Below are 1153433 nucleotides of genomic sequence, written 5' to 3'. Positions count from 1 at the left end.
TTAACTCTGGAGGAAATCTCACATAAACGATTTTGGAATAAAGTCAGTACATTTAAGCTTGTTGTAAAGAGAGCGAGGGAGAGGGAAAGAGAGAGGTGGCGTGGCTAGAAATGTATCAATATTTTTCAGGTTCCTATATCTGCTGTTAGCTTGATAAACCCCTGAGAAAGCATGCATATCACAATGAACTGAGAGCAAGCATGTAGGGAAGCCCTAGGGCCTGAGATATGCTATCACGTGCCTTAATTGTAAACAGGTCTCCTCACTTGTTTATCTTTTGCCTTGCACACTAAGCCCACAGGGAGCTACAGATATGTTCACACAAGTTAGAAAAAAGAAATACCATTAGTTAATATGATAATCATCATTTTCTCAAATCTGAACAGAATACCTGCACTACTGGCACCCAACTAAAGCCAGAACAAACCACTTTGCGTAAAGTTATATTCATCACTTGCCAGTAACAGCTTTGTAGCTATGTCAGAGACAAATTACACAGCAATTGTATAAAACAGTCTTTTGTCTCTGTGGATGAATAAGATGTTCTCATACATAATTAGGTATTTTCTTATCTTGAGCCTTTTACAGTAAATCAGTGATCTGGATAACTATTGTTGAATTCATGTCAAAATTCTGTACAAGTGCTAGTGACTGACACCCATGTATACACTGGATTCATCTAAATTCATGATATTAGAGCAAATACTAATAAAATTAACTATGATTGAGTCATTAATTTAATGTCCAACTTCAACAATTTTTCTTTTGTACTATAATGTTTTATAAAAAAACATTGCAATTTGGACTTAATAGATTTCTTTCTCCATCATAAATTATCGAAATCCTGAAGAAAAAAAAAGGGGGGGGGCATGGTCACTTTGAAGTGGGAGAACAATCTACACTGCCTGTGCCAGAGAAAGGAGTGGTGTATAAATGTGGATGTAGATTATCGATGATATATATTCAATTGATAACTGATATGGAACTTGTTATAAGAAAGAGAGCAGGACTGTGGAGACTAAGTCTTTTATATGATGTTTTAGTGGTAGAATCAGGGAAGGGGGCTCATTTGTCTTTTCAAGTCTCAAGTCCTCATAGCCAGGGAGATCAATGGCATGATTCTTGGCCAGAGAATTCGTGAGTCTTCTAGTTAAGTTCCAAAATAGAAAGGCTATTCAGTCAGGAGTTCTGATATTCAAGGGTAAGAGAAAAGGAGCATCTCAGCTTCAGGAGAGCATGTGTAAACACTCCCTTTCTCCGCCCTTCTGTTCTGCCTGGGTTTCCACTCACTGCATGGTGCCCACTCAATGGAGGGCAGATTTTCCTCACTCTGACTTGGACTCACACAGCCATCTCTTACAGAAACACCCTCATGAACCTATCTAGAAATACTGTACTCACCGCCATCCATGTGTCTCTTAATCCAAGCAAACTGACACCTCAAGTTGCAGTGGCATCAGTTGATTAAAAACACTATTGAGTAAAAAGTTGTGTTACTCCAGTTAGCATCAATTGTGGCAGAAGCGATAAGCGTGAGGATTGAGATTTAGAAACAGCCTGATTGCTCTAAGAACCATTGTAATATAGTAAATCCTCCAGGGTTAAGTTGGAATTAGATCGCTGAACTTAACCTCTCCTGTATGGAATGTTGGGACTCACCATCCTTTGCTACAGCATAAGAAGACCTAGAGTGTTTGGAGTATGGTTGCGTGGTAGAGCACTTGCTAATAGCACAATGATCTATATCTGGATGCTAGCACTATAAGAGAAGGTTTGCCAGACCACACTTATATTTTCTCTAATATTTTGATGAAAATCTTTTGGGACTACCCACCAAACGCATATTCAATATTGATTTTATATGAACAAAAAAACTGAAAAGTGCTTTGGGAGCACATTCTGCCTCTTTAGCCAATAGCCTTTAAGATACCAGCCCACTTGGGCGTGGTCTTTTATAGTTTACAAAACAGCAGGAACTCTGTGCACCTGACTCCTGTTCTGGCTGCTATACTGTTCCTGTTTGTGCTCAGAGGACAGTTGTTTAAGACAGTGATCTGTATGTTTTCCTCTTAAATAAATAACCCATTTATTATCCTAATTCTGAACTGGTGTGGGATTGTTTTACAACATCAGAAAAGGGTGAGACTGTGGCTTCCTACACTATGAGGTACATTTTAGATGCTTTTTACTATTATGCCTTTTTCCTATCTCTTTACCATAAAATAAACAAATAAAAGGAGTAGAGGAAGCCTTCTAATGCATGAGTGAATTTTTGTTTAAATATGTATTTGTTTAACCATGTCAACGACCAAGACTTTGTATCTATAGTAAATTGGCAAAGTGTTTTGACAAAGAGCCTCTTGTCAGGCTCAGAAAATTCAAATCTTTCTCTAGTTCAAGCTTGAGTATTCACATATGATTGACCTCTGCATAAAATAGCTAGAAATTGCAACTTTCTCTGTCCTGCTTGCCTTGAGACATATCAGTAGCCTGGCTAAACTCACCCTCACAACCACGTACACACGCACTCTCTGTGCGAATATGTTGAGGCTCTGGGTTGGTGTATAATTGGGGCCACTCCATCAGAGTATACACTCCCCACTAGTCTCCAGCATCTGTTGTTTCTTCAATGTCCCTGCCATTTTCTGCATTTTCTCACCATCCCCAGTCAGGGCAAAGCACTAAACATGTAGATCATAGTCAGCGCTCACTAAGAAAGTGTCGACAGTTCAAGAGACCTAAGAAATCAGAAAAAAAGGCTGTCCATTTACTTTCTGAGCATTCAACAACTGAGCTCATAAAATAAACTAAGGGTGAGCACGTAATGGGAGGGTAAGAGCACATAAAATATGAATGATGAAAGAAAAAAAAACAAATTGTTTTTAGGTTAATTGTGAAGAGCAGAAGTAAATCAGCAGAAAGAGGTAAGAGAAAATCGGTTGTAAGCTATGGGTCACAATCAAGAAAAGCTGATCCTCATTTTAAAATTCATGCTAAAACCTTGACTTAATTATCTGGTATCTTATCAAATGTCATCACCTCCTCTTTATATTTCAACATTTTGGGTTACTCAGCTCCAGCTAACACAGAAGCTTCATTTAATGGTGCCTATGATTTTCTGTCCTACATTCCCAAAGTGACAATATTCCCAGGCTCTAGAATTTTCTATACTTATTTGTATTGACAAGTGGTGGGCAGTACAGATAATATATCACGGAGTGTGTTATTTGTGCGAGGGATGGGTGGGTGTCAGCAGAATAGGCGACAGACAACTTATGTTAAGACTGTCTGAGCATGGTACTCAAATCTCTTGTCTTATCTTTTGTAATAGGAATTGAACTCTTACAGCTTTGTAAAAGTCCCTAGGAAGAACCTCAGGCCACTTAGGATCCTATGGGAGGTACTGGTTTCAGGTGGATCAGGTAATTATGAACAAAGCCCCACCCTATATTTGTTGTTTCTTAACAACTCTTGGTTGTAAGTGATTGGTATTTAAAATGGGTATTTTGTGGGGTTGCCTATTCTGAACTCCTTCAGGAGGAAGTCAAGTTGATTGGGAAGTGGCCTCCAGTTCTGACTATAGGCAGAATAGCCTTGTTCTGTATGTATCTCATCCTTCTGTGGAGGAGAATGTTGAACTTCATTGGAAATATATCACTATTCAATACAGCATTTCAGCGAACATGCACAATCATTATTTCACTTATCCCTGTTCCCAAGGAAAAACAGCTTGTTCTACAAAATGTCCTCCACAAGACCCCCAACTAAAGTCAGATTCAAACAGTCTGTCAGAGAAGAATCATAAACATCCGTAATGACATTTCGTAATGACATTTTTTTCCATGGTGCTATTGAGCAAAATACGATACAAACACTCTAGCTTCATTACCTCCTAGTTCACTTTAAACCCACTAAGTTTAGAGCAGACAAGACATTTTTATTTTGCTACTATCTTCACTGTAGGTTTGCTAAGGTGTGTGGGATAGTTGATTACTTTCCAGGAACCTCAAGTTTGTTTTTTATTGAAAATACCAATTGAAGGAATTGGATCTGCAGATATAGGTTGGGTGAGTGGTGTCTTTTTGTTCTTATTGTGTCTGTCCCCTTTGCAGCCTTGATCTTTGGATCAGATCTTACTTGGCTGTGTGTATTCACATATTGAACACTGAAAGAGAAATGTGTTCTCCTAAACTGGGAATGCCATACCACAGAAAGAATGAGCAGAGTTGACACGATTCTTTTCCTCTTATCAGCCTCTCTCTCTTCTTAACTTTTGCTGACTTTTCTGTCACATCAAGTCTCCTGAATCAGAGAGGCTGACTGACAAACAAACCTTCCTCTTCTCCATTTGGTACCACAAAATACAGAGGAAAAGTTAGTAGAATCACTGGTTGAGAGGTAAACTTCAGATGTTGATTCTGTACACAACAATTCTTCTAGTTTTCCTCTACACAAAATAAGGCATTTTTTTTGTTGGACTCTTCTTCTAAAACACCATTTCTTTTAGAAGATAAGCTACAGCACTTGGATCCAGAAATATATCGTTATTTATTTTATGTAATAACATATATTATTTTATTATTTCAAGTTGCATATACACATTTTTCTTTGTACACATAGTGTCATGCATCTACTCAATATGTTCCCTTGAAAGAAGAAATATTGTCAATATTTCTTTTTCTTGACATGACTCCCTGAACAATACAGAGTACCAAGACTAATACAGAACGTACACGGGATTGTTACTATAAGTAATCCAGAAATGAATTTAGATATACAGGAAGATGTGAGCTGATTTTATGCATGCACTCACTATCTTAGAGATGGGACATAATCACCCTGAGTTTGGCATCAGTGTATATCTTGGAGTCCTGGATTCAAAATCCCATCAAATAAAAGAAAATACAAGTGTCATTCCCTGATTTTCAATAAACCTTTTGCTGAATCCGTCAATATATAACTTATGGAGATAGGGGGTCATATGCTTAACTACATTCATATATATTTAAAGTAAATCAGTGGCCACCAATTAAAGTGGAGATGTACTTAGAATATCTGACTTCATTTTCTCATATGAGGCCATTTAAAATAATACAGAAATATATTTAACGTATTTAAGACTACACAGTTAGCAGATGGGGCCAACATGCTATCAGTAAAGCTGAAACCATAAACAGTATTTATAAAACATAGGAAAAATTGATAGATTTATCATACTAGAAATGACTTTAAATTTTGCAAGTCTAATGTGTTGTTTTCTCTTTTACTGTTTTGGGTCAACTAATAGAAAACAATATAATGTGTCACTTTGCTTAATTTTGTGTGCTTTGTTGAGTAGTAGTAAATGTCAAGATTTTGTTTCTAATAGCTTTTCATTTGTATTTCATTGAAATGCCTATTGATAGCTCTTCCCTTTTGTGGAAATCATAAAGCAAAACAAGATTTTGTTCATTTTTTCATATATTGGCATTCTTTATATCACAAAAATGTTCTTTGTGATTTTACTGATTTATTAATTGTGTATAAATATGTCAGAATATTTGCTTTCCTTTGATCACTGTATCATAAAATAGTATGAATTACTTGTTTACAAATGGTAGACAATTATATATATGTATATATATATAATATATATACATATATATAATATATATATACATATATAGTCAGTTTTAAGCTCTCTATTTGCTTATTTAAATTTCACTTAAGAGATTCATATTCTCAATGTGCATAGGTGTAAAAACCTTGGACAATTACAGAATCCACATATGTGAAAAGACAAGTACTGAAAACCCCCACAAGTACATCATGGAAAGGCACATTCTTACTTCGTCATGTACATCATTATTATACTAATAATCAGTGATATCTGCAATGCTGATTATATTTTATTTCTAAGCTGTAGAGAAAGTTTGAACTGGCCATTCTCTTATAAACGTTTCTACTTGTACGCTACCATTAAGACTCTGAATACCTCACACATCATAAGGGAATACATTTAAAACGTTAGATTTTTTTGGACCTTAAATTTGACAGTATCTTTCATTTTTTAAATTAATGCAATTATCTTTGGTTATGAAGTGTGATAATTCACTCAAAATGCATTTTGAAGTTAAAGGCATTTTAAGATAGTGTGGGCAGCTCACTGGATGTAAGTAGGATGTTGATAGGAAGAATAACTGAATTTGATCATTATTGTTTGAATTACTGCACACGGGCTTATTTTTCTTTTATGGAAAGAGCTTTAAATGCTTTCAGTATTTAAATGGCATTTGAAAGATATGTGAAAGCACATTTTCATGTAGAGAAAAATATTATCTGTTTAAGAATGGTGCGTCATCCTTTTGAGGGCTATAAGCACAACCAAGATAAATGGTCAACACCTTCGGTGGCATACATGCTGAAATCCACACCCCAATATCCTTTCCAAACTGTGAGAATCCACCTGTAAAGAAGATTATTTGTATTCTTGGCCAGGATATTTATTATTATAAAGCTTTGGGTGAATCAATCAAGCAAATATCGTGTGTCATCCGGTGTTAGCAATACAGTAAAAATGTCACATCACATTTCTTTTTGTAAGACTCCAGCCATTTGTAAAATAACCTTCCTGGGTTTGTATTTCTTTACATGTCCAATAATTGAATTAGTTTCCTGCTATTTTGTCAGATAAGTAAATAACTTAATATACTTATTTTTACTTAAACTATTAGCATAACTGATTGCTGTATGGCTTCATTCTGACTTTCAGTGTCATGCGGAGTTGGTCTTTTTCTATCTCTTTACTGTCTTTTCTACATGTTGACTCTTTAACCAAAAGGAACATGATCAAATCACTCTATGCCTGCAACGTCACCTGTTTGACAATGTTGGAGAAGCAGAACACTTCACCTCAAAGCTTCAGGGAGAACATTGCATGAGGTATTTGAATCACATGCCTGTTTTTAGATAAATCATCCAAGGAAAACAAAGAGATAAGGAAGTATGATTGTTCATACTGAAACCATCATTCTTTTCTGAAATCCAAGAATGGTGTCATGTTAAAAGAGACGAGGTTTCCTGAAGAACAATTTAGGCTCTGATGTTAGAGGGAGAAACATGCTGAGCTGTCAAATGTGCCAGTGTTTTTGATAATCACCAGACACCATGTGCTTGTGTCTCCCAGGAGTAGATCAGGAAATCCACCGAAATTTACTATCTACGATTAAGTTATACACACACCAGGGTGGGGGAGCACTTGGTTTGTCTTTTCTAAAAGTGAATCTCACCTTTAGAACATGCCAACATTAATAGGGTTAAGGGGATATGCCATGAAAGATCTTCCAAGACTTCCAGAGCTCCAGGTGTGCAAGGGGTTAGAAGAGTATTGTGGGATACTGTGTTTGTGTTCAGACACATAAACCTCGCCCGGGGATCAGAGGGCAGCTAGTCACTAGGTAACCATAGAAGCTGGGCAGTGGTGGCACACACCTTTAATCCCAATCCTCAGAGGGTGGAGACGGGAAGCGATGAGGTGTGAAACAAATAGGAAGCTACTGGCCACTGCTCCCAGTTCTCTGATCTTTCAGGTTTTGTTTCTCTGCTATCTGACTCATGGCTTTTAAAGATTAAGATTAATTAGATTCACACTTCAGAAGGATTCATTTATGAGTACATTTTTTCACAAATACAAAGCAGGATGTGAAAATTTAATCCCCTTTTGCTCAGTTTAAGGAAGGGGAGGATTGTATGCCAGCTATCGCCTAGACTCATCACAAAGACTGCACTGTAATATCTGAAAAAAACTTTAGTTACCCTCTAAAACTTACTATAGAGTTGTTTCAGTAAATAAAGGGTTTGTCATGCAAAGTTGAGAACCTGGGATGAATTCCCATTTCACATGGTTGTGAGCCACCCTGTGGTTGCTGGGAATTAAATTTAAAACCTCTGGAAGAACAGCCAATGCTCTGAATCTCTGAGACATAGGCCCCTCTCCCTCAGCTCTTACACAGTCGGGTATGAAGACAAAACCATCCCTAGGGGTTGCTGCCCCAGAAGTCATTGGCTAAAGGATCAAAGTCCCATAGCAATGGATCCTTAGCATCCACGAACAAAGTTGGGTGGATCAATTTAAGCCTAGAGTCCAAGTACTGGCAAGGCAGGAATGCATGGATCTCCCGGACTTGCTACCCTCCTGTCTGGCTGATCAGTGTACTCCAAATTCAGTGACAGGCTTATCTCAAAACCTAAGGTAGAAAGCAGTTGAAAAACACACGTGACTTTGTCCTCTGACCTCCACATCCATGCCCATGTACATACCTGCATAGGCACTAGGAGAAGTTCTGCACACACATAAAATGTCAATGTGTTAAATTCATTACCATTGATTAGACATTTTTACTCTCCTCCAAGTTTCTAGAACTGGACATTCAACCATAATGGGCTTTGGGAATTTAAAATTCTAAATGACTTATGCCAGCAAGCTTTCTTTTCCCTCCTGAGCAAACCAGTCTAACGCCCCCCACCCCCCACCCCAAATTATCCTCTCAGAGAAGAAATGCAAGAGCAAGTTTCCTGCAAATTGCTGACTCCCTGAAACATTTTTCTTTTCTTCTAATTATGGCAATTGTAATTCATTAGCAATCTCTGAGTCATATATCACACAGCCCTGATAGTGACTTAATGTGCTGAGTGAAGAACCTGCCCATTCTTATCTACCACAGCCTCATATAAACTCTTTCCACCAAGCAGAAAGGTATACTTAGCATCCCACTAAGAAACTATTACTTCTGAGAGTAGAGCTTCTGTTGGTGGAGAGGAACCTCCTAAACTTTTTTTAAAAAAGACTGTTGTATAGGTCATAAGAGACCCCTGAGTTTACCAGTGTCTGAGCATTTGTTTTGAGAATTAAATCTTCTCTCAGTGCAGTCAGAGCACATCAAGCCCTCTTTATGGGCCACATTATTACTTTAAATTACCACATAAAGACCCGGTTCCTTAGTGATGCTTTATTTTATCTGTTTCTTTTTTTTTCCTCATGTAGTAAAACTTTAAATGAAGAGTACATATTTCTTTTTTCATAATGGTTTCTGGAATATAAATGATCCAGAGGAAAATCAGTTACCATAATTTAGGCTTAACAAAAAAAAAATCAACTTTATTGTCTATAGATTTTCATCTCCCCAATCAACTGAACATAGAGAATGATTGGACTCCAACATGGCTTGTCCCTATATCAACTAGCTTCATGGGGTCTGGAAGAGGATCAGTGCAATCTATGTTCTATCTGCACCTTCCTTATTGCTAGACAGCCAACAAAGCATAATAACTATTGACAATAGCTGCAATTAAAGTTTTTAAATGGAAAAACTCATTATAAAGCATGCATGTATACCAGGAGTAATAGGTTAACAGTTTTTGGGAGGTGGTTTTGTAATATGTCAAGGTGTTTAGAGTGAGCCGTGTTTCCAGGCTTCTTTTGTAGGTTTCTCATTTGAGTGGCCAACACGAGAGTCTCTGTGGGAAATATTTTGATGTTCTCCTTCCTTTTCCTGGTCATGAAGTAGGTTTAGAAATCACAACCATTTACCTTTTCCTGGCTCTATATTGAGCTCACTAGTTTCCTGAGCCAAGGCTGGGTGTGGTTTGGTGTTGTATAATGTGTGTGTGTGTGTGTGTGTGTGTGTGTGAGAGAGAGAGAGAGAGAGAGAGAGAGAGAGAGAGAGGGAGAGACAGAGACAGACAGAGAGACAGAGAGAGAGAAAGAGAGAGAGATAGTACTTTTATGATGAAAGGTCCTAATGAACAATCAGATCACCAAGGCAACAGTCAATAAGAACTGACAAAGACTTGCTTTCTCATACAGATTGCCAGCTCCTGGGGGCGGGGGGCGGTGGGGGGGGTGCTAACCCTGTCTGTTCCTTCTTTACATTGGTTTCCTCTTCCTCATTGCTTGCCTTGTGGACTTCAAATAACAGCATTTAAGTTAGAAACAACAGTTTTACAGCTCTCACAAATGCCTAAGGGCAAATTCTTATAGAAATACTTGTCTGTGCTATCTATCTATCTATCTATCTATCTATCTATCTATCTATCTATTATCTATCTATAAATACATATCTCCCTTTCTACTGCCTCTGTTGAAATCGTGACTAATATAGTGACTATGTGCCAGGGACTGGAGATGCTTCAAACTCACATCTGCTTAATTCTCCAATCTGTGATCTGTTTCTACTCCATATTGTCTTCTGAACTGCATATTCTTTCCTCAGAATATTTATAAAATAAAAAATTTCTGAATCAAAATTATATTATCATGATTCACGTAGCTCCTACCAAAGCATTTTACATGTTGAAGCATGCAGAAAAAGCTGATGGAAAACAAAACACAAACACCAGAGTGTTTCTCCTCCCTGAGGTCCATCTAGGAACTTTTCCAACATGAGAGTTTGGAGGAATTCTGACCGAAGTACCAATTTTAACACCCACTTGGGCTCTTAGAATTGAAAGTCTGCTCTACAAGATCTCCCTTCACAAAACCACATGTCTGTAAGGCCTGCACTCCATTTGGGAATTGTGCTAGGTAAATCAAAAATCCAAGGTCACATGGAAACATGTCTTATATAGCAAAACAAGACATAATTTTCCTCATTGTATAAAATACCTGTCTGAATTAGATGACCTTACTATTTATACTACACTGTAGCCTTTGAACAGAGGTGGTTCGAAGTGGTTCTCCTTGATTTTGAAGGTGTATTTATTTCTGAATCTTCACTTTAAAATTGAAATTAACTGTTTTTAAAGTGATAAACTGAAATTTACATCTTATGAGATATCTAATTATTTATGTTTTATGGCTGATGAGAGTTCTTCCTCGTCCATATTTCTCCTCAACTCCACATTTTTGTGTTCCCTCTGGTGGCCACAGGAAAAACTGCTCAGCAGAAAATGCATGTAAAGAGCTTAGAGACTTGCTTGGAACATGGTTCCTAACACCTATTTGTTATTATATTCATTTTTTATTATCATGAGATATCGATTTGTTCCAATAATAAGAGGTGTGTCACTTGATCTCAAATAAATATATTTTGAATACCAAAAGACCTTTTTGAGTTCTGCTTCCATTCCATTGAGTATGGTAATTTCCTCTATGTATGGTATCCCCCCAGTCGGCCAGCAGAGGGAGGAAAGAGTTCTTTATAAAAGTAGCCTTCCTTTCTTCAAGGACAGGTCCTGCATCATCAGATGCTTCACAAATGAGCTTCATCTAGGATGGATGATTTCCCTCCCACCTGCATGATGGAGAAAGCATGGCATCTCCTCTTTCTTCCAACTTAATGGATCAGTGTTTCCTCTATACAGAATCTATTGGAAAATACAATTCACTGCTTTCGAAGCAAACTCATCAGTTCACGGTTTATCAATAATTTATTCAGACACTCACACATCCCTTCATTTGTTTTCACAGATGGATACTTAGTAAAGGCTTACAAGACTAACTGTGCAATTACAAATGAGTCACGTTTGCAGGCGTGCAAAGGAAGATTAAGAAAAATAACAAAGACTAAAGAAATTCAGAGAGGTTTGATATATGTGTTAGATGCCAGTTTGAAGTCAGCTCCAGAATGATGCTAACAAGCCATTTAATTATCTGACTTCTCATTAGTGGTAATTCATTAACAAGCCAATATTGTGCATGTCTGCTAATCACCTCCTGGATATGGCTCCCTCTGGAGGACCACAAAATGAGAGTTTTAATCTTTCATTGCTTTCCCTTGCATTAGCTAAACAGCTTCCACTTCGCAAAGCAGGTTGACATAGTCCCATTTGACACTTCCAATAGTCCTGTGTGGCCATTTTACTGATGTGAACTCTCCATTATCCACACAGAATAGGGAATTTCAGGTGCAGGTGGCCATTGAGCAAACTGAAACCAGAATATATGGCCCTGATTTCTAGTAGTCTTCCAAATACATTGCCCCATAATCCTTGAATGAGAAACTTATTTGTAAAACTCCGATTGATGGCACTTTAAAGGTGGGGCCTCTATGAAGTATTTAGGATTAACTGTGGTATAGAGCCTGTATGATAAAATTAATGTCTTTATAAGAAAATGAGAAAATAGAACAATGCCCTTTCACTGGTCATCACTTTTAATGCCGTTTGCCATATTATGACATCTGAAAACGGTTTGGAGTATGGAAATTTGACATTGAACTTCTTAACTTTCAGAACTGTGGGTAACAGGTTTATTTTCTTTATAAATAAGCAAGTCTGTGGGCTTCTGTCATAGCAGTAGGAAGTGGAATGAAACACACAGACATTGTCTATTAAGAGATCTGTCCAACACTTAAAACCTTTTTCATTACAGTCTGATAGAGAGAATGATTCCCCTTTCTCGTTTAGTGTAGTTACAAGCTTTACTTTCTCTTCACTTAATTTATGCAAGCAATCTATCTTCCTGCTTGAAATCAACTAGATTTAAAATAGATACTAGCCATGAACAAAGAACATTGAGCCATAGTTTATGATTCTAGAGAATCTTAGTAATAAGGTGAACCCAAAGAAAAACATATATAGATTCACCTGGAAATTGGAAACAGACAAGATCGCCTGACAAAATTTGAAAGCATAGGGACAAGGGGTAGAAAGAAGGGGAGAAGGGGAGGGTTGAGGAGAACTTAAGGGAATGGGATAGTCAAGATGGACAGATATGAGAGCAAAGAAAGAGATATATTGATTGAGGGAGCCATTATGGGGTTAGCAAGAAACCTGGCTCTAGAAAAATTCCCAGGAATCCACAAGGAGGATCCCAGCTAAGACCCTAAGCAATAGAGGAGAGGGTGTCTGAACTGGCCTTGCCCTGTAGTCAGACTGATGAATATTTTAAATATCACCATAGAACCTTTGTCCAACAACAGATGGAAACAGAGGCACAGACCCACATAGGAACATTGGACTGAGCTCCCAAGATCCAGTCGAAGAGTGAAAAGAAGGAAAGTATGAGCAAGGAAGTTAAGACCATGAGGAGTTCACCTCCTGAGACAATTTGCCTGAGCTAATGGGAGCTCATCAACTCCAACTGGACAGGGAGTAAATAAGCATGGGATCAAACTAGTGCCTCTGAATGTGGTTGACAGTTGAGGCAGACTGAGGGGCCACTGACAGTGGCACTTTGACTTGCCTTTACTTCATGTACTGGCTTTTGGGGATCCTATTCTCTTTGGATGTATACCTTTCTCATCCTAGATTTAGTAGGGAGGGCCTTGGACTTTCTACAGGGCAGGGTGCCTTGCCCTCTCTTAGGATTGGAGGGGGTGGGGTGGGAGGGTGTGTGGAGGGAGTAGGAGGAGGGAAAGGATTGGGAATTTGGATTGATATTTTTAAAGTAATAAAATAAAATAATAAAAATGAATTATTGAAAGGTATTAATTTCACACCTTGAGGAATTGGATATATTCTATCATATCTGGTTTTGCTTTGTCAGTGACATGTCCCACTGTAACATGCTGACTGACAATTTTTGCTATCATATGGTTGACTTTCAAGAATGTAGCCATGCCTACACTGCTCCTGTGAGGAGGTTTATTCAAAGATACAGTAAGACTCATTTCAGAAGCTCACCTTCAAACAGAGCCAGTAAAAAGGTTTCTGTTCTTTGTACTCACCACTGAACACTGTGTAAGGAGGAAGCAGAATGGATTAGGCAGAGCTGATTGATTCAATTTGATTGCTTTTATAATCTATTTCATTTGCCTTACTCTAATCTCTTCTTATGCAAACTTATTGTTACATTGTCTACTGTGTGTTTCAACAACAAAATTAGTTTGATGCCTCATAACAATGAAAATAAAAGTGGTCCGCAATGAAGGCAGTGGCTTACTAGTCTACCAGAAAAGGTTCAATTAAGCACTTTGAAGGGAAGATACTCAAATGAATTCTTTGTGTTTTAGCATTTTGTATCAGTGAGTTTTCACTTCTTTGCTATTTAGGAATTGAGGAATTCAACAGCAGAGTGCTAATGGATATTGGACAGTTGGTTGCTTGCTTGGTTTTCAGGAAATCTGCCATTAGCATGGAGAAAGGTAAACTTCATCTCATTGAGCTCTTGGTCTCCGGAGATTTGACTCTGGCCAAGCACTTCATTAGCCACTTGAAATTGCTTTTCTTCTTCCCATACATGTACTCAGGAGCTTTATTGCTGACACACAAAGGGGTGGGAGAGGAATAGTGTATCCTGGAGAGCAGTGGAAGAAGTGGAAGGATATGATGTGACCAGATGACAGACATTCACTGTATAATGTGAGGTGGTTTATGTCTCCAAATAGTTTCACAGTGCCCTGTACTGTTGATTGATTAGTGGAATTGCTGTACTGTGGGTTACATATTTTAAATGTCATCTGGGCTTCAGAGGCTTTTGTTAAAATGTTTCCCAGCATTTCACCATCTTGAGTAATTACAGGAAGAGTTTTCTGAAGAACATGGGAGAAATGAGTCAAGTCTTCAGAGAAGTCCCGTTTCTCTGTCTTTTAGCTTCCTAACCTAAAATATAAAGGATAGCATTTGATAGCTCCTAGAGTTTAACCTATGTTGAGAACAAAATTTCTCAGACATGTATTTGCCTAATATAGGTACAAAACCGAGGATGACCATAGTGGATCCTTCGTAGTGGAAAATCCCCATACCCTACCTCATATGGCCATGTTTAGCCATTTATTGTTTGATACAACCTCCGATATAGGCTTTGCTTTAGGATATTTTAGAAGGTAGTGTGGATAGTAGGAGGGACATTATAAACTCTGAGCCCAAACAAGTTTAACATGGAGTGGTGGCCCTGCCCCTTCCTGTTACATAGAGCTCCACGGGTTGCCGGGATGACATGGACATATGAGTAGTTTCTCTATGCATGGTTGTGATGAGATACATACTCATTTGCATCTGGCAGGGAAACTGGTTGAACTAAAATTTTTCATCAAGCTTTCCTCATAGGAAGAATTGCCCATTAACTCTTGTAAATTGTGATCAACATAAACTAAATGGTTTCTGATTTGTGGGTTTATTAACACTTGAGCTCTAGTTTGTTTGAGCACCTTTTAAGACTAGCACTTAGAGAAAATAAATAAATACAAAATTTAAAAAAAAAACGGGACAGGAGATAAAGGAGGCTTTCTATTGTGAATAGTTGACAGAAGTTAAGACAAGAGACATGATTACAGCTCTTGTGCAATCCTCTTAAAGCCTGCTCTCAAATACGTACTAAGCAGAATCTTTATTATTTGGTGAAATAACCTGCCCATTTTCACCCTTCTTTATTGCATTTAATAACTGAACTGTTCATTTTTTCAGTGTTAAACTCTGTCAGCAGTCTCTGGATTTGGAGGAGTTAAAATTGAATCTTAATTGGAAATGTTTGTTTTCACTTACTTTGGAGCAAATATGGGGGATTACCTACTGCATTAAGAAGGTGTTGATCTGAGTTTTTCAAATTGTAGGACATGGTTAAGGCAGGTGGAAAACTCAGGCAATGCTCTATATGCTGTGACTAAAGAAGAGATGAAAGGAAGACTCAGGAGTTGAAATCACTTGCACAAGGCCAAACAGACCAAACTCAGAGCTGGAGTGAATCCTTCAGCTCTTGTTTTGGTTCGGTTACTATGCCATTCTCTGCTGTGGGTTAATGTTTTTGTATACTGCCAAAATTTGTCACTCTAATTGGTCTAATAAAACACAAATTGGCCTGTAGCTGGTCAAAAAGCATAGGTGGGAAATCAGACTAGGAGAATTCTGGGAAAAGGAAGGGCAGAGCAGGAATCACCAGCCAGTCACAGAGAAAGCAAGATGAGAATGCTGCACTGAGAAAAGGTACCAAGCCATGAGTCTAAACATAGTTAAAATTGATGGGTTAATTTAAACATAAGAGCTAGTTATTAATAAGTCTGAGTTACCAATCAAACATTTATAACTAATATAAACCTCCTTTGTGGTAATTTGGGAAGCAGCTGTGGAATGAGGCAGGACAGAAACTCACCTCAGACTTCAATTTCATTTCCCCTAGAAGAAGAGATGAAACAAGCCCATGTTCCCAAGTTGTCTAAGTATGCAGAAGAAATTATACATCTCTCAAATATGTACAGATTCCCCCAGCTGGCATTATCCATGTGCCCATCCTAGACTAGGATTCCATCAGTAATTATAGATTTGTGGATGTACTCTTCCAGAGAAAAAGTGTTACCTACTCCTTCAATAAACAGACCTTTGTAATGGCCTTAAAGATCACAGATGGGAGATCTGATTTCTTCATGCCTGTCAAATGTTTCTCAGTTAAATGTTTCTCAGTACTTAGTTTTGAAATTAGTGCAACCTTTTAGTCAGTGATGGAGAAAAGTATGCGACAGCTAGCATAACATTAAATTAAAAAAATCATTAGAGGAATTTCGAGTCTTAATTGAATGGATAATGGAGAAAGGAAAATATTTAGTTTGTCTGTTCAGAAGGCTCTAGGCTTATATTGTTTGATGTACAGTTTTGTCTCAGTAACTGTTTTAGTTATAGTTTTTGTGAATCAGCCTCTGATACAAGGATAAAATTTAGGGAGTAATCAGCAAGTTCTCTTGTTTCAAAAATTTGTAGATCAGTGGGATGATACAGTAGCAGGGGTTGAACTGGTATGATGGAAGTACAAGCAAAGCAACATCCTAAAGGTTGCTCTGAAAATAGAAAGAATGCTTAAATCCCTTAGGGGTCCTCATTGTTGTCTAGGTTCCCTGGGATTGTGAACTGTAGGCTGGTTTTCTTCCTTTTATGTCATACTGCCTTTTAAGATAACTTTTGGACACATTGTCAAGCAGCAACACTCCATTTCTGGCTTTTATGCACTTACTGGGAGAAAGCGTCCATTAGGTAATCGTCCCTTATTAATTGGTCATAAATAACTCCTTCACTACATGGACAAATGTATCAAGTGAACCAGAGGAGCCTGTCTAACAGTGACGCCTGATATGAGATCTGGTCCACTTGTTTTTTGAAGCAAACACATGCATTTACCTACATATATAATGTTTCTTATTTGTTTTTGAGATATGGTGCCAATATTTAGCCCAGACTTTCCTCAAACTTAGGATTCTCTTGTCTCTACATCTGGCATACTACAATTCTAGGCATGAATCACCACACCTAGCTAGTTATATCAACTCCATTTTAAGATCCAGTGGTTCTGGCAGAAGGCAACTCAAGGTGGGTAGTTACATCTAATACTCGATGACTTTCTGACCTATTTATCAGTATTGAATAGCTTTAGAGCTCAGTAACATATTAGGAAATTCATAAAATTGCAAACATTTTATGTAAAACTGACATAAATTTTACATCTATCCTAATATACATTATATTGAACGCTTGAGTCATCTTTAAATTATTTTTATATCTAATACAAACTAAATATTATCAAAATTGTTATTATACTACAAGGATTAATGACAAAAACGTAACTATTCCTATTCAATAGATGATGTGTTAATTTTTTATCAGTAGTTGATTGAACCAATGATATGGAAACTGTGAATATAATAGTACATTTTGTTATAGCTCAGACCAACTAATATACCAGTGACAATTGTGCCCACCTTGATTCGGATAGAAATTCTGTACAGTAGCATCTATTTTTTTCAGTGTCTGTCATTTCTATTGCTATTATGGAATCCAGGTAGATTACAGCATCTTCTAATACTACCTTTGCCTATAAAGAAGGGCCTCCATAGAGATTTTCACTGTGGTTAAATGAGTTTTCTGGGGTCTTTCTTTCAAACTACCCAGTTGTTATATTTTCCATGCTTGTATATGTAATTAACATCCTTTACTATCTAGCAAATCTATTAATTCTTTATTTTGCCACCTACTATTCTAGGTACAGCTAAAGACTTCATGGAGTTACCCTAGCATATGTTAATGATATCTTCTCGGATTTATGTAAGGTATTAAATTCTATGTAATAAAAAGTGTTCAGACATCAATAAACTTTCCATTATTCATTCCTATAGCCTGCCCTTATTGATCCACTACCTTCACCATCCAATCCTATAGTCTTTGCCCTGACTCTTATTGGAACTTGTTGACTATATGCTGTAGCTGCTTCAAGTTGTAATCTCTCTTCTCCTTTAGATGACCCAATAATTCTCTGACCAAATTATGAAGTGTTATGAAATATTCTTGGTCAGGAAGGGAAGTAGACATAGATCCTATACATCAGTGAGTTCTAAATTGTCTTTAATCAAAAAGGGAATTCTAGCCACTAACAGGATATAATGAGTCAGTTCATAACAAATAGGAGTTTAGAGGAATCTGGTGCTTAAAGATATTCTGAGTGCTCAAGTGTCCCCAGGCCAACTCTCAGGGTCTTTTGCCTGTGTAAGCCTCTTACCTTCACATACTAGGTCAGCTAAGTTTGAGAATCCAAACTTCTCTGTATTTCTTCTTTTATTCAAGCTAAATCTTTAATTTGATCTTCAACTTCTTAGAAACAATGATGCCTCTTGACTTCACACATCACTTTTGATTGGTGGCAGTTTGTCAAATTTTCATTGTCTTTCTCCAATGTATAAGGGGCAATGGTCAAAAGTCAACTGCGCTATCTTCTTTTTGCTGTTTCTATCTATCCACTTTCTCATATTGCACTTGCCAGCACTGCTCTTTTCCAAGTTTGGGTGTATGTTTATTGCCTAGAAAGTTTTAATAATTGAACCACTATATCATGCTAGGCTTGGTCATTGCTCTAGCTACCACCAGGGCCACCACAATAAATAGTCCAGCTCTAAACCTCATTTAAGAGTTATTCTGGGACCAAATTCTGGTAATATTTATTTTAAATTATTTAGTAGAAACAAGCTTTAGAAAGACTTGAGTGCAAGAGGTATATGATAGTGTACCTCTAGAGCAATTCCTACAAAATGTAAAATCAGTGTGTTTGGCCGGAAAGAGGAGGGACTGTGTGGCATTGAAATCCTCCAGGTGCTTTGGAAAGACTGCTGAGGAGGAAGTAAGACTTGGGGGCTCTGTTTATTTCTGGTTGAAGAAAATACTTAGGGAGAAACTCAGTTGTGAGCAGTCACTCATTCATCATCTACCAGGCAGAGGAAGTACTATCTCACTCCTAAGGAGATTCTTAGCAGTATGTCCTGACCGTATCTCCATGTCTCACTTAGCAATGCATTTATGAAAATAACCATCCAAACTTCATAAAATGACTGGATGAATGTGATAAAAGTACTTACTAGTGTATAGGAAACATTCAGGAAAAATCTTAGATTCCAATAAAACATAGTAGTGTTTTAGTTATCGTATTAACTATAATGAATCTGAGTAAAAGCTGCAGACTTAAAATGCTACTTGGCCATCCCACATTTCATTAAGTTATTCACATCAAATAATCTTAAATGATTCAATTTTCTACCTTTGTCAATCTAAATAAATAGATGGAATGTCAGTGAGGATTATTCCAAAAATTTTCTTTCATTAGACTTTTCTTTTTAAAGTGTGTGCATGCGTGCGTGCGTGTGTGTGTGTGTGTGTGTGACCGAGAGAGCATGAGAGAGAGAGAAAGTAGAGACAGAGACAAAGAGAGACAGAGAGAGCTTATGTGCAGCACATTTGATTAATGCTGGTGTCCACAGAGGACAGGAGTTGGGTCTCTTGCAGCTGAAGTTACACTCATTTGTGAGTTGCTTGATATGTGTGTCAACAACTAAGCTCAGGTCACCTGTAAGAGCACTCTTAACTGCTCAGCCATCTCTCCAGCCCGAGTAAGATTTCTTCGTATCAGGCAAAAAATCGGGATCTTAAAGGTGGGGTGGGAGGGGGGTAAGGGGAGATGGGGAGAGAAAAGTGAGAAGGGTAGGATGGGGAGAACTTGGGGCAACGGGATGATTAGGATAAAGGAAGGTTGGATAGGGGAGCAGGGAAGCGCATATCTTAATTAAGGGAGCCATCTTAGGGCTGGGAAGAGACTTGGACCTAGAGGGGCTTCCAGGTGCCCAAGGCGAGGTCCCCAGTTAGTTCCTGGGGCAGATGAAGATAGGGAACCTGAAATGATCCTATCCTATAGCCATACTGATGAATATTTTGCATATCACCATAGAACCTTCATCTGGCGATGGATAGAGATAAGAGACAGAGACCCACACTGGAGCACTGGACTGAGCTCCCAAAGTCCCAATGAGGAACAGAAGGAGGGAGAAGATGAGCAAGGAAGTCAGGACCAAGAGGGGTGCACCCACCGACGGAGACAGTGGGGCTGATCTATTGGGAGCTCACCAAGGCCAGCTGGACTGTGACTGAAAAAGCATGGGATAAAACCGGACTCTCTGAATATGGCGGACAATGAGGGCTGCTGAGAAGCCAAGGACAATGGCACTGGGTTTTGATCCTACTACATGTTCTGGCTTTGTGGGAGCGTAGCCAGTTTGGATGTTCACCTTCCTAGACCAGGACGGAGCGGGGAGGACTTTGGACTTTCCACAGGGCAGGGAACCCTGACTGCTCTTCAGACTTGAGAGGGAGGGGGAGAGGAGTGGGGGGAGGGGGAGAAGAGTGGGGGGACAGGGAGAGGAGTGGGGGGAGGGGGGAGGAGTGGGAGGCTGGGAGGAGGCGGAAATTTTTTTTTCTCAATAAAAAAAAAAAGATTTCTTGGTATCACCTTGCCCATTATCTCTACCAGGCATATTTATAGAATAATACCATCTTAGGATATCCTAGGACTATTCTTTAAAGTGTATTTTTAAAATTTCCTTCTTTGCTGGGCATGGTACAACCTGCCTTTAATCCTGGCAGTCCAGAGGCAGAAGTCAGCAGATTAACGTGAGTTTGGCGTTAAGCTGTTCTACATAGTGAGTACCAGGAGAACCAGGGCTACAGAGCCCTATCTCATTTTGTTTCTCCTTTTATACATTGAACTTTAGGTCTGATTCACAAGAGAATACTCCTGCCTGGTATTGCTAATGAGCTCAAGAATCTCTGACTAAATAGGTTGTAGGCTCGAGGAAATATCCTCCACTATTATTCTGTTAAATAGATATAATATTAAACTAACTTCTATAGAGGTGTTGTTATACTTATAGATAAATGTATCTTTCAGATTTCACTAAAGAAGCTTCCATTTGTTCTGGGTTAAAGAGGAACACTGAAAATTAAGTGATCATAGAAGAATTAAACCAAGGGATAGTACAAAGAACTATTGCTAATTGAAACAAAGACAAATTGAATCATGTTTATTAAATGGAAGTAAAGCATAGATGTCTCTAGAGACACATAGCCTGTTGTGAATTCTGGGTCAGCCTCAGAGGCATAGAAATTATCACCATTGTTATACCTATATAAAGAAAAGGGTTTTATGAATAGAATGAAATTTACAATGCATTTTAAGTAAATATAATTTTTTCACGTTTCTTTCCCTTTCCTCTTTTAGCTCCTCCCATGGCTTCCCCCTCCAATACATATCATGTGTCTGTCACTCCCAAACTGGTAACTGGTAACCTCTTTCCCTTTTATTGTCATTGTTACACACACACACACACACACACACACACACACACACACATATATTACACACATACACACACGCGCGCGCGTTCACTTCCTGCCTTAGTTACTGTTCTTTTGCTGTGAAGAGATACCACAACCAAGGCAAATCTTACAAACAAAAGCACTTAATTGGGAGCTTGTTTAAACATTCAGAGTTTTTGTCCATTTTCATCATGGCAAAGAGCATGGAGGTATGCATGGTGCTAGAACAGTATTGAGAGCTACATCCGGATCTGCTGACCAAGAGACAGATGCTGGACTGGTGTGGGCTTTTGAAACCTCAATGTCTACCTGCAGAGATGCAGTTCCTTCAGCCAGACCACACCTCCTTATCCTTTTAATCTCTCTCAGATCGTTCCCCATCTATGAAGACTAAGTATTCAGATATGTGTGAACTTATGGAGGTCATTCTTACCCAAACCACCACACTTCTTCAAGAGCACATGGAAGTGGGATACTATAGACTCTCAAGCATCCACTTAGTGATGTACTTCTTCAAAAGGCTGTTTCCTCTAAACCTCCACAGACAGTGCCACCCACTCGGTACCAAGGGCTAAAGTACCTAAGCATCTGAGGGCATTCTCAGGTACTCTCCTCAAGTACTCACACCTGTCATAGTAGTAATTAGTAATGAATTATTACTAAGCAGATAGAACAAGTAAAAAAGTAGACTAGGACCAGCAATGCTGACAAAGATGAGGGACAGCATTTCATGGGGACCAACTTAACTGAAGTTTCAGTCTCAAGAATTGATTCAGAAAGACAGTGCTTATGACAATCCCTGGACTCGGCTTCAAAAACCATCACAGTCAAGCTGTAAGCCTGTGGTCGTGAGAGATGCTTAGTGACTGGCCTTTTACCCAATCCTTTTCTGTCATCCATAGTACAACTCCTGTTTATCTCTTTTAGGAAAACATTAACACTCACCCCCTAATTTTTAATGACAGGCAGTGCAAGGACTTGTCATTTCTTCAAGATCCCGCTAAGATTTGTTGACATTGAGCTGAATTGGATAATACATTCGTTATTTATAGGCCTGCTCACATAATAGAAAAATATTTCTCTTCCTTTTCTTTTTTTTTTAAAATCAGCTACACAATAAAAATGTTTAATTAATGGCATGTTCGAGGCTTAAATAAAGATTTAGTTGTTTTATGGGTTTGCAGAGTCATTCAGCCCTTTCCTTCCAGATGCTGACATGACTGTTAGTATTCATTTGCTGATTTAGAAGCTACCATATATTTGGACGTTTTTCTGAAGCAGCTCAGCAATCTCTTAAGCAAAGGACTTGATGTCTTCAGCATTTTACCCATTACACACGGACCTTCTCAGAGTAATGTCAGGCTCTCAAAAGAGGAGTTAGGTAAACAAGCCCTGACTCACTGGAATATTTAATGTGATGCTATACATACATAGAAAGTAAAATTTGATTTTAGTTTTTTTTTCATAGTACATTTTAAAATAAACATTCCTTTATTTTTGATTGAGAGCAAGACCCGTTATTTCTTTGAAAATATCTGTTCCCAGATTCAGTGTCTTGTGTTTAACTAGCGACTTTCATTATTTTTAAAATCAAGGACCCACTTTCCTGCATTCCAATTTTCTTTCTATTTTTTTCTTTTCTTTCCCTCTTGTATGTATATGTCTGTGTATTTGCAAGAAGAGGCATAGAATGTCAAGGAGAAAGGGTCCTTGGAAGAGTCCTTTGATTATAGTTGTTCACTGTTGGCTCTTTTCCTTGAATTTAGGGTGGGATTTCCTCGTTGTCTTTCAACACTGAAGTTCACCAGAACTGGAACTGTACCAGATTCTAACACCTGAGTCAACTTCACTGCTTAAATGTCCTGCCAAGTATTGCTGACAGCCAAAACAGATTTGTTTTTTATGGTTGCACTTGTACATATAATATATTTATTTTTCAGAATTATCCCTGACATAAAAATATTTAACTACAGAACAGTATGGTACCATAGGAATTAGGAATAAAATGTTCCTAAATAAAAATTAAACCTTCTACTGTATTTCATACAGGGAACTAACATGAAATAATAATAACACTTGTGTATGATGAACAAAATATAAACCAAAATTCCCTTTTATCTTTTGTAATTTACAAAAATATATATGCACACAATCTTGCTCATTTAAATTAGTGAAAAAAGTATTGAAAAAAGAATAATAATTAGCAATTTTAAGTATTTTCCTTTGTTTTGGAGAAATGGAGGAACCATGTCCACACCCTGGTCAGTCAGAACATGAATGACAGTTTTCTTCTTACCTTCTGTGAATTTGCAAATGATCCATAAAAATTAATCTTTTTGACATGGTCTCATTCTATAGCAAGTCAAGCAAATTTGTGAATTTATTTCAATCTGTCTTCACTCAGAGTTGAACGTATTCTATTGATTTCAATACACAAATGTCTTTCACATGAAGCAAGCGATACACAAATAATTAGGAAAATTCCTTAACTTCATAATAGGTATGTAAGACTCATGAACACTCATTTTAACAATGCACTCTAGGATTATTGCAATTTTCATGTCTTTTTCTTTGAGTCAATTCCGTCAGTCTTTAAATTCTATATCTGATTAAATACATTTAAGCACAAATAAAACATTCTATGTGGTTTCATGGAATGGTAAGATTAAAAATCAAGTTCCATGTCTTAGTCTTTACAATAACTTTATTGCTACTATTACACACACACACACACACACACACACACACACACACACACACAGTGTTACTCTACTTATGTAGCCCAGGCTGCCTTCAAACTTGTGGAAAGTCCTTTGCCTCCATATCCTAAGTTGTAAAATTGTAGGTATAAGCTACATGCAAGCTCTTTTTAATTTTTCAATTTTTGCAGCACTACTTAGGGCTTGGCAATGCCAGGAGAGCAGGCTCTCATTGAGCTACATCTCAATCCCTTAATCTCTATTTAACTGCAGAAATATATGGTGCCATCAGGATCAGGAACGAAATGTGCCTAAGCAAAATTAAACATTCTAATAAATTTCAAACAAGGGACTAACATAAACAGACTGGTGAGATACCTCATCAAATAAGACTGCCTGCCACCAAGCCTGATGTTTTGAATTTAACCTCTGGGATTCACAAGGTAGAAGCAGAGAACTGACTTTCACAAGTTGCCTTTTGACCTTCAACTGTATGCCATGGCATGACTCTTATTCATAACAAAAATAAAAAAATACGTACTGAAAGTATGTTTACTTATATCTTATATGCATGTACATGTTATACACATTCACAAATACACACATGCATATACTTGTTTTTAGGTAGCATATCACTATATACTCTGTACTGTCCTGGAACTTGGCAGTGTGTCCCAAGATGGGGGTCTGGAACTAAAGACAACCTGTTTCAGCTTCCCAAGCACATACAGTACTTTTATATATGCCATATTTAGCATTCTTTATTTTTAAATTCATCAGTAACTCCAGCAATTATTCAGAATTAGGACCAAATATCATTACGTTTCCCAGGTAAGAGTATTTTGTCATTGACATTGTTTGAAATATTTACTAGATGATAATAGATAGCTAAACTATGTTTTAAACTTTCCAGAGTGAATCACTCTTACCACATCATTGTCAGCATATGGAACACTGTGCTGTCTACCATTGGAAGCCAGCCACAGCTCCCTACTTCTGGGTCTTCATCCCCCATCATCTGAGAGCACTTTCATATAAGCTTCGTGTTCTTGTATCATAGTGTAAATAACCAGGAATAATAAATTCCACTTGAAGATGTTCTTTCTATCTCTTGGTGAATTTAGCGAACCTGGTAACCATGGAGGAGGGATGTGGGGAATTTTCATGTTTCAGTAAATGAAAGCAAAAATGTATCAGAAGTAGATAGAAAACGACATGACAACAATAGGCTAGAAAGCCTGGGCTGCTCCCCCTAATTCTGTTAGAAAGGAATAAAAACCTGCAGAGGCTGATGTAGCCTGCTAGATTCATTAAATATAGAGAAATAGACAGAAGTGGGAAAATGAGTGACCAACGTGGGAAAACTTCACAGCTCACATTTTGACAGTAAGCATAGGTCTCACCTGCCATGGATCTTCCTGTTTCAGTGCACACAAACAATAGACACAGGCAGGCATGATTTGTAGGAGGGCAGAAACAATTGAATATAAATAAGTGTGTTTTTCTAAAATAAATGAAAAAGTAAATATATATGTATATACATCTATACACATTCATACGTGTGTGTGTGTGTGTGTGTGTGTGTGTGTGTTAGGATGGTACACTGAAAAGGGAAGCAGTTGAAAAGGAAAAATTTTGAGCTCTTGAGACATTTATTCAATACTTGGCTCTATTCACCCATTTCAACAAAACAGCAACAGCTATTGTATTGTTAGGCATTGCTTCACATGCTGAAAAGAGTACCTAACAGTGATACTAATATGTATGCTTTTGTGTACAAAGTTCTGGGCCTTCAGTAGATAGGAGATGTAGAAATTTGTTGGCCAATCTTTTCTCCAGTTTATAGTATGACACCTCCAAAACCTCATGGAAAGATCATGAGTTACAGTGAAGGTAGGAAGCTTTCAGATATCTCAGTGTCTGTATTTGTTGTACGTAGCTATGTTTGTGGAGGTAAAACTTAAGTCATGCTCTTTATGAATGTCTTATTTTCCAAGATTCATTTTATTTTTTTTTAATGTTTATGTTTGTGTCTGTGTGAATGTTTATGTATGTGGACAGGGTTCAGCAGAGACTAGAAGAGAAATTCTGAGCCTCTGAAGTTGCAGTTACATGTGGCTGGGAGGTGCCTAAATTGGGTGCTGGGGATTAAGTTCTGGTTACCCACTAGACCACAGAGCACTCTTAGCTCTGAGCCATCTTTACTGTCCCATCATTATTAATCTTTTAAATGAGAGTTGACAACATAGAGTCTAAGTCAAGAATGTACAATGATTGAAACAATTGAACAATCTAAAGAATTTTTGTACATGGGCTTGATAAAATAGGATTAGGCAAAGGAACATATCTTGCAGTGTGGACATAATTTGCTATGCTTAAAGGGGATATTTTCTCAGAGAAATGATGTCTCCTTTTTGGGTAATTCTGATATACCCACTTGTCCTAGAAGAGTATCAATGAGATGGAGACAATTAACTAGGAATTCATCAGGCAATATTCGCTTTTGTTTTTATTTTAATTTGAGGTTATAATATAGTTACATAATTTCCTCCTTCATTGTCCTCCTTCCAGGTCCTTCCATATATACTTCCTTGCTCTCTTTCAAATTCTTAGCCTCTTTTTCATTCATTGTTGTTACATATACATATATAGGTTATATACATGCATACATACATATACCCATGCAAACACACACACACACACACACACACACACACACACACACACATATAAATGTTACCAAATATAACCTGCCCACTCTGTACGATGCTATGTTATGTTTGTTTTCAAGACTGAACATTTGGTATTGGATAACCAATTGTGCTCTTCCCTAAGGAAGACACCTGAGCTCAGAGTGCCTACTCTGAGCATTCTTCTGTTGCCTGTAGTACTTCGTGTAGGGTTGCAGCCTCCTAGGCTTTCCCCATCCACTTTACAATGTTTGTTGCTGTTCTTGTTCAACAAGTCTTGTTCAGGAAGTCACGTGGTGAGACTTTACAGGTCTAACTACTGATATTACTAGGAGACAATCTCACAGCAAGCATCCTGATCCCTGGCTCTTACCATCCCTCTGCTAGACCTCCCATCTTCTGCAGTGCTCCCTGAATCTTAGGACACAAGTTGTTTTGTAGATGTATCCATTTGAACTATGGTCCAAAGCTCTGCATTTTAATTGGTTGTGGTTTTCTACAATGATCTATTGCAAAGAGAAGTCTCTTTGATGATGGGTGAAGATTACACTTACCTGTGGGTATAAGGATAAATATTTAGAGTGTTCTTAGGGCATACAATGGTTTAGTAAAGTGACAATTTTAAGTTCTTTCCAAGATCTATGAGTTCAGTAGCCCTACATAGCTGGCTGGGTTTCAGTACCAGGCATGCATTTCCCCTTGTTGAGGTTTCCTAAGTCCTACTAGACAGCTGTTGTTTACTGTCAAGGTATGCATCCCACAAAAGAATATATTTTTATCCCAATCTTCCTTTTTCCCCAAACTCCCCACATCCTCCCCTTCTCCCTTTTCTCTCCCCATCTCCCCTTACCCCAATCCCACCCCACCCCCAAGATCCCAATTTTCTCCCCAGCAATTTTGTCTACTTCCCATAGCCAAGAGGATAACTATATGTTTTTCCTTGGGTTCACCTTCTTATTTAGCTTCTTTAGGATCACCAATTATAGACTCCGTGACACTTATTTATGGCTAGAAACCAATTATGATTGAGTACATCCCATATTCATCTTTTTGGGTCTGGGTTACCTCACTCAGAATAGTGTTTTCTATTTCCGTCCATTTGCATGCAACATTCGAGAAGTCATTGTTTTTTACCGCAGCGTAGTACTCTAATGTGTAGATATTCCACACTTTCTTCATCCATTCTTCCATTGAGGGGCATCGGAGCACAACTCTTAGTTAAGGGAGCCACCTTAGGGTTGGCAAGAGACTTGAACCTAGAGTGGCTCCCAGGAGCCCAAGCCGAGGTCCCCAGTTAGTTCCTTGGGCAGCTGAGGATAGGGAACCGGAAATGACCCTAGCCTATAGAAATACTGATGAATATCTTGCATATCATCATAGAACCTTCATCTGGTGATGGATGGAGATAGAGACAGAGACCCACACTGGAGCACTGGACTGAGCTCCCAAGGTCCCAATGAGGAGCAGAAGGAGGGAGAACATGAGCAAAGAATGCGGGACCACAAGGGGTGCCCCCACCCATTGAGATAGTGGAGCTGATCTACTGGGAGCTCACCAAGGCCAGCTGGACTGTGACTGAAAAAGCATGGGTTAAAACTGGACTCTCTGAACATGACGAACAATGAGGGCTGATGAGAAGCCAAGGACAATGGCAGGGGGTTTTGATTCTACTACATGTGCTGGCATTGTGGGAGCCTAGCCAGTTTGGATGTTCACCTTCCTAGATATGGACTGAGGGGGGAGGACCTAGGACTTACCACAGGGCAGGGAACCCTGTCTGCTCTTTGGACTGGAGAGGGAGGGGGAGAGGAGTGGGAGGAGGGGGAGAAGGATGGGAGGAGGGGGAGAAGGGTGGGAGGAGGGGGAGGGAAATGGGAGGCTGGAAGGAGTGGAAACTTGTTTTTTTTTTTCTTCCTTTTCTCAATAAAAAAAAGAAAAAAAAGAATATATTTTTATTTATTGTTTGAGAATTTCCTGTTATATTTTGATCATATTCACCTCCTAAACTCCTCTGTTTTACCCACACAATTTTGTGTCCTCATTTCCTGGAAATAGATTCCCCTCCATCACTTAATTATTCAGTAATCACTGGTAAACCTTTTCCAAGCGGCAGAGCTCTACCATTGATCTGGGATGGAAAATGTGCGAATGACTACTCCAAGCCTGAATTCTGACAGGGAAACATGAGAACTTTCACCAGTCGCTATTATAAAGAATAGCTCTTTTGATCGCCTTCATGGTCTACAGGTTTACAGCTAGTGTATTAGATACACATGCCAGCAACGATTATCCCTATTCATAGCACTGTGGCTCTGAACTAATCCTGTTAGGTTTACTTCACAGGTACCAGGAATCAGGTGCCACATAATAGTGAACAAAATATTGCTAGGCTATAAGGATCTGCTTTGAAAACCAGAGGTCAATGTTTCCATATCTATTTGAACACCTCATTGTTCTACCCTAAAACAATGTTATGTTAAACATAACAATTGTTACCTACCCAGATTACATTGTTTCAGGTACTACTTTGATAGAACCTACAAGATGCTACATGGTGACTAGCCTACCTTGTGAAAGCCTGCTCTTTTATAGAGTATTTTAAAAATACTAGAAAATAAATATTTTCTTTCTCATGCTAAAGTTACTGGCCATGCAGGCACTGAGGAACTTCTCAGCATTCTTACTTCAGCAATTACTTAGATAGATTAGAGGAATTTAGCCATGGTAGGGGTTAATTAGGAGTTTCAAAAGCTTTGTGTATGTCAGATCCCTATAATCTGTTCTATTTGAATTTATCACAGACTATGTGTATGGAAACTAAATATAATGAACATTGTCCTTAGACAGAATCCATGCTGTAATAAATATATTCTGAGAATGCAAGATATGGAATAATTACTTTAGTTAGTAACATTCTGTCATTATAATTAAAATTTTGTAAGAGAATAAATCTAAAATATCTTACTCTCAGAAAAAAAGTGGTAATTATGTAAACTAGTGAATGTGTTCATTAATTTTTTGTGATAATTACTTTATATTTAATAGGCATATACACTAAGTGGGGCAGAGGCAGGCAAATCTCTATGTTTTTGAGGCCAACCTGATCTACAGAATAAGTTTCAGGATAGTCAGGGCTACATTGAGAAATCTTGTCTCCAAAACACACATACACACACACAAAATTGTCATGTCAAATCACCATGGTTGGACTTTAGGTATATACAATTATATGTAGTAATAAGGGGCAGCAGGGCTGCGTTCCCAGCACCCCGGCCGCCTGCTCAGCTAGCTTATGCCCGAAATAACAACACACAAACTGTATTCATTTAAACACTGCTTGGCCCATTCTCTTCTAGGCTAATTCTCACATATTAATTTAGCCCATTTCTAATCATCTGTGTATGGCACCCCAAGGTGCGCTTACCAGGAAGATTCTAGCCTATGTCCATCCTGGGTCGGAGCTTCATCCCGGGAGCGGGGGCATTACGTCTCTCTCAGGCGTCTGCTCCAGAGAGGAGAGCTTTCGAGTCTGACCTCACTTCCTCTTCCTCCCAGCGTTCTGTTCTGTCTACTCCTCCCACCTATCCTCTAACCAATAAAATGGGCCAAGGCAGTTCCTTTATTAGCCAATGACCTTCCTCCATCAATTATATTTGTTAATTATAATTTGGCAAAGCTGGGATAGAAACAGAGGAATTATAACATAGAATTTGATTGTATAACATGGTATTGAGATGTGACTAAAAGTGATGGGCTCTAATGAACACCAGAAGTTTGAATCTAGGTGAGAAAAACCTCCCATAGAGCCTCCAACTACAGTATTTCAATATTTTGATTTCAAACCTCGAGTCTCCGGACCATGTGGATAAACTTCTCTGTGTTTTAAGTCACAAGTTAGTAGGAGCTTCTTGATGTAAGCACATAAGCTTGATTTTACTGACATCAGACTGACTGTGTTTTGTTTATGAATACATTTTTTCTAAAAAGGTATGTGCTTGCTAGTTTTACGTCATCTTGACACAAGCTAGAGTCACTGTAGAAGAGTAACCCCCATGGAGGAAATACTTCCATAAAATTTAGCTGTAGGGCATTTTTTAAGTTAGTGATTGATGAGTGAGGGCCCAGTCCATTGTTGATGAGGCCATTCCAGGCATGTGGTGCTGGGTTCTATAATAAAGCAGGCAAAACAAGACATGTGGAGCAACTCAGTAAGCAGGTCACCTTTATGACCCCTGCATCAGCTTCTGCCTACAGGTTCCTGACTTGTTTATGTCCCTGTCCTGACTTCTTTCAATGATGGCCTACAATGTAAAGGTGTAAGCCAAATAAACCCTTTCTTCCCCAACTTTTTTGATCATGATATTTGATCACAATAATAGAAAGAAAAACTAAAACATTTATCATGGAAACTGTAGCTCCAGGTCATATCTAGAAGACTGCAAAACCAATGTTAACTTTTAATGGGGAGAACTTGATATAACTTTTCACTATTGTATTCTTGTCTTTTGCACAATATATATACATGCTGTTATAAAATGTTAAAGTTTAAATGTTAGAGTTTAAAAAAATAAGCCAACTAAGATAAAAAAGAACTTCAGTTAGTGTTGACTGAAGTTTTTGTTCTGCCCAGTTCCTGCTGTTGTTAAGTCCCAAAAAAATCACACAGAGGTCTACATTAATTAATTAACTAATCTTATTGGCCTAATATCTCAGGCTCAGGCTTCTTATTAACTCTTATATTAGCCCATAATTCTTGTCTGTGTTATCCACATGGCTTGGTATCTTTTTCAGCAATACAGTCACATCTTGTTTCTTCTGTGGATAGGTCACGACTGCCGAATGAGCTTTCCTCTACCCAAAATCCTCCTGTTCTTGTCATCCTGCCTCTACTTCCTGTGTGACTACTGGCCAAACAGCATTTTGTTAAAATACAGTTGACAGGATACAAATCATTGTCCCACAGCAAGTTAGGACAGAAGGAAGGGGTATCGACAGGGAGATGTTTCTTATATTTTTGGTCTATCTGTCTATCTATCTATCTATCTATCTATCTATCTATCTATCTACCTATCTATCCAATCTAGCTATCTATCATCTATCTATTTTATCTGTCTATTTATCTATTTTATCTATTTAAAAATCATTTCAATATGCTTACTGTGCCAGATGCTTATCTAAGCATCTAAGCATTGAGCAAAGCAAAAGAAAAACATATCACTTGTGTATCTTCTGTTCAAGTAAAGGAACATGAGATAGTGACCTGATTTGAATGTAAACTATGGAATTAAACTTTTTTTTTGTTAAAAGTTTGAATTGTACTCAGGGACATGATGCTTTTAAACTACAGGGTCAATGGGAAGCTGTGTTTTAGGAAGGAACACATGTGGTGTTTTGCTGGGTCCAGATTTGAGACTGAGACTCACTTTGCCATATGTGGAAGTTTGAAAGTAAAAGGTGTGAAGAGCAATGTTATTATGAGCTGTCTCTTAAATTCTGTTGATGGAACTGAAAATGGAGTGTCTGAAATACACCTGGAGCATCGAGGAAGACCTTGAGGGAGATGGATTTTTTCTCTGGATATGGTTGACTCAGCAGCTCTTTTTCTATAGCTTATGCCCACAACACATGAATTGCAAGAGTTACCCCATCCTTATCAGGTGGTGTGCCTCTGACCCATGAATGTGTTTGTGGAATGATATTTGGCCAGGTACAAAGGGCCTGAGGGCCAATAGGTCCTTGCTGCCCTAAACTGGACTAAACCAACTATTTGAGCATTCATTATCGTAACTTCCTCATGAGCCAATCTAGGTCTGCCAAGGAGCCCCAGAAACAACTGTCAAGCCATGAGATAAGATGACTTAAACCAATCTCCAGCAAACACCAAAGATGACCTGGTGCCAGTGGCTGCTGCTCTGCCTTCCCTGGGCCAGTGGAGGGCGTATAAGGCTTTCCCCTTCTTATGTAAACTGAGCTTGCTGCACTCAGTCTGTCTCCCAATATCTATGATGTTGACCCTACACCTACTCGCTCCCTATCCCATGGGGCAGCTGGGTGGAACAAAGCAACATATGTTGTCTCCAATTATGTGGCTAAGATAATTTAACATTTACTTTTAAATTCAGGGATTCTCTCCCATAGTTTGCCAACAAAATGACCCCTGGAGGATGACTGGTTATCAGGACACACTTGGAAACAACCTTAGTTACTGGAAATTGTCCAGCCAATAAACAAATGCACTGAGTCAGCTCCTGAAAATCAACTGGACTCCATTCTCAAAGACAACAGCATAATCGAGTGGCAGAGTAGATCCTTGCCAACATTTTCTTGAAGACTCTTTAATCATCTCAACCATTTTCTGGAACAGATTTGCCATTGACTGTTATGTGGTCCATTTCATATAATATTGCAAGAACATGGCAGCCGTATGTAGACTGATAGGAAGTGGAACTTTAGAACAGACAAAATGGGTCAGAGAGCTAATGGGAGTGCTTCAGCAAGCGCAGAAAATTTTCACTTTGACTGAGTTTCAGGCCCTTGGCCTAAGACTAGATAAGCAATGATGATACACTAACCTTCTCAAAACCTGTATTTCTGTGCTTCAATCCATTCCCATAAGGTAATGTATTAGCTACCCTTTTGCTGCTGTGATAAAATATCATGACCACTGGCAACTCATGGGAAATAGTTTATCACAACGTACTGTTCCAGCAGTCAGAGTCCACTGTGGTGGGAGAGCACAGTAGAAAATGGCACACATTGCAGCAGAAATAGGAAGCTGAGTGACCACATTCTTATTCACAGACACAAAACAGAATGAGGCAACTGGATGTGAAGATAAGACATAAATTCTCAAAGACTGTTCCAAAGATATACTTCTGCCATCAAGGCAATACTTTCCCAGGACCTTCCCACCAATACTAGGGATAAATTCAAATCTGATCTGAGGGAGGGGATTTCTTCATAAATCGCCATAGTAAATACATCCAAATCCAAATTTCTTTTCAAACGTGTCTCAAATACCGCCAATTACTTGAAGTGTTTTCAAACACCAATTCCCATGTACAGATAATCACAAGTTTTACCTGAGGACACTCCCATTCTCTCTCCCTGTCCCCTTAGAGATGTTAGATCACCCCAAATTGAAAGGGGCTTCTAATTAGTCCATAGCATCTTTATTTAGGATAGCACATTTTAGTTCTCTTGAGCATGCAATTAAAATAAAGTTATGTTTGTAAGAGAAGAAAAACTATATAATTAGCTGGCCTTTCAAAGAAAGAAGGCAAGGAGCTGTCCTGAAATGCAGGCAAAAAGCAAAAAAGAGATTTTGCATCCACCAGAATAAACAATAAATATGCATAGAACCCGGACTAAACTAGGAAAACAACAAGGTAAACATAGACAGCTCAGATACCTGGGTTAAGGGGTTAGATCAAGTCTAAGAGGCTGTACTCCAAATAACTGTTAAAGGAATCAGGTACCTGTGAGAATTAACTTCCTAGTCACTGGGATTAATTTTAAAGAGGAGGATAAATGAATAAAATCATCATGTGTTTATGAAAACTGCCCTGTTTTTCTGTTACTAATTATTATTTTAACATGGAAAGTCTAGATTTAGTTTAGTTGGCATAAACCTATGTTGGTGAGGGGGTGGTCCTTCTGTCTGTGTGTTGTTTTTATTGGTTAATGAATAAAGACTGCTTTTTGAGACTATGGAAGAGAAGAATAGAACTAGATGTGAAAGCTAAACTGTATGCTGGAAGAAAGAAGGGTAGAGTTTGAGAGACGTCATGTAGTCCCGCCAGACACAGATGCCAGAATTTTATCCAATAAGCTACAGCCACATGGTCATACACAGATTAATAGAAATGGGTAAAATTAATATATAAGAGTTAGCTAATAAAAAACTAGAGTTAATGGGACAAGCAGTGATTTAAATAATACAATTTCTGTGTGATTATTTTAGGATTAAGCAGCTAGGAACCAACAAGCAGCTATCTTCCTCCTACAAATTGTCACCAACTTGGGTAACTACATCAACACAAAAACCTGAGAAAGCTTAAAAATTAATTCTAGACACAAAAGAAAAGATTTAAGCAAAAGATCCGATCCAAGATACTATCATCCCTATGAAGTAAAATTCCTGGAGGAGAAATTCTGGAAGGCAATATGACTAGAATATAATTAAGATTTGGATTCATGCTATCCTCATGTGCCTTCTGTAATTTCTCCTCAGCAATTGTCAATTTTTTTTCTGCTTCAGTTGTTAATTCTCTAGGACTATTCAAGTCTTTATTGCCATCTAATGTTTTGTGTAAATGAATGATTAGATCAAGCGTTATCCAACAGCTGGCCATGGACTGGAAAAGTCTCCTAAAAATCTTTGACAGTCACTAAGTTTTTGTAACTAGTCTCTCCTAATTTGTGCATTTTGTGTTCTAATTTTATGTAAACCTATTCTGTAACCTAGGTAATTAATAGAATCTCCTCTTTGAATCCTTTCAGAAGCAATTTTTAATCTCCATTAGGCAAAATTTTCTTTACTTTTTCAAACATTCTTTCTAAAGTATCTGCATTTGAATCAGATAACAAGATGTCATCCATGTAATGATAGATTGTATACTTAGGAAGCCGCTTACATATTATTTCCAATGGCTGTCTGACAAAGTATTAACAGAGGGTAGGTCTATTGAGCATTCCCTGTGGGAGGATGTTCCATTGATATCTTTTAGTAAGCTGGAATTATTATAAGTAGGCTCCGTGAAGACCAATTTTTCTCTATCATTTTCTTGTAAAGGTATAGTGAAGAAGAAATTATTCATTAAATTAATAACTATGAGAGGCCTTCCCTTTGTTAACAGAGAAGGCAAAGGAATTCCAGATTGTAGAGGGCCCATAGGTTGAATATCCTTGTTGATAGCTCTAAGATCTGTCACCATTCTCCATTTTCCAGATTTCTTTTTAACAAATATAAGAGAATTTCAAGGGCTGCTTGATTCTTAAATACGGTGAGCATCTAGTTGCTCTTGTATCACCTTTTCTAAAGCTTGCAGTTTATCTTCTGTTAGAGGCCATTTTTTAACCCATATTAGTTTCTCAGTTAACCATTTTAAAGGCAGGACTATTAATACTTGTGAAGGTTTGTCAATTGCTTTGTATTCTTGTACAGCCTGAATGGCTGGTGACCTTTGTCTAAAACATAAGTTTTGGGGGCTGCAGGAATGTTAATCTGGGTATTCCATTACTTCAGTAAGTCACAAACCACAAATTCACTGCAGTATTAGCTACATATGGCCTTAACCTCCATATCTGTTCTTCTGACCCTATGCATTCAACCAATTTTGTGCTTTGTTTCACTTGAGATAGGGTTCCTATTCCTAGGAATTGAACATCTACCTCTTGAAGGCCAATTCAGATGCCATGATTCAGAGGTAATGATACTTACATCTACTTTCATGTCTAGTAAGCCTTCAATAAAAATGCCATTTATACACATTCTTAGTTTGATCTCTGATCATTTATAGGATTCTGCCACAATATATGTTTCCTATGTTCTACTGGAGTGCTTGACCCATCCTCCACATCTATTCCATCATCCAGACGAGTATTTTTTTTTTTTTACAGTAGGCACTGGATTTTTAAATTTTCCTGGTGACATACATTCTCCACAGTAACTGGAAATGATTGGACCACATTCATCATGGGGGCCTGCAAGAAGACCCCCCAAGGAGTTTCTCAATGGTATTGGGTTGCCTTGTCTGTCTTTTGTTGACCTACATTCATTGGTCCAATGTCTGCCTATGCTATACCTTCTACATATACCTGAAGGCTGAGTCTTCCTATTCTTGCCATTCCCAGAGAAGACATTATTCCTAGGAATTGCTTGTCTACAATCCCTTATCAGATGTCCTATTCTACCACAATTAAATCATTTTGTATTTTTATGTCTCCTCATACCACTGGAAATTATTTCTCCTACCCAAGCCTCAGTATTATAGTCAACTGTCTCAACATTCATTATATGCAACATCCACTCATACATTGGTGCTAATCTGACCTATAAAGGCCCACAGATCTTTTTGCATTCTAAGTTCACATTCTCAAAATCCAAAGATTCAATTTCTACCCACGTAATTTCTGGGTCTGTTACCCCTATTTGTACAGCCTTAGTTAATCTTTGTAAAAAGTGACTAAAGAGTTCTCTCTGACCCTGTCTAACCCTAATACATGATTCAATTCTATTTTCTGGTTCCTAAATACTGTCCCAAATATTAAGAGCTTCTGTACAACATAGAGACAAGTTGTGTGCATCATGAAGAGCCTGATCCTCATGATCAGAGTAAAGCCCCTTGCCCAGAATTTGATCTTGGAAAATTTCAAGTCCTTTTGCTTTTCCCTGTTGCTCTAAAATTTTCACTTCTTCTCTCTAGTAACACCTCTAAAGCCACTGCAGTCCATTTTCTAGGACTGCTGAGATTACCGAATCCAGTCTTGTGGTGTTGCTTGATTGCTTGAAGCCCACATTTTGACCATTTCTCTAATGAAGGACAAATGTATTCCATAACCTACAATTGTTTGTTTAATTTCCTTTAGATCAGTCATATATATATATATATATATATATATATATATATATATATATGGGCTCCCATATATATTCTTGGATTACCTTAGGGAATATAGTGCCAGATGGTCCTTCTGATGATATCCCCGGAAAAGCAGTTATAAATCTGGGTAAGTTAGCCCAGAGTTTGGTACATATTGATGAGGCTACATTTTATCTTTGTACCTTTTGACCCTGGTGATCAAATTCAACAAATTCCTCAATCTTTTCAAATCTTTTTACCACTGCCTTTTGTAAAGTTGCCTGTAGTGTTCTGTCCTAATGCCCTCATTAAGCATTCCAAGATATGAAGTCTGTTCAGTAAAGATAAGGTCTCATCCTTGGACATAATTTTTATAACATGCGTATTACCTTCCTGGAGAAATATTCTATCAGTCAATCTATAATAACCCTTTGACAGAGTCCAATTAATACATTCAACAGTACAAATTCTCTCAGACAGTGTCTCAGCACCCTCTGTCATTGACTGAGTTCTGTTTATCAAATTTACTGTATCTTACTCCAGAGTTCTGAATTTTCCTTTTAATTGATCATTATCAGTCTGTAAAGACTGTATAATTTCTAAAAGTGCCTGCTTTGACTGGATTTTGTTGGTCAAATTGGTTGTATCCTTCTCCAGAATGCTGAATTTCCCATTTAGTTGGTTTTCAGTCTTTAAAGACTGTATCATTTCTAAAAGTGCCTCATTCTTGGGCCTATTATCAAACCATGTTATTAAGTAGAAAATATGAAAGACAAGGTAATCCCCAGAATCAAGTAGAGGGATGTAGGACAAAAATCATATAAACCTTGCAAAACATTGTTCATGGTATAAGTAAAAAGGCTGTTGAACTCCTAAATGGTTAAATTGTCCATCTTCTTGCCCTTTTAAATTATAAATTTATAATTTATATCTTAAATTATAAATATTACTTGTGGTTGAGTTTGAGTTAAAGTTGGTACAATTACCATTAACTGACAATAGGTGTCACAACACACTTGTAGCCACTGGCTGGTTTGAATCTGAATTTTAGCATTAAATTCTGAAAGGAAGATATATTCAGATTAAAAACAGTTATTTAGTGTAAATCACAGACTGTGTGAGGCCCATGATTGGTCAGTGGCCACACAAGTGCTAATGCTGAACAGAGACAACTGAGGAAGCTCCTGTCCAGGGCCCCTGCGTGGGAATTCTATATACAAATGAATGGCATGGAGCCTGTCAGTAGCTGGCAAGCTCCACAAATTGTATGTCAACTGTAGAAGTTAACTCAATTCAGGAAATAACCAGGCTAGCATAAATATAAACTATTATATTTTAATTTATTATAAGGAGAAAATGTACAAAACCGGAATAAGAAGTCCAAGCTCAGCTGTACAGCGAAGGAACCACAGAGAAGAGAGAGAGAGAGAGAGAGAGAGAGAGAGAGAGAGAGAGAGAGAGAGAGCACACCTGGGGCATGTGCCTGTTTTTCTCAGGGTCCCAGAAAGCCACACCCTAATTAAAAATATTGGTATTGGTTTATAAGGCTTCTCCATGATTTGACCATTCTCCATCTACATCACTTCACTACTGGCTTGAACCTCTTCACCTCCAGTATTTCTTTTCATGTTCATTTAACCTATGTTCAACTGTTACTCCTTCCCTATATGCATCTCCCCCAACAGTGGTTAATTTCTAATTTCATGAATTCCACATGTATGTGCAATGAAAGATTTGAAACTAGGACCCACGTATGAAAGGAAATAGAAGGTCTTTTGGAAACTGAGAAACCTCACTCAGTGAGGTTTTGTGTGTGTGTGTGTGTGTGTGTGTGTGTGTGTGTGTGTGTGTGGTGGTTTTGTTCTGTGTTCTATCAATTTACATGCTAATTACGTTTTTTTTCATGAAGGGTTTCTGCAAGAGGGAAGCATTCTTTGCATTCTTCATGAAATCCTATATATTTCTCTGTAGGTGCTTACAGCATTGCAGTATTATTTTGGGATTTCACAGACACTGCAGCTTCACAGTTAAAGATCTACTTTGAACTCAGTACTACAAATTGTGTTCAACTTATTTTAACATCAAGCAAAGGGTTTCATATACTGTCTTGTACATAGTAGTAACCTGGGTTAGTTCATCAAAAGAGCATAAGATAAGAAATATAAAGGCCCCACAAAGACTACAATGGGACAATACCTTTTTGTAAATTTAAATGCTACTGGTAAATGCAACAGCAAAGACATATTTGAGGAATTCTATTTGCCCTCTACCCCAAGTCTCTCTTTAATGTGTGCAACTTCATTTGAATTTCCATACAGCATAGGTTGATAATCAATCTATGATTGCCTATATCTAACATCACACTTTCTAAGGTAGATCTGCAAGTTATTCTGATCACCCAACATCTATACAGATGTTCCTAGATTATTCCATTCTTCCTAATTACCTAATCTCAAAGGACTTCACCTGTTCAGAGACGCAACCCACAAATCATAGAGTTGGCAAAGAACCTCCTTCCCCCAGGGTCTTCTTTCTAAGTGGTAAGGCATACAACCGATCATTATAAAAAGCTGCATTTTTTCCCCTCCAGCAATAACCTGGCCATATAAGATAACTGAAAACTGTGAACAAGCATCTTGAGGCCACATCTTTTTTTTTTTCTGCTCTCACAAGACTTGCTGAGCTGGCAGGGTTCATCCTTTAAAAGCTTAATAACCTGAAAACCCACCAGGCATCTAGAATATCTCTAGTTTTCAGCCAAAGTGCTTGAGAATGGATGGGGTAGAAATCTAATGCACTTAACTCTGTCATCTGCTGCTCATAGCCCATGATGCCTACTAAGCCCACTGAAAGACTCATTGAGGCCAAAGAGCAAGCAAAGAAGACTTGATGGCAAACATGTCTAGAATTGCTATTGCATCTCTCCCAAGCAATTTGGTACTCACCATCACAGACCCTCAAAATCAGGTCTTCAGTTTAGACTAGAAACATCAGATTTACTATCACCTATGGATCTGCTGAAGCTACACTTTAACAAACAATTGAGGTGAGAATTATAATCGATTATGTTTGATAACCACTGCTTTGGGTATTTACACCAGTGATATTTTGCTGTAAAACCAGGAGAACTTTACAGCACCAAAGGGCAAATTGCTAACCTAGCCTCAATAATGTCTGAGCATTGTGGGAGTTAATGACCTCAAAGTGAGGAGAGATTCTTTGAAGTCTGAGTAGCTGGCTGTGTACATTTGGAAATATATAAAATCTTTCTATGTGGTTCAAGAAATCAAGAGAAAATCTCAAGTTTCTTCATGTGAACTGATGTGTACGGATCAAGCCTGGGGCTGGCAACAAATGGAAAGGGTGTCAGAGAAATGAAGACTCTTACAGATAGATCGATACCTATTCAGCCTATCTGCTCTTCCGGATTCACTTCATCACACAGTCTGCTCTTCAGTGTTCTTCACAAATGCCTTGACTCAAGACAAGGATTCACAAGGTTTCACTCTTTGTATGACACACAGAAAAGTGGCCATCTTAACAAACAAATAGATAAAAAAAAACTACTGTCCACAAAAAAACCAAAACAAAACAAAAACACTAACCTAATTTTAGGGCAATCCACCAAGAACTTTTCTACTGTGTGTAAACATGTTTGAGGGAAACATTATTTAAAATTCAAACTTAACTCATGCATTTGGCATCCATCCATGTCACCACAACTACATCTCTCTGGTATAATTTTCTCTGCATATTGTAGGACCAGTATTTCCTTGGAAGCCTGTGCATTCTTCTTAGTGTTCTTTTGATTCAAGAATTTAAGCTCATTAAAGGAACTCTTTAAACTTTTTTTTTCAGAGAATCTGTTTTAAATGTACTTAAGTCTGTATGTTTTAAGTTAAGAAATCTAAGTTCTCACACTAAATTTGCATAAAGTAAGATTTAATCAAGTCAACATTTAGGAGGAGAAAAGACCATGTTCATATGGTTGAGAGTTCACAGAAACATTTCCTGGGATGCTGCAATTTGTGAAGCCATATAGTCTCATGTTCAAACACAAGTAAAATTAGAACTCTAGCTGACATAGACTTGTATTAGAAACTAGAAAACTTAGATTCTAACCACAGAAATGTCTACATAGTCACTTATATGGAAACATTATAACATGTGTGTATACATTTTAATTGCATATAAACTTCTTTTCTGAGGTTTATTTCCTCGCAGGCAGGCTACCTTTGATGCCATATCAAGTTCAATGAATTATTAGGATGACCCAATAAGAAATTTCATCTGTATGTTAGTTTAAAGAGTTACTCAATGAGCCATGATGGTGTCATTCCAGCACTTCAGAGAAGAAGGCAGAAGGATTGGGAGTTCAAGGTTACTCCTGTTTTCATAGCAAGTTGAAAACAAATAGAGGCATTATTAGAATAGAGAGAAATCCTCTTGAATTCAGAAACACTTAGGATTTTCGTTTGTGAATTACAGCAGCCTGTTTCTGCGACCCCACATCGACTCGTTCATTCTGAACTGGCTTTAAAGGGAGCAGGTGCTGTTAACCACAGATGAAAACGTGCAGATTGGACTCAGGTTCATTTCACTTCTAATGTCCTGCCTTTCCCTTTAGCATCTCTATGTGCCTGTGTATTTATGTGTGTCCCTGTGGACTGGGACTGGACAAGCCATTTAATCTGAGTTACAAACTCATTTTCTGAACTGCTTCTAAAAAAGAAAAATGACATGTTTGAGTGAACCGCCAGTAAAATTACGTAGTCTGAAGAGTAAGGAGCTGTGTTCACAGCTCAGGCACTCTGGCTTTTTGTACTTTCCCCAGTGAATGCCTTCCCCAAAGAGAGGTTTAAATTGACCTTATCCTCTGCTACTCGAACTTGAAAAGCATTGAGTTGTAATCTTTCCCTTTGGTTTCCTCTCTGACCTCAGGGCTCACGTTCAGAATCATTTTCCCAACAAGAACATTCCCTAAGCATATTCTGTAGCCTTCTCTACTGAAGCATAAGTCAGATGTAATTCCCGGAACCACCAGGGAGAAGTTCACAGTCAAGCCAAACACTACCCCTGGGGCTGGTCTCTGAGTCTGTCATATCGAGCCCTCAGCCCTGGATGCACCAGGAAATGATTCGTAAATCCATGTCTGAGCTGCTGGGAAAACAAGAAACTGGCTCTTTGCACAGGATATTATTTCAGCTTTTTCCATTCACAATCTGCTTCTGAGCAGATCAAGAAAAACACAGGATGACGCTGTGCTCAGGCTCAATTATATATTCAAATTGCCTGTATTTAAAAAACCCTAAAAACTGTAATGACTTAATTAAGCTAGTAACTTTATGCCATGCTTCTCTTCACAGGCCAATTCTAAGTCTTTCCACTGAGAAGCAAGTGCACCAACTCTGCTGCTAGGAGGCGTGGTCTAAGAAGGGAGAAAGGAAAACAGTAAGTCTTGGCAGGATCTCTACTCTCTGGGTAGCAGATGGTCTACAAATCTCTACCCTTTGGAGTTCATAAAAGAGGGCTCTGGGGAAGGAGCAGGAATTAATATCGGTTCTAGGAAGAGTAGCGTGAATTTTCATGTGGTGAAGTCTTTCCCTGGAGTTCACCAACCAAAAGCTGTCTTTTAAAGAGGAGAAACTGAGGAACCCAACTGCTGTCCTGTGAGGACGCAGCATGGCCCCGTTCATGAGATTGTCTACGATGCTTCCTTCTCTGGCTTCCCGTGCTCACATAGTTCAGCAGCACATTTTCAATGTTTTTGAGTGGCCTTTTAAATCTTCACATGGAAGTGTCTGATTCAACAGGCCTCACGGAAAGAACTTGTTGAACTTCAAGCATTCCCTATTAGAACATTCTGTTTGTTGTGTGCTTATAAAACCTGCCATTTGGGGGCCCTGTTGAAGACTTTATGTATTTCAAGAATTACATTTTCGAGAAATTTACATGTGGACTGGAGAGATGAGTCCACAGTTAAGAATACTTGCTGCTCCTGTAGAACACCCTGTTTCTGTTCCAAACACCCTTTTTGCACTCACAGCCTTCAAAACTCCAGTTATAGGGGATCATACACCTTTTCCTGACCTCCTTGGGTACCTTCCCTGTATTCACGTGGAACATTTATACACATAAAGTAAGAATACATGAATCTTTTCAAAAGAAAGAAAATTACTTCTCATCAAAAGAATTCCATTTTTCCCTCTACAATCTCCCGCCTTAGTAATAATATTAAACCAGCAACTTCATTCATCTTATGTTAAATTGACACCTTTATATTAAACTCTATCTCACAAATTGCCAGAATTTAATAAAATAATATACATTAGACATTTAGTTCACTTGGCCTAAGTGTCTAATTCTTGATCATTCACAAACACTAGTTGATGATACTAATAATGGTTATTATTATTTCACGCCACTTACTTTCTACAACACTTAGAGTTATTGTATCATCTGTCAATATTATATCTGATGTCGGGACTAGTAAAGACATATTTGAAAAGCCATTCTTGCTTTTCAGGGTTACACTGGGGGGACTCTTAACTGTTTCATAAAGTTCTGTTTACTTGGAATTTCCATGTCAGTTTTCTTCCATTTCTCTTTAGCAGCTGTTAGTGTTAGCCATTTGGGAATCAAGTAAGAGGGGTTTTTGTTGTTATGATTATTATTGGGAAGGCACATGTTGTCTCTCTTTAAATTACAGGCAAAACATGGTGTGTCAAAATTTGGAAGCCACATGGACTCTCTGTTTTAAACTCATTTTCTGTGAAGCCAAAACTCATCCTTCAAATTTGAAAGCATGGACCATAATTAGCTGAAGCAGCAAGGTCCAGAAATGAGGAGAAGGCCCCTGGTGGCCAAAATGACGCTTTACTCTCAGGCTTTTAATGTCCCGTGAAAGGCATTAATCCACACTTTCATTTCCTATTAGGTGAATAGAAATGTCTGGAGATAATGGGAATACCTTATGGAATAAGTGACTTCCCCGTGCATCTTGGGAACTCTCAAGCTGTGTAAATTAGGCAGCATCAGGGTTTGACAGCCAGGAGTGTATCCTCAAAGGCTGACACTTGGGAGCAGCACACACAAAAGTTAGCCCGAAGTACTACTAGGGAAAACTCAGAAGGACATGACAGTTGGTTCCTTTCCTCCAGCTCACTGCCTGTCATGTCATATGCTAGTGACTTCTTGGCAGCAGCTTTATGTAAAGATGAAATTAGATTTCCCTGATGCCCTCAAGCACCATTAGGACAAATCAGACTGCTACAAGCAGAAGTCATGGAACGCTGTAGAAGGCTCAGAGAAAAATCTCCCTCCTTGGAGAATCTTCATTATGCTTCTGAGAATGACAGGATTGAATTCAATGCAATGTGTATTTTATTCACAGTACCTAAGTTACAGAACCAACTGGTTTCCATCAATAGAGGACTGTATAAAGAAAATGTGCTATGCATACACAGAGGAATTTTTCAGCCATAAAGAACAATGTCACGTCATTTGCAGAACAATAGATTCACTGGAGATGGTCATATTGAATACATTAGGTCTCATTTGTGGTTCCTAGATAAAATATTCATATATATATATACATATGATATAATTGCAGAATCAAAAATTTCTAGATTAATAATAGAGACCAAGAAAAGATAGAAGGGGAGAATGGGGAAGGGATTTATGGAAGTAATATTTTAAGTATGGTAGCTCTTTGTATAAAAATGTACTTGTGTATCCCAGTTCCATTCTAATATGATCAGGAACAAAATCTATAGAGTGATATTGTGTACTTTTAGACTGTGAACTCCAATAGAACCATTGTCCACCTACAGGCCCACTGGCCAACCAGATGAAGACAATCACTCATTGGGACTCTTCATAAGTGATTTTAAGTTTTGCCTTCTTCACAATTTGAACTAAGAAAACTAACCCTTTAGTTATCTCCTTGGCCCTATTTAGCTGAGTTTAATAAAGAAAGGACTAAATCTCATCATATATAAAGAATGCTCAAAACAAAATATAAATAGGCAACATCTAAAGTAGAAAAATCAAAGCAAAACAGGAACAAGCATACCACGTATCTTCTAGAGAACAGAGTGTGAGCACACAGATTATGAATCTGTCTTACTTTGGACAAGGAAGAGCTGCAGACACTGGCCCAAGCTAAGCTTTGCCCCTGTACCCCTCTTGACCTTCTTGGCCCTCAGGGTCTGTAATACATTAATCCTCATTCTATGTCTCCAACTTCTACTTTAAGCTTTACTTAAAATGAAGAGCCATTTTTCATTATTTAGCCAGAAGACTCAGTCATGAGCCTATAGTGTTCATCACCTGCACTGTTTTCTTTACTGCAAAGTTTCCCTTTATAAAGCGTCCTGCTAGAAAATGTGTATTCAGCAATAGGAATATATGTCAGTTCTTCTGGAAATGGGTTCACCCATTTCATAAAGATTGACTGACTTCTATTAATAAGACCAGCATACTTTCATCACGACATAAAACTTACTTGGTTTTTAGTTGTCTTTGCTTTTCAATTTTATGATTCATGTTGCTTTCTTAAAGTGTCACTTGATTTTTTTAATGTTAGTTATTTATCTTGCCATGTAAATCAATTTTTCTTGTCTTTTTCTCATCAATACTGCTGCTTTTCAATTCATCCCATGTGTTCCAGGTAAATGATTAAAGCAGTGTGGCCACAGGGAGAGATGTATCAGATGTCTCCTGATGAGACAAAGAAGACAAACACAACTAATGGAGGAATAAGAGGCCATCACTGAAGTCAATATTTACCTCATGCTGCAATACATCTTAATACTTGCAAAACTACCAAAAATCAGTTGTTAATAATCTGAATGTGGATTCTAGAGTAGTTCTACTATAATTATATAGAAATTCAGTAGCAAAAATTACAATAGTTCTATGCTATAATTTTTGTACCAAATAGAAATTCTCTTTATATTAAGGTAGCGACTTTACTGATTTCTAATCTTTAATACAGACGAGAATCATTTGGGGTACAGTTAAATAAGCATAAATACATAAATTCTAGTCATATAGATTCTAGAGAAGTTTAATTGGATCTGGTTCAGAAAAACTGAGCATTCTACTTTGAGAAAAACATCTTCATCACACTTAGGTAGTAATTATCTAAGGATTAAAATAAAAAAATCATCGATATGTACAAAAGGACATCTATGTTTTAAAGTATATGTACATAGAGATAGAATGAGATATCAACTTGCTTGGGTTTTCTTTCCTCTTGCTGTTTCTCTGTCCAGTAAATTAATTAAGTTTGGTATCTTATATTTGATATTGTAAATTATAAGAACACGATATAGTGGAATAGTTTACCAGTGAAAATTGCTAAACAACAACAAACAAAACAGAACTGTTTAAAAATTCATTTGCTTTTACCAGGAGACTCAGCATTCTAAATACAAATATAAAACAAACAATATCATCACATTATCTTGTAGGCTTACTATAGTACTTACAAAGTAGTATGCTACTGCCAAACTTGCAAGGGAAGAATGTGATAAAAATATTTTAAATATAAACATGCATATGTTTAATATAAAATCATTAAACATATTGAGATTAAGACATATAATACTTTGATAAGAAGGTGCTCTAGATTTTTTTTCCTGCTGCCGTTACTCTGAGCAAATGCAACTTTGGGAGGAAGTTTTTTTTATTTCATCCTACACATTCAGGTTGTATACATCTTTGAGGAAAGTCAAGACAAGAATTCAAGATAGGAACCAAGAGGCAAGAAACATGGAGAAATACTTCTTTTTGGCTTGATCTGTAGCTTTCTCACTGACACTTGTTCAACTAACTTTTTATAGGACCCAAGCCCACCTTCCTAGTGATGGTGCACCCACAGTGGGTTTGGACCTTCGTTATAAATTATTAATGCAGACAACATCTAAAAGATATCACCACAGGTCAATCTAATGGTGATGACTCCTCACTTGTAATTTCTTTAGATGACTATAGGAGGTATCAAGTTGACATTTTAAGTTAATAAGGACCGAAGTATTTCCTTATCAGTACACTATTTAAATTTAAATATACTAATTATTCATTTATCATATTTATTTGTAACTTTCCGAAATATAAATACTAAGAATGATGAGTAGCAGAAATACTACTCAAACAAATTCAGTTGCAGGATTTTCTTCCTGTAAATCCAAGGAATATTAGATATTGTCAATTTCTTCTAGGAACATTGTTTCTCTAGGTTTGCTTTAACATTCTGACTGCCTGACTGCCTGACTGAATGACTGACTGACTCTGTTTCTCTCTGTTTCTGTTTTTCTCTTATAGGAATACTTGCCATGTGATTATAAAATTTCAAGCATATTAGAAAAAGAACTTTATTTTTCAGCCCTGACAAAACCAAACCATAAACTTTAGTTAGTAATTTCTATATACTTTTAAAAATATTAATTCTACCTGACCTCAAATGCTACTGGAAGAAATATATTACTAATTATATGCCTCTATTTCAATTTAGTCATTTATTATTTATATTATGTCTTCTCTAGACCTCATATAAGCCTCCCATCTGCCATGGAGTAATGTTTTTGTACACTGTAAAGATTTGTCACTTATATTGATTTAATAAATGCTGATTGGCCAGTAACCAGGCGGGAAGTATAGGCAGGGTAACCAGACTAAGAGAATTCTAGGAAGGGAAAAGACAGAGATGCAGTCACCAGTAGACATAGAGGAAACAAGATGAGAATGCTTCATTTAAAAGAGGTACCAAGCCATGTGGCTAAACATAGACAAGAATTATGGGTTAAGTTGTAAGAGTTAGTTAATAATAAACCTGAACTAATAAACCAAACAATTTGCTATTAATATTAACTTCTGTGTGTTTCTTTGGGACCAATTAGCTGCAGGACTGGGTGGGACAGAAACTTCTGTCTATATGCATCTCCTAAAGTGTGATGATTATATACCTTAAGTTATATTGGACTCTTGATATTGCTCTTTATTAACTATTTGTGTTAAGCTTCTTTATGGTTCATAAAGAAGATTTCTAAGCCTATCTAACATTCATTGACTATCTCCTTAAATGAATAGTATACATATATATCAAGTATTATGTGCAAATAAGTCATAAGAATTCTTGAGAAAAATGCATATTCTTAGGTGGACATCTTGGTATGTACCTGCAATATTACCATTCAAATGATTGAGTCAGGAGGATCATGAATTGGAAATCAACTTGGGCTAAACCTTGGGATCTTATATAAAAAAGTAGTATGTTTTTATTCAATGATTCTACAGTAGTGATAGAGTTTCTATATTTCTAAGCTCCTACACATATGCCCAGTGCTTCTTGCTTGTCTATTAACCAAAAGGTCAGCACTGTACATTTGAGTCTCAGAAATGGTACATTCTGTTGTTTATGACATTTCGAGATAGATTCCCTTTATACTCAGTCACACATATTTTATAAGAGTGGAACTGTCCTTCAGAAACTCTCATTGGTAATGAAAAACATTCTTTACATCAATCCTGCAGTTCTTAAAATAATTTTTAAATGTCTAAAAATTCAATCTCAGGAAAGCATCCTGCAATCATGTTCTGAGTTAGATAAGTGTCAGCACAAGACATGGACTGAATCACCGTTTTCTTTCAGGTCTTTAAAAGGTGCTTGTGGGTACTGCTTGTTGTTTTGTTATTTCCTTCAAGACGTATTCGACAAGCATGCAAAATGCTTGCTACACCACAAGAGAGAAGGGCAAAAAAACACTTCAGTAACAGATCCCAATTATTCAACGAGAGTGTTTCTGATGATATTATAACAATGTTGTCCACTCTAAGTTCCAAATATCTATTTTTCTAAGTGGCTTAAATAATAATATTTTCAAAAGCTGAGAATAAAATGCTTCTTGTTTTATTTGATTTTTTAACTCAGGAGAATGTTAGTGTGTATTTTCACTACGTGTGCTGATTTCTTATTTTCTCTGTTTCTGGTTGTTTGTCATCCTTTGCTTGTTTTTCTGGCAGTACTTAGGGACATCACATATCTTAACACTTTCTTAGGTAAATGATGGTTATTGAATAACCATCTGTTGATAGATTTTCAATTATCTGCTTATTGCATTTCTAAGTAAATTATTATATGGAAGAAAAATAAGAATACTGTTGATCTACTTAAAATCACCAAATGTAGGATTTGCTCATACAACTTTAAATAGTTCCTGAAGTTTATGATTCAAAGATGGTCATGATCCTAAGGCCTAGTTCATGCCAAGAGAAAAGGCTTGGCGGAATTTCGATGGAAGTTGGAATAGAAAAGCTTAGTGGCTATGACTCAAAATTTTTTATGCTCCAACTCAACTGTCTACCCACTTGAAAATGACTGTAATTTTGACTTGCCTAGGATAGATCTGCAAGCTGTAGGGTCTGGGATGAAGAACAAATTATGGAGAAGACAATAGAGAGAACATGAAAATTACTTGTGGTGGCTGTAAATCACAATTACATTACTTCCTTTGTTTCTGCCAAAATCCTGGCAATATGTTTAGTTTGATTTAAAGGAAATATGATAAAAATGGAGAATGTTCTAATGTAGCTATTGATTACTGAGTACTAAATTGAAAGAGATTTCCTAATTAAAATGTCATAGTATACTAAATATAAGACTTAAACGATGAGGAAATATTGGATTTCTGTATATTTTTATTTTTTCTTTTATTGCAAATAAATTACTTTATCACATAAGATATCCTGATTTAATCTCTTCTCCTTCCAGTTCCTCCCAACTTTGTCTCCCATCTGAATCCACTACCTTTCTGTCTCTCATTAGAAAAAAAAAATCAGGTTTCTAAGAGATAATAACATCTAACAGGGGTGGGGGATCATTAGTAAAAATATGACAGATGGTTCTTCTGATTCTAAGTCCAGAAGAGTCAAATTTTGACCTGTTTTAGTGCTGAAACAAATTGATAAGTTCCTGTGTGCTATGTAAAACTACAGCATGAGATCTCAGAATAACAGAGAAACATAATAAATTAGTTGTGCGTTTACCATTTTGATAAAGATGGATTGATGGCATGTTACACATTGAGTACATAACCTCTTCTCCAAAGTAATATAGTTTTTTACTTAAATTTTGAAATTAAGGTATTTTAAATATATATATATATATAAATATATATATATGTTGGTTTAATATAGCAGGCTTAATCGAATGTCCCTTAGCAACCACTGCTCCTTCCTCAGCAGTAAAAAATTCAAACACAGTGCAATAACATAGAGTATCCACACTCTCTCTGTGTTTTCTATCTTGGCATGACTTTTTATATTACTTTACTCTTTTTTAGAGAATTTTATTATTTTAAAAGTTTATTTTTTAATCAAAGACTATACATACTCTTTCCTCTTCTTTCTCCCAAGTCTTTGTACGTGTTAAAACACATTGCAACCCATTTAGAGGTGTTTTTTTTTTCTGTCTGTCTGAATCTATCTTTAATGAATGCCTGGAATCCTTTTCTGTATGCATGAGCTAAGTGGATGTTGGTGGCTGGGAGAAGCCTATCTACTTCTCCACCCCTGTGAGAGACTGCAGTAATCTACTATTGATGTGGGAGTCTTCTGTTTTGTGTTGATTTCATTGGTTAAATAAAGAAACTGCCTTGGCCCTTTAATAGAACAGAAAATTAGGTAGGCGGAGTAAACAGAACAGAATGCTGGGAGAAAGAAGCCAAGGCAGGCAGTCGCCATGATTCTCCCACTCCAGACAGAAGCAGGTTAAGATCTTTCTTGGTAAGCCAGCTCGGGGTGCTACACACAATATTAGAAATGGGTTAGATCAATATGTAAGAGCCAGCCAATAAGAGGTTATAACTAATGGGCCAGGCAGTGTTTAAAAAAATACAGTTTCCGTGTAATTATTTCAGGTAAAGCTAGCCAGGTGGCAGGATGCAGGCCTGCCGCTCCTTATTACTACATACTATAGTGTCATTTCAAATGTATTTTAATAAATAAAGACTGCCTGAAGATCTGAGAGTAAAACAGTTCCACTGGTCAGCCTTACAGACCAGATTATGGTAAAGCACACCTTTAATTCCAGTAGCCATAATGACACATACCTTTAATCCCAGTAGTCACACTAGTTGCCATAGAAACTGGGCGGTACATGCTTTTAATATGATGATGGTGGTGCAAGCCTTTAAGCCCAACCCTAGAGAGGAATTTAAGATGGGTGAAGACAGTTCTTAGACACAGTCTCATTCTCAGATTCCAGAAGGCAAATTCACCATTTCAGACTGAGGTCGAGGTAAGATTCAGTGGCTGGCTGTTTTGCTTTTCAGATCTTCAGAGAATTCTCTCTCTGAATTTTTATTAATTGTGTTTCAATCTACGATGCTGCTTATTCATGTCTGTTAGTGGATGGCTCCATTTCTCAGGGAGCTGTTGGGAGAGGAATCATCTTAACACGAAGTGTTTCCCAAGTTGTCATGTCAACAACATTCTTCAGTTCTTCCAAAACCTCAGTCATTTTATCATCAACTCCCAACTCAGTAACAAATGGTTTCTCACCTTTTCAAATACTCAGCACTTTGTTTCTTATATGACAGATCCTAAGCTGTCAAATATTAATGAGAAAAATCTGTGTCTTATTCATGGTTTAATTTCTCCCAAAGAAGAAGGAAAATATCAGTATACTGAAAAATAGCAATAGAGTAAGTTTGAATGTTCAATATGTAAACATTAGGTCAAAACTTTAACATTATTGACATGAAAGCACAGAGTACTTAATGACCAGTCTTTTCTTTATTATGACCCAGGGGGCATTTAATTTCATGATTATAGATAGTTCTGTTCTCCTCTGACTTCTCATGTTTCAAGCCCAAGACAAGAATGTGGGATTAATTTAGGAATCCATCATATTTTTAAAGCCATGACAACTAGCTATATCATAAATACAGCAGATCACCCAGCAGCATAAATAATGGAAACTCTGCCTTGGGGATAATAAAAATGATTGATGTTGTGAATCCCTGTTAACCCTGGTTACTCTTGTTGCACGTTGAACTTTGCAGCCAGTCTCTGTGCCTGGGAATGGCACTTAACATATTTAAAAAAAAAGCTTCAGAGGGTCAAGTGTGCTTCTCCATCTGAATTTTCAAATGAAGAGGAAAGAGCTCTGATGGAGGTAAACTAGATCCACAGGAGGGGCTTTGCGGATGCAGTCGAAGTTCTCTGACATCTGGGTTCTGTTACATAGATAACTAGAGTGAAGTAGGGCGTGGGGTGGACATTAGATCCCCATTCCCTGAAAAGCATTCTGCCAACCTTTTTAACTTTGAATGACATATACAATATATTTTACCCATTTTCCAAGTAAACAGATTGGTTGCAAAGTTAAGTGCAATAAAAAGAGAAGAGAAGAAACCCAGTCAATCTGAATCTGAAGGTTCTAATAAGGGAAGGTTGGCTGCGAAAGCCTTTAACCTTTAAGTAACTCCATCAAGAGTGAGTCACCCGGCTCCTCCTGCTAAAGTGAGCAGTGACTAGTGCCTGCCATCCTAAGTCACTGTGAGTTGAGATTTGATGCAGAGGTAAGTGTTCTTTCTGGCAAAGGGACTTTGTCAAATTCTAAATCCTGCTGCATGGAGCAGGATAAACCTGTTCTTGCATTACTTCTCAGGTCAGCTCAAGCAGAAAAGACAACCCTAGGCAGACCAAAGGAATTTAGATTGGCATTCAGCATTGATTTAAAATCATTTGAGGATCTTCCATGGATCATGACTCTGACTTTGAGAAATTTCCACATTTAGTTTGGAAGAACCTTTTCTGGGAGGTGTTTTCTATCTGATGTTGTTACTCTTTCTGGGTTGAAACAGCACCAGAACAAGTGTTTCTGTCTTAGGTCTATGTTCATTCTGTCTGTTTTAAGGATCATAGCATATCCACTGTTCAGACATCTTTTTCAGAAGTTTATGCTGCCTTTCTAGCTTCCAGAACATTTAGTTTCCATTTGTTACTCAGGCATCTTTCTTCTAAAAGTTATCTTTAAATACACAAAAGGGCTGATATATTAACAAGAATAGACTGTGTAGTTAGTGGAGAAAGCAACTTGAATATCTGCCAAAGCGTGTTTTCAAGGTTACTACATCATTTTAGCACAGTTCAGAAAAAGGGAAAAAGAGATTAAAATGAATATATTCTGTGTGTTTACTATACTCTCGACACAAGGTTGATAATTGCTATAAAGTAGCTATCACATATTCTTTCCAAATTTTGCACTATTTTTCCACTTTCCATTAAAATAAAACAAACATATAAATACAAACAACTTATGGAACTTTTCTATTTGAATCAAATAAGTAAGTTAGTAGTCTAGCCTGTTTTCCCCCTGAAGTGAGTCAAATAGTAAGCAATGTATTAAGAGACAAGAGAGTGAAAATCTCCGTTAGTCATAGGGAGAAAATAAACAATTGGGCACAGCTGGATCCCAATAAAACGTGCTTTACAAAACAAGGTCATAGGCTATATTTGGCCTGCAGGTCATAGCTGGTGGACTTCTGCTTTCACCTGGGTGACCAACTGAGTTTCTTGCCTAGGACCTAGTCTTTTAAGTCCTAGAAGATAATTTCCATGCTCCAAAGATTCCAAGTGCAGCACCCATTCTTGGAATCCCTTTCCTTCGTAAGCAGTAGAGATTTCCCTTTTCTACACAGGACTTCCATAACTGAGGGGTGAATGGTGGATGGAAACAGAAACAAGACAATCGTAGGCACAATAGAAATGATGCCCCTCTGTTGTTCAAAATTGCTTCTGCTGTCTTTCTGCCTTGGTTTCAGTTTCTGGGACTGCATAGCAGTATTCTTGCTCAACTACAGTAAATGCAGCTCACATCTGGCTATTTATTTCTATTTGAGAAACAGGAGGGCACAGAGTGTTATCAGTAACTGTTGCTAAGCATAGCTATCCTCTGGGTGCCCACAGGGTTAATGACAGTTAATCACATCATAACTGGGGCTGGTGGTCCATTACCTAAGAAAGTGAGACAGTATTGGTTTGCTAAAAAACGCCTTTCAAAAAAATAGAAAAAAAAAAAAAAAGCAACCTTTGCTTTGTTGTAGCACCCGAGGTTCAATATCATGGCATTTGTATGAGCTAAAACAGTTTGGACAGTCACTGCTTTTCACATGTGAGACATACTTCTTAGTCTCTAATCTTTACAAAGATGCACAATGAGACATAGTGATACACAGAAATCCCCAAACCTGTCTCTGTGAGGTTGAATGTAAAGACTAGAGAAGAGGAGGTTCTAACTCTGGAGAGTACGCATAATTCCTCAAACAAATTAACCTCACCCTGTGTCCTTGAGTCTATATTGCCTCTTCACGTCTAGAGAACTGCATCTATCAGCTGATCAAACATAATTTCAACAAATAAGTGTGATCCTTTCCCATGCATAATTAAGCCATCCTTAGGAAAGGTACCAGTTGGTCCATGTAATTATTTTTAAGTAGGAGTGTTTTTCCAGTAGTAACTTTCAGGCACCCTGATTTGGAACTGAACAAATGTTTGTAATGTCAATGTAACACTCCTGTGGGTCATGTCCCCTTTGGGGACTCAAACAACCATTGTCACAGGAGTTTCCTACAACTGTCAGAGAACACAGATATTTACATTATACTCTGTAACAGTATCAAGATTACAGTTATGAAATATCAGTGAAAATAATTTTATACTTGGGGGTTATTACAACATGAGGAACTGTAGTGAGGGGTTCCTGTGTTAGGAAGATTAAGAACTACTGCTCCAGACAAAATACTTCTCTGATCCTCAGAGATGTCTCCTTCCTCAAAGAAGAAGGCATTACTGTCTCCAACTAGCTACTTCAGGATACCAGTCTAGAAACCCAATCAGTCCCCCTTCTGCATTGCAGTGGGTACATCAGGCCAGGACTACAAAATATTTTAATTCTGTGAAGTTTGTTTCCTTTTCCTGTCTTTTTTTCTATTATGGAAAGTATGATTTATTCTGATCTGTAGTTGCTGTTTTGTGCTTGACATAGACACAGACCACAATTGTTAATTTCAAACTTGTCTTCCAGTCCAGATTTTCTGGTTCTTCCAATTTGTAAAGTCTAATTAGAAACACTAACCTTCTCTTCCAAAGGGATTTTCTTTACACACGAGAGACTAAGTGGGAACAACCTACTTAACTGGCTTTGTAACTCTACAAGAGTCTAGGGAGTTAACTCCTCAAACACGCTGTATCTGTGTGTGATTAAAGTACTTCCCAGCCATGCTCACATTCTGAAGCAGTGACGGAAATGAGATGCTGTTGCCCTTTCTGGCCTTGAGTCTGCATCCATTTTCGCTAGAATGTGGTGAAAAAAATTCAGTCTTTCTTGATATTAGAGATTTAAAGAATGCCCTTGCGACACAAGAACACTTACTGTCACGAAGCATTGTCTTGTTAAAGATACATATGATCAGCTTAAGCTCACCACAAAAAGGACATATTTTATAAGAGGAGAAGAAAAAAATATCAACTCACAGGAAACGTGGATCACTGGAAAATGAATCATAGATGGATTAAGAAACAATGACCATTTATTCAGGACATAATCAGAGTTTATAGACACAAGTCTGATATGTACTTCAGTCATACAGATTTCAAGCAAGTTTTAAAGGGAAAAAAACTATAAATGAGGAAGAGAATCACTTAAAATTTTTGTCAAGAATTTTGATTGGTACAGAAAAATTTGTAGATACTCTTTTTAAAAAAGCAACTGGCAAGCTTAAAAATGCATAAAGCAATTTTTGCAAAAGTGGAGGTAGAAAGAAGACAAACAACAGTATTCTTAGGGTACGAAAGGCAAGATGCCCTTGTGGCTCTCTGTAGGACTGGAAATCTCCCCTCTAATGAATATTACAGCTCTCATGTTAGGTATAAGACATCATAAGTTTAAACATTTATTTGGAGGTAAATGTGTTTGAAAGTTTGTCTCTCACATTGTCTCAGGCTAGCTAACATTTTGGAGTGACTCAATCTGCCTTTATCTGTTCAATTAAATATGTTTTCTATAAACAAAATACGACTGAGTAAGATACTTGAGAAGGGGCAAGTTAGGTAACAGAGGATCCATTACCTGCTTGTTTTGTGAAGTATACTCACCTCTTGAGAAGAAAGCCAATGGGAGACTGATGACCCGTACCTCCTCTAAAGGACAGAGAAGCTGGAGGAGCAGAAGATCATTAGGTTTCCTCATCTCAAGGTTTACTCAATGTCATTTTTCTGTGGCTTTCATTGTTTCTTCTATTGTCATAGATTGTCTTTGCACAGTACTTATATATAAAAACAGATGTAAAAATCGACCTGAACTCACTTTAAAACATTACTGATGAAAAACGACTTTATTAAGTTGATGTCGATATTTTTTTAAAAGGCACATGTGCTCCTGTCAACAATGATCTCATGTGTCTTATTAATCTGCCCCACAGAAATTAAAAATGAAAGCTATACTCTACAGTTAAGATGCTAATTACCTATAAGAATTTTGATTTCTTCCATAGTGTTGTTAAGGTAAAGTGTAAATGTTATTATAAAACCAAAGAAGTGGAGCTATCTAGGACAACAGCAAGTTGCTTTCTTCCAGAAGAACAAACTCATGAGGCCATAGACATTGAGTTCTGGTGTGCAGGCTAATCCTGAACTCTTTACCACTGATAGTACTGACTTTAACTTAAACTGTTTTCTTTTAGGCAAATTCAATTGGAAAATGAACAACTTTCCTATCCAAATTAAATAACAGCAAAATTCAGGTGACATTTAAGATTGAAATGTAAGAGAAAGGGAAGAGAAAGATAAACACAGAATCAACAAGGGACATATAATGAAATTGTTTATTGAACTATAGTTTTGACCAACCTCATAAGATGCTATAAACTCTTTATCTATAAGGACTCATCTACAATCATGTGGAGTAGAAAGAACTTTTACTATAATAATTAAACCTAATTACTTTTATTTCTGGATCAAAAACAAACATCTTCTATGCTTACATACCCTAAATTTCATAAATCTAACATTGTTAAAAATGTGTATTAAACAAGGACCCACAGTTAACTCACATATCAGAAAAAGGAAATTAGGATGCTGAGTGATTGTCTTCCTTAAAAGCAACTGATTGTGGGATGAATATCAGGTAAAGGATAATAATTGGATGCTGTTCTCTGGGAATAATTTGGGTTTTCATAGTCCCAGAACTTTAAATGAGGGAAAACTTGACTTGTCACTGGTAATATTTTTTTTAACTAAAAAGCATAAATTTTGGCTTTAATATGACAAGCTGTCACATTGGGTTTAATCTGCTTGTCTGAGGCCACTCTATGCTCTTCAAAAATTATTGATTTTGGCAAAAGTGATGGATGTCTACAACCGATTTCCAAAAGATAGCTTATATGAAATGTGTGGTTCATTTTGCTATATCAAAACAAGGCACCAGCCTGTTTACGCTTTGAATTATTTTTGTATAAATACTACATATGACACATATATCACCATTAAACATTCCAGATGAAAAGGAAATAAGGACAATAGAGAACTTGCTTATCAAATTCATCCCTTAAAGGCAACTGAGTGGTTTTACTTTCCTCCAGAGCAGGGGTTCTGATCTTTCAAGATTACAGTGCCATCTGTGGATATTATGTATTTAGATAGTGATTTAATGGGCTAGTACAGATGGTTTTAAATTTGTAATTCATTGGCTACAATCAGGACCATCATTTAGAAATCCCCGTGCTGATGATCTTAGTGCATAGCTCTGGAAAGAACTGCAGAGCAAGTACAATACATGTTGTTACTTTTTAAAAGGAGGAGATGGATGGCTACAGATTTTTGGTGAATCCCTGAACTCTTCTTAATGAAGTGGGAGCCAGAACTTGTATCCAGAACTTTTGAAAATCGACTTGCATTTTAGAGTTCTCCACTTCCATCCTACTTTCATAGTAGAAAGCATAAGTCAACAAGTCAAGACACTCATGACTACTAGAAGACCATGGATATTTCATTCCTTCCTTGAGCTCTGGGAAACCTTGTAGGTGGCTTCCCTAGAACATGCTTGAGGGAAGATCGTCGCTTCCCCCTTTAGATGAAAACAGTTAGGTAGATTTGATTGTTCCTGGTTTGCAAACACCAACCCTGCAAAGTGGCCTTATGTACCTGCTGATTGACCATTTGGAAACACAGAATTTACACAGGGGAGTTCAATTTTTTAATGTGGTCACAGGATTCCATTGATTTTTCTGGTATTCTTAACAATAATCTTAAGATCTAGTTTTTGAATGACTGGGAAATATAAACTATAGCATCAAAATAAAAACTAACGATGTGATTGTCGTTTTTAAACAATGTGGATGTCCTCTAACTAACTAATTTTCAGAAATGCTGTACATGCTGAGGAATTATGTGCTGAGTATGTAGGGAAAAATGAAGTACTAGAATATGGATATTCAAATTTAGAAAATCAGGATGCATTCTTGTGTTGCCAATCCTTTTCCTGCTATAAAGTCACACTGAGGGGATCTTTTTATAAGAGAGTTCCTCTTAGCCTGTTGTGTTTGACTATTGCTCATCTACAAGCATGTTCCCAGAAGCTGCTGAAAGATTTTTATCTTAGCAGTGCAAGTCAGAGAACTCACTGCTTTCTATCCACTTAAAAGTTTGCTCATGGCCGGGCGGTGGTGGCGCACGCCTTTAATCCCAGCACTTGGGAGGCAGAGGCAGGCGGATCTCTGTGAGTTCGAGACCAGCCTGGTCTACAGAGCTAGTTCCAGGACAGGCTCCAAAGCCACAGAGAAACCCTGTCTCGAAAAACAAAAAAAAAAAAAAAAAAACAAAACAAAACAAAAAAAAAACAAAACAAAAAAGTTTGCTCATGGGGGATTACTCACAAAGAATGAGATACGTACTGCAGGTAACCCTCACATTATTTGTGGCCTGAAACCTACATTGCAGCATCAAAACTTGATGTAACAAATACATTTTTGAAGAATGGAGATATCAGCAAAATGCCCTGGAGGATAATAAAATCCTAGGATGTAGGAGAGCGTGTGTATGAGATGATGGATCTGTGACCTGCAAAGTAGACACTATAAATTTTAGCTATCAACATCATGGTGAGAACAGTTCTCCTTCCCTAACGAGCTTGGTGCCCTCTAACAAAATGGCTGGTCCTCCAGCCCATCAAGCAGTGTAGAGACTCTGAAAATCTAGTTCAGTGGAAGTAACTCACCCGTGAGGCAGAAAGACCTCCTGGGAAGGCATAAAGGGATGCATTTGAGCTAAAGAATCTCAAAAGGCCATTATAGGAAGAGAAGAGGCAGCTGTAATTGGAACTGTGGAAATAGTGCACAAAGGAGTTGTAAGGTGCCCTTCAAGAATTGTATAGGTGGTGAGTGTTGCTCTGAATGTGACTGTGATGATCAATACAGGATATAGGTGTGTATGAAAGGGACACATTTTATGACTTCAGTACATCCAATATTTGTCAGTGTGAAATACTTTAAAATAAAAAATTCTCATGTGACTTAAAATCCATAATGTAGATAAGATTATTCTCAATAAACTGATTATTTTATTTTCAATAAACTGATTATTTCAATAAAATATTGAAATAGCTGGCCATTTTAATAAAAATAGACCTTCCAATCAATAATTAATCTGCCAGATGAATCCTTCATTCCAGCCAGCTTTTATTTGATCTCACCTGGAATAATCTTCTAAGAAATAAAAAGTGCTCCTTAAAAACCACTTTAAGATTTCATAAGAGAGATAAAAGAGTTTGACATCATCAATCAGAACTTCATGTTGTTTCATATTTTACATTACGGAATGCTATAACGATTTTAAATACTTAATTTATTAAAAATGAAAAACTCCTATATTGAAATAATGAAAATGACCAAAATGTTGAGATCACATGTTTCGCTTCCTGGTATTATTCCTTTTCACGCCTTAATTTTATGTTTATTTTTCTGAAACATAAGACTTTCTACATGTAGTTGCTATAATATATATTGTTATTGTTATGGAGAATGTACCTGTGAAATATTTCACTCGTGGAATGTTTAAATAAATGACTATTCAGCTTTCTACTTTGGAATTATAGATAGACTCATTCTCCAATGTTGATCTCTCCCTTTTCGTCATATGAGGGAGTTATTCCCATGCTGATGTGTGTCCAGTTACCTAGTCCTTTTCACCTCCTTCCTGAACAGAGTTCGATGGACTGTCCACAAAGGGCTTGTTTATTGCTATTCTTCCATATAAAACCATTACTTGTTTTTGTTATTTCTGATTTGTTTATAGCTTATACATATATAATGTATATCATACACATATATAATGCATGATAATTATTTTTATAATTATTTATTGTAATAAATATTTAAAGTAATTATATAACTATTATACAATGCATAGCACATAGAATATATAAAATATTTATTATAGATCACATGTGTTATATTTAGCATATGTATTATTTAAAAATTATATGCACATTTATTATATGTGGTACGTGAGTATATTTCTAGATATATATAAGTGTATGAAAATGAATGTATTAAACATAAATAAACTAATGATACATATCAATGTATGTATAATATAGGCTATAAATGTGTATTATACATAAATATATGTAACTTTTGTAAAATTTTGTGAGATATACATGCCTAGACTGTCCTTATTTCTAGCTGTGTAATTATGTAAATGCAAGAGCATATACCTTCACATCAAAGGGATAATACCTCCTTTCTACAAGACATTAAGAAGCTACCCTAACCAGAAACCTGTAATAATTTCCACTATCCTTCAACCTGACCAGACTCAAGTTTTAATTCTTCATCTGTGTCAAGTTGATGCATGTAAATTACTACATTATTTTGATTTTTTAAATTGACTTCTATTGCTGTGAATTTCCTCTGTATTCACTCAATTCACTCATCTGCTTCTCCTTGTAAGGCTCTTGGTCTCGTTTGTAGATGACTGGAATTTTAGTTTACTTGATTTTTTGTAAGAATGCTATGTGTTCTCTTGGTGACCTAAACTCTGGTGTAAATGAAATGGAGGGAAATGGTGCCATTTGTGACTTGGAGTGTGTTTCTGTGTTGATCACACTGCCTTAAATCATAGAAAAATGAGATAATATTGGGTCTCTAGTAAGACAAGTCATTCAAAAGGATTTTCTTGGTTACATTTGGCTACTTGCTTTCTAATCTATTACTTGACTATTTTCAATCCTCTTGGCCTACCAACTAATATGCATAGAGATTAAGTTTTAATTTGCATTCTGCCAGAAGCAAATCTAACTCTCATAGTGAAATTAGGCAAGTCACCCTCCTTTTATATTGCTTGTCTTTCCACAGTCTTGAGATTCTTACTGAAGGAGACAAGTCCCATTCTACTCAGGCACTTCTAGTCTTCCCATGTTGATGGAGCATGATACACAGTGAGTCTCCTGAACGGACAGATGCCCGCAGAGGGTCATTAATGGATTTAATGGAATGACTCTGGGCATATCCACCACACTCCAGGACAAGTCTAATTCTCAGCAGTAGCTGACAAACACAAAATGGACTTCATCTTCCTGGTGTGTGTGTGTGTGTGTGTGTGTGTGTGTGTGTCTGAGTGTGTATATAAGAGAGTGTGTGAGTATATGTGGGTTTGTATATGGATGTGAGTATGTGAGTGTGTATATATGAGAGTGTGTGAGTATATGTGGGTTTGTATATGGATGTGAGTATGTGAGTGTGTATGTGTGTATGTGTTTGCATATGTATCTGTGCTCTTTTGTTTCCTTTTGCTTTGTTTTAAGAGAAAGGATGAACATGAAATATGGTGGGAAGGAGGAGGACCTGGGAGGAGTTGGGGGAGGAGAGAAGAATATGAACAAAATATATTGTATGAAAAATTTTAAAAGGGAACTGAGTATTTGTTATTGCTGTTTTCCTTTGGTTATTCCTAGATTAGCATTAGAAATTATCCTCACCATATGCAACAATATAACCATAACATTGGTGAATGTATGAGTTAATGGGTCTTCATTCCATAAGGCTGTTGGAAACTAATGTTTGTATCTATTCATAGGAGTAGCAGAAGACACCACAACTGTCCAGAAAATAGAGTCTAAACATCTCTTTATATCATGAAGTGGAAACTCTGAGTCTTAAAGTGGTGGAACACTTGTCCTTACCACTTGAAGGCCCACAGAGTCAAAACTCTGGGTCTCTAGAAACTGCAGAGAAGGGGAAATTTTTGAGGCTGAGATGCTGCATAGACACAGTGTGACTTCACTTACCACTTTGCAATCTCCAATGCTTCAATAAGTTGGCTTTTGAATGGGGAATGGACACCCTGAAACTGCTCTGTCCAGAGCAGTCAAGACAGAAGTAAGAATAGAGAACTCAAGATGACTTCATCAGTAAACCTTTGATGAGCAGCTATGTTTGCAAAAGGCTCTCTTGTACTCCCAGACTACCCTATTGAGCACATCTTCTTGTAAGTGTTGCGTATGGCTTAGCTGAGCCAGCTGTCCCAATAGCATTATTCTTTGTTTAGGAAAGGGAGCTACCGACAATTGTTCCTATACATTAAGTGGAACAGAGCACTGAAGATTGTTCATGGAGTAAAAGCAAATAATCTTTGTAGAAAGATTTAGTAAAAACAAGTGTGTGAATAGAAGGAGTGACATTTTTAAATATATTTTTTTATTTTTTAAGACTTAGGATTTTTTAATTGATTTTATTCACTTATACATTTTAGTCTGCTCCTCTCCCTGCCTCTCACCTCTCCTTCAACCCTCTCCCATGGTTCCCGTGTTCCCAGTTTACTCAGAAGATCTTGTCTTTTTCTACTTCCTACATATATTAGATCCATGTATGACTCTCTTAGGGTCCTTATTGTTGTCTAGGTTCTCTGGAAATGTGAATTGTAGGCTGTTTTTCTTTGCTTTATGTATAAAAGACACTTACCAATGAGTACTTCTTTCTCAATCAATATGATGTTTTCTAGATCCATCCATTTGCTTGCAAATTTCATGCGGTCATTATTTTTTTCTGCTGTATAGTACTCCATTGTGTAAATTTTCGAGGTGGTCAAGATAGATGAAAATTCTTGGCCAAGGGAGCAGCCTATGCCAAGCTGAGTGGCAAAGTAAAATGAAATCGGAAGCACCTTAGCAGGAGTAGTTGAATATGTGCTGATGAGAAGACCCCAGGCACTTACTGACATACATTTAGGCTATAAATGAAGGGCAAGTTGTTGAAGTGTTTTATACACAATGTTCATACATGCATTTGTGAAAGTTGACCTCATGTGGTTTAAAAAATGAATATGATTGAGGGGTACTGTGGGAGATATAATAATGGAGCTTAATTTAAGGTGGGGAAACAGATGCCTTAGATTACCCAGATAAAGAGAAAGAGGTATCATAGAGTTTGAGAACATTACCCTCTCTTGCTGTATTTTATGATGGTGGGAGATAGCTTTGAGACAAAGAAGGCATATAGCCTGTAGAAATGGGAAAGTCAAGTGGACAAACTCAATAAAGCCTGTAGAAAGGAAGTAACACACAAGAACCTTGATTTTCAATCATGTGAAGCCCATGTTAGACTTGTAATATACGCAACTGTTAGAAAATAAATTTGCATTGTTTTAAGCCACCGAGATTGTGATAACTTATTTCAACAGCCAGAGAAAACTAACATAGATGACTACCCTGCTGGCAGAGAGATAAATGAGGAAGCCACTGTAATCCGTATCAAAGAGTATATTTCATGGAAGGTGGTCATTCATTCTGACAAATATATAGTTTCCTTAGAAAGAGTAAATATAGATAGAATTTGCCCTAATGATTAAATCTTCCAGAAGGACATGAAACATAATTTTCTTTGAAGAAAGATGAATTACATATTGCAGCCCATATCTCTCAATAAAAAGCAATGTCCCTTTGCTTCCAGGATGAATGGGGCACAGGAAAATACTTGGCAAGTTCTCAAGACCTTAAAGCCCAGAGGAAAATCCCTCTTATCAAATTAGTATGCTATTTATCTGATATTTAAATAATACAATTTCAATTTAACTCTTCTTTTTGTTTTGTTTTGTTTTTGTTTCTTGTTTTTGTTTTTTCAAGATAGGGTTTCTGTGTAACTCTGGAGCCAATTCTGGAACTGGGTGACCTTAAATTCACAGAGATTTGCCTGCTTCTGCCTCCCAAGTGCTGGGATTAAAGGCATGCACCACCACTGCCCAACTTTTAATTAACTCTTAATCAGTGTTATTATCAGCTTATAATCAGTTTCTAAAGGACTGTACTTTCTCATACCCTGACTTTAGTGGATCTTCTGTGGAGTTTCTTTTGTTGTAGGTCACTGGCTGCCAATTTAGTCACTTTCAAAGACTATTTTATTGACTGGGTTTATAAAGCCTAAGGGAGAAAAAAATTAACAATTCTGAAAACTTGGATTCTAGTCTTTGGTTTCTTATATAGTCTCCTTAGCACAGGTGCTGGACCCTCTTCCTCTGTGTGTTTCTTCCTCTGTGAAATAAAAAAAGAGTTATAAGTTTTCTTGCGTGTTGGCTATGAGGAATCAATGTTAAGATTGTTCAGTATAGCAGGCTACATGTTGTCTTGCACATGTAATAAGTTTTCAGCAATACATACTGATCATCACTATACATGTACTATAGTGATGTACTATAGGGTTTCATGTACAAACGCACAAAATACCAACTACAAGGTCGATGTGCACCTCACCTATCACTCAAAGTTTTGTATTACCTGTGTGAGGCATGGTCCCTCTCACTACTCAACCGTATATTGTAGTGCCCGCCAGTACTACATGACAGGGTGGCACTACTCCTGTATTGTGGTGCCTGCACTTCAGGACCATTCGTGAACCTCAGGCAAGGGGCTGGAGATTGAAACACACAAAGACACACAGAGACAGCACAGTCAGAGACACACACCTCTAGTCACTGGTAAAGAAGCCCTTTATTGAATAGCAGCACGGAGGCTTATATACCCAACACAGTCAGGTGGGCCAGCAGGTGAAAAATCTCATCTCCTGATTCTCAATCAAGGACAAGGCAACACATGCTTAGGAAGCAGAGCTGGACACAGCTTTCAGTAGCTCCATTCAGAAGCCCAAGTAAAGGTCACTAGTAGGGGAGAGCAGCTGAAGGCCAGGATTCGAAACGGTCCCAACAGTATATTTCTTTATAGCTGAGACTACATGGTTCTGGTTTGCTGGGATAACCAAAATAGCGCACTGAACACTTTGGATATTGGTATAAAAGGGGAAATGAAGGGGTAACAACTTCCCAAGTCAAGATGCTTGGACTTCGTGTTTTGGATTTAAAGATGGTAACCATTTCAAAAACAAAATAAGAGAAAATTTAACTGGAAAACACTATATTATCAAAGAAAGGGTGGGTTTGATTAAAATGTGGAAGTTCTTGTAAGAAGAAGAGATGGAGAACTTAGCTGATAGATTCCAGAAGGAATTCAGTGTCTTCTTCCACACTTCTGGTATGAGGGATCACTGTTCATCTGTCACTCTCTTATGTTGGTCTCAGTACCCATTATAAGCTAGGAAAGGCAAGATGCTAGAGGTCATTAGGTTAGGAGAAAACCAGCAATCCACACTCTGGTGTTCTCTGCTGCTCGGTGCTAGAGGATCCTTACTGGGCTAAATCTAAAGGTCCTAAAAGAGAAAAGTGTTGATCAATGATAGATGTAGATCAGTTATTATATAAACAGAAAAGTAATTATTATTTTTGGAAGGAATTCTAGCTTAAAATGCTAAGAAATTCTTTTCACATTTAAAAGAAGGAACTTGAACTTTTTCTGTACATAAAAAGGAAAGCAAGACGCAAAATGGAGTAGACCAGATGACATCATTAATATAAGACAATTATGTAACCTTTTAAATAAAGATTTCTTGGAATACAGGTAAGAAGAATGCTGATATTTTAAGTCCTATAATACATTACTATTCTATTTTTACCAACAACATATTTCTAACTATAGTACTTAAATATGAAATAATAGCCAGGCAGGGGTGGCAACATACCTTTAATCCCTACACTTAGGAGGCAGAGACAGGTGGATCTCTGTAAGTTTGAGGCCAGCCTAGTCTACAAGCGCTAGTTCCAGGACAGTTAGGGATGCTACACAGAGAAACTCTGTTTTGAAATACCACCCCCCCCCCAAATGTAAAATAATAATGAGGTTTATTACTAAGAATACCAATAATATCATAGCTTCCCATGTCCCCTCAAGGACAAAGAATTGAAACATAGCAAAGCCTCAAGAATTACTTGGTTTTTGTTTTGTTTTGTTTTACTTTTCTAAAGAATGGATGACTAAACTTTACCTTAGATTTCTGATGAAACTGAAAATGTCTGAAATGATTCTTGGTCTTGAGAACTGTTTTTTTTTTTTTTTTCAATTCAAGTCTTTGTAGAGTACCAGAACAAATTTTATTCAACGTGCCAGTTATTTCACCTACCACATGGGAATTTCTCTAAGCTGAAGAAAAGTAATTACACTGTTTATTTAGTCTGTCCAATCTAAAGTCATCTGTAGATGTTGAAAGTACAACACCTGACACCTTGTGTTCTGCTATTCAGTGGTCTGTGTCACTGTGTGACTTAAGGCACACAAACCAAGAGCTGCTGATTAAAAGCACTGTTCTGTAGCTCAGTTCTAGACATGGACTGGTGCTGTTGGAAACTCAAGTCCCTCATGGGAACAACAGAGACTTTCTGAAGCTCAGGTGCCTTTTCTTTTTATACATCAGTGTTCTAACAGCAGTAGGGTTAGAATCACAATTCTTCCAGAAAGGTATTACTTTATTGAATACCAATCTCTTGGGAGTTACAGAGATAATAATGAATTATAAAATAATCATAGATATGTTTCTTATAGTTTTCATTCTTTACAGATCTGTAACTATGGCAACAATCATAACTTCTCGTCCACATAAATTATCTTCTGTTAACCTACCCTGACACTAAGCCAATAGTAACATATATCATGCAACTATGAAAACACCCTTCATGTGACTTTGACATTGATTCTCTGGCCATTGGCTATCACATTTACCAAATGTCACTCTATTTTTGCCAAGCTACAAAATGATAGCTAGACTCAAATCTTATCACTTAGTCCCCTTAAAATGTCAAAAAGACAATTTTTCTTACCTAACACTAAATTTAAAATACCTTAAATAGAACACCAGAATGAATCCATCAAAGAAATGTAAAAAGAAACCATTTTTACCCTCAAGAAAAAAATACATGAAAAGAAATCAGATACAACCAACTAAATTAAATGTGGTGTTTTCCTTCTCTGTCCCCAAAGGAAAAAATAAAACAAACAAACAAACAAACAAACAAAAGCAACCACAACAAAAACAACAAAAAAGAAACAAAGCAAAAGTACCTCTTACAGAAAGCAACTGCCTTTTCTCATTCACATTTGTACATACAGGCAACAGAGTCACCACAGTGCATTCATTCGGCAATACACAGAGAGTGATGACAGGGGAAAGAACTCTGGGCTCGTGAAGGTTGCAACAAAGCAGGGCCAGAAAAGGCAAGCCCACGTCATTAAAGTGGAGTGTTGCTTGCGAGGATTTCCTTAACTATTTAGAGAGAAATGATCTCTTCCCTCTGTGGTGACCTGAAAATCTCTTTTTCTTCACCCTTGTCAGGAGCTTTCTCCTGGAATCTGACTGCAGGAATAAAAATGTGTCTTCTTGGGGCCATTGCTGAGCTTCCGTACTTACACATCTGATATGATTAGACCAGTGAAACAGTTTTAAATTCCTTTCTCGACACAGATAACGTTCTATGTGCATCAAGATAGTTTTACTTGTTAAAGCAACATTGCCTTACAAGTGGAAGAATTTTTTAATGAAACATATTGTAATAATATGACTATAGTAAATATAGTTGCAATTATACTAAAATGGATAGATGATACCCACAGCATCATCTTCTTTGAGAAACAATTGCAAAGGTTTTAAAACATCTCCTTCTAGCTTTGTTCTTTGTGAAAATTTTGTAGGCATAAATGTTATATTTATATTATTCCCTCTTTTTCACTTGATGCAATCATGTAAACAATGCCCAGTTTTGTTTTGTTTTGCAATCTCCCTAGCAACACAGGTTTCTGGCATCATACAAATACATATAAATGAATGTATTAGTTTTATATAAATGATCTATAGCAGCAGTGATTTAGGTAATTTTGAATATATTCTAGGCATGCTGCAATGACCACCTTAATATATAGATGCTGAAGGACATACATCATAGTCAGAAACACAGAAGATGCTATAAGCACCTTTGCATGTTATTTCAATGTGTTTTTAAAGTACCTCTCAGTGTCAATAAGGCAGCTCCTGATGACTGTGAAAAATACTGAATCAAGGGTATAGAGCTAGTTAAAAGCAGAATCTACCACCCACACATTGGCCTTTTAAATTCATCATTCTGGGAGTGTTTCTCTTTGTTTCACATGAGGAAACTCATTTTCTTCTCTCCAGACCTAAAATTCAGTCAGATTAAAGCGTGTGTAACTCAGCTCTTGCCTTTTGTGAGCTCTACGGTTTCATTTCTAGCTTCCTGGGTTTTGTTTTTGCTTTGCTTTGGTTGTTGTTCTTTGGTTTTATTTTGTTTTCTTGTTGTTGTTGCTTTCCCGTTAGATATTCCCATGTGATTTCACATTTAATCCTTCTACTGAAGAAGTGTCTCTGACTCTCTTGTCCTTCATTTTCCTGGTGTCACCCTTCCCAGACACGTACTGGGCTTCTTTCCACCTTTCTCACAAGTCACATTGTCATCCCAGGAGATCAGTGTTTGTGACACTCTGCTAGTCTTTAGTAACATCATTACCCCTTAGGTTGCTGACCAGAACTGTAGGTATAAGTCAGGCCCCTTAGGGGGCGTGTTCGCCTCGGGCTAATGTCTGCCTTTAAATTTGGTGAGCTTGCTCTGAGCTGTCTCTTCTGCTTTCCTGGTCTCCGAAGAATGGTGGTTCTGTAAGTCTATTTCTACTTTAAAACTATATATATTTTTACAATCTGTCTTCATTCGTTTACGCCGCTACATTTTGGCGCCCAACGTGGGGCTATTTTGCCTCCGACTCAAGCGAGTAGCCCACTAGCTAACACAGCACCCTCCCGGGTGCTGTTTTTCAGTTCGTGACTCCGGCCCCAGTGCCGACTCCGAGACATACTCGGCCACACAGGCCCATTCTGCCTGCCTTGGCTAAGTTTTGCAGCGGAACCCCACTGCCTGAATTAGCAGAAGCTCAAGTACCTGTGGTTTTGCAACAAAAGCTGCCACAGCGTCAGATTTGGTCTGATACAGAGCAACTTAGCCGGGCGATGCTGGCGCACGCCTTTAATCCCAGCACTCGGGAGGCAGAGGCAGGCGGATCTCTGTGAGTTCGAGACCAGCCTGGTCTACAGAGCTAGTTCCAGGACAGGCTCCAAAGCCACAGAGAAACCCTGTCTCGTAAAACCAAAAAAATAAAATAAAATAAACAAAATGATATATGTATGTGTCAACTATTCTGTAAGAGCTCACTTTTTAAGTTTAACTGTTTATGTACTTGTAGAGTGTGTATGTCTCTGTGTAGGGCAGGGCATGTGCATGCCACATGGGGGGGGGTAAGAGAGCAACTGGCAGAGATCAGTTCTCTCCTTCTACTTTGTGGATTCCAGGGATGCAATTCAGGCCTTTAGGCTTGTATAGCAGGACTTTGAACAACTAAATGGCCTCCTGCACTCAGGTTTATCTTTTGAAATTAAATTTGCCATATATATAATATTATATATAGATAGATATAAATGTTACTATATTAATAGGTATAAAGGAATTATGGTAAACAACACCTTATTTAAAATATAAAATTTGTAAATAGTTAAATTCATCAAAAATAAATCTGTTTTAACTCAAATTTCTGTGGATTGATATTTCTGTTCTAAGAGCAAAATAAAAAAATGAAATACCTTGAATGAATTTTGAGTTTACATAATTCTTCTTAGTTGGATTCATGATACAATCATGCATACAGCTATGAAGTAAATCTCCTTAAGAGAGTGTGATTCTTTCCCAGAAAAGCAGTGTTTGGGGGAATTTTACTTTTGTTTTGTTATAAGTCTAAGGCTTTAGAGGATTGTGGAAGTCATCTGTTCAGTATTAACCTTCCTAAAGTACCCTTCTATGGAAAACAGAAAGGAAGTGGAACATCCGGAGGTCATATTCTCCTGAACATTTGTACTTGATAACAATGCCTTCTTTCATTATTTATTTTATTTATATGAAACAAGGTCTTAATTTGCTAGTGATGTTTGATTTAAAATTTGTTCAGGGATAAATAAGTAGCAAAATCTCTACATAAATTAGAATTCACTCCAAATTTATAAACATCATGAAACTTTATGTTTTTTATTAAGGGAATAAAATACAGGTTAGTTAGGGAGTAATTATAAATGGACATTAAAATTTGGGCTGATTATTTAATTATAAACTAATAATATTAACTAGATAGAAGTATGATAAATTAAGTAAAAACCTAGTTCTTAGTCTTATGCCAAACAATTATAGCTTCCAAACTCTTTAAAATATCAATTTTAAAAACAATTATAAAATGATTATAATCACAGAATGTAGAATTTACCAAAGTTGTAGAGGAAAGAATTTGAAATACAAGAGATATATTAAAGGAAATATTTTTAGATTTCAATAGTATGCATTTAAAACAATCATCTTAAAATGAAAATAAGAATAAAAGAAAATAGAGATAGTAACAATTTAGTGAAAATAAAGTTCCTTTGAACATGGAAAATAGTTCATGTTGATAGCCTACCATGACTTATTTTGAGATCAAGAGGAAGGTGTCCATAAAGAATGTGTTGATGATTAGTATAACAAAATATGATATGAGAAGATAAGTGACTATTAAACATAAATTAAATGATATATTAATTTCTATACTATATTACAGAGTTCTTACCAATCTTATATGTAATAAAGGAATTGCAAAATGACCTAGTATAATTTATACACAGACATTAAATATTCAGTCCATAATTAAGACTTTAACTTATATTTACTAATCTATTCTTTAAAAGATAAAATAGAGGCTCAGCTTATAATATTCAGGGGGAAAAATACCCTTCAGTTGATGATATAGTCAAAGTTAAAATGTTCAAACAATGCCAGGCGATGGTGGTGCACGCCTTTAATCCCAGCACTCGGGTGGCAGAGGCAGGCGAATCTCTGTGAGTTCGAGACCAGCCTGGTCTACAGAGCTAGTTCTAGGACAGGCTCCAAAGCCACAGAGAAACCCTTGTCTCGAAAAAAAACAAAAAAAAAATAAATAAATAATGTTCAAACCAAGGAATTCAACTTATTCCCAGAACTCACAGGCAGTTGCTTGTCTTGTAGCCAATCACATTCTTCAGGTAGCCAACCCTTTTTGTTTTAAGTATAGTCTGTAGAGAACTCTACAGTGTGCCTAGATTCCTTCGATTCTCTATGATTCTTATCTTGGAGTAGAATTTTTTTGAGACAACAGATAAAGTTAGAAGACTTACATGGTCCTTTCTAATCATAATGAAGCATCCAATCAGATGAACTGCAAAGCTTGCTCATTATCTTGCCTGTTGGGCATCAGCAATCTTGGATTGATAACTAGCCAACAAATAAAGCTTCATTTTTCTGCCAAATGATTATGTTTATGCTTCCAAATAGGAATGATACTTCAGCCATCTATCAAATGAAAACCAAACATGAAGTTCACCCAAACACAAAACAGGCAGTTAGCCAGACAATTGCTTCATTTTCAAAATTTCTACATTGAATGTAAATGTTATTCGAGGTTCACTGCCATTCAGATTAAATTGACATTTAGAAGGAAAATATGCATTCTGTCCTAACCTTTAGAAATAACATAGGTTGTAGGCATTTCAATCTTGTTTCTTCCTCTCTTACTTGTGTTTCTTATCCATTTATTCAATGCTCAAACAATTATGTCTTAACCTTTGATAGAAAGATGAGCTATTCCAAGAGCAGCAAGTATCAAAGATGCTTCCGATTGCAAGAGACCTGCAAAAAGAAAAACCATCCTGTATGATTTTATTTATCTCCAGTTCTGAAAATAAATGTAAATGGGAAGAACAAAAGGTCACTATTTTTGTGAGCCAGAAAAGAGCAAGATTCAACATTTTATTAGATAAGACAGACTTTTAAAAAGCTAAATAAAGCCGAAATTTTAACATGTGTAGAGTAATGCCAAATTATACTGCCTAAAATTTGACAAAGAAAACAGAAGATGCCAGCTTTCTTTTACTTGAAATGTTAGCACATGTTCATGGTCCTTTTGTGTAGAGGTAGGGTCATAAAACAAAGGGTGGAGGATACTGGCTGCGTGTTTCAGACAGAGTGAGCATGAAATACTGACAGGATCAGCAGTTAGGTCTCCTGGGTAGCTCATTTATAGGTTATTTATGCATGATATTGATAATATATCAGTTGCATGGCCAAGGAACTAAAAATGAGAAACAGATATCTTCCAAGAGTTGGTGAAAAGAATTGTATGTACAATTCCAGAGCCCAGAGAGGCATGTAGAATGATTGAAAGACATTTTTAAATGCCCCTAAAACAAACGCATCCTGTTTGAAGGCATCAATTAGAAGTAATGCAGAAGATGAATGAGGAAGTCTCCAGAGAATGTCCCACTCTTCCTTTTTTTAACACACAGGAGAAGAGGAGGTGACCAGGCCAATGCAAAATTAAAGTAGAAAGTGAGGTTCAGAGAAGCCGTATTATGGAACTTCCTCTGTTGTTTGCATCCTGCAATAAATTGTATATTTAAAAAATGCTGATACATGATACCTGGATACAGATTCGCCCCTTCCTTCCCTGATTCCTTTTTTTGCTTTCTTGTTTTCTTCCTTGATCCCTCTCTCCTTCCCTTCCTTCATTCTTGGAGTGACGAGCATTATACTCTAATTGTACAGCCACCAGATTCTTAGATAGACCAGTGCACAACTTGTAGGGCACCCTGTCTTAAGAAGAATTCTTGTTCATTTCCTAGCTGCCCAGACTCCTGAAATAAGCACACAGAAACTGTATTATTTAAATCACTGCTTGGCTAATTATTTAAACATATTGCTAGCTAGCTCTTACATCTAGAATTAACCCATCTTCATTATTTTAAACTTTACCATGAGGCTTATCGGCAAGGTTTCACTGTGTCTGTCTCTGGCAGAGGTTCCTTGACTTCTCTGACTCTGCCTTTCTTTCTCCAGCATTCAGTTTAGTTTTCCCCACCTAGCCTTGTTCTACCCTATCAGGCCAAGCCAGTTTCTTTATTAACCAATGGTATTCAGAGCATGCAGAGGGGAATACCACATCAGGACCTGATTACAGAGTTTGGGAGCACTTGTCTTTTGGATAGCCGCTGTTAATTCTGTAAAAAACCTTGGTGGATCTATGACTCTTCTCCCCCTCAAAATGGGATTTATTCCCAAAGTACCTCAGCAGTGCAGCTTCTTCCTGTAGAGGCAACTACACGACCTTCCTTGGGCCTTAGAGCAATAACATTCACTCTTTGTTCTAATAGTCAAATCTACATAAAGTCAATTCCCCTCAATTACTTTTGCTAATAGATAATGTAGGAGTTTCAAAAAGATAGGAAGACAACATGACTGCCCTAACCGAGAAATAGGACAGGGCTCCCCAAAACCAGTCATCACAATATAGATTGGGGTGAGTAGAGAGGGTCATACAGACTGGAAACCTCGTGGGAGGAGAGCAGCAAAGAGCGAGGCACATCAGAAGCACAGCAAGAACGACAGGAACAACAAGGAATGAGGAAGAGCATGGGCATGAGAGAGGTCATAGAAAGAATAAACGGGACATGATGAAAGGATTTATGTATTCTTTTCCTCAGACCCTATTAGTCTGATTTTCGCTTGATGTAGATGTCCTGTTATGAGCCCTGAGCGGGTGCTGAGGCTCAAGACACCCAATTCTTTCTTACTTCCTTATAATTGATTTTTTTTTTAGTTTGGTTTACTTTAGGTTTCGTATGAAATAAATGGACAGTGTTTTGAACTGTATCCAGAAAGGCCTGAAATTTACCATCTAGTTGTAGAATAGCCTTGGAACCATAGAAATCCTCTCTCTCTTTCTTAGGTATTCTGATGAATGAAATGAGGACATGACTACTTCACAATATGGTAGAGGAGAGGTTTCTGTTGTTAATATGAGCAAGAGCCACCTGGAAGGGTCCAGACTGACCCAGGCAATAAAGAGTGGTGGCAAGAGAGAAAGAGATGAAAGAAAGAAGGTAGTAATGAGGGCAAAGAGACCAGGAGTAATCCAACCTGTAGCCAAGAATAGAGGACAAAGAACCAAGAGCAGAGGAGAGGAGAAGAACCAAAGGGGCATTTGGCTGGTTTATATAGGAATCAATATCTGGGGGGGGGGGAGTGAAGAGATGCCCATCCCTGGCCTGGAGAGGTTTAGGGTAGGAGACAAGGTGAAAAGTCCTGGGAGGGGTACTGAGTGAGTCCCCTTCTAGGTTTCTTTGGGAGCTGACAGTAAATACTGGGGTTAAAGATATGAATCATTTTGTCAAGTTTTTAAATTATTATTAACATTTTTCCATGGTGTCTTTTTATTGAAAGGACTGATGCTGGGCTAGGGAGAGGGAATATATAAGATGAACTCAGAGCATCTTATAGTATCCATGGAAAGGGAACGTAAACATAAGCTGGAAAAGAGGAGTGACAGAGGTCACTTAATGTCTCCAAAGAACACAGAAGTCAACTGAAATGGCCTCCAGTTTTCTTCTCACCTCCTCAGAGAAGAAAAATACTTTTGTGCTGTAGTTTTATTTGTTCCTTTGGACAGGCAATACAGTAAAAATCTTTTCTTGTATGCTTGCAAAGGAAGAGGTTTGTGGATTCAGATGGGAATGGGAAGCCAGCTACCTGGTGGATACTCGTTTACTGTCACTGGCCTGATCTTTTGTTTGAAGAGATATTTTAGTCCTGATTACATTTAGTAAGCCTTCTGTCAAGAAGCTATTGCTGTTTTTATTCCCTTAGTAAACGTGTCGTTGTGCACATTAAAGATCCAGGCCAGTCTGCAGATCTTGAACATATGCTGCCTTGGAGTTCAAACTGAAATAGCATTTGTTGGTTTGATCAGAACTAGTGCTGATAGCAACTCACCTCTGGTTTGATCTTTCTTGACTCTAGAACGTGTCTTCATTCTGCACCTGCATGCATGGTGCTCCCAACCTTACTACAATATAGCACAATAGATTTGGGACAAGATCATGCAGATATTGTTCACCCTAGAATATCATTCTATAGTGGTTACTTTTAATTATTTTATTAATGCATAAAGTTCACAGGTCATATATTAGAGTATAAACCTGGTAGATATACATAGTGACCCTCCTCTCCTCCTTTCCAGATTGAAAACTTCCCCCAAATCTTTTCAAACCCCTCCTGATTCCTCCCTTTGTCTCTCTATCTTCATCTGGGTCACCAAAAAACTATATGGTTTATTCTGGAAAGTTTAATGTGAACTCCAACCTCTGAATCAAGATTTAACTCAGAACAACAATACAAATAAATCTGCAACTCCATTCTGTTTGGATGGCTTGCTCAGCCTCTATATATTCACTGTTTTCACAGTTCCATGAACTATGATATCACCATACTATTCCACGACATGGTTCTTGGTTGATGTAACTTCAATGGCATATGCACTTTCTTGAGGTTATAGCTAAGATGGGGCTTTTCATCTATCTTTCTCTTCCTCTGGCTAAAACAAGGATCATGTTCTAATTTAATTGTATAATAAATCACACACAAACACACATCCACAACTCTTGGATTAGTTGACAAATTTTGACAAATTAGTTTATAATACACAAAGTAAATTTGAAATCACATGGGACCTATGAGTCAATACTTCAAATGACTGCAAGTATAGGCTTTCAGAGGGGTTTGTTTTCTATAATTGGATGGTATTTTCAGAATCCTTACAGTATCCACATCTTCTCTCTTTCGCTCTAGGTCACAGGCCTTAGGGGAGGGGGTTCTACTGTCGTGCCGCTAAAAGGACATAGATTAAACTGATTTGTGGTATAACCTCACAGAATAGTGAATCTCTTCACCATCCTCTGAGAAGATTCCTTTGGCAATAGATGAAAAACAACACAAAGACCCACAACTGCTCATGGTACAGAGAACAAAGAACCATGAAGTGCTAATTCCTAAATGTGAGCTCAATATGACATACATCCTTCTTTGAAAATGAGCACAAACCATTAAAAGCACTTCAACCCTCATCCTGCAGTTATAGTTTTATGATTTGTATATGAAAAAATCCACATACAAGTCAGTTTTCAAACAGAATGCAATAAAAATGAGGACAAGATAGTTTTAATTAAAATGTGAGGGCTTGAAAAATCTGAAACAACAGCTTCAGGAAATATAGATCTTAAGTTCAAGACAAGTTCTGACACCAAGGTGCTTTAATATACTCCCAGAGTCAAAGAAGTAAAGCCTCAGACCTTGAAACTTTTTGTTCCAAATGAAAAGAATTTTGTTCTTCAGTTTTTTAACTCCCTGAGATTCTCATTCTATGTATTTCACTATATTCACTCCAAATCCTCCTCTTAACTTTTCCCAGATTTGTCTCTTTTCTGTACCTCTCATTTCTCTCTCTCTCTCTCTGTTTCTCTCCCTCCCGTGCTCTGTGCTCCCCCTATTGTGGTTTGAAAGAAAATGGCCCCCAAAGACAATGACACTATTAAAAGGCGTGACCTTGTTGGAGGAAGTGTGTCACTGTGAGGGCAGGCTTTGAGGTCTCTTTTGTTCAACCTTCATCACTATACTTCCTGTTCCCTAATTATTAAGATGTAAAGACTCTCAACTCTAGCATGACGTCTATCTGCACATGGCCCTGCACACTGCCATGCTTCCTGCTATGATGATAATGGACTGAACCTCTGAAGATGCTTCACCACAAACTCAAATAAATATTTTCCTTAGAAGAGTTGCTGAGGTCACGGCATCTTTTCAAAGTAGTAGAAAACCCAAACTAAGACAGAAGTTGATATCAGGGCCTGGGATATGATTATGATTGGACTAATGTTTTTGTTTGGAAGAATTTGGACTTTGGAACTTTGGGTTACAAAAGCAGTGGAATGCTTTAAGCACCGCTTAATAGGCAAGACTAGTAGGAACATGGAAGGCAGAGGTGCTAAGAGTTATTTGAAGTGGTGTCCTTTGTCTATGTGTTCAAGGCTACTTCCCTCTTTCTCTTCTATGAAGTTTAGTGTGGCTGGATTTATGTTGAGGTTTTTAATCCATTTTGGCTTGAGTTTTATACATGTGGATAGATATGGATCTATTTGATTCCTCTACATGTTATTGTACAATTATGCCAGCACTATTCGTTGAAGATGTTTTCTTCTTCCCATTGTATACTTTTTGTTCTTTGTCAAAAATCAGGTGTTCATAAATGTATGGATTAATTACAGGGTCTTTAATTTAATTACATTGGTCTACTTGTCTGTTTTTATGCCAATACCAAGCTGTTTTCATTATTATAGCTCTATAGTAGATCTTGAAGTCAGGGATGGTCATGCCTCTGGAAGTTCCTTTATTGTGCAAAGCAGTGTGGGACATGGTCTATATTTTGTCAATTGTATTTTAAATCAGATGCTGGTTGGCCAGTAGCCAGGCAGAAAGTATAGGTGGTACAACCAGACCGGAAGTAGAGGTAGGTCAATGAGAATAGACAAATTCTGGGAAGAAGGAAGTCCTAGTCAGCAGTCATGACCCAGTGACAGAAGAAGCGAGATGTGACTGCCTCGCCAAATAGGGTACCAAGCCACATGGCTAACATAGACGAAAATAATGGGTTAATATAAGTTATAAGAGTTAATAAGAAGCCTGAGCTAATGTTTATGATTAATGTAGACCTCTGTGTGATATCTTTGGGACTTAATGACTGTGGAAACCAGGAAGGACAGAAAACTCGGTCAACAGCAGAGGATTGTTTTGGCAATCCTGAGCTTTTGTTTTTCCACATGAAGTAGAGCATTGTTCTTTCAAGGTCTGTGAAGAATTTGATAGGGAATTCCACTGAATCTGTAGATTGCTTTTGGTAAGACTGCCATTTTTATTATGTCAGTCCTACCTATCCAAGACCATTGGAGATGGAACTCTTCTTCAACTCCTTTCTTCCAAGACTTACGTTCTTTCTAGATATAATTCCAATCGAAAGACACTTAGAGAAAGATAATAATAAATGGGACCTCCAATAAGTAAGAAGCTACTGTAAGGCAAAAGACCAGTCAATAAGACAAAATGGCAGTCTACAAAATGAGAAAAGATATTTACCAACCTCACATTGTACAGAGGACTAATCTCCAAAATATATAAAGAGCTCAAGAAACTAGACATCAAAATAATATTAAATAATCTAATGAAAAAATCAGGTTCAGAGAATTCTCAACAGAGGAATCTCAAATGATCGGAAGACACTTAATGAACTGCTTGATATTCTTAGCAATCAGGAAAATGCATTTGAAAAAAAGACTCTGAGATACTGTCTTATCTCAGAATGGCTAATATCAGAAACACTTATGCTGGAGAGGATGTGGGAGTAAAAGGAATACCCCTCCATTGCTGGTAAGAGTGTGAACTTGTCCAATCACTATGGAAATCAGTATGCTCATTTCTCTGAAAGCTAGAAATCATTTCACCTCAAGATAGGAATTTTACTCTTGGGCATATACCCAAACGATGCACACTCGTACCACAAGGACATTTGCTCAACTGTGCTTATAGCAGCATTATTCATAATAGCCAGAACCTGGAAACTACCTACATGCCCCCCAACTGAAGAACAGAATTAAAAAAAATGGTACATTTACACAATGGAGTACTACTCAGTGGTGAAAAAAAAATGACATATTGAAATTTGTAGACAAATGGATGGAATTAGAAAAAAATATCCTGAGTGAGGTAACACAGAGACAGAAAAACAAACATAGTATATAATCACTCTTAAGTGAAAATTAGATGTAAATCAAAGGATAATCCATGACCCTAGAGAAACTAGGAAACAAGGAGAATCCTAAGAGAAACATACATGGATCCCCATAGAAAGGGAAAATAGACAAGATCTGAAAAAATTGGTAGCATGGGGATATGGGGGAGAATAGAAGGGGAGGGGAAGGAAAACAAGAGGAAACTGTGTTGGAGGAGGCCATTTTTATCATTCCCAGCTGCTAGCCCCAAAATAATCACACAGAAACTGTATTAATTAAATTACTGCTTGGCCCATTAGCTCTATCTTCTTATTGGCTAACTTATACATATTAATTAACCCATATGTATTAATCTGTGTATCATCATGTGGCTGTGGCTTACTGGCAAGATTCCAACCAGTGCCTGTCTCTGGCGGTTCCATAGCTTCTCTCTTCTTCCCAGCATTCAATTTAGTTTTCCCCACCTACTTCTATTCCCTGCACAGGCCGAAGACAGTTTTTTTACTAACCAATGGTATTCACAGCATACAGAGAGGAATCCCACATAACCTTCCCTAGAGGAGAATCCCACATAACCTTCCCTTTTCTGTTTGAATAAAAAAGAAGGCTTTTCTGTAACATAGTAAAATTACATATAACAAAACAAGTACCAAGGAAGAATTACAGTTAAAATATTTATATTTACTTTACAACATTTATATCTACTTTATCTTTTATCATAACTAAGAAAGACTATAAGTATAAATTCTTCAACTCCATCAAAGACGCCAGAAGGATATAATATTACCTAAACAGACAGGAAGTACATTGGAAGCAACTTCCAAAACTCTTGATTGACAGAGACATCTCACTGCCTGGACAGACACCCAAAGTTCATCTATAATAATCAAGCTTGTAATCACGTAGTTAGAAACAATCCAATTTGCTCATGGTAATCTTGATCAATCACCTCTCCTAACACTGTTACTCCTTTCTCAGCCTGTTGCTTTAAGGGCATAAGAAGCCTGAAGTGCCAAGGAGCAAGTCTGAGTGTGCTTCCAATTCTGTGGGATGTTTGCTGTGCCAGTTGCAGCTTCTAACACTCCTAGGAGACAAAATCGCACAGCAAACTCCCTGTTCTTCTGGCTCTTCCAGTCTTTCCCTCCCCTCTCTGCTGCAGACTGAACTCTCTCAGAAACTGTCTATCAGTTGGTTGTAAACTTGAAAGTGACCACTTCTGATAAATAATTGGAACTTAATGGCTCATACCTTGTGCACGTAGTTGTGATGTTTTTACTTTCATTAGCTGTATATGCTACTGTTGTGACTAGAATAAATATTGATCCATTTAGCTTTTTATGTAATATGTTAGATCTACAGAAGTAAGACTGTTGTAACAACTATTTCTGCATTTGAACTCTCAGGAAAAAGTTATGGGAAAAAAAAACATGGCAAGATTGTGCATATTGCTCAACCAGAGCAGTCATCTATGCACATTAAAACATTTGAAGATATTTATTTGTCAATTATATGAATTTGAAGTGTACCATGTATGTTGTATACACATTGCATATAGAAAAGTGTAAACAGAAATCTATCCCCTGTGAGAGAACTGCAGAATTTGAATGTGAATATTACCAATATACCAATAAAAACACATGAAGCTTAAGTGAGCATTATCTTAGGACTTACAACTGAAGGACTGTAAGGTTGCTTATTTGTGTAAGTGTGTGTATGTACATTAATGACTTCCACCTGTGTGTGTGCGCGTGCACACACACATACACACACACACACACACAGAGTAGGTGTCACTTATTCAGGTGTCATCCATATATGTGTATTTTTAAGACAAGGTCTTTCATTAGCCTAGAGCCTTCCTGTCAGATAAGTTATTGACTAGTGAACCTGGAGTTCTATCAGCCTCTGCCTTCTTAACACTGGAATTACAGCATCATACCACACTTGGATTTTTTTTTTCACTTTCATAGGTTCTAGGGTTCAGAATTGGGTGGGTTGTTGTGCTTACAATGGAAGCACATGTCTGCCAGAGAGTCTCCTAAGCTCCCAATTTTAAGAACTTAAATTGTCAGTATCTAAATTGTAATAGAAATTAAGAAAGTGAAATCCAAATTTGTCACCAGACTAAAACAATATTACCCCCTTACAACTCAGACACTAGACTGTAATGATTTTTCAATTGTATTTTAATAAATAAAGCTTGCCTGAAGTTCAGAAAGTAAAGGAATGGCACTGATCAGCCTTACAGACCAGGCAGAGATGACACACACCTTTAATCCCAATATCCATGCCAGTTTGCAATAGAAACTGGGCAATAGTGGTGCACACCTTTAATCCCAGCACTAGAGAGGAATATAAGATGAGAGAAGACAGTTCTCATACACAGTCTCATTCAGAGATTCCTGGAGGCAGGATTGTCATTTTGGACTGAGGTAGAGGTAACAGCCAGTGACTGGCTGTTTTGCTTTTATGACCGTTAGCTTAACCCAGTTTTTGTTTCTGGATTTTCATTAATCATGCTACACTAGGCAGACCTCTTTCCAACTGAACACTGAAAAGACTCTTTTTCTAGTTCAGGTAAACTGTCAGGACTTATGTGACTTCATAGCTTAGCAGTTTGAGCTTTTCACTGACTCTCCTGGATACCTGTCCTGATTTGTGAAGTTTTTAATGCTAACTGTGTTTAGAGGTACAGGGTGACAATGACTCCTCGGGCATATGGAAATAGGAACACACTGGACCTCTTAGAGTTAAGCAATGAAATAAAGTCATAATTTTAAAAGGTTGATATATCCAGCTCTGAGGCAGAGCTGGGTTGTTTGTCCGACTATTCCTGTAGTACTCTGTTGCTGAGAAGGATATATAAATTCGTCAGGACCTGTTTTATGATTTGTGAAACAAGGATTAACACAAAGAACCTATCTCAAGGGTTGTTGAGAAAATTAAATTTTTAAAAAGGAAAATGCTTGGTGCAGTGTTTGGTTTATTACTACAATAAATAACAGCTTATGTTATTGCAATGGTTCACAGTGGAGATCTTCAAAATTGACTGCCTTGTGAAGATGCTTGTCCAGAAAAAAATGTGTGAGGGGAGACTGGGCTGAAGACATTACCATACAGAGAAAAAGACTACATCAATCACAAGGAGAGTAGATCATCAATGCTGATAGAGGCAAGCCTAAAATAAGACACTGCTGATGCATATTTACACTGGCCAGTGGAGAGGATGCTGCATGAGAGTGATGTTAATATCTGGGTACCTGGCAGGTAATTAGAACCTACTGCATTAGTTATACAGCTTATATTATAGCTTCAAATTCTCTTTGTCTGATTCTGATTAGCAAGTATATTTCTGATATGTGAGGCTCTCCATAACCATTATAAAGGGAGACAATTTCAGGAAGACAATTGCCGTTGATTCTTTCCGATTGTTAAATGATGCTTGTAAAATTAGAAAATTGTCGTTCTAGTTCTACATATTGATTTTTGAGTTTGTGTCATTTTTGAGTAAACTAGAGTAATTGAATGCAGTCGATTCTTGGAATCTGGCGAGATCTTCTGTGGCAACAGCTAGATTTGCGAACCTTCAGCTTGTGTGATCTTAGCTTTGACATATAAGCGATCCATTATTGTTGTAGGAGGCCGCTTGTTTGTTCCCGGCTGCTCAGCCCCAAAATAATCACTCAGAAATCATATTGTTTGCAAAACTGGTCAATATTTTAAGCATACTTCTGGATAACTCTTATATCCTAAACTAGTCCTTCTCTATTAATCTGTGTATTTCCACATGGCTGTGGTTTACCGGGTAAAGTTCCTGTGTCTGTCTCTGCCTTCTTCCTCCCAGCATTCAGTTTAGATTTCCCTGCCTACCTTTGTTCTGCCCTGCTATAGGTCCAAAGCAGTTTCTCTATTAGTCATTGGTAATCACAGCACACAGAGGGGAATCCCACATCACATTATTTATTGGATTAATAGAACTCTGAACCAAGATAGTTATAAAAATCAAGAGTGTTCCTGGGGAGATGGTTCGGTTGGTAAATAGCTTGCGATGTTAGTCTGAAGATTTTAAATTCCCTGAGTCCTCATAAAAACAACAACAACAAACAAACAAAGCAACCAAAACAAGGCAGAGTGGCACATGTGGGGTGGAAGGAGATTAGAGGTATCCAGAAATGAGCAGCCAGCTGCCAATCATTTAGTGCTACATCTCAAAATATAAGGTAGAAGGCCAGAAGGAATGAGATCAAAGTTTGTCCACTGATTTTCATATGCATGTATGAACTCACCCCCAGGTGCAATTACACTTACATGAACACAGACACACACACACTCGACTGAGTAAAATAGCAACAAAGAAAGTAACATAAACATAAACACAGTTCCTGAAGAGGTACCACATGTCAGGAGTCAACTAAGTCCTGAGTCTTAAATAATTGCATCTTCAAGAAGAAACATTGACCAAGAGAAGAAAAATAGAGTAGGACATTTAGTAGGGCTTTTCTTATCCTACACACTGTAAGAATGCAAACTTTTATTCCACAAAATTTGAGAAACTTTATAAAATCCTATCCATATCAGCCTCTTTCATATAGGGTATATGCAGGTACAAAATTGGAAGTCATGTTTTTCTTATATTTCCCATGATATTATCCACATGGTGAATGTGCTGATGAATTTGTCCTTGCCAAGTCAGAGGAGGCAATTAGCAACATTAGTATAGTGATTATGATTTCTATTTGTTATGCACTATCTCAATTTTCAATGTCAACTAAAATTTTAACTTGAAATAAGATGGAACAAATTTGTAATGAAAGATGGTTAAAAAGATCCTGGAGAAGTCAATTGAATTTGTTTTCATCAATACAGAGGTGTCAAAAACGCATAAAAACAAATGAATTATATATAAATTAATGAAGCACTTAACTCATAGTAAAATAAGGTAAACTCATCTGCCTAAATAATTTATATAATTAAAAAATTTACACCCAAATTAGAAACTTGAGTAACTGATATGATTCCACTTTAACTCTTATCTATTATACAACTTTGTGTAACACTGAAAAATTTCTCCAAGGATATCGTGCCACCATCATTTCAGAAACTATAGTATCCATTGCCATCATTAATCTTGGCTTTCAGCTCTTCAGCACAAGAGATAAATAGACCAGGTGAAATCAGGAGCTATGATTGATTAGACTAGGCTATTGACAAGAAGACCTTGAATTGCGGTTGTGTGTGGAATCCTATTCCTCATATGTAATTTCTAAATTATCCACACATATTGTTCTGTGTGTTTGATTTCTTTTGCCACACAAAGAATGAGCCATTCATGTATGTGATTTAAAAATCATCAAGCACACTCCAGGGAATTGCCTGTCATCATGGCCATGATGATAATTAACCAGTCTCATGTAGAACAGGTTTCAATAAAGCAGAGCAGGTCTCCAATTCAAATTTAAGAATAATGTCCAGGATTAATTAATGCAGTTCCCGAAACATTATAAACCAGATATTTGAGGAAAAAAGTACCTTGTGACTGTTGATAATGTGGGGAGTTAAGTATGTGCCTTGTTTTGATGCCTTGGATCTCTATGTGACATTTGACTCAAAGTATTTTCCCAAGAGCTTAAAATTAAAAGGGACCAACTTTAAAGAAATATAATATAAAATAAAACAATTACCAATAAGAACTTCTTACTCTCTTACTAGAATCATTGATTCTATGGTAATGATGTATAAATCTCCTGATATTAAGAGTTGCAAAGAACAATATACATTGAACAATATACAATGCTATAGATACAGGACAAAGGATAGGTTCTAAGGAAATTTGTGCAAATATATTCAGTGATCTAGAAAAACAAGATTTCTATAACTTTGCTATGTATCTCATTTTCTATCATACAGTATGAGTTGTTACAAAATCTTATATTGAATTAAAAAAAATCACAAAGTTGTTAAGGAAAACAGTTCCAACTGCCAACAACTACCAAAAATGTAATTAAAAGCCTGAGAACAGCAGGGACAAGGGGTATAGTGCAATGATAGAGCATTTGGTCAGCATATGCAAGACCATGTGTTCAATCTATAACAACTAGTGTACAGCTAAAGGAAAGAAACTAAGACTCAAAATTGTTCTAGTTAGTATTTGTAACTATCATATGGATGCCTTAAAATAATCAATATGATCAACTTTTAAAGAATTATTAAGAAAAATTATAACATTCATGACTTGCAAAATTTTATTAATAGATTCAACATACATTAAAACAGTAGAATAGAATATAGGTCAATTAAAGTTACCTAATTTGGAAAACCAAAAGAAGGACATGCATATGAGATGAGAGAGAACTACATAGGCTATTATCAGAGATAAATGAATGGATATAACAGAATTATTGATTCTTTAATAAGCCTAAAACTCATTGTATTTGACAATACTGAGTATCCCTTTCCATGAATATAACATATATCATAGCTTATTTGAATATTTTCTGGTTTCTTTTATGTGATATTTCTCAAAGGGTGTAGATCATCTATAATCCTAGCAATTGAAACATGAAGAATGTGAGTTCCAGGAAAGCTTAGGATATAGAGATGCATAGTGAGTATCAAACAAGCCTGAGCTAGGGTCATACCCTGTCTCAACTAATAAATAAAAAAACAAATGAGTTTTATAGTTTCTTATATGCAGATCTTGTAAATATTTTCTTAATTAATACCTAAATACCTTTTGGGGCTAAAATAATGTAAATGAAGAGTAATCTTCTACTTAAATTCTAATTATTCATTGATTGTATATAAGAAAGCAATAGACTTATATATTAATTTTGAATACTGATTCTGTGCTATAATAATAGCATAATAATAGTTTTAAGATTTTTCCATGTTCTTATTGGTGTCCCTGCAAACAGTGATGGCTTTCTTATTTCCTTAACTATAGGCTTTAAATCTTTTTCTTGTGGTATCACATTATTCAGGACTTCTTTTTCCTAGTTTCTGATATCATCAGCAACACAACTAATTTCTCACTGATAACTGCGATTTTACCTAGTTACTTTGCCACTGTGCACTATCAAATTGAAGGAGAATCTTATTCTTCCTGGGCGGCTGAGGGTTTTTATGATAAATGATCATATCAGGTTTTACTGCTTTCATTGACATGATTATAAATTGTTTTACTTCAGACAAGCCTTGAGATAAATCATACTTGGTCATGGTTTGTAATTCTTTTGTTAACACTGTTTGAGAATATTTGCAATTACCGTCATAAGATATATTGTTCTGTAGTTTTCTTATAATACTTTTTAATCCTGGGTTTTGATGTTAATATATGCTGATCTTAGAAGCAGAGTTAAAATGTGTCTCTTTGTGGTTCTTTTTACTGGAGTAAATGTTGTAGAATTTAGGTCAATTCATGCTAAAATATTTATAAGAATTCTCCAGTTAAATCTTCTGAGCCTTGTGTGCTTTTAGGTAAATACAAATTAGTAATTCATTAAAAGTAAATTATCTATATTTTCTTATATGTATTTTCATAGATTATGTCTTTCTAAGGTAATCTAAGTTATCAAATTTTGAGTCTTAATCTTGTTTATAATAATACTTAATTATTTGTAATATATATGACACCAGTACTAATACTCTTTCAATCATTCTATTATTCATTTATGCTCTCTTTCATGCATTCTTGTTTCTGCTTTCTCTATCTTATTTGTTCACTTTTTAACCTGTGTAGACTTTTTTCAATTTCACTGGTATTTTCAAAGAGCATGATTTTAGATTTTGGTCTCATTGATTTTTCCCTGTCGATTTCCTCTTATTAGATTCATTTATTTTTATGCCATTATTTCTTACTTCTCTTTTAGTTGGGATTTAATGGTTTCATAAGTTTTTACTTAAATATGGTGTACATTTTGATTATATGGAAGGAAATTAAAACTGGCTCCCAAATGTTGTCTGTCCTCTGACTGCCATCAATGCATTGTAACATGTGCATCTGTACATGAAACTCAGTCACAAAAATTGTTTTAAGTTATAAAACAAGGGAAGTCCTTAATAAAATAGTTTATAAGTTTGGGGTAAATTATATTTTTGGGGACTAGATTAAAATGCTGCTCAACCTAAATTTTCAGAGACTGTAGGCATAATAGCACACATTTGACCCAATTGTTCTTTCCTTTATTTTCTTGACTTCCCATCGTCCCACACATGAATATGATTACTGGAAGTAATCACACACAGCAGTTCGAACATAACAATAAATTAACATAGTTTGTAGCTGTATATATTCGTCACACTAAAACTTTGGCCAGTCTATCTTGGTTTCCGTCCAGAAGATTCCTTATTCCTAAATAACAACAATGTGCAAGACAATCTGTCAAGTCAACAGGAGATAAGCACAGCCATCTTCTGTTGCCTCCTCTGATTCACTAGAATCAGTAAAATTGTGAAGGGAGACCCAGTCCTACACTTCTGATGTTGTTACATTCAGGGGGTGATATTAGAAGTCACCAATGCATCACATCTGAGTTTTCATGTCCAATAAAACCACTCCAGTTTAGAATCTTGTCAATCCAGGTTTCAATCTCACTGCTTCAGTCTTTCCCATTGTTCATTCATTTTAGGACTATTGGCTCCAGCTTTGCAAAGGAGAGATGGCTAGAACAGCAGCCTTGCAACTGTAGTGCTAATGAATCACTTTTGGATTTCCTAAAATAGAGATGCACACCTAATACATTCCAACGTTGACGCCAATGTGTCTGGAATTGACTCCCAGGTGCTGTTCAAGACTGTCACTCTGCAGACATTTGCATGGTTATTTCTTTCCAAGTTAAACTTGACATCATTTGCTTGTTGGATATGTCATTATAATGTCATTCACAAGAGCAGTATTCCTGTAGCAAAGTCATTGAAAGGAGTGTCTGCATCTCAGTGGGATCTTCTACTCTGTTTGAAGACCATGTGTCCTTTCATCTGACCTCACATTGGTGTAAAGAGAGTGTAAACATGACACTCTTGTCTCTTTTTCTCTGGTCCACTGCTTTGTTTATCTACCCCCAAATCAGTGAGGTGTGAAGTTCTATTTTCAGCAGCTGTATTTGATGTATTACCTTTTCAGTAGGTAAGATTTATTGTCTTATGAATTATATCTACTATTCCTACAAGAATAGTTAAGTAACTTTTTCTTTCACCCTTTTCCTCTGAGAAGTTCTACCAATTATTGTGTAAAATATTCTTCAATTTTCAGTCCAATTCTACTCTCTCAGGAATATAATAGGGAAGCAGAAGGCTGGGAGAAAATAAAAGGATGAAGTCAACAAAACCTTTTAGAAAGGGGATATTTTGAAATAATAGCATGCTTTGAAAGCAGAACTGTGAAGAGATCCCAGTCCAGCCATTTGTTAGTTTTAAGATCTTCTGTGAGAATTAATGAGTCATTTTATATACATTCATTACACCCGGGTTGATACTCTGCTTGTTCTCAGCCCATGGCTGTCCTCTCTTCATGAGTGGACACTATTGTGTTAGGATGAAAGAGGGAATGAAGTTATCAGGTAATTAATTGCATGTGAGTTGATAGGATTGCATCTCATCTAGTCTATTGTGTAGGAATGTTCTATGTCCCCCGAAATTGTCAGTTAAAAATGAAATGGCTCTCGAGGGGAGAGCTTTTCTGTTATGAAATAAAATTATAAAACAAGTTAAGCAACATTTTGACCAGTGGTTTCAATGTGTGCCCCATTTCTCATCTATCGACTGAAATCTCTACAGCCTAATTATGAACCAGAGACTATTATATGGTAAGTCAATGAATGAGGAAACTGAGGTTATAGAGATGAATTGATTTATCTAAAGATGGATGTAGTAAACAGTAACATGAAAACTGAATTTGCTTGATCTTTTAAACACACTCACTAATTTCACCAAAAGTGCGACAGATACACATTTCTAACTAAGGTGCTTTCATATAGCTTCCCATGTGTTTGCTGAAAATGTTATTCTGCAAAAGACATATTGGTGTTGCACTATTATCTGTGGGCTCTAGAAGAAGGATATGGGTAAGAATCTGAGCATTCCATTATATAAATACTTCCTGTGTAATTCTTTCAGTCTGATGAGGCATCTTGAACTTGCCTTGGCAGGTAACCTGGTTCTCCAGAAGATAGACAAAAAGTTGGGCACACTAATTACGCTAAAACTATCATGATTCTTTAGCCACTCTGAAAATCATTGTGCTTTTTATTTTTTTTAACAAAACTATTTCTGAAAAGCATGTGGCCTCAGAAAGTCTAACTACGGCATGAACAATTAAGAGTCATTTGCTAAGACAACTTTCTCTTCTGTACCATGCATGTTTTAAGATAGTCAGAAGAACTGTTGATGTATCTACAAATATTCAGTTTCAGCTCATGGTTAATGAACCTAAGAGTGAGCAAATTCTGGAGTTTCTCCAAAGTGTGTGTCTTAAAAGACAGTCCTATGCTCAGTCAATTTTTCTAGTATGAACAGAGTTACCTGATGATGTTAAATGTATTAAGTGCAATGATCGATTGTGTTGTGATAAAATTCTGTAAAGGAAAGTATAATATTTAAGTGAGCTTTTGGGGTTTGTGAATAAGCTATTTAATTCTACATGACAAATAACCACATCATATCAGTTTATACAATGAAGGCCATCTGTCTCTGAATCTCATGTCTTGGCATCCTCTGAATTTTGTCTAATTTGGCCAGGCTCAGCTCCACTTTGCTGAGTTCTGAGTTGCTTTAGTTCCACTCCACGTCTTCACTCTCCTCAGTCAGCTTGTAATCATAATAAAGGAATTCTCTTCTCTTAGTAGAGAAGCAGTAGCAAAACAATGAGTAGAAAGCATCTGTTGAGTCTATTATGGCTCTAAGCAGAACTATAACTGCACCTGCCATCTTCACATATAGTCCTCTGCCCAAAACTATATTCTTTTGACAATTTATGAGAAGATTTTGTATTGGCTCAATATTCTAGTCCTTTATCATTTTCAGTAGAGTTCCATTAGTTTCCTTTTACTCAGATTCTAAGAAACAATTGTTTCTTGTTATTAGTTTTTTTTATAAAGTACATTTTAGTTATATGCTTTCCCCTCTCTCCACTTCTTTCAGACACCTCTGTCTCACTGCCCATACAAGTACTGTTAATTCCATCAGTAGAGGATAAGACCACAATTGAAAGCCAAATTTGAAGCAAGCTTTGATTGGGCTATGGCCAGATCCATAGCTGGTTTCCCAGGAAATTGCCCCAAGTCATGGTTTGCAGTGGCTTAAGTATTTCTCATCAGGTCCAATCAAGGGCAAGCATACATACTTATATACCTCTACCCTACATCCAATTGGGCAAGTGTATATCATGGCAAAAATTCTTGCCTGTGAAACTCTCACCCTCATATCATCGAACACATCCATTGTGGATTAGAGGCATTTTTGTTTCATTGATCTCTAAAGTATGGTAATTAAAAATTAGAATGTAACGGTGACTCTCACACTACAAGTTCTTGAGCCTGGAGTCTGTGCTGGAGTGTGAATGGTCTACTCAGTGACACTCCAGTGGAATAAAAAAAAAAAAAACAAAACTTATTCTGTCTTTTTAGCCGGTATCAAATTTTAACTAGCAACTTGATTAAGGCTGGGACTTTGTGTCTACTTACCTTTTCCCTGCTAGGATTTTTGTCTGGTCTAAATTGTACATGTCTTGTGAATGTTGTCACAGTGTTTGTGAGCTAATGTCTGCATCAGTCCTATTGGACCTTCTGTTTTGTTGGAGCCTTCTACCATCTTTGGCTAATAGAATCTTTCTACATTTTTTTTCATGTATGGATCAAGAAATCCATAGTGGGGGGTTTTGATAAACAAATTTCATTTAGGAATATGTTGTCCAAAGTCTCTCCTTCTCCACACAATGTCCAGTTGTGCATGCTTGGGTTAATTATCATCTACTAGAAGAACCTTCTCTGATGATGATTGGTCACTGCTCTGATTTAGGAGTATAACAATATGCCATTAAGAGATGTTTTTACTGCTGTGTTCCTCCAGCAAAATAACAGTAATAAATTTACTGGAGTCTAAAGCCTATCTAATCTCAGGATCTTGGTCACTTTAACCAAGTCTTGTATGAGTTCCATCTCATGGAATGGGCCTTAAACACAATGGTAAAGTTGTTGGTTACTGCCATAACATGTGTGCCACTCTGGCACCAGCATATTTTACAGCAGATGACTGTCAGAGATTACAGGGTTTGCAGATGGATGATATTTATGATCACTTTTCTGTTCTGGTAGCATGTACCTTCCTGCACTATGAATGTTAGTAAGGAAGAGCTTCTAGTTTGGCACCAGCTCAGTTACTCCATGTTCCAAGCCGAAGGAATGCGTGAAACAATCCTGCACCAGTTTGGATTTAAAGGTTATTTATTTTAGGGGTAAAACTTAAAAAACATCAACAGTCAGGAAAGGAGTCTAGTCACTGGAGCAAGAGCCTGAAGCAAGAGAGGGAACCAAGAGAGCTAACCCAGGCTTGCTGCTCTTTTTTAAAGAGAAATAGACCACGCCCCAGTGGGCTGGTATTTCAATGGCTATTGGCTGAAGGATCAGAAAGTGCTCCCGCAGCACAGAAATAAGTGATTGAAGTAATTTCTTTGCTGCTGTTGTCAAATAAATGAATCACTATATTAGCCTAATCAGTAGTGTGCATATTCGCTGTTGTATCTGTTCTCTAAGATAATTGCAATTGTAATTATTAGGGATACAAACTACCAAGGACACAGTAAGGGAAGTGAGCCATGCACATATCAAACAGGAAATTTGTGGGTGAGAAAATGGTGACTGTTTTAAACTAAAGTCACTGTGCCTAATGGATAATAGCATGGAGGAAATTGGCAAACGTAGGGTTTAAATATGTTAATCCAATTATCCTATCATTTTGTAACATTACTATTGCCCTATTTATTATTGTTTTGAACTTAACAGCTTCAAAATAACTTTATATATGCAAAATACAATTAACATTATTGTCAGGGAGGTAGATATGCTTTCAATTTGAATGCTATTTATTTAGATTCTTTACCTTGTCTTAATTTGTCTTTAATTGAAAAGTTAAAAACCATATCAATGAATGCTAGGAAGGAGTCTAGCAAGCTTTGCATTTAAGCCAAGTTTAAGGAAGTGTTTATGAGATTATAAATGACATAAGATACATCCACACACTCACATTGTGGAATAGCTAAATCAACATTAATAACATCTCACTTATTTTTATGATGTGCATACTTAAAATTTTCTTCATAATATTTAAGTTTAAAACATTAAACATGTTTACTATTATGAAAACCATCTCTGTTAAACTTATTCTCTCTATCCAATTGCAATTTTTGTTTCTTGACAAATGTTTCATATTCTTCTCATGCCTCAACTTCAACTATCCAAAATTTTTTAGTCCATTTAAACATTTTTAGCCTCCCCATGTAGGTAAGATTGTGAAGTTCTCAGGTTTGACAACACTGTTGTAACAACAGAATTTTCTTCTATTTTAAGGCTCCCTAATACTTCACTATGTATGTGTATTGGATCTTTCTATATCAATATCTGTTCATAGACACAGGATCTTCATTTTCCATCTCTTGTTATAATTCTTTAACAAATAATGAAGTTGAAAGTCTCTTTCACTATTGAGTTCACATCCTTCTGATATATTCCCAGTGGGACTACTGGTTTATATGAGAGTTCTATTATTAACTATGAATATATTAATATAATATTCCATAACTCTTCCACTAAGTTGTATTCCTACCAACAATGTAAAAGGGTTCCTCGTCTTTAAATCCCTCCAACACCCTCCCTTTTTACTTTTCAAACTCTCCATTCTCACCAATGCTTCAATCTGCATTTATCTCCAAATTATTTCTGCATAAATTATTGTTTCTTCCATATTCTTGATAAGGATTGCATACCTCTTCTAAGGATAAGGCTATTTAGTATTCTCTAATTCATGATCTCTTCTTTGTTAATTTTGTTTCAAACATAAACATCCATATATAAGTGTGTATGTATGTATGTATCTATGTATTCTTCTGAGTTCATTTTATGTTGCTGATAAGTACATGGCTTTAGGGTGACCAGCTGGGATAGGATAATCTACCAGCAGCTAATCCCTAGAGAAAACTGGCACTCACTCACTCAGTAGCCAATGACTACCTGTCCATCTAGATGTAGCACTTACTAAGATGTCTCCTATCCACACTGACATGTTCTCTAGTACTGTCATTACGCAGGTCTTGTTTAAGCAGCTACATTATTAAGATTTCATGGGTGAAGTTTCCTTGTCATGTCTAGAAGACACTATCCCTGCAGCAGCTGCTCCAGTCCTCTGGACCCTACAGCCTTTCACCCTCATAGTCTTCTGGCTTCTGAGCTTTCAGTACAGCAGGCGTGCTATAGATCTCTCCGTGGGAGATGGCCATCTCATAGTCACTTATTTTCTGGGCTTTGATTGGTTGTGGATCTCTGTAGTAGTCTCCATAAACAAGGAGAAAAGCTGGGAAGACATTTCTAAAAGACTTTGTTCATTTAGGCATTTAGAGCAAAATGACAAGCCCTCACAAGACCATAAGGCCTCTGTATCATAAAAGAAACAATCAGCTGAGTAAAACATAAGCCCACGTAGCAGAAGAGAATCTTTGCCAGTTACATAGACAAAAGAAGATTAAAGCCCAGAATATGTAAAGAATTTCCCCCAAAATTAAAATTCGAAGGACCAAGGAAATAAATGACTCAATTAAAAACATTGGTTATAAATCTAAACATACTATTATCAAAGGAAGTAATAAAATGGCCTTGAAATGTCTTACAAAATATTCGGCATTCTTAGGAAACAGGGAAATGTGAATTATAACTACTTTAAATTTTTTTCTTGCTCCAGTCATTGTGGACACATTCAAATATCAACCTAGAAGAAATGCTGTGGGGTTGTGGGGAAAGAGGAAGCCTCATTCACTGTTGGTTGGATTACACACTGTTGCAGCCACCGTGGAAATCAGTATGAGGAATTCTAAAATATAAGAGTTGGTCTTTCATACAATTCAGATATAGTACTCATTCTCATATGTCTAAAGGGATTGACACACTGCTCCAGAAAACTCCAGAAATACTTGTTGAGCCATGTCCATTGCCATGCTAGTCGCAATAGCTAGGAAATGGAAACAACCTAAATGTCCTTCAGCTGATGAATGGGTAATGAAAATGTGGTACATACACACAATTGAATTCTATTCTAAGGAAAATGAAATCATAAGATTTGCAGGTAAATGAATGGGACTGAAAAACATTACACTGAGTGAGGTAACCTGGTTCCATAAAGACAAATGTCATATATTCTCTCTTATTTATGGGTCCTCGCTCCAAATTTGCATGTGTGAATATGTAGCATGAAGTAATTTCAGAAACCATGGAGGTATTTGTCTTTAAAAAGTTCTTAAAAATGAAAATGTACAGCAGTCTAATGAGTTGCCATGTTTGTATTTAGAGATGAGAAATGATTGTGAATACATTTACAGTTGTCCTGGCCTTAAGTAAGCAGAGTTTGTCAGAAATATCATTTAAGAAACCAAGAGTTAACCTTGTAGGCCATTCCTACTTAATGAATATTGCTGCAGTTTCTGACTTTCAGCTTGCAGTGCGTGTGTACTCTATCCCAGAGTAGAAGGCTGCATTCCCTACCTTTGTTCTCCCAGCCTCCACCTTTATATACAACCTCAGCAGGAAATGCTTCCAACTTTTATCACTGTCATATGATGCAAGCTGTGGATTTATCATGCACAGCACTAATTGTTTTGAGGTTACGCGTTCTATACTTCATTTGTTCAGCATTTTAATCATGAGAGAATGTTAAAATCTCTCCAGTTATTTTTCTGTTCATATTGAGATTATCGTAAGGTTTGTCTGTTATTCTATTAATGTAATATATCGTATTTATAAACTTGCATGTTGTGACTCATTCCTGCTTGCCAGGGAAAAAATCTTTTTAATAAACTGGTGAATTTGATCTGCAAATGTTCTTCCGGGAATTTTGTCTGTTTTCTCATCATGGATATTTGACTTATAATTCTCCATCTTTGTAGCACACAGCCAAAGATCTTAACAAAAGTAGATACCCTGAAGTTTCTGAGATCTGAGGAAATGATGGACCTGGTGGTGAGGAGTGGGCACACTCTTTGCCATCTTGGTAACTGTTTGTGAAGCACAGATTGAAGACTTAATGAATGGACATTTACACAATTAAAGTAATTCCAGGGACAGGGCAGAGTCACCAAGATAATTTCTAGAGTATGGGCTATCGAATTGTGGCTTCAGTGTCTGGGATGTTGGAGGGGCTGCTGAGGGATCCTTGAGACATGATTCTAAAGCTCAGTCCTGTTCATAGTAGCAGCAACTCAAGTGTGGAAACAGATTTATGTGGTGACTGAACTGTTTCTAGGAGGATGGAAATTCAAAATAAGAGCTTGATTTCTGGACAGAGTGTACACTAGGTCACCATGGTAATGGTTGCAGTTTCTAAGATGTGGGGATGCTGAGGTTATCTGCAGTGCCTGGTCCTAAGAGCAGATACTCTCAGATCAGCTTTGGTACTGTGGTCAGACAGGTTTACTATTGGTAAAAGTGGCAGTTCTTTTGTTGCAGTGGCTCCAAAAAGGCTACTTCTTCAGGGACATGAGAGTAGGTGTTTTGTCTTCAACAGGACTCCTCAGAATGACAAGAGATCCTGGTCTTTTCTCCAAAACAACTTTCTGGGTACCATGGTAACTGATGCCAGTAGAGTCCTTCTTTGCCTCTCTTATCATCACAGGTATGACATATTTTTAAAATGAATTTTTATTGGTTTTGCTCTCATGTGAAGATTCTTTAATTTGCCTTTGAATCTATAGGATGTTTTGGCTTGCCAATCATGTTTATATTTATGAAGGATTTTTGGAGTGTGTGTATAAGAAGTTGATTTCTTTTAGTCTTACAGCTTGATGATTCTACTCCATGAAATTCTATTTCGTCCATGACACACTTATGTGTTCTCCCGTTCTTTATTAAAATGAAAGGGCAGATGGAGAGTATAGAAAAGAAAAAAATTGAAATATCTGAATTATATACAATGTTGACTAGAAATAAATTGTATATATATATATATACATATACATGTATGTATGTATGTATATATAATGCTTTGGGGCAAAGGAAATTCCAAAAGTTTAGCTATGGTCCCACAGGAAAGAGAGTGTGAGATCGTCATAGATAATCCTGACTTTAGGTTTGAATGGTCCAGGTAGAAAATCAAGGAGCAGAGAACAAATAAGTGCTTACTACCCTTTAAGAGACTCCTTACTTACTACCGAAAACAATTCACCAAGCATGTATCTCTGTATGCAGAGGTGTGGATGCTAGGCCCTTTCTGTTACTCCTGGGGTGAGGGTGTTGATTCTAACACATGTATAGACTCCATCGAAGAATAAAGATACCCCCTAATGCTAATTGATTAATATTCATTTCCCTATTCTCACTTTTGAATCCTGTCATAATATCTGGTTCCGAGTGTGAAAACCACACTAAGAGTCACATGACATCACTTATGAGCTTGTTGTATTTGTGCACTTTGATTGGTAGTGTATACTGATAGTTGTGGCTACACTGAGCATTCATCTACTGACGTGCACAACATCTAAGCCTGTGCCTCTTCCAACAGATAGCTGTTAGAAATCCCCTTTATGTTTACTCTCCTTTTTTTTTTCTTTTTCTGATGTTTTCTTTTGTTTCCCTGTTTTATTATTATTTGTGGCTACAAAACCCAGGGAGAATTCTAAGAAGTTCGAAAAGGGAAGAAAGTTTTCTCAGAGTAGAGAAACTGAAGTTATCCATCAGAAATAGCAGATTTCCAAGATTTTTCTGCCACTAAATGGAGTCATTCTGCTTGTCATCAGGACGAGCCTGGTGCCGACACAGCATTTAGAGGATGCAGCATCATTTGGAAGACATCACAGATATGTCTACTGACTGCATCTTTATTTTGCATCTCTTTGCCCTTCAAGGGAGATCTGCCTGTGTTAGCTCTCTTCTTCCAAGAATTTGAGTTTGGGAGCAATCAAATACTGGAATCTTCTCCATTTACTTTTTCATACACAGGTAGTTACAGTGTTAAATGGAAGGTTTTAGTTCTCTAATGTGACCAGACAGAGACAATTACTTTCCCTAAAGTCAAAGATGGGGATAATGGACGGGAATGTCTGATATGAAAAGTCTACTCCTGACCCTGTGAAGTTCTTCTCTTTCAAATAATTAAATGCAGGGACACTTAATCCTGAAATATATATTTAGTTAGGGATAACTAAAAGGCTTTGTAGACTGTAGGAAGAACACATCTAACTTAGGCTTCATGCTTGGTGTGCATAGCTTTGAGGTGTTACAATGTCTCCTGCTATCTCATGGAAAACATTCCAAACTCAGCAAGGACTTTCCCACCCTTCACAGATAGGTTTATTTCCTTCCTTTTCATACTTATTTTAAAAACATAATTATGTGTACATATTTGTCATTCCTCTAACACAACAGGTGTTAACTTCTCACTATATTTATGTCTTTGCCCCCTTGTCTTAGAAAAATATGTATCCTGAACCCTTTGGGCAATGGTTTCTGCCTGTCCAATGGGGAAACTCCTACACAATCCACCATACCCTGTTCGGTGTCTTTTTTATTAGATTTCTGCAATAGAACCACCTCTCCCTAATCTTTAGGTAAGTTTGATTTACACTGCAGTGAGATCTCTTTTGAGTCTAACTTAGAATGAAGATATCTACACCCTTTTGTTCCTTCACTCTGCTGTCCAAAAGGACAGGGACAGTCTCACATCACCAGCAAAATGCAGTGGCAGATGCACAGGGTGTACTTAATTCAGGTTAGCTGAATTAAATCAAACAGAAAAATAATAATGTCAAATAAAATGGTACATGGACAGGTGAATAATCACTGCTGAGATGTGAGAATTTTTAAATCCCAAGAGGGCCAGCCACTTCACAGGCTCTACTCTGCAAAGACTATATCAATCAGGGACTTATTTTCAATTGTATGATGGCAGGTTTACTCTCAGTCTATAAGGATATGAAATATGTTGTATGTATAATTTATTGTAGTTCATAAAAGACTGAAGCCCAAATTTCTGACAACAAAAAATACATTTCCAGAGCATCGAATCAGCTAATATGAAGGATACTTACAATGAAATATTTTAATGCAGGTAATGTTATTGGAGAGTTCCTGTTTGTTGAGAAAATTTTAAGCTAACATAATTATAATTTTAGACTCTCCAAATTTTTTAGAGACAAAGTGTTGTAATTTAGGCAGGACAGAAAACAATTACACTCTCTATCAGGAGATAAAATTCAAATTCTTCAATTGTACACTTAAATTATCAAATACCCACATTGGCAGAGAGGATAATTGGTAAATGAGGTTTTTTTCCTCAAAGACATTGTGTAAGCCAGCTTTCTGTCACCATAATGAAATACCTGAGGTAATTAATTTGCAAATAGAAAATATTTATTTAGTTAGCAGTGTTGGAGCTTTAAGTCAAATAATGATCAGAGCATTTGCCTTGAGTGATGCATATAGCAAATAGCAAAGGCATAGGGAATAGGGTTAGCGATGATGGAACAAACTGGACGTTTGTTCCCAGTGTGGAACAAACTCATGCCAAAAACAGGAGTAGTGGGATGAAGAAATAGGCATGACCAAACCTTTGTTGAAAAGACATCACAATATTTAAAGAACCTCCCCATGTCCTCATTACTCTATGAAAATTTTATATATGTATGAAATGTATTGTATTCACATCACCCCTACCTTCTTACTTAGTATCCTGTACTCTCATGTTATGATTGGACTGTGTCACTGAGGAATTTAGCTCTCATTTTCTTGATGTTTAACACAATTTCTGTTCTGTGTTCAACCTAAATTATAGCACATTGTCTCTCTTCTAACAATTTGGTCAAGTTTAATTCTTCAACTACTTCTTTCTTTGATTCTTTTAATAGGTCCTTACTGCAAATTCCATTACCTTTTCCATGTAGACTGTCCTTAAGAATAACTGTTGACCTTGGGTCTTTGTATGGCCACCTGTTTTTTTCTTGTTGTTGTTATTTTGCTTTGGTTTTGGTGTGTGTGTGTGTGTGTGTGTGTGTGTGTGTGTGTGCATACGTGTGCATACTTCCACAAATTATTTCTGAGGCACAAGTTGATTTTGATCATGTTTATAGTCTTTTTAATTTTATTTTTAAAGAAATAATAGTTTTAAGATAAAATCGCTGTATAGTCTAGGCTAGCCTGGAACTTATTCTGTGGATGAGGCTGATCTTGAACTCATGGCAATATTCTGTCTGTGCATCTAACCTGATAAATTTAGAAGTATGGCTCACAGTTAGCTGCATTCCTTACTAGAAGGAAGAAACAAAACCAAAATCAACACAAACAAATAACAAAACAAAAAAACCCAACAACCAACATAACAAAGGCATGTGACATTTATTACTTACTAGTAGGATTGTAACTATTTTTGTGTGTGTGCTGCTATAAGATAGTTTTTCAGATCTGTTACTCTATTCAGAAAATACTGTGACATTTCTTAAAAGGAAGTGGATTAAAATGAAAAATATGAAAAGCATAGGGAAGATTGATATCTTGCATGGATGTGATGACACACACTTTAAGATATCATTTTTAAAAGTCTAACTGGTTGAGCTAGAGAAAAAGTTTGGGAGTAAAGGGAGTATTTTCATTTTTCATTACCTACCATCAGGCTGACATTCAATTTTGAAAGGGCAACTAATTAGCAAACTCCATTTAATTTGAGATTAGAAAGGCTACCATCAGTGGTGAGGAAACCCTGGTGGACGGCACATTTCGTTATGACCTCAAGTCTTTCCAGCATTCCTAATTTTCCCAGCCTCTGATTTTGTAACCAGCTTCATACAGGTTTTGAACAGACTTCTTGGGACGGAACTTGGTACATTTAATGTGAGATTTGCTTTGTCTTTCTCATATTTCACTCATGGCATCTTGGTCAGTGTGCCTTTAGGTGACTCTTGGAACCTTGTAGTACTAAAAGCGGGTCTCCCAGAATTGTCTAAAAAATAGTAATTGTGAAAGCATCCTTGACCAAAATGACTGGATAAATATATTTCCTTTTTTTCTCCTAGATGGACATTTCTAACTAAATGTAATTAAAAAAAACCTGTTAATTATTTGGAAGAACAGCCACCATAATACCTTTCTATTATGACTTTTTATTTTCTAGTGTAACTTCTCTTCCTTGCTCCAGTTCTCTGGTACCAATCTCTCTTCCTCGACCATGAAAAAATAAAATTTGCCTTGGTCTTTGTTCTTTGTGTACTTGGGCTAAGGGACCTAGGCAACGGTTTTCAAGAAAAGTAACAAATATTTCCTGTATTACTATTATTTGTTTTTACATGCTGACAGGCTCTTCACTTTAAGAATTATTCGGGGAGATATTTTATTTCTTTCATTTCAGTTCTAAACCTCACAAAGGTTTTCATCGGGCCGAGCTAATCAGAGATGGTGTTCACTGCTAAGGTTACATTGACAATTGTGTTCTTTCTTCCCAAAGCTGCATCGAATTCAGGTTGCCATGAGTTCTGAGTACATTTGTATTGAAATTAGATTCTGCTACAGAATGAGATGCAGGAAACTTCAATTTCTGTGGAAAGTTACCTTCATCAAGGTCATCCAGTTACTGAACCATCAAAAGTTTCCTATTGCATTATCTTGAAAACAGCTCAGTAGCTTGGCTCTGTATCTTTGAAATTTCGTATTCCAAGAAAAATGTAAAATCACCAAGTCCATTTCCTCTATTCTTGATGGGGTTTAAATCTAAGGCAAGAATGAAAAAACTCAAAGAAAAGGACTGCTTTAGCTAGCTTTTATTATGTTACATCTGAGGTAAGTCACATTTATTTAATGTAAGTATTTGATAGGAAAACATGAACATATAGTTTGGTGTTAATACACTATCTTTTGTTGCTGCTATTCTTGCTGTAGTTGTCTGTAACTCAAATAATATATCATACTAAGGAATGAGATGAGGCCACATAACTCCCTGTTCAGCAGCTTGGACATCTAATGCCCTCTGCTTTCATTGTGACTGAAGTAATCACAGTATTTTAAGTCTGAGGTAATCTTATCTAAAAAGGAATAGAGCAATTATCAATTGCTCATGATCCATGTTCTAGTCAAATGGTCCAAATGTGACAATTTTAGTAGAGAAGAGGAATTGGGATCTTCCTATTAAGTTAACATTCAACTTTCAATACATAGGCAAAGATTTAATGAGAAATGTAAAAACTACAAAATACTAATGAGAAAAATTCAAATACGCTCATAAATGAAATAATATGCAAATTTTTAGGTATGAAAATAATGATATGATTTCTATTTTCAACTTACTGATTAAGAATTTTAACACATTCTCACCCATCATCCAACAATTTTGTTCTGAAATACTAAGAATTCTCATGCTGATGAGGCAGGGGGAGTTGTTGAGCTTTTAGAGTCAGTGTGTCTGTCTGATAAATCAAGTCTCAAGTTGTTAAAGTATATGACTCTGCAATCATATCCAGTCACAAGAGTTTTCAGGAGACTTGAGTCAAGGGCAAATCTCCCCTTAAAAATAGATATACCTATCTATTCACACATCAATATACATGAGTAAGGATGTTGACAAAATAAATACAATAAATCAAAAATAAATGAACAATCAGATGAAAGAAATGGGAAGACTAAAATGGAAGGAATGAAATGAGGAAGATTGCATCTGTATAATCAAGAAAATAAATAGTAACTGAAAGCTACTGAGCCTTTGAGATGGCTAGGCTAAAAGTGCTTGCTTCACATGCCTAATGACCTGAGATCAATCCCTAGAATCATTTTAACAAGAGAAAACTGACTCCAAAAAGTCCTCTACCTTCACATGCACCTTGGGCCATGGACATGTATGAACACAGCGCTTAGATACATACATGCTACACACACAAATAATACTAAATAAGAATTTAAAAATCAAGATGGTTGTGTGCTTATTATTTTCCAAGGATTCTAAGTAGAAGTTACTTTGAATATATGGCAAAATGTTATAAGACATAGTCTATTATCACTTCAATATGTAAGCATATGAAAACTGAGAAAATTGCTCAAATCATATTGCCCCTAAACCTCAGAATTTGTATCTGAACATCTGGTACTGGCTGCCATGTTTCATGTGGCTAAATGCAACACATATGGTCATTTATACTGTAAGTCTTAGTAAGAACTTTCATGTACAAACTTTACCCCTTTTAGACATGTTGTTAATTTATTATGTATATGTGTGTCTTGCCTAAATCTATGTCTGTGTACCACATGTGTGCCTATTGCCTGTGGAGGACAAAAGAGTTCCAGGCATTGGAGTTACAGGCTCTTATAAGCTGCCATGTGGGTACTGGAAATTGAACGTATGTCCTTGGGAAGAATATTAAGTTCTCTTAACTGCTGACCCCATTTCTTAAATATGAGATTTACACTGTGTAGATAAAGAAACCAAATCTAAATAATGCAATTTAACTAACCAATTATTACAAATCTAGAGTAACAATGCTTATGAGCTCAAGTATTTGTACATACAGCCACTATCATTTGTTTCTTCCAATTTTAACACTGAAGATTAGTAAGGCCCTTGGTTCTCATGAATTCATATTCTACAGCCTCTATACTTTTAATAGAAGCAACAATCCATTCCCTGAAGGAGTTAGACCTTCGCTCCAAACCTCTGAGCAGTGACTAATATAAATTTATATTGCTTGGGAGTGAACAGTGTATTGACTTTTTCCTTTAGCAACACTATGCAAATTTAGGAGCAGGGTATTTGAAATAAAAATATGCTTATCCTGCATCAACAACTCTGAAGAATGTTTGCTGCTTGCATTGTATCCTGGGTTCAGCACAAGGATGTTCTACTTTTTTTGAACATGTTTGCAGTCTCATCATAGAGATGCCTGTTGCCTTCTATGTACCAATTAAACTCCAGTCCACTTAACAAGGAACCCATGAATGTGGGGATATTTGTTAAGCATCAGTTTATCTTCTATATATGCAGTCAAGTCAAATGCTTTGGGATTTAGGCTACTTTAAGTCATTTTTTTTCTTATTTTCCTTTTAGTTTCTGCATTTGTTCAGCTATCACTCAGAGATTTATGTCATTTAAAGAAATAAAAATCAGATAATGGTCACTGTTTCAAGCAAAATGCAAACTTTTTATACAGTTACTTATTACATGCTCTGGTTGCTCCTAGAGACATAAATATTTATAAAGCTCCCCCACACATAGTTTAAGCAGCAGGATCTTCTACTTGAGTTACAAATCCCCCATTGTGGGTGTGGCTTGAGATATAGGTGAAATGAGGCTCGACATAAACTATGGTATCACAGGAAGGCACGCACATGGATCCATCAATCTTCCCCCTTCTCTCTAGAGGGAAGCTGCTTTCTTAGAAATGAAGCCACCACTCGGCTGGGTTTCAACCATTACATTTTCCTCTGTCCTTAAGTTCTTATTCACAATGCTTTTGAATCTGCACAAGGCAATCAGATCAAGCTTCAGATTCTGGACTGGGCTGTGTTCACAGGTACATTGACGTTTCCATGAATACTCAATTTATTCCAACAAGAGATTTATTCAGTATCATCAACTAAAACTGAACATATTGTGGCAGCCTTACCCAATTATATCAGTAATGCTCCACTCCACGCACCGAACAAATCTATCTTTGTGGTTAGGCAGAAAGGCATATGCTATGTAGAGACAAAAATTCATAAAATACTCAACTTTCTGAACCCAGTTTGGTGTCTCTTTAAACTGAAATTTGGACAATTTCATGGGGAATGCATACGCATAAAAGCAGACCTTAGAAATAGGCATTTGATAGGCTCTTTTTTTTATCAGTCTGTTCTTGCTGTAATTATTTTCTCAGAAAAAGTCCCCATTTTGATTCCCTGTACAATGTCTGCTAATTTGGAACTCTATAAAAATACGTGCTATGGTGGTGACTCTCAGGAGAAGAGAATGTTAAAAAAAATCTCAAGTCAGATTGATGGACTTAGGGAAGCCCAGGAGAGCATTCAATCCATCTCTGATAGTTCTTGGATAGAGAAACAAATGTCTGGGGAATTATAGAGACTTGTCTGGCTAGCATGCAAAGACAAAGGCAGAACTGGCATAAAAATCAAGATTAACATGTAATAAAAATCGATGGTTTTAAGGATCATGATGTTTGCTAGGTAGGGACCTTAGTAACTATGACAAAGAAAATCATTACGTTTTATTGCAGCTATTGTTTTATTTTAGGCTTCACTGTGCCATAGAATGAATTGAGGATGTATATAGAAAATGAAAGTCTTGGTTCCAGAGCATTGTAGGAAGCAGCTGAAGCCAGGGGTTGACTTGGTGGAACTGGTAAACTCGAACCATGTTTTCTCACAGTTCACCACCGCACCTGTTTTTGTTTTTTGTTTGTCCTAAATTTTGATATTTTTTTTTCTATAGCAAAACTTTTCTCAAAACTCATTACTGAACTCTGTACAAGCCAAGATTGATTGAATTCCCCACCTTGGTTTTTTTTTTTTTTTTTTTTTTTAATCTCACTTTGTTCTTTGCCTGTGCTGAGTGACATTTCAAAATGTAGGGTGTTTTCTAAATGAACCACGCGGTGAGTCAGCATCACACTGTAGGGTGCAGCAACCTTCTACCTACTTAGAATAATTCACAAAATATACCTTGACTTTCTAACTTAACTCATAATTGGTTCAAGAAGCTTGTAGAAATCTCTTAACAGGTCGGATTACAGCTCAAAGCAAACACTCAGGAACAAATGAGAACAAAGATTTGGGAGGCATCACAGAAAACATATGCTCTACCGAGTGAAGAACAAATATGTTCTTTGCTGAAACTGAGGACACTCCACGTTTCTGTTTACTTCATCATTTGGTCTAATTTACTGCTCCACACAATGAGAAGTACCTAGATTCTAAAATAAATTTAACTTTTTCCATTTTGGTGAAATTTTGTTTGGCTTACATGTCAATCCTTTGCAATACTGAAGATGGTACTCCACAGACATCAGCATTTCCAGGTTTACATCTTTTGTGAATGGAAACTAAACTAGTTGAGGCTCCTTTATCTTCCTTTAAGGGATGCATGCGGATATAAAAGGCATACCTTTGTCTATGTTCACTCCTTCAAAAGATAAATATTTTTAAAAAAATTAAATCAAATTGGATGATAACTTTATTTTTCAAGGTTTTTTTTTTCTTCATGACTATAAGGAAAGAAATATACATTTTCCCCCTTTCAAATTACAGGGGATAATCTCTTCCCTGTCAGCATGAATCACACAGAAGCTCTCTGCTATTCTCTCAGAAGTCATTCATCTTTGGCATTCTTTTTTTCAACATTCACAATATTTCAAATTTATGTTTCCACATGGATCTCTACTGTAGATTATAGGGGAAAAAACCTTATTTTTATGTTCAACATAACAAATGTATCTGCCTGCAAATGTTAGCTTCAATAATATCACGATGATGCTGAAGGTGCTACTTGCTGCTCCAAGGAGACACTCCACCCCACAGCGCTGAATCAAACAGTTCACATTAGTTTCAGATTGAGTGTTGAAACTGGTACCAACTCCCCCGATTCTCATAGTCTTTCCATCACTGGCTTGAAGCACCCATCACTTATATGACTTGGGTTCATTTAAAGGCTAAGTGCATTTGTCATTTTGCATGCTTTATCCAGTCGATTCAGAAGGGAGTTTCACTTCAAGTGTGCATGAAGGCACTGTGTTTTCAAGGCTCATTATATGAACTCTGAAAGAAATAAAATATGCGGGGCCTCCAGACACGGTATATGAATAGTATCTAGCTTTTTATTCATGTTGTATTTCCCTGAAGTATTACAGTTTCCTCTGCCTAATGTAGGAGATCAACCAACTCCATCAAAAGTGATTCAAATCTACTGTGAAAAACTTTTTTATGTTTCTTTAAATAAGGATTTATCCAAGCATTAATATCAGAGGTATTTAAATATTTACAAATATCTCATCAGCTAAAAGATACCTATTTCAGCTTTTCAGGTAGAAGATACAGATTGTGGGTGTGAGTCTTTCTCCATTGTCTATCTGGGGACTTTTAAGACTTTGAAAAGTAAATAGAAGAATATCTGTAACATAATCAACGTTTATAGAAAAAAAAAAACCAATTAGTTCATATAAAAGTGAATTTTGTTTCTTCCACCTGAAAGAGAACCTTAAATGAAAAACTCCATCTTGGAGACTACGGTAAGGCGAGAAATTACATAAGAGCCTGAGGGTCCTATTGACATAATTTCTTTTAAAAAGCCATGGGAAGCAAGTGCCTTCTCTTTCCTGATTCGGGAGAAACTCCCAGAGCCTATTTTTGCAGTTCTCCAGCCTGCTATACACTTCCCTACTGCAGACACCATGCTCGTAGCTTATTATGTCTCCAGACTGAAACCTTCTAAACCTATGGTGTTTTTTTATTCTGGATCTCCAGAGTCGCATAGTATTTATGATAAACCTGCTAAATGCTGACAGAAAGGGGAAGGAAAAGAGAAAAGAAGGGAGAAGAGGAAATGATGTAAAAAAAAAAAAAACAGGGGAGAGACTCTTAGTGGATTATATATCTAGAAAACCAATGCTGGGGATGTAGGTCAGGAGGCAGAAGCCTCATCTAACTTACCAGAAGGCTTGGGTGCAGTCCCTAGTACCACGTAAAATGGGTGCCAGAGACACACAGGCCTGGCATCAGAACTTCAAACTTATCCTCCAATTTAGCCTGTTCTAGGCCCACCTGGGATAAATTAGAATCTATCTCCAAACACCAGAAGAGAAATTGCACATCTAGAATAGTAATCACAATATCTAAGCAGAAAATGTCAAGTGTTTAAAATGTGTGGCTATAGGAAAGTGGTGGTAAGCATTCATATGTATATATAGACACATATATATTTAACTCTTATTCTTCTCTCACACATTACGTCCCTACTGCAGTTCCCCCTTACATGCCTATATGTTCCTCCCCTCACTTCTCTCTTCCCTAGAGAAACTCCTCTGCATAAAGTGTATGAAATTATATATTCTTATTATTACAAAAAATTAGGAATGCTTCTGACTCATTCTAACACCAAGTATGTACTTCCAGTAGTGAATACAATTGCTAAATACATATGAATTAGCTGCATAATTTTAAATTAGTAATTTTATTTTGGATAATAGTGAGGCAAATTTATCATAAATAGGAACAAACATGTCAGCGTGTTTGTTTGGAATCTGCACTTTCCTAATATTTTTCTGTATTTTCTTTAAATATTAAATATTATTCCATGCTAAACATAGGAAACAGGAAGTGTGATAAGTTAATAAAGGCATACCTCTGTATAAAATTAATCTTAAAATATTTTGGTTTAAATCCTCTTATTTATTTTTATGCATATTTCAATAGCTATTCAGACATTTTTTAAAACATCTTATAGAACAAATGTTTTTGAAACATGATTTTTTAATTGATGATCTTGTGTTGGTTGAAAAGTCTTTACCCAGGAAAGAGCATGCCAAATTGTTACCCAATATTAAGGGGTTATCCCTGAACAACACATACAAATACAGACTGGGCACATTATGTACTGAAAATGAGAATTAATGAAAAAAGAGGCCATAAATTTGAAAGAGAGCATGGAAGGGTAAATGGGAGGACTTAGAGGGAGGAAAAGGAAGAGAAATGACGTAATTATACTGCAATCTCAGAAAGAAAAATGAGTCTCTGGTTTTAATAGCAGTACACTGACTCTTCCCTGCACGGATAACAATGACTTAACCTAGCCGAAAGCATATAGCATGTTTGCTGGGTCCTGAGAACAAGCAGAGAGAAGTGGGAGTATGCCTGTCCTGTCTACTTGAGCTAACACAAAAAATACAATAGAGCTAGTGGTCTAAGCAGTAGTCATTCATGCCTCACAGTTGTGGATACTGAGGCAGGACTTTACTCTGAGCCTTCTTCTCTTTATGGGTGGTTGGACCTCACCGTTCTGTGTGCACTCCTAATTTTTTTTTTTTTGTATGCTCTGAGGAGAGAATTCATGCTAGGATTGCTACATCTTCTCACAGAAACATGAGAGCCTTCTGTTGGATACCACCATTCCTGATGGTGTGCACACTGAATCCAATGCACTGACTGATGCTGTCAAATTTGGAGTTAGGGATTTAGCAAAGTTCTTTTGAGAATGAACAAGCATCCAATCCAGAACAACCCTAAACGACAAAATTTTCTTTGTTCAAGTTACTTGGGTATTCTCTTTAATGAAGATTCTTTTCTGAATACGGATGTTTTAGGGCAGCAGAAAGCCACAGCCTTACTGGTCTGTAGTTTAGAGGATGCGTGTTGGTGATTATATAGCTATATAGCTGACAAGAAGTTACTAGAGTCTCAAGAAAGAGATATATAGCATGGCACATATAAAAATCTCTCCAAAAACATCATTGGATGACATAGAAGTCTATTAAAAATATAGAGAACAAAACACAAGAATTAGGGCATCTTATCCCAATTATTGTGTAATGTTGTATAAAGCTGTAGTGATCACAATGAATTTCTTCTGTCACATGCAAAAAATGCACCATCGAGAAATAAACTTTGAAGCTAATGCTCTTTGCTGATGGTGCTATTTGTATGTTTTAAGAAAAGAAAAATATTTTTTCACTAAGTTGTTTGAGGAACACTGGAAGCTTACAGGAGAATGAATATCCCTCCTCTCTTCCAAGTCCAATCCCCCATTCTCATCACTAAATCAATTGCAGGCTACCTACCATGGCCTGACCTTCCTCTCGACCCCCAACCCTAGTGGATGTCACCCACCATCTTCTCCTCCAAGCTCCCTTCCCCCAATTCATTGCTTTATTCCAACCTCAGTCCACACTAGCTAGGGAAGCTGACTTCAGGTCTTCACCTCCCTCAGCTCCTCCAAAACCAACCCCCATGTCTTATCCCTAGCTCTGTAACAAACCAAATGCTACAAACTCCCTTCCACTCCGTCCCTGCCCCATCTCCAATGGATCACACAGATCTTCCCCTCTTAACTTCCCCCAAGTCACTCATTACATCATCCCAGCCCCAACTCTAGCAGGCATTCCATGAGAATTCACAGGCCACTCTAGTCAGCTAATTAGGCAGACTAGCTGCAGGTCTTGACCTCTCCCTCTATTCCTTGTTTTTTATTTTTTAACTTCTTTATTGAATCTTTAGGGGTTGCACATCATGAACAGCAATTCTGTTCACTTCCCAGTCACCGCATTTTCTCACCTCATCCCTGTCACTTCCCTCAACCCCGCGAAAGAAAGCAAAACAAAATAAGAAAGCAAACAAACAAAAGCAACAACAACAAAAAAGCAAAGTAATAAGAAAAACCTCAATACACCATAACAGAACAATCCCCCCCCCCACACACAAATCTATACACTTGAAATGGCAAAATCTCTGCCTTTCCTTCTCTCTTGCCTCACCATCACCTCTTCGTTAGTCCTGACTGCATCAGAGGCTTCAGTGTGTCATATAGCATAACCCTTGATCGGCAACTGTTAATTGCAATGAATCACTGCTCTGGTTTTTAATCCACCATCCTCACTGGTTCTTCACCAGAGCTCTTCTAGGGTATCCTGTGTCTTGGAGATCTTGTGGATATTGCCCTTCACAAGCTCCAGCAGAACATATACGGAGTAGATGCTAGGGTCCGTCAACCCAAGGCCCAGTTGTGGGCCTGGGTGTTAACCGGGCAGCTCAGATCACTCCTTTGGGGCTAACAGCCTTGGTTCAGAGGCAGAATCAGTTCTGCTACATGAACCTCAGGGAAGGTTCATCCTCTCCTCTGGTAAGGGATGGTAGCCTTCTCCCCTGAGTGTGAGGGCCAGCTCTTTTGCTGTAGAGCATTCTTACAAGTCTAAATCCCTACTCTCAATCACAGTTTTGTGGCAGACCACCAGCTGTGGCTTCTCCCTGCTCTTTGCTCCTTTTCCCAAGAGACTAAGCAGATCCTGGTTAAAACGCCACGCTTTCATCGCTCCTATGGAGCCCCTGTACACACCCTTATAGTCCATCCCCATTTATAAATGTCAGCTCCCAATACATTGAAGCACACTTTACCTGAAACCTCCAGTGGCCACACCAGTCATGATCCCAGAAGAACTGCTTACCAAGCAATGCATAACAGTTCTTAGAAGAGAACCAAAAATGACAGAGAAAACAAGCAACAGAGCACCTGTCTAACTGAGACAAGACCAAATACCAGCACCTAGAACCTCCCCAAAGCCAGGCTCTTAGAAAAGTGCTGCAACGATGTGGAGAAAAGAAAGTATCTGTATAAAGAAGTATCGCCATTATGGAGCACAGGGGAGAGTTTCCTGAAGATCTGAGGTGGAACTACCATGCTAATCAGAGTTCTTGTACTGAATCAATGCGTAAAGGAACTGGAAGCAACATTTGAAGAGATGTGTGTACTACTCTATGTGTTGAAGCACTTTTGAAGATATCACAGAAATGTTATTAACCTAACTGCATAAGTGTCCTTCAGTGAATGGATGAATAAAGCATGTGATATCATACACACACAGACACACAGATGGACAGACAGACAGACAGACACACTCACACACAGAGAGAGATTTATATAATCATCAAAGAATGAAATGATGTTCTTTATCATTTGTTCTCTTGTATGGCTCTTGCGTTGAGATGTAGACATTATATTTAGTGAAATAAGACACGTAGAGAAAGACAAATTATCTCCAATTGTGGAACCTGTACAAGTTGCTCTTGTAGAACTTTTGTGTAGAATCGTGATCGCCAGAGTGCCAGAAAAAATGGTAGATGTTTTAACTTTTATCTGAAAGTATTAAGTAGTCATTTGATAGGATAAAATACGTTACTGTTGTATTAAAAAGTAGGCTGAATATAGGTACTTGATATACGCTTCAGCATAAGTTAGAATAAAGGATTTCAAATGTTTAAATAACAAGGAAATTACAGATATTTGAATAAATGGATAAACTTTTGCTGAGTTGAACACTACTGCATTTGTACATCTATAGCTGTATTTGTAATTCTAGCAACTTGGGTGTCTGTAGCAGAAGGATAGATATTTCAAGGTCGGTATGTAAAACCTACTAAGCCTTGTCAAAAATACATGTACTGAAAATACACAGCAATATTTAAAGATCACTTGGTAATTCATAAAAGTACAAAATTTTATATGTTGACCTAAAGTAATTTTTAAATAATGAAAATACAGACTAGGCATTCTTCTTTCAGCTCTTCATGAACTTATGGTGTGTGCGTGTGTGCATGAATGTGTGTGTACATACAGGTGTGTACATGCCCGTATTATGTGTGTGTGCATGGGTGTGTCACATTAACTCCCTTGTTCTTCAGTCAGTTTTTATCTCGTGTTTGCATTGCCGACAGGATTGTTCTTGAGTACAGCAGTCATAACTAAAGCACAGTTTTCTGGCCATGGAGACACCTCATATTGCTGATCAGAGAGAAATGATAGCTGTGAAGGTTAAGACTGAATTGCTTTCCCATGCTTTGAGCAAGCTCAATACACTCATCAACAACATTAGGATAAAACTGAAGTCTGGAAAAGCGTAATGCTCCCGAACACCTGAAAATGTCGTCTTCCACTTTAAATCCTTTCTCCTAGTCATTCTCTGCAGATGCAGTTGGGAATCCATTAATTATCATCTTTAATGCACACGCACGAATGGAAGAAAGGCATTTTATCTTTCTGCAAAGTAAAATCCAATCCTCTCCCCTGTCTCCTCTTTTTTGGAGTTAACTATGAGATTAAGATGAGATGTAGCATTTACTTCTCACACTTGCCTACCTGCCAAGGCCAAGTTCATTCCACCAGTGAATTTGAATATTTTCAGTTTCTGCTCAGAGTCCATTAGCCAGAATACTTCTCTAACTGGAAATAATTACTTTGATTTTAGCAAATCCTAGAAAAGAGCAGTTTACCTTATTATGCAAGTATACTTTTGACACAACCTTAACTGCATCATTATGAGAGCGCAGACAATGACACTGGGAGAAGATTCCGTGAGGGAGAGAGTGTGAACAATAAATATAACAATGAAGAGGCTTAAATGAGAAGCATAGCTTTGAATTAAACGAAACCGAGTGCACAGTTTGATAGAGTGCACACTAAAAGTAATTTTAAGCAGGAACTTTTAAAGTTTTACACAAATAAACTAAACAATACAGTTTTGGATATGGGCATTAAACAAAAGAGATTTCCAGATTTCAGCACAGATATATTAGGCTTGTCACACATAGATTCAATTGTTTTGATTTATTGCTTAAAATGTTCTGTAAATTGCCATGTTCTTCCCTTTGATTTTCAGGGTGACCTCCGCACTAACCAGGCTTGTACCTATGTTATATTTGTCTAGTAGTGTGTCCCTTAAAGTACACAGATACCTAGTCAGTCCATTGGGATAATGACAACAGAAAGTATGTAAATGTCAGCATGTGGCATGACCTCTAACTTTTTTAAAGATAAGCATGATGCAAAGTGTCTTCATCAAACCTCCCAGCATTTTCTCTTCAAATCAGCAGGAGCTAAATTTGTGAAGTGACCTTGCAGAACACTGGAAATTTGGGTGTGGTGATATTTTGTTTGTGCTGTGACAAATGAAGCTTGCCTGAAGATCAGAGTGTGGAACTAGTCACACTAGTTAGCCATAGAGATCAGGCAGTGGTGGCACACACCTTTAATCCCAGCACTCAGGAGACAGAGGGAGAGGGACCTCTGTGAGTTCAAGTCCATCCTGGCTATAAGATCAGTGTAAAAGAGAAACAAAGCCAAGCAGTGGTGGCTCACACCTCTGATCCCCCAGCACTAGGCTGGTGGAGAGGGGAAGTGATATTGCTGAGCAGCGAGAGGAATACACAGAGGGAGGAGACAGAAGCTCAGGTTTCAGTCTGAGGTTTCATAGAGATAGCATTCAGTCTGAGGATTTGTAAAGACAGGATACCCCCATTTGTGCTGAGGATTTAATGGAGGTAAGAGCTAGTGGTTAGCTGCACTGCTTCTCTGATCTTTTAGCATTGACCCTAATATCTATCTTCGGATTTTTATTATTAAGAAATTAGAATTTGAGCAACATTTGGGTTGTTGGTAAGACGATTATCCCATCCATTTCTGGAGAACAACAAAAAATCAGTGGATGTCTATACAAGTTGCCTGAACTCCATTTTGTTTAGTTTGTTTCTGAGTGCAAGCCTTCACATATACCAGGCCAATGCCTAGTACTTTGCTGCCTCTCTAGACATGTTTTAAACTTTTATGATGAGAAATGGTCTCATCATGTTAACCAAGCAGTTCTTGAATCTGATCTGTAGCCATGAAAGTGTTAAATTTGTGTTTTTCTTGCCTCAGCCTTCATCCTACATTGAAAAACAGCTCTGTACCAGCTATACGTATGTTATCTGTTAACGATGTATTTGTTTCATTTATGGTTTATTATTTTTAATTGTCATAGTATTCTCATAACTTTGTCTAGCAACATGATCAGCTCTTTTTTAATTTTTGAAATTACATTTATTTATTTTTTATTTCTTTATCTGTACGTGTGTGTGTGTGTGTGTGTGTGCATAAGTATGGAATTGGGAGGACAACTTGCAATACTTAGCTCTCTCCTTCACCATATAGATCACAGGCAGTGAACTCAGGTCATCAGTATGGCTAATATGCACCTTTATTCACTGAATCATATCCTCGACTCATGATTCTTTTTCCTTTTACAAGATAGAAAGAAAAAGGTATAATGAGAGAAAAAAATGGTATTCTCAAAAGCTTTATGACATTCTACTGTGCAGTCAGATACCACACAAGTGTTAAGAGTACTATGTGTACACATTAGGACAATATCATTTGCACTAGTTAGGGCAGTATTAAACATACAACTTGTACAATAATACACATGCACAGATTAGAACAAAATTATAAAGTGTGAGTTATAACAGAAAAAATGATCATAGTTCACCCTATATACATATGGAATTCTCAAAAATTATCTCAAGGAAGATTAAGAAGAGGAAAAATGAGAAATAACAAGAGTTTCATGAGCATTCACCCTGTGATAGTACACAGAGGAGTGATCTTATTCACTGCAACCCACTTAGTACCCCCAACAAATAGAAAAGCCAATACAGAAAGGAAAGATGCACTTTCCAAAAGCTTAAATAATATTATTATGTCATGGTAATTTTTTTAAAGAAACACTAAATTTCTCATCCTCACCACTTTCAAACAGCTGTTTCAATAGTATCAAGCATATTCACGTATTGGGGGATTTACAGAGCTTTGAGCCGCACAAATCAAACTTAATCGCTTAGTAGATGAGAACTCATCCTTTTGTCTCGCCCTTGCCTCTTGTGGTGACAACCTGTTTCAATGAATCTGCTCATGTAAGATATGTATGCTGATGACCCAACCAGGATATGGCCATTAATGTTTGTTCTTCATATCTCTCGTTTTTTTCCCATCAAAACACAGAATTCATTAAAATAACTTAAAACATTTGAGAATATTGTTTTTGACAGTCTGAATATATTCACAGTTAGGATCTTAGTACAAGTCCAATCAATCAAGGGTAATCTCAAACAATGATATTATTCTTCCTTTAGTATAAGTCCAGGCAATCAAGGGTAATCTCAAACAATGATAGTACTCTTCCATTTCATCTGTGAAAACTGTAACCTCTATTTAAATTCTTTCTTCCCACAGTCATTGCTCCTTTTCTGAGTCCTGACTGTACTGTAGAAATTATTGCCTCATTATGTATCTTGGCAAGAATAATAGGATCTTTATGCTTGTAAGGACCTTAAATTCCAATTAAACCAATGATTTATCCAAAGCTAGAATTCCTTCAACAGCAGAGTCTGGGCTTGTCCCCTTGCGGAAGTGGCCAAATCATATTCTATTTTTGCACATCTCTGATGGGATCTCTTCTTTATTGGAAATCAAAATTTACACCACTCTGACTTCTATTTCTTTTAGGTCAGTGCATTTGTACCACATGTAGTGAGCCTAAACCCCCTTTGTAGAACATTCTTGTGAGTCTGATCTTTCTTCAACTAAACATGTTCCATTTTTAATGAAGAATTTTCAAAGGTTTTCTATGATATAATATTGTAGGAAAACATTTAAAATGCCTCTTCTTTAAAAATAAAATAAAAGACACAAAATTGAACCCGTTCTGGAGGCATATTCTATCTAGTATTTTTCAAAAATACATTAAGGTCTTAGAAGGGTTTTTTTTTCTTTTTTTCTTTTTGTTTACTTGTTTTCTCTTCCCTTTCTGTGCACTCTATTCTTTAAAGACAGGCAAGGCAAGAGCCCTGTACATACTTCCAAAGAAAGAACTTCACTCAGAATAACTTATTTTCTCTTTTCCATTCATTCTCGCCACTTAGTGACTAATGAGTCTCCATTATCATCTTGTTCCTGCCAATCAATACAGTGTGCTTGTCATGTATTTTATTTTTTAAACATTTGGTTGTTGAATCTTTGGGTATTTCATATGTACCTCAAATCCACTCATTTCCCTGTTTTTCCATATTCACCCTCTACCCTTCCTTGCATTCTACCCCATAAAAGTTAATTTAAAAAAAAAAACAACTTGTCAACACCTCTGAGCAATGATCAACTCCTCTGTCAACCTCAGTGTTCTTTGCATGTACCAGTCCACTTCTCTGCCCTTCCCGCATCTCCATCACATAACTGTTTGTCAGAGTGGCACTGGATATTGATATGTGTCACACAGTATACCCTTTATCTCAATCAGTTCAAACTGATTTTACTTGCAAATATTCATTGCAATGTATCATCAAGATAGTTGATGTCCTCTTGTTTCTGCTACGATGTCAGTACTAAACCCTCATAAAGACTCTTTGATATCCTACTGTTGCCCTGAGTCTTGGGGGTCCTGCAGCTATGGATCTACTGGTCCTGTCCCCTTCTAGCTCTCCAGTAGCTCCGATGGGGAAGCTATTGTGGTAGACCAACTCAAAGATCTAAGTCAGGGCCTGGGGCATAGTTGAGCTGCTCAGCCTGTCAGCTTTCCTGCATTCACACCACCACACACAGCTCCCCATCTAAGATCTTAGTCTTGTTTTGGCATCACTATTCGGTTGCCAGAAGTTTCTGTCCTGCCCAGTCCCACAGCCATTCAATCCCAAAGAAATGTACAGAGGTCTATATTAATTATAATATAATTAATTTATAACTGTTTGATCTATTAGCTCAGGCTTCTTATTAACTAATTTTATATCTAAAATTAGCTCATTATTCTTGTCTGTGTTAGCCATGTGGCTTGGTACATTTATCAGTGAGGCGTTCTCATCTTCCTTCCTCTGCATCTGGGTAACGACTGCAGACTGAGTTTTGTAGTATGGGGACCACTTATTGGTTCCTGGTCACCTGGCTAGCTTAGATCTGAAAATAACCACACAGATACTGTATTAATTAAATCTCTGACTGGCCCATTAGCTCTCACTTCTTATTGGCTAATTCTTACATCTGAATTTAACCCATTTCTATTAATCTGTGTATTGTCATGTGGCTGTGGCTTACCAGCTAAAGTTCCCGGTGTCTCTCTCAGGTGGCTCCATGGCTTCTCTCTGACTCTGCCCTTCTTTCTGCCAGTATACAGCATAACGTTCCCAGCCTAGTTCTGTTCTTCCTCGCCATAGGCTCAAAGCAGTTCTTTATTCATTAACCAATAAAAGCAACATGTAGACAGAAGGACCTCCCACATCAGTGATAAGCAATTATCATAGACTCCTGGTATTAAAAAAGGATGGGATACACTCAGTAAGCATATCTGAAGGTGACTATATGCAATTGCTTTCACCTAGTTTTAAATGGTCCCTAAGTGGGGAACTAACTCATAAATCTTAACAAATTGATAACAATCCCACAAAGCTCTTTATTGAAACATACTCAACTTTGAAAAATTCTCTTTTGCATTGAGAGGAAGTATATTTTAATAGCTCTCCTAATTAACAATTCCAGGAACTGTGTCATTGAGCATATTTATATGCCTAAACCACTTTTCATGACATGACTTGGGTTGAGAAGAAATGGTATCCTCTATCTGCTTCTGATCCTTGCTGAAACTTCTTTGCAGTGAAGCACCAATTAATCCAATTAATCTCCCCATTTTTCTCATTTTGAAAAACTTAAAATCACTAAAACGTGTGGAAAATATAGACTGTGGAAATCCCCAACAAGTGTAGATAAAGGGTACTCTACAGATATACATTCTAATATTTAAAATAAGAGTCAGAGGTGTTAGAAAGATAAATTGATAACTAATACAACCATTTTTGTATTATTTAATATCTGCTTACATTACTATGCAACATTTATCCTTAAAAAACTCCAAACACCTTTCATTAAATACTGGCATAATAATTATTTTCTTCCATTTATAATTTTCTCTTTCATGATGTGATGAGCCTGAGATAAAGGCTATTATTTCCTTTAGGTAGCAGTTTAATAGTGCAGCATTTGAAAGCCCATAAAATTCCAACTAGAATGCTTATTTGCCCTCCTTTAATCCCCTAAATTCAGAACCACAAGAGTCCTGGCAATGCAATCAACTAACCTGAAAGAAATCAGTGTGTGGCTCTTGTGTCACCTGGAGACACGTCTCCTTTCCTGGGTTTTGTCACTTGTACAAATGTCCAGGCAGTCTCAGGTCAAGCAATGTAGACGATTCCGTGCCAGCCATAGCAACATTTTAGCTAGTTCTATTATCTGTAAGCTTCAATATCAAAATGCAATCGTATAGAATAATTGGTCTTGAATGTTCCTGAAAGTGACCTTTCTGAATGTTTCTTCATCCTTTCAAAAAATAAGTCAAACAGACTCTTTGATTTCTTCACTCCTGGAAAGACTGTTTTTCAACAAGAGTTTTGAAAGAATTTCTCTACACTGTACATTAAATTAAAATATAAATGACTGCTTTCTTTTTAAAAATTAAAGAAAATATCCAAATATTCAAGACAGAGATGATGTTTCTTTGTGGAATATTTGATGTGGAATTGCTGTCAATGATTAATTTATAAAAAGAATGAACTCATAGACTTCATTAGAGAATATGACTGAATTTCTTCAACACACCAGGGTGACTATAGCTTATAATATTTTGCCATATATTTCAGCATAATTGAGTTATAAATTTATCAACCCATAAAATTGTTTGAGAAAATGAAAATTATAGTTGTTCCAATTTTATAATTAGATATTTTATGCATGTATAAAATTGTTGCACTCTATAAATGTAAACAATTATCATATTTTCAATTAGAAATATCTTGACAAATATTTACTTGTCAAAGATCAGCAAACATCAAAAAGGCTTATCTCTGTATAATCTGAAAATAAACTATGAAATGCAACATATAAATAAACCGAGATATGCCCAAGTGCACTAATACAATCAGTTAAATTTAAAAACAACAACAACAACAAAATCCTTTGTCATAGGTCACAGAGTTGGCTCAATAAGTAAAATTTTTGCTTTGTAAGCCTTACAGCCTGAGTTCAATATCCATAGTCACATAAACGAGAAACGTATTTCCACAAAGCTGTCTTCTTGCCCTTTGACTTCTACATACTTGCTATGGTATACATTGTTACCAAAAGTATGGTAGCATTCATATTCTCTCTGTCTCTGTCTCTGTCTCTCTCTCTCCAAATCCTTATATGTATAAATCAAATGGAAAGGTCTGACATGCACAAGAAATTATATAAAGTCACAGCCAATGTTGAATTTAACATAACAACAGAGAATTGGAAATGTACATTATTCAGTCCTTTGCTCTGTGTAACCAGACTCTAAATGGTTTAGAACTTTTGATATGAATGGTCTAGGAAACGTTTTAATAAAGGGAATTAATAATAAATATGTTTCTGAAAGTTCTCATAATGATCTCCCACCTCCAGGAAAACATTTCTGATAAATTTAGAGTTTTCAGCATGTTGACTCATCAATATTAGTATTTCCATACACTCTGTGATAAGAAATTCATCCAAACAACAAGCAACAATAGATTCTAAGTACCCATTCTTTGCTTTATTTACTTATGTTTTACAGGGAGAATAATGACAATGTATATTGTGTAGAAATTTACAGAGCCTCCTCATAACTGATTTAAGCTTTAACTTTTTGAGAGTTATGGAAATTTTCCCATTTTAGATAAATTGGTCATGCTTAGGTGACAGAGGTCAGTTGTGTTGGGAAATCACTCAGTATCCCTTCTTTCAGACTTAGAATGAGGAAGAGTGATGAGAAGATAAAGAGGAAATGGAACTGGTAGTAATAATGTCATTGGAAGGATGGAGTATTCAGAGTCTAGAAGAGAATATGGGATTAAATGTCATTTAAATGTGATATGGTGAAATGACAGTGAAAAAATGAAAAGTTATGCAAGGTTAGCTTTTCCATATTTAAGGGAAATTAAGTGGTTGAAAGATTGAAGAGAGTTAAAGATCTTTGTTTTATTGAGTCTGGCACAAACTTCAATAGTCCCAAGCATTCTTCAGGCAACAAATACTGACTGATCCAGGTATGTTGTGGAGAGGAGGAAAAAAAGTTTTTGGTGTCCTTTTTTGAGTTAAGATTCCTGGATACATAAGATCCTGCCTTTCAACAAGGCAATCTATTGAGTCATTTCTCAGCCACGGATACCTATTTATGGCATTTGAGAGCTGATGGTTATAGCCACATCCACTGGCTTTTATATGCAAGAGCATAATATTACAATGGGATCAGCACAACTCAAGACTGTGGTATGTAGGACATACTGCATTGTGACATTTTATTTTACTGATAAAAACCTGCTTGGCTGTGTGCCAGACACACAAATGCCAGCCTATTTAGGTCCATGAAGCAAATTCCATTTGAACTGATGACTGAAAGTGACATCTATGTAATTGTAACACAATATTGACACACAAAGAGGTGTCAGCTAAGATGGTATCATTTTCCAGAATACAGCATGGCTCGCCATCAACTCCACCAATGACAAAGTACACATTGCAGCTAATTAGAAACAGCTGCTTCTGGCATAGTGTTGAGAATCTCTTGTTTATATATATTAGCAGCAATGAGTTCATCTGGACCCATCCCTCAAGTGATCCCTGAAAGTGATGATTTCAAGATGGATAGATGGGTACCACTGTAATGTGTTTTCACCCAGCAAATATTTCTAGTTTATCATGTAAAAAACAGAGTCAAGATCTTTGAGGGAAAAAAAGTTAGAGTTTATAAAGTCTTTGTATGTAAAAAGATGACATTTAATGAGCACAAATTTTCATATTTATTCATCATTCATCTCTTAAGACAAAAATGTTTCCTGTGGACTAATTTTCTGCTAGGTTCTTATTGGCATTTATTCTTTCTTCAACTAAGCTATGAGATATATGTGATAATACTCTGTTTTAACATTATAATCTTAGTATTTTGGCATATAACTAATATTAAATACATATGTTTTAAATAAGTCAATAAAATAATTACATGATAAGCATTTGAATGTACTTTATTGACACAAACATGAGCAAGAATGGAGTTGACTGACTAAAGTCAGAAAGATTTTCATGAGGCATTTAAGAACATTTATTAGGATATAATCAAAATTCAGAAAGCTTTGTATATTTAATTTATGAAAATGATAAGATTACACATATTGAAACATTTATTATTCTATCATAACAACAGAGGCATTGCATAAAGTGCTGAGTATGCATTCAAGCATTTTATCTAAGCTTTAAGCTAAAGATTATCATATTTGTTGATTAGATTAAAAAATCATGGAGAACATTGAATAGAAAAGAATAAAAATAGCAAATAAAATAGGTCAAACTAATGACATATAGCTATATGCCTCTAGTCTGAACAAGATTAGTGGAGGTAGGAACACAGAAATATATGTTGGGTCCTGCACATGAAGAAGTGCAGCAGAATGATCAAAGGAAAATCTTTAATCTACAGAAAGTCATGGTCAGACCTGTGTGCCAGTTGTAATAACTTATTGATCATTTTAAACAGTGAAGCAACTAAAGCCTGTGAATGAGATGTAAAACTTTAGCAATGCACTCACTGTGCATCTGGCAATGGAAGCAGGGAGTAAGCTCCAGGTGAAGGGACATTGTAAGAGAACACTAAATTAATTGAACATGCAAGTAATGTTATAAAAATCTAGCAATACTTTTTAAAAGTATTGGTTGATTCATCTTTTCTTTAAGAGTTCTTTCTATGTGTCAGAAAAGGGAGAATTGTAAGACAGAATGATGAAGAGTACTGTGGGTTTTTTATACAAGTGGATGCGTAAGTCACCAAAATAGAAACTGTGCTTCTTTTTATTGGGATGCTGAGGAAGTTGTCAGACAGAGGAATCTTCATAAAAAGAGAAGCCAGGATAATTCTGAAGTGGAAACATTGACGAGTTGGTAAGAGGCTAGAGATTTAGATGAAAAAAGGCCATAAACCGTAAGGTGTGATTGACAGGGGAAAACAGAAGAAAATTTGCGTGACTATATGTTTGTTAAGGGTAAAATATCATATTGTAGACAGTAAAATATCATATTGGAGGCTTACATTATACACACAAAATTGATATGGAGCTAAACAGAGTGTCAGGAGGAAAGACAGAATGCCTTTGTTGAAGAAACTTAACACAGACTTAGCTATGGCATCACGTAAGGAAGAAATAACAGGACAATGGAAATTCTACTGTCATTTAAGGAAACCAGCCCAAGGAATGTTAAGAGAAGAGTGACCTACTATTTCCCAAGGCAAGATAATAAAGGGGAAACATTTATTTTTTAGAGAATGAAAATTTCAAAGAAAAAAAAAGCTGTTATTAACAGTGTGATATATTTCTATGAGCTGAGTATGTAGTTGCACATGTATCTGGAATCCAGAGGGCAATTCTAGTGTCACTTATTGTCATTACTTGTGTGCTGGTCACAGTTTGTTTGTAGAGGATCTCTCACCGACCTGGAACTCACCAAATAGGCGAGACTGCCTGGTCAGTAAGCCTGATGGTCTACTTTGTCCTGTTTACCTAATACTGGGATTATAAGCATTTACCACCATGCCTAGCTTTTTATGTGGGTACTTGGAACCCAAGGCAAACACTTTGTCATTTAAGTTGTCTCTGAAGTATGTCATTTATTATTTTAATTATATATAAGCTTACATTTTTATTAACTAGTTTAAAATGTTTTTCTTCCTTTCTGACACTTTATATCCATTGACAAGCAATAGTCTGTTCTTTCCTCCTCTCCAAAACTCTGCTTGAGGGAGTGATACAGTAGACATATGTGCGTGTATTTGTGTGTGTATATATATATATGTGTGTGTGTGTGTGTGTGTGTGTGTGTGTGTGTGTGTGTGTGCACGCGCGCTTGTGTGTGTGTACTGTACAAAGATTGATGACAGATAGTTGATAAATAGGAATGATACATTGATGAACAGATGGAGAGATGGATTCTCAGTTATCACCTGTAGAATATAGTTGTTCTCTTGGATGTTCTCTAGACAATCATCTTTACATATGAAAATAGTCTTAGTTTCTATTGCCGTCGAATTACAAAAAAAAAGTTTGATATGCTTTTATTCAGAAATCTCTTGCAATTATAGTAGGTTGTCAAAAATAGAAAAGCATATACTAATAGAATGTGATTAATTTATTTGGGGCATTTTCTTGCATGTTTTCATATTAAATGTACTTGGAATGGGAGAAATCTTAATGGGAGAAATATCATTACACTTTTCTTTTGCTTTATTAAAATATTTGTTAAATCCCATGGGGCATTCTGGAAGAGAATCTTGTTCAATGATTTTTAAATCACTTTAATAACATTGTACATTTTTGATAGATGAAACACTTATGGAATCTTAACAAATAAACCAGAATGATCACATTTTGATCAGTTATAACTAAATGTTATGACCCTTCCTTTTAGTGTTTTCCTTTCATGGGGAATGCTGGATGATTTTGCAAAACTCCAGATCTGAAGAACATAGCTAAATAGCCATGATCTTTTTCAAAGCTTTTTATCTTTGGTGAGAACATGCCCAAAGAAGTCTGATTTTCAATATTTTGGCTATTAAAATAAATAGACCCATGATATAAGTTTCATAGTTTCTAAGCTAGAGTCTATTTTGTCACATCATAGTAATTCACTTGCACAGGGAGGTGTCCTTGTAACTTCTTTCCTGGCTTAAACATTGGGCTAGTGATTGCGTCTAAGATCCTATTGCACTTGAAGAGATGGGCAACTGGGGTGGATTCTGAGGACTAGAAATGTTCACTTCAAAACAAACAAAAAACAAACTTGGAACCCAAAGATGGTTTATTCTCCCCTGGGTTTAAATACCAGACTTTTTATCAGCTGTTTAGCATTTATTTCTTAACTCCATTTAGGTTTCTTCAGATAATTCAATAGCAATTCGTGCCAAATTTGGTTCAGAGAAGTCTGAGGAAACTTTTGAGCTCTTAGCTAAAGTCAAAGGTTTACCTGCTGCTGTTCTTTGCTCTCATACTTCTTATTTTTGTTTCATGTTTATTTATTTATTAAAGATTTCTGTCTCTTCCCAGCCACCGCCTCCCATTTCCCTCCCCCTCCCCCAATCTAGTCCCTCTCCATCATCTGCCCAAAGAGCCATCAGGGTTCCCTGCCCTGTGGGAAGTCCAAGGACCACCCACCTCCATCCAGGTCTAGTAAGGTGAGCATCCAAACTGCCTAGGCTCCCACAAAGCCAGTACGTGCAGTAGGATCAGAAACCCACTGCCATTGTTCTTGAGTTCTCAGTAGTCCTCATTGTCCGCTATGTTCAGAGAGTCCGGTTTTATCCCATGCTTTTTCAGACCCAGGCCAGCTGGCCTTGGTGAGTTTCCAATAGAACATCCCCATTGTCTCAGTGTGTGGGTGCACCCCTCGCGGTCCTGAGTTCCTTGCTCGTGCTCTCTCTCCTTCTGCTCCTGATTTGGACCTTGAGATTTTTGTCCAGTACTCCAATGTGGGTCTCTGTCTCTGTCTCCTTTCATCGCCTGATGAAGGTTAATATTCAGGAGGATGCCTATATGTTTTTCTTTGGGTTCTCCTTATTTAGCTTCTCTAGGATCACTAATTATAGGCTCAATGTCCTTTATTTATAGGACATTGAGCCTATAATTAGTGCTCTCATACTTCTATCCTGAGCAAACATAGAAGAGCCGGTGCTGCTGCAGTTTTGCTGTGAATCTGTGGAAGCACACCCCTCCTCGAGCTTATTAAAGTAGGCGAGGAGCTCTCTCCATCTCTGGCATGCCGGAGTATTGTCAATAAACAACCTTCAGCTGTTTAAACTGTGGTATTCTGGGTTTTTGGTTATTATTAGTGGCATTCTGGACACATTCCTAACTGAGCAGAAGAGTTTCTGTTGAGGTTTCTCTTTTCCCAAGGGAAACTACACTATGAAGAGATGTCCTGCAGCTACCAATGCCAATTGTGCTAACAAGTTCTCAGAAGGAAAAGGCCACCTATGGCGCATGTCACCTGCCTTTGTTTCAAATTACACCTCAAAACATAAATCTATGAAGTCAAATCACTGTGATTACTGTTAGTTGAAATATTTTCTTTACTTGTTTTTGCATTTATTTGTTTTGTATGTGTGTGGAGGAGAGATTTGGTGGGTGTACAGGCAAGCAAATGCCACAATACTCATCTGAAGGTCAGAACACAATTCACAGGAGCCCTCTTTCTTCTTTCAGTATGTGAGTGTCAGGAATAGAATGCAGGTCTTCAGGCTGTGCAGAAAGCAACCCTCCATTGATCCCTGCCTTCGATTATTTTCTATGATCCAAAATTCATTGTACATACTGAGAATTTTTTATTACTGTCAATAAATACAAAGGCATTGATGGTAAAGTATATTTGAATGCTCATTATAGTATTGAGGATGAAGTTTTCAAAACATTAATCGCAATACTACAAATGCTAAGTATAAACACATGTTAAAATAGCTAGCCTGTTAATTTCTATTACTTATTTTAATTTATGTATATGAGTGTTTTGCCTAAATCTCTGAATTTTACCCTACGCATGCCTAGTGCCTAAAGAGGTCAGAAGAGGGCATTTAATCCCTTGGAACTTGAATTATAGATAGCTGTGAACCATTCCTTGGGTGCTGGTGATTGGCCAGGGACTACCTGAATGCCAGTCAGTGGTTTTACCTGCTGAGCCATCTCTCCAACCTCTACAAACTATTTTTTGTTAAATTAGTAACAAAATCTTGATTTGGTTTGTTTTTGTCCCCTGGGCATTTTTACTTGCATCTAAATTAAATATATAATTAAATGTTTCAAATAGATAATGTGTTAAAATTTTCCGGGCATGTGGATTTCTTGTATCCTTTGTGGACATTTTAATAGAAGTCTTGGAAATCATAGCTGTATTACTCTTGGGCATGTTGTTATTTGAAAAGTTCATAAAATTGTAACAAATTCTTCTGCCATATTATTCTGTCATTGTATTTAGGAAGTTTGCCATTAATTGATCTTCCTTTCTTAAAAAGTGTTCCTCAAGCATATTTCTGATTAAGAAAAATTCCAGCACTCACTGAGCGGATTGCATTTCCATCCACATTAATCCTTGATGAATATACAATAAGCAAGGCTTTTTATTTGTTCAAGTGCTCATTCTGATGTGGAGAGCTCCCCACCATCTATAGACTTCTGCTAGTTGACGTTCCAAAGGAAAAGTAATTTAGCAATAATGAAGATTAACTGTAAGTTCTTGCCTCGAAACTGACGGAATAAGGCTAAAGGAAGAAAAATGCAAGGATTTCCACTTATTCATCTCATAGAGACTTCTTGCTCTAAATAATCATACATGACCATATTGTTATGAATATTCAAAGGTTTTTAATGGCTTAATAACTTTTCTTCCTTTGTTTCCAGGAGCAGTAGTCATAACACACACTGAAATAGAGGATCACAGTTGTCAGTAGCAAATAATGTAATGAAGCATTTGACAATTACTTGGCCATATTTATATTTACCATCAAAAGACCAGGCATCAAAGAGAGAGAAACTCCCATATAGATAGTAACACAGATAGGTCCTGTAACATATATGGTGTGGACTCCCCTGATTCAGTTTGAATATTAAAAAGTAAATTTCATTTACTAAGTGCCATCACTATCCGAGTATGTACCATATTTATTTTACATACATAATGTTGTCTCTAGATGCTCTAACCGTATCATAGTCTTTGTTCTTGGAATGTGCAGAAATTGGTAGTTGGTTAAAACTCTGGAGGACATAAGGTGCTGACTTTTTTCTTTTAATTTTTGCTTCTCATAAGAGGTGGTTTATCTGGTGATTTCTCTTCTCCTTCAGAGACCACATTCTGCCCTTCTTGTGTGCCTTGGGACACTGATCTCTAGTGTCACCAGAGCTTCTTCTCTGCCATTTAATCAGGAGGAGACACACATGAGTGGGAATTTGATGGCAAGAAATTGAAAAGGAAGATATGCCGTTTATTTAATATACTGCTTCACAAATTATTTGCATTCTTGAACAACACAATAAAAAATTTAAATTTCCTGTGGTGTGATTTAAAGTTGTGGTTAGAGCACACCTGGAATCATCAGGCTGGTAATGGCTTTCCTCAATTGTTAGTTTCTGGGGATATTAACAGTTGGCATAGTTCAAGTAGCCATGGCCACACTCTGCAGAAGTTCTCCTGAGTAAGAGAGAAAGAGGAAGAGAATCAGCAAGAATTTAAGCAGGAAAAAAAAAAAACACATTCTAAAGGTTCCACTCAACAAACCAAGAAATTGCAAAGGCATCTTCATTTGTGTTTATTTCTTCAGATAGAAAGCACTGCTTCTCCAGAAATGAGTTTTTTTAGGATTCATCACTAGGTGTTTCCTTTCCTTTTGCCTTTGCAGAAAGAAAGACATAACTGAACTTATTATGGCCCCATTTATGATTTCGAACTTTGTAAGGTGTGGTAATATGTATTTACTAGAAACTGTCCTTTGTATTTTGACCTTTTTTCTCAGTCTAATAATATGTAGTCTGATCCTCTCTTGAGCACAGTGTCAGTCTGCAAGTTTCAGCCGTCCACAAAATTCCAAGGATTAGCAAGAGATGCATTATTGTATTTTGTGTCCCTCAGCTATAATGTCTGGTAGGTGTCTATGATTTGTTTAACTGATAGTATTTTCAACTTATGATGGATTTATTGAAGTATAACCCTTTTGTAACTCACGTGTCATTTTTACAAGTAAGTAATTTTACATGATTATTTTTTGTTTTGAAATGTGCATGACACGACAGTGACATTATACTCTGCACCATGTACCCAAGAATTGTGCTTTCTTTTCCTCCTCAGGCAGGTATACCATAAAAGAGGTGTTCACTATCTGAGAGACAAACTTGAAACGGTGGTACTTCACTCTCAGAGAATGATCTCTTCAAACCTTAATGGGAATAGCCTAAAATTTTCAGGGTGCTAGAGGCTCTTTTGTGTATCACATATGTTAGCAGTGTTTCTGGAGACAAAACTAGAATGATATCCTTCCCTCAATGCCTTCTGTTAGGCGGTCGGTGACAAAGTATCTTCCTGCATCTGTTGGTTACCATGGCATAGCTGTTTCACTTCAAGTCACACAAGCATTCATGTGGGTTCAGTGGTGTCCCTCTCCCTACTCCCATGCAGATATGCTGGGACTTTCTTTCTACATGACTTATATTATTGAATAATCATCCAAAATTATAATAGGTTTCAGAAACTATTCGTATATTTAGATTCTTAAGAAGACAGTACAATTAAAAACAACAGCAAAAACAAAACCTCACAGACAACAGGGGAAAATGGAAAGGGGACTATTATGGCAAAAGAATCCTTAAAGACAAGAGGGAGAATCGGAGGGAGAGAGAATCAACCAAGCCAATATATGCTGAAGATCCCAAAAGCAAAACAGTTGCTTTGTAAGTTAGTTTTAAAAATAAAATTAAAGCAGAGATTGTTCTTTTAAGCAGGCACGCCCAGAGTACTTCCTTTTGACAGTGATGGACAGCTCAAACTTTAATTGAAAAGTGTTCATTGATTATCTGCTGAATCCAGGTTTAGAGTGAAATATGTCTAATAAACAACAAGAATTAACATTTAAAAGGGTAGAGGCACAACAGCAATAATCCAACCATCTGTCTCAACATCTGAAACATGGTTTCAAAGAAAGATTGAATACATTCTATGAGTACTATTTTGATAGTGAATGAATACAAAAATATCTTGCAAGTTTTATATTTCAACTTCAGAATGATATTTCTTACTTCCATTGAAATTACAACATTCTGACAAGCATGCATTAAAAACTCAGTGCTTTGATATTTGTATCATTAAAGGATTCATATTATGCTTCAGGTAACCATACAGTCTTATACAAATATTTCCTCACATATTTAAATATTACCATCTGTTAACTATATTATGATTAATTAACAAAATCCTGACATTCAACAACAATTGGAGACACCATAGAGACATTCAGAGCTATTTTAAGGAACCGATTCTCATTGTGTAAAGAAGTATCTAATGCTGACAGAGACGGTCCACACGATGGTCTTTGTCTTTGCGTTTATTCCTCACTTTTGCATTAGAAAGAAAATTAAGATTTTTGAAAAATGAGCTGAAATAGTTGGTTTTCCTTGCATGTTTCTGTCACTATTGGAAGTAAAATATTCATATCTGAATAATGAGAACACCAAGAAAGCCAGGCAGTGGTAGCACATGCCTTTAATCCCAGTACTTGGGAGGCAGAGGAATGCAGACCTCTGTGAGTTCATGGTCAGTCTGGTCTACAAGAGCTAGTTTTAGGACAGGCACCAAAGCTACAGAGAAACCCTGTCTCGAAAAACAAAGCAAAACAAAGAAAGAAAAAAGAAAAGAAAACACCAAGAAACCACAACATTAAACACAGGTTACTAGTAGTTACTAGTATTAGAGTATTTTCAGAGAAGGCTCCTGTGCTTTGGAAAGTTTTAGTCCCTCCTGTGAATTTATTGACTTGAGTTATGAACCCAAGACTTTTAACTGTAGATTCGCTAACTGGTTAACCAGCCTTCCTCTACCTACAGAGTGAGAAATAGCACCATCAACATAATGTAAATTGAAAAAGTCAAGAAAAGAAAACTTTATCTGAGCAAACAATGATTTACTAATCTAGCAGAATTCACACCAGATGTTTCAAGAACTCTCTTCAAGGAAGGCTTGGTGTTCACAGGCCTAGAAGTGAGCTACAGAAATTCCTGATTGGTGATGTTTCCACAGTTCCTGTATAGGAGGAGGTAGTCTGATCATGTGACAGCCTGGAACCGGCTGAAGTGCAGCTATTGTCATTGGCTAAGGCTTAAGCGTTTGTTGCAAAACATACACTCGAGGAAGGTTATCAGTCCCTTTACCTACTAAATTGGGTGGCAGTGAATTCTCAAATTCACTGAAGAGTGGTCTCATTATAGCAGGCAAACTCGGTTATTGAACACTTACATAAGCAATAATGAATGGCAGAATAGAGGAAGTTGACAGATTTCCTTCCCTGGTTCCCAGAATCTTAGTCATGAGTCAAGAATACACAGTCCGGAATTCTGCATACTCAGTATTCATACAGCATGATGGGATACAAGGCTTTGAAGGCAATACTTTGAGAAACATTGCCATGACATTTCAAATTTTATGTTCATTATCTAAAAACAGTCTTTATAATATAAACAAATCAGATAAACTAATTCATTACCAACAACTATTAAATCATATCCCAAAGTTATATACCTTAAATTTCAGGCTAAGGAGGAGACTAAGGGCAAATAAATGTTTGAAAATTGAGTAGCCTGGTTCTTGCTGCTAACATGATAGGTTACCAACAGGCAACAAGCTGCTGTGTATCTGCATATCACAGCAGTGGTGGAAGCAGCTAGTTCTGCATGTTATTGACTTCATTACAGATATAATCCTAAGTGTTAGTGAATTTTCAGGGATTGGTTTTGGTCTACACAGTGTTTGACAACTCCTTGGAGCCTTACTAGCAAGTTTAAAAAAATCAAAATCAAGGAATTGGGATGTGAAAATGTTCTAATTATTTTTAATCTTTTTTTAATTAATTTATTTTTTTATTGAAAATTTCCACCTCCTACCCTCCTCCCACTTCCCCCCTCCCCCTACTCCTCCTTCCCCTTCCTCTCTAGTCCAAGGAGCAGTCAGGGTTCCCTACCCTATGGGAAGTCCAAGGTCCTCCCTGCTCCCCCCAGGTCCAGGAAGGTGAGCATCCAAACGGACTAGGCTCACACAAAGCCAGTCCATGCAGTAGAATCAAAACCCAGCGCCATTGTCCTTGGCTTCTCCGTCAGCCTCCACCGTCAGCCACATTCAGAGTGTCCAGTTTGATCACGTGCTCTGTCAGTTCCAGTCCAACTGGCCTTGGTGATCTCCCATTAGATCAATCCTGCTGTCTCAGTGGGTGGACGCACCCCTCGAGGCCCTGACTTCCTTGCTCATGTTCGCCCTTCATATGGACCTTGAAAGCTCAGTCCAGTGCTCCAATGTGGGTCTCTGTCTCTATTTCCATCCATTGCCAGATGAAGATTCTATGGTGATATGCAAGAAATTCATCAGTGTGGCTATAGGATAAGGCCAGTTCAGGCACCCCTTTCCTCTGCTGCCCAAGGAACAAGCTGGGGACATCTCCTTGGACACTTGAGAATCCCTCCAGAGTCAAGTCTCTTGCCAACCTTAAAATGGCTCCCTTAATTAAAATATCTACTTCCCTGCTCCCTCATCCACCCCTCCTCCATCCCAAGCATCCCATTCCCTCAAGCTCTCCCCATCCTCCCCTTCTCCCTTCTTTCTCCCCATCTCCCTCATCAGTTCCTCATAGATGCATCTTTGGATTCAGACTGGGTGACCAAAAGCAGCCAGTGACAATCTAGTCACAAAAGAAAAACTTAGTTTTCTCCAGTGAGTCTCACTGGATGTATAAACCACATTTAAGGATAGACTCCATGCCCAACAGAAGATGGCCAACACAAAACAAGCTCAATGATTTTGTAGGTATTTTTGTTTCATATTGCTTCATTTTGTCATTTTTTCTCTTTCTGTCTTTTTCTTGCATATTACGGTTTCCAATTATTTATTTATGTGGATTTTAGTTTGTGTTATGTAGTTGTTTAATTTTGTGTCCGCATGTTTCTTATGTTTTCTGTTTTATTCTGGTTTGTGAGTTTGTGTTTATTTTCCTGTTTGTTTTCTAAAGAGAGAGAGAAAATGAGAGTAATGAGTAGAATGTATGTGGAGATGAGAAACATCTGTGAGCAGATGGAAGAGGGGAAAGAAACCCTGATCAGAACATTTTATGTGAAAAACATATTTTCAATAAGTAATGAACAGACTCATACAAGGTTAGAAGTCCCTATACTCCTGAGTTTGTGGACTGCAAAATTTAGAGCAGGTGGGTTATTTAACACAAATAAATCAAAAGAAGAAAGTCCCACAAAGCTGGAAGGAGTAGGGAGACAATGATTGACATAAGGGCCTCCCACCATGCCTCATATCCTGAAAAGTGCACTGTACCACACCCCCAGCATTGCCACCATGGGACCAAGACTGAAAACATGTGACCTCTGAGACAAAACTCAAACTTCTTCCAATGAAAGCAACATTTATATTAGTAGTTACATATGATGACCATTGACCCAAAACTGCACTGGTTGAATATGTTAAGTGATGGGTTTGATGTCCTTACACACTAAGGGTATACTGATATTGTATAATGATGCTGGTAAGGAGTGGGGCCAGTTACAACTGGGTAATAAAATTACATTCTTTATGAACTGAAGTATAAAAAAATAATGAGCAATACTCTATCAAACTTACTGTAGAGAGATGCTTGGAAATTAAGGTATTAAAAAACACAGCCTCTAGGTTATTTCCAGGTTCTGGTTGTTACAAATGTTACTATGAACATAGTAGAGCACATGTCCTTGTGGTATGATTGAGCATCCATTGGGTATATCCTCAAGAGAGGTATTGCTGGGTCTTGAGGTAGACTGATTACCAGTTTTCTGAGAAAGTGCCACACTGTTCTCCAAAGTGGCTGTACAAGTTTGCACTCCCATGAGCAGGGGAAGAGTGCTCCCCTTATTCCACATCGTCTCCACTGTCATCAGTGATTAAATTGACAGGCAAATGCAAACTAGAGAGAATGAAACTAGAAAAAGTCATCCTGAGTGAGATAGTCACTCAGACCCAGAAAGAGAAGCATGGCCTGTACTCACTCAGAAGTGGATACTTAGGGAAAGCAACGGAGAGACAGATTCCAATCCACAGCTCCAGAAAAGCTAGAAAACAAGGAAGAACCCAATAGGGACACATGGATCACCCTGGGAAGGGGATATAGATGAGATTCCTGGGGAACCTGGCGGTGAAGGAGGTGGTAGAGGGGAGGGGATAGGAATGAGAAAAATGGAATGGTCAAGTTGGGGGAGGGACAGGGTGGGAGAACAATGAAAGAGATACCTTGATAAAGGGAGTCATTATGGGGTTATGGAGAAACCTGGTGCTAGGGAAATTCCCAGGAATCTACAAGGATGACCCCAGCTAAGACTCCTAGCAATCAATAATGGAATGGGTGACTAAAATGTCATTCCCTTGTAATCAGATCAGTGACTATCTTAAATGTCATCATAGAATCTTCACTTATTAGCTGATGGATGCAGAGATCCACAGTCAAGCACCAGGCCAAGCTCCGGGAGTCCAGGTAAAGAAAAGAAGGAGGAATTATGTGAACAAGGGTGGTTAAGATCATGGAATGGCAACCCACAGTGACAGGGGACCCAAGCTTGTGAGAGTTCACTGGCTCTAGATCAATAGCTGGGGAGCCTTCATGGGATCTAACCAGACCCTCTGCATGTGGGTGACAGTTGTATAGCATGGTCTGTTTGTGGGACCCCTGGCAGTGGGACCAGGACCTATCTCTGGTACATGAGCTGGAATTTTGGAGCCCATTTCCAATAGAGGGATACCTTGCTCAGCCTTGATGCAAGGGTGAGTGGCTTGGTCCTGCCTCAATTTAATGTGCCAGACTTTGTTGGCTCCCCAGAGGAGGGCTTACCGTTTCTGTGGAGTTGAGGGGGTGGGGAGTGCAGCAGGAGTGGACAGGGAGAATTGTAGTCGATATGTAAATTGAATGTGAAGAAAATTCAAGAAGCCATAGAACTCCCACCAATAAAACATACTAAGCATTACAGGAAAGAAACAAAGAAAAATCAAGTAGGCATCAGTCAAGTAAGTAATAACAAGGGCTGGTAAAAATTCGTAATGAGCTTAAACGAGAGATGCAAATCTCTACAAAGACTTTGGGAACTAGTGGGGCATTGTTTGGGAAAGTTAAACTGAAAACATTTTTCTGATCATTATGTCTGCTTGGCCAACAGTAGAGAGCTTTAAAAGATGTGGAAGGTGGAAAAATTTGCAGTAAAATTGTTCAGAATAGCAAAAACCCAGAGACAAATCAAATGTCAATCATGAGAACAGGCAATAAGTTTAGATATATTTTGATGTAACTTTGGAAATGAAAGGACTGTGTCTGTTGGCTTCTACATGAATAAATCACATCCCCAACATTTCTTGATAAAATGAAATTGCAACAGAATACTCACAGTCAAAAGCCATTAATATCAAGTTTAAAAACATAAAACTAAAGAGTATTTCCTATGGGGATGCTTGCTTGTGTTTTGTAACCATTATTTTTTATCAAGTAACAGAATAGTAAATATATATTCTGAATGGTGATTATCTCTGTGGGGAAAGGATAGAGGGAGTGACTGGGGACTAACAGAGCTTCAGTATTGTTTTCTATCTTGTAAGCTGTGTGGCAAAATGAACAGAGCTAGTTTGTTACTCTCTTTCCCTTACATAAATGTTTTTATATGTGCTCTGATAGCTTCAACTTAACCAATTTAGAATATGATGGTAAAAATCAGTTTTCATTTGAATAAGTAACCTATGCAACTTTAAGTGAAAACTTGATGTAGAACATAACTAATCATAAGCATGACGTTTCCATGCCAGAAGGAAGGATCTGCTGATAGATGAAGCAGAAAATTATGACTCTGGCTTACAAAATTCCAACATTGTGATGACATACAGAGTGTGCTCCCGAACTCCGGCATGAGACAGACGAGGCATGTCAATCATTTTCCTTTCCTCTCATCATTGTGGGACCAACACTGGACTTTGGAGGGATGAGTATGAGGCACATGATTAAAGGAGAGCTGGTCAGTGAAAGCTTGAGTCTGATATCCTGTCCAGGTCATTAGCACGGTAATGTGCCATTTGCTTAATTTTTTTTTTTTTTATCCGAGAAGGTAACATTTCCCAGTGTTACTGTGAGGAGTAAAGTAAAGCAAAAATTTCCGTGAGCTAGCCACCACGTTCAGCTTTATAAAGATAGAAATACCAACTCAGGAGCTCTGTTAACATTCTGGACTACCCTACTCATGTTTATAAGCAGCTTATCAGGGCTCAAGACTCCAGAAGGGAGCATGGGTATATCCAGCCTTCCAGTCTGAAACAATGAGAGCATGATAGTGGCGTCTTGATACCTGGAGACACAATGGCCATAGCCACAAAAGTCTCATATCTGTCAATCCATTGAGTTCTGGATTCCAGGTTTTCTTCTTAAGCAAGATATTCTAAAATTCAAAAAGACATCATTTTCAAAGCATGTGGTGTCATTTTCTTGTCTGTAATTATGATGCTAAATTTAATCGAATTGTCTCTGAGAGAGTAGAATTGCTTCATTGGGATATCTATTTCCTTATTGTTTTCTAGAGCTCGGTATCAAAGTCACAATTTTACATTGTGTAGTTTTTGTGTAAGGATTTTGAAGCTTATTATGAATTGTCAAAATTTAGGATTAATATTTTCTTACTGACTTGATCCTTTAAGAAAAAAAGGATTTATTTCATTCTGTGTATAAATGTTTTGCTCACGTGTATGTATATCCCAATTGCATATCTGGTGCCCATCAGTGTCAGAAGAAGACATTAGATCTTCTAATACTAGAGTAATGGACAGTTGTGAGTCACCATGTGGATGAAGAGAATCGAATCCTGGTCCTCAATAATAATGAGTGATCTTAACTCCTGAGCCTGTCTCCATTCCTAGTAGATGAATTTTCAAGATAATATATTCTTGCAGATGTCTCATTATGCTGTCCTTACATTGCAGCTTGTATACCTCTCTCCTTTCCTGGATTACTAACTTGCTTCCTTTCCACACATAGCAATCTCTCTGCATTGATGTCATGCATTAACACATATGTACATATATCTGTAGTTAGATATAGATTCTGCATGAAATAAATAGTTTTAAAATATTTTTTGTTTTTTCTTACTTTCTAATTCTCGCCATCCCTTTTTAGATACCCCTCACATTTTCTCTCTACTTACATGTCATGTAAGATGTATGATGTACATTCATATCACATACATATTACACGTATATTTTCATATATATTTTTCCTATGAGAGAAAAACTAATGTTTGTTTATCTACATCTGGCTGGTAATAATCTTCAATTTCATACATTTTTCTGCAAACAACCTAATTTTGTTCATTTTCATGGCCAAATAAAACTCTGTTATGCACATATAAGATATATTTTCTTTATCTCTTCCCTTCATGGTCAGTTAGCTGACTCCACAGCTTTACTACTGTGAGCAGTACAATAAAAAGAATTACTATACACCAGTCTGTGCAGTATATGGTCTTATATGCTTTTGCAAATGTTCCTAGCCACGGTATTATAGCTGGATCAGATGGTAACATTGTTCTCATTTTTTTTAGAAACTCCACTCTAAATTAAACAGTGACTTCTCTAGGCTATACTTTCCCTGGTAGTGAGTAAGGGTTCCATTTCTGCTTATCCTCACCAGCATTTGTTCTCTCTCTCCCTCTCTCTCCCCATCTCCTCCCATTCTGTGTGTGTGTGTGTGTGTGTGTGTGTGTGTGTGTGTGTGTGTGTGAGAGAGAGAGAGAGAGAGAGAGAGAGAGAGAGAGAGAGAGTTAATAGCTGCCTTGACTGGGATGGAAAGGAATCCAAATGTATTAAATGCTTCAGTTTGCATTTCCCTGGTAGCTAAGGACATTGACCATGTTTACATATATTTATTGGCCATTCCTATTTTTTCATAGGAGAGCTCTGTTCAATTTATTTGTCCACTTATTGACTAAATAGTTTGCTTTTTGCTGTCTAATTTTTCTGAGTTCTTTATAGATTCTTGTTAGCAATCCCCTGTCAGACATATCATTGGAAATGATTTGTTGTAGCCCATTTCTTCAGTCTGCTAATTGTTTCATTCCCTATGCCTTGAAGCATTGTGTGATTCTGCTTGTCAATTATCTCAAATGTAACCTGACTTATGGGGGTACTTTTCAGGAAACCCTTTCTTATGCCAATATTCTGTCTTTTCCCTGTGCTTTTCTTTTGCACTATTAGATCTTACAGTAAGGTCTTCCATCCATTTTGAATTGATTTTTTGATTAGGGTGAGAGAAGGGACATGGTTTCATTTTTCTACATCTCTATGCATCTCTGCAGCATCATTTGTTAGAGTTGGTTTTTTAAAATCACATGGTACTTTTTTCCTGTGTCTATAACAATGAATATTATTTTTATGTCTTTTTTTTCCTTCTGGATTAATGTTTGAGTGGTTGGTTTGTTCTTTTTCTATTTATTCCATTCCAAAGCATCTAAGTTTTTTGAATTAGTTTATTTTAAGTTTTATAAGGCTTATGTTTTGGAGTTTATAGTTATTCCAATAATCTTTTATTTAAGAAATAATGTATTGTTATATACTGTTCATATATCTGGTTATATCTCCACAATTGTGCTGCTTTTTTTGTTCCATTGGATACTTACACTTACTCACCTGGAATCCTTTCTTGCTCACATTTATGCTTTTCTTTTACATTTCTTTTATAATGACTCCCGAAATGACATCATGTTAACACATTTTGTTCCTTTATTGTTTTCCAGAAAAGACTTAGACATGAAAATACTTTAACTTTATTTACCATCATTTCTATTTATCTCTTTTCACAGAATCAATCTTTAATCAATATTCTTTTCATAAGAAATGATTGTCATATTTTAGGCAATATTTTCTTAAGCTGTTTCTTCCATATCCATAGGTGATTTATTAAAGAATATGGCCAGTATTGAAGCTCCTTTGAGGATAATTTCTGATGCTTTCAGTCAATTTGTAGAGGTCTCAAAAACTTAATTTTGATCACTCTGCTGTAAATGTTGTTGTCTTCGTGGAGGATTTGATTTTTAGTTTCTTAGTCTACCTACACAATGTTCTGCATTATACTTAAAATTTCTATATGTGATTCCGAATTAAATCTCACTTAGGATATTTGCAAACACAAAATATAAATGCTTATGTGGGGAGATCTCAGCTCTTGCCACTGTAACCTGGGTTTGGAAAGGGAAGGGCAATGAAAGGATGCACCAGTCTACCCATTGCTAAAGGTCCTAAGGGAAGTGTAATGAGCCTCAGAGTAGGAAAGATTATCTATAATCATCAGGCTTGAAAATCGATTCCTCCACTCTAACCAACAATTATCTTGTTTTTACTAGGAGTAAATGTTGGATTATTATCTCCTATTGAGGTAATGAAAGGACACAAAAAGAAAAGTTTGGAAACACTGAAGAAATGCCATCATGATGATTTCATGTCTATTGTTGAAATTAGACTCTGTAATATGCCAGGCTGAATTTTGCTTGTATTATGTTACAACAAAATATTATTGACAAAATAGTCTCTGTGTGAGAAAGCAGGATTATTCATCTTGGATACATATTACATATGGTCCTTTGTAACCAACAGACCTGATGTCACGTTTAGTAAGGTCTTGAAATACATAGAAAATTCTTTCAATATTTTGCCTCCTTGAATGATTATGGTTTCAATTACCACCACTATTTAGTAAGGCCCTTTATAAGCATTTGAAAATAAATTTGAAGATCACAGATTGAATAAATTAATATAGACTAACACTTCAATACCACATATAAATGTAATGTTATGATACATAACACTTTCTTAAGTTCACTTAGTAAGAACACCATGCCAACTATTTAAAATAATAAAGGGAATATGGTAGCTAAATTCACTTGTAGATCATTTGATTAACATGCACAAGGCCTGGGGTTCAGTCCCTGCAACCACTACAAAAGAAGAGAAAAAAAAGTGCGGCGGAGTGGTGGGCAATAAAAGCTCTATGTCCTACATTTACCACATCTATGCAAGATATTTCTAAACTTCAAACCATTCTCATATGACTCTTACATTCACTAAGATATCATTTCAACAATGTGATATGTGGGCCTCTTTAAAGGGATAGGTTTCCACTGGTGGATCTGGTAGAACACTGTTTAGTGTGAGTGATGCTGAAGCTGTCTCACCAACAATTTTGACACTGATCCTCTTATGAAGGGTATCATCTGCAGGTTTCTTGTGCCAGGAGTATTTGAAGTTAAGGAAGCACAAAAAGCTTACTAAATAGCAAAGTGAAATAACTGAATAAAAATACAAGAAGTGACATTAACCCTGATCTTCTTCAAGTCTTTAACATTTGCTCCTTAAAGAGAAAACAGAGTTAACAGAGTTGCTATATAACAAAGTTAAAAGTAATAATAAAAAACACTTACAATGTGAATTACATTATCTATCTGTCTGTCTATCTATCTATCTATCTATCTATCTATCTATCTATCTATCTGTATCTATCATCTACTTATCTCCCTTCCTCCCTCTCCCTCAACCCCTTCCCCTTTCTTTCTCTCTGTCTCTCTTTCTGTCTCTGTCTCTCTCTCCTCTGTGTGTGTGTCTTTCTCATACACACACAAACACACACACACACACACACACACACACACACACATACACACACACACACAGAACCTCAACGTATTTTCCCACAACTGAGAAATTGGTTCTGTTCACATAATTTTGTAAATCTCTGAACTACTAGAAGTTAATTACCTCTAGAAACAATGCTTAAGGAGTGCACATGCTCTTGCTAATTGATGAATCACTGGAAAGCATTCTCAGTGCTTCTCAAGAGTATCAGGAGAATTGGCAATTGCATCGTCTAAGCCACAACAGTATGTCTGAATACTGATCCTCAAATTTTTCTTCTTCATTTTCTTTCTCACTTGTTTCACAATTCCCATCACACATTATTTTCTTTGAAGTTTTGGGATACTTACACAATGATAGTTTCCTCAGATGTGAGTCTAGAGGACACAGTCTCAGAAATGGGTTCTGGAACTTGAAGACTCACTGTTTGGATATTGTCTTTGCTCAGACCAAACAGACAATGATAACTTCTAATGTGAGAAGAATCACAATTCTAACACTCTTACCTATGAGTAGACTGCATGTGACAAGGTGCAATTAGAGGAGGTTGCTTAATTTACACGCTATAATGATGATCAAATGGGGCTTTTTGCATTTGTCAAATTACTTTACAAAGCCTAATCAAAGACGAAGTAGTCTTAGATTTCAAAACTAGCAGGGTGGCTTAGATACTTTTTCATCTATGATAAGATACCATGACCAAGGCAACATGTAAAAGAAAGCATTTAATTTGAGGCTCATAGTTGCAGAGGGTTAGAATCTATGAGGTGTGGAGCATGGCACCAGTCAGGGATGGTGCTGGTTCAGTAGCTGAGAGCTTGAATTTTGTTCCACAAGAATGAAGCAGAGAAAGAGAGAGAGATACCCTGGAATGGCACACATCAGAAACCATAAAGCCTGTTCCCAATGACACATCTTCTCTGACAAAACTCCATCTTCCAGTCTGCCCCAAACAGTTCTATCATTTGGGGACCACGTTTCAAACACATAAGTCTATGGGAGTCATTCTCATTCAAACCAGCACATTTCTGCTTCATTGCTTGCATAGGCTTATGATTATATTATAATGCAAATGCGTTTATTTCAACTTCACAATTCCCCATAGTATTTCAATCTCAGCATGGCTTAAAAGTCCAAAGACTCTTCTGAGATTCAAAGTAATTTCTTAATTGTAAATCCCCATAAAGTCAAAATTAAGTTGCATACTTCTAATATGCAATGGCACTAAATACACAAAATTACCATCTCAAAAGGGGAAATACTAGAACAAATCAAGACCAAAACTCAGAAGAGCAAAATACAAATCCTGTAGCTCAGTGTCTGATATCAAAGGGTTTAAATGTCTCAGCCCTTCTAGTTTCGCTGACTATAAACTTCTTTCTCTCTGTATTTCTTTTTGGCAGATTTCCCATGTCTCTGGCATCTCCAACATCTTGGAGCTTCCAACTCAATCCAGGCTTCACTTTCATAGCTTTGTACCTTGTCCTCTAAGGGTCTCTATGCAGGTACATTCAAACCGTTACATGGATGGCCTCAGTGACTTTCCTTAACAAAAAAAAAAAAAAAGATTCCATAACTCATTTACTCTTGTACTGTGATTTCTCAATCTTCCTAATGAGATGACTCATTAATATATTCCCTCATTTTGTGGTGACCCCCAACAATAATATTATTTCATAACTCTAATTTTGCTACTTTTACATATGATAATATTTATGATATTCAGCCCCAAAGGGATTAAGACCCACAAATTGAGAACTGCTGTTTTTATATCCCTCATGCCTCCAAAGTTCAGAAAATAAAACAGTCGCCTTGGTCAGCCTTACTGGCAGTGGTGGCACACACCTTTAGTCCAAATATCTTCCATATTCCTCCAGAAACCATCATGGTCAGGCCTGCCAGAGCCATAGTTCACTTCTTGGTACCAACTTCTGTCTTAGTTACTTTTCTATTTCTGTGATAAGAAACAGTTTCCAAGGTAACTTATAAACAGATAGTGGCACAAAAGCTTACAATTCTTCCTAGTGCAAAGAGGCCTTTCAATAAAATGACTGTTGCTCAGAAAATTAGACTCTGTGTTAACTATCAGAACAACAGCCAAGGAAACAATTCCCCAACTCTGCAGTTAGTGCTTTGTAAAGCTCTTACATAGGAATGTCAGGTTATGATCAGAATATAGATACCTGAGATTTGGGAGACTTTCTTGTTTAAAAGAAGCACACCTGATGTACTCGACTAAGGTGACTTTCCTCTAAAAGACGGTTTTGCTTCCTGTGAAAAGGTTGACATTTACCCAAGGTCCTTACTATCTACAGAAAAAAAAGCAATCATTTGAGGAACTTTAGCATCTGAGATGAGGGTGATGATAATTTTAAATGGACAGTTAGACAATAGCAGTAGCTAGGCTAAGTTGTCACTCAGCAATCTATACCCATGGGTAATAACCAGAGGTTCTTTGGTAAGAGAGAAAGGCAATGGAGAGAGCACCACCTAATCTGAACACACAGAATAATGACAGATGCTGAGGAGGGCATGGCACAGGACTTAGTAGAAAAATAAAGTATTTCCCCCTACTTGGGTTCAATTGCAGCTCCTACTCATTGAGTAAATGGCCAATTACAACTTTACTAAGTAGCTTAATGTTACCGACAGTCAAAGGAAACATTCTGCAAATCTTCCTGATCTGTAGCCATGTATCAGACAGATAGCTTCTTAAGAAGTTGCTGGATACAAAGTGCCAACTGAAATGGATGTCAGGGTACTCAAAGTATCAAAAAGACCTCAAAGTTGTGTGGAGCTGTAGGGATGACAAGAGATGCATGCATTGCAAGGGTCTTCTCTGTCAGGACACACTGAGGGTGGCTGTATACATGTTATGGCTATCTCTTCCACACTAGGCTACAAAAGTGGAATTAAATGAGTATTTTGAGTTGTATGTTTTACCTTTGCATTGTTCTTTTAGTATATGTATATGTATATATATATGTGTGTGTGTGTGTTTGTGTATATATATATAATTCATAGCTATAGTATATAGTATGTGTATATTTGTTTCTTCACTGACTACTTCATATATACTAGTCATATATTTATCATTTACAGAATAACAAAGCCTTTAAAAATTTCCCTCTTTAGCCCTTGTAGACATTTTTATTTTTCCTACCATATAACACCTGTCTCTGCACATCATACAAGATGTGGTTATCATTGCCCTGCATAGCTAGAGTCATTTTATGATCACCCATATCCTCGTGCTTTCTGTCATCCTTCATTCATTTATGTGGACTAAAGCTTGGGTTCAGAATCATTTTCTTTCAGCTGAAAAACCCTTCCTTTCATATTTCTTGCATTGCAGGCAAAAACTTGGTAATGAGTTCTCTTAGCTTTTGTCTATCTGAAAAGTCTTTATATTGCCTTATCTGCTGAGGAGTATCTTCATGAGATGTGGAATTTAAGTTGGATTCTCTTTTCTCTCTAGAACTTAAAAAGAGAAAACAAGCAAACAATCAACAACAACAAAAACAAAAACATGTGGCTTTATTGTTCTCTGAAATCCATAGTCCTGTTGAAAAGCCAGGCAACAATTCTATTGATACCTGTTTAAAAATAACATATGTGTTTTCTCTAGCAGCTTTAAGGTTATTGTTTTCTTGTTTTTTAAGTTTGATTATGATATATCATATAACTATGATATACCTAGGTGTGATTTTTCTCTATGTTTCTTTTGCTTGTGGAACTAGATTGAATGGCATGCATTCCTTTACCAGTTTCAATACAGTTCAAACTGTTATATTTTCAATTGTTACTTTCTGTCCTCTCCTCCTCTTTTTACAACACTTATTACAGAAGTTAGAAAGTCTCATGGCCTCTCCTGCATGCCCTGTATTCTGTTTTGCATTAGCATGACATTTTCCTCTCCAATTCAACTCAAGGTTTTTTCTGGCCAAATGTTACTTTATTAATGAACTAAATATTTTATTAAGGCCAAATTATTTTTATTTCACTCACAGTGTTCTATTTTTACATTGTTTTTGTCCTTCACATTCTAAAGGTTTTTGTTGTTATTGTCGTTGGTTATTATGTGCAATTTTACATGGATAATCTCTGTTGTGACCCTAATTTTATTTTAACCTTCTTTTTTTTCCATTTCAACTAAATGTTAACAATTATTTAAATAACTTACTCAATACTGATATCTGAATAAGTTATTTCTGGGTTATTAATATCCTTTGTTCTCTGTTAAGTAAATTCCCAAATATCTAATTTTTTAAGCAATCTCCACATTTCCTAATCTGTACTTGGCTGCCCATGTGATAAACCTAAAAGGCCTATGGAAGTTGACCTTGTCTGTACTATGTACTAATACTGTTTCTTCTCCAAACGGTGTTAAACTATGGCCTGGAAGGGACAGTCAGATCAGTGTGGTCTATTAAATGGATCTCTCTTTTTACACGAATGATATGTCTCCTGTTTTAATTATTTACCCATGTCTTCAAATACTTTTTAATATGGGTGTCTATTATAGGTGGGGAAATATTTGAAACTAGTTTTCATAGCAGCTGTCAGGATTCTCACACTGATTCTGTGATCCACAGATTAATATGATAGAGTAGAGTGTAAACACCAGAAATCTTCTCCATCTAGACAAATAAAGTGCTGGATATTATAGAATCATTGGTTATATTGGTTACACGTCTACTGATGTGATGAAACACAGGGTTTATTTGTACTTACAGTTTCAGAAGGGTAACAGTTCATCTCCATCATGATGGGGAGGTGTGATAGCAGTCAGGCATGGTGACTTGGAGCATCAAGCTGAGAGCCCACACCTTGAACCACAAACAGGAGGCCAACCAAGTGAACTGGTCACTGTGTGAATCTCTGAACTCACACTCATGTTCCAATTGTCATCTGTCATGAAAGGAATTCAGAGCAGGAACTCAGGGGAGGAACCTGGAGGAAGAAACTGAAGCAGAGGCCATGAAGAAGGGTTTTTCCCTTGTTTACACTTCATGGTTTCCAAACTGTGTTTTAGCACCCAGAACGCCCATCTCAGTCAGTGAGCTTGGCTTTCCATCCTCAACCATCAAATAAGAACATGTACCACAGGCTTGTCCATGGGACATCATGGAGGGGATATTTCCTCAACTGAGGCTCCCCATTGCAAAAATGACTGCAGCTTGCGTGAAGCCGGCCTGAAGCTCTTCAGCACAGCACAGTGTACCGCTTTTATTAGTAAACTGTTCACTTAGGATGGAAAATGAATTGGCGTAAAGTTGGGATTTACATGAACTTCTGAAAGTTTTCAAGTAGTCCCACTGTCTGAACAGTTAATTGAAAAACATTTGGATAAACAAAGCCAGAAAGTGTTATATTACATGCATATTCATAAATGTACTCTTGTGAGCACAAAGTAATTTTATATATCAATGAACACAAGTAAAGACTCGTTCTATGGACGTTCCCCACCTTCTGTGTTCTGTCAGTCCTTTGTTGCAATAATAGGCTCACAACAGGTTTACAGATCAAGATGTGTGGGATGGAATTTTGCACGCTTCCACAATAAGGAGCTTTAAATAAGTTGTTTCATATACTGGAACTGCTGAACAAAAGAAATGCATCAAGAGTCAACACGGGCTGACTCTAACATGCAAATTGTAAAATCCCTCATTATTTTAAGTAAAGTAAAAGAAGTCATCTTATGTGCAATCTGGAGGGGGAAGCTAAGGATTATTTAACCTTAGCATTTAACCTAGATGTGTCCCTCCATGTTTTTTTTCTCATACTCCCTTTTACAGAAGCATTGCATGTACTAATATATATATATATATATATATATATATATATATATATATATACTGAAAGTCTGAGTTATTGATATGGATTATTGCTCAACAGGAAATATTGTGCAAAATTGCTTCAGACCCATTGTTGTATATAAAACAAAAGAAATAATTGTTCTTTTATGACATAACTTAACTTCCCATGTGCGGACTTACATTGAACTAAAAAGTCTAACAGACTATTAGGGTTGCTGGCTAATGTCCCCAGTAATGTTTGTGAATAACGTCCTTAGGCTTAGTCTGTCTTTCAGAATTTAGAATGTATTGTGTCTTTAGTCTCTGTCTTTCAGAATGTATGGTGTCAGCTAGTTGCTCATATATGATGCAAAATCTCCACTGGATAGCACACATAGTACTAAAGAGCAGGTAGAAGTCAAATCTCTCTCTCTCTCTCTTTCTCTCTCTCTCTCTCTCTCTCTCTCTCTCTCCCTCTATCCTTCCATTCCTCCTTGTGCCTCTTCTCCATCACTTACAGTAAACTATCTTATAGACTTTATAGCATCTTAGTCTCCTTTGAATTAGTGACTTTCTACTAATTACTATACAAAAGTTCCCCCTAAATCAAATCACTTTGGACTACTCGAATCCTTTAATATTAATTTTTTAAAAATAGACAAAATATCTTGATCATATTCCTTCCTTTTGTCCAACCCCTCCCATAACCTTTTCATTTTCCTAACCACCCCAATCATATTCTCTTTTTCTTTCTCTCCCTAATAAATAAATATAAAAATCAAAGGTTAAAACATTATGAAAATATAGAAAACACAACAAAAATATCAAAAATAAAAAGCATCCTCCCCCCCCCACACACACACACAAAGTTCATTTTGCTTTGGCCAACTACTCCTTGGACCTCTTCTTGAGTGTGGTTGATATACACACTGATGTAGCAGCAGACTGCATGTTCGTCCTGGCTGCCAAGAACCAAAATCATCACACAAAACTATGTTAATTAAATCACTGCTTGACCCATTAGCTCTAGGTTCTTATTGTCTAACTCTTGCATCTTAATTTAACTGGTTTGGGAGTTCCTTCTGTCTATGTGTTGCTTTTATTGGTTAATGAATAAAGAAACTTCCTAGGCCTGTTGATAGGGTAGAACTTAGGTAGGTGGGGAAAAGCAGACTGAGTGCTGCAAGAAAGAAGACCGAGAGAGAGAAGTCATGGAGCCACCGCTGGAAACAGATGCACTGAAACTGCTGGTAGGCCATGACCTCATAGTAATGCACAGATTAATGGAGATGGGTTAAATTAAGATGTGAGTGTTAGTCAATAAGAAGCTAGAGCTAATGGCCCAATCAGTATTTTGATTAATACAATGACTGTGTGATTATTTCAGGTCTAATACAGCAGAGCAGTCGGGAAGAACAAGTAGCCTCCTTCTACATTTAGCCCATCTCCATTAATCTGTGTACCATCATGTGGCTGTGGCTTACAGGGTAAAGTTCCCAGCGTCTCTCTTGGACAGGGCTACATGGCTTCTTTCTGACTCTGCCTCCTTTCTCCCAGCATTCTGTTTAGTTTTCCCCATCTAACTCTGTTCCCCTACAGCACTGCTATCGGCCCACAGAAGTTCCTTTATTAACCAATGATATTCACAACATACAGAGGGGATCCCACATTACACTGATACTCCATGGGGAAAAAAATAAATTTTCCTTTCCAACAGTTATCAATTGTAAATGACTTCCTGATTAGGAATGAGACTTTTGTTCATTTCCCCTTTTTCCATGCTGGTATCTTGTAAGATAAAATTTTACATTTTACAGGAATAGCTATTGATCTACATTTGAATAATAGAGAGGGGGTGCCACAGGATAGCACATTCCCAGCATTCAAGGAATTCATTGGAAGACTTGCTGATTTTTTTTTTTTTAGCTATTATGTATTTAAAAGGATAAGTGCAATATGCTGATGGTGGAAGAGAATATTGCAGAAATTTGTGATCTTACACCACCGGTAATAATGGGGCCTGTAGTATGTCTTTTTTTAAAAATCACATCTTAGAGTTTTTCTCTGGTATAACTTTAAAGAGGAGTGTATAGTACAAACCCTAGAAAATCAGAGCTGTGATTGACAGGGACTACTCTAGATGCTTTCTATATTCCTCATACTCTCTGGCCTAAATCTGATTGCTGCTGCCACAGTGGTGAGCATTTCTATTCATTCTGACAATAAACAACCTAAAGACATGCTGAAGGTCTTGTTCTGTCTCTTTGCTTCTGGGAGCTTTTCAAAGACACAGAACACCAGCCAATCCAAAAAAGATATAATGTCCACAGGGAACTAGTGTTTCCTTCAGCCAGTGAGGAATCAGATCCAGTACACAAAGCCTGGAGGATTTTACCATGCATCTTGAAATCTGAAAAGACTCATTCCCTATTTCACACTGCAGCAACCTCTGCAACAGTTATTTCATTGCCTTTTCCTTCCATTTCTGTCTCACCTATACTTCTTTTTCACTCTGCCTTTATGGGATGACTGATGTAAACTGTCTGCAGACATGTCAGTGCCTCAGACTTCCATTTTCATAGGGAACCGATCTAAGAGAGTGTATCATTTGGAAACTGTGCTCAACAAATTCAAAATCAGCAATTTGCACTCCATATAGTCTGTGATCGTTTTGCTGAGCTTTACATGAGCAAAGTTATTTAAATCTCCAATCATGTTAGCCTATTAGGATTGAGTAAACAGACTGACAGGAGAATTGGAGAGGGGTCTTTGAAGAGCAATTAGGGACTTTCAGGTGAGCAGGAGACAGACATTGCAATGAGGAACTGACAAATTTGAGTTTTTACTATCAATGTCACTGTTCTATACAGACTGACAGTGCTTTACAGCAACGCTGCTCTTCAAGTTCCTTAAGATCCAACAACTGTCTGTCATGTTTGCCTGGCAGTATGGAATTAGTGGGATTATCTTCACTGCTGCTGGTCACACTTGAGACCAAGGAAACTCCTCATTTTTTTGGGTTCCTGTCTGTCTGCTTTACTAGGGGCTTTTCCAGGTGTTGGTGTGAGAAAGACAAAGGTCATGCTTTTCCTTCTCTTCACCACTGTTTCTCTGTCCTTGACTGCCTTTCCTTCCATTACTTTTCTGTCTGTTTCATTGATTAAGGCAACATATTTCTTTTACTTTCTCATTTTAAGAGATCTTTGAAATTTTTTTTGTATATCTTTGTCATAGTCATCCCCAATTCTAACTCCTCCCTGATAGAGCCTCCTTTACCCACCCAACTTTTTATCTTCTAACTATTTTGCAAACCCATAAAGTATAATTTGTGTTACCCACATAATCTTGAATCTGTGGCCTTCCCCTTCCATTTAGGGTAGAACATTCTACAGTCTCTTGTTCTCTGTGCCTTGGTGAGCTGTGGGTCTTCTCTGGTGAGAACTGAGCATTACATTGATCTATGTATAATATCAATTCTTTAATGTTATGTTCATTCAGCAGAGTAACAACAGCAGTTTCTCCCCTGAAGGCTAAGACATGTGTAGCCACAGGTTTTGGCCCTGATAATAGCATCAATTTTTCCCAATTTATGAAGCATGCCTTAAATACCAAAAAAAAAAAAAGGTTGTTAATCTCATGGCACTGTTATATCTGTGAGCATGTCTTGCCAGACCAATTGTTACTGTAGCTCTCAGGATTTGTAACCTGGTAAGACTGATGATCATCTCTCCCTTCCAATAGCATGCACAGCACCTTGGGTACTATGAAAGTTACCCAATAGGTATGAAGTTTCCAGTAGTATAAAATGATAAAGTGCAATAATGAAACAGGAAGGATAAAATTGTGTGTTCATGTGCAAAATTCTGAGATACCCTGTCCTTGTTTCTGGGGTCAGGAAATGCCATCCTCCTCAGTGGTTTCTACTGCCTTCACCTTCACCTGTATGTATTTCAGGTGATGAGTTCACCACCAGGGCAGTAGACCCTGGATATTGAAGCATTGTCTCTAGGCGGCATTTCTAACACACTTTGATGGGAAATGATGCAAATCTTAAAGCATATCTGAAAGACTAAGCATCCTTGAGAGGATATTTTGCAGTGCTGAGACACCTGTTATGCTCTTCAACTGCAGGGCCGATCAAATCATGACTTCTAAAAACAACAAAAACAAGCAAAGCCCCATAAATGTTCAAGCACCAAATTCATTACACATGGAATCTTTAGCAGCCAGATTGCAGAAGAGGCTAAGAGAAATTCAGAAATTGATGAAACACTTAAATTATTTGAAAACATTAATTGAATCAGATTGCAAGAAAAGCAGAGATGTTATAGTGTGACAGTTAGCACCTACTTGAGGCTTCCTGTATGTGGAAGGTGTGCACAGCATGGGTGCTTCCTTTTGCTGCTAGTTTTTTTTTTTTTCCTCAGCTGAAGCAGTTTGTTGCATAGAAGGAGAAATAGCTGCAATTTGACTTGCAAATTTTTTTTTTGCTGCAGCCATTTGTTTCCCTCTATTATTTTTCTATGGTGACTTGAAATTTAGACTGCTGAAGCCTTTCCAGCCACAGTATCGAAAAAGTCAAGAAGTGTTTAAGTAATACCTGCCTTACAGCACGTAGGCACCATATGTGAAGAACACATAGAAAACTGTGGCTAGATTCCATCACTGACTGCCCTTGTGCAACTATCTGCCATTTCTCCTCTTCATATCTTGTTTATTTGAATACAGAATCGCTGGAATTGTTGCCTTTCTCCTTGAGCCACTGAACTGGAATCTCTGCAGTGTCACAGGATTTTCTATCTATGATCAGCTCTGAGTTTCTAGATATACATTTTCAAGAGGGCCTGCATTCTCTTCACTAAATTTAAACGTAGAAATGGCTCGCATCAATATAATAATGATGTTATGGTCACCAACTAAGTATTTGGCCACCAGGAAGAAAAAATGTTTTCTTTTGTGTTTAATAATGTAATGGAAAGAAGGGGGATTAATTAAAGGATGATAGATGATTAAAGAAAGTGACTTGTATCCACTTGAGTGCTGTTAGCAACTCTATAAAATATCAGTTTTTTTTTTTAAACTATGACAGAAACCTACTAACAGTGCTGGTTGAAGTAGCAGTATTAATAAAAAATCAACTGCCTTTTAATTGTATAGTAGTTTAACAAAGTTACTAAGTATGCACACTGAAAATACATTGGAATTGTATATTCTTGCTGTCAACATTTATCTGCTCTCCAATTTTATTCTCTACTATATGCTGGCTGGACAGCTGATGAACCTGCCTGCCTCCATTTTAGGCTTAAAAGCCATCTTATAGTGAAGATAAACTAAGTTCATTTCTGTTTATAGTTAGACCTTTATTTCTCAAGGTTTGGGCTATGTCTCACCTGTAATCTTAACTACTAATGGTTCTGTACTGTCTATTCTAGGAAACAACAACCACACCTTGGTTTCAAAAGGTTATTATGACCACCTGTTTTTATGATCACCTTGTTATGACTACCTTGTTATGACCACCTTGCAACCATGCCTTTGTTTCAGATTGTTATTAGTAACTTGTTATGCTTAAGTACTGATTCTATAACCTTTCCTATTTGACAGCCAAATCCCCCATTTTGAAACTTACTCTTGGATAATAAAATTATTTTCTTTAATTAATTTGAACATGATTTAGGGCAGTGGTCTTTATTGCCTCTGTGAGATTAACAACACACCAAACAGCAAACCAAAAGATCAGTTATATGCAGTCATTTGGAAACACTTAAGATTTTTGCAATAATATAATATTTGAAGGTATTAACAAAAAGACAGTTTAAAGAGTTTTCTAATGCTTACTTTATTGGCTAAAAGGAAAGTTTTCTTTGTTTGTCCTGGGTGGTTTGAAATGAAGGCTACAGCAATATTTTAGAAAATGATTTGCATTCTAGAATCACCTCCCAGGCATCTGCGGGCTTTTCATTTATAATAACAATGCTGTCTTTCACTTACAGACTTCTTTTCATCCACAGATGTCAAAACTCTTCACTGATCCCTTCTCTCTCTTGCAGTTTCACCGTGAGAGGTAGGAAGCAGGTAGAACCTGCCCTCTGTACTTTGTCTTTCTGAGAAAAGTCACCCAGGGTAGGACACAATAGGCCAGTCCTTGATGGTGATAGAATCTTTCTTGCCAGGACTGCTTCAACCAGAGGAAGCAGAATTTTTTAAGTGGCTATTTTTGGATCAACATTTCAGTAACCTGATTCAAGTCACTGAAAACAGAATAAAAAGCCAACCATCTAAATCTATATGGAATTTTATTTGTGCAGGGGCTGCAAAGTTCTTAGGTACAGTCAGCAAGTCTTCAAACTACTAAAAAGTTTTTTTTGAAAAATGTTTTCTTGTGAAATTATAAAAAACAAAAACCAAAATCATACTTTTATGGCCAAAAAAGGAGACTCCTATTAGGTTGTCTATCTAAGTATCTTAAGATTATTTTGTTTGTTTTTGTTTTGTTTATATTTCCCTTTTTATTAGATTTTTTAAATATACCAATTCAATTTCCCACTCCTTCCCTCCTCCCATGCCCTCCATACCACCCACACTCCCTCCCCCACCCCTATCTCATCCTCACAGATGGTAAGGCACATTGCTTTGGGGAAGGTCCAAGGCCCTCCTTACTATATCTAGGCTGAGCAAGGTATACATCCAAAGAGAATAGGATCCCAAAAAACATATGCAGTATGGATAAATCCTGGTGCCACTGCTAGTGGCCCCTCATTCTGCCCCAGTCATGCAATTGTCAACCACATTCAGAGGGACTAGTTTGGTCCTACATTGGTTCCTTTCCAGTCTGGCTGGAGTTGGTGAGTTCCCATTAGCTCAGGTAGACTGTTTCAGTAGGTGAACCCATCGTGACCCACATCAGAGCACTGGACTGAGCTCCCAAAATCCTGTTGAAGAGTGGGAGAATATGAGCAAAGAGGTCAAGACCTTAAGCTTGGTTTTAAGAAATAGATTTTATTATAAAAAATTTTATGTAAAACTTAAAAGTTAACTTATGAAATTGTTATAAAATGTGATATAAAGAAAGAGCAGGAGGAGAATGGGGAGAAAGATGGGGAAGAAGAGGAAAAGTAGGAGAGGATGGAAAGGAGAAGAAGGGGAACAGAAGGAGGATGGACAGAAGGGGAAGAGTAGTGGGAGAAAGGTGGGGAGGAGGAGGAACAAGGGAAATGACCTTAGGAACAAAAAATATTTAACAACGGATGATAGATGTTTACAGGACATATATATTTTCAATTTTAATTTTATGGCATCTAAACTATCCCATGCCTACTAGAAATAATAGCACATGTGGCATTTCAAAATAACAGACATTGAAATATTATCACATTTATTCAAATAAATATTTCCTAAGGAATTTCTGTAAAAGAATCTACATTGAAGATTGGAAATTATCTTCCACACTACTTTGCTATAAGAATTGCCTCCTCTGTGTGTTAATTAAGCAGACTTGTGCCCATGATGGAAATGTGAAGAAAGCCATCAAGATCTTCTCTACCCAAAGCCATGAAGGTTGTACCAAAGACACTGAGATCATTTAAAAACTGTCTAATTTATTTGTTCATTAATTGAAATGTGTGGTCCTTTGGCCATTGACCCTACTACACCATGTTAAATAAACTGCTATTTTGCTTTTTAAATTCATACTACACACTAACAGTCTCTCTCACAATTTCCACTAAGAATAGAGAAACAATGGGCATCAACTTAACATGAGAGACTGGCACATTTATTGCAACTTTGTACCTGGTGGATATCAATTTTCCATCCTTCTTTTTGTATTTGCATTATACTTTACCTTCCAGTCAACTCATTCCTACATCAAACATTCCTCCTCTGATGAACACTTCTGTTTTTTAAAATCTAGGTGAGTCCTTGACAATCATTTTTAAGCTTCTTAATCTTTTAATATTTAAAGTAACTACCAGATCCCAGAAAGTGAGAAAATAATTTAACATGCACAAATAGAAAGTTTTTCTTTCTGGTTCAGTTTTGGAGACTTTCTGCTCAGTACACATTTAACTGGAATAATTGGACTTGCTAAGTACACGAATATTTCTGAGTTGTTTAGAATTCAGATAAAAGTTTTTGGTTGAAGCTCCAAGCAATATCCACCAGGCTTCCAGTATTACAAACCAGGGACGTGAGTTATATAGACCATCTCTTGGAATCTTTTCTTTTATTCTTAGAAACTGATGCATGTACTTAGATTAGCTCTGCCTAAAGATAAGAAAGGGGTCACAAAGCATAAAAACTAGCAGCTGTCCTCCTGTCCCCTCCCCACTGACTGAGGCAGAGCTGATGCTCTCAACTTGAGAGGCAATTGGTACTATGTGGGCACTAACTCAATGACAACTTTCTGACTATACTTCCTAATTATCAGGGTCCACAGTGAGATGATGTCAACATAGCTTTCAAAGATGAAGGAAGTATGATGGACTGAGGGTAAGCTTAAATGACCATTATGAATTACATGGCTCAATATTTCTTTTGGGTGTCTGGAAAGCGAAACACAGATAATTGAGGACAATTGGTACATTATTTATATCATAATTTTGTTTACTGCTGCGTCAATAAAAATACCCTGACAGAAGCAATTTAATGGAGAAAAGGTTTATTTACCATACATCTCCAGCTTATTGCCCTTATCACTGTAGGGAAGGTAAGGTGGAAGCAATTTGGAGTAACTGACCATATCATACCATCAGCCAAGAACAGATAGCAACATTTTTTTTTTTTTTTTGGTTTTTCGAGACAGGGTTTCTCTGTGGTTTTGGAGCCTGTCCTGGAACTAGCTCTTGTAGACCAGGCTGGTCTCAAACTTACAGAGATTTGCCTGCCTCTGCCTCCCAAGTGCTGGGATTAAAGGCGTGCGCCACCACAGCCAAGCAGCAACATTTTAATATATACAAGTTAGTGCTCAATTTGCTTTGTCCACTCTTATGCAGTCCAAGATTCACTGCCTAGAGAATAGTGCTACCCACTCTTAGAATGTGTCTTCTCGCTACAAGTAGAGCATTCAAGTTAATCCCACACAGATGTTCTCAGGAGCTAACCTGCTCCAGATAATGCTTCATTGAGCGTCCATTCCTATGGGATTCTAGACAGCATTCGACAATTCAAAACTAATCAACTCCTTAAGCATGCAAGTCATGCCACAATGATGACAGCTTTTATATTTTAAAAATTCATGTTTTTTTTAAGATTATCAAACAGACATGGCAGAAACAATTGTTACACTACAAAATCTGTGTGTTGTCACTGCACAAACTGGGTGTAAAAATATATGGTATGCTAAATGGATGCTTTCATTCTGTAGACAACATGAAAACAGTAATCACCATGTTTTTTTGAAGTTTTCTTTAATATCATCCCATCAAATAGCTGTCCAAATAACAATTCTGGAAGATTTCCAGTCATGTATAAACTGTATTCCCACTAGTGCTATCTTCTTGATTTTTTTAAATTAGTCACTATTATACCTGAAGGGCCCTTGGCATGAGAAGTACATCTTAGATATTCAAGTTTCTTTTCTACCCTGTCTATGCAGTTCTCAAATCTACTCAGGGTCTCTGTTTCCCTCCTTCAACACCACACTGACAGAATTTGGGTTACTTAACCTTCTCTTTATAAATTAGGAGAGTTGTCTATGACACTTTCTCTAGTCTTTATAAAAATAAACACGTAGACAGGAGTGCATCAAATTTTGAGCTCCACAGTATAGACAGCAGCTGAAATACTGTTTTCTAGTTTCTGATAAAACCCTGGCCAAAAGTAACCTGGGGAGGAAAGGTTTATTTCTTCTTGCAGCTTTGCTCTCTCATGAAGGAAAGTCAGGACAGGAACTCAATAAAGGATCCTGGAGGTATGAGCTTTAGAAGACGCCATAGGGTAACATGGATTCTAGCTTGTTTTTATGGTTTGCTCAACTTGGTTTCTTTTCTTTTTTTTTTTTATACAACTCAGAACAACCTGCTTTGGGATAGTATTGTGAACCAATGGTGGACTGGGTCCTCACACATCAATTCTTAAATAAGAAAAGTCACTTAGACTTATCTAGAGGCTAAGCTGATGAAGTAATTCTCCCATTTGACAATTCACAATAAAAACAAATAAGAAACAAAAATGAACCACATGGATAGTAAATGTTTAATAAACAGAAATTAAATTCTTATTAATTTGTCACTTTCCAGCAATGTCATATACTAAAGAATCCTTTACTAAATAAGGATCCGCATGATATAAAATAGTAATAATAGTAATAGTTAATGAAAATAATAACAATAATAAAAATATGTTACTTTTTATAATTTTGTGAGAAAATATCTGAGAAAAGCAGTGTAAGGAAGAAAGCATTTATTTTGGCTCATAGTTCCAGACACATGGCAGATTGGAGAGGTCATGGCATCAGGAGGTAGTGACAGCAGGTTACCTTGTGTCTACAGTCAGAAACAGAGTGATAGGTGCTCATCTTCAGCCTGCTTCTCCTTATTTGTTTAATTCAGAACTCCGATCCATGGAAAGGTACCACCCATGTTTAGGGTGAGTCTTCCTACATCAATTAATCTAATTTAAAAAGTCCCTTACAAACATGCACTGGGAATTATTTATCTCTTCATTGATTCTAGAGCCTGTCAAGATGGAAGTCAATAGGATCCATAAAATTAAGTAACTGTATAATGTCTGGATGAGCATTGCTGAACACTTTAAAAATTATATCTGTATTATATACTAATAAAGCAACAGGGTGGAGGAGGCATATCTTCAAGAACAGATGCAGACAACTTTTTAGAAAATGCCCTCCTTGTGCTTTGCCCAGCAGAGTGAAAGGGCATTGCTAATACCTTGATGGCTCAGACTTTAGAGTGTAACACACCACTCAGTGTATCTGCTGTTAGTCAGTCATGTGTACCCACATACTTGTAAAAGGCGTTGTAATTATTTGTGCAGTAGTAAGTTTAGATAATGCCAGAGGGAGCCATAAATAGTAATTACGGCTTTCTATAAGAGCTTTTTAATTTGTTACTCCACTGTTAATTTATATCTTAGGCTCTATGTCATATAAAATCCACCCTTTATGATGGAGGAACTGGAGAGAAAGCGTTCACATTGGGGAAGGGTTAAAAAAATGTGTGGATTCCTTCTCACCAAGGTTGCTATAGAAAGAAAGATGCCAAAGGCTTTAAAACCTCAGTGCATAATTCAGAAGTATGCCCAGCTGCTCCGGGTCTGAGTGGGTTGCCTATGTGTGCTTTAGACAGTTGGCAGGAGGCTCAGTGCTACCATTCTGTAACTAATTGAAGCAATTGTATAGTTTCTGGGTGAACACAAAGGCTGCCCTATTATAGCTGAAAAATTCTGCTGTGTTCCTTTCTTTCTTCAAACCCTAAGGAGGGGATAATTAGTTTGTATAATTTTAAGATTTTTTTTAAACATAGGGTACCACCCATGTCCCCATTTCTACAGTGGGAAGATAAACCTTAAGCTAAAAAACCAAAGTGTTTTCTAGTGTATCTTTGTGAAGCTTTATAGTGGTATACAGCTTAATGGATGCTTTTATTATATCAACTTGTTTATTGAATTTTAAGACCAAAGAATCTTCTCCTCCTTGTCCTAGAAAAAGATAGCATCCTCTAACTTTCAGTTAAAGATAAATCTTACATTCTTTCCTGTCACTTCTTCATTCGCTATCTGATGGTCTCATTATGGATTGGCCTCACTCACTTGCCTAGCAGTCTAGTCCTTGCCACTACTATCTTGGGAGGCAACTGGTTCCAACATTGCTAGTACCCATTGTCACATATTCATCTTTCAACTAAAATCTATGCAGCTCATGAAGATGTAACTTACATTGGTAGCAATTACACAATTCTTTTTTTAATATCACTGAAGCAGTCTTTGTCACCCTTAAGACATGGCTTATCCCCTAAGCTCTGTGCATATTACTTTATTTTAAATACTTGAAACTAGAGTGTTGTAGCTCTTAATATGACTAAAAACTTACTTTATGAATCTTCCTCTTTCCAATTCATAGTAATCACAAATTGATCCACTGATAAAAGATGCTTAGGGAATGGTGTCAATGAAATGAAATGATCTTGCTACAAAGGATGAAGGAGGCTAGGGATATGGGTAAAGCCCTTGCCAGGTGTGTTAAGTAGTTTTTGTTAATTTGACACTAGCTAAAGTCATTGAAAAGACAGGCATTAATTGAGAGAATGCCTGCATCAGATTGAGCTGTTGGCAAGTCTTTAGATGCGATGTTTTCTTGATGAATGACGGACATTAGAAGACCTAATTCACTGTGGGCAATACCATCCCTGAGTAAATGGTTATGGATTGTATCAAAAACAAAAAAAAGCTGAAGAACACATTGTCAGGAAGCCAGTAAGTAACATTCATATGTGATCTCTACTTCTTTGCCTCCAGGTTCCTGCCTTGAATTCCTTCCTTGACTTTTCCCTCAGTGGTGGGATATAAGCTGATAGATAAAATGAACCCTTTTACCCCTTAGCTAGTTTTGGACAGGGGTACGTATAACAGCAGCAGAAAGCAAAATAATACACTAGGCAAGCATGAGGACATGAGTTTGAATTTTCAGAACTCATGTAAGCAGCCAGGTGTGATAGTGCAAGTCTTCAGTCACAGAGGGGACCTATGGCTGGGATGAGGCAGAGACAGGGAATTGCTAAAATCTGGTGAGATAGCTAGGGCACATAGGGTGAACAACAGAGACCATTTCAGACAGAATGAAAGGTGAGGACTGGACTGACCTTTACAATTGTGTGCTGATTACACATTACAATGGTTTGAATAGGAATGGCCCCTCCATAAGATCATATATTCTAATGTTTGGTCACTAGGGAATGGCACTGCTTGACAGGAATTAGGAGATGTGGGTTGGTTGGAGTATGTGTGGGATTATTGGAGGAACTGAGTCACTGGGGATGGGCTTTTGGTTTTCAAATGCTCAACTCCGGCTCAGTGTCACTTACATCCTGCTCCCTGAAGATCTGGATATGGGACTCAGCTAGCCGAGCAGGCAGCCGGGGTGCTGGGGACGCAGCCCCGCCGCCCTTTATTACTACAGGACTCTGCTTCTTTTCCAGCACCATGTCTGCCTATGTTCACCATGCTTCCTGCCATGATGATAATGGACTAAATATTTGAACTTCTAAAACAGCATATATATATATATATATATATATATATATATATATATATTCCTTTTTAAGCATTATTGCCATGGTCCTGTTCCTATTCACAGCAATATAAACCCAAACTAACACATGCATGGATCACAGGGTGCACACACACACACACACACACCCCACATGTGCAGACTGATTAATAATTCAGTTGCCTCTATTTCACCTATTTTAGAAATTAAGCAAGTTTGTCTTAACTCCCTATATATTCATCAGAAGGGTGTTGTAGGGAGCGAGGTCCCTTGTTCTATCCTGGCTGCCCAGCTAGCTTACACCCAAAATAATCACACAAAAATTGTATTATTTAAAACACTGCTTGGCTCTAGCCTCCTATTGGCTAACTGTCACATCTTGATTTAACCCATTTCTGTTAATCTGTGTTCATCACGAGGTCATGGCTTACCTGGAAAGATTTAGCATATCTGACCTGGCAGCTCCATGGTGGCTCTCTCTCTGCTTTCTTCCTCCCAGAATTCAGTTCTGTCTTCTCCACCTACCTAAGCTAAGTTTTTTCCCTATCAGGCCAAGCAGTTTCTTTATTGATTAACCAATGAAAGCAACACATAAACAGAAGGACCTCCTATAGCAGAAGGGCTGAGGCCTTCCATGGGGAGTCGACAAAGTCTGTCACATCACTTCAAGGCAGGACCAAGACCTTCCTTCCTGTATCTAGGCTGAGCAAGGTATCCCTCCATAGGGAATAGGGTCCAAAAAGCCAGTTCATGCACTATGGATAAATACTGGTTCCACCAGTGGCCCACAAGTTGCCTAAGCTACACCACTGTCACTGACATTCTGAGGGCCTAGTTCAGTCCTATGTAGATTCCACTGCTGTCAGTCAAGAGTCAGTAAGCTCCCATTAGCTCATGTCAGCTATTTCTGTGGGTTTCCCCATCATTGGTCGTGGTCACTTTTCTCATGTTGTAACTCCTCCCTCCCTGTGCCTAGACTCCAGGAGCTTGGCTCAGTGTTTCGCTGTTGATCTCTGCATCTGCTTCCATCGGTTATAAGATGAATGTTCTATGAAAGCTGTCCATTTCCTTTAAATTTTCCGATTTTATAGGGTACAAGTTTTTTAAGTATGATGATGATTCTTTGAATTTCCTCAGTGTCTGTTGTTATGCCCACGTTTCACTTCTGCTTTTGTTAATTTTGGTATTCTCTATTTGCCTTTTGGTTAGTTTGGATAAATGTTTGCCTATCTTGTTGATTTTCTCAAAGAACCAGCTCTTTCTTTCACTAACTGCTTACTTTGTTTCTATTTGATTGTTTTCAGCCCTCAATTTGATTATTTCTTGGCATCTACTCCTCTTGGATGAATTTGTTTGTTGTTGTTGTTGTTGTTGTTGTTGTTCTAGAAATTTCAGGTGTGCTGTTAAGTTGCTAGTGTGAGATTTCTCCAGGTTTTTTATATAAATATTTAGTGCTATGAACTTTCCCCATAGCAGTGCTTTCAAAGTGTGATGGAGGAAGGTCATTGGTTAAAAAGTAAAGAAACTGCTTGGCCCTCATAGGTTAAAACATAGGTGGGAGGAGTAAACAGAACAGAATGCTGGGAGGAAGAGGAAGTGAGCTCAGAGGCCATGCTCCCCTCTCCTGGGCAGACGCAATGAACCTCCGACCCAGGATGGACATAGGCTAGAATCTTCCCGGTAAGTGCACCTTGGGGTGCTACACACATTATTAGAAATGGGCTAGTTCAGGTGTGAGAGTTAGCCGAGAAGAGGCTAGGCATAATGGGCCAAGCAGTGTTTAAAAGAATACAGTTTGTGTGTTGTTATTTCGGGGCATAAGCTAGCCAGGCGACCAGGAGCTGGGGCGGCTGGAACACAGCCCACAGCTCCTACAACAAAAGTGTCCGAGAAGTTTGGATATATTGTGCATTCATTTTAACTGAATTGTAGTAAGTCTTTAATTTCTTTCTTTATTTCTTCCTTAACCCAAGGGTGATTCAGTTGAACATTGTTCAATTTTCATGAGTTTTTGGACTTTCTGAAATTAGTGTTGTTGTGAATTTTATCTTTAAACCATGTGATCTGATAAGATACAGGTGGTTATTCCAAGTTTTTTGTATCTGATGAGGTTTGTTTTGCTGCCAAGTATGTGGTCAATTTTAAAGAAGGTTCCATGAGGTGCTGAGAAGAAGATATGTTGTTTTGTGTTTGGGTAAAATGTTCTATAGATGTCTGTCAAAACAATTTGAGTCATAACATCTGTTAGTTCCTTTATTTCTCCATTAAGTTTCTAACTGGCAGTCCTGTCCATTGGTCAGAGTGGGGTATTGAAGTCTCCTACAATAGTATATGGGGTTTGATTTAAACTTTAGTAATGTCTCTTTTAAAAATGTGGGTGCCCTTGTATTTGGAGCATAAATATTAAGAATTGAGACTTCATCTTGATGGATTTTTTTCTTGTGACAAATATGAAATGACCTTCATCTCTTTTGACTAATTTTAGTTTGAAATCTATTTTGTTAGAAATTAGAATAGCTACAACAGCTTGTTATTCAGGTCCATTAGATTAGAAAGTCTTTTCCCAACCCTTTACTCTCAGGTAATATCGGTCTTTGAAATTAAGGTGTATTTCTTGTATGGAGCAAAAAGATAGATCCTGTTTACATATCCATTTGGTTAGCCTGTGTCTTTTTGTAGGTGAACTGTGATCACGGGTATTAAGAGATATTAATGACAGGGATTGTTAATTCCTGCTACTTTTGATTTTGTTGTTGTTGGTGGTGGTATTGTTTATGTCTTTTTCTTCTTAGTGTTTTGCTGGTATGGAATTATCTATATTTGTAGGTGTGGCTAATTTCCCTGGGTTTGAGTTTTCCTTCTAGTACTGTCTATAGGCTGGATTTGTGGATAAGTATTGTTTATATCTAGTTTTGCCCATGGAATAACTAGTTTTCTCTGCCTCTGAACCCATTAATATTTTGTGTGTGTGTGTGTTGGGGTCTGCAAACCCTCAGACCCCGAATTTCTGTGACCCCTTGCCTGCCAGAGTAAACAACTTGTTTTCCTATGCTTGCAGCTGCTCTGAGCCTTAGACCTTCATGAGTTCCTGATGGCAGGGCAGTGGTTTCTAGATGGGCTTGTAGCTGAAAACTCCTGAGAGCTAGGGTGTGGCCATTAGTCAAGGAGAGCCCTATCTAAGCTGTCCTGGAACACAATAAAGGGGGCATTCTTGTTTCAAGGTTGACCCGTGTTTCTCTGTGTGTCTCTGTGTGTTTCAGTCTCCAGCCCTTTGCCCTAGTCCTGCACAGTCCCAGGGTGCAAGTGCCGCATTGGTGCTTTCTTCCTGGAATAACAAAGGCACAGAGCTACAACAAAGCCCAGTGCCCAGGGATCTAAAAATATTTACTACCAGGTTTGCAACAGAAAATGTTTACCAATTTCTGAATTAAGTTACTTCCAAATTAGAATATCTATTCCCAAAAGTGTTATTTCCTTTCCAATAACTGCCTTTGACCTTTCAGATTTGGTAAACTATTTAGTGGAAATGAGTGTCTCTTCTCAATGCAGACAAAGTATGGTATTTCTACCACAACAGAGGACGAAAGTCATGGAATTGTCCTTAGTTGTCACACAAGCAGACTTTTCTCTCTCTCTCTTTTTTTATTGAAAATTTTTTTTCTGTCACAGAATATAGTCTTAATACAGCCCTTTCTCCCTATATTCCTCGCAGTTCTTTCCCACCTCCAGTCCCGTCAGGATCCATGCACTTTCTCTCACTAGAAAACAAACAGGCTTCTAAGGAATAATAATATAATAAAATAAAAACTAACACATAAGAGTAACACAAAACAAACAAACAGAAGTAAAAGAGCCCAAGACAAAGCACGAGAAAGAGAGACCTATTCCTTCATAGACTCAGGAGTCCCATAAAAACACTAAATTGGAAGCCATAATAAATACCCAAAGGATGTGTAGGGTAAAAAGAAGGAAGAAAGCAATATAATAATTTTCTAAAAAAAACTTTGATATACTATATCAAACAAAATCTTCCAAAGAAGTCCTTGAGTTCATTTTCTACTGGCCATCTTCTTCTGAACACTCAGTCTATCCTTAAGAGTATTGTGTTTCCCTAGAGACTCCCCTGAAGGAAACTAAATTTTTATTTTAAGTGGCTACCAGTTGGAGAGTACTTCTAGGTTAGGGATGACAGCATCTGTCTCCTTCCCCTTTCAACTCTAGAACCCCATCTGGTCTGTGAATGCTGTCTCTGTATCTGTGAGTTCATATGTGCATTGATCTTACTGATTTAGAAGACCTTGTTTTTTGGGTGCCTTCCATCTGATCTGACTTTTATACTCCTTTTATCCCTTTTACAAAGTTCCCTCACTCCTGAGGGGAGGGATTGATGGAGATGCCACATTCCATTTAGGACTGAATGTTCCAAGGTCTTTCATTTTCAGTGTAATGTCTGGATTTGTGTCTCTATATTTGTTCCCATCTTTTACAGGGGGAAGCTTCTCTGATGATAGATGAGCAAAGCACTGATCTATGAGTATAGCAGAAAATCATTAGTAGTCATTTTATTGCTACATGTTTTTGATTTTTTTGTCTGTTTTTTTTTCTCTATAGAACAGTAATATTTGCTTTTATTATACATCCTTGACATATTTTAGTTTCAGGTTCTTGGTCACCCAAGCGGTGTCAGGTAAGGGATCCATCTCCATCTATGGAATGGGCTGTCAGTCAAATTAGATATCAGTTGGTTACTCTCATAAGTTTTGTACTACCATTGTAGTAGAATATCCTACAGGCAGGACACTATTTTAGATCGAAGGCTTTGTGGTTGGGCTGGTGTTTACATTTCTCCTTTGGTAGAGTGCGATACCAACGATGCTAGTACATAGGAAGGAAGGTTATACATAGGCACCAGCTTGACTTCTCCATGTTCAGTTATGTAGGTATTGTCTTAAGCAATGAGGCCTTGCAGTCCAGTTTGTGGAGATCAACCTACAATCGTGGCAACAGGCTGGGTTGTTTGAAGATTTCTATGGGATCCCATGGCCCAACAACTCAATTAAATATAACCAAACCCATAACTGGAAACTTCATTTGAGACTTCTCCTTTTAATAAAGTAAGGTTTACAGATGTTTCAGGGAAACCTCTTTACACAATATAACGAAAGAGTTTCTCCACACATTTTTATGAACTTTGCTGAGAGTGCTGTTTCAACTGTGATTTTCTCCCTATCTCAAAATTTATTTCCTGAGTCATGTGGTGTTGGTGCAACACCATTTCCTGCTTTCTCCTCAGCACACACTAGCATAGTGAGGGTCATTACTATTCGAAATCTTACATCCAGGTAGTCAGCTGTTTCCAAGAATAAATTATAACGCTTACTGTGTTCTTAAGAGGGAAAGTATGCATAGAAAAGGGGACATACACCATAACACGTCTGAGTCTTATATACTCTTATATTTCTTCAAAATAATACATTATTCACAGTTTTAGGATACCATTACTATATTGTATTCTTTTCATGAGTCCATCATTACTCACACCACAACAAGAAAATTAAACTATGTAACAATTAAGAATTCAGAATCCTCTCTGGTTAGTTATCTTAGAGTTGTTTTTTTACTGCTATGACAAAACACCACTGCCAAAAGAAAGTTTGGAAGGAAAGGGTTAATTTCACTTACTCTTTCATATCATAGTCCATCACTGAAAGACAGCAGGGCAGAAACTCACCAGGAAGGAGGCAGGAGGCAGAGCTGGAGGAGGGGTGCTCCTTGCTGTTTTGTTTCTCATGACTTGCTCATCCTGCTTTGCTACTGAACCCAGGACCAACATCTCCAGGATGTCCCTACCTACAAAATAATTGGACTTCCTTTATCAGTTGCTAATTTGATAAAATGGTTCACAGCCTGATTTTACAGAGGCATATTTTTTCAATTGAGGATCCCTCCTCTCAGATGACGTTAGTCTTTGTCAAATTGTCTTAAAATTAACCAGCACAGTAGAATATTAACAAAAACAAATTGAGGAAAATATTAAACAGTGAAGAAATGTGCATGTCCAAAACTTATATTTTGGTCAAAATTCATTGCTTCATGGTAACTGACAGTTGAACATTTCAGCATTTTGTTCAAACTCGGGTTCCACTCAAAAGGAACTTTGTACCAGATTCGTTGTTGTCAATGAACAAAAATGGGCAGAATGTCTTTATTTACTGCAGTCCTAAGGCTCCCCAGGCATTCCACATGTACACAAATCACTGCTAATTTCCTTATGAAAAACCTGTATGTATCCCAGTCCAGTTTGTTGGAATCTTAGGTGAGTGATCTTCATTGTTGTAATTTTCATTCATTCTCTATTTTAGTCACTTTATGTTTTTCTCTCTGTGTGTATCTCTCTCCTCTCTCTGCCCCTGTACCTGCCTCACACACATTTGTACAGATCTGTTCTATCTTCTTGTTTTGAGTTAAAATATCACATCATTTAGAAAAAGATGAATACTTTTCTGTCCAGTATACAGAATCTTGGCCAGGATGTAGCTTGAATGAATTTTAATACCAATGGGGTTATAAATCCAGTCTCATGTCTTCACTCTGATGGCATATCACCTAAGAAAACTACTGCCAGAAGTTTCAGTTACGCTTCCCAATGACAAATGAACAGAGATGAACCCTGCAGGAAAAGGGGACCACAGATCCCCGTCACCATCACCTCGATGAAAGGAACACCTGTTCCGAGGAATTGGTACGGTCTCAGTGGTTCCTATTATTCTGTTTTGAGGAACTGAAATGGTCTTAATGGTTCTATAGTTCTGTTCTGAGAAACTGGAAGGGTCTCAGTGGTTCCTATAGTCCTTTTCAGAGAAACAGGTATGGTTTTAGTGGTTCCTGTAATTCTTAGCATACATGAAGGCATATGAAAGGCAAAGGCTGTAGATTATTACAGTCCAGAAATGGACTTTAGGTCTCTGAGTGAGCACCTATGCCTTCTTTACCCTGAGAGAAAATGTCTAGTTAACCAGACTAAAACTTAGAGATGCTTTACTTCTTTTTTTTTCAGGACATCTGGTCAAGACTCAGTAAGGGTAAAGGATAAAATCAAATTCTATCCCTCTTTTATTTTTAAATAATACTGATGAAGGATAAGGGCTGAATGTTCTTATTCTTCCCAAGTCTGTCTTTCTAGAAACGAGGTTTCCAGTATGCTGATGTTTAACCATAGACCTGTTAACAGATCATTCATCTCGCCGGAATGTAATTAAGACATGGGAGGGGTGTTCTTTCCTCATGAATAAATCAATGTTTTCCCTCAGACCTTTTGTTCTCACAGCCTGGATTAGTGTGATGTGAGAGAGGTTTTATAAGCAATTTTGATACTAGCATTGAATCTCTATGAACTTAATACCCCTTTTCAGTATGCAATATTCAGTTTCAGATTTTTGCTATAGAAACACAAAACAAAGAAAAATATTATGTCTCTCACAGTGTCCTTGGACAGCTACTGAAGTACTGAGCAAGACAAAAGGGAGGTGTTTGTTTCTGCGGTGTCCACATTCCTAATGGAAAGGGAGTTAGGTTAAATAAGCACATATTCAATAACAATAATGCAAATTATAAAACTAAAAAAACTCAAAAACTATGAGCTAGAGAACTAATTAGGATGAAGTTTAGGAACTACAGGTAAAGTAGGAAAATCTTTGACCTAAAGGAAATAACATTTGAGATAAGACTAGCTAGTAAAAGTGAATAAGGCAATACTGTTGGAAATACAGGATGTATCTCAGAGACAGAGGACCACAGTCAGCAGAGATCAGACCTTAGGCAAGCATCTGACCATACTATATTCTTTAGGTGAGTGATAGGAACCAGGTAAATGGTTGACATCGGGGCATGGCACAGCAAGATTTTCATGTTCAAAATATTTCTCAGTAGCTATAGGACATTCTGATCTGGGAAAGTTAAGAAAATGAATAATCAGTTAATAGGCCACTGTTGTAAACCAGAAGGGAATTGATGGTGTCATGTAGCAGTGATAGCAGGGCTCCAGAAACATAAACAAATTAAAGACATGTTTGAATAATAGAACTCCCTGAGCTCATGTGGTGTGTGTGTGTGTGTGTGTGTGTATGTAATAAAATGTAGAAATCAGAGAGTACAGATGTCTATTCTTCTAAAATGTAGCTAGGAGTAAAATGGAGACATGCTACTTTGAAAATTTAGGATGCATGCAATTTGAGGTATTTGATATAAATATTAATGCTTAATATTCATTTTGCAAAATTCAGAGCTGAAAGATCAGTTACTTCTCTATAAGAAATTCTGAGACTCATCAGAGTATATGTATTATAAGAGATGATTAAATATGTAGATGTTTCTAAATAGGAGGGCCCAACATTCCAGTATCCACAGGGAAACTGGAGGAGACACCTCTAGACACCCATGATAGGAAACGGAGAGAGAAAATATGCTTACCAACAAAGCAGCTTGATTGTCCGCAATCTAAGACAGGTTTGCAAAGAAAGGAGAGCAGAAGGACAAAAATACAGCAAAATTTTTGTAGGGTTCTCCTCTATACGCTGTGAATATGCGTTATTACGAATGGTTAATAAAGAATCTGCTTTGGCAGAGGAGAATATAGCAAGGCAGGAAATCCAAGCAGATATAGAGGAAAAAAGAGGGTGGAGTCAGGCAGATACCATGTAGCTAACCATCAAAGAAGCAAGAGGCAATAAACCATGAGCCTCGTTGTAAAATATAAAATAATAGAAATATGTTTTTAACATGTAAGAAATACATGTCTGAAACCACTGGTCAAACGGTGTTGTAATTAACATAATTTTGTGTGATTATTCTGGTCTGGGTTGGAAACTATATGCAATCCCTACAAAAAAGTATAGATAATTCATTAAATTGGTCTGAGGAATAAGGGAAGATGACTAAGGAGATGGGTATGTAGCATATACCTGTAGTCCCATCATTCAAGAGACTGAGACAGAAGCTCAACAGCATGGTCCACAGAGCCACAGAGCATTCAAAGAACAGAAAGAACAACAACAAGAAGATAAATAGAATGCCATTAAGGAGACTAACCATCTCTAAGAGTTTTTGGCTAAGCATTCTCGAACACTATTCAGAATGTTAATCCTATGGGAAGTCTTTTCACTAAGCACTCTTGCCCTTTCTTCGATTTAAATGACTGAAGCTGTTACAGCTGAACTGCTTAGCCATTTGATAGACAGTTGCCAGACCTCATTTTTGTGCCTGGTTGACTAAAATGGAGAACTGTCAATCAGGCAACTCTTTGACAGTTGGTCAGACTATCATCATGACTGCCTTGTTGAACACTACTCAAGGAAACTCCCTTCTAGGAAACACTGCAAGCTAATCTACCTATGAAACCCATGCTTGTGCTTCAGGAGGACTTGGTCCAGTCGAGGACTTGGACAGTCTAAGATTGTCATAGGCAGCTTGCAACAGCTTAGAAGACATCATATCAGTGAGGACAAACATCAGCGCCATCAGGATGACTCTCCAATCTTGGGGTTTTCTTCATTCATGCCAGGCAGGGAAGTGCCTGTAACTCAGCAAAGTGCCCCTTAATAGTACACATTCAAGGTTTGTGATAGGTAGAATCACAAGATATAATTGGGAAAGCCACATTCCATCTCTGTCTATATAAGACAGTTTCTTAGTCTTTTCTCATCAGGCTGATATCCTGCCTCCTATGTAGTATGTCCCACGTGTAGTACTATTAAGCCCTGATAGAAGTCTCCTTACTCATAATTTATTTGCCTCCTTGTCTTTATCACTGAGTGAGCATGGTTACTGTATGAAGAGCGAACAAACCCCCGGAATTACAGTTCCTGGAGCAGGGACAGAAACATCCCTGACAACAGCATTCACAGTGAGGTTTTTAAAGAACTCCAGAAATTAGCTGGTGAAGGAAAGCTAGGGATGCTAGAATTATAGGGGAAAGAAGCTGCAAATGTTGGGATGGCAAAATATGAAACCCCTGTTGCTTTCTGGAAGAATTCCAGAGAACTGCATAGCATATAGCATCATGAATCCCAATGCCCAAAGCAGAGGAACTCTGATACTAGCTGCTAGGTGATGGGTCACTGGCACAAAAGTCCAAAACAATTGTTCTGTGACCTTAATTTCTGTATCTATAAATCTCCGACTTTGAAAACTTGAAGCAGTAAGCCTCCAGATTCAAAGCCTCTGTGTTGAAAGCCTAGAGTTTGCTCTGACCTGAACACATGGAGCAGAAAGTCCCTAGTTCTTAGAGCTTGGAGCCTTACCTCTCCAATCCTAACTGCCCAGAACTGTAAATCTCTGAATTAAAAAACAAAGACAGTTGCCTGGGACAAAAGGGTAAAAAATGTCAGCAGGGGAACTGTCCTTGCCTATTTAAAATGTCTATCCAAAGTGAGCCAAAGGTCATTATCAATTGTTTGTGACAAATACAGAGACAATGGCACTGAGTTTCCCCAATGAAATCTTTACAATAGAGCAAACTCAAGTAGACTGGAAATAAGGAAAGTAAAACCCGGGGAGTGGAGATTTTTTTTTTTTTAATTGTCAATTATTTAAAAGACCTTTTCAGAGATGGAAATATTAGGTCATGATCCTCCTTCCTCCTCGCCCAAACAGAATAAGGGGGGGGGGGGTGGTCAGCAAAACAACAGCACAAAAGCCATACATTTTGAAGCTTAGTGTTCAATATATGTTCCTAAGGGTGTTTGTATGACATCTGGAGCACCAAAGCCCTCGTGGTTGGTTACTTCACAGCAAACTGTTTTAATACAGAAGTCTTGTTATGATGTGAAGGTTTCCTAGCATGAGGTAGTACTCCATAAATAGAGTTATGCAGGGAAGCACCCATTGTGATCATTCATGAGAGTTATTTGTGACTGTATATTGACACTAATGAAGATCTGAGAAGTCTTCTATCTTACATTCAACAACATCAATAACAAGCTGCCGTGAATGGCAAAAGAGACCTTCCATTGAAATGCCTTTGTCTAAGTGAACAATACGTACAAGGGTGGTAGATGTCAAAGATACCCACTCAGTTTCTTCCCAAGACTCAACTGCAAAGGTCTCTGAAATCAGACTTCTGGTTTTAAAGAAGCGAGATGTGTCAGTATTGTTTTGCCTTTAAAAAGCATGGATTGTTCAGCCTTAAATGGAATATCTGCATTGTACTTCTTCCTTCCAGGACTCAGGGACCAAGGCGGGTGGTCAAAACCAGAGGCAGTTGACAACTACAAGGAAACCATGTTTTCTACACCCAGCAGGGCAGTTGCACATATGAATCCACAGCAGGTGGGATAGTATGCACAGGTCATGTCCAAGATCAAATAAGACAAAACCTAGTGTGGAGAGGAAAGCTAGGCACCAAATCTCACTCCTCTCTAAGGAGCTGTTTGTAATTGACAGCTTCTGGGGAATGGGAGTCAATCTTTTTGAAAGTACAGCTTCTAGTGAGTTAACCATGCTTCAGTAGAAGGCCACACTTCCAAGACAATGATAACAAGTAAAAAAGAGGACACAAGTTTGGATGAATTGGGAAGTAGGGTAGATCTGGAAGGAGATAGGAACTAAATACATTAAAATTTCATTACAAAATTCTCAAAGAACTAGTAAAAATTAAATATAAAAAGAAACAAAGAATATCATTAGAAGCTACAATCCACTTGCTGATACATAATGATATACTTAGATGATAAGAGTGATAGATCGTAAAGGTCAAAGAATATCAATCCAACAAGATACAAATTCAGAGACTTAGGAGCTACGGAAAGTGCCGGGAGCAAAGGCACTGTGCCATGAGTACAATATTATTTTCTCTACAGGATTTTGCCCTGGGAGACTCAAATGTGAAACTAACAAAGCCCACAGAATAATGAAATTTGAGACAAGTATTTTAACTTAGCATCCCAAAATTAAAGAATAAATTAAAGTACTACAAAATTATTAAATATGTGAGAAATGATTAGGATTTGCGAACCAAATGAAGACCATTTTTAGTATTATAAACATCATAAAACAATTAATGGAGAAGGAGGCCATACACTGATTCTAAAGAAAACCGGAAAGGGTGTGTGGGAGGGTTTGGAGGGAGAAAAGGGAAGGGGAATGATGCAAATATGTTAAAAATCTAAAAATAAAAAAAAATATTATTAAAACAGATTTAAAAGTTAAATAATATTTTTTTTTCAAGCCATTCGTGTCTTGGTCCAGGAATCCTGCCTGTGGAGATGATGGAATGAAGGAAGAACAGACAGGGAGACACCTGTACAAGGAAGCTGGGGTCGGATGGATTGTGAGCCACAAGTCAGCAACAATGCTGAGCTTAGGAAATTTTTCTATGTACAGCACAGAGGAAGGAGTTAAAGGTAGCCTCAGATTGGAACTATCTGGGAGGAAGAAGATGTAGGGGCTGTTTTTACACACACTGTTAATTGCCCCGAAATACTCAGACTTGCACACACTGCCAACATTTACATAACAATCGGAGGAAAACTTGGTCATGCCTCCAAAACTCACTCATCCAGGAAAAGGTTGCCATTTCCAGAGGTCTGAGGCACTGGGTCTTTGAAATACCTGTGTCTAGTCAAACATGACACATTCACCCAGGACTCCATCTGTTCTTTAGACATTCAGTCTACTCTTTTTCAGCCCATATTCCTTAAGGCTGTATTGTTTCTTGAGTCTTTTATAAGGGAAAAATCTCTCTTTTTTTGTTACCAAGATTAAGTAAATCCATACAGTACCTCCTAAAAATAGTTAAAACGTTTCTTGAATAAGTGAATTTCTCAGTTTTGTTACATGAATTATGAATGTGATTGGGACAAACACGGATCCCTGAAGAGTGCAGTCCTGGGTTGTGTGTATCATCAGTGACAGTGGATGGGGCAGGATCATGTTCTTATGCTGATTGGGGCATCCATTTTACACACGTCCTTTTCTTGACTACACATATGGCAGTTGGTAAAGATTATGATTGTGGTCCTGAACTTCTTTCTCACCTTTTGAAAATAAAAGAAATAAGTCAGAATTGATTTTAAACAATGTTTACTTGAAGAAACTCTTATCCTTGTCTTGAAGCACACTAAACTTTTACAGTTGGCTAAGTATTTTATTTTAATTGTTATTCTTTCAGGTAAGACTTTGGCAGAACTTCTTAAGGGAACTCAACAATTTTATTTGTAGAAACATTTATAATATACTCAGAATAATAGTGGTGGATGTCATGGAAACAGGTAACAATTACCGATCGTTTATCCTGTCCTCCATGCCCACGAATAAACATCTTTAATCCTTACAAATACTTGTAAGAATTGTGTGCCTTCCTCATCTTAATTTACAGTTCAGCACACCAAGACTTAAATAGATCCAATGATTTGTCTAAGGCATGCAGTTGACACTGAGCTCAGTCTAGAATCTGGGTACTTTTTAGTTAGTTCAGAACATACATACTTTAAAATTATACCGTTTATTGTAATATAGCATAAGGAAACACTAAAGCTGCAAACAAAGATAACTGTGTGGTTTCTATTTTCATCTCGCCCTCCTCTTACCCTGGTGACCTTCAGGATGATAGCTAATTTACTGGCCATGTCACTGTCATAGCAGTTATCCCACTGGCATCTGTCAACCTCAGATCTGTAATAATCACTATTAAGAGAGAGAATGCGTGGGAAATATTTAGAAACACCTTTTTCATTGACTAATACTTAAAGTTAAGTCTGTCATCCATAATACTAACAACCGCAATACTGCTTACAAATATGTAGGCCAGGCTCATATACCAAAAAGCAGATGACCAGAGTCATAGAAAGAATTGATAAATTGGAAATAAAGCAATAATATTAATTATTAAATTTTTAATGGTTCTCCCCTCTGCCCTGTAAAAATTACGTTCGAGGGACAGATAAATTTCCCAAGTGTAATGGTGCCATTGTGGGTTTTTATAGCTCACAAGTGACTTCAGCTGAACCACTTTAGATAAGATTGCAATTGTCACATACAAAACACCTGGCCATGTTTCCTGAATAGGTTTGGAAGTAGACCAAAGATACTCTACAAAAGAGAAAGAATGACAAAAAGTCCCCATTTATATCTCCACTCACAACCCAGTCCTGATCTAAACTACACTTAACCATGAAACCTCTAAAATTCCAGCACATAACCTCTTAAAAACAACTTTCTTTCACTCTATGATCCTTAAAAGTTATCATTATATCTAAGACTAGGGGAACATCAAGGAAGAGGAGAAGGAATGACTGTAAGAGGGGGAAGAACCAGAATTCAGCTGGGCACTGGTGTGTGCTACAAATGCCAAGGAAGCCCTCCATGAAGTCTCAGCAATATGGCTGCCTTAACAAGACGTGAGTGAGGATGTGACTTTGTTAAAATGGAAGGGAAATTTTCCTGTGGGGTTCCCACCCTTAGAAAAAGAGCTATAGGCAACCAAGGTCCACTGAAAAGGGAGCATCAGTCTTAGGAAAGCCCCTTAATAGATTATCTAACACTAGGTGGTTAGCCCTGAAATTATATGTTCTCAAGCAACACTAAACAGATTCAACAGGTTGTATTTACATATTTATATGTTAATGTCTCCTTGTAAGTATGTATATATGGGTACATATAGAGTGAGGGGACTCAAGGGAAGAGTTGGAAGGAGAGGACATAGGAGGGGTTAATTAGAGGAAAGGGAAAGAAAAATTAATGTAATACCATTTTAATTATAATATATTTTTTGAAAATTAAAATGGAAAAGTTACAAATATTTTTTTTTATTTTTTTATTTTTTTTTATTTTTTTTTATTGAGAAAAGAAGAAAAATAACATAAACAAAAAAACAAGTTTCCACCTCCTCCCTGCCTCCCATTTCCCTTCCCCTCCTCCCACCCTTCTCCCCCTCCTCCCACCCTTCTCCCCCTCCCCCCACTCCTCCCCCCCCCCCTCCCTCTCCAGTCCACAGAGCAGTCCGGGTTCCCTGCCCTGTGGTAAGTCCTAGGTCCTCCCCCCTCCGTCCATATCTAGGAAGGTGAACATCCAAACTGGCTAGGCTCCCACAAAGCCAGCACATTAAGTAGGATCAAAACCCCCTGCCATTGTCCTTGGTGTCTCATCAGCCCTCATTGTTCGCCATGTTCAGAGAGTCCGGTTTTATCCCATGCTTTTTCGGTCACAGTCCAGCTGGCCTTGGTGAGCTCCCCGTAGATCAGCTCCACTGTCTCAGTGGGTGGATGCACGCCTCGTGGTCCCGAATTCTTTGCTCATGTTCTCCCTCCTTCTGCTCCTCCTTGGGACCTTGGGAGCTCAGTCCAGTGCTCCTGTGTGGGTCTCTGTCTCTATCTCTATCCATCACCAGATGAAGATTCTATGATGATATGCAAGATATTCGTCAGTATTGCTCTAGGATAGGGTCATTTCAGGTTCCCAATCCTCAGCTGCCCAAGGAACTAACTGGGAACCTCATCTTGGGCACTAGGGAGCCCCTCTAGGGTCAAGTCTCTTGCCCACCCTAAATTGGCTCCCTTAACTAAGAATTGTGGTTCCGTGCTCCCCTATCCACCTTTCCTTTATCCCAATTCTCCTGTTTCCCAGGTCCCCCCTCCTTCCCTTCTACCTTTTCTCTCCCCATCTCCCTTTACCCCCATCCCACCCCATCCCCAAGATCCCATTTTCTCCCCGGAAATTTGGTCTACTTCCCTTAGCCAAGAGGACAACTATATGTTTTTCCTTGGGTTCACCTTCTTACTTAGCTTCTTTAGGTTCACCTCTTGTAGACTCCGTGGTCCTTATTTATGGCTAACTTTATTGTATAGAAAAAATGATATTAGATATAAATAATTGTTTTTTAAAAGGAAATCAGTTCAAAGGATGGAAATATTTATATGTGCAATGGCACAATAAATCTGAAAAGGAGTTTATTTTTTATAATTTATTTAACTTTATTTTATATGCTTTGGTTTGAAGGTATCAGATCTCCTGGAACTGGAGTTACAGACAGTTGTGAGCTGCCATGTGGGTGCTGGGATTTGAACCTGGGTCTTGTAGATGAACAGCCAGTGCTCTTAACTGCTGAACCATCTCTCCAGCCCCCATGAAAAGGAGTTTAAATGAAATCATAGAGTCAAAACCCCAAACCCTTCACATCATAACTCTTTATGTGACAGTTAAGGAATCACAAAACCATAGGGCTAGAAAACATCATTCAAGACTGTGGGATGAGGTTAATTGACTTCAAAGTCATGTGGGAAATTTTAGGGTAGCAAAAATATTTTGAATCTTGAGCATGGCAGTGCCTATATGAGTTTGTAAATCTGTCGAAATTCATTGACTCCTGTGATGGATATTTTGATTGGCAACTTTACTATATCTGGAATAAACTATGCTCCAGAAATGGAGGACACACTTGGAATCTGGTTCTTGAGGCATGCTTTTGATCTGGATCTTGAGGCTCTATGACACATTCCATTCCAGACCTTGAGGCTGGAAGGGACACCTCTAATCTGGGCCACCCCTTCTGCTGGAAGCTTATATAAGGGCGATGGAAGAAGGAAAGGTTCATTCTTCTACTTGTCCTCACCTTGTCAGCACATCCATTCCAGCTGGAACACCCAGCCTCTTGGGACTGAACAGCAGCTAGATTCTAGGACTTTCCATTCACATCTAGTCATTGTTGTACTGCAATCTGGAAGCTTTCCCAAAAAATTTCCTTACACACATGAACACACATACAGACACACACACACACGGGGGGGGGGGGGGAGAGAGATTCATTTCATAAGTTCTGTGACTCTAGAAAACCCTGACTAATACAGATTTTGGCATCAGAGTGTTTTTAGAGAAACAGAAGTATTTGGAATGGACTTTTTAATCCAACTTCAGTCTCTCCAGTCATTTCTTCTCCTGGGAGCTCAGGCACTACTGAAAGCCCATTGAGTAAACTGCATTTTGAACTTAAACAGATAAACACCTTTAATTATCTTGATTCATCAATAGTGAGTGGCAATGGATATAATAATAATATTTTTGAATTTTTTGACAGTTTGGGGGGAGAAATATAGAAAATGATGCTGCTGGTTGGTTGCTCTGGATAAATTGCTAAAGATAGGAATGAGCTCCATGATAAAACTGACAGGGAAGGACAACAATGAATTTAGTGATAAATTTGACAGGCTCTAGAAGCAAATAAACAGTCTAAAGTTTTCTACTTGTGCCCTGGAAGAGAATCTTCTCTCCAGAAGCCACGGAACTCGAGTTGCAGAAAATCAAACTGAAGCTCTCATTATGAGGTTGGCTAAACTACAACAAAAATTCAAGTCTCATCCTCAGAGGGTATCAACACTTAAGTAGGGGCACTAACTGGCAAAGAATGGAATCCTGTAACTTGGGAGGGGGGTGTGTGAGAGGCCCCAATTGAAACTGAAAACTTTTCACCCTCAACTTCTCAATGGTTTATCTCATCTGAGGAAATAGTACCCTCAGCCCCAACCTTTGAAACATTGTCTTTTCCACCTTTCATTGAAGAAATTAATCCTTCAGTGTCTGACATACCAGAGTGACTTTTTCTGAAGAAAATGCCATGCAGGATAATACTGATGTCCCTCAAGGTTCCCCAATATTTGCCTCTAGACCTATAACCAGACTTAAGGCAAAACAATCTCCTAGAGGGGAGGGAGAAAGTAGAGTCCTTGACAGTATGCTAAAATACTAAGGAATTTAATGATTTTCCTAATTTATTGAAGCAGACATCTGAGGAACATGTGTGGGAATGGATTTTAAAGGTATAGGATAAATGGTGGAAGGAACATAAAACCAGTTCAGGCTTAGTTTATTGATATGAGCACTCTGAGCAGAGATTCTAGGTTTAATATCAAAGCTCACACAGGGTTTTCTTTTTATAAAAAGGGTGTGAAAAGCTTGTTTGAATGGTTGGCTGAAGCATTCATCAAAAGATGGCCTACTGAATAGGAGTTGGAGATGCCTGATATCCCTTGGCTTAGTGTTGATGAAGGGACTTTAAGGCTCAGGGAGATTGCAAAACCAAAGTTACTGCAGTGTGTCAAATCTAATTCTCCACACTGGGAAAGCCCTGAAGACACACCCTCATGAGTCCTACGAGACACAAAACAATGCAAGGGGCACCAGCACATTTCATAGATTTTTGTCATCCTTTTCCTTGTGTCAGACCTTAGGGTTGGAGTTGTTGCTGCTCAATTGGACACATTAAATGCAATGGGTTTAGTTGAGCCCCAAGGTGGCAAGAGCCCAGTGGCAGCATTGAATTGCCAGAGGCAAGGTGATAGTAGTTATTATAATGGGCCATGTAGACAGAACAATGTTCAAAATAGCCTAACCTGTTATGGTCAGCTTGGGCAAGGTGAATTTTATAGTGCATGACTCGTAAGGACCTTTGGTACTGGCTATCAATCATAGTGTTTCCAGGCATGAAAGCGATAAGAAACCTACTGCATTTCTGTTGGATCCGTATAAGCAAAAAATTATCAAACAAAGAAAGAAAGGATGCATTGGGTCATGGCAAAAGCCATCTCAGCCAGTGAATCAATGTCCAGACTTGAGCCAGTTGGCAGACCCCGAACCCTTGAATGAAGTGGTAGCCATGTTCCCCTGAGGAAAGATTCTGATAAGATACCTGAAAGTTTTACAGTTAGCCTTTTTCCAGTTCTTCCCCAGAGGGCCTGAACTCCTTTGCAAGGGTGACTGTACACTGAGGGGAAGGAAACAATCAGAATTCTCTGGTTCTGCTGGATACTAAATCAGTTGGCAACGCTGAATCTGATTGATCCCAATAAACACTGTGGCCTTCTAGTTAAAGTCGGGGTTTATGGAGGCCAGGTGATTAATGTAGTTTTAGTTTATGCCTGACTCACAGTAGGTCCAATAGGTCCCTGAATTCTTACTGTGGTTATTTCTCCAGTTCCAGAAGGTATATTTGAGATAGATATACTTTGAACTTGACGGAATTCTCACATTGGTTCCCTGACCTATGGAGTAAGGGCTATTACGATTGGAAAGGCTAACTAGAAGCCTTTAAAGTTGCCTCTGCCAAAGAAAATATTGAATCTAAAACAGTATGACATCCCTGAGGAATGTAGGAGTTATTGCTATCTTCAAGTACTTGGAAGATGCAGGGGTGGTGGTTCCTACACCTCCCTTTAATTCTCCTATCTGGCCAGTGCAAAAGACAGATAAATCTTGACAAATGACAGTGGACTATGGAAAACACAATCTGGTAACAACTCCGATTGCAGCTGCTGTGTCAGATGTAGTGTCCTTACCCGAGAAAATTAACACATCTCCTTGTACATATGCATGGTGTGTACTTATTGACCTAGCAAATGCTATTCATCTCGGTATAACCAGAAGCAATTTGTTTTCAGTTGCCAAGGCCAACAGTTTACCTTTACTATTTTCCCTCAGGGATACCTTAACTCTTTGGCCCTGTGTCATAACTAAGCCAGAAGGGATCTTGATGTCCTTCTCTTCCATACAATATTACAATATTACACTTGTGCACTGATTTGATTACACATGATGACTGGACCAAGTGAACTAGAGGTAACAGCCCACTTTAAACTCATTGGTAACATATATGTGTGTCTGAGAATAAGAAATACATCCAACCAAAATTGAAGAACCTTCTATTTCAGTGAAATTCTTAGGAAATTCAGTGGTGTTGGGACTTGGAAAAAGCTTGACTGGAAAGTTGGTGAGAGAGATATCTAGGGAAGAAATATGTCGATAGATCTCTCCAAATGAGCAAATGATATGAAGATGTTTGTGTTCCATGTAAATGCTCATTAAAAGGTAACTTCAGTTGAGGAGGAGTTCAGTAATCATGTAGAAAGGATGACCTATTCTTTGGACAGTCAGACTCTTTCCTCAGCCATTCCTGTCATTGTCTAATGGACCCAATAACAAAGTGGCTGTGGTGGCAGAAATGGGGGTTATACATGGGCTCAACAACATGGACATCCACTCTCTAAGGCTGACCAGGCTGCAGTTGCTGCTGAGTACCATATCTATCAACAACAGAGACTAACACTGAGTGCCAGATGAAACATCATTCACCAGGGTGACCAGGCAACAACTTGATGGCAGGTTGACTTCATTTGACCACTTCTTCCATAGAAAAGACAAAGGTTTGCTGATGAGGGATGTCCTTCTGTATATGTGGTGCTTTTACTGATTGATGAGCAAAGCTGTTTAAGCTAATGGCTTACCAGAGTAAAGCCAGGTGGGAAATCCAAACAGACATACATAGAAAGATTAAACAGAGTCAAGGAGATGTTATGTAGCTACCAAAGGAGAAAGATACCAAAACATTACAGGTAAGCCACAGCCTCATGGCGATACATAGTTAAATATAAATGTACTTATTTAAGATATAAAAGTTAGCTAGGAATATGAATGAGCCATTGATCAAACATTGTTGTAATTAATATAGTTTCTGTGTGATTATTTGGGTCTGGGAGGTGAGGGAAAAAAGTGCAGTTTCTGTTTGCATTTTGTCTTTACTGGAGTAGATACTTGTTCTGTTTATGAATTTGCCTTTCCTGAATGTAATGCTTCTGCCAAAACCAACATCCATGGATTTACAAAATGCCTGATCCACCAACATAGTATAGGAACACACTTCACAACCAGAGAAGTGAGACAGTGGGCCCATGATCATGGAATCCATTGATCTTACCATGTTTCCCACCATCCTGAAGCAGATGGTCTAATATAAAAATGGAATGGCCTTTTAAAGACACAGATACAGCACCAATTAGGTGGCAGCAACATTAGGGCAATTAGGGCAGGGTTCTCCAGAAGGCATTTTATGCTTTGAATCAGCATGCATTAGGTATTACTCTTTTCCCACAGCCAGGAACCATAGGTCCAGGAATCAAGGAGAAGAAAGGGAAAAAGTTCCACTGAATATCACCCTAGAGACCCAGTAGGAAAAGTTTTGCTTCCTATTTCTGCCACTCTAAATTCTGCTGATGTAGAAATTTTGGTTCCAGAGTGGGGAGGACTCTTGCCATTGAACTGGAAGCTCAGACTTCCCCCTGATCACTTTGGAATTCTAATGCCTATAAACCACCACTTTAAAAAAGGAATAACAGTGCTAGGAGGGGTGATAGATCCAGATTCCCATGGGGAAATTGAATTGCCTCTCTACAATGGAGGTAATAAGAATTATGCTTAGAGTGTAGGAGATCATGTAGAGCATCTCTAGGTGTCACCATGCCTGGAGATAAAAGTTAATGGGAAACTAGAGCAGCCTGCCCTGATAAGGGTAGGATGATAAAGGGCACAGATCCATCAGAAAAGAAGGTGTGGGTCACTTCTTCAGGAAAAGAGCCAAGAACTTGTGAAATACTTGCAGGGGGAAGAGAAAGTAGAGAACAGGTAGTGGAGAAAGGTAATTCTAAATACTATCTAAAGCCACATGAATAATTACAGAGCCAAGTATTGTAACTGACATTAGTGCTTCTGCTGTATTTTTTACAAATGTATTTATACAGATATCTGTGTTTTCTTTCAATTTCCTTATCATATGTTGCAACATCAATTAAGTGAAAGTCAATGGTTATCATATTACATATGATACTAGAAAAATGTCCCCCAAGGGACATTAACCACTATTCTAAATTTACAATGCATTTGTGGTTATGTAAGGCATAGTATATTAAGTAAGGAATAATAATTATGGCCTACCTAAATATATAATACACTTGTGATTGTACATGGCATAATTATATTGTTATTATGGTATTAATATGACCTGGTTATTGTTTTTCAATTGGAAATTAATTATGACATAAGGAGATATGATTATGTGTCAAGTCGACAAGGGGTGAATTATGGTGGCTATTCTTGTTTGTCAACTTGACTATATCTGAAATGAAATATACTCCAGAAATGGAGGGCACATTTGAAACATGGTTCTTTAGGCAAGACACAGGTTTTGACCTGGATATTGAGGGAGGGATAAACATGCTTTAATGCAGACCTTTTCTTTGGAAGTCACACCTCTAATCTGGGCCACCCCTTCTGCTGGAAGCCTATATAAGGGCAATGAAAGAAGGAAGGGTTCCTTCTGTTCCTGCTTATCCTCACCTTGTCAGCACATCCATTCCAGCTGGGACACCCAGCCTCCTAGCACTGAGCGGCAATTAGATTCTAGGACTATACATTCACAACTAGTCACTGTTGGACTGCAGTCTGTAAGTCATCCCAATAAGTTACATGCATGTATATGTGTTTGTATGTATGTGTGTGAAAAAGAGAGAGAGATTCATTCAATAAATTTTGTGACTCTTGAGAACCCTATTACTACTCATATTTTAAATGAGTGAATTTTATTGTGTATAAAATATACTTCAATAACCATGACAGAAATATCAAAAAAAAATTAGCACTGCTGAAATTCTGTGAAAGGATGCAGAAATATCTAGTTTGTCATTGCCCATCCTACTCCCATCAGAAGTTGGGAGGCCTCCGCTGTCTATCAAGCTGACTTTGACTGAGATGAACAGAACAGGTTCGTGCAGTAAGCTATTCAACAATAACAGGAGCTAACAAATTCACCACGGATGTCCTATCAACTCAATGTTTCCTTTGGGCAGAAGAAGAGGACTGGAGTGGGACTCATTTTCTCAGGCTGTATTTCCTTGTCAGGGAATCATAGGAAACTGTCCTTAAAGGTCCATATGTGACAACATAAAATTGAAAATTATTTGTCTGCCCAGAGGATAACAAATAACAACACATAAGCAAGCACTGTATGCCTCTTTTACCCAAAGAACTATCTAGATGACAGCTATTTATTGCTTAAGTCTATTCTTTTTTCTTTTGGTTTTGTTTTTTGAGACAGGGTTTCTCTGTGGTTTTGGAGCCTATCCTGGAACTAGCTCTTGTAGACCAGGCTGGTCTCTAACTCAGAGAGATCCGCCTGCCTCTGCCTCCCGAGTTCTGGGATTAAAGGCGTGCACCACCACGGCCCGGCTATTTTTTTGGATTATAATTATGTAGACCAAAGTTTCTGTCCTGCTTGGTCCTGCAAATGTTCAGTCCCAAAAGAACAATTAAAGCTATTATTAATTATGAACTGTTTGACATATTATCTTAGGTTTATTATCAACTATCACTTACAATTTAAATTAACACATAATTCTTATCTATGATGAGCCATGTGGCTTGGTATCTTTTCCCAGTGCATCATTTTTATCTTGCTTTCTCTACATCTGGGTAGCAACTACAGACTATGCCTTTCCTCTTCCCAGAATTCTCCTAGGTTTATTTGTACATAAAGCCTGATAAAATACACAAAGTCTGGAAACTGTATGATATTGTGTAGTCTTTGAGGAAGGATGAACAGCTGCTAAACAACATTTGATTATAAATGCTGTTGTGTTAATCCAACCTATATTTTAAATCCAACACACACACACACACACACACACACATATATATATATATATATAAAGAAAATTATTTTATTTCAAAATTTAAGCCAAAAGATATGTTTCTTTTGAGAAGAGGTTTTGCTTTTGTTTCCACAGGAAATGAGGGACTCTAGATTCATTCTTGGTTCAGAAAAATAAGGTTTGATCAAGCAAGACCCCCTAAAAAATCTCCAATGGGAACAGATGGCTCAGAGGAGCCAACATTTCAGAGTACCTCTAGTTGCAGTTTCTTCAAAGTTCTACAACAAAAACAGCCTCAAAACTGCTGGCTGAGATAATCAAATCTCACAGAGTACTTCATTCAGGATTTAGCCATAATCCTAAATTTTCTTTGGGTCCTGATAAGATTACCAGCATCCCCAATCAGCAGGAAGTAGCCTAGAACACTACACCCACATTCCCAAAACATAATCATGGATGTTTGCCTTTGTTTAGAGTTTGGGTTAAAAGTTGTTATGAGTAATGGCCAGGAAAAAAGCTAAATAAAGGAGATTAGATTAAAAGTTATTGTTTTGAAAAGAAAAAAGGGAAATGCTGTGGGATAATGTTCTTGTATACTGTAAAGATTTGTAACTCTTATTAGCTTAATAAAACACTGGTTGGCCAGTAGCCAGGCAAGAAGTGTAGGTAGGGTAAAACAGACTAAAAGAATCTGGGAAGACAAAAGATAGAATCAATTACTACCCAGACACAGAGGAAGCAAGATGAGAATGCATTACTGAAAAAAGTTACCATGTCACAAGGCTTAACATAGGTAAAAATTATGGGTTAATTTAAGTTGTAAAAGCTAGTTAATAATAAGCCCAAGCTATCTGGCCAGTCAGTTTATAAATAATATAAAGTTCTGTGTATTTATTTGAGACTGAATGGTTGTGGAACTGGGTGGGACAGAAACCTCTGTCTATATAATTATATCCTTTTCCTCCTTCCTTCTCTTCAAAGTCTCTCAAAAGTCTTTTCTTGCTCTCTTGCAAATTCATGTATTCTTTCTTTATTAATTGTTGTTACATACATATATATATTTGTATATATATATACAAAATTGTCATGGGTTAATGGCAATTAGCTAAAATCTTCATACTGTAAATCTCTCATAGAGATTCATAATGCATGTTAACAAACAAAATTTTGATAGATTTTTAAATTAAATTAATGTATTCCTTTTATAAATAAATTATTTAAAAATCTAGTTACCATAAAGATTTTTCTTTTCTCTATGTCACATTAATACAGTGGAACTAGAATGTTGTGAAGGGTGTTTCTGGAAATGGCATCAGTCCATAAAAATACTAAGGAATGAACATATGTTTGCAAGGCAGCATCTCTGGTGTGCACATGGATAGCCCAAGGGACAGACACAAAGAATGCTACAGGGCCATGAGAAAGTTTTCTTTACAGACAACACACTTTAGTAAAGATAAAGACAGAGAGAAATTACCATATGTAATAGGAAACTAACAATTTCTCTCATTTTCAAACTTGCAATATCAGCCAAGAGTACTTAAGAGTTGGACTGTTTAATAGGTTTTTAGAGGGATAGAAAAAAAATAAAATTTATTGAGTGTTAACCAAAAATGTTAGTTGTCATTAAATAATAAAGAACAATATTCAGAACCAAAACAGCTATTATTCTGAAAAAAAATAAGCTTCTTATATTTTAAAGTAAAAATATAATGTATAAAATTATTTTTTAACTATAACGTACAAATTGCCATAAGTACGGTTACAGTTTTCTTTCTGTTGCTGTGATAAAAATATCATTACCATATGCAAGGTAAAGGAAGAAAGTGTTCATTTTTGTTCACATGGTCCAGTCCATCACTGAGCAAGAACCCAAAACAGGGACCGTGGAAAAATGCTACTCATTGATTGTTCTCTAGCTCATTCACTAATTCCCTTATGTAGTCTGGGACCTCCTGCCCAGGGAATGGTGCTGCCCAAAGTGTGCCATGCCAGTCTGCATCAATTAATAATGAAGAAAACCCTTCATAAACATGTCTAATAAACAACTAATAAGGAAAATAATTCAATAGAGCTTCTTTCTTCAGGTGATTCTAGGCAGTTACTGCTAACTGGAATGAAGACGTAGGGGGAAGATAAAACTTTGAGGGAAAAGAATCTTGTTGTAGGAGCTGCGGGTTGCATTCCGCCACCCAGCTCCCGCCACCGGCTAGCTTTACCCGAAATAACAACGCACAAATTGTATTCTTTTAAACACTGCTTGGCCCCTTAATGCTAGCCCTTACAGGCTAATTCTCATATCCCAATCAACCCATCTCTAATAATCTGTGTAGCATCAGTCTTACCGGGAAAGATTCAGCATGTCTTTCCTGGCAGCTTGCTTCATTGCGTCTGCCTGGGAAAGGGGAGCATGGCCTCTGAGCTCACTTCCTCTTCCTCCCAGCATTCTGTTCTGTTTACTCTTCCCACCTATGTTTAACCTATGAGGGCCAAGCAGTTTCTTTATTATAATTAACCAATGACCTTCCTCCATCAGAATCTCCCTTTCTATAAGAAAATGTGTCTCCCCAAATGTGTGACTTTAAAGTTAGCACAGTCACAGCTGTGGGAAGTGACTCGGGCCAATTTAGTTAAAGCTCCAATCTTCTGGCAGAGGACAAAGAAGTCAGGCATTAAGGAACTGGAGAGAACACAGGAAGTCTTGGAGAAGGAGCTCTGACATTCAAAACCATCAAGCTGTTTCTGATTGAACAGACTCAAATGCTCTAAGCACAGACACTAAAACAATGGGGCTGACACAATGGATTGTTGAAATTGAACCTAACATGTGCTAACTACAAGAAACTCTAGCAAGAATTGATGACATTTTAGTTTAAAGTTCAATGGACAGAAAACATGTTTACGCAAAATAATAGTTAATAACAGGTGCATGACACAACATATACTCCAGGGGAAAATGAGTTGGACCATTATTTTCTGTTTTTTTGTTTTTTTTTTTTTTCTGTTGCAGTGATAACCACCATGACCAAAAGCAATGCAGGAAAAGAGAGAATCATTTTAGCATAGAGTGTCAGGTCATAATCGTTGTTGGAAGCGATTCAGGGCTAGAATTCAAGCTGAAATTAAAATAAAAACCAGTGGGAAATTCTGCTTATTGGCCTCGTCTTTGGCTTATGTTCAGCTAGACATTGTATACAGCACAGACCCAAATTTCTAAGAATGGTGCTCACAGTAGACTGGCCTCTCTGCATCAATCATCAACAAAACATGTGTTCCTCAGACATGCTCATAAGCAAATACAACCAATGCAATTGTTCAGTTAATGTTTCTTCTCCATAGGTGACTCAAGACTGTATCAAGTTGACAATAAAAAACTAAGCTACACATTGGCTTATAGAGTGAGTCAGAGGCTGAAGACATACCTGGCTATAAAGTATTTACCACAAAATCATGAGAATATGAGTTCAAGTCTTAAAACCCATGTAAAAGAAGAACAAAAGTAGATTTGTTGACACACATAACTGGATCATGAGAGAAATAGAAATATGTAGATCATTACAGGCTGGCCCAGCTAATGAATGAGACCCCAACCCCAACAGTTTTCAATTAGCAAGCCAGTTTCAAAAAAAAAAAAAAGTGGATGGATCTGAATAAGCAGTATCTGAAGTTTTCCTCTGGCCTAAATAAAAGTATGATTGAGCATACACACACACACACACACACACACACACACACACACACACACACACAAAAATCCATCAGAAATAATAATTAATATAATTAAATATAAGCATCAAAATGTGTCAGAACATTATGAAAATCTCTAAGAATTGAACTGAGAGTTCACCCCTTGAATATAATCTATTCCTGGAAAATTTACAAGCTGCTGGGTCATGGGTATATACATTTGTACAGCCATTAAGGACTGTAATACAAAAACATGCACCTAAATTCCTTGAAGGTGACCAGTCTTTAATCCTATTTCTCATCACATACCCTAAATAAACTCCTCAATGAATGCCTAAGGTCATGAAAACTGGGTTTTGTGGTTATTATTTTAGGCAGAAATTTGTAAGAATAACTTACATTGTCATCAACAGAATCAAGAATTGTGAGCTCACCAGAAGCACTAATGGTTATAATTACTAATGAACATGAAGAAGAAAATGTCATACCGTTATGAAAAGTTGTAGGGAGTATAGAATAGAAATAAAATCCTGTGATTACAAAAGCAGTGGGTTTCCTCGTCAGTCAGTTAGAACTAGCAGACAGAAACATCAGCAAAGCCATGAAAGAACTGAACACAGCTCCAAACAATGAGTTCTATTTGTTATTTATAGAGTTCATCACTCCAGACAGTAACATGCTCATTATTCTTAGGTGTACACACAGTATGCATCAAGAGCCACTTTATGGTTCATAAAAGAAGCCTTGGCAACATAAAAGAAATTGTCAACAAACACAAACATGTTCTTTAACAAATTTAATTAACTATAAACCGATAGCAGAAAGATAGCAGGTGAATATTCCAATCCCAGGAAATTACACAGCACACCCTTAAATGGGCAGGGAAACTTCTGAATACTCCATGGGACTTGAGAGAGAAAGGCTCAAGGGAAAGTCAGAAGGAAGCTGTTCTAACAGGAAGTGACGATACAATCATGCTGTATAGAATTTCTTTAAAGCAATCTGTGGTGGAAAGGGAATAAGAACTGACATTTGATTACAGATGAACAAGAAAGGTGTACACTAAAAGTGGAGATGGTATTTTGGAAGAGTTCTGTTTCACACATATTGAAAGGAACACTGTACTGCTGAGCAGTCCCACTCCTAAGTACTTATCCCATAGAGAGGAAAAATGTCTATCTGAAAGCAGCTTGTAGTGCATGTTGGAGCTCCATGCTATAAATGCCTATCAGCTGGCAATGACTAACCTAATTGTGCCATCTCTACACACTGAACTAACACTGAGCAATAAAAGCAATGGATGCAAACTCATGAAACAGTGTGGATAAATCTTAACCATTACGCAAATTAAAGAAGCAGACTCCCTATCAAAATAAAAGTAAGGGTTAGGTATACCTCCTAAACATTTCAAATTTAGGGTTGGTTTAGTATGTATTTAAGCACAAGGACTCATGCTATCAGATGCCTTTGTGCTGAAATTCTATCATATTGAGACAGTGTTCTGAAAGGTGACCGAAAGAAAAGAAAGGATGAAAGGAACTTGCTGCATTAGTAGAGCAAGTAGGGAGGGTGTAAGAAAACTGGCCTATTATTTTAATATTTGCTAGTTTTCCTCACATAATTTGCTTATTAATTTACAATTTTATCAAGAATGTTAAGAATTATTGTTGTATACGTTATACAAATTACATTTTATCCCATTTCTTTATCTATTGAGAAAAAAATCACTTTAATATATTTTACATATCAAACTGAGTTCTCCTGCAGGGGTAAACTCTACCGACCTGGTTATAAAGTATGATGAACAGTTCATTTTTCTCTTAGTGACTTTGGGTTCATGCTCACAAGGGATATCATTTTCTATGTATTTATAGTAAATTCTGTAGACTTATAAAGCGAAAATATCTATTTTCTCTATTGTTTGAGAAATGTCTTTTGTGATTGGAATGTTTGGTAAAATTTACCATAAAGCTATTAGAGCTTCATATGCTGTGTGTGTGTGTGTGTGTGTGTGTGTGTGTGTGTGTATGCATCAGTACGCATGTGTATGTACGCATGTGTCTGGTTTTGATGAGATTTGTCTTCATTCAGTTAACAGCTATACATCAGTTTTCTAAAACTTTCCTATATCACTCAATACATTTTATTGGCAAATCAAATGGCAACTTTGTTGGCATTGTTCAACTTATAGGCATGATGATGGCTGTAATAGGCTCTGAATGTTCTGCTGACTTCAGCATCTACAGTTTAAGAGGAAGCATCAGTTATCGAGGGGGAATCAAAGCCACAGTCTGTACAAATCAAAAGCACAGGATCTGTACGTGGTTCTCAACAAAGTCAGTGCTGGACCAGAGACAGCCAAGCGAAACTCTGTTCTCTCATTCCTTGACTATCTCACCACGCCCAAGGTAGAACAATTCTGAAGGTGGACAGTTGCTCCCTGTTCCTAGAATCTCTGGGATCTCTTTGAATTTCATTTCTATCATTTTCTTTTGATTGCCTTGCTTCCTATCACAGGAAGAAAATATTAGCATTTGAATCTTGATTTCTGACTTCATCATCTAAAGTGAGAAAATGAGGCTTTATGAGAAAGAGCCTCTTCCCAGCATGGAACAAGAACATTAAAGACAGCTGGGGACACTTTGTAGTGACAGAAAGCAAGGAATGACATAAAAGAAAACGTGAATTTGTAACATATATAGAGAACAGATAAATTGTTCTTCAAACAAATAACATTCATTGTTGTGATATTTTATTTATATTTTAATAAATAAAGCTTGTCTGAAGTTCAGAGAGTAAAACAGGCACACAGACCAGGCCGCAATAGCGCACACCTTTAATCCAAGTGGCCACAATAATTTCCCATAGAAACCGGGCAGTCCATGTCTTTAATCCCAGTGGTGCATGCCTTTAATCCTAGAACTAGAGAGATTTATAAAACAGGAGGAGGCATCTCTCAGTCGTGTTGTGAGATCCTGGAGGCAAGATTGTTATTTCAGACTGAGGTCAAGGTAAGAGCCAGTGGCTGGCTGCTTTGCTTTTCATATCTTCAGGCTGAACCCCAATTTCTCTCTCTGAGTTTCTATTAATAGTGCTTCAATTTCCCTCAAAGGGGACAAATTATCCAAATTCTATTGCATTCCTCTAAATAATTTTAACATTATCCATTACAGTTCATTATCTCTCAATGCAGTTCAAACTCGTGATAGCTTCCAGAACATTTCACGAAAACATTTCTCGCAATTAATATTTCTCAGAAATTATTTAATTATAACAGGGGATGAATGCTAGATATTACACCTAAAAATGATCTCTTTAAAGCACAGCTTCCAAGAACTCAAGCTAATTCAAGAAAAATGGCTGTATGTCAATCTCAACATTTTATTTCCATTGATAGAAAACCTATAGAAAATATTTCAGTATTTGATAGGAAAACAATGAAATCCTCTTACAACTGTTAAATAGTGTAAAATTAAATAACATTAATTAAAACAAAAATTATGTGTTTTTTTTCCTTCAGTCAATAGTCAATTTTTTTCATTCTTGCCCACATATTCTCCAATAACTTGATGTAAGTTGATGTGGGATTTCCCTCTGTATGTTGAGATTACCATTAATGAATAAAGAAACTACTTTAGACCTATAACAGGGTAGAACTTAGCTAGGCAGGAAAAACTAAACTGAATGTTGGCAGGAAGAAGGGCAGAGTCAGAAAGAAGCTATGGAGCTGCCACTGGAGACAGATGTGCTGAAACTTTCCTGGTAGGCTGTGACCTCGTGGTGATGTACAGATTAATAGAAATGGGTTAAATTCAAATGTAAGAGTTAGCCAATAAGAAGTTAGGGCTAATGGGCCAAGCAGTGATTGAATTAATACAGTTTCTGTGTGATTACTTTGGGGCTGAGCAGCTAGAAATGAACAAGCAGCCTCCTTACTACAGTAAGTGAGTGTGTGTTGTATGTTCATGTGTGTGGTGTTAGCATGTATATGTGCATATGTGACATTTAGGGCTCCATGTTGGATTTTTTCTATAGCTTTTATTACATCTACTTACTGTGTGTGTGTGGGACCATGATGATGTATGTATAGAGATCAGAATACAAACTGGAGGAGTCAGTTCTCTTCTTTTACTATGTGGATCTTGGGAACCAAATTCAGATTTTAGGTTTGGTGGCATGCATCACTTGGTGTGATGTTTTACAGACCATTCACCCCACTTTTTGAGGTAGGATCTCTCACTAAAGCTGGAACTAACTCTTAAGGAAAGACGAGCTGGACGGCAAGTTCTAGGCATCCTTGAGTGCACTTCCCCACTCTAGATAAGGTTGGCTTTTTACTCATACTCTGAGGATCCAGGTACAGGTTCTCATGCTTGTATGGTAAGGACCAAACCATTTCCCTAACCCTCTTTACCAGCAACATCTATATTTGAACATTAAACCTTGATAAATATAGTAGATACACCTAAAATAGTACCTTTAAAGAATAATTTCCAAGAATAGACTATTAATTCAAGGAAAAAATTCTGTATATAAATCTCAAAACATTATTTCCTGCATATTGATAGAATACTTATAGAAAATGCTTCAGTATTTGATGAAAAACTCACTGAAATGCTCTTATAGCTAGGTATTGATTTCCTAATGCCTTTGTTTTCTCGAGATCTATGCACTTGTCAACTTCTGGTTGTTTCTTTACAGTAAAAATTTAATCATACTTGTTTGCTGGTTGACCACTTCACAGCCTTTTAAATGTCAAGGATTTGTAGTTAACAGCTGAGATTAAATAAGGTAACTGGGAACCTTGTCAACTACATAAATAACATTTTAATTAGACATGACTTTATGCTATAGAAGTGGTTATATTTTTCTCAGGCATGCTAGCTAACACTAATTATGAAAATAAGGCCAGTCTTTAACAAAGACGGTGTGGTTAACAATACTTCATCTTAGGGTACCGTGATAATGGATACACTCAGTAGCCTCTGGACTTCAAATTTTCTAGCCGCAAGGTGGACCTGCTGCTACAACTCTTTTGTGATGCTGTGCAGTGACAGGAGATGCCATTTCTGGTCAGCTTCACCATCACAAATGCAAACAACCGAGGCTCTGCAGAAGACTTTGCTCCTGAGTTGGTTAGATATTTACAAATGAAGCTTGCTTAGTTATCTTTTCAAATCGTGATGGATCTACTAGGGGGTAACTACATTTTAAATGGAAATATATTCAATATGTCTTTATAAGCACACATTACACACATACACAAATTCCAGGAAAGAATCTAATTGAATGAAAACAAGTTGTTAAAATTATGGCTTTGATTTCGAATGCAAAAGGAAAGTGTTTCACACATAGTTTGCTTAATATATACAAAACTATGTAGTAAACTGTTTTTGTTTTAAGGTTGCATGTTAAAATGAGCAAGTGAAATAAGGAAGGAAGGAAACTGCTTTATCTGGAATTGTTGAAACAATTCTGCACTTTGAATCATATGAAGGAATGTCTGACTCATGTGTACTTGCTATAGAACAAAGGCAATAGCCTAGGGGAGATCCAGAGTATGGAGACAAGCTGCTTCTAGATGGCAGTGGAGGCCTCTACACAGATGCCTGCATGGTTGTAGGGGCAGATTGGGAAGAAACAGGGGATAGCATCCTGGGTGAGTCCTCCACAAAAGGTGGAGCTTTTACTTACCATTCCCTCCTAATTCAAGTGAGAGACAAGAAGGTACTTCTATGTGTGTGTTTCTCTTTTTCTCAAGAAAGAAGAGGAGGTAATGAAGATGGCAAAGGATAAGACTCATTTTCTTACAGCAGGAGACCAAGAAACAGACTAGTAGCTAGTACACTCCCTCCCCAAGTGTCCCACCTGCCTCTTACCACAGCCGAATTTATAAACAGTCAATTAGAGTCTCTCCTTCTTCAGAGGGGAATAAGGAAACTTTGGGAACACAACTCTGTTTTAATATACCCTCTTCCACTGTTGACATGTAAGTTCTTTCATGCAAAGTTAAGCAAGCATGAATACTGTGACTCTGAGCTAGGTTTGATTTCTTCACATGTTAAATGGGAAATTTGTACATGTCTCTAAGTCACACTAACCCTCACAAGATTTGTTGTATGTACAGGAAAGCTGAGCTCGAACTTCAACATTCACATAAGACAAAAGTAAAATCAGGTCCCTCTTTAAGTATATGCAATCCTAGTGCTGGGGAGGAGGAGGCAGGAAGATCCAGTTTAGCCAATACCATCTACTGGCCTTCACACACCAATGGTCATGCACTCCATCCTCCCCTAACCCACCAAACACAGACAACAACAAATCTAAAACAAGCAGTTGCTTAACATAAAACATGCAATTTAATACCTCCATGATTGTGTTTAAGTTTCTTTTTTCTACTTTGATGTTCATAGGAGAGCAGAAACACCATATATCATAAGCTAAAGGACCATCTTCTATGTGGGCTTAGAAATCTTATTTGACATCAATATCTTCTTTGTCTTCCACAAACTTCTTACAGGCTAGTGTCATGCTTCTGGGTCACAAGGAAATCTTAAGTTCCTATCATTCCCTTGCCATGTTTTTATATTTCCCTAAGTTGTCCAACTCTATTAAATGAATCAAGAATATAATTTGCTCTTTTTCTGGAAAAGAAGTGAAGATTTTAAATTTCCTCTTAATTTTACTATTTGAAGAAATGATTGACATTCTGCCTTGAGATACAGCACATCTCTCTTTCCTTTTACTGTGGTTGTCCTGACCCTGTTTCTTTACAATCCTTTAGGCAAAAGTAACCCCAGTCATTTGTTTATTAAAACACATGTCGTCATTCATACTCCACAGACACAAGAACAAAAATGAGATGGCTCTTCTCTTTACTCATTGCTATTAATCTTCAGGGTTTTTGTTTTGTTTTGTTTTTGTTTTGTATTTCCATTCTTGGTTATAGGCATAGGAATTTGGAGTTGGATCTGGCCTTTCTATGACTTTTTCAGGCAGAAGGACAGATCAACTTTTAGAAAGGTCACCCAGGTAATGAAGGTGTAGCTTCAACCTTTATGTTAAATTGTTAAAGATTAAGTCCAAGACTTTAATTTCCTGATAATAATTTTAAGCACAAATGGATGCCACATTGTTTTCCACCCATAGCTACATTTACTTCCACATCCAATTCTGTGATAACAATATAGAGAGGAGAGTATTATGTAAAATAGATTTTCATGTCCCATAGAAAATAGTTTCAGCACTCAGGAGGCAGAGGCAGGCAGATCTCTATGAGTTCAATGCCATCCTGGTCTACAAGATCTAGTTCCAGTATGGGCTCCAAAAACTATAGAGAAACTATAGAGAAACCCTATCTCAAAAAAAAAAAACAAACAAAGAAAGAAAGAAAATAGTCTTCTAGCATGTTAGTTAAAACATCAATGACTTCTATTCATAGAAGCAGTAAGGCAGGGGACTGATACCCAGGTACAGTTCCAAGATGAAAATTCCCCTTACGCTTTATAAACTAATAGGGTCATTGAAGTAAGTGGATCCAAGTCTGGGTTTAATCATTGATCAGATGTTCTTAGACTAAGCAGTTCAAAAAAGCCTTTAGTACATCTTTAAAACCACTAGCTTCAATTTCTATTTCTAAACTCCTTGGCAAAAATCCAACTCACAGGTTTTACTTAACCACAATTAATATCTATTTGGTAAGAGAGATCTGGGCTCAAGGTAAAACAGAAGTGTTGAGTTAATTCCCCAAAAGAAAAAAAAATAATAAAGAAGAGTCAAATCTTTTAACTACGAAAGGAAAGCTCATAGTTGTGTCAAAATTCCACACTATAAAGAGCCAGTAGATAGCCTTGCATTCTCTAGTTGGTTTACTGTCAAAACCAGAGATACCTATGGATTTCTATTCTTTAATTTTTGCATCCCATGGAGCTGTGCAAGAAGTTTATGGAGAACTCTGATGATTTTGTTTGCAAACAGTTGTCCCTGCAATGTAAACATACCATGATTCTTCTGATTAGTGGATTTGATTGGACTTCAGCATTAACCTGGGGCTCCAACAGTAATAATACATAGGACATCTAATGGGGTAGTGCAAAAATTAGCACTGGGCATTAACAAGAAATGTTTAAACAGCACTTTTAGAAATATATGCTATGATAGACCATGCAAATAAATAGTGGTAATGAATGAAATATGCTTCTGCATACTAAAATCACATTTTCTAAGATAAGATTGCCTTTGAAGAAATTGTTCAAGTTTTATTCTCTCCCCTAGAGAATCCCTCCCATCAAATGTATAATCTCTTCAGTGGTTTTGACTATTTCCCTTTTATGGATAAAACCTAATTTTTTTTCTATTCAGAATACAGTCCTGTACAATGACTGTGGCTTTGTAAGATGTGTGCTATCAGTACTATTTTCCAAATGGTTAATTTCTAACAATACAGTCCAATTTCTCTCCTGCAGCTGAATATCATGTTTTCTCATCTACTGAAAGCCATGCTGTTCCTCTAGTCTGCAGATTATAGACAATTCTTGACTTGATGAGTATCAGCTTGTACTTGCCTCATCTGACTCAGTTCCTCCCATTGTCAAAGTAGTGAGTTGCAATTTTGAACCTATGGCCTTTTTATCCACAAGATAATGCATACTACTTCATGTCAAAATTGAGATCTAGGTAAAAGAATGTGCTTTTCTCACATAAAACCTTATGTGAATAACAACCTGGGCACTGTCTTGTACTTGTAAGAATTACAAAATGGTTTTAGGTTTTAGAAAGATGGTACTTTGGGTTCATCCTTTTTAAAAATATTTTCTGAGGTGTCTTAGAGTTATTATTGTTGTGATGAAATACTATGACCAAAAGCAAGTTGGCAAGGAAAGGGGTTATGTGACTTACGCCTTCCCATTGTAATCCATCACTGCAAGAAGGTAGGTCAGGAACACAAACAGAGCAGGAACCTGGAGGCAGGAGGCAATGAAGAGCCCAGGGAGGAGTGCTGCTTACTGGTTTGCTCACCATTGCTTACTCAACCTGTTTTCCTAGAGAACCCAAGGTCATCAGACCAGGGATGGCACCATCCACAATGGGTTGCATTCTTCCATCTTCCATCACTAATAAGAAAATGCCCTACAGTCCTGCCTACAGCTGGATAATTTGGAGGCATTTTCTCAAATGAAATTAACTTTAGCTTAGATGAAGCTGACATAAAACTAGCCAGAACTCAAGAGGCACAGGGAGTCTTGGTACTTGGTTAATAAATTCTTTATTAAATGGTAAGAATTACTTCTGCAATTAGACAGTTACTCATTAATTATTTTGGCACTTAACAATATTTATGTAGGACTGTAGTGAGAGTAGCCAATTAAACTTTTTGAATTATTAAAAAAAATAATTGTTTAGGTCTTAGGGAATTTTAAGCATGAATCATTTCTTTTCATTATATTGCTCAATTTGAAAAATATAGTACATAGAATTTTTAGCAGTCATTGTATGAACATTTATCACAGTTTTCCTTAAAAGTAGTTCTTTAGTAAAAAATAAAAAATAATGACAATGTCTTCCTGGTCTCATAGAAATATTCTATAATATTTATAGTTTTTAATGTTAGTAACATTAAATTAGCATTTTCTTGAAGCATTCTCCATTATTTTTCATATTGATAGAAGTCAGCTTCTTATATAACAAAGTATCTCTTCTTAAGTCATTTGTTAAAGAGGATAAAAATATTATACATGTGAAGTAGCGAATTAGTGTATAGATGAATTAATAAAAATGAAATAAATACATTCTGCATTAACAAATAAAGCAAGTATAAAATATACATAGTGTTTGGGTATTAGTGGAGTCAGAGAAAATGTTTCTGAAATAGTAGCATGGAAAGTAAGTTCTCTGTGGAGAAGGAGAGGCTGTGGCTCCTAGAAAGAGTCATGTTTTTCTCTCTGATAAGGAAAAGGCATAAAACTTCAGAGGTCAAAGTGCCTGTCATTCTTGAAGAACAAGAAGATCATTCAATGAAAGTAGCAAATGTGGGGTGTGCATCCTGATTCCAGAGAGGAAATGTTACATTGGCTTTGATAAGCCACTAGGGAGACATTGTCATATAGACTCGATACATTTCATTTTCAAACATCATAATATGATAAGAAATTATGCTTCAATCTTTCTTTAGTACTCATTATTATCTGTGATATATTTTTTTCAATATTGAGTGTTGAACTGTGCACTGGGTCTTGTTTATTTCTTTTAATGTCAAGACTTGTGGGGTGGGAGAAGAGCCTTGTGTCTATGAGATTAGAAAAAGATGACTATACTTATGATTGACTTAGTACTAATATTTTCAGTTATTCTTTCATTCAGTGATTTACTCTGAATAATTTCTACTTGTCCATGTCTATACTAGGAACTGTTATGAACTCTAGGAGGAATTGCAATAGATTCACATCCTGCCCTCCTTTTCAGGATTAAAAAGCTCCTGCTGTAAAGGTCCAATCTGCAGTCAAGCTGGGTGGAGCAGTTGTGAAAGTGTATCACCATTAAGCAACTTTTATGATATGTGGAGTCAAGTGGATGAGACTTTTTTTTATTCATAAGTGATACAGAGGAAGGATTGGTTCATCAGGATAGGTATTAGATATTGGGCAATTCATAAAAATGATTAATAACAAACAAATATTTAATATTCATGAAGAAAGTCAATGAAATACTAATCAGTGTTCTTAGAGAGAATTGATAAGAAAGAGCTGAAAGTACAATTCATGGATATGTCTTGCTTGTTTATTACTTATTTTGAAAACCTCTCAATAAACTCCTAGAATTTAAGAATTAATCATAAAAATAATTCTATGAGTATACTCACAAAATAGGAAAGAAAATTCAGCACCTCGGCATCTTCCTTCAGAAGAGTTGACACAAAACTTTGGAGTAATTTCAGAGCAGATGTTGATTGTGCTCTTATTTTCCTCGTAGATAATTCATTAAAGGCTTGCGAATGTCAATTTGCAAATCAAAGGCACATTTGTATCTCCAGGTTCCCACATTTAAAAGGAGAAATGCATCCATGTTTATGTGAGATGAGTCATTTTGATTTATAATTACCTGTCAGCTTTCAGACAAGATGAATATTCAAAGACATAGGAAGAATCATCGTACCACAAAAACAACAAGAAAAGCATCATTGATTGTTCTGGAAGGTATTGAATAAGTTGTCTTTTTAAGACTCTTAGCATAACTCTTAAATTACCTCTCCTTGTTAATATTAAGAAATAGGCTCCAATTTATTGAGAGTTCATTTCAAGAAGCCCTGTTTATAGTTTACAGAAAGAGTTAGTGAACTCTATCCTGAAAGAGTCAGATTATAAATACGGCAACCTGTGCAGGCCAAATATTCTCTTTCAAATCTACCCAACCCTATACTAAGGTGAGGATTACGCAACAATGCAGCCCATCTGACAAAACTTATTTTTCTTTTTATTTATTGTTCTCTCATACAATACATCCCGAATGCAACCTCCCCTCCCTCATTAGTAAAAAGCAAAGAACAGCCTAGGTTTGTCTCTTTAGTCCTCAGATTAAAGGATTATAAAATTAAACAAACTGTGGCAGTATTCTATTTATCTGATCACAGCCTGATGCATTCTAAATTTTCAATGCTATAGTGTTTCAGGTAATATCTGACCATGGGGATAATTCTTCATTAAAATCAACTAAAACTCAAATAAAAAAAAATACCTCACTTAAACTTGCCCAAATTGATAGATTTGGATAGATATATGCAAGTGTGTTTTGTTTTTCAAATAAAAGACAGTAATGCATGAAAAGATGTTTAAATAAGTAAGTCACATGGATCAATTGCTTTAATTTTCTTTCAAGAGGAATCCCCTCAAATTCACAGAAGTGAGAGATAATGTAGAAACCATGATACTTAGATTCTATTTCAGGCTTTGCAAGTAATAGCTTATGACCTCAACATACCAATTTACATAACTTTTTTTTGGAAAAATGAAGAAATTGTGAACTCCATGAACTCTGAATTTTTTTTCAAAATGTAAAAATTTTATGATATTTTGAATGAGATGGGTTCTGATAGTAACATCAATCTTTGGAATCAGCAGATACAGCTGATGGCAACAAAAAGTGTAGGGACTCTAGCAGACTATTTTCAGTGATCATTAAGAGTCTCAGCCGCCAGGGTCATTTCAATTATTATTCTCACAGTTCTCTTGCATGCCTTATGGAATGCATACCATTCTTCCCAGAGAGATTATTCATTGGCAAATGCACTGACAGAATGCTTAAGAAGAAAGAACTCCCAAGAAGCCAAAGCATTCAATTGTTTAAAGCAAATCAGACTAAGCCTAAATCCAGAGAGGAAGCTATTGAAGACAGTCCTTACATGTTTTGATAAGATCAAGAAGTGCAGCTCTTCACAGTTCGTAGATTCAGAGAGTTTATAGAGCTGCTTCAAATTCCCATGGCAGGATCTTAAGGTTCTTTCTTTCTTTCTTTCTTTCTTTCTTTCTTTCTTTCTCTCTCTCTCTTTCTCTCTCTCTCTCTCTTTCTCTCTCTCTCTCTTTCTCTCTCTCTCCCTCCCTCCCTTCCTTTCTCTCTCTCTCTCTCTCTCTTTCTCTCTCTCTCCCTCCCTCCCTCCCTTCCTTTCTCTCTCTCTCTCTCTCTCTCTCTCTCTCTCTTCCTCTCCTTCCTTCCTTCCTTTCTTAATGTCAACTTTTAAATTGCAATATATCATTATGAAAACATAAAAAAATTTTGTGTGTTTCAAATATCTTCAATCCAAAAAAAATTTTGAAAAATTATGACCTAGCCTTTTAGAAATTCAACATTCAAATCTAAACAGAGAGAAAATACTGATGGAGGACTATGGGAAGGAATCATTGAAGCACAGTGCACTACCTCGAAACTACCTTTTCAACTAGTTAAGCCTACAGTGAAACAAACTTCTAAGATGCACCCACTCATCATAGTCCTGATTTTATGGAGTCACACATGTTTCTGGTGATGTTATGGGAGCAAGTTTCATATCCTTTTATACAGTGTGGCCAGTTGCTCTGAATAGTCAAGAGTAATTTAGGGTTGTGCTTCTGGTCTCAGAATGATGATAACTGATTATTCCTCTTTGGACACGGGTTTTTCTATAAATAAAGATAATTTAAGCAATTTAAAATAAATTGCTGTTTAAAAACAAATCCCAGGGAAAAAAGACAGAATAGCCAGACTTTTAATGCATTCCCTTATTTACTTTAAAATATAAAATACTCCTCAACTAGTAGCTATTCATCACCATAGATTGTGTGGTCAATATTGACAACAGAGGTGGAAAATTGGAGGATTGCTCTTCTTCGTCAGTGAGTGTAATGGGTACTAACTTGTGCAATTACAAGATGAGCAGTACTTTATTCTGACAGCAGCTTCCAGCAGGTGGCTGACTGTTGTGCAACTTTTAGCCTCAGGTTACCCAGGCAAGATGACCTGAAAGTCTTCCCTGTATGGGTACCGGATTTCATTCCAAGCAGCGCACATTTAAGGTATAATGTTTAAGGTATATTAAGGGAAAAGCAATTCATCAACATTTTTTCAATTTATCCACACCCTGAAATCAAGAATACTTGCTCCTGGATCCAAACAGCTAAAAGATACTCACGTTAGATCTCCAAACTGCAAGTTTAAAGCAAGAAAATTTCAGCTAATTGATACGACACCAGGATGATCGTGTGTAGAGGATGGTGCTTGGTTTTAGGGATCTTTCTGAAAAATATTATTGTCTACATGGTTTGATTTTTGTTCCTTGTTTGCATGTATTCTAGCTTATTGTCTGAACTTTATCCCATTTTACCACATTGTTTGAGGAATGAAATTATAAATACACGAATACTGATATAAATAGTGAATGAGAGCTATTTCTCAGGTCCCTTCAAATCAGGCTCAGACTTTGAAAAGACAGGCTGGTACTTGCTCATGTAACAATCATTAAGAATTTCCACCATGTGCTCTCTTAGAAAGCATGACAGAATCTCATCCTCTCAAAATTCTGTATCCCTTAAGGTGGTTGAATTTGCCTTTTCTCTCTCTTCACCAGAGTGGTTTTATACATAATGAACCTCTCCCAGCTGTCAGTACTTGTTTAATGAATAGATCTTATGTTTGCTCAAAGACTTGCCTTGGGGAAGTATATGGCAATGGAAGATTTTCTTCCATCAAGTAATTTATTTAAAATCCTTTGGATTAGGTGGTAGGAGAGTTATGTTAGTCTGATTTATATCTATTGTAAAACATAGCAGTCTGTCTAGAGACCTAACCTAAACATAACTTGCAAGAATCAAGGATAAACAGGAAATTGGAAAATCGGTGTTATGAGTTATGTTTTAAAAGGACAAGCTAAATTTCTCACTTCTATTCCCTATAACTGTGACCACTCTTCGGAGATGGAATGTGTATATATTTAATGGTGTACATTGTATTTGGGAAAGTAAACCTTATAAGCAATAATTTGGAGTTTCACTGAAGGTCATAGGAAGACACAGAAATGTGATGAAGACCATGTGCCAATGAAGCAGATGTTAGAGAGGTACAGATAACATTCAAGGACTTCCACGGATGCCAACAACCACTTCAAGATGCAAGAGACAGATGGATTCTCCTAGAGAATTCTCATATAAGCATGGATTGGGCGACACTATTATTTTAGAATGCAAGCCTTAAGGATCATAAGAATAAATTTCCATTTTATTAAATGACATATTTTGTAGTACTTTGCTTTTGCAGTTTGAAGAGCCAATTCCTTTCTTTTCGTCCTTTTTAAATGACAATTTTAATTTATTCTTTGAAAATTTCTGCATTTATATAAGTATTTTGATCATATTTACCACTGCTACCTCTTTCCAACTCCCCTCTCATTCCCTGTGTCCCTCCCGACTATATGTCCTCTTTTGTATTTCTACTGGCAAACTTCTGAGTCCAATGGGTGCTACCCACATGAATATGGGTATAGAGCATCTGGTGGGGCACAGGCAACCTTTCAGAAAACTAATCTCTACTCATTACTTTGTTTCCGAACTTTTATCTACAGGTTTATATGAATTTTGATGATATGCCAATTCTATTTTCTATAAACAGAAGAAAGTCTTACTGTGTAGTATATGTTAGTTGGAACTTGCTATATATAATCCAGGCTGTCTTAAAACCCAAGATCCCCTTGTTTCAGGTTTGGAATATATTAGAATTACAAGCATGAACTGCCATAATCTCTAGCTGTGATATATATATATATATATATATATATATATATGTGTGTGTGTGTGTATCTATATATGTGTGTGTGTTTATATAAATTACATGTGATTATATATATACTTATATTTGTGATTATATATATTCTGGGTCAATAGATGACAGTATTGGCAGTAGGAAGAGTGTTCAGAGCATAAGCCCTTGGGTTATTATGGGTTAAACGATGGGGAAAGGATTGTTTTCAATAGGTAATGTCCACACATAAGAATGAAATTGGATCATTTAAATATTACATAGACAAGTAGCTTTCAAAATACGAAAACTCAAGTATGAAAGTTTAAAATGGCCAGTTTTGGTATTGTATATCAGCTGGATACACAAGAAAATAATCAGTTTGAGGATAGGCTGGTCTATACCTTGGGGATATAGAAATCAGTCAGTGGTTAAGAGCACTTTCTGATCTTCTAGGTTATCCAAATTTGCTTTCTAGAAGATGGTACTGGGTCCATTTCATCTCACCTATAACTCCTGATCCAGCACTTTATTCTGGCCTATGTGGGTACTACATACACACACAAAGAGAGAGGGGAGGAGGCATAAATAAAAATAACAAAATAAATCTAAAAGGAGTTTGAGAATATAAAATACCTATGAAAATTTTATTTTAGCCATTCTGACAGGTGTAAGATGGTATCTTAAAGTTGTCTTGATTTGCATTTCCCTGATCGCTAAGGAAGTTGAGCATGACCTTAAGTGTCTTTTGGCCATTTGAAGTTCTTCTGTTGAGAATTCTCTGTTCAGCTCAATGCCCCATTTTAGCCTTTTACGGTCTAGTTTCTTGAGATCTTTATATATTTTGGAGATCAGACCTTTGTCAGTTGCGGAGTTGGTGAAGATCTTCTCCCAGTTAGTGGGTCGCCTTTTTGTCTTAGTGACAGTGTCTTTTGAAAATTTTAGAGAACCATCTACTTGATAAGGGTTTTAACAGTGATATTTTTGGATATGGCATCAAAATCAAGGAAAGGAAGCAACAATAAGAAGAATATGTAAAATTGAAAGCAATGGTATAATAAGAGTGTTCAAGAAATGGAGAAGCACCTTACAAATGGAAGAAACAGATTTTAATATTCAGTATTTTAATATCTAAATTATATAAGAACCTGAATAACTCAACAATTAACACATACCTTATCAAAAATGGGTAAATAACCTTAATCAGTATTTTCTAAAGATAATGTATAAGCTGCCAGTAGGTATATGAAGAAAGTGCCATATCACTAAACATCAGGAAAATTCAAATCATATCCACAAGAAAGTATGACTTCATATTTGTTGAGAAACTTATTGTCAAAATACCAAGAACAAAGTTGATGGTGGTGCAGGCCTTTAATTCTAGTACTCTGGAGGCAAAAGCGGGTGGGTCTCTGTAAATTTTAGGTTGGTCTACTCTAAAGAGTGAGTTCCAGGACAGCCAAAGCTGGCCTATCTCAAAACACAACTTCCCCCAAAGAAAGCCAAGAGCTACTGTCCAATGAGAAAGGGATGTGGCATATAGGGCTCTTAGGTAGAAATACTACACCAAAAACATGGAAATGAAGGTTCCGCTTGGACTTAATATTTCTTTTTACATCAATAAAATACAGGAACAGATTATGTATAGTGGTTTATGACTTTAATACTAGCATTCAAGAAATCGAAAGATTGTAGGAATCAGAGGAGGTAGAGAACACATGGAGAACAAGGCCTTTTAAATCAACTAAGCAAGGCACATATGAAACCAGAGAAATTGAATCAAACACAAGTCATTCATGAATTCATTTCTGGTCCTCAGAATATTTATTATACCTATTATCTTAGTATTTTTATGGAACTCTTGACTGTGAGAATCAAGTAGGTCTCTGATTCTTGTGCTTGCTCTTGGGACTCTTTCTCCTGTTGGGTTCTGATGTCCAGTGATCAATTTTACTTAATTTTATCATATTTATTTTGTCGTATTTGGTTGTTATCTCTTAGAATCCTGTTCTTTTCTAATGAGAGACAGGAAAGGAGTAGATGGGGGGGGGTAAGTATAGAACCTAGGAAAGCAGAGGTGGGGAAAACTGTAATCAGGACATACATTTCATATTATTTTCAATATAGAAAATAATTAAAAATTAAAATTATAAAAGAAGGAAATGCAAATAGCTCTGTTGTCCTATCCTGTAGAATTCCTGAAATTAAAGAAAAAAAAAGGAAAAGAAGTAGAAGACCCCAAGGACACAATATTCAAGACACATGTGTCTGCCTCTGATCTCTCATCAGCCTAGGCCCAGTTAGTGTTTCCAGACATAGAGGTACTGTAATCTTTTCCAGGGTGGTAGTGAGAGAGGGGGTCAGGACTGTGTCACAATTCAGAGGATAGAATGTTGCACCTATTCAGACTTTCAGACTCAAATTCTCTTTGGTAATTGAAAGTCAGTGAAACTGAGAGAAATGTGCCTGACCCCATGAAGGCTTTCAAGAGCCATGGCTTGTTTGTGTGCCTCTCACAATGTAGCCTTTCTCACCTTTCTAGAACTTTTAGTCATGGCAGCCAGAAAGCAGGAGAGAAAGCTTTCACTAACCCGACGCCCTGCTTTGGTAAAGGAGAATGAATCAGTATCAGTAACTGATTAAAAGAGACAAATTTTAATATAGCATGTTTACTTTTCTGTCTGTCATCCCTTGGAGGAAAATTTGCAGAAAAGAACAAAATTATTATGAAATTACACATTGAGTGTTCCAGTGTTTGGTCTCTAATAGAACACTTTACTGTTTTAAATAGCAAAATGAATATGAATGTTTAGATGGGGATTTACTTTCCTTTGGGTACATAAATTTTCACTTTTTATTAACTATGCAGTGTTTTCATTCTAGCATTACTAATTTCAATTCATCTACTTTTACTTGCAGAGATGTGTCAAAGGGGTTCCATAAGAAGGGAACGGACAATCTCATGAGGGAAAGGTTTAGTCATACCACTGGGTGGCTCCTCAGAGCTTCTGTGAGTGACCACCATGCTCTAGAGAGGTATCAAACATTCCTTTAACAAATATCCATTGTGCTAGCACTATAACTATTATTGAGCATCTGAAAGTATGTTTGAACCTTGGTCACCACAAACATATGATCTAGATGCAACCAGTGACTCGCTCATTATTACACTGCGTCACAGTCCCGCAATGCAGTTAGTGTTTTCTAGGGGTTATATTACTCTGAGAAACACTGTTTAACCTTCATTAGGGATAAAGCAGGTGCTACCACTGAGGTGCTGATGTGCTTGATAGACACACTGGGAAGGAAAACCCTTTCAATTAAAGAATACTGGAGATATGAAAGCTTTGATATTAAGTGAACAGATGATAACTGACAATGTCTGATTTAACCCTGCCTCACTTTCCACTGAACAACTTATTAAAGTAGTAGAAGTGATTACATTCTAGGCATACTCATTAAAAACTTCTAACATGTTAAAGAGAATTTTCTTTGATCAGAGTTTGCATAAGGCCTTATAGCCAACATCCAGAGAACAGTGGAATAAAACTGATTTTTTTTTTTGGAGATGGGTCTCTGTTCATCCCCCTATGAGGCAAAGACAGGTAAAGTGGGGATACCCATGGCTTTGAGCAGATAGTTTCCAATACTGGTTCTTATCCTGTCTTCAGCTCCTGTGATGATCTTGGTAATTGGCAAATTAATCTATCTCTGTGCATAAAATTCACCTTCTTATGGGTTTGTTAAAACTATTATCTAACTACTTGACACTTAAACAATGGGATGTTTATTAATTTTAATGTTCAAGGCACTTGCTGAATTATAAAGCATAAAAATATCAGCAAATAAAAGGCTTCGTTGGCAGTAAATTTCACAGTTAACCAAAGTCCTACAGAATATCCTCATCCTTGCCATTCCTCCTCATTCTCCGAAGAAGCAGAGCTTAATATTTGGGTTTTAGCTAGGAGAAAAGATTCAAGGGCAAAAAATTTTCCTACATGCATAGAGATATATGGAATGTTAGATCCTGTATCTAGAAACCATAGCCAAGTCCTTGGTTTACGGTAGATAAACATGATCATGTAATTATGTGCTACAATAATTTTTGAACACCCACTTTATACCAAATATCTCAATAAATAAAACAACAAGGGTTTCAGTATAACTACTGTTTCTGTAGAAATGGTAAAATGTTCATTATGTTGTACCAGAGTCCTAACCTCTCAGACAATTGTATGTCAGTCCTATTGTGTCTTAAATTTAATAGGGAATTCAAATATTGTTTGGCCTTTAGGAAACAGGAAAATCTTAAAATTCATTATTTTTCTAACAACAATACAAGTGAATAAGGAAGAGAAGAAGTTAATATAAAGAGAAAACACAGTTATTATTTTCAAAGATGAATGTCCTGTATTGGAGCTCTGTCTTCTCTTTATATTAACTTCTTCCCTTCCTTATTCACTTACATTGTTAGACAAATGATGATTCTTCCGTTGAGAGTTCTCTATTTAAGTCTGTACTCCATTTTTTATGGGATTAACAAATAATCCAATAAATTATTTTTAAAGTAATGTTTCAGGAGATGACAGTCACACTCACTGCATTAGTTATGTTCCCATGACCAAAAGTAGCCTATGGAATTTCATTTTGGCTTAGAGTTTATGATGGGGAGTCCATGATGACAGAGGAAGAATGGTACCAGGGTGTTGGATCCAAAAACTGAGAGATCATTTTCTCATCAACCAACTCAAAGTAGAGAGTGAGCTGGAAACAGAATTGCCTCAAGCAAAGCTCTACCTCCTAAGGTTTCCACAGCTCCCACAGAGGGTGCCAATAATTATGAACCAAGTGACCCAATATGTGAATCTTTGGGAAATCATTTTTATTCAAATTTCAATATTCCACTGTGGTCAACACAAACCTTATGAATGAAGCATTTATATCTATGCTAACTGCATCCTCACTGTGGAACAAACTGGGAAATTTCATGTCTAATGATATTGTTGAATACAGTGACGATTACAACTACACATTTAAGAGGATAATTGAAAATCTTAATTCCAATATAAAACCAAAAACCTGTATATGATATAGAAGTACAATAATGGAGAACCAGGAATACCACAAAGTAGCAATTTCTCGGGATCAGACCATCTTCCAAAGATAACGAGACCATACACCTTACTTTCAACTGGTTCTCACCACTGAACAATTTATTCTGTAGGGTTCTATTTAAAGAAAATAATAATGCTGCAATTAATGGATACTAACAGCTGGGTATAACAATAGAAATAGACAATTCTCAGTGTTTGAATTCCATCTTCTGAGAAATATCATCAGCAGACATACTCTAGGGAATAAGTTTCCTGAATGAGTCTGGATGAGTGAGTCATCAATCAATATGCAAATCACAAGCCCCAAAGCTTAAATAAAGGATGAGTTCCTACAATACTTTACATACAGTACCCAGTTTGATGAAAGCCTAGGAGGAATGCAAAATAAAAATTAGGAATGTGTCACTTACATACAAGAATAAATAAGGAAAAAGAAAATCTGCTTATGAGAGACATCATGCATCAGATTTTGGAGTGAATAAAAGTTAAAAGCATCCATTATAGAGATATTCAACTAGCTAAAGGGAATCAAATTCATGTATTTAAAAAAGCTATGGTGGTAATATTTCATCAAACAGAAAAAATGTGAAGAGATAGATCAAATTCAATTAGTCCCATATGGAAATTCAGTAGTGAAAAGTTCAACCACTGATTTATAAAATTAATCTGGGAGACTCAATAACTTGTAGATACCCTCTATATGCTCTGATTTATGATTAAATGGCATTCTGGTGAACTCAGAATAAACGAAAAATACTCTAAGTTTAAAAATGCATTTAATTCAGCTCACCTGGCAAACACTGTAACTTAGCAACGAGTCCTTGCATATTTGGGCTATTTACTATCTGGCCATGTGACAAAGAACCGGGGTTCAGTGTCACTGCTCTGTACCAAAGGCAATCATATGACACAACATTGTGCAGAAAAACACCAAAATTCCAAGCTCAAGATATTATTTCTGTACAATGTGTGTTGATATCCAAGAACTGCAAATTAGAAAATCATAAACTGGCGACTTTATTTAAACTGATATGTGATAGAGTCAGCAAATTTGAAAAAAAAAGATTGATTATGCAAACCAGGAATTTTTTTCCATAGCAGACTATCTTTGCCAGCTGAACATGAAATTAATGTAGTCTTATATGACAACTAATGAGAATTTATTGCTACCAAAACCATCTTGCAAAAAAAAAATACTAAAGTAATTTCTTTGGGTGGAAAATAAGGGATCCAGGCTTTAGCTGCAATTTATATGAAAAATTGTGAGCACTAGTAAAGGTAATTAGGTAATTATAAGATAATATTAATGTACATTTATTCCATTTTTCCTCTTGACTAAAAAGTAATTATATAATGCAATATGTATAAAATTGCACTATTTACCTTGGGTTATGAAACTCAAAAATTTGATAGTTATATATTTCACAACAAAAGCAGAGGACTGGGAGGTGATAGCGAAATTGTGCTGAAGTATGACTATGACATAGGTAGGCTTGAATCCATAAGAACAAAGGAAATTAAGAAGAACTAGAAAGTTAGAATGATGATATGGCAAACTCTATACTAATAATTGATTTCTTTAATTCGAATCATTTAATGAGCACACAGTATTTGAAATAATGATTATTATAATATATTGTTGGGCTGATGTGATAGGTGGATGGAGTGTGTTAGTAATAATGGGATTGAAAGAGAGGAGACAACTGAAATACCTAGTAGCAGTTTTCTTACGTCACTGGCTATATGATAGCTGAGAATTCTCGAACTACAGGTCTGGTGACTAAGCAAAAGAAAGATGCTGAAACACTTTAATTACCTGAGGAACCACCTAAAAGACTCCAAACAACCTCATAGTTAGTAGGCCCAATAAGAACCCAGGCTCTGCCCCTTTACTATAGGCCTGGCCCTAGGGGGAGCTTCCCTGAGAGCATAGAGTTTATCTATGCTCAAGTTATTCATGCGTAAGATTTAGTCTCCAGCACATATTTTAGAAATTCATGATTTCTGGCTGGGAGCCCCAAGTGTACCACATTTCTGAACTTCTCCCTTGGATGCTATGCCTTGACACCCAACACAACCAGAATTCCATAGTCAGACATCTGATTTTGCAGCCAGCAATTAACAGAGACTTGTATGGCAACCTCCTTTACTGTCAATAATCTCACTGAAATTTTGTTTACAGAAACCTGACTTGATTTGGGGAAATTGGTTTCATCGGCCATACTTTAGATAGAGTTTGCCAAGATTGTTTCCAACATAGTTACAATTAAGGGAAGAGTGGCTCTGGGTACTCATTTGTAGAAGCTCATAAATAATATGGGCCCCTAAGCAAATAAGGACAAAGGACCGTCGCCTTGGGACAAACGGCTGTCAGAACTCTAGGTTATTACCATCAACGTAGAGGATTTTAGAATTTCTACTTCCCACCACCTGTCAAGGAGAATTCCACATGGAATCTATGATGAGAATAACAAACATTTTAGACTATATCTTTAATAAGTGCAATCTCATTCAGCCTTAGAATGTGTCTGCAATACAAACTTTTGCTTCAACTTTCTCTTTCTAACATATTCATTATTTTGTTTCTCAGTTTTACAAAGACACACAACACACACACACAAACACATACACACCACTGACACAAATAAGAACACCACACAGATGCTAAGGGTCATATCCCCCTGCCAAACACACCACAGATATACACTATGTAGACACGAGGAAGCATGCACGGCACACACACACCACACACCACACACACACACACACACACACACACACACACACACACACACTACATTTGGGGGGAAATTTACTTCCACATACATCCAAGCAGCAGTCCTATAGTTCAGAAATACTGGGAACTAAAGTACCTCTTGCTTTCACATCTTGCATATGACATACACTTCTGAAATGTTCTGTAAGTCCCTTCCTCGTTTCCAAATTCCCAAGGAAGTATTTACAATAGGTGAAAGCGAATATGAATCCCTCCAAAACTTTTGCTTTTCCACTGAGTTATTTGGTTCAACTCTTAATTAGATGCCGAAGGATCCCTTCGGATGGGTAGGGTCAGCATGCCCACAGTCAGGCTGTTTCTGATTGAAGCTTCCGGTCTGAACTTTTTTCGTTGGTAGAGTGATTTTCTTTGCAGTGTGCTGAAATTAACCCCTTGGTTGATTTTCAAATATAGTTTCCTTGGAGTTCTATAAAATAATCTTATGTCTCTTGCTCTGAAATATTTTATTAATTTTTCTATATCCCAATATTGCATGTAAGTCAACATTTTTATATTGTGGCATTTTAAATCTTTCTCTGAAATTTTACATGTAGTAACTCCTTGAGTTATGCCACTACATAATACCTGTGTTACCATGAAACAGTATACAGACCAAATAAAGAAGTAAAACCTAGGGCTTATGTGGGTAAAAATACCATCAAGTAGTACACACTACCAACTACCAGTTTAAACTATTATGTTGCCTTTTCTGTTGGCATTTAATTCGCTACTATAATCCGATACAATCATGACATGTCATTCAATCAGCTACCCATTATACATCATTTCTTGTAAAAATTAGACAGGATAAAATTCTCAAAGTTTTGTTCCAAATATTTAAGGAGTAAAGACTTCCCGTAGCCACTCCCCAGTGCCCAGAGTTATTACTGTCTTACTAAGCCTCACTCTGATTGTCAGTCCCGCTGTCTCAGCATTCAGTTACAATGTGTTGCTGCCATAAGGACCAGCTTTCATCAGTTAAGGGATTGAAGGGAATCCATAGAGTTGCTAGACTAATCACTCAACTTAACTTTTCTATCTGAGGGAGTAAAACTTAATCTCTAGAGCTGGCAAGAGGGGTTAAACTTAACTCTCTTGTGCCAGTAAAAAGGGGAAAACAATGGGGTCTCTCTATCATTTTCTCCCTCATCTCTTCATTGCTTTTCTTACTTCTATCCAGATGTATCACCTCTCTCTCTCTTTTGATATCTTCCTTCTAACTAACTTTATTTTTTTCCTTACAGTTTATATATCCCAGGAAAACCTTTCAAGCAACATAAAAAGTACAGAGTAGTTACATTCTATCTTTAAGTAAATTATAATGAATACAAGCAGAAACAACAGGTTTTCCATATACCATACATGATTAAACATTTCATGTATTACAGGTGAAAAGCAAGTTGTTCCAAGAACTCACGTACAATCATGCCCAAGCAACTTGTTAGAGATTATCAGAGTGCAAACAAGCCACTTCTGTTGTACTAGGCTGCTTGTTCGTTCTGGCCACCCAGAACTGAAATAATCACACAGAAACTATATTAATTAAATCACTGCTTGGCCCATTAGCTCTAGCTTATTGGCTAGCTCTTACATATTAATTTAACCCATCTCTATTAATCTGTGCATCACCATGAGGTCATGGCCTACCAGCAAGGTTTTAGCACATCTGTATCCAATGGTGGCTCCATGGTCTCTCCCTTACTCCGCCTCCTTTCTCCCAGCATTCATCTTAGTTTTCCCCACATAGCTCTATTCCCCCATAGCTCTTCTATAGGCCTAAAGCAGTTTCTTTATTCACCAATGCTATTCACAGCACACAGAGGGAAATCCCACATCACACTTTTTTTGCTGGCAATCTGTATTTTGTGGTTATTTATATCAAAAGGTAATCATAAAAATTCTTAAAGAATCAGAAATCTAAACTTTTATATAAGGAAAAAAAACTGTCATCTCTAATTTTAATCCTCGGGGTGCATACCAACTCATAAACAGATTTTTTTTAATTAAATCATATCAGGAATCTGAGGGCAGGCATGGGTATAAGGAATTAATCATAGCCTTTAGTCACCAACCCATCCTAGCAAGAAAGACTTATCATATAATGACAACCAGGTTGCTTTGTTATTGTTCTTTGACAAGTCTCTCACTCAACTCTGAGCCTTTTCAAACTTTAGATCCTTTCTCAAGGGTAGTTTTTTGCTTCAAAGATATTAACAAAAGCATTTTAACTTAATCTTTTTTCATATTTAAAGCATTGTTTTTGAGAATAAATTTTTGCTCGCTAAATATATCCTGATTGTAGTTTCATGTCCCTCTACTCCTTCTAGTATTTCCCCACCTCCCCTGCCATCTGGATCCACTCCATTTTTGTCCCTTATTAGGAAATAAGCAGACTTCCAAGGGATAATAATGAAACAGCATAAAATAAAATAAATAGCAATTGGACAAAACAAGTAAAAACAATAAAAAGAGTCTATAATAAGGCACAAGAAGCAGAAACTTAATGGTTTGCATGCTCAGGAATCCCATAAAAAGTCCGAGCTGAAAGCCATAATATATGCACAAAGAACCTGGTGCAGATCTGTGCAAGCACCTCAGTCTCTGAGTTCATATGAGCTATGATCATGTTGATTTAGAGGGTCTTGTTTTATGGTGCCCTACATCTTCTCTGGCACTTACACTCTTTCTGATTCCTCTTCAAAGGGTTGCAGTATCACTGAAGAGAGGGTTTTGATGGAGACATGCCATTCAGGCTGAGTCTCTCACTGTCTACATAATGTCTTGTCTGTGGATTCTTGTATTTGGTCCCATTTGCTGTAGGAGGAATCTTCTCTGACGGTGGCTGGGCAAAAGCACTGATCTATTAGTGTAGCAGGTTGTTACTATGAGTCATTTTGTTGTTTTCCTATTATTTTTAGACCAGTAAGTAGCATTTTGCTTTACCCTAGGATGCTGGTCTATCTGGTCTCTGGTTTTGGTCACCCAAAAAGAGTTCAGTATGGGTTCTATCTGGTGGATTGGTCCTTAAGTCAAATCACATATTGGTTGGTTATTTCATTGTATTTTGTTAACTGCTTCCCTTTCATGGAGTCCAGCTCTGCTTCTGGCCTCTCCTTTTCCACATCTGAGTCTACCTTCTTATTAATAAAGACACTTTCTGCACCATTTTTGATAACTTTCTCCAAAGACTGTTTTGTATTTTGAAAGTCTGTTTCTTGTTTAATACTAGGAATTTGGCAGTGACTACTGAAGTTCAGGGTTAGGACTTCTCCCCTTAAATACATGATTAGTGATGGCCCGTGGGTCAAGATTGTTACTCACCATTTCAGGACTGTGCAATGCCCAAGAGCAGCAGTATGCAGACGTGTTTAATTGGGACTATTCAGAAGGGCCCGAATGTGATGTGTATTTTCTTTTTGTTGCTAAAATAAAATTTTCTTGAGCCTATACTGATTAGTATCTATATATCTATCTTCTCTTTAGTCTTATGTGCAACACCTGAGAGACCACAGATATTTCACTTAACATCAAATCTCACCCAGAAGAACCTTTGCACTATACATAGGAGACTTTTTTAGTTTTCCTTCTTAAACACATCTACCAACATGTAAAGGCAGAATCAACACTAGGTACCAAGAGAAAGCAAAATTAGGTTAGCACTATTCTATAAAGAGCGTCTTGTGTGGTTAAACACTGAGGGGAAGAACCTCATGAAATGCTTCTGGCCTGGAAAAGGTGGTGCTAATATCAGCATTGGCACCTATATGTCAATGGGGAAAGAGAAAGTGCGAGAGAGAAACAGAGACAGAGGGAGAGACAGAGAGAGAGAGAGAGAGAGAGAGAGAGAGAGAGAGAGAGAGAGCGCCTCAGTATTTTACCACAGTTGTGTGTGCTAAAACAGTAGTTTTGGTTACTATCTTATAACTACATATGTGTTTCTTCTTCCCAATTGCTTTAACTTTTTGTTGGAGGGAATGCCTATGTACAAAGGTGACTCTATTACCAGGTTTAGGAAAAATCCACAACCAAATCTAATCTCATCAGCATCTCTAATTTATCATGTCACTATGATTGTTGCAGGCTTAGATATGGAACATAGCTGATCAAATCTGTGTGAATATTAATTTTAAAAAATAGTCTTGAGCAGATATGTCACTTCTCTCATATCACATATAAATATGAGGAAGCTTCCAGGAGTTATCTGGAGTCAATGAGGGAAATCACCCCTGAAATGATGCTGATACGTTTGGAAAGCCAGACAATCTGATGGAAAGAAATCAGATCTGTGGAATACAGCAACAAACTAGGAAGCAGGCTTCCTGTGAAACTAAATCTGACTTCCAGAAATTCTATTTGTCTGAGTCAATTAAATGGTTTTGATGCCAAAATCAGCTTAAATATGATCTGGTGTTACTTGCATCTGGAAACACATTGACAAGGGGGTACCATTGATGAAATCCTCCACAGAGTCTGCAACAAGACATGCAGGACACCAGAGAAAGCAAGTGTGACTTGTGGAACAGCGGGGTTCAGCAGTGTTCAGCTTTTCACATACTCTTTTCTCCTTTTTATTAGTTCTTTGAGAATTTTTTGTGGAGTGGAGTTTTCAAATATAGTTTTTGACTATATCCAGTTCTAGGTTAAATGTTATAGTCACTAAAACAACAACAAAATGAAGATGCCCCAGTGTGGCTAACAACAAATTACAAGGCACTACACAAAATGACTTTAATTGGTTGAAATGAATAATAGGGAGTAGTAAAGAAAAAAGTCAGATTCTAACTTTCAGTTTTTATAAAATCTTGAAACAGGTTTTGATTTTCTAGTAAGTACTAATATTTTCAGGAAGGCTTGTGCATACATAGAGCATGTACCTCTATGTTCATGTGTGCATGTGTGTTCACATGTGTGTGCACGCGCACACACATACACACACACACACACACACACACAGAAGCATCAACAATGTGACAACATTCCACATAGTCCTCTAAGGATGTTACATAACATCGAAGAAAGAGCAGTGATTGTGGAATTATGAAGATTTGGAGAAGTTACACTCATTTGACAGGTGGTCTCAGTTTTAAAGATATGATAGTTTGAATGGCTTTTTTTAAATGGCAAATTAATCAATTAAAATATGACCATGGCACTCAAATAAAACAATTACCACCACCATCATTGTCATCACCATATGCTGTTAGAAATTCTTTTAATAAATGAATTTTAAGAAATTGGATCTTTGATAAACAAAATTTCCACAGCCTAAATTAATAAATAAATTGATGGGAAATATACGAAGTGAGTTTTAAAAAGGCTTTAAGTGTGACAAATTATTTTACATATCTAATGACCACAGCAGAGAGATTTTTTAAATCCAATGAATGATTTTTCCATGGTACAGAAAGATCAATTTAAAGTGCATTGATATTTAAAATAAATTTATTATGGGTGGTGAAGACTGTTTTCTTGGCCTGTGTGGCTCTCTTCTTTGTTAATCAGCAAAAGCATTTACAAGTAAAGGACTTCGAAAGCTTAATTGGCTAAGCCATTAAACACAGCGCTGTACTCTTCAATCTCTGAGCTCAAAGACTGATGCTTAAATTTGAGGAAACTACAGTTACTAAACTAAAGCTAAATCACTCCCACATTCATGACATCTTACCTTAAATTGTCTTATTCCTGTCTTATGATAAGAAGTCAAATAGTTGCATAAAGACAAGTCCTTGTTTAAGAAATTGAGGTGAACTACTTGCTTCCTTTTAATGTCTAGGCACATCCTTCGTTAAAGTGATAAGCTCTATCTTGGTCATTTTTCTAGTATTTTGTTGTATTGTCTTTTCTTGTCTTGTGTCTGCGTTCAATCTAACTTCTTAATATGCATCTGCTTTTTCTCCCCAGGAAGAGAGTCAGATCCTTGGTAAAGGACAGCTGTGTTTTATGCTGCTCCTTATCCCCTGAGGTAATGTGTAGCACATAATCCTTATGCACAGCAGGAGCCTGACGTGTAGTGCATTTAGTGTCTAGGTGATTTTGTTTCTACTCTCCTCTATACCCATCTCCTTCTCTTCATCCTCATTTCCTCCTGATCTGTAACCTGCACTCTCCAATTTGACCTTTCCATCACAGTCTCTGCTTTATCAAATTCTCTCCTCATCTGAAATCAAATCAAGTCCCTCTGTTTACTTTCCACTTACATTACTGCCTGCAAATGTCTATCAGGTGTTCTTATACTTAGGTTATTTATGCTGGGGCTGTAATGCTCTCCACAATACCATATGTATTAAAGATGCTTCTGAGTGAGAAATCCTCCCATTTTTATTGCATCTTCTCAGCTTTGCAAGCCCATAATCCCTCCCAGTCATCATTTCTATAGTAACAACAAGAGGAGCTACTGGTTGTCTGATCATGTTACAGGATGCTTCTCTGCCTAGAATATTTTCAAGTTAGTAGCTTCATCTTATTTACCATTTTTTCTATGCTGTGCCTAGAAAAATTCACCACTCATTTCCATACTCTTCTGTATGTGGGATGTCCGTAGGCTCCTCCTTTTTTAGATTCTGCTCATTTGTTTCACACGTGGGCTCTGTATGGACATTTTAATCAGTTGCTCCATGTGTTGAGGGAATGTTTTAAAATAGGAGCAAGCTGTGTCATCCATACTAATAGAAGACGTTATTGTGGCTTTATCTGTACTTAAATAAAAGGCAGAGAATGCAATCATCGACTCCACCTTATAGTTGCCTGCCATAGTTATTTTCCTATTATGCACTTAGCAGATGAAATTCCAGCAGGATTGTTTGTAAGAACTACTCAAACCTTATCTCACAGTTCATCAGTAGTGTCATAATGGTGTGTGTGTGCACATGGGGGTGGGTGGTAAGCTTATGTACATGTGTGGGGTGTTTGTGTATGTGTGTGTGTCTATTTGTGTACATATACACTTTCCTTCACTAAAATAAAACAAACAAACAAAAACACTGTTTAGCATACAACAGTGTCTTGGTGAAAAGCAAATTTTAAAATTCCTTTTGAAAGAATCAAATAAAGACTTGTAGGACATTTTTTTTTTTGAGAGTTCAGAAGGAATATCTTGTCCAAAAGGCCATCACTTGCCTGAGACAACTACAAAGGCAGCAGTGGAAGCTGCCAAGTTGATGGGTTCCTGAGATACAGCTACCAGAGCAGTAACTTCTTTATCACTCTCTGGTCCATGAATAGAAAGTTCTCAGGATGAGTACCAAACTTAGAGACCGAGCACTGTGCTATCTGACAGAACTCCACAAACACTTGGGTGGGAGATAAATAGAATTGTCTTGTATTACAAGTGTCTTCTCCAAAACTTGAAACACACATTGAGGGGATATGCAGATGAGGTTAGAAGAAGCCTATTTATAAGTACTTAAATCCAGATTAATTCAAGAGGCAGGGTCATAGCAGTCACAGTGCAAGTAACCTTGATCTGTGCACGGACTCCAGCCCCCGGGGTTGATGAGGGATTCTGAAAGAGGAACTGAATTTCGAGACTAATTGAACTCTCTATGAACAATCTGCTCTCATGCACACACCTGGGAACAAAATTTAACCTAAGTGGACTGAATCAGAATTAAGAACTTTACCCATTTATAGCACAAACAGTGGCACCTCGTTAGTGAGCTCTGAAAAATTGACCGCTCCAGTGTTTTAGCTGTGTCTGTAAGCTTACATGACTTCTTAGGAGGGTTATTCACCATGGAGATTGCTTGCAGAAGGATTTTATTTTGAAGCATCATTATAAAAAAAAAAATAAAGTTAGACATATCTAGAGATTGCCACCTTGTGGTCAAAGATAGTAAAGGTTGATGGAGAAAACTATTTTACGTACTTACCATCCTTAGTCTTTATGACTGATTGATCCTTTTATATTAAGCTTGACAATTCAGACATTTCTTAATCCACACAAATATGACATTATCTAAGATATAAAAATAGGTGGTGGACATTCAGCTATAACTACAGGAAAATCAGCTTTTTGTTTCATATACATAGAAAAATTTAGTTGTATAAAATATGTGTGCATATACACTATAAATACATACATGTTTTCCTATATATATATATATATATGCTTATATTTATACTGGTGGAATTTATGGCATACACAAAGCAAACATTACTAAAAAAATAAACCCTAAGTTTACTTCCTGCCTTCACATTTCGCTTATTCAACTCTTGCTTAAACAAACACAGTTGTGAATATTCAGATGCATAGGATCTAAAACAGCTCAAAGTTAACTCTGCTTTTGGAGGGAAGATGGCAATGGATAAAGCAGTGCTGCAATATTTTTTGTTAATGGCAGCATCTTGTTCATTATTCTTACAATGTAACCACGATGTTGAAATGGAATGAATCACAGCTAAGAAGATATTTAGTTTGAGGCCAGTTTTATACTCTGTAAAACATGTACTGTACTTGACTACAGAACGATAAACTGAAAAGAAACAAATGTTTAAAAATGATTTCTTAATATTAGAAAGACCATTCACATATATCACTGTTCATGAGTCTTGCTTTTCCTCTTAAGACACAGCTGCTTTGATCTTTTCAGTAAAAAATATTTGGATATAAGGACTTTTTAGTAATTATATATAGATCAATGCCATTGTCATTTATACATTTGTTTGTGCATTATCTAATAATGAATAAACTCAGATAAACTTTTTTGTCAAATTGAGACGAAAGTACCTGCAGGTGTGTGTGGTTATTTGTCCTATAAATGATATGCCTAGTGTTTGTCTCTGATATGCGTGCTCCAGGTCCTCACAGTCCTGGGATCACATAGAAACATCGGAGAAACTGCCTTAGTTAAGCAGCATATTAGTCCTCTTGCTACCTCTTCTCCATCTCTGCACATCTCTTCCATGAAGTGATCCTTCATCCCTTCACATCATCAATCTCCTTCCATTTAAACCCTGCATAATTTTGCCTACATAATTAAATCCTTAATTACATAATGTCATGCTTGCCCTCTAATGGTTTTACATGTGTTACTGTGGTTTTCCACTATCATTGTGAATACGGATTACATGCTTTGCATTTCCTAAGTCTTTCTAAAGATCCAACATGTGGCCCAATGACCAATGTTCCATAAATACTTTCAAAGTCATATTTAGGAGGACATTGAAAAATGGCAGGCCTTTAGTGGAGGTCTTCTCTGGAGAATACCAGTGTGCATTTATATTATCATATGTAGTCAGATGCTAGAGGTATAAAATATTTTGTCAAGAAGTCTAGATGGAGCCAATAACTGGATGGAAGTGTCAATAAACACTAGGAGGGCACCCTTGAGCCGGAGAGGATATTTTGTGCAGAAGGGGCCCATTCAAATCAGAGTAGAAAATGCTGCTAGGTAATTTGATAAATCATGTACTCAGGGCAGCAGAAAATTTTATGAGCAAGTGAGCTTTGTGTTGCCATTGCAGAAGACAGTATTTAAAATCCAGGTTGTAAAGAATGGTCTTGAAAAATAACTGATATCAAACTATATACGTTTGTCAAATTCAACCTTCCTCTTTTTTTCCCTTCAAATGCCACCAATAAAGTTCCTCTTATGGTGTCTTCCTCAAGGTTTCTATTGCTGCAAAATGAAACACCACAACCAAAAGCAAATTGGGGGAGAAAAGGTTTATTTGGCTTATACTTGCACAGCACTGTTGGTCAAAGGAAATTAGGACAAGAATTCAGAAAGGGAAGGAACCTAGAGGCAGGAACTGAAGCAGAAGCCATGGAGGGGTGTTGCTTACTGACTTGTTCCTTGTGGCTCTCTCAGCCTGCTTTCTTAGAGAAATCAAACCACCAGCCCATGTATGGTATACCATCCATAATGGGTGATGTCCAACCACATCAATCACCAATCAAGAACATGCTCTACAATCTTAACTACAATCCAATCTTATGGAGGTATTTTCTCAACTGAGGTTCCCATCTCAAGTTGACATAAAACTAGCTAGCATCTGTGGCTTAAGTGAAATACTGGAATAGCTATCTATATTCCTCATTTAAGTTTCTGTGTAAATTATACCTAGGCATGGTTGAGTTGAGTGATTATAAGATAGTCAATTACAAATTCCATCTTACACCTCTAAAAAGGGCCAAGATCAAAAACTCTGATGACAACTTATACTAGAGAGGTTGTGGGACAAAACATTAAACTGGGGTCACTCAACCTACAGTTCCAGAGGTTCATTATTATCATAGTGGGGGGCATGGTTGTGTGTAGACAGAGGTGGGGTTGGAGAAATAGCTGAGAGTCCCATGTCTTGCAGGCAGCATTTTCTTTCAAATACCACATTCCACTTGCTGGTCCCCAAAAGGCTTATATCTTTATCATAATGCAAAAATTATTCGGTCCAACTTCAAATGTTTTCAGAGTCAATAGCAGTCTCAAACTTGTTTAAAAATCCAAATCCAAAGTATCTTCTGAGATGCATGGCAATCTCTTAACTCTAATCTCCCTGTAAAAATCAAAACCAAAAAAGGCATATCAAATCCTTCCATATATGATGGAGCAGGACGTACATTACAATTATAAAACTCAGGGAAGGGAACATAGCAAAAATGTACTTGGACAAAAGCAAGACTGAAAACAAGCTGGGCGAACTCCAAACTCTGCATCTCCATGTCTGATGCCAAAACGCTTTTGAGATCTTCATCTATGTTCAGCTTTGTTGTCTGTAACGCATTTCTTTCTCTTGGGCTGGTTCCATTTTTTCTAGACAGGTATCCCACAACTATGGCATCTCTAACATCATGGGTTCTACAAGGCAATCCAGGCTTTATTATGTGTTTTTTTTTTCTTTTTTTTTTTTTTTTAGAGTAACATGAACTGTGGTTCTTTGAGTTAGAAGAGCTATGAATTGCTTTAAACACTGCTTAATGGGCCATGCTAGTAGAAACATGGAACACAGAGGTGCTAAGAGTTATTTGAACTGCTGGGGGGCTCACTCAGGGGGTTTGAGAGGAGAAGAATTTTAGTATGTTGCCTAGAGTTCAGTTTTGTGATATTTTGGTGAAGAAAGTGGCTGCCTTTTGCCCTTCTCTGAAGAGTTTGCCTGAGGCTAAAGTGAAGAATTTTGAATTAATTCATTTGCCAGAGGAAATCTCAAAACTACCTACTGTAAACTCTGTGGTGTGTTTTTAGTGGTAGCTCTAATGAATATTTATAATAAAAAGGTGCAAGCTGCATAGAGTAAATTACAAAATGCAAATTTTGAGAAGAAAAAGAGCACCAGGAAGTGGAACAAAGCTAAATCCTGTTATCAAAGAGTTAAACAGATTAAGAAATGGAATAAAGGGAGTTGTGATTTCATGGCAAGACCCCATCCAGCTAAATTTCCAACTTGTGAAAGGTACTCAACAAGAGCATAGAGCTGGGTTTGGTGCTGCAAACCTTTAATCCTAGCACTCAGAAGGCAGAAGATGGAAATTTTTTGAGTCTGAGGCCAACTTGGTCTACAGAGTAAGTTTCAGGACAATCAAGCTTAGGCAGTGAAGGACAAAAAGCTGGTGAAGATGTAATTGAATGATGGAGTCATGTTTCAACCCCAGTAAGCAGTAGAACTGGGTAGCTTCAGTTATGTGGTTCTGGCTTAGAGGTAAGGATAGAAAAGAAGCAGCCTATGAGATTTCCCCCTAAGGAAAGCTGTTGATGCCAGCCATGCATCAGGGGCTTCCCTGAATGGAGGCCTAGTAGAGAGGCCATTGCCTGAAGTTGTGGAGTTGAAACCTGGATTGCCTTGTAGATTACTGTTTTTTTTTTTCTTTTTTTTTTTATTGAGAAAAGGAAAAAAAAAAAAAAAACAAGTTTCCGCCTCCTCCCAGCCTCCCATTTCCCTCCCCCTCCTCCCTGCCTTCTCCTCATCCTCCCACCCTTCTCCCCCTCCCCCCACTCCTCTCTCCCCCCCTCTCCAGTCCAAAAAGCAGTCTGGGTTCCCTGCCCTGTGGTAAGCCCTAGGTCCTCCCCCCTCTGTCCATATCTAGGAAGGTGAACATCCAAACTGGCTAAGCTCCCACAAAGCCAGCACATCAAGTAGGATCAAAACCCAGTGCCATTGTCCTTGGCTTCTCATCAGTCCTCATTGTTCGCCATGTTCAGAGAGTCCGGCCCTATCCCAAGTTTTTTCAGTCACAGTCCAGCTGGCCTTGGTGAGCTCCCAATAGATCAGCTCCACTGTCTCAGTGGGTGGGTGCACCCCTCGCGGTCCCGACTTCTCTGCTCATGTTCTCCCTCCTTCTGCTCCTCATTGGGACCTTGGGAGATTACTGTTTTTAAAAGTCCTCACAGTCTTCCAGTCACAATAACATACAAGAGTAAAAATCCAACCTCTCTTCTGAGAGTATGGGGAATATTAATTGCTATATATTTCCCATTTCAATGTTGCGTCTCTCTGCTTCCTGACTGCAATTGCTTAAGGATCTTTAAGTTCACTGTGGTGAGGAAGATGTGGTGTTGACAGTGACTCTCGCTGTGATTACAAACCGTCAGTCCCTGTGCAACTGCAGTCAGGAAGCAAGAGGTGGATGCTGGTGCCCAGTCTGCTTCCGTCTCTCCCTTTACTCATGTTGGGACCCTGGCCCATGGAATGGTGCCATACATACTTATTCTGAATCTTCTACCCTTTGTCAGAGTTCTCTGGAGACTGCCTTAAGGATAATCTTCATATGTGTGTTTCCAAGGTAATTAAAAGTCTTGAACTGACAGCAAAGGTTAACCATCACATACTACAGGAAATAAAATATTAAAGCAGGAAGAACCCTCCATCCAAATGGAAAAAAAAAAAACATGATAGTATAAAAATTTCAAACCTTTGTTCTGACTGTGTTGGGCTGAAATAACTTGCTGTGAGGTCATCCACAGAAGAATGTATTTGATAGACAGGAAAGAGAATTCTCCCAGAGTTCCAGAGTGGTTGGGCCCAGACGCATCAATTACTAGGACTCATAAACTGATCCAATAAGTCAGTGAAGATCCTTGCAAGAACAGAGTAGTGATTGATTTTTCTCTTTAAAAAGTACCATTTGTTTGTGATACAATATTTGGAAAACTAAAAAAAAATGATAAAATAATAAAAAAGGAAAATTTAAAATACCTTTATGGTAACAATTTGAAATTATATTATATGATGCTGTTTGAATCTGGGCTTTTTCCACAAACTAATATTTTGAAGAACTTTCCCCTATGTATTATTTTTAAAAGAAGTTTCCTGTTTTGAAAATATTGCCTGTATAACATGATGCTATATTAATACACTGTATCATTCTTAATGGATTGGGACCACTCTTAAATACCTCTGGCTTTGCAACAAAGAGTAAAACATCATCTGTGTTTTCCAAATCTGGCTAAACTGAAGGCCATTATTAATGGAAACCCATCAAAAACTACTTAGTCAAATCGTGAATGAATCTCAAGGTCTTTGAAAGTTAATGGAAAATATATATCATTCTTTGTTATTTCCATTTGTGTTCCGAAATCCACTAATTAAAACCACATAATTAGAACACGAGTTGAGATATGTGTCCTTCTGTGCAGAAAAAAAAATATCTTAACTCAGTTTTTAAAAAAAGCAATGTGATGCTCAGTTTTAATGGTAAAGGACAGAATCTATAATCATCAGGCACATACATCCCCTGACATGCCTGTGGGAAAGACTGGAAGAACCACTGTCATTGTAGGCAGGACCATTCCCTGGGCAGACTGCATAAAGAAGAGAAAATGAGCTGGCCGCTGGCAAGAGGGCATCCACCCTCTCTGTTTCCCAAGTCTGAGTACAATGTGACCAGTTCTGCTGCTGGGATTTTCTTGCTATGATGGACGGTAACCTGGAACTGTTAGCTAGAGAAACCCTTTTGTTCTTACATTGTTTATATCAGTGACATGTTTCGTTTCCACAGCAACATGGAAAAAAATAAAGACAAGTAGTTTTAACCCCAAACTTTCTTAAAGAGACAGCAACTTATTTTGTATTGATCCTAACTGTTTTCCCCTAGTGGCTTACACTGCTGTAAGCAAATAAAGTCAGAGGAATGTGACAAATCTTCCTTAGTGACATCAACCTCCTTCATTTTCCTTTTCTTTCCTAGCTAGAAGCACATACTAGATTCATGGGTGAGGCAGAGTTACCCAACTCCGGGGTCTATTGCATATGTAGGTTTCTTATGTTCTGTTTTTGTCTCACATAAATCAAACGGCGTGGTGATACATGCTTGTGATACTTGGTTGAGGTTGAGGCATCAAGATGGTTGGCTTGGACTACAAAACTAGCATATATTGAAAGCAGGAAAAATAGTCCCAGTGATCATTTATCAAATGTGGTTAATGTCCACACTGAATAATTAATATGCTTTTTCAAATTAGTAGTGATAATATCAACAACTCACATTTAAAATTAATGAGGAATTAAATAACAATATATTATCCTAGAATACTGTGTTAGCCATGCAATATATTTGATTTATATGATTTAAGTGGAATAAAATATCATTTCTATCTTCATGTGGAGAATAAGAAATATATTTATAGATAGAATAGGTCAATAAAAGGCTACATGTAAATCTAACCAGAAATGTATTTATATAATTGAATGACGATTCATTTACAGTTCTAAATGATAATCCTCTACATCTTATAAAGATATATAAATATAGGTATAAACATATAGAGACAGACACAACCATAAAAAATTGAGTGTGTTTTCACAAACCAAAAATTATACTGTTTTATGTACATTATGCTCATTTAATTTAGTAACCTAAGGAACACTACTCTATTTTTCATTCTTTGTTGAAGAAGCCAAGGTTTGTCATTGATATTACATACAGCCTATCTAAAACTAGAGTATGATCTCACTGTAGAGTCACTCCTTTACTGATGCTGTTGGTCACAGCACCGATAAAATATTTATCCCCACCATTCTATCATCACCATTTATTACACAATTAACATCTATTTTCTGTGTGTATATGATTTAAGTTGTATGTATGTACACACAAATATATATTATATACGTAGCATCTGTGGCACCATGGGACTGATTTAATGAGCATATTTTATTTAATTGCTGATGCTTAGTTAATTGTTTTTATTTTTTGTGAATTTCCTTGTCAATTTCATGCATTTCTTTAGGAATGCTGCTAATCAAAGGTTCCTGGTATTCTTTAAACAAGAACAGAAATTAGAACTGAACTAGCAAAATATTGTTTCTCCAGGAAATATGAATCTTAATAACATACATAAAAAATGTGCACTTGAGTGTAGTTGGAATTCAAACACTTGCTGAGAATTGTCCAATTCTTTTATGTTCCCCAAAATGCACATTTGCTCAATTGTTTCCTTTTATGCTGTGAAATGCAGTATAATTGGTTTCCATTGTTTCTTTTAAACAAAATTATTTTCAATTAGTTATCCTTTATTTATTATATTTATGTTGCCTTTATTTATTTTACTATCCTCCAGTTGACAGACGACATAACTAACATTCAGAATTAACATTACTGCAGTAGAATTTGGGTTAGAAAACTATAAATACTCAGTTACTTTTGGCTCCCTGAACTTCATCTCCAATCTTATTCAGGATGTTTATCACAGAGTCTAAGATTTCATACATTAGGGAGACTGGTGAACTCTGCAGTTGTGCCCAATTTATACCAGAAGCAAGTATAATATAATGTGCTCATAACTGCTGTCACTTATATATACTATAACAGAGGTTTGAAGATCATCTATAGTGCCAGACACAAACAGGGACTCTGGGAAATTAATAGGTAACAGAATGAACCCCAAATGGTCAGGAAGGCTGGAAATCAGGAGATTCTAAAAATGAGAATTTACCAATCAGTGTGGAAATGATTTCATTTTAAAATTTTATTTTTAAACCTCAATTATGGATATTTCAGTACATATTGGTATATTTCAGTACATAAAGGTGATGTTTTAAGGTATACTTGCAAGAATAATTCCACTGAAGCACACCAGACTGGCGTAAGTAACAACATAATCTTACATGCACAAAGAAAGATGTATAGAATCCTATCCCTTTATTTCTATCATTAGGCCGCTCATTTGTTCCCAGCTGTTCAGACCTGAAATAATCACTCAGAAACTATATCATTTGCAATACTGATTGACCAATAGCTTGAGCATATTGCTAGCTAGCTCTTATATCCTAAACTAGCCCATCTCCATTAATCTGTGCATCACTATAAGGTTGTGGTCTACCTGCAAAATTTCGGCATCAGTCTCCTGTGGTGGCTACATGGCTTCTCCCTGACTCTGCTTAGTCTCTCTCTGTATCTTTTTCAGCCTGGCTATATTCTATTAAGTCATTGGCCAAAAGCAGCTTCTTTATTAACCAATGGTACATAGAGGGGAATCCCACACCAGTCAGGGAGCACATGAAAAGCAGCTTGGTAGAGCTCCTGCTGTGTTCTGAACCTCAAGCCTGTCTTGTGTTCCATACTTTGATTGGAATGGTGCAAAAAAATATCCACATGAAATTCTTCTTCATTGTGAAACAATGGGTTAAAAGCTATTAAAAGAAAGAAAATGCCCCACAAATTTTTCAGTGACTACATAGAAACACAGCCAGTCCACTGTATCATGTGTTTGTGCCTTTGTTTAGAGCAGTAGAGTTTAATATTAAGAGATTCAGTCAAGGAGGGAAGTTTTTACCCTATACAGAATGGACCTGGATAGATGTACCTAAGCCTATGCCTTCCTGGGGTAAACTTATGGTGAAGAAGAGGCCAATGAGTATGAGTGGAAGCTTCCAGAGTCATTTCCTACAAATACACTTTTGTCATAAGAAACAGAAGATGCCGTCTGGAACAATCCCGGGAACTAGAGAGATGGTTCATCTGTTAAGTGTTTGCAGCACAAACACAAAGCCCCAGCATAGATACCCAGCATTAGCACAATCATGTCATGCCACTGTGGGCAAGGCAGAGACAGGCAGATTCCTGGAGCTTAAAGACCAGCGATCCTGGGTGAATTGGTGAGTTTAAAGTTTAGCGAGAGACCCAGTCTCACACAAATAGACCAACAACCAACTGAGAGAGATATTGGAAGTCAATCTCTCATTTACACAAACGTGTGCATGTGTACTCATGCACACTCAGAAACACATATATGAACACATGCAACACAGAAGAGAAATAAAATTCTTCCTAATAAAATAATATCTGCATCTTCTCTGTTCTACAGATCCTTGGCAAAGAAAAGTGCATTTCTTAATGCTTATATTCTGCATGTAATAGATAAATAAATAGTTAAATAATGCAAGGTGCCTTCTAGTGTCTGCATCCTGCTCAGCATATGCTGAGTTCTTCTATGCCTAATTAAAGCAAAATAGGCAATTTGGAAGCCTCTTTCTCCTTCTCACCAATTTCTTTCTCAGAAATAGCAAATGTCTTGTTCCTCCAAGAGGCTATGCATGAATTCCTACTATTAAATATGATCTTCTTCCATAAAATTAACAAGATTCAGAGAATCAAGATAAATAAAAACTGAAGGGGTAGCAACGCAATGAAATGTGTGTCAAACAATTTCATCGCTTTAATTACTTAAAAATACAAATAGTATAGCAGAATACAAATCTCATTCTCCACCCAAAGCAATAATAGCAGCTGGGCAAGGTAATCTGGATTCTGTCACAGATTACTCTGATTTTTTTCTATTAATAGACTCAAACAAATTGATCTATATGTGTATACATTCCATGCCCTTAGAGTCTGCCTTTAGGCCATTTATGAGTTGGGAATGAATATTAGTTACTAGAGAAACACTCTGAGCCACTTTTTTTCCATTCCATGAACAACTATCAGTTATCTACTATGGACGTATTAGACTTTTCTAAGCACCACATCAACATAATAGGAAACCAAAGCCTTGCTCTAATGTTAGAAGCTTGCATTAGAATTGGCACAGGAGAACATATTCAAAAACAGTTCCATGAACACAGTATTTCTAAACATTTAGACAGAGAGTTCTGTAGTGATACGGTGGCATAGCAGTCCAAGGAGTGTTGTGGGGGACTGCTTGTTCATTTCCTGGCTGCCCAGCAGTTCAGAGCTGAAATAATCACATAGAAACTATATTATTTAAATCACTGCTTGGCCCATTAGCTGTAGCTTCTTATTGGCTAATCCTTACATATCAATTTAACACATCTCCATTAATCTGTGTATCGTCACATGGCTGTAGCTTACCAGGTAAAGTTCTGTCCAGCTCCAGAGGGTCTACATGGCTTCTCTCTAACTCCTCTTTCTTCCTCCCAGCACCGAGATTAGTTTTTCCCACCGAGCTAAATTCTGCCCTGCTATAGGCCAAAGCAGTTTCTTTATTCATTAATGGTAATCACAGCATACAGAAGGGAATCTCACATCAAAGGAGATAAAAGAGAATGCAAAAGGTGTCCTCAAAACTGCATTTTGAAATCTTTTGGCTTTCTCCATTTAATTGGTCTCCATATATTACAAGGAGATGTTTCCATGATGAGGGTCAGGACTGCACTAAACTGTGAGCATAAGGACAAATATTTAGAGAGTATTTAGGAATTAGCTGGTTTAGTTAAGTGGTGACTGTGTTCCACTCATAAAGTTTTAGTAACATGACTGACTAAACATGAGCTAAACAAAGACAACTGCAAAAGAGATGCCAAAGTGAATGGGGGAAGCCTACAAAGCCTCAACACTATGCAAAGATCTACATGGTTAAAAGACAGAATATAGCTGGATCACTTAGGAAACATGAAAGCAAAAATAAGTGATACTATCTTTGATGTCATTAATTTGTTACATCTTTGTCTAAGATACACAATGTTCTAAAGTGATCCTTTACTCCATAAACATCTGTCTGTCTGTCTCTCTCTCTCACTCTCTTTCTCTCTCCCTCCTTCACTCCATCCCTCCTCCCTTCCTTTCTTCCTTCCTTCTTTATTTTTTCTGAGATAGGGCTTAACTACATAGCTGAGGCTGATCGAGAACTATATGTATTGTAGACTTAAATTCTCAAGTGTTAGGGTTATAGGTGTAACTTTTCAAGGATTAAATGGGGTGGAAGACCCTCCCCAGAGTGGGAAACACCTTCCAGCAGTTGTCCAAATATAAATTCTTGAGGAAAGATTAGCATGCTTTTGCCTGTCCACCTTTATTTGCCCACTGTTACCTGTCAATATTTGCCTTTCCACCCTTTGCCTGACTACCATTGCTCCTTGCTGGTGAGTGCATTTTCTCTGTGTCTGCCTCTACTGCTGTCTTCCTCTGACAAAGGAATCCAGCTTCTATGGCTTTCAAATGTGGAATAAAAAAGAATGATTCTCCAGGAATTCTTCCTGTTATCAGTGCTACAGTGGCCCTCTTGACCCTCTAGTTTTGTGAACTGAGAGGATGTCAAGTTCTTGGCATACATGCAGACAAACAATTTTCAGTTTATATCATACAAGCTATTTGAATCCACTTTTAAAATGTATATGTATTCTATTGCTCTAGAACTCTAACTAATACACTTGGCTTATTGTCATTTTAATATACTAATTTGGAAATATTTAATTAAAATATTTATTTTTTAATTAAGTGCATGTGTATGTGTGAGAATGCATGTGCATGTTGTGTTTGTGTGTGTGTATGCCTATAGATGCCAGAAGAAGGTGTTCTATATCCTTAAACTAGATGACAGGCAGGTGTGAGCTGCTAGACATGGGTGCTGGCTTAACTTTGGTCTTATGGAAGAACAGCACTTGTTCTTAACTACTCAGTTATCTCCTCAGCCTCCTGAAAATTTTTATGAATGTAAAAATACTATTCTCGCGAACAGTCTTCATAGTAATCATTAATACCATTGGAAATCTTCTGAGGCTTCAGCCAGACTTTGGAACAATGAGCTCCCCTCCCCCTATGTCCTCAGGATTTCCATCTGTTTATCCTTTCTCATAGTTAGGTCTCTGGTTGGTTTCAGGGCTTGAATTGTCGATCTTTTGATACCATATTCTCCACAACGTGTATTGAAATGTCTTATTTGAATACTCAATAAATATTTTCTTACTCAGCAAATAAATCAAAACATGAAGGTTTCCAATATAACAGGTTATGAGTACAGTGATGCTTGGTGTGGGGGACCTGAAAGACCAGACCCTGTTCAGTCAGTAGCCAACACTTCAGTGTAATACAGCCTAAAGCAGGACAATGCAATGCAGCCATCAGTAGAAGATTTAGAGGGTTGGATATTTTCCAAATTTACTGGGGCGGTTGCAAAAGGGTGTGTCTATCTCATCTATTTTTTACCAGCTACATGATTAAATATTTATCCAGACTCACAATTAATCCTTATAAGCAGACGGACCTTTTAATTATTCAGTCGTGTCTCTCTGTGGTCTTGTTTGTTTCATCCCCACGGCTAACAGAAACTGCTTTCTGAAAAAGATGGAGACCACTTCTGCCCAAGTACATCAGCTCAGCCTCCTGTAATTACAAATCATGGCAAATATTAGCTAACTCTAAGTGCTGAGTCTCATTCCCACAGCACTTCTGAAGCAGAAGGGTAGGCTGCTCGTCTCACTTCATGCTCACTTGAAATCTATTTTCTTTTGTATGTTCATCGGATACTTTCTTGTTTTGATTTCTAATTAGCTCTGACGCTGCTTGAGTTACAAAATACACAATAGCTTTGAGGGCTGAGTTGTAGTCTGATGTGTGAATAGTCTCTTACTACACAAGAAGCACACAGAGTTACTGAAGCTCAGGTTCTGTCGTCACTATTTGGAGAAACAATGCCCCAGTTTCCTAATTTCAAATCATTGAACCTTCAAGAAGCATTCTGTTTCAATAACTAAACTGCTTGATCCAATGTCCCTTCCTTCTACTCATTTAGCTAATTAAGTATGAAATTCATTGCTAATAGTTTGAAAAATAATAGAGGCAATATTTTAACACAAAAGTGTTCTCATTTTTGTATAATAGTAATGAGGTTGTCCCATTCATGTTGGCTTAATGATTTCTCACATCTGGTGTTTGCTTCTAGTGTAAATAAATTCTTGTCTATGCCATGGGTGTTCATGTAATCATATGGATGACATTTCTTTTGTTTGCATTGATAATATATGTATTTTGCTAGCAGGATTCATGGGGAAAGAACACACAGCATGGTTTAATTCTTTATGTATACAATCTTTCCTCAAGTTGGATGATTACAGACTAGGATCTTGGCAGGAATATAGGGAACAATTTTAAATAAGGACTTTAGGTTTGAGTTTAAAATGTACTGTGAACCAAGCATATCGTATTTTCTCTTTCTCCCTCCAAGTTTCTTTAAATTTCTATGGTTTCTTTGCTTCTTTTCCCCGTGTGATAATGTGTAATCATTAGTTGGTTCCTCACCCCTCTTCTCACATCTCTCCTAACTTCCATGTGATAATTCATGATCATAATGCAGGGACACCTAAATTTGTTTCCTCCTTAGTTGCTCAGATTATGAGAAATCAGCTGCAATTTCAACGTCAACATGTAGTCATGAACTGAAAGTCTTCAATCTTACTCAATCAAATGCCTTACTTACATGTACTGATATTTTTTGGTATTTTTGCTCTCTTTTTTCTGAAAGAATGAGAATTAAAATTTGCAATTTTCAATAAGTAACCTAAATACATTTTGAGTTCTTAGTGTTATGATACGGCGAGACATTTCCTTAGGTAAGCTCTAGTATGAAGTAATACATTTAGGAAAAATTCACACAGGAAAAAGATAAAAATGCAGAGGTAGTAATTGTACCTCTTAACTTCCTGGAAAAGATACCAGCATATTGAAGCAAAAAATTATGGGTACATCATATTTTAAAAAGAACCAAAGAGATTTGTATCCACCATTGCTGTTTCAGTGTGCCACTTTAAATCTATGACTCCTGCCAAAATGGAAGGAAAAAAAAAGCTAACTTTCATAGTGGAAGGGAGAGGGGGAGTATCCTTCTAGTCTTGTATAATGGTCCAGAAGCAGACACTATGCTAGTTACTTGTGCCTCTTCCCCACTTCCACTATAATTTATATATTAATACATAAGTCCTTGTTTTATGGTATGTAAAAGTAACATTTCAGGAGACATTAATGAGCCATGAGGAAAAATAGCCATAAATATAATTAGCACCATAATAAAACAGAGCCCAGAAAAGTCCTTCATCCTTCTGCCTATTGATGACACAGTGAGAAGCCTGGCATCTACCAAAAAAAAAAGACGTGGTTTTTACCTGCTATCACAATGCTATGACATTAGATTTTTCAGCTTCTACGACTGTGAAGAATGAATTTCTGTCTTTTGGAAGCTACCCACTCTGTGATATCCTGTTGCAAATATCAGTTGAATGAAGATATGAATATTTAAAGTCCTGATCTCATACTACTTTGCTTCTTTAATTCTTCTCAAACTATGTTTAATTATAGAAAATGCCCAAACTTTAGTGATTGTTTTTTTCCTAGAACGTCTTCCTCTTGAGGAAGTAAGTTAAGATTAAATAACCAAGTCTGGAGTTCTGTCACCTAAATTTTTCATGAATCCTCTTCCCCTCCTGTTCACCTGCAATGGCCTCCTTGCCCAATAGCACTCAGTAACAACTGAGGAGAAGTCTCAGTATAATAGCTAGGGGTCAATAGATATTGACCATGGTTAGGGCATTGTGAATTATAAGATTGTAAGGTCTGAGAGAAGAGATCAAAGTTAGAGCGTATGCTTAGCATGTGAATGTCTATGGGTTAATTTTCTAGTTGTATAAATAACAATAATAAAATATATTATTTCTATGGAGGCTGGAGCCATGGGTCAGAGGTTAAGAACGCCTTTATTTTTGCCTAGTTCCCAGCCTCAATCCCCAACACTTACATGGTGGCCCTCAGGCATCTGCAACTCCACTTCCAATGGATCTAAGCCCTTTTATGATCCCTGTGAATACTGCAGACCTGTGTTCCATAGACATTCATGTAGGTAAAACACTAATACCAATAATATAAAAATAAAATAAAAATCCTAGGAAAAAGAAGACATGATTTTTTATCTTCTAGAAATAAAAAAAGTAGTATTTATAAGATGGAAGTGGTAGCCTGAATATCTTTTTGAAGAAGTGGGCTACCCAGTAGTATTAGATGTAAAATCTTGCTTTTGTGATACATGTGTGTGGTCAACTCATTCTGGAATGTTACATAATCCCTTAATTGGTTTAATTTATTAGCAAAATGAGGATAAAAGAGCTGGAGAGATGACTCAATGGGTAAAACTGTTGCACAAACTCAAGAATCAAAGTTTAAATAGAGCCCATATAAAGCTGTGTGCTTTAGGATAAGTCTGAGATCTCTGATTAAAAAGCAAGATGACAAGCAGAGACAGGATAATCTCTGGAAGTTCCTAGGCCAGGTAGTCGGGCATATGCAGTGATGAACATCAAGAGGCACTGTTTCAAACAGTTTGCAAAGAGAAGGGATGCTGAAAGTTGTCTCTGACCTCCATATATATGTGTGTGTGTGTGTGTGTGTGTGTGTGTGTGTGTGTTGTATATAGGTGTACACACATAAAAGATAATAGGTATCTTATGCAATTACTCTGAAAACTAAAATAAAAAAACTCTATAGAAAATTCCTGACATGGATTGTTAATTGGTTTATTATTATTGGGTTACCCTTGTTTCCATCTACAGTGGCCTCTGCCATATAGGCACTTACATAGGCGTTAATGCCTTCTGTAAGAATTATAGGTGCTTGTTTTGTTCACGATGACAAATGAAGGTCATTGATCTTTTCATAAAACCTCCCAAATTCTTGTCAGCCCTTCACCCAGGACTGACCTTCTTGGCAGTTGCCACACTGACCTTGCAAATGGTAAGAGATGGAAAATTAGCCATACCCTTAACTCATTCCAATCATCCCACCAGTCACATTAATGTGGGGTGATAAAATTTGTAATTTTTATGAGGCTTACCCTGCAGATCCAAACTATAAAGCATGTGTAGAAAGCTAGTGGATAGCTGGAAAAGTACTACCTGAGGTTAATAAAATACGACACTAACAAGTGCAGGTTAATCTCACCAGCCATGCTTCAGAATCAAAGAGAATGGGCACCTTCCACAATCACGGCATGTTCAGGAAGATGTATTCTTCTTTTCCCTCCAGATACCATTGGGATCTGTCACTTCATGTTCTGTAAAACTACATACATACATACATACATACATACACACATACATACATACATACATATAGAATTGTTTAGCATTAATAATATATAAACTCTAACATCAATTTAAATTTAAATCAGCTTTTCAAAAATCGATTTTCTTTCCATGTCTCTGTCTCTGTCAGTCAGTGTGTCTGTCTGTCTGCTTCTGTGTGTGTGTGTGTGTGTGTGTGTGTGTGTGTGTGTGTGTCTTTCTGTGTATCTGCATGTGGGTGTGTAACACAGGATTTAAGGTGCCTGATGATTCCAGGAGAAGGCATCAGATCCTCCTAGAACTGCAGTTACGAAGAGTGTTATAAGCTACTCTATATGAGCACTGAGAAAAGGACTGGGGTCCTCTGAAAGTATAGCTGTCATTTTAAGTATTGACTTACCTCCACAGAACTCTTGGATCAGTTTTTATGAGTGTGGACTAAAGCAAAGAACCAAGAAATCTAATCCTATAGTTATATTTTCTAGAATGTTTAGTTTTCAAGTCATAAACTCTCCTCTCCCACCATGTAGAGTTTACACCCTTCTGCACACAATTACAATTTTAGGAACTCTGGATTGATTTGTCCTATTTTCCATCTCTGTAACATCTGGAGATTAAAACTCACTCTAGTGATTCTTTATTGTATGATACTTTCCTATAAGGACTCCTTTGTTCATTAAGAACACATCAGCAACCATGCTTTGGGCAGCCAAAGGTAAACTAAATACTGCAGAGGAGTTAGAAAACTATCTGTGAAAAAAATGGGCTCATACAAATTCTACCTCTCTGTGAGGACTTTTTTTTTTTTTTTTTGGAGGACAGATGTGTTAGTGCTGATAGTCTTAGTTAACACTGAGGATGATCTAAATCCCACTAACAAATTTTCATGAGTATAGACTCCTCTTCAATTGACAGAACAAAGCAAAGAAACACATAAATGCACTTATTGGTTATTCACCTGTTAAGTGCCTCTGAAGATAAATTCTCTCTTGTGTCTGCACAAGTAAACTCAAAGTAATTCCTAGATGCAAAGTTACAAGATAGCTTTAATAATCAACCAACGAAGCCAACACTTTACCTTCTGGCAAAGCAATGGTGTTTCCAGAAGAGATAAATTTTCCTTCTGTTGCTTTGGCTCTTGGCCCCAGACCTGATTCAATAAAACAGTGATTTATAAAATCCATGTACTTCGAACAGCTAGTGATTTTTCTGAAGAAATCTTCCATAATGTAAACCAACTTCTCTGTCTAAGAATCAGGACTATGTTCCAAAGGCATCAGTATTACCTGAGAACCAATTAGAACTTTAGAATTTCAAACTGCATTCCAGGCAACTGAATCAGAATCTGCCTCATAAGAGCTCCGGATCAACTGTATAGACATTTGGAAATGCATGAGGGTTGTTATGGATCTTAGTCAGTAATGCTTGTCTCCCAAGAATGAGGACCCGAGTTTGATCTCTATAGCCCAGAATAAGAAAGAAAATCAAAATTTAGTATTTCATGCATATAACCCCAGTGTGGGGACAGCAGAACAATCAGAACTCTGGAGAGAGCCAGCATGACCTACTTGCTTACATCCAGGCTAGCAACAGACCCTATCACAAAAAACATGGTGGAAGGGACTTAAAAAATGACACCCGGGGTATGTTCTGGCCTCTTCATGCATGTGCACACATATGCATTGAACTGCACACACACACACACACACACACACACACACACGCACGCACACAGGCACACACACACACACACACAAATTAAATCCACACACAAAAGAAATATTTTGGCTTGGTTTCACAATGAGAAAAATCTCTATCATTTTGTGATGAGGCTTGGGCAGTGTTTCTCAAAGCCTGGTTCCTGGACAAGTGCCAGCATCACTCAGAGTAGGCAAATCTCAATATTATATGAGATAATGCAGATGGCACTCTTCTCCATTTAACCATCTCGCAATGTGTATGTTTAACACCATCATCTGTACATTGTCAGTGCGTGGGGGGGTGTTGTGAGTGTGTGTATGAAAAATATAAGATTTACTGCACTGTTTTGTCTAAATAGGAAAAAAATGCAGTGCATCTCACAAATGTGGTTTTCAATATTTGATACAAGTTATTCAGATGATGCTAAGACATTGAAAACTATTGTTCTGGGGACTAATCCCAAAATGTCAGTGGGCTCATGCTTTAACCCCACAGTTTATGGGCCCTGATCAGTCAGAAGACTGCACCTATGCAGTTTAAAGCATCAGGGATATTGATGCATTAAGAAATTTATTGAAACAAAGATTTCTCTTGTCTGTATATGAGCCAAGAAATGTGTAGCATGAGAACAATGCCAACTTTCTGCCAACAGTAGTGAGAGCAACTAAGAAGTTAAACTCTATTCTTGGTGGCATGTGTGCCAGCTGTTCTGGAAACATGCCTCACTTCCTCCTGCCTGGCATCTCCACAAGCTAATGAGCTCTCTTGTAAGGCAACTGGAGTAGACGCAACCTTTCAAAAACACTGGAGGTCCTGGTGTTCCGGCATTGTACGTGCTTGGGAGAAAAGTAGAAAATTATACTCTGATGGGACATTGCATGATATGGGTTTCCAGTTTGTTTCCAGTTTTCTAGGACTGGAGACCACCTTCTCCAGCGACAGCATTTTCCAACCTAAAATCCCTCTGCATACCAAACTGAACTCAGAAAAGTTTCTCTTTTATATTATCCCACATGCTGGAGTCTCCATCACAGAACAACACTTTGAATGTAGAAAGTACTTCTGGTGCAAACCTCATTTCTCTTCTTTAAGTAAATGTCTATACAGCATTAACATTATGAAATTACTCTGCACACCCTCTTCATGCTGGCCATTTGGCCTAGAAACCTTGGAACTGTATCAATTTTTCTTAATTAGTGCCTTAGAAATAGATTCTGCAACACTTGTATGATCCGATCCATGAGAGAACACAGCAAACTTTCTTTTCCTGAAAATATTAGATTGAAATAGACGTATTCAAAACACTCCTAGCACTTTCCCTCCAACAGAGATTAGTGAAACCATTAGTTTCAGTAGGCAAGGAAAAGGGTTTTCAAAATCCCTGTGCAAGTATTGACTTTCTTCCCCCCCAATTTCATATGATGGTCTCAGCTCTTAGAATTGCTATTCATGGACTAAACATCAAAGAACTTTTCATCTATTGTATAGCCTAGTTCTGACACTGCCAATCTTGCCAAGCCAACTCCTTCCATATTCACTGTGCAGTTATTAACGACTCCAGAGAATATTAGCACAAATAATCTCCTCTTATTTTAAGCTACCCTACTCCTGTTTTATATACTATCTTTCAGTTTCAGTTCTCTTTTTATATGCTATCGCTCTTCCTTTTGTGAATGATGTACATGTTAATAATACGGATGCAAGTTGCTTAGTTTCAATGTCCAGTGTATATGTAGTGATTAATAAAATCTTGGCTTTAAAATGATAGCACAGAGAATTTTCCTCATCTGACTCTATATGCTTTACCTAACATGTGCCCTTTCTACTTCTTTATCCAAATTTCAACCAGGTTTCATGTCCACAACGTGCTGATTTTGTAATGTGTGTATGTGTAAATGTGTATTATGTGAAGATACACATGTACTCTTCTGGAGCCAGAGTTCAACTTGCAACTTTTGTTCCTTATGTTCCATCCACCTTGTCTGTTGAGAAGGTCTCTCATTGACCTGGAACTCCCTTATTATGCTGGCCTGTCTGTACAGTGAGCTAAAGAGATTCTCCCCTTTTTGCCATTTTGCTCTGGGATTAAAAATGGGCACCGTCACATTCAAACAAGGTACAGTAATTTACGGACTGAATTATTTTCCCAGCCTCATATTTGCTCTTTGGTGTTATTATTTATGGTCAAATGGAACAATTTGCCCTTTATATGTATTTGAATCTATGACTTCCAATTTATATCCTTCTGCTACAGTTTCTATGCACAATAAGATAGCACTTTGTCAACATCAAATTTTAATTTATCATTATACAAGGTTCACTTTTTCAGTATATTTAATTTTTTAAATCCTGTCTGTCTCAGACAATATATTCATGTTTTGTGTAGTCCCTACGTATACTCCTCTTAGGAAGAAATTTCTAGTATAAAAAACTTATACTCAAGTAAAATAATATAACCCAGGCAAAGAATATTAGCAGAATAACATACTGACAAGTTAGAACATAAATATGAAAGAAAAAAAAACATAAATATTAGATTCAGCCATGCATGAAGGAAGCCTAAGTAAAGAGACTGACAGAACAGGAAAAATTTCAATGGTGACCTGGAAGAAAGTATTTAATCACAGTCATTATAAGCTAAGCAACAAGAGCAATAAGTAAATTTGTGTATGGATATGTTAAAATATGAATGTAGGTTTAGAGACTTGAACAAGCACAATTTGTATCATGACATGAAATGGAAAATTTAAAGCTTTCAAGTTATATAAATATCTATGTAGGCATATATATATATTTGTATGTATATACACATGCATATATACGAATATATGTAAATATTTCCATTTGAGTTCTTGCATGCTATCTAAAATTATCACATAATATAAAACACTCTAAATTCATGGGTAATTTTTAGTGTATGCTAATCATTTCAGAAATGTACGACCAAGAATGATCATGTGATTATTGGTCCATGCTAAGAATTTACATACCAAAGAAATATACCAAGACAATAGGGGAGCATTTTATTTAACTTTGAAGGTGTAAAAAGGATAGAATTGACTTATACTTAAAAAGACACTTACATGCTTTGTTTTTTGTAATTAATCTTCTCTGTATTGTATGAATACCCACAATATGCTGAGTACCATCTGGAAAACCAGCAGAGAAAGGCTAGAGGGCTAATGTTTTATGAATCTCCATATTCCAATATTTTCTGGTCTCCAAAGTATTATGAAACACACAGAGAACCAGAAAACTGTCTTTTTCAACTTTCTGACTCACATTAACTGATTTCTGGTGTGAAACTCTGATAGTGTCTATGGCTCACTGAAAAACAAAGCTGAAAATATTTCAAGGTATTTTCTTAAACATTGTAAAAATGGTAGAGAATCTATTCATATGCAACAATTTTTTTCTTACAGAATTTCTTTCATCTCTCATATAAAACATCCTGACCCTAGTTTCTTCTTTCCCAACTCCTCCTAATTTCCCTAACCTCTTCTCTCCCCCTCTATTTCTCTTTAGAAAGGAGCAGACCTTTCTGCTCAATGACAATTCAAAATAACAAATAAGATACAATAAGAAAGGCAAAGCCCTCATTTTGGGGATAGACAAGGCAATTGAATAGGAGGAAAAGAGTCTCAAGAGCAGGCAAAAGAACCAGAGATATTCCTATTCCCACTGTTATGACTTCCACAAAACCACCAAACATCCATAGCATATGCAGAAGACTTAATGCAGACCTATGCAGAACCCACACTTGTTCTTTACTCTGTGAGTTCGAGACCAGCCTGGTCTACAGAGCTAGTTCCAGGACAGGCTCCAAAGCCACAGAGAAACCCTGTCTCAAAAAAACAAAAAAAAAAAAAACAACAAAAAAAAAAAAGAAAGTGAGTCTAAGTTGATGGTCTCCAATTGGCTCCTCCTCTCTGAGCTTGGAGAGCTCTACAGAAGAGAGGGGGAGATTGTAGAATAGAAGACACTAGGAGAATATGACCCTACTAATCACAGAGATCCGCCTGCCTCTGCCTCCCGAGTGCTGGGATTAAAGGCGTGCGCCACCATCGCCTGGTTTAGACTCACTTTCTATACAATGTCCTGCTGTGGGTCTCTGTACCCACCCCCATCTTCTTCTGAAGGAAGCCTCATTGACGACACCTGGGCAAGGCAATGATCCTAGGTCTCTGGGTCATCCAGTCTCCAGTTGCTAACAGACTATGCTGTATGCTTCCTCATGTGGTGGGGGCCTCAAGTTAAACCAGACATTGGTTAGCCACTCCCACAAATTCTCAACTACCATTACCCCAGCACATCTTGAAGGAAAAAAAGATTGTAGGTTGAAGATTTGTGGCTGGGTTGCAGGATGTACTTCTGTATGCTGTATATATGTGTTGCTTTTATCAGTTGATGAATAAAGCTGATCTGACCAATGGCAGGGAAGAATATAGCTAGATGGGAAGTCCACACAGAGGTACAAAGAGAAAGAAAGCAGGGTCAGGGAGATGCCATGAAATATGCAAAGGAGTAACGTGCCAAGACATCACCAGGAAGTCACAGCCATGTGGCGATACACAGATTAGTAGAAATGGGTTAATTTACAAGAGAGAACTAGTCAACCATATGCCTAAGTCATTGGCCAAACAATTAAATTAATATTATCCTCTGAGTGATTCTATAAGAGGTTGCAGAGATCAGTGGGAGGGAAGAAACTGGTCCATTTGGCTTGGGAGAAACAGAAAAAAAGCCTCTGGCTAGACTGAATTGGGTGTCCAGGTTTCTCTTTCTGTAGCCTGTAGAAAACCTTGAGAAACCACAGAGACTATAACATAGGGGTGATGGAACCAAGCAGGCACCAGTTCGACCTCTGCACATTCAACGAGCTGTGTGGATGCTGCCCTTGTCCATGAGGACCTGCTGTCCATTTTCCAATGGCTAATCCCTGTCCTAATGCCAATTTAGGCTGTTTGCGGATCTCCATAGGACCCTCTTGATCAACAACTCAACTTAATGCAACCAGTGTCCTGCACTGGAAGCTTTGCCTGGCTACAAACGATAGCAGTTCAGCTTCACGCCCTTCATTGCTAGGAGATCTCACTAGGGTCACCCTCATAGATTCCAGGAAGATTCCACTGCACTAGGTTTTCACACTGTCCCCAAAGACCTTCCAATTCTGTCTTTCCATGCACCCCTCTTTCTGTCCCTGTCCCCAATCTGATCCCTTCTGCTCTGAACCCTACTTGCATCCGCAACCCACCCACAAAGTCTATTTCTCAAGGAGACCCATGTGTCCCCCTCCCCCAGAGCCTTCTTCTTTATCTAACTCCTCTGGATCTGTGGACTATTGCTTGATTATCACTACGTAACAGCTAATATCCACTTAAGAGAGAGAACATACCATGTTTGTTTTTCTGAGTCTGGGTTACCTCATTCAGGATGACTTTCTAGTTGCATTTATTTGCCTGGAAATTTCATAAGCATTTTTTTTTTCTTTTTCTTTTGGTTTTTTGAGAAAAGGTTTCTCTGTGTAACATTTCTAACTGTCCTGGAACTAGCTCTTGTAGACCAGGCCTCACAGCGATCCACCTGCCTCTGCCTCCTAAGTGCCAGAATTAAAGGCACGTGCCACCACTGCCTGGCTAAAATATTTAGTTTTATTTTTAAGATTTATTTATTTATTATGTATACAGTGCTCAGGCATGTATGTCTACACACCAGAAGAGGGCGCCAAAATCAATTATAGATGGTCACGAGGCACCATGTGGTTGTATGGTGACATCTTGCAAACAGTTGAGTAATATTCCATTTGTATTATCACATTTTCTTTATCAATTATTTGGTTGAGGGGTACTAGGTTGTTTCAACTTTCTGGTTATTATGACTAAAGCTGTGGTTACACAGTTGAGCTAGTGTCTTTGTGGTAGGATGGGGTGTCTTTTGGGTAAATGCTCAAGAGTGGTCTTGAGGTAGATTGATTCCCAATTTTCTGAGGAACCACCACATTTCCTTAATGGTTGTGTGAGTTTGTACTCCCACCAGAAATGGAAGATTGATTCTCTTGCTCCACATCCTTGTGAGCATGAGCTGTCATTTGTGTTAATATCCTTAGCCATTCCCACAGGTATAAAACAGAATCTTATATTAGTAAGTAAGATTAGTAGCTTTGCTTTGCCGTTTCCCTGATGGCTAAGGATGTTGAACATTTCTTGAAAAGTTTCTCAGTCATTTTATATTCCTTTATCGAGAACTTTCTGTTTAGATCTGTAGCCCATTTTTAAAAATTGGATTATTTGTGTTTTTTTTTTTTTGTTTTTTTTTTTTTGGTTTTTTTTTTTTTTTTTTTTTGGTTTTTCGAGACAGGGTTTCTCTGTAGCTTTGGTGCCAATCCCAGAACTAGCTTTTGTAGACCAGTCTGGTCTTGAACACCCAGAGATCCGCCTGCCTCTGCCTCCCGAGTGCTGGGATTAAAGGCGTGCGCCACCACTGCCCAGCCCCAAATATTTGGTTTTTTGATATCTAGTTTTTTGAGTTCTTTATGTAGTTCAGATATTAGTCCTCTATCAGATGTGGAGTCGGATAAATCTTTTCCCCTTCTGTAGGCTGTCTCTGTTTCAATGACAGTCTTCTTCCCTCACTAATTTGCCCAACTTCCAAGTCGCTGATGTTGGAAATTCAATGTGGCTTTATCAAAGGAGTTAGAGCTTTTATTTTATTTTATTTTATTTCACTATTTTCTTCTATTTTATTTTGACTTTTAAAAATAAACAAGTCACATATTTGTATGTTTTCATAATTTCATGCACATATACAATGCATTTAGGATATATTACTACCACTGCCCCTCACACTCCCAAACCATCTCATTTACCACAGATTTATATTTATTTTGCATTCTATTTCATATCTTTTATTTTTCTGCTTCTTTTTCATTATTTGTGAAGTTATTTATTTAAGTGTGCATGTGCTTGTGTGTGTGTGTGTGTGTGTATGTGTGTATGATTCTGTGGGATATGACATGAGGTATTCTTTTACATTTTTCTTACTGAATTACTTTATTTTTCTGGATCTTGAATTGAAAGGAAGAAAATATGTTCAAAAGGTACAGCATAATGAAGGTGAGGGCAAGGCTGAGAGAGACTCGTAAATGTGGAGAGTTATTTTTTTATCCCTCTTAGATTTAGAGGACTTGGAAGCAAAGGAGCCCATGCTTTTCCCTGTAGGCAATGCTAACAAACCAAAGTTTTTGTCTGCAAAGGAACAAGGAAAGCAGCTGCAGTCTAGCAGAGGACTGTGAGCAGGGACAAACATCGTGAGTGTCTATGAGTTCCTTTCACTTTGTTGTCTTTACAAATCACATTATTTATCTTTGTCGGGATCAGCAAAAACATAAACAACAAGTGACTGATCAACGTAGCCCACGACACAGTCCTGAGGTACTGTCTACCTTGTGTTTTGAGACAGGGTCTCCTACAGACCCTGAGAGCTGAAGCTTACTGATTAGACTGGATAGCAGCCCAGAGAGCTCCAGGCTTGTCTCCCTTATCAGTACTGGAATTCCAAAAACACACCACTATAGCCATTTTTCTCACGTTCTGGGCCTTAAACTCTGGTTCTCTCATTGCAATGAAAGCATATTACAAACTGAGCCACCTTACCACAACTTGATCTTTGATATTTAATCATTGGATTTTCTATTTCTTCCATACTATATTTAACAGTCAGTTATCTTTTGCATACATTAAATTCCTCTACAAATAAATATTTCCTGAACCATGCATTCCATTCTGTATATCTGCTTGTTTAACCACAACACAACATAAATATGGATGGAATTTTCTGGAAAGTACTAGTATGACAATGATATACATGATTTGTTACATTTGGCCATATTTTTGTTACTGCTTCATAATTTCCTTCCTTAGCTTTATTTCTTTTAGTGAAAATGAGAACCAGACTCATATTTTTTTTGTCTTACCCCTACGTGCCAAATTCAAAGCATTGATTCAAAGGATGTTTAAATAAATATTTGTAAAACATCTGACATTAAATTATACAGGGAGAGGAATGTCACTTTTACATATACATTTATATTTCTTAATTAAAGGGTCTCTATTCTATTTATCAAAATTTTTTATAAAATTTAATAGCATATTATCAAATTCTTCATATTAGGGGACACAGAGCTCAGATTAAATTCATTTATAACTCTTTATGGTCTTTTGTCATGATCATGAGATATTATCTATTTCTATTTAAATTTATAATACAAATAAAGAGAATTTTGTGATTTATATTGACGTGGGAGTGTCATATATCAATCTGTTGATTTCATTGATTAAGCAATAAAGAAACTGCTAGGCCCATTTGATAAGCCCACCCTTAGATGGGTGGAGTAAACAGAACAGAATGCTGGGAGAAAGAAGCTGAGTCAGGGAGTAGCCATGGTTCTCCCACTCCAGACAGACGCAGGTTAAGATCATTCCTGGTAAGCCAGCTCGTGGGCTACACAGATTAATAGAAATGGGTTAGATCAATATGTAAAAGCTAGCCAATAAGAAACTGAAACTAATGGGTCAGGCAGTGTTTAAAAGAATACAGTTTCCGTGTAATTATTTCGGGTAAAGCTAGCCAGGTGGCGGGACAGAGCCAGCTGCTCTGTATTTCAACAGAGTGGCACCCAACGTGCTAATGAACTCCACGTAAAACCTGAGAGGGCTTAAAAAGGAGAGAGAGAGAATGTAAGACAACTTTTTGCTGTTTGTGGGTTGCGTGCTGAAAAGAAATTGTCCTGACTCAGCAGCAGGAAAAAACTGGCTGTTTTAAAATGCCGGCTTTTTGGGCTATGCCGCCATTGCGATCTCTGTCTGGCTCCTGTGGGAGACAGAGCTTTTGAATGGAGCATTTGGAGTAAAGCTCTATGGCTTGCTTGATGGCAATGTGGACTGCTGTGTGCCTGGAACTATGTGGCTCAGGGGCACCAAATGGCTCTGAGGCAGGAGTGGCTTGGCTCAGCTCTGCCTTGCTGAACTGTGCTGGTCTCAGGCAGGAACTACTGTCATTACCATAAAAACAGCACAGATAAAGGTTTCAACTGGGCAGGACACAGGCAGTACCATATTACCTGTACATGGCGCAACTTAAGTTTTTAAGAACTGCTTAACATTTTAAGAAATGCTCCTGGTTAGTAGAAAAAATGTTACAGATTCACAATAAAACAGATTCAGACATAAAAGACCACACTGTTGGATGAATGTACATAGGCTTGAGAGAGAGAAGAAAAAGAATATAGAAAGTAAAGTTAATGATTTAAAAAAAAAAGGAAAAGTCTTTAAAGAGACAGAGTACAGATAGTTAAGAGATTAAGCCACCTGAAAGCTCTAGAAAAAAAAAAGAAGCAGACTCACCTAGGAGGAGTAGAAGACTGGAAATAATCAAACTGAGGGCAGAAATCAACAAAATAGAAACACAGAAAACAATCCAAAGAATCAGTGAAACAAAAAGCTGGTTCCTGGAGAAAATCAACAAGATTGATAAACTCCTATCCAAACTAATCAAATGGCAGAGAGAGAATACGCAAATTAATAAGATCAGAAATGAAAAGGGGGACATACCCACAGACACAGAGGAAATTCAGAGAATCATTAGATCTTATTACAAAAGCCTGTATAACACAAAACTGGAAAATGTAAAAGAAATGGACACTTTTTTAGATAAATACCATATACCAAAGTTACACCAGGACCAGGTGATCAATCTAAACAGACCTGTTGGTCGCGAAGAATTAGAAGCTGTTATCAAAAACCTCCCTACCAAAAAAAGCCCAGGACCAGATGGTTTCAATGCGGAATTCTACCAGAACTTCCAAGAAGAGCTAATACCTATACTCCTTAATATATTTCACAATATAGAAACAGAAGGGTCATTACCTAATTCCTTTTATGAAGCTTGAGTTACTCTGATACCAAAACCACACAAAGACTCAACCAGGAAAGAGAATTACAGGCCAATCTCATTCATGAACATCGATGCAAAAATCCTCAACAAAATACTGGCTAACCGAATCCAAGAACACATCTGAAAAATTATCCATTATGATCAAGTAGGCTTCATTCCTGAGATGCAGGGCTGGTTCAACATATGAAAATCTATCATTGTAATCCAGCATATAAAAAAACTGAAAGAAAAAAACCATATGATCATTTCATTAGATGCTGAAAAAGCATTTGACAAAATTCAACATCCATTTATGTTAAAAGTCTTGGAGAGATTAGGGATACAAGGGTCATACCTATATATAATAAAAGCTATATAGAGCAAGCTGACAGCTAACATCAAATTAAATGGAGAGAAACCCAAAGCCATCCCACTTAACTCAGGAACACGACAAGGCTGTCCACTCTCGCCATACCTCTTCAATATAGTGTTGAAGTTCTAGCAATAGCAATAAGACAACATAAGGGGATTCGAATTGGAAAGGAAGAAGTTAAACTTTCATTATTCGCAGATGATATGATAGTGTACTTAAGCGACCCCAAAAACTCCACCAAAGAACTTATACAGCTGATAAACACCTTTAGTAATGTGGCAGGATACAAGATCAACTCCAAAACATCAGTCGCCCTCTTATACACAAAGGATATGGAAGCAGAGAGGGAAATCAGAGAAGCTTCACAATTCACGATAGCCACAAACAGCATAAAATATCTTGGGGTATATCTAACCAAGGAAGTGAAAGATCTATTTGACAAGAACTTTAAGGCATTGAAGAAAGAAATTGAAGAGGATACCAAAAAGTGGATGGACCTCCCTTGCTCTTGGATTGGGAGGATCAACATAGTAAAAATGGCAATTCTACCAAAGGCAATTTATAGATTCAATGCAATCCCCATCAAGATCCCATCAAAATTCTTCACAGATCTGGAGAGGACAATAATCAACTTTATATGGAAAAACAAAAAAACCCAAGATAGCCAAAACAATCCTAAACAATAAAGGATCTTCTGGAGGCATTACCATCCCTGACTTCAAACTCTATTACAGAGCTACATTAATGAAAACAGTGTGGTACTGGCATAAAAACAGAGAAGTCGACCAATGGAATCGTATAGAAGACACGGATTTTAACCCACAAACCTATGAACACCTCATTTTCGATAAAGGAGCTAAAAGTGTACAATGGAAGAAAGAAAGCATCTTCAACAAATGGTGCTGGCACAACTGGATGTCAACCTGTAGAAGAATGAAAATTGACCCATATCTATCAACGTGCACAAAACTCAAGTCCAAATGGATTAAAGACCTCAATATCAGCCTGAACACACTAAAAATGATAGAAGAGAAAGTGGGAAATACCCTACAACAGATGGGCCCAGGATATCACTTCCTTTGGATAACCCCAGAAGCACAGACATTAAGAGCAACATTGAATAAATGGGACCTACTAAAACTGAGAAGCTTCTGTAAAGCAAAGGACACTGTCACTAAGACACAAAGGCAACCTACTGACTGGGAGAAGATCTTCACCAACCCCGCAACAGACAAAGGTCTGATCTCCAAAATATATAGAGAACTCAAGAAACTAGACTTTAAAATGCTAATTAACCCAATTAAAAAATGGGGCACTAAACTGAACAGAGAATTCTCAACAGAAGAAGTTCAAATGGCCAAAAGACACTTAAGGTCGTGCTCAACTTCCTTAGCAATCAGGGAAATGCAAATCAAAACAACTTTTAGATATCATCTTACACCTGTCAGAATGGCTAAAGTCAAAATCACCAAGGATAGCCTTTGCTGGAGAGGTTGTGGAGATAGGGGTACCCTCATCCATTGCTGGTGGGAATGCAATCTTGTGCAATCACTGTGGAAGTCAGTGTTTCGGGATCAACCTACCCCTGGACCCAGCAATACCACTCTTGGGAATGTACCCAAGAGATGCCCTATCATATGACAAAAGCATTTGTTCAACTATGTTCATAGCAGTATTATTTGTAATTGCCAGAACCTGGAAACAACCTAGATGCCCTTCAATGGAAGAATGGATGAAGAAAGTATGGAATATATACACATTAGAGTACTACGCTGCGGTAAAAAACAATGACTTCTCGAATTTTGCATGCAAGTGGATGGAAATAGAAAACACTATCCTGAGTGAGGTATCCCAGACCCAAAAAGATGAACATGGGATGTACTCACTCATAATTGGTTTCTAGCCATAAATAAGGGTCACGGAGTCTACAATAGGTGAAGCTAAAGAAGCTAAGTTAGAAGGTGAACCCAAGGAAAAACATATAGTTATCCTCTTGGCTAAGGGAAGTAGACAAAATTGCCGAGGAGAAAATTGGGATCTTGGGGGTGGGGTGGGATGGGGGTAAGGGGAGATGGGGAGAAAAAAGTTAGAAGGGAAGGAGGGGGGGGCTTGGGGAAACAGGAGGACTGGGATAAAGGAAGGTTGGACAGGGGAACGCGGAACCACAAATCTTAGTTAAGGAAGCCACTTTAGGGTTGGCAAGAGACCTGACCCTAGAGGGGCTCCCAGGTGCCCAAGCCGAGGTCCCCAGTTAGTTCCTTGGGCAGCTGAGGATAGGGAACCTGAAATGATCCTTTCCTAGAGCAATAATAACGAATATCTTGCATATCATCATAGAACCTTCATCTGGTGATGGATGGAGATAGAGACAGAGACCCACACTGGAGCACTGGACTGAGCTCCCAAGGTTCCCAATGAGGAGCAGAAGGAAGGAGAACATGAGCAAAGAAGTCGGGACCACGAGGGGAGCACCCACCCACTGAGACAGTGGAGATGATCTACTGGGAGCTCACCAAGGCCAGCTGGACTGTTACTGAAAAAGCATGGGATAAAACTGGACTCTCTGAACATGGCGAACAATGAGGGCTGATGAGATGCAAAGGACAATGGCATGGGGTTTTGATCCTGCTTAATGTGCTGGCTTTGTGGGAGCCTAGCCAGTTTGGATGTTCACCTTCCTAGATATGGACGGAGGGGGGAGGACCTAGGACTTACCACAGGGTAGAAAACCCTGATGGCTCTTTGGACTGGAGAGGGAGGGGGAAAGGAGTGGGGGGAGGGGGAGAATGGTGGGAGGAGGGGGAGAAGGGTGGGAGGAGGGGGAGGGAAATGGGAGGCTGGGAGGAGGTGGAAACTTGTTTTTTTTTTCTCCTTTTCTCAATAAAAAAAAAGAAATAAAGAAAAATAAGCCACGTAAAAATGGAAAATTCACTGAGAGTCTGGATTATGTACATTGTGTTTTCTTTAAAATTTTTGACTGTGAAGGAGCTAAGTACAGAGAGACATTTAATTCTATGGGCTGCCAAGTGGAACCAATATGGATATCATGAGGGTATGACTTCAGAATTTGGGTCTAAGGATATGATGCTTTGGAAAGGGTCTTCTTTTGTTTTCGCAGAGGACCAGACCCTGTGGATTGCATCTATCCCGATATGGTATGATAGACCACGACCTCCCGAAAAGTTGTTTGTGAACACCCTCAAGAAATTACTTCACTCAACTGCCAACTGAGATAAACCTGGCACACAGGTTACACCCTAAATGATCTGATTAACAGCGCCCCCATTCAGCAGGAAGCAGTTTGGAGAAAAAAAACTGCGCCCATATTCCCAAAATATTGTTTATAAATGTTCTTTTACATTTAAAGGGGGAAATGATATAGGTATGAATAATTTGCATTGGTATGGATTTTAAGGTCAATTTTGTTATATGTATTTCTGATCTTGATTAAGGTATTGTGATTGTGTAGTTCATTTAAAATGTAATGTATAATTAAGAAATATAGGTTAATGGATAATCATAAATAATAGTCAAGTTTATACTCATGTTACTTAGATTTTCTAGATATATAGAGATATATTTCAGATAGGCATTCTTCATATCTCTCAAAGGATGCAGAATATAGCATTTAAAATATTTTAATAACTTTGGGCTTTTCATGACAATGAGACACATCTGCTTCTGGCAGCACCAATCTACTTCAAGAAGAAGATGGGCATCGAAGAGGATCCTTATGGAGTTTGATAGCCATTTGGGCAAGAAACTGCTCTTGCCTGGACTATTGCATAAACTGGACACAGAGAACCCGCAGAGAGAGGACTACTAAACTTGCCTAAAGGTGAGATGATCTTTCGGGGTTCCTGATTCATGAAGGAGTCTGCAAGACATTCTGCAGGACACAACAGATAGTGACTGAACTGACTTTGAATTTTCCTGCTTCGTGGAAATGTCTGCTGGATACTATGGGCCTGTAGGCCGAAGATGGATGCCCAACAGTACAGAGGAACTTTGGGTGACTGTCCAGGCAGCAAGATGTCTCTGTCATTTCTAGAGTTTTGTAAGTTTCTTAGTTTTTGTTTGCTTCGGTAATATTATATCCTTCTGGAGTCTTTGATGGAGTTGAAGAATGAATAGATAGTTATAGTTTTCCTTAGTTATGACAAAAGATAAAATTGATATAAATATTGTAACTGTAATTCTTGCTTGATAACTGTTTTGCTATGTTAAAGTGAAAACCTTCCCTTTTTGTTGTTTAAACAGAAAAAAGGGGAAGTGATGTGGGAGTGTCATATATCAATCTGTTGATTTCATTGATTAAGCAATAAAGAAACTGCTATGCCCATTTGATAGGCCCACCCTTAGGTGGGTGGAATAAACAGAACAGAATGCTGGGAGAAAGAAGCTGAGTCAGGGAGTAGCCATGGTTCTCCCACTCCAGACAGACGCAGGTTAAGATCATTCCTGGTAAGCCAGCTCGTGGGCTACACAGATTAATAGAAATGTGTTAGATCAATATATAATAGCTAGTCAATAAGAAACTGAAACTAATGGGTCAGGCAGTGTTAAAAGAATACAGTTTCCATGTAATTATTTCGGGTAAAGCTAGCTGGGTGGCAGGACACAGCCCGCCGCTCCGTATTTCAACATTATATATTGGTTTTATAATTGCATACTAAATTATCTTGTGAATCCCTAAATATTATTTCCAGAAGGGTATTTTTGAAATGCATGTAAATTATAATCAATATTTGGTTAATTCTATTTCTGTCATGTTATGTCATGCTTTGGATTATGTTACTTTAACTACATAATGTGTGCTAAAAAGCTGATTAATATTGATGATAGTAATTATCCATGTTCTGGTTTAGAGTTTTTTTTTTTCACAGTTTACATTTTAAAATGATATTTGTTATTTGTTTGGAAATAATAAATGACATTTATAGTAAGCATTCTATTACAACTCTTCCAGTTATGTGGAATTTTATTTAAAATTAAATCTGTTTTTCTTTAATTTGTTGATAAAGCCTTTAGTATTTTTATATATTATTATCTTCAACTGTAAGATATCATCCATATTTTGATGGATTAATATTTAAAAGTTTTGACATTCTTATTAAAAACTTAATTTGTTCATGTTTCCTTAAAGTGGGCAATTCTTACTCTTATATTTTTAGGGTCTTAAAAGTAGTAATTGATTCATATTTGCAGTTTCTTTTTTAATTAAAAATAAGCAAAGAAAATTCTGTTGTTTGTAGACTTAGCATAAGTTCATATATTACTGAAGTTTGTTACTTTTCCTCAATGTCAAATGATTTATAAGGCTAGATTTAGATCTATCAATTTGGATTTCAAGATGTTTAAATTTTTTTTAATTAGGTAAACTTTTGTTCAATTTTTTTAAAAAAAATGTGTTTATTTAATTGTTTACTTTTGTTACATTATCCAATTGGATTATTAGAGTATTTGATCCTTAAAGTACCTAATATTTGAAAGTTTAGATTTTCTTGTTAATATGATTTTTCTGGAAATGTCTTATTAACTAAAAAAAACTATGTGTGTATGTGATCTCAGTGGAAATATTTATTCTATTTTCCAAGTCTAATAAAGTACATTCTTGTTTGACCTTTCTCTAGTAGATGTATCAAAGTCTATATAAAACATATAAATATGACATCTTTTGTTTGGTTCATGATAATGGCTATTGTATTAATTAGATTGCCCTTTCTTCAAAGATTTTTACTGACAAAGTTTATGTTTATTAAAACATTCATATAACAACAGATATTTTATATTTACATTTTTAAAGTAGATACAAAATATGCACACATGTATATTATATACTAATATAGTTTCTTTAAGTTCTTTTAGATTTATTTATTTTATGTGTATTCATGCTTCATCTGAATGTACACATGTGTAGCTTATGTATCCCTCTTAAACTGATGTTAGAAAATGGTGTAACGTTTCCCAGAACTGGAGTAAGAGTCGGTTGTCCCATGTGTGTGCTGAAAATTGGACCCATGTGCTCTTAAAGAGCCCTGAGAATTCTAAACCATGGAGTTAGTTCTCCAGGCCCCTTTAGTTCTTTTTCTTTTAAATAAAAACATAACATTTCTTTTAAAAATGTGTTAGCTTGTCCTGGAACTCAGCTCCAAAGCCACAGAGAAACCCTGTCTGTGTTAGCTTTTTTAGAATTTTTCAGAGTGCTTTGAACATACTCACCCAAACTCCCAAGAACTCTTTCAAGAGCTACATCCTCCCATGTGTAACCAACTTTGTGTGTCTTAAAACAAACAAACCAAAACAAAAAAATCAAGACCAATTATGCTACCCAAATATTATTGGATGTGTGGCTTCTAATGTAATGTAGTCAACTTACCAGAGACTATAATAAAAATGAAAACTGAATTGAACACACTTTCTTTTTTTTTTTTGTTTGTTTATTTTGAACACACCTTCTAAAGAACAAAACACTGCCTGGACTTGATATGTCAGAGTTTGTTGGCTCCCCATGTGAGGCTTTGCAGTGGCATTTCATATGTATTTTAATAAATAAAACTTGACTGAAGATCAAAGAGTAGAACAGCCCCACTGGTCACCCTTACAGACCAGGCAGTGGTAACACACGCCTTTAATTCCAGTAGCCACACCAGTTTGCAATAGAAACCAGGTGTTGCATACCTTTAATTCCTGTGGTGCAAATCTTTAATCCCAGCTCTAGAGGCATCAGCTCTTAGGCTAAGTCTCATTTTGAGATTCCTAGAGGCAGGATCACCATTTTGGGATGATGTAGAGGTAAGAGCAGTGGCTGACTATTTTGCTTTTGGATCTTCAGGCTGTACCCCAATTTCTCTCTCTGAGTTTTTATTAATCATGCTTTAAAGCATTAAGCCTTCTGAGGAGTCAATGTCGGAATTGGATGGAGGAAAAGTTGAGAGAAGAGGGAAGAGGGGAAGGAAAGGGAACTGTGGTTGGTATGTGAAATGAAAAAAAATCTTTAAACAAAAAATACAAAAAAGACTGAAGCTTGTAAGTAAGTGCACAGAGTTTACTCCATTTTTTAAAGGACATAATCCTTTCACTATAGCACTAAGATGCAAAGAGCTACAATCATGCCTGTGCATCTTCACTGCTCCAGAAACCCTGTTTGCCTAGGTTTATGTCTCTACATAATGCCTTTGACTGTGGAAAGGGCTAGTAGTTTTTTCTACCAACAGAGCTCAGCCACTGTAACCTATTGTTGCTATGTGTCTGTTGTATGTTATTTCATCTTGAGAATGATTGACCCTAGACATTCTTACCACAGGTTTGGTAAAGTAAATGACAATATAGTGGTAACCAACATGGTAAAAAAACTCTAAAGACAACCTTTAGAAACACATGGAGGCGTCAACAGGCAGAGGGCAACCAGCAGGAAGCAATCTCATTCCTGCAACTACTTTGTCAATACATTGTTTAACAGGCTTCATGCATCTGGAAAGAGATCATCAAAGCACTCTTCCAGATAGCAAGGCAACTGAGTAGACACCTCAATTGCTCTTCCATGAAGGCTTTAGCAGACACACTAGCTAAACTATGCCTGACCTCTGACCTCACCAGAATGATGAGATAATAAATATGTTGTTCTAAGCACTAAACCTGTGATGAGTTGTTTTGGAGATCTACAAATCTAATGAATCCCTAATCTGAACTGCAGCTCCATATGTTTGTCCATTTAGAACATCATTTACATAGAATTACTAAATGACTAGCCATTTGACTTGGTTTCGCAGTTTTTTGATGCATATATATATATATATATATATATATTTTAAATTTTATGCCTTTTTCTCTGTTTCTTTGTGAGTGTCTTGGCATCTCCGTCTGACTAGGCAACTATGACTAGCCAGTTACAGTTATTTCATGAGTCACAGTGCCAAGTAGGAGGCTGGCAAAATGTGTAGATGAGCAAACCAGATTTAACAGAATGTCAATCCTGCATCTCTTATCCTAGCACTAAATTATACTAAATAACAAAGTATACCTTTAATTTATAAGTTTTATTTAGGTTTGAAATTATTCAGACAAGTTTATCTCCAGTTCTCAATTTTAATATTTTTCTCAAGTTATTTCGGGAAAGTGCTGCTTAAAAAATCCTGCTTATAAAAAGTTTTATTTTGCCACCAGCTAATATGGAGTGTTCTCATAGAACTGCAAATGAGCTCAATATTCATTATGCAAATGAACATAACCAGACAAAATTAAATGGGTTCAGCTTGGTGGCATCATTTCAGGGATCTAATTTAGGGGTTTCAGGCCTCTGGCTGGAGAGAGCAATGGGGGCTACATTAAGATGCTCTTGATAAATAATAAAACATTTCAAAAAGAAATTACATTGGAAGGGGTATGACCTACAGAAGACTAGAAGAAGCACTACAGGCAAACGGTGCCAGGCAACGAGGAGAATTTCATCCTGCGCGGTTCCTTGCTTTAATGCTCTTGTAGTGTTCTCTCTCCTTTTTCATCCAGTTCTGTGATCAGCTCTCAGTCTGTCATCTACTGTTACCAGCATCTTTTTAGTTGATAAACAAGATTGTGTTTATCATCTCAAAATATTAGTAAAGCCAAACAAATAAGGATATTGTCTTAATGTGTTACACACTATACTACATTTAAATGACTCCAAAAGATACCTAAGTATCTTAGGCAGATAAGTTTAGCCTTCTCGGTCTACTTTTATTTTTTAAAAGTTATATAATTAAAATAATAATACAATGTGACAAATGAGGTGATCTAATAGAGACTACTAAAACTTTCAAAATTAAATAGGAGATAGTATTAAAGACAAGCAAAGTAAGATATTACCCCCACGTTTGAATCCTGTCTTCTTGTGTGAACTAACAGGTGGGGTATTTCAGTTCATAGTAAAGATACTAAAATCATACAGACTGAGTGATGTTGAATAAGGAAATGTAATCTGTATTATGAGAACTAACCAGTAACTAAATCCCTGTTTTTTTTAATTAAATTTTCATATATATATATTTCACACGGGAATGTGAGCATGTTCAAAAGTATCTGAAATATAATCACCAACTGGTCTTCTTTGCCAAAAATTACCCTGTCTGAGCTAAACCACAGAAGCAAGCTTGTATTCTCTGCACTTGGGACACTGACTTGGGACAATTTTAAAAAGAGTTCAAGGCCAGTTTCTGCATCATAGTTATGGCAAGATTGAGCACAGCCTGGGCTACATGAACTCTGCCTCAAAAATCCTACCCAAACCAACCAAAATAAAACAAAAATAAAACTTCTGTGTGGGTGAAATACAGAGAATTTATCTCAACCAACAATTCTGAGCCATGAAGAAAGGCTTTGTCCTCACTCTAAGTAAAACTGGAGGGATGGTTATAACAAACATTCTAGTGTATGTCAAACGAAAATAATAATAATATCACTCCTTAAAAAGCAGTGATGATTGACCCACTCTGGAAAGTGAAATAAACTAGTAACTTTTACTGACCATGTCTTTTGCTTAAGAAACAGGAAAATGGGTAAGAGCTTTGAAAAAAAATGAGATTCCACTTTATCATTAAGAAAAATCCTGTATAAATGTATGCATATACATATATTACAATCAGATCATATACTGATTTATCTGACAGTAGATATTATTATTATTAATACTGTCTGAAATAACAACTTATCTGTGTTTTCCAGGTGATAAAAACAGTAAGGTAGTCTCTCTAATTGTTTCTGAATATATAAGTAAACCTACCTCTTTGTAGAGAGTTGTATTTATTTTGATGAAGTTGTCATGCTATCTTTACAGAATTAGATGTAAAAAAAATCAGGTATTTCATGCAAATCTCCTGCTCATCTTGAGTAAGGGTTTTCAAATGAGAGGGAAAAGACACATCAAAAGACAGTCATCATCAAAAGTCACTTCCAAGCCATTTTTAACATGTTAGTTTCCAAATAACTACAATTCCAAACTAATCACAACTATGCTTAGCAGAATGGGTGTATACTTATCTCCCATTCCACTTGTTGACTCAAACAATTTTCCACACAGCTCATACTTCCCACTGCTATTGTCATGAGCCTCATTTCTCCTTGGTCTCCCAATGGCTAAGGGAATTGAGTCTGAGATAACACTGAGCAAAGTAAACTCCTCAAGGAAACCACAGAGAAGTCACAACAGGAAGGTTTTATCTTCCAGGCAAGGCATAAACCCACATTCCTTAGATCACCTTTCTGGACTAATCCTAGCAGCAAGGTGTTTTCACTTCCCTGTGGGAGGAATAGTATCTACTATTGAACAGAATCTACAGCAGTATTGATGCGTAATCAAACTTATGTGTCTCGATGTAACACAAGGGTATCGATTTTGTGTGTGTGTGTGTGTGTGTGTGTGTGTGTGTGTGTGTGTGACATTTCTCCACAGGCTCTCAAGAGTACTTACCAGAGTTTTATAAGACTCATAAGTAGTTTTTAAACATAAAGCAGTGAAAACCAGCCCACAAATCACAATCCCAGAGAACCTAGACAACAATGAGGACCCTAAGAGAGACATACATAGATCTAATCTACATGGGAAGTAGAAAAAGACAAGATCTCCTGAGTAAATTGGCAGCATGGGGACCTTGGAAGAGGGATGAAGGGGAGGGAAGAGGCAGGGAGGAAAGTAAAGAAAAATGTAGAGCTCAATAAAAATCAATAAAAAGAATTTTATAGAAGAGTTTTTAAGATAAAACCAAAAGAAATAGGGTCCTATAAACAAGGGTAGATTCTAATAAGCCATAAAGAGGGATATCTTATTTATCAGAGATAAGAGATAGACAATAGTGAAAGATAAAGGATGCTCATCTCTGAGGATAAATGAGTTGATTTCCATTCCAGAATACCCCTGATGGCTGAGAGTATATCAAAATGTATTTTCAAATGTTGCTGTGGAGTCATAAAGCTCACTTCAGATGTTGATTGTCAGCACACAAGCAAGAGATCAGACTAATACTGCTTTAATGGAAGCGTTGCTTATTTCAGATACTGTAGAGCTAAACATTGTTTTTACTAAATTGGTAATTTGATTTGACAAATTCCTATTGGATTCAGGTATGCAAATTTAGTATTCAAATAAATTGTAAATACATTGGTCATTATCTTTTAATTTAGAGTAAAAGGGTCTAAAGTTGAAAAGGAGATGTGTTGTATAGATGTCGCATTTGAAGCTGAGCATTCCAAAATTCCTGCTTCCAGAAACCAGTTGTGGGTTTCTGCGTTAAATACTATCTCTGCACAAAGAAGCTAAACTATGAAAACAAAGACAAGAAGTCATTAGAAGTCTGTCTAATACTATATATATTCAGCCAAGTAATAGTACCCTAGAGCCTAACTCTAAAATCTGCTTACGCAGAGGCTCTCAGCAGCACAGACTATGTGGGCATTAAAGAAAACAAACAAACAGAAAACAGGAAAGGAACACCGAGTTGGGTGGATGGGAAAAGTGTGCTGTATCTGGAACAAGTAGTATATGGGGTAAATATAGTCAAAATACATCATATGGTATTCTCAATGATTTAATAAAGTAATTAATAAATATCCTGGAGCAGAACAGGGCATGGAGGAGAAGACTTGTCAGGCATTCTGAAAGTCTGGACACTTTTCAGTTCTGTCATCACCTCTTTTTTTCTTCTCTTTGCTGAGTGACATCCTACCATGGTAACACAACAGACCTGTTCATGCCAAGACTTACTTCTGAGATCTTTTCTATCAAGGCTGAACATCTCATTAGTCTATCAAGTTGGTTTATCACCTTCACTAATTAGGAAGTCCCCCATCCAAACTTTCCCTGAAAAAAAATATCAGCCAACTCCTTATTTGCACTTACAAAAAAAAAAATCCTTTTACTTAAAAGTCACCTTGCTGTATGTGAAGTGTATGTATTTTTGAACCTGAGAGTTAATCATCACCCAATTATCATCTTAGGCGTCACTTGAGAACTTTGTTTTCCTTGTTTTCTATGCACCTGATAGATCATAAGAACAGATTATGTATGAGAATCAGCAACTATATATTTATCAAGATGACTAAAATTGGTACCCAAATGGAATAGGGGTGGATCAAAATAGATAGGCGTTAAATACTTTCACAAAACAGATGTATATATTTGGAATTCTCAAGTCATTGAAAACTAAGCCTGGAACACACTGTGAAGGTCATGTCACCCCACATCTCCCCTGTCACTTAGTCACTTTTTTATATTCTACTATACCATTTTGTCATTTGCAAGGGTAAGTCTTCGCACTTTGACATGTTTCTGTGCCTCATAGTATTTTTATTATATTTTATTTTATTTCTTTCATTATCTACACTGATGCTGAGATCATACTGCATAATACAATCCTACTTTTAGTGATTTCACTTGGAAACACAATTCACAATTCAGGAAATAAATGTTTACAGATTTACAGTCTTTTCAGAGTTTACAAATGTTCTCAGGTCTCAACCTCCCCATTCCACTCTCTTTCTCAGGATATGTATCTATTATTTATCTTAAAACTAGTAATAAGAAGTCATTAGGATCCAACAAGTAAAATATAATTAAGACTGAAAAGTAAGTATCAAAGCCCATCCAACTTTCAAGGACACAGCTAAGAGCCACTATATCTCATGATACGAAAGATGAATCCTCCATCTGGGGATGTGGAACACTGGGGTTTGAATCCAGATCCCTGTGATTGCCGTACAAGTAGTCTACTAATAACTCTATTTCTGACCCTTGAGGTTTCCATTTATAATAAGCACAAAATTTTACCTGTGCCTTAAGTAGTTCAAATGAGAAGTACAATTGTCATCTACCACAGACTTCCCACTGAAGGCACACACATACACACACACACATACACACACACACACACACACACACACACACACACACACACACAAAGTGTTTTGATATCCAAGGAAACTTAAGCAAGAGAACTGATGTAAAATGTAACTCTATTCAATAACAGCTTTTCCTGAGGTTGTATTTGGAATGCATCATTTCCGGCTTCCATCTTTTTATCCAGATTCTCTTCATTCTTAGTTACCAGTTCAGTTGATCTGGGTGAGTTACCTGATGATGTGACCATGCATTTATTCCTGAAACATCTGTACACTCTACTGGTTTACTCTTGTAGAGTTAAAATTGCATGTGTTTATTCACACATACCATAGCTACAGAAACATGATCTGGCTTGAAAACTCGAAGTAACCACGAAAGTCAAACATAACTTCTCTTGGTTTCTCACTTTTACTGGTTAAGGTGCCCCCAACTGCTGCCTGTTTACCCTAAAGAGATAGCAACCAGCTCTTTATTTGCACTTATAAAAAGTATTTTCTCTCCATGATGTATGACTACGTTCTTGGCTTGGAAAATATCATAGAATGAAAAGAGCAAACTGCAGTAACAGCTGTATGAAGGGGAGGCAACTGGCCCCTCTTCTACCACTAGTTTCACACGTGTGTGTGTGTGTGTGTGTGTGTGCTTGCTATTGGGCACTCTTGATTGACGCAGTCAATTGACTGCATCTTGATGCTCAGTTGCCTGTTCCCTCAGGGCTTTTTGTCAAGTCCCTACTTAGCTGAACCTCAACACTGCACTGTGCTGTTTTGTAGAGAAGCAATAATTATTATGCATAACCATTTAACTGTGAAAGAATCTGCTTCCTGAAATAATGGTGTGTGTGGCATCAAGACAATGAAAGGAACATTTTATGTCCTCACATAGCTATGGTAGAAACCAGAAAGTGGTAATGGAAAATTCATGCCAGTCCTTGGAATCATTTCCTGCAGGAAGAAATTCTTATCTTTTCTGAATTGAAAGGACTTGATTTAACTGACACAGCACTATACAGCTCGTTGGTCTGCAGGTGTGACTCCATATGCAAAGGCCACCTTACGTGTCCACATTCTGCAGCCTGTGCTGTGGCGTCAAATGAGTCTCCATAACACTTGCTCCAGAGACTGAAGCTCTCTTTAGATTTGTATTTACTTAATAGGTGATCATCCTATATGCATCTTTTTTCTTATTTCAAAACTTGTTAATAAACTAGAAACCAGCTATCATTCACTTTATTCCATTTAAACTCTCTGCCCCTGAATATTCAGGGACCCGCCCTCCATGTATAATCCATTCACATGATCCCCAACTGAAAGCATCAAGGGATATAGTCATTGAGCTTATCTTCAGAAAGAGAACACTTACTGTCATTGGGTCAGAATGGCTCCACATTTCCGTCTCCTTTCTACGGCTACCCTTGTTATCAATCTCTAATCCTGGTTTTTTCACCAATAGTAGACGTGTAGTGTGAAGGTGTACCAGCTGCTGCTATATTCAGGGCTACTATTCCCAGGAACCTCACTGAGAGAAACAAATGTGAAAAGAGAAGTGGGCCTCACAAATATGATGAAAAATTGCAGGGTATGTAGCAGACCCAAGGCCCCATGTCAATATTGAAGAGCCAGCATAGTTGTCAGGACTTACATGGTTCAGTGGAGAAGTGATCCTGCCAAGGGGAGTCTGGCAAAGCTAGCATGAGCTCACCCCACACAAGACTACTCAAAGTCCATACCTCGTAATTCGGTGCAGTTTCTATCAAAATCAGACTCAGGAAGACCCAAGAAGCTTTGTTCCTGAGGTATCTTTTAGGGTAGGACACATACCCATGCTTTAAGTCCTGAAATCTCCCCAAACAAAATCTAAGCAATGCTTAGACTAACAATTTCTCCTTAAATAAATTAATGCATGTTTATGGTACCTCTGAAAGTCTGAAATGATCTGTCTTATTTAGCCAACTGATTTATGATGATCTTATACTCCAGCAACTGGATTTGCCCTAAACCTCCTAGTGAATGAGAAGGGCTAGGAGGTCAGTTAATAGCTGCAAAGCCTACAAAATATAGACATAGTTTCTTCCTAACCTGACTTAAATATAGAGGCAACTTTCATATTTATTGCCTGGAAAGATGTGCAAACACAGCAGAGAAGCATAACAAATGTTTTATTTTGACTGCTTAAGCTGAGACTAAGAAAAGAGCAAACTAATAAAAATTAGGAAACACAAATCCAATTTCTAAAATTCTTTCAGGGCTAATAAAATAAGGTGGAGGATCACTTCCACAACCAGAAGACTGCTATTTTATTGATATTTTTACAGCATATAATTCTGACCTGACAACATTCACTTTTATGGGCTAATTATATGAGCATTCTATTCAATGTTTACATTTTAAAAGATGCAGAAAGGAAGTAAAGTGCACAGTTAACTCTCCATGGCCAGAAATGTGACTCACTCAAGTAGATTACAAAATATCAATGAGCAACACTATTATAAAGCAAAGAATTTCAAAGGCCATGGAATTACAGCAGACTGCAGTACAGACATCCTTCTTTCAGACTTAACAATTCCTGCTAGCTCTGTCTGGTGCTTTATGCTATCCTAGGAATATGCTTTCCACAGACTACTGAAGAAAGAGCTCAAAGGAATCATCCCATAGTCTCGGTTCAAATAAAATAAACTTAAATGGTGTGGGTTGTCTTAACTATAAAAAGCATAATGTTAAGAGTTTCTGTCTATTGGAACCTAAAAGTTAAAGTACATATATATATATATATATATATATATATATATATATATATATGAGAGAGAGAAAAACTATGTCTGGGAATTAAATCATGCAAAGAGGATGCTAAAAGTCTACCAGTCATCACTTCCCTAGAAGTCTTTTCTTTTGTTTACCTCATTCCACAGCATAAATGAGTTGTAGCCATATACTAATGTTCTATCCCTTGAAGATTTGTAACTTTGCATAATTCTTGCCCAATATGCATCAATACTCACTTCTTTACAGCCCTTCTTGAAGGATGATCATTTCCCCAATGTAGATAAAGACAAAAGGGAAACCCATCTGTAGTTATAGAATTAAATTACAGTTGGATTTCAAAATAAGACAAAGTAGAGAAGGAGATAGAATTCTGTGATCTTACAAAGACCTACTCCCTGATTCTAAACTGTGCCTGAAGTTCAGATACTATGAATAATAATTATGTCTATAAATTATGTTTAATGTTTAATCTGAGTTTAATAGGACTCTAATGCCTTAGAGCGAAGAAAGTAAAAAGCTCCCAGGATCTACTTACTACTCATGGCTAAAGATTGTCTCCCAGAAAACCCTAGACTTTGGCCCTTTGAAGGACACAATATGTTTGAAACTATTTTATGACCCTTTAGAGCAATCTTGTTTCTGTCTTATCACAAGATGAGATGGATTTTAATGTGGCTTCCACACTGTCACCTTATTATTCATGACTTACAGAAGTCCCCACACCTTCAATATGGTTAAAACCTTGACTTACGTGTGGAATCACAGCATGTTTTGTTAAAGGTTTCCAACACTCACAAACTCAGAAATTGCTTCAATGTCAAATGTGTAATGAGTCTTGTTGTTTTTGGCAATGGCACTCAGTTTTGCATTGGCTTCTCTGGAGTCTGGTGTCTGAACACAAGCTGCTCTGTGCATGACAATGACACGAACAGGACATAGAAACTGCCCTGGATATTATAAGGTAAGGTACCTGAAAGTAAGTCGCTTTGACTTTGCTAAAGCCCAGTATGTCCCCAGCCATGTCAGCCTTGTCTTTGCCAGGAGCAAGAGACACTGAAAATGTTTAAACGAAAATATTTTTGGCTCTGTTCTGGCCAAAGGCCAGGCATGCCATAAGGAAGGTCTGCTCTATTCTTACCTTTCTACTGCAAATGAGCTTCCTTGTCGGTATTTGTACGTGAAGACACAAATGAAATTTTAGAGAAGGTAGTGGGATGCCTAGTGATAGAGCCCACTGGACTGACCTGTCCTTTTCACTTGTCTTATGAATTCTTAGACTTCTTGAAATTCTTGTCTTAGTTGCTGACTTAAGGTGAGTAATAAGTTATGAAGTAAACTTTGAAATTAGAATTTTTGAAATGGCCATAAAACATTACTTCCATTTTGTACTGTGTGCTTATGTGATGTGGTATTCTCAGCATTGGCAGTTATAAAATCAAAACATTGATCAACCCTGAATAGCACTGAAAATGCTCTATATCCTGCAGTATCATTGAGATTTAATTATTTATGTAAAAATAAACAAGCACATCCATTTCATTGGTTATGCATTTGCTCTCATTTTTAATAAATGATGAAATCGTGTGTTTACCCAATTTTAAAACAAATTCATTTAGATTCAACATTAGTAAATGTTTTATTTGCATACTTCCTTTATGTCCCTATATACTCAGGGTCATGCAAAATATCCCAGGCGAAAAGAGGAATGGGTTGGGAAAGCTTTAAAAAGCTGTGATCTAACCAAGAAACTTTCAAAGGTTCTTTGTATATAAGTGATCAGCACTTATATTCTTCAATGCTCTTCTCTTGTCCCTTGATTGTCTTAAAAAAATTAAACCAACATGTTTAAAAAGGCCATTTGAAAGTGTCATATGACAAAACTATGCAATTTGCCTGTGAGAGGCAAATAAGGCTCTTCACAAACATACAGCAAGATGCCAGGGAGAAATAAACTTCAAACAAATAAATTCTGACATCAACCAGAATGTGCTGCAAAGTAGGCTTTTCTCCAAGTCTGCCTCCAACCAACATGGATTCGCCACACACCCTGATGGTCTTATGGACTCTGATGGGAGTATCTAGTCAAGTTTCCCCAGTAGTCTGAGGCCAGAGAGATAGAAGGGACAAATGTATATACTGTAAGATTGTGTGCATTTGGAAAATAGAAGTAGCAATGGAAAACAGACATAGGAGGAGACTAACCATTCAAACTATAGAATCGGAATATGTGTATGGTTGAGATTCTGAGAAGAGAGTAGGGGTTTAGCCTCAAGTTTCAACCTAACCCAGTTTCTCAAAAATTGGGAATCTATCTAAATCAAGACCCAGTTTTACCATTCCTGGGTATAGACCCAAACAAAACTCCATCCCACCATAAAGACACTTGTTCGACTATGTTCATAGCAGCTTTATTCACAGTAGCCAGAAACTGGAAACAACATAGATGCCCCTCCACTGAAGAGAGGATAAAGAAAGGATGTGGTACATTTACACAAGGGATTCTTACTCAGCTGTTAAAAAGCAGCATGGAATTTACAGGCAAATGTATGGAACTAGAGAAAAATCATCCTTAGTGAGGTGACCCAGACACACACACACACAAAAACAAACAAACATGGCATGTACTCATTTATAAGTGGACATGTGCTATAAAGTGAAAGATAATCATGATACAATCCACCAACCTAGAGAGTCTAAGTAACAAGTATGTCTGGGGGTAGGGCATAGACTTCCCTGGGAAGAGGAAACAGAATAGATTTCCTTGACTGGGGGTAGGTAGGGATGGGAACAGAAGGGATCAGGTATGAGGTGGGTGGAGAGTTCTGGGATGGATGACCGGAATTTATTTGGGGGCAAGGTAGAAACCTAGTGAAATAGAAACTCCCAGGGATCCATGATGGTGACCCTGGGGAAGGTTCCTAGTAATGCGGGATATGGAGCCTGAACCAGTCATCTCCTATACCAGGCTAGGTTTCCATTGGAGGGATTGGAGCAACAACCCAGCAACAAAACCTTCAACCTATAGTTTGTCCTTCCTGCAAAATATACTGAGTTAAGGTGGTACAAAACTGTGTGAGCAGTCAACCAATGACTGGTCCAACTTGAGACCCATGCCCAGAGAAGGAGAGACAGGACTAGAGGCTGAATAGCCTGAAGACCTAGAATAGAACCCAAACATGATCTGAAAATAAAAATCCTAATGATACTCTGCTATACGCATTGTACTCATAGAGCAGAGCCTAGCATAATTGTTTTCAGAGAGGCTTCACTCAGCATTTGGTGGGAACAGATGCAGAGACCCATAGCCAAACACTAGGCAGAGCTTGGTGAATTCTACAGAAGAATGCGGAAAAGGATTGTAGGAGCCAGAGGTGTTAAGGACACCACAAAGGTGACCCACAGAAGCAACTAACCGGAACTCATAGAGCCTCACAGAGATTGAATTGACAATCAAGAAGCCAGCACAGATCTGATCTAGGTCCTCTGCATATGTTATGGTGGTGTAACTTGATGCTCTTGTGAAACTCCTAACAGGGGAAGCAGAGGCTTTCTCTGACTCTTTGACTGCTTTGGGACCTTTTTCCTCACACTGGGCTGCCTTGTTCAGCCTTAGTACTAGGAGAGGTGCTTAGTCTTACTTGATTTGCTGTGTTTGGTTGATATCCCTGGGAAGCTTGCCCTTTTCTGAAGGGAAAGAAAGAGTGGATCTGAAGGAAAAAAAGGGGTGGAAGGAAGGGAAGATGAGGCCATGTGCAATATATAAAATAATAATAATGATAATGATAATAATAATAATAATAATAATAAGAAGAAGAAGAAGAAGAAGAAGAAGAAGAAAAGACTTGAGCTATCCTTGAGCAACTTCTTCTAGTAATTCCAGAGTCATCTTTTAATAATGGAGATTTTGAGATATAGGAACTCTCTATAGAAGGAGGTTTTTCTTCATCTTAAGGCTGCCAGGGTTTTTACTTTTACCCATTGTGAAACCCCTGAAAAGTGTGAATTTTATTTTAACTAAGAGTGAAAAATGTTAGAATCGGAATCAATAACTAATTTGAAAACGAAAGTGATAGTCCTTGTCTGACAAATTCCAACAGCATCAGTGAGGGAGCAAGAACTGAAGCATATTCTCCAAGTAAGGGGTCAGTCCCTCAACCTTTGGTCTATCAAAAGTAGAAGTATTTCAAATCATCCTTAATCCTCTATGACTTTTTTTGGCTGAATACAATGAAAGTAACTTGCTCCAGACAACTCCATTGTATGAGAAGATGAAGTGGTAAATCACTCCCTTTGTGGGCTTCATGTTACAAGTGGACTAGAGTCCCACTAATGACTTCCAATTCCAGTTCTACCTTTTGAACTCATACAACTGATGGAGTCAGGTAATTTATTTTAGTCCTTAATATACCTAGCATGGTGGTAGGGACGCTGAGATGGTGCTTTTGTGATAAAGCTTGAGGTAAGAATATATGTTCGTTGCAATCAGAAGCTTTGGCATTCAATAACCTGCTCTGTTTGACTTAAGGCTTCAACATTAGTTTGTTGTGTTGGCAGATGACTACTTTCACCCACTAAGCCTCAACCTCCCATGTAGTACAAGGGCACCAGACTGTCTAGTGTGTTCTGTACTTGTTGACTGAGTAACATACTACACATTTTCAATTCATGTACTAATGGGTCAATGAAAGCTTCCCACTAACATCATCTGAAAGCATCTCCTGTATCATATATTCAGTACATAGTTAGTTTTCCCATATATTTTTCCCACTCTTTTCTGTGTATCACTACTATACTTCAATCAGAGGAGGTGGTTACTGTACTGAGAATGGCCTCCATGAGTTACAATATTTCAATGCTTTGCCTTCAGGCGGTGGGACTCTTTGGGGACGACTAGGAGGTGTGGTCTTGTTGGAGGTTGTGAGTCACTGTGGGTTGTCTTGAGATTTCAAAATCACTCACCAGGCTATTTCTCTGTCTCCCAGCCTCTGCTTGTCTATCAGGTGTGAGCTCTCAGCTCTTATGAGGTTGGAGAGCTGGTTTGCTGGTTAAGAACATTTTCTTATCTTGCTAAAGACTTAAGTTTAGTTTCCAGCATCCATACCTGAGACAGCTCAGAATCTGTAATTCTAATTACAAAGGAACTGATGCCCTCTTCTTGTCTCTGTGGACACTGCACATATGTGATATATAAACATACATGCAAGCTAACAAAAATAAATAAATAAATCTGAAGTAAATATGATGTTGATGCAAACATTTTCAGAAAAAGCAATTATACTGAAAAGGAAATGCTCAAAATTTAGATGATTTTAGGTAAATGGACCACAGCCTTTCATTTTCATGTTAGACCTTCCCTAGACTGTATAAACACTTGTGTTCAAATCTATGATTAATGTGCATACAATGTATAGATACTTTCCAAAGTATGATCTGATGACTTTTAGATGCAAGCCATTTAGTTCCATTAATGTGGTTTGTAAATTAGGCTAACAAGACCTATGATCTTTGCCATAACTGAATTAATGGATGCATAACAAAATTGAGGATATTTATGTTTGATCCACTTGTTTATCATAAAAAATATAAATAATAAAATTTATTTACAACATACATAAAAATCCATGGACCTTCATTTATTTTACACTGTTTTGAACCAAATAGATATTATGAAGCAAAAAAATCCCTGTTCTGTTACAAATAGAGAAAATGAAAAATTACAGATCACTCCTCTTTCAATGTGAGTCTCTGTCTCTGTCTCCATCTGTCTCCAGACAAAAATTCTATGGTGATACTCCCAAGGTCCAGTTGAAGAATAGAAGGAGGGAGAATTTGAGCAAGGAAGTCAGGACCATGAGGGCATGGTTATCCCACTGAGACAGTGTGCCTGAGTTAATGGGAGCTCACCAATCCAGCTGGACTGGGAATGAACAAGCATGATATCAAACTGGACCATCTGAATGTGGTTGACAAATGGGGCAGACTGAGGGGCCAATGATAATGGCACTGGGATTTGTCTCTACTGCATGTACTGCCTTTTGGGGATACTATTCTCTTTAGATGCATATCTTCCTAAGCTTGGATGTTGAGGGGAGTGGTCTGGACCTCCCCACAGGGCAGGACGCCTTAGGGCTGGAGGGGAGTGGGAGGGAGAGTGTGTGGGGGAGTGGGAGAGAAATGGGAGGAGGATAGGAAGTGGGAATTTTGATTGGTATTATTTATAAAGTAACAAAAAATATAAAAAAATAAATTATAGAATGTATTTTAAAGATATATAGTGAGAAAATGAAAATATTCCTCTTTATATTACATAGCAATAGATTCAAATGTCAATATTCTATTTAGGTAAGTTAGTGAAATCTGAATAGTTGATTGAGTAACATATTATCACTAGCTTCTTGCCTTCAATTCGGGAGAAAAATAATAAGAACCATGCTGATAGGACAAGTTCTGAATGGATCACAGGGCATTAGTGATAGCATATTTGGGTTCATCAAGAAAGAAGACACAAAAATTTTTATTAAAAATTAAAAATCTTAATAAAGTAGTAGATATCTATGAATTTATGACATTTTAAAACAATAAAAAGTCAAAATTATATATTATCATTTCTAGGGTGGTTAAACATGTAGGTAATAAAGGGAAAAGCAATGCAAAGATACATACCATCAAGCCTTTAGGTAGCTAGTTGAATTTCTGGAATCATGGTGTCATGCTCTGACAAGGAAATGTCTCTCACAGGTTTATATATTGAACTGTTGGTCCCCAATAGAATCATGTAGAAGGTTATAGAACCTTTGGGAGGTGAAGTCCAGCTGGAAGAGATGAATTCCTAGGATCTAGCTGTGAGAGTGGTTGCCTAGTCTCACTTTCTGTGTTCTCTCTGCTTTTTGGTCACCTGAGATATGAGCAAGCAGTTGCCAAATGCTTTCATTACCACAGAGGCCACAACCGCTATTCCTTCTCTGGCACCATGGACTGTATTGTATCAAATCATGAACCAAAATACACTTCTCCTTCAGTTGTTTTTCTGATATATGATTATAACACAACAAAAGTAAAATATCTTCTGATATTTGGAGCCCAGTTTGTAAGTAGACAATATGATTGTAAATCTTGGCTCTGCTGATCTTAAGATGAATGATTTGTAGGCAAGTTATCTGAATCAGCATCTTCACCTGTAACACATAATAGGCCTACATGATATGGTCACTGAGAATTAGACTAGTTATGTTACTAATTTCTCAAAAGGGTGGTCAGTCTCACCTCTGGTTAACCTTCTACTCTTTTTCCACTGTGCTGCCTGCAAGGAATTTGGTGCAATTTCAATACTAAACATCCTTCTGAAGATTCCTTGATGTGAGATTTCCATCTGTATTCTGTGATTACCACTGATAAATAAAGCGACTGCTTTGGGCCTGTAGCAGAGCTTTAGAGAAACATAGCTTGGCAGGAAAACTAAACTGAATGCTGAGAAAGAAGGAGTTTAAGAGAAGCCATGAAACCACCACCAGAGACAGACATGCTGCAGCCTTGCTAATAGGCCACAAGCCTCGTGGCAATTTGCAAAACACTGAAAATGGGTTAAATTAAGATGTAAGAGTTAGCCAATAAGAAGCTAGAACTAATGGGTCAAGCAGTGATTTAAATAATGTGGTTTCTGTGTGATTATTTTGGGTCCAAACAGCCAGAACAACCGAGTGGCCCTCTCACTACAATTCCTGAAGGAGGTAGATGCAAAGAATAAAATTGAGATTTTGCCTTATAAACTCCCAGTTAGTCTACAAATTGGTGATGATACACTCATCTACCCAAAGTTAAGTTAATACCAAGTGTCAGTCTTCCAGAGCTACACTGTGGCCAAGTTTTGTTATTGTCTTAGGGTTTCTAATGTTGTGAAGAGATACCATGACCATGACAACTATTATAAAGGCAAAGCATTTGATCACAATAACTTACATTTTCAAAGGTTTGGTCCATCATCATCATGGTGTGACACTGGTGTGCAGGCAGACATGGTGCTAGTCAAATGTCCTACATCTTGGCTTGCAGGCAACAGGAAGTGGTCTGAGACATGAGATGTGACCTGAGCAAATATGAGACCTTAAAGCCCACCTCCACAGTCACACGCTTTCTCCAACAAGACCATACCCATTCCAATAAAGCCAGATCCCCTAATAGTTCCACGCCCTTAGGGGGTCATCTACTTTCAAGCCACCACAGTTACTCTCTCCTATATTTTCCCCTATTATCTCAGATACTATAGGGCCTTTTATAAATAGCTCAGGTTCTTTGCTGCCTTCCAGTTGATTACCTCAGTTTCTAAGTATTCATTTGCTTAAACTCTTGGACATCTATTGTTTCTAATATGCTGTTTCTTTCCCACTGGGCTTTAGCATGGCTTGAGAAATTATACAGACTATCTCAAATAAATATTATTTATTAGACAAATCACAAAGTTAGAAATAAACTTTTCTTAACTGGGCAGTGGTGGTGCATGCCTTTAATCCCAGTACTCGAGAAGCAGAGGCTGGCATATTTTTGTGAGTTCAAGGACAGCCTAGTTACAAGAGCTAGTTACAGGACAGCTAGGACTGTTATATAGAGAAACCCTGCATTTTAGAAACAGCATGATGAGACTACTACTTTTAACAAGAAAGGAAAGAAAGAACTATCAAGATATACAGCAAATGAGCAAAGTGAAGACATGCTAGTAATAAAAATAAATATCCCATTATTAAAAAACACTATGTTCACTTATTTTAAAAACATGAAACATATGAGGAGGAAAACACAGTCTAACTGTGAAATTAAGGATAATTTTGAAATTATTCTAAAAGTGGATATACTAATGAAAGGCTAATTATTTTTATTTGCTTTGTAACAACCCTAACACAAACTATTACATATTCCTCTACATATGTTTATAGTAGTCTTAGTTGAAATACATAATATCAAGATGGTTTGAAATCTATTCTCATCCCCTGGAGGAGAATATGTCAAATAACACAGAGAACATATTGAAGGAGGATTATAGAAATGAGAGGATGCTGAGCTTTCATCCTTCTTATTAAGAATTTAAAAGTGAATAATAACATCATTATTTGTGGGGAGAAAATAAATGATCATGAAAACAACAGATAATTCAGCTGCCAGTTTCAGGCTGCATTTCATGAATTTAAATGAGCAAGCCATTGCACATGGTGGTATACATATTAGAATTTTTTTATTCGCATTTTCCTTTCTTAAAAACACAGAAGATGCAAATCCTTTAACATTCTTGTCATCTATTTTAATAAGTGATACTAAATGTTACCAGGCACTAGCTTGAAAAAAATGTTTAACTAACTGTAAATGCCAGACTGAACATCAATGCAGGTTGGTTTTTGTAAGTCTGCCAGAAAAGATAGCTTATTTACAAATAGAAAACATCCTATTATTAGGTTTTAGTGTTGCTGCAATACTGCAGTAATGTTCCATTTGCTAAAAGAAAAAGACCAAAACTTCCCATTGCCAGAGAACAGTTTCTAAAGGGTGGAAGGACAAAAAGCCTACACCAGTCTCAGCAGAAATCCCTATTTCACTTCTATGACATTACCATTTTAACAATCTTATTTTTCTTTCTCATTTCTTTTTACAACTACACAACATCTTGCCAGCTCCCCTGCACTAGTGAGGTCTCATTGTTATGATTTTTTTTCTGTTAAAGCTGAAGAATGATCCTGTTTGCTTTCAGTCTTTATGATGAGAGCAATGTGCACACACACACACACACACACACACACACACACACACACAGAGAGAGAGAGAGAGAGAAGAGAGAGAGAGAGAGAGAGAGAGAGAGCTTCTGTTTAATGAAATCAGTTTAAAGACAAATAGAGACAAAGTTCTATATCCTCAGGCAATGGAGATAGAACAAATGGGATAGGTAGAGGGATGCATTTAAACTTCCACCAACTGGTGTTTATCAGGACAGTTCAATGAACTGGCAAGCCCTTTATGTGCTGAGAATTCTTTGGACTCAAGTAATCTTGTTTCTCTTATACATAATTGGGTGTGGGGTGTAAAGAACTACATACTCAAGGCTAACAAGGTAATATATCTTAATACAGTCTTCTGCTAAGTACTGAATTTATGTATTGGATATTGATGGTAAAAAAACTGCAGCTATTCTCAGTTGTTGATCCATTTTAATAAAGTAGGGAGAAGAAGCATTTGGCAGAATAATAGTGGAGAAACTGTGCTTTCAAAAGAGGTCTGGCTGGCTGACTGTTCTTTGTAAGCAGTCTTTACCTCATTGGATTCTGATTACCCTCCCTAAAGTTTATAGCGAAGCTGAGTTTGGGCTCAGAATAATGCAGTAAAGAAAGATGAAATTTAAGACTCCTCCAGGAAAGCTAGATAGTATTTCCTGTGTAAACAATTCCAATAAAAGGCAACATCATGTGACACCAATCAGTACACTTGAGTCTTAACAGTTTTCAAGAACAGATGGAGATAATGAGATTGATAATAGATTCATGTATCTTTTTTTCTTTCTTTATTCATTTTACGTACCAAACACAGTTCTCCTTCCCACCTATCTTCCCACTCGCCCCCATTTGCCCAACCCCCATCTACTTCTCAGAGAGGGTAAGTCTTCCCATGGATAGTCATCCAAGCCCAGGCATATCAAATTGAGGCATGACCAAGACCCTCCCCACTGCATCAAAATTGAGCAAGGTATCCCACCATAGAAAACTGGTTCCAAAAAGCCAATTTGTGATGCACAATTAATAAAACTCAGAGACTGAAATTGGAGTTCAACCTGAAGATTCGAAGAACAAAACAGTCAGCCACTAGCTCTTACCTTGACCTCCGTCCAAAATGGCCATCATGCCTCCAGGGATCTAAAAAGAAGAGTGTATCTGAGAGATGTTTCCTCCTGCTTTATAATCCTCTTTAGTTCTGGGAAGAAATGGTGTGTACCACTGGGATTAAAGGCATATACCACCTGGTTTTTATGGCAACTAGTATGACTACTGGGATTAAAGGTTTGTGATACCACTGCCTGGCTATAATGCTGACCACTGTGGCTATATTATTCCCTTGACCCCTGGGCAAACTTTATTTATGAAAATACAAATAAAATGCCCCTACATTTGCCCTTCTTATCTAAAATAAAATAGAATTCTATGACTAATATAAGAAAAACTATATGCAATAAATATAATAACTATATACAATATTTATAGGCAATAAATACATCAACAATGCCTAGTCCATTTGCATTTGACAGATTCAGAGAGAATGCTCCATATTTATCCTATCTTGGTGAGACCAAAGTCTTGTACCTAATTTACTTTCTACCACAACTTGCATTACCATCCAAAACTATCTTTTGCTCTCTTTCAACCTTATATACTTTACATTTCTTTAGTAATATTCTTTCATGAGTCTCATAAATAAAGCAGGCAATAACTAAATATCTAGTCCTCAACAATCTCAGAGACCCAAGAAGGAAATAATATTAACTGAATAAGCAGATGTGCAAACAAACAACTTCCAAAAACTGTGAATAATGACAGAAGTAGCTAGCTGCCTAGACAGTCATCCAAAGTTCCTCTGCAACACTGGGGCATCCATCTTGGGTCTACAGGCCTAACATTTCTTTCAGACCTTTTTGTGAAGGAGGATAGTTTGTGTCCTCCTTCTCTTTTTAAGCAGCATATTATCAGCAATCAAGGTAGGGACATTTTCTTGCCCAGTGGCTTACTTTTGCCACAAATAATATAAAATCCACGTGGAGTTTCTTTGATGCCTATTATCTTCTCTGAATTAGATTGGTGCTGCCAGAAACAGACATGTATATATGAGACCTCAAAGGCCACCTCCACAGTGGCACACTTGCTCCAACAATATCATACCAAGATCGACAAGATCAATGTGAGGCTGTACCTCCCATTGGTGTCATTCCCTTTTAGGAACATTTTGTTAAAAACCAGCACCCTCATGGAAGCTGAACAACTCTTCATTGAAAGAAAAATGCCTAAGGAAAGATATTAAAGACTTTCTAGAATTCAATGAAAATGAACACACAAACTCAAACTTAAGGGACACAATAAAATTGTTTCTGACAGGCAAGCTCATAACACTAAGTTCATACATGAAAAATGAGATTTAACAACACACATGAAAGTTCTAGAACAAAAAGGAGTAATTACGCCCTTGACTCTTAGAGGTCTCCTAAGGAAGACATTAAGGTATAATAGTTCTATCAGGATCCTAAACACTTCTTTTACAATCGTCATTTAAAAATCCTGAGCTTGGCCTCTCAAGTCTTGTTTCGCAGCATGATCTCAGTCTCTCGCATGTCCTCTAACTCTGATAACATTCTCCACTGTGCTCTCATCAGAGTTTCAACCATGAGGCTGACTGGTCTTTGACTGCTAGTCTCCAAAAATGTGGACTAAATAAATATATTTTAATTTTGTTTGTATTCTTTTTTTTTCTTTTGCCTTGAGACTAAGTATTACCATTTAGCTCCAGGGTACCTGGAACTTTTATGTAATCCATGTTGAACTCAGCTTATGATGATACTCCTGTATCAACCTCCTGAGTGACAGAAGAACAGACACCAGCTGTCATCTCTGGCTCAAACAACTTTTCTTTACATGTACCCAATTTTAAGCTGTCCATTAGAAATGAAGAATGTCCAGTATTGTAAGCAGAGCCTGTTCATTCATTCCCAACTGCTCAGACCAGAAATAATCACACAGAAACTATATTAATTATCACTCCTTGGCCAATTAGCTTGTGCATGTTTCTAGCTAGCTATTATATCCTAAACTAACCCATTTCCATTAATTAATTGACCTTGTGCAATCACAAGGTCATGGCCTACCATTAAAGCTTCAGTGTGCTCTAGTGGAGGCATCTGTCTCTTGTTGTGGCTACCTAGTTTCTTACTCACTCTGCCTTCTTTCTCCCAGAACTGAGTCTAGCTTTCCCACCTAGCTCTATTCTGCCCTATCACAGGCCAAAGTAGCTTCTTCATTCATTAACCAATAAAAGCAACACATATATAGAAGGACTTCCACATCACAGTATAATCACAATTTCTTTTAAAATTGAAAGGGAACCCAATACTCAGAAGCCAGAGGCAGGTGGATCTCTGTGAGTTTGAGGCCAGCCTTGTCTACAAAGTGAGTTCCAGGATAGTCGAGACTGTTACACAGAGAAACCCTGTCTCAAAAAAGCCAAAAAGAAGCATTTATAAGTCCTTTGTGGTGAAGAAAATTGAAGGCTGTTGATAATGAACTCAATATGAATGCCAGTGAACAGGATATAGATTACTTCAATATTTTTCATTTTGATTAAACTTCGAATACAGGAAGTTTAGCTTCTAAGGAAATGTAATTGGTCCATGACATGATTATCTTAATGGATAAAAGCTTTTTATTAGAATTGTATATACATTGGTAATGGATGGAAAGGGAAATAAGATAGAGAATAGAGTCCTGAACAAAAGAGAAATATTCACTTGACATTCAATATGACCACTTATGTGTCAGGTAATGAGGCATCCTGAAAAGAGAGACAGAATCAAGATGGACACATATTTACTCTCATGGATCTTTCATTCAACAAAGAGACTTGTAATTAACTAAGATGGTAGCTTAGACAGTTGTTGTAATATATGTAGCTCTATTATTGGGGAGAGAGAGAAATCAGAAAACCGTGATGTAAGATTGTGGGCTATTCAATCTTCCCTGTCACAGGCAAACATTAACATAGAACGAAAGGTATTTTCTGGTAATGGTAAGTGCTAAGAAGTAAATATTATGTAAGGATGTGGGTGGTAAGAAATAAATTAAATCCCCTAGACCAATCAGTCAGACGTGATACCTCTGACGGGAAAATATTTGAACTGAGACTTGAGTTCGGAGAACTCAGTCTTATAAACTACTAGCAAGAGAGATTTTTTCACGTAAAACAGATGAGATTTCAAATGCACAGATGTCAGTGGAGAGGGAATAGAGTCAGAATACGACTCAGGGATAAGTTTTCACAGACAGTCTAGGCCAGGTACAGGGGTTCAGAGAGCCTGTGAGGATAGTTGGAATCTAGATTTTAAAAGGAGCAATAGGAAATAAGAGAGGGTAATATAATATTTGTAGCATAATATCAGATGAAATATTTCCATCAAGGAAGGAGAGCAATAGGAGGAAAATAGTGAGAAGATGAATAACAACAAAGTTTATGCTTGTGATTATATATATTTGTGTATGTGTGAAATGTCACAAGGACATAGTAAAAGTTAAACTTAACAGATTATATTTTATTCCAAATTAATTCTGAAGTTATTAGAAATCTTTAAATCTCTAAGACTTCCATAGCAGAATATTGAAAGGTAAGCACCTTATGTGAGAGAAATGTTTTTCCAACTATTTTTCAGATGCTTGCCCAAGGAAAGGTGCCTGCTGGGCTGCTTTGTTATGAGGCCCCTCTACTTACTACCAGCCTGGACCCCTGAACATACCCTACCATACACATTTGCTCCTTATTGTCAGTGAAGGCCTTCTGACTGTGTCCCAAGTGGCATTTTCCCTGTGAACATAACATTCTGGCATTCCTCCCCTCTTCTAGCAAACAATCCCACTGGATTATTCTCTGACCATAATAACATCTCTTAAACTCATTTATTTCCTGAAAGGGTTTCCTTCAAAATGGAATTATTATGGGATAAATTCAGAAAGAATTAGCTTGGGGAAAATAATTCAGTCCATAGAAATTCATGATGGGTCTTGTATCAGCAGTATGTCTCTGTAGATACTGTGAGGATTTTGGATGGTGGAGTGATAGTCATATATGGAGTATTTCCTAACTGCATTTTCTAGGAAAGTTTCTTTAAAACCTGTATGTTTTTAAAGGCATGTAAATAAGCATATGGAACACTTGCTTATTAGCAGTTCACAGTAGTATATTTAAAGGTCAAAGTTAAATACAAATGAAAGCCCTGGATGTACTCCAACAACAAAAAGTCACAACATTATTTTCTGAAGGTTTCTCTCTCTCTTCTTTTAAGGATTACAAGGTCATGAATTTTCTTTGCAATAAATTCCAAGAAACATATTTTTGTATCATCAGTAGCAATGTGAGCACTGTAAAAGCCTCATTAATCATAAAGGTCCTGCCTCCCAAATGAGACAGTTTGCTGTTATGTTCTGCTAGCCCAGGAGAAGTGATTTGTTGAAGAGGATTCTTTAGCCATGGACTTTTCAGGAATGACCTCTCACACAAGTGTTTAGTAGCCAGTCAAACAAAACCTTGTATATTTGTTCTGTCTTTTCTAAGGTTGTGATTATCTTCCAGTCAGAGACTACCCTCTCTCTTGTACCAGAAATCATAGAGGACATAACCATACAATCATTGAGGGGAACCTTGAAAACAAAAATTTTGTTTGTTTGTTTGTTTTTTCAAGACAGGGTTTCTCTGTAGCTTTGGAGTTTGTCCTGTAACTAGCTCTTGTAGAACAGGCTGGCCTTGATCTCAGAGAGATCTGCCTGCCTCTGCCTCCTGAGTGCTGGGATTAAAGGCATGCACCATTACTACCTGGCTATTTTGGCTTCTTAAAATCCCTAGAGAGAGTCCAGTTGCTCAGATCTCATTGGAAGCTTTGGATTGACTCTTGCAAGTTCTCAGTTGTTGGTCTAGAAAGGCCCTGTGCAAATGAAGTAGCTGATTCTTAGACCCATGATGAAACTTAGTCTGGACATTCATAGGATTAGACCATTTCTGCAATGACATGTAGCACACTATATTGGTAGGTCTGAGGCATAGACTGAGTTGAAAGCAGAGTTTATGTACTACTTTTGTTTCTTAGCATTTGAGATTTATTACTTTACAGTTTTAAAACAAGATGTTTTCAATAAAAAAGCACTTCTACCTGATCACTGAGCAAGTACAGTGGGACTTCATATAGACAAAAATACTGGTTTAGATGCAGTATAATTATTAGTATTATAATTCGTATTTTTAGCATGTAATTATTCTGGTGTTTTTTTTTTTTTTGTAAGACACTCTGAGATTTTGCAGAGACATATTAGTAAGTAAAAGAAAACTGCTCCTCCCTGAAATTCCATCAGAGGAGATTAAGGGAAGTTAAGTAAAACGGTGGATTTGTGAGCTTGCTGTGATTTGTCAGCCATGGTACGAAAGGAAAGTACAGTGAGGAACTGAGGGAGACTGAAAGGACCATGCAGTCATCTGCTCCACTAGAGAGATCATGCAGAGCTTTTCACCTTGGGTAGATTGGAGCAGAGACTCAAAAGATAAGCAAATCTGGGGAGAAGTTCTAGAGAGAAATGTTACTTGAAAAAGGAAGAATATGTCTCAAAGCAGGAATGAGCTGCGTGTTTGTAGAACCAGGTAAGATAAGATTTGGTAGAATACAGTTAAGAAGACTTTTATATAATCATTGCAAAAGGTACCAAGGGCTTCTAACTACACAGTCTTGCTATCTGTGGCCTAATTTTGAGTCAGTTTCTTTTCTCTCTCTTTTTTTTTCTATTTTTATTTTATTTAAAAATTAAACAAAAAACCCTATATTTTACATTTCCCATACCAATCCCTCTCTTCCTCCCATTCCCTCCAACTTCCCCCCCACACCCCCATCTATTACTCATAGAGAGTAAGGAATATTGCTTTGACGAAGGGCCAAGCCATCCCCACTTTTTCTAGGCTGAGCAAGATATCCCTCCAAAGAGAATGGGTTTTAAAAGCCAGTACAAGGAGTGCAACAATCAGTTGCTAGATGAAGGTTCTATGGTGACATTTAAGATAGTCATTAATCTGACTGTATGGTAGTCAGTTTTAATACACTTCCAACTTCATACGGTAGTCAATGATAACAGATCACACATCATAAACCTAGAGAAAGTGTGTGACCATGGGGAAAGATGACTTTGCTTTGAACCCATAAGTATCTGTCCTTCATAGAGTCCTGTGATGGCAAATTCTCTCATTCACTGTCCCCAGAACACAGCAGATGACATGGCACGGATATATGCTTGAACAAATGTTACTTGAATGAGTAAATGAAAGAATACCTGCCATCAATATTACATAATGGCTAATTTCTTCACCAATGTGATTTGATACTCTTTGTTTTATATTTCCCCAAATTCACTAGCTGTATATACTTGTATCAATATATGATTTCCATGAAGGTAAGAATTATTTTACATTGACTGACTCCTTGAAGGTTATTCTTGCCCAACAAACTAGGTCTACTGTAGTAGACAAAATTCAGAAAACAATCATGTTTTATGGAGGCTGTAGATCTTATTGGAGCTGCAAGGCCATACAGATCATGTATATAGAAACCACAAGCTCCTGAAATAATGAGCAAGAAGGGTAATAACTGATATCTCAGCCAATGTGTGGGCTGGACATGCTTAAAGAAGGGTCTAGTGCTTTGTGAACCAAGAATACTAACTTGCAAGAGCAGTAGTTTAAGGCCATTTGTTCAGAACTTTGCAAGAGACAAATCCCACTTTCATCAGGGAGACTGGCACTTTCTCAGCCACACAACTGAAAAGTCTAACATCACAGAGATAAGGTTTTTCCCACATCTGGTATCTCACTGAAGCTAAATCCTTGTGCATTACCTGAGCCACAACAGTGGGAAAGACCTGAGTGTGTTTTAAACAAAACTCCTTACAAATATTCTTCTTACCTGAGGGATAGGGGCAGGGATACAAGCTGTCAGGCTATTTGAACTTCAGTGTGCCGTGAGCCTCAGGTCCTTACCAAGGAAATGCGTATTGGTGCCAGCTTTATATGGCAGTGTGAATAGTAATCTAGAAAATTAATACAAAGAACTTAGTGTTTAATACTGAATTATTTAATATTTTAATATCTTCTCATTGTGATTCTTCTGTATTTACATTGACTTTTCAAATATTCATTTAAAATATCGCCACCATTAGTCTTTTTTTAAAATTTTTTATTGAGAAAAAGCAAAAAAAAAAGTTTCCGCCTCCTCCCAGCCTCTCTTTTCCCTCCCCCTCCTTCCACTCCTCTCCCCCTCCCTCTCCAGTCCAAAGAGCAGTCAGGGTTCCCTGCCCTGTGGAAAAAGATTTTTCTTAAGTTTTGTTTCTTAAATGAGAACCTTACTTAGTTTATTTTAGGCCAGTTATGACTTACCTGATCTATAATAAACAGCAAATAAATATCACAAATTTTATTTATTCCTATTATTACATTATTTTATTAATGTAATTCTACTAGGTATCTCCCTCTACTCTGCCTCTCTCTTCCTTTTTCATATACATATATGTGCTCATGCTAGAACTAAATAGCTATTACTACAATTTCATACATATGTCATAGCATGATTTCTGAAAAAAAGAATACACATATTATTTACCTTAAGTAGTCTTTTACTTTCTTTACTCCATATTCTCGTATATAACCTACATTTCTGCACAAAGAATTTAATTCTCAGGATTGCAGCCAATAAGGACTTTATCTGTCACACACATATACTGCTGTTCTGGACAGTTACATCTAACCTGATCACCAAGTTTAGGATTGCGCCTTGGAAAACATGTACAGATGTAGCTCTGCACAGCTGATTATAATTCCTGGTGTGAAAAGGTACCAAAGCAAGGTCTTGTCTCTAATATTCATAATATGTTTTGAACAAATTAGTCTCAAATTTGCATCAATATACAAAATTTGTATACAATATGCAAAAGTTCAATTCAGTGTAAAACATTTAAAACTCATAGTTGCTTTTTAAAAGAAGATTAATAATTTACCTTTTAGTATTATATCTATATCATATCTATATCCCTTTTTTCTTTACAGAGCTTATTCAATAACCTACCTTTTTATGTTATCATTTCTACATCCTCCCCTTTTCTTTTCAGAGTAGATTCTATAATCTACACTTTTATCCTACTGTATTTGTAGTCCCTTTTTTTTCTTTTCAAAACACATACCTTGAATTTATTTTCCTTTGTTTAACTTTTTTTGGCCATTATCAAAAATAGTTTGTAACTAATTCTTTAATAAAGACAAACATCCATATCCAATTTTTGGAATGTGGGCATAGTTTTCTAGGCAGACTGGGGGCGCTGATAATCTTATGAGGACCCAAATAAAATTTAGAATTATGGTCAAGTCCCTGCTGGAGTATTTTGTAAGGCTGGATCATTTCAGCCAGCAGTCTTCAGGTTATTCTGGATGCAGATTTTCGAGAAAACTGCAACAGCGGTACTCTAAAATGTTGAATTATCTGGGTCATTTGCTGACCTGAGCTAGTGAGAGCTCACTGATTCCTAGCAGGGGAACCAGCATAAGACCAGTGTAGGCCCACTGAATGTGGGCAACAGTTGTGGAACTTGGGCAGTCTGTGGGACCACTGGTATTTAGCTAAGAAGTTGAGTTTCTGTATCATGGACACACACTAAACAGGCAGATGTCCAGAACTTGGAGCACTGGACTGAGCTCCCAAAGTCCAGATGAAGAGCAGAAGGAGGGAGAACATGAGCAAGGAAGTCAGGACCACGAGGGGTGAATCCACCCACGGAGATGGTGGGACTGATCTAATGGGAGCTCACCAAGGCCAGCTGGACTGGGACTGAACAAGCATGTGATCAAACCGGACTCTCTGAATGTGGCTGGCAATGAGGGCAGACTGAGAAGCCAATGATAATGACACCGGATTTTGACTCTACTGCGTGTACTGACTTTTTGAGAGCCTAGTCTGTTTGGATGCACACCTTCCTAGATCTGGATGGAGGGGGGAGGGCCTTGGACTTCCCACAGGGCAGGGCACCCTGACTTCTCTTAGGATTGGAGAGGGCAGGGAGGGGGAGGGAGTGAATGGGAGAGAAATGGGAGATGGGGGAGGTTGAAATTTTAATAAATAAATAAATATTCATTCAAAAAGGAAAGAAATAATAAAATAATAAAAGTAATCTTGAAGCTGTGACTTTGGAGGTGGGGGTAATAGTTCAGTTGCCAAAGTGCATACCAGGATGAATAAAACCCAAGCTACAATAGTGTGCAATTATAATCCTAACATTTGGAAGTTGGGGGCAGAAACATCAGAACATCAAGCGCAGTTTTGACTACATTACAAGTTCCCAGACAATCTTAACACGAAAAAAAAAAATGAGCCTGGTATTATAATTAAAATTCTTTTCCTCAACTTGTTCAAAATTTGTTTTGTGATACCAGTCAGAATTTGGTCAGTCTGAAAATTACTGAAGAGTTAAATTCGCTGCATTGCACAGAAATTTTCATTATTATTTGTGATGCCATTGGACTCTTAAGTTAAAATATTTATTCTGGTGTTCAAAGGCTTAGCTAAGCAATCCACCTAGATTTCTATTCTTGGTATCCTTCCTACTGGTATGCTTCCACGCCTAGTATTCAGTCCCCTATTTCTTTATTTGTATTGTATTTTGCCCAGTATCCGAACCGTTCCTCCTGATCATATGTCCCGACAGAGCCTCTTATGAAGGAAAAAAAAATAAAGTTCACGTCACACAAACATTTCCCTTCATTGCTTTGCTCCATTCTTTATGACCTCTTGAAGAGATCACGTAATTAGCAGCCCAGTTTGCAGAGAGTTTGTATGTTGTATTTCCAGGGGTCTTAATGAAAGAATTACAGATTTTCTACTGACAGTTGAGGAAACTGATCCACACAGATTAGCCCATATCTTTCTGGATGATACAACAAATAGAAGAAAAACTTATTATATGTTTGTTTAGTAAAGGCGAAACCCTTCTTTTATTCCATGTGTGCTATACTTCTCAGATCTGGTTTGTGTTATTTAAGAAATGTTACAATTGTAAACGTCTATAACTTAGATCTATTTCTAGAGATTTTTCCTGCTATTTTGAATGGGATATGCCCCCTATTTATTTCTCTATACATTCTTATTGATGTATAGAATAGCTACTGATTTTGTTCTGTTAATGCTGTACCTTATTACTTTGCTAAATGTATTTATCTTATATAAAAATTCTCATGGAATATGTTGGGTCTTTTATGTGCTATGATCTGTAAATAAGTTTACATTGACTTTTTCCTTTCCTATTATTACTCCCATTATTTCCTACAATTATGTTATTGCTGTATCAAAGATATCAAGCATTGTATTGAACAGGAGAGGATGGACAACTTTGCCCTCTTTCTGATTTTAGTGGACATGCTTTGAATTTTTCTTTTATAATCATTTTGTGTCCCATAAAAGTATCTGAAAGACTTTTATCATGAACAGATGTTGTAATTTTTCAAAGACATTTTGTGCATTAATTAGATGATCACGTGGTTTGTGTCCTTGCATCTATTTTATGTGTTATAAAACATTCATTGTTTTACATATACCAACTAATACTTTTATTTCTGAAATGAAGTCAAATTGATCATGGTCATTACTTTATAGTATTTCTAAATTCAAGAATTTTGAAAGTATTTTTGAGAAATTTTGAATTTATATTCATCAAAGCAATTGACTTATAATTTTCTTTTTTTTGCTGTTGTTTGATCATTTTCTGGTTTTGGTAGAAGCCAGGTTCATAACAAACAAATTGGAAATATTTGTGTTTTCTCTTTTATTAACTAATTTGAGAAAATTGGTGTTTTTCTCTGATGGTCTATGCTGAATCAACCTAGCCCTGAGCTTTTCAGTTGGAAAATTTTGCATAAGACCTTCTACATCATTGGCTGTTATGGATCTATTTAAATTGCTTACTTCATCTTCATTTGCTCTGATAGGTCAGACATATCTAGGCATTCATTCATTTCTTTTTGTTTCCCGGTTAGAAGGAAAATGGATTTTAAAAGCTTTTACTAATGGTTTTCTAAATTCCCTCAGTATCTGTTCATATTTCCTCCTTTTTATCCCTAGTATTATTAATATAGGTATGTTTTCTTTCTTTTGCTTAATATGGCTTGAAATTGCCGATATTTTCAAAAAATCAACACATGGTTTAACTTTAGTAATTTTTTTTCATTTTAACTTTATTGATTTCAGACCCAATTTTGATTATTTCTTCCTCTCTACTGTCTTAGGAGTTTGCTCTTTTTTTTATCCTCAAGAACTTCAAGTACATCATCAAGTTATATATTTGACATACTTCAATTTTTTTCATGTAAGCTAATAATGATAACAATTTTCTCTGAGGAATACAGCTTTCATTGTGTCCCATAGATTTTGATATATGGCACATAATTATTAGTTTGTTATGTCTCGATATTTTCTGTGTGTGTAAATAGTGCTACTTTGCTCTTAGAACTGATTTTATGACACAGATTTTAGCAAGTTGTTTTTTCATTTTCATTCAATTTTAAGCATTTTCCATGCCCTTCCTGATTTCTTTCTTAACCAAATTATCACTCAGTGCTGTGTTGTGTGTTTCCATGAGTTTACTTTATGTTATTATTGATATTCAACTTTATTAAATTGTTGCCATAAAAAGCACAAGAAAAGCTATGCATTATCATATAATTGATATTCTTTCTTCTATATTATAATTTTGTATTTAGAAGGGATGGCTATGTAGTTAGTGGTAAGAATATTTGCCTAGTGTGCATGCATGAAACCCTCTATTCTGCTAAAGAAAACTTAGATTAATCAATATATATTATCTATATATGTTCTGTCTGTCTGTATGTCTATCCATTATCTATCTATCTATCTATCTATCTATCTATCTATCTATCTATCTATGAATATAGACAATATGTATACATATGATATAAACATAATTGTTACATACATAATTTAAAGCAACCAGATTTCTTGAAAAACTTTGGGCAGATTTGGCACTATTCTAAGACATCCTTGCATTCTGAACTCTTCTGTTAGTGTCTACTTGCAATAACAGCATTCTCATGTGCTCACTTTTTATTAATAAATTGGCCACACATCAGTAAGTTTAATTAACTTTTAAGATTAACACTAACTTTTTCTTCCCTAGGACAGACCATGGATCCTCTTGGTCCACTGCAAAATCAGTGCCTATGCCTGAATCCTTTTCCAAATACATAGCCCGAACTTTGTCTTTTGGTAAGTGATGCAAATGATTTCCTTTAGGCCTTTAATCATATTGGGATGATAGAACCTCTTAATCTTGTCTTTACTGAGTTCTGCAGGGTTCTGATAAGTATAGAAAATGATTTTAAAATGGATTTATTCCCATGAGAAAGGGATAACATCTTTCTTATATTAAGAAGACAATATAGTAGATGTAAAGGGATGACACACCAATTATTAAGTGAACAGTACATACTGAATGTGTTGCTACCCAAAGTTTATAACCAAGTTTTGCATTTACTATGGAAATATGTTATCTGGGTAATTCCCAATCTGTCAAACAAGGTGAGAAACCTTCACAAATATATTTCATAGTCAAATTTTCAGGTCTGCAATAGGAACTCTCAAAAGGCCTATTTACTTCCTGTCCTGGACAGTCACTGGGAAAGGTGTGTCCTGTCTTACCCATTTGAAAGCTGTAATTGCTCAGATATCTGTTTGGAGAATCTCACAGCGACTTCTGCATACCATGAGAAAACACCAGTGTCTCTACCAGTAACACTGCATTTTACATCCTCAAAGTGGTGAATCTAATTTAGCTAGATGATTATTGGGTATGATGGAGATGAGAGAAGTCACTTTGATACAGATGGACAACCATAAAAGAGTCCTTGTTCATATCTCTTGTGTTAATTATAGTTTACATATGGTTTACGTATGATTAGCCTAGAACATAAAGAGGCACTAATTTGTGCTGTAAATAAGTCTTACAACTTAGAGCATACCTTAAGCCAGTGGTTCTCAACCTGTGGGTAGTGAAGGGTTGCATATCAGATATTTACACTCTGTTGATTCATAACAGTGGCAAAATTATAGTATTAAAGTAGCAACAAAATAATTTTATGGTTGGGGGTCATCACAACAGGAGGAACCCTATAAATGGCCACAGTATTAAGAAGATTGAGAACCACTGCCCTAAGGCATTGGAACTATTCTAATGACATCATCCAAATAAGTTAAAAATAATTTTAAAGATTAACTCATATTCCTGAGGACATATCAGTTTTTAATTATATTTACTGCAACAAGATAAAAAACCAGTGTAGTGATGCATTCAGCTGCTATGAATATATTATAACTCTAGTCATCCCCAAAGCATGATGTCTTCTGATTTGATCTTTGACATTCCTACTATCCACTTGCCAATTTTCTTTATCATTAATACTTTGTTCTAATCAAGACCAATTACAAAGGAGTCTGGGAAATGGGGTTATAAGTATTCAGCCTCTCAAAAGAGAAAATAAGAAGAGATGAAGCTAAGTCAAGACAAACTATTTCCTGTACATGGTGTTTGAGTTCAAGTTTGGGCTGATGTCAAATTGTTTATAATGGATATTATCATTGAGTATGCCATAGAGTCCCCTTACAAAGCAGTATCATGGCTATAGCTCCAACAATTCAATGCAACCAACCAGTTTTCCTCCCAGTGTTGGAGCACTCTGTATATATTTATAGACGAGCATTTTCTTGCAATTCAACTGGAATTTTGGTTAGAAAAAATAGTGGTGAGAAACAGAGTGAGGATGTAGGAGGCGAATCCCAAATGGCATGAGCGGGGCAACAGGAAATAGATACCATTGTACATTTTCTGAAATGAGAAATGTCAGCATATATTTTTGCATTTGTTGAATATGCATAGAAAATGTGTTGAGGACTTATCAAATGTACTTTATGTGCATTTAGTTCCATGTTCAGTACTGTGAATTTTATAGATATGCAGCATGCATGGTTTATCTTTTTGTGTAGCTGGCATGTTTATAGAGACAACATTCCTCTATATACATATGAAAATGAGAAAGATACATGCCTTAGTGTTTAGAATATTCACCAAGCAAAGATGGCTCCTTTAATACAAACGTTTCCATCAGTTACTGTTTTGTTACTGGGTCCCAAACAATGTAACAGAGGAAAAGCTTATTTTTGTTCATAGTTTCACACATTTCAGTTTAAGATCCCTTGACTCCATTGTATCTGAGGTTGTGGTAAAAAAAAAAAAAAAACAACCTACCATAGCAGAATGGCATGGTACATTAACAGACTGCCTACCTCATAATGTCCAGAAAGCAGAGAGACAGATAAAAAGGAGCAGGGTAATTTTCAAATATATACTCCTAGTAACTCCCCTCCTCCAAGTAGACGCTTATATCAATAGTCCTCTGATAACCTTAGTGCAAGCATTATCAAATCACTTTTTAATAGCACCACCAACCCAGGCTCAAACTATGAACACATGAACTTTGGTGAGTCCTTCAGATTCAAAGTATTACCCTGCCTAAAATAAACAAAGAAGATGTCTCACTGGAGAGAAAAAGAAAAAAAAATACTGATTTCTATCTGTACAATGAAAACCTTGACCTTTCCCTGAAGGATATGCTTTCTTGCTACCACTGAGACACACTCTGAAGCAATATAACTGTTGAGATGTTGGGTTGGTTTTGCTGGGGACATTTTCTTCTTCTTTCCTGATGTCTATCTACTTTGTATCATGCAGGTTCTAGTGTTTCATTGTCCAGAGATTTAATGGGAGAAAAGCAAAGAATTCAAAGTAAAATATGTTCCCTCATCATTGCTTAGGGCTCAAACTCAGGTAGAAGAATATTCTCAGGGCTCAAGGGGAAGTGAAATCTCTGTCCTTGCAATTTGTAATAGAAAAAAGAAGATATGTTCCCTCTAATGAGGCAGACTTAGACATCTCTACATTTTTCAGGTAGTGGCAAGAGTGCTTCACCTGTTTCTAGACTTTATTCTTATCTTCTAAGGAAAGATCTCAGGCATGGAGTTTGTCCTACTTCGGGAAACTGGTGACTGTTTCATGACTTGACTATCTATGACTTCGTAAAGAACCACACACTAGGCTATGCTATATAAAATCCTATAGCAAACAGTCTAAGGAAGAAAACAAACTTTAAATTAGTAAGCAGTGACATTTATCACAGACAGTCTTGAACTTTATGGATGATACAAGAAGCATATAGACTTCCTTTAGATAAATGGGCCTGATTCTGCCAATGGTGTTGGGTACTGAGTCCTGAGGACTAACTGAAGTAAACACTGATATTTAATCTCCAAGAAGGAAAGAAAGACTTTTGTGGAAGTCCTTTTGTAGATATAGAGACAAAGAAATAAAACTTCAGTGACAGATTTATTTCCTTCTGCGGCAGAGTAGTACATGTTAGACCTGTCCACTTCAGGAGGTGGACACCTGCTCCTCTTGTTTTATCTCTGACCAGTTGTCAGAAATCACTTTATTTCCACAAAAATGTGTGGATTTTATCTGCTACTGTAAAGTTTCTCTGGTGCCATTCTACATTGTCAGAATCTAAGAACAGAAAGAAATGGCATGGGATGATTTGGATATTTGTAGTCCAGTGAGCAGAATGCACAGAGGCACAATTTCAAGTAACAATCCCACTTTCAAAGCACACACAGAGCTGTATAACTGCTGTGAAAAGTCTTAAAGAGTCTGTGTTGTGGGGCCCTAAAGTCTTCCTTGGAGAAGAGGGTGAAAAGGCACAATATCAATGTCTCAGACACTGGGAGTCAGGTAGAAGTCATACAGCAACAACAACTAATAATGTTTCTTAATTTAGTCAAACATGTTAACTGAGGTTTTTGTACCACCCAGTTACACAGCTGTTCAGTCCCAAAGAAACACACAGAGGTCTACTTAATTATGAATTAGTTGGCCTATTAGCTCAAGCTTCTTATTAATTAATTCTTGCATTTTAACTTAGCCCATAATTCTTGTCTGTGTGCCAAATGGCTTGTTACATTTATCAGTAAGGTATTTTCATCTTGCTTCCTCTTTGTCTGGGTAATGAGTGCAGCCTCAGTCTTTCTTCTTCCCAAAATTCTTCTGTTCTTGTCATCCACTTCTACATCCTGCCTGGTTGCCCCACCTCTACTTCCTGTCTGACTACTGGCCAATCAGCATTTTATTAAAATAATACAAGTGACAGGATAAAAGACCATTATCCCACAGCACTTTGCCCCACCCTTTTTTTCAAAACAAAGACTCTGAATCTAATATCCATTGTTTAGCTTTTTGTCCAGACAATTAGCCATAACAAGTAGACTGGTATCTTAAAAGCTAAGGGATGAAGGAGCCAAAGGAGCTCCCACAGCACAAATATTTCTAATTTAGGAGAAACTTTAAAAATGAGAAAAAAAACTCTCTAAAATTCTCACAATTAAATGTCATGTCTCAGAATAATAGTTTTAGAAACAGTAAATCTGATTTAGCAATTATAAAAGAGTTAAGGAAACGGAAGACAATACGCTCTAAATGACGTACTAGATGGCATAACCATGATGATTTAGATAATGAAAACAAAACAAAGACAGCTTAGAGAATCAAAAACATTTAATAAAATATAGGAAAACTTCAATTGGAAAATCATTCTAATGAAAATATTAAATTAATTCTTAAATATCTCTTACAATAGTTCAAGTGTTCAAATTTTCTAACAAAGACACCTTTTTGAAGATGATTTTTAAGTGGAAAAAAAACATATTGATCTGATTTTACCTTCAAAATATTTATATATGTCATCTATACATTTATACAAATAAATTATTCTAAAGTAAAATGTGTATCATTTGTCTACAAGTTAGCATGACATTTAAGAACACAGTATTGTAGTATAAGTTGTGGAGATATAATTGGGAATCTTTTCTTCTTACAACTTTTAATTATTGAAATAACAACAAATAATAGCTGCAAGAGTAACAGACTTCCATTATACTCTTTGCCACACTAGACTCACAGACAGTAGAAAGTTAACATGCATAAAATAGCTGATATCACTTACTGTTCTGACATCTTGGTTATCTTACTTACTAGGGGTCCATAACACACACACACAGTCATCTTTATATTTCTCTCCTCCAGTCTGTGTCTTTTCTTTTGTGGATTTGACTATGTCATGTGACATTAACTAATTACATTTTTTTTTAGAAAATAACATTCAGTTTTATAGATTCAATGCCTTCTCATGGTTATATGGAGTTTGTACAGCTTTAACATAAACAATGAAAAAATGATGTATCTTCAGTGCATTATCAATAAATGTGTTCATGCTGTGGGACAATGATCTTTTTTCCTGTCATTTGTATTGTTTTAATAAAATGCTGATTGGCCAGTAATGAGGCAGGAAGTACAAGTGGGGTGACCAGGCAGGTAGTAGAGGCGAAGCAACCAGAACAGGAGAATCCTGGGAAGAGGAAAGAGTCTGCAGTCGTTACTCAGACCTAGAGGAAGCAAGATAAGAATGCCTCACCGATAAAAGATACCAAGCCACATGGCTCACACAGATAAGAATTTTGGGTTAATGTAAGTTATAAGAGTTAATAATAAGTCTGAGCTAATAGGCCAACTAGTTCCTATTTAATGTAGACCTCTGTCTGTGTCTTTGGTACTGGGCAGGACAGAAACCTCTGTCAACATGTTCATATAATTAATCTCTGGTTGTTTTAGTTCAATTCGTGTTACTGAGGAGTGCCTTGGATGATATTTAAAGAAAAGGCTTGCATTGCCTTCATGATTTGGTACCTGACAAATCCCAACAACTTAGCATGGGCTTCTGTTAAATATCAAGAACTATAGAGAGGTCACATGATAAGAGAAACAAAAGGACTAGGGAAGGGACTGACTTTCTCTTTATTATTATCTTTTGGAACTGATTTTCAGGGGGAGATAAGTAAAAGTCTGTTCAATAGAGCAGGAATGAAAAAATTACCTTCAGACTCCATCACTGTCAGTACTATTACAATAGGAAGTGACAAAACTTCCAACATATTAAATATTGGGCAACAAACTAAATATGGACCAAAGCACTGATGGTGTCAGACTTGATCGTTTGAATAATATGGTATCTGCCATGCTTCTTCATTGCAGATTTGTTTTTCCCTGAGACTAATACTATTTTTGTAATCATTTGTTTTTTATTTTCTTTTAAACCCCACAAAATAAAATACGAGATAAAATAAATACCATCACATCAAAATTAGAAATGGCAAACCAATAGAAGTAAAAGAGCCACAAGAAAAGTCCCAAGAATTAGAGACCCAAACTTTCATACATTCAGAAGACTTATACAAATAATGAACTGAAAGCTATAAGACATATGCAGAGAAAACAGTGTGGACCCATTGTTAGCTTTGTGCTTGCTACTCTAGTTCATGGCAAACAAACATGACATCAAAACCCCATTGCTGAAGACAATACCCACACAACTTAATGAACATGGAGAGGATGAGTTGCCTACTTAATCCTTCACCACTACATTTCAGTTTCTTTGGTACAAGAAGGTACTCTGAAGGTTATTTAAAAAGAAAAGTAAACACCAACTCAACCTATCAATCTACAATCTGTCCTGCTTTCAAAATCTGCTAGGCCAATGGTGGCACAAAATTTGTGAGAGTAAGCAACCAAAGTCTGATTTGACTTAAGTCCACACCCTGAGATGGAAACTGTACCCTATACTGCCTGGGTAACCAAAAACCAGACAGTCTAGAGTCCTAGGGTAAACCAAATACTATAAGTCTCTAGGTGGAGACTGCTCATTCATTCTCAGCTTCCCAGATCCAAAATACACTATAACTGTATTAATTAAAACATAGCTTCGCCTATTAGTTCAGTCTTTTTGTTTACTAACTCTTACTTCTGAAATCAACCCATTCCAATATTTTGTATTTTACCATGAGGCTCGTGGTTTACTGTTAATGTTCTGGTAGGTAGGCATCTTTCTCCTTCTGCAGCTATACAGCATCTCTCTGACTCTGCCTTCTTTTTTCCTCTATGTCTGCTTGGAATTCCCACCTTGCTCTATTCTGTGCTGCAATAGGCCCAAAGCAGCTTCTTTATAACCAATGGTAATAAAAAATATTCATACAGAGGGGAATCTCACATCACAGGTCTAAAAATAAATAAATAAAATGACCCCTAATGATATTCTGCTAAATTATTAATAAGTGCCTTACTGAGCCAGCTTCCTGTCCTATGTAAAATGTATACTATTGCTGTATATTATGTGATCAACATAAGCTTTAATATATATAGCAGAAATATTTATTCTTGAATTTTTTTCTCAGCAACAACAATCTTCAACAAATATGTACTGGGAAATATTCTAGTTGGCTTTCTAAACTCAGGGTTCCTTGTTTTCTAATCAGAGTCAGATGAAAACCAAATTTATAGTCTAACATGTTTTAATAAGAAAAGAACAAAGTACAATAATCCCTGCATCAGCATGCATGTGGGTGTTTAATTGTGTATGATGTATCACAGAACACAAAGAAACAAAATAATTTGTATTTTCCACATATTCAGTTGTTTACATCATTCATATTATATTGTCAAAACATTAAGCTATTTAATCGAATTATTTTCTCACCGCATTTTAATATGCATTTATCTCTTTTGAGTATTTATAGAACTCTTAAACTTTTCACAAGCCTCTAGTCAAAAACAAGGGGAAATACTGATGTTTATTCCAGATGAAGAATGTTGACTCCCTGGTCTCCATTTGCTAGTACCAGCCTCACACAGTGTGTCCACCCAACAGTTTGTTCCCCTTTAATGTCGGCCTCTCTTCCACAAACCTCTCATATCAATACCAGGCACACTGTGGCTGGGGAGACTCCCAAGTTGCTGCAGTCAATAGGGCATCATTGACAGTGAAACTGTCAACCACAAGGAAAATAAAAACAACTGCTTCAGCAAACAAGCTCTGGGAGTCCCAGAGTGATAAGACCAGAGTGAAGCATCTACAGCTAATGAGGGTCAGAGACGAAGAGCAATGTGAAGAGGGGGTAGACACACAGGAGCACTGGCAGCAGACAATAGTCTGGATTCCTCAAAGGGACCCTGCACACATCTGTGCCCAGCCCATGAACAGTTTCGTTTATTGCTTCCAGTTATAGTTATTTAGAAAAAGGTGGAAGACAGATTCAGCATGCTTGCTTACTTCTATCAACTGGATCACAGTACTTTTTAAATTAAAAAAAAAATGATAGCCCATTTTGTCTGGGATATTGATATTTCATACTTTTTTCATTAAAACATATTTATTAATAGTTTTTACTTCAACTCTCATTTCCTAGTTTCAGCAAATAACTATGGTGTCAATTTCCTATGAGAAATACTGAATATTTTAAATTTCCATAATAATGTATTTACAGATTGACAATGTCTGGCTATTATAATAATAACTATTTTTTAATTAAAAGAAAAACTCAGCCAGCTTTGTGTGCTGGTATACTCCTACAATCCCAGAACTCAAATGATAGAGGGAGAAATATTGCTTCATGTTTAAGGTCAGGCTACTGAACACAATGAGTTGTAGCTCAGCCAAACATTTTATATACATTATCACAAACAAAACAATAGAACACAACAAAAACCTCAATGAGATTATAACATAGACCATGCCATTGTGCCAGTATAAGTGTATAAACTGGCTGCAAGTAATTAATTAAGCAAATGATAAAAAGGAGTAGACAGACTCATATGTGTGACCTAATGACACATGACACAGTCTTATTGGCCTAGTAGTTAGGTGTGTGTGTGTGTGTGTGTGTGTGTGTGTGTGTGTGACATGATGATACAGCCTTATTGGCATATAGTAGCAATACTAACAAGAACAGACAAAATAGTCCATCACTCAGTGAATTGGGGTAAGCACTTGATTGAGTTCTAACATCATTGTATCAGTCATCTGATAACAAGATGGAGTTTTTCAAAAATACTTTATTTCTGAAATTCAAAATGACAAATATACTTCATATACTTTAAATATCAGTATTTTTCTTAGCATTACTTAAACTAGTAATATATTATAAATGTCTAAGCTATCATTCTCTTCCAGTATTTACCTTAGGAAACCTATTCTTGGGCTAACCGTCCAGAAGAAATTCAGGGAATTAGCTTCTCTCCCAGAGTGTCTTTATTAAATATTGATAAACTGAATCTACACATATTTTCTGCAGGACATTTTCTAACACCAGATCTCTTTTGGCTTCCTTCCCATAAAAAGTAGAATGAGTCCCTCCCTGTATTTCCATATCCTAATTCTAAAAGTTGTGTCGCATGGCTTCAAAGTATGTCACATGGCTTCAAAGTATGTCACATGGTCTTAAAGTATGTCACATGGTTTCAAAAAAGAAACTGAGGTTATAGATGGGAGTGTGTTAGATTGTGCATCACAGACTGATATTAAGTAGGGAGGTTGTTTTGGTTGGATCCATTATCATCACAAGCATCCTTAAAACTGGAAGGAGACAGAGACAAAAAAGACAAGTGAACAAAGATGAAGACCTCACTCTCTATGACTGGTTTTGAAGCTTAAGATCCTTAAGAAGGTTTCTATTGACCAAGCAATCTGGAAATCTCAGAATCTGCAAAAGGCAATGAAAGGAAGTATTGTCTAGAGTATTCACAATCAAGCACTGTTATGGAACAACTTTTCATATTGCTACTCTGCTGTGCCAATAAAGCCTCCTTGAATCAAATGCTGACTTTATGTGAATGTCTCTTAAGGCTTGTAACTTATCAGTCAATAATGACATTAATTTCTATAGTAACATTTTCTAAAGCTTGTATCTTGGGACTCATATCAACCAACTTTTTAAGGGACAAAACAGAAATGATCAAACTGATAATGTTTATAATTGTCATCATGTAAATCACATCGAAGTTAATTATCCCCTCATTTAATTGTTCTATTTTTAAACCATCCACTGTGTAATCATAACCCGCTCCATCAAAATATAGTTTCTTGTTTTTAGGGTAGGAAAAACAATCTCTTTTTTAAAACTAATTTCCCCCTTTAGAATTCCCAAATGTCTCACCAAATCCACTGATGATAACAGTGAAGTGAGAGTTGCGTAGCATACCTGGGCTGGGCAGAGAACAACGACAGCATAAAGCTGATTGAGGACAGCTGGAGCTGCGAGTGTATAGCAGTGAACTGAGAGTATATGGGAGTTGCAACAGGAGTAGAATCCTGAGTTGATATCATGGCAGGTACCTAGTATGACACCTTCCAAATGAGGGATTCAATGGAGGCCTGCAACTCATGTGAGAAAGTAAGCCAGCTGTATCTCCAGATCCTCCTACCAATGATGAAGGTTTTTTATGCTGCACAGTGCTACCCAGAGTTGAGGTGGTGAGGACAGCTCCCACCCAGAAGTCCCAGTGCTGGTGGTGAGCTACCTCCGCCATACTAAAAGCCTAAAAGAGGCAGAGTTAGTCACTGTGACCAAGCTGCTTACAATTCCAAAGTGCTTCTAGTCAAAAGAATTATTAGGGATACTCAAAAAAGACAAATTCAGATTAAAAAGAACCATAAATGGGTCACAGTATTAAAACAAAGTCTTTAAAAAAACAGAGTATAGGTAGTCATAAATTAAAGGAGTAAAAAAAATATAAAAATAAAAATACACAGAGGGTCTAGATTATGTATATTATTGTGTTTTTTTTTAATTTTTGACTGTAAATGAGCTAAATACAGAGAGACATTTCATTATACATGTTGCTAAGCTAAACCAACATATATATTTTAAAGGTATCTTAATTTCAAAATCTGAGTCTAAGGATATGTTGCTTTGGAAAAGAGGTTCTTCTATTGTTTCCACAGAAGATGAAAACCTGTGAATTCCTTCCAGACTAATGTGGTTTGATGAACCAAGACTCCCCCATATGGTCTCCATGAATTACTAAAATAACTTTGCCCAACAAACATCAGGAAGCTGCTCAGAAAGAACTATACCCAAATTCCCAAATATTGTTTATAAATGTTTGCTTACATTTAAAGGAGGACATGCTATAAAAATAAATACTTTACATTGATCTAGATCTTGGTTGATTCATACAAATTTAAGGTCAATTTTGTTATACGTATATTTCTGCTCTTGAATAAGGTATCGTGTTTGTGCAGCTCATTTAAAAATGTAATGTATAATTAAGAAATACAGGTTAAGAGATATTTATCTATAATCTATAAAACATATATATATATACATAATCTATAACTATAACATCTATAGTCAAGCTTGTAGCCATGTTAGTTAGGTTTTCTAGATATACAGAAATATATTTCAGTTAGATGGATAATCATCAAATTTGGCTCAAACATGATATGAAATGTCCTTCTATATATGTGTTGGTTTATTGGTTGATGAATAAAGCTGCTTTTGGCCTATCACAATGAATAATAAAAACAGGCAGAAAATCTGAACAGATATTTAGAATGAGAGTAGGCAGTGTCAGGGAGATACCATGTAGTTGCCCAATAAGCAAGAGGTAACAAACCACAAGTCTCGTAATAAAATATAAAATAATGGGGAAAAGTTAATATGAGATGTAAGAGTTAGTTAATAAGAAGCCTGAGCTAATAGAATAGTGTTGTAATTAATATAATTTCTGTGTGATTATTCAGGTCTGAGCAGTTGGGAAATGAATGAGTGGTCTCTGTTTACACAATCATTCTCTCTTAGCATTGGAGAATCTCAGGCACAGACTAATAAAAATAATAATACTTGTTTTAAAAAAACACATTTCTCTGGATGTGACAAAAGAGAGAACAAGTTCAGAAGAGACTATAAAATAAGTATTTTTGGCAAACTGCTATAAATAATCCAATTCCAAAGTTAAAATTACATATTACTGGCATTAAATTGAAGATTTAGTACATACAGGTACAGATGTAGCAATACTTTCACCAAAATATTGGCATCCAAATTGTTCTCTTCTGGAGGTAAATGTTTAGCTCCTTTGGATTGGAACATTATTCTAGGTAAAACATTGGGTTGAGTGTATAGGGATAGAAGGACAGGTAGTTAAGTGAAAACCATATGTGGCTACCATAGTCATGAATTTATGGTGATGTGATTTGTTGCAGCAATGGAAAACAGAGATTAATATTCCTCTAATCTCAGAAACAAACTATAAATTAAAGAATGCTTCTGAAAGCAATATTCAAAGGTATTATCAATAATGGTCACAGATATATCAGATTATGTATAAACAAAGCACAACAGTTGGTCATCTTTTAAGGATACCAACAGCTCTACATTTAAAATGGTTAAATCACAAGCCTGTGGAACAGATGAAACAGTAGCCTTTGATGTCAGAAAAAAAAAGCAGGCACTAGAAGAGCTGGTATGGGAGCAGCTAAATGCTCAGTATATTGAAAAATGGATGAGCCCATGGAATTTTCCTACAATGGTGCCAAGTATCTTAAAGGTGCTGCTTGACACATCTCCAGTGCTTGGACAACACAGACTGACCCTTCGCCACCATTGGTGTAATTTGCTACCCACTTCTGCCTTTGCTTTGACATGTTTAATATTTGAATTCCTTGCTGTTAAGGACTCCTTAACAAAGGCTAGAGCTAGAATCATGTAACAATTCTATAGAAGCTGAAGAGACTAAACATTTATGGTAGTCCCTTAATAGAAACAGCTATGCAAGAAATCATGTCCTCTATAAAACCTATTATCTACATGGTATTAGTAACCATGAGGCTCAGGATCTGGAAAAAAATCATTAAAGAAAGAAATCTTCGGAAAATTTAAGAAGCTGACAAACTATGACTGAATCATTAGATTTTTGTGTTTTCCTCAGAAATATGGAAATATCATGAGCAGGGAAAGATTTTGAGTATAAAATTAATGACAAGACTTGATAGCTTCCTGAAGGCAAGACAAGCAGTTTTAGGAATCTTGATGTTCTTTTACCCTTTTTCAGGATTGTAATAAAGATAGGGACCATACTGGAAGAACAGTTTATGATGACAAAGATACAAAGAGAAACATTTTGGCTCCTTGAACCACCTGACTTCCTGAGCAGACTTGTCAGATCAGGACTTTTCTGATATTGTAGAAACTATAAAGAACAGAGCACAGCACTTCAAAGGTCAAGGGAAAGGATGGTGGCATTATGCTAGATAGAAAAATATTAAACTAAGGACTGAGGAATTACATTTCCATGGAAAGATCAGATATTCATTAGAGTAGATTAATGGACTAATACAGGAGAAGCTTGATATAACAGGTAGTAGGAAGTAGCTTATGATCTATTAACTTAGTCAGACTTAAAGAGAGACATCCTGTCTAGTCTTTCTGTGATCGCAAGGCTTTATGACACAGATTTAAAAAGATACATCTAGTTAAAAGAATTGATTTTATCATGTTAGATATTAGTTCTCATGAAATTTGCTATTTGCTCATTTCCCTTCTTTTACTTTGATATGTTTATGCAATCAAGTAGAACTTTAGAAAAAGTATGTATCAGAAGAATTTGTAAAAATTAATTATTAAAGTCTATGAGGAAATGATTTTTCTGTATAAATGAAGCCTTTGAGAGATTTAGGTAGTCAGAGTACATCAAGCCACACAGAGCTGTGCTTCCTCTCTGTACATCTCCCGTAAAATAAAACTAAGAAGTGTTTGATTTCTCTGTTGCAGCCATCCACTTCAGATCCTGCTCTCATCCAGAGCTGAATTCCAGCACTCCTGTATTTGTAATTTTAAAAGAAATATGGAAAATGGAGAGTGCTAACAGATTTAAGAGTCAGAAATAAGGTGATTCAGCCAGTGAGCTCTTAAAAGCCTGACATTATCTTGCCTCTTTTAATAACTAAAGGAAGTTCTACTATGATTGAATTAAAAGATTGTTTTTACTATATATTTACAAGAATAAATAAAATTTCCCTCCATAGTGCCTACTTTTAATAATTCTCAGCCTATTAAATGGTATCAATAGAAAATTATTCCACAAGGAATATTGAACAGCTCCACTTTGTGTCAATATTTTGTATAACAGTCTTTGGAAATAATTAATAAATAGTTTCCTCAATCTATAATTTACTATTATATGGATGAAATCTTACTAGCTCACTCAGACTTAAATATCTTAGAAAAATATTTAAAGAGGTAAAGAAAATTAAAATTAAATTAAAGAAACATTGAATAATGGAAAATAACCTGCTGAATTAAATCAGCCTGTATATGTCAAACTGTACTGACCTAAAAATGGAAACCAGAATATGTGTGACATTGGGGAAGAGGTTTGCATTTGTTTTCATAGAAGAAAAAAAAAGCTATGCATACCATAAAGATCAATAAATATTATATTTAAACAGGAGAGACTTCTTGATTAAGACAGGTAATAGTTCATCAACTGCAAGGCCACTCCAACGAAATTAACTTATAAGACTGATAGATGTCTTTCATTTTATCAGACATATCCTACCAAAAGAGGGAACCCCCCCCCCCAAAGTTATGATTGGGGCAGATTTTACTTTTGTCTTTCCAGGATAATATAAGCATTCAACTAAAGACTCTGAAGAACACTGAACTAATGAGACATATGAAGAACAGCAAATCATCCAAACAAAATATCCTACAAAATAGAGTAAACTGATTTAATTGTATAACACATTTATAGCATAAAAAAATTCATAAATCTTCCCAAATGTTTGTTTCTATTTTTCTGTATAGACAAATAAGGCAAAATGTCTTTTTCTGATCCTGATTCATTTTAAATAAAAACTTTGGTGTTGGAGCATGGCTTTCTCCTTCTCTAAACCCAAGAATGTTTGTTAGAGGAAAACTCAAGGTTTCTGTTTTATGTCAGAAGACTCACCTGGTATGGGACACAGGAAAGCCAATATTAAAGGACTATTTTATTGCTTCTAGTCTTATAATTCTTTGGTTTTATTTTGATACCTTAAAACTTTCTTAAGATATAAATATTATCTCAAAATTTATAAGACTAATATATATATATATCCTATAATATATTGATCATATAATATATACATAATTATATATCATATATAATTTATATAGTTAAATGTCCTGCTGTAAAATTAATGGTCATATAGAGTACTAACTAGGTATATAAATAGACTTCATCTAGCTTCCAGTATGTGATTTCAGGCTTGAGTCTGAAGCAGGTAGGAAGTAATTAAGCTTGTGTACCTCAGATGTATTTAATAGATTATGGTCTTATAACCTGTCTGAGATCTGCTGAGTATAACATTTAAAATAGTTAATTTTATGCCTTGGATCATGACCATTCCTAAGAGTTAACTTTGAAGTCTCCAAAAGGACATTGGGTCCCTACAACAATGGATCTACTTAGATAATGATAGTGCCAATAAACAGACAAACACCACCCAAAGATCAACTTTGATCTACCAACTGCTCAAGACAACTTCCACGTGGTTAGCTAAGATGGCACAGCCTCATAAACTATTTGAAACAGGACTTAAGATAAGCTTAGGCCATTACGATCACACAGACTGCACAAGAGATAGCTCTCTCAGGACTTGATCTTTATCTCAATTTTAAAGGTTCCCCTAAAAGTGCTGTCATCCACAGACAACAGGAAATGATTTTAATAACAAGATAGCCACACCCAAGAAATGAGGTGGGTAGTTTTTCATCATTCGGTAGCTGTTGGTCATTGTTTAAAGTCATAGTCACCGAGGAAAGTAAACAAAGGAAATTAGATTCAGGCATCCCATTCTGAAAAGGGGTGATAAATAAATGATAGGATAAAAGGGTAGATCATTGAATCTACTTTTAAATTAAAAAAGCAACTGTTAATCTAAAATATTTTATATTGTTAAGAATTTTTGTATATTGATACAAATTTAAGGTTATTTTTGTTATACTGTATTATATGATTCTATTTCACGTTTAAGGTATTATACCTATGCAGCTCATTAAAAATGTAATGTAAAGTTATAGTCCATGAAATGTATTCAGGATAATAAAGAAATATAGACTAGCTGTTGTGCAATAATTTTTTGTACACTGGTGAAGATATTTCACTTTGATTAATTTAATAAAATGCTGAATGGCCAATAGATAAGCAGGATTTTTGGTCATGGAGGATGCTGGGAGAAAGAAGGGCAGAGAGGCCAGGGTCATAGAGCAAGCAGCAAAGGCATTACAAAGTAAGTGTAGCTGAGTCACATAAAAGAAAATAGATTAAAATATATGGGTTAAGATATAAGAGCTAGAGAGAAATAAACCTAAGTTATTGGACAAGCTTCATGATAAATAGTAAGTCTCTCTGTCATTACTGGGGAGCCAATGGTCCCTACTAAAAAGTCCAACTACAGTTAGTAGTTAGTCATCTATAACAATAAAATTTATTGTCATGTTAGGTATTTTTACAAGGTCAAACAGAGATGCATTTTAAATAAATAGATGGCCTTTAAACACTCCAAAGACCTAGAGAATATGGTATTTATAGCATGATTAATAAAAACCCAGTGACAGATTATTAGAATTCAATCTGAAGGTCAGTAAAACAAAATAGTCAATCACTGGATTTTACCTGTACCTCAGTTTAAAATGGCAATAATCCTCCAGGAATCCTCAGAATGAGACTGACTGAGAGGTGTTTCCTCCCATCTTATATTCCTCTCTAGTGCTGGGATTAAAGGCGTGCACCACTACTGCCTGGTTTCTATGGCAAAGTAGTGTGACTACTGTGATTAATGTTGTGTGTCACCACTGCCTGGTCTGTAAGGAAATATTTTACTCTCTGGTCTTCAGGCAAGCTTTATTTATTAGAGCACAAATGAAATATCACTTCAGCAGTTAAAATACTTTAATAACAAAGCTTTTCATGACAGCAACACACTTGTTCACACACTGATTTCCTTCAAAAGAGGATAAGAAGTAACAGAGGACATCCATATGGAGTTTGCATACCATTTCTAATAAAACTCAGCCACTTGGCAAAGAGACTGCCTTTGCCTCAACTGTTCACAGAATGCTGTTTAAATTGGACAATCAGGACTCAAAAGAAGGCAACTGACAAACTTTGAAAAGACAAGGTAGGGCAGTCCTTCAAAATTCCTGTTTCATAGAAATTTCTGTTAGTTATAGAGCACAGATCAAAGACATATGCCTCGGTGTTTCTGAGCAACCTTAGGGAAGCTTACGGTTGTGTAGTATTCCCAGAATACTCGTTCCCTACCCTCGGTAAGAAGAGTAAGCACTCTGAACCCCTGAGCCCTTTTTCCAGTCCAGTCCCAATATTTTCATTAATTATTGAAGAAAATTATCAGACTTTGAAACATTTTACTAGAGGTTGGTAAAAATTTTAGACAATGACCTTGGTAGATTATTGTAGAGTTATGCTGAATTGTGCCCCCTTTGAAAAATTCTTAGTTCTATGAGTGTATGAACATATACATCTCGTTAGTGTCTCTATCAAACAAAACCAAATGCTTGACTTGTTTCAAAATACATGATGACTAAGTGACAAGCATATGAGGCACTCACAGGTGAGAGAAACCGGAGGACCAAAAATGTCTTTTAAAATCACAACCTGATCAGACCCCCGATTCAATTTAAACTATTTTTAGGATCAACATTTGAAAAACTTTAACTAAATTGTTATGAATTTAATGACTAAATGTTAAACATTTAATGGACAGACCCTGGGATTCAAACTAAAGTATTCTGGGCATCAACATTTGAAGACTTACTGTAAAACTTTTATCATTCCATACTAAAAGCTAGTGCATATATATATATATATATATATATATATATATATATATATATGTGTGTGTGTGTTTTCTTAGAGTAATAAGTACTCTGAACATTTAATATATAAGCAGTGAATGAGCCAGAAAGAAAAAGGTGTTTGAAATGAAAAGGAATAAATTCAGAAAAACATATAAAAAAGTAGAGGGCAGTAAACACTGTCACTGGAAGACAGCACACAGCCCTTATGAGAAAACTGAAATTTTAATCAAGAGGAAGCAAATGTTGATTAAACTTGGAATACTTTCTTTGATTCCAAGATGCCTCTCAATATAAAGAGTAGCATCAATAATGTGTTGACCTGACCTTGAGGGCTCTATGCCCTGTTGTGATTTCATTAAATGCAACTGGAAAAGCTGATTTCCCTAAGTTATTCCACTTCTACTCCAGTTCCTGAAAACAAAGTTATCCTTCCTAACAACTGATAAATTGACTGAATGTTAAACAGCACTTTAATTTTGTTTTATTAATGTTCATTAAACAACTCAAAAAGGAAGTATATTCTGTCAAGCTGACAATTTTTAATTAAAATGTAAAGAAGCAAGGATGCCTAATTTGTAAACATAGAACTTTAAGACAGCACACAGAAAAAGTTAACTGTGCATGTCTCAGGTAAAAATGCATTTAGCATTTAATTAAAACTTTGGTAGTTTAAAATGTCTTTTCTTGAGACATAAATAACTATTTCATCCTACAGATCTTGATGTATGTAAAGTGTCCTACACAGTTGTAAATATTGATGATCCCTTTTGTTATTGTACCATCCACACATCAATGTTTTATGAAGACAGCACTCTGAAGAAACAATACTGCCTTGGAACTGTATGGTGTGATTCTAGTTTTGACCTAAGATTTTTCTGCTTCACCGTGCTGATGTTGTCAATCCGACCTTTGGAAGATTTAATTCAGATACATGGTGGCAACTTGTCACCTCAAAGGCTTTGTGGAAATAAGAGTTCTTTTTCACTTAACCTCTAAAGAGACAAAATAAGTATGAAAGCTTACCAGTTGTCCTCCTACTAAAGGAAAGGTGGATGTCCTCATTTCCTAAAGTAAAGTACTACTCAGATCATAGCTGTCAAAAGCTATCTTATAATCTAGATGTGGACTTGGGCATAAAAGGATACACAATCTGGGGTTACTACAAAATATTTGGAGAGCTTACTTTGTAAGAGAGTTTCAGAAGAAGTTAAAAATTATGACTATATAGCAGAATCCATTTTTCTATTTTGAAAAGAATTTTTGCATGCACCTGGGCTGAATGGACATACACTAAGATGTTCAAACCTATTCTCCCCATTGCTGTAACAATGCCTTCTTGCCTTCTATGAATTCAGTGTAAGATCTTCCCTTTCATTTCTCTTCCCTAGTTCTACCCATTTGTTTGAGAGATAACTCATATAGTGTTTTTAATAAACAACTTTCTAATTTATCTTCAGGATGCTTATTGAAATATATAAATACATGTAGTAGTATTCATTAACATACTTATATATTTCAATAATATATGTTTATATATATATATATTTATAGATGCTTTTAGTTTACATAAATGGTGTTATAAATGTTCTCACTTCCTATTCTAATTTGCCTTGTATATATGATATAATATACTCACAGTTTATAGATCTGATTCTTTGTAACACTGAACCATATTTTATCACATACATACACTGTACACCATATTGTATTTAATAATCCCTATGAGAATGGTTATATAAACTATTGCCATCAACCAACTTTTTACCAGCAATTATTGTTATTAAATATGTTTAACAAGTTTCTTATACATTTTTGAGAGATTTTCTCATTATAAACACTGCTGTGAGATGTCTTGGCTACAACGCAATGATAAGAATGTATTTGCTAGGTAACAACAGTCTCCTCTCTAGTGAATGCACAAGTTAGTCACACCCCAGCAGTGAGTAACATTGACACCACTCTTATGACGAATTTGTAATTACAAGTTTGGAACATCTGCTGATTCTTAAAGAAAATTGTCTTTCATTCAAAACTGTCTATTTTATTATGAAATCAAAAAGAATAGGGTCACATTCCTTCTTATTTTGAGATATTTTGGCTTATTTCTTTCATGTAGTCACTATGCACAGTTTTATTTCACAGTGTTAAAATGTGACTGACTGCTGGTGCAAAACCATTGACCAATGATATAGTATTATAATGCTATTATTAGTTTCTATTGGATTAACTGTAAACTGTTTAACATGTATAAATGAATTATATAAATGTATAAATAAATTGGCTTGTGATTTTCCCCATGCTCACCTTTAACTTTCCTGGTATCAAGGTTGTGATTAATTACATAAAGGGAATTCAATAAGAATACACGTTTCCACAAGTCTCTTTATGAACTCATGAATAATTTCACATGCATTAAAATTGTCAATAGTATTAATTTACTTTAGACTTTATATGTAATAAATATAATTGTTTAACAACAAGAAAGTGAAAATAAAATAGAATAACAAAGGACTGAATGTTTTATGTCTGTTGATTATAAAATTCTGTCTAAAATAAGCTGTTTGGAATACATATATATATATGTATTATGTATATATATATATATAAATTTTATTTTCTTCAGATCTTATTTTCTGAAAGCAAAAATACCCCAATATTTTCAGTTGCTATTAACCATGTGATTTTGGCCAAGGATATGCTACTCACCCACCAACCAGACTGTGAAGATGGGCACTTAAATGAAATCCCACACTAACTTGAATTGAGTATAACAGAGGGTTATTTATTTAGGGGTAGACTTGCAGATTACAGTCCTCTGCACGAATGGAGAACAGGAACTGAATCACGTCTCTGGAAGAAAGGCCAACAGCACGCTTTACATCAGCATATATAGCTTAAGAGGTCATGCCACATTGGGGAGAAAACTTAAAGGCTACTGGCTGTAGAAATTTCTACAGCAAGACTTAATCATCTCCCACACTAGGACCAAAGGCGATTGTAATAATAAGGGTGGCGGCGGAGCTGCGTCCCCAACACCCCAGCTGCCTGCCCTTATTATTACATATGGCGCCACACATGATGGACTATACCCACTTAAAAAACCTGAGAAAGCTTAAAAATAAGGGAGAGAGAGTTTAACACAGATTTTTGCTGTTTGTTGGTGGCATGCTGTAGAGAGATTTCCTGATTCGGCAACAGTAGCAGAAAAAACGCTGTGTCATTTTAAAGCGCGACTTCCTGGGGCTGTGCCACCATTGTGATCTCTGTCTGGCTCCTGTGGAGCTTTTGAATAGAGCATTTGGAGTAAAGTGCTACGATTTGTTTGATGGCAACTAGACTCTCTGTGTTCTCGGGTCTGCTCTGCTTGTTAGAGGCAAGCATGCACTTTCTTCTAAGAGAAGCTTCCTGACTCAGCTTTAGCTGCAAAGCCTGCAGCTCATTAAGAGGTCCTGCCACGAAACACTTAAATGGTGTTGACGAAAAGCTGAACGCATGCTTTTTGGTTTTCAGCCATAGCAGGAAAAAAGCTGCACCGTTTAAAAACACCAGCTTTCTGGGCTGTCCTGCCACAGCAAACTCTGACTCTTTTACACAGGCGGTTTGTGCGGTTTGCAAGCACAGGCTGCTGAAGCTTGCTTGCTGGCTACAGCCAGTACCTCAGCCATGAGGCTGGAAAGCTAAGGAATGGACTGGATCTAGCTGGCAAAGCCACGCCTTTAGTCCTACTGAGATTGCTTGGTAAATTAAATATTCATGTGGTCAGAAAAAGAGAGATATACAGTAAAGAGAGATTCAAAGACAGAGAAAATTTCTGAATAGTTTAAAGTGTGTTAAAAATATACGCAGACTAAAAGTTGAAGTTCTTAAAGTAAAAAACAAAAAAAGGAAGAGAGTTGTTGTGTGTGGTAGCACACGCCTTTAATCCCAGTGCCTAGAAGGCAGAGACAAACAGATCTCTGTGAGTTCAAGGTGTAGTAGTATACACCTTTAATCCCGAATGCCTGAGAGGCAGAGACAGGTGGATCTCTGAGAGTTCAAAGACAGCCTGGTCTACAGAGTTACTTCAGGTCAAAGATACAGAGAACCTGTCTCAAAAAGCAAAGAGTTGAAAGTAAAAATATACGAAATAGAGGTTAAAACAAAGCTGTACAAAGATGGAAAATACACAGAGAATCTTGATACTGTATGCTATTATGCTCTCTTTGAATTATTTGAATGCTGAGGAAGGAGCAACAGCTGCTAAAAGATATTTATTTATAAATGCTGCTGAACTAATCCAACATAGATATTTTGATGCCTTGACTTTGAAATTTGGATCTAAGGACATGATGCTTTGGAAAGGAGTTTCTTATTTTGTTTTCACAGAGGATGAGACGCTGTTCATTTCTTCTATTCCGATTTGGTATGATGGACCACGCCCTCCTGAAGGATTGTTGTGAACATCTTCAGAAAATTGCTTTCCTCAACTGCCAACTGAGATGAAACTAACATACAGGTTATACCATGAAAGACCTAATTAACGACGCCCCCATTCAGCAGGAAGCAGTTTGGAGAGAAATAACTGCGCCCATATTCCCAAATGTGGTTTATAAACGTTCTTTTACATTTTAAGGGGGATATGATAGAGATATGAATAATTTACATTGATATGGATTTTGTTTTAGTGATTTAAGGTCAATTTTGTTATATGTATATGTGTTTCTGATCTTGATTAAGGAACTGTGATTGTGTAGTTCATTTAAAAATGTAATGTATAATTAGAAATATAGATTGTTAATAGATAATCATAATAGTCAAGTTTGTAGTCATGTTAGTTATGATTTTCTAGATGTACATAGATATATTTTAGATACGTATTCTTCATATTTTTCAAAGATTATAGAATATGGAATTTTAAATGTTTTAATAATTTAGGACTTTTCATGACAATGAGACACTCTGCTCCTGGCAGCACCAATCTACTTCAAGAGGAAGATGGGCATCGAAGAGGATCCTTATGGAGTTTGATAGCCATTTGGGCAAGAAACTGCTCTTGCCTGGACTATTGCATAAACTGGACACAGAGAACCCACAGAGAGAGGACTACTGAACTTGCCTAAGGTGAGATGATCTTTTGGGGTTCCTGATTCATGAAAGAGTCTGCGAGACATTCTGCAGGACACAACAGATAGTGACTGAACTGACTTTGAATTTTCCTGCTTTATGGAAATGTCTGCTGGATAGCATGGGCCTGAAGGCTGAAGATGGATGCCCCAACAGTACAAAAGAACTTTGGGTGACTGTCCAGGCAGCGAGATGTCCTTGTCATTTCTAGAGTTTGAAGTTTCTTAGTTCTTGTTTACTTAGGTAATATTATATCTTTCTGGAGTCTTTGATGGAGTTAAGAATAGTTAGTTATAGTTATAGTTTTCCTTAGTTATGATAAAGATTATTGTAACTTTTACTTGATAACTGTTTTGTTATATGTAATTTTGCTATGTTAAAGTTAAAGCCTTTTTTTTTTTTAAACCGAAAAAGGGGAAATGATGGAGGAAGGTCATTGTCTAATAAAGGAACTGCCCTGGCCCATTTTATTGGTTAGAAGATAGGTGGGAGGAGAAAACAGAACAGGATACTGGGAGGACGAGGAAGTGAGCTCAGAGACTCCACAGCTCTCTCGGGAGCAGACGCCTGATAGAGACACCATGCCCCGCTCCCAGGATGAAGCTCCGACCCAGGATGGACTAGGCTAGAATCTCCCCGGTAAGCGCACCTTGGTGTGCTACACACAGATGATTAGAAATGGGCTAAATTAATATGTGAGAATTAGCCTAGAAGAGAATGGGCCAAGCAGTGATTAAATGAATACAGTTTGTGTGTTGTTATTTTGGGGCATAAGCTAGCCGGGCAGGTGGCCGGGGGTGCTGAGAGCACAGCCCCGCCGCCCTTATTACTTCAGGCGATGCAGACTATTGTAACAGGAGAAGCTTGGAAAGGATCACACCAGCAAGTTTTCAGAGAGTTCATATGGGTTGAAAAGGAAAATGTCTTTGTTCTTGGTGCTTACAATGTCATCTTGAATTGATTATGAATGTTTTTCACCTTCTACGGGCCTACATAGCTCCACGGGTATCCCATTCAAGAGAAGGGGTGGGGAACACCCATGGAGGGATGAGGGCATAACCCATGCATCTCTGGAATATGGAATCACATCAGATGATTAAACTATTCAGCCAAGTTTTTCCAGAGTCACTAACTGTAAGAAGCATTATCTCTAAATCGTTTATTTTTACAGTCATTCTGAGGTTGCTGAACGAAGAACTTCCTGGGCATCATGTAACCGAATAACTTTGTGGCTTTAGTTCAGGCATCATGTCTACATAGGTAGAATCCCTAATTGGAAGCTTCCCTTCCATCATGTTTCTATAAATACTGTATCTCCTAGAACGCCTCTATACATTTGCTTGGGTCTCTGTGTAAAATATCTTCTTGCAGTGCCTAGCAGAGTTAAGCTGTGGCCCAAACCCTAGTTCTAAAACATAGTTGGGAATGAGGACCTTTATAAGTATTGAAGGGCTGGGAGGTAGTGGTGCTCAGCTTTAATCCTAGCACTCAGGAGGGAGAAGCAGGTGAATCTCCGTAAATTTGAGGCCAGCCTGGTCTACAAGAGCTAGTTCCAGAACAGCTAGGACTGTTACACAGAGAAATCCTGTCTTGATAAAAGAAAAAAAAATGTATCTTGAAGATTTTTTTTAACACAATAAAACATTAACTTAGTAGATTTTTGTAAGTGAATGCTGAAAATCGACATGTAGAGACCAAAATGACTGCTTAAAGAAAATTCATGTCAACAGTTTTAAAACTGATCCTAAGTAAGGAGGAATCTTGCATGCGCTGTGAAATACAGTACTTATCTGGTAGGTGTGCCCTATAACTCTCCATGTTCTCTGTGTTATAATACTTATAAATATCATATTTTATTGGACAGTCATTAAAAGTATAGCATAAGAAAATTTAAAATAAAAATATCATATTTAATGTTGTTAAGATAACCTTACAATAGTGAAATACAGTAAAAGACAAGAGAACACGTTTGCGTCAAGAAGCAGAAACATTTCAAACAAGCTTGTAGCAGTAACTCAGGGCAGTGTATTTCTTTCGGAACCATTTCCTACAGGGAAATGTGGTGATTCCATAGAATAAAAACCAAACCACCTTCCCTTCCTAACACTCAACTCATCCCTGCATTTACACAAGGCAAGTAGTGAAGAGAAGGTGGACAAAAAATTCTCAGCATGCTCATACTAAGTCTAAGACATTTTCTAAGCCCTTCTGCCCAGGAGCCTTTGTACAGGTTATAACACATAAAACAGAGCTTCAGTTTACAATAGCCCACTTGATGGGATTGAAAATGCCTGGCTTATTGCTTGGTTGTTATCAACAAATGAGTCTCAAAGGTGGGATTCTGCCAGGGAGAAAGCCGAATTATATTTTAATTGGCCTGTCAATCGCTTCAATTACATGTGTTTGAAGTCAATGGATTTCAAGAGGCACATATGTAGGAATTTTAGCATGTTCTCTATCTCCAGAGTCTTTTCATTAGAATTCCTTTAGAATTTGTGATTTGAGCATTGGATTTTGCTAAGGAGAACTGAAGGAATGTTTTGAAGCAAAATAAGGTGACCAACAAGGCAAAGATAGGGCCATAAAAAACACTCCGATATGTCAGGAGGCTCAACTTCTAACCAGCTTTTCACTGCCATGCAAGTAAAGGGGTAATTTGTTTTGTCCATTATTTGGTGTCCTTTTCTCTTCTGTCAGAGCAGTTAAAGTTATCATATCTGTTGTTCAAAAATATATTCTAAAGGAAGATATACTGAAAAATAAGTATAGGACCATCACAGATTTTAAAAGAACTCTTGCTATTTCTAAATGAATAATGGCATTGATAAAAAAAAATCACTTTTACCCAGTCTATCCCCCTATGCTAAATTAAGCTTATATACGGAAGGGACGACATGGAAAAGGAAGGCAGACACACAGTAATGAAATGGCACTTGCTACAGATACATGCGGAAGAGGATGGAGTCAACATTGTAGAGAAGGAACCACTGTATCAAGAGACTGGTGGCTTTATTTTTCTTAAGGTAGACATTCTTGTTTTATTTTCACCTCTTTATTGGCTCTCATATTTTATGCTGTGCAATTATTTTTACTAATCTATAGTCTGATAGGTTACACTGATTATGTAATGAAAAAATCCATTGTTTTCATATGATACTAATCTATGTTGATGCAGATATATGCACATGTATACATATCTGTATTTACATATGTCATAATGCTCAGTACATAAAATCAAAATTAAATTGTGGGTCACATGAAAATAAGATTGTAACAACCGAGAAAATTATAGATATAGATGATGCATGTTTTAGATGAGTCATGTTGCTACGAATTATTAAGCATTTTGTTGTATATTTTATATGTTATTTCATTTTATCTTCCAATAAAATTTGTCTTTATAACTGAAAAGGAAGAGACATGTGTGCCATGTATTGCAGTAAGTGGCTTTTAAGCTAAGATGTAAACTTAGTTTCCTGAAGGTTCAGGACCAGACATTTTTGTCTTGCTATGCTTCCCTATTGGAAGCATGGGGGTTATCCTCAACAGCTAACATCCCTTCAGTCTCCCTGTTCCTTTTCCTAAACCACTCAGTAAAGGTGGAAAAAATATCAAGAGGAGGCACTGTTTACTTCAGTTAACTTCTCTTACACAGATTTTGATCTTTGCCCTTTAATTCACTGTGATGTTCATCACCACAGACAAGTGATTTGCAGCCGCTTCTGCTTCTTGTCATACCAAGCAGGAAACATTTGTGACAACTAGGACATTTAGCCACTGAGCTCCCCTCTCCTGTGAATCATACATTAATTAGTGCCAGACTGGATACAGATTGTCAAAATACCCACATGAATTGCACAGATACTAAGGCCAATCAACACCTTATTTTACTGTAGTCTATTCAACAATGAGGTTAACCACATTCTATTAAAACTTATTAGAATGAGAAATGTACTAATTTAATGGAGATATTGAAACTGTCATCTTAGACTCCAAATGAAGGCGTTTTAATCTCTATATTATTTTCAGAACCATTTATACTGCAATGAAACTAGCAACAGGAATTCACCGTTTGTGCCCTCCATATGGGACCGAATTCATATTGTTGATTTTCAGTGTTCTGGGTACTTGGTTGAAAGGATTATTTGTTCTTACGATTATGAGTATATAGATAGATCAATATGGCTCTATTATATATCTAAGTCCTTAGGTAGATGCACCGTTCTAGATATTATTCAAACAATGAAATATATACTTTTGCCAGCAATAATTAAACAGTTTTACAAAATGAATACTCACCATAAAACATAATATTTCTTTAGTTTCCTTTAATAACCAATGCAAATAAAAAACTGCTTTCTGTAAGAATGCATAATTTTTATCCTATATCAAGTTCTTGTAACATAAAAGGAAATTCCGATGTGTCTGAACAATGTGCCACTTTTATGAAGCAAAGGCTTTATGTAAAGGATACTTAACAGAAACAAGTAAGAAGAATTTTATTTGACACTAATGATATCAGATTAATGTAAATATATATCATATATTGTAAATATATATTTCACAGAAAGCACTTTAACAATTGAGACTATATATATATGTGTGTGTGTGTGTGTACATACACACACACACACACACACACACACATATATATATATATATATATATATATATATATATATATATATATATATATCATTACATTAGAGAGACACAGATACATAACCATATTGCACTTTAGACCAAAACCTTCCACTATTGGGATGGCAGCTGATTTGAACCACAGATGGTAACAATGCTTCCACAAACAAAAACAACAGCTGCTCCAAAGTTACCAGTTCAAAAGAAGGCACCTGCCTGCATCTCTCCTTCTAGTCAGTGATGCTGATGTCTCTATATGCTTCAGAAAAGAATCCACACACTTTTGTCAGTTGACCCAGATACTCTCATGGCAGAAGAAAGAGGGAAGTGTAATGATTGTGAGGTACTCTGCTACAAAGTGGGGGTCAATACAAGGAATATTGAACATTGGCAAACAGGAAGCACCATTGGTACTCATGAGATACAGTTTAAATGTGCTTTTCAGAAAGAGTTTCACATTTCATGAATATTCTACCTTGGAAACACTCCAAAGGTCTAACTTCAGGGGCTGGGAACATGGCTCAAATGTTAAAGTGTTTTCTGTGCAGGGTGGTGTTGGCTCAAATCGTTAATCCCAGCACTCAGGAGGCAGAGACAGGCGGATCTCTGTGAGTTCGAGACCAGCCTGGTCAATAAGAGCTAGTTCCAGGACAGGCTCCAAAGCTACAGAGAAACCCTGTCTCAAAAAACTAACTAACTAAATAAATAAATAAATAAATAAAATGTTTTCCATGTGAGCATGAGTAGAAGGGGTTGAATCCCCAGGATAACAGAAGGTAGATAATGGGAATTAGCCTACCTAGGCTAGCTTGCTGGCTAAACTAGCTAAATAAACAGACTGTGTTCAGTGAAAGACCCTGACTCAGAAAATAAAGTGGAAAGTGAGCAAGGATGACACCCAACCTCAACTTCTGGCCTCCACAGCCATATGTACGTATCTTCGTGTTTAGCTCCCACCGCTAGGGATACAGATGCCAACATCTCTTATGCACACACACATGACATTTTTAGATACTTTTCAAATGTTTCTATTCTTTTAAATTTCTTCTTTTAAATCAAGGCACAATAGACTGTTAAATCAAGAATTCATGAATTTCAAAAATCTTCCTTCTTAAATACCTGTATAATCATTTTCCAGGGAAGGTGTTTTAAGGCATATTGTCTTATAAAACCCTACTGTTACAAATAACTTACATTTAGTAATCTCAGGCTATTTGTCCAAAGGAATATAATCATATCCTTAAGTCCTATAAAGAAACATCATCTGATAAACTCCACAACAATGGGGGAATTTATACTTTTATATTTTTCTGAATTTACTACATTCCCAGTGCCTTTAACATGTAGTGGGTTCATGAGGAACATTTATTTAATGGACGGCTTAGAAGCTTCTGGCTGTCATTAGACCCAAGTCTATTCTCCTTTTTAATCCGTCCTACAACATCTATATTCCTTGTCAATTTGCCTGTCTGCTAGCTTACCTGTGTTGAATGGAGGTTTCTGTCCTGCCCGAATCCCACAGTCGTTAAGCCCCAAAGAAATACACAGAGACCTACATTAATTATAAATTTATTGGCCTATTAGCTTGGGCTTCTTATTAACTCTTACAACTTATTAGCCCATAATAGTTGTCTGTGATAGCCACGTGGTTTAGTACCTTTTTCGGGGAGGCAGTCACATCCTTCTTTCTCTGTGGCTGAGTGACAACTGCAGACTGACACTTTCCTCTTCCCAGAATTCCCCTTGCCCCACCTATGCTTCCTGCCTGGTTACTGGCCAAGCAGCATTTACTTAAAATTACAAGTGACAGGGTATAGATTATTGTCCTACAGCACTTTCTCCTCATTTTTTTTAAAACAAAAACTCTGAATCAAATCTCCTTTGTTTAGCTTTTCTACTTACCATTATCTATAACAACATTCTAGACAAAGGCAAACACCCATAATCCATTTTTTGGGAATGTGAGCATAGTTTTCCAGGCTACTTTGTGCTGATTGGGGATGCTGATAATCTTATGGGAACCTAAAGAAAATTTAGAATTATGACCAAGTCCTGACTAGAGTATCCTGTGAGGCTTGATCATCTCAGGCAGCAGTCTTTGAACTGTTTTGGATGTAGAACTCAGACATGTGGGCCATTCCTCTTATTGGAGATTTCTCAGGGGTCTTTCTTGGTCAAATCTGATTTTTCCTTAATACAGAATTAATCCCCAGTACCTCTTTTTTTGTGGAAGCAAAATGAAGCTTCTTCAAAGTAACATATCTTTTGACTTAAATTTTAAAGCCAAAGCATTATATATATTATTATTAAATTAATATTAATGTTATTAACTAATTTTAATTAACATTAATATTAATTGATTAATCCAGCAAAATCTATAATCAAATATCTTTTAGCAGCTTTTGCTTTTCCCTCAATCATCAAAAAAACTTAAAGACAACACAATAATATACAGAATGTCCAGACTCTCTGTATATTTTCCATTTAATGTGGCTATATTTTAACCTCTATTTCTTTTTTTTTATTTTTAAATTTTGGCTTTTTTAACAGAGTTTCTCTGTGTATCCTTGGCTATATGGAACTAACTCTGTAGACCAGGATGTACTTTAACTCAAAGAGATCTGCCTGCCTCAGACTCCCAAATGTTGGGATTAAAGGTGTGTCTCACCATAACTTGAACTCACAGAGATCTGTCTGCCTCTGCCTCCCAAGTGTTGGGTTTAAAGTGTTGGGTATGCAACCACAGCCAACTGCTCTCTTTTTTTCCCTTTTTTTCTTTTAAGAACTTTATCCCTTTTTCCCCAAGCCTACATATATTTTTAAACACACAGTAAACTGCTTAGAGGTTTTCTTCATCTTTGAATCTATCTTTACTGTATATCTCTTTTTCTGACTACATGAGTCTTTAATTTGCTAAGCAACATGGCTAGGATTAATGCTGTGGCTTTGACAGCTGGATCCAGCCCATTTCTTTGCTTTTTTCCTGAGAGTTTATCCTCATGACAGAAGTACTGGCCAGAGCCATGTTTATTGCCACAACTCTATGGCATTTCAAGGTCCCTGCCACCACCAGAAAGCTTGTAGTCAAGCTTTCTGTCAACATCATTTAAGTGTTTTGTGGGAGGACCTCTTAAAAGAACTACAAGGTGTTACAGCTAAAGCTGAGTCAGGAAGCCTTTTTTAATGAGAGCACATGCCTCTAGCAAGCAGAGCCCACCTGAGAAAGTGCTTCTATCAATAAGCCATGCATAACTGTATTCTTGTCTGTCTAGAATTATTTCTCAATCTGTCTTAGGTTTTTTTTTAAGTTGATTTAGTCAGTCCCACATTGGGCATCACACCTGCCAAGTATTGATTCTATGGTTTTGGTACCCCCTGTGCACACACATGTGTGGAGGTATTTAACTGCATGTTTACCAAATGGTTTATGTCCTGGCCTGTCCTCCGACATGAGTGATATCTGTATCTTATTACTAGTTTCTCAGTTCTTTCTTCTGATCTGACATGAAAGTGACTTAAATATTTGCTTTCCCCAGAGCATGGGTCTCATCCTCTTGCAACCAAGGCTGTTGTAACTGAGGTTTAGATACAGGTCCTTCACACAAGTAATTAGAGAAACAGGGCCATTTCCCCCTTATGTTTTTAATGTGTCTTTTTTATTAGAATAAAATCCATTTATCAGTAATCCAAAGAGGCATCAATTCACAGTTACCAGCACACAGGGCGGGAGATATTGCCAACTACTAGGACAGACAATAGTGTACAAGAGAATACTGGACAGCTGCTGCAGGAGGAGTGAGCTGGCAGGGTGAACAAGAGACTCAAAAGCTTTTCTCTTCCATAATTCAGGCAAATTAGATAGTGGAACACAATTACAGCTCAGCCTCACTTCTGTTCCCTTACAGAATCTGGCTGCAATGAAGGACACAGAAACAAGAATGGAAAGGATGATTGGTACCCTGAGGTGGCGTGAATATAATGTATTAATTCTGCTTTCCCCTCCCCCCAGTATTCTTATAACTGAATGTGCTGTGTTGAACAGAGAGTCTGAGACCAAGTGCCAATCATCCTGTGACTGCCATAGCAAGTTCGTTCTCTCTACAATAGTGACATCCTTATACACATAGACAGGGGTCTAGGTGTTACAGCTTTCTTGTTTTGATAGCAAAGAAACACAGCTTAAATATGTATTACTAGGACATAGGAGAAACAAACGCTGATCTGGAAATGTAATATTATACAACATCAAGAAGAGTTGAGTGTGTTTTAAAGTGACAGGCTGTCATTGAGAGGAAAAAGAAAAGTATTCTTCAAAAGCTTCAGAAGTTTTTTTAATCTGTGCATGTGAGAGAGACAGAGATGTGGTGATATTTTGTTTGTGCTATATAACAAACAAAGCTTTCCTGAAGTTCAGAGTGTGGAGTGAACCAATAGTTAGCCATAGGGGCCAGGCAGTGGTGGCATACAAAGTTAATCCCAGCACTAGGGAGGCAGAGGCAGAGGGATTTTTGTGAGTTCAAGGCCACCCTGGGATATATTAGAATGATCTAGTCTAAATGAGAAACAGCCAGGAGTTGTGGCTAACACCTTTAATCCCAGCACTTCAGGGACACGTGCTTTTAATCCCAACAATAGGGAGAAGGAGAGAGGAAGAGATATGGCCAGGCAGAGAGATGAATATAAGGTAGGAGGAGACAGCACTCCATGCTCAATCTGAGGGTTTATAGAGACAGGATTTTCCCCCTTCGTTCTGAGAATTATGTAGATGTAAGAACTAGTGGCTGACTGCTCTGCTTATTCTGATCTTTCAGTTTGTAACCATAATATCTGTTTTTTTATTAATAAGGCCAATTACAATTTGCACTATAGAGTATGCATATATGTATGTAACATATAATATATCATAGCAGACAGAAACTAAAAGTGATGAGAGATAAAATTCATATTGCATTTCCTTTTGATTTACTGATTAAATATCTAACTATGTGCCCATTTTTAAAACAAGGATGCCCTTTTAGGCAAAAATGATAAACAAAGAGAAAGAGGCAGAAGGAAGTATATTACACATCACTATTTCTTCCTGAATGCATAATGCATGTTATGTTTACCACTATTCTATTTTATCTGCACAGTAGAAGGTCTTAGTCTGAGGTCTAGGTCTAGCGAGGATTCGCAGAAACTGAATAAAATTTTTTGAGTATTTCTTCTTATAACTGTTTTTCTCAGGAGAGCACTTTCTGGTCCAACACATTCTTAAAAATATTTAAGAGCTAAGAACTGTTGAAAAATTCTGTTTAGACAGATTTTATAGAAAGCTTTTATAAGATTTTGTAAACTCCTTAGATTACATGGGATATCATTTGATAAAATAGACATGTGGCATGTTTGCCTGGCAGAGTGATAAATATTCATTCTTTTAGGTGAATGCTTTGGTCTGTAATCTGATTTCATGGTTGTGTAAAATGAATATAGAATAGTGAGAGCTTACACTGTGCCTTGAACTTAGACCTACATTCCAGCTGGCCAGCAAGTCCTTGAGGCACCAAACTAAGAGAACAAACATTTCAGTAACACCTATTTATTGAAGAATTACTGACTTTATTTTGTGAAAGAATGAAGACTGGTTGTACAACATTTCTAATTACTTTTTCATATTGCATTTAAAATAGTTTTCTTTCTTTTTAAGACATGTTATTTTTAATATGGACTTGAGTGTATGTCCTGTGGTCAGTTGAGTACAGGTATCCCAGAGGGCAGAGATGATACTGGATCTCAGTTTTTACACTTGGATTTACCCACACAATGTAGTATTGGGAACTCTGTAACAATAACTAATTGTTGGGCCATCACCTTACCTCATTGATGTAACTCTTCAGATAAAAATGTTTTTGTGACAGTAAAGGGTCTGATTATTGGTTATATACAAAAAGCCCTAAGAATTTTCATTTTCCTCATGTAGCCTTCATAATCAAATGATGATACTTGAAAATATTTCTTTACTTTTTACCAGTCCTTTATAATTTACCAGGAATAAAACAGAGCATTACAAAATGATAAAGGGGCAAAATACTCGAGAAGACATAGATATCAATCTTGTGTGAAGGACCTGACAATGGAGCAACAGAGAGCATGACACATAACCAGTGTTGTTCTTATTTTCGCTGGCTTTCTTGTCTGCGGGGTTAAAGGGTAAAGACGTTATGCGGGGTAAGGAGACACAGATAGGCGGCGGTCCCACGTGGGTGCACTTTAATGGAGGAGGAGTAACGGTGGGTAGGTACAGGTGTGCAGAGACAACAGGAGAGGTGGGGGGAAAAGGGGAGGAGTCATGGCAACCCTCGCCTTTTAACGAGGAATTCAAAGGCTTCTGGGAATGTGCCCATAGTTCAGGGGAATGCTGGGAGCTGTAGTTCCACAAAGGAACAACATTTCACACTTTTGGTTTGATTAAAAAAATTGTGGGACTTTAAAGGGTAGGGAATGGGGGTGTAGCCCAGTCTCTCATGACTGCTTCCTGCTGGCTTTGGGCATTGAGGGATCCAGGGAGTGTCTGATTATTCTGACGATGTCCCGCTGGCGTTTGAGGTCGTGGTGTCCTGTCCACTGGCATCTGGGGTGGCCAATGTCCGCTGGCGTTTGTCTGGGGTGGCTGATGTCCGCTGGCATTTGAAGTCTTGGGGTAGCCGATGTCCACTGGCGTTTGAAGTCTTGGCTGGCGTCTGAGGTAGCTGATTGAAGAAATAGCATCTGTCTGGCTTTTCTGAGTAACTGGGTCATTGTTAAGATGCTGGAAGACAAAAGTCACATTAGTAGAGGAAAAAAATAGATCTGGGGTGAGATTAGAGGGGAGAGGGGAGATCTGGGGTGGGGGAGTCTTAGGAGGTCTGGGGTTAAGAATGATAAAAAATTAAATGATACTTATTCCATTAATGATCCGCTTGTGTTTGATTTGTTTAGATGGGTCGGGCTGGCATCCTGGAGCTTAAAGAAAGTGTCTTAAAAGAAATAGATTTTAACCGTATATTCCTTAACATTTTAGGGGCCACTGCTGCAGTCAGCAGCTGACCTGTTATGTAAAGGAACTTTGTTGAGAATCTGCTTACCACCTGAGCCCTTGACTCTGTATTTGATGATGGTATCTGTAACGACAGCTGGATGGTTATTTATGAATTTAAAGAAGGGAAGGTGTGTTAACACAGCGAAGGATGGGACCACTGTTTTCCTTAGACTGGAGTAGAGGGGGTTGAACCTGGTGTCCTTAAGCTTGGCAGCTTATCTCCTCGGCTGGCCGGGCGGGTGTGGTGATCATGTGGCAGTGGTTCCGGATCTTGTTGTTCCTCGTGTGGTACACCTTGAAAGCTACCTCCAGAATCTGTACCTGTGGGGTTAGGGGACCCTTCTCCAAATGTCTGAGCTTTGTCTTGATGTCTGAGTATCATTGGTTGACGAAATGGATCATCAGGAGCTGTCTGCCCTCCGTAGATTCTGGATCCACGTTTGTGAACTATAACATAGCTTTAGTAAGATGGTCAAGAAATGCAGAGGGATTTTCCTTAGTATTTTGGAAAAGTTCTGCGAGTTTAGAATAGTTTACTGGTTTGAGAGCAGCTTTACGAAGCCCCACCATGAGTCAACTTAGGAACCCATCCTTGGCCAGAATGCCCCCGGGAGAGTTATAGTCCCAGTAGGGTTCCTGGTCTGGCACCACCTCTGCCCCCGGAGGGTGGGAGGCCAGGGTTTGGTGGAATTCATCAGCGTGCAGCCTCGCCTGTTCCCAGACCTGCTTGTGCTCTTTGGGAAGCAAGTTATTACAGAGAATCAAATAAATATCATGGTGAGTTAGGTTGTAAGATTGAGTTAAATATTGAAACTCTTTTGTGAAATTAGTGGGGTCAACTGTGTATGACCCGAGTAACTTAGAAATATGTGAAAGTTACGATAAGGCGAAAGAAACGTGAACTTTCATCAGGCCCTCCATGCCAGCCACCTCCCGCAGGGGCAGAATGGCTGCTGGCATGACTTGATCAGGGCCAGACTCCGCTGCTGCAGTGCACGAGCACATGAGGGGAGGGGTGAAGGAAGGCACAAGGCGACGGGTGGGGTTAGAGTCTGAGAGGGTTTTGGGAGGATCAAGGGGGCAGGGTAGGGCGGGGAAATGACCTGGAGGAATCCGAAGACAATTCCGACAGCCTGCGTGTCCTGTGGTAAGAGGAAATTGTTAGCTGTCTGCGTGCCCACAACCGGCTGTGGGAAAAGTGGGGTGAGGCTGGATTGGGAAGACTAGGATATATGGGACGGGGGGGAATGGGACTTTTTTGGGGATTTAGAGGAGCGGGTAGGCGACCCAGAAGAATATTTATGCAGGACTCCTGGAGACCTAGGAATGGAATGTTTAGAGGCGTCATGGGGGGAAGGTGTAGGCAAGTCCTTTCTGTGCTTAAAAGAAACTTTTGAAGAAAGAGGAATAGGGGAGGTCCTGTCCCCCCGATTGGGCAGGGCAGGAAGGGGTGGTCCGACGAGGTTGGGGGGTTGGGGGCTCGTCGGCTGGATCCATGGCGGGAGTGGAGGGTTCCTGGAAGGAAGACATTGCCAAGAACATGTGAGCAGGTGAGCAGTGGGAAGCAGCAGAAGGGTCAGTCTTTAGGGACATATAAAAGAATGCCATAATGTACATCATTTCTTTCCATTTAGCTGACCGGTGACAGAAATTGGCCAATTCTCGTAGAATATTGGGGTCAAATGGACTCTGAGAAGGCCAACGGAAAGAACCCTGTAAATTGTACTTTGGCCAAGTCTTGGAGCAGAGACGAATTAATGTAGATAGTTTTACGGAGGGAATCAGAGCATGAGGCTTCAGAGCTTCCAGAAGCTGCCTGAGAGGAGAGGATGGGGGAATTGTTTTAGACGGCTTGGAACCCGTGGCTAAAAATGTGAGCCTGTCCGCAAAAGGTACCGGGGTACCACGAACATGGCAGTCCTGAGTACAGGCGTCCGTGCATCCAGGGGGCGCGTGCTATTGCTCAATTGGCCCGAGCCCAGCTACTGATGGGAAAAGCCCCGGCTGGTAGGAGACAATTAAGCTTTTTGGGGGCTGACCGCACAGCCCCGAGGGCAATCACTTTGCAGCAGGCCATAAAGAAGACAGAAAAAAGATTAGAAAAAAAAAAGAGGGAGAAGCTGGAAGCACCGAACTTCCAGGCGCAGACGGAGGCAGGTTTTAGCTGAGGGCAGAAAGCCGAGGGGAAGGGGGAGGGAGCTTGGCGACCTTGCCCAGGACGCGCCAAAGAAAGCTGGCCGGATAGTCTCTTAGCGCCCCATGGGAAGGAAGCCAACTTAGGTTAACTCACAAATCAGTTGGTGTTAGATGGCCGTGGTAAACAGGTGGAGGCAGTTGGGTTGTCATTTTAAACCTTGTTCCGGTGAGGCCCGAACTCCAGGAGGCACCAGGAAGCCCAGAGGCCGGGGCCCCAGGTACCGGGACTGAAAGGTTACCAAGTCGACGGCGGCACCAATTGTTGTTCTTATTTTTGCTGGCTTTCTTGTCTACGGGGTTAAAGCATAAAGATGTTACACGGGGAAAGGAGACACAGACACGCGGCGGTCCCACGTGGGTGCACTTTAATGGGGGAAGGGTAACAGCGGGTAGGTAAAGGTGTGCAGAGATAACAGGAGAGGAGGGTAAAAGGGGGAGGAGTCATGGCGACCCTCGCCTTTTAATGAGGAATGCAAAGGCTTCTGGGAATGTGTCCATAGTCCAGGGGAATGCTGGGAGCTGTAGTTCCACAAAGGAACAACAACCAGAATTGTTAAAAGAGCTAGCTTAATTATTATACTTTCAGAATAGTAATTTTCTATCAGAAATGAATACATTCAGCTGCAAAACTGGTAGAATCACAGGGAGAAAATGTAAGTTCCACCAATCAACAGAATATTTCTAACATCTATACACTGCATCTAACCATTGTAAATTACTCAACTACATGGTAAACATTCAGAAAAATAGACCAGATTCTGTGTCATAAATCTCACTATACCAAAATCAAAATAATGTAAACCATACAGTATTTGTTCTTATGCCATAGTAAAACCAAATGTGATTTTTATAGTGGATAATTAGAATATCCTTCAAACCTTTGAAAATTTAAAATAATCTGATAAATATTACAGAGAGTAATAATCAACAGAAATATAAAACTATACTTTGAGCTAAGTAAAAACAAAAAGCACAAGCCAACAAAATCTGTAGACATAAGGGAAAACAGTACTAGAAGTTGAGGGATTTACATTACAAAATGTGTTGGGGAAAATGACTTAACGTTTTATTCTAAGATATAACCTCAAGAAAACAGTAAAGCAATAACACCTCCAACTAAGATCCAAGTATTATAAGTTTGCATATTTTAAAGTAATATAAACTAGTCAGTTTTGCTCATATTTCATTAATGAACAAGTCAAATTTGAAGATAAGAGCTCATGATGGTCACTTTTAATTATATTACCACTTTAAATTATAAATATTTATGTATCAAGCTAAGAAACAGCACATGCTCTATAAGAAGAAATTTATAAAACTCTAGGGAAAGATGTGGAAGAACACAATAAATTAAGGTTTACATTCATTATTTGCATGATATAGTATTATCATCATGTCCATTCTTTGTAGGTTTATCTGTAGGTTGAACACAATCTCAACAAAATTCTCACCTAGCTATTTCATAGTTAGGCAATAGACCTAGAATAGCCAAATAAATATTCAAAGGGAATAACAAGAACAGAGAGCTGAAATGTGGCTCCAAGATCTACTACAAACCTACAATTTGATAATCACTAAGATTATAAAAATCCCAGCCTAATAAGTTAGTGGAAGAATAGAGAACCCAGAAAGACAAACATTTGATGGACTTCTCTCAAAATGAAAAGAAAAAAAGATAGCAAAATAATCTGTTCAGTGATGGTTCTGGACCAACTGCATGTATATAAAGAAAAATGATTGTCTACCACACAACCTATGGTGCATGGCATACTGTCTCAAAATAAAAAAAAAAAACAAGAAAAGCATAACTCAAAATTGGACCAGAAACATAAACATAGCATTTTTTTTAAATGCACAACTTCAGGAAGATAATGGAATAAAACAGAAATAAATTGGAGTATGGTAAAGACTTTTAAAACACACCAAAGATAGAATCCATGGAAGAATTAAGTAAGAATCTGACATTAAGACAACAGAAAACTTTTGCAAAAGAAAATGTAAAAAGAATGACGGTGTGGAAGGTCCTTCTGTTTGTGTGTTGCTTTCACTGGTTTCTTGTTAAGAAATTGCCTTGGCCTAGCTGATAGGACAGAACTTATGTAGGCGTGGAAGACAGAACTGAATGCTGGGAGGAAAAAAGGCAGAGTCAAGCGAGACACCATGGATCCACAGCCAGAGGTAGACATGCTGAAACTTTTCTGGTAGGCCACAACCTCGTGGTGATACAGACAGATTGATAGAAATGGGTAAATTAAGATGTAAGATTTAGCCAATAAGAACCTAGAGCTAATAGACCAAACAGTGATTTAATTAATACAGTTTCTCTGTGGTTATTTCGGGGCTAAGCTAGTCGGGTGGCTGGGATGAACAAGCAGGTCCTTTCCCGTGTAACAGAATGAGAAGGGAGCCACAGAGTGGAAGAAAGTGTTTGCAAAGGACACATTTGATAAAGGACTATTTTCCAAATGATGCCGAGTTCTTAAAACCTGGCAGTGATACAACATAAAACACAATTTAAAATGTGGGCAAATAATATAGTACCATTATTTTTAGAGGGAACATTTATGAAAAATTAGGTGGACACTACTCAGATACATGTGTTTTATCTTTGTTAGGTAAATGGGAATATGAAAAGATATTTAACACTGTTAAATCACTAGCATGTTGTGAAGAAAATAATAAGATATCCCATTCCACAAAGTTATTATATTGGCTACAGTTCAAAATAGTTATACAACCAAATGTTTCCACAACCGTGGATCAACCAGAAATGTCATTTACTGCTGGTGGGTATGCAAAATGGTACGAATACTTTGGCAGGTACTTTGACAGTTCCTAAAAACTGAGCATGCTCTTGTTAAGCAATTCAGAAACCTGTCCATTTATATTTACATAAAACTTTGGTCCACAGAATGTTCCTGCACATGGCTTTTCACAACAGTTTAAATAATTGCCAGAGCTTGGAAATAACTGAGTGTTTCTTCACGAAGCCCTCCAGTGCATAAAAACTTTGATGCTTCCAAACAACAGAATTTCATTCAATGTAAAAAAGTAATAAGGTTTCAAGTCATAAAACATCACTCTGACACTTCAATTTGTATTCCCAAGTGAAAGAGTTCATCTTTAGTAGCTATTTGATGTATAAGTCCAACTACAATAATTCTGAAAAAGCAAACTATAGAGATGTAAAAATATCAATGTCCTTGGAGGCCAATGGGGAAAGATGTAGAAAACAGAGTGATTTGAAGAAAGTGAACCTACTCTGTAGACCATTACAGATAACATGTATCATTATATTCTTGTCAGATTCTAGTAGGTATACTGTGTCATAAGGTGAACTTCAAACTGGATGATAAAGATGTGGCAATGTAAATTCATCTGTTATAGCAAACAGAGTCTGATATGGGATGCTGGTGTGATGGAGGAAGGTCATTGGTTTAAAATAAAGAAACTGCTTGGCCCTCATAGGTTAGAACATAGGTTGGTGGAGTAAATAGAACAGAATGCTGGGAGGAAGAGGAAGTGAGTTCAGACTCGATAGCTCTCCTGTCTGGGGCAGACACGATGAAGCAAGCCGCCAGGTCTGACTGCTGAATCCTTCCCTGTAAGTGCACCTTGGGGTGCTACACACATTATTAGAAATGGGCTAGTCCAGGTGTGAGAGTTAGCCGAGAAGAGGCTAGATATAATGGGCCAAGCAGTGTTTAAAAGAATACAATTTGTGTGTTGTTATTTTGGGGCATAAGCTAGCCAGGTGGCCAGAAGCCGGGCTGTGGGAAGAGGCCTGCAGCTCATACAACACTGGTGGTGGCAGAAGTTGTGTTTTTGCAGGACAGTGGATACTCAAGAACTCTGTATTTTCACTGACACTTTGCAGTGACCCTAACAGTTCTCTAAAAATAAAGTTTATTAGTTGAGAAAAATAGCACAGTATGAAACATTCTCTCAATAAACCTTTCAACTAGCTCTATATGTGAGACTCTGTTTTATAATCAACAGGTAGAAGCACTAATCCTTCCCATCAAAGGGTTGGGAGAGGAAAAAAAGCATTTTGTTGAAGCATAGAATTGGGTGGGGGTATACCTACCACCACAAAGTTTTTACTGCTTGCTGTAAACAGAGAATCTAGTTAATTATATGCAAATAAGCCTCACTAGCAAGCACCTAAATAACTCAGGCTTGTCTTCATTAAGCTCCAAGATATAGCACATTTCTCAGAGAATTAGACAAGGGGTATTAATCAAAGATGCTTGTAATTCCTAATGAATTTATTGACTGCTGATCTCAGTGCCACCACCTTCAGCAGAAGCCCAGATGACAAGAGGGAGAAAGCTGAATGAGCAAGTGCTGCCATTCAAAATTTCAGATGAATTTGATCATTCCTTTTTGCGATATCCTTGCCAAAGCTTTTCTTTATTGAAACTTTCTTTGTGCTATACAAACCCATGAGCAACGTTATCTTTCATTTTTGGCTGTGCTCTTAGAGTCATGAGCAATTTCTATTTCGCGACAATCTGTAGAGCATTTGGGCCTGGAAGAGCTCGAAGTTATTCTCTGAACTAAGGGCACATTGAAAGGCCAGACAATCAATAAAAAAGTAAGGAACTGAAAAGCAAAACTGAATTTTTTCATTACCAGCAGTTGGCCTGAAAGCTGTTTTCTCCCATTACTCCCACACCCTCAGACTTCAATGACTTCTTTTGATTTCCTTTGGGCTAAAGTGGCAGCAGAGTTGCTAATTGGCCTTAATGTCAGCTAAGTGCTTTTGACAAGTCAGTGACTCCTGAAACATACTTGCCTTTCTGTCTAGGAGTTGCTTGGCTATTTTTCTGTAATAAACCACCCTGATCCCTGTTGCCCTGTGACTGAATCCAAAGTTTTAAAGTGCAATTTGTCCCTTGTTGTTTTCTATTTGAAGACTTTATGGTTGGGTGTATATCTCATTCCTACAGTCCATTGATTTATTTCAATTAAGACTCCCCATGTCCAAGCATCACAATTAGCTGTTGTCACTATCGATTCTCATCCCCAGGGACTTGTACCTGGCTTCAAAATTGATCACTGAGAGTTTCACATCAGTTCATTGAGGCAAAATGGAAACTGAGGGCAAGAAGAACCATCTAGCCCAGAACTTACCCATAATAGTCATTTTTGCAACTACAGGTACAGCATATTTATAAAGCAGTTGTTATTCTGTAAATGTCAAAATCACTCACATTATTCTAGTAGCTCTTACCAACATAGAAAAAATTAAAATAAATATTTAATTCAAATGAAAACTCATATATCTCCATTTTCAGTTAGAAAAACTAAAAGAAAATTCTACTCTCCAATTCTTTTGGGTAATGACAGAGCCAAGATTCAAACCAAGAGAACTAGGGTTATGCTTCAATAGTACCTTCACTAGGAAAATGCAGAGTCCCAATAGCTGGTAATTTTTTGTCTGGTTTTTTTTTTTTTCCGAGAAAGTTTTCTCTGTGTATCCCTGGCTGTACTGGAACTTGCTCTGTAGACCAGGCTGGCCTGGAACTCATAGAGATCCGTCTGCCTCTGCCTCCTGAGTGCTGCGATTAAAGGCATGTGCCACCATGGCCCTGCTTCCAACAGTTGATGTTTAGTGACTGACAACATTCCTCTAAAAGTGACTCCCTATTCTGATTAAATAAACTTTGCTTCAGGGGTCTTTTCTGATTCTGGTTCTATGTTTCTGTACTAATTTAGAGCTTTGAAATTGGACTGGCTGATTACTGTCATTTATCTAGAGAGTAGGAAAAATCAAACCAGAACTCAGTGTTGCTCTGATCTTCACTTAGCATTCTTACCAACATGCACTCTCACCTGGGAATGGATTGGTTCGAATACCATAAAATTTAACTATTGCTGCATCACAACGTTTATTTTCGTATGCTTCTGCCTACTACTGTAGAATGACAATCATGTCTTTGTACTTACAGGCCTTGTAGGAGGCAAGAGACTCTCTCTGGCGGCTGATTCTGAGACTATAACCTCTTCAGTAGAAGTCTCCCCATGAGCTTTCTACTGTCACTCCTGGGTGACTGAATGCCCAACACATTTGAATATCCAGGTCACTTCCAGCCCACAGGTCTGTATACTGATCCAGAGGCAAATGTTGAGGGAGGGTTCTTTGAGTTTGGAGCTCCGGAGTGGATCCCTAGAGGGTAACATTTCAATGGAGCCTTTGCATCTCCTGACCCACTCTACCAGTGTTCATGCAGCAGTGGTCCTATAGATCACAGGTTTCTCCAGCTGCCTTTCTGCCTACAAATTTCAATAGGCATGCTGTCCTTCCCCAGGACATATCAAAGTCCTGGTAGGCAAGCACATAACCATACTTGAGAATTAGTGCTCAAAAAAAAAAAAAAACCTATTGAACTTGTTCTGGGGCAGGGAGACAGCTGATGCATTGCTTGTTTGTATTATAGTGTTTGCCTGGCATGGCCAGGAATTCAGTCCCCAAAAGTGCCAAAAGGAAAAAGAAAGGAAAGGAAAGGAAAGAGAGAAGACAAGACGAGAAAAGAAAAAAAATAGTTTCCAAGACTTCTGAGTGCTTTCTGAGATATATTTCACCCCGTGTTGAGTAGCTCATACCTAACACTTTTTTGGAAAATGTAACAATGCACACAAAGGGATGATATGCTGCTGTTTATTGACAGGTGAAGCTCTTGGTTATGTATGCTTATGCCCACCTAACCTAGGAAAGTGTACATAGCAAAGCAAGAGCTGTGGGCATTCATTTTTGTCTCGAGAAGTGTTAACCTGTGAAGAACATGGTTGCCAGAGCCAACCAAAAGCATAAGGAGGCCTCTGGATGCTCCCTTGAGACAACTGAGAAGTGTGATCATAGGTTTTGCTAAAGCAGCAGTTCTTAATCTATGGGTAGCAACCTCTTACTTTTTCTAGGGATTACATATCAGGTATTCCGCAAATCAGATATTTACACTACAATTTGTAACAGCAGCAAAATTAAAGTTTTGAAGTATCTCCTTAAACCCTTTGATCAGGTAGCTCAATTTTCATTATTTTTTTAAAAGATTTATTTATTTATTTATGAGTGCTCTATCTGCATGTATACCTTTATGCAAGAAGAGGGCATCAGACCTCACTACAGACAGTTGTGAGCCACCAGGTGGTTGCTGGGAATTGAACTCAAGACTTCTGGAAGAACATTCAGTCCTCTTAACCGCTGAACCATCTCTGCAGCCCACAGTTACAAATATCAACGAAAGTTATTTTATGGTTGGAGGGGCACCACAACATGAGAAACCTCTATTAAAGGGTCAGAGCACTAGGAAGGTTGAGAACCACTGTTTGAAGTACACTATAATTTCTGGCAACAGGATGAGGGATAAGTAGCTCAGTAAACACTTTCTTTCCATTGAAGAGTTTTCAGCTTGGGTAAGCCAATAGTCCTCAATGATAATCTTACAAAACACAGTGCATATGGTGTACAAATGCTAGGACTCTTCTCTCTAAACCTTTTCACACAATTAACATCTTTAACACACCTATAGAGAGGCACAGACTTGCTTTTTTATATTCTATAGTATTTTTATATTTTTGAACTAGAACACTCTTTTGGTTGATCATCAGTTTGTTGCATGGAGTTCACTATAATTAACAGCACATATAGGAAAGTTGTAGATATATCTACACACTAGCACACGATTTCTTATTAGGGCTAGAAGACACTGGTCTATGTGGGGCACTGTTACAGTGTATCTTCTCTTTAAATACTTACTCTAATTTATCAGTATTTTATCCTTTATAATATCCACCCACATAGTTTCCAAAATCTACCCACTCTACCTATAGTTTTCTATGATTTCTCTCCTGAGCTATTTTACAATAGCACTCTCAACTGTCTTTCGAATGCACTATCTCTTCATATTGTTGCCATGGTGAGCTTCGTGATGCATGCTCTCTCTGCTCCTGTTATTTTTCTATTCAAAATACTAGCAGTGATTCTTCATTGCTTAGTAACAAAATTGTTCTGCCTGGCATCCAGGGCCATCTATAATCAAATACACTTCCCTCTGTTATTTCTCCTACTGTCTACATGAGGGAAATGTCTCTTGGACCTCCAGTGGTTCTTCTTTCTCATCTCCATGCTTTGCTTTGGCTTTTGCTCTATCAACATTCAGTTGCATGGAGGGGGCCGCTTGTTCACCCCAGCTGCCCAGAGCCAAATAACCACACAGAAACTATGTTAATTAAATCACTGCTTGGCCCATTAGCTCTAGCTTCTTATTAGCTAACTCATATTCATTTAACCCATTTCTATTCATCTGTATATTGCCATTTGGCAGTGGCTTACCGACAAAGATTGAGCTTGTTTGACTCTGGCAGCTCCATGGAGTCTCTCTCTCTGACTCTGCCTTCTTCTTCCCAGCATTCCATTTAGTTTTCTCTGCCTAGCTCTGTTCCCCTACAGTTCTGTTATAGGCTAAAAGCAGTTCCTTTATTAATCAACGGAAGCAACACATAGAGAGAAGGACCTCCTACCCCAACATTCTGCTACTCTTTTGAAATTTTCAACTGCCATTTCTCTTTTAAAAAGATTAATTTATTCTCATTTATGTATATGGGAATTTTGTTGGTTTATATGTCTATGCACCATGACCATGCATGTCCATGATGGTCAAATGAGGACTTAGATTCCTTGGAAATGGGGAAATATTTGATTGTTAGTGGTTCTGTGGCTGCTGGGAATCAACACCAAGAGCAACAAGTGTTCTTAACAAATTAGTCATCTTTTTTTAGCCATGTTTTCATTAAATATACTATTTTTATTTATATTTTTTTGAGAACTTCATAGTGCATAGACTGGTGCTTGGCTATATCCATGCCCTACTTCCCTTGCCAACTCTTTCTTCAAAACCCCCAGGTTCCCATTCCAACTGCATGTCCTCTTGGAAGAAAAATTATTGCTACCTCTATATACATGAGTATGGCCACATGGTCAACCTACTAGGGGCCACATTCCTAACGGCAATTGACTCTCCCTTGTCTTACAGCAGCCATCTACCAGTATCTAGAGGTGGAGCTAATATGCTGTTTCCTGATCCATGCTGAAATGTAGACTAGCTTGATCTTGTGCGGGTCTTATGCAGATAACCACAGCTACTCTGACTCTTTGAGTGCAGCAGTCATGCCTTGTCTAGAAGACAGTCATTTCCCAGGTGCATACGCTGGCATCTGGCTCTTGTCGTCTTTCAGTACCTTCTTTTACAATGATCCCTAAGCTTGGGAAAAAGAGGGTATAGTATAGATGTCTCATTTATGCTTAAGCACCCCTCAGACACCTGTTCTCTGTGATTTGACAGTTGTGAGTCTCTGGATTAACCACTGTCCACAATACACACACAAAAAAAAATCTTTTCCAATGAGGAATGAGAGGTACAGGAACCATTGGGTACAGAGATATATATTTGGAAAACAGTTTGAAACTAAGGTAATTTAGAAAAATAAAAGTAGTAGATTTGCCCCTAGAATCTGTAAGGTTCCAGATAGGAGTTTTTTTTTGCCAGATCTAGAGTACCAGCCATGAGTTCCCTCCTATGGAGCAGGCCCTAAATCTAATCACAGAGCAGTTGGATACCTTTTTAGCAATCAGAAAACCACCTTATCTATGAACACATCTTACTAGGTAAATCATTATTGCAGCTCACAGCACTCACAACTTAGAAATACTGTTAAATACTTTTCTGCATTATCAGTCCGCATAGGACCTTCTAATACTATGAAAGTTAGTTAGCAGTGAAGAAGCTTCTGGGACATTGGCAGCCTGATTTCTTTAAATATTATGACTAAAGTGAGTGGTATCTTCAGGGAAATGATTTTAATAAGAAGTTATCCTTCGTGACAAAGACCAATGCCAGGCTGAATTATTTTATGGGTCTCTGGAACCTTTTCAATCACCAACTCACAGAAAGTTATTCTGTGCTTGGTCCTGGACTTGATGTTTGTCAACCTATAGCCTCTTGGAAGAGCATTACTTCCCATTTAGGATAAATCCATTTTAAACTCTAATATATACTGTATGTATAAGATACCTACTCTCTCTCTCTCTCTCTCTCTCTCTCTCTCTCTCTCTCTCTCGTATTATGTGTTAGTTCTCCCTTCCCCTCCTCTCTTCCTTCTTCCCATTCGCTTTCATCCTTGTGTCTTCCCCTTTATTGCTCTTCCCTCTTCCTATCCCTGCTGTCTATCTCCCCCACTTAAAATCCACCCCCCATGACATTCTACTATCTCTCCCATTTAAAATCCACCCTCAGTGGCATCTTTCTAGTTCCCTTGCTTCAATAGGTATTCCAAGGGAACAACCATTTTGTATAGTATAAGCAGTGCTATATTTGTCTTTTTTCTCCATCCCTAATACCTATGGGAAAATAGTTATAGATGTTGTTAATGTAGAATCAAATGATAGCTAGCAATTACTAAAGTGAAAAGCCTTAAATTCAATGCAGAGAGTGAACAAATGCCAGACTTTGCTTAGAAAAAACTCTGAAACAAAAAGGAGGATGGACTTTCATTTGAATATGACATGCACTTTCAATTACATTGATCTAGACTTGTTCATAACCAATGTGTCAGAACATCAAAAGGAAGATTGCATAGAGAAATGAAATTCTAAGTATAACTGTGTTACTAAAATTGTGTCCTGTTGGTAATTAAGGTAGCACTTCCCCAAAATGAAAATATTAGCACTGCTTTCGTACTGAATTAAAATTCTACAAAAAATTTGAAAAATAGTTATTAATTGTTCCAGTAATTTATACAAAATAAACTGCGATCTTGATACATATAAGAGCAGTTTTGTTCCTTTTCCTAACAACACAAACATAGAATGATTTTTTACCTTTCCTGATTCATGCTGACTTGTTAGGAAGTGCTAAAAATACAATTATTCATTGTTAGTTTTCTGCCTTATGAATACCGGCCTATAAATCACTGAGAAAGATGTTACAATGTGGAATTTATAAACTATAGTTTTAGAGGCTAGAGAGATGACTCAATGGTTAAGAGCACTTACTGCTCCTGCAGAGGATCTGTCATCTACATGGCAGTTTGCACACATCTATAAAACTAGGTCCAGGGAATCTGACATCCTCTCTTGCCTCTGAAGAGATAGCACACATGTGGTACATAAACTTACATGCAGACGAAACACTCAGGCTCACAAAATAAAAGTAAATGTTTTTAAAAACATGGCTTTAAAGCATAAATTCATTATTTTGCCTTCTTTCTAGTTGAGCAAAAAGTGTTCTTGATAGTTTTATGAAACCACTTTAAGCTTGTCTTTACAGTATTTGGTTACTATTAAGAAGACTTTTAAAAAATACAGTAGCACTTAAGACTGAATTTTGCAAAGACACTTATAGAGGTATAAATCTCTTTTTGCATTTTTAACTTTCTTATCCTCTCCTCTCATTAAAATTTAGGACAAAATTTGTTTGTCAATGCTGGCCTGAGAGAGTGTTGAAGCAAGTAAATATTGATTCTTCAAAAGAGTGGGTGATGTAATAACTTACTTAGTACTCCCTTTGACAAATATCTCCTATCATACAGTCATACATGAATATTGATTCTTCAAAAGAGTGGGTGATGTAATAACTTACTTAGTACTCCCTTTGACAAATATCTCCTATCATACAGTCATACATGATGTTAGTAGATCAGGGGTTATAGGTTCAAAGTTAGAAACTTTTTAAATTTTAATAAATTTCAAGGTATATTTATTAGACTTCAAGTAAATCTCAGATGCTCAAAAGAAATATAATGCTTTTAAATTTGAGTTAGATTCTTGTTATAAAATTTATTATTTATTTTTGTCTATTTTCTAAAGTGTTAAAAACTTGGAGTTTGGGTATGTAAAATCTGTGATGTCTAGCATAGTTTTCAAGAAAGCATTTGGAAGGTTCAAATTAGGCCTGTATTCAAGTCTTGGTCATCATGCTTAATTATTTAAAACTGAGAAATTTACTAAATTTTCAAGCTAACTTTTTATTTTCACAGATGAAGAAAATAATACTGTCTGATTCTGAAAATTTTACATATTTTAAATGATATCACTTCTGCAAATGTTTAGCTGCTGCCTAAGAAACAATACTATCACTATGAATCAACAATTGTCTGTTACCATTCTGTCACTGATGTTACCCTGGGAAGTAGATCAGAGAGTTCATAGTTGATTTGTTGTTGTTGTTGTTGCTTTTATTTTTTTTGAAAGAACAGAGGAAGAAAGGGCTGTTTTTCCTCCATTCCACTGGGTCAAGTTTATCCACCTCCATGAAAAATAAAAGGTTAACTCATATTCTCCAAAATAGTGTATATATATATATATATATATGTTTGGCTGCTCATTGTTTTTGGGTGACATTGGAAGATGTGATATTGGATTGCAAGAACCATCGATTTAAGGAAAGCCAAATGGTCATTCTTGAAACCACAAATACGAGAAATATTATATAGACTGGATAGTGTATAGTTAGAAATACACAAACACACATACACACTCAAACACACACAATGACATACATACTAAACAATTATTGAAAAAGGAGGTCATGGGGGAAGAAATAGAAAGGAAAATGTTATAATAATATTATAATATTAAAACAAAAATTTTAAAAAGAAAAAGAAGTGATTTTATGAAGAGATCCATGTTTCTAATGATGCTTTCTGATTTTTCAGAGAAAATATAAAAACATTAAAACTGAGATTTCTTAACTGATGCTACAATACAGTGCTGCCTGTATAGCTGTCAGTCCACCTATGGAAAAACAATGTGTAAACAGTCTTCCTGATATTCGCCTGTGGTCAAGCCCTGTGTCGACCAGCTATTCACCTATAGCAAAGCAGAGTGTGAGCAGTCTACCTGCCATTCACCTATCTATAGTACAGCAATGTGTGATCAGTCTACCTGCTATTCACCTGTATTCAAGCCATGTGTAAATAGTCTATCTACATTTCACCTGTATTCAAGCCATGTGTGAACAGTCTACCTGCTATTCACTTACAGTACAGCAATGTGTGTACAGTCTATCTGCTACTGGAGGCTGGGCATATGGTCCTGCTGATGGAGAGGTTTTTCAATAAAAACAGATCTCTCTTTGCATCACATCAACCTCATCCTGGATCATACGTCATAGGACCTGGATGAGTTGACCATTGTCTCTATTCTGTTTAAGGACACTAGATAGGTCGTGATGTTTGGAAACTGCTCCACTTTGTTAGAAAATGACATGTAACTCCTCATGGAGATGGCTGGTGTGGTGACAGAAGCAGAGCCCAGGATGATGCCACAGACATTTGTAGCCATTTAGGGGAAAAAACAAAAAGAAATAATAATAATAATGTTGAGAACAGTATGTTGCAGAAGGCAGGGATATTATCTAAAGCTTGACTTTTTCCCTGAATTTAGACTTTAATTTTTATCCTTACAAAATAAGGTTATATATAACAATTAGAAATTTGCTTAAAGGATTGTTTTAATTTATCTTTGAAATTTTCAAGCATTGATACAGTGCATTTTCTATCATATATGCCCCCTACCTACCTGATGCTCCCCTGACACTGTCTTGGGGTACCCAAATAGTGTTTGTGCTCTTTTTCATGCTCGCTCTCTACTTTCTCAACTTTATGTCCTCCCACTCCTCTGTCTCCTCTTCCTCTTGCCTCCTCCTCCTCTCCTGAATCTGTTATGTGGCATTTCAGTTGTTTCTGGGTTTTGTTCATGCTTCCTTAGAGATCAATAAAATCCTTTCAAGATGCCTCTGCCTGTGTTTTACTAGAGAACCATCCAGAAGATTGCCATGTGGATATGAGTGAGCAGGGAAGTGCATTGTCGATGAGAAGGGCTGAAGACTTGAGGGCAGACAACAACTGCATCCTGCATGGTATGTTAAACATGAAGCCTAAAGTTAAGCATATTCTTTAATGTGCTTCTTCCCATTCAAACTCAGATGACTATGCATCTCCACTTTCCTGAAGAAGACTGCCATGCTGGCCTTATATGATGAGGACTCTGCATGGGCAAGGAATTTCCTGGTCATTTCCCTGGCAGAGATGTGGCTTATCTAAGCACCCTGTGCTTCAAGGTGACCAGAAGGCACTCACGCCAATGCTGCTTATTACTTCTGTCTTCCCCTGCTGACTTGCGATTAACAAACATGTAGATTTCCACCTTCTTGGAGTCAAAGACACTTAAAAGGAGTAGCTATTTTCTTTTAGCACACAGAGGAATCACAGCCTTGGGAAGGTACAAGTGCCTAAGATTACATGTATAATTTTGTCTTCCCAAAGAAAATTTGAAATAAGAAGCAATGTTCTTTTCTAATTCTGCCAGAGTCAGCCTTTCTTTAGGGATCTGCTTAAAGGTCCTTGCTAATTGAATTCTGGGGAGTAGGGACTAGGAATCAGTCAACAGAGGCAACCTGGCTGTGGAGCGGCATTTACCACAGAGAACACTACAGTAAATAAAGCATATACACTGATCCTAGAATAGGCTGAGCAAGGAGATGCTCCTATCTTCATGTGTACACCAAAAGCTAGTTCCCTGTAGTGAAACTCTGGGGCTGCTGCAACCGCAGGATAAGCAGACCAAATGTTAATGCTTCTGTTCCGTTCACTGCAGCCCTGAGCTTGTTTCCGTATAAGGGAGGCTGTTTTCAGCTCAGAGAAATCCAGCTTTATCTTCTCGGCTACACTGTGTCTTTAAATAAGCATACTTATTGAAGGTACAAAGGAAAGAGGATAAGGACAGGGGTATAAGGAAGCAGATTTATGTATAAAAACAGCTCCCAGACTCAGAAAAAAGCACTTGCCTTTGACACAATAAGATTTTGAAAATAATGAATTGGCAGCTATCTATTGAGTTCAGTTTCTTATATGGATACTTAAGATTTCTTATTTATTAATGTGTCTGTAAACCATGTAAGTAAACTTGAGATTAAAGGTTCTCAAAATGTATTTTGAAACATATAAATTAAACTATTTATTCTTTGTTTGGGGGTCATGTATCTTTAGCATGAAAATGTTATTAAGTATTTGTCTCTAAATGAACTCCTCCATTGGCATCCAGAGATCCAAAATCATGGCCTCCCAAGATTAAATGTGCATTAAAGCTTGAATGCTAGTCACTGGATAGAGTTCATAGCGTCCTTTCCTTGCCCCAACTGGCCTCAAAGAGACCCTAACATCCACATAAATTCAAGAAAAGTAGTGGTTAAGAGTATTTGCTATATCAGAAGTTGTTACTGAAAAATCAATTTGGAGTGAACCATTTTATCAGTTCATTTCATTTATTCATTTCTTCATCTTTATCAAATGTTCTTTTGTTCTGTCTGTATGCACATCTCTTCTGATGAAGTTGCTGCTCTTTCTCTAGTTCCTGGACTATCCTATTTTCTGTGCAGTGCCCAGGTACTAATCCTCCGTTGCTTGTTTCAGGGACATTTTCACAGTTTTAAATCTAGAAAGACTTCCTAAAATTAAAAAGCATTTCTATCCCTGAAAGAAAGACATCATAACTAGTCAGAAGCATATAAATATTAAAATAAGATTTTTAATTGTTTTTACCCACTTCATAATAGTGATGTAGACTAAGACAGAGAGATAAAATGATAGCTAGAAACTCATCTTAGAACTATTTATCCTGCAAGAAAAAATTTAAAACATTGTAGATTTCTGTTCAATAAATTTCATATTCTGCATGAAATAATATTAGTAATATTCTGTAGGTATAATTTAAACCTTTTTCAACCTTGGAAGCAGTCCACTATGGGCTTTGTGCTTTGAAATTATTTAGAGCCATAAATTCAGTTGGTATTCATACTGTATACTGAGTTTGTTGAAATTTAACTTACCTTTAAAAAAGCAGTGTAATCAATCTTACTATGGCTTGGACTCCCTGTGCAATCAACTTTTACAACTTAAGCTGAATGTTTAGTTTTGATCTTAAACTATGTTCTTTATTTCTCTCTTGTAATCCTTCCATGACCCTGACTCAAAACAATATATGTGTTTCTGAGACGTGGTAATTAATCTAAGATCACCACCACTGAAAGTATGAATGTCAAGATCAACAAATGACCCACAGAGAATGTTGAAAACAACATTCAGGCATAAGTGGATAATATCTGTTTGTGGTTCCTGATTCCTTTTCCATACTACATCTGATGAAGTTTTTGATGAATGCAGAAGACAGTACTTTGTTAGGGGATCAGACTCGCTCTCAGTTAACTGAAAAATGAACCAGGCTTCCTAATACAATATTCAAAGTTCATTTCCATATAAAATGAAGGACATTTTTAAAAATTTTTAAAGCTGCTATTTACTTTTGGCTCAACAACTTTGTCTCCCAAGAATAAATGTGCATTAATATTTGAGTGATAACAAGTTGTTCTTTGCTTAATGTTGAGTTCCCATGAGATTTCCATTTCCATGTTTGTATGTCTATTGGTATCATCCTTGTTCAGGTCTTGTTTAAGTAAACATGTTGGTTAGTGTTCATGAGTGTAGCCTTACTGACATTTCTAGAAGAAAGAATACCACAGCCAACTGACTTACTGTTTCTCTGGATCTTACAGTCTTTTTCATCCCATTTTCTATGATGATCCCAAGCCTTAAGTGCAAGAGTTGTATTGTAGATTTGTTAGCTGAGGATACGTACTACATGTTCACTTGTGCTATTCTGATTGATGGGTGTTGGCTTTCTGCAATAGTCTATAACTGTTGGAAGTGGTGATTTTTTCTGCATTAAAGTAACTTTATACAAATTAAGCATGCTGGGTTTTTTGTGTATTTAGAAATGTTACTTAACTGAACCAAGAGTCAATCTTCTTTATAGAAACATTCAAATTCCTTTCCATGTAAAATGAAGGATAACTTTTAAATGTATTAAAGCTGTCATTAACTTTGGGCTCAACAACTTTGTCTCTCAAAATTATAAGGTCATTAAAAATTAAGCATGTTGGCTGGGCGATGGTGGCGCACGCCTTTAATCCCAGCACTCGGGAGGCGGAGGCAGGCGGATCTCTGTGAGTTCGAGACCAGCCTGGTCTACAGAGCTAGTTCCAGGACAGGCTCCAAAGCCACAGAGAAACACTGTCTCGAAAAAACCAAAAAAAAAAAATTAAGCATGTTAACCAATTGGTTTTTGTCTAGTGTTTATATATATATATATATATATATATATATATATATATATATATATATCAACAATTAAATAGATAGAGACCTTAAGTTGACAGAGAATAGGAGGCATGCTGCATAAGTCCAGATGGAGAGAAGAAAAAGAAAATTATGCAATTATATATTAATTTCAAAAATTAAGAGTGAGGAGAAAGAGTCACAAAGATGGAGGATGGGATGAAGAGAAGGAAGGATAAAAGAGAGAACTAAAAACAGTACAATATAAAATAAAACACAAAGCTAAAGGTAGACTGGAGGAGTAGGGAGAGAGTAAAGAGAAATAAAAAGGATCTGGAGATTTGCTTATTATTAGTGTGCTTATCTGAATGTGCAATGTTGTAGGTTCAATTCTCAGCACTGCAAAGCACAAAAGGATAGCTAAAATAATTAAGACACAATAGAGATGATATAATGACAATATGTTTGTCAAAGATGCTAAAAATCCAGTCTTAGACAATAAAATTGGTAGTGATCCTATCCAAGAATAATTACTGGGTCAAGAAGTTGGTGAAGTCACTGGCTTATATCATAGCAAGAACTGTGAAGTTATATTAATATTGTTAAAGGTAGTAGTATTTTGGAAAATAACCCTTATCCCCAAACCAGGAGAATGGTATGGAAAAAAATTCTTTGTGATCCATTTGGATCAAAGCAATCTTTCTTTATTCTAGACTCCACTGTATGATCCTGTAAACAGTGAAAAAATTTATTAAATAACAGTAGAAAATTAACTGAAAAAGGAAGAGTCTTACACCATAAACTTGTGGATAAAATAAGGGGAAATATTTCAATTGTGGGCAACAATATTTTATTTCAATCCTCCCCTCTGCTGAAATGTTAAATTATTAAAACCTTGTTATTGTCATGTCATAAGTCATCTTTTGTGCACATCCATAACATCTTTTTCTATTAATAAGTTCTGCTACCCTGTGCCAAATAATGTACTCTAGTAAGAGATAAAAATAATTAGTTTATTACCGGAAGTGTGGAATGGTACTCTGGCATTTCCAAGAACATCGGAATGTTTATTTAAAACTTTTAATCATGTTTAAATTCTCCACCAATAGCAGCATTCTGTAGCTTCCCTGGGCCTCGGGAGCAGTGTCTAAGCTCTTCATTGGAAACAACAACAATGAAAGAAGGAAGTTTATTTAAGCAGTGTTGGAATTTTTGAGATTATGGAGATGAAAGGAGTTACAAGGCCATAGAAAGGAAATTAAAACAACATATTAGACTAATGGACAATGGTATCAAAACTGGATAACTGGGGAGTATTGGATATGGCTACAGATGGTGGGAGAATGACAAGGTAAAAAGATTGGAAATTCAAATGGAATGAAGCTGCTGTTACAGATAGGAGTGGAAATCAATAGAGAACATAAGAGATGATGATGGACAGGAAGACTTGAAATTGTCATCCTAGAATAATGTCAGTTATTGCTGGTTATAGTGACTGAGCAAGGAATACATGAATTGGTGATTGAAGTCCATGAGTAAAATTATGAGTGAAATGAATTGCAATAGATAATTCTCACAACTATTAAAGTAACTAAAAATGATTTTAAGTTATAATTCAAAAGAAAAGATGAGACCAGTGGCAATATTTGAATCTTAGTAGACAAACAGCATCAAGAGAAAGCCTAATAGGTAATGAAATATGATATCAAGTGCTTTAAAAGATCAGGGGGAAACAGTGATTAAAAATGAGGAGGGTCATAATATGGTTGGTATGTTAAAATTGTATAGTTTCAGTGTTAAAGAGAAACAAGAGACAAACAGTGATGGTCTCATAGAACTGCTGCAGCTGAGAAGTAGCCCATTCAGGACAAGAGGGAAACAGTAAGAGATGACATAAAAGATACAGAAAATGCTGACAAAGACAGGCATTAAGATGATATTGGAGAATTGGTGGGAATAAAACACATGAGATCAAATTAAATTAGAGAATGCGATACGCACAATCATATGGAAAATGCATTTTAGTATATAAATGTAAGTTTAGACTGCTATTGATTACTCAGTCAATCAAACCTATAACTAGTGTTGGTTTTTCTCCAGATTATATCTTCGAGAATGCTAAGCATAAATTACCTCACCTCCTTGAAACTGCAATCACAGTGCCTGCTATAGTATAGCTTGGTGCTTACCAAAAGGAAAAGCTAAGAAAACACCCTTTTTCCTACTGCATATTGTGTTATAGTGCAGGAGAAAGTATAAGGTTCTAAAGCATGTGTTTAAGTTCATAACCAATTTGTTTATTTAATCAAGCCACAAAAATTTTCCCTTAGATATGAAACTGTGGAAATTATATATAATTGCCAAACTTAGATTGTCTGAAAGAACTCTTGGTGATCTACACATGCAGTTCCTTAGTAGAAAGATTGATTTTTTTTCAGTCTGGTCCCTTGAATTAGAGAAATTTAAAAAGAACAACCTGGACAATAGTGAGCTATTTCAGCAAAATATCTCTGATGTGCTTAGCTTAGTAGTCTATGAAACTTGAAGAGGAATTTTTACATCACCTCCTACTCCCCTGACTAAGATATTCATTTTCAAATGTCAATGTTAATACTTTTCCACCTGAACTTGCTAAAATGGTGCAGAAGGATTATAAACTTATCAATAAAGCCAGAATGAAAAAAAAAGTCCTGCAAGATTTAATTTTCAGATCCCATGAATTTCTATTGATTTGGGAGGACACAGGCAAGAGTAGTGAGGAAGTAATCTGCACTTTGTATCACGGATGGCTATTTCAAGCGCCTTTGTTGCAAAGCTGTCACTCTGCAGAAAATAGGTAACACTGCTGATGAGAAAACTCATGAGAATCTTCCTGGATAGTACATCTTCCTAACACCAGTTTTAAATGAGAGAATAAAAAAAGGCAATAACCTAGTAAAGCTGTGATCTTACACACTTCGAGAAAGCTTTCAAGGGGAGCACTGAAGCGTCTGAAAATAAGAAGATCACATTTAAAATGACCTTCTAAGAAAGCCCATAGAAGAGGAAAAATTCTCATAATCTTGTCTTTTATCCTCTGCACTTTAAATTATCAATTATTAGAATTATCAAAAGCAAAAGAACTGTTGGGAAGAACAGTTTTGCCTATAGTTACACCGTTGAGTGTCTCTGTGTGTGTCTGATTTTCCAAGTGCAAGAAACAGAAGCAGTAAATGAAAATCAAAAGGGTAAAATTATATAGATTACCTGAAGAGTGGTATTAGCATGCATTCCTCAATAGCACTAATTTGGCACATTTAGCTTTAGGTCAAGGGCAAATGAATAACTCTCCTTTCTTATCCACTAAGTGTAAATGGCTGTAGAGCACAGCAGTAACATACCACTTTCTAGTAGATGTCTAATGTTTCTCCATTACAATTATATAGACGTTTTCATCCCCTAACATCTCCAGTCATAGTTACCTTTTAGCACATCACACATCACATTAAATGCATGCCATTTCCTTGTGTTTCTCTTGTCTTCTTGACCAGCTATGCTTTAGTAAATTCTACCCAATGCATTTGAAAAATTTCTTTCTTCCTCATTAACAAATCCACTTCATCAAGAACTAATTATATAGGCATGGGAGGTTGGGAAAAACATAGATGAGAATGGCTTGCACCCTTCATAACCACAGGTAAATCACACACACACACACACACACACACATACACACACACACACCACATTGCAGACTTGATTATATACATAAATATATGTATATATATGTGTGTATGATGAATACTTATCTAGGAATTACACAATAGTGGAAAATTAAGATTAAATGAAACTTTATTAATGGATGGGTTTTGTTTAATTTTTTGCTGTTGTTGTTAATAATGATAATAATGATCATGATGTTGATCTTTAATTTTTTTTTTTTTTTTTTTTTTTTTTTTTTTTTTTTTTTTTTTTTTTTTTTTTTTTTTTTTTGGTTTTTCGAGACAGGGTTTCTCTGTGGCTTTGGAGCCTGTCCTGGAATTAGCTCTGTAGACCAGGCTGGCCTCGAACTCACAGAGATCCGCCTACCTCTGCCTCCCGAGTGCTGGGATTAAAGGCGTGCGCCACCACCGCCCGGCTGATCTTTAATTTTTTATTTGTTGTTTGTTTTTCTGTGCACTATGTATCAGCTAGTAAAATTAGATGGAGAGCGATACAATCATTAGGAACGGGCTGTGTCAAGGAATAGATACCTGGCATAAAATGCACTGCTGAGGACTCTAAGTAGTTTAATATGACTAAGTACCTAAGAGATCCATTTTATGTCTAGTGAATTTGAACAGATAGAGGGTACATATGTAGTTCTGAATGTACTGTACTAAAATGTTTAGAATGAATCCAACAGGAAAGAGAATGCTGAAGATTTAAAGGCCAGGATGTTACATTGCTAAATTTGGGATTCAGAAATATTACTTAATTATTGTAAAGATGATAATAATACTTTTATCATATTATTATAGATTTTATAAGAATTTAAACCATTCCTTAAAATGTACATAGTATTTCATACTCAAAGAGTATTTTTTACAAAGTTGTTTTTTCTAATGTAAATTGCATAAAGTTTAGTTATATAATTTATTTCAAACAAGACTTTTCCTAGGACAAAAAAGATGAGTAGAAATACACCAGTCCTGTCACAGGCATTCTGAGATAAAGAGTGACCTTAGCTTTGGCTTCTCTCAGAACAGTGCTAGGGCTGTTTTCTGTCTAGTCTCTAAGGTTGTCCAAGCTCAAGAGCAGCTCTTAATAAGTGTTTCATAACCAAAGATAGCTAGCATTCAAGATGACAAGTTATCCAAGCTGGGCAAGGTGATAGTGACCGGAATGCGTTTGGAAGAGACATTCTCATAGTAAAATTTTTACATAGTTGTCCTTCGCTCTAATAGTCACTAAGTGGCCTTACTTCTTGTTAGCTGTTTCCTGTCTTTCAAATGATGTAGGAATTGCTGACTTCCCCTAGAATGAAAAAGAACAATGTGGACACTAGGTAAGGAAGACACAAGCTATGAAAACATTAGGTTGTGCTCTTTTCCCATTCTCTGTGCTCCAGGACTCTCTTCTTTCTTTTGTACCTCATAGCCATTGATACAAATGAAGTAATATGCCTGAATAGCAAAGAAGCTCCAGGAAATTTTCCTTTTCACTCAGGTTTTTCCCTCATTTTTCTATAAATTTTGTGCATTGCCAGAATACCTTAACTTTTCTGACAACCTTGGAAAATACTAATTTTAAAATCTCCCATAGCTGAGTTTCTTTCCACAGACATCAATTCAACTATAAACTGATAAAGCCATTAGTGCTGTGTATATGGACAGTGTTTTGCTTAGCAGATAAACATTTGATCTACAAGGAATACTGAATATGCAACCCCCTGCTGTGTCTACAGACAATTCACAGCAAAGGCCCCTTTTCCTGTTAACCAGGTATTTCCTGTTTAGAAGAACCATTTTGTACCCTTGACTCTCAGCTGGTTAATTCGAAGATAATCCCTGGTAAACCTTTAATGTGACAGATTTTATGAGGTTTAATTTAAATGGTGGCGCACGCCTTTAATCCCAGCACTCGGGAGGCAGAGGCAGGCGGATCTCTGTGAGTTCGAGACCAGCCTGGTATACAGAGCTAGTTCCAGGACAGGCTCCAAAGCCACAGAGAAACCCTGTCTCGAAAAACAAAAACAAAACAAAAATGAAGCTAGCTGAAAGGAAGAAAAATTAATGTATCCATTCAATTAAAGCAAAATATTAATATAAAGAGTAGAGATAGGCTTAAACAATATTCCTTTAATATTTCAGAGTGAAATGAGATTAATATACCTAACAACTTCCCATACCACCTCTAACAACATACTATTTTCTATTCGTTAAAAGGTAACCCTCAGCATATTAAAAGATCCAATCTATTTGCACCTCCATGAATAAGGGAGCAGCAGACTACCAGAGATTTGATAACTCTTGAAGATTGTGCAATAGCAAGAGAGTAAACTCTTAAAAGATAATAGTTCATCCTGGCTCAGTTTTAATCCAAGACATCAGTTTAAAAAAATGCAGATAGAAGTTTTAGAAAGGAGTTACATGTAACAAATTGTTATTAGATACCAAGGAATACTTGAGGCAGGAGAAAATCATAGTATTAATGGTACTAAATGGTTTTAATAACAGTTGTCATTCACTGAACACATCATACACAAAGGACAGTCTCAGACATTCAGTAAAAACCAACTTACACATCCTGAACTGCCCTATAAGGCAATTCTACTACTAACTCACTTGATAGATCTATAAACTAAGACACAGACATGCTTATACAGGATATACAGCTATGTTTTATGCATATAGAAAAAAGTACAAAGAAAACCTATTTGATGCCCTGAAGTGATAGCTCCTATGCCTTGTATATTGATGGTTTGTACTTCATTGTCATAACAGCTTGTTCTATTTTCTTAGATGTGGGCCTTTCCTCACACATAGGCGCTAACTCCTTCCTTTCCTATGGATAGCACTAAAATGATGCCACAAGCATGTTCTATCCCTTTCTTCTCTGTGTAGTCATCATCCCTTTTATGGTGATAACACTCAAATTTTGAAACTGGAGTAAGACATCATTATTATTTACTAGAACAAAAGCCAGGGCAAAGATTGTGTTCAGTTCTAGTGAACAGGAAAATGGTTCTTAGATTCTTACCCTGCTTCTAACTCTAAGCTTCTGAGGAATTAGCCATCCTGCAGACCTGTTATTAAGCATGAAAAGTTTTAACTCAAAGAATTGTATAAATCTCAAAGGCAAGGCGAGTCCTTCCTGGATGATTTTACTTTGGCCCTGGAGTCTTCACTGCTACTTAATCCTCCAACCCTTCCTCATCTAAGAGAGAAAAAGCTGTGAGAATTTTCAACATCTTTTATACATGGGCAAAGAAAGAAAAAACAGTTTCAAAGATACACTTTGAAAAGTAGATCCATAAGGCTATGGGGATGGCTCAGTGACATGAGTGTTTGCTGTGCAAGTCTGAGCCCCCAGTTAAGATCCCAAGAACTCACACAAAGAAGACAAGAAGAGCTCTAGTCACCGCTCTATGGGAGTTACCTGGAGAAGGAGGATGGCTGGGGCTTGCTGCCAGCCTCACTGCAGGTTCAACAAAAATCCTGCCTCTGAGGAATAAGACAGAGCATAGGAGAGTAGGACTTCTGAACTCTTCCTCTGCCAAGCACCACTGTGACGCATGCATCATCTCCCCTTGTGTATGTCCTATATGTGCACCTGCACATGTGCACACACACACAGACACACACACACACACACACACACACACACACACACACGGCTTATGTAAAAGTACAACATTTTATGGAAAGAATGATGGTTTATCTTGCATTATATGATGTTTGGTCCATAAATGAAGTTTGTAGATACCTCAGTCTCTAAGTACTGGTACCCCTTCTCAGTAACTCACCTTGGTTGAATATTTAGTAATTTTTTCTCCATTTTCCATTAATATGTGTGAAACCAGACACATCGTTAAGCAGAAAACTTCCTTGGAATCCTCTTTCCTGGCTATGGATGCTGATTAGCGCTCTGTGGAAGGATTTTTATTTCAAGTATATAAAAAACACTTCTATCAGTAATGAGAACTCCCATGAGGGAGATAAGAAACTTGTTACAGTCAGTCCACAGACTGCCCAGAGTCTCGGCTGTGTCCTCTGAAGTCTGAGTTTTGTATTCCAGGCTGAGCCCTGTGGTAATTTAAACGAAGTGTTGGAAATGATCACAGCCATGTTAATACAAATGAGTCTAATTGAAACATTTGGTTACAGGGCGAAAGCAAATCAAATATTGTGAGATGCTTCAATTAGAGTCATTGGTTTTCTTGAAAGAAAGGTTCTACGTATGATAATTTCATCCCTCGTTCCATGCGCTTCTCCCAGATCTTAGGAAAGCAAATTCAAATCAGGTTTCTTTTCTATCATAAGGGATAATTGAATATTACTGTGGGGTATAGGTGACATATTCCAATTTAGATGAACTGAATTATACTTGGGGCCAGTGGCCCAATTTTATTTCTCTAGTGGTGGTCCTCAAATACTAAATTATTTTGGGTGGTGATATGCTGAATACATAATGATGTTTCTAGAAGATAATAATGAAAATTCTTATCACCAAATTTTTCATTTATACTTGCTGTGCATTTATATGCTTAAGTACACACACGGTACACCTTACAACTGCTTAGTGTATTCAGTAACAGCGGATCATGCATATCTGTGGTGAAATCATCTTCATCTTTTGACTATAACAGCCTAATATCTAGGAATCTAGGTCTATGTAGGTGTACTCTTACAGTGCTCATATATGGATGAAATTAATTAAAGATTATTTTTTTTCAAAATACTTCACAGTTTAGAGTGGCATGATTGCATTCCGAGTTACTATGTTCTAAAAAAGGAAATAAGCTTCTTTACTATTTAGGTTATTTCTGCAGCTACTATCATTTTACTCAGCACATTCGTAACAGAAGAGGCAACTGTTAAGTAAATGAGATTAAAAGCTGAAACTTTAATTCTGAAAGATAATTAAGCCCTAGGAATTGTTGACATCACTGCCAGGACTTGACTACACAGAATTTTGTCCCTTACAACATTGCTGTATCTCAGGTCAGGTTCTTATCACAATAATAATAAAATAACAACAATAATAATATAAACAAAATATAAATGATTTCATAGTCATATGGAAGTGTTGGTGTCTTTATTAGCGAAAATCATAAGCATTAAACTATGAAAATGATATACATGCACTGATGGTGCAGTCAATTTAAAATTTCAAAAGTTTTAACATTCAAAGCTGTTATCCAGATTGTTTTAAAAATGAGAGTCTTATAAATAAGCTGCTCATGTCTAATTTTAACAATTAGAATTTTTTTCACATGTGAAAATATTTTCATAAAACAAAGTCAGGTTTAAAAGTGGAATTTAATAAGATAATGTCAAAAAGATTTTAGACTTTTGCCTTTTAAACTCCCATTTCACACATTGTTTCCTCATGGAATTCACGGGAAATATTAGTTTTATTAACATAACAGATCAGATAAGCCTTAGAAAGTTCAGAGTTTAACTTAGATTAAAGAAAATATTCATAAGTATAAAAACCCAATTATAAAATGGGAAAATATCTGTTACATTTAGTATGATTTAATTAATACTGTATAAAATAAATATCACTTATATAGTAGACATTAAAAATACAGTTTAGACAGTTGCATGGCTGGGGCAGACTGAGGGGCCACTGGCAGTGGCACCAGGATTTATCCCTACTGCATGTACTGACTTTTTGAAAACCTATTTTCTTTAAATGGATACCTTGTTCAGCCTATATAGTAGAGAGGGCCTTGGATCTTCCACAAAGCAATGTGCCTTACCTTCTCTGAGGAGTGGATGGGGTTGGGTGAGATGGTGTGTGGAGGGGATGGGAGGAGAGGAGGGAGTGGAAACTTGGATTGGTATATATAATGAAAACAGATATTTTGTTTTTTTAAGTAATAATTAAAAATATAGTTTAATAATGGTGTTTATGGATATTAGGAAAATTACTAAAGATAAAATGTTCAGTATTTTTAATATGGGTCTTTATAATGTATTCATCATTTTATAATTCCTTAGTTAGACTATCGTGTACCATAGCTAAAAGTCTTCTGAATGCTTTCAAATACAAAAAACTAACCTTTCAAAAACAATTCATAGTGAATGAATTTGAGTCATTAAAAAATAATCATTTTTTGAGACCCATATCAAGAGAGGAAGTCCACCCTACACCACCTGGAGGGCCAGTAGCCAGGGGTCTGACTTAGGATAGAGCAAAACATGACTGAGAGTAAAAAAGTCAATGAAATGATTGCTAATGATGTTCTGCTATACTCATAAATTGGTGACTACCCCAATTCTCATCTGAGAGGCTTCAATGAGCCACTGATGGAAACAGACACAGAGACCCACAGTGAAACACAGGCAGAGCTTGAAGATGTAGAAGAGGGGGAGAAAGGATTGTGGGATGCAAAATGATCAACAACACCACAAGAAAATTCACAGAATCAACTAACCTGGGCTCATAGTTGCTCACAGATAGTGAACCAATAACCAAGGAGCCTGCATGGGCTCTCTGCACATTTGTTCCAGGTGTGTAGCTTGGTCTTCTTGTGGGAATTCTAACACTAGGAGTAGGGCTGTCTCTGTCTCTGTTACCTGCTTTTGGAATGCTTTCCTCCTACTGTATTGCCTTGTCCAGCCTTAATGGGAGAGGAGGTGCTTAGTTGTACTGCAACTTGATATACCATGACTGGCTAATATACATAGGAGGCCTGCCCTTTTCTGAAGAGAAAGGAAGAGGAATAGATGGGCAGAGGGTTGGGGGAAAGACTGGAAGGAGAGGAGGGAGGGGAAACTGTGATCGAGTGGAGAAAAAAATAAATGAATAATTGATTTAAAAATCAACTTTTGCTAGTCTACAAGAACTGACATTTAAAACAGTATAAAAACATAGACATAATTAAGGAAGCCATGGTTACATGGCAATTGAGCCTAAAAAATGAAAACTATTGCCCCCATATTATCAAGCCCATATATACAGATCTTATAAGGGCTGAAAGATACTTCAATGATTAATACTCCATGTTGCTCTTCCAGAGGATCTCAATTCAGTCTCCAGTACCTATATGGCAGGCAACTCACAATGGTCAGTGGCTCCTGTTCCAGGAGATCTGATGCCTGATCTGACCTCTGCACGGACCTACATACATTGGAGCACATAGATACACTTAGATGCACATACAAATATGAAATCAGTAAACAAATTCTTCAAATGATAACACCTACTTCTGTATTGCTTATATGTATATATTCAGGACCCTAGGCAGTTCTTCAATCACTGTCCTTCAAAACAAATATTTGTTGAATGAATAGTGAAAAGTCCTGTAAATAACAAACAGCTGATTGCCTGAGGAATGCCTGGATTGTAAATTAACCCAGTTTCTTCTAAGTCAGTCTGGTGAGTCATATGAAAACTAAATGTGAAATCATAGGATTTATCTGCACTTTTCTTCTTTATGTTGCGCCCAAAGAAATCAATGTACTTAAACCTATGACATTTGTTTTGCATTACTGTGAGAAAATGCTCTTTGGACTGGAGAGGGAGGGGGAAAGGAGTGGGGGGAGGGGGAGAAGTGTGGGAGGAGGGGGCGTAGGGTGGGAGGAGGGGGAGGGAAATGGGAGGCTGGGAGGAGGTGGAAACTTGTTTTTTTTCTCCTTTTCTCAATAAAAAAAGAAAAAAAATATATAAAAAAAAGAAAAATTCTAGAGGAAAAGATTTCATTTTCATCCTGATTTTTAGGGGTATTATAGTATAGAATGCATGAGCAGCCCTGTAGTCCATTGTGGTGGGAACAGATGGTAAATGTTGATTGTATTACTGTAGCAAAATAGAGAGAAGATGCAGTAAGATCTAGGGACTTCATACTGTAAGTGAAACCACTAAAACATGTTTAAAAGGGTATCAAGGATTTATTAGGATATACCCATGGATACACAACAAGGTAAATTAGCTGCCATGGTCCTCTGTTCTGCCCAGGGGTGAATGGAACCAGCAGTCCGATCTCTGACCACCATGAGAGAGAATGGGTGATTGTTCCCCTCTTTCCTTTTAATGGTCATGTCAGCAGACAAGAAGCACCACCTCTATTGGGTCATATAGCCCAATATCATCAGTGGAGCAAACACCCACTGCATTTCCCCCTTTATTCTAAATAAAGTTTTAAACCTAATGGAACACTACAATAAAAATAATTATCAAGTATTGTCCAGGAGAAAGAGTAATAACATACACAAAAATAGAACTAAAATCAACAAGAACATCAAATAAAAAACAAAGAATAAATGGCCATATCATAAGTGAATGGCATATTAAAAAGATTATTACAATAGCTGTTCTATCCTGTAGAGTCTTAGTCATGTACTTAAGATGCCTTAGCTAAAATAAGAGAGGATAGTAAGCATAACCATCTAGTCCTTAACCCCATCAAAGACCTTAGAAGGAAAATATTATCTGAGAAAATATTAAGTGCATTCCAAGCAACTACCAAAATTATAGAAAGAAAGGACAGAATCATGTGGCTTTCTGGATGGTCACCCAAAGTTCTGCGGCAATGTTGGGGCATCCATCTTCAGCCTATATGTCTAGAGTGTGTGGCAGATTTCTCAGTGAAGTAGTAATCTGAAGGACTGTCCTGCCTATTTTGGCAAAATTTGTCAGTCGCTTTCCTCTGTGTCCTGCAGAATGTCTTGTAGACTCTTCTATGAAGCAGGAAACCTAAAGGACTGTTAACCTTGTTTCGAAAAGTTTAGCCGTCATTTTCCTGTGGGTCCTGCATGTGCAGTTTATACAGAATATGTCAAGCAATAAAGGCAAAAACATTTTTTTTTTTTGCTTAGTGGCTAACTTTTGCCATTAAGAAAGTAAACTTCAGGTTGAGTTTGTCCATTGCCCATCATCTTCTCGGAAGCAAATTGATGTTGTCAGGATTATATATGTCTCATTGACAGGAAAAAATAAGTTCTTACAATAGTTTAAATGCCTTATTCTGTAGGTTTTTGAAGTGTTTGAAGATTACCTATCCATTTGACATATATTTCTGTTTATCCAGAAAACATAACATGACTATAAATTTGACTATGATAGATGACTATTAATTTGTACTTCTTTTCTATACATTACATATTTCAATGAGCTGCATATGCATAATACCTTAAATAAAAGTAGAAATATACATTCAGTGTAATGAAATTGACCTAAAACTTTTCTCAGTATACCAAAATCCATACCAATGTAAAATATTTATAAATTAACAGTTGTTTTGGATTAAAGTAGATTTAATAAGGTTTCTTTTTATCATTTCTATATAATACTCCCTTTTATCTTTGGAAAGAGTTTGACTATGACTATTAACTATTTTATAAGCAACCCTCTTTGAATGAAAAGAAACATTTATAAACAATATTTTGGGGCTTTGGTTAAAGTGTTCTATACTGCTTCCTGTTGATTGTTGGGCAAAAGTTGCCTTATGAGGACCCTGAGAAAACTTAGAATTATGGCTAAGTTTTGGATGTAGTAATCTGTGAGGCTGTATAGTCTCAATCAGCTGTCTTGAAGCTCTTCTGGATGAGTCATCACTCCCATTGGAGACCTCTGGATTAGGGAGGGGCAGGGGGATTACTTGATCAAGCCATGGTAAGCTGGAAGGAATCAATGGCTTTTCATCTTCTGTGGAAACAAAAGCAGAACCTCTTTCCATATCCTTAGACCCAATTTTTTAAGTCAAGATATATTTATATTGGTTTAGCTTAGCATCACTCGCAATTAAATATCCCTCTACAGTGTTGGGAGCAGTGAGATCCCAGATCCTGAATTTCTTGTAATCCCCTGATCTGAGTGCCTACAGCTGCTCTGAGCACGAGACCTTCAGGAGTTCCTGATGGCAGGAGAGTGGTTTCTGGTGGGTTTGGCTGGGGCGTGGCTATCTCTATATAATCTGCCCCTGAACACAATAAAGGGGGCATTCTTGGGAAATTCAAGGATGACCCGTGTCCGCTGTCTCTCTGTCTGTGTGTGTTTGTGTATTTTAACCTCCAGCCCCTTGCCCAAAGCTTGGTAATTGGGTGCCAGCGCACAGAGCACAGACACAGGGGTGCTGTGCGCGGCACTACAGTTAACTCATTAGCCATGAAAAATTCAAAGAAAACACAATAAAATACTTCTGTATGATTACTCTGAACTGGGTGGCTTGGAAACAAATTGCAGCCTCCAGGTGCACTATATAACATTCAGTGTCTTTCCTTAATGGTACACTGTTGTCATCAAGGCTATACTCTCAGAGTTTTCTTATACTTCCCCAGTAGTACCAGCTACTGAGGAGAAAATGCAGGGATCTATATGGGGATACTTTCAAATTCAAACTCAGATCACCAAGTCTCATGGCCAACATATAATTAAAATATGTCTAGTCCAACTTCAGGGAGATAACATTACAACACTGTTCAAAATTTGAAGTTTAAAGTCTGCACTGAGACCTTAAGTAAGCAATTTGTGTGATCCACTGTAAAAATAAAAATAAAAAAGTGATACATTTTCAGAGAACAGGATAAGCCATTTTATCAGCTTTATCATCCAAAGATGGAGGAGAGACGAGATCAAAGCAAAGCAAAACCAAGCAGTACAAGGATTATTCCTGCAACTCCATGTCCAGCATCAGGAGAACTTGATATATGACATTGCATGCAATAGTCTTTCACAGCCCTGCCCTTAGTTTTGCTAATTTAAGATTAAGTTTTAGGCTTACGAGGTGCTAGAAAATCCATGTTCTGGCATATCCAAAATCTTATTTGGTATATTTACTTAGTCTTCACCCCCATACTTCATAAATGACCTGCTTGGGGATAATACCTTGCAGGGAATCTGACTCTGTACACATTGCCTAGCCTCACATTTTTTTTTTATTTTTCTCTGTGAACTTGTTGGAAACCTCCAAGACAGTATATCATTACTATCATATTAAGTTTTTTAAAGTCTATGATGCCACTGCCAGACTGATACAAATATTCAGAAAAACTTTACTTTCAGAGAAACAATAATAATTTTAATATTTGAGAATTTTATCTTCTAACTCTTTCACTGAAAATAGTCAAGGGGAATCTTTTTGGTGTTTGTGTTTTCTGTTGATGAGAGACAAGATGTTCAGGAATAGAGGGAAGGGAATGCCACTAGACTTTCTATATATACAGCTCTGAAGTACATTCCTAAATCAAGACCTTGACTTACCAAGCTGATTCTCCCTTACTCTGAATTCATTATTTTCACTACAATTCATTCATTTAAATATTGCAGCATCTTAGAGTCACTATATTTTGATTCCTAAATTTGTAATTATCTATGTTCTTATCTTAAAATTAGACATTTGTTTGAAAGAAATGGACAATTTGACTCCAACTACCTAAATGGTATAGAACTCATAACATGATAATTTGTCAGGTCAACCTTGGTATGCTATCAGTCCTTCCAGTCCCATGAAATCATCGCTAAAGAATTATTGCTTCTTTTTAGTCTCATTTATAATAAGCATCAATATGACTCTTGTAACAAACCGGGTTTTAAAACTTGGAGTGTGTGTGTGTGTGTGTGTGTGTGTGCGTGTGTGTGTGTTTGTACTGGCACATATATGCCATTGCGCACATAAGTATCCAAGGACAAATTTGCAGGGTATGTTATCCACTTCAAACTTTTCATATGTTTCAGGGATCACTCAGCTCATCAGGCTTGCAAGGAAAAAGCTTCCACCTACTGAACTATCTCACAGGCCCTCAGGACCTGGATTTTAATTTACATCTATAAATTATACAGACATTAATATCAAACTAAAATCTTCTCAGCAAATGGTTAAAATATGAAACATGGGCAAGTGTGAGGTGAAGCTAATAGTCTTTTGATATAGACTTGCTTGACACAGAGGTTGATATTCAATGAGCCAGTAGTATAAGTGCAGGAGGTATTTTTTTTATATCATGAATACAGACACACACACACACACACACATCTATCTCCAAACCACACCTTGAGTAATAAGCAAGTAGACTGAATGACCCCATGGTGGTATAGGCTTTTAAGGTTATACCGAGATTCTTCACAACATAGTCGGTGCTTTTCTTATACTTGTATGTGAAATTGAAAAGACCCAATTATATATACACTTTTGGCTTTATTATCTATTTTTGCATATTGAAAGTTCCTTGAATGTCCAGTTCATATAAGTTTTTATTCTCATTTCTTTGGCCACTAAAGATGAATGACCTTATGCTATTCTTTCAGCTATTTGACTGTATTTGTATCTTTTTTCCCAATGATTCTGTAGAACATGTATGTTATGTATTCTTCAATAGAGAACTGTGCAGGATAGACAAACTTACAATTGTGGAAATCTTAGGTCCCCATTGTCCTGTATGGTAGGCTTTGTTCTCAGGTAGCTGATGGAGTAAGGTCATTGGCTAATAAAGGCACTGCCCTGGCCCATTTTATTGGTTAGAAGATAGGTGGGAGGAGAAAACAGGACAGAACACTGGGAGGAAGAGGAAGTGAGGTCAGAGACTCCACAGCTCTCTCGGGAGCAGACGCCTCAGAGAGAGACGCCATGCTCCTGGCTCCTGGGCAGACGCACGCTATGAAGCTCCGGCCCAGGATGGACTAGGCTAGAATCTTCCCGGTAAGACCGGTTCTCACAGATTATTAGAGATGGGTTGATCGGGATAACAGGATTAGCCAGTAAGGGCTAGGGCTAAAGGGCCAAGCAGTGATTAAAAGAATACAGTGTCTGTGTAATTATTTTGGGCATAAGCTAGCCGGGCAGGCGGCCGGGGGTGCTGAGAACGCAGCCCCGCCGCTCTTATTACTTCAGGTAGTTGTAGAATAATTCACAATGACCAGAGCAACTAAGCCACTTAATTGCTTACACTATTTTACTATAACCAATTTAAATCTAAAATAATTCAGATATCTAATAACTATTACATTGGACAAACTATTCTTAGAATTCCTAACATGTCCTTCTGTTCATTCTTTCACTTTTTTTCTCCAAAGACAAAGAAAAGACTTATGCACTAATTCCATGACTGTCAATAGCCACCTTGTTTAAAATGTGATTTTTCTGATTAGTAAATTCCTTCTCTCACTTGAAATATGCTTGGCAGCCATGTCTCTTAACACATTGGGAACAAAAAGTGTTTCAGGAACATTACATATCCAACCATAAATCTTCTGCGGAAAAGTGAGAAGGAAAGATTCTTTAAGTTCTCTTGCTTCCTTTAATTCTGAGTTTTTCTTTCTCTGTCGAACTTGCAAAACCACTTCAATATCTGCCTAATTCTAAATGCCTAGTTGGAAACACAGCATGGATCAACAACACAGAGTACATTGCTCATGAGCATATGGTTCACTTAATATATCCAGGGTACTTTTAGGATGAGAAAAACCATGTTCTTAGTGCCATAAGAGCCGACTTTACCAACAAAAGTCCACATATGAGTGAAATTGTTGAAAACAGAAATGTACCACGAGGAGCAGGAGATAAATGGCATTTAATAGACATTTCCACTTTCTCAATTAGTACAGTGATGTGTACTTAGGTACAAGAAACTCTGAATACTTATAAATGAAAATGAAAATGACAGTTTTATCTAATTTTTACCATTTCTAATGTTCTTTCCATAACATTCACCAATGTCATCAGAACTAAATTAGAAATCCGAATATATTTTGTAGGTGGAAATATAAGCAGTCATAAAATAAGATAACAAATGCATGTACGCATGTTCTCAATCATCTTCGGTAGACTAATATATTGCCTCCTTCCATGTGTGCTCTGATTTCAAATATGGTTTCCTTAGACCCAAATCTAAATGAGGTAGAGATAGATGTTCAGTGTATGGCTGAAGTTAGCCTTTGATTTGGGGATAATACTGGATGCAATATTTGTCATTTCGTGTTACTAATTCACAGATTTCCTAGCATTTAAAATCATTACCCCAGTTGATAGTCTTGCAACTCCGTGAATCTTGAATAGTTTCTGGTCATTCATCTTAAATACAGTTTTACTTTGCTGTGCCCTAGACTCATCATTCTTTACAGTATGTTAAGCTGCTTAGCCATCTGCTATTCTTCATCTCATATGCATGATCATTTCCCTCTTTGACAGGGACAATTAAAAGAGGGCCAGAAGCCAAAAAAAGTTTGATACAGTGGATGAGAACAAGGGAAAATACAAGGAACTGAGGATTTTGCATAATGGTATCATCTAGGACATTAACAAATCCCTCAGGTATTACACTAAATTAATATATGCAGAAGGCCTGCCAAGGACCTGCTCTATTCTAGCTATCAGTTCTGTGTTAGTAAGGAGAGAAGGCAAAGTCTTTGACCCAAAATTTAATGATGACTAAGCCATTTTTCAATGTTAGTTCTCTGTTATTTGAAGGGATTGGAATGCTACCAGATGTTTGCCTTAGATACAAATAGCTAGAGCTAAAATTATTTTCTATTGACTCAGGAACAGAAGAATGTACCCATATTTGCCTTAAACAAATGAATGAACAAAGAAGAATGTTTTAGATGGAGGAGGAAGATTAATGACAACTGCTTCAGTACGTTCTTCTTGCTATGACAGTCTACAAGTAAACACAACAATGTCCATTATATTTTTATATCAGTATAATTCCTGAAACTCCAATCCTTATTGATCTTTGAAAACAATGGAAAGTATAATCACTTATTATCTGGCACTTGCTTAGAAAAACAGCAAATAATATGTAGGAAAGGAACAAATGATTGGTTTTTGTTCAGCTGCCCAAGTATTCTGGAACATAGGATCACATACTTCATTTATAAATATAGAAACCTAAAACTCTGTTTAGCAATTTTTGTAGACTTAGCTGAAGGACATTGAGGACTACAGTATCTCGTAGACAACATCACACAGTCTATTCTCATGTTTTAAGAAACTGTAAGTATACAACCATGGAATTTAAATAGGATAATGAAGTTTTTTTTTTCATGTTTTATGCATAGTTAATGGATGCTATTTTTATGTGACACTGAAAGCATTAGGAGACCAAGCATGTACACAGAGTATGGGAAGTAAAACCTGGTGTGAAGATCAGGGACTTTATTATGGTGTATTGCCTCAAAAGCTGCTGTTTCATAATAGACATAACGTTAGGAGGTTTATGGACAAAATAAGATCTTTACTTTTGGGCATTTGCCTCTTCTGGGTGGCATATTTTCTTTAGATGCCCTATAAGACACTCTTTATTGAAGATCTAGTTAATGTCTTGCAAAGCCTTTAGAGGTGTTGTGTGGTCCTTTATCCAGCTTTGCTAAGACCAGACTGTGTCTATGAAGAGAGCAAGACAAGCCAGTATTACTCAGATTACACATTAATGCTGGTGAGGTGGAACGATGAGGACAAGTTGGCAGGACTAACTTTTAAGTTTATTATGCAAAACTTACAAAAGAGATTTCATACTGCCCCCAACGCAGCAATGATTTCTGATCTGAAATTATATGCAATCAATTCAGAAAACTGATTTTATTATTACCATCTGTTCCTGGAGTGTATCAGAAACTGCTTCTGTGACTTACATTGAGTGATTTCAAATCATTCCAGACCAGCTTATGTATTTCTTTCCACCATAGAGAGCAGAGGGGGTAAAAGCATTATTAATAATAATTTTAATGTCATAGAATTAAATAATGTGAAAAATGTCAGGATGCCAATTAGGAACATTTAAATTCAAAGGAAAGCAAATGTTTCTGAAGAGGCTCTGTGACCGCAGAAAGGCAGTACCATAATAAAGAACTTTAGGGTTTGAAGTTACTCATACGTTTTGGAGAATTTTAAATGTAATTTTTTTTCATTTTGAATTTTTCTTTTCAATCAACTCCACAAACACTTTTGGGGTCCTTATATCTGCACTCTGAGGAACTTCTGTGCTTTTGGAGTTATTTTCATAGTATAAAATGGCTATTATGTTATATTTTGTAAATGTCTTAACCATATGTGACTGTCTGACAGACAATGCATTAAAGTTGGAGTTTAGAAGCCACAGTATAAGAGATCACATAGACTCTTTGGAGTTTCATAGGTCTCAGTGGGAAAAAAAAATTCAATTTTAAAACGGCAATCTAATTGTTCATTTTCTTAATTATGAATATGTTGTAAATTTCCACATCCTAGTTTTCTTTTCTTTTCATTTCTTTCTTATGCTGCCCCACCTTACCCCCACCCTACCTCACCCCAAGGTCACCCTGGTTTACAGAGCAAGTTCCAGGCTAGCATGACTAGGGATTTCTTTGTTTTTCCCCTTTTATTAAACAGAGATTCTTGTCTCATACAGTATAATCCTAATGCAGCTTCAAATCCCTCCACTCCTAGCTTCTCCACACAGCGCCCATATGGATCCACTCCCTTTTTGTCTCTCATTAAAAAAGAACAGGCCTCAGCACAAACCCTACTTCAAGCTCTACTACAGAGCTATAGTACTGAAAACAGCCTGGTATTGGCATAAAAACAGACAGAGAACCAATGGAACAATATCTAAAACCTGTATATTAATACACACACTTTTGTACACCTGAGTTTTGACAAAGATGCAAAAAAAGATCAAATGGGAAAAAAAGAAAGCATATTTAACAAATGGTGCTAGCATAACTGGATATCAACATGTAGAAGAATGAAAATAGATCTATATCTTTCTCCAGAGATAGAAGTCAAGTCCAAATGGATCAAAGATCTCAACATAGAGCCAGCCACACTGAACTGCATAAAAGAGAAAGTGGAAAGTACACTTGAATGCATTGGCACAGGAGAACACTTCCTAAATATAACCCCAGTAGCACAGACACTGAGAGAAACAATTAATAAATGGGACGTCCTAAAACTGAAAAGCTTCTGTAAAGCAAAGGACACAGTAAATAAGATGAAACAACAGCCTACAGAATGGGAAAAGATTTTCAGCAACATCACACCAGACAGAAGTCTGATCTCCAAAATATACAAGGAACTCAAGACATTGATCATCAAAAAAACAAGTAATCCAATAAAAAATGGAGTACAGACCTAAACAGAGAACTCTTAACAGAGGAATCTAAAATGGCTGAAAGATACTTAAGGAAATGTTCAACATCCTTAGTCATCAGAGAATTGCAAATCAAAGCTCTGAGATTCCATCTTAAATCTGTAAGAATGGCCAAGATCAAAAACACTGATGACTACTTATGCTGGAGAGGGTGTGGGATAAAGGGGACATTTCTGCATTGCTGGTGGGAGTGCAAGCTGGTACAGCCCTTTTGGATATCAATGTGGCAATTTCTTAGCAAATTAGAAAACAACCTTCCTCAAGACCCAGTAATACCACTTTTAGGTATATATCTAAAGATGCTCAACCGTGCTACAAGGACATGTGCTCAAATATGTTCATAGCATCATTGTTTGTCATAGCCAGAACCTGGAAACAACCTAAATGCTCCTCAACCAAAGAATGTGGTACATTTACACAATGGAGTACTACACAGCAGAAAAAAATAAGGACATATTGAAACCATTTTGAGTGAAGTAATCTAGACCCAGAAAGGCAATTATCATATGTACTCACTCATAAGTGATTTTTAAACATAAAGCAAAAAAAAAGCCTTCAAATCACAGAGAATCTAAACAACAATGAGAAAGGACTCTAAGAGAGACATACGTGAATCTAATTTACATAGGAAGTAGAAAAAGACAAGATCTCCTGAGTAAATTGGGAGGATGGGAACCTTGGGAGATGGTTGAGGGGAGGGGAGAGGTAGGGAAGGAAGCAGAGAAAAATATAGAGCTCAATAAAAAATAAGAACATGCCTCTAAAAGAAACAACAAAATAAAATATAACGAAATAAAACAAAAACCATCAAATTGAAGTTGGATAAGACAAACCAAGAGAAAAATAAAAGAGTCCAAAGAGAAGGCTTAAAAATCAGAGGTCTACTTGTTCACTCATTTAGGAGTCCCATAAAAAATAAGTCAAAAACTATAGTATATATGCAGAGGAGCTACCTGATGTAAACCCCTGTAGGCCCTTTGATTACTGCTTCAGTCTCTATGAGTTCATACATGTTTTGATCATGTTGATTTAGAGGGCCTTGTTTTCTGATGCCCATCACCGGCTTTTGTTTTTACACTCCTTCTGCTTCCTTGTCCATGGTTTCCCTAAGCTCTGAGGAGAGAGATTTTGTGAAGACAACCCATTTTGAGCTTTGTGTTCCAAGGTTTCTCTCTGTATATGATGCTTGGCTGTTGGTCTCTGTATTTGGTTTCACCTGTTGCAGGAAGAATTCTTTCTGAATATGGCGTTGTTCTACAAATAGAGCAAAATCTCATTAGGAGTAATTTATTGCTGCTATTTTCTTTGTTTAGTAGTATTAGGTGTTACCCTAGATCTCTAGTTCTTGGTCACCCATGAAGTGTCTGGTATGGGTTCCATCTTATGGGGTGGGACTTAAGTCAAATCAGACATTAGTTAGCTACTCCTAGAAGGTTTATGCCACCATTGCCCTAGCATATTTTTCAGGCAGAACTGAGTATAGACCAAAGGTTTTGTTATTATGTTTAAGTAGCCTGCAAAGTACCTTTTCATGTCCCGATTTTCATAAAGCTAAAAAATAATATGTGAATAGTAAGTGTCCATAAAGTTTACTGATATTTCTATCTATGTATGTAGTTTCTTACAGACATGTGAAAATATGTGTGTATGTATGTCTCAAAATAAAACCTACATTTCAATAAGCTACATGTCTAATTTTGATTCTAGAAACAGCTTTAAATTTCTAAATAAACTTCAAACATTTTACAGATGATTAATATTGATTTGGTCTTCATCTGACCATGGGATAGGAGGCTCTGACAAATGGTTTTTCTTAATCTGGAGAATGTTTATCTTCAAGACAAAAGAAATGGTGAGGTACAATTAATAAAAGCTCAGTGTCAGAAATTAGGGTTTAACCCGACGATATGAAAATGCAAAACAGACAGTCACTGGCTCTTACCTCGACTGCAGTCTGAAATGGCAATCCTGACTCCAAGAATCTCAGAATGAGATTCTGTGCTGAGAGCTGTTTCCTTCCATTTTATAATATTCTTTAGGGCTTGGATTAAAGGCATGTACCACAGGGATTATATGCATGCACAGCCCGGTTTCTATGGCAACTAGTGTGGCTACTGGGATTAAAGGTGTGTGTTACCATAACTTGGTCTGTAAGGCTGACCAGTGGAACTGTTTTACTCTCTGCTCTTCATACAGTCTTTATTTATTAAAATACAATTTAAATACCACCATATTTCCCCTTTTTGTCTAAAATAAAAAGGAATACTATAACTAAAATAAGACAACTATATATAATAAGTACAATGACAATAAGCAATATATACAAGCAATAAATAATCAACAATGCCTAGTCCATTTGCATTTGATGAATTCAGAGAAAATATTTCATATCTATCCCATCTTGTAGAATCCAAAATCTTTTTACCAAATTTACTTTATATCACAACTTACTTTCTGTGTCTGGTAAACTATAAGTATCTAGTCTTCAACTCCCTCAGAAACCCAGGAAGGAAATAATATTAACTGAAAAGCAGGAAGTTCAAGCAAATGACTTCCAAAATATGTAAGTAATGACAGAAACAGCTGACTTCCTGGACAGTGACCGAAAGTTCTTCTGTGTGATCACTTTTTATATGAAGAATAACAATATATATTCCCCACTTGAAGACATATAAGACAATAGACATGATTTTGGGCTAATCCTACTGTGGAGCATTTTATAAATAAAAGACAAAACATTTGATAGTGAACAAGACAGAGTAGAAAAACATTACACTTCTCTGTTAATATTAGTGGAACCTTATCTGTAACAATCTGTATTATAGCTTTTACTTGTCCAAATTACTATTTGGCATGTGGAAAGAGCATCAGGGCAAATCCATGGGAGTGAAAAAGGGAGGACAGCAAATGATGTGTTAGAAGGTGAAGGGATCAGTGGTAAACCAAAAACTGAAAGAAGTAGAAAAGGATATATTTAAAAAACCTTCACGATGGGTTTTATTTCACTAATTTTCATAGTCATGGGCTTTCTTGGGAGAGAAATTAGAAGCAACTATATGCCTTAGAAACAGCCATGACTAAGGTTTTGTTAAAGAGCTCTGTCCACTTTTGCAGGCTGCTTAGTAAAACAAGCTCAAATCTCATGTATTTAAGGCACCTGGCTGCGGATCTCTTCTCTCTACAGGCAGACCCAGCACACTAACATACCGCTGGGTACACTGTGTGGGAGACTCAGGTCAGGAGGAGAAGCCATGGTGCTCCTCTCTGGACTCCTGCTCTCAGCCTTTTGCCGGTGAGGTCTTTTCACTATAGTCTGAGCTATCAAGAAACAAATCCAAACCCTAATGTATCTTCTGAAAAATGCCGATTTCACATATTCAAATGTAGAAGCTATTTTCTCTACTTTTGCAGGCACTCAAACCTTAAATTTCAAAGTAAAAACTAAATCATTAAAATATTTAGTTTATGTTATCTAATTTTCTAATAACCAATTTTCTTTATGATACAATTCATAGAAATTCAGTCTTGAAAAAATGTGTAGCAATAGGAAAGTGAAATGCAGAGGATTCTTGGTAGATGCTTGTTGGGTGGGGTGCCACTGTGTGGAGGACTGCGGAGTTCTAGCACTTCTAATGGGATCAATAAGATAACCCTACTGTAAGCTAAAGAAGGGAAATAGACTGCTGGCTGGACATGTAATGATCCAATAACGAACAAGCAAGTCTCTAGGAACTATTGATGTTCGTCTTACATCACCAACATTACATCATCAAAACCACCATCAGGACATCAACTGTGCTACCACCTGCTTATGACGCTTCAGCCAACTGATCGACAGTTCTTTGTCCTCAAAAGAAATTGCTTCTTATAACCAAGACTGAAGATAGTTTTAAACTATCAAACTGTGTTTTTTTTTATTTTCTTATAGTCATCATAATTGCTTTGTTTAAAAATTGAAGTGATCTTTTCCCGCTGATAATTGCATATCATTAATTAAAATAACAATTCATTTATATAAGGTCAGGTTGACAGAGGTTGAGATGTTTTTTGGGATTCTCTGTTCCTAGGTTTTTCTTCTGTTTCACCATTTGTCAGCTAGCTAATGATTTCCTGGGGATTGTATTTAAAATTCTATTATTTTATTGTTGCCCTATAAAATGAAGATACAAAAGACAGCTTCAAAACAATAGACAAACAGGTAGCAACAGAGTAATACAGTCCAACTAGTAGCTTAACATATGCATTTGCTAATTTTTTAAGTTATTTTTTTTTTCATTGCTGCGTCCAAATATTGACAAGAAGCAACTTAAGTAAGAAAGGGTTCATGTTGGTTCATGGTTTAAAGGGGTTACAATGTGCCACACTGAGGAAAGTGTGACAGCAAGAACAGTAGGCAGCTGCTCACCTGGAGTTATCAATAAAGCCAAGCTCAAAATCCACTCCTGTATCTTCTCCAGCAAGGCTTTACCTCCAAATAACAACCTCCCAAAAGGACATCACTATCTGGGACCATGTTCAGGGAGAGGAGGCTCTGTGGAGCATGTCCCATCCAGAGCATGGCATTTACACTGCGTTAGAGTTCTGATGAACTGAAAATGTGTCAGCTAATTCTCAAGAACACTCCTGGGACAAAAGACAGCAGTGTAGCATAACTGAGCCAATCTTCTCATGACAAATGCAATGGCAGTTGCTGTTGTTGTTGAACTTCGTGACACCACAAGAAAATAAAAGATAAAATCACCTGTTGAGCTTTGTACTAATAACAACACATTTGTTTTACATTTGGATGAGAGAAATAAATTAATTCTATGGTTCCTAGCAGAACTAGAATAGAATTTTTTTTTTTAAATAGAAGAGATAAATGGAAACCAAAGAGCTTAACTTTAGAAGGAATTCGGAGACAGAGAAAAACAGAAAAAGAATACAGGGCATAGCTAAGAAATATGAGTTTTTTTAATCAAATATTAAAATATGATCTGCAAATTACAATAGCAAAGATTCGCCTAAATTTCTAGGACTTTTCCAAGCTGCTCTAAAATTAAGAACTTGTGTTATTTTTCTTATTGTGTTTTCTTTTCAAGTTATTAATAATGTTAAATCATGTATTACTGTTTCTAATCTTGAAATCTGTCACATAAAATAAGTTTCCAAAACAGGGCCCTATTATTTCATATTTATCAAACTGATGGCAGTTATTATTTTGAGAACTCCATATATGCTCTCCTGTTCACTGTTGTATTAGCTACACATATTAATACATGGTAATAAGAATAATTTGGCTTTCATTTAAATCAAATGGACTTCAGCTTAAAATAAGATGTGTGATGTGATGTTCCTTTGCGGACTGCAGAAACACATGCTGGGTACTAGTTTGCAATGGGTCTTGGGCACCTGTGTATTAAGGATAAGATCCCTGAAGTCCATAGAGATAAACTGTCCTTTCTGGGTGATAAGAAGAAAAAGAGAAGGTAGCAAGGTGTGATTAATAAGTTAGAGAAGTGAATCTAAGACAAAGCTGAGTTGAAAAGAACTGTGTTTCTTTCCTCCACATAATCAGCTTTCACGAAAATAAAAACCCTTCTATGCAAATACGGGTGGTGGACATCACAGGTGATTGGAAACCTGAGCTTCACGGTATGGCTCCGAGCAGAATTAGAAGAAACAGATTTTTCTCCATAAATGTGGGAAACATTTGACTAATCTTTGATTGCTATTTTGCCCCCATGGTCTTGCCTATTATTAGGATTCCTGGCAAATCAGATTCTTTCATTTGCAAGGGTTATAATCATAGGAATTACAGGTTTCATTTAGACTCATCTCATCTTTCCCAGTAGGATGCATCCTTCCATCATTTCGCAGACAAAAATAACATTTCCAATATGAATGGGGAATCAAGACTGCAATTATGCATCTGAACTCTGTTATTCATGGAAATCTGAGGACCATGTACCTTGCCCAAAATGGTACCATGATAAGAAAAAAAATCACTGTGAATGTTTGATTTCTAGACTGTCCTTTTGGGTAATCTGTATGCTGATAGTTATCAGGACCTGTTACAAACCTGTTATCAGAAGATGCACATTTGTCTCCCTAGGCTCTTCATCTTTACACGAACTTAACATTTTTGAATAGTATTAAAACTTGAAAACAGACTGTGGACTGTTGAGTAAGATTCTTCCTTCCTTCCTTTCTTTCTTTCTTTCTTTCTTTCTTTCTTTCTTTCTTTTTTTGATACACATCTTTCCTGTCCCGTATGTTCAGTGCTTACTTAAGAGGATCAATGAACAGTCTGTGATCCTACCAGGAAGTGAGCATGGGATGGGAAAACCACAAGTGGACACTTATGGGTCAGTTGTTTTCAGCAGTCTGGAGGATTCGGGCAAGAAGAGGAGTAAGTGAGCACCGACCTGCAGAACATGACTCTTCCCCATCCTTATGAGAAAGGCACATGCGTGTGTAACTTGTCTCAGTTCCTGTAAGTTAGACAGAGTGCACACATCATCCTCTCAAAAGTCTTCCCAATCACGTTCCAGTGTCAACTAGAACATGGTCAGGGGCTCCAATAACTGTTGTCCTTTCCTAACTCTAACATTGAAGAGAATAACTATAGGTAGAAGAAAGTAATGCTTTGGATGCTCATAGTGGACTCTACAATAAGCATATCTCATCTACCTAATTATTTATTCCTCAGATTATTGTAGAAAAGGGATATCTTAATTAATAAATTTATACATCAGGAAAGAGAAGTGTTGAGAAATTAATTAATATCCCATGGTCACAAAATCAGTAAGTGGCTGAAATTAGGATTAAAATAATTTAAGTTCAGAATCAGTATTTGTAAATCCTATTGAACCTACAGTATGTATCTTTCAAGAGTGAAGTCCCTCTACTTTTGTACATTTATCCAAGCATGCAAAATGCTAGCTCATAGTGTACGTTTCGTGAATGCTAGCCAAAAGAGTAAGCAGATGCATAAGTGAGAAATCTGTAGCGCTAATCAACTCTCAAGGAAGCACTTCTCATACCACACACCTCCTAAGACACATTCAAATGTACACTTTCAAAAGGGTAAGTGGTAATAAAACATAAGGTATTTAAATAGGACTCAAAGTGCTCACATGAGAATGTGCTCCTCAGTTTTGTTATAGGTTGAACATTTTGCTTCTCATATCGACTCATATCGATGACAGGGAAGCTGGATTGTCAGCAGTTCCTGAGGGGAAAGAGCTGAAAGGAAGAGTGTTTCGCATTAAAAACCACGGGCAAAAGGAAGGAAAAGATATTCAGGGTAAAGTTGTGATAAAGTTGGAAAAAGTAAATAACAGGAATGCCTTTCTTTTTCCTTATGTGATATATGACATGCCATTAATGTGTTCACTCTGAATATCAAACGTGCACAAAAGTTCTAAATTCCCAAATGACTTAAACATTCAATGCTAGGAATATTGGTAGCACAGGCCATAATCTAAAACTGAAGAGCAGAATCCCTTTAGTCCCTAAGAATTTAAAAGAAACGAAAACTAAACCATGTGCTCAAGTGGTGAGGTTCACATTTTGTGAACATTTTTTTCTATCCTTCAAGCATGATACTTTTTCATTTCACCTAAGACTACAATTAATATTTCAAGGTAAAATTAGGTCCATTCACCTACAAGGCAGCAAAAGACCATAAAGAAAACACTGTCATGGGGAAGGGTATACAAAAAGACAAGTTGACAACTAATAATGTTTTTGTAAAATCTATGGAAAGCTTCAGAACTAAAGGAAAACACTAGCTTCTTTTCCCAGAAAAATGTAACAGAATTTCCTGGCAGTTTCCTTGGGCCTGTATGATTGTTTAAAATCTAGATACAACATACTCCTGGTAGAGATGGGCTATCAAAGTATAAACAGCTTTAAGTATAAAATCCAACCAAGCAAAGCACATGTATTATGCAAAGCAAAGTCTGACCTTACAATCCCAGGTAGTTTTCTCCTATATCCAATTTAACCTGACTCTTAAGCCCACACAAACAATCAGATTATGTGAATATTGATGAACAAGGGGGGAATCAATTGCCTCCCCTATGTCTTGTAAACGTCAGATTCTCAATGGAGTTCAGAAATCTCAATTTCAGAGAACAGCTATAGCCAAGGAAAGGCCCAAGTACATCCCTGAAATCTAAGTATACGATAACACATTCATTTCAAATTGATTGTTCTAAGTCTAATGTGACCTGTTGCTAATATTAAGCACTGCTTCTTGAATCCACGGCCTTGTGAATTTTAGTGAAACATTCACTATCAATCACATCCCCTGCCCTGAACCTAAGATAACTTTATTTTACCCATCTTCCCCAAAGATGCGAGTCTATATAGCTTTTACTCTTATGAAACATCTGCAATGGATAATGACACCCGACTATTGTTATTACATACATTTCAGAATAGTTAAAAAGTTTTAAGATTAAAATGATATTTAAACTGTAAAAAAATGGTGAATTCAAAGTTTAGTCTTCCTATATAACATTTTCTTGGAACAGTAATTTTAATTGTTTCTATTTTGGCTATGGCTTCTTTATCCTATGATGACGTTTCTCTGGTTATGACAAAGCTTTGTGATCCATTTGTTGAACCTAAAATATTTACCACATGTTCCATTTCAGAAAAACACCACGAATTCTAAGTTTATAGCAATTCTTACCACCTACAACAATAAGGATCTAAAATGCTGTTTTCTATTATAAACATGTGTGTCCTGATACTTAAAAAACCATGCTCTCTACTACTGAAAATGCCCTTCATAGGAGTAAAACACATGATGCTGAAGTTAGTCAAGATGATCACATGATGCACAATTAGAACAGGAATTTACTCTAATTCCAACTCTTGTTTCTGGATCATAGGCTAATGAAGCACACACATTTTAACACACATTACATCAACATTTAATGATGGAGGATAAGTCTTTATAAAATAATCTTAAGGACAACACATGATTTGTGCTCCCTTTTAAGGATATACTTAAGGGCCTGTGCAACATGAGGTTTTCTCAAGTTCATGGGGGTTGCAGAAACAAAGATGAATTCCAGATGCTACTGTTCAAAAGTTCCAACACGGAGAAGAACACCTTCTCAGCTCAGAAGCACAGCATATTTTTGTTAAGTAATTTGTCTCCAAGGCTTCCAAACAATTATGAGTCATTTACATCTGCCTGATAATAGCAAACATATAAAATAGTTAACATTTTATAAAGACAAAATGGTTCATTTAGAAATAATTATTATCTTCAAACTTGTAAGCTTTCTGTTTTTAATAAAATAATGACGTGTTTAGAGTAGATGACATTTTAATGGATATTATTTATTTATTAGTCTTCTTAAAGGGTTGTTTCAAACCCTAAATTAAACTAATAATAAAATTACTTGTTATGAAATTTAAACAAATAAACTAAGTTTGAATTGTCAAGACTATATAGTAAGTTAGTGACTATCAAAGTAAAAGTGAGGTTAGTGTGATCAAATTAGGCAACATTAGGGTAGTCAAGTAGATTTTCAATTAATTTATGAGTCAAAAGGGAGTGAGTACAAGTTCTTGAGTTGGAGAATGACATAATTAGAACTATGCTTTAGGAAGATTAATTTGTCAGCAGGGAGAATTGGCCAAGAAGGAATCTAGAGGAAGACTGATCATTTAGAGGAAGATTATCTTTGTTCCAGAGATAAGTAGTGAAATCATGAAATAGTCATAGTCATAGGAGTTGAAAGAACAAACAGATGGGCAGTTGTGGAGTCATGTTGATGGGACCATGAGGCTAAGTGGACACAAGTGTTGAGTAGACAGAAAAAGTCAAAGGAGATTGCATGGCTTTGTGCTATGTGATTGGGTTGCCTTGGGTACCATCAATGTAAACAGGAAACAGGAAAAGGATAGGAAGGTGACTGTAAAATATAATGTGGAAATAGTTTATTTTTAAGTAATGACACATGACGAATGAGAACAACAATTAAGCTTGTAAGTGATGTAATATTTCAACGACCTCTTCATTTTATTGCTAGAAAATACTCATCCTCAGAGAATTTGGGACAAGAACCTAAGGATCTATACTTCCATAGGCTATTTCAGGTTGTTGTGCAAGAGAAGAAAGTTGATAGACCCAGTCAAAGCATCAGGGACTACTGGAAAGCAAGCACAATCAGCAGGGAGGAGGCATTTCAGGCTGGATAGAAACCTGACACAAAGGAATCTACCAAGAATCTACAATGATGACAGAAGCTATGACGCCTAAGGACAGTGGACATGTAGCCTGAACTGGCTATCTTCTGTAATCAAGCAAGATTTCAAATGGAGGGATTGGGACATCAACTCAACCACATAACCTTCCACCTACAGTCTGTTCTGCATATGGGACATATTGGGGGTAAGAATGGTCTAGAGATTGAGGAATTGGCCAAACAATGACTGGTCTAGCCTGAGACTCATGTCAGGAGAGTATGTCTGCTCTTGACACTGCCTAAAGCACCAGTGATGGAGGTGGGTCTTGTATCTTATCTGTTGCTCTCATTGGTTAACTAATAAAGAAAACTGCTTGGCCTGATAGGACAGAAAATTAGGTAGTCAGAGTAAACAGAACAGAATGCTGGGAGAAAGAAGCCGAATCGGTCTGTTGCCATGATTCTCCGACCCAAGACAGATGTAGGCTAGAATCCTTCCTGTTAAGACACCATCTTAGGGTGTTACACAGATTATTAGAAATGGGTTAGATCAATATGTAAGAGCCAGCCAATAAGAGGCTGGAACTAATGGGCCAGGCAGTGTTTAAAAGAATACAGTTTCTGTGTAATTATTTTGGGGCATAAGCTAGCCGTGCAGGCAGCCAGGTGCCGGAAATGTAGCCCACCACTGCTCCCCCAACACACCAGGACCCACAGGCTGGATTACCCAGAGACATAGGATAGAACCAAACCTGGTTAGAGAAAAAACAAGTAAATGAAATGGTACTTAATGATATTCTGCCCTACCCACAGATTGGTACCTAGCCCAATCATCATCCCAACAGTTTCAACTAGCAACTGAAGGAAACAGATGCAAAGATGCACAGGCAAACATTAGGCCAGGCTCAGGGGATTCTGCTGAAAAGAGAGAAAAGGGATTGCAAGAGACAGAGGAGTCAAGGACACCACACACACACACACACACACACACACACACACACACACACACACCCCTCCACAGAATCAACTAACTTGGGCTCATAGGGCTCACAGAGACTAAATCAGCAACCAGGGAGTCTGCATGGGACTGACCAAGGCCCCCTGCACATATGTTACAGTTGTGTAGCTTTGTGTTTTTGTGAGACTCCTAACAGTAGGAACAGGAGCTTTTTCTGACACTTTTGCTTGTTTTTGGGACCCTTTTCTTTACACTTAATAGGAGGGGTGGTGTGCTTAATCTTACCTGATATGTCATGTTTTGTTGATATTTATGTGAGGTCTGCCCTTTCCTGAACAGAAAAGGAGGATGAGTGTTTTGGGAAGTGGGAGCAGAGGAGAAATTGCTGTGGCCTAGATGTAAGATAGATAGATAGATAGATAGATAGATAGATAGATAGATAGATGAATAAATAAATAGATACATAAACAAGAAAGTAAATAAGAGATGGTCATTGTTCCTTAACCAATGCATTTTCTAGAGAAAAACTGGAGCAAAAAATATCAATGCCCTAAAGATTCCTATGTGATAAGGTACAGTAGAGTTCCTATGAATCCTACACTCCTACCACCCTACCTGCTTTGTATCCACACTCCAAGGATCCACATACTACACACTTGGCTCAGGGAAATGGCCCGTGTGCTACATAGTAAAATTATCATCCCAACTACCTTAGTTACCAGCACCTGAAGCTATGGCTCATAAATAATTCTAACAACCCCAAACTTCAGGAATGTAATGAATTATGGGCTTTTCATCAGAGAACATGAGGATCAATAGAAGCAGAGGGTTCCTAGATAAGCACATTCCATAATTACTGCTTAGGACCGAATAAATCAATTTAATATCACTTTTTAGAAAACTTTTCAAAATGTATTTTCCCCAAGATTTATTAAAGTAATGGTGTGTTGGTTCATGGTTCCATCCCATCTCCTCTTTAATACAACCTTTTAAGGAAATTTAATTTTGACTTCAAAGGGAGTTACATAAAACATCAATTCTCTGTAACTGGACTTGACACATTTATGTTCTATTTTTTTTCACCCTGGAGGAGATGAATCAATCATTCAGTTACTTTTCAATTTATCTTATATTTTCAGTGAGCATGCAACTTAAATTTATCAGGTTTCTTCAGCAATTAGATAATAAATAGGTATTTAAATACTCTTTACTTACAATCTAATAATACAGGTAATGAAGCTGAAACAGACCACATGATACATGTCAAGAGGGCCCCTTATTTCAAATTTAATAAATCTTTTGCAGAATAATTAAAAATGTACACTTACTGATCACCTAAACACTTAGAACTGTGAATAATTAAATAACTATGGCTCAGTTCTAATAACAGTAATACTCATTTTTATCTCTATTACAAGTCACAAATTAAAGTTAAACACAGACCACAAGATAAGTGCATATATTTTGTTTTGATTTATGTATGCACTTATATCAGAGTACATACCTAATGTATATTGTTGGTCTTTTAAAAATATATTTTAAAGGTTAATTTTCATTAAATGGTTCCCATGCAGGAGAAATGTTTAACAGCTCAGTGCTTCGAATTCTTGAAAATCTTAGCAAGTCACAATGATTTTGAAAATGAATAAACTTTTGATAAAACTTACATTGTCTTGGGTTCAAGGATCTGTTTTCATTTCAGATGCATGATGTTTTCATGAGTTCATGAGCATATATGAGTTCCATTAACTGCTCCATACAAAGTCATATAAAAGGGGCTGGAGAGATGGTTCCATGTTTAAAAGCAGTGACTGCTTTTCTAGAGAACCCAGATTCATCTCCCAGAATACAGATGGCTTCTCATAACCATCTGTAACTCCAGTCATAGGGTATCTGATGTCTTTTTCTGACCTCAGTATTCACACACAATAAACAGACGTTTATCAAGCCAAATTGCATACACATGGCACTTATAAAATAAACAGTCAAACTTGAACTATCTGAGAGATGTATATATATTTAAAAATAAACACTAATATCACAAAGCTCTTATAGGAGGATGGGCACTGCATGTTAAAGCAAGTTTTGCTTTATCTTTTTTATAACATCGCGCTTATCCAATTAGAAGCTGAAATTATTGCCATCTGTGACCAAAAATTGAGAACAAAAGTAAATTAGCATGCTGTAGGAAATCCTATAACCTATAGCCTTTAAGTTACCCGCCCACTTGGGTGTGGCCTCTTTTACTATTTATGCCGATGTAAAGCGAGCATCAGGCCTTTTTTTTCCCCCGGCCTTTTTTTTTTTTTTTTTTCCGGCTGCAGGACTCAGTTGCTGTTGTCTGTCTCAGCAGGAGATGTGTTACTTGTGAGTCTACCCCTAAATAAATAACCCCTTATTATTCTCAATTCTGAGCTAGTGTGGGATTTCTTTTAAGGCTCCATCTTCAATAGCAGATATTGGCGACAATGTAAACATCTTACACAAAGCCTTGAGAGGAAGCAAAGTAAGATACCTCTTCCTTTCTTTCAGCTTAACAGCTTCAAAGGAACTCATTCTTCTGACCCTACATTCTCAGAAGGGATCCCAACTATAAGTCAAATAAAAAAAAAAAAATTCATGATACTTGCAAAAGAATAAAAAGTTTTTTTTTTTCTGAGTGAAGGTAATTATTAGTAGTACAATACCACATTTAGAATTCGATTTGCTGCTTAGCTAATGCTGATTTAGTAAATTACTGGCTGTAGGTTCTCCCTCAGTATCCATAACTTCTAACTTAGCTACCAGGCACAGTGTCCCTACTATTGAGGGGGTCTTATGTCCAATTAGAGAGCTGCTAGTTACCAGCAAAGTATTCATGCCACTACTGTAGCCTTAGGATTAGTTATCATAATGATTGTTGATGTTCATAGGAGTCAAAGCTGGGTGGTAAAATTATTGTTTTTTTTTTTTTTCTGCTTTGAAAACTCACATGGCTCCTTCTGGAAAAGATATTCCACAGGAAGGAGGCATTTACATCAGTTCCAGCCCAGGAGACTAGAGGCCTGTAGCTGATGTGTGTGGTGTATTAACAATAGGGGCTTACTTTTCACCTATAGGAGACAATTAAGGAAAATAACAACAATAATAGCCTGTAACATATTCAGAGTCTCTTGAACAGAGCTGACTAACAACCTCAAAGCAAACTTATGACTGATATAGAGGATTTTGTTAAGTGCTTTCTGGCTTCTGGAGACAAAAACTACTTCAGAAAAACACAACCAATCAGAATGCAGAGTCACTAAGCCAAAACCCAACGGATACATTTATAAAACACTTGCACCTAAGGCTCAAGGAACATTGTGGAATAGGTGTCCGAAAGACTGTAAAAGCCAGAGGATCAGGGAGTTAACCATAACATTGTGTCTACTAGTAATGTCAAAATATATATCCAAAAGTTCTCACCAACATGACTGCTTGAATATGAGCTGAGCTAAGACAACGATAATAGACATGCTAAAGCAGACAGAGGACCATAAGCTTCAACCTTACACCAAGAAATACAGTCAACAAAGGAATGCTAAGAGTCAGAGAAATAGTCTTCCCTAGAGAAGAACACACAAATTGGTTATCTAATACCAAACAGACATTTCTTAAAACATTTATACAAGCAACATTATACAGACTGAGTGGATTATATTTAAGATGCATATGTATACACATATACATATATGCACGCAATAACAGTTAATGAAAAATAGAACATGAATTGGAAAGAGAACAAGGAGAGGTATGTGGAAGTTTTGGGAAGGAGGAAACATAGGAGAAATACTTTAATTACATTATAATCTCAAAAATAAAAAACAATTTGAATGAATATAAGTTCTTTGAAAACCAGATGTTGAAAAAAAATTTTTATTATGTAGTTTTGCATGGCTATAGCATTGTAAATCAGTTTCCCAGTCTTAATTAATATCCGTGTTTCTTCTAATCCTAAAGGGAAATATGTAAAGGCAATATTTTTGATTTTAAATGCTCAGTAATTTAAAATGTCTTTTCTATTGTTTTATTAATTTAATTATTTGCTTAATATGTGTGATCTTGAAGTAGAATGATGATTATCCATTCTCGGTGAAGTATTAGTGGTAAATTAAAGATCATACATCAAGAGAAAGTTTCCCCATTTCTTGGTAAAAAAAAAAAAAGAATGGGAAATTTACTCAGCTTTGAAATTATTAGTCAATATTTTAATTTTCAAAAAAAGCTATTTTAATATTATATGTATGAGTCTTTTTCACTGTAGGCATTCAAGTGCACTGTACGTGTGTGCCTGCTATTCCCAAAGGACAGGAGAGCTCATTGGATCTCCTGAAAGTGGAGTTAATGATTTTTTTTTTGGAGTTAATGATTTTTGTAAGTAGTCAAGTGAATACTGAAACTTGAGTGCTAGTCCTCTGTATCCGAAATATGTGCTCTTAAACACTGTGTTGTATGGAGGAGCAATCTGTGTTCAGCCACCAGGCTAGCTTACACCCAGGCTGGTGGGCTGCTTGTTGTCACAGCCACCCGGCTAGCTTATGCCCGAAATAATCACACAGAGATAAGTATTAATTAAATCACTGCCTGGCCCATTCGCTCGAGTCTCTTATTGGCTAACTCTCCCATCTTGATTCAACCCATTTCTAATAATCTACATGTCACCACAAGATCATGGCTTACCAGAAAAGACTCAGCATGTCTGACCTGTCGACTTCATGGTGGCTCTCTCTGCCTGCCTTCTCTCTCCCAGCATTCTGTTCTGTCTACTCCACTCACCTAAGAGCTGCCCTATCAAAAGGCCAAGGCAGCTTCTTTATTCAACCAATAAAATCAACAAATACAGAAGAACCTCCTACACCAACACTAAGCAATCTCTCCAGAGCCTCTGAATTTTTAATATTTGAAAACTATTTCGAATTAACATCATTCTGTGAATATATCATGGTTGTGTAGTTTGGTGGAGCTAGGGGTGTCTCTGACTTTTGCCTGCTACTGGAACTTTTTGGCTTCTACTAATTTGCTACATTTGTGTCTCTGATATGAGGGTTTGTTCCTTTATTTTAAGTTGTCATGCTGTATTCAGCTGATGTCCCTGTTCTTTCCGAAGGGAAGTGGAGGAGAAGTGGATCTTAGACAGAGGGAAAGTGGATGGGGGGGCTAGGAGGAGTAAAGGGAGGGGAAACTGTGATAGGTATGTATTGTATGAATGCAGGATAAAACAATCTAATATTTTAAAAATATTTTGAGATTAAAATTTAATCAAAATTTCCCCTTTCCTGTTCACTTCCAGTGTCATTACCTTCTTTTAAAAATGTCTTGTAAGCAAGTTTTATAGTTGAAGAATTTTGAGATATGTATTTAGAAAATTAAGTTTTCTTCTATTTTATACGATCATATAATGGTATAGGTATTCTATGGTAACTTGACATTGTGACATACACAGTAATCCTACCACAGTGAAGATTTCTGCTAAGATTTTTAATAATCCATCTTTCAAATATTCTTCCGTTATAGCAGACAGTCTTCTCCAAAGTGGGAAGCAGGAGAGAGAAAGAAAGAATCATTCTCAGTGGATAGTTCCTGTCCAAAGAATCTCCTTCCTGCTTGGCAGCTTCCTTTATTTTACATCTTCTGGAGCACTGTGGATGACATAGGCTTCCAGCACAATATACAGTATACAGTATGCAGTATACAGTATACAATATACAGTGTACAGTATACAATATGCAGTACACAATGTTTACTGTATACAGTCTGCAGTATACATTGCACAGCATACAGCATACCGTATGTAGTGTATGGTGTTCAGTATACGGTATGCAGTATACATTGCAGTGTACAGTATGCAGTATACAGTGTGTACTAAAGCACACTAGCACATAGCATGTAGTATGCAGTATACAGCACACAGTATATAATATGCAGTATATGTTGTATAGTATACCATATACCATATGTAGTATACAGTGTATAGCATACAGTATGCAGTACATCGTGTACAGTATACAGCACACAGTATACAGTATGCACTGTACAGTGTGCATTATGCACTATACAATGTACAGTATGCAGTGCACAGCATACAGTATAAAATGCCCAGTGTGAAGTATGCAGCATACAGTGTATCCAGACTGAGCAGATGAACAAGCAAGGAGCTTGTCTACAGCAAACTTGGAAAATTTATAAATAGTAAACCTAGAGATAAACAAGAGAGTTAAAAATGTGTAATTTCAGATGCCATAACGACCCTACCACAAGTGCATAAAGAGTGAAATAATACTTGGAAAGGCATCAATTAGGGCTCAATTCACCTTGTGTTTTAAGAGGGCCGCTTGGTCATTCTGGCCGCTCAGCCCCAAAATAACCACACAAAAACTTCATTATTTGAAACATTGCTTGGCCCATTAGCTCTAGTTTCTTATTGGCTAACACTTATATCTTAATTTAACCCATTTCTAGTAATCTGTGTATTATCACGTGGCTGTGGCTTACCAGGTAAAGTTCCCAGCATCTGTCTCTGGCAGGGCTACAAGGCTTCTTTCTCTAACTCCACCTTTAGCCTCCCAGCATTCAGCTTAGTTTTATCCATCTAGCTAAGTTCTACCTTGCTATAGGTCCAAAGCAGTTTCTTTATTAATCAATGGTTATCACAATATCCAGAGGGGACTCACACATCACACCTGGTTTTTGTTATGTGGTGTTAATTGGTATCTTGACTTTCTAAAATGTCTTTTCATGTCAAGAATAATCATCACATTGAAGATAAATTTATAATAGCCTTGGTGATTAAAGACCCAATTAAAGAAAGTTGGTGAGGAAGAAATAATGAGTAAGGATGAAAGAATGGAATACAGGAAGAAAAGAAGGCTATATGCTTCTAGTATCATTTATTAATTATTATATTTAAGTGGGTGTTAATAATATTGTCAGCGTTGTTGCTGGTAGTATTTATTTCTCACAAGAAGCTGACTTTGCTTGCTTGGGTAGGCATAGAGGACTACTTAATTAAAATAGAGACCTCTTTAGTTTGAGGCCCATACACCATAATGTTTTCTTTCTCCATCTTGATTAAAAACAAATATTCCTGCTTGAATGAGGACGTTGCACTATCTATCCCCTTCTTTATCACATCAGGGTACTCTTACACTCCCTAATGATCTCTTTCATTGGGACAGAAGACCACAATGAGGACTCCACAGATTCCCCATTCCTGCAGGACAGGACTAGAGAAATCAGTGATTTCTGATGCAAAATAGTGGCTGCAATTTGACCTTCCTGACACAGGGAACACTTAGAAGAGGCTTAGAAAAGTGTTGAGTCTCTTCCTGAGTAGTCTCTTGACAAGCAGCCCATTATCGCCAACACTTAAGGATATTACAGAAAGGCCACAAGAATCCTTGAGTTTGAGAAGGTCTTTGTCCAAACTTGAAGGGCATTCAGAAAAAAATCAATGTCTGTTCTTTCAATTTTATTTAAATTTCAGTTCAAATCCTTCATATTTCCTTTTTTAATGCTATCTTTGCTTTGCTATGTGAGGAGAAATCATGGGCCCAGAGCTTGCACCTGACAGGCACACAGACCTCCCCTGAGTTGACTTGCAACCTCGCTGGTGGAAAATAAAGCTGGAAGCTACTTATTTGCAGGAAATATTTGGAGAAACAACTAGAGATTTAGTGTTCATGTGTGCAGGGTCATATTGTTTCTGTTTCATATCATGTTCTTGATTGACAGCAGAGCCATCTCTCAACAAGTTCATCCTTGCAGAGGGTAAATCATCATAAGAAATCTGTCAAGGCAGCAGTTACTTTGAATATTGCAGAAGTGGAAATCTGATGCAGGTTCAGGCCATAAATTCTGTGTTGAGGGAAGTGAGCATAGAATATCCTCTAATTCTGACTGCCAAGTCCACACTGAAAAGATAAAATAAACTCTATAGTCAGTCACAAGTCCTAGAAGTTTAATTTCTTTCTAGTTTCAGTTTATAGGCTAGTTAACAATCTTTTGTTTTTAATGAAACCTTGAAGTTCTGGTGGTATATGGAAAGGGTAGTTAAATCTCTTATTTAGTCATCCATTCATCCTCCAACTACCTGATACTAAATGAAAGTCTATAGCTTACCTGACCCTGCACAATTCATAATGTCCACACAACAGGTATCTAAGTGTGTAATGATAGTTAAAGGAAGATTTCTGTAGGCGGCTGATGCCAGTACTTATTGTGGTTGTTTAAATGAGAATGTGTCCAACAGAGATATATGTTAGGATACTTAGTGTACAGATGGTGAAACTGGAAAGTGGGACTTTATTGGAGGTGTGTCAGTGGGAGCTAGCTTGAGATTTCAAGTGATCTCTCTGAGCTAAGTCTTGCTGATCAAAAGTGTGAGCTCTCAACTGTTCCTGCCACCATGCCTTTGCTCCACCACCATGGAGTCTTAATATTCTAAAATCATAAGTACAACTAGATGTTTTTTTTTATAAATTGCCTTCATCATGGTGTTTTATTTTGGCAATAGGAAAGTAAATAATACAGCTATGTTAATGATTTCAAGAAGGAAAATATCTCATTTGGAATTATTAAAATATCAAAAATATCAAAAATGTACAAAACTTCACAAAAAATTACAAAATATTATTGATGAATACAAAGAAAGTATAATCAGTAATTACTCAAAGGATGCACTATGATAATGACTTTGACTAGAGATGAAATGATGCAAAACTTCTAGTGTTTTCTTTAATTAAGAAATTAATATTGAATTGTACTGATGCAAATTACTAAATTCCCTCAGGTCTTTTCATAGAAAAAAATAAACATTTATCTTCTTAACTATCTAATATTTGTCTATTTATATATAGGTATGTCTAGGTATAATCTATCAACACATACCAAAGTCAATAAAGAAATATTTAAAGATTAATGGTGGAAAGAGAAAATATTTATAAAGTAGTTAATCAACTTTGGATTATAAGAGAAAATGAGTCAAAGAAAACTCAAATACAATCCAACTTTAACTATAAAAGGAGAACAACAATAATAATAATGAAAATAAAGACTATATTTAAAGTGGCAAAACAAAAACGTTTTAAAATTGAGTGTTAGTAATGGCTCCACATTCTTCTTTATATTCACTGCTATTTAAATAGGAAAATAATCTCAGAAGCATTGACATGTTCTCTAATATCTTTAACCTAGAGTCACTTAGCAAGCAGTCTTTGAAGGATTTTAAAGTGTGTAGTCAAAAAACAAGTATCCCATTTTTTTCAATACAGCAGACATAAGAGCTCACATACTGCAAACACGGTTGACCTCTGTCTGTTTCTCAGAGTTGGGCTTCCATGCTTGTTTGTTCACTCAACAATGTCTCAGAGAGAGTCCCTGAATTCTACTGTATGCTGACCTGGCACTGTTCCCAAGCTCAGGTGACAGGAACTTCCTCCTGTTTCATAAACCGTGATGTCAGCCATACTTCTTTTGTCCACATGACACCTTCCTCCTTCTGACTACATCGCTATCAAGCTTGTTTCCAGTTTCCTCACCCCCACTAGTGCAATAACTTTCATTCAGCAATCATCTTTCTTGCTATCGTTATAAAAGTGGCCCCAAAGTGGTTCATTGAAGTTACACAATAGGTATTCAGCATTCTTACTCATATTTAGAGTGGTACTTATGGAGTGAAAAAAATAATTTCATCTTTTTTCTTGATAATCCTCATATCTCTTTTAGGGAAGGCTTTCAGGGAGCTATTTGGTCAAGGCTTTCTGAGAGTGCTGGCTACTGAGAACAATAACTTGATGTGGGAGTGATTTCTTATTAATAAAAAAACTACCTAGACCCATTTGATAGGCCAACCCTTAGGTGGGTGGAGAAAACAGAACAGAATGCTGGGAGAAAGAAGCTGAGTCAGGGAGTCGCCATGATTCTCCCACTCCAGACAGATGCAGGTTAAGATCTTCCCTGGTAAGCCACCTCGTGGGCTACACACATTATTAGAAATGGGCTAGTCCAGGTGCGAGAGTTAGCCAAGAAAAGGCTAGATGTAATGGGCCAAGCAGTGTTTAAAAGAATATAGTGTCCATGTAACTATTTCGAGGCATAAGCTAGCCATGTGGGCGGCCGGGTGCCGGGGACACAGCCCCACCTCTCCTAATACAACAGAGTGGCGTCCAAACGTGATGGGCTAAATCCACTTAAAAACCTGAGAGAGCTTAATTTTAAACAGAGAAAAAACAGAGTTTAACGCAGAGTTTTGCTCTTTTGTTGTTGGTGTGCTATAGAGAGATTTCCTGATTCGGTATCAGCAGCAGAAAAAAACTCTGCGTCATTTTAAAGCACGGCTTCTTGGGGCTGTGCTGCCAGCTTGAACTCTGGCTTTAAAGCATTTCAATGGATTTTATGGGACTGGATGTTTGTGTTCCCACTTGGGATTGGAAGGAGAGTGCTAGTGCTCCCCGCCTGCACCAGGGCAGACAGGAGAATCAGGCTTAGGCAGGCAGAAGAGCATGGCGGATTCCTGCCGCCAAACAGAGACGTGTTTTCAGACTGCCCAGTGCTCTGCCTGTCAGATTTGGCTGTAACTTGGATGAAAACAGTTTCTGTGCTGCACACTCAGTCTCAGAATTAAAGTGCTGAGTGCTGCTCCTACCTGGTGGCCCCAGAGCTAGCACAAATGGTACATCCTCCATTTTGAAGTTTTCCTGACTCAGCAGCAGGAAAAAAACTGGCTGTTTTAAAATGCCGGCTTGTTTCTGTAGGCTGTGCTCGTTGACCTAGATTTTCCATATATACATATTAGAGTATTATTCCGCAGTAAGAAACAAGGACTTCTTGAATTTTGCATACAAATGGATGGAAATAGAAAACACTATCCTGAGTGAGGTAAGCCAGACACAAAAAGAGGAACATGGGATGTACTCACTCATATTTGGTTTCTAGCCATAAACCAAGGACATTGAGCCTATAATTAGTGATCCTAGAGAAGCTAAATAAGGAGAACCCAAAGAAAAACATATAGGCATCCTCCTGAATATTAACCTTCAGCAAGCGATGAAAGGAGACAGAGACAGAGACCCACATTGGAGCACAGGACTGAATTCTCAAGGTCCAAATCAGGAGCAGAAGGAGAGAGAGCACGAGCAAGGAACTCAGGACCGCAAGGGGTGCACCCACACACTGAGACAATGGGGATGTTCTACTGGGAACTCACCAAGACCAGCTGGCCTGGGTCTGGAAAAGCATGGGATAAAACCGGACTCTCTGAACATAATGGACAATGAGGACTACTGAGAACTCGAGAACAATGGCACTGGGTTTCTGATCCTACTGCATGTACTGGCTTTGTGGGAGCCTAGGCAGTTTGGATGCTCAACTTACTAGACCTGGATGGAGGTGGGGGGTTCCTTGGACTTCCCACAGGACAGGGAACCCTGATTGCTTTTCGGGCTGAGGGGGGGGGACTTAATGGGAGGGAAATGGGAGGCGGTGGCTGGGAAGAGACAGAAATCTTTAATAAATAAATAAATTAAAAAAAAAATAAAAAAAAATAAAATGCCGGCTTTCTGGGCTGTGCCGCCATTGCTATCTCTGTCTGGCTCCTGTGGGATACAGAGCTTTTGAATGGAGCATTTGGAGTAAAGCTATATGGCTTGCTTGATGGCAATGTGGACTGCTGTGTGCCTGGAACTGTTTGTGCCTCAGAGGCACCAAATGGCTCTGAGGCAGGAGCAGCTTGGCTCAGCTCTGTCATGCTGAACTGTGCTGGTCTCAGGCAGGAACTACCATAATTACCATAAAAACAGTGCAGTTAAGGTTTCAACTGGGCAGGACACAGGCGGTACCGTATTACCTGTACATGGTGCAACTTAAATTTTTAAGAACTGCTTAACATTTTAAGAAATGCTTTTGGATAGTAAAAACAAATTACAGATTCTCAATAAAACAGATTCAGACACTGTTGGATGAATGGACATAGGCTTGGGAAAGAGAAAAAACATAGAGAATAAAGTTAATGGTTAAAAAAAGGGTAAAGTCTTTAAAGAGACAGAATACAGATAATTAAGAGATTAAGAGAAATAAAGTAAAAATAAGCCACGTAAAAATGGAAAATTCACAGAGAGTCTGGATTATGTACATTGTGTTTTCTTTAAAATTTTTGACTGTGAAGGAGCTAAGTATAGAGAGACATTTCATTCTATGGGCTGCCAAGTGGAACCAGAAAGGATATCATGAGGGTATAATTTCAGAATTTGGGTCTAAGGATATGATGCTTTGGAAAGGGTCTTCTTTTGTTTTCACAGAGGACCAGACCCTATGGATTTCTTCTATCCCAATTTGGTATGATAGACCAAGTCCTCCTGAAAGGTTGCTGTAAACACCCTCAAAAATTTGCTTCGCTCAATTGCCAACTGAGATGAAACTAGCACACAGGTTACACCATAAAAGATATAAATAACAGCGCCCCCATTCATCAGGAAGCAGTTTGGAGAGAAAAAACTGCGCCCATGTTCCCAAAATATTGTTTATAAATATTCTTTTACATTTAATGGGGGAAATGACATAGGTATGAATAATTTGCATTGGTATGGATTTTACAGTCAATTTTGTTATAAGTATATGTATTTCTTGATCTTGATTAAGGTATTGTGATTGTGTAGTTCATTTAAAAATGTACTGTATAATTAAGAAATATAGGTTGTTAATGGATAATCATCGATAATAGTAAAGCTTGTAGTCATGTTAGTTAGATTTTCTAGATATATAGAGATATATTCAGTTAGATAGGCATTCTTCATATCTTTCAAAGACTGCAGAATATGGCATTTAAAATATTTTAATAACTTAGGACTTTTCATGACAAGGAGACACTCTGCTCCTGGCAGCACCAGCTACTTCAAGAGGAAGATGGGCATCCAAGAGGATCCTTATAGAGTTTGATAGCCATTTGAGCAAGAAACTGCTCTTGCCTGGACTGATGCATGAACTGGACACAGAGAACCTGCAGAGAGAGGGACTGCTGAACTTGCCTAAAGGTGAGATAGTCTTTCGGGGTTCCTGATTCATGAAAGAGTCTGCGAGACATTCTGCAGGACACAGCAGATAGTGACTGAACTGTCTTTGAAATTTCCTGCTTCATGGAAATGTCTGCGGGATACTATGGGCCTGAAGGCCGAAGATGGATGCCCCAACAGTACAGAGGAACTTTGGGTGATTGTCCAGGCAGAGAGATGTCTCTGTCATTTCTAGAGTTTTGATTTCTTGTTTGCTTAGGTAATATTATATTCTTCTGGAGTCTTTGATGAAGTTGAAGAATGATTAGTTATAGTTATAGTTTTCCTTAGTTATGATAAAAGATAAAGTAGATATAAATATTGTAACTGTAATTCTTACTTGATAACTGTTTTGTTATATGTAATTTTACTATGTTAAAGTTAAAGCCTTTCTTTTTTGTTTAAACAGAAAAAGGGGAAATGACGTGGGAGTGATTTCTTATTAATAAGAAATTGCCTAGACCCATTTGATAGGCCAACCCTTAGGTGGGTGGAGAAAACAGAACCGAATGCTGGGAGAAAGAAGCTGAGTCAGGGAGTTACCATGATTCTCCCACTCCAGACAGACGCAGGTTAAGATCATTCCTGGTAAGCCAGCTTGTGGGCTACACACATTATTAGAAATGGGCTAGTCCAGGTGCGAGAGTTAGCCAAGAAAAGGCTAGATGTAATGGGCCAAGCAGTGTTTAAAAGAATACAGTGTCCATGTAATTATTTCGAGGCATAAGCTAGCCATGTGGGCAGCTGGGTGCCGGGGACACAGCCCCACCCCACCGCTCCTAATACAACAATAACTCATGAAGTGAGGCCTCTCGATGGCGCCTCGCGTGAGGTTGTAACCAATTATCAGAAGCGTCTTTCTGCAGTGACAGGACAATAGAGTAAAGCAAAGCCACAGGTTGGGCACAACAGCTCTGATAATGTGGAAATCCTGCAGCTGGACCACAAGAGTGCTGATCAGGTATGAATTGGTGCTCTGGTGGAGCCCACAAGACTAGACAGTGAATGCACAGCTGACAGACTAATAGGCAGAGCCACAAAAAGTGTATACGTCCACACCCACATGGAACAATCTGTTTTGCAGAGCTACAGGAACACTTGTCTTTTGGAAAAGTCACTGTCATTTCTGTAGAAACTTTCTGAAGCCATAATTTTTCCCTTCAAAATGGAATTCATTCCCAAAACACCTCACCAGTGTGACTTCTAACAGACTTCTGCACCTTGATCCATTCCCTTATACCAGGAGGGCTTGGAGCAACGGCTTTCACTCTTTATTCTAACAGTCAAATTTACACAGAGCCAATCCCACAAAATTACCTGCTAACAGACCACTTAGAAATTTCTATAGAAGACAGGCACTGAGCAGGAAGGCAGCATTCCCTACCCTGTTAACAAACAAATCTGGCCGTCCCCACAGCTGGTTATCACCAAATAGATTAGATGAGGATAATGGGTGAACCCAGGTGTCAGGAGTGTTTAGTAACTTTATCTAAATGTTTGGGATGTCAGGTACTTCTTTGTCAGGTTCTACCTTTCCCATTTGTGATTTTGATACACATATTATCATTGTCCTTCCAACTATGTTTGTAAAACTAGAAACCAAGTGGAGATCACCCCTTCTCCTTGCTACTTCTCCTTATCCTTCTTCTCAACGCCCTCTCACTTCACTTTATCCCCTTGCATAAAAAATAAAGAAGATGCAGAGGTAATATATTTGAGTTAAATTTTTTACCTTCAGATTCTCCTCTGCCATAGACATCCAATTCAGAGCCTTGAGAGGGTACTAAAGTTGGTACTCAAGGCTCCCAGTAGTATTCACCTTAACAAACCCACTTTAAATAGTCCAGCTCTAGAAAGTGGATTTCACATTCTGGGTAAAACAATGTATAATAAGAATGCACATGTATTCGTTTGGTCATAAATTCCTCTATCAAAAGAAGCACATATGTAAGACTCAGCTTACAACTGGTGAAAATTGCAGGACACTTTAAGTCATGGAGCTCCAGAGTAAGAATTTCCCTCTCTCCTCTTCCCCCTTCCTCCTCTTTCTGTCCATTTTCCCCCTCCCCCTTCACTACTTCCTCCTTTCCTCTTCCTGCTCTCTCTCCCTTCTCTCCTTGTCTCTCTCCTTTCTCCACCCTTCCTGTCTATTATGAAGCTACTACATATGGCCCAGTTGCCATAGTTCCGTTTTCCATGAGCCCAGATTCATGGGTTATGAGGACTACAAATAGAACCTCTAAGATTATGAGTCTTAGGAACTAAGGAATTACTTACTCAAAAATTATTTTTAATTTAACTGGGCGGTGGTGGTACACACCTTCAATCCCAGCACTCCAGAGGCAGAGGCAGGTGAATCTCTATGAATTCGAGACCAGCCTGGTCTACAAGAGCTAGTTCCAGTACAGGCTCCAAAGCTACAGAGCAACCCTGTCTTGAAAAAGCTATATATATACTTTATTTTTTTACAGTTTTTAATGTAATATTTTTTTTATTTTTTCCGTTTATTTACTTATTAAAGATTTCTGTCTCTTACTTTAAACAGAATAAAACAAACAAAAATAAACAAAGTAGAACAAAACTAACCTGACACAAGGTCTAAACATCTCAATGAATTTCTACACATAACAAAAAAAGTGGTATAATGCTTGTTTTCTTTATTTTTTTCCCAGATATTAATCCCAGAGATGGAAGGGATAGAGTCTGTTTCATCCCCATTGCATATATTACAGGTGGATACAGTTTGATTTTGCAAGACAACAGTATCACAGCATGATGATAAAGACTGAGCAAAGTATAGAAGTCTACAGTTGTAAAGATGTAATGAAAGTGGGGACTCAACCTTTGAACAGCAGCACCTCCTTGTCAATATATTTTTACAAGGTTGTCAAAATCTGCATTGCTTCCTCAGCATTGATTTATCCTTTTCTTTTCCAAGAGAAAAATGTACATCACTAGACTTCGTTGCTGAGAAAATATTATCTTTGTGAACTTTCCATGCACTAATGCATGTTGGGCCCGATTTTATAGCCATTATCTCATGTGATCGTCACAAAAAGCCACTAGTGAAATGAATAGGACTAGAATTATTCTTGTACAGTATAAAAGGACATTCAAAAGCATAGTCTTGTTAAATACCTAAAGATGGCATTAAATTTAATCTTGGACATTGGCTCTTCTAAATATATCACCTTTATTGCTTCCTCCCAGAGCCTGCTGTATTTTGAAAAGCAGACGATGCAACTTCAGAGGATAATTATGCGTCTGAGATCAAAAGGTGTTTTCAAGTTTGTGACAGAAAAGAATTTTTTTTTAAAGTCAAACAATAAAGACATTAAAGTATAACACAGAAAATAACACATTCATAGTTAGAGAAAAACTAAACCGCTTTGTGAAAGGAGATAATTTGGCTGAAGTAAAATTGTATTACACAGCATATTGGGAAAGTACAACTTCTTCCTTTTCAAATTATATGCAGCATCAATCACATGGAGGAAAAAATCATGGTGGAATAGCATAAATTACCTAAATTCAATGAAACCTTTAAATGGTTTGATTAAGTGTACCACCTTTAAGATATTTTAAAATCTTGTTTTATTATAATTGAAATATAATCAATACGCAGCTTTGATTACTTGTTCCTTTAAGCCAGTTATTAAGATTTTGTGTATAAACTGCTCTAACCACGAGTTGATTAGGAGGCAAATTCACAGAGCTGTGGGTAAGAAGTAACAGTTGGTTCACTCAAAATTTCACTTTCAATGATTTGTACAGGGAGATTGTATGTCATTTCTTAATTATCATCACTGCTGTCTTAAAACTTGAAATCTTATAATTTCTTTGCCAAACATGCTCTATACCAAGTGAGACTAAGGTCATAAAAGACTCCATCATGACAACCAGGTTAATAAGGACAGGATGTAGTAGGAGGTTGGAGAGACTTCACCCAACTGTCTGTGATAACTATTATCTTCCCTGTGATTGTGTCTGAGTGTGGAATGCAAACCTCTTGTAGAAAAAAAAAATGTAAAGAACTTGCTTCTAACATGGGTATGATAAAACCTGGTACCCTGATAAATATAGCAAAATCAGACTTAAAGCCAAACTGAGAAAGTGAATTTGAGCAGTATAATTGAATTTTTATGCATATACCCCCATATTCTGGAGTTTATGCGAATGGCCTGTGAATCTGTAGCTCAGGTCTAAACAAGCATTTATCAAACCACTGATGTTAAAAAAATACTTATTAATTCCTTATTTCCTTAATCCAACTAAAGATATGCAATTATGGATTATTAAGAGAATCAAATGCATATTAAACACCAGACTGTTTTTATAAATAAAATCAATAAACATATATGGAATCTGAAAACTTCTATAAAATTACAGAAATACTTACTCTCAATTTTGAGTTTCACCTCACTAAAAATTGCTAACATGACTAAGGAAAAGATAGGGCAAAATAGAGGTAAGTGGGGAAAACTAAACTGAATGCTGGGAGAAAGAAGGTGGAGTCAGGGACACCATGTAGCCCTACCAGAGGCAGATGCTGGGAATGAAACTTCAGTAAGCCGCAGCCACTTGGCAATACACAGATTAATGGAGATGGGCTAGTTTAGGATATAATTAATACCTAGCCAATCAGAAGCTAGAGTTAATAGGCTAAGTAGTGGTTTAATGAAAAAGAAAATTGTTAACATGTTGTAGCTTGCAATTTTCAAAAATATAATTTTTTTAAAAAATAGAAGGGGACAAATAAAGGAATCAGTTAATTTATATAAGCCCAGTGGAGCTTTTGTTACTTTGTTTACCTTATAACTGAAGTTTTTGGATGAATGTTGTAGAATTCTCTGCTTACTATTTTTGTATGCGGTAGTGTGTGCACAAGTGTTGAATGTTAATGATATCTTTCTCCTTAGACACAGTATTAGATTCATTCACAAAACCACAGAAAGTATATTCTTTTTAAACAGAAATAACATATGTGTATAATATTTATGTATAAAGTGTATATTTATATAAATATGTGAAATATACACAATATAAGTATTTTTCCTCTGATTCATCTCTTTGGAATTCAGCAATTCACACTGAGTGCTGTAATTTTCATGGCTGTACAGTTATTTTGCAAGTTCAATAAGAATCTGTCGCCTTTGCAACAAAAACTAATTGGAAAAATTATTATATGACCAAATGTTTGATGGGGACATCACATTTTAGACTGAAATTGCTGAGGACCAGATGTGACCACATGGCTGAACAGAGCTAAAGCAGGCTCTGTGATGCTAATGCTGAGAAAGCCCTATTGAAATCTAGTTTAAACTGAACTAGAAGCTTTCTGTGCAACAGGAGCGAACTAATATTAGACCCAACACTGGAAAACTACTTTGATAATTTCAATCAGAAAATTTCACCCAAATAGTTAAGTTCTGCAATAAAATCTGTCTTTTTATGCTTGAGATTATTTTTAGAAGAATAAACTGAGATTATATATATTCCATATTCATATATATTTATACATAATTTTGTATTCATATAATATATAAATATATAAGGTATATAGACCTTATATGTAATAAAATATATAAATATATAAATTTATATATTATTTGAATTTATTTGTAATTCTAGCAGAAGAAACACTGAAAAACATTGATTTGGTAAGTTTCCATTTTCACTGAACTTACTAATCAGGCCAAATTTCATAAGATTATAAATAGTTTTATATAAAAATATCATTCTTTGGTTATTTTTAATAAAAGAGTTACTGATTATACAGAGAAATGTTCACATTCAGTTAAAGACTACAGAACTACAGCAGAACTTTGTAGATTCTTAGGTTTAGTCTCTGAGCTGTTTTCTATATCCTGGTAACTACATTTAACTTTCACATTGGAATTTCTGTGTGAATGAACTGGATCACGCTGTCTCATATATTTTATCAATCTTCACCATATTGTTAGTTCTTCATCCTTCCTTCAGTATCAGTTTACTACATCCCAAATTACCATGACTATTTTGCCTCCAATAGTGTCACAAAGCTGAACCTGGACAGCTCAGTTCTGTACTGTTGTCTTTGGAGCTAACCTTACACCCTCTGGGGAAGGTCTAAAGAAGTCTTTGAAGATGAGGCTCAATGCCTTGAATATCTGATGATTGCACTGCACAGCTGATGTCCTTAATTAACCAGCATATCCAATGGTTTGAATTGAAGAAATCATGACCAAATAAAAATGGACTTATAGCTTGGAGGAAAGGAAAATATATTTGAACAAGAGGAGATAAAATCAAATGCTCTCTCCTTAGCCAAATGTTAGTCAGACTCCACTGAGCATCATTCTTGCAAGCCCAAGGCAAACACTTCTCCATTCCTAAAATGAGCCTCGTTATTAATAAAACCTTAACTTTGCTCCTGTCCTGTATTAAATATGTTTAAGTTCTTAGCCTACATTTAGCAAATGATAATAATAATAATAATAATAATAATAAAAGTTGAGGTTCATATCCTCTTAGTCATTTCCAGGTACTGGCTCCCTCACTCTGCTACTTGTCTATAAACCCCCAGCTATTTTTAGAACATTTAGGGTTTAACTCTCTAAGCAAGAGATTTTAATAAAGCTTTCCTATTTAATTTTGAAAGTGTTTCATTATTTCATTTATGTGTATGAGTGTTTTCATGCATGTGCACATGCTTAGTTCTGGTGAGGCAAGCAGAGCACATCAGAGTGCCCAGAACTTGAGTTTAAGGTACGTGTAAGATGCTGCATGGGTACTATGAACCAAATCCATGTCTTCTTCAAGAACAGAATGTGCTCTTGATCACTGAGTCACCTTCCTAGGCCCTCCTTGACAATTTAAACAAAGATCGGAGTAAGTTTTCTTTAATAAAAGTAAGCCCTTTTTATGAAATTGGGCAACCAGCATGCTGAGAAGTAAGAAAAGAATGCAGAAGTAGGAATGAGAATTTGAAGTAAACCACAAAAAAAGTAAATTAAATAGTCCCCCAAAATTCTTTCTCATTAATAGTTGAAGACTGCTAGTTTGAAGCTACATGGCATAGTGAATAATCACATGAGTTTTGTGGACATAGAACCTTTACTGGAATCCTTGCTCTGCTACCTATAAAACACAGCAGCTAAGAAATGAAAGGGCACCTCAAATATTCCACTGCAACGGTAGTTATTATTGTGAGCTGGTTGCAATATGTGTTAACGGTAAATATGTGTAAAGCAATTACAAAATTGCTTGGGTCAGAGAAAATGATAAACGAAAGAGTTTTGAGCTGGTGAAATGTCCCATCAGATTAAAGCACTTGTTATAGGAGCAGAAGGAGTTAGAACTCCAGAACACAAGGGTCCTAGGAACGAACAAATCCTCAAAGGTGTCCTCTGAACTCTACGTGCACACAGTGGCTTGTGTGTCTCCCCACATACATGATTATGTAAATACACAGACACACACACAGATGCACACACACAGACACACAGACACACACATACACAGACACAGACACACAAACACACAGATGCGCACAGAGAGACAGATATATTCACCCCCCCCACATGAACACACACACACACACACACAGACACACAAACACACAGATGCGCACAGAGAGACAGATATATTCACCCCCCACATGAACACAGACACACACACACACACACACACACACACACACACACACACGCACACACCTACTCTCCCCACACAGAGAGAAACGCCCACATCCATCCCCAAACACTAGTCACAAAGAAATTTTTTTAAAGAGTATTGGGAAAAGGGTTCCATCAGGGGAGGGAGAAAGAAAGAGGAAAATCGAGTTTAAAGTGATTAAAATTATAACTTAAAAAAGTTAATTGTGAAAAAAGCAAATAAAAAGGTTGTTATTTTATTTCACTTTTTCATTTTAATTTAAAATGTACAAGAAGACCCAAGTAAGCATTCTAACCTCATTTGATTTTAAAAGTCATTAATTTTAGGGGTCAAGCTGCTGGGCAAGCCAGCTTTCTACTTGTTTCCCTAGGAAAGGCCTCTGTAATAGAAATTCACTCACCAGGCGAAAATCATCCTCCAGAGAATGGTGTCTTCCCATGTCCTTCAGGGCAAAGCTGCTTCTTTCTAACCATCTGCTTCTCCAGGGGGTTAAGTTACCATTTGTTATTTCTCTATTTCCCTTGTTCCCTGGGGAAAAGCAGCCTTTATATCCTAATAAATAACTGCAGAATTAACTCTTCCTGGGAAGCACATTAAAAATAAGTGAGTCATAAGTCTTTCTCATCAGTCATTTTTCTCTGGATTTATAGACTCAGAATGCTTATAGATATAGCAATTGCTTTTATCATTGTGTTAAAAAATAAAACTCAGGAATAAATATTATGGAATAAACCCAAGAGATCCACAGAGCGACAAAAACATGATTCTGCATCTCTCTACTTCCTGAATCAAAAGAACGGGGCAACCCCTTGGTCCTTCCTCTTTCTCCTCTAAGTGTCCAACTATCTCCCTCTGATTCCACCAGAAAACTCTATGGTCTACCGCAGGCAAGCTGAATGTGGACTCAACTCTACAAAATGAGATCAGACTCTATTGGTTTTGGTTGTTGTTTTTGCTATTGTTTGTCTATTTTTTAGAGCAATCAACACAAACAGATCTCCTCCAACATATAGATCCCAGAAGCTGGTGGGTCAGATGGACAGCTACCCAAAATGTATATGTTCCACCAATATGATACAACTCATTAGGTGAACTGACCACTTACAACCCCTAGAAAAGATGATCTTTGCTAGTGGCATCTTAGGTCTACTGTTGCTTGCTGACTTTAAGGCAAAAATCCATCAACTTGACCTGGCCTTTTGGACATACTTTGTACAGTGCTTGCTTTTCTTTTCACATTCAGGCTTCCCCTTTGTCAAAAATTAGGTGTTCATAGGTGTGTGGATTAAGTTCTGTATCTTTGATTCGATTCTATTAATCGGTTAATTGGTCTATTTTTATGCCAATACAAAGCTGTTTTCACTACTATAGCCTCTAACAGAGCTTGATGCCTCCAGAAGCCCCTTTAATGTAAAAGATTGTTTTGGCTAACCTGTGTTTTTTGTTTTTCCATATGAAGTGGAATATTGTTCTTTAGAGATCTGTTAAGAATTGTGTTGGGATTTTGATAGGAATTGCATTGAATCTATAGATTGTTTTTGGTAGGATTGCCATTTTTATTATGTTGATCCTACCTATCCAAAAGCATGGGAGATCTTTCCATTTTCTGATCTTCAATTTCTTTTTTCAAAGCTTAACGTTCTTGTCAAACTGCTGTTTCACTTCTTTGGTTAGTGTTATCCCAAGATATTTTATATTATTTGTAGCTATTGTGAGTGTTGATGTTACCCTGATTTCTTTCTCAGACTCTATCATTTGTATCTAGGAGGACTACTGATTTTTTTTTTTAGTTGATCTTGTATCCCGCCACATTACTTAGTTTCTTGAGGTCATTTATGTATACTATCTTATCATCTGCGAATAGCAAAAATTTGACTGCTTCCTTTCCAATTTGTATCTCTTTGATCTCCTTTTGTTGTCTTATTGCTCTAGCGAGAACTTCAAGCACTATTTTGAACAGATATGGAGAGAGTAAACAGCCTTGTCTTGTTACTGATTTCAGTGGAATCACTTTGACTTTCTATCCATTTAATTTGATGTTGACTGTGGACTTGCTGTACGTTTTAGTTGACAACTGGGCTTGTTCAAATGGGCTTAGTTAGCATAGAAAATGGGTTTAGTTTGATATGTTTATGCAACAGTCCTCCAGCACCCTTTCATGATGTAGCGGAAAAACTATGATTTTTAGATTCGCAAACAAAATGATGGTGCTGTCACCATAAAGTCTGCAAAAGTAACTTGAGATGAATTCTCCAGTTTTCCATCCACAGGAATCTCTGATTAATGTTCGTGCTCCAATAACAATCAATGATTCTTTCTCCTTCTGCTGGACCAATGACTTAAGGGCACAGCTATGAAAATGAAATTTTTAATGAATTCTTGATTTTAACTGTTATGAATGTAAGTCACCTCTTTCAGGTCATCATTCTCAGGAAGAAAACTATTTGAGAAATGGAAAGTTGGATTCAGTTAGTGATTTTATTAAGTCCTTTATAATGCTTCATAGTACATTTTAGGGTTTTCTTTTTATTTCTAACATGTTTATTTATATTTCTAACTAAATTTGCAAACTTCAAAATCCCTGTGATGGGGGTGAGGAGAAAATGTACCAGTGATCATTACAGACCATGAAGTAACTTAATTCACACAGCTGAGCATCTTCTATGTTCCCTTGTCCTTATGCAACCCAATAAATTTTAAACTTGTAATCATTGGCAAAAAAAAGAATGTTTTTCCCATCCAATTTTCCATGACATTATCAGTGACTGACTCTATTTGTTGAGGAAAACAAAGGTGGCTAAGGAGTTTGTGAAGCTTCTGTGCCAACTGATACAGAGAAGCAAGTGGTATGTGTGTGTACATGTATGTGTGCGTGTTTGTTGTTGATTGGGATTTTTTGGTTTTTTTTTGCTTTTGCCAGTTGCCAGAGACTGTGTACAATCTGTGAATGTGCAAAGAGGTATCAGAAACACACATGATATCTCTATTTTCTAAAGAACCCATTCTTATTTAATATGAGAAATGAAAAAACATATAAAGTTGAAGGTAGTAAATGAAGAATTCACTTCACCTTTTAAAATACAAGCTTATATAGGTAGCATGGGATTCTTTGTTGCCTGTATAACAATGTAGGGATGTGTGTTTGACCTTATATTGAAACAGTGTTTATTTTAAACATTATTGCAGAATTATTTGATTCTTTTCTGTCTTCAGACTGATGCTAATCTCTCCAATGGCAGAATTCTCTCTCTTTTTTCTTTGTACTAAATAGAATTCAAGGGCAGATGCATTGTGGCCAAAAGAAGTCAACAAGCATGTTTTAAAAAATAATTAATTATTGTTTATCTCTAAGACTAGAAATTGTGTTTGTTTATAGAAAGGAACCAGGCAGACTTAACATCTTCTTACATAAGTCAGCTATACCACCATTTCAATCACCATGTATCTGAAAATAGTTTCTGAGAGAAACGTTAATACAGTTACTTCAGTAATTGTCTCCTCAGTATAAAATCCCAACATTTTTTTTTGCATTATGCAACAAAATTCACCATAGAAACATGTTTTGTTTCGCTTTCTCTGAGAACTTTTTTGTTGAGGAAGAAATCTGCTAGGCTCCTATTAAAAGGGGGGGGGGAGTAGAGAATAATGTAGGGCTCAATAAATATCAGTTTTAAAAGGTGGATAGATTGTGTCTTTAAAAGTCATATTGAAATTGTTTTTAAGGTTTGCATGACTGTAAATTCTCTGGAACTGAACGTGTTAACGTGGTCTATAAAATGAAGAAGGAAATGGAATTAGCTCTGCTCCTTAAACAATGATGTCTTCTGACTATGGGAACTAAGGGAGAAGCACATTTAAAAATCACTTCCCTTTGAATTCCTGAACAGATTAATTCAGTAAACTCTTGCATAAAGAAAAAACGGAAGCCTCCTAATAGCTTTCAGATTTAGTAAAATCAAACTATAGGGTAAAAAATAGTTCAGTGAATTTTTAAGTGGTAACCAGAGGAAGATGACTCTGCAGGAAGTAGTTTCGCATATACAGAAATAAAATAATACCATGCCAGTAGGAAGAGAGGGGTGCTGAGACACTGGAGTCTACGGGCACTGAATAATATACTACACCTTATTTAGGGCACAAAAAATTTCTGCCATGGTCTCTTTTCACTTGGAACTTCCCACGTCTGGTCCCTTATGCTGTGTCCCCCGTTATTTATTCCCTTTCGATCTGGCCAATTGTTAATCATTAATACTGAGTTCAACTTTGTGCCCTTAGGATGGGTTGGGCGATCAAAGAAAATAATCAAATAGGAAGACCACATTTTTTTGCTCAGTGTAAGTTTTGAAACATTATGGAATAATCTTTTTAAGTTTTGTGAAAATATAGTAAATAAAAATAAGCCCTGAACAGAGGAGAGAATTAACATTCTTGAGTTCAAGGAGAAATCTTCACTGAATACACAAACCGGTGCATCTAATTATTTCTATTTTGACCTGAAAATTTTAGTATCTATAGTTTTATCTTGATTTTTCTCAGTCTTCACACAACTAAACATTTATTTCTTTTCCGTAATTAAAATAAAAAAGCTTTTCATGCAGGAGGGGTGGCTTAGTGTAAAAAAGTGTTTGCTGTAAAAACATGATGACCTGCATTCAAATTCACAGAACCAACAGAAATCTTGGCACAGTTGTGTATGTGTAGAACCCCAGAGACAGTAGATAAAACAGACAGATCCTGGGAGCTCACAGGCTCAGCCAGTTTAGGCTCCTTTGGTGCGATGAGGGGAATTAGAGATCTCAGGTGCGATGAGTAAACCTATCTCAAAAGGTAAAGTGGAGACCCATCTTGTGCAAGATGGGGTCCTAGGACAGAGAGAGGTGGACACACATACCCATCCCTAACCCACTACTGATTGTTTGTTTGTGTGTTACAGTTTCCAGTTTGATGTTCCAGTTTGATTTGCCTGAGTGTGCAAATGAGTGGGTCTCTGCTACTTCTGCCTTGTCTTGGGTTATTTTCCTTCTGTCTCTTTTGTCTTATTCTGATGCACTGGTTTTTGTTTTTTCATGCTATATTTTATCTTTTTTTCATCCCTCAGAAAGCCTGTTTGTTTTCTAATGGAACACAGAAAGGGTAGATTCTGGTAGCAGAGGAGGTGGAAAGGAACAGGTGGAGGAGTGGGAGGGAAACTATAATCAAGATATGTGAGAAAAATAAATCCATTTTCTTTATTGTTAAAAAAAAAAAGGTAAAGTGGAAAGCAAAAGAGAAAGGATCCAAACATCCTCAGCCAGCCTTTTCATGGATGTTCACAGGCATATGTCTCTGCACACACATGTATGCATAGATTATATCATGAGATTATATCACAGGCATATGTCTCTGCACACACATGTATCCTCTTCATGGATGCTCACAGCATATGTCTCTGCACACACATGTATCCTCTTCATGGATGTTCACAGCATATGTCTCTGCACACATATGTATCCTCTTCATGGATGCTCACAGCATATGTCTCTGCACATACATGTATCCTCTTCATGGATATTCACAGCATATGTCTCTGCACACACATGTATCCTCTTCATGGATATTCACAGCATATGTCTCTGCACACACATGTATCCTCTTCATGGATGCTCACAGCATATGTCTCTGCACACACATGTATCCTCTTCATGGATGCTCACAGCATATGTCTCTGCACATACATGTATCCATAGATTATATCATGCACATATGCACATTGAACTGATTTTTTAAAAAAAGTAAAATTGTAGGTTAGATTACCAGGCATACTAAGGGAAATATTAAAATTTAGAAAACAAGGAAGAGAGCATAGAGCAAGTTCTCAGACCCTGTCTTCTTTGTAAAGATAATCAACTTTAATTATGAACGAGATCACTAATACACAGGGTAGTGTGTAGACGGCAAGATCCAGGTTTTCGCTGATGCTGCCACAGTACTCACTGCCAATGGGGATGCGTCTGTCTCTGCTGTCATCATCGTGGACGCATTTCACGTCTCCTACAAGGACTCTCCATGCTGCACGGAGAGTCTTCACAGCCAGGTTCCAGTGGCACTTGAGCGGTGGGAACATCCTCAACTCTCAAGGCAAAGAGCTCCAGTTGTGCAAGAGCAGGAAAAGAGCAAGTTGCCTTGAGTAATGACTAATTAGGAAAATTTTGACAAGGATATAATTCCAAGTGGTGACTCTCAGTGCTGAGATAATTTCATGCTTTGTGAAACCATTTGGTGAAAAAATTCAAACCTAAACTTTATTTTTGTGGGAATCCACTCAAATTGATTTGACACTGGCTAATGTTTTTGTAACAAGCAATCAAGTTAAGGAGGCTTAAGGGGGATTTTCAACACCCCTCGTTTTCTCTATGTGATATTTAGGCAATATCTAAAAGACGTTAACAGCCATCAGTGCATAGCCACAATACATCATTTAATCTTGACTAAATGGGTGGAGATAGAGAAATCTGTACATTTCCTTAGTTGTAGCAGCATGATGTACGTATAGTGTGATCTACTCACTTTTCTGTAAATAGAGAAGGCTCCATTTGACTTTATCTGTTGATTGTTCAAATACTTTGCTGTTTCAATTTGCCGCTGAAAAGTTATAATTCCTCAACTTGATGCATTTCCTATGCACTAGAAAGAAGTCATTCAGTAAGTATTGCAATTATCTAAGTGAATATTGTAGGCTGGTTTATGTATGAACAGAGAAAGAATTTGCAAACTGTTTCATAAAAAGGCAGACAGAATTTTGGTCTCCTGGTTCATTCAGTCTCCATCACAGCTATTCTGCTTTGCTTTTACAGTTCAAAGCTGCCAGACACTAATACATAAGACCCATATTTGTGTTATAATAAAATTGTTCTCACCAAAGGAAGCAATGAACTGAGTCTGGCCTATAGATTGCCAATGGTTATTATAGAGGAATAAAAGGCAGTTGGTATTAAGTGTGAGTTTTAAGGCATTTATTTGCCAGGCTAGTGGTGCAGACCTACACTACCAGCGAGGAAGTAGGAAGGTGAATTAAAGGGATTTCAGGGCATGACTGGGGGCTACAGTGTGAGTTCAAGTCCAGTGTGGGCAATTAGGCTCTGTCTCAAAATAAAATTGAGGACTGGGGCTAAAGCTTGTGATAGTATGCTTGTCTAGAGTATAGTAGACCACAGGGCCAACCCCCACTACTACAGAAAAAATGATTATTTTACCAGCATATTGAATCTGTCAGCTTTATACACTCTTCAAATGTGCTGTACATAAGTAATGTCTCTCAAGCACTCACTGCCCACCATTCTCTTTCCTTGACCACAGCAGGATTTTTAAAGCTTTTCCCCTCATGGCCAGTGTCTCTTCTACTAGCCTTCTTCCTCCGCTCCAGTTTCCAGAAGATCTTAAAAAACAAAAGTCTAATGTGGCTCTTTCTTTGTCTGTTTATAGCTTCCAGTGCTTCCGGGGTAAATGCAGCATGAAGTTCCAGGTTTAAGCGAACCTCTTGCTGACACATGTTGGTGCAACACGTTGGTGCACCACTCCTCTTCCCTGAAGTTCACTGTGTTCATGACACTTCTTTCACCTGCACCTACTCTATTTTTCTAGCACTCTTTGGCTGATCAGTGTGTCGTCAATGAGTCCTACTAAAGCCAGCAGCACGTTATCAGCACCAAAGTTAGCTTTGCCATACAATAGATGCTCATAGGCATGTAGGAAACATGAATTAAAAAATGAATAAAATACTAAAAGAGCAAATAAAAGCAAAATTTTAAAAAATTGATGGGACTGAATCATGTTCCAGTGATGAAAATAAGGCAAGACCATTCATATTTCTCTTAGAATTGATGGCTAAGCACAGGGCTGCTTCTTACCCAGTAAGTTTTATTATCCAAACTCTCAAGAGTATCCCCTTCCCCAAGACCATGCACCTTTTCCAATTAAATCTAACCAATTGCCGGTTTTGCTTTGCTTTTTTTTTTTTAAATCAGTAATAGTATCAAGTAGGTGCTTTCACTGTTCTGAAAGCATTTCTAATCTGAGACCCCAGGAGAGATTTCAGAATAATGAAGAGCTGGAAACATCCCCAGGACTGATATCCAACGTGCTGACAGTTTATGGTTATAAAGTATTCAGAGGAGCAAATCTGTTAGAACAATTTGTCTTGGAGAAGTTCTAAGACAGTTTGTTCATGCACACTTTCTGATATGTTCAGCGGTATATCGCACTTTTGCTGAGCTGTCAAGAGACGTGACTTTCCAGTTGTTAAAACAGCTGTCATAATTGCCCCAAAGGGATCACAACAATTATAAAACCTTTGGGGTTCTTTTTGTTTTACATAGAATCTGCACAGTGTTGGAAATCCTGTCCTGTAAGAATTTATCTTCCCCGTCTAATACTGCTATATGATTCAGAATTGATATGGGAGGTGTTGGGGAGAAGACCACGAAGTAGGAAAAAAGACACAAATGAATTACAAACTGTATGTGAGGTGAGCATTACTTTTAGATATGGTGGGCTGAAGAATATTTTGAATCTAAAATTGATTAAGTTGCCTAGAAAGAAAGTTTAGAAATATATATTTCAGGTTCTGAATGTTTGTGAAAACCCTCATGATTGTGAAAATATATGCAGGCATACTGCAAATTAAATATTCTAGAGTATTAAACCAATATTGTTCAATAAATTTAGAAATATTTTATTGAAATTTTTGATAATAAGGAGTAATGTTGACTCAAAGATGTCATGTGTCTATTATGTATTTATTATGCAGCCAAAATCTTTATAGAAGAAAAATAATTTTAGCAAAATTCATGATTTTATCAAATGAGGAAAATTAAATCAAAAATGGCATATGTAAAATAACTGCCCATGTTATAGAAATGGTTAATGCCATGGTTTAAACCAGCACTCAGATATTTTAACTGGTATTCAAAAATAATTTGCATTAGATTACATTAACAATTATACTTTTATTTCAATTTAATCTTGTATTCTACAAATAAACATCTTAAATTAAAGTATCTGATGATTTTTTTGGCTGAAAATTTGCAACTCTAAATTTCCTGCAAATAATACTTTTCCTGTGTTGTCTTAAGAAATGAACAATACTCACACATATTAATCAGAAGAACTCGACATCTAAAGGACGGAAGCTTTCAAGAAACAGGAAAAGAATTTCACATGTTTAAAAATACACGTTCATTTTAGAAAGGAGAAAACTTAAAGTGAACTAGTGTCACAATAAAAGCCCCAGCAGTATGTTCTCTCACTAAGACATCAAATGTCGTTTTAGCCACTCCTCTCATCTGTTCTCAAATTAGAACAGGTTGCTTACAGCAAGCCCCAGAGCATCTCCTCAAACCCCAATGTCTTTATTTATACCTACACAGCAAACTTGTACTTCCTGTTAGATGTTTATAGTCAGGACACCGTTGGATAAAGTCATACTAGAGACTCTCATCTCCATGAGAAAGTGTTTAGTATAAGGAAAGTGGTAGACTGAATCCCTAGTGTTATCAACTTGAGGATAATATTAGCAGTACCCACCTAAAGCTTATTTTTTACTTTTTCTATAGTCAGAAAAAAATAAAGGCATTGAAAACCTATCTACCTATGCCCAAATAAAGCATTTAAGGTGACGCGTTAATATTAAAGGTGACATGATTTGTGCTTTGTCACAAAGACCAGGCAGTTACCAATTAATTCAATCCTGACTTAAGTCACCTTTAGAGATACAGTGCTTGGAAAGAGAACACCAAAGCATCCAGTATTGTCTGCTAAAGCGCAGTTACCAAACCTCTCAGGACATCTTTTATGGTATGTGAATTCAAGGTTACAGATCTGAACTAGGTAAATGGATGACACACCAACTAAGACCAAGTTAATCCTATAAATAAAAATTGTTTTAGGAATAGGTTTTTGTCCAGAATCAGAAGCAGAGAGATAAGAAAAGCAAGAAATGAGGATGACACAGTTTTAGAATTATTTTTTAGCACAGGGATGAGCTGAGTGAATCATCATGTTTCTGTGAAAAGTCATGGAAAGAATAGCAGGCCAATCTCTTAAGCCACACACTTTAGTTCACATCCTGCCCTTCTTGGTCTATGTCATCGCCACCTAAGAAAGCTTAACTACGTAGAAGCTGTAAAGCTGGGTACTGAATCATCCACCCTGTGTAGAGGAAGTAACTTCATGTTTCAGCAGGACATTTTGACCCTTAACCTTCCTTAAAGATCATGTTAATTGCTTGGTTTCTAACAGTAGCATTCCAGTTCACAAATTCTTAATATTCTGATGTGCCCATTGTTCAAAGTGCCCACGCAATCTCATGTACCCACCACACCCCCAACATCTCTGAATCCTTATATATAAATCACCAAGAAAAGGAAATAAAAGGCAAAAGAAAGACTACAAATTTCTAAAGCAGAATTATTGGCTGGTGTTTCCAGTATGACTATAATACCAGCTTTCCCCCTTAAACAATTGTGAATGAAACCGAAAGCAGCAATTCCATGTAGTCACTGCATCAGTAGGTACCCATAGTTCACATAATTGATAAAATATCACTTGAAGGCCATATTCTTGGTTATATTGTATCACAATGACATAATGTCATAGTGTTGTCAGAAGGGCCTACAGGATATACTTTTTACTCCCGCTAGTAGTGGCGAAGACAATAGATTATCAACTTTTTTTTCTACCATGAAAGAGTCAGAGAAAACTCGAAAAAACCCAGGACAATAAAGCAATCAATAAGCCTAACCACAACACTTACAATGAGGCAGTATCAGATCTAAATTACAATATTGAGAACTCCTGTAGATTTAATTAACGTGTTTAACCTTGTGAGGGGCATACCCTTAAAGGGTCTCTGTGTGTTCACTCACACCTTTCTTATATTCTTTTGTAGTAATAAGGAGCAGCAGGGATGCCTCCCTGGCACCCCGGCCGCCTGCTCGGCTTATGCCCCAAAATAACAACACACAAACTGTATTCAGTTAAACACTGCTTGGCCCTTTCGCTCTAGCCCTTACTGGCTAATTCTGATATCCTGATCAACCCATCTCTAATAATCTGTGAGAACCAGTCTTACCGGGAAGATTCTAGCCTAGTCCATCCTGGGTCGGAGCTTCATGGCGTGTGTCTGCCCGGGAGTGGGGCATGGCATCTCTCTCAGGCGTCTGCTCCCAAGAGGAGAGCTGTGGAGTCTGACCTCACTTCTTCTTCCTCCCAGCGTTCTGTTCTGTTTACTCCTCCCACCTATCTTCTAACCAATAAAATGGGCCAAGGCAGTTCCTTTATTAGCCAATGACCTTCCTCCATCATTCTTTATTTAACAAAATCATGAATTAAAATTTCTTGTCTTAAAAACCTAGCAGTCGGGGCAGTTGAAATGACATGTTTCTATGAACAGTGTATTCAGTGGTAAGTAACCTTGGAGTTATGGTAGATATTCAGCACCTCCTGGTCTGTCACAATGTTAGAATCTGAAAGGACTTTAGATAACTACTACTACTACTATTTTATTACTGAGTGAAAATTATGGATCAGTAATTAAGATTAACTAATATTGTACTTATATCAACTCTGAAGCAGAGATTATTTTAAAGACAGAACAAACGAGGGCTGGGAGTTGAGATGACTTATGCAAGAGAGAAAACTTTCCATAGATACTGGAGTAAATTCCACACCTCAATTCCACATGGAACAATGATTGAAGTTCTAGGTTCTATAATCTAGGAGACTAAGAATCTATCCTAAATCCACCTAATATATCCATGATGCAGTTGGACATGGAAGCTTTCTCACTACTATTTCAGGGGTTTATCTTTATTTACCAGTTCACTTTCTGTGTTCTCAGTTGTGTGTAATTCAAAAGCATTAAATAGAAATTCCAGAAATAAGGGTATAAAACTTCAGCAGATGAGTGTGCTTGTCACACAAACCAAACTACTTAAATTCAATCTGTTGATCTGGTGTTGAAGGTGAAAACTAATTTTCTTCAAGCTGTCTTCCAACTTCCATACGGTAGCTGTGGAATGCATATGTGTACATGTACACACAGACATACATACACACACACACAAACACACAGGGGTGGGGAGATAGTAAGAAGATGAAAGAAAACTTTAAAAGTTAGCAATCCTGATTTTTAAATAGATCCCTGCTCTGACTTGCATGATGTTATCTTGTGTCATGATGTCCCACCCAGGTTGGGAGCAAGGGTAAATCATTCCTTGTCCAGAGTGTCCATGATGTATATCGTTAATGTCCATCAGCTTATTTTTGTACTTTTCTTAATTAGCAGATTTGAATTCAAATCACTGCTGTGGTGGTCCAGTATGTTTTTGATTAAAGGTGTCTAGAAAATATCACAATGCTTACTCACCCTCTTACCAGGTAGAGAATGGTCCTATCAGCACAAGGGAACTGTGACCATGGAAAATAATGCATTCCAAGGGTGAGATTATACTCACATAACTTTAATTATAGTATATTTTATAATTGGTATAATATATTAACTGTTTTAATTTCTTACTGTGCTTAATTTACAAACTGAATTTTATCTTAAGTACACATTTATAAAAATTACAGCCTACACTGCAGTCTAATAGTACACAGAATATAGTATGAATGATAGGATACTACTCTAATGTAGAGAATATCAATATGTCACTAAATATAAAGTATATAGCAGCACATGTACATCCACAAAACCAAGTTTCATAAGAGCAGGACAACTATATTTCAGAATATAGCCATGCTGCCATTCTGTTTTAAAGTTTGGATTTTAAGTTTAAAGGTTACTGACATGAAACCTTTATGATTCAAGTCCACTGCCCTTTGAATGGGCTTATGCAAATCATTTCAGCTTCTGGCTTCATTTTTCTTCATGCCCAATATTAAAACATCAAGTTCAACCAAGATCCTATTTCTAAAATGTGCAACTCTAAATTTCTACAGCAGAGAAACCTACATGGAAATGCCCACAGTCCTCAAATGATCATATCAGGTAGCATGATTTCTGGACTTGAAGCAAGAAAATCAAGGCTCAAAACAACTCACTTTTGGATCATAAGAAATGTAGTTAGGGCCTCAAACCTCTGATCTCTAAAGTGGAATTTAAAGTCATCTCCATAAGATGAAAATAATTATTTACTTTTTTATCTTTTTTAAACTTCAGTGGGTTTGTTTTTGAGAATTTCATGCATTGTCTGTGGATCAAATTCTTTCTTCTCCCCCAAATTCTCTCTACTCTGTGCACACCCAACTTCATATTCTTTCTCTTTCTTAAAAATATCAAAGCTGAAATGAAAACAAGATAAACAAGAGAGAACTGAAGGACATCACACACAAATTCTAAATCCTGGGCAGGATAAAGCACCAAGTATTAGGTGAGGGTGGTACAAATAGGGCAGGTCCTGTGATGCTCCCTAGGAAATAAATAAAAAGCTTTTAGGAGATGAATTATTGCAGTTCATAAAACCTGTACCAGGTAAGCACCAACTGATTAATCTAGCTCATTCTTCTTTTCCATTTTTTCTCCCCTTCCATCCTCAGTACTTAGCACTCTATTTCCTTTTCCACTTCTTCCCTTCTTTTCTCTTACAATAGATCTGATTTAAGTGAGGGATTTTTCTAATAAAATAATAAAAAATGGACTCATACAAAATTCACACACAGGAAGGAAGGCTTTTTTTTTCAGAAATTCTCTGTTCTATTTTGTTTTTGTGTTACTGAAATAAATATCATGACGCAAAGCAACTTGGGTAGCCAAAGGTAAAAATCAGTTTATATCAGTTCTCAACCTATGGGTCATGAGCCCTTTAACAAAACTGTATTTCCAAAAATATTTGCATTACCATTCTTCACAGTGACAGAATTACAGCTATGAAGTAGCATTGAAAATAATTTCATGGTTGTGGGTCCCTACAAGATGAGGGACTGTATAGAAGGGTCGCAACATCAGGGAAGTTGAGGACCACTGTTCTGTCACTTACCCTCTCCTCATCTAGGAAAGGCAAGACAGTAACTCAAGGCAAGAACTTGAAGCAGAAACCATGGAGGAACACTGTTTACTGACTTGCTCTCAGACTGATGAGCAAGATGAGAATGCCTAACTACCATTTTAATATTGCCCAGACACAGCTGAGTAGGGATGCTGTGTCTACATAAATTAGCAATCAAGAAAATGTTCCACAGACGAGCTATAGGTCAAAATGATGAAGGCATTCTTTCAGTGTGGCATTCTCAGATACGTGGGCTGTCAATTTCATAGACATAGGAATTAGAAGACTCCAACCTTGACAACTTGACCACAAACACATCACCTTAATATATAGTTTTTTCCTTTTTGTTTGTTACCAAACTTTCACATTAATACTATATTTTAAAATACAGTACAACTCTAAAATTCTCACATTGTGAATGGGGGAGGGCAGAAATTTTAAGAGCCAGAGAACCAAGAAATCGAATGCATGCAAGATTGTGTCTTCTATATGACAGGGAAGCTATACCTATGAATTATCAACAATATAGCTGTCTAAACAAGATCTGAGTAATGAGAACATCAGTTGACATGCTAACCAGGATAGAGAGACTATCATGAGTGTAGAACCCTAGACGAAGAGCTATAAGCAATTAACACCATCTGAGAAAGATAAAGTTAGTTTTCACCTGTGCTAAACCCTTTAATTGGTTATTCATACCAAGTGGTTAGCCCTTATACATATAGTAAAATTAAATAGTTGCATTTATATATTTATTTGTCTGTGCATGAGTGTATGTGTAAGTGCTGGGATTTAAGGCATGAGATATCATGCCTTCTGTAGGATGATGCTCTTGCACATTGCAAAGATTTGTCACTCATGTTGGTTTAATAAAAAATTAATTGGCCAGTAGCCAGGCAAGAAATATTGGAGGGGGTGACCAGACTAGGAGAATTCTGGAAATAGGAAAGGCAAGGAGGCAGTCACAAGCAAGATGCAGGGGGAAAAGATGAGAATGCATTATTGAGAAAAGGTACCTGATGGAGGAAGGTCATTGGTTAAAAAAATAAAGAAACTGCTTGGCTGGCCCTCATAGGTTAGAACACAGGTGGGTGGAGAAAACAGAACAGAATGCTGGAAGGAAGAGGAAGTGAGCTCAGACTCAACAGCTCTCCTCTCGGGAGCAGATGCCTCAGAAGAGATGCCATGCCCCACTCCTGGGACGATGCAGGCAATGAATCTCAGACCCAGGATGGATGTAGGCTAGAATCTTCCCGGTAAGCGCACCTAGCTGTGCTACATAGAATATTAGACATGGGCTAGTCCAGGTGCGAGAGTTAGCCTAGAAGAGGCTAGATAGAAATGGGCCAAGCAGTGTTTAAAAGAATACAGTTTCCATGTAATTATTTCGGGTAAAGCTAGCCGTGCGGGCAGCCAGGCCGGGGACGCAGCCCCGCTGCTCATTATTTCAACAGATGGTGCCCAGACGTGTGGGCAACTGAATCCACTGAAAGCCTGAGAAAGCTTGGGAAAGAGTAAAGCATGTTTTCTTGGTAGCTGCCATTTCTCAGTTCTACTCTGCTTGCTAGGGGCAAGCAAGCGCTCTCATCTAAGAAAGGCTTCCTGACTCAGCCTCAGCTGCAAAACCCTGCAGCTTTTTAAGAAGTCCTGCCACAAAACACTTAAACAGTGTTGACAAAAAGCTGAATGCATGCTTTTCGGTTTTCAGCCGTAGCAGGAAAAAAGCTGTGCCATTTAAAACTGCCGGCTTTCTGGGCTGTCCTGCCCGGGCCAACTCTGACTCTTTTACGCAGGCAGTTTGTGCGGTTTGCAAGCCCAGGCTGGCCTCGAACTCGAAGAGATCCCCCTGTCTCTGCCTTCCAGGCATTGGGATTAAAGGTATACACTACTACACCTTGAACTCACAGAGATATGTTTGTCTCTGCCTTCTAGGCACTGGGAATAAAGGCGTGTGCTACCACATCTTGAAGTCACAGAGGTCAATCTCCCTCTGCCTTCCAAGTGTTGGGATTAAATGTGTGTACTACCACACACAACAACTCTCTTCCTTTTTTTCTTTACTTTAAGAACTTCAACTTTTAGCTTGCATATATTTTTAACACACTGTAAACCATTTAGAAATTTTCTTTGTCTTTGAATCTCTATTTACTGTATATCTCTCTTTTTCTGACCACATGAGTCTTTAATTTACCAAGCAATATCAGTAGGACTAAAGCCGTCTGCTCCCGAGAGGAGAGCTGTCGAGTCTGAGCTCACTTCCTCTTCCTCCCAGCATTCTGTTCTGTTTTCTCCACCCACCTGTGTTCTAACCTATGAGGGCCAGCCAAGCAGTTTCTTTATTTTTTTAACCAATGACCTTCCTCCATCAGGTACCAAGCCTTGTTGTTACACATAGACAAGAATTATTGATGAATTTAAGTTGTAAGAGTTAGTTAGTAATAAGCCTAAGCTAGTAGGCCAAACAGTTTACAATTTTTATAGGCCTCAGGGTGTTTATTTTCATGAATGGCTGAGGGACTTAACAGGACAGAAACATTGTCTATACATGTCCAGCCTCTAATCTTGTTAAGAGTTCTGAAAATGACTATAACCATTAGGATGAAACACATCATCAATAAATCACACTGCCTAATGAAGAAACCCAGAATGAGTGTCAAGTAGAATGACTAGTAAGAATTATGATGCAGAAGAAAATAATTGTATATTAAAATACTTGATTTATTTGAAGTTTTAAATGCAGGAATAATTGTCTACACAGAGGCATCTCAATATACAGTTATTCTCATCAGTACCGATGTCCTCTTAAAATTATTTTGAACATAGTTGCTTTGGATGAAAATGTTACTCAAATTCATCGTGCATTAAAATCATATGTTACTCATCCACAGCCTGGAAAGGCTACAAGCTGTGTTACTGCAAACTCAAAAGATCTGGGGTGAATTTGTAATAAGTGCTTGGATATGTTTCCTAAAAATGAGATCGTGAGGGCTATTGTTTGATGTCTTGCAGTGTATGCTAAAGCCTGGCTGTGCTGAAGTGATATAAAAAAGGGGCTGAGGCTGGTGCTCGGTGGATAGAGAACGCACACCCAGCATATTTGAAAGGACTCACCCTTAGCATTCTACAAACAAGGCATAGTGAGGCACACCTGTACTCTTAGAGCTCAGAAAGTAGAGAAAGGAGGGATCTGGTCATTCTCTGGTACTCAATATCAAAGTCAACCTGGTATACAATTACCCTGTCTTCAGGCAGGACATAGACCACAAACTCATCCCAAGAAGTAACTTTGTTCTTAATCAGGAACTTTTAGGCCAAAGGCAAGCAAACATTTTTCTTGTGACTATTTACAATGGGTTTTATCAATCTGATTCTATTATTAGCACTAATTAAATATTTATTGGTACATGAAAATGAGTATGTAGACAAAATTAATATCAATTTCTCTTTTGAGTTTTAATTTTCTATAATACTGTTTTTGCTTCAAATAAAAGTGCTACTTTATTAGCTACTTGATCGTCATGATTTCAAGATTCTCCTTTCTATTTGTAGTATAGAAACTGGGAATGTGACTAATTCTATCAGTGGAAATTGGAATATAAACATAGTCATAATCACAAACGTAAAAGCTAAAGACCATTTTCAAAAAGCAAACATCCATGGGTGCAGTTCTTTGCTTGTTTAGATTTGCTGGAGTCTGACAAGACACTTGTACCATAATTAATGCTGTTCCCATTTGGCAGAGAGAACAGGCTCCATTATTATTGTTAAACTATCTCAAAACTTAATGCCTTGCACTACAATCATTATTTGGGATTTTTGTTTGCTTGGATTTTAATTTTTAATACATTGTTGCTTGAAGGAATGACTTATTTTGGCTCCACAATGCCTTATATTCTACTGAAAAGTTCAAGGCCTAGCAAACTCCAAAACTTGAGTATGAGATGGCTAGAGATTACCCAGTCCTCTCATGTTGAGTTCAGCTCTGGGGGGAATTGAAAAATAAGGCTCCTGAGGGCTGGTTTCTCTTACACAAGTTGTCAAATATATAACCAAAGGAATGGGGCTTCTAAGTTCACATAGCTAGTGTACATGACCTAGCTTATTTCTGCCCAATTTTACTTCATCCCATATATTTAGAGGCATAATTGATAAATAAAAATTTAAATATTTCAAGTAGGCAATGTAATAAATGATTTCAACCAAGTACAGCTGCCATATTAAGGACAATGATTACAATTCAACTCATCTAAACTGAACAAATAGCTGTACTATTTTATGAAAATTTGTCTCATGAAGAAAAGGAAATCATGCCACTGATGACAACATAGATAAACATGTATGATACTATACAAAGTAAAACTTGATATTTGTTGATTGAAGAATCATGTGGTAGAGAGAAAGGAAGGAAAGCATATTGCCTCCACCTTCTGGTGGGAGGAGGGTCAAGCAATTAGAAGGCAGTAATATATTTTTAAAGTTTAAATATTCAATCCTGGAAATGCATATAAGAACTTGTGAAACAAAATCTTAAGTTATAAAATCTCCATCCCCCCACTCATGGCAACGTAAGTTTTTCATGGTAGAAATTTTTTGGAATCTGTTTCAGGAGCAAATTAAATGCTGGAGTAGTTTATGATTGATAACCTAATGTGTATTGTAGTGGAAGTTCCTCTGTGTCCCAGCAGCCACTCCCCAAAACCACACTGAGATTTATTATTAATTATATATGCTCAGCCAATAATTCAGGCTTTTCTATTAGCTCTTGCATTTTGAATAGCCTTTATTTCTTTTCTACCCTCTGCCGTGTATCTTGGTACCTTTTCTCAGTACAGCAAGTTCATTTTCTTCTGAGTCTCCTTATGATTATGAGACTCTTCCCTTCTTCTGCTCAGCATCCTCCCAGTCTGGTTCTTCTGCATAAATGTATCCTTTCCAGCTATAGGCTAGTCAGCTTCTTTATTAAACCAATCACATTGGCATATATTCACACAGGATGGATGAACATTCTGCAGTGTATTTTACACTTAAAAGATTAAACTGTTTTCCTATTCTCTTTTCGTCAATATAATATAAAAATCATATATTATAATCAGGTGTTCCTTAATGATGAAACCTTTTAGGTTAGTGAAGTAAACTAATCAGATGAAGCAACAGTACCGGTGTGATCCAGAGGCATGGAGGAAAATATTTATTTGAACTTGAGCTTCAGAAGAAAAAAAAGACTTTCAAGAATTTTGGTAATTTTATCTGTGTGTGTACATACAAATCTCTCAAAACAGTGTTTGTGAAGAATGCAAATTTCTACCTCTGAACTACAGAGTTCGCTATTGACTATGGTTCTGATTGGCACACACTTTCCTAGACTTCCAACATGGTTGTCAGCAAACTCCTGTAACAGGTAAAGAGTAAGCAATTTTGTGTTGGTAGACTGTTCAGCTTCTGTATCAACAATATAGCTTTGTCATGGTAGCACAAAGGTAGTCACACAACACATAAGTAAAAAGGTTTGACTGAGTTTCTCAAAACTTTAGTTATAACGATTGACAGAAAGCCAGGTTTGGTCCGTGGCATGTAGCTTTATGACGCCAGCAAAACATGGTCCCTTAAACTACTTAAGCTGACTGCATTGTTCTCTGTTTTCTAACCAAAGATATTCAAAGTTCCTGTGGGTATATAATCTTCCAATATTCAAAAATGAATGTGTTTAATATTCTTTAAGTGAAAGTCCTAATATTTTCTCATATCATCCTTTATACTTCTCCAACAGTGAGCACAGACAATAAATGATAGCCGCCAAAAGGATATCAAATTCCCTCTTGTATGGAAACCGATTGTTTTCTACTCATACTAAGTGTTTGACTTTTTAAAGCACCTACCAGAAAGACAGATTTTACTGCCCAAAGAATAACTCCATCCAAAAAAAAAAAAGAATAACTCCATCTTTCCCTGCTGATACTAGCCTCTTCTTCTAGAACCTTTATCTGAAAACAGAAAATTCTTCCAGACTTACTGATACATTCCTTTCCGAAGAGCCTGACGTAAGAAGAGATACACTGTGGTTCCTTCCTGTAGCTATCCACTGTTTTAGATAATGAGCAAAAACTCACATTCCCCCTTAATTAATGAAAAAAAAACTATACAAACAATGTGGCATTTTAAAACAGTTTATCTTTTCTATCTTTGAAGCTGTGTTATAACTCTCAAAACTAATATTCAATATATAGAATCAAATTTACTTTGTTTTTCTGATACAGTTGAATAAGTGGTGGCTGATTTGTGTTATGAAAGCTTGGGATTCAAGGAAGTCTTTTGTGCTTCTGGTAGAATGTTAACTGTTGATACATGTGTCAGTCTGACATCAACTACTGAAGAAAATAAATGATTAAAACCCTTGAGCACCACATTCAAATAACCCTCACTGGTCACCCTTTTCCTTTACAATTATGTTATCTAAAATGTCCCTTAATCAACAGCTTACCTGCCATAAAATTTCTCCACATGCTTTCCAGATATTTCAATCTTCTGCACTTGATTCTTACCTATAGGTCTCTTGTGTCATATCCTCACCTTATAATCTCTGACCTCTGATTCATCCCATCTTGCATCTGCATATTCTCATGGATTCATCTTCTTCATGAAGGCAGTGAATAGCTTTCTGAAACATCTTAAAAGAAAGAAGACTATACTGTTCTTCTCTAAGCAATGGCGCGTTGGCAGTATAATGGCATAATGTGTGTGTGTGTATGTTATTGTGTCAATTAGATTAACCTCTGTACATAATTAAAATATAAACACACCTTTTCTAGTAATTATGGGCATATACTAATTTCTTAAGGATGAAGGTGTAATGGGATGATTGCATAATTTATTTTGCTTCAACAGATAAGATATTGAGAAATTCAATGACATAACACCTTGCCTCAAAAATGTTTAACGTTTCATTGACATATTTGTTTGATATACTCGTATACACAGTCATCATCTGAGATCATAATCAGCCATTTATCTAAGAGAATTAACAGTATCCTGAAACATGATATATATCCCAAAGCCATTTAATACTAGGATATATTTATATGAATACTCTAGAAAAATATGCTCAATCTTTCCTAATGAATATAAAACAAAGATAGAAATTAAATGGTGGTGAATTTCCCATTTATTCTTCATGGAACTGATTGTATAATTTATCTTTTATTCTTTTGTGAGTAGTACACATTAAATAGTCTCAGATTCCTAAAGATACTGGCTCATTTGTAATAGTAAACAATATTCTTCCTTTTACTATTTTGCAAAATTAAACTTAATAGAAGATATTTGAAAGTTTGTTCTAAATGAAAATTTCACTGTAATTGAACCCAACTATTTATTACTTAAAATAAAGAGTTTCAAGTTGATATGGATGATGTTATCACATAAAATTTTGATTTTTTAACTTGGGTTAAGCCAAGCCCTGCTCTCCTGGTTCGAGGTACTTCATGATATGCCAGAAGTAATTTTAATTCTGATACCTACAGGGTCTAAATAAGTTTTTCTCCATTAGTACTCAAAAGAATTGAAATATTCTTTTTATGATATGTTTATTTATTTATAAGAAAAATGAAAATATCAGTAAATAAATACCACAATATTTTTGTTGTAAGCAATTAAAATTACAAAAGCAAGGGAATACAAATGCAATTTTGAGTACAGTTGTTTTTGTTTTCCATCAGTTTAACCAAAGGCTGAGTGCACAACAGGCCAGTGTCATACCAGTGAATTGTATTCTTAGCTCTTGAATTTAAGAGATAAGTTTTTATTATGTCAAACAGGATGATAAATCTTTGCCTCCCTATATGGTTTGAGCTACCCTTGAACTCAGGTCCACCAGCACCTGCCTTCAGAGTAGACAGATCCCAGGTCTGTGCCACCACATGCTTCTAGTGTAAAAAAAATATTTCTAGAAAGTTTCTAGATGTAATTTTATCAGATTGTCATTCAGGGCATTAGCTGGATACTGGCCATAAGGCAGAGATATTCTCACAGATCACAGGTAGCCATCACAAAGAACCATAACCTGCAAATTTTACACTTCCTTTGGTTCCCTATCTTCAGCATTCTATTCTTAGTATCTGAGAACACATCTCAAAATAAACAGCTGCAGTGTGAGCACGTGTGAAAGCTCTTCATATCTCAGACTCCAATTCCCCAGCAGGTACTCACATTATGACATATTCCAAAATATGAGAAGCATGCAAACAATGAACGCTTTTTTATGCACACACTATGAACCCGACGTTTAGCCTATGCTATCTCATTTAATCCTTTTTTTTTTTTTGCCAGTCCTACATTACCTATTTCAATTCCATTACTCCAGCCTAAATCTCTGAGGTTGTTAAAGGTAGAGTTCACAGAAGTCACTTGGCTATATAAAAGATGAAGTAAATGCTTCAGATTCAGATGTGTTGATTTTTGATGGAGGAATCCATCATTTCTCTAGTTGTCATTTCTGCACAACTGCCTGAAAACCAAAAGCTCACAATCTCTCTGGCACCAAATTTAAAATTTCAAACCTGCAATTGTTTTAGAGATAACCATACCAGACAGGTTTTGTTTGGGCCATTCTAAGCCTGCTTGCTCTGCATGTCATGTGCTGTAAAGCTGTGTCCAACATCTGCTCGCATAGATAAGATGAGCCCCTGCACAATAAAACCCCAAGCTTCTGCTGACTTCTGCAGCTCCCTGAAGCAAGGACTATTCTCCAAGCTGCTGAGTAACAAGAGCTAGATCCTTGCTTCCTTTCCAGCCTCTCCGGGTCCCCTGGAGTTCCTGGTTATCCTTCCCTTCCCTGTGCCACTGCCTCCAATCCCAGCCTCTGACAGTTTCCTTCACTGCCTTTTCCCTTCTGTCACAGGGTAGCCTGAATAAAGGCTGCATGTTTTACTGCCACCTGGTGGTCTTACTTTGAACTGCCTCAAATATCCAAAAACACCCTACGCTCCCATTCTAGTTTAACAAGGTTTCTAGTCTTGGTTAATTTGATGAAAATTCATCTCACAAAAGGAAAAGAGCCAAACTTAACACTAATAAACAGAGTTCTCTTGATAGCATGGATTCTAAATCTGTCAAATGCATGACTATTAAAGGTGGTTCATGATAAATTTATAATCACATGCCAAGAAACCTCAAATAAAGGTGATAGTCATGCTATCTAGCAGGACTCCTTTGGCCACAAACACTGAATGCTTTATATGAATTATATGCATTAAGATAGAAAGTTAAAGGAAAAGATATATTTGGGTATATAAGTAGCTACCAAACATACATTTAATAAGAAAATTATTTAATAGATGCTCAAAACTTGAGAACATACATGTGTTCAGTGTTACTGAAACTAAGAGACCTATACTGCAGAACCAGTGGCTAATTTCAATAACTTGATCTAATCATGGGCTTTGTACACTTTTATTATACCACATATTTTATTAACTTTCAAGAAACTATTTTTTCTATTCAAGATAAGACGCATTTTACTCAAGGCAATAATTAGATAAATTTAAGCTCTTCTATATTGATTTTTACTATTTTTTCTTAAATAAAAAAAATCTAAATATGTTTAAATTGTATTCAATTTTGTAACCTTGGCTTTTCCCACTTGACTGGAGTAAGAAACACCATACCATAGAGAGACATATTCGCATGTGTCTATCAAGAACTCAAGGGGAGACTCACCCTTTAATATTAGTGGGTGGCACCAGTCCAGTGTCTGGGATCTGAGACTGAATTATCTGAGCAAAAATTAGCTGAGCATAGGAATTTTCCTTTTTCCCAGTCCATCTATATATGAGCAAGCAACCTCACACTACCGCTGTCACAGACCATAGTTTTTCCTACAGTCACAAATCCCACCATGATGCCCTAGATCCTCACATGGCTGCTCCCACAGAAGATAGTTTTTCCCACTGCTACACCTTTCACTATGATACATTGGACCCTCAAACCACAAGACAAAGGAAACCTTCCTTCTTAAGTTGCTTCTCATAAGAAATGTGGTCAAAGGAACAGAAGATATGACTAACAGACCTGCCATATATTATGCGACAAAACTTTTCCTAAAGAAATAAGACATAAAGTATACTCAGCCCAGAGGGGTAAGACCACATAACTAAGAGTACCACTACAGTCCAATGTAGTGAGCCAGTGAGTTTGATTGGCATTACTTACAGGAATATGGGTGAAGGTTTGCTGACAAAAGCAGAAGTAACTCAAAGACAGCTGCATCACCAAAGCCAACCCCAGCATGAGTGACAGTTAACAAAGCTGGGAACATGGATCACTTGCAGAGCTTGCAGGCCACGATGCTGGCTGAGAAGGGTTCTTCCCAGGTACCACAGTTGTTCTAAACTCTTCCAGGCAGCTCAACTGTTTTCTGCATCAAGTCTTTGCAGCTTGGCTTCTCTCAGTCTTCTGTCAATGTTCGCTCTGCTCCTCGAAAGGCACGCTCAGATTAACCTTCTTACAGCATACTCTGGCAGGAAAATACTTAGTGAATCTGGTCAGTTTCACGAACTTCCTGAAATTATTCTGTATGGTTTACGTTCCTGTTTAAGGAGTTTCATACAGGAAGAAATGTTTCAGTCTCTGTAGGAAACTGTTGCGGAACCCCTTGTCAAGAGGAAAGGGCAAATTTCTCATTGGTAATGAGAACAATCAACATGTCTTTATAGAGTAAGGGAGCAGTGAGGAAGGATGAAATATGATTTAGGCATTCACACTGCAAATATTGCTGGAACTTCTTTGGAGCCGGCAGTGTGAGCTTTATCCAGCAAAGGTAATTGCCAAGTCCTCTATGATCCTTTTCATTTGCAAAGACATCTTACTTCCTCGTTTCTCTGCTCTCATATTTTACTATTTACCCTGATAAATTTTGCCCATTTACTAAAGCCTTGCATTCTTTTTTGTTTTTGTTTTATATTTAAATATATCAAGTTGCCCAATAGCAAACAATCCGATATTATATTGCATTCTATTATCCTCTGGTATAAGTGTTTTTTTGTTAATTTTCCAAGTATATTGTGTAGGAAGGTCTTTATTTTTAAAATACAAATGTATATACTATAAGATGCTGAAGGGACACTAGCCCACTTGAGCATATGGCTCTGGCAGGCCTTGCTCTTCCCCAGATTCCCTCTGTCTTGCTAAAATCCATTAGATTAAATTTCTAAAGCTAAACCCCAAGTTCCATTCCTTTACTTAACCAATTCCTCCTACTAAGGATGACTACCAAGTTCCAGTTATAAAATTATTGAAGTCTAGCAATCCAAAGCCCCCTTTGGCTCACCCAATTAACATGCCAAATTAAAATTAACTACCTCATCCTAATACAGGGTTTCCCTTTGTACCTTTATAAAAATGCCGTTTTTCTATGTGCTAAATTTGTCTCCTCTCTACTCAGAGACAGTCCTTTGTCTCATTCTAAGACAAATACTTCTGCCCCCCCTCACACTTGTTCCCTACCTTTCCCCCTCTATCTTCTATATTTGTATTTTATTCCCTGCCCTTTGTCTCTCTGGGGCAAATAAATCTCCTCTGTGCTGAGAACTTGGTCTTGGGTGTCGTGAGCCAATCAGATGCCATTGTTTGTATTATTATTGTGGTCTCATGTAATCATGCACAGCTATCCACATACAATAGTACTTTTTCTTTAGCCTTTCCCTGTCCCTCCACACCACAAAGGAGGTTTTATATTGATTTACTTTGTTTTATATTTTGAAGTTATACCACTTGAATAACTTTATGGTGATAGCTGAATGTAAACATGTTTGTGCACAGATGACTCAGGGTTAAGAGCTTATCCTGCTCTAGCAGAGGTCTGGACTTCTGTCCCCTCCACCCATATCAGGATGCTCACATCCTCCTATAACTCTAGGTACATATCATATGACAACCTCTTCTGGCCTCCAGACGTAACTGTGTTCATATGTACACATCCAGTTTTCAGTAACTCAAATCAGAAGGAAAGTAAAGATCTCTAGCAGGGAAGAGCAGCTGGAGGCCAGGACTACAAATGGTCCCAACAAGAATACTATGCCTACCAATGTAGATAAGGATTTGTGTAGAGCTATAATATTCCTCATGAGACAACAGTGAGCTAGTAACTAGTTTGTTTAAAAATAATAAAGTTAGTACTACAGAAAAAAAGAATGCTAAAAATTAAATAGCATAAACTAGCATGTCACTAAAAACAGAATCAATCCCGAGTAGACAAAACAAGTGGAGAATGCCTCTCTCAGATACCGTAATTTATCACATAGGCCAGTGAGAAATATGGGCTGCATCCTTTCCCCTTGTTAGTCAGTGGGTTCCCATAGACCCCTCCCAAATCTTACACACTTGTCAGTGTTCTTAGTTATCATCAGAACTTGCTGGAATCACGTCAGTGCTGAAGGTACCACATATTTGAGTCATAGGTTATAGAGGAATCACTCTGGTATGCTGACTTATTCCTACTGAGTAGCTTTCATAGTGTCAGGAATTTCAATTAAAATAACTGGGGGGAAATAAATCAATAGTTCTATCCAGCTGTGAATCCTTCAAACTGCAGTAACCAGTAGGCTGGTAAATTGTGCCCACTGGTGCAATAGTGGCACAAATATTATAGGAGTAACTAATCGCTTTTTCTGGTTGCATTAAAAACCCTACTCACAGGATTGAACTCATATCTGTTAATGTTAACTGGATCCATACCTAGAACTGGATAGGTAATAGATTTTAAGGAAGAATATAATATTATTTTGATAAAAAAATAACTTTGAGATGTCCCTCAAGGTCTTATCTTTATACCTATATATTATTATATCTCTAAACCCTCATCAATGAAATTTCTTTTAGCATGGATGGTGATTAACAAAGAGAGCCACATCTGGTTAAAGTTCAGAGGTTAAAAGACTGAGAAGTGCTTATCTCTAAATTAGATATCTATATCATGCTTCTTCTTTCTAAGGCACTGAGATCATTGGGAAAGAGGAGGTATAAAGACTGTAAGAGTAAGAAACAGTGGCTATCTGAAGGAAACAGTATTTGATAGGCATGAACATGCCATTGCACACAGAACTCACAGAACCTGCAATTGCATGCACATGTCCTGCCCATGTTCAAGCCAGACAAAATTTCAGGATGGATAAAGAAAGATCTCATGATGTTTCAGCCCTAGCTAGAAGCTGTTGATGATTGATATGTGTTGAGTGGAGGATAAGTCAGTTTTCTTCAAGGATGCAGTCCTTGAAAGGTTACCTGTACTCCAGTAGATCGCCACACAGGGAGAAGCACTACATGGATTCAGTGATGGGAGAAAGACAAAAAGAGGAAGACGCTGAATTTAAAAGTAAATTTGTAATGGTTGGGTGGCAGAGGAGGAACTGGCTGAAAGAGATTGGGGAGTGTATTTACTCAAAACATGTAAGTGTATATGAAATTCTACATTAAAATAGCAGCATTATTTGTAGTAGCCAGAACCTGGAAACAACCTAGATGCCCCTCAACTGAAGAATGGATAAAGACAATGGCGTACATTTTCACAATGGAGTATTTCTCAGTGGTAAAAAATAATGACATTTTGAAATTTGCATGCAAATGAATGGAACTAGAAAAATCCATCCTGAGAGAGGTAACCCAGACCCAGAAAGATAGCATGGTATGTGCTCCCTCATAAGTGGATACTACCTGTAAAGCAAAAAGAATAATGAGCCTCTGTTCCATGACCCCAGAGAAGCTAAGTAACAAGGAGAACCCTAAGAGAAACATACATAGATCCTCCTGGGAAGGGGAAATAGACAAGATCTCCCAAGAAAATTGGGAGCATGGGATTCGGGGAAGAAGCGAAGGCAGAAGGGGAGGAGGAGAGAAGGGGAGGTGGAAGGAAAATTTGAGGGAACAGGATAGTTGAGATGGGGTAAGGACAGAGACTGCCATTAGAGAAAAATCTCAGGAATTCACAAGGATGACCCCAGCTAAGACCCTAAACAATAATGGAGAGGGTGGCTGAAATGGCCTTGCCCTGTAGTCAGATTGATGACTATTTTAAAAGTCATCATGGAACCTTCATCCAGCAACTGATGGAAGTAGATGCAGAGAACCACAGCGGAGCAATGGGCTGAGACCCCAAAGTCTGGTCGAAGAGTGTGAAGAGTGAGAATACTAGCAAAGAGGTCAAAACCCTGGTGGGGATACCCATTGTAACAGCTTACCAGAGCTAATGTGATCACACCAACTTTGACCTGAGAGTGAGAGAACCAGAATAGGATGAAATTAGCCCCTCTGAATGTGGGCCACAGTTGTATGGCTCGGGAGACTGTGGCAGTGAGGCAAGGATTTATCCGTACTGTTTGTTCTGGCATTTTGGAGCCATTCTCTCTGAAAGGACACATTGCTCAGTCTAGATATAGTTGAGAGGGCCTTAGTCCTGACTCAAAGCAATGTGCTAGACTGTTGACTCCCCAGGAAAAGCGTTATCCTCTCTAAGGAGTGGATGAGAGGTGGGATAGAGGAGAAGGTGGAGGGAGCAGAAGGAAGGGAGGGAGTGGGAATTGGATTTGCAATGTAAAATGAGAAAAAATAGTTTTAAAAAAAATTAAAAGGAAAGAAAGGATGGAAGAAAGAAAGGAAGGAAGGAAGGAAGGAAAAAGGTTGCTAAACATAAAAAACAAAAATCCAGTCTAAAGAGCTACATGGTAGACTATGCTACACAGCATTCTTGAGTGTGAAATACTAGACATATAAAAGACATGCGAGGTTGAATGAGACTGGGTAGATTTGCCTGTGACGAGGATACAAGCATGGAGTGCTTTAAGCTCTTCTGTGGGGTGATAATGGGAGCCAGCTGACAGTATGCACACAAGACCTATAGAACTTTATAAAATGGTCAATGAACATTATTGTATGTTATCTTTCTTGAGTAATTTGAGGGATCATGTAATCTAAGCAAGGAATGAAAACTAACATTTTTTTAAACATATAAAATCCTTTATAAAGGGGGTAAAGGGAAAGTAATGAGAGCCACAGAAATGAGTAATTTGTAAGACCTGGGGAAACCACCCATAAGAGCACCACCACCAATATGTACATGTATGTCAGTTAGGCTAAAATCCCTTCCTATATGATGAGTTAGCAATCCTAAACTGCTATGCATGTTTATATAGTTTGAATGATATTCCTATGAAAATGCTTTAAAGTTCTAATTGTCAGTATCTATGAATGTGATCATCTCTGAAATCAGTTCACAAATACAAATGGGATTTGTAGTATAACCAAGTCCAAACCATTAAAGTGGTTCCTAACTAATGTGATTGATATCCTTGTAAGACAAGGACAAAAGGCTAAGAGACAGAGACACACAGAGGTAAGACAAATGTAAAAACTGTAGTCATACTACTGTAAGTCAAGCCATGCCCAGAACTGCCACAAGGTAGAGAAAATAAGGAGGAAGCTTCTCGTAAAGACTCAGAGGGATCATGGCCTTGACCACATATGCATTTCACATTTGATTTTTCTAGCCAGTGAGAAAATCCCTTTACTCTTATTCCATGACAGAGGAAAACTAACACACACACACATGTATTAGGTTTGCACAATTTAGTTGATAACACATGATGAAGATTAATCTTCTCACCCTAGAATTGGGAAGTCTTTTATTTATAAGCATTGTCGTGGTCATGCTGTCTCTTTACAGCAACAGAAACCCCTAAGACACCTGCCTAGACTGAACTCCCAGCATCTTTACTACCTGAATTTTGATTCATTCCTCAATTTCCTAACACATTATTGTGTCTAATTCCTCATTAATAACATGTAGATAATAACGATACTATACACCTTATAGTATTTGTTGTAAAAAACACAATGTAATTGGTCTTTTAGTCCAGGCTGGCATATAAGAACCCAGTTAATCTTAGCCAAGGCCAGTATTCCTCTGTGTCACTTCTCAAAAACTCTCTCTCTCTTCTCAAAAATTCTCTCTCTCTCTCTCTCTCTCTCTCTCTCTATCTCTCTCTCTCTCTCTCTTGTTAATATTTAAGGAAATAACATGTTTACATCAGCTAATTATATATTTCTTTTATTACTAATTTCTTCTTCCCAGGACAGCTGGATGTTGAAAATGTGTTCAGAGTATTTCAGCCTGTTATGTGTTATGTTGCTAATGACTGGATACAGAGAGGACTCATTCTGAGTATAATTTCTTGAAGAACTGATTTTCTTAGGGCCACGATTTTGATCAATGCTTCTTAATTTAAGTTTCCTTGGATTTCAGAAGTGATGGCACACATTAAATGAATAACTCTTCTATGGTGATCAGTTTCTCCAGTGTGTGCTGATTATTGGCATAAGAAGAAAAAAGAAGATATCTTAATTAAGGGAGCCATTTTGGGGTTGGCAAAAGGCTTGGCTCTAGATGGGTTCTCAGGTGTCCACAGGGATGTCCCCAGCTAGGATCCTGGGCAGTGGAGGAGAGGGTGCCTGAACTGGCCTTGTCCTGTAGTCAGACTAATGATTATTGTGAATATCACCATAGAACCTTCATCTGCCAACAGATGGAGATAGAGACAGAGACCCACTTGGGATCACTGAACTGAGCTCCCAAGTTCCAGTTGAAGAACAGAAGGATGGAGAATATGAACAAGAAAGTCAGGACCGCGAGGGGTTGGTCCACCTACTGAGACAGTGTGCCTGATCTAATGGGAGCTCACCAAGTCCAGCTGGGCTGGGACTGAATGAGAATGGGATCAAAACCATCTGAATGTAGCTGACAATTGGGGCAGACTGAGAAGCCAATGATAATGGCACTGGGATTTGTCTCTACTGCATGTACTGGCTTTTGGGAATCCTTGTCTATTTGGATGCATACCTTCCTAAACCTGGATGGAGGTGGGAGGTCCTTGGACTTCCCACAGGGCAGGGTACTCTGTCCTCTCTTAGGACTGGAGGGGGGAGGGTGAGTGGGGGAGCAATAGGTAAATGGGAGGAGGGGAAGAAGTGGAAATTTTGAATGGTATTATTTATAAAGTAATAAGAACCACAGGGCAGGGAACCCTGACTGCTCTTTGGACTGGAAAAAAGGGGGGAGGGGGAATGAGGAGAGGGGGAAATGGGAGGAGGGGAGGAGGTGAAAATTTGTAATAATATAATAAAAAATTAAAGAAAAAAATTAAAAAAATAAAGAGAAGAAGAAGAAGAAGAAGAAGAAGAAGAACAAGAAGAAGAAGAAGAAGAAGAAGAAGAAGAAGAAGAAGAAGAAGAAGAAGGAGAAAACTATCCCAAGTGGATGATGCTCTACCCATTCAGGAAAAGACTTCATGACTTTCTGTAAATATTAGCCAGGGTATAAGACAAAGAATAATAATAAAAGGGTCTCTTGTGGCTCAAAATGTCTTCTCAAGCCCCTGAGCAACATTTGGTGCCCAGCCTCTGACATACCGTTCCTACAAGAATACTTTCTCCCGTGACCTGCTTGTGCATCCTTATTCTTCTGAGAATCAGTGAACCAAAACCAGTCTTATTTATGTTAATTGTGCTGGGAACTGCATTAATAAAGAAATTTTAAAACATTTGTGATACTATGCATTTAAACACTGTCTCTATCTTCATCCTTCAGTGGCAACAGCATCCACACAAATTTGTGAAAGATAGAAAACAAATCTATATTTTGTGATCAGCTTGTGGATGTGATGGTGAATATTCATGGCAAGGCTTGAACAAATAGAAAGTACTCTGTCTCTGACAAAAAGGAATTTCAAACAGGGTAGCATCCTGGAATAAGTTTTAAATGTAAAAAGGCAACTGATTGACTTGAATTCCTGTAACTTAGACCAGGATTACCCCTGACAATGTCCAATTTGAATGTATACTTAATATTGGCCCACAGACAATGGGTAGATCATCATCATCACTATTAATAACTCTAATGGCTAGCATTTTGTAGCTGGCATTTGCTTTCATGCTTAAGATACGAAAACTCTGTACATGTGGTAAACTTAATTTTAAACAGAAAGGGATCTCAGTTCATCTCACAGAAATTCTTTGTGAGTGAAGAACCACTGTACCTCATGAGATGGACAAACCTTGGAAGAGGGAAGATTCATCCAAGCTAATCAATAATGATTCTTCCACATTCAGACAATTGGCCCTCTCTGACTTAACTATTCAAAGAAATGTATAAATATTTTAAAACTATTTCCCAAGCTGAATTCAGTGTTCTACGTATTGACTGTACAGTAGTGTGAGTGGCATGATTTTGGCAAAATTGTCGTACTAGTTAAGAATTACTGCCTAACATGATCACCACAAGCTTAGAAGGTAAAACACTAGACATTCATTCCCACACTCAGACACCTGCAGGTGGCTAAGCTGGATTGCTTGCTTAGTAAGTTCACAGCTTCATCAAAGGCTGCTCTACATGGGTTTTGTCTTCTTTGGAGCTCAAGTGGAATGTTTCTCCTTTTCTCATTCACTCCGATAGTGGCCAGAACTCAGCCCCTCTAAGATCAAGTAATGGGGCTAAATTTTTGTAGTCTGCAGAGTGAGTTAAACTTTAGGGACTAGATGCCACTAGAATTTTGCAGTGTGGATTTATCTGGCATGATCATTAGCTTCCTCAAATTGTGTGATGTAGAGAGCATTGTTCTAAGACAGATCCAATGACCTGGGATAGATGTGTACAGTCAGCACAATGAAGAAACTGTGACCACCTCTTTTAAACAAGTGGCTCTGGATAACCTGGGATGTTTTATTTATATACTTTCAGTGGTTTTCATGAATAGTTTTACAGTTAAATTTGTTTCCTTTTGTATCTAATAATGTTTGCAATAATTGCCAGTTGTCCTTTAACTCATTCCCTTTTCCTTCTCCACCTTTCCCACCGGTAACTGTTGACTCATAGCTCTAATGGTAAAAGCAAAAGCAGTGCTGCAAGCAACAAAGGAAGTTTAAGGAAGCACACCTCCAGGTAGCCAGTATGCCCAATTGACAGCATTTGCTATCACAGCGTCATGCAAATTCAAAGAGAATTTTGCCACTAATGCTTTCTCTGGTGAAATTTAAATTCTCACAATCAACTCATCAGCCAAGGCCAAATCAATTCATCTTACATTCTGTGCTAGTCTATCTCCTATGGGGAATATGCCAACTTTTTTCCCTATCATCCTGTAAGCAACATAACATAAAAGTTTATTCTTAATAGTTGGTATGGCTTGTCCCTTGCTCTCATATCCTTCTCTCAACTGCCCACAGTATTGGTCCAGCTATTAGAAACGAGGATGCTGTGGCTTTCTATGATTCTGCCTCATTCCCTACTCCTACGCTGTTCCCATTAACTCCTGATATCATCTATTTATTAACATTTTTCCTAGACTCTTGTGGTTAAAATCATTCTCTCCAGAACAGTTATGCAAATTTGTAATTTTGTCATGAACTTCTGTGACTCTTTCAAGTTTTTCACAAGGTGCATTGGAAAGGCAACATCTTGCTCTTAAGAAGCCTAAATTCATGGTCATACCTTAAACATCAAAGGATTTAGGGGCTAAATCAGATCCATCCACTGTATATTTTTAACAACATTTCCTCTGGCTCACACAGAGGACACTTATCAAGGGTGAGTTTTCCTTTTGTAATAGTCATTTTATTCATAACTCTGAGACAGTGAAACTAGAGGCAACCAGAAATATGATTTGTATAAAGAAAACAAGGAGAGCTTGTAGCACATATGTTCCTGGGTCATTTCCAGAACTATACAGTGTACTATCCGTTGACCTTGCCAAAAAAGGGTCAGATTATCCATTGACTTGTCACAAGGAGAATTTGTTCATTCTAGTCTTAGGCCTTGTCCTCCAAAAAAGTAGCACAGTTCCTGGCAGTAGGAGAGTAAAGTAGACTCAAACAAGACAGGTCTTCAGCTTGTTTGGCTTTATCAAGACCAAGTTCCATATAAACTTTCAACCAAACAGAGACCCAATGGTGTTCTTATAAGATTATATAAGAACTGAATAACTCTCAGCTGGTGACATATAAGAGATCATAACATCACCGGTTTCTCACATTAGTGAAGGCACTGGAAACAAGTCTACTGCTTTGTGAGTTCCATGAAAGTAGAACAGCATACAATCTTGCAACTATGAAAACACAATTCTGCCTATTCTTCTTTACATATTTCTATGATGCAATTTGAAGTTGTTACTATAAATGTTTTGGTAAAAAAAATGTTATGCAAACACAAGTGACTTCCGTGTACAAAGACTAATTTATCTTTGGTTTGGGTAAATTTACTCTAAGATGTTCACAAAATGATAGTATCACCCAAAGACACACATTTATTACAACATCACCTTATGACTTATAAGTATCCATTATACATCTTGTCAATTTCACAACCTGGATATTGGCTAAAAGGAAGTCACTGTGAAACCCACAGTAAGAGGTAAGACACCAAATAAGTATGCAATTCAGAAAGCAGGAAGCAAAAGATTGTTAATTCATTCAAGGTTGATAGGGTTCAGGTTTGATCAGGGAAGTCTCCTAAAAATCTTGACAACAGATATAAATAAATAAACCTAGAAAAACTACATGCATAAGCATAAAAACATAAAACAAAAAAGTATCTTTGGCTGGTTTGTGTGCAACACATGTTCCATATTTGTTTTAATTATGGTATGTATACTATCTTTGAAAGCTTGTGTGTTTTCAGAGCAAGGGGACCAGACACTACTGAAAACACATGGTCCTGGTGATCCAGCCTTTCAAAGTGCCTCCCTTGTTGTGTCCTCAGATTTCTGCAACAGAACAGTTTCAAGGCTGCTGAGTGAGATGGTCTAGCCTCACAGACTGTTCTTTCCAGGACTACAGATAAGCACTGTGTTTCCCATATCACAGAGATAGGAAAACAAACGTTATGGCTAGTTTTCCCAGGACTTGACCATTATCACAATATCCTCAGGGTCCCCTAAAGATGTCATTGTTCCCTGACTACAAAAATTACTCTAGAGAACATGAAGCCCATATTCCCATGAGGTGGGATGGTTAGTTTTGGTCATGCACGCTGGCAAGATTTGCTCTAAGTTCATTGTCAAGTTTACATCATAACTGTGGTAATATTATTTAAGGTCTTTCAACTCAATTTAACTACAAATAGAACGATTTTCAGATTTTTAATATTTTATTTTTATTTATATATCTTTTTTCATTTATTTTACATACCAAGCAGCTTTCCCATTCATGTCCTCCCTTTCTCATTTACTGCCCTCCTTATCCACTTCTCCTCCATCTCTATTCATAAAGGGACAGGCCCACCATGGGCTTACTCATGACTCAGCCCTCAAAGGCTAGGCTTAAAACCAAAAATATAAGTTTCGGCCCTTAACGTTGTCTTCAGAGCACACACTCTGACTTGCACTAAGTTTCACAACCCTCTTCCGCTTCTCCCATCTTAGCAATACACTATTACTTTTGGACTCCCATTCAACCAATTCTCCTTCATGTATATATTCTAGTTACTCTTTTTTCACTCATTTTATTATTGATTATTACTTATTAATACAAAAAAGTATTCTTTCTATAGGAAAGTCACATAGTCTGTAAGCGTCTTGTGGAAGAAATTCATGAAATACATGCTCTGTTTTCAAAAGAATAATTTTCTGTCCATCAAGCCAAAAATTAGTACAGTTGGATTGGCTAAGTATAATTTCACACAGTGATGTTTGACACTATGCTTTGGATGTAGCATATGATCAATGAATACATTCAAAGATAAATCAGTCAACGAAGAATGGTGACTAGTGTTTCTCTGCAGTAACTGATATCTCTGCTTCTCTAATTCAGTGGTGGCTATTCTTGGTCTCCCTTTAATATATTATTCTCTTTACTTCTAGAAGTCAACTATTGTTCTCCATAAATAGAATTAAAATGAATATTTTCACTAGGAGACTATTAAAAACAAACATGGAGGACTACAAAATACAATTTTTAAATTCATTTTTTTTTATCAAACTGGATAGTGGTAACACATGTCTTTGATCCCAACAACTTAGAAGCAGAGGCAGGTGGATCTCTGCAAGTTGAGTCCAGTCTGGTCTACCAAGTGAGTTCTAGGACAGCCAAGGCTACACAGAGAAACCCTGTCTTTATATTTTTTAAGAAAGGGGTTTTATCCTTTATTTGTGAAAAAAAACTGATAGTATTAAGTTTATGAAAGAGTGGATGCTTTTAGTACCATGTTATCATATGCTTAGGATGCATTTTCTTCCATGCCTTTAAAGTTTTCATTTATTTTGAAATTTTTTATTTATCTATTTCTATTTATTTACATATTTATACAAGGTCTTTGGTCTTACTAGTTCCTAATAGTCATTAACATTAACATGTACAAATATTAAATGGATACATTAGTTCTTATTTCATTTACCTTAAAAATGGTGGAGGATGATATGTATCTATAATGTGTACTTAAAAATCCATATGTTCATAGAGAAAAACAGGGAAAGATTCATATAAATACATTAAGTATAGTTATGCCTAAAATATATCCATCAAGATTATAAAGTTCTTTCTGCATATTGTCCCTCTGAGTTAGCTTTAGCTCTCAACTTGACATAGCTCAGAGTTAGGTAAGGATGTCTCAGTTGGGTGATTGTCCCACCAGATTGCTCCGTGGAATTGTTTGTGTGTCATTTCCTTGATTGTGATTGATGTGGGAGTGCCAATTCCACTGTGTTTGTGTCACACTTGACAGGTGGTCCTGAGTGATATAGGAAAGGTAGATGTGCATGAACCAGGGAGAGAGCAAAGATAGCAATTTCCCTTCATGGTTCCTGCTTCAGCTTCTGCTTTAGCTCTTACCTTGCTTTCCCTTGATGATGGATTTTAACCAGAAGGAGGAAATGAAATTTTCTTCCACAGGTTACTTTTGGCCATGGTGTTTATCACAGCAACTCAAATCAAATAAGATAGATTCTTTAATATTTTGTTTCTGTGAAACAGCATCTTTAACACAATACACAAATTCATTTTTATTAGATAAGAGATATTGATAGTAAATTAATATTAAGATCTCATAGGAGTTATATAACCATAGACTATGGTTATATAAAAAAATAAAATTGCAAACAAAAAATCAAAACACACTGCAAACAAAATTTTGCACAACAGTTACAAATTTAATCAGTAATTGCATTAACAATTATGAAAGTGGAAATAGCTTTGAAGATTGGTGGAGAAGAAAAGACTCCCTTGATCTTCCCTGCATGCTACAAAATGACATGCCAGGCACAATATTTCCATTCCTACAGATGTCCTTGACTGTTACAGGGTAACTACTTTCTGGTTGGATTTGAGGTCTGCTTCGTGGAAGGAAATTTCATGCCTGGTACTACAATCCTGGTCAAAAGTCATGGCTAGGGAGTTAGTTCATAGACTCTAGAAAGAACCCCATATTATTAGTTAAATTATTATACTGCCAAATTGACATAAATATTCATCTTTATATTCAGAAACTTGGGTTTTCCCCAACTTTGATTGCAGAAGCTTCTTTGTGTGGTGAATAACAATCAATGGAGAGCTGCATAACTCATGAAAGCACTTAGTATTCAACCTTAATAGAACACCTATCACACACACACACACACACACACGCCTCAGTCAACACGCGTGAAGGGATGGATCAAAGAAGGTAAAAGCTGGAGAATAGGTAGTAATGTTGTGAAATGCTATCTACTAATTATGACTCATAGCAGCTATGGTTGCCTGAACAAAATCAAGATACCCAACCTTTTGGTAAAGATCTTCAGATTTCACCCCTTACAGAGGAGAGATAGAGGAAGGGGGAAATAATATTTTTGGAGGATGTGGGCAGTGTTCAAACAGATGGCCCAACACTCATGTAAACAAGGCAGTGGGTTACCAAAAAGAACTAAGTAAGGAGGTAAGTAAGGAAGACAAAGGCGGATTTGTTGGAACAGTGAAGATAATTAGAGGAGGGAAGTAGGGAGTAGATACAATTATATAATCATGTACTTGGATGCAATTCTCAAGAATAAAGAAAAGGTTTTTATTTATGAAAAACAAAGAGAACCATAGTGATGCATGCATGGATTTTTATGATCTAGTAAGTGTTATGTCTTTGTAGTCATTGAGACTGCAAAGAGATGACACTGAATGAATATTATTGGAAGTAATAAATGCTGGTTATAAATAGGTCTTGGGTGATCTGATGTGTTCTTATTATGAACTTTCTCACTTGACTTTTTGTACCAGTGAACTTTTTCCTCATGTCTCTGCCATGACTGGTTGATTTGTTGACTAGACTTGGATGAACTATTGCTACAACCAAATGGAAACATTGCATGGATACTTTTGGATATTCCCTTTATCTTTGGAGGGTCGTCAGTAAAGGAAGTTTGACTAAACCATCTGCAGTATCCCTAAAGAAGATATTGACATCAAAATTGAGAAGGAAATAATCTATTATTTACAAAGAGGCAATGACAAGTAAAATCTAACAGCCTTTATCCTATATTATCCTGGCAAAGTGAAACAAAATATCCCTTTATCCTGCCACTTGAAGAATCAATGAGTCACTTCATCCAAAATAGAAAGCTCTGGAAACTTCAGGTCAGATTGATTTTAATGACATTTCTTCCACTCTGAGCTTTTCTGGTTAATCTTTTTTATAGTGACCAGACATTTGGGTTCCCACACCATCTCTTCTGTAATTGTCCGTTCTTAGGTTAACAGAATTATTTGAAGTGTATACATTCCAGTAGGAGATGTTGCAAGTAATTGCTAGGGTTTGTAATGTCCCTGAAAGTAAGTAGAGCTAGGGCAATTGGGAGTTTCCATAAGGAGACATCAGCTTAATTTCCAGCAGCAAAGAGAGGCCAGAAATTTCAATGGCTTCTAGTCACAAGAGAGAACACAGTGGGAATCCCATTTACCCAGGATATTCATTTCAGACAGGGTCACCTAAGCCCCAAGAACCTGTTTTCTTTATTAGTACACACGTTGCCTCAATTACCCTCATTATTGTCTCAATTCTTTCCTTTACTTTGCCTATGGGGACAGTAAGCCAATATTCAGAGCTCCAATCAAGAATAACAAGAACCCACAGGACGCTACATTTGACTCTTGCCAGACAAGGGAAGAAATAGAGCAGAAATGTGAACCAATCACTAATTTTTGCCAGAGTTTCAAGGTCTGTATTCCCAAAAAGTACCTGTATAATTCTTTCACATAGAAAAGCCATCATTCACTTGCAATGTCCTTGAAGACTTCCACATTGTAAATAGCACCCAAGATTTCTAAAAAAGTGATTTTTTCGAATCAACTTTATCAATAACATGTTGCCAATTTCAGGATGATAAAAAAATCACTAGAACTCATCATCAGATGGTACCATCCTCTAGATCGTTTTCAAGTTAGTAATTGTCCTCTAGGGAAATTTATGCACATTGACATCATTTTCATATATACATATTGGTTCTCAGTCTTCCTAATGCTGTGACCCTTTAATACAGTTCCCCATATTGTGGGACCCTGTATTAGTCAGTGTTCTCTAGAGTTACAGAACTTACAGAATGATAGAATGATTCTCTCTCTCCCTCTCTCCCTCTCTCTCTTCCCCCCTCTCTCTATGAATCACCTACAGGCAGCAGTCCAACAATAGCTAGCTGTGAACAGCATGTCCAAGAATCTAGTAGTTGCTCAGTCCTATGGGGCCGGGTGTCCCAGTTTGTATTCTATATATGATGGAATCCAGAAGAAGTAGGCTTCAGTGCCAGAGAAGGAATGGATGTGCTGACGAGGTAAGGGTAATCAGGTGAAGAAAATACCCTTCCTTCTAACATTGTCCTTATTTAGACTTCTGGCAGAACATGTGACCCACATTAAAGGTGTGTCACTGTGCTTCAAGATCCAGATCAAAATCCTGTGTCTTCCAACTTCAAGATCCAATTGAAGAACAGGTAAAAAAAAAAAAAGCTGATAGGCTAAAATAAGAAGAAGGTATTCAAAACTGTAAGTCAAAGCATGAAAGAAAAGTAATTCTTGTGTTCCGTTATATATGCAATTTAAAACTGTAACAGTGGGACAACAAGCAGGAATACAGAGGTGGATACTACTGAGGAACACCAGGGAATCTTTGCTGAGCAGGGACAATATAAGTAAGTACATTGTGGCAAATGTAAAACCAAAGTATCTTATGTGCCTATCTGAAAAACACTATTAATAATAACTGAAAGTTGAGGCGTCTTTAAATATCGCATAAGAATATACAAATAATCATCTTTGTTTGGTTATATTAAATCAAACACTGAAGTTTTTATGACACCCACACCCTTCATGGAATCTGAAAGTTCCCAAAGGTTATAGAAAACTACAGAGCAATGTCCTATGTCAAGAAATGAGAATCACAGAAAAAAAAAAACTAAAAGAAGATCATATACAAGGAGTTAGAATAAGAAATAATAAATGGCTCAGTTTCAAAGAATTGGCACATTGTGGATGAAAACCTGATGACTAGCAAGGAAATGAGATAGTTAATTTTGAATGCATAAGCCATGACCTTAGAACATTGATATGGATTACTCCAAATACTTCTTACCCACATGCTAACAATTTTTCAAGGTTTTTATAGTAACTGAACAAAGAAATTCACATCAAGACATTGTTCAAGTCCAGTGGTAGAAACTTCATGTGGGCCGGTCACAACAAAATGTGGAGCCCTCGACTCCAAATTCAGATGCTGTGTGCTGATATTCTTAGCTTCCGAATGAGGAGGAGATAGGATTCTATTTTTATATTCCAAAGGAATTTACCTAATAGACACAAGGATGTTAAACATAAGATAGACATAACCAGTAAATGTCTGTTAATGATCTAATCCAAAGATTATTTGACTCCCAAACTATGGCATTTAACTCCCCATAATCATTGAAATTCTAGTCAGTAATCTAGCCCTGTAAAATGTTTAGTGTAGGTGCAGCATTTTCTTCCTGAGAAAGTCAGTTAATAAGGGATTCTGCAGGCATGCTGATAATTGGTCTCCTGTCCATGTATGTCAAGCTTCACAAATGATAAACCTTGACTTAACTTCCTTTGGAATATATAAATTCTTTCTGATACACATACTTCTGTGTATTTCCATGGTGTCAAATGACAAATCTATCAATATGTTCTCTCATCTCCTGGCGGGAGCTTCCTTTAAAGACAGTGAAATACAAAATACAAACTAACAAGAGAAAAATCTAACCCCTGCAGGTAGGTGATTGGGATTCCCAGGAGGGTAATTTGACATGCAATACCCAGGACACCTGAATACTCTGAGCTACACATTTTAAAGGGAGCTAGAAGATATTTGGGAATCAGTAAAGATTTTTATAACATAACACATGATGCATGCAATGAAATGTTGAGTATAAAACTCAAAAAGTAATTTGTCATGAAAACTTAACGATGGAAAATAATGTTCAGAAGACGCAGAAAGTCATATTTACTGGATGTTTTGATGCCAACTGAACACAAGCACACCCCTGTATCGTCTATTACTAGAATATTATAAGAGTCAGATGTTAACATGACCCCTTAGAGGCTGGTTTGCCTGTTTATAATACGGCATTGGAGAGGTTTTGGAACGCAACAGCTTTCTTCCAAGTGTTTATTCTCCCACTTCAAGGCCATTCCAGATAAACATCTGTGCTTCATATTGTGTGTTGGGCACATTGCTACCAAACTGTTATCAAATGGTTTTCTACCATCTGTTGCCTGAGAAGGTAACACTTGATTAAAACCTTTTAAAACGAAGTTCAGTTATATCATCAGTTCCCCTGCTTGATCCTTAAGAGGGAAAATAGTTTAGGTAAGAAATCTCTCAGAATTGATAGCACAATGGACTTTCTGAGGATTGTTATAATTTAAGTATCTTGAGAAATATGTGTCAGAAGTACACAGGCATTGTATACAATGCCATGACATACACTTGTATGCACGTGTCTTGGTTAGTTTTTAATTTTCAATTTGACACAACAAAGAGTCGCTTTGAAAGACTAGTCTCTACTGAGAGATTGCCCAGACATGAATGACTATGTCCAAGTCTGTGAGGAACCATCTTGATTGTTATTAATGTGTCCAGAATATTGTGAACACAGCCATCTCTGGAAGGAGGGCTTGGGTTACATAAGAAAGTTGACTGAGCATGGTGCAGAGAAAGGAGGCTAGTAAGCAGTCTTTCTCCATGGTTTGTGTTCCAGGTTTCTGCCATAAATTTCTGTTCTGGCTGCCCTCAGTGATAAACTACTATTTCAAAGCACAACTGAAAAATTCCATATCCCCTAAGTTGACTTTGACCATCCTGTTTATCACAGCAGCAGAAAGCAAACTTAACAACAGGCATAGTGATTGTATCTTGACTTTGTTTCCTTTATGCATATCCAGGAATGTATGCCTCCCTCTTTATGGGCTGTCCATGGCAGGATCTCTAAAACAGCTGTCACCCACTTCAGTCTATTGACTCTTACTGATCTTGTGTTAACAGGGAGACTTTATGCTTTTTTCTAATCACTTTATTTACTTATGCATTACTTTGCATTGAGGAGAGGGAGGATGAGCTGCAACGTGCATGTGGAGGTTAAAAGGCATCTATCTAGAGTTGGCTCTCTCTTCCCACCATGATATGGGTCCTGGAATGAAACTTGGGCTCTCAGAGTTGGCAGTAGGCACCAATACCTGTGAAGCAATCTCTCCAGCACAAAGCTTTCAATTTATTAAGCATATTAATAGCTGTTTTTCGTTTTTTGGAGTTATTCATTCAACATTCATTAATATCATTTATTTCTTAATGAAACAATTATCTAGCAAGTCTTTTCTTTTCCATTTCCCATCACTAATGATTTTTAACTTGAATAAATGAAAAATGCAATCCTAATGGGCTCTGAAAATTCTTCCTGAAGTTTTAATAGTTTATGACATCTAAAATTTGAATAGCAAGTGTACCATATCACTAAGAATTGTTTTTACTTTTTCAATATAAAAAATAGTTTTTGCATTTTCCTTAGAAAAAAATATTCTTAGGAGGTCAAATCATCAAACCCTTATACTGTATTAGGAACAAGCTTCACAGAGTTTCTTTCTTGCAATTCTATAAATACATAAAAAGGCAACAAAACCTAGTCAGCTCCACACCAGAATAACAAATAAATGAAGGTCAAGCGAAGGAACCTTCTTGTCTTCAGATTATTCTCCTCACCACTTTTGTGTCTTTATTTCAACATCTGGAAGATATTGTGGATTCTGGACTGCATTTGCAAGTCAGTCATGTATATCTTCTTCCAGTAACCCAATGAGTTTCTGTGAAGCACTTGGTATCCTAGGCACTGCTTGAAACAACCAGAGTAAAAAAGATGTCAGCATAACATAAAAATACATACCATTTAGATTCTCATGGAATCCATTTTTTTCTACTAATTTGCTTATAGTAAAAAAAAGAAATAATCTTTCCCAGTCAAGACTCTTTGTCCAGACAAAGAAGTTAGACTTAAGAGAGGTTGATTTAAAGGAACAAAGACATGTAGAGAGCCCCACTTCAATGGAAAGTTGAGAATGCATTCTATCTATTTTCAGGCAACTGTGCAGGCTTGGGTTTCTGATTTTCTTTAATAAAGACTTGCAGTCCACAATCTCCACTGCAAGGGAGATTCCTTTTATTCTATCTTACTATTAATATTCTTATTGCTTTATTTTTCTTTAAAGCTAGTTTCTTGGCCTAATTTATATAATTTTTGGTTTCCATGTCTTCTACTGCCTGACTTCAGTGCCTATCTTTTCTTTAAATTGTCAGCATGTAATTTAATTTAGCAGTCCATTAACGTAAACCAACTCTAAGCTGGCTCCCTATCCATGCTCCTATCAATATGAGTCACTGAAGTGAGAATCAACAAAAAATACAAAAATAATTACTGAATATTAATCTGCAAACATAACTTAAAGCACGCTTTTAGAGGACACACTGATATAAAGCATGCTGACATTCTCATTGTTCAGGAAATATCTCTATTGGTAGAATTAATCATTTATCACATATAGAAAATAATGTTTCTGTAGAAAATATGACAGTCTCCCCAGGCCATCCGAAATAAATAGACTAGTAAGTTTGTATTTCTCTCAGCCTGGCCCCAGAGTTGTTAAACAGTTAATAAGAAAATTTATATGGGATTAATGTTTTACAAATTCCAGCCCAATTCTGGCTACTTCACTTGCCATAAAGTATGATGTGTTGTCAATCTTTCTGTGTCCGGGCATTATACATTTCTCATGGTTTAAAAATACGGAAAGTGTGTTTAGGTGAAGGAAATGGTCAAGAAAATACAGAATTATTGAAGTTAAATAGTAGTATATTTATTTGTAATCAAAGTAATGGTCAATCTTACACAAAATAACTTAAAGGGCATTATAAATATCATTATAAAATACACAATTAATTTCCTCGCACATGCATTGCATTACGTTCTCGATAAGGACAATAGCATATCCATTGTGGTAAATATAATTTTTAGGAATGAAACTATATATAGGCATTATAATAGATTTTAGCCCCTAAAGGTTCATAGCATATTATAGTTAGGTATATAGTACATTTAATTATATTTTTAAAAATCATGTTAAAAATAAGTCATACCTGAAATTCTAAGGCATTAAGAGAAACAAAAAAGAAAAAAAGGGGTACAAACATTATTTTGAAATCATTGTGGTGAAAGTCAATGGTTACAAGCAAACGTTCTGTTTGAGGAGGAAGACAGGGAGGATGTGCTGCAAGTTAATGTAATATGAATGTTAGTGAGCTTGTGGGAATATTAGGGCAATGGTTGGAGATACTGAGTGCTTAATCTATGAGACATTTTGAAGTAATGTTTAAATTTCCCTTAAGAAACTAAATGTAACTTTTATCATAAGCCTCTATATCACCCACCATTCCCTTGGGTGTAAAATTTAGACAAAATCAAGAATTTGTTCCTGTGATTCTGGAACAAACTAGAGGGAAGAAATTAATCACCCTTTCTGTAGTTTGTCTAGAAAGTTGTCCATGGGATTAGACGAAGACTGACTATTACACTTTAATTTGAAAGATAGAGCCATGTAGGGAACCCAGGTTGAGACAGAGTCCTCAATAAGTAAATCTTTACTAGTACAGATCAACTCAGTAATATTCTCTGATGTACGGATAAAGGTCAATGGAACTGAATTAAATACAAAGCTGGAACATGACATGATGAATCGTGATGAAGGAGGTTCACTGTTTAAAATATCTGTGGGAGAGACAGGATGGATATCGCACGACATACAAGCAGTAGGTAGCAGACATATGGGTGCTTTTTCATGGGGTAGGTCCACATAATTTCCAGTTCCAATTTGTCTTTAACCAACAGAGACTCCATCAGTAAGCTAAAACAAAAGCTTACATCGTTCTCCATCTGTTTACTGGACCACAAATTTGAAAAATAGGAGAAATTAAAGAGAATATAAGAGTATGTGTACATATTAAGGACCATGTAAACTTATTCTCAAACAATTACAAATTGTTGTTTGGGCCACTCTGTTGAAATACGGAGCAGCGGGCTGTGTCCCGCCACCCGGCTAGCTTTACCCGAAATAATTACACGGAAACTGTATTCTCTTAAACACTGCCTGACCCATTAGTTTCAGTTTCTTATTGGCTAGCTTTTACATATTGATCTAACCCATTTCTATTAATCTGTGTAGCCCACGAGCTGGCTTACCAGGAATGATCTTAACCTGCGTCTGTCTGGAGTGAGAGAATCATGGCGACTCCCTGACTCAGCTTCTTTCTCCCAGCATTCCGTTCTGTTTACTCCGCCTACCTAAGGGTTGGCCTATCAAATGGGTCTAGGCAGTTTCTTTATTAATAAGAAATCACTCCCACATCATTTCCCCTTTTTCTGTTTAAACAAAAAAGAAAGGCTTTAACTTTAACATAGTAAAATTACATATAGCAAAACAGTTATCAAGCAAGAATTACAGTTACAATATTTATATCTATTTTATCTTTTATCATAACTAAGGAAAACTATAACTATCTATTCCTTCTTCAACTCCATCAAAGACTCCAGAAGGATATAATACTACCTAAGTAAACAAGAAATAAGAAAACTCTAGAAATGACAGAGACATCTTGCTGCCTGGACAGTCACCCAAAGTTCTTTTGTACCGTTGGGGCATCCATCTTCAGCCTTCAGGCCCATAGTATCCAGCAGACATTTTCATGAAGCAGGAAATTTCAAAGACAGTTCAGTCACTATCTGCTGTGTTCTACAGAATGTCTCGCAGACCCTTTCATGAGTCATGAACCCCAAAAGACCGTCTCACCTTTAGGCAAGTTCAGCAGTCCTCTCTCTGAGGGTTCTCTGTGTCCATTTTATGCAACAGTCCAGGCAAGAGCAGTTTCTTGCCCAAATGGCTATCCAACTCCATAAGGATCCTCTTCGATGCCCATCTTCCTCTCGAAGTAGATTGGTGCTACCAGGAGCAGATATATCTCATTGTCATGAAAAGTCCTAAGTTATTAAAACATTAAATGCCATATTCTGCAGTCTTTGAAAGATATGAAGAATGTCTATCTAACTGAAATGTATCTCTATATATCTAGAAAATCTAACTAACATGACTACAAGCTTGACTATTATTGATGATTAACCATTAACCTATATTTCTTAATTATACATTACATTTTTAAATGAACTACACAATCACAATACCTTAATCAAGATCAGAAATACATATACATATAACAAAATTGACTGTAAAATCCATACCAATGCAAATTATTCATACCTATATCATATCCCCCTTTAAATGTAAAAGAACATTTATAAACAATATTTTGGGAACATGGGCGCAGTTTTTCTCTCCAAACTGCTTCCTGCTGAATGGGGGCGTCGTTAATTAGGCCTTTCATGGTATAACCTGTGTGCTAGTTTCATCTTAGTTGGCAGTTGAGCGAAGCGATTTTCTGAAGATGTTCACAACAACCTTTCAGGAGGGCGTGGTCTATCATACCAAATTGTAATAGAAAAAATCCATAGAGTCTCATCCTCTGTGAAAACAAAAGAAGACTCTCTCCAAAGCATCATATCCTTAGACCCAAATTTTGAAGTCATACCCTCATGATATCCGTTCTGGTTACACTTGGCAGTCCATATAATGAAATGTCTCTCTGTACTTAGCTCCTTCACAGTCAAAAATTTTAAAGAAAACACAATGTACATTATCCAGACTCTCTGTGAATTTTCCATTTTTACGTGGCTTATTTTTCTTTATTTCTTTTAATCTCTTAACTATCTGTACTCTGTCTCTTTAAAGACTTTACCTTTTTTTTAAACCATTAACTTTATTCTCTATATTCTTTTCTTCTCTCTCTCAAGCCTACGTACACTCATCCAACACTGTGGTCTTTTATGTCTGAATCTGTTTTATTGTGAATCTGTAACATTTTTTTTTTACTATCCAGGAGCATTTCTTAAAATGTTAAGCAGTTCTTAAAAACTTAAGTTGCACCATGTACAGGTAATACGGTACCGCCTGTGTCCTGCCCAGTTGAAACCTTAAATGCGCTGTTTTTATGGTAATTACGGTAGTTTCTGCCTGAGACCAGCACAGTTCAGCATGGCAGAGCTGAGCCAAGCTGCTCCTGCCTCAGAGCCATTTGGTGCCCCTGAGCCACACACAGTTCCAGGCACACAGCAGTCCACATTGCCATCAAGCAAGCCGTAGAGCTTTACTCCAAATGTTCCATTTAAAAGCTCTGTCTCCCACAGGAGCCAGACAGAGATCGTAATGGCGGCACAGCCCAGAAAGCCGGCATTTTAAAACGGCCAGTTTTTTCCTGCTGCTGAGTCAGGACAATTTCTCTCTGTGGCACGCCACCCACAAACAGCAAAAAGCTATCTTTTCCTTATTTTTAAGCCTTCTCAGGTTTTTAAGTGGATTTAGCCCCACATTGGGCACCACTCTGTTGTTAGATAGAAATAAAACTCGGTGTCTTTCACCTCAAAGCAGTCTACAAGGTTACCATGAAATAATTAATCTACTTACCAATTAAGATTTAGAGACAGTCCCTATATCTGGTAGACTAAGTCACACATTTCAAAATAAAATGAAATGTCACCTATGTGTTTCAGAAATAGCTTGAACAAATTCCTCCTAACAAATATTTTACACTGATAGTTTCTCTGCCAAGAACAAAGGTTTTCTTACCACTTCAATCTGTATGAAGTAGTAAATGATTTGTGAGGCTAGTTCAAAACAGGAAACAAAAATTCTGTTGGAGGTTTGGGGACATTTGGGGACTGAAACCAAACTCATCAAAAGTACATATGGCCTGCCCTGAAGCCACAGACCTAACTAAGCTTAGTTGACAGCTGGTATCAAATTTTTTTTACAATAACTAGCCATCCCTGGAAAAAGCCTTCTAGCCTCTAAGTGGTAGATAGTGCAACTCTTCAAAGAGCAGATGCACACTGTCCGTACCATTAAAGCTGAACTGTAGAGGTGGGAGAAGAGGGTTTTAGTTTTAAGCAACAATATTTCTGTGCAGTCTGTGGAATTAATAGACAATAAATAAGCCTAGCAATTGTCATATTTTTACAAATTAAATAGATCTCGCGTTCTAAACTATCATATTTAAAAGTTAAAAGACAATGCATAAGATCAGCTCTATCATCCAATAATGAGCTGAAAATGCAGAGGGCTAATGTGCACTACACTTTATCGCTAAACTGTAGACTTTGTAGAAGGGCAAACCACTGAATTCAGTTGTATACTAACCGCTGAGCATACCAGGCTCCAACAGATAACTACTAACTCATATTCACACAGACAGTACTGGTTAATCTCAGACAGGCCACAAAAACTAAATAAGCTGTAATGAACATAACACAACTTTTGTAGAGAGGATGTAATATTGACAAGAATGTCAGGTGGTTGAGATTGAGAGCGATCAGTAAGCACTATGTATGTGTGGAAATGGTCTAAAAGTAATTAAGAATTTCCAAATTTGGAAAGCTAGAAGAAAAGTAGAGAAGGATGAAAATATAATTACATACTGAACATCAAGAGATTCAAAGTATAGATGTTTTTCTTCTTTTCAGCTGTATCATAATTTGTTTCTAACAGATTCAGACTTTGTTGTTTGATGTATGTTTAATAGTGCATGTGTGTGTGTGTGTGTCTGTGTGTCTGTGTGTTTGTGTGTGTGTCTGTGCATGTGCCTATGTGTTTGTCACTCTCTGTGTGTATTATTATGTACCATCTGTTTTTTTTAATTATTATATGTAGAACATTTATATAAAAGGTAGTTAGTTATTGGTCTGTTAAAATTCAATTATACCACTTTAATATTCATTTGTTTGGGTTTGGATTTTTTTAGTGCTATTTTGTTTTCTTCTTTTTTCTATCACATTCCTGTGACTTAATGAAACTTTTAATAATTCTATTTATATTATAATTACTCTTTATATAATTTTTTTATACTTTCCTCTGGCTCTACAATATTCATTTGAATAACTTACCACAATATTCTGGTATTAATGTAATAGCACTTAAAGTCCTCTGTTTGTTCCTCCCCACTGTTAAATGTAATTGTCTTAAGTATTTCCCTTAAATACATTGAGTACCACCAAATGCTAGCCTAATTTTAATCCTGCTACTAATTTTAATTATAATCCCCCAAACAGATGGGCAGAATTACCTCCATTATTGTGTATTTTGATGTTTTCCCCATTGTGAGTGTCCAAGCCTTCTGCAATTTTTTCTTTATGTTTAAAATGTTTCCAATCACCTCTGTGGTTAGTACTTGTTATTCAATGATGGATTGGATTAGCAAGGCCAAGGAAATTGGTGAGTCCCACCATTTGGTATGCCTGTGAAAGTGTTTAAAGAGGCTTAAATGAGATCAGGGTACCATTCTTGATGTGGATGGCATCACCCATGGGCTGGGGTCCCAGGCTGTGTAGAAGAGGAAAAGGAAAGGCAACCCAAGCCGCACCATTCATCTCTCTGTGCTTTCTGATCTGTCTGTATGTGAGCCAGAGCCCCTTGTCTCTTGACACCACAGTCAAAAGTCATTCCCTGCCATGATAAACTGTGCTGGCAAACTGAGCATGACAAACCCTTCCTCCTTGCTGCTCCCTCGTGCTGCTTCTTGTCCGATATTTGATTATACTAGTAAGAAAAACAACTAATACCAAAAGAAGAATAATTTGAAATAAAAAAAGAGACAAGGTACTAGAAATAAAGTCCTTGCTGTATTACACTTCACAAATGTCTAATGGCGCTCTGGAGCTGATTTGTGTGCATAGAGGGAAGACTATGTTATATGAGCTACACATAAGAAAATACATAGGATGCTGTAATCAGAGTTTATCTCCTCCACTAGTCAACTGATCTTATCCAATCTACTATTTTTATTTTTACCTATTATATTTTTAAGGTCTGTATTTTCCACGTAGGTTTTTGGTAGCTTCTTTCTCCATCCTGGTATTTTTCTATGTTGTGACTTATTTAAAAAACTTTGCAACTATTTGCTAAATCATTATGGTGACCCTTTTAAATTATTTTATCAAATAATGCTAATATCTGATTAATATAAATACTAAAATTTAAGGATTTTCATTTCTTATTCACATTTTGACTTTCCTGGTTCTTAATAGGTGATTTTTGATTTTTTCCTGGACTTATTATTTTGAGATTGTGGGTTTTATTTAGCATAAGATGTAAACACTGAATGAGTACTCATTCTTATGCTCCTACATGGCCCTCTAATGCTATCTTATTTAAAGCACAGTGTTGAAGCCCTTAACCTCATTTCAGGTAGGTGGGCTAGACACTCACTTTTCAGTCTTGCTGGTTTCATTTTGGTGGAAGTGAGATAACTTACACAATTTCATTGTCTCCAGAAGGGGCAGGGAATTGAGGTTCCTGATGGGTTCTACAAACGACCACAATAAAAGGAATCTAAGAATTGATTCAAGCTTTTTTATTGCTTCAGGGTAAAATAAACAGCTAAATTTCATCTTGATCTTCACACAGCAAGTGTTCCTCAAGGATAACAGATAAAGATAGGTTTGGAGCCTTGGAGTAGCAATTAACCTGTATTCCTATTTCCTTGAACCTAGAGATGCTAAATTAGGTTAAGGGCTCAAATATTAGGCCCTCCTCACACAGGCCTGATGAAACACAGTACCAAAACTAATGTGACCTTTAATACCTTGTTCACGATTATTCTGGTGGGAAAAGGTAAAAATAATGTAGGAGGCTAAAAGACACAGATTCATATACCTTATTTAGTTTTATTGATATGAGTAGTGAAGGAAAATCAACTCTCTGCAATTCCTTCTGATATTATGAAGGCAGGAGCAAAGCTCGGGGGGAATCAATGGATCTTGAACTATTTTGCTAAGTTCCACTGCCGGGTAGTAATCTAGATTCATGTTTTTGCTAGCTGTCTCTTGATACACTACATGAAGAGGTTGGTGTGGAGATGAGAGTGTGAAAATGTTGCCTGGTTTCACTGGACAGAAAATTGAATCACAGCTGCCATCTCAGTTTGCCTGACTGCAGAGTGTGGTCAGTTTTCCCAAGGTTGGATGTAAGGTAAACAACATGCCCAGGTGAGGGTGAGCCCACAGTGAAAGGTGCACTAATTTGCTTGCTATTCAGACATAGAAAAGCAGTGATTGTCAAAAGGGTTCACTGCATACAGAAGCTATTTTCTTTGATCATTTTTTTTTTGGGATGCTCCTATTGGTGGTTCTGAGTTCAAGTCTCAGGAGTGGTAAGTCATGTGGTAAGTCAGGGTGGAAACTTGGAAGCACTCCTCCACGCCATTTACTAAGCATTTACCTCCAGGGATTGCCCATGATTCCTTGCCACACGAAATTTTCCAAAAATATCACTTATTGTTGGCAAACAGTTAGAGCCAGTGATACCAGAAAGAAGGGCATTAGCACAAAATGGCGCACAATCGTGAAGCCATTGCAATCACACACACCTCACCACTGGGTCGTATTTAATGTCCTTAAAGTAGAAGCAAATAGATGTACTGCTCACACTCAAGATAAGGGATCCCATGGAGCATGAGTAACATGAGAAAACTATCACAGAAGCCACATAATGCCAGTCTGTCACAGAGTGTCATAATAATTTTTGTTTTATCAGTTTAAGAACTTTGATATTAGCTAATTTACCTCAATGGAAAGATAAAGTTGAGTAGATTTTCTTCTTATGGCATGCAAAATTTAGGGAGAAAATGGAGCAATGATAAAGAAATCAGAATATTGGTGCAGTTTAGTAAACGTTAAGTTCCCTTACAAATCGATCTGTATGCATACATTATTGAATTAAAAAAAACCTGTTAAAGTGAAACATTTAGTAGCATAGGTAGTTGATGAGGTTTCTTGAAGCTCTACTCCACTGTCATCTCTGAGCACATCTGCCAGTGTACTTGATTTCCTCACGATGAGGGAGCAAACCTCTGGCATGTCAGATGCAGCACTCCAATCAAATCTCCATTCTCTGGAATGATCTCAGAGAATGTATTATCAGCCCAAGAAAAGCCACGAATGTCTAACCTTTCAAGCACAATAGATGTATCACAAGGCAGAGAAGCAGGGGAAACAAAAGGCCACAAGTCTTAGATCTGGCATCACTGTGGAAAGAGGAGATTATCCACATATTTCAGAGAAAGCGAACGTATAAATTCAATTTGATGCATCAATCCTTTGAGTGACACATTTCCATTCTTGTCATATGCTAGGGCAAACTTAAAATCTCTCTTGGGAAAGCAGAAGCTTTGCACAGGAAATATTTTGTTAGCCAGATGATGATTTTTCTTGCAGCTTTGGGCTTCACATTGTTGTGTATCTGTAATTGGACTGAAGGGTTTTTGGCTAAGGACTAATTCATTAAATCTATGACTGTAAAGGGGTAAAAAGTCTTTTGATTCCTTTAGAGCCCAATGTCACTTTCTGCAATATGAAAAAATAGATTGATATATGTGTGCCCAGCATTTTTATCTATGTCTATATTAACACTGACCTGTACCAACATCTATGCAATGATATTGAAGAATGTATATAAAAATTAAAAAATACCTTCACGCCTCTCTTTGGAGATTCTGGGATAGCGCATTAAGCTGCCCTGGAACTGTAAATTTAAGAACTATTTCCTGGATATTATAATGTAGATAGAAACTGCTGGGCATTAAGTACATCTCGCACCATTGTTCTGTGCATCTCTTACCAGCAGACTCCCTGGTCTTATAGAACTGAAGCAGAAGTGTCAATCCTGAGAGCTTGGGTCTTAGCACAACAGTATTTTAAGAAGTAAAGTCATTTTTTTTCTTGCAGCACAGGGAGAATCAGGCTGAGATATATTTGCATAAACTCTCACCTGTCTTACTGACTGTGTTCTGGGCTTTTCTTTATCTATTTCTTCTCTGTATCCACTAACGTGTTTTAACTTCATTTTTATGGAGGAATATGTCATGTGATATTCTATTTCTCCCATGATTTGTGTTTTATAGCCAAGACCTGAGTCCTCATCCTAACTCCAAGTATTTTAGCTAAGTTTATCTTCTACTATACCTTATAACATAAACACTAAACACTGAAATCCACATTGGAAAATTTGACACTGGTTGAATCAAGTTTCACAATAGTAGGTATCACTGTGGTCTCTGGTATGGAAATGAGTTCCTGATACAGAAATGTTAAAAAGAATATTGATAAAATACTAAGAGCACTGAAATGATGGAGGCATTTCTTCCGTGAAGTTTGCAGTGGTGACTGTGACTATCCTTGGGAGGCTTTATGAATAGATCCTGTCAGTGTGCCCCTCATTGTCTTCCCTAGAACCTTCAGTGTGACCTTCTAGGGCAGTTATCCAAGACCTTCTACTTTTATTCAATTCATCTGAGTATGCAGAAAAATAGTCCCACCTGAATAATGTGACTATCTTAATTCTAGAAGCTATAAACATCTTGCTTAATATGGTACATTGATTATATGATTAAATTGAAGAAGTTAGGAAAATCTGTCTGGATAAGTTGCATATATCAGATCCAGTCCTTGGTAAAAAGGGGCTCAGACTGGTGGTAGGATGATGTGGGATTTCATAGGTCAATAAAGAAACTGCCTTGGCCCATCTGATAGGGCAGAATTTAGATAGGTGGAGTAAACAGAACAGAATGCTGGGAGGAAGAGGAAGTGAGCTCAGACACCATGCTCCCCTTTCCTGGGCAGATGCGATGAAGCAAGCAGCCAGGTTAGACATGCTGAATCTTTCCTGGTAAGACTGGTGTTACACAGATTATTAGAGATGGGTTGATCAGGATATGAGAATTAGACAGTAAGGGCTAGAGGTAATGGGCCAAGCAGTGTTTAAAAGAATACAGTTTGTGTGTTGTTATTTCAGGGCATAAGCTAGCCAGGTGACTGGGAGCCGGGTGGCATGAACACAGCCCGCAGCTCCTTCAACAGTAGGAGGAAAAGGACTATATTCCCTAGTGCTCACATTAGAAACAAAGCTGAGGTTGAGACAGAACTGGACCCTGGAAACTGCAAAAGGAACAAAGAACACTTCCTCTGGGGGTCTCAGAGGAGATACAATGACCTGTCACTTGTTGGAATTTGGCTTTATGAAGGTTTCCCACCTTCAGAATGGTGAGAACATAAACTTACATTGCTTTTGGCTCATCACATTTGAGGTCATTTATCATGGAAAACTAATACAGCATTTATCATAGAAAACGAATACACCACCCAGTAAAATATGCATCATTTCCTTTGAGTCTTCTCCAGTTGAACTGGTTCACAGGCTTTCTCTCTCTCCATTCGCAGATAGACTTGCTTCCTAGAGCTTTGTTACTTTCTCAACAGCTTTACCGTTTATGGCTTACCCTTTTCTTTCTATTCAGCTAGCCCTGCATTCCTTTCACGTATAAACAAAATGCTCCCTAATTCATAGCAAACTATAACTTGCTTATGTATATATTGCTTGAAATTTTACAACACAGCCCTCACTACTTATTTTATCTTATTATTTCCTTTGGTTTGTTTTTCATTATTTAACTATTTAAATGGTAGTTCTTACAGGCAAATATGACTTAATTTCACACAAACATTGAAAATTCTTCTTAATAATTGCATATAAAGTATAAATATGAGTTTAGAAGACTATCAAAAATGAGTTGTTTGTAATCAGTTGAAACACCTAGCCCAAGAAGAGTTGTAGCTAAAGTATTGATTTCCAACAAGACTGTGTTCCTAGTCATTGGCTCCACCTTTGTTAGTGCCTTTGCTGAAAGTATAGAGGACGCATTTTTAACGAGTTACAATGACATAAGAATGAAAGCAATGTTGGATATATGCATGAATGAAACAAAAACTTAAATAAACTAGCTGTTACTGCAGGCAAAAGACAAATATTCACAGATTTATACCCTTCTAAAGTTGGAGTAAAGTTTTACCCAAACCTTCATTTCAGAGAAAACAACTAGGTTACAGGAAATGATTTCATGTGTCACAATAAGAGCTTACACAAACAGAGATGTGAAGATTATATAAAGCCACATTTAATCTTCAGAATATTCTAGGAGTGGAAAAAAGAGTAGAAAAGGACAAAAATTTATTAAACCCCAGAAGATCTAAAGTTACTCCAAACTAAGAAAGTATAGTTAATGATGAGTAGAAGGAAATCAGTTACATATGTATTCACCTTTCTTTCGGTGTGTTTAATGACAGTAATGTAGCTATTTATAGACACAAGAGAAATAAGTCTTCTATAGTAACCCTCTGTTTCTGGGGAAAATTATTAATTTAAGACTAATGAATCATGTAAAGAAGTACCTAATAAAGTAAACAGTTGTATTATGAAAAATTAGTTTTTGTTTTTTCAATATGGGTTACAGAAATGAAAATAAAATGTAGTACTGAATTCTTGAGCATGTCAACTAACACTATACCCCATCATAGGACTTTGCTTCATTAGAAAGATAAAGTCAAACTCCATGAGTGACAATTTCTTTGTGTCAGTGTGCTTCAGACTGGCTTGAAATGCACATAATATAATGCAGATAACTTAATATATCATCTTGCAAATAAGAAAAAGTATAAACTATAAACACACTGATAAGAATGACTGACACTTCTAACCCTAGTTTGTGGGGAGGATGTGGAGCAACAGGAATACTTTTCCTTTGCTGATGGGAGTGAAAACTTGTACAATCTCTTTGGAAGTAATGGGGTGGTTTATCAGAAAATTGGAAATCAATCTACAAGACACAGATAGACCACTCTTGGGCATATACCCAAAAGATGCTCAGTCACACCACTAGGGCACTTGCTCAACTATGTTCATAGCTTCTTTATTTTTAATAGCCTGAATCTGAAAGAAACCTAGATGTCCCTCAAGCAATGAAGGTATAAAAAATATATGGTACATTTACACAATGAAGTATTCAGATGTTAAATGAAAAAGGACACCAGGAAATTTGAAGGAAAATCAACAGAACTAGAAAAACATCATCATCATGAGTGAGGGAACCCAGACTGAGAAAGACAAACATGGCATGTACTCACTCATGAGTGGATAATAGCTGTAAAATAAAAGATAACTATGCTACAGTCCACAGACTCAGAAAGACTAGCTAACAGGAGGGTTCACTGGTAAAAGCCTAGATCTCCCTGGGAGAAGAAATAGAATAAATTTTGTGAGTAGCCTGAGTGGATACAATTATGAGTGATTGGTTTGAGGGGTGCAAAGAGGGAGAACACCATAAAAGATTACTGTAAAGGGAGGCATTTCAGGGTCAGGTAAAAAACTGGCACAGAGGAATCTTTTGGGAATCTACAAGAATGACCCCAGCTAAGACTTCTAGCAATAGCAGATCTGTAGCCTGGACTGTCCTGATGGAGGAAGGTCATTGGCTAATAAAGGAACTGCCTTGGCCCATTTTATTGGTTAGAAGATAGGTGGGAGGAGTAAACAGAACAGAACGCTGGGAGGAAGAGGAAGTGAGCTCAGACTCCACAGCTCTCCTCTAGGGAGCAGACGCCTGAGAGAGACGCCATGCCCCCCGCTCCCGGGATGAAACTCCGACCCAGGATGGACATAGGCTAGAATCTTCCCGGTGAGTGCACCTTGGGGTGCTACACACAGATGATTAGAAATGGGCTAAATTAATATGTGGGAATTAGCCTAGAAGAGAATGGGCCAAGCAGTGTTTAAATGAATACAGTTTGTGTGTTGTTATTTCAGGCATAAGATAGCCGAGCAGGCAGCTGGGGTGCCAGGGACGCAGCCCCACCGCCCCTATTACTACACTGTCCATCTCCCTTGACCAGGGAAGTCTTCAAGAGGAGGGAGTAGGAAACCAACCCAGCCATATAATCTATATTCTATTCTGCCTATAAGATGTGCTGGGGTAAGGATGGCCTAGAAATAAGAGAATTTTGTCAACCAATTAGTCTAGCCTAAAACACATGCCAGGAGAGTAAGCCCACTCATGACATGGCCTGAAGATTCAGGATCTACAGATTGGATACCCCAGAGACTAGGATAGAACCAAACATGATTGGAGGAAAAATGTTAATGAAATGATGTTTATGTAAAGATATTCTGCTATACACATAGATTTGTGCCTAGCCCACCTGTCGTCAAAGAGGCATCTATCAGCAACGAATGGAAACAGATGCAGAACCACAGTCAAACATTAGGCAGAGCTCATGGAATCCTGCAGAAGAGGGGAAGAAAGGATTGTAGGAGCCAGAGGATCCAAGGATACCACAAGAAAACTCACAGAATCAACTAACCTGGATTCATAGCGGCTTACAGAGACTGAACCGATAACCAGGAAGCCTGCGTGGGACTTAACTCGTGCATTCTGCATATATGTTACAACTGGATAACCTGGTCCTCTTGTGGGACTCCTAATAGAGGGAACAGCAGCTGTCTATAGTTCTTTTGCTTGCTTTTGGAATCCTACTCCCCATACAGGGTAGTCTTGCCCAGCCTTAATTCGTGGAAAGGTGCTTACTCTTACTGAAAGTTGATATGCCATGTTTTGTTGATTCTCATAGGAGACCTGCCCTTTCCTAAACAGAAACAGAGGCAGAGTGGATTATGTGAATGGGAACAGAGGGGTTACAGGGGATGAAGGGAACCGAGAGGGAAGGCTAACTCTGGCAGAAAGGCAAAATAAATAAGTAAATAAATTTATTATTTGAAAAAGAAATTCAAACTAAAGACATTTTAGTGTATAAAGGTGAGGGGCTTGGAAAATGGAGGCCCTATTGCCAGCTCACAGGAATAAAATCAAAAGAATAAAGATAACTGCATCTGGTAATACAGATACAGTTAATCTGAAAATTAAATATGTATTGCAATTTATAAAATTGAAATTTCATGAGAATAGTTAATTCACTCCTTTTTCCCTGCTTCCTTTAAGCAAACTTCATTGAATGTTTATCACATGTCAAGACCCATGGCAGGTGCAAGAGATATAAAGACAAATGAGATGCAGCCTCACACCCAAGGATTTAAGAAAAACTAGATAAGATTAGATCCTACCTAAGAATACTTTCCCACCTTGTCTTCCTGTCTAATCAATCAACAATAGTACTATGAATTGAAAAATCCTCAATGTCATTCCTATACTGCATGAGTACATTTTTTCTCTTTGAAACTAAGTGAAATGTTCATATTTGCTACAAGCCAGTTCAGCTCAACATTTGCATAGCTCTTTTTTTTTTTGGTTTTTTGAGATAGGGTTTCGCTGTAGCTTTGGAGTCTGTTCTGGAACTAGCTCTTGTAGACCAAGTTGGCTTCGAACTCAGAGATCTGCCTGCCTCTGCCTTCTGAGTGCTGGGATTAAAGGTGTGTGCCAAGATGATTTCCTTCCCTACTGTTACAATGTTATCTTTAGACCATGTGTAGGTAACATAGGATGAGAGTAAAATTAGCCACAGTGAATCATACAGATTCCTACCAACTCACCCATGCATAGTCTAGGTAGATTCACAGTGATGCACCAAAAGAAATATGTTTGGTGCCAGGCGGTGGTGGCGCACGCCTTTAATCCCAGCACTCGGGAGGCAGAAGCAGGCAGATCTCTGTGAGTTCGAGGTCAGCCTGGTCTACAAGAGCTAGTTCTAGGAGGGGAACCAAAACAAAAAAAAGCTACGGAGAAACCCTGTCTCTAAAATCCCCCCCAAAAAAAGAAGAAAGAAAGAAAGAAAGAAAAGAAAAGAAAAGAAATACGTTTGGAATCAGGATGACCCACTACTGAAACTGTCAGGTGGGATTACAACTTGGAATTTCATTCTACTTTCCTGTCATTCTGCAATGCATTTGCATGTTACATTCTAAAGATAAAGATTCCTTGACTATCTCTTCCCAAAAGCATAAAAGAATTTTTCTGAATTTTCCACTATTTTACCATTGAGAATGGTATGTGTTGATAAGCGTTGAGATTATACTTATTTCCTATTACCCTCTGGTACTCATCTTTCTTTTGATGCCAGTGACTAAAACCATAGAGAAAAGAGCATCCATTTCCCAGCAACTACTGACAGTCAATAGCCATTCAGGAAAAAAAAATAATGAGACCTCAGGGGAACACCTTCTATCCATGGTGGAAATTTAAAAACTCCAATCTTGTGCAGTATGCATAGTTGTAATGTGCTATAGGGAATCCTACAGCCTATAGCCTTTAAGTTACCTGCCCACTTGGGCGTAGCCTCTTATACTATTTATGCCAATGTAAAGTGCATGCTCCCTCTCTCTTAGGGCTGTGGGATTCAGTTGCTGTTCACCTTTCAAGCAGAAGACTGTGATCTGAGTCCACCCCTATATAAATAACTCCTTATTATACTCAATTCTCAGCTAGTGTGGGATTGCTACACATCTTCAATCATTTTGCCTTATCAACACCAAGTATGCTAAGAAATTATATGAGAAAAGTAATAATAAAGAAAAACTATCACTTTAAAAAGTTTTTTTATAAGAGCAGAGCTCTCAAATATTTACCAGTTATTTTCTCAGATGACATATCTTCTGCTAATTAACTTTTTACTTTAACTTCAAGCATAATTAAAATAATGAAACGTATGGACAATCGTGTACAGGGATGGTCTGAACTCTCAAATAAAATTCTAAACTAGGAGCTGCTTCTATTTCAAAACAAAAACAAATAGAATATATTAGAAAAAGTTTCAGCAATCCACTCCCACAGCGGATAAACTTAGCCAGATTATCTTAGAAAATACTTTGAAACATATTTCAGAAACTTGAGGGTACATGGGAAAGCAGATAAATTTCAAGACACATATAAGATTTCATCTACAGCACCAGGAAGTTGATTACTCTCATTTCTGTGGCTCCAGAAGGAGAGAAAAATGATTGCCATTGGTTAGATGAATTTCTCCTTTCCCCATTTATTAATTCTAAAATGTTCCACCATGGGATGGTGTAGCTCACATTAGAATGGGTTTTTCTCTTTCAGTGAATCCTCTTTGGAGAAGCCCTCAAAAGACATACTGGGAAGTTTACCCCTATGAATCCTCTGTGTGTTTCTTAATACAATCAAGTTATAAATCAAAATTATCCTTTACAATATTTATCCCTGTCCACCTGAAACACAAACACATCATCTTAAGTCATAACATGTTGCGGAGGTCAGCCCCCATAGTGCACATGTTCCAGAGGGGAGATAAGGAATTGGCGAGGGAAGGATGAGCAAGGCATAATGGTTGGGGGAATCTTGCAGCCTGATTGACTAGTAGCCAGACTGTTTCTTTCTTTATACAGAATTCAGTAAGCAGGAATAGATTCATGTTGTTCTAAAACATAGATCATATCATTTTGTTTTTGGACATGTGCTGTACTTCCTCTTGCATGAGTTTTAGTCATCATTGATAAACCATGGCAGAACAGAGTTATCTTTTACAATAATTTTCCTTCAAGTTTAATCATCACTGATAAACATAAACAGTTACCTTTATAACTATTTTTAATAATCAACCCCATAGCCTCATTTTTAAAAATATTTTTCTTTTTTATTAAGAATTTTAAAACATTTTTTTCTCATTTTGTATAGCTATTCCCATTCCTACTCCCTTCCTGTATTACCCTTCCCTCTACTTCACACTCCCTCCACTCCTCAGAAAGTACAAGGTTTCCTATGGGGAATCAGCAAAGTCTGACACATCACTTTGAGGTAAGACCAATGCAAGACCAAGGCCTTCCCCCTATATCTAGGCTGAAGAAAGTATCCCTCCAGAAAGAATGTGCTCCAAGATGCCAGTTCAAGCACAAAGAATAAATTCTGGTCCCACTGCCAGTGGACCCACAGACTGCCCAAGCATCACAACTGTCCTCAACATTCAGTGGGCCTAGTTTGGTCCTATGCAGCTTTCCCTGCTAACAATCAGAGTCAGCAAACTCCCATTAGCTCAGGTTGTCTGTTTCTTTGGGCATCACCATCATGGTCTTGACCTCTTTGCTCATATTATCACTCCTCCCTCTTTTGGACTGGTCTCCAGAAGCTCAGCCCAGTGCTTTCCATGGATCTCTGTATCTGCTTCTCTCAGTTGCTGGATGAAGGTTTTATGATGACAATTTAGGTAGTCATCAATCTGATTAGAGGGGAAAGCCAGTTTAAGCATCCTTTGCACTGTTGCTTAGAATTTTAGCTGGGGTCATTTTTGTAGATTCCTAGGAATTTCCCTAGAGTCATATTTCTTGATAGCCCCTGAGGGCTCCCTCAATCAAGATACCTCTTTCTTTTCTCTCCCTCTTTGTCTTTCTCCCTTCTTGAGCATCCTGTTTCCTCACATTCTACTCTTCTCTACCCTTCTCTCCTTCTCCTCCCCTTTCACCCTCCGTTTCTCCCCACTTCACACACACACTCCCAGTTTGCTCAGGAGATCTTGTCTGTTTCCCCTTCCCAAGAGGATCCATGTATGTCTCAGGGTTCTCCTTGTTATCTTTCTTCTTTGGAATCATGGACTATAGGCTATTCATCCTTTGCTTTACATCTAATATCCACATATGAGTGAGTACATACCATACTTGTCCATCTCGGTTGGGTTACCTCACTCAGAATGGTTGTTTCCAGTTCCATCCATTCTCATGCAAATTTCAAGATGTCATTATTTTTTACTTCTGGGTAGTACTCCATTGTGTGAATGTATACCATATTTTCTTTTTTTTTTTTGATTTTTTTTTATTGAGAAAAGGAGAAAAAAAAAACAAGTTTCCACCTCCTCCCAGCCTCCCATTTCCCTCCCCCTCCTCCCACCCTTCTCCCCCTCCCCCCACTCCTCTCCCCGTCCCTCTCCAGTTCAAAGAGCAGTCAGGGTTCCCTGCCCTGTGGTAAGTCCTAGGTCCTCCCCCCTCCGTCCATATCTAGGAAGGTGAACATCCAAATTGGCTAGGCTCCCACAAAGCCAGCACATTAAGTAGGATCAAAACCCCGTGCCATTGTCCTTGACTTCTCATCAGCCCTCATTGTTCGACATGTTCAGAGAGTCCAGTTTTATCCCATGCTTTTTCAGTCACAGTCCAGCTGGCCTTGGTGAGCTCCCAGTAGATCAGCACCACTGTCTCAGTGGATGGGTGCACCCCTCGTGGTCCCGACTTCTTTGCTCATGTTCTCCCTCCTTCTGCTCCTCATTGGGACCTTGGGAGCTCAGTCCAGTGCTCCAGTGTGGGTCTCTGTCTCTATCTCCATCCTTCACCAGATGAAGGTTCTATGATGATATGCAAGATATTCGTCAGTATTGCTCTAGGATAGGGTCATTTCAGGTTCCATATCCTCAGCTGCCCAAGGAACTAACTGGGGACCTCAGCTTGGGCACCTGGGAGCCCCTCTAGGGTCAAGTCTCTTGCCCACCCTAAAGTGGCTCCCTTAACTAAGAATTGTGGTTCCGTGCTCCCCTATCCAACCTTCCTTTATCCCAATCCTCCTGTTTCCCCAAGTCCCCCCCCTCCTTCCCTTCTACCTTTTCTCTCCCCATCTCCCCTTACCCCCATCCCACCCCACCCCCAAGATCCCAATTTTCTCCCCAGGCAAATTTTGTCTACTTCCCTTAGCCAAGAGGATAACTATATGTTTTTCCTTGGGTTCACCTTCTTACTTTGCTTCTTTAGGTTCACCTATTGTAGACTCCGTGACCCTTATTTATGGCTAGAAACCAATTATGAGTGAGTACATCCCATGTTCATCTTTTTGGGTCTGGGACACCTCACTCAGGATAGTGTTTTCTATTTCCATCCGTTTGCATGCCAAATTCGAGAAGTCATTGTTTTTACCGCAGCATAGTACTCTAGTGTGTATATATTCCATACTTTCTTCATCCATTCTTCCATTGAAGGACATCTAGGTTGTTTCTAGGTTCTGGCTATTACAAATAATACTGCTATGAACATAGTTGAACAAATGCTTTTGTCATATGATAGAGCATCTCTTGGGTATATTCCCAGGAGTGGTATTGCTGGGTCCAGGGGTAGGTTGATCCCGAATTTCCTGAGAAACCGAAACACTGACTTCCACAGTGGTTGCACAAGATTGCATTCCCACCAGCAATGGATGAGGGTACCCCTTACTCCACAGCCTCTCCAGCAAAGGCTATCCTTGGTGTTTTTGACTTTAGCCATTCTGACAGGTGTAAGATGATATCTCAAAGTTGTTTTGATTTGCATTTCCCTGATCGCTAAGGAAGTTGAGCATGACCTTAAGTGTCTTTTGGCCATTTGAACTTCTTCCATTCCTGGTAGGAGTGAAAACTTTTATAGCCACTTGGAAAATCAGTGTGGCAGTTTCTCAGAAAACTGGAAATCAATCTACCTCAAGCCCCAGCAATAACACTCTTTGGTATATAACCAAATTTTGCAGACTTATACCACAAGTACATTTTTTTTTTTTTGGTTTTTTCGAGACAGGGTTTCTCTGTGGTTTTGGAGCCTGTCCTGGAACTAGGTCTTGTAGACAAAACTGGTCTTGAACTCACAGAGATCCGCCTGCCTCTGCCTCCCAAGTGCTGAGATTAAAGGTGTGCGCCAACACAGCCCGGCCACCACAAGTACATTTACTTAACTGTGTTCATAGCAGCATTATTCGTAATAGCCAGAACCTGAAAACAACCTCAGTTTGGATTTTTCTGGATAGATTTCTCTGTGTAACTGTTGTGGTTCTCCCGGAACTCAGTCTCTAGCCCAGACTGGCCTCAAACTCACAGAGATCCACCTGCCTCTGACTCCCAAGTGCTGGTGTTAAAGGCATGTGCCACCTCCACCTGGCCTTTGTTCTTAATGGTGTTAATCACTAGTAATTACAAAACAGAGTATGGACCTACTTTGTTCACAATTCTAAATACACTGAGACCCTTTCCTCACCAAGTTGCTTATTTTCACATCTTTCAGGTCTGTCTCTTTATAAATCTAAGAAAATTAAGCAATATAGTGTCAAAGTCTACATATTGCTGTCTCTTAAAATTCCACACTTGGGAGGCAGAGGCAGGCGGATCTCTGTGAGTTCGAGACCAGCCTGGTCTACAGAGCTAGTTCCAGGACAGGCTCCAAAGCCACAGAGAAACCCTGTCTCGAAAAACTAATAAATAAATAAATAAATAAATAAATAAAATAAAAAAAATATTCCATATGCCCAACATTCGCCAATATCTTTGAACTCAGCCTTATCCAAAATCTCAGAGCACAAAGAACACATTCTGATTCTTTACCAGAATGTGGGATATAGCACCAGTGTGACTCCTGAGAGCTCCCTTTGTTCCCTTCTACAATCCTGTGAGCAGCGTGTGTGTGTGTGTGTGTGTGTGTGTGTGTGTGTGTGTGTGTGTGTGTGTGTTATTATTTTTTCGTACTGTGGTGTGATTTGAAATTTCTTCTATAGTTTCATGTGTTTGAATACTCTTCCCCACCTGGGAAGGCTATGGCACCTTTAGAAGGTGAGCCTTTGTAGGAAAAGTGGGGCACTTAGTGTGGCCTCTGAGGTTTAGAGCCCCTTCACATTTTTTTACTACGGTTTACTTCATGGTCTGTCAAGATGCACACCAGGGTAGCCTATCAACTGCATATTCCTGCAAGGTTGACTCCATTTACTGCCACATCTTTCCCTATGCATACTTTTATAATACTCATTACATAGTAAGGTAATTAAAGAAATGACTATGCTTCAGATATCAACTTTTTATATTAGTTACTTTTCCCTTGTAGTGAATAAATGCTTAAGGAAGAGCAACTCAAAGGGGATAAAGTTTATTTTAATTAATGTCCTGGGATGCAGTGCATTGTGGAGGAAATGTTATGGTGGTAGGACCAGCTCTTTTCCATGGTGGCAAAAGAACATTGTTCACATTTTAGCATTCCAGAAGCAGAGAAAGGAGAACACCAGCATTCGCCTGGCTCTCTTGCTTATCACTTTTGTTCTGTCTGCTACTCTAGACTGCTACTCTATGGCTGGTACCAATCTCATTTATGGCAAGTCAGTATTTTCCCCTCAATGGGAGAGTGGTGAAGGAGAGAAGCAAGAAAGGGATGGAAGCAGATAAAATGCATAGCGCAGTAAAAACAATGAAAAAGTTCCCACAGACACATAATAGACACAGCTGAAGGTGCTCTGCATAGTGTTCTAGGTGCTTCTTAAGCCAATCGAGCTGACTACTGAAATGAACCACTGCAGATCAACACAAGCAATGAAACTCAAAGGAGTAAACTGTCTCTACAAAAAAAGAAAGGTCATGTCTGAATGTATTTAACACTAAACTCTTTCCAGTGTTTAATGAACAGCTAAAGTCAATACTTACAATGTTATTCTACAAAATAGTAAAGGGAGTTTGTCACATTCATCATATAACACCAGAATTACCACGCTAAAACTGAATACAAATATAACAATCAAAAGAAAATCATAGACCAATGCCACTGATTAACACAGACACATAAATTCTCAAGAAAATATTTTCCAACTGAATTAACATATCAAGTTAGTAAACATAGTGACAGAGACAATATGCCACTGACACAGAAACAGACATGCAAATATAGTACACGAGAGAACCCAGAATTAAACACTAGCAGCTACAGCCAATTGGTTTTTGTCAGGAATGTTAAAAACTACACAATATAAAAAGCATCCTTCTGAGAAACAGGGCTGAGAAATCTGGATACGTACATGCAGCCTAATAAAATCATACCCATAGCTCAGGTCCCCCGTAAAACTTATTTAAAATGCATTATACTTTAAGCCTCAGAACTTTGGAAACAACAGAAAGAACAAAACATACAGGCAAGACCCAAGACACAGGCAGGAATAAGCTTTTGAAAAGGATTCCAGTAGTACATGAAATAGCCTCAAGAATTGACAAATGAGGTTGCAAGAAAGTAAAATTATCTGTACTGCAAAGAAAACTATCAAGAAATGGAGAAATGGAAGAGACAGCATACAAAGAGGGGGAAACGATTTGCCAATTATGTAACAGACAGCAGCCAATGGCTAGTCCTATTTGCAAAAATTATATTTAAAAAACAAATCTTTCACTCACCCTAAAGAACTGAATCAACAGTTTATAAGGGAGAAATCACAAATTATCAACAGATATTTGAATAAGTAAGTGTTCAAATTCCTTAGCTGTCATGCAAGCTGGAACTGTTTTTAGATCGCATCTCTCTGGTCATAACAACCATTAAGAGGGCACAGATGACAGAAATCTTGGTGAGGATGTAGAAAAAAGGGAAACTTCTCAGTTGGGTGGTGGCACTCAAACTTGTATAGCTCCCATGAGAATCTTTATGAATATTCTCTGACGTACAATGTGTCCTGCCTACAACATGTGCTAGGGTAATTGTGGCTCAGAACTTGTGGGAGTGGCAAAGAATAAGTAGCTTAACTTGAGGCCCACACCAAGAGAGGAAGCCCACCCTGATATTGCCTGGAGTGTCAGGAATGAGGGGCAGGACAGCTTGGTGATCTAGAACAAAACCAAGCAGGTCTGACAAAAAAAAAAGTCAATGGAATGATTCCTAATGAAATTCTATGATAATCATAGATGGGAGTCTAGCCAAGTCATCATTAGTGAGGCTTCATCCAGCAGCTGATGGGAGCAGATGCAGAAACCCACAGCCAAATACTAGGCAGTGCTCAGAGAATCCTGCAGAGATGTGGGAAGAAGGATTGTCGGAGTCAAAGAGATGAAGGACACAACAATATAACAGCCCGTAGACTTAACTAACCTGGAATCGTAGAGGCTCACAGAGACTGAACCAATAATCAGGGACTTCTATGGGTCTGAACTTGGTCCTCTGTACATATATTATAATCGTATAGCTTGATGTTCCTGTGGCACTTCAAACAGCGAGAGTGGGGTGTGATTCTTATTCTTTGTGATTCTTGGGACCCTGTCTCTCCTACTGGGTTGCCTTGTCTAGCCTGATATAAAGCTTTGTGTCTAGTTTTATTGTAACTTAATATGTCATGTTTGGTTGATATCCCTGGGAAGCCTGCTCTTTTCTGAAAGGAATGGAGGAGGACTGGATCTGGAGGAGAAGGGGAGGGTAGGTAACCAAGAGGAGTAGAGGGAGGGTAAACTGGGATTGGGGTATAATGTATGAGAGAAGAAAAAGTAAACAAATAAATAAAACAAGAAAGAAACAAATAAGCCATCAAAAAGAGAACTGCTCTCTGACAAATCTGGGTATGTACGACAGAGACTTGGAACATAGCAAATATCCCTGCTCATTCATGTTGCATGACTTGTCTTTGAAAATAAGTAATAACACATTCAGCCTAGATGGCTATCAACAGAATCATGTGAAAAGAAAATATGGTACATATACACAGTGGGATTCTATATAGTTTATAGCTTTTTTTTTTTGGTTGTTTAAAAACATTTTCTTTGTGTAACACAGGCTGTCCTGGAACTCACTCTGTAGACTAGTTTGACATTATCATACTCAGAGATCTGCCTTGCTCAGCCTCCTGACTGCTGGGATTAAAGATATGTGCCACCACTATATAGCTTTAAAGAATGAAATCATGTTGTTTACAGGAATATGGATAAACATAGGGACATAGAGAGTTAATGCACAGCATGAAATAAACCAGATTCAGAAAGACAAACTCCCCATATTTATTTCATATGAAGAATCTTTATTAAATTTGTGTGCTTGAGTGTGTGTGTTTGTGTGTGCATATGTGCGTGTGTGTTTTTCTGTGTGTGTATGTAAAGAAAATTATGAGGGGAAAAATTCACTACACAAAGTTTTCTCCTAGGAAGCCTTGTTTATTCCCACCCAATTCTCTTACTGAGTCATATGAACAGAGCAAATGGCTTTTTGTAAATATTCATTTCCTTAAAAAATATGAATCTCTCTGGAGAAGTACTTGTCAAATATCATTCTCTTCATACTAAGTTCTAACTATATTTACTCTGTAAGACAGCACTAACTGGATTTACCCACCAAGCACAACACACTGGTCCTAGTTACACAACACTGACTTTCTCAAAAACTTGAAATCCTGGCCACCACTTGAAATTAAATAAGACTTGAGTTACATAACATCCTCCATTCTCAGCTTGTGTACTAATTAGCCATCTTTTCCAACAACAGAGCATTCGTGACCCGTGCTACCCTTTTGATGCTGTGGTAAACCTTAGAATCTTCTAAGGTCTAATATTAACTAGAATTTATTATGGCAATTTTTCATTTATGGCAGTTTCTGCTTTGCATATAAATCACACTTATTATTTCAATAGCTGGACTCACTAATTAGTATTCATTAACGCAACACCTTATGCTCAAACCCCTTGAATAACTTGTCCTTTCCTTGATGAAGAAAATTCCTTCGCATTTCTGACCCAGAATTGAAGAAGCCCTGCTTCCGTTTGGAAAGTAAGGTTTTTATACAATGATATTACCCCCACATCAGTGCAGTTTCTTTTACATCTATGCTTTATAGAGGCAGCTAATTTTCTTGTATGATTCAAAGCTCTCTTACCTTATTACATTGGCTAGACTTTGTTGAGCATGTTGTACAGGTGACACTATATTTAGTGTAATAGGTTAAGTAACAATTGATTTTCCTAAATATATTTATTTAGTGTCACTGTACCTATTGTTGCAGGAGGGCCCGCTTGTTTGACCTGGCTGCCCGGCTAGCTTAGCTCCAAGTAACTATACAGAAAATATATTAATTAAATCACTGCTTGGCCCATTAGCTCTATTTTCTTATTGGCTAATTCTTACATCTTAATTTAACCCATTTCTATTAATCTGTATATCACCACGTGACAGTGGCTTACCAGGAAAAATTTGGCATGTCTATCTCTGGTCGCTCCATGGTGTCTCTCTAACTCTACTTTCTTCCTCCCACAATTTAGTTCTGTCTTCTCTGCCTACGTAAGTTCTGCCCTATCAAGCCAAGGCAGTTTCTTTATTCATTATCAATACAAGCAATACATTGAATGAAGGCCCTCCTTTACCCTAAAGGAGCTGAGATGCAATTTGTGATTGTAAACCTACCAGACACAAGGTAGAGCAAGAACAGGAAAGAAAATGTAGCAAAATCACTACTTTCAACTTTAAATAAGAACCTGTATTCTACTTGACAATCAATTGAATGTATTGAAGGTATATATATTAGGCATATGTATTAGTATGCATAATCTAAATAAAGCTTATAATTAAAATCACAATCTCTACACTTGAGAGAAGTTCATATGCTGTTAAGTGTAGAACTTGGTGAATTACGCAGTGAATACCATACATAACCATCATGATGAGGAGACAAGATAGGATGACATTCTGGAAGGTCTATGATCAGACCAACTTCTACTTCTCCCTTTCGTGGCTTTTTGCTCTTTTTCCTGTGGTCCTTGTGACATATGAGGGGTTCAGCTCTTGGTTACAAGTATGTACTGTTTTTCAGACCTTATCTTTACCCTAGATATTTTGCAAGAAAAGTGCATGGTAATTCTAAATCATGTTTCAATTTAGAACTCAGGCCCTGTTAGCTTGCCATGCTGTTGCTCAGGTCTGTATTCCTAGACCTACTGCCTTCATCCCTAGATTCTTTGTGGAGACCATGAGACAAGATCCTTCCTAGGTCTCCCTATAGACAATACCTGATAAAGGGAAAAGAAGAAAGTCTAGAAAGCACATTTTCCTACTCTGTCTCAATATGAAGTGTATTTTTTTTATCGCTATTTCTTATCTCTGGTCATACTTACCTTTGTGTCCCAAGCCTGGGTTCTTGAACTGTAAGATTTGATATTTGTATTCAGATGTCTAACTTTTGACTAATATGCTGTTTCATGGCAAAGATAGATAGATAGATAGATAGATAGATAGATAGATAGATAGATAGATAGATATACATACATACATAGACAGATACATAGATCGATAGAAACAAGGGAAACCCTGATGCATCTCATTTCAGACTCTTCCTTAATCAATATAATATATGATCAAAAGCTTATCTCTTTCATTTAGCAGAATTTCTGAAGCCACTTTTTTTCTGTTGAAAATGTTGAAAACATCACTCCTTGCTAGCATAATTCTGCCCCACACTTATAAGTCATCACTTATCTCCAATTGTTTCTGCTGTTGGCCATGTTGTCTGAGAGCATTATTGACACACTACCTCAGTTGTTTTGATGCAGAAGTGATACTGAACTACGTTGACCTAAATATTATATGGCATTAGAAGGAATGAGTACACAACTCTCGCATTAGGTTCCTGTAGTAACTTTAACAGAATAGTGTGAAGTTCACATCTTACATAATGTAAGTTCATTGTCTCACAGTTCTAGAGGGTAAAAGTCCATACTTCAAGGGATCGGGAAGTGAAAGTAGTAGGAAATGATCTATTCACAGTTGCTTACCTAACTTCTGCAATATCTGTGGCTTGTGAAGTTTTAACTTATGGCTATAGTGTCTCTGAGTGTACGTCAGAGTCCATGATTCTCCTTTGCACAGTAACATCATATGCAGTGATTTGGAGCACCTGAATCTAAGATTAAAACAGCAATGACTTTGTTTCAAATAAGGTAAAATTCTGAGTTATTGCGGGTAAGATTCCAACATAAAACACTGAATGAACAAATAGATCATCATAAACCAACCTGGTGGAAAAAAATTCCTAATAAGCTACTGCTTTTCTGAGTAATTTTTGTTTTTATGCTTTCTTTTTAGCAAATGTTCTTCCTGACACCCAGCCGAAGGTGTTGCTCAGGTGATTCTGATCCTGCTTCGAGATTCTGAGTGGAAAGTGATTTCATCTGTTCAAGCATGAGTAGGTAATGCGAGAGAAGCCAATGAGAGTAACTTGTTATAGTTTGAAGTTATCTGGACAAAGTACTATGGAAATTATGTCAAGCTAGAGCTGACACTCCCCCCCCCCCCCCAAAATGCAACACATCTGCACAGTAAATAAAGGACCCTAAGGAAAATAGAATTGCAGAGAAACAATACCATAATGACATTTAAGCTTATGCAATGAGAATCCTTTAAACCAAGTCAAGTTCCTGACACATATTAAAAAAACTGTAACACTCATGTACATATTTAGCATGAAATAAGTAAGTACATGTTTTAGTATATAATTTCTTAAAATGTAATGGACATCAAAATAGCCTGAAAAGGTTGCTCTTCTCACTCTCTTGTTTTCTGGCTGAGAAGTCTCCATTATTTCATTTCTAGGAGTTGGCTGGGCTGCAAGTCTAGAAATCACACTCTAAAAACTACTTTTGAATTTGCCTAAATGACAGTTTGGTAGTAAAAGAATTCCAGCAAGCAGAGTTGAAAAATATATCACTTGTATTGCTCTTGTCATTTTAAATATGACATGTGATTCAATAGAAATTTTGTTTTGTCTCTCTGACATCTTACAAGTATTTTTTTTTCCTTTTCAATGATGTCCAAAACAAAGCCAGGCCCCACGCTCCAGGACGTAGTATAATTTCCATGTAAATGACTAAATCTTGTGGTTGTTTTTTCAATATCAGAAACCATTTATACATTTCTCTTAGAGAAGTAGCTCAGTGTTACTAGATTGATGGAATTGTCTGTGGCAGAACTTAAGTTACAGCAAATCCCTTGAGCCTCAAAGAATTTATTGTTACCTGGTACCAAATAACACAAAACTAGCATTTCATGCTTCCTGTTCATGTAGGATGGATCAATTTTGAGACAAGGTACTCAGCTAGGACCTCCGTAAACTAAAGCCTATCCCTTGCCACAGAAATATCATTTGAGCCTTCATAGGATCTGGGTGTTTGATCAGTCAGTGAATCTATTTCTGTTTTCAAGCTGTCACTCTATCAAGAATGACAGAGAACCTCATCTTGGGCACTAGGGAGCCCCTCTAGGGTCAAGTCGCTTGCCCACCCTAAAGTGGCTCCCTTAACTAAGAATTGTGGTTCCGTGCTCCCCTATCCACCTTTCCTTTATCCCAATTCTCCTGTTTCCCAGGTCCCCCCTCCTTCCCTTCTACCTTTTCTCTCCCCATCTCCCCTTACCCCCATCCCACCCCCCCCCCAAGATCCCATTTTCTCCCCGGAAATTTGGTCTACTTCCCTTAGCCAAGAGGACAACTATATGTTTTTCCTTGGGTTCACCTTCTTCCTTAGCTTCTTTAGGTTCACCTATTGTAGACTCCGTGGTCCTTATTTATGGCTAGAAACCAATTATGAGTGAGTACATCCCATATTCATCTTTTTGGGTCTGGGACACCTCACTCAGGATAGTGTTTTCTATTTCCATCCATTTGCATGCAAAATTCGAGAAGTCATTGTTTTTTACCGCAGCGTAGTACTCTAGCGTGTATATATTCCATACTTTCTTCATCCATTCTTCCATTGAAGGGCATCTAGGTTGTTTCCAGGTTCTGGCTATTACAAATAATACTGCTATGAACATAGTTGAACAAATGCTTTTGTCATTTGATAGAGCATCTCCTGGGTATATTCCCAAGAGTGGTATTGCTGGGTGAGGTTCCCAGTTAGTTCCTTGGGCAGCTGAGGATTGGGAACCTGAAATGACCCTATCCTAGAGCAATACTGACGAATATCTTGCGTATCATCATAGAATCTTCATCTGGTGATGGATAGAGATAGAGACAGAGACCCACACAGGAGCACTGGACTGAGCTCCCAAGGTCCCAAGGAGGAGCAGAAGGAGGGAGAACATGAGCAAAGAATTCGGGACCACGAGGCGTGCATCCACCCACTGAGACAGTGGAGCTGATCTACAGGGAGCTCACCAAGGCCAGCTGGACTGTGATCGAAAAAGCATGGGATAAAACCGGACTCTCTGAACATGGCGAACAATGAGGGCTGATGAGACACCAAGGACAATGGCACGGGGTTTTGATCCTACTTAATGTGCTGGCTTTGTGGGAGCCTAGCCAGTTTGGATGTTCACCTTCCTAGATATGGACGGAGGTGGGAGGACCTAGGACTTAACACAGGGCAGGGAACCGGGACTGCTCTGTGGACTGGAGAGGGAGGGGGAGAGGAGTGGGGGGAGGGGGAGAAGGGTGGGAGGAGGGGAAGGGAAATGGGAGGCTGGGAGGAGGTGGAAACTTGTTTTTTGTTTATGTTTTTTTTTTCTTCTCTTCGCAATTAAAAAAAAAAAGAATGACAGAGAAGAGAAGGCAAAGGCAAAAGTTGTGGGTTCTCTGGGCTAGAGACATCACTCCACTGTAAGGTACACTGGGCAGTCTTGCAGAAAACCCAGGTTAGGTTCCTAGCACGCACATGGTGTCTCACAAACATCTGTAACTTCAGTTCCAGGGGATTCAAAGTCATCCTTTGGCTCTCAAGTGCAATGTACATATATATTGGACATGCAAACAATCATACGATATAAAAAGAAAAAAATATAAGAAAATAATTCACCAAATGCTAGATTCTCAGCGTCAGTGTTCAATGGTATAAGTGATATGTATCCAAGAAGCATAATTCTGATCTAGGAATACAGAGACCTGGTTTTAATTCTGACATTTACACTGCTGGTATGAACCACTTGGAAAGTAGTTCAACTTCTCAGAGTTTCGTTGTAGAGACATTGACTTAGAATACTTTCAATTTCAGTTTACCACATTCTCTGCATGTATAGTTATGAATTCAGCTGGAAAGGTGATGTTCTGACTTGGAATTTGGCTAAGTAAAAGGAAGTCGGGGAAGAAACGAGAGAAAATCAAGCCTGTTTTGGACTCAGATGCTACTGGCTGTGAATCCTGGCTCTGACTCACTGTAGCTGCAGAGGGCTGGATAGACTTGCTAAATCACTATGAGTTACAAATTCTTCATCAGTAAAACTGAAGTAAAAATACTTACCTGGAGGGTTCTTTGGAGGATTAGAACTAATATATGCAAAGCACCATGCAGCAGTTCTCAATCAAGGGTGGAATAAATTGCCTGATATTTAAAGCATTTCTACAAGGAGATGTAGAGCAGATTTAAATGACAAGTAAAAATAAAAGCTCTAAGCATCAGGACCCACCCTAGAGAACTCTCTCAGCCAAGTAATACCTGATTTGTGCTGGGTTTTGACCCACTATGGACTTGTAGCTTATGTTGCTCTATTGCCCAGAATTAGGGAAAATTTCCAACTCTGGCTTCCCCTGGCTTGGTTCTTCCTTTCCTATTATAACATCTGCCTATCACCTTGATTTTCTATACTTTCTTTATATTTGGACACTTTTCAAGGAAGAAAGAATATTAATTTTAGTTTATATTTTGATGCCATCTCTGGCTTATGGTTTGGCTGTGCTCCTTCAAAATGTACACTTTCTTTGTAATTCTAGCATGTGCATGGTGGTCAGGGAGCACATAGATAGCATTCCTTAGACTAATGGAACAGTATATTTACAGCTTTCAAATTCCTTGGTATCACTATGAATTGAAGAGCCCAAGCCATTGACAATATAGTAGCAGCAGCAGCAAAACAGAAAATCAAGACAAGAAGAAAAAGGAGTTCAGAGGCAAAGGAACTGCTTCCAATAGAAAAAAAAAAAAAAACATTTGGAGCAATTCTCTAAACTCAATGGTGAGAGACAGAAACATAGATCTCACAGGAAAAGATTATCAACTATAACCAATAATATAAAACAGGCATCCCCACATGCCAGTAACTCGGACAAGGACATACTTAGCATAAAACGGGGGAGGCCGTAAACACTCAAATATATAAGATGCTCAGGAAGCACCAAACCTAATGTTGCATTCTTGATAGCTATAAACAAATTAGATTTATTGAGCAGGGCAGTCCAAATATCTAAGCCACTCCTAAATTGGCCAAGAGGTAGGTGTCTGATCTTAATGATGTATTACAAGACTAGCATTTCAAGATATTTTCAATTACTAGATGTGTTAAAAAACCACTTTACAGCTGTTAGAAAAATTTACAAGTAGACTTTAAATACATCTAATACAGAGAAGGCTTTAACTTCCTCATTGTGATTATAATTTCACTTTAACCTTCAGAAGCCATCTGGGGAATGAATCCAGGGGTGAGGACAAAGTGCTCCCAGGAAATCTTGGATAAATGGGGAAAATTAAAATCTATTCAATTGTATAGGATGATTCTTTATTAGTATTATTATGGATCTAAAAAATGTGCCTCATTACACATGTTGTGGATTACACGAAGCCTCTGAAACTATAAGCAAGCTCCCAATTACACGCTTTCTTTGTTAAGCGTTGCCTCGGTGGTGGTCTCTCTTCACAGCAACAGAATAATCACTAAGATCACCTACCAAAGCACATCCAGCATCCCCAAACAGGTTTTCTATGCACTACTATACTGCTTAAAATGAGAAGTGTGAGGACGCTATCACATCACAGATTCTCAGTTTTGCAGATCATGAAGCAGAAATAAACCTTTTAATTTAGTGCTTTATTTCTATAAACATTACATTCTTAAAATCACTAACTGGGCACATTATAATAAGAGTAGCTAGCGTCTGGAGTAACATCCTCTGTTCTAACTGCACAAGAGTTTTGTCATTTGCCACTCAACAGACTAAACATTATGAGTTTCCCTAACATCATAAAGTTTATATTTCCCTTAAGATCTAACTGAAGTGCCTCTCATATGGCTACACCATGCCATTATTTATTCTTTTTCTAAACTATGAAATTGAGAAGGATCTCTCATTTTGAAAAACTACATCAACCTATTTCTTCATTCATATATATATATATATATATATATCATATATATATCATATTATATATATATATATATATCATATTAGTGACCCTGTACCAACAAGCAAAGTTAAAGCTTTGATGATATAAAGCTGCCTTTTAAATCTCAGTGTGATTATTTCAAACTGAATGTCACAATCTATGTAAATTAAAATTCAAAGATAATCCCCAATAATACATCCATAGTTCACAAGCATTTATTTTGTGTTCAATACTTTCAAAAACATAGTGTGAAATGTCCCCACTGCTGTTAGAACAACCTTAAACACAACATGGGAATCAATACAAATTAAAATAAATTATGACATCAACATTAGCAAAGCAGTAAATCTACTTTCTTAGAATTCAATTTACAAGGTAATGCCAAAAGGGGACTCACGCGCCACAAACACAATGTGAGAAAATAGAAAAATATACCCTAGGTTGAAAATGTCTTGGAGAACATTTTTCTCTGCAAGTAACAAAAGATGTGGGGTTAGTTTCTAAAAATACCCCTTGCTTTCAAATAGCCTAAACTTTTGTCAGACACTTCAAACAAATTAATAATAATCTTTGAGATTATTTAAGGCTATGTACTTAACCTGCAGTCCTACTGTGTATTTGGCTTGTATAAGTTTAACCTGCTTGTAAAAGAAAAACCATCACCAATCTTTCTAGGCCTTCGATTTCCCAAGTAATTGATTTTTAAAACTTAAGTTAAATACATAGATTTGATCTTGTTATTTACTCTTCCATGTCTTTGATTCAGAATAATGTATGTCTGTGGGGTCAAAATCAATTTCTGAAAATAGAAATCAGCCTTGAAGCAAATTAGATATTCCTTAAATGTTGGGAGAACCATGTGGATACAGGTTGATGACATGTGTTTGCAATTTGAGTGCTATTCTGGGTAACTTAGGGATAGTAAAATAAAGTCTGTAAAACTCAGTTAAACTTATAGAAATTTCCTCAATTTTCCCATACCCAGTTTTCTGTGCTATTTAATAAACACAAAGCATAGTCTTTGATATGAACAGGCATAATATACTGACAACAGGGGCAGAGAAAATCAGACAGCTACAATAAACAAGCACCACAGACAGACCAGTAATCACAGATTACAGGCAGATGTAGAGATGGGCTATATAAACAGGGAGAACAGAGAATTCCAATCTGGGCTTGTTTGTGGTCAAAGGATTTCAAAAGGAAGTCACTATATTTTTTCTTTAATGTAATACCAATGTGCCCTCTGGGATTTATTTAATGTGTTCATAGATGCTCATACAATTCAGAATGAAAACTTATTGGTTCTCATAAACTAAAACACCATAACCGGAATGATCTGAGTGCAATAATCTGATCACTCTCTGTCTTCTGGATTATGCACATTCATCCTTCCCCTCCTTGGGGTAGCTATAGTCTCTGTAACAGACCCAAACGTTAATTCTGTCGTGATTAACTGAAGAAAACATAGAATTTAGTAACTCTAACAAATGTTTATTTTATTTTATTGATCCTGATTTCATGTCTAGCCCTAAACCAACATTTATATCAAGGTCAGGAAATAATCTGATTGGACACACACACACACACACACACACACACACACACAGAGAGAGAGAGAGAGAGAGAGAGAGAGAGAGAGAGAGAGAGAGAGAATATTCAACTACACAGAAAACCTGTAAAGTTAAAGTAGGGAAAATAAGAGAGAAATGCAGTTATCAGAAAAGGGCAAATGAGAAATAAAAATAACACAAGCTTCTCCTACTCCTGAAAGTGTGACTGATTTGTAGATACGTCAATCTGTAATTAGAGAAATCTAACCCACCTTTTTAAAGTCCTAAGAGATTTGTCTAGGAACACAAAATATAAAATTCTGTGCAGTTCTTTGGAGAATCCAAGTTCACTGAGCTTCTGGTTTACCTGTTTTCTCTGGTATATTAGCAGCCTCAGTGAATTCTCGACAGTCTATCATCAGGGCTACTATTAGGACCAATTTTAAGATGGATGAGAAAACAATGATCTAGTTTCAATCCACCAACAAACAACAGACTAAGGGCATTGGAGACTCATGGACAGTAAAGGCAAAAGATAATTTGTTAGTATAATCCTTATTATTAAAATTTTAAAACAGAATCTTAAGACGCATGACCATTATGAGCTTTTGTTTTTAACCATTTTCTCAAAAGCAGGTTTATTCCACACTGGTTAATTACTAGTTGTCTCAAAAATATTCAATTTAAGGTTCTATTTGCTACTTCCTTTGTTTTCAATTGCGCTTCCATATTGTGCTTTAATTACTATAATTCAAATCAAATTAGATGTTGCTTTTTCATTTATTTAGAAAACAAAATAATATAAACAAAATCATGCCCTACAAAATGTCAATGGTAGTGTGCCAAAACAGCAATAACCAATATTTATTGAGCGTGTACACATAAGATTTAAGCAAATGCATCTCAGGAGATAAGTTCTCTGCCAGTGACAAAATAGGGAAACATGATACAAAGTAAGTGGGAGTTCTAAAACATTTCTCCAGAAGAGTATAGTCAGATTGAAATCTGGATGACTGGGAAATCACCAAGCAAAACAGAAAGAGAAATGCAATTAGAACATTGGTGCAAATACTGTCTGATGGACTGAAGTTTTGTATCCTCCACAAGTGCCAATTTTCAAATTCCAGTCCTCGGTGCTCTGAGGGTGGGACCTGCAAGAGGTTGGCAGTTTAGTAAGAGTTTAGAATCCAGTGAGGGTTAATGACCTTAACAGAACAGGTAAGAGCAAATCAACCTTTCAGCATCCCCAGATAAAGATGTATCAAGAAAGATGTATATGGCTTTGTGAAAGCCAGAAAGAGGATCCTGACATTGAAAGTGACAACACCTAGATCACAGACTATCCAAGAAATATTAGAAAGTTTGCTTCTTGTTAAGAAATTACCTACAGATCCTGCAGTATATAATAAACCAGGTTGAAAGGCTGGTGTGTTGAAAAAAAAAGTGTTTGTGTGTATCTTTAGATCTTTGTTGAGTCTTGAGGATTTTACAGCCCTAGGATTCAAATTTTGCAAGGACTCAATTCTACTCCCCAGAGTCCTAGAAAAATGAAAGCTTTTTTTTTCATAATATTGCCTGTTCTCTATCCTAGATATTTTGATTTTTAATTGGTTAAACAAAGAGTTTCACAAAGTTTAAAGCAAACTTTTAATAAGTATGTAAGAAAGGGCAAGATCTGAAATAAAAAAATGATATAAATAAGTAATAATGACTTCTGCTTAAAAAGCTATGTTTAGTAAACTGAAAGGAAGAAAAATAAACAAAGCAATAAAAGAGCTTTCAATGGCATGGTTCAGCCCTCACCAGAGAAGTTTCTTCTTGTAGTAGACTGTAATTAATTTAGAAATCCACAGACCCACAGCAGGAAAAAGTAGAGAATGTGAGAACTACGGAGCTCTCAGCCATAGTGGAATTTCCTTAGCAAACCCTGCCCCCACCTCAAGGTTCAGGGATTCATGGGGAAAGGGGATGGAAATACTGTCAAAGTCAGAGGCAGGAACTGACTCCAAAGAAACCATGTCTCCCGGACAGAACAGTACATGAATTCAAGATACTGTGACAGTACGCATATGACTTATGCAGATACAAACCAGATGGGATTTCCAGCAGTAAGAAGGGGAATTGGACAAAAAGTCCCACCCCTAACCAATTACTTATAATTTATAGCTTCTGTAAAAGAAAATTTACTTTTTTCCACTAGAGTGTTACTGGTTATAGCAACCACATTCTAGGTAAGCTCTATGCCCAAAAGTAGTTGACAAAAACAAAATGGACTCCATGATTTTGTTGTTATGTTCTTTTGATATTTCTTACCGTTTCAGGATTTGGGGACTTTTTTGTTTTTTTATGTTTTGATTTTTCACTTTTTTGTTTTGTTTTTAAAAAATGAAAGAGAGAAGGAACAATGTTTGATGGCTGAGGAGCTGGGAGTTGGGACAAAAGAAATAAATGATCAAAATATAAAAAATAATAATTCAATTAATTAAAAAAGAAACTCTTTAGTTTATTTTGTTGAGATATATGTTTCACCAGCTTCTAGTTTTGGGGAAAACCCACAGAAATGGTCCTGCTATAAAATACAGAGTTGCCATACTTAATCATACTAAAATGTTGGAGACCAGCTTTGACAAGGATAGCACTTATTAGGGTAGGCGCATGGGGACTAGAAAAACAAGTAAAGGGAACAGAGATGTTGAAAAAATTTTGTGGCCCAATAAATCTCTTCACCGATGCAATAATCCAAATCAGACCAAATCAAACCAAAATAGAGAAAGTCCAGGTTTAATGGATACCAGCATTCCCTGGTGGCCCTTAGAAAGGAGATGGGGAAGGAAGACAGGAAAACCATGTGTTTGTTCTCTGGGGGGGGGGGTAATTTATATACCCTGTGGGAGTGGTCTTGAGCATCTCTGAGGAGGGGCCACTATTTTCCAGGCTTTCTTGGAGGTGGAGTCCGGACTGAGGCAACTCCCAGGGGAGGGGACTTGGAATGGAACTTTCTACATAAACATTCCAGACTCTTTGGATATAGGTGTGCCAGTGGCTGGGGTGAAGACTTAACATACAGAGATGTGAGTGAAAATAATAAAACAGAGACATTGGGTAGTACTGGCAGGGATTTCCAGTGAATACTGAAATTGCCCATGTTTAATTTTCTATACACTTTTATACCCCAATACAACAGGGTGGAGAAGGCCAAAGACTGCTTTACATGTTACAAAGGACAACTAGAACAGTTACTTGCTTTAATACATTGATGAGCAAGCATTCTGTTGTTTAAGCAGTGAACACACACTAGACCAAGAACCCTGAAGGAAGTTGCTCCCTAGAGCAAACCTCTTAATTCAAAAGAAGGAACAGAAGTATGCTGGAATTCTCTGACCTTTGTTCAGGGTGAAGTGGATCTATCTGTATGGGCCCTCTTAATGTCCAAAACACCACTCGTTGTTAACAACATTAACAAACTAAAACTCTCTGATCTTCAGACAAGGCGGAAAGAGGCTCGTATTTTTGGGTCTCCACACTAAAGCAGTGTAGTCATGTAATTGCTCTTCATGGAGAGATAATTCAGCTAAAGCCTTTCTTTTACACTGATGTGTTTCCAAAACAGCGATCCTTTCCAGATAATGTTAAAAGGAATTATTCAACTGCCACCAAACTCAGCTATCTCGTGTATAATCCATATCATCAACTGGAAAAAAATAATGCCAATTTAATGACACATCAATATAGATACATTATAAGGAACATTATAATTTAATATTGTGATAATCCCTGATGGAGTATGAAAGGAGCAGGGGATGCCAATGTCATTACCACTGCTGTCCAAATCCAGCTTAAACTTGCTCTTTGCTGGGACCATGTGTGCCTTGGATCTACAGAATGTTCATCAGCAGGTTTCTCACTACCCAGAAAGTCACCTTCTAACCAAGAAAAGAAGACAAGAGAGGTTCATATAAAGACTCCATGGATAAGGAGAATGGATTTCCTTATTCCACTATCATCATTAAATAATGTTTGACCTTTTGTCCTCAAAGTATATGAGAACTTGAAAAATTCTGTTGACTTTTCTTAGCCTCCATTTATTCATCATTATTACTTAGTTGTGCTTACTATTCCTTTGTGTTTTTACAGTTTGTTGTAGTAAAATCAAAATAGAGTATTCAATATTCTTAAACTTCAAATTAAGAATAAAATGGTTACCTTCTAGTTTCCTCACAAAATTGCCTTGTATGAAAATTATTGGAATGAACTTTCCAAGCAAACATTGGCATTACACACAAAGCAAAGAAATAACTCTAATTCATATCTATTTTAACTATATTAATGCTTTATAGGAACCAGCAAAAATGCCATATTTAATCATTTAATCGATTAAAAAATCTATGGAAACAATGAACAATAAATATGAAGGGCACTGCATTGATTCAGCTTATCTTCACACACATTTATTGAATGACTAAGTGCTGATCCCTGCAGTACGTACAGACTATTGAATGGCTCCAGATCTTGAAGTATTTGAAACTTAACACATGCATGTTTGCACACACACACACACACACACACACACACACACAGAAAGAGAAAGGGGCTGGGTTTTACAATAAAAGGCATACTAAAATGTGAATAAATCTAGTAACAAGACATCTGAAGCAAGGTGACGGAGAAGGAAGACGTTTGCTTAGATCAGGAATCCAACTGGGGAACAATCTGAAATCTTTGATGAGTTATGGTAAAAATTTCTTTCTAAAGTATTACATATTGAAAGCAAATCAAAGAATAATGAGTATGACATAGAAAACTCTGAAGTTTAATAATTATGTAGATGATGGAACACAAGCACATGTACACATTCGAATACATATATAAATACATCAGCTCACACCCAAACTCCCCACAACTTTATCAAAATAAAATAGACATTATATTTTACATCATTCTTTGCTGACCTCTATCACATCCTCATTATTTTCTGTAGACCTGAAATAATGCCATATGTATCCTCATATTGCCCAAATACATGTTATAAGCACATTATGGGAAACATCAAATAATCTACACCTATACTGTACTATACTGAGTGAAGGACTCAGGAAGGAGGATCACCTCAGAACACAATCCCCATATGGAAGGAGGAATCTCAGAGTATTGGGCAAAAATACTTCCAGAACAAAGCAATGAATTATTAGAGGTAAAGGCATTTTACATATAGTATCCAGCTCAGAAATTATATCCTGAATCATTAGGAGCAAAGGCATTAGAATTATACCTTTACTAATTAGAGCTCTGTAAGACATTTATAGAGTCATAAAGCAGGAAGACATGGAAAGTTATAGGAGAGTATAGTTTAAAGGTAGTTCCTCATGTCTCAATTGAATTTACTAAAATAGTAGCATCAGCTGTGACTTCACTAATCTTTGGTGTTGGATGCAGAACACTCAATGACTAGTTCTAATATTAACAAACCGTAGGTCATCAGAATGCTCTCTGTTCTTGTTATTTTTTTTTGTAAAAGACTATCCTGTCAAATTAGCAGTTATCTTAAAGAACTTGAAAGGCATTAATGGCAGTTGTCCTACTGAGAAAATTTTATGCATGCACAAGTTTTTATTCCCACAAAAATGGAGAAGTGTTCCACTTACTACACATCCTCTCCAGCATAAGCTATCATTGGTGTTATTATCTACAAGATCTGGACCAAATACACTAATTCTATAAAAACTGAAGATGCGAGGCACTTTGTTTATGAGCTACCCAGCCAGCATGAAGATCAGATCTCGGCACCAGGAGAGATATCACTGGAGTACCAGGAGAGCCATCACTGGGGAGTGCCATCACTGGGAAGGTACATCAGTAGGCAAGGAGACCTGATCCAGTAAAAGAAGATCCATAGGGGAGCATTTGGAGGAAGAGATGGGCAGACTCCAATGCAGGAATTCACCCAACAGTCTGAAAAGCAACATGAAACCACCAGAACCCAGTGACCTCACAACAGGGGGACATGAACACCTTAATCAAGAAGTAGAAAAAATGACTTTATGAAAGGGATTGACGCTCTAAAACAGCATGTAAAAAAATCCCCTTATAGAAATGGATGAGAAATATAACAGAAAGTTTGAAGAATTGAATAAATCAGTGAATGATACCCTGGGAAACCAAGGAAAAACAATCAAACAGATAATGGAAACAGTTCAAGACTTGAAAACTGAAATGAAAGCAAAGAAGAAAACACAAACAGAGGGCTGGCTGGACATGGAAAATCTAGGTAAATGAATAGAGACTACAGAAACAAGCATAACCAACAGAATACAAGAGATAGAAGAATCTCAGATTCTAAAGATAAAGTAGAGAATATAAATGCACTGATCAAAGAAAACAGCAAGTGTAACAAACTCTCATCACAAAACATTCAGGAAATATGGGATTCAATAAAAAGAACAAACCTAAGAATAATAGGAGTAGAAGAAGGAGAAGAAGTGCAGCTCAACGGTCCAGAAAATATATTTAATAAAATTATAGAAGAAAACTTTCCAAACCTAAAGAAAGAAATACCTATGAAGGTTCAAGAAGCATACTGAACACCAAATAGGCTGGATCAAAAAAAAAAATCCCCTCACCATATAATAATCAAACACAAAGCATACAGAATAAAGAAGGAATATTAAGAGCTGCAAAGGAAATAGGCCAAATTACTTATAAAGGTAAACCTATCAGACTTACACCTTACTTCTCTATGGAAACCATGAAAGCCAGAAGGTCCTGAATAGATGTACTGCAAAAACTAAGAGACCATGGATGCAAGCCCAGACTACTATACCCAGCTGAGTTTTCGTTCACTATAAATGGAGAAAACAAAAATTTTCCAGGAAGAAAACAAATTTAAACACTATGTAGCCACAAATCCAGCCTTACAGAAAATAATAGAAGGAAAATCACTAACCAAGGAGTCCAACAATGACCACAATAACTCAGACATCTAGAGACCCTTCACCAGCGCAACTCAAAGAAGGGAAACACACAAACTCTACTACTAAAAAAGTGACCGGAGTTAACAACCACTGGTCATTAATATCACTTAATGTCAATGGACTCAACTCACCTATAAAAAGGCACAGGCTAAGAGATTGGATACGAAAACAGGATCCAAAATTCTGGTGTTTACAAGAAACACACCTCAACCACAAAGACAGGCACCTACTCAGAGTAAAGGGCTGGGAAAAGGCTTATCAAGCAAATGGGCCTAAGAAACAAGTAGGTGTGGCCATGCTAATTTCTAACAAAGTTGACTTCAAACTTAAATCAATCAGAAGAGATGGAGAGGGACATTTTATACTCATAACAGGAACAGTTCATCAGGATGAAGTCTCAATCCTGAATATCTATGCCCCTAATATAAAAGCACCCACTTATGTAAAAGAAACATTACTAAAACTCAAGGAAGCCATCAAACCGCATACACTAATAGTAGGAGACTTCAACACTCCTCTCTCACCAATGAACAGGTCAATCAGACAGAAACCTAATAGAGAAATAAGAGAATTAATGGAGGTAATGAATCAAATGGACTTAACAGACATCAATAGATCATTCCACCCAAATAGAAAAGAATATAGCTTCCTCTCTGCAGCTCATGGAACCTTCTCGAAAATTGACCACATACTCCGTAACAAAACAAACTTCCACAGTTACAAAAAAATATTAGTAACCACCTGTGTCTTATCAGATCACCATGTATTAAAGATAGGATTCAACAACAATGCTACCTCAAGAAAGCCTACAAACTCATGGAAACTGAACAGTCAACTACTGAACCACACCTGGATCAAAAAAGAAATAAAGAAAGAAGTTAAAGTCTTCCTTGAATTCAATGAAAATAAAGAAACAACATACTCAAACTTATGGGACATTATGAAAGCAGTCCTAAGAGGAAAGTTCATAGCACTAAGTGCCCACTTAAAGAAAACAGAGAAAGCACACATTGGAGACTTAATAGCCCACCTGAAAGCTCTAGAAAAAAAAAAAGAAGCAGACTCACCTAGGAGGAGTAGAAAACTGGAAATAATCAAACTGTGGACTGAAATCAACAAAATAAAAACACAGAAAACAATCCAAAGAATCAATGAAACAAAAAGCTGGTTCCTGGAGAAAATCAACAAGATTGATAACCCCCTATCCAAATTAATCAAACAGCAGAGAGATAATTTGCAAATTAATAAGATCAGAAATGAAAAGGGAGACATAACCACAGACAAAGAGGAAATTCAGAGAATCATTAGATCTTACTACAAAAGCTTGTATGCCACAAAACTGGAAAATGTAAAAGAAATGGACACTTTTTTAGATAAATACCATATACCAAAGTTAAACCAGGAACAGGTGAACAATCTAAATAGACCTGTTAGTCGCGAAGAATTAGAAGCTGTTATCAAAAACCTCCCCACCAAAAAAAGCCCAGGACCAGATGGTTTCAATGCAGAATTCTGCCAGAACTTCCAAGAAGACCTAATACCTATACTCCTTAATGTATTTCACAATATAGAAACAGAAGTGTCATTGCCAAATTCCTTATATGAAGCTACAGTTACCCTGATACAAAACAAAACAAACACTCAACTAAGAAAAAAAATTACAGGCCAATCTCACTCATGAACATCGACGCAAAAATCCTCAACAAAATACTGGCAAACCGAATCCAAGAACACATTAGAAAAATTATCCATTATGATCAAGTAGTCTTCATTCCAGAGATGCAGGGCTGGTTCAACATACGAAAAATCTATCAATGTAATCCACCATATAAATAAAGTGAAAGAAAAAAAACTATATGATTGTTTCATTAGATGATGAAAAAGCATTTGACAAAATTCAACATCCCTTTGTGATAAAAGTATTGGAGAGATTAGGGATACCAGGGTCATACCTAAATATAATAAAAGCTGTATACAGCAAGCTGACAGCTAACATCAAATTAAATGGAGAGAAACTCAAAGCCATCCCACTAAAATCAGGAACACGACAAGGCTGTCCACTCTCGCCATACCTCTTCAATATAGTGCTTGAAGTTCTAGCAATAGCAATAAGACAACATAAGGGGATCAAGGGGATTTGAATTGGAAAGGAAGAAGTTGAACTTTCGTTATTTGCAGATGATATGATAGTGTACATAAGCGACCCCCAAAACTCCACCAAGAAACTCCTACAGCTGATAAACACCTTTAGTAGTGTGGCAGGATACAAGATCAACTCCAAAAAATCAGTCGCCCTCTTATACACAAAGGATATGGAAGCAGAGAGGGAAATCAGAAAAGCATCACTTTTCGCAATAGCCACTAACAGCATAAAATATTTTGGGGTAACTCTAACCAAGGAAGTGAAAGATATATTTGACAAGAACTTTAAGGCATTGAAGAAAGAAATTGAAGAGGATACCAGAAAATGGAAGGATCTCCCTTGCTCTTGGATTGGGAGGATCAACATAGTAAAAATGGCAATTCTACCAAAGGCAATTTATAGATTCAATGCAATCCCCATCAAGGTCCCATCAAAATTCTTCACAGATCTTGAGAGGACAATAATCAACTTTATATGGAAAAACAAAAAACCCAGGATAGCCAAAACAATCCTATACAATAAAGGATCTTCTGGAGGCATTACCATCCCTGACTTCAAACTCTATTACAGAGCTATGAAAACAGTGTGGTACTGTCATAAAAACAGAGAAGTCAACCAATGGAATCGTATAGAAGACCCGGTTTTTAACCCATAAACCTATGAACACCTCATTTTCGATAAAGGAGCTAAAAGTATACAATGGAAGAAAGAAAGCATCTTCAACAAATGGTGCTGGCACAACTAGATGTCAACCTGTAGAAGAATGAAAATAGACCCATATCTATCACCATGCACAAAACTCAAGTCCAAATGGATCAAAGACCTCACTATCAGTCCGAACATACTAAACCTGATAGAAGAGAAAATGGGAAGTACTCTACAACACATGGACACAGGAGATCGCTTCCTTTGTATAACCCCAGCAGCACAGACATTAAGGGAAACATTGAATAAATGGGACCTACTGAAACTGAGAAGCTTCTGTAAAGCAAAGGACACTGTCACTAAGACAAAAAGGCAACCTACTGACTGGGAGAAGATCTTCACCAACCCCGCAACAAACAAATGTCTGATCTCCAAAATATATAAAGAACTCAAGAAACTAGACTTAAAATGGTAATTAGCTCAATTTAAAAATGGAGCACTGAAATGAACAGAGAATTCTCAACAGAAGAAGTTCAAATGGCCAAAAGACACTCAAGGTCATGCTCAACCTCCTTAGCAATCAGGGAAATGCAAATCAAATCAACTTTGAGATATCATCTTACACCTGTCAAAATGGCTAAAATCAAAAACACCAATGATAGCCTTTGCTAGAGAGGTTGTGGAGGAAGGGGCACACTCATCCATTGCTGGTGGGAATGCAAACATGTTCAACCACTTTGGAAATTAGTGTTTCGGTTTCTCATGAAATTTGGGATCAACCTTCCCCTGGACCCAGCAATACCACTCTTGGAAATATACCCAAGAGATGACCTATCATATGACAAAAGCATTTGTTCAACTATGTTCATAGCAGCATTATTTGTAATAGCCAGAACCTGGAAACAACCTAGATGTCCTTCAATGGAAGAATGGATGAAGAAAGTGTGGAATATATACACATTAGAGTTCTACGCTGCGGAAAAAAAAAAAAACAATGACTTCTCTAATTTTGCATGCAAATGGATGGAAATAGAAAACACTATCCTCACTGAGGTAACCCATACCCAAAAAGATGAACATGGGATGTACTCACTCATAATTGGTTTCTAGCCATAAATAAGGGTCACGGAGTCTACAATTGGTGAACCGAAAGAAGCTAAATAAGAAGATGAACCCAAGGAAAAACATATAGTTATCCTCTTGGCTATGGGAAGTAGACAAAATTGCTGGGGAGAAAATTGGTATCTTGGGGGTGGGGTGGGATGGGGGTAAGGGGAGATGGGGAGAGAAAAGTGAGAAGTAGAGGATGGGGGGAACTTGGGGAAACGGGATGATTGGGATATTGGAGGGTTGGATAGGGAAGCAGGTTAGCACATATCTTAGTTAAGGGAGCCACCTTGAGGTTGGCAAGAGACTTGAAACTAGAGTGGCTCCCCGGTGCCCAGGGCGATGTCTCCAGTTAGTTCCTTGGGCAGCTGAGGATAGGGAACCTGAAATGACCCTATCCTATAGCCACACTGACGAATATCTTGCATATCACCATATAACCTTCATCTGGCGATGGATGGAGATAGAGACAGAGACCCACACTGGAGCATCGGATTGAGCTCCCAATGTCCCAATGAGGAGCAGAAGGAGGGAGAACATGAACAAGGAAGTCAGGACCACGAGGGGTGCACCCACCCACTGAGACAGTTGGGCTGATCTATTGGGAGCTCACCAAGGCCAGCTGGACTCTGAAAAATCATGGGATAAAACCGGACTCTCTGAACATGGCGGACAATGAGGGCTGATGAGAAGCCAAGGACAATGGCACTGGGTTTTGATCCTACTTCAGGTTCTGGCTTTGTGGGAGCCTAGCCAATTTGGATGTTCACCTTCCTAGACCTGGGTGGAGGGGGGTGGATCTTGAACTTTCCACAGGGCAGGGAACCCTGACTGCTCTTTGGACTGGAGAGGGAGGGGGAAAGGAGTGGGGGTAGGGGGAGAGGGGCGGGAGGAGGGGGAGGGAAATGGAAGGCTGGGAGGAGGCAGAAATTTATTTTTTTAATAAAAAATAATTAAAAAAACTGAAGATGCACACAAAAGCTTATTGACTCTGAACATAAAACTGGTGTGTAACACAGTTAGAACTGAGACCATGGCCATAGACCCGATACTAGCAGAATTGGGGAGTGCAGTAGTTTATTGAAATTCTTGTCATCTCTTCTTGACTGACTACTCACTTTTATATGTTCGTTTGGAAATTCTAAAGTGAGTGCTTCTCACTGGGTATGGAATTGAGAAAATAAGTACAACACATACTAGGATGTCAATTCTAGCCCTGCTAGTAGTGAGCAATGTGAGAAATTTTAATGAAAAATGAAATTGATATATATATATATATATATATATATGTGTGTGTGTGTGTGTGTGTGTGTGTGTATACATATATACATGCATGTATATGTAAGCATGATACACAATCATCCATAAGGTAACATTGCTCTTGGCTGAAATGATTAGGTAAAAGGAAAAATCTTTCATAGAAGAAGCTTATGCATGGTCTTGCATCAAGAACATGTAGAAGACATAAAAAACAGAAAGAGGAAGAACACAGTGGATTGTGAGGTTCTTGGTCCTCTGTAAGGAAGGCTATGCAGCTAAATCAACTGTTCACAGAGAACAGTCAATGCAGTAACCTCCTACCACCTCAACAGACACCTTAACAATAACTTTAAAATGAAAGCAAATGTTTCAATCAGACAAAGATGTGGTACTTCTATTGAAGTTGAGGAAAGTGCTTCAGAACTTGCGCAAATTTTGCTTCAAAGCATGTACTGATTCATTAACTTATTGGACTACAAAAGGTAAAAAAAGGGGGTAAAGAAAAACAGAATTTGCCTTAAGAGAATATTGAAGGTTTAAAAATTCAAATGTGAAAGAACAACTTAATTTTTTTTAATTAAATTTTTTTTATTGAGAAAAGGAGAAAAAAAACATAAACAAAAAAAAACAAGTTTCCACCTCCTCCCAGCCTCCCATTTCCCTCCCCCTCCTCCCACCCTTCTCCCCCTCCCCCCACTCCTCTCCCCCCTCCCTCTCCAGTCCAAAGAGCAGTCTGGGTTCCCTGCCCTGTGGTAAGTCCTAGGTCCTCCCCCCTCCGTCCATATCTAGGAAGGTGAACATCCAAACTGGCTAGACTCCCACAAAGCCAGCACATTAAGTAGGATCAAAACCCCGTGCCATTGTCCTAGACGCCAAACAACTTAATTTTTAATTGACTTTTTTTACTTCACGTGTTCTGCATGCATTGATCATATTAGCCATTGAAAGATTAAAAATATTGATTAACCAATGAAAGCAATACATAAACAGAAGGCCCTCCTACACCATACCACCTTCCATAACTAGACTCCTAGAACATTTTGCTTTAATTACTTTTTGTAACTTAAAATTTCTCAGTGACCCTATGTGCTCATATTTTCAAATCATGATTTTGTTTGTGTTTTAATTAAAAATAGTAATAATCATTGTTATAAATGAACTACATCTCAATGTATATGCAAGGCTCCCGTTTTCAGACTTGAATTTGTAAATGGTCCTTGTGTCTCTGCCTTCCTATTGAGTTCGGAGACAGAAGCATGTGGTATAAAACCCCATATTCCAGCATCTTGAATGTGCCATCTAAGGATAGTAATCAGTAATCTACTCATTGGAAGTCAACAGTTTTTTACAGATCTCGCATTTGGGATGTAAAAGAGTGCCAATAAATGTCGCCCCAGTGTTTTGTAAATGAGTGAGAGATAGTTAAGATTAAACAGGAATTAATTAGTTTAATATGCTCATTTAATCCTCCAATTTTTACTGAATACCCAACTAAACCATACTGGTTATTTTATTAAATTGTCAAAATAAAGGCTAAATACATGATTGCTACATTGAAAATATTTATTCTCATGCATAGTAAGCGCTTAGAAATGTTGGCTTTGGGAAACCAGGAAGATGCCCGGCTGGGTAGAGACACTTGATGTCAATTCTGAGCAATGTCTGAGTTTGACCTTTGGGTCCCACGTGGTGGAAGAAGAGGACTGACTCCTGTATGTTGTCCTTTAATTTCCAAAAAGGTGCGTAAGCTCATGCTTACATGCATTCTCTCTCTCTCTCTCTCTCTCTCTCTCTCTCTCTCTCTCTCTCTCCCGCTCACACACACACACACACACACACACACACACACACACGCACAATAAATAATATTTTATATGAAAATAAATGATAACTTTAAAAAAGTGAAGCACAGTAAGTTCTCAATGAGGATAAAGTCCAGTTGATGCATAGTGAATATCTATAAACTGCTCATACATTACAAAAGCAGCCCTGAGTAGGTTTAACAAGTATGAAATATATAAACACACACACATACACACATTTTCTTGATAAGTGTACTTAACTCACCTGAAAAATTACTGGAAATATGCTATAACAGGACCCATGTAACCTGTCAGCAGATAAGAAATCCTAGCAAGCCAGCCATTCTTTCCTTAAACCCTTTAGGAAGCACTCCTACCCAGATGTACGATACGATTAAGTCTCTTTTCTGGTCCTGATGTTATGAAGAGGCCTGAATGTATAATCAATGTGCTCAAGCTCAAGCTAACGATTGGTGGCAGTTTGTCCTTTATGTCAGATCAACTTGGGACATTTTACAAATGCAGGGAAGTTTCCTAGCAGAGAATAGATTCCTCACACTGCTTTTCTCTGATTTTTTTTTCACTATTTATGTCTCCCAGCAACAGCAACACACATTCCTTAGAAGATGCCAAATGCAAGGAGGAATACAAATAAAATGATATGTTGTGGCTTAAGTAAATCACACCATGCCTGCAGCTTGGGTAAAGTGGCAGGGCAAGCTGGACTCTCCTGAGGACAAGATTAAAGTGAAGTTCAAGGAAAAGTCATTGAAATGAATACTTCCTTCATTTTCGAACACAACATATATTTACAGAAAATGAAATCTTGGTAAAAACATTTCTGAGTCATGTCTAAATGTTCCCTATAAACCAGAAAGATTTTGCTTGATTTACTTGGTTCAATTTCTGAGAGTCTTCCCTTCTGTGCTAATGGCAAGCGATCAATCATCAGAGATGTAATCAGGCTTTACAGAAGGCCACTGGCATCATTTTCAATCATTTAAACCTCACCAACCACCTCCCGTCTTTATGAATCACAGAGATTAATGTGCAAAGATTTTCACTTATGCTTTGGAAAAATTAGCAAATTATGATTGTTTGGTCTTCAGCATATGGCTCATCATTTTATGAAGCTTGTGCATAGTCTGTACTGCAGCTCTCAACAGCTTTATTACTCTGAGGAGGAAAAATAGTAAAGATGTCTTAAGCTTAACATGAGGATGACTCTTTAAATAGATAATGCACAAGTTTTAAGCAGAAAGCTTCAGCAAAAGACATTCGGTAAATACATATTATAGCTGATGACCTGCTTACTACTTTTTTAACAAGTAATTCCTAATTTAGGCTTTGCCTCAAAAAGTAATACCAATGTTATGAAAATAAATTAATATTTAAGAGGATCTCCTACGAAATATTTTCATAGCTCTTAGGTTAAGCTTGTATTTCAACTTAACCAAATATTTTTGTATTTTCTACTGATATGTTGTGTCCTTTTGCATACTGAAAATATGTGTTGCTCTTATTGGCTGGTGAATCAAGCTGTTTTGGCCTATGGCAGGGCAGAATAGAGCTACACAGGAAAACCAAACTGAATACAGGGAGAAAGAAGGTGGAGTAAGGGAAACCCCAGGTCCTCCAGAGAGCAAGATGTGAAGGAACAATATTGCATAATAGAAATGGCTTAATTTAAGCTGTAAGAGCTAGTTAATAATACACCTGAAATAATAGGACAAACAGTTTGTAATTAATATTAAGCCTCTGAATGGTTACTTGGGAATTGATGGGTGGGAGAGAAACCTCTAAGACATTCAATTATATAATTTTCTGTGCTTCTAAAAAAAGGTTCCACTTATTAAAACTAGATTTAGTACTTTCCTGTTTATGGAATGATTTTTGTTTGAGAATTTCATACATGAATATAATGTTTTTAGATCAAATCTCTTTGTTTCCCCTTTGCTGCCTTCCCTATTTTTCCACATGGCTAAATTTTCTCTCCTAATTTCACATGCACCTGCTCTTGTTGCTGCTATTTTTAATGAAGTTCATTTAGTGCTGCCTGTAGGTTCATAGGAGTAGAATTATCTTAGGAAGCATAGGTAGTTTCAGGGGCTTCATCTCTAATGAAAATGTATTTTCCCTATTCCAGAAGCTATCAACAGCCATTGGCTTCATAAACCTCTTGAGCCTCTTCCCCTCCCATTCTAGGATTTTGGTTGGCTTGGTCTTGTGTAGGTCTTGTGCATAGACAATTGCTGTGAGTTCTTATGTGCAATAGTGTTGTCTGTGCTCACTTGTTTTCAAACAAAAGAGAAAGGTATAATATGTCTTAAAGGACATAAAATATTATCTGTTAATTGAAGATAATGCTTATAATCTGTGGATTTAACACTTAATTTTTCCTTTTCACTCCTTTTCGCTGCTGGTTTTTCTTTTGTTTATCACTTTTCATACTCTAATATTTTTTGTCTTTTGGTTCTTCTCCAAACAAAACAAGCTCAAGAGCTTTATCAGTCTGTCCATACTATTCTGAAACTCATATGTCATAAACATATGATTATTTAAATATATGCATAAAACAGATAAGCATTTACAAAGAGATATGTTTACGAGTGTTTAAATTTTTGCCAGCTATAAAACAATAATCTCAGCCGGGCGGTGGTGGTGCACGTCTTTAATCCCAGCACTCGGGAGGCAGAGGCAGGCGGATCTCTGTGAGTTCGAGACCAGCCTGGTCTACAAGAGCTAGTTCCAGGACAGGCTCCAAAACCACATAGAAACCTTGTCTCGAAAAATCAAAAAAAAACAAAAAAAAAATAAAACAATAATCTCTAAAGTAGAAAAACATAATTTATCTAGCCATAATAATATAATAAGTTAATCCTTTCAGTTGTACAGATAATAAGAGGAGCCCTCACTGTACAATGATCCTAATCATCTCAAGGTCACTAACTGCTGCTGAGGTACTCAGTGGCACACATTCCAGGCCAGCAACCCAAGCAGGAGACTATTTGCTAGTGTTCCCTTCATATCCTTTTCCTTTCTCATTCCCTTCCCTTCTCATCTCTCTCTGTGTCCTCTCTTTTCCCCTATTTTCTCTATCAATAAATTAAAGAAGAACCATCTTCCCAAGGAGACCAACAAAGTTTCTCTCATTTATGTTTTCTGGGTTAAGGGCAGGCTCAAAGAATGGGATAGCATCAATGTACTATGAATAATTTGACAAATCAGAGTTAGTTTATTAAGCAGTAACATGTATATGCTGTACATACCTATGAACAGTTGTTGGTTTGATTGTCCACTGGATACTATATAGTCACACCTTTATATTCCCAAGTTCTGCATTGATAATTCAACTGCCCATAAACCAAAACTTTGTGCAGACTTACTTTTTTGTGATGTTTATATATTTAGATTATAGTAAATAAAAGTTGCCTTAAACAATATGTATAGAATTCACATAAGCTATATTCAGATATTATACAATGTTACAAAGGAAACTGAATTTATTAGATTGGAATTATTTCATTCATGGATGATGAAATATAATATATTTGCAATGATTACTTACCATAAATGGACTATGCTATATCCATGTACCTTTGAACATATCAAAGCATGGATTTCAATTAAAATCTCACAGCACTTAGTCAAGATTACACATAGTTATGTGGTAGTAAAGCTAGGTTGAAGGATGTGATTATTGGAAGAACATAGAAACACAGTCACACCAAAAGTATCCTGTGTAGAGGGATGCTATAAAGTAGTCCCATACTAGCTCAGAATTGAGTATAATAAAGGGTTCTTTATTTAGGGGTAGACCCACAGATCACAGTCCACTCAAGAAGCTGGGAACAGGAACCAAATCCAGCAGCCAAGAGAGAGAAAATGTGCAAGCTTTACATCTAAAGTTATAGTAAAAGAGACCTTGTCCAAATGGGCTTGTATTTTAAAGGCTATTGACTGAAGGAGTTCCCACAGCACCTCCACCTTTTGTCTTCATGAGAGAATTCTAAGCCTAATACAAAACTATATACAATAAGAACAAATGGCAAGTATAAAAATTAGAAATTACAACAAGCATAAACAATATCAATCAAGAAACATATGCTAAATGTTTTAATAGTTATCTTATCCTAAGAAGTCTAAGTCCTGTATTAGAAATGGCTTGGCTAAATCATGAGAAAAAAGTAACCATGACTATCTAGTCTTCAACCCAATTGAAGACCTGAGAAGGGAAATATTACTTGAGTAAGCAGGAAGTGCAATCAAGCAACTTCCAAAATGTTTGAGAAACGACAGAAACAACAGGCTACCTATATTATCACCCAAAGTCTCATTTACAGAACTGAAACAAGCAATTTTGGCTAAGGCCTAGAGAAACTGACAGACCATTTTCAGAGTCAGGAAAATTTTCAAAACTGTCTTCCCTATCTTGGCGAGGTTTGGCAGTCTTTTCCTTGTATCCCGCTTATCCTATCTGGACATCGTGCATTTTGTTAGCAGTCAAGGCATGGACAGTTCTTTGCCCAAAGGCCACTTTTGCCAGGAGGAAAACAAGCTCCAGTGGAGTGTCTTTAGTGCCCAACATTCTTGAATCATTCCCTTTCTTGCTATAGACTTGCTTATTAGATTTCAGGGTATATAAACAATGTATTTGAACAAAACATATAAGCAAAATTAAGGAATAAATCAAATATACACATTACCAGTAACTTTTTTCTCCATCTTTTTTCTTCTAATTGTAAAATATACTCGATGAAAGTGTACTGCAAACAGAGTATTCTACCTCATATTGTGACCCCCAGACACTCTCCTACAACTGAGTCAGTCATAAGGAAATCTACAAACACTTGCCAGCATAGTGTTCTCTCTCTCTCCCTCTCTTTTCTCTCTATTTCTCTCTCCTTCCCTCCCTCCCTCCTTTCCCCCCCTCCCTTTCTCTCCTTCTACCCCCACTCTATTCTGAGCTTGAGTTTATGGAAGAGGGTTCCCTCTTTAGGCATGGTCTTTGTCCATTGCATGAACTCAGCTGTTTGTATTTAAAACTCATGTCCCTTTGCAAATACACTTCACTTCTATTATTCACAACACTGCCATATATTACAGAATTCTGAAGTCTTCAGTGTTTTATTCTGCAAGATATGTATTCAGAGGTAACAATGTTGCACAAAACATATTTAATTCTGAGAAAAAATCCTTAAAATTACTTTCTTCTACCTTGTAATTTTGTAAGAAATAAAGAATTGTTTTCTAATTTCTCAACTAGACAGGTATATAGACCTGCTTTTGCTTTAGTTTATACTTTAGCTTTTACTGTGATAAACAGTTTTTTATACTGTACTTCTGTAAACACTCACTGAACATTTTAAACTTTCTGTATACATACCTACATTCTCCATGATGTCATTAATGATATTGATTATTACTGGAGCTAGGGAGCTGGCACAATGGTTAAAGTGTACTAAACAAGAAAGGTAACTGGCCAATAATCCCAGCACTTGGAAAGTAGGAAGAAGGAATTCATGGCCTGATACGGCTAATTTGTCAGGTCATATGCCAAGCTCTGACTTCAATTTAAAGATCATACCTTAATGAATAATGAGGAGAATATTCAAGAAGATAAGCCATACCATTCCTGGCCTTCACAGGCACAAGCACACATATCATACACCATGCAGACACAAACAAGAAGATGCACACATGCATGCGCACGCATCCTACCCACACATACATACGTATGCATTGCTTATACACATACACATGTGGAAAATATCGAGTTTAGGTATTTTCAAGGCAGTATCTGATAATTCAAGCAGCTAAGTCTGTTTGGTATCCCATTAAGCTCTCTAGTTGTATGGTTTTCAGTCAAATCTTGTCTTCCTTGATGTGTTATTGTTTTTTAATAACAGAATATTTAATATATATATATATAATTTAATATATAGAACAGAATATTCAAATATAATATATATATATATATTTGAAGCATAGCTTCCATCTCAGAAATTATTTAGGTTGTATCTAGGTAATAGGCCAGAAGGTGACTTTCTTAATTCAAACATAATTTGAGATAATTTAAAGTTTTGTTTCAGTATTTGACAAGGCTGTGAAGTTCCACTTCACTTTCATCTAAGGATATAGCACATAGGAGTTTGAAGCAGGCTTCCTCTTAGGGTGATGCCACATTGATTAATCATGAGTTCTAGTGTTTTATTATTTTAACCATCATGATATAATTTAACGTTATGCTCATCATCTTAGCTATCACTTATACTACCAATATAATAGGAACATTTTGAGGCTTAGGCAGGATGATCAGGAGTTTGTGGACAGCCACAGCTACATTCAAGGACAGTTTGAAATGCATGAGCCCCTGTCTCAAAAAGATGAACCACAAAGTTAGAAAAATGGTAGAATTAGTTCAGCATTCAGAAATTATCTCCAATCGAAAAGCAGAACCAAATATCACCTCATTTCTTTTGAATTTTTTTCCATTCATTATCCACATAAAGTCTCAATGCTTACAATAATTTTCTTCTTACTTAAGAAATTTACTCATTGTTGATAGTAAATTCATCCTTTTTACTTGTGCTGCAAGAGTTTGTCTGAAAACTATAACAGAGTGCCTACAATAATAAAGAAGTATCCAGAATTGTCAGTCCTATATAATGCTACATTCTTGAAGTCCTACCCAAAGCCTCCCCACTCCCCATCTCCAAAACCTCTTCCATGTGAAGAGGAACATGTCTAGCTTTGCTTATACTTTTCCACTAACTGAACGCTCATGAATTATATCTTTATAAGAACTACAGATCTGTCTTCTGAACCATTTTTCTTAAGGACCACAAAGTTTCCTTGTTAGCAAAATTTCTGCAAAGAACTGAAATAAACTTCATGTACTTCAGGGTCTTTGATTTATTATTATTTTATTTCCAAGAGCCTTCTCAAAGAGCATTTTAAATTCAGTGTTAGGATCAAGTATGCCTTTGAAAAATTAACTTTCACACACTGATGAATCATTTGTTCTTGTTCTGAAGCAATGTTGCATATACATAAAATGATCTGAATTGAATTCCATCAGACCATATAACACTAAGCAACAGAACTGAATGGATGCTTTCCTGGAATTTGAAGTGGTATCCTATAGAAAATTACTGGCTCTCCTTAAGTAAGTTGCAGCACTTAATGCTCAGAAAAGGCATGATGTGAGTCACCTGGAGTTCATGGAGTTGTTTAAAAGCTTCAGAGAACATATAAATTGTTGCCAAGTCTAGCACAAAATCAAATATATAGGACATTATCTAGAACATTGATAATCTCCAATGTTCATCTATTTTAAAGATAAATACAATGTATTACATATAGAAATCAAATGTTTTTAGCAAAGTACATGCTGATTTCTAAAGTTAATTATACCAAACCATCTCCAATAAATTTATCCCTGGTAGGTATTATACTTTTATCTTCATATTTCCAGAAATAACATAATAGAAGTATGTTACTGCCTATAAAAAGCAGCAGTATGTATGCTATTGACTGTTATGAAATATTGACATATTTATACTTTGAATTTGACCTCAAAACTAGTCACTTGCGGGAAAAAAATAATTTTTTTTCTTCATTTGAATATACATTATCCTGGGTTGGGACATTAATACCAAAACTCAAAGAGAAATATCTACAAAAGAATTTTTTAAAATATTTTACTAGGAAACTGTTTGACTCGTTGGTAGATTTTGACAGTATGGGAAACAGATGTCAAAGCATTAAAGTTATGTAGAATTCTTACCTTCTGAAGCCAAAAATTTTACTCTCTAAAAAGAGGAGTTTAAATAAGCCTAATAGCTCATGTATAGGCTGATAAAAAGGATTTTTTTTCTAAGATGCAGAGGTTGTCAAGTTGAAAATTTACCTTTTTAGTGAAAAGTAGACAGCAAACTCTGGATGTCCAACTCATTTTGTGCCATCGCCATGTCTTTCTAATATCCACATCAGTTTCTCAGGCTTCATGAAAATATATTCTTCAGAAGGTGAATCTTTTGGTCATTCAATAAAACTTGTAATAAGCTAGGGTTGGAAATGTGCTTTTATTCTTATTTTTCCCACTCCACTTCTAGGCTTATGGAGCCTGCAAGTGTGGGCAATTGCAAAGCTGGGTAGCAGCCAAATAAGCCAATTGAGTGGATTGTGGCTCTCTTACTCAGGGTTCCTTTCATTCCAGTAAATATGTCCTCCAGATCAAGCAAAACTGGGATGAAATTTTTCATCTTAAAATCCCCAATCCAGAACGCCACGTTTGATCTGTGTCGGAGAAGCTACCATGTTCAGAAATTTTTAAGAGAAAACAGTCAGGAACGTATTAAGTACCACTGTGTTATTTCAGATATAATATTTGTCCTAAAGATCAATGGTCACGCATAAGGCACTTTTATATCAAATAGAATTGAGATTCAATTGTTATCTTCAAATGAGTAATTTCTAACAATTGAATCTCAATTCTATTTGATAATGTGTAGATGTCTCTTTTCTCTCTCTCTCTCTCTCTCCCTCCCTCCCTCCCTCCCTCCCTTCCTCCCTCCCTCCCTCCCTAGTGTTGAGACTATACTCATACCAGTTGTAACAGTCTTTAGTAACAATTTCAACATTATGTATGACAACAACCCAGGTGATCATCACCAATACCTAATAGGGTAGATATTCTAATTCTGCAATTCATCTAAGCCTGATACACATTTACAGACAGTACACTCAGCAACAGAACTCACTATTCTCAATGCACATGGGTTACACTACAGGACCATAAATCACATAGTGCTATTTTTTTCAAATTTTTATTAAAAAATTATTTTTTAACATACCAACCTCCCCTTCTCCCAACCCCTGTCTACTCCCTTTCCACCCCCAATCCACTCTATTTATTAAAGAACTTATGCCCATAATAAGTATTTTCTCAAGCCACAAGAGAATGGATTTAGAGGTTTAAAAAAAGGAGAAGAAAATTTGGGGAATACTCAGAAATAAGGAAAACAAGCCACATAGTCCTAAGTATGTATTAAGTAAGGTCACAGAAGAGAAATTACACTGAATTGCAAAATTCTTTGACATGTTTAAAGATAGACCATTTAAAAGTTAAAACTCAATGCATCCAGCAAAGAAAGTCATTTTAAAAAATGCAGTTATTAAGAAGAATAAAGATCTCAAACCAATAAGCTCTTCCTCCACTGTGGGAGATTGAGATAGAAAGAGCTAAGTAAAAGCACAAGCAAACAGAGTCAGGGAACTCTAGCTACCAGAGACAAACAGCTGCAGTTGGTGAAAGGGTAAATGGAGAGAGTGAGCATAACATTTGCTTTACATTCTCACACCAACTAAATCAGTCAACCAACTACACTGTCTAAGCAGGGAACGCCTCACATCTATAAAAATGGGATGGATAAGATGAGAGTAGTATCAAGCTTAAGACCAGTAAAAAGGACGATAAACTCTGAATAATTGCTTCTCAATAACCAGATAACTTAGATGAAATGGCAAGTATCTAGAAAGGTCCAAAACACTAAAACTATTTTTATTTTTTTTTATTTTTTTTTATTGAGAAAAGGAGAAAAAAAAAAAACAAAAAAAAGTTTCCACCTCCTCCCAGCCTCCCATTTCCCTCCCCCTCCTCCTACCCTACGCCCCCTCCTCCCACCTTTCTCCCCCTCCCCCCACTCCTTTCCCCCTCCCTCTCCAGTCCAAAGAGCAGTCAGAGTTTTCTGCCCTGTGGTAAGACCTAGGACCTCCCACCTCCGTCCACATCTAGGAAGGTGAACATCGAAACTGGCTAGGCTCCCACAAAGCCATCACATTACATAGGATCAAACCCCCGTTCCATTGTCCTTTGCGTCTCATCAGCCCTCATTGTTCGCCATGTTCAGAGAGTCCAGTTTTATCCCATGCTTTTTCAGTCACAGTCCAGCTGGTCTTGGTGAGCTCTCAATAGATCAGCTCCACTGTCTCAGTGGGTGGGTGCATCCCTCGTGGTCCCGACTTCTTTGCTCATGTTCTCCCTCCTTTCTTATAGATATATAGCAATTAAATTGATTATTTCTTAATTTACTTAGCAAATTTAAAAAATGCCAATTTTTGTTATGAGGAAAAGCTCAGTTTCAGACTCAATGGTAGATCCTACCCTTTGTTTAAAACTGTATTAAGACAAATCTTTTTTAAATTCTTCCGAAATTAGTCATGAGAAAGCTCCTTCCAGTTCATGCTTCAGGGCCATTGTTGCAGTGTGAAAACAAGATCTGACAAATTAAAGGCATGACAGAACAATATTCTTTAAAATATTAATATAATGAACTTAACACAGCATTGTGTTTTTTAAAAGTGTAAAACACTACTGTGAATTTTCTCTTAAGACCCGTGGATAAATTCCAAATATTAATGTCAATCAATACAATACATGCTGTTGACACAATAAAGACAAAAGCACATTATAAATGTTAAGCAAAAAGATTGAATATTCAAATAGATGCAAACAATCGTCTTACAAAATATAACATTTGTTTACGGGAAAAATACTCAAAGTACACAACTAGAGGAACTTTCCTAAATATGAAACTTTCCTAAATATGAAAATATTGCCTCTGAAAAAGACATCTCAGCAAGCAAGATGGCACACTGGTCAAAGGCTTGTCATGAAGCCCTAGGACCTGAGTTCTCCCCAGAATGCACGGGGCAGAAGTGACTCATATGCCAAACCACAGTGCACCCTACCTTTGCACTTATACATAAACATGCACTCAAATTAAATGATCATAAAATCAATTTTAACACAACACCTGGAATCATGTGTTAAGTGAGGAGTCTTCAATATCAGGAACTTTCTCACTATTTCTCTTCAACATTGTCCTAAATTCACACAGAGAAAACTATACATGCAAACAGAATGCTGGACACAAGAAAGGAAATTCTATTTGAAAATGATCTGAGTTTGCTCATAGAAAATTCTTAAAATTTGTTCAAATATTTAAAACCCATGAATAATAAGTATGATGGGCTTTAGAATACAATATACATATTTAAACTTCAATTATGTTTCCAAATACTAGAAATGAAAATCTGAAAATTAAATTAACAATGTACTTTCATTTATAATAACATTAAAATATATGACTTTCAAATTATTCAACAAGAATGACCCTATCCTATAGCAATACTGACGAATATCTTGCATATCATCATAGAACCTTCATCTGGTGATGGATGGAGATAGAGGCAGAGACCCACACTGGAGCACTGGACTGAGCTCCCAAGGTCCCAATGAGGAGCAGAAGGAGGGAGAATATGAGCAAGGGAGGCTGGGAGGAGGCTGAAACTTTTTTTTTTCTCAATAAAAAAAAAAAAGAATGCAGACTTGGTGCTGGGTAAATGGCCCTGTGGGTAAGGGGACTTGCTGCACTACTGTGTTGCCTGAATTTGAATCCCTAACACTACATAAAATGCTAGACATGGCTATGTACATCTGTAATACAAAGACAGGAGAGTTACAGGAATGACAGGCTACTAGCTTAGTTTCAGGTAGAGAGCATGTCACAAAGGAATAAGGCAAAGAGTGACAAATCAGGACACCCAATGTCCCCATCTGTCCCCTCCATGTATGGGCACACAACTGAATTTATACTACAAAAGATTACCACCCACACAGAACACGCATATACCACACACAAAAGCAGAGTATATACACTGAAAAGTGCACAACATTATTGAAATAAAGTAACAAAAACAAATAAGTGCCAAGGCATGTATTCAAGAATGCAGAGGTCTAATTCTTAAATAGCAATGCTCTTACATTGATTTACAGGTTTCATCAAATCCTTCAGAAAATTGCAAATTCCTTTCTGGCAGAACTGACTACCGCATACTAAAACACATTTGGAAATGCTAATGACAGAAAACAGCCAAATCAATCTTGAAAGATTAATAAACAAATAAGTGTCAAAAGCCAGATTTTTCTCAGTTTCAAAACATATTCTATAATGCTACAGTCCTCCACATAACAGCAATCATGGGGAGAGGGAGAAGTCCTGGCCAGGAGAATAAATTTGTGTGTGATTGACTGTACATTTACATCCTTACTCTCTCAGATACACCCCAAGGTATACACACGTGTGTGCAGCATGTAACACTTGATTTTTAAAGCACATCCTTATCTTTTGAACACAGGTTAATTCTGTGATGGAGAGATGATGGTTGCCCAGCAGATTAGTTCCTTTTTTTTTGTTTCTGTGATAAAACACCATGACCAAGAAAAAAAAAAAACACTTATGAAAGAGTTTATTTAGCTTGCCATTCCAGAGGTTTAAAGTCCATAAAAACAGGGACAGCAGGAGTGTAGATGTCATGGATAGAGGCAGGAGGTTAAGAGTGCACATCTTGAACTTCAAGGCCACAGAAACTAGTCAGAGCAAAGTGGAAGTAGTGGAGCCTTTTAATCTTAAAGCACATCTCTTGTAAACCTTCCTGCGGCAATGTCTTACATCCTAAACTTTCTTCCCAAACCACCAGTTACTAGGTTCAAATACTGGGCTCTATGGGAACATTTCAGATCCTAACAATAACCCAGGTGCATATTCAAGAATCATTATCTTACCTGAAATGAATCAGACATGCAAAAGTCACATGTGCTCCCACGCACTTGGTAAAAATAGCCTACATAATAGCTAAGTGCAATCATTTGTGAAATCGCATTGTTTCTGTCTTGATATTATGTGACTGTTTTATCTATACTTAATATTCTTAGCAAACTTCTATTTACCATCTTTAGGATATTTATTAACCTTTCTGTCCTTCCAATGACTGTAGAAAATAAAAATTAGTAGTATGGTAATAAATATACAAAGAAAAACTAACAAAATTTCACCTTAATAGTGCCAGAACGAGAAAATATAATTGATCCAAGAAGGTGATGGAGTTGGGCAATTTTAACACAGTCATGCAGACCTTACTCGACCAATGTACTTAATTGAATTCTGCATTATGTGGGATGCAACCTTCCATCCAGCCACTGATTGGAATTACACTGTGTCATTGTCTGACTAAAGATTGAGAAGGCTGCCTTCAGCTCTCCCACTGAACACTGAATAACAAGGCGAATGAATTATCAAACCCCAGAAGCCCAGCTTCTGTAATGAATTCCTTTGTTACTTTTCAGAAGTGATACTTGGAAGATGCAGAATGGGAAACAATACTGTCATTGATAAGAAATGAAGATTGCCCTCTCTTCCTTATGATGAAAATTTATGAGATGCAGCAAGAGAAAAAGCAAGTCAGTGTATTACAGTGAGCCAGTAAGGGCATAACAGAGAAGTTCAGTTTTTCACAAAAAGTTTGGTTTCTGGTCATAATGAGTGAAAGTTCTTTCTGTTCGTGCCCTCTGTGGCCATGTCAGGTCGTAATGGCTTTGCATATTTAAGCTATCATCTATTTATACCATATACTTAAACTACTTGGTTTGGACAAACATGTACCATGTAAGATAATCTGTTAGTTAAATAGCTCCCAGCAGGCCAAGATTTTATCAATTTTCTATTGCAACATAAGAAAGGTAGCATAGTCCATTTACTTCCTCCCACTAAGTAGAGGTCAGACAGTCAGATAGAACTTACCTTGGCATTTTACTTTTAGTCTCATGATGCTATAATCATTAAGCCTGATATTCTCATCTCAAGGCTAGATAAGGAGAAGGATTGAATTCCAAGATCAACTGAGTATTTGGAATATTAGCTATGGTTGTATGAATGAGGAAGAACACAGAGCTGACTCTTGAGTAGAGGAAACCTTCGATTCTTATCAACCACGTAGTTCCTGGAGGCTTTGGTCATTCCTTTACTTTCCCCATGGAGCTCACTGTCTTAGTTGGCTGAAAGCAAATATTTGCCATTCAACATAAACTGATTGTGGAGGTAATCCCTATGTATTATAGTGGTATTACTTAAAGGAAAACCACCGTGTTTTCCATTCTTAAGGTGAAGGGAACCGTGACACATTGTGTGCACTGACAGGCAAAATCCCATCAAGCAGTGAGGGTCTGCCCATCACATTGACCTACATCTACATTTAAAAATGTATGTCAAATAGCTAAAGGTTCAAACCCTTATTCTCACAATGAGACAGGCATGTTCTGGTGTAGCTGGGAGATTTTCTCTGTCTATCCTGGTCCTACTGGACTGGTGTCTCTCCCACCTATTGGTCCCCAGAGCCACTTATTAAATAATTATTCTGAGACTTAATATTAATTATAATTTTTGGCAAACAGCTCAGGTTTCTTACTGGCTAGCTCTACAAATAAATTAACCCATTCTAATAATCTGTGTATTCCCACGTGCCTGTAGCTTACCTGTAATACTCTGGCATCTTACTCTTCTAATAGCTGCTAGTGTCTCTCTGGCTCTGCCTTCTTTCTCCCTGCTTGGGTTTCCTACCTAGCTATATTCTGCCCTACCATAGGTCAAAGTAGCTTCTTTATTAACCAATAGCAATAAAACATATTCACAGCATACAGATGGGTATCACACATCATTCCAGGATTCATTTCTGCTGCAATAACTTAATAGACATTGTGAAGAATGAGCCTCTATCCATATTAGACTTAAAAGCCATATTATACTAAAGACAGACTATGTTCTTTCCTGCTTATGATCAAGCCTCTGTTTCTCAAGGATTGGGCTGTGCCCCACCTTTAGCTTTAACTACAACTAGTTCTGTACTGCCTGTTCCAGGAAATGACTACAATGTCCTTCTTTTAAAAAAGTTGTTAAAAAAATCTTGTAATCCTATTTTTGTTATGTTCAGATCATGGAGTCCCGCCCAAAACCAGTTCAGGATTCACACTTGTTGGGACCGTTTGGAGTCCTGGCCTCAGCTGCTCTCCCCTGCTAGTGACCTTTACTTGGCCTTCTGATTTGAGCTACTGAAAGCAGTGTCTAGCTCTACTTCCTGAGCATGTGTTGCCTTGTCCTTGATTGAGGATCAGGGAATGAAGTTTTTCACCTGCTGGCCCACCTGACTGGTTGGGTATACAAGCCTCCGTGGTACTATTCAATAAAGGGCTTCTTTACCAGTGACTAGAGGTGTGTGTGCTGTCTCTGTGTGTCTTTAAGTGTTTCAATCCCCAGTCCCTTGCCCGATGCTCATGAATGGTCCTGTAGTGCAGGCACTGCAATTCAGCAGTAGTACCGTACAGTCATGTAGTAGAGGTGGGCGCTATACACACTCATGTGTAAAAGCAAAGAACCTTTTTTCAAGCTTAAACTTGGACTCTCAGTCTGTCTGACACAGCGGTTGAGAGCAGCGTGACCAGTCAAGTTGGGATAGGTTTTTTTTTTTTTTCATAGTAGAAGTTGAGATGAGGGGATTTCCAGTGTTCAGGACCCTGATTGGCTGACATTTGTCTAGTGTTCTTGGCAAAAAAAAAAAAAGGGGGGGGGAGGGTGGAATTGGGGGGGGGGGCTAGATGAGTCCTGGGCTCAGGGACATATGGTGATGTTATCTAATGGTTGAAATGTCAGGTACCTTTAGATGTTAGCCCTTTCTGGGTGGTGTCAGCTTATGGCACCAAATACTACCCGCCAGTAAACTGAGAAACTCAGACTTACTGTTCAACAGGTCTCTATCAAGTATGCCATGACAGTTGTGCAGCCTGGGCCCCATATGTGTGGCCAGGCTCCCCTGGGCCACACTTTGTTTCAAAAAGGTGTTATAACTATCTCAGTATGACCTTTGTATGATCTGCTTCTGTGACATTTTCTATTTTGCCGTCCAAATTCCCCATGTAGAAATCATTTCTCTATAAAAATTTTGTCTTGCTCACATCCAATGCTGACCTCTTGAACCACACCTTATGGTGAAGTAGTCTGTGAACACAAATAAAAATGCTTGCTTTAATTAACTGTTTGCTTTAATTATTTTGGTCATGATGAATTTTTATTTAAATTAATTATTCATTTTATATCACAACTGCAGTTTCCCCTCCCTCCTCTTCTCTCATTCCCTCTCTCACCCCCTGTCTGCCATCCATTCCTCCTCTGTTTCTATTCAGAAATGGCCAGGCCTTCCCATGGGTATCAACATAACATGGCATATCAAGTTGCAGTAAGACTAAGCACTTCTTCTTGTATTTGGGCTGGGCAAGGCAATCCAGTATAAGGAACAGATTTCTAAGAGCTATTCAGAGCACTAGGGACAGCCCCTTCCTCCCATTGTTAAAAGTCCCACAAGTAGACCAAGCTATACGATTTTCACATATATGTAGAAAGCCTAGGTTGTTCCCATGCAAGCTTTCTGATTGTTGGTTCCTACTTTGTGAGTTCCTATGAGCCAGGTGAACTATCTCTGTGGGTTTTCTTGTGGTGTCCTTGACCCTTCTGTCTCCTACAATCCTCCCTCTCTTCCACAGACTTCCCCAGCTCAGCCTAATATTTGGTTGTGGGTCTCTGTATCTGTTTCCATCAGCTGCTGGATGAAGGCTCTTTGATGACAATAGGGGTATCACCAATCTCTTCACAGAAGTAGGGGTATCACCAATCTCTTCACAGAAGTAGGGGTAGTCACCAATCACTTCACAGGAGATGGTCAATTCTGGCTACATATTCACTATTGCTAGGAGTCTTATCTGGGCTCATCTTTGTAGAATCACGGAAATGTCCTTTGTACTAGTTTTCTTTTTGACCCTGAAATGTCTCCTTTTCCAGTCATCTCTTTCAGCACTCTCCCCTGTCATCCACTCGCCAACCAAATCCCTTAATCTCTCATCCGCTCCCACCCACAGCCCATCTAGAAGATCTATTCCCCTTCCAGGAAGATCCATAGCTTGCCATTTTGGCTTTCATTGTTATCTATTCTCTCTGAGGCTGCATATTTTATTTTACAGCTAAAATCCACTTATGTGTAAATATATATATAGTGTTTGTCTTTCTGGGTCTAGGTTATCTCACTCAGGATTTTTTTTTCTAATTCTTTCCACTTGGGTCATGATGATTTGAGTCAATGTCTTTCTCCTCATGTGTTTGGAATTAACAACTATTTCCTTCAGAAATAATTGAAGTCACAGTGGCTAATCAGTGCTGAAATGCTCAAAGCTTACAAACAAATTCCTCTTGAACACTTCACTGATATATCCATGGCCCTCACATTCTACACAAATGCAACCCTAAACAAATGCCTGCATAAGAGACCATGGGAAGCTTCTGTGGTAAGAGGTTGTATACACCGTGGAATCGTTGTACTCTTGCCATGAATTATTTTTATTTATAAAACTAGGAAGCATAACTTTTGTGCCTATAGAATCCAAAAGCCTAAATATAACATTCTCTTTTTTTCCACTGCAATCATCAGAGGTTTATATGCACCCCTGACATCCTGGAGACATGCAGAATCATATTTGTCACCTGTTCTTGTCTGTCATGAGGCAGAAATCCAGAAAATCTCTCAAGTGTTTGGCTCACTTTAAAATAAGTGCTACTGTGTTCTCTTTCACCATGTTAGAATAAAACATGCATAACATTCTGATGTCAGAAGGATAACAAGGTCATTCAAAACTAGTTTTTTGTGTGTTCTTTTGTCCTGAATTGAAAAACATCTAAGAATTACTTTTAGATTTGGAAAAAAATCATAAATTCTTAGAAAAACATGATCTTGGATAGAAAAAAGAAAGGAAATCTGAATTCAGGGGATAGTATAGCTTCGGGTTGCAGGGAAAATGGCCATGTGATCCATGTGTTAATATCCCTCATAATTCTAACTCTGTATTGAGTTATTGAAACAAGTGAATGCACGATCAAGAGCCTAGAGGAGATAATGAAGATGAAAAACATAATAAGTCTATACCTGTAAATTTCAGTTTGGGTCAGATGAATGAAGCAAGTAAGGAGGAAGTATTTATAGAAAATATCTTCAAGAAAGAGTAAGCATGGTTTGTTGAGGGGAACATCAGGAGATGATGGAACATGGAGGCAGAGCATTGAATGGCAGCATTAGTGTTTAATATGAACAGGACATAGCATAATATTAGTTGGGTTGTCTTTGTTGTTGGTGTTGTTTTGTTTTGTTTTTTGAGATAGGGTTTCTCTGTAGCTTTGGAGCTTGCCCTGCAACTTGCTTTATAGACCTCGAACTCACAGAGATCTGCCTGTCTCTGCCTCCAAAATGCTCGGATTAAAGGCATGTACTGCTACCATCTGGACAGTTTTATATTACTTTTTTTTAATGAAAACATTTTTGTACTCAACCACATGTGCAGTAACTGTAGGCATAAAACATAAATATTGATGAAAGTATTTGCACTGCACATTCATCAGAGTCCTGTTTTTTTCAAATCTCTTTATTTGCAATTCTGTCATCTGTTTGCAAAACAAATCCACATACTCGTGTATAAATACAAGTGTGCACTAACATACACAGTTATCCTGAAAACTTCTCTTCCTGTGTTCTATTATCTCCAAAGGTATTATTCAAACTAGGAGTGATAAAGGTATTTGGGACTGGGAAGAAATACTGAGGCTTAGTGAGAAGATGATGGCAACTGTAGGTGCTGTCTTCTTTTGATAAATGTTTTGACTAGGAAATTGGGCTTCAGTTCAGGAACTAGTTTTTAGAGGAAAAGAAGAGAGAGGAAGCAGAGGATGTGGGGAGGGAAAAAGAGAAGAAGATGAAAACAGAATGAGGTAGAGAATAAGCAGGGTCAGGCGGAGGTTGAAACACTTATTATTTCCAGAAGTATATAATGTACATTTGCATATTTAGGTAGACATAGTTGGATATATTTTAATGAACAACCATCACCTTCACCTAAAATTAGAAGAATTTCAATTTTTTTTACAATTTCAAATGGCCTAATAGATCACATTCTGATCATTGACAATTTTCCAAAGAAAATGTAGCCTTTCTTCTCATATGGCCATTATCTAGCTCTGTTAAAGACAAATGAAGAAGAAATGAAAGAGAGAAAGAAATTAAGGAGTCATAACTGACATAACACAATCATTTACCTACAGTAAATTTAACTACCTAGCTAAGACAAAATTGCAAGGAGATTGAGCATGACCTTCAGTGTCTTTTAGCCATTTGAACTTCTTCTGTTGAGAATTCTCTGTTCAGTTCAGTGCCCCATTTTTTAATTGGGTTAATTAGCATTTTAAAGTCTAGTTTCTTGAGTTCTTTATATATTTTGGAGATCAGACCTTTGTCTGTTGCGGGGTTGGTAAAGATCTTCTCCCAGTCAGTAGGTTGTCTTTTTGTCTTAGTGACAGTGTCCTTTGCTTTACAGAAGCTTCTCAGTTTTAGTAGGTCCCATTTATTCAATGTTGCCCTTAATGTCTGTGCTACTGGGGTTATACCTAGGAAGCGATCTCCTGTGCCCATCTGTTGTAGGATACTTCCCACTTTCTCTTCTATCAGGTTCAGTGTGTTCAGACTGATATTGAGGTCTTTAATCCATTTGGACTTGAGTTTTGTGCATGGTGATAGATATGGGTCTATTTTCATTCTTCTACAGGTTGACATCCAGTTGTGCCAGCACCATTTGTTAAAGATGCTTTCTTTCTTCCATTGTATTCTTTTAGCTCCTTTATCGAAAATGAGGTGTTCATAGGTTTGTGGGTTAAAATCCGGGTCTTCTATACGATTCCATTGGTCAACTTCTCTGTTTTTATGCCAGTACCACACTGTTTTCATTAAGGTAGCTCTGTAATAGAGTTTGAAGTCAGGGATGGTAATGCCTTCAGAAGATCCTTTATTGTATAGGATTGTTTTGGCTATCCTGGGTTTTTTGCCCACTGAGACAGTGGGGCTGATCTATTGGGAGCTCACCAAGACCAGCTGGACTATGACTGAAAAAGCATGGGATAAAACCAGACTCTCTGAACATGGCGAACAATGAGGGATGATGAGAAGCCAAGGACAATGGCACGGGGTTTTGATCCTACTTCATGTTCTGGCTTTGTGGGAGCCTAGCCAGTTTGGATGTTCACCTTCCTAGACATGGACGGAGGGGGGAGGACCTTGGACTTTCCACCGGGCAGGGAACCCTGACTGTTCTTTGGACTGGAGAGGGAGGGGGAGAGAAGTGGGGGGAGTAGGAGAAGGGTGGAAGGAGGGGGAGGGAAATGGGAGGCTGGAAGGAGGGGGAAACTTTTTTTTTCCTTTTCTCAATTAATAAAAAAAAGAAAAAAAGAAAAAATTAAAAAAATTGCATTCAGAGCACTGTGACCTTTTGTAGACTAAACTTGAACTTATGTATCAGCTATTCATACCTTGCAAATTTTCATAAAAACATTTTTAATGATTTTATACTCAGGTTAAAATAGAGAAAGTTTTTTTTTTTTCATACCCAAGTATGTGTATGTGCTTGAGTGTGTGTATGTACATGCAAGCATATCAGTGAATGGGAACGAAGGTTAAGTGAAGGGAAATCCATTTTGTCTGGTTTTGCAGAAATAACTTGAAGCTCATTGATAAGATAAGAACCTATTTCGTTCCCCCTATGAACTCACTCAATGGATTATGAACTGGTTAGTAGACCGCTAAAATGGATGACTTTTGAGGCAAAAATCCTGCCAATGAAATGGTTGGAAACTAGTGAAATCAAACATTTTCCGGAGAATTCCCATTGCCCTTAGAAGTCATCCTAAAAATGAGCAATACTTCTTTGCTGAGACATCTAAAGCCATTTAGGTCATAAACTCTCTCAGAATTGCAAAGACTTAAGAATAAAACTCAAAATACATTTTTACTGCAGTTCCGAAAATGAATGGCGTTGGATTTTCAGCTCATACCTGATGGCTCTTCTATTTTCTACCACATTTTTTTTCAAACTCAAATAGATAATTTTAGTAATACAACCTTTAAAATATTTACACAAATACAGAAAAATAGAATAATAAACTCTCAGTAATATAACTTGCTGCTAAGCTTCCTAATGTGTGGCCGGTATCAAATAAACTTCTCCTTCTCCTTTCTCCTTCTCAGATACACTTTTTCTCTTTTCTTCACAAAATTGGTCATTTTGAAGCGAATCCTGATTCCTCTTGAACTATTCCAATATGCAACTCTGTAAGAATGTTAATATTATAAAAAATCCTGGAGTAATTCTAAATATCCCAACACTGGAACTTACAATATGGTCTTTATGAAATTACAAGTTTCTTTATAAAAGTGTATTTTTAAATTTTAAGTCATGATTCAAATGTAAATTAATATTTTACCGCCTTTCATCATGAAATCTTTTGCTAAATAAAATAGATTTCAGAGGACTAGGAAACTGACTCAGTTAGTAAACTGTTAATCCTACAAACTTGACAACCTGAGTTTGATTTCTGCAACCCATTAGAGGTAGATGCAAAAAAAAAAAAAAAAAAAAAAAAAAACTCCTAAAAGAGTTGTCCTCTGGCCTCCACAAATATGTCAAACTATAAGCTCACATAACAATAGCAAATTTAAAATTAAGAATATTTGAATAGTTTTAAATGTGTTGAAAAGATACATTTTTTCACATATGCCAAATCCAGATTCTCCTGTTAGTAGCATCATACATTACTGTGGTATACATTTTTTAATATTCATAAGCTGATCCTGGTATATTGGACAGGCTGGATTCTATATCGTCTATTTCCTTATAGATTTTGCAATGCTCTTATCTGCCTCAGGGACCTATACAAAGTGTCTTTGTATATTTAGTCTTCTATGTCACTCATGGCTGTGACAAGTTCACAGATTTTGTAGGCTTAGTGTTCCTGTCCTAACTACCCACTCCCAAATAACCACTCCGAGGCTTATATTAATTATAAATGCTTGTTTGATAGCTCAGGCTTGTTACTACCTATTACATTTAAATTAACCCACTTTCCTTATCTTTGCTTTGCTATGTGGTTTATGGCTTGTTCCCTCATTCTCTAAGTGTCCTGTTGCCTTGGCAGTTAGCTGGCATCTCCCCTGACTCCTCCCTTCTTCCTCCCTGCATTCTCTGCTTTGGCTGCCCTACCCATACTTTTTTTTTTTTATTGCGAATAGAAGAAAAAAAACATAAACAAAAAACAAGTTTCCACCTCCTCCCAGCCTCCCATTTCCCTTCCCCTCCTCCCACCCTTCTCCCCCTCCTCCCACCCTTCTCCCCCTCCTCCCACCCTTCTCCCCCTCCTCCCACCCTTCTCCCCCTCCTCCCACCCTTCTTCCCCTCCCCCCACTCCTCTCCCCCTCCCTATCCAGTCCACAGAGCAGTCTGGGTTCCCTGCCCTGTGTTAAGTCCTAGGTCCTCTCCGTCCATATCTAGGAAGGTGAACATCCAAACTTTTTGCCTGTCTTCTGGCCAATCAACATTCCAGTCAACCAATTTGAGCAACAAATCTTTACAATGTACAAAGGGAGTATTCCATAGCAGATTTTCTTTGTTAATACTGCCTTCACGGTTTTGCTGACACCTAGTTAAGTTATTTACAGAAGTGTCCTCTGTGTGGCTGACTGCTTTTACACTGAGGACATGTGCTTATAAAATATGTCAAGAAGAAACAGAGAGTGCAAGGCATCAATTTTATCCCACCATATCAAATGTACATACAATGTGTGTGGATAGCAAACTCTAGTGGCTTGCCATTCTTCTCCATGAGAAAATAACCAACCCTCTGTGTGTTCATCATTTTTTATTGGATTCTCTAAAGAGAAATCATTACTTGTAATTCAAACTTGAGGTAAACTTATATGAAAGAAATTCACAATAATGGTCTCAAACGAATTCTGTGAGATAAGAGACTGTTGATACACAGCACAAAGCAATTCAGAAAGATAACTCACAATTTGAATGACAAATTCAAGCAGGAAATAATTATTGTTAAAAAAAACAATGTATAAATTCAGGAGCTGAAGAATAAAACTAATAAAAAATTAAATAAAATTTTATTATAAAAATTAAATTGGGATCCTCCAAAGCAGATAAGATCAAGTTGAAGAATGAACTTGAAGATAAATCTTGTAAAAATGACTCAATCATAGGACAAAATAGTAGATATTGTTTGTGACTTATGAAACACAGGTAGGTAAAAGCCAAGTAGGTACATGGTCATTCACGTTATGAGAGTTTAATAAAGACAGTAAGCAGGGAAGAGCACTAAACACTTGTGTATAATACAGTACTTGCTGAAACTGTCTCATATCTTTGGAGAATAATCAGCATCCAGATCCATGACATAAATCCCCAAATAGATTCAATAGAAAAGAATCCTTTACCTCCACATATAACAGATTCAAATGGTCACAAAGAATTGTGAAAATGACAAAGAGTTTGGTATCATGCTCGTGTCTGTCATCCCTGGTCTTGAAAGATCGAGACAGAAAGATTTTCATGGGATTTAAGTCACCCTGGGCTATGCAGTGAGTTCTAGGGGGTCTGATCTTCAGTTTAGACTATATATTAGAATTTTACTCTCACATTTACTGACCATCAAATAGAGATTACCCTATGTGTAACATTGTCGTTTTTTCTTAGGATTTATTTCCCAAAAATCAAGAGAAGAGAACTATAAAATCGAAAGAGCCCATTCTTGAGAGCTTGATATTCACAAACAACATGTAATTCATGTGAATTAAAATTTGTCATTTTGTAATTATTCATAGACTAATTATTCATGCATGTCAGTCCATGTATATATATGTATACATATATACATACATAAATACATACATACTGTGTATACTTACTTATAACCTAATATATTCTTTTGATCATTATGCTCCAAAACTATTCCCTTTTGTTGCTCAAAGTGTATAGTGGTAGCTCTGGGAAGCACTTTTTGTTAATGTTTGTGTCTCTTCCACAAACACTGGTCAATGTATTTTGTTTAAAGTTTGAGCACTAACTGACTCTAAGATTTGCCTGTTGTTTGATATTTTACCCTCTTTGCTTTTTGAGGGGCCCACCATCCAGTTACCAAATAAATCACACAAAGAGGCTTATTCTTAGATAGGAATGCTTGGCCTTAGCCTGGCTTGTTTCTTGCCTGCTTTTCTTAACCTAAATAATCCGTCTATCTTTGGATATCTTTAGGCTCAGGGTTTTTATCTTCTGCTATTCCTCTTTTATTTCCTTCTTACTCCATGTCTAGACGTGTAACTGGATGGCTGGGTGGTTTGCCCCAGAAGTCCTTCTCCTTTCTCTTTCATTCCCAGATCCTTTTTTCTCCCAGATTGCTACTCATATATGTCCTTTCTTCCTGCCAGCCCCACCTATTCTTCTCTCCTGTCTCTCTATTGACCACACAGCTCTTTATTAGACCATCAGGTGTTTTAGACTAGTGCAGAAACACAGCTTCACAGGGTTATATGACACTCCTTAAAATAATATTCCTTAACATTTTTCATTCAAATTTTCTCATACACTCCTAAACTCAGTCATTTTTCCCAAGCATCCTGATTCAGTTATTGGAGATTAGCATTAGAAACGAAGACCTGAATAGAAGGAGAAAAGGAATCAGCATGAGGTGGGGGCAGGGCACATGGTAGGGAAAAGTAAGGCATAGGGGAAGATTTAGAACAAAGTAAAATGACAGGGACTTATGAAAATGCCATAAGGACTGATGCTAACACTAGTTATGTTGGCTTTAAGAGTTCAAAGAAAAAAAAAAACAAGAAATAAAAAGAAACCAAGATCTATGCAATGCATATGCTCATAACTACCAGGCCAGTAGCTATTTATCCAGGCTGACCTTCTATGAGTATATATTGAATCATGTTATTTTTATGTCTTAGATGAATTTATTATAACATTTAAATTAAACCAAGTGTATGTTCATATTTTGTTAATTTCTTACCACAAGAATTATTCTCACTACCTTCCCTTATTTTTCTTAAAATGTCACTGCAGCAGTGAAAACCCTCACTCACATAGTCTATCATTTATTTATTTTATTGGTTAACTGTAGTGGCTATGTACAGTATAGCATCAGATGTATTAAACCATATCCCTAGTGTAAGCAGCCTTATCAACTGAATTTACTATGTAATCACAGTTTATTTTACTGTGATTTTTCCATACTCCACTCATTTAAAAAGTTACTTATGTCAGCATTTCCCTCAAGCTCCTCAGTGGCTGATACAGATATATTAATGTACTTAAACTTTTCGTCGCATATGCAGTTCAGCATGGACCTTTCCCAACTTCAGAAATGCTTGTTTCCAAGTTTGCATTCATTAAGTTTCATTCTGCCTGCTATACACTTTAATAGGGTTAAAAATTGCAAACTGTGTTATAGCCACAATCACAGACAACATAATATCAGAACCAACTGCACAACATTCTGTTTTACCTCTTCAGTTTCCCTCACTCTCTCAATTTCTGGCAACTTCTGGTAACTTTTCTGTATCCACGTTATTACTCCTTTTCCTTTGTGATTCATAAGTGGAGCCACAAAACGGGTGGATTTCTTTTATTGCTTGCTACCATGAAAAAAAACATCTAAGATTCTTTCATTTTTTTAATCACTGAATAATACTGAATTGTATGGACTTAAGCTTGTTTATTCATCTACCCATTTTAGTCTTCTTGGAAACATTGAGTATGTGAACATTATAAGCCAAGCTTCCTCAATATTCCAGGTAGGTGTGTAAGCACATAAGTTTACAAATCAGTACTGTGGGACAATGCTTTTACCCTGTAAAGATTTGTTTCTTGTACTTGTTTAATAAAATGTTGATTGGCTAGTAGCCAGGCAGGAAATATAGGTGGTGACCAGGAAGGAAGTAGAGGCGGGGCAATGAAAACAGGAGAATTCTGGGATGAAAAAAGATTCAGTCTGCAGTTGTCATCCAGACGTAGAGGATACAGATGAGAATGCCTCACTGATGAAAGGTACCAAACCACACAACTAACACAGACAAGAATTATAGCTTAAGATGTAAGAAATTAATTAATAAGAATCCTGAGCTAATAAGCCAGCCAGTTTATGATTAATGTAGACCTCTGTGTATTTCTTTGGGATTGAATGACTGTGGGATCTGGTAAGAAAGAAACCTCTGTCAACAAATCAGTTCTTTAAATACCAAGAGCATAATCAGTCGATCACATGCTGAGATGTAGGATACACTGCCCACTAAACTGGATGTAACACACAAAGGCAAATATTAAGAGGCTGCAACCACACAGAAAATCCCTTTTTTGATTGATTGTTTATTTGTTTGTTTGAAACAGGGGTTTTCTGTGTTGCAGGCCTAGCTGTTCTGGAACTCACTTTGCAGACCAGGCTGGCCTTGTACTCACAGAGATCCACCTGTTTCTGCCTCCCAAAGGCTAAGATGAAAAGCTTGTGCCACTACTGCCCAGCTTGAGAATCTTAATCAGTTAGTATTATGGTAACAGAGAGTAGAACAGTGAGCACCAGAGACTAGGGCTGCATTACTGTTGAAAGTTATTGGGCAGTTGATAAAAAAAAAAATAGTTAGAAAGGAGGTGGGATTATTTAACATGGTGCAATTATCTAGATTTGCTAAGATTATAGTTTAAATTCATTTTCAGAAACAGATATAAATATGTGAATCAATGAATGAAAATGGTGACTGCTTTGATATACCTATATCATCTTAAAGATCTATAATAAACATATTGAATACAACAAGTTATGAGTAGTATTATTTAATAAATAAGGACGGTCAGAAGGGGAGAGTAAGTTCAGTTCTGATGAGCAATTTTTCTCACTAGTAGTTAAAATCTTCCATGATAATTTATGCGATCCCATACCATATTTCTTTTAGCTTACATCTTAAAGAAAGTAAATTTTACTTTACTTTCTATTGTTTTTCACATTAGACTTTTTCTACACCAAGTTTCTGATGTGGAATGTAATTCTGTATATGCGTTGCTTTTATTGATTAATGAGTAAAGCTGTGTGGCCAACAGCTTAGGCATCAAAGCAACACATACACAGAAGGACATCCCAGATCAAGTTTCTACTTTCAGCTTCAAATATCACTTTTATTTTCTGTTATTATATTTCCATATGAAAAAATGCATTTATACCAACAGCTTTGTTTAGGTTACAGGTTTAGAATGAACACACTAAAGACCGAGATTAATTTTTTCAACCTCAGAGGAGCTTAAACACTGTTGTGAAATTGAATTCAAAATGTATTCCAATCAGAGTTTGTCTTCATCTCTAATTCCTAAATGCTACTGGAGACTCAGAAAAGCTATATCTCTGTTTCCATTTTATAAAATAGTGTGCAAAACAGAAAAAGGTCGCTCTAGCAACACTGGCTTTCCGATCTTCAACATGTATTAGGGGATGGTTCACAAGCAGAAGGAAAAGAAAATTATAAATTCAAAAGTGTGTTTGTCAAAATGGCAAAGCTTATATTATCAAAATCATTATTGATGTTGTTGCTGTGATTTCATTGCTACAGTAACATATCTGTGAGTTTACTAGTTCAGAAAAAACCTACTTGCCCTCTCACATATCTCTGAACCAGACCTCTAAGTAGAGCTAGCTGCTCTGTGCAGGGCCTTTCAAACTTTAAGCCTATAATTGGGGGCTCTAGAGGAGACTTGCATTCTTATTCAAGTTATTAGAAATATTCACTTTCTTGCAGTTGCATGATGGGAGATCCTTTCATTTCTAAGCAAACAAAACTATATGGAATGCACAGTCTAGAAATCTCTGTGAGTTCGAGACCAGCCTGGTCTACAGAGCTAGTTCCAGGACAGGCTCCAAAGCCACAGAGAAACCCTGTCTCGAAAAACCAAAAAAAAAAAAAAAAAAAAAAATAGAAATCTCTGACTTTGTCCTCCAAAGGAAAATCTTGTAGGAGATCACATAATTGTTTTAGGCCTATTTATATAACGTAGATTCTTCTTTCAATTTGAAAGTTAAGTAAACAATTATGTTAATTGTATCTGCCAAGGCCCTGCTTATGTATTCATGGGAGTTAACAGGAGGTCAAAATAAACCATGTTAAAATTCTTCATACTACAAGGCCGTATTACAAAATGAAGATAAGAAACGATATTGAGCATTATATTCTCTTACCATCATTTTAAAATTATTGTCCCAGAAGGTAGTTGATGCCAACAGTCAAGTTAAATGAAGCTAAAATTTACTGTGGTTGTTTCTTGTCCTTTTTATATATTATCTAATCTTCAAAAGCTAGCTCTAATCCAAATGAAAAAATGTATGTAGGGATATTGGCTTTGGATTTAAAACATTAACCTGTTATACACTTCTTTTTTGACTTTAAGAAAACAATATGTTTACTTTTTATTTTTCTTTTGAATACTATGTATTTTGCAGTTATATAACACTTTTGAGTACATTTTAGATAACATGCCAATTGGGAGCTCTTGCATACAATAGATTGATATAATTTCTGATAGGAATCATCAAGACTTACTCTAATTATATTTTTGAATCTTCATCAGTACAACACATATCCATTTAAAAAGCAAACCTTTTTCTCTCTTGTGGATAAAATATACATCAAATACCTCCAACCTCAAAAACATTTCTATAAAGTTGTTCTTTTGTTAAAATAAGGCCAAATAACAAAGTAGATTGCTCTTTAGACAAAAATTGAAGGTCTAGATATAAATAAATGTCCAAGACAAAATTCTTTGATTTAATTTTAGCTACCCCAAATCTTTATTTTCAAAATTCATCACCTTCTTACTTTTGAGAAAAGGAGAGATGTGAGGGGTAGTGGCCATCTTGTGCTACTCTCGATGGCATGCATTTATGTGTTAGATTGTTCCCTCTTAAAATCTGATAAAAGGTTTTCACAATCAAATTGCCTTAGAGTGGTATAGTATTTGTATTTTAATACATCAACCTTGCCTGAAGGAAAGAGTCAAAGCTAAAGCCACGACAGGAGAGGTAATGGTGACACACACCTTTAATCCAGGATTTGGGAGGCAGAGGCAGGTGGATCTCTGTGAGCTCAAGGCTACCCCTGGGCTGCACAAAATCAATGCAGAAACAAATCCAGGTGGTGGTGGCTCACCTTTAATCCAAGTACTAGGTAGTCTTGCCTTTAATCCCAGCACTAGAGGGAATACAAAATGGGAGGAGAGAGAGGCTTAGCCTTCTTAGTCTGTGAATGCCCAGTCTTGGTAGACGTTAAAACTTCTTTAGTGGCTTGTGTGCTTTGATTTTCTGGTGTTTGGGTTGAATGCCAATTTCTGTCTCTGTTTTTTTTTTTTTTATTTGTGCTACATTGCCTCATTGAGACTATAAGTTATTTTTTAAAATACAGCTGTATTTTTAACCCAAATGTATCAGAATAGCTTATTCTTCCCCACATAAAAAATAACAGTGTTCTGTTCTCTTTGAGACCTTCTTCATTTTCAAACCACGTGACTACTCATTTTCCAGGATATTTGAACAGATATAAATTTCACTAGGGACCTTTGTACATAATAAAGTAAAAACATATTACAATTGCTTTTTTCCATAGTCTATTAATTTGGTAATCCTATCAAAAAGTGATTAAATCCCATCTGCCAGAAGTTTTTCTTTATGAATCAATTCTATTTATTGTTCATGATTCAGTTACCTTTGAGAGGTTTTATGGGTTTTTCTTTTTAATAGTGTGTCGCATTACTGAAAGATTTAAGTTACATTCACTGAACCATAATTGCCTTGATAACAGCTCCTTCTATTTTGGAAAATTTATACACTGTTAACACTGAATCCTGTCATTTCCCAGTTCTCTGCAAATTTTCATAAATAACCTTCAGCAGTGGTTCAGTAAGTTTTTCAACAAAATCCATTAACACCTTAGATGGTAGAACATTCAAAACTTCCACGCTTATTTGTCCCAAATGTATACTTACCTGTTTTTAATCAACAGACATTTTTGAAAGCATTATGTTAAATTGAAATCCTAGAGTGAAAATAATGATTTGGTGTAAAGCAATTTCTTTATGTGAAATATAATTCCTATTTACACTTTATGTTGAGAAAAAGCAATATTCTAAAGCAGGGCACATATGGATTGGTAGCACACAGTATGCTGTCTGTGATCAGAGAGTACCTCCAGCCTGCTGTGTGCTTCATTGTGCAACTTTTCTCCATAATTATTCTGAAGGTATGTTATTTGTATCCTAGTGCCTAGATAACAGTTTCTAAACATGTAGATAAGTAACATTCAGCTGAACATATAATGGATATTTTAGTGAGATGAACAGTATCCCTGAAAATGATGTGTCTAAGTCCAAAATTAGTGGGTATGATTTTGTTCAGAAAAAGAATGTTTGCAGGTATTTGTAGCTTCAGGTTCTTGAAATGATTCTGACAGGGTTGCCTGTATAGAAAAAGAGCAGATTTAAAGTTGAAACAGATATCCAGGATGGAAAAATCATATGAAAGGTGATAGATTTTAACTATATCAGTATTACCCCTAGAAACATAGAAGATACCTGCATCAAGAAGGCACCTGAGGCATCTGCCAAAAGGGAATAGTTCTGCTTCTACTTTGATCTAGTCCTGTCATTCTAACTTTTGAGAGGGTTTGGATCATTTGTTATGGTGACCATAGAGACTATTACTGACATTTGGAAGAAGAAATGCCTCCAATAATATGTAAATAAGCAGCTTCTCTGCTTTTTATTCATTTTGGTTCAGAAAAAAATAACAAATTTAAACTAGAATCTACACAATGATTTTCCTGAAGATTGCTCTCATTTTTTTCCAGTCATGGTCTTACATCTAGAAACAAATAGATTTCATGAACACTGGAAAGGTGATTTTTCAATAATACAGTCTAACACTGCTACAGAGTGATTTAATTTAAATATTAAAAAGTTGTAATTTATCTATTTAGATAGATATGCCCCCCATTAACTACTGACACAACTCTAATTCCTACCACATAGATTTTATTAGCTATTGACTACAAATGAAGAAAACTCTCGTAAAACTTTAAAAGTGATGAGTTAGGAAAAGTGAAAACCTCAGGTGAAGGTCAGCAATGCCTGACAAAAAAACTAAAATATTCATAGGCCATAAATTGCATATGTTTTACTCTGAAGTTATAAAACAGCTCATCAAGGCCTATTCCTACAGATCTTTAAGACATGGTAGCTACAAACTTTTCTAAGCTCTCCCCATGATTTATCACAGATCATATGGTGAATCATGACCTAAAAAGGCATCTCACAGTCTTCAAAGTCAAGACATTTCCTCTGAACAAACCCTCCTGATGCTCAGAGAATGTCTGCGAAATCATTCTCAAACTATTAAAGAATATCAAGCAAAACAAGATGATAATATTCAGCAATGCCACTGGTACAAAGGAACAGGTCTTTTTAAGCAGATTATGTAGGAGATGTAGAAATGGCAGACCTAAAGTGGAACCAATAAACTTTGTTCTATGAGGAGGCTCATACTGTAATGGAGAAGATAGAATGACAACTCAGAAACAGCTCAGAAAAACAGGCAGCTGTTGTGGAATATTCCTTTACACTGTGTGTAGATGTATCACTGTGCTTGATTTAATAAAGAGCTAAATGTTCAGTAGCTAAACAGGAGAATGTTAGGTGAGACTTCTGGGCACACAGTTGTCTCAGGAAGAGGAAAAGTGGGATCACCACCCAGAAGCACAGGAAGAACAGCATACAAGAGGAGAAGTCAAAGCCATGAGCCATGTGACAGCAGGTACATTAATAGAAATGAGTGAATTAAATTACAAGAACAAGCTAGAATCAAGTCTAAGATAATGATGATCTTTCAAAATTAATAAGTCTGTGTCATGATGTGGGGCTGGCAGTCCAAGGAAGCCTACTACATAGGGCACTTATGTGGTGTCATATATATCCACATAAGGCCCGAGAAAGCTAAAAAAAAAGTTCAAAACATGGAGTCAAACACACCTTCTGGCAAGAGAAGTCCCTTGAATAGGATAACATACAGAGACCACCTGCAGGCTGGAGCCATCTGTCGGCACCATTCACTAAGCTGAGCTATAAGACAGCTGTCATAGTACTTTAAGATTTGCCTCAGGCAGTCAAAGAACACTGCAGGTACACAGCAAAGCCAGATGCAGATAGGAAAAACACTCTAAATGGGTTACACTGTGAACAAAAAACTGTGCATAGGTTTAAAAAAGTGGCTTGGACAGTCCGTGAGACCACTGGTGGTGATACCAAGATTTATCCATAGTGCTTGAACTGGCTTTTGGAAGCCCATTCTTTTTGGAGGGATACCTTGCCTAGCCTAAATATAGGGGGGAGGGCCTTGGTCCTTCCTTGAAGTGAAAAAAAGAAGAATGGATATAGACAGGCATAAGAATGTAGTTAATAAATAACGGTAAGATAAAGTCTTTAAAGAGAATAAATTAATATTAAAGGACAATCCATGTAAAGATTAAAAACACACATAGAGTCTGGATCATATGTCTTGTTGACTTTGAATTTTTGGATTGCTGATGAGTGAATGACAGCTAGCTAAAAGTCATGGAATTGTAAAAGGCACTTCTTTATTCAAACCAACCAAGGTACCTTAAGAATGCCTTAACTTTAAAATGGAAGTCAGAAAATGCATTATTTTGGGGAAGAGGTTATGTTTTTGTTTTCACAGAAAACAAAAGGTTATGGATTCATTCAAGTATATTAGACTTCAAGTTTGATTATGAGAGACCTCCCTGAGAATCTTGGCTACAGACATAGAGAAATAAACCTAAAAAATATAAGACAGATGATGTATATTTTATATGCTCAAACATAAAGCAAAATCATCATTGACCTGGCTTGTATACAACTCATAGTCTATACTTGTATTAATACAAATGTATGTTACCTTTGAACATTTATGTGATTTCAGAACAAGAATGGACTTAAATGAAAATGAATGGCCCAGATAATCCAGACTCTCAGAGTATCTCTGTTACAGTTTCCTCAGAATTCTACATCCAAATCACCTTCAAAACTACTCGCTGAGATGGTCCAACTCACAGACTATTCTGGCCAAGAATGCAGATAAGTCTTGTGCTTTCCCATTGTATAGAGAGTGGACAACAAATGTTAAAGCTAGTTCTCACAGGACTTGACCATTATGATAATTTTCTTAGGGTCCTCCAAAGAATGGAAATTGTCCTCACACAACAGGAAGCCATCTAGAGAACACAACACCCACATTCCAAGAGGTGGGTGGTTTTGTATGTTGGATAGATTATTAATTATTTAGGCAATTAGTCACAAGTTGTTAGTGTCCATGACCAGGGCAGGGAGAAAACTGAACAAAAAGAGATTAAATTCAGGGACCTCTTTCTGAAGGGTAAAAAAGAGGATCTAGTATAGTAATGATTGGATAAAAAGGATGGCAACTATGAGAATCAAATATTTTATATTGGTGTAGATTTTTGTGCTTAGGTAAAAATTTTAAGTTTTTTGTGATATTGTATATATGTCTCTACTCCTATTTAAGATATTATAGTTATTATTCTCATTTTTTTAAATGTAGTGTAAAGTTTTAGTTCTCGAAAGCTATTCAGGATATTAATGAAATACAAGTTAGGTATGTTTTCAAGGTCATACAGAGATATATTTTATATAGGTAGATGATCTTCAGATACTTTAAAAATCTAAAAATATGATATTTAAAATGATCTAATAACATAAGGTTTTTCATGACCACAAGAACATTTGCTTTTATAAAAGGATAATGGACATTGAAGATCCTCCATATGGAACTTTTTTCTTTATAGCAAAAGTTAGCTTTTAGAAAAGGAAACTGCCCTTGCCTCAACCAATGACTATGCTGTCCAAACTGGACAAACAAGACACACAAAAAAAAAGTGATTGCTAAACTTTGCCAAGACAGGATAGAGCAGTCCATCAGAAATTCCTGCTTTACATAAAGGTCTGTTGAATATTATAGGCCTATAGGCTGAAAATTGATGCCCCAGTATTGCATAGGCACCTTTGGCTTACTCTTCAGGTAACCAGAAGTCTCTGTTGTTTCTTAATTTTGGAAGTTATCTGCTCTTTACTTCCTGTTTACTCAACTAACATCTATTCTTCCTGGGTCTCTGATGGAGTTGAAGATAAGATAGTCATAGTTACAGTTTTCTTTGTTACCAAATTTAGTTAAAAATAATTTACAAAAGGGTTATAGAATGTATAGTTTGAAAAACATAAAAACTTAAGTTGTCTATCTGAGAAAATGTTTTAATTTCTGAAAAGATATTTTCAGGCTGGTAATACAAGCTATGATAAAAATGGTTTAGATATTAAACTTTGGACTCCCTAAAATATGATATTAATACAGTACTTTCTGAAAGTTTGCCAAGTACATTTCTACCAGACATTGTGAATGCATTTTTCACTTGAGAATGTTCTTGTTGTATATAGTTTCACTTTATTAAAGTTAAAATCTTTTCTTTTTATTTAGACAAAAAGAGGGAAGTGTTGCAGAATATTCCTTTGTACTGTGTGAAGATATGTCACTGTGATTCATTTAGTAAATAGCAGAATGGCCAATACCTAAGCAGGAAGAGGTTGGGTGGGTCTTCTTGGGACAGAGAGATCTTGGGGAAGAAAAATGAGGTTGCCAGTCAGATGTATAGGAAGCAGGACATGTAAGAGAAGAGATAAGAGTCATGAGCCACATGGAAGCATGTATATTAATAGAAATTGGTGTGTTAACTTGTAAGAGTTAGTTAGAAAAAAAGCCTAAGTTAAGGCTGTGCTTTCATAATTAATTACACGATTCTGTGTTACGATTTACAGGCTGGAAGACCAAAATCATTTGTAATAGGCAATAGTTCTACTCATGTCCAACCAAAAATACAAATACGAACTCAGTTATAAATAGTAGTGATGAATACAACCATGACATATTAGCTTATTAAAAATTTAAAATTTTTAAAATTTTAATAATTTGAAAAAAACAAAATATGTGTGTATCATTTTTTTGTGTGTGTATCATGGTTTGCCTTTTTGCTTCTATGATAAAATACTCTGACCAAAAGAAATAAAAAAATAAGAAAGTTTTTTTCACTTATTTCCAGATCTCAAACATTGAGGAAAATTAAGGCAGGAACTGAAGAGGGAACTTAAACAGAAACCATGAAGAAATGCTGCTATATCTGGACATATGTTCATTCAGTGTTCTGATACAGCCCAGGACAACCTGCCTAAAGATAACATCACCCACAGTTGGATGAGGCCTTCTATATCAACTAGCAGTTAAAAAAATGGCCCCAAAGACATGATCACAGGCCAGTAGGATCAAGACAGTTCTTCAGTTGAAGGCAACTCTTTCCTGGTCACTCTAGGATGTGTCAAGTTGATAATTAAACCTAGTCAAGAAAGTGTAGATATACTTGTATATATTAAAATCCAGACATTTAATATATGAGTATGGTTCATTTTATACTCTTCTTTGAGTTTTGACTCTAGATAATTAAGGGTTGGTGGCATGCATTCTTATGATACAAGACCAAATTCGAGCATTCATATTCACACTCTAAATCTCAGAAGAGAAATACAGAAGAAAACATGACAATAATGTCTAGTATCTAACTCCTGAGAAAATTTCTAGAAAATGAGAGATGGCATGTTTACTTCTAATTTAGTTAGAACTGTTCTTTTTGTAAGATGAATGCAGTATCATAAGTGTAAGAAGCCATGAGCCAGTGATGGAGTCACAGCTTATCAGTTAAGAACATTTGCTGCTCTTGTACAAGACACTGTTTTGTTCCCAGCACCCATATAAGGCACCTCACAACCATCTATAATTCTTGTTCTGCAGCTCTTTATTGGCCTCCACAGACACCTACACATATGCCATGTGTATAAATAACCAGGAAATACAGATACATATAAATAATAAATAAATATTTTAAGGGACTATGATACATTCAAAAAATATATTCTAAAAATCTGAAAAGTGGGCAATCATCCATCTCTGATCAATATATGCCTCGATATAAAAGGAAATACTGTTTCCAGTATTTACAGAACATTTACTAACTGACCATCTATTTATCAAGAAATAAATTCTTAACAGAAATAGTAGTAAATGATATTTTATAACTCATATTCAATATAATTAAAGCATAGTATCAAGAGATGGGAGGCAACAACAAAATCACTACTAATTTTCTAAGTAAGTCAAAATTTTCTTGTACTAATAAATTGATAATATCTCTGAATAGCTAAAGTAGAGCTTGAAATACATCATTGAATAAATAATGAGGGGAAAAGTAAATTGTAAATTATAAAATAAGCAGATAGCAGGAATGGCTCCATTAACATCAGCATAAATTCAAAACAAGCTTGATTTAAGCATTATTGCTATAAACACAAGCTTTATTGCCATAAATTCCTCATCTGCACATTTTAAGCAATATTTCACAAAATTCTACATGCTGTGAATTCAATCAAGCTTTTAAGTTGAGATGTTTTCTAACTATTCTTGATACTTCTTTATTAACCCATATTTCTTAATTTTATATTGTTTCATGATATTCCAGCTTTTAATGTTGATATCTATAATGTTTCTTTTGCCATAACATTTTGCATTATTTGAAAACTGTTCATTTTTTAATTCTTAAAGCTTATTGCATGGCTTGGTTTATGTTGGTTAATACACAAGAACTTATTGATTACAAAACATGGATTACTTGACTTATCTTGGTTAATATTTGTTATAGTCTTAGAAAGAATATATGTTTGAGTTCTGGTTGGCATGCTCTAGAAATATCAATTAAATAAATTGGGTTCATGTTTCTAAGCATCTCCACATTCTTACTGATTATCTATTTATTGTAAATTGTGTTAAATATTGAAAGGAAGCACTGATCTCCAGCCATGATTGTAAATTTATCTATTTCTCCCTTATTTTTTAAAATTTAGATAAATAATATCTTCTAATAACTCCAAAAACATACTATATTGAACTAATTATTAATAAATTATACTTAATTGGAGTTCAACTATTCCCCTTTACATTAGTTTGCAGCAGATTAAATCTTTGGAAGGAGCATATGTAGAAGCCGTGCTTACTGGAACATAACACTTGTGGTATGTGTAAAGAAACAAAAGAATAAAAGGAAGTCTAGGGTCTTCCTTCCCTGTCTCAGTTACTCCGCTATTACCTCTCTTAGAGATCCATGTTCTTCCAGTAGTACTGATCTAGAGTCCAAGCCTTCAATACTTGTTGACTAGAGACTCATCCAAGCCATTTAACTTTGTAAAATAGATGCAATTGTGGGAAGGAGATGACAATTAACATCAATTATAAATAAATAATGTTTACAGATCACTGAAAGCAATGAAAAAAAGAAACCTAGTTAATCAACAAAAAATATTTGTATAATCACTAAATCAATTGCAAATGAACAGAAAAAAGAATGCTCAATAGACATAGTCACTGGGGAATAAAATTTCAGACACAGTAAAATTCTTATGTTTCTGACTGCCCACTGCAGTAGTAATCTTAGATCCTGTATTTTTAAGAAAGAAGAATGCAATCTGGCAAGGTTATATAGCCAGCAGCTAAACCTCATTGTATCAGGTGATAAAGCAAATGTTCATTAGCAAGAGTTGATAGGGAGTAGCAGTAAAAGCCTTCTCTCCTCTGGGATCCGAGTGCACATATTTTCTTTCTCTGCTTTTCCTCCCTTTGTCCACCATAGGGGGAGCATGGGGACTTCCTTCTCCTGGGATGGTGTAGAGACTTCTTCATATTCCCTTTTACAGAAAATCCACTTTGTTTTCATTAGGTGTTTGAGGTGCAAAAATAAGAATACAGGTTTAAGTATTCAAGATTCCTTGGCCAAAGACAAAGATTACTGAACATGCTTTGTAGGTAAGGGGCATTTCTGAACCAATGGATGCGATTGGTTTCCAGTTTCTTTTGTCTACTTAGAGATAATAGGTAACCTTAATGACTGAAACTCCAGTGAAAAGATCTCTTTACAATTATTTTTCATTCTCTGTAATTCTAGCCCACAGACTCCATCTCTGCACGCTAACCATATGACCATAAGTGTATTAGAATGGTCAAAAATTACAAAACCAAAAGCTTGAAATGTCCAAAGCAAGTTGAATTGTCATGCATTACTGTAGAAATCAGAACCTTAGGAAAACTGTTTTCTAGTTTTTTTTTTATTCATTTAAACATTTGCCCTGAATCCCCTGTAGTCAAAATCTTAGGCAGTCAGCTTTCAAGACTGAAAACTCAAATTTGCACAAAGACATCTAAATAAATATTAATAGTCATCCTATTCAAAACAGGCACAAACTGTAAAATGGAAATAAACCAATAAAACCTCAATGAATGAATGGATCGACAATAGTAATGTACCAAAATTCGAAATACTCTTCAGTCTTCAGTGGAGGGGAAGGATAGGATTATCAACAAACGTAGTAACTAGGATAAGTTTCAGCAGTATTGGGCAAGGCTACACTTTTCATATTGAATATAGATGACATTTTTTAAAGGCTACAGTACCTTTTGGATCAGTGAAAGCTAGAAATTGGGGTAAGGGATAGGCATGGCTGTAAAGAAAAACAATGGGAATTATTTGTGATAAGAACATTTGAAAATTCTTTCTTTTAAGCAATAAAAGGAGTTTTATTCTTCATCATGGAAACAATGTTTTACATGCAAAATATGAGTACAGTATAATTCATATCACTTTCCACCTATACAAACCAGGTTTTCTATAAAAAACAGTGTGTGTTTGTGTGTGTGTGTGTGTACACATAGTAAAGCATAGAGGAGAAAGCTACACAAAAAAATAATTTTACTTTTGATACAGGAGAAGAGATAAAATATATGCTTTCTTATATATCCATTTTCATTATTCTCACTATTAGCATACTTGTGTATTTCTTTCTTCCTGTCTCTCAGATAGATAGATAGATAGATAGATAGATAGATAGATAGATAGATATCTGCCTTTCTATTTTCTCTATGTAGATGTATAAAAGAAAGGTAATATATATATATGGAGAGAAAGAGATGACAGATAGACACATAGATAATATATATAAAGAAAGATAAATAGATAGGTAGATAGATAGGTAGATAGATAGATGATAGATAAATAGATAGATAGGCATGATAATTAATTAAAACCAAAAAAGATAAAATTATTTAAGACTATTGAGTTTACACATACTAAAAAGCAATGCAGAAATCCACAGACAGTTTGATCTAGCTGTTGGAAACTCACTTGCTGAATCTCCTTTCACCTTTTAGCACACATTTAAGTTCTAATAAAATGATGAGAAAAAGATTCAACCTGAGCAAAAACATTTTGAAAATGCACATTATCATCGACAAATGGAAAAAAGTTGTCCTGTTCTGCAGAAGGTCAAGTTAAGAGCTTAAGGAGAATTTGTGAAATAAGAAAATCAATAGTTGTGTACTTAATGTCTCTTTTGCAAGCAAAGGCATGAAGGAAAAAGAACACCACTTCACATGTAGTATTCTACAACCAGGTAATAAGTCCTTCCAAATAAACTGACTTAAAAGCACATGTGTGTGAGCATGTGAGCTGGCATCATTCCATTTGGCCAAAAACCTATAGGGATGTAACAAAATGGTATAGAGGGTACACTCTCTTGACATGCATATTTTATATAGGTGACTAATGAATTTTTTATTCTTTCACTATAGTATACATTAAACATATTCTTTCATATATGGGAATATGACATGATGTATTTACAGTCCAACTATGTTGAAAATTCTAAATGTCAACAAGCTTTTAATTTATTCATGCATCATATTCTCATTTGGTAACAACACAGAGACAGGTGTAGTGGTGCATGCCTTTTACCTAAGCACTGGAGAGACAAAGCTATATAGATCTGTGAGTTTATGGCCAGTCTCTTCTGTACAGTGAGTTACAAGTTGGTTAAAAATATATGGTAAGACCTTGTCTCTAAACAATAAATAAACAAAAATCCCAACAACAATGTACTTAAAGTAAAATTATCTAGCATACTAGTGCAACATATATGTATATTCACCCAGAAATTATTTTCTTGATATACAAGTATAAATATTAACTATTTATGCAAATAATAATAATTTACAAATTCTTATATGCTTTCACTTCAAAATATAGCTCACAGGTCTGATATTCTTCATATTCCAACCCTCACTGTTCTGATTCCAGACCTGGGTAAGATGTTTTAGTTACTAAATGGACAGATCACCATAGGGTAAATTCCTGCATTTAATGAACCTATAATGTTTACTTTCTGTTCGATACTATTGATGTGTTCTTGCAAAATCCTAATAAAGGAATAATCAAAGCAACTGATCCATTCTTATTTCAGACAATTAATTGAACTTGGCATTTTTTAATGTTAAACAGTATGCTGAAAAAATGTTCCTAACTAAGCCATTCTTATTTCAGACACCCAATTGAACTTGGCATGCTATAATGTTAGACAGCATGCCCCAAAGCGTGCCTATCTGTCATCTTCCATTATTTTTTAGACCATGAGATCAACAAACTTTGGGTAAAGATAAAATGTGCCTGCCTTATTTCATTCATGCAATGTTCTCCCTCCTTACAGGGGTAGTATACCTGTCTCCATTCTCTTATCTTCTGGTCATCTTCAGTGTCTGTACATTCATTAAGAGGGTAACATAGTCTATCCACTTACATATGTCCTTATTCTGTCCATAGAATTCCCAAGTGGAAATTTACAGGTTATTCTTTCCCATCTGTTGTGAAACATACTAAGTGTCAAACACTGTTATGGTCAATTTTCATTATTTGTTTTTCAACATTATAACATATTGTTAATTATCACAGTAACGCACAGCCAGCAAAACGTATATTGTATTCTTTGCCTAAACCTCTCCCAAAGACACTTTTACAAAAATCTGGCCACACAGACTCTCCATTACCTGAGCAGATTAGTTTATGAAAACTAATGAAAGCAGATTAGCTTTTACTAGACCTCTCAGCCCCACGTGTATAGATGATTCTGATTTCTAAGAAAATGTTTGACTAGATCATCCTCCATGAAGTTACTGATGATTTCAAAGACAAAGAAGACCTGAGAGACTTTAAAACTTCTTATTTATCATACAAGTTTTCCAGACACCACTTGTCAAATATGCCACAGAATTCAGCTGTTGCCATTTCTGTATCTTCCTTAGCAATGGAAAAGAGCAGAGCACAGCCACCTTTAAAGATGCTATAGAGGAATTGGTCCATATAAGACTATAGGAACTAATCAGTATGTGGTGGGGGGAGACTATGAATGAGGAAATACAAACTGATTTATGGTGTACGTTGTTATAGAATATTACTTTAACTAGTCAAAGATATCTTACACTTGTTTATGTTGCAGAATATTACTTAAATTGTTTAAAGGTGTGTTACTTTTGTTTATGTTGCATTTGTTTAATTATGAAAAGTTATGTTGCATCTATTTCATCTTTCCTACCTAAGGTACATGATTGGTCTAAAAAGAGTTGATTGGACAATACTTGGGCAGATAAAAGGATAGGCAAGGATTCCAAGCAGAAAGAATAAATATTAGAAGGAATCTAGGCTTGGTTAGAGAGAAGAGGAAGAATGAGATCAGGAGGCAAGAACAAGGAAGATGCCCAGGATAGGAAGCCAGGCAAGTATCGCCTGTCAGACAAGTTAAAGAGTAAAGTAATACATAGAGAAAGAAAATCAACAAGCCCCGAGGCAAAGGATAGATGAAGAAAAACAGGTTGATTTAATTTAAAAGAGCTAGCCAGAAAAGAGCTAAACTAAAACTGAGCGTTCAAAAATAATGATAAGTTTCCATGTCATGATTTGAGAGGTGATTGGTGGCTTATAAGAAGAAACCTGGTACAATGAGTGTGTTATTGTTTCTCCAGCACTGAGAAGCCTTCCGTGAGACATTAACAGCTTTAGACAGTTTTCTTCTTGTTTACACGCAGACATTTAAGTACAGATGTAACAAGGAGGAATAAAGATAAGCAACTTCTCCATATTTTGTGCATGACAAGGTCTAATCTTTTGAAATAAACTGAAGTTCTCCTAATGGGAGAAACAGTTTTCCCTCTTTGCCAAGCCTTAACACATGGGGAAGTGATTAGTCTTCCTGCAACTTGATATGCTAACTTTTATTGATACTCATGAGAGACCTGCCCTTTCCTGAACAAAAAAGGAGGCGTGGATTGGGAGGTGGAAAGAGTTTGGGGAAGGACCGGGAGGAGAGAAGGAAGGGGCAAATGCTGCAGGGATGTTAAGTAAATGAATTAAAAATAAATAAATTAATAACCTTGATTTTTGGTAATATAAGTAAGTATATTGTCATATTAAAAAGAGCACTTTTTATATGACAATATACTTAAATGAAACCTTAAATTTCTTTTTAAATTTCATTTTACATTCCAACCATAGTTTTCCCTTCCTCCCTTCTCCCCCAACCCCGGACTCCTCCATAGTCCACATCCCATCCACTCCTCCCAAAGGATAAGGCCTCCCATGGAGAGTCAACAAAACCTGGCCTATTAAGTTGAAGCAGGACCAAACCCCTTCTCTATCAAGGCTGAGTATGGCATCCAATCATAGCAAATAGGCTCCAAAAGCTATCTCATGCACCAGGAGTAGTGCCTGGTCCCACTTTCACAAGCCCCTCAGACAGACAAAGTTACACAAGTGTCTCCCATTTGCAGAGGGCCTGGATGGGTCCTATAGGCTCCACAGTTGTCAGTCAGTTAGTTCTCACGGGCTTGATTCAGCTGTGTCTGTAGATTTCCCATTCATGATTTTGACATCCCTTGCTCAAATAATCTCTGCTTCCTCTCTTTGACTGGATTCCTGGAAATCAGACTGGTGCTTGGCTGTGAATATCTGCATTTGGTTCCAACAGTTACTGGATGAAGGCTCTATGATGATAGTTGATCTACGGCCATACCACCCTGAATGTGCCCGATCTTGTACAATTTCAGAATAACCTTGTTTTAAACAATGCTGCTCAAAGCACTTTATGTTATTGACTTATTAACATGAAGCTCATGGCTAAAATCACTGTTTACTCATGCTTGGCTAAAACTTACTTCATGCATGTTTATGCTCTTTTTGATACTTTACAGGCTTTTTGCACTTAAGAAATCTAGACCATACATTAGCATTATTCTCAGGAGCTTTTTCAAACAGCAAAGACTCAAATAAAGAGAATGAGGGGAAAACACAGCACTAAATAGAGTGTAAAAAGGGCTGTTGGTATAAGAGCTACAACTGGTAGGCATTAGCTTTTTCTCACATCTCAGGCAAAGGTGGACTTTTTAGGATATTTAGTTTATTATAGTCTTTAACACATCTATGATGGACCATGAAAGATGCTGCTTATGGATTTGGGGCTTATCAATAAATTTTAGCGGCTAGAACACACACATAAAATCATTAAGTGTTGAGAACCAGCTGTAATGACACATGATGATAAGTGTGAGAAATGCTGTGTAGAAATACTTTGAAGCAGAGGGTGGAAGGAGTGGTCGGGGACGCCCACTCTATAAAATAACCATTTAGAAAGCTAAATGAGAGCTATATGGAAATTTGTGAGAAAGATCACTTCTGTTAAAGTGAACACCAAATACCAAATCATGGAAAGAAATTGTGCTAGGAGTGGGAGGAAGTATGTGAAAAGGAGATATGATTGGACTGGAGATGGGGAGGCAAACTATGAAGAGTCTTGGGATGCTTTCTCGAGGCAGGGGGTTTTGAGGGTTGGAATGCTGGGGCATTTGAGCACAAGGCTAGCGGTACCTGCCATTTACATAGAGAAGATTTAAATCAAAATGAATGCAAAAGTCAGGAGCAGAGGTTAAGAGACTGATGGGGAGAGACTGTAATATTCCAGAGCAGTAAGTGTGGTGGTTGATTCAAGAGCAATGGTAGAAGTCAGGGATATTTGAATATGTTTCACAATTGCCATTAATAGAAACGTGTTGCAGATTAGATATAATGGGAGGAGAAAAGGAGAAGGATAGGGAGTGGGGATGAGGAGAGAAAGAGAGAGAAAGACAAGGAGAGATACACACAGAAAGGGCAATTCTAAAAGGTTTAAAAAGTTTGACTAAAATGAAACTAGTATTTTATGCAACAAAGAAGAGCAAAAACAGATTTTGAGGGAATGAGTGATGGGGAAAGAATACAGAGGTGTTTGTGGTGATGGCTGAGTTGACTGTCTCAACATTATACCAAAACATATAGCGTAGAAAACTTGAAGAAAAAAGAAAGCTTAGGATATAGTATTGTAGCATTCATTGCATCAACTCTAAGCCTCATGTGCAGGAGCAGAACACCAGGGGAGCACAAATGTACAGCCAGGGCTCTACTTACAATTCCCGAAGGAAAAGGGTAGAGAGAAAAGTAGATAGAGAGCGTAGGGGTATTGGATTAGACTACTTGCCAGGAGCAAGCTCTAGTGGCATATGTCTAACAGGACTCTTCCTTTTACCTCCCACTATCTCTCAACATTGCCATCATGCCTTGCATCCATCCAGAGATTAAATCCATTCCTTATCTCAGAATCCTCATGAGTTACTCTTCTCTGGGAATGAACTCGCAGAAGCACACAGAGGGATGCTTTATGAACCTCCTAGGCATCTCATAACCTAATCAATCTTAAACAAAACTACTATGGCAGCAACCTGAATTGCCAAGAAATTGTTCTGATGGCAATGGCATAAGAACTTGAACAAGGAATCTGAAATCCAATAGAGGGGTGAAAATCAAGGTTACTTTTGGAGTCACTGTATATATGTGATATGCCATCACAAGCTGGATATTATGGGCTAGTGAGTAAATAGAAGCAGGTTGTGGAGCCTGGAGGGGAATGACATATAAGAAGGACCATATCTGTTTCACTGATCCTAATAAACCTGACATCATCTTCAATGCATTCACAAGAGGATCTCAGTAAATCATCCTGAATTCATTTGATAATAGAGTTAAATTTTATAGTGATAAATGTCATGTCATATACAATTTCCCTGCTTCTTGAATGAAGCATTAACTATGTTTTTCTTGTATGTATCTAAGCAGGATGAATTTTTGTCAGTAGGTAAGCATTTTGGACTGGGTTTTATTTTTGAACTTTAGTAAATTTTGGTGAAACAGAAATTGTCTTTCTGGAACTTGTTTCTAACTTTGAAGTTCCTTCACATCTAAGATGATGATTAGAGTGAAGAATTGTTTCCAAATTACCAATCAAGCAGATGAGCCTTATTCTTGGTCTTGACCTTGCACACCCACCCTGAGACCAACACCTTTCTGAAATAGCATTGATAATTACTGTTGTTGTTCCTTGTGTTAGGAGCTGACACAGAGCAAATTTTGAATGTTAATTTCTATACTGGCTTTATCCCATGCTTTTTCAGACCCAGGCCAGCTGGCCTTGGTGGGTTCCCGATAGAACATCCCCATTGTCTCAGTGTGTGGGTACACCCCTTGTGGTCCTGAGTTCCTTGCTCGTGCTCTCTCTCCTTCTGCTCCTGATTTGGACCTTGAGATTTCAGTCCGGTGCTCCAATGTGGGTCTCTGTCTCTGTCTCCTTTGAGAACTCAAGAACAATGACAATGGGTTTTTGATCCTACTGCATGTACTGGCTTTGGGGAAGCCTAGGAAGTTGGGATGCTCACTTTACTAGACCTGAATGGAGGTGGGTGTTCCTTGGACTTCCCACAGGTCAGGGAACCCTGATTGCTCTTCGAACTGATGAGGGAGGGGGACTTGATCGGGGAAGGGGGAGGGAAATGAAAGGGGGTGGAGGGAGGAGGCAGAAATCTTTAATAAATAAATAAAAAAATAAATAATTATATAAAGATAAAAAAAATTCTATGCTGGCTCATCAGCTTCGTCTCTCTTTCAAAGGTTCCTGTTTCGCCTAATTGATCATCCCTCTCAGGAGAAGGAGCCCATAGGATTCTTTGTGCGACTGCAGTCTCAGAGACATCAAAAGGAAGAAGAAAAGAAGCAAGGCAGCACAAAGGCTCTGCTCTGGGCTTCTCCCTATAGCCCTCATTGTATGTGCACATCAGAGATCTACTTTTTCAAAAATTAAAGTGTGTGTTGCCATCAAGATTTTGTGCCTAAATTGAAATGATAAACCCTCTGTCTCAATCTCTAAAACTGTTAGGGCATCTGGAGACTCCAGAGAGCAACCTCTTCTAACAATTTTCTGAGTGACACTATTGCACACGCAGATTTACCAAAGTCAATGAACTTTTCTGAAGTCACAGTTGTTTTAAATTATATTTTAACTCAGTGTGTGTGTGTGTGTGTGTGTGTGTGTGTGTGTGACAGAGAGAGAGAGAGAGAGAGAGAGAGAGAGAGAGAGAGAAAGAGAGAGAGAGAATTAAGAATTAGTTTTCCCATTCTCAGTGTGGGTCTTAGGGTTTGAATTTAGCTCATCAAGCTTGATGACAGGCTCCTCTAATCACTGAGACATCTTGACAGTCCCAGTTCACTTTCTTTTGATGGAGGAGGGTCATCTTTCTATCTGTTGATTTCATTGGTTAAGCAATAAAGAAACTGCTTGGCCCTCATAGGTTAAAACATAGGTGGGTGGAGTAAACAGAACAGAATGCTGGGAGAAAGAAGCTGAGTCAGTGAGTCGCCATGATTCTCCCACTCCAGGCAGACGCAGGTTAAGATCATTCCTGGTAAGCCAGCTCATGGGCTAGAGCAGATTATTAGAAATGGGCTAGACCAGGTGTGAGAGCTAGCCTAGAAGTGGCTAGATAGAAATGGGCCAAGCGGTGTTTAAAAGAATACAGTTTCCGTGTAATTATTTTGGGGCATAAGCTAGAACTAGCCATGTGGGCGGCCGGGTGCCGGGGACGCAGCCCCGTCACTCTTATTTCAACACCCTTTGAAGAAAAAAAGCCTGTGCTCCATGTTAGAAATTTAGTCAAAGATTTAATAGTTTCTATGTGGTAGTAAAACGATATGCCCTCTTTTCTTTTAGTTGTGTGTTTATTCCTATAATGTATTAATTTTATCCAATAATTATCCTTAAGAATGACACATTTTTGATTTTTTTAAATATTTATTTATTTATTTTATTATGTATACAATATTCTGTCTGTATGCCTGAAGGCCAGAACAGGGTGCCAGACCTCTTTACAGATGGTTGTGAGCCACAATGTGGTTGCTGGGAATTGAACTCATGACCTTTGGAAGAGTAGGCAATGCTCTTAACCACTGAGCCATCTCTCCAGCCCAAGAATGACACATTTTTTTTAAAAAATAATTGTTTATTTATTTGTTTTACATCCTGACTGCATTTACTCTCCCTCCTCTCCTTCCAGGTTCTCCTCTCTACCTCTCCTCTTCTTCCCTCAATCCTTCCTCCTCCATTTCTATTCAGAAAAGGTCAAGCCTCTGATGGACATCAACAAAACATGGCTTATCAAGTTTCAGTAAGGCTAAGAACCTCCCCTTTTATTAAGTCTGGGCAACGCAAACCACTGTGAGGAATAGGTCCCAAAAGTCAGCAAAAGTGTCAAAGATAGCCTCAAGACCTAAAGCTAACTGTCCCACTGGAAGACCAACCTATACAACTGACCTAGCTCAGTCCCATGAAGGCTCCTTGGTTGCCATGTTAACTGATGTTGTGATGTCCTTCATTGACCTCTCTGGCATCTATTCTACACTCCTTTCTCTCCCTCTCCTGCAGGATTCCTCAAGCTCCAACTAATGTTTAGTTGTAGGTCTTTGCATCCGTTTCCATCAGTGGCTGAATGAAGCCTCTCTGATGACAACTGAGGTAGACACCAATATTCAGATTAGCCGAATATTGTTTGACATCATTCCATTGATACGTTTTTCTCCAGTCATGTTTGGTTTTATCGTACACATCTGGATCATCTAGCCTCTGGGTCCTGGTGCTCCAGGAAGTGTCAGGCATGGGCACACTATTTTGGCATGGGTCTCAGGCTGGACCACTCATCAGTTGGATATTCCAACAACCTCTATGTCACCCTTACCGCAACAGATCTCACAGGTCAGACAACCTGTAGGTAAAGTTTCTGTGGCTGAGTTGGTGCACCAGTCCCTCTACTGAAAATCTTGCCTGGCCACAGGATATGTACAGCTAAGGATACATATCCCCTATTGCTGTCAGTCTTAGCTGGGGTCATCCTTGCTAGATTCCCTTGCACCAGGTTCCTGCCTGACTCTTTCATGCTTATGCTTTATAAATAAATTCATGGAAAAGTATGTTCGAACTGTGAAGTGTATGCATCTTCTAATCATACATAGGGTGAATATATCTTACTAGAAATTCTTAGGACCTGGAAAGTGTTAGATTTCAGAGCTTTTAGATTTTTGAGACATTTGCCTAACTTTTACCATATAAGGATCCAGAGTAAGAAAATTGAAAATCCAGAAAGGAAGTTGGGCTTAGTGCAAGTCATAACAATCAAGGAGGGGGGATTTTATCCTACTTAGCTGATTGTTACAAATTTGTTTGCTCTCCCACTAGACATGCTAATCAGAATACATGAGGAGAGTGAATTATATCAAAAAAGAATGCTGGGAAATTTTCAAGGTCACTAAAATTTGGAATATAGTTCAACAATTGCATCTCTGCCATCTTCTCTTCCTGCTTAGACTTTCACCATAGATTTTCTTTGGTCAAGTTCTATAGATTGAAATTTTTTTTTTACAAAAGTAGATTTAATTTTCTCACACAAGAGTTTTTAATGGGTTTTACTGCTACTGCTTTCTATGAATCAGTGAGATTCCTTTCTCCCCTCAGAGAACTGTATTTATATAGCTCTTTACCAAGCCAATCTCCAGGTATATTTTGACACTCAATTCAGTATCAACTCTCTGGAACATTTTCTTATTCTCCAGCCCACTCTAATCTAAATTAGGTGTCCATCCTCTATGTGTCTAGAACATTGTATTTTGTACTGAGGAATTATGGTAGAAATTCTACTTGTATCTGTTTTCTAAACCAAAAGTCCTACAAATCAGATTTTGCATCGTCATTCACATTTTTTGTCATACTGACTATGGCTTTGATGTGATAAGTGTTCAATAAATGTTGCCCTGAAAAAAATGTGCATACATAATTAGATGTATTAAAATCTGGTTACAAGGGCCATTGAATATAGTAATTCTGATCATGCAATTTCAAAATTAGAGTTTCATTTTGAACTGACATGTAAGGACACAGCTGGACTTATTGGAGAAGCAGTTCATGTCACCTGAACTACAGAAACTTCATGGACAAGAAACTTTATAATTACCTTGCCACAACATATAGTTCCCCAAATAACTAACAGGACAGGCAAACCTATTCATCTTGTTTTGATTCTTAGGTAACAAATGTCTTCAATATTTTATCAAAAGTGGTGGGTGACATGCTTTTCCACTAATCGAGTCTTATGTTTCTCATGCAATGTATAATGTATAGACTTGAAAAAATTAATGATTTAAACATAGAAACACAAAAATAGAGAAAAATTATTCCTATTTTTTTTGGCCATTTGTGCTTTTGGGTTGTTGTGGTGTATTGACAAGCAAAGTTTTATACGTTTCCCACTAAGGTGAAATAGGTAACATGCTCATGTGTACAATGGGAGGGGTAGATTATATATAAAATATGTTATATATAATAATACATTATGTGATGTAAAATTATATGTAATTATGTATTTTATATAAACTCCTCTAAAAATATATAAGAAAAACAGCCGTTATCCTAGATTTTTTCCCATGGCCTAAGGTTAGATGTGCTACAGCAGTAGGTTTGCAACAGATAACAAGTGCTTCAGCTTCTTTCCCAACAGTGGCCTTTGAGTCACCAGCTCAGACTCTCATGAGCCCCAGTCCAGTTTTTTTTCCACAAATCACCAATTAAAAGTAAACTCTCCTTGGTCCAGTGGTACCAAAAAAAAAAAAAAATCAGACTCTCCAGCACTATCATGCAGAAAGTGGGATATCTATCATCTCTGTGTCCCCTTGAACAAATCCATAAATATAAATGTCTATGAAGTGCCAATATAAGAATAGTGGTGTAAGTTTGACATCTAAGGACTGCTCCTTAAAGACTTCTAATTGCCTATTGTCATTTAATGGTGTACTGCACACACACACACACACACACACACACACACACACACACCTAGAACTTAATTTAAGAACTTTGCAAATGCCCAAAGAGAAATTGATATTGCTACAATTTTGCTAAATAATAACCTAAGGTTTGAAAAAATTTTTTGCTGGATGATCTAGTTTGATGAACCAGATTTAAAGTTCATAATATTAACTCTAAAACATACCACTCCCCTCTGGGATTCCTGCTGAAACTGCATCTTTTACTTAAGCATAAAATGAGATTACAGCATACTGTGAGAGGTACAGTTCACATAATGGGTCAGGAAGCCTCATGTGAGCGGAAACTTTCAGCAGTACATGAAAACCCTTGTCTAATCTCGGTCCAGCCCAGTAAACTGAAAGAGGCTGCTTCTGCATGATTATGGGATGTGAAAGGAGAAAATATAACATTCATTGTATATATGAACTACATCAGGCAATGTATGATTAACTATGCTTCTACATGGGGCCAGCTAAGCAACACAGACAGCATGGCTCATATCCCAATGCCTGTCCTTCCATAATCTCTCCTTATTTTGATTAATCCAATGATTGCATGACAAGCTATAGAATATTTACTCTATCAACATTTTATGGTTTTTGAGAACCTCTCCCTGTCAGGCAAAAGACCACCATTTATATATTATACCATTTAATCTTTTCAACTGGTTAGATAACAATTATTTTCATACTTTCTTACTTTTTCATTCGATTGCATTTCATCTTAATAGAAAATCCATGTATTCAAGGTGAAAACTTAAAGAACAAAGAATAAAATTGGATCATTTTACTCGTTATTAACCTCTTATATTGAGCATTCTGCTTTATTGACACATAAGTTTCCAACAGAGGTTTTTAGTGAAATCATAGATTTTATCTACCACATTTCATTTGATCAATTGCATCCTTATGGATATCAAACACAGTGAAAAGAGTAGAAACAAACTAAGTACTTTGCATATGCATTAGTTTAATCCTCAAGGTGTTATGATGTAGATGATATTAATTTCATTTAATGGAAATACAACAGTGTTACAAGAGCTTAGCAATTTTCAGGCGCCACCGACCTACTGCATAACAACTGTGGAGTTCATCCACCTTTTAGCTTTTGTTTGTTTTCCTCAAGCTACCCTTTCTATCGTCTTAACTCTGACTTATTACACACAGTTCCTGTTATTTTCTTTCAGTCTTCTCAACATGTCAAGTAACAGATAAAGCTGTTTTTATTATTTTAAACTATGGTGTCATATTATTCAGAATGTATGTCCTAACTAGGCACACACCCAATGTCATGTTGGATGCCTTCTACAATATGTGATTAAAGAACTTCTCGCTGGTTTCTGGCCAGACTGGGTGGGTGTCTGTTGAAGGAGAAGGCTGCTTGTTTGCCCCGACCACCCAGAACCAAAATAACCACATAGAAACTATATTAATTAAATCACTGCTTGGCCCATTAGCTCTAGCTTCTTTTAGATAACTCTTACATCATAATTTAACCCATTTCTATTAATATGTATATCACCATAAGGTCGTGACCTACCAGCAAAGTTTCAGCACGTCTATCTCCGATGGCAGATACATGACATCTCATCTCTGCCTTCCTTCTCCCAGCATTCAGTCCAGTTTTCCCTGCCTACCTAAGTTCTGCCCTATCAACAGGCCAAGGCAATTTCTTTATTCGTTAGCCAATAAAAGCAAGACATGGACAGAAGGACCTCCCACACCAGGTGTCTATCATCTTGTCTGCATTTTATATTCAGGCATAAGAATCTTGAGGGCTGAGATCATATGAGTGCCTGAGGACCAGGTATCCTATACCTAGAAGGAGGTTGATTATCAATAAATCTTATAAAGTGTAGCATGACACTTCTATATAGTTCCTATTGACCAAATCTGATGTGAGGTTCCCCTCTGTATGCTGTGAATGTCATTGATTAATAAACTGTCTTGGCCTGTGATAGGGCCAAAGAGTAGAAGTTGGTGGGGAAAACTAAACAATATTGGGAGGAAGAAGGCATGTAGCCCCACTGGAGATAGATGCTGCGAACTTTACCCATTAAGCAACAGCCACGTGGTGATACACAGATTAACAGAAATGGGTTAAATTAATATGGAAAAGTTAGCAAATAAGAATCTAGAGCTAATTGGCCAAGCAGTAATTTAAATAATATAGTTTCTGTGTGATTATTTCTGGTCTGAGCTGCCAGACAATCAGGAAACAAACAAGTGGCCTCCTTACACAACAAACCCTCCCTTCTATATCTATTAATTGATTTGTTAGACTGAGAATATAGCTTAATGGTAGAGCACTTCTCTGATATAAAAGAGGCTTTGGGTTAAATAATCTAACTTTGAAATGGTTATATGCACATATATTGTACACATACACAGATACACACATATATAACATATTATATATATGTATGTATGACATTGCACGTATATATATGAATCAAGAAGACTGGAAGATTATTAATAGTGATAATAGCAAAGACAAATTTAACAACAGAAAAACAATTGGAAGATGCTTATGTCAGTCATTGTCAAACTTGTCTCTATATAAAATTCAGTCTTTAGCAGTAGTAGACAAAGAAATAGGATATTTTAATAGCTACCAAGAATGGTTCCTATGAACATTAAAATCTGAGAACAATTGTTCTAGGTATTACAATCAATAACAGAGAAATGTAATAAAAATAAGAGTGATTTTTTTCTTCATTGTATTGCAAGATATAACACTAATTTAAAACAGTGGTGACTCACTTTATACCCATGTTTCTGTCATACATCTTTATTTCTCTTTGATCAGAGCCTAGTTAAGTTGTTTCTCCAACCTGTACCCCAACACAAAGCCACCTCGCAGACTCTGAGTTTAATATTTTATTGTCAGTCATGGGGATGTGACTGAGAAATAAATCCCAGGTCGTTTTATTTTTATTTTTGAATTATGTGTGTCTGTGTGTATGTGCTAGTTCACTCACATATATCCATACCTAACATCCAGAAGTTGTATCCCCTGGGGCTAGTGCTGCAGGAGGTTGTGAGTCTCTTACCATGGTGCTGGTAGCCATATACTCTGCTCTACAATAACAATAGGCATTCTTTTTTTTTTTTTTTTTTGGTTTTTCGAGACAGGGTTTCTCTGTGGCTTTGGAGCCTGTCCTGGAACTAGCTCTGTAGACCAGGCTGGTCTCGAACTCACAGAGATCCGCCTGCCTCTGCCTCCCGAGTGCTGGGATTAAAGGCATGCGCCACCATCGCCCGCAACAATAGGCATTCTTAACTGCTAAGCCATCTCTTCAGCCCCATCAGGTCATGTTACTTGGACCATTTAGGAGACAGATTTATAGCTTGAGTCATGGAGTGTGTGGAACTTAAGGTAATTGGTGCTAGCTAATATTTCCCATTCCTGCAGTGTTTCATCAAAGTACCTTCCTTGAAAATGACACCAGTTTCTATTTTTTAAGTGCAAACTGTTCTTAATAAAAAAGTCTTGAGGTTCAAGTGAGCAGAACACTGTTTCAGATAACAACACAGACAGGAAACCTGATCTTCAGCTTGCCAAACTGCCTGTTTCCATCTTGTCACTTAAAGAATGCGAAAATAATTTTATTAATGCCCTGAATGACAGCTATATCCTATAACATGGGTGCGCTGTGATAAGTACCTGCTACAAGGGCTGCCACTTCACCATGATTAAGTCATCTCATGATACTAACGCATTAGTAAGTGTTTACTCCCAGTAACTGACATTAACTCAGAAGAATTTCAAAACCATAGAGTTTAGAGGCGTTAAGAACTGTGGCTACATAGTACATGTCCACAGTACATAATACTCAGCAGATGTCCATAATAAAATGAATAATATTTCAGAAAAGGACAGTGTCTCCATAAAAGATCATACTCTGATGGAAGATTAAAGTTTATTTAAAGGACATGTTGCATCTTTATTGTAGGCTTCCGTTACTTTAAGAACTTTTTTAATCTCTAGCACAGGAAGTTGACTCATTTTACTCTCTTGAGGTGGCTTATTTATCTCTTGATAAAAAAGCTAAAGAGCCCTCCTGGAAGGATTGCAGATTCCTGTCCACTTAAGACTGCACTGTCCTCAAGCTTGTGAAGACGTGTGTCTACTTGACGGTAGAAATAAAAACGGTGAGTGATACCTATTAGAAAAAGAAAGAAAGAAACGGCAAGCTGAGTGTAGCAAACAAAGAGTGTCTGTAATAATAAACGCTCACCTAGGGACACAAAGTAAGTACTTTCTTTGGTATGCACGGACTCTCTTACCCTTAATAACAACCTCAGGCTCCGTGCCTTGAGACTCAAAGAATTAAGTAGCTTGCTGAATGCTATACTTCTAGTAGTAGTATAATGGGAAGTGAGGCCAGGCTTCCCAGCACTAAAGACCAAATGGCCTCTACCCACCAACCCCACTCACACTGACTGTTACCTCTGATGCGGACACCTTCTCCTTTTCTCCCTTACAGTAAAAGCATCAAAGGACAAAATTGGGCTCCCTAGTAATGAGGATTTACAGAGAAGTGCCACTGATTATAAGAAGAGGGTAGACTTAGAAACGGTAGAAAAGGCCTTCCCTTCTACCAGGGTCACTGAGGCAATTTTCAGCTTTGATCTCATTTTCTCTTAGAATTCTCCCTTTACTTTCCAAGTTCCCAAGCACTCTTTATAACTAAGAGTTTTATCAGAAGCTGGTGATTCAGACTCTTTGGTAATAGTTGTTCCTGAGACTGCCTGCGGCCATGCGGCTCTGTGTGTAACCCATGACTGGTTTCCAAGAAACACTTTGAAATCAGCAGGGACAGTTTGTATGCATGACATACAGGTCCATTGCACAGGTTCAAAGTCTGTGTCTTTAAGCATTCACTTCAGCCTCACCAAAGGTAAATAGCAATTTAAAAAATTAAAATACAAGAAAGAGTAGATATTTTTGCCATTGCCAGGTGATGCAAAGCTTACTTCTTCAGAAATTACTATATCCTGTTTGCGAGAATCCTTCTGTTTCAAGTACTCAGTAACTTGCTGAACAATGAAAGCCCAAACGGCAAAAAAAAAAAAAAAAGAAAAATTGAACTCTAATGATCCCATGAAACTTGCGATAAAGCCACCTCATCTCTATGTTTTTCTCCTGAAATGCAGTTAGAAACATTCTAGATGATATGGGCTATAAACCTGAACTGTTGAATAGAGGCAGCAGAATTCTGGATGATTGTCTGATGCAAAATGTCTTGGACCAAACTGAAAACCTGCCTTAGCACAAATCAAATGAGCTCCACATCTTCCTGAAATGAAGCATCACCTTCACACAAAGGCACAAACACACAGACATGTACAAATAAGCAATACATATACACATTCTATAACCCACCGATAGGCATATGCACATGAACAGAAAGACATACCATATATCTCATCTCTCTCCCCATCTTTCTCTGTCACACACACACATATAAACAACACACCATAAACAAACCTGTGAACACAAATATGAACATACACACAAATACATGGATACCATATACAAATACACATACAAACATACAAATGTACATACCTTATTCCATATACATACCTCATGTATATGTAAACTGCACATCACACCAGACATGCATATCCACATATAAAAAATACACACATATAAACATAACACCCCATGCTACACATATACCACATGCACATTTGCATAGCACATACTTACACCACATATGTAGATACACACATGCTACACATACACATTATACATACCACATACATCTTGCACAAACTATACACATACATACACAGACACATTACACACATATCATACATACCCCATTCCCACAACACAAACATACTCATACCCAGCATACTACTGCACATACTCAAACACAGATACTGTACACAGACACATGCACACACTATGGTAACACACCACAGAAATGCATACAGCATACAATCACATACACACTGCATATGCACAGACACACCATGATAAACCACACACAAGCACACCTACACCACACATGTTTTACTTCTTTACTTTTCTTCCATACCAACAAATCAATTTATTTTAAAAGAAAAGAAACTAACATTTATGTTTGGAACCCCCAATATAAATTAACTTTAATCAGGCTTTTTCATTAGGACCACCACCTCCCCAATAAAGACACAGAGACTTATTATTGTGAAAGGTTGACTGATAGATCAGGCTTTTTTTCTAACAAGTTCTTATACTAATTAACCCATTTCGATTAATTTGCTCATGGCTTTATTACCTTATCTCTGTAGTGCCCATCTTGCATGCTCTGCATTTCCTGGTGTCTCCATCTTCTTCCCAGCATCCTAAATCCTGGCTAGCTATTGACAATTCAGATTTTTATCAAACCAATCACAGTGATGCAACTTCACTCCAGGTGCCTTGAGGACCAGTCTCCAACAGCACAGAGACACATCTTCACTACTGCTGCAGTGAGGACCAGCCTCCAACAGCACAGAGCTCAAAGGGATCCATGGAGTGGGTGTGCTAAGTTACTTTTTTCTGAGGGGTAAGGAAAAAGACATAAGCACTCTCTTGATTGTTTACTTCTTCTTTATTCTCAATTTATTTCTTTCTCTATACATTATATACCCCAAAGAAACTTTTTCAGGCACTGTAGAAATTACAATGTACTTACATTCCAACTTTCAGGAGAATTATTATAATGAAGACAAGTAAAAACCATGGCTTTCATTTCCTTTACATGATTAAAACAAAGTCATCCCAAGAACACACATAAATTTACATCTAAGTAACTTGTTACAGATTAACAGAGTGTGAGCCAGCAGGGTATTCTTCTCAGCCAGCTCATTTCCTGGGAGGCTACATATTGTGGTTATAAAGAAATTATCAAATAATTTATTCCTCATTTTGAAAGGTAATCTTACAAGGAATCTAAAACCTTTTATATATTAGAAACAATCAGGCAACTCTATTTTAAGTCTTTGGGGTACACACCCACTCATCAACAGTTTTTGTTTTTTTTAATTTTAACATCAGGAGGTTGAGGGCAGAAATGGGTCCAAGGAATTAATCATCATCTTTCATCACCAACCAGTCTAGCAAGGAAGGTACGTCAGCTAATAATAATTGGGCTGCTTTATTTTTGATCCCTAACCTTAACGAATCTATTACTGAGCTAGGTGTCACTGTGAACTTTAGATTGTTTTCTAAGATTTTACGTCTTAAAGCTATTATCAAAGTGTCTTAAAATATAACCTGGAGCCATTTTAGGCTTTGTTTCAGATAATGATGCATGCCCAAACCTGTAAATGCATCTTTCACCATCAAGGTTAAAAGAATTTGAGCCAAGCTGGATACTGAGACTCAGTTGTTTGCCCTAATCATTAACCTGAACTACAATCCTTGCGGGTCCTTAAGTGAAGCTCATAGGCCCTAACTGTGTGACATTTCCTTGTATTAATTATACAATCATCAAAACTCTGTTTAAACTAACATTTTTATTATTAATTAGAAGGTACAGCTTAGGAACAAATCATATTTATAAAATCCACAGGTATAAATGCCCAGGAGAAAGGGATATTTTCATGAAATAAACACTACATTACAAGCAGTGGGGATCTCACCATGCCAAATACCAGAGATAGATGATCATAGTAAACATGTGTAGGCACAGCAGAAGCCAACGACATCCTCGAGCCTGTGGTCCTGGGGCCTTGCCTATCCCAGATTCACCCACCATGGTTTTGTCTCCTGGTGGGCTGCCATCCCGAACTCCAATTGTCACCCACTGCTCCTCTGAAACAGCCACTGGCACTTACAATGCATAAAAAATATTATTCCACAACAACGACCAGTATCATTTTTTTAAGTTGTTGAAGGAAAACTGTTTCTCCAACTATTCCTCAGGCAACTGCTAGGTTTGAGTCCTTGTGATGGGCACCCTGAGGTCATCACCACAGCATAGCTTGTTTGTTTGCTCTTTCTTGTCCGGAGATAATTATTACAAGTTCCTATTTTAGAGTTTCCAGCACTAACTAGTGGAGGATGGCATTGTCCATGTGGTTTTCTATTTATGTCATGGCCAAGGACACTGTCACTGTGGGGCCCTCAGGAAAACCTAAAAGTTTCTCAGGAATCTAGGTCTTCTGTCACACAGCTTAACCAGTAATTACATCACAACTACTTCAACTTGAATCAAAATATTAGGTTATTTTGTAACAATTTCTAATTTGGGGTGCTTGTTTATACAGTTTAAAACAATCTTGAAAAAGATTAATCTTGTTTGTGTGAGCGTGTTGGTGTCTCTGTTAATCTACATCTTTCTAAGTATTTGAGCAGTTCATGTAAAGATCCCTTGTTTCCAGTTTTAAACACCGCAACAAACCAGTTGAAAACACACAAGTCTATTGTTTTTCCTTAACTGCTGTGAATCTTCTGGGTTCATCCTGCTTTGGCCTCTGTACTGAGATCTCTGTGCCTAGAATTGTCCATGTTTGAAAGTGCTCATATTCAAAATTCTTCTCAGTCGAATTCCTGATATATTATTTAAGCAATGTCAGTTGCTAATCGTAGTGCACTTTAGTCTGCAAACAATTATTTTTTGTAAACATCGCCATAGGAATTGTGCTGTGAGACCAAATGTTATCATTTAGTAACAGGACTAATTTCTTATGCTTTTGTATTTGCTAAAATACAAAGTAATCCATGGCTACTGTTAACACATTCTTATACCCCAGACTCATATTCTTTCTTAAGTCTTTTTGCTCACCTAAGCACTCCTACTATTTTCTTTCAGAGACTACAAAGGCAGATAAATTTTCTGAGCATTTTGATTGAGTAACATACAATATAACTCAAAATGTGGAGGCAAATAGAGCTGGAGAGATCGGAGATTGTTCAACAATTAAGAGCACGGGCTGCACTTCCAAATCTGGGTACAAGTATTGGGTGAGTCAATTCAATAGGAGAAAAAGGGTCTCAAGAGCAGGAGAGAGAGAGAGAAAAAAAAATCAACTCCCTTTGTTACCTAACAACCATAACATGCTTGCAAAGAACCTATTGTAGACCCATGCAGGTTCTGCTTCTTCCATCTCTGTGATCCCCTTTGAGGCTTAGTTGGTTCTGTGGTCTGTGTTCTCCTGGTATCCTGGACACCTTTTGCTTCTACAATTCTTCCTACCTTTCTTCCACTGGGTTCTCAGGACTCCTCGGACAGTGACCAAATGGATATCTCCAGTTTGGGCTCATTCTCTGCCTAATATCTAACTGTGGATCTCAACATCTGCCTTCATCAGCTCCCAGAGGAAACCTCTCTTACGATGATTAGGTTAGGCACCTATCTATGAATATCGCAAAATATAGTTAGCAATCATTTCATTGATATTTATGCCCTAGGTCTCTGGGCTATCTAGCTTCCAGTTTCAGGTAATATTTTAAAAACTGTATCGTAGTATGAAGTTTGCCATTATATTTTCTATTTTAGAAAATATGGGAAACTTGTAGTTTTGAATATTCATTTTAAGTTGATAAGTTTAGTGAAGTATCATTTTGTTTTATTTGGTTTACTTAATTATGACTCTTAAAATGGATTCAATTTATTCTACTGCATCTGAAAATATAATAAAATGATATGTCTTATTGCAAATAAATACCTTTTTATATTTTTAAAATGCTAAAGTAAAATGAAATCAAAATTAATTTATACCTTCCAGGAAGAGGTAAGCATAAAATGTAGTTTTATCATGAATTCAACTACTTCTTTTATTATATGTATTTAAAGTATACTTATTTGATTTCTTTTTCTTTAATGCCATTATGAAATTTTAGAATTGTAGAGCATTACAAAGATGACTTCTTCTATTTAATTAGCATTTTAATTACTCATTTCCCCATACTATTTAAGTATTATTTTAAGTGTTATTACAATGTGTAGTTATGCCACCATAATGAATATGCACATAAACCAGGGTTAAAAATATGGTAAAATTGAAAATTTCATGTAATATCTGTAACAGTTCTTTTCCTTTTGCTATTATAATATACACTAACAAAAGTAATTTTAGGAAGGGTTCAGTCTGTCATGGCAATAATTCACACTTGCAAAAGTTTGACCCAGACAGTGGCTCACATTCCATATCGGTGAGGAAGCAGGGGGCAGAGAATTTGTACTCTTTGCCAGCATTCTCCTTTCTGTGCAGTCTAGGACACAAGCCCAGGGCACAGTACCACTTTATTTTCAGGTGGTTCTTCCCACCTCAGTTGAGATGATCAGAATAATTCCTCACAGGCACACACACATACTTGCTGCCTACATGATCCTAGCTAGACCCTGTCAAGTTGATAAAAATATTAACTAGCAGATTAAAGACCCCAGCCCATTTGGGGAAATCAAAACTACATGTTCTGCATGTTCCAGGAATCCAAACCAAGACCATAGAATCCAATTACCACAGGATCCTGTTAGCTAGCTCCTACAGCATTCTGTTCTGACCAGAGGTACCGTAAAAAAAAAAAAAAAAAAAAAAAAAAAAAAAAAAAAAAAAAAAAAAAAAAAAAAAAAAAATCCTTTTAGGACCAATTCTTTGCAGCAATCTCCTTCTTCCTCATTGCTCTACTGATACTACCCCATCCTGTGAAAACCATCCTACAAAAGTTTCTTCCAGTGGGGTGCTCTCCTTTCTAATCCATACATCAATAAAGTTTCATTCTTTGGCCTCACTGTGGCTCCAGTGGTCTCGGTCTCCCATAACTTCACATTAACCACTGCAAAAGAAAAGTGTCCTACCAAATATTGCAACTTAGCAACACAGCACACTGGAGAGTACTGGAGAGTGTTGGGGCTCTCCTCCCATGTTCTCATTCCTCACAGAGCTGTGATTGCCTATCACCTCCCAGCCTCAAAGTAGAGTATCATACCACAGGCCATCATTTCTGAGAAATGATCAAAATTTTGTATTTGAAATATACTTTCCATTGGATAAGTACAGATGCCTTCTCAAAGTAAAAACTCACTTCAATGTTGAACTGTTATATTGGCTACTGTACATAGTATATAGTACTTCACCTCCAGAAAATGGTTCACTGCCAAAAGATGTAAGACCATAACTCAATCTTTAAACCCTGTGTGAATGCTACCTTATTTGGAAAAGGCCTGTCCATGTGTAATTAATTTCGATAGTTTGTAAGAAGGAGCCCATCACAGACTCACCCTCTCAGCCAAAGGGTCTTGTCAGAGGCATACACAGCAGATAAAGGAAAGAGGCAGTAACTCTGCTAAGAGAGATCGGCAGTCTGAGTGGTTCCCAGAAGCTGAAAGGCAATGGCCAAAGTCTCTTCTACAACCTACAGAGGGGTAGAGGCTCTATTCACACCTAGATTATAAAATGCCTATTTCTAGGGTGTTTCAAGCCACAAAATAAATGACAATTTGTTATTAACGCCCTTAGAAAGTAATGCAGCAATAAATGTAATGCTGTTAACAATGGGAAAACTCTCACTTAAAAACAAAGTCTTTCACTATGTTGCCCTAATTGACCTGGAACTAATTTGTAGCCTAGGCTAGCCCCAAACTCATAGAGATCTGCCTGCCTCTGCTTCCTGAGTGCTGGGATTAGAGGAGCACCATCACAGGAGATGCTTTAAAAACTTTTGCACATCTTATTTTGCTGGCATTTGTTTGACATTCATTTATTACTTTGGTAAATATAACTTCTGTATAGCCATGTCAAATATTATATTTTCCATTTTTATTCATACATATCTATTTTTATCACTTTTTACAAATAAATGGATATTGCTATCATAGGTATCTTGGAATTAAAACAGAGAATGAAAGATGACATCCAAGGAGTTTAATGGGCTGGAAAATATGCATTTAATCATAAGTATCGGTGAGCTGAAAATAAGGGAGGAAGATTACAAAGATCTTAATTAAGAAAGTATGGTTTTGATCCTCATGCCTGACAGATGGTCCAAATTTCTGAACTCTGTGAAGGAAGGAGCTGCAATTAACAGTTGAATACTCAAGTTTATTTTTGCTTTTTCTTGAGAAACATAGACAGGGTAGATAACAGAGACTTTCTTTCTTTGTAACCTCTTGTACCATGAAAGGCAGCAAGCAGCCAGGTGTTGTTGTGGGACAACTATGTATACAGGTATATTAGCGCTTCGACAGAAGCCTGTGAGCAGGCAGTACAGCTGTGCTGTGCTTCAAGGGCTTCTGTGTGATCAGCCAACATTGTGGAAACAGAATAGTGACATGGAGAGAAAGGTAAGGTTGGAACAGAATCCTGGCTTGGGAATGCATGTGCACTCAAGTGTTACTCAAACCCAGAGAGATGAAGTTTGGAAAGGGATATAGCTCCTATAGTGGCAGAGATGGACAGAATCTGCTATGATTTGAATTACTATTTCTCCATTCAAAATCTTAGGCCAAGTAACACTAGAAATCTCAGCCATCACGAGCACCATCTGCGTATTGTGTGACCTCTTAAGCTCCACTGCATTGGGCATTGCCCTTCAATCTTCACCAAATTAACTTTGTGAATTTCTGAAATCTAATTATTCTAATCAAAAAACCAAAGCTACCACAAAAAATCTAAATATGTGAGGGTGAGATCCTGATACAAATGATTTCAGAGAGAAATTAGTGTTCTATTGTTTACTACTCTAATTGGTGGCATGAACCTAGGGGAGGCGATTTCAAAATGAGAAGCAGTAAAATCTCATGTAATCACCAGTTTCATTCAGAGCACCAGGAAATTTATACTCTGATGATTAAGAAGAATCACACAAGTAAGGTGTTCAATCACAAGGACAAGCCAATCTAGCAAAAATATGTTTTTTCCATAGAGACATATGAATAACAACAGCTGAAGTCAACTTACTTCTATTTGCTACATCTGAGAGGAGCACAAAAACATTTTCCAAGAAAAATTTGCATTTTGAAGAAACTGAGGGGTCACAAAACTCTTGCCTTATTTCTTGAAGTTTTCTCACAGTACTCAGAATTCTCAAAGGACTCCATTCTTAGAGTTCCAACATAAGAATCTATAGGGTATGGAGACAGATAATACCAGATTTTTATCAAAATAATATCATCTATGCATGCATATTTAGATATATAAAATAAACTTAGAGGTATTACGTGTGTGTGTGTGTGTGTGTGTGTGTGTGTGTGTGTGTGTGTGTGTTGGGAACACAAAGGTTCTTGTGCACACAGATCATCATGGAAAATCTGTTTTTCCATCCAGAAGACTAGGAATTGGAGGTGATATGTGTTGTCTAAAGGGCCAGGACATGAGGTGGCTAGTAGTCTGAAGGACCATTACATTTTCTGTATAGCTAGAGACTTTCACAACATCCACAGCCTGGACCAGAGGTGGCTAATAGCCCAAATGACATCTAAGCTATCCATATGACTGACCATGTCAGATTCTTCCGTAGACCCTTAAGATAATAAATGTAGCCTGTCACTAGAACACATCTTCTTGAAAGAAATTACATGTTCTCTGAGTTTTGATATAGTTATGCCTCTTTGGGCACTGGGGGTTATATTATATCTGGAAACTTTTTCCAAAATATACTGTGTTTAAATATGCTGACAATGAACTGCCTGACATCAGAATCTCTACAAGTTTGATTTGTCCTGATGGAGTCAAGCTGAATCAAGTTATCAGTCTGACCTCTGTGCAGATCCTTTCGCTGCCAGCATGATGTCTGCAGGGACAACCACATAATTACATTCAAAGAGACACCAATTAGAGTCTATGTGTGTTTCCCATAGCACTCCAGCATCTCGCTTAGCCTATCTTAATTTTTTAAGGGTTAATAAACTAAAATATATGCTTGACTCATAGCAATGAAACCATTCAGCTTTATATAACTTGAAAAAAGAATTGTGTATTTTCTCTTAAAAAATATGTCTTTCCATTAATAGAAAAAGAATGTAAGAATTTCTCCTTTTAGATGATTAATATTGTCAACTTAATAGGCTCTAGACTCACCTGGGAAATATACCATTGAGCATACCTGTAAGAGATTCTCTAGTTTTTGTTGTTTCATATGAAAAGACCTATACTAAGTATGGATGGTACCATTCCATTGGCTGTGGTTTCTGCAAATAAAGAAGATTGAAATATCAGCACTAAGGAAGAATAGCCAGGTGAATTTCTGTGAATTTGACATCAGCCTGGTCTTCATAGTAAGTTCCAGGCCAGCCAGAACTACATATTAAGACCTTGATTGGATAGATGATAGATAGAGATAGATAGATAGATAGATAGATAGATAGATAGATAGATGACTGATGGATGACAAAAGACAGGCTGAGCATGGATATTAATCACCCTTTTCTTACTGACTTTGGACACAGTGTCGTCAGCATCCTCAAACTCCAACATCCATGTCTTCCCAGCCATGGTGGTCTGTACCCTTACATTTTAGAACACAATAAATTCTTATTTGCTTAAGTTACTTTTGTCAGATGCTCTGTCATAGCAACAGAAAACACAGCTAGTACATTTCTTTCTTTTTCACATCAGTAGTATTTGACATGCCCCAACTGGTGGTGTCTCAGGCAAAACCCTGCCTTTAGAAGAGCGTTTTGCCAGGGGAAAGACTGCTGCCTTCTTCTTTCTTTATGGCATCTGAAGAAATGCTGTTCAGAGAAATTTTCGCCTGAAGTAACTAAAAACCCAAGAAAGCAAATGAATTTTTGTGTCCTGAAAAAAAAATGTAAGTGTAGATATTTGTGTCTCGGTGTTTTTGGTCCACTTCTAATGCTTGTCACAGACATAACGTAACTGTCGGTAGGATCCATCACTTCAGATTATTTTATTCTCACTATGTCATTGCAGAGTCTACTTTTTCAGTTGCTTTCATTCTGTATTTTCCTCATGAAACCCTGCTACATTTGTATTTACAAGATGCATACACCTCTTAGTTGGGCTCTCAATCTCCCATCCTCCCTTCTCATATCCCATGCCTGGTCTCTGATTAGGCTTCCTTCCATTTCTCAGACTTTGACATTTATCTCTGTGCAGAGAGCGGCCATACACGCATCAGTAGCTCAGATAACCCACTTCCACGTGCTTGATGGACAATTCCATTCTGAAACTATATGAATGAACATTTGACCTCTACTCACTCATTTTATTTTCTATTTCAGTTAGTAAGACTGCATTTTAATCACTGACACTTGAGATCACAGCCATCTGTGACCCTATTTCCTCCCTTAATTTCCATTCTAATTACTCAGAAGTCGTGGGCTTTTCAATTTGACCATAGCAGTCCTTCTTGGATGTTTCCTATTCCTCCTCCTAAGAAGATTAAACTGTTTATAATCATCACAGGCTATGATAATACCTATCTCTTCTTCTTAAACCTTTCCCCAAAACTAAACAGAATGGTGGTACTTGGTTATCCCTTAACCCTATAATACTGGTTTCATGACTGGTTACACAGTGTAATTCCTTATAGTTTTTTTTTTAAACTATAGTTTTTTTTTCTTTTTAAAACCCAAATACATGTGGCTAGGCTTACTTTTTTTGTTGTTGTTGTTGTTTTTCGAGACAGGGTTTCTCTGTGTGTCTTTGGTGTGTCTTTGGAGCCTGTCCTGGAACTCACTGTGTAAATTAGGATAGCATCAAGCTCACAGAGATGTGCCTGCCTCTGCCTTCTGAGTGCTGGAATTAAATGTGAGCACCACCGCCAACTCGCTGGATAGGCTTATTTTATTCAAACAGGACAATCTGTTCTGCTCTCCATCCAAGATGAGGTGAGAACTCTTTAGGAAGTTGGAGGGAGGTAGCAGTGGATATAGGATTAATGTACATTACATTAATGTGTATGACTTTCAAAGAATAAAAAAATTAAAAAATAAAAAAGAAGTCTCCTCCATCTACTTTATTTTTCAAGTCTAACCAAGGTTCTGATGGGAAAATCCTTTGTGATAGAATTAAAAGTTACCATCACATGCTTTAAGCTAGGTGTGTTGTCTTGGGTTATCTGCAGGATAGAGGCCGTAAGAGCAGAATGGGGAGTGGAAGAATTTATCACAGAGTAAGAAAAGAAGAAAGAAGGAAGGAAAGACTTGCATAAAACGTTCTCAACACACTAACCCAACCATCGCAACAGAGCAGCAGCGTGCAACACCCAAGACAAAAATAACAGCCAAACAGCAAGCAGTTCTGAGGGAATCCACCAAAGAAAGAGGGCTTGAGGTCTTTAGGTAGAAGGAACTAAATCTGGACCATACTTAAGACAGAGTGAATCTGGTCATAGACAGGCCTGGATGAGCCCGCAGATCAGGTTTTTTTTCCCAAACATCTGTAATGTCCTTGTTGGACTCCACCCAAAGTGCCTAAAAAACTAGTGCTGCACTCGGTTTTTTACCTACACAGTCCTAGAGTGAAGGTGAGTATTGACTCATTACGTTTCTGGTTAATTCTTGTGGTAGTAGTTGCTACTGAATGTGCCAGACCCACCACTTTCTAAGCTACTTGATCTCTTTCTGTTCCTTGCTCCTTCAAAGTCTGGCAGGGCTCAATCTAACCGTTATTGTTCCTTCTTGGGTCTAGGCAGAAGACGATACCATAAGCTCTCTGCTAAATGTACAAAAACTAAAGAGGCTAACCTACCTTTTTCAGGTATTCCTCGTGACAGAACTTTCTCACTGTCTCCATCCAGTATGAACAGCTGTTTATCACATTTCCTTCCCTATGTGTGTGCTCAGAGTAGAACTGACTACTGTTTCCACCCCACATCAGATTAAAGTCCATTCTTCCTCTTTGTCATCCAAACATTTATTCCCTTTCCATCCACATACCTGTTTCTGCCTCACGTGCTCAAAGTAGGCCTTGAGTCATTTGTGATTAAAAAAAAATCAGGTTGTGGATGTTTTGCCTCTTCAGCCATGGATTCCTAAAGAACAATCTTCATTTAATTCTGCTCCCACACAATATCTACCTAAGAACTGAATGAAAGAAATGCACAACGAAAAATGGGTGAGTGCAATTTCCCACTAAAAAATGAGAGGTTCTCCTCCCTAGGAAATTCAAAAGTCTGTCGCCTGTCTCAAAGTATAGAAAATATCAATGGTGCTCATCTCCTTGCAAGCCTGCGTACCAATGCAAACTGTATTTTATTTAAAGGTGAATAATGACACATAAAAGCACCCAGAGCGCTTTAAGAAGAAGCTGTTGTGTGACACTTGCTGTCAGTCTGGGTTTGTTCTGTCACAGTAACTGACAGGACTCCTTAAATTCCTTCTGATAGAGCACACACCTGTGCTGCTGAGGGAATTAAAATAATCCTTCACAATGGCACTGAGTTGTGGCTGCTAAAAGCTAATGTTGTTGTTTGTTTGCTTCCTGGACACTGATGTCAAGTTTTTAAAAGTCCAGGAGGCAGGAAGGATGCTTGAAAGTCTAAGGGAGCTCCTGTTCCGTTTCATTACATTGTGAAGATAAAATTGAGGGCAAGGAAAGTCTCCCATGACATGGTTGTGGCTGCAAGACTATGTTGTCCCTTTGACTTCATTACTATGCATAGATATGCCTCTGACAGGTTAATAAACCTTTGCAAAAGGTTTTGGCATTATAGGTCATGCTATTAAGAGAAAGCTTGACACTAGAAATTAGATGGAAGAGGCTTCTTGAGGATCTCCTGCCGGTTTTATCCCACACCAGTAGCAATAACAGGCGCCTCCTAGGCATGCTTTGGCTTCATTACAAAGTCACTTGATACCAGAGTCACTGGCAAAATAATCACTTTGGAACACTTTCAAAAAAACAAATGGCTGTCCATAAACAAGAGAGGCAGAATCATAGGAGTCAAATTCTCTCAGGATTACATCAAGGTCTCCCACTCAAATGAACTTGACTTGTTTCAAATAGGTGATATAATATGATTATAGCATCGTGCAGCTACTATGAAGACATTGGCATTGATGAGAATAGAATTACATTTAGCAAGATGCTTGAAAAAGCATGGATGAGCACATGGTGTTGGTCATTATATACCAGTCACTTTATTTAACTCATAAAGATATGGAGGTTATTTCATTCTTAGTACTAACTAATTCTACCTGTAGTCTTTGCCCCTCTGGGAAGAATCATCTTGTCAAGTATTCCTGTAATTTGGGAAAAAATGAATATAGGTATTGTAGGTTAATTTTTTAACAGGATAGGCAGCCTGCCTGAATTTGCTAGAGAATTACTTAATTTTTGTTATCTTTGAGTAATTATGGGACAATGATAAAAATAATGGCACCCAGCGGGATGTATTATCTGAAATTGGAAGTATTCTGTGGTGTATCATTATATGTAATCCTCTTAAAAACAATCTATTCTGTGTACTTTTCCCAAAAGAACAGTTTCAGATAAAGATTTTAGTTCTGGGGTTATTAAACACACAAATGATATAGCCAGTGTCCCAAGCAGAAAGTCTATATTCAGGGATCACTGTTAGTATCCAGGCATCTGTACTGGCCTGACCTTGGGGTATACATCCTCAGGTGCAGCCACTAAGAGCACCACCTGTGCATAGTCACTACCTTCCCTCTTAAAAGTGCCCTCTCCATCTCCTATCTCTCCCTTCCTCTCTCTTTCTCCCTCTCTTGCTCTTCTCTCTTCTCGTCTGCCACTCCTGTCCCCAGAGGCCAGTTTTTCCTCTCCCATTCACTTTCCCCTAATAAAAATGCCTCCATCTGAACTTTGTTGCATGGTATCTTTCTCTCTTGTGCCTCGGTTTTCTAATTTACAACATTGGTTCCCTGACTGGGAAAGGCTTTCCTGGCACTTCCTCTGGCCCGCAGGCAGTTTAAGGCATGCCCAGATCCTGGAACATGGTACACATATGACAGCTTTGCTTCTTCAGATTGCAGGGTCCCTCCATCCAAAACCAGCACAATTGGTGAGTCCCTCCCTTTTCACACCTCTGGCTGTTTCCCAAGTGAGGACTCATTTCTTCTCCTGAGTATGGTTTCTTGTCTTTTGGCTTCGTTAAGTCCTGGTATCAGGCAACCATGGTTCTCTCAGGCTTAGAGTCCTCAGGCTCAGAGCCCTCAGTCCCTACCCTTTGTGTGATGACTCACTGGGTGGCTTGTGCTTTCCTTGGACCCTTTGTACATTTGGCCTTTGTGTTATGGCCCCCACTCCTAGAGTGATGACTCACTGGGTGGCTTGTGCCTTTCTCATTTGATCATCACTTGATAAAACACTATTACTGTCTTGTTCTGCCTCACTCATCAGGAATAACCCTACCAAAAATCTGCTTGCCAGCACTCTGTAAGCTGACATTTTTCAGGACCTCTGCAACATCTGCCAGCGATCCTCATAGATGGAAAGAGGTATTATCCTTTCACTCTTCTGCTTTCTCCTTCCCGCAACAAACCTCTTGTATTAACTCTATTGCATGTAGCACGTTTGGTTAATGGTAGAGTTCACTGGAAGGTTTTCTTCACTCTGGGACCCTACCCGCTTGCTCTACCTTCAACAGATCTGTTGTCTTTTACCTCCAACAAATCTGTTTTCTTGTTCACTGGCAGACTCTCCTTCTATTCAGTATTGGCAACTGGGTCTCTGGTGCGGCTCCCTGACTCTCACCATTCCCCTGGATGTGAGGCTTCCTTTTTTGAGCACATTCCTTTCCTTGCCATCTGGCTTTTCTAGAAGTCCTGGTACCAGGTGACTATGTCTCTCTGGAGCTCAGAGCCCTTGGCCCCCACGCTCTGCATGACAACCCACTGGACAGCCTGTGACTCTCAAAATTACTGGGACACTAGGAATTGAGGACCCTCAGGTTTCACGTCTCTGCCTTGCTCATGGGAACTGGGTCATTGTTTATACCTCCTTGCTGCCATTGGGATGTTTTTTGGAGACCCACTGACTATTCCTAATCATCTATTGTTGAAGGACTACCAGATGTTGGTCACAGTGCTGGAAGCACAAGACGACCAGACATGTCCAGATGGTCCTGTTGTAATGGGAAAGGATCAGGGCTTTAAGTCCTAAAAAAAAAAAAAAAAAAGTTGACTTGAATTCACCTTGAACAGCATTTAGCCAGGCCCACACAGCATCTGACTGTTCCACAGAGCCTGGACAGTGAAGTAAAATAGCAGCATACTCCAGGACATGGCCAGCATCCCAGTTTCCTCATGTCCCCAAAAGATGAACGACACCCTCCCGCAGGAAGTAGTCTTGAGAATATGTCATCCTCATCACCACCTCACCTGCTACCCCTGTCAAACCCCTCACTTTTTATAATAAAAGGGGAGGAATGTTAGTATTCAGCCATTTGTACTGGCCTCCTCTTGAGGTATACTTCCTAAGCCATAGTCACTAAGAGCACTACCTATAACCTGCCCACCTCCCGTCTCTCCCTTTTCCTCTCTATGTCTATCTGTCTGTCTCCTTCTCTTTCTCCTCTCTTCAATTCTGCCACTCCTGTCCCCAGGGGATAGTCTCTTTTCTCCATTCCCCCCTTTTCCCATTCACTTTCCCCTAGTAAACCCCCCTCCACGTGAGCTCTGTCATATGGCATCTTTTGCTCGCACACTGCTTTTAAAAAAAATTAGGACAATCATGCAATGGGAAAAATTAATACTTTTCTGGGGCATGCAAGATCTACTTCAACCATATTATAATTGAATCTCTATTTTGAATCACAATCTGATTCTGATGAAAATCTTTAGTCTTTTTGAATGAAATCTTCTTTGTCTCTTTGAATCTCTCACTTTCCTTTCTGTTCTTTTTCCCTTTCTTTCTTTCTTTCTTTCTTTCTTTTTCTTTCCCTCCCTTCTACACACACACACACACACACACACACACACACACACACAAAGAAATGTCTTAAAAATAGCTTGTTTATAATGAAAAGGATAGGGTTCTGTCCTAAAATCCAAAGTTCAAAATAGTTCTTAACTATATAAAATATACATGCTTCTAATGAAGTAAAATACATACATATTTTATCTTATTATAGTGTATTTTCATAGTAAGGGAGAAGAAAATGTAAAGATAGCAAGAAATATATTTCTAAAAATTTTCTTATAAATCTAAACAACGTCAAGGGACCCTATAAGATGCCTGTCCCATGTGCATTCATAAATTATAAATGGAATTCAGGGTTGATTATATATTAATTATACTCTCCAATCCTCCTTCACAGGTAGTAAACGTCAGATATGTGATACACAAGTTGTTGTTAAGTCAGAGTTTCGCTGTGTAGCCCAGGCTGGTCTTGGATACTTGATCCTCTTGTGTCATCTCCGTGAGTGCTGGGATTAGAGACAAGCATTGCTATATATGGCTCTCATATCTCCTTAGGAGCTTAGCATGATTTTTGCCAGATACAAAGCTACAATGACACTTAACAATAAAAGACTTTTTATTTATTTACTTATTTTTAATCCTGTAAAAAGAACTTTTACACTGGGCAAAGAGAAGTGAGAGGCTACAGCAACTAATGAAGCAGCATCCATTGCACTGGAGACCAAGGTCTTGCTGCAAGATCTGCAGGTGTTTTCTAGGCTAAGCAAAAGTAATGTTTTCTTTCAGAGAGGAGTAAGCAAGGTTAGAAAAACTCAGGTGTAGGAAGGTGCAGAGAAAAGGTGGCTTAGTGGTTAGTGAAACAGAGAATACTTTTCCCTGAGGCTGTTCTATTCTGCAAGGGCTATAAGGAGGAAGTTTTAGTTGCCTAGGGCTAGAGATTGGTCAATTCAGAAGCCTGAGGGAAAAAGAAAATTTTAAGTAAACTTTGTTTAACAAGTATTTGCTTTAAATTGATCTGTTGAGACTGCTGGCAATCCAGCTAACCACTGAGGTAGAAACAATAGGCATTTGGATAATCTATATCTTGTCTGTCATGGGTAACAAAGGGAGCTTGGTCATGAATCATGTCTAATCCTACGATGAAGGGTGGTTCTTTGTAGTGAAATGCTTCCAGAATGGAAGTGAGTTGGATAATTTCTTAAATTTCTGAGATGTGAACAAAATGAGAGAATAAGGAAGGGAGGAAGAAAAACCTGCTAAAATTCTGCCCAGATAATAAAAGCTAAAGAGAAGAACAAACTCACACAAAGTCATACAAACAAAACAAAACAACAACATACATACATACATACATACATACATATATACATGCCAAGTCACGTGGCTTCCACATGGCTGCTCTGCATGTCTTACTGGTTGCTTGGGAAATCTTCAGGGATATTTGACCATATCTCTAAGACATCACAGAAAGAAAAAAAACATGCTAGCATCTGCCTTGCATGTTCCCACAGTATAAGCTGCACCCCCATGGTATAATGTACAGTTTCAGAAGCCTTAACTTCCAGAACAAGAAAACAAAAGGACGTGAAATATGGAGATGCATTGGCAATAAAGTGTTCCCCTCATGATTTCATTTCCAGGTCTCTGCTGCCAGGCCTGGTACAAGAGTTATTGTAAATCTCTCAGGAATGATTCAGAAGATGAAAGTGACAGGTCACCCCTGAGTATCTGATGGGCACACTCTGCTCTAGAAACAAAGTTACTCAACACACTCCTTCCTTTGAAATAGAAAGTACTATGGCTGTAGCAATTTCCTTAAAAGGAATAAGAGTACATTAATCTCATCTCCACTCAGTTGATGACCACTGTGGATTTTCTTATACAAATTTGTCTCCAGAGAGACAACCACGTAGAGGTGTCAGACGCCAAACACTGTAAAAATGAGGAAAATAACCACGTTCAATTTGAAATTTCTATGAACTCCTCATTAAGATAGCCAAAACACCTTAGAAATTCCCATCAGTCTCTAGGACATGACTCGGTGGTTTCTGGACTGTAGTTGTTTAACCTCTTTATGTGTTTTATGGAGTCCCGCTGTGAACAGCAATCCACTTCCCTTAATAGCATGTCCTTTATCAAGAGCTCCATTTCCATGCATCTGTTCTGTGACTGCGTGTTAAATCCAACTAAATCAATTTTAACAAGTGTCTTCTTCAATCGTGAAGAAGCAATTAGCACCCAGTGATATCACCCAAATTCCCATAATTACAAAGAAACCTGTGTCTGCCATTTTTGCTTGCAGGTTTTAAAATTCTGACAACTTGGCATTGTTACTGATTTGTGTGCAAATGGAGGTTGATTTGTCTTTAAAAGGTACCGTTTTCTCCAGGTTGTCTGTGTTTTGTAAGAAAGAAAAATACCCTGACCTGCAGGAGTGTCTGTGAAAACCTGACGCTCTGTCCTTACTACTGGGAGTCTCTGATGTGACTGACTGTGTCAGAACCCTGCACCTACTGTATCCACCTCCTCTTTCATGTTCAACCCGGATTCATGCATCTGGTTGTACAGTCTGTTAACCGGCTTCTTTCTGGTTTTTTTGGTTATTTAATTCTGATCTTATAACATTTAGCTAGTGGTCGACTTTCTGAACACATTGTCTCTTAAACCACACACTGAAACATTCAAAATCCCTCTGTTTCACAGCTGTGGATCTTTTATCTCCTTTGAAGCTTGATTCCTCCTGGATTATTCGAGTAGGTAGATTTTCCCAATGACTAGAAATCTCCCTTCTCATCTCAAACTCTCCTATCCCAAACAACAGAAGAATGTCAGGAACTTGCTTGATAATTTGATGTCTTTGGTTGCTAAAGAAGATCAATTCACAACGTATTCTTTATTTTGAAACAGACACAAAGTTGGTTCTCAGTTTGAAATAGATTTGAAGTTGTCAGGAAAAGGAGCTTATATTATAGTAGGCTCCTGTTTGTATATAATTTCCTTGGAAGCTTTCTTTTTATGAAACGTTAAAAGTCAATATACAATGACTTTGGCTTCATATTTTCAGAAGGAAGAAAGTGAATGTTTTGCTTCTTATAACAAAAAAATAAAAAAATTGTAAATGTTTTGACCATTTAAAGAAACAAAGATGAGAAGATCTACTGCACATTTAAGGATTGTTGGACATTTGCCACACTTCAGATAGAAACTGTAAGATTAGGGGTAACGAAAAGAAAAACAGGGTGACTTACTAATGTCCCACATTTAATGTCACAAATAATCTATTTGGTGGGAAAGAAAAAGTATCATAGTATTATTCTTTTGAAAACTTTGGAACTTAGAAAAATTTACCAGAGAAATGCCAGTGTATTTGTTTATAAAGACATTAAACCTTATAATACCTTTTGGTTTTACATCTTGTATTTGTTTACTTTGTATCAAAACATTTGAAATTACATTCTGTAATATACTATAACTTAAATAAAAATATTTTAATAGAAGAACCTATATCTCTTTTCATTCCATCATTGGTTCTGAGTTTCAAATATATCACTCTGTTACATTTCTTTAACAAATAGGAAAGACCAGAAGTGTCAAGGGTGTGGATAAAGAAAGAGAGACCTATTGTGAGGTGTGGAGAAACTAAACTAGGCAAAGGTTAGTAAGTCAGTGGTGAGGCATCATGGAAGGAAAGCTTAAGGCAGATATGATGTGTATTCGCTCATATGTGGAACCTAGATTTGACTATATAAGCACATGTGTATGATCAATAAGTAACATGGGAGTAGAAAAAAGAGGAGCTTTTTAAGGAGAAATTGACCAGTAAAATGTAGAGAAGGGAAGCAACAAGGAGTGACGATGAGGGGCCATGTGCAGGCCTTAAAATATCACAAGGAAGCACATTCTGCCACACAATGAATATATTATAAAAAAATATGGGGGGCAAGGGATAAACAATGAGAGGAGTGCTGGGACAAGAGCTCAGGACCAATCTCATTTAGCATCATCTGTGTCAAGTGGAAGACCAAGAGCACTCCATCCTTCCTGTGACAACCACTTCCTTTACAGTACTGGGTTTTTTACCTTCCTTCTTTGTAGGCCCTAGGGCTTTCTTTATTTTCCTTTCTCCTTGCCTCTCCTGAATTTGTGATTTGAAGGTTTCACCAACAAAACAGTATCACAAGTATCTGATTGCTTTGTGATTTATATCTGTTCATAATCTTGACTTGGTGAAGAAATCATCAATCAGAGAACGGTACATTAAGAATTTTTCATAACCAAACTACACATATCAAAAGAAAAATAATGTAAGTTGGGTGCAGAACCTTTAAAAACTGGACCACATGTTCCACCTCTGGTTATACTGATGCTGGCTGGATGATTCTTCAAACAAAGATCATTCAGGGTCACACCTGGTGTCAGCATTAACATCTATGATAAGCATATTGAGAAACTATAGAAACACAAAATAAAATACAGGTTTTCTTTCCCAAAACTTTCTCTGTGCTAGTGTTGACAGTAGCCACTTGGAAGTCATTGTTGAAGGAGGAGGCTTGTTGGTTCCGGCTGCCCAGCTAGCTTTGACCTGAAATAATGACACAGAAATTATAATAATTAAATCATTGCTCAGTTCATTATCTCTAGCTTCTTATTGGCTAACTCTTACATCTTAATTTAACCCATCTCCATTAATCTGGGCATCACCATGAGGTCGTGGCCTACCAGCAAAGTTTCTGCATGTCTATCTTCGGCAGTAGCTCCATGGTGTCTCTCCACATGCGGCTCCTTTTTCCCAGAATTCCATTTAGCGTTCCCTGCCTTCCTAAGTTCTGCTTTGCTATAGGTTCAAAGCAGTTTCTTTATTTATTAATGGTAACCACAGACAAAGAGGGGACTCCCACATCAAGTTATCACATTTCTATCACTGCACCATGTTTCCTTTCGTTGAATTTGCTTCAAACCCATCCAAAATGTTTTCTGCTTTTGAAAACCTCATTAAAATTACAAAAGACTAATTTAATGTATTAGGTATTCCAAACTGAGATTGTTTTTACATAAATATTGTATCCCTATAACCTGGTCTCAGGTATACAAATTGACTTTTATTTTGAAGAAATGATAGATTGAGCATACTAGAATTTTTCCTTTCTGAAGATTATTTCTATAAAAGCAGAAGCATTTTAAACATTTTATATGTGGCCATTTTTTGTTCTCTACAGCAACTTCAAGTAAAGGTATTCTTCATACTGCATAAATGAGGACCTTGAGACACAAACACAGCCAGTAAATAATAGAAACAGACTTAGACATTAACAGTCTAGTTTCAGAGACCAAATCCTGCACTGCACCATTTAATAAGATTCAAGAGCTACTGGGAAGGCTAAATGTATGTCAGCATCATCTCAGGATACTGTAGCAGAATATTTTGGAGAAAGCTAAAACTCAAATGAAAAGTTAGTGCTAAAGCCCCTTAATTAGCAATTTAAAGTTCTGAAACACAAATTGGATTATAATAGATCTCAATGGGAGGTCTCACTTTCATGCATCAAAGACAATAATCATAGTTACCAGTAAGTGGATGTGGCATCTACAAGCACAAGAGCAGAGGCACAGATGTATATTGGTCGGTAAATGATCTGGTGGTGTTATATGCCACCTAGTTATGGAGACACAGGATTAGTCTTGGCTATAAAACTTTTACCTGGGTGATATTTTAAATTTTTTCTCTATAAATAACCACTTTCCAAAGTTAAATCAAGACCACATAAACAACTTAATAAACCTATTTTAAAATCCACGTCACAAAGTTCCAATTAACTGTGTAAGAACAGTCTGGGAACTAAACATTTATGGAGTCTCTACTATGTAAATGATCACTCCCTGATATGTTATAGATTTAATATTACCTCCATTACACAAGATTATTGGGAGCACTGAGACCCCAGATCCTGAATTTTTTGTAATCCCTTGATCTGAGTGCCTACAGCTGCTCTGAGCACGAGACCTTCAGGAGTTCCTGATGGCAGGATAGTGGTTTCTGGTGGGTTTGGCTGGGGCGTTGCTATCTTTATATAATCTGCCCCTGAACACAATAAAGGGGACATTCTTGGGGAATTCAAGGATGACCCGTGTCGCTGCCTCTCTGTCTGTGTGTGTCTGTGTATTTTAACCTCCCGAAGCTCGGGAACTGGGTTCAAGCGCACCGAGAGCAGAAACGGGGTGCGGTGTGTGCGGCACAAAATGAGAGCCTGAGACTCCAAGACTTTAAATGGTTTGACAAGAGACCACAGCTGTGAAATAGGATGGAAAGAATTTGAAACTTTTAAAAACTCTTGATTTTTTTTCTCAGCCAGAAACACCATATTAGCTTATAAAGTTAATAAACTAGGGTGATTTCAATGATTTCTATTTGTTAATGAAGAACCACATGAAAAGTAATATTATATCAAAATGATATAGAGTCAATGGCAGCTATACAAGCACATCACAACATGACTTTTGAAAATGTATTCCAAATTAAACGTATTGAATTTTAAAGCAGAGACTTGGTATCATAACTAGTTAAAATATCTGTTTGCCAAACGAAAATATGGTTAATAGATCTCAATATCTATTTCTCAATATCCATTTTAATTTGTTTTTTATACCTCCTCTCATTCCATCATATATATATATATATAACCTTCACTTTACATTTCATTTTAAAATGATAAGATTTTAAGTTATCACATAATCTCTCCCTCCTCTTTTTCTCTGTATCTCTCTGCCTGCCCCATCTCTCCCTCTCCTCCTCTCTCTAACTTCATGTACTTACATTTCTAGGGTCAAGATCAGATTCCACATAAAGACTAATAGAAACTGACACATAACTATTGACCTCTAGTTGGGCCAATTCTGAGGCTGTATTCTCCTCTTTTGTAGATGTTAAGCAGTTGTTTATTGTTACTGTGACTAAGCCTTAACATAAACATTAACCTCCCAAACCAAGAAATGTTTACTTTGAGTAATGTTGTGGAGATTTTAGTTCAAGGTCCATGGATCCATTGACTCTAAGTCATTGATGAGACAACCCATTAAAGTGTAGCAAAATATAAGGGAAGCAAGTAACTCACCTCCAGAAACAGAAGACGACTATGATGGAAACAAAGAGCCTAAGAATCATATATAACCTTCCTTAAAGGTACCTGAATGACCTACTTACCCCAGCTAGGTCCCACATATGAAAATTTCCATTACCTTCCAAAGTGGTACCTCCAGCTCAACCAAATCAAATATGTATCAGAAGTCTGTGGGAAATGTGGCTTAATCATAAGTTTTAGTTCTTAAATTAATTTTGGCATTTCCTAGTGTACCAGTAACACCAGAGTTTCACAGCTGAAGGATACTTTTATTGGCCATACTGGAAAGTGGCTTGATAAATGACCTTGCATTACTCTTTATTAATAACTTCCCTCATTTTTCTTCTAAACTAATTGCATTCCCTTAAGAAAGAAGGCTCATAAGTTCTAAATAAAATATTTGCAAGTAAAATTTAGGATCATATTAAAAGTATAAAACACCATGATCAAACTGCTTTCATCTTTTTAAATTGATTTTATTGAGCTATACATTTTTCTAAGTTCCCCTCCCATCCTCTCCCATCCTACTTCAGCCCTCTCCCATGGTCTCCATGCTCCCAGTTTACTCAGGAGATCTGTCTTTCTCTGCTTCCCACTTAGATTAGATCCATATATGTCTCCCTTAGTGTCCTCATTGTTGTCTAGGTTCTCTGAGATTGTGAATTTTAAGCTGTCATTATTTTTGTCTGCTGTGTAGTACTCCAGTGGTAGTATTCCATTGTGTAAATATACCACATTTTCCTTATCTATTCTTTGGTTGAGGGGCATTTAGGTTGTTTACAGGTTCTGGCTATGACAAACAATGCTTATGAACATAGTTAGCACATGTCCTTGTGGTACGATTGAACATCCTTTGGGTATACACCCAAAAGTGGTATTTCTTGGTCTTGAGGAAGGTTGTTTTCTAATTTTCTGAAAAATAGCCATACTGATATCCAAAGGGGCTTTACCAACTTGCACTCCCACAAGCAATAGAGGAGTGTTCCCTTTACCCCACATCCTTTCCCGCATAAGTTGTCATCAGTGTTTTTGCTATTGGCCATTCTTATAGGTGTAAGATGGAATCTCAGAGTTGTTTTGATTTATATTTCTCTGATGTCTAAGGATTGCTTTCATCTTAATAATGGTTCAACCTATGAAATGAGTAAGTATAAAACAACACATAAATATCCTTAAAGACTGGTATCACATGATCATCACAGCAAATAAGAAGGGGCCTTCAACAAAGATTAGCGTAGTACGGTTAATAAAAACCCAGAGACAGATATTGGGGTTCAACCTGAAGATCAGAAAAGCAAAGCAGTCAAGTCACTATAAAGCTCTTACCTCTATGAAATCCTCAGACTAAAAGAAGAATGAGTTCCTTTCTCATCCCAGTTTATATTGCTCTCTAGTGCTAGGATTAAAGGGGTGACCCACCACCACCTATTTCTGCATGGATTTTGTGTAGCCAGGGTGTCCTTTAACTCACAGAGACCCATCTGGCCTCCATATCCCAGTCGACAACTTTGGCAGAAGACCTCTTCTATACCAGGAACCATACATGTACTAGGAACCCCAGAGACCCAGCAGGTACCCAGAAACCCAGAGGCCAGCTTGATCTACAAAGCAAGTTCCAGGACAGCCAGGGTGATTACACAGAGAAACCATGTCTCAAAAAAATCAGAAAATAAAAATCTACAGGTAAAAATGCCTCGTAGAAAGGGATGTTTCCTTGAGAGAAACACACTATATTACAAGTAGTGGGAATCTACCTACCCATAATTCACACCATGCCTGTAACAGAAACATGGCAGTGGCAAACATGTAAAGGCACAGCAGAAGCAACAGACATTCTGCAACCTGTAGTCTCAGGCACTTTCTATATGAAATTCACCAATCAGAGAGTTGCCTCCTGGTGGGCTGATATCTGAACTTCAATTGCCACCTGATGCTCCTCTGACAAGGCCACCAGCAATTAGGCCAGGCTCAGGGATTCTGCTGAAGAGCGGGATGAAGGATTCCCTGACAGAGAGGGGTCAAAGACACCACAAGAAAACCCAAAAAATCAACCAACCTGACCTGATCGGGGCTCACAGAGGCTGAACCAACAACCAATGAGGGTCCATAGGATTAACCTAGGTCCACTGCATATGTTACAGTTGTATAGCTTTGTGTCCTTGTGGGACTCCTAACGGGGGAGGGACTGTCTCTGACTCTTTTGTCTATTCTTGGATCCCTTTCCTCATACTGGGTTACCTTGTCCACTCTTAATAGGAGGGAAGGGGATCAATCTTGCTACAACTTGGTATGCCATGTGTAATAGATATCCATGGAAGGCCTGTACCCTTCTGGAGATAAATAGAGCAGGAATGGATGGGGTCTCAGAGGAGAGAGGGACTGGGAGAAGGGGAGGGAAGTGAAGCTGAGGTCAGGTGGTTAAAGAAAAGACAAAATGTGCCCTCCTATTGTTGTCCTTCGGTCCAGTCTTCAGTCTTAGCTACAGCAATAAGTCAAAGGAAAGGAAGAAGAAATGCACATAAGAAAGGAAGAAGTCAATCTCCTATACTTAAGTGGCCCTAACAGTTCAACCAGAACATTCCTACACCTGATAAATACTTTTTGTAAAGAAGCAGTGTCTAAAATAAATGTATAACTATCAGAAGCTTCTCTATATGCTAGTCATGAACTTGATAATGAGGAAATCATGGGGAAAATACCATTCACAGTGGGTTGAAAAAATTAAATAAGTCTGATTAAGCCTACTCACAGAGGTGAAAGATCTTTATGGCAAAAATACTAAGATACCAAAAAAATAAACCTGAAGAAAAAACAGAAGATGGAAATAAGTACCATCCTCATTGTTTAGCAGAAATAATATTAAGTGGCTATATTGTCAAAGGCAATATGCATGTTGAATGCAATCCCCATAAAGATTTGAAAAAGATCCATCAGGAAGTAAAAAATAAATATCCTGAAGATTATATGGAAGAAGAAAATACTTTGAATACCCAAAGGAACCCTGAGGAGAAAGCACAATGATAACAGTATCTCAATACCCAATGCCAAAATTTACTACAGAGACATGGAAGCAAAACTGTATGGTTCTGCCACAAAGTAGATATAAAGACCAGGAATAGGAAAAGAAGAGGATATAGAAATAGAATGAGGAGTCCAGAAATAAACTCACATAGCTATAGCCACAAAAAATTTGACAAAAGTGCCAAAAAATATATAGGTAAAATGACATCAACTTTATAAAATAGTGCTGAAGAAATTGAATATTCAATATAAAGGAATGAAAGTACATCCTGACTCCCACCATGCATGAAACTCAATTAAAAACTGGCCTTAATGTAATGCCTAAATCATTGAAACTTCTACAGGGAAATGTAGGTAAAACCTTCTATATTATATAGACATAGACAAGGATTTTCTGAACAAAAGTCAAATAATACAGAGATTGGTCCAAAGAACTAACAAAAGGATTGCATGAAATTAAAAACTTTCTTTATAAGAAAGAATCATATAGTCTATAGATTATAAAAAATAACTACAAAGCTATACATTAGACAATGCATTTATATTTAGAATATATAAGGAAAAATTATTTATTGCCCAAAATTAAATTCTTTTGCACACTGTAAAGATTTATAAATTGAATTGGTTTAATAAAATGCTGATTGCCCAGTATTGAGGCAGAAAGTGTAAGTAGAGTGATGGAGGAAGGTCATTGGTTAATTAATAAAGAAACTGCTTGGCCCTGATAGGTTAGAACATAGGTGGGTGGAGTAAACAGAACAGTATGCTGGGAGGAAGAGGAAGTGAGGTAAGAGGCCTCAGACAGATGCCATGCTCCCCTCTCCCGGGAAGACACAATGAAGCTCCTACCCAGGATGGACGTAGGCTAGAATCTTCCGGTAAGCGCACCTTGGGGTGCTACACACATTGATAGAAACGGGCCAGGCAGTGTTTAAATGAATACAGTTTGTGTATCATTATTTCGGGGCATAATCTAGCCAGGCAGCCGGGAGATGGGCGGCAGGAATGCAGCCCACAGCTCCTACTACAGTAGAGTGGCCAAACTAAGGATAATGGGAAGGAGAAAGACAGAATCAGGAGACTTTGGCCAGAAGTTAGGATAGCAGGATGGGCACACCATACTGAGAAAAGGTACCACCATGTGGCAGAGTGTAAATAAGGAATATGGGTTAACTTAAAATGTAAGAGCTACAACATCCTTAGCCATCAGAGAAATGCAAATCAAAAAACTCTGAGATTTTATATTACACCTGTAAAAATGGCCAATAGCAAAAATACTGATGACAACTTATGCGGGAAAGGATGTGGGGTAAAGGGAACACTCCTCTATTGCTTGTGGGAGTGCAAGTTGATAAAGTCCTTATGGATATCGGTATGGCTATTTCTCAGAAAATTAGAAAACAACCTTCCTCAAGACCAAGAAATACCACTTTTGGGTGTATACCCAAAGGATGTTCAATCGTACCACAAGGACATGTGCTAACTATGTTCATAAGCATTGTTTGTCATAGCCAGAACCTGTAAATAACCTAAATGCCCCTCAACCAAAGAATAGATTAGGAAAATGTGGTATATTTACACAATGGAATACTACCACTGGAGTACTACACAGCAGACAAAAATAATGACAGCTTGAAATTTTCAGGCAAATGGATGGATCTAGAAAACATCATATTGAGTGAGGTAACCCATACCCATAAAGACAAATATTATATGTACTCACTCATAAGTTGCTTTTAGACATAAATCAAAGAAAACCAGCCTACAATTCACAATCTCAGAGAACCTAGACAACAATGAGGACACTAAGAGAGACATATATGGATCTAATCTAAGTGGGAAGTAGAGAAAAACAAGATCTCCTGAGTAAATTGGGAGCATGGAGACCATGGGAGAGGGTTGAAGGGGAGAGGAGAGGATGGGAGGGGAGCTTAGCAAAATGTATAGCTCAATAAAATCATTTAAAAAGAAAAACAATGTAAGGGTTAGTTAATAATAAGCCTGAGCTATTGGTTGGGCTGTTATAAGTTATATTAAGCCTCTGTGTGGTAATTTGGAAAGAGGCTGCCCAGTTATTTGGGACCAAATGTCTTGGAGACAGGAAATTTTAGTCAACATATAAGCAATAAGTAGGCTAGTGAACTGAATAGACATTCTCAAAAGAATAAATATAAGTGACCAGGAAAAATATTTGAAATATTTTCCATATCCTTCAACTTCAGGGAAACACAAGTTAAAATTGCTTTAATATTTTACTGATGTCCACTCATAAAGGACAGGAAGTTAAACTAATATGTCCAGTCTGAAAGACAGTGTAGATGTTCTTCAGAAAACTAAAACTAGACCCAACTGTATGACTCTTGAGTACACGTACAAAAGACTCTAAGTCACTTACGACAGAAACATCGCTACTCCTAGGTCTAATGCTACTGTAGTCACAAAAGCTAAGATGCCCATTTCGAGATGACCAGTTTAATAAAATATGACACATATGCACAATGAAATTTTTTCAACCTCAAGGAAAAATGAAATCAAGGAATTTATAGGAAAATGGATGGAACTGGGAATCATTATTTTAAGAGAAATAATGAAAACATATACCACATTTTCTCCCACAGGCAGAATCAAGATTAGCATTTATGTGTGCATCCTATGATGTGTGTATGTGTTCGCATGTGTATTTATCTTAAAAATAGGAAGGTAACTATGAAAAAGCAGAAAACTTTTTTAGTGAGAGCTAAGGGAGATAAAAAGGAGAGGAAAATGGAATTCATGTGACCTAAGTAGGAAGGGACAACTCCTTGATCCTAAGAAAAGTGAGCTGCAAAAGAAGAGCAAGGGGCATGGGTAGCAGTGGATGAAAAATGAATAGCAACAATTGCTATTATGTATGTTATACATGTGTGAAAATTCCATGATGATAATGATCACTATCATAAAATAATTTTTGAAAAGTTATTATGAGAAAAGATTGTTCTTTAAACTTACTTTTGCAATTCAGGTACAACTGCACATGTGCACACACATGTACAAACACATTGATAACTGATGTCAATATTACAGAGTCTACCTGTTTTAAATAATCCATGTCAACCTGCATTATATAAATAAATAAATAAACTAATTTTGATTTTTATATACCTGATTTCTCTACCTATATACATGAAAAATATTTATGAGACAGACAACTTGGAAATTAAATAAACTGATCACTATTCACCCTCAGACAGATTTGACCTAAAGTTTAGTTTATATCACTAAAATTTGCATTTAGCTGAAGTATTCTCAGCCATTTAAAGTAGTATAATCTATTTTTTCCCATCTATTTCATACGTTTCATTCTTCTTGGTGAGACAAATATTAACCAAGAAATCATAAAATGGCCTTGAAGAGTGAAGAACATAATTTAACATACGGCAGTTCAATATCAATGAATAACCTTGGTCTTTACAAAAACATACAAAAATATATTTTATTATCCAAAAGAGATATTTGCACAGATAGTAAACCAACTGTATTCTATAGAGAGAATGGTGTCTTCACAGAGGAATTTGCCTCACATTTTTCTTACTGATAGACCTTGGTAAACATAAAGTAGAAAACTAAAGGAGAAGGAGAGTGGGGATGAAGAAGGGAGGGGGTATTGAAAACCCCTGAACTCATTGTAAAACAGACAGCAAGAAAATACTTCATACATGTAACTGGTCTATCCCAGAATTGTGGATGTTTGCTTTCTGGGGTTATTCTATCTAATCACAGCTAGAGCTGATGTAAGACTCGCACTAAAGATGTTTTTCTCTGGGATTTTTTTTTTAATATTACATTTTGTGGGACAATATCTAAGGATATTTAATGTCAATTGCAATTACATAATAAATAATGGTGAATAACATCTATGTGTGTTTTACTGCTATGTGAAAATTTAACACAATAAAGAATTGACTCTACTCAGGATACAAGAAACTTTCTTCACAAGTAAAATAAAACAAACAAAACAATAAAAAGAAAACGCATGGGAATTATTATATTCCAAAAGCTGGTATATTGGAGAAATTAGATATGTGTGCATGGAATCTAATATGCAAATAAATACACCATAGGGACCCTTCTCCTTTATTATAATTTTGATTAATGTCCTATGCCTGACCAATTATATACTTTCATTGGAATAATTGATTTAAAGCTGTTACTAGCATCCAAGTTAATAATAAGTAAAAGATTTTATTCACCTGATTTGATAAACAACTGGAATTACACATATCGTCTCAAGGTGAGAACCTTTTGAAGAGTATAACACGTGCATTCCTGCAATTTCAGCATTTGGGGGAATGTGAGATCACTGTTGTAAGATCACATATGCGACATGGTAAGTATCAGCCTGTCAAAAAATGTATGACCAAAGAAAACAGAAGTGAGAGATGAGGACAACAGCCAATCCCACCTGAATGTAGCTAGTAAAGAAAGTCCAGCAATGAGACCTCCATTTCCCCAGCTTTCTAGAGGGTGGATGCAGGAAATTACCTTTGTCTTAAGCTTTATACCATTGGGTTGAACTCAACTGAAAAGGAAGAAATTCACAAGAATAAGGGGTGAACATCTAGCTCTCAGAAATTAAAGCAGAGCTAACAGTGTTAGTGCCAAGTGAAAAAGGAATCAACACCCATACATGTGAAAAACTATCACCATAACCACCTAACAACACAATGTTCTTAGCTTTTGTAAGACATCTATAAAAACAAGGAACCCTTCATTCCTATTTGTGTGAGTCATTACCTCAAAACTGATATCATTTGTACTGATAATCCCTTGAGACTGCTGCATGCTTTGTTTTTTTCAGACATGGGATTTCCCCCTTCTACAGCTTCTCCTATGTCTTCATTGGCATCACAGCAGTGTTTGAGATGTTTTTCTATGACTATATCACTTTGAAGCTTTTGATTGGGAAACTTCCACATAATACATACTAGTCAGTAGATACCTGATTTTGGACTTAACAGTTCCTGATATATATATATATATATATATATATATATATATATATATATATATGGATTGATTTAATCTTCTTTTTTTAACAGACACTTTCTCATTGTAGAACATGGAAACTATTTGTTTGAGGAAAACAAAATAAAGGCATAGCTACAAAAGGAACTGCATGATAGCAGAGCTGGAAATTACTACTGACCTAGGAATTTACCAGACGCTAATAATATTGGTAATAAAAATCAAGTTAATACCTGGGAAGTGGTAGTGCACACCTATAATCCCAGCACTTGGGAGGCAGGTGCAGCAAAGCTCAGTGAGTTTGAAACCAGCCTGTCTACAGAGTGAGTTCCAAGACTGGATCTAAAGCAACAGAGAAACCCTGTCTTGAACTCCCCACCATCAAGTTAATAGAGATGATAATTGAATATATATGTTGCTATGAAATAGAAATTTCAACATGTCAATAAATCACCCAAAGGAGTATAAGTGCTATTAGTTATCAACACAAATCTAGTGAATTTTGTTAAATCATTTATAATTCTTAAAATTATCAGATAAGCATTTTTTGTAAAAAAATAAAACCAAGACAAACTAAAGTTTTAACTCATTATGGGGCCAAGAATTTGACATTATTGATATAAAAAATAATTTTTCAAAAGGGTTAGAAGATGAAGCAAAATTAAGTTTAGACGAGAATTTTTTTATTGACCTCAGCTTCATGTAGCCAATTTAATTATGTGTTCTTCTAAATAGAGTAACAAATTAAATATAGCCCAAAGATTATATGTGCAATGCCAAATGAGTTTATTCCAAGTAATTATTCATAACTTGTTATCAGTAATTTATACGCTTAATGGATTTTCCTTGTTTCCATGGAGGTTGATATGAGAACAATAGAAAATTTGATTTAATAATCCTAAAACACAGCACTACAAGGAATATAACCACATTCTGCTTTTACCCACCACTGCATCTTCTAGCCTAGCTCAGTGTGTGCCACCACACTTAGCGAAGTGCAGCTCCCTGCCCCTCTTCCTACCACCCCACTCATTGGTAAGACACACTGGTGACAGGCAGAAGATTGTCCACGGCATGCATATATGCACTGACCAAGAGGTCACAACAGCACAACAGTTGTAATAGGACAACATGTTTCTTTCCGATTCTCCAAAGGCTCATTCACCTGGTCCTTCTTCGATGATCCTTAGGAGTGTCCCATCAAGTACAGCATTCCTGTCAGTAAAGGGGTGACCAAGGAGCCTCTGACTTTTGTAATGATATTTCTGAGACATTAGGCCCTGGAAACTTCATTAGGAAACAGGAGTTTGGAGTTCATAGGTGGGTCACATGATATCCCCTTCAGTTGTTGAAAGGCAGCTTAAAACCTCCCCCTCTTCCAAGCTATCACCTCATGACTGTCTCTTTCCTAAGTGTTTATAACACATCACCTAATGCTTGTGTTCAAAGCTTTTCTTGGGCAAGAAAGAACAGTCATATCCCATTCCACTATTCCTAGTGTTTAATTGAATTGCTATTTCTTAGGTTACTGGAACTTAAGAAAATATTCTGGCTGTTACTTCGAATTTGTCACTGTGCTTTTGTGTAATCAAAAGCATTATCACTCATACGCTGTAGTAATAGGAGCTGCGGGGCTGCGTCCCCAGCACCCCGGCCGCCTGCTAGCTTATGCCCCGAAATAATTACACGGACACTGAATTCTTTTAAACACTGCTTGGCCCATTTCTATCTAGCCTCTTCTAGGCTAACTCTCGCACCTGGACTAGCCCATTTCTAATAATCTGCTGTAGCCCACAAGGTGGCTTACCAGGGAGATTCTAGCCTATGTCCATCCTGGGTCAGAGCTTCATCACGTGTGCCTCAGAGAGCTGAGCTCTCGCGTCCTCCCGGGAGAGGGGAGCATGGCATCTCTCTGAGACGTCTGCTCCCCGAGAGGAGAGCTGTCGAGTCTGAGCTCACTTCCTCTTCCTCCCAGCATTCTGTTCTGTTTACTCCTCCCACCTATGTTTTAACCTATGAGGGCCAGCCAAGCAGTTTCTTTATTTTTTTAACCAATGACCTTCCTCCATCAATATGCTATCTCTCATATACTTTTTCATCATTTGCAATATCATACAACCCCTAAAAAGCTTCTGAATTCAGCTCTCTGATTTTAGTACCTTAACTGATCTATAGAATATATCATGTACTTTTATAAACATGATTTGCACATATTTACCCCAGAAAGAGTTCCTGTTTTTTAATAACCTGATAACATGTCTCCCAGTCCCTTCAACTTTTCCTGATATCTACACTGTTCCCTATGAAACTCAGACAATGCAAAATATTTAAAAATGTAATTATCTCTATTCCCTGGGATAAAGTGTAGAGATGGAATTTTATTTGCATATGTTCTCTTCATGATATTGCTTGATGTATTACTTTGATACCCTCAAGTGTTTGATGCTCATTGTTCTTGAGTAAATAAAATAGAGTATATCAAGTCTATCGGTGATGAAATGAGAAAACAGAAGATGTGTTAAGTATTACTTTAAAGTTGTGACAAATAGGGAGAAAACCTTACCCTGGATATACTGCTTAAACAGATGAGTAATTTTAGAGGAAACTGACTTCACAAATAATCAAGTGCATCCTTTGTCATTGTCCTTGCTGACCATGTCATGATCAAAAAGAAAGAAAGAGGTAGTCCCTAAAGAGTTTGGATCATGGTTTCTGATGGGGGAAGGTCATTGGTTAAATAAAAAGAAACTGCTTGGCCCTCATTGGTTAGAAGATAGGTGGGAGGAGTAAACAGAACAGAACACTGGGAGGAAGAGGAAGTGAGCTCAGACTCCACAGCTCTCCTCTTGGGAGCAGACGCCTCAGAGAGACGCCATGCTCCCAGCTCCCAGGCAGATGCACTCGATGAAGCTCCAACCCAGAATGGACATAGGCTAGAATCTTCCCGGTAAGCGCACCTAGGGGCGCTACACAGATGATTAGAAATGGGCTAAATTAATATGTGAGAATTAGCCTAGAAGAGGCTAGATAGAATTTGGCCAAGCATTGATTAAATGAATACAGTTTGTGTGTTGTTATTTCGGGCATAAGCTAGCCAGGCAGCCAGGGTGCTGGGGACGCAGCCCCGTCGCCCTTATTACTACAGGTTTCCATGCAAACCAGTTTCTGCAAATGCATTTCTGATCTAGTTTTGGACCAGGTTCACATTGTCATATGACTTCAAAATGGGTTTGCTCTACATCTCTCCAAATAATATGCTCCTACTAAATTTAGAACAGACCTATCCCCTTTCAAACACAAGTCATTCTGCCTTGAAAGTTGCTTTCCTTTGGTATTAACAGCACTATCAACAAGCATTAATCCAAATATGCTCTTCGTGTCAACAATTTTGTAGCTTCAAGCTTACCAAATGGTCTAGAACCAACTCCCTGCTTTACAATTGTGTTGCGACCAAGTTAGTTAGGTCCTGGTAACCCTGTGGCTGAGGATTCTAAATTCAAGCTTCTGTCTCTCCTTCACGGAATGTTCCATTCTACCATCACATTTCCCAGTTCTTCAACCACCCTGTGCACAAAGTCTCCTTGTGTTTCATTTACAAAGGTGTTAGGTCTAAATTAAGCCCTCTGTAAACAGTCTGTTAACGTCAGTGTGAGACTGGCAAATCCATTACCACCCTTTGAATTCTCCTCAAAGTTTGATTTTTCTCAAATCAGTTTTTAAAAGTAATACATATAGAGCAATGACTATGAGTTCTAAATGCCAAGGCAAGGACAGGGAAAGGTCACAAGAGGATGGGAGAGTCAAACAAATGTGAGCAAAAGCTATAGGCATAGAAGGCATAGGTTATTCACCACCACACAAGCTGCTGGTCAGTCAGACACTGTCAGGTATCCAGGCACATGCCAGCACATATAGACTACACAAAAGCAAGCCCAGGAATAGGCATGAACCTGCATGTAAGCTGCAGATACGCATACAAGCAGACATAGACTAGCAGGCAACAGCAAAAGGCAAGGACCAAAGGCAATGGCAAAATGCACCTCTCTTCTCTAGGCCATGCTCACACAGGAGTAACATTTTGCCAGGATTAACAATATATGTGAAGTATATATTAATGACATGTATAAGCATATGTATAAACACATATATACATATTTATACTACACCACCCCCCCACACGCACACTAACATCACTAGCAGACTCATACTGCATATCAGTGTCATATAGTTTTAACATAAATTGGCACTTGCATCTTTCCATTCCCTACAATGACTTCTACAAGGAAGTCTTGAGTGGTTGGCAGATTTTGAACCACAGTAGTTGCTAACAATTACATGCCCTTACCTTATAATGTATACTATTTTAAAAACTTTATCTTCATTGACTCTAATCATCTAAACAATTTGATGTAATGCATATAGAAAATATATATATGTGTGTGTGTGTGCATTGTATTTACAAACATATTGTAGTATAAGGGCAACTTGTTTGTTTCCAAGCCGCCCGGCAGCTCACACTCAAAATAATCACACAGAAACTGTGTTAATTATATCACTGTGTTATGGGAGGTCCTCCCACTCCTCCAGCCTATCGCTGCTGAGATACCAGCCCATTGGGGCATGGTCTCTCTCTCTTTAAAAAAGCGGCCACTTCCCTCTCCTCTCTCTCTTCACTTCCTGCTCCACCGGCGACTAGACTCCCTTCCTGGTTGCACAGAGGGCTGATGGTGATCTGTAAGTTTTTTCCCCTTTAAATAAATACCACCCTATTAATCATAATTCCAAACTGGTGTGGCATTGTTTATGACTTACGCCTTCATCACTGTTTGGCTTATTAGTTCTAGATTCCTTTTGGCTAGCACTTCCATATTAACTTAACCAATTTTATTAATTTGTATATCACCACAAGGCTGTGGCTTACCAGGTAAAGTTCTGCCGTCTGTCTCCAGTGGGACTACATGGCTTCTCCTGACCCTGCCTTCTTTTCCCCAGCATTCAGTTTAGTTTTTCCTGCCTAGCTCTGCTCTACCCTATCACAGGTCCAAAACAGCTTCTTTATTAGCCAGTGGTATTCACAGCATACAGAGGGGAATCCCACATCAATGTATGTTTGGGATTTTTTAAACAGTTCTTCACATCTGCAATACATCCACCATTTTCAGATTAAGCTCTGTCATAGCTCCTATTTCTAAGGCGCATTTAATACACCTCCCTGATCTATAACTAAGTGCAATTTCCTAACCTGAAGATCAAAGTCTGAGTATTCTGATCATTGCCTTTCTTTACCCTCTTCTCTTCATGTATTCTAACCCAACATTGCAGGTTCTGTTCCCTGCACACATCCCATTTTCCACACACACATTTTCCTAGCAACGTATTTTCTCTCTACTCTGCCTCCCACCTCCCCTAAATATACAAGGTGATATATGCACAATCTTCTGCTGTCAGTTTTGTTAAGATACATATGCTTGAGGATTTTAAGTAACATACTCACTATGATCTCCTTATTTTCAATACTTAATGTAGGCCTAGCATTTACAGTTTCCCTTATTAAAATATATCACTTAACAAATATATTACTTGTGGTCGTAACTCACTAATGACAAGTATAGGTCTTTTCTCTTTCTTGATCATGGCAGAAGGGAAAAACATTGATCAGTATCAAACGACTGTAGCAGCTAGGACAGTGCCTGGCATGTGATGAATGAGCATTAAATGAGAGGCATTAGGAGCCAGAGAAACTCCTGCACGGTCACAACAAAGCCAGTAGCTCCATCATCCTTTGACTTGAGGAGCATTGTCCTCATTTTACAAGGGAAAAGGCTGCATCCCAAAGAGACTAATGACTCTTAGGTATTATTACACAGCAAGCAGTAATAGCACAAAGCAGGTTTTATACTCAGATCTTTCTGGCAGATTACGCTGCCTTCAGTGTATTTTCAATCAGTGGGATTTGTTTAGTAAACAAACCATTGGATTCTGAATTTAAAATCAGGAACAATGAGTTGACAGTCCCTTACTGTCTGGCCAAGTCTGGTCTAGTGCCATTGATTATAAATAAAGTTTGATTAATATATAGTCTAATCTAATAGAGACCCAGAGTCTGAAATATTTCTTATCTGGCCTTCTAAAGTAAAAACCCCGGCTTTGATCTATTTCAGTATGTCTCTATTTTGATGGGCATTAGAATTACCTGTCAACAGAGTTTGGCCTTGGGATATTATCAAATTGATCTGATATTTTAATGGGCATTTTCCCTCTTAAAGACCCCTTGTGCTATTCGAATATGCACTCAGGTTAAGAATCACTCACAAAGGGGCCTCAGGATATAGCTCAGTTGGAAAAAGTGTTTGTTTTCAAGCATGAAAACCTGAATTTGGATACCCATCACTCACATAGAAAGCCAAGTTTTGGCATCTGTAACCTGGAGCTACGGTATTGCAGGTGATAAAGCCCTGGGTCTTGCTGACAAGCCAAGCTAGAGTCCATAAAACATCCTGTCTCAAAAATAAGATGGATACTGTCTAAGCATGATGCCTGAAGTCAACAACTAACTTCAACTAACTTCCACACACATGCTTGGGCATGTGCACATGCACAAACATGATCACACACATATGATTCATAGACTAGAAAAGTACTTTGCAAACTGATTGTGATGACAACACCACAAAATTAGAAAATATAAGGCTGGGTGGTGGTGGCACATGCCTTTAATCCCAGCACTCGGGAGGCAGAGGCACTTGTGAGTTCGAGAGCTGGTCTACAAGAGCTAGTTCCAGGACAGGAACCAAAAAGCTATGGAGAAACCCTGTCTCGAAAATCCAAAAAAAAAAAAAATACAAAACAAAACAAAAAAAAAAAAAAAACATGTTTCATAATTTTCTGCTATGCCTCTCTGGTATAGTTGCTGTCATAATGTATTTAGTAAATATGTTGGGCTTGCATAGTTTAAGTACCAACTTTCCAACTCTTCTAACAATGACTGACTTTGTTTGGGAAGAAGAACTCCCTGGTAAGGGCTAAAATGGCTATCACACCTAATTAATCTCCCTCAGAAGTGTAGGGGATCCGACAGAAGCCATTAATTAGGAGATTAGTTGTGCCTTGATTTAAAACTTCACTTGCTGAAAAATAGAAGATGCCACTTATATTAAACACATTTTTTTTTTTTGTTTTTTCGAGACAGGGTTTCTCTGTGGCTTTGGAGCCTATCCTGGAACTAGCTCTTGTAGACCAGGCTGGTCTCAAACTCACAGAGATCTTCCTGCCTCTGCCTCCCGAGTGCTGGGATTAAAGGCGTGTGCCACCACTGCCCGGCTTATTAAACACAATTTAAAAAAAGTGAGACACTGTCTCCTTGCACTTCTGTATCAGTTATCTACCTAAACACCTTATAATTGTACCCACCATTCCCATGTCCTCACATAATAAGGAGGGATTCTTCAACAGGCCCTCTTCCTTTCTCTCTCCTCTGCATACATATATGATGTCAGCCTACAGTAATATATGAAGAAATATAAATAGATCAACCAGGTGAAATTTTATGGCTCTTCCTGTGCATGTATGTACACATGACAGAGAGAGAGAGAGAGAGAGAGAGAGAGAGAGAGAGAGAGAGAGAGGGAGGGGGGAATAAATGACATAAACTTTCGGTAATTTCATTCTCATTAATTAAACTCTCTCATTTTCTTTTTGCTTGCACTAAAATCCTTATTCTTCCCAAGACGCCTCCCTTCTAGGTTTCTGCCTGTGTGTGTGTGTGTGTGTGTGTGTGTGTGTGTGTGTGTGTTTGTGTGTCTGTGTGTCTGTACGGGTGTGGGTGCTTGCGTGTATGACCCATTGAGTTTAATTCTAGTTGCTTTGCTTGTATAAACTTCAGTGAGGGGGTAATTTGCTGGACCATGGGCTGTTAATCAATGGTTGCACCATTAAAGATTATGATACCTATTGGGCCCTAAAGCCCCACCAAGGAGGAGGTTGCCCCAAGAGACACTCACAACACGGTTGATGCAATAGCAAGAGGAATTTTTATTCTTCCGCGGCAGAGGTCCCCCAGCCTCGAGAGGAGAAGGCAACTGCTTTGTCTATTACAAGCTCTTTTAAAGGAAAAAAACACAAAATCAGGGAGGGGGTAGTACAAAATCAAAGAGAAAGCCCAAAAATCATTTGTCTACTATTTTGACTAGTTCATTTAACGGTCAGCTAACTCTACTTAATCAATGTTGTAACAGTTACAAGGAGGAGCCTTGATCAATGTCATGGTGACAAGGAGGAGCCTTGATCAATGTTATGACGGTTACAAGGTCGTCTCACCCCAGTTCCAGGGTCCGGATCTATACAATGGAGATGGAAAGTACTCAAAGCTCTCGTGCATGTGCTGTTGGTTACCAGGGCCCTGGTTCCCAGGAAGGGGGGTGCAGTAGTGCTAAGGTGCCTCTAAGTCTTTCAATACCCCTCCTCCAACAACTGGCCTTTTCCTATTCTCTTTCTTTTTCTCTGTCTTCATGCTCCCACTCACGATTAAATCTTTCAGTTTAAGTCATCTTGTTGATGACTGGTTTGTTGAGCCCAGTGAAATGGTGAAGTGGTGACGGACCCAGTCCTACTGAGATCTTTGGCAGAAAAGCATTGCACAGTTATTTAAGTCCTTTGACGAGTTGTTATTCCAGCCACTACAAAAAGTAGCTTCACTGACAAAGGCTAAATGCAATATTTGTCTATGGACGTAAACATAAGTACTTTAAAAAGACAGTTTGCTATTTTATCTTTTAAAAAAAACAAAACTAAGCGGTGCGGTGGTGGCGCATGCCTTTAATCCCAGCACTCGGGAGGCAGAGGCAGGCGGATCTCTGGGAATTAGAGGCCAGCCTGGTCTACAAGAGCTAGTTCCGGGACAGGCACCAAAGCTACAGAGAAACCCTGTCTCAAAAAACCAGAAATAAAATAAAACAAAATAACAAAACTAGCAGGTTCTTCCTACAGCCTCTGACCTCCTCAGCTACAGGGGCTCCTGAGCAGGTTTCTGCTGTCAGGAATGAGCTCCTTCCTGTAGAAAGTGGTTTGCCACTCAGATAATAATCATGCCACTGTTGTGTTCATTTGGCAGGAGAGTCAGTACTGGAGCATGAGGAGATCACAGGGGATTAAGGAGAATGATGACTTTTCTCTCCCAGCATCTTGTATTGCCCTTTCTGGTACACTGAAAGCTATCTGGAAGAGAAAGAAATTCCAGGGCATTTTCAGTTTGGTTTCTTTCACTATATTATGCAACCCAACCATGTAGTATCTTTAGCAATCAGTCTTGCACTCCAGTTCTTGTGAATAAAAAGGGCAATGGCAATGCCTTCCATGTTTTGAGTACCCTTAGAAGCTCTCTGAACAGCCATCCTCGGGCGATTCCCCACATTGGCGCTAGGATTTTCCTTCACTCAGCGCCTGAGAGGAGCATTGTGCACCAGGGTGCCTCTACTTTAATTTCCCTTCTAATAGTTGTTCTAATACAGTTTTAAAAAGAGGGGCTTTCGGCAGGACTTTCTTACTCATTCTTAGCTGGGGCTGATCCTCCCCCCACCCTCTGCTCTCCTCTAGCTCCGTGAGAGAGTGTTTGTAAAATCTGAATCACAGAACCATAGTACAATCTGTCATACATTCTAGAACAGCTCATTCATCCCCATGACAACTTGTCATAAAACCACAATTTGTAACTTCAGGTGAAACTAGAGCAATAGCAAGAGATGAACTTTTAAGAGCATTTTCCCCATTAAGCTGCCTCAAGGAATTAAAAAAAAATAATATGTGGCAGAAGCTACACAGAGAAATTAGCCAGAATTGTTTCAAAATATTGTGGAACTTTATTTTAGAAAAGGCCTTGAGGCACTGGAAGCTATTTAAGATTCAGCAATCAAATAAACAAAATTTGCTCAACACTCTGCATTATTATTATTATTTCAGTAATGAAGGGTTTTCAGAATCTGGCTCGGCACTCACATTCTAGGAGGCAGATGGTCCTCATCCGTTTAAGATCATGAGTTAATCTTGGCTTTGGCTTGCCACATCACAAACCTCACATTCTTAAAACCTGCTGCTTCGGGAGCAAATTGTGCTTTCCATGCTGCCCTCTCCAAAATAAAAAAAAAAACTCCAAAATTTCCTTCTTGAAATAATTATCAAATTTTCATCGTGTTAGTTCCTTTGTCTCCATAGCCTGCCTGCAGCAAGCAAGGTAGGCCGTTTGTTTACGAGCTACCCAAGCAGCACACCAGGAGAGCCATCACTGGGGAGTGACATCACTGGGAAGGTACATCAGTGGGCCAGAAGACCTGATTTTGTAAAAGAAGATCCATAGTGGAGCATTCAGAGGAAGAGATGGGCAGGCGCCAATGCAAGAATTCACCCAACAATATGAAAAACAACATGAAACCACGAGAACCCAGCGACCTCACAACAGGAGGACATGAACACCTTAATCAAGAAGAAGTAGAATAAACTGACTTTATGAAAGTGATAGAGGCCCTTAAACAGCATGTAAAAAATGCCCTTATAGGAATGGATGAGAAGTATAACAGAAAGTTTGAGGAATTGAGTAAATCAGTGAATGATACCCTAGGAAACCAAGGAAAAACAATCAAGCAGATAATGGAAACAATTCAAGACTTGAAAACTGAAATGCAGGCAAAAAAGAAAACACAAACAGAGGGCTGGCTGGACATGGAAAATCTAGGTAAACGAATAAAGACAACAGAAACAAGCATAACCAGCAGAATAAAAGAGATAGAAGAAAGAATCTCAGATTCTGAAGATAACATAGAGAAAATAAATGCACTGATCAAAGAAAACAGCAAGTCCAACAAAATCTCATTATAAAACATTAAGGAAATATGGGACACAATAAAAAGACCAAACCTAAGAAAATTAGAGTAGAAGAAGGAGAAGAAGTGCAGCTCAACGGTCAAGAAAATTTAATTAATAAAATTATAGAAGAAAACTTTCCCAACCTAAAGAAAGATGTATCTATGAAGGTTCAAGAAGCATGCAGAACACCGAATAGGCTGAATCAAAAAAAAAAAAAATCCCCTCGGCATATAATAATCAAAACACAAAGCATACAGAATAGAGAAAGAATATTAAGAGCCGCAAAGGAAAAAGGCCAAGTTACTTATAAAGGTAAACCTATCAGACTTACACCTGACTTCTCTATGGAAACCATGAAAGCCAGAAGGGCCTGGATAGATGTTCTCCAAAAACTAAGAGACCATGGATATAAGCCCAGATTACTATACCCAGCTAAGCTTTCGTTCACTATAAATGGAGAAAACAAAATTTTCCAGGATAAAAACAAATTTAAACAATACGTAGCCACAAATCCAGCCTTACAGAAAGTAATAGAAGGAAAATCACTAACCAAGGAGTCCAACAATGACCACAAAACTCAGACATCTAGAGACCCTTCACCAGCACAACTCAAAGAAGGGAAACACACAAACTCTACTACTAAAAAAGTGACTGGAGATAACAACTACTGGTCATTAATATCAATTAATGTCAATGGACTCAACTCACCTATAAAAAGGCACAGGCTAAGAGATTGGATACAAAAACAGGATTCAACATTCTGGTGCTTACAAGAAACACACCTCAACCACAAAGACAGGCACCTACTCAGAGTAAAGGGCTGGGAAAAGGCTTATCAAGCAAATGGGCCTAAGAAACAAGTAGGTGTGGCCATACTAATTTCTAACAAAGTTGACTTCAAACTTAAATCAATCAGAGGAGATGGAGAGGGGCATGTTATACTCATAACAGGAAAATTCATCAGGATGAAGTCTCAATCCTGAATATCTATGTCCCTAATATAAAAGCACCCACTTATGTAAAAGAAACATTACTAAAACTCAAGGCAGCCATCAAACAGCACACACTAATAGTAGGAGACTTCAACACTCCTCTCTCACCAATGGACAGGTCAATTAGACAAAAACCTAACAGAGAAATTAGAGAATTAATGGAGGTAATGAAGCAAATGGACTTAACAGACATCTATAGAATATTCCACCCAAAGAGGAAAGAACATACCTTCTTCACTGCAGCTCATGGAACCTTCTCGAAAATTGACCACATACTTGGTAACAAAGCTAACTTACACAGTTACAAAAAAATATTAGTAACCACCTGTGTCTTATCAGATCACCATGGATTAAAGTTAGAAATCAACAACAATGCTACCCCCAGAAAGCCTACAAACTCATGGAAACTGAACAGTCAACTACTGAACCATAACTGGATTAAGGAAGAAATAAAGAAAGAAATTAAAGTCTTCCTTGAATTCAGTGAAAATAAAGAAACAACATACTCGAACTTATGGGACACTATGAAAGCAGTCCTAAGAGGAAAGTTCATAGCACTAAGTGCCCACTTAAAGAAAACAGAGAAAGCACATATTGGAGACTTCACAGCCCACCTGAAAACTCTAGAAAAAAAAAAGAAGCAGACTCACCTAGGAGGAGTAGAAGACTGGAAATAATCAAACTGAGGGCTGAAATCAACAAAATAGAAATACAGAAAGCAATCCATAGAATCAATGAAACAAAAAGCTGGTTCCTGGAGAAAATCAACAAGATTGATAAACCCCTATCCAAACTAATCAAACGGCAGAGAGAGAATACGCAAATTAATAAGATCAGAAATGAAAAGGGGGACATAACCACAGACACAGAGGAAATTCAGAGAATCATTAGATCTTACTACAAAAGCTTGTATGCCACAAAACTGGAAAATGTAAAAGAAATGGACACTTTTTTAGATGAATACCATATACCAAAGTTAAATCAGGACCAGGTGAACAATCTAAATAGACCTGTTAGTCGCGAAGAATTAGAAGCTGTTATCAAAAACCTCCCCACAAAAAAAAGCCCAGGACCAGATGGTTTCAATGCGGAATTCTACCAGAACTACCAAGAAGAGCTAATACCTTAATGTACTCCTGAATGTATTCCGCAATATAGAAACAGAAGAGTCATCACCAAATTCCTGTTATGGAGCTACAGTTACTCTGATACCAAAACCACACAAAGACTCAACCAGGAAAGAGAATTACAGGCCAACCTCACTCATGAACATCGACGCAAAAATCCTCAACAAAATACTGGCAAACCGAATCCAAGAACACATCTGAAAAATTATCCATTATGATCAAGCAGGCTTCATCCCAGAGATGCAGGGCTGGTTCAACATACGAAATCTATCGATGTAATCCATCATATAAATAAACTGAAAGAAAAAAACCATATGATCATTTCATTAGATGCTGAAAATGCATTTGACAAAATTCAACATCCCTTTATGATAAAAGTCTTTGAGAGATTAGGGATACAAGGATCATACCTAAATATAATAAAAGCTATATGCAGCAAGCTGACAGCTAACATCAAATTAAATGGAGAGAAACTCAAAGCCATCCCACTAAACTCAGGAACACGACAAGGCTGTCCACTCTCGCCATACCTCTTCAATATAGTACTTGAAGTTCTAGCAATAGCAATAAGACAACATAATGGGATCAAGGGGATTTGAATTGGAAAGGAAGAAGTTAAACTTTCGTTATTTGCAGATGATATGATAGTGTACATAAGCGACCCCCAAAACTCCACCAAAGAACTCTTACAGCTGATAAACACCTTTAGTAATGTGGCAGGATACAAGATCAACTCCAAAAAATCAGTCACCCTCTTATACACAAAGGATATGGAAGGAGAGAGGGAAATCAGAGAAGCCTCACCTTTCACGAAAGCCACAAACAGCATAAAATATCTTGGGGTAAATCTAACCAAGGAAGTGAAAGATCTATTTGACAAGAACTTTAAGGCATTGAAGAAAGAAATTGAAGAGGATACCAGAAAATGGAAGGACCTCCCTTGCTCTTGGATTGGGAGGATCAACATAGTAAAAATGGCAATTCTACCAAAAGCAATTTATAGATTCAATGCAATTCCCATCAAGATCCCATCAAAATTCTTCACAGATCTTGAGAGGACAATAATCAACTTTATATGGAAAAACAATAAAACCAGGATAGCCAAAACAGTCCTATACAATAAAGGATCTTCTGGAGGTATTACCATCCCTGACTTCAAACTCTATTACAGAGCTACAGTAATGAAAACAGTGTGGTACTGGCACAAAAACAGATAAGTCGACCAATGGAATCGTATAGAAGACCCGGATTTTAACCTACAATCCTATGATCACCTCATTTTCGATGAAGGAGCTAAAAGTATACAATGGAAGAAAGAAAGCATCTTCAACAAATGGTGCTGGCACAACTGGATGTCAACCTGTAGAAGAATGGAAATAAACCCATATCTATCACCATGCACAAAATTCAAGTCCAAATGGCTCAAAGACCTCAATATCAGCCCGAACACAGGGAACCTGATAGAAGAGAAAGTGGGAAGTACCCTACAACAGATGGGCACAGGAGATCGCTTCCTAGGTATAACCCCAGCAGCACAGATATTAAGGGCAACATTGAATAAATGGGACCTACTAAAACTGAGAAGCTTCTGTAAAGCAAAGGACACTGTCACTAAGACAAAATGGCAACCTACTGACTGGGAGAAGATCTTCACCAACCCCGCAACAGACAAATGTCTGATCTCCAAAATATATAGAGAACTCAAAAAACTAGACTTTAAAATGCTAATTAACCCAATTAAAAAATGGGGCACTGAACTGAAAGAGAATTCTCAACAGAAGAAGTACAAATGGCCAAAAGACACTTAAGGTCATGCTCAACCTCCTTAGCAATCAGGGAAATGCAAATCAAAACAACCTTGAGATATCATCTTACACCTGTCAGAATGGCTAAAGTCAAAAATACCAATGATAGCCTTTGCTGGAGAGGCTGTGGAGGAAGGGGTACCCTCATCCATTGCTGGTGGGATTGAAACCTTGTGCAACCACTGTGGAAATCAGTGTTTCGGTTTCTCAGGAAATTCGGGATTAACCTACCCCTGGACCCAGCAATACCACTCTTGGGAATATACCCAAGAGATGCCCTATCATATGACAAAAGCATTTGTTCAACTATGTTCATAGCAGCATTATTTGTAATAGCCAGAACCTGGAAACAACCGAGATGCCCTTCAATGGAAGAATGGATGAAGAAAGTATGGAATATTTACACATTAGAGTACGACGCTGCGGTAAAAACAATGACTTCTTGAATTTTGCATGCAAGTGGATGGAAATAGAAAACACTATCCTGAGTGAGGTATCCCAGACCCAAAAAGATGAACATGGGATGTACTCACTCATAATTGGTTTCTAGCCATAAATACGGGTCACGGAGACTACAATTGGTGAACCTAAAGAAGCTAAATAAGAAGGTGAACCCAAGGAAAAACATATAGTTATCCTCTTGGCTATGGGAAGTAGACAAAATTGCTGGGGAGAAAATTGGGATCTTAGGGGTGGGGTGGGATGGGGGTAAGGGGAGATGGGGAGAGAAAGGGAGAAGGGGAGGATGGGGGAACTTGGGGAAACAGGAGGATTGGGATAAAGGAAGGTTGGATAGGGGAGCACGGAAGCACAATTCTTAGTTAAGGGAGCCACCTTAGGGGTGGCAAGAGACTTGACTCTAGAGTAACTCCCGGGAGCCCATGGTGATGTCCCCAGTTAGTCCCTTGGGCAGCTGAGGATAGGGAACCTGAAATGACCCTATCCTATAGCAATACTGACGAATATCTTGCATATCACCTTAGAACCTTCATCTGGTGTTGGATGGAGATAGAGACAGAGATCCACACTGGAGCACTGGACTGAGCTCCCGAGGTCCCAATGAGGAGCGGAAGGAGGGAGAAGATGAGCAAGGAAGTCAGGACCACGAGGGATGCACCCACCCACTGAGAAAATGGGGCTGATCTATTGGGAGCTCACCAAGGCCATCTGGACTGTGACTGAAAAAGCATGGGATAAATCCAGATTCTCTGAACATGGAGAACAATGAGGGCTGATGAGAAGCCAAGGACAATGGCACTGGGTTTTGATGCTACTTCATGTTCTGGCTTTGTGGGAGCCTAGCCAGTTTGGATGTTCACCTTCCTAGACATGGACCGAGGGGGGCGGACCTTGGACTTTCCACAGGGCAAGGAACCCTGATTGCTCTTTGGACTGGAGAGGGAGCGGGAGAGGAGTGGGGGGAGGGAGAGAAGGGTGGGAGGAGGCGGAGGGAAAAGGGAGGCTGGGAGGAGGCGGATACTTTTTTTTCCTTTTCACAATAAAAAATAAATAAATAAATAAATTTTCATCGTGTTCAGGAAAACAAATGAAGCTGGCTTAGTTTGGATATTAGTTAAGTACAATAAATACAACAGCATTTACTAAGTTGTCATCACTGGTCTGATTTGTGAAATTAAATAAAAGAAAACTATCAGATTATCGATATTAATAGTACATTGGTATTTTAACCGTGAATAAACATATTTTTCATCGATCGTGGGGCCACTTCCTATTCATAATGCAACCCTTCTTTCCATTTTCAAACATCAAGGTCTGAAATCAATGATGCCCCATCTTTCTGGGTATACTAAATAAATAAATGAAAAACAGAATCAGTTCCGGAATCATAGCCCTGCAATTTCTTAGCTGTATGTCTTGGGAAGCGGAAATCTTCCAAGGAATTCCTATCTACAAAACAAATGTGTTGCCCCCTCTATGAAATCTATGTGAAGGAATGCAAATTCACTTAAGATTCTTCACATAGCTCAGAGCAACCCAGAGGTAGCTGTGACTGCCGCCATATTCATGACTTCTCCAGTGATGATTTCTAGCACATGTGGTGCTCCTTGTGAAAGAAAGGTCATTTTCCTGACCTTACTCCATAAAGATCATTTTGCTAAAAGGCACTATTTGCAATATGAAAAAAAAAAAGATGACTTAGGGGGAAAATTGTGTATGGACAATTCTTGCACCCAAGTCAGATTTTTGGATGTGGGATGTAAGTTTTGACATTGCTGTGATGTGACCGACAGCTGCCGGAGATCTGTGGCTGTGACCTGACTGTAGGACATTGGTCTGTGTGAATCATCTCCTGTGTCCCTTGAGAGAGCAGTGCTTACCTGAGATGCTGAGATGCACTATTGTAAAGCCATTCTTCAATAATACATTGTGGTTGAAGGAGGGTTTTATCAATCAGCAAGATTCTCGGTTGTATGACTTCAGTAATCAAAGCTAGTAATCAATAGGTTTTACAGTCTTAATAGATTATATCGTCTTTCACTTAAGCTAAGTAGCTAAAAGCTTTTGGATAATTTTCTCATTATTACAAAATTCCGTTGCTTCAAGAACTGTTTCCTAAAACAGAGCAAGCAAATCTATAAATCAGTTCTGAAACATTGGTATTTTGACCCCACATAAATACGTTCCTTTCTGGAGCAGATATATTCATTTTTACGCTTGGGCACTCCATCAAACAAAGAAATTCCACACAATTAAACTGAATATATAATTCTGCCTCCTTATTTACATAATAAATCAGACCTTCACTCTGGGTCTTTGCATCCTAGTTAAAGCATCTAACAAGTTGTGCTTTCAACCTTGATCTCAATTTCCAAATTAAAGTATTTCAAAGGGTAGAGAAGGTTTCCACACTGTAAAATTGCAAATGGGTCTTCAAGAACATGTAGCCTATTTTAATATGAACCTTTCATCTCTATAGTGCTAAAGGAAATGGTTCTATCAATTACACAGCTTGGAGGTTCACACTCTACATAATGGCTGCTATATTTTTGAGATGGGATATTGTATTCATGTATTATAATTACAAACTTTTCTTACAGTTCGAACTCATGTACAACAATGGTATCACTTATATCTGTCAGTTTTGATATCAGTCCCAAGATCCTGGCTAGAGGTATATACCAAGGTAAACAGACTCAAATCAGTAAATTATTGTCCATAAAACTGAAAATATTGAAACGCTAAACTTGATGATAATAAGACAAATTCTGTCTCTGTTCTTTTCATAATAAAATGTAATACAAATTATATATGAAAAAGATTACAGGAAGAGCTTCCATAACAACACTGCAATTTATGTATAGATATTTTGACACATTGCAATATATTGAATTCAGAACATGTTAATAATAATGTATATATTTTAATAAACTTTAAAGAAGGTGATATCAAGTTAAACATTAGGATATTTTAAGGTTTTAAATTTGTCTGATCTGAATATGAGTGAGTCCGTTTCTTCAGAAGCATCGTTATAAAGTAAATCCAATAGATTTCGACAATAATTTGTCTCAAGAAAAAGAGAGTTGAAAGACAATAATTGGTCTGAGGTAATTTGAATAATCTGAAGAGGAAGAGCAGAATAAAGTAGAGAATATTTTTGGTCACTTACAACTGCATTGTCTAACTGCCATGAATAGATGAGTAGATTTCTTAGAACTTTACAATAATTACTAAAAATATAAACACACTTTAAATAACTCTCAAGAAGAATCAGTCAACAGTAGAGGAGTGAAATGTCTTTCCTCATCTTATATTGGAAAATGTGAAAAGTGAATATTAGTAAAAAATGATATGGGTCAGAAAAAATGGAGCATATTGAATTTTTGATGGCCTCTGCAGAAAAGAAATTGAAGGACAAATAAAGACAAAACAGAGTAAGTTCGTGAGAGCATGTAGGATGTGCTCTGGAGATCTCAAGAACTATTTTGATTGACCTATATTCTTGTGACATTATAATCTGTTTTTCTAAGTAATGCATGAATAAGATAGAAAAATTGGCAAGCTACAAATATAATTGACAGGAGACCTCATCAAAAGCAAGAAGAGCTGGTGGCGTTGGTTCCACTGCCAGATGAAAAAGGAGACGGATGCTTCTGCTCGGGTCAGTTGCTCTTTTTGAGACAGTATAATATCACAGTCCAGGGAATGGTGCCACCCACAATGTTTAATTAACCTATTTAAGAAGCTCGTATTTCCCGTTAAATTTTCTATATGGAAGACATATAAAGTATACATTTGCATAATTCCAAACCACCAGATTAACAAGAAGACTTGAACTATTACTTTGTGAAGAACGGGCTTCATTTAACTCTGTGTTCTAGAATGCTATTTAGTCACTGAATGGTATCAAATTTTCAAATCCACTCTCAAAGGTGTGATTAACATGAAATGAAAATAATAAACTGATACATAAAATAGTCAATAAATCGTGAAGAATGTTTTTTGTATCCTTTGTGTTAGTTTGGGATAATTAGGCAGGCATGACTCTTCTTTTGCTGGTAACAAAATGAGAGGTTGTGTATATTAAATGCTTTTGGCATCAAACAGTTGGATCTGAATCTTGGCTTGCAGCATTTCATCTCTATATCCTTGGATACTTTTCTCTTTTCACTGTGTCGTGTGCCTATTTTTCCCTCTAAGGATCAGTTCCATCTCTTGCTGATCTTCATTACCGATTGTGTCTTTACTCTTGGGCTATGCAAGCAGGGAACAGATCTGTACCCAGGCCTCTGTAGGTTTCTTCCTGCTGTGCATTATGCATGATCTCACCCTTGCATTGCAAGTGCCAAGGGAATTTAGGGTTTATTGCTTTGCTTAGGCATGGAATGAGCTTACGAGACGGGGAAATTTTCCAACTTTTTAATAAATGAAGTGTCCTCTTGATAAAATTCCATCTAAAATTTTAGCTGAACAGAAGCTACCACTACAGGACACCTTGGGTAGATCAGAGCAAATATCACAGAAACGTATCTCTATCTTTTCAGATCATCAAACTAAATAATGAATCTAAAGTTTCCTGATGTCTTTCCTGCTATGAAGTTTAAATTAGATTTGCTATCCCTTGGGCACCACTCAAAGGAGCACTAATGACAGTATAAAAAAATATTGAGAGAGGCTGAATGATATTCTTTTATTAAATATATATAACTATATGTGTAGTAACTTTACTTCAATGGAATGAAAAGAAAAGCTAGTTTCACAGTTAACATCTTTCTCTGTTTGCCTTTGTATATACATGCCAATATTTCTGAATCTTCACAAGATGTTTATAATTTCTATTTATTTTATTGGCTGGAAAACCAGTATTAGAAGGTAAATATTAGATTTTAATGAACAGTTTTTTGGAAGGATGTCACAAACTGGTGTCTAGAGGATACAATCATAACTTAAAAATCAAGTAGATTAAATGAGTCTAAGAAAGACTAGATAAAGATTAAAATAACTTCAAAGACAAGCCTCTTTGAACCACTTTTCTAGCCCCTTGGGAAAAATGAAGCAGAAAGAAAGGAAGTAAGTAAGAATAATAAATGTGGGCTTTTAATATGCAATCTTATTTTAATGCTTTATAGTTGATAGGGAAAATTGTTCTGGCAAATTTTATAGCTGTGATTTAATACACTAAATTAAGTCATTGACATCAAATAAATAGACACACAGTGACATGATGAAATGACCTTCTACATATTATGGTCCAAGCTCTGGCTTGGCAAGCTTCATGAATATAGTGCCATGTCAGAAGAGGTTGATGACCAAAATAAATTCAAGGTATGGGCTTTCCAATGCATCCTAGAAAGAAATCAGCTACAGATTCTGATAAAAATATTAACAAAGAGTAAAACTGCCATTCCAACTGTGAACTCTGCTAAACACTGTAGATACATATAATAAAATTCTAGGGGAGCTGCATTTTAAGATTCTTAAGGAATCTTAAGAGCCTAGACCAGGAGAATCATGCCTCAGTTTCACTTTGGAAAATATTTTGCATTGTGTTTAATTTCCTTCTATAAACTCATCTTCAAATTGCATTGAGAGTTTTAAATAATAGTTTGTATTTTTAGAATGAGAAAAAGACAAAGTGATGTCTCTACTTACGAGCAATAATGGAGCCTAACCCTTTGTTTTTTAAAGCTAGTGTAAGTTTAAAGTAACTATGACTACTTCAACCATTTTTTTTTTTTTTGCATGGAATTCCCTTGCAAAGAGCTTGTGTTCTTCCTGTAGCACAGCAAGAATCACAGTTAAACTGAGGGAGTGATAGAGTATTTTCCAGCTCCCAGTCACGGCCATCCATAATCCCATTCCCCTTTTCTAAAATATCTCTTACTTTCTGCAGTTTCATTCACATCTCTCCATTTCCTATGATTTTTTTTATTTCAGAAATGAAACAAGGAACAACATTTTTATAGTTCTGTCTTTGATTGTTCACAATTTTGTTATGGGGGCACCAACAGTAAATCCTTTCAAAATCCAATCCTGCAGAAATATTTGTGATATTTTATCTCTTCCAGAAAGTTGATGTATATGTGGTATTGTTGTTTTTATACAAGTTGGTGTATATGTGTACTCATAAATGCAGGTACACATGTACAATGATTAGGAAATGAACTCATGTAATTACAATATGGAAAACCAAGACACATTAGCAGCTATAGTGCATGCAAATATATTTCCATATTCTTCTTTTCTATCTTCCAATAATTCTAATTGTAAAGAGACTAAATTCTTCCTTTTATTCTCCTATATTTGTTAAAGTGTTGACTCTATCAAAACAACACATTTATCTACGATTGTAGCGGCGTAAATGAATTCAGACAGATTGTAAGAATATATACAGCTTTAATGGGGAAATAGACTACAGAACCACCAGTTCCTGTGGAGATCAGGGAAGCAGAGAGAGCATGCAGGCTCCTGCTCACCTGATTTATAAGTAAACATTCGCCCGAGGCGAACACGCCCCCTAAGGGGCTGGACTTATTCCTACATATGATGATCTTTAATGCCTCTATCTCTATCTATTGAAATTTAAACTATTTATTTGGATTCACAAAAAAAAACCATCATAATTGTAAGGTCATCCATTAACAAACTAATTTAAAGCTTTAGTTAAATTGCAGACTCTTCAGAAGCATCCACGAGTCTCCTTCACCTACTGGGACACTTCAGTACTCACTGTGAAGATAAGATCATGACTCAGTCATCTGTACCCTAATCATTTGATATTAATGACTGAATATCCCAAATATGTTCACTGTTATTGAATAATTTGTGTTTGAACTGAAATTTAAGATTTGTATAGAATTTTTTCTAAGGTTTTTGCAAGCCTGACAATTATAAAAACTTTGAAGTAGTTTCTATACCTAAATATAACTCATGACTTGAATATACAAATCTTGGCCTTAAATAAAAAATATTTTCCAATGAAGTAATCTAGGTTCAAATCGCAGTTCTGTGGCAAGTTGTTCCAAGTTCTTTTCCTCAGTTTCCCCATATATAAGATGAACTCAGTAATTGTACACAAGAAGGATACAGTAAAGCAACAACTGAAATGGTCACTCTGTTATAGATAAGAAGGTTTATTTTTATTGTGATTAAGAGATAGAAGCTATCCAGAGGCATATGGAAGAGTCCAGAGCAAAGATAAAATGAAACAGACTGGACAGAGAGAAGGGAGAATAGCAAGAAAACAAGAGGATAGCCCAGAGATAGCTATGGAAGTGGAGATAGATAGCAGTAGAGGAAGGGAAATGGAGAAAGAAAGAGACAGAGATAGAGAGAATAGCAAGAGAGAAAGTAGATGACGGGAGAGAAGAAAGAGACGGATATGGAGGACAGCAAGGGAGAACAAATAGAGAGGAAAAGTGATAGTAAGAGAATAGAGAGAGAGTAAATGAAAGAGTCAGAATAGCAAGAGAACAAAAGAGCGGGATGGGGAAATCATGTAGATTGTGAGTAGCTGGGGAGAGGGAAGGGCCAGAACCAAGTATGAACTTTGAAATGTATAATAGATAATTTTGATACTGAAGGAGTCTGGAGGCCAGCATGGACTTGGTTATGCTTATGGTTACTGTGGGTACCTTATGGGCCTTCTGCCAAAGGCAGAAGTTTCACAAGTTTTTGAGGACTTCTGGCTTTTATCTAACTAAGAGAAATCCTCTGATAGCCCATCTTAATTGCATTTCTCAATATGTGGACTGTCTGTTGAACTTCTTGAGACCTAACAGTAATTATCATTATTATTATTGGCAATTTCTGTCCTCGAGGACCATTAAAAAGCTTAAATAAATTTTTATTAAAATAAACTTTTATGAACACAACAAACTCTATGTGACTTGTAATTAACGATTGAACTATTCCTTAGTAGATAGATGGCTAAACTACCCCTGCAATCATGCTCTTTCTCAATATACAGCAGTTATTTGGGGTTGGCTGAATAGTTTCAGAGGTTTATCTTCACGGATAGAAGCATGGAGAGATGCAGGCAGAGATGGTGCTGTAGAAGGAGCTGAGAATTCTACATCCATTTTGATCCGCAGGCACCAGAAGCACTGTGTGCCCCACACTGGGTGTAGCTTGAGCATATGATACCTCAGAGCCCACTGCCACAGTGACACACTTTGTCCAACAATAGTGCAATTCTATATGGGCCCTTCAAATGCATGAGTCTATGGGTACCACCACAGCAGGTGTTCCTTAGGAATTCTAGGCTCTATATCTTCCAACTTCTTCCCTGATGAAACTCTGAATATTGTATGTCACTCTCCACACCATACCTTATCTAAGACTTTCTCCAAACTGTCTACCCAGCACTCCTAAACACTGAAATCAGAAGACTTGGAGATTATAAAAGTCATCCATGAATAATGACAGGAGATCACCCATGGAGAATCTTATCATATGGATATCTGTAATTGCAATGCAATGGCTATGATCTTGTTTCCCTATTAGTGGCATTTTATCGAGTACACATTTCTTACCAGGCACTATGATAGATGCAGATGATCTATCACTACTCCTAATGAGAAATTACAAGGGAAATATTACTGATTTACATATTTCACAAAAAAGGACACTAGTGAGTAGTCAAAGAGCTAGAACAAAGGCAGCCTTCATTTTAATGTTAGACATGCCATGAAAAATATCATCCATTAAAACACTTGTTAATATCAATGCTAGAGTCACTGTCTAATCCTCTGAAGTGAAATAAAAAGCTTTTGCAAATGTAATTTCCCAATTGCTGGTGCTCAGCTCTGTTTTAGAAAATGTAAATGTGAGCCGGGCAATGGTGGCGCACGCCTTTAATACCAGCACTCGGGAGGTAGAGGCAGGCGGATCTCTGTGAGTTCGAGACCAGCCTGGTCTACAGAGCTAGTTCCAGCACAGGCTCCAAAGCCACAGAGAAACCCTGTCTCAAAAAAACAAACAAACAAACAAAAAAAACCATGTAAATGTGCATGGTTTTGTTTGATTTGAAGCTATGACAACCTCTTCCTAATGAGGCAGATAATCAGAGCATTTCCAATATCACAATAAACTGAAAAGTGTACTTTAAGCAAGGGAAAACTCAAAAATTACAATCAGGTGTATTTTACTCATTTGTTATTAGCATGTATAACAAACATTTTTATAATTTTATAAATTTTGATTTTACTTGTTACTTTATCATTTCATTGAGCTTCATGGTAATCAAACCATTTTTACTGAATCATGCATATTATTGCTAATTATAGTTGATTATGTCTCTAAGGGTAGGAGGATTCTGTTTATGCAAATTCTTGTTATCTTCTCTGATTTTTTTTCAGGAACATTCAATCTAATATTTCTGTTTTAGTAAAAATTACTTTGAATTCATTGAAACTCTGTCTTTTATCTTTCTCTAGAAAAAAATAAGAGGAATACAAGCCATATATTTCCATAATTATAAAGTAAGTTTGAAAAGCATTTATCAGTTTAAATTTGTTTTATTAATTAATATTTTTCAGAAAATACTGAAAATATATGTATATACACATACAAACATATATCCTCGTGCACACATATTTACATGAGTAAAAATGCTTAAGTAAAAAAAAATACCAAATGTTAAAATATTTTAAAGAAGTCACTTGGAGACCATGAATTCATGAGCTGTTCAATGTTCATGGACAGCCTGCCGTGGAAATCACTCTATAGATTTTTTCGGAACTATTTACATGAATATGTGATTCTACTTTATAAAAGTAGTGAGCCATATCTCAAAAATCTTCATATCTTTTGTTGTTTTCTACCTGTGTACAAGCTCCAAGAAGCCATAGGGAGTGGGAATGTCATATTAGACATCACTTACAGTGCAAGAGTTCTTTGATTGCCAGTGAAAAAAAGGTGTATGTGATTTTTAAATCCTCAAGCAAAATATACAAATAAGCAAGCTTTAAGCTCCTTTGAAATTTACCTTACTTACAGCAGTCAGATTTGCTGGTGCATGTTAGAGTAATAGAAAATGTCACAGAGCTAACACCTCCTTTACTATAGTGTGAATTAGCAATTATTGAATATAAAGAATAATCAAATTTAACCATTTTAACAGTAGAATGTCACCATGCTGTTTACAATCTGTATACACAAAATAATTCATCATTTATGTAGTGCCAACTCCCTTGACTATGTCAACACATCAGCCTGGCTTTCTGTTTCCCACAAGTTCTCAATCATCTTACCAGGAGTAAACAGCCACATTCTAAAGGAAGTGAGCATCCTAATATATTCATGCTATTATTGTTCCTTGGAAAACATCCAGGGCCTCAATAAGGCAGTGATTGCAAATGCACAAAGTATTTTAATATCCTAATTATTTTGATTTAACTTCCTCTAATAGTTTAAATTGATACTGAATTTATTTAGAACCCATTAGAGGTTTTTTTTTCCCCCACAGATCATAAACACAGGCTGAACTTAATCTCAAGATAAAATTAATTATGCATGTTTCAAATTGCCGATACACTTTCCAAAACCTGCCACCTCCTTCTATGTTCAGGCTTTTATTTTAATTCCCTTTCCATTTTAGGAAAGTAATTACTAGCGATGTAGATGTCATTCTGGAGAGCGAGGCAACCTTCTACCAAGGGATCTGTACAAGAAAACAAACAGACCCTAAGAGCTACAGGGAGAGGGTAGGTCAGTCTCACCAGTTCACTCACAGGCTTCCAGTCCACAGGCACTGAGCAAAAGCCAAAGACAGAAGGCCACCGGGACCACCTCTCAGCCTTAACAAAGGAGCCAATCATCACACTGTCTCATGCACAGGGGCGCAGACTCTAAGCTATGTCTTTGCCGATCACATCATCTTTGGAAGCTACCATATGCCTGTCAGTTACTGGACTCAGTTCAAATGGTCGCTCCAAAGGAGCAGGTATTTACTACAGAAATATTGAACATCCCAACTTATAGGTAAGCCTCTGTGGCAAGGCGAGAACTTTTGTAGTCTGATGTTTCCAGACCTCAGTAAAATTAGACAAAGAAAGCACAATTAATAAGAAAACAACCAATCCACAAATGGCAGGAGGGATTTAGAACATATTAATCAATTTCAACTCTCTCAGACTAATGAAATAGCTTCTAGTACTATACCTAGTTTGCCAATTAAAACAAGAAAATTTCAAAAATTCAGATGCGAAATAACCCATCTGAGATCTCACAGCTGGCAAACAACACACTGAGGTCTATCTTCCCGTTAATCACAAAATGATTACTGACAATGGCGACGCATCTTTGCTCCAGTAGTTCTTATATGTGTAGATTCTCACTCAACATATACGGCAAAACACGCTTACACTGCGGTCTTCTGTGACATACACCAACATGAGAGTGGCCGCTCTTCACATTAAAAAAAATGGGCAAATGTCAAAAGTTAACAAATTCAGAGTTTTACATCATGAGGAATAAAAGTACAGATTTTAGATAAATTTTATTTTTACTTCTAAGAAGAGGTGTTCAGGAACTTAAGTGGAAAAAATTCTAAAGGCAAAAGTCATCTAGATGAGTCAGGCAGAATAATGAAATCTGTGGTTCTGAAGAGTTCTGTTACTATCATCAGCACTACCATGGCAGAATACTTAGCTTTTTTCCAGCTTCTCCATCTATAAAGAGGATATGCCATCATGTCAAAGATAAACATAAAATATACTTAAAGACATTTAAAAATATTAAAGAATCATTCAGGTATATAATGTTGCTAGCTCTAGATTCAGCTGTGTGGTCCATTCCACCCCTATGTTCTTGTCTATTGTTGTATGATAAAATTCATTATTCCTGATTCACATTGCCAACATATAAGGTTTTGAAATTGTTGTATAGCTCAGGTTGGCATTGAATTCTTAATCCTTCTGCCTCTGCTTCCCAATTGTTGAGACTATGAATGTTGGCTGTAAATGAAGGTTTCTCCATCCCACCCCATCCCACAGCCACTTCATCATCATCATCATCATCATCATCATCATCATCATCATCATCATCATCATAATTATTTTTTATTACTTAAAAAAATACCAATCCAAATTCCCACTTCCTCTCCTCCTCCCACTCCCTCCACATACACTCCCTCTCACCACCCTCCAATCTTAAGAGAGAATAAGGCACCCTGCTCTGTGGAAAGCCCAAGGCCTTTCCTAGTACATCCAGATTGAGCAAGGTATACGTCCAAAGAGAATAGGATCTCTAAAAGCCAGTACATGCAGTAGAGAAAAATACCAGTGCCATTGTCATTGGCCCCTAGGTCTGTCCCAACTGTCAACCACATTCAGGGGGACTAGTTTGATCTCATGCTTGTTCATTCCCAGTCCATTTGGTGTTGGTGAACCCCCATTAGCTCAAGCACATTGTCTCAGGGGTGAACTCCTCATGGTCTTAACTTCCTTGCTCATACTCTCTCTCCTTCTGCACTTCAATTGGACCTTGAGAGCTCAGCCCAGTGCTCTGATGTGAGTCTCTGTTTCTGTTTCCATTTGTTGTTAGATAAAGGTCCTATGGTGATATTTAAGATAATCATTAGTCTGACTAGAGGGCAAGGCCAGTTCAGGCACCCTCTCTATTGCTTATGGTTTTAGCTAGGGTCATCCTTGTGGATTCCTGGAAATTTTTCTAGATCCAGGTTTCTTGCTAACCCCAAAATGGCTCCCTCAATCAAAATATCTCTTTCCTTGCTCTCATAACTGTCATTCTATCATCTCAGCTATCTCATTGCCTCAAGCTCTCCCCAACCCTCCCCTTTTTCCCTCCACTTCCCCCTCTCCCCTTCCTTCTACCCCCTACCCTCATGCTTCCAAATTTTGTCAGGTGATCTTGTCTGCTTCCAATTTCCAGGTGGATCTATATATGGTTTTTTTTTTTTTGGTTTCACCATACTACTCAGTCGGTAGAGCATGAGACTCTTAATCTCAGGGTCGTGGGTTCGAGCCCCACGTTGGGCGTCATTCTGTTGTAATAGGAGTGGCGGGGCTGTGTCCCCAGCACCCCGGCCCCTTGGCTAGCTTATGTCCCAAAATAACAACACACAAATTGTATTCTTTTAAACACTGCTTGGCCCATTATATCTAGTCTCTTCTCAGCTAACTCTCACACCTGGACTAGCCCATTTCTAATAATCTGTGTAGCATCAGTCTTACCGGGAAAGATTCAGCATGTCTGACCTGGCAGCTTGCTTCATTGCATCTGCCCGGGAGAGGGGAGCATGGCCTCTGAGCTCACTTCCTCTTCCTCCCAGCATTCTGTTCTGTTTACTCCTCCCACCTATGTTTTAACCCATGAGGCCAAGGAGTTTCTTTATTACTTACCCAATGACCTTCCTCCATCACTCTAGGATCATGAATTATAGGCTCAATGTTCCTTGTTTATGGCTAGTATCCACTAATGAGTGAGTACATACCATATTCATATTTTTGGGTCTGGGTTATCTCACTCAGGATAGTGTTTTCTAATTCCATCCATTTGCATGAAAAATTCAAGATGTCATTGTTTTTTACCACTGAGTAGTAATCTAATGTATAGAGGTGCCACACTTTCTTTATCCATTCTTCTGTTGAGGGGCATCTAGGTTGGATCCAGCAATACCACTCTTGGGAATATACCCAAAAGATACTCAATTATACTACAAAAACATTTGTTCAACTGTGTTCATAGCAGCATTATTTGTAATAGCCAGAACCTGGAAACAACCTAGACAACCCACAGCCATTTCTAAATAATCATTCAGAGGCTTAATATTAATTATAGAATATTTGTCCTGTAGTTCAGGCTTATTACTAACTAGCTCTTACATTTAAATTAACCCATTTCTATTAATCTATGTATTGTCACATGGCAGTGGCTTTTACCAGTCTGCTGGCATCTTGTTTTTTGGGTGGTTGGCTGGTGTCTCTCTTGACTTCATCCATCTTTCTCCTTGTATTTAGTTTTACTTTCTTACCTGACTGTATTCTGCCTTATTATAGGCCAAAGCAGCTTTTATTATAAACCAATAAGAGCAGAAAATATTCACAGCATACAAAAGGGTTATCCCACATCAGATAGCACCACTCTCACTAACTTTTTGATTTTAATAAATATATTTATTCCTTTGTTTGCGTTTTCTTATTGAACCCATAACATACAACTGTTTCAACACTGATGAAAGCTACAATCCTCTTTTCATGTTTTCAGACAAAGTCTCGATAAGATCATCTGGCTGGCTATAAAATCATTCGATAAACTTTGGATCTTCTTGTCTTAGCCTCAAAGATAGCTGGAATTATATACCACCAGGCCTGGTTGATAAAGAACATTTTTATTAAAAGACAGATCCAGTCTTTTTCATTGTCTATCTCATTTCTCTAGCCTGGTTTTCTTTAGCCTCAAAGGATTTCATGAGTGATGTTTACCAAGAGCCTAAGGCAGGAGAAAGTACAAAATAAACAACAACTAACAATTCAAAGGTCTTGCCTTTCTTCTAAGTGTAATGACACATAAGAAGTACCTTCATAAGTCATCTGTCCTGATGTGTGTTACAATTTGTGTCTGTGCTCCAATGTCACATTATTTGAAGCTGCACCATGCTCTGGCATAGCACCAGCAAGTCAATGATATGATTTCAATGGGTGGAATGAGTGTGACTTAGGCTTCCTAAACTGTGCACGATTCTGCCCTTTTTGCTCAGCCATTTACTTTCACTTGTCATTCTCAACTTTTCAAATTATAAATGGTATTACTATATTATAATCCAATCTTTGCAGTATTTCTTAATTAAACTATGGCTTTTTAGTTATAACTCAAGAGATTGATTCTTAATGCCAATAGTTTATAGCTATGTAATTTTGTTTGTATGAATTATTTAAAATCTACTAAACTTTTGTTTACTATATAATTAACCTTAAGTGCGTAATGCTTAGAACAATGTTTGCTCTGTACTAAGAGAATGAAAACTGTCAACTAGTGTGACATTTCCAACATGCAAGCCTTAAATGAAGTTTTTATGCAAGAAATTATTGCTTTTCTATATCATGCATTTAGGTATTGGCATAGACTTTTCTATTTTTGTGTAACAGTTCCTCTTATGGAATGTGTTTCAGAGATGAGATGACTTTCTAATTCAATTTTAGAGCCAAGAACACACAATCTGTTTGTCTTTATTTTTCTATCTTATAGGAAGGATGCATATGGGTGTTCATCAGTGTTTGTTGGGTGAGTACATAAATAAACAGAAGGTTTATTTGACTTTTGAAGTATACCTCTAGCTATGCTGCGTCTGAATATTGTATTTGTTTGTTCTTCCTTTCCTACAAGAGTTTGATGTTTGCATTAGCTCCCCACCTGTGGAGAGTTCCATTCTTTTCTTCAGATTCTGCTTCATGGACCAGGAAAGAAGCATTCAGTTCTGCACAGCACTGTGGTTCATTAAGATAGGACAAACTTCATGCTGGTAATGTTGAAAGCACTTGGACTTGGACTCTAGGACACGTGAGCAGAACATGAGTCTGGATATTTGTATGATTGACAAGAAAGCCCATTAAAATTTCAAGAGTGTTTTCGAGGTCAACTGTGAAAACATACATTCACCAAACATTCAAGTTATTCTTCCAGAGAGAACAAATTAGTCTTCAGCTGAATACAGACCCTAGATAAGCTCAATGAGACAGAGAAATATCACTGATATGCCTGGCCTACTAGTAAAATAAGTAAGGACAAGATTTCATCATTCTCTGAGTCAGCAGAGGCCAAGCACTTCTCAAGGAACCTATGTTCTTCTTTTTGCAAAGAAGAAAAAAGATCAGTTGTTCTCCTAAATCTTCCCAAATGTAGTTATATGAATATTATATGTGTAACACAGAGAATAACATATAGTATAATGATATAGTCCATCATGGAGTAGTGAGTGATTTAAAATAGCAGAATTTCAATATCTGCTCCAAAATAAATAAAAATGTCATGTTCTTGAAACAATTTTGTCATGATTTTAATTTATAAAAGGTAATACCTTGACCTGGAGTCAAACTATGCCCACAGAGAAGAAGCTAACTTTTCTGTGAAACAGTTCAGAACCTATTTCAGGACAGCAGCTGACTTGAACAAAAAGCAAAATTTAATATTTCATAACTTAAAATAATTTTTTGACTGATGATATTAAGAATGATGCTTATTTCATACATCTGCTTATTGAAATTATAGAAACTTCAAATGCTCTGTTTATTTGTCATCTTGGAAAGAGTCAGTTATGAAAACTGGCTGCATTTTCTTCAATTTACTATCCTGTAGATTGTGACTTTTAAAGAGAATTTAAAACACTCCTTTTTTTTTTTTTTTGGTTTTTCGAGACAGGGTTTCTCTGTGGTTTTGGAGCCTGTCCTGGGACTAGCTCTTGTAGACCAGGCTGGTCTCGAACTCACAGAGATCCGCCTGCCTCTGCCTCCCAAGTGCTGGGATTAAAGGCGTGCGCCACCACCTTTTTAAATACACTACATAAGCATACTGAGCATACTCACAAAGACACACACACACAAACTACACACACACACTGAGCATACTCACAAGGATACACACACACTGCACAAACACACTAAACATATTCACATGGATATACACACATACACATACACTGCACATACATGTTCTATGCACACACACAAGCTACGTCTGAGAGGAGACACTATGAAGGAGAGGGGGGGAAGAGCAGAAGGTGGTAGAAGATGCAGTTTGAAACTATTTCCCAATAACCTACAAATGTTCTAAGTACATTGGCAGAGTACCACACATAAAATTAAATCTGAAGTGTTAATTTGGCACAATTTTTTATTCACAACATCAATTCTCAACATTAATTTTGACATGTTCTTTTTTTTAAGACTTCCAATTGGAAGTGAAAAATGACTTGGCATAGTAATGTTTAGTGAGGAACATGATGGAGTTCCTGCTTCTGGCTAAAGAAGGGCAGTGATCCTTGCTCCCTGTGGGTGGTGGGAGGTATTTCTTTACTGGCCCTAGCAGCTATGCTTTCCAGTTCTGTGCCATTGGCTCTGGAGAGTTGACAAATGGCACTTATTTCCTACTTATGACCTAGTTTATAAGACCATAAATCACAGAAAAGTCCATGTAACTATTCATTTGAGCTTCTTCTAGATAAACCACTAAGTTCAGAGTGTGCCTGAAGTCAGAAGTTCAGCCCTGCAATCTAGGCTCTCAACTTTTACATTATCAACTACTTATGGTCATTAATAACAAAAAATATTTACCAATGGGTGTGTGTGTGTGTGTGTGTGTTTGTGTGTGTGTGTGTTTGTGTGTGTGTGTGTGTGTGTGTGTGTGTGTGTGTGTGTGTGTGTGTTTCTCTCTGTAAGCATGTAACTGGAGTCAGGAGGGACAAATCTTTTGTGCTTAGAGCTGTGAGCAGCAGAAAGATGGTTACATGGCATAGCACTGACTGACAATCAGAGATCTTATGTATAAATAATAGATGTGTGTCTTAAAGTTTGTTCCTCTGTACTCAGAATTAAATCATATCTTTATTGCTCTTAGAAAAATTTCCATGTCTTTTCTGTTTCATGGACTTTGATCTTAAAGTATTGCTATGAATCCCAGCCTAGCCTCAAATTCTCAGAAATCTTGTTTCAAGAGTGACTCGTCACACCCTGCTTCCATGTCTTAAAATTTATAATCCTTTAAAACTATAGAATTTACATTCTGCTGATGTAGTTTATATGTACTAAACCACAGAATCAAATTTAAAGCTTTAAAATATCTATTAGAATGGCATCTGAACTAGTATGTTTATTGCCAATAAATTGTAAAATATATCCCCACCCCTGAGTATTACTGGTTTGTGAACAGTGCAAACTAACCCAAGCTTTTTAATAACAAAAATAGAGTTTTTATAAAACATTTAATATATATTTTAATCATGGCCACTAAGGGAGAAATCAGTTCTTAGGAAAAGGAAACTATACATCCAACTACGAATATGTGCTTTTCAAGAGAGGGTCGTGAAAGCCAAATTCTTCAGGGATGTTACTGTCTACTGCTTGTCTTAGATGCAATCAAGCACTGCTGAGAGCTGTTGCAAAATCATAAAGTCCAGCTAGAAAACTGTTTAGATACATGGGAGACATGCATATTATATTAGTTAATCCAAAAGAACTCCACTAAAGACTCTTTCCCTTGGGAAGTAAAAGACCAAAATTAAGCAAAATGTGCAGACCTTGAATCAAAAGTTAGCTGGGAAGGACCCTCTAGTGAAGTGAAATTTATGGCATTTTGTAGCGGCGTAAACGAATGCAGACAGAGTGTAAAAATATATATATAGCTTTAATGTAGAAATAGACTTACAGAACCACCGTTCCCGCGGAGACCAGGAAAGCAGAAGCAAGCGCTCAGAGCTTGCTCGCCAAATTTATAGGCAGACATTAGCCCGAGGCGAACACGCCCCCTAAGGGGCGGGACTTATCCCTACATCTCCCCTTTTTGTCTAAATAAGACAGAACTAAACCAAATACAACTACATACAATAACAACAAATAATAAATATAACAAACAATATTGAGAACAAAAGCTTTGCTAAACATTCTATCTCAAGGAGTCCAAATAATGTAAAGAGTAACTACAATTATATAATCTTCAACTCAGTCAAAGATCTGAGAAGGGAATAAACACTACTCAACAAACGAGATATATCCAAAATGTGCAACAATTGACAGAGACAACTGACTACCTGGGCAATCACCCAAAGTCTCGTTTGCAACGTTGAGTCAACCAATTTTGGCTAAGGCCTAACATAACTGACATACCATTATTAAAGGCAAGGAACTTTTCAAAACTATCTTACCCTGTCTTGGCAGGATATGACAGTCCTGTTTTATCCATTGATGCATGCTCTGTATCTGTGTCAGTGGTTGAGGTATGGGCATTTCTTTGCCCAAAGGCCAGTTCTGCCAAAATAGAAAGGCTCCAGGTGGAGTGTCTTCGGTGCTCAACATTCTCTCGGGAATAGAGCGGTGTTGCCAGGAGCAATTGTGTCTCACTATCACGAAACTCTGAGTTAGATTAAAGGCCATTTTCTACAGCTCTTTGAAGAAGTTGAAGATTATCTATCTATACTGAGTATAATCTCTATATATCTAAAGAACCTGATAAGTCTAATTATAAATGACAAACTTAGATGACAATTAGTCTATATAATTCTCAATATCTATCTAACTTAAAGACTAAGACAATAAACGACTGTGAAACAAATGAGGACAATGACCTCCAAATATAAACAATGTACAAATATACATTGCAGTAGGTAAATATATATCAATACACAAATATTATATAAGTATCTTAATCAGAGGTAGAAATGTACACTGCAATATGGTAAATATATACAATATATATATATCAATACAATATATGTCAATACATAAAAATGTTTTAAACAGAGGTAGAAACATGCATGCGTACAATAGTCAATATAATTTAACTTTGTTTCAATATACAAGAATTGATACCAATATATTTGTCTAAAAGCAGTAACTCACAATTATAAATCTATTATCCCATCATTCCCTCTTTTTTTTTTTTTCAAAATGATCCTTGAGCTTATAAAATTCCTCTCCCAACCCTCAATCATATACTAATTATAATCAACCCCTAAATGATGTCCCTAAACCCAAGGGCAAACTTTACTGGGAGAGGGGACGTCGTTCTCTAGAATTACTTCCAGCTGTCATAGGGGCGACGTTCTTTCTGGGGGATCCTGTGAAAGTAAAATGATGGTTAAATTTCAAGATAATGTCTTTTAAAATTGCAAATAGTCTCTGAGTATTTTCGTGCAGGTCTGGCCAAAATGTTGTATAAGATGTGCACCATTTCAGCTAACCAAGTTGGAACTGTCTTGTGCAGCTGGTACCAAAAGCAGGTCTTGTAGTAGCGCTATCAGTATCATGACGTCATATCAACCAGGTGGAGTTGTTGTTATGGGGCCCCATCTTCTTCCTGGAAACTTCAAATGTCACTTCAGGAAAAACTCATTGTTCATTATGAAAAACTTAAACATTAATCATATAGACATATATATATATATTCAATGAAAGACATGATAGATATATTCAATGAAAAGTATGATAGATATGAAGAGAAGCAAAGATGTTTTCTAAACTCATATTTCTTTCTGTCCCATATCATGGCTCTTGACATGAGACAGAAACTCCAGAAACTCTGGGTTTTTCTCTTACTAACAGGCTTGGAATTGGAGAGGGACTGAGCCAGAGTCCAACTTCAAAACCAGCTTTATAAATTTAGAAATATGGTTTAATATTACTTACACAACCCATTCAGTTGTCTTGATATTTCCTATTGGGCAGGTATTTTTCCATCTGTCAGTATCCAAACATCCAGGGTCCCTTGAATTTCTCAAAGATGAGTGTTTTCCTGTGGAGATAAGAACAGAACCCTGCCCCCATTCTATATGTTTTTCTTACCACCTGTATGAATATCATCGTTGTGGATGAGTTGTCATTTCTCCTTTCCAAGAGGTTTCTCCTCTTCAAATCGAAACTTTATTAATTTTGATGGTATCCACAATTTTTCTTCTCCTGTGGAAACAAGAGCAAAACCCCTTCCCCAACGTAGCACATCTCCTGGCTTCCACTGAGAGGTCAGCACATCTTTGAAATAAATCGGTTGATTTAGTTCAGCAGACTTTTCCATTATCCAATGTCTTTCTGCTGCTGTCGTTCCTTTCTCATTAGCGTTAAGAAAATTCAAGGTTAGTAAAGCATTATGTAATCTATTTCTGGGGGTATTTTCAGTCCCTTTCTGTTTGTTCAGCATATCCTTTATAGTACGATTTGATCTTTCTATAACTGCCTGACCTGTAGGATTATTTGGTATACCTGTAATGTGTTTTATATTATAATAATCAAAAAAGCGTTTCATTTTCTTAGATACATATGCTGGACCATTATCTGTCTTTATTTGAGCAGGTATACCCATGATGGCCATAACTTCCAATAAATGTGTGATTACTGAATCAGCCTTTTCTGAGCTCAGGGCAGTAGCCCATTGAAAACCTGAATACGTGTCTATGGTGTGGTGTACATATTTTAATTTGCCAAATTCTGCAAAGTGGAACACATCCATCTGCCAGATTTCATTCCTTTGGGTGCCCTTTGGATTAGCCCCTGCAGGCAGTGGCGTTTGGTTATAGAAAGAGCAAGTAGGGCATTTCTTTACAATCTCCTTAGCTTGTTGCCATGTAATTGAAAACTCTTTCTTCAAACCTTTGCTATTAACATGATGTTTTTTATGAAATTCAGAGGCTTGTAGGACACTACCAATCAATAATTGATCAATTTCTGCATTACCTTGTGCTAGAGGACCTGGCAGACCCGTATGGGATCGGATGTGTGTTATGTACATAGGGCAAAGCCTGTTCCTGATCAAATCTTGAACCTGGAGAAACAATGAGGTTAGTTCAGTATCATCAGGTATAAATTCAGCAGTTTCAATATGTAAAATAACTCTTTCTGCGTATTGTGAATCTGTAACTATATTAATAGGTTCTTTAAAATCCCTTAGCACCATAAGAATGGCATATAATTCCGCCTTCTGGACAGAAGTATATGGACTTTGTTCCACCTTATCCAAGTCTTCTGATTTGTAACCTGCCTTCCCTGATTTATTAGCATCAGTATAGAATGTACGGGCTCCAGTTATTGGAGCATCACGGACAATTCGAGGAAGAATCCAAGAAGTTCTCTTTATGAAGTTAAGCCGCTTGCTTTTTGGAAAGTTGTTATTAATGTCTCCCAAAAAATTAGCACAAGCTCTTTGCCATGGTTCATTATCTTCCCATAATTTCTTTAGTTCATCAGCAGTGAAAGGCACTATAATTTCTGCTGGGTCTATGCCTGCTAGTTGACGAAGTCTCAGCTTGCCTTTTATAATTAACTCAGAGACTTTTTCCACATAAGTTTTCAGTTTCTTACTTGGTTTATGTGGTAAAAAGATCCATTCCAAAATAATATCATCTCTCTGCATTAAAATTCCTGTAGGAGAAATTTTTGATGGTAGTATGACGAGAATACAATCGAGCTCTGGATTCACCCTGTCCACATGTGCCTGTTGTAATTTTTCCTCAATCATTGTCAGTTCCTTTTCTGCTTCAGCTGTTAATTCTCTGGGACTGTTTAAATCTTTATCACCATCCAAGGTTTTGTTCAAATGAATTATTAAATCAGGTGTTATTCCAATAGCTGGTCGTAGACTGGAAATGTCTCCTAACAGTCTTTGAAAGTCATTAAGAGTCCGTAGGCGATCTCTCCTAATTTGTGCTTTTTGTGTCTTAATTTTTTGCAAACCTATTTTATAACCTAAATAATTAACAGAATCTCCCTTCTGAATCTTTTCAGGAGCTAATTGCAATCCCCATTTAGGTAAAAGTATCTTTATTTCTTCAAACAGTCTGTTCAAGGTATCCATGTTTGAATCGGATAACAAGATGTCGTCCATGTAATGGTATACTATAGATTTGGGAAATTTCTTGCATATTATTTGTAATGGTTGGTTCACAAAATATTGGCACAGGGAGGGGCTATTTAACATACCCTGGGGGAGAACGGTCCAGTGGTACCTCCTCGAAGGTTGAGAATTGTTATAAGTAGGCACTGTGAAGGCAAATTTTTCTCTATCTTCTTTTTGCAAAGGTATAGTGAAAAAACAATCCTTTAAATCAATAACTATGAGAGGCCATCCTTTTGGTAATAAAGAGGGCAAAGGAATTCCAGATTGCAGAGGGCCCATAGGTTGAATAACCTTGTTGATGGCCCTGAGATCTGTCACCATTCTCCATTTACCTGATTTTTTCTTAACCACAAATACAGGAGAATTCCAAGGGCTGGTAGATTCTTCTATATGTCCAGCATCTAATTGTTCTTGTACCAGCTGTTCTAAAGCCTGTAACTTTTCCTCAGCTAAAGGCCATTGCTTTGTCCATATTGGTTTCTCAGTCAACCATTTTAGAGGCAAGGCTGTTGGTATCTCTGACGGGACATCAATTGCTTGTTCTTTTACAGCCCGAATGGCCGGTTTTCTCAGTTTGTAATATCTTTTAATATTATTCTCAGAAATATAGGCTCTAGATTTAGCAGGAATGTTAATTTCAGTATTCCATTGTTGTAATAGGTCACGACCCCATAAATTCATTGCAATATTGGCTACATATGGCTTTAATTTTCCTATTTGTCCCTCTGGCCCTATACATTCAACCCATCTCGTGCTCTGCCTTACTCGAGATAGGGTTCCAATTCCCAGGAGCTGAACATTTACATTCTGAAGAGGCCAATACGGATGCCAAGATTCTGGGGTAATGATACTTACATCAGCACCTGTGTCCAGCAGGCCAGTAATAAAAATGCCATTTACACACACTCTCAGTTTAGGTCTTTGATCATTTATAGAAGTTTGCCAAAACACACGTAACTTATCTTTCTGATCATTATTGCTTGTAACAGTAGGCATGGGGCTTCCTAATTGTCCTGATGAGGCACGTTCTCTGCAGAAACTGGATATGACTGAACCATGTTTGCCATGGGGGCCTGTGAGGCCCCCCCTCTCACGTTTCCCGGCTGTATCAGGTTGCCTTGTCTATCTCTTGTAGACCTGCATTCATTCGTCCAATGTCTGCCCTTTCCACATCTTCTACATAAACCTGAAGGCTGAGTCCTCCTATTTCTGTTATTTCTAGAAGATGCATTATTATTATTATTTCTGAAAGATGCATTATTATTATTATTATTATTATTTCTGAAAATCCGTTGTTTACAATTCCTTTTAATATGACCCATTTTTCCACAATTAAAACATTTGGTATTCTGGTGTCTCCTTTTACCATTGGAAATTGCTTCTTCTACCCATGCTTCAGTGCCATAATCAAATGTATCAACATTGAGTGTATGCAAGACCCATTCTTCCAAAGGCGCTGATCTGAGCTTTAAAGGACCCAAAATCCTTTTGCATTCCACATTTGCATTTTCATAAGCCAAAGACTCAATCATTATACGTCTTGCTTCTGGGTCAGATATCCCTATTTGTACAGCCTTAGTTAATCTTTGTAAAAAGTCACTAAAGGGTTCTCTCTGACCCTGTTTAACTCTGACAAATGATTCCATTCTCTGTCCTGGGTCTTGTACCCTGTCCCAAGCCCTTAAGGCTGCTGTAGTACACATGGAGAGTGTGTTTTCATCCAAATTAGCTTGTTCCTGAGGATCGGAAAAGGGCCCTTCACCTAGAATTTGATCTAGGGAAATGTCAATTCCCTTCGCTTTTTCCTGCTGTTCTAAGAGTCTAGCCTCTTGCCTGAATAAGCATTTCCATTTCAATTGTGGTCCACTCTCGAGTACCGCAGAGCTCAGCTGGAGCCAGTCTGAGGGGGTTGCTCTGCTTGTCGTGGCCCAAGATCTTAGCATCTCTTTAACAAAAGAGGCTTGCATCCCAAAAGTCATGACAGCCTGTTTTATTTCCTTGAGATCATTCATACGCACAGGCTCCCATGTATCCTCCTTGATGACCCTAGGGTTTTTGGAACCAATCACCTTCTCTGTTGTTATTACTGGAAAGGCAGGTAGAGCTGTAGGTAGAGCTTTGTGGAAATTGTCCAGGAGAGACTTACCCACAGATGTAGTTAAAATTTGCCTTTCTACCCTTTGCTCTTCCTCATCAGAATTTAGAAATTCCTCAATCTTTTCAATTCTATTCACCATTGCCTTCTGCAATGTCTGAATCTCCTGTCCAGAATTATGTTCCAAAGCCTTCATTGAGGATTCTAAAATATGAAGTTTGTCCGTTAGAGATAACATCTCATCTTTGGACATAATTTTTATGGCATAAACCGTGCCTTCTTGTATTGACAATCTTTCCGTCAATCTGTCATAAGTTTTAGACAAAATCCGATTGTCACATTCAGCAGTTTTGATTCTCTCAGTTAATGTTTCATTTCCTACAGAAAGGGACTGAATCTTATGGTCCAGATCAGCTGTTCCCTCTTCCATAGTAACGAATTTCTCCTTAACATCAGCCTGAAGAACTTCAACCTGATTCTTGAGAAGATTGTTATCAGCCTGGAGAACTTCAAACCGATTCTCGAAAAGATTGTTATCAGTCTGGAGAACTTCAACCTGATTCTTGAGAAGATTGTTATCAGCCTGGAGAACTTCAAACTGATTCTTGAGAAGATTGTTATCATTCTCAATTGTTTTTAAGCGTTCAATCTCTACCTTAAGAATCCTGGATTCGTCTCGTAAAGACTTTATCATATTTCTATTATCAAACCATTTGGTGCCAATGAAAACTATGAATCCCAGAAGGATCCATATATGTGGGGTGATAGACACCTCTTGTAAAATCTCCCACATGGTACAATTAAAAAAATCATTAAATTCTTGAACAGTAATGTGTTCAGACATTTTATTTATAAAAGAAAATTTTTTTACCTGCAAAGATCGGTTCCTGCCAGTGGTGGTCTCTGTGTTTTTGGAGCCTGTCCTAGAACTAGCTCTTGTAGACCAGGCTGGCCTTGAACTCACAGAGATCCGCCTGTCTCTGCCTCCCAAGTGCTGGGATTGAAGGCGTGCACTACCAAGGCCTGGCAGGCCTCAAACTCACAGAGATCTGCCTGCCTCTGCTTCCCAAGTGCTGGGATTAAAGGCGTGCTCTACCACTGCCTGGCCGGCCTCAAACTTGTGATCCTCCTGCCTCTGCCTCCTTCAGCAAATCCTACCGGCGTGGGCCACCACAACCGGCCAAGTCACTTTGTAACAGACCAAATCTGACGCTGTGGCAGCTTTTGTTGCAAAACCGCAAGTACTTGAGCTTCTGCTAATTCAGGCAGTGGGGTTCCGCTGCAAAACTTAGCCAAGGCAGGCAGAATGGGCCTGTGTCGCCGAGTGTGTCTCGGACTCGGCACTGGGGCCAGAGTCACGAACTGAAAAACAGCACCGGGGAGGGTGCTGTGTTAGCTAGCGGGCTACCCGCTTGAGTCGGGGGCAAAATAGCCCGACGTTGGACGCCAAAATGTAGCGGCGTAAACGAATGCAGACAGAGTGTAAAAATATATATATAGCTTTAATGTAGAAATAGACTTACAGAACCACCGTTCCCGCGGAGACCAGGAAAGCAGAAGCAAGCGCTCGGAGCTTGCTCGCCAAATTTATAGGCAGACATTAGCCCGAGGCGAACACGCCCCCTAAGGGGCGGGACTTATCCCTACAGCATTTGATTTAGTTGAAAGGTTTGCCACCAACTTGTTTCATGGAACACTAAATAGGCATGTCCTACTGGCACAGGGTTCCTTAGAGTTAATAATAGAGGACCAAATTACTTGAATGGGAATTTATCTTTCACATATTATACTTTACTAATTTTTTTGCTTTGACTTTCAAAAAAATCAAGGTTTTAAATGTAAAATTTATCAGTATACATAATTTATGCAATAAACTGCACCAATTTGAGGAATATACTTGTATTAGAGTTATATCCCTATTCAAACAGTTAAGATATGCTTATTTTAGGGTCAGATGATTCACTTGGTAAACTGCTTGCCAGACAAACATAAGGTCCTGAGTTCAATCACCAGCACCCATGTAAGAAGCCAGGTGCAACAGTTTATGGCTATAACCCCATTCCTGGGAAAGCAAAGATCAGAAGATCTCAGTATTTGTTGTAGGTCTAGCCTAGTCAAATCAGAGAGCTCCAGATTCTGCGATAGATTGGCTCTCAAAAAGAAGAAAAAAAATTGTGGTATATGATGTCTAAATGCTGATCTATGTCCTGTGAATTCATTGCCCTGTGGTCCATATTTGTTCATTCTCCTGGAGTTTTGCCCTATGGTTATTATTAAGCAAGCTTCTAGAGATTTTTTTTCTACATTGTTCCCTCTTTCAGTGTTCCACTATATGCGTCCTGTGTCTTGAATTTGATTTGTATCTTTCGCTAACAAAATTATAAGTAAACAGGAAGTGCCTTGTAAGTAACTTCCAAAACTCTAGAATTGACAGAGACATTTCACTACCTGACAGTTCCCCAAGTTCTTCTGTATTGTTGGGGTATCCAATCTTCAGCCCACAGGCCCATAGTATCCAGCAGACCTTTTCATGAAGCAGGAAATTTCAAAGACAGTTCTGCTTATATTGGCAGTTTGTTAGTCACTTTCTTCTGTGTCCTGCAGAATTACTGGCAGACTCTTTCTGAAGCAGGAACCCCAAAGGACTGTCTCACCTTCTTTAAGCAGCTTTAGCAGTCATCACTCTCTGGGTTCTGCATGATCAGCTCACACAACATAACATCTAGCAGTCTAGGCAAGAGCAGTTTCTGGCCCAAATGGCTAACAAACAGCATAAGGAGTTTCTTCACTGTCCATCATCCTCTTGAAGTAGATTAGTGTTGCCAGGAGCAGATGTGTCTCATTGTCATGAAAAGTCCTAAATTTTTAAAACATTTTAAATGCCATATTCTAAAGGTCTCTGAAAGAATTGAAGAATACCTATCTAACTGAAATATATCTCTATATATCTAGAAAACCTAGCTAACATGACCACAAGCTTGACTATTATAGATGATTGTCTATTAACTTGATTTTCTTAATTATACATATTTTTAAATGAACTGCACAAACACAATAACTTAGTCAAGAGCAGAAATATACAAATAACAAAATTGATGTTAAATTTGTATCAATAAAGCAAGATCCATACCAGTGCAAAGCATCCACCTCTATAGCATATCCCCTTTAAATATAAACAGCCATTTATAAACAATATTTGGGAATTTGGCCCACACCAAGTTGTGGAAGTTATATTTCTTACCTCATGTGTTTCCCTTCTCACAAACATCCTATTCAAGGGTTCAAGATCCCACCTTTAAAGTTGTTCGTGTTGCTTCCTTTCACTCTGTTTATTCTATTTTGGCCAGGAACTGAAGCCACATATCTCCCATATGATAAAATACACTACTATGGTTCAGGGTTTAGTATGTTCTTAAGACTTGGGTTTTCCAGTCACCAGCAGAGATCTGGTCAAGATGGGAGAGCTCGCTGATATCCAGTTATCTAGTACAGGACTGTACTCCATTAGGACCATATTGCAGCATGCTCTCATATCCGCAGTGCCCATAGAGCCTCTAATAGATACAGAATACCCAAGAAACATAGGCCTCCAATTTCTCCAAGGTCCCCACTTCCATCCAAATTCTCAGATGTCTTCATTTGTACTCAGAGAATCCAGTTTCCAAATGCCTCAGGAAGCTGCAAGAAACTTATGTATCCACAGGTCTCAATGTCACCTAGTGCCTCCAGGAATTCTAATGCAATCAAGTTTCCAAAGTTATCCTGTCCCTATTAGCAACCAATGTCACCAAATACCTCAATTTTCTCTAGTTCTTACTGGAACCTCAATGCAATCAAGTCTCCAATGGCACCTAGACCCTGAAAGTTATCTAGGTCCCCAGGACCACCAATGAAAACAAGTCTCTGTAAGTATTCAGGTCTCCTAATGTACCCAAGTCTCCCACCACTGGAGACCCACCCAATCAACCCAAGTCCCCATTTATTCTCGGGGAGCCAGGGCGTTCTGGCTTCTAGGATTCCATAGACTCTCTTGAGCCCATAAATACATAAAATGACCAAGAAACTACCACCAATTCTCCAGAGATACAGATGATACACATTGTGTATTCCACGGAACAAAAGCTCCTGCTGCAAATATATTTTAGTGTGTGCAAGTCTCCAAGACAGGAGGAATGCGTGAAGGTGGCACAAAGGATTGGTGTGGCAGAGCACCAGATCCAGATCTGGTTTAAGAACCAATGGGCCAAGTACAAACAGAAGAATCTCTAGAATATTCCACAAGGAGTCCTAGAGACAGCGGTAAGCTCTAAAGCTGTTTCTGGTTCATCTGGTTCTTATGATCTCTTATCTGTTCTTGCCTCTGCTAATGGAGAGTCCATGTCTCTAGGCACATTTGGTGTGGGCTCAATTCCCAAGCTCACCCTCTGCCTGGAACCTTCTCTCCATGCTAATCAGGCTTTGGAGGGTACCAGGTATAGTCCCAAAGATAACCTGCTTAATTTTGAATTCCTAGATCAACTGCCAACCCTGGTCAACACAAAGCACAAGAAGCACCAGCTAACCCAGTAGTAGCTAAAGGTGCATCCTCAGCTGAAGCTCATTTCCCATGGTAACTGCAGCCCAAGAACTAGAGGATGCTCAAGTTCTGATGCATCTTCTGAGGACCTCTGGAAATGAGTCCTTGAGGACTTGGATGCATTGGAGGACTGGTACACTTGAAGTTACACCTGAGTCTAAACAAAGCCTTTCACACCCAAACCAAGAATCCTTGGTATTGAGTGGTGGATGGTACTGCAATGGTACTGCAATGAACCTGATCATGTTGGTTTGGGGGAAAAATGGTGGAGAATTTTTGAGATTTGAAATGAAAAAGCTCTCTATTGTTCATAGCTTAATTGACCATTCTGAGAGGCCGGGCTTGTGAAGTTTGATAGGGAAGCAAAGACTACTGAGGCTGTTCATAGTGTTTTGGATTAAGAACCTGTGGATGGGAAACCTTCTGCACTTCTATAGAACAATGAGAGCTGAAGAATCACTTGTGCTTAATCAGATATCAGCATCAGTGAGGTGAAATAGTCTTAGAAGTATTTCCTCAGAAATATTCTTGGAAGTATTTCCTCACAGAAGCTGTGGTCTCGAGGGTCTCGGGGCTGCACATAAACTGTGGACATAGCATGGCAGGTGATGGGTTAAAGACCTCCCACATGATATTCTTTCTATTTTTACTTAAAAATTTAATTTAATATATTTTGATCACATTCTTTCCCTACCCCCAAGCCCTTCTAGGATCTCCACACTGCATTGCCTACCCAGCTTAGTTTTCTTTCTCCTTTGCTTTTGAATAAAAAGGAAAGAGCACTAAAATTAACACAAAACAATAACAGAAGTTTACACTAGAAAATAGAGTCCATTTTATGTTGTCCAACTAATCATGAGCATGAGAACTTCCCTGGAGTATAGTTGATAAACTCCATATCAGGTACTCTGTTGGAAAAAATATATATTTTCCCTCCTCCAGTTGCTGTAAATCACAAATAGCTTCTTGGTTAGTGGTAGAACTATGTGCCCACTTCCTCTTCATGTTAAGACTTTTTTTCGTATTGACTTTGTGCAGATCTTGTCCATGCTTTTAGAGTCTCTCTGAGTTCATAGGTATATCAACACTTGTGAGTCTGGACAATGTTATTTCCTTGGACTCCTCCACCATCTCTGCCTCTTATATCCTTTCTAACTCTTCTTGCTCACAGATTCTTAAAACTTGAGGATAGGGGTTTAATAAAGACATCCCTCTTAGGGGTGAGTGCTCTAAGTTTTCTCACTGTCGACTGTACAGTTGTGGGTCTCTGTGTTAATTGCCTTCTACTACAAGAAGAAACTTTTCTGATGAGGGCCAAGCATTAGCAAATTGATCTATGGGTAGCAATATGTTTTTAAGAAGTCATTTATTACTTTGTTCTTTTAGTAGGGTAATAACAGTAAATTTCTCCTGGGGACCATGACATATCTAGTCTCGGGTCCTTAGTTTTAAGAGTCAGGTTTGGTTGTTTCTTCTCGAGTGGTCCTTAAATCCGATAGAAATGTGATTGGTTGCTCCCATGACCTTTTTGTCACTGTTGCGCAAGAATATCTTATAGGCAGGCAGCTGCTGTAAATCTACTACAGGCAAAGCAATTATGGAGTAGAGCCAGGCTGACTCCGTAAGACAAAATGTGTGTTATCAATGGCAGATTCAGAGCAGTAGGACTGCCCAAACCTTTTGGGTCCAGGATTTGGGTTTGTTGCTGGGTGAGAGTGATGACTGCTTTTCTCCTATAATAGCCTCAATAGTGCTATATAGCATGATGAATTGTAGTTATTAAGAGTAAAGCTTCTAGTCAGGCAACAGCTGATACTGGTTTTAAAGGCATGAAGTGGATTGTGGAACACAGCTGAGGCTAGGTACTGTGTGGTGTGATTAGGGCCCCTTTAAGAGGACGTTGTTGAAGATGAAGCCTCAGTAGCAGAGAGAAACCACAAGATTGAGGGCAATAGCAAGAAAAAGAGGCTTTGCCTTAAGTATAAAGATTGGAGACCCTGAAGAGAGGCCAGGAGAGGTCATTGGTGAAGGTTCAACCTTCCCTCAGTGGAAACTCCCTCTTAAGAGATGCCAGGATAATCAGACATCTACTACAGGCAAAGCAATTACGGAGTAGAGCCAGGCTGACTCTGTAAGACAAAATGTGTGTTATCAATGGCAGATTCAGAGCAGTAGGACTGCCCAAACCTTTTGGGTCCAGGATTACCATGAGTGAGAGAGGCAGCAAGCAGAGCTCCTTCATACCTTCAATTCATGCCCTGATTTCCCTAAATAACAAATGTGACCTGGAGGTATAAGGTGAAACAAATCCTTTCCTCCCATAGCTGATTTTGTCAGTGTATTATCAAAGAAATAGAAAACAAAGTAAAAGATACCTCTGGAAGGATGCAATTAAAGTGAACTTGGCAACGCAGTAGAAGAAAATATGCCTGGTTGTATTATATCTGTGCTGTCATGTGCAAATTCAGTAGACTGACTCTTACTGCTGACTTAGCCCAGTACTGTTCTCTCCAAGTCCAGTATAAAACAAGCCTTAACTACACCTAACATTTGTCTCATTTGAATCTCCACTTTATCTGAATCCTAAAAGGACTCATGTATAGAGCCTTAAGAGTCTTCTTTTAATTATCATTTACTTTGTAATTAAACTCTTTAGCTCTATTTGTTCCCTTGAAGATTTTATTTCCATTTTCCATTTCTTAGTGATGCAGAAGGACTAGTTTACTGATTAAAAAATGTCAAAATGTAAGTAAAATGTTGAAATATAGTACAAAATGTATTGCCTACAATCAATAAAATGGTGGAATTCTGGGTTTTCTGGGTTGTTTCTGAGGATATGTATTTGAACACTTCATTTGACTTATATGCAGGAGACCTTGGGTTACACCTACAGGAGAGAGAGAGAGAGAGAGAGAGAGAGAGAGAGAGAGAGAGAGAGCAAGTAATCATATGACGATCAGTCAGGAGATAAATGAAAATATACAAACTGAAATAAAATATCTAACCTCAATTTCAAGAGACCTCTACTATTAACACAAGAAATGGGTATAAGTGAAGGTGTGAAAATTATAATTACAACCCTGGTGTTCTGTTGGTAATAATGTAAACGATTACAGTTGCCATAAAAAAAATACCTTGGAATTTTTCCAAAATATTAACATAAAATTATTATGTGGTTTAGCAATCTTACTCTTGGAAATAAGCCCTTAATATTTTAATGTAGAATTTGAAAAATATACTTATCTGTCCTGTTCACTAATACAAACTGTGTACCTATAAAATTCATGCGAAAGTCCTAATTCCCAAAGTGAAATACTTTGGATATAAAATCTTTGAGAGACCATTAGGTTTAGAAGAGTTCCCATGTTTGTGGTAGTATTCTAAGAAGAAAATGCAATAATCTCTCTCTCTCTCTCTCTCTCTCTCTCTCTCTCTCTCTCTTTCTCTCTGCTATGTGAGGACAGTTAAGAAGTCATCCATCTAGGCATCTTTATGGAGAGATAGCTTACAACAGAATCTGACCATACTGGAACCCTGAGTTTAGAGTTCTTGCATCCATAACCGAAAACAAAATAATATCATTGCTACTAATAAGTTGCTTTTGTTATTTACTCAATCTTTAGTATGTCTATTCTGTATGTGTTGTGGCAGTATGAGCTGATTAATCCACCTTGCAGGATTATTTTTAGTAGCTAAAAACTTAAAACAATCTAGGTATAGATAATTGGCTAGTGAAAACACAATTTATATATGTAAATAATGGAATATGCATCCCTATTAATGGAATTTAAGGATATAATTAGTTATTCATATACATAAATCAAAAATATTCACTGACTCATTGGATTCTCAAAAACATAAAATATTGTCCTTGTTGGAGTGGGAAGAGGCAAGGCAGAGGAAATTTATTCCATGAGTATGATATTGCATTTGGGCAAAGAGAAACATTTTTGAATTCTTTACAGAATGGTGTGCATCTAGTCAATGTTACTGCACTGAACACCTGTAAACAACTGAGAACCCAACCAGCTTACTGTTCTTTTGTTACTAATTTACGCAATATTTAAACAATTCTCCATTGGTTTAAAATCAACACCTAAACTTGGATTTGGAAGGTAACCAAGAAACTGCATAAATTAAAATGCTAATGTCTTGGGCTGGACATCAGCCAACTATCCCCAGAAGAAACCACATATTACATTCAGAAAAAGAATTGTCTCATGTCATCCACAAAGTAAGCCATGCCTAGTAGGCTAACATGGACGTCACAAGTCTGACCCTGAGTATGACCACTTATTACTAAAGCTTGTCATATGGCAAGTTTCTTCAGGCCATTGTCTATGCAGAGTTCATTTTCATCTTACCTTCTTAGAAATTTAGATTCTAATTTTATATAGTTACTAACCCTAGTCCAGGGGGCAAAATTGGATGGTGTTAGGCATCTCTGTACACAATAATCTAGACTTACCAATCAGAAAAACTTTTCCCATGGGTCACCAAGAGAGTCTTGGGTATTATGTTGTGGTCTAAATTAGATATATCTCCCCAAAGTTTATGTATTTGAACACTTTGTCTTTTGTTGTCAGTGTTGTTTGGAAGGTTATAGAAAATTTAGGAGGTACAGCTTTGGTGTTAAGAGGCAGCCTTGCCCAGATTGCTCGCTCTCTCTCTCTCTCTCTCTCTCTCTCTCTCTCTCTCTCTCCTTCCTTTGTGCAGTTGAACATGTAATGAGACAGAGACAGCTCCCATAGCTGTGCTGAGCTTGCCTACTGTCATATCTCCACAAAAAATTATGGTCTCTAGTCCTAGGAAACAATAAGCCAGGGTAAAATCTTCTATACATTGATATTGTTTTTGCTCATTGTATTTTGTCACATCATCAGAAAGCAAGTGATCTAGAAGTTAGTACCAAGACAGAAGTTGTTGTTTTGACAACTTAACCATGTTGTTGTTTGGAAAAACGTGGAATACTTTGGAACTTTGGAAAAACAAAGTGGTTGACTGCTGTCAGCAAAGCTTAAAGGCCATTCTATTAGGTCCCTGGAAGACAGCAGTATGCAGAGCTATGTAGACAATGAATGCTTGACTCCTGAGTTTCAGAGCAGAACAAAAGTCTATTAGCAATTGGGATAGAGGACATTTTGTAATATTGTATCAAAACATCTGGCTGTTCTTTTTCTCAAGTTGTGAGAATTTATGTAAGGTTGAATTTAAAAGTAATTAATTTCTTTGCCATAACAAATTTCAAGACAGCAAAACCATGAGTCTGTAGCAAGTTTTGAGATTTTTTTCTTTAAAGTTGTGCTGTTGTCTTATATCAAAAATATATTCCCTCCTATCTCAGGTAGACAGTATATGGCTTAGCACACGAAGTCACAAGTCTGGTGACCTAAGTTTGACTCTTGTGACTCACAAGGGGAAGGTGAGAACTGAGTCCTTCAGATTAACACTTGGCCTCTTCAAGTGCACCCCAACAATCCCACTTCGGGTACATAAATAAATGATTAAATACATACATACATTCATAAATGCAAGAAAAATTAAAACTCACATACATGACTTATACACATGACAAATGCAATTTATTTAGATACATTTGTGTTTCAGTATATACTCTCACTCTCCAAATTGTCAGGCCCCTTTTTCTAGACTGTCTACAGCTAATATGATTTGAATATTATCTTGTATTTCCGTGGTTCAAAGAACCCTAATATGAATTCAGCAGGCTTATTATCCTTCAGTTTTTTGTTGAGCACTCTCTGTTTAAGTTTCCTTGTTTATCTCTAGGAACAAATAGGATATTATAGCCAACTGTTTTAAGGTTTTGAGTATATAATGCAATGAGCATGTTGTTTTCTCAGCCCATACATGAGCATGAGTTCTTCCTGTCTGCAACAATAGGTTTTCTGTGGTTATTTCATGCATGGCAAAGAAATGTGACCACTGTCTTAGATTAACAGAGTGACTCAAGCAATATTGCTGGAGGGAAAGATGGGAACCGAGCACACATCTGATCTCATTTAAGTGCAGGATTTCTATGGAGAGTGTTTGAATGCAAGTTTTGAGGATTGAAAGAACCAGAAACATAGTATGAGACCTTGACTCTTCCTGGAGACTCCGGTTTCTGAATGTAAAATTGGTTCATTATACAATACGCTTCTTCAAGTAACTGTGAGAATAGAGTAATCAAGTATGTATGATATACTTAAAATGCTGCACAGTGTATTTTCTGAGTAAATGTCAACTTTACATCACAGAAAATAAAGAAGTGAATAAAAACGATTTTTCATAGTGCACAAAAGGCTCCTTAAATAATTGATGGATAAAAGAAATAAAATATGTTCATTTCCTCAAAAATATGCCTCTTTTCCCCTCCTTCCTTCTTAAATTCTTTTTGTAACCCAGTGTTTCTCTTTTAAAACAAAGCAATTCCAAAAAAATAAAAGCAACAATAAAGGTTCTGTGCTTTTCTACACAGTACTTTCTTACCTGTTTGTGCTTTTATTGCTACACGGCATTTTTCTATATGTAAACGTTTTTATTTCTACATGCACTTCTCTCTGTGTATGTGCTTTTTTCTACATGCATGTTCCCTAGTTGCTGACACCCAGGATTGGATGACGTATTTTCATAATCATCTCAATTACATTATGATTATTTTTCTCTCATGCCAACCTCAAAGAATGACGGTACCATTATTGGTAAAAGGCATATTTTCTCTCAGCTTTCACATAAGTGGTGAGGGAATGGTGATTAGAAGGGGAAGCTCCTCTGTTTGTGTCCACTCCACATTGTCTGACTGTGTAAGAAGCATGTACAGCCTTGAGGCCTCACTTTTCTTACTCTTGGGCAAGGTGAGTACTTGACTTAAGTAGACTTCGTTCATCCTTTAATCAGTTACCCACAAAGAAATTCATCTTTGCTCTACTTCTGACCTTTTTTCTGATTTCTGGTCATTGGCCATGATGTAGCAAATAACCCCACACTTCTGCCTGCACAAGCTGAGCTTCCATTCCTTCCCTGCCAGGACAGAGTGAAATATCCTGAAACGATGATCCAAAACAAAGTTCCTAGCTCTCTCTGAGTTACTTCTCTCAAGCATTTTGGCATAGCAATGAGAGGAAACTAACAAAATCACTCCTGCCTCTTTGCCTTCAGACTTGGTCCTATCTACATACTTACTTTTCTCACAGTCAATAACTGCATTCATTTCTTGGCTGCATTTTTCTGTTTTAATGGGAAATACACACTTTCTAAGAATAAAAAAATAGAAATTATGTTCCTTCCTGATCGGGATAGAAAAGTTAGACATGTGACAGTTCAAATGACAGCTTTCTCATTGTTCTGTATTCATCCTTGTAACACTGACCTGGGCTTCTCGATCCTCAGACTCCTGAGTTACAAAACTGAAGTGGAAAAGAACCACTGAGAAGATGGTGTTGGTGACCAAGTGTGTCTGCATATGATTTGCTAGGTAAGTGACAATTTCCCTATCTATTCTAGTCTCTCCATCTATTTTCTCATTAGCAAAGCTCATAATAATTTATATGAAAATAAATGTAATTAAATTTATGTTCTGAATTTTATCCTAGGAATTCCTTAAACTGTTAAATGAGCAATTGTTGAATTTACACACATCATTTTACTTTTTTGTCATAAAATTCAATGGGATTTTTTAAATGAGTAATGGTAGATATGTATATTTACAATATCATATAATAAGTTCATTGTCTATTCCCATTCTTTGTCATCAGGCCTTGTAACCAGTTTTTAATGAAAATAAAATAAGCTACTATAAACAGTTTTGTGCAGTTTCAACTCATAATTAAATACCTTAAGGGTGTAATGGTTGGACATATAGTAGGACTGTGTAAAACTATCTTCCAAATGGCTCTTTAGGGAATATTGGTTTCCATCAAGTCTGAGACTTTGTTGTTCTTTCCATAGTAAATATAAGGTTCCACCTCTTTAGTGTACATGATCCTAAATAATCTCCTCTGAGTTGTGATTGGATCTCTGCTTCTTATTGGCAAAATATGGCACAGTGCTAGAACATAACTTTCATAATTGCTTTACACTATGTAAGGCTCTGTATTTTGCTAATACAATTTGCATACTCAGCAAGTAATTGATTATTATTGAACACACATGACAAGGGATGAAGGCAGTCTTTAGGAACTGGGGGTCATCTACAGGAAATTGAGATCACTTCTAGCTGAGGGTCAGTAAGGTCTTCACTTCTACAGTCATAAAAATGATCCTGCCAACAACTGATCTTGAAAGTAGATGATTCACAGTCCACAGACTAACCCCAGATGATGAACTAATTACAGCACAATGAGACACAAAACAGAAGACCCAATTGAGGAATAGTGGAAATCCTGACCCGTAGAAACTGTAAGTTCAATTTTTATTAGAATCTGACCTTATATCTTGTTAGTCTACTCATTTATTAGTGAGTTAAACAAAATATTTAATACTTTCTAGCTTAATGTTTTATTTGTCAAGATTTTTCAGTGAAGCAGAATTAATGGGACATATATGAACGATTTATTATAACAGACTTAAGTTCACATACTTACTTTCTAGTACAGAATTGGTAGTATGGACCAGGAGCAGAAGACCCAAGAGAGTCAGCAGTGTAGCTTCCCTTGAAAGGCAATCTTCTAGAGAATTCATTTCCTCTTGTTGACAGAAGCTATGCTTCTTAGTCTATTCAAGACCTCAGTTGATTGGATTGTCTATCCTTACTTTGGAGGACCATATATTCTATCCATCTGCACTAATTCCAGTGTGAATCTCAAACATGTCAGTCAGTGTTCTATTACTGTGAAGAGATGTCACCACTATGGCAACACTTATAAAAGAAAGCATTTAATTGGGTATTGCTTGCAGTTTCAGAGGTTTAGTCCATTATTGTCATGGCAGAAATTGTGAGATGCAGACGATATGCATTCCATACAGACAAAATGGGTAGGTAGCTAAAACTTCTGCGTTTGGATCTGTGGGCAGCAGGAAGAGTGACACTGGATCTGGAGAGCGCTTTTGAAACTTCAAAACCCACCCCCACTGATATGCTTCCTTCAACACAGCCACATCTACTCCAACACGGTCATGCGGAATTTAACAAAGCCTCACTACTTAATTCTTTCAAACAATGCTACTCCCTAACCATTCAAATACATAAATCTATGGAGCCCATTCTTATTCAAGCCACCGTATCAAGTCACTACATCAAATTAAACATGACAGATGTGCCTACGAGACGTTGGGATCTTAAATAAATCACCTCTTAACATAAAAACAAGAAGTGCTGGACTGAGCTCCCAAGGTCCCAATGAGGAGCAGAAGGAGGGAGAACATGAGCAAAGAAGTCGGGACCACGAGGGATGCACCCACCCACTGAGACAGTGGAGCTGATCTATTGAGAGCTCACCAAGACCAGCTGGACTGTGACTGAAAAAGCATGGGATAAAACTGGACTCTCTGAACATGGCGAACAATGAGGGCTGATGAGATGCAAAGGACAATGGCACGGGGTTTTGATCCTACGTAATGTGATGGCTTTGTGGGAGCCTAGCCAGTTTGGATGTTCACCTTCCTAGATATGGACGGAGGTGGGAGGTCCTAGGTCTTACCACAGGGCAGAAAACCCTGACTGCTCTTTGGGCTGGAGAGGGAGGGGGAAAGGAGTGGGGGGAGGGGGAGAAGGGTGGGAGGAGGGGGCGTAGGGTGGGAGGAGGGGGAGGGAAATGGGAGGCTGGTAGGAGGTGGAAACTTGTTTTTTTTTCCTCCATTTCTCAATAAAAAAAAAAAAACAAGAAGTGCAGAAAACTTTGAAGTAGTGTACTTCAGAGGACCTTGCTGAAACTAAAGAGAGGACAGGTTCCATGGAAAACATCTGAAGAGGAGGTTGCTATGGGAACTCCTTGGTGTGGGATTCCCCTCTGTATGCTATGAATGTGTCTTATTACCATTGTTTAATGAAGGCTCTGCTTTGGACCTATGACAGCACAGAATAGAGCAAGGTGAGAATTCCAAGCACAGATAGAAGAGAAAAGAAGGCAGAGTCAGGGAGACACCATGTAGCTGTCAAAGGAGAAAGACTCCTACCCCAGAACCTTACCAGTAAGCCACAAGCCTCATGGTAAAATACAAAATGATAGGAATGGATTAATTTAAGATGTAAGAGTTAGTTAGTAAGAAGCCTGAGCTAACAGGTCAAGAAGTGTTTTAATTAATACAGTTTCTGTGTGATTATTTCAGGTCTGGGTGGCCAGTAAAAGGAACAAGCAGCCACTGCCTACAAGAGGTAGCAGGAGAGCAAGGTTCCCACCCCCGTGGAAGTCATCTTCTCTCAGAAAACATGGAGAGAATGTGAGTAGCAGTTGGAAGCTTGGCGAGTTTAGAATGCAATGGAATACCACTGGTTTTTTATCCATGTGACATGGCAAGACATTCTGTACTGAGGACAAAACTGACAAGATGTAAACTGGACATATGTTATTATTAATATTATTTCAATTGAAATAGGCCTAAACAGTAAAAATGCAAGAATGACTTCAGCTATATCCAGGTTGTCATTGCACCTATCGCAGAAAGAATGAAAGTGAGCTGTCTACAGCCACGCAAGCAAAGATATTCAACCAGACTCACTTTTCCCTGACGTGATGCTGTCACATAGGTTATCACAGCCTTCTTCCCTGTGACCTGTGGCAACTTCAAACCATTATTGGATGACCATGATATGGTTGCATAGGCCATAGCTTTGCATACTCAGCAAGAAAGCTCAGGTCCCTCTGCACAGGAAAAGTTCCAACTCTTTTGTTCTCTGGACCAGGATTTGCATGCATCAGTGGAAGCCACTTCTACCGCTTACTAATGTTCTTTTCCTTAAAAATGTCAGTTGGCTCATTCGCCCAGAGTTCAATCTACTCAGTGATATAAAGAAACATTTTTTTTTTCATTCCTGCAGTCTGGAGGGTAAGAAACATTTCCCCTGATGATGCTGTTATAATATTCAACTGCAGCTCCCTGGTGAGAAAGTATAATTCAAAATCTTAAATAAGATATTCAATTTGAGATTGGTTAAGTGGTTATTTGGCTGAAAGGGATTTGACAAACAAGAGCTTCCCTATCTTCAGGTAAAAGAAACATTTTACTGGATTTAATTAGCACTGGGGTTTTCCTGGCACTTCTCCAGTATAAATCTTCAAGCATTTGAAGGATAATTAAAATTTCTACAGGTTAATAATCACAATAAAGTCTACTTTAAAACAGATAATTCTTTGCTAAATAGTAAAATACCAGTGTGTGTTTCCCAAGCACACCTCACCAGAGATCATAGTTAGTATACAGTTTGTGTTTTATTAACAGTTGTGGTCTTGGTAAACCTGCTTTAAAGCCACATGACTTTCAAGTCTAATACTTTTGAGCTTGGATGAACATATGTCATGAATAGATGTTGGCCCTCATTTTTATCTAAAGTTCCCAATAAGCCCGCTATCTCCTGGCAAAGAAAATATGCAAGTTAGAAGATCACTTTTCCTGTCTTTGAATTGTCTTTAAAGGGATTCTTTGTGGAGATAAATGTCCAGCATAAAGGACAGAACTCACTCAAATCAGATGAAATAATGAGAGGTGATGAAATACACCAGTGTTCTGACAGAGGTAGATCCTGAGAAACATAGCCCAAGCTTTATTTTTCTGTACTAATTTTGTTTTCTTTTCTATATTTCCTTTACACACAATCATCTACACTTGTAAATTTCTCCATCACTATTTTAATCCCTGAAGTGAAAGAAAGATTTAGGTATTAGGTTTGGTCTACCAAAAATCTGTGAGACAGGGTGGCTATTGTAATATGAAGGAAGTTTGACGTGTTTTTTGAGCTATTTCATCTATGAAGAGTGTGAGAATTTAATACAAAAGACCCCTACTGACAAAATGTTGTTACTGTGAGATAAATTTATCCTATATGGAGAGTTGACAGGAAAGAAGAAGGGATAGTAAACTTGAGGTGTCACGTGAATCCGGATTTCAGGATGAAAAAGATGGCAATACCTCCTGAGACTCCAACCTAGGCTGAGAAGCTGTTGGGTTGATTGCTTGGGAGAATTACTTTCCTTTAGGAGTACGGCCACTGGTAGGTTGCTTATGCCCTGGTGGACTGCCCAACAGCTATGTGTATACGGTCAGCACTAATTAGACTCAACAGGCTAGATAGGCACCAGATAGAGAGGACATGTGTTGGGAGTGGTAGAGGTGAGAAATAGGGAGTGTGGACTGAAATGACCGGGATACATTACATGCATTCATGAAATTTCCAAGGAAATAATAAAATATTATTTAAAATTTTCCATGACCTCTAGATATTAAGAGAGGATATCATATCTCCATATGTTTATAAGACAAAAGCATGAATTAATATGTTCATTCGGAAACCATTCAAAGAACAACTTAAAAATAATGTATTAACTTTTTATTCAATATTATAAGATCTAATTAATATATCATTGTTAGCTTAAAATAAGTCATCAGGGAACAATGTAAATGTATGAACCTAGTCAGTGCTAGCAAAGCCCTAATTAAAACTTCGTTTGTCTCTCTTCACCATGGCAGTGCACTTTAATTGTTTCCCTACTTCAAATATCTGCTGGTTTTAGAGGCAAAAGTGAGCTAAAACATCCCTGGAATATTTCAGGACTAAAGGTGTGGAAATATGACTATCTTATAGGATCGGCATTCTTTTTTATCTCTTCCTATGGATGTTTAAAGTTGTGTGAATATGTGTGTCTTTGTGCAAAAATATGCATACGAGTATGGGTGCCTGCACAGGTGAGAGGTCTTGGATGCCCCTGGAGTTGGGGTTATGAGAAGTAGTGAGCAATGGATGCTGGGAAAGAAACCCTGGTTCTCTGGAAGATCAGTTAATGTCCTTTATTACTGTTTCCATTCCTGGAGAAGAAGAAAGCTCTAAGTGAATATGTCTGGCAATTTTAATTCAGTTTTTTTTAATTTCTTTGTTGTTTCTCCCTTATTGGTGTGGAGTACAACCCTTCCTTTCTACCCACTTCGGTGTAGGCTGGATTTGGAGAGCCTCGTGTAAGAAATTAGAAAGAGCAGATGTGACAACAAGGTGTGCAACTTCAGAGGGTAGGTCACTGACAGCACCAAGGTTCCTTCCCAGTCACTTCCTCTTGTAACAATCTTGGGGTATCTGGCATGTCATAAAAAATATAAGTAAGTAGCGATTAGTATCCCAAAGAGTAAGAAGAAAGGTTCTTGTGAATGCCATGGCACTGATGTAATCCTGGTTGGTTGACAGCTAGAACACTGTCTCATGAGGAACCCTGAGTCAAACTGCTTCTTATCCTCACTCTTGAATTCTCCTGTGTTGGAAACTGTATTTTAAAAGTGCTGGTAATTTAAAGCTGAGAATTTTGGTTTAATGCTTAAATCAGCAATAGATAACTACTGTAACACCTGTCTTTTCTATCTGCTGTAAAATAAATTCTGACAATGAAGTTTTGATCATTCTATCTGGATGCAAAATTTCTCTAGAGGAACTACAATTGAATTTTCTACTCAGAACATGCATAACATTTCAGTCAAATAGTCAAGGTTTCATACAATATATTACCAACACATCTCTTCCTTTTCTCAGCCTGGAATACTCCACTGCAGATGATGTTTCAGCCAGAAGGGAAGACTATCTATTTTCTCTATGCTATGCTCTGTGTCCGATATTATATTTGCTCTTGAAGAAAAATGCTGTGAGCTTTTTTTGTGCTGACCATGGAGACTTTTATTTTCAATACCACTTCCAATCATCTATCCTTAGGAAATGCTAGCATAGATGCAGTTTTTCCTTTTTCTATTAAGAATATTTTAATACAATCTTTTCTTATTTTACATAGCTATCCGCATTTCCACTCCCTCTCCTCCTCCTGCTTCCTATACCTTCCCCCCACCCCACCTCCCCATCCACTCCTCAGAAAGGGTAAGTCTTCCCATGGGGAGTCAGGAAAGACTGACACTTCACTTCGAGGCAAGACCAAGGCTCTGCCATTATATCTAGGCTGAGCAAAAGGAATGTGCTCCTAGATGTGGGAATTCCTTCAGCCAATAGCCTTTAAGATACCAACACACTTTGGGCATTGTCTCATGTACTGTAAATGAAGACATAAAGCGTGCATGGGCCTCTTGGCTGCTGGATTTGGTTCCAGTTCCCAGGACCTGCAGAGAACTGTAGATCGCTACCCTTTCTGTGAGTTCACCCCCTATTAAATAAACCTTTATTACACTCCATCCAGGGATAGTGTGGGACTTTATTATTATACATTACAACAGATTGGTGTCCCATGGCTAGAGTTCACGCCTACTGAACTATGCACACAGCTGAACTACCCTTTGGCACACAGCTGCAAACAATTTCCTGCCAACCTGCCTGTTTGGTTTGCTCTCACCTACTAAACAGTTTGCTTCTCTGGTTTCTGCCAGGTATGCTTTAATGGGGCCTAGCTTGGTCTCCAGTGACAGGGACCTCCCGTTAGCATTCCCAGTTCGGATCCACAAATGCCTGTCCTAAACTCCAGTCAGTAACTTCACAGCTCGCAATTGCCTGAAAGCTCTGAGTTTCACTCAGACCGTCTTTGTATATGTAATTGATTTAATAGCTCTTAATTTGTTAGTATGTTTGCCACCACCACTGCAGAACTACAGCGGGACTGCTCATGTTGCAGCTGGTGGTGTCTCCTCACCCCGCGTCAGCAACCACGACACCTGCTGGCCAATAGAGATTATTACAGCTGCAACAATTTCCTGAAAAAAATATAATGGAGGTAAGTTCATTTGATTAATAAATAAATGAATAAATTTGAAAATTGTAAACAAACCCAAAGATAATTGCAGACAATATCATCATCATCCAGAAATTTAATAACCTTTTTGTTTCTACTATGGATGGAATTCTGTAAGGATTATATTGAGTTCCTAGTATATCCATTTTTGTGATCATGGAACTTAGCCTACTTCTTCATGTTATATCCTTAAAGAAATAGTTTGATAACAGTCAATGAGACACTTTTAGAAATGATACATTTTTTACAGACTAATAATGAGAGATTAGCTGAAAGGATTCATACCATTGAAAAGAATAGCCTTAACTTGACAGATAAAATTCAATTCATCAATGGGTTATGATGCTTATTTTAAGACTTTCCACCCCCTGTAGTTTATAAAACTTCTCTGTGCTATGTATATTTTAAATTGAAGAAAGTAATCCTTCTTGTCATTCTTCTTTTCTTCTTGCTCTTTATTTATGTTTTACAACTGTATTTTGTGTTCCTTACTTCTCTTTAGGTTTAAGGACTAATCTTTATCAAATCTGTCCCTGGCTAGCTTGAACCTTTCTATGTTGATTAGACTGGTCTTGAACTCAGAGATTGAATCTGCCTCCCTATCGCTTGTACCAAAGGCATTTGCCACCACATGTAGCCCTTAATTACTATTCTCTATACTTTCTCTCTGGGGAAGGTGTTTTCATCATTTTTTCATTGTTACAGAAAAATACCAAACTTGGGTAATTAATAAAGAATAATTTTATTGCACAAATGGTGTTAGAGATTGGTATATCTAACAGAATTCTTCAAGAATTTTATGTGTATGTTTGATACCTGCCACTTGGTGAGCTCCAGGTTCCATCTCAAAAAATAATACAAATAGTGATCAAGAAAAACACCTGCTATAGATCCATGACCTCTATACATTTAATCCTGGGCATATGCACGATCAAGAACACATTCACACATTTTCAACACACACATGTACCACACACATACATGCACACATGATTGTCAATGTCCAGTTAAGCTCTGTAATTCACCAAGGCTGATTGTAGTCAAGAAATTTGACAGGCTTGGTTCTTCACATCAATGTGCTCTGAACTCTGACATTTGTTCTCTTGTTGAGTTACTTCCTATCTCAGCTTCCTAGGTGTGCATGGCATGTGGTGCCATTCTACAATTCAAGAGAAGACCACTGTTGTAGGCTTTATAAACCATTTTGGCCACACTTCAGCGTTATTCCTATAAACTGCTTACTGCACATTCTACAAGAAAGATCAGTTTTGATTCCATATACACAAGCCTTCAGGTATAATAAAAAGGTTTACCTGACTAAGAGTCAAAACTGAGTTAGTTCCAAGTTAATTTTCTATGTTGTTTCCTAATGCTACCCTGCAAGTATCACAAATAAAGTGTAGTGTGAAGCACTCACTCAGAAGAAAGTATAGACAAAAATCTGAACTGGATAATGACTATGACAAGTCACATGTACATTTGGTATACCTTGGGTTATCCCTAGACACTCAGATATTGGCTGAATCCAGCCTATTCTCTTATCTACCATGTGTTTCAGGTGTGGGCACTCTGGTTTTTGCTAGATTTTTGCTGAGACACTATTTTCATGGTATATCTTGATGTGGCCAGTTGAATTCAGATGGTATGTGTGGTCGTTTGAATGAGAATTGCTTCCATAGCCTTTATGTTTATGTGCTTGCTCCACAACTAACGGACCTTTTTGGGAAGGATTAGGAGATGCAGACCTGTTGGATAAGTCTGGTGTTGTAGGAGAAGGTATCAATGGGGATGGATTTTGAGGCTTCTAAAGGCCCAATCTCTCACTCTCTCCACCTGTAGCTTATGGAACACATGTGAACTCTTAGCTACTTCTCAGTCACACTATCTGCCAGTTGCCTTGCTCCTTACCATGATGACAATAGACTAGCCCTCTGAAACTGTAACTCCAGTAAAATGCTTTATTTTCTAGGAGTTGCCTTGGTCATGGTGTCTACTCACAGCAATAAAAGAGTAAATAGGACCTCATGATTTGTTTCTGATAGTTTCTTTTCTGTAGTAGCAGCCTTATAAGAATAGATATTAACTATTCTGGAATCCCAAGCATCACCTGATTTTTTTATTATTTTTCTATAGCTATGATACAGCACCATGATCAGTAATTTATAGAAGAGTTTGTTTGGATATATGGTTTAGGACGGAGAAGATCCATAATGACAGAATGGTGGCAGGGTGGATAGAGCTGAATACGAGTATATAGAACCACAAGATGGAAGTTTCCTCTCTAGGGAACTCAAACTTATCTGAGTTTTAGTCTATAGTAGCATACCTCCTCCAACAAAGCCACACCTCCTACACCTCCCCAAAACACTATCATTTGGGGACCAAGTATTCAAATGTATGACTCCACAGGTGACATAATTATTCAAACTACCACAACCTGGATTGCTGTCATCAGCATGACTTGTGATGGTATAATTAATTGTACCAATATTTTGTCCTTGTAATTTGTTCTAGGAAAATGTAAGTTTTCGATACCTTTTTGCATAATGCATTAAATTAAGGAAATATGTTAGTTGTGCCCATCCCAACTCACTATTTTTTATAGTCTTTTTCTTTATTCCTTTCCATTTCTGTGCAAGATGCTCCATGACACAGGAGGATATCTTAAACCAGGTTTTTTTTTCTATTTGAAAGGCATATGAGTTAACACAAAATGGGACATCCATATTACAACTCTCTACCCAATACTAAGGGATTGCTAGAGCCAGATATTGGGAAGAACTGCCGTGAGACAATATCTTCTGAACATCATTGCACACATAAACTCACATTAGTTGTGGCTACTTGCACAAGACCTGTACAAAGTCAAGCCAGTCAGCATCCCAGCATGTAAAGAGGAAAGGTTCATAAATCTCCACCAGTAGATGAGGAGCTATTGGCAGTGGATAACTGCTTGGGGAGGAAATATTAACCTCACTTAGTGGTATAACCCCTGGAAAACTGCCCATGCTTCTGTGATTGTCCTTACACTCATGCACATGTGGATGGCAACAACTAAGCTCAGCGGTTAAATTAAAAAACAAAACAAAACATGTAGCTAGGTGGAGGATGCAATGCAGGAAGTCTGTGAGGAGGTAAAAAGGAAAATGGGGATTTGGATGTTATATATATATATATATATATATATATATATATATATATATATATAGTGTGTGTGTGTGTGTGTGTGTGTGTGTGTGTGTGTGTGTGTGATGGAGGAAGGTCATTGGTTAAATAAAGAAACTGCCTTGGCCCTGATAGGACAGAAAATTAGGTAGGCGGAGTAAACAGAACAGAATGCTGGGAGGAAGAGGAAGTGAGCTCAGACTCAATAGCTCTTCTCTCTGGGGCTGACCCAATGAAGCTCCAACCCAGGATGGACGTAGGCTAGAATCTTCCCAGTAAGCGCACCTTGGTGCTACACACATTAATAGAAATGGGACAGGTAGTGTTTAAATGAATACAGTTTGTGTGTTGTTATTTTGGGGCGTAAACTAGCCAGGCAGCTGGGAGCAGGGCAGCAGGAATGCAACCCGCAGCTCCTTCAACAAGTGTGTGTGTATGAAATGTCCAAAGAAAAATAAAATATTTATTAATATTTTAAATACACACACAAAACAGAACAAAGTCAAATAAACACAAAAAATGCTTAATCAAAAGTGTTCACATGCAACAAAACCACAAGAATTAATACTGAGTTCTTGAAGGAAAATTTCTACTCCATGTGCAAAACAAATGTGGGAAAGTCTCACACCGCAATGGGGCCATCTTGCATTAACATGAATGTCAGACTAATGTAATTATCTTTAGTAAGTAAGGATAATTTTGTGTGTGTGGGTGTGCATTCATGTGTTAGATATGTGGTATGACTTATTAAGTGTCAAATTACTTAGTGTTGGTATTTGCAACAGACTTCCTGTATATCCACTTAATTCCTGGAGACAGAAGTAATACCAATTGTTTCTTTCTGGAGAGCTTAGATGGCCCACCTCTCCTGTGTTTCATGTCAATGCAGGTCAAATGGAATAATTCTTTATGTGTGTAACTCAGCAGGAAAGGATAGCAAAGAATTTGATGCCACTTTCAGAAGAATGATAACTTTGTCCCTTGTATAAATACTGTACCATATTTTGAAAAGATTCTGTAATCTTTGAAATGTGGTTAAAGTTTCTAGTGTTAAGTCCTTCATTTTTAAATGAAGACATCTACCTCAATATTTGCATATTTTAATCAAATATCCCAATCTATTTTCTAACCTGGTAAGTATCCACCAGACCACAACTTTTAACTCTACTTTCTGATGGCTTTTTGGACCCTGATTTTATTAAACAATTTGCATTTTCTTGAATCACGTCATAAACACTTTGGATTGTTTTTATATAAATTCTAGAGGATAAAATGAAGGAATTATATTTATAGGAAATTTGTAAATACATGACATACTAGATAGTCTTCGGAAGTACAAACAACTAGTAAACAAAATTGTCTCCCCTTCTTTGTCTCTCAGTAGTTCTCTTGGTTATTTCTTTGGGGAAAAAATTACACCCAGTCCCATTGTGCTTGCTAGTTAAGGAGATGGAATGGAGGGAGGGAATAAGGAAGAGAGGTAGGGGAGATTACATCTACCCTCCCACTTCTCCGAATGTTCAGAGGCTATGCATGCATAGTCCTTCACAAGATCCATTAAATTTCCAGCAGCAGCAATGATCTGAAGAAGAGAAGGGTGAATTCAATCTTTAATGGGCGCTCTTCCAGACAGAAACTTGGTCTGGCACATTGCTGAGGACAACTGTGTCTGCTTTCCTTTTGAGCCCTGTGAAATGTGGCACATGAAGAAGTTGGAAAATGATTTGCATGGTTTTGAACAGCTCGGTTTAATGGAGCACACAGCTGAGCCCTGTTGGGAGCAGGACCCCTGGGGAATTCATTTCTGTGACAATGATCACAGTGAGTCTTTCCTGTTTTCTGAACTCCACTTAACAAAAGAGAAAACAACCACTCTCCCTTGAAGTCCTTATAATAATTGAATAGCATAACAAGTACACAATGATATATACAATTTTAAAAATAAGAGTTGCTCTAATATTATTGTATTCACCATTCACAATTTCTTCATTTTACTTCTGTGTTTATTCTCTTTATTTTCAATAGAAAAATCTGGAGGCTGAGAGCTTAGTGTCCTAGCACATCCCCACCTTCATTTGCATATGTGATTCCACTGATAATTAAGTCGACTTCTATCAGTACTGCCTTTGTGTCTTGGCACCAGCCAATGAAAACTTCCTCTCCAGAGTTCTTCAATACTTACTGGACTAGGCCAGTCCTAGCCAGTTGTCAAGTCTGTATGTGTGCCCTGGTATAGAAAGTACTATAAACACATTGGTACTATTACTAAGTGCTGTTGACATCCTTTTTAGTGTCTGAAACAGGCTAAAGGAAACAGTTGCTTGTTAGAAAATCAACAAGATGACTACAAAAAGTGAGGTGGTGGGTGTGTGAAACAACTTTCATACTCAACTCAGAGTAAATCTGCCTTCATTTTTTCCTATTATTGGAGCTTATTATTGTGGCTGATGAATGACAGTCTTCAAAATGCATTGGTTTGGGATGGACAAAACAGTGCAAACAATAGGTCTAGGTCATCATAGCACACCTTCCTGTGTGTTTATGACCCATAATGGATCACTGTCCCTTCTTTTCATAGATAACACATGAGTTAACTTTTACATATGTGTGAATGTACATAAATAATGTATAAGTGTGCACTTATATCTGCCAACATGCTATAAAATTTTCTTTAATCTAGTTATCATACCTTTATGCTATAAAATTTGTTATCTAGATCATATATAAATATGTATGTGTGTGTGTGTGTGCACATGAGTAGTAAGATTATACATTTTAAGTATTTTGAACCTTGGAAAGTTTATTGGAGTTGGTGAGGAAACAAATGATTGTAAAAAATAATGATACATGTGTAAGAAAATGTCAAAGTGAAACTCATTGCTTTCCATGATAACCTAAAAATTGAATTAAAATGAACAAAATATATTCAGAAATTTCATGGATTACAGATACGAAAACAGCATAGTAATAGTCTCATCTCAGTATGAATTTCAACTGATAAAAATGACATTCAGAGTTGTTTAATTTTTAGTTCTTAAAGAGAATAATTACATACTTCAATAATTGTGATGCTCCTAGGAACTTTATATACAGCTTACAATTATATTATTACTAAATAGGCATATAGAGTTCCTTATAATAATGTCTTTCATACCTGATTTAAAGTACATTTAGTCCAAGTGTATGCAAACTGACTACATGTTCATTTCAAAGACAAAGGGAATGAATTAAACCATCCATGGTCTTAGAAATTAGGAATAACAAGGGGTAATATACATTTTTAGATTTTTATTCAGTCTTACTTATTTACATGTGTGTACATATTCACATTTTGTGGCAGGTACTGGTGAATGAATCCAGGGCACTGCGTGTTAGGCAAGTAGACCTCTATCACTGAGGTCCTCGCCCCGTGGTTTCTGTACAAACTATTATTTCATCCTGAAACATTTTAAATTCTGCTGTTCACATCTCACAAAATTTTCTTATGCCTCTACTTAGGAAAAATAATTCTATTTTTATTTTATGTGTATGGGTGTTTTGCCTGGATGTATATCTGTGCACCACGTGTGTTCCTGGTGCCTGTGGAGGTCAGAAGAGGATGCCGGATCTCTTGGAACTGGAGTTACGGATGCTTGTGAGCCACCTTGTTGGTGCTGAGAACTGAACCCGGATCCTCTGCAAGAGCAGCCAATGTTCTTAACTGCTGAGCCATCTCTCCAGCCTCTAGAAAAATAATTTTAATGGAAATCATCTATGTTAAATACAGTTCTGTCATGATGCCTTTAATTAGTTTTATGCACTCATTTAGTCTTTTCTTCTATACCTAAAAGCTGTTGTTAACATTATTTAAAGCTTTTAAGCAGGTACATACAGAGTCACATATCTAAATACATTAGTGTTGTTCATGACATGTTTTTATATCTGGAAGTGTGTGCCTACCTTTAAAACCCTTCACTTGTCTTGTCACAGAGAACCTCAAATGCTGGCTTCACATAACCCTCAGTAATGCTGCTCTAATCATAGTTTAGTATTCCTGGGAACAGAGTCAGGTTGTCAAATGTGTATTGCTGTGAAATTTGTAAACTGGGTGTTGCTTCCGGGTGCTGGGAAGTGGGTTATGATGTCATGCTTATCTAGGGGCCTCAGACTGAAATGATGATAGCTATGAGGGTTGTCTTGTTTTATCTTTCCCCTTTCCTTCCAGAAAGGACCTCTTCTTTCAACTAGTATATGCAGATACTTCCTCTTTGTTTTGCTTTTGGGATGGCATCTTTAAGTAGCTAAGCCAAGTGGTGATCCTCCTGCCTCAGCACGAAAGCCAGTTCAAATTACTTTCAAACTATCAACTGCACTATTCTATGGTGTTATTTTGTGTAAAACGAAACAAACAAAAAAATTAATCTGCCCTCCCATTTTAGTGGGGTTGGTACCTATTAATTATGGTTTTCATCTGTTTTGAGCTTCCAGGCATGAGGTATGTGAAGGTGCTTGCCGGGCTTTCCTTGTGATGCTCTCTGAGTTGTAGGGGACTTTTATTGTGCTGTATTGTAAAGTGTGGCGATTCTTCTTTTTTTAAATGCACTTGCTTCTTGATCATGAGAAGTCTATTTTCCCATAAGCATTCCCTTGGATTTGTTTTCTGGTTGATGCAATCCCAAGGTTAACTTTGAAAACAGGCAATGCACTTTGTCTCCAAACAGATTGTCTAGTTTCCAGCCTTTCAGATCCAAGAGAAACATTCCCTGGACATCTAGACATTGTTTCTGGTGAAGACAAACTACCCTCTTCCTTATTCCTGTCCCTATCACTCCAATTCATATGATGTTTTATTTTTACACCTCAGTGTCTTGAAACTATCGTTTATGTAAAATAGCAGTATATGTTATAGTGAATTATACAGTTTTTTACTATCCCATTAGCATGCATATTTTATGAAGGCAGTTATAAAATATCTGCCTTATTGGCAATTGTGTTATCATTGTCTATAACTATGTTTGCACATACAGATCAATTCATATATATTGAATTTTGATATATATATATACCATAGATTCCTCTCCGTGTATGTCACATTTATAATAGCCATTTTCCTGCAATTCTTTTACCTGGAATCATTTTTTGATTCTCTTATTATGAAAGCAACATCCAAATATGCATTTTTTCTTTAAATATTCATTTTTCTTTCTTAATCAATTAATTGTGTGTATGTGTGTGTGTGTGTGTGTGTGTGTGTGTGTGTGTGTGCGTGCGCGCAAGTGCATGCACACCAGGATGAACATATAGAGGTAAGAGGACCACTCTGGGGAGTCAGTTCACGTCTGCCACCTTGTGGGATCTGGATTGAGTAGTTCAGGTCATTTTTAGACTATGCACAAACATCTCTACCTTCTAAAGTTACCTTGCCAGTCCCAAACGTGATTTTTTTTCAAACACTATTTCTATTATTTCCATAGAAAAGAAGCAGAGAAATTATTGATGATTCAGAAACCAAAATTAGGACTTTGATTTTTATCCCACTTTCTAGCTAGTATTTTTCCTTTCTTTTTTTTCTAAACAGCAATTATTTTCCTTAAATTAATGTCTAAGAATAGCTCTTTGAACACAGCAGTTTGAGCACTAGCAGGGAGGAAGGGCAGGGAGGTGTTGATTCTTGACAAATAGCAATTGGACATGTAATTAGAGGTGCTGGCCGTGTTAGGTTTGCCCCGTGAAGCCACCTCAGAGATCAGTGCTAAATAAAATGGACTTACTGACAATGCTAAGCTAAAAGTCAGGGTTTGAGTTTCATCAAACATCTATCCAGTGCCCCCTAATGGCAATGTCCAGTGGTCGATAATGAAGGAATGTAAAGAATAAGCTAAAATATAGATTCTTGCCTAAATGAGCATAGGATTTGGGAAGAAAAGTATAACAGGCCACACTCACTTAGACACTACATCAACCATCTAAACATGTACACGTGACAAACAAGTCAGAGAAGGGCATATCCATTTAACCTGTGTGGGGGACAGGAGAGCTCTCTCCATTTGATCTCGGTTGTTCCCCTTACTAGTCTGTTCTTTCAAACTCACCCTCTACACTTCCTTTTCTACTCTCTGTCTCATTAATTGGCATCTCATAGACTCTGGTGCCCACAACGGCAGCATCACTGGCCTGGGTTGTGCCTTCTCCATGGCTTGAGTTCTGGCCAGATGTACATGCTGTGTCCTCAGCTTCAGTTAGTTGTCCCAGCCTAAGAACTCTGGAAATACCTGTGTCCCTCCAGCTTTGCAAAATTCCAGGCTTCCTCTTGAGGCTTATGTGCTCTTTGTTGGCAAATTGGCTCTTTTGTTATTTAAGCAACAAATCTCATGTTTAATCACTTCTGTATGAATTACCTAGGGACATTGTTTTTTGACCCCACCTGACTGACACAAGAGATAGCCCGCTCTGTTAAGCCAGAACAGCATACTATCTGGCCTGGAAAAGATCGAAGGATCAGAGTACTTAATTTGTGAAGTTAAAGGCAGGCTAAAAAACAGTCAGGATTCTCATTCTGAAACTGGGTTAATTAGCAGTGACATTCTGACCCCAATAGACCTTTGGGAAGGCAAAGGGTGGTTTAGTAGACCCAATATGAGGAACAACATATGTCCAATGAAATTTCAATTATGTGGGCAAGCCACATGAATGAAAATATTTGTATCTATTCCACATTTTTATTTCCACTAATTGCAAACCACCTAAAGCCCTCTTTTGGAAATGACTCCCCCCCAAAGAATGACAAAACTAGAAGGGGTCATCCTTCTCCTCCTATATGCAGAAAGACACTGCAGTTTGTGTTTGTGGGAGCAAATTTGCTCAAGGTCACACAGCTGCACAGCCAGATGCAGAAGCTCCTTCTCCAGTTCGCAGTGCAAAGTTCTTTCTGTCTACCGAAGGACCCCTGAACATGACCCAAGTTCCATTTCATTGCATTCAGGTTTTGTCCTTCTGTAACCATAGATTTTTCTTAAAAAATAGTTTTGCTGCCGGGCGGTGGTGGCGCACGCCTTTAATCCCAGCACTTGGGAGGCAGAGGCAGGTGGATCTCTGTGAGTTCGAGGCCAGCCTCGTCTAGAAGAGCTAGTTCCAGGACAGGAACAAAAAAAAAAAGCTACGGAGAAACCCTGTCTCGAAAATAAAAAAAACAAAAACAAAAAAATAGTTTTGCTCCTTATTAATAGAATACACATTTGAACTAATAGCCATAGACATACTGTTCATTCCAAAATAACCGCTTTGGGGTGATCTTTCAATGCAACATTGTACTTGAATAAAGTAACAGACATTGTACAGTCAACTGGGATGGAAAATAGAGTTCAGGGAACAGAGCACATTGTGAGTTAAAAACTCAAGGGTACACAGTTAAAGATGTACTCACACAATTAGCATTTATGAAGTCTTATAACTACATCATTTTATATTAAAATATCTAGACCATGTTTTGACAGTAAATAAACACATTGAGGTCAAGACTTTAGAGACATTATCTGTTTAATAAATATGATTGTAAAAGCAATAAACAAGAGCAATTATACATTACACTACATAGTATTTAACAAAAAATACATCAAAAAGTCATTTAAAATTAGAAGTAGTTCCAATACTATAAGAAAACTTTCATTTTATTTTTAAATTGGCTTCCTATAAAAATAAGTTGGCAAATGAGGGGTTTCAGTGCCTAGTCGGAATCCTGGGAAACACAGAACAGCTGCCAAGCACCCCATTGCTTTCAATGTTGCTGTTTGGAACTTCTGGAAAAGAAAATCAAAGCAAACCTCTGCAATTTGGACAGTGAATCCAATCAGGAATAAGGCAAAGGGGAAATGTTGGTGGGTAGTTCTGGGTACAGCGTGCACAGTTTGCCCTCTGGGCTCTTAAGCAATGTTGCAGCATCCTTTTTTTAGCTTGCCTGGAATCTTACTTTCTACACATTCCTTCCACACTCCTTTGGCCTTGAGTTCACCAGACTCCTCATTGTACTTGCAGCTGCTATTAGTGAGAGATAGGCACTTGGGTCCTTCCCACTTGTAGGTTCTCAATGTTACTTTCTCCTTGGGATTTTACAGCAAGACCTGGTATGGAGGTTCTCAAACTTGAGTATGTATCATAATCACCTGAATGGCTTGTTGAAACAGATTGTTGGGGGCACCTGCCCCATAAGTAGAAAACGACACTATTGATCCGTTAGAATTTCTAACATAGCAGAGTGTGTTTTAGCCTGGTTTGAGTCCGCATTTCAAACAAGTATAGGTGACAGTGATGCTGTCATCCTAAGCCTTCCACTTTGAGAACCACGAGGCCAGGTTACAGGAACTATGAGGTCCCCTTGTCTTACCAGTTACCTACAGGAGGGAGGGAACTTTGAGGAGAGGCACACAAGAACACTGGAGAGGCTGAATCTATCACTGGCCACTTAGGTCACTTTCCAGGACGCCAGGTATCGCATGCCTGTCTCTATTTTAGATGAAAATTGACAGCCCCTTCTTCCTTGTGCCTCTTCATTTACTCACCTTCATTTCACCAGGAAATACATTTCATAATACTATTCTAGGCAAGGCACTGTACTAAATCAAGAGTGGTCTCCATTTTTCAATAATAATTTTCTAGTTAGAATAATTTGAACTGCAACTCCGAGGATTCCCTGTGCTGGTTTGAATGAATATGATTTGGTTTTCAAATACTTTATCTTCCAGACTAAATATGGAAGACTCCAATTGAAGAGAATCAATGAAGACTTTTCCTATGAGATAGAAAACCTGGCAGGTTGAGGGCTGATTATGTTCCCGGGCATAATTTACTGCCCCAATCACATGGACATCTTCTACCATAAAGCTTTCTTCTTGAATCACCTCTGACAACAGTTTTTCTACTCTCCCCTTTCCTCGGCCATACATGTGCAGGGGTCATGTGATCACTGAACCGGTCACCCAAGGGTAGAAATAATACTGATCACTGGGATACACCAGGTTCCTTGCCAATCCTCTGTTGTTGGCTTTGGGACACAGCCAAGAAAGAGGCCGGGTTCTAAAAGTGGTTTACTACAATGTCTTTCATCCTTACTTAAGAGCAGTCTCTGTCTAATGCAAAGAAATAAGGAGGCTTCAGTCATATGAAAGGACCTCCTTGGGGCACACGCTCTGCTCCTTTCTGGGAGTCTTCTTTCGTGATTTCTCTTTGGAAACTGATTTTTTTCTTTTTTTTTTTTTAAGGCCCTGAGGTTTGTGAACCTTACTTTTCTGTCAGCAGATATTCCTCTTTTATATTGACTTATTTTTCCCTTATAAATAACATGGCAGTTGAAGATCAAAATTGCACACATGAAATGAGTGAGATCATCTTAAACTGCCAAAGCCTCATCCAGACAAAAGACAAGACTGGTTAATTTTTTTTAGCGTTTTTTTTTCAATATTTTTATGTAGTAAGTCCATTAACCTACTTTTCCTTCTGGTTAAAAAATCAGCTTTATTTTATAAACATGTTTATTCTAGAGAGGAAATATCAGATAACAGCAACTATCATAGAACATAGTACCCTGCAATATAGTCACACATTCAAAACATTTCTCATGAGAATCTTTTAGATTCAGACCACATAAGATTTTTGTTAATGCACAGAAAACCATCACTGTTCAAATGTTTTACTTTCCAAAGTATATGGGCAGATTTGGGTTGCTTTGTGTGTATCAACTCTTTCACACACAAGTATATGTTTCCAGGTGGGAAAGACAGAGGTATTTGGCAAAAGAAGATTCTAGAGGAAGAGAAAAAGGGGAAATGTAACTGAAGCCAGCTGGGCACGTTGCAGCAGCCTGGCCAGAGTGAGGGAAGCTGGCATGCGTGGGAGTGTAGAAGATTGACAGGATGAAGACCTGTGAGAGAAGGCGCCAGGGTTGGCATCGGCTAGGCCAGTGTTTGGAATTAACAGGTTTAATGTCCAAAATCTAGCAACACATTTGAGGAGAAGGCATGAGAGCTGTAGAAAGATAATGGGGGATAAAAAGGAAAAAATTGAGAGACATCAAGAGAAACATGTCCACACACAGCAAACAAACAGAATAACAAGTATGTACTGGAAAAAATTTCCCACTTTTTGTTTTTTGTCTTTTTTTTTTTTTTCATTACTTGGGGCAAGGAGAAAAGCTGAGCAGGAAGCAGAGGTTCATTTCTGATATGCTCTGGTTCCCAGCCTCCCTTCTGTTCCCACTGAACCTGCTATATAGATACGGACCTTTATGAAGGATCTTTGTTCCTACGGCCACAGAGAATGGAGAGAAATCAGCCTGAGGTCACCGTTGACCAACAGAGCCTCTAACACGAACTTAGCAAGGAAAAATACCAACAAGTAAAACAGAGAAGCAGCTCAGGGTTTCAAACTCCTGTGCGCGTCTTTGTGTGTTGTGAAAAGGCTGGAGATGGCTAATTCACCATCAGCCTGTAGGGCTAAAATAGCTGTGAAATCTAGAGCCAAGAATGTTTCCAAAAATACATGCAGATTTCCTTGGCCTATATATGTTATGAATTTTCTACAAACACGACAGATCAGAAAAAGAGAAGAGAAGGGGAGGGGAGTGTTTTCCATTAAAATAGAGCACCTGTAGACCGCCCCTCCGAACGTGTTCTCAAGGTATTGTCCACATGCACAGGCTTAAAGCTAAAAACCCTTGTTGTCTGTGTCTGAAGGATTTAAAAGTTCCGATGCAGTGAGTGTTTATTTGTTAGTTTAGATTGTGATTGTTTTTATTTTATTTTTGTTTGTTTTACTGGCGTCCTCCATTCAAACATTTACATAGGTAGGGGTTTCTTTTGTGCTTTGATTCTCAGCAACTATGGAAATACTTCCTGGCAAAATAGGAAACAACAACAGAAGAAAAAAAAAACATAAAGTTAGTGGTCAGGAAGGTTGATGTACTTGACAAGAGAGCAATTCTTTCTGATCAGCTGGTCTCCTGTAGTCTTTGGGGGTTTTCCTTAGATTGCAAATTGTGCCCCAGCAGATCCCCGCTTTGGCGATGAAGGTGGAGTGGCTTGTCTTGATCTTTGCAATCGGAGAGATGAGTCACCAGGTTGAGAAGAAGGGGAGGGAGGGGAGGGTAAAGCTACTCTCCTAAGAGAAAACGTGTAACACTTACTCATTTTTAATCACACTGGAAATAGAAAGGAATCAGAGACTGCAATGTGCGCGAGATGTGGCTAGCAAAGGAGGAACCGTCACTTTAATAAGCAGCTACTGTGATTCACACCACAGAAATGGAGACAGAGGACCAAACGACCCCCTAGATCATGCAGCATTTGGGATGCTTTGGAAGCAGATAGGCAGAATAGGTGATGTTACACTGGACAGTCAGATAGAAAAGCTTTTGTACTTCTTAACCCAATGCTATTGTGTCTTTTTATTACCCTGTCTCCACCAAATGAAAGAAAATGAACTGTGAAAATTGGACACCAGATGTGGCTGCAATTGTTATTATTATCTCTGGCTGGTGCTATTCATTGCATTTAAACTTCCCCAATACAGCCACAGCCGTTCTCATATCCATTTAAACTCATTTGTTCCCAAGAAACAGATTAAAAATCTTGTCTCTGAAGGCATTCTAGGTGATCTGGCCTCATGACTTTAGTATGAAGAACTATCCTGTAATTTCCCCATCTTAGTCAGCCATAGACAGCGGGACCCAAGGAAGAAGAGGGATCGGCCATGACGGTTCCATTAATTTGTCTTAGTTCCTCAAAAACATCTTCTGTAATACACAGTAAGATTTACCAGCTGAGCTGTAGGCTTCCTCCAGCTAGGTGTCAGACTCCCATGCTTTGGCCCCAGAGAGACAGAGCAGCATTGTCATCCAATGCCAAAGCTTGTAGTTATCACAGAGAAAGGCACCTCTCTAGCCTAATTCTCCGATTGGTCTCTTAACACCCCCAAATCCTAAGTATTTTACAAACTGCTCGCCCTTCCTTGTTCTCGGTTTTCATATGGGTGATATTTTCAAGGCAGCACTGGACCAAAAACAGAACAAAATACCAAAATCTCTTCCTAATTGTCAGGTTAGCCAATATTCTTTTGTTGGGTTCTTCTGGTATTTTAAAACAGTCTTGTCTTAGAGCTATCTTTAGTAGAGACTGCGGTTTTGTGCGCAACTTGCTTACTGCCTGCCTTTCTCCCTACCTCCCCCAGCCACTGCAGCTTTTCCTCCTTCAATAGCAGTAGTGAAAGACTATATGCTCATTGCTAATATACTTTGAAGCTTGGAGTTTTAGAAACCCATTTTCTTTTTTGTTTAAAGGAGGGAAATTTAAAGGAGAGTAAAAAAGCTACAAAAGAGCAAGAAAGGGGCATTTTAGCTGTTTCTCTCACAAGTGTTAGAACAGAAAAAGTGGTTATGTGAAGCCAAAAAGGGGTTAGAAGGTGGGTTAGTGTGGACTACTCAGCCTGGCAAGCTGATAACCACTGGGCATCATTTACCTAGGTGCTGCGATTCCACCTTCTCATCTACAAGCTGGCCAGGCCACCTGAGGTCAGGGTGAGGGACACTGGGCCTGCTTTCAGTGTGACTGACTGGACTGATCAGCTCCTGTTCTTTCTCATTTTGCATCTGGGCATAAACATTAATCCCCGGAATCTTCCTAAAACATTAATAGAAAGCATCATCGCTCTGTTCCAAAGGTGATTTATTGCTTCTGAACCTGTCAGAGAGAGGGAAGAGGTTGGGGGAAGGGGATGGATGGGGGAGCACGCACCTTTTAAACTTGTAGATGACGAATACAGCCAGACCCACAAACACGACTGAGAGCAACATCAGCATGGCAGATCCACTGTGGGTTGGAGTGAGGTCCACCAGGGGAGCTGGGGGAACATATAAAGTACAAACATTAGCATAGTCTTGAGAAGGTCCATATGGCTCACACACAATATTGGTAGGTCCTGGAAAACCATTGGGATATACAGGTCACCGGACCACAGCTATGCATGCATCTGAGTGTGCCCCCATCCTGAAAATGCTCCAACCTGTCTGTCTAAGCCCTACAGTGGATCAAGGGAAAACAGAAGAGGTCCTAGCTCTGTTCAACCAAACATCTACTCTCTAGACTTGGACAGTTTGCTTCATCTTAGTTTGTCTAATGTAGCTGAAGAATAATAGCACATGCCCGACTGGATGTCTTTGAGGATTGAGTTGTTATATCTACTAATCAATCTCTTTATAAGCATTTCTTGTCATTCTAGCATTGCTGCTGTCATTATAATTAATTACCGAACACATGTTACTGATGAGTTTACATCCTGATAAAAAGCCACGGTAAGAACAAACTATCAAACATGGAACCTACTCCATATAGCTCAGTGAAGCCCATCTTAATGTGCTCAGAGCCCCTACCTGAGCAAACACTTGGTTGGGTAAAATCATCTTAAAAAAAAAAAAAACAAACCTTAGTCTGTAATAAAACATTCAATGTCTTATGTAATTTACTGAGTAGTATATTAAAAAGAGCAGCAGAAGGGTTCTATGGGTACATTTCCATGTTATTATAAGGTAGAAACATGGGAAGCTATTTTAAGTCAGAAATAGTCTGCATTTCTATTTTTAATATTATTCTTTTGTATGGTTTATATGTATTATATGCAAATTTTACCAACTAAGCACAGTCAAAAGACAGTCAAACCATAAATAGGAGGTGTGTGTGTGTGTATGTGTGTGTGTGTGTGTGTGTGTGTGTGTGTGTGTGAGAGAGAGAGAGAGAGAGAGAGAGAGAGAGAGAGAGAGAGAGAGAAATATGACTTAGTCATATCTCTACCTTGGCAGAAACAAGACAAAGAACTGGAAAGCTATGGAGCATGCTAACATTTTATTTTGCACCCAGGAAACTCAGTGAATGCTTGGGAAGGTCAACACCCTGATTCTGGAGGAAAGGAATGTCATGTGATAGGCCCAATAATGTCTAAAATTTGTGGCAACCTACCCCAGGAACTCCAGCACTTCATATATAAACTTCCTCACAGACAAAGCTGAAATATCTCCACACTTGAGGTTCTGTCTCTGCGTTTTCTTTGTAAGGCACTTCTATGAAACATAGCTCCTCAACTCCAACGCTTATCCTCAAGGTCAAGCTTCTTGCACTTGTAAAGACTGTTTTCAATTAATGTTTACCATGTCAAGAACTGACAATTGGCAAATGTGGTACACCTCAAACCTGAAAACAATCCACCCGAAACTTGCGGAAGCATGGACCGTGACCTTTACCTTCCATCCATTTAAGCAAAGCCCAATGCCCAGAAATGCAGGTGACCTTTAAGCGCCCTTTCTATGACTTTTCTCTGTTGAGAGCCAAGAGGGTGATGCTCCGGTCATCTAAGCAGAAAAGTTCAGAAGCAAATGACTACAATATTAATGGTCTCAGGCAATAGCCATGATTGCATCGGCTCTGTCTGATTTTTGCAAGATTATATTTCAGCTACTATTAGAAAGCATATTTCATACGAGCATAAAGTTGGTGCAAAGTAAAAATCTAAGCTTTCTTCTCAGGAAATTGGCTTAATTTATGCAGGAGGATCAGCTCTTAGCAGGCACTGAGTATAAGGAACCCATTTGTTCTGTCTCTGCTGTAAGTCTAGCAACTTTGTGCAATGAACGTCCTTGTGTGTGAGCTGATTAGGCGACCTCAGTGCAGTGGAACACCGGATCCAAGGTGCTTCATATTTAAACTAAGAAAATGAAGCTCTTGGTGCCATTAACAAAGCACAGAAAGAGATCTGTGTGCATACTGTTATCAGTAGAATATTACAGGAGCAAAGAACACATTCCATTGTTACAAATATTATCTTGACTATTTTTTACAGATGGAAGGCAAGGGCTATCGACCGCATGAAACAAACAAAAGCAGTTAGGTGTTCAGTGCTAAATGCCATACAGGACTTCAACTAGATAGAAGAAGAAAGAAGACTTCAGTCTGAGCCATTCAAACACACACAAATACAATTCTATATACCCTGCCTGATATAAAGGACCAGAAACTAGAAAGCACATTTTTCAGGAAACAGGTTAAGCCAAAGGTAATAGATAGCATATAAAAAAATTCACAAGTGACATGAGTTAATATATTATGCTTTAAAAGGAGTCCTTAGGTTCCTAGATTCCTAGATCATACGCTTTTTTATATTTGTTTTTCAAGTCCAGGTTTCTCTATGTAGCTTTGGAGGCTATCTTGTAACTTCCTCTCTAGACCAGACTGGACCATCGACTTTTAAACTTTGATGACACATACTTGTGTATACAAAGGGATGGGTCATGGATAGACAGATAGGCAGACAGAAAGATCATGATAGAAGAACTGTCCTCTCCCAACCAATCTTGTTATCTTTGTATTTCCACACAATTCCCTCAAGCTCAACCACTGCATTGTTTTAAAATAACTCTGCTTCCCCTCCCCCGTCATTATTAGTTACAAAGTATTGTTATCATATGAAAGGAATGAGGATAAAATATAAAAGGTCTCTAATGTAAACCATTAGTTTTCAGTGAACAAATGAAGTCCAGAGGAACCACAGACGATGAGGGCAGTCAGAGGCATTATGGAAGTTAAAATACTAATACCAATACCAATCAGAAGGCCCCTGTAGCACAAGCAGAATGGAAGTGAGGAACAGTTAAGAAAACCATAAAGATTACTTGAAGGGATAACATTTTAAGTTTTTTGTAGTTATTTTTTTTCTCTTGAAACAGGGTCTCTATAAAGCCTTGGCTATCCTAAAATTCATTATGCAGACCAGGATGATCCTTAACTCACAGAGCTCTGCCTGCCTCTGCCTACTTTCTGAGTCCAGGAATTGCAGGTGCACACCACTATGCCTGGCACAAACTTTGAAATGCATGGAAAATAATAAGAGGAAATTACCTTAACTGTGTTCCTACACATATGAAGGGGAGCACACAGACACAATTGAACTTATCTTTGCTTCCATCTCCTATCTACTGCTTTCCTCTTTTCTGGGTTGAATTTTCCAACCTGACATCATTCACCCTCAGATGATCATTCTTAATGAAGCAGCATTAATACTTTTGGGAAATCATCACATTCTTTGGACAACATTAGTTTCTGCATTTTGGGATCTACAATGTACAATTCATTAGACATTCAAGGTCTGCATCTCTTAGCCATTTCCCGTAGACAGGGGATCAGCACAGCCAACAGCAGTGGGGAGAGTGGGTGGTGCTGTCCTCAGTGTTCTGTGGCTGGCTTATGTTTGCTGACCTCGGCCTGCATATAAAGGGGGTCTATTACTGCTCCATACAGCAGCAGCCACCTATCTTAATTTCCCCCATGTTTTAGGTGTGTTTGTATGCATTGCTAAGGAATGGAAACTGCTGATAAATGGATTTGGGCTTGTTGTGTGGAATTAGCATAAATTAATCCCTCTTCAGTTGCAGCTTCAGCCAGGTAGCTGTGAGGAAGAAAGGCGCCTAGAAAGCTTTTGCCATTACAAATGCAGTGTACAACATGGATACAAGCATTGCTCCAGGTAATTGGACACCCCAGACCTCTGCTCATACACCATTTCTAAAACCCTGTGAGGAAGTAGGCTATGCTTCGAATTATTGTATTCTATTCACATGGGTCTGAGCTGATTATAGTAATAGAAATATTATCACTTCCATAAAAGGGTGACAAGCATACAGGAAATGCTAAATAAATAGTCTCAGCTGAGCATGTGCAAGTCACATCAGAATTCCAGAGTTGGGTTCAGTATTTATTTATTTTTAAATATCCTCAATCAAATCTCTATTAACAAAAAAATAATACACAAAATAGACACCAGCAAGCAACTTTATGTTAACCTATGTTGAGGTAGGGACAGAACAATTTTGCATTACAGTTTTGTGTGGGTACATGGGCATGGCATGTGTGTAAAGATCAAAGGGCCAGTTCCTCGGGTTCTGCTCACTGGCCTGGTACTTGCAGGTTTGTCTGGGCTGACTGGCCATCTGTCTGTCTGCCTCTCCAAGGCTGAGATTACAAGTACCACCCCTGTATCTGGCCAGCCTGCTTTCTTTCTCTCTTTGATGTAGGCCCTGTAGTTGGAACTCACATCCTCAGGCTTGCAAGGAAAGTCCTTCTCTGACTGAGTGAATTCCCCAAGCCTGCATCATATTGTTAGTCTCAGTCTGAATACGGACGTCATGTGCAGCCAGGTATCTGATAACTGATTCAGTTACTTTTCCTCTGCCATGTATGAGATGCTGACTTGACACAGTATCTTAGAAGTCAGTTTGGAACACATTTGTTGAGTCAGTGTACCCAGATCACATTCTCACAATCGTACTGTGGCATTGTCTCTGCCATGGTTCTAGGCAAGAAAGGCTGGGGATCACACCAGTATCAGTATGAATATGCCATGAGGCTAACCTTAAAGATGTCTTTGAGAACTTTCAGCTTCAAGTTTTTCTGTTTTTCAAATTACATTGTGATGCCTGGTGGGTATGCAGATTAGATAACTAGATGTCTAAGATCTTTTGTAACTTTTTTATTTATTTTATTGAGCTATGCATTTTTCTCTGCTACCCTCTCTTCCTCCCCCCTCCACTTCAACCCTCTCCCAAGGTCCTCATGGTCCCAGTTTACTCAGAAGATCTTGTTTTTTGTACTTCCCATGTAGATTAGATCAATGTATGTCTCTCTTAGGGTCCTCAATGTTGTCTAGGTTCTCTAGGATTATGAATTGTAGGCTGGTTTTCTTTTCTTTATGTCTAAAAGTAACTTATGAGTGAGTACATGTGATATTTGTCTTTCTGGGTCTGGGTTACCTCACTCAATAGAACCGTTCATCTGCCTGCGGGGTTCAGTATTTGATATACTCTCTGTAGAACCAGATTCTAGGCCTACCTTTCTGCGATAACTGAAATAGTGGAAGCTTCAATTCTTCTGAAAAATTCAAGTGACAACTGTAGGAGCTTGCAAGGGCAGAGAGTGGCTACGAAGGGACGGAGAAACGAAGGGGATGGGGATGCATGATGTCAACCACACAAAGAATAAATAATAAGAAAAAGTCCAGAGAAAATAATCTTTGCTGTAGTAAAGCTGTGAAGGTCAGAGGAGATGGAACTGACTGTGGTGGCATCTGGCACTGCAGATACGGCCAACGCTGTGAGCTGTCCTATTAATATCCCCATATTGCTGAAGAGACATCCCTCAGAGAGAGTTCTGAAAGATGAAAAATTTCTCACTTAGGTCAGTTTGGCCCCTGGCATCCCCCTACCTTGGGATTCTTGGCACACATCCGTGTATGAAAGGTATCCAGTCTTACAAGAGGGAAACATGTTTAGCCACACCACAGCTTTCGCACACTCCTTCCACCACAGACCCTTTGGAAATAGGTCCTGTTCAGCAAGGGGTTTTCTTGGCTTTTCTTCTCCAGGGCTACTGTGGTCAAGAAGCTGCAGAAGTACAGTCTATATTGATTCTCAGTTTTTCCTTTCCGGCGTCTGAAGCAGACCTTTGGCTTTATGTTAAATACTTTAAATATAAGATCTGTGTAATCCAAACATTTGAAAGAATGTGTGTTTGGGGGCCTATTAGATACTTTATATATTGATAGAAAAAAAAAGAAAAAAAAAAACACTTGACCAGTGCAACTTAATGATGGAACAGTTTGTTTTGGCTACCTGTGCTAGGAAGTCTGCCACAGTGGAGCAGCCATGGTGACAAGAAAATAAGGCTGATGGTCACCTTGTGTCTGTGACCTGAAATGAGAGCAATGAATCCCAGAGCTCAAACATTTTAACCTTCCTATTCAGTCTGAAGTTCAAGCCTTCAGGATGCACTGCTAAGGTGAATCCTCACACTTCAGTTAACCTTATCTGTACAATCCAGCAAAGACATGCCAGCTGCTAACCTAACCTTACAGTCCACTATAGGCATGGCCAGAAGTTTGTTTTCTAGGTAGTTCTAGATCTTGCCAGATTGATGCTCAGCACAGAGGGATTATGGTGACATGGAAATGGCACAGAAGGGCAGAACAGCTCCCATTTGCAGTACACCCTAGCTTGGATAATGGTGCTCCCCCTCAGTTCATATAGAATCCCAATCATGAGTCTCATAATACTTTTTCTAACTTTGATAGCTAACTGGGAAGCCTCATAGCGAGGCATCTCCAGCACCCTGAGTTCCCATATAAACTATTAAACCTCTGATCATTGTAAATTGTCATATTCCAAGAGAAGAGAAAAAAAGAACTTATAAACCTAACCAATGCAAAGCTGCCATCTAATTTCTATCTGAAAGCTTTCTCTGGGAATGATACAGTAAACCAGTGTCTCTACTTCAACCAGTCAAATATTTTCTTTGTCCTGCATACTAATTCCCTGTGTGCGGAGAGGATTCCTGGACCAGGAGCAACTCAGTGATCTGCTGGAGCCCACAGATGTGGATTTGTTCCACCTTGATCAAAGGTCAGAGAGTGCAGGCCTATTCTTGCTCTTTCAAGGTATTGCCAGGAAGTTTGGCCCAGGGTGTGACTATTAACAGGATGTTCCAACCTAGGGTGTGGTTACTTGATGCCTTGGGTATTTGAAAAGATGATCACTTTATTTGTTCCTTGCATTTTGGTAAGAGGTCTTTTGCCTTCCCCATCCTCTTTGGATTGGAGCATACAAAGTCTATGAGAAATAAATAGGAGCACATTCAGTATTCACAGGGTTGCCCTGCCAACTCTATCCTGTGTCTCTGTCTATTTCTATTGTATCTCATCTCTGTTTTTTCTGCCTAATATTTTTAATCTACATACCCCTACCCTGGAACATACAAAATCATGGAGGCAGAAACCTGACCGATGTCAACCCAATGTGGAACTGTGACAGATGGCCCTCAATATGGGGTTCACGACAGTGATCTTGCTTCCATATTCTGAGTGCTGGGATTACTGGTGTATGTCACCCAACCTGGTTTACATGCTGAGATTAAGTCCAGACATGGCCCTGTGCAGGCCAGGAAATCACTTGGCTATCTGAAGGGCAGACTGCCTTCTTAAAAGAACTGATCATAAATCCATTGCAAACTGAGATGATATTTCATCTTTGGTATGAGTGTATGTATGTATGTGTATATATTATTCATATATATGTATGTATTTGAAGGTGTTACAGTCATTTAATCACATTGGAGGGAAAGATATTTATATCTCTTGGCACCTGTTATTATTTATTATAGTACCACAATAATTTCATGTCTGTTAAAAATTACTCTGATACAATGTGATTATTTAAAGATAAAATATATTTAATTTTAGGAAAAACAGAAGGAAATTAAAAATCATGGCTTTACTCATAAATGGCTTACTTGTAAATAATAACTGGGTGACCAGAGACTAAAGAGGCGAATAAATTTATTGACTGTGAAAAACTTCACTAGCGCTGATTTCGCCTCTAAATGGAAAATGTTATTGCAACAATTTATTTCACTTCACAGTTGAGTGCTCCACAGCAACTATTTGGCATCTGCATCGATTATACTTTGGCTTCGATTACATTGTCATTTCGACAACATCCCACCTGGGGCTTCTGCTACCTCACATGGAAAGCATCTTCACCAAGATGAAGCTCGGGAGCAGAATTCAGTTAGTGTCATGATGAGCCCGAAAGCTGTGCTTTCGTCCCCACCCCCGCCTTTCACTTTTAACCCATCCAGTGTTAGTGACTGAGGTCTGGAAATATCAATCCTCTGATGTGCCTCTGATATCTTTTTATTGTACCTGCAAAAGAAGTTAAATCACTTGGCAACAGCACAGAGGCCAAGATAACAGTTTTATTACAAAACCCACACATGCCCTTGACAAAGGACAATTTTCCTAAATGTAGCTTCTTGAAAAAAGCATTAATGGATAAGAAAAGATAGGAACAATATTCTCAGTGTGTATGTTTTATGCTTTCATTCAATATAAGCTTTGAGACTCTTCCTTTGCAAAAATGTTAGCTTTTTACCATTTTAATTTTAATCAACTGTGCTCTAAACTGTAGGAGACCAAGGACCTACAGGAAAACTAAGAGCAAAACCTTGCATCTCTGAAATATAGGTGGAAATAGTGAAAGGTGGATGTAGCATTTTTCTGCTTTTATTAGCACATGAATTGCATGTAGATAGTATCATTTGCTTAACTCTCTTAAAGCTCCCAGCAATCCAATTCCCTTTGCCACTGAGATTCTAGATCACATCTTAATCATTTTCCAAAGGCTTCCCAGCCACACCTCTTGACTGTCCTTAGCCACTTATCTTGATTATGGATAAACTCTGTCCTGTATTTGGAGGTATGTTTCACCTATTACCTACTTTCTTTCACTGTTATCTGCCCATTCTGACTATTAGGGCTGCCTCTACCTATGCCAGGGAATTAGATTTTAATGTTTATTACTATATTAGTGTCACAAGCCCCTCTCTGTTTTAGTGAATGCCCAGAGCTGCAAATCAGACGTAATGCTGGAGAAGAGTGTCCTGTACCGTCCCTCATTGCAGAAGGATTTTGGCTCATGGAATGATTTCTACAGTGTGCTGGAGACTTCCAAGGGGACTGGGTCTATAAGCATGATTTGGAGATATTGATCCAAAAGTAAGATCTTGATTAGCAGTCTCTTGGGTCCCCCATATGACTTCTCACTCTATACAATGAATTCTGCTATTCTCTATTTTATGGTATTTTTTAGTTTAAGTTCAATGGATCAGGTTGGGGATCAGGTGATTTAGAGCAAAGAGCTCCTTCCTTGGCTTGGAGATCAGTTTTCCACCCGTGAAAGATGGTTTTATTTGTCCAAAAGTTCTGAATAACCAGTCAACTTCAGCTCCTATAGGGGATCCATTATTTAAATTTCAGTTTATTTACACAATAAACTAATCTGGTGAAATATGAATAATTCTAAATTGTTAATTCATTGTTGTAATATAAGCGGCGGGCCGCTTCCCACAACCCGGCTAGCTTTACCCAAAATAATTACACGAAAACTGTATTCTTTTAAACATTGGCTGGCCCATTAGTTCCAGTCTCTTATTGGCTAGCTCTTACATATCAATCTAACCCATTTTTAATATCCCTGTAACACCACGAGGTGTCTTACCAGGGAAGATCTTAACCTGCATCTGTATCCGGTAGGAGAATCATGGCGACTCCTCGACTCAGCTTCTTTCTCCCAGCATTCTGTTCTGTTTACTCCGCCTACCTAATTTTATGTCCTATTAAAGGGCCAAGGCAGTCTCTTTATTTAACCAATGAAATTAACACAAAACAGAAGACTCTCCCCCATCAATTCATATTAGTATTTGTGATTGTGTTCTCAAATGGAATATGCCAGAATATCCCCTTAGTCTCTTTGTCTTACTGCCTATCCTTATGAGTATTTGTGGTTCAGCTCTATCCAGAGTAGAAGGAATAAGGGTCTTACTATATCTCATATCCTCCTCAGGAGCCATAAATTGAAAGGCATTATTGTCAAATGAGGCATAGAAGATAGAAGGGTTGGAGGAAGAAAATGATAAATCTGAAAGAGATACTGTTCCTGAGTTCATTCCAAGTTAGCAATCAAAACAAGCAAACAAAAAACGTCCTTAACAGACTTTTAGTTAATGGTTCAGGCTTACTCTTTAATAGTAACCAATTGAAATCAAACGGTTGGCATCAGACCTTGGACCTTTGTAAGTAGCCAGCAAACACTCCTTACACTGAAATCCTGACTATAAAGTATACGATACAGAACACTAAGCAAGGGGCAATAAGTTATACTTTATTCAATAACAGACTCTTACCTCTCTTGCCCTCCTTTTTCACTTCTCTTTTCCTGAGACACAGAACTCCAAGGAACATGGGCATTATTTTCCTTATAACTGTTCTTTCTCATTGTACAAATAAGTACATTATCACTTCCACAATATAGAATAAAAATAGAGAAATATGGGTTTTCTTTAGTTGCCTTTTGGATAAAATAGCCAGGTGTTCACTAAAGTGACCATGGAGATTGGTTGTAGATATATATGTATATTTCTACATGTTATGTATTTATGTACCTGATTATTTGTAAAAGTAAAGTTAGTTGAGCAATTGAAGTTCTCTGGATGGGTAATAGCAACAATGTAACAACATTAAGAACCCTACTCATAAGAAATCAGTGTGGGTGAGGAAGATGAGGGTAAAGATAGGCATAATCACCAACATCATATAGAGATTTAGAAAACAACAAGTTCAGACATGGAGGTAGTAATGGGGCAAATGCTTCTGTAAAGATGGAGATGGTATGCACATGTGAGCATAGAGCTAAGCCTTAAAATACAAATAGATTAAGGAATGTAGAAAGTTGATGAAGTTGGGGGTCGGTGTACCACCCACTGCATCCCCCGTGTCTGCGCTCTGTGTGCTGGCACCCAGTTACCGAGCTTCGGGCAAGGGGCTGGAGGTTGAGACACAGACGCAGAGATAGACTGACACACGCAGCTCCTAACGCTGGTTCAGAAAGCCCAGGACTCATTAATCCCAACATCTCCCCAACTTTTTTTATAAAACAGAATTTGTTGCTGCAAAGTGGCATAATCCCCTACTCAAATATTTCTTTGAGAGCCCAGGCACTATTTTAATTTTCTTTTCCTTTTTGTAGTATGGAATAGCACTTTTGGGGGAAAAGATATTCTTGGTTGTTCTTTCAGAAACTGTGGCCTGAGCAACTGCTGGGATGACCACTCCAGTGCTGCCTTGTTGGTTCGGGTACCACCCATCATACCACTGCCAATTGCCAAAAAGACTAAGCAGACTGAGATGACCCTGTATCGAGAGAAACGAGATTCTGGAGAGACAGCTGCAGTGATTGCTGTCATCGTGGTGTCTGCTGCTGCAGCTATGACTTCAGGACTGGCAATGGCACAAACATTGTTGGTGATGGACACCGTGGATAAACTGGCGAGACAAGTCAACGATGCTCTCCAGACTCAGAATGCCCTGAGCGTCCACATTAAATTTGGACTTTTGAATTTAAATCAAGAGACTGACCTATTTTAGAAGCAGGTGGACTTATGGCTAGTACAACAAATGTCTTGTTCACACTTTTATCATTCCATTTGTGTGACATCTGTTAATATTGCTAATGCCTCTTATGTGGTGAAACAACTCAATGGTTACTTGAATAGCTCTTGAAATGTTATAATTAGCACACCAGATTGTAACTGTTTAGCCAAAGGGATGGTTGAATACCATAGCCCAAATGGGAGGCTGGGTCCAGTGGTGATTGGGGACCCTATTGCTGGCAACCAACGCCTGTTGCCATGGGCATTCATTTCTGAATTCTGTGTAAGATCAGACAACCCATGAAAATACAGCATATGGTCACTTAGCAAGTCCTTCTGACCCTGTTGGCCAGTAACTTGAACGTACTCCAGGTTTGGTTGCAAAAACTGCACCAACAATGAAGACCCCTCCGTAGATGGGCAACGTCTACAGAAGAGGACCCACCTAAGTCGGGGAAGGGGCCTCCCAAAGACAGGTAAGGGTTTACTCTTCTGAGATGACCTAAGACAGGAGGGTCTTCTGTTTTATAAAAAGCGGGGAGATGTTGGGATTAATGAGTCCTGGCCTTCAGTTGCTTTTCCCTCCTAGAACCTTCTAATATAAGTTACTAGAAGCTGTGCCTTGTTAGAGGATCAGAGGATCACCTGTTGACCATTAACTGCAGTGTATTTAAGTCTACATGGTGTTAATAAAGAGGGGCTTTCTGAACCAGCATTTGGAGCTGCGTTTGTCAGTTTGTCTCTCAGCTTCCAGCCCCTTGCCTGAAGCTCAGTAACTGGGTGCCAGCGCACAGAGCGCAGACACAGGGATGCAGTGTGCGGCATGGGTGGTTCGTATGAACAAAGTCACATTTGGTCCAAATTCCAAATGTTGCTGATTTGTGTACTTTGTTCTAAGTTTCTGGTAGGTTCTAGCCCCTATATGTTGACCAATCTTCTAAAAGCTAAAAGTATTTGTTCAAACTGTGACCTTGGTTCCACCTTCTTAACAACGTGTTGTTTACTTCTTCCTGTTCTTACATAATGCCATATCTCTTGTTTCTGCAACGTGAATTCTAGAAACGTATCTGTCAGATGTGGCTAGACCCTCAAGAGAAATCACTGTTTCCGAAAAGCACAGGAAAGACTATGAACAAAATAAACACTGCACTCAAAGTTTAGCTTGGCATAGCTACAGAAATTAATGAATGCCCAAAGAGAGAATACAGGAGGAGATAAGCAAAATCCAGTCTCTAATGGCACCCAGATTCCTGCAAATGCTTATCTTATGCTCCCCTGAAAGCAAACAGGGAAGTGAATGTGAAGAGCAAAATAAGGCTAGTAAATTCCTGAAAGGAGACAGTTCATTTCCCTGGGAGGATAACCAAACCATGCACTGCCTCTCACCAGCAACATACTCTGGCTTGAACATCTTAAAAAGAAGGCTGGTGAACATCTGCCGAGCAATTAATGGAGGCAGCAGTGTGAGATAATGGTCCCTGTGCAGGTTTTCCTAGTCCTGCTTAGGGACACGAAATGCTGCAGACAGTGGTCCTTTACAAGGGGATTTTCCCTTTCTGTAAGGGATATGAGAGGATAAGAAGAGAACAGGAACTAAAATGCCATACAGGCAGCAAACAATCTTCTTCCCCCATATATGAATATGCTAATTTCAGTTTAGAAATCACGACTGCAAGCTCCACAATCCACCCACCCTTCATCTAATGCGCCCTGTTTTGCTTGCATGAAAGAAAATTACCCTCTACTCTATTTGGTAGGTATGTGGTCCAATGAACTGGTGTTCAAATAGCTGTTTTTATTTTTCTAAATAAGGTAGCAAGAGCTATGCCAGAATCGATGTCAAGTAAGAAACTAATACTTCTTCATCATAATTATTTAAGTGTCATTCTTGACACACATGTTTGTCTGTTCATGCTATTATGAAAGTCCATCCCAGAATGTCTGTACCTAGGAATATGGCCAGTTCTATACTCTTAGGTGAACAGACAGCATTTTGAAGTTCACTTATTCTTTTAGTCTTGGTCATTTTCATCCTGTACAGAAACTAATGTTCCACATTAAGTTTACATCAATATAGCTGCTGAGTCATTCGTGACAGAGACTTCATAATGCTGGCAGATAGAGTTTGCAATTGGACTTGAAGAAGACATTAGTGACAAGTCTAATAGGAAGGAAAGTAAACAGCCACAACGATAGGAAGACAAAGATTTTCTTTCTCATTAAGCTGCCCCAGTTTAAGTGCTTTCCCCTCCTGCCCTGCCTACAGCTGTATCTTTTTCTTGTCTTGGCAATCTTGTTGAGTCATACACATCTTTAATACATTATCTGTCTTTCAAATATGATAGTTATGTGGACTTTCAATGACATCTATTCTTTCTGCTAACTTTTCCTCCCAGAAACATAACTCCTGTTCCCAAACACTCATCTGTGAAGAATTCTAAGCATGAAATGGAGGGAATTCTCAGTTGTCTTCAACTTGGTATTGTTCCTGGTCACTCCAGTGGCATGAATTTCTCATAGTTATCAAGGCTGAAGCTCCCACGTGAGCTATGGATCCACATATATCTTAGGATTTCCTTGCTGCATTAGTTTCTCATGGCTAATGCATGGACTCAAATATGGACTCAAACATGGACTCAAATAATGCATCAGCCTCAAATATCTAACTACCTACTTTTCAACTTGGTTTTAATTTGAAATTAGTTCTCAAAAACAGTCCACCCACCTACTCACTCCTTTTTCTACTCTTCTTTTATTTGATATAGGATCTCTAACCAACCAGGCTTGCCTTGATTCTCCTGGCCACCTCTTGAGTGCTGGATTGCTGCGTGTCAAACTTACCAAAATAATGTGACACATTTTAAAGTATGACAGGTGAAATTAAAAGCTGGCACACATAATAACTGAGAGAAAATCTGTGTGAAAAGTAGAGGATCAAAACATAGATGGCCTCTAGAATAGAGAAATGGGAGAAATATAGCTAGATTTTTGTTTAGCTTGCCTTGGGCTATTCCCCTCACTCCAATAGATAGAGTCTTTATGTACATAGAAAAATAATTTTTTTTCTGATCAAGTCACACAACAATGTAATTTATCATTTGCTGAATTCATTTAGAAGCTGAATATGCTGTGAGGCAAGCTTTAATTTCCAAGAAATGAAACATATCCCTTAAAATGCAGAATTCTGTATAAAACGTCAGGCTCTACTGTATTCAGTCTCAAAATTGATAGATACATGAGCAAGTAGCTCTGTGTCCTGTGGGAGAGGATGGTGATATGAATTCTAGGCAAGTTCAGCTAATGAATTAAGTAAATGTCACACCGCTTCTCAAAGACTCTATGGCTTCTTAGAGTTCACTAAAGTACAGAAGGCTCACATGGCGTGTTCTATACTCTACCTCCCGTCCCTCTGTTCCATAAGAATTACATTTACTACTTAGTTTTCGAGATAGTGGGAGAAAAATAGACAGTGACAATATAGTAAACCTGCTTCCAGACATGGGGACCTCCTGGAATCCCCAAGAAAATGAAGGATTGAGATGGAAGCTTCTCCCCTCCATCCTCATGTTTGCCTTCCTCAGCAACCTTAAAGTTTTTTACCCTTGGCGCTTTGGTCTTTGTAATAGCTCATGAGTTCTGTCCTAGCCACCCTTCAATATTCTCCCCAAATACCACCTCCTTTATAAAAATATTCAATATCATTTGGAACTAATAGAATTCATCTTTGTCTTTATCTTTTTTAATTGCTTCAATTGTTAATAATACCAAGGAATTAAAAGAAAAACAACAACTTTCCACATGCCACACATTCTTCTAAGTATATCACCCAAGTTAAGCTACTTCTCCCACTGACTTACATTCCATGGCCACCTCTATGGCACACAAAATTTAAATCTGTATTTTAGGTGTGCACAGTAAGTTCTAGAAAAATGATAGAAACTATAGATTGGGCTAAAAATGCGAACAAAACAAAAAAGCTTTTAAAGTTAAATATTAATACACAATGTGTTTACTTTGTACACAAACATGCATACATTTACTTATTGTGAGACCCCCTTAACTGCCTACTACACTATATCCCTGTCTTATAGCAGACCTCTATGCAATGCCAACACCATACTTTCCCACACCAAACCATTTCATTAGTTTCATCACTATACAAACAATTTCCAGTTGGCATCTGTGCCCCATGAAGCACCAGTAAAATACTCTGCCAAAAAAGTAATTCATGAATATTGTTCATTTAATTATTTATTAACCTACACAATAATACATATTTATAAATTCTTAAGATTACTTATTTCTCATTGAGAGCTCTCTCTGTAGGGAGGAAGACTTCCTTGACTGCTTTTTATAAGTAAAGAGACAGAATATCAAACCTATTTATTTATAAAATTAGGACTAAATGAAGGTTTACTCTATTGCTCCTAAACCTCTTCTTAACCTGTACTCCCATAGCATGGAATATAAAGAAAAAATTCTTTGAGCTATGAATGAATCAAAAATACAGCTTTATAGGGAAATGTGAAAAACATCACTTATGAGATTAATGCTCTTTTTACATGTGTATTGAGACAAAGCATGTTATGGCATGACAGCATGTGCCTAGGTGATTTATTGAACTGTTTTCCAGGGACTAAGGGGAAACAATAGTTTGTTCTCTTGCCAAACTGGTACCCCATTAGGGCAGAACAATCAGTTAAGGAGACTCTCAAGAGCTGTGCCCAATTTATAGCTACCATCTCTCCCTGATCACAATGAAAGTGATTTCCATGCAGCACAGTTGCTGGCAAGAACCCCAAACATAGAAACTGACCTGCTGTTAGATGGGCTGCGTGGACGAGAACTTGGACCCCAGGCTTCAGCTCGAAGTGCACCAAGTTTTGGTTGAGTTTGTGGATTAGAACTTCAGATATCTGAAAGAAGTCTTACAGTTAGTCCTACCAAAGTAGTAATATTGACTATGAATAGCTACACTGAGGAATATGTTGAATATTTATCAACACCTACTAACATTATATGGCAAATGACAAAAAGGGTGGGTCTGTTGTACATAAGACCGAGTAGTAGCTTGGTACAATCCACACATTCTGGGTTTGGCTTGCTTTGCTTCCTTCACTTTCTCTAAACCACCATGGGTAAGCACTTTTTGACTGTTGGATAAATTAACATTGTCAATACCATAATAAACAATACCGTTAAACACAATGCCACCACAGTTTAAGCAACGAGTTAGTTAATCATTGTGTCATGCATATAGGCATTTGCTAAACTATTCCTGACGCTGGTGTTTGGAAGAGATATGGAATTCTAGACCATAGACTGTTTGACTGAGCAAGGTGTTTGAGTAGAAATTACATGCAGTCAAGTATTACAGATAGGGTAAAAACTTTGTTTTTTTAGCATAGAAATTTATTATGCCTGACTTATACATTTTGGGGAACTTCGGAAAGGCTCTGAGGAATAACCATGCTACTTATTTTTATCTGCTATCTTTGCCTTCTTTGTAATACACTATTTTAAGCATCAAGTTCATATTTTATTTAATATTCTATTACGTCTAATTAGCTGGATGCTGACCATTATTTTTATAATTAAATTCTTCTGCTTTCCCTTTATTTGCTGAGTTTCATCTTCTCTACCAAGTTGCCAAAATGGCACTGTGGAGCCTAAATAGTTAAGCAAACCCTGGTTTAGTTTGGAGTTCATGCTAGAAGTCACTAGTAGACAATGGACCTACAGTGTCCAGCACATATACTTCTCTACTGACCAAGAGGAGTGTGAGATTATTCCCTGAATCCCATGGATAAGCACCTGGGGTCCTTCTCTCAAATGTTGTCATTTATGAAACCATGAAGAAAAGCAAGGGTGTGATAAAGCCAGGCTGAAAACAATTTGGTCCCTTTTTCATAAGCATGGGAAATTTCCCTTAACTGTCCAGGTTTACAGAAAGGACAGGTTTTCAAGTAATTTCATCAAAGTGTTTTCTCTGTAATCTCTGATTACTGCTTATTTAGTGAGGTCTTGATAAAAAATAAATATGGATTTTTAGTAAATGTTTCTCACAAAAGTTTTGACTTTGAAACTTACAAATGCATGTAAACATTAATATACAGATACATGTAAACAGCCAAACACAGGCATACATGGAATATATAGATATATAATGAAAAAAACACTTTAGTCAAAACATGAAAGATGTCTCAAAAGCAATTAAGAAACTTACCTGTGCGGAGCGGTGGTGGCACACGCCTTTAATCCCAGCACTTGGGAGGCAGAGGCAGGCGGATCTCTGTGAGTTCGAGACCAGCCTGGTCTACAAGAGCTAGTTCCAGGACAGGCTCCAAAACCACAGAGAAACTCTGTCTCGAAAAACCAAAAAAGAAACTTACCTGTTTCCTAAAGACTATTAGAAACATAAAACAGAACTATGCATCAACAGCAGGAGAACTTCTCACAGTGAAGTGAAATTACTTCTTAATACTGAACATGAACATATTCAAGTGAGACATATAAATAATTAAATCAGAAAATATAGTTTATCAGAACAACCTACTTTTAATTTATTATCTCTAAGAGAGTCCCTCGTGAAAATAATTAGATGTGTGTTGGTTTCTATCATTGCTTCATTGAATTTGTCTATATCACTTACAAAGCTAAGCCAGGTATGCAAAATTAATCAGGTAACAAACCTCATTTCATGTTATTTAACTTGCATCAAAAGATATTTGATAAAGAACATAGATTCTATGGAAAAGAAATTATGCATAAGAAGTAAAAGTAAATGTAATTTACATTCTATACAGGAATAACCTCAATTAGAACCAGGCATTTTGCTATTCAAATAAATTAGTAGTAAGCAAGTTACAAATTTCAACAATACTTTAAAGCTCTTACCAGGTTAATTACAGAAGTACTTATGCTGCATTGTCTTCATTAGATCATGCGATGCTATTTATATATTTAAGTATATGATATATGCATTGAACACTTTACCCTGATAATGCTGCTTATGTCTATTTTTCCCTATGTTTATGCTGCCATCCCCATGGCACAGGCTCAAAGGACATATCCAAGTTTACCTAGTTAATATTTGAGGAGATAAGACTAGACTTTAGCTATGTTTCACTCCTAAACCTAGTTCAGTACTACTAAAAATAAAACAGGTTTCTTTAACTATTTAATTAAGAGGGAGAGGGGAGATGTTTAGTTGTTTATCTGGGTAAGTGAGTTTAGGAGATAAAAATGGCACAGTGTTTAACTCACTGCACTGCCATTTTTAATCCATCTGTAACACACGCACATACACACACAGAGAAACTAATAGTGTCCCCAAAGCCACCGAAAAATGTAGACAAGAATAGGCATTTACTAACACTTTGTTCATGAAAGTGTTCATTCCACCAATCTATGCAGATTGTAATATACGAAAGCTTGGATGACAGAAAGAGTAACAAACTGCAGTCTACAGGAAGCATAGCAAGAGCCCAGATGAGAAGAGCAACACTTGCTTGACAAAAGATTCAAGTGAAATAATATGTGATTACTCAGAGACCAGCCTTGCTGAAGCGAGATGAATTTACTTTCCTTTCTGTCCAGTGAAAAGTGTGCCTCCTAAGTGAATTTCATTTGTAATTCATAGTGCCATTCCTCTTCTGATGCTTTCCCACACAGTCCTTTTCCTATTGAGTCCAGCCAAACAATCATAGCACAAGAAACAGCCTATTATTCTTGGTATCTGCCTGTTTCATAAAATACACCTATGATTTGGATGAAGTTCACACTTCATATAAGTTACTATTTGAAAAGGCAATGGGAACTCAATACAGATACTAGAAAAGGATGTCATGGAAGAGCCTTACTATAGCAAAAACAGCAATTCAATTCTCTCCCTTATGCTTATCTCAAAAGATGAAGACTGAGTGTAACAATCAGAATCAACAATAGTAACAATGGAAAATTCTCAGGGACTTGAATCGAAATGACACTTTCCCCCTCATGCACAATATCCCACACAGGTGGTTAGATGTTTCCCACCTCATGAGGACAAGACTGTAAAAGTCATTTCAAATGTTTCCATTCATTATAGCACAAGAGAAAAAGAGCTTGCAAGCACTTGACTTCTGGTTGAATGAGGCACATGGAATTCCTTCTTCCAACACAATTGTCTTAAACAAGTGCCAAGCCTCTGCTCAAAAAGTAGAGAATCATATTGTTGTCCTATGTGCCCCAATGACAGCAGCATGTCAATATTTGGTATACATGGCAATTGTCACCATACTAAGAATATATTCAACATTTAGACCACTTTTAATAAAATTATTTGGAGAAAACATGTTCACAGGACTGGAATAAACATGTCAAGCATTGAAACACAAACAGAATGGGACATTTAAGAGAGGAGTCAGTAATTGTATACATTCTGCTCCTCTCCCTTCCTCTCCTCTTCCCTCCTACCTTTCCCCATGGTCACTATGCTCCTAAGATCCAGGAGATCTTGATTTTTTTTCTACTTTCTCTGTACATTAGATTCATGTATGTCTTTTGTAATGTCTTCATTGTTGTCTAGGTTCACTGGATTATGAATTGTAGACTGCTTTTTTTGCTTTATGTCTAAAAGCTACTTATGAGGAAGTATATATGATATTTGTCTTTCTGGGTCTGGGTTACCTCGCTCAATATGATGCCTTCTAGATCCATCAATTTTCCCACAAATTTCAAGATGACATTATTTTTTCTGCTGTGTAAACTCCATTGTGTAAATGTACTACATTTTCCTCATCCATTTTTTTTTTTTTGGTTGAGGGGCATTTAGGTTGTTTCCAGCTTCTGGCTATGACAAACAATGTGCTATGAACATAGCTGAGCACACATCCTTATGGTACAATTGAACATCCTTTGGATATATACCCAAAAGTGGTATTGCTGGGTTTTGAGGTAAGTTGTACTCTAATTTTCTGTGAAATCACCATACTGATTTCCAAGTGGCTATACCAGTTTGCACTCCCACCGGTAATGGAGAAGTGTTCCCTTTACCTCACATCCTCTCCAGCATAAGTTGTCATCAGTGTTTTTGATCTTGACCATTCTTACAGGTGTGAGATGGACTCTCAGAGTTGTTTTGATTTGCATTTCTCTGATATCCAAGGATGTCAAGCATTTCTTTAAGTGTCTTTCAGGCATTTTAGATTCCTTTGTTGAGAGTTATTTGTTTATGCCTGTACCCCATTTTTTATTGGATTATTTGTCCTTTTGACAGCTAATTTCTTGAGTTCTTTGTATATTTTGGAGTTCAGCCCTCTGTCCGATGTGGGTTTGGTGAAGATATTTTTCCATTCCGTAGGCTACCAATTTGTCTTGTTTACTGTGTCCTTTGCTTTATAGATGCCTCTCAGTTTCAGAAGGTCTCCTTTATTAATTGCTTCTCTCAGAGACTGTGCTACTGGGGTTATATTTAGGAAGTGGTCTCCTGTGCCAATGCATTAAAGTAAACTTCCCACTTTCTTTTCTATGAGGTTCAATGTGGTTGTTTTTATGTTGAGGTCTTTGATTCATTTGGACTTGAGTTTTGTGCATGGTGACAGATATGGATCTATTTTCATTCTTCTACACGTTGACATTCAGTTATGCTAGCACCATTTGTTGAGTACGCTTTCTTTTTCCCATTTTAATCTTTTGCTTTTTTGTCAAAAATCAGGTGTTAGTAGGTGTGTGGATTGATATCTGGGACTTCAATTCAGTTCCACTAGTCCTCCTGTCTGTTTTTATGCCAATTCCAGGCTGTTTTCAATACAAGACAGTAAATTTTTTAAACAGTCCAAAACAGGTGGCACAAGGAGGAGATGTGAATTCAGGAAAGGCCATATGAAGTTAAGAGGGGGATGTGCTGGGAATGGGGAGAGTTGGGATGGGGTGTGGAAAATCAGCATAATGAACATTCATTGTTTACACATATGGAATTTTCAAATAATAAAAATATTACTTAAATAAAGCAAAATGTTGAATTGTTTTACTTATTTTATTTGAATGTTTATGTTTTATTAGTCTTCATCACAGAATTTATTCATATTATACCTTGAGTTCCTTGGACATGTTTATAATTGTCATTTTGAACTGATTACCTAGTACATAATCTAAGTTGCTTCCCTTGGTGTACATTATTGTGGGACTAATGGGACTAATATTTCACTTTGGAGGACAGATATTTTCTTGGTGGTTAGTGTTGTTTCTGTTTTTTGTTTTTTGAAACCTGGGTTTCTGAGTTAGAAAATCGGTAGTGTATTTTATTTTGATATAGACATCTGCCTCACCTTTGTTGAGTGGGCATTTGAACCTCTATTTGCTGGTACCCCAACTTGTTAGGTTTGGGGTCAACTAGGTGATACATGCTATTTGGTCTTAGGGACACTCAGTGTTGATATCCAAATGGATTCTCTGAAGTGCCCCAGCTTAGCTAGGATAGTGCAGCTTCTCAGCTCAGGAATGACCCCCCTTCAAGAGAGCTAATAGGTTCTCCCTGCAGATCCTCAGAAATCTAAGGAACACACATATAATCCTGAATGGCCCTCATGTCGCATGTGCTATGGTCATTGTAGAAATGTGTGGTGCTCTTATACACATTTTTTGAAATTCCCACACAGCAAATAATTTTTTTAAAAAAAATAGTCTTTGGCAAATTTATTAATGACAAGACTACTCAGGTCCAAAGTAGTAACACTTGCTCATAATGTTGGTCTGGGGAATGTAAACCTTGCTGAATAGAATACTACTCTGGTGACATCTTTAGAGACAATATAGGGTGGGGTGATTTTGCAGAAGATCAGATGATAAAGCCTGGACCTGCAGTCCCGTGAACTGGGAGTTGAGGAAGTCCTTGTTTTTAACAGAGGAAGCTTTCCCCTGTCATACAACACAACTACATGGTGAAGAGACTGTGGAACCAAATTCTAAATTCTAGTTGAGGCTTCCTTACTTAGTTCCATTCTTTCTTTTTATAGTTTATTGCAAGCTTTAAGTTTTTCTTTTATGTAGCATTTGCCTTTGAATCACCTCTTATTAGCCTTATATTGACTACAGTTCTCTTTTCATGACCTTCCTTGTCCATATCATATTATCTTTACAACCCAAATCCCCATGTTTCAAATTCAGGACTGACAGGTAATAGCATAAGTGCACAAAATAAAGAATTTGTGCTTGTTGACTAAATATTAAGCTTATTAAATGATACCAATATATTAATATATTTTTATAGATGTTTTTCATTTATCTCTTCTCAAAATTTGCAATCTGTATCTATGAGGAGTAACACAGATTAAGCAGAAAATGTATTATTTGTGTTTAGTATTTTTTATACTATCCCTTTTGTTTCTCTTAAATACCTTTTAATTTTACTTTTATTTTTGATATTACAATACAATTATAATATTTCCTCTTTTTCTTTACTTCCTGTAAACTCTCATATAACTCTCTTAGTCTGTTCTGAAATTGTGGTCTCTTCTTTCATTGTCATATACTTATGTTTATGTCATAAACTTATACATATATGTTCCAAAATATGACCTACTCAGTCTATATATTGTTATTTATATGTAATGTTTTCAGGTCTGAGCACTTGATTTTGGATAACCAGTTGGTGTGCTCTTCCCATAATATCATTTAAGGAGTTGAAAGACCACAAGCACGAGCTCCCCCTTTCTTTCCAGCATGACATCATAGCCTCCTTAGAGCATCATGGTCTCTTCTCCTTCCAGGAGTGACAGATTCACATCTCTCAACGTAGAGGACTCAGAGAGAAGCAAGGGATGAAAGCCCCAGAGGGCAGAGCTTGCTCCAGACTTGAGCAGTTGGTCTTGGGATAGCATGATGTGCTTTTCTTGATGAGGCCTCCGAGAGCAAGAGAGCCTTTTCACACTCTCTGGAGACCCGAAAACAAGACTGGTAAAGCTCTCGCAGACAGAGGGCACTTGATTAACCTAGCAGTGGCATCCTGATAAAGGGGTCAAGTGCTTCTTACTGCTAAGAATTCACTATTTATTTCACAAGCAAGATAGTTCTACAGCATTTCTGTTCCCTGGGGAGTGCTTTCAGAAGTGGCTCAGGGAAGAGAGCCAGGGACACTTCATTGGGGGGTTTCCCTCCCACTCTTCAGGATCCACTGGATAGGATCCACGCTCTCATTCTACAGGGCCTTCTGTACAATTTCTAAAAGGAGGGGACCAGAGCATGAAGGGTACAGCTAAGATCAGCAGCATTCCTGAGTCAGCGCTCACAGAATGGACTCAATTTTGCTGCTTGTATCTTTTGTAACTGTCTTAGAAGTCTGCTTCTTTTATTACAATGGAAGTGTTTTAGCACCCCCAATGCTCTTTCCTCTTTCACATCCTTCTATGAAGAACCTCATCCTCTGATTTCACATTTATTAATAGTTAGGGATGGGCTACTCACACCCTCTGATCCAAAAAGGAGCAAGAACAGCAGAAATTGTAGCGATGCTACTCTATCTAGATGACAGCAAGAGTTAAGAGGTGCCCGTCCGTTTGACCTACACTTGACCCGCTACAACACAGACTGCTGGTGGTGCTACTGGAGGGAAGACACAATCTTTAGAGCAGGATCAGCTTCAGACTCAACAGAAGCCAGGATTGCATAGCCATCCTTGCTTTCTGTGCACTGGCTCTATTCTCGCAGTAGTTTCTATGTGGTCACAAGAAAAGGAGGAGAGACGAAATACTTTGATGACACTCTGGTTTGGTTCTGAACTGTATCCCTGGATCTTTAAATTAAATGAGTCTGTAAGCTCACTCCTTCCACTTCCTCAGTTATATAAGTGACTGAGAAAAGCATCAACAGATCTTAACTAGAATGAAAAGTACAGGTTATCGGTGGGCAACCTATTTTAAGGAGTCTCAATACACAGCCTGGCCTTCCTTGTAAGGTAATTTTATCAATTCACTTTTCAATCAGGAAAATAATACTCCCCATAAATAAAGCACTAATTTCTCATGGGTTTTATTGGATACTGGATTTACTTTGATTACAGTCTGGGACAGGTTAAAATATAATCAATTTCCTTAATCAATGTTTTGACCTCTAGCTTGGTATATTGCTTTTCACTGAAATAGTTGAAGTACCTTTTTTACTATAAACCCTCATAACTGGTAATGATACTGGCTACTTTGTCATGATATAGTCTTCCATTTTCTTACTGTCCTTGTTTGATTCTCCACTTTGTGAAAGTCAACTCATTAATCATTTCACTTCCCCACTATCAACATCATTTCTTCCAAAAGTGTCCTTCAATATCCCAGTCTATTTAATAAACTGAAGAACTTAGTTTTCTTATTTCCAAATTGTTTTCTATCATAAAACAGCCATAAAAGTAATTGGTACACTTACTGAACATTTATTATATTGGCCAGGTGCTTTCTTGTATTTTTTCTTTAATCAACACAAATACCTATGGGATTGCTGTGACTTTTGCTAAATTATAAATACTAATTTATTGTCCTTAATTTCTTAATATCCATGAATATCAGCGATAAAACTACAAAACTGGCTCTATACCTGTGATCTCTTCACCAAAATGTAGACTTCCCTAAATCAGTACCAAATTCTAAGTGGCATGGCCTTCAAAGAAGTCACCTGCTCTCAGATCTCTGATTAAATTGTCCACTGATGCTAAGGTTAAAACGCAGACTCCAAGAGTCCCATGGGAGCTATTGGGGTGGGAAATGATGCAGGGAGATGTTGGAAAGGTCTTCTGGGCAACTCACCTGCTCCAGGTCCTCTGTTGACCTTTTGTTTTCTCTGTTTGCATCTTGGTAGGGCAAAACAAAGAGTTCAGCAGCGGTGGGTAAGCCAGGTAACACCGCCACCAGGATATGCTGGCTGGGAATCCCTGTGGCCTGTGGGAGAGACAGAGACTGGGTGAATCCTATGGACAATGATGACAGAGACATGGTGATTAGACAGAAGCCATACTGGAATGTGAGGAGTGGTGACTCAGGAACAGAGACACCGGTAGTGTGGACAGTAGAGGACTGGATGGGCATCATCGGGTCATCAGTTAGACTCAAAGTCAGAAGTTAGATTCAGGCTCTACTCCACATTCATCACAGGGACTGTTTTATTAGTCATTTAGGCCTGTAAATATATTTTCTTAAGTAGAATTTTTTTCATTTTTTTATTGATTTTATTGAGCTATACATTTTTCTTTGCTCCCTTCCCTGCCTTTCCTCTGTCCTTCAGCCCTCTCCCAAGGTCCGCATGCTCCTAATTTCCTCAGGAGATCTTGTCATTTTCTACTTCCCATGTAAATTAGATCCATGTATGTGTCTCTTTTAGGGTCCTCATTGTTGTCTAGGTTCTCTGTGTTTGTGGGTTTTAGGCTGGCTTTCTCTATTTATGTTTAAAAACCACTTATGAGTGAGTACATATGATAATTATCTTTCTGGGTCTGGGTTACTTTACTCAATATGATGCTTTCTAGATCCATCCATTTGCCTGCAAATTTCAAGATGCCATTATTTTTCTCTGCTGTGTAGTACTCCATTGTTTAAATGTATTACATTTTTCTTATCCATTCTTATGTTGAAGGACATTTAGGTTGTTTCCAGATTCTGGCTATGACAAAAAAAAAGCTGCTATGAATATAGTTGAGCTCATGTCATTGTGGTATGATTGAGCATCCTTTGGGTATATACCCAAAAGTGGTATTGCTGGGTCTTGAGGAACGTTGCTTCCTAATTTTCTGAGAAATCGCCATATCGATATCCAAATGGCTGTACCAGCTTGCACTCCCATCAGCAATTCAGGAGGGTTCCCTCTTGGAGTAACTCTAACCAAACAAGTGGAAGACTTGTATGACAAGAACTTTAAATCTTTTAATCTTTCTTGAAGAAAGAAATTAAGGAACACACCAGAGAGTGGAAAGATCTCCCATGTTCTTGAGTAGGTATAATTAACATAGTAAAAATGGCAATCTTACCAAAAGCAATCTACAGATTCAATGCAATGCCCATCAAAATTCTTTACAGACCTCGAAAGAATGGTACTCAACTTCATATGGAAAAGCAAAAAAACAGGATAGTCAATTTTATTGTACAACAATCCTGTACAATAAAAGAACTTCTGGAGGCATCATAAGCCCTGACTTCAAACTCTACTACAGAGCTACAGTACTGAAAACAACCTGGTGTTTGCATAAAAACAGACATGAGGACCAATGGAACCAAATCGAAGACCTGAATATTAATCTACACATGTATGAACACCTGATTTTTGACAAAGAAGGAAAAAATATAAAATGGAAAAAAGAAATCATATTTAACAAATGGTGCTAGCATAACAAGTAATGCTGACTTGCTAACCTACGACTCTCAGTACATGAAGCACTTCTGCTGGAATTCAAATTCTTAAAGGGGATGAAATTGATGAACATATATTACATACCTATATGAAATAAAATGTCCCATTATATATAATTAATACATACTCATAGAAATTAAAATAAAGATAAAAAGTTCAAGTAGCATTGAGAAGCTTATTCATTGTTTAATTATTTGGTCTCATACTGATAGCCTAGGGTTTACTCTGAGCCCATTCCTAAGATGGCTCTAGAATTAACTTTTCACCTTGTGGCCACTCAAAATACTGTTTATTTCACTAAGATTTTAATAGTCATATTAAAAGTAATTTCTTATTATCACTCCCATGTCTTCCTTTTGCATTTCTTTGACCCAAAGTAGGCTTTTGTCCAGTTATGTTAGTTTGGGACCATCACCCTTTCTCCTCCGAGATATACCCTCCTCTTTTTCTCCTGCTACATGTGAGAATTTTACTTGTTGCCCTCTGCACGAATGATCCTTTCATTCCTGCATGTGGGTGTCCATCTACTGTTGATATCTCAAGTCATCTCTTCAAGTCACCACCCTAGAGTTTGGCAATGGTATCCTCACCTCAAAGAGGCAGGTTACTCTGTTCTCATTTACCCCTACTATAGCCCAACTCCAGCCATGTTCTCATGTCTAACGTGCTTGCAATCCGTCCCATTGCTACTAAATCAAGTGCTCAAGGAGGTGTATAGAGAGATTCTACTCTCCCTTTTAAAATCGATTACCCAGAGCTCACATGGGCTTTTCTTGCTCCAGCCAAATGCAATTCTGAACAATTTCTCCTTGTTTAGCATTTCCTGTAGGTATATTTGTGCATGCCAACAATGCTTCTTAGAATGTCTTATGTATTTTGCTGGGATGTTTCTACATATTTCCTATAAGCCATCGAAAGGGCTATGCATTTTAGTACATTTTTTCATGATTTCCAACTGTAGTGTTATTTCTTAACTGTTGTTTTTTCCAAATTAGCAGTAAATTCAAGACATTAGTCCATTTTGGTCTGCCTAGAAGTTGTGCTTATGCTGAGAAACTTAGCAAGGTTATATGCAGCTCCTCACCATAAGGCCTTGAAGCATGAGTATGCCCTACTATTCATAGTGTGTGTGTGTGTGTGTGTGTGTGTGTGTGTGTGTGTGTGTGTGTGAAGATATACTACAGGTTGGGGTCCTCTGGAAGCTGACTCAATGTCTCTAGCATGCTGAAGAAATCTTCTCTTTATTTCCTATGAGAATAAAGAAAATGGAGCAGGAGTGGGCAGCAAGAGCTGGGCTGTCATGAAGACCCAATGGGAGTCTCAAGAGGTCCCAGAAGCAGACAGACTTCAGAGATGTCTTAAAATGAGTGATAAATTACTCTATAGACTCATATTTACTTGACATGATCTACTCTAAGGAGTATTAGAATAAGGCAGCCCTCAGTACCACCCCAGCTAAGACAAGTCTCTCCCTGAATAGGAATCTAGGTATCTGGGACCCAGGGCAGACAGAAACTGCAGCAATGTCAAGAAGTGGTTCAAAGTCACCTGGAAAGGGTTTGGTAACACTGTGAGCTTTGATCTAACTGTGAGGTATATAAATATAACCTATCTTCTGTGATTCCTTTATCCTGATGCCACAATATAACTCTGGTTAGAGCTGACACCACACTGTTATATAGGCCTACAAAGTTTGAAACTCTGAGAATAAGTTCAAAGCATCTTCATTATATGCAAAAAAAGAAAAGAACTACTGATAGAAATTCATTTAAAGATACCATTATGCTATGTCCATATCAGAAGCCAATTTGGTGAAGAAACAATAACCACTTTTATATGGAGCTTTGTCACATAGCAACAGGATAAACTGTAAACAAGATAACTCAAGCTGTCCTTCTTGTTGGAGGAGCACAATTAATGAGGTCCCTTAGGACTTAATGAAGTAGCCAAGTGTAATTACTGATCTCAAGGATGAGGGAAATAACTGGGACAAGAGAATGGATCAGTGGCCTCTTGGGGAAACTGAACAGCATTAATTATCCCTTATCTTTAGATCAATACCACCCTGTCCTGAGGGATGTTGATCCAACACAGTTGTTCTACATCCAGTTGGCTACTACATGCAGCAGACTGGAAATATTAATGAGCAGTGTTTCTAGACCACTGGGAAGCTGGCCGCAAGGTAGACGTTCAGTTTCTGATCCCTAGAAAATGGGTATAACAGAAATCAGCCTCAGAAATCTCAGCATTGCTGAGCTAATGCCTTGTTGATGAACTACTGGGGGTGATCTCAGTTTCCAGGGAACCAAGGTGCTTAGAAGATCAGAGACGTTAGAATCTGGGAAAGAGTTCATTGAAGGGGATAACTTATCTTGCTTGGATAGCAGAAGAAAGAAATCAGTTGTGGTACTGGTGACAGGCAACTCCAAGGACAGTAATCCTAATTTCTGTTGGGCCAGTGGTCTACCACTGAGCAATGCAAACAGAGGTGAGATGACAGTTACTTAGAGGTAACACAGTTTCCCTTTCTCCACCCAAATATTCCTTTTATTCTGTTTCCTATTGTAAAAAGGCTAGAGTACATTAGCACTGCATAGACTTCAGGATCTACCTCTGAGGGTCTGGCTTCAAACACTGACTTTTTTTAATTACATGGCCTTCGCCTCCTTGATGAAGTTCTTTACCCAAAGTAGAAATGAACAAAAAATAAATATCAGCTTAATTTTGCTACTAAATATAGCTAAATAATATGAAACATAAAGAAAACCGAAGTATTTTTAGTGTTAAATATTTCTAAATAATGGCACAGGTAAGAAGGTAAATCCTAACAGGCAGCATATGTGATTGCCTTCCTAATCAGAGGTTTTCTCAGTGTCTTTACTGCATCTTTCTTTTCCATCAAGCTCCAGCAAGGATTGGGAGCAGAAAAGTGTTGGGACTAATGAGTCCTAGAACCTTCTAATTAAAGTTACTAGAAGCTGTGCCTAGCATAGAGGATCAGAGGACGGGATTTTTCCCTGTTGTCCATTGACTGCAGTGCATTTAAGCCTACAGGGTGCTAATAAAGAGGGGCTTGGGTATCAGTGTTAAAAGGTCTGCCTGTTGGTCTGTCTCTGCGTGTGTGTTCCAACCTCCAGCCCCTTACCGGAAGCTTGCCAACTGGAGTCTAGCGCATAGAGCACAGACCAGGGGCCATGGTGCGTGGCAGAAAAGTACTGGCTTTTGGGGACCCTAGTCTACTTGTATGCACAGCTTCCTAGGCCTGGATGTAGTGGGGAGGGCCTTGGACTTCCCACAAGGCAGGGCTCCCTGCCCTCTCTTAAGGAGTCAGGGGGAGGAAGGAGGGGGAGTGGGGGAGCGGGAGGGGAATGGCAGGAGGGGAGGAAGTGTAAATTTTTTAATAGAAAAATAAAAATAAAAAAAACAAATGATCTATTGGTATTTCCTATTGTGCTAAGAGCACAAGATGGTGTATCTTGATTGTCAACTACATCTGCAATTAACTAAAACCCAGGCATCTGGGTGTTGCTTTGATCTGCTGCTTTGTCCCACTGAACTTCACTTTGGGCGTTTGCGTGAGTAGGCATGGGGTCAATGGCACAGACTCAGTGGCCAGGCAGGATGCAGCAAGCTCAGTTTATTTTAGCCTGAAACTCCCTCCACCCGTCCTAGGGGAGGAGAAGCAGCAGCGCTAGCATCAGGGTCGCTCATGGCGGCCATTATTCAGGTTGTCTGTCTCACGTCACAGCAGCTGTTGCTGGGTCTCTTGGCAGCCTTAGGCTGGCTCAATCTGGGGAAGTTACAGATTGCATTCTCAGATACCAGTTTAGTCTTGTTCAGGCCAGCAAGGGCCTCTTGTTTCCCAGGCCCTTTGTGCCTAGGCAAATAACCCCCCACGGCTGGATACAGCTGTAAGGATTTTTCTTCATTGGATCATTTGAGATGGGAAGAACCACTCTAAATTTGATCATTTTAAGTTGGGAATATCTGCCATTTCTTCACCAGTGTTAGAACCTAGTTCTTTGGGATTCTAAGGTATTTTGAAGACCAGGTAAAACACTCAGTCTCATGGACTGACGATTGTCAGATTTGGGGCTTTACTGTTGGGAGACAACCATTGTCAGACTAGCTGGACCACAGCCAACAAGCCACTCTGCCCCCCCCCCCCCAAAAAAAAACCTTTTAAATGTATTCATTCTATCAGTTTTGTATATCTAGCAATTATACTTCTTCTGATTTCTCATGTTTGGACACTGCTTGACCAACCCATGCCTCGCTGAGGAAGATGAAGCAGATAGGGGGAAAAGTGTTTAAGAAAGATGTCTCCTTCAGTCTTCAGGAACCCTGTGCCTGCTAAGGAATAATCCACATCACCTTGCTACTCTTCCAAAAAGCTTAGGGGGATTCGAGGCTGGTTACATTGTAAGATCCCAGACATGAGAAACAGGACATTCAATTCAATTATGGAGTTTTGTCACTTATTTATTTGTGAGAGTCTGGGGGAGTTATCTCAGAGAATTTTTGTACAAAATGAGGGCACTGATCAGCTTCTCTTGGGAAGGAAAAGAAATCTTTGAAAAGAATTGAGACACGGACATATGGGTAGGTGTCCTGTACCACGTGCTCTTAGAATTAAGACACGGTCATATAGGTAGGTATCCTGTACCATGTGCTCTTAGAGCTGTGTGGTGACAGATAAGGATCTGGAACTTGGGTTTCTTTTATTAATTATACTCACTCTTGAAGACACTTAGACAGTATTCTCCTTGGTTATGCACAGCCATTGAGTTTTCATTTACCAATGAAAAACTTACCCAAGCCTGAACTCAGCTGCATGCATAACTGTCACAGACATTCATGTTCTTCTTGAAGAAGTAGCTTCATAGGGGCAAAGGCCATAGGTTTCAGAGGGCTGCACTGACCCAATAATAAAGACAGGCATGCGTATGTGGATCACAAATCTTAAGATACCAAACTGACATCTCTGGGCTCCAGCTCTGTCTTCTCCATCCTTTGCAAAGGTTCCATTCTCCATGAAGCCATTCGAGGACAGAGAAGGACTATGTTTGACAGAGAGAAGGGAATACTCATACTCACTTCCACCAGAGACTTTTTGATGACTCGGCTGATGTCCCTCCTCCACTCGGGGATGTCAGGGTTGTAGTCATCCAAATTTGGAGAAAAGGCCAAGCGAAGAGACCGGAATTCCTCTGTGGATGTAACAGTAAGTCCATTACTACAAGTTAAATAGCTCCACAAAGCAGCCAAAACATTGTGTTTCCTACAAAGTCTTAAACACTCACCATATTTACCCTTCTAAGGATAAATATCCTCTCTCTGTTATCTCTCTAACTGTAACTTTGCTAAACTGAAGCCATAGACTCTGGCCCATACCTAGCTCAGTAGCCTTTGCCCATTATCCCCAGCTCTAGGCTTTGATATCCTGGACATTAAATGAGCCAAGGTTCCTGGATACATGGCAATGTCATGATGCCAGAACATATTCATACCCTGTTCCTCTAACAGGAATGCCATTTATTCCAATTCTTACCTACAAAAATATTGAAAGCTTTTCTTAACAGACCATTCATCTTCACCATTGATGCTTTAATTTCATTTTTTAAATGATACTACTATATTGAGCATATGCTTCTATCATTTTATGAGGGTATAATAATTAAGGTATTAATACTTAAATTTATTTAAATACTTATTCTATTTTTAGGAGAGGGGTTGCTCATAAGTTTTATAGAATGGCATTTCATGACATTCCTAACATCAGGGATATTTTTATTTTCATTCCTCTGTAGACCCTGAGTTAGTCTTGATCCTCCAGGAAGTGGGATGGTGATTCAGCTGACAATGATATTTCTAGAGGGATTTTTTTGGAGGAAACTGAAGGGGCTCCTAGGAGGAATGGAGAATATTTAGACAAAGAAATGCAGGACAAGAGTCAGCTGGGAGAGGAAGCCCTGTGTTCCAAGAAAGGGTCAACTTTAGCACTCTGTGACACTGTCATTAGCTGGCATCTGCCCCAAGAAAGTGACGCGAAGGCCTCAGGCTGGTGTGAGCTTCAGAACACAGAGTCGGGGTGTGTTTTTCTGCCTTCAACACCCTACCTCAGTGTTGGGCACACAGAACATGCAGAACACAGTACTGTCTCCCTGCATCTGCTAGTTGCTCTACACTTAGGATAAATGCACTTTCTTATCACAGTCTTTAATCCCACTACACATAGTGTAACCTACCTCTGCTGCCTTGTGTCCTGCAGGGCTTCCCTGCCTGTGCATCTTGTACTGCTGGGCTGTGTCCCATGGCTTCTGCATCATGCCATCCCTTGCCACAGCAGATGCTTCAACTTGCCACACACACCAGCATGCCTGACTTCCCCTCAACCTCTCATTAGAGAGGCTTTCTCACCACCAAACAGAGAACATCCTCCTCTGCACTAATGGACTCCATCATTTGATAGTTCTTGTCTTCTTTATATTCAGTGGTATTGTGTGTGTGTGTGTGTGTGTGTGTGTTGTGTGTATGTGGTGTGTGTGTGGTCAATGGGGACAGAGATTTTGTGCTTTTGACCTTGGGACTGTACTTAGCAACTGTAGGCTTTTAAAGATCATGCATGGACCGTGTAATTTGTGGATGTGTATTCAATGTGTAAATGATTCCATTTCCGTGCGGGTTTTGTTATTATTCATTTACTTATCTGACAATCAGTTCTTATTTCAAGCATGTCCTTGTGCTTCGGTGGGGGCTAAGGGACTTCAGTGATGCCAATTATACATCTAGGAAGCATAAAAGCCCACTTGTGCATTCCCTAACAAAGCTAACGAGCTATCAGACAAACGCTTTGAAAACTCTTACATAAGAAAATGTGTATTTATGAGAGTGGCTTTGTTCCAAAGATATGGTTTTCAAAGTTTGACTATTTGTGAGTCACTGGCCACCCGTGTGAACATCCCTGTTTCATTTCTGGTGGAGAATAATTACAAGAATATAAATGTGCAGTGTGATAAATGGCAGCATTAAAGAGTCGCCCACTGAGTTCTAACTTTACTCCGACGGCAGAGGTTGATGTCATTCTCACTTTCTCCTTACCTCTCATCACAGGGCAGTGACTTCATCTATCTATAAAGAAAGCTGTCTAGCCTAGTGGAAGGACACAAATGGTGCAGCCTCCTCATTATCACTTAAGGCAGGAACTAGCATGAGGTGAAGATTGAATGGCTTAGAAATGTGCTTCCTAAGAATTCAAATACATGAAGAAGGACTGGAAAAAATAAAATGCCAATTAAGTGGCATTATTTGAAGCTGTTAAAGTAGATCAATTCAATACATTTGCCATCTGTAAAGGCAAACCTGTGCCCAAGAATGTTTGGGGGAGAAAGAACACAAGTTAGAGGACCTTCCTTTCAGTTTGGTGGCCTTGGGCAGACCAGTCTTCCCCAATCATGTCTCAATAGCTTGCCTCCTACCGTTAATCACAATGATCCTCACTTTCCCTCTATTTTGCTAAGCTCTATGCAGATATCTCTGGGTGCACCTGCTGGCCTCTCTTAGGGTATTCAATCTAGAAAACTTGCAGCTGTCGATTCTATTTCTGTCAATTTACAAGCTAAATCATGACTAATTTAGAGCATATTTCCCTAGGACCATGGGGGAGATATTTCTTTAAATATAGCCATAACCAAAAAAGACAGAGCTGTCCTCTTCCCACCTTTGTAGGAAGGTAGAGACTAAATTCCCTAAGTGACAGTAGTTGCTTCAGATGGTTTAATCACACTAATGACCCCATATACTTCCTGAGGCTCTCCAATACACTTCTGCCAGCTAACCTCGGGATTAAAAAAACAAAACAAAACAAAACACTATTCCTTGTTAAGTACAAGGCTTCCTGTCTAACTCTGGTCAGTATAATGTTTATTTAAGAAGTCACAACACATTAAAAGTTTCAAATTACTGGGCATATGCTATTGTTCAGTGAGATAACACTTGCACACAAGTATACCACTAAGGTTCAGTACTAGTACTTCCCTAACAAACTCACAAACAAATAAATTTTAAAAAAGCATTTCAAACCATGTGTATGACTCACTGTATAACTTGTCTGATTGAAAACGAATGGAGGATAGTTAGAGCATGCCATCTGTTCTATTAATACTTTTAATGAAGAGATAGATGATTCCCCCACTGAATGTAGATATGTAGATAGATGGATAGATAGATAGACAGACAGACAGATAGATAGATGAGTGGGTGGGTAGGTGGATGGGATTATGGATGGATGGATGGATGGATCATTGCCACTGTATGTAGATAGATGATAGGCAGATGGATAGATAGATGATCACTGAATGTATGCAGATAGGATAGACAGTTGGATGGATAGATAGATAGATAGATAGATAGATGCATAGATAGATGATCTCCTACTTCTACTTTTAGAAGATGACTTTACAGAGACTGAGCATAAGGGCCAAAGCATAGCAAGGGAAAAATTATGTGTAACTGACCCTTCTAGACACAGGATTCTTATGCTGTGTTTGTTCATTACACTTATGCCATGTTTTCTCATTTGTAAAGCAGGGATAATTATAGAATTTTCCTCTCAAGTCTGTTCACAGGATTTAATAAGGCAGTTCATATATCTCAAGTGCTAGGGACAGATGCTGGTGATTAGAACAGGCTTCATCAGTGTTAGCCTGTGTCACTGACACCGTTGCTATTAATGGAACTGTCACAAAGTAGCAGAATGACTTTAAACCAGAAATTTTGCATGTCTGCCCACAATTCCCTAGCAGTAAATGATGGTTGGATAAGAACAATTCAGAGACCTTCTAGATTTAAGACTCTCTCGGAGATTCTAACAAAGAGGTCATGTACACACCTGACAGGCAGGACAACTTGTAACATCCAAGAGGGAGAGGGATCCATCTAAGGAGGTGAAGAGCACCCATGGAAAGGATATGAGTCACATATTTAGAGTCTTGTGGTTTTAACGTGAATATCCTGCACATGGTCATGTTTAAATACTTGGTCCTCAACTGGTAGCACTGTTCATACAGGTTACAAAACCTTTAGAACAGTGATTCTCAACCTTCCTAATGCTGCAACCCTTTAATAGAGTTCTTCATGTTGTGGTGACCCCAATCCTAAAATTATTTTTGTTACTACTTCATAACTGTATCTTACTACTATTATGAATCATAATGTGAATATCTGTGTCCTCCAGTGGTCTTAGGTGATTCGATGCAACCCACTGTTTTAGGAGGTGAAACATCACTGGAGGGAATATGCCACTGTCTGTGGGTTTTGAGGATTTTATAGTCTGACCTTATGTTTGGTGCTTTCTGCTCTGCTTCCTGAATATGGATGTGATCTTATCAGGCAGCTTTTCCACCTGCTGCTATGGCTTACCTGGCACTATGGGCTCTATCCCTCTGGAAAGGTGAAACAGGATATTTTCAGGGTATTTTGAGACAGAAATAGAAAAAAAAAACTAATACAGAGAGCAATTTCAGACCATGGGCCCAGGGTTGGGGGTGAAGCCTAATTCCAACCATCACCAGTGGGGGATACTTACAAACAGTACAGTTACTTCCCTTACACTAGGGTTTCTGGAAAGATTCAATTCATCCCCAGAACATAGAAAGGAGACAGGTATGGAAATTGAATCAACAGCTCACCCCACTATGCATGCTGACATGGTAGCCCTCTGGTTGGGAAATATCTATCTTTATTTCCTTTCGCTGTCTAAGCTGATCAGATCTCTTCAAGGGGAAGGAGAGGCAAAAGCGTGAGCTCTCACGCTGAGCCATCTCTTTCTAGAACAATATCCTTAGGCCTTTTCATCTTCAGACATGTTCAAAGTTGCTTACAAATTACTCTCTGGTTTTGAAGGTCAAGTTAGCACACCAAGGAATTGAAAGAAAGAGCTATATTCCCCAAAGAACAATCTAGACCTACGTTACATTATTGGAAGCAATTGATTCTGGAACTGGGTTAAATCGATATTTGAGAAAAAAATGTCTCACTTCTCTCTCCCATATTTCCTTGCTCCCTCCCACCTTCAAATTCTTTCTCCTTAGCCAGCAAACATATTCTGTATCTAGTTTTAAAACCTTGTTTTCTTTAAATTTTAATTTCCCATGATACATATATACTACTTTCATATTAATAAACATTTACGTCTTTACTGTCTGCTGGTAACACTGAGTTCATATCCAACTAATTAGCATTTTATATAGAAAAAATATTACCAAGTGGGATCAATCTGTAAAAACTGTTTTTAATCTCTCATTTGGAAGTAATAATCCTACCTTTCCATTTCAGTAAATTTCATCTCATCTAATACTTGGAATATATTAGTTTCCCCAGATAATCACAAAATTGTACTGTATGGCTACTATTCCAACTGACATGCAATTCTTGGCTGGCCTCTGATGACTGTAACATTTCTATTGCTTTTAGTCTAGTAGAGGGTTTGCTGTTGACGATGGTGTCATTAAGATTTTCTTGTTGTTGTTTCAAGTACAGATTTGTGAAAGAATTTAAAAAATTTTGAATAATGGAAAGGTCTTCTTCAAATGGAATTGGAAAGCAAAATTTCTCTGAATTAGCCATTTCCTAACAAGTAATTTTAACTACCCAAATATCAGATAAAATTGTAATGAGTTAGCCATACTCATGATTAGGTACCAGTCTATCCCACCCACACTGATGGAGCTAAGATTCTCCCTGTATGCACCAGAAACTTCCAGCATACGATGACCACGGCTCAGCTAGTGAATGGCATTCTCTACAAACATCCTAGCTCTTTCTCAAGCGCTGCCATCTCTAGTCCAGGGGCGTCTATAGCATCATGAACCAATCACATCTGAGGATGTGGGCAAAGGTGCATCAGCAAACACGGGCACTCACCGTAGACTGCGATGGTCTTCGTGTCTTGCAGGATGGCATTCCCAGCTGAAACCTGCACTGTGATGGTATTCATTCCTTCAGAAGTAAACTTGAACGATATGCTTCCCTCCAAGGTTATTAAGGGCTAAAACACACAAGGGAGTGGAGAGAAGGGAAAGTCACAACCGTGGTTGAAACAGCCTCCGTCTCTAGGTGTCCCCGCATTTCCCATGTGCTGGGATTAGAGACAGGCTCATCCTGGGCATCCACTCTATTAACTGTCTGTTCTTCCCCGTCAGCTGAAGTCCATGAGATGGCTGGTGCAGGAGTAGCCATAAGCGATGCTGTGTCTTTCCTAAAAATTAACACCTGCCTCCTGGTATCATCCTGAGTAAGAACTTGGGAAATCAATATGTCTGATAGGCCTTGGGTATTGACAGGATACATGTCTCTGCTTACTTCTCCTACCCAGTAGAACTTTTAATCAAATGAATCATTTGGATAAATGAAGACCAGAAGCCTCAAATGTATCAACAAATAGTGAGAATTTCTAAGCTTTCTGGTATTCATCTGCAGGGTAAACCATTTCTAGAGCATTATATTGGAATTCAGCAGCCCCCGCCTCAGAAGTGAACTCTAGATAGGGAGGAGTGGCCTGTGATGTCACTGTGTAACACCAGTTTCCTGGAAGTTGCCGCTCTGAAAGCAAGCACTAACTGGATAATGGTTTAAGGACTCTAAAGAAAAAAAAATGAGTTGAAAGAGTCATGCTATAACACAATCAGAGAATCATATCCTAAAAGAAAAAAAAATAATCTACTGACATCACTTGACTGTTTCTCCACAAATACTTCTTTTCTGTCTTTCTTAATTAGCTTTAAAATCAAGATTCACAATATTTCATAGGGAAAGCATCCTGTCTTGTTGAAAAATTGGCTTTAGAAGGTGGGGGAAAGAAACAGAAGAACTTTGTTTTGTTCTTTTTTTTTTCTAGTGATAATTTTCAGATAAACAGCAACCCCATCCTGACATCAAGAATGGAAGGTTTGGTTGGTGAGGTCTGGCTGCAGACTTTCTGGTAGGACTTTTGAGGAACAAGTCCATGGTCTCAGCTGAGGGATGTAGCAGGGATGGTTCACCTAGAGAACACAAGGGAAAGGCAAAGGAGAGATGTAGGGGGGAGCTGGATAAGTCAGACAGAGGTGGGGGAAAGGGAGGAACCTGGTGAGGATTTGAACACAGGTGGCCTGTGGTCATGGAAGCTCAGGCTACCCTCAGACTCAAAGCCACAAGCCAGCTCATCCTGTTGGGCTCCCAGCAAGCATAAGTTGCGCCTCTATCACTGGGGACACGCAGGAAAGCCAGCTCACCTCTGTGTTGTTTCCGTACCACCACACGTACGTGAGAGTGCCCACTTGGCTGGGCCAGAGCACTGCAGTGGCATTGACCTCTTTGTTCTTCGTTGTGACGAAAGGAAGCGACAGGTGCACATGCTCCAGGGGACCTGAGGCACAGAGGAAGAAAGAAGGACATAGAGAGGGAAGAGCTGCTTCAGCTCCACCTTCTCTGCTCAGAGAGGATACACATTCAGCCTGGAAATCCCAAACATTGCAGCCACGTTCTCCAAGGGAAATATTTTGCTGCTTTCCCCACTCAGAGATAAATCCATGTTATGAACAACCACATACGACAACTCAATTTACTGATTCATCTTCTGGGTCTGAGTTATGTAAGTGGAAAAGGCAAAAATTAAGTAAGTCACGAAGTCTAAACATCAACAGCTAAAATGTAAGAGTTCACAGGGAGTCACAATTCTTCCCACAAGGCTACGTTCTCAGAGATAAACAGGATCCAGAGTTGCTGGACATCTATTAGGAATGAAGATCAGGAAGCCATAAACTCTCCTTCAATAATTACTCTTACAGTCTAAGGTGTTTAAATGTGGTCAGATCTACACCTGAGACAAAGCCATCTGCTTAGGCTAGCAGGCAACACATTGATATTTGTGGTTGAATCAGGCTTGCCTGGAACTGCGTTGCTTACAAATGGAAAGTGAGTTCCATGTAAATAGGTCCCAGGCATCAGATAATACACTTTACTCCTGTATTCACTTACTGTACAGCTCTCAGACTCTCTTAACAACATAGCTGTCTCCTAGCACGCCAAGGCTTGATCTTCCCCAGACCTTTTGTTTCCAGACCTGTCTCAGAACCTTGCAACCCTCATACCAAGCAGAACTTCTTTTTTGACATCCTGATCACCTGCTCTGAGCTAAATGAATCAAATGACGAGGAGCCGGTGAGGCAGGTCAATGGGAAAAGTTGCTTGTTGTGCCACGCCAGTGACCTGAGTTAGGTTCCTTGTTACCTATGTAAAGATGGGAAGTGAGGAGACTCCCAAAAGGTGTCCTCTGACCTCTCCATATGCTGTGATGTGCATGTTCCCAACTCACCTTGCATAGCCACACACACACACACACACACACACACACACACACACACACACAGAGAGAGAGAGAGAGAGAGAGAGAGAGAGAGAGAGAGAGAGAGAATATCAATTTGAAAGGAAAATAAAAAAAAAAACAGTCTGTTCTAGAAATCCAAGGTTCATTCAATAGGAATTCATTTTCTCTATGTCATAGATGATTATTCAGTTTCACTTTTGTTTTTGTTTTTTTTTCCAGTCAGAACATCAGAATGAGGACAATGTCTAGGTGTCATTGCGGCAATGATGAGGTGGGATCTTTGCTGAACTGTGCCCAAGCCATTCATCCAACAGTTTTGATTGCCACTGGACTCTGGGTGTGGTTTTCAGTGGTGGAAACACCCGGAACTTGGTGGTGCTTAGGTTGTTTGGAAGGAAGAAGGCTTTGAACCTCCAATGAAGAGTTAGGAATGAGGGGGGCACTGTTGATAGAGTGTTCAAGGAGAGCTCCAGAAATGGCACCAAGCATCAGTGAGAGAAAGATTGTGCCAACAATCTATTTGGAATGTTCAAGGATGAGATTAGAGTCAGTGGAAACGTCCTGAGAAGGTGTGCCTGCCATGCTAGCCGGAAAGCAAGACAATCCAATAGGGCAGTGGAAGATGGTGGACGAGGATGCAACAGTGGACACCCAGGAAGTACCGAGAACCCATGCTGATTTTTCTGGCCCTGAACTAGAGGCATATGTGTTTTGCAGTTTTACCCGTGTGTGTGTGTGTGTGTGTGTACCCAGATACAGGTATGAAATATATACTGCAATTTTCTATGGCCTCTTGCATCTATTTACTTTTTAGTGATATAAGACAGCTGGTTCTTGTCATAACTGTATATTTTAAGAATGTTTCAAGAATAGAAAGACAAACTCCTCGCTCTGAGGATCCCTAGCTATGTACTGAACAAGCAAGCCCATTCGGCCTATCATATAGGTACTTGTGATGCAGAAAAGTGACAGCAGGTGGCGCTGCATCATTTCATATTATCGAAAAACTACAGAATTTCTAGAGTGAACTGCATTTGCCTTCTTTGGGTTATTAGACTTTTTAGATGGCACGAAATAGCTAATGTCTGTGAGAATGAATTTTTTTGGTGTGTGTGTGTGTGTGTGTGTGTGTGCGTGTGTGTGTTTAATGATTGTGGCCTGTCTCTTAGACTTATGTTCTAAAGCTATTTGAGCTTGCATGTATCCAACTAAATCTTGGATATGTTGGATATATATCACGTTGCTGTGTCTTTAAACAGCTAAAAAATGAAAGCTCCATGAGAAGCAGACACTGGACACACTATAAGGAGGATGTGTTAAAGCAGACTCCTTAGACTTCAGTGTCCATTAGAATTATGCATGAAGGATGTTAGGGTGTCATTTTTCCAGACAAGATAATAAACGAGATCACAACATTTATATCATTTAATTCCGGGGCAGATGACCTACTAAACCACACTTCGCATGATTCTGCTCTGCCATTTCTAGGCCAACATAATAATGGTGTCAATACTTGAAAGTGTCGTGAATTTTTAAGGCACACAGGTCAGACTGTGGTATCAGAAAGACACAGGCTCATTGCTCCTCTTTGGAGCAAAGAAAAGAGATGGACAAAGGATAGATTAAAGCACCCAGCTCATATTTTGTTCATGTTGTTTACTTTCCATTCTATAGGTCCGCAGACACTCCACTTCCCTGACCCCTCAAAGATGATGTCCAGGAAGAGGCAGTTTCTGAGCCGAAATCCTCATACCCTCTACATTTTCTACCCCATCCAGCTGAAGGCCAGAAAGTCTGCACCAAGTGTCTCATTAGTCTGCAAAGTAGCAGAGCAGAGTGAACACTATCCCCAAGGAATTTCCACCTGTCAGGCTTCAATAGATTACCCTGGCATCCTGCAAGAGCTGCATGCTCACTCCTGGAGTCACTACAGCGGGAACATCAGCTCCATTTGTTTCTGATGACCTTTGCAAACTCACACTGAAAAACCTTTAATTTGGAGTTAAATCACCTTTCTGTTTTGGTGAGTGGAGGGAATGTGTATTCAAGCAAGCACTGTGATTCCTGGGAGAGCCTTGCAATGAAGGCGAAGCAGGGACAGAGGAGAGGAAGGGGAATCCTGGAAAGAGGAGAGGTCTGAAGGGGAAGGAGGAACATAGGAGAGGTGTAACAGCTAAGAATTGCTGCCAATCCTCAGCTAACTCATAGCTCACTTAGTCCAAATACATCTGCTACTCTATTGTGAAGGAAAATCAGATTTTATGAATTGGCAGAATGTCACATAATTTGTGTGAAAGAATCACTGGGTGCAAGATGTGCATCTTTTGACAGAGGAAAGAATTTAGGCTTAGAGAGGAGTGACTCACCCAATCAGGAATCTGTCCTTAATCACTGTGATGGCTACACTGGTTGTCAACTTGACAGGATATAGGATCATCCAAGGATCAAAACTAAAATTCCATCAAGTGTCAGGAACATTGCAACTAAAACAACAGCCAGTGTACAGAAACACTCAAAAAATTAGACTTGATGAGGAAGCTTCTGGATTGGGATAATGGAGGCAGAGAGACACACCCTGAGTGTGGGAAATCCTGAGTGTGGGAATCACAACTCCATGGGCTCGAGTCCAGAACCACACACACACACACACACAAGCTGTCATCACACTCTGTCTCCTGACTGTGGATACAGTGTGACCAGATGTGCCATGTCCTTGCAGTTGTTATTCCTCAGGATGATAGCATTCCAGAAAAAACCACAGCCTCCTTTGAGAAGAGGTAAGATGAGATACACAGGCATTTTTAACAAACACACTCTTACTTCACTGGCTAATTGCTTGGTTACTGATATTGTTCGGGGTATATTTTTAAAGATTTTAAGATTATTCCAAGCCTGTTATCATTTTTATTCCCAGAAACACAGTAGGTAGAGAATAGTGTATCCTAGGCTGTATTGGAGTCTTAAGGTCCTATAGGCAGTAGAAGGGATAGAGGTCTATGTAACATGTTATGAACCTAAACCTCCCTTTGTTTCAAGAAATAGGTGAAAGGAAAAGATTGCTGATGGGAGCTACCCAAGCCAACCTCATCACTTACATTCACCTTAGGGATTAGCCTGGCAGTGTGAAGGAGTCTGACTTTTTAGATTGTTGATTTCAGCTCTATAAACCTTAGGAAAGTATGGTTTCTAACCATTCCTACCTCACGGATTGCTTGCAGAACTAAGGTGATGTACACAGAAAGTGTGTTTAGTGCAATGCCTAACTGGCTTACGTGGTAAGAGATTGATGAAATATAACCAAAAAGAGTAAGATTGGGTAAGCGAACAGAGAATGGGGTCTAACGTTGTTCAGAGCCAGAGAAGGAAATGTGTTCTTGAAAGCACTCTCACACTTTTGTAAAATACACAGACAAGTCACCATCAGTCACACAGCCTGCTGGCCATCCCTCACGAGTCTCAGCCTTTCACTGGACCACTGCAGAAAGATGTTCTTGGTGGGACCTTCTACATTCAGTTTCATTCCATGGGCCAGGTGCAGGAGAGAGGCATAAAATAATTCCCATCATTAACACTTCGGCTCTTGAACTTGAAATCTGAACAAGGTCAGTTATGCAAAACAGCACATTCTATTTTAGCAGAAATTATTACTTTCTGTAATAACAAGGCAAGTCCTAGAACCATTGGGGGAGCCTCACATCTACAAATTCATATGCCACCAACTTACTCAATTCAATTTAGAAGTTATTATTTCACCTTGTGGCTCACAACTTTAATTTCTTTATTGGGGAGGGCACCTAAGAATCTTGAACCTGCTTCCTAATATAGGGAATTCTTTACATTATATAATCTTTCCCTTTAGATCATCTTCTCTCAAATCAAAGGGCACTTACAGATCCAAACCCAGAAAACACATTTTTAAAAGGAGAAAAAGACTAAAGGGATCATTCCTGGTAAGGTATCCCTAATCTTCTGGGAGAGAAATTCTTCACCTCTAATGATTGAGCTGTCATTCATCCATTGCTATTCATTGATATGTGTACCCTTGATATATATTGATAGGTGCTTGAGCACCTAAAAAGGCAGATTTGTATCTCTGAAGGCTCTGGAAAAGGCATGGGAGGTAAACTGAGAACAATTTGACTTTATCCAGAGTCTATAGTTTTATCTGTCACACTTTTAACTTTCTTCTTTCTCACTCTGATGTTCTCTTACATTCAATTTCCCTTTCTGAAAGATATCTACTGTACTACTCTAGATAAGACACTGTACATTAGACTTTTCAAAGGGCAAGTATTCAATATATGTCATAAGTCAACAACAGTAATAACATACAAGTTACATGTAAGTACAGGACGGCGCTGTCAGACCCCAGACTGTTGTCCACCTGTACGGTCACTCGGAAAATGCCCACATTCTGATAGACATGCTTGATTCCATCTTCCATGGAGCTGAGGTTGACATAAGACACTGCAATGCCATCTCCAAAGTCCACCTGGATGAGTGTCCGCTGCACATCACCCTGCAGAAAACGGGCAGTGTTAAATGGAGGCGAGTTAGTGCTTGGCTTCTCTTACCTTGGGGTCTGAGGTTCACTCATCTTCCTCCTATGGTTGGGAGCATCTGTATTCTGCTATAATATCATCCTTATAACAATTAGTTTGCTGAGAATACTCTCTATGGCAAAGGGGCACCAATGATCAAATTTCCAAGGCTTAGAAGAGCAGGTGCTTGATTACTAATTTAGTTGACTGTAATATTCAGTTAATTAGAAGTCTTTATTAATTATCTTATCTGGCATGGTCAAAGACCACTTCCTAGGTCTTCAAGAACTGTGAATTGTCTTTATTTCCAGTTCCTTAACCAAGTTGGAAAAAGAATGTAAAATGCCTGCTTAACACTTAATATAACACGAGAATTAGAATTATTTATAATAATTATTATTAGTCTTTTTGGTTTGTTTGCTATCTGTTTTTGCAAATAGATTTTTATCTCGGTATGCTGTCCTATCAGAGCATTTCTGTAGAATATTAGCCTGGAGAGAAGAGTAGGAAATGGTCATCATCTTCACAGATGAACGTGAAGTCTAAAAAGCTTTCATCATTTACTGAAGGTTCACTCAGCTAGGAAATTACAGTCTTGAATAATAAACCATTGTCTTTGAATTTCCCATTCATTTCTGTAGATAAGAGTTAGTCCTATGGCTAAAGCACTGAAGGTCTCACTCAGCCTTGAATCTTAGTCACCATTAACAAGTTATATGACTTCATATGAATCATTCAGCTTCTCTTTGAGTTAGTTACTAAACTTACGAAGTGGGCATAGCAGTACTTTGCCATCTTATTGAATGGGTTGCTATAAAAGCTATATAAATAGCAATTTATACAGTGATATGCAAATAAATAACTGCTAAAAAATATTAAAATGAGGCTTAAAAGACACACAATATTTCTTCAAATCTTACTTTAATCTATTGTTCTATTTTTCTCCTGTGCAGCCAGGAGATGAAAGTCTGCATTTACAAAGTCCTGTAAAAAGAAAGGACCTTTGGAATTATGGTTTAGACTTGCAAGGAACAACATTGCTTAGACTCAACTGGCAAAATTGAGCTTCCTACTTTTAACACCTTCTTTTTTTTTTTGATAGCCTTCCACAGTTTCAGGCAAACAACAAAACAAAACACAAACTAAATCATCAAAAACCTTTGAACTAGAAATGTATTTTTGATTAAGTAAGGTTTATGTGGTATCACATCTTTTGAAAAGGCCAACTTTACAATGTTGACATTTAAAGGATTAATACACAGAAAAAAAAGTGAAGCAGTTCAAACCCTGTGAGTATCTGCGACCTACAGCTTCAATCTGTGCCCAGTAGCATGGTGTGGCATGCATGGTGACCAATGCTCAGGCAGAGGGAGTAGGGCTTTCGGTAACATCACAGACTGAAATCTTTTGCTAGGTTAAAAAACAAAAACAAAAACAACAGCAGCAACAACAAATCCCTCCATTTAAGCTACTACACAAATATCCACAGGTTAGTACATTGTGTGGTTATTTGAATTTCCTCATTTAATGAGTACAAATGCCAGCAATCTTGCTAATATGTCATTCATGTGGACAACTCAAGTGCACTGATCAATCTTTTCCTTCTGTTCCTGGTATATAACTACTTCCACATTTTCACAGGTTCAGAGTCATTAAGAAGTCAACCAGAGGTGTGGTTGAGAGAAAGGAAGCCAGACTTTAAAACAAGTGTCTGAGATAAATATGAGAGGTAGATATCATGGTTTGTGGCATAAGATGAGCAATAGAAATTGCACTGGAGACAGAGGAGCAAGTTTGAGGTAGACTCACAGAGTAGATATCAAACAGGGTCCATATTTGTAAGACAACATGAGGAGATTGCATCTTCAACCAACTGTGCTTTAGCCTGTACTAAGAGGGTATCGCTACCCACCCAACTCAGAAAAGGAAGATTTTAGCTGCCACTACTTGATTCTACAATTCCTTCATCATCCTGTTGAGTTAGTAGTACTCATTTCATTTAGACATTGTCACTTATAAAACGCTTCTCCCAAGGAACAGAGGAGATAGCTCATAGGTAAGGTGCTTTCCCTGGAAAAGAATGAAGGCCTGTGTGGAGCATATATCCTGAACCTCAGCTCTGGGGCTTGTTGGACAAGGGATCTCAGAACTTGTTGAAAACCTAGGTTAATCAATTGCCAATGAGAATCCAACAAGAGACTAAACCTCAAATAGTTAGGTAGAAACCACGCACACACACACACACACTACTCCCTTACCATGCTCTGTTTTCTGTTTGTCTAGTTGTCATGATGGTTTTTGGGCCTAATAGCATTCTTAATTCTCTGCTCGTGATAATGCTCTCCTAGAGGAAGATAGGAGACACTCAATCTTCACACCAGAGCATTAGTAATAAGGGTCAGCTTTTTATTACTGAGAACTCTGAGTGTCATGGCATGGCATATTCCATTTAAACAGGAAGTCCCCAGGATCCTGGATGTAGTGGTAGACCTTTGTGTCTGAATTATGCATGAGGAGGTAAGTATGTCTTACTATTAAGATAAAAATTACAGATAAAAATCACAACAGGTACATATTTGCCTTTTCAGTGGAAAGAACTGGGCCCTGAGCTCATTGTAGTGGCTCACATATCATGATCATTGATCGCTTGGGGATTCATCAGCTACCCTCCTAGATAATCCCTTCCCTGGACAAGCTGGCACATTCATTCATTTATTAAATCAATCAAATATAGATATCATAGAGTATCTATCTCTTGTAAGATACTGAATGGGAAAATGTGGCTAAGAAAATAACTCCAATGACAATGCAAATGTAGTTAGAGCTCTTAAGACTTTATAGACCATTTTGAGATTGATGCAGATTAAAGGGACCATTATATGGTATGATAAACCTGTGCCATGGGAACTGATGGAAAGTTACTCTGATTGGGAACTTCTCAGCAGGATTCCCAGAGCAAGTAGCTGAGGCCTCAAGGAAATGAGCAAAGCAAAGTTAAGAGCCATGTGGAGATTATGTAACCCAGGCAATGAGGACATGGTGAGACAGATGTTCAAGGGCCCAGGAGCATAAGGAGAAAGTAAAATTGAAAAGATTAAAGGATAATGAAAAGAAAGATTATAAGAATAGGAGAATACAATATAAGATTATAAGAATATGCAACACAATTGCTAGGGAGGAGAAAAAGGCCTTTAGGTCTTGTGGGCCAAGTTTCTGATTTCATTCTTTCTTCTAAAAACAATGTTAAGACAGCAAAATGTTTTAAGAAAGAGCATCGGGGAAACATCATACTGATAGTATTTGTTCCAAATGATCACTCTGTATACTACCTGGAGGATGAGCTGAAAAGCATCCTAGTGTGCTGGGAAACGAACGAGGGATAATCCAGAGCAGACGATTGTGGATGGGAAAGAGCTTCACCATGAAAGTCTGTGTGCCTCTGAAAAGAACTCTGGTATCACCAGCACCAATGCTCTTGTTAATGCAGATACCCAACCACTCTCCAAGGCTCATGTGTTTCAGGGACCCTCAAGAGAATGCTCAGTCCTGCTGATTATAGATGATGTTGGCTATGTACCAAATGTTGATGCCCTCTGCTCAGGATGCTGAACATTAGACTTTCCTTGGTTTTGGGTTTGTTCAAGGATGAACAAACTAATACCTAAGCGTGTTATACCTTTTATTTGATTGTGTAAGGGGATGATGGGGCTTCACAGACTTCAGGGATGCCGACCCTCACAAAATGGTTTAATCCTTCACTTGTGAATGATCTAATGCACCATATCTTTTGTTGACCCATTTATTCTCATGATCTTTTTGTATCTTTTGTACTCTGGACCAGTCTTGCTGTGATCAGAACATAGGGCAGGAAGAACACAAGGCAGGAAGACAGATACCAGGAAGCTGAAGCTTCTTGATTCTATCCATAAGAAATTAGAGACTTTTGCTGTATTATTACCACTGCACAGTGACTTTAGCATTTACCTCCATAGGCTTTGGAAGAAAAACCCTGGGACTACTAAATGGCATAAATCATATAAATGCTTTTGAATGACATTTAAAAATCAGTCATAAAGCAAAACATTCAGCTATGTAATAAGAACAAAATTACATTTAAAAAAATGAGTGGTGGGAAGGTTCCTTTAGGAATAAACCTGTACATGCAGCTTTTCCTAGTAGTAAGATATATACTGGAAATGTATCAGTTTTATTAAAAGTAAAATGGAAAAAGGGGAAGAGGAATAGTGTATTCATTGGGGGTATGTGGAAATGCACATCATGATGAAAAATAAAACTAAAATTGTACATACTAATTATGTTGTTAATATAGCTGAATATTGGCGAATTTTCACTAATGAGAACTCATACAGATACACACACATACAGCAACCACAGCAGCACCAGAACCTTGTTCTTTTCTTGATTTGTTACTAATGTTTTAGATTAACTTTAATCATTTTGCATCTACAATCACTGGAAAGACTTAGCTAAGTTACACAAACTCTGAACAAATGTGTGAATTCTTCCTTGGGAAGTCTCTGAATTCCTTTCCCAAATTATTATGCTGTAGTGAAAGAGAAGTGGGTTTACAGAGGTCTGTGGAGGTCCAACATGAAGGAAAAGATGTACTAAAAATCTCTACACTCTGTTATGGTAGCTAATTAAATGTCCTCTGAAGTATACTGCACCTTAGAAACCCTGTTTAAACATTCTATCAGGGGGTGTTCGTATTACCTTGGTTGAACAATGCTTCTCTAGTTCATTTTCTGTCCTAAGTAGGACAGTGTTCCTATTTAAATGAACATGCAACTCTTGAAGAGAAAGATGCAAGGGAAGGAGGGAAGATGGAGACATCCTCTTATGCAGTCAGATGAGCTGAATCATGCCTGGTAGTGCGGGTGACAGATGTCACAGTTAGATCGTGCTCAAACCATGCTTTGCACAAATGGCTCTCTACTTTTTCTCTTATAAATTAAAGATGGGTAGAGACATGACCCTCATGAAATAGAAATAGTCACTTCTATTTCAGATAAGGCAAGTTTCCTGTTTTATTTTTGAAATGTGTCATATTAAAAATAGGTATATTGACATCTCTTCAGGATGTTAGAGTAGCACCTACATTTAGGTGAAGAAGAAGGATGTATTCAAGTTTTCCTGTCCCACAGTAGGTGTTTATTTTCACATCAGCAGTGGGTGAGGTTTAGGGCTGAGCACCTGGTGCAGGGAGATGAGCAATCAGCGGAGAACTGCAGGAGAAGGCTTGCCTTTCAGACAAGGATGAGGGAACCTCTGATCCTGGGGTGGCTGCCTTCAAGGAAGGTGGAGTGGGATGCCTTCAGCAAGCAGGGTAGGACACTAAAAATCCAACCTGAAGACGAAAACATGTCACCAGACTTTGGAATGTTCACTGAACTGGAACTATCACTAATATACTGGTTCTCTCTTTGCTTCTCAAAGTAAACTATAAACATCTGCCATCTATGACTCCAATGAATATGAACACTGTCATGTATGAGGTCCAGTTTTGAGAAGAGAGAAAAATGGGACCCAAGAGAAAGCTGCTAACCAATGCAATATGAACTGGAGACACTAGACTGCTCCCTGAAATGAACCTATTTTGCCTAACTCATGTATTTTTATCTTTTAACCTGAGGCAAGAAGGGAAAAGAGAGAAAAAGTCTCAATTAATTCTTAGAGGCAAAGAGAATAAAGCAGGAAGGAAGAAGGAATAAGACATGAGAAAATCTCAAATTTCATGGCTTATTGATATCAGCCCCCATTTCTTTGTGTAGGAGGAGAAGTAATAACTAGGCTTCTAGGAGTGAACTGAATATCAGCAGCTCTGATAGCTGTCCCAAACAAATTCAGTCAGCTGCCTCTTTGTGCCACTTCTTACGGCTTCAAATAGTCTTTCCAGTGGGGGAAGGGTTAAAGTCAAATTCGGTTACATGTCCAAATAAAGGAGGGTCTCTTAGGAAGTTTCATCCAAAGTGGACTTCTCTGTCATCTGAGCGCTTGAAGTATCCTGAAATGTTTTTATGATTACATTTTAGGGACTTTAATGTCCCTGTAACTCTTTAAAGAATCCAAAGAATACAGTTGGTTTGCATCCATCTAATGAGGACACAGCCCTCTCTCCTCATGCTTCACAGTTAAATCCCATGGAAACTATAACCAAAATTTTGCTTATTGAGTTCTACTCTTTGTATATAAATTGAAGTATTTAAACAATGGGATACAGACCAAATTTTTAGTTTTAATCCCTTGCCTCAGCCTTAGTTTTCAAGCCTTAAAATATGCAGAGAATTGCCTCTCCTTATTCATACAGCTGTTTTAAACAGATTTAATTATCTTCTGTAGCGCACAGACACCACTTCTGGCTAGCAGCTCTTTCAGATAAATGCCTTCCAAATTAGTGTTGTTGAGTTCCTAAGACTGATTAGGCCCTTCCTGGTCACTGCGTGCCTGCCAGGCTTGCACCGGATCTCTCTGCAGTGCTGAGTGATGGTAGTGGAAGTCTCCGGGCTCATTAGGTGTTCATTAGTGATCTAGAGGCTATCCATCATGACGGAGTCTACAAACAGAGATGCCACCTCTCATTGCATGCTTGGGTTTCAGGACAAAATATTTTTGACTGGCCTCTTAATATTTGGGCATAGCTGGAAATGTTTGACTTCTCAGATAAAATTTCATGGATTCTTCCATTTCCCTCCTAGGTTGGTTCCTTGAACAATTTCTTCTTGGTTTTTAATGAAACAATAATGTGTTGTTTCAGTTATCAATAAAATGATTATTATTAATGAACTATTATGTGTGTATGCACACATGTGCTTGTGTAAGTCATTCTTGACTTTGCCACCGTGAGTCACAGTGGAAGTACCCTCATTTCTCTGCAATGCTGTTCCTAATGAGGGTCCTTCTTTATATGTTTGATAACTTTAAAAGCAACAGGAATTGGTTAGATGACAGTGGAATTTCTAATCAAGCATAACAAAGTAATGGTTACAGAGTTGAGTAACACCAGATAAGAATCTTGTGGGACTCTGTTTGAATTATGTTACTCAACTGTTTTGTCTTCTATGTTTTGAGGGTGATGTCATATACTTTGTGCATGAAGAGGTTTCCATTCAATTTGATATAATCAAACTTAACAACATCGTGGCTTGGGTATATACTGAATACATAGGATTATGTAGGAGCATAGGCACTTTCTGCCATTGAATTCCTTCTGTCAGTAAGACATTCTCTTGTTTTCAAAAGTGCTTGCATTGATGCTCTTATGTTAGAATTAGGAGATGAACCAGTTCAGGATAAAAGAAGAGATTTTGTTTTCAGATGAAAGCTTTAAGATGCTGGGTTACAACTTGAGTTTAAGAATCTTTTCCTTTCAAGTTTGGGCATTATCTATATTCTCTTAGGGCAAGCGATCCAAATCCACACACTCTTATTGGATTTTTTTATTCTCCTACTGAGGTATTAGACCTTTGGAGCACAGACGCTGAAGTTGTAGCTTATGGTGACACAGTTTCTACTGCAGGGATATCCATGGCTTATTGAGAGATTTCAAAATGTTATTACAATATCGTGCAACAGATTAGATTTATTTATGTGAATTGTCTCGTGCTTCTTACTTCATATGATTGTACTGCTGTCCCAGTTAACTCAAAGCATATGTTCTCACAACAGAGTCAATAACAAATGGAAAGTACAAGCTGAAAAATTGGCACTTAGCAAAATATTTATTGAAAAACAAAAAAAATGAATATGTAACTATCTGGGAAGACACTTGATTTCTTATACTATTTTTTTTTGATTTCTTAATGGTTTGGTTGACATGCACAGAAAATGGAGATTACATGGAGGGGGTTCGTATGCAAGGTACTAAGTGCAAAGGAAGATCACCCTTAAGCCTAACTCCATAGAGGGAAAATAGAAAAGGTGAAGTATAAATTTAACATGCGACAGAAGCACAAGTTTGGGTTAAATTTCAATACCAACATGAGGAGGTGAATCTTTCACTTGCTTTTGCATTAACCATGACTGTGGTGAAAGTAGCGTGGACATCTGGGGTTCTTGGGCACCTGAAAGTCTTTCTGTTTCCCCAACATCAGAGGCGTGACATGGATAGCTATCTCTCTTGTTACATAGCATGGTACTAGGTGTAGAGCAAGAGGCAGGCACTCTTTTCAGAGTAACTGGCGTATCAGATTCAAGTAAGAAATGAAATTCAGGAAATTTTGAGGAGGATATATAGGCCCATGTTTTACTTGTGTAGCAACATATCATATTTTTTAATATGTAGGAGTCTTGTTTTTATTTTCGTTTGTTTTAGATAATGTCTCACTGAATAGCAACTGGTTATGCTGTATTCCAGGCTGGCCTGGAAACCTCCACCTGTCTCTCTATCAAGTACTGATATTAAAGGTATGTGTCAGCATGCCCGATAACACTCATTTTTTATTGAATGATAGTTCAATTTAGACTAATCTTTAATACATGGTCATGAACATTGAACTCCTTGGGTGCTACTTTATCTTGTTTATCAATAGCCTTTAGAACACGGTGCACATTAATAAAGGCAAAATTATGCAAAGTGGGGAAACCCAAGAGAAGAAATAGTATCTAGATTTGTAGGAATATCTTCCATAATCTGTGGATACATTTTGAAGATCTAGAAGGTTATTTTTAATAGCTTTGTTGAATCGTATGTTATACAAAAACACGGGGGCAGCTACAGGCCACTCTGGCTCTCGTGCATGAGAACTCAGCTTTTCTTCTGTTTCCAGATCACTGTAGCTACCCATACCAGCCAAGGCTTATGAAATTGAAAAAGGCTTGGAAAATACATGAGGCTTGAGCACCAAAATGAGTTCTTTGTACCTCAGGGAAGTGGTAAAATGGCAAAGCTTGAGTCTGGCTGTTGCTCCACTATTTAGTAAATGCATGATCTCAGGTAAGTAACTGTGCTTTTCTGGGCCTTCGATGAGGCTATCACCTCTCTGTGTAAGGCTCATGTGAGATCTTCTTGAAAAAACTCTGTAGAGACGTGTACAAGCCAGAACAGTTTATGCTCACTAAGTTTCTGACATCTGAATTGCTATCATTGTGTAGATGTGAATGCTCACTGGCTTCTCATTTATTCTTCATTGTTCGTCCCACAAATCACCCATGCAGATGCACAAAATCAACAGAGAAAAGGTAAAACCGAGGCTGTCAGTAATTAGTACAGAATCTGATCATCATGTGTGAGGTCCCCAGGCTCTGCTCATCTGAGGTGAGTCATCTTCACTGTGTTTTCTGCCCAAGAAGACAAGAGTATGAAGGAGCTGTGTCTGACAACAGAAGGCAGCATATTTTCATGCCTGCTATGCTTGCTCTGGGCACTCATCTGGAATGGACTGACTTGATAAATTTTTTCTCATCTTGAACACATCTCATAAACAAACTTCCCAATGTTTCCACATCTTCAGTCTCCGATGAGATGCATGATGCTCTTGTTACATGGAAAGGGAGATGAGTAGGTGAGACCCTGACTCCTAGCTCTGAACTGTGTTCTCTGTCATGATGAAAAACACAGAACCTGACATAGGCTGAAAGTTATACCCACTAAGCTTGGCTGTATTATGTTCATGTAGCTGGAATGCAGCGTAAATTCTGCCCTAGCATAAGTACCCAATACTTCAAAAAGTTGTTATTCTGATGTCATAGTTAGTTTTTTCTGCCTATGAGAAAAAGCATCCACCCTCATTTAACATGTAGATAAGTTTAGGTTAGAGTATTGGTATTCCAAAACTCCAAGATAAGGATTTCTTTGCCAGTCTCAAGACACATGCATAAACTATTGTATTTTGTATAAACTTTTAAATATACAAAGTATTAAATATGCAAATTAAATTAATTTGAAAAAGTAGGCATATCTATTTAGTACCAACAAATCAAGTAACAAACTGCTCATATTGCCCAAATTCTGTCTGTCAGTTCACCGCCCACTCAACAAGAGTAATAATTAGTCTCCTTTTATCATCAGTTAGTCTTAGCTTTCTCTGCAGTCTTATTTAGTGGAATAATGCTACATTTATTGATTATTAAGTTTCTGAAATTAAAATATAATTTCATCATTTCTTCCTTCCATTTCTTTCTTTCTGCTTTTTCCATGCATCTTTTGTTCTTTCTAGAATTTATGCTCTTTTTCTTTCATTGCTCACACACAGAAACACATACACACAGAGACACACAAACACATACAAACACACACTCCTAAATTTAAAAATACAATCAACTAAGAAAGGCACAAATAGATATGATAACATGGAAATGGGAAAGAGACAATCAACCTTCAAAAAAGAACTACAGGAAACTAAGGAATACTGACAGCAGGAAGAAATGGTCTTCCCCAGGAAAGAGTACCTCTCTAATAGTTTACTCAAACCAAAAGGTTAGCCCTGAAGTTATACGCTATGGAACAATCTCTTTGTACACTGCGAATACGTCTTACTCTCATTGGTTAATAAAGAGCTGATTGGCCTATAGCTAGGCAGGAAAAGGTTAGGCAGTATTTGTGGACAAAAAGAGGGTTGGGGGATGGCAGAGTCACCAGGAGAGGTAGAGAGAAGCAAGATGAATATGGCGTGCTGGGAAAAGGTCCTGGCACATAGGAGAGCATAGCTAAGAAATATGGGTTAATTAAGTTGTACGAGTAATAGGCCTAAGCAATTTGCCGAGCATTTATACTTAATAAATTCTCAGTGCAGGTGTTTGGGAGCTGGCTAGTGGGACAGAAAACTCCACCTACAGTCATATACATACACAAATTATTTTTTCCTACCTTACTTCTAAAGCTAATTATTGGAATGGGATTCATCCCCAAGTATCTGTCCATAACTTCAGTTTGTTTTTTTTTTACTATGGCACACTATTCCACTATGTAAATATGCTATACATATCCTATTATCATATATATATATATATATAGTATGTGCATTTTACATATTTTCTTGCAAATATGTGAATGCACTAATGATTAATATAGTAGTTTCTCCTAATTAGAAGAGATTACCTTTCAAATTCTCATGCCAGCCTGAAACAGAAGATCCCAGATAGTTTACATGGATACGAAAAATGCGATTTGGCCTAAAATGATTCATGGTTTTTTAATTTCAATGAATAATTTCCAAATATAAGATTATAGGGCTGGAGAGATGGATCAAAGGTTAAGAGCACTGGCTGAGCTTCCGGAAGTCCTGTGTTCAATTCCCAAAACCCACATGGTAGTTCACAACCATCTATCTACTATGAGTTCTGGTGCCCTCTTCTACCGTGCAGGCATGCATGCAGGGAGAATAGTGCATATATAATAAGTAAATAAATAAATCTTTTTTAAAAATTAAAGAATCAGTTCATAGAAGCCTACAAACAGTTAAGTGCAATGACTTGGAAAGATTAAGCTAAAATACTTATGATTTTGTTACACACACACATACTCCTAAATATATAAATATATATATCACCAAATATATCAAAATAATATACTCAATTTGTATGTTACTTAAATGTAGAATTAAAGAAGCAGAGGTCACAAATTTCACTGTGAGTAAGGAAGGAGCACATGGGATGGATTTGAGGGAGAAAGGGGGAATGATGTAATTACAATCTCAAATATAATGGCAATTATAAGAAAAAATACTTACGGTTTTGATTAAACATGGCAACACAATCGTAACTCCTTCATCTTCCTCTCCTGTCACACTCCAAATCTTCTGGATTTGCTTTTATTACTCCCATTCCTTGTCCTGCTTTTTTGCTTTACTAGAAAGACTGTGTGTAACTGTATTTCTTATGAATGAGTAGTCTTTTCTGTTTCTTTGTTCAAGACAAGGTTTCTCTGTGTAACAGCCCTGGCTTTCCTGGAAGTTGTTTTGTAGACCAAGATGGCCTTGAACTCACTGAGATCCACCTGCCTCTGCCTCCCAAGTGCTGGGATTAGAGATGTGTGCCATCACTGACTGACATGAGTGAGTATTCTTAACTTCCACCAGATACAACTGAACGAAATGTGCATATGTGGCCATGTATACAGGCAACTCACGTATGTTGAATACTGAGGGCCACTGGCTTCTTGGAAGAGAAGGCTGAAAGCCAACCCTATGCACTTTGGTGTTGATTTCATTGATTTCATTTTAAAATCCTGTTATCTTCAGTCAAATGCTGGCTGAACTTGAATATGCAGAAAATGTGGTTGCCGACAGGGTGATAGCCCTTAATTTAATAACTGAGGTCATGCATTTAACATTCTTAATCTTAAAAAACATCTACCTCATTCCAAGATGACAAGTTTGCCTTCGCACAGTTCTAAGGACATAGAACACATTTTTCTTCAATTCTCCACCCACATAGTCATACATTTCAGACAAACATCATTTGTCAAAGAGTAATCAGTGCTCATAATGATATCCTCATTGTGTTACCAAGATACAAAGTCTCAACTGTCAAAGACGTTATACTAATTTATACCTTAGTGCTATATTTGATCAGTATATTTAACGATCCTGTTGCTTTTGGAAAGAAAAGCAATGATGTCAGGCTGAGAGAGGCAAAAGCACATATTTTTTCACTTGATTAAGTCTTTGTATTTAATTATTCTGGGGAAACCATTCACACAATTTGAGAAAGTATTTTCCTAACAATGCCAATAAGGAAGAGTTAAATCCAAAGAGAACCACGGATGTAAAGGAGTGAAAACCAATTTGCAGTAAATGGAAAGAAACTGGAGAATGTGTCAAGGAAAGAGAGACGGCAACAGCAGACAGGAAGCCAAAAGTAGAATAAAATAACAAAAATACTTGCAACTAAAACTTGAGAATGTGAACAAGGATATGTAAACAAAGCCACAATTTTGTCGGAATATCACGTGTCCTACAAAGCAGAGGACAGACAGGAGTCAGCCTTACCTCTTCTAACTGTACCATGAGCGTGACATTGTGTCCTTGTTCTGCTGTCAGTTTTCCATCTGCAGTGATGATCCGGAGCCCTCGAGGGGCCTTCCCTGGGCACTTCTGTGGTTTGGCAGTATACTGCTCTCTCACACCGTCTGTGCAGTTATTGGAGACCACTTTTCTATACCTATGTGTACAAATTCACAAGTCATACATCAGGCCATGTAATTACTACTGAAATTTGAAACTAGACCTATAGCGTAGCATGATGACCCCCTAACTGCCGACCTTTCATGTTGCCAGCAGTATTTGAGATGATTTGTATAAAGTACCTTTTACTCCATAGGCTCCTTTGTGAGAACATATGGTACCCAGCTGGTGACCCTGCTTTGGGAGGTGGAAGGACTTTTATGCAGTGGGCCTAGATGGAAAACTATCATTGAGGATGAGTCTTAAAGTGCATCGATCCCTTGGTTTCTTGATCAGTTAAGATGCAAACAAGCTGCATTGCAAGTTCCCATTGTCATTTATTCCCTGACATGAGGGACTGAATCTCTCAACCTGTGAATGAAAACAATACTCTCCTACCTTAAATTGGTTTTGTTACATATTTTGCCACAAAGACAAAAAAAGTAATGGACGTGATATCCAGCAACAGGAAAAAAAAACAAATCAAGAAATACTAACTATAATTAGCATTTCCATTGACTTTTAAAAACTATGTCTTTATTTTGTGTATGTGTATGTACATGAGTGTATGTATGTATACCCACAAGCAAGCAGACTCCTAGGGAGGCCAGAAGAGGGCACTGCACCTCCTGGAACTGGAGCCAGAGCTCTTTGTGAACCAGCTCTGTAGCCTGCTATACACTTCTTTTAGACATCTACTCAAAAGATGAATCTTTCCTTCATTGGGAGCTGTGAGATATGCATAGAGGTGAAAGACTTGATCTCTTGGATCACTGTTAATAATCAGTTGAAAATACATAGAGATAATTTAGATGATAATTCAAAGATCACATAATTGTGGATTAGAAAAAGCACCAAGTTTGTACTCTTTTGCCCCTTGTATACACATACAAGAACACCAGTGATATATACATACTAGAACACCCAGTGAAACATCTATGATGGCAGAGAGTATTAAAATCTGGAACTGGTATGCTTTTTTCCTATAAATAAAGATTAATTTACAAATTAAGCATAACAAGCTAAAACAAAACATAATGGCAAAGTAAATGCCTAAAATAAAGACTGTCATAAAATTTGTGTGAATTTGGGTTTTATATTGTACTCACACCTTTGATGATGATGTAAGAAGATGCTATCTTTATAAGAAGAGATGAAATTAAGAGTGTGATACAGACATGGAGAAGCATGCAGAGCTGGGTAAGTGTTCATTCCAGAATGTAGCACATTCATCCCTGTGATTTTCCATCCAGACTGTAGTTGATGCTTGGCAGCTAAATGTGTAGAATATAAAGCTATGGGTTGGAGAAACTAGGGATAAATGTGCATATTGTAAGACTATGTGCAAGTCAGAGAAAGCATAGATTACTAGCGGTATGTGATTCAGACTGAAGCTAAGGGTTCAGTAGCAGCAAAAGACAAGAAAAGATGGCAAGATTTGGTAATATGTGCTCATTCTTTCATGAATGTCAATTCTGATTAAGCCTGAAAGCCTTATTCTGAAAATAATTCAACATCTGCAGACTGAGTAAACCTATATACTATTGCCTTCATTCCTTGTTTAACCTCAGCAGAAACAATGGGTCACTTTACAAACTTGTCTTTTGCAATTCATTTTATCTGTGGTAAATTAAGTCTATGATTTTAGGACAGCAATTTTAAGAATTCTGGAGATGTACATCACCCACTGCAGTGTGTATAGTGAGTACTTTAAGCATGTATGTACCTGATTTCCCAAACTTCCCCTTTAGGGTCAATGCAGAGTTCAAGTTAGAATCTGTTTAACCCAGTTTCCCACTGTTTTAGACCAAAGATTAGATAATAAATCTTGAGACTGGCCTAGACAACTAGTAAAAGAATGAACAAACATGGTTCCCCTTTAAAGTCTGTTCATTACATCACTGGTGATGGACTGGATTTGCCTGCAGGTGCTTTTCTAATCCATTGATACCTAGCAAGTATGCTTTCCTCTGTTGGCAAGACTCCAGACTGACTACTTAAAACTAGGACTGAGAAACAAATAAGATGCTTTTTTGTTAAAGATCTTCATACACTATGAATTAAGACTAAGTAGATAATTAATACTTAATTTACCTTGTAGTATAGGTACAAGATCAAATGAATTAAGGCAAAAAGATTAAATTAGTAAATGTTGATGAACTATTACTAACTATTTAAAAATATTATGACTTCACCTTCCCACTTCCAACCTGTAGGGCATCCAACCAGTCTCAGGATATGTTGAAATATAAGCCACTACTTAATGCTCTCTGTTAGCATTCTGCCTCCTTTCTGCTTCTCTGAACTCTTTATCCCAAGCAAACTCATTTGACTCCAGCCAAATCTTACTCACTAATCCCTTAGGAAGCATTGGTTCATTCCTCCATGCTCTATGTGCTACCCAGAGCTCACCCATCCTTTACAGGGCAGCTTACCTCTTACTCTCTCAAAAACAAAATTTCTAGACTAGAATGGGAAAATAGCAACAACATAAACACAAATTCACATTTCCAGAATTATTCCTGTGCTCTGATTATGATACAGGCTCTCTGCATGATTTCCTTCATCTATTTTCACATGTCTTTAGTGAGGAAGCCATTACTGTCATTCTCAGTATGTAGATAGAAAGTTGGGACTTAGAAGAGTTAACTAGCATTCTCAATATCACACAGCCAGGATCCTGGACCATGGGTCACATGAGCATCCTTTTTCTGTTCTACTCCATTTCACTGTCCCTTTAAATGGAGTGAGATTGCCCTTCTGACCACCTAAGTCTTGATTGTTTACATGCTAAAATCCTTTGCATAATTTTATTCCTGTCTGTGACTTTGAAGTGTAAGCTCCTTAACAACCTAACCTCATTGTATCTCAAATAAATGCAAGGCTAGGCAACAGGGCGTGGACTCTGGCACGACTGTTTCAGCTTAAATGTTGAAAATGCCTGCAGGACAATGGCTCAGATACCCCTTCTAATGATAAAGGTTTGTGGACTCTATCCTCTCCTAATTGTCCAGCACCTCAGGGTTTCAACATCTAGAGCAACAGGAGAACCCCAAATTCTTCCATTAGCATTATGATCACTGTCCACTGGGGTGGTGTATTGTCATGTCTGAGGATTTTGAATATCAGTCCAGTTTAGGTGTTTATGAATAAACATCAGAAGAGAGGGGAGAGAGAGAGAGAGAGAGAGAGAGAGAGAGAGAAAGAGAGAGAGAGAGAGAATCATGGCAGGTGAGAAAGATTGGAGAAAACGGTACAACGAAAGAAACTCTAGTGTAGGTGTTGGAAACCGCTAGCATTTTAGTACCAGCAAAGATGTGAAGACATTGATTAGCAAGGCCGTCTGGTATAATTATGGCCTTTCAGAGTGTATAACTGCATCAAAGCTGCCTGCATGTTTCTGCAGTATAGCTCTGCGCAAATGGAAGGTGGTTGGGATTCTTAATTACTTAGAATCTAAACACACCTGTGGCTCTGCCTTGGCAAGCAGCTAGAGAAACCTGGGCTCTTTATCATCCATCACTGCCGTCATCAGAGAGAGCGCTCTTCCTTTGTTTGCTGCTGTTCTGACCAATCATCACTTGGGCTTTCCCAAATCCTGTAGCTACAGGACTCTGCTTAAATCCAAAGCACGAATCCAACCCTCTGGGAATCTGCCACTAAGAGGACTATTGGCAATTTTTCTTTTTAATGCTCATTAAAATCCATTCTGAAACCATTTTATATCTCGGATGAAAATGGCATCACATTAGCCAGACCAGACCTGTCCCTGACATTTAGAAGAAAATTGTGCAGAAATACAGAGTTAATTTACTCAAGTCAGCACACACCTGCCTTTTGCATCACAGAATGGTTCTATTTTCATCTCAGCAGCTGTCCCTGGGTCTGAGTTACATAAATGAATAATGCATTTAATATGTTATTAAATGGGACTGCTACCTCCATAATAACAAGGCAACTTATGATTATGTTGGACCTGAGGTCTGAATATTACAGGGATGCATTTAGTTGGTAAAGCATTCTTCAATCTGCCACAAAGAAAAGTGCTTTGTAATGGCAAGGGAGTCTTTTCACAATTACTGAAAAGGAAACATTCTGTAAATGCACCTTTGATATTAGCTGTGGCTCATCAGTAGACAGTATCTTATTACTCCAACAGCCCCCGTTCCAGCTATTCTCTTCCTTCCCATCTTATATGCCTTCCTAACCTTCTACTTTGTACTCATACTTTCTTTGATTTTACTTTCTATGCTGCCTGACAGTCTTTAAAAAAAAAACCTTATATTTTCTTTGTGAAACTAAACTGGAAAGAAACAGTAAAAGCAGCTATATTCCACGATATTTCAATTTAGTATTTGTCCTCTGAGTTTGTGGTGATGTTATTGAACTGCGGACGACTACAAGCATTCATTGTAGAATATGATGACATTATTGCCTAATCTTGGCATATCTTAATTCAGTATGTATTTCTTTTTAAAATCTATTTTGAATTGATAGAAAAACTTTATATTTAAGGACTGTAATATTATGCTTTAATCTGTGTAGACACGATAGAAAGATAATCAAGGTAATAGCTATGTCCATTATTTCAGCAGCATAACTAATCTTCTGTGGCAGGAATGTCAAAACAGAGGATCTGCTTTTTAATGTTTATATCCATTGACAAATGCTACTCACACCTTTAATCAGGGAAGGCCCCCTATTTCCACACTGAACTCAAGTGACTGTGAGGCAGACTCATGGATGACTAGGTGCTAGGAATAAGTGGCAGATGAGTGCTTGACTCTACACTAGACCTTTGTGATATTCCTGTAAGTATCAGAGAACACTGTAGAAGAGGGGATAATGTAAGAGCTAGAAGAAAGACAGGACTTTAAAAGGTATTTTCACATAAAATGCATCCACCTAAATCACTAACTCACATTAGCTTCCAGTGCCTTAACTGTGTCTGTACAAAAACTGGGAACATCAACACTTGGGTATGACTGGAGGAGAGACACTGAAGGTCCTAGCTCTCGCCACTGAGCTAATAACAACTAATAGATTCAGGAAAAGAGTTGGTCATGGTTTTCCAATGAAAACCTACTGATGGTCCAATAGACTCTATTGGACAGTTTCAGTCCAGTGGCCATTCAGATAGATGATCGTGGTTAAACTAAATGGGTCACAAATCTCAAAAGTCATGAATTTGAGAAGGGGAATTGTCTAGGTCCACTGATGTATATTCATTCTACATTGACCAAAAGTCAGAGAGTTCAAACCTATTCTTGCTCCTTCAAGGTTATGGCAGGGGATTTGACCCAGGGTGTGGTTACCTACAGGATGGTTGGCCTAGGGTGTGGTGGCAGCAAAATCATTTAAAAAATGTCTATTCAAGATGTTCATATTCCAAAAACACAAGTAAGTAAAGTTGAGGTTCAAAATAAAGGTCCATAATCTGACCTCTTCTTGGTTTTCCTAGTTTGGGTCTTTCTATGGCACAGAGTACTTCCTAAGCTAGGCCGTACAAATGCTACCTGATTTCTTTACCTATGTTACTTGTTCTGAGCAGGATGCTTTTTCTTCCTGTCATTATGTGACTCATCCTTTAAACTTCAGCTTTGACATCATGCTTTTCTATGAATGTCTATTCATTCACAGTATTTATCCCATGTAAAGATCAAGGTATAACTATAGCTCTAGGTCTTCTTGTCCTCTGGGCAGGCTATCACTGAACAGTGATGGCTACAGTGCCACACACAGTGAGAAAACAAAACAGTTTCGATTACTGGGTTGTGTTTGTGCCTTTGCTTGCAGGGAAAAGAGCAAGCATTGGGTGTCCGGATTGAAGGCTGTCATGAGTAGAGGCTATGGCAAAGGCTTAAGATATTCACAGACTTCAGGAGGGTAAGTATGCAATGAGCAACAGGTACAAGTTCATATCTACAAATCAAAGGATATATAAAACCACAGATCATTGGCATCAGGGAGGTGCAGCTACAGTAGCATGACTCAGTAACCAGGACTGAAGCTGCTTATTTCATTCCCACATTCAGGGAGAATAAAGGAAGACAGTGTGGTGGGAACACAGGCTGTCTCTTTTTTTGTGAGTATGGAATATACCTGGCTCCCAGGATGGCAGATCTTTTTGGAAGCTGTTGTCAGTATGCACATGGAACCAAGGATGGGCATTTGTGCTTTAAATAGTATGTAAAGTGACAAGGGTTCACTAGGCATGGAAATGTCCCTACAAGGTAACAATGATCATACATAGCAGCCAAAGCATCTCTATTCAGAAAGAATGGACTTCCATGACTGACTATGCAGGTTTTTATGTTCATGTTATTGTTTGTTTGTTTTATCAATGTAACAACTCCCAGACTTTTCCTTTAAACCAAGTATTCAGACACAGGAACTGACAGCGTGATATGAGTCATTGCCAGGTCTAGGTGGACAGTTAGTTTTACTTGTATTAAATGGTATAAAAGCACAACTCAATTTGAAAAGTAAATGGAACACAGCTGAATTCTGAAGACAGTTTTGATGAAACAGTTTATATGGACACACTTAACTAAATGATTTCCTGAAACAGCCTTGAGTGGGACTCTCTGAATCCACCATCTGAGTCAATTGTACAACTAAATCTGATAATGTTTTCCTTCCTCTTGAGCACACACACACACACACACACACACACACACACACACACACCAAATTTTACTTTTGAATCATCTCAACCAGTTATTGAACTGCCAGTGATGAAGACATCTCAAAATACCTACTACAGTACATTTTTTCCCTAACAGGGAAAGGAGGGACAGATTATGAAGTTGCCTAAGGTCACACAATGAAGAGCTAGCAATGCCACAGTGTCATAACACCTGTGAGGGAATCTGTAATTTCAGTGTGACTGAGGGGTGGGTAGGAGCAGTCATCTGAAAGAGTAGGTCTCCGCGACAGGAACATGCCCATTATCTATTTCCCATTAAAAGGTAAAACACCTCATCTAAGAGACAACTTCATAGCAGGTAACAATTATTTTGTATCCACTGTGAGACAACAGGAGTCTTGGCTAGAAAACAGGAACACTGTCTCCTGCAGGGATTAGTCTGTAAATAATGCAAGTGATTTCCTATCTGTGGACTTTCAACATATGTATTGCTTTTAAGGCTAATTACTCTCCTTGATGCACACTGGTGAATCTTATAGAGTGTAGATCAGACAGCACATCAGGATCCCCACAGGTCACCAGGAACAGTCAGTGGGAAGAACCTGAATTCCCCCACAATGAGACTATAAATAGAAATCACATGGGAATAGCAGATTACCCAAGGTCTGTGTCTACGGCTGGTGAATAGAGGATTATATTTATAACTGTCGTATTTTTAAAACATCTCAGTATACGGTAATGCTATGGAAGTTATTCTTTTACTTGAATGTATATGTGATTTTATTTATTTATGGACCCACTAAATGTTTTTGCATAGATACTCCACTTAAGTTATTTTTAAGTGAATCTCTTGAGTAAAGATCCTTATTATGTATTAAGCAACTAACCATGAACAACAGTGTCTGAATATTACTCCATGAGGGATTCACGTCTCCTATAAAGAAATTCCACAGACAGAGATTTCTATATGCATTCTTTTGAACACAGCTAGGAATATCCCCAACTGAATAACAAGAATAAATCTGTCTCTTAAGAAAACTGCCTAGTCTTCTTAGAATAAACTAACTCTGTCTCCACTGTAACATGAAATAAGCAATGTCCTAGTTAATTTAGCAACTTAAATTTTCAATATGCTTCTTGTTTCCAGAGAGTATAAATACCACATATAACCAAATAAGCTTGTGCATTCACAATCTGAGATATATAGAAACATTACTGGAGAGAAACAAAAAGGCCAGGGGAGGTTTTAGAGCTATCTGATTATTTACATGCTATAAAATAAACCAATGAATGTGGTTTTCATATTGGAAACATTACTGGAGAGAAACCAAAAGGGCAGGGGAGGTTCTAGGGCTATCTGATTATTTACATGCTATAAAATAAATCATGAATGTGGTTTTCATATTGTTTGAGAAAAGAAGAAACTTTCTCAATTATCAAGTAAGCTAGTCATCAGTCTGGGAGGTGTAGAGGAATAGATACAGCTTCTGGTTTGCTGTGTGTGGTATATCACATCCTCATCAGGAGACTTTATTACAGTGTGTGGCACATCCCTTCCTAGTCACATAGCTTTATTGGTCTTTGGAGATCCCATTTTCTGGTTTACAGATAAGAAATGTTGATTAATATGTCTTTGACATAAACCCTACAGAGGCCACTAAGGATCATGCAGGCCTAGATTAAACATTCACAATAAGTAAAACGTTTTTCTCTCTTTCAATTCCCCACCTCAGAAAAATGATTAACTGATAGCAATAGGTGTGATCTGTATTTCACAAAATAATGGCTGTGTATTGGTATTTAGGTGACATGTTCTTTGTACACAACCACATTTAATTGCAAGCTAAATATATAAAAAAAGAAATTCCCATAGGTTAAGAAACCAAGGCACAAAGAAACAAACTGTAGACTAAAGATCAGCAGCAGATAGCAAGACACCCCTCTTTTGAACTAAATACAACTTCTTCACACATATTTAACACTTAGTGCATCTCAGGCAGAAAACCTGTTTCTGCCTCATTACTTGAATTCTGGCTCTATTGATGTGAAAAAGTTGTAAGGACAAAAGAAGAAAGGTAGAGGGAGCCAACAGTGGGAAACACAGCAGAGAGTTGCACTGTGTGTGGACGTTAAAAATCCTGACATCTCTGGACCAAACCACAAAGAAGGAAGACTCCTAGGTGCAGTGCAGCTTTCACTTGTTTACAGCTGTAGCTGTCTCCTCTAGATACTGTCTATCAGCTGCAAGAGAAAAAATGTGAGTCCATTCATGTCTACAGGCAAGTTGATAAAAAAAATTTCCTATCTCCTCAAAATACCATTTTTATTGGGCATAATAATATCCTATGCTGAAACTTTCCATCCTGGTGAGGTGGGTGTACCTGGGAAAAGTGCTATATACACAGAGTAATGAGCTTTTTCTAAAAGAAGACTAACTATTTATACAGAAAACCATTTACAAATAAATAAATAAGGAGCACAGAGTTCACTTCATGCTTCTGAACGTGCTCTCGGAGGTGGGGTGCTCATAGATCTGCTCATTAGCCTTAGCTGTGATTAACCTTTAACTAGATGATCTCACTCCACTCACGTTCTGACTATATGTCTGCACTCTATGCTCTACAACCAGATAGAGAATTGGTTATCAAGGAAGCAGCAGGTAGGCCAGTATGTATGTCAGGCTACTCTTACAGTCTTGATTCTTCTGCATTTCATCCTGCAGTTATAAGCTACACACTGACTAGGGCTGACAACAGGGGTTAAAGGTGGCATTGGAGAGAGTGTCAGCTTGGTTACTTAATTCTAAAACTCTTCTAAACAACAGTGTAAATAGAAAATAACTCCTGTGGATCTTGCCACCAGGGTCAGTCTTATTGTTTATTTAGTCTTAAATGACCTTTTTCAACTGCTCAACTGGGAAGAAAACCGTAATTACCTCTCATTGCAGTTTGGCTTCACAAAATCCACTGGCATCAGATTTTCAAGAAGATGTTAGTTGATTACCATGAATCTCTAGTCTGTGGGATTCCTGGGCAGCATGTGAGCAGGACCCAATTTTTTCATCTTAGTGAGAGAAACATTGGCAGTGTCTGATATGGGAACCTAAGCGGAACCAGTTTACTAAATGTAATTTGCTCTGCAAGCTAAAAGAAATACTCTCAATTAACAAAAGAAACCCTAATTATCTTGGAGTGGTTTTTAACAACAAGGGTAAAGACTGTTGATTGTAACTTTGTTTATAATGGCAGGAAAAAAACAAAAACAAAAAAGAATAGCCCAACTGTCCATGTTAAAAAAAAACAGATAATTACATAATCCATTAGTATTTAGAAGAATGGAATCAAAAAGCACCCCAATCTGTTCAGACTTAGAACGATGCTTAAGATATATTTTTGAATGAAAAAGGAAAAATTAAAGAACAACATAGCTAGAAGTAAATAGTATAAAAAAAACCTTCCAAGTTGATTTTATGGATTTTTCTTGAAGTAATTAATTGTTGGAAAAAATGCCAAGAAGTGTGTAGAAACCTACATACCATACAGATCACAGTTGAATGAGAAATAGGGCCAGGATTGAGGTGATGAAGTAAGTTGGACTTTTAAATATAGGAATCATATTTGTATATTCTTTTCTAAAATTAAATATGTAAATCAAAAGCTTAAATGTCTGGGCTGGAAAGACAGCATGATAGGCACCAGAATTCAGAATCCCAGTGCACATGTGAAAAGCTAAGCATGACGGCACATAGCTGCAACCCCAGAAGTGGTAGTGTGGAGGCAGACAAATCCCTGAAGCTCATTGGCCAACTAGTATAGCTGGATTGGTGAGTTCTAGATTCAGTCAGAGATCCTGTCTCAAAAAATTTCAGCAAGAAGCAATTGAGGAAGACACGTGAGTTTAACCCCTGGCCCCCAAACACACATATATGCCTATCACCTGCAAATACACGCATACATGTCACACAAATACACAGACACATGCATGTGAAATGTTTAATTGCAGTAATATAGTGACAAACACCAACACTCTATCAAGAAATGCATTGTGTTGGGGAAAACAAGTCCTGTCTTTGATCAGAAGGAACTATGTTGTGTAACACTTATTCATTGGCAGAAGAGCTTGGCCCCTGAAGGCCATTACCACCAAAACTCACCCCGTGCTGTTGAGGTAGCTCTGTCCCACGCTGCAGTCTTTTGACAGTGAGGAGGGGTTGAACCAAAAAGCTGGCAGGCATTGCCCATTACTATGTCTCTCATAGCCATAGTCACTGTTAGGGAAATACCCAAGATAAAACTTTTAGCTAGAGGCAAGCTTACTCAGAACTATTTCATATTAGACCACACCAACTTCTAATCAGTCAATAAAATGAGCATTTCCTGAACCAATTTCTTCTAGAAATTAAAATTTTTTTAAGTCATTCTCTATTACCCAGGAAGAAATCTCATAGAACCAATATTCCCACTTAAATGCCTTTAAGATATAGGAATGGGTTAGTTCTCAGGGAATTAGGAACCTGGCAGTGTGGGACGCTTGAGTCTTAGTGAAAACATCATCGTAGAGGTTAACACAGCCACATGTGGCACAGTCCTCATTACCAGTGGTGTCTTTGGAATGTTCTTCCAAAACATCTGGTTGTAACAAGTAGAGCACAGCCAGGTTTCCCTGTGTGCGAGCCATATGCTTCAGAGTTCCAGCCAAAAAGAGAATGCCCTTCAGGAATATCTCAAGCACTTCCCCAAGGAAAAGTTTTGTCCTCAGCAGTCAGCAGTGCCAGTGATACTAACTGCCTTAAATCTTGCCTCTGCACTGAAAACACTCAAAAGAATTTTCTCTCAGTCTCTATTCATTCTTGCTTCCAGGGGACTCTGATTTTCTTGGCTTCTGGAAGAAGAAACTGGGTACCGAAAAGGACAACAAATTGTACCTCCACATGCACAGACAAATCCCAGGCAGCAATGGGCAAGCATTAGTATGAATTGGCCCATCTTTGTAATAGAGGTGAGTTACCGGCAAGGGGTGTGCATGGCGGGAGCAATGGGTTCAGCCTCAGGGGCCAGTCATCAGGCAGCTGGAGCTGAGCATTCTGTACATACCCTCTGGATTAGGGCCTGGTTCAACACAGCATGAATAGGGAGGCTACAGAAGAGCCACTTCCAGAACACCAAGGGCTCACTCCAGGGAAATAGCTGACAAACGCTGGAACATGACAAGGAGCATCCAATGACAGTACCTTTCATTATACTACTGTCAAAGAAGATCGTAGAAAACCCAGCTATTAACAGAAACCCAACAAGGGCATGGTGAGCCTTCCAAAATATTTTCAGACACCACACAGTCACAAAAATTCCATTCGCGCAGGAAACCTTGCAACAGTACTACTCAAGATTCCTTTTCTACTCCTTAGAATACTGTTCTGTTCAGTTTGAGGGATTAATAACAGACTCCAGCCACCACTGAATTCAAGAGTCTGAACGAGACAGACATGGGGGTTGGCGAGGAGAGAAACCTAGTTAATTTCCTTACGTTGTGCTATTTTTTGCCTTGAGCAAAACTAAAATACTGGTTTATTTGGAAATAAAATTGAAAGTAGAAAACATTTTCATGAAAAAAGTAGAATATTTGGGGTATCTTATCTCACTCCCCCCTCTCTCTCTGTGTCTCTGTCTCTCTGTGTCTCTGTCTCTCTGTGTCTCTCTGTGTCTCTCTGTGTCTGTCTCTCTCTCTCTCTCTCTCTCTCTCTCTCTCTCTCTCTCTCTCTCTCCCTCTCTTGTTTTTCCTGACAGGCTTTTTCTGTATAGCCCTGGCTATCCTGGAACTAGCTCTGTAGACCAGACTGGCCTTGAGCTCATAGAGATCCACCTGCCTCTGCCTACCAAGTGCTGGGATTAGAGGAGTACACCACCACTGCCCTGCCTAGATTTTCCATTAGAAGAAAATTTTGCTCTTTTTGGAGAATGACTAGTTCACAGCACCACAGCTCAGCCAGTAATGTGCCATGTCCATTTCCTTTGCAAATTCTCCTTCAACTGGTCAGCCTTCAGAAAGAGGGATGTGATGGATGACTTAGAATCTCAAGGTAGGTATTCCTGTGGATAACTTTCTGGGTGACAGTTCCAAGAGCAGGACAGGGATAAAGAACTGTTGTTGTTGCATTTATATAGCATTGACAGACATCCTGGTTGGGGAAGCCCATCTAGAATTCCTGTGAGTTCCACTGTTGATGAAGCACTGATGCCCTTCAACTAAATGCAAATAGCTGCAATGCTGTTTCTTCGTTTGCCTTGTTCACCAACAAGAGAAAGAAAAGATGGGTTATTGGTTTAACAACTGACAGACATTCTCATCACTACTAATCCAGAGAGCATCTCAAGTGGTCTGCCATTAGAGAAGCCCAACTTTTCTGTGATGGGAAATGCATGTTTAGACTGCATCTCACATGAATGACTCACATTTTAATGACTATACATATGAGCTGTTATAGGTACACAGCTAAAAACAAAATAAGAACGAATAATTTATATATGGTTCAAGTTTTGAGTGTTTATAACATTTATATAAATATATATTATTTTCTTCCTTTAGTATATATTCTGAAAAATGTAAGAGAGAAAGAGCAACAGAAAACGTGATTGCTTAGTTATCCATCTTCATCAATCATTTCTCAATTTCACCTGGAGATCAAACACTGACCAAAATTAAGTCAAGAGCATTGCTGGCTCTTCAATATAGATTTCTGCTTAGCTAATGTCTGGGCAGAACTCTACTGCTTTCTTTAGTTGATATCTCTCAGAGTCTCGCTGCTCCTCGAGTTTAAATTTATCTCTATAAGCACTCAGATCACAAGGTCAAATTGAGTCCACCCTTGCAGTGAGTTTATAAGTGTCACACTCTTAAGCTCTCACAAGCTGTGGATAGTTGATCACCACAGATTGAAAACTTTCAGGAACAGGGAGTTTATGCCTTTGAAGTTATTATGCCTACCATGGATGCTAGATTTTAGGAAGATTTTATGTAGCACATAAGTGTATTTGCTCCCTGAGAACTTCAATTACTATTTCCCATGTTGTTATCTATCTACCTAAAGCAGCTCAATATAGATCTGGCCCCTCTCTTTTTTTTTCTGAGAATACACCATCAATATGAAGATAATTGCCAATCATCTTGTAAGACCTCTTAAAATCCAAAGAAGAAACTGCTGTTTTTTTGAAAGATACAATCACATAGCTAATAAAAAGCATGATGCTGCCAAGAGAGAATTGTATAAAGACATGAAGACTGCCACTTAGCTCTAAGTGGATTATCACTTTTTCAAATCTAAGCTTTTATTGAGGGCTTCGTGGATGTCATATTACTGAACAGCGTTGTGAAATAGCTATGCAAGCTCACCAGTCAAAATCTGCCTCTGTGCAAACACAAGGCTCAGACTCCATTGCTCCTGCATATTTTCCCTGCATACACTTCCGCTCAGATTTTCGCTTCTTATATATCCTTTTGGCTCCCATGATGCATGCTTCACCCTGCAAGGAAACAAATATGACACAAAATCGAGCACATAGTTAGACTGCTCTTTTTACATAACAATGTGGTTTGGGGAGATATTCACAAACTTCAATATAAATAAGATATTTAGGAATCCAATTTGTGCTATTGGTATTTTCTCCTGAAGCCTATTATGAAGTATGAACACAAAGGCAGTTCCAACAATCAATGCAGATTTTTCTAATGATAGCCTCAACTCCTTATATATTCAGTAAATCTTTTTGGGCAATTGTTAGGCTTAGTGCAATGAAGGGCACAACAGAATATAATGTTGCCTATAACTAATAAATTGACTGCTAACCTGTAATGATTAATTTTAGTTTAGTATAAGAAAAGATTTATAGAGTTGGTCATTTATGTGCACATGAAAGAACATTACTAAGAAACATAATATCAATTATATCTCAATTGCTATGTTTTTCTGTATAACTTTATAGTACTAATTTTATGATCATCTACCAGAGAAGCAAGAAAGCCAAGTTCATTCTCTTTTCCAATAAATAAAAGCTGTAATTGTTACAATGTGTAGGCACCCCAAAAAGAAAAACAGCAGCAATGTGAGTGAAAATTTCTTTGGTTTACCTCTGAATAGGGGAAGAGTTCCTTGCTAATGCTGCACACACTGTCAAATATAGCACCTTTGTATTCTGAAAAATCAGAGCAGGATTTTTAAAATCTATTTTCCCCTGTCTATACAGAGGAAACTTACTTTAACTGGTTCCATTTCACATCATGAGTAAATACTTCACTCAGTCAGAGTATAGCAGGTAAATGTTTCACTCCCTGAATATAGGCATGACTTCTTAGTGGGTACCTCCACTATATCCCTTAAATTGCCTGCAAGACTGACATCTATATTGGGAAATCAAAAAGAGAAGATCTCATCCACGGATTTTGATGAGATGTATAACTAAGGGAGATGATGTAGGAAGTCAGTTTTCTATTAGCAATTTCACATTCTTATGCCATAATTATCTTGGAGGAAGCAAGAGGCACTCTAGACTCCTAAGTAATCACAGTAATATAAAGGGACTTCTTTGGCATCACTCACCCAGTATCCTTTGATGACTTTATGCCTTATCTGTGTCTGCATTGTTCATTGAAACTGAAAAACCAACCCTCACTATGCGTCTTTCATGCAGCCCTATGCTACGCTCAGACAAATTATGTTTGCATCTCAGTTCTGAGTTCATATTTCATTTTGAGGTATAAATCTAAGCTAAGCATATTTTAATTTTTATTCCATTGTATCTTATCATAAATAAAACAGAAACAACTTCACAACAGGATATAAATGTTGAGGTAGATTATGCTGTGAGACATAAAACGTAGGAGAATGAAATGGACAACATGGACTTGAGAACTCCAATTCTTAAGCCATAAGGAGTAGTTGTTTTTTATATATCCTCTGCCTACTTCCCACAGTACATGTTCATCTCTCTAACTCCTACCTGACTGTGCAACTGCCAAGGTCTGTAGTCTTCTTCAGCACAGCGTCTATCAAAAATGGACTTATAATCCACTTTGACAAGCTGCCATTCGGAGCGGTGGCTGAAATGTCCAAACACTCTGCAGGGTTTACAGTGATAGATAAGAGTCACAATCATGAAAACAACAACAGTTTAACAACAGCTTGCATTAATTTGTCTGCTGTGAAGATGACACACTGTGAGCCACATTACACGGATCACATCCCCTCACTGTTGAGAACATTTATGAAGACGATCTTATCACTGACTGCACTTTGCAGACAGATAAATTGAGGCTCAAAGATTTTTTTGTCAACACATAATTAACATTCATATCACTAGCAACTGGGAAGGAAAGCCAGATTCCAAAATAGTTGATTCAAAGACACAATAATGGTTTAGAAAAACAACTGAAGAAACACCCACAAATGCTGTATTCTAGGTGGTCCAATATATATTTCTAGGTGGTTTTGTTACTATATCTAGTCCATGGCTTCCATATTCTTTACCTTTTTGTAAGGTCCTACAGAAAGTGGACAAGAGGACCAAGTAATCACAATTCCTCTTACTTTTTAAAGCATGCTCTCCTGCAGTGATTCAGTTAGTTAGTATAGAATTTAGTAACTAGACAGTGTAGACAAAGTGGTCTTTCAGATCAGCATAGACAAAGCCTACAAAGTAGCCTTTCAGATCAACTTTGCTGTATGTGAAACAATATTTTGAAAACATAAATATTGAATAAAAGTGAGCTACTTAACATACTTCGGATCTAGTTGTGTTTGCCATGTACAAAAGTGAAACTGTGACTACTAGGCATAGTAGATTAAGTAGATTATTCTTATCTTTTCTCACTGCTAAAAGTGAGGAGGTTTAAATGTATGACAATTTTTCACTTTGAGTTTGACATTTTTACTGATTTCTCATTCAACTACTTTGGAATTATCTATCATTACAGATTTTCCATGATCCATTTTCTAAGAGCAGGGAATATCACAGTTATATATTTCAAACTCAAAGTTCAAGTTTTGAAACCCACAGTCAGTTAAGTCATTAATCAAGTCTTTCATGAATTAATAATCATTACTTTCCAGACAAGAATGAATGTAAATTAAATTTTTGCAAAGCCAGATGCTCTCATAACCATAATATGTCCATATCCTTAATATGTCTCACAATCATTTAGTGCAAGAAGTCGAGGGAAAATGAAATGTCATCATCTTAAAGGTCTAGAATTTTTTACATCTGTAGTATGCACAGTATTATTACATTTTTAAAAATACATACCTTTATTTTCTATTAAGACAGCTATTACTAATTTACCTAAACTCATTGAGTACAGAAAGAAATGATCAGAGCCTTTCCCTACCATCCTTTAGCTTGGGTCTTCAAAAATAGTTTGCATTCTTTTTCTTCTTTGCTGGAGGTTGTTGAAGTACAATGTATTAACATTGCTAACAACTTCCCAATTAACAGTAACAAATCCAACAGACCACTGAAAAACACATCTCTAGGTCATAGTGAGATGGGATAATACCATACCACTTACGTCATGATTAGTGTCTCTTCTCCAGGCTCCCCCAGAACTCCATCCACAAAAAGTGGAATGGATGTGAAACTGTATTTACTCCAAGATCGCCCTTCATCAAAACTCAACCTAATGGCAGAACAGTTTGACAGTCATCACATATCAAATGGAAAAGGTGACATCTCTGTGTAAGGAAAGATGTTAGTCACCAGCCCAGAAAGTAATACCACACTGAGACTTCATTACAAATAAGTGTACTTATTTACATCAAAAGACAGAAATAGAGATACTCAAGCTACTATGACAAGATGTGTTGGGGTATGAACAAGGGAGAATCAAATGAATTAGGAATAGTCTAATAGCAGCGAGTAATATAGATATCTTTTAAGTTCTTACACCTCATGGGACTATCTTCAAATCTGCAAACAAGTTTGACAAAAATTAAATAAATCTATCCCAAAATTACCAACTCATGAATAAGTCCCACTTATATTACATAAATCCTTACTGATCTCACTGGAATGCCTATGGAAGCACAGGCTGATGAAGGCAAGAGAAGTCTGCATTTCTGGTGGTCCATTATAACATAAATGCCTATGTTCTCTTCAAAATCCATATGTTAAAAATTGCATCACTAATGATATTAGAAAATAGATACTTGGATAAAAATAGATCTAAAGGTTAGAGTCCTCAGTGTTTTGGGACAATTGTTTTGTACCCTGTAAAGATTTGTCACTTGTATTGGTGTAATAAAATGCTAATTGACCAATCACCAGGCAGGTAGTGTAGGTGGGGCAAGCAAGCAGTCAGTATAGGCTGGCTGACCAGAACAGGAGAATTTGGGAAGAGAAAAGGCTCAGTCTGCAGTTGTACCACAGACACAGGGGGAGCAAGATGAGAATGCCTCCCTGATAAAAGCATCTGTGTGTTTCTTTGGGACTGAATGGCTGTGAAACCTCTATCAAACAAAATTGGATGTGATAATAGGTAGGTTAGTATGACCTTGCTCACACTAATCATAATAGTGAATAGTAGAGTGAATACTTGTGAGATATTACTTGTAGGCAATTGACATTGGTATAGATTCTTGTATATTTACACAAATTCAAGTTATATTAAATATGCTCCTATTTCTGTTTATAATATTGTACACTAGAGAAAGTTATTTTGTTATATTGTAAGCATGCATGCTTCTGATATTTTGTATATTGATGCCATTTTAGAATATATTTATAATATTGCACTGTACATTTCTACCTCTGATCAAGATAATTATACATGGTTTATATTTTGGAGTCATTGTCCTCATTTGCTACACAGCTGTTTAAAGATTAATATTCTAATATAAAGACTTAGTCTTTAAGCTACATATGAATTAATTATGATAGGCCTATCATCATCCATGTTTGCATATTTATGGTTAGACTAACCAGGTTCTTTAAATACATAGAGACTCTATTCCATGTGGATAGGTAATCTTCAACTACTTCAAAGAACTGTAGAATATGGCATTTTAAATAATTTAGGTTTCTGTTGACCTGAAACACAATTGCTCCTGGCAGCACCAATATATTCCTGAGAGAATGCTGAGCACCGAAGACACTCGACTTGGAGCTTGTTTTCTTCTTGACAAAACTGGCCTTTGGGCAAGGAACTGCCCATGCCTCAACCACTGACAAAACGCACAGTGTCAGGACAAGACAAAAAGGATAAAAGAAAAAAAACTGCCAAACCTTGCCAAGACAGGATAAGATTGTTCTGAAATTTTTCTTGCCTCCAAAAATGGTCTGTCAGTTATTCTAGTCCTTAACCAAAGATGGTTGCTCCAACATTGCAAATGAGACTTTGGGTGATTGCCCAGGTAGCCAGTTGTCTCTGTCACTTATTGCACATTTTGGAAGTTGCTTGATTGCCCTTCCTGTCTACTCAAGTAATATTATTTCTCTTCTCAGGTCTTCAATGGGGTTGAAGACTAGATAGTCATAGCTACTTACCTCTCATGACTTGACCAGCTATTTCTAATACAAGACTTAGAATCCTCAGGATAAAATAATTAGTGAGATTATTGTTTATGCTGGTTGTAATTTTAATTTTTATACTTGATATCTGCTCTTATTGTATATAGTTTTGTATTAGGCCTAGAACTCTTTTATTTAAAGAAAAGCGAGATGTGCTGTGGAACTCTTTCAGCCAATAGCCTTTAAAATACCAGTCCACTTGGGTGTGGCCTCTTATACTATAAATGCCAACATAAGACCTTTACACTCTCTCCCAGCTTCTGAATATGGTTCCTGTTGCCCATTCGTCAGAGGATTGTAATCTGTGAGTCTACCTCTAAATAAATAATCTTTTATTATGCTCAATTCTGAGTGAGTATGGGATTATTTTACAGCATGCATCATTACCTCAGAAATGGAAGTATTGTCTTAAGAAAGGGGCTTGGACTGTCTTTTCTTTTTTGTTATGTGGAAACACAGGTACAAGGCACTATTTAGGGATTCAAAAGTAGTTGTTCAGCTGAAATGAACATGGCCAGCATTAGTGTCTTATACTTCAAGCTCACAAAACTATGAAGAAATAAATTTTTCCTGTTCATGAGTTATCTTGTTATGGTATTTGGTAACAAAACATGAGCACTAACTGAGACAACTGAATGAGAGGGTGTGTTTTATTCTGTCTTTCCCTGTAGATGCCTTTCCACAGGACCAACCTTTGAAGTTTTCTCCTAAGGTCATTAATATAATAAAAGATGGAAGGAAAATCAGGCTTTTGATTTTTCACAAGCAAAATATTCAGTGGACCACTTCCAAATATGAATAAATAAATCTGTTGGAAACCCCTGTAGACATTTGGCCTTGCACATTGATCAATAAAAGAAACAAGCATATTTGAGGAATGTCACCTCATTAAAGGGAACTAAGGAAGTATTACAGGTGAAACAAGATAAGAGCAGAATAATCATGAACTGCAAATCTCCGTGTGGGATGCACAAAACTGTGTATATACTAAACTTCACGAGAGGCTGCTAGGGATGGGTGATTGTAAATACTGTCCTCTGCTGAGAAGTCACGGGAGAGTGGGAATGAGGCTGTCCAGCTGATGGCGCTGAGGAACTACGAAACTGATGCATGCACTGTCACATTTGAACACCATAATGCAGTTGTTCTTGTAGGAGCAGAAACACTTGCCCATCCTTCTGTTTGCCCCAATTTCCTCCTTCCAGTCTGAGGCCACACTCTTACTTCAGTGGAACAAACATGAAATTATGTGGTAGTTGGAACAAACATAGTTGTAGTGTGATGGCCGATTCAAATGCTGGCCTGGATAAAATGGCCACATGCATTTTTCTATGCTAGAAGTAGCCTTACCAAAGGTGGCGAATTGGGAGAGATGTGTGTTTCATAGCAACCAGGACTCCACCTTGATCTAAGTACAAAATACTGTGCTCTTCTTCAAAGATCTGGATGAGAAAAAGAAGAACACATAGGCACACAATGACATTACATCTGCACCTGGTATCCAGGGTATGAGAAATCCGTTTAGGGAGATTAAAATCTCTCACATAGAAATAGGTTTCCCTAAGCTTTGAGAAAATGCAAGCGAAAAGGCGATGCTTCTCAACATGGGCTACATCTATCACTGATACTAAATAAAATAATTTTATAGTTCTAAAAAATAAATTTTAAGCATGAATGGCAACTATTCATGTTTTTATTCTCTTATATTGTGTAGTACTTATCAATTCCTATTTCTGAAGATGATGTCAGAGCACAGGGAAACTGTAAATAGTGTACATATCTAGATGGAAGGAACATTGGCGACAGTTTAGTACAACATTCTCATTCATATACTAAGATTTGCAGAGTGGGAACGCACAAATAACAATGGGTGAAGCTGAGGCTCACTGCACCGTATTGACCTTTTCAGATGTAATTATCTAATATCTTCAAATTCTCACACTTGATCAAAAGAGATGTTTTCTCATTTGACTCATAGATATCCTTCCAAGTGATAAGTAGCTCTAATCAAGACAAAATCATTAACTTTGGTCACATTTAAAATGGAGTCATTCATAAAATGTGGAAAAATGAATCTAAAATCAAATGGAGACAATCTCTAAATTTTTCTATATAAAATGCTTTCTGGGTTCTCAGTTAAAATGTTATGATGGATTCATCTAAAGTTATACTAGAGACATAATCTCTCTCTTTAATCTTTTCAGTATGTGTGTGTGTGTGAGAGAGAGAGAGACAGAGAGAGAGAAAGAAATGCATGAGACCAGAAGAAGGTATTGAACTCCTTGAAGCTGAAGTTACAGGTGGTCATGAATTTCTGGATGTGGGTGTTAGGGGACCAAATTTTGGGTCTCTAAAGTGCAGAAAGGAACTTAATCACATAGCCATTCTCCAGTCTCATTAATTCTTATGCATAATATATGACCTCTACCTGTATCAGGAGAATTCTATGTCTCATTTAGTGTCAGAAGAAAGAAATGGAATCCTGAGAAATCCTGACACTGTTCCCCCAAGATTTCCTTAAGGTTTTCCATCTTCTTTCAGACCCCCAAAATTTCTTCTGTACTCTTTCATCAAAATATGCAATACCATTGAGGGATTAAAACTAAGAAAAAACATTGGGCTATCAGGTCCTCCTCCTCTTTTTCCTTTCATGAAATTAAAAGTTAAGTGAGCCCGTTGTTAAGTATGATTACCTGTGCACTAGATTTCAATTTACAGTGCTAGTTATTGTATGATAATTAAGCACCAGAGGCTTATTAAAACATATTTATTGAGGTGTAACAGTCATACATTAGGCTTGTTGTGATAGTTAAACCTCATTAAATGCCTGCTTTATAAGCTGTCAAATTTCTAATTTTCATTCAGAAGAAAGGTAGGAGGCAGCTAAGCTAAGCACATTGGTTTGAAGTGGCTCCATTTGTGTTTATTGACCATATGTAGTCTGAGAATTATTACTCGGTTATTTACACATGAGATTTAAACAATGCAGAATGCCAACTGGGTAATGGCTATTTTTGCTTCTCTTTGAGGCAAGGAGAATTTATAAAGACAACTAAGTTTTACATGTGCAATCCACTCAGAAGTATCCAAGTTTCTTATATGATGGACTCAGGGATTCAATTTTCTTTTGCATAAAAATGCCTTCCAACTTGATTTCAGATGCATTTAGGTATGGACCCATGATACAAAATATCTTTATCAAAGGATAAAAACATCAACCTTTAGAAATTTGGTTTAGTTCATTTCAAACTTGCATTAAAAGGAGAAAATGAAATACACTTTTTCATGTCAGAATGCTGTCTTTAGGTTTCTAGATTTGAAATAAGTTGAACTATGACTTAGAACTTGAGCAGGCCAACCTAGACCAAGGATATTTTCTTACCTGCCTCCAAGTGTTCCCTGCGTCTGAAGAGACAAACATGCTGATGTCGCTGTCTGACAGTTCAGAACCTATATTACCTAGAAAGAGTGCAGGTTCATTAGTGGGAGGAAGATTCTGAAAGAGTCAAGAACAGATCACATCAACAGTCTGCACTGCCTAGATGGATTTCAACCATAAACTTTCTGTCTAAGCAAGGATTTTCAGTAAACTTGCTTCAGGTCAATGGTTTAGTTGACTTTCCAAAATATTTTTATCTTGCTCATGAAATTCCAACCACAGATATCTAGTTTCTTAAGATAAACACATATACAATAGTAAGCAGAGCATTCACACATCTTACCTGAAGCAACTATAATACTTGGGGCTGTGTCCCTGCTGGCAATGATCCCAGAGGTGTAGGGATTCTCAGAGACCTTGAGATGAAGGTGTAGTGAGCAATAAGGCTAGGAGGAAGAGAACTGAAGGTCATATATGCACAAAATCAACATGGCCACTCGAAACATAGATTCTACAGCTAGGAACATTGCTACAAATTCAGGGTCAACCTGATCTACAGAGGATGTTTGAGGGATTCCTAGAGAGACCCTATCTCACTTTTGTAAAGTAAACATAAAACAAAATAAACTAAAAGACCTAGATTCAGAACATCTAATCTATCTGTCTATCTATCCATCTAGCTATGTATCCAGTCTGTGTTCCATCTATGAACATCTTCTTCTACCCATTGCACTCATCCATCCACCAACTCATCAATATTGTGTTCTTAAATGTCTATTGTCAACCAAGTATATGACATCTGTTAGGTGGATATAAAAAAAAAACACCACCAAAACAGTCCTAATTTACCTAAATTATATTTATATGATAAACTTTCTAACAACTGTAAAATGTTAGTCAGAACGCATTAAACAATTATGGACCAAAATTTGATTTCTGCCATTACAGACATTAAAAAAAAAGAAAGGACATGAGATCTTTCTATTGGTAACCAGGTTAAAACAAAGTATTTTAGTGCTCCTAATAAAGACAAAAATAAAACATTATAAAACTCTAGATGGTGAAGAGACAGTACAACCTGAGGGAGGATGGGAAGGTGATATGACCAAGGTATTTGAGGGGAAATTTGGGACATGAGCAATACCAATAACAAAGAACAAGAGGGGAATTGATAGACTATCACACTATGTATCCAGGGAAGACTAAAGGAACAACGAAACATGATGCTAAGAAAAGGGGATGAGTTGACCTAGGAGAACTTGAGAAATCAGTTGGCAGCTGAGCCATTAAATACCACAGAACATGGCCTCAGCATAGAAAATTCTGTATGAGATGTGAAACTGCCCTAACATCTGCAAACAAATGACACAGTGTCATCACCAGATTCTGATTCTTTTTTAATGAATATGTATTAATTATACAAACTAATGAGTTTCATCACTGACATGTACACAACACACTTTAATCATCTTTATCCCTTCAGTTATCCAATTTTAATTTTGCTCATTACAAAAATAATTTTTTGTAGACAAAATGCAGTAGCAATAAAATTTAAATGAAAATTTTAGGCAATTGTTTATGTGTGCTTAGGGGCCTTGGTCCAATTCTCTGATTAAGAAATCTATAGTTTTTCAAAAGTGGATAGTATTTCTTTATATGAATTTTGTTGATAGTTCTCCATATACTTAACTGTCAAAAACACAAGCTTGTGTTTGAACCTCAGTTTCCTTCGTCTCTTAGGAAGATTGCTTCCTAATCTTATTGAGTTGAGGTTTGGGAATCACCAGTGTATCTAAGCTATGACTTTTATTCTTCTCTGTAAGTCTCAGTCAGAAAATATTCAGAGAACTTCTGAAATGCAATGATTAAATTTCTATAGGATGGTGGAAATGACAAAGCAAAAATGAAACTCAGGAATAAAAGCAGCCAAACACTGCAAAATGAAATCACAGATCACAATAGTGTGGCAGAACTCTCACTAACAGCACGGAAAGTACAGCCCTGAAGGAACAATGAATTACTGATTCTGCATGAAAATTCTATGCAAAGTTTCAAGGAGAGTTTCATGCTCATAATATTCTGAAAAGGAACACATAGCTCTAAAAGAGAAGGAACCAAATACTAGGCTTCTTTATGCCCATCAGGAAGACGAGAGGAACCAAGAGCAATGTTGTGGGACACCTAGAATGCTACGACAAGAAGAATGGATCCATCATACCTTGGAAACTTTCCTATCATATGTAGATTACATATTTACTTTTGTCTGATTTATCAACATTTATTTTACTATGAGTAATCCTGAATGGTCTGTTTCAGGTATGGTATAATTTTATCTTTCTCAGACAATCTAGAAATAAAATCAAATCAGGTTCTATACTGCATCTCATATGGAATCTTGCATATAATTTATAGCATTCCAAAGAGTGTCATATAGCCTGGGTATTATCTCTAGACATAGAGATTTCATGGAGTGCCATTTAAATCACTTAACAGAGCACTAGATTCATGTACAAGAGAGTGTCCAGGTCACAGTCTTGAGCCAGTCACTTGCAGCAATTGAAAGATTATGAGGCTCAGTTGATGTCTGCGCCAGTAATTATTTGGTATGGAGGTGTGTGATAACAAAGAGACGAGGGCATTTCAATCAGCTATCTCAACCTGCTCTCTGGCCCTGGCGTTCAGAGGGCCAAGGCATTAAGTTAAGAAGCAAAGGCACAAATGATCTCACTGACTTGGCCTCCTCTCTCACATTCGTAGTCTTGGATTGCCCCCAGCTGGTACACAGAGAATTTTCTATGCCATATTTTTCTGTTTCTTTCATTTTCTTTATCAAACAGTTTATATGGCTGACTCCAATGTCTCAAGAAAATCAAGAGAAAGTGACTGTGCTTTAGTTAACATTTTGTATTTGGCCTGTTGTGTCAAAAGTTATTCCATGACAAACCACTGTCGGGTATATTATAAGGACCATCACGCTGTTCTGAGTCTTTGGAGGACATGGAAAACGGCTTCTGAATTCTCATGTACATTTTGGCCAGGAAGGGGCACTTAGTGTTTCTTTTTCACCCTTTCTTTTTGCCTTTATTTATTTAAAATGTCTTTAATTTGCTCATGGGCAAATAGGTGTGGAGGACCTACACTATGCTGCTTCTTACAGCGGCAGTTGCTGCAGTGATCTCTCCAGGGTCATCTCCAACACAACAAAGAATGGGATGTTTCAGGTTTCAAGGGTACTTCCTGATATCTTTTCCCTTCCTTCCGTACAAAGCAAAGAGAAGCATGTACACTGATACCAACCATGTTCTAGCAGCTAGCTTACAGAAGATGGGTCACCAGCATCCATAGTCAGAAACTGCCGTTTGTGTCCTTCATCTACTTAACAGACATGATATATTATGAAGCTTCCTAGTGGCTCTGAGATACTGGCTTCTTAGTCTCTAATGTTATCCTACTGAGGCACAGGATATCTTGAGAATCAGAAGCTCATGGAAGGCCATAGAAACAGAAGAAATGCATGTGCAGAGTCCCATCTGATTTTAGGGAGTTTCCAAACCCTTTACCTCCAAATCAAATTACCTTTCTTTCCTACCCTGATCTTTTCTTTTATCTAACAAAACTATTTTGACACAAGTATGTGTTCCATAAATACTCAGTGGGACTAAATTAACACATTGTTTCTTCATCTTGGATACTTATCATTCAATCCTTCTGTCTAACTGAAACGCTCTACCCACCAATCATTTTGTTTATTTTTTTTAATCGTTGCTTTTCTGAGCCGTGGTCTCAGTTTTAGCCCCTTTAGGCATCCTTTCATTCAATCTTCCCCTTTATAGAACTTCCTTGGTTTTATTGTTTGTTTGTTTTGTTTCATAGAATATCCTCTGTTAAGAGATATTTTGCTCCTTGACGTTGAGAACACCACTGCTTACATCTCATAGGTTAGTAGCAAGTCATATTTGTCATTTGGTTGCTGCTTACAATACTTAACAGTTTTTCTGTGGTCCGTTAATTATCTTCTGTGTTTCAAGTACAATGGGGAATCACCTAGTGCTAAAAGACACGTGTCCGATAAAGATATGAACTTAAAAAAACTATTAGGGTTGATTTAATAAAGAACCAGTCCAAAAGTCTACTTTTCCCCCTCCACCCTCTGTAATAACAGCTTTTACATCTTACACTCAGGGCAACTCATTTCCATAGCTACTAATGTGAAGGTTATACCATAAACACAGGTCAGAACTTTCAATAGGCCCAAAACAGCCACTAAGTCCCCAAACAGCATTCTCAAACACTTCCCCAAGCACACATGATTTTGTATGTTTTTTATTCAAAATTATAGCAAAGAATTCATTTTGTATTCAGTAAAGATTCAATCACAAAGAAGAAGGAGTTATTTAAACGTGGGACATCCAGTACCACTTCAGTTCAACACAATGGAGTCCTGGAGTCAACAAGAATCTCTCACAGCACTTCCTCTCAGCTCCAGATTGAAAATTTAAAAAAATAGAGTAAAATGATTACAAAGAAGCCAGGGTCTCTCTGTAGAGAACCCTGTGCTTTTGCTCAAAGGCCCAAGCATTTGTCACAGTCTCAGGTGTGCCCCCACATTGCCTCTGAGAAGCCCGAGTCTCAGGCTTTGGTGGAAGATGACTATGACCTGCAATACTCTATCTAATTGTTCAATGCAGTCTTCAGAAGCAAGAAATCTCAGCTGAGTCTCTGGGCAATCAGTCTGAAAGTCCTAAAAATACAGCCGCAAATTACTCTGGATGTCTTATTCTATAGAATGCATCTTGCCAGGGACATTCCATTTGGGGCTGTAATTCGGGACTTGTTCACGTTTGTAACAGCCCCGCTGGAAAGTCTCTTCTCTAATCACTGGCCTCTGCTTTGAGTGACACTGCCACTGTCCAAGTACTACAATATAAAATCGCTTTTGTATCTCCACTGCCACTGCCTCCCAAGCCTTAGAAGCTTTCTTTTCTTTCCTTCTTTCTTTCTTTTCAGTTGAGGTGTCCTGTAGTTCAAAGATTTTTCTCTCCTATTTTGTGCCTTTGGGATGATTTTTAAAACTGATTTCACCTCCCTTTTCTATTTCCTTTGTCAGCTTCCATTCTTTACTCTGTTTCCTGGTTTTTAAAAGTTTATGTTAAACTACTTGAGTAACAAGATTAATAAAGGAGAAAGGCCCAAAGACTCCTGGATCCAAACACTCTAAATCCCAATAATTCATGTGTCCTTAATCTCAATTAGCCTCTTGATTTTGTTAACTTTGGGGTCAATTTGAATTCATGAGGATGTTACAGTGATGTCTTCAGTGTAACTGAGAAGGATGGCACAGTTTCGGTTAAAATCAAATCTGAAAGTCAAACTTCTTTCAATAGGGTGATTATATTTACCACACAAAACATACAAATATAGTATATATATTGAATCCTCCATGACTCAAGTTTGTACGATTCTTGATACAAATTCTTGAAATTGACATAAAGATGGTCACAGTTTTTGTATTTTTGGAGTAGACATTTAATACAGGAAGATGGGAAAGAAAATCAGCGTATAAATGTAATGATTTTTAGATAATAAATCTTATAAAGAAAAAGAATAAAATAAACAGTTTTGACATCATTGGATACTCACGAAAACCAACTAAGAAGAAAGGATCTGAATGGAAAGAAAAGGTCTATTTTGAAAATGGGATCCTTTAAAAGAAATAATAGGAAATCCCATGGCAAGACATACATGAACACAGTAAGTTCATAATGTGAAAAGTAGTGAACTCTTTCTTCTCCATAACAACTTGTGAGTGAGGAAGGATGGAGGGATTGGGTAGGGTCTAACTAAAAGGAAGAGACAGAGGCCAGGTAATAGGACACCATACATGCTTTGATAAAATATTGGATTTATTGTACTTGAACTAGAAAGTCAACAGAAATCTTAAGTAAATGATGCACATTTAAACTTTCATATGACAGTGTTTGATAAAAATGGATGAATGAGAAATCTAGTAGGCAAGATAATATGCAAGAGCTGTAGTAGTAATCTAGGGCCCTAAGTGTGCTTCTAACTGTAGAACACAAGTGAAATTTTGAGGGTGATGGAAATCAAATAGCATACACATCTGTCTGTCACTGATGCTTTTTATGTACACTTTACCTCAATAAAACTGACTTTTTAAAAAAATGGACTACTATGTGAAGGATGAATTGCCAGGTAGAAATGAGAAGAGAGTGTGGCCAATAGGAGATTTTCACTGAGCACCAACCAATGAGTGATTACACTTGGATTAATAGTCCCATGGTAATGGGCAAGGGGGTCAATACTGTATCTCTATTTCGGAAATATAATAATACAGCTTTACAATTCTGGGTTGGGGTTGGGAGCAAGTGTGCCTTGCTCAGTATTTTGCTAAGAAGAGCCACTTTCAGTCGTCCCTTTATGATGCTACAGAGGAGAGACAAAGCTGTCTATGTGAGATGGTTAATAGCCTTTCTCATAGGTATTGATCTTCAAGTTATGTGGTATGTGTGGAAGAAGTTATTAAGGTGCTAGTATATTTAAACACCATAATTCCATAACCTGGAGTAGTTGGATAGGAAGCTGATACATTTTAATAGCACTCACCCATACCTTGACTAATATACATATCCAATAGATACCTATAGCATTTACCTAGTCGATCACTGGACTGTGAACTCTCCATCACAACAGGCTATTTTTCTCCCAGAAGGTTGCTGGTAATAACGATGGTGTCTGAGTAGGAGTTGAAATTTAAGACTGCTTTGCTGATGCACAGTGATGACATAAATGTCTGTTACAACTAATAAGGTCAAACTACAGCATCCTTTTGAGAAAGATGTTGACCTGCCTACTGCTATGTGAGATGAACCTGAGAAATGACTGCCACAGAATTGTGGGATAAATGAAACAGAGTGAAGATTACATCAAAGTCAGTGTTATGAATAGTGAGATCAATAATAGATGCACATATAGGTGAAATAGATTTGAATAGATACGCATATGCATATAGCCACATTTTAAAACCTTACTATAAAACTACATGATCGTCCCCACACTGATATCATCTTTGTGTGATCTTTAAAATAACTTCTGAGATGTTTTAAAGAACATATGTATTAAAAAATACTTTGATTGAAAATATATCTCTTCTTCCTCTGTTTCTGTATTCACTAGGTATCTATTTGATATAGGTGGGTCTTCTGTCTATGTGTTACTTTCATTGGTCAAATAAAGAGACTGCCTTGGCCTTTGATAGGACAGCAGCTTAGATAGATGGAGTAGACAGAACAGAATGCTGGGAGAAAGAAGCAGAGTCAGGCAGACCCCATGGCTCTCTTCTCTAAGATGGATGCTGGCTAAACTCATGCAGGTAAGCCACAGTCAAGTGGTGATACAGATTATCCGAAATGGGTTAATTAAGATGTGAGAGTTAGCCAAGAAGAGGCTAGAACTAATGGGCCAGGCAGTCTTTAAATGAATACAGTTTCCATGTAATTATTTTGGGGATTAGCCAGGCGGCTGGGAGCCAGGTGGCGGGAAGCTACCCGCCGCTCCTTTTACAACATCCACTGATATGCTGAGCATATCATGGCCATCAGAGCCACTGTGATGCAACTAAGAGATGCTTTGTTTATAAATCTAGTATCACTCCGTCAAGTAAGCTGATCTAGTATCACTCCGTCAAGTAAGCTGAAACCTCCTTGATAACACTGTCTTTCATCTTTCTCTATGATACTATCCTATCTTTTAACATATAAATAATTTCTTGCTGACATATCTGATAAAGAAAAGTCAATGAAAGAAAGCCGTGATTTAAAGCAATGATATGGATATGCAAACTTTCCTTTCAAGGGTAGTAATATAAATATCTTAGACTTGCTTTGAATGCACATGGCTACTGATTCTACCTTCGTAAAGTGAAAATGGCCATAAACAATAAAATAACCATGTAAGTGTGACTGTGTCCCAGTAAAGCATTACATAGCAAAACAAGTGCTAGGCTACATTTTCCCCTACATGTCACAGATTTTGCAAGGCCAGACATTATAGACTAAAGCAGATAAACTGATAAGAATATGTAGAGGAAGCAAATGCATGCTTAAGCCATTGATTAAACCATTGACTTAGACCATTGACTCAATAAAAGGTTGAGTCAAAAACTTCTTACAAAATGAGGTAAAATGTGTCTACAGGAAAATACACTAAGACAATCTGAATTCACCAATGGATGTGGGATTCTCCTCTGTATGCTATGAATATATTTTATTATCATTGGTTAATAAAAAAGCTGTTTTGGCCTATAGCAGGGCAGAATATAGCTAGGTGGGGAAAACTAAACTGAATTCAGGGAGAAAAAAAGGAGGAGTCAGGCAGATACCATGTAGCTGCTGAAGTAGAAAGATGCTGGAACTTTACAGGTAAGCCACAACCTCATGGTCATACATAGAAATGGGTTAAGATGTAGGAGCTAGTTAGGAATATGCTTGAGCCATCAGCCAAACAATGTTGTAATTAATATAGTTTCTGCATGATTATTCAGATCAGGATGGTTGGGAATACAATGCACAGTCTCTGTTTACAACCAACTCTAGAGATAAATGTATGCAATATTAGCTCTGTAACTGGTGATTTATCTTGAATTATAAGAGAGCTCAGGGAACAGCCTCACAAGAGATGAAAAACATCGTATTTCCCTAAACCTGGAGGTACTCCTGCACAGCTGAGATGGAGGGCTTGGGTTACATCTCAGTAGTAGAGATAACAATTTAGCACATAAATAAAACAGGAAATCTCATCACCACCACCACCACCCTAAACACAAGACAAACAGAAATGATTCAGGCTAGAAAGAAGAATTTTGTAGTAGAGCAAAGGTCTGGGACATGTTCTCATTTATTTGGCCATCAAAAATGATAGGCCTAACTGCTCTTTTCTTTGGATTTTTCCCATCTTTTTCATCAGCTGAACAGAAGTCCCAAAAGTATCTTCAACATCTTGTTGGACACCAACTCCCACCCTTTACTATGTGTGGCATGCTGCTTCAGCCCACAGGACTCACCAGTAAACAGTGCACAGGGTCCCCTCTTAGATCTGCATCTGGAGCCTGCAGCAAACGCCAGTCTCTGCCTTTGTTGTAAGTGATGAAAGTCTTCACTTGGTTGTCAATCTTCTTGTTAGCCAAGAACATTCCCTTTATCCCTGCTACCTGGGAAAAATTGACATGGCTGAAAAATACATCAATTTGAGAAAGGACATTCTTTTTACATTAAAATAACAACCAACTGCCAAATTTTTATCCTAGAGAAAAGACAGGATAGGTGTAAGCGCTTAGATATCCCTCACCAGTCTACCTGATAGAAACCAATAGCCTTGCGCCCCCTGCTGTATGCGAGTCATAATACAAGCTGAGTAGAGGTTTATCATCTTTTTGTCTGTTTGCTTTGCTGATACTGATGACGTCTTTAACTTTTTTCAATCACCAAAGATCAGAAATAATCAAGATGTTCATTAGGAGGAAGAAAGTAAAATCAACAGTGACATGTACAAACAATGGAATATTATTATGTGACACTAAAATGCACCAAAAGCCATAACATGATGGGAGGGCAGAGGCAGACACATACAATAAGTGAAGGTGGTAACTGCATGACATCCTGTTAATGCAAATCTATGCACACACACACACACACACACGCACACACACACACACACACACGTGCACACACACACACAAAAGGTCAGCGATCGCCCAGGTCTAACTTGGAGCAAGAAATGAATACGTGAAGCATAGAGGATTCTACATGCAGGGATCACATAATGATGCATGTATGTAGCAGGATACTTGTCAAATCCATTAAATGTAAAACTTCTGTAAGCTGTGACTTGCAGAGATTTGTCATCTAATGGTAGGTTGTCTGCAGCCTTCAGTCTCCATGAATCAAACCCCAACACTTTCAAGTCTGTTACCTGACAAGCTGTAAGTAAATAGGGACAACTTATACTGTACGCTAACTGTCATGCAATGTAACACATATATCATATACATATGATATATATGATATTATGTATATATAATCTCTCATTTAATCTTTACATGTCAGAGATAGCTGAGGTACATGCCAGGCCACACCGTTAATGACACAGCAAATGGCAGACCTGAGATTATAGCCCAGAAAAATGTAGTTTCTGAGTGCATGGCTGTAATGGCTATCTAAATTACTGAGGTATTTTCAATTAAAAGAGGTCTGTTGGAAGACCCTTTTTGGGTTTGTTGTTGTTTGTTTTCTTGAGACAAGGTTTCTCTGTGTAATAATCCTGTCTGTCCTGGAATTCTCTTTGTAGACCAGACTGGCCTTGAACTCACAGATCTATCTGCCTCTGCCTCCTGAGTACTGGAATTAAAGGTATGTGCCACCATCGCCTTATGAAAGACTCATATAGTTATTATTATTTCTTTTTTGATGTAAGAGTTCTTCCTATTGATTCATCAAATATATGGAGCATTAGAGAAACAAAATAAATTTTAAGAAGTAACTGTTTTGTTATCAAATAACCATTCCTTCAGTCTCGTGATGTTGCTGTTCTTACCAAAATCAGTTGGCATCAGAGCTGTAGAAATGGCTCAGCACTTAGGATTATCAGTTTCTCCTCCAGAGGACCCTAGTTTTGTTCCTAGCACCCACACAGCTATTCTGACACTAAATGCTGCTAACAACTATGAAAATGCTTGCTCATTCTACATGCTAAGGCTAAGAATTAACAAGCTATCAAAATTGTATAATCAAAGATCATCACTTGTAAACTGTTTTTATTTTTCAGGAATTTTAGAGTTTTACAAAATATATGTTAGTCCCTGTAAAATGATTACAACCCAGGAAAATTGCAGATTGGTGAGGGAAAGGTCCAAAGCATGTTGAATGATCCATTCCATGTCTATGCATTTTTACTCATCCGATGCCCATCATTACATTGGGGTAGAGTGGTCAATAATCACGGATTCAGGATGAGAAAATGGAGACTTAGATTACATTTGGAGCTAGCTGCAACATATATGGGGAATAAAAAAAATACTTGAGAATTTTGAAGTAATTTAAGTCAGCTTTTTATTGTGATATGATTAATTTTAAGCAGAAGAAATACACAAAAGTTGTAGTTTTGCCTGTCCTTGTTAATACAGAGCGCTATGCTCATTCCCCTGCCTTTCAAGGGTTGCTACAAACCTGTGTAATAGCTTTCATCCCAAGTCTCTGCAGAAGGAAACTGACGTGTTGACAAATGTTAATTGTTTTCGATCACAGAGACTGTAGTTTCATATTCTGTTTGACTTCCAAAATTGTTTCAGCAGATAGCTCAGAATTTGTCAGCTCTAAAGTCTGGGTCTCAACCCACACTAGACACACGTCTCGATTTTGTTTTTGACACAGGCAGTTCTCATTAGTCTGTACCTGTGGATTTGGCATCTGGGATAATTTAGAGACAGGCCAAATCTGTACTCTTTTGGAAGAAGATTGTTTAACAATAAATGCAGTAAACGAGTTGTTGAGAAGAATACTTTGAACTACTTATGAAAACAAGCCACATTCTAGGCAATCAACAGCTCAAACAATTTCTGGTGCATTGTTGATTCTCACCAAATGTGGAAGGCATAAACTCCAGGAGCGTTCTACTTCCCAACGACTATGTGTTAATTACCAATGATATTTAGTTATTCACTATAACAGCTCCATACAGGCTGCTTCCCAGGAAACCCCATGTTAGTTTTCCATATGTTCAAGAGGCTGTTATGTACTTAAATAGGACCACATTGCCAGTTCTTTGAGAATTAAATTGCATAAATCAGAATTTTCACAAAGCCCTGTTGGTCCTCCTTCTCACCCAGTATCTAGCCAGAAATAAGAAACGATGTAGTCATCCAGTCCTCTATAGGGTTAAAAAAAAATAAGTGCAAAAGGAATTTGAAAAAAAAATGTTACCTATTTCAATCATTTCATTTTCTGTTTCCTCCTCTGCCCTCTCGCCTTCTTTGACAAGAGTCACAGAGCAGGAGGCTATGTGTTTAGGAGCTGGTTCATTTGATTTGTAGACGTGGTGACTTTACTGGCCCCCGACTCCTTGACATTATCAAATGCCACTTGAGCAGAGAGCTAGCCTGTGTTATTCATCTTTGGAAGTGTGGCCTTCGGGTTTATCTTGAGGAATAAAAACTTGGCAAAGAGGGAATGTGTGTCAAGAGGGGTAAAAGCTGGAGAGAGTTGGTTTATTTTCCTCTTGTAAACAAGGCACTTTATTTGTTTGAATTGCTTTCTTTTTTTTTTTAATTGCGTTGCTTCTTTAGTGTGACCTGCAAAGATGGTCAGCTGTGTCTTTTACTGTCACAGTCAGCTTGATGAATGCATTTTTCTATGTTCCTCACTAAAATCCTTTGAACAAGGCTCCTTATTCCAACAGTTTTTAGGGAAGGTTTCATTATATCTTACTTGGACTATCCACCGATTCTTATCACCTGGACAGTTAGTGCATAAAGTATGGAATCATGTGGGTGTCCTTGTGTGCACATTTATTTGAGAGTGGGGGGATGTGTGGGATGCTGTTGGGGATTAAAAAAGTGTTATTTTGCCACATACCTTTCTCTGTTCTCATACTACATGCATACTTAGAATGGAGTGGAGGAGAATATACAATGGAAGTTGCAGCTTCACACAGACAAAGAATAACCAATAAATATTCCTTGATACATCCTGATACTAGGAGTGCATCTTCTTTTGGAAAAAGACCTGTTAAATTTCATTCCTATTGAATTCAGCATAATAATCTCTAGGAATGTTGACTGTGTTCAAAGTAACTTTTCTCTCCTCATTTCTCATAGGGAGGAATTTGATTCCACAAGTCCCAAAAATAATTTAAAGTTATTTATTGCCATTTAACATCTGAAGCTAAGATATCATTCTGATTAGGCTTTAAATATGAAGTGCTACAGCTCAAACTTCAAGCTAAACAGCATACTTATTATATTCAATGTATTGTATTCCTTTCTTAATCGTGTTCTCTGTACACGCTGGTCACCCTGGAATCTCACAGATAATCTACTAAAGAGTTTCTTCCCATTTGTTCCTCAGAGACAGCTTAATACACCTCTTCCAGAAGTCAGAATGTCTTCATCCTTATCCACTGTCCCTAGCACGTCTATGTTCTTTATTTTGCCTCTTTTATATATGGTACCATGTCTTGGTTTCAACTCTGTGAACTTGTCTAAGAGGTAATAACCTGCCCAAAAATTTTTCTAGTATCCTTTAAACTTTTATCAGAAGTTAAAATGACATCATCTACCATCATGATCTTTAAAATTAATGTAAACTGATGCTCATTCACTAAAACATCCTTAATATTATTAATGGCGCAGTCACTTTGTATAAGAAATCCTGGTTTTGTTTTATCGAGATAGGTCATAAGAGTTCTCTCCTAGGTGACATAATAACTCTGGAAAGCTTAGGAAGAAGGACTGCCATGAAGTGAGTCAATACCATGTCTACATAATTTGATCATGTCTCCAAAAAATCAAATCAAACCAAAACTATGACAATTAATTTACTTAAATGCATTGAGACCTCATGAAATGCTAGGCTTCACAAACCTCCACACATGAACCCACTTCATGTATTCTGTAAATTAAAAATTGTAATCACTTTGAGGAGAATAAATAAATGCTCAGATATGGCAAATCATCTTCCCAATGCCATTCAGTCACAGGCATGGACTGTCCCTCAGTCTGTCCAACTCCGGAGCCCATATATTTAGTCCTGTGGTTGTCTTGTTTACACAACTTTTTCTTCTATTCTACAGTATTGTGAGAAAAATATCACACTGGCACATCATACTTATAGGACATGCCAGTAATCATTCTTTGATGCCTTTACTCTGTAGTCATTCAGTAAATCCTGAGCATGTGTTTCTTTCCTTTAACCACTGAAGTTCTAATAACCGAAATATTTTAAGCACCTGTCCCTTCATGTTTGAAATGGTCTTTGAGATGTAAAATATGCTAGGTGTTGGGCAGTTCTTTGATGATTTAAAGGCAGGGTATCAGACACCTTCCTTTTCATGTTTATTGTCTAGCAAGTTCTCTCCTCTGCCAATTTTCCACGTGTTCCAAGTAGAGCTCAGATTGGGAGGCCTCTTGTGCTAGATTGTCTTGTTTATTTCTTCCTCTGTCTTCCTCTGATGCTGATGGGCAAACCATGATACCTACCTTTTCAGACTTAAAGTGGAAAACTTAAGTGTCAAACTTCAAGAATGTAGATGAAAGAACTGTGGCAAGAAAGAGACCACTTTCATGGTAATTTTTCCTTTGTGTTTGAGGGTGGGCTATATTCATCTTCTAAATACAATCCCCCCAGCCAGAAAAGATGAGTGTTCTGAAGGATTTAGGTATGCCACTATAATCAAAGTACTCACTTGACAAAAAAAAAAAAAGTGTCTAAATGGTCCTCCTTCTCCCCATCCCCCTGCTACTGGTGATTGGAACTGGGGCTTTGAGCATACTGTCAAGTATTCTACCATGGAGATATACCCCCAGCTAAATGTTATTTCTTCTTCTAATACATGATCAATTAGTACTCTCATATAAATACTGTAGACTGCAAAATCTCTGACTTGGCTTGGACAGGGTGTGTATTCTCTATGTCTGACCTTGGCTTTTAAGAGGCACTTTTTCTTAAGAAATCGTGGTACATCATCACCATCATCATGGTTGGGTTTTCTCTTTTAAAGACGAGCTGCATATCCTGTGCAGACACAGCCTGCCTGTTGCACATCTTTTCTGGTGCACGGCATGCCTCACAGTTTGTGCATTCGGCACTTAATAGCCAAGTAAAATCAATCCCAACCACCACCTTTAGCACTCAGCTGCCCTAAGCCATCATTTTCCATTAAACCAAAGCACTGTTTATCATCATTAATTAATTTTCCCTTCCCAAAAGAGGGTGGCATTGTCCAAAGCTGTCCAACTCCCTTTCGTCACCCACACACAAATATAGTAGGAATCACAGTTCTCAGATACATCCATTACATCTCTTCCTCACTGGTCACAATGAAACATTATCTTGTGTTACTCAACCCACATGGTCACTGATGCATTCATGTTCTTTGGGAATAATGGAATTTTAGAATATTTGCTTTCATAATTTCCACACATATATACTTCCTTCTACAAAACAAAGTTGGCAACTATATGCAATTATTGTCTGGATTTGTATGTAACTTTGGACTTGGTTCTAAAAGTCTGGGAACAGGCATAAAGCAATCGACTATTTTCCTCATTGCTTTCTTCTTCCTGTTTGCTTTTTTTTTCCCCTCATCTGGGAAGATAAAGACTATTTCTCCAGTTTTAACTTATCCTTCATTCTTTACACTATTGAACATCCACAATCAAAGCAAAGGACTCTGAACTTTCAGGAGAGACATGGTACACCATAGTTGAACATCCACATACCCTTAGATTTGAGCCCTAAATTGGCTCTGTAACCTTGTGAGAGTGCCTATGCACTCTCTCCTCTTTACCTAACAAGGAGAAAGAGACTGCAGTCATCCAAATGTTAAGTTATCAGTCAAAAGAAAGAATTATGGAAAGTTCTTTATACATTGTTTTGTACATGATGATACCCCAAATTAACTATTATCACTAAATTTTGTTTAAAAATTCATTCCTAGGGTGTTTGGTCCATAAATAAAAGTTCTGGTTCACATTTCTTCACCTTCTTGACTACAGAGCATGTCAAATAGATAACTCACACTATGAGAAAATTCTGGTATTTCATTGACTAAACCAGAGTACTCTGTCTCTAATATTTTGTTTCATCACTTTCATATCTCATTACACATACACACATAGTTATAGAATTGGAAGCACAGAGCTTATACCCAGGTGACAATATGTGTGAAGTAAATGGTTGTATTTAGTAGGAAGTGAGGTGTCTGTTGTTTTCACAAAGCTCTCCATGTGGATGCATACTTGAGACAGAGTCCCACCTATACACTTCTTCTCTCTCCAGTTTGCATTTCCTCAGTGGCTTCCCGAGTACACACGTGCAGGAATGGCAGGTAACTGGTATTTAGAGGCACATAAAGGAATGGCATTCCCCATCACCCCGATGTGAGCAAACACATACTCCATGGGTGCTATCTCTGTCATGCCCACCTCATATGATGTTCATCTCTGCTACTTATTAATTCATTTATGGATTCTCTTGCTTCTCACTTATCTCTAAGCGCTCATCATTCATTGCAATTCTACAGGGAAATTCACGCTGGATGAATTTCATCTTCCTGCTAGCCAGAACAATCAGATTTAAGGGAACATTTGTGCCAGGCCTTGTGTCTGCCAATATTCTTTCTATCTAGGTAATCAGCAGATATGCCTCTGCTGTTCTGCTCACATCAATTTCAATTCAAGTTGCTCTGAACTGTCAAGCTAATAAAACAAAGACACTGCTCTCCCTGCCCCGGGATGCAGAACACCTTTACATAATGCAGTCACACCACTGCTCAAAGTGATGCTAATAAGAGCCAGCAGTTTCCCTGCAGATAGTCAACAGCAAGAGACATGAAGGGCAAATGCAGGATTAACAAGGAATGCTTGTTGTGTCCTGCAGTCATGCTGTTGCTGCTTCCCCTCATCCCATACCTGGTGCAGTGTTTGAATGCATAAAGCCGTTTGTTAAAAAGAAATGGTTGCAAATGGTTCATTGCAAATCACTCCTGCCCAGTTTATTCACCTGTTTCGCCATCAAAGGACCAATATTTGAACATGGTCTTCCTTTCCTACAGAAAATACAATTAATCTAGAGAATGTATTTTTGAATTGAATTGGAAAGAACCCATTTGAATTGAAAGGGAAAGGGGTAGTCAGGAAGAAGAAAAGTAAAAGTGTGTTTTGTTTGCTTTTAGTGTTCCAGAGTTATTTACTGATTTGTATAAATCAAAATATGACTGATATTAGCATCTTACTAAAATTTACTATTAACTTACTTATCTGGTCAAATATGGCTAAAAATATCCTGAGGAGCCCCCCTGGGGTGACTCTGCTGACTTTCCTGGAGTAATGGATATACCTTCTTCAGGTTTTTGTTTGTTTGTTATGCATTTTTTATCTACTCTTTTCTTCCTTTCATCTTTTAAATTTTTAAATTAATTTACATATGTCATATCCCAGTCTGTTTCCCTCACCCCCTCCTCTCAGTCTCTTCCCACCCACCCCTTCTATTTCCATTGCCCCAGTTCACTCCCCCTCCATTTCTGTTTAGGAAAGGGCAGGTCTCTCATGAGTATCAACAAAACATGCATATCGAGTTGCAGTAAGACTAAGCACCTCCCCAAGAGTTAAGGCTGGGCTGTGAGGCAAAGGATGGAACTGGGCTCAAGAAACTGAACTGGATCATTAAGGTGGCATAGCCACTGTGACTCTACATGGGCTATACCCTCACAGATGTGTGGCTGGCTCAAGGCAAGGGAATGCCAGGCATTTCAACAAAACAAACTTCAAGTTTAAATGTTCATAGGAAATTTCCAAAGGAGAAAAGGAGAGTTGAAATTTCTACTTCTTGGCAAGACAAGTACCCAGTGTTAAGAATGTCATATTTCATTACTCATTGCAATATGGAAAGAAGCAGAAATCCTCACTGGTGGGATGTGCTGGACATTAAAAATGTGGGTATGTTTTAAGACAATCAGAATAGAATGCTAAGTGGTGTCTAAGCACACTGCAAGGTTCTCCATTTTGTTAAAACACTGTATTTCAGGCAGTAGAATAGTAGTTAACAAGGATTAATTGACTTCATCCTCAGAGCAGTCTATTGGATTGTATGTTCATCTCTATATTCTCAACAAGGCAAGTGTGGCTCAGATGACATGCACTTGTCTTGAGCAGACATTTCAACAGGAAGAGCAGTACAACTGGAACTCAAACTCAGTCAGCCTGAATTTTAAAAATGTCATAATATAAGTCAAACTTTATCTAGAGCATTCTTGACACTAAATCTTTAAACTATGTAAATGTTTTCCAGAATAAATATTCAGATGGAGCTTGAGAGACGAGACGCTATATCTAGCTGAAACATGGGATGAAAGTGGGATAAAAGCTTATACAAAGATGAAAAGATCTGTAGTATATTTTCTTAAGTATATATACACTAAGGATATCATATACTAGTCTGTCAAATTCTGAATTTAGCATGCATTTCATCTTATTTTGCGGGACATTTCAGTCTAGAAGCCTGGTTTTATGCATACAAAAAGGGCTGAGCCCCTATGGAAAGGTTGCTTTACACCTCTAAAAGAAAGAGGAAATAGAACACATTAAAAGGATGTACATTTGGGCTTGAGTTTCTTAAATGAAGTTGGTTTCTTTCTCTGGGCATAACACAGGAGCTTCTTGTGAATCCCTGATCTTAGCAAAATGACAGTGTCTTTATGGCTGCATGGGTTTGACACCATTTCTGACATTTTTCCAGACAGAGTATAGGCCTGTTACTATATTTCTCTGTTGACTGAGGTTTCTGTCCTGCCAGGTTCCACAGCCATTTAGACCCAAATAAACACACAGAGATTTATATTAATCATAAACTGACGTCTTATTAACTCTTATAACTTATATTAGCCTATAATATTTGTCTGTGTTAGCCACATGGCTTGGTCCCTTTTTCAGCAAGGCAGTCCCATCTTGCTTCCTCTATGTTTGAATGACAACTGTAGACTGACTCTTTCTCTTCCCAGAATTCTCCTGTTCTCATTCTCTTCTCATTGACCTGCCTATACTTCCTGCCTGGCTACTGGCCAATCAGCATTTTATTAAACAAGTACAAGGAACAAATCCTTACAGGGTAAAACCATTGTCCCACAGCACTTTTCTAACCCTTAATATGTCATTACATAACACATTCTAACTCATTCAGAAACTGTCATCATACATCCACACTGACCAAAAGACACAATTCATCCTCAAAGAGTAGCCTGTTTTATATCCATTGTGCCTTTAAAGACAATTCAGCCCAGAAGAGGACTAACTCTCCTTATTCCTCCCACAACCGTCAGTTTCTAGGAGCTCCTCCACAAAGCCTGGGACTTCCCATGCTAAGATTTTCTCTGACTTGATACTGGGCATGTCTTATGCATGCAGTCAACAACCACTGAATTCCTGTGTACACCTGTTCTATCATGTCCAGAAAATATTGCCTGTAATCATCCACTGCATCTGGAATTTATAATCTTCCTCCACCCTCTTCAGTGATGGTCCCTGGGCCTTGGGAGGAAGAGGTACGAAAACATTAATTCTGTTTTCTAAAGAAATGGAATGATGTACCATATTCTATATGAAAAAAATATTAAGACATTAATTCTGTTTTCTAAAGAAATGGAATGATGTACCATATTCTATATGAAAAAAATATTAAGACATTAATTCTGTTTTCTAAAGAAATGGAATGATGTACCATATTCTATATGAAAAAAAATATAAAGACATTAATTCTGTTTTCTAAAGAAATGGAATGATGTACCATATTCTATTTGAAAAAATACTAAGTCTATAACTGACCCATTCTGTTTTTATCAGAGTATAAATCTTCATAACCATAGTAATACCATTGCGGTTCATAGCAAGGATAATGAAACCTTTGGTATTTTTTTTCATTATAACTGATTGATACAACTTAGATGGTTTTACTTTGAGTATTGGTCATTAGAAAACCAAAGAGCCACCATGTAGGTTGGATAATCTCTGGCTTATTGTCCTTTTCTGCTAATTTAATTTTCCAGGTTTATTTTGGTAAAAAAAAAATAATCTTATGAATATTATCTCATGCCTTGGCCATTGAGAGGTGGATCACTAGCCAGCCGAGGTTATCAAGTTGGGAAATTCTTCAAGGCCAACAGGATGCATTCTCATAGCATACAAAGATGCACCATTCAAGTCACTTCAAAGGCAGGCAAGAATGCTGCCCACTCATTCGCTCCACAAAACCCTGACAGCCATTCAAATCTATTTGAAATATTATATCTTATGTCAAATATCATATCATTATGTAGATCAACCATATGCAAGCCTTTAATTGTGTGGTTTCTATCCCCAGACAATTTCTAATTTCTCTGGAGCTGTTCTTGCCTAGTGGGATCAATTAAAAAAGAAAAAGACTCTTAAAAAATTCTATGGGTTGCAAGTTCAACAAGAAGAACTTCCTGTAAGTTTTCCCTTGTCCAACGGCCAGCATTAGCATGATCAGGTGACCCATATTTCACCAGTTTGTCTGGGAGGTGCTGTCCTCCAGAACCACATATGTTTGGTGACATACCTCATAGAGGTCAATCATGACGTTGCCTTCAGGTCCTCTGCTACTCTGGACATTCTCCAAGGCCAGGGTAAAGTACACACCACGGGTGTCCGAGATGTAGAGGTTGTACGTGTCATTCTGGTTCCATTCTTGGACGGCTGCAAACACTTGGTTCTCATCTGTGCTGATGACATGCATGTCCTGAAGAAGAACACAAGGAAGTGAAGCGGGAAGGATTTTATACACTAACCTGGCACACATTCAAAGAGTGTGGATGATCAAGAGCTTTGATAGGATGCAGAGGGAGAGATAGCAAAAGTTGCCTTTCACATTTATGAAAATGAGTTAAACCAGGCAGTGATGGCACACACCTTTAATCCCAGGACTCAGGAAGCAGAGGCAGATGGATCTCTGTAAGTTCGAGGATAGCCTGGTCCACAGAGAGAATTCCAGAGCAGTCTCCAAAGCTACACAGAGATACCCTGTCTCAAATGCCCCCCACCAAAAAGAGAGTTAAGTAGTAATTGAGCATTTTCTCTGTCACTTTGGGGTGAAGAAATGAACCATGACACAATGAGAAAGAAGGAGGTATAGAAGTGTTATTGCAATTTAATTGCCTTGTTAGACAATTTGAAGTCAGTGTTCCTAAATATGCATGATTTGAAGAACCAGTCATTTTTATGTATTTGTCAAGTTTGCGTACTACTACTCAGAAGTCATACACAAGGCAAATATAAGGACAATCTGCAGTGGCCAGAAGAAGCCCGACAAGCTCTGGATTCCGCTGTAGTCTGTAGACTAGCAGCACTGGTACTGGCGGCAAACTCCTTAGACACACAGAACCTCAGACCCTACCCACTGAATTACAGTATGTTTTTTAATAAGGTCCCTCCATGAATAATATGCACATTCAAGTTTGACAAGCACTGCCAAAGGTTCAGCAACACCCTGAAATTCCCTAGGGGAAAAACGTCCACCAGAAAAATTCCAAAGCATTAACATTTGTATTATCAATTAGTTTAAGAACTCAGCTATTAATCTAATGTTTTCCTCTGCCATGTTCTCTAAGAAAACCGCAAGAGATGAAGGAGTTATCATAAAGGATGATGCTCCCAGACCCCAAGACAGAGTAGTTAAGTGAACAGAACATGAAGGCCTCATCTGCCATCCTCTGGCAAGAATTCCAAATCCTTCATTCCCCACTCAGGACTCTAGCCATTGTCTGACACTATTTGAAACTGGCTGTCTCCAGTCAAGGCTTACTGTTTCCTTAAGGGAAGCCTGCTGCTGTGCTCTGGGCTGATTTTTAATCCTGTGGCCTAAAAAGTCTACACAGAGTAAATTCCAAAGAACTCAGAGTAAAGCAGTTAAAATATAAAAAGGCCAAAAATAAACAGAGGTACCCAAAAATATACAGCAAAAGAAAAATATAGAAATGACCTTGGATTTTGTAAAACTCAAATCTTCATAAATGGACCATGCTGTCTGTACGCTTGAGACACTTTACATCTCATGATCTTCTCAGAAACCATCCTGACCCAAATTGTTCAGTGTGCCTTGAGTCCTCCTTCTAACCTCGAGTTCTCATAATCTGAGTTCCGTCTCGGCTTGGGACACAGTCACCTGAGTGGAACTTCGTGCTCAGATATTCTGTCTGTGAGCACAAGATAACAATAACATGTCCTTCACAGGACAGTGAAGATAAAATCAGCAAGTCTCAAGTACCATAACAATATTCACCACTTAGGGCAGTGTTTCACTTAAGGGAGTCTGTCTATCCCTTTTGTTGATTATGAAAGATCAACTTGGCTTCTCTGCCTTTGAAATATTTCAATATTCACTCACTGTTATACTCAAGAAAAGGTTCATCCAAATGTTTTCTGTCTGATGGAGGGAATTAGCTACAGAAATTATCCTTAAGTTCACTAGTTCGTTCAAGTGGACAAACCTTCTATGGTTCCTAATTCATGATAGGATAGGAGTCAAAACCTTTAAAATAGCTGAACAACTCCTTTCTGTTTATGTGTCCTACCCTTAAGTATGTTATAATCCTGGATTTCTGTTAAATTGTTTCAAATGAGAGCTGCGCCTAGCACAGCCAGTTCCCACCCATGGTCTTCCGTGTGTGTTTCTGCAGCAGTGAGCTTTGATGCACACACCCCACAGACTTGAGAACGCAATCCTGAGAGACGACTGTCATACTTCTATGGCATTGTACTTCATAATCCACTGTGGAGATTTGGTTCTTATAGATACGAGCTAACGTTAATCATGAGCTTGACAAGAATTACCTTAGAGATAAGACTCTGGGAATACAACAATTCTCTAGACTGGGTTAACTGACTTGAGAAGACCCACCCCTAAGGGGAACAGCATGTTGGGCTCTATCCTGGACTGAATGAACATGGGAAAGGTGGCTGAGCACAGACATTCATCTCTCTCTGCTTCCTTAAAGCAGATGCAACATGGCCAGCAGCCTCAGGCCTCTGCTGCAAGGATCCATTCTGAGCACCTTGAACTGTGAGCCAAGTGAAGTCTTTTTTCCTTTAAGTTGCTTTTGCCAGGGTATTTTACCACAGCAACAGGACAAATAACTAACACAATATTGAAAATACATCTCTTTTACATGGCTTTAACAGGGTCGCTTAGAGAACTTGTCATACAATGTTAACTGGGAAAAATGACCATGTCTGAAGATTATCTTTATGTAATTTTACTAAGTAGACTTTACACAATGATGCTGGTCATAAATGTTTGATACATTTGGAATTTTATTCACCTTTCCCCAACAACTTATTAAGAAAATGTGTTTTTACTGCTGCATTGATTCCCCTGATTCTGAACCAGTCCGGACTCTTATTTGGAATTCTACTAGAATACCTTGCAAAGTCTGTTCTATAGGCATTACTGGGTTTTAGTGGATTTTTCAATGGAGGTAGAAGCTCCTTTGAATCTTTTTGTATGTACTAGTGGTGGTGGTTTATTCATTCGGGTTTTTGTGTGTGCTTACTTATAAAATAGAATCATGCTATATAGTCAGCTCTATGACCAAGTTAGCCTTGAAATCAGTAAATCGTCTCAGCTCAACCTGTTTTTCTTTTCAAAATCTATTTTTATTGTATTTAAGCATATGGATGTCTTCATCGTCTTCATCTTTATGAGTATATACCACACACACACACACGCACATGTGAGTAGCCTTGGAGGCCAAAAGAGGGTGTACCCTGGAGCTGGGGCTAGAGATACCTGATACAGGTTCTCTGGAAGAGCAGCACAAACTCTTAACTACTGAGTCATTTCTCCAGTCCCTGGACTCAAACTACTAATAATCCTGCCTCTGCCTCCCAGAGGCTGGGGTAATTATGGGTTCTTCTACCATGCATGGTGGTAAACTATTGAACTAATGCTGAACTAAAGGGTTCTGCTGCTCATAGGATGTTCATGAACCATAGCAATATTAGTAACCTCCTCTTAGTCTCTAAGGAAATCACACAGATTGAAGTTTACTTTCTTTTTAAATTTATTTGACTACAGAACCAAATTTTTCCAATATATCGCCAGGGACATTTTATTCTGAGTGACAAATTGAGGAAAATATTGTTTTGATTCTAAGCTCTTTATTTTTTAAAAAATGAATAAAAGAAAAAGTAATAAAACCCAGATAGCTAAGGTTTCTAAGCAAGTTAGTGACAGATCCACGTCTGAAGTTAGGTCTCCTGTTGCAAATTGAGCATCCTTTGTACCCCGTGAATACTGGTACCCATCTATCTTCCACTATGGAGACAACTAGATCCATACTAATAATAATATTACCTTGCTTTTATAGAGTATCTGTCCTCTAAAACCCTGGAGGCGCGTCGTATGTATTGCCTCATTTATCTCGCTGGAGCTGCTAAGAAGAGGCTGCGAGTCAGTCCGGGGAAGCAAGAACTGTCACTGTGTCACTCTGTCTCACAGGCCATATCCTCTGACCTGCCACAGCAACGTTTAGCTGTCACTCTTTGATGGTTTCCCTTCACTTATAACTAATTGTTTAAACACAGCCCAAGGCAACGTTTTGTTCTGTCAACATCTGATACGACGGCAGTAGGTGTGATGAAAGACATTTGAGCAGGAGAGAGCGGATGTGTCTCCATTTCTTCCATCAGCGTGAAGCTTTGTTTGCCTGCAGATGCAGCCCTGGTTCTGACAGGAGGCCATGTAAGGCAGCACCTTGGAGGCAGAACACTCCACCCATGCTGGAGCTTCACTTTGAAGCTCTAACGGGATTCTAATGAATCTTTTGATTTAAATTATAAACACCCACCTGGACCTAATAATCCTTTTATTTCTGACACTTGCTTCCATTTTCGTAGTAACAAGCCAAATTAATTATTTCATCCTACCCTGAGAACTCATATGAAGCTAAGTCATGGAACATGATCATCTGGGTGGCAGGGGACAGGGTGGTACAGATGGTCAATTCAGCTCCAAAGGCAGTGGGAAATGCTGCCTTCTAGATTGTCTAAAGGCCACTGGGGACAGCTGCCAACAATGATCTCTGCAAGGACTATGGACAAGCAATGTAAAACACCTGTCCAGCAGTCTATCCACAGAAGCCGTTGAGTTTAACCTACCATTTCTAGGGCGCCTACACCAGTGTGGCTTTTCCCGTCCTTCACATTTTTTTGATAGCACAACAATTTGGTCGAGTGGGGAACATGCTAAGCTTTAACAAAGGGAGTTATTAATTTACCTGCCAGGGACGAAAATTATAGAAATCACTAGTATGGATGACAGAAAATTTGGGCTCCAACCTTGTCTGTGTGGCAGATAGAATTTGGTTTTAGCTGAAGTTATTCTAAGAATATGCTGACCCAAGAGGGAGCGTGTGAGGAGTGAGTGAAATAAAATATGTGGTCCCCTGATTTAGGCTCCATTCTATATGCCTCTTAACTCAGGGCACCTCACTGATGTGAGTATAAATCTTGTTCTTAAATGTACAAATCTTTCAACTTTTCTTCAAATTTTGGACAATGAATCACAATTCACTTCAGTACTCAGCCAAGGGAGGGGTACTCCTTTTATCCCCCTGAATTGCTGTCTCTTGTGGGATCCTTACTAGGAGACTCTCACAGACAATTTTAACAATTCTTAGCCTTCCTCTTGCATTTTAATTTCACTTAAAGACGAGACTCGGCTCAAAATAAGTTTCACTATATTCTGTGTTCAACTTAAATTATTCAGAGTTGAGTTATAATTCTGTTTAGATCTATGTAATAACCCCCCAAACATACATTTCATTTGCTGTAAAATTCAGCCACAATAGGCTAAACTTTGATCACTTCAAATACAACACAGACACCTTGAGATTGCAAATAGGTATTTTTAAGAAGCCACATCACCTCTTTTCCACTAGGTGGCGCTGCATATTAACACAGTTTTTCAGAGTTTGTGGAAAGAGCCTGAGGATGCCAGCCAAGGATGAGGGTCGAGAAATCACTTTTACTTTCTACTGTTTCTGAAAGGATCACTAAAGAAGTCAGGGGACTCAGCTGTTCCTAGAAACACTTCCCAACACCTACTGAGAACAACTAATGTTCTATAGCATAAAGTTAATGTTTTCTTTTTCTGTTTTGATTTAAAAACAAACATATTGCTTGGGAATGTTTAATATTGAAAGACAAAAATAAGGATATTATTAACTTACCAGGCACTTCTATAGCATGAATTCCAAAGAAAGAAAAATCAGAGGGAAAGAGAACAGGAGAAGAACCCATAGAGAAAAGGAGACAGAAATACCAAATAGGAATTGGGAAGCCTGGATGCAGAAGTAGGGCTGAATGAGGCTGGCAGTAACCTTGAAAATATGGTTGAGGGAGACTGTAGCTGAGAGGAAAGCAATGAAAACCACAGCCCAACATGTACCTTAGGCAAAGCGTATTTCGGGAGCTTCATTTGTGCAAACGTGCTTCTTCGGTAGGACACGTAGTAATGTGGTCTTCCTCCGGATGTCAGCTGGATCACAGAAACAAGGTGTTAAGAGGAGCTATGGGAGACATTTGGGGTCACAGAAGACCTGCTGCTTGAGCGGAGCAGGCAGCTGCCACTCAGCATCAAGAGTGCCTACCAAGGAGGCTACCCAGGGTTGGTATTCACAGAAAGCAACTTACCCACTGTATAGGGATGCCCAGAAGCCCAACAACAACCATTTAATAGATGAAAATGTAATCTGCAAATTTGCACTGTGGGTCTGAAAAGATGACTCAATGGTTAAGAGCACTTGTTGCTCTTCCAGAGGACTGGGTTTTGATTCCCAGCGCCTACAGTGCAGCTCCCAACCATCTGTAACTCCAATTCCAAGGGATCTGACTTCCTCTCCTGAGTTCAGCCAGGCATGTGGTACACATGAAAAAGCAGGAAAGGAAAAACACTGACACAGAAAAATAAATTATATATATGTGTGTGTTCGTGCATATGTTGTATATTATATGTACATATAAATTATGAGTGTATATATCTGCATATGTATGTTTCTATATATGCTAGATGAACAGCATATATTTATATATACTATATCTATATAGTATGTCTATACAATTTATATAGTATAAATTATATGTACTAGATACATAATTTAGTGACTCTAAAGTCAAGAAAGTGTATTAGCTCTGTTCTTTCCAATGCTAGAAGCCTCAGGAGATATTAACTCACTGTGCTTCAGCCGTCTGGCTTTTCAGCCTCAAGTCCCTGCCATACAAGTAGTCATAATGGGACAGAGGAAGTATCTCAGATTCAGCAGTGGAGAGAAGCCTTCTCATCTCCACACAGAGTTCCTATTGACAGCATCATACCGATGTCTTAGTGTGTGTTCAAGCATGTTAGCAAAACGTCACTTCAGATTTGGGTTCCAAATTAATTCTTGGTCTCTATCTTTTAGAAACTGGCACTGTTTTGTCCAAAGCAGATCAATGGATCTGCAAGGCTTGCAGGACAGAAGGAAAAGGTGTGGTTTCCATCCAGACTTGAACACTACTCTGGGCAGAGTAGAAGGCACCTCTGACAATGTGCCAACCTTGACCTATGTAAATATCTGCAGTTTGAATGTCACTGGAGTTTGTGTGCTTGAAATGTCAAAGACATAGGGGAGTGACTGGAAAGAGACATTCTTCAGCACTATGTGTGGAAATGATGGGTTTTAGGAGGTTACTCATAAAATTCTAAATATAGATTCTGAGATTGGTTTGCATGCCTGATATGTGGATTATAAATTGTTGCCAGGAACCAGAGAAATACTCCTGACAGCATTAGTGTTGAAGCAGTGAATGGGACAGGACTAACACATGCAACCATTTGAATGTCCCTTGAAGCTATCCCTGAACGAAAAGGAACTTGGGAAACATTTCAAAGTTACATAGGCTGATTCTGGGAAGTCTTCTTTTAATGAACAGAATAGATATCATAATTTATTTTTCAAATAAACTCGTGCCTAGAATGTACCTTAACTGTAGTATGTGTATATGCCCATATATTGTATATATTTATATTAATATTTGATGTATTCACTTATTTAGTTGTAAATGTATATATTTATACACTTATTTTGCAATTACACCTTTTCCATTCTTATCCTATAAAGTAATAACATGATTTTTAGATGAATTGACTAAACGAAACCAAAACAATTCTTAAGAGTTAAATGAAACAGTGCACTGTTACTGCAGTCTCCTGTCACTACTTATGAAATCTCACTTCCCATATAGTTTTTCATTCCATTAGTAGAAGGAAATTAGCCATTCCATGTTTCCCTGGGAACCACAGTGCTTCCTGACCATACCAATGGATTATCCTTGTTGGTCTCTTGCCAGTCCCACCTCCATCTCCCGCACAATTTCCCGTTCACATTCTTTTCTTTGAAGTGGTACTGAGGAGGGGGCTGATAAGGAGAAATGGATGTAATGTCTCAGTTCACTTCATGCCTGGAGTTTCTTTGTGGAAACAGGTAAATAGCAATGTATATCACTCCTGGGTCAAAGCACGTTTTAGACAGCTTGGTAAATTCCTACAGAGAATAGGCTAAAAAATTGCCCTTGAGCCTTGCTCCTCCCTTCCACCCCTTTTTCCTCTCTTCCCTCCTCCCCTCTTCCACCTTCTCTCCTCTCTCTGTCCTTCTTGCCCCCATTTCTGATCCATTTCTTCCTTCCCTCTGAGGGTGTGCAGGCATGCAGAAAGAGCTATAACAAGACAGACACTAGAAATGCCCTGAGCCAATGAGCAGAAGTCAGGTCTCCTTACCTGAACAAACACATAATCATCCTGAACAATCAAAGAGTCGGGGTCAATGTAGCCTGGGAAAGGCTTATTTCTGTTAGTTTCTGTGCAGTTTTGCATCCGACAAGTTAGGTATTGTGAGTCTGGAAAGGACAAAGACAGAAGCTTCAGAGGCAATGCACATTTCTCTTGACATTCTGAAGTGTTCAACCAAGTCTCAGTCTCTCTAAGTACTTACTACTGTTCAAATTGCCTTTGTTATTTTATTACGTGGCTACCAGCACCGCACTCTCCTGGAATGTTCACCATGTCTTGTAATCCTACATACAAAATTCTTCTTTACCTTTTCCCTTCTAAACACAAAAGAAAGGATCTTCAAAAACTGACATAATACATTGTGATTTTTGTAACCAAATTTTCATCTTTATTTGAATTCAGCTCCACACTTTGATCTTTGACTGAAAAGCAGGGAAGCACACTTGCCTGCAGTATTTTAAAATCTCAGTTGGAAATTCTGCTGAATGAATACTATAATCCTTAATAAGATAAAGGAGCTTCTTTGTGGATTGGAAATGAAACACAATAGCAACATCTCCAATTCAAAACCTTTGTTCTCATTTTAGAGGTGAGTAAATTGAAACCCGAGTTTTCAGCTGAGACTGCACAGTGGCCAATAAACACAGCGTCATAATGATGGCTCTGGTCAGTTCATTCTCTATTGCTTCACGGATGTTGTATTAGAGAGGCTCTGGCATTTATAAAATCCTTTTATGCCAGTATTCATTTAGAATGCCACATAAAACCACACTGGAATACATTCAGCCCCTCCTCTGGCTACCATATCTACTTTCCTCTCCTGGTTACCTGTCTATCTCTCTTACTCTGCCCATGAGTTTTCTAATTGCCTAATTTATGTTTATAAGTTTGCTCAACCTCCCCCTGGTGTTAAAGACTTTCTATCTACATTTTCTCCTTCCCAGAGAATTTAACTAATGTTACCAATTTACCAAGTTACCCATTCTCCTTCGAGGAGAATGGCACCAAGTTACCAATGAGCTTCTCGATTCAGCCCCCATCTACTTCTGAAGACCTCCCATGAATACTTCCTGAATAAAATTTAGATGCTATACCAATGATACTTGACTATCTGCTTCTAATCCCTACTTCCCCTGTTTCAATCATAAAATAGTGTTTATGAAGACATGGTGTGTGTGTGTGTGTGTGTGTGTGTGTGTGTGTGTGTGTGTGTGTTTCTCTCTGTTATACCCCTAAATCCTATTTCTAATCCTGGAACACTGTAAGCAAAACTGTGAATACTTCTTAATTACATCTGCTTAATTACAGACATTTTTTTCCTAAATTAAATACTAGAACTTGATCATTGTCAGAAAGTGGAGATGGGCAACGTTGTGCTAAGTTGGATCCAAGGGTTCATAAAAGACTTCTCAAAATTAGCAAAGAACTCCCCAAGAACATCTCCTATGAGAAAGGTCAGTAGGGGGCAGCATGCACATTTGGTCCAGCTGACCCTTGACTGATGTAGTTGCTAGTAGACCTGTAAATGATGAAACAAAAGTTCTACTTCCAACCTTCCTTCAGTAGAAGACCGTGTGCCAGCACAGCCCAGCTATCCAGTCTAAAACCCCACTGAGAACTGGTAAAACCTAACGTTGAACAAAAACCTTTAAATATCCTTTCCACCTCCTTTTCATTAGACATCCCATAGTTCGATTTTTTGCACAAATTAAGATCTTTCTCCTTTGAGACTTTCCTTTTTCCATCTCTATCTATAACGCACAAAATCTTCACCTCACAATTTCACAGTCCTCTAGACCATTTTCAGCCTTTAAGTGGATCCATATTTCTTAAAGGTTGCCTGGGGACACAGAAGAAAAGAAGGTTTCTTTCTATGAAACCTGGGCTTCAGTTCTAGCTCTGGTCATGTACCAGATTCATAGCTCCAAGAAAATTGCTTCATCATCTCCAAACCTGCCTCCTTCAGCTATTACATTGTGATAACACAACATCAGTCATTTGCTGGATTAGTTACTACACAGAATTAATTAATATGTAATTAAATAATAAACTTGCTACACGTTTTGAAATTTAAACCTATATAAAAGTCAATTATTATTATAGTCATAATTTTCTTGATTTTTTTTGTTCCCCTGTCCCCCCGCCAGGGATAGGGTTAATTTGAGAAACACAATGGTTGTTTAAAAGATGAGTGACTGTCCTTTGCCACTGCAGTAGCATGCCAGCATGAGGGTATGTACATACTCTGTCACACACCCTCCGCTTCTAGTTGCTGGAAAAGCCAACGCTGAATTTGTTGTGTCTCCCTTCCTTATGTGACTCATAGGCTCCTATGCATGAGGACTAATCCCCCCAAAACTAAGTCCACTCTGAGTCTTCCTGATCCCCTTCACATTGCTGATCTAGCACAAGGCATTTAGATCTAGTACTGGTAAAAGAGAAGTGAAGTGCGGGACCAGAGATACAGAATAGTGCTTCCCTACCTCTGTACATTATGGTCTTGGTTATAAAAGTGCTTAGAGTAGATGAGACTGTATAGAGTGCACATACTCTGAATCACTTTGGTAACCTTTCGGTCTTCCTAAAGTTATTTCCAAATAAAAACTTTTAAAATAGGATGGCACAATATTATAGTATGGACCCACTTTTTGGAAAGCTGTATATATAGACATCAGTCTATGTGTGCCTGAGCGGGACTGTGAATAAAACATACACGAGATGTCAACAGTCATAGCAAGACAGTCAGTGAAAGAATCGGACACTGGGAAGTCAAATTGCTGATCCAGCACTTCTCACTGGGGTGAGTGGAGAGCGACAGAGGGCTTGAGAAATAAGCAGTTCCAACAGACACCTCTGAACATTCTGGTTCCTTCCACTTCTCATTCTGATTACTCTGGTTTTCCTGTACAGTGAGCCTGTGTTCGAGATGGGAATTATAATGCATTTAGCTAGGTAACAAGAGGAAAGTCAAAATTTGTCTTCTGTTTCTACTCAGGATGCTAAAAAGTGAAATTTACAAGCTTAAGGAAAGTGACCTCAAAACCGTCAGCTTTGAGCTGCTGGCCTTGTGAAGTTTTCAGTTTGCTTCCTTTCTCCTTCTAATGGAAACAGAAAGAAATTGGCTGCGGTTCATAATGAGGGACCAATCACTCTTATTCCCCTCGAGGTTTGCTGTAATAGCATTAAGTATGATGAACTCTTTCCATATTCTATTCTGGTGAGTGTGTGATGCGATTCCATAGGAAGTCTCGTGTAATTTGGCATTAATTAATGTCAATTAATGTATGCAACTGCTGGATGTTAAAATTAATTTCATTACCTCCCTTACACAGATGTTTTTCTTGCCACAGGTAATTAGGATACTGCACTGTTCTTTTCAAAGCTCCTCACTCTGCAACAGCAGCTGTTTGGAAAAATGTACTCCCCATCCATTGCAAACCGGTGCTGATAAAGAGAGGAGATGCTGCCTTTAAAAGCCAGGCTCTGCATCAAGGAATGGAAAGATAAGTGTAGGCCATGGGCTGTTGTCTTGGGAAACATAAGTAGACTTCTCAGCCCCAGGAAACTCTAATCCATATCACTGGAACAGACACTATCCCTCTAGACTATCTGTGACAAAACAGATCCTGGTTCTCCCCTTTAGTCTGATGCTTGATGAATTTGCTCAGGTGGCAGGAGCTTACTGGTTATTTAAATCTTCTCTCTTTAATTGTCAGTATTGCCTACTGTGTCTGAGGTCACCACCTGCTAAAAAAAATAAAACTACACATATTTGTGTTTTTATGGCAGTTTCTCGCTTCATATTCAGCTTTTGTGTTCGATTTACTATTTTGTTTGCTTGTAGTTGGCATTGCTTTCCGTCCATATGGAAACATGAAATTTCCCAGTTAGCCAAAGCAATGTTGAAGAGATAGAGAAAAGCAAGAGGTAACCCAATACTTGACTATTTTAACCAAAGAAACACTGTACTTGGGTATACTTATAGTAAACGATGATACAAAATACAGGCCCCACCTGAAATAATACCACACACTCATGGTCGATGACTTTCAACAAAGGAACTAAGACTAGACAAGAGAGAAAGGATGGTTTCCTCAATAAGTAGTGGAAGAATTGGATATTCAAATTCAGAAAGGCAAAATCAGATTTTTATTTCACGTCAAATATAAATATCAACTCAAAATTGAACAAATATTTCAATGTTAGTCTTAAAATAATAAAACTACTAGAAGAAACTACAGGGAATATTTTTCATACCATTGGTCTGGTCAAAGATTTCAGAGGAATGACCCCCAAAACGCAGGTCACCAAAGCCAAAGCAATCATGGTATTGCAAGAAAACAGAAAGCATCCATATGCTGGAGAAAACAATGACTACAGAAAGAGATGAGTTAAAGGTTAAAAGAAAATATTTTCACACCACACATCTGATACAAAGGGAACACCTGAAATCTGCAGAGGCGTCCCTTCAGTGAATAGTCAAGTGGGAGGAATCAGTGTGGCCCTGGGCTTAGCTCACTATCTCCTTTTTATATAGTATGGGATTCCTGTCAGTTCCAAACCAAAGTGGCCCAATCTTCAACCTCAGTGTCACTGGCAGTGTGTCTTGAGATTCCAAAAGTCAACAACTAGGACACTTCCTTTCTCTTTCTCTCTCTTTTTCTCTTCCTCCCTTCCTCCCTCCTCCTTCTTCTTCTCCTATCTCTCTCTTTCTCTCTCCTGCTTATGGATCAAATGTAAATCAAATGTGTTATTGCCCACCATCATGTCTGCCTTCCTACCACCATAATCCCTACAATGATGATCACGTACTCACCCCCAACAACACAGCTACATCTCTCTCTCTCTCTCTCTCTCTCTCTCTCTCTCTCTCTCTCTCACTCTCTCTCTCTCTCTTTGAGATAGGATTTCTCTGTGTATCATCCCTAGCTGCCCCGGAACTAACTCTTGTAGACCAGGCTGCCCTTGAACTCACAGAGATCCTCCCAAGTTCTGGGGTTAAATGCATGCTCCTTCACCACCACCCAGTTAAGACTATACTTCTTAACCCTGTCAAAGCCAGTTCCTCCAACTAGGCCCAAGCATTCAAATGCATGAGCCTATGGGGGACATGCTCACTCAAGCTACCACATATAGCATTGCATGGCTATGAGTTAGTGTAACCATGACTGACATGCAGCATCTAGGCAACCTGGAGTTAGCTAATGAAGGCAGACACTGGATGCCCAAAAAAACCTGCAAGTAAGTGGTTTTGTAAGCATTTCTAGCAGAAAGTCACTATTTTGTAATTTCGTATAAATACGGCTTTATGGACAGAGGACTTCACCTTGGCTTTGCCTTTGGCAAACAGCCAGCCTGTATAGGCCTGTATGTACTGAATAAAGTAGATCTCATCTGCTTTAGGCTCCTTGCATTTGCTTCCTTTCTTAGGCTTGGAGTTTGGACTTCACATGGACTGTTTCTGGAGCAGTGTTCTGAACTAACAGCTTCCTTCCTCAAATTTCTTGGTCAGAGTATTCTTCCCATAGCTGCTTCCAACCATGGTTCCAGTCACTGATTCTGTGAATTCGGGTAGTTTAGGCTCCACATGAGTGAGATCCATGCAATGATTCATTCTTCCCCTGGCTTATTTCACTTACCAGGTAGCCTTCAGGTTTATTCCTGTCAGGACTTTTCAGTTTTAAAGGTTGGAGAATAACTCATTGCATAAATATGCCAGTATATTCACTGATGTGACAGTCACTCACTTCAAATACATACTTTGACTCTTATGAATAAACCCTAATGACCACGAGAGTGCTGATCAGCTCATCAGTATATCTTTTGAATTCCTTAATGTATATACCAGAAATGGAATTGGTTGATCAAATGACATAATCTGAGGAACATTCACTTTTTCTTCTATATTATGCATGTTAATTTATATCACTACCAATAGTATACAAAAGCTCCATTTTATCCACATGGATACTGACATGTATCAGGCCCTATTCTGATAATGGACATTCTGTTGAATATGACCTTATCTCATGTGAGTTTCCCATAGATTTCCTTCATGATTACTGGTTATGAGCATGTTATCGTATATCTGTTTACCATTTATATACCTCTTCGTGAGAATTGAGTTATTTGTTTTCTCATTACTAAAGTGACATTTGGGGTACTTACTTTTTATCAGACACGTGGTTTGCAAATATTTTCTTTTAGCCTTGAACTTGTCTCTTACTGTACTCACTGATTTTGAAAGTCCACCTACAACAGGGCTTCCTGCTTGTGGAGCAGATGTAATCTCTCAGTTATTGCTCCAGCACCATGTCTACCAGCATCATGTCTACCATCCTGCCACCATGATCCCCACCATGATGACCATGGACTCGCCCTCTGAAACTATAGGCAAGTCTCCAATTACATGTTTTATTTTATAAGTTACCTTGATTATGGTGACTTGTCATGGGAAAAGAACAGCAAGTCAAGGATGACCTAACCATGAACTAGCCCTTACTTCTTCTTTTCACATCAGTCCATGGTTCTCATAGTGGTAAGAGTTTGAGGCAACTGATCACATTCTATCTGCAATCAAAAAGGAAGCATCAATGGATTCGTGTACTTAGCTCACTGTCTCCTTTTTATGTAGTATGGGATTCCAGTTAGGAGCAGTGTCAACCAAAGTGACCCAGTCTTCAACCTCAATTAACCATAATCAAGACAGTAGCTGAAGTCAGGCTCCTGGGTGAGTCCAAATCCCATCATCTTGACAATTAACCATCACAGAGGATTACCACCAAAGGATCCAAAACTCTAGTGAGGTGGAAGACTCAGTAACCTCTTCCACAGAATGGTGGCTACAATAATTACTAATGTTTCAAACTTGCTATAAGTATACAATCCAAACATTTTCACAACATACAAGAAATGTATAGTAGTCAATGGAATGACTTAGCCTTTTTTAATGAGCCTATATTATAGATACATATAAAAAATTTTGGCTAGGAGAAATGATTTGGGATTGTGGGCACTTGGGAGACAATCATGAAAGGAGAAGCTGTATTCCTAGCACTCATGTAACAAACTGTGTGCTCCATAACACCTGCTTCTGACCTCTGCACACAGATCGGCATGTATATACTTGTGCATAGACTTACATGCACACAGATGTGAATAATATAAAACAATAAAATTGCTAAGGAAAATACTGTATTCTATAAATACATATAATTATTTGCAACTGAATGTAAAATTCACAAAAGTCATTTTTAACACATCATGGTAAATACTATTATACTATTCATAGATAATAGATACTTTGTATGGGCAGTGTGAAATAGTGGTCAGCAGGCTTAGCCTGAAAAATCAATAACCATGGATAGAAATATGGAAGTCACTTTTACACTAAACACATGAGCCTTGCTGTATAGGTGGTCTTTTCTTCCATCTGAGTGATCCCCAAAGTCCTCGCTTTATACCCACAAGCCTTGTTACTGCGAGGTCATTTCCTAAGCTAGTGTGCACACACTGTCTATGAGGCAGGCTTTTAGAAGTTTAGAATCCAAATAAATGTTAAATCTCACTCTTACTTTAAGGTCTGACAGGTCTTTGTTTGTTTCTTTCCTACTCATGCCAGACACAACTAAGACTTCTGATGTCCCGGGCAGCTCATGCCTTTAGGATTCTAGTATTTCAGAACAATGTGATTACTCCCAGGGGGCAGACACCCTGTGTTCATTCAGAGAGATCTGCTGACTTAAGTTGTCTTTTCCTCTCTTGTTCCCCCATTCAAATTCTCCTTGGGCTTTCACTGACTTTTTCTGGAAGCTCAGTCACAGCTAGGAATGTCTCCAATGACAGCAATGGCAGCATTAACCTCCAAAATCATCAGAGCAGCCTCTCCTCTGGGTCAGAACGGTGCCAAGTGGATCACAAGAGACTATGCAAAAACTAGAGCATTTTTTTTTTCTATTAAAGGTGAAGAAACCAAGATTTAGGAGTGGAGTTTGTGCAAGTTCATATGCGAGTAAATGACAGAACAAAATCTAAAATACATATCACACACACACACACACGCACATACACACACACACACACACACACATATATATATATATATAAAATGTTCCTCTGTTATTTAAAAAATATGTATTCAGCATGAAGGACTTACATAGTCTTAGTACTGTAGAAGATTAACTATCACCAGAACTTTAAAGTATGAAGACAAACATTGCAATATGCTTTCCTGTTCCCTATTAATTCTCAACTTTAAAGGAGAACAAATTTTAAAACCCAAATATCAACATAGTAAATTTCCTTGTGTACTTGATGATGCTTTATTACTTGTTTTAAAGTCTTTATTTTAAATGTCCTTACTCCACACACACACACACACACACACACCAGAGAGACAGACATGCACAGTAGCACACTGCTGTCCTGTGCATTTTTAATTGGTCTTCTGTTCTTGTGTTATGTGCCAGTTAAACACTGCTATCATCAAAAGTGGGAACATCAGTCATGAATTTGTATATCAAAGTTGAGACATTCCTCAGTAATTATCTATTTTTACATTTTCTGCTTTGACATGATGACCTTGTAAATCAATCTTCTTTATTATTTAATTTTTTTTTATTTGTGACCAGTGTGAATTATAATTTCTTTCCTTTCCCTTTTCCTTTTCTTGTATTGTAGGAGAATAATCCAATGGCCTAGAAATTGTTATGTACATCTTCTATCACTGCAACACATCTGTAAATCAGATGGTGTCCTTTTAATTGTCTATGGGCACTTAGAGGCTGTGAACACAACAGAGAATGTTCTGGAGTAATAAAAGTTTTGCCAAGCACAAAACTAGGAACACAAGAGATCATTAAAATAATAAACATCAAAGGAAATACATAAAATTTATAAAAGCATTTGCAAATAGTATTCTGGGCATATCTTGTGAGTTATTCAGGTACACATGTAAGAAACTGCCAACCTTCATGTCTCTGCAGAGATGTTCTGCTGTGTGACAGAGTTTGATTGGGATGCTGCATTTGTTAAATTTAATATCACACAGAATTGTGGACTTATGTCTTTCACAGTCTAGAGTCCTGAAGACAGAGACTCATTTATAATTTGTTCTGTTGTGAAGAGGGTAAAAATACCTTTTCCAGGTAAGGATAGCTACAGAAAAGGTCAATACAATGTGCAAGATAGCATGACAAGGTGACAAAGATAAGCTCTCATCATACCCCAAAACAATGATTTCTGGGCAAAATCAAAAAGTCAAGAGGGAATGTGGCCCATGCTGGAGGAAGAGTAGTCCATTTGTACGCCGAACCATCTAGCCATCCAGTCAACCAAATACCCACATCAGGAACGACTCCAGTTCAGCAGATCTGAGTAATGTTTATAGGTCATACTCAACACTGACAAAGTGATGAATGCATTGTTCATTAAACTTTTCAAATAATCTTATAAAGAAAGCAGGAGGAAGGAGAGGACAAGAGGGGAGAGAAAGAGCAAGAAGCAAGAAGGTAAGAGAAGGAAGGAAAGCCAGAAAGAAATTAGAAAGAATGAGAAGCCAGAAACAGTGAAAACAGTTTAGTGGATAAGGAAGCAAATATCTAGAGCTTCTTTCTTCTTATAATTACACTATATTTATTTCATTTTTAGTGTGTATGTGTGGGTTTGTGTGCAGAGCTTAAATGACAACTTGTAAGAGTCAGTTCTCCACTTTTATCTTGGGGATTCCAGGGGATGTAATTCAGGATATCAATCTCAGTGGCAAGTGCCATAACCTGCTGAGAGAACTCAATGCTCCCAGGGCTTCTTTCCTACAACCTGTTTTTTGTTTGTTTGTTTGTTTGTTTGTTTGTTTCACTAGAGAAATGAGTAGAGTATATTTACACGTATTTATATGCATGTCATAAGATTAATTCTAGGAGAGACGTAGTATAAGGAGTAGTTCCTGAGATGTGAATAAATTCAATCAGCCATTTCTTCACTTCGTACCATTGGGTTGTTACTGCTCTCTATACTAAATGTCACACTTGGAACATGGCAGACGCCCAATCCATTAGGAACTACACAAAGTAAAGGACACACTTCCCTGTCACTTGATAGGCTAGCCATTAACCAGGCACACACAATCTCCGTGTCGTTTGTGTCTGTTGGTCCGTCTGTGTGGAACGCTCTTTCACCACACCACAAAATGCTTTACTTTCATAATATTTTGGCTCCAATATCAGATGACACCTTATCAAAGAATTTGTCTTTGTCAGCTTCCTCTGATACCTGAATATGCTTCTACTCTGCTATGCCTTTTTACACAGCTGTGTACACATTTCTCAAATAAGTGCATTATGAGATTATTTATAATTACTAGTTCCAGCTAGAAGATAACCCCTATGAAAGCAGGGCCTTTGCAACATCCCTCCATTCCTCATTCCTACTTACTACAGGACTCAGCACAGCAAAGAATCTAACAATATTTGCTGGATAAATAAGTATAAGATCAGGAATAAACCAGACCTGGTCTTAAATCTTAGCATAGTGATCATGGGAAAAGCATTTAATTGTTGTAAATCTTATTCCCCTTACCAGTAGAGTGAGGGCTATAACAACAGCACCTACCTCCATGGACTGCAAACAAGCTAAGGGCAAGAGAAACAAGAAACACAATACATGGTGATTTTATTCTTGCTCCCCAATGTTCGAGATAATAAGAGATTCATGTGGACCTGCCAGGGTCTTTATAATCCTAACTTCCTGAAAGCTAGAGTCAAAAAACCTGTAATTTTCCACTCATTAGAAGCGATCACACACATTCATATGGACTGCTGCTATGCCCTGAGAGATTCTAAGGTCTCAACAGAAATGGAGGTCTCTGCCTCGAGTTGGTGCATGGGTTTTCTGAGAGTCTCTGGGATTCTGTACTCTCCTGGCAAATGAATGGCACATAGGCAACAGAGGAAGTTGTGCAAAATGGCTATGAAGCATTCAAGAAGAGTTGAGCCTATTAGGGCAATGCCATTATAAGGCATTCTCTGTAGTATAAGAGAGACCTGCATTCCTTTATTTCATAACTTCCTGATAAGTTTTAGGGGATGGTTCTAGGAGACTATATCAAACAGCTTTATTACAAAGAAGAAGTTCCTCAATTCTAGACACTTGCAATGGGAAATGGCTCCAACTGACACCACCAAGGAGAAATGTAACTGATTCCAGCCCCTCTGTCCTAGTCAAAGCTTGATGCTCCATTTGAGAGTGAAAGATAGGTAAGGATGGATTTGTTCAGTTGTTGGAAAATAGTGGGAATCTATCACAATCATAAACTCAGTACAAATTGAGCCCTCTAATTCCCTCCAATGCTTCACCTTTAATGCTACTCATAAACTGACCAAAAGAGGAAATACATAAAGTCTCACCATGGGAAGCAATAACACCAAGTGTTTGTTGATTGTAGAATGTGGGTAGTAAGACAAATACATATCAGACTTTGTCAAAAAAAATGAAGTGTTAATAATCTCTAAAATATTACAGAGAATTGTCATCTTTTTAAGCTTGTTGAAGAAGAAATAAAAATCACCAAGTGGATCAAATAAAAATCCTTCTGCTAACTCCAAATTGAACACAGATTTAAACAATAAGAACATGGTGTATTCTATTGCTCATCAGCTGGGCTATGTTTAAAAACTCATTCACAGCATCCATGTTTGCCAAAAGTTGAAAGAAACAACACAGGGATCTGCTGATTTCAGGACTCTGGCTGCATGCATTTCAGGACATAAGCTAACAATGTCAAGGAATTTAAAATGCATTTTTCTCTGGCTCAGAGATATACAATTAGCAACTATCCTTTTGTTGTTGCTGTTATCCAAACATGAGGCTTACTACCTAAACAGGATGAAGATGTGTGCACATCGGAATTGTCTGAAATAGGCAAAGGTCCATCTTCTCCTGAGAAAATGATTATTAGATTACAGTTCATTATGTAAGGTGTTTCCATGTAGTGATGAACCCTAAAGTCACTGAAGGCCAGCGTACACATATGTTGAGATTTCTAAACTTTATTTTCTGTTCACCAACACTCACTGTAGCCCAGTGGCGTGTATGTCTGTGAATATACTTAACATTGGTCTCCCCACACATAACTCATATTCCCTGTTTTCACAGAATTCAGAGGAGGAGAACAAGCAATTACAGAAATGGCATTTACATTTCAGACTGAGCTAACAACATAAAGTAAAATCTACATATCCTAGGATAAAAGCACAAAAAAAAAACTAAAAAAAAAAAGCCTATTTAGATTCTGAGTTGAAGAAAGATCTCCCTAAAAAGCTAAAAAAAGTAGATGATTAACTTGCATTTTAATTTTCCTATGATGACTATCACTTGTGAGCAATCAGACTGATGGCCATTAGGTGAATTTTACCTTGTGAATGTCTGACTCCTGACAACTATCGTTCTGTTGTCGTATTTCTGCTATTGTTGCAATAGAAGTCGTTTGTGCTTCTAGTGAAACCAGCTCAACACTCGATGGCTTGGATACCACCAAACTGAAGGGCTAGGCTCTGGAATGCCTTGTTAACACATCTAAGCATCCCCATCTCATTCCTTCCAGTCACCAGTATGCATAACCTTCCATGTGAACAAAAGATCACAATGGTAAATGATAGGTAATATACGAGAGATTTTCAGGCTCCACCCAAGACAGAATTAATGGGCTCAATAATGAAATCAAGTTGTGAGTTTCATTTTATTTCACCTCCATAATGAATGAACTAGTTTGAGGTTCATTTCACGGAGTTTGGGGGCAGTCATTTTCACACTCCACTAAAGGACCAAGGCCTGTTTTCCCCAGTGAAGGAGATTAGTCCTTGAGAAAGTTGTTACAAGGTTACTTAGCCATGCATAATAACTCTGAGACTAGTAATTGTCCCTTGTCTTCTGTTCCTATTGGCATGAATCACCACTAGGACAGAAATAGTCAATTTACTGACTGAGGATTCAGTGTACAGAAGATGGCAAAACTTGTTTCTGCAGCTCTCCATACATGGTGTGTGATGACAGGTTATCATACGTGCTTAACTATGCATACATGTACACTGTCATGTGACACATTCAGTGGTATGCTGCTTTCTGCCAAATTCATAATCATGAAATATGACATTCAACTTCAGACAGTTATTGGAGGGTTTGTGTTCATGCACATGGGCTCAAAGACCCCCATAGTCACACTCTCTTTTAAGACAATATTTCTGCACAATGGTACTTACTTTTCACTACTCATTCACTCAGTAAATCTTGAATATTTCAAGCTCTGAGTTATGTTTCAAATAGAGAACAAGGATTAAATACGACATGACTTTCAGTACAATGGTCTGTCCAGCACTTTCTTTCTCACAATGTATATTATATGCATAAACATACACTGTAATTATAGAACATAGATTTTCTTTCTGTTTTGCTTTTTCTTGTTCTGGGTACATATAAGGTAAACACACACACACATATACACACTCATACTCATAGAGAGGTTAAAACAATCAAACTTTTACATCCTGGACTAAGGTCTGTCAACAGCTAAACATGGTGGCCAATAAGAGAAGCTCTGCTTAGTGAACACATTCATGGTTTCCAGTGGTGTTTGTGTGATAGACTATAGTTATGCTCGTTCTTTTCATGTTAGCTTGCCAAGGCAGAAAGGAATGGACACAGTAGCATCCCAGTCACATATGTAAATTACAAACATATGCACTTCAGGATGTAACTGATGTCTGTATCTGTCCTAGAATGAAGCTTGTCAGGATTTATCCTCCTTCATAAATGGACTCTGTTGAAATACAATTGAATTAAGTTTTAATCTAGGGGCAGCTGACATGACATCAAGGTGAATCTCAGATTAACCAACCCAGACAAGCATTGGCCACCCTCATGTAGATGAACCAAATTGGCAAGCGAAACATTTTTCCTGTGTCAAACATCTCAATGTCTTGGATACAAATTTTTTGAATACATTAAAATAAAAATAAATTCCTTCTTTAAAGTATAAAAATATACTACCTTGGAATATATGATACAATCCAGAACATATAACCTGGAATGCTAACTTTGGGGTTTCCCATAGTACAATGAAAAAACAAAGAGGTATTTCAGACAAGGGATGTGAAGACAACACAAGCTGGAAGTTCTGAAGCAACTGACCCGCCGGCAGCCTGGTTTTGATAAATGCGCTTTCTACGTGGCTACTCTGAACTCTGGACTTTCCTTCTGTCTTCCCTTCTGTTTCTGTTACCTGGAGCCAGAATTACTGATTGTCTGGAGAAAGGAAGTGGGGGAGGGAAGGAGTGGGCGGCAGTAAGCAACAGAAAGGCTGAGAGGGCCAGGGAGATCATAGTATCAATAAATCTAATTTCATTTTTTTCACTGAAGCAGGTCAGATGTTATGCTTCAATCTTTTATTTCAATTGGTAAATATTTCTCTTTCCTGTTTTGTTTTGACAGGAATATCTTCTCAAATTCAATACCTTTACTGAATATCTTTATTATTTGAATGCCATTCTCACTTTTGGGTAGTTTCTGTAAATGCTGCCTTTGCGGGAAAAAAAAAAAGTAAGGTAAAAGTTAAAAAGGATAAATAAATTAGAAGTGATCTATACCATGCTTGGTGAAGGTGGCGCCTGGGGTGGCATTCTGACATTAAGTTCCCCCATGCCCCATGAGCACAGGGATAATGTTAACTGTAAGAACACGTGTAGATAAGGATGCGTGATGGTCTAGCTGTTTCCAAGTAACAGGGTTATATGGACTAGGAAACCACAAACCAGAAAACAGCATTAGCCTCCCAAACTCAGACATTCGGTGTAGTGTTTTGTTTATTAGCTTTCTGCTCTGAGACTTTGCTACTGAAGTACATTTCTGCACAGCCCAGCACCACGGCATCACTGAGGTGGCAGAATTGCGGGCTCCTGCTGAACCAGAGTTCACATCTTAATAAGATCCCTAGATGAGCCACACATGAATGGCAAAGTCTGAGCTACGGTAATGCTTCAACTTTTTGAAGCAATCTAGTATGTGAGGCGAAAAAGATAACTAGCTACCCTGACAATCATTTGCCTACACACCCATTCATTCGCATAGACTTGGTAAACTCCTAATGTACACAGAGGTGGTGTGTGCTGGAGACAGAAGCGTGAAAAGACATGTGATCCCTACTCTGACAAAGCTCACAGACTGATGGGCAGGACAATTGATTCCACAATTATATACGTGGAGTATAAAATTTCAAAGAGATGGAGAAAAGTGCTTAGATAATATCAAACATGCTGGTTAAAATTGGGAGTTTAAGTCTGGCTTCCTAAATAAATACATTTTTTACCACTGTGCTAAGCCATCCATAGTGATTAACTGTGCTCAGTTGTTCAGAGCAGAGGGGAGAGATGAAGATATCCAGGGCACAGGAAAAGCAAGTATCAGGTTTTTTGTGGCAAAACATACAGTCTGGTAAGTTCTATCTGAACAGCTAGAAGCAAACGCAAAAGCCTGCAGTCAGGGCTTATGGAAGGTACAAGGTGAGACTAGGTTCAGGCAATAGGCAGACCCCAAGCTATGCTGAGCTACAGGAGGACTCTAAGACTTTCCTAACAACCATCCGAGGAGTGGGGAGTCTATGAGATCTTTAGAGCAGTTGGGTCCTGCTGTTGCTTAGGAAAAGATTTCCCTCTCTGCCATATAATAAACCTGAACCTTGAGTCCAAGATAATATCACCTGCTGCAGGGAAAAAGAAAGCTCACCGAGAGAAAGCCCAGATGAAAGAAAAAGAAGCTCCAACTGCTAAGCCTTCTGGGTCAGCTGCACTGCTGGGCATATCATACACACCAACCCTGCTTGAATAGACAGGGGTAAGGCAGGGTCTGTCTTGGACCCAGTTCTGTCCTCCCACTGACCATGCCCAAGAAGGTACGTATGCTCCAACTGGGAAGTAAAATATCTAGGAAGGAAACATGCCATGAAAATTACAAATGATATTCCTGGAAGCTGTGTGGCTTCTGGGTGAATTCCTTTTCTGGCTTGAGGTTACAAAGTACGGTTATATTCTACCTTTGCGTACATATGATTCGAGGAGAGGGAGATAGGTATTACGGGGAATGAGGTAGTGTCTTTCCAATTCTGAGGAACATACTAGGAACAAAGGATGCTCACCCTCTAGATTAGTGCTGGGCATGTGACTAAATGTGTTTGCTTGGTAGTAGTTGGATGGTCCATTTTCACTATCTTTTACATATGAAGTCTTTCTTTCTACCTGTCTTTTCTCCCTTAACAATTTTCTACTATGACCCTTTCTGTTGCCAGAGGAAGCTTGTTGATATCCCGGCTGCCCAGACTCCTGAAATAATCACCAGAAACTATATTATTTAAATCACTGCTTTGCCAATCACTTAAGCATATTGCTAGCTAGCTCTTATATCTTTGGTTAACCCATTTATTTTATTTTATATTTTACCACGAGACTCTTGGCCTACCGGCAAGGTTCCAACTGACAGTTTGCACCTCTCCCCTCTGGTGGCTTCCTGGCTTCTCTTTGACTCTACCTTCTTTCTCCCAGCATTCAATTTAGTTTTCCCACCTAGCTCTATACTGTTAAGCCACTGGCTGAAACACCACTTTTTCCTTCCTCATTCCATCCACCTCTATCACTTGTTTTGTGCTCTGATGCATGGTAATAGTATGTCAACAGAGGATCCAGAGCAGGTGAAGGAAACTTACATTGTTGCAGCTTAAATGTTGGACAGAAAAGTCACTGTGCATAGTGATTCACAAATACTGACTTTCCTATCCTCACATGAATGGGCTTTGCAAAAGACCCTACTGTGCTCGGTGTATCCTGCAAACATCCTACAGATGTCGTCTAACTTTTTGTTTCATTTTTCTCATCTATGAAATGGAAGTCACTGTCTAAAAAACTGTCAGGAGGACTAATTGTGCAAATTCTGTAAAACACCTGGCGCAAGTGCCACAAAGTCATTTCTCAATCAAGCTAACTTAGAACCATTAGTATAGGTTTTCTTAATATTCAGAAAAAATGAAATATGAAAATGAAAAATGGTATTTTCAAGGTGATACAAATAATTTGTGATATTTTGAGATATTTTTTAAATGGGTTTGAATTCTGGATTTGCAACTTTCTTTCTTGGACTTCATATACCTCACTGCACATCCTCACTAATTGATGCTTGTCCCTGTAGCATGTCTAAGCATGTCCTCGCTAAGTGGAGCTCTTCCCTGTAGCATGTCTAAGCATGTCCTCGCTAACTGACGCTCTTTCCTGTAAAATGTCTACTAGGGGCTTGTACTACCTACCACAGGGTGGCAATCTAGTCTAGTGACTTCTTTCTCCTGCTGCTTGTGATGAGTCTCACAAGGGGATAATTCATTTTCCCTTTCTTTCAAAGTGTTTTGTGAGAATCCCTAAGCAGAATAGAAAGGTATTATCTGGACAGTATCTGACAAAATGAGGGAACTGAGGAAAATAAGCTTTAGAAATAAGGAACTTAGGGCTAGGAAAACAATTCAGTTGGCCAGGAGCTTGCTTTGCAAGCATGAGGACATGACTTTGATCCCCAGAACCCGCATTTTAGCAAAAGTTGGGCATGGGTAGTTTCAGACTTATAATCCTGGCTCTAGGAGGGAGGGGTGGATAGATTCCAGACTTTGTGACCAGGAGTGGTGGATAGATTCCAGGCTTTGTGACCAGGAGTGGTGGATAGATCCCAGGCTTTGTGGCCAGGAGTGGTAGATAGATCCTAGGCTTTGTGGCCAGGAGTGGTGGATAGATCCTAGGCTTTGTGACCAGGAGTGGTGGATAGATCCCAGGCTTTGTGACCAGGAGTGGTGGATAGATCCCAGGCTTTGTGGCCAGGTGGGGAGTCTACTTGAGCACTTCCAGGACAGTGAGAGACCTTGTCTCATAAAAAGTTGTTTGCGGATGGGGTGGGGTGCGGATGTGAAGATGGCTCAAGGCTCAGTGGTATGGATCATTGTTTGCTCTTGAAAGGGACCTGGTTTTGGTTCCAGGAACCAACACTGCAGCTGTCTTAGTTTGGGTTACTGTTTCTGTATTGAAACACCATGAAGGAAGACAACATGGGGAGGAAAAGGTTTATGCCACTCACGGTTCCATGTAATAGTTCATCACGAAAAGCAGCGAGGGCAGGAATTCAAATAGGGCAGGAGCTGATGCCCACTCCATGGAGGGGTGTTGCTTACTGGCTTGTTCTTCCTAGCTTGCTCAGCCAGCTTTTTTCTAGAACCCAAGACCACTATGGTGTCCGGGGTAGATACACACACAATAAGCTGAGTCCTCCCACATCAATCACTAAGAAAATGTCCTACAGGCTTGCCACAGCCTGATCTTATGAATACATGTTCTCAGTTTAGGGTCCTTCCTCTCTGATGACTCTAGCTTGCGTCAAGTTGACATAAAACTAACCAGTGCACCTGACCCCTTGTCAACTGGCCATAAAACATATCACCTTTCAATTAGAACCTTTCCTTCCTCATTTACCCTCAATATGGTACATTAATATTAATATCACAATATAAAATGCACGTAACTTTAAAAGTCAGACAGTCTTTACAAATTCAAACACTTCAAATTTTCAGTGTCTTTAATATAATCTAATCTCTTTTAAAAATCCAAGATCACCTTTAAAAGCACAAAGGCTTTCAACTGCAGGGCCCTGTAAAAATAAGAATTAGGTTAAATTCTTCCTTCAAGAGGGAAGAACCAGGGCACGGTCCCAGTCTGAGTAAAGCAGAACCAAATTCCACCAGTGTAAAGAACTCAATGTCCAAGTATCTGAGGTTAACTCACAATCTTCCGGGCTCCTCCAAGGGATTAGGGTCATTTCCCCAGCTCTGCCCTCCCCAGCACATACAAATTGCTTTCTAAGCTCAGGCTGGCTTCACTCTACGGCTGCTTCTGTTCTTGGTGGCCGTCCCAGGGTACTAGCATCTCCCACACTGTGGGGGTCTCTTGCTGCCACTGCACTGCACTTTCACCAATAGCCATTCCTAGGCTCTCATCAGGGTCTCCCACACTGCTAGACAATGCCATCTCTCAGCTGCTCTTCATAACCCTTTTATGCCTTCAAAACCAGTGCCACCTGGGTCACGCTTAAGCTACCAAGTTAAGCTGCCAGCCTGAGGTACAGTCTTGGCGGTGTCTAAAACTGTGAGCTAACACTGAAGACTACATTTCCCAGAAGACATCGCCTCAAGGATGTTGTCTCTTCTTAATGACAGCTGATTCTTCAGGCCCAGCTGACCAGCATCCAGTGTCCCAACAAAGCAAAGGTTTTACTTTAGTGGTTTTGATATCTTCTTAATCATGGCTAATTCTTTTGCTACAGCTGACCACAGATTCTTCACAGAAAAAGCCTGACAAGGCCATTGTTTCCCTGTGAAACTTCACAAACCAGGCCTTCAGCATCTGTACTATTCTCAGCAATCTTATCTTCCACGATCCTATAGAACAGCTTACTGAGCTCTCAATACTCAACGGCATCTCTAGCCCCAAATTCCAAAGTATTGCCATAATCCTCCCCAAAACAACATGGTAAAGTCTGTCACAGAAATACCCAACCATCCTGTTACCAATATGTCCAGTTTGGGCGGCTACTGCTGTGATGAAATGCCATAACCAAGTGCAACATGGTCAAGAAAGAGTTTATTTCATTCACAGTTCCATATAACAGCTCATCGTCAAAAGCAGTGAGTGCAGGAACTTACATAAAGCAGGTAGCTGGAGGCAAACTAATGAAGAAGCCATGGAGGACACTACTTACTGGGTCACTCCTCATGACTTATTCAGGCTGCTTTCTTACACATCCCAGGACCACCAGACCAGGGACGGCTGCACCCATAATGGGATGACCCACCCCCCAAATCACTAATTAAAAATGTCCTAAGGCTTGCCACAGCCTGATCTTATGGAGCTATTTTCTCAATTGAGGCTCCCTCCTCTCTGAGGACTCCAGCTTGTTTCAAGAATAAATAAAGCTAGTCAGTTCAATAGTTGACAACCATTCTCCAGGTGATCCAATGCTTCTTTATGACCTCCATATGCACCAGGTTCACACATGGCACACATACATTCACGAAAGCAAGGCCCTCACACACACAAAGTAAGATAAATCTTTTGATTCATCAGTAGATAAATAGAAAAGGTGGATAGCAATGAGTAACTCTGAGGGTGTTCTCTGTCTCCATATGCATGTCCCCCTGTCCCAGGGAAATCCAGAGTATTAGAATTCTCCCTCGGTGCATAATCTGAAAATCCATGTGTTTGTAAAAATTATTAAGCAAATCCTAGATTTCTGGACACAAGGAAATGTCTATATCCCCATATGACTTGGATGATTACTACTGTGGCTGTAGACTTGGTTGAGGACCAAATGACAGAACTAATACTATTATGAACTTCAAGTCACAGTTGAATTACTTACGTCCATCTATGGTTCTGGCCTCAAGATGCACAAGGTCTGGATCTTTGCTCGACCCCATCACAGACCTATAAAATGGAGAAACATGAAAAGATAACTTGACATTAATAACTTCACAGGTGTCTCAGTGAAGACCATAGACTGTTAATAACCCCAGGTTTCTGAGCAGACCACAATCCTGATAACGCGGCAACGAAATTTCCACTTGAAATAAAAATAACAATGCATCCTTTATTTGTCTAAAGCCACGGTGAACTCTGGCAAGGATACCATGTGCCCTTTAGCTGAGACTTCAAAGTATGTCCTACCCATGGAATGCACACACCCTTATTATCCCATTACCGACGTCATGCAGTCCTGGATGGCCCATCAGGAAGATGTCAGGCATACAGCTTTAGATAGTTGGCTTGCATAGAGATTCACAGAGAAAACTGATTGAATTAAAGTTTGCCACTTGAAATTTACAAAAGTTTGTGAGCTTCTGTGTATATCATGTGACCCAAGCAGTTCAAAAACACCTGTAGCAGAGTGACCATTCTCAGCAGCGTTGGACCAATGTCAATAAAAAAAAATGCAGAGTCACCTCACATTCTAATATGTCCCAAATCCATATATTGATGTAAAAAGAAATCCTGTTTTATACCCCGTCAGAGACCATACTGAATGGAAAGGATTATTCTCTTATATAAATAAGACAGGCAATCACGCTTTATCCCCAAATTTTTATAGAACAGAATCACTTAAGTATAAGTAAGTACATTTGTGCTTCGTTTTAAGCAGGATTCCAAGAAATTTAATTGGTTCAACTTCTATAAAGGAAAGAGTCATATGCTGTTTTGCTGTATGCCCCCAGCCATTCAACCCAGCATTCTTGAATACGCAGAGTTCAAAAGCGTACCTCAGTTCAGGACACGACAGAGAGTCTCAGACTGCAAATGGCGGGCCTCCTCTCACCCCACTGCCTCCTCACCAGACACACTAAGTCATTTTACCAATCCTAAAGTGCCACATCCATTACACAGTGCTCTGTGAGCCTCTCAAGGGTTCTGCTTGCAGTTTAGAATGTTCTGCTCCAGCTTCATCGTAGCTCACGAGCTCTTTTCAGAGACACAATTGAAAGGCCACTTCTGCTAGGTATACCCAACTTATAATGATGATTGCATTTCCTATAAACAAATACTTGTTTTATGCAAATTCTCTAAAATATAACTTATATTTTTCATAAATAGTTATTTGTGTGTTTTCCCAAGTGTGAGAATAGCCTGTTAATCTCACCAATTACATTCATACATAAAACCCAGGGATGCAGAAATACATGCATAGCCCCCCCTCCCACATACATAGGTGAACACAATAGCTACTGGAGGAATTTTGTTTTAAACCATTTACTTGTCCTATGACAGGAAAATTGTAAATTGTGGAATTGAAAAAAAATGGTGAGGGATGGGGAACAAGGAAGAAAAAAAGAAAAAGCAATTAAAAGAGGGAGGGAAAAGGAGAATGAAGAAGTACAAAGATCTGCAGATCCTTTGAAAGAAGTGAATTAATCAATGTCTTATGGGCATTCTCAGAACTTTTTCTATTTGAATTCATTTTCACAATTCAGAAAGTCTGGGGCCTCACTAGCTTAGCTGTTCTTCATTTTTACAAAAGCAGGCTCCTTATGGACCGATTAAAATCACTGCCAGTAAGAGTTCTCTGATGGATACATGCTCTGGAATTCAAAATCTATGCTCTAAACATTAATTCCCACTTTCTTCTCCCAGGAAGCAGACATTTCCTAATAAAGCTTTTATCATTTTGCTCAAAGTAACTTGTAACATGAATTTGAACATTTTGCATCAGTGGAAATAGCTTGAACACATGCAGAAAGTGAACCCTCCACTCCATTTTAGTTAAATACTATGGCGACTCTCGTTCATAAGCATAGCTCTCCGTCTCTCAACACTGAGAGCATGCCCAAATCCACGGACCGATTCTTCAGACAAGATTTCAAGTCACAAGCATAAAATACAAAAATGAGGGGTTGAGAAAGTGGCTCATTGGGTAAGAGACTTTGCTTTGAAACAGAAAGAACTGAATTTGAGTTCCCATCACCCCTGCAAAAAGTTAGGTTAGGTTCACATGCATAAACATCCACAACATTGGCAAGGAGAAAAGGAGGTGCAGGGAGCCCAGTGGTAAGGCCAGCCTAAGCTACATGGGCAAGCTTCTTGGTTAGTAAGAGACCCTGCCTCAAGGCAATATGATTGAGAGTAATAAAAATATACAGGATGATGAAAATCAGTGGTTCAGGATTGTTAAAACGGAGGTTCAAATTACCTTGTCTGTCGGATTAATGTGAATTTTTCTCCTTTATGAACTAATTCTTCAGATCTATGACCATGCTGGTATATCTGCCTGGAATCCCCCAACCTCACCCCTCTTCTCCCTTCACTTCATTTCTGGGACACTGCTACAGAAGAATGTAAACATATTTTCTCACTTTAAGTGACACATAAGAGAGTCAACCATCTCTCCAAGACTTCTAGAAACACACCTATACTTCAGAATTTTTTAATGCAAAAATAAGATTTCCAGGAACATGTAGTAATAGGAGAGGCAGGGCTGCATCCCCAGCACCCTAGCTGCCTGCTAGCTTATGCCCCGAAATAACAACACACAAATTGTATTCATTTAAACACTGCTTGGCCCTTTAGCTCTAGCCCTTACTGGCTAATTCTGATATCCCAATCAACCCATCTCTAATAATCTGTGAGCACTGGTCTTACCAGGAAGATTCTAGCCTATGTCCATCCTGGGTTGGAGCTTCATCGCGTGTGTCTGCCCGGGAGCGGGGTGTGGCATCTTTGCTCCAGAGAGCAGAGCTGTCCATCTGAGCTCACTTCCTCTTCCTCCCAGCATTCTGTTCTGTTTACTCCACCCACCTATGTTCTAAGCTATGAGCCCAAGCAGTTTGTTTATTACTTAACCAATGAAATCAAAAGATTGATATATGACACTCCCACATCAGGAACATACACACAAATTCCTGGCATGATTGGCTGGTCGTACAGGCCTCTTGAAAGCCTAAGGCTAGCAGGATCCAGACTAGGTTGGTCAATGTGAGCCATAAGGAACGTTAGCAAATGGCTGACTAAGCCCAAGTCTGGTAGCTGTTGAAGTCTTAGGTTTAATTCTGAGAACCCTACCCCATATATCCTCCTGTTATAGAGCAAGGACTCAGAAAATAATGCTGATTTTGTCCTTTTCTGACATTCCATTTTATTTGAAGAGATGATTAGGGAAGTTAATAATCACCCATGAAACCAAATTCCATGTGGCCATAATAAACTCTTTTGGGTATCATGGTTGCCTACTAACAGAAATGATATATAAAAATTATTTGTTTTCATATGTCAATAGTCAAAAATAATAAAGTCAATATATAATACAACTTGGTTAGCATGCGTTTACCTCTGGGTGCAATCCTTAGCAATGAGAATAATAAGAATAAATATATCATCACTCAAATGGAAGAATGGCATCTCCTGCCTCTGTATGGACCTTGAGGGAAACTGAAGAGAAAGCATATTGGCCATTCTAAAAATGTGCCACTGATAAAACCATGAACAAGTCTGTAGTTGCCTAGCACTTCCGTGCTCCTGGTATCTCAAGTTGGTGGTCCCATTGAGAGCTTTCAGCATAAAACTCAAGGCTCACCAGAGCTGAGGCTATGAAGAAAACTAAATCTAGCCTGACATGATACACCACGAAGCCTAGCAGTGTGGTATCAGTCCTGTGAAATACCACCAGCCCAGTGCAGCCTTCGTAGACATTTTCCACATAGGAACTTGGAAATGTCACTGGTTTATCATTCTCCTGGCATTTTATCTGAGTTTATCCCACTTTAATATAGTTCTTAATAAATGCTGCAGAGCCACAAAATGTCCTCAAGTAGATAACTATAGAGCAAGTATTAAAAAATACTGTGACTGGATAGCACCTACTTATTCCGATTTAGAAATGCTTTTTACAGAGTACAGGGTCTGCAGGGAAACAGAGGCTGCTGGGGAAGGAGATTGCTGCTTTCCTTTTCTTTATTTTAATGGAGGAATCGTGTATCCCCAGAAGCTCTCCCTAAACACTGCCTTGGAAGCAAGCAATCCTCTCTGCTACAGACAGAGGAAGCCGTGTGCCTGGCAGACATTAGCAGTAGGACTCCTTGATTTCCTTCTGTAAAGCCAGGGCTGGCTCTTCCCATGACATGATAGTTTCTAATGCAAACATCATCAGAAACGTGGCTACAGCCACAACTTTTATTGTTGAACAAGGCAACTGAGGTCTCATCTGCTGTGCAAGCAGGAGAAACAAGCCGTGTGAAAGCGAGGATGCCCGAAAGTCATTTTTACCTTCTATCTCCAGAGAGACACGCTTTCTTCTTGCTTCCTTTAGTCTAGAGCTCACTCTGCCACACTGTTTTCCCGGTAACAAAACTACCTCCCATGAACAACAAATAAAGAAACAAATGAGCAGACAAGACAAATAAAAACAATTGTTAGTTCCAACGTGAAATGACATATTGAGAAATCAGAATAGACAGCAACCTTAAGCTTCCCAAGTTCAAAGTCTGCATCTTGTCATCTGTATTCCTCAACCCAAAAGCCTATTTACACAGAGGCTGTTTTATATAAATTGTGTGTGTGTGTGTGTGTGTGTGTGTGTGTGTGTGTGTGTGTGTGAAAAGACAAAGGGAGGAATGGGTATCTGATGAAGAGTGCAGTTTCATATAGCTGAGAATGGTAATGACAAGGTGAAGATGTTTGTTGCACAAACCGCTTTGTAGAAGTAAAGCTTTCAGTGTAAAATTTTGTTGGAAGGAAACAACTTGCCTCAAGAGCCCAATGTCTTGCTGTGTATCTTGACTTTATATAATACGATATAGCAGAAGGTGAAGGGAACAACAAATGATTTCTTAGTGAAGAATAACCAAAGGTTGATTCAACACGAAATGTAAGGGGGACCTCAGGCATGTTGGGAAGCACTCACTAGTGAGACACTGCACAGATTCACTGCTGGTTTTCTGAATGCACACACACACTTTGCCCTGTTCCCATTACTCCAATAATGCTGGTGAATGCCCTTCCAACACCTCTACTGAGGTTCCAGATGACATCTTCTTATAGTCACAGCAACTTTACTGCATGCTTTTTGCTCTCATAGAAGTATTATGGTATGCTTACAGAAAACAGGGGCTTTCAACGTCTTTCTACCATCATCCCTCAATATGTAAGGGCTAGATTAATATATCTTTGGATTAAATTATATTAATTGATTTAAAATTTTTCCTTTTGAGTTGCTGGCAAAAATTCCATACTGACCACCACCACCAAAAACATTACATAAATTTTGCCTTGGGATTAGAGCAATATGTAAAACCAGCTTTTAAGTGAACAGAAATATACTTGTTACCTTTTGTGTTACAAATTCATGTGAACTATGATTTTCAGCATGGATGATTATAAAATTAAAATATGGATTAATTCTGAAAAATACTGATGCTGTTTTATCCCAAAGCATCAAATAGTCACCATTAATATACTGTTTTCTCTTTTGCCTTTAATAAATGTTTAAATAACAAACATATTCCCCCAAACTATTTCAATACAAAGTCCTTTATTATTTATTATATATTATCAATAAATATTTGCTTTCTATACATATTTTACAAACCAACATACCCAGGATCATGTAAATATTTCTTGATCAAATAGTGGATAAATGTTTAATGTTTACTCTAGGGGCTCACTTAAGTGAGTGTTAATAGATCAGGACAAACCTAGCTGCTGAACTTAGGTCCATTGTCTTCTATAGTCTTCTTAAGCCATTATTAATATTTCCTGTATCCTTCATAGTTCCTAATTTCCTACTCTCCTTTGCCTCTGTGGTTTCCTAATGTGTGTGGAACAGATAGGAATGTGAAAGTCTATATACCATGCACCAAGGCCAGGTCACCACATCTGAATTCCAAATAAAAGTCATAGAGCAATGAGATACAGAAGACAGACTTTAAATGGACGACGTACCTGACTCCCTAAGGGGAGCCATAAGGTCAGTGAGATTCAGAGATATAAACTTAAAATAATCAGTGAGTAGTTAAAAGAGAGCTTGTGATTTTATTAACATTTCTCTTTTATCATTTTTAAACTTTAGTGGATCATTTTCTTTATATTTTCAGCTACATGTTAATTTTACCTAATAATATATCTGGGAGACAGTTTCTTATCTGCTCATAAAACTAATGGGGTAAATCTCTAAGTACTTTATTACAATCTATTAAATGAATATTTTCAATTTACTGAGCTATTGTCTATTAATGGACCCCAAATAAAAGTGTACACTGATTGGGGAAAAATCCACTGGGAAGACACATGAAAATAATGACCAGCATCTCTGGGACAGTTCTTGGATTGGGATAACAAATACATCCCCACATATATGAATGTAGTGCCAAAAAGCGAGATATATTTATGCAATATTTTATAATGATTATTATTAAGTGTTAAGTATGGATAAAAATAAGAATGTATTTCAGTATAGAAAGAGACGTCTTTTTATCTGTAGACTAGGAGAAAGAGGGAAGGTTTGCTTGGCGTAGAAGATAGACAAGAAATTTTGCATATCTCAAGCATAAATACTGACCACCTTACCACCTGGGTTAGGGAGGATTGCTAAATCTGTGATCAAATTGTGGCTGGAAAACAATTAGGTGACCCATCAGGAGGTGCTGATGTTGCATTCAGAGGGAGAGCAGATGCTAAGGGTCCACTAGGGCAAGAAAGGCCATGTTAACCACGGAACAAGAAGAAAATGACCTTTGCACTCTCCTTTCTTTCAATCTCTGTATAGGGATCATGAGCTTCAGATGAGTGGAGAGCACAGACAGAGTTCAAAGGCAGTGAAACCCGGGCATTTTTCTGCTGAAAATAGCCTAAGCTGTAGCGTTATGTCCCTGAGAGACCATAACTCTGATGCTGGGAAACAGTTATCTCCAAATAATGTTTTATTTGAACATATTAATAAGGAGAAAAATGAGCACACATGAATATGTGGTAATTTTTCAGTTATAATGCATATATGTCCTAGGTACTTATGTACGGACAGCAGAAAAATACACAAAATACAAGAGATGTAAGACTGAAAAGTAATATAATATCTGAGTGTCTTACTGTGACATATCCATGAATCTCCCTGTATACTTCTGGACCACTGGAGAAGGTGAGTTAGTGTGGAGTCTACTGCTCTGTGCTGAGGATGCCCAGGGATCCTTCAAACCTAGCACCAAGTAGCATGCAAGGCTGACTGAAGTGGAGTGATTGAAGACCTCCTGTGTGTTTGCGAATGTTCTAGGCTTTAGAGACTAGATAGTAAGTGAAATGAAAAAAAAAAATACCTGTACCTCTTGAAACTGTAATGATGAAAACAATAAAATCACACATACACATACATATGTGTGTATACTTATATACATATATAAACATATTTGTTTATATTTATCTAACATCACAGGTGGTAAGAACATTGCTGGAAGGCTGAATTGGAGATAAAATGTGGAAACCATGAGATTTAATTATATCATAAAAAAATCAGCCTCTTGTCATAAGCTATGGATCATAGCTGGTGTTTATATATTAAATATGAGAGTGATGTCAGATAGGGCAGCGAGGCCATGCCCTTGTCAGTGGCCTGTTCATCATCTGTCAACAATTTAGATGAGAATGCATGTTGTGTGCTTAAAAATCCATATATGATACAAATGGGACAAATCCTGAAGACCACAGAGGCAGTTGCAATTCTGAAAGCAATTCACTTGCCCGGCTAACAAATGATGCCATCAGATCAGAACCTAGGCTTTCTAATTTCTTCATGCCTCCATATATCAGGAGGAAAAAAAACACAATGTTAGTAGTAGTTTTTAATAATAAGTGGACTGGAGATATGGGTCAATGGTAGAGGGCTCGCCTAGCGTTGGAAGGCCCTCGGTTCAGTCTTCAGGGCTTGGAATAATGAGCTTGTGGGGAAAGTCCAGGAACTATGAGCAGCAGCACCACACTCACCGAAGGATCCCTTGACAACGGAAAGCAAGTTAGAGAGGAACAAGTCCAGGGTTCTCTGGAGCTGTAGTTGGGAGTGGCCTGATGCACGTGCTAGGAACTGAACTCAGATCCTCTGCAAGAGCAGTACATGCCCATTTCTCTGTCCCTGAAGTAATGTTTCTTTATTATAAGGCTATTCTTATACATAATTTTTTTTTCTTTCTGTAGAAAGCAGCACTGATACCAGTGTTCTTATTTATTCATGTTTAACATAGAAAAGGCCCAGATTCATGCTCTGTATTATTTTGAGCACAGTAATTGTGGAAATGGAAGCTTTACGTATGCAGAATTTGTTGAATGGGGTCCAGTGCTAATGTCTGAATTACATTCCCCCGTTCTAGGCTACAAAATTGCTCAGACGTGTATTTTCTCAGAGGAGGGACTTGGGTTAGTCTGTTTATTCTATAGGTTGGCAACTTAGAAACTATACAGGCATAAATATTCTAACAAAGTTTCCCCCTGTCACCATCGAGTCCTAAAGTTGCTCTGCTCGGCACATGATAATGGCTTTGTAATTCAATTATTGGTAATAGTAACGTTGTCTGGGATTTATCTACCTCAAATGTGGGTGCTCATGTAAAACTCTTTACCATAAATCTTATGAATGCAGGTTCTGCACACATCCTGGGGCATATCTTGCCATTCCTGTGAAGCTCTGACACTTGTCTCTAAATTATGGGATTGTTTTGCTTAGAGGTGTTGATGTCTTAAGTGCCAGGTCCAACAATAAACAACACTGGGACAGGTCCATTTCCTCTTGTTATTCTACTTAGAGGAAGATAGATCTTGATAGACAGCAGAATTCTGTTCTCATTTTAAAAGGCTCTTGGCATCCATTTCTCTAGCACTTTGTAGACGAGATCCCAGCAAGTCATAGGAGGTCAGACTGAATATCCTCTAAATTCTCCTTGAGTGCTGAGATTCTGATGTATAAGTGTGTCAGAGGTGGTCACCTGACCTATCCTAACAAATTAGCTACTGTTCAGTGCTGTATCTTCTCTACCCTACCCTCTTCGTCATACTGAGCAGGTACTAAAAGAGCCTCATCTAACCTTTGATAGAAAAAAAACAAACATCTAAATCTACCTCATCCCCAAATCTATTCTTCATGGCTACTCATCAAACAAACAGCAGTAAGAAGGCTATTTCATTCATGCCCCAAATATTTAATTTTTGTTTTATTTTGATATCTTTTAAGCCAGTAGGTGTCTCATGATGACCATAATGCTGAAGTGACAACATTACTTTACTGATTCACAAAACAATGGTATATATTTATTTACTTAAATTTCAGACTCAGTGGTAATGGAGGATACATGATACTTTCCAGGCATTGTTCAGTGTTCCAAGCGTTTCAACGTACTAGACTTTTAGTTAACCCCCACCTCTGTATGTGTGTTTGTGTGTGTGTGTGTGTGTGTGTGTGTGTGTGTGAGAGAGAGAGAGAGAGAGAGAGAGAGAGAGAGAGAGTTGTGTGCTTGAGTGTATATAAGAACATTTTCTGCTCTTCTGTACGGCCCCCCTGCTGTCTGATGTTTAAGTGCAAGGTCAAACTGGTTGACCTACACCTCAGCAGTTTGTTACAGGAAATAGAAGAAGTGTGATTCAAGAAATAAACATCCTCTAAAAGTAAATAATGTGAAATATGCCAGTGCCTCATCCTCCAGATACGTATACATGCTTTACATTGCATCAGGGGAAATCTCAGTCGGGTTGAAGCATTTTTTTTTAATAAGGAACACTTTCATTTAGCTTTATGCCATGCCTTTGTAAGCAGAATTCCAGAAAAGACATGGTGACTGCACAGCAGCACCCAAGACTGAGTGAATAACCATAATTATGTGCAAAACGATTGGGTCATCTTCGGAGCCTTGCAGTTGTAAGTGGGGTGTGTTCACTCTCATCACGCTAACTTCCTCTAAAGTCATTACAAATTAGCAAGCCAGCATTAGAACCATTCCCCTTCCTTCTTTGACTCTCATTCGTGGCAATGGTTGGCACCTCGACATCAGAGGAATTCTTAGTGGAAATCCTGAGTCGTGATTCAATCTCTGTTTTGCAAAGATAGAAGAAGGTGCTACTAGGGGCATAGGAAGTCATCATGATAAAGGGACAGGGATCAAGGATGACCATTAGTGAAGGAAGGCTGCAGGAGAAGGGATGAGTTCATACGGCACAAAGACACGCTGATTCTTATTTTCAAGGAAAACTTGCTAATCACAGGAAAAGATGAAAGTGCAAAGGAAGGTACAAGGAGCTTGGAAAACAGCACTCATGTGGAGGTCATTAACTTTCATAAGTGAGATGAAACACAAGCTCTTCAAGGATAATGAAAATGCTCTTATCTAGCTCTCCACGTGCAGGTGCAGTTAATGTCCCAGCACAGCTCCCGAGATGAGTCTCAGAACACCTTCCTGCCACTGTGCCATGCTATTCATGTACTGCCCCACCCCTGCTGGTGCTGGTCAGGTCACAAGGCAGGGCTCACACAGAGGAGAAGGGGTCAACGGTGATGAGAGGGGGAAGAAGTGAGAAAGTCAGAAGTCCAAAGAGGATGGTTTCTGATTGTTCTGACTTCTCAAGATACCGTGACAAGAAAGTATGAGGGTATATCATCACTGCTGTGTATATAGTGTACATATTTGCATGTTTGCATGTGTGTCAATTCTGCTGGAGTTAGAGTAGTGTGCGAGGTGGACGGAAACATGTGATGGGCAGAGTCTTGGCTGTTAATGAACTTATCTCTTAGCATGAGCTGGAAAGGAGGAAATAAAAAGAATATATTTGTGGACTATACTAAATACTGATTTATTTGCTGATAGCAACACTATGTTGTTTGTGGTTTGCAAAATAAATCTTGGCGAAGAAAACTGACATTTGGGTAAATTTCCTTGCTTCCCACAGATAGTGAATACTGAATCTGAGATTGAAATTGGGCATGTTTATCCTAAACTTAGGCTACTCTAACTAATAACCCAAATAGACCTTGACTGCACTTCATTCTAGGATGTATTCTATTTGTGGGAGGACAGAAATCACAGTTAAATTTGAAGAACTAAATAGAGCACGGTGAAGTTGTTAAGCATCAACATCCTCACCAACTATGGCAAGGTGCTTTGTATATAATCTTTGTATATACTTGGCAACTAAGGTTAGAGAAGAGAATCCTGGATAAGAATATGAGTCCATAAGAGTTCATATTCATAGAACACAGGCTGTAAGAGGTCTAAGGTTAAAAGCTTTTCTGGTCCATAGCATCATGGAGGCCATGTAGGTGTATTAAGGATAGGGTTGCAGCATGGGGCACAATGAGCATGTCCTCAGTCAGGCATACCTAGTTTTAAATTCCATCATCATTGCTTACTAATATGTATCATAACATAAAGTAATATCTACAAGACTTTGCTTTTCTGTTTACCTTTCTATTTATTCCTCATCTGAAATGATTGTGGAAATATATATGCATAACGAGGATCTCTTATGGATGCCTTTCCATTACCTTTGCCCCTTAAGTTACTAAAGGCCAGTAAGGCATTTCTGTCTCATGGCCATCCCTCACTTTCTGTTCATGCCACTCGCTCCAGATGATTCTACCCCTAGGTCTAAGTAAGGGCACCCACCTAATCAGGCCCATAAGATTTAGTTATAAGAGTCTGGCTCAACCAAGTTTTTTTTATAGGGAGACATAAGCTATCCAGAGGTACTTCAATGACTGAGCTTGTAACACAGTGGAGGGTAAGGCGGATAGGGAGAGTACATGACCTGATGTACTTAATAAGCCTGTTGATCTAGAGGAATATACAGTTAGACCCTCTGTTTTATTCCCATGAACAAATATCTGTTGTTTTATTATTTGTATAGGCTGTATTTTTTACTATATATTGAAAGTCTTGATGAATTTAAACAATTAATGCAAATACTTAATAAGCCTGAAACAGAGTCAACATACAACAAGTAGGATTTTGTTGCTTATTGGCAAAGACAGGCATAGTATGTCAGAAGCCTGAGCCACTGGACAAACAGTTTGTAATTAATACTAAGCCTCAGATTGGTTATTCAGGAACTGGCAAGTAGGAGTGAAACCTCCAGTTACAAATCCCAACAAACTACATTTTCATCCTGTTAAAATTTATCAGGCTGCTGACAGAAATGCATTTTCAAGGCATTTGGGTACTATGTCTCCAAGCCCATGTTGTTTTTCAATGTTAAATGCATGAACTTGGCTCTTACTAAACTATTAGACTAAAATGAAGAATATACAATTTTATAAATTTAACAGATTTTCAGTCTTCTTTTATTGGAGGATGAAGAATGGAAACACCATTTTAGTTTGAGGTTGATCTTTTGTACCACAAGAGCGATAAAGCAAGATAAATTCCAGTGTCAAGGCTTGTACATATCATGATTGCTCTGGTGGATAAGTTATACACCTTTACTTTTTCATTAAATTAGTGCATCTGTTGTTATCTCATAATGGTACCATGAAGATCAAAGATGGTGGTTTATTGTATGGCACTGCAGGAACTTAAATAGAAACCTGCTTATAGCATTGAGTGGCATTCAGATCCCTAACTGTATTTTGTTCTTAAAGAGAATCAATCCTTTCATTTTTAACAAAAAAGTTCAAAAATTTTTGTTTTCCTCTTTAAGAGTCGCATCTTCCTCAGGCTATAAATCATGTCATTTGACTGAAGCCCAGTTCAATTCCCAGGATAAATAACTTACCTTCATGTATATTATATTTTACCTTCTATATCTATAACCATAGCCAGACCATTGGCACTGATCTCTGAAAACAGGGAATATGCAGGGAAGGTGACGGGACTTCTAAACTGTTAGGCTGCAAGCCTGAAACTGGAAATGCACATTCCATATCCCAATGTAGAGAAGACCAATCTAAGACTAAATCTAATACTGGGAAAATACAGCCAACAAATATAAAGTCAACCATTATCAATGATATTGCTACTGCTAGTTGGTGGGCTCTGGACAAAATTCTCTGGAATACAGAAATGATGTTAAAGCTTGTACTCAAATCTTCGGTGTCCCTAAGGCTCTCTCTTAACCATCAACACAAGGAAAAGGATCATCACAATGAAATAAATGTCTCACTTAGGAGAGGACATACTCATGACTATCCTCAGTTACAGAAGAAAGACCAATCCACTAAAGGAAACACTCTACTTAGGCATGCTTTACATGAGATCTTAAGTTGCTCTGGAAGCGGTATGAAATCCAGGCAGGAAAGTTTCTATTTAGAGTAGTTATGGTGGGATTACCAGCAATCACTAGCTAAGACAAGAATAAGATGTTGCATCCCATAATTATTTACAATTGCCATTGATTGCTTCCAGGGGTGGTGTGACTATTGCCTCACAGATAATTCTGAAGAGAGCTTGATGATGTGGAAAACCTATGATTTCATCTTCATGTTTCCCACCCCTGCGGAAAATGCTATGTTATTACCCATGGTCATTTAATGATTCAATTTAACACTGGAAAAAACACCTGAGAACTAGTCACACTCCCCTAGTAGGCTGGAGAAGCAATAATTAAAGGACATTTCTTTTAATTAAAGCTAGCTGAAAACTCCTCAACAGTTTCTATGTAATTTGAAACAACGTGTTTCCAGGAGTGAGTGTAATAACACCTATTGCTTTGATTGACAGATTTTTTGCCAGACTCGAGAAGTGGCTCAATATCAAAAATACAGACCATGTGGGAGATTTTCACCAGTAGCTGAGGCACTATGCACATTACATGGTCTTGGGTTCTCTCTGTAAATGCTAGGCAGGCTGAGAGTCATGGAGGCCAAATACCACCTACATTTGGAGAGATGCAAAGGAAAACACTGTGACCAGAACATGTCTGAGTCATCATTACTTATCTGTCTAAGGTGTTAGGTTCCCAGCTCCAGGGTGAGCAGCAGAGGCAATAGTATCAATGGATTGAGTAGAATTGGGCTTTGGAGATTCCTATCCCTTTAAATATGGCCTTGTTATTTCCAAGCTATGAGACCTTGGTCCAATCAGTTAATTATCTGTGTCACAGATTTCTCAACTGTTAATGATAATAGTAAGTAGCTTCACTCAAAAGATTGTTTATGAGAATTGAATAGCTTTAACTTTAAATAGCCTTTCACACTACTAATGCTTGATAGGGAAAGATGTGTTCCCATGCTCACAATGGAAAAAAAAAATATGGTTCTATTTATTTTACTTAATGGACAGACAAGCTAGAATTCACAAACAATAGTGTGCAATGCTTTTGAAAGGTGATGATTTTGTGACATTGGGTGGGCACAGCTTTATAAATATACTTCTAAAATAGAATCCTTCCTTAAAGTATTAATAAAGAGGGACAGACTAGCATGAATGACATAGAGATATGGTCTGTCTTTCTTATAATAATGCTATATGAAAATACGATCTCATGTAAACTAGAAAATATGGTACATCAAGCGTCCGTTACCTAACCATACCTTCAGCTCTATACCTTTCTTTGTCTATCCTTTTAAGCAACACTTTTCCTTATTTCTTTTTTTTAAAGATGTATTTATTTATTTATTACGTATACAGTGTTCTGTCTATCTGTATGCTTGCAGACCAGAAGAAGGCACCAGATCTCATTACAGGTGGCTGTGAGCCACCATGTGGTTGCTGGGAATTGAACTCAGGACCTCTGGAAGAGCAGTCAGTGCTCTTAATCTCTGAGCCATCTCTCCAGCCCCCTCCTTATTTCTTTTGCTAAGGAAAAAACTAAATCAAAATTAAAAAATAAACCTCCTGTCTTGTCTTCTGTATTCTACTAAGTCACTTTAGTGCTCTAGTTCTTGTGAATATATCTGCAACCTGTGAGAAGCCGCATTTAGGGAAAGACTGGTTCTTCAGAACTTTCCCATTGGCATACATCATCATCATCATCTCTGTGACAAAATAGGAGGACAATATTTATTGCTGTTATTTATATGAACCTTTTCAATATACACAAAGCACATATACACAAACACAACAATGATAATGACAACAATCAAGAAGAGGACAGAAAGTGGTGGAGTAAAAGATGACTCTTCTTATTTTTTTTAAAAAGAAGAACACTATAAATAATTTTTAAATAAATACACAGAGATCACAGTGACTCATGAACATGGGACAAAATGAGTAAAATTGTTGATAAAGGGCTGAAAAGATGACCCATTAGATACAAGTTGCTCTACTAGAAGACACATTTGGATTCCCAGTATCCACATGGGTAATTCCATTTCACAGTATCTGATGATCTCTTCTGGCCTCTGCATGCACAACCTGCACATGATCACACACACACACACACACACACACACACACACACACACACACACACAGGCAAAGCACCTATACACGATGCACAGAAAATACAAATAAATAAATCTTTATACATGTTGACCACAGGAGGAGACTGCAGAAGACAGAGATAGAGAGCTGGATTTCCAGACCCAAGAGAGGTCAACTTGGTATTTGAAAGGGCATTCCCAGCAAGGCAAAGCATGAACAAGTTTCAATGCAATGAGTCAGTCAGAAATGACTTATTATGATAGAGAAATAAAGGCTGTTATCTGGGTGTGAGAATCTGTTCCAGGAAACAAGAGTGGCTCGTAGGCAAGCATGAAGACCTGCATTCATATTCTCAGAACCCATGTAACAAGCCATGAATGTTTGCAGCCTCAGTACTGTGTGTGTGTGTGTGTGTGTGTGTGTGTGTGTGTGTGTGTGTGTGTGTGTTGGTGGGGGTGGGGGGCAAAGATAGAAGAAGATCTGGGGCTTGCTTACTACCAGCTGAGCTCCAGGTCCAGTGAGACATTTTTCTCTCAAGAAAATAAGGCAGAGTGATAGAGCTGACGCACACTTGATGTCCTAGTGTATGGTCCTATACACAAACGTGGGCACACATCACAGAAACACAAAGCAAAGGGAGTAAGAAAGGAAAGAAGGAAAGGAAGAAAAATAAATCACCTCATTCCAAGTAGACATTTCTATATTACTTGTCTAAAACTTCTTCAGGGTCCCCCTCCTCCCCTCCCTTCTCCTTTTTGCCTCTCTCTCCTTCTCCCCTTTCTTTTGAGACCCAGTCTTACTCTGCAATCAGCTTCCTTAGTGCTGAGATTACAGACATGTATCATCTTACCCAGGTTGCATAATGCTGAGGATTGAACTCTGAACTTTGTGCATGCTAAGCAAGCACTACTTACTGGGCTAAATCCTCAGATCCTATGATGTAGGTGGGTCATCTGTCTATGTGTTACTTTCATTGGTTAATAAAGAAACTGCCTTGGCCTTTTAATAGGGCAGAAAATTAGGTGGGTGGAGTAGACAGAACAGAATGCTGGGAAGAAGGCAATGAGGCAGATGCCATGGAGCCAGCTGCCAGGTCAGACATGCTGAATCTTCCCGGTAAGCCTCCACCTCGTGGTGCTAAACACATTAATAGAAATGGGTTAATCAAGATGTGAGAGTTAGCCAGTAAGAGGCTAGAGCTAATAGGCCAAGCAGTGTTTAAATGAATTACAATTTGCATGTTGTTATTTCGGGTGAAAAGCAAGCTGTGCAGGAGCTGGGTGGGACAAAGAGCAGGCCTGCTCATGTCATCACTACAATCCTATACTGTTGGAGGGTTCCTGGCTGCTTAGTCCCAAAGTAATCAAGCAGAAACTGTATTAATTAAATCACTGCTTGACCCACTTGCTCTAGTTTCTTATTGGTTAACTCTTACATATTAATTTAACTCATCTCCATTAATCTGTGCATCACCACGAGGTCATGGCCTACCAGCAAAGTTCCAGCATCTGTCTCCAGTGGGGCTACATGGTTTCTCCCTAACTCCTCCTTCTTTCTCACAGAATTCAATTTAGTTTTCCCCATCTACCTCTATTCTCTGCACAGGTCCAAGACAATTTCTTTATTAAACAATGGTATTCACAGCATACATAGGGGAATCCCACATCACTATACCGTCTTTGCAAAAAAAAAAAAAAATTCTCAAGGGCTGCCTCTTGGTATTGGGTAGCCAATTAGGGGGCTCAACTCTGGGGAAGAGTCATTCTCCCTCACTACAAAATGACACTAAATGAACTCAGCAGGTTGTAGTTGTATATTTACTTATATAAAATTAATAAATGATAATTAATTTTAAAGGCCATGAATTTAAGTGGGAGTTGGGGGGTCATAGGAGGAGCTGGAGGGAAGAGAGGAGTAATGATAGAAATATACTATACATAAATGATTTTTTTTTTAAAAAGAAAAGAAGTTTCTCCAACACAGCTCTCTCTAGCTCTCAATTACCACAAGGACTTTAGGGAAGTATGTGGAAATATGAAGAGCAAGTGTCCTACATGTATTGGTCCAGTTTTTAGATGGTAGAGGCAGGAGAATTTTGAGTTCAAGGCCAAACACAGCTACATAAGAATTTTCAAGCCACCCTGGCTTTCATGAGACCTTGTCCAACTAAATAAGCAAAGAAACGTTAGCAAAGAAAAGGAAATAGGTAAACATTTGCTCATCTTTGAACTAAGTATAGGAGTGAAGGAAACAGAAAGGCAGTGGGCAGCTGAAATGAACCAGCCAGGTATCCCTGCATCACGTCATTCCAGAGTCTCACAAGAGGCAATGCATTTTAGACGTGACTTCATGATGGAGGTAGGTCATCTTTTTATCTGTTGTTTCATTGGTTAAGTAATAAAGAAACTGCTTGGACTCTGATAGCGTAGAATTTAGATAGTCATAGTAAACAGAACAGAATGCTGGGAGAAAGAAGCTGAGTTGATGAGTCGCCATGATTCTCCCACTCCAGACAGACGCAGGTTAAGATCTTTCCTGGTAAGCCAGCTCGTGGGCTTCACAGATTATTAGAAATGGATTAGATCAATATGTAAGACCTAGCCAATAAGAGTCTGGAACTAATGGGCTGGGAAGTGTTTAAAAGAATACAGTTTCCATGTAATTATTTTGGATAAAGTGAGCCGTGCAGGCGGCCACGTGCCAGGAACGTAGCCCGCTGCTCCTATTACAACAACTTCAAGATAATAAAGAGAGATAGTTCTCCAACTCCTGTTGCAGAGCTCATTGACTCCTAAACAACGCTTTTCTGGTGATTCTGGATTGCTAAAAGAAGGAATTCATAAACTATCCTGTGAGTTAGTTCTTTTTACTCTATGTAGAGAGGCAAAAGCCTGCAGGCAGGTAACCTACCTGTTCCACAGGCAGCTTAGGATAAACTAAGGTTTGCTCTTCTACCTCATGGCAGAAGTTTGGATACAGAATCTAACACTCACTAAATAAGATATCAAAATTACAACAGAATGTTCCAAACCTTGTTCTGTTTATAGATTTTGGATTGAGAATACAAAAGCTAAAATTAGCTATTGCCACTTGCTTGGTTTCCCAACTGAGCTACTTATTGCCATGGAGGAAACCACCTCTAGCAGAATTAGGAGCATGGTTAAGAAAGCTAAGATTATGATTTTCTTGGCTTCATTTCTGTTCTATATTGTCTCCCCCCTTCTCCTCCGACTCTGTTGTTTTTACATATGCATAACACTTTATAACATGCAGTTGGCTATTTATGCTTAATAGACATTGTTACTGATCTGTATGTGAATTCTTACTATAAACTTATTTGGATCTATTAAAAACATGAGGGTACATGCATAATTTTAGCACACTATTAAAGACATGACATAGGGAAGTATGTATAGCTAACACTCATACAAATGCAAATACCTATATCATATATATCTATATTTATGGACTGAATGTCTATGCTCTTCCCAATATGAAAATTAAAGTCCTAAACTGAAGTCGTATGAGCATTTGGAGTTGGAACATAACTCAGTTTAGATGAGGTCATGAGGGTGAGGTAACCATGGCTGAATTTGTGTTCTTATGATGAACAGAAGACAGACCAGGGCCCTTCTTTCTTCTACTACAAGAGGGCACAGCTGTATGCAGGTCATCTTCAGGCCGACACGCAGAAACATCAGCTGTTCATGTCACCAATCTAGACCATTCTGTCATAACAGTCTGAGCTGTAGAACCCTATGCCTGTATGTTTTTGACAATTCACAGAACGTAGCTGGAAAACTAAGTGAGAAAACAGGGCTGCTAGTCATTTCTCATAAGATAAAAATAATGAATATAAGACTTTAAATGAGAAAGGTGGACAAGATCTGCTATTACATCAATTAAGATCTATTTATTTATACTGTAGACCTTTATTTGAATATGTGATGTATGTGTACAAGATGCTTTAATCAATAACAATCACAGTGTCTTTTAAAAAATATCTCAAAGGGTCATCTAAACGAGTAGTCTTCAATCTGTGCGACAATTCCTTTGGAAAACCTTTATCTCCAAAAATATTTACGTTTACTCTTCATAACAGTAGCAAACTTGCAGTTGTGACATAGCAACAAAAATAATTTATTGATTGGAACTCACCAAAACATGACAGACTGTATTAACGGTCACAGTATTAGGAAGGTTGAAACCACTAAATATCAAAGCAATACTTAGAAAGTACCAGCAGTTCACCAATATTAATGATCCATCAAGGGCTTATAAAAAAAATGGTGACACAATGTTTAACAGTGTCTGAAGATGCTATTTTTCCCAGGGTCTCATCCTCTGCTCAGAGAGGTGACGATACCTTAGTAGGCCAGAAAATGGAGTCACACTTACCAGTAGAACCTATTTGGAACCACGGATTCCTGGATAAGCTGCCATCTTCTGCCAAATTCAGCAGAGCTGTACAACTGGAGAGAGAGAAGAAAGAGATCAGCATTGTTGGCCCTGGTTCTTCTCCTTGGATTCATCAGTAGCAACACCTGGGATTTCCAGGTGAGGGCATCACCTCTGTTTTCCAAGTCAGTTATGCAGGTCAGATATCAACATCTCACATTATTACTTGAGGGGAGTGGGGCTAAGGGATCACATAATGTGTTGTGAATCATTTACTCAGTAAATAGTGACACAAATTGGGATTTGTACTGTGCTCTGCCTGTTCACAATGCCTGCTGCCCCCCTGACAGCACTCGCAACATGTAATGAATAATATCCAGGGTAACATCAATACTTAGTTTCTGAAGATCCTACTAGGATACCTGATCCTAATGGAAACTGAGGTTCTTGAAACAACTAAAGATGGAGGAATGCAGAGGGTACTTCTAGAAGTTTGGAGAAACAAGTAGGGTCTAAAGAAATAACAGAACTCAAACTGATAAGAACCACATTACTTACAAAGGGGCAGTGGGGAGTCAATGTTGTAAGCTAGGTAGGGCCAACATAAGAATCAACGTGGTCTATCTCTATGTGTTTGGCTGCAGAATATAAATTCAAGGCGAACATACTCGATCCCAGAGGCAATGAGCTAATACTGGTCTTGATTTCTTTTTTCCCTTTTATTAAATCTTTTCTCATACAATATATACTGACTAGTTTCCCCTGCCTCTACTCCTCCTAATTCCTCCCTACCACTAGATCTCTCCTCTTTCTGTCTCTCATTAGAAAAGAACAGACTTCTAAGAGATAGCAACCAAATGAAATAAAATAAAATATAAGAAGATAAGGGAAAACCTATCATAGAGAAGTTAGATGTGGTATCCCAACTTTGGAAGACTTCAAAGAGCAAGCACTTCAGGTGTCCCATAAAATACTAAACAGAAAGCTATAACATATGTAGAGGACCTAGTGCAGATCCACTCAGGCACTGATCTTTCTGCTTCAGACTCTGTGAGCTCATATGTGCCTTGCTCAGTTGAGTCAGGAGGCCTTGTTATCCTGATGTCCTTTATCCCCTCTGTCTCTTACACTCTTTTTACCTCCTCCTCATTAGGGCTCCCTGAGCTCTAAGGGGAGCAATTTGATGAAAACTTCCCATTTAGATTCCCTCGCACTGCTGTCTAACTGTCAGTCTCTGCATCTGTTCCCATCTGCTGCAGGAAGAAGCTTCTCTGATGATGACTGGATAAGGCACTGATCTATGAGTGTAGCACAATATCAGAAGTACCTGGTTTTACCCCAGGTCTCCAGGCTATGCACTCTGGTTCTTCTTACCCTATCAGTGTCAGATATGAATTCCTTCTTGTGGAGTGGGCCTTAAGTCAAAATAGACATTGATTGGCACTCCCTCAAGTTCTGCTAGTCTTTGAAAGAGCAAATAAAGGAAACTCGGTTATAAAACCCTAAGCCGCACAGACCAAGCTCTTACTAAAACTCAAGTTTTCTCCGTACATTATCTCATTCACCCCTTGTCACTCCAGCCCTGCGAAGAATAAAGTTATTATGACCATTTTATAGATGGTTACCCAGGTGGTAACATTTCACATGGCCAGACTCTCCACACATCCCATGCCACAAATGTCTTTTATTTCTCTCTCTTATGGCGTGTACTTCATTTCCACTTCTCATTTCCGCTCTGACGATCTCTATGTCAGCCCAGGACCCTGTGTACCCAAGTGTCCTCTTATGGAAGATTGAAGAATATTTTTTTCTCTAGGTACCTGCTGTCCAGAGTGGTCAACCACTGATTAGAAAAGCAACATGTGGCATTTTTCTTTTCTGGCTTGTGCCTGGTATATGCTACACCTGACCCTCAACATCTTATCTCTGCATTTGCCATCTCCCACACTGAGTGGATGGTGAGTCATTGTACTGAATAGAGGCATTACCTGCCTCCTCTTCTCTTTCCAGCCACACAAACTGTACAACAATAACAAAAGGTCAAATGAATCACCAAGTGACTCACAAAAGCTGTTGATGCACCAAGCATGCCCAAAGAACACCTTACTTCAATTAAGTATTTACTGGCCCTTGGAAGGACCTGCTTATTTGGCCAAAACACATCCTATAATCCAGAAAGGATGAGATGCCCAGCTATTAAAGCAAGTCACTCATTGGCTCCACTGTATAGTATTTGATCCACCAACAAAGGAGACTATGACATTTTGTCTCAGTCTTCTTTTGTAACTATACTTTTACCATTCCTTGACAAAGTTGGAATGTTGAGTGTTCCTAATAGGCTCACATGTAAATGGTAGGGACCCTCAGTAACACCAGTGGGAGACAGTGGAATCTTTGTATGGGAGCATTGTAGGGAGACCATTAATCAGTGGTTGCATATCCTAAATGTCACTGTGACACCATAGGGTCTTCTTTCTCTTTTGTGATGTCAGTCCATAAAGTTAACAGGGGTGCTCAGCTTCCCATGATATGTTGAATCACAGCTGGCTGAAATTTATGAGTCTAAGAATTCTTTCTCTTAATAAACTGATTAACTCTGATATTTTAATATGATTGTGAGCAATGTTTTCAGCCAAGCAAGGCAGAAAATAGGGTTCTTAGAAGTGCTTCATGCTACATACACACAGACACAACACATACACACACTCTTCTGTGTATGGTTGTGCAAAAGTTTGTGTGTGTGATTGATGATAGGCATGCATGTGCCACAGTGCTTCCATGAAGGTCAGAGGGCAGCTTTGAGTATCAGTCCTTTCCTTTGACCTTCTTTCAAATGAGGTCCCTTGTTCACACTTTCCATGTCAAGGTACCTGGGCTGAATGCTGTGGTGGATTCTCTTTTCAGCTCTTCAGCTCTCCATTGGAAGGCTAGGATTTTACAGGTCTGTGGTACGGAGCCTAACTTTGTGTGCGATCTATATATCCGAACTCAAGTCTTCATGCTTGGATGGCAAATGGTTTTCACATTAAGTCATCACCCGTGCTAGATCCATTTTCAGAATGCCAAAGCAAGATAGAACCACAGCTTCCTTCACAGAAGCAAGGAAGGAAAGGACAACTTACTCTTTCTAGACACTGAACCCAAAGAGCCTGGGAAAGCACAGCTCAATTCTTATTCCAATCGTGCCTAAAGAGAACTTGGCTCTTTGAAAAATTGTTGGGTGCTGCCATCTGTGTTTGCTCTTTGTCTCCACCTTTCAAACTTCACCCACTCAACCTGGACTCAGCCTATGGAACAATCAGTTATTTCTCCTGATGTAGGTATGTGTTGGCAAATGGCTGTTTTGTTATCTGTGAGCATTTAAAGAGCCCACAAACATCAAGCATACACAGCAATCCAATCAACGAAGTCTGTCTTATGCAGCTCAGCAGCATCCTTCATTGTTCTGTTTTGGGAAGCCACCCATAAGATTATAAACTGATTGGCCCATTAGCTCAGGCTTCTTGTAAACTCTTGTAGTTTATATTAACCCATTGTTTTTATCTATGTTAGCCACATGGCTCAGCACCTTTTTCAGTGGGGTAGGTCACATTCTATTTCTTCGGTGGTCTGGGCAGGAGTGTGGAAAGGGCTTCCTGATTCCCAGAATACTCCTGTTCTCATCGCCCCACCTCTACTTTCTGTCTGGTTTACCCACCTATACTTCCTGCCTGGCCAATCAGCATTTATTTAAAACATGATTGACAGAATACAGACAATTCTCCTGCACCACTCCCCCCCTTTTTTTTAAACAAAGGAAAATATCCATTGTCCATTTTTCTAGGAATGTGGGCATAGTACTCCAGGTTACTTCCAGCTGGTTGGGGGCACTGTTAATCTTATGGGGACCTAAAGAAAATTTAGAGTTATGATCAAGTCCTCACTGGAGTATCCTGTAAGGCTTGATCTTCTCAGGCAGTAGTCTTGAATCTGTTCTGGATGTAGAATTCAGACATATGGGTCATCTGTTCCTACCAGAGATTTCTCAGGTGGCCTTCCTTGACAAAACCTGATTTTTCTTAACTCATAATGAATCCACAGTCTCTTATTTCCTGTGGGAACAAAAGCATAATCTCTTCTCCAAAGTAACGTATCTTTTGACTGCAATTTTGAAGTCAAGGTATTTTTAAAATACCTATCTTGGATCAATTCAGCAGCATTCATAAGCAAATATCTTTTGGCAGCTGTTGCTCCTTCCTCAGATTTCAAACAACTTAAAGAAAGCCTAATACCATACAGTATGCAGATTCTCTGTGTATTTTCTATCTTTACATGGGTCTATTTCTTTTATTTTTAATTTTTGACTTTTTGAGACAGGGTTTCTGTATATCTTTGTCCTGGAACTCACTCTGTAGACCAGCCTGTCCTTGAACTCACAGAAATCTGTTTGTCTCTACCTTCCAGGCATTGGGACTAAAGGTGTGTGCTACTACACCTTAAAGTCACAGAGGTCAATCTACCTCTGCCTCCCAAGTGTTGGGATTAAAGGTGTGTATCACCATACCCAACTACTCTCTCTCTTTTTTTTATCTTAAGAACTTTAACCTTTAGCCTGCATATAATTTCAACATACATAAACCATTAGTTTTTTATCTTTGAATCTCTTGTTACTGTTTATCTCTCTTTTTCTGACCACCTGAGTCTTTAATTTACCAAACAATATGGATAGGATTAAAGTCGTGGCTTTGAAGGCTGGATCCAGCCCATTTCTTAGCTTTATGAGATACAATATATCAGTATTTAACTGTTTCAGTATTTTTCCTTGACCTTTCAGTAGCTTTATAACAGTGAAAAGTGGAATTCCTACCTAAATAAAATCACATTTAAATATCTGGGAATGTTCTCCAACTTCTTAAAGAGACAAAAATATTTTCAAAGGTCACCTATCCCACATTTCTGCTTTCACAGGTACCTAGAACTTAGATAGTCAAGGTATAAGTACTGATGTTTTATAGTGATGTCCCCTTATCAGAATATTCATAATAAAAAGCTCATGTTTCAGTGCATGCACAATGGTAATTCATATAGGGGAATATGTTTTGGTTCCATAGATATACAGCTCAAGGTCAGTATCCTCAAAGAAAAATCTCTAACTATCAACACATCTGGAAGTCCTAAGGATTTACATGTGGGTCCTTGCAAGTTTATGCCTAGACAAGGTTGATATATATATATATATATATATATATATATATATATATATATACTGTGAATATTCTTCAAACATTTTCTCCCTGGGAAGTTAATTGTCCAGCATGGTGTTACAGCAAGAAAGGATAAAAACAACAACTCTCAGCCATTCATGTTAATATATTAATTAAACCTGCTGTGTCTGACAGCAAAGTCCTGAGCAAAGAGACGAGCCCTGACTCAGGCTCCACTGAAGTGCAATGGCTTTTCCTGAAGAAGAAGAAGGCAGTGCACCTTAATAAAATTCATAGTGTTGGCAACACCTAAATAAGATTTATTTCCCTCCCAGCCTGTCTCCAGCTCCAAGGTTTCTTTGAGTGTCAGAACACAGAACTGAGAAGTGTCATTACTATTTGTCACACGCAAGAAAACGGCAGCTGCTTTCTCCAACAATGCCAAGCTTCTAGGAAAGAGAGGGAGGGGAAGAAAAAGGAAGAACATTTGAGCTACTTTTAGGAGCTACTCACCTTCTGCCCTGCACTCTGAAATAATGTTTATGTAGTCTTTGATTTTATTCTACTAACATTGTTTGAAATAAAATCTGGGGAAAATGGAAAGAGCAGAAATGCCTAATTGGCAGAGGGGAGAGAGTCTGATTAACTAAGAATGTGAGGCAGAAAACCTTTCTTTACTAAAATCACTGTACAGTAGCTGAGATTACTTCCCTGCTTTAGCAAACACAACATAATGATCAAAAGCCCATCATTCCTCCATGTTCAAGGTTTATTGTTACCTGTTCTGGGGCTGTCAACACTTCTCTTTCCTGCCACAACTCTCTTCTAGGGTTTACAATGGGCAGAATTCTCACATTGGCTTGTTTTCATGTCTGCTTTTGTCTGTTGTGGGAATGGTGATGATAAAAACGCAAGGCAGCAGGACCAAGGGGTAGTTTTTTTGTGATCTCTAGCCAACTCTCAGGTGTCAATGAAGTCATCGCTTGCAAGCCCCAGGAGCTGTGAGTTGGATGATGGACCAATATGATAGAGAAGACTGCGGCAGAAGGACATAAGAGTGTGCCCATGAGAAGGGATGAGCTGCACTGGCTTTGCAATAACTTCCTATGATACCCAAAAATATGGCCAGAGAAGATGATAAGGCAGCCACTTTCTAAAGTCCTTTCTCCTTTTACACATTGGTTCAATCAAAATTGAGGGATTCCTCTCATTTGATAGGAGGGAAATTCAGCTTTCTTGCACAAATGTTTGCAGCTCCCACTGTCCTGGAATGTCTTTCAGTATTCCAAAATCAGATGAGGCTATCTTCCCTTTAAGAGAATAGACAGGTGCACACTCACTTTGCCACTAGGAAAGTGATGGGAGGAGGCCACTTCCCTAGATATTGGTGCAGAGATAATCACAGGGAAGCCAAGAGTTGTGATAACATAATTTAAGACTTTGGCTGATGGTGTTTAGATGCCTTTCTCCAGAAGCCTCTTAAACCGACTTCCACAGTCAGCCAACAGTTTCCTGGGCTTCTCCCACACAGCTCTTCAAGGGGCTTAAGCTGGTGGCATGCTTCCTGCAGTGGGCTCCTTTCAGGGACTCATGATTACTTACTTCTCTTTTGTGCTGTGCCCTTGACGTTTTGGAGGCAGGGGGCCTGTAAATTGCACTTCTTGAGAAGGCTAAAAGCTAAGCCTGCCAGTTCTATTTATTTTGCCTCATCCAAAAACTTCCCTGGGGATGGCCTTGGGACAAAGCACTCATCCACCTCTTGGCTCTCCAATTCTTGCTGTTCTTCAGCAAGAAGGAGATGGCACCTCAAGGGCTTAAAATAAATTCTTGATGCCAGACTGGAGGTGTTGCAAATAACAAGCTCCCTTTTCCTACCATATTTAACAAGAGCGAAAGGAGTCCATCTATAGAAACAGGTTTCAGAGGTAAGTAATAACGCTATGGTTTTCCATGGTGCCAAAAGTTTCTGAACTCCACATAGGAGGAGACTAAAGCCCACAGTGCATAAATTCCATCCACAAAGCATCACTTAGACTGGGGAAACATAACCTTATCTGGGTGGTACTACATATCTCCAGGGACAGAACCTCAACTGCCACTCCAAAACCCTTCACAATCCTACCTAAGCAGATGTTTCCCAAAATAGACTATATTTTCTGGGTCACCACAAACTATGTATTATATATTTGTTCAGAGTGCTAGGGTACCTTATTTAAAAAGGAAAAAATTCATTTATAAAGTCCTTAAATGTGGACTCCGGAGGGTGATTAATGTTGCTAAACATTGAGGATATTAGGGGAAGGGGGAACTTCAGGAGAATGGGTCATGGTAGAAAAATAAAAAGAGCAGCAAAATTAAGAATAATATTTGTGTTCTTTGGTCGTCATCAAGAGGTCTGTTATTACCATTTGCACAAATTAGAATGAGACGGAACTGATGGAGTCTGACATGCAGATCCCAACATTTAACAACTTATGGGGAGCTAATGGTGAATGGATCCAAGTACCAGCAAGATAGAGGGCTGGAGCACCGAGGACGAGCAGGCAGGAGGTTTTGATGAAGAGTGACTGGAAATGATGGCACATGCTGCAGGCTCCATCAATCTCCCCTGTGGCAGGATTTATCAAACCTGTCACTGGTTATTCCTGGGCTGTCGCTGACATCTGTCAAAGCCCCCTTCCTTGGAATTGACACTCTGAGGACCAGGGATTAGACATGGGAAAATAGGGTTACCAAGGAAGGAAAGGTCAATGTGTGGCCATAAGTTATTTTGATTTGGAGATATTTGCTATGCACTGAGATATAAAAGTAATTTAAACATACACAGAGAGAGAAGAGACAGACAGACCAACAGATAGAGACAGAGAAATAGAATTTGTGCAACAAGGTTCTTAAAGACAAGTAAGCATTACATAGGATAGCAAAGAACTGACTTAAAAGTTACAAACATATTTCTTCTGTTTCCATGAATCAACTCTAAGCCAATAAGAAGGATGGTGCTGTCTATTCAAGTATTAATACCAATGAACTGCTTTGAAATTTCCATTTATCTTTCTTCCTTTGGTCAATTTCTTTTTTTTTTTTTTAATTTTTTTTTTTTATTGAGAAAAGGAGAAAAAGAAAAAACAAGTTTCCTCCTCCTCCCAGCCTCCCATTTCCCTCCCACCCCTCCCACCCTTCTCCCCCTCCTCCCACCCTTCACCCCCGCCCCCCACTCCTCTCCCCCTCCCTCTCCAGTCCAAAGAGCAGTCAGGGTTCCCTGCCCTGTGGTAAGTCCTAGGTCCTCTCCCTTCCGTCCATTTCTAGGAAGGTGAACATCCAAACTGGCTAGGCTCCCACAAAGCCAGCACATTACATAGGTTCAAAACCCCGTGCTTCTCATCAGCACTCATTGTTCGCCATGATCAGAGAGTCCAGTTTTTTCCCATGCTTTTTCAGTCACAGTCCAGCTGGCCTTGGTGAGCTCCCAATAGATCAGCTCCACTGTCTCAGTGGGTGGGTGCACCCCTCGTGGTCCCGACTTCTTTGCTCATGTTCTCCCTCCTTCTGCTCCTCATTGGGACCTTGGGAGCTCAGTCCAGTGCTCCCGTGTGGGTCTCTGTCTCTATCTCCATCCATCACCAGATGAAGGTTCTATGATGATATGCAAGATATTCGTCAGTATTGCTATAGGATAGGGTCATTTCAGGTTCCCTATTCTCAACTGCCCAAGGAACTAACTGGGGACCTCGGCTTGGGCATCTGGGAGCCACTCTAGGTTCAAGTCTCTTGCCAACCCTAAGGTGGCTCCCTTAAGTAAGAATTGTGCTTTCATGTTCCCTTAAACAACCTTCCTTTATCCCAATCCTCCTTTTTCCCCAAGTTCCCCCCCATTCTCCCCTTCTCCCTTTTCTCTCCCCATCTCCCCTTACCCCCATCCCACCCCACCCCCAAGATCTGAATTTTCTCCCTGGCAATTGTGTCTACTTCCCATAGCCAAGAGGACAACTATATGTTTTTCCTTTGGTTCACCTACTTACTTAGCTTCTTTGGGATCACCAATTGTAGACTCCGTGACCCTTGTTTATGGCTAGAAACTAATTATGAGTGAGTACATCCCATATTCATCTTTTTGGGTCTGGGTTACCTCACTCAGGACAGTGTTTTCTATTTCCATCCATTTGCATGCAAAATTTGAGAAGTCATTGTTTTTTACCGCAGCATAGTACCCTAATGTGTAGATATTCCACACTTCCTTCATCCATTCTTCCATTGAAGGGCATCTAGGTTGTTTCCATGTTCTGGCTATTACAAATAATACTGCTATGAACATAGTTGAACAAATGCTCTTGTCATATGATAGGGCATCTCTTGGGTATATTCTCAGGAGTGGTATTGCTGGGTCCAGGGGTAGGTTGATCCCGAATTTCCTGAAAAACCGAAACACCGATTTCCAAAGTGGTTGCACAAGTTTCCATTCCCACCAGCAATGGATGAGGGTACCCCTTCCTCCACAGCCTCTCCAGCAAAGGCTATCATTGGAGTTTTTTATTTTAGCCATTCTGACAGGTGTAAGATGATATCTCAAAGTTGTTTTGATTTGCATTTCCCTGATCGCTAAGGAGGTTGAGCATGACCTTAAGTGTCTTTTGGCCATTTGAACTTCCTCTGCTGAGAATTCTCAGTTCAGTTCAGTGCCCCATTTTTTAATTGGGTTAATTAGCATTTTAAAGTCTAGTTTCCTGAGTTCTCTATATATTTTGGAGATCAGACCTTTGTCTGTTGCGGGGTTGGTGAAGATCTTCTCCCAGTCAGTAGGTTGCCTTTTTGTCTTGGTGACAGTGTCCTTTGCTTTACAGAAGCTTGTCAGTTTTAGTAGGTCCCATTTATTCAATGTTGCCCTTAATGTCTGTGCTGTTGGGGTTACACATAGGAAGCGATCTCCTGTGCCCATCTGCTGTAGGGTACTTCTCACTTTCTCTTCTATCAGGTTCAATGTGTTCTGACTGATAGTGAGGTCTTTAATCCATTTGGACTTGAGTTTTGTGCATGGTGATAGAAATGGGTCTATTTTCATTCTTCTACAGGTTGACATCCAGTTATGCCAGCACCATTTGTTGAGTATGCTTTCTTTCTTCCATTGTATACTTTTGGCTCCTTCATGGAAAATGAGGTGTTCATAGGTTAGTAACCACCTGTGTTTTATCAGATCACCATGGATTAAAGTTAGAATTCAACAACAATGCTACCCCCAGAAAGCCTACAAATTCATGGAAACTGAACAGTCAACTACTGAACCTTACCTGGATTAAGGAAGAAATTAAGAAAGAAATTAAAGTTTTCCTGGAATTCAATGAAAATAAAGAAACAACATACTTAAACTTATGGGACACTATGAAAGCAGTCCTAAGAGGAAAGTTCATAGCACTAAGTGCCCACTTAAAGAAAACAGAGAAAGCTCACATTGGAGACTTAACAGCCCACCTGAAAGCTCTAGAAAAAAAAGAAGCAGACTCACCTAGGAGGAGTAGAAGACTGGAAATAATCAAACTGAGGGCTGAAATCAACAAAATAGAAACACAGAAAACAATCCAAAGAATCAATGAAACAAAAAGCTGGTTCCTGGAGAAAATCAACAAGATTGACAAACCCATATCCAAACTAATCAAACGGCAGAGAGAGAATTTGCAAATTAATAAGATCAGAAATGAAAAGTGGGTCAATTTCTTTCAAATCCTCAGGAACAGATAGATCAAACTGTTCTGGGTAGCAGTTGCCAATGATGATATAGCCTGCTTAACAAGGTACCCTCATTGAACACAGGCCATCCCTGTTTGCATATGATGGCATTTCAGCTTGAGAATTTGTTTTATAAACAAGGATCAGGGTTGACATTTACTGAGCTCCTTGGTTTCTACTCTAATTGTCAGATTTTAGTTTGGATACTTAACTTATTTACATATGCATGAGAGTAGGAATCAGCTCTCTCATTGGGAAATTTCAAGCACAAGGAAGTCTTGCCAAATCAGCATGATATGGCAGACCCAACTTACTGCGCAGAAATAAGCAAGTGTCTTTTTACTTAAAGCAGCACCTCCAGCAAATGCACTGGCCTTAGGAAAATACCAATTTTGTTAGTGCTTATACAGAAATCATGGGAAAATTGTTATTCAGTTCGAGCCCCACTGGTCTTCTATCTTTATCTCACCATTTTGACATTAAGAGGCTGCCTATGCTATACAAAAAGAAGTAGAATTACTGTAGATATCAATAGCTTGATATTTAATGGTTCAATGCCATTTTAATCAATAATATTTCCCAAGCACCCTGCCCTGCTTCATCTGGGTTCTAGTCATTGTAGTTGCATGGTTGCTTTTACTGAATGACTGAAGAGGTGCTCTCCAAAAGCTGTTCGCACCTCACACAGTGGAAAGAGGTTGCTCTGTGGTTGGTCCTGTCTGGGGCTCATTCCAGTTACAGAGCTGTAGCTCTATTTTCACCTAGGTCTTAACTGTGATCCTTCAGCATCAGTAAAGGGCTAGGAATGAAGCAGGCCCCCTACACGTAATTATGTGGATTTCTGGCTATCATAGCTTCAAAACTGGTGATGCAAAATCATGACATTTGTAGGAAAATGGATACAAATAAAAGTGTATATTAGTTGTAAACTAAAGGATAACTATGCTATAATCCACAGACCCAGAGACACTAGGTAACAAGAAGGGTTCATGGGGGGACACCCAGTTCTCCCTGGGAAGGGGAAATAAAAGAAATTTCCTGAGTATATTGAACATAGGTGGGGATGGGAACATGAGTAATTAGGTTGGGGAAAACAGGGACAAGCGTACTGAAGGAGACTACTGGGAAAGGGGGAGGAGCATTTCAGGATCAGGTAAAAACCTGGCCCAAAGTAATCTCTAAAAATCTACAAGGATGACCCCAGCTAAGACTCCTAGCAATAGTGGATATATAGCCCAAACTAGCCACCTTTTGGGACTGGATTGGTGTCCAGCCCAATTGCCATCAGAGAAACTTGATCCAGAAACTGATGGAAACAGACACAGACCCACAGCCAAACATTAGGCAGAGTTCTGGAAATCTGACAAAAGAGAGGAAGGAAAGATTGTAGAAGTCAGAAGGTTCAAGGGCACAACAGGAAAATTCACTCACAGAATCCACTAACATGGGCCCATAGGGGATCACAGAGACTGAAACAACAACCAGGGAGCCTGCATGTGACTGACCTAGGTATTGTACACGTATGTTGAAGTTGTGTAGCTTGGTCCTCTTTGGCACTCCTAATGGGAGAACAGGGGTTACCACTGACTCGTTGGGACCCTACTTCTTATCCTGGGTTGGCTTGCCTAGGCTTAATGTGTATGGAGGTACTTAGTCTTACTGCAACTTGATATGCCATGTTTTGTTGATACTCATGGGGAAACTGCTTTTTCCTAAACAGAAACAGAGGAGGATTGGATTGGGGGGTAGGAACAGAGTGGGAGGTGTGGACTGGATGGACTGGGAGGAGGAGAAGGAGGGGAAACTGCATCCAGGACTAAATACATAAATAAATGAATAAATAAATAAATAATTTTAAACGAAAGAAGAACATCATGATGTTATCTGAAATAAACCATACTCAGATAAACAAATGCTTCAGGGTTTCCTTCAGCAGTAGGACCTAGATTTCAAAATATATTTGTGCATTTATATGAGTATGTGTGTGAGAGAGACAGAAAGGGGAGAGAACAATTTTTTTAAAATGATTTATTTAATTTTAAGCTAATTGTTGTGACGGTGTTAGATTCCTGATCCAAACTGAGTTACTGACAGTTGTGAGCTGCTATGTGGGTGCTGGGAGTGTTTGAACCTGGGTCCTCTGGAAAGGCAGCCAGTGCTCTTAAGCATTGAGCCATCTCTCCAGCCCCATGAGAACAAATTTTAAATTTAAATATAGTTTGATCATGTTCTTCTCTTCCCCTAAGTTGTTTCAGATCCTCTTCCCCTGACCTATTCAACTTTAAGTTGTATCTTAAAAAACAAACAAAATTCCAATACAACAACAAAACCAAGAAAACAAAGCAAAGCCACTCTCCAAAAGAAAAATGAAAACAAAAAACTACCAAACTGTAACCAAATAAAAGCATACACACAAAAAATTGTGGACCAATTATATCTTGGTCAATTGCTCTTGACCATGAGGCCTGTCCTGGAGTGGTTGACATACCAATGTCACTCCATGGGAGGAAACTGATTTTTCCTCTCCCTTGGCTAGGTTTTCATACATTCATGCATTCATTTAAGGAAAAAAAATAAGTTGTGATAAGATTTAACAAAAACTATCACAATCAAGTTAGACAAGGCAAACCAACAGAAGAAAAAGAGCCCAAAAGAAGACATAAGAATCAGAGACCCACTGGGTCTCACACTCTGGAATCCCATAAAAACACTGAAAACTGGAAGCCGTAATAATATGCAGATGATCTGGTGTGGACCTGTGTGGTCCCTGTGCATGTTGATTCAGTTTCTGTGGTCATATGAGCTTTTTGCATGTCGATGTTGAGGCTTTTGTTTTCTTTTATATCCCCCCTTCCCTTCTGGCTCTTATGCCTTTTCCACCCCGTCTTCTATTGGGTTTCCTGAGCTCTTGGGGTGGGGGGCGCGTGTTGATGGAGACATTTCTTTTAGGGCTGACTATTCCAAGGTCGCTCACTCAAACCAGGAAAGATCACAGGGAAAGCAGGAACTTGGGAGTGGCAAATAATGAAGGCTCTTTCTCGGCTCTGCAGAGAGATGCCCTAAGATGTATTTCAGGTGAAATATTCTTTAATAGCATCAGACTCTTCCACTAGGGGAAGGTGGCTAGGAGATCCAAGAGCACCGTACAGAACAAAGGGGGTACCTTACATTTAGTGAAAGTATTAGAAAGATATAAGGCCATGTTAACAACTGGGCCAAGCTCCTGGAGTACGATCAAATAAAGGGCAAAAGAATAATATGAACAAAGGGGTCTAGACCATGTCGGGGGGATACCCACAAAATCAGCTGACCCCAGCTCGTGGGAGCTCACTGATCTAGACTGATAACTGCTGAAGCTGCATAGGACTGAACTCGGCCCCCTGAATGCAGGTGACAATGGTGTGGCTTGGGCAGTGTGTGGAGCCTCGGACAGTGGCACCAGGATGTAAACCTGATGCATAAATTGACTTAGTGGAACCCATTCTCTATGAAGAGACACCTTGCTCAGCCTAGGTGTGGAGTGGGATGGGGAGGGGCAGGGCTTAGTTCTGCCTCAGTGAGAAGGGCCAGGCCTATCTGAATTCCCAGGGGCGTCCTTACCCTCTCTGAAGAGCAGATGAAGGTTGGGGTGGGAAGAAGCTGGGTGGGACAGGAGGAGAGGAGGGGGGAGAGGAGAGCTGGGATTGGTATGTAAAACAAACAAACAAACAAAAAATACTCCTCCTCTTGTCACATCCCACCTTGAGGCTGCTGCACGCTGGCTTAGTAACTTAGGGAAGGAACTAAATCAGATATAAAGAGTGGCTGGTCCTTTCCATAAGGGCAACAGAAGACAGGACTGACATGGTAAAAACGAGAATTAGGCAGAGTGTGGGAGGGGATACTGGAAAGGCAATGAGGCAGGCACGTAACTGAGAACAACGTATAAGAACACCTTGTTCTGACAATACAGCTATGCAATGCATTATTTTATATATTAAACTTAACATTCATAAAGGCCAAAGTGGTACAATATAAACTTATAAACAAAATAAATTATGTACTACAAAATTGCCTTAAATGCTTTGTCTTTCAGGTACAGAACAGATCAGTCATTTGAATGCAAATATTTTAGCTTGTATAAGCATGTATTCATTGTACAAAATAATCAGTTTCATTTTGACATTTTCATAAATGCATAAAGACTTTGATCTGATCTGCTTCAGTGTTATTCCCTCTTGTCTCAACTCTCCCATTGCCCCACCTTCCCAAGCGATTCCCTTTTCAACTCTAATGTTTAAAAACCATAAAACAAATTAAAATCTTCTGATTAAATTTTACAAAAATGAAAGAAAATGAAAAAATAAAAGGAAGAAGAAACAATAAAAAATGACTTGGGGACCAATTCAGGGTAGTTGATAGGGTTTCTTTATACACCATAACACACATCTTAAAATTTTCTGAGTAAGTTATAAACACATGTACATTTTAAAATATATATTTAAAATGACAAATGAAGCCTGATTACTTCTCCCAAATAGCCAGGAGGTCTGGACACTGGCCCTGTCATCCCATGAAGCAAGACAGAGGCTGAAGCTGCATGCTGCATGCTGCATGCTCCCTGCACCTTTGTGAATTCCCATCTGCTCCCCACATGCACACTGCCCAGCCTCTGTCCTCTTCAGTTCGCTACTTGTCCGAGTAGGAAGACAGTCCCTGGCTTTGGTGGGTTTTGGATGTATACAGCAAAGGGATAGCCAGGAAACGCTTGAATTGAATGAAGGTCAGTGGCAGGAGGCCCTTGTCTGCAATTGCCTGTGGAGGGAGGCCTTGCCAGGCAGGTGAAGAAGGCAGGAGTCTCTACAGAATCTATTTAGCCCTGTCAGCATTCATGTTGACTCTGCAGCACTATGGGGCATTGTCCCCTTAGCAAATCGCTCCTCCAAAATAAGCCCTCACAAAGAGGCTTGCTCCTCCTGGCTGAGGTATGTGCACATTCTTCTGCTTTGCTCCTGTTCCTCTTTCTCTTTTTTTCTTACAGTCACATCTGTTCTTTGTTTTCTCTCGTTTCGAATGTTTCCCAACACATCATGTTTAGTGAGGTGTTTAAGACAGACTGAGAGATGCTGTTGGAGGCTATGTTTTATAGCACAGTTTGTACACTAGTTTATTGCCAAATTAAAATAAAGATGTAATCTGGCAGCCTCCGCCTGCTGCCAAGGCTTCCTTGGGAGGCTTCCTGTATTAAGGAAAGAAAGTCGAGGGAAACAGGCATTAAAATAAGGGAATGTATGCCCATTCTCCTGTCTGTCCTCTTCTCACACACATAAAAAGTGGACAAAATGTCTTTTCTGCTTAAGCTGCAGAAATAAACAAATGGTACAGAAAAGAGCAGCACTCTCAAGTCCCTATAGTAAATGCAATAGGATTCTTCATATTGTCCACAGTGATTCAGCGCAGTAAGATATCTAGGGGTTAGGGCTCTGATGACTAAATTTGATGTTATCTTAGAAACCACGAGATTTCCTAAGGGTATGTCATCTCATAGACCATTGAGAAATTGAGGGATCATGTCCTGTTACAACATGAATTCTTTCTATGAATTCAGACTACTTCCTTCACATTTTCAATTTGCATCTTTTGTCCTTGTCAATCATTTGTGGAATGCATAGAATGGTGCACGTCCATTCAGTAGAGCATCATCTAGGCAACCATATTAACTTGATGTGCCAAGCAGTCTGCGCTAAGGGATGAGAGAGTTGGGAAACATTATCTGTGGATACAATTATTTCAGTGTTTCTAGAACCTATTAGCATTAGAAGCAGTGGTCTGGGAAGATCTGGAAAAGGTACTTTGTAGCCTATACTATTAAAAAGCACCAATCAAAATAAATAAAATAAAGTACTGAGTAGCTTACCAGGTAAAGGTAAATGCTTCTTGCCAAACCATATTACCCAAGTTCCATTTTGGGAAAGAAAAGAGGCAAAACCCACAATTTGTCCTCTGACCTCCACATACCTGCCATGGCATGAACATGGATAAAAACACAGCAGTACACAAACACATATACACAGGTACACACACACACACACACGCACACACACACACACACATATATATATGTATATATATATACATATATATATATATATGTAAATAAATTTAGTACAATTATAACCAAAACATTGATTTTTCACTTTGTCCTATAGACTAACCAAAACAAGAGTACGCTGACATCTTGCCTTCATTCTGTGTCTCTATTCTAGTGTGGATAATCTGTTAACTTTGCACACATTCATGTTAATCCCTCAAGGAGTGGTTGTCTAATTATCTTATGTTCCTTCAAGGATGAAGGTGCAGGTAAATCACCACCCTAAAACCTGCAGTCGCTTTGGAGTCTGGGAACAGCAGAATGAGGAGGGACAGGCAGCTTCCTCTCTGGCATTTATTATCCATTATGATGAGGTTACAACACAAATCAGAAGTGACATCCTGAGAGCCATAGTGATCTCTTGTGACAACAATAATTAGGGCATTTTGCGACTATCTTGCTGAATCAGAACTGAGTTAGTGATCAAACAGTGCACACTTTGACTATGCTTAAATCTGCATATTCCTACCTCTTGCCCTAAATCTCCTGTGTCAAGCCAAACTAAATATCGGTAGGCAAATATGAATTCAGGGTGACTGGACCCCTATGTATTTGGTTCCCTCATGACGTGGGATTCCCCTCTGTATGTTGTGAACACAGGAAATAGAGCAGGAAAATCCTTATAAAATCCCATTCATAATCATAATTTTCTTTTTCTCCAATCAGTTTATTTTTGAAAACATCTACTATACAACCACTGAAATACTTGATATCCTCAATATATTTCACCATCTAAGTAAAAGAAATATCCTAAGCTATGAAAATAGTATAATCCTCTTAATTCTGAGGAGGACATTTGGGCATAAAAATGCTCCAAGGTTAAATAGCAGCTATTCGTTTGAAATTTCCATTGAACTGGTGGCCAGTAAATCTCTATCGTGTTCCAGAAAGAAAATAACAATATGGTCAACAGAAGTCTTTGAGGGCGGTCTAACGCTCACATCAAAAGCCTCCACACGGTGTTTGTGCACTCAGTACGATGCACAAAAGGGCATCTCAGACCTCTTGGGCATTCTTCAGACCACAGCACCTAATCCTCCTCTCAGGGTCTTAAAAGTCTCATTTCTTGAAGGACAGAAAACAATCAATGTCATAGAAACGAGAAAAACAAAATCTCTGTACATTTAGAAGAAAAGTATGCCCCAAAGTACAAAGAAGATAGGAAGTAAGGGAAGAGGGAGGGGCAAGGACAGTGCTCTTAAACAAGCTGTATGGGTGCCAGCCCCTCACCACGGTGTTTTATAGGACTCAGTTCCTTTATGTTTGCTTGAATTTGACATGAAACTGCATCCAGCAGATGGAAAGCTTGCTCTGGGGCTAAGATCTTAGCTGAGAGCTTGGCAACAGCAGTACTAGCAGCTGTCACAGAGAAAAACTGATGAACAATACTTATACACAAGAATAAATGTTCCTCTTTCCTAAAATTCACAGATGCTGGCCAACCAATGCCAACAGGAAGATCTCCTTGGTACCCAGAGCTGCATCTTATAAGTTCTAAAAATTCCATGGTTTGTAAGTGATTGCCAGAACTCTGATACCAGCATCACTGACCCCACCTGGTGGGTCACAGGCCCTCTTCACTTAACTCCCAAGAGTACCATTGAGTTTTCAGATGGTGCCAGATCACTTTCCGTCCAGATAATGCCATGCTCCTCACACCTTGATGTAAGTCCTGAGACACTGACATCTTTCCAGTACTCTACACACATCAGCAGATTGTCTAGTCCCACCACATAACTGATTGATCCTTGACTTTCTCTTGCAAAACCAGAGACAAAAGTAGGAAGACTATTTCTGTTCACATGTTCACTTCAAAATATCACTATCAAAATTTCATGCAAAGGTTTTTTTTTCTATTGTTTCTACAACATCCACACATGAAATCAACTGAAATTTTCTTATGATACCATTTGTTGGATCATCTGATTTTGAATTTCTCACATTATATAGAATAAAGATTGATCAGGATTCTTTAAGCTCTGAAAGCAAAGGATTCATCAAGCCTATCCTCATAAACCTTTGGTCTAGACCCTCACATAATCTTAACTCATCCTTACATTTCTATGTTTAACCCTAGAATCCATAGTTCAGAATATATCAGCCCTGACCCAACTTTTCAAAGGCTTTAAACTAGGGAGACAAACAGCCACATTTACCATTAGACCAAACCATGAACATTAGGATCACCTTCCACAAGTCTAGTGTATTATAGTGAGCTTTGCCAATGTTCTATTTTTTGATGGAAATTCTACTCTGTAAATACTACTTTTCCAACTTTATAAAATTATTTATTTGTGAATTTCTTCTTCCTCTATTTAAGAAGAAAAAGTGTGCTCCTTATCAACAGGTTTGTCATATTTTTGCTCTACTGGAGTAATTTCTTATAGCCTCTAGAGGTTATAAGCCAAAAGGTCACCAAACCTTTATCATCTGAACTTTGGTTATTAAGTTCATATAATTTTTGTAGCCACTATGGTTGTGCATCAGTTGGTTCCCTGACTTTTTAGAGAATGTTAGATTAAGTCATATCTATAAATCTTCTAAGTCTGTATGAATTAAAGCTTGATGTCATTTTCTGTAAGTCAACACTTCAACCAAAAAAAAGATGAAGAGTCTAATACTATTTTCCGTCACATGGAATGTGGACCTGCAAAAAACATAACTAGCTATACAAACGTATTTAAGAAAATGCTTTATTTCAAAAGAGCAGCAAATATTGCTCACTATAAGTGGCTGAGTTGGGACCTCTGCCTAGGTGTCCTCATTCCTCTGGGGCTATCTACTTGTTCAGAGTGATTATAGAAAGCATGAAGTACTGGGTCCTCAGGGGCTACATTTCAGGGCATCTCCTCTAGCATAATTGCAAAGGTGTTAATTTTCACTTATCCAAGTGAATCTGCCCTGCACTATGCCTCAGGCATCATGGGGTAAAATTAACTTAACTTAGAGCTGAATAAAATACGATAACAGTAGATTAAATGGCAGACACCCCAGCTCAGTCTTCACATGATAATTACACCAAACACATGGCGGCTCAACTCCAGGCGCAAAATTGAACGTTGTGTGAAAGTGTATCCAGGTTAGTTAAGAAGAAAAAAGACTAATGGTAAACCTTTCCTGTTTTTAGGCTTAATGTGAGTTTTATTTGGTAGTAGGGCAGTATGAATACAACTCCAATTCTGTGATGCTAGTTTGCTTGCTTCAAAATGCCCATATCACTAGAGACCTTGGGAAATTGCTTACAACCTTTCTTTGCCTTTAGGGAGAACCCCAAATATTGAGACCAGCCCAAACAAAGAAAACACCTGTGTTCCAGTTTTCTTTCTGTCAAAAATATAACTTCAGGAAGAATGAATGTATTTGGCTTACATTTTCGGGTCACAATTCATCCTTGAAGGAAGTCAAGCTAGGATCTATAGGGAGAAATGCCTTCTGGCTTACATTTTGGCTCACTCACTGGATCATGCTTAGCTAAATATCTTATAGAGATCAGGCTTACCCTTCTCAGAGAAGAGACTGTGCATGGTGGAATTGGCACACCCATATCAATAAACAATCAAGACACTCTCTTACAGATACAGATACAGGACAATATAATCTTAACAATCCCTCAAGTGAGGTTCCTTCTTTCTAGGTGACTCTAGCTTGTGTTGACAATAAATCTATCCAACACATTTAGTATCTCCTCCAACTAAAGGAAACCCAATATTTCTTTAAGAACATGTAATATGTAAGCTATGATGCCTCTCAAAAGAATTTTCAGATGATTTTGTGGAATAATAGATTACATAAAAAGAATGCCAGTATCTCACCTGTTTTCATTTGAATTTTTATGACTCAAGTTTATCTCATGTTTACCTACATGAATAATTACCTTTTCCATTACAAGTTTACTTGTCAATTTGGTAGCCTTATACTCTATGCAGCTGTTTAAGTATTTTAAAGACAAAAAAAGCATGTATTGATATAGTACATACATACAATAGATAATAGATGTAGTACAATATTTATGGGGCATACAAACGCAACTGAATACATGTGTAGTCCAACTTCATCTAATGATTTAGAAGAAGTGGACTTCTTCCGTGTTGCTACCAAGTGAAGGAAATCTGTAAGATAAAAGCCTAAAGAGGATACTGACCTCTCAACATCTTTCTCACTTTTTAAAAGTCACCTAATGGTATTCTGAAGCCTTAGTAAAGTAGCTGCTTTTTGAGGTTGTGGGTAAAGCAATAGGTCTTGAACTAAGAATATGATCATTGATTTAAACTCACAAAACATCCTCAAATTCCATGAAAATTGGTGCCTCCTAAGTCCTTCAGCATCTGTTACAGTGCTGAAGGTTGACCAAGTTGTGCTAAAACTTTTCTCTCTTGGTTTTGTGGAACTTTGGCATGTGAGGTTCACCAAGGTGCCCTTAGGTTACTTCCCAAAGAATCTGTGGTATTCTGGACTACCCAAGTCTTATGTTTTTGCCCTAGTTGACAGGGGATAGCAGAGTTTGGCCTATGCCCCTACTATGATGGACCGATTTTCTAGAGACCCAAAGTGAAGATCACTCACTTAGGAACTGGAATCTTCAGTGCTATGAACTAAAATGCATATTTTCATATTTTAGGTGAATTAGTTCAGATATTTGATGGAAAGGTGGCTAACATGGCATCCAAGCTTTATACTGTTTCTCTACAAGATTTCACTTGATATCTTAACTTTCTTTTGTATATTTTTTCATATATTTGCATAGTTGTGACAAGCAACCTGAGATGTTCTCGTGCACAGAGTTCAGGCTACTGCACAGAAGAGAAAAGGAAAAAGAAATTATCAGTGAGATGATAGTTCCAGATGGGTAACCAGTGGCCTTTTCCGGGACAGGTGTGCACCGCTGTGTGAAGCATGGCAAGTGTGCTCACCTTTTGGTCTTGACTGTATGCCAGGATCCAGTCTTCCTGCTTCGGATGGAAGAGCAAACTCTGGATGTAAAAGTTCAGCCGGTATTTTTGATAGGTTGCCCCTTCATCTGAGCTGATCAATAAACTGCTCTCAATCTCCGGGTCCGTGAGTAACATAATCTGCGGGAAAGCAACAGAAAGCGAAGCTTGCAAATTACAACGCATGACACTGAACTGGGCGCCATACCACACTGACACAAGATACACAAGGAAGAAGAGAGGCTCAGCCACAAGGACCTGCACTCCGCAGTGTTGATTCTCCTACCTCAGACAATGCTTCAACACTGTATTATTTGACAAACACAGAGGAACTAACTGGTCAGAAAAAGGAGATAAAATAAGAAGACCATACTCTCTTCCCCTTTATAGGACTTTTTAGAAGCTGTTTTCTCTTTTTGCAGCTATTTTTTTCTTTTTCTTTTTAAATGAAAATTGTATTTTTCTTATTTACTTATGTGCACCCATGCATGAGCTATGGAACACTGGGGAAGGTCAAAGGACAGTTTTCAGGTATTGGTTCTTTTGTTTTATCATGGAGATCTGAACATTGAACCCAGATTATCAGGCTCGGCATTAAGCACCTTTACCTGATGAGCCATCTCCCCAGTTCTTTTCTTTCCTTTTTTTTTCTTTCTTTCTTTTTTTATTGATATTTATTGAGCTCTACATTTTTCTCTGTTCTGCTCCCTGCCTTCAATTCTCCCCAAGATCCCCATGCTCCCAATTTACTCAGGCGATCTTGTCTTTTTCTACTTTATACTTCCCATGTAGAAGTATCTATTTAAGTCTATTTATATCTATTTAAGTCTCAGTTTGTATCCACATTGTTGTCTAAATTCTCTGGGATTGTGGTTTTGTAGGCTGGCTTTCCTTGCTTTATGTTTAAAAACCACCTATGAATGAGCACATGTGATAACTGTCTTTCTGTATCTGGGTTACCTCACTCAAAATAATGTTTTCTAGCTCCATCCATTTTCCTGTAAAATTCAAGCTGTCATTATTTTTTTTCTGCTGTGTAGTACTCCAATGTATAAATGTACCACATTTTTCTTATCCATTCTTTGGTCGAGGGGCATTCAGGTTGTTCCCAGGTTCTGGCTATGACAAACAAAGCCTCTTGGTTATAGCCCTTCCTCATGATGTAGCTCATTCACACTTGGTCTAGGGGAAATAAAAGTACCAGGCTGATTGTTTTCTGTGGAGGAAAGGAAGACATATGAGCATGGGCCCAATTCTTTGCTTTTCTGCCTTCATGTCCTATTTCACACCCACAGTACATTCTGCTTTTAGTTTGAGCCTGTGAGCCTTGAATCAAACTCTGGGCTCTTGAAATTTTTCTGGTGTATAAAATGAGAAAAGATAAGTTTTTTAAAAAATAATTAATTAATTAATTAGTTTAAAAAATTAATGGAACATGAGTCATATCTCTGACTCTGGATGGAGACACAGCATTCTAAACAATCCTTAAAAACCCGTAAGATTTTGTCTACCCATAGGCTTTCTAATAAAAACAAAGACAACTGTCCCTCCCTCTTTAAAGTTAATCCAAATGGTCCTATTAATCACCTGGACAAGAAACGCTCTCTCAGGAAGTTGTACATTCTATAGAGCTTAGAAAACAGTTATGGAGCCTGCTTAATCACGACGGTTGGCACAACAATCTCTAGCCATTGCACCTCTCACTCTTGAGAACTCCCACTTCAGTTTGTAATAAACACATCTAAATTCTACACATGATCTTGAGCTAAGCGTTTTCCAAAATGTGTTTGCCATATTTCATCCTTACATATGACCACAGGTTGAGCATGCACAGGTATGTGTTCCTCAGCAGCCCACCCTCCAAATTCTCTTCTTTATAGATATGCATTAGCTCCCCAGCATTGCTTCAGAAATAACCCCTGTCCTGCGAAGCTGTAACAGGCAATGCATCTTTCTGTACACTGCAAGTTCTTGGCATGCTTTTCCTTTTGCCTGCATCAAGATGCAAGCCCCTTGTGCTGGGGTACAATTAAACCCACCTCCCATGATAGGGTGAATTACTGGCCTCAGGTTGCCATCATTTGTAAATCCATACATTGGTCAGAGCTCCCTGGTAGGCAGTATTTCCACCTCAGAATTTTGGTTGACAAAAAGTGACTTCCTTTGTTTAATAAGATATTAGTGGACCCTGACTCTGGAAAAGAATTAATACATGATGAGAACATGCCTCAGGGGGACCTCTTGTTCAGGAGGATGAGAGCCAAATGGAGCAAGCACAATAGAACCTGACACTTGCATACACCTAAACCATTCGGTCCTCAGTCAACTTACATGCTCATTCATGATCAATAAATGGCTAAAGTGTAAGCCAGTGAGTGTGGGCATGGCTGCTGGTTGCACAGCAATAGCTTGCTGATATACCTGCACACTGGTTCTAATACCACACTTCAAATGAAGAATCACCTTCATGGGGAGCCTGTCTCCTTGACAGCCATGAATTATGTCTTCAGAAAAAGAATATTAAGGCATATATTATTTAATTCCACTGCTATTTTTACTTTCTAGATTGCTGTATTATTTATTCATTTATTTTGCATCTTCCTTTATATATTTTACTGAAATGTAAGCTTTACAAGAGTCAGGGTATATCTTTTGCTCACAGGTGTATTCCTAGAAGTTAGACTAAATTCGCCATATATTATACACTCAACAGATATATGCCAAATGAATGAATGAATAAATGAATTAATGGATGAAAAGGAGGGGATGAGGAAGAAAGGGAGGAAGGGAATGAAGGAGGGAAGGGGAAAGAGAAAAGAAAGGAAGGAAGGAAGGTTTTAAAAGCATTCTTGTAGACTTGGAAATGTGCTTCTAAAAGTTTGCAAAGATATGAATGTGAGCTTCACAGAAAGCATAGCTGGACTACTTCTCCATCTTTTACCCAGGGGCTATAAATCTGTGTAAGCTCATAGCTTCAGGTGCTTGTTTTGCACTCTCGTTAGGATGCCTACCCTTGGCCAGAGCATTCTGAATAACGCAATAGAAGCAAGATAAATGAGCTGCCTTGAGAACTGCTTGTTTTCTCTCATTTTCTGCCTCTAGGAATATGTGATGAAGTACCTCATTTCCAACTCTCTATAGGTCTCCTTGGCTCCATCAAAGTACACACCTAACACTTGTTGACAGCCTGCCTTAACTCTACCCATTGACTTCTTCCCTGTCAACTTATTGATTCGTTTTCTCTAAGCCTGGTTCAGTATGAGAGATGTGCTCAATGTATGGGTATGTGATGGAGGATCACTGCAGTCTGGATTTATCAGCAGCCAGGGGAGGAAGGGAGGATGGGAGAAGAGAACAAAAGAAGAAGAGGGAAAGGATGGAAGAATTAGAAGACAAAGAGAAAGGGGGGAGATATATTGAATCATGATATAAAGGGCCAGAATGCTAGACAAATACAAACTCCTCAATTGGAAGGCACTCATTTTGAAACCTAATAATAGTTCATGGCACCTTTGAAAGTGATATGATGCCACCACACATGGTACAAGTTGTGCATAAGAGACCCATTGCTGGATTCTGTTGCTGCTATTCAGGACGAACAAGGTTCTTTAACATTCCTCTTCTTCTTGGAGAAGACACAAGTTTTGAGAGGAGTTCTTTGGTTGTTGGCAAAGGAGAAAGGTAGGAAACATGCAAAATCGAAGTCGGCTGTCCTTCAAACAGCATGAAACACTGCCTACTGTCCCTAAATTCTGACAGACGTTATGAGTTTGTCTACCTCATGTTCACCAGACAACTTCATCCACTTGATGACTGATGTGGGGCCATCAGGTAATCTGCTAAGAACAAACTCACATGGCTTCAATAAAATCTATTGCACACTATAAACGAGGACGTTTAGATGACTCCTAACTGGACAGGACTATTTCCAGAGGATTTCATATTTATTGGGACATTAAAAAAAGGCTGTCGTATTTCAAAACACAAATATGCCATCAAATGTTCATACCGCCTTGTGTACCTAACCACAATGGACAGTAAAGTGTAACAACCTTTTGTCCTACTGCCAAAACGTTATTTTCATGATACTGTGAAGAGGCCTGGCTTTACAGTCATCGATGTGTAAAGCCAGGTGATGTTCCCCTCACTTTGTTGCTTCCCAGTTTCCAATTAACAAGAATATGCTCTGTCTTATCATTTCACAACCTGCTTCCCCTAATAAGGAAATTTAAAAAAATACAACTCAAATTAAGACTACAAGATATCCCCAAGTGAAAGTGATTGTTATTTATTATTTACCAAAACTAGATTAATATGTATACATTCTCTAAATTCACCAGGCTATTGAAACTATGTCGTATCCCCCTGTAAATTAGTAAGAGCCTGAACTATTTCAAATAATTTTTAATTCATGGATATTTATTTCCATATAGATAAATCTATGAGGGATTGGGGCTCTTATTTTTTTGTCCCTCCAAAACCCATCTTCTCTGTTCAATATTTCCCTGAAAGCTAATACTTGGGAATTTGCATGTTGAAACTGTCTGGAGGGTAGGTGATCCCCTGTAAAACTAGCAAGTCTGGACCACAAAAGCCACTTTCTGCCCACATCTCTCAAAAACCATGTTAGTGTGGATCTGTCTTTGTTTACCTACTTTTGTTTTCATCATCCTAATGCAATCTCAATATGTGTGTGTATAAATATATATATATAAAGTTATATAACTTTAATTTCTTGATCCATACCTATACACTAACTACATCATAAAGTTGATTTGTATTCATATTTTTTATTTAAAATTACAACCTCTGCAATTTTGCCAAGGGTTCCAAACATACAGGTAAGTGCAAAATTTAGACCTACAAAGACAGTACAACATATTTTAATACTTTAATCACAACCTTCAAATAATTAGGCTGTACTTAGTGCAGTGATTGGAATGCCATGCATCCTTAATGAGTTGTTAGATGATTAAGGAAACCTTGCTATTTCAGCCTTAAATTCTCTCATGATTTTGCCTCAAACGAACTGAGCTTTGTCTTCCTTTTTTCCCCAATTACAAAAAGTAAATAAATTAATAAGTAATTTAGTAATCAATGTCTACATAGAAAATGTTTAACATATATGGAAAAATTCATAATGAATATAATTCAGTCTTCAGACGTAGGTAGTGTTGCTGGTCCAAAATAAGTTATGTCTCCTCAAGAAATTGTTCAAAAAATCTGTATTTTCAAAATGGTTACATTCAAACCAATGAGCTACTTTCCAAAATATCAGATTGCACTTCTCATTTTTACATATTTCCCTAATCATTTATCTGTTATCTGTTTAATTAACTATCTATTTAGATTTATTTATTTATTTGTGTGGGGTGTGTGTGTGTGTGTGTGTGTGTGTGTGTAGAGACCACAGGACAATGATAGGTGTGTCTGTTGTTCTCTACTTTGTTTTATGAGGCAGTGTTTACATGGATCCTAGAGTTGTCAATTAGGTCAGGCTGGCTGGGCTGCAATCCCCTGGGATGCTCATACCGTCACCGTCCCATGCTGTCACTACAGGTACAGATGGCTGACTCCAGCTTTTAAGACAAGGGCCAGCAATCTGAACTCATATCCGTGTGCCCATGCAGCAAGCAATCTTTCCACTGAGCCATCTCCCCTTAGCCTGCATTTCTTTACACGTTACATGATTCTTGCCGTCAACGAGGTCAAGATGGCTCTCTACCTTCTTCTGCCTCCTCATGTGTCTTCAAAGGAGTGGCATGTTTAATCTCCATTCTGGCTAATGAGGTAAATAGGCTTTCAGAAGAACGTTTCAAAAGTCATGAATCCTATCTTTTTCACACTCTCAGCAAGCAGCTCTCTGGGGAAGGCACTCTACCTGAGAAAAACCTTATTACGAAGCAGGTCCATATACTTTTGTGAGCACACTGATGAATTTACAAATGAATAAATGAATCACTTAATAAGTGCCTTCCACCGAACATAACCCAGGGGTTCCTGCAGCATCGGGATTTCAGGTCTCTCACAGTCTCTGCTGCTCTGCTTGGACAGTAGCAGGATAGACAACAGGAAGAGATTGCTCTGAACGGGAGTAATTATTCTATGTTCAGATGGACTCGGGGTGATTAGCACCCATTTACCTAGGCCTTATGGGGTGTGCAGACATGGTACTGACTGCATCTGTGGATGAATTGTTTTCCATAGGAAGTCAATAATTGCAATGCCGGCTCCTGCAATCCAGCTATAAGCAATCATTCATCATCTACTTCAGAAGGAGTAAGAAACTTTATTTGCTTTTCCTAGAGGTGACAAATGGACATGAAATACAATTTATAGATTTCAAATACATCACTTCCTTCTTCCTTTAGTAGTATTCCTTCTGACAGCCTAGGGTAGTCAAAAATTGAATGTGGCCCAGCAAGATTGCTCATTGGGTAAAGGTGCTTGCCATTAAGCCTGACTACATGAATGCGATCCCATAGTGGAAGAAGACAATTGATGTTCTCTGAATACCATATGTGTGCCCTGGCATGTGCTTGTCCAAAAACATATGCACACAAATACAAGAACTGTCATAAATTTAAATGCATCTTCACTCTTTGATTTGTTCTAGAATCACCATATGGCTCCATGACACAATTTTCAAAACTTGGCAGACAACTTTATGATCCTTCCAGGCATCTACAGTGGTCTCAGTTGCCATGGAAATGTTACTATTATGTAGTTTTATGTTGGGACCAGTGAGACCCCAGATCCTGAATTTCTTGTAATCCCCTGATCTGAGTGCCTACTGCTGCTCTGAGCACGAGACCTTCAGGGGTTCCTGATGGCAGGAGAGTGGTTTCTGGTGGGCTTGGCTGGGGCGTGGCTATCTCTATATAATCTGCCCCTGAACACAATAACGGGACCATTCTTGGGGAACTCAAGGATGGCCCGTATCGCTGTCTCTCTGTCTGTGTGTGTCTGTGTATTTTAACCTCCAGCCCCCTTGCCCGAATCTCGCAAACTGGGTGCCAGCGCACAGAACGCAGACACGGGGGCGCTGTGCGCGGCAGTTTTACAATCTTGTTCTAAGTATGTTGCTTTGTAATTTGACCATTTATCAGCTTAGATAAAGCTAGGCTAAGAAGGGGAATATCGCTATTTCTGGGTATATATTTTTCCATCATTGCCTTGATCTTAATGTAGACAGCGTTCAGTTAATGTGTTATGCATGAATTGTTCCTTTGTCCGCTGTTTGTCATTTCTAGGCTGGACTCAAGCAGTGGGAATACAGTTGCTTCTGGGGAATATCATTCTTGCTTCTCTCCAGCCTTAGCTCAGCTGCAAACGGCCACATCACAGGTGTATAACCAATGAATTTCATAATGACCCTGAAGATGACAAAGTGGGAAAAACAATCAATAGACACTCTGCTTTGTTCAAGCACAAATATTTTTCTCTACAAATGAAACAAGAATTTAGTTGCAAGCCTCTGGCCTGGAAATTAAAAACGAATTAAGCAAAATGTAATCAGAGCAAGGAAGTAATTTGCTGACCAATGTGGGTGGAAAAAACTGTCTATTCCCAGTGTGGGATAAGCACCATCCTCCTCTCTAGCTGAGTGTGAGGACAATAAGTGTTCATCAATTGACAGCTCTTTGTAGGACAGTATTAGTGAACGTTACGCCAGATCCCAGAAGGACCAAGGAAAGAAAAGTCACTGAAGCTGAAATAATAGTGAAAGAAGGGGAAGGAGGTGATTAAATGAAGAAAATCTCAACCACATATGCGTTGATAGAAGAGTCTGTGGTAATACAGCAGCAATACAGACACTAGTCCTATATTCCATTCTCTCAGCCCAGTGAAACTTGCATAATGCACCATCTTTGTTTGTTAAAACAAAACAGTGCAATTTAATGCTAAGAGATGAAGACATCATTTTTGTAATAGGCCATCTACTTGTGACCTGAGAAACTGCTGGGTAACTTTGCCATTATATTCCCAAGTTAATTCTTCGAGTTAATTTTATCATTTTTCCTTTTTTAAAAATGAAATCTGAAATTTTTAGGAAAAAAGGAATTTTAAGCAGCACACATAGTCCTTCTCATGTCTTTATTGTTCATGAAAAAAGCCTTCCAATTATCATTACACGTAACAATAATGAGAATTCTTTCTGGAAATGCTCAATAGTGAAACTAAATGAAAAGATTTGGGTTACACTCCTGGGAAGACAATTCAAGGAAGAGAATGATATACGACACCCAAAGTTGGGTCCCGTGAGATAACTGTTAAGCAGTCCCCTCCCTTACACTTACAGCATCCTCATCCTAGAAGAACATGTCTCCATGAGTCTCTGCTCCCACTGCTGAGGACTATGCAGGCCCTCTACTAAGGGGATGCCTGGACATATACAGCCAGGGTAATGAGTAGGGCTGACCATGCATGCAGCATAGGTTTGTCGTGAAGAAGAGCTAGTACTACATCTGATTTTGTCACCATGGAGGTATGCCCTACTTACTGAGAGAGAAAAAAGGTGGTTTTAGGAAAGAATATTAATATTCCGAAAAACTGGGAACTTTGTCATATACACTGGAGTAACAGTTAATGTCAGAAGACTTGGGTCCAGAGACCTAGATTTGAAATTTTTCTCTGTCAGGTGTGTTTGTGGTGCTCTGAATGTATAGCTCATTGAATATTTTGGGGCCTCTATTGCCTCTATAAGGAGAGCGACAATAAGTAGGTTGATATTCACTGAGCATGAACTTTGCATGGGGCATCATGCTATGACAGAAACAAGTCAATTGTATTAAAACTAATACTATCTCGGATAGACCTTGATACCTCCGTTTGACATGTAAGGAGATGGGGCTCAGAGCAAAGAAGTATCGTACTCAGTGTCACACAAATAGTCAGCAGTAATGCCGTCTATGGTATACACTGCTCTTATTTGTGTGAGCATCCACAGAGCCACCTCATAACGAGTGGTAAAGTTACAAGTGTATTTCTGATGAAAGAATGGAAGAGAGGAAGGAAAGAAGGAAGGAAGGGAGAGAGGGAGGGAGGAAGGAAGGAAGGAAGGAAGGAAGGGAAAGAAAAAAGAAAGAAAGAAAAGTAAACTTCTAGAAAAGAGAGCAGAAAGGAGGAAGAAAAAAGAGTTTAGGATATGGGGGATATAATATTACGTAATGAGACACAGAGAGGACAAGAAGAAAGTGTATCCAAGGTTATAGGACACTCAGAAACAAGATGTTAACAATTGCATAGTATTACCTCAAAAATAAGACATTCCTAAAGCAAGGAAATAGGATCCTCACTATAGACATTCCTAAAGAAAGGAAATAGGATCCTCACTATAGACATTCCTAAAGCAAGGAAATAGGGTCCTCACTATAGACATTCCTAAAGCAAGGAAATAGGGTCCTCACTATAGACATTCCTAAAGCAAGGAAATAGGACCCTCACTATAGACATTCCTAAAGCAAGGAAATAGGGTCCTCACTATAGACATTCCTAAAGCAAGGAAATAGGATCCTCACTATAGACATTCCTAAGGAAAGGAAATAGGATCCTCACTATAGACATTCCTAAAGCAAGGAAATAGGATCCTCACTATAGACATTCCTAAGGAAAGGAAATAGGACCCTCACTATAGACATTCCTAAAGCAAGGAAATCGGATCCTCACTATAGACATTCCTAAGGAAAGGAAATAGGGTCCTCACTATAGACATTCCTAAGGAAAGGAAATAGGATCCTCACTATAGACATTCCTAAGGAAAGGAAATAGGGTCCTCACTATAGACATTCCTAAGGAAAGGAAATAGGGTCCTCACTATAGACATTCCTAAAGCAAGGAAATAGGGTCCTCACTATAGACATTCCTAAGGAAAGGAAATAGGACCCTCACTATAGACATTCCTAAAGCAAGGAAATAGGATCCTCACTATAAAGTTCACTACCCATCTCCACTCATGTCAGGGTTCCCACAGAGGCCATGGCCTCCTTTCTTCTTTTCTTTTAAGCATTTTTCTTTTCATGAATGATTTTATGTTTTCTCATGAAAATAGGTAAGAAACAACATAAACAGACATAATAAGCTTTGATCAAATGATAGCATAGGTAACAAAAGAATCTATTCTTAAAGAAGCAGATGCTATGTTCATCAGCAAGTCCGATTTTATCCCAGGCTTTTTCAGACCCAGGCCAGCTGGCCTTGGTGAATTCCCGATAGAACATCCCCATTGTCTCAGTGTGTGGGTGGACCCCTCGTGGTCCTGAGTTCCTTGCTCGTGCTCCCTCTCCTTCTGCTCCTGATTTGGACCTTGAGAATTCTGTCCGAGGGAGCCTAGGCAGTTTGGATGCTCACCTTACTAAACCTGGATGGAGGTGGGAGGTCCTTGGACTTCCCACAGGTCAGGGAACCCTGATTGCTCTTTGAGCTGATGAGGCAGAGGGACTTGATCGGGGGAGGGGGAGGGAAATGGGAGGCGGTGGCGGGGAGGAGGCAGAAATCCTTAATAAATAAATAAATTTAAAAAAAAGAAGCGGATGCTAAAGCTGGTAAGAATCATTGTGGTATAACTGGTTTCCTACAAGATGTGTCCTTTGTGTAATTTACATATGAAGAATACAGTCTCGTTTTGCTGAAGACATGGCTATTATTGTATAAAACCACCAGGAAATATTTAATATTGATTAATGGTTAAGATTTGGTTTCTAGCCATAAACCAAGGACATTGAGCCTATAACTAGTGATCCTAGAGAAGCTAAATAAGGAGAACCCAAAGAAAAACATATAGGCATCCTCCTAAATATTAACCTTCAGCAAGCGATGAAAGGAGACAGAGACAGAGACCCACATTGGAGCACAGGACTGAAATCTCAAGGTCCAAATCAGGAGCAGAAGGAGAGAGAGCACGAGCAAGGAACTCAGGACCGCGAGGGGTGCACCCACACACTGAGACAATGGGGATGTTCTACTGGGAACTCACCAAGACCAGCTGGCCTGGGTCTGCAAAAGCCTGGGATAAAACCGGATTCTCTGAACATAGCGGACAATGAGGACTACTGAGAACTCAAGAACAATGGCAATGGGTTTCTGATCCTACTGCACGCACTGGCTTTGTGGGAGCCTAGGAAGTTTGGATGCTCAACTTACTAGACCTGGATGGAGGTGGGGGTTCCTTAGACTTCCCACAGGACAGGGAACCCTGATTGCTTTTAGGGCTGAGGGGGGGGGGGACTTAATTGGGGGAGAGGGAGGGAAATGGGAGGCGGTGGCAGGGAAGAGACAGAAATCTTTAATAAATAAATAAATTAAAAAAAAAAGATTGTATTATCCAGTTTACAAAATCTAAGCACAATATTTTAAAGGGAAATGTACAAGTTCAGTGGGCATTTTTATTACTGTCACCATAGAAACCAATTAAATACCTTGGGAATACTTGAGCTACCTTTAAATTTCCAAGATTACTGATTGCCTTTTTTTTTTTCAGATGTAATCAGGACACACTTCTATGATCATTCCAAACCCCAGAGTAATCTCTATTTTCAATCCCCAAAGATCTATAAATGACAACAGGCTGCATCATTTAAAAATGTTAGCTGCTCTCAAAGGGAACCATAGTGATGGAAGAAACAAGCCTTTGTCTTTTTCACTCACAGAAAACTTTACTAGGATTGATGTTCACTTAATGATGAGAAATTTCTTTATTGCAGTAGACATGATAAAGGCAGGTGGAGTTGGAAAGATATCAGTATACTGATAACACTGAGTTAGGTGAGGACAGCACCATTTTTTGAAAACTCTCCAAGTGTGTGCTCGATTTTAGTTTGAGTAAATGTCAAGTTGAAAGTCACGAATCTGAGAGAAAAGGCCCACATTAATAAATCAGTTCTGAAAATCAGCCACTAGAATGTACCCACATTCTTCACCCCTTGCTCTGGTTGCAGCAATGTCTTGGTAAGTGTATTTTAGTTTTACTTATATTAATGCACCGTGGTAAAGTGGCAGATATACCGGGGTGTATTGGAGAAGATTAACGAGGTTTCAGCCGCATGGAGCTTTGCTAATGTATTTGGCTATTAAAGCTTTCCTGAAAAGACTATGAAGACCACCAGGGGTTTCTCTCAGAGAGGATCCTGGGATTAGTGGGCTGAGAATCCCTTCTGTTGCGCCTCAGTTGGACTCCTTGGATGTTGTGCCAATGGCAGATCATCCAGGAAGAGGAGCCTCCTGCTAACAAGGAGGTCTAGTTCAATTACTTAATGGCAGGCATTTGATCATCTCAAGTTGTTGTTGAGAGGAAATAAAGAGGGAGTGTGCTTAATGGCCACGTGACTGAGCATAATCACGTAGTATCTGCTGCTTTTCCATTCTCCTCTCTTCTTTTCCTTAGAGAAGCAGCCAGTAATGACATGCAACTGCTATCTGAAGAAGTTAGGTTCTGTGATTGCATTACCAAAGATATGTCTGTGTCTTTGGCTAATTTCATCTTTCAGAAGCAGCACAAATGGTGTAGAATATTTTAAAAGAGGGAAAGAAGCTGTTGTATAAATGCACTGTTTTGTCATGTAGCACTTCAGAGTAGTGGTTTAAAGCAAGCACTTAGTTCACCTCATGGGTTCTGTGGTTTGAGAATCTAGAAAGAGCCCAATTGGGCAGTTAAATTTCAGATCTCCATGCCATAATCATAGTCAGAGTTATTTGTTGGTCAGGTTAGCCCCCTGAATGATGCTTCATGAAGGTGTTGATTGGTAGTACAATTAAATGCTAAGAGCTCAATCTGTTTTAAGCCCGTACAAAATTGTTTTCAGGACAAGGTTCATTGTTGTGATGGAATGAATAAGTCTATAAAGGTATTACCTTCTGAAAAACTGTTTGATCTTTATTCAGGAACTGTTGTGAGTTTTATTTAAAAAAAAATAGGTCACAGTTTGACTTGTTTTAATGCATTATGACAAGGTATGTCATACATTGCTCTGGGAATTTCTGGCTAGTTTCTTGTGATGGTTCACTTTTTACTATCAACTTGACATGATATAGAATCACTAGAGAAAGAAGTATTAATAAAGAATAGTGTAGATTAGATTTGTCTGGATGCTTCTCATTGGAGGGTTGCCTACTCACTGTGGGTAGCACCATTCCTTAGGCAGAGGATTCTGAACTGTGAAGTGGAGAAAGTGAGCTGAACACTAGAATCCATGCTCTCTGATCCTGATTATAAATGCCATCTGACCAGCGCTCTAAGTTCCTGCCACTGTTATTTTCTTGCTAGGATGAACTGGTATTCAGAAACATGAGCCAAAACAAATCCTTTCACTGTTAAGTTGGGTTCTTGTTAGTGTATTTTTACCACAGTCATAGGAAATGAAACTAAGACATTCCTTTTGCATAGTCATAAATACTATCATTGATGTAGAATTTGGCTTTTAATACTTGGTGTATTTTAATACTTGGTCCCAGCTAGTGGTACTGTTTGGGGAGGTTACGGAGCCTCTAAGAAAGTGAGTCCCTCTCAGGGTCGTAGGCTCTCTCTTCCTGGAGTACACTCTAGGTGCTCATAAACTTCATCATGACTTCCCCACTAGGGATTGCACACTTCCAAACTGTAACCTAAAATAGATCTTTCTTCCTTTAAACTGCTTTTGTAACATATTGATTCTCAGTAACATAGCTGTAACTAATATGCTACTGTGCTGATATTTCGTTTCAGAGAAATATTATCTGTTCATCCTGATGACAAGAAGATTTACTGGCCTTCGATGAAACTCTGTTTGTAGAGTGCTTGCCTACCACATACAGAGCCCTGGGTTTGATCCCAGCACCAGAAAAACCAGGTATGGTGGTTTGAGCTTGTAATCCCAGCACTTGGCAACTGGAGGCAGAGGGATAACAAGTCAAAGATAATACTCAACTATATAGGGAATTGGATGCCAGACTGGACTTGAGGCTCTGTGAAAATAAACAACTAACAACAGTGAAACATTTTTATATGTTAGCCTTATAAAATTGCTCTCCAAAGTTAACCTTTCAGATAAATTAAGCAAATGTTTAAGAAATATTAACCATGTTTCATTAAGAGAAAATTCATAAATCTGTTGTCTTAAGTGGTCACCTTTCCTCAAAACTCAAGACTGGGAGATTACATTTCAAATAATTCCTTCTAGTATTGTATAATTATGCTTTCTGGGGCTACTCGTTTGCTTGCATGACCATGAAACAATTCTCTACTTCTGTTCAAACCTTCTTTCTCCACTACTCTTTCTCCAATATTCCCCACAATGCACTAGGCTCCCATTAAACCCCAAAGAAAATTCTTTTTGACCTTCCACCTAAATACTTATTCTGATGAGAATTTTTTTAAAGATTATTTTTATACTTTTTAAAGAAAAACTGTCTTAATATTAATTTATAGTGTTCAGAAAAACATAAAAATATTGTGATAAAAACATGACTCTTCCTTGAGGAGCACATTGAGCATCTAGTGCTTAGCAAGTATGAAAGTCTGTACCAAAGTTTTAGAGTTTTGTCATTTTTATTTATTCACCTTATTTTAACTTAGTATGTTCAAAAGAGAACAAGAGTTAGCATTCCAGAAGTAAAACCAAAACACTTCCAAAATGTACTCAGGAAAAATAAAGTTCACTGTAATGTCACTAAGCAGAAACAATGATCATTAATATTTTTAATGTTTGCTGTAGTTTTCTTCCTTGTTTTCATTCCTATACATATATGAAATAATGCAAACATTGTCCAGATTATTAAATATTGTTTCATATTATTTTAAAAGATTACATATAATTTGATTTCATAAACATGCCAGTTTGTAATTAGTCAATCAGTATTAATATACATTTTCTGTTTGTCACTCATTTAATAATATGATTTATTATATATTAATATTTTAGTTCATAAGTTATTGTTTTTTCAAGTTATGGAAGTAGAATTAAAGTTTAAAAGAGTATGAATTTTCTTTTGAGATATACATCTAATTAATTATGTATAGATAGGAAAGAAATTACAAATGTATAGACTTTTATCTAGAACTTGAAAATATATATCCTGGTGTTTTATCTCTGTTAAAATAAAGCTTCTAGTGACTGCAGGAAACTTCACTTTGTATGAGTGCATAATAGCTTCATTCATGGTAAAGAAGATTTATCTTCCTTCTTTGCTCTTTTTCAGGTTTTGGTCATTTGCCTATCATGTCTCAAATACAGTCATTTGATAGTATGGTGGTCTGAAGAAAAATGGCCCCCATGGACCTATAGGGAATGGTACTATTAGAAGGAATAGGCTTGCTGGAGTAAGAGTGGCCTTATTGGAGGAAGTATGTCACAGAGAGGGGGCTTTGAGGCTCAAGCCAGGCCCAGTGGTTCACTCTCTGTAGATGAAAGTTTCTACCCTGCCCAGTTTCACAGCCATATAGTTGCCAATAAACATACAGAGGCTTATATTAATTATAAACTGGTTGTTCTATTGCTCAGGCTTATTAGAAACTAGCTCTTACAATTTGAATTAACCCATAATTCTTATCCATATTTAGCTATATAGCTTGGTACCTTTTCTCAGTAAGGCATTCTCATCTTTCTTCCTTTGTGTCTGGGTGGTAACTGACTCTCTTCCATTCTTCTTCCCAGAATTTTCCTAGTCTAGTTGCCCCATCTATAATTCCTGCCTGGTTACTGGTCAATTAGCATTTTTAAACTAATATGAGTGACAAATCTTTACAGTGTACAACAACATTGTACCATAGCAACTTGCTCTTTCTGCTGCCTATGAATCCAGATGTAAAACTTTCAGCTACCTCTCCAGCACTGTTTCGGCCTGTATGTCCCATGCTTCCCATGATAATGATAATGGAATAAACCTCAGCTCCACTTAAACGTTTTCCTTTATAGGAGTTGCCGTGCTCATGGTGTCTCTTCACAGCAATAGAAATCCTAGCTAAGACAGATAGGCTGCCAGATCACAAGCTTTCTTAAATTAAAATTATAGATGTTTTTCTTTATTTACTTGTGTTGCTGTTAAAACACAGTTTCTATTTTCAATTGCACTTGGAGGGGAAAAGCCATAAAGTAATGCTCTGTGTCTATTAAACCCATATACACACAGAAGACCCCATGTGCCTATTTCAAGCCTGAAACAATTAAAAGACTAGAAATTCTCATGTACACAGCATTTCAGAGGCTGAGGGCGAAGGAAAGTGAGCATAATGAAACAAATTTTCTCTACTATTTACCACATCATCAGTCCACAAACATCTTTTCCTTTTGTAAGATGTTAAAAACAGTTCATGGCATAAAAATATTTTTTGAACTGACTATTTAAAAACATTTTGTACTTAGATGGCATTTTTCTATTTAAGCATTACACAGTCCTTTATAAACATTAATGAGGATGTTCCATCTGGAAATAGAAGCAGACTTCAAGAGAGTGAAATTAGGTGCAGGAGTGTCATCACTTTCTAAGAAAATGACAGAACACCCTTGTCATTTCCAGAGCTCACACTCAGACTCTAGTTCCCACATCAGGAAGAAATAAGAAGGTCTCTTGTCAAATGATCATGGAATTAGTGGGCTTACAAGCCTACTCTTTTCCATTATTAAGACTCACTAAAGAATATATAAAATAAATGTAGCTTCACTCATATATAGATTTTGCATTCATTTCATAAATTATAGACTAAATTAATCCTTATTATCTGCTTTACCTGCAAAAAAAGTCCATGAAAAATAGAAATATCCCTCAAAGGTAAATTTTTTGAAACCGTTCCATTTTTAAGGAAATAGTACTTTTGGAATATAGATATTTTGGGGAGAAAGGTTTTGCTTCTTGTGGAATAGCCAGGTGTTCGCAGTTCCACTACTAATTTCTTCTTTTTCCAACAATTTACTTCAATCATCTTTAGCACCAAGTGACAGCCCTCATGCTGAACTGACAGAAATCAGGGAGTGAAGAAGACACTGTGATTTACAACAACTAGTACACAGGTGACAACTGACATAGAGACAACAAATGCTATTCAAAATAATGTAGAAGGCTATAATTATTGACATTCAAGTTTTATAGAACATAGAAAAGTCTTCCCTGCTGTAAGAGGGGATAAACAATAGACCATTTGAAACTTCAGTGAAGTTTGAAGACTCTGTGTGTGTGTGTGTGTGTGTGTGTGTGTGTGTGTGTGTGTGTGTGATGTGAGGATGAATGGTAATGATCTCATGACAGAGAACTGAGATGGGAAAGGCACAAAATGCAAGTATACATTGCACACATAGGTAGGAAGTTCCACAGTATGGCAAAGGTAAGACAAAGCAGTTTGCAGTCAAATACAAAGAGGTATCTGGATCTGAGTAATGGTAGGAACCATTTATTCCAAGCTATAGATAAACATGGAGTTTTTTCACTTCTACTCACATCACACCCACTACAGTCAAGATGGAGAGTCAATGGTCAAGTGAGAAGGCAGACAGCAACACCTTAATCTCTGGAAATTTCTCCTTCTGCAACTCGTGTACTCACTTGAGTTTTGCCTTTTCCTTGATAAGCACAGTCTGGGCTCAGATGAACTTACTTACCCGTTAAGTGACTTTTTAGTTGGAATGCACATGTGACCTGAGATTACAGATTTAAGTGAGTTCTGCTCCTACTCAGTCGTGTGACCTTCAGAATCATTTATCACATCAGTCATTGATCTGTAGGCAACTATAGAATGATAACAATAACTCATTAAGTAAGCTTTGTTTATGTTTAATAGAGCCAAAACAAGGTATCACTTCCTAAGATCAATGAGTGGTTTTAACACCACAGAAATTGTGCTACAGCTGGGAGAAATCAAAAACAGGGGGAAACACATGTCTCTGGTTCTAAATGATTCAAATTTGCTCTGAAGCAGGAAGAAAGAGATAGCACTTATCACATGACCTCAAAGCAGGATTTGCTTTCTTCACGTGGGGGTCTTTGAGAACTAACATTCTGAGGAACAAACTTTGAAGATTAACAGTCAACTGCTTATTTCTGGCTCAATATGTTGTTAACTGACTCTTAGCACTGGTCTAAATTTACAGCTACAGATCGAAATAAACATTTTCAATTTGATCTGTGAGAACTAAATACTACTAAGAGGGGCACTGGAACAGATCAGGTGACAAGTGTGGTGTTGGTGGCTTTAGGGTGGTGAGGAGCTCTGATGCTAATGGCCTCTTCTGTGTGGAGAAATAGCAAGAGCTCCTCACTGTACATTCATGGATTTTCATTATCTGTGGTTCTTGGAGGTGGAGGTGGAGCAAGGTGTCTGTTGTATTTGCTAATTATCCAACAAGATTCAAGATCAAATTAAGATTTTATTTATTTATTTATTTGTTTGTTTTGTTTTTTGTTTTTCAAGACAGTATTTCTACGCAGCTTTGGAGCCTGTTCTGGAACTAGCTTTTGTAAACCAGGCTGGCCTTGAACTCACAGAGATCCGCCCACCTCTGCCTCTCGAGTGCCACCATTGCCCAGCTAAGATACATTCTACTCAGGTTATAAGAAATAAAACTGTAGTGCATCATACCTCATATACCAAATATTACCACTCGCCAAAAGTCATTCTTCACCATCATGCGGCAGTGGATCATGGCATTTGGATTCTATATTTTGTCTTTATTTTGCAACATACCCAAAGACTGCTTGCTATTTAAAAGAAGTGGTGTGTGTGTGTGTGTGTGTGTGTGTGTGTGTGTGTGTATATATATATATATATATATATATAGGAATTTCTTCATTTCCATGTTGACAGTTCAGTTTTCCTAAAGTCTGGGTGAACCAGTGCAGGAAGTCCAGGATAAATGAGAGTTTCCAATTCATAGAAACTTTACGATGTTTTTAAATTCACAATCACACATTTTTATGATGTAGCTCTTCTTGACTCCCTGTGTTTCTCACCAGTCCCTTTATCAAATTTGTGTTTCCCTGGAGGTGAAGTCTGTTAGTGCTGCATTGGAAACTAAGTCCCTTCCAACCAAGGCTCAATTGCCGATGGCATCTCTAAGATTATATTTACTTCTCTGAGCTAAAATGTAAAGGTCACTCTGTTTATTAAAGCTAAGCCCTGAAGCTAAATATCGTTCTCACTGTTCCCGAAGAAGAGAGAGGGTGAAGGGAGGGAGGAGGAAAGGCTTGCAAATAGACACTCATTGATTAATTGATATGAAACTGGATCCAAATTAAATTAAATTTGACTCATCCATAGTTAACCTAGAGTTTTCAATCAAAATTCCCACTCCCTCCCCTCCTCCCACTCCCCTCCCACCACATCCACAGACCCTCCCACCCCACCCCCTCCAATCCTAAGAGAGGTCCATGCACCCTGCCCTGTGGAAAGTCCAAGGCCCTCCCTATTACATCTAGGTTGAGCAAGTTTTACATCCAAAGAGAATAGGATCCCAAGAAGCCAGTACATGCCACAGAGACAAATCCCAGTGTCACTATCAGTGGACCCTCAGTCTGCCCCAACTGTCAACCTCCTTCAGAGTTGACTCCCAGTCCAGTTGGAGTTGGTGAGCTACCATTAGCTCAAGCAAACTCTCTCAGTGGATGAACCCCTCATGGTTTTGAATTCCTTGCTCCTTGAATTCCTGAGTTTTCACTTTAAAGGAAAAGCAAGTTATACCTAGCTGTGGCAGCCTTCTCAGCTGGGATAACAATCACTGTACATACTGACCATCCTTACTCTAGGAGATGCAGTCAAATTATCTAAAGGAGAGAACAATTTTGCTCTGTATCTTTGTTCAAACTGAGCACTTAGAATACCGTCCAACATCTTAAAAGGCATAGACAAGGGAAGCTAAGCTCAACATCCATCCTCTGACTCCAATGTATCATTTAGTTAATAAGATAATTTTTTCTGAGACAGACTAGCATTCCTCCTTTGTGAGGCTCCTAACTTGCGATAGTTATCTTGACCTCACAAGTGCCCTTACCCTCTCTCTTCTCAGCTCAACATCTAGTCCTCTGCAATTTCCCTGAAAACTGCACTGCTTCTCCCTCCCTCCTTCTTTTTCTAAGCTTCAAATGCAACCCTTTTCCAATTTAGTATATTATTAAGAATTTTTTTGGCTGTTCGAGAATATATGAAAAACAAGTTAGGAACAAACAGCCAGGTGCACCCATGAATTTTTAAACCAGATTTTCTGGGGAAAAATTATGGAAAACAAAACTCTACAGCAACCCTTGGGATAAAATGTCAGTTTAAATAGTACAAAGCATTATCCATGCAATGTGTCTACACTAGCCATAGACGGGAGGCTGATTTGCTTTTTCCACTTTTGAACCTTGTCATCAACCATTACAAGCTCATGGCTTTCTCAGTCTAGAGTTCTACTTGTAAGTCTGGGTATGGAGAGACCACCACATCTGAGTACTGCAGGGTATAGAAGCTCATAAAATCCTTCAGAACCAAGTTTTATAAAAGAACAGTAGGTGTACTGGACTAAGATGTAGAGGTATCTATCTATACTTGACCTCTTTGAGACATAAGGTGCCATTCATTAATGATGCTTTCTGTTCCTTTATTAGAGTATGCGCTATAAAATGTCTAGGATTCCTTGGGTGTATGTGTGTAGGGAGGGAGGGAAGAAGAGAGTGAGAGCATGTGAGCATATATGTGTCACAGCAGACACATGGAGGCCAGAAGACAACCTGTGAAGGTCATTTCTTCACTTCCATGTGGGTTCCTGAGATTGAACTCAGTCTCACAAACTTGTACAGCAGCATTGTACCTACAGGGCCACCTCACTGCCCCCTGGGATTCTTAAATTCCAGGATGAATCTATGCATGGAGAGGCAGAACTGCTGCACATATTTCACAGATGCCATGCTTGCCTAAAGGATCAAGCAGACTTATTACAAAAATCAAAATCATCTGCTGTCCTACTTGGCTGCAATATGGAGAGATGGGGCTTCTGGTTTCAATACAGCAATGTGACAGCACAAACTGTCTCGTTTGTGATTGCATATATTGTCTCGTTAGAGATTGATCTGTAGATTATGGTGTCTTCTACTACTGCAGCTCTATACTGATTTATGCAGTTCTGCAATTGAGACTCCCTAGTCAGGTGATTTTTGGTTGGGCCAAGATGGCAGTTAAAAAAAAAAAACACCACACATATGTAAAATAAATTTGCATGGTTTGAAAGCTTCGACTCTAAGATAACATAAAAAAAAAATAATACAGTGCTGCTTCGATGCTGGTGATGAACAGAAAATGAATTTTATCCTTCATACAAGGATAATATTCTTGTCTGATTAGGGAGACTAGGAGAATTCCTTCCCACCTGACCACAGACATTGTTCCTCACTGCCTGAAGTATAATATGAAACCATTCTAGAGCACAGATATCAGACTAACAACTCCATGCACTGGAATAGAATCAGTCAGCTTGAACAATTTAATCAGGGAAATTTAACCCTATACACCGATACATCAAATTCATGTTTCAATAAAGAACTGGGTAGTTTTTTTTTTTAATTCTTTACTCGGTGCTTTGGTAGTTTCATAACAGAGACAGTGTATTTTGATCACATTCAACTTCTAGAAAGAACTCTCAATATAACAGATGTATAATAACAAACCTTTCCTCGAAGAAGTAGATTTTACATAATGAAAGAAACAAGTTAGTTTAGAGAACAAAGAACAGTGGGGAGTTATGCAAAACAGAACATCCAAACCACATTTATTGAAGCTAGTTTTCAACCCAAAGGTACAGACAGTTCTCTTGAGACTTGGTGTTAGTTTTCAGATCACAGTACACTGTACATCTGAAGCAGTATTTTTTACTAGCTGATATTTTACTAGCATGGCTGAAGATGGTTAGAATTCAAGCTGTCCTGGGTCTTGATGATGCTCATTGTGTCTTTCCCTAATCTATCTGCTCTTTAGGTCTTGTTATCTCAACAAAGCATCTTTGTTTCTCTCTAGACTGTATATAGTTTATTGACTGAGGCAAAGGATGCAGGCACAGTAGATCATTCTCTAAACTTAAAAGTCTTTGATTTAAAAAGGGTTTCAATTTCAAACATCAGTGGGATGCCATGAGGTAGATTACCATGGGATAGATGAGGAGGTCTTCTCAGCACGCAATATAGGTTTGCAGCAAATAATTGTTGGAGAAAGTTTCCTATTACAGTTAGTTTCTACAAGGACATTTTTCATACCAAAATCTCCAAACATCTACAGTACAGATGACTCCTGGTAAAGAAAGTGATATTACAACCATTTAACACTCATCTTATCTTACAAGCTTAATGTGAGGTGTATATGGGGCCAATTTGTAGGGATAGCATGAAAAATAAAAAAAATAGAAAAGAAAAAATTGTAAAACTCTGTGTTGAACAAGACAAAAGAATCAAACAAATAGATGAAAAAGAAATGGGAGAGGAAGGGGTAATAATTGTTGCATTAAAAAAGTATTTTATTTAAAAATGAAGACAGGGTGCTTGGGGACTAATTTGGCTAGTTGCTGTATCAACTTTAGTTTGGAAACATAATTAACAACTGCGAATAGAAATAATTAATCTCTTGCTCTTGGGAAACATTTACAGTGAAATGCTATTTGTCAAAAGAGACAATGGGGGATTGTTTTGGAATTTAGACATCTGTAAACACTCCTTCTGAAGGAGAAAGTTCTAGGTCAATGATATGGAGCTGGTTGCCATGCTTCTTAAGTTTCTGTTATGACAAGAAATAAACAGAAGGTAAGCTAGCTTCTCCAGCTTTAATCCAGGAAAGCAAAATAGCCACAAAATCCATAGCATTATTCAAAAATTTAGAGTCAAATAAAGTTAGTCGCATATTCAGTAGACTATGAGTTTTACTCACCAAAGCAAAGTCCTACCCCTGAAATCTCAAAGTGCACTCTAGCTGTTTAGAGACTTGGTCATGGAAAAGGAGGTATTTGTCTTAATGGTCAGGAGACAAAGTAGGAGTATGGGATGCAGATTGCACTTGCCTCTTTGCCTTTTGACCAGAACTTTACTGAACACAATCACAATTAGCTTTCTAATTCTCCTTAACCTGACACTCTTGATTTTAAAAATGCTTGGACTCATAATCTTCCATTAACCCCGTTGTTCTAGTCCTGTGTCTTCAACCAATACCAGCTTTCCCAAGACTGGAAACGCTGCACTGCCTGCACACCTGCTCTGCCCTGGCGCTCCAAAATGAACTACTGATCATGTGTATTTTCTGTGTTGAATCTCTAATAGATTCCTGTCTGTCTGTATACTATTCAAACTCCTCAGCATGTTCTATAACAGCTTTTAGGATGGATGCCTGCCTTCTTCCTCCAGCTTACAGGACTCAGTTTCCCTTATTTACAGCTTACAGTTTCCCTCAGGAACAGGGCCCCACAGGTTCTCATTCTCACTGTCCTTTTGCTCAGGCAGATGTACTAAGAAGACATGAGCTGTATTTTGCTCAGGCAGATGTACTAAGAAGACATGAGCTGTATTTTGCTCAGGCAGATGTACTAAGAAGACATGAGCTGTATTTTGCTCAGGCAGATGTACTAAGAAGACATGAGCTGTATTTTTATGATCCCGCTCAGAGGTCATTTCTCATATAATAACTTCTCCAACTCACAGCCAATGGTAAGAACTGGAGTTTGAACAGAAGCTTTGAGAACCTCTGCCACTTTTCCGTAGAACCTTAGATAACAAACTTTTCCATAAGTGTTTTCCAATAGTTGGAAATTACAGAGAAGTTGTATCTGAGTCATCATTTTGTATTTTTAGAATATTAGCTCATATATTCAAAAGATTCAATAGATTCTGACTGAAGTAATTAACTAGTGTGGCCTTGCTGAAGACAGAACTGGGGACTCTAGTGCAGGACCGTGTAACACTAACAAAAACTTTTCAATAGTCTAAATACATTTTAAAGACATTAACAGGAATCTAACACAACCCTTTCTCTCTACTTCGGAGGAGAAAACAAAGTTGCATGGCTTCTTGTAACAGAGGAAGAATCATGTGTGACTTGATGTCATTTTTTTTTTTAAGAGAAAACTCTTTTGACTAAGAGATGGCCATTGCTGAGTTCAATTCTCAGAATCCACACAAAGGTTGTATAAGACAATTGAGTCCACATAGTTGTGCTCCAATCTCCAATGTGTCTATGGCAAGTGAGCTTGCTGTGGAACAATAGTCTTCTACCCTTATATCGTATTGCTTTAATAAAATGCACATTGGCCAGTAGCCAGGCAGGAAGTATAGGTAGGGCGACCAAGCAGGAAGTAGAGGCAGGTAACCAGAACAGGAAAGAGTCAGTCTGCAGCCAACACCCAGAAGCAGAGGAAGCAAGATGAGAATGCCTCCTTGAAAAAGGTGCCAAGCCACATGGCTAACATAAACAAAAATTATGGGCTAATTGAATGGTGTAGGAGGTCCTTCTGTATTTGTATTGATTTCATTGGTGGAATAAAGAAGCTGTCTTGGCCGTTGATAGGGCAGAAACTTAGGTAGGTGGAAAAGATAGAACAGAATGCTGAGAGGAGGAAGGCAGACCGAGAGAGCTGCCATGAAGCCGCCAGGTCAGACATGCTGAATCTTTCCCAGTAAGCCACAGCATCGTGATTCTACACAGATTATTAGAAATGGGTTGAATCAAGATGTAAGAATTAGCCAATAAGAGGCTAGAGCTAATGGGTCAGGCAGTGTTTAAATTAATACAGATTTCTATGTGGTTATTTCGGGGGTTAAGCTAGCCGGGCGGCGAGATGGAGCTAATCACACCTGTTTACTACAATTGAAGATGTAAGAGTTAATAAGAAGCCTGAACTAATTAGGCCAATCAGTTTAAAATTAATGTAGACCTCTGTGTGTTTTTTGGGGGGGACTGAACAGCTGAGGGGCTGGGAGCGACAGAAACCTCAGCTCACCTACATTATGCACAGACAATTAAAAATTAATTAATTAATTAAAATAGAAAGTCCTTATGCAACCTAGTAGTACACATAGAAAGAAGGAAGAGTCATCTGTCATTAACTTTAGAAATAACGAGGAGCATGAAAATAGGCACAGAAACATGGTGCCAGGTTTGCTCCTCAGGCCCAGTAGGTAGACCTACTCTAAAGATCCAAAATAGATCCTCCAACATGGAAACCACTTTAGCAAAGTCATAGTATGGAGATCTGAGTAAATTCGGGTAGAAGTGTAATAGTGTGACAAGATCAGCAAATACTGCGATCTGAAAGTTTGATAAGCTGAAGGACGAAAGGGCAGAGGAAGTTGACATGTTTGGTAAGCAGAGAGCTTTTGGGAAGAGAGAGAGATATGCTATATGCTTTGCTCTACTTTATTGTCCAATAGAATCCTTTCATTGTCACCAGCAGTCAAATCAAATGGCAATTTTGAAACATTAAAATAAGTTCTTCAGTTTCACAAGTAAAAGCCTGAAAATAAGTTAGCCATAAAATGCAAAACGTGTCTTAAATTCATTCAATAAAATAAATGTATAATTACATATCATCATCTACAATAACTCCTACAAGAGAACATTTAAAATGCATATAAATGAAAGAAATGCCACATATAGAAATATGCAATGAGAAAGTATGAATATAATTTAAAAGATGTTAAAAATAAAAGATAAGTTTTAGTAGCCTAGAAAAAAAAAAACAGTGAGAGCATAGAAATCCCCAAACATTATATACACCATGCAATACTAATGTATTTAGATGCCTTTATGTGTGTATATCTAGGTCTGTTTCTCTGTCTCTCAATTGTGTGAGTGATAAAGGGGTGGAGTATAAATTCCTAACTGTGCATCCCCTTGCACACACACCCAGGGGAGTTAGAGGAAGATACCAGATGCCAAACTGTATCATTTTATGCTATCTTCTTCTGAGATAAGGTCCTCAATGCATCTAGAAATAAGCTGGTGAGCAGCAAGTTCAGGCCATCCTCCTGTCTCTGTATGGCATGACACTCACACATGCAGCTGCTCTAAGCTTTTGGAGTTTGTATATGAGTGCTGAAGATTTGAATGCAGGACCTTGCCCATTGACTCCTCTTAACCATTCACCATTATTCCCATTTCGAATATATTGATTGCTTAATGACATGTATTACAGTAACCCCTAGCACTGAATCAAACTCAGAGAAGATGTGATAGAAAAAAAAAATGTCATCTTTCCAAGGATAGTGATTCACTACAAGGGAAATAAATTCATTATAAAATGATATTGGGGGGGACTTGATCGGGGGAGGGGGAGGGAAATGGGAAGCGGTTGTGGGGACGAGGCAGAAATCCTTAATAAATAAATAAAATAAAAATAAAAAAAATGATATTAATTTATATAGACATCTGCACACCAACGCTTGGTGATTTCATTGTTTTGACCTTTCATGGATATACTAAGATAACACAGAAATAAATAACATGAGAAATGGAAGTGAAAAACTATATGATTCAATCACTGTGATTGTGACTCAGTAATCTGAACTACAAAGCCTTCCTATGACACACTGTCACATTCTCCAAGCCTTCCAAAGATACTTTAATACGAATGAAAAGATACTTTAATATGAATATACAACTTAAGATCACTCAATATGTTCAGTTGCTGGTAGACCTTATAGACAAAAATTAACCTAAGAGGCTATTTAAAGATAACAAATCAACCTGTTAGATTAAAGGATGTTTTCAGGCAAGCATTAGATGGCATGATAAGGGAGATTAGGGACTAACTAGGGAGATCTGAAAAGATTAACTGAGTCCTTGCAAAGATAGCTTGGCTCCTGTAAGGTTTGGATTCCATTGCCTTCAGGGCTGCTGTGCAGAAAGAGAGCAGCTGCAAATTACTACTTGGTCTTACAAAGTAAAGGTCAGGGAAAGAGAGCAAACTGCAGTAGACATCAAAAGAACTAAAACATGTTAAGTAGAAAGGACCCTGTGGCATTTGTGTGTGTTCTTAAGGTTACTACCCATTTAAGTCATTTAAAAAGGACTCTAAGGTGCTAAGTATTTTATTCCCACATTCTAGGGAGAAGTGACAAATTGCCCAAGGGCACTCAGTCTGTGGACTGGTTTGCCATGTGTAGGCCCCAATCATGAGCTCTGGCTGACAGGGAAAAGAGTGGTATAGGTTCAGGCAACATCTGCGCATGGCATGTATTAGGTCTAGGTATGTACCCATGTATCTCAATGATATAAAGGAAACAAAAAAGAGAGCTTCATGGAAAAAAATTGCAACATTGGGTGTTTAGAAGAATATAAAAACAATAAACAGTGACCATAGTACTTTAGGACTAAAGTCTGATTTGAGAGGAAAGGAGGAGGAGGAGACTCCATCTTTCCAGATACCCATCACGCATGTTGGTTCATTTCAACACCCTCTCTCCTGTAATTTTTTTCATCATGCTATAATTGAAGGTAAGGCCCTGTGTTTTAATTTGAGCAACCATGAATAGAATGCCAATAAAGGCATCAGAGAAGAGCATACACATTCACCGTCCTCTCTGACTTAATGGCACCCAAGAAACTGCCCTTCCCTTGTTCTTTTTTCTCCTTAAGTCACTTCTACAGCTGCTTAGCTTGTCCTACAATATGGATCAACATTTCTATCAAATGGATTATGCTAGAGTAACAGTCTCCTTTAGAGAAAGGTGGGGGGGGGGGAGTGAGAGGCAGGAAAAGAGGAATTCCATCAGTTAGGAGGATGCAGAGTCCAGATAAAGAACTTTCTCCTCTGTCTGTGTCTGGATGGGAACCAAGGAGCAGCAGTGAATGTTAAGCTGCTTCCTTTGAAAACATGAACGTCCTTTTTAAGATCACTTAGACATGACACAATAAACAGTTTCATTGAGTAAGCACTGAGATTCTGGGTTACATCTCTCCTCCAAGAGCCCAAGCATCCCATTGCATGTCCCTTCCTTTTCAGCTCAGATGTTGAGCTTGCAGATCCATGCAAGAAAAGTGATTCTCTTGGCTGGTGATTTTTGGCTGTGCTTTTGCAGGCTTTTCACTGAGATATAAAACAGAGGTCCTGACCACTCAGAGTCATTACGGCTCCCTGGAAACTTTCTGCAAGGGTACTGATATTAACAGCAATTGCCCTGGCTGGATTCCATTCCGAGTAATTGCATTCCACCAGGCAGTTTGTAACAAAAAGCCTCTTTCCATGCAGTCTTCTTCAGCATGTCTGCCAGGAATACACTGACTGGCAGCTGAGCTCTAAATTCTTTTGGGTCAAAACAGTTTCTGCAGTGAAGTCATTTGGAGAATACAGTGAGTCTGGGCCACCACTGTCCATCTACTTTTTCATCTGGAAAAGTCTTCATTGGTTTGCAAAGTCAAAACACTCTTTAGTCTTCCTAATTTCAAAGTTCTGAACAAAACTTCCCTTCCAGCTTCCTTCAAATGCCTGTCCCATTGGAGTAAATCATATTCTCCCATTGCTTTCTCTATGTGAGGTTAATGTCATTTGTAAATATTAAAATCTATAAATGCACGTGACTTTGTGTTTGTGATTTCTTAGTACCTGTACCCATGCACGGAGCTAACAGGATATACATTATCGTGCATATTCATGAGAAACAAAGCATGGCACCCAGCACTGTACAACTCTGCATGTCTATCAGACAAGAGTTAGTTTAGAGAAAGTGATTCAATGTCTTCTGTTGGCTGAGGTAGGAATTAAAATAAAACAGCTCTTTTGCTCTATATCAGTCACAAACCTCTGCTCTCATTTTGAAATTCCCTTCGCTCTATGGGTGGAAACTTCCTAGTACATTTTCGGAGAGAAACAACTTCAAAATTATAACTTCAAGGATTGTGCTTCCTGCTGTATTGTTTTCTCCATTTTCGTGTTTTTCCATATCTCAAACAATGGCTTTTTTTGTGAATATTTGAGATCAAAGCTTCCTTCTCCATGCATGCTGGAGAATCCAAGGCATCAACTGAGCTCTCACCAACTGAGTAACCCTGACCTGTATTTCTCAAATAGCCATTTGTCTTTTCATTGGTAGTTGCTTTTATTGTTTTAGTAATCATAAGACATAAGTCTGCACTTTCCCATTTTCTAGATGGCATGAGTTCTAAGTTCTAGCACTGGTTCTGAAATGAAATACAACCTGCTACGCAAATGTGAAAAATAATTAAAAATCCCTTCTAATGTCCCTCCATGCTTAGATTTAAATCTGTCAGTTGGAGGCTTGCCTGGTTAACATTGTTTAGACTTTGCAGCATAGACTCCTTAGTTCATTTAGCTTAACATAAGGCTAACTATCCCTGTCACAGCGATTCTCTTTCTATAATAACATGTATAAAATAGGTCCTGAGGAAAAGTTATCCTTCTTGGAATTTATGCTATGACTATTTCTTCATAAGAAATACTAGAATAACTACCCAGTTGACTTTTAAATCCAGAGAAGCAATATTTTGTAGTAGCAAGAAGTCTTCATAGTGTACCATGTGATAATATTTTGTTTGTGCCATAACAAATAAATCTTGCTTGAGGATCAGAGGGTGGAGCAAGCCACTATTTAGATGTACAGGCCAGGCAGTAGTGGCACACACCTTTAATCCCAGCACTGTGTGACAGAGGCAGACAGATTTCTGTGAGTTCAAGGTCACCCTGGGCTACACTAGCTTGATCCAGTCTCGAAGAAAACAGACCAGATGGTGGTGGCTCACACCTTTAATCCTTGTTCTTGGGAATCACAAATCTTTAATTCCAACACTAGGGAGGTGGAGACAAGAAGGGGGTATGGCTGGGTGAAGAGAGGGATATGAGACAGGAATAGACAGCACCTTAACTCAGTCTAAGCACTCAGGCTGAGGACTTTGAAAGACAGGATACCATTCAGTCAGAGGATTTCATAAAGGCAGGAGCTAGTGATTGATTGGCTGCTCTGCTTCTCTGATCTTTCAGCTTTCACCCCCTAATATCTGACTCCGGGTGTTTATTAAGATCAATCAGAATTTGCACTACAGTACCAAGCAGCACACTCAAGGGTTTCAGCAATGGTATGATTGCCCCAACAGGACCAGAATTTAAAGAATCTCACAGAGTCTTTTTTACACTTGACCTTTGAAATTCAGAAAACATCAAAGTGCATGTTGACCTTGCACATCAGTGGAGAAGTTCCTAGGTGACAAAGCAGTAGCCTGTGGTGACCCAGGCTCCCTAGAGTCACCAGAGGACTGCACTCATTAGATCCTCAAGTGTATGTAAATCTAGTTACTCATTTTACATTATTTAATGGTTATCATTCCTGCCATGGTGTCTTCCCCACAACACACAGAGGTACACCCTCCAGCTCCTACTCTGGGAGCACTGGTGAGATCTGTGTGGAGGAACACACGTCGACAGGCCTTCCCACCTTGCCCCCCCCCCCCCCGTGTGGGGAGGAGGATACTTCCTAATTCCTGGATTCATTCAGTCCCTCTTTTTTTTTTTTTTTTTTTTTTTTTTTTTGCCAGAAAACATTGTGGGTCTGCTTTTGGTCTGTGTGCTGAAAAATTGTGAAGCTAACCAAAAGACAAAAAGGAAATAAAAGGGATAGCAAACTTGTTCAGAAAAAAAATAAGAGGGTCCCAGAGCTGTTGTCCATTTTACTGCCAATCGTAAAGAAAACAAAATGTGAGGTTCCAGCCGACTTGTGCAGATTAGACTGTCATTGCCTAGTCTTTCTGTTCTCTATCTCACCTGTCGCAAACAGTCTCTCTCTGTCACTCTGTCTTTCTCTCCCCCTGTGTGTCTGTCTTTTTCTCTCTCTTTTCTTCCTACCTCCCTCCTTCTATTTCTCCATCTCTCCCTCTCTCTCCTACTGCCAGTCCACACTTTTGCCTTACCTCCTACTCTCCTCTCATTCTGCCTCCCTCCCTGCCTCTCTCATCTGTCCTTTGCACACATCCACAATATAAAAGTAAAATAATGGGGTTAGGATAAAGCTCAGGAGTCAGAGTGGCTGCCTAATATTCAAAAGAATGAAAAATCAAAAACCAAAATATTAAAAAATCAAGCAAATATGAGAACAAATTGCAATTGTCTTCCTTCACATAAAAAGTCTTAGACAAAATGGCTTCGCTAGGTACACAGACATTGGAAGTGAAGTTTGACCTTGCCTACAGGGGCAGGAAACGCCGGAGAGGAAGGAACTTGTACTTTTCTTGGCTGAGATGCTCTGCAGCCAAGCTGCCCTTTTGAGAAGACAGCATGATCCGGGCTGCACTGGTCTCCCAGGAAGGCCTCCTCATTGTGCCAAGATATCTCTGCAAGTCCTGTTTAATTCCACTTGTCACTGCAGGGGCTGGAAGGACACCACAGCCAAATAGCAAACAGTCAATGAGTGACAGCGGAGCTTTGGCAGCAGCAGGGCTAAAAAAGGCTAAATCACTGAGCACAAAGGAAGGGGTCCACAGGGGCATTGGGTGGCATCATGTCATTTAATTTCCACTGGATCTACCAACTCATAGACTCTCCTCCACTAAAGACACCTCCAGAGTCTGCTGAGCTGACGTGGATACTAGGTTCTCTCTGGAGACAGGAGAGAAACTGTCTCTGTACATTCATGTTTTGTGTTCTCTTGTGAGAGGTGATTTTGCTGCTGTGGGTTGTTTTCTTTACTTTTCTTCTAGGCACATCCCCTGCTTGTGTTTGAGCTAGAACAATAGAGTTAGGGGCTCAAAGGAGACTATGTGGGATATCACGTTTATTTTATTTGAAGGAGGTGGGAAAATCCAAATTCAGTCATAATTCACTGGCTATTCAAGTTGGTATTTTCAGTCATAATTCATTAAAATGACGTTTTAAGCCCAGCATGGTGATACATCTTTAATCCAAGCATGTAGGTGAAACACTGTGATTGGAGGCTAGCCTGGTTAACACAGCAAGGTCCAGACCAGCAAGGGATAGACAACTAGAACTTATCTCAAATAGTAAAAATAAACATTAAGGTGTAGTGATTTTTCATTTGTATTTTAATAAATAAGGTTTTCTTGAAGATCAGAGAGTAAAACAGCCCGACTGGTCAGCTCAGTCTTGCAGACCAGGCAGTGGTGACACACACCTTTAGTCCCAGTAGCCACACTAGTTTGCCATAGAAACCAGGTGGTAGTGGTGCATGCCTTTAATCCGAGCCCTAGAGAGGAATATAAGACAGGAGGAAACAGCTCTCAGACACTGTCTCATTCTGAGATTCCTGGAGGCAGAATTGCTATTTTGGACTGAGGTAAAGGTGAGTGCCAGTGGTTTGGCTGTTTTGCATTTCTGACGTTCAGGTTGAACCCCAGTATCTGTCTCTGGGTTTTTATCAATCATGCTACATTAACGTGAATTTGAATCTTTCCTATCTTCCCCACCCAAAAAAAAGAGGGTGGGACTGGTAACAGAATAGCTATGTGACATGAAGTGAAAGTGGCGACTGGACCTGTGGTAGGGAGGCAGGGGACCAACAGGTCATGGAAGAGGGGCAACAACAGGAAGGGGACCAACAGGAGGGGGCAGAGGACAGTGTGGAGGAGAAACAAAGTATGCATGACAAGATTATAATAAAACCCAGCATTTTGTACTCTCATTAAAAAAAAAAAATTAATGAAAAGCCACCTTTTCTGGAGCTGACATCCTGTGTTTGGTGTCCAGAATGGCAAAACCAAACCAAATTTAATAAAAATAAATAAATAAATAAATGGAAATAACAGCAACCATATGAAACCCTATTCTTAGCAGTCTGAACTTAAAGCAATGATAACCACTTTACTAATCTCCCAATGCCAAAGTTTAGAGTTTCGCTCCCAACTCTGTTTGTCTTTTTTCTCTCTTTAATTCCTGCATGTGTTTTGTATTGTTCAAGTGTCTCTCTCAAGGCCTCTCTGAATAGCTGCCTCTCCTAGGCCTGTGTGGGATGCCTGTGTTTCACACCAAGACAGAGCCACTCTCTCACTGTACAGAGAATGAAGGGAGAGCCCGGAAATAATGGAACGGGACTTGTAGAGAACAACAGTCCAAGAGGCCCTGCTCCCTGGGCTGAACAAACGCCTTTGAAAACACTGTAGCTGTACCCTCCCAGAGCTCTGCACAGTTCAGCTGCTTGGAAGCATTCTTTGCCATGAGGTGACTAAGAACTATTCATCCCAGCGCCTACTTCCTTCATTCCTAGGTAAAAGAGCAAAGGGGAAGTGGCTTCCTGAACCCCTACACTGTCCTCCTTCATTCCTACAGTTGTGAGTCCCATTTCCTTACAGCTGGATGCATCTCTGGGCTCCCTGGCCTGTCCTACCCAGAAGTCAAATATTAACTGCAGTTGTCTTTCTTGGAGAAAAATAAGGAGCCTAAGAATTTGTCAAATGTACAGTTAACAATAGTTGAACTTCAACTCAAATCCTGCGCTGTCCAGTAGAGGGCAGCTGGCTCTAAAAACCGTAACTTCAGAAGTCAGAACCTTACCTACTTGCTTTATTTAGATTAAAAAAAAATAAAAGAAACTCGAAATTTTCTTTGAAAGCAGTGCCTTGGTGTGAGGTCAGTGTGCCATCTGTGTACAGGAAAGTGTTCTGCTTTGGGAACATGCAGCAGAACTAAAGGACACGCGGAAATGGCAGGATGCAGATTCCCGGAGCTATTCTATTAGAAATTCTGAGAATTAGAGCCTTGGAATCTACAGCTAGACAAGCAGCTGTGATAGAGTTTATATGTGCTGTGGTTTAAGAACTTCGCAGCAATTTGGCCCCTTTATTCCATCATCAATTTCCTCAAAGGGAGCTGGACAGATCCTGAGCATGTTTAGGCATATTGAGAAAGGCTAAAGGTGTAGCTGTAGTGCTCCAGCACAAATGGCTGAGAAAATAAGACTGTGGTACCTACATTTTCACTTTGCACACACTGACATCTAGCAAAATGACTGTGGGCTAACAGGAGCTAGAGTTTTTGGTAATACCTGTATAACGTGTGCTTACCAAAAAGCTTCGGCAACTCTCTAGGTGGTCAACTCCTGGTGCAGTTTTTAGCTACATGCCCCGACCAATACAGCTCTAGGAGGCTTACTGCCCTCCACTTTGCAGTGGCGTTTAGAAGATCATCCTCATACTTTCAGGACTTCTTGTTTCAGTCCTAGCTCTTAGCCTTGTGCCAATGCTCCGAGAAGATCTTGCAGATGTACTTTACAGTTTGCAATCCATTATGACCACTGCCTTGAGAAGCAGAAACCGTTACAGCTTTCTTCCTTCATTGAGAAGCATGAGCCGCAGCCACTCCAAACACTGCTCAGTAGAAGAGGCATGGCTATTTCCTGGCACAGCTTATGTCTACTCCAAATAACTCCCTTTTCTCATCTCTATCATCCTCCTCTCTTAATTTTAACAGTTTCACTTAAACCTCTGATAAAAGATAAAAGAAGAAAAGTGGGCTAATTTATTCATTATGGCCCACGATGATGATATAACTCAAAGATTAAAGGTAACAGTGGCACCAGATGTTCTAATCAGAGTCAGAGAACAAAGCTAGACCATGAAAGGACAGGTACGGAATACACAGTATGTCCATGCAATAATGAAAAGGTTGTTCCTCAGCTGTGACTCCACTAAGCAACATCCTTCCAACAATAGAGGTAGATGCTTGGTCCATTTGGCAGGCACCTCTCTCCTTTTACCTCTGGGCACAGGTAAATATTGTACACGATGAGAGATACCCTATTGGCCTATCAGTTAAGCACCAAACCAGAACAGGGAATTATGCACAGTCATAAAGATGGTGAATTAGGGAAGACTCATTCTGTTCATCTCTCTGCTAAGAAAAATCTTTCATGGTCATGGTTTGCAACTGTAAACGTAGAAACAGAGAGCAAATATGTCTTCTGGATTCCTTTCACCTTTTCACTCATTTACTCATTCATTCACCACAAGTGGCTATTAAGTTCTTCTCATAGGTCAATACTAGGGCTCGGAGTAAAGATGAATATGGAGTCCTTCTCAGATCTCTGAAAAGCATCAGTCTCATCCTATGGAGCTGTTGTATTTTGAAGTAATGAGCAGGAGGCTGAATGGTATTACTTAAAACATGGCATACGTGTTGCCGTTACTTTTTCCTGTGTGCTTTTTGTTTTATCTCAGACACTACAACTCATATCTAAAACACATGGTCTCTTGAGGAATGATGTATTTGCTTTAAAAATGCTAGTGAAAAGAGGCCCTCTCTGACATGCAAACTAGAGTACATTTTAAAAGCCATTAATTACAACTGTGGGAACACTAACCAGAAATGCAAAGACCTGTGTTCCAGTTCAAGATTGGTTACCCATGAAGCCTTGGGTATATTGAGCAGTATCATAACCCTTTCTTACGTCACAGTAGTTTTGTAAGGATGTGATTATTGACCACACACACACACACACACACACACACACACACACACTTCTAATATTATCTTTTATGGCACTGTAAGCATATGAGGTGGTCTCATTATTTCTTGAGCAAATTAGGTATCTTGTTATTTATTCTCCCTTTGACATAAAGAATGTTAGGGGAGAAAACTCATGGAAGAAGAGAAATAAGAAAGGAAAGCAAGCAGGGAAGTCGCAAGCTGAACAGTTGCAGATGGGTAATAGCCCATTTTTGCACTGCTTTCAACCACATATTTATTTCAAATGTCATTGTGATTCCCATGAGTTAGGTTTGTATAGGAAGAACATAATGAATCCTGAGCAAAATTCTGTATTCATAATAAATAGAACCAAATGGTTTGGGCTTCATAATCTTGTCAACTTTACCACAAGTATGTCACTAGTTTCATTGGTCATTGGGTAATAGAATGCTGACCAAGAGTCTCCAGGGATCTGGCCAGGTTCTTGTTGAGTTAGGCTCCCAGTGTCTCACACCAAAGCTTGTGAGTTGGGGAAAATTGAATGTTTGTGGCCCCTGGGAAAATTTGGACCCTCTTGGAAATATAATCTTTGCAAGTCTATAAAATTTCCAGTAGCAAAGCTGGGAGAATTTAACTGCAGGAAGCAATTTCTGTGCAGATCTAAGAACTGCTTATGGCTCTGATAGCTGTTGTGATCAGTGGAAGACCATCTCTCCACAGAAGAAGACAGTATCGTTCATCTGGCTTTTAACTTGCTTAGAACTAGGAAGCTAAACTGAACAAGGGAAGGCCAATTTCAAGCTCCATTTAAGTTTAGTAAATTAGGATTTTCTTGACCCCATCCAAGCGTAGTCAGTCAGATTTGTTTGTGGACCACTGTGTTTATCCTATGGCTATGTACACCAAAATAATTTCATCACTAGAATTTAATTTCAAATCCAATTAAAATATCAGCAGCATCATACCTCCAGGAACAGAAGATGGAGGAGAAAACTTTAAGGAGTGGAAAGATGACTATGGGTAACACATCACTTTTGGGATCCCTACATTAGCATTTTAAGGCTCTGGTTAGTCAGAGACTCCAATCTTCCTTCCATGATGTCCATGATCTTAAATAAATGACTTCAAGCTTTAAATATTCTTATCCCAAATCTGATGATGGTGAAGAATTTAAATTTACTCCAAAGTCTTCCATACTAAAGGGTGCTAGACACTCACAGATTTTAACAAGGAGAAGGATCTGTGCATTGCTTCCAGCACTTGGGGTCTTTGCCCTTTGTCAGGTTTCTATAGAATATGCCCAGCCAGGCCTAGCTCCAAATGACCCTGCAATTAGCCACACATCATCATGAAGTCACTAGAGAGCTGTGATGATTGAGTCTAGAATAAACCTATAGTAATGATGTTTCGTTTTTTTCTTATTTCCTTCATTTATTTAAGGCCTTCATTGAAGTGGAGTATTTAACCAAAACACTTTGATCACTGCCATGGTGGTCTGCCCCTTCTTTCTCCAGAGAAATACGCTTCTTCATTGTTTGGAGAATTGGAGTAAGAACAGACTGAGAAGAATGCATCCCACCAGTTTCCCTGGGCTTTGAGCCAGAATTACATGGAGTACCAAGCCCTGCAGGGGCAAGAAGCGATTGATTTTAATTGGTGCCTAGGGGTGAAGGTCACCTCTCTTGGAACAATGGGCATCTATGGTCATAAGTGACAGAGTCTTCTGTGGGAGTGTGCAAATGTCAGCAATGAACTTTCAAGTGGAAGAGCAGAGGCTATGTGCCAACAGAACAGAGGCAGCATTAGGCAGTGGGCTTCTCCACCCGAATCTTTTGGTTAAATAATGTCCTAATAGGGCACGCAAGGTCAGCATCCACAAACACCCTATGTGACACAAATCCAGATCAAAGTAGAGACATCCCAGGGGACTTTCTTCCTCGTGATCCAACATCTCGTTCCCCAGGACAAATTTGGCTCTTTTCTTTGGAATTAAAATAGTGCACTTCTGTGGGTTAAGTTGAATGGGCTTTATTCCTAAGAAAAGCTGCCCCCATCCAGTGAAAAGTATGTTTGCTGATAGAGGAAGAAAATACAAGCATTTAAGTTGCAGTTGTTGTCATTTTCTGGAAATGTGATCTCTTTTGGGAAAGCACTGGAAAGGAAGATCAGGCACTTGGCGCTGCCCCACTACAGACCCTCTCAACCCCTCACAGATGCTTGGCTTTCTTTCACTGCTGTGTTTCAATCCATCATTCTCATGTTCTCCCTTTCCCAATGCTTACCCACAACCCTGACCCAGGATGCCTCCTCGTCATTTAATAGGCTGGCGAAGACTATATTTTCTAAATCAACTGTAAGCACAAAACTGACCTACCAAAGAATAGAGCAAGATTATCCCAATCTGTAAAAAAATTATATAGTCTTATAACAGGGCATGGAGCCCTGTTAATATACTTCAGAATCTCTACAGTCCTCCAGTCAAAAATATTGCTTTCATTAAATTACATCTTTCCTATTTTCAATGACCATGTCTTCTAGTTTCTTTTCTGTTGCTTCGAGGATCATTATGACAAAAAGCAATTTAGGGGAGTACAGGGCTTATTTCATCTTTGAGGCTGCATATTCCATCACTGAGCGGTAGTAGGGTAGAAACTAGAAAGAGAAACATGGCGAAAAGTTGATTGTTGGCTTGCTCACAGTGGTTCGTGCTTAAACAGATTTTTCATACAGCCTAGGGCCACCTACCCAGGAAATAGTGCTGTCCCACAGTGATTATTGGTAATCACTTGTTATTTTTAATAATCATTTGATTATTAACTAATTAGTAAACAAGATAATCCTCCGCAGATATGTTAATGGGTCAATATTACCTAAGTAATTCTTCAGTTGAGGCTTCTCTTCACAGATGAACCTATGCTGTGTCAAGTTGGTACTTAAAGCAAACTAAGAGACCGTGTCTCAGCCACCTTCTTCGCTGACCAAGTGAAACCTCTCATGATGACTTCATGGCAATTCTAGCTTAAACACCCCCCCTCCAAATTCTTAGGGCCCTTATTATGGTATCCATCACCTTGTACAATGTAATTGCATTCTTGCAATGAGAAGGTAAACTCCATAAGATCACTGAGAAGTAAGGGTCCAGATATCTTATGTTTACATTCATTTAATCTTTCAAAAGTTCTTAAAAGAATTAGGCATAAATATGTGCCATTTTTTTTGTTCTTCGTACTTTATTTTCAAAGCTCACCAATGGTTCTAACTAATGAGTTACTTAAGGTAAATGGTAAATACATCAAATCTATAAGAAGATGATTTTAAGATCTATTAGTTCAATATAATGTGAGCCTTATCTGTTTCCTCATTTTATATTCAACACAGTATAAAAGCTTGCAAAGTTAGAAATAAATTTCATTATTACATTAGACTTATAATTCAAATGCTCATGAAGATATGTTGGGGAGGTCCAATTAGTCATAATGGTTAAATGGTAATGGAAATTAGCATGTTCTAAATCTCAAAATAGACATTGAAAATTGCAAATCATTCCAAGCTATCTGTGGTTTTCTGAGAACATCATTTTCTTGCAGCACATGCACTAAAAGTTTTCATCTTTTTCTTTCTCTTTTGACAAATATTTGCGTCTCAGTGAAAAATTCTTGGCAGCCTCAGGGACAGTGCTGTGTGTCCACAGCTATTATAACATGTAAGGGCTGCACTGGAATTGACTGTATGTTTTCCTTACCAGTCTGTATGATCTTTAAGAGCTAAAATGATGTCATATGTTTCTCTTTTAGGTCATTTTGTGAGTACAAAATAGATATATTTTAACTATTGACTGACAAATGACAAAGCATACCAGTACAGCAAATAAACAAAATAACAAGATTAATATTTTCTAGATGCTTGTTATGTTCAGGTCCACTGCTTGATTTGGCTCTTGACCCATTTTCTTTAGAACGTTGACACAATTACTGCATTTTACTTTAAAGAGTAGAAAAAATATCACTGAAAAGTTCAAAGCAAACCAGTCAATAAATAAAACCTTGTCCAGGGGAATCAAGCTAAAACATGGATGGGTTAGCTGGAATGCAAAGCCAGAAAGTCTCCTCATGGTCCACTCTAGTTACCTATTACCCCAAGACTAATAAAGGCACTGAGTTGATATACATGGCTAACTTCAAATAAAGCACACCTTCGCAGTGATGGGACGCACACAGATAATGTATGTTCTGTGCAGAAACATGAGGAGAAATGGGGATCACATTAAGGAGACAGCATTCAAAGGTCAGAAGCTCATAGGGAAAAGCCCCTGTTATATTTGGATCTGCATATGGAGGGCCACGGAGACCCTAGATCTAGGTCTGCCACAGCCCCACGCTTGAAACATAATTGTGCTCTTCTTCCTCACAAACCAGTTTCAGAACAGCCACCGACATCATTAACTGTTTGCAGCCACTTGGGAAGAACAGAGAGATAAGGGTAAATTGTCCTCCCTCTAAAAGCCTTCGTAAGTTCTTGCTAAATTAGCCCTCCCTCCTCTGAGATATCTCAGGGGACCTTAGCTTCTACTGCTGAGAACATTACTCTTCCAGTTTTTCTGCTTCCACCCATTGTCCTCGACACACTCAGTGCTCACTTTCACTGCTACTGTGTTACTGTGTTCACTTTCACTGCTACTGTGTTCACTTTCACTGCTACTGTGTTCACTTTCACTGCTACTGTGTTCACTTTCACTGCTACTGTGCTACTGTGCTTTCACTGCTACTGTGCTCACTTTCACTGCTACTGTGCTCACTTTCACTGTTACTGTGTTCACTTTCACTGCTACTGTGCTCACTTTCACTGCTACTGTGCTCACTTTCACTGCTACTGTGCTCACTTTCACTGCTACTGCGCTCACTTTCACTGCTACTGTGCTCACTTTCACTGCTACTGTGTTCACTTTCACTGCTACTGTGCTACTGTGCTCACTTTCACTGCTACTGTGCTACTGTGTTCACTTTCACTGCTACTGTGCTCACTTTCACTGGTACTGTGATCACTTTCACTGCTACTGTGCTACTGTGCTCACTTTCACTGGTACTGTGCTCACTCTCACTGCTACTGTGCTACTGTGCTCACTTTCACTGCTACTGTGCTCACTTTCACTGCTACTGTGCTCACTTTCACTGCTACTGTGTTCACTTTCACTGCTACTGTGCCCACTTTCACTTCTACTGTGCTACTGTGCTCACTTTCACTGCTACTGTGCTCACTTTCACTGCTACTGTGCTCACTCTCACTGCTACTTGCTCACTTTCACTGCTACTGTGTTCACTTTCACTGCTACTGTGCTCACTTTCACTGCTACTGTGCTCACTCTCACTGCTACTGTGCTACTGTGCTCACTTTCACTGCTACTGTGCTCACTTTCACTGCTACTGTGCTCACTCTCACTGCTACTGTGCTACTGTGCTCACTTTCACTGCTACTGTGCTCACTTTCACTGCTACTGTGCTCACTCTCACTGCTACTGTGCTACTGTGCTCACTTTCACTGCTACTGTGCTCACTTTCACTGCTACTGTGCTCACTCTCACTGCTACTGCGTTCACTTTCACTGCTACTGTGCTCACTTTCACTGCTACTGTGTTCACTTTCACTGCTACTGTGTTCACTTTCACTGCTACTGTGCTACTGTGCTCACTTTCACTGCTACTGTGCTCACTTTCACTGCTACTGTGCTCACTTTTACTGCTACTGTGTTCACTTTCACTGCTACTGTGTTCACTTTCACTGCTACTGTGCTACTGTGCTCACTTTCACTGCTACTGTGTTCACTTTCACTGCTACTGTGCTCACTTTCACTGCTACTGTGCTCAATCTCACTGCTACTGCGTTCACTTTCACTGCTACTGTGCTCACTTTCACTGCTACTGTGTTCACTTTCACTGCTACTGTGCTCACTTTCACTGCTACTGTGCTCACTTTCACTGCTACTGTGCTCACTTTCACTGCTACTGTGTTCACTTTCACTGCTACTGTGTTCACTTTCACTGCTACTGTGCTACTGTGCTCACTTTCACTGCTACTGTGCTCACTTTCACTGCTACTGTGCTCACTTTCACTGCTACTGTGTTCACTTTCACTGCTACTGTGCTCACTTTCACTGCTACTTTGCTCACTTTCACTGCTACTGTGCTCACTTTCACTGCTACTGTGCTCACTTTCACTGCTACTGTGTTACTGTGCTCACTTTCACTGCTACTGTGTTACTGTGTTCACTTTCACTGCTACTGTGTTCACTTTCACTGCTACTGTGCTCACTTTCACTGCTACTGTGTTCACTTTCACTGCTACTGTGTTCACTTTCACTGCTACTGTGCTCACTCTCACTGCTACTGTGCTCACTCTCACTGCTACTGTGCTACTGTGCTCTCTTTCACTGCTACTGCGCTCACTTTCACTGCTACTGTGCTCGCTTTCACTGCTACTGTGCTCACTTTCACTGCTACTGTGTTCACTTTCACTGCTATTGTGTTATTTATTGTCTTCCCTTTCATTATTATTGCATCACTCCAGTTCTTTGCACCTATCTCTGCCAATTTCCTTCTTAGCTCCCACCAACTGCGCCTTATGGGCCACACCTGTTCTCTGTGAGACTTGTGTGTAATCAGAGTGTTTTCTTTTTCCCACTCTTTACTTTTCAGACGCATCCACACTTTTTTTTCCCACCACAGGCATTCTCTGGCAGATACTTCCAATCATGATGATGTGCATTAGTCTAGTCCCCTTCACAATCAACATAGTTATTATTGATCAGATTAGATAACTCTGCTAAGCACTGCATTGTATACTCTCCCCTGAATATCTAAGCTTGTTTTATTATCCTGCAAGCTATAGTGCTTTCATTCTGCCAAATTTATTTCAAATACTTGAAATATTAGGAGACATTAGTGGTGTGCATAGAGATATGCACATTAGTGGTCAGGAGCCAGTCAGTCAGGAAAATGCGTGTCTAGAGGAACAATGAGATAAACTTTCAAAGGAAGACTTCAAGAGAAAGGACAGGCCAACAGCAGCAACAAAAATGTTTCAATAGAAAAATCCATTTAGACCCTGAGGTTGCAGGTAGTCACTTAATTTCTCTAGGACAGAGGAAGTGGTTTCATAAAAGATTCCTCCACATTGACTCTTTTTGATTGACAGCATCACAACAATGCTTGGGGCAGCTCTCCTACATTAGAGGGAGGCATCCCCACCCAGGTCAATATGGCAGATTTCCTACAGTGGTAGCCTTTCATTTTTATTCATCATGGGAACAGCCCAGGGTACTTACTAGAAACAAAAATGTTCCAGAAACAGAATGCCAAACACTGGGTGATGGAAACCCTGGAGAAGCCACAGGGAGTGTACAGGTAGCAAACAGATCAGAAAGTTGAAAAGAACTCTAACCATTTTCCACAGTGGAGCATAACTTGCACCAGACCTGAAATAATGCATCTGACCTTCATAAAATGGTAATGGATGGGCTTTTAACAGGAGGGCAGCCAGGCTAGAGCAAACAAGGGCTCTAATAAGGACAGATGATGAGGCAAAAATAAATAAAGAAGTAGCAAATAAGAGCTGCTTCACAAAAGAACAAAGGAGATTGCTGTAGTCATGGGAAATGGTCAGATTCTGCCGGGTGTCTCTACTTTTATGGTGACAATTTAGTCACTTTGTGCTATCTAACTTCCAAGATCTTCTCAGAAATATAAAACTTTGCAGTTTCCAGGAAAGTTTACTTCATAAAGTTTACAAAAGACTTATCTAGGTTTCATTATTTTCACTAACATTATTTGTTAAAGTAATGCAAAAACATAAGCTTTTAGGTTTTATAAAGATTATCTAAACTTATCTTGATCATCAGTTGATGTGGGAGGGCTTGGCCCACTATGAGTGGCACATTCCTTGGTCTTGTGGTCCTGGGCTGTATAATAAAGTTAGCTAAACACAGTTTTTGAGTGGGTAAGTAAGTAACCTTGCTTCAACGTTTCTGCTTGGTGATCCGGCTTAAGTTTATAAAGAGTTACATCCTCAGCTTCCAGCCATGATTTCTAGCCCTGACATTCCTCTGTGATAGACTCCAATTGGGAAGCTTAAAAAAGTCTTTTCTTCTTCATTCTTTTGGTTTTGGTATTTGGCACTGTGATCAAATGTATTTACATTTATAAAAATACTGAGCATTATTTTTAGAAACATTGTTTTTAATTTTTGAAAACAGTGGTTTTACTAACATTTTATTTATGAATTGTAGGGATAAGTCCCGCCCCTTGAGGGGCGTGTTCGCCTTGGGCTAATGTCTGCCTATAAATTTGGCTAGCATGCTCCCAGCCGTCTCTTTCTGCTTTCCTGGTCTCTGCGGGAATGGTGGTTCTGTAAGTCAATTTCGCCATTAAAGCTATATATATTTTTACAATCTGTCTGCATTCGTTTACACCGTTACATTTTGGCGTCCAACGTGGGCTATTTTGCCCCCGACTCAAGCGGGTAGCCCGCTAGCTAACACAGCACCCTCCCGGGTGCTGTTTTTTTAGTTTGTGACTCCGGCCCCAGTGCCGAGTCCGAGAGATACTCAGCCACACAGGCCCATTCTGCCTGCCTTGGCTAAGTTTGCAGCGGAACCCCACTGCCTGAATTAGCAGAAGCTCAAGTACCTGCGGTTTTGCAACAAAAGCTGCCACAGCGGCAGATTTGGTCTGATACAAAGTGACTTGGCCGGGTAGTGGTGGCACACGCCTTTAATCCCAGCACTTGGGAAGCAGAGGCAGGCGGATCTCAGTGAGTTTGAGGCCAGCCTGGTCTACAAGAGCTAGTTCCAGGACAGGCTCCAAAAATACAGAGACCATCACTGGCAGGAACCGATCATTGCAGGTAAAAAATTTTTTCTTTTATACATAAAATGTCTGAACACATTAGTATTCAAGAATTTAACAGAGTTTTTTTTAATTGTACCATGTGGGAGATTTTACAAGAGGTGTCTATCACCCCACATCTATGGATCCTTCTGGGATTCGTAGTTTTCATTGCCACTAAATGGTTTGATAATAGAAATATGATAGAGTCGTTACGAGATGAATCCAGGATTCTTAAGGCAGAGATTGAACACTTAAAAACAATTGAGAATCAGTTTGAAGTTCTCCAGGCTGATGTTAAGGAGAAATTCATTACTATGGAAGAGGGAACAGCTGATCTGGATCGTAAGCTTCAGTCCCTTTCTGTAGGAACTGAAACATTAGTGGCTGATATTAAGGAGAAATTCATTACTATGAAAGAGGGAACAGCTGATCTGGATCGTAAGCTTCAGTCCCTTTCTGTAGGAACTGAAACATTAGTGGCTGATATTAAGGAGAAATTCATTACTATGGAAGAGGGAACAGCTGATTTGGATTGTAAGCTTCAGTCCCTATCTGTAGGAAATGAAACATTAGTGGCTGATATTAAGGAGAAATTCATTACTATGGAAGAGGGAACAGCTGATTTGGATTGTAAGCTTCAGTCCCTATCTGTAGGAAATGAAACATTAACTGAGAGAATCAAAACTGCTGAATGTGACAATCGGATTTTGTCTAAAGCTTATGACAGATTGACGGAAAGATTGTCAATACAAGAAGGCACGGTTTATGCCATAAAAATTATGTCCAAAGATGAGATGTTATCTCTAACGGACAAACTTCATACTTTTGAATCCTCAATGAAGGCTTTGGAACATAATTCTGGACAGGAGATTCAGACATTGCAGAAGGCAATAGTGAATAGAATTGAAAAGATTGAGGAATCTAAATTCTGATGAAGAAGAGCAAAGGGTAGAAAGGCAAATTTTAACTACATCTGTGGGTAAATCTCTCTGGGACAATTTCCACAAAGCTCTACCTACAGCTCTACCTGCCTTTCCAGTAATAACAACAGAGACAGTGATTGGTTCCAGAAACCCTAGGGTCATCAAGGAGGATACATGGGAGCCTGTCCGTATGAATGACCTCAAGGAAATTAAACAGGCTGTCATGACTTTTGGGATGCAAGCCTCTTTTGTTAAAAAGATGCTAAGATCTTGGGCCATGACAAGCAGAGCAAGCCCCTCAGACTGGCTCCAGCTGAGCTCTGCAGAACTCGAGAGAGGACCGCAATTGAAAAGGAAATGCTTATTCAGGCAAGAGGCTAGACTCTTAGAACAGCAGGAAAAAGCGAAGGGAATTGACATTTCCCTAGATCAAATTCTAGGTGAAGGGCTCTTTTCTGACCCTCAGGAACAAGCTAATTTGGATGAAAACACACTCTCCATGTGTACTACAGCAGCCTTAAGGACTTGGGACAGGGTACAAGACCCAGGACAGAGAATGGAATCATTTGTCAGAGTTAAACAGGGTCAGAGAAACCCTTTAGTGACTTTTTACAAAGATTAACTAAGGCTGTACAAATAGGGATATCTGACCCAGAAGCAAGATGTATAATGATTGAATCTTTGGCTTATGAAAATGCAAATGTGGAATGCAAAAGGATTTTGGAGCCTTTAAAGCTCAGATCAATGCCCTTGGAAGAATGGGTCTTGCATACACTCAATGTTGATACATTTGATTATGGCACTGAAGCATGGGTAGAAGAAGCAATTTCCAATGGTAAAAGGAGACACCAGAATACCAAATGTTTCAATTGTGGCAAAATGGGTCATATGAAAAGGAATTGTAGACAACGGATTTTCAGAAATAATAATAATAATAATAATAATAATAATAATGCATCTTTCAGAAATAATAATAATAATAATAATAATAATAATGCATTGGAGAAAAAAAAGAGGGAATGATGTGATAATAGATTTATAATTGTGAGTTACTGCTTTTAGACAAATATATTGGTATTGATTCTTGTATATTGATACAAAATTAAATTATATTGACTATTGTATGCATGCATGTTTCTATGTCTGTTTAAAACATTATTATGTATTGACATATATTGTATTGATAAATATATATTGTATATATTTACCATATTGCAGTGTACATTTCTACCTCTGATTAAGATACTTATATAATGTTTGTGTATTGATATATATTTACCATATTGCAATGTATATTTGTACAGTGTTTATATTTGGAGGTCATTATCTTCATTTGTTACACAGTTGTTTATTGTCTTAGTCTTTAAGTTAGATAGATATTGAGAATTATATAGATCAATAGTCATCTAAGTTTGTCATTTATAATTAGACTAATCAGGTTCTCTAGGTATATAGAGATTATACTCAGTATAGATAGATAATCTTCAACCTCTTCAAAGAGCTGTTGAAAATGGCCTTTAATCTAACTCAGAGTTTCATGATAGTGAGACACAATTGCTCCTGGCAACACCGCTCTATTCCCGAGAGAACATTAAGCACCAAAGACACTCCACCTGGAGCCTTTCTATTTGGCAGAACTGGCCTTTGGGCAAAGAAATGCCCATACCTCAACCACTGACAGAGATACAGAGCATGCATCAATGGATAAAACAGGACTGTCATATCCTGCCAAGACAGGGTAAGTTAGTTTTGAAAAGTTCCTTGCCTTTAATAATGGTATGTCAGTTATGTTAGGCCTTAGCCAAAATTGGTTGACTCAACATTGCAAACGAAACTTTGGGTGATTGCCCAGGTAGTCAGTTGTCTCTGTCAATTGTTGCACATTTTGGATATATCTCGTTTGTTGAGTAGTGTTTATTCCCTTCTCAGATCTTTGACAGAGTTGAAGATTATATAATTGTAGTTACTCTCTACATTATTTGGACTCCTGGAGATAGAATGTTTAGCAAAGCTTTTGTTCTCAATATTGTTTGTTATATTTATTATTTGTTGTTATTGTATATAGTTGTATTTGGTTTGGTTCTTCTTATTTAGACAAAAAGGGGAGATATAGGGATAAGTCCCGCCCCTTGGGGGGCGTGTTCGCCTTGGTCTAATGTCTGCCTATAAATTTGGCTAGCATGCTCCCAGCCGTCTCTTTCTGCTTTCCTGGTCTCCGCGGGAACCGTGGTTCTGTAAGTCTATTTCGCCATTAAAGCTATATATATTTTTACAATCTGTCTGCATTCGTTTACGCCGTTACAATGAATGTCAATAAAAGTGCTTTATTTTATGCAAAATAGTGGCTGTTGCAGATACACAGAGACAGGGATATCCAACATCAGGTGTGTGTGTGTGTGTGTGTGTGTGTGTGTGTGCACATGTGTTATGCTTGTGTACACGTGTGTGAATGTTCCTTTCTATCTTTGTTCTTCAGAGCCTGGGAGCTCCCTAGGGCCACCTTGGAGTGATCAGGATCCTGAAACTCTGGCCCTGCTTCAAAGAGTGCACCCTGCAATTCCAATGCAGCTTGTTTAAAACCTAGAAGTGTGGGAAACTTTAGAAAATCACTGACAATTCAAAAAGGAAAAAGAAGCACACATACACACAAACACACTTTCTTAGATTTTATATTTTTAGTGCACAGGAAGAAAGTGTTCAATGAACTGGAACAGTATAAACACTTAGATGTAACCAGGAGGAATCAAAAGAGATGGTCTTTGCCTTTAGGGATAGCAACTCAAGTTAGGTGGAGGCTAGCAAGCCCTTATTCACTAAAATAAAGTCACTTTCATTGAAGTTTTGAAAATGCCACTTCCATTCTGCTCTGAGTTCATGCACCACAGCACTTCTTTATAAATGAAATTCATACCCTTTTCAGAAGATTATAGGAAAACGGGCGAGCTTGTGTACAAAGGGACAGAAAAGAGAGTCAGGGCGGAGTGAGCAAGTGATGCATGCCCACCGAGGGAACTGTCGCAGAGCGCTTTGATGTGTTATACAATGCTCTAGTTCCTCTTGGCCTCTCCAGATCATTTGGACTGAGCACTATGCAAAGTCCTGGCATTTTAAAGATTAATCATGCTCTTCTTAGTTAGAAAAAAATACAATTATCTGTCATGGCCTAGAAATGACTAAAACCTATGGGGACTTTCTGTTGCTGCTGTTTATCCACTTCAAAGGGAAATTAGTCAAGGCTGTCTTTACAGGGCACTGCCTGTTACAACAGGAGTCCAACATTCAACACAAGTTTAAGGCATGTCGTTAGCCATGGGCTGAGCACCTACTGGTATACATCAAGAGTTATGCCATCATGTGGGACAGTAGAGGGTGATCAGCGCTATCCGTGTCATCCAGGACCTCCCGTTCTAAAGGGGAGTTTAGGCACAGCACAGACTCTCTGGGCCAGTATTATCACACACAAAAAAGTGGCATTTAATATTTTTTCCAAGGTCCCACAATCTTTGCTTTTCTTTTGCCTGATACATAAAAGTTTCTAAACTACTTATGAGGATTTCCATGTTTGTAGCCATTAAATAAATGAGTGGTTATTGGAAATCGCCTTCTTTTAAGACCTCATGCAACAAGAGATTCCTTCAGCAATAAATTTGGAGATTTTACCAATCCTCCCTTTCTCCTGCCGCCCAAGGCACACAAATGGCCTGTAGACCATCTAAACAAATGATATACATAATTAAGAAGACTGGGGCAGGGGGAGAGGCTCGGAGAGTCAATCATCAAACACTAATTTAGAAAGTGCCACATGCAGCTTGGTGATTAAAACCTAAACATCTGGAAAAAATGCAAACACTGTTTAATGCTGGCAGGTACCAAGAGACTAGCGAGGATGATCAATGTGTTCTGGGGACCAAGGGTCCTATTTATAGGGTGAAAGCCCTTAGAAGAATCTCTCAGCAGGCCTAATATTAATTAAGGTGTGATAACAGAAAAGAGAAATAGTAGGGACACAAAAGTGGCACAAGAAATAAAATTCTAAGGCTGTCTTGGTTTTTTTAAAGTCTCTGCAAGGAACACTGTGCAAAGATCACAAGATTGTAGCGACTAAATGAACTGACTTTAGCAAGATAAAATTAAACTAGATTTTTTCCCCTCTTCTTTACTTCCATGTAGTTTGTAGCTTTAATCCCTGAGGATGCTACACACACTTTTGAAGGGAGGGCAGCCAGAGTTGGTTGGCAATAAAGACAACTATTACTGATAAATAAGGCAAAGCACACAGGCCTTTTACATTTTACTCAGAATGAAAATAAACGTTGGGAGAGAATTTAAAAGTAGAGCAGAGATTGCAAGATTGCTTTGGGGTTGCCTTTTATTCGTGAATATTAGCTCTCCCCATCATCCTCTGAACCACAGCTGTTCCTTTCAGGTATGAGTGAAATCACCCATTCTCCTAGCAGACTGCATGTGTAACCTAGAAACCTCTGTAGACACGAACTACAAGGGATTTTATCTGAACTGGATGTGAGGAAGTGTTCCCCTGTAGAGACGGGTGGCAGGCAGTTACCCTGGTTCTCCTCTGGCTCTGGGGCCCACTCAGCCTTGCCCTTTGAGACCACTGCATATAGCAGAGACTAAATGCAAGATTCTTCCTAAAGCACATATGCATGAGCCACCATCTTACTTAGGGGCAGGATTTCTGTGCCTCTTAGACAAGATATCATAAACTAACATATGATGTGGTGACAGGGTTTTGTTTGCTTGTTTGTTTTTGTTTTTTGAGACAGGGTTTCTCTGTAGTTTTGGAGCTTGTCCTGGAACTAGCTCTGTAGACCAGGCTGGCCTCGAACTCACAGAGATCCGCCTCCCTCTGCCTCCCAAGTGCTCCCATTAAAGATGTGCGCCACCACTGCCTGGCAATAGTTTTACTATATCAGACATATCTAAGGAAATCTTTTGTCACTTATCTTAAACAACAAAGAAGCAGACCATGTTTGATCGTCAATTTAAAGTGTAAATAGGGTCTGTTTTATTTCCGGTCTCTGATCCCAGTGATGCCCTGAACAAGCTATCTGCAAAGCAAGGGCTTGATGCCCACTGTTTGAGACGCGATGATTAAAGAACTGCTCTCGTCCTCACAAACAACTAAAAATAGCACGAGAATGTGAAGACAAACAGGTCTCTGAGAACAAAGACAGCCATGCAGAATTTGTCTGCTTTATTTCAATTGTTCCTATGGATGCAAAACGCAGAGGGGAAGATCTGGACGTGAGAAGCTCACTTGTCAGACAGCACACTGGAGAGCTGAAAGACTTAATAATATCTTTTATACGCATCTCCTTTTCACTGGAGAACTCATGAATCCTGAGCTGAAGAAAGCTCGAGCGCCTTTGTCCTGCATAACTAATAAACCCAGACGATGGGCTGGCTCCTCCTTGCTTCACATCAACCTTAGATTTTGGGAAAATATGTTCTCATTGTATGGTGTAGCAGAGGTATTATCTCGTTGGTTCAAATGTCTTCATATCAGTAGGTATATATTTCACAGTGATGAATTTTCTTCGAGGCAGAAAAACCGTATCTAAATACATTGCTATACCAACTTTATTGATTTTCTAGGAACCACTACAAGCAACATCCATCATCTTCCAATATGTCTTAAGTCTGCCAGAACCTCAGTGACCCTGAAGGTTTCATTTACTTTGGGAAGCCTTGGTTTAGGTTTACTCAGGAACACTGTGAGTCAAACATCACTGGACCGACTCTACACGTGGGAAGCATCAGTCCTGGAGAAGCTGTTCTCTCGTGGCCATGAAGGGTCAGTTCCCCTTTTCTAGAAATAGGCTTTTCCAAGCATCAATTCAGAACATCTAGATGTCCCTGGCCAGGTGTTCAGTGTGAAGTGAATGGTCAGTACAGGCCAACCATGCACCCCATTGGTATAAATTCACTTGGCAGACTGGATTTCATAGTAGCTTTTTGTATAGCTCTTTGTGTCCCCCCCTTTAGCCTTTCTTTTTTTTTTCAGTTTTAATTTATCTTTAATGATTCAAGAAAGAAATCATTTAAAAAATCATATGTAAAACTGAGATGAATATCAGGAGACATCACGATGAACTGAACTTTTCCTTTTATTTATTAAAAAAATACCAATCCAAATTCCCACTCCCTCCCCTCCTCCCATTCCCTCCACACACCCTCCTACCCCACCCCCTCCAATCCTAAGAAAGGGCAAGGCACATTGCCCTGTGGGAGGTCCAAAGCCATCCCCACTACATCTAGGCTGAGCAAGGTATACATCCCAAAGAGAATAGGATCCCAAAACGCCAGTATATTCCCCAGACAAATCCCAGTGCCACTGCGAGTGGCCACTCAGTCTGCCCCAGCCATCCAACTGTCAACCACATTCAGAGGGACTAGCTTGGTTCTAACTGAGGGGACCTAAGAGGTGAACGAACAGCCATATGGCCAGATGTCCCACTCTCTAGGACCTCTCCAGCAGGACAAAACCCCAGGCCCCTTCCCCAACTCTCTAGGCTTTAATAGCCAGCCAGCAGGGAGTTTCCTGTGGCTAGGCTTATCCCCCAACCCATCCAACCCCCATCCAAACTACTAGCTACACCCAGTCCCAAACCCACCAATTTGTCTTCAATATCAGTGGAACTCTGAAACACAGTTTGCTCCAATACTGAGGGGACCTAAGAGGTGAGTGAAGAGCCACAGGGCATGGAAGCCCCACTCTCTAGGACCTCCCCAGCAGGAAGAAACCTAGGGCCCCTTCCCAAACTCCTTTGGCTTTTCTAGACAGGCAGCAGGGAGTTTCCTGCTGCTAGGTTTCCCCCAAAACCATCCAGCCCCTATCCAAACAACAAGCTACACCTGGCCCCCTTTAGCCTCTCTTGTCTCCAGTAGCTCATCTGGGTCTGAGGGCCACACTGAATCTGGCTCCTAAAAACAGCCTTGGTTTGGGGATTGTTACCATGCATGCAGCATCTGCAGAAATTTCTGTGACCAATATTAGGCGATGCAATCTTAAAAATCATGCACATTTCAAATACCATCAATAAAGCTGAAACTATCACTGGGAAGGATCTGTTCAAAGGGCTCTTTCAGCTGTAAATTCACATCTTTCCTATAACATGTTACAGATATAAAGGATTTGCCCAGGGGGCTGGAGAGATGGCTCAGAGGTTAAGAGCATTGCCTGCTCTTCCAAAGGTCCTGAGTTCAATTCCCAGCAACCACATGATGGCTCACAACCATCTATAATTGGGTCTGGTGCCCTCTTCTGGCCTGCAGGTATACACACAGACAGAATATTGTGTACATAATATAAATAGATAAATAAATAAAAATTAAAAAAAAAAAGGATTTGCCCAAATCAACTGCCAGAAAGAAATATTTTTCAGGCAGGAACAGTGATTGTTCACTTATCTTAGTTCAAGGTGTTTTCAACTAAACACCACAGTGGCTTTTTCCACTACGGCATGGGATCTTGGGATTTGGGGTGCGGGCTTTTTCTCTTTTGTTTACTTGTTGCACTGGTGACATCATGCTAGGGTGGAGGTCAGAGGACAGCTGTCTTCCCCTTCAGCACCTGGGTTCCAGGTGTGAGGTTGACAGCAAGCACCGCTACCTACCGAGCTGTCACGCTGCCCTTATCTCTCACTTCAAACTTCATTGCCTAGCATACAGTTTATTGATTGTTAAATTAAATTTATTAAAAAGGTGAATCCGAACTAAAATCAATAAAGGAGATAAGAATCAATTTAAAGCCAGAAAACAACTAAATCTAATTATAAAACTGAAGGCTAGAAATTCAGGTCCATATCCCAAGGCTGCATACAGCAGATCAAAATTGTTTAGATGAAATTATTGATGATGGCCCAGCAGCTACTCAATAAGCAATAAACTGAGGGGATAGCTCTCATACTGAACTATGCTGTCCAATTCTGTGATCCAAAATGCAGCTATGAAAATATAAATTAATTACAATTAAATAGAGTTTAACATTCAGCTCCTCGGTTATTTTAGTCACATTTAAAATACTTACCAGCCACAGGTTGCTGGTGTCTAACATACTAGGCAGCATAGAAGAATTTTCTGATTATCACAGAATGTTCTCCTGGACATTCTTAATTACTGGGGATAATCACTACTATTACTCCCTATAATTTTATGAAGCAGGAGGAACAGGGTGGTAAGAAAGGGAAATGAAGTGCAAACATTGATTAAGTCTGATTGCTTTGTGCTGAGCACTCGAAATATATAATTTTATACATGCCTTACATCTGTAGTTATGAGGCAAGTCCTATCAATATCCCCACTTTAAGTCCAAGGCCACTCTGCTTCGGTAGATGAAGTCAGTCACCATATTTATCTGTTCAGTGCAGAGCTTAGATGAGTCTCCACTCGAGTCCCCTAAATGCAGAGTCTGAGCCCATCTGTGAATCTGCAGTTACTCAGGAGCTTGACATGATAAGGGCCAGAGGGAACAGTAACTACAGTGGTGTTTCTAATACCACACACATGTCGGAAGTATGTGAGGTGCCTCATGAGATACCTGAGCCCTGATCCAGAGCAACAGGAATGGAAGCAGGATGGCACCTTTGGGATGCAGCTGGTGCTTTTGATATTATACTCAAGTTGAGGATGGCAGACCAGAAGACAGGAAATGCTGAACATGCTATTGACAACTCTGAGACAAAAGCCTGGATAACAGTGTTGCCAGGGTAACGACACTAGTTTAGGAAACAATGATTGGCAACATTCTGCTGGTTCTTGGTGGCTAATATCTGTTCTCCTAAGGCCAGGAAGTTTTGAGTTCACATGACAGAATTTGGGATGTGATAATACAAACTTGTAAAATGAATATGTAATTATAACATTTTTCTGCCTTTGAGACATTTGCCATTTACAGTGAAAGATTTTCTTCCTAGAAGAACAATGCTTTCTGAAGCGATCACTCCACTTAGCAGGGGGAAACAGAGAGGACTAAGATAGTAGGACATTTGCAATTGCCAAGGAGGAAGCATAGGATGGTCTCGTGGAACTCTAAGATAAAAGCAAGGTGTTTGTTTTCCCTGAACCTCAGTTTTATCATCTTAAATAGGGATGATGACTCTGAAGGCATTCTCCAGCTAAGATCTGTGAAGAGATTAAAGTCACCTGTCCAACAAATTGAGCTCTCTGCAGCATGCTGTATTGTGACATTGTTGCGCAACCTGAACAAGCCTGAGAAAAGAAACTTCTAGAATTTGCCTTCCCCAAAACTCTAGCTAATCTACACATTCCATGCCAAGAGACAACAAGAGTGTGTGTTGAAACCTAGCCTTTTATTTGCCTCATTAAGAATTTTTCAAGGCTTGAGGCTTGCGAGCCAAGAATGTCTGCAGGACAGAAACCCTTGACACTGCCTTTCTTTAATGGCGACAACAGGGCTGGCCCCACCCTTCAGTTTTACAGCTGCATATCAGCCAACAACTTACTTTTACATCTCTTATCCTAGATTTCCTTTAATGGAATTTTAGGTAGCAAGAGTGGTTAGCCAAAGCAAGACAGAAGCCATATCAGTAATCAGTAGTAAGCCATATATCCATGTCTTACCTTACGCTTGTTTGTCGGACACACATAGAGATAGCTCAGAATTGTCTTCAAGCCCACTTTATCATTCAGCTTTTCATAGGTTGTCCCATAATCGGTTGACCTGTAATTCAAAAGATGCTTTAATGATCGCAGCAGTATACGTCACTTGGCTGCTTGTCAGTGTAATGCATGTTTTACATAGTAGAATGGCTCTCAGGAGGCTTCTAAATGATTCATGCAGTATATAATGACGCTTAATTATGTACACAGTTGCATCATGTGAGTGGTTAACATTTGCATTTAAATTGATTTGGTAAAAATTAAAACGCCATCCCTCGACTGCTCCTTAAAGAACGCACTTTGCATAATGGATGAGATTAATTCAAAAAGATTAAGAGATGAGGACGCCCTTTGAATTGGCCATAAAAATAAAAGCATTTTTAGTTAAATATGACATTTCTATACTTTTGCTTTCTCTCTCACACAGTGTAAAATCAGGGTGTCCAGATTTGTCTACAACTCATGTTTTCATTCATGGTCATAGAATATAAGGGTTGCTAGTTCCCTCCAAGGTCATTTGGTCTTAGTCTCTGTGCATTATTTAAGAGCAAGGAAAATGTCCTCAGAAAGGCAAAATTTCACATCCTCCTTGACGCCCTTTCCTAGTCCTAAGCTACATGACTTAAAAGGCATCAACTCTGGGCCCTGAGGTTCTTGTAAAGTCCTGTCAGTATTTAACCATTTATCAACAAGCTATTAATTCAGAGAAAATAAAACAGACTGAATCATCTTTTTAAGGAAGGTCGACCTTGCAGCCTACAGCTCTAACTCCGTGGACTTCTCATAGATGGTACAGTCCAGGAGGGGCTATCAGAGTTCAAATAAAGTGATCAATAACAGCTAAATGATCCATGCAAACAGAAGAGCTGATAAATGGGCTATTGAAAAATTTAATCCAGGTTCTTTCCCTCTGCTCTTGGTTGTTTTAATTTTACCTCAGCTTTTAAAAAATCATTATTGAAGAATATAGATCTATAATTTCTTCTCAGCCTCTTTTTCTCACAAAGGAAGCTTACAGTGAAATCCATTGTATCATCTATATTTGTGGAGTTAATAAAATGGAGCAGACTCTGTACTCAGTTGCAGGATGTAATATGGGGCTTTCACAAGCCTTCTAACTCACCCAGATAACAACAAAATAGTGGGTATAATGTGTTGCGCACAATGATCAAAATACATATTAATAATACTCAGAGAGCAAAGTTGGGTTAATTTGAATCATTTTAATTCATTTTTGATGATGATGACTCACAAACATCTCTGAGACATAGTAAGTGAAAGTGAAGAACGACGGATTAAGTGCCTCGTTCTCTTACGTTTAGAGCCAACTCTGGGCAGTAGGGAGATGCTCAATCAGGAAAGTGTTTGCCAATCACTTAACTCTAGCACCCATGCAAAGTCAGGTCCTGGGTTACAGGCAGATCCCAGGAGATCCTGTCTATCCAGCATAGATGAAATTAGTTCCACATTCAGTTAGAGACCCTGCCTCAAAATATAAAGTAGAGGCAGACAGAGAAAAACACCTACTATTAACTCCTGGCTTCTACACACTCACACATGCATGCACACACCTGATTACATGCATGGAAACACATGCATAGACCACACAAACCCACACAAAAACAGCAAGATGGAAAGCAATTGAGAAGACACTAGGTGCTGCTCTCTGGCCTTCACGTGAACACACATGTATGTGTACACTCACCACACACAAAGAGTGTACTCCAGACAAGGCACTAGATCCATAAACCTGTCGAAAGGTGTTACTAGAATAAGAGGTTTTTTGACTTGGTATACAGGATAGTTCATCAGAAAATGTTACACAAATGATGAGTACCAAAAATCCAGGACTTTGTTTTTTTATTTTTTTTTTGCTGTTGTTTATATTTTTTTAGTTGTTGAAAAAATTTCTGCCTCCTCCCCGTTTCCCATTTCCCTCCCCCTCCTCCCACACATTGTCCCCTCCCCCCACTCCCCTCCTCCTCTACCCACACCTCTCCCCATCCCCCCACTCCATTCCCCCTCCCTCTGGAGACTGAAGAGCAGTCCAGATTCCCTGCCCTGCAGGAAGTCCAAGGTCCTCCCACTTCTATCCAGGTCCAGGAAGGTAGGGTTTAGATAGCACACCACAGCATGGAGGAATGAGCATTGAACAAAACTACTTGAAAAATATTGGACACTTTCAAAGGAGACGATTTAGAAAGGGGAAGTAGGCAAAATCTCAGGGACTAGAAATGAGCCTGCACAAACACAGTACATAACTGGTTTACTCAGGACCAGTATCCAGACCTCCACAGGCCGACAGGAATCCTCTTGACAACAAAGAATGCCACAATAGGCTTCAGAATTCATTTACCAAAAAAAAAAAAAGAAAGAAAGAAAGAAAGAAAAGAAAAGAAAAAAGAAAGAAAGAAAAGAAAAAAAGTGAAAAAATGTCTTGTTATATTTCTCTCATACCAATGATTTTTCTCCTGAAGTTCCCACTCTATTATAAGACATGTGCTATTATTTTCAAAGAAATATTTAAGATTTCTTTCCTCACCCAGACCATGATCAATATTTAGATTTTCAATTATTTCCCTAGTTATCTTCAACTGGCATTTCTCCACTATGACTTCCTTGTCACCTAGATTTTGTTAGCGTGTTTCAACTCTGTATTTGTGTCTGTCTGCTTGTGTGCATGCACACACAAGTGCATATGAGTGTTTTCACGTTTAAATATTATCCTAACATGAGATGTAATGAAGTGAGTAGCTCAGATTTATGTTGGCAAAATTCAGGAAAAAAATATATATATGTTGTTATTTATTGTCAGAGAAATACTTCATGTTCAAGAACAAAGAATAGAATCTTTCTGGGAGCTGGTGAGAAAGATGAAATGTGTAAATGTTAGTACATTAGTAAGTCTCACCTATTGACGATTGAAAATATAAAACTTCTCTGATGATGTAAAAGAGACTCAAATATTCTAACCCTAACCCTAAAATACTGGAAGCTTAGAGAGGTGGTAGTGTACAATGGGTGGAACAAAGAGGTTTTTTTTAAAAAAATAATAATAATATCTGAACCAAAACATTCTACAACAGCATATAGAAAGTTCCTCTGCCAAAGCACATGCAGGTGCTTATGTTTGTGTGCACAAGTGTATGCATATATGTGTTCCTCTATGAGCGTGTATGTGCATTTGCCTGGGTATGTGTGTTGTAGTAAGGAGCGGCGGGGCTGCGTCCCCGGCACCCAGCCGCCCACATGGCTAGCTTTAGCTTATGCCCCTAAATAATTACACAGAAACTGTATTCTTTTAAACACCGCTTGGCCCCTTAGTTTCAGCCTTTTAACCCATTTCTATTAATCTATGTAGCACCACAAGGTGCGCTTACCGGGGAGATTCTAGCCTATGTCTGTCTGGAGTGGAAGAATCATGGCGACTCCTGACTCAGCTTCTTCCTCCCAGCCTTCTGTTCTGTTTACTCCTCCCACCTATGTTTTAACCTATGAGGACCAAGCAGTTTCTTTATTGCTTAACCAATGAAATCAACAGATTGATATAGGACACTCCCACATCACTTCCCCTTTTTCTGTTTAAACAAAAAAAGGAAGGCTTTAACTTTAACAAAGCAAAATTACATATAGCAAAAACAGTTATCAAGCAAGAATTACAGTTACAATATTTATATCTATTTTATCTTTTATCATAACTAAGGAAAACTATAACTATATATTCATTCTTCAACTCCATCAAAGACTCCAGAAGGATATAATACTACCTAAGTAAACAAGAAATAAGAAAACTCTAAAAATGACAGAGACATCTCGCTGAGTGGTGCCCCACGTGGGGCGCCAATTGTATCCGCGCAAAATAAATGCAATGCAGATATCAAAGAATATTTACCACTTTAATGATAAACTTACAGAACCAGAGTTCCATCGTAGTACAGGAGGTAGGGAGGAAAAAAGGGCCGAGCCGCCTCCCCGCGCGCCCATTTATTGGCAGGCATTCGCCAGAGCCAAACCCCGCCCCCTAAAGGGGCTGTATTAACCCTACATATGTGCGTGTATGCTATGCATTTTTGCATGTGCATATTAATGCCTGGTATTTGTATGTACATGTGTTTTCATGTGTGTGCATGTATATAAGTGTGGGAATATTTATATGTTTCTAACTGGTACCTTAACATGGCAAGGTGTAATGAAGGAGCAGCACATATTTACATTAGCAACATTGTTCAAGATTTATAATGCTTTATTGAGCACGTTTTTCGTTATTATATCTCCTCTCCATGAACCTGGATCTTCTAAGGTATCTGGTATTATTCTTTTGTGATTTCTATCAACTTGCTTACCAAAATCTCAAAAACAGATCCAACATTTGCCAATTTTCCATTCCCAGAAGTCCAGATGGTCTGAATATTATGGATCTTATAACAATGAACTGATCTAAAAAATAAATGGTAATATATTTTCACATTCAAATGTATAGAGTTTTATCATATGTTTTGGAAATATAATGAAAGTGATGGCATCATAGATGGAGCTCCCATTAGGAAGGCAGTACAGAAGTGAAAGTACTAAGCACTTGAAACCCAACTGGCATGTTGTCACCACACTACTGTCTCAATTATTGTTCCTCCAGCTTTACCACCATGGTGTCTCAGCTAGACACACTCTGGTTTTCCTCACAGATCAAGAAAGATTTAGGGTGGACACAGCTAAGGTCCTCAAAAACTTTGTTCAAGCACCAAGATCACGGCAGGTGACGTTGGATCAATGTCTCTGCAGAGCACTTTAAACACAAGCAGAGAGATAGTGACTGCCTGGTTCTGTGTCCCAGAACAAGATCCCTGGTGCTCATAAGATTCACAATATGTCTTCTTGATAGAGACATGGAAGCAGGAGTTCCCTAAAAGGATGGACTTGAAATAAACAGGAGAGGCAGACAGGCTCAGCAGCAAATTGATGGCGAGCCAATGTAGCAGTTGTTAAATTTGTGAAACGGTGTGTCTGAAATGGGAAAAATGGGACAATGTTCAGAGTCAAAACGCTGGGAAATGCTTGAGTAAGCAAAATTTAATGTTCCTTTACATTAAAATTTTTTACAAATTTTATTGGTCTTCTATACACTAACCAATTAGCCTGTCTAGTACATGTAGCCTTTTCTAAACCTACTTAACTACAGAACACTTTCTTAGGTGATATAAAACGTAATTAGTGTTCTAAGCACTGCACTTTGGAAAACACAATATTATTGACAAAGAAGGAAAACAATGACGGTAAACTTGGCTTTTTAATGAAAGGAAAATAGTAACTAAATTTAAACAAACAACATTTGAAAACAGAAATTTGAAAGTGTGATAACTACAAAGTAAATGTAAGTATAGAGAGGTGATTTGATTTAAACAAACAAAAAGAGAAGATTTTAATTTTGTATAATACATAGACATATCTAAGATAGAATATTTGTGGGCCTTGGATTCCCAGGTTGTATCACTTCCAAATACAAAGCAAGCGTTTTCATCAGTAGGACTGTTTACAGATTGATCTGTCTATACATTAAAAAGAGCAAAAAACAAATAAACAAACATAACTTCCAATAAGCACTACCAAAGCAGCTGAGAGCCTAAAAATTAATTTTTTTGGAGAAATGGGACATTTGATGAAAGGAAATCTCGCCTAATTTCACCTTTGATCTTTAATCCCTCTGACACATATTAATAATGACTTTTAGAACAATACTAAATACACAGAACAAGATGAGTTGGTGTGAAGAGAAAAAAACCACCTGAAGCATCCTACCTATTTCACAGGAGGTATTGATGTCTTTAAGATTTTCTATTACTTGGTGAAAGGAACTGAATGGGATATGACAAGCATCAACAAGAAGGAGCAGTAGGAAGTGATTGGGTCTTCATTTGGACATTCCAAATGAGATAACAAAAAAGCTCAAAACCACTCATAAACTAAATTAATTCCTAAAATATTTAGTAAAAATGGCAAGCACATATAAGCATACTCTGAATGGTAGCTTTCTTTATTCATTTATATAAGGGATTTTCCTTGATTGCTTTCTATATTCATTGGACATCATTTACTAACACTCATAGTGAGTACCCTCAAGGGTAATCTTAATCACTGCAAAATATTTTGATTTAGTTTGATGACAAGGCATTCATGAAGCTATTATTGTGTCTTTAAATAAGTGAGAGGGGAGAGAGAGGCTGAGAGGGAAGAGGAGTGGCAGAGGAAGAGGGAGGGTGAGTGGGTAGAGAGAGAGAGAGAGAGAGAGAGAGAGAGAGAAAGAGAGAGAGGGGGGTATCTAGGAGTTGGAGGTGAGAATAAGAAATGTATATAAAATTCTCAAAGGATAAATATAAATAAAATTATATCTTAAATTTCACAGTAAAAATTACTATAATATACAACTAATATACTGTGATAAAACGCTTTAAAAAGAAATGAGACAAACAATAAATTCTTTACAAATATTTAAAACAAAAGTACAGAATGTGCTGGTCAATTTTCAGGCTGATATTTTCTCTTCCATTTCTTGAAAGGCAAGGCACAAGGGCCTCTCTGCTGCTCTTTGTAAGGAGGGGATAGAGTGTATGAAGGTCAAATTCACAAGAGTGTAAGCATCCTCCTCACCTCATCACTCTCACATTGGGTCATGAGTGTTCACAAATCCTTCAGTTTAATTCTGTTTGCCAAAATTCAGCATTGTTTTTCCTGTGGAAATCTCTGCTTGTGTGTTTGTACGTTAGCAAACTAATTCCCCAGCAATTCTGACCTGACAGTATTTGTTGTGAGCCCTAATCCAGGAAGTTATCTAAAGAGTGAATTTTTCTGATTCTTCTCATTTGTTATTAAGAAGGGTGAGAAATTCTGAGCTTCTGGATTTAAAATAAAGATTCCCCCATACACACACACACGCACACACAACACACACACACACACACACACACACACACACACACACACACAGAGAGAGAGAGAGAGAGAGAGAGAGAGAGAGAGAGAGAGAGAGAGGGAGAGACATACTTGCTTTGTGATGACTAATCTATTGCAGGGTGATCAATGTACTTTTGTTCATCTGTGCATTCTTGGTGTCCAGGACATAGTGGACATACGTCAGATGTGTCTCTCATGTGAGAGACGGATGATGCAGGAAGCTTAGTGGATAAACTCTGAACCTACAATAAGCTGAGCTGTTCTGTAAACAAACTTAAGAAATAGCCAAATAACTCTAAATTCTCTACAGCAAAACCCATGAAGAAGGAAGTTACGCGAAGTAATACCACCAAGGTCACAAAACAATGACTCGAGCTACCAAATGATGCTCAGGGAAAGGAAGCATCCGGACATTACTCAACTCATTGCCAATAAGATGTCCTGAGAGCGGAACAGTGTTCACCTCTAAATCATGCAGCTGTGACATGTGTATTTTGTTTCTTTCCTAAAATCATTAAGAACAGCCACTTTCATTGCTCCTTGTGCATTTGGTGACTTAAAAATAGCTTGCAAAGCCAAAGGCTCATTGGCTGCCTGGCAGACTCTGCTTTTTAATAACTTAGGATGCATGAGGTTAAAGCAGTGAGAATAATTTAGGGTTTTGAAAATGTTTGCAAGTGAGTCAACATTTAAATAACTTCATTATCATTCATTGACAGATTTTTTTAAACTGTCACTGCAATTGATATTTCTATTACCATGTTATAACAATCCCCTGCCCGTTTTAAAGACAGTCACTAGATTCCATTAGCCTACCCACTGTCAAAAAATATCTCCAAATCCATTTTTCACAATACCTCAAGAATATAATAGGCAACCTACATCAAATAATGACGTGGATCTGAAGGAAATTGTCTCCTGCTTTCTAAGGATTCTTCCCTGAAATACAGTTGCTGTCAGCCTAAACGTGTAATTTAAATATTCTGCTCAGACATTATGGTACATTCTGAACGGAACAAATTTCCTCCTGTTTCTTGGACTCATGAAACTTCTTAACTTGCAGACTTAGTTCAGGGGGTTAAAAATTGAGTTTGAGGAAAGTTACATAATTCCAATATGAAGATAGTTCTGTTAAATTATGTTTTATAGAATTTGTAGCAGCTCATAAAAACGTGTTTTACATAATGGAGTTCTCCAACAATTACATCTTGAATTTTGCAGGAAAGTGGATGGAGCTATAAAACATTATTTTGAGTGAGGTAACCCAGATACAGAAAGACAATTAATTATTACATGTACTCACACATTGGTGGTTTTTAAACATAAAACAAAGAAATCAGCCTAAAATTCACAATCCCAGAGAACTTAGACAACAATGAGTACACTAAGAGAGACTTACATAGATCTAATCTACATGGGAAGTAGAAAGTAGAAAAACACAAGATCTCCTGAGTAAATTAGGAGCATGAGGACCTTGGACAAGGGTTGAAGGGAGAAGGGGAGAGACAGGAAGGGGAGCAGAGAAAAATGTAGAGCTCAACAAAAATCAATTTAAAAAAGAAAGAAAAGGAAAAAAAAGAAATAGTATTGTTAGGTAGGTCAATGTTCATTACATCTGTCATTCATATATGCACACAAAACAAACAGACACTGTTTGTTTCCTTCCTATGCCCTCTTTTCTAGATCTATGTGTACACCCTAGGGCAGGCAGGTGTTATTGCTGCTTACAAAGAATTTTTTTTATTAGTCCGGTTAAAGTGACTACTGACTCCTTTTTACAGATATGGCCACTCTTGTAGTTCCATATCTAAGGGGATGTAATGCCCACTACTAAGCAGAGAAGTTAGTCATTTTCAGAGGCAGAGGACCTTCGCTCCTTCTCACCTCTGGAGTTCCCACTTCATAGACATTTTCCCTGGGATGCCTTCCCTGGTCCTGCCAATTAACCAGTGGTCTTTGCTCTTCCGGGACAGTTCAGGCTCTTCTGCATTGGGCTGTCACTGCCTGTGGTTCTCTGTATTAGTAGACTCCCTTCTTCAACTGCAGGGCTGTATATACCCTTTCATCCTTCTTTATATCTCGATTCATTTATATACTGCAAAGCTGAGATTACATGTACCTTCCCTCATTGAATACTTTCACACCCCTCTGCTGTGTAGAATGACACTCTCTGTTGTTCCCCAATAACTCACCTGATCTCCTCCTTATTCATTTTCTAGTCTACTGAATATTCCAGTCTACCAGTTTGACCTCTCTACCCTCTATTAGAAAGCATGGTGCATTTAAAGTTACTTTTATCCATCTCTCTACTCATTGCAAGTATTTCTTAAGAACTAACAAATATTCAAACAATGCTGCTAACCTCGGCTGAACAAACTACCCTCAAAAGTCTTTTATCACTAGGAAATCTAATTGGAAAGATTTTACGTTGATTTTTGCATTTGGAGGTATAGAACAAGAGAGAAAGAATCTCATGGAGATGTTGATGAATTTCTGTCAGGTAAGTATAATTATGTGCTATAAACACTGCAGAAATTAGTGACACACTTAGAAGTAATATATGCAATATATTTTGAATATATTACATATTACATTACCTTAAAATATAGCTATGGGGGCTGGGAAGATAGTTCTGTCAGTAAAGCTTTTAGGAAAGATGATCTGAGTTGAATTTTCATAATCCACGTAAAAATGCAGGGTATGTTGGTGTGTGCTTACAGTTTCAGAGCTGAAGATGTGGGACAGGCAGATACTGGCTCACTGACTAGCCATCCTCAAATAATTTGGCAGATTTCAGAGAACTGAGAGATCCTGTCTCCAAACAGAAGATAGGTAATACCTCTTGAGGAAAGGCACCCGAAGTTAACCTCTGCTCTCCACATCCATCTGCATGTACATGTGCAGATACCTGCATGAACATGCATATATGGCTACAGGAAATACATGCATCCATTAGCTCCACTGGTAAAATAAATTTGAGAGTGGATGGATGTATTTATTTGTTTAGTTTTATAAGATAGTCTATCATATGACACATATCTAATATCCATGTATTTGTCATCCATCCTGAAAGACAAATCATCATATTGAGGTGAGATCTTCACAAACTACATAATCTTCTATACATAACTACTATTGTAAATAGATTATGAATAATAATTGTGAATATATATTGGGTTCCTAACACTAAATTCTAAACTTCAGATTTATAAGCCTGACACATATATTACTATAAACATCCTATGACTGAAGTATTGATGAGATCCATATTTTAAAATTAGAGGCTAAAATTACATAGTAAAGAACCTGCATAATTAATGAGCATACTCTGGATTCATTGCTGATGTTTTCTCTTGTGGTGAGTAGTGGAAGAATAAAAATAGAAGTCTAGCCAAGCACTGAGTAGGGTTATGCTCACTGAAACATCTATCATGGAGTCCAGTCTCTCTTCATCTACTAGTTTACTTCTTTTAGTGATTCATCAACTCCATCACACACTTTTAGAATCAATAAAAATGTAGTGTCTACATGATATGCTAAGTCCAACATTCTAGTTCTACAGAACTAGTTAAGATTGAAATGAAATTAAGTCAAGCATTTATTACAGAACTGAAACATGAAGAGAGCTCAGCTTTTCCTATTTTTAATGCCAAAATATTTTTAGGATCACAGATTATCAAATATGCAAAAGTATACTCAACTCATCATGGCAAAACATTTTGTGAAGTCTAAATATTTTAGAATCTATTGAAGTGGTACAAATGTCAAAAAAGGCAACCTTCACATAAACACAAAAAGCAGCAGATCTGGACACATAAAAATGTTTTGCCTGCTTCTATCACAGACTCACATCAAACTGAAATAAATATATATATATATATATATATATATATATATATGAGAAGGCAAAGAACAATCTTTCCATTAATGACGATACTGCAAATCAAATGCATATAATATTGAAAGAATGAATTCCAGCGTGTTTAATGACGTAAAAATATTCTGAATCCCAGTTATTCTTTAATCAATGATCATTGTCTTTGCTCATTTGCAAAGGTAAATCTATCTAAAGCACATATGGATGAACTGGGGGAGTGTTCATCCTCCTTAACTTGATATCATATTGACCAGTGTCCACCATTAATCAAGAGCATTGTTAAGCTCATTGCTATAAAATTTCCAATTTAATATAAGAAAAAAAGAACAAAAATAATCCAAGAAGAGAACGCAGGACTATCAATAAAACATACTATAGATTCCTTTTCCTTAAAACATAATTTTTAGTATATGTATGTGAGTGTGTGTGGGGGTGTGTGTGTTCATGCATGTTCACAGATATCTATGGACATCTGAGTCAGGAGAGAGCATTGGATCCCCTTGAGATAGAGTTTCAGGTAGTCATGAGTCAACTGATGTAGAGTTTTGGTACTGAACTTGGGTCCTGTAGAAGAAGAGCAAACATTGACTCATGTCTCCAAACCCTACCTTAGATTCTTATGTGCTTCAAGATAGGCATAATGCAAAATTAAAAAATAAAACACTTATATTCTTCCTTGGTTTAGTACATTCTGGAGAAAAAAAAAGAACCTGAAGAGTTGATATCACATGCTCCAGAATGTTCAACCAAGTACAAGGCTTTGATTCTGTGCAACTAGGCATACATGTAGCATATTGGGGTCTATCTAACCATTATAAATTCAGTGTACCAATGTCAGAAGATGGTCCTTTTATTCAATCAGGCAACAATTATTCATGGAATGAGTCCCATGTTCCTAGCTTGAACTGGCACTGACAATGAAACAACCAGAACACATAATTAGTGTTCTCATGGAGATTAAATTCTGAAGAGACAGAATATGAACATACAAATGAATATTTTTCAGGGTATAGTTAAGTACAAAGGAGAAGAAACCAAACTATAGAGGTGCGATGTTTTACTGAGTACAATCAAAGATCCTGTCTAATTAGGCAATTGTGAATAAGCATGGAGGATATACACAGCCCAAGTGTATATACCAAGGAAGAGTGTGGCAGGAGAGAGACAGCAAGTGAAAAGACACTGATAGAGACTGATACACAAGGCATGTGACATGTTAAGATGAAAATGTCTTCAGCAAAGTTTTAAAAAGAGAAAGAGAGATGTCACTCAGAAAGCAACACTTCCTCAATAAGCATGCCATGAGCACACTAAGCCTTGACTACATGATGTCATGGGAGGAATCTGAGAACAGGAAGAACAGGATCATACTGAGACTAAAGTGGCTGAAGGCAGTGGAATCAGGCTCCAAGCTTATCCTATAATGGTATCTGCCTTACAGTATTCTTAATAGGGTTATATAAGATGACTCCCTGAGAAGCCATAAGCCTGTAGTCAGCATCTATAGTATAAACAGTTACTACTGCACTGAGCAGACCACTGCAGGTGGTATAGCCATAGCTGAGATTGTACTTCTACATTTGAAATGTCTAGCTCAAGTTAATTGGTCTCAAGGGAACACAGGCAGAAGATCAACTTAAAGGACCAAGAATTAAAACTATATGAAACATCACTTACCAGGATCTATTTGTGATCTTAGACCCCAAAGAAAGACACAAACATATAGGCGGAAAAGGTAAATATAAAATGAAGATATGTAGAGTTTTCTTATAATTGATATCATTTCCCTCAAACATACCTAGGGACTCTTTATCAGAACATATTAATGAAGTGGGCTGTATGTAATCTGCATGTTGTTCCAGACTATGAAAACACCATACACCTAAAAATAACTCTGTCTACAAAAAACATTAGGAGAGTTGTTTGGTGAGGCTGAATGGTAGCACATTGTCTGGAGAGATCAGATTTTCAACACAATGACCTATCTACATTCTTCATAAAATATCTTGGTTTTATAACTTATGATTTCTTACTTTCCCTCCAAACCACTTACATTGGCTGTATACATATATCATATGCATCCCTGCTCCAGACATTCAAACTCTCTTTCTCAAAAAAAAAAAAAAAAGTATCATCCAATTCATCTTCCCATTGGGCAATTTTCATTTTTCAACACCTGGCTCCAATTTTTACTTGCACCAATAACTCCCTCAACTCAAGGCGCTTGTACTTCCTTCATTTTAGAACAGTTAGTGTTTATCTGCTTAATGTTAAAGAAAAGTGATTAAGAGGCATCCTTCCAAAGATGTCTGTTCCAGGGCTTGTCATAATAATACTCTCTGACATGGCCAATGCAGGCTGTGCCAAAGACCTGCTGGGTGACCTTGGGCAAGTTGCCCAGCCTCTCTGGGCTTTTCTTTAATAATGCTGATTGACCTCACAGAGTTGCTGGGAGGAATCACTAATGAACCTGATTGTGAAACACTTAGTGGATATAGAACACTTTATAAATATTTACTAATATGCAGTGAGCTCACTGCATTTAAGAGAAGAGAGAGAGGTGTACAACCAAGGAAGATTCTGAAAGGTGGGGTAGTTGTTGACTCTAAGCTTGAAACGGATCTTGCCTCTTACAGATGCAAGCGTTCTAGTGTACTTCCATTTTCTTATAGCGAGGGAAGGAATCACATCAGTCAAGCTTCAGTGTCAACTATTAGTCAAAGAAAACAAGGATTCTACTGCATCAAAGTGGCGGAAGTATATGTAGGAGAAAGAAGACAGCATGACCATATTCCTATGGTGACGTGTGTATTTAGAACATATTATTTATCAAAACAAATGAATGGGACTGGAGAGTTGGCTCAGTGTTTTAGAGCACTGGTTGCTCTTCCAGAGGACCTGGATTCAATTCCCAGCAGTCACATGGCAGCCCACAACTGTCTGTTAGTTCAGCTTCACTGGATTCGACACCCTCATACAGAAATGCATGCAGGAAAAACATCAATACAAATAAATCATTAGAAAAAGAGATGAATGAAATATAGCACATGTGGTTTCTCAAGCTACTATGAGATATTTGATAAGCAACTATATTACTCTTGAGAAACTACATAGCACAGAAAATGAGATCTAGCAATAGAGCTATGTTTTCTTGTTTCAGAGGGAACCAGATGAAAACAAAACACTGTTGCCTTAAAATGACATTGTGGGATCTGGGATTTGGCTCAGTGAGCCAAACATTAAATGTAAGGATGAGCATCCAGATCCTCAGCACCCATGTAAACACATCTGGGTAGCTTGGTTGCCCACCTGTAATTCCAGCAGGAAAGCAGAGGCAGAGATCTAGAGAGTAAGCTTCTTAATTAGATAATTCTTTCAGTGAGCTCTGGGTTCAATAGAAGAAACCTGTCTCAGCGAATAAGGAGCAAAGCCATCAAAGATGGGAGCTGATGCCAGTCTCGACCTCCAAAGAGCACATATGCAACACATCCTCACACATACATAAATAAAAATATATGAACATACACAAACATTATAGACACATGCAATAAAAAACATGGCGGTGCAACACATCCTCACCCATACACAAATAAAAGTATATGAACATATACAAACATTATAGACACATGCAATAAAAAACATGGCAGTGTGGTAGCTACTGTGGATGTCTTTGGAGGGTGCATCTGAGTAGGCCCTTTCAGGAGGGTATGACTACATGCACATAGAGGAACCTGAAGCCTTTCAGTTCATTGAAATAACCTCAAGAGACTCATCTTCTCATAGCTCTGGTGACACCAAACAGAAAGAGGCAGGCTGGGGCTAGATCTGTGGAGTGTGGAACAAGAGTCTGGATTTAATTGTGCATGAGCTAGGAAGACACAGGAGGAAATGACAGGGTGCCAGGAATTGACACTGTTTTTAAAGGGTCATTTGGCTGCTATGAGAAGTTTGCAGAGTGGCAGAAACAAAAGTGGGGAGATCTGTTGAGTGATAAAGATTCCTGAGACTCGGGAACTGTGCCAGCCATCATTCCTGAGCTTAATTTTACCTTTTTTCTCTTAATTTGTAAAAGGTATAATCAAGTTTTCACTTGCCCTTAAATATAGCCAGTTATACATAGAATTTTTAAATCCTAAAATTTCCCATTTATAATTAATACTAATTTCTACTTATAACTTAGAAAAATATCTTCAATTGCAGTTTTTCTTTATTTCGGACCCTGTATTTTCTCTTAGCAACTAGAGAGTCCCAGAGACAGCTGGTTGAACACACACTCGAAACAGTATGGTTCCTCTGACATTGAGGGTGCTCTTATAATCAGCATGAATAATTCATCAGTGTATCAGTTATACTTCATTATTATCATTTACTTCAACTTGAACTATACTTTCTAAGTTATAGACTACTCTTTTTTTTCTTTTAATCAGCAGAAGTTCATCCATCATTGTATACCCGTTGCATCTATGGGGCTATAAAAGTTGCTATTAATGGCAACAATTGTGCTGTAAAATGAGAATCAGTATTTCCTCCCCTGGCATCTAACCTTAGGTCAGGCACAAGATCTAGAGATGGATTTTCGCAGGAAGTAAAATCAAAGCACATCGCGGGAGATGAATGCCAGTCCAGACACTCAAGGGAATGCCCTCTCTCAATGCTTCCCAGAAGAAATATGTTCAGTAGTGGGGGTCGTTCATCAAAATTACCCAGGGGTGAGAAGAGGGACGGCAGGAAGGATTCCACATCTTTCAGCATGAGTCCATAAGCCGAATTTTCTCAAGGAAAGTTATGATCTCCCCATTTCCTGTACAGAGATTACCTAGGGAAAATTCTTCAAGATTCCTTCATTAACACACTTGATCTTCAACTCTTCACTGGGTATAATTTATGGGGATGGCTCTGCCCTAAAGTTCTCTACTCATTTACAGGGCCACTTGTTATGAACCTTGCAGATAAACCACCGTGAACACCAACTGAATCAATCTTTCCATCCTGGCACCTAAGGAAGTATATATTTCCATGTCATGAAGAGTTTTTTTTTTTTTTGTTTTGTTTTTTTCTAGAGCAAGCATCCTGGGGAAAGACTGGCTTTATACTATGTGCTTCATTTCCTTTGGTCAGTGCCTGCTTAAAACCCTAGAGTTCTCAGGAAGTGACATCAAGCTTCTGAAAATCAAGGGATGATGAGGAACCTCTCTGGACTTCTGAAATACTTCAGCTATTTGTTTAAAATGTCTTTGAGGGTCTCTGACTCTGTTTCCATCAGTTGGTGGATTAAGATTCCATGGTAACATTTAAGATAGTCATCCATCTAACTACAGGGCAAGGCCAGTTTGGGCACCCTATCCACTCTTGCCTAGGGTCTTAGCTGGGTCATCCTTGAGGATTCCTGTGAATTTCTCTAGTCCCAGGTTTCATGCTAGCCCCATAATGGTTCTCTCAATCAAGATATCTCTTTCCTTTCCCTCCATCTCTGTCCTTCCCTCTTCTCAACTATCCGTTTCCCACAAGTTCTCCTCTTCCTTCCAATTCTTCCCTTCTCCCACCTTCCACCCTCCCTTCCCCCTCACCAACATGCTCCTAATTAGTCAGGAAATCTTGTCTGTTTCTCCTTTCCAGGGGTATCTATATATGTTTCTGAGGTGGAATGTACTTCTGTATATGTCTTGCTTTTATTGGTTAATGCATAAAGAAACTTGATGGAGGAAGGTCATTGGTTAAATAAAAAGAAACTGCTTGGCCCCCATTGGTTAGAAGATAGGTGGGAGGAGTAAACAGAACAGAACGCTGGGAGGAAGAGGAAGTGAGCGCAGACTCCACAGCTCTCCTCTCGGGAGTAGACGCCTCAGGGAGACGCCATGTTCCTGGCTCCTGGGCAGACACACACAATGAAGCTCCGACCCAGGATGGACGTGGGCTAGAATCTTCCCGGTAAGACCGGTTCTCACAGATTATTAGAGATGGGTTGATTGGGATATCAGAATTAGCCAGAAAGGGCTAGAGCTAAAGGGCCAAGCAGTGTTTAAATGAATACAGTTTGTGTGTTGTTATTTCGGGCATAAGCTAGCCAGGCAGCCGGGGTGCTGGGGATGCAGCCCCACCACCCTAATTACTATAAATGGTGCCCACGTGGACAACTGCTTCCACATAAAGCCTGAGACAGCTTGGGAAGTAATTCTAGAACAAAATGAAAGCATTGTGCCTGGTTTCTTGGTAGCAGCAATTTCTCGGTTCTGCTCTGCTTGCTAGAGGCAAGCAAGCGCCTCATCTAATAGAGGCTTCCTGACTCAGCTTTAGCTGCAAAGCCTGCAGCTCATTAAGAGGTCCTGCCACAAAACACTTAAACAGTGTTGATGAAAAGCTGAACGCATGCTTTTCGGTTTTCAGCCGTAGCAGGAAAAAAGCTGTGCCGTTTAAGAATGCCGGATTTCTGGGCTGTCCTGCCAGGGCAAACTCTGACTGTTTTACACAGGTGGTTTTTGTGGTTTGCAAGCACAGGCTGCTGAATCTCGCTTGCTGGCAGGGACCTTGAAATGCCATAGAGTTGTGGCAGTAAACATGCCTACAGCCGGTACCTCAGCCATGAGTCTGGAAAGCTAAGGAATGGACTGGATCTAGCTGGCAAAGCCACGCCTTTAATCCTACCCATATTGCTCAGTAATTTAAAGGCTCATATGGTCAGAAAAAGAGAGATATACAGTAAAGAGAGATTCAAAGACAAAGAAAATTTCTAAATGGTTTGAAGTGTGTTAAAAATATATGCAGACTAAAATTTAAAGTTCTTAAAGTAACAAAAAAAGGAAGAGAGTTGTTGTGTGTGGTACATACCTTTAATCCCAACACTTGGTAGACAGAGGGAGATAGACCTCTGTGACTTCAAGGTGTGGTAGCACAGGCCTTTAATACCAATGCCTGGGAGGCAGAGACAGGCAGATCTCTGAGATTTCAAGGACAGCCTGGTCTACAGAGTTATTCCAGGTCAAAGATACAAAGAACCTGTCTTAAAAGCAAAAAGTTAAAAGTAAAAATAAACGAAATAGAGGTTAAAACAAAGCTGTACAAAGATGGAAAATAGACAAAGAATTTTGATAGTGTATGCTATTATGCTCTGTTTGAATTGTTTGAATGCTGAGGTAGGAGCAACAGCTGCTAAAAGATATTTATTTATAAATGCTGCTGAACTAATCCAACATAGATATTTTGATGACTTGACTTTGAAATTTGGATCTAAGGACATGATGCTTTGGAAAGGAGTTTCTTATATTGTTTTCACAGAGGATGAGACCCTGTTCATTTCTTCTATTCCGATTTGGTATGATGGACCACGCCCTCCTGAAGGGTTGTTGTGAACATCTTCAGAAAATTGCTTCGCTCAACTGCCAACTGAGATGAAACTAGCACACAGGTTATACCATGAAAGACCTAATTAACGACGCCCCCATTCAGTAGGAAGCAGTTTGGAGAGAAAATAACTGCGTCCGTATTCCCAAAAAATGTTTATAAATGTTCTTTTACATTTAAAGGGGGATATGATATAGGTATTAATAATTTGCATTAGTATAGATTTTGCTTTTAGTATAGATTGAGATTTACGGTCAATTTTGTTATATGTATATGTATTTCTGATATTGATTAAGGTGTTGTGATTATGTAGTTCATTATTAAAATGTAATGTATAATTAGGAAATATAGGTTGTTGATGGATAATCATAAATAATAGTCAAATTTGTAGTCATGTTAGTTAATATTTTCTAGATGTGTGTAGATATATTTTAGATAGGCATTCTTCATATTTTCAAAGATTATAGAATATTGCATTTTAAATGTTTTAATAACTTAGGACTTTTCATGACAATGAGACACTCTGCTTCTGGCAGCACCAATCTACTTCAAGAGGAAGATGGGCATCGAAGAGGCACCTTACGGAGTTTGATAGCCATTTGGGCAAGAAACTGCTCTTGCCTGGACTATTGCATAAACTGGACACAGAGAACCCGCAGAGAGAGGACTACTGAACTTGCCTGAGGTGAGAAGATCTTTCGGGGTTCCTGATTCATGAAAGAGTCTGCAAGACATTCTGCAGGACACAACAGATAGTGACTGAACTGACTTTGAATTTTCCTACTTTATGGAAATGTCTGCTGGATAGCATGGGCCTGAATGCTGAAGATGGATGCCCCAACGGTACAGAGGAACTTTGGGTGACTGTCCAGGGAGCGAGATGTCTCTGTCATTTCTCAAATTTTAAAAGTTGCTTTTTTCTTGTTTGCTTAGGTAGTATTGTATCTTTCTGCAGTCTTTGATGGAGTTAAGAATAGTTAGTTATAGTTTTAGTTTTCCTTAGTTACGATAAAGATTATTGTAACTTTTACTTGATAACTGTTTCGTTATAGGTAATTGTGCTATGTTAAAGTTAAAGCCTTTTTTTTTTAAACCGAAAAAGGGGTAATGATGGAGGAAGGTCATTGGTTAAATAAAAAGAAACTGCTTGGCCCCCATTGGTTAGAAGATAGGTGGGAGGAGTAAACAGAACAGAACGCTGGGAGGAAGAGGAAGTGAGCTCAGACTCCACAGCTCTCCTCTCGGGAGTAGACGCCTCAGGGAGAAGCCATGCTCCTGGCTCCTGGGCAGACACACGCAATGAAGCTCCAACCCAGGATGGACGTGGGCTAGAATCTTCCCAGTAAGACCGGTTCTCACAGATTATTAGAGATGGGTTGATCGGGATATAAGAATTAGCCAGTAAGGGCTAGAGCTAAAGGGCCAAGCAGTGTTTAAATGACTACAGTTTGTGTGTTGTTATTTCGGGGCATAAGCTAACCGAGCCAGGCTGCCGGGGTGCTGGGGATGCAGCCCCGCCGCCCTAATTACTACAGAAACTGCTTTGAACCTATAGCAGGGCAGAACAGAGCTAGGCACGAAAAACTAAATTGAATTTTGGGAGAAAGAAGGCAGAGTGAGTAAGAAGCCATGTAGCTGCACAGGAGACAGACATGCTGGAACCTTGCCAGTAAACCACAAACCTTGTGGTAAAGTATAAAATAATAGAAATGGGTTAAAATAAGATATAAGAGCTAGCAAATAAGAAGCTAGAGCTAATAGAACAAGCAGTGACGTCATTAATACAGTTTCTGTGTGGTTATTACAGGACTGAGCTGCTAAGAACAAACAAGTGTCCTCCTACAACATGTTTTTCTTAGGATTCACCTTGCTACTTAGCTTCTCTAGGATTGTGGATTATAGGTATTTATCCTTTGCATTACAGCTAGTATCCACTTATGACTGAGAACATAGCGTGCTCATCTTTTTGGGTCTGGGTTACCACACTGAGGATTGCTTTTTTCTTTTTTTTTAATTAATTAATTTATTTATTAAAGATTTCTGTCTCTTCCCTGCCACCGCCTCCCATTTCCCTCCCCCTCCCCCAATCAAGTCCCCCTCCCTCATCAGCCCAAAGAGCAATCAGGGTTCCCTGACCTGTGGGAAGTACAAGGACTACCCACCTCCATCCAGGTCTAGTAAGGTGACCATCCAAACTGCCTAGGCTCCCACAAAGCCAATACTTGCAGTAGGATCAAAACCCAGTGCCATTGTTCTTGAGTTCTCAGTAGTCCTCATTGTCCGCTATGTTCAACTAGTCCGGTTTTATCCCATGCTTTTTCAGACCCAGGCCAGCTGGCCTTGGTGAGTTCCCAATAGAACATTCCCATTGTCTCAGTGTGTGGGTGCACCCCTCGTGGTCCTGAGTTCCTTGCTCGTGCTCTCTCTCCTTCTGCTCCTGATTTGGACCTTGAGATTTCAGTCTGGTGCTCCAATGTGGGTCTCTGTCTCTGTCTCCTTTCAACGCCTGATGAAGGTTAATATTCAGGAGAATGCCTATATGTTTTTCTTTGGGTTCTCCTTCTTATTTAGCTTCTCTAGGATCACTAATTATAGGCTCAATGTCCTTTATTTATGGCTAGAAACCAAATATGAGTGAGTACATTCCATGTTCCTCTTTTTAGGTCTGGCTTACCTCACTCAGGATAGTGTTTTCTATTTCCATCCATTTGCACGCAAAATTCAAGAAGTCCTTGTTTTTTACTGATGAGTAGTACTCTAATATGTATATATTCCATACTTTCTTCATCCATTCTTCCATTGAAGGGCATCTAGGCTGTTTCCAGGTTCTGGCTATTACAAACAATGTTGCTATGAACATAGTTGAGCATATACTTTTGTTGTATGATAGGGCATCTCTTGGGTATATTCCCAAGAGGGTATTGCTGGGTCCAGGGGTAGGATGATCCCGAATTTCCTGATAAACTGCCACACTGCTTTCCAAAGTGGTTGTACAAGTTTGCATTCCCACCAGCAATGGATGAGTGTACCCCTTTCTCTACAACCTCTCCAGCAAAGGCTATCATTGGTGTTTTTTTATGTTAGCCATTTTGATAGGTGTAAGATGGCATCTTAAAGTTGTCTTGATTTGAATTTCCATGATCACTAAGGAAGTTGAGCATGACTTTAAGTGTCTTTTGGCCATTTGAACTTCTTCTGTTGAGAATTCTCTGTTCAGCTCAGTGCCCCATTTTATAATTGGGTTGATTAGCCTTTTACGGTCTAGTTTCTTGAGTTCTTTATATATTTTGGAGATCAGACCTTTGTCAGTTGCAGGGTTGGTGAAGATCTTCTCCCAGTCAGTGGGTTGCCTTTTTGTCTTAGTGACAGTGTCCTTTGCTTTACAGAAGCTTCTCAGTCTCAGGAGGTCCCATTTATTCAATGAGGCCCTTAATGTCTGTGCTGCTGGGGTTATACGTAGGAAGTGGTCTCCTGTGCCCATGTGTTGTAGAGTACTTCCCACTTTCTCTTCTATCAGGTTCAATGTGTTCAGACTGATATTGAGGTTTTTAATCCATTTGGACTTGAGTTTTGTGCATGGTGATAGATATGGATCTATTTTCATTCTTCTACAGACTGACATCCAGTTTTGCCAGCACAATTTGTTTAAGATGCTCTCTTTTTTCCATTATATACTTTTAGCTCCTTTATCGAAAATCAGGTGTTCATAGGTTTGTGGGTTTAAGTCAGGGTCTTCTATTCGATTCCATTGGTCGACTTCTCTGTTTTTACGCCAATACCAAGGATTGTTTTCTTCTAGTTCCATCCATTTGCATCCAAATTTCAAGATGTCATTGTTTTTTTTCTTGCTAAGTAGTACTCTAATGTGTAAATATTTTCTTTAACCATTTTCTTTAACTATTCTTCCCTTGAGGGGCATTTAGGCTGTTTCCAAGTTTTGGCTATTACAAATAATGCCACTATGCATATTATTGAACAAATATCCTTGTAGTTTGATTGAGCAGCCTTTGGGTATATGCCCAAGACTGAATGGTATTGCTGGGTCTTAAGTTAGGTTGATTTCCAATTTTCTGAGAAACCACCATATTGATTTCGAAGATGGTTGTACAAGTTTGCATTCCCACCAGAAATGGAGGAGTGTTTCCCTTACTCTATATCCTCTCCAGCATAAGCTATGGTATTTTTGATCTTAGCCATTCTGACTGGTGTAAGATGGTATCTCAGAGTCACTTTGGTTTGCATTTCCCTGATGGAAAAAGAACTCCAACTGGACAGAGAAGGAACCAGCATAGTAACAAACTAGACCCTCTGAATGTGGGTGACAGTTTTGTGGCTGGGACAGATCGCAGATCCACTGGCAGTGGCACCAGGGTTTATCCCTACTGCTTGTACTGGCTTTTTGGAACCCATTCTCTTTGGATGGATATGATGCTCAGCCTAGATATGGTAGGGAGGGCCTTGGTCCTTCCTCAAAGCAAGGTTCCTTACCCTCTCGGAGGAGTAGATTGGGGATGGAGGGGAAGTTGGATAGGATGCGAGGAGGGGAGGGAGTAGGAACTGGGATTGGTATGTAAAATGAAAAAAAAAAGATAGTTTGCTTTCTTCTTTAAAAGATAAATTTTAAAAAGTAAAAAGTCATAAATATAAAATAATACTGCTTGATTAATTTAAAAAATGCTTTAAGTCACCACAAAAAAAGAAAAAAAATATCTTCGAGGGCTGGAAGGATGCTTCTGTGGACACAAGCTTTTGTCTAGTTCAGGTCCAGAACCCATGGTGGAAAATGAGAAGAAACTCCTATGACTTCTGCATGTACACCTGAGCACATGCAATCTCCACCCCAATGATCAATGGGAGAATGCTTGCTACATTGGTACATAGGTACACAAGTTCAGAACACCAGGACTAATGCAGAAAGAAATGCCTGTGATGTTAGTGCAATGGAGTAAAGACAAGGAGATTGCTGTGGCTACCACTGTAGGTAAAATGTCAGTGGGAGATTGTTTCAGGAATAAGGGCATTATAGATCAAGATACTCAACATCCTCCTCCAGCTTCCATGTACATATGTACATGTATATGTGTATATGTATATACACATATATATGTATGTATGTGAATATATCTGTATGCATGTATATGTATTTTTATGTATGTACATGTAGTACACAGAGGAGTCAGGGAAACACAGAGAAAACTTTCAGGAAAGCCAGGCAAGGGGTACTCATCAGAATGGAAATTATTATTCATAAGGTATTTATATCAGTTTAAACAAACTAAGACAAGGGACTAGATAAGCTAACATAATTAAATGTCTTATCTACATGTTACATTACTAGACAGGGCCAGGAGGGGGCCTTTGCAGGTCAAGCCATAGATATTAATCTGTGATACCGATTTGCCTATATGTGCTTTCTAGGCAGAAGAGGAAGTTGCATTCCAAATGTGAGCAATGACTGCTGTCTTAAAATCAGAGGAGCAGGTGAGAGTAGATGCCCATGCCTTGAAGGAGTAGAGAACAGCCTGGAGCTGACAGCAGCGAAGACAGAGATCAAAGACCTATGGTCTTAGAAATTTGATTCACCAATAATCTGAAAGAGCATAGAAGACACCTCTACACAGCAGGAAGAAAGAATTGATAACTATGTCTTCTGAAGCCCTTCACAGCAAACTGTGCTCTCTGGGCTTCTGGTCTGAAGGATTGTGGGGTTATCTCTGGAGGTTATTTTAAGGGGCTAAGTATATGGTCATTTACTCATCAGCAATAGAATCCTAAGGCTGCTGCATGGGAGATAATAGCTCTTGTGAGGATGATGCTGACAGCATTGGACAGGCAAAGGCTAGAGCAGTTGGAGTGCAAAGTGTGCCAGTTTCCTCATTTGGAACCTGAGTCAGACATTGACCTGACTCCAAACACAGTCCCCTAAAAGTCTTTGTGTATGAAAGTCCCATCCTCCTTATCAGGAAGGCATCCTCTGTTCTTCCTAGCCATTAGCACTGTGAAAAGTGAGTGCACCTCAGCCATATCACATTCAAAAATGGGAAACTGGGGCAAGATGTGGAGTTGCAGATCCACAAATTAACATTCTTATGCTCCAGAAAGGAAAGTACTTACAGACAGACTTGGGAGGACAACATGCTTCAGTTACTTAATATCACTGACAGGCATTAAAGAAACATTTCTCTTAACTGAAGTGTGCTAACAGTTATGGGGAAGAAAAATGTAGGATAAAATTTATCAAAAATCCAGATGCTTGAAGACTTTCATTAGAGCCTCTAATCCAAATGGTACCCAAATGTTCATCTATACCTATCATCCATCTTTTACTAAATATCTATGACTTAGTAAGCTCCTGAGAATTAGAGCAGTTTATTCTGTGAAAGGATTTAAGTAAGAGAATCATGTATATCTGAAATATACAAGATAAACAGGAAATAGTCTATAAATAAATAACAAAAACAGAAGAAAATGAAACACAAACATCACAGTAGTTTGCAAGGGAGCCTGTAACACCAACTGGTACACTGAGGTTCAAATAAATGACAGTTTTAAATATAAAATGAGACAGGCGGTGGTGGCGCACGCCCTTAATCCCAGCACTCGGGAGGCAGAGGCAGGCGGATTTCTGTGAGTTCAGGGCCAGCCTGGTCTACAAGAGCTAGTTCCGGGACAGGCTCCAAAGCTACAGAGAAACCCTGTCTCGAAAAAAAAAATAAATATAAAATGAGACTCCTGAAACAAGTAATGTTAAAAAAGCTGGATTCTTTCAAACAGAAAGTGTCTACAGACAGTAAAAGACCTTGGCTTTGGAGATAAGTAGATCCTAGATGGCTCACTCACAATGTGATTTCAAGACTGCTCCATCCTCTCTAGGACTGGGTGTCTTTCTCCTCAAACTGGGAACAGACGTCCCTGACACCTTGAGAAATATTGAAGAGTAAAAGTACCACCATGACTTTGGCACAGTACAGCTACTTAATAAATATCTATTCTCCTATCTGCTCTCTGCGACAAAAGCCCCAAGGGTGATAAATACATTCCAAATTGGCTAATCCCAGGCCTGGTCTTTAACCTTTTCAGAGAGAACAGTTTGCATCCCATTATTTTTTTAAAGGCCAGAAAAGGAAATTCATTAACATCTCCTAGTCATTCGTTCCAGTAACATCATTTATACCATGAATGCCGTTTTCAAATTGCACCTAATAAAACTTAAATATATTGTCTATCCATTGACATATGCTTATGGAGATGAACAGAGATGAAAATGACACAACTAATGTCGTCAGAGACTAGAGGGCTTAGCAGCAGAAGCCAGCAAGATTACAATTCACAGCCAATTTACTCAGCCTCTCTCAAGAGACTAAGTTTCTGTCCCAGGTGTCCTGTCTCCCCTTGATTGGTAACATTTATGATAATAATCTTCCTTGGACGTTGCTATGTTCATCTACTCAACTTGTACTAAGTGGCTCTTTTTGCATGCCAGTAGCCCATCAATAGGGGAGGCAAAGAAATAAGCAGAAATTGGTGGACTGATTCTTTGAACTGGACATAAAGTGCTTCCTGTAAAAAGACTCCCATGCTGGAGGTGTGGTTGCCTGACAACAGTACCATTGAGAAGTAACAGGATTGTGGGGGCCAGATGGATGGTGGGGCGGCAGCTTGATGGCAGTATGAGTCATATTTTATCTTATCTCAGGAACTTTCTTCTCACACCAGTTGTCCTTAGCCATGCCCTTCTTTCTATCTGACATTTCTACCTGACACAGTCCTAAAAGCAGTGGAGTTAGCTGAGCTTGATCAGATAACTCTCCAAGTCAAAGATGAAACACTTCCTCCTTCTAGTTGTCCCCGTAGTCCATCAAGTATTTCTTCATAGCAATGAATGATGAGGAGATGATGCTAGCCTGTGTAATCTCTGAGGACAAGTTCATCTACACAGGTCAGTGTTCCTCCCTCTTACAGATCTTCTGACTCTGGATTTGCTCCACATACTTCTGAGTTGTTGGTGTTTCATCCTCATCCTCCTTGCATAGCTAAGGGATGGCTTGCAATTCATTATCCACCTTTGACTGATCAAAAATTTGCCAAAATAGAAGTTTATGGACTAGATCAGTATTTAACAAACTACTTTTTAATTGATTCTCTTTTTTTGGAGTGGCTATTAGAGTCCCTTCTTGGAATTATACAGGTCTGCTCTTGAAGCACAATAGCAGCTACAGTTAATGTGTAAAGAGATGGTGGAAGCTGTGTTCCAATAAATCTTTATTTAAAGAAAAAAAGATGGTGGTAAAAATTTGGCTGTGGTTTATGGATCTTACTCTAAGCCTTTTTTACTAAAATGTCTCATTGATGACCCCTTATGTTTTTATCTTGGGATATTCTCTCTCTGATGATATTCTCTCTCCACTCCTTTCTCTCAACACATAGACTTTCTCTATCTCTGTTTATTTCTCTTTCCCTACCTCCCTCCATAAACATAAGCTCTCTCTCTCTCGCTCTCCTTCTCTCCTCCCTCTCCCTGTCTCTACACACATTCTATTTATCTGTCTATTTATCTATCTATTCATCTATATAAATCTATCTATCTATCTATCCATCTATCTATGTCTCTCCCCTTCTCTCCTCTCTCTTACCAACTCTACACACACACACACACACACGAGGTAGGTGAAAAGGCAAAAATAAAAAATAGCTTTCATAAGGAAAGACTTTCTCTTAATAAACTTCCTGAGTTGAATAGGCAGCAATCTACACTGAATGAAGTGTTTGCCCCAGGCTGTATATCTGAGCTATGCAATCTCCTGAAAGTTGCTGACTTATAAAGCTGAATGATTTAATCAAAAATAACACACACCTCTCATAAGATATTCACAGAACAGCTTCTATCTGATTATAGTAAATAAATAGGTTATATTACCATATATAGTACATAAACATTATCATTTATAACACTTGCATCACAAAAGCCATATGCACACAAGAGAGGTTCAGTACCAAGTACCCCAAGTGTCTGTGGCAGCATACCAAGCCTGCTTTCTTTACTGTGTGTAGAAAGTCCTTGACATTTCAAGGTAACTAGATGCTTTTCAATTTGGTTTGATTTGACAAGAGCCACTTACAACCAGCCTAAGATATGCATCTCATTGGCATAAGCATGCTATGATTCTTTGAATGCCTCTGTATGAGGAATTGGGCCCTCGAGTTGAGAATATGTTTCAGCAGTGTTAGTGACACCTTTATGTCCCTTTCATCTCAACTGATACTGGCTTTTATGTTTCTTTCATCTTGTAGCTCCTCAAATCTTTGCCATGCTCAAAGACTGTATGAGAGATACAGAGGCTGACATGCAAAATTATAAGAAAAAAATCTCTACACCAGTGACTCTGCTGTCTCGCTGCACCAGCTCCACTAATTTCTTTGACTATAGTTTCTCCAGTTCGAGGAAAGAAAATTAAACACCCCAGACCTTGAACAGATATGCTGACCTTTCACACAGTGGCACAGCAGGAAAGACCTGGCTTTTTATATGATGGCATCTGTAATCAAGGCACAAGGATTTGTTCAAACTTCATAATAGACCTTAGCTTGAGTTTCGAGCCAATAAATCGCTGTTCCTTGCAGAAAGCATCAGTCACTTCTCAGGCAGCACTGCATCTCCACAGCACTGCCTGTGGTCCCTGAATCTGTACACTGCTTTGCCTCTGGAGATGACGCTGTCAAAGCTCCTTTCTTATCCCCCTGTTCACTTCCCTCCATTCACTCTCATTCTCCTGCTCATTCTACATACATCTAGGAAGCTCTTAACATGTGTTATGCAAGCTAGACTCTTGGTTTCTAGGGAGATGAAAAATTCAGCATTCAAATACATCACAAAATATTTCAAATACACCCTACCCTGAAAGGGATTTTATTTCAATGGGGTTCTCAGGTAACAAAATTGCCTCAGCTGTATCCAACTTTTGGGACGTAAAGACAGTTTCATATTACATTCTGGGAAAGTTTTCCACTACACGGATGAGATACCTTGACCATCATGTCTTTCTTTCTTATTTTTTTTCTTATTCTTTTTTCCCTGATTAAATTTATGGGTAGCATTTAGTGAGATTTCAATTTCCATTAACAACATGAGCAACTGATCTACATTTAAGAGAATTTAATCATGTCTTGGTGGCAAACTTAGCTTAAATTAGAGCTAAACTTAGGACTTTCAAGTAAATTTCTGTTTTAAAGGTCAGTTTCTAACATTTGTCAGTGAAAGCCCACACCAGGCAAATTAGATTCACCTCCACTTGTCCAAAGTGCAAACAGCTTCTGCACTGACATCCCTGGTGGCTGTCAATTAGAGCCAGCATCCCAAACAAAATGACAATCAAGAAGGTTTTGTTTTTGTTTTTGAAGAAGACAGGACCACTTTTTTATTCAACAGTTAGGATTCTTGTTCCTAAAAAAAAAAAAACCATTATCTTGTGATGGTTGGTGCAAAACAAAGCATTATCTTACTGGATAATTAAAAATCAGTTCAGGGGGCTGGAGAGATGGTTCAACAGTTAATGCCACTGGATGCTCTTTCAGAGGACCAGGGTTTGGTTTTCTCCGCATATATGAAGGCTTACAGCCATCTGTAACTCCAATCCCAGGGTATCTGATACCAACACCCAGCTGCTACAGGCAATGAGTACATACAATGCACAAACATGTACACAGGCAAAACACTCATACAAATAAAATTATAAAATAAGTAAAATTAAAATTAAATCAGTTCAACTATTCAAACACATAGAGAAATGAGATAAAGTAATTTTTTCTGTACTTTTGAGACAGGGTTTTCTCCATGTAGTCTACACCAGCCTGAAACTTGAGTTCCTCTTCGCCTAAAAACTACTTAGCTTGCCAAGGAGTCAAAACTTGCTTCCCAACAATGTCCAGCTGTCGTTTTAAGCCTTCCATGCAGCCTATGATTCTCAGTAGGTACAAAAATCAATTTTCTCAACAATTTCTTACTGTTGAAGAAAATTAATTACTCATGAATGAGAAGTTAATATGTTACTACCAAAGGCGCGGTCTGGGGAAATCATAGCATATGATATACTAAAATATATATGTTTTGAAGAGAATAAAGTTTGTGCTGTTTTATATTTCTGAGGAAAGTTTCATAGAATTAACAGGTATCACGAATTTATTACTTAGTAGTTACCATACTTTGTTGCTTATGTTTTACATTTTTCCTTATCTGATGAGAACTATTTCATGAAAGTGTAATAAAGTTTTAGGTGGGACGAAGAGGATTTGAGAAAGGAGGAAATGGTATTTTTCAACTTGCTCTGGCCAACCTAAGATCAAACAGGACTGGCTGACCTGGGTTCCTTCCATTTGTTCTCGATTATTAAATCTATGACCATTTACTCTGAAGAACAAGCCTCATAGTCAAATGTCTAAAACTGATTTTGCCAATGACGTCAGTGGTAAAGGACAGGCATCTCTTCCAAGAAAACTGCTATTATTCTGGTGAGTCTGCATAACAGGGATATCACTGAGAAATGCCAGGGCAATGTGGAGGGACAGGTGATAGCCTCCGAGAACAGAAGCAAGGCTGCTCAGTGTACCACTGACAGGTAGATCTATAGCTATATTGGAAGACAGGACTGTGGTTGATGTGAAGCCCTGCTTTTTTTTTCTTAGAGATTGTTATATTCAGACATTCTGTCTTTCTGTCTCTCTGTCTCTCTCTCTCTCTCTCTCACACACACACACATACACACACACACACACACACACACACACACACAAAGAAAGAGAGAGAGAGAGAGAGAACACTGTATTTGGGGTTGAGTGACAATGCTAACTGAGCTGTCCCAAGATTATTGAGGAGGCTGTCCTTTCGAAGTACCCTGTGATTACTATTGATCTGTTCAGCTCATTGCAACTCAACCTTACCTGGCTGGTCATGAAAGAAGGATGGATGTTATTAAAGATCCCGAATCCCTCCTCTGCGGGTATCAGTCCTTAGGAAGGAACTAAAAGTACCAATTTTCAGGCATGCAGAAAGGCTGTGTAGCAGACACAAAGCTCTCCAGAACCATAAAATTCAGGAGTTCAAAGTGGAAATTCTTGCCATCAAAGTATATAGCAAGGAGTTCAGATTTATTAGAAATTAAAAATAACTCAGCAAAGCAAGAACCAGTATTGCTGTACTCAATAATCAGCAGGTGTTAATATATCATGTATCCAGAATAATGCCAGACATGAAATGGAACATTTAGAAGATCTTACAAATATCCCCAGATACTACTCACGGGATTCAGTAGATACATGTCAGTTACATAAGACGGCATTAATACTAATGCAATACAGTATTAACTGACCACAACTACAGTACGCCTTTAAGTCCAACAATCAATGAATTGAAGTTTAAATGAAGAAAATATCAGAGAGTATGTTGACTCATACTACTTTCCCAAAACAACAATTCAAACTTAACAATAATTTATACACTATATTTATTGCACGATGTGTTTTTAAAAAAAGAAATCAAAACGGCAAAATCAACCTGTCATTCAGTAGTCTTAGATGCATTAGAGAGCTATTAGAATGTGGAGGCTCAAAAATGTAAGCCTATTTCCACCTTGTCTGAAGGTCAGAGTTTGAAGTTGCTCAAAGTTGTTGACAACAAGGTATGGCTACAGAGCCTCACCTAAGATGTGGTTACTTGGTGTTTTGGACATTAAGAGGCCCGTATAGGTAGATCCACTCCACTCTGACCAAAGATCAGAGCATTCTAGCATACTTCTGCTCCTTCTTCTGAACTAAGAGGTTTGACCGAGGGAGTGGTTACCTTCAGGATACTTGGTTCCGGGTGGGTTCACTGTCTAAACAATAGAATGCTTTTCTCATGAATTAATAGCTTGATGTCTCAAATATTGAGGCAATAACCATGCCAGTGTTCAAATTGTCCTTTTTATCATGATAATCAATCTTCTGCTTTCCTCCCATGTTGTATTGGGGTATAAAAGTGTATAGAAAATAAAACATGGGAGATTTTCAGTATTCACCGGAACTACCTCCAGGTACTATCCTATGTTTCTGTTTTACTAGTTTCACTCACATCTTCATTCTCTTTACTTATTTTTTTAATTCCCATGCCCCTAGTCTGGTAAGTGGTATACTTGTTGAAGTTGGTCTCCAACATCAGAAAATGAAAAATATTATTATTTTGGTACCAAATCATGAGCGTGTAAATAAAACATTCAACAAAGAAGCAGTTGTTATATGCTCAGAACATAGTAGGCTTTCAAAAAGTAACAGTTATTAGTAGTAGGAAAACTAATCTGCTCACACAATATTCCTTTGAATGCTATAGAATACAAAACAGATAGAAAATCTAGTGTTTGCTAGTTCAGAGGTTTGCTTTTTACAGCTGAATTCTGTTTACATAGACTATAACTTTCAATGTGGATGCATTGTTTCCTATTTGCTGCTCAGTTTCCTGATATACCCCATTACTTTTGGTCCTTAGCTTGCACACAGATAGATACACTCTATTTAACATCGGGTTGACTAAGCATAAAAAGCTAAAAGCTGCACGCTAACCTGGAAAGGTTCCTGTTCTTCCTCCTGTCCCTCTTGCTGCCAGCCTCCATCTCCTTAGTTCTACAGTTGGTTTTATCAAGTACTAATGGGGGCATGCTCTCCTATTTCTGTCTCCCATGGAGTCACAGCAGTAAGTGCAATAGAATCTGAGAGTCATATTTAGATACTTCAAAGAAAACACATAGAACACTAACTAGTTTTCAGTTCTTCACTTTCTGGCCTAAGGTAGCAAATTTGACAAGAAATGGGTGGAAAGGAAGACATAATTTGCATTGAATTTGTAGATTGCTTTGGGTAAGATTGCCATTTTTACTATGTTAATTTTACCTACCCAAGAGCATGGAAGATCTTTTCATTTTCTGGTTAGTTACTCCGAGATATGTTATGCTATTTGTAGCTATCATGAAGGGTGCTGTTTCTCTGATTTCTTTCTCTAGCAAAAGAGGTGATTCCTATTGCCCTTTACCTTCATAGCTTCACTAATTAGATCTAATTAACCCATGCCCTATCAAAAAGTGAGAAGGTATTTGAGACTTGTACCTGTTCATTAAGTAGGTAGAATCTTTTAAATTACTTTACCTTTTAATTACTTAATAATTAATGTGAAAACAGCATTAAAAATAAAAGACAAAATATCAAAATCATAAAAGAAATACCAACACTGTCCTGCTTATTTCATGGATAAAAGGTGCGTGGTTTTGTTGAGTATCTGGAAATGCTATATGGGCAACAAATAGCCCTTGAACTAAAGTACTCAGACCTATTGTTACTCTTAGAAAACCAGTCATCCCAGGCTATGTTATATAACATGAAACATGTAATATTTTTCTTGTTGATCTCTCAGGTTTTGTACCATGACCAATTTAAAAGTTACTTTACAGCCATCTTAAATGTAAATAACCTAGCCTCAACTGTACTGAATATGTTATTTTCATATCCTGAGACTATATAATAAAGAAGACTATAACCAACAATACAAAGAATCAGATAATCTCTTATTTGATAAAATAGATTATAACCTGTGAATGGGTAGCAGAATGATGTCTATGTACTTCCTCTAAGCAGTATACATGCCAATGAATGAGTAAGACAGAGATTATGTTAAACAAGTTAATTATCTATGCATTTGCAAGTATATAAACAAACTGAAATATTTCACAATTGTTCAGAACTGTTTTTAGAGAGGCTTGTGTGCCACAATAGCTATAAAGATAAATTTTCTATTTCTTTTTTTTTTTCTTGCTTTTTTTTTTTTTTGTAAGTCACCAAGGTCATGGTCATTACAATTAAGTTTTAAAATTTGGTATCATCTCTGTGTTATAAATTTAAAAATTAGTTGCAATCTTCTATAGTTTTAGATAATTATGGGAAAGACTCAATATATTCTGGGACACTAAGGAGAGACATGCTGTTCTCTTATTCCCCAGACAGCCTAGACATTGGCAGAAAGTCTCATCTCATTGCCTCATGATATTTAGTAGCTCCAGTCTGGTGATGTGGGGTTTCCTTTCTGTATGCTGTGATTACCACTGATAAATAAAGGGACTGCTTTGGACCTACAGCCATGTTATGGGGGAACAGAGCTTGGCGAGAAAAAAAAAAAACTAAGCTGAATGCTAGGAGAAAAAGGCAGAGTCAGAGAGAAGCCATGTAGCCCCCTGATGACGACTTTGCCGGTAAGCCACTGCCATGTGGCGATACACAGATTAATGGAGATGGGTTAAATTAAGATGTAAGAGTTAAGCCAATAAGAAGCTAGAGCTAATGGGCCAAGCACTGATTTAAATAATATAGTTTCTATGTGATTATTTTGGGGCTCTGAGAAGCCTGGGACCAACAAGCGGCCCCTCCTACTATAATCTGAACACTGTCCCTGACAACCTTCCATTCATCAAAGCACAAAGGAACCAATGAAAACAGAGCATAGGTTCTTTATTTGAGAGCAGACTGTAAGAACAATGATAATGGGTGATGTGTCCATAAAAGCAAATAGAGCACAGTACAGTCCTAAGACAAACTTGATATTGGAATATTCAGCTTTCCCAATAACATCATTGTTCCTAAAAGTGTAATAACCAATGGAAAAGAGTTGCAAAACTGAAGACATCTGGACTCCACTCCCTGCTGAAATATGGAGAAGAATTCTATGGCTTAAGCAATCACTTCTGACAAATGTTTTTCTTGGGTCCCTCACACTGTCCCATGAAGCCTACTGTGAAGGCCTCTGCTAGACTTTCCACCCATCTCCTCCCATCATGACTAACTCTTACATTTCGGGCTGTATTTTTTGCCTTCACTATTTGCACATATCTAACCTTTTTCTTCTCTGTGTCTCAAAATCAACTGAGGATTGTTTTCCTCTAATAAAATGGCTACATTCTTGATTAAGGACTGTGATAAAACCTGCTGTCAATTATACTAATTGATCTGACAACCTGATTAGACTTAGAGATGGGCTAATTTCCTCAGCAGAATCTTATTAAAAGGGAGAAAACAAAACAAAGGCCCATGTAATTAAAATGTGATAGCTAGCAATGAGTTGTAAAATCAGACCTGAGAGGCATTAGTGAAGGCAAAACTTTTTTTTTTTTTTTTTTTCAGTGACATCCTAGAAAGGCCAGTAATACATTTTGGCCACACAAATCAGTCAGACTAGAGAAGGATACTGAGAATACGTAACAGAACAATTGGGGGATTTCTCTCAGTTCCTACCTTACTAGAAGTTTTGAATTAATGAAAATCCATTCTTGGTTTGTGGTAGGAGAGAAGAGATCACTAGCTACATCCATGGCACCATGAACTCAAGTCAAATGCCAGTACCATTACAACTGCTTGTTATATGGGGCTTTATGCTTCGGTGTAGACAATAGCACTGAAAACAAAATGCTAAGTCTATACAGCAACAGGAATTTAATAAATTACCCTGTGGAAAAAAGTCCAAAGCATCAACACAGTGTTAAGAAGCCCTGAAAACTCTGGTCAGTAGGCTAGAACTCCAAGTGTTTTTCTGATCCTAGGATTCATGTTTTGCTGCCATGTCTCATACATTTTCTCCCCAAACTCCCTGTCTTTAGGACATAACTTATCCCACAGACCTAGGTGACCCAGTGGTTCTTTCATTGCAGTGACCGAATTACTCCACATAGACAACTTAAAGAAGGACAGATTTGTCTTCGCTCAAAGTTTCAGAGGGTAGCTAGCGTCCATCATGGAGGAGAAAGCATAGCAACTTGAAGGAAGCAATGGGTCCTTTCAATTGTGCCTTTTCAGTAGGTTTTTATTTGTTTGTTTGAGAATTTCATTCATTAATACTGGATTTACATCGTCTTCCTCTTCTTTCTTTACCTCTTTACCCTCCAATTCTTTCTAGCCCCATCATGTCTCATTAAATTCATGACCCTTTTTTCTTTAATTATTGTTGTTACACACACACATAAATACATGTGTATATATAACTAAAATCTGCGGAATCCATTAATGTTGCTCACGTGTGTAAGCGTTTCTGGCGGATCAGGTGGGATTGGATAACCTACCCTGGGCCTTGTCCCTGAAGAAGACAGATTTTCCTTCTCTCGACAATTACTGTTTGCTTACAGCTATTGGTCTAGAGGTGAGACCTGAAGGAATTTTTCCATCTATGATTGTATGTAAACAGGTGTTGTCATTGCTTAGGTGACTATATAACTCTACTTAAGGTTTTGTTGGTATCACAAACAGAAGACACATTATCACATGTGATACCCTGGTCGTCTGACTCTTACAAACTTTCTCCCCCTCTTTTGCAATGTCCTCTGAGCCTCAGGTATAAGGTTTGTATTGTAAATGCATCCGTTGGCATTGGTACCAAATGATCACTTGTTCTCTATATTTTAATAAGTTATACAGATTGATGCAATGGTTTCTATCTTCTGGAAAAAGAAATTTCTCTAATGAGGGGTGAAAGCTACACATATCTGTAGCTACACATATTTGAAAGAATGTAGAGAGAAATTATACTGATTTAGGAAAGTTACCTCTAAGATACAAGTGATACCCTTGACGACATTTTGCATTTGCAGCTCTTTGCAATGGTTTGGAAGCTCGGTAGATGGGAAGGACAACAGTAGGCTGCTTTTCTCCCTTGGCATCTATCATATCAACTTTGGGTACTATGATAATCAGTCTTAAAAAAGATTTTCAGTTCCTTTCCAGCTGCATTTCTCCATGTCCTAGTCTGAAGGGTGTGGTGTCACCATATAGAGTCTTATCTTCAAGTTCTTAGAGGCAACCAAGCAAGAACTTGCATTATCCTAAGAATCTTCAATTCCCCTGACCATCATCTCCAAAGGAGGTTTTCCAAGAATGGCTTTTCAAACTATGGTAGCTACACCAACCATCGAGTTCAGGTTGGAACCAGATTCCAGTATAACCTTCAAAGGTCCATTGACAGAGAAAACCTGTCTCCTATAGTTACTCATATATCCCAAAGTTTTTACAATTTTCAAAGCAGCACCAGCATCTTGGAAACAAGTGTTTAAACGCATGAGCCTGTGGAGGAGAGCTAAAATTTAGTCTATGACTGACACCCTACCCCAGACCTTCAAGAATAGGAGGGGGAAATGGTAACTTTTTAACTTCATATAACAATAACATCTAGGTACCAAAGGTGCAGAGAAATAGAATATTATTAGCTAATTAGTATGAACTGTCACACTGGAGTATTTGATTAAATTAATTAATCAAGCTGATGATTGGTCTGAAGGGAGTAGGAGGCTGTTTTCACAGTGCACCTGGTAAATTGTGCTATTAACCAATGCCCCCTCATAAATTTAAAGTAAAAGAATTTCTTAAAAGAAAGATAAACAAGTTAGCACCAAGTCTACAGTGTGTTTAGAATGAATGGCAGTCCCTCGTGTATAGTAGATGTCAAATGGCTGTGTGAACAGAAATAAACAATCATTATTCATAAACAGATCATTTTGAAAAATACATGAATAGATTAAAACTAACCAAAAAAAAAAAAAAGAAAGAAATCACCACCAAGACCTTTCCTTTAATGTAGTGCTTCCAGTAAACCAATCCATAAACTAATTCAACTTTTACTTCTTGCTGAAAACCACAAAGAAGAATGAAGACCTCCAGGCACACAATAATCATTTATGCCATCTGAGTGGAGATGTGTTATGATTTCATTCTCATCTGCTGAAAGCATCCCTTCAACTCTAGCTCACCTAATTGGGTGTCAGCATCTCTTTTCTTCTGACCAATTCACTGCAGTATTCAACAGTAGACTGTTTTCCATGTAACATGAAATATGTTGGCACAAAAGCTCCATATCTGCAAGCAAACCTCCCAGACATTTTAGATTCTATGTGATCTGGCTGCTAGGCTGCCTTACAGATACTGTGGGAGCTTGAATGCAATTGGCTCCCATAATCTCAGAGCGAGTGGCATTATTAGGGGGCATGGCCTTGTTGAAGTAGGTGTGACCTTGTTGGAGGAAGTGTGTCACTGTGGGGGTGGGCTTTGAGTTCTCCTATTCTTAAGATACCACCCAGTGTTACAGATTGTTTTCTCTTGCCTGAGATGTAGGACTCTCAGCTACTTCTCCAGCACCACATCTGCCTGCATGCTGCCATATCCCACCATGATAATAGTGGACTGAACCTCTGAAACTACAAATGAGTCACCACAATGAAATGCTTTCCTTTATAAGAGTTACAGTGGTCATAGTGTTTCTCCACAGCAATAGAAACCCGAACTAAGACATATAAAACTGAGTGTAACAGCCTAAGTCTTCCTCTGCAGCTAAACGACCTGTGATACCTATCAGCAGGCCACTCCCACTTAGGTTGTCTTACACATGTGAAACCGAATGCCTTGGTGTAAAACTTCCTCTATACTGAAACTACCTGCAACACCTATCAGCAGGTCACCCCCACTTCTTGCAGACTCTGAACTTAAACAACACTTCAAATAAGATTAAAACTTCACTGCTTTCTTCTCTGCCTTGTAAACATCCTTGTGTAATGATTCACCTTGAGTTTTACTTTACACAGCCATGGTTACTTTCCATGTTTCCGATGGGCACACACTACCTTCAATCACAGTGTATTATTCATGCAGAAGCTCAGAGACTATACCATTTTTCTGCACTATCAAACACTGACCATACACGTCACTAATGCAGATGAGCACTTACCAAACTTCTTCAGAGTTCACAGTCCTTATATCTGAGAACCCAGATCACAGATCCAACCAATGGCATATATGGAGGCCTAAGATTCATCTGTTTATTTAGCCATTCATCTATACACTCATTCAAATTACATCACAGGTTTTTTTTTTTTTCCCCAACCTTCCTGAATAAAGATGTGTGGTAGAATATTATTTTAAGGTGTCTTACTTTTGTTTTTGCTGTGGAACATTTGTTTAATGATGCAAAAATGTGTTGCTTTTGTTTATGCTCCATTTATTTAACTCTGTCAAGTTGTGATTCTTTGTTTGTCTAAAATGCTGATGGTATTATAAAGAGCTGAATGGCCAATAGCGAGGCAGCAAAAAGGACAGGTGGAACTGGCAGGCAGAGGGTAAAAACAGAAGGAAGAAACAAGGGAAGAAGAAGGAACGGGAAAACAAAGAGAGGACGATGATGCTAAGGGCCTATCACCAAGACAGCTATGGAGTAAGACCAAAAGTAAGATATACAGAAGTTAGAAAAGGAAAAAGCCCAGAGGCAAAATGTAGATGGGATAAATTACTTTAAGAAAAGGTGGCCAGAAACAAATCAAGCTAAGGCTGGCCATTTAAAATTAAAATTAAGCCTCTGTGTGGGATTTATTTGGAAGCTGGGTGGTGTGCCCCGAAAAGTGCCAAAAGAGCAAAAAACTAAAAATAAAACAAACAACACTATTTTTTGCCATTTCAAAATGGGACTAGAGTAAAAGTAAACCCAACAAAAAAGATACTTGTATGAAGACAGATTGCTTGACCCATGTAGATAGAGTTCATAGCATGTAATTTTAAAAACTACTTCAATAAAATCAAATTAAAGACTGTTATTTGAACATTGTAATGAGCTTCCATTTCCCTCCCCTCACCCAGCCATGATCTTTGTCATTAAGTTTCTCATCTGGTCACCTTTAATAAACCCATTTAAAAGTGAAATGGCTGAGGCCAATGAAATGCATGTGCACCATTTCGTTTTATCTAAATTATTTAATTTATCTCATTCCTAAGGAGGACACACACTTTAGAGATATATAAGCATTTTTAAGAGGACCCTTAGTAGCTACTAAGCACTAGAATGACCAGGGATATATGAATTTTTGTTCAATGAGTTACACCTATTGCAATGACTGATATATACTGTACTCAGTAGTAAGGTATAAAATGAATAAAATAAACCAATGATAAAATTCATGAAATTTAACTAAATATAATTAGGGCTATGGATCATTAATTGACCTTAAAATTCTGGTATGCTACTGACTCATAAACCATACTGTCTAGTGAAAAACAGAAATATTGCTTCAGAGAGAAAGATGATTTCAGTCTCTATTTCCTTCAAGATGATGGGGCAAAATTCTGAGTAAAACATAGAAGAAGAAAGAGTGGAGGAGTACAGCCTAAATGATGCGCTAAAAATTTTTATTCAATGTTTCATACTCTAAAAATGAATAATTAGCCAGATTTTCAGACCAGCAGCACGAGGTTGAATACATCATCAAATTTTATAGAAAACATGACTTTTCCAGTAAACAGTAAGTTTCCATTATAAAACAGAGCATTTTATTCATACAGAAGCTTTTTTATTAATAATAGTGGTGGACTTGTAGCTACCTACTGCAGCTGTGGTTCAGTCCCTGCCATATGGAGTTTCTTAAAAAAAAAAATCAAAATGATTTTTTCCCCAGTAAATTCAATTCCTTTTATCTTCCAGATTTGCGGGTGGAGGCAGCAGGTGGCAAATTCATTTTTATCTAGCAACATTTGATCATGTGACATACTTTTCTTCCACAATTGATGTAACTCAATAAACATTAAACTGGGAAGAAATATCACTATGTGGTTAAGTTAGTGGGGCATGTGGTTATTTGGTGTGTGTGTGTGTGTGTGTGTGTGTGTGTGTACTCATGCATGTGTGCAGGTGTAGGGAGAAGATCACAAAGGCTTTTCTTGCAAAGGGAATTCAAGAAGGATCCGCACGCACGCCTTTAATCCCAGCACTCGGGAGGCAGAGGCAGGCGGATCTCTGTGAGTTCGAGACCAGCCTGGTCTACAGAGCTAGCTCCAGAACAGGCTCCAAAGCCACAGAGAAACCCTGTCTCGAAAAACCAAAAAAAAAAAAAAAAAAAGGATATTACTTTCACCAGTTCTATGTAGGAACCTTTATTTGAAGTCATTGGTTTGAATCTATACGGGCAGCAATTGTAAGGGATAGAGTATCATCCTCAATGAATGAGATGTGGTGACTTTGGACCTTAGAGAAACATATTTTCAGAATTAACCCCAAGACTGACAGCCAATAAAGGAGACCTGTGTGTCTTTGTAACCGGGCTGTAAGGGAGATGCTGGTGTGGCCTGTGAAGGTGAACAGGAATCAAAGAAATCATCGATTGCCATCATCAAAGCAGTTGGTTCTGAGTTGCAAAGTTTTGTCTGCTTTTAGATTATGCACAAGATCAACAAGCAAATCTTTCAAAGGTATCACTGTGGATGTTATCAAACTGGAAAAAAAATCAAGTGATCTGGCCAATTGCAGCATTAATTTTTAGTGAAATTTTGTCAGATTATTTTCCCCTGAGCCTCAGATCTATTAACCCATAAAATTGTGATAGTCAGTATATATGGAGGCAAAGGGTGTTACATCAGTCCAGTTTAAAGAATATTTCAAAACGTTTCCTTTCCTCACACAACATATAGTTCCAGGGTCCACTGGGAGAAATTTTAGAAAAAAAAATATTATGGTATATTTTGTCTAATCTATCTTATGTTTTGTTTTCTAGTTATTGTACAAAGTAACAGCTTTCTTTATAATATATTTTATAATTTTATGTTGTGTGTGGTGATTTTAATTAAAAAATTAAAAAGATTAAAATTATGTATACACACACACACACACACACACACACACACACGCGCGCGCGCGCATTCTGAGCCGTGGTTGCCTACTCCCCTTTTAGCTCAGCTTTTAGAATGCATGCACCTGATTTCATTTATCAGTTCCCTGCTATTCCCAACGATAGGATGCCCCTCGAGTTCCCAGTGTGTTTTCTCTGTCTTCTTGTTTTCAACGTGGGTCTTGAAACATGCACATGCTGTAGGAATTCCTACCACCAATAGCCGTTAAGTTACCTGCCCACTTGGGCGTGGCCTCCTGTACTATTTATGCCAATGTAAAGCATGCCTCTGGTCTCTTTTCCCGTTGGCGGGATTCGATTGGGTTGCTGCTCTCCATTCCAGCAGAGAGCTGTGACTTGTGAGTTTACCCCTAAATAAATGACCCTCTATTATTCTCAATTCTGAGCTAGTGCGGGATTTCTTTTAAGCGTCCATCCTCATGTGCAACTCCTAGGATATCCTGTGGCACATCCATTCTCAGAGTGCACCATCCCTCCTTTACCACACACCCATCAGTCCTTTTGTACACGGCCAGTGACTTTTAGGTCAGGTAGATTTTATTTAAAAGATGAATAGGGAGTTAGAATATGGAGGATGGTAGCAACCCTAGACTGTGGACAATATTGTAATGTAAAATTGGTTCAGTTATATATAATGGAAGATAACATAGATGTTCCTCAAAAATATTTTAAAAATAGAATATGTAATCTGGCACTCCTACTTTTGGGTGACTAGCCTAGGGAAGTGAAAGCCGGTCTCCAACCGATTTGCATACCCATATTTCCAGTAGCAGTATCTGAAGACGTCTAGCTGTTGAAATAACCCAAATAGCCACTGATGGATGAGTGAATAAAGAAGATGTGACTATATAGACACATTTGCATGCATATCTACAGACACTCCTCAATGTGAAAGGAGGTTATGTCCCCATGAGCCCATCATAACTTGAAAACACCATAAATTGCATACATACTTAATTCACCTAAGTTCATGGACATCATAGCTCAGGCCTGCAGAACTTAAATATGCATCAAAAGTTTATGCATGCCTACAGCTGAGAGAGTAAAACTAGGTACTGCTGCCACGGGAAAATATTCAGATTTTTAAAATATTAGTATGATGTCTATTGAGTCCAAAGTATTTCCATGCCATCATAATGTAAAACAAAAATGCAGGTCTAACCACTGTAAGTAGGGGACCATCTATGACCCCTTCTAAAAATGAAAGAAATCATGAACTTTATTAACACAGTGCTAAGAATAATGAGGCATAAAAAAAACTAACCCTACCAAATTCTATGTAGCAGAGAGACCCACCGCAGTCACAGCTACAGAAAGAGAAAGTAGAGCGGAACTCTCAGAGTTTGTACAGGAAAGGAAAGGGGTATTGCTTGATGAGGATGAGTTTGAGATGTGTGAGAGACAGCTCCTTGATGTTTAGTCTCAGAACACTGTGAATATACTTAACCTCGCCAAACTGGACAGTTAGAAGTGGTTAAGACAACAAATTTTATGTTGTGTGTATCAGAAGGAGAAGTTAACTAAAAATGTCTGAAAAAATTAGAATGATTAAATACACTGACTGATCCCTGATTAAATTCCAGATCAGAGAAAGATTGAAATTGAGAGAAGAAAAGGGGTGTGTGGAATATTATCAGGTAGCCTACTGGGAAATGTAAATATGAACTGCATATTAGAGAACAGTATTACAGTATTATTAAATTTTCCAAGAATGACAAAAAATTAGAATGAATGTTTGAGACACACTTTCTAATATGGAGACCTTTTTCTAAAGCACCAACCAGAACAGACTGGTGGCATTTATATATTGTAGCTAGGTGAAAGTCCTTGGGGTTCATGGAGTCAAACGACTCCAGGTAACAGATTAAAGTCAGTTTTTACACTGGCCACACTACTTTCATCGCCATTGCTTCAAATGCAGTTTCATTTGTGTGCCTGAGGTTTGGAGGGTAGGTAGCTGTCCATAGTCACCTTCTAATTAGATTCGCAGCCTTCCCTAGGTTTTGTTGTGTCCTTAAGGACATCCTACAGAAAAAGACATGTAGCATTTCTGTCACTCTTCCTTGGCCTAAAATCTTAATACTTCATAGTACTACCACTCAAAAGTTAGCTTTTGGTTGAGTGTATTGTAATAGCCTTTTTTCACTTACCAAATCTATTCTTCCTCCCCAATAACCAGATGTTTCCCAGAGAATTATCTAAGAAGAAAATGTGTTAGATTTGGAACTTTACAGTGGACTTTCTGGCCAGGCATGGTGTCCCACATCTTTAATCTATAGGCTGGGTCAGGAGTTGTTCTGTGAATTTGAGGCTGGCCTGGTCTACATAGTAAGTTCCAGCACAGCCAGGTCTAAGGAGAGGGGCTCTGTCTCAAGCAAACAAAGCAAAACCAGCTCCTCCTCACTGTGGAAAGCCAGAGAATCAGTGAATGGTGTTTATTGCGAGTCTTCACAGCAGCAGCAGCGACCTGGAAATATGGGTTGGCAAACGGGGCACACTAGCCCAAGAAATCTTTGCCTCTAAGTTGTAAACATAAGAATGGAACAAATGGATGGAGTTCTGGCACACTGCCAGCAAGACAGCTAATCAAATTATGTGGACATTGCTGCTTCCCAACCCTCTAACTCCGGTTTTTGCCCCTGGTGGTGTTTAAGATGAGATTCCATCTGTGTTGTTTCTGTGAACACTAGATATCCTTTGCAAAGGGATTTCCCCTTCGGTTTAATTAGCCAGTTGGTTGCTGTTGCTTTCGAGCAGAAAGCATTACCTGACAATGTCTATTTGCACAGCCTTTCAAAAGGCTGATGCTTGGGGATGCAGCTCGGTCCCCAGAGCATTGAGAAATCCTTTTGGAACTGTTGCTTCTCTTTGCAAAGGTTTTTTAGGAATGTCTCCTGTTTCTACTTGAATTCTTGTCATTTTGTGTGTAGATTTCTGTAAAGCCATGCTAATCATCTGCTGTTCTTCCCAATGATGTCCCAAACACTACTGAAATAAACCCACCTACAGCACTGAGCCCGCTAATCATCCTCCTACCTAATTACATGTCTGACAGCCAAGTTCTTCTGCAGGATTGCTGTCCTTCTGGTGAGTGTGAACTAGTGTGTGCACCTGGATGTGTATTTCCCTCTGAAAATGTTTCACAGGTAGATAGGAAACAGAGTAACTATCCACATCTATCATCTCTAAAGGGAGAGCCACTGCAACCATTCCATCCACTCTGCACAGGAAGCAACCCTTCCAGTGCCAACACATGGACGCCATCACTGATTAAACGACGCATTTTGATAGGGGAAGAAGGGGTGCCTAAGTGGGTGCAAATCTGGGTTACATTGCTGAGAAGATGTGGGTGGTGCAGCTGACAGGAGTCTGAGCCAGACTTGAGGGGGAGTGGAAGACAGGCAGGGCTGCCAACCCGATGACATCATTCCTCTTTTTCTGTCTTTTCTTTCTTATTTATTCCCAAAGCAATAGCTGCTGATTTCAGTTGTCAATTCTGATACCTTTTTCTTTGTCCTGCTCTAAATCAAGCATCAGGGCCTTTTGTTATTATCATTGCCTTTTCTTAAAGCCGAGTTCACTGTTATTCTGTCCCCAACTCACAGGTACAGACCTGCTGTCTGGTCATGGCTCCTCTTGTGACAGGAGAGTGAGATTTTGACCTAATCTCTCCGTACTTTACATGCAGATTTCCGTTAGACGACACCAGCAGGTTGATTTTTATTCTGGGTGCTGCTCATTCTTCACAGCACGCTCTACAAGTGATGAGAACTCATTCTAAGGTCCTTTTGAAAGAAAGGTGTGGTCTGACTGTTTAGTATCCTCTGTGTCAACAAATGCCACAATTTTGCAGTACTTTCGGCAATGGCCTCTGAACCGTCCTCCCTACTTCCTCTTTTGCATTTTGACAGAGTATCTTACAAGCAGCATTTTTGAATCATTCAGTAGCACATCAACTTTTTCAACACAGACTTTCATCATATTATTACTTGGGGGAAACGTAATTGAAATCTTAGACTGTGAATTCTAAAACGCTAGGAGGTAGGCTAATATTTTTACTAATCAACAACCCTTACAATCAGTCCATTTTTACCAAAACTCAAGTCTGTTTTTTCCAATAACGTGACAACCTGTGCTTCAGGATATCACGGGGTCTTGAAAAGGAGTTTCTATTTGCACGTTGTGAAAGTATTTTCCATGCCACTTCCACCTCCAATGCTCATCAAGATGCTTAACAAGGAGCACTCAGTTGGTGAATCTGGTCAATGAGGCAAAACTTCTCAGACTGATTAACGCAAGTTGTGAAGCACTGTCTGTGTGACATGTGGCTGGGCACTGTCATGGAGAAAGTTGCCTCCTTTTTTTCACCGGTGGCGGCTGCAGGTATTACATCTATCTTCTGAGCATATTTTTCAGGCATAAAGATTTTGATGGGATTTTGACAGCTGTAGTTGATCATATCAAACAGTTTCCATGCCCTCCCCCTCTCTACCTCTTCCTGGTGCAAGTTTGATTTAGGGAAGTGTTGGGAAGATTCTTCTGAGACAACTAAGCTGGGCTCTACTGTTTGTCACACACAATCTACGTTTCATCATCTGCCTCATAGTCAGATCAAGAAATGATTGGCTTCGGCCTAGAGAGTGGCTTTGAGGTTAAAACCATACCGCTTTTCAAGATGACTGAAGTTCTGCTCTCAACACCAATGACCACAACACATGCCTGCCTGGAACTCTAAATGACCTTGCACCACTTCTGGCATCCACAGGTACACACACACACACACACAAATGACCTAAGTAAAATAAAGAAATAAATGATGTTATATAATGAAATAAATCTTTTATAATTAAAAATGAAAAGAAGTAAGATATATAGAGTAATAGAAGAGACAGAAATTATTATTTTCTTGTCAGCTCATGAGGCACATATTTGTTGAAAAGTTTGCCTTTTCCAATTTGTTTCCAATGTTCCTTATCACACCATTGTAAGAGAGACAGCTATGACATCTGCCCTCAGTTGGTCATTGTCAACTTGCGATTAGGCTCCTCATCTTCCAGGCTCTGATTTTTTTTTAAAGTTATGTCTATTATTTTTATTTTATTTGAATGAGTGATTTGCCTGCACAAATATATGGGAACTGTATATGTGTCCCATGCCTTTGGAGGCCAGTGAAGAGCAATAGATTTCCTGAAACTGGAGTTAAGGATGGTTCTTAGCTACCATGTGAGTCCTGGGTATCAATCCACGATCCTCTGCAAAAAGAACAAGAGTTCTTATGCACTTGTCATCTCTCGAACCATAACAAAAGAATGACCACTCTGCTATCAGATCATTGGCAGCTCCTGGGCTAAATATGTTAGTATTGCCAGTTGCCACCACCACTTTACAACCCACTTTGATGTCAAAAATAGCAAATCTCTCAAACTTGTTTTTTCTATAACTTCATTTTTATTCTATAAAATGGAAATAATAAGTAACTAGCAAAAATATATAAGGAAAAAATGTGAATAATTAATTAAATGTGATAACTAATTAAGAAGCAAGAGGATCTTTGTGAGTTCGAAGCCAGCCTGGTCTACAAGATCTAGTTCCAGGACAACCAGGGCTACACAGGGAAAGCCTGTCTCGAAAAACAAAACAAACAAATAAAAGAAAAGAATCTATTCTAGGGCAGAAGAGATGGCTCCATGATTAAAAGCGTTGGCGGGTCTGGCGGAGGACCTGCATCTGATTCCCAGCACCCACACTGCAGATCACTAATGTCTGTATCTCTCATTCCACAGAGCTCCAACTCCCTCTTCTAACTTCCTCTGTCACTAGGCACACATGTGGTGATTCATGCGTAGGCAAATGAATACATGTAAAATAAAGACATAATAAGTAATTAGCAAAAAAAAAAAAAAAACAAAATAAGTAAAATGTAAAGAGCCTGTTCTGATACCAAAGAGGAAATTTCAATTTCTTCTGCAACAACCTAGCATAACTTAGCTCTCTGGATTCAACCTGATTCAATCTGATTCTTTGTTGCAGCATATAGAAATCAAGGTAAATCATATTATTTTTATTTTCTTGCGTTACACACACACACACACACACACATTTGTGTGTAGGACTGCGAAGTTCAAACTAGACTTGAACTTCAGTCCTCACCAGATTTAGTCTTATAGGCATGTCTCGTCCTGGAATTGTCCATATTTTTATGGACAAACATACATCTTCACATGTATATCTCTCTCTCTCATACACACACACATACACACACAATTATTGTGTTCAGAAGTTTTTCCTTAGTCCCTACTTTTCAAGGTTTCTGACAATAATGTTAAAATAATATTATATATGTTATTATGTGGCTATGAAACAGGATGGGAGTCACAATGATGGGCTGTCCAACAATCTTTATTCCCTATGGTATTGCAACTGGAGCCATGCTATCTGTCCTTTATTCATAGAGACTTGTCTAATGTCCTACAGTCTTTCAATAACTCTCCTTCTCTGTGTAGCTGTTCTCTGGCATAGGGAGGTTCCCTCAGCTCTCACTTCTTCTATAGAATGACTCAGAAGTTTTCTGTCTCTCTGCTTCCCTAGCACACAAGGCTCCAGTCATTGTGGTGATAACCAACTCCGCACTTGACCTTTGTTAAACTGGCATTCTAACTAACTTCCTAACTAACTGGCATTCTAACTAATTTTCAACCTAACTGTCATTCTAACTAACTTCCTAACATTCTAAATTCCTGACTGATTGTTCTAAATAACTTCTTAACTAACCAACAAAACAACTAACTAGCAGATATTCTAATTTCCTAACTGACATTCTAACTAACTTCTTAACTAACTGACATTCTAACTTCCTGACTAACTGAACTTCTGACTAACTTCTTGATATTCTGCCTAACTTCTTAACTAACTGACATTCTAACTAACATCCTAGCTAACTGATAGTCTAACCTCCTGACTAACTGACATTGTAACTAACTTCCTGGCTGACTAACTGACATTCTAACTCCTAACTAACTGACATTCTATCTAGCTTCCTCACTTCCCAAAGCTTGTTTCCAGAAATCATCTCCAAATAACACCTTCCACCAGAATCCTGCACTGTTTTCTTCCTGGGAAAACACTATAAAAACAAGATGGAGGTAGTTTGATTTCGCTATATTCATCCTTCCTGTGTAACACAGTTGTTGGATGTATGTGTGCATCTGTGTGTCCTCTGGAGGGATTAACTACATCCGATATCTGCTAACTCTACTATCAACCGCTGAAAGACTGTGTTTTTTAAATAGAAGATTCTGAAATGCTTTAAAAACAATCTCACATTTACTATCAGACTCTCCTAAAACTGATGGCCAACTGTTTGTATTGTGTGTGAGATAATTGAGTTATACTAACTCAATTCCTATCCTCTTTATGAGGGAAGCCCTATCTATCTCCTATAACATCTGTACATTAGAAAGTAACAGATGACTGTCAGTTAAAATACAAACATGAGACTCCATGGAATCAAAAGCATCTCTGATGTATAATGTGGAGTCTCTATGGCTAACAAACAATTTGGGAAGGGGCTGAGTGGGCCAGTGAGGATGCCAAGGGGACTACCTTGACATGATATGAAAGGATCAACCTGCTAAAAGTTACCTTAAAAATCAGCCCAGCAGACCTGCTCCAAAGTCATTTCATTGTCTTCTAAATAACCACAAAAGATTATCACCTTATTTCTTCACACTATGAGACTGACAAGAATGAAATGCATGATACCTACAGATGCTGAGAAGTGTGTGTGGCAATAAGCGCTTGAGTAACTTGACAGATTTGTGCTAAGACCAACTATCTGGAGAGTAACCACACAGAGAATTTTTTGGAGTTTTTATAAAATGTTCTCGATGTTTCCCACCAGTGACCTTGATAAATTCTCCCATCAGTGATCTTGTTTTATTTTGTATGGAAATGTTTCTTTTGTTTTAGTTTTAATATAATTACATCATTTCCCCCTTCCCTTTCTTTCTTCCCAACCCTCGCATGTACCCCTCGTGTTCCTGTTAAATTAAAGGCCTCTTCTTTCATTGATTATTGTTGCATGCATTTGTATTTAGGAATACATAACCTTCTCACTCTGTATGTTACTTTTATGTTTTTTTCAGGAATAATTTTTTTTTGTATTGGATAGCCAATTGGTGTGCTCTTCCCTGAAGAAGACTATTTACCATACTTTCAGTATTCCTTAGTTGCTTGTGATTCTTAGTATAGGGTTACTGCCTCTGTCCATTTTTCCATGTCTATTGTTATGGTCCTTGTTCCTTACTCAGCCCTGTTGTTAAGATTTTATGGGTGTAGCATCTGACGTTACTAAGATACACAAATTTTCAGTGAACTCCCTGATACCATGACTCTTATCAAGGAGGGGGTTCTTTCCACCCCCTCTTCAGCAATCTTCTATTAGCCTTAGTTGAAGAGCTGTTTTATAGATGTATCTTTTGGAATTATGCTACACAACTCTGAATTTTGATTGGTTGAGATTTTCTGTAATGGTCGTCAACTGCTTAAAAGATAAGTTTCTTTCTTTTTGTATTGATTTTTACAAATTGTAGATCTCTACATATTTCTTTGTTCCCCTCCTGTCTCTCCCCCCTCCCCTTCAACTCTCTTCCAAGGTCCCCATGTTCCAATGGTCCTCACTGCTGTCTAAGTTCTCTGGGATTGTGATTTTGGGGTGGATTTTCTCTGCTTTATGTTTAAAAACCACTTATGAGTGAGTACATGTGATTATTGTCTTTCCAGGTCTGGATTACCTCACTCCATCCATTTGCTTGCAAAATTCAAGATGTTTTTTTTTTCTGCTGTGTAATACTCCACTGTGTAAATGTACCACATTTTCCTTATCCATTCTTTGGTAGAGGGGCATTTAGGTTGCTTCCAGGTTCTGGCTATGACAAACAATGCTGCTATAAAAATAGTTGAGCACATGTTCTTGTGGCAAGATTGAGCATCCAAAAGTGGTATTACTGTGCCTTAAGGAAGGTTTTTCCTGATTTTCTGAGAAATCACTACACGAACATTCAAAGGGCTGTACCAGATTGCATTTCTACCAGTAATGCAGGAGTGTTCCCCTTACCCCACAACCTCTCCAGCATAAGTTGTCATCAGTGTTTTTGATCTTGACCATTCTTACATGCATAAAATGGAATCTCACAATTATTTTTATTTACATTTCTCTGATGCTTATGGATGTTGAGCATTTCCTTAAGTGTCTTTGATGAGGGATGAGAACTATACTCATCTGTGGGTATAAGGACAAGTATTTAGAGTGTAGTTAGGGATTGTGCTGGTTTAGAAAAGTGGCAGTTGTAAGTTCTCCTCCAAGACCCATGACTCCATTAGCCCTGGAGAGCTGAATAGATTTCCAATATCAAGCGTGATTTCCCTCTGGATAAGCAGGTCTTAAGTCCCATTTATAGAGGTTAGTTACTATCCTACTATCTAGGTATTTATTCCACTACTGAACCCTTAGGGCTATCAAGAAATGCTGGTTGTGTTGTTCTTCATACGTTTCAAACTGGGTAGAAGTGCTGACTGATTCCCTCCTTTGGATGCATCTGTGACACCTTCCAGTAACATAAAGGACACTTCTCAAGGAGGAGACACTCAGGTCAGTTCCAGCTCAAGGGCCTCCAGGTCCCATGTTTGATGTGTATTGGTGTCTTAAGCAGGAGAGATTTACCTTCTACCTATGAGAGGCAACCAAGGGTATAGCAATAGTCTAGCTCTTAGATAACTTGAAACATCAATTCAAAAGAGGGTTGCTCATGCCTGGTGTTGGGGCTTTTGTTAGGCAGTCTTTGGTTCTTGGAAGGGGGATTGCTGACCTAGATGTGACATTTTCATTTAAAGTGCATATGTATAGTTATATACAGATTTATATATAAGTTCTTGTTTTTAGGTAAGCTCTTAACAGTATTTCTTGTAACTTTTAAAGACATTTGACTGCTATTTTCCCCCTTTTACAATATAAAAATAATATTCATGGAATGCTGAATAGTGAAGGAATTGACTGATGTTGTATGACATTTACATTAAATGCATATCATCACATTAAAATAATGACGTAAATTTATTTTGATTAACATGCAAACCTAAGTACTATGTACTGCTGTTCAAATACATTATCAAAAATAGATATCTATTTGTAGACACATGTAGAAAAAAAGAAAACTATGCAGCTATAGAGATTCATGAGACAGCTTAGTTATAAGTGCTTGCTGTAGTCATAGGAAGACCTGGATTTGATTCTCAGCAGTCATATAAAAATTTCAGGACTGGTTGAATATGACAGCCCAAGGGAAGCAGAGACATGAGGATATCCATAGCTTGATGGCCCGTTAACCTTAGCCTACTGGGACAAGCTCTAAGCTTGTTTCCAAAGATAAGCTGCCTGATACTTCCTAAAGAATGACTCCTGAGCTTTTTCTTCTGATCATGTCCATACACCTACTCTCATGCACTCTGTGTGTGTGTGTGTGTGTGTGTGTGTGTGTATGTGTGTTATGTAGTGTGTTTCTGTATGGTATGAGGGGTATCTGTGTGTGTATATGTGTATGTGTGACTTTGTGTGTGTATGGTGTGTGGGGTATATGGCTATGAGTATACAGTGTGTTATTGTATGTATGTATATATATATATATATATATATATATATATATATGTTTGTGTGTGTGATAGTGTGTATGTGTGTAAAATGGTTATTATCTTACTGTGTTGGGATTATACTAAATTCAATAGAACTTCATTTTTCTAATATTTGCATATGCAATCACTAGTAAAACAATATTATTCTTATTTTCTTTTTTTTATGAAGTTGTATTTTGTTTTTTTTTGTTTTTTTTTCATTTTATTTATTTTATTTATTTTTTTTAAATTTATTTATTTATTAAGGATTTCTGCCTCGTCCCCACAACCGCTTCCCATTTCCCTCCCCCTCCCCCCGATCAAGTCCCCCTCCCTCATCTGCTCGAAGAGCAATCAGGGTTCCCTGACCTGTGGGAAGCCCAAGGACTGCCCACCTCTATCCAGGTCTCGTACGGTGAGCATTCAAACTGCCTAGGCTCCCACAAAGCCAGTACGTGCAGTAGGATCAAAAACCCACTGCAATTGTTCTTGAATTCTCAGTATTCCTCATTGTCCGCTATGTTCAGCTAGTCCCATGCTTTTTCAGACCTAGGCCAGCTGGCCTTGGTGAGATCCCAATAGAACATCCCCATTGTCTTAGTGTGTGGGTGCACCCCTTGTGGTCCTGAGTTCCTTGCTCGTGCTCCGTCTCCTTCTGCTCCTGATTTGGACCTTGAGATTTCTGTCCGGTGCTCCCGTGTGGGTCTCTGTCTCTGTCTCCTTTCATCGCCTGATGAAGGTTATTCTTATTTTCATAACACAATGAGTACTTTATAAGCAAGATTTAAATGAAAATGATGTCATAACAACCAGAGACTCTAACCATATTGAAAGCATAACTATCATTCTCACTTTCCTAGGAAAGTATCATAAATAGCCAAATACCGCTATTTGGCTCTGAAGTCTTAAGGGTATTCATCATGAGTATATATTCATCATATGCTACTCTGAGTACTCAATCATTTTCTCTAGGAAAAGAGCTGCGGGTAGAAATAAAGAATACACAATGCTGAGAGAATGTATCTCTATGTATATTTGAATGTCCGATTCACACTGTGTCTGTGTTGGAGCTTACATATTGCACATCTCAGTATTTTCATTTTTCCTGACTGTTGTTAGATCAGTTCTATGCACTATGACATATGAATATATACAAATCCCTTTTCCAAATTTCCATCTGTCTAGAATATATCTTAATATGAGGTAGGTGTTTGCAACAGCAAGTCACATTAGAAGGTTCATTAATAAGCACTTGTAGAAAACATAAATGCTCAACCTTCAGTTAATGTAACTTGGCTATAATGACTGAGGGGTTCCAAGAATCTTAAGCCATACCATCTTTCCTTCCAATGGTTATTTGCAATTATGGATTTAGACTCCTAAAGTTCCTCCGTCTTGACTGCACAGCTAAAGAAGTATACTGTTTATGTGAACATATATCTTCATGGTCTAACCTGGGTGCATTTGTAGTGGAGTCTTGTGTTAGTCTACACTGCTCACTTCTCCTGAGCCCTTAATTATAGCCATACAGAACAGGGGTACCAGAGGATTTCACAAGAGATATGCTTTTATTGGCAGTGGAAATGATCTTAGGTGTGTGGGCTGCACTGGTCTGTGTTGCCTACAGATCTGTGGCCATTTATGACTTCAACAACTATCTAATTCTAAAGGCAAACACTAAAGTCCTCCCTGGGAAGCGTCACTCTGCCCTCAATTTCAATCCCTCCAAGAGTCTTTAAATACCACTTATTTTAATGTTTATCTTCATGGTTCTTGTGTTGTCCTGTTTCTCCACTCCTTTAGATAATATAGAAGAAATATACCTCTAATTTTGGGCTCACAGTTTCCTCAAGATGCACTTTCCTGCTACCTATGCAAGAGTCAGCAGGGAGGCAGTGCCTGGAGCTTTGTACCACCCTCCTTCCTGACATCTGTGTCAGCTCCTTGTTCAGTGAGAAGAATCCATGTTCCTTGAGGACCTCATGAAGTTTTATGCTGGTTCTCTGACTGTCTCACTTGCCTTCAATCCATCTCTCTCTTGCTGAGGAGTCTTGCTGATTTCACTGGGGTGAAAAGGATGGATTTCCTTTTGACAAAAGTCACTACCCTTTTCTTCCAAATTGGCAATAGCTGTAGGGCACAAGGGGATTGCAAATGAAATCAAAGGCATTTTCTTTGAAACAGAAAGTAGAACAGAGAAATGCTCATACACGGTGTTTATATATGTGAGTGCAAGCTCAAGCATTTATGAGACACAGAGAGAGACAGAGAGCATGAGGGGAGGGAGAGCAAGAGGAAGGGAGGGAGAGAAGAGAGTTTTCCCTTTCTGAAATCCATATAGTCATTTTCCTACTTTACCTGGGCCAAATGGCATTTGCATATGTCCTTCTTGGTTCCTATGAATTACTGTGTGGAATGCTAATATGTGCCTTTATCTTAGTTAATAACTTTACATTTTTATTAGTCCATGTACTTCTGAAGATTTTGTGTATTACAGGATATCATACTAAACCTAAATATTAATATTAATAATAATACTAAAATTATTTTTAGCTCCAGTGTGATTTATCTAAAGTTCCTTACAAATTACCTACCTTAGTTTATTGCTCTTCCATCCAGTCCTTGATATCTCTATGCATCAACAGATCTATATATGTGTGTAATACTTATATATGTAAAATATGGTCATATATTAATATATTAGTAATATCTGTATTACTTACACACACATAAATACATATATATATACACATACATACACACACACACGCACACACACATACACACTCACACACACACACACACACGCACACACACACACATATATATATATATATATATATATATATAACCACAGGGTATGCACCTATACAATACTGGAAAATCATATTAACACATTTTTTTCTAGATCTTTTGTATGTAGTTACTTATATGGGGAGAAGGCTAAGTCTCTAGAAGGCAGCACACTGGAGGGGACTTGAGGTTGTCAATCATTGCAGGAACAACGACAGTTAAAAATTCTCTGGCAATTTTTACTCAGTCCTTCCTATTTTACTGTAATGATTTTAGCAGTACCTCTTTCCTTTAGTGGAATAGAACAATTGTTCTGAACATACAAATCAGAAAATTTGTTCCCTCTAGCTCCTATCTCTAAGCCCATATCTGACATTGGCGAGTTTGCAAACACAGTTTTTAATATGGTTGAGCTTAAGGAAAGAAATAGAGAATTGAGTTCTGGAAACATAAAAGCCAATTTTCTCATACTGTGAAATTTGGGTAAGCAACTCAACACATCTTTGTCTTGGTTACTTCATTCACCCAGATGACATATAGATAAATAATGAAAAAATAATGAAGCTAGGTAGATGACAGATAGACAATAGACAGGTGATAGAAATAATACAGACTCCACATGGGTAGATAACACATGAGTAGACTAGATAATATGGGTAATGACAATAGCAAATTATGGGGTAGCTTAAAAGAAGACACAGAAAAGTGCTAACTTTTAACTGGTACAGACTCAACCTCTTACATATTCCCCTTAGATACACAGGTTCATATACAAGGTGTCATTTCATCGGTAGCTAAAGAAATGTGTACTAGACAAAAACACCACCACCAATATCTGTTAAGGTAATTGTCTGCCTTGAAAGGTCAATGCAGCTGCAGTCCAGTGATTTCCATTAATGCATGAGACTAATACTTCTTGGATAAAACATGTACATGCACATGCATGTGCATACACACAGACACACACAGCGAAATGCTGTAGTACTAAGAGCGGCGGGGCTGCATCCCCAGCACCCTGGCCGTCTGCTAGCTTATGCCCCGAAATAACAACACACAAATTGTATTCATTTAAACATGGCCTGGCCCTTTAGCTCTAGCCCTTACTGGCTAATTCTGATATCTGGATCAACCCATCTCTAATAATCTGTGAGCACCAATCTTACCGGGAAGATTCTAGCCCACGTCCATCCTGGGTCGGAGCTTCATCACATGTGTCTGCCTGGGAGCGGGGCATAGCGTCTCTTCTGAGGCGTCTGCTCCCGAGAGGAGAGCTGTGGAGTCTGAGCTCACTTCCTCTTCCTCCCAGCATTCTGTTCTGTTTTCTCCACCCACCTGTGTTCTAACCTATGAGGGCCAGCCAAGCAGTTTCTTTATTTTTTTAACTAATGACCTTCCTCCATCAGAATGCGGCTGCACTGTCCCAGCTCTGCCCATTCCGGGTGGCTACCATCATGATTCTGGACCACAGCATGTGCTGTTTATTTTCTTCTTTGAATAAATTAAGCACTGTGGTATTCTTTGTTTGACCTCATAGTACTAATATGTGGTTCATGTGTTCATATGACAAAATTGTTTAATGTGCATTAGAAAGTGGCAATAACTCATTTTTAAATATGCCTTTTGATATTTATAATAGAAAAATTAACTAGATTTGGAGGAACCACTTAGAATTATTGCTCAAAAGAATATATATGTATTCTTGATAACCTTCAATAGATAAAATTACTTAAATTCATTTGACATGATGCAATGCTCTTACTCCGAGCAAGGTAAAGTGGGTGAGAATTCCTGGAAAGAAGCTGTACACTGATTAGAACTGCAGAGGTGTAGAGAGGTTGGGATGTTGCAGGTCCAGAGGCTAATGACCTTACCTAGGGCTAGATTTACACCCCGGAATAGTCATTCCATGCCCGCCTCTGTGTATGAACAAGCATCCTGCAAGATAAACAAAAACCTTTTGGAATCTATGAACCTAGCAGACCACTAGCTTACTCAAGCCTAAATGCTAAGAAAGTCATCATGTGCCACTTGAGGCCTATAGGAGAGCTCTTCCCATCCTATTGTACATTCCTCTCTCCAGTTTTCAGCTGTGAATTTTAAATTGGCCTTAATTTACAACTCTCTTTGATCTATAAACTCTAAAATTTCACAAATCTGCTTCTATATCAGAACATAAAATTTGGGGCAACCTAAATGTCTCCTTCTAGGTTACACTCACTCAAATTGAACCCAGCATAAACTTTTAATTGTTACAATAAAGGCTGATTGTTTGGTTCCCAGCTGTTCAGCCCTGAAAGAAACATACAAAAACTATATTGTTTAAATCACTGCTTGACCCATTAGCTCTAACTTCTTATTGGCTAACTCTTACATATTAATTTAACCCATCTCCACTCATCTGTGTATCGCCACATGACTGTGGCTTACCAGCTAATGTTCTGGTGTTTGTCTCTGGCTTCTCTGTGTCTCGGCCCTTCTATCTCCCAGCATTCAGTTTAGTTTCACCTGCTAAACTCTATTCCCCTATATTTTGCTATAGACCCAAAGCAGTTCCTTTATTAACCAATAATATTCACAGCATACAGAGGGGAATCTCACATCATTTAGTCTCTTTAAAGTGAGAGCTGGGCTTATTCGTGTTAACAGGAGCATCAGCTGGGTGGTGCTAACCCAGGGTGGGAGGGTCCTGAGTTGTGTAAGAAAGCAGGCAGAACAAAGCCATTGAGAAGTGTTCCAACACGGCCTCAGCTTTGATGTATGCCTGGAGAGAGGCTCCTGCATTGAACATCTGTCCTGACTTCTTTTATGATATGGATGAGTAAGATTGAATAAATCCTTACCTTGCCAAGCTGTCTTTGGTCATGTTTTTTTAGTATTTATAACTGCAACAGACAACAGAACAAGAAAAACTCTAACTCAGACGGGATGATCACAAAACTTTTGTTTTGGTTTGTTTTGTCCCTTTCTCTTTTTCTTCTCCTACCATCAGTGTCAGCAACAGCAACCCTGAGCTCAGTCTGGGGCAGTGTGGTCACAGTAGAGGGACCCAGCTCTTCCAGTCCCTGTGGCTTCAACACAGCACATTACTCGACATTTCACAGCGAGTTTGAGAATTCTGTGGCTTTGCACAGTTCTTACAGCAGTGGCTCTTAGTCCTGGCTGCCCATCACACCATGGGGAGAAATGTTAAGAGATGCCAATCTGGGGTCATCTCAAGCCAATTTAATTAGATCTCCTGGTGATGGTAAGGGGGGGTGGGTGTCAAGTTACATTAAAAGCCCCACAATTGTAGAGCGTATTTGAGTTCTCATGTAATCCTTATGGAAAAAAAATAATGCCTTGGGACTTTTACGCCTGTTTTAGGTGAACCCGGCCTGGCAGGCGGACTACACTTGGGGAACAGAGGGAGACTTGAGAAGAAAAAACTTAATTTGCGCTTAATTTGGCCAATTCCCTTAAATCAGAGCAACTCAACAAGAAACAAAGCAATGGCAGCCACCCCTGACGGTTGCCCACACAGTTCTTTCTTATGAGATGGCCCTTTTATTTTTTGCACAGGAAGATCTGCTTAAAATGTAGCTTCCTGATCTTTACCCCAACCTCAGAAATCAGAGCTGCTATTGACCAGAGAATTTGCATTTCAACAGGCTTCCCAGAGCATATAAGAACACAAAAGTGTGGCACCCAGGCTTTCTAAGAGATTGCATTAATTAGAGAACTGCAAAATCATTTTCCTTTGGCAATATATGCTCAGAGTTCTACACCTGGTTGCACAACAAAGACAGATATAAGCTATCCTTTCTGTGGTTGCAACCCAGGCCTTTGATTGCGGCAGCCACATAGCTAAGCTTTTGAAAAGCTGCTTCATATGGGATTCTAAAACCAATCACATGGAGGACTGGTGCTGTCACTGGGCTGTAAAAATAATAGCGGTGATAAAGAATCAAGAACTAAAGTGCTAAAGAATCTTTCCTTGGGCCAAGCATCCTTTCCCAAACAAATTCTCCCATGTCAACGAGGAAAGAGGAACTTTTTTCCTGTTGGTTTGTCTTTTGCACGCAGAAGGGAACACACATTGAGAAAGCATTCGGGGCAGCGGCTACTCTAAACGTTCTTTATTCGCTTCAGAGACCAAAGCCGCCCCCGGCTTTATTAAACAAATTGATGAACACTGAGGCTGGATTTAAAGGCAAGAAAAATGCTGCGGGAACTGAAATCCATTGATTCTTCATTGAAAACTCTTGTAAGTAAAGACCCAGGAACTGACTTCATGGATTCTCCTGTGCCGGCGATAGTATTTACATCTCAAAAGGCCACTCTGCAGCAGCGCTCTCAGCAAGCCTGGCTATTGAGGATTCCCGAATGAGCACAGGATGAAATGCAACTTAATTCTGTCTGCTGAGTGAGGAGAGAGGCTTTGCGGTCCACCCTGCTGGGTGCTGTGCCTGGTGAGGCAGCTCTTGGTGAACAAATGCAACCGCAAGCCAATTACCACTGCAGCCACCTGGTTTGCTTTTCGGCAGAACTTAGAGGCAATGCAAAACGCACTCTGGGTTCTTATTTGAGGCCCCGACTTAACACTGGAGGATCTTTCTTCCTGCACACGTAGGGTAGAAGAGATTCCCAGAGCAGCCACTCTTACCACTCTATTTCCCACTCGGCTGGTGGCTACTAGAATTTACACTGGAGAACAGGAGACTATAAAATGCCCTGTGTCACCGTATTCTTTTAAGTGAAAGGAGGGAAAAATAAAGAGCCACCTGCCACTCAAAAAGCAAAGGAAATGCAGAGTGTGTTTCTGCTCAGCATGTGTGTCTGCTCCAGACCTAAACAACCCCCCAGTCCCTGGGAGGAAGGCCACGAAGCTCCCACCTGTCTCAAGACTGTGATTGGCTTCAAAACACGGTCATTCCTCACACTAATAAGCACTTCAAAAGTAAATCAAAGGCCATTAAAACGGTCTGATGCTCTGATGTTGAGCTTGCTTCCTCAAGCAAACCATAAAGGGCTAGAATTTACAACATTTACCAAGGAGAGGGAGGAGGGTGCTAGGCTTAAAAATGAATTTATTGGCTTGTTTCTTATGCTTGTTTTTTTTTTTCTTCCACTGGGAAGTGATAAACTAAAACTGCCAATGTCGTGATGCACTGCTAAGCTCCTAGTTAAGTTTCGTATCATTATCCAAGCTACTCTGGATTTCAGCGGAGTGATTTATAAGGATATGCTGGTGGAAACTCGGGAAAAACTTCACACTCTAAGTAAAGGGGCCTGAGGCTATTTGACCAATAGACATTTGTGGGGTGCCAGCAGTGAGATAAAACCCACACACCTCTGCCTTCGCATTTGAAATGCTGAAGGATGGAGCCCAATAGGACAGTGAAATAAACTGGGGCTCATGGCGGCCCAGCTGTCATTATCTTCAACTAACAGCATATTATTCTGGCCTCCTTTAACATTGTGGTTCAACAACTTCTGAAGGAAGAAATCATTTATCTTGCCTGTTTGGCATATACCCCAGAGTATTAGACTTAGAGTTAGAAAAGGCTGGGGCTTCTTAAATTAAGAGGCCGGGTAGTTTTTCTCATGCACAGCTACTGTGTGTTCTACTCTACGACTCTCTGGGCTGCCACATTCTAGGTATGCATAGTATGTGTTGAAATATGAGTGGCGGGGCTGTGTCCCGCCACCCGGCTAGCTGATATAATTACACAGAGACTGTATTCTTTTAAACACTGCTTGGCCCATTAGTTCCAGCCTATTATTGGCTAGCTCTTATATATTGATCTAACCCATTTCTAATAATCTGTGTAGCCCATGAGGTGGCTTACCAGGGAAGATCTTAACCTGCATCTGTCTGGATTGGGAGAATCATGGCGACTGCCTGACTCAGCTTCTTTCTCCCAGCATTCTGTTTTGTTTACTCCACCCAACTAAGAGTTGGCCTATCAAATGGGCCAAGGCAGTTTCTTTATTAATTAACCAATAAAAGCAACAGATTAGAAAGAAATCACTCCCACATCAAGCATGCCCCACTATGACAACCCAAAATGTCTCTGCCCATTCCAAATAATCTCTGCAGGCAAAATATGTCCCATTCCCAACAGTCTGCTACACACCAGTAGGTTTAACATTTTAATCTAATTGCTGTTGATTAATGGATGTCAGCCTTGACATATTCTAAAGTGTCCCAAAATCTCATAGAGGAATTTTCCCAGCCAATGTGTATAATAAATATCTAAAAATATGAGTGGTATTCACTTCCAGTGTTAAGGACCATAGCCAAACTGGCCAGGAGCCTGTGCTAACTTCTTTGGTAATATTTGTCAGTAATCACAGTTCCTTCTGAACATCGTTGGAGAATTAGGCAAACTGAACAGATGAATAACCTTGGTCAAACCTGGACATTTACTAGACACATATAAATGTATTTTCTCATCAATTAGTATGTGTGTGTGTGTGTGAGTGTGTGTGTTCATTTACCCAGGAAAGGATATGTATAACACACACACACACACACACATACACACACAAAGGAGAGAGAGAGAAATAGTGAGAGAGAGTACACAGAGGGGTCAATGAGAGAGTGCAGGGGACAATGAAATACAAATCAAATGATAAAATTTGGCAGAATGGTCAATTTCTGGAGATGAAGATATTTAAATAGTCTTTACAAAGGGACATTGGTGTGATACTTTGTGTGCTGTGGGACAGTGGTCTTGTATCCTGTAAAGATTTGTCACTTATATTGGTTTAATAAAATGCTAATTGGCCAGTAGTCAGGTTGAAAGTATAAACAGGGAAGCCAGAATAAGAGAATTCTGAGAAGAGGAAAGGCCCAGTATGCAGTGGTCACCCAGGCCAAGAGGAAACAAGATGAAAATGCCTCACTGATAAAAGGAACCATGCTACATGGCAGAAGAATTATGGGTTAATGTAAGATGTAAGAATTAGTTAATAAGAAAGCCTGAGCCAATAGGTAAGACAGTTTATAATTAATGTAGGCCTCTGTGTGTTTCTTTGGGATTGAATGGCTGTGAGCCTGGGTGGGACAAAAACCTCTGCCAACATTTGTTTATCTCAGCGGGATAAAATAAAGTATTTATTTGCCAAGTCTTATTTAGTAGGTATGACATACTTATTTCACAATTTTTCATTTTTTAAATATTTTTTTGTGTTTTTTTTCAAGACAGGGTTCCTCTGTGTGACAGCTCTGGCTGTCCTAGAACTTGCTCTGTAGACCAGGCTCACCTCAAACTCACAAGGATCTGCCTGCCTCTTCCTCCCGATGCTGGGATTAAAGTCATACAATACCATTGCGCAGCTGGTACGACATATTTAAACTCAAGTTTTCTGATTTAAAATTTTTGCACCTTACTCCTCCCTACATTCCACCAACTACTAATAAAACCACCTAGTACTGCATTCCTTCTTCCCTTAGCTGCCACTGGTGGTCCATTTTTTCTTTTACACTCTCAGTATGGTCTAAATGACATTTGCCTAGGAACTTTATGTGTATGTACGTGTGTGTGTGTGTGTGTGTGTGTGTGTGTGTGTGTGTGTGTGTGTGTATCTGTGTGTGTACAAAGTCAACATTCAATACATTCTCTCTGGCATACTTGTTGAGGAATGTTAGTGGTGTGACACAGTGAATACCACAGAACTATTAAATAGATCTTAGTTTTAGCTCTTTCCTCTGCTTTACCCTCTCCCCCATACCTCCCCTCTTCACCGACACACATACACACTCAAACACAAACACAAAGTCACATTTCATGAACAGATCAGGAATAGCAGACCAGGGAAAGAGAGATTAACCATCCTGGTTTCCTGGCCCATTCCAGCCAATCCCAACCCTTCACTCTTGTTATCTCTATGTGACTAGTCATGTGGCGCACTCTCAAAAGCATTCAGTTTAAAAGATAAATTACATAGCAGTGTTAAACATGGCTCAAGTTCCACAATGCACGTGATGGGCCCACTGTGTTGTCAGAATGCAGGTGCAATTGGGTCTATCAGGGCGTTACATTTCCACCCTACACACTTTTCATTATATTAGCAAAGTTTTCTGGGTAGCTACCAAATTCTCCTCCCTCTTCTAATGCTAGAAGATTACTTTCCCCAAAGAGCTTTACTCTTACCCTATAATTACCCCCCAAATAACCCTGCTATGAAAGAGAACAATGACCACTGGAAGAGAAAAGCATACAGGGAGCCTTAGCTACAGGAAGCCACAGCCCATTCACACCCACATCTGTAACCACTGTGATGGGCAAGTGTGAGGTGTGGCTTGAAACAGGGTCTTGTGTCTGCCTTCGTTAAAAGTGTGTTCTTTGGGAGCAATCTTCCCTTGCTTCTGTGTATAATTTCTGGCAGGTTTCTGACGTTCCGTTAAGTCTTATGTAATAGATAGTCCCACAGTCACTTTAAATCACACGCACTGTCTTAATTCACGAAATAAATGCCCCATTGAAGAGAATAACAAACAGCCTGTATTTGACTATTAAACTCATCAGGCTTGTTTCTTTACTCTACCTTCTCTACCCACTCTGTTCCTGAATCTCCAACCTAGTTAGGCTGGCACAGACATTAAGAACAGGGTGTAAGGTCTTAGTTCTAATGAGTTTCTCAAATCCCTGTGCTGTCTGACTCCAAAAAGACAGAAGGGAGAGAGGAGAGGAAGGGCTGAGTGCCTTTTCTATGAAGAGGGTAAGTTTTACCAATCTGTTCTTAGCATCTGGTCAATCACTCTATCGGGGGCACTTGAGACCTCTTCAAGACAAGACCCGAGAGAACCCCAACAGAATTGTATTCCATGATTTTTTTTATCCCCAGCCACAACACACCAGTCCGAGATTCCCTCCTTAACTTGTTACCTAGGAGGGAATTCAATGTTTGCTTCTCCTGTTAGATTTCCTACAGGAATTAGAGCCCGGTATGTAAATCACTTTGCTTTCCCCAGCCAAGGGTTCGATTCTGGTCATTATGTATCTAAAGTTGAGGGGATGCAGCCTTGATAGCCAGCTCCTCATTTGGATCAATGTAACAGGAAGAAGTCCTCAGATCCCCCTATGATGGAGAAAGGAAACAGTCCCAACTCCCAACCCTCTTGCTTTCCCTGCCTTCCCTGAATAAGTCAGCACTGAAAACAAGAAACAGTAACAGCGACGATCTTGACGGAGCTCCAATGTACATGTCCATCAGTGTGCATCTGTCACCCTGCTCTGCTGCATCACTAGTCATGTTAGCTTTCCATTGCCACCAAACACCAAAGAGCACTTAAGGGAGTAATTACGATTTAGACTCATTTCCCCTCCCCAGAAGAATAGTCTGCCCCCCAATAGTACATTCAACTGTGAACATGCCAATGTGTTGATGAAATTAGCTCATTTGTGACCCAACTGTCTCTGAACACCAGTGAGTATCAAACCTTCAGTACCTGAGCCTTTGGGGTTACTTCCTATTCAAACCATAGCAGAGGCCCTAGTAAAAATAATCTATAAGGACTGAGCAGAAACTGAGAAACCAAGAACCTTCTGTGAATTATAATGTCACTATGCCCTGGTTTCCAGATAAGTCAGATGAGACCCATTCCTTGCCTATTACAAATTCAACCCATGCAATGCTTATTTCTTTCTTTCATTGCCTGGGTTTCCAAAAAGATCTCTCTATGGTCCCTTCTCATATAATTTGAGCACCTTACTCCCACAAGGGAAATCTTAGAAATTGCTTTCCTGTGTTCTATGTCTCATACTGAGTTGAGAAATCCCCTCTGATCTGCTGAACTTTCTAAATCCCAGAAGAAGAAAACACTAAGAAATATATTAAAAGGTCAAGAATCTGAAAATGCCACTTGTAAATGGACAGCCTTATTGGGCAGATGAGCTTTCTGGGGCAGCAAACAAAGCTTACAGTAAGGCTTAAGAAAGAACGAAATGGGTAAGTTTCTTTGGGCACTTTAATTTTGGGCCAAGGACCACGTTATGACTTGTAGATGTCATGTGCTAAACATATGCCCACCAGTGGGTACTAACTCAGGCATTCAACTGAGTAGGGAAGCACAGTGTTGCCTCATTAAAAATGTAGAAGATAAGACTCTTTAGCTTCATCATGGCGGCCTTTGTAGACTGCATACACCCTTCATCACCCTCTGGAAAGCTTACAGTCCAAACAAAACATAATAGGCAACTACAACTAACCAACTGTTGATCAGAGTCAAATCACTGAGAATGCCAAATATAATTATTCAAAGGCTTTATTATATTTGTATAGTTTTAGGCTCAGAACAAGACTAAGCAAAAGTTCATCTATTTCCTGTAGCTTCTCTCAACCTGTGTTCACCTGCTGTCAACATCTGCTCTGGAGCAGTTTATAACTGGGGAACTTGTTTTGACTCACCACTATCACATAAACCTAAAGCATGCATTTGCATGTCTTGGTGTTATATGTTGAATAGGCTTCTGCAAATGTCTCCTGGGGTTTATGTCTACTGGTGGTATCTTAAAGAATCGTGCCACCCCTATGAAGACTGTATGACAAACATTCCTTTGTTTTTCCCACCCATGATAACAGTGGCTTTCTCCACTCTATCTGGTTTGGTGTGTGGCACACATCATATCACACATTATGCAGCCCCTCTTTTTTTGCGTAGTAACATGCCCTTAAACCTTCTCCAGGTCTGTTCTAGCTTCATAGCTCAATGTCTTCTAGTTGAAGACTATCTCACTGTGTGGATATGGTAATGTTTGTTTATCCTCTTATCTACTAAAGGACATCTTAGTTGCATCCAAGTTTTGCAACTATAAATAACACTGCTATTCATATCCTTGGGTAGGTTTTACTGTGGGCATACATTCTGAATTCATTTGGGTAAATTCCAGGCTGCATGACTGCTGTATCTTATCATGAGATTATGTTTAGCTGTGGAAGAAACTGCCAAAATGCTTTGCAATGCACTGTACTATTCTGCCTCACCATCAAAGACAAACACAACCATCACTTCTCCACTATCTTGCCAGCATTTGATATTAGCTACATTTTAGAGACTAGCTGTTATGACAAGTACTAGTTGTATATCATTATTGTTTAATTTATAATACCCTCAAGGAATATGACCCTGAATATTTTTTACATTCTGATTTGCCCTATATTTATTTTCTTTGAAAAATTATCTCTTTTTGCACCCGCCCTTATTTAAAGAGATCTGCTTTCCTATTACAAGCTCGAACAGCTATTTCGCGTTTGGGATGAGTGTCATTTATCAGGCCTGTCTTTGATGCGGCACTTTCTCTCATCCTGTGCTTGTCTTCTCTGTGTGGAGACAAAGACTTACAGCAGCAGCATCTTCTAATTAATGTTACGGCTTCTTCTCTGATAGCTGTGAGACGATGCCATGACAAAAGCAAATTATGGGAGAAGGCGCTCACTTGACTTACAGTTACAGGCTACCATCCTTCCTGGAGGGATGCAGTTTACACATGGGGAGTTTGGAAGAAAGTGTGATGTGGCCTCCATGGAGAAGAGCAGAGAGGTGTGGACTAACAAGCACACACACTAGGTTCAGCTTCCCTTCCCCACTCATGGAGTCCACTAAGAAGAGCAGAGAGGTGTGGACTAACAAGCACACACACTAGGTTCAGCTTCCCTTCCCCACTCATGGAGTCCACTAAGGGCATGAATGGTTCAGACTATTAAGACAGGCTTTCATATCAACTAACACAACCAAAATGGCCCCTCACAAATTTTTTTGGATGACAATCTAATTTAAACAATGCTTCACAGACATTCTTGGAGCCTTGCCTTATAGATGCCTGTTAACAATTAGGCATCACCAAGATAATTTGCTTTCGTGAGAAGTCAAGAGTCTGGTGAAAGGCTTAACGATGGAAAGACATGGCAGAGTCTACTGGCTATGGTAAAACTACAGAAGATGGAAACAATAAAAGGGAAAAAAATGAAAAACTGACATCTGACCATAATGTGAAAACCCTAAATCTTTACCTAGCTAACTAACACACTTTAGGCAGGATTATCCCAGAAGGTGTATAGACAGGTGTAGACAGTATACAAAGAAGGACATTATCAAAATTACTGCTCAACACTTTTTCTGTGTACTTTTGTGAATGTCAAGTATACAACTGGAAATCTGAGAAGCAGAACTTGACTTCTCTCTTCTCCGTAGACATTTATTTATCAGCTTTTATACTTTAAAATGTGGATTTTTCTTTCATTTTGCACAACTTCACTAAATTGGTAAATTTTCTTAAACTTTTGTTCTGTTTTAATAAGATTCTTATATTTTATTACGCACAAAATTAAAATCAGTTTTCTCACTCAAAGTGTTACACTAAAGAAACACACTTATTTTTATAAAACATTTGCTTTGAAAATATTTTAAACTATATTTTCCTTATAATCTATCTTATTTACTATATATTATAAACTAAAACATAATTGTGCAATTGAATCCTTACAGATTGAAATATCAAAATCTGGTCACAATGCTTATTTGGAGTAGGGACCTAGAATACTCAGTACATAGTTGCATTCTGTATTGTCTGCAGAGAATAAAAGCCTCTTCCCATAAAGCATCTCACCTCTGCTTTGGGCCAGAGCCCTTTCAGACTGCTACTCCCATGACTACACAAGGATATGCCTTGTAATAACTCTAGTGTTTGAGCTCAGTCCAGAACAAAATTCACTTGTTCTGTACTTTGAGCTTCCTGGATTCGACCATGGACACACTTTATTAGCAATCTTTGCAGTGTATAGTTTCCACACAGTAGCTAAAATACAGAGGCTATGAATACCCTTTCGGGATGGTTTTGCAGTCACTTACTGGTATACAACCCCTGTAGATCCCATAACAACATGGGGTCTTTCCAACCCTAAGTAATTGTTTTACCCCTCCTTGTTTCTTTCCACTTAGCAAGTCACCTGCAAGAACTGAGAATGGGTCATCTCAGATAATTAGCTTTTCCCTTTACCGTTAGATAACTATAATAGAATTGAAGGGTCTTTTTTTCATGGAGTGTTTTATATATAATTGCTGCAAGTCTATTTCTGCACTGCCATGGGGAAATTATCCCTTGTGAACAAAACAACATAAAAGAAAGAAACAATTGCCCTCTATGTCTGCCGGCAACATTAGAGGGAAGGTTCATTTCATGAAGAATTGAAGCCAGTGATTTTGTTTATTTATTTACTTTTGATAGAAAGGAGAAGTAGGTTTATCTGACACTTGAATACAGGTATATTACTGAAAAAATATGCATGTTCAACATATAAAAACACAAAATATTGCATTGTTCAAATACATTGCAATGTATCTTCTATTTAGCTTATTCTAAAATGGAAAAAAAGAACTTGGAAATTAAAAAAAAAATACTTGAAAAAAATAATGTTCTATTTGCTAAAATACAAGATTTCTACTGGGTAAGACTATCATTGCAAAACATGAGTAGACGGAGACACAGCATTCAGTTTAAGATCAAAAAGTCAAGAATTTGTATATTCAAAGTCAAGTTCATCACGGCACTCTTAATGGTAATGGAACATAAAAATAACCTAAATGGCAGGCATTTGGATAAGATTATTATAATAAAAATGAAATGAGCCTATAAAGTAAGCTATTAAAAAGATAGGAACAATATTTGTGGTTTAAGTAATTCATGTACTGGTTCTTGAATAAAAAGACTGCTAAGGCAGAGAGGGCAAGGTGTAATACTAATTTGTCTCTTCACTTCCTTTCCAGATAATCAAATACTGAGCTAGACATCTTAGCTCCCTAATCCTCAAGTGTCTCATCTGAAAAACACGATTATGCAAAGCAACTTCCTGAGTGGGTAACTGCAAGAATTAAATAAAATGTTGTGTGTGAAGGAAACTGACAAAAATGTCATACTTAACTAATTTTTAAAAGATTGTTGTTGTTGTTGTTGTTGTTTCTTCGAGACAGGGTTTCTCTGTGTAGCCCTGGATTACAAACATCCACCTGCCTCTACCTCCTGACATTAAACTGTGTACCACCACCACCAGATAAAAAGGTGTTTTTTTCTTTCATTTTATGTGTATAGATGCTTTCCTGCACATGCATATACCAAGGGTATGCCTTGTGCCCTCAGAGGTCAGAAGAGGACAATATACTGGAATTGGCATTGTAGAACGGTTGTGAGCCACCATGAGAATGCTGGGAATCAAACTGGGGTCCTTTGGAGAAGCAGCTGGTGCTGTAAATGACTGAACCATCAACTCTAGTCCCAAGGGTTCCTTGGGAAGAGCATTTCCCATTAGTAAACAAAGCCACAACTTCCATTTTTCTAGTTAAAAATTAGTCAGCATCTGAAAATCTCATAGGGTAAATGTCAATATATTAAAACAATAAGAAAAAAATCAGAATATAAAATAGAGTACAAAATCTCATTTTGGAGAGATATATGGGCAGAGATATAATGGCATTAAAGTTACCAGAATAGACTTATTAATAGATTTTAACATCATGATGGTATTAAATAGAGGTTATCAAACCACAGCAACTTTTTCTCCTAAATTTCTAAACAACGTATGCATGCACATATGTGTATGCACTCTCTCTCACACACACACATAAGAGACAATGATAATTGCCTATTTCAATGATGACATAGTCTATTCATCTAGCTACTAAATAGGACATAAAAAGAAGAAGAAGAAATGCCTTAGTTGAGGCCAGGGTTCTCTGGAACCAAGTGCCTAGATAGGAAATATTGGTCAGACTCATGATCCTGTCTAGACCATGACAGATTTCCCACATGTGAGAGCATGTGCACAGAAATCATTCTTTTCAACGACCAGCATAAAACCAGACCCCCTAGCAGGAAGAGTAGAGCCAAAACTCTCGGTTAGCCGGTTCAGTGACTTTGTTCCAGAAACTGGCTGACCAGAAAGTTAGATTATAATCTTGAGAACAATCTTAAGAAACGGGGAGTTACCCCTTTGTGATTATCACTGGTATTTTCTGAATCTTCCATGACGCCCTCCCTAGTCCCTTTGGGCTGTGTTTTCTTCCCTTAAATACCTCTTCTTCCAGCTACTCGGAGTCTCAACCCCAAGGTGCTGGTTCCTGTCAATAAACCTCGTGTGATTACAGCAAGGACAGTCTCTTGTGAGTTCTCGGGGTTCGTGTTATCCCAAGACTTGAGTAAGAGTCTCCCAACTCCTGGGGTCTTTCACTCTTTCCTCAAAGTAATATTTGTATATGTATATATTAATATATGTGGATGAAATTTTATACTTAATGTATACTATCTTTTATATGAATGTATATGTAGGAGCCAGCCATGATAAGCTAAATATGAATAGATTACCCAAAGGAAGTTCTTTACTTCCAACCATTATCACCTGCCAGAGTAGGACTCAGCCATCAATAAATTTAATAAGAGGCCTGAGTCTCAGTAGCTTACCCTGAAGCTGTACTTGGTTGCAGGAAGAACCACAAGCTGAGATTACCTGAGCACCACCAAAGAACAGACCATCCACAGAAAATGAGTAACATTCCATCCGCTATAGATAGGACCACCTGCCATCAGACACTCACCAGGACACCCCTAGACAAATGTCAGCCAATCAGGGGTCCTGAACCTCGGAAACCCCTCACTCCCACCTTTACAACAATAAAAACCCAATTCTAACTGAGTTTGGGGCTCTCCATTTATTCCAATATGTTGGACATGCAGAGAGACCAAGTTTGCAAACTTACATAAAATAAACACTCTTTGCTTTTACATACGAGACTTGGTCTCCTTGTTGGTTTTTACAGGAACTTCATGGATTTGGGCATAACAGTATATGCGATATAAACTGTAAATTGATAGAATTTTTTTATATAATTTCAAAACTATATATATGTAAGGAAGAAAGCATTTTTCAGAGCTCTCTTTTTAATTTTGTATTGCATTTATTTCCATGCAGAAGGGGTGTGTATGCGAGGGTGCATATAGAGATGCATGGGATGTGGAGGTTCAAAGACAACTTGGTAGATTTGTTTCTTTCCTTCTACTTTGTGGATCCTGGGATGGAATGCATCAGGCTTGATGGAAAGTGTACTTATACATCTCTCTGTTCCCTACTATTTTTTGTTGAGGTTGCATTCAATACAAGCATGACAAGAAAATATACTAATAAGGATACACATTAATTAATGATTACATAAAAAGGCGAAGTCTTAAGGCAAATCAATGGGTCTCTCTTTGTTATTTTGTCTCCATAATATGTTCCTGAGATTAAGAACTGCTCATGTAAAGGGGTGTTTGAGCCTTACCCGAGGGAATTTGCAGTGATTATACCAGGAGATCTGAACAAAATGAATTTTTCCTAGACTATAGAGTGTCCAGTCCATCTTCATAGACTAGACTGCAGACTGTCTAGTCCATCTGCATAGACTAGACTGTAGACTGTCCAGTCCATCTGCATAGGCTAGACTACAGACTGTCCAGTCCATCTGCCATAGCCTAGACTGTAGAGTGCCCAGTCCATCTGCCATAGCCTAGACTATAGAGTGTCCAGTTCATCTGCATAGGCTAGACTGTAGACTGTCCAGTCCATCTGCATAGGCTAGACTGCAGACTATCCAGTCCATCTGCATAGGCTAGACTGTAGACTGTCCAGTCAATCTGCCATAGACTAGACTGCAGACTGTCTAGTCCATCTGCATAGGCTAGACTGTAGGCTGTCTAGTCCATCTGCCTAGGCTAGACTGTAGAGTGTCCAGTCCATCTGCATAGACTAGACTGTAGACTGTCCAGTCCATCTGCATAGGCTAGACTGTAGACTGTCCAGTCCATCTGCCATAGGCTATACTGTAGACTGTCCAGTCCATCTGCATAGACTAGACTGCAGAGTGTCTAGTCCATCTCCATCATTTGCTTAAGGAGCCTGGGGGGAAAATCAGACTTTGTCACTTACACTGCTTTTTTGCTCTGAAATTTAAATAAAGTTGCTAGCAAGGTTTGTATAACAAATAAATGGACACACACAATTCCGAGGGCATGCGTGTCTGTGTCTGCATACTCCCACATGCACACACACACACACACACACACACACACATACACTCACCCACACAGAGCGTAGACCTTAGTAGTCAGTCACTTATTGAGACACCAGCAAGGAAGATGAAAATAAATGGTGTAGGGTCATTCAGATTCCCAAGCTAATAATTTTGAAGATGGTGTAAAAATGAATGATTGCTAAGGGAGACGGGGTGGGAGGACCTCTTCTGCTTAAGGAAATTAATTAATTAAAGGGTTCAGACTAATTGGTTAGAAAATCACCAGGAAAGGTCACTCCTCACAGAGTCATTATGCATAGAGCAAACAGTCATCTGCTTACCCTGCAAATAAGTGGCAGGGCTGCTGTATATCTGAATACAAATTATCTACGGGAGCTTCCGCTATCTTCACCTCCTTCTGCTACAAGGCAAGAAACACACAGAAGCTGGTGTGTGTGTGTGTGTATGTGTGTAATTGTGGCTCTCATCATAACATTGTTTTTTCATTACATAAAGCCTTTTACAGATTCCTGTGTTTGAACTGGTACATTGTGCATCATGTTTTGCTTTATTTCTTCCTTACTGGAATCTGGGAGGGCACTGTGGCACTTAGGAATCGGGAACAGTTATTTTTTAATCATGCAGGCTGTCAAGTAAGTCTTCTAGGAAAATTCCCACCAAAAGCTCAGGAAGTATAGTGTTCTGCTGGTCACATTTGCTCAAAAGCCCTCTGACAGCAAGAAGGGGATCGGCCTGCCTTTCATACACAAGATCATTTCAACAAACCTCAATGGCATTTGCGATTAGAGTTTTCCAAGGTGTAACTGTTGTAGATGCAGGATTGAGCTGTGGTGATGCAGAAATGACAAGAATGCAATATGCATACAAATGTTTTCTAACCCACCCACATGCTGTAGAATGAAATCCTGAGCCATAAACCCAGGGTGTCTCCTTCCTTAATGTTGAAAATAACTGTGAAAGTCCTTGTTCTTTGTTTATCCTTTTAGTAGAACTTCCTGAGTCAATAATATTTAAGTGGTTTACTTAGATCCCATTTAGAAAATTCTAGAAATATGTCTTCATCTCCTTATTTACCTACTGATTCCTTCTTTCTCTTAATTAATTTTAATGAGGCTGCTTAATGTGCCAAGCACTCCAAAATGCTAGGGACACACAAAGCAACCTTGTCTTACGATCATGGGTTTACTGGAACGACAATGCAGGGAAGTAATGAAATATATTCAGTGTGATGGACTGGAAAGCAGCTGCAAGAGCAGGGTCTCAGAACGCTCTGAGAAGAGTGGGGAAGGATGGAGGGGAAAGACTTGGAAACAAGGGCAGAAAACTCAGCTACACCATACTGGACTCCAGTGTAAAGTTCTTTCTCTGAAAGATGGAGAACTTCCCAAGTGCACAAATACAGATGCTTGCTGGTTTTTACTCAGAACCGAATAGTCACTGGTTCAGAGGCATCATCATGGGACAGCCTCCTGCTGTTTTCATGGACAGCACATTGTGAATAAGGGAAATGCTGAAGAATGATTTTGGCTGAAGAATAAGGATAAGGTATTTTGTGGAGTTGTGTTTGTCACACTCTGCACCCAGCAAACTCTTTGTAGACAGCACAGTCCATCGAAACGGGCTGCTAACCGACAGCTTTCTCCTGCTTGCCGTCCTATTTATTAACTAACATTAGTTACTTTGAAAACAGATCTACAAGCTAAGTTAAGAGCAAGAAGACAAAGAAACAGTTGATTGAAGATAAATGCACCACAAATTCTGGACCTATTTGCCAGTAAGAAAGGAAAAAAGGGGTTAGATTCTTCCTACGCCGCAGGAATGCTCACAAGACTTCCTGTTTCCAGCAGTCTCTGAAAAGCACGGGGTTTGCTATCTGACAGTTACACACTGGGAGTAATCTCACACTGAAATGATGTGTCAATCAGATCAGCAGCCAGTAGGTCCCTGATTTATAGGGCAGGAAATTCCATCCACCTCCGTCCTCACTGATAAATGCATACTATCAGATTACTATATTTGAAAAGTTTATTATTATTTTGAAAATTGTATGATATTCTTGAAATATCTTGAGAGAACCCCCTAAGGTTTAAAAAAGAAGAGAAAGGAATAGAGGGGAGAAGGGAAGGAAGAAATGGATAGATGATAGATAGATAGATAGATAGATAGATAGATAGATAGATAGACAGATTCATAGGTGGATAGGTAGATAGATAGACGACAAACTGACTGAGATAGCACTGTGCTGAATGAAGCAGATTCTCTTCTGTCAGCTGATAGTTCTCATGATACTAAGCATTTGGCACCAGACCCCTCACCTTGAGCACCTTGAAGCACTACTGCTACCCCAGCACATTACTAGAATCTTAAGTTGCTACCGAGCTTTGTCACTGGTGACAAAGCAAAGGTACATACGTGCTCTTCTTTCGACTGACAGCTATCATTCTCCCCAGTTCCACTCTGTGTGTCTGTCTACTCCCTAGCACCTTAGTGAGACACGGGGACTAAAGAGAAATGAAAATTATAACAACTGAAGAAAAATAAACCAACACGATTCCAAGAGATCCAGACAATACTTTCTTCTAAGGGCACTCTCAGCAAACAGACAACATGAGTCTGTCTTCGACATTCTCTGTAGATCATAAGTTCCTGTTCAAGATGAGCCATCTCCTAATAGCAGTGGCCTTTTAACAGGTTTGTTACAACAGTATCACAAAAGAAATGCATAAATATTTGTCACCAATTCAAGCTACTGTTTAGATACTGCATCAACACTCCAGATGCTACAGCCTGACTACAGAGAGCTGTGATTGAAACAGTCTAAACTGGAGCTTCGCAAATCTTTTCCATTAATAACTTCCATCTATCCTGATTTACATGGTTGTTTTCTGTCACTGTAAAGGGATCTAAGTTTATGGTTTACATGGACAGGCACATTTAAGGAGGGAATGCAAAAGGAATTACACGCTTATTGTGGGTAATACATTGACATGCGTGTTAATGTCGAACGTCTTAGCTATGACAAATGGAAAGATGGCAGAACATATACTCGGGAACCTGGATGCCGGAAGCAAATAATTAGCCATATGTGTGAGCAGCGAAGCTGAACAAACACCGGGAGAACAGTGGGGCAGTGTTTATCCGTTTGCTGTGTCTTTTGCATATTAAAATCACAAGTGTTGCTTGTGAACTCTTATCATTGCGGTTCATCTAAAAGATTGGATTTGGTTAATTTTGGGTAGATTCACACACACATACTGTTTAAAAATGCTACCCAGGTGACTCTATTGTATGCAGGATGGAAAGTCACTGAGTATGAGATCCTAAGCCTACTGTCAGGCCTAAGATCAACAGGTGATAGGTGTTGATTCATTATAGTGAGCTATTGAGTACCACTATGTGATCAGCACTGTTCTCTGCTCTGATTATACTCGGCAAGGAAATTGCAAGCTAAATACTCCCAAGGGTTCTACTTCCCAGTGGTTTACAGAGACACCAACACAAGTATCGGTGGGCCCCACTACAGCAGAATAAACTACCAAGCAGACATATTTACTCTCTGTCCTTCTAATGGTAACTAATATCTGAGACCGTCTCCCCAACTTTCAGCATGTTGACCCTACACACATGCCAGAGATCTGTAACAGCTGGAAGTGAGGGAAGAATTTCTGTAACATCCACTTCTAAGTGAAAGCGAGACTGGCAGCTGGTGTTTACTCCTCTTTACCTCGACAATCAGAGGTCCCATATTTCGGTTGTTTGTATCTTGAATAAATTATCATGTTTATGACACTTTTTAACAGCTATAACCTGCATAGTGGAATTATTATTTCCAGTATAATATTTAAAATTTATGGTTCAGAGATAAGCTAGCTTAGTGGAGGCAACTCTGCTGTTCACCAGTCCGCTGGCTCTGAAATGCTATACTTTTACCTGCGAAGCCACAATGAGTCAGCTTGTCTGCCTCAGTACACCATCAATTATCCCTTAATATATTGTAGTGGATGCTTGTAATATAAAAATCCCAAAGAAGTAGGAACACTCATGCTCTTTCCATTGATGTTGCAAAATATAATGGGGAATCTGTTATAAATAAGGCAGACCTTTGGGTAACAACACATATTTGCGATGTTGGAGCTAGGTCAAAAATCATTTTTTCTAATCTGAGTTCGTCTAGCGCAGTGATTCTCAACCTGTGAGTCCCAACCCCTCTGAGGTCACATATCAGGCATGCTGCGTATTTACAATACGATTCATAACAGTAGCAAAATTACAGTTATGGCATTGTAGTAAATTAACTTCAGGATTGGGAAGTCACCAAAATATGAGGAACTGTGTTAAAGGGTCGTGGCATTTGGTTGAGAACTACTGGTCTAAATAATATTTTTGTATAAATGAAGAACCCACAGTTATAAACATGAGACAACTTTCCAGAGGTTAGACAAGCAAGGGTAGCAGTAAGATTTGGATCTCTATCTACATTCACACAGCCTCGGCATGCACAGATTATGCTATTTCAAAGGACTCATCAGTGTAGCGATCATTTCAGGAGGTTTACTGTTTAGATTTTATTTCCAAAAGTATGCGGGAAACTCAAGTAGGTAAAGCAATTTCCATTTTCAATTTCTAACCTTTCTGCAACATACTTTGAAATGTAAAAATTAAACTGAAGAACTAGCAGCCTGTAACCTCAATCCTTTTGAATAAACGCTCCTTATTGCCATCAGACTGGAGAGTATCTGAATGCCAGCCATTATTTCCTATCACCTGAGAAGCTGCAAAGTGATCTCTGCAATACAGGAGAGAGAGATAACTGCTCTTGAACACCGACTCATCGTTGGAAACCACACTTGCTTCTGCTCCCGTCTTTGAGTTGGCCTCAAGCCAACACCTTGTTTTGCATTTGGCACGTAGCTCTTTACAGAAATTTCCCCTCCTTGTTTCCACCTGGGTCTCAGCAGGAATTTCATCGGCGTTCAGTTATATGATTTCCTAAGGCAAAGCCACAGAGTGGCTGCTCACTCACGTCTCTAGGATCCTATAACCAATAAACAGAAATCGGAGAAGGAGCATAGAAAAGAGGCACTCAAGTCGAGATAGGAGCTGGATTTGTTAGAAAGTCACAGGGTAACTTTTTTCTTTAACTCAGTCGATTTCACTGAGTGAGTAGGTTGGCTCACATGTCTTCAGGCCCTGTGTAGGTGAACCCCAATTCTAAATTTGATAGCATTTAGAATTGTCACGGAAACAAGCCTTTCCATACATCTGTGAGGGATTTTCTAGATTAGGTAAACTGAAAAGGAAAAGTAGAATCCAAATGTGAGCAATACCAATTCATGGCTGGGTACCAGGTTAAACGCAAAGTGGAAAGAGAGCTGAGATTGGCAATCATAGGTCTCCACTATTTGACTGTGCCTGTCTCTTGGCACCCTGACTCCTGTGCCACGATGGACTGTACTCTATGTGTGTGAGCCATAAAGCCACCCTTCTTTTGTCAAGCTGCTTTTATTGCTATTGTGTCACAGCAGCAAGGCAAGGACTGCATCCTGGGGTCATGAAAGGAGAAGCCCCTGGAGCATTCTAGAAATGAAGACTGCTCACATGTAAGGAGGCCTTGCTGTTCATCTGGACTTAGAGTACATTTTCTCACAGAGCAAACCTATATGGGCCAATGTCTTCATGAGCAAATGGAAGTTGAAAGCATAGATCTGGTTCAGGGATTTCCTAAACACTGATTTCCTTTAGAGATCAGCTATGCCTCTGTGATAGAATTTAAACACAAGGCATAGCAGAAAGCTGTACCTTCGTTCTCTTGAGTAGAAGCTTCAAAAGTGTCATTGACTATGACACACCACTCAATGCTAAAAGCCCCATGGGAAACTAAAATAGAAGTCAGTAGAAAACGTCCTCACAAAATAATCCACCAGCTAATCTTCATGGCCACAACAGTTCTGATAAATCAATCACCTGGCTAAACACACAGAAGTTGCATCAAATCTTAAGTGAGCATGCTGTATCTCTTTACCAAAGAAACTAAATTATCAGCAAAAAGATGCCAAGAAATGATAACATTAACAAAAACTGGACAAGATTAAACAGTTACCGCAATCTATTTTTGTCATACTGACAAAGAATCTACAAGGGAATCATGTCCAATGGTGAAGGCCTGTAGTCTCAATCACTTGGGAGAAGGAGGTGGGAGGATAAGGCTTGTGGGGCTATGGAATTGTTTCAAGATGATCCTTGTCCGTTTAGGAAGAAAGTGTTTCATGTAGATTTTTAAAATTTATCCATGTTAACTAAGCAAAAGAAAAATAATGGAAAGAGCAAAAAAAAGGGCCACGGAGATGGTTCAGGGGTATAGTGCTGGTGTAGAATACAGAAAGATCTGAATTCAACCTTCCTGTTTCAAAAGAAAGAAAGAAAGAAAGAAAGAAAGAAAGAAAGAGAAAGAAAAGACGCCATATAGATTCTTCTGGGCAGCACTGTTTCTGGTGCATCTAGGGACTAAGGACTGACAGATAATACCAACTCAAAGAAGAAAGTAGGGCCTAGGATATTCAGGGACAAGGACCCCAAACCCAGGCTCTTTCTGCTCTGGTCTACGAAACTCATATGTAACCCATAGCTTGACATTTATAGCTACTTTGCTAACTATACCTTTTCCCTACCCATTCTACAGTAGGTTTAATATGAGAATTGTTCCCAATTTTCACTGTGAATATTTCCCACAGAGCTGTATCTAGAGTACATGTGGAATCTGTATAACAATTAATCTTCAGCCCACAATGACCTGGGACCCTCATGTTGGTGAGGACAGAGAAACCAATCAGCACTATTATAAAATCAACGGCCTCGGGTATTCCATACTGCTTGAACTTTAGGAAGGAGCTGACTTCACCTCCCCAGCCTCAATCCCACATGCTTCCTCATGACTAACTGTATCCTATGTTTCAACTGTTCTATGAACGAATAACCAAGGAACCATTTGAGGGTAAAACTCTACCAGCTGCAAACACTATATAACCCTAACACAAACAAGCAAAGCATCAAGGACAAGCAGAGTCCGTGAGTTCATATGTAACCTCAGACCCACAGCACCATCCTGTAATCTCTGGAAAGCTGAAAAGAGAGTATCATGTCGAGGCCAGCAGCAGCAGCCATAGTTACGCTGTGTCAGAAAAATTACAGTTGCCAAGGCTGTACTGTCCACAATAGCCCACTGCTGCCTGACGGAAGCTGTAGCAATGTTCATGCTTTCTACAACCCTAAATAGAAAATGTCTCCATGCAAATGCAATTTAGAAGAACTTTCTTTCTTTCTTTCTTTCTTTCTTTCTTTCTTTCTTTCTGAGGTCAAAAGTGACAGATTTCCAACTGGAGGAGAATAGTAACAGAGTGATCAGGAATGACACAGAGATGATGTGAAATGATGAGAAATTAAGTAAGAAAATTATGATGCAATAAATTCCAGGAACTTTCCAAAGGTTTCCAAACAAAATATTTCTTGTTTTGATGAAAACAACTTTATTCTCTACCTCAAATCATGGTTAATACAAGTGTGTGGTCAATTCAAAGGCTGTGTGTTTAGATCAGAATAATGAATACAAAGTTCCCAGCTGCTCTGAATGGGCAAAGGCAGACTTTTGTGGTAGCATCTTACCTTTTGCTAACTCCAAAGAGTTAAAGCAGAGTTCACCTAGGCTCAGTTCAGCGTTGGTATTTGAAAGTGCAATGAAGCAGGACATTTAAAGATAATTTTTTTTCAAAAGCTCTTAAATCTTGGTCCCTAAAAATGCTGGCAGAAATAAATACACATTTTACAGAAAACAAAACAAAACAAACAGTCCTGCGCGTTTCATAAATTGATTGCATCTCTTGTTTCTGCAACCTAAGAAGTCATGATCCCGTGTAATCAGATTGTTTGAAGCCAATAAACCAAGGGTGATGACCTTGTTCACAACCCAGCAGGAGAAAGAAAGGAAGCCACGCTGAGGGATAACTCTTCAGCGCACCATTTCTCTTGGCAAAGAGGAGGGCAGAGCGAAAGTGCTTGGCTTGTTGCATAGTTGAGCAGTATATTAGCAACTTCAGCTGAATTAAAAAGGGGTTTTCTAAAGTTCTCTGGTTGTTCAGCCCTCTTCCTTGTTGTCCTGTGATACACACAGCTCAGCCCAGCACCACTGCTTGCAGGCTCCACTGCTGGCCTGGCTGCTCACCTGAGGTGAGAGTACAGCCTGGGGTAGTTGTGATAAGGAACCAACAGACATTGGCTACATTTGTACCTAAACAGTCCTTGAATGCTAGCTGTGTACATTTGCCTTCCCTTTACATTGTATTAGCTTCCAGCACCCATGGGGGTATAGGTGTAGTCACACAGCGTGACAGCGTCAATTACATGCTGAGATTAAATTAATATCTGTCTCCTCACACATGTGCACTGACAATAAATTAAAACAACCTGACATTTGAATAAATGAACTTCTGGAAACCTTTGATTTCCCATGATATATAAGATGGAGCAGTTTTATATCAGTTAATTAAATCCACACATGACAAAGATGATTTTTCAACAAAATATTTCTCCAATAAATTCATCAAAATGCTGATTATGCTATAAAACAAGAATAGTACTTGGTGCTGGGATACATTGGTAAAGGAGGTAATATGAAACTTCCTAACTTTCAGAAACGGTAAGACATGTCCAGAAAATAGCAGTCTAAAGGAAACTAGATGTGGAACAAAAATGAATTTGCATATAACCGATGCTTTCTTGTCTGGGGTTAAGGGAGAGCTAGGACAAGAAATGTTTCCTGTGAGTTCAAAGCCTGGGATCAGGAGCTAGCATGTCTGGGTCAAGTATGTGGATGGAAGTTTATGTTCAGCCCAGTCCCACAGCCGTTCAGTACCAAGGAAACACACAGAGGCTCATATTAATTATAAACTGCTTTGCCGATTTGATCAGGCTTCTTATCAACTAGCCCTTACAACATAAATTAATCCATAAATCTGAAATCTGATCTATGTTTAACCACGTGCCTTGGTAGCTTTTCTCAGTGAGGCGTTCTCAAGCTGCTTCCTCCGCTATTGCTTATCGTCCTGATGACCTTATGCTGGTTACTTCTTCTGTGCATCAGTTTCCTCATACATGATAGTAGTACAAGGCTAGAGCCAATCTTCTGAATTGTTTGGAGGGACATGTAATACAAGGGAAGTAAAAAAAACAAAAAAACAATAAAGATCATCTAAGCTTATCTGAGACTCCAAAAAAAAAAAAAAAAAAAAGCTCCCTTGGAGAAAATATAATTTTGCTTTCCAAGTAGGTATCTATTGCAAATAAATTCTTAATTAGGGGTAGAATTTTGTGTTCACTTCCCCTTCTCAGTTCTGTAATTGTATACTGCTTAAACCTGTGTAGGTCCTTGTGATTACTGCCATGGTCTCTTGGTTCATATGTATACATTATACATACAATACACTTGATCATATTTATCCCACTCCCTACTACTTCCTGTAACTCTTCCCAGATCCTCCTTCCATACCATTTCCCAAGCCAGTCTTATGTTTAATAACCTACTTAGTTCAGTTTGCTGCCTAGCTCCACACAAATGTGGGGCCATCTACTAGAGCATGCTTCATCTACCAGGGATTCCATCCCTAAAGACAACCCATTCTCTCCCTTTTAACAACTCTTCATCTAAGCCATTTATTAATATATTGTTTCTAAGAAAAACAGACTTCATTGATACTTAGTATGAGCCATTTTATTTTTGTAGGGGAGGGCAACAAAGAGGAAACTAAGACATAATGAGGTTATTCACCATTAAGTCTCTCTAACAACTGTCTAGATAAAAAAAAAAAGCATGAGTCCATGCTTAGGTGGCTGCATGGCTTTTGGGACATCATGGCAAAGAGAATGTGGTGTACTGAAGCTGCATTCTTGGCAGTGCCCACAAATCAGGGAGAGAGGAAAAGAGAACAGGGAAAAATATATAAAAACCTTCAACCAGTGACTTCTGTACTCAGCTAGGGACCGACTCCTCAGAGTTCATTGTGCTTTGACCCTCTCTACAGATTATCCCAGAGTCCATATGATACAAGCATCTCATAGTACCAGCACTAGCTGGAGCAATCCCACCAGACATGAGCCTGTGGAGACATTTTATATACACACTGTCATACACGGCCACCATCTGCTTTTATTAACTAGAGTGGAAATAGACAAAAATCCTAATATCTTGTGCACAGCTTTATTTTGCACTTACCATGCTTCTATCTACACAGAGTACCTACTTCTGATTAGATTTTGAATTGTTTCTTGAATTGAATGATATCAATAGACATCTGACAACAATTAGAAGACAAAGACACATGATACACCATGGCATTAATGAAGAAGAGGCAATTTTCTTTGTATGATTCGAAAAGCAGTCCACAAGACCTTCGATCAAAAGCTGTAAAGATCCTCAATATCATACTTATTAGAATGTACTGGGAGAAAAACACGGTGGAAAACAAATATTGAAACCCTTCGAACCTAGTGAAATCCTAAAGACATTTGCATTCAGCTATTGCTACTGGATATATTATTCCAGCATTCTTGGGATGTAGTCCAGATACTTACTTATATTATAATGCAGGTTTTTGTATAGTGAAGGCATTTTTAGAACGCCTTGGGACTTTGCAGTGATCAAGCTATGAAAATATAAGGACAGGCCTACAAGTCTGTTTTTAAGTACTATAGATCATAACTAAAATTGACTAAATGAGACTAAAGAGACATCAGAAAGGTAAACAAGAGCCAGGCACATGCACGTTAAGAAAACAGACTGATGAGTGTCCACTCTGTATAATCACACAGCCACTCAGGAAGCTCTTGAATTTCCCCATCCCTCACTTCTCTCTTGTGGAAACTGGAGATACTAACAGGAATGATTTTATTGGGTGGGTTCAATAATAAATACACAGAGAACATTTCCTGCTCCTCAGAAAGCATTTCTTGAGTTAGTTTAACTCAATATGCGTATTCCACATATTGGAGCACTTGCAACTTGGACTCATCTTTAAATGTGTTAGTTTGGATATATACCCATGATTTACTCCCAAGTGAAAGAAAATAGACTGCCAGAGTGGAGGAAATAAACACTTCTACAGCCATAAGCAAGAAAACACACAAAATTATTTCTAGTTGAATATATTGATTAACACTTAAATTGGGCCCCAAACATTGAACAAAACCATCGGCTACTGTTAATAACGCCAACGCCAAGAAGGCTGGACCTGTGTGGAAAGTGCATGGTGTATTCAGACATTGCTGCATTAACTGGCTCATTATAATGAACACATACTACTTCCTTGATTTAGAAAATTACCAATTTAATCTTAATAAAGTAAGTGTGAAAGTCTCGGAGCCAAAGTCACTGCTGTGTGTTATAGATACGGCCTGAAAAGGAGAAGCTAGAAAACTGTGATGAATCCTGAATGCAAAGGGTGGGATAGAGATGTGTGAAATGGCAGCCCGCAGGCCTTCAGGTAGTAGTAGTGCACAGCAGCAAGCACAGAAACAAACCGCATCATTGGATGTGTATTAATACAGGAAATGCCCATACAGGGACATTGCCACACATCGTTTTTAGAGTGTGTACTTCCATTTCATAGCCTTTTATTTACAGCTGAGTAAAAACTAGGCTTGGTAGGAAAAAAACACTCTTCAAAGCAGGAAGTTAACAGTCTGACCCAAGACACTCTTCACTGCTCCCCTGGAGTGTCTGGAGTGGGAAGAGGAAATACCTTGCCATCCAGTGGTGGGACGTGAGATTCTGCTTTTGATCAGTCACCTGCAACAGTAAACCTCTCTGACAGAGGCCATGCTGGTGTGTGTACCTTTAAAGGTGCATGCTAGCATCTTCTTCAGAAGTGCCTGGGGCTTCCCCACTAGCTAAGCCCTCTCTCTCTGCAGAGGGCTGATTACCCTGGACACGAGAGGGGGAAGATTAATATATTTCTTCTTGGAGATACTAAGAGAGGGGAAAAATGAATATATTACTTCTTGGAGATACTGTATCCTGATTTGACATTTTTATTTATCCAAACCTTTAAGCTTATCTTGCTTCAAAGGGGAAAAGCGGCTTTCCCCACAAATCTCAAGGCTTAATCCACTATCAGCTAGAGTTGCTACTCAGGTGTGGTTAATTTTTCCGTGTCAGCTCACCCGGCCCCTCTCAGTTTGTTTCCCCCGAGCGAACAAAAAACACAAAACAAAATCAGCAACTTGCTCCGGGATTAAGGTGCAATCAATGGCAGCCCGAACAGGGAGTAAATCTCATTAATTGGGTACAATAGTAGCTTGTCATTCCTGTCTCATAGATCCAAAGAGCTGTAAGTCCTAAGGACTTCTGTACAAGGTCAGCTGGCTCTTGGCCCCCACCTACTCCAGTTCCCAGAGGGCCTCTGACACTTGACTCTGTGGTATTCAGCTGGTAGGATGTGAAACAATAAGGCTTAACTCAGGCTTTTGATCTGGTTGTTGAACATTTCTTAGTTGCTCAGTATTTTACAGAAGTAGAAAAATGTGCTGATAAGAATCTCAGTACTTAAAAAATCCTACTAAGTTATGCACGTATATTAATTATTAATCTCTGTGTGTATTATGCTTGATTATGTCTGTGGTAGGGCATGAACCGTGCTTGTGCTCTGTGGACAACACAGGTCAACTTACTGGATGCATCCTTGAGCACTCTCTGCCTTATTTCTTTAAAATAGAGTTTTTCCTGTACCTGGAGCTGACTTATTGGGTAGTCTGGATGCCTACCAAACTCTGGTAATGCTCCAGTCTCTGCTTCTAGCACTGTGATGGCAGGAGCCATTTTTACTTCATGAACCTCCCCACCCCAAGATTGGAAAAACCTACCCTTAATAGTCTCACCAGAGAGAAAGGAACAAGCTGACTTTGTATTTGAGTGGTCTAGTACCACCTTCTCCTGTGTGGTTCTGTGTATTTGCCACAGTGCAGGTAGGCCTTTGTGTGCAAATGCCCTCTACCTCTCTGAGACTAAGCTGTATGTCTCTTAATTGTCTACTCTATGGTTTGCACAGCTTATGACAGGTACACTGCATGGGCTTTTATTCTTGTGAATGCACACACTAGAATGCACACACTATCAGGAGACACAAATTTACTGAGTCATGAACATTCTGATCAAGGCTGACTGAATTTAAATAATGCACTAGGCGCTGGGCACTAAATGTGTTAAAGAATTTCATGATTATCAAGTCACCAACCAAAACAGCGAAGCTTTCGGGTACAGTGCTGAGCATTAGCCTTGCCCACCCCCCCCCCCTCAGTTTCACGTAGACAAAGCTGATGTCTCTCTGGGATTACAAGATGAGCTGGGAGTAACCATTCAGAGGCAGTGCTCTCCTGGATTTCAGGGCCTGGTGCAGGCATGGCCATCTGATATAGGCTGGCTAGAATGGTAACATTTAGAGGAACGAGAAAAAGGCACTCTATAGAAAACCCAAAGAAACAGTAAAGTAGATTGTATTGGGTTACTGAACATTTGTCTGTTGTTTTTTTTTTTTTTTAATTCAGACTGATAACACCCCCAAAACATCTTTGCTTATGAGATATTTTGTCTCTAAATGATTTGGATCCATTCATTTGACATAGTAGGTTCTTTTCACACAATTTGTATGTGTATGAAGTACAACATGAAGCCCTGAGATACAGGTATATGCACATACATATGTCTGTGGGCCTGCCTGTGTGCTGCTTGGGAACTGCAGGACCATGGACAGCAAACTGCGAAAGCCAACCCCTGACAGGAGATTGGCTCCTGCAGACTTGGAAACTGAGGTAAAGTTTTCTCCAATGGGAAACTCAGCACCTTTCTTCACAAGTTCCCAGATCAGTGAGAACCTTGGGAATCAAAACACATTAACAGTTAAGGAAGAGGGGAACACAACAGTCTCACTGACCACGAGAAGAAGGCATTTCTTCCGCCTGCCAAAAGACAAAGTCTATCCATCTCCACAGGAGACAGAATGAAAAGAAAGAAAGGCATGCACATAACCAGAAACCTTCCCACCAGGAAATGAGACTTCAAGAGACAGCACTAGCAGACACCAGGCTTAAACAATACAGTAATTAGAGACCTAATTTATCTACGTACCTCCAAAGTGAGCTCTCAGTGATGCTCCCAAGGTTATAGTCATACAACTTTGTCAAAATGAGAATCACCTGAAGGCAGAAGAAGAAATCATGGTTAGTCTCAAACAATTACAATCTCTTAGAACTGAAATGGCCCAGGGGAGGGCTTAGGATTCCTTTAATGGGCGCTTAACATAATTGAATAAATTGTTACTGCTTTTCAGCTGCAGAGGGCTGGCAGGCTGGTACTGAACTGCTCTGGCCTGATGCCCTGCCCACCATTTTTGGTGCTACTCCACAGACAGTGATGCCTATTTTGTCTGTGTATGACTTACCCTGGTGAGCTTAATATATTCTAGGAAGCTTACACAACTAACTGTCAAATATATACACTTCAAGTTAGCTCCTGAGTAAATACTTAGGAAAGGTCAGCGGTGAAGTTCCCAGCTCCCATAGCTGGGCCGCATGGTCCACCATCCTTGATTCCTGAACCTCAGTGTGCCCATCTGAGAGTGCCAATAAAGGGCAAGATGCTAACTCCTGGGGAACACTGATGTGAAGAATAAAAACAGATCATAACTACAAATTATGTAGAAATTAGCACGGGTGTCTTCAGTATTCGCTCCTTCCCTTTCTTCGTGAGTTTGATTAACTGTTTCTTCTGACTTCACACTGAGAGAGGAGATTCTATACCATAGAAGGGAAAAGCAAGGGCATTGTACCAAGACAGTTCTGGGACACATGATTCCTGAGACTTATAAAGTTGGGTATGGAAAAGCCTCCAAATTAGGAACAGGTTCCGAGAAAAACGGATCCTGAACAAATTCCTCTGCACTTCACAGAAAAAGGTCCCTTTGATTTGTTTCGTGTTCCCATCCCTACTTAGAGGAAATCAAACCACTTGGTTCACTTATTCAGAATTCAGGAAATATTAATTGATCATCCATAATATCCCCTCATTCTAGAGGAGAACACAGATAGCACAGTGAAGATTAGAGTCTGTGACCCAAACATTACAACATCAACAACAACAAAACTTCTCAGAGGCCTGATCCTTGCTTTTCAGTGCTCGTGACAGGCTAGGTCATCACAGCAGGTTGAGATGACAGCATCATTGGTACCTGTAGCCATGAATAGGCTCCACCTGACTTCCTGAAGTACCCAGGCCCCAGGGTACCTGTGGACACAGAGCAGCTCAACCTATTTCTACTTCTAATGACCGTTTTTTGTTTTGTTTTGTTTTGTTTTGTTTTGTTTTGTTTTCTGTCTGTTCAGTCTTTGGACAAGAGAAAGAGAGGAATTCATTGCTCCGTTCAGGGTAGTGTCCATGGTCTAGCCCTAGACCTTTTGGCCCTGCTATAATGTTTCCAACTCAGCAAAAAAAAAAAAAAAAAAAAAAAAAAAAAAAAAAAAAAAAAAAATTCACATCAATGTCCTGGATTTTCTCTGTAGGTCTCAGGATCAATTATAGCCACAGTAAGCACACAATGTTCTAACCTTGAATTCCGAGGCAGTGGCTGCCAGAGCGTGCTAAATACTTCCAAATTCCAGGTGACTGACACAGTGCCTCATTTAGGAAGCAGGAGCATCCGTGATTCTTAGCACTTCACAGAAAGCCAACTAGGACTCCTTTCTAGGAATTGGAAAGCTATGTTACCCAGAAGACGAACAGAGATCCCTGCAGTCCTGTCATCTAAGGCTGCTCTCTCCTGACCCGCAGTGTGTGCTGCCATCAATGATCTTTTCAGAACTCCCTTCTTCAGCAAGACTTGAGCATGTGTGAGGTGTGGGCACCCTGTGGGCACATCAGATGGCATGCCTGTGGTGGGGCATATGCTTAACAGATCCCTGTGCCAATTAAGTCACCCTCAGTGCTAAATTCCAATCACAGCCAGCCCAGGAACGCTGATCAGTGGCAGCAGGGTGGCTGTTTGTTTGAAGACAGAGAATCATGTGGCTCCATCCCAGGGTGATTTTGCCAAAGAGGCCTATAAATCCCCCACCAAGGAAATGGGGTGTGGGCAGAAAGTATTTCTAGGTAGTTGATCTTATGATACAACATAGCAGTAAACTAAATAATGAAGTTCAGATGGTCACGAACCATATCTCCCATTCAAGTGACAAGGGGCTTTGGAGGTGCCCAGGAGTAGGAACTCTTTAACCCCATGTGACACGGTGTGAGTCAGCCTGCCCGCACACACAGTGATTATTTGTTTCCCAGGGCAGGCAGGAACAATGGTGGAAATCTCTGTTCTGCTTCCTCTTGCTGGACTAGTGAAACTGACAATGCCCATGATGCGGGCTGCAGTTAATCACAGGAGAGTCATCCTTTGTAACGTTTCACGGCATAGCTGTTCAACCCAATCTAATCTCCCTGTTTTTAGAGCCAAAGCAAGACGGAAAGGCGACCTTCTACCCTTCACTTATGTGTTTAATCGATTACCCGAGGTCTCTCTTCCCTTCATTCTCCCCCATGGCTGTACACATTACTCAGCCTTCACTCCTGGGCAGCTGAGAGATGCAACGTTCTGTCGGAGCTCTGATGTTGTTTATTAGTGAGTTACTGCTCGCTTCTGATTAGTGGTGCTATTCAACAAAATCCTCATATGTTAAAGGGGTCACAGCTCAATTCGCTGCTCCAAAGTGAGGATAAGTTGAAAACCCAATAGTGATAGTATCCTGGTATTATCACATTACAGCTTTATATATTTTCACATATTAAAGAAATCAACAGAACTGTGGTAAAATTTGTTTAAATAATATATAACTCATCATTTATTTTCATTGAACAAATAATTTTCATGTATAGGTTTTCTTAGTTCAAAAATATGACAATTTTAAGTTTAATGGAAGCAAGGGTATTTTCATTTCTCTGTGTGTGTGTCTTTCTGAGTATATGTATGTGTGTGTGTTATATGCATGTGCTCATGTAGAGGCATGTGTGTGTGTATGAGAGGGGAGGCCTGGAAAGATGCAATATTAGGTTTCTTGCTTTATCATTTTACATCTCATAATTTGAGACAGAGTCTCCCAGTAAAGCAGGACTGCACTGATTCTACCAGATTGGCTGGACAATGATCTCCAGGGATGTGCTGTCTCTGCTTCCGTGTGCTGGGGTTACAGATACGAGCCACTACACCTGGTTTTGTCGTGAGTGTTGGGACTCGAATCTCAGGTTGTCCTCATGTTTAAACAACCAGAACACTTCTGGTAGGACCATCTTCCCCGTCCCTAGCAAGGTTATTTTGACAAACATACACCTACATGAAATAATGTCCATAAGCTTCCTATTTATTGCTATATGTTGATTTCATTGTACAGCGCCCAAATGCCCCTTTTTAAAACAGAAGACACTAATCCTGATGACAACCTTCATATGTTCCACTCCAAGTCAGAGAGTATGTTCAAATAGCTACGGCTATTCAAACGACTACATATACTAATAATAATACAAATGACTATGAACTGATAACCTTTACTTAACAGACTATCTACAACATCAGCATGAAGTTATACCTGGAACTTTCCACAGTAGCATATCAGAAGTGTCCTTTCTAACCAGTCTCAGAACTCCTGTTAGCACATGAAGTCTGCCTCTTGTTGTGAATTCTTCCTTTTTGTCACATTCTTGCCTTACAAAACCTTACTTGGTTCATACTTAAAGAAAATGTAGCGCCCACCTACTGAGTCATTGTGTGGCAGCCATCCATCCCTTACTACTCTGTATGAGAAAGGGTGATGTCTTTAAAGAAATGGGCAAAGGTTTTCTGCTTAGTGTAGAGATCAAGTCAGGCTGGGCCCCAGTGCAGCCCTTGTCCAGAGCCCTCCATGCTCCTTACTGAATAATTGTATCAATGCTGACCATTCAGTCTCTTGCATGAAGGTGAGGAATTGTCACTGAGGACTTTGTGACATAAAAATGCAATTCACTCCCTCAAAGCCTCAGCCCTTTTCTGCTTTGTATTACAAAACAAAGCGTTGGTAGATATAAATAGAGACACTAATATATGCATGACTAAACAGTCATGTCCCACTGTAAATTAGTAAAAGCCAGTTAAAATCCTTTTGTACCAAAATAGCTGGACAAGTGTTCTTTCTGAGTGTGCTTAAAATTAATTAATTTAATTGAAACAGGGTTGGTTAACACACACAAGTCTCTATTAGGTTAGGCAAGTTATTAGCCACATAACAACTTTGAATATGACAATTTTTTATTGTTACCATAAAATATAATTTAGAAACAAAACCCCAAGCATTTATAGAACCCTCAGATCAGCTTTTTGGGAATGCAATTTTGCATGGCATGTACTGGCCAATGACTAAGAGTCATAAAGCAGAGGCTGAAAATTCACTGTTCACCTTCTAAACAGCAGCACTGGAATTTTCTGCTTCTTTTATTAAGAGAAGAAAGTTTCCCCTCATCATTAACTAAATGAGGCATTCTAACCCCACGGGAAGGAAAATTGAATGCTATGAGTATGCCATGCATTTATCAGGACATTTGACTTGCCCACTAACCTTGACATACCTTCATCTGGGGAAACTTAGAAAATGGGGACATGCTACCATCTCTGATTTTTCTGCCCCTTCGCCAACTGCAGAATGCTCAATACTAAATGGAACGTATTTACTACATCCCGTCCTATAATCCTGGAACATTGTGGAAGACTGGGTAGAAACAGTGTAATAGAGCTGCTCTTACCTACAGGGCAACAATGTCTTTTGGACACAACAGGACTGTTGTGAAATATTAAAGATGTGTTACATTTGTTTATGCTGTGAAACATTTGTTTAATGATGCACAGATGTGTCAAATTCTTTTGATTTGTTTATTTATTAAAGATTTCTGCCTCTTCCTCGCCACCGCCTCCCATTTCCCTCCCCCTCCCCCATTAGTTTAACTCCATGGCACTGTATTACATTGCCTGTCTAAAACACCTGATTGATCTAATAAAGAGCTTAATGGCTAATAGCTCGGCAGGAGGAAGGATAGGCAGGGCTGGCTGGCAGAGAGAATAAATATGAGAAATCTGGGAAGAGAAGATTGAGGAGCAGGCAAAGAAGAAGGAGAGGAGGACAACAGGGGCCAGCCACCTGGCTTCACAACAAGCCATGTGATAAGAAGTAAAGAAAGGTATATAGAATAGAGAAAGGTAAAGGACCAGATGTAAAAGGTAGACAGAATAATTTAAGTTAATAAAAGATGGCTAAAACAAGACTCTGTGTATATTTATTTGGGACTGGGTGATGGGCTCCCAAAGAGTAAAGAGTAAAACAACAACAATAACAACATAGGGCCCTTGCACATTTGAACTCCCAGCAGCTGTGACAACATGCACAGCATGTAATCAAGCATAAGCCAGACCAAAATCTCAACATGGAGAGGGCATATGAACACAACGTTTTTTTTTTAAATTTATTATGTATACAATATTTTGTCTACATGTATTCCTGCAGGCCAGGGCACCAGACTTCATTACAGATGGTTGTGAGCCACCATGTGGTTGCTGGGAATTGAACTCAGGACCTTTGGAAGAGCAGGCAATACTCTTAACCGCTGAGCCATTTCTCCATCCCTGAACACAATGTTTCACCACTAACACAGCAGCTGTTGACAGCTGTGGGCTGCTGGCGGAGGGGCAGTTCTCTCTAAGAGGATAGCCTGCGATAAGTCAACTACAAGCCAGTAGAAGGCCATACATCTATAAAGAGCAGGGCAGCATATATTGGCCATAATGGTGTGGGGTGGAGGGGGAAGAAGACAAAGTTGGAGGGATAGGAAAAGAGGGATGGAACTTCAAAATGATGGGGCTAGAACAGCAAATATGATCAAAATAAGTTGTTTTAAATTCTGAAAGAACTAGTTTAATATTTATTAAAACCTGTAGCAGCTTAAATGAAGGCAGACAGAAATTGTAATAATATATACAGCTTTAATTGGGAAAGAGACTTACAGAACCAGAGGTTCCAGAGGAGAACAGGAAAGCAGAAGGGGCGGGGGAGAGCACACCAACAATATTTATTTAGTAAAAAATATCCTCAGGCGACCCCGCCCTACAAGCAAGGTGATTGGCTGGGGCTACCCCTACAAAAACCTAAGAAGATGAAAACACCAGAAAAGAAAATGGAAATAAAACTATTTATTTTTCCAGTTGCTAATAATTTACATTCTTTTTCTCTCTCTCTATGGATCCAACTATGAAACTAATCTCAAGGGAAATGAACTGTGTCTCAGGCTCCTAAAGAGCGAGCCATCTGTGCCACAAGATCCTAAAGTCTTTTCTCTGATGTTCAGGAGCAATTCTGCTGTAGGAAGTCTTACAGTCAGCCCGTGGTTATCTGCCCACCGGGGCGTGGCCTCTTATACTATATAAGCTGATATAGAACATGCCTCTGCTCTCTTTCCCGTTGCTGGATTCGGCTTCTGTTCTCCGTTCAGGCAGAGAATTCCGATTTGTGAGTTTACCCCTAAATAAATAACCATCTATTTCTCAATTCTGAGCTAGTGTGGGATTTCTTTTAAGCGTCCTTCCACACTATTCAGAGGATGGCAGGATCTTAGTCTACAAAGCAACATAACTCGGGTTTGGACAGGCAGGTGTTTCCATAATTATGGCACCAGAGGAGGACTACAAAGCTCAACCAAACTGATGAAAAGTATCTCTGTCTCCTGAGGTCGGCCATTGTCTGCCTCTGGTGAGAAAGAACAAGTCTAACAGAGGATGTTAACAGGCTGGGACAAGAATGAAGTTAGTGAGCTCCCTCTCCCTCATCAGCTTCTAGTGGGCCTGCAGGTTTCTTCGTCATCTAGCTAAAAAGGCTATCTCTCTGCTTACTCTAACAGCTTGCTAGAGAACATTTGGGTGGAAGCAAGACCAAAGCCAATGCAGGGACAAAGAACTATAAAGAGTATCAAGAGATCTGGAGTTTGAACAGTTGGGTAAAAAATAGGTGTTCTGGTTTGGGTTACTTTCTTTGTCCTCCAAATTTAGTAAAAGAAAGCAAAATAAGCATGCTGCCTTCCTTTGAAATATGCGTGCTCCAGATTGTATCTTTGGTTCAGCAAGTACTTATCCAACTTTTCAACTCAGACATATTTTGGGGGGAGCTGTGAATCCTTTAAGATTCTGACCTGATAAAAATCTATAGGGCACAAAACAATGAATAGAAGTTTAATGATATCATTGATCTTTTACGAATCCTAAAGGGGTAAGAAAATCGAGAATGAGAACTTATGTAATTCCAGGAAAATAAGAGTTTAGTTCAGAAGAAAGAACATTAAGCTTGAAAATTTTACACATTTAACTCAGTCAACACTCTGTAAGGCTTGCTAAAAGCCAGGAACAAAGAAAACCATGTGCTGTGAAGAAGCAGGGAGGGGAATGAGGGTTGGTACCAGTCCCTAGAGACTTACAGCCTGGAAACAAAAGAGAAAAAAGTTGATAATGGGGCCATGAGAAAAAAACTACACCCATACCTTTCAGAAAGCAAGCAAAAGAGGTGTCATCAGCGATGAGCCTACAGAAAAGGAGACATTCCATGAGTGCATGTAATGTGGTCAGAGATGAAAGGATGGAGATACTGTCTTTTAAGGAAAAAGAGCCTAAATATGGTAGCATAGGGGCTGCAAAGTCCAGAGAGCTTTGACAGAAACTCAGGTTTCCCTACAGCTCAGAGGATAAGGAGGCATGTACACAATGTCAGCAAAGAGATGGTCTCTGGCTCCTCCCGGAGAGCCTCAAGCATTTGCTTAGCTGTGCTCTTTACTGGAAAGGGGAAGCATTTGTGACTCAGCACCAGTTCTGGAGATCTGAGCTAACCACAATATCCCAGAGATTGCCTTTAGCCCAAAAGCCAGATCCCTACAATCCACCCAAGGGAAATTCTGTCATTTCTTATAGAAGGAGGCCCAGAGTTGGTACAATTCCAGAAGTAACTCAACATGCAATGACATCAGACCCAAGTGATGATCACCTGTTCTCTTCAACAAGGGCAAGCCTTGGCAGTCTTTACTTTCATATCGACAGGAGGCCACAACACTTCCTCACTCTCAGGTTATGCCACATACAGCAGATTAAAAGGGGGGCTTTCGTATTCCATAATACATTTTCCTTTTGTTGTTTTATTGATTTTTAGCTATGGAGTTTATTAGATTTCCATCACTGACAATGTCCAAAGCATTGCTGTAATGCAGACAAATTTGGTTCTGCCCATAGGTTGAAGGTTTCATTTCAAGGTCAGTTGGCCTCACTGTTGTGTGTCAGCAGTGACAAGGAACACTATCATGGCCGTGAATCCGCATGGAACAAAGCTGTCTACCTAATGCAAACCAGTAAGTAAAAAGAGAGGTGGGGCCAGCATCTCAATATTCCCTTCAAGACAGGAACCTTCATCCACCGTCTTTCCAACTAAGCCCCACTCTAAGAACCTCTTAAAGGTTCTACCACTGTCTGTAGCAAACAGAGGCTGAGACCAAACCTGTCATTTATGTTCCTTTGAGGGACATTTAGGATCCAGGCTATTAGAGAAAGAAACCTCTTTCATGCAACTTCCTCCTAGCAAATTCCTTCCCCTTTCATTGGTAGAGATAAAGCTGTAAGCCCAAACCATGGATGTGATAGAGACTTGGGAAATGAGCAGCAGGTAGCTTCAGTTCTGTGGTATGAAATGAATTCTGCCAACCATGAACTTAACAGGAGTTAAGTTACTTGCTGAGTAACATCTAGGATGTGATCTTTGGTGATTCACTTGACTGCCAAACTGAAATCTCTTATCAATATTGAAAGCTTATTCCACATGCAAACAAATTTCAATGTTAGTGATATCTTAAGTAATTATCTGACTTCTTGATGTGGAAAGTAAGGCCCAGAAAAGTTTAAATCTGAACTAGTAACTGGGGAGCAGGTTAAAGATGACATTCAGGGTCCTAACAACTGTGTGCAACTGTTCATTGAGTATGACCATTGAAGGAGCAGCGTGGGAAGTCACTGAGGTGCCCTCTCTGTCTGATCTGTCAAAATAATTTATACAAAGCCATGCACTGTCACACATGGTGACAGTCATAATTTCCATCTGTTTTGCATATGCTTTCCTTTATGTAGTTCTGGAAAATATATTTCTTATAATAGAAAGGTACAAGATTAAAATCTTTATTGACTTCAAGAAAATGGCATGTAAGAACTTTGTGTTTCATTTTATCATTTGTGTGTGTGTGTGTGTGTGTGTGTGTGTGTGTGTGTGTGTCTGTGTCTGTGTAATTTTGACCATGAATATAAAAGCCAGGACCTTGCGTATATCATATTACTTAGCTAAAACCCCAATGCTTTTTGAGTCATTTTAAACATAATTTTATCTTTAAACTTCTGGAATTCTAATTAAGTCCCCTCTGTTGTTCTTTCATTTAACTTCCTGGAGAACCCGGCTGACAGCAGATCAAGGACTTCCAATGGTGAATGAGCATAAACTTTTTGCAGACTCCAGCAGATTATTTGATGCTATCATTATCTTGGAAGGTGAAAATGAAGGTGTAATTGCACCATCTTTTGACCAATCAAAAGAAATAAGAATCAATAATGGCTAAACAGCATTAAGGTGCTCCCCCAAAGCCCAAAGGGGACATAAAGGTTGTATATACACATACACACACATACACACACACACACACACACACACACACCACACACCACACACTTCCCTTAAAGGAGTCAGTCAAAAATAGTTTGGCATATGCAAACACAATCAGAGAACTAAAAAAAAAAAATCTAAAAATCATTAAAAAGAGGGAATTGAATGCAAAAAGCACTTAAAATATTTTTTATTTTTGCCTCTGGAATTTATTTAATCCCCAAATGACCTTTATGTTTTGTGGCAGGCCCCACACAATTTAGGGTAATGTTTATCTATGTAATATCCTCTGCATGACTCTGAGATTAAGCGAGTCAAACCACTACTACATCTCCTCTAGGGAACTCAAAAGACAAGACAACCCACAGTGATGCTGTGGAGACAGGGATGAGCACAAGGCACAGAGCAATCTGCGGCATGTGAATAGCCCTTGGGTGAAGTGCAGAAACTTTATCAGTAAATTTTCCATGCTTTTTCTATGAATCTGTTCCCCTGCTGAACTGGAGGTCATCAGCAGCTAAGACTTAAGGCAACAGGCCCACCCCCAACAGCTATGGAGTTATCCTAGATAATACCACATACAAAAAATCAGCCCTGGCTCAGGGCACAAACACCCCCTTCAGTCTGCTGACCAGCAAGAGAACATTTGCAATAACAGACAATTAGAACCTAATCCTGAAATAAGATCTTTATATTTAGCAGACAAAACAATCCAAGCTTATCAAATCCATTCGACCTAAGTTGCTTTTTGAAATAAATCTTTCAAAAGAGAGCATTAATGATATTCCCCACATTGAGGGATGACTCAAAGGCATACTGTCCCTCCAAATTCTATTGATGTTACCATACCAAACAAGGTAATCTGATGGACATTAGCACTGCATTTCTTCCTCCTCATCTTCTGCTATAGGATAATGAGAAGCAATGTCAAAACCATATGCATCTATCAAGAGAGTAATGTTAACTATAATATTCTTCTTTCTTCTCTTTGTGACTCACTCTATCCAAATGATATTCTGTGTAGCATCCTCTGCCTTGAGCCAGGATAAGGGAGATGCTAAAACAGATGATATTCGCATTAAAAAAGAGCAAAATGTTTCCACAAGAACAAAGTCAAAAAATGTAGCAAAATGAAGCAATTATATTGACTATGAAGGAAATGCATTTTTAAAGCACTGATGCTCTACACACGGATAATACTATGTAAAATAAATTAAATAGCCAAAAGATATGCAAAGGCAAGTCTTGAAGATATAAATATAATTTGGTCTGAAGAACAAAGAAAAAAACCGGCAAGTTAATGTGCTGTTTGGGGACTATGATTACTGAAAGCTATGTGGACTATCCTACCTTAAACTACAAACTACATGTCCTGACCTTTCCTTCCTGTTCCCTTGCTGCTTAGAAGGGAAGGGAAACAATAACCAATGTATCTTTCTTGAAGTCAATTCCTGTTCTTATGTTGAGGGGAAGATAATACTCAACATGCATCTTGCATTTATATGAAACTTTAAGAAATTAATAAATCATATAAAATTTAAGTCACTTGGTACTTAGGTGCAAACCACAGACTACAGATCACTTTATCCAAAAGACAATAAGAGAATAGTCCTTGAATCCTTTTCTCTCTGAGAAGTCATTAGTAAAGAGAAACAGACACAAGGAAAGAGAAAGGCCAATTTTTTAAGTCAGAGGGTATAGACAAAAGGGATGTAAGCACTGGACATATTCTCCCAACTTTCTGGTGCAACGGTCTGAGAAGGACAGATTTATTGGTTCTTAATTCATTCTCTTTCAGAATCATACATTCTAAATATTAAGCTTCTTCTTGTGTAGCTCATACACAAAAAAGACACCATTGGGTAGCAAACTGCATGTTAGCGATAAATGGTCCCTCTGTTCTTTGGATTCCTATGACTAACATTTAACACCACAGAACAGAGTAAAACTTTCCTTCTCTGCCTCCCCATCTTGGTTTTACACTGTTATACACAGATCTAAAGAATCAATTATAAAAGATAATATTTTCCGAAATAGTACAAGAAGTAAGTAAATAAAAATACGCATATAATGATGATCCAAGTATCAGGATAAGAATGACATGAGGATATTGGAATAAAAATGAAAATAATACTAGATCATATATACATGTGTATATATATATATCATATGCTATGCTTCTATTGTACTTTTAAATGTAATTCTATTTGCTATAGATTACAGAGAGAAAGCATCAAGAGTAAAAGATCAGAGATTAGCCAGATCAGATAAAACTACAGCATTCCCTTTCATAAGGGAAAAATTGAAGGTGAGAAAGGTAGAAAGCATTGGACACACTTAGAAACAATGTGTTAAGTTCACTTTCCTGAGTGCATAAGGAAAGACCAGCGTGATCTACAGAGTGAGTTCCGAGATGGGCTCCAAAGCTACACAGAGAAACCCTGTCTCAAAGTAGAAACAGAAAAAGACATAAAACAATTTTATTTTATTTTTTTTAAGATTGGAAAGTCTATCTAAGTATGACATTTGACAAATCATGTAGGTCATGTGTTTAGAAGACCCAGTTACTGAATGGGGGATATAAAAAAGTAAAGGGTAATCTCCATATACTACTACACACTGATTTGTTACATAAGTTGGGGGTTTGTATGCATAAGACTGGGGACAGATCTTATTTAGGACATTGGGCGAAACAGATAGGCTTATAACAGCATCAGTCATAGACAAGGGATGATGTGGGATTCCCCTCTGTACGTTGTGATTATCATTGGTTAACAAAGAAAGTAATTGGGGCCTATAGCAGAGCTATAGGGGAACAGAGCTGGGGGGGAGGGAACTAAACTGAATGCTGGGAGAAAGGAGGTGGAGTCAGAGAGAAGCCATGTAGACCACCAGAGTCAGATGAAACTTTAGTAAGCCACAGCCATGTGGCGATACACAGATTGACAAAAATGGGTTAAATTAATATGTAAGAGTTAGCCAATAAGAAGCTAGAGCTAATGGACCAAGCAGTGATTTAATTAATACAGTTCCTGTGTGATTATTTCAGGGCTAAGTGGCTGGGAACCAACAGGTGGCCCCTGCAACAAAGGGATTTTCTCAGGACAGAAGTGTTAGTATTTCAGGACTCCTAAGAAAATGACACAAAATGAAGAATAAAATTCATTTCCAGGATGAATATTTACTTCAACAACAGCTAGACTATGAGTAATCATAGATCTTTAATAATTCACATTTTTCTCATCTGGAAAGCCTTCAGCAGGATCAGCAGAAGTGGATAAATAGACATGCTCTGACAACAGGCAGATTCCCTGTCCCACCTGGAATTATCTGCAGCCCTCACACTCCAGCGATCACAAAACCCTTTGCCCACGGAGACTCTGAATCTTAAACTTCATTAGCTCCACTGTAAATTCACCTTCAGACAGGGTTTCCCATTCGATGCTCATTAAGCCTTTTGCAGTCCCATGCTATGAATCAGGCAACATGGACTTGAGCCCAGACTCGGCTGTAAACAGCATGGCTCTGACGGAAGTCAATATGCCTTTTCAGGCTTGCGTTTTCTCCATGGTTACATTGCGCTCTCTGGGACCTCTTCCTCCTGGAAATGCAGTCAGTGCTAAATGCCTTGACTTGCTCTAATCTTCGGAGTTTTTAGTATTCATCCTGCTGAGTACTCTGTGTATTTATTAACTCTGTAATCCCCTTCTCCCCTCCTAATACAGCCAATCCTGAAATTCCATGACGATGTAACGTCATTGACTCTTTAGAAATACCAGTTTTTAGGAAGTCCCATCGACATTGCCCCAAAGCTCTACTTGCTTCTCCCATATCACCCTTTATGCTGCTGCCAGCAGTTTTAAAAAGTGAAATATTATCACATTTCTCTATCTTTACAATTGATTGGGGCTTCACACTAATGCTAAGTTTCAAATTTTATAAAACAGCTGAGTCTGAGTCAAACATAATCTGGATCCTAACCTTACGGTTAAATCAGTATCATGCCAGAATCCCTTTTACTGTCTCTATTCCAGGTGAACTTAAAATATCTCCCTCCTGCCCTTGAGTGTCACTGTTTGTCAATGATCTGACAGGTCTAAGGCTTTTCTATCAGTGTTGAACTTTTTCAGGCATTCACAACGTGTTCCAATTATATAGCAGTTGCTGCAGCCAGCCTCCAGAGTAGAGTGGAAATAGGAAACATCCTGTAATCACAAGACAAGACCATTGCTGTTTCATCAAATTCCAACCTCAGGAATGGCACTCCTAATGCCAAGGATTTTCTCTTGAAAGCTGAGACTGATTAAAAGATTAAATGCCACAGATAATTCAATGTTGCGTATCTCTTTTGTGAGGGACAAGTGGTTATAAAACATGTCTATGATCCCATCCAAAGGTTTATTGATTTCTCTGTCCTTTAATTCAAGAGTGTTAGCTTTCATGCCCAAATTTGCAAGATTCCTGAAGGTTGGCCAGGACACTGCAGAGAGCTGCAATCATTCAGTGATTTCTTCGAAGGAAGGAAGGACAGCCCTGGATGAATACAAGCACATTAGGGTGCAGATGTGAAAATAAATCTCAACTGGAGTCTTTCATCCCTTTTCTATGGAATCCTCAAAATCTCCTGCTCTGTGTAATGGGGGAAGGTCACCATGTGTGCTCATGGGGCACAGGGGGAGCTTCCCAGTTGTTGTCAGGAATGAATTGATAACGGAACAAACCTTGGGACCCTGGATAAGACCTTAGTTACTTCATTTAACCTTCATCGCTTTTTATTAAATACTCATTGATGTAGTCATGGTTCCATTTACTTCCTGAATTGTATCACTAATTTATTCAGTATTTTTGTATCTTAACCTTTTGGGAAATAATCCGTATTGTTATTTCTCAGTTACTCAAGATTTTTTTCTTTCCCTCTCCCTCACACCATCCTTCCTTCACCAAACTTAGCTAACTAGAACATGGACAGGAGAAGTGGGATTTGAACCTCCACAATCAGACTCTAACTTCAAACGTGCATCCATCAAACTATGTTGTCTTTTTGAGGAGGGAAAGACAAGAACTTGAAAGTTCAAAGTATATTCCTTGTTTTCAAACCCCAAAATGCTGGACTCTCTCTGTGTCTCGTGTGTCTCTCTGTGCTGCTCTGTTTTTCTGTTCATTTTCTGTTCATTTTTGAGTCAACTTAACCCCTGGCCCACTCATGTCGATCTAACTTCTTAGGGGCACTGACCACACAGTGCTCTTCATTCTTCTAGATGTTATCAGGAACGCAAATGAAATGGATACCGGTTCTCCTAACACATTCTAGCCAGGCAGATTCCCAGGGCACAGTTATAACACGAATGACTTCGAGACTGTGCAAGTCTTCAGCACCAAGGAAACAGGGAGAAAGGAAAACAGTACCAGGGTAAATGTGCATTGAGCTCTTCCCAGATTGTTGGGCCCTTTCAGCTGAAATTTATGCTTTTCAGCAATCAGAAAACTTTACTCACAATTTATCTTTAGATCCACTCCATAATCTATGAATCTGGGTTAAGGGGTTTAATATAGAGATGGAGAAGTGTGAATGGGTTTGGGGCTCATCTGGTACATATTTAAACCTAAATTTTCTTGATTTCTGATCTGGAAGTAGACAATGGGCTGTGTAATGAGTTCTAAGACCTTGATAGGGGCATATCTCTGTGTTGCATTCTCTGTGGCCTCTGTAGATGTGACAGGGCACAGCCCACAAATTATGGAGGAGTTCTATTTAGAAAAAAAGGTGTGAAGCCTGCTGAGAATTCACCACGCAGTCATCTATTTGCTCCTCTGTTAACATGGGATTTCATGCATTGAATATTGCCCCTAGGTCTCTGGCTCAACCACAGAAAGACAATGCTTCCCAGAAGGAGGGTCAACAGAGGCAAGGAATAAAGGGCACCTTCAAGCCGCACTGGAAATCAGCTGCAGAAGCAGAGAATGTCACCACTGCTTCTCACACTTCAATTCTAAATCAACATCAGTGAAATTTACAAACCCCACATCCTGTCCGCTCCTGCAAATGCAGATCTCCCAGGAAAGAACTCACTTGCTTCCTGGACCTGTGACAGCGGCTTTGACACAGTGAAAGAAAATTGTGAGGAGTAAGAGCAGGTTCTTCTTGTTGAACAGGAGCAGTAAGGGTACTTGTCCCCAGTCAGATGGCTTCAGTACATGGCTCACAAAGTGAGTGGGGGCAGGTGAAGCAGGTAGATCTGCTAGAACACTCTACTTCTGCAGGAGGCTGTAGGGTAAAATGAAATCTATTTTCTGGAAAATGGGACATTTTTCTGTTTTCTCCTTTTTGTTCTTTTCTGTCTTTTTTTTTTAAACTGTCCAAGATTAATGTGGCAAAAATAAAATGCCCTACAGGCTGCTTATTTTGACGCTTACTACAGCACATAAAAGTGAAGAATTAGCATGGAATGAATAATTTATTTAGCTCTTTACTGTTGTTTTAAACAAATCACTTCCATGAAGGCAATGTGTATTCAAGCAATAAATCACTGTTTAGCACTCTGTCACAAGGAAAAGATACCAGTAGGCAGAATTCCTGAATGGCAGTGCCTGGCATGGAGGCAGGCGCAATAATGATAAAGGTTAAGTCCTTTGACAGATTTCACTTGTACATGGAGAAGGAAGATAGGCTATAGAATGTGAGATCCTTTCCTTTACCCTAAAGAGTTAAGTGGACACCTCATTTTGTCAGGTACTCTTCCAGCCTGCCTTCCAGGACTCAATGCCAATAGCCATGTCATCATCAGCTGCCAAATACGACATATGCACACTTTAAGAGGTCCCACCATCAGGGCTCACTCTTGCTCTGTCTGCCTATATTTCTATCTATCTGTCTGTCTGCCTGCTTATCTATCTATCTATCTATCTATCTATCTATCTATCTATCTATTTATCTATCTATCTATCTATCATCTACCTATCTAACTAGTCCTTGCTCCAAGGTGGCCTTTCAGCCCACTCTATTCCCAACAGATCTCTCGAGTGAAATCTGTTGTCCGCTGTGATCTCTGTGGAGACCTTGGCCCCGACCTGCCAAGGTTCTCTGCTGCTTCAACGCTGACACTTGTGACATCACATCTGGTATTTTGATGAGCACAGAACAATGCCAATGCATAGAAAATGATCTAAGGATTTGCTTAGTGGGAATGTGAAAAATGTTTCACTGGGATGGTAACACTGTATCCAGTGTTACTCACTCAAGGGGCTGGGGAAAAGAGGAAAGATTTCTCATAGAAGTATGCATGGGAGACTACAAATGCGAAGCTGTCATGATCTTTTTCCTGAAAAGATGTGAATAGATGTCTATTCACCACAGAGAGGTTCCTCCACCCATCCTAACTTATTAAAAGTCTGAGCTTACTGAGGTTCCTTACTAGAGCGTGTATGAAGAGGAGTGTGAATGACTTAAATGCAGATGTATTACCGAAAAAGCTCACCTAAACATGGGTAAAAGCCACATACCTGCATCCCCGAAACTCCTTGTACAACTTCCTTGCAAGTAGATCTGCCGGTGGGCAAGTCTCTGTTCCTAGCAACTATGACTGCTAATGATGCCATGGTAAAGGGCCTTGTGAATTTTATTTCATTAGCTTCCCTGTTAAGAAACAGTTTATCTCTGAGGAAATGGCTGCACAGCAGAGCCATATTAGCTGTGGATATAGAGTGACTATGTTGATAACGGACAAGTCAGTGAGGATGGACAAGAAATGAGAGAAGAGGGTAGAAGAAGCTTAAGGGGGATTAGCAGACCTCCAGACAACTCCTATAGGCTCCAGACACTGGACAATCTAGATAAGCCCCAGACTCCTGAATCCAAAGTGGTCAGTCTTCAAAATAAGACTGTTAAATCTGACCCTGCTAACAGCTAAATACATCTGCATCAGAACAATACTGAGGAAACTGAATCATGTCAAAGAGAGAATGACCTTGACTCTCTTATAATAATAACGTTGGATAGGGAAATTGCTCTGAAACATTTCTTAGGTGAAATTCCATATCATATTTTGTCAAAGAAAGAAATAAAACACTTCTCATCAAAACAAAGCTCTACAGAGCACAAATCCTAAAATGTCTCTTCTTTTTACACTACAACGACACACATAATTTGAAATCTTATGCTAAAGACGTCAGAAGCCTGCCATCATGCTTGATGACAAACAATCACTACAAGCTGGTGATTTATGGACTTATAGAAAGCCAGGGCTTGGTGTTAAGTATCTGGAGGAAGAACTAATTCCCAACTCCACTGATAACACTGGAAAGATCATCCCATTCTCATTTGTGAAAACAATATCAGCAAGAGGATATCACCCTCCAGGAGTTTAAAAAAATCAGCATTTTCTAATGCTACCTTAAAAGGTTTAAATGCGAATAAAATTTCTACCTTGTGTAGTTATGAGCATGCCAAACTCTTGTTTCAATCCGAAAACAAACCTTCAAGCTATTAGAATGCAGAGGACAAGGACTTACAGGTGCCATGAGTTTGGTATATCACATGGCTTTGATGTTACTTGCAGTTATTTTTAAATTCTTGTGGCATCAGCATTTTGTCAGTCTCAAAGAAGAAACTCAAGATACTGTTGTCTATGAGTCAGGGAGAAATGCTTCACTTCCAGGAAGAAATTAATCAAGAAATATCTTTCTATTAAATGATTATTATGTTCAAGGGAGAACCAGTAATCCCTATGGGAGAAAAACAGATGCATGCAATGTCATGTCTCACCCTTTGGAATACACAATGTAGGTACAATCTAATTGGTACACTCCTGCTTAGAAACAGTCTAAGATTAACTCCCAATTCAATGCAGAATACTGGGTTTCAGGGTTCTTCTTTCTTTTTTCCTCCTTCTTTTTTTAGATAACAAATTTCTCCTTCCCAGTTTTAGCTTTTCATATTTCTTATGATCCTCAAGACCTGTAATTCTAACTTCTTCCTTCAAACTTAAAATCATCATGAAGTTTTTGAACCATGGGGATTTCTAAATTTTAATACCCAGCTCAAGAGTCAACTCCTCCACGAAGCCTTCCCAGCTTCCCTGAATTAGGGTTCTGCCCTATCTTAAATTTAACAATATGTTTCTGTTAAGTCTAGGGCACATTATTTTCATTAAGTGGTGCCTGTGCACTTTCTTCAATTGTAAATTTATTTGCTTTTAAATTAAAAATGAAAAAAAAAAACTTTTCCACCTAGCTCAAAATCTAGTTAAAGAATGTGTCAGGATACTGTTAATAAATGTTTACACAAAAAGATATTCATGTTTTAAAATATTAATGAATATAAGAAAAAATAAATTTATTTGCACAATTTTGCTATCAACCTTGGCATATGATAATTCTTTCTTCAATAATAAGTTTAATCAGAATTACAAATGCCCACTGAATATTTTACCTCATATAGTGATGGGTTCTGATTGTGTTATACAATGGTGCAGTATTCTCAAATGTCACAGCTGGTGTTGGCAAGGTATGGGTGAGATTTGCCATTTAATTCAAACTGAAGAATGAATTTGTCATTTAAAGAAAATGAATGGGAAGACCGAGGAAGATTAGTTCAGATGTTCTCTAATTCCAGTCTGAAAAAACCTTAGAAGCCTTTGTGCCGATTTGTATGGAAAATAAGCACAATTAGTGAGTTTTGAGTTAAGGGGTGATAAATATGATAACTGGAAATACAAATCTTAATTTGATAGTTCTAAAAGTAATGAATTAACAAGTATTATCAAACTTTTTCGTTAAAAGATCAAATAGCAAACGTTATAGGTTTGGGGACCACTAAATGTTTATGATAAATATTTTAGCTCTTCAGTTCTATTGCAAAAGCAAAATACAGGCAGTAAACACACATTTACATTCTAATAAAAATTCATTTTTAATATCAATATATTGCCTGTGTTTGGGCCTCTTGCTTTAGTTTGCCAACTATTAGCATATTAAGTTTCTGATGGTGAAAGCAAACCAGCAAAAAAGACATGCAGATATCTATTTGTAGGGAGAAGTCTGAACTTTCTTTAGAGTGATAGAAATATAAAATGAAAGAAAGGACCAAAATATGACAGAAAAGAAGATGGCCAATTGAATAGCATAGGGAAAACTGAGGAAGAGTGTATGCTAACATTTTAATGTTAGAGCCAAGAGATCAGGAAGCAGATGCTATGAGCAGAAAACCACAATAGCCCAACATGTTTTGTTCATCCTACACAGTCTTGGCTTTTGATATGTTTTCAAAACAAAGTGGATCAATTGCCAGCAATTGAATATATTGAGACAAATTTTGTTACTCATAATAAAATGTATTAAAAATCAAACATGATAAGCCTCTTTCCCCTGTCACACAGTCAGCTGAAGGGTTGCAGAAAGCTACCCCCCCCCCCCTTAGAGTCAGCATCTCCACTTATTCCAGCAAACTCACCAGCATCACCTGCATGGTCATATCAGTAGATGCATCTGTATGCCCTGTTTCTAATATCCTCACTTTGTAGATGAGACTTTCCCAACCTGGTGTCCTAACTCTACCACTTTTATAGGACATAACCTCTGCAACCTTTAGTAACTTCAAGTTGAAGTTTACAACATTGCCTGCTCTTATTCAATAAGACCATACTGAGGATAAAGTGAGATAGTATTTTTAAATTTCTTTCACATAGTATTGCCTCAAACATTAGATGGTGTGATAATTATCATGAGGGGAGGCTGGAACCCAGAAATATTAGATGAATTGCCCAAACCCACACTGTCCATTTATAGAAAGACCAGTAAAATAACTTTTCCCAAGACTCAAGGGCTAATTTCAACATTCTGGGTGTGTTTCACTACAAATACAATAGTAGCATTTTAAAAACTTAATAAAAGTATTCTCTAAACTAGGAGGAGGATATAGAAGGAACAAGTCAGAAATAATGATGGAACCATAGACTAAACCATTTCTGTGAGTGTTGTCTAAATTCAACACACTAGAATATGTAAAGATTTTATATCTGCCTGCTTTGTTGTCAAAATAACGTAAAGAAACATTAATGATGACTTTACCATTGGTGATAGAGTTCAAGACCTGAGATTTGAGACTTTTAGCTGTAGCTTATTGTAAAACGACGAAAGGCAGAAAGACAAGCAAAAAATATGGCAGAGCATCTATATCGTATTTATGAATTCTCAGTCTCTGACTCTTGCAAAAGTGGAGAAAAGTGCTTAAGTCATCCAACTTCAACTAATTAGTTCTTTGTTTTAGTGACTGAAAATCAATGATGAGGAAAATTCCCAAACTTCCACCCTGACGAAGGGGATTTCTGCCATTCACTATTACTTCTGCCTGAATATGGTGTTGCTGAGCTCGGTCTAAGTAGCATCCAGTGCTGTAGGTAAATGCATTTTCTCCTTCTGCAACCTACAAGGAAATACACTGTGGGCAACTGCTTATAATATACTGAAGTGCTCGTAAGAACCACAGTAATCCAAAGGGCATATACTCTAAGCTTTTTATAGATAGCAGTTTGTGAGGTTATAGTTTCACATTCTGTCAATAATTCAATGTGGAGAGTTACAACTGCTAATAGGTCATCAATGCTTCATTCTTCTTAACACTCATTCCCCCAGGAGTTCTAATCCGTTTAGTTTAAGCTTGATTCATTGAACTTTGAGCTAAAGGTTTCATTTGTTAATGAGAAGGGGTAGAAATTCATGGTGATAAAAAGATAAGTAATTCCTTAACAAGTGTCAAGGGATGGCATCAATCAAAAGACCACAATTTAGATAGGGATGACTCAAAAAACCTGTTTTCATGGAGTCCAGTGTTCTAGGAAATGCACATATTTTTCAGTACTTAGAGGTTTAAGATCTACATTTATTCCTAAACATAAATAAGCAAAGCAGGGAAGTTGCTGAGAAGCACTGAATACTGGAAATGATAGGCGTTCTGATTTACATACAAGCATGAGCTTGTGACTACTGAGCACTGCCAGCAGTTGCCCCAAATACTTTCTTCAGAAAAATAATTCAGTTGAAATTTGAATACAAGTTTAGCTGCAATGTTTGCTGCAAATAAGTCGTTGGAGAAATTATAAACTTACTTAATGACCATTATAGATGCTACCTATATCATGATTAGTGAATAAATATAAATCAAACCTAGGGTGACATTCTAATGCTAATGTATTTAATTCTAGGTAAGAAAATTATGTTATAGAAATGCAGGTGATTTTCTTAATACAAGCAATACATGTTCAAAACAGACACAAGAGAGACAAGATAGACAAAAATAATTCTTCTTGTGTATTTAAGATCTTAGGGAATTTTAAAAGACTAACTCATGTTTCCATCTTGAAAATTCAGTTCCTATCCTCAACACTGGGATGGGACATATGAAAACACCAGTGTTCAGGGAAATGGGAAAACAGCCAGAGTAATTGTGACCCAGGGCTCCTCATCACACTGTCCGGATGTTTATAACACAATGTGTTTTATTGTTTATTTTTCCTTACTGTCTAGTCTTCCATATAAATTACCCCCTCCACCAGAACTAAACTCTTCTGAAGACTTGAAGGTTTAAATGTCTTACGAATTTTGTGTGAGAAAATATGCTAAAACCCAAGACTTGTTGAAACATACGGATACCCAACATTTCTTTATAGTTCTAAGCTTCAAGTCACCAAGAATTAAATATCAATACATAAACCATGACACTGGATTCATTTCTATAAGGCTTCAGATAACTGGGAGTGGTCACATTTAACCAAGAGTTGCAGAATAGTCTTGTTTTGCACTGTATATAAGAGCCTGGATTATTTTTTTTAAAACACAAAAAGGCTATTACTAAAACATAGTCAAGGAAAACACAATATTTCGATATAATCATGGCACAATACCTCTGTGTTGATTTAGAAGAGTATTACTAATATGCATGTACATATAGAGGTGAATAAATACTGACAGAGAAATTACTATTAGAATTGTGTTTCTTCCTTCCAAGTTAAGGACCCTGCTTTTTCAATGTACTGTGATTCATTAGCCAAGACAGCTTAGCTTGTGATTTCACAGTAAGTCAATCTGTGGAATGTGGAAATGTAAACAGAGAACTGTGCCCAGTTCTATGGATGAGCAAACTAGTTTAGATTTCAAGGGTGGGGAGACAAATATCTTTCTTAAAACTATAGCCATTTCCAGAAATCCATCTAAACTCAACATATAAGAGAAAAACTTTCCGTTTAAATTAAAACAAACTAACTGTTTATCATAGTCTGATGGGTTTATTTGGTTTCTAGTTCTTTCAAGAGGTCAATAACACTTGGAAAAGATTCACAAAAGAACAGTTAACAAATAGTCTACAAAAGACAAGCCTTTGGCTGCTAGACAAAGCTGGAGAGAACTATGTTTCTATATTTTAACTACATTAGAGTTTGATTAAAATTCACCCATTCCTATGATTTCTCTTTTGATGTGGGATTCCCCTCTGTAAGCTGTGAATACCATTGGTGAACAATGAAGCTGGCTTGGCTTGATAGGGTAGAACAGAGTTAGGCAGGGAGGACTGAACTTAATGCTGGGAGAAAGAAAGGCAGAATCAGGGAGAAGCTAGGTAGCCCCAGTGGAGACATGCCTAAACTTTACCCAGTAAGCCACTACCTGGTGGAGATACACAGATTAATAGCAATGGGTTAAATTAATATGTAAGAGCTAACACACAATGGTCCATAAGGGAAAAATATGTAAGAGTTAGCCAATAAGAAGATAGAGATAATAGGCCAAGCAGTGATTTATTTAATACAGTTTCTATGTGATTATTTTGGGGTTGAGCAGCCAGGAATCAACAAGTGGCCTCCTCACAGCACTCTTTAGTATCAGTGCAAAGACTGAAGAACATTTGATTGTTCCCAAAGATAGCTCAACAAGACTATAGTGCCAAAGCTCATATAACATAATCTTCTGTCCTCAAATATAGGGTGGACTGAATACAACTCATTCAGACGAGTGAAATAGAAAAGGTGTTATTAGATCTGCAGATCACTGCTGATACTCAAACACCTATTTTGGCGATAGTATGCAAGTTATTGCCTCATTATCTCATCACAACTACATATAAAGTTGCGTTCTGCTGTGGTCTTATATTATCTGTCCCGTAGGCAGCAAAAGAAAGCTTCATTAAAAAATGAGAAGCAGCTTTTTCTTCTCTTTCTATGGAACAATGGAGACCAATCAAAGATAGTGAATTTCTTTGTGTGGTACAAAAGTTGAATGGCAAGGGAAGGACATGTAGTGACTCTCTGTTCTCAAGGGTGTGAGTGCCTTTCTGTCAGTACTTCAAGCTCCATGGGCAACAGTGCCTATGGTCTGCAGGAGAAGATTCTGCCTGATTCGGTAGCAGTTCTTAGGAATCCTTTACCCTGGTAAGCATTTAAGTTCATGGAGCATGTCACCACCTCTGCATCTGGGTTTACTACAAAATGCTGATATGAAGAACTCGGAACAAAAGAGCAACAGCAATAGAAGAGAAGGAGACCTATGTCACTTAAACAGGGGGCATCCTGTGGATTGTCCCTTCAGGGGAATAGATGCCACAAAGTGCTTGTAAGTTATCTGGGGCTTTAACGGCAGTTTATAAAGCCATACCTAACTTGTTGTTCATAGTAGAGTGATAATTAAAAGAAAGGCAGTGCCTTTTAAAAAGGACAGTTATTAAGAAATTGCAAATGAAGGAGTTAATGGCTTTCACCAATTCCTGGGTTAATGGAAACTGTCGCTCTAACTCACAACCCAGACCACTTAATTTAAGCAGGCTGAGATATTTTATTCAATTAGAAAAGAGAGCCATAAAGATAAGGGAGCCTTAAGGAAATGTGATTTCAATAATTCCCTTTTTCTAAAAAATTAGATTTCAAGAGGGTAGAGCAGCAGTTGATTGATGAAACCCAATTCATTTATCTTCCTGACCAATTAGAAATATTTAAAGAGCAATAAGCATATTTACAGTGACAAGCTTATTGACTAATGTGGCAATTGCCTAAGTAATGATTGAAGTGTTTCTTTCCTTGCATTGCAAATTTTTGACACAGCCAAATAAGTATATAATAAGTAGTATTTGCCATTCTTAATATTTAAAATGGTTTGCTTATTGTTATTTTATTTCAAGTTTGTGAGTGTTCAGCCTCCATGTGTGGCAAGGAGAGGGCCACTTGTTTTTCCTGGCTGCCCAGAATCAAAATAATCACACAGAAACCATATTCATTAAAATACTGCTTGGCCCATTAGCTTTAGTTTCTTATTGGCTAATTCTTACATCTTAATTTAACCCATTTCTATCAATCTATGTATCACCACGTGGCAGTGGTTTACCAGGTAAAATTCAGCACAGCTATCTCTGGCGGTGGATCCATGGCATCTCTCTGACTCTGCTTTCTCCCTCCCAGAATTCAGTTCTGTCTTTCCCACCTACATAAGTTCTGCCCTATCAGGCCAAGGCAGTTTCTTTATTCATTAACCAATACAAGCAACACATAGAAAGAAGGGCCTCTTACACCATCCATGTATACATGCACACTGTGTGCATGCCTAGAACAGAGAAAAGTGAGAAAAGGGTGCCAGATCCCCTCACACTAGATTTATGGAAGGATGGAAGCCATCATGTAGATTCTAGGTACCTAACTCAGTCCCTTTACAAGAACAGCAAGTACTATGGGGTGGAGGCCATCTGTCCACCTCCAATATTGGCCATTCTTATTCATAAGGATTTCTGTTCTCAAATACAGTAGTAAGAGAAATGTTATCAAATATCTGGGAAGGACCTTGTGCAGCAGAAAGGCAAAATCTGTAAGAATCCAGACTTTACCAGATACCAAATCTTCAGGCTCTCAAAATGGGTGAGACATAGAACCTTATCATTCACATGAAAATATCTCAAGGTGAATTTAATCTCTAGCAACAAATATTTATGATTGTGTGACAGATTCTATCAACCTTATAATTGCTTAGACAACCGAGTGATTTACAAACTCCCGTTCTCACCATCTGTACATAAACACAAAGATATGTAACTACATCCCCATTGACCAGTGCTTCCTACACACAGCTTACACAGTCTTGAAGTTGGAAGCATTATGTAAAATACATTAAACTCTAAATTCAAATTGCCAGAGGCCTTTGGCTTAAAGTCAGAAACTAGTTTCCTTTTACTCTCACCAAGTATTCCTTTCTGCTCTATGTTAAAGATCACTTATATTCAAATGTTCTAAATGTCTGAGAAAGAAGACAGAAAAGGAAGTGTCATAGAGCATCACCTCTGTGTTAAATATTGTAGTGATATTTCATTTGTATTTTTTTCGGTAATATACATTTGTATTTTTAATGAATAAAGCTTGCCTGAAAATCAGATAGTAAAACAGCCACACTGGTCAGCCTTACAGACCAGCCAGTGGTGACACACACCCTTAATCCCAGTAGTGACACTAGTTGCCATAGAAACTGGGTGGTGCATGCCTTTAACTCCAGTGGTACACCTCTCTAATCCCAGCCCTAGTGAAGAATATAAAACAGGGGGAGACAGCCTCACACACAGTCGCATTCTGAGATTCCTGAAGATAAAATTGCCATTTTGGTCTGAGATAGAGGTAAGAGCCAATGACTGCCTGTTTTGCATTCCTGACCTTCAGGTTGAACCCCAATTTCTATCTCTGGGATTTTATTTATCATGTTACAAGATATTGTATTAAACATGTTTGCATTACCACAGTTAAGCTTTACCACAGTTTTTGTTATTAGTAGTCTTATTTGTGATGAAAACATCCCATACAGTGTCCCATTCTTAGAGTTTAGTCATTGAGCATACATACAAGGCATAATTTAGGACTTCCAGGTAAAATGATAGAATCACAGTTGATTTTCTGTGGCCTGGTTTAGAAGGAAGTTGTGTGGATGAGAAGGTGTGTGGGGTCTGGGAAAAGTTTTGAGGTGTATGATCTATTATAATAAAAAATGAAAAAGAAGAATCAGTATGGGAAAGGATGAAGTCTATTCGAAATGAAGGAGAAAAAGCTCTGGAAACCCAGAATATGAACTCTGGTAGTCTTGTGAAAGGACAGTTGAGAAGACAAATATAGAACTGAGAAGTGAGCCAAGCCTACCGGAGCTCCAACCATGCAGTTGAAGGGTGGGGGCTGGGTGTTGGAGTATCCTTCTCCAAAAGGGAGAGCAGTGTTCAAGGGGACGAGCAATCCTTGCCTCAGGACAATCCCACAGCCCTCACAGGCCTCAATTCCAGCCACAGGTTTTCATGAGGCAGGGATTGCTCTTCTAGATGGGGCAGCATTAGAGTACACAGACCATTCTGCCACTCTAACTCAGAGGGTAAAGATTAGTCACCATCTAGGGAGGATCCTACTTCTTAAAACTGGACTTTCCCGTTCCCCTGATATCAGGGAACAAACTCCAAATTACGAAGCCCAAATACACTGCCACGTGCCCCGGATGAAGACAGCTGAGTTAATGGAATCACACATGGTGAGTGAGGTCGCAGACGCTGATAGAGATGGAAAACACAGGTGACAGGTAGAAGACTCAGTCAGGGAAAGGTTGTTTCAAGTTCAACAGCTGGCATCATACGTCATCCAACTAGGTATCATTCTGGAATCTGACAGCCGTGAACCAGAGGTCTTCAAGTAGAGCAGTCACTACTACAGGGCTTAAGAAACCTGGCGTTTTTGCCATCCAATACTGTATTCTCCTAGAAGGGTAATTCATGCCCAGGTTTATGATATGATGGTAAGTCCTCCTCCTGCAGAGAGCCCAATGTTGTGATTGTTTCTACACAACACATACCACCATTCTTATGGGAAAAGGTCTGATTTGAGGAGTCTCGTAGTATCCGAATGGTGGAACAGTCTGCTCAACTCAAAGACTTGCCAAGTCAAGGTATGGTCAGCAAAGGGTGAAGGAGCTGCTCCAACACTTATCCTTTGTTTTTGCTTGTTTTTACTTTGCCTTAGCTCCATGGATTCATGATCATTTCCCCTCTGATATACTTTTACAAGTATCCTTACTTTAACTATTATCTTCAATAAAAACTCTTATTTTTATCCTCTTTGTATATTTACCTGTTGAAATAAGAGCAGCGGGGCTGTGTCCCCAACACCCGGCCACCCACATGGCTAGCTCTACCCGAAATAATTACACCGAAACTGTATTCTTTTAAACACCGCTTGGCCCATTATATCTAGCCTTTTCTCGGCTAACTCTCGCACCTGGACTAGCCCATTTCTAGTATCCGTGTAGCTCACAAGCTGGCTTACCAGGAATGATCTTAACCTGCATCTGCCTGGAGTGGGAGTATCATGGCGACTCTCTGACTCAGCTTCTTTCTCCCAGCCTTCTGTTCTGTTTATTCCTCCCACCTATGTTTTAACCTATGAGGGCCAGTCAAGCAGTTTCTTTATTGCTTAACCAATGAAATCAACAGATTGATATATGACACTCCCCCATCATTTACCTATTTTTATTTTGAAATTTTTCATTATTGCATAATCACTTTTATATTTTTATTATTGTATTTTATCTCTTGTTTTATTCTCTTCCTTTCCATAATATTCTTTATTACTTTTTTGTCTTTTCCTTACTTATCCCTGAATCTCTTCTATTTTTCTCTGTCCCTTTCTCCTTCTTTTACTCAATTCACTTACTGTATCCACACTGATCATAAATAAATTTTAGCTTCATTCTGCAATCTTAAACTTTTTTCACTTTCTGTTTTATGGTCTCTGGTGATATATTAGTTTTCTTGAATCCCATTTAAGTGACTTTTATATCTGCTGTGGATTGGTCTTGTTATTACAAAAGCTTTATTTCTCCTTTCTGAGTAATGGGGATTGAGCCCTCAAGAGTAGACTGTTCAATAAAATGATCCAGAAATAAAGCTAGAAAGGACATTAAAATGAATAGATATAAAAGTCACAACAAGAGGAATGTGAAGAAGTAAGACAATGATTCTTCTGTAAGACCATAGCTCACCATGTTCTAAATTTAAAAAATAGACAAACAGATAAAATGTTGGCCAAAGATTTCAAAAGTTTACTAGTAAAAGTAATCAATGCCTCAAATAGAGTACAAACAAGTACAAAAATTCAATCCATAAACAAAGATGGAAGTCAGTAACAGAAGACAGAAATAGTAAAAGGGATCAGAAAATCAACAATATGGATGAAAAAGTCAGCAACATAGAAGAAAACTTAAGTAAGGAAATGGGGCACTTGAAAAAAATAAGAAGACAAAAAGAATTCACAGTAGAAGTAAGTAATCACCAGTAGACCGACTGAGGCAGAAGAAAGACTAAAGATAGAGGAGATGCTTGAGTAAATACCAAGTTCAAATATGACAAAAAAGAAAAATATTCAGCAGGTCCTCTGCAAAGCTATGGCTGCTAGCTTGCTGTTTTTGTGGAACTAACAGTGGGAGCAGTGTCATTTCTGACTCTTAGTCTGCTCATGAGACTCTTTCCCTCCCATTTGGTTACCTTGTCCAGCCTCAATATGAGGGCTTTGGTCTTGTCCTATTGTATCTTGTTTTGCCATGTTTAATTGTTATCTCATGGAAACCTGCTCCTTTCTGAAAGAAAAGAGAGCCGTCTACGGGACAGGGGAGGTGAGGAGGAGCTGGAGGAGTGAAGGGAGGGAAACTGTAGTCAGGCTATATTTTATGAGAGAAGAATCTGTTTTCAACAAAAAATAATAAAATGATTAAACAAGCCTGACCATAAAATGTAAGAACTCTGAGACATAATCAACAGATCGAGCCTAAGAACATATGGCATTAAAAAGAGAAGTAAAAGCTATAGGATTGAAGAGACTATTCAGTGAGATATTATCAGGACATTATACAAACCTAGAGAAAGAAAATGGACCTCCAAACACAGAGGCCTTCAGAAGTTCAAATAAACATGACTAGAAAAGATCCTCTCCATAACATATTGTAGTCCAAATGTCAAAACCACAGAGCAAGATCATATTGAAATCTGAAGTAGAAAAACACCAATCCTCCTGGAAAGGAAAAAAAACATCAGATTAACAACAGCTCTCTCATCAGCAAACTCCAAACTCCAGAATGCATGGGATGATATTTCAAGCCCTTAAAATAAATAACTACCAACCAAGATTCTTTCTCTGTCAATTAAAAACAATATGAGGAAAATTCAAGCAAGCACAGACTAAGACAGTTTATGACTACCAAAGTCTTCTGCAAAAGGTACTTAGAGGGATATTACTCACAAAGGAGAAAGAAAGATAGTCTTAATCAAGGAAGCATAATAAAGAAAACAAATTTCTGAAGATATAAGAGCTGTAAATCAAATGGTCAGGGCTCCAAATTTCATAAAAAAAACACTAATGCCCATATGAGATGACATAAGTACTGAATCAATAATACTAGGTGGCATTAGTACTATAATTTTGTATTTATATAAATCCTTTAGTTAGAACTAAAACCAACAAATAAACTTCAGAATTAAACTACTATACAGGTCACATGAATTTAATGGATTCATATACTATAATCCACCAACAAATATGAGATATTCATTCTTCACTGCATCCCACAGAACCTTCTCTAAAATATATAATATACTAGGCCACAAAACAGGTCTTAACAAGTTCAACACATTCAAATAATTTCTTGTGTCTTAAAAAATAACAGCAGTATAAGACTAGAAATCAATAGTAACCGAAATTACACAATCTATACTAATATCAGGAGATAAAACAATACACCTGAGAATAAAAACTGTCATTGAACTAGATCAGGGAGTAAAAAGGCTTTTAATCCTGGGATCAAATGAAAGGACCAGAACCTTTAAAGCCATAGTAAAGCAAAGTCTACATTTTGAAAACTAGACACATAGTAAGAGCCAGATGGTAAGGTGAAGGGTTACAAAATATCACCTTCTGGTCTTGATATGAGCATTTCAATCAAGGACTTATAGCTATAGGTGCTGGCACAGGGCACTGGCCCTGCCACCTGCTGGTCTTTGACCCTTACTGTTAACCTCTTAACTCTTGATAGATTCTGGGAAAGGAAGAATCACGTCTTCAGCTGAGCTAACTCTGTCGAACCCATCAGGCTGCAATGGGTAGCTAGTTCTAAGCTCACAGTCAGACAGACAGCCCTGCTGATAAACTCAAGTCATGAAACAAGATGAAGAGACCTAAAGGTAAGAAAGAGATTTGTAGGGAAGGAGTGGGTGGACTGAGATAGGGAGATTGGAGATGGTGGGGACTAAGAGGAGTCAGTCGATACTATATTACAAGGGAAAATCTTAAAGAAAAAATTTAATAAAAAGCATTCCAAGAAGCATGGAGTTCAAATAAACACAGATTCGTAGTGTCATGTATGAAAAGGGAGATATGAAACCCCACCAGTGTTCCAGAGGTATTAGTCACAAATCCAGACAAAAATTTTCAAAATTCACATGGAAGCACGAAAGACCCAAAATGTGTAAGCAGTTTCAAGCAGGAAGAGCAAGCTTGAGTTTGAATGAAGCTACAGAGCTATGGCAACACCATCTATGTGATATTGTCACATAACAGACACAGACAAGTGGGATAGAGCATGCCTGTGGAAACACACGCTTCAGTGCTGATCTCCTTTTACAGCTTGAGTCTCCTTCCACGTCTTCCTACTACTAATCTATCTCCTGTTTCTCCAATATTTTTTCCTTCAGTACTTATATGTTTCATTTATAGAAAGGCTAGCCTATCGGTGATTCTGCTATCAAGCTCATGTACCCTTCCAAACCACAATAACACCTTTCCGAAGTGCAGTCTATGTTTTTAGCCTTATTTAAATTGTTTCTGGAAGATAATTATTACTGTCTTCTATTACTATATTAAAAATAAGTTGTGTATTTTTTGTTAGAATGTCTTTTAATTTTCCCTCTGGTTTTATCCAAAATTACTTCTTTTATTTATTTTTTGAATATTTTTAATTGATTTTTAATGAGCTTTACATTTTTCTCTGCTCCCTTCCCTGCCTCTCCCCTCCTCTTCAACCCTCTCCCAAGGTCTCCATGCTCCCAATTTACTCAGGAGATCTTGTCTTTTTCTACTTCCCATGTAGATTAGATTTATGTATGTCTCTCTTAGGGTTCTCATTTTTGTCTAGGTTCTTTGGGGTTATGATTTGTAGGTTGATTTTATTTGCATTATATTTAAAAGGCACTTATGAGTGAGTACATATGATAATTGTCTCTCTGGGTCTCGGTTACTTCACTCAAAATAATGTTTTCTAGCTCCATCCATTTGCCTGCAAATTTCAAGATATTGTTATTTTTTTTCTGCTGTGTAGTACTCCATTGTGTAAATATACCACATTTTCCTTATCCATTCTTTGGTCGAGGGGCATTTAGGTTGCTTCCAGGTTCTGGCTATGATAAACAATGCTGCTATGAACATAAGTGAGCACATGTCCTTGTGGCACAATTGAGCATCCTTTAAATATATATCCAAAAGGGTCTTGAGGAAGGTTGTTTCCTAATTTTCTGAGAAATCACCACACTGACATCCAAAGGGTCTGTACCAGCTTGCACTCCCACCAGCAATGCATGAGTGTTCCCTTTACCCCACAACCTTCCAGCATAAATTGTCATTAGTGTTTTTGCCAAGATGACTTCTTTCTAAATCAAAGTCCATAGAAAGTGATTGAAAGGGAAAAACATGATAATGACGGAAAAAGACCAACTCACCAGGCACATCCTTCTCTATCACAAATACAGGAAGTTATCAATCTCCCATTTTTTCCCGCTCAATAGGCTTATTGTATTGTGTTCAATAAGGCAATTTCATGGGGACCCAACCATAAACAAAGAACCAGAGACAATCAAGGAAAATTGAGAACTAGAGAAACAATTTTCCTCAGCAAAGAGTTCCCAAACTGGTTATCCAATAGCAAGTGGTCGGTCCTAAAATGATGTATATGAAACCAACATTAAACAGACTAAGCAGGTTTTATTTGTATATTTAGAAATATATATTGGAACAACAATAAAAGGATCATGAATGAGAGAGAGAGAGGAGGGGGGCAAGCACACAATGTGGGGTACATGAAGGAGATTGGAGGAAGGAAAGGGAGAAAATGATATAACTGTATTTTAATTTCAAAATAATAAAAAATTTAAAAAGAAGTAATGGAAAAAGCAGAACCTAATTCTATTACTCATGTCTTCTGAAATTCATCTAAAATCAGTTTTACTACAGACACTTTCTCTTAGAGCTATGGGGTCTACTTACTTGATCTGAAGTTCTAAAATGGAGTGTTGTTGTGAGGAGTGACAGGCTGCGTCCCGCCACCCGGCTAGCTTTACCCGAAATAATTACATGGAAACTGTATTCTTTTAAACACTGCTTGGCCCATTAGTTACAGCCTCTTATTGGCTAGCTCTTACATATTGATCTAACCCATTTCTAATATTCTGTGTAGCACCATGAGCTGGCTTACCAGGAAAGATCTTAACCTGCGTCTGTCTGGAGTAGGAGAATCATGGCGACTACCTGACTCGGCTTCTTTCTCCCAGCACTCTGTTTTGTCTTCTATGCCTACCTAATTTTCTGTCCTATCAGGCCAAGCAGTTTTCTTTATTAGTTAACCAATAAAAGCAACAGATAAGATACAAGACCCACCTCCATCAGAGTGTGCTCAAAGGAATTATTTAATAGGGATGAGTGAGAGAGAGGTCATCATATACTCCCTAATAAGAATGGCAATGGATAAAAAAATACTATCTCTGGATGTTACAGGGTGCACTACAAATGAAATTTGGAAATCGATGTTAAAAAGTTACAGTTGCCTCAACTATCCCTACGCCAGTATCAACCACAATCGTCTAATTTGTGAAAGAAATTAAATGATGTCACTGCATATAAAAACAGATAGATAACAGTTACTGTTCTCTTGATCATCACATATGTGTGTGTACATGTTTCTGTGTGTATGCAAATGAATAAGCATGTTTATAGAAGCTAGGGGCCAATGCTGGGTCTCTTTTGTTATTGCTTTCTATCTCATTTTTGGAGACAAGGTTTCTCAATGCACCTGAAGCTCACTGTTTTGCATGCCCACAAGCCCCCCCCCCCTTTTCCTTCCTTCCCAGCGTATGCACTGCCACATGTGACTTCTTACAGGGGTACTGACGGTACAAATGTGTGTCCTCATGCTTGCAAAAGAAGCACATTACCAACTGAGCCTTCTCCCAAACCAAGAGAATTCTTTTGTTTAAAAATATCTGCAAGAAGTTAGTGTTTCAAGGGCGAGTAGAGCAGCAGCATTTTTGACTACATTTCTGTAATTAAACACTCTCATGATGTTGGGACTTCAGCAGAGCACGAAACACCATTAATATTTAACACTCCTACAGCACTACAAATGTCTGCAGTGTTCTACAGTAAATAAAATCAGGTCTCAAAATGTTCCTATTTAAGACAATTGTCACATAAAAATATCCTTACAACTTGTAATAACCTCCCCAGGGAAACAGCCCAAAGTCCATCAGTTAAAACAGCAGCATACAAAGCAGTGCCAAGAAGTATTCTATAAAATTTAAGCTGGTGTTGATGAGACAAGTCTCAAACTTCCCCAGGAGGGGCTTTTTCCTCTAATTGAAATGATGCTAGAATATCTCTAGTGAACTCCCAAACACCCTCCTCCAGGCTATCTATCTCCCTCGGTGGTACCCCCATTCTGTCAAGTTTACTGATAGTCAGTGGTAACCTTGACATATGGGAAGTTTATGCTCTCTTATTTTTTCTACTGCCCTTCTTGAAGCATGGTCTGTCCCTTGCTTCCATCCAGCAGGACATCTCTGGCACCTGTACATTCACCCACGATGCAATTTTCCCCACCAGAGCTTCTAATTATCCACCATCACCATCTTCTCTTCTTTATTGAATAAGACTTCCAGGCCAGAGCACTGGGATTAAGTATTCCTTTATTTATATAACCATTCTACAGCAAGGTTTCTCATCATGTGCCCATATTTTTTCTTATTCATACCTCATCAAGATTCTGTCATTTCTTAAACAGGTGTAAATGGGGTGGCCTTGAACATTTTCTCTTGTTATGAAGATGTCCTTGGAACAGTGCAAAGCCCCACCCCTGGTCCCATCTTTAATAGAAAAAAAAAACTATTAGAAAGTTCATAAAGAATCTCACTTTTTTTTTCCTCCAAAAATTGCATCTATCAAGCCGAGGTCTCACTGAAGCAAACGCTCACCCAATCCTAAAAACAGCCTTTCTCACAGCCTGCAGAGCTTAGGAAGTGTAGTACATTTTATAAATCTGTCTGTATGCAGAGTGAACGCTACCACATGTAAAGAGGTGTGTAAGAATACAAATGCCCAGCCCAAGTGGGGGCCAATGAGATGTGATTAAGAATGGCAGCCCTTAAGAAAACCACAAAGATCTTAAGTCTCCATCTGCCTATTCCCATTTTTACTTTTATCCTCTCCACTTTACACATTTGCACTTGAAACAGGAGGTACACATCTGATACTCAATAGTCAGAAACAAGCAACAGTAAAATGAAAACAGAAATATTTGTAACAATTGTAAAATTGAGAAAAAGTTTATGATAAAACCTGGTATAGAATGAATGATGAACATTTTTGCACACGTACATGTGTATAGCAAGTGTGCACCTGTGTTCACATGTGTGTTCACCTGTGTATGTGTTGCACATGTGTGCGTGTGTGGAAAGAGGTGGACTATAGGTGTCTTTCTTAATTGCTCTCTCTTTCACATATTGAGACAGGGCCTCTGACTGTGGATTCAGCTGTGGTCAGCAAACTTACTCTGAAAATTCTTTCTCTGCTTCCTGTTCTCCGCTTACAGGCAGGCCTCTAGAGCCACCCAGCATTTAAGTGCCTTCTAGGCATCTGAGCTTAGGTCCTCACACTGATGAGAAGAGTACTTTACTCTATTAGCCATTTCCCCCAGCCTAAATGATGATTTTTTAAAATGTGTATTTCATATAAATTGGACTTATCATTGGACATATCATTAAAAAGCAAAACAAAAGTGGATGTGAAATAAGGAGCCAGGGAAGTAGGGGCACCTCTGACAGCAGAGGGGTGGGTACTAATAGATTGAATATGATCGAAATATATTGCATGAAATTCTCAAAGAAAAAATAATTTCATAGGAATTTCTACATATGGGAAAAGAAATAAACTTACTTTCCCCTAAAAAGTTAGAATAAAGAAATATAAAGAAAAACTCCTGAACTATGCAATTGTGATTGTTTAGTGCTGAGTAATATGCAAACTATAACACTGTAATTTGCTCACAATTAAAATATCAGATTGTTTGGAAAAATGTGTTTCTAAAAGTTGTAATTGTTACTAAAATGATTTTGCTTAAGAGTATGCAATCCACAGTCATGGATTGCAGCAGCTCAGTTCAACCTCATGCCAAAAAGCAAGCTGCCACTCAATCACCTGATCAGCATTCCCTGAGACTAACTAATCCGACTTCTGCTTATGTTGAGCCGTTTGTCAAGGACCAGGTACAGCACAGAACTGTAAGTCCCAATGCATCTGACTTACATTTTGTCTTTGATATGGAAGCCCTGGGGATGTACGAGAGCTTGCTGCCTTAACCAATGCCTATTCAGTACATGTTCTAGGATTGAGAGCATTTCGGCTCTCATGTTTCTTGGTTGCAGAGGCCAAATGGCTCAATCATTCATTCCAGAGTGACATGTTTGACAAGCTGAAGACAGGGGCGACACCCACATCCTGGCCTTTTCCATTCCTCACATGTATGAAATTAAAACCCGAAACAGTGAGAAAACTTTTCTTTGGTTTTCACTGTGAGCTGGGTCAAGACGTTTGAAGGGACACAGATCTCAATTGTACTGGGCAATTCTTACTTAAAAATTGATTTTCTCTGAGCAGAGCCTCTCTGTTTGATTCTCCAACATATGCCTGTCAGCCACACTGACAAAAGCATTTATAGGATTTAGAAAAGATTCGACAGAAGCAGAAGATGAATGCAGTTTTCTGCTGTGAACATCACTAATAATTATCTGTCTTTGATTAAAAAATCATTACCTCTGAAGCAGAGATGAGTTTTAATTCCCAAATGTGGCACAAAAAAAAAAAAACAGTATTGGGGAGAGGGAAATAATAAGTGAAAAAACAGGAGAGAACGGGGGAAAGAGGAAGAAAGAACATAAGGTTGATATTGTATGAAGTCATTTTTTTCATTTTCCCTTTGCAGCTTCATCTCAGAGCTAAGCAAATGTCTCATTAATTTCTACATTTAGAATCTGATTCTGACTGTAAAAGTAAATTACTCTATTGGGTCTTTCATCTCCACTTCTACCAGCGACAGAACTGAAAGAGGTGAAGTCTTTCACGTAATTATGTATTGTATGTTATTATGTGTCTTGCTGTGAACAACAGCTTAGAATGAAGAGAAAGAGGAACAAGGCAAGGGTTGCATGATCAGCACAGGGCACAATGCCTGGCTGCTGGGTGCCTGTTTGTGACATGCTCCTCTGTGTGTCTCTTGAGAGCTGGATTCTGCAAAAGGTTTAAAGGCAGCAATCGTGATAAAGATGCCTGGCTTCTGCATGTTTCCCCACATGCAAGATACTAAAACATCCTCTTCTTGTCATGATAACAAGGAACTGGAGTGATCTTCTGTATAGACTCAAACTAGGAAAATGGTAGCCAATTTTGGACCTACTATCAATAAAGTATAAGAGAGTGAAAATAGCATGCATTTACAATAACTTTAGCCAACATGAAAAACCTGTATTGCAGACCCCCTTACTAGGCTTCTTTCTCGAGTTCAAAACACAATCCATTTCTTTCAGGACCTTAATATCAGACGTAGATGCTATATCTGAGGCCGTAACTACTCTACACCATTCTTCATATCCCCAGGGGCTCAGACACATTACCTCATATTTCTTCTTTGGAGGGGCGGGGGCTTGTCATCCTACATTTGTGCTGACAATAAGCTCTCACATGTGTCTGTGTAACCATCATGGAACTGATCTTGCTGTTGTTGTTGCTGCTGTTTTTACTTATAAAATTTACTTACAATTTGGAAATCAGGTTTTCATGTGAATGACCATAGCATGTTAGAAAGAGACTGGGTGCTATTCTGAATGGCTTATATTTAGGAGTCAGAGAAAAATAATATAATTTAGATTGTTTACTCTTAGTATAGATTTGTATCCAATACATGATTCTATTCAATGTAACCAGGAAATTAAAAGACTAGGAATACCCCATATAAGTGGCAAATGGACATTGCAGGGATGCAGTGATAGCAACTGATTTTTATGAAGACCAGTAGATAGTGGGGTAAGAGATTCTGAATCATTGAAAACGCTATCAACTAAGAGGGTGATGTTTGATTTTATCTGCTGATTAAAACTATTCCAGTCATAAGTGTATGCCACTGGGCTGGTTTTTCCTTGAAGTAAAAGTAATGGATCAGATTAAATTTAAAATTTGCTGGCAAACATGCTATTTAGCATCACTTCAACGTGAAAATACTGGTGACGGTTTAAAAACTCAAGGAATAATATTCAGAAACTGCTGAATATTTTTCAAAGAGAAAGGGGAAGATGAAGAGGCTATAACTCCTTGATCATAATCTGCCTAAAAGTTGGCAGATATCTTAGCAGAAAACACTAAAATGTGTTTTGCTTTCTCATTTTCAGGAAAGCAAAGTGAACTCTCTGGTTTTTCTTGCAAAAATTGTCTGAAAATCTCACCAGCAGAGTGGCTATTAGTGACAGCTAACAGGCAAGGGGGCATGCACGCAGGAGGAGTAGATATTAGCGGTTAAAAAGCAAGACCACAGCCTGTGGAAAAGCAGTGGAAATGAAGCAAGAATTTGAATCAAATGACACTGCATCTTATGACACTGCATCTTCAAATATCACATCTGTCTGGGTGGGCTGGAAAGCTAATGGGATGTGTTGCATAAGAAACGTTTTTCTACTGTGTTTTGGTGTGGTGTATCAAAGTGAATCTAACTCCTGGCTATTCTAAAAGACATTGGGAAAAAAGAATGGCATGGGCATGGGATTTTGCCTTGGTTTCACCAGGAGGAACATGGTAATCAAAGTCACTTAAAGTATTGGTCTTCAGGACATCATATTGCTCTTTTCTTCCTACTTTAGTGCTAAGTTGGACACTGACGGGGTCCAAAACTATGAGTCATGATAGAAGCAGAAAGCAGTCCAGAATGGCAGTGACATCCATAACTGCAGAAACTGTAGGTAGCACAATGTTCTACAGATCATCTTAAAACCAAGCCTCAGTAATGACTCATGGTGGGGGGGGGGGGCATAAAAATGCACGGGTCAACAATTTTATTTCACTCATGACACAGAAATCTGGCAGATGACTTGAGCAGTCAAAGGAATATTCCATAAGGCTTCACTTCACACCGAGTTTTTAAACTGTGAAAATGGGGGATGAGGAGATAGCCCAGCCTGTAAATTGTTTGCCTTACAAGCATGAGGATGAGTGTTTAATCCTAGAAGCCTTGTAATAAAAGCTGGGCATGGTGACATGGACCAGGAAGATGGAGACATGCAGATCATCGGCACTCGCTTGTCAGCAATGTCTGCTCTGTGAGTTCTGAGACAATGAGAGAACCCTTCACAAAAAAAATTAATAAAATAAAAAAGGGAAATATGACTGTGGAATGTAGGCAAATCTATCTTGGGATGGCAGAATTGGAAGGGAGTCAGCAAGGGCTCTACAGCATGGGCTGGAATTCCCTTGTCTACAGACTAGAATTATTTTTCTACACTGTCAAAATAACTCCTTTTAAACAAGAATCAGGTAACTACTGAAATTATAGACAATACCTAATCTCCCCATGACATAAAAATTTCCCCTTACATTAGTGAATTATTTGAGCCCAATCTGTACCGTTGGTTTCCTAAGAGATCAGTGTGAATTACATAGTGAACTCACGTGTATATCTTGTCTCAGGCATTACGATGGCCACTAGTTGTCCTTTGTTGCATCAGAAATTAGACATGAAGTAGAATTTTTGCATTCGCAAATGGGGCACCAAATTGATAGAACAGCAGGCATGTGCTGATCATTCTGGATGATTCGACCCCAGTGTGTCAGCAACATAATTTGATTAGCCCCAATACTCTGGCAAAATGATAAAGCTTGTTTGGAAGGCTGTTAATCTTGGTTCTAATACACAAGGAAGCTTGCCTGGAGCCTGTATGAAAGTATAAAGGAATGTCCATAATGTTTTCTAAAAATAAAAGGAAATATGTTTAAAATCACAAGAGAAACATATGGGACTCAATTTCCATTGCTATTTTTCCCTTGGATTTTTTGTCTCATTTAGGGAAAAGGAAAGAGGTGGGAGGAATGAAAAACGTTCTTTTTACATCCCCCCTTTTTTTCTTTATAAGAATGTACCAGAATAGTCTGTTTCCTTTCATCTGCTGAGCACTACACTGAGGCCACAAAGCTGGTCTCATGTGAAATTATCTTCCATTACACTTTCTCCCAGGACCTTCACTTCCCTAGGCATAATCTTCACCCTCAGCACTGTGCTTGGCACAAGGTAGATGTGCTATCATGTTTAGTTAGCTCAAGCTGAGTTGTTCCTCTTGTGTTTGCCATTGCCTTGCCTCTGTTCTTGACCTTGCACCTGACATTCCCAAGCCTGCAGCTCTGGTACATTCATGAGATGCCACAGCTGGCTATGCATTCTCTGGCTTTCACCCACTGCTTTTTTCCTTGGACTGAAACGGAACTGTTCTGCCTGTTTCTGCTGTCACAAAACAATTCTCCAACTCATTCCTCAACCCATCAGCTATCAGCTTTTCTCATCTCTAAGTGCTCTATACTCATACAAAGAAGATCTAAATCATCTGAAGAAAAGTTATAACAGAGATTTTCCTTAATCAAAAACCTCCCAAAGGGCCTGAGAAATGAGAAGAGAAATGTGTGCTGCCCTGCTAATGACTTTCCCAAAGACTACCAGGTAAACTGTGGGTTACGATCTGAAAGTACCTCGCAACTTCACAGAAAAAGAAAGAGAGAGTGAAGTCACAGCTGTGTTTCTGCTTGGTGACCTGCTTCTCTTTCTCCATAATACTAAACAGCCTTCTCCCCACTCTGGCCAAGCTTCTCCTCTAGTTCCTCCCAAGATCCCTTCTCATCCCCACTGCAGTCAGTACTCACACTATGCAGGTATGGGGAAGACAGAGGGAGGCATTTGCATTGCAAATAATTTATTCTGGTTGCTTTTCAGAACTCCAACAGTTCTACTTAAGAAGGCCTCTGTTGAATATGACAGAAGCACACTCCTTCAGACAGAAGACCAGAAGCTTAATGCAAGAAACCTCTTTTATGAAGACATCAGGTTCCACACTTTCATAAGCTTCTTCTAATACATTAACACTCATGCATATTTCATATTTCTATCTCTCAATTTTACATGATTTGTGAGTCTTTTACTGAAACATACCTAAACCAGGGGATAACAAAAACTATACGGAGAAAGAGTTTTCAAATATAAATGCCACCTGTGAAAACCCATGTCATTGTAATGTCAACCGAACAGCCGCGGTAGGATAGCACTGTCATCTGAACTACTAGGGTCATTAATCTTGGATCTGCTTGTCACCAGGATTCTCAATCATTAATGTCTTAAATATTCACTTAGGAAACATTTTGATTTTGGTGTAGAGTCCTAGGAAGGAATGAGGAGAAGGAGCAACTGAGAACAATCTCATATTAGCTTTTCCTTATTTCCAAAAGTATACTTTTACATGACAGCTAGTCTTAAATGAGTTTTAAAGGATGATAACTTGACCTGGAATTCAAAAAAAAAAAAAGCTGTATTAGATACTTACAGACACACTGTTAAAGCGAAACAGCCATTATCTTTTGTACATTAACAGAGGGCAGAATGCCATCCCCTTTCATTTCTCCAGCAAATCAAATTGCATTATTCATTAGCACTGAATGTTTCCAAGCGGCCCACTCACCCCACACACCATTACCTCATCTTAAACAAGGATTGGTTTTGTCTCTTCTAAAAATAACCTCTCTGATACACTGAGCTTCTAAAACTTCAGAGTTTGCAAAAGTTAATTTCTGTGGTTAGAAAACTAACAGTCTCTGGATTAGAATCAGAGTGCAAAGACAATAAACAAGCAATTAAAAGGCATCTCCTTGCATTGTTTCTCATTCCTCCCATTTGTCACTGACTGTGGAATTTTAGGACTAAGTAACTCATGGAATGTCAAGTTAGCAAAGGATGAAACTAAATAAAATCTTCAAAGTTAATGAATAATAAAACTTCCAAAGTATGGTGCCAGAAAGACAGATCTGCAGTTAAGAACACTTGCTGCTTAGTTCCCAGAACCCACATGGTGGCTCACAACCATTTCTGTAACTTCCATTCTAGGGGATCCACTCCTCTGGTCTCTCAAAGACACACACACACACACACACATATGGATACATTCATACACATATAAAATATGTCTACACCAACAAAACACTACTGATGCAATGTATTTCGTCAAATGAATGCAGATATAAAAAATACTTTCTCAAGAGTCTTCGTCCAGGTATAGCAGCATGTTTATATAGTGGAGGTTGAAAAGAAATGCTAAGGTGATGCCCAGCGTTTTTAAATCACTAAATATACATATGCAGGCATGTATACACATGAACTAGCAAACATGTGCAAACATGAAATACTAACATGTACTTCAGACATACACATATATGGGAGGAAGGGAGAGAAAGAGACAAGGAGGAAAAAAGGAGAGAGATTGGAGGAGACAGAAACATTGAGATTCAGAGGCATTTCTTTTTTGATCAAGCCAGACCTCCAGGAACTAGGGTCTGTATTTCATATAGAATCCCATCTCCCATCTTCTACTCAGAGCAATTTTGCATCAGCTGTTTCTCTTTTCTTTAATAGCATCTCATCAGATCTACATTGAAAAGTAAAGATGCATTGTTTCCATTACCATATATTACACTATTTGTTTCATTTAAGAAAATGTGCTTAGTCCATGACCTTAAATTATGTAGCAAAAACAGGACTCTGGAGTTCAGGGATCATATTTCCTGTCCCATCTCTTCACTTTGTCAGAGAGAAATCACTCGGAGTCTACTTACAAGATGAACTGTTTCCATTTGCACCAGCAGATGCTTGGCTATTGCAAACAATAACTTAGCTTCAGGGACTTCTGAACCATTCTTTTTTTATTTTTTAATCAGGCTGTAGCCTTGAGATTACACCTCATTCATTTAGGTCTTACAAACTCAGCCAGGAGCGGAGCTCATATTTACTTCTGTAAGATAAAAATGGGATTGCTCAAGTGTGACAAGAGAGGAACATTTTTATGTCAACAACTGACATCAAAATTCCTCCTCAGAAAACAACGGGCTTTGAGTGAACTGCACCTGAAATAAAGCGCTCTGTTTGTTAGCTGGGATAAGATTTAGCAGGTGACAACTGAATCAGACATCACGGGAGAGAAAAGCTGGAGTATCTGGGCAGTTCAGGAAGAAGAGAAGAAAAAGGAAGAAAAGAGGAGGAGTGAGGAGGAATAAAGGAAAGAATGAAGAATCTACTTGTGAGAACCAAACTACAAAGGTTGGAAATTGACTTTTTTTTAAAAAAATTTAAGTTAATAGAGAAACTACAGGTTTTTTATTATGTTTTATTTCATGGGTTACACTATTAGTCATCTAATTGTGGTCATAGCTATAAGATGATGCCCCCAACTTCCTAGAAAATTAAAGAAAGACCATCTTTAGCTACAATGGCCAGTTTTATCTCAAATGTCACTCTGCAGAAGACTCAAGTTCCAAAGTATAAGTAAGCTCCTAAAAGTTTGTATATACAAAATGGAAGTGTACATAAACGATGCTTGTATTTCAGGATTCTTTCCAGTACCTTGTTTCAAAGGCCTTACATCACGAAAAACATAGTTCTTGTCCTGGAGTAACTTACAGTCTACTAGGGGAAGAGATGATATTATGTAGGGGAAGATGGTATTATATAAAGTAAATACACTACAATGCCTGCATAACATGAAGTGTGGGAGTTGAGTCATAGGAATGGAGAGAGTAGAGTTTAGGTAAAGAGAATGTCAATAACCATTTTGAGATGAGGATGGAAAGTCTATTCATTTGTGGATGCATATAGTGAGAGGTAGGACAGAAATAATTTATTAGAATTCTTTGGATGAACTTGACATCTTTTTAGCTGACCATTTTGAACACTTGGGTGAAGTTGCATGACAATCACAGCTGCTTGCTGCTAAAACACAGCTGCCCATTCTAAAGCTGTTACTCCAGTCATGGCTACCTCCGAGATTGTGTAGACACTTCACTTCTTTGTAATACTGATGATCTCTCATTGGCATTTTACTTTCTACTAAGAAGTTATGGCAGAATGTAGAATTTCCTCTGGTGACCTAATTAGGGGAACAGTTGTGATTGGTATAAGAGCAACAACAGTACTTGGCCCAGTGTCGCCACAGTCCCTCATTTGTATGAAGGTACTCTTTGATTGGCATCAATATCCATCCTCTGACTATCTAAGTAGACAGTTTTCCTCATTGTGTGAGCCAAACCACGAGACATTTCCTGTAACACAGTCTGTAGTGATGCAAGTTTTACCTCCTCCCACCCAAAATGATTTTTTTATGCAGTCCTTTCTTGTCCACTTTTGACATCTGTCTTTAGTAAAGTTAGATCAGCTGGTGGCAGAAGGAAAGAAGCTGCAGCATGGTGGTCACAGAGTGGCAGGAGACATGGTAAGAATGTATGCCTGAGGCAGAGCTTTAGAAGCGGCAGACACAACGGAGCTGCCAGCCGTTCTGAGAGCAGCAGAATACAGCTACAGAAGCACAGGAGAGCAGCCACACTGGAGAGAAGCATCAGAGCCAGTGGCCGCAGAAGGCGGCAGCAGAGCAGTATCAAGGAGAGCAGCAACGGCTGTGCCATCGGCAACAACAATGAAGGAAGCGGCAGCAGCTTCAAAAACCAAGGATCCTAGACACTGTGAATGCAGAAGCTATGGCATGAGCTTCTGTCAGGTACTGGGGAATCCTGTGTTCTTAGACGTACACCAAAACCATACAGACTGTCACTGTAGGGCTGAAGATCTCGGTACCCACGGGCCAATCAAGAGCTGCTACACTACAGGCCGCCACTTACTGTGCTCTCAGTGTCTACTGCTGTCCGCATGTGGCAGTTAAACTCCGCCAAGGACCAGCAGTGGCAATGCTTCTCTTCGCTTTTCCATGATTTCTATCTCTGCATTGCTAAAGGACTCAGGCATATGACACCACACTTGTATTATTCAATGTCAGAGGTTGAATTTAGGATGTTGTACGTCCTAAGTAAACTCTATGCAATGGAGCCACATCTCCAGTACCAAAGTTTTATAAGGTAGATTTTCCTCATCTGTTTTAGGCTGTGGAAAATACAGGGGGATGATTCTCGCTGAGGAAATACAGAAGGACGCATAATCCAGGCTGAAAACTACATTCCTCTATGTGAGTGGGGAGTCGTCTGCTGATGGACAAGTCAATTTCATAGTCCCATAGAAGCAAAACCACAGAGGCACAATCGAGTGAACCAGGAAGCAGTAAAGAAAAGAAGTCAGCCTTAGTGAGAGATAAAAGCTAGCTGCTTATGTCAATTTGACAGCTAGTTGGTGACCATCTACTGCAGGTTCTCACTAAGGCAGACAAACCAGCTCAGAAAGGATTCACAGCAAGCTGTAACCACCAGATTCGGGGCAGATCCAAGTTAGGAGGAAGGAGACATTTGTTATCTTTTTTCTTCATGTACTTTTTTGCTTTCGTTTCTTGTAGTGGCGATATGTCACATTTATGATTTTAAAGGGGGAAACGATTCATGAATATATAAATTTAAAATTGTTACATTGCAAATGGATACAATGAAGACGACTGGGTTTGCAGGCTAGGGAGAAGAACGGCCAGGAGCAAATTAAAACTCCTTCTTACCTCCTCATTAAAGCAGACCCAGCAGCATTCACAAAAGGTGTTAAGCTACTAGTCTGTGGTTTTTTTTTTTTTGAATATGGCCCCAAGTAATAAAGCTCTGTTTCAATTTAAAATGTTACATTTTTCATGCTTCTCATTAAGCCAAACTAATATCTCTCTCCATAATTCTGAATAAGTAAGGTCAAGCTATATTGGCCCAAAAAATAATTATGAATTGAATGAGTCTCTCTAGTTGCCTTTAATTACTGTGTCAGACCAGGAACCTAAGTTAGTCCTATCTGAGACTCATTTGGGAAACCCTGAGACACGGTCACTGTAGGGACTGTTAGATGCCTCTTCTCTCTCCTGGTGTGCAGCTGCAGGCAACCCACACAGCGCACAGTGGAGCACAAACTACAGCTAATGAGCTTTCATTTTTATAGCTATGAAGACCTGGGGGAGGTTAAGAAAACACAGCACAGTGCCCCTGAATAATACATATTACACAGATTTTGTGTAAAGGGGAAATGCCGTCTCACCAACTAAGATCACTATGTCTAGCAAACCCTGGCTTTGTTCTGTCCAGAGAAGCTCACCTTTTTCCATCAAGAGCTCAGACAAGAGGTCTCACTGCTGGCAACTCACAGTGTCTGACTCTTCACTGCTACACGAGACAGCCCCGGAAGGACAAAAGTGCCATGTTCCTTCTGCCCCTGTAATGTGGGCATGCATGTTCATGAGCTCTTCTGCCAAGGTTCCACTAGCGGACTGACATGGACAGAATCATGGGTAGGTTGTAGACTTGGTCTCTCACTATTATGAAAATCTTGTTCTATAAAATCAACTTAGCCGGGCAGTGGTAGCACATGCCTTTAATCCCAGCACTCGGGAGGCAGAGGCAGGCGGATCTCTGTGAGTTCGAGACCAGCCTGGTCTACAAGAGCTAGTTCCACGACAGGCTCCAAAACCACATAGAAACCCTGCCTCGAAAAACCAAAAAAAAAAAAAAAAAAAAAAACCTTAAATTCACAAATAAAATATTTTCACCTTATGTTTACATTTCCAAATAAAATAAAATAATAATATACAAATGTTCTTTGTCTGTGTGATAGAGAGAGAGAATGATAATGATAATCTGAGCAGTCACTTCCTGTATAAAACATGTCCTAAGACAATGTCAACTATTTAAATATCAACAGAGTTGATATCAACTATTTGAATTAATGCCTAAAGGATTAATAATAGACAATCCAATGCTTTCTTAGTGGTTTTAACAAATTGCTATAAGAAGGAACAACACTCCGGTTGACTTTTCTTCAGTATCTGTGTGGTCTCAGGAGGCTCAGTCTCCTGCATATTGGGAAGATAGCTGTTATGGATGGAGATTACCTCCCAGAGAAAATCTGACCTTCAGATAAATGTTATCTTGCTGATTGTTATATAATTATCGCAGTCCTGCATCATTGTGGAAAGGGGAGGGAGGGAGTCCTATCACTGTCAAAACCACAATTTCAAAGCAGTCCATAGTGTAACGTGGGGCAGTGACACAGGCTGTAAACTGCCGTTCAGGAAGCTACTCTCCTGTTGTATATAATAGGGAATATAAGTCCAGGTTTGTTCTACATCTGGACAGCAACTGTGAGAGTTAAGGGACCAAATCCCAGCTAACTGTGTGCTGGAAAAGGAGTAGGTGCCAAATAAGAATGTGTTAAAAGAGAAAAGCTGAAGGGAACTAAGAAAGGAAATAATAAAGACAGGAGAGGGCAGCAAGGGAGGGGAAGAAAGAAAGAAGGATGAAGGAAATAGACTACGAGATGAAGGAAGGGAAAGAGGCAAGGAGGGATGAGGGAAGGGAAGGATGGAGGGAGATAAGGAATGAAGAGAAAAATTTAGGGAAAAGGGAGGGAGACAGGGAGAAACAGGAGAGAGCAAAGAGGAAGAAAGGAAGGAAGGAAAGAAGAGATGGGACGGTGGAACTGACTAAATGATAAGTCGTGAAAATTGAAGGGACCCTGGATGGGCTACATAGAAACTAACTTCAAAATTATGTTCTACAGTACTCTAAATTCTTCCTCTATACTACTTTTTAATAATCCTTATTTAATTCCCTCCTCTCCATATACACAAATCTGTCCAGTACAAAATATCAGCAGTCCTGGGATAATTAACATATCAGTTTTCCTAGTAGGTTAAACTGTTTCTCCATGGCTCTGTCCTTTACCTATTTCTATGCACATTAGATCAGATTGTGGTGGGTAGTTTTTAACTTTGAATTCATTTTTCTACAATTTCCCTGTTATTGGAATGTATTATAAAGTCTCACTGGCTCCTGAGGGAGATGACTCTGTGGGGATGACTAAGAAGGATTCAGAATCTTTTGCTCTCCTCCCAAGAAAAACGAGAGTCTGTCTTTTCCATTGTGGATTAGTGGGAGCTTTGCTCTGACAATGGAGCGGAACAGAAAGGATACTGCATTATATTCTGTATGAAGCATCCAGGTAACAGTACCAGTTGGATAAGAGAAGCAACTTTAAGATGCCTCATCCAGCCCCAAGAAGCCTCACTAACCCCTCATGAAACCAAAAGCTAATACCCAGGAAAATTGCTGTTCATGAGTGCTGCACAAATTACAGGTCATGACTGAAAAGAAAATGGAAAGAAAGAACTAGTATGGTAGGCATGAGGAATTTAAGTGGTTGCTTATGTAAGACACATAGGGTGCATTCTCAAGAATGCTTTAAAATACCAGAGAAAGGCAGATTCTTCAGGCCCTGATGTGTCCACTGCTCACCACGAATATCCTATTTTCCCCCTAAAGGGCTCCATGCCATATCCACCTGATGTTGTATATATCAGACCTGTTGCATCATCAGTTGACAGGGATTATTTATAGGAGCAAGGGCATGCTACAGCCGCTACACACCAAATGAAAGTATGCAACTATTATACTGCGGGTTTTGACCTTATGTGAGCTGCAACATTTCTGTTCCCTCAGCTATAATTCATTGTAGGTTAAACAATGACATTAGAAATGACCCCAGGTTTTTATTGAGAATTAAAATAATAAAAATGACTATGATGTCATTCATCAGCTTCTACTCCATACAGGAAATTACACTCTGTGGGCACTGCAGTTTTTCAACAGTTCCAAATGGCTACTTCACTGGCCTTTAAAACATGAAGAGAAGCATCCTTTTATTTCTCCTATAGTTACTCAAATGAGACAGTGCAGTATTTATTAGTCATTAATTTCATTTTCTTAAGATGATAGAAGCCCTTAAGAGAGTGCATGTACAATTTGTGCAAGCCCATGTTACAGCCAATTCACAAGGTCATTTTTCTATAAAATACAACTTCATACCCCAGCTTCTCTCTGAGGCAATTAAGTACAGAAATGTTCCTGGAAAGATGTGAAGGAAGTTAATCTGAATATGCTGGAGATAACCCAGCCAAGGCTTTGCTCAGAGTAAATTGTTTCCTTATAAGAGATCAAGCCCAAACCACAGACAACCAAAAGTTCCTGCCTCTGTTGCCATCCTAAAGAATGAACTGGGAAATAGACTGGGTTAAAAAGTTTGACTAGAAAGAATGAATACTCATGGTCCATTGTCATGAAGAGCCAAGACAGTGAATTTGGTCCAGTGCCATGAGGAACCGAGAAGGTGAATATGGTTCAGCCACCGTCAGACCAGTTTCCTCTGGCCTGCACCAGGACCAGCACAGAAACCCACAGCTGGACAAGGCACAGAGAGTGATGGATTTTGGAATGCTCAGTCCTAAACGGGATGTCTTCATCAAATCCCTCCCCTCAGTGCTCGGACGACTATGAGGAAGCAAGGGCAGAAAGTTTGTAAGGTTCAGAGGAGATGGGTGACTCCAAGTCAAGAGGATATTGAAGACACAAAGGGACTGAAGCACATGGCAACCCACAGAAGCTGTGACAAGAGCCAGGCCTGCACAGGCTCAAGCTAGACAGGGTGCTAGGGCTGCAACGGGGAGGTGGGCACAGAGCTCCCACTCTTAACCAAGAAGTCACTGCAGCTGACATCTGATTGCAATGGGAAAGTCAGTTTTCTCCTGCAGAGTCTCATTGGGTATACAGAACCACACTTCATGGTAAGCCCCATGCTCAGGACTAGATGACCAAGATAAATGGAACTCAATGATAGTTTGGTAGACTTTTTTGATTTCATATTACTTTGTTTGGGCATTTCTTATTGTCATCTGGATCTTTCTAGTCTTTTGCAGGCACTCAACGGTTTCTGATCGTTTGTTTTAAGGTTTTGTTTGGCTTTTGTTTGTTTGTTGTGTGGTCTTTGTGTATGTGTTTCTCCTGCTCTTATTTATTTATTTATTTATTTATTTATTTATTTATATTTTTTGTGTGTTTGCTTGCCTGTTTGATGTTTGATTTCTAAAGAAAGAAAAAGAACTTGGGTAGAGTTGGGTGCATGAGGAATTGGGGAGATCTGGGAACAGTTGGGATAAGGGAAATTGTGAATAGAGTATCTTATATAAAAACTTTAATAAAAATTTTTAATGAAGTTATTTACAGTTGATACTTGCTGGAAATCAGAAAATCAGTTTTCTCCAATGGATTAGCACTGCATATAATAAACACCCCACGGCAGGCCTCATGTTCAGGGGAAGCCACATAACACAAAACAGGCCACATGTTTCTGTGTTTATGTTTTGTTTTGTTTTTAGTGTGTTTTTTTTTATTATAGCCTATAGTTCATTTTGTTTGTTTGTTTGTTTGTTTGGTTTGGTTTCTGCTTTTTTGGGTTTTTTTGTCTCTTTTTGTTTTGTGTTTGTGTTTCCTTATTTTTTTTTAAGAGAGAAAAGGAACATGAAGCTGGGAGGATAGGGATGTGGGGATAATCAGGGAGGACTTAGGAAGAGAAAATAATATGATCAAAGTGTATAGTTTAAAGAAATCTAAAAATAAAAAGTAATGAAATATATATGATGGAAAATATTAAAACCTCATAATATGCACAGAAGTGTTGTCTAAGTTTTAAACTTGCAGACAAATCTGTTCTCTGACATCTCTTAATTAGAAGTTTCCTCTCTAAGGGACACAAATATCATTTGAACGTGTAATCTTATCCTTGTGTGTGTGGATGTGTGCACTATGTAACAAAAGCAGAGACTGACATTGTTGTCTTTTTCTGCTGCTCTCCCTTTATATTTTTCTAGACACGTCTTTAACCAAGACACCTAGAGAGCTCACTAACTTTGCTAGACTACATGACCAGCAGGCAGCAGGAGTTCTCCAGGCTTCCCTCCCTAGGACAGAGAGTCGGTGTGCTCGACTCTGCCTAGTAGGTGTGGGGGAATCTTGCTCAGATGTCCTCGTGCTTTTTCTGCAAGATCTCAACCCACTGAATCATTCCCCAGCCCACAAATAAATATTAATATTAATGGTTTTAGAGACTTAATTTGGAAAGATAAATACAAATTAGCAGTAGATGTTAATTTTTTGATTTATACAGTTGAAGACCATATGGGGTATGACAAGAATATGAGTTAGTTTGTCTCAGTTCTGGAAAAAATAACCAAAAATACAGACCCAACCATATCTCAAACATCAATAATAACTATTTAATACATCTGTTTTTCAATTTTTATTCCTTTTTTTCTTTTTCTTTTTTTTTGTTTGTTTGTCTTTTTTTTTGTTTGTTTGTTTTTCAATCAGGGTTTCTCTGTAGCTTTGGAGCCTTTCCTGGAACTAGCTTTTTTAGACAAGGCTGGCCTCGAACTCACAGAGATCAGCCTGCCTCTGCCTCTCAACTGCTGGAATTAAACTCATACACCACCACCACCCGGCTCCAATTCCTATTTCTAAGCAAAATATCTGGGTTAAAGATTTTGTAAGTACCCGCCGTCTGAACTTTCCTCGTGTTAAATGAGATTCTCTTTCAATGTTTTCCTTGATGTGGTGGAAGAGATAAGTGGATAAGTTTCACTTATCAAATTAGTTCTCTGCTAAGTTGAAGAATTCACTCGGCCAGAAAACTTTTCCTACAGTGACTCTACAGGATGGTGTCTGAGTGGAGGCTCCAGCCTCGCTTGCTCCTGCTCCAGTGATCCGAGACATTCTCACTTGCTTGCAAGGCAGAAAAGTTTTCTCCTTTAGATTCTCTGAGTGGCTCTTGAAAAGAAAATGGCATTCAGTTAAATACCATGCTTCAGTGAGCATTCCTCACTCTGCTTCTCTCCCCTACAGATGTGTTTATCCACAGCCCTCGACGTCAAGAAGACAGGAATTATCTCCAGCTTGGCTTCCCCCTGAAACATAAAGCTTGAAGCTTAGAAAATCAAGCCTCTGCTGGAGCAAGTGGAAAGGGAGGGACAGAATAACTGAGTTAACCTTGGAGACACCATCACTTAAGGAGTTGGTACAACAGTGACAGAGTCCACTGTCCCTTTCCTTCCTCAAGGCAGAGCTCACAGAGGCTTCAGATGGAGATAACTGACCATGGCAGTATTTATTGACAGAAATGTCTCGAATAGATTTCTTTTCCCCCAACTGTATCAAACATGTCTTACAGATGATTTTAGCTTCTCTCACTGTAGAGCTTTCAAATCAGATATCCCCAACAGAGATAGGAACACGATGATTTTTCACACACACCGCCAGAAAATGCAGAAGTCAACTGAGCCATATGCAGCCGAGCCTGCTATTCTTCAACACACTATAAGATCTGCCTAGCCTGACAAGGGTGATTCCCACATGCTGGGCTAAGGAAAGGGACAGGAACTCCAGGGCCAAAGAAGGAATAATAATCTTTGGCATCTCATGACGGCTCTCTGGTGAACAGCATTGGCTCCTACTATTGGTTTTGAAATGTTTTCAGCCATGGACAAAATAAAGTCTTCTTAGGCCTGTGTTAGTGGCACTGCTACCTCACGGTGCATCGTTCATGGTGGGAGGAAGAATTGCTGGTTCCTAGTTCTTAAGCTATTTTCCCCACATTACAATGCTGCCTCTTAGAGGAAGATATCTTCTAGGAAATGAGAATGGCAAACTTGCATAATAGCGTATGAGAAACAGTGCTTTCTGTGTGAAAGTGGAATGCAAGGTTTTGTATTCTTTCTACAATCCCATGCCCATTTCCAAGGCCATCTCTCTCCTCTAAATGTTGTCTTTGCTATCTTTGCCCTGCAAGCCACCTGATAATCCATGTCTCAGATACTGTGTGGATTCCCATGTAAACTTTAGTCCCAGATGTTTGCTTTGTAAACCACAAGTCCTTACAAAATTCCATTTCACTGATGATCTTGACAAAAGCCCACCTCTTGCCAACGTTGCCCAGTGAAGCCCTTGGAGATACAGCAGATGTAACAGGACATGACTGGGACCACAAGAGAGTGCTTTGCCTTCTAATTTCTTAACTGTTGCTGGGTAATTTATTTACTTTCCCAAACATCAGCTCCTTGACTCTCTCTCTCAAATCATTCATTAATACCACAGTGGTCTAAGATAATAACTTCATAATTTCTCACAGCTGGAAAGCACTGGATTGAAAACTTGAGTGTTCCAACATTAAGATATATCTATTTTACGTTGCTATGGACCAAATGATGAGATCTTCATTACCGACTTCTAAAGAGAAGCACAGATACAACGGTAAATATGTCCTCTATGTCCTCCTCTCTTTATGATAAATTGTAACCTGAGAAGCAATTTTCTCAGGATGGTAGATTCACTGTGTGGCTTGCAACAGGTTTTGATTTCATGAGTACTTACAAAGCCATGTCTAGGGCAGAAATGAGAAAACTTGGTTGCCTGCATTTTTTATACCTGCTTTCCCCAGGGAACATAACTGAGTTTTAATCCAGTTCTTCCTCTTGTACCCTGTTCTACTTTTTCTGAAATACATTTTGCAGAAGAGAAGTGTGCCATGATTGTAAAGACCCCAAATCCTACATTGGAGAGATTTGGAAGCAATATAGAAACGTCTGGAAAGACACTTTTATAGCTGATAGATTGTGTGTAAAATGAATGGAGATAATTATTAAGCATTTAGGGCTAAAACAAACGGGGCTGGTAGTATTAATTTTTATGTGAAGCATATACTTCATAAAAAATTACTTTGGTTTTGAAATGACTCTGAGAAAAATAGTATCATTCCCACTTCCCAGATGACAACTGAAACACAGAAAGTTTAAGCCACATGCACTGAAGATTTAAATTACCTGTCTAGAGTATGAGAACAAGTTCCTGGAAAGAACAGGATTTGAACCCATGGAAACTGCGTCTTCCCTATGCAACACCACTACACTACATCACGCACAGGAAGTAACACATGCTTCCTTTCCCAATGGTCTCCTTTGTGCCCCAGCTGTGTCATCCTGTTTGTACCAGATGAATTCTGCTAAGAATTCTCTAAGCCATCCTAAATATGGAGGCTATATCTGGGTTTTCACAGCCATTAAGAACTCTGTTGCCTCTCCTTTCTGTACTGAACAGGTTGATCCTCTTGTATATTTCCTAATACTCTGTCATGCCTCTGTCAGTAGCTCATCATTATATCCTCCTCCTCCAAGCCTCCATCTTCCTCCCCTGATCATCAAATTGCCTCCCCTGATCGAGTTCCTTTAACAAACATACTGGCCACTCTCAGGTTCTTTTTTTTTTTTTTTTTTTTTGGATTTTTGAGACAGGGTTTTTCCGTAGCTTTTGGTTCCTGTCCTGGAACTAGCTCTTGTAGACCAGGCTGGCCTCGAACTCACACAGAGATCCGCCTGCCTCTGCCTCCCGAGTGCTGGGGATTAAAGGCGTGCACCACCACCGCCTGGCTAAGGTTCCTAATCCCCAAAGTTAGGATACAGAGCCTGATACAAAATAGATAATGGATGTTGAATGGATAACCATAGAGAGATCGAAGACTGGACATGGTGGTGCACACCTTTAATTGCAGCACTTGGGGGTTGAGGCCAGTCTGGTCTATAGAGAATGTACCACAACAACACAGAGAAACCCTGTCTCAAACAAAACTAAGCAAAATAAAAATCCAAAAGAGTAAGTAGCATCCTGTGGGTTCCAGGATGCTTTCTGCACATAACTACAGCACATGTCGCAAAGTATGTCTGAAGGATGGAGTGCAAGGAGTGCAGTCAGTAAAAACATTGAGTAGCTCGGATCGCAATATGTCCAAGCCAAGGCCTCTTTGAAATTCACAAGATACCTTACAGAGTTTAAAATAAATGGCATGAAGAGGTTTCAAACCTGGCCCAGAACATCACAGAGCGCTGGGATGGAATGTGGCATGAAGCAGACGGTAATTAGATTTGAGGTAATCTGGAATTAGGTGTAGTCAGACTCCTTCACTTTGGATGGGCTTATAGGCCATTCCCGGACCAAATCTTATTTTATGCCGAGCCTCTCCCTTCCCGCATTAGCAGTATGATTAACATCAATAACAGGGCTGTCTTCATATTTACACATTGTAATTAAGCTTAGGTGAAACCTCAGGAGCTCCTTAGGGATATTTATGAGCATGCGGAGCCGCTGCAGTCTACAGGACACCGCTGGCCAATAGCTGAAAACAGAATTAAATAAAACATCGGCAGTGCAATGACACTATAAATTCCCTCCAGGCCTCCTGCCAGTGAGTCTGAATGCCTCATGCTTCAAAGATGCAGGTCCAACTTGCTCAAGATTTGTTTCCAACATATTTGTCAGGCAGAAAGGTGTGTAAAAACGAATAACCTCTGTGAATGAACCAGGACTCTCACTTCTGCTCACTTGTGGTGTTAAGATATCTGGAAATAGCAAAGAAAATGGCCAAACTACTCACCTTATTACAATTGCTGAGATAAAAAAGAGGGGAGAGAGGAGGAGGGTAGGAAGAGAGAGCAGGAAGAAGAGGATAAGAATATATAAATTATGGTAGAATAAAGGAGGTTGAGAAGACACTTTCTCCCTTCTGCGTATTTTTGCTTAGGGTTAGGGAGCACTGCACCTCTTGAGGGCATCACCACTCATTTTTGCAGATGCCTACAAACCCATTGAACATTTAAAAGTATTAACATGTGTTATGTATTCTGTGCTAAAGTGAGAGTATAAGGAAGAAATGTTTTCTTGTCTCCTGGAGGTCACATCCAAAGGAACATTGATGCACACCTCCCATGCTTTTTACAGCATTGATCCCAGGGTGCTTCAGGGAGAGTAATGCCTGTATGAACTAGGAACTGGTGAGAACTGCAGATGATTTTTGCTCTGTATAAAAGAGCATATATATTTATGGTGATTCTCATCAGTGTACCTTTTATAGGCTTCACCAAATGATTATAATACACAATGAAACTGGGATCACTATTTTTAACCACGCACATACTCATACATAATTTAGTAAGTCAGGCACATGCAGTTTTAATCTGTATTTTCCTCATACAAAAGCATGTCCATATGAACCCTGACAGAAACAACAGTCAACATCAGAATGTTACCAGAACAATCTTCTCCTGCAGGCAACAGGGCTATCTGTAATTGAATCGTGGTCTTATGCTTCAGAGGAGGATGAGGTCTTTCTATAAAGCTCCATACCCATGCCTGTTAATTAATGTCTACAAAACATTTACACCCTTTTAACAAAATATCTCTAGTGTGTCTAAATACACATGCAGAAGTGGGCTGTGCTCAAGCTTGTGATTCCATGAAGGGAATCTTGCCACAAGTACATCCATTCTACAAATATTTGTTGAACATCCACCATATATAAAGAACTGTTCTTCAATGAAAATATATTGGTCATAAAGATCTCAGTCACTGAAGATATCTACACACACACACACACACACACACACACACAGACACACACCACACACACCACACACACAGTTTGTAGTCATACTCTAAAGCAGAGCAGGACAATGAAGTTTGAAGTTAACCTTCCAAGGCTTCATTGTGGAGCATTATCTGATCAAGCCACTGACAAGATTGGGACTTAGTAATGCTAGTGTTTGGGGGAACAGCACCTGAGGCTGAGGCAATGACTCAATCCCGAAATCATACAGAGTGAACAGATGTATTGAAAACAACATTGATACTGAAAATTTCATAACGGTATCTCAAAATAATACAGTAACATAAAATTAATGGATTCTTAGCTATCTGAATGAGCCATGGAATTAACAAATAAAGCAAAATGTATTCAAAAGAGTAGCTGCCCTAATTTAATTGAGACTATTTTCCTGAGTTAGGAGTAAGGAATTAATTTCTATAATTTCTTGTTGAAGGTATATTTGTAAACAGATACTTACAGTGTGTGTCTGTGTGTGATGTTATAGATTTAGTCAATGCCTTGCACATGTTTCTGCAAACATTTTACTACTGAAATATGCTCTCATACCAAAGAAGTATTAGTACACTATAAAACACATAATGTCAAAGAAGACTAGTAACACCAAATATAAATTAATATGGAAAATATCTTCCTGAGAATATCTAAAAGAATCACACATAAGGAAAGTTTAAAGAAATTGTACTACCCATTGTGAAACTGATGTTTTGAAAATCTAATGGCTAGGACAGCATGAATGGATACCAAAGAGAGAGAGAGAGAGAGAGAGAGAGAGAGAGAGAGAGAGAATATGACTAACATGAAATAACAATATAACAGATAATTCAAAAGAAGGTTCACCAGATTCAGATTTATGATTTATAGAGAAAAATGTGTGTAACAGAATAGTGGATAAATAAAGGCCTTTGCAATGAAAAGCTCCAAATCACCTAGAGATATCCATATGGGAAAAATGAATCCTCATCCTTAACTTACACTATACACAGAAATCAATTTTACATGGATTGTAGATCCAAATGTGGAAGACAATAAAAGTGTTTTTTCTATAAAACAGCATGACTGTGATCTTGGAGACAAGTGTTTATTAAATGGCACACAAACAGAACTAAGCATGGAGGAAAAGTGGTAAATTGATTTCTTCAAGCCTTATATTGTAACCTCAAATGGAGGCAATACCTGTGATATAAACACTCAAATTCAAACACATAAAGAATGCTTTGGTACATCATTACACTTGGGGACTGAGGCGGGAAGATGGCTGCGAGTTCAATGCCATCCAATGCTACATAAAAAAGATGGTCTCAAAAGCCACCAAGGGATAAATTCTTCATTGAAAAAAAAGATGAATGGGAAAAGAAAAAAAGGAGTATGGCAACAAAAAAGGCTACATTGGTAAGTGATACATTTTAATTTCATCATTCTTTAGTGAAATACCAGTGAAAGTCCATAGCAAAATCCATAGCAAAATGCTCATATCAATCCAACACAAAATAAAAAATAGAAACACATGAAAATACCACGTGGATGAAAAGTGGAGCCACCAGAATCATCTGTCCCTGGTTTGTTTTTTGAATCAACTGCCTTTAAAGGAGTACTCAGCCACCTAGAGCTAGTGAAATCTTAGGTCTTAGAGGAAAATCATACATCTTTGAAAAAATCATAAATCTTTGAGAAATACCTACAACTACCACTTCACAAAACAAAAATAATCCCTGTTGCATTCCAAATTTCTGTCCTTATGCCCACAGATCTGTGCAGTTCCCTCATGGAGGAAACTTTGTAACAGAAGAAGACTGTGTAATGATATGTCATTGTAACTGGTTTAATAAAAAGTTAAACAGACAATAGCTAGGCAGTAGATATGGGTGGGACCTCTGGACAGTGAGGTCTCTGGGAAGAAGAAAGGGGGACTCTGGAAAATGGGCTCAGCAACTTCCCAGTACTAGCCAACATGAGGCTACGTTCTGCCAAGCAAAGGAGGGCCTAGCCACTACCTAGCAGTTTAAGTTTAAGCTTTGACTAAAGCAGTCAGAGAATGCTGTGGGCACTTAGTAAAAGAAGGCGCAGGCCAAAACCAACCAAACCAAAAAAAAAACAAACAAACAAACACAAACAAACAAACAAACAAAAAACATATAATCACCACCACCACCAACAACAACAAAGCCACAAAAAGCAAAACCTAAAAAACAACAGCAAAACTCTAAATAGGTACAGAATGAGAATGCTTAAAAATGTGCTTAAATGCTAAATAAAAAAAAATAAAATGGGTATCAACAGTCATAGAAAAATAAATAGTTTAGTAATAATAATGTAAAGTCTTAAAGAAACTGTAAAGTAATAAGCTTTTTAAAAAGACTTATAAATATGGGAAATACACAGGGTGTCTGGCTCATGTATGGTGTTTTGTTGATTTTGAATTTTTAAAATGCTGATGAACTAAGGACAGTTAACTGTTTAAAGACATTGAATTATAGAAAGGATTGATGAATTAAATCAGACTGCATACATTAGAGATGTCTTCATTAAGGGAGTGGGAAAATGTATTGCATTGGGAGAGATTTTGTGTTTTTTCACTATGAGAAATGGAAAGCTATGCATTCCTATAAAGTTAATCAAGATTAGAATTTACTAGGAGAGATCTCCTGAAAATATTGGCTACAAGCATATATAAAAAAGAAACAAACAAAAATCTACAAGACACAGATGACATATAAGCTGACCCTTTGACATGGGAACAGGTTAGACAGTGGGTGAGGCATAATAAATGTTGTTGACTCCAGAGTCCTCATGACCCCTATCCTTTCATATGGCATGGGTAGAGGTTTGGGTACACCATCCAATCAAAAGCTTATAAATTTAACTAATGCCTTTTGCCTGTTGAAACATAAAATTTCATTTTAACTGACTTGTGGACACTGCATATTCCATACTTGTACTAATACATACATACATACATACACACACACACACACACACACACACACACATATGTTTGTGTGTTTGCAGAAAAAAAGACCAGGTATCAATAATAACATGTGGCCCAGGTGATTCAGCCTCTCAGAACGCCTTTGTTGCAGTTTCCTCAAAATTCTCCATCCAGAACTTCGTCGAAGCTGCTATCTGAGATGTCCCAGCTTCACAGATTACTTTTGCAGTGATTTCAGATAATCCCTGCACGTTCCCATTACACAGAGTCTGGACAACAAATGATATAGCTAGCTTTGCCAGGACTTCACAATTATCACAGTTTTATCAGGGTCCGCTAAAGATACTATTGCCTCCAGACAACAGGAAGCAGTCTAGAGAATATGATGTCCACATTCCCAAGAGGTGGGTTGGGTGGTTTTGGGTCATTTGGTGGGTTAAATATATTTGCCATCATTTAAGAGGGGTGTTAATGGTCAGAAAAAAAACTAAACAAAGGAGACCAGATTTAGAGGCCTCTTTCTGAAGGGAAGAATGTGAAAAATGATGGGATAAAAGAGTGAATTGTTGTCTACTTTTAAACAACCATAGTCTCAAATATGTTACGTTGGTATGAATTTTTGTATTTTGATACAAATTTAAGGTTATTTTTGTTATACTTTATATATGTTTCTATTATTGATTAAGGCTGTACCTATGCACCTCAATGTAAATGTGAAGTTCTAGTCCTTGAAATTTATTTAGGATAATAAAGAAATGCAGGCTGGTAGTTAGCCATTTATAACAATCAAACTTGTAGTCATATTAGGTATGTTTTCACAGTCATAAAGAAATATATTTTAGAGAGATAGGTGATCTTCAAACATTTCAGAGACCCACAGAATATGTCATTTTTATGCTTTAATAACATAAAGCTTTTCTTGACCTTGAAACATGCCTACTCCTGGCAGCACCTATTTACTTCAAAAGAAAATGATGGGCATCAAAGAACCACTTTATGAAGTTTGCTTTAATTTGTGGCAAAGTTAATCCCTGAGCAAAGAAAATGAGCTTGCCTTGACTGTTGACAGTATGCTATCCAAACTGGACAAGCAGGACACAAAAGAAAGTAACTGTTGACCTTTGCCAAGAGAAGTTAGGACAGTGTTTCAAAATGCCTGCTTTACAGAAAAGTCTGTCAGCAACTCTAGACCTGTAGACCAAAGATAGATGCTCCAATGTTGCAGAGGATCCTTAGATGTTTTTCTAGGAAACTAGATGTTTCTGTGATTTCTATATTTTAGGAAGTTGTTTGATCTATACTTCCTGTTTACTCAGGTAACATTACATCCTTCACAGGACTCTGATGGAGTTGAAGACAAGATAGTTACAGTATTTCTTGTTTTAGAAAAAAAATCACAAAAGAGGAATAAAATGTATAAGGCTAGGAGATATAAAAGATAAATTTTTTTATCTAAAAAATGTTTTGAGGTCTAAAAAAGATACTTTTGGGTTAGTAATACAAGTTATTATAAAAAAGTTTTTGGCATAAACTTTGAACTCATAAAGATAAGATAAATTATAGAGTAATTTCTCCAAATTTGCCAAATACAAAAAGACTTGTAAATGTAATTCTTACCTTATAATTGTTTTCCTATGTTAGAATTAAGCCCTTTCCTTTTTATTTACACAAAAGGGGTAAATGTTGCAAGATATTTGATTACACTGCATAAATACATGTCACTATGATTGGTTTAATAAAAAGTCAGTTGGCTAATAGTTAGACAAGAAGTATAGGCAGGACTTCTGGACAGACAGAACTCTGGGAAGAAGAAAGAGGGGGGAGGTCACTAGTCAAATGCAGAGGTAGCAGGGCATGGAGGAGGACAGGTAAATGCCCTGATTCCAGTGGCATCATGCAAATTAAAAGAAAAGGGTTAATTTAAGTTATAAAAGTTAGTAATAATTGAATAATTCTGAGAAGAGTGACAGAAGATCAGAAAGAGAACACCCCACTTCTGGTGTTTCCTCGGGTGCCAAGCTGCCAAGTCTATCTGTTTGTCTATCTATATGATACTATATATACATAACAGTAAAAGAGGTCATGAAGTTGAAAGCAAGCAAAGTGGTTTATATATGAAATTTTCTAGGGAAGAAAGCGAGGGAGAAATGATGAAATCATATTACAATATAAAAATAAAGTGACATATGGCTTTAGTACCAGGAAGCAGAAGATAGACAGGTGGAACTTGGAGATTTCAAGGCCATTTTCAAGCAGGAAGTAAGTTCCAGGACAGTCAGAGAAACACAATAATATCCAATCAAGGAAGCAGAGGAGGTGGAGAAAGAGGAGAAGGAAAGGTGTAGGAGAAGGAGGACACTGAAGATGACATTGGCAGCAAAGTGGCCACACTGAGCCAAAGCATACATTTGTTAAGAACCATGACCTCCCCTTTACATGTGTGTAGTAAAAATGTCCTTGAATACATGTACAGGAATGCCAGGGTCAGCATCACCTGTAGTATTTCATGTAACTAAATGTAAATAGTAAAACTGGCAAATAAACTATGGAATGTTTGCACGAAAGAAAATTAGAAAGCCATGAAAGGAGCCAAATTCTGTCACATGGAGTAATCAGTGTGAATTGATGGAGGAAGGTCATTGGTTAAATACAAAGAAACTGCTTGGCCTCATTGGTTAGAAGATAGGTGGGAGGAGTAAACAGAACAGAACGCTGGGAGGAAGAGGAAGTGAGCTCAGACTCCACAGCTCTCCTCTCGGGAGCAGACGCCTCAGAGAGACGCCATGCTCCCAGCTCCCAGGCAGACGCACACGATGAAGCTCCAACACAGGATGGACATAGGCTAGAATCTTCCCGGTAAGCGCACCTAGGGGCGCTACACAGATGATTAGAAATGCGCTAAATTAATATGTGAGAATTAGCCTAGAAGAGGCTAGATAGAAATGGGCCAAGCAGTGATTAAATGAATACAGTTTGTGTGTTGTTATTTCAGGCATGAGCTAGCCAGGCAGCCGGGGTGCTGGGGACGCAGCCCCGCCGCTCTTATTACTACAGTGAATAAAGCTCAAAACCATAATTTTGGACAAATAAAAAGAAAGGAAATAATTTTATACATAATATTTTATTTGAAAAAATGGACAAAAATCAATATATTAAGTTAGAATTAGAAAATCATCTTTGAAAAAGTTACCAATAGGTTGTGCGATATACTTCCCCATAACATGGCAGCTTGGCACCTGAGAAAACACCAGAAGTGAGGTGTTCACTTTCTGATCTTCTGTCACTCTTCTCAGAAAAGCCATGTGATGGAATCTGCAGACATTTCTCTGGAGTTTGTCACAAGATCCTCGGTGTGACATCAAACATATGGCAAAAATCATGAATACACTCATCTCTGAAGTTGTGGGCACAGAGAAGAATCTGGAAAACAGACCTTACTCAGTACCTTCTTCAATATTCCTGTCAGCCTATGCCTGTATTTGTCCAGTTTGTCCCATCCCCTCCTCGGTAATTGTCCATTGTCATGACACCTCGGCAAGCAGCTCTCCAGGTTTCCTGTTTCTTCATTCCTGAAAGTGCACTCAGGAATCAGATACAAAACGAATTTGCATGTCCTTCACTCACCAATCTGACTTTCATGATCAGCATCTGAGCCATGAAGGGGATCTCAGTCCATTTCAATTACTAACTAAAGATAATACTCCCAAACATCACAGAACTAAAGAATGAAGCCAAGTAAATTGTAGATGTGGACATTATTCATGGCCTATTCTTTTAAAGTAAACATTAAAAAATAGATTATTTGTTATTATATATCCATAATATTTACCTTCTAATATTTAAGAACTGACAGTCTCTGGCAGCAGTTCCTGATAGAAACAATGGAATAAAATTGAGTACCAACCGTTCCATTTTCAAGGGAACATATGTTCTTTGTCTCACCACTGCCCCCACCATTCATTTTTTTTGGCCCTTTTAAAATTGAATTTATTTTTTAACAATTTCATTCATGCAAATAATATATTCTGATTATTCTCCCCCCACACATCCTCTCCCATCTCACACCCACTCCTGTCAGTCCCTTTCCTTTTCCCAGAATCTCTTCCTTGCCTTTCATTTCCCTAATAGAATAGTTGTGATATAAATAAGAGCTAGGAATTGAGAATATTATTTCTCAGATACACACACACACACACACACACACACACACACACACGAGAGCTAGACTGAATCCTCAGTTCAGGGAGGAGGGGAAGAAAGGAGGAAGACATTTACCCATTATTCCCTTTCTGTGAGTTTCTACAGGCTCTTTTAGCAGAGCACCCTTGAAGGCTCTAACAAACTGTCCAGACAGAGAGTATTGTTTTGTCAAATGTGTTACAGAAACTTTGCAAATGCTGAAGGCGAGTGCAGATGGGCCGAGCCTTCTGTGCCATAGCAGCTCACTGTCAGTTGTGCACGGTATGTGGTGTGCTGCGCTGAGTTCTCTGAGGCATGTCTGTCTCTGCCCTTTCGGAATTTTCAATACACTTGGAGACGGCTCCAGCACGAGTCTGCTGGGCAGGCAAGGGAAGCAAATAACCAGAATGAGAGTAGCCAAAAGAGCAAGCATTCTGTGGTTCCAAGAAAGTTACAATCACTAAACTATAAAAAATCTGAGAAGGCTTTTTAAATGTAATCAAATCATTGGAGATATTGTACTAAAATTCAACGAGCCAAGGCTATCCTGCTGCCTCTTCCTAGGCAAAGGCATCTCAGGTTCCTTATAGTGATGGCCAATGAATTGATGTCAATTCGGGACAAGGGTTTTTACTTCAAATTCTCCACGTCGCTTTACCCAGACAGAATGGAGGAAATAAGACAGGGCTGGGGCAAATGCCTTTACCTTTTATGCTAACGAAATGTAGACTCTCTAATCTCAGGGCTGTACTAATGGGCTTTGGGGAAAAAAAAACACTACTGTTTTTAGACTTGCGCATAGTAAATGGACTGTAGTGCTGAATCAGAATCATCTCAAAATGGTTTGGCCCATAAAATTCTCTTTCAAAGTGAAACTTGAAAATGTTTTCTGGAATATCTATTTTTTGAGATCCTTTTAGAAGCTGAGAAGGGGATGTCTGGACAGCATATGCTTTGGGAATTTAACTTCTGTTGCTACAGAATAGCTGTTAGCACCTTTAAGAAAAGGAGAGAAAAGAACAGAAAATAGAACAAGGAAGAGTGATATCATCCAATGAAGAAACCTGTTTAACATCCCTGGATGCTTTTGTTATGAACATAATATGTCAATACTTATCAAATCAAAATCCCTCACTTTGTACTTTAAGGCAATTCTCTTCCAGGATGTACACTTTAAACCTAAGCCATCAGACTGTTTGGGAATTGCAATGAATTTTTGTGGTTAGTTTCTCTTTCAATTATAATCTTTTCCACATGTCAAGGGCAGAGTTTTCTATGAATTTGGAGTCTATATACAATTTCCCTAGAAAAGGCACTTTAAGGAATTTTTAAATATCCTAGCACAAAAATTATTAATCTTCCATCTACATATTTCCCCTGCAAAAACTAAATTCTCAACTGAAGTTTTCCCAATTTAACTCTACATAAATTCATTAAAAATTTAAAAAATAGGAAATTTTACCATTTATTGAGTGTTCATTCTATGGCAAATATGTTGCGTTGGAAACCTTAATTAAAATTATACCAATACAGGAAAGTAAAATAAGAAAACAGATAAAGAGGGCATTCTGGGATTAAATTATAAATTAATGCAGAGGAGAGCGAGAGAGTGTGTGCACACGCGTGTGCGAGCGCCTACACGTGTGGGGTTTAGAGAGAGTCAGGAGAGGAAAGACCTCTCCATGCTCACAGACTGTACAATGCACACCAACAGCCTTGTGTTTTAGAGAAAGATCTAAATGTAAATTTTGTGTGTGGCCCCATAGTGCTACAGAAGGCCACCTATGCAGGAGAAATCTGTGGATTTCGAGATATATATATTTTTTTTCAAAAGCACAATTCCTCTGCGAAAGATGTTGGAGTTTTGAAATTTCATTTTTTGCTGTAACCTTTCTGATCTAAGAACTGGTTGAAAGCAAAGTGTTAGCAAGGCAGGCTTGGTCTTGACACTCGATTTTCCCACATCAACTTTGTGATAGATAATCGATGAAGTGAGTTAGGATCTTACCTAAAAGTTAAAAATGTTCAGAAATGAAATTTCAAGCTCCTTTAATAGCCTCATCAAGTTATTTACATGGCTTCCTGAGGATCCATATTAACCCTTTTCCCTTTGGTTTAAAAAATAATGAATTTTACATGATTCAGTAATTACTTTTTTATAAATGTTTTATGAGAAGACTTTTCACAAGATGTAGTTATTTAAAAGAGTGTTATTTTCATAAGAAAGAAAGGCAACAACTCAGCCAAGCCAATTTATGGAAATAATACTAACCTACAATATTTGTCCAATTATCACTTGAAGGTACATGAACTTTTGATTTCTCTATTCCTATTTTCTTGAAGGAGAATCAAATAAACATAAGAGAAGGAGTAGAAAGAACTCCGACTTCAAAGCAGGTAGGTTTTTGTCTACTTTGTTTGAGGGATGTTTCAGTTCTCTCACTGAAGAGTTTCCATAAGTAACACTACAAATGATGACACTTCATCTCATAGGCTGGATCAATGGATGGCCAGGACTTTAGGATAAACCATGACTGAATCCCAGTTGTGGCTGGAAAGGACAAGTGTGAGATGAATTGCCAGCATTTCCAAATGTTAGCTTTAAGGAGAAGAAGATGGGTTTCAGATTCATTACCCCTTAGGGGTCAGGTCACAGGTGCAGAGCTTATGGAGATCCTTAACAGTAGGCTCTGGCAGGCAAGGCATTCCCCACCCAATGAGCTCCTTAATTGTGGGCTCCTGGCAGTCAAGGCATTCCCCACCCACAGATCATCTATTTAGCATGCATAACTTCAGGAAAATAGATGGCAAATAGCAAACAACTGATTTACGAATTTCGCTACTGTGGTTCTTTAAATGACAAAATAAGCTCCATATGTTCAGGCACTTGAACACTTGGTCCTTCTGTTGATGGCACTGTTTGGAAAGGTGCTTTTGAGAGGTGGAGTTTTGCTGAAGGAATTACATCACTGGGTGTAGGATTTTAGGGCTCACTGCCTTGCTCTATTTTTTGGTCCTTCTCTCGGTTTTTTTTTTTTTTTTTTGTGACTGAAATGTGATACCTCCATGTTCTGTTCCTCCTGTCATGCCACACCACCCCTGCAATGATGGACCCTGGAACCGTTTTCCAAAATAAACACCTGACCACTTAAGCTGCTTTTGGTTCTGGCATTTTATTACTGCAACAGAGGCTAATTAATCCACCTGGAGTAGTGCAAGCTAGACCTTATTAACTAAATAGCTCAACGTCACCTTCCTTTTGCCAATAGAGTATCAGAGGCCCATAGCAACACACAGCAAAGCCATGTCCCATTTTTAATTGAGTCCTATCCACCTGAATAAACTGAAATGAAGATTTCTCGATCTGACTCATATTCAGAGACTATGGAAGCTATTCCATTCAGCTCATCATTCTTTTAGTGCAGTGGACCATGCATCAGTCAAGTTTTACTACTGAGACCCAAGTAATGAAATGCTTGGGATGCTGCATGGGAGAGCTACATCAGCATCCTAATGGGACACATACTGGGAAAGGTTAATTTGGCCTGGACAAATTTACAGTGAGGTGTACAATCAGAGGAAAGGAAGTCATCATAACTGTCTGAATGTTGCTATGAGAGTTCACTGATTACTCCACCCACGCACAGGGCTGAGCCCAGGCCCTGATGGGTAACGTTATCACCATCTATTATGCTTTGCCATCAGCTTCAGAAGACATCATTCATTATCCCGGATAAGGACCTCACCCTCGGGCATCTCAATTCCCCTTGCGCTGCTCATTTTTCCTCACATAATGGTTCCCAGAAAATTTTGATACACCTACATCAAACTGAGATGGCCAAGTGCCTCCTTGCTCCTCTTAACAAGGAGTTTTCTTACATTTCCTGTCATCTTGTGTCCCCAAACAACCTCCCTCGAGTTTAAATTGGCCGCATTCTATTTTAGCAACAAAATTTAGGACATATCTACCCTTATTCTTTTCATGAGTCAAATCTAAACCCATAAACATGTGCCACAGCAGATAAGCATATAAAAACATGAGATGTAGCTTGTACCGTGAAAATTTTTATAGTCTCCGAAACATAACATATAAACCTAAACTAACAATTCAAGTCTACTGTTAATATATCAATATGTAGAAAAGATCATATAATCTAGCGGCACTTGAAACAACAGCAGTGATAAAAAGAAAAACAACTCTACATACAATCTGTCTAGAAATGGGAGGAAAAGTTAGAGAAAGGTCAGAGACACTGCATTTGTTAAGAAGGATGAAAGAATCTGTTGTCACTTGGGGAAATTCCAAGTATTTACAAATAAAAAAGTTCATTAAAATAATATGATTTCTAAGCTTTCAAAGTGTGACAAGAGAGCTGTAGAGATGTCTCTGTGATTGAGAGCACTTGCTACTCTTGCGGAAGAACCAGGTTAATTTCCCAGGACTCACATGGGATCTCACTCTGGAATGCCAGGTTCAGAGGATCTACCATCCTCTTCTGACCTCCAAGGCATCAAGCATACCCAATGTTCACTTGCATATACACAGTCAAACAGGGACACACATAAAAATTAAAAAAATAAATTATAAGTTTGGCCAAATCAGTGCCATCTGGAAGCTTTTAAAGGGGCAGAATTTCATGCCCAGCCCATCTGGGGGAAGTGTTTTTGAGAGAATGAAGAGCAAGAACAGGAGACTACCAGCCAGTTTAAACAGTGTTCAACACATGGTAAAACCTTACTTAATTTGTAACACTGCCCAATTTTCCCCCTTACTTTTCTAAAGCAAACTCCAAAGGCTCCGTCATGTAAATGGTAATTTTTCACAGAGCTCATCTTTAAAAGATAATGGTCACTTTAAAATAGTTGCAAGACATTTACCACTTCTAAAAATACAACTCCTGACTCAGTGGGTCTGCACTGATTTGCACAGTTACAGGAGGAGAAGGGTGTTGGGTTTACAGGAGAATGAGCTGCTATCTATGCACAGCACAGCAATAAAAGTCCTATCAGAAGTAGGGAATGCAGAACCACACCATTTCCTAACATAAAGCACTGTGCTCTACCAACAAGATGTCCAATAACTTTTTCAGGCATTATGTGAGAGAGTCATAGCCCAGTCCTTTTACAAATCAATAGGTTCATTTATATAAATGGTTTTCCAGATAAATTACTGAAAGTAGAATCATCCAAAAAAAAACACAAGGAAAGGTCTGTAAAGATGAATTTTATAACCTTCTCCCTTGCTCCCCACCCCACCAAAATCAGGCTACAAAATAGAGACTTAGAATTAATGTGATAGCAAAAGAAAAGATCAGAGCCAAGAAAGAGAAAGCTGGATTTAAATAGTTATTAAAGGATTAAGAAGCCCCAGGGAAAACTACTAACCTCGGGAACTGTCAAGAGAGTCAGTCCCCTGTCATGAGTCAGATGGCCAAAATTACTATATAAGCCTGAAATAATGTATCAGAAGCTATTTAGGACACAGAGGTAAGAAATAGTTGCATTAAGTTTTATAATGTTCAGTGTATTCGGATATAGAGAGAATAAAGACTACTGGCTGCACACGGCATAGAGCTCCAAACAAAATCAGCTGAACACGGAGGATTAGTGAAATGGTTGATTTCTGAGTCTAAATTTTAGGTACTGAAAGTGGAATCTAAAGACTGTAACAGTTTCAGGAAGACAAATTTAGATAGTCAGGTGAAGGTTAATATCTGGAGGGCCCCAGATGTCAGTCATAGGAGCCAGATCTTAACTCCACAGGCAGGAGAAATACACCCAATCTCTGATGTGATAAAAACCAGCCCTTCAGGAAGGTGCATGTGACAACAGCAGTCAGCAAGAGTGAGAGTTCCCAAGTCAGAGGGCCAGAGAAGGGATGCTGAAATAATCCTGGCCTGAAGAGATAAGCCCTGGGATGCCACGAAGGTCAAGTGACTGTCAGTCCTGAGAGTCGCAACCTCCCTCCAGGAGTGCTTCTCTCTCTCCCATAATGACCCCACGGTTGCCAACCTGAAACAGCACCATCTGCTAAAGGAAAGAGACCACCCACAGTAAGAGGAAATCTCAGACATCGCGAGAAGGAAGAGACAACTCCGGATCTCCACATTTCACAAAACAAAACTCAGTTCAACTTCTTTCACACACTAGGATGTTACTGACATTGAAATATTATAAAATGAACAACAACAAGAACAAAACATTATTCATCTTATTTCTGAAGTAAGGACACAAGTTTGTGAGAGAAAGTAATAGGTTTATATGGAAGGGATGCCTTGATTAATCCTAGAGAAGCAGCATAAAGAGAGGAGAGAAAGTGGTGGGAAGAATCAAATAAAGATTGGGAATGGATGGGATGAAAGAGAGCAGACAGACGGGGGGACTAGAGAGACGAAGAATAGAGGAGACAACAGATATGGAGCAGGGGAAAGAACAGAGGAATCATAAAAGCAAAAGAAGATGAGCAAATGTGATGACAGGAGGCCAAGCCAAGCGTGAGGTGAGGCTTCACCCAGACCCTTCAGTTAGGCAGTGCAATTAATTACCATACTTAGGAGATAACTGACATGCACTTTGTGTCTCTGGGTATCAGCCAATTAAAGAACTGACTGTCAGCAAACTTCAAATCTGGGTTTTGCATGCAATTAAGTTTCTCTAAGTCAACCAGATCATTTCTTAGCCTCTCTCCCGGGTTCCTTGACAATATTAATAAATCATGCCCCAATTTATCCCGTTGATAATTAAGGTGTTCAACTTTGGAGTTCTCATATCAAGATTGTTCTATAACCACTTCCCGAAGGCATGAATGGAAAAAGGAAGCCCAGTGACACAATCTGGAAGATGTTCACAGCTCGAACAGGGCTGGGGCAGGAGTGGGAAGGAAGGTATGGGAAGTCTTCCAGCATCCTGCTGAGTGATGTACCTTCTCTCACCTGGATAATGATGCTGTCAGGGACTGACTGAGGGATGAGTGACTCTCTTCCTTACTAATCTCCTCACTGGAACATCAGTTTCTCATTTATTTATGATCTTCTTGACATGGGCGCTACTTACATGGCATTGGGATTAATCAGCCAGGAGGCTTTTTTTTTTTTTTTTTTTTAGATGCAGGTACCAGGCAAGTCGTGTAACTCAGCGTGGCAGTGTGACATTATCACTAGCTAAGCAATATTTGTTCTGTATGATCACCATCTCCAGGGAACTCGAGTGTGATAGGACTTCAGGTGTGGAAGTCATAAACCATTACCCTCAGCCTCCAGCAGCTGTGCAGCACGTCTCTTCAAGGGGAGAAAGGGAAAGCCACATGATAACTCTAGCCTAGAGACTTATGAGCAGGATCAGCAAGGGCACCACAGATGTTTCCATCAGCAGCTGCTGCAAAAAAAGCTCCCCCTCCTCGGCCCCTCTTGCAGGTGTTCTACACAAAATTTCCAGAGTCCCCAGTCACAATATCCTGTGGCCAAAGGATTTCTGTAAAGGCGTGTAACTTGGGAGCCTGTCTATCACCCCTAGGGAAATGGTCACTCCTGATCAAAAGAACAGAGACCTTTCATTTGTTTCCTAAATCTTCAACCTGCTGGACTGTTTTTCTTTTTTTCTTCCTTTTTATCCCACCAAAAGTCATCCTTATGACATGTTTGTTAAGTGAAAGAGAAAGAGCTTTGTGAATTTGATAGATACGATAATGGTTGTTTGCCAGAAAAGGCAGAAGTTTGGAGCTGAAGTTTCTTCTCCTGTTTTCTTATTTTATCCTCATAACTGAAAAAAAATTAACATGATTTCATGAAAAGGAAATGTTTCATAGATGCATTGACAGTAGGTCACTACATGCTGTATCTCTTATGGTTCAAAAGGAAACCCAGACTTCTCAGGAACAAATTCTGAAAGGAGGCAAGAAAAGATGTTCTCAACACGCGGGTTGCAACCTCTTTAAGGAGGGTTAAATGACCCTCTCACAGCGGTCCCCTAAAGCCATCGGAAAGCACATATATTTATATTACAGTTTGTAACAGTAGCAAAATTGCAGTTATGAAGTAGCAACAACAAGCATTTTATGGTTGGGGGTCACCACACCACCAGGAACGGTGTTAAACTGTCACAGCATAGGAAGCCTTAGAAAGGAACCGCACTGATGTAGATCACAGGCAACAGGAATTACTGCCACACACTGCAGATGAAATGCTAAGTTAAAACTCTTAAAATATTGTCTGGGACATAGTATATAGAGGATGACATTGGTCATCATCCCGTTTTCTTGACAGAACAGCAATATTTCTTTGGCGCAACTACTTGGCTATACTGCTTTAATTCTCAAGAAGACATTCTGGTTTGTGGTTTAAGTGTAAAATGTGCCCCACCGACTCATTTCTTTGAACACTTGGGCCCAGCAGGTGGTGCTTGTTTAGGAAGACTAAGAAAAATTCCAGGAGGGGAACTGAGATTAAAGAAGTGGGCCAATGAGGGGGACCCTAAAGTTTTAGAACCTAACCATATTTCCCATTCGTTGGCTGTTTCCTGACTGCATATGCAATGTGTCCAGCAGTTTCCTGCTTTCTGCCAGCGTCGCTGATTGTGCCCACTCTAACTGTGAGCCATAACAAGCCTGCCCCTCCTTAAGCTGCTTCTTGTCAGGTAATAAGTCTCAGCAATAAGAAAAGGAACTAATAAACTCTCTTCCAAATCTCTCACCTAGTCCATAACAGAACACTTCTGAATCAAGAAAGCTGCCCGACATGTGACCTTTGTAAGTTGCTTAGCCTCTCTGCTTCTACTGGCTTATGATGAAAATATTGAATTGGTTAAACAAAACAACCTTTGAAGTCTTTCCAGATCAGTGGTCTGTGATTCTAGAAAAAGAATATTCTAGTTTATGGATACCAAGTCAAGAAGTCAACTCAGCTGAATCTACTAAGCTAAATGAAGTGCAATGATTTTCTTAACTTTGCTCTAATGAGAAGATTAATATCTACTAAACCCATAGGATATTCTTGCACTGCCATGCATGTATAATCTTTTCCGTAGCTTCAATCAATGGTTATACACCATTAAATCAGGTTCCCTAAGGCAAGCTTGATTTCTGTTTGTTGTTCTAAGAGGACACTGGGTCATTACTGGCAAATTGATAACTTTCTGTAATACTTAGAAGACCCATAGGGATACTTACATTACTGTAAGCAATTTCTATCTCGAGTCTGGCCAATGAGCTTAGAAATTGGGGATCACATTAGCTGCAAAAATTCTGCTAAACCTCCCTACAAAGCAGCTCACACCCTCCACGCTGTATCCTGTATATTCAAGGGGTCAGCAGAAGAAGTTAGACCTGCCTGTTGTTTTCCTTGCTGAAATTCTCTGAAACCCCAGTATATAGTAAACATATACCAAATAGCTCTCAAGATTCTAATCAAATTCCAAACTAGATGGAGAGGCTCCTTTTAAAGGAACATGTAAATTCTCTACGAATTATTCAACTCATGAAGTATGTGCTGAAACCTTACTCTATGTCAGGCCAAAACTAAGTTCTCTGAAGACTGGGGGAGGTAAGGAATTAGGTCGTTGGTTTCCCCAAGGTTATAATTTAGGGTGAAAGTCAGACAATCATTCACATCATACATACCCATTGATGCCTACACATATTCCTAAAATTACTCTGCTTTGTCTCCCACTCATGTAAGTTCTAGGACAATAGTTTGCTTTATATCTTTTTCATATTAGAGATTCACTAATGCTGATAACATGAGCCACAGTCTAGGCAGAACGGACAGCACTGAGGACATCTCTGAGGCAGAGGGTGCATTAGAGCTATGAAGTCTCTGAAGGCATGCTTGGACAATAGTAGAATGCATGTGCTTGAAAACACACACACACACATACACACACACACACACACACACACACACACACACACACACACCACTTGTGCATGCATGCCCATTTATACCTAGAAAGTGATTTCTCCCTCACATCACCCTTGTACTAACTGGAAATGATGAGAGTGATCATGGGACCATACTTCCTTTGGCTTCGTTTGGTTTCACCAAAAAGCAACTTTTCAATGACCCCTTCCAACCTCTCCCATAATTACTTCTTTCTCATTTCTAAGACATCATTTTAAGCTTATCCCATAAGATCCACCAAATTAGCAATCTGAAAGCAATTGATCATGCCTATAGTCATTTTAGGACTCAATGCCCAGTGCTTGGAGACACAGAGTAACATCGTTTGGCAAATTGCCTGGGATGACTTTATTTCTATTCGCATTGAAATGGCCGATTTTGTTGATGGTTTCTGAACTATTTGTAGAGAAAAAATAGTCATAGGCAGCCTCAAAGTGTGAATGACACCAAATCTACAGCTGTACTTATAGTTTCTTTGGTCATGATTTTTGACTACTTTTCTATCTGCCTTATTGAGTTTCCTTTGGCTATTTCAAGCCTTGTTTTTGCTCAGTTATAAGCCTAGTAATCCTCTGCTCCCCAAAGTTCCCTTTCCCAGCTTCTATCTATAGTTATGAAAATCTAGTGATGCCTTGGAAGAAAGAGCCCAGAGTAATCAGGGGTCTTATACCTCAGAGGATCTCAGAATCCTCAGGGGGATCCTGTTTAAACAGTATTTTTTTTTTATCAGAAACCGCATCCTATATACATGAAATAACATCAGACACATGGAGAAGGATGTATACTGTTAAGAACTCTTGTGGTTGTAGTAAACAAAAAGTTAAGAATAGTTCGTGCAACAAGGGGAAAATAAAGGCAAGTTGTTATTTGCCTAAAGGGGCATGCATAAATTAAATGTCTGGTCAACTGAAATCAGGACAAAACACAAATAACAAGAGTGGTATACATTTGTGTCTTTCCTTGATTTTTCTTTTTTTTTTAAATTGATTTTATTGAGCTGTTTTTCTCTCCTTTTTCTTTTGTATCTGCATTTTCTCTCTTTTTTTTCCTACTCTACATGGAAGTAGATAATGGCCTTTCAAAATTTCCTCTTGATGAAGATATGTCCACTTCCTTTCTGTAGCAATTTAAGTTCCCAGTACTGAGAAATCAGACTGACATCAACCAATGTTAGGAGAGGGGGAGCACTACCTTTGAAAGAAGCTTGTTAGGGACCTTCCTGGTTGTCCACCAGTATGTTGATATACAACCGGAACAGAGTCCTGTTGTCAAGGCTGGATATATTTCACTGATAAAATAAATAAGAAGAGAGCTGTTGCTGAAAGGACATGCTGTAGCTCCACGCACCCCATGCCAACACCTCCACTTAGCCACTCGGCTCACCTCAGACTATGCAGTCTCTACCAATCATTACTATATTCGTTGTTCAAGAAATAAAGAGATGGTTTATGGGACAAACCTTGCCTCAAGCATGATAAAATCTGGCAAAACCAAAGTCTGCATGCAAAACAAGTTACTATCTGCCATTAAAGGAAGATATGCTTTTAAGAACTGCTACAATGCACCAAACCTACCCGGCTCTTTTTGCTCACTAAGTATCAGTGAGCTCTAAAACCATTCAATGGTTCTTATCAGGGTCATCATATGGGTACTGTAAAGGTTCTGGTCTCTATAGTGAAGAGGTGATGAATAAGACCTTGAATAAAACACCCATTTCTACCTGCTAGGACCTATATACTCAGCTCTTACTCCAATTACATTGAGAAAAGCCCATATGACAATTCTACAAATCAAAGATTCCTTCATGTTGAAGATAAAACTACAGCTCACAGAGAATAAACCCAAAGCTGTTAGAACTTAGCTTGTTGGGTCATCTCTGCCTCTTTGGGTTTACAAATCCCTCCTGAAATCCTAATTCCACCCCCACATTTTCAGACTTGTGTTGTCTATAGTTTACAAGCAGGTTACTGAATTGAGGAAATCATTCCAGCCATGCAAGGAGGGAGTCTGAGTCAGTAAGGCTTCTAACAATGAAATATAGAGTTAGGGAAACAGCTTCATGAGACGTTTAAAGCACCCCAAAGTTCTTGGAGAATTGAGATATAATTATAAATCAGTTAATTCTCTGGTTCATTGGCACTGAGGTAGAGAAATGGTTAATCAGCATTGCAAACACCATTGGAAAGAGGTCTCCCTTAAACAACTTGGAGGGAACAAGGATGGGCAGATCACTTTGGCAGGTAATTTTCTTATTTGTCACATCTGGAAGTACCCAGGTTATGTCCTAATTAGCCTGGAAAGTAAAGAGGATCTCATGAACAGAAATATTCTTCGTGAATATTGAACAGAAGACAAGAATGCAAACGATCTCTGTATTCTTTCCAGATGTGCATACTGAATCCCATTCTCTATTTGAGAGAGTCTCTTAGGCATCAATGTTTTGGTGAAATTGGAATATACATCTTTCCACATAACAGAATGGAGTTAGTCTGAAGAAAACAGTAACGTGTTATGTCCTCTTAAGAGGAAGTGCTTTCACATGGACCCAGTAGCTCAGACAAACCGCTGAACCATACAGCCACCCCCAGGTTAACACAACTAGGATTTGGCAGAAGAATGAAGAGAAAACCATCATACAAGTCATTTTAGCAGATTAAAATTTAATAGAGACACTACTTATAGTATACTTATAGATTTAATACTTATAGTATTAAATCATTTGGATTTCCAGGGCCCAGAAGGTTTCCATATACAAAGAACGGGCTTCATTAACTGAGAGCCACTCGCAATCTTGGCGCTCACTCCTCTATCTTGTCCTTATCGAGGGAAAAACTCATCTCTCTCATATAGCTATTTCACTTTGGAGGATCATTAAACCTCTATTGTGTTTCAGGATACACAAATAGGTAAACGGATAGAAGAGACAAATAGGTAAATGGATAGAAGAGACAGATAGATAGGTAATATTGACAAGCTAGGTACTCTACTGGGAAGGTCTTGCTAAAAGACGTATAATTTTGAAGTGAAAAATGAGAAATTTTGAATAAATAGCAATATCCATTTTGTATGCACAAACACAAAAAAAAACCCAACAAAAAACAAAAAGCAAAACCAAACATAAAATGAGAAACTCGGAATAAATGGCAATATCCTTCTTAAATATATGCATACATAAAACAAACAAAAAATAACCAATCAACCAACCAAACAAACAAAACCCCAGACATCTCATAGGGGCTTTTTTCAGGTTTTATTGCTGTGAAGAGACACTATGACCACAGCAGCTCTTATAAAGAAAGACACTAATTTGAGTTGGTTGGCTTGCAGTTCAGAGATTTAATCCATTATCATGATGGCAGGAAGCATAGTGGCAGATATGCAAACATGGTGCTAGAGAAGGAGTTGAGAGATCTACATCTTGAGCCACAGGCAGAAAAAAAGACTGTGAGTCACTAAACCTGACTTGAGCTACTGAGACCTCAAAGGCAAGTCTCAGTGACACATCTCCTCCAACAAAGCCACATCCACTCCTAGACTTTGGTCACGTCTCCTAATAGTGCCACTCCCTATGGGCCTTTAGGGCCCATTTTTTAAAAACACCCTAAGAGGGGAGTGAAGTGATGAGAGAACACTATAATTCAAATAAGTGAGCTTAAATATTTTGCCTCAAAATGTCAAGAGGTAGCGTTTTCAAGATTTTTGCCATGTGGTCCAGAGGTTGATTGTTGGTATTAGCAAACTTCATCTGCATGATTTGTTCTCAAAGGATATTTTAGTAACTGTAAGACATACAGTTGCAGAGGTCCCTGAGCTGCAACTGACCTGATATCCTTCTCTGAGAACTAGCTTTCATGGCAAGAGAAGGGGCCTCACAAACACCCTCTGTTGAAGGGAAGCAACCAACAGTCCTCCTGAAGTATGACACTTATGAACAATGAAGACCAGCGAGGCACAATAACCCTAAGGATGTATACATACCTTAGTGGCAACCACTCTCTAACTGGACTTTAAGCTCAACAAGAGGGTGACCGTGTACTCAATGCTAGTGAAGTCATTGCTATTGGATAACCATGAATTTACTAGACTAGCACAATCCCTAACAACATCCTATAAACATTTATCTTTATACCCACACATAATGAGGTAATCTTGATCCCTCATCAAGGAAACTTACTGCTATTTGTAACACACATTACAGAGATCAAACCATTAGAAAAGCAAAAACCATCAAAAACCAGAGTCATGGAGGCCAGTCCAAATAGATACAGCTACAAAGCAATTCCCACACTTAGGGCTCAAAGAAGATTCCCGAGATGGTGGGTAGAAAGACTGTTAAGAGAGGGGATCAGCAAATTTGCTGTCAAATTGTGTCTCCGGGTATTTTAGAAGCTATACTCTTAAAGTCTCACCAACGTGACTTCCTGAACAGGGGCTAAACAAGGACAGCAATGGAAATGCTAATGTGGACTGCAAGAGGAAAGATGGTGAGACCTCGGGCCCACTCAGACAACTACAGGTAGCTAAGGAATGCCGAGAGTGGGAGAAATAGTCCTCCTTAAACAACAGCATACCAGCTGATTATCCAGTATCAAATAGCCAGTCCTGAAAACATACATACATACATACAAATAACATTATACAGGCTAATATATTATACTTATGTAAGAATTCACATACACATACTTGTGTATATACTTTTTTTTTTAAATTTATTTATTTATTAAGGATTTCTGCCTCGTCCCCACAACCGCTTCCCATTTCCCTCCCCCTCCCCCCGATCAAGTCCCCCTCCCTCATCTGCTCGAAGAGTATATACTTATACAAGTATAGTATATACTTGTGTGTGTGTGCGTGTGTGTGTGTTGACAACACTGACAAAGGAAAAAAGAGGATATGAATGTACTTGAAAAAGACTAAGGAAAGATATATGGTAAGGCTTGAAGGAAGGGAAGGGAAGAGCGAAATGGTATAACTGTAATTTCAAAAGAATAAAATAAATAATTTTATAAAGAAATACAGCTGCTTGAATCAATTGTAGCTTCCAAATCAAAGTGACAAGGAGCTCCTTAGAGAACTGCCTTCCCCTTCCTGCCTGTCATGAATGTTCCCAGGTAAAATATCTGGACACAGACTCATGTCTCATTTTAGTCAAGAAAATTACTACTTAAGAACATATCCAGTTCTAGCACATCTGCTCTTAATCAGAAAGGTTCTATTTATAAAGAAGGCTGATTCTTGCTGTTCTCTATCTGGCCATTTATGTTTAAAATTGGAAACCAAAGATACTAAGCTAGTCTTTCAAAATGCTGAATGTGTACAGCATGGTCCCAAGTGTTGTGAGTTATGTAAGCAATTACATAGTAAATGGTGTCCCATTAGCATTTAAGCTCAGAAGGAAGAAGCATAGCGTTGCTGCTCATTTCAGGACTACATACAACCTTGATGGTAGTACTAGAAGTATTAAACAACCATAATCTATTTGCATTGCAATCTAGCTCCCAGGCTTCCAAAGGCTTGAATAAATATTGGCATGTTTTATAAATGAGCTACGGGAGTCAGAAAAACTGGTGTCTTTCAGATGGAATCCGAGGCAAAATCTAGGAAAAACTTACGATGCTGAAAATATTGAGCACTGTATCTTTTCTGCAAATGATTTATCCAATGCTTATAAAAATTCCTTTGAGATAAATATCCCCAAATGATAATTAGTCTTAATTGCTTTAGCTAGAGAACTTAAAAGAGATGTGTCCAAAACAGAACTCGAAAGAATTTTGTATATTTCTCTCAACTTAAAGACTCTTTTCCTTTTCAAATTCTTCTTTTTAAATTATTGTCAAAGCTAGAGAAGGAAACAGAGGTGTCATCAAAGAATACTGGACCTGGAACTTTATAAAATTTTCTAGATAAAACTATAACTCAGTGGAAGAATGTCATGGGCAAAGGCACAGATAGTCTCTTGTGTTATTTCAAATATCTTCTAGGTATGAATTGACTTCTTGACAACTAAATAGTTTCAGGCAAATGGCTTCATTTCTCTTTGCTTCTCACAGGCACAAAGGGTAAAAGTATGACATCATCTACCTGCTGTTAGAGGAGGGTGATTATTAAATGGAATAAAGTATACACAACAACATTCTGTGCATAATACACATTTTACATCTTATGTATGACCATGACTTTTTGTGAATTCTTACATAAGTATAATATAATTAGCCTGTATAATGTTAATTGTATATATGTATGTATGTATGGAAGCAACGTGTTTTGAATGTCCTCCAGCTTTATCAGGAAGAAATGGGTTCTTTCTCACTTTAGTATCTCCTGATGAAGCACCTCCTAAGACCCTGATGGCTGATCTATGTTTGAAAGGGATCACAGAAACTTCTACCACTATATTCTGCATTAAATAGAAGTAAACATCTGACCACAAGAACTAAAGATTAAACAAGTGTAATTCTCCACAGGATTAAATAAAATAAGGTTCCTTATCACTAGCTAGATTTGGGAAGCCCATGGCAAAATGGTAGTGTTGATGGCCTTATAGAGTTCCCAAGTTACTGATATCACAAGCATTATTCTGATGCTAGAATTGATGACTGTAGTGATAGAAATAACCACTGTCAGGGTATGTGTGTGCTACTTTTAACCAATGCTCAGTTTTACTTTATTCTTGCCTTGCTATTTTTCTCTGCATGGTTACACTCAGATCAGTAAAAACCTCAGAAATAATTTTCTTTTAATTTTTATTGAACACTTAATTATCCCAAATAATAATGACAGAAACATTATATAGAATCCAAAACAGACAGCAAGGAGACAGGGGCAGAACATTCCAAACACTCCCCTTAACAAATTTGGTCTAAGACTCAAAGACAAATTTCTCCCTTGAGCATCGGAGATGCTCTGAAAAACTAAGTATCTTTTCACCTGAGTATGGAAAGCCCATCATTAGTAAGGACAAAACAAATCTCTTCAAACTTTAGACAAGTAACTAGCACGCTTCAGTCCCCAGTGACTTCTACTGTAAAAAGTAAGAAAACCAGTAGACACATTATAGAGCAAGCACATGTGAGTGGTAAAGGATTACGTGAGATCTGGTATATGGAACACAGAGCATAGCTCCTAACAAAGGGTAATAGAATCAGCCTCTGTTAAAAACAACAGCATTGTACTCTGATAATCTAAGGACACTAGGAAGACTCTTTAGAGGTCCAGTGGTACCACAAAAGTCAGAAATGCCTACATTGTTTAACCTAGAAGATCTGTTTTCTATCAACCTGCTCTGGAGAAATAGCCTCATAAAAATTCAGGAATCATGTAAAACTTTTCAATAAAATATATGCATTAGCCTAATATACAAATAAATCAACTTAAAATATACTATTGATAAAATTATCAAATAGAAAATATTGTATCTATCTAATGCATGACTTTTTGATATTTGGAAACAACACACATATATTTGGTCATTGTTAAGTGGAAAAGAAATACGAACTCAGAACAAATGTGTGGGATGAAATGATTTATACTTAGAAAAAAGAAATACATTAAGAATACCATATAGTCAAGTGAGCACATTCCCACAGGGAGATTTACTGAGGAGATAGCATGTGGCCTTATTTAAGGCACTCAGAGACTTGAGGCTAATGTCATAGGAGAAAGGGTCTCCCCTTCTGCTGTTTGGATCAAGTACGCCATGACTTCTAAGTACCTCTGTCCCCTTTCTGAAGCATACAGCCCAAAATAAAATACAAATATGGAAACAAGGAGGAATCTGAGACAGCATTTCTGATGCCTTAAGGTCCATGTCAAAAGGAATCTAAAGACAGGGCCTACTTGATGTGTTTCACTGATAATGTTCTTCCCACCTTCCTTCCCTCCTCCTCCTCCCTCCCTTCCATCTTCCTCCTCTTAAGCACCATTTGTGTTTCTGGGGATGAAACTTAGGACTTGGCTCTGCCTTTTGACTTACAGCTCCAAAGCAAAGGATTCCTGGTTGTAAAGGAGTCAGTTTCACTCAACTTGGGATTTTTCGCTTGCAAATACGCTACACTTAACTTGGTTCAATTCTCCTTCCACTATACATATGGTTTTTAAATATTTTAATCTCTACCTTCGAAGAGGGTTTTCTGCAGAAACCAGCTATGAAAATTCAGCTGTGCAAAGTAAGGGGGATAAGATCCCACATAAGAGCCTTGGGAAGAGGGAGGGATAAGAGCTCCCACAGCATGGATTCCGGTCACTCTAGACAGACTGCTTCACCATCTCAGCACTTCAGTCTTTGGCTTCCCTCTCTGTCTTCTCGACTTTACTAAAACAGAAAAGAATAGCTCTGAAGGCATTTGGGAAAATATAAAGCTTTCTAAATTAAAAGTCTTTGCTCTAGTTTAAAATCTGAGTTCATTATAATGATGCATAACCCTAAAACACACCATCTCACGCAATGAAACCACTCTCCAAAACTCCCTGTGCCATCAAGCCAAAGCTAAAGAGAACTCGTAAGCATCCCTTCTGTGATTATGCTTGGAATGAACAAAGAAAGAAAAAGGTGCAGACCAACCAGGTAGTTATGGACCACATGTTCTGGTTTAAAACCTCTCCTCGTAACTTCTACTCTGTCTGCGATGTGCAGCAATTATTTCTAGCCTGGTACTGGGAAAAGCCATCCTTATTGCCCCAAAATCTAGGAGTGTGAAGAATAATATGTTGATCTACCTGATCAAGACAAGCATTTAATAAATTCTTAAACAAGAGCCCCTCAAACCAGAAAGAGCATTGAGGAGCTGCTGACATCTAGAATTAGGTTGGCAGGCTCTCCTCTGTCTTCCTCCTCCTCCTCCTCTGTTGTGTGTGCATATGTGGACATGTGCATATGAGTGTGAGTGTATGTGTGTACTCATGTGGACCCCAGACACGAACCTCAGGTATCTTCTTCGGTAACAAATTTGGATTCTTTTCAGATATGCTCTTCCAATTTCATCAGGTGCTCATTCATTGCCTTAAACTAACTGGTCAGTACCCAAGCCTCAGGGACCTTCATGTTCCTACCGCTCTAGCATTGGGCTTGCAATCGCATGTCACCATGCAAGGCTCTTTTATTATGTGTCCTCAGGGACTGAACTCATATTTTCATTGCAAACACTTCGCTGAACGAACCATCTCTCCAGATCCAGGAATTTTCTTTTCTTATGCCACCCTAGTTTCACTTATGTAGGTCCTGAGGCATAGTGATGCTTTCTTCTCACAAAGGAAGGCAGAGTTGTCAATTTCAAGTGCAAGCCTTTAATCCTTGCACTCAGCAGGCAGAGACAGGTGGATCTTTCTGACTTAAAGGCAAGCAGAGTCTACAGAGTGAAGTTCCAAGACAGTTAGGGCTACACAGAGAAACCCTGTCTCAAAAAACAAAAACAACAAAAAAAGCAAAACAAACTAAAAACCAACAACAACAATAAAATCATCACATTGGGTCAGATTTCCATTTTATCCGTGGGGTACAGATAACAGACTATTAAACACTGACGCAACTAGGGTGGACGAGAACTCCGACGTCACAGAGTCTGTGGTTATCCCAGTATGAAACTTGTTAAAATATTTGGACTACATTTCTGTACTTATCTCAAAGAATCCAGTCTTCTAATTTGGTCCTCTTCATCTTCTGTCACCCTTTAAATATAGAATTAAATCAAGCAAAGAATCCTTGTAAGGAGAAGAAAAAACTGAAAAGAAAAAAAAGGGAAAATCCTCTGAGACAAGCCAATTTGATACCAAGAAAATATTTCTAGCACTCAGTCATTAAAATCTAGGCTGGGCAGAAAAAGCATCAAGGGGAAGGAAAAAAAAAAACCCATGTCCTCAGGAAGGAGAAAGTAGGGATGATTACCATGTCCTCTGGAAGAAGGAATTAGAAATGGGTCTTCTCTGATACAGTTTTCCAGACACCATGCTGGCTTACTGTTGGAAGATTTTTATGTTGGTTTTGCCATTAAATGACTCATTTTGTCTTATGAGAGGAAATGATGCTCTTTTCACAAAGGCTTGAGGGAAAGAGAAAATATGTCACTGAAATGACAGGAAGAACTGTGGAGAACCCAAAGCAATGCAGTGCTGCTAAGTTTCTTTAAACTATCTACCGTGTCTTTCCTAGCACTCACGACGCCGAGTTTCACCCTGTCCTTCCACTGTCTACAAACACAAAAGGTATTTCTTTTCTCTTCGGCTCCCGTCTTTCTGGTTACCACAGCCTTTGAGACACTCCGTTTGTTTCCTAAGCCAGCACTGGCTAATCACCATTCCCATCAGTCACTCCAGTCCCGTACTTTCCACAGGAAAAGTGCCTATAATCCTCGCTATGCTTTGCAAATCTGGGCTCGATGGAGATATTCTACATTCAGTGCGTCTCCCCTAGCACAGCAAAAGTCCCCACAACGATTCTTTCTTAGATTAAAAATCCTAGTGAAGAAAAATGAGGGCGTGTCTTTGAGCCAATAAATATTTGTGGGAATGAACTAAATTGTTTCTCCAAAAGCTTGATCCTCTGCCTCTGGTCTTTTAGCAATGGTATCTGTATTTGACTACAAATATCCCAAAAATGTAGGGATTCCAGAGGTTGCTCATTTTCATATTCTCTTTCAAATGTCAACTTTGGACACAGACACCAGTATGTCACCTGCAGTGGATAATCATTGAACTCTTTCAACTTTTTTCTTTTTCCCATATTATTCAAAAACAGAAGAGATGAAGGGAGGAAGAGCAGGAGGAAGAACAATGTGACATGGAAAACTATTCATAATGAGATTATTCAATCATTCATATTTGGACCTTTGTTATCAGTAGTTTCCCAGTGCTTTACAAAATGTCTCTCCTCATTGAACCTCAATCTTATTGAACTCAATGCTGGCTTAGTTATCAGCCATTATGGAGAAGACAGAAAAGAGAAGGGCACAAATGGAGAGGAGAAAGAGGGGACTTAAAGAAACAAGCGTGACTAATATCTGCTCACTTCAGTACTTAGCCCTAAATGGGGCATGCAGATAAACAACTCTGCATTCAGCCCAGCCCTAAATGAAGGTAGGTAGACAGACAGACATGATATAGATCAATATATAATATAAATACAGATGTGAAGTATGTGCTGCTTTTAAGAAGTTACCATGACATTTAAAAAATAATAATAAATGTAAAACAGGCCCTGTTTAAAAGAAATTTTCATTCTTACTTTTAAGGGAAACACAGCAACTAAACACAAGTATAGCCATGCCTCACAGGTGAGATAATAGATATATAGACTGACCTTAAAGAAAGAGGAGCCAGTTTGCATGGAGGGAGGGGACCACACAGACACAGACACACAGACACAGGCTATAGGGATTCATGTAAACTGATACACCATGAAGGAAGGTGTTCAAGGTGGTAAGAAACACAGAATATTTAAGAAGCTTCAGCTCCTGTAGCCTGGGTGAGGAATGTTGGGCTTTGAAAGCAGGTGAAACCACATCATGGACAGTGGATAACAGTCGAAAGCACTGGACTTGATTCTGCAGTGACAACTACTGGAAGCTATGAATCAACCAGATTTTTATGTGAGAATAGTTACAAGCATAAATGTGTATAGGATGTTCATGCATCAAACACTGAGCTTCTGATTCAGCACACCTGATGTCATTAGAAAGGTCCTGGGAAATTGGATTTAATTGATTGCTGTAGTTCTCATAAGAAGACTGTGAAGCCTTTCCTCCCTCTACCCACCCACTTCGCTACAGGTAGGAAATTCTAGCTACCACCACTAAGCAGAATAAAAAGGTCAGTTAAATGGATCTGACCTTTCCCAATATTCCTGCTATACAACTGGGAGGTAGTTTCAAAGTCTATAATATCTGACTTGAAGTCGGTATCTGTAGAATCTTACAAGGCATGACCAACTTTGGACCCAATCATGCATTCTAGTTTTCAATTCAGCTTATCCTCAATTCTCCAAAGGGAGGGAAAAGAGCCATCATAACTCACCAGACACATTATTCTGGGTTCCTGAGGGCCAACAGTCTGAGAAGCCATACCAATCTTTTTTTTTTTTTTTAAGGCAACACTATGTAGAGAACTAAGAAAATCAGAGTTTGTCAGGGACTGGAGAAGAAGAAAATAAATAAATTGGAGGACAAACATGCTTGTGATTCTAGTGCTTAACAATCTAAAATGGTGAAATACATACCAATCTTTTAATTGATTTCAAAACCAGAAAAAAAATAATTTTGAGGGGAATGATTAAATAAATCACATTATTTATTTACCCTGATAGCAATGCATTCACAAATATATTTTCAGTATACTTTCATAGTGAAAGAAGATTCAACGACCAAAGGCACAGTGGTCTGCATAACTCAGCAAGCAATTTTGATAGGATGGGTGAAAAATACAAACAACGAAATGTTTTATAATGGGTACTGCTATCTTCTATGCATGTTGGAGCATGTGAAGGGAGACACATATATCCTAGCAACAGTAAGCAAAGGAGTAGACCAGAGAAAGAAATTCGGTTTCAGAGAAGAGGTCATCTGGGTTTTTAAATTCCTGTATTAACTGCTGGAACTTATGAACCTTGTAGGAAATGTGATTATTAATTAGGATCAGATTCCCTGGAGGACCCACAACACTCTGGGCCTACTGCTAGGAAAAAGTGCAAGAAAGATAATAATGTAAAAAAAGATGTGTTCTCTCTCAAATGATCCCTAAGTTATGAAGGTGACTCCACACTTGAGTTTTATAGGGTTTCAGAGATAGGGTAATCTGGTTCTGTGTTCCAGAAGTTGAAAGAAGAAGCAATTAAATGCAAAGCCAAACTTCTATAGGTGGTGTCAAGAAGTTTGAATTATGTAGTGTAACTCTACATAGGTTAGGATGCAGCCTTACGCTATTTGTGCCTTTCCACCTGAAATTGTATTAATTTCATACAATGGCAATGTGTTCTTTTGATAATTAGAAACTTGTGCTTCAAACAGTTTTACACAAATGGCTCTTAGAGCTGGGGAGATGACTCAGTGAGTAAAGACACTTGCTTTGTGAACTAAAGATCAGGGTTCAAAACCCTGGCACCCATGTAAAAAGTGGAGTATAACATAGCTATGGGCACCTGTAACCATACACTAAGGTGTAGAGACGGGAGGTTTATGCAGACTTGTTTGCCAGCCAGCCTAGCTGAAACGAGTTCCTGCTTCAGTGGAAACCTTGCTTCTCAAGAAAAATTTGGAGAGAAACAGAGAAAAATATTTGGATTCCTTCTCGGTCTTCTGCATAAACACTTATGGGTGCATGAACCCCTACTCTCGTGCATGTATACATGTATGGACACATGTGCACACACATACACAAACACATTTTTATATAAAACATCATTGACCTTGCTTTTATATTCACATTTGTCCCTTTGACAGTTAAAACCTGTAACACTTAGCCTTGGGCTCCCTTTCCATTCATCTTTTTCAACTGGATACTGCTCAACTCAGTGTGGGCATTTTGTTAACTCAGCATACATACAGTGTCTTTCCTTCATCTTGTCCTTTCTCTGGGATTAGATTGCCCCCTGCACCTGGGCCCATGCCTTCTTCTGAGCAGCTGCTATTGCTCAGCTCCCTATTATAGGACTGCTCCCTCCTCGTAAGCCTCTGAACAAATACGAACAAGTTCCAGCTAGCATCAGGGACTTCATCTAGAAAAATGTGCACTACAGAGAAAGCAACACATGGGCTTCCCACAGAATTTACAATCCAAATTCCCACTGACCGGTTGTCTCGGTGAGTCTTTACTATCACACAGACCAAGTGACCAAGGAATGGAAGAGGATGACACCAAGTCAATCAGTGCAAGAGGGTATGTCTAAGAGATGAACAGGAAGAAGGTCCGTATGGTGTGAATTAAGGCTCTGTGGCTTAAACCTAAAATACAGCCTTTTAATAGGCTATTATACATAAAGCGTTTCCTTGACTCGTGGTAGGCAATGAAACTTTCTCGTTTTTACACTTCTATTACTGGGAAACTCCATGTTCTATAACCCAAGAAAACCTTTCCCTTTGTTTTAAACTAAGCATTGAAGTTTATCTTTAATGTATTATTCAGGTTGAGGTCTGATGAATTAATCAGAACCCTTTTGTGCTGGGAGAATAGAACTAGGCTCTCGGCTAAATAACACCAGATGCTCCAAGTTAGATTCCGTCAAGAAGATGACAGTGTAGAGGATCATTGTTAATTATGCAGTAAAATTACAAGAGTCTAAAAGAAATGAATATAGATTTTTGAGGAATAGAAAAGTTCCCGGTCCCTCGCGCACATGCAATGTTGGTACAATTCTAGTGATGGCTAATGTCTCCTGTGAAGAGGGAATAAGCAATAAACAAATGCAATATGCCCTCAGCTTAGGGTTTTGGCTTCAGGCTCCTTTAATAAAGGATATCAGTATATTAAATTGAGTTGTTGTTCCACGAGTACATATGCAGATCCCAAGTGTTTCAAGGAACCTGGCCCACTGACACCTGGTCCTGCAGGAAGACATCTAATCAACCAGAAAATGTAATTTTAAAAACTAGCCTACAGGAGAGATTCAGTCAAAACAAATGCATTTGTTAATCTTTCTATAGCCTTGATATTGGTAGGTTTGACTCAGTACTGATGCTTACATATGAATAAGTTCCTTCCTTCCTTTGTTCTTCTTTCCTTCTTTCCATCCTACCTCCCTTCCTTTTTCCCAATTTTCTTCATTTCTTACCTCCTATTTTTCACTTATTCTCTTTTTTTCTTCCTGTTTGCTTTCCTTTTCCCGACTCCCTGCTCTCTTTCCCTTCTCCCATTCCTTATCCGCATGCCTCCCTCTTTCCTGCCTCCCCCTCTTCCCCATTTCTCCAACTCCCCTTGTCTCTCCTTTCACTTTCTACAGCTGACAGGCATTCACAGAAAAGAGTCAATTTTGAACACTTTACAGAGGAATTCAAGTATGAGAAATGAGTCAATCAAATAAGAACAGGAGGGTATGACTTGGCCATAAGGAAAATTCCCTTTTTCTACAATCAGAAAAGGTTGATTTCAGTGAGAAGAATCTACAATACTGCTTTTTGATTTTGGAAGATGTATTTTGATTGTAGAGCAATTGAATAGAAACCCCAGTGGCAAGAATGCCACTCCATTTTTAAGACTTTATTTCTGGAACCTTCTAGTCATACTGAAAGTAGGCAAAAAAAAAAAATGGTTTTAGTGGAATCTTTCCACAAAACTGAATACTGGACAGGATTTAAACATGTCCACAATGGAGCCAAAGTCTCTGATGGACAAGTTTTCAGGAATCAGGCTGGTAAATAGCTCAGTTTATTCTTATTGCACAGAGAAAATCCGAATCCCAGATCTACTCAGAAGTACACGCTACCATAGGCATTACAGGGTACAAAGTGAAGCCAGGGAAGAATGTAGAGAGACTTTTCCCAGTGTTTGATCAGCATTCATCCTTCCAAGTCTTTAGAACATCTAGATGAATCTTATTTTGTCTACAATACATTTCAGTCTTTGATTCTCCAAATCACTTGCCAGGTTACACAGGCAATAAAGCTACCTTTTACCTTAGTCTTCCTTCTACCCCTTTTCCCCACTTAACTTCAGCCCCTACTTTTCTTTCCTTTCACAAATATGAACTGAACACTATCTACTAGGCAGTGGGAGTAGCTTTAGAAAGTAGATGGAGCAACAAGAAAGAAAATCTAGAATACTATATTCAAGAAATTTACATGTTTATGATGATTATACAAAAATGATGGAAATAAGTCAGAAAAGTTCACACTTCTGGCCGTCATAAGTTAATAAGTATAACAGTAAAGGTCCTGTGAGAAAAATGGCCTGAGAGTGGTGTAATGCCACAGGTCATAAGAATATAGAGCCAATGATTTTGGGCCCTGCGCTGAATGATATTTGGGAAGCTGAAGGCACAGGAAGTTAATTGTCAGTCTGGAGTACAAAGTATAAACTTGGAAAGCTTTCACAGTATGGTATAGAAACTACACACACACACACACACACACACACACACACACACGGTCAATATTGTTGGATATACTCTGAAAGTTGACATTTTCCGATGAAAAACATCTAATCCTGATGCTAAGAACACAAACAATACTTGGTTTCTCAAAGGGTCTCTTAAAACACACTTGCATATTAACTGAGGTTTGATGATGCCTTCCCTGGTAAAGTGGAAATCGACGGAATTTTGGTGTCATGGTGCAGATGAAATTCACATAGAAATGCATGCTGTGGCAATTTCTTCAAGTCCATTACTAATACAATACTTACAAAAGGAAACAGAATCTCTGAAATTCAGTAGCTTGCTCAAGATGTGCCAAATCATGACAAAGAATTTCACCCCATAAAATAATGCTATTCCTGTCTTATAAATCCATTCATTTCTTGACTTGGATGCTAGGGAATTATTGCAACAAAATTTTAGGTGGGATACATCATCTTTACACACTGCCCATCTTCATCTTGTGGATAACTGCGACTTCACACAACCGATTTGTGAAATCTCCCTAAACGGAATTGTATAACACTTCTGCTTTGGCCCAGGTCCGATGTTACTCATGCTAGAACTTTGGGTTTCCAAAGACTTAGAATTTAGACACATTTGCAGATTTAACTGGCAAGCTGATTGATGACACAGTACTTCCAAGTCTGATTCTAGACCTCCAAAAGGAAGCATAGCGCTCACTGCGGAGAGACATATATCATTTCTCACCAGAGGGAACTGCTGGGTATCCAGTTGATCATGGAGATGACACTCCATCCAAATCAAGAATCCTCTTTATGCACCACAACTAGTCCAAAAAGCTACATCCCAGGCCATGAAGAGGGTAATATATTTTTTCCAAAGGAAAGTGACCATGCAAATTACCAAGTTACAAGGGTATTTTGAAAACCAGAGGAGCTCTATGAAAAACCCTGGATGCAGATGTAAACAGAAAGCCCACAGAACACACCAGTAAATGAGATTTGAGCACTGTTTAACTGAGAACCTGGCTTGTCGTTTACTTACGTACAGTACTTCTTCAAAGGAGAATGAACAGGAAGACACAAGTTAAACTCCAGTCATCCTGGTTATGGAATCCTCTCAATGCAGCAGCATGACAAAAGCCTTACACCTGCTCCTTGACTCTCAAGGATTTATTACTGTCTTCCTCTAACTTGTTTGCATGAATTCCTTTCTAGGAACCTGTCAGCTGCTATAATAGGATTTGAAGGCTTTATGTTATAGTCTAGTAAAATGGGCTCTGATCCGAGCATTAATGATGGGAAAAGCTTACAATCAATAAATAAAGGAAGTGAACTTTCTTTTCTTATTGTCAAAAAAAAATTTCATACCAAGGAGAGAAAGTCTTCCCAGCCTCCTCTTAACAGTTTCACTGATAGCCATGTGCTTCACCATTCAGGTCAAATTGGTACACAGCAAATATCACCTACTTCCTGGATTCAAACTATGGGTCAATGGTACATCTGACTACAGAGCATATTTTCAATATGCAAATTAAAAGCCTTCAGGCAAAAACCACTGCTTTTTCCTCACTTAAACCCACTCAATCATCACTCAGCCGTTCACAACACCCAAGTTAAATTCTCTTCTTTAAACTCTAATTGGAGTTTTCAGTAGTAGAGTTCTGATACATTAGCCTCTCTAAATAGCTAGCCCCCACTGAGAGATTTTAGAAAGCATACTCCCAAAGAAATCCACTTTACACACTCATGATTTATTACACTGAAATAAGAAGAGCTTTTAGTGGGCTTTGGTCATTACCAGAAGCCTTTGCAAATCTTTATTTTTACAATTCCCAGTCACATTAGCCACAGGTAAATGAGGTTAGGCATAATAAGGTTAGGTGACTCCTGGAGCATCAACTACAGAATGAACCAAATGTGAATGCTGATTTCTTACAAACCATGGATGTTCCTTCAGTCAGAAGAGGCTTGTTTAGTCAGTTGAAAAACTGGCTATATACATAGAAAAGAAATTTGCCCTATGGCATTTAAAGTCACAATATTTGAGACTCACAGAAAAAGTTAGTCACATGAAGATTCCGCCCAAAGATGTCAGTGAAAATGCCTTCAACCTCCAAAGAGGTTTGTTGGCCCAGAAAGTCACCTGTTGTCATGCGCACTGTAATAATGCGAAGTGATAATCTTCAGAGAGAGCAGACGCAAGTGGAAATGTGGCCAATGGCAGGAACACTTTTGGTTTCAATATTTTCACTCTGAGAGGGAGTAAGGATTCAGCGATTAGCAAAAACAACCACAGGCCATGAACAATTAAAATTTCCTGCTGCAGTAACGTTTTCAAAAGGAAGACAGCACGAAATAAGCCAGGTGAGGAAATTAGGACTTGAAGCACAGAAATCAGATGTGTGCATGACCTGTATGGTAGAAAAGTGCCAGACACGTGCTGCAGATGGAAGGAAGAGAATGTAGTTGGACTGAGTGCAATCAGAGGGATTTGAAGAGGGAGCTAGGGTAACCGGGGAAATGGCACATTCGGAGCGTTACCGAAAGGCTAACTTGATGGCTAGGAGCAGAAAGCGAAATGCCTTGGCTGACTGCTGAGAACCCTGCTCCCAGGGACATTTATTAATCAATAGCCAAGCTGTATCTGCACGGCATAAGCTATGCTAGGCGCTGGCCAGAGTGAATTCTGGGTTTTCAAACGCAGTGCCAGCTCCTAGTCCCTGTCTGACTTGAGGGATTTATCGAACATCTCTTTGCTTAATCTGTGAAAGGAAATAAATAGTGGACACTTCCACCATGGCTCACTACATAAACACAGGATGGAGACACAATGTAAGGGAACAGTTAACAAAAACAAAATTACACAGTCATGATTACACCTTCAAGCGCCCCATTCACAACCAAAGCTGTACTCTAGTACTTGTGACAAAGATAGCTCTAGTAAAATTTCCTGATTTATCAAGAAATATTTGTAAAAATAATAACAAAGCAATTCTGTTGGTACATTATCACTCATGGGAGCAGGGAAGATTGTTCTGAGTATAAAAGCATCCTTGGAGTATGCTCAGCAGGGTGATCTGAACAAGCGAAAATGTGTCCATAAATGCACAGAGTTGTGTGTTTTCTAGAGACCAGGCAGAGGCAACAGTAGTTTATGTCAAAGATAGGGGAGACTCATCAGGGTACTAGGAAGCCAGAATGGGAACACAGGTAGATGTTTCTAATTAAACCCCAGAGTTACATTGTGGGTGCTTTCAGGACATCACAGAGACTAGTGTGCCAAGAGAATGGCCCATTTCGCCACAGGCCATGTCAGGACAGAAACAAAGGGAGTGATGCTGTGAAAGAGAGTTGCTTTGACTCAGACCCAGGGCACATCAGCCTCTTTCTTCTGAAAAACAGTCATTTGAGAGGAATCTCTTAGAACGATTACCTTCGGTTAACAATCGCCACTCTAGCCACGGAGAAACAGAGGCATTTAATTTCAGGACCCAGTAGTTTCTTTACAAAATTTGGCTTAAAAAGGATGTGCAAAGTTGTAGAATGAGCTCCTTGTAGAGACACACTGGTTGTTACAGAGAACAGATGTCCAGGGGGCTTTAATCAGGATGAACACTCTAGCCAGCTTCATAGAAGATGTGCCCAGGAATGAAAGAGGACCTCATAAAACAGTCTAGATGAAGTGATGTGCTTCTATGCGTCAGTGAGCCCGGCAATGAGGCAGGACTCAAGAGATTCCAAACCACCACCGTGTCCTGAAAGAACAAGCCGTTTATTGCACTCGGCTCTCTTGCCTCATTGGGGAAGTATGGGGCATGACCACTGCCCCACCTCACAGGGAGGCACAGAAGTACAAGTATAGGCTTTCGGTTTTCATACATAAAAGAGTTCTTTCCCACTAAGCCCTTGTTTCCATTTTAATTGCTTTTTGGGATTTCTGGGAAAGCAGAGAATGTGCCGTATATTTTAGTGTACCAAAGCACTGTTTTGTAGAGCAAACCAGCTTTTTAGGACAAGAAACAGTGTGCCCATGTTACATATGTACCATATTACCACTGATAGTTAACTCCAAAGTTTGGAGCAGAGCAAGGATTATCTTTTATAATGGCCATTTATAAGTGGCAAGGTCAAGGTCAAGGAGTAAAATTAAACTATTAGCTGATGCAGTCATAACATTTACTCTCTGGTGATGCAAAATATTCCCAGGGAATGAGTGAAAATTATAATTCTGTTTCTGATGTTCCTATAGTTTTATAGTTAATGTCCCACCTCTGAGAATGTGGGGGAAGGTCCATCTCACCAAAAAGGTACAGGCAGTAAAGATCCTCTCAAGTAAGGTCTCTGAAGTTGTGGCTCTTGCCATCCCACACATTAAGAATTTCCTTATTAATCTCTCCAAACTGCAGCCTTCACCTCCTTCAGTACAACTTGAATTATCATCACTAACACCTCAAGGAAGACAGAAAAGTGACCAAACTACCATAAGAGAATATAAGAAAAGTATAAAGACTGCATTGTTTATTTTTAAACATAAGTGCATAGCCAATAATTCTGACAGGATATCTACTCAAAGTAACTGATTATTCTTGAAAACAAAATATTCTTTGTAAGCAATCTTCATTAATAAATTCAGAAACTATGTTATTTCTTATGTACAAATAGACACATAAGTCCATACATAGGATTAGTTCCAATAGAAAATTTGATTAAAAGATATATGTGTGTATATATTCTTTACCATTTTACATTTATATATATATATAATTATAAAGTGATCTATTTCTGCTTTTTAAAGGTCATAATCTCAAATCAAGGTCTTGCCTTTCCTTTTTTCTATCTCATTCATCAAGGGTCTGACTCGTACATGAGCAAAGCAGTTCTTTCTGTTAGACTAGACTCAGATACAGAGTTGCTATACATGTCTCTTTATCTTCAGCTGTTCTTCATTCCCATCCCTATTTTCTTTTCCTATTCTGTCTCAAGCCAGTTCCTGCAGTGTATAATGAAACTGAATTGTAATATCTTATTTATCAATAGATTCTGCCTTTTAACAAAAAGTAATAACAGAGGTATTGCTGAAATATGACCAAAGTTTTATTTGAATTTGGAATTTGGAAATTCTAAACCCAGTGTCCCCATTTGCTTTTGTTGTGATAAACACCATGATCAGAAGCAATTTAGTGAGAAAAGGGTTTATTTCAGCCTACTGTTTCTTGTCCACTACCAAAGCAAGCCAAGGCAGAAACAGAAGGAGAGACCATGGAAGAAAGCAGCCTGTTGACTCACTTTCCATGGATTGATTAGCCTTCCTTCCTATACAGCCTAGGAACATCTGCCCAGGGATAGCACTGTCCGCAGTGAGCTAGGCCCATAAGAGTTATTATTCAAGAAAATTCCTCACAGACATACTCTTGCCCAATCTGAAGGAAGCAAGTCTTCATCTGAGGTGCCTTTTCTCAGATGACGCTAGTTTGACCAAAAGCTGATTAACACACTCAGCATAGTCAATCAGCTTCTAAGTGTTACAGTTACCTGAGGCAGGAAAGCAGCAGTATATTGCAATCTACATGTCAATATTAATTCCTCTCGCTAAATTAGGGGAGAAATGCAAATTGAGCAAATTGATGTCAACTGAAGTAGCAGATTTCATAGTTTGTTTCTTCACTAATTTCACTGTGTGCTTGAGTTCCTTGTAGTTGACCCACCCTGGAGGTCTCCTCTCACCCAGAGTCTCCTCACTACAACTTGCTTTCAAAGAAACTTGTTCTTGCTATTGGTGTGGAAACACACACACATCCTTCTACAATGTAACAATCACAAGACAAGATGTAACTCTGTGGGCATATTGCTAAACCAGCACACCAAAGGACCTAGGTTTGACATCCTAAACTGGGATGCTAAATACAGTCCTGTCAATCCAGTGGGAGGATCAGGGCTTCAAAATTACTTTGCTCTATGTCAGTTACTAGCCCACTGGGGCTATGTGAGTGCTTTTCTTGAATTTGCTTCCACAATGGAAATATTAGATCTTCAAGTGAGACAAGAGCAATAACTTTCCTGCAGTGGAAATGCATCTCTTTGCCCAATTTTAAAAGCATGCCTGAGGTATAAGGTCAACTTTCATTTAACACAACAAAGACACAGAGTTTTGGTCGAATAAAAGAGAATTAAAAAATAGTTAATATGCTTGTCATTTCAGAAATTACAATGTGTTAGAGTATCATGAACAATGGCATTGCTTTAAATGTAACTGTGTCTTGATGAATCAGAAGGCACACCAGGCTCTATTGTTTCAGGGAGTAAGATCAACCCGCTCAGAATACCTGAGCGTGAATCCCAACTCTGTCACCAGTGTTCGCTTAAGCAAGATTCTCAGCACTTCTACTCTTTAGTTTCCATTTCATTAAGATGGAAATAACAACACTGGTCTTATTGCACGATGAGTTAGTTAGTATATGTAGAACTGTGTCTGGCAGACTGCAACCAGAAAATATACACGGGCAAATACACCAGTATATTAAAGCACTGGTTGAGAGTTTGGCCTGATAGTTCCAGTTGTCTAGGAATATGCTCTTAGCACAATTTGATGAATTTAGATTTGTATCTGTTTAATGTCAAATGCACTGAGATACAGAGAATAGTTGCAACTTTTAGTAGAACTAAAAATATTACCAACTACAAAAGCGCATTGCTAATGGCACTGATCTGGGCTTCTTACATGGATAAAAATTCTTCCCTATTATATATCCAAATCCCATAATGAAAAACCAATATGCCGTTTATATTTTCATTAATATGCATTTGTTTTCTATGATCAGTGTCTACATAAAAAGTCCCTTATAATATAACTGATTTCTAACATGGAATACAAAGCTTGGGTTTGCTGTCTTCCACTTGAAATGCAGTGAGACAGGCAGACCAGCTATAAGCACAACATGGGAATTCCATGCACAGAGTTGGCTCTTACAATGAAGGCCAGAAGTAAATGCCATGCACGTATTGTAAAGACACTCTTTCAGCAAACATGACAAATTCTATCAGTTTTGCTAAAACTGATTTGATATGGCGACAGTGTCCCATACAATCTTATTTTTCAATGTGCTCTACTCTAGCTAATGACCTGAAAACAAAAGCAATTACTTTGATATGTTTAATGCTACTTTGGGATATTGTCTGTGGTTGAAACAAAGGCTGTGAAACTGCCTTGTAACTGCACAGGTAACTGAAGAGATGTACAACATCTAGTATAACAGGAAGTTCAGGTTTGCTTTGAGAACATAACTAGCAATGTCAGAGGGAAGGACCACCACTGTAATGTTCTACAGAACCCAGGGGATTATGCATGAAAAATGGGAATGTTTGGTATCTCAACAGTGAGCCTTGTTAAGAAGAGAACTTTGGAGCATTGGGAGACAAAACCAATAAAGAATTCTGTAAAATAAAAAACACACAGAAGTCCATCTGGCCCAAGAGGGACTACGTTTCACCACAAAGATAAAAGATCAATTATTCTCTTTTATGTCTTTTGGATGCTCAAAAAAATAGTGTTGTCGGAGGCCACTTGTTCATTTCCTGGCTGCCCAGACCCAAAATAAACACACAGAAACTATATTAATTGTAATACCATTTGGCCAATATCATAAACATATTTCTAGCTAGCTCTTACATGTTAAACTAACCCATTTCTGTTAGTCTGTGTATTGACACAAATAGTTGTGGCTTAATAGGCAAAATTTCAGCATCTGTCTCCTCTGGCAGCTATATGGCTTCTCCCTGACTCCACCTTCTCTCTCCTCCTCTATCTGCTTGGAATTCCCACCTTGACCTATCCTGCACTTCATAGGCCCAAAGCATATTCTTTATTAACCAATGGTATTCACAGCACACAGAGTAAGTAGTTTACAAAACTCAATAACATACTCAATATCTAATGACCTACAAAATTAAATAAAACTCAATTGTGAAGTACATTGGCATGCCAGAGGATTGGTAATAAAGAAGTTCTAGGCGTGGTTCTGGCAGACACTATCATGTGTCCTCATATACAGATATCTTTCTGATACTAACATCCTGCTCCACATAAATGCACACAGACAGACAGACAGACAGACAGACACACACACACACACACACACACACACACACACACACACTGGAATATTAAAATGTAGAGAATGGGAAAGGCAATAAAAAGTTAAATCTGTATTCTATACATCTTCTGCACATTCTATCTATTGTATTCTTAATAATTTACAAACCATCCAAACATCATGTTTCCTCTTCCATAGAGGTGGGAGAATGGTAATGAGTTGGGCTCTGGTGAAATTAAAAATAATTAATAGATGGGGAAAACCTTTAAAGATGGCAAACTTACAGTGAAGCAAGTTCCTCTGCCATTGTTTTATTGCCCTGTGCTTAATGAGGTCTCAGATGTAGTAAACCCCCAAATTAAGACCATTAGACCTTCCTGTCCTCAGCTCAGGAAATAATGGTCAGTCCTAATGTCCCAGATATGCCCCTAGCCTTCCAATGTCCCTAGCCTTCCAACTCCCTGTTTGACTGATGGTAGACCCTGTGACATGGATGAGCTGTTCACTCTATATCTCTGTCAAGAATTCTTCATTGCACCCAGTTCACAGTATTCTCATTTTTAATACTGGAAATATGATTATTCTAATAACTAATACCATTTTACATGAAATAACAACAAACCTACTGCCATTCCTAATTTCTTTATTGACCTATGTTATGTTTTCTTCAATCATAATTTTGAAGATTAAAAAACCAAATTTTATATTTTGCTATACTAATAGATCAGAGTCATTAGGGAGGCTTCCTCTAGCAGCTGATGGAAACAGATATGGACTAACTGAAGTTCGTGGAACCCTGCCAGAGAGGGGAAGGATTACAGGTGCTAGAGAGATTGAGGACACCATGAGAACAGAGCTCACAGAATCTACTAAGCAGGGTTTATAGGGGCTTACAAAGACTAAGTGGCCATGGAGCCTGCATGAACCTGCATTATCTTCTGCATAGATGCTGTGGCTGGTTAGCTTAGGTGTTTGTGGGACTCCTAACTGTAGAAGTCGGGATGTCTGACTCTTTTGCTCTAGAGATCCTTTTTCTCTGACTGGGGTGTCTCATTCAGTCCTTATATGAGGGCTTTTGCTTAGTTAGTCTTGCTGCCTCTCGTTATGCCCTGTTCAGTTCCTATCACTGAAAATCCTGCTCTTTTCTGAAGGGAAACAGATAGAGTTGATCTGGGGGAGAGAGAGAGAGGTAGGGGAGTCTGCAGTTGAGATGTTCATATGAGAGAAATCATAAAAAGAAGATAAATTTTGATGCTGGAAGATAGGGCTCAGTTAGGCAACAGCACATATTACTCCTAAAGAGGATGCAAAATTCAATTTCTAGCACCTACATCATAAGGCTGAAGACCACTATAATTCTAGTTCCAGAAAGATCCAAAACATCTGTCTCCACTGGCAACCACAGTCACATGCATGTTCTGCTATATGGATATACATACATGCAAATTCTTTTTTAAAACTTGAAAATAGCTAAAAAATATAAATTTTCAAATCGTTTTCAGTCTTTGTATAGAATCATCCGCATCTAAACCAATGGCTTTAATCTTCTTAATAAACGCAGTTATGCCAGTCTCCACACTTCCAAATAGCCCTTTTTTCTAAGTTAAATCAAGGAAACTTGTCTTCTGCCTCCACTCTAGCCAGATACATCTATGAGTAAAAAATAACAGTAATTTTGCTTGACAAGCTTAAGAGCTGTTCCAGTGAGGCATTCCATCAAGAAAAAGGAAAGACAACTTTAAAGAAAATTAGACATAAAGATGAACCAGTTCAAACTGTCTGCAAGGCATTCTAATATTACTAGTCTATCATAGGAAAGAACCTACTCAAAGAAAGATAAAAGGACAAAAGAAATGATCATTTGTTTAAAAATGATGTAATTGGTGCTTGTAAAAGTCACAATTAAAATGAATAAATTTGTGAAAAAATAAGTGTTCATCCAATTAAAATTCTTTTCAGTTTGTAAGAACCAGTGGAAAGAACCCACTTTATGGTAAAATTTGCAAACTTCAGACTTTCTACTGTTTTAAGTAAAGTTGCGAATGAAGACATTATCTCTTAGGGATTTTGCCAGACTTGTACAATGGTAAGACATCTCTTTTAGATGCCAGTGCAAGAGAAAAATGTGTTAAAAAATCAACATGCTCCTTAAAATAGTAAACCTGTATAATTTCTTGTATTTTATTTTTTACAAAACAAATTCAGAGCTTTTTCTCAACATAGATCCTGGTAAAGTCACTCTTTTGCCCTTTTAATTACTTACTTACTATATATCAGTCACAGACTTCTAGCTTTTTTCATATCTATTTAAGTGTCCCAAATTTATTTTTGAAAATAAGTAAAGTATAACAGATACATCAACGAAGGATTAAAACTAAAAATGTGCTCACTGATTGTATTAAAGAAGTAATTGTAATAGAGACAAACCTAACAGCATATTTCAAGGATTAACCTCAGTGAAGCAAACATCAGATGCTGATCTGAGCGGATGACCAAATCAGAACTCACCTGGACTGTGAGTTGCACGCTGTACCAGGCATTTAGTCAATGAGTCCTCACCCAAGCTCTTTAGTGTCAGCATTCCTGCATGTCACCTTGATCAGATCTGGAAATCAAAGGCCAGGCAGGCCTTTAACTTAACTTTTGATCCTCCATATTTTATTTGGTTCCTGACCAGATGACAACCAAGACTAAGCATCAAATGAATCATCTTTAGATGAGGCACTGTGTTTTAGTTTCATCTGTTACTGTAGTACAACTTCTGGGCCAAAAGCCCCTTGTGAGGAAAAGGGGGTTATTTGGCTTACAAGTCTGGGTCTCAGTATGGCACTGAGGAAGTCAGGCAGGAACCTAGAAGCAGGAACCAAAATGGAGGCCATGGAGGAACACTGCTTACTTGCTTGCTCTCAGTGATTTTCTCAGTCTGCTTCCTTATACAAAACACTACCACCTGCCCAGGGGTGGCACCACCCACAGTGTCCACATTGATCATCAAGCAATAAAATGCACCACCTCTTATAGTTGCATTCTCTCCACTGAGGTGCCCTCTTCCCAGATGACCACAGTTTGTATCAAATTGACACCAAATAAACAGTAATCATCAGATTCTCAGATGATTCTAGCTTGGGTCACTTGACAGTTCAAGCTAAGTAGAACACAAAGAGGTCACCTATCCAAATCCAAATGATTAGCAAGCAGCATGCTTATAATTTAATATACAGCGATTTACTTAACCTAGGAGAGCTTACATTGACAGCAATATTTTATTGTAAGAGGAAGGAACATTAAATATAACTTCTTCTAAAGTCAATGGAAAAATCAAAAGTCATTCCTTTAACTAAGCATATTTTATTACCATCAATATTGTAAAATTTATCAATACTTCTTTAGCTCTTTTTATTACATCAACTACAACTGTGTATACGAATGAGGTTGGGTGAATTATGCTTGTTAAATTACATTTAGATCAAAATATTTCTGAAAAACTCATGATACAGTTTTCAAACACCACATGAAAACAAACCTGTTGATAACCCAACTGGTATAGCTCAACATAATCAATACAAGCTAGCTGGTCCGAGTTCATGAATTCAGAGCCAAGATGGCAGAAGTAGCTCCAAAGCATCTCAAGGGGATTTTACCACAATAAAAGTATGGACCTTTCTTTGTGGCCAATTAGCAGAACGCCTGGACTTTTGCTATGTATTTAAGGTTTCCTTCCTCCTTCCACTGAAATCACTTTTTTTATAACTCAACAATGTCAGAGATATTGCATGCTGACATGCTAATTTTATGGTAAAGATGTAGCATAAAGTGTGGTTTTGTTGCATCGTGGCGCTGTTAGTGTTTTGTTCTTGATTTTTTTTCCCCCTCAAAGTTATCTGCACCATGGGAAAGCACCAACAATGCTGGTCTCACATAACCCAGTAATAACTATGTCCAACAAAGTCAAATAATCAGACATTCAAAGTAGATGACCTTTCCATGACTCATACTAGAGTTGGGAGATCCCAACACCCACATGAAAGTCTACCATTGTCCTGTGTATGCCTCCAACTCCAACACCAAAGAGGAGGAGACTAGAGGATAGCTGGGGCTTGGTGGCTGCCAACCAACATCCCAAGACAACATGTGAGCTTCCAGTTCTGTAAGAGACCCTGGCTCAAAGGAACAAGCAGATTATAATAGAACAGGACACCCGACACCCACTTTGAGCCTCCATGAACCTGCACAAATGTACACACCTCACATACAGAAACACCACCCACACATCAGATCACTTTATTTAAATGAGGGTATTACTAGAGGAATGACTTCTGGGCAGGGAAAAGTCAGCTAGCATAGAGAGTGTGCATGTGTGTCTGTAATCATGCATAGTTGTACCACACACATACACATATGCAAATCAGCAATCGATTTGTAATAAATGCCAAGGTAACAATGAATATGTAAGAAAATGAATTTAAAAGTGAGCTATTTCTTATTTTCATTCATGGAAGTAAATGATTTCTTTTTCTTTTCTGCTTTATTCTCTGGTCTCCTATTTTTAAAAATAAATAGATCTTTTCACTGCACATATGTTTTAGAGAAGCTTCTTCAGAAAATCACGATTGCAAACACTTCTATATTATTATTTTTCTGAGATGAGATAGTTCTAGCTTCATACTTTGATGACAAAATTCTGCAGAACAAATCATATAAAACCACTTAAAAGCTAGCAGGTTTTCCAATTCTAGGTAATAAAAAGAAGTCATGTATACCATATCCAGAAAATCAATTCTCAAACACTATGGTAGATGATGCTAAAAGATGCTTAAGATGATTTAATACCCTTTTGATTATTTGAAAGACAATTTAAAATATTATGGTTCCTCATGGTCATCATAATAAGCATAAATCTTCAGTGATACGAGCATAGAGTATGCTTGAGTATTTGTGCTTTTATTTTTGTATATCTTATTTTAAAAGGACAGCTTTATATGTTTACTAGCTTGTAGTTTGTGTGAGGGTATATGTGCATAGACAACAGCGTTTTATATCTATTATCTCTTTCCTTTATCACACTCAAGTTCAAAAGCTCAATGAATCTGTAACTTTTCCACTCCTAAGATTCCCGACTAAAAATGGAAACTCACTGGCATTTTCTTCAAGTTCATGACAGTAACTCGCTGGTTGAAATGAAGTCTGGGTAAATTTTAAAGTAGTTAAAATGAATATAGAATGAAGACAGCAATAAAGATATCATGCCTAAAATATTCAGTGAGTTCAACACTTGAGAAACTCCACTGGGCTTGAAAGGCATCCGCACCCACTGGCTTCATGATTGATACCATTACCTCTACGTCCCTCTACTAAGATTTCATGTTCACAAATGTCTAAAATACACTTAGACAGAAAACGATGCCTTTAAATTCCCCCTTTCTGTGGAGCTAAACCCATTTCTGTTTCAACATTCAAACAATTAGCTAAGAATAGAAAAAAAGATTGACTATGGTACCAGCAGCTGGATCCTGTCACTTGAGAAAGCTAAACTCTACTCTGGGAGGGATATTGGGAAATGATTTAACTTTATGTGTCCTACCCATTGTAATCAGTCAACACATTTGCTTTAATTAATCCTAAATGTTCTGCTAGCCTGATAAAAATGTACTTTCCCTAGACTAAGGAAACAGTGAAAGCAACAAGTTACCAAGGAAAGAGAACCTAGAGAAAGAATGGACTCTCAGAGACTGTTCTCTGAACTTTCCCTCCAGGTCAACTGCCATCCAGTTGCTATCTATGTTGGAGTTTGATTCATATCTAATCCTCTAAAGTTGTGCCTATTGAAAACCTATCCAGAGGTGGATCGACTTTCATAGCCCACCCAACTTCAGCAAACACCAATGGTTTTCTCATCTGCTCATAGCAACCTGTTTTAGAGGGGCTCTGGTACTTTTTGCTCTTATACCATCCCTAAGCTCTGTCTACAGATTTTATTACTCCCTTCAATGGTGGTTCAAACGAAAGGCAGTAGTGTTTTTATAATGCTATTTTTACAAACGGCTTTCGTCCCAATGAGCCCCATTTACACAGCACCCTCAGTGGGTCAAACAATGTGCTTGCCATTTTACAGAAGAAGAAACTGAAACTAAACCCCATGGTTCTTGCCTAAGGACATCACCTCCATACTGACAAAGGACAGATTCTTTATTATATGAGAAATGCCTCGATGAGTGTTCTATCCCTAGTTGCTTCTCAGAAAACTTTCTTCAGTATCTGCTCTGACATTGTCACATAAATGTGGCCAGGGACACTTAAAAGAGAGTCAATGCCAACATTCAGTGTGTATTTCAGTGCTTCTTATGATTTCCTTCAGTGCCAAAATGTTATTGATTAATATTCTTCCTTTAATATTGGTTGAAATCAAAACCTGATGCCTAAGGGCCCCCAGCTTATTAAAGCAACAGATAGAATTCAAGCCCAAACTGTTTAATTTTAGAAACCAAAAGATGTGAGGCAGCTAGTCTGGCAAATGCATTGGCAAATATGGACCCTATCTCAAGCAAGGTAGAAGGCAATGGGTGACACTCAAGGGTGTCTTCTGACCTCCACATTGCTGTGGAGTGTGAACTGGTAGTAATAATAAACATGGTATTAGCGCACATGGCAGGTATCTCCTTAGAGGTATTTGAGGCTCTTGAATCATAGCAGAGCTCTGGATTGATGTGGGATTCCCCTGTGTATACTGTGAATACGATTATTAGTTAATAAAGAACTGCGTTGAGCCTATTGTAGAGCAGGACGGGGTGGAGCAGAGATAGGCAAGAGGACTGGACTGAATGCTGGGAGAAAGACGGGTGGAGTCAGAGAGACATCAGGTAGCCCTGCTAGAGACAGATGCCAGAACTTTAGCCAGTAAGCCACAGCCACATGGCGATACACAAATTAATAGAAATGGGTTAAATTAATATGTAAGAGTTAGCCAATAAGAAGTTAATGCTGATGGGCCAAGCGGTGATTTTATTAATACAGTTTCTGTGTGTGATTATTTTGGGTCTAAGCTGGCTGGGCGGCCTAGAATCAACAAGCAGCAGCTCCATCGTTGGACCAATGCATAGACCAACACACATACATGAACACATATCACACACACACACACACACACACACACACACAAAAAAAAAAAAAACAATTATATAAAAATTTAAACATCTTTTTCGATTTTCATCAAAGAAGACTTCTGTTCCTAGTCAGGGGCTGAATTTTTAAGAGAAGTAAGAATTCTAATTCTTATCAGTGGCTTTTGATATTTTTTTTCAAGTCTTAAGCTTGTAGCAAGTCAGTCTAGATAACTTCTTTGATCCTTTGTTCTGGAGTGAGGAGAGTTTTGTGACCTCAAGTCCATTTCTCAAGTCCCAGACACCAAGAGCATTCTAAACTGCCAGTTAGCCATAAAGTAGTCTCCATCCAGCATTCTGGAGTCCCAGGCTCTGCTGTGATTCAAGAGCCTGAAATCCCTCCAGGCAGAAAACTACCCAGTGAGCTGCAGCCACGTTCATTATCCTCCAGTTCTTTACCAAATAAAAAATGTTTTTGAGAGAGATGCGAATGTGTTATGCAAACTGAAAGGAAATCTGGAAGTATTACTTAGTATCTTTAGTATTCCTTTTCAAAGATAATGTCTGTCTGAGAGTGAAAAGCCAGCCATCTGCTCCACGGCTCCACAGCTGACTATTGCACTAGTCCCTGGAGACCCAAGGCTAAAAAGGAGTGAAGTGTAACCATCAAGAGCCATTTAATGAATCCTGAGTAAGTCTTGACCCATACACCAAAAATGTCAAATGCTTGGTATGTTGCAATAATTCAATCACTTCTATTATGGCTTTTTTAGAGGTTTTGTTAAAATCTTTCTAGGGAAGAAATTTAAAACAGGAATGGGTCTTCTAAAAAAAAGTCTAAGATATAAAAAGAGGGAGAATAAATAGCGTGTTCCCAACCATCTCCGTGGAGGGGAAGGAGAATTGACACACGTTAACTCATCGGCATCTTGACAAAAACGTGTTTTCTGTGGCTGTAGCTGTAATTTCTGCAGCAGAATCTTGCCTAGGGAAGCTAACAGAGGAGTCATTAATCATATTTATTTAATAACTGGGAAACTCAAACAACCTAGGAATGTGCAAAACCAGAAGGCAGAGTTCTTGTTTGGACTTGTTGGGTCCGTGAATGATAACCAAGAGGAGCAACAGAGAATAGCCCATACCTGCTAGGCCTGGTATGGGACACAGTGTGGTACTACTGTGTCTAGTAATTTTCTGAACACTGAATGACTAGTATTTGGAATGTGTTAGTTCCACCAAGAACTTGTCTGAACCTAAACCCATGGATTGTTTCCAACTTTAAAAACTCCTTAAGGAGAAATGGCAACACTACCACTTGATGAGCAATTTCTCTGAAAACGTAGCAAGCCCACGGCTAAAACATTCTCAAGCTCTAAAGTACACCCTTGCCATTTTGTGGTTGTAGATGGTTATCTTGTTTATCTGTATGGCTGTTACCGAGTCCTTGATCCAAATAGTATCCTAAATTTTGTTTTACATTATAGAAGTAGCTATTAATTGAATGGGCAACCCTATAGTTGTTCCATTTTCCCCAGCAAAAGTGATCCTCCAGTCTGTGCATAGAGGTCTAGGACCTGGGAAAGAGGATGTGGTTACAAAACCATACAACAGCCATGCTTAACCAATGCACATCTCTATTATTTTCATGTTTTAAAACCATATTGCAGAATAGATTTTGAGCACCTGGGCTTATTAAAAACATTGCTTTTAAATTAAACAAATTTATGCTCCTTTGAAAAGGATAAAGAGACCAAACAAAGTTTGTATACTAATTATCCCCGTCAAGGCTAAATACTGTTATCAGTTGCATCTTTAAATTTTAAATAAAATGAGAGAATTTGCATAGACTAAAATTCAACGTTTTCAAAAAAGTAAGTCGATGACTTTTAGTGTACTGACAGATACTATCTGCATAAGCCGATATCAGGAAGATGTAACCACCCCTTCAGGAGCCCCTTCCTTTTTAGCAGTCACTGTTTTACCCAGCAGCCCCGGAAACCAGCCATCTAACATCTATACACATTCTCTGTGGAATCACCTATTTTGAACATTTTTATAACTGGAATCATGCAACATGGGAACTTGTCATCTTTTGTACATATTTTCTTCCACGAGATCTACTGCTTTGAATATTCAACAACATTTCATGCTTTTCTAAGCCTAAATAATACCTCATCTATGGATAGGGCATCGTCTGTTTACCCAGTCATCAGATACTTGTATCTGGATCACTTCTTGCAACCTTCCTGGTAGGAAGAAAGCGGTGGATGCGATTCCTACACACTGTTTTACATAGAAGCATGCTTCCCGTCATTTGGGTGCATGCATGGGAGAGGAACAGCTGGGTCACAAGTTAACTCTATGTTCAAATCTGGGAAAACGGAGAAACAATTTTCCACTCTCATTCGCCTTCCTTTTCCTGACTCAGGGAAATAAGAATTAATGAGAAATAAAAGCAAAACTGCAGAATCCAAAACCCCAATTTCAAGCACTTATTGCTCACTTAGAGCACTTTCTCCAAGCCTCCTACTGTGGTCACATTTTGCCAATGACAAAAAGCAGAGTTTCAAGAAAGACAAATAATTCACTTTTTTCTTCTCATTTTTTTTTTTTTTTACAAAGCCATTTTAGCCCACTCCTCTGGCTTCCACATAGCAGATAAAAAAATGTAGATAAGGATTGTATATGGCTGACGCAAACAGTTCAAAATCAAAACCACCAATTAATGTTACTGAATGTAAATAATTAATTGATAGATACATATACAAACAGCATTTTACGTGTTATACAAATGTTATATAAAGAATAGAAAGTAAGGAGCTGGAGAAAAGGCTGATTGGTTAAAGAGCATCTCTTCCTCTTACAGAAGACTCAAGGTTAGTTCCCAGCACTTCTATCAGGTAGGTCATCATTGCCTTAATTCCAGCAGCAGATCAGATGCCTTTGTCTGCCCACTGTTGGAATCTTCACTCACACGCACAAACCACAGAGAGCAGAGAGATACACACCTGCACATAATTAAAGTAAAATTAAAAAATATCTTTAAAAAAGAACAGAAAGTAAGATATCAAAAAATACCAACCAATCAAAACATAGATATAGACACAGAAACACACACACACACACACAGAGAGAGAGAGAGAGAGAGAGAGAGAGAGAGAGAGAGAGAGAGCAAACAAACACCCCAAAACAAACAAACAGCACCATAAGTTGCAATTGACCAGATTCCAGTTGCCAGGAAGTTTTCATTTCCCACCTACTGGGGACTTAACACTGAAAACACAAAGATGCAAAACACAAACATTTGCTTTGGCTGTCTCCAGCCTGAGGCTGGGCACACTGGAATGTCCACAGGAGTCAGAAGCACAGCAGCCCATCTGCCTCAAAGCTGTGCTGCCAAAACAGGAGCTAGGCCTTGGCAGGGTGCGTAGCTCGCTGTCCTCTCTAACATCAGCCTCCAGAACAAAGAAAAGCACTGATATTTTAAGCGCTTATTTTTATTCATTTCTCCACATAATTCCCAGGCTCACTTTGGAATCCAGCTTTATTTCCTTTCCAACGAGTGCCACTACAAGAGTGTTCCCCTTAAAGGGTCAAGGTTCCACTGAAGATCTACTTCTGGAGAAACTTTCTGTGCACGCTACTGTTGGCACTCTCCTGTTGTCACTCAGCTTATCGACCTCTGAAAACACCCAACAGATCACTTCAATGACAATCATCTGCTTTATAAGAAGTTGTTGAGGGAGAGAGGGTCCCTTTGTTTGTCCTGGCCGTCTGGCTAGCTTGCACCCGAAATAACCACACAGAGAGAATATTAATTAAAACACTGCTTGGCCCATTAGCTCTAGCCTCCTATTGGCTAACTCTCACATCTTGATTTAACCCATTTTTATTAATATGTGTATCACCACAAGGTTGTGGCTTACAGGGAAAAATTTAGCATGTCTGACCTGGCGGATCTCCCTCTCTCTTTCTTCCTCCCAGAATTCAGTTCTGTCTTCTTCACCTATCAGGCCTATCAGGCCAAGCAGTTTCTTTATTGATTAACCAATGAAAGCAACACATAATCAGAAGGAACTCCTACACCAAGAAGTGATTTCACCCTTGTCGTACCTACTATATGAAAAAGAATGCCTTCTAACAATTGTTCAGATGACAAATTCCATCATTTCTTTGCTTGGTACAAAGAGTGACACAAATCTGGGGAATGTCCCTTTAGGTTAGTCCACTTCCTTGGACCTAAGACCTATTCTTAACAAATGATATCTTGCCAATTAGTGAGCCATCTGACACCATTAACAAAGCCTGGACCTAGAACCACCATCAGTCAGTCTACTCAGCAGACAGAAATCATATCACCTGCTCAAACTGAGGCAATTTAAGTAAAATTAACTCTTCCAAAATTTCTAGGAAACTACAAAGGTGCTACAGAAAGCCGCTATCCCAAGGCTAAGAAAAAAGCAAAAGTAAACTGGGAATAGTCAAAAGGTAAGTTGGAAGAGCATCCCAAGAGGGTAAAACTTAAACTTCTGTAAAGGAGGTGATACACGGTCCCTGTGGGGTCTCTAATAGAGCATGATGAGGCTGAGCCTCTGAGGGCAGAGAGAACACATCTAGAATGATAGGCAAGAGCTAATAATACCTGGGGAAGTAGCACTGCTGGGGTGATATTTAGGGTAATGGGAGAGACCACAGAGTGTGAAGGAACATCCAGTTATCCCTGTCTCCTGCAGCCTGGCTGCCTCTCACTAGTACCCTTTATTGGCAAAATTCAACACTGAATCAACCTGGCCAGCAGACAGGCAGCAGAGTGTCATCCTCTGCTCTCAAGGCAGATGTGGAAGGACAGATTTGGAGAGAGTAATAATTGTACCCCTGATTCTCACTGTAAGAAGAAGACTCAAATCAATAGTTGAAAAATTTGCCATCTATATAATCCATGCCAATGTCTCAGGATGTCCAATAGCATTTATGTATGCACTGGACACTTGCTGTGTGCTGAAGATTGTAATGACATAGTTAATATCATCATTTAACTTCATTAAGATGAGTCTCTACAGACACAGAAAGGTCATGAATGTTTATTTATACATATATCTACATATATAGAAAAATAGTGTTCATGCATAGAGATAGGTAAATGCTAAATTGACAGATGTGAGAGACGGGGAGAGAGACAGAAAGAGGAAGAGAGAATAATGTCATAGTTACTACCATTACTTGGGTCAATTTCATAGATAAAGTGGACTACTTATTTGTAAAAAAAAATAAAATAATTATTTTCAAAAGGTATAATTTGAATAAACTGCCCAGCACCCACATTTAGATAATACCTCAAGACTTGTCCTCTTAAATTCTCTATATTCTGTTTAGCCAGTGAGAGACACTAGATCTCATTTAAAATGTGGGATGACAAGAAAATAAAAGCTCTTTATACTGTAATGCTGGGGTCACTGGCACTCACAGGGCTTGGGATGTATTCAGACACTCTGCCTAGCTGCTACCTGCTATAGTCCAACTACAATCCACTCACTACCTGGTTTCAATTACATTTAATTACAGTGAGCTATTGCTTCAATTGCAAATAACACAGATATTCTCATATAATTTTTCCCCAAGGACAGCACTTTTGCAGAGGGAAAGCCTTGAAGAGATAGCATCAGCCAAGGTGCAAAGGCCATTAATAAAAGGTTAAAGAGACACACAAGCAATTTCCTAAGAAGCGTTCACATGACTTTTACAATACTTTAAGAAGATTAGAAAAATACAGCAAAACTCTGTAAGAAAAATCTAACTAGACATCTGTTCAATGAATTTTATTAGCAATATATTGACTTGGTGCATACATTTTACTACACAGAAATGAAAGAGAATCCATGTCCTCTCAGAGTCTCCAGTCCACCCGGGGATAAAGATATGGGTTCAATAAAATCTACCATGTGTTAAACACTAACAATGACCAATAATAATATGAAATAAATCAATAAATACAACAACCTGGGGGACAGACATTCTTAGCATCCGTCTTCTGTACAAATGAAAATGAAGGCACACAGAGTTTAGGCTACTCTGCTTAAGTCACAAGATAATAAAGATTTAAATGTAGACATCCTGATTCCCAATACCATGAACTCTTTTAGCTCATACTGCCTCTTACCATAATAGCAAGAAATGTTACATGCCAAGTAGCTGTATGCATGCTAACTTATTAGAGCTCTAAGAGATATCATCTAAGAAAAGAGAACAGAAGCAGTAACATTAAGGCCTGGGACTTGGATACCTCACATAAACCCAGTTTACCTTTTAAAACCATTCGAAGTTAACAGTAAAATCGAGGTATAGGTAATGTGATAAGCCATAAAATGTCCGTCCCACACAGTTACAGCTTCCCTCACTATCAGTTTCTCCATGGGAATGGTCACCTTGCTACAATAAACAAATCCACCTTGACACATCAACATGACCACAAAACACAGCCAATGCTAATATTCACGCTTGGTAGTGCGCATTCTATACCTCTGGGAAAGTTCCTAATGTCGTGTTTTTATTCTGTATGACATCCTTATAAGAGAGTCTCACTATCCTAAAACTCCTTGACATACCCATTCACAATTCCATATCTACAAACTCTGCCATGATTTTAATAGCTGTGTAATTTTCCCTTCTCTGAGCATCATATGTGCTTAGCAGGAAACACTATGCAGCCTTTCCACAGAGTGTCTTTAAGATCACGCCACTCAATTTCCTTTATGTCTTTGCCTGACCTGACAGTTCATTTCTGCTCAGTACTGCTTAGTTCTCCATTGCCTGGACAGAGATCTAGCTGTTAATTAGCTTAGCAAACAATGGCTTGAGTGCTTCCAATACTGACCAAATTTAAAGTTGATCTATGAGCATCCATGTACTTATCCTGTTTGGGGGTTCCTATGGGGCCCTATATCATCCTATGGGATGACAACAGACATCATTTGGAGCTTTGCTCCCGCATTATCTTGTGATTTTATTTAAATATGCTTCATGTGGGTATATATTTTAGGAGGTTTCTACATCACCACTTTAATACCCCTTAATTTTATCTGTTTCTCCTTGTATTCTTCCCTCCATCTCGTCACTTGATCTTCCTGTTCTAGACCCGTCATGCATCTGTAACTATATATTCTATTTCAACTTTCTCTTACCCTATACCTACCCTCTGTGGTTCTACAGATTGTAGCTTGGTTATCATTGGCTTTACAGTTATATTCACATAAAAGCGAATACATCCCTTTGTGCCTTCAGCAGATACTGAAGGGAAGAGCCATGCTTTGTTTGTTTGTTTGTCTTCACAGATGGAGTACTCAGTGAAATCTATTCTTGTTTCCCCACAGATCATATGGTGGGTGTGATCCTATCAAGAGCAGCCACAGCCAGATTGAATTTTCCCTCTTCAATAGCTCTACAGTTTTATTTTATGGCCAAGATTTCTTAAGGAGATTTATTGCTTTCACAAACCACATCAACTGAATTTCTCCCAATGTCCCTTTGGTCAAGAAAAAGAGAATTATACAAAAGCTTTCTTTCTTCTATTGGGTGACACCACCAGGAAGAAAGATGGAAGCTCCGAGGAATAGATACCCCTAATTATCTACATTCATCAGAGTTCCTGAATTCAAAACACTAACTTGACAAAAATTACAAATAATCTCAGATCAGGTCCCTCTAAAATACGCCTGTAACAAGGAAAAAAAAAAACAATCTGTTGCTAGGTTTTCAGCATCATGTTACACAGAATTTCAAGATCATGAGATGTCCACCAAATATTTATGCCACTGTAAAGTAAATTAGTAATATAACCTTCTTGTTTACTCACAGGGTGCAGCAGTATATTGAAGTCTCTAAGGACAATTTAACATTTCCTGATCCAGAATATTCCAAACCTACCCAGCTAAGGAAGCCTTTGTAACACTGTTACTAATACTTATTAATATCCTATGGCATTTTTTTCTCACAGCAATCTCCTAAACAACAAGCACTTTATACCAAAGATCACACTCAACATCTGGACACTTTATTTCTGGACACACTTTAAAACATTCTCCTATATAAGTGTAAGTCGCTTACTCATTATGTCAACGCACAACTTACTCTCCAGTCCTCAGATCTAGAGATGGAGATTTTAGGAGCACAATATGTGAGGCAAACATTATTCAGAGACAAGTTCTCGAAGCTGTTCATGCTAGATTCAAACTGCTGGCCTCCCATGCTCCTACTTCTGAGTGGCTGGAACTGCCGTCACAGTGCAGTCTTGCTGGAAGGTCCTTCATCTGCCACTCTCAGAGGTGACCACAGTGGGGTAACCTCCTCAAGCCCTTTCTTGGGGCTGTTTTGTTTACCAGTAATTCTGTGGGTGGTATTCTTTCATCCATACCCCTGAAGTCATTTTCATCTGCCACTCTCAGAGGTGACCACAGTGGGGTAACCTCCTCAAGCCCTTTCTTGGGGCTGTTTTGTTTACCAGTAATTCTGTGGGTGGTATTCTTTCATCCATACCCCTGAAGTCATTTTTCACCACTCTGTAGGCATCTTGGACTTGGGAAGGAATGAAACTATTTCATCCTGAGAATAGCATCTTTATTTTGTGTACCTGGCCCGTCTGAGAAAAACAGGTGCTGCAGAGCTTCTATGTGATGTATGTCCTTCACCTGGGAAACATTTTCAGGACGTAAGCAGACACTCAATAGCCTGCACTGGCAACTTATAAGGACTTGGTAGCAGGGGTTGCTGTTCTTGGCCTGTTCTATTCCATTCACTCTCTTCTTTCATTCTGTGTCCACTGATCCAGAGATCCCCAGGTTCTTTTATTTTCCCTTATAGCCTTTGTTCCCTTTTTCTTGTACAATGTCTCTAAGATTTTGTATATGCTTTACTTATTTTATAGTTTTGATAACAAGTATTTGAGTAATCAAATCTCCAACACTGAACACCATTCATATCAATATGTCAGTGCAATTACATGGAATGTTTATGCCTACTTTCAGTACACACTGTAAACTCAGTCTCAGAAACAATTAAGAAATACTATTAACTCACACAATTATTACAAACTGCTACTATCTACCTATTATCATTTGTCAAATTCATAATCTAACTGAATATTTACTATATATGGATCTTCACATACTTATAGTTAACTGGTAAAATTTAGCATGTGTTTTATTAAGCATTTCACAGAACAAGGCCATTCCATATCTTATGTAAGTACAATTACTTCAGCCAATTCACAAATAACAGAACTGAACAAGGTGGAGAGATAACTCAATAGGTAAAAAAATGTACATGCTGCCAAACCTCGATGACCTGTGTTTGATTCCTGTCTTCGCATGTTGGAAAAATTGACTCCCATAAGTTTTCCTCTAACCTGATTAAGCTCATATTCATACACAGACAAACACATAAATGAATAAATGTAGTCTTAAAAGTCAATAAAGAGAGAGCTGAACAAGAGAAGAAATAAAAAACAGGGCCAAGGCTATGCTGAATACAGGACCATGTCTGTACACAGGGTCTCTCAGGGTCCAGACATTTTCCTCTTCACTGCTATGCTCCAAATTAAAAAATATGGAGAAACACCTTCACTGACCCTGAAGTTCTAAACAACCATTTATGTTCTGAGAATCTCATGGCTGCATCTGTTCCTCAATCACTTATAATAAATATCAAGTATAATATAAATATAAAACATAATAGGAGCAAAGAGAAATTAGGACAATTAATACTCAGTATTTCCAAATGTCTTTCCTGTGTGGTACATTACATTAAATACTATTGTAAAGGATTTAGGATTATCTCCTCATTTATTTTCCAATAAAACCCTTCACTGTAACTATGCCAACTTTTCTGAGGAGACAGAGGTATGAAATAACCTGAAACTAATGAAAAGGGATTCCACTTTGGGCAAGAAATGTTTACAATATTTTCAAAGGAAAATTAAGAAGACATTTAATCTAGTCAGTTCTAGCTCAACTTGAAAATAATTGAAAACAAGATTAGAAACACAAAGGTAATCTATCAAGAAGAGAAAGGAGACTTTTTTCAACATTGTGTTATGTGGTAGGGACATCATATGTGAGCTCTTTCTGCATATCAGCTTTGCTTAGACTAAATCATTCTCCAATGACAAAAACTCCCAAGATGACAAATACCTTCTGGTCTAATCACAATGTCCCATACATCCCAGTTCCTAAGCATCCCTTCAGCACCATATTCTCAATGCTAAAGTTACTTTCTTCACCTCACCCCCAACATGTGTACCTAGAAATTTTTGTACTGTGATGGGGAATTTTTTCCAACCAATTATCTTTAAGACATGGGACTAAGTTATGGTGTGGCCTTCTGGGACCTGGACAAAAATGGTGTACGGCCCAGGTGCCCTTTCTCTGTATGGTTCCCTCGCAGCACAGCTGAGCTTGGACTTCTCGTTCCTGTTTTGTGAGTTTTGCTCTTATAATAAATAAAAACATAATTGTTTTATCTTTTAGCTAGCCTGGTTATTTCCCGAATCGAGCTAACTTCTACAGTACTAAGCTGTCTTTGGGGAACCATCAATGAGACAGAATAACTGACATCCCTCTCCTGTAAGTTTTTAAAACCACTGCACCCCGTATAAATAATTAAGCATTTAACAATAAGCTAGGAAATTAACGGTAAAGGCATCAATATTTTCACTGCGGTTGTATTTGTGGAGTGCATCCTAACTATTTGAAACCCAGTGAAAGCAACTGTTGTATTTTATATACTGTAGCCACACATATTACACAAAACATACTCCACACGACACACTATTTAGAATGTTAATATAATAAACTATTTAAAAATAATAATAAGATCACGAGAAAAGATTCTAAAGGACAAACTTCTCAATGAATGTTGTATCTTTATTTTTGTTTTTGAAGAGCTGTTTGATCATATCCCTAAAAAGTCTATCAGAAACTGGGTCATTGATGTTAAACCACCAAAAACTCGCCTTTTAAATAGCATTGCTGTACAATACTGATGTACTGTAGGGTTGACACTGATGCTTCTTCCAAATTGAGTTATTATTCTTGAAAAATAAACAGCGAAGACATGAATGATCAACTCTTGTCCTACTAATCACTATTGACAGATAGTATTTTGATGTGGGAGGTAATGTATGCTGTGAATATGTTTTATTACTATTGGTTAATAAAGAAGCTGCTTTTGGCTAATGGCTTAACAGAGTAAAGCCAGGCTGAAAGAGAAAGTAGGCAGAGTCAGTGAGAAGCCATATTGCCACCCGCAGGAGACAGATGCCTCTGAAAACTTGCCGGTAAACCATAGCCATGTGGTAATACACAGATTTATGGAAATAGGTTAAAGATATAAGAGCTAGCTAGCAATACACTTAAGTGATTGGCCAAGCAGTGGTTTAAATAATATTATTTCTGTGTAATTATTTCATGATTATTTCTGGGCAACTCGGAACAAATGAATAGCCCCTGACTACAGTATTTGGTCCACCTTGCCAGGATAAAACAAGGAGCCAGGATGCACAAAGCTGGCTAGACTGTCACATACCTGCTAACTCGCCCGCTGAAGAAAGTTTCTGCCATTCTAAAATATGAAGAATGAATGATTTGAGGGAAGGAATTTTTCAGAAGTAGGTTGAGAGTATATCTTTCAAAAATTCTTTTTAACTGACCATCTAACTAAGACCTCTGGAAAAAGACAGCTTGTGGAAATTAGAAGTACCACAACAACAACCACCAGCAGCTCTTTGAGCTTTCAGGAAGGTGAATTTATCCACCAACAAAGAGGAATCTTGGACAGAGCCCAACTCTTACCTTCGGCTGGCTTGCAAGTTTCCTCATGAGTCTCTCACATGTAAAAGAGTAATAAAATAAAATGCATGATAATAAACAAAGAGAGATTTACCTCTCAAATTGTAAGATAATATTGCTCATACAATCCAATTAATTCTCACTTGTCTTTAATTCCTTAGAGACCCGAGTCTCCACACTCCTCTTTCCTGGTTATAAAACCCATGTTTCCTGGCAATATAATTGCTGCAATAAACATTTGAGTTCTTTTCCATTTTTAGAACCATTTTGAACAACCTGCTTTTAATGTATTTTATGAGCTCCCTCAAAGTCTTCCTATGAATGACAAAACCCCCAGTGCTTTGTCTAAGTAGCTAACATTAAATATAATGTTTTGCAGTATGGAGTCTTAACCACTGCCAAGCAAGAGCTCCTATGAGGTTCCCTGTACTAAATCTCTCCCTGAAATATCTTCTTCTAGCTATAGAAAGCAAGTAAAACAAGATTATTTCTCTTGACCTCAAATCATGGCAGCAATCACCAGAAAGGATTTTTGACTACCAATTAAGGCCTATGATTTAAAGCCTTCTTACTTCCTCAGATCAAAAGATGTTGTATTCTTGGAGCAACTTTCTTACTCAACTTCCTATGTGGTCTGTTATCAACACACTTATTGTAAGAAGATAAGTCTGAGTATTGCTTATTTAACAGGGCATCGTTTTAAAAGATACTTTGCATGTGAAAGACCTTCAGAGACTCTGTAATAAAAACATGGAAATGTTCACTTCCATCAGAAGCATTTGTATGAAGGAGCTAAAATTGTTCCACTGCTACAATACATAGAAAAGTAAACAGTACTAAATTCCTGTCTGTATATGTGCCTAAAACTTCATTATCAAGACACAAGACATAAGGCCAATCCTCTTTTAGTTTTAACTTGCAGATGCTGGCTGATCTCAGAGGCTTTAAAATATTGCATTTCAAATACACTTATATAGGAAATTAAGGAAATTCCTCTGTTTCTCACTAAGTTATGTCTCATCCAAAGCCTCTTATTATGACATATTTTTCTTCAAGGATTATAGCTATCCATTTTAAATAGGCATTATATTAAATACATCACAATTACCATACTGTTCTAACAAGTCTATTGAGTTAGCACTGATATTTCCATTGGATGAATAAATCAGTGGAGATTTAGCAGTCAATAATCTTGAATACAAAGCTGGTATCATAGCTATCATTTAAATACAAGTCTAACTGTAAAAGTTGCATAGCTAAGCATCCTGCTTATCTTTCCCTATCTCTCCTACAAGAATCCAATTCCATAAGCTCTGTAATCCAATGAAGTAAAAGAAAGTATCTAGACATATTTTTTTTTCTGAAAAAAAATTACAGGTCACCAAGTCACAAACAGAAAGTAAATACAATGGTTTATTTAGGAGGCAGTCATTGTGAATTTCTTTCCAGTGGATCTTTCATTGAAGGTTGACCTGATTGTCTTTTATAAATAAGGTCAACATATACACAATAATAAATATTTGATATGCCTATATATGTATGCATATATTATATACATAGCTTTTATGCATGAATTGAATTAATTGGTCACTATATTGAAGCACTGTAACATTAACCCACAAGATTTTCCACCTGGAGGACAGTTACCAAATAGCTTTAGCCCAAATTTACATCTGTGGGTAGAAGATCTGAGTACAAGTCCTTCAAAGCCGTTTTTCTCCCTTCATAGTGCAGATCAGCGGATTCTCGCCTTAATGAGGAATTAACCAAATCTCGTGTAATGCCTCTTCATGGCTGTCACCTAGTGTGTTTATGGGTGCAAATACAGATATGCAAGGGACAAAAGAAACAAAGGAAAATCTGACATGTGACAAGCCACAGAACTGTAAATGAAAGAATCCTACCAGCAACATCAAAAAGATCTGCACAAAGATCATTGGCCTTTCTGTGGCAGGCTGCATCACACGCTATTAATGAGAAGCAAAAGTAATAAAACAGTGCCATAAGCTACACACACCAGGCAAAAAATGCTAGAAAATCCCCTGCGTGCCTTTTCCACTCTCAAAAGATCACATGCGAAACATTGTGATTCTGGGTCTGTACTCAAAGAAAACCCCTTTAAAGCCTATGAAAGCACCCACAAGAGCACCTCCCTGTTTGTCACGTGAGAAGCAGCAGTGCCATTGCAAATCACCCAATTAGTTGCAGAAATGCACCATTTTTCTTCATTTTCATTTCAGAGTTGCTTTGTGTTTTGATCAGAGCAAATGGCTGCCTGTCCTCAGAGCTTGGTGTCCCAGCAGAGCCTGCTGTGCTCTCTGGGGCTCTGTGCTGAAAAGAAGCGACCTCTTTTAGTTGGTGTATACGATGAATTGCACGGACAGATTTTCCTACGTCGAACCATCCCTGCATCTCTGGGATGAAGCTGACTTGGTCACAGTGGATTTTTTTTTTTTTTGTATGCATTCTTCGATTCGGTTTGTCGGCATTTTATTGAGTATTTTGCAATTGATGTTTATGGGGATATTGGTCTATAATTCTCTTTTTATGTTGTATCTTTATGTGGTTTGGGTATCAGGGTAACAATAGGCTCATAAAAAGAATCTGGCAAGGTCCCTATTGTTTCTATTCTGTGGAACAAGTTGAGGAGTATTGGTATTAGTTCATCTTTGAAATTCTGGTAAAGTTCTGCACTGAAGCCATCTGGCCCTGAACATTTTGTGATTGGGAGATTTTTAATGACTACTTCTATTTCCTTTGGAGTTTATAGGTCTATTTAAGTTGTTTATTTGGTCTTGATTTAATTTTGATATGTGGGACCTATCCAGAAAAATTTCCATTTCTTTTAATTTTTTCAATTTAGTGGAGTGCAGGTTTTTGAAGTGTGACCTGATGATTCTCTGAATTTCTTCAGTGTCTGTTGTTATATCCCCCTTTTCATTTCTGGTATTGTTAACTTGGATATTCTCTCTCTGCCTTTTGGTTAGTTGAAATAGAAGTTTGTCTATCTTGTTGATTTTCTCGAAGAACCGTCTCTTGTGCACAAACTGGCTTTTTGAAGCCCATCCTATATGGTGGGATGCAATGGTCAGCCTTGATGTTGACTCCCCATGGGAGGCCTTACCCTTTCTGAAGAGTGGATGGGGGTACTTAGGAGTAGGTGGGAAGATCAGGAGGATCAGAGGGAGGGGGAACTGTGGTTGGTATGTAAAAATTAATAAAAAATATAAAAATTTAATTAATTAAAAACCAGAAATGGCCTCAATGAGGTAAATTTTAAAACAAAATAATCTCTTTTTTTTTAAAAAAAGAAAAACTTTTAAATGCTTCTGTTGGGCTTCTTTCTTACTAACATTTTATTCTTAGAGAAATTCCCATCAGTGCAATGGGTGCTGTGGTCTGCTGCTTGTTTCGTTTTACTGTTGAGAGGCATTTGTTGTTCATTTTCAAACAGGAATCTTGAAAGCCAAAATTAAGAACTGTAGCTCCGGATGGGAGCTGGGCTCTAAGGCACCCAGTGCCTTGCACATCTGGAAGATGAGTGCTGCCAAAACTGCCTTGGCTTACATTAAAAGTGAAGGTAGAAGTTGCCCTTCTTCTGGTTATCACCATCACTAAGGGGAGCTAGGAATGGAAGAGAGTCTCAACAGGAAAAGGGAAATCTGAACAACATCCTTTGGTGTGAAATCTTGGGAGGTCATCAATCTTGTAACAAATTTCAAGGCACACTCTGACTCTTCTTTAGTGTCCCTTTCTTTGTTCACCTACATTTTCCAGTGATTTTACCTGGCTTTCATTCTTCAAATTGTGTCCTTTTAATTGGTATACTAAATCCTATTTTGGTTAGTATATTTTTAATTAATACTCTGCAGTACTAAGATACAATCACGTAAAGCACAGGAACGTCAGATGTAATCTGTATTGTTTTCTTTCTCCTGTCGTAAGAATGCTGAAGTATCTTAAGAATTTCAAAGAAATCCATAAACTGGTGCACCTCTTCAGAGGATGTCTCCCTGCTCTCAGCCTTCCAGGTAAGTTGGAATTATTCAAAGTACAAACTTTTCAGGGTGGAGAAAAGGTTCAGACAAAAACTAGGCTCCCGACCAAAGTGCAAAGACGTCTTCTTCACACGCCATTTACCAGAGAGAGGGTGGACAAACTCAAATTACAAATAAGCATTACAACATGAAACCTTTGAGTGGAATATTGGACTCTGGTCATCTGGTCTAGATTCGGATTAGAAAGGCCTCATGGGACTGACTCGAGGAGCCTTGCACGTGGCTTCTCAGCTTGACTTTCTGAGTGTAACATAAGAAAGCTTTTGAACGTCCATCCTGGATTGGGTAATGATGGGAAATTACTCAGGTAACAAAAACTTTTAAAATAACAGAGTTAAAACTATAAGAAATCTTACCTAAAACAAACTCAGTGATCAGAGTAATGGAAAATTGTTCTACATGGAGTAAGTACAATATTGTTTTTAGTCTAACTCCAAACAACTTAGGCCATAATGTATATAATGTCCACATTTATTAGCATATGCATATATGTATAAAGATGGAAAGGGAAGAGAGGAAAGAAGTACGTATCGGGATAGAGAGAGGGATAGAGACAGAAGAAACTAATTTTTTTCAGTGTATCTGAAAGTTTTATATGTAAATTCAGTTATTACAAATATAAGTGCAGTAATGCAAGAATTTGATGTATTTATCAAATCACTTCCTGCTTGAGTTATAAAAAATAAATGTTACCAAAGCATCAATACTTTTTTTCCCAAAAAACTGGAATTCTCTAAACAGGAATAAAGCTCCCAAATCTATCCCACTTGCTGAAGAGTTCTAGAGTCAATAGCTCATGAGTCTTGATTCCAAGCTTATTATCACATATAAATGCACATGCCAAGGAATGCAAAATTTCAGAAACTCAGCATCTGGATTAATGTTGGGTCATGGTGACAATCTGGATGGTATGGAGTCCTCAAAAGTTTTGCTTTATTGAAGAGATCCAAGTCCACAAAAGTTTAACAGCAAATGTTCAAGTCTATTCAGACTTGGAGAGGTTATATGGGGGTGGGGCAGAGACAGAAAGACAGAATGACAAGAGAGGGAGATAGTGACTTACACACACACACACACACACACACACACACACACAGTGGGGGGGGGAGTTTAAAACTTAACGTCCTTTCTGTTCTTAGTCTTTAAAAAAAATGTTAGATTCCAAGGAACTGGAGAACTACATTCCAAGTTTAAGAAAGCCCTAAGAAACTTTAGGCAACTCCAAAACAACAACAGATTGGAGAATCAGCATCCACTGTCTGAGCTGACAAAACATGGGTCTCTTCTAATCAAAGTGGCATCACGAAAACTTCAATGATCATTCTGCACACAAAAGAGGAGTTTGTTTGCAAAGCATTAGAACCTAATCAAAGCACATTGGGTAACTTGTCTTTTCTGGACACCTTAAACAGCGTTTCATTTTTATTAAGTTCTTAAATAATTCACTTCTTATCAAATGCCACCCTCAATAGAGATTAAAATAAGGGACACACAACACAACTACATGGAAGTGTGGGTGAGAATAATGCTAAGGGTTCTTTTGAAGAGAAATAGGACAACAAAAACAAGTTCCCAGGAGCATTTTCTCCATTTCCCAGCCCGGGAAATATGGAAGTTCAGTGGCACCCAGAAGTCTGTCACACAATTAAGATGAGTCTTTGTACATTCAACTTGGCTGAACACTGTGGAAGTATAAACAGAATCTTCTTACAGCTATGCAAGGCTGTTCTCAAGAGTCGTCGACAATGAGCATTTTGTATTATGTCGCAGAAACAGCACAGACACTAGCTTTATATTTTACAATCACTCACAGAGCAATTGGATCTTGACAATAAAACAATCCAAGGCCTTCTCCCTACTACCAAACAGATTTCTAAGCCCTATTGTTCAGAAGAAGAATGTGGCTGAATAAAGAAGTCCAGAGGCTGGAAGTGACTTAGCACCCAAAGCACTTGTACAAATGCTGTCAATATAAGGATTTGCAAAGCCTGTGTTCACTGGGAAGAGGATTCAGGCAGCGGAGAAGCATCTGCATAATCTCAGCTAAGCACAATACCTGCCAGGGCTCACTGCTTTGCAGAGACAAAATCATTTTATAGTCTCACAATTCACACAGAAGTCGTAATCCACTGCGAAACACTGAAAAAACCCCAGCAATAGCCGCAAACAGTCCCAGGTGTGAGTGTGTAGACCCAAAGTTAATGCACTTCTCAGACCTCCTGTGTGAACAGATGATGCAGTTCATGCCGCAGATGAGTTATTTGAGGGGTAGCATTGACATATCCAAACCCACTAAGATATCAGGTTTCAATAGCTGAGAAGTTTATAGAAAGAAGCTTAAATTAGGAATATTCTGGAATTAAATATCAAAGTTATCAAAACACAGAAAGCACTTCAGAGTCAAAAAGCATGAATAAGGATTCAGGTAAGTATGCATTCAGTGTATTCAGTTTCTGACCTTGTCACTTATACAGCTGTGCTTTTAGACCAACTTAAAATAAGTGATTTAGCTAGGGGTGTGACTTACTGGACAAAGCATACACCCAAGTTCACAGGGGCTGCAAGTTTTATATCCAGCACATTATAAAAGAGTAGGGTAATGAAATAATACAATCAGAATTAATGCTGGGCAGTAGTATTAATGTAGTTTCTCCACTTGGTTTGGAATGCAGCAATTCTTTGTAATACTCAATTCTACTTAGAAAATATTATCAGACATAGGAAAATAAGACAAAAGAAAACATTAGATGGAGGATTATAAAATTTTCAGGCTATTTTTATTTTTCTATGGTTTAATCTTTTGTACTTTTAGTCACTCTTAGCCTGGACTTCAGTCATGAAACCAAAAAACAAAACCAAACAACAACAACAACAACAAAAAAAAACAAAAACAAAAACAAAACCCAACAAAACCCAAAAGAAACTGTTTACCAAAAGAGAGAAAAAGATAGTACATTTAACCTGCCACCACACGGGTGGCTAGCACCTCAAGTGTATGGACTTATAAGAAAATTATAACAGCCCATATTTTTTTCCTAAAAGTTATGCTATCTCATATGGACACTAGTCAGTCTGTACTTATTAAGTAGCTTTATCCTTGGACACTTTGTGCAATTTTCCTAGAGAAAGATGATTTAATTAAGCAAAAAGGCAATGTAGTGTAATGCAAAGACCTTGACACATCTACGTAGCTTGAGCTCATTACGTATTAAATAGCAGTACTGGGCATTTGACATCCTTGAATACCTACTAACTCCTTTCTACAGAGAACTGATCACCATGAGTGTACAGATAAGGGCACACATAGAGCACTCTAATCTCATCTCAAAGCCTCTGGACACTCAACACTTAGCAACAGTGCTTATAAAACGATAGGCAATGAGTTTAACTGGAAGATTACAGGACTGTTCTATATGGTTGGCCATCAAGGATTCAACCAAGGGATAAGGGTGTCTTTTCTTATGAAGACAGGCAAAATCACAAGCAAAAAGAAGGAGTGGAGAATTATTAAATAAGACCTCCCACATGTCAATAGACACCTTCCTCTGGCCTCAGTCAGTTTCCCGTTCAGGTGTTAGAGTTTCTCACTGGATGCAAATTGTATGTCTCACCAAATGAATTTTTGTTTTGCTAATTGATTGGAGTTTTAATTGTTTTCTACCTGTTTCTCCAAAATACTGTATTCTGGTTGCAATAGTGGTAGTTACATTAATCATTTTACCCATAAAACTCAGAACTGAAAAGTACAATTAATATGAAGATGAGAGGGGCAAACATAAGATTTGGAAAAACCAGAGCCCATAGAGCACCTTTTTCTTACGGCGCAGCACCTAGACAAGGCCTCCGGAAGTATGATGGTATTGCCCTGCGTAGATCAAGGATGGCAGGCATTCTGGTTACTGTTTGCTTTATGGAAAACTAGAGTGTAGTTAATGCATGTGAAATGTAGTAGCCTTGTTTATGGTGAGACCTGAGATATAACGAAACAGGCTTATTGGTCAACTGTCCAATCCACCTATTCTCCAAAGGTCAATTCTTATATCCTCAGCCAAGGGTATAAAGAGCATTCAAGTTTGGTCTTCGCCCCCTTTAAGCACAAATGAGAATCACCTGAAATCAGCTGGGCCAACCAGCACCTTTTCATTTGGGATTTGGATGTGGTTTTGGCTACACCAATGGTAAAACCTTTGAATAAAATTACATTGATGCACACTACTGTAGCTCCTGAAGTTGCCATAGTTTTAGTTTCTCTGGGAACTTTGTATTTAGGGTGTTTTAGGATTATAGAGACATGTGGTCTTGTCAAATAGTACTCATTTATCTAAGCTAATTTGAACAAATTACTACTATGTAGTACTAGTAATCTTTTTACTATAAATTGTTGCTATGGTTATATTAATTTTCATCAAGTTGCATTTAAAATCTTGGACTCTTGCAATAGGCAAAAATTACTTATGAAAAGCACGTGAAACCAACCAATAGGCAAACTATAAAATCAACAATATGCATGATCAAATTCTTATAATTTTCATTGAGGTATATGATAAAACTTGTAGACTTTTAATATGATGGCTTTTTTTTTGTTGTTTTCTGAGCAAAACAAAACCACAGCCAATGTTTCACAGAACTAGCTAATGGGAAAGCTGATCTTACTTGACACAAATTATGAAGATTTGCTGGAGTGAATAGAAAGTAGCAAAAATAGATTAACTTTTATTCCCCTCTGCTCAAGTCAAAGGAGTCTTTTCATTGGACCTTCAGCACTAGTGCTAAAACTATCACAAATAAATAAGAATTGATCTTACTTTAAAAACTTTCTAGAAATAAAACAAATTTAATTCTCTTATAAAACGAGGGGAGGGAAGGTATGAAGAAAGGCAGAAGGAAGGAGGGAGAGAGGGAGGGAGGGAAGAAAAGAAAGGAGGAAGGAAGAAGGAAGGAAGGAAGGAAGGAAAGAAAGAAAGAAAGAAAGAAAAGAAGGGTGGGAAGCTAAATAAATGTGTGAGAGGAAAAGTAAAGGTAGCGTTTTGGTGTAATGCTCTCATGTGAAGGCAAGTCAGTTTTCCTGAGGATACATTTGACACCACAGTTTTTTTGTAACCTCTGCATCGTTCAAAATCCTATCTCTCTGCACATAAAGCACTGAACTCAAGAAAAATGGGAAAAAAGAAACCTACCCTAGATCTAAGTGTCTATAACTTATTATGGTCTTAAAGTAAACCCACCAAAGCCTAGCAATACTCATCCCATCTCTCTTTACAGCTCTTAAAGGGGCTTTAAGATTGTTGAAGCTCCTTTCAGACCTAAGAGATGAAGCTAGGAAAGAAAGGAATTACCCATAGACCCATCCAATCCCTTAAGATGGTGTTTGTTTTACTTCATTACTCAAGGGATAGTGGCACAGAAGACTAACATAGCAAAGACAGTGGGGAGATAAAATGGCTGCAAACAGAGACTTACCCTCCACTGCCTTTTCCTTTGAGATGAAGAGATCTCCTTGATCCACTCCCACCCATTTGCTATTCTATGCCCTACATTAGGAGAACAGGAACTATTTACCGCATAGTGTCTGGTCAGTACCTAGTCTGCCATTAAGAGAATGGGCCTAATGGCACTGTGAAGAAAGCACAAGAGGGGACTGTTTGGAGAGAGAGATGTCATCTTGCAATCTTCATGTAGGTTGTGCTTGTGTATGTGGCGGTGGAATTCATTACCCTAGTGTGACTAATCCTTTCAGTATTGTCCCCATAGGAATAGGGCAGAATGGCTTGCATTTGTAATCTGGCATGGATCATCAATTATCTTAACCATTTCCTTCTCATGCATAAACTAATGGTCATACTAATGATGGTAATGATGACTGACAACAATAATAATCTCTACAGTCCAGTGTTTTAGAAGTATTAAATGAGAAAGGTAATTATTTCATAAAATTTAAAGCTGTAGGCAAATGTTAATTTTTAACTGTGTGGACCTTTAAACACTAATTCTAGATGTTTAGCTGGAGCTGGTAGATTCTAGACATGAGAGAGTTGGTAAAAAAAAAAATAGCTACATTAACTGCACTTATAACACAGGCCAATTCCACCATTTTCTGTGAATATGTTTGTGGAAAGGTTATACAGGAAGGAGTTGGAGGGGGATGCAGAATCCAGGTCTACAGACACAACAGCCAAGTCTTTTGGTTCTGTGCTCTATTTCATGGCCACACTGAGATTGCCCAGCTTAAGCAACAGAAGGAAAGGCAACATCAGCAGAAATGCTGGGTCTACTTTTACAGGTACAAACTACACAGTCAGACTCTCCTCTGCTGTGCCCAGACATAGTTTCCCTAAAACAGTAACGTAGAACATATAATAAAAGAAATAAGACTTGGCTACCTGCAAGAGAATATTCACATGACCAAGTACTCTCTGTGAGGCTCCTAAAGAGTGTAAAGCAAGAGAGAATCACACCTTCTCAAGGTGCATTGTGGGAGAACACCAAGGACATTCATTAATGCAACTCTGATTTGCTACATTGTGTCATAAATATTGTCCTTCAGCTGTTGGTGGCATAAATTCTTTAATAACCCATCCTGCCAGAGCAGTGGAGCTGGACAGTGTTGTATCTGAACATTCTCTGATAAACAGAACTGTCCTCAATATCTGCTTGTGAGGTCCTGGCATCAAAGATGACTGATGCCTTTGGTTTGAGTGCATGCTGCTGCCTACATCCCCTTGTTTATGGACTCAGTCTTTTGAGGCTAATCTCTCATTGTTCTACCATTTAATGGGGTCTGGACTAGAATGGTGAAATTAAGATTAAACACCAACTTTCAGTTCCTGCAAAATAATTCTTCTGATGTTTCTAAGCCCATGCCTCTGCCTTCTGACAGCCCCATAAACTCAGGAAGATGAATGGACTGTCGGTTTTACAGTCATCTAAAATAGTTTATGCACGGGCATGGACTTGAAATTCTAGAGACTGACTGAGTTCATTTGCTGCTACATTAAGGGAGCCAGGTGAAGAATAAGTCACTGAGATTCAATTGCCTTCTACAGTAATGCTTACCTGAGAGGCTTTTGCCTAAAAGCTTCTGAATACAGCATATATAACAACCACTGGAGGCCTACCTGTGTCTAGCAGCAGGACGTTCTTCTGTGAAATCCTAAAAGCTTCATATAGCTACATTTCATTTATTTCAACTCAAATCTCTCTTCAGATTGTGGAAAGAAAGACTCTCAGAACCCCATAATTACCAAGTAGCTAACGTATGATCTCAGGACCCATCACTCACTGTCTGATAATCCTGTCTTTGTGTATGAATGGACCTTTAAGTAATGACATCAGAGAGCACAATATTCTGTAGATTGAACATCTTGAAGCTCATACAGAAACAAAAGATACCAGAAAATTCAAGACAGTTCCGAGAAGAGCTACAGAGGTGATTTCAGAATATTGAGAGTTGATTGATGAAGGAAGATCTAAATGCCTCTTACTTACGCCAGTTGTAGACATGTGGCAAAGCCAGCATCTGAATATTTCTGAAGTCTGTGTATACTCAAGCTGGAAGATAAGCAGATATACTGCATGCAACTGGAAATATCTAAGGTTAGACAACAGAATCACTAACTGCCAAATACATCCTCTGCCATGTTGTACAATGAGAAAGACATTCCAGAAGGTAACCTTCCGCAATGTTAAAATATATATCTCTACATGAAAACCATGATGTGGGGCAAAACTTCGTCAGAAAAATGGCAACACTATGGAAAATGGGTGATGCTGATCCTCAGTTATCTGGAAAACAGGTACAATACCTGTATCTCAGTATGAAAAGTGATGGAAAGCAACGGCATGACACATATTCAGCTCTGAATACAGGGTATCTATTTCTGACCGGTTGGCAGTAGTCCTGGTCTCCAGTCTTAGACATAAGAAAGTTGCAGTACAATGCGACTTCTTTCTCATTGAGCAACCCCCTCAGAAAGTGATCAAGTAATACATGTAAGGACCCAGGCTGAAGAGCTAAACAATTTGAGATGAAAGAACTATTGCAGTTTTATTTTTACAGCCCCTTTCTCAATGCCATACAGTGTCAAGAGAATCTTTTCTTGGATTTTGACTTGAAAGCCAAAAATAGGATTTGAGAAACAAGTGGTCCTATATTTTACTTCTAAGCACCTATGCCAGACAAATTTTGAAGGCATTTTCATCTCCAGATTTACAGGCTGCAAATCAAGACACTAATGAAATAAAAAAAAAAAAACTTACCATCTTTTTCCCCCAAAACAATAGCAAAACAACTAAATGCTATCTGATCTGATACAAACTTTCCTTTCTGCAGCAGTTTAAAAACAACAGAAAAGAAGATGAAGAAAAGGAACGACAATTATTTGGAGTAATGCTTGCCCATTACTTCATTTTTGGAAACTGTCATTGATGCTTTTCAGTTCCTGTTTAATTCTTACAAACCTCATGGAGGAGGGATATGGCTTAGGCTTTCATTGAATTCCTCAAGGTTCCATAGTTACTAAAGGCTTGAACTAAAACATGAACCCAAATAGAAGGTTAATTACAGAGATATATTTTCCTTCTGGCTCCACAGTGTATATGTGATTTACACAGACACATAGACACACACACAGAGACACACAGACACTCAGACACACACACAGACACACACACAGACACATACACAGACACACAAACACACATATAGACACACCCAGACACGCACATACACACATAGGCTCACATATAAACACACAGACACAGACATATACACACACAGACACACACATAGACACAGATACACACACACACACAAACGCACCTACCATCTATGCACCTATTTCTATCTTCCCTGGAGCATTCATTGGCTGAAAAGCTATAAACATCATTGTCTCCATCTCTGAAATAGCCTCCGTAAAGCCATCACTCCCTTCTACCCTTTCTCCTTCTGTCTTTAATCAATCCCAGTAACTCTGTTAAAAAAAAAAAAAACAGTTTTGTGTGCATGATCCTACGGAATTAAAATCTTACAATACCTCTTCATCGCGACAAAAAGCCCAGTTAGTGATGACAACAAGGTGTTACACAGGCTTCCTCACCATGGTGTGTCACCATGTCATTTACGCATTCATCCTTCCTCTTCTCTGCTCCAGTGGCAATCACTGTACCTCCTTGCTCCTTATTGAACAGAGTACGTACTTTTCAGGCCCAGACATTTTCACGTTCTGTTCCACTGTTGCCTTGTCTACTAGGCGGTACAAATGGCTCACTATCTTGCATCTGACAAATGTGTTAGTTCTATTCATCCTTTATATAACTGCACAACTCTGCTTCTCCCAAGCTATTCATCATTGTTTCTTACTTTATTTTTCCACCACGGTGATGACTATATAACTTTTCATATGATTCATACATACATACATACATACATACATAATCTTAAACTAGTTCTTTGGACAGATGTAATTCATGCTGTGTGTGTGTGTGTGTGTGTGTGTGTGTGTGTGCATGCTCTGTTTTGCACTAGAGTACAAGTTGTGTCATTTTAAAAAATTCTTCTTACTTTCTCTCTTTCATTCTTGCTACATCCCAGTACCTCCTTCATACAGTGACACACACTAAATATTTACTGTATGGGTGCAAAATCTTTAGTTTTAGTCTTCTAAGGAATAGCTTTCAATTATATAAAACCAAACTGTTTGAAAAATCCTTTCCATCAACTGTTATTTCAAATTAATATTAATCAGACCTAATTTATTACTCCAGGTGACAATTTGTCTTCATCTAGCCTAAGTCATGTTCTTATCTAGTAGCAATATGCTGTATACCCCTTAACAAAGTGTCATGAGGAGTGGGAAAAGGAAGAGTAGGAAGATGACTTGTCTCCCAAGCGTGAGGACTTGAGTTTGGATCTTCATCATTCAAGTCAGTCAGGGACAGTGGCACACATCTAGAATCCCAGCACAGGGCAAGTGGACACATGTGGATTAGTGGAGTTCATTGGCCAGCAGCAGATCTGACTGGATGAGTTACAGTCTCAGTGAAGAACTAAGTGAACTAAGATGAAGAATAACTGAGGAAGACAAATAATGTTGACTTCTGGCCTTCATATGAATGCGCACACACATATGTGCGAGTGTGCACACATGCTTGAGCACGCACACTCATACACACAAGGAAAAAAAAACTAGGGATGAGGCAGATATTCTCAAAAGAGGGCACAACCAATAACAGACCACCAGGTTGGGGAGAGAGTTTATCTAGATATTATTACTGCTTTTATTTTTTAAACACTGACTATAAAATAGTTTTAGAAATAAAAATATTTTGATTTCAATACTAATTATGTACATAAAATATAGAAGTAGTTTTTGTTTATTTTTAAACACTAAAGGTTTTACTATCAGTGTTTGGTAGAAGCAGAGCACATGAAGAGTTCTGTGTAGAAAATGGCCCAGATCACCTGGCTGACGAACAAAGGAAAAGCATTAGAAGAGACGGGAGAAGTAAGATCCTGAAAGGCAAACAGTCATAAGAGATTCATAGGGACCTGAGAATAGTCAACTCTCCCATCTGTGAGCTGAAAGCCTTTAGTCCTGGCTGCAATGGGAGCTTCACAGATGATAGTGAACAGGAAAGAGTCTTCTACCTGATTCTTTCTGGAACAGAGAAGAAGGCAGTATTGCAGTGGCTCATCCTACCTGGGCAGTGAACGGGGTACACTACTGATATCACTGAGACCAGGTGGAGTGCTAGTGGGAAGAAAGAATTAGGATCAGTAACCCAAGCAAGGGACTGAAATGCAGACATACCGGGTTTATGGCAAAAGAGATGAATAAATAAAATGCAGCTACCGCAAGTATTATGATGTGGGGGCTGCTTCCAAGCAGAGTAATTTCAATGTGTAATACCAAGAAACATCAGAGAGCTGACCTGACCTGTGATTGTTACAATGACCAGTCAGTGTGAGCAAAGAGAAACACTTTAAGGTGTATTCCTGTAAGACCAGGCCATGTCCCACTTCATCCCTCAACAAGTTGCCCCTAACCTCTGATGCAGGGTGCCCTTCTATAAGCTGTGACTATGTTTTCTTTTATTGGTTGATGAATAAAGCTGTTTCAGCCAATGGCCAGGTAGAATATACCTAGGTGGGAAATTGAAACAAAAGATGGGAAGAGAAAGAAGGCTGAGTCAAGAAGACACCATGTAGAAGCCAGAGAAGCAAGATGTGAGATAACAAGGCTCGAGCCCCATGGTAAAATGTAAACTAATAGAAATGGGTTAATTTATAAGAGAGAGCTAGGAAGAAGCCTATTAAGTCACTGGCCAAACAGCTGTAATTGATAATAAGCCTCACAGTGGTTATATCATAAGCGGCTGTGAAGACCCAGAAGGTGGAGAGAAACCTGTTTGGTGAGTCCATGGGGTGAAGAATAGCCTTCTGGCTACAAACCTCATCGTCCTCCAAAACCCAAGCACAGGAGAAAAGAAGATGCCAGGAAATAATCTTGAAAGATTATCTGTTCTAGGGAGTGGAGTTTAAGCTAAAAGTGATAGATTTTAACAGAGAGTGAGTGAGATAAATTCAAGTGCCGTATGAGTATCCCCACTTCAAACAGAAATGGGTTCTGGAGAGCAAGTGGTATTTAGTTATAAGGAAATAAAGTTATATTTCTACCCACCTGAGTCACAGGGTATAAATTTTAAATCCTCTCTACATGTAAGGGCAGTTATTTATCAGTGCTCTGAATTTTACAGTGGAATGAAACATTTTAAAGTTACCAAATAGCTAAGTACAGGGCAGAAATCAAGAGTTGCATAAAATGTTAGCTTCTTGACCAAGGAGAAGCATGCTAAAAGTGATTTCACTAAATATTATAAAACCAAATATGAAAATACTCAGTGTTCTGCTTATAATGAAACATATAACTCTAACAGTTATTTTCAAATTGTGTGTGGGAGATTCAACATAAAAGCTCAAGGATAAAGATACCTTACAACCCACCCAGAAATTTTCCTCTTGTGTTTATAAAACCCTCACTTGCTAGTTCCCATTCCCATCCAACTAGAAACAACCTTATTCTCCACCAACTTTTCTAAATTGACATGCTTTGCAAATAAATTCATCTGGCCTACTGCTTCGGTCATCCCAAATGCAATAAGCAGACAAAGTTGTTTTATCTGCATTTAAAGAATGGGGAACTATCCTTGAAGGTACTGGGCTTTGCTTAAACAAGTGTAGATGAGACGTCATAATATTAGGAGTTTCAACGTTTGGAAAACTGTCCCTAAAATTGAAACTCCTAATATCAACAGCGATAAACTCATTTCAACCCAAGACTGTCCCTAATCTTTTTCGCACTTCCCAGTTAGATATCTCATATAATTTCCTATGTTTCCTTTTCTACTGCATGACAACCATTTCCTTCTGGACTATACTCTAAGAAAAAACAATGATGTTTTGTAGGAATATTCCCCAACCTTCAGTAGCATCTTTTCATAAGACACAGAAATACCTTTGTGCACACTAGTCATGAATCAGTCTTTGGTGGAGGCTGCCCAGTGTTAAGACACACTCCTTAATCAATGACCTGAATAAAATCTTCTACACTCAGTCAACAGAAGTTAGTGGCCTAACCCAAATTTTTCTTTTCTTCTTTTTTTAATCAGGAAAGCAGAGAGGAAGGACTTACAGACTTCATTTTACAAACCAGAAGTCTTTGTTACATTTCCTCTCTGGTAGGCTTGTAAGTAAATCATTCATTTATTCTAGTTCCAAATTCATGTCTGCAGATTTCAAGGGTTATTCCATTCTTTCCTCCAGATCCTTTCCTCCCATCCTTGCCTATAACCTGGGTCTTAAAACATAGATATTGTGGCAGAAAACACTGACCCCAAGGCCATGAGATATGGTTATGGAAGAAACAGGGTCATGTTCTGAGACTATCAACTTCTGAGAAAGTGAATACTTTACACTCATGTTACCCCTTTCCTCAGCCCTGGATTGTCAATCATTTCATCTGGACTTGTAAACTCTAAACTTCTCTGCTAAAGAACCTAGCACTCAGAGCGAAGTCTTGGAGATGCATAGTAGTAGATACGAAATGACTGAGATTTGTTCTTTGTTTAGGATGAATTTAAGAGATGTTACTGAGTGCCTACTATGTTCCAGGCATTGACTTGAAGAAGGAGATATATGAGAAAAACAGACATGGTTTCTTAACTGGTTCATCATAAAATTTAGATAGGGCACACATAACACACTGGCAACTTCAGAGAAAGAGGTTGATTGTCTCCTCCTTTGATTAGCATCTCTGCAACCACAGACAAGACAACTCTTCATATTTACGTATGCAAAGAGAACAGAAGGTTCTGCTACCTCAGCAGCCACAGATTTATATACTTGCAAGCCAACAGGATAAATATGAGGGGTTTTCTTAAGAAGACTCTGTGGGTATTTGGGATGTGAATGTAATGCCAATGTATTTATATGTTTTGGATTTTGTTTTGTTTTGTTTTTATCTCACATAGATTCTAATATTAGTTTTTTTTTCAAACTAGGCTATGTTGCATAAATGTAGCACAAATTCTAATTGTTCTTAATAAAACCCGGATTCAGATATAGGGGTTAATGCTGAAGATCAAAGAAGCAGTGCAGCCAGTCACTAGAGAAACCTTTTACTTCTACCAAATCCTCAGACCGAAGACCTAATCCTTTCTCTATTAATCCCCAGACTGAATGCTCAGACTGCATTCTCAGACTGCATCTGTCTCTACCAAACCTGAGACTATAATGAGCTCCTTTCTCCTCCCACCTTATATTCCTCTCTCTGCCTATCCGTATCACTTCTGTCTCTACCTCCATGGTGCTGGTATTAAAGACTTGGAATCCCAGGTGGTAGGATTACCTTTGTGTGTGTTCTGTTTCTCTTTTGTATGTCTTTTGTAGTGTAGCTCAGAATGGCCTTGAACTAACAGATACCCCTCTTCCTAAATCCTGGGATTAATCTTGTGTGCGACCACTCCCTGGTCCCTAGTGATTTAGGCTTGCACTCTGATCTTCAGGCAAGCTTTGTTAAAACAACAAAGTACCACTACATGTGAACGTGATTGTACACAGGAGACCTTTATGCTACAGCCAAAGTGATCCTGTATGTAGAAATACCAGAATAAGCACCTTTTAGCAGGACTCTCACGAATACACTCTAAAGTCAGTCTTTGGCTCAGTTGGTTTTAAAGTCATCCTTCTCGGTGAGTGAACAGTTCTGTTCTTGAGCTATTCAAGCTGAAGACTGCAGAACAGTGAGCACCAGCCTAACTCAGGACTTCAGCAGCTGGTGGGCCGAATCCCTATTACTTTCTCCTGACATTATTTTAATAGCTGATTCCTACAGAACTGTTGCGGGAAAGAACAAAGAAATACCATATACAATCAAGTTTATTTGGCAAAATTCTTACCATGACTTTAAAATTCACTATTAAGAATGTATATTCCTTTCTCCTCAGCTGAAAAATAACACAAACTTTCTTAACTGAAAGCTATAACTTCAAATTACACAGTGTCAGGTAGAATGCTTAGGCCAAAAGGACCTTATGGGACTCTTGGTTGCTCCCTATTGTTCCTCAAAGAGAAGCATAGTCTAGCTTTATGTTTATTTCACCATAAAGCGAGAATGAATGAATGTCTAGAGACATGATTGTAGTTTTGGTACTTACAATTGTTGACTGCTTATTATCTTAATTTTTCAATGAGATATGGATTTGTTTCTCTAAGAAGTCTTCGAAGACAGAAAGGAAAAACAAAACAAAAATGTGGCCTTTCTCATTTAAAATCAACTGCATGCCCAACCTTCCCAGAGTTGCATTTAAGGGTCCCTCTGACTATGGGAAATCTAGAATAGCTGAGGATCTGGGTCAGAACATATGGGACAAGCAAGTTCCCTGCCCTGGGGAGCAGTTTCCAGAGGTAGCACAAATCTTAGATCACAGGGCTTGGTTCTTCTAGTGTATCAGTCTTTGAGTTACACAGAAAAGGAAACCTAAGCAGAATTAAGGGTGCTTTGATTTTGCTTTCTAGAGCTCAGTAGACAATTCATTAGTGTTTTCCTTCAGCATAAAAAAGTAAAAGAAAGGAAATGCTTTTTAAAGGCAGTGGAATCTGGGCAGCTACCCATTGTATGCAAAAGAACTGTGGTTCTTCAGTCTAACTCAGCCCTTGAGATGCTCACAACTGAAGCAGCTGTAAATGCACACACTACCAAAGTGAACAAGTTAAAAAAGTATGAAAAGTAATGCAAATTCTTCATGTCTGTGAGCAAAAAGAAAAAAAATAGCACCCTGCAACAACTATGGAAAATATTTCATTAGGATTATACTTTCTCTACTGAGGAGTCATAGAAATTGCACTTAATATTGCCTACCATATCTGGCTCTCAATCTTTCAGCAAAGCAGCATCAAAATGTTACCCAGCCATTGCCTAATTTTTCTGTTCTCAGTCACGTCTTCTGCCCACACTCTTGCCTAGGTGCTTGTCCAAAGCCAAGCTGATCTTACGAGAGAGTGTGATCAGAAAGCCTTGTGTAATTTTTATGATTTTGTGCTCTACTTTGAACTATCTTAGAGTTTTAGAAGAACATTTTTATGTAAACTAATCACAGGTAGAAAGAGAGTCAGTTCTTGCTTGCTAACAATCATCCCTGCATTATATTTTCAGAAGACAATATAAGAAAAAAAAAGGACCACAGCCAACCTAACCCTGCTCTTGATGTGCAAACAACTGGGCTGGCTGGGCTTTGGCTACTGCAGAGGCCAATATCCCTACTAGCTTTTATTAATGTATGCACTCCTGACAATCAGTGGACTCCAGCAGTAGCGGCCTATGTAATTCACAGAGCATACCTCAGCTTCTCTTGGGCATTATCCTCTCTCTCTCTTTTTTCTTCAGTGACAGCTTCTTCTGCATTAGCATTCTTTGTACGAAAATAATGACTCTGATCTTCCTTCTTTTAAATATCATGGAGTGCCTAAGGCTTGAAAATTACATGTTTCTCTGCTCTTGGTTCAATATGCTCAGTGGGAAAAATTTGTCATTGAAGTTGTTGCTGTTGGAAAAATACAGAGATCTCCTTTCCCATAGTCCCCGAAGCATCTGCTGCCTGGACTTCTGTTTGTATTAATGAAATATGCCATCTGCGTGTGTAGGCTTTTGCATTTTTGGTAGGAAGCAAAAAGGAAATCCCAGAGAGTTAGCCATTATAATGTCTCATTGTGCAACTTCATGCATGACTGAAAGGCCAGGTCCTTGCGAGCACCTGTGGCCACCGCCATGGGCCCTCTTTCAGAAGAGTGCAATCTCCAAGTACAGCTGGTGGTCTTTTCACCAAAAATCAGCTCAAAAGCCACTTTTCTATTTGGACAAAAGATTACAGACAAGGCCTTTCTCTGCCTTAATGGATGAATTAAAAATCTTTCAAGCACAAATGACAGCAGCCAGATTCTAAAAAATTTAAACAACATCAAGACATGTTTGTCTGTACCATTGTGAAGTTGAAGAAATGAATCCACAAGTATGACTCTTTTGGAGAGCTAAGTGATGCTGCTGAGACTTGCTGTTGCCCAATCTTGACTCAGTTCTCCTGTTATAACTGAGTGAATTCTCAGGAGGCTTCAGCATCTTACACGGGGGCTCTGTCTTACTGGCTGGGCCATCATAATTGAAAAGAATTTTCAATTGTCCATTGGATTTTAGAAAGCATTTAGTTAGACATTGAATATTGTTGCCCTGAAAGCTCTGATTTCCCAGAACGAGCTTCTGATAAAAGCAGGCCACATTCATAGCACAGTCATGCAGGATCTAAAGCATGGAAACTGCTCTACTAGGAACCTAAGGAGAGGGCGTGAGGCAGGTTGGAGGCCAGTAAGCGTGATGTTCCCAGAAGAAAAGAAACATGCTTCATAGGACACACCATGAGGGGTCCACTCCTGAGAGGAAGGATAGCAGAGACCCCCGAATTGTGCAATTGGAAAAAAAAGATTTATTCTTACATGAACCCAGAATGAACACTCTCCATTCTTTGTTAAGCCATACTTTGCCAATTTCACTGAGTTCCACCACGTTACATCTTTATCCTTAGGAATTGCTTTCTATACTTAGGAGACATATAGACATCTGGATCATAGGAAACAGAAGGTCTAGGGTTTGCACCCAGAGATAATCAATAATGATCTTCCAAGTGTGATGTAACCTCAGTTTGAGGAAGATATGATCCAGAAAGACAGGCGCCAAGGACCCAAGGAAGACCCAAACAGCAACTTTTTTATTTAAAAGATTAAAAAACAAAAAAGAAGCACCGGCCAGAAACCCACCTTTATTGATCAAAACTTAACACACATTTTGAAAACACTCACACTAACAACTGGACAGTCAGTCTTCAGTCACCGAGAAACCCTTACATGTCAATAGTGTTGAGCACCTAGCATATCTAAAGGAAGAACTGAGTTCTGGGGGTTCATTTAAGGCTGACTCCATTATTAAGAGTCAAGAAATCATTAAACAAGGGATATCTTAGTTAAGGTGTGGAGAACATGAACCATAGTATTTATACAGACTGATATGTCAATAAACCTTCAGTCAGAGACCTTATGGTAGGTTTTCAGGGCACAGTGGTCATGGAAGAAAGTAAAATTCTTGATGGCTGAGACATCACATGTGATGGTCATGAGGGGGAGTAAAAAATTTTAAAACACAAATTAGAAATTCATTAAAAACCAGGGAATATGAAGAGGAATAATTAGCACTGCAGGCCTTTTGAAAAGCAATATTGAAATCCACTCCTGTAGAAGTTTTCTAAAGTACATACACATACTTCTACATAAAAGTGTTTAAATGGAGCTACCACATAATTTTGAAATAATACCTGACAAGTCACCACGGACTATTAATTAAAATCCCCAGTTACAAAATTGGGCTTCCTTTTCTGAGCGGTTGGCCAGTAAGGTACTACAGGCCCCTAAACATTACAGGCTATTACTAATACTATTAGCTACACTCCAGAGATCTCATATTAAGTTCTACAGCTAAAGATATAAAATATGGAGAAGCCTAGCTGGTACTGATGTGAATGCACCATCCCTATCAGCTAGCTTTCATGCTGGAAGGTGCTATGCACACTCCTGGAGGTGTCATCATCTGTCTCATTCATCCGTGAATCCTGTGAGTTACAATAACTGAAAAGATATGTCCGCAGATGTGATAGGAGTTACCATCTAATTTCTGATTGGACTTAACTACCACTCCGTGAGATGGAAACCACACATGACTCTGTCAATGTGCCCCCCAACCAGTAGTTAGATATATTATGTAGCCAGGGTAGAAGCTACTACTATTTTCTTTGAAGTGCACACAATGTTAAATAGGCTTCTGTTGACTTATTGCTATATTCACAGTCTTATGCACCTGCGCGCGTGCGCGCACACACACACACACACACACACACACACACACTGACAAACAGAGGAAAAGGAGAGTAAAGTGGAGGGAGAGGGAAAACACTGTACTGAACTTGGAATTTCTTTGTTTAGGAACAATTAAATCAATATATAGACCTAAGCATGGTGGCATAACTGTAATTCCATCACTTGTAATACTGAGGCACTATGCCAAATTAGCAAGGAAGGAAAAGAGAATATCAAAAACCAACTGAAAAAAAATAAAGAGGAGGACATAGAATAGTAGAGAAAAGAGTAGAGGTTAAAAAAAAAAGCAAAGGAAAGAGAAGAAATGAAAAGAAGCAATGAGTAGTTTTATACCTCTCTATGGAATACAAATATCAAGATGAGGAGCTTCATATCAAACCGCCTCATGTTACTAAATACAATCAGATGATACAAATGCTAGTTGATTGAAGATTTCATTGCAAAGACCTAGGGCAGAACCAAACACAGCTGGCAAAAAATATAAATAAAATGGTTCCTAATGATATTTTGCTAGAGAAGGGTGCCTTGTGCAGCTGTCATCAGATAGGCTTTCTCTAGCAACAGATGGGAGGAGACGCAGAGACCCACAGGCAGACTTATGCAAATAAAGAGTCTAAATTGGAGATCTACACTGTGTGTCCCCCACATCGGAGATTGGGAAATTCTGCGGAAATGTGGGCGGAAAGGTTGTAGGAGTCAGAGGGGATGAAGGACACCAGAAGAACAAGGTCCACTGCATCAGTTATGCAGGGTTGATATGAGTTCACAGAGACTGATGCAGCAAGCATGGGGCCTGCATGGGTCTTCTGCACCTGGTCCTCTGCATGTATGCCTGTATGCCATGGCTGTTAGCTCAGTGGTTTTGGGCGACTCCTAACAGTGGGAGCAGGTGTGTCTCTCTGACTCTTTCATCTGTTCTTAGGACTCTTTTCCTCTTATCGGGTTCTCTTTTCCAGTCTCAGTACGAGAGCTTTTGCAGTGTCTTACTGTATCATATTGCACTGTATTTGGTTGTTGTCTCTGGAGGCTTGCTCTTTCCCAAAGGTGAAATGAATCTGGGGTAGTGGGGAGGTGGGGGAGGCTAGAACAAGTAGAGGGAAGGGAAACTGTGGTTGGAATGTACTGTATGAGAGAATCTATTTTCAATAATAATAATAATAAATAATAATAATATTATAATGATAGCATTGCACTGAACAAACTTGAACATCCCACTATTAACAAGAACAAAACATTTTTTCCAACAATAATCATATAGTAGGTCAACAAATTCAGCTTCATTTGGACTTCCTAATTCTGAAATATTATTCCAGAACACAGTACAATGCCTGGCATATCACAATACATTTGCTGAATGGATTCTGTGGAGAGATGAATGCAAAACCTATTTCATTTTGGATAAAAAGATTTGAAAGCTGCTTATTAATAATCTTCATTTATTTATCCTAATAAGAAGCATTTTCTTCTTCCACAGTAATTCCATCTACATATGGAATGTATTATAAGAAGAAGCTGCTGCATATCCTTAATACTTGGGACAACATGTGAAATTCCAATGAAAATGTTCTAATTACCTACAGGCGTTTACTATAGTACATATTATTTGATCACCAGAGAAGAATATTTGCAACAAATTAAGTCAAAGCAGGTTAAGTTGCATTGAAGAATTATTACATTAATTATTAAAAAAATACAGTAGTGGATAATGGGCAGATAGCTCCATGAATAAAACCGTCACAGAGAAGGCACAATACTCATAGATAAAATCTTGTGCTGTGCAACATGCCTGTAACCTTAATGCTGATGGGGCAAAAGCAAGCAGATCCTAGAGTCTTGTCAGTCACCAAGGTAAAGTAGAAGAGCCTGTCTCAAAAATAAGACAGGGAATGGCTGGTGCATGAAGTCCTTTGTTGGCCTCTGATCCACACCTGCACACATGCAAGTGTGTACACACACACACACACACACACACACACACACACACTCATACACACACACAGGGAGACAGAAAATAAAGGAGAGTGTCTCTGTGTGGAGAGACAATACTATCAAAGTTAAGTAAAGTCTGTTCTCACACAGCAAAGTCGCTGGAAACTCTTTTCAGAGCAAAACTGCAGGTCATCGAAGTGGATATCATACTTTTATCTTATCATAGTCTGATTTGCAGTACATCTGTGTATTATCATGTTTACTATTTAATTTGAGGCTATCTTTGCAAATGAATACACCCAGTGTCTGATACAGTTAGAAGTCATGGTTTCATAGGAGAGGTGTTGAAAAGGAAGTACCTTGTGCCATACATCATGCATTAGCGCATCTGAACGCATCCTCTACAGAGCCTTGGATAAAGCAGATAAGGAGCTTATATTTGTTGGATGAATAAACACATGAACAGAAAAAGACACTAATATAGAAAAATATAGTGACTGTAGGTAAGTGCCTGGAAGAAATGACGATATAATACAGTTCTATTATCTGATGGTGAGAATGTAATTTAGGCTAGCAGATTCAAAATAAGCAAAAAGACATTGAGACTCAGCAAACCACAGGAGTCACACATATTTAGCTTATCAAAAGAGGCCAAAGCTCATAACGTAAGACATTCAGAATTGGGATCAAACAAAGACCTAGCAAGTATCTAATAATATACAGGATAGCCTAACAGGCTCTTCCTACCTGCCTTTCTCTCAGAGATGATTCTTTCCATGAAACCAGAGATTGCCAATTGGGGAGGCAAAGCACGAACACCCAAACCAGCCATGCATCTCTGGTACCAAATTGATACAACTGAAAATGCGGGAAGCAGGCTAACCACAGTCAAGGAAACCCATATAATTTTTCATAGAACACTTCTTGTAATATACTCCTTGTAGGGGAGACCACAGCAGAGAAACCCTTCATTTCCACATTTCACATCTCAGGTACAAATATAGGAAGCTGAGCCCTACACAGAAGAACAGGGGAAGATGAGAACTACTGTTTTTTTTTTTTTTTTTTTTAATGGCATACATGCCAAAATGAAGAGGATGGAGGGAAAAATAAACAGCACTGAGGGCAGAATTCGATTTAGAGGGTAACAAGGCACAGCAGAGACTGCAAGAGTCTTTAGAGGCAGAAATATAAATTTACAACCACCGCTTACTTAGTGTGTAATCCGAAGCTGTTCATTCGCATCTCTGAGCTTCACGTTCACGGAATGGATAACCCCTGCTTCTCAGAAGATCAGAAGACACCAATGACATAGACATGTGTGTGTGGCTCAGTTGGCACCCAGCAAAACAAAAATCACTTTATCTTTACCCTAAGAGCTATTTTTTCATAAAATGAAAATACATAAAATATTGTAAAGGAATCATAAAAGGTCTCCCAATACTGGCAAAGCAGAAGCGCCCAAAATTGACATAAAGATGTAAGTACCCTCTCTGCTCTTAATCAGCGACTTAGGCTTTCGAAAGCAAAATCCATTCAGAGGCTTATTTGACACTATTCCATCTAGCTTTTAAGTTATTTAAAGGAAAAATACAACAGAGAAACGTTGGGAGGTGCTTGTTATCACATTATTGTAAGACTAGAGAGAAAGACATTAAAAGTTTAAGCAGCTAACTACAATTTAACAGCATTATATAACACCATTCTATAGTGAAAACCATAGGGTTATTCACTGAGGTGACATCACAGCAATTGTCAAGGAAATATCCCTCAGAGAAAGGAAAATTACCTAGTGATATGGACAGCTTGGAGACAGATATGAAAATGCAAGATTTTAATTCCCTACATAGACACCACTATGAACAAAAGAGAAAAAAAAAACAATCCAAAAACATACAGAGGCTGCCGGGGCATAGGGACCATGTTTGCAAGATGGGAGAGGGATCATCACCTGAAAGAAGTATTTTTATTCATTGTTGATTGAATACTACCAAAATATATTCATATATAAAGTGCATGACAATAGGAATAGAGGTAATTAAGTCTACATTCAAAATCAGTGGGTTGGCTTGGCATGGACCCAGAGGAATGACAAGCACTGACCCTATGAATGTAAGGTGTGTCTGTCTATGCTTCTTGCCCGACCCGAGAAGTGCTGAGGATCCTGATTCTGGCATCATCTCTTATAGAGGCCACAGAGACGTTACCTCACCAGGGAAAATACCCTTCCAAATGACATCTTATTTCCATCTTTCTGTTCTCACCTCTTGACCCTAGACAACCAATGTCCTTGCCCTTTCTGGCCCTATATTACCTTGATAGTTTTCCTACATTTTTTTTCTTCAAGTAAAATCATCAAAACTTTCATTCCCTTCACTTTTTTCCCTTTGCAGTAGAGAAAAGGTAATGCTGAGCAGAAAGTCATATAAGCTCTCCCCCCTCCTCTAACATCAGCTTCCACACTCTGGCTCCTCTCTGACGGCTAAACCATGGAGGGTGGACAAACACAACTCTGATTAGTTTTAGGTAAAAACAGTGTAGTATTTGAGTGTGTGTGTGTGTGTGTGTGTGTGTGTGTATGTGTGTGTGTGACTGTAGAAAGCATAAGACTCTAATTCTAAATGATATATAATGAATAACTACAGCATTTGCTACTTTTGTGGATAAAACAATTTTTTATTAAAATTCTTTAGATTGATATTAATGCCGTAACAATATTCAAGCAGCACCTTTGTGTTGTGTTCTAGTATCCAGGGACATCCTAATGCTTTAACCCTTTAATACGGTTTCTCATGTTGCGATGACCACCAACCAAAAAATTATTTTCATTGTTACTTCGTAACTGTAATTTTGCTACTTTTATGAATCATAATATAAACTTCTGAATTTTCCCATGATCTTAGGAGACCCCTGTGAAAGAGTCACTCAACCCTAAAGGGGTTGCAACCCACAGGTTGAGGACCACTGGTATAGAGACTATGAATACATAAAATTTAAATATATTTTGTTTCTTAATTTAAAACAAATTGTCAATTCAGCCCTTCTCTGATAGTCTGAGTTCATTGCTAGGGATTATGTGTGAATTGGACACAAAGTAGAAAGAATTCCAAGAGGAATGATGTTAAATAACAGCCCATTGCTGCTGATGTCCTCACAGACAGGGTTAGAGTGACAGAGTCAGTCATTTTGACACCCCTCCCTGTTTTCTCTAATTTTTCCGCAGCAACAGCTTTTTTCACTTTGAGATAAGAAACACCTGCTACCCCATGTACTGTTCCTTTCTCTTCTTCCCTTTCTTCTACCCATAAAAATATGGGACAGATATATTTGGGAAAATATAATAAAATGGAGAAAGCAAATGGAATGAGTGAGTTCCAAAGTATTTGTTGAATGAAGAGTTCCAAGTTTGTAAGGAGCTGCACAGCAAACACTCTGAAGGAAAGTAAGCAGTACATTAAGTAACAGTGTATATTTGTTTGGGTAGTGTGGTCTGCAACTAATGTCAAATATTTTTAATAGAAAACTCTAAAGAATTATAATGGAGTTAAGATGAAATGGCTTATCATATTAATCTACAAGCAAACAGAAACTGAAATGGAGTGAGATGATTTAATTAATCCTTGAAAATAAGTTCAAGTTGAGAAACTTGAAGTAAGGAGATTGAGTCAAAGGCAGAGAACTCCATGAGAGTATAAAATATGTCAAAATTTGTTTCTTAAACTCTAACAGTTGCCCCAGAGTCTAGCACAAGAGATACACACATATGGTAAATTGATTTTGAGAGTACCAACACAAATTTGACATGTGTCGAGAAGTGGAGATGAGATTACTAGATAAATTTTAGACTGTTTAACTTAAAGCATAATTCTCTTTGGTTGATGTGATTTTCTGATTAAACTTCTGGTCCCAGAAGATAGGACTCTGTGGTCAGACCATGCTTTACTGAGGATCAGCTGGCTTGCTTAAATACATTATCCACGCTGAAGTTCCAGAGTCTAGTTTGAAGGTCAGAATAACAAATAATATATGAAGTTGATTTTGCATTATGCGCCAGTGCTCCTGAATCCATAGCAAGTGTTTTGTCTTTATGACTGCTGAACACTGCATCTTCAAGAAGAGAAAAGAGGTGTGTGTCTAGATCTGAAATGCTTGGTGTGTTCCAAATCTAGTCTCTGCAACTCTGGATGTAGTACCGATAGTACTCTCAAGTCTTGTTTCTGCAGGAACTCGGATTTCAACACCAACAACATGTATCTAACAATAAAAGTTAAGAAGGGAAGGAAGTTAACTATTAATACCACCCTATGAGCCTTTGCTTAGAAACTTGTGATCAAAATCATCTGAGCATTAGCAGAGTGATGTGGGGAGGAGACAAAGAACAAAATCTGAGACTAGGGTTAATGATCCATCAGCCTCGTTTGCCTGGTCTTATCAGAGCAGAATCAGAAATCAAATCAAAACAGAAAACCAGCCGAACCAGGTTTTAAAAATGTGCAATTTTTCTCTCTAAGACCCACACAGAGCAGACAGCATTTCTGCAACTTGATCAAGGAAAATATCAGCCTTTTGTTCAGTAAAAAGCAGTTGTTAAGAAATCACCCAACTTCCTTTTTAAAATATGCCAATTTTCTTTATTTCAGAAAGGCTTGCAAGCTTCACCAATTTGCTCAGCTAGAAGTCTCAAGGATTACAGTAAAAGTTCCCTATCGCAACATGAAAATTGCTTATGCTTCACAAAGAGAAGTTGATACCAACTTTAAGCATTCTGCCTGCCTAGAATTTTTTCCTTAGAAGGACCCACCTCTCTAGAAACCAATTTTATTAACTACATAGACACTGATAATTGGTCTTTATTTGAGTTTGCTACATCAGCTTGGTTCTAAACTGACAATGAATTAGAGTAATTCCATCCCCTAAATTTCATGATTACCACAATAATATTAAATCTGTGCTAGATACCCTCCAAAATGAATATAATGGTTAGGGAAACATAGCTATAATTATAGATACTCAATGTATTTAATATATAAACCGTGATTGCTAGTGATGAAGAATGACATTTGATAGTGAAACCTGGGCTCCACAAGCATACATGTGCATATTACACACTCACACAAATACACATACAGGGCATTTACACTATACCACACATGAAAAAATTTTTAAAAGGTACACCCATATTTTTTAGCATTTGGCCTACCACTAAATGTTAGCAAATTAGATCATAAAATTCAGCTTTATTTGGAGACAAGAATTGGAGGTATCTTCCCTCCTTTCCTTATTTTGCCAAAAGAGTAGAAATACGCAAAATTTGTTGTTTTCTCAGAAACTGCCAGTGAGCAATATGCAAATGTATCACACACATAATTCAGTTAGCTGCATTAACTTCTTTGTTCCCAAAACGTTGTATTTCATATCCTATCGGTTTCTTTCTACTCTCTGGAAAGGAAGCAACAAAAGGAGGGTGTGGGTATGGCTTGGAGGCCCTTCGCCTCCTCCATGGTGGGGGCTCTTCCTCTTTGAACACAGAGCAAACTATTAAGAGTGTTCAGAGATTAGTCTGAAGCCCCAAAATGTGGCCAGGAGGCTAACAGCAAAGGTGAGTGCAGGCTAAAATAGGCTTATAGCCAACATGAAAATTGCATTTTCTTGGTCATAACAGGAAAACTGATTCAGTACCACAGACACCTGGTCATTTGTGTCTTAATTGAATCACTTGGATCTTTACTTTCCCCTCTGCTACAAATATCAGAAGTTTAATGGGATTTGAACATTTCCAGCAAGGTGGCACATACCCCCAGCTCTCTCAGAAGAGGTAATTGACCAAGATTATATTAAGCCATCATTATGGGAAAGGCTTTAGTGCCAGAAAAGATGTGACCAATGCTTCTAAATCAGAATGCTCCCTCTTAGTCTTATGCTAAGGTGATTTGCCAGGGAATGGACACGTTGGGTACATGTCCAGAACACATGGTTAAACACGATTCAGTCTTATTAAAGGCCTATTTAAGTCACATTTATCTTTGTTTGACTTCATTATCTCTGCTTTGACCTACATGTCCCTCTCCTTTCCTATCTTAATGTGACTTCTCTCTGGAAGAATGCCTTGAGTGACAATAACCCTCTTCATTTCACCTGACCCCCTATGAGAAAATGAACAATCATTTCATTCTGTTTTCAAAAAAAAAATGGGAAAGGAATAGAGCATCTTCCAATTTCTCAATTTGTGCTCCTAAATATTAATATTACAATTAAATAAAGGGACAGAATGTAGATGAGCTGCCTGAAAAATGTGATCATGAAGATGGAGAGATGTCTCAGAGATAAGAAGGATCAGTATTGAGCCCCTCACAACTGCCTTTAACTCCCTCTGGCTCTTATGAGCATATGAACTCATATGTACACACACACACATGTTCTAAGACTTCTTTGACATATTTTCTGAAATTGTAAAATTTTCTGGTATTACCTATTAGAATTATGTGTTTCAGAAACAAAAATTAAATCTAGATAAATACCTGGTATATTAAAATTGTAATCAATTCTAGATTACAATCAAATTTTAATGAGAAACAAAATTGATCCGATTTCCTGTTGACCTCTAAAAGAATATGTCCTCATGACAGCTTGCATTCCAATGATCTGAACTAAACCACTTTCAGCTTCTGGGATGAAGTAAGAAATCATCTTTAGGAGCCTTCCCTGAGGTCCAGAGACAGCCTGTGTCTGTGTCCCCAGCTCATTAAGAAACACCAAAGAAAAAGGATGCAATGCTGTTGCTGATGGCCAAAGCACTTCTTTTGATAGATGTGGATTGTGTCTCCTCTAATTGTGGGAAGTTCCCTGCATCCCAGTTATGAGGGAGGATCTGTGACCTCAAAATAATTGTACTAATGAATCAATTCCAAGCATCAAGGACGTGGTCTATCCGTGACAGAAAAAAGAATCTCAAAGATTGGTTAGGAACTAATGAGCAAATTGGGAGAACACTTGTAAGCTCTTGGCTTGCCATAAATAGCAACAGGGAGGGAACAGAGTACACCAGAGCACTGTGGGTGAGGGTATTTTTTTCCTCCTGTGTCTGCTCACTTGAGCTCATTTATCAGGGATAATATGATTTACAAGGCTTTGGTGGCTTTCACAACAAATGAGATGCCTGCTTCACTCTGTCTGGCAGATTGAAGGAGATAGATATTTTGAGAATAAACACATTTGTCCGTGGTGTGTTGGCTTTTTAAGAACGTTGGATGATAATGAGCAAAACCTTGCCACTATGTAGAAGAGAGAGTCTGGAAAAGAAATTCACTGATTCAGGATCCAATCTTGCTACTTTGGGTATTCCTTGGATCGAAGAAGATATAATCACCCAAATTTATAATCACTACGCACCCTGCTTACAATTCACTTTTGCAGGATGCATCTTATTTGACATACACCAGCTATGACTCCACTATGACTTCAGTTTCCTTGGAGAGTACAGGAAAAGTCTGTATGCCATTGAGAAATCTTTCAACAAGTTTTTTTTTTTTGATTCTTCTTTTCATATCTTTCTCACATGGCATAACCTTTACAGTGCTCTGCTTGATTGTCATCTTTGTCCTCCTCTTGCACAGACCTTACACCCTCTGTCTCATGCTCAGATTCTGCCCTTCCATAACGGGTTAACTGGAAGCCAGGCAGTCACTTCTAATTTCTTCTGTTAGGTAAGACCCACTTCGAATTCTGATTTTGATGGTCATTTAAAAGAAGACTTTGAGTAAATGTAGCGATGAAGACTGGCTTTGCAATCAAGCACACCTGTGTTATTAAAGCCAGATGAGTACCTTCTTGAAGCCTCCAGATCCTCACTGCAAATTGAAGACACTAAAAATGACCTTAGATGTTTCTTTGTTTGAGAAAAATGTCTTTCTGCCAAACAGCTATGAAAATGTCTGCAACTTAGGGGTTTCTCAACACTTCCCCTTCATTGTATTGGCTCAATAGATTATGGCACTGTCAGGAAAGCATAAAGTCTTAACAAACCTTCATAGGTATAAGTCTTGTACAAGACTTTTAGTTGTGGTGAGGGTTACAGAACTATAAGTCAAAATGACACTTTATAGGAGGATATTTACACAAAAGAGACAAGGTGATCTGTCCCACAGAAGAACTACAGATAGAATAGATACTGTGTGCTACTTTTCTCTCCTGTTCCAGCCAAGAAAACCTACAAAAACCAAGGCTGAACTTCCCCTTGGCGTTACACAGAAATAAACGTATATGTAGCCTAGGTGAAATTTTAGATTCAACAGATTCATAAGTATTTAACTTTTGAATCAATTCTGAAGCATATTGAGTCACAGTTTTCTCATCTGTTGAATGGAACAAGGAGTATTTTGTGATGAGTTAATCTAATGAAGAAAGCAAAGTGATGTGCTTCAAAAACCAAACAATGAAGAAACACTAGCCATAGTTAGCCGAGATAATTGCTGAATAACTGCCAACACTTTTCCCCCAAGAGACATTTTCCTGGCTGGAACTTCATTAATTCTATTACCCAGCTCACTTGCAGATGGAACATTTCCTCTATTTGACCTTGCTTTGTAATGCTGATGCAGGCAGTGGAATAGCTTTAGCTTTCTGGAACTTTATCTCACTGCCCTTAAAAATCTCATCTCACTATTCCATAAGGATCAGACTCTCTCTCTTCTCTCTCTCTCTCTCTCTCTCTCTCTCTCTCTCTCTCTCTCTCTCTCTCTTTGTGTGCGTATATATGTGTGTGCGCACACATTCGTATGGGTACATGTGTGTAGAGACCAGACAACATCCTTAGATGTCATCCTTGGAACACTATCTACCTCTTTTGACACAGAATCTCTCATTGGTCTGCGTCTCATCAATTATGCAAGGCTGGTTAGCTAGCCATCTCCATGATCTTCCTATTTGCACAGCCCCAGTTATAGGATTCCAGTGCATGACACCAGAGATGGCTTCTTTCTGTGGATTTTGGAGATATAACTCAAATCCTCATGTTTACAAGGCAAGTACTTTAGAAATTGAGCCCTCTCACTCAAGATCTAAATTTTACTCTTAAGTAATGACACTATTTCCAGGATCAAATCTTTGAGAAAAAAACACATTTGATGCCTGTCTATTTCTGCATACACACACACACACACACACACACACACACACACACACACACCACAGTCCCCTTTCAACTATTATATTATTTGGAAATAAAAATCTTCACAATAATAATCTCTGGGCATGGGCTTGTATACCTAACTATCAAGATAATTTTGAATATTTTGGTTTATATTCAGGATGTGAGGCAGGGTCCTTCAATTGGTTCCTACTGAGAGCAGGTCACTGAAATCCTTCTAAAGTAACACTGGCACAATAATACCTACATATAAGCAAATTAATAGTCTTAGAACCATCTCTTGACATTGAAAGAGAATCTCTCAGAGGCTGACTATATTTGCTCAAAAACAAATTTAACTAGAGTTTAGTTGCTATGGGATGAAGGAACATAGAATAAATCAACCAGGCTCAAGCAAGATTGCCAGTAGAGAAATGCAATGACTTGGGCTCAATTTCTCAGTGACATAAAAAGAAAGGATGATAAAAATACTACAAATAATACAGTTATCATCAAAGATTCTATGAGCCTGAAAAACACAAATGCCTCTTCTCATTTGGTGGAAGGCATGTGGGAAAATTTAACTATTAACTAGAAAAATGATTTATGTAATCATGGTTTCATTTTTAGATATTATCCATTTTTCCCAACTTTCCATTTAGTTTGAAAATGAGAGTGTGTTCTTGTCTCTGAACACAGCCCTACAAAGGGACAGTCTCTAAGTACCCTTCCAAATGCTCATTTTAATGCTACTTTCTTGCAGCACTGATAACCTCTTTGATGGTTTAGCCCAAACCTCCCTTACTGACTGATCTTGGTTTCCCCATCACTCACAGTGCTATTAATGAAGTCTATGTGAGAAATCACTGACCATTTTCTTAACTTCACAAAAGCTTTGTCTTGGTCAATTCGACTTACAGTGTACTGTAGGACAATGGTCTGTGCCCTGTCACTTGTATTTTAAATAAACACTGGTTGGCCAGTAGTCAGGCAGGAAGTATAGGCAGGTCAATGAAAATTCTAGGAAGAGGAAAGATTCAGTCTGCAGTCATCACCCAGACAGAGAGGAATCCAGACACACAGCAAGCAATATTTGACTGCCTCGTCGAAGAAGGTATCAAGCCACATGGCTAACACAGACAAATATTATGGGCTAATATAAGTTATGATTTAATAAGAGGCCTGAACTAATAGGCCAATCAGTTTGTACTTAAACTCTTTGTATTTCTTTGGGAGTGAACGGCTGAGGGATGGGGTTGGACAGAAACCTTGGTCTTCATGAGTGTGCCAATAAAAGACTATTTACCAGAGGCGGGAGTGGAACTGTGTGATTTTGCATTATAGAAGAGGCTCTATGCCAAAACAAATGCAAAAGTAATGTTGTCGTCGGAAATGCTGAAGATGCCTATGTATTCTAGAAAAAAAGATAGGACTCTCAGGGAAGGAAGGTCAAATTTCACAAAACTAAAGGACCGTCCGACTTGAAGTGCTAATTTGTAATTTTAACATTTAAATTTTGTTACAAGTTAGGGGAATTCAAATAAAATACGAAACTAATGAACAAATCTCCAAATCCAACGAGGGGAGGCCTGTACTGGTAGAGAACATTTTGCAAAAGAGTTATCATTTTATGAATTATTTTATTTACAAAACAAGCCCTTAGCCTAGCTAGTTTTAGAAAATGGGTAGTATCCATCATATTCCTACTCTTGAAGTCAAACTTGATATTTATATCTTTAAAATAAAAACCATGGGGCTGGAGAGACAGCTCAGTAGTAAAGAACAGGTTCTGTGCTTCCAGAGGACCTAAGTTCAATTCTTAGCACTCACTTTGGTTAGCTCCCAACTGTCTGTAAATTCAGCTCCAAGATCCAACAATTTCTTCTTGTCTCTATGAATATGACACTGGCAGGTAGATACCCATCACACTCACACACATATTCATAATTAAATTATAAAAAACATAATTATTTTCAACGTGTTAGACAAAGCTACAACATCTTTTGTGACTCAAACCATGTATTAATATTGAACTCAAAAGCTTGCCACATTTTGGCAAAGGAAACAAGGGTGTGACTGTAACCTAATTTCCAGTGCAGATCTGAGTCACAAGAACAATTCAATACTATTGAATGACAGGGGCTTCCCTACTGTCCATGGGACAGGGCAGGCACAGATCCTACTGTGTCAGTTTTCACTCACACTTGCTACTCTTTGTGTACAGACAGATGGACATATATATGTTCCTACTAACTCAGCCAAAGAGCTCCACCGTGGCAAGAAGTTTTTTTGTCGTAAAATGACTGGAGTTTTCTTCAAGTCTTGATGAAATATGAACATGTGAAAATTATCATCATTTAAAGTATACAAACAATGGCAATAAATACACTCATAATGTTTTCCGGACTCTTCATCTTCCAAAGTCATTAGATAACAGCTGGGCATTCTTCATCCTCCCCAAATTGCAAGAAGCTGGGATCATTATACTTTTTTCTTTGTAAGTTTGCCTATTCTGGATTCTTCAATGAAGTCAAAAGGGCCAGAACTGAAACCCATTCTTCAATATTTCCTAGTTACAAATCCCTCCCACTGATTCCTAGGCCCTGTGTACATTGCTAATCCATAGTTATGATCTACCTTGCATGCATACCCTTTCTGAATGGAGATGAAGAGGGGTGAATGGGGAGAGAGGTGGATGGGAAAGGGGAGAAGATGGGAGGAGAAGAGGGGGGAAACTAGATGGTATGTAAAATAAATGAAAAAATTATTTAAATATTTTTTTTTTTTTTGGTTTTTCGAGACAGGGTTTCTCTGTGGCTTTGAAGCCTGTCCTGGAACTAGCTCTGTAGACCAGGCTGGTCTTGAACTCACAGAGATCCACCTGCCTCTGCCTCCCAAGTGCTGGGATTAAAGGCGTGCGCCACCATCGCCCGGCTTAAATAAAATTTAAAAGAGACGCCAGGCATGAGTGTTGGTCCTAACCAATTTTATCAGCATCTCCTACCTCAGTCTCTTACTGAGCTTTTGGGTCAGCTTGTGCTTTATTCTCCAACAACTCCCACTCTCCTCTGCTAGCTTCCTTTCTCATAACTGACATATTACTGAACATCTCCTTTGTAAAAGCTGCTGCTTACCTGATATGACTTTTTCGGAAACTATGGCATTGGAGGAAAGACCCCTTAATGTTTCCATTGAGATCCTTTTCTACAGCCTAAGTTATGCAAGGTATATTCTCAAATAAAACCTAAAATTGAATTTCTTCAACTAAGTTGCGTTAGAATTCATCACAATTCTTTTTTTTTTTTTTGCCCAGCTTAAAGGCTTCCAATTCTTGTCATTTTCTTCCTCCTTCCCTATCCCCCTTTCCTTCTTTTTCTTATGACAGGCACCCTCAGTTTATCTGCTCAACAGCCACATTTCCAAACCCACCAAGCAATGCCTTTGCTAATTCTTATTCTCAAGCTTTATACATACTATAGGACTTTATATTTCTTTTCTTTAACAAAATCTGGCACCCTTAATCATCCAGGGAGAACCTCCTTAGTTCTTGGAAGTACTATGCCACACTTTTGACCCTCCATTCTTGTGGTATGTGCTCATTTAAATAATGCAGCACTTCTTTTTAAAAATTAATTAACATGGTCTTCTTAGTTCTAGACTCAAGATCCCTGAAGACTAGCTGTGGGGGTAGAAGAGATGGCTCAGCAGTAAAGAGCATGTATTGCTTTTACAGATGAGTAAATGTAGACTCCCAACACCCTCAGCAAGAAGCTCACAACCACCTGCAATTCTATCATCAGGAGATTCAATGCCCTCTCCTGGCCTCTACTGACAGCTGCAATCTTATGCATACAACCCCACAGAGACACAGACGCATACACATTATTTACAAACAAAAATAAATCTTTAATAATGATGAAAATTATGGTTTTACATGTTATTTATGTTCTGTATCTATCCTAGTGTCTAACAATATTTGCAGACAGAAAGCCATAAATACTTATTGTTTGATTAGTAATTCAGTAATAGTAGACTTGACCCTTATCTCTGTACTATAAATGACAAAATGACTGTCTATGCAAATTAATACTATAAACAAAAAGAGCCTGCCCCACTTTAATGTGAAAATCAAAACGGTATTTTACGATGCACTTCTGTGCCTACTTCCATTAAGACTCAGTGACTGACTGTGAACACTGTGTGTTTGTTAGAGCATTAATAATCTCCAGAATTAGCATTCTCAACATCCCTGTTGATGATCTACATTTCTAATCACATTTCTGATATTCCTTTATGTAAGTATTTTAATAATCAAGTCACAATAAAAGAGTGCTTGAAAATACCATCTCATCATACACTTAAGCTTTACTCTTTGCCTTGAACCAATACCCACAGGTGGGGGATTTTGGGGTTTTACTCCTCTTGTACTAAATGCATCATGACATTTTGACTTCAGGAAGGATGCTGTAGATGGAGCCTTGCAGATCAGCATACTTGTTCTCAAAGTCGTTGCTTTTTTGTGTTTTTGTTTTGTCTTTCTCTTCTTCCCTTCACTCTCTCTTTTCTTTTTCTTTTTTCTTTTCTCTGACTGGATAGGTCCTAGCACTTGGGAAAAATCTGCAGCATTTTTAAGCATTAGAAATAAAAAAAAAACCACCTGCACATTGATTCAGGATCCTTCCACATCCTTGAAAAATAATGTGATTTTAATGGATCCTCAGCTTTACATTTCAGTTCAACAGTCTTCTAGCAAACAGTTTCTCTAGCAAACACAAGTGTTTGACAAAAGCAACACTTGAGCTAAGCATCAGGGGTTGCTGAAAGAAGGACATGATTCTGCATTGTAGATCCCAACAGCCTTTACTGAAATTGCAAGCACTGGTGTGAGCCACTGGAATTCTCCTTCCTACACTACAGTTGGTATTGTTATTGTCACTGTTGATAATAGTACACAAAGGCTGAAGGGTTTTACTGGCAAAGGCCCTATAAGACTCTCACTGTCACCAGCAGAAAAGCAGAAAAAAATATTCATATGTGAACAACAAATTCTGATGCAGAACACACAGTATTAGATTCCCAATGGTTCCAGCTACTCACTAGTTTCTAGTTTACACAGTGTTATCTAGGAAACAATTACATGCTAGCAATAATTGCAACAGAAAAAAAGACAAAGTAACAAAAAATGATATATATTAAATATCTGAGGGGTGATGTGCTCCGTGGGTATGAGGCCCAGCACCCCCACATTACTGCATTTATGTCTTCTTTTCAAGTATTGTTAAAATTACACAGCCTTTCACAGATGATCCCAGGTGATTTTTAGAATAAGAAAGCAGAAGATAGATTAGAGAAGCTACTAAAAGCAAAGAGGAAAGAAAATACAGACATTATATATGGTTGTTATAGCAACCAAATGCATGTCCAGATCTCCCTCCAATTCTTTCCCAACTCTCACTACACTCCTGGTTTTAAATTAATAACCTCTGGTAATCCTTTCAAGTTATTCATCAAGATGAAAGAAAATGGTGACTCTTCCTTAGTAGTGAAAACTGTAGTCACCAGGGAAGTATCTTTTTCCTTTCAAATGGGCTGAAAATAAAAAAAGGTAACTCGAAATAAAAATGACATCAAGCAATCATTTATGCAAAAGTGATGAGAGTATTTTCACGAGAGATTCTTCACAGTATTGGTTTTCCAGCTCATGACAGAGAGACAGAGACAGACAGACACACAATACACACACTCACACAGAAGCGGAAACCATAACCTTTTATACGCATGTATTCTATTGAAATCTTAAAGAGCCAGTGGGAATAAAAGAATGGTGCAGAAATAATGAATCCTTGGGGTTTTTTGTTTTTTTTTTTTTTTGAGCCAAGCTATGTTTCTACATAGCCTGTGCCAAAAAAAAAAAAAATACACTCATATTACATTACATGTTATCTACATTTGGAAGCAGTTCAGTTCATTACACAAACTTGGGGCAGTAATTCCCAGCAATGTACCAATCAAAATATACTTTTCAAGGGATGGGAGAGTAGGGAAAAGAACAGAGGTTAGTGAAGGATAACTAACAGTAAAGAAAATGCCATATGGTAAGTTTCTACTGTATAAACTTCTTAAACATATCAATATCTGTCTTAGGTAGAATTTCTACTGCTGCAATAAAACACCATGGTCAAGAGCAACTAGGAGTTGGGGGAGGTTCATTAAGTTTGTGCTTCCATATATTCATCATTGAAGGAAGTCAGGATAGGAGCTCAAAGTTAGCAGGAACCTGGAGGCAGGAACTGATGCAGAGGCCCTGGAGGGATGCTGCTTACTGACTTGCTCTCCATGGCTTGTTTACTCTGCTTTCTGACAGAACCCAGTACCTCCAGTCCATGAGTAGCACCACCCACAATGGTCCTTGTGGTCCTTTCCCTATCAATCACTAACTAAGAACATAGGCTTACCTACAGCTAGATTATATGGAGAGAATTACTCAATTGTGGTTCCTTTCTCTTAGATGACTATAGCTAGCATGAATTTGACATAAACCTGGCCAACACAATCTACATATAAAAACATTTTACTGGAGTTACTGGGAACAGAGTGACAATGGTTCCCCCAGAAACCACAGGCTGTCTGTCAATCAAAAGCCCAGTGCCTGAAATGGGCTACTTATTTTGTAGTCCTTGGTCAGTGGGTTTCTACAGATCTTTAAACATTACAGTCTACTGCCACTATTCTTGGTTATTCATACAAACTTGTTGGTAAGACCCTATTGCTGCGAAGACAATGAGCTTAGAACATGAGCCTAGAGCACAAAAAATATCAAGCTGGTATTCAACTAGAAACTTTATCCCTATTAGCTAAATTTTATCATGCTAAGAGGTGCTATGTATGTTACCAGGAAGAAAAATAATTTACAATATTACCCAGATCTGAACCATAAAAGCTACAACAACATCTGCCATAGCATTCTATGCTCACTGATATAATAGTGAACATTATGGGAATAATCAATCAATTTCTGCTCAAACCTAAAGGTCATTCCTTATGATAAAACTTATGTCCAGTGTGATCATTTAGGACAAAAACCCATGGCTGGCTACGTCTTAAGCCTTTGGGATGAACCTGATTCCAGTATTCTACTAAATGGGACACTATAGTAAACTGATCCCAAGCTCTTATCTTTATATTCGCACGTATTAGTATATCTCTCAGTTCTCATTAGAGAAGCTTTTTTGCAGTAGATATCAATGAACACAGAGACCTTCAATTGGTGTAACATGAGGGCTGGGCTTGCTGTGGTTTCTGTCCTGCCCTAGTCCCACAGCCAGCAAGTCCCAAAGTAAATCACACAGAGGTCTCAATAAGATTATCAACTGATTGGCCCATTAGCTCAGGCTTCTTATTAGCTCTTGTAGCTTATATTAACCTATTATTCTTATCTATATTAGCCACATGGCTCAGTACCTTTTACAGCGGGGCAGGTCACATCCTGCTTCTTTGGGGATCTGGGCAGGACTGCGGAGGAGAGCTTCCTTCTTTCCAGAATACTCCTGATCTCATTGTCCCGCTTCTACTTCCTGTCCAGTTGTCTTGCCTATACTCCCTGCCTGGCTACTGGCCAATCAGCATTTATTTAAAACATGATTGACAGAATATAGACAATTCTCCCGCACCAAACTGGTCAGGGTTTATCAAATAAGAAACTATAGAGCTTTGAAGCATGAAAAGGACATCTGTTATCAATCTCTTTGCAAGAGGCTGAGGTAGCATCATGAAAGAGGAGAAAGATGGCAAGAGCCAGAGAAAACATATGTCAATGAAAACTATTTGTTGAACATAATAAGGACATTAAACACAGGTTCTCACAGCAGCTCTGACTTCATAGATAAGACCTCCAGAAGATGAAGCCACACAAAATTCCAGTATGATTAAAGGCCTGCGACGCCACTGCCTGACTCAGGACTGACAGCTGGGGAACCTGCACAGGACTGAACTAGACCCTCTGAATGTGGGTGACAGTTGTGTGGCTTGGACAGACTATGGGGCCACTTACAGTGGAACCAGTATTTATCTCAAGTACATGTAATGTTTCTTTGGGGCCCATTCCCTATGGAGCAATACCTTGCTCAGCCTAGATACAGGGGGGAGGGCCTTAGCCCTGTCTCAAGTGATGTGACAGACTTTGTTAACTCCCATGGGAGGCCTTATCCTCTCTCACCAGTGGACAGGTTTAGATAGCCTTAAAAGATTTTGTCTTTAAGAGTTACTCTTAGGGTTCAATTAAAGACCCCATGAATAGCTAAAGTGGGGGCTAAAGGTCTGAGGGTAAAGAAGTCTACTCACAACAGGTTCCATCTATCCATAATTTTTTATTCTTCTAATTTCAATCAATCATTTCTCATTGTTCATTCTTGTTCTCCTGTGTTCTACACCAGCCATAGGTCTACATTATTCCACACTGTTCTTAGTTCTACCCGTTACAAATGTTCCCAGTCATATATATCCTTAAAACCAGCAGTTTTGCAGCCCTAGCAGGTTCCAGGGCTGGAATTCTTTTGCCTCATAGAAAATCAGATAAAGGTTGTCACAGACACACATAGATCTATGGCAGTGGCTAGTACATGTCCAGTGAACTCCTTACTGGAGAAAGTTAGGTGATAAAGGGAAATAAACCATCAGGGAATTATAGAGGGGGAGGTTAGTTGCTACGCTAAGTTCTTAGGTGGTTAATAAGAGCTAAAGGTTTATTATCAGTGAAGAGGGCATGGATTGTTTGAATCAGCATGCCACTTCTTTTCTCTCAGTGTGCATAGAGGCTGCAAGGTAAACAGGCAGCCTAGGGGAAGCTGATGGCGATCAGATAGCACATATACTGAACACTGTAGTTTCTACTGACCTAGGTTTGGAGTTAGACTCTAGGCAGTAGAAACAAAGAAGGGACCCAGGCCTCTAAAATATCCTTTCCAAGGTATGAGGTTTTCAGCCATCCTGGTCTTGGGGTAAAACCAGAGCAGCAGCTTGTGCAGGAAGCAATTCTATGTCCTTGGAGTTCTGTGAATATCTTATATGGGATGCTCTTTGCTTCGAACCTAAACTCCGACCAAATGCCTGCTGATGAAGATAATTGCAGAAAGGCTCTCTGCACTTACCTAGGAGAGAGGAACAAAGCCTGGGAGTGGGAAACTGTTCTGAACCGCAGGAATTAATCCCCAAATGTATGACAGAAAGGGAAGCCAGTTACAGCAAAAAAAATCTACAGCAAAGGACAGCCACTTTATTTACAAAGTAATAATGCCAAAAAGCCTTGTCTTTTGGTTTAGCCTTTACCATATCCCTTGGTTCTGATAAGTCACTGATGAAAAGATGACTGAGAAATTATTGTGTAATGTTGTGGTTTATAGGAGACGGGGAACCAGAGGGGAGAAATGTGTGTCAGGGGGTGGGAAGGGAAGAGGGAAGGAAGAGAAACTGGGATTGCTATATAAAATAAAAAAAGATTATTTTTTTAAAAATTAAAAATTTCAGTGTGATAAGGGAGGAGCATTAAGTTCCAGCCCTATCTGAGGGGCTACTGGTGACCTATAGCTGCTAGGGGAGAGAGAGTCATTTTTCCTCAGAGATACATTCCCTGAGAGGCAACACATGCTCCAGTAGATGGTTCTACACCATTTTCTATGGAGGTGGCACTAATTGGACTACAGGACTCTATAAAAAAAAAACCACATGATGTTTAGAGGAAGATATGAGGTGTTGGGGAGGAATGAGGATCTGTTTGATCAAAGTACATTATATGTATATGAAATTCTCAAACAATAAAAAATTATAAAATTAAATTTTAAGTGTATGAATTTTTTAAAAGTATTTCTGTTCCAGATTGTTTCTTCATTTTTGTTTTTGGAGAATCATAAGCCACACAGATGGATGAGTATAGAAGCTTGAATGAGGAGGAAATGGAGATTCCGACAGGGGAAATGACTTGTCCAAAATAACAGCTGGTGTTATGGTGTTCAATTAATAACAATACCCAACAACTGTAAGATGCTTAGATACGGCAGGTGTTCTAAATGCCTCATGGTTTGGTTGATACACAACCACTTGATTATTACGTCAAAGTTAAATACCAGTAAATGGAGAATGGAGGAGGTAAATACCATACCCATGATTCCTCAGCCAGTGAGCAAAAGTGTGAGTAGATTCAGAAACAAGGCACTTGACTTCTGGGCTCACATTCTCAGCTCACCTAGTACATATTAACACTTACTTATACCATACCTCATCTGGCTATTCTCTCCCTCCCCTTTATCAACTTACAAAACCACTTGGGAGAAATAAACTCCAACTAACTTCATTGCAGAACAAATTTCCTCCCTATCTTTCCACACTAATAATCCAATACCATGGTCTACCCCCCCCCCCCATAATAAAGGCCACTATTGTGTTTGGAAAGGGAAGTGCTTTGCCAACAGATATATTTGTTGCTTCCTGGCCATGGGTTCCTATACCCTCCTCATCAGCTGTCTCATTTCTACATCGTATCTTCCAGCACGGAGAACAGCCATCATTCCTCAAGCCCAGGAACAGGCACATGAGGAGAAATATGGGCAGGGGGCAGCAGGATTGACAGGAAGGATGGTGCAGATGCTGGACATGATGGCAGCAGCCAACTCTACAGGTTCTGAATCTACAGAAGCACACTGCCACTCTGTCTCAGCCATTCTTGATCTAAAGTACTGGTTCACAACCTTCCTAATGTTGCAGTCCTTCAATACAGTTCCTCATGTTTTGGTGACTGCTTAACCATAAAGTGATGTTCATTGTTTCTTCATAAGTTGCAACCTCTGTGAAAGGCATTTGATCCCAAAGGGCTGTAACCCACAGGTTGAAAACCACTGCTGTAAAGACAGACTGTAACACAAACTCTACCCATCCTAGATTTCAGTATACATCATTCCTTCTGGCTGCATTATATTAACTCAAATATTTTGGAAGGCTGGGAAGATGACTCAATCAGTAAAGTGGCTGCTGCAGAAGCAAAAGATTCTGGTTTCAGACCCAAGCACCCAAGCATGAAGGCCAGGCACAAAAGCATGCACCCACAGCCCTAGGGCAATAAGATATTTGTGGCTCATTGTCCAGTCACCTATATTTCTCCCACGCAGGCATTTAATATTAGGAATATAAATTCTTTGAGAGAAAATCCCATATTTGATGTTACTGTTGAGTCTACACTTCTGATATGCTGCTTAGCGCATAGCAGATACTCAAGTAAGTGTTTTAAATAAAAAGATGTATTTTAGATCTTCCCTTCACTCCCCAAATCCTTTCCAATCTATAAGTCTGACAAGTCCTATGAGCAAATGATTTTTCTTGGATCATAACTAAAAAGATATACTTTCTAACCCTTTATATCAGCCCTTAAGAGAACCATAAGAGATCTTACCATGAGCAGAACTATTTTTGCATGCTTCTTACTGATTTTTGTAACTATCCATCTGTCCATGCATTTCCTCACTATGCCCTCCCTACATATTGTTGACTCTCCTATTCTTTCTGTCAGCTCCAATGCTCCATAATCCTCACTTCTTGTAATTTCTTTCAATGCTGACAGTCTACACCGTTCATCAATCTTTTACCAGGCGTACTTTGAAGACAGAGGCATCAGCTCACACTTACATTTTATTTTTCATGTGATTCTGAGGTCATCCCATCTTCTCTTAATTTGGAAATGGCTTTTAAAAGTAAAGACTCTCAGGCAATTTTCCTGACTGTCCAAGGGTACATGTCCACATTCACAGAACACAGCTTAGAGTTTCAGATTTTCCATTTCTGCAAAAGAATCATGAGCAAGAGAAGAGTTCCAGGTTCCTAGGAAGGGAGAACCTTAGTGCCGCAGTGAGTTACATACCTCTGATGTGCTTCTCTGTGTTATGTAGGCCCCTTCAGCAGGCTGGTACAGGGCCTGGTTTTAGAAAGGCATAGACCCAGGGACAAAGCAGCTCCTTTCCTAGACATTTATTCCTACAGTCACACAAAATGGAAGCCTGTGCATGAAGGAAATTCCTGTACTGCCAAACACATGAGAGTAAACAAAATCCATCTCCCCTAACAAAGATTCTCCAATCTAATTTGTGCAATTACCTATCTCCCTAGTGATGAGCTTGTTTACCGATTAAAGCTATGAATCTAAGCACAGAAATAAGATTAAATCTGATGAATTAAAATCCTATTTGCTTAAATCATCTGCATGTTGGTTCTTTCTTTGTAATGTAATTCCAGATGGAAACAGGATATTTAAGTGCCTGGTTTTCAGAGACATAATCACAAATTTTAAAGTCGCCAATCAAGTAAGAGGCTAAAGCATACCCTTAGATCCAGCTTTGTTAACCGAATATCTGGTCTATTTAGGAAATCTGGAGAAAATAAAGGCTAAATAAAATGCAATTTCCATTATTGTTCAGATGCTAAAATCTCTTCAAATGGACTAAGGTTACAACTCTCTCAGCTTATGGTCTAGTCTGAAATCAGTTGGTGATTTGCCCTTGAATTCCAGGCAAGGGGGTATCAAAGATATTTTGAAGGGAGAAAAGGAGAAAAACAAAACAAAACAAAAACAAATATGATTATAGTGGAGCAAAGTGGTGAAGGGGTGAGTAGATTCCTAAAGTTTCATAAGGTATAGTCAGTCTCTCTCTCTTTCCCTCCGTCCCTCCATCCCTCCGTCCCTCCCTCCGTCCTTCCCTCCCTCCCTCCTTCCCTCCCTCCCCTCTCTCTCACACACACACCATACAGTTGAGTGAAGACTCCATACATGAAGCATCCACTTTATATCAGTAAATTTTCCAAGATCACCTATCTGTTAAAATGTAGAGGGACAGGCATGTCCAACCAGCGGCCTGTGAGCGACACACAGCCACACATAGCCAAAGATAGCTATGGATATTAACCAATACCAAACTGTAAACTACTTAAAACATTATAGGGTGTGTTTGGTAACCTGACTGTGTTGTTCTTAAGTGAATGACAAGATTGTGATATGATATCAAAACGTTGGACATGTCTGGCTGTGGTCCTCCACCTGAGCAGCAATGAAGCATCAATAGTGTCAAATCAAGTAATTAAACATTGCCGGCTGGGCAAAGTAATCCATGTCAGCAATTTCATGCTGAAGAGGAAACTGTATTGCTCTATAACTGAACATGTAATAAACATTTCAAGCTTGGACAACCAGATTGTATTTACCTTATCTACAACATTTTCCATCAACATCTTATTTCCTAGATCATGATTCCAGCAATTCTGTGCTTCAAAGTTTACTGGTCAAACTGAAACTCCTACCATCATGACAGATGTGGTTCGACTGTTAGCGGTGTCTTTGTACTCTGTTGTCTTTTTACTCTGGGTCTTTGCTGCCTTGTAAGTGCTGAGCTTTCAAATAAATGAGCAAACATTCTTTTAGATTGGATCATGTTGTCACAGACTGTTCTATGTCTCTGAATGCATCCAGTGAACATCTATAATGCCTTTTTTCTTAAGTGAAATGTATTCTTTAATCTGCATGTGGTAGAAAATTCCTGTGTTTCAAAAGCCAGCTATCTTGGCAACATCTGTGGCAAAAGAGATATATGTAGATGATAGATGTTAGAAGATAGATAGATGAGAGATAGATAGACAGACAGACAGACAGACAGACAGACAGACAGATAGATAGATAGATAGACAGATAGATAGATGATAGATAGATTGAACCCTAGTGGTTAATTTGGGTTGCACACTGGCCAAAAGGCTTCACACTAAGCCCCTTGTCATATTCAAGTTAACTGTACTAGACAGATACAGTATTCGTTTTCATTTCATACAATCAGAATCTATGTTGTAGAAATTATGAGACCTTTCTTATATTTCCCAGCTAAGAACTCAAACCCATTCTTTCACCACTTTATGACAATATCAGGGTTTTAAGCCCTTTGTTACAAACCAGGGTAGCTGTGCTGTAAGCCCTTCAGTCTTATATCTATAGTTCTTGGGTTTCTCATCTGAAAAGTGGGGCTTTGGAGGGAATGGCCTCAGAGTTCTTCCTGCTTCATGAGAGACACGGTAGTCTACCGTGCACAACGATCAAAAGCAGACAGCTAAAGTACTAAAGAGTCGAGCAAAATCCCATGTTCACTCAAATGCTGTTCCTAAGAATTTACACTGAGACCCCCAGATGAAGGTAAAATTTCTTCTCTTTTTCAGAGATGGAAAATGAAAAATGCTTCAACATGAACACACTATTCAGACTGGAAATTTATTATATTTACTCTTTCCTCCACCTTAATATAAACACTAGCACTTCGTTTTAGACCCAGCAAATACTGTATCTTCTCTAAACTGAAGGCGTGAGGTGTGACCAGCAGGGATTATAGGACTATTTTCAAAGGGGGTGGGACTTACATAACACAGACTTCCTGGGGAGGATCTCAGCATGGGGGCTAAAAATCATTCCTGACTCTATCGTATAATACAAAGAAGTTATTATTACTGTCGCTTGGCTTTGCACATTTGGAAGCCCTGGGTGGTGTGGAACAGTGACAGGCATGGGGCAGAGGAATCCCTTGGGTTCCTAGTTAAGGGCTAATTGGATCTATTTTAAAGACTGGTTATTGCAGAGAGGAGTTTTGCCTTTGATCACGACTCCCCAGATGCTTGGCCTCATGCTGAACACAGAGCCTCCCCACACAGTCCCAGAGGCAGAGTCCTGCACTCACAGAATAATGCTGAGACAGCAGTGCCATTCTCTCTCTGCAGCACCATCCTTCAGCCTTCCTACTTATTCCTCAGAAGTTGTGCTTTTCACCTGTATGTAAAATAGCTCCATTATTCCCCCAAAATGCAATACTATGTGAAATAGTCCTTAACCCGCAGTGCTTGGAACTCTGGCATACTTTCGAGAGGGAACACACGATGTGGGAGGAAAAGAGATGGAGCACCTTGCTTTACCCTCCCCCAGAAATTTAATCACCTCAATCTCCTATTGCTTTCCTATTCAATTCTAGGAAAATGGAACCCGGGTTAGTACTCTCATTTGCTGTCTCCCATGGGCCTTTCTCCATTTTCTTGCGGCTTCCAAGTGAAGCCTTTGGCAGAGGCTTAGAGCGGGAAACATATTAAAATGTGAGCCCTGGAGATATGGATTCTAGCGGAATTCCTTCTGGTGATTGATTTTTATGAGTGTCACATTGGGGCGGGAGCTTGAATTTTGTGCAACAGAAACCTGAACTGCAAAATGAAGCTAAAAGTACAGGTTCTGTTCTTGCACAAATGTTCACAAAATATACTCAAAATATATTTAAGTCTTTCTCCTTAACTGACACCTCTCAGATACGTGTGAGAAGGGACTTTGTTAGACATGGTTATTGCAAGAAAACAGATGTTGCCTCTTCCTTAGGCAGCTAATGTCAGGTCAAGGATTTATTAAGTACCTCAGATAGACAACATATTTCTCACATCCCCTATTTATATAACTTATTTGTGCACTTGTCTATATTAAAATTGTCAGGAAAGTCTGTACTATCCAGCCTTACAAGCAATTCTCAGCTGTTAGTAACTCAGTCTAATGCCCGATTTCTTCTGAGGTTCTTCTCCCGTATCCTCATAAATGTCACTTCATATTCCACTCAGCACCAGATGACAAACAGGATCACCATTAGAGGACTTTAGAATATGCAACATCTTCCTGTTGTCAACTATAGCATTTTCATTTTGAAATGAAGAAAACTGAAATCACTACACAAGAGTCACTAAAGACCTAGGGATAAAACCCCCAAGTGCTCTGACCTCTGGCCATGCCTCCTTCTAGCTAGCTTCAGGTGACACTGAGGTACGAGAAATCTATAAGAGGAAAAGTTGACAGATTTAACCCATCAAAGCTATCAGCACTAAATATACACATTTTGTGTCAAGCTGCATTAGTCCTGCCCTCTCCAGTGTTATCTTGAAAGAGTATATGTGGGAATCAAAGGCAGTGTCAGCGTCCATGGTCTGTCATTCAGCTGTTGACACAAACCTTGCAAACAGGCTCAATAGATGAATGGACTTTACAAACAGCTTCCTAACTTGTGTCTTTCACAACTCACCCCTGCCCATCTAATTCATTGTCGCCATGCTGATCATGTTGGGCCCCACACCTTCATAATGGAGCCCGAACTCCTTCATCTCAGCTATGAGGCCCTTTATACCAGAAGTCCATTTCTCTCAACCCTGTTCTCCCTCCTCGTGTCCACTCAATTCATCCTGCCTTTTACGAACTGTCATACCTGCTATGCTCCAGCCCCTCACACATGACGGTCCTTCTACTTCAACGCTTCATCGGAAAAAATTCTTGCTATGATTGATTTGTCAGCAACTTCATGAACAACTTCTTGCAAACCTTTGATGATACTTAACTTCACTCCCCTGGATAGCTATTCCTTCTCTGTAAGAATTTATGGACTGTACTCACCAAGTCATAGTTCCCCGATTTGTCCCTCCCCCTTTAATCTGTGAGCCAGTCGAGGAGAGGAATGTTTCTGTATCCCTGGTCCTAACAAGAGTTAAGAGCATGATGGCAGGACTATTACTAGCAAGAGGTAGAGATTTAGTAAATAGCACTTCAGACACCATTAGGGCTTCACTGCCCATGAGAGGTGATGCTGCCACAGAGGCAGGTGATGGCTGTCCCTCCATCTCAGGAATGCTCATTTAAAATCATCCGGCTTTCCAGCCAGAGAGTGATTCTGCATGGAAAAGCTCCACAAACAAGCAAGAGCACTTGGCCTAGTCTGTACTCTACAGGGAGCTGCTGAACCCGGTTGGAGAGCCTGGTTCAGCACCTTTACACAGGGAACAGCTCCACCTGGTGACTTCCTTGACATTCCTCTGTGATTTCTGTCCTATACAGGAGTGACTATCAAGTACTTAGCAGGATGACTGTGGGAACAGGGAAGCATTTGCCACTCAGTGGCCTGATTTCCGTGCAGGGCTATAAGGGTATATGAGTGACAAATTCCACTCCATCTTTTCAAAAAGAAAGAGAAAAGAATGGCTCTGCGGATAGGCCATGAATTTGTGCGGAGGCCCCTTTGAAGAATTAAGTCATCAGTATGTGGGATGTAATTTAATTTATCTCTGTCTTTGGTAAAGTTTCAATCGTGTCTATATCCCCCATGCAGGAAGGGGTGTGGAAACACTCAGATTTATATCTAGCAGAGCGGTAAACACTAAATCAATGTAAATGACATTTGATGACACAATAATAGTAGAGCAAATGATGTGTTAATCAAGTCTCAGCAGACATATCAAGGATTTCTCACTGGTACCAGTTAGGTAACCTACCAGGAATATAGGGGAAAGAACTGGTACTGAAGGGATCATAGAAAGAAGAAAATGTGGTCTATGGAGAAGAGCCAGAATCTAGAAACTTCAGGGGAAAAATATTTCATGTCATCCCAGAATGGCAGATCAGAGAAACAGTCTTGTATAAAGGATTAAAAAGCCATTTTTTAAACAGTTTTATGTCTTGACATTGGGCCAACTATTGCGTTTTAAGAAACTGCATCCTACACTAAATCACTGTGCAAGAAAATTTACCTACAGGCATGAAGTGTTTAAATGAAGAAAAAGAATAGTCTTAATTATATACCCATGAATTTTCAAATGATATACTATAAATACATTTTAAGGAGGCCTAAAAATAAGAAAAAGTCCATTAAAAATACAAACAAATTGGCTACAGGGCAGTTTAAATAATAAATCAAGGTCAAGCTTTTCAAGTTTATTCTGATTAAATTAAGGAAACTTAGCTCTCAGGGTGAAATGCAGCAGATTACACAAATGCAATCTAAGCTAAATAGTCTCTAGTTTCAAAAACAAAAAAAAAAACACCTCTCCTTAGAAGTTGACAATTTCCAAGGGCAAGGTCAAGGTGGTACAGGAAGTGAAGACCCTGATTTTTCTCCAGATAATTAAAAAAAAATAGTTTCTATTTTTAATTTGGTAATAAACTACTGCTGGATCCTAAATAATTTTATAATGTTTTCATGTATATATATAATGTTTCCTTCATCATTCAGTGGGCAAGCATTCTCATTTTCACATGAGAGTAGAAAGTCCCTCATATACAAACACAAACAAGAAACACTGAAGGCAACTCTTCAGTTATAGGTGTTCATGTAGTTGGTGATACCAACATGAAGGCAAGCAGAGATACATATAGCATAAAATATATTAAAATATAATAATATATACATATAATATATCACATAATATTATATGTAATAATACATATAATATATATGATGTTCTTTATACATCATCATACCCATAAACACTAATTCACTAATCCCTATTATAAACAGAAAACAAAGCATTTATTTCTTTAAATGTACGTTTCTATGAAAACATTTTTAAACATAATTTGTTTATTTGTATTTTATGGGAATTGGTGTTTAGCCTGCAGGTATGTCTGTGTGAGGGTGTCGGCTCCCTTGGACCAAGAATTACAGACTGTTGTGACCCGCCATCTGGGTGCCAGGAATTGAACCTGGGTTCTCTAGAAGAGCAGCTGGTGCTCTTAGTCACTGAACCACCTCCAATAATGAATGTATTTTATACTATTATAATCATGATACCTGACACTCCACCTGTTGTCTAAAAGTGTCTATCATACTATAAACAAAACAAAATAGAACAGAAATGTTTCCTTTAAAGTTTGTCAATTTTCTTCTAAAGAACAAATAATCCTTTGGGTTCTGAAGGGTCTTTCATTATGAAAGGAGATGTCCATTACAATCTCCCAAACAAATCCCATAGACAACCAGGAAGGGCCATAGTCAAAGAGAGTTAGGCTACAGCTGACTACTGGCTTTATTTTTAATTATTATTAATTATTCTAATACATTCTCAGTTCCTCAGTCAATTAATAATTGTTATATGCAGGAAACTCTTGTGGCCATTTGAAAATAATGTCATAATGTTGAAACATAGCAAACTACAGTGATTTAAAAATAAGCTTGTAAACCCCCAACTGTCTAAAGGGTTAAAGCCCAGATTCCTGCCTAAATTCTAACATTTGCTTTCCATGTGGCCTTGGGTGTGTACTTCTTAATTTCTCTGTAGGTCAACTGCTTTTTTGTTTTTATAGAGAATAATGACCTTGCCTATGACCTCTGTTGTATTAACAACAGCAGTACTATTCATAGTGGCAATTTAAGGAGCAATATATCTATTTCCTATTGCAGATCGTATGTAAATCTCTTTAATAATGTCTGGCAGAAACGAAGCCGTCAGTAAACATTTGTTGTTACACATTAGCTCCAAGTTCTCAAAAAACTAGTCTTTCCCCTCCATTTGAAATTCTATCATGCTAAAATCATTAAAAAAAAATAAAAACTCAGAAAAATCTTGATTTATCCCCTTGGGTAAGTATGTCAGGAAGAAAATGCAGGTTCAACCCGTAATTGCTTTCTCTTTCTCACTCCATAATCACAAGTGCAAAGCACTCTCTCATACAAGGCAATATGTCCTCCTCGTTTCTGAAACATTCTAGCCTGCTTGAGACTTTGTAGCATGGGGGCTGGTTCTTAGCTTAGCAGTTTAAGTGAAAAACTTGCTGTTATTGTCTCCCTTGGGCCTGAGACAATGCTAGCTCCTACATGCCATCAGTTTGTCCTGGTAGCTGGAATGCATCCCACCCTGTCCTGCTGCAGGAAAGCTGTGCCCTCAAATATATTTTTATTTGGTTCACGTCTAGGCTTTTCTCCCTTCCTTTCTTTCTTCTTTTCTATGTTCCTTGTTTTTTTTTTTCCCTTGGGTTACTTTACACCCATTTCAAGGAGACACACCAGTGTCTTACACTTCTTGAATCAAGACAGTAGAAATATCTAAATAGTTTATGTTTATGGCATATAAATGCTAATAATTTGTATTCCATACAAAAAGGTAAATGAAACAATACGGTGCCATATATAAATATGTGCTTATTATAAATATCCTATATGCCACATACAATTATATAAAAATGAAGGAAATGGGGCCTTTCCCTCCAGGAGCTCTCACAAAACAAAGCTGTACTTGTTTGCACGGAGGCAGCCTGACCCAGCATATAATATTAGACCTTTCTTCTTAACAGTCATGTATTCCCTTTTCCTGGAGTATTGGAGATGATTTCCAAATGCAAAGGATTTAACACGCAGACAAAGTTTCCAGAAAGGAAGGAGCTGAGCAGACAGAGTGGACCCAAGACGGATGGTACACTTAGGAATAAGAATGTGCGATGGATGGGAGCACACAGACCTTTCAGGAAAGAAAAGCAAGATCAAAGGACCACTCTCGAAACTGGCATACAGCAGACAGCCAGCTCTCAATTGTACTTGATCATTTATGTTCTACCCAAGCCCTCAAATGAGCAGCTAGCAAACTTTCCTCTACAGAGGGTCAGAGAATAAATATTTGGGGTTGATGGACTTACAGTCACTCTCACAATCACCCAGCTTTGTGGTTGTCAGCCAACAGTGTGACTGAATTGCCCACATTCCAACTGTATCAGGAAGTAGTCTTATGTCACAAAGCATCCTTTTCATTTCTCCAGTCACTTTAAAATATAGAAACCATTAATAACTTGTAAGTTATATAAAAAGAGATGATGAGACAGCAAGTCAGCCCTACTAATCCTAAAATTCCTTCAGCAACAGATACCACTTCCTTCACATTTGTTAAAACATTCTTTAGCATGCAAATGTGTGTGCTCGTGTGTATGTGTGTGTGTGTGCTTGCATACCTGTGTACATGTGCATGTGTATGTCAGAGTTCAACGTGGGAGACTTGGATATCACCTTCCAGCATGCAGTCCTTGGGAACAGAACTAAGCTCATCAGGCTTGGCAGCATGGCTCTTTATCCACTGGGCCATCTCATCAGTCTCCCTACATATTCTTTACAGACACAAATGAGGCTGAAGAAGAGACACTAGGGTGCTGGTAAACCTGGTGAGTTTTAAAGTCAAATATAATTTTCTCTTTCTTTCTCTAAGACTTTTAATATAACTTAAATGCATATTTTTAAAAAGGAGTCTCATATATGAAATGGAGCCAAAGCATAAGTAGAAGAAAGGGCACTCACTGCTAATTTAGGGCATATCTGACATCACTGGGAAAACTTCACCAAAGTCATTTTTGTTTTAGAACGATGAAAATCTAGCATTCAGTCTTTTAACACAGAAGCACAAAGTATCAGGTAAAATCTCCCAAGTCACCCAGGATACAGATCTGGAATTCACAGCATGTGCTCAGATAGCACCTAGCATGGAAGTTACAGGCAAATTCACCTGGGCATCAACTTCTGCCAGCCTGTGGGCTCAGTCTCACCCCAGAGGTATCCCCTCCTGTTCCCAGCTGTGCTTTCCTCACTACTTCCCTCCTGCAGGTTTATATTTTTTCTCTGTTTTCTAGAAAGAAAACAACAAGAAAAAAGGTAAATTTGCTTTCTGGGATTTTCTATAAATTTGATTTCTATATGCTGCCTCCTATTTGCAAAGAATAACCAATTAGGAATGGGTAACACTGGTGCATAGTTTTCTAGCGTACTCTCACTATCCTTAAAATCACACTCTAGTTGCAAGTGTTGATGATAGGAAAGTAGGGACCCACTAGCCCTAACGTCTCACCTCTCAGACTAATAGGGAAGGCATTAAGATGAAGAGAACCCTCACCGTACACTCCAAACCAGAAACACAGAACAGTCATCAAGAGTCACCATCACTGTTCAGCTAATCAAATCATATTTTGAAGACGTCCATGTGTCTGCAGATGTGATCAAAACATGCATGTGTGTATCAAAGATTAGGGCAAATTTTATGAGTTTGTTTCTTCTGGAAAATTAAATTCTTTTGTCTGCTCTGTGGTCAATAATCTAATGGAAAACTATAAGCTAGGGAATCTAATTTGTTATTTTAAGGCCCTATTAAACTTTGTTCCAAGTATTTCAGACATTAAAAAGACAAATATTAAAGAACGAGGTGTCAAACCAATGACGGCTTGTTTACTGGTAACAACCTATGCTGAACCGAAGACCCAGAATACAGGGGGTTAAGAGGGGGCTCAAAAGCATTTTCTTCTACCACAATATATTGTGTCTATAGTTTTCCTAACTTTCAATAAAGTCTCAGATAAATGCTACTTCCCTTTAAAACATAGCCTCCCACTCTCAGACAAAATCACAGCCCCGCCCCCTTGCTCTAAGAGCACTTTGCATAAAACTCTATTAAGCCATTATGCACTTACCACACTAAATTGTGTTTCATTCTGTTACATGCCTGTCTTCTTCAACCAGGATGTGTACCCTCTGGGCCAAAGATCAGGTATTTGTATTTATAGCACTCAGCACTGACATAGCAGCCACTTAAAAAGTGCTTTACTGTTTTCAGTATTATAAAATGCATATCCATGTTAAGTATCCAAAGTAACACAGATGACTTACAACAGAAAAGGTTAAAATGCTGCCTCTGCACCAACCATCAGGCCCACTTCTGCAAACACTCTTGAAGATTCTTAGCTGTGCATAAGAACTACACATAGCACTTCCACCACAGAGAGCACACAGGTGGCTCTCAAAGCCATAACCAGTGTAGGGCTTCCATACCTAGATTAGCTACTTGGCATGGCTGGGTGCTAAGTACTGTCAAACAAGAGGCCAGAGAAGCCCTGTGGAGAATGAAGCATGCGGTCTTCTTGGATACCAGGAAAGCTGTGCACTTCTGATGGTTAGACTATATTACAAGTCTCTGCCATTCAGTGACAATCCCTCTTCTCATCTTCATGGGCTGTTCTCCATGTGTCTACAAGACCATACTACAGCTCCATCTCTCAAAATGCCTTTCCTAATCTATGGCCTTCTGGGTCTGTTTCTCAGGGTTTTTTTCTTTTCTTTTCCAATCTCCCTGTTCTATCAGTCTATAACTCCATCTCTACTTCACCTGTTCTCCATGCCATCTTTTTTCTGTCTTGCTTAAAATATTTTCACCTATTATATAATACAAAATCATTATATTTCTTTACAAAGGTATTTATGACTAAAATTGTTTGCCTATGACTCTGACAACTATCAGGATTATATGTGAATTTTACCTGCTTCTTAATAAACACACATCACTTGGGCTATTTTTAAGTTACTTGAAAATGAAACAAAACAGGAGACAAAATAGGTTGGTACAAATATCACTGTCTGTCTGTCTTTCTGTCTGTCTGTCACACTGTCTGTTATACAGACCTTTATTCTTCATATTTCTGTTCCCATTACCCCTGTCTTTCTTTCTACTGCTTTTCCTCTCTCCTTTTTCTAGAGACCATAGTACTGAGTTCTGTCCAACAGTCAGTAGATATCCACCTATTTTATTGACATACAAGTCTACCCATCTCACTTTCAAGAACAGATATCTTAATACTATCGAGTGACATGCATGCTTCTATGAGTCTCACACACATATACACACAATACACATACAGACTCAGCTATACACACTGATCATGAATGTATTTATGTGCCAATCTATGTTATAAGATAGAAGCCAAGATCCAAATAGACAATGAAATATCAACTAAAATGTGTGGCAACTTATTGGGAAAATTGAGATCTCCAAAATGTCTGGTAAGTGTTGTTGGATAACAAACTATCTCTGTATTCTTTTTCCTTTGTATCAGGATGGGTATAGCTGAAAAGGGGCCCGGCAATACCAGCTGCTGTATTGTAGGGAGAGAAACTAGGAGTGTTCTTGTTGTTGAAAAAAACCCTGGACACTGAACTGTCTCCTGACAGCAGTGATTGAACAGAAAGAGGCAAAATGATGTTAGTGCTTTGTCCAGCTCCGTGTCTAAAATCAGTTCTAATGAGGCCAAGTTCACAAGCGTGCTTACCCTTTTTTGTTTTATTTCCCTTTTTGAAGAAACTTTTAAAAAGAACTCAAGCAATTCATCTCTGTTGGGAAACAGCAAAAAAACAGACCAAAAAAATAGCATATAATCCCAGTGTTCATTATAACCACAGCAAACATTTTGAGTCATAATTTTTTTTTTGAGTTTTCCAATTCAGTAATTGAAAGGGTTTACATTTACAGAACCTGGTATACATGTGAGAACAACAAAGCCCACAATGCCCTTGACTTCCTGGGCCTCATTAAGCACCATTTTATAATCTGTTCCTCTCTCTTTCTTGTCTTCTATGAGATTTCACAAATCAAACTATGTGCCTATGAAACCAGCTTTTGCACAGCTTCAATAGTCTGTGACAGAGTTGTGTACGGTCAAAGGTTGTTTGTTCCCCACCAGTAGTTCTCAACGTTCCTAATGTGGAGATCCTCACATTGTGGTGGCTCCAAGCCATACAATTGTTTAGTTGCTATTCATAACCATAATGTTGCTACTGTCATGAATCCTAATGCAAATATCTGATATTCAGGATATCTGATGTGTGGCCCCTGTAGGGATCACAACCCACAGGTTGAGAATCACTGTTCTACACAGAAAGTTTGTTTTTTTTTTATAAAGTAATAGCAAATAAAACAGTAACTATATAAGAAAGAAGTATCACATGAAAAGAGGTAGAGACATTGAGAAGATTGCTTCCCCAATTGCCCAAAATAAATGTCAGTTTCTCAGAGTTCATTATAGACTATTAGAACTGGGGTTATAAAGCATGGGGCTGGCAAGATGTCTCGGCAGGTGAAGATGCCCACTGCCAAGCCTGACAACCTGATTCAGTTCCTGAGTTAAATGGTAGAAAGGGGAAACTGACTCTTTTAAGTTGTCCTCTGACCTACACATACTTCAACATGTGTTCAAACACACTCAAATGTGATTAAAGGATTAATGCAGAGAGAGGCAATATTATAAGCAACATATTATAAACATCTTCTAGTTGGCTATACATAGATACGATTAATACTAGGAACAGTACCAAGAAAACCATGATGATAATGATAGCAGCCATAGTAACCCTCATTGGATGCATGATGCATACTAGGGGCTGCTCTACACAGTTTAATATTCATCATCACTTTTAATCTTCACCTATGTATGAAGGAGGAAACAATGCAATTACATTAATCTCAAAAAACAAAAACAATATTTTAAAAAATTAACAAATATTTCATTTGTCTACATTTTTCATTGATTTTTATTGAGCTCTACATTTTTCTCTCCTCCCCTCCCTGCCTCTGCCCTCCCCTCAACCCTCACCCAAGGTCCCTATGCTCCCAAATTACTCAGGAGATCTTGACTTTTTCTACTTCCCATGTAGATTAGATCTATGTGTGTCTCTCTTAGGGTCCTCATTGTTATCTAGGTTCTCTTGGATTGTCCACATTTTAAAAGGGAAATTGAGACATGGAACTACCCAGTTATACAAATTTACATATTTACCAGATAATGAAGCAGGAAGATAAAGCAATCTCTAATATAAAAAATATGCCTTTGCCACTTCCAATACATTTTGACCTAGGTTATGTACAGAAGGGAAGATAATTACATAGTATGTGCTGGACAGCAGAAGCAGTGTTTGGGGAGACCGTCCTGTCCTACATGATCAACAAGACCATCTACTATGTCTTAAGCACTGACGGTTTACTAAGAAGCTGGCAAAATCTATGTGCCTCGGCTCTACATGGGAAAACATAGCTTGTTAACATTACAGTCTTGCAAACAGGGAAGAGCTTCGTGGACCCTAAAGCTCATTCTTGCGTGTCTAAAGTGAACAAAGTTCCAACTGAATGATCCTAGCCATTTGCAGGGGAATTTTCAAAATTCAAAGATTCCAGCATCTACTTCTAATTTAAGAGTCAATCACAGGATACTCCTTTAGGAAATACTGATGGAGGCACCTGTAGCTGAATATGTGCTCACCCAGTTAGAATCTCTCCATCCATCATTTCTGCAAAATGCAAGTTAGAGGAAGCAGGCTGCAGAGACGTTTCTTAGCCAGAGTTCTGGGCATGTCTAATAGAGCCTTTTAAAGCCCTTTAAAGATGCTAATTGAGAGTCCGTGGTGGAACTGCTGAGAGAAGGCAGGCTTTTTATGCCCAGCAACACTCTCCCATGAGCACCCCACACTCCACCCACACACATACATATAGGCCCCCGAGCAGGATTTATGGTACAGGATCTGGTGCCTGGATAGCCCAGGTTCCTCTATTAGGAAATGATGATTGGAGGCATCAATCCATTTGCTCTAGGGCATAACATGATTAGTTGGTTGTGTGATAACATCATTCTTATTAGCATTCCCTTAAAATAAAAGGTGCAATTGTCCACACTGTCACTCTAGGTTCATTAGACAGCAGGGAGTAACCAAAGAACACATCCTACACATCTTCTCTCAAAAACACAATGAGGCATGGCTGAGCCCAGGCACCTTGGCAAGGGTTTCTGCAGAGGCTAGGGATTTGATCAAGCTGTACCCTGAAGCAACTGACTTCTCAGCAAAGCATGATGTGCCAGTGACCTGAGAATGGAGTAAGGGCGAAGAGGGTGCCCCCAAATGTGTCATTTGTACCAAGAGTTTTTTTTATAAGTCCTCTTCCTTGACGTCTGGAGTTCTCACTTTCAAAAAATACCAGAAATAAAGGGGCAGCATGTTCTAGCAACGAAAGCTTTGAACTCATAAAAGGGAAAAGGCAAATCTTGTCTTAAATATATATCAGCTGGGCAACCTTGGGGGGGGGAGTTCTTTAGGCTAGGATAGTCCCAGATTTAGAGTGGAAACAGTGGTAACTACTTGTAAACACACCATGAGGACTGCATGACAAAGTAATAGTCCTTAACATGTTCTTAGTGAGCAGCTACCAGTACCTTGATGACTGTTTATAATATTGAGAGAGGTCTCTGGGTTGTCCATTAATTTGTCTTCACTGGAAATATGCCCCTGCACCTAACTGTCAGAAAACTCACTTAGATTCTTATCCCCTAGAAGTGATAGGCAAAAGAAAAGAGAAGAAAAGAAAAGAAAAGAAAAGAATAACTGGTGACTCAGTTTAATCCGTGAGCAAGTAAAATCCATTAGCATCAATCCTCATTCCTCTACATTGACACTCTAGATTCCCTTAACTGAAACCACCTTTAGTATTATTTTTAATTAGGGCTCACTTGTGTAAAACAGTTAAGGAGGAGTGGTAGTATTATTCTACTCCTCGTGCTCCCACCCTGGTTACCATAACCCCAGCCCTGTGCAAAATCTCCTCTACAGCGCATTAATAGTGGAATGCAGACTTCACATACGTTACTGTCAGGAAGCTCGCCACCAGAATGTCCTTTCATCCCTCTTTAAGATCACTATTTCAAGGTTGAAAGTAAACAAAGAACATGACTTTGCATGAAGCCTCATTCTCCGAAGCCAAAAGCAAATGACCTGAAGAGCTGAGCACAGCTGAAGTTGAAGAGCTTAGAATTTTGGAGCCCTGTGGCCACCATGCATACTCCTCAACACAATGGCTACAGGTGCACAGGCTTTACCTACCCCCGAGGCTAGCATGTAACTATGTTCTAACACCTGGCTGGAAAGTACCTGGCAAGTAGGCTCTATACCAAACATCAGTTGCAGGGTGTAGCTAACTGTCTCTGACTTTCTTAGTATGCAAAATGACCTGTTTAACAGCAACGCCTTAGATTCCCTCTCTCAGAAATGTAGATTGAATTAGTTTCTCCCACCTCACAAGATTGTGCTGAGAATGCAAGTCAGGTAGTGGAAGTCACGCTTCAGTCTTTGAGAACTGAAGCATTCTTTAAGGAGAAAAATGAGCTGTAACCGATCTAAAGTGTTAAAGCAACCTTCGGGGGTGCTATGGAAGCAGATACAATATCTTTAGACACATGGAGAGTGGCAGGAAGAAATCAGAGTATTCGCATCCTTTCTTTGTTCCACACCGACGTCTTAGAACAGGCTGCTTTCATAGTACCAATGCTGTGCAGTAAGATCCCACCTTGGTGCCGTCAGTCATCTGACTAGTCCGAGAATCCCATCTGAGCAGAGCTTGAGCTCCCCAAGAGCATGGGACCTGGCCTCGCCTCACCCTGATCACATCTCTTCTCTGGCGCTGACTTCACAAACAGCAGAGAGGCGATTTGCACAGCTCTCCTATCAGCACTAGAAGAGGCAATATCCCACTCTCTATGCAGAGCTGCAGGGCGTAAGTTGAGATATCCACTTAAGCAAGACAAATATTTTAACGTACATTTAGTGACTCACGTAAGCTGTGAGGTGGGAAGGGGCAAACTAATTTATTCTCCAGGTGGTTGCTGAGGATGCATTTGACTAAAAACCTAAACAATGGCAGATCATTTGGTGTGAGGGGGACTTGTATGTAGAAAAATATGTCAAAATAAACATGAGAGTTGACTCCAGCTGAGATTTTATGTGCAAGCAAGGGCTGTGTGGCTTTCAGTGGCCACGGCAGTTTCTGTTCAACAACTAGCCACTGAATAGACCCAAGCTCAGTGCAAGACCGATGAGCATACTCTTTTCTTCCATTGTACGTTTAAGGCTACTGCCAGGCTATCATAAAGATTGGTAGGTTTCCTAGGCACGGTGAGTTAACGGGCCTACCTCTTCTCAACATTACTTATGCAATCTGCTCAGCTCAAAATGCCTTTATTATACTTTCTAATTACTTGAATGTTCCATGTATGGGAAAGTTCCACAGAAGCATTTGCCCTGCAATAAAGCTTGAAGACTTTCCTTCCAGGGGACGTTCAGTCCATCTTTAAAATCCGACGATATGCTTTTTGCTCCAGAGACTATAAATCTGCTTCAGTCTCTTGTACTGGTTCTGAGTACAAGACTGTAAAATGTCTGAGGCTGAAGGTTTTCTTTCCTTCCTTCCTTCCTTCCTTCCTTCTTTCCTTCCTTCCTTCCTTCTTTCTTTCTTTCTTTTTTTCTGTGTGTGTGTTCCACTCTGCAAGCAACCCCAGGTCAGTGAACAATGAGTATTTGTAGACTTAAAAGTAAATACAATTCGTGGAAGGCTCTCATAATGTTGAGACATGTCAGTCATTCCGACACATGTCAGTCAGCCCTTAGTAAATTCGTTTACTTCACCTTCAATTTCAGCCCAGCCTATGAATGTCTAAGGAACTACTTGAAAAGATAGACTTCCTAGACTTAATTTACTCTAGAAAATTCCCGTTGAACATCTAAGACGTTTTCACTTTCCAATTTTACCATTTTCCTGGCCTTCAATACAAAAAATAGCACATTATTAACACTCAGATGTGATGAAAATAATCCAGTAAACCATATGCTTTTGTAAATCCATAAGCACAGGCTGAAACAAATGTCTATGGAGAGCTCAAAAAGTATGTGATACCTCAGAAACATATCTGCACATGGGTGTTGTGGGGGAAGGAGAAGAGAACCATGAGAAACAAGAAATATAGGTCATTGTGCCAGGTCTAAATCTCAGCCTCTTTGTCCACATAAATGAGGTGGACCTCGGCAGTCTGCATGTTGAGTAAAGCATGGAGTCAATCTTAAGGAACATGGCCATGATCTAATTTGTTCAAATCATTGCAGAGGATGAAATCGAGGACATGAAATTACAGTATGATGTGAATGCATACAAGCAACCAGCTCTCTAATCTGTCATTCTTAATTACCAGTTTAAAAAAAAAAAGACCTCTTCTTTTCACCTAAAGAGGGGTTGCTTATTGAGTACTTGCCAACACAAAGTACTTAATATACTTGACATGAAATCTTCAAGGGGGAAAAAAAGTGCTATAGAAGACATGCCACTCTAGTGACTCAGAAGAGGGGCCTAAGTCCCAAAGAACTCAAGTGATTTCTCTAAACAATGTGGTGGCAATCAGGAGTGTTGAGACAGGGACTCAGATCCATCTGCTTCTAACACTGTTGCCCCCTAAGCCCCACATCACATCACATCAGCGTTCATTAAAAGCATAAAGGACCCACCGGAGAAGTAAGAATGTCAGCTTGCTAACAAAAGCTAAAAATCTTTTTCCACTTTGTTTAAAAATAAAAATGAGTCAGGTTGGAGAAGAGAGAAGGGGAACAACGTATTAACACATTTTGCCAAATTACTGACACGTTCCTTACCCTTTATAAGATCTGATATGCCATTAAATAAGAAGGAAGGATCTCTTCCCAAAGATAAGCACAGAGCTGAATGATCTTATGTTACCCTTCTGGAATCACCAGGTGCAAATTCCACCTCTCACAAAAGATGAAGAGGTGGGTGGCTGAGAACAACCAACTCCCTACTTAGAGCGACTATGTGATGATAGGCATACAGTAAAGCACTCGCTTTTCCTCAAGGAGAGGAAGCCTTCAGTCCAGAAGATGCCTTCCTATCGCCATCAAACACCAACTCACAATGGGATTGTGAGTATACAGAGTCCAAAGGCTCAAGTGTCTGGCTACTTAAAAACCCACAAGGCAAGCTGTTTTGGGGGTGTCAGAGCAGTGACTACAGAAGCTTCTTTCCTGCTTTGTGCATTCATGGATGTTTCTCCCGGTCCTCGTTTATCCTGCTGGAGCCTCAGCTTCCTCTTCTATGTAAGAACTTCTACTCAACGTGATTAGGTGGGATGGTGAATGAAAGACACCCGGCATGCCCCAGTGGGAACACGGCTTATTCAGTTAGGTTCTTTAGAAATGTCAACTCTAGAAACCATTAAAGGCAAAGTGACACATGAATGCTGACCAGGCCATCATACTCTCTGAAGAGGACAACATAAAAGTTCTCGTGGTGGAAAATCTAAGTAAAAAGTTCTGTTAACCAGTCACTTAGCACTATTGCCAGTGAGAAAAAGCCTGGGTGATGAACTGAAATCTTCAAACTAACTCCAGCAAAAAACATGAAAGGGAGATATTAACACTTGTCACCTACTTCCCACCTACGAGGGATTTTATAGATCAGTAAGTATAACACTCTAAAATCCCTTGGGATGAAAGTATCAACACATAAAGCACCATGAACGCATCTATAGACAAATACATTTGCCACACTCCAAGGATTACTACATAAATTTAGATCAGGGCACAGCATGCCTGGAACGAGTAGGATAGGGACAATATGTTCTTGCTTATGACACTAAGCTTATGACAAATGATTCATACCCAGCACCTTTCATGCCAGAAGATTCCCCCCAGGTGTTCCACCAACTCTAGCAACGGTTTCCATCAAGGGAGAAAACTGCAGTGTGGAGGAAGTAAATCACACCCACGGATGAGGCACAACAGCTAAGTCTCTACACAACTGCATGAGCCCAATAGCTGACGGGGCAGGAAAAAGAAGGAAAGGAGATGAGAGACCAGTTCAGAGTTTCTCACCAATCTGGCAGGCAGCCTATAATTAGCGTGCATTTGCACCTTGGACTCTGGTGTTATTGTAATCAAAGGCTCTTTTTTAGCACAGGATTTCATCTAATGTGACAAAGGCTTTGGATTCTTGTTACATGTATCCCTGAGACCTGGAAAGGAGACTCAGGACAGTGGAGATATCTAAGTATGAAAACACGGGAATTCCTTAATATTGCCCTTAGGTTTAAATAAGTAGATCTCTCACTCTGGATAAATATGATAAAATTGAGAACAGGTCCAAAGTATTTCAGTCACAGTACCCAGTTATGAATAACTTGTCCTGGAATTCTTGGAAAGTAATCTAGATGCATTCCCCCTCTTTAGATGGATTCCAAACCCACAGCATGAACAACAGGCCCTGATCAAACACCAAGGAGCTGCTCTGGAATTCAGTTCGCCCTCTACTTTCATTGCACAACGCTGTCCAAAAGCGTCTTTCTGAATATTTCCCCTGTACAACATATTGTAATCTTTCTATCTGTGAGGAGTCTGGTCCAGAGAGGCAGGACTGGCGTTATTTAATGGACCTGCATAAACACTGTTTCTCTTTCTTCATCATCCACATAAATACATAATATACCAGCAGAAGTACTTCTGCAAGATTCTCAGAGCAGGACCTGGGGAGGGGTAGGGGAGGCTGCTGTGGAATATGAGACATCAGAGGATCACAAGCTCACCCTGTGGTCAACATAATTTGAGTGTTCAGACCTTTAACACTCACCATCATCATTATTTCCTGCATTTTCTTAGATTCATCTCCCTGTCTAAGCCCTAGCACTAGGAAGCCCCAATCAACTCATAAGCATCGAAAAGAAATTAAAAGCTGGCAGTGCTTGGCGCCATTTCTGAAATGGAGGTTAAAATTTGCCAAACATGTATTCTCTTTCCAAGATCTTTTAAGAGATGAACTAAAGTAGAGGGCTAATGGATAAGTGATATTTTACAGCTTGAATTACATTAAAAGCCAGGAAGAGTTTGGGTCCAAAGTTTTATCTTTCTTTTCTTTTTTTTAATACAAGAACTCATACATTTGCTGTATTCAAAATCTCCCCCCAAAGCCAGAGCTTTGAGTTAATCACTTAAGGGACCCTGAGTTAATAAGTCAGCATGGGAAGATTGTACTTAAACATTAAAGGATCAAGTTTTAGCAGTTATGATATGAAAAGACATGATGCACCAGGATAAGAGTGTCCAGAACTTGAGTAAAATTGCAGCTTTTTTTCAATTTATTTATGTACTTATTTTTTATTGAGCCCGTTCGTGAGAACCACCTGGAACAGCAGCCTCTGCCTCTCTATCTTGAAGGTTGCATTGTAAAGAAACCCAGCTGCTGTCCTCAGTACAGGCTAGGCTAGATCACCAAATACATGACACTGTGCATCAAAGCCTTCTCAACTCTCATTAAAAACCCAGCGATGAACACAGCTCAGCGAAGTGGCACTTGTTGGCAACGTTCCTGTCATGCGCACCACAACAGAAAACATTTACGAAGGTACCAGGTTGCATCGCCTGCACATTGTAGACTCGATCTCTATCATCCAATGGAAGCTGCAACTGAGACCCTCCCCCCTTCTCTAAGCCTTTAACTTTGCTCGTTGGCTTCACAGCAGTCGGGAGAACTTTACACACACACTTTTAAATCGTCTTTAGTTATTACCATCAAAGCTGGTCCTTTACTATTTCAGAGCATTGAAGTTTCTACCTTTGGGTTAAACTGTACAGCTTCCTCAGATTTCAAATGCACAGGCTTTTCTGAAAATCTGAATCTCCTGATAGAATCAGTGACTAAATCTCCTGGGGCCTGAAATCTCTTCCCTGTCTTCATAAGGGAAATTCAAATCTTTACTTGAGCTCTTCTCTAGAGGAGGTCAGTCGGTAGGAAAATAACTCCCTGTTGTTGTCCCTGAAATCTAGCTGATCTTCCCCAGGCTGACCATGCCTGAGAACAACTGCCCTTTCATGGGCTAGAAAAGCCCTGCTTCTCAAAACGCACTTGCTAATGCTGTCGGAAGATGCTGGGGAGGCTCTGCGCTGAAACTTGCATCCATTTGGTCCACAAAAAGATAATAATAAAAAGGGCACCTAATATCGCACTGCAGTTGGCCTCTCTCGGGCGGAACAAGGGGATATGTGTTCTGTATAAAAATAAAATAAAAAGCCCCCACACGCGACTTCTCTGTGCAGTGCACTCCATAAATCTATCCAGGTAAGGAAAAGTCCCTTAAGGGAATTTCAGTGGGCTTGGATATTTAACCCTTTCATCTCTGTATTAAAACTACTTTAGCACACCCCCACACTCCCGTTTTTGGTCTTCAGTTCCACCCTCCAGTGTCACTGAAGAAAATAATAATAATAATAATAATAATAATAGATCTGCCTGTTCAGTTCCAGTTTGAACCTTGTGATTTGGAGAAAACTCTGTCGTTGGGGGTGGGAGGGCTCCCTAGTAGGCACCCTTAACTCCTGAGGGAGGCCCCCTGGGAAGTCTTCACTCTGAAGCAATTCCCAAGTCCAGAACCCTCTTTCCCCCACATTCTCCATTAAATCTCATAGCGGACAGTAACCCTTTGCTTCTCTGGCCCCTTTGCCCACAGTTCCATTCTACTCACGCTGCTGTTGTGGCCAGACCAGTGGACCATAGCCTGGTTGTGTGCCGAGTCTCCAGTCAGCGCAAACGTGGTGCTGGTCAGTCTCAGCTCCTCCATCCGGAAGCGGGTGGCTTTGTCCGGGTCCCGCGCGCCAGTCCCAGGCCCCTGCTGCCCTCCATCCCTTAGCATGCCCCGGCGGCTCCGACTCGCACCCTCTCCGGGTTCAGTCTTCACAGGATCCGCTCCACTCCGTCTCCTTCGGCCAGAGCGTGCAGCGGTCGTCATTGACACCCTGCTGCCCCCAGATCTCTCCAGAGACAGCGCCCGGTCCCCGGGGGCCACTGCGAACAGGGGTCTCATGAGGAGGGGCGGGGGCGTGGCAGGAACCCGACCCAGCGGTCCCGGGTGAGGAAAACCTTTTGGGGTCAGGGTCCAGCGCGGGGTCGAGCCGGGGTGCTGCGAGGAGCAGCAGGAGCGGCTGCTGAGGACGCCGGGGGCTAAGAGCATCAGAAGCCCCGTGCCCGCCAGGAGCGCGCTCAGCCTGACCAGGAAGCCGCCGCCGGCGCCAACTTTTCCCATCGCGGGAGCGGAGAGGAGCGGAGAGGGGATTTCGGACCGAAGGCAGGCGGCGGCGCGGGCTTCGGGATGAAGGCGGCAGGGTGTGCGCTCAGGACCCCAACTCCATCCAAGTTGGGCCGCGGCGGGGCGCGCTGAGGCGGCGCCGGGCAGGTGGCTGCCGCTCGCCCGGGCTGGGCTTGTGAGGAGCGCGCGGGCTGGGACGGAGCTGCGAGCCGCCGCCGCGCGGGGGTGGAGCCGAACTGAAGTCACGGGCGGAGCGGGCGCCGCGAGCTGGCTGGCGACGCGGGAGGGAGGGCGGGCGCTGCCGGGGCTCCGGGCTCTGCGCACAGGGCTGCGGGCACCGGCTATGCCCAGGACGACCCTCCCCTAGGTCCGCGGAGCCCCCCGCAAGCAGCCCGCGTACCGGTCCCCGGGGGGCGGTTCTGGTGTTTTCCAGGATGTGTGGGATCTTGCTCTTTCTCCCTCTTAAACTGAGTGAGTTGGCATCTAGTCCTTACTCCGAGAAGAGCTTGTGTGCCCTGGCTTGCGGAAGATCCCAGAAGGCAGCAGAGAGCGACGTAATTAACTGACTCTCTGCGTGTGTGTGTGTGTGTGTGTGTGTGTGTGTGTGTGTGTGTTCTCCTTAGTCTATGCGTGTGTATATAGTTGGGAAGATTTGTCCCCGCTCTGTGATTCCTCCTAGATTCCTTCCCTGGCCTCCCAGTCATTGCTACCAAATGCACTTAAAAACACGTTTTTAAAGTTAAGGTTCCCCAAGTATTTTGTAGCTCCATACGTCTTGGAAGAGGGAGACTAAACTTGGAAGAAGTGACATGTTTGGGGTTTTATTCTCGGGGCTTAGCAACAGTGCTCTGAACCATAGGAACTGCAGATGATTGACTTAGCGAATGCGAGTTGTGGGTTTGCTGTAGATCTGTGTATTACACAGATATAGGAAAGGATTTGTATGCATCTGGTGTCGCCAGTGTCTAACCCAGGGTTGCTAACACCCGCATTCCGCCCCCCTTGAGCAAGTCAGTGCCTGGTGGCCTTTGCTGTGGGACCTCAGGCAGTTCAGCGTCCTACATGTTAAATTAAATGGTTCACTAGGTGATCTTTAAAATCCTTTCTGTTCCTAAATTCTGTAATTCTGCGATTACAATATCAGCCTACCCCAAATCCCCTGATACTGTTCAGAAGTTCAGATAAGGATTTATAGTAGGTGAGAGGGCTTTGAAAATTCCAAAGAGTTTCTCAAAAGCCTAGCCCTTTTCAAATTGATAGTTATCTCTAAGGTTTGAAATAACTTTGAAACTCTTTACAGTTTTCATGTTCTAGATAACATTCTCTTATGCACATGAGAGTTATGAAATTATTGAGGTAATATATATGGATTGGATAAACATGTTATAAAATAGTGCTAATTTCCAGTTTTGATTTGATTTTTGTTCTCTGACACTTAGACTTGTTATATTACTCTATAGAATCTACATTTTTCATGAACCCCACTTGGCAGTGATACTCAGTGATAATATTTGGTTGAGAAACCTTCCTAGTAATGTTCTAGAGGACAACTTTTATGATAAAACTCCATTCCAGGGAGATGTCACATACCCATGGCTCCTACAGCTCAGCCTGTAGTCCCAGCACCTGGGAGACTGAGCTGGGATGATCTTTGCTGATTCAAGGCTAGGCTAGAACACAGCAAAGCTACAGAAGTGTCTAGGCTACAGAATGGGATCTTGTGTCAAAAATAAAATAAAATAAAATATCAGATTTAAATTGCTCTGAAGACCAAAGCAAGAAGGAAGTGCATTTTTAGGGACTGCTCATATCAGAAATCAAAGTTGAGGACCTAAGCGTGTCCTCTAGTTATTAAAAGACAAGGATTCTTTGAACAGCATTATACAAATACAGACTCCGCTGAAAGAGAAACACGTTCGGGCAGGTTGTAGCCTCTTCATAAAGGCTGGAGTCAGGAATCCTCTCTCCTCCCCAGGCTTCCAGGCCACTCTGCCAAAGCCCCAGATGTTCTTGTTCTACCTCTCAGAAAGGATTTTAGTGCAAGGCAGGGTTATCATTTGCTGACTGCTTTCCTTCCATACTCTGTGAGCCTCCTTTCCCATCTAGATAAGTGAACAGGAGTTCCTCCAGGGAAGAGTAAAGAATAAGGACCCAATAAATTCCCATCCAGAGAAAGGGGACTAGAAAAAAGCAAAATGGGTAAGCAAAAATTAAGTAGTTTCCTGGTCTTAGATATTGCTTCACTAAAAATTTAGTTTTAAAATAGATCTCTTCCTGAAAGAATTAAAAATGGTACAAATGAGTGGAATTTTCTTCCTAGAACATACATCTTGCATCTTTTCCACAAACATGTTAGGAAGATCTCACGAAAACCAGGTGTAGGGTTTATGTTGTAATTCTATCATTGGGGAAGCCAAGATTGTCCCGAAATTTAAGCCAGCCTGTGCCACATAATGAGTTCTAGGGCAGTCTGGGATACAGAGCGAAATCTTGTCTCAGAAAAAAAAAAAAAAAAGAAAGAAAGAAAAAACTATCCCAACAGCAATAAAAACAAAAGAAAAAAGATCCCAAGAATGATCACGCTAAAATGATAATAGTCACTGAGACTTTGTTGTGGACAGGGAAAAATTTTAAGGCCCAACTTCCATTATCCATTGTTAAAGATAAAATTATACAAACGTGGATAGAACTCACCCCAGGAAATATTGTACTTATGTATGTGTGTATTCCTTTTATTTCCCAAATGACTTTTATTAACAAGTAGTAGGAGACAGTACCAGAATTCTCTAAACCATGCATTCCCATGGTTAAAAGTTCTCAGCAACAGGTGAAACATGGAAAAGCCTGCCCAACACTATGTTCAGTTAATCAATATGGAATAAGTTATTATGGTTTTACATTTATTTTAGCATTTTTTTGTCTGTAAATGGGTGTGGGTGTAGAGTTCAGAGGACCATTGTGCCTAATGGGTTCTTTTCTTCCACCATGTCAGTTTTGGGGATGAAGCTCATGTCCTCAGTTTACGAACCCCAGTGATTGCCTGTATGCTGAGCCATCTCATGAGCCACAATAGTTATTGTTATAATTGTACTGAGAAAATGTTATTAGCAAACTAATGTCATAGGCCTGAAGAGATTATATATTTATAATTCCTATAAAAGGGCTTTTAATTTTGCATATGAAAAATATCCTATTGTTGTCTAGATCAACATCAAATGTTTCATCAGGAGTAATTCCATGGCCCCTGTCCTGTATCAGTCTCTTAATAGTAACTTTCCAGTGTTATTTAATCCTGTGTTTGTTTTCTTGGTTAGCAACCCTCCTCCAAAAGTTATGTGAGGTGAAGGATGATAGCAGTCTTATTAATCTGCACTTTTCCCAATGTCTCCCTCAGTGTCTGGTTCATTAAGAGCTCAAAAAAGAACAACCATGTAACTGTAGAAACACTACCCACATCTCACCTAGCAGGGAACACTGTAAATCAGATGTATTCTCTGTGTGAGACCCTGTGCTCCAGCCTTTAAATGTAACAACTTATATGGTTCCTGTGTGAATTTTCTCACTGCTAAATATTACCATTTTCTCCATTTTGCATATGATGTCAAACAATTGCCACCCAGGGTCACACTGGTAAAGCTTCTGCATATCCATTCCTGCTGGAATTCTCTCTACTCTAAATTCAGCTAGCAGACAACATTTGTTGGTGGCTTTCTATGGAGTAGGCACCCAGTAAAAGCATAGTCAGTTTCAGTATCATTGAACAAGCAACACTGTAACAGGTGAGTAAGGGACCATTGTGTGGAGGGAGAGGAGGTAAGTGTGTTAGTAGTTCCTGTCTGCTTGCCTTTATTTGGTATGCCTAAGGAGGTGATGCTAAGCAGGGCAGAATGTTCATCACTGCCACAATCCTACTGCAAGAGTTAGCTAACTTTCTTTGTTTTGGTTTTTCAAGGCAAGGTCTCACTATGCAGACCAGGCTGGCCTGAGCCTTGTGATCCTCCTCCTTCAGCCTACCATATATGGGGTTATAAGCAGGTGCCACCACTCCCAGCTGTCAGGTCAATTCTTAAATTCTTTTGTCTGTCTTCCATTGCTCCTTGTCTGATGGATACCTTGACTTCAGCTTACATTAAATCATATTATATGCTTCATCACTAGAACAGTGTTTCTTAATAGCTTGCAAGTCCTTGGCTCTCCTGGGATACTGCTGAGAAAAGGCTTTTTGCATTTCAGATGAATGCCATGAAGAACTGCAGAAAAAAACCAGATAGAACAATATGCAGGCTGTTTCCATACTCTGCCAAAGGAATGGTAGGAAAAGTTTAAGCTGCCCTTTAAAGTACTTTCAGGTATCAGATAAATACTGGGCACAGTCTGAATCCAGTCATTGTGTCTTCTCAGACACCCAATCTAGGTTGCTTAAGCAGAAGTACTTAAGCCCTTATATTTGGAAAATGTGGGCTAAGGTTACCTACCTGACACATAGGGATGCTATGAAAGCCGGTTTACCTTTGTATAACTCAAAGAATAAATCCTACTGCTTTGCATTTATGTGACTTCAGTCTCTCTAGACCTATAAACCACTTTTTCTTCTAGTTCAATAAATCTTGCAGCAGCTCCAGAAGATAGGTAGGGGGCAGGTTTTGCCTGCATCTTATGAAATAAATATACATTTATCCAAGGTCACGGAGTTAGAGACAAACTTAACAGAGAATCTTATCTCTTATTCCCCACTCGGTCCTATCTTGTTGCATCCAGTTGGTGCACACATGAATTAAAATCACACACTTTTATTTGGCTATCAAGCATAGCTCAAACAAGCACTTCTAACTTCAAAGACCAACTTGTATAATTATTTAGGAAAAGAGAGGCCTCAAATAACATCACTGTCATCTCGTGAACTCATGTAAGCATACATTAACCTATTTAAACACTCAGAATTAATCTAAATAAATAAAATGAATCTATGACAAAGTAGGTTTATTTAAAGGTGATATGATTAGGTTGAAAACTATATCTTTACCAAAAGTCTTATAATGCACTAATATGACTTGTGTTTAATCTTCGAATGATCTGAAACCTTCACAATTAAGGTCTCTCTTTTCTGTCATCCTCTAGCTTATAGATCCAATGCATAATAAAGGATTATGTCTTATGTTTCAGAACAAACATTGTACCTTTCTCTTAGTCCAACTTCCTTAAAGCTACAAATAATAATAAATACATGGAAATCTCAAAAGCTGTAAGTATGTTCCATTTAGTTTCTCTGGGTTCTCAACCTATGGATCACAGCCCCTTCCAAATATCTCTGTCTACAAAAATATTAACATTACTATTCATGACAATAGCAAAATTGTAGTTATGATGTAGCAATGAAAATAATTTTATGGTTGGGTGATGTGGGAGTGTCATATATCAATCTGTTGATTTCATTGGTTAAGTAATAAACAAACTGCTTGGGCTCATAGCTTAGAACATAGGTGGGTGGAGTAAACAGAATAGAATGCTGGGAGGAAGAGAAAGTGAGGTAAGACGCCTCAGACAGAGACGCCATGCTCTGCTCTCCCAGGCAGATGCAATTCAGCTCCGACCCAGGATGGACGTAGGCTAGAATCTTCCCGGTAAGCGCACCTTGGGGTGCTACACAGATGATTAGAAATAGGCTAAATTAATATATGAGAATTAGCCTAGAAGTGGCTAGATATAAATGGGCCAAGCAGTGTTTAGTTGAATACAGTTCGTGTGTTGTTATTTCGGGCATAAGCTAGCAGGCGGCCAGGGTGCTGGGGATGCAGCCCCGCTGCTCTTATCACTACAGTTGAGGGTCGTCACAACATGAGGAAATGTATTAAATGGAAAAAGCTTTAGGAAGGGTGAGACCCACTGGACTAGAGGATGATGCAAAAGAACAGGCAGGTACCGTGAATTCATTCAGGGCCAGAGATAGATTAACCAGTGCTTCCATCTCGCAAAGAAGATGGAGGTCTGTTTTACAGAGAATTGATCTGAAGACAAATGGGCTCTGTTCTGACACCAAGTTCAGTAGGTTCCTGGGGCAGAAAAATCTCCTGTATCAAATGCACAACATCCATTAAAGGTCATGGTTTGAGGGACTGTTCAGTCAGGGCACAGGGTGGATGGTGCAAAGAAGCAGCAACTGGAGGAGCGAACAGCACAGCAGGGAAGATACTCAGAGCTCTGCTGTGTCTTTATTTGATCTGGACAGAGTGTATGCACTCATGCTCTCCTGTCCAGCTACCTTCAACAACATGCCAGTCTGAAAAGTAAGGGTTCCTTATAAAGTCGGGTCTGTTTCCTTGCTGCCTAAATGTTAGACTTTGTAGAAACCTTAGCTCACAAACTTCACCCATGTCTATGTTTCATAAACCTCCTCCCTGATGTTTCTAAGTTTTCATTCTGCTGCTTAAACAGACAGGATCACTTTTCACTTCCTTGATCCCTTCTGCATGACTTCCACCCTTAGATCCTGATGCCTGTTCACCTCTATTACCTGAAACTTAATTCTCGTTCCCTACCTGCCATGTCTTATGACATCAGATCCTACATCTTGGCATGATATGAGGGGCATTTTAGTTTTTTCATATAATTTAACAGGTTTCACCATAAGTGCTAAGTAGGTAAGCCTTATCTATTTTCTACATTCACTTTGCTGTCTGAACTTTAGATATTGCCCTTCTAGTATTCTAATAACTTGTCTTTACTTATCCATATGTTCATTAGAATATGAAATCGTGTAGTTTAGGGGCTCTACCTTATAGATGTTTCTTAATCCTGATCATGACCCAGGCCAGGTACGGGAAGACATTCAGTAAGTGTTTGTTGATTGAGTGAATGACACAGCTAATGCTCTTACATCTTTGATAGTGTTTCTTTATATGGTCAGACATTCAGCATTAGAATGTATTAGACACCCACCAGGGTTGTCATGCAAAGCTAAATTTATACCTACAAGAATAGCTGAATCAACGAATAAAGCAATTTAATGCAACCCATCATTAACTGAAAATACTCACCTCCTCCAATCTGTTGCTATCACACGAAGCCTTTCTAGAGAACCCTGCTCAATCACATAAAAGACACTAGTTCATACATTTTAAAATATTGAAAAATTGCATTGAAATTTTATTTTGTCTATTAAAGTATTCAAATTCTGATAGATTTGCTTATTCATTGTGTTTCACACACAAACACAAATCTCCAGCACCCAAAACATACCTTCTTGACAATATTCATTCATTATTGTCAACCTCAAAAAATAACAGTCCTAAAATTTCTATAATAATAAACTAAAATTTCATTGAAATAGAATTAACAATTTATGCACACATCTAGCAGTAACAAATATATTAATTGGAAAATGTACCTCAAAGGAATAAACTTATAATTGTATAAGAGAAATAAGTTCAGAGATACCAAATGCTGCATTATCCTTATCAATAATAATTATATTATCAAGCCTTCTGAGGAGAATAGATTATTTTAGGTACTTTACAAACACACTTAAAAGTAAAAAAAAAAATTATTTGCCTGACTGTAATAAACATTTATGTATATCTAAGCACTACTCTGTGTATCTTAAATAAGAAGCTGTTAATATTATATAATTATATACTAGAATTTGCCAATGACTTCAAAACTTTTCTCTATAGATACATAGTTTCTATTTTTAGTTTCAAGAATTTTTTGACTACATTCATAAATGTATTTTCTCTTAAGAAGCCTTGTCTTTGCTTATCGTGGTGTCTAAAATGAATCTGGAATTACCTTATATGCATATGAAACTGAAGGTGAAATTGTATCTGTGGACACCATACTATGCCAGAAATTTTAATTGAGAAGGCGCTCTTTCTTTCTCTACATGCCCGGGAGTGTTTATTATAAATCACTGACAATTTGTGTTTTGTTTCTGAAGTTTCTTTACGGTTGGACCATTTGTCAAATGTTTTGATGATGAAGTATTCGTGCTGTTATTGTAGATGTTTCTAGCAGCTCGAGGGACTGAACCCAAGGTCTCACATATACTAAGCAAGGCTGGGACAATTGAGCTCCAGCTCCATTGACAAGTAGGTTCTAATTATGGCGATGTTATGATAAAACAGGAAACCTAGTGTGAAGTTCCTAGTTAGTTTTTCCCCTGTGTTTGACATAATCTTGTCAGTTTCTAAAACTACCTGGACTTTAAGACAGAATTGCACAGTGCATATAGATCAATTAGGGAGAAAGTAACACCTGAAATTATTTCTCGCTGCTATTGATGGATGTGCTGTTTTCTGCATTTATTTAATCTCCACGTTCTTTCAGCTGTATTTATGAGTTTTCAATCATTCAGTGAATCCTAAGGATTTGTTATGTTAGATAACATTGTTATTGCGGTCACTTTATCTTACTTTTCGATGACTTTTTTAGTGTGTAAAATCAAAATTATTTTTACTTTGGTTTTGAATCTAGTTATTTTAAGAAATAAATATAGATATTAAGTACAAAATTTTTCATTTTAAAAGAATTTCTATATACCTAATCCTGGCCTTGGTAAACTAAACTCCCATTTCTTTCAGATTTCTCTGTCTTTTGTTAGTTGATAAATTGCTTAGAGCTTACTTAGGAAAATAAAGTATGTTTTATAGAAATTGTGGCAAAGATCAGTTTATGTAGTGGCATACCATCCCCCACATGGGAGAAATGCTTCATTATTTCTCTTTGAAGTGTGAATATGGTGCTTGTTGGGAATTCTTTTGAAAATGAATAAATCATAATCACTACTTTTCTTTTCTTAACTCGCTGACTTTGGTAAAATATATGAAGAGGTTGTGAGTTTTATTTTAGGCTTTTTGTGCATCTTTTCATGTGGTCCATTGTTTTGTAAATATTGATTATTAAATATTAAGCTACGGTTGCATTCCTGGAGGAAACTATTCAAAATTAGAGCATCTGATTGGCTGACATTTTCTTTGAGGCTTATGCAGGCACAGCCATGAGATGCCCTGTCTCTAATGTTTTTGGTTTGTTTCCTTGTTTGTTTGTTTGTTTTTTGAGACAGCGTCTCACTATGCAGCCTTGACTGGCCTGGAACTCACTGCATAGAACAGGCGAGCCTTGAGCTTATAGAGGTCCTCCTTCTTCGGCCTCTTAAGTGTCTAAATTAAATCTGTGGTAGCAAATACCAGGCCCAGCCTCTTTAATTTTCTTGGTATGCTGTCTTTGCCACATTTTAAACTCAATGTTATGTCGGCTTCATAAAAAGAATTTTGTAAAGAGTCACAAATTCTTTATGTTCTGAAGGAGTTCTTGTAAAACCAGCATTAACTCTTCTTTTTTTTTCTTGTTTTTCCATTCAATTATTTACACTTCCTTCCCTCCTCCCAACCCCCTCCCACTCCCCCACACCCCTTCCTCCCTCTCCTGCCCTGTTAGAGAGAGGGCCAGGAATTCTGCCCTGTGGGAAGTCCAAGGCCCTCTCCTGCTTCATCCAGGCCTAGGGAGCTGTGCATCCATATAGACTAGGGTCCCAAAAAGCCAGAACATGCCGCAAAAACAAGTCCCAGTGCCTTTATCAATGGCTTCTCAGTCAGCCCCCATTGTCAGCCACAATCAGAGAGTCCAGTATGATCACATGCTCATTCATACCCGGTCCAGCTGGATTTGGTGAGCTCCTATTAGAATAGGCACACTGTCTCAGTTGGTGGACCAACTCCTCGCGGTCCTAACTTCCTTGCTCATCTTCTCCCTCCTTCTGCCTTTCAAATGGACCTTGGGAGCTCAGTCCGTTGCTCAGATGAGGGTCTCTGTCACGATCTCCATCCGTCGCAGGACAAAGATTCTATGGTGATATTCGAGATAATCATCAGCATGATAGTGGGGCAAGGACAGTTCAGGCACCCTCTCCTCTGCTGTCCAAGGACCTAGCTGGGGACATCCCTGGACACCTGGGATCCCCTCTAGAGCCAAGTCTCCTGCAAACCCCAAAATGGATTGTTGTAATAAGAGCGGCGGGCTATGTTCCTGGCACTCGGCCGCCCTCAGGGCAAGCTTTATACCCGAAATAATTACAGGGAAACTGTATTCTTTTAAACACTGCCTGGCCCATTAGTTCCAGCCTCTTATTGGCTAGCTCTTACATATTGATCTAACCCATTTCTAATAATCTGTGTAGCCCACGAGGTGGCTTACCAGGGAAGATCTTAACCTGCATCTGTGTCTGGTGGGAGAATCATGGCGACTGCCTGACTCGGCTTCTTTCTCCCAGCATTCTGTTCTGTTTACTCCACCCACCTAAGGGTCGGCCTATCAAATAGGCCTAGGCAATTTCTTTATTAATTAACCAATGAAAGCAACAGATTAGAAAGAAATCACTCCCTTACTGTAGGTACCATCTTTCTTGCTCCTATATCTGTCCTTCCTCCATCTCCACCGTCCCACTCCCCCAAACACTATCCTGAGTGAAATAACCCAGTCCCAAAAAGATGAATTTGGTATGTACTCACTCGTTTGTGGACTCTAGCCATAAACCAAGGTCATTAAGCCCATAGTTCACAAACTCAGAGAAGTCAAATAACAAGGTGAACCCCCCCAAACCCATATATAGATCCTCCTGGAAATTGGAAGCAAAAAAAAGATTGTAGGGCAAAAGCTGTGAGCATGGGGGGGAGGGCAGGGGTGGGAGTGAGTTTGGGGGAAGGGGAGAAGGGGAGAGGGAAGGGAGAAAGAAAGCACTGGCATTAACTCTTCTTTACTCTTGTGAAAAATCAAAGAACAATAAAAACAACAACAAAAAATTGGAGTCAATTTCCACTGGAATTTTTGGGAAATATTGCATGCACAGTTGTATCAATTCCATCTATTTAGGATTCTCACTTATTGTAATAATCAATTAATAAAATATTTATCAAATGACATCCATTTATTCTGAATCTTCAAGTCTATTGACATATATTTGTTTAAAAATCCCTTTACAGTACTTTTATTTTCATTTTGGCATACATTAAACCTAGACTCATGTCCTCTTTAGATTATTGATATTGGTCAAATTTTCATTTCTCTCATTTTTATTCATAAGACTTACCAGAAGTTTCCTAATTTTACTAATTGTTAAATGCAATTTTTAGTTGTCATGGTTTTGCATATTTTGCTTTAATTTAAAACTTTTTGTAGTGCACATATATAAATATGCATATATTTATAATTTTATGTTCCTGTCTAGTCACTAATCAGCTGTTTCCTACAAATTTTAATACAGTTTATTGATTATCATTTAAATGTCCTTTTAAATTTTTCTTTGATTTGTGAACTCATTAAAAAGCATTCTATTTAATCATCAAGCATTTGAACTTAAGTACTTTTTAAAATAATTGCTAATATGCTTTAATTGCAATCAGAAAAATTATTGAATTACTTCAATTCTTCTTTGAAGTTTATTTATTTTGAAACTTGTTTGGTGATCTATTTTGTTATCCATAAGGGTAAACAGTCTAATAAACTTACTGCAAAAAAATTGTATTATGCCATAGTTTGTGTTGTGTTCATTGGGTTAAGTTTACTAATAAAGCTGTTCAAATACTTCATGATTATTAATTTTTTTGCTTAAATTTTAATTGTAAGTAGTGGATAAAATAATTATGATTACATATTTCTCATTAACTTTTAAAATCAATTTATTGTGAGTATTCTGAAGACCTATTTTTAAGAATGCTCTTTTATTGTCATAACTCTTAATGTTCATATTTTATTATTATAAAATAATTACCCCAGTCTCCAAAATTATTTCTTGACTTAAACTTGAATTTGTATATTATCTTAACAATGTGTCTATGGTTAAATTCACTATATTTCTAATCTTCAAGTTTTCCTTTATTTACTTATGTATTGAAAATAAAATCTTCTCTCACTCAATACATCCAAACATCAGTTTCCTTTCTTATCACTCCTCCCAGCCCCCTCACCACATCTGTTCTTTCCTAGATCCACTCCCCCTCCAGTTCTTCTTTAGAAAAGAACAGGACTCCAAGAAATGCCAGCCTAATGGGACAAAGACACAGTAAGACTAGGCAAAAGACCTCATATTGAGGCTGGACAAGACAATCCAATGGCAAGCAAAGAATCTCAGCTGACAAAAGAACTGGAGAAACACCTGCTCCTACTGTTGGGAGTCCCACAATGATACCAAGTTAACAACCATTGCATTTGTACAGATCACTTGTCTTTTAAAGCATCTTGTTTTCTGGCTGCCATTTGTTTTTGGAAGGTAAACCTCTTAATTTTGAGGTCAGTGTAGATTCACCATGTATTTTCCCTTTTCTGTGATGGTATTCTTTGACAACATTAACGAAAAATAAATTTATTCTGGTTTTACAATTCAAGGATATGGTACATCTTGCCAACGAAGCCATAGTGGTAGGAACTAGAAGCAGGTGGTCACATCACAACCATACCCAGGGACAGGCTTGTTGCTCAGCTTCTTTAATTTCTTCAGATTGTGATTCCAGCCAGAGAATATTCTCATGTCTATTTGAGAATACACAAGGCTTCTTACCTCTATTAATGCAAACATGATAACCTCCTATGGCCATATCACATGGACACACGGTGATTCTAGAGTCTGTCAAGTTAAAAAAATGTATTATAAAAGAATTTCCATGTACTATGGCCAATTTTTTCTTATGGCACCTATCTGTTTAATTATAGTGTACCATTTAATTAAGGATATAGCTGGTAAAACTGAATTACTGCATGTGCAATTAGCACCAAGATTCTTGTCCCTCAAACATCACTTATTTAGAGCAACTAAATAAATTGGACTCCAACTCTTGACTCTCCTGTTAAGTGTTGACATTACAAACATGTGTGCCACCTATCAAGATAGTTTTAATCAATTTCATTTCTAATTATTATTAATGATTATATGTATGGTATCAACTTTGTAGCATAATAACTATGTTAAAAACAGTAAATTGTTATTTTTTAAATATTAATTGATTGATGAAAGTCTGATCTTAAGAAAGCAAAAGCATCTAAGGTACTAAGTATGCTAGCTGGCATGCCTTGGCCATTTTTTTTGTATCTCATATCGCCATTAGTTAACACCCATACCATTCTTATTTTCTAAAAATTACTTCCCACTCCAGGGCCCACCTACCCCAATCAACCTGCAAAATTTATTCTACTTCCCCTTCCTAGTGAGATCCATGCATCCATCCTCAAGCCTACCTTTTTATCTAACCTCTCTGAGTCTGTGGACTGTAGCTTGAGTATCACTTATTTAACAGCTAATATTCACTTATAAGTGAAAACATAGCATATTTTTCTTTCTGAGTCTGGGTTACTGCACACAGGATAATGTTTTCTAGTTGCATGCATTTGCCTTCAAATTTCTTGATATCATTATTTTAAGAACTGAGTAATATTCCAGTGTACTTCATTTTCTTTATACATTCTTCAGTTGAGGGACATTTAGGTTGTTTCCACTTTCTGACTATTATGAATAAAACCTCATTTAACATAGTGTAACATGATGGGGCTGCTTGTTGGGGTTTCTTTTAATAAGTGTTCTTGTGGTAGGATGAAGCACCCTTGAAATATACACCCAAGAGTGGTATAGCAGCAGTTCATGCCCTACACTGCCTGGATGACCAGGACCCAGAGACTGGATACCCCAGAGACCTAGGGTAGAACCAAATATGACTGAGAGAAAAACTAAAAGAAAGAAAAAGAAAAAAAGAAAATTATTATTAATGATATTCTTCTAATTCTGCTATACTCATTGGTTTGTGATTTG

General features: G+C 38.2%; 1 protein-coding gene across 6 annotated transcripts; it reads right to left on the bottom strand.

Annotated features, from left to right (window-relative positions):
• Positions 1-632261: 632261 nt before the first annotated feature.
• Sorcs1 (sortilin related VPS10 domain containing receptor 1) lies at positions 632262-1139988 on the bottom strand. 6 transcript variants are annotated; one of them, XM_041661121.1, is made up of 27 exons: positions 1139084-1139785; positions 955024-955091; positions 869447-869546; positions 814698-814856; positions 792757-792830; positions 772914-772978; positions 752418-752536; positions 750051-750140; positions 744165-744344; positions 732884-733030; positions 724148-724250; positions 723808-723884; positions 721776-721867; positions 718429-718536; positions 716865-716982; positions 715261-715391; positions 712028-712141; positions 701052-701223; positions 687896-688082; positions 682470-682603; positions 681121-681244; positions 675295-675407; positions 668604-668735; positions 659648-659747; positions 643549-643654; positions 643274-643434; positions 638299-638565 (listed from the first exon to the last, which is right to left on the bottom strand). In XM_041661121.1, exons 1-27 carry the CDS (start codon positions 1139639-1139641, stop codon positions 638486-638488), a joined length of 3612 nt encoding a protein of 1203 aa, XP_041517055.1. In that variant the 5' UTR covers positions 1139642-1139785; the 3' UTR covers positions 638299-638485. The 6 variants fall into 6 exon arrangements, with proteins under 6 accessions (XP_041517053.1, XP_041517055.1, XP_041517056.1 ...); XM_041661122.1 differs by lacking the exon at positions 638299-638565 and adding an exon at positions 640257-641652; XM_041661119.1 differs by lacking the exons at positions 638299-638565; positions 643274-643434 and adding an exon at positions 632262-634513 and having other exon boundaries at positions 1139084-1139988.
• Between the last annotated feature and the right edge of the window lie 13445 nt (positions 1139989-1153433).

This window comes from Microtus oregoni, unplaced genomic scaffold, assembly GCF_018167655.1.
Source record: "Microtus oregoni isolate MIOR12 unplaced genomic scaffold, Mior012 000012F_ref0000307, whole genome shotgun sequence".
Lineage (NCBI taxonomy): Eukaryota > Metazoa > Chordata > Mammalia > Rodentia > Cricetidae > Microtus > Microtus oregoni.
Note: the sequence above shows the minus strand (reverse complement) of the source record. Positions and strands in the feature narration are given on the sequence as shown.

Bases quoted from the DNA above. Each gene is read 5' to 3' on its own strand.
- Sorcs1 (XM_041661121.1), bottom strand. From the start codon at position 1,139,641: ATGGGAAAAGTTGGCGCCGGCGGCGGCTTCCTGGTCAGGCTGAGCGCG. The intron at 869,547-955,023 runs GTACGTAGATAA...TTTGAATTACAG, and splicing joins ACTGAGAGCTCACTTTGGAG to GTCAACCGATTATGGGACAA. The intron at 814,857-869,446 runs GTAAGACATGGA...GCTTTCCCGCAG, and splicing joins GTCCGACAAACAAGCGTAAG to ATTATGTTACTCACGGACCC.